Raw genomic sequence first — 864,725 nt, forward strand, 5'->3', positions numbered from 1 at the left:
CAAAGCGCGCGGTTACCGAATCCAACAAATTTCGCGAGAGCCCTTCCAACAGCACCCCAATCGCTACCTCACGATCACCTCGTTACTGGTAAGTTAATAGCTCCTTTACGCGTACCTGAATCGTCCTTCTAGAACCAAGTAGCCGTTCACGCGCGTTACAAAACACGTACATGAATGTACGTATTCTACGTTGATTTATATTCCTATTTACTCTAATATATGGCATGATTTTATTATTAATGATCCTTTTCAAATACCAGCTTTAATGTTTCAAAAAGGTCGAATCGAAATTGTAGTAGAAAGTAAATATTCGATTATTTTTATTTTTAGAGAAATATTTTTTCTATTTATTTTTGGAATAAATTGCGGCATTACAGGTAATTTTCTTATTTCGCACATGACTTATTTCGAGTTTATTATTACGGTATGAATTTGTCATTACGTTATTTCTATTATATATACAGTTGATTGTAGGAATAGACTTTCCAATTATGATCAGTTATCGATATTCCGCCACTCCAGATATATAAATTCAATTATGTCGACATACGTATTCAATATTAATCCTATAGAATATCTACGATTGCGAACAAAATATATCCCCGTTTTACAGTATTGTTTGAATTATTTTCTACAATAGGTTCCAGTTATCTCTTTTATTCGCACTAAATAAATTCCCAGAAAAAAATATGTTTATATATTAAACTAATAATAGTTAAACATATTAAACTAAAATTAACAAATACCATTTTTTTTAATAATACAGTATACAGTATTCTAGTAAACTAACGCAGTGTAAAATTGGAAGTTTCAACGCAAAGGAAAATGCGGTCAGTTTTTTGGCGCTATACGGAGGAAAAATCCAGACCTCTTAGCGATAAATTATTCATCGCAGAGTTTTAGTTAATAAAACAGCAACTTTTTATCTCAACTTTTTCCACCTTTGTCGAAAAGCCAGAGAGAGGGGGAGAGAAAGAGGGGGAGATAGACGAGAATAGCACATTATTCCACCTACGATGCTCGCGCTTTCAGTAAAGATTCAAGCGGTCCCGGAGCTAATGGACCGATATCGTGCACGCGTGTTATTTATTTATATTCACGCGCCGAATATCGAAATTCCTATCTATACGAGTATTTCGATGTCGAATACCGGCTGATGAAGTTATCGAAATAGCGTGGCGCGATACGCCGTAATGAGAACAATGCGGCGCTCCTCGAATATTTACCAACCCCACGGAATTCTGCAATAGCGGCACGGCCGGCCGTCACGCTGAAGCGACTACTACGCGAATTCCACGGATTAGCGCGCCGATTCCTCGATTAATTTAATTAAAAATGAATACCCGATGGAAATAATCCCCCTTCCCTTCCCGCGCCCGCGCCAGCACCACCGCCCCCCGTACGCTCCCGCCCGCGTTCGCGCCCGCGGCCGCGGCCGCGCACGCTCGGCGAAATCTCGTTCGCCCTCGTAAAAGTCGTAACTCGTACGTGCTCGCAATTATATCGGGATTAAACCAATTATTATCGCAAGAGCGACGTTACATACCCGTTATCGACTGGCGTTTTCGAATCGCGATATTCATGTTTGTTAATGTTAAAATAAGATCATAAAATTGCTGGAGCAATCTCGCGAGCGTGTAGTACACGATATCACGTCGCAACGCAGCTCATTAGTTTGTTAATATTTTCACTCAAAAAACCAGCAGAAATATTACTTTTATTACAAATCAGTTACGATTTTAAATTCGATAACATTAATAAAAACGATAGTAAGAATTGTTTTATTTAAACTGCAGTAGAATATTATTCCGTTAGTATTTATTATTTTACAGATCATGGAACTTTACTCAAGGCACGGCAAAGCCTCTGCAAGGGTGCTAATTCTTTAATTTTCTAATTGCACTAAATTCGCTCGTTTTACTCAAGTAAATTTTCGTTCCACTGTGTAATTAGCATAATCATAATGTAGAAGGAAACAGAAAATCTCGCTAAACTCGTTCTCAAGCTTGGCTTTAGCTTGATGCAAGCGATCATAAAACAAATGATTCACGGTTGTTAACTCTATAATACAGACGTCCTCGCTCGCAGAATAAAACGATCGATCTTGCCGTATCCCGTCGACGATTATCTTGTAAAGGCTGTAAAATCGACGGATTAAAGCGCCGCTAATGACTCCGTCATCGATCTCACGCGAGGTAGATCTGTCATTATTAGACGGAACGAGCTGTGTGTGCGTATGTGCGTGTACGTTGTGTATAAGTGTACCAGATCCGAGCTGCGTACGTCAAAATGACGGCGTAAAACCTAAAACCACGCGAACGCGAACGTTACGGTAACATGAAGATGCTTTCGTCGGAAAAGCCTTCGACAGAGCGGAAACGCCGATGGATTGACGTGTGACCTTTCGATATTTGAATAAATAAATGTTGGCGTATCTCTTCGCCACGTGACAATTTTTCGCGATGAGTCGCGCGAACTCGGTTTGATTACGCTTTGAATATTTGCGATAAAAACAGCCCAGGCGTGGGCGCCGCAACAAACGCAATAATTATCGGCGATCGAACGCTCGTTTTCTCGCGCAACACGCTTTCACCTGCGAATCTTCGAAAGAATCCGCGTCTCGCTTCTCGCTCCGTACACAATGAACCTTTTAATGAGTTCCCTTTGCAGCGCGGGCGGTTCTGATGCCACGGGGACGGTCGCGAAAGGAAAGAAACGAAAGACGGAGAAAGAAGAAAAGGAAAAAACTGGGCAAAGTACTTAACGTTTGATCGGTGGAGCGTGAAGATGGCTTCCGCGGATTTCGTGGAATCGCGCGCAGTCACCCGTGTATTATGTATCCGTCGTTATCTGGCCAGATAGCGGAGGAGAGCGCAACGCCGCGGGGAGGGGAAAAAAACCGCCGTAAGAGAGAAAGGGTCACGACACACGGGGGTTCATTTCGCCCCCGGCGCGGCAAGATCTCTCTTCTCTTCTTAAAGATCTTCTCTATGCATCCCCCAATGCCCCTCCCGTCCCCCCTTCGACCAAGCAAATCGGCGGAATAGCGCGGTCTTGTAAAAACATCAATAGAAAACGGAAAGCCCTGCGGAATTAAATCGAGAGAAGAACGTTCTCTCCACAGACTCTCGGAACACTACGTGTGTCTTTTGTTTCTTATTTGCCCCGATACCCGATATCCCGTCGTTCTATATATCGCGCTTGTATAACTCCTTCTCGAAACGCTTGTTCTCTTTAATCGTTCTCGACGGCCGGTGTTTAGCGCGAGAAACTACTTGGCAATCGGAAATTATATTTGTAGACGTTTAACCTCTATTGCCTATTATTACCTTGGGTTGTGCAATAATACTTCTTAATTAACGACTAAGTGCAAAAAATAAAGACTAAAATCTTATTTCTCACTTATCGTTACGAAAATTGATCTCATTTTACGTGCATCAGACGTGCTGCGTGTAGGTTTAATTATATATATTGACTAAAACTGTACCATTTAATATAATTTCAGAAAATAAGTTTAAATTCTTTTAATACATAAAAAATAATAATAATATGTCTTGCGTACAGCAATTCCGTTTAAAAATTACTTTAGTTGATATTTAGTTATACACCTGACCTTTCCAGCAATATATTATTTCTTTTTTCTTTCTAATAGGATTCCAAGTGCGCTTGATTTGAATATCAGAATTTATTCGAGCACACAAAACCCCGTATTTGACCTGACTCGGTTCGGCATTATATTCGGCGAATTCGCCCTGTGGTATAATTCTCCCAAACGCGGGCAACTGTTTCGCACTGCTTTGTGAATCGTAGAATTATTAAAATTGCGTAAAGCGAAAGCGAGAAAGAGACGGAAGGGGAAGAGGGAGAAAGAAAGCGTTTACCGCGGGAAGAAATATCATGAAGCGTCACGCTCGGTGGGAATAAAAGCGGGTCGCGTGTTACAATCGCGTCGCAGCTATTTTAACAACGTTACTTTTAAAGGCCGTTGCACGTAACAAAGTTTTAGTCATAATCGTAAGGCCGTAAGAAAATAGATCAATCACACTCGATTATTCTTCGAGCTCGAGGAGAATAATCGACTGCGCGTGGTCTATTTTTTTACGGTCTTACGATTATGACTAAAACTTTGTCACGTGCAATGGCCTTAACAGTCTAATAAGGTGACGGCTCGGCTGAGTTAGAGGGCCTGAGCACAAAGATTGTCGGAAACGGTTACGACGATCTTCGTGCTCTGGCCTTTATACACTGAGAATGCATCTCGCGCTCGGGATTGCTCGTCGCGATTAAACGCGCGCAGAGAAGGGAGAAACCGATAGCCTTCCGAAGGTGTTTTACGAAACGGCACCCAGGGTCTAGGGATGCAAATTACTCGGAGGAAAACTTCATTGGGAAGTTCGCGACGGTGCCACGCCTAAGGTACAATCGCGTTGTGTCCGCGAGTGAAACTTTAGCGCACTCACTCCCTCGGCGCGGTGCGGACCGCGGTCGATCGCGATATTGCCCGGCGCGCAACGCACGATGAATTATTGATACCGATCGCGTAATAAATTCGCGATCGATGCCCGCACTCGTATCGCGGATGATTATATGCGCTATTCGATGACAAATGCATGCGCGATTGGTATAAGCGCGCCCGCAATAATGCAGCGAAGCGGGGTTTTCGAGCGAAACGTCCGCGTCGGAAAACAACGGCCCCGGGCCTCGATGACACGTTCGTAATATCCCAATTACGAACGCACGCGCTTATTAATCATCGGTCATTATAGACGCCGCGATTGTGTTTCGCAATTATCGGAAATATGAATATATATATATATATCGTAACGCGGCGTTTCCGCGCAAGTTGGAAAAGGGAATTTCAACGAGGCAAATTATATCTGAACAACCGCGCGATCGCCAAAACGGTCCGAACAAAGGCAGGTCGAGCGGAGATTCTTGATCGCGGGGCCACCGATTGAATCCCATTCGGAATTCGAGCGACGAGCGACGTAATCGGCGCCGGATCTATCTCGAGTTCCCAGCCGGGGACGCGTACGTCGCGGACGGCCCAGCATTCGCCGCCGCGCGGCGCGCCGGCCGGCCCGGATTTCAAGCCCGATTCGAGATGCGGACGAGAGAGTGCAGGTGCGAACGAGAGACCAGGATTGCGGACCGCCCGGGCGGAAGACTGATTGGCCGACCCAGATGCATACCGTTATCATAAATCTGCCCGAAATCCCTCGGAACCGCGCGCGGATATGCATTGCCGCCCGCTTCCCCACGCCCGACCCGCCGCCTCCTGCGGGGTCGTCTGGAGTCCGTCAGTCCGTGCGTTCTTCATACTGTATTTTCGCGGCGGGCCGAAGAGAAATCGCGCGCGGTTCGCGAAATAAATTAACGCGCGGCCGTCGTTCTTGCGAGTTGCGAGTTGCGAGTTTGCCGGCACGCACAGCTCGCGTTTTAAACGCGAAATGTAATCAGCCTTTATACCGGAATAAATATAGGTCGACTTTTTCGCCTTACGCATTCCGACGAGTATGAATTAAAAAAAAGGGGGGGAACTTGATGTATCGTCGAGCGTGTAGCGCCGCGTAATGAATTCGGCTCTGAGCGCTTGAGGCCGGCGAGTTGGGGACCACCACGTCGTGTGTCGCTTAAAAAATTACCCCGCTAAAGATCGATAAGAACTTAAGGCTAGCGTGATGATAAAATAGATTGATTGTGATTATCGCATATCTAATAGCGCTAAAAAAAAATTGAAATTTAGTCAAAATACCAATAAAAGATAGGGAGACTGTATATGGCACGTTCGGGGAAGTCGGATATACAATAAATTTGCATGTATTCGGGCGTGATTAATCCTAGCTAGCCACATTTATTTCCGAGTCTTCAATTCGCCACACTCCGGCCCGTGAGTGACCGCTCGACTTTGTCGCACTGTCATTTTCATTCTAGTTAATATTTTTATAAGCTTGTGTAATTTAGCAATCGGAAATTCAAAGTCTAAATAAGATATTTGTGACAATAGCAGACCAAGAAAACGATTTAAGTTTAAACTGAACTTATTAAGGAAACTAGAAAATTATATTATGTGAAAATTAGAAAACCGGAAAAACATTCAGCAGTCCACTGGACCGGAATGTGGCGAGCGAATATAGGCGATTTCTAAAATTGTATTTCGTTCTCGATTACTTGGATATTAAATGAAATCACGTTCCCATGGCGCGACGGTTAATGAAACTTTGAAATGACTTGAACCAAACGTTTACCAGCGGCGTCTTGAACCACCCGACAGGTATCCGAGCACCTGACGTGTCTCCTGACACGTGACGGACGCCGCTTGTTGGGACGTCTTTTTAAATTCCGAATTTAACCACCGAGTTTAAAATTCTAGCGCAATTTGCCGACTAATCTGAGGCGATGCGCCCCGTAAGTTTGATCAAATCTCCATTTCGCGAGAAATATCAAATATCTTTGATGATAAACGAGCCATTTTTTTTTTTTTGGACGATTCCAGCGACAGAGTATAAGAGTTTCTATAAATTTTTATATCACAAAATGGATTTTTTTTCGCGATGTAGTACGACGTGTAAAAAAAAAAAAGATAATCGAATAAATACACACGGAATTGAGTCCGCGCTTATACCATTGATAAATGGAATAAAATCATTGGAATTCCGGATACATTCACCGACGCGCTTTTGTTCGCGAAATATTCGCACGATTTGCGAATTTAATTGTCACACATTTTTCACAGTGCAGAGCATGAGTAACGATTGTGGAATGAAAGAGCCATTCTCCCTTTCTGCCGCGCGTATTTCGGCGCATATTACCTGTGAAAAATTCATCATGCGCGATGAATGAGCGTATAATCGATCAGCAAACGTTCGTACATCAATGTTCGTTGATCAATGAGAATCAATAATCACCTGCCGCGTGATTGGCAACAATCGCGCATTCCCGATAATCAGCCGCGTTTTAGCACCGCATGAATACCACAAATACTCTTAAATTAACGCCTCCGAAATTAATGCCGGAACGTGATTTAATCATAACGTCAAAGTGAAATAAACCCGAATTAAAAAAAGAAAAAGTAAACCGGACTCATCGTTCTCACATAAGCAATGGAGCTTAGCTGAGAAACAGCTGTCACTGTGTTTAATTGATTCGCGCCGGGAATATAAGTAGTTCTGAAGCGTCTGTGTGTGTGTGTGTGTGTGTGTGTGTGTGTGCGTATGTAAATTGCTCTTGGAACTTTATTTTAAGACGCGTAATTCATTATAGAGAAAAAAAATCAAGGATAATTTCAAAAACACAGGCGAGGTATTTGTGGCGTATCTCTCCAGAAAAATGCATTTCCTCTTATGAAGATATCGAAATATTTTTATTTCGATTTAAAAACTCGAAACGTGTCAATAGCCGAAGACGGTGATGTTATTAAATAACGGAGCGCGAGTTGACTAACGAGTGATTCATCGTTTCTGTATAAATAGAGCGGGGTCATTCGTATCTTCTGGCAAATCTTTTTAGAATAATTTAGAATAATTTTGTTATATATCAAAGTATCATGAATGTATACGTCTGTTATACGATTGTTAATCATTCGTAATAAGCTTTTTAAATTTGTATAATTTATCAAAACGTGTTAAAAGTGCTCACGAATAGAATTCACATTTATGTGAATTTCATTCACGACGAGCCGACAAAGATGACGAGAAAGCAATATGTTAAATTGAAATTGCATATAGTAATAATTATGCATGTATTATACGTCTGATTTATCGTGTACGTGCGCAATTCGATACAGGCGAGAAGCAGAAACGAGGCATGAAATGAGCGAGACGTTTTTCAGCGTGATTTTTGTGTACCAAAGGTATTTTCTATTGCATCGTCTTTACTGTTCGTTATTATTAAGATTATTAAGATTATTAAGATTATTACCTTTACGGTGTAACGATACCAAATTAAGACCGGCGTACGATAAACGGGATACGACGTTGTCCGCATCGCAGCGCGTTTATCTGCACTCACTCATAGGATACTCATAGGATCTACTGACATTAAGGATAAGAACGATAATGTACGGTACATTACGGTGGATTTCGAATTAATTCTTAAAGAATTAAACGATAAACTCTTGCAACTTAATGAATTTCTCAGTATATGTCTGCAATCATGTATTATAGAAAAGAAAATGATTCGATTCAATAAAAACTTACGAAAATACTCGTGTGCGAATTATTTACCTCTGACGAAAACAATTTCTTGCTTGAAAAAAGGGATGATTAAACCATTTGACGTAGTTTGCACGATAAACCAAAATGGACATGAAAAATTCATAGAAAAGAACAAAAATATAAATGTTGTTTCACAACGCTACGATGAAAAGTATAATTGCACTTTATTATAAATCGTTTCAAGGTCCCCTTAATCATTGCTGCATTGTTTCATTTCCTAATTCTAAAATAAACGCATTTATGAATAATTATTTGTCAGACTAGCGTATCGTCATAAAAATTTGGAAAGTTCATACATGAAAATCTAATTGTTTATATTAACTTTAATCATCCTGAGCTTTTATATTAGCAATCCTTCCTTCACAAAGTTGCCTTAAACTTAAGCAATATAGTAATAACATGCTCGTATGTGGATATAATCTTATTTATACATATATGTATATATATATATATATATCTCTCTTCTATATATATATTTGTTAATATAAAGAACCTTACTTTATACGTATAACAGGCTCTTAATTCGAAGCTGCAAAGGGACTCGATATATAACACCTAATCCACTTTTATAATACAAATGTGCATTATTTTCCCATAACACACGTATTTCACCCAAACTCTTATAAAAACCACAGTTTCTTACTATCTATTAAGCAAAACCAATATAGTAGCGCTTACATAGCTTTTTACAGCTCAATGATAGTAAATATCAGTTTTCTCGAAGTCGCTTTGCAGCTATTAATACAATACTTTATTTTTAAAGCACGATAGATCTAGTAAATTTAGATAACAAAAAATATATAGTATTTTACATTACCATTACATTACATTATTAGTCTTAAATAAACTGTTATCTGCATACAGGATGTATGCACGTAGATTTGTCCATGGCAACGCTAAAGCTAGATCACTCTTCCCGAAGTACAGATAAACATTTCTTGAGCAATTCCGCGTGCGACTGTGAACATAATGTAAATACATTCTTGATATGCTGCAAAGTTTAAACAAACTTTAAAAAAAAAAACAGCATTATACTCACTTTAGCATGTTTTATTTCGAGCTCTGTTAGTTCAATGAGATTCTTCTTAAATGCAGCTACTCGCCTAGTTTTGAAATCCAACAATTCTAAAAACAAAGTCGTTACAAATATTGGTAAGAATGTCTTAAATACTCTAAAAATAATCAATACCATTCTGTAAATTATATGGCAAAAGTTATATATCCCGTATAATAGAAAAGGTTATTAATCTTCTTTTATTCTATTTCTTTATTACAAAATGATATTGAATACGATTTCTAAACAAATGACACACAGATATACCTATTTTTACTCACCTTCTTTTCCTTTATCAGACATCTGTTCAAATTTCTCACATGCTTCGGTCTGCGCTTGTTCCGCCTTGATTAATAAAAATATAAATTTAAAATATTACAATGTTGCACACACACACATTTGTATCTAAAACTTTCGATGCAATTATGCAACGTAATATTTACGTATTCATCAGCAAAACTTATATCATTTCTACCACAAAAGTCATTATCAGATCATAAATCATCTAAATTATCTAAATTATCAAGACAATATTCAATACTACATGCAACCGGCATTCATGCATAATACTTCTGATAACTTCCGTGCTGCGGCAACTAAGTTGTGCCAATCTCCTTGTTTAAAAAAAACGCAATATCTCCATATATATATATATTACATAGAAATTATGTAAACATCTCTATGTATATAAAAAAATAGAAATCTCACAATAAAACATTTTTTTATATAGAAATCATAAAATTATCTTTTTAATATTAAACAAATTTGTGTGTAAGATATCATAGAATTCATATTCTAAATGTAAAATTCTAAAATATTTTTCTTGACCTATGTATAATAGAAACTAAATGATTTTAATATAAATTCAGTTTCAAATGGGCAATCTATCCATTTAATGAAAAAGTTGGCAATAAGATCTAATACTTTTAAGCACTATAACGGAAAATATATGTAGGACACAAACGATATATGACACACCTCAGCAACCTCCAGTGCCTTGAAAAGCAAGAAAAATTAAAGTTCTGATTAGATGCTACTCTCGTGACCATAAACCATTTATAGTATATAATAACTGCAGTTTCAGTTTAGCCGCCATGAGATTAATTTTACATAAATATTCATTGTATCTATTTCCCACGTCCTACATTTCTGTATGCTATTTCATGATAAATTAGCTGAGGACATTATTATGTAACATGAATATAAATTTACGAATTGTAAAAAAATGCGCACTTACTGCATGAACATCTTTGTTTTTGGCACGAGCTTTTTCAAGAGCACGATTCGCAGACTCGTACTCGTGTAAAGCTTTCAATCTTCTGAAAAGGAGCCTCTTAGCCGCAGCTGTATCTCTCATATAATAACGAAGAGTATCTGATAATTTTAAATCTTCATCTGACGCTACCCGTCCTTCAACTTTCTATATAAAAAAAAGAAAGTATTTTTTTAATAGATTTAATTATTGAAAATAAAAATTCTAAAAAAGTATCCGATAAAGTCTTCTTACTCGTAACTTCTCGAAGGTTTCGGCGATTTTAGTTAAAAATCTTTCGAGTTTTCCATTATCCGTTGTAGCTAATTGTAAAAGATTAGTGGAAATCTTTATATATGAATCTGCTACGTCTTTATGTTTAGCTGTTTGACGATCGGCCAACCTCGTTGCTTCTTTTAAATTATGATGATAAGTTTGAAGGAATGTCATTTCTTGATCGAAGAAGTCGTTTACATCTTTTACCGTAGCCGATAAGTAATATTCATCGGTAGTTTTCGAGAACGATTTCACCAAACCACCAAACATTTCCATCTTATTCTTTCCTGCAAGAATAAACAATACGTATGTTCTGTATTTATTTTAATTTCTATATATCTTAATATTGCGCAGACTACAAAAGCATTACCTCGCACACAAAGATCTTGATCATATTCTAAAAATACCCTCAGATTATGATCATTCCGAAAAACTGGATGATGCGCCAGCCTAGTCAAGAACATTTCGTGCATAGCAACAGTTTTTTTAAATGTGGCTAAGTATTCTCTGCAAAGTTACAAAAAAAACGTAACAAAATTAGATTTTATTAGATCCTATGAGTTAAAATACATAATAAACAGTACTTATTCATTATACAGGTGCCAATTCCAACTTTCTTCTACTTGAAAATACAGCAATTATTCTTAACATAAAATGATTCCACATGGGTTTCCAACTTTCCAAGCGAACCGTACAATAATAGATTTGTTTTTGTACCTAAGCATTGGGCGATTTAGGAATCTCACTTTACATGGAAAATTGGCAACTCATGTGGAATCATTTTAATATAATGAATTGTACTTATACGAAATAAAACTGGAATCATGATCTCAACATATGTTTAGGTCAAGGCCGTTAGAACTGATTCCAATTGGAAGTGGTGTCTGTATAATTATAAGTACCTAATTTATACATATATACAAAAAACACTCACGCTTCTAATTCTTGCTTCATCTTATTAAATTCTTCGCGCGTCATGTTTCCCTCACCTTCGCCGAGTTTTTGTAACTTTTCGCGAGATGCGTCAAAGTCTGGCCTTGGTGGACATGGTGGAATCTATTATAACAGTATCGACATTTACATTCAAAATAAAACATGAGTTAATCGTTTGAGTGTCGAGAAGCACAATCGATCCTTTTCAATTTTGAAAAATACCACGAAACACAATGGCGATTTCTTTATTTCACGTTAGAAAATTGTCGACAAGTGCCTTCTTCTTGTTAATCAATATTATTACTTAATGTTTCAGGATAGCTTGATTTAACAATGGCTAATAGAATCTTGACAATTAGGACAGAAACAAAGTGCGTCAATAATAAATCTATCGCCAGCATACGCTTAGTACTCTATTCGCATAGATTTCTGCAATTATCTTGACGCTCAAAACAGAAAAATATCCACCAGAACAATGACGTCAGAATGTCATAAAGATTCCACACGTACGATGTAACCAGCGTACTCCTCATTTTCCTCGAATCGATCGTGGAGCCACACAAACTCTTCGTGCTGCCTGACAACCAGATTGTCCGGCTTTTGGAATTCAGGTAGCGTGGTTTTCGTATGTACAGTGAACTTGACCTTGTCCTTCTCGCTGAGAGCGTCCGAGATGTCCACCTGCAAGGACTTATCCGAGAGGTCTATGGTATCGGCGTGGATTGCCTGAAAGAGCAGTTCCGTTAGCAGATACGGCAACGCGCTTGTCATCGAGAATGCGACAACAAAGGGGAGGGGTGTACGGAACAATAGCGATAATGCGCGTGTTATCAAGTGGACGACAGAAGAAGAAAAAGAGAAGAGATTCCAAGGAATACGACGGAGAGATAGGGAAGCGCTATAAATACCTTCTTGGGAGGCACGCTATTTAATATGTCGGTGGTGTCACATATTCCGTCCTGCAACATTTTTCGCATATTAGAGAAGCGCGTTCGAAGAGGGAGTCCGGAACTTTCCGGGCGATTTGCGCCGATCGAACGCGTCAAACGAGCGGACCGCCAGATCGCGGCCGGATTGATGATAACAGGTTCCACCTACCATCATGGCGTCGACTGGCGTCGTCCCCTTGACACACAGTGGTTTAACAGCAACTCGATTAACAAGATCGTCTCGCTAAATAACGTATGTACAACTGTCGCGCGGCGAGCGAGCGAGCCGACTCGAACTGGCTCAAGCCCTCAAGCTCAAAATCCTAAAATACAATCTTCGACGCGCTAGCTCGGAAGAGAGCGGACGCGGTCTTCCGCGATATTGACACGAGACACGAGACCGCCGAAACGAGCGCCCCTAGTAGACATAAAAATGAGTTATCATCAATGTGGCGTGTCTTCCGCTAAATTTGAATGATATTTCGTCCGGTGCTGAATAAACTTTTATACATAAATACTATTTGGCACGGCATGGTTATTATATTTGTGAAACAAAATGTGTCTTTTATAACGATTGTGAAACTACAAAAATTATTATAAAGAAAAAGCCGCAAATATATGGCACCTCAAAGTATATATAATCTTAATTATTAAGATATGCTAATACGGCTCTGATTGGTTCATAACATGTTAAGATTGTACAAGACGGTCTTAAATATAAGATCTGACTATTATATGAATACCGGCCTGGTACTACGTTTACGCGAGCGTTATTATTACTTCTGTAGTAACTTACGATAATTTCTTCGCGTAAACGGGATTTTGTAGTAACTTGCGATAATTTACTCCGCGTAAACGAGTGATATATCGTAAGTTACTGCAGAAGTAACGCTCGCGTAAACGTAGTGCTACAGTTGTCTGCATTAATAAAAAAAAAAACTGCAGACATTGGCTGCGTTTTGCCGAACCTCTGCTTAGCTATAAGCGCAAAGTAGCAATTTAAGTGTAATTGGTTGGATCCGAAGGTAAGAACCAATCACATTCAATTGCTACTTTGCGCTTAGCTAAGCAGAGGTTCGGCAAAACGCAGCCATTACTTCATTAATTAACCCCCTTCCCATTAGGATAATCGGAATTTGGATGACGTAACCACGGCCTCTGCCACAGCCAGCGTGCGTGGCACTGCGCGTGGCCAACTATTGTTGACCACGTCGGTCGCATGGATTGGCTGTTAAAAAGAACCCGTAGGTTTTCTCAAAGTAACTCCCTAGTCCTCGTCCAATTAAAGCCTCACGAAATGACACTTCACGTGAATTGGTATTGTTGATATTATTTTTTTTTTTTTTTTTTTAATCCTTCCCCGAGTCAGATGGTACGGTAGAAGGGGATCTTTTCGGGGAGTTTGGGGTTCTCCCGCGGTTCAGTGCGAAGCACTGCGGAGCATTTCGTCAGACAATGAAATTGGAGTAGTTGGACGTCAATGGACGTTGGACGGTCGTCGTCGATCGAGGATCGAGAGCAGGTGTTGTGATTTTTAATTGCTTCCTAATTAAGTTTGGAATTGTTGATCTTCCTGGGCTTCCTGGAAACGATTCAGTGCCGCGCGACAACGTGGTCGGTAAGGATTCAGAATATTGAGATAAAATTTTGAAAAAGATCGTGAAAAGTTTTGACCGCCCGGCAGTCTGATTTAACTGTAATTTCACCGGCAGTCGACCCCCCAATTCTCGCCCACCGAGTACCCGATATATTTCTGCCCAACCGCGGAATTGATTGCGTCAGATATTTTAGTTGATTAAAACACGTTCGCGACACGTTGCCGCAACGGATAAATAAAGTGTTCGACGTACGCGCTTTTCGCTTAGATTTATTATTTTCGAATAGATCTATTGTATTTCAATTTTTTTTTTTCTATCATGATGTATTATCATTTTCGAGAAAAGCAAAACTGTTATAAATGTAGCAGGACGAAAATCCGTTAGGGACTTCTGGGATCCAGCCCAGCGCTGTCTATGCGAATAGACATGGGATCTGTTTTCTATCTGTAGAATAAACAAGGGGTCCGTTTTCCGTTGCCGAACTGGCTGCGCTAGTTCAGAGTTCATCTTTTTTACTCCACATTGGAAGGGAACAGATAAACTCTGAACTAATGCAGCCAGTTCAGCAATGGAAAACAGACCCATAAGTACTCGCTGTGGATTAATCAGACGATTCGTCGTTTGACAGTTGAAAAGCATATAGATCGTTTGTATGAAATATATTAAATATGTTGTTCTAGCTTTTTCAAATATTATTAGCTGCTCATTTGAATGCGTCTCTTTTCAGCCGTTCTACAGTCTAACATCAGCGATTGATTTGTACAAAACAATGGAGGTGAAATTTAATCCAGAAAATGAGACTGGGTTCACACCGAGAGCATATCAAATAGATCTGTATGAAAGGGCAACGAAAAATAACACGATACTATACTTGCCAACTGGCGCGGGCAAGACATACATAGCTGTTATGCTCTTGAAACATTTGAGCGGTGATGTACGCAGGTACGTAACTCTTCATGAAAATGTTTCTTTTTCTGATCTGATCTGACGGTTTTTTTTCCCCCTCTTTCTCTGATTGTCACAACAATCGAACAACACAGCGTACTTGTGTTGACAATGTGTATACACTGGTTTCAAAAGGTTGTTTTTTTTTTTACATTTAGACCTTATCGGGAAGGTGGGAAACGTAGTATATTCGTTGTAAACACAGTAGCACTGGTAGTGCAACAAGCGGATTATATAAGTAGGCACACAGGCCTAAAATGTAAAGGTTACAGCGGAGACATGAAGGTGAGTGCTGATAGGTTTAAGTCACTCGAGAGTCGGCTGATGGAGGACACTCACACGACCTAAGTGCACAGGTACGTGCTTTCTCTTATGTGAGTGTCTTCCACCAGCTGACTCTCAGTGCTGGTCTACAACCTTGCTTTAAAGGCTATTTAAGCTTTAAGCCGTAAGAAATTGATCAATCACAGTCGAATATTCTCCTCAAATTCCATTGTGATTGGTCAATTTCTTACGGCTTAGAGCTTAAATATAAATTTTTTAAAGCAAGGTCGTAGATCGGCACTCAAGTAGCTTAGGGCTTAAATCTACCAGCACTGAATTACAGGTGGACTTTTGGCAGGAGCAACAATGGTCGGCCGAAATAGAAGAACACGAGGTAATAATTTGCGGTATCAATTTACTCTGATTTTATTTTGAAATAATTGATGGGTAACGACTCTGTATGACCCAGGTTTTGGTAATGACGTCGCAAATCTTTCTGGATATCCTCGGGCACGGACGCATGAAGTTAGATAGAGTGAACTTAATCATATTTGACGAGTGCCACAGAGCTGTATCTAATCATCCAATGAGACTAATTATGCAACGATTTGAAGATTGCTCTAAGGAAAAGCATCCACGTATCTTAGCTATGTCGGCAACATTACTGAACGCCAATGTAAAAGCAGATAAAATTGAATCTACAATTAAGGTAAAGATTCCCAGTCCACGTCATCTTATCGCCCAATCTTTAATTATGATCTTTAGGCATTTTAAAAATTATTCACATCCTTTACAGGCTTTAGAAGTAACATTCCATGCAAAGATAGCAACTGTAGAGTCAACAGATTGTATCCAAGGATATTGTACAAACCCGAAAGAAGATATCGTCAAATACACAAAATGTATAATTCCACAGACAACTTTAATGAAAAAGATAACTTGTATTATAGAAACAACTTCGGAATTTCTAGACAATGTAAAGATTGATTTTGATCAAATATATAATGAATCCAGCGTGAAAATGCGGCCTAAATCTAAATCTTCCAAGTTAGAAGCTATTTTGAAAGACATAGAAACAACTACATCACTTACCGGTAATTGATTCACTTATATGCATGTACTAGGACGTACATGTAAATCTCAATCTTTCTGATCTTTATGTTTATTATTAAATTTTTAATAAACATTCAACATATATAAGATATTATCATTTTTGTTGTAGGCGTATATGGTGGAAATAAGTCCGCTTTGTTACATTTAATCCAGCTAGAGAGTTTAAGGAAATATTGCAACGACCAAGTATGAGTTAATTAAAATTATGATTAAAATATTTTTTTTAAGTGTTCCACAATCTTTACTTTTATTTTTAACGACTTATTGGTTCTATTTTAGACGACAGAGATTCTTCTGGATTATCTAATTACTCAAGTAATACTAATAAGGAAACTGTTTGATAACGAGATGAAAGATTTCACAGAATTAGAACGATTGTACAAGTTGGTATAAAAAAAATTAGTGAAGTTTATTGTGCAAACTATAATAATTTATATTGACTGATGTTACAATAATATAATTTCAGATTTTCATCCGACCAAGTCCTTAAATTACTTGAGATATTGTTGGAAAATGATAAATTGAACAAACAAAAGTTTTGCTGCATTATTTTTGTCAAGGAAAGATTTATGACACAAGTGATATATCATATATTAAAAGTAAATTTCTTTATGAGCTGTTTATCAATAATTGATTAGCAATAGTACAAATTAATAATTGCTTGTAAAAGCGCTGTTTTTTCACCTATAAATTAGTATTAGTATAATCATAAATATAAATTTAATTATTTAATAAACTCGGAAAAAAGTATACATTTAATTTTTAATATTAGAAATATATATTATTTTAGACACTATCTGCACACGATAAGCAATACAGTTTCCTTTTGCCCGATTACGTACTTGGATTTCAGAATAATCCTTACAAACATAGTAGAGAAGTTTCATGTATTGCGAAATGGAATAAGGAAGTGTTGCAAAGGTAATCTTTCATTTTTTGCATATTTGTTTTCTTACGGATGTAAGTCGATAAATTCACGAATTATGAACGATTTCCTAATATATCTACAAATTTCATATTACACACTCACTGAATATTTATGATTTTAACATTATAGTCAAATAATGCAAATTATACTTTATTTTACTAATTGTAAACATATCAGATGCATAAAAAGTATTTTCAGTATATTATGATATTCATTAATGAGCAAAGAAAGAAAAAAAAATATTTTTTAGTCTCTCTCTCTCTCTCTCTCAGCTTGGTATAATAATAATTAAATAAAGAAATGCATTGTGTTACAGATTTAAAAGAGGTACGACAAATTGCATTGTAGCGACCGATGTTGTTGATGAAGGTATCGATATACCAACTTGCACATTGATAATACGATATGATATGCCAATGGATTTTAGAGCATATGTTCAAAGTAAGGGTCGGGCACGCCACAATTCGAGTAATTATGTAATCTTAATGCCGAAAGAGGATTGCGGTTTTCTTCAGAGATATCATGAGTACAAAAAAACAGAGTTGCAATTGAAAGGGGTAAGCAATCTGATATGATAACAGATAAATCCACTACTAAGGCTCATACATTGATGATGAAAAAAGATCGTACGATCATAGGACCAAAAATCCTTTCTTTTCAAGTCATAACTATTATTAGCTGGTATTAGAATAATAAGCACGATGCATGCATGGATATGCAAAGAAATTAGGTGCATTAATCGTTATTTTGAAACGAGAAAAAGAACAATATTCTTGCAAATATCCCAAAACTTTAGCTTGCAAAACTCTTGCAAAAATGTTCATAACTAAGAAAAAATGCGTTTTTGCATCTATGATCACAAGATCATTTTCATCCTCAAGGTATTGTAATTGGAATATCCTGCCAAAGTTCGAAAATCTATTTCGCGCGGTGATAATTTAATATTTAATAAAGAAATATATATGGTGCAAATATATAATGCAATAGTATAATAAACAGTTTGTCTAAATAAAAAGACAAAGTACATTGAAATACAATGGCAAACATAATATGATTGTCTTTGTATTGTTAGATTTTGGTGGGACAAACCGAACAGCGTACGCTACCTACTCAAAACGATATTGTAAACGATCTGTATACTGATTTTGAGATCAAGCCGTATACAGTGAAACGTAATGGTGTTGTGGAAAGTTGCCTAACAGAAATGGGTGCGATTAGCTTGATAAATATGTATTGCACTGCTCTACTGAATTCTAAATTTATTTGTCTGGTTCCGATTTGGAAATTGTATGAAAAGGATGGTCCTCGGGCGAAATTGTTTCAAGTATTATACATATTCTTTACTATTTAATCCTCATAATTCATCAACAGTGTTTATCTATTGTATAAACTCGGCAGATTTCTCTCAAATTACCAAACATATCACCACTAAAAGTTGAAATTTACGGCGATTTTATGAAAAGTATAGATAGTGCTAAACGATCCGCTGCTATGAAAAGTTGCATAAGATTGCACGAACTAGGTGCATTAAACGACAAGCTATTACCTGCAACTGACGATGAAGTCACACAAAATTTGGATTACTTATTCCCAAATTGGATAGATGAAGACAATTATCAATCTGGCACATATAAAAGAAAGCGAGAACATGAATTAGAAGCAAGTATACTATATGTGTCAAATAAGATTTATATACATTTATATAGAGCTGTTACTTATAAAAATGCTTTTGCAGCATCCGCTTGCGTTTTATGGTGCGTATCCACAGCCTTTACAGCCATTGTATCTTCATATTCTTGATTGTACCTCTACGTATCCTGTGACGGGCTATGATAATAGACGTGTAGTTTTTTATAATTTGCTTAATGACAAGAATGGCTTTGGCATTCTTTCCACAAAGAGTTTGCCAAAGGTAGAAACATTTACTAACATTTTAGTTTTCGCAGAACTAGTTTAAATTGCTAATCACGTTAATCAAATTTTTCTCATGTTTGTCAGATACCCTTGTTTCCGATTTTCATGAAGGATGGTAAATTAAATGTCAATGTAAAATCCAATCCCACAACGTTAACGTTGAGCGAAAGTGATATCCAATTGCTTAAGAGATTTCATTTCTTATTGTTCAATGATATTATTCCTGTGATTAAAAGCTTTATGATTTTCGATAACGATGATCTTGAAAATTCCTTCTTAATTGTTCCATGTAAGTATGTGTGTGATTATGTTATAACTTACGTTTATATTGTAATATAATTTAGCGCTATTGTATTTTATATAAATTTATTGTCTACAGCTCCATGTTCAATCAATGTGTATATCAATACTAATAAGAAGCTATTAAATATTTTTTTTGCTTTTCTGCTGTTTCAGTGAATGATACGCAGGAGATAAATTGGAACGCTGTTGAAACGTATCAACATATAGAACGAATTATGCCGGATAAGCCTTTTCATTTTAGGACTAGCGATTACGAGTTAGCACTGGTTTCCCCAACGTATAGAGGATCAGCAGTCTATGTAGTTACGCGAGTGTGTGATGATCTCACACCTGAATCATGTTTCCCCAATGAGGATTTTGAGACATTCACGCATTATTATAAAGAAAAACATGGACTGACTATAGAAAATCTGAAGCAATCTATGTTGGAGGTGAAACCAATACCAATGAAAATTAACTACATAAAACCGAGGTGCGGTATACTACGGTCGCCAGAATCACGTTTGTGGTATCTATATAATTCAACTAATTTATGTAATTTGCAGAAAATTGCCCGAAGGTCCGGTGAAATATAAGAAAACGGACGACACACTAGAGGATCTTCAGGAACATCTAATTCCTGAACTGTGTTGGAGGATAAATTTCCCGGCTGTATATTGGTTAAAAGCGACCACGTTGCCTTCCATTCTTCACAGAATTTGTCAATTCTTAATCGCGGAAGACTTGAGAGTAACTATTGCAAGAGAGACTGAATTAGGTACGATGACATTAAAGAAATTACCTCCCTTAGAAATAGAGGAAGATGTCGATAAATTGAATGAAGAGGATTATAGTAATGGATTGGAATTGACGGATGATTCGATTGAGAAAACGCTATTGGATCAAACGTATTCAGATTTAAATGTGTTCGAATTAGGTACGTAGTATCTGACTGTTGTTTCCGCACACATACATATTATTTATATCTATATTTATTATGTAAATTTAAAAAAAAGGTTGATAGTGTTATCGTGATTCTTTCTATTTCTAATATTTGTATTTCTATGGGTCTTATTTTCATAAACTCGCAACGCCGGTTACAAAAACAGATTGTAACCCCTTCTTGAGGGACCAGGAACCTCGCGATTTATATCGCGATATAGACCAAATTCAAATGATCGATATTCAGTATTATAATCAGTTTATGTCTAACTCAAACTATAACGAAGATGACAGCGTCAAGGTAAGCAGGATATAGCGATATGAGTCATGATTATTATATATGTTTTTGAAATAATCATTTCATTTATGTGTAGAAAAATATGAATAAAAGTGTCGGTCACTACATAGGAAGGTCAATGATATCAGCACCATCGTTAAATGTTCTTGCGTCCTCTGATAAACAGTCTCCCTCGCAAGGTCCTAATTCAACAGAAATCATGCATGTAAGTGGAAGCTTATTTCTCATGTGTCGCATGTCACGAATAATAATTACATAAATAATAATTAAATTCATTTAATTTTAGGCGCTGACCACCAAACTGGGCCTAGATATGTTCAATCTAGAGCGGTTGGAAACTTTAGGTGATTCTTATCTAAAGTTCATTGTATCGCTGTTTTTATATCAAAAATTCCCAACGTTCAGCGAAGGTCAATTGACGGCGGTGAAGGGAAAGATTATTGGCAATCGGAATCTCTATTATTGCGGCAGTAAAAAGGGTATTCCCGGTCGTATAAAGAACGATGCGTTTGTGCCCACGAGCAATTTTATCCCGCCCGCGTTCACGGTGCTGCGGCCATTGCAAACGATATTACTGAATGAATCAGTGGCACCAAATGTATTGTACGAATTTCAAATACCGGAATTGGAGAGGTACACCGGATACATAAGCGAAAATACAAAATGTGTGATGCAGCAGACGGTGATAAACTGGGATAAGGGGGATAAGCAAACGGGTGTCGAACATTATCTCGGTGTACAAATCTTATCCGATAAAACCGTGGCGGATTCGGTAGAAGCGTTGATTGGCGTTTATCTCAGAGTAAGTATGCAGTTATAACATTACGGTCTTGACCTTAGATGAGATTGTATTAAACGATACTAGCATTTATTATGTTAAATGTTATATTACGACACTAACAAATATTCTTTTGCATTAGAGTAACGGTATAAAAGGCGCTGCAAAACTGCTCAAATGGTTCGGTATACTGCCTGATATTGACAATAGGATTGACAAATTACTGGATAATAATCCACCTGATCCCGTAATTGGTAATGGCGATCCGAACCGCCACATGCCGTGGGCTGATACTATAGAAACCAAGTTTGGCTATAAATTTAAGAATCGAGCATTTCTGTTACAGGTAATTTGTTAAAAATGATGGCCGTGCGAATATATATTGTGTGTGTGTGTGTGTGTACGTTTATTTAATTATCCATCTTATACTGTAGTTTATGCAGATTTTCCTGTATACAGATATATTTACAGTATAAAGGTCAATCCAGACAAACTTGCAAAGCGCATAGACATACATAAGCATAAGAGAATTGATTGGTTCATAGGCATGTGCATAAGGAAATAGACCAATCCGTTTCTTTATGCATATGGTTATGCACCTATGCAAGTTTGTCTGAATAGACCTTAATACAAAATCACAACTATCTAAATCATGTTTCAGGCATTCACGCATCCATCCTATACACCGAATACAATAACCGAGTGTTATCAAAGATTAGAATTTCTCGGAGATGCTATTCTTGGTAAATATAAAATATCGACGAGTATACACGCAGTAAAATTATAATACAGTATCATGTATGAATGATATAATAATCACGAATGATGCATATATATAAAGAATGAAAGATTATATTAATATCTTTTCTAATTTCTTTAAAATAAATCGCAACGATTAACAAACTGTATCTTCTTGATAATTTCAGATTTTTTGATAACGTGTCACATTTACGAATATTGTGGAAACTTAAGTCCTGGTGATCTTACCGATCTGAGATCTGCGCTCGTCAATAACATAACGTTCGCCTGCTTGGCAGTGCGGTATGGTTTGCATACCGCTTTATTGGCCTACGCTCCCAAGTTGCACGAAATGATTGATCGTTTTGTGAAGTTCCAAGAGGAACGAGACTATGCAATTAATGACGAGGTACGCGAACGATACAAATTTTATAGCAAGTGTAATAAGTGATATACATCTTCTTCTTTTTCTTTATAATACAGCTGTTATGCGTGCTGATCGAAGAAGACGAGTGTAATCTGACAGAATATATTGACGTTCCAAAGACTCTCGGCGATCTATTCGAATCTTTAATCGGTGCTATTTATCTTGACAGTGGCAAAAGTCTTACAAAAGTCTGGGAAATTATCCATTCTCTTATGCACAAAGAGATCGGTAATATATATATATATATATATCAAACTAAATAAATATAATCTTATATATATCTGCTTTATCTAATCTAATTAAATGAAGAACTTATAATTAGGTAAAGGACAAATTAAAAAAAAAATTAAAAGTTGTCAGTTTCCTTTAACTTTATATTACGTACTGGCGTTTTTTAATTAAAATTTTAATGTTTGTTTTGTAGACGAATTTAGCAAAAATATTCCTAAACAGCCAGTACGAGTAATACATGAAAATACAGATATACGTCCTAAGTTCCTGTAAGTATGATTACACACGTACATTCTCTCTTTCAGTTGTGTAGATACATAAAACGCACTTTTGATTGCAGAGAAGCGACATTGATTAAAGGCACTGGCATGGTTATGATACCTTTGAAGATCACTATCGGTGGTAAAGAGAAACTCTTCCATGGTTTCGGTGTTAATAAGAAACAGGCTAAATGCGCAGCCGCAAAACAAGCATTAAAAAGACTGCAACTCGAAAAATAAGTTCTTCTAGAGATTAATTGTTTTATATAACATTGTTTACGTGCATGTTTATGAATATGTAGAGATTAATGAACATCGGTTCATACATAAGACTTCGATGCTTGACTGCAAGTGTTCGGGTTATTATAATTGATACATCAGATTGATGCAAAAAGTCCATAGTTTTGGATAAAAACGTCAAAGCTAATTTGTAAAATGTATATATAATTTTTTTATGTCCAATTTTTGGACATAAAATGATTAGTTGTATTGATTCTTAACTTCTGTTAAATTTATAGATATTAATGTTTCTACAACTCGTTAAATTCCGTTTTTATACACATAGGGTGAGTTCCAAAATGTGCTGAGACACCTATATTGAAAATATATAGTATGAACTTATCTTTTTTTAATATGAAGGGCAAGGAAACAGGATGTTCGTGTTAAATTATCTTTTTCTTTTTGCGTCAATCCGATGATAGAGACGATATAAATCTATTTTATAGATAATATTTGTACATTTAATATATTAAATTTCCAATCAATATGTTTTTAGTTTCTCTAGTTTCTAGTTTCTACATTTTTAAATTAAATATGCGAAAGCACATTAGCTCCACTACACATGCAGTATTTCCAAAATAAACAACATAGTATTTCTTCCATAATAATAAGAGTTATATACCTGATATATAAAGTTTATATTTATATGATTTTTGTATACATGTTGATTACTTTTGTAGAGCAAACTAGCAATGTGATACAAGTCGGTTCTAATTGTGTGTCAATATAATAGTTTCATGTATGTCTTTCCCATACAAGTTATATATTTGTCGAACTGAAAGATTTGTATTTACAAATATTTCGATGTGTTACAATACGTTATGTAATTGCTACATTAATAAAAGGGGAAATGAAAAAATTAGTATATTATTAATTTTCAGTTTTCCTCTTTTTCAAGAAGGGTCGCTCAAAGACTTGCTTCATCCCCGCCGCTTGATTATTGTGGAATTTGAGATTTTGAGCGGTCTCCGATATCCAAGGTGAATCGAACTGCGTCGTGTCCTGATCCACCAAGTGAGTATATTTGGTTCTGCCGCTGCGTCCGAAATTCTTTACTTGCATGACTTTCGGTAGAATCGTCTTGTCGAAATGGTCCTCTAAAGTCGCGCCAGAGAAGTCACGCTTGAATATAGTATCGTCCTTGTCCAAGTAGAATGCACCACGATGATAGTATTTCTGCAGGAACTTGTACTTTCCTTTGGCCGCCTTATTGGTGATCGTCTTAGGGTTTAGTCGCGCCTCCTGCCTTCGTTCCTCTTCAGTCATATTGCGGATACGCTCGATCTCCAAACGTTCCTTCTCGAGCTGCTCCCTCTCCTCGCGATCTCGTTTAATTCTTTTAAGCTCGCGCAGCTTCCAAGCTTCGTATTCCACTTCGTCGTTCTCGTCGTCCGTGCAAACATCGTTCAACTTGCTCTCGTGCTCGGTATTACCTTTATTGCCCGTCTGTGTCTCTTTCCGTATCGTTTCTTCTACCATTCTCAGAGTTTGCCTCTTTCGTTCCTCGGCCGTTTTCTTGGCCTCGACTTCCGCTTGCTTCTGCCGCATTGCCTCTTTTTCCTTCTCCATCACCGTTATCCTATCCTTTTTGCGCACGTACACAGGTTTCAACCGCGGACCAGTCTCCTCCTCAGAATCTGTGTACTCCTCCTCTTCCGAACTCTCCTCCGAGGTCTCGCCCGACCTTTCCTCCTCCTCGCCCTGTATCAATTCCTCCTCCGTCTCCTTCCTGGACAGCACTCGCTGCTTCAGGGCCTCCCGTCGTTTCTCTATCTCGGAATCCGACAGTTCCTCATCCTCGGACGAGTCAGAACTCTCTAACTTGATCCTCTCTCGCGTTCTCTCTAGCTCGATCTCGATAAGCTCGGGCTCGTGAATGTGTCTGTGTCTCTCCGCGTGCACCTCGGCCGACGCCTCCTTCTGCTGCCGTGTCAACCTTCGCAGACGCGGATCATCCTCGTCCCTACTCCTCGTGTGTAAATGTGAGGCGACGTCCGCGACGGTCTCGTTGTCGTCGTAACCCTTGTGCACGCGCCTCTCAAGGAAGTCCTCATCTTCTGATTTCTCATCCGAACTTACCGCTGCGTAATCTGGCCGCTTACCGGAAACGTAACGATGTACCTTCACCTTCTTCATAGACAATTCTCCTACAAATGAAACAGTTATTTAGAAATTCTGATATGCGAAGGAAATTTAAATAACATTGCATATCATACATATAAAAATAAAAATGTATCAAATTTTCTTAAAATAAAATAGAAACAAAGACATTTCTTGTAAAAAAAAAAAGATGAGTATCTTCTGCATCTATTGCAGACAAATTGCCTTGTATTTTCAAATATTTCACTATAAATATCTTGTCTGTTACCACTGCTGTACTTAATTATGCAAACGTGTGTAATATATGAATCTCTTAACAAAAATTAAGATAACAAAGATAAGCATAAGTATTTATCAGACGGGGTAAACAAAGTTATCAATGGGTATGCATTCAGCAGCTCAGTGAGCGCTCAGTGATTATTTAATATGATTGTAGTTTATGCAGTTATACTTTAATCCAACGAAGAACTAAAGGCAAGGACTAATTATATTAAAGAATCACCGAGCTCTCACCAAGCTGCTTTATCCACTGAACGCATCCATTTATATTATTCCTTGTAAACGCCTCTTCAATGCTGAAGACCATTTATGATGAATCACGTGGTTGTCAACGCATCGTTTTTATTTCCGTACTCGTGAAACATTTATAAAATTCGCTTAAGTTTCTCAGGTAAAGGCAGAAAAACTTTAATACCCTTAAGGTGATCCTAAAGCTGTCTGTAATACCTAAACTCGTTTTTAACAATTATTGCTTCGTATAAAAATTCTACAACTTGATGTTACAAAATGAGGGTGCAGGTCCATTCAGTAGACACATCAAGGAATATCATACCGTTTGTAGAATTAGGCTGAGACTCCAAACAAAAAAGTTAAGCGAAAAGTACGCGTACGTGAACGTAATGTACGTACATACATTATCGTACTTTTCGCTTAACTTTTTTGTTTGGAGTCTCAGCCTAATTCTACAAACGCGCGGTATGATATTCCTCGATGTCTACTGAATGGACCTGCACCCTCATTTTGTAACATCAAGTTGTAGAATTTTTATACGAAACAAATATTGTTAAAAACGAGTGTAGGTATTACAGACAGCTTTAGGATCACCTTAAACGCGAATATGTTAACACTTTCACTGCCAAATGGAATAAAAACGAATTACGTCTTTAGGCCAAGACTGTTTTTTGACCAGTCGCTTTAGTAATATTTTATTGTCGGTTCTTACAGCTGTGTAGTTAGGTTCTGGTGTATCGTAAATAATGCGCGTGACAGTGAGAGAGTGTTAATTAATTAAAATCTTTACTTCACTTTTTGGCAAACGTAAACTAACCTTTATCGTTTTTCACGGGCACAGCACCCGCCGTGCTTTGTATTCCCATCGGTGCGGGTGCTAAGGAATTGTTCGTCACAAAATAGTCCATCATCATCTTGACGCCGTATCAAGATCACGCAGTGTGTGTGTGTGTGTTACAGCGAAATATTAAAAAAATAAATAAAATTTGATCTCACTCGCGATAATCTTGACAACACCGTTGGCAATAAAAAATAAAAACAAGAAGTGACGAGTGCTACGTGCTACTGCTGCGACGACTGACGAGTGCTCACGGAAATACACGAGAACACAAAACGAACACGAGCGCTTCGAATCCGCGACCTATAAAGACCGACATAACCTATAGTCGGAAAAGAAGGACGCGTTATTATCGACGATCGTCAAGATTGAGGATCCACGTTATCGACTTTGTTATCTTCGTCGACTTTCGATTAATCGTTTCCACGTTGAAAAATTCTCAAAACAAACACCTCGGATTTAAGGTAGGCGTCTCGCTACGTGCTAGTCATGTGACTGTTTGTAGGTTTTCACGTTCAGAAATATATTTCAGGCAATTTTTGCTAAGGAAAAAATAATTTTATGAATTATGGTGTAAAATTTCATACGTGCCAAAGTATGTTACTTTTTCCAAATTATGTGATTTTTCTCATTTGACTCCGTTTTGATCAGCTGATCATGCGAGTCGTCGAGAAAGGTTACAAGTGAGGTTACATCTCCTTTTCGATTGAATTTTGACAATTACTGAGAAAGGGTTTCAAAACGCATGACAGGGGTGTCAATTACTATCCACGTCGGCTAAGAAAGACGAGCCTCATAACCTGCAACTACAGTGATTAGCCAGCGGCTTGCCAAGTCTTCCCAACCTTACCTCGACCAAAAAATGTCTGCTCGATTACCGCATTTTCACTAAAATAAACTAAAAAATTAGCAGCGAAATCTCCGGTAAACTATATATTTTATGGTTGCATCGGATTCTTCGAAATCTAATGTACAAAAAGCAATGTTTTTTCTCACTTCATCTAATCGAAAAATGCGAAAAATATGTGATTGAAACCGTGATAGAGCCTTCTTTTTCTGGCCGTCTGTATGAAGTAATGCAAAATTTGTGATTTTCGAGATCGATTTTCTAGAGTAAATAGTCGGTAAGGAGCCACAGAAAAAATCGACTGCAAAGCTGATCATATAATTTGATATAAAATCCAAAATCGAAAACTTTATCTAATACATGCCCTGACGAGACGACTACCTTAAACGCTGTATATGTATAATATCGCGCAGCAATATTACGCGCTGTATGCTGCATTCTCGCATTATTTCCGCAACTTCTCTCCTCGCTCCACTTATAATGATAATTAAAAAAATTTTTCCAAGAATTGAGACCGCGAAGATTTTCCGAAGAAACGCGCCATGAAGCCATGAAGCACTCCTCGCATAATTATACCTTATACCTGTCCCGACCGTTTGCGCAAAGGTGAGTCGCCTCAATTATGACTTACGACAGCTACAATGAAGATGCGCGACGGTTTCGATGTTTACTCCACGTAATTAATTTTCAGAACGCAGCGCGCGGCGACAGCACATTATTGGCGCGAAACACCATCAGGATTGTTAAATTTCAAGCTTACATCTATACATATATGGATTTTATTCACATATTGTTTTACGTTATATTTGCGCGAATCTTTTTGATGTAGACGATAAGCGATGTAAATTATTATAAATTAACTGATTGATTAATTAAGTTGATGTTTTTGAACCGCGTATTTTTAATCTTAAAAAATAAAAACTAATTTTAAATTAGATGCAAAAGAGAAAGATAAGTTAGATAAAATGAGAAAGTCAAGAGGCCAAATTCGAGCAAATAAAGAGGTTGTTATGAGAGGAATGCCAAAAGTAAGGTCGAAACGTCTCCACTTGTTTCATTGATCTTTGGACAATAAATTATTTCTATAACTTATAACAACCTTTGTTCGCTTGAATTTTTCTTCTTGACTTCCTCGTTTATCAAAAGTAAGGATGTGTTGGGTCTCCAAAAAATTGCAGTTTTACGCGTGCTCCAGAAACGTGAATTACATACTGAGCCTGTTTTCTATTGCTGATAACTGGCTGGAACTATTATATATAGTTCAGAGTTTATCTTTTTCCTTCCAATGTGGAGTAGAAAAGAATGAACTCTGAACTAGTGCAGCCAGTTCAACAATTGAAAACAATCCCATTATTATATATTTCACACGTAAATGCCTAACTTTGCGAAACATTGCCGATCGTCGTCGTGAAGCGAGGCGATTTAAGCGAGACGACGACGAGGCGCCTGATGACAGCATGGGCCGCGTTTTCTCTCCCGATCCTCCCGATGACCGAGCTGCGTTCTTCTATCGCATTAACGAGGAGACGAAGAAGCTGCCCGAGGTAAATCGACGTCGTTCCCCGGGCGGATCCCAACTCGCCGCATCCATCTCGATTTGAAGTCTGTCGGTCGGCCAAGCCTCAAGCGATCGCGGTCATGCCTCTCATCGCGATCGCGCTCTTATTTTATATTGTTTTATAATATTACAATTGCGAGAAACGCTATCGAAACGGCTATCGTAAATGACGGACAAAAAATGTGCCTACCTCAGGCGTTAAATTGATAACGTTAGCTGACAACAAAGATGTCAACATATTACGTTAAACCTTATCTACATCTATCGTATACGCTTTAATCGTAAGCGATCGTGGTCGTATAAAGAAAGAAGCTGTCGTAAACATTGGTGCGTATATGCATAAAATCACAATGCGTTATAAGTTGTGTTGCACAAACAGTAAATGGCGAAACAGAATGTCAGAGGGGCCAAGCTGTTACGACAAGCATTACGATTAACACTGCGCGGATCTTTTAAGGCACACGGTCGATTTTTCATTTATGATTCCCATGGAAATGGCTTCAACGCTTTAATAAAAAAAATTGCAACAGTTCCGGCCTATGTAAGTATAGAAATCACTTTTTGAAACCTTAAAGACGATACATGAATTTTTATAGACTTTTTGTGATACAGAAACGGTTTCAAAAACGCTTTAGACTTAAAAGTCCCAAAGTGCACGGGTGAAACACGGTGTCCGCGCAGTGTTAACATTACGATAGACGTAGATGGGCCTTTACAACTTTACGAAGAAATGACTGTGCGTGGAGAGAAAATACGAAAAATGATCGCGATACGAAGTCTTGATAACAGAAGGAGAAAAAGCCAGAATGCAATTGTCTCGTTGCGTAAATACATGATATATATATATCCGTAATAATCGCGTCGCTAACAACCGTAGGAAACAAATTATTTATGTCGATGAAATTTTTTGTTATCATTTTACTGCTACAATCAATAATGACCTAAATACAGCTCCACATTATTACGATCGTTATCGACGTGGTCGTTAGTGGTATAAAATATTTATGCAATAACATTCCAAGTCGAAAAGAATGATCGATCCTTTTTCTTCTATCTCTCTCAATACTGTTAAATATTAAAGAATAAAATTTAAATCCAATATTTAAGTTAAAAAACATTTTGTTATTTTTAACTACCATATGTGTGTCGAAATTTATTATTTTAACACAAAACAATGTTAAAGAGTTATTTTAACTCCATTGGTTTAGCTAAATTAATATTGTTTTAGTTAGATTAACGACATATTGAATAGGAGCAGTGGCGACTTATGTAATACATGATTATAAAACTGACTCAAATTGAGTATAATTTGACACTACAAATTTAAAGATGCAACCTACTTGCAATTATTGACAACATGGGCCATACTTTTGTAACAGGTCGTATTTCGGATAACGATACATGATATATATTGTAATAGAAATACACAAAATCGATTCTGGCTGTACATATAATAAATTCACAAGTTACAGTCACGAGTACGTGGCGCGCACGATGGAGAAGGCCGTGACAAGTTCGTCGTCGCAGAGCAAGATCGGAGACGATAACCAGACAGAAAAAAGAGACTTAAACCCGACGTCGCGCTATAATGAAGTTCCCGATATGCAGCAGCAGACACAGTTTACGTGTTCTTTGTACATTTCGCGTGCTGGCGGCCTTGAAGATCAAGGCCACGGAATCCCAGGTGATGACGCATTGCAATATTTGCTACATTCTGAAGATGAGAAACGCGTTTTACGATCTAGTTTATAGCCCATCAAATTCCAATTCATTTCATTTAATTAATAATATGAGACAGTTCACGTAATGTCTAATCGTGGAAACTTATGTTGACTGAATAGCATAAAAAAACATTCAAAAATAAGCAAACGTCTTCATTGATCTCGCTTTAGTTTTGGATCGACATTTTATCATTCGTTCCTCGATTAGATTGCAAACTGCTGCGATCTCATCTCGAGGAAGCTATCGCCGCTTCCGAGCCGCTGTCGACCTGGCGTGTCTCTGAAACTCCGTGCGGTCTCATAGCCGCTTTCGTGCGAGAAAATGACGCCGAGAAACTCTTGCAGCGCGGCGACTTAGCTCGAGTGTTCGGAGGACCCGTGCAAGTATGACAATTTTACCTGTAGATTCCACCTGACATTGCGGAATACGCGAGAGATAAAGAAAAACTGAGCTATAACTTGCAAACTTCTCGTTTATTTTATACATTCCTTTGCGTTATATTGAAATATTTTTCTATAGATTGATTGCATATTATAGCGTCGTATTTTATTATTATTTTGAAGCTATATCGCCAATTGGTGATGTTCAATTCTCAACTAAGTAATCTGCTGAAATACCTATAAGTAAAATCTAAAAGCTAAAATATATCTCTCTCAGCTTATTATTTTGTTTCCATAAGGTAGCGCGATTCTCTGCAAGAGATTCTCGATATCGCCAAGCCGTGCTTCTGAGAGACGTACCGTGGGCTATACCACTGCAGGATATAAATTCGGCTCTAGCGAAGCAGGGAATCATTGCTGGAAATGTCGAACGTTCGCGACAATTTGTCCGAGTCGAGGTAAAGAGAATGCTTATTTTTACTCTTTGAATTAGCCTGATAACACCTCATCACCTCTATTATGCAAATATAAATATACTATAATGGAAAAGAAAGAAACATCTATTTTCTGTAGGACATTAAGACATAAAATTAACATATACATATCAATTGAAATACGCAAACTGTACAGAAATGCATAATGCGCTAAATCAGTAATAAACATGTAATTCTAAACAAGTTCTCTAAATGGAATTCTCTGGAGTAAGACATCCTCAACCGGTTTTGAAAGTAACTTTCGAAATGTCTCATTACCATTCGGTAGTAATTACTACAAAAACTAACAATAAGACGAATATGTTGAGATAAAGATCGAAACGAGCCTGCCGTACATAATCATTAACATAGTCGTTAACATAAGTGCATGAAGTGATAGATAAAATATATACAAGTATAACATGATGTAACATGTTATAAATATAATAAATGACTCTTTGATAAAATGTGGAGGATATTCATCAATCCTTTGTCGTCCAGGTTTTTGACGCGGGTCACTACGAAGCTTTGCTGCGTCAAGGTCTGGACTTCTTCGAGGTGGCTCGTTTCAATGCGATTCCAGAACGCTGGTGGCGTGGCGCATCCTCGTCCGGTGTACCCTCGCGATACACGCCGGGGAACGACGGAGGCAATGTCCCAGAAGCGTATCAAGATACTGTATCGCAAGCGGCGGACAGCGTGTTGCAGTGCTACCGATGTCAGGGTTTCTGGCACATGGCCGCTAATTGCCGGCACTTGCCGCGTTGCGTCCGCTGCGGCGAGCCACATAGCGTTGAGTTTTGTCCAAGGCCGCGCAACAACCCCATATGTTGCCATTGCTCCGGGCCCCACCACGCCGGTAGGTCCTTTCCTTTGTCGAGGACTGTCGCATTATGTATATATCTGTGATAAAAATTCATTTATTTATTCAATATATTTCCTGTACTTTTTTTTTTTTTAATACAATCATATATCTCTAGCAATTTATGAGCAATCGCGTTGTTCCTTGACTCTTATCGATAAATATATGTTAATCAAATAATTATAAAGTAAAGTGCTCAACAGCTGGAAAGCGAAAGACACTAACGGGTCAGAAAAGTCGATTTCTCGACATTTAAAAAATACGCGATAAATGTGAAAGTCTACCGTGATTCATTCCGGAAATCGAATTGCGACACAGAGAAGAAATTTACGATTCATGCAAATTACCTCGCATGCCACGATAACAAATATTCATTCCTATTCATTATTCATAATAAATATAAGTGTTGAGCAATTTCGAAAAATACGAAAAGAATGAGCTAATTTCTCATCGTAACATGTGGAACTCGATTAGAATTCACTTCAAGAATCGAGTCGAAGCCTCTACCTACTTGTATAACAAATTACTCGGTCTCGCAAACCGCGGCGCCTTATACTTAAGTCGTGATAACAAATGATTTTTATTTCCATCCCATCATCCATCACCAAAGCCCACATGTATTATTGAAATTACTGGTGCGTTACACTCTCGTACGCGGCACGACTATAATGCTTCTACATTTTTTATTGCAGGATATAGACAGTGCCCGGTCAGACTGCAGCTGTCTAACGCAACTCCCGCGAGCATCACGTTGAGCACGACTCGCACGGGGGGAGTTCAATATCCAGCGAGCGCTACGAAGTCGAGCTCCATGTGCCATTCGCTGAGACAAGGCCATTGTTAAACATCGTTGTTTACCAAGCAAAATTATAGAGAAGCATCGGCCTCATTAGGCATGGTTTTCAAAATGTCAATGGAAGCGCGTAACATCTCTCCACGTTGCATAATAATCAATTATCGCGAGCCGCGAGTGAAATTTTGCCATACTAAAAAAATGTGGAAACGTTGATAGTCGCATCGTCACCGCGTACAAAAAAAACCCTCTATTCCATCGAGGCGCTCTTTCGACCGCGAAAAAAAATCGCAAACAGCATATGTTTTATATTTTACATTGAACACAAGTTTTTTTTTTTAAGATTTTCACTTTTAGGATGCTTTTCGCCTTTTCAGACACTATTGTGTTTTTTGTACGTTTTTCTAGATTTTTACATGCAAAATACATGGTTTTTTATAAATGTCAAATGTCTCCCGACAAGTTCTGTCTGCGATCGCGAGGAAATCCCCAAGACGTCGCTTTTCTCTTTTTTTTCTTCTCAAGTTTGAAGGATTCTGCGAACCTGCAGTTACTACCCGCGGAATCGTATTCCGCCGTTTCGTCCCACTTTCTTCGCCCTAGTCGTACGAATGTAGGTCTCCCCACTAGCGTATATCGCTGCTACCACCAGGTAATACCTCACGAGATCGTGGCCATCGTGGGAGAGGGAAGTTATACGCGAGTGTCATACCATCGCTTACACGTTTAGTCTTTCGACCGGCTACGTAGTCCGGTCTGTCCATGTGCAACCGATGGACGAGTGTGTTACAATTATACATACACCGTTTGTGCGCGAGAAGTCCGACCAGTCGATCAAGTTAAGGGTGCTAACTTCATTTTTTAACAGACAATTTTTATATAGGATTGAAGTATCTCCGCTTAAATTTTTGCGCCGTTTCTCTTCCGTAAAAAATTCGTGTACATGTATCATGTGCCAAATAATGTATCGACTAACGCGACGGGGTAAGTTCGGTTTTCGAATAAGGAAACGATTCGTCATATGTCAGTGCTTTTTTTCTTATTTTAGAATCTTCAAACCATCGTTATACGTTCTGCAAATAATTGGATAATCGCTCCTTCGTTTAGCGTTTGCGCGAATATTTCAAGACTGTGCGTCGTAAAGGCGATTCTAAAACATACGATATGAAGAATTTAAGGAAGCATAAAAGCACGTAATGTGCGGCGATTTTAAACATGATGGATCGCGCGCGTACGTTTATGCGTGCTTGGCACACCGCTTTGATAATCGCGCGCATTACTTTTAAATAATTAGCAAATGAAGATATGTGGATCTACAGATAAATTTTTGTCTTAGTGTGCGTGAATCATTATCTAAACAGTAATATATCTTTTGTATATTTGTTAGTTTCAATATAGTTTAGAAGCAGAACTTTTCACGTTGTGTTTACTTACACGGAGTTATGCGGGCTCTGCGTTACACTTGACTAACAGCATAACAAAACGAAAAGAGAATCGATAGTTCGGAGGAGAAGATGTATTCGGTGTGCTTGACGGTTTTTCTCGTCGTGTCGATATGCAGCTTGACCGCTCAGCAGCCAACGTTCTTCAGAAGCACATTCAAGGGGTTGAGCGGTCTCGCGCCAAGTGCCGTCGCGCTCGCGAAGGACGAGATACGAGCGGTTTATTATCACGAACAGACGGTGGCAGTGGTCGATCTTGGTCCGAGAAATGAACTACATGACTGCAATATAATCGAAGTATAGTAAGTGGTCTTCAATAATAAGAAACGCTATATAATTAGACATTACTGGATCAAAACCGGTTCTCACCGCGGTCATGTGTTTAATCATTACTCCCTTTTTATGCATTCTGCGCAATCTTTGACACGCACCGTTGACTCTTTCAGCGAGCCGTCCGAGGCTACGGATGTTTTGCGAAACTTGTCTATGACTGCGCGTCCGCAAGTAGTGTCCTTCCAGGAGATAACGAGACTCATGCAACAGTGCGAATTGTTAGACGGACTACAGGTGGAGGCCACATCCACTTTGCCTACAAATGCATTGAGTAGAGGGACACGTATAGCCGCGAGTTCCATCACTCTGTTCTCCGGTATTCTGCCAGGTGAATTGTTTATACCATTTTCAAACGCGTCCCCGCAGTTTCACAGAACTGCAAAATTTGTTAACAAAGACTAAATATGTATTCCAGGCACAAAATGGTGCGGTACGGGCGACTTAGCCGAGAATTATCACGATTTGGGCGATCTACCTCACATTGACAGGTAGCTTTTGAAATATAGAACCGTAACTTATCAATTTTCGAAAATATCGGATAGATAAGAATTTGTATACAAATTTGTATACTTTTCAGGTGTTGTCGTAACCACGACCTCTGCCCAATAAAAGTACGAGCTCAGCAAACCCGATACAACCTCACTAACTACTCCCTGTACACTAAGTAAGATCTTATCAGAAATTGGTAAAGAAAAGTCAATCGATTCTTTTTGATAAAAAGTTTTAGTGCATTTTTTAAACTAATGTATCACATTATATGAATTACTAAATTTCTTTGTCATGTTTAACAAGTTTCAAAATTATCTCTGCTTGTTAATCATCTCAAAGTTGTCTCTATATTAAGAGAATCAGTTTCAAGTCTTATCAGTCTTAACTTTTTACAGATCACATTGTACTTGCGACCAAGTACTTTATCAATGTTTAAAAGCTGCCAACCATCCGACGGCGAATTTGATGGGGCAGATATATTTCAATATCGTCAAGGTGCCGTGTATAGAAGACATAGGAAGAAATCGATATTCTTCCTCAGATCCATTAAGAAAATTTGTACCTGTGAAAAGGGTATATTAACTAAAAGATATTAGCAGCATATGTAGACAAAATTTTATATTCAGAAACTTTATATATATATATATATATATATATATATATATATATATGCTCCGTTCAATAATGAATAAAATTAATACTTAGTATTATATATACAATCGAAGAACGAAGAACACTATAAATATATTTTTATATCTACATTACATATTGTAAGTTATTTTTATAAGCGTCATGTACCTCTCTTTAAAAATGTTGTTTAACACGTTTTAACATACATTTTAACATGCGTGTCAACATACATTCATATACAATTTTCAATTGAGGAAAAAGCCTGATTCAGTGCTGATAAAAAAGGTATAAGATCTTTTATATTTTGACTAATACTGGACAATCTATGATTATACAAATTTCCTGCAACAATTTATTATAATAATTAGATCATATGTTATTATTCTATCTCTTTTTTAAAAAAAATCGAAAAAATATCACATAGTTACCTATCAACCACAGAGTTTCTCTCCTGATGTGCATGTAAGGATGCGATAACAATTTATTCAATAAAAGATGAAGATCCTCATTTGAGTATTTAGGATTCCTCAAAAGAATGTCTATCTTATCTTCACAAGAATCATGCAGTGTGTTAGCCAGTATACGTATGGATGCCGTAATCTGAAATAGAAAAGATTAAAAATGTGTGTGTGATTAAAACTTTCATATTTTGTTATATAAAAGAGAGAGAAAAAAAACAAACCTCGCTAGCTTGAGCCATTCCATCCGAATTGGAAAACGTTGAGTAAAGATAATCGACGACTTCTGGCAGAATAGCGTGCAAATGTTCAACGCATATCAACGAAGAAGACAACAAAGCCAACAACCAAATATAGTTTGGATTTTCGTACAAGAGATTCCGTTTTATGATAACTTGAACGAGCTCCAACTTTTCACTTTCTCTGTAAATATCAGAAACATATTAAATTTTATCTTGCAAATTTCACTATCTTTGTACTGTAATGTGTGAAAGTGAAAAATGCTTACGATATTTTATGAAATCCCACATGTACGTAATGTAAGAGCGAATATATTACTGAAGAAAGAACCAAGTCGTTGCAATTGTGCAACAGTAAAATTATATATTTTAGACAATGTTGCGCATGCAAGATAAAGAAAGCCTTATCGCTTCCTGCAACCAAATTACCGATTGTCCAAATGCAAATATCCTAATAAAATATAAATCCATGTAGTGTACTTCAAGTTTCCAACAAAGTTCACATTGTATTGGCTTTTACTTAACCCTTTCAGGACGAGAGCTTTCTAATAGGAATAAACTATCAAAACTATAGGTCGCTCTTTACAATTATAACCACAGAATTCTAAAATTTTGATACCCAATATGGCGAACCAAATTTTTTAATATGTTTAAATAATGATGCAATTTTCGTGACTCACATATAGATTGAGTTCGCTAAATTCGAATAATCTTAAAATTGCAAAATTCGAAATAGCAGATCTGTTCAGAACGAAATGTTTAACTTGTTTCGATGTACTCGAGCTAATGAATAATGTCAAAATGGTTGCCTTATTCTGGCGATCGTGGTGCAGAGAATTGTGCTCTGCTCTAACGAGCCGAAAATTCGAGATTAGAATCGAACTTAACAAAAACCTATATAAAGTGAGTTTTATGTAAATTGCATTATTAAAAGATTTAAATCCGCTATATTGGTTCCGCTATTTTTAATTTTGGCATAAAGATCGGACTAATAGTTTTTGAAATAAAAGAAATAGTGGACCACCTGTTCTGAAAGAGTTAATATTAGAGAAAATTACCAGCAAGGCATAATTTAAACTTTCCAGCTTGACAACCAGATACGGAATAACTGCTTTTCCTAATGCCGTGCATGCTTTTGTATTTCCCAGGGCAATATTGCAACAGCAATTGGCTGCATATAATTGAAGAGTAGGATCATTGCCAGATAGATCACGCACCAAGCCTGACAAGCTTTGATCCACTTTTAAAAAAGCGTTTATGTTCTCCTCCGACTGAAATGAGTATAACAGATTATATCACTCATTTGCGCTCTACAACAACGATATAACTCAAAAGTTATCACTTTTTAATTATTTGCAAAAGAATGTTGAGAATTCAATGCATTGAATGAAAAGCTAATATACAGCTAGATACTTTTATTCTTCTAGAATCAGTTACTACACCAAAATTGCATTTAAAAATAATATTACAAAATTTTAACGATTCAAAACATTCAAATTAATCTTCTGGAAAACTTTATTTTTCTTAGTTATGTCGTTATATCAAACGAGCGATGTATTATTAATTCGCTATTACTTTGCGTCTTTGTGAATGTTATTATCATTCTTAAATACAATTTTGTGAAATGTTTGGTAAAGATTATTCTAGCTAGCAAAATGCATACCTGAATAAGAGCGTTGGGCAAATATCTGTAATCAACGAGGGATATTCTTTTCCTCTTGAGAAGCTTCACTTTCTCGTCGATGTACTCGGAGGAAAACGGTTCAACTCCTGGACATTCTCCCAAATTAGTACGACTTTTATTCCAGGCGGATACGCGATTCTCCTTCCTCTTCATCAAAGCAGCCTCCCTTAATTCCGTTCGTACGGTTTCGACTCTGTCGCTGTCGTTTAAACGAAATTCCGCACCTTCATCTCTCTCACCATCGGCAGTCTGCATCTCGAACTGAATTTTGTCAGCCCTATATCACAGGCGAACAATCGAATGTTTGTCGCAAACTTTGCTCTTCTTCTTCCAAGATCCAATGGATTTCTGACTCATTAAACTTCTTCTTCCCTTTTGTTGGCACCTGCCTCTTTTCAGAAGTCAATACGGCCAGGAGTGACGACCAATCTTGTTGAAGTTAGTTTGCTTAGGCGAATTCACAGTTTGTTGATTCTCGGCGTGCGCCATGTGTGCTCGGAACGAGGAAGGAGGAAGAAGAAACGGAAAGAGCTGGAGTGGGGGAAGCTCATTGAGCCAAAAAACCACGTGGTACTATAACTGACAAAAACTACTAGAGTCAAGAGGAGAACCTCAATAGGATCGGAGGCGCCCTCTCGTGATACAAGACAAATGCGGAGATGCATTTCAAAGGCATTCGTAAACTCTTTTCATTCTCTTAAATGAGGAAGATCAATTTCTTAATCTCTCCTCCCTTTAACGGAGATTCCATCACTTAACTTCTTTTTCCCTTACTTCTTCTGTTTAATCCTCCGGGTTCAATGTGACAAAAATCAACATTCTTTTCTATTTATTTTTTTCTTCTTAATCGATTCTCTTCTTAATCGAGGAATATATGGGACGAAGATCAAGATCGAACACACTTTTTTCGTGGTCACACGAAACCACGCGTTATCCGAGCCTTTGCTCCAAAGTCGGAACATCGTCCGAATTTTCGAGTATGCTGTCCTGAAACAGCAAAGTTTCGATTCTTGAATTCATTCATAGGAGAAACTTACGCACAAATTCGGGCGTGATTCTATAACTCCTTAACGACAGTTTCGGTATCGTTGCGCAGCTTTTTTATTATGTATAATATCTGCGCAACGATACCAAAACTGTCGTTATTAAGAAATTACAGAATCTCCCGCCTCCTGGACATGTATAATACATACCTTACGTTCCGTCCAGGTATTCTTACGTCCATGGATCTCATTGGTATTCAATCATTCTCAAAAAGTCTGCAACAGAAAAGATGGATTGGTCGCAATTCTTCCTCTCGCTCGTCCCGTTTTCTTCCAAAACAGAGTGAGTCAAGTTCACAATCACGTTCCAGTTTAGTATAGAGTTCACTGTGGTCCTCCAGAATGAGGTGGTTCACCCAAAAATCGGATGGCGAGAATACGCACGCAAAGAGAAGCACGTATGAGATCATCTCGCCCCGTTAGCCTTCAGGCGTGTCTTGCGTCTGCCCTTCTGCCCCACTAAATTCTTCCGTTAGGAGGCTCATATCCCTAAAACGTCGCGCTCTTCTCCGATTCGGGAGAACTTGGTCCGTTGCAAATTAGCTGCGTTATAAATATCTCTGTAACAATGTAAACTATATACTATCCGTTGTGAGAAAAAAGTCATTCCTTAACAACTCTTACTTACCTCTTTGTGAACTCCCCTCGCCAATTCTGGCGGAATATCTCCATCCTTGGCGCCGGATCTTTTTCTTCGTACATCTTACACATGCATGTCCTTAATCTTGCGCTCATGAATGATTATTTTATTCTTGACTCCTTTCCCATATCTTCCTGCTCGTCCAATACATTATTTCATCTCTTCATCCTGTAATGTTCCTTTAGTTTTACTTTTATCACTCCGGCTAAGCTTTATAATATTCTCGGGGTGAAGTCCCATGAAACAGCGTACCGGCGTATGGTGTAAAATGTGTGCTGGTGTAACAAAAGCGAGCGTAAAGAAAGTGATTAGCCAAGTTCTTTTACGCCATATGCTGCTCTATGGCCGGTATTCACAGTCAGATCTTATATATAAGATCGTCTTAAGTTTATCTTTAGATGCTATACGACTCGTTTCATTGGATACGGAACTCAAGATAATCTTATATAAAAATCTGTTTATGAATACTGGCCTATGAGACTTAACCCTCAAGCGCATTCGTCTTACCTATGCTGGTTCGTTTTACTGGTTACGCTCTAACGTTATCCCAAAATGTCACTCTGGATTTCGTAGTCTACATAGCATCACAACTTCTCCACGTGTCAGATCTCGCGCTAAGGGGTTTCGATTCTAGTTGTCTTACTTCGTTGATTGCCTTCGTGCGACGATAAAGCTTTCGTCAACCATAATCTTCTCACCAAATTTAGGTTCTGTAGTTTATATCTTCTTGCCTTGTCTCTTCTACAATATTTCCTTATGAACCGTTCCCAGCAAGTTCTTATACAATTCGCTTTCCAGTCTTTCCTATCGCCGTACTGTTCCATCTGATGTGCCTCAAAACTCCATACTTGGTCCATTATTATTTAATATTTTCATTGCTGACTTGTCTCCTATTCCTTTTTAACTCTATATGTATGCTGACGATGTTATTCTTCTTAAATACTTCCGTTCAATTGACATATTTTGTACGTCTACGGCCTTTTAAATAGTGATTTGATGTCGATAGCTGAATGGGCATCCTCCAACGCTTTCTTTTAAGCGATAATCTGTGCATGGGTCCTTATTATTATGTACTCAATTTTTTGTGTCCATGTACGTGTTTTGAATGTGTCAGTGGGTAAACATTTGCGCGTGTGCGCTTATGTTCGTCTGAGATACGTGTATTTATTATACACGTTTCTATTTATCTTTCACATCATATTGCTATTCTGGTTTTATAACAACAGTATGTTAATGCCTCACCATTTGCACGTATTTCTACTTTGTCCATTCAGTCTATTATTATTTGTTATTACAATAAATTATTACAATAAATTTCTATGTTACTTAGGTACTATTGTTGACGCTTTTTTTAGTAGTTACCCTAGACTTATTTTACTAAAAAAATAATATTACGAATCGATCAAACTTATACTTCGTACGAGAGAAAAGCTTAAACCTATATGTATAATATTCTCTATTTTTTACACACTTGTGACAAATATGTTTCCGATTCGACACGATGTCTCATGTAGACATTATATTTTTCTTTTTACATAGCTATATATAGAGGAGAGTGGAGCACATTCGGACACGTTTATGTCACGAACTTAAGAAAATCCTAAATGGAGTAAGCTACTGCTAAAGACAAGGGGTATGATAATTGATGCAAGGGGAAATAACAGGCGAACTCGACAAACTTCAGATAAACTCGGAAACGTTTGCAGTCTGCGTATCGTCGAGCGTATTTAGAGTTCAAACGTTTCCGAGTCGATCCAAAGTTTGTCGAGTTCATCTTATTTCCCCTTACAGCGTTATCACGTACATACATACCCCGCAGGCTTAGGGCTAAAACACATAACATGGCATAGCGATATACTACATTGTAGTTTTGTTGAAAAATATCACAGCTGCGTGAGTCCAACTTTGCGTTGTAATTTCTTGTAAATAAAGAAGTTTGTAACTTTATCGTATTTTCTATATACTACCTCACACAAAAATGTAAATGTAACAAACTGTATGTGCAGAGAAAGTTATCATACCACATTAAATGATAACATAATCTATATTCAAAGTTAAATGTCCAAAGTCCAAACATGCCCCACTTACCCCTACGACACTGCTTTGCCGTTGAAAAAGAAAAACAAGACAAGAAACAATTAATTTTTTTCTTAAATTATTACTATACATCGTTAGACGAAGAAGGGCCGACAACAATATCATCTGCGTCATCATCTGCAGCACATTGTTGAACATGACTACTTTTTCGCTTTTTTGGAACATTAGCATATAATTTGTCTGACGACATGAGAGATAAATGTTTTGAATTAATCTTCATATTTAGAACGGTTTCCCCCCTTGATTTTAACGCCGATTTCAATACACAAATAGCATTTACAGCGGCTGGCGATAATTTGTTTCGTTTTCTTGTTTTAATGTCCGTTAAGAAAAACATTATCCTTTCCGGATCGGCGTTTGAATTCGGAAGTGACCTAATAGAATTCAAAAGGCATTTTAAGTTCGGATATTTTATTTCATTAGTTGAATATCGCCTTTGCAAAATTTGTGTCCACATATCGTCAAACGTTAATTCTAAGAAATTTTTTTTCTCTGTTACCGTAAAATCTAAGTTTAACGTAAACCATTCTCTTTTTAAACATTTTTCGTCAAAACCGCCGATAGTTTTGGCTATGAGAAAAAGATCATTGTACGATGTTTCTCTGTCAGAATTCATTAAAGCTATATGCGGTAGAAAAATTTTTAATTTCGATAAAAATACATTGTTAACCGGTAAGTTTTTATAAACTTCCTCGGCCACGGTAACGTAAAATTGCAAGCAGTTCTGTCGAATAGTTGCAATCTCCTTCGCATGTCCATCCTTCATCAATTGACGAAGGTATTCTTCGCATTTTGTTCCTAAACAAATATCAGTTAGCAATTTGTGATTTTCAACTTTACTAAATGTTACACTTGGCAACTCTTTTAAAACTGTCGATGTTAAAAAATTTTCACAAATTTCAGTTAGAAAATCTATTGCTTTTGGCTGTAACAAATGAATTCTTGTATCTACAACTTGGAAAAATTCATTAAATACATGGAAAAAATGCAAAACGTGTTTTAAAAACAGCAAATATGCTTTTGTTGTTACATTTTGCATTAAAAGCATTAGATTTTCCCCAGCTTTCGTATTTTCATTTCTAACAACTTCACTTAAAAAATGCTTTATGGTGTCCCAAGATTCGAGAAGTTTTTTTATATACGTGTAGTGAGAAACCCATCCCGTGTGATATAACTTTAAACTTTTGTAGTTTGTTTCTTGAAAACACTCGGAAAACTCGCGGAAAATAGACGTTCGCTTAGGACTACTTTTAATATATTGTACAAAACCTTCCACAAACTTCTTGCAAGACTCAGGTAACTTAGCACATGCAGTGTGTGCAGCTAATGCCGCAGAATGACACGGACATGATAAGGTCAAAACGCTTTTGCACATCTCCTTCAATTTTTTCTTAAAGCATAAATGTTTACCGGTCATAACCGACGCATGGTTGCACGATAAAGCGATAATGTTTGTAAAAGGTATTTCGAGCTTGTGCATTTCATTTTTAAATGCATTAAACAATTTCTCTGCACTAGCATCTTCCGTATCCACATCAATTAATTTCACTAATTGTGAGTGAACTTCTAACGTCTCGGGATTAACGTACCGAACATGAAACGCCCATTTTTCGTTCGAAATATCTGATATTTCATCAATGAAAACAGAAAACTTTGTAGTTCTAAGGTTTCCTACTACACGAGTCGTTTCTACAGGACACAAAACATTGGAGATTATGTTTGTACATTTTGTTCGACCCATGCTCATGCTTCTCAATACGTTGGAGTTTTCTCCTATGCCTTGAAAAAAATTTAGTATCATTTTCGCAGTTTCGTGTGGAATATTTTTGTCAGCGATTAAAGCAGCGTATCGGATCTCCGCTGATTTTCTTTGCGCCTCGAATCGCAAAAGCGATTCATCAATTTGCATTTTTAATTCCGTAGTCGATTCAGTCATTTGTATGTTACATTTTTCAAATTTATCCTTATGTACTTTGGATTGTGCGTGGCGATAAATTTGTGACAAACCGCCAGAAATAATTTTATCACAAATAGCACAAAAAAATGAACTTGTGTCATCTCGCACTTCGCGTAGCCATGGCTGAAATTGCTCAATCTCTAGCCATCGTTGTTTAAATATTTTTTTATGCGGTGGTTTCCTTTTAGAAACATTATCATCATCACATAATGATGTATCTTTTTCAACATTTCTTATATGAGACGCAGATTTCGCATGTCTTATTATATGTGATAATGAGCAGCACGAAAAATTTTTGTTACATCTCGTACAGTGAAAGAGGCTTTCATCAAAGGACACTCTGCGGATCCAAGTCTTAAATCGATCATCGCTGAGCCAAGCATCCGAAAAGCTTCGCTTCGTTCTTTTCCTTACTTTATCACGCGTTTCCATTTTAAACTAAAAATGTATATAAACAAAGGATGTAAAACAACTGTGATAAACTAACTAGATTGACTGATGCCCGTTTCCTCCAACGTGGTTCAATTCAGAATTCCTGTGAACTGCATTCAATTTTGTGCGTCAATTTTAAAGCCCCATATATGTGACGGAGGGTTAATTCATTTTCTATTTCTTTTTTTGGAAATATGTCACAATTAAACTAATCTTTTTCTTACATACAATATATATATATATATATATATATATATATATATACAATCAATAACAATTTTCTAAAGTAATTTCAGACTTCTCATTTGTAAAATAAAGTTTAATTTGATACATTTTTACTTAAAAATTTATTTACTATTTACTATTGCTTTTTTATATTACTTGCAGTATTGTAATATATGTAATTGTCTGAAGTATTACAAAAATTAAATTAAATTAATCCTAACTATTCCTTAATTACTTATATTTTTTAAATTAATTATAATAAAAAATAATATAATTAGAATTCGAGTTACTGCATTCGCAATAAGAGATAAATTAACAAAATTGTTCAAATTATTAATTATTTTATTGTAATTAAAAAATAATCATAATTAATTTAATTTTTGTAATACTCTTGAGACAACTACATATATTATAATAGTGGTAAAGTAATAGATATAAAAAAGTAATAGTAATTATTAAGAGATAAATTAACCAAATTGTTCAAATTATTTTTTTTTACTTTTAAACACTTTATGCTCTTTCTCTCTTATAAGCGTGCATATATGGAGCTTTCTAGTAATTGAAAAATGTATAAATGTGTACTCTTTTCCTATTTTTTACACATAGTTTGTAAAACATTTATAAGTAATTTACAAATTTTTTTTCAAACTTAATAATTATAAAATGTTAAGAAGTTGTGTAATAACAATTCGTCTGTCGCCAAGTTATTTTACTGTAATCAATCAAAACTTGAACATAATTCGGTCGTCATACATAGTGTTTATTAATTTTTAAATATTGGAGACATTTTTATATTACTCCACATTCTGATATAATCAGTCGCCTTTGATCATATAAACTCTACGTATGTTACTCTTTCCAGTCTTTAAATAATCTATTTACAAAATCACGTATAAACCTCTTTGATTTAAAATGTTTTAATATTTATGGTCCATGAATGAAAAATAAATGCTTTTAGTAGTTAGTTTATATTTTACAAGCAAAATGTTAGCAAATGGCAATAAATTAGTAGCAAAATTGGTCATATAGTTTGGCTACAAAACCGATATTATTTGTGTCCTCATTAAGCATGTATTTGCAAGCACAAGTCCGCTGATATAACATCTGATGTAACTTTTCAGCTGAACTCTTTGCGCTAATTCTAATCCGTCTTTTTTCTGCAACGTCTAAGGCTGATATTCATATAAATGATAGTGCCAAACGTAGTCCCAAAACTTCGGATAGGTCCCTGAGACCCCAATGTTTTTCGAGAATTAATATATAAAATAATCAATAATCTCTACTCAAGTCTCTACTCAATTCCTTCATCGTTGCATAAAATATTATAATATGTCGTAATAATCCACACGTTAATACGCTATACAAATAACTTTGACAGCGGTGCTCAACGTCGCTTCACGGTCACTTTCCGGAACTCTGGGAGTATTAATAAAATCCTTAAAATAGATTAATTTTTAGTTAATTTTCTTTCAATATTTATACAAGCTATTCTTACATTTGACGATGTACTGCCACAATCCATATTTTCTTCTTCTCCTTTTTCCTATACGCGTCTAGAAAATCGATACAATTGTAGGACTACATAACACATCTGATTTGCTCAATTTTTCTTTAGTAAATTGTAAAGCCTTGTGTCCCCGATGCTAGAAATTACTCCGAGATCTTGGCTAGAAAAAGAATTAATCAATCGCATTGGTCAATTGCCGAATTATTTAAATATAAATGCTCAATTTTTTCTCCGTCCGAGATCTCGGAGAAATTTCTAGTATCGTGGACGCTTAAGGCTGGAACGCAATACAAAGGTAATACATGGGCAATAGGAACAGGGTATAGAAATCAGAAATCATGTATAAATGCAGAATAAATAGTGGCACAGGATATTGCCTGACACAGACACAGTTTCCGTCACGTTGAAAATTCTGTGCCTATTGCATGTTGCCAACCAATCATAGCATTCAAATTTTTTAGGTTGTAGTTAATAAATTTTTTATTATTCCCTGTTCCTATTACCCGTACCTTTGTATTCTGGCCCTTAAGAAACACTTCGAACACCATTTATTTTTAATGTTGTAGATACTCCCAGAGTTTCGAAGTGACCATTGCGCTGTCCGAGCTACTTGCATATAGATTTCGCCTAAACAAAAATAATCTTATTAAACAACATGAAAGAAGAGTTGACATTTTGGTCCAACAGGTATGTGTGTGTGTGTGTGTGTGTGTGTGTGTGTGTGTGTGTGTGTGTGTGTGTGTGTGTGTGTGTGTGTGTGTATGTATATATATATATATATATATATATATATATATCTTTTTATTGTAATTATCCTCATGCCATATACTTAGAAACTGATTAATGTATTTATTTTTATAAAAATAATGCTGGGTATTTATTTAGAATACAGGCCTGACAATGCAGCAATTTCTCTTATATTAACAATTATATATTTAATTTCATTATTAGCATAACCTCAGATACTATCATTTCGCATTGTCGTCTCTTTAAACGCCGTTCAAACTCATTAACCTACCCTACCCTACCAAAAATTGGCATTTCCGATAAACGCCGATAAAGTTCAATTAATTTAAACTTTCGTTAAAAAATTAGTGGAATACAAAATCGAAGTCATCAATCGAGTTCAAATTTTTAACCACGTTGGAGGAAACAGGCATAAATAGATTGAAAACAAATACCTGAATATATACATATAATGTAGTTACATAACCTGAATATAATATTCTGGTCTTCCATCAATTGATCTTCACAAAATTCTTCAATCGAAAAGCATGTTCAAGATCTTCTTCGTATCGGTTAGAGGTTAGACGTTTAAAATAGTAGGCCTGTTCGTAGTCGCAACCATCAGCCATCAGCAGCCACAGACTTGAGGGTTCAGAGGGTGCATCCCGATAGAGAAAGAAATAGCAGAACGGAGCACTAACAGAAAAGAGATACGGTGAGAGTTAGCTGAAGTTAGCCAATCAGAGAGCTTTCCAGCAAGAGACAAGTCGACGCAAAACGTCGTTTTATCTTTCTCTTTTGCCAATGAGTAAAGGCAATCGTGGACACACACGTGTCCACGATCCAAGTTTCAAGTAACTTTTCCCTCGGTGCGAGAACTTGGACCAAGTTTTAGCATCGTGGACACAGGCCTTAGGGTTGGTTTATAATAGCCGTGACGGTTGATTTAAGCCGTAATCTTTAAGAAATTGACCAATCACAGTCGATTATTCTTCTCACATTCGATGATTCTCGTGGAAACTGGAAAAGACCTGTGTCCAGTGTCCAAGTTGAGTGCGAGAGAGAAAGGTAGATTGATAACCTTTTGCTCGCAATGCGCAAGTGTAGGGCTGCGTTCGGAAACTTCACTCGGGTGCACCAGCGTCGTTCTGTCCTTGTTCAATTTTTAGTAAATAACAAAGATAGAACAATGCTGGAGCAAGTGGATAGTGGATAGCCGATAGCGTATCTCTTGCGCGGAACGGGTGAACGATGGTATAGGCCTTATTTATCTTCCGCAGTGTTCCGCAGAGCTGGCGAGTCTTCGTTGGTGTATTGTCGATGACGGCGACGATTGACAGCGGTGCCAGCGGTGCGGTGGTTTTCAGGTTCAGTCGCCGCCATCGTCGCGCCAATCACGGTGAGGACACTGAGAACATATTGTTTCGGTGTCTGCCGTGTCTGGTTGTCGCGGTGCGAGGTGCGACGTGTTGTGACAGACGTGATCGTCGCGGCTCCGTAGAACATCGTCGTCGTCGTCGTCGTTATCGCCGCCGCAACAGAGGGACACGGGCGCGCAACAATGGCGACAATGGGCAAGGGATTTCGCGTCTACGAGAAGCTAGACTCACCCAAGCCGCACTCGGTCATCCTCGAGCAGCGGGGTCGCAAGGAGACGCTGCTCTTCGAATCACAAGCAATCGCGGTCCTTTGTAAGTAACAACCTGCTATTTGGCGGAAACGACGCCGGCGAGGCGCCGTCCCTGTTCGCTCCACCTGCCTGCATCTTCCTACGCCTCCCACTGTGGCAGTCCTTCCACATTTGAAATCGGCTAGACTCGGTATCGTTTCGCTCGCGAAGAGAGAGTCGTAGGTAGGACGACGCAAGGGCAATCGAGCTAACGTTGTGACAGCCGCGCGCTGTCACGGCGATGCGAACCGGAGCTCGGGGAGCTCCGCCGTTCCACTCCATAACATTTTGATCCCGCATCACGATTGTGGATTTTGAACTGTGCGCTAGCGTCATTACTTTACATTTCAAAGACTTTTTTTTTTTATTTTTGTATAATTTGTTGAAGAGCCTGTTCTAATTTTTATTTCCAACCGCCTTTTACAAAGCGTATTAACAGTCGCATGCAACAACAGTATTTAATAAAAAGTATTGTCCATTTGACAACCGAGGACTCTCATGGATGTGTGTCGACTTGCAGCCGCTGAGGAATACGAATTCTTAAAGCCGAAGTATACCAAACTGCTGGATGCGTACGGATGCCTAGGTGTTCTGCAGCTGAATGCAGGCGAGAACACTCTGCTGTACCTTGTTCTGGTTACCGGATGCTTTTCCGTTGGAAAGATCGGCGAATCGGAGGTCTTCCGAATAACACAGTCGAGTTTTTTGCCTCTGTTCTACAGCCAAGGGACGGAAGATCGCGTGTCCGAGGTCAGGAAGGTCCTGAACTCCGGAACGTTTTATTTCTCTTGGTCCGCCGGACAGGAGTCGCTCGATATCACCCTAAGCGCTCAGAGAAGATGCAAATCGACGACTACGGATAATAGGTTTTTCTGGTCAGTACAATATGGTCTTAACAAGAGTTACCAAGATGTTTGTTTACATCGGGTTTTCATAATAGAAAGTTTTCAAAATTGAAATGCAAATTATGTATCACTGTTTGTGATACGGACAAAAATGATATCTAATCTCGTGATTTATTGCGATTAGGAATCGGATGTTACACATTCATCTATTAAGATATGGAGTGGACACGAGTCAATGGTTATTGAAAGCAATGTGCGGCAGCGTAGAGATTAGAACTGTCTATGTTGGACACAGACAAGCTCGAGCAGTGCTTATGTCGAGATTAAGTTGCGAACGTGCTGGCACTAGGTAACATCTTTTTTCTCTATTTCACGGAAAGATACATAATGATACATCTGATACATATTCATAGACATATTTCCGCGTTCGTGATATCAGAAATTATCAGTACTTGATAAAAAGTACATCTCGTGCAATAAACATATGACTAATCCATATTGCGTTGTGATATAAAACAAATCTGTCGGAACATATGGCCTGATTAAGATACAGTATATCATTATTAGACTTCTGTTTTTTGTCTAGATTCAATGTTAGAGGAACCAATGATGACGGACACGTGGCGAATTTCGTGGAAACAGAACAGGTGATCTACATAGACAACGAAGTGACGTCCTACGTTCAGACGAGGGGTTCGGTACCGCTGTTTTGGGAGCAACCCGGTATACAAGTTGGTTCCCACAAAGTGAAGATTTCACGCGGCTTCGAGACGTCTGCGCCCGCCTTTGACAGGCATTTGGATATGATCAAGAAGCGATACGGCCAACAAATAATCGTCAACCTTCTTGGCTCCAGTCTGATCGGCAGCAAAGAAGGGGAAGCGATGTTGAGTCAACTGTTTCAAACTCATCATAATATGTCGGAACACAAGGATGTGCCGCACATCCTGTTCGATTATCATCAAGAGTGTCGCGGTGGAAACATGAAAAATCTGTCGAAGCTGAAAGCAAAGGTCGAAAAGTACCTGGAGTCGTTCTCGCTATTCTACGCGGCCGGCAATACCGTGATTCTTGAGCAGACCGGCACCATCAGGACAAACTGTTTGGATTGTTTGGACCGAACCAACTGCGTACAAACGTTTTTCGCGCTCGAGATGCTGGGCAAACAAATGGGCCTGTTAAAGCTGATGGAGAAGCAGCAAATGGTCTCGAGATTTGAGGAAGTGTTTCGTCAGATGTGGATCAACAACGGCAACGAGGTCAGCAAGATATACGCGGGGACTGGCGCCATCCAGGGCAGTTCTAAGCTGATGGACGGCGCGAGATCGGCAGCTAGAACGATACAGAATAATTTACTGGACTCCAACAAGCAGGAGGCGATCGATATCCTATTGTTGGGCTCAACATTAAATACAGAATTAGCTGACAGAGCACGTTTATTGTTGCCAACCAACGTGTTACACGCTGCTCCGAATCTCTTGCGGGAGATGTGCAAGCGTTATAACGAATACGTGGATACGATGAATCTCAGGGTGAGCATCGGTACTTACAACGTTAATGGAGGCAAGCATTTTAGAAGCGTAGTTTATAAGGATGTATCCCTATCGGACTGGTTGTTCGATGGACCAAACAAATCTTCGTGTAAGTATCCTCCTGATTAGGTCATTATATAGTGTACAAAAGAAAAGAAAATTTTATAATTACCTTATATACATATGTATATCGTGACAGATATTTTCTTTTATAATACAATCTTTGTAATATCTCTTTTCAGCCTTGGTATCCCTACAGCAGCATGACAATGTTCCTGTAGATATATTCGCGATAGGATTCGAGGAGATCGTCGACTTAAACGCCAGTAATATCATGGCCGCCAGCTCGGACAACGCCAAGGCTTGGGCCGAAGAGCTGCAGAAGGTGTTGTGCAAGGATACGGAATACGTCCTCGTGACGTATCAGCAGCTGGTCGGTGTCTGTCTATATCTGTTTATACGACCCGTGCACGCGCCGTATCTGCGAGACGTGGCGGTGGACTGCGTGAAAACGGGATTGGGAGGCGCCACCGGGAACAAAGGCGCCGCGGCGATCAGATGCGTATTGTACTCCACGTCCTTCTGCTTCGTGTGCGCGCACTTCGCCGCCGGTCAGTCCCAGGTGAACGAACGTAACGCCGACTATGCCGAGATCACGAGGAAGATAACGTTTCCTATGGGTAGAACCCTGAACACTCATGATTACGTGTTTTGGTGCGGTGACTTCAACTACAGAGTCGATATGGATAAGGATGACATGAAGGAATTGATCAAGCAAAACGAATTTGACCAGATACTGCAATACGATCAATTGAGGGTACTGTGTCATATTATTGATTAGAAATTCTATATTTCCTATGTTTACTAAAGAATCATACAGAGGAAAAAGGAACAAATGTTCTTATCGTAATATTGAAAGGTTTAGTTGCTAACAATACTCCATGCGTCTTTTAATTTTAAGGTTCAACAAGAACAGGGCAACGTCTTTAAGAACTTCCAGGAAGGACCCATTACTTTTGCTCCTACATATAAATATGATCTGTTCTCGGAAGATTACGACACCAGCGAAAAGTGTCGTGCGCCCGCATGGACGGACAGAGTTCTGTGGAAGCGCAGAAAGCAAATACCTGATATTGGTTGGTTCTTTTTTATCACATGGATATTTATATGGAGTATATGTATAAATATAAATTGTATTTCTGTATCAATTTACAATGTATATTTTAGACTCACCTACAGACTGGAATCCTGGAAAGCTCGTTTATTACGGCCGGGCGGAATTGAAGCAGAGCGATCATCGACCGGTACTCGCGACGATTGACATAGACGTACACTGTGTCGATCCCGAGAAGCGCGAGCGCGTGTTCAAAGAAGTGATACAGGATCTGGGTCCACCTGACGGCACGATAATAGTCAAGGCGGTGGAGGACGTCGAAGATATGGACAGCGTGTTCGATAATAATCTCATGTTCGCGCTGATACAGGATCTATCCCACATCGGCGAAGCGATTTTGGTACGTTACGTCGGCGAGACTATCTGGGTGACATTCAGGGATGGGCAGTGCGCCCTGGCCGCGGCGAAGAAGGGCATGACGCAGGTGTGCGGCCAGACGTTGAAACTGTCGCTGAAATCGCCTGACTGGGTAGAGCTGATCGAGAAGGAGATCGAGATCTGCAGCAACACCACGGTGGCTCAGTTCACGGCGGATTCGCCATTGCGAAGTCCCATGCAACGATTGGAACAGTTGGAGATCGCCGAGCGGCCGTCGCCCAGCAGAGGCAGCCCGAACGGCGTGATTCCACCCCCGAGACCGGCGCCACCGGGCCGACCTTCTCAGCCACCAAAGAGTCCCGCTCACGAGCGAAAGCAGGTACCGCGAGCTGGTGTCTTCAGCGTGATCCCCAACCAGTTTTCGCGTCCGGTGACGCCGCCGGTTGCGGATGCAGTAGAAGAGGATGATCGGCGAGACGAGAGACTGTCGCCGGACTCGGCCATCTACGAGGAGATACCTGACGGATCGCCCAGCTATCCTGTACCAAATCGACCGCCGCCGCCGTTACCGCGTATGGACGGTGCTCAGGAACCATCGAGCAGACCACCGCCCAACTCGGTACCTCCTCCGTTGCCGCATAGACAAGCCCCGCCGCCTCCGCAGCACCCACCGCCGAGCCTACCCCCGACAAACGTTCCACCACCCGTTCCGGCGAGAACCACCGGCGGGCCACCCATTCCGGCCAGGAATCCTCACTAAAAAAGGGACGCAAAATAGATAGGACGCATAAATGGGACGTATATCCTGTTAGGCCAGACTTCCGGTACGTTTAGCATTAATCTTAGTACGTGTAATTATTTATGAGATTAAACGGACGAAGCGACAGTAGTCGACGAGTCTTCACTTCCAAACTGAGTTCCAGGTCTGCGTAGAATAGTTAGGATTCTCGATTTCCCGATCTGTGATTACTCTGAGAGTGATCGGTAGTCATCACGAGTCGGAGATAATCGCAAATTATTTTCGATCTCCGATCGCGCGAGCGTAATTAATTGTAGATTTATACTCGTAGATAGTTCTTGAGCTTATCGGACACCATATTTTGTGTTTCCATGTTGGTGATAATATAATCACGTTGATATCTGTTCTTGCGATGTCGCGCGGGAAATTGTTTTCGCCCCGAATGTTTAAAATGGCGCAAATGGCTATTGTTTCGAAAATCCAATTTATAAATTGTTGGTGTGTGACACAGATTTAAAATGTATATTCAGAACCCGTTGAAATCGTTGTAAAATTGGATATATCATGGACACGTGTTAATGTAATCATCAGAGTTTAAACGGCGAAATACTTGCGGTAATAATGTTATAGTTGTCACTGCTTATATTGTATATTAATAACTTAAGATGTAACTCTCAATGTTAGAATCACTTTTTGAGGTTTAGGAATCTTTCACGGTATCTTCGTAGAGCGTAAAACTACCAAAAATACAACTACGATAAGACTCCGAGAAGCGAACTTGATTTTACAACCAATCGTGTGTATAGCATGACGCGGCGGAAGGAAAAGGGTAGACTCAAACACAACAGTATTCTCACGGATGCAAGATAAGATATTTCTTATAATTGCCCTGAATTTCCCCCTCGCACGCGGTGCCGAAGGCGGCTAATTCAGTTATAATTTAAGGTTATCCTGTAATTATGTTACGTTTTACATCTCTCTATCTTTTTTATCTTATTTTAAAAGTTCCTATATTTACATTCCATCAAAATTTCTAGAACGTCCGTCCCAATGGGTTCAACGCCCACCTGTATTTCTTTTCTAAGTCTTCTTTATTTTTATTCTCCCGGGGTCACAGCACCACGTTTCCTATTGTTGTGCGTGATACGGATGGTCTGTGATTTCGATCGTCACGTTATTTACGGAATGAACAACGAATGTGAATTAAATGGAAAATAAAGTTGTCATTGGTACACAAGCGTCATAATTCACAAGAAAATATGTATGATATGGCAGAGTCAAAATGTTAATTTATAGGTGTTTTCCAGCAAGATATCACATTGCTCGCTACATTGTAAAAATTTAAATACAAGCATATAGAATGATCTCAATGTTACGAACATTTCAAGAAATTTTATGTTTAACATCATAGACGTATATAATAGACAGAGCATTTATATACGTCTATGATTTAACATGCGATAACTGTGCTCGGTTTCAATATAAATCTACAATTTGAAATTTTTCCTTAAATTTCCCCAAATTTTATTTTTCGTTTCTTACTAAAAAATAAAAATACTCAAGATAAAATTACATCTTCGCACTAACAAGTGTTTTATTATACTGCGGTTTTTATTAACACATAAATGACTAATAAGAGTAAAGATCTGTAAGCTGTGGTAATATTTTCAGAAACCAAGCCAACTGCCAACTTTCAACGAATACCGCACATGACGCAATGCGATGTGCTACCCTTGCTGGGAAATACCCATTATAAATTGTACATATTCCTGTTTGATTCGCCCTTAATTTTCATCACTTCCAGCTCACTACTTGTGTAAAGGTGGCTCTAATCGCGGGAAAGTGGACGTATACATACGTGTAAATTAATATAAAGATGGTGTAGTGTAAATGTAAGAAGAAATTGTTTCCGACGCTTATATTACATGTACAATACGGGTTTTGTCTCCTGCACCTCGGTAACGCGTACTTTTTCACGCTTGCGTGCGTAGTTGATGCGTTTGATCAATTAGATCGATCCTTACCTGTACAAGATGTAAAACATTGGACATGTATATATATGTATTGAGTGGTCTAATAAAGAGATCAGTCGGGGAACGGAGAAAGCGACGGCTCTTAAAAAAGAAGAGATTTCATTTATTGATCTAAACTGTATAAAAAGATTTGATTTCGACTTGCTTGTTCACTAATACAACGTCATTACGTCCGTTTGGCGAATCGAGGAATGAAAATGACACCCCTCGGTTTCATCACTTATTAATACGTATATGTATATATAAAAAAAGAGAAGCTTGTACACAAAATTTTCTTTCGAATTGCTCAATATATATTGTAAAAAAAAAGAAGCACAGAGAGCTATGTCTAATGTCCGTCAAGATGTTGAATTTCTATTTGTCGTTATAATGCAAGATATGAGCAGAGACGTGTTCTTCGCTTAATACGTAATCACTTTTAGCGTAATAAATTATATACAAGGATATCACTAAATTAATAGCTATCTAGTTCTTGGTTAGTATAGTTAAATACATTTAGCAAAAACAAAGCAACATTTCTGATCTTAATCGGGAGTAAGTGAACAATATGTTTTGTATATTTAACATTATCGCCTCGAATATTCTTTTTTCCTTTTTTCTTTACGCACTATCTGGAAGTATTGCTTTCATCTCATAGAAAAAAAATAGTAAAAAAAATTACCTATGTAACCTAAAGAGAGATGAACAAGGAATTGAATCTTTTTAAAAGTGATTACTTAAATCAATATATGTTAATTAATTTCCAAAAGTAATTACTATACATTCATAAACAATGCGCAAAAAAAAATTATTCTTGACGACAACGCAAAATGCCTCAGCTTGATATATAACTCCCGAATATTTTGAATACTTTGTTCGTAATTTGAGAATACTTCGTTGTCTAATCGCCGAACGTAAAATCAATAAGTTATATAACATTCGTACTAGAAATCCAGATAAATTTACGCAGAATTTTTTTTACACGGGACATTTGATTAAAGATTATAGGATCGAGTAAAGAGTTACAATATATCGTGATAAAATATTCCAAGAGCCTAATGTGTGTGTGTGTGTGTGTGCGCGTATGTGTGTGTATGTGAATAAAATCCTCGCATAATTAATATGTATTCGTGTTTACGGATACGTCTTTCTTACAACTTTCGATCAGTCTCTTCGTCATTCTCCCGAATTCATAAAGATCAACGAGTCGTCAACGTGTTAAGATATAGCCTTTCCTGTTCGATAATTTGCTGATCGAGTATTGGAATGTTTAACTCAGTAATCCGCAATTACTCAAGTTGTTCTTAATTATTACGTCAGTCACGGCGTCGAACACAAACTGTATATTGGACGTGTCTGTGGCGCACGTGAAGTGCGTGTAAATCTGCTTCTGATCCTTCCTCTTGTTCAGATTCTCGAATTTCATCTGGATGTAAGAGGCGCACTCCTCATAAGTGTTGGCACCCTTGTACTCCGGGAAGCAGATGGTGAGCGGGCTCCTGGTGATCTTCTCCTCGAACAGGTCTTTTTTATTCAAGAACAGTATGATCGACGTTTCGACGAACCACTTGCTGTTGCAAATCGAGTCGAACAGCTTCATCGACTCTATCATCCGATTCATCTCCTCGTCCTCCGCCAATACCAGGTCGTAGCCACTCAGAGCAACGCAGAAGATGATCGCTGTGACGCCCTCGAAACAGTGTATCCACTTCTTTCTCTCAGACCGTTGGCCTCCAACATCAAACATTCTGCACACAAGAAATAATATAATATACCTTATCTTGAACTTTTTAGTTATATAATAAAATATTTTTGTATACATATAAAACCATTGCATCCTAACGACATGTGCTTGATTTAAATAGACAATAATCTTACGTGTATATATTAAAATTAATCTTTTGTAAAATTTTTTGTATAAATTTAGCATATTTTAGCATATTTAGGAATACGTTGTTCAATGATATCAATTTGATCAAAATGGATTAAATATCTTTCACCAATGGTGTGTATGTAAGATACGTAGCGTACTTGAAGTGCAGGCCCTTGAAAGAAAAATGAGTCTCCACGATTCCGGTGGTTTTGACGCGCGTTCGCAGAACATCCTGCTGCGTCGGGATGTAATTGTGTTGCGTTATGCGGTCAAGTGCGTTAAGGTAGTATGCTGCCGAGTCGTTGAGCTGGTATTCCCTACTACGCGCGAAACAGAGCTGCAGTCCCGGGTCCTGCCACAATCGCTTCATTAATAGCACTAGTTCCCCGGTCAGCTCGCCCTCCTCCGCCGCCGATGCTAGGGTGAAAAATTGTCGTGCCATATCCTACAACGTAAAACAAGGCCGATTAATCAACGTGCCAGTGGAGCACGAGAAAGTTAGCCAAGTGCAGTTAATAATACATATATCAGATTGACGCAAGAGATTTGTCGTTTACCTCAAATTTGGTATAATAAGCTACTTTTTTTTGATAAGTTACTTTTTTTTAAATGAAATTAGAAAGCTATTTTCTAGACGAGAAAAGTGTCGAAGATAACGATGACTATACTTTGATAAAAAGAAGAAAAGATAACTCGAACTGTCGCATTTTTTCAATTTTTCTTGAGGACGACGAAATTTTCGAGCCAGCAGAAAGATGCAAAGGACTTACCGCTTTACTAGGTTCGGCAAAATCGATTCTAAGGTCTCCCATGGCTCTGATTATCGTCATTAGACTTTGTATCGTATTGCTGTATACCACTGGGGTGTATTGCTCGCATTCCTCTTTACTGTAGCCGGTCTCGTGAATAATTTTCATTTGCTTCACTATCGTGGACTTGCCGGATTCCCCAGCACCTTGAATTTTAGTCACGCATGTATATGTAATACGTATATATATATAATAATGAGAACTTAATAAATACATTAAACGATAATCATATGTATAATTATGCTAAATACGTTGTATTAAATTATATTATATCGAATAATATTAAATATAAGTGCAGTATCGCGAGCGTCATTCAGTCATTCGATGGAAAAATTTGCGAGTCTTCCTTGACACAATAATTAAAATCGCCGACGTGCCGTGCATCGTTAACGCCACAATTCATTTAACGAACGGCTCGCAGGCTATTTTCGAATCGATGCGAGTCTATGCAAAATACGCTCGCACTTGAGACTTCGCCAGACATACGTAACAAACGAATCCAATTAACTGATTAATCGGCGAAAGCGAAAGCGCCGATGAGTTTCGTCTGATTGACGATCGGTCCCGCCAATCGTCGCGGAGACCGTTGTCCCCCCTCCCAGGAAGAACAAATATTTTTTATTTCCTCAAGCGAGACGAAGATAATTCCGCGCGATCTAGGAGAGACGTAATCTCGTGATTCACACACGCGGCCGATGATTCAAGTTTCCCGTAACGCCGCGCGCGTTACTACGTCCGTGTTTGCGCGATTTCGGTCATAAATTTTGAAATTTTTCGCACGCGTCTAATTCCGAACAATACCAGATCTTGTTCAATAATTACATACATCTCTCTCTCTCTCTCTTATCTGTAACATATTAAATATGTAGAGGGAAACATTTACTAAAATTTAAATTCAAAGAAACGAGTTTGCAGAAATGAGTCACGGCTGATTCACTCTTTTAGCGTGCATTTTCGAATTCTAATTTTAACCTGAACGAGTCGAATTTCTTTAGATCCATTCAATCAGGTATAATTGCTCGATTTCTAATCTTTCAATATATGACGTGATCGCTTGATTTCTAATCCTTCAATGCGTCTAAAAGCAGGATATGCAAGTGCGTACAATCGACCGCGAATTCTATTGTCAAAAGGACGTTCCCATCCCGCGGGAAACACGTGTAATTTCTTATTTTAGGTTTTTCGGCGCGGATGGGACGAGCGAGCGAGCAGCAGGATTACCTAAAACGTATACAGGCGTATCGCAATTTCGTGTCCTACGCCTCTACCGTAGAAGGAACGTGAAACGTGAAACGTGACACGTACACGCCGCGGGAAGCGTTTACGCGCGAGAAAGAGGGACGCCTTGCGCGAGGTTCGCGCGATCGAGAGCGCTTTAACCGAGAGGCGCCTGGATTAGACGGCAACGTCAACCGTCGCGCTTCAGCTCTTTCTCTTTGCCCCTGGCCCCAAAAGCTGCGTTGGCCTCGCTCGATTCGTAGGACCTAGGACCGCCGTAGGACTTCGCAGGGAGACGGGGAAGGAAATTCGCTGAGGAAGTTCGGAGCTCGGCTTCCCATCTCCAAGCGGGATTCGCGCGTTGACCCTTGGGCGAGGTGAAGCATACTCCGAGGAAGCGTACTCTGGAAGGAGAAAGAGGAAAGTCTCACGAGGCACGAAAGGAACTGAAGGCGAGCGGAACTACGCGGCATCGAAATGTAATCTCACGCGGATACTCCTCTTGATTACGACCGGCTGATAATGGATTGATATGGGGATACGTCTGATGTCATATATCTCTTTTGAGATATAATATCTCGCGTTACGACTACTTTCTTGGGTACGCTAGGTGGAAAAGAATATATATCGGCGGTGAATCGGGATCAAACGCTAGATAGGATCTAATAATTGTCTTCCTAACAGCGTTTCTAACAGCGAGATTCACGCTGGTGATTCACGGGGAAAGGAAGAGAAGGCGCGGAAACTACGGCCATCCAGAAACAGGCGTGATTCCGCAAGAACGTCGGCTACGCGGCGCGGGCGCCTTCGGGAGCGTTCGGCGGGTGCGCGGTGTGTCCGATATACGCGATACGAGACGAGACGAGACAAGACGACGTACCGAGGAGAAAGAAAGAGAAAGGGAGGGAGGGAGGAAAGGAGAATGAAAGAGAAGGAGATCGGCGTGTGTGCCGTATAGGCGCGCCGTCGCGAGCAGGGGATGCAAATCTACCGAGTCGTCTCCCGAGAACCGGAACCTTCCGGAAACCGGGACCGGGGAACGACGATCGGATGGAAGCGCAGCGCGCCCGGAAGCACCTCGTCCCGATTGTTCCGTGTTCCGCGCGCGCGCGTTAGTCGCACGGGGATGGTTGGTTACGCGGAGGAATTATAATTCGGGAACATCGGGTTATCGTCAATGTAATACGCGAGGCGGCTATTTACCGAGCAGCAGGAGCTTGACCTCGCTGGCGGCGCGCTCGCCATCAGCGCGGAGGTCCTTGTCGATCTTCTTGGACCGCTCGGCGGCCTCCTTCTCGCCGGTGGTGCTCACGGCGCAGCCCATCCCCGCGCCCTCGCCGGTGAACGGTCTCCTCTCAGCCTCGCGTCGTCGTGACGGCGATGACGACGACGACGACGACGACGACGACGATTAACGATGCCGATCCCGCTTGACCGAGCCAATCCTGTCTCGAGCGCACCGATCCAGCAACACCATGCGCCCCACGTTGACACCGCGCACCACACCGCACTGTTCCAACGACCGCTACCAACACACCGCCGTCGCGACTCCTGACACTTGTTGCACGGACGACGTCGCGTGGGAACCGCCCGCACGCGGTCGCGCTCGCATACACGGACGCGAGCGCCCGAGCCCGAGCGATCTCGGATCACTCACTCGCGCGCGCGACGCACACACACAACACACATACGCGCGCGCTACTCACTTCAGTATCAGTAGGCTCTCTCTCACAGGCGCGCGACGCACGCACGCGCGCGCGCGCGCGCGTGCTCTCGGTCGCGCACGCACGCAGCTGCGCGACCGCGACGCGACCGCGTTCTCGCGGCGTCGGCGGCGACCGGCGTCGCGTTCCCAGCGCGCGGCGCGCCGGCGCTCGAACTGCTCCCTCCGACGCTTCCTCGTCGCGAACGGACCGGGACCGAGAACGAAAACGGGCCGATTCAACGACGACGGGTAGGTGGAACTGGTGGAAGAGGTTCGAGAAACAACCCGAACGTTCCGTTCTGCGCTTCGATAACGGAACACGGTAGCGCGCACTCGAACCTCGAACGCCGACACACTCGACACAGTGGCAGTATAGTGGCCACAGGGCACGGTAGTCCAAGTCGACGTTCGCGGTTCGACGCGAATGCGAGATGCGAGTCGCGACCGATACGTTCGAGACCGCGCCCGCGATTCGCCGTTCGTCGCCTCTCGTCACCCCGGCGCCGACCGGCCAATCGCGGCGCGCGATGCCGCTCGCCGCTGGGCCAGAGTGCGCCGCGGCTGCGAACTGCGCGACATCTTTTCTCTAACGCGCGCAAGCGCGGAAGTTCGAATTGCTTTTAAATTATGATTCGAAATTTGAAAATGACATTTTTTACGGCACTCGTCGCATAAGGTCCTTTCACGTTCGGATTTAACAAATGGCTGGTTAAATGCTAAAAGTGTGAAGCGTGAAAGTTTGAGAGAGCGGATCATTCATCTTGCTTGATCATTCTCAGGTAGCAGATGAGTGACGTCGAATAATGATGTTTCTAACGTCAATGATACGTCATTTAAAACGCCATCCTGCTACCTGGGATGTTTCGTTTCAATCGAAGACGAATTCAAATGCGAAGAATCCGATAGAACCCTCGCTGGAGTTTTGTTCCGTCTTATTTATTTATTTTTTAGATCACTTTTCACCCTTATGATTCGCGTCTCTTTCTTCTTATTAGTTTGGAATTAGAAACATGAAAATGTATATCTATTTTACTTTAAGCGCGAGAAGCGTAAAAGAAACGTGGAAGAAGCGAACCATAAAGGTTGTCCTACTTGCGTGTTAAATAAACTGCAAATAAATACAAATACAAATTTTCTCTTCCATCGGCGTTTTACAGTTATGAAAAGTGGCTGAGTTTGTATTTTATCTACTTCGATTCGACTCTAACGTTTCCGACTCCCGTGAGATACGATCGACGTTTAATCACTGAAATAATATCGCTTCGTCCATTTCCCTCGAGGCGATCGAATGCAACGCAGAATTAACGTAACGAAAATCATAAACGTATCGCGAGTAACGCAAAAGCGAGTGTTAAATAAAAGTAAAATTTGCCAAACTTATCCCTCGCATTCTTTTTATTCTCCCCTGGCAATGTCTTACAATATGTAACATATATCTAAAGACGCGCGCTGGATGACGAATTTTGCTATACTTTTGTTGTAATATTCTGCAACGGCACTGAATATGCCGAATCTAATGATTTGACGAGGAGGCGTAGTCGTAACGTAACATTGTACACTGACCGGCAGGAATGCCTGGACATTTTGATATGTATATGACATATATGTATATGTACATGTATATGTATATGTATTATGTCCAGGCATTCCTGCCGGTAGAGCGTACATAAAAACCTGTGTGTAAAAAGATTAATAACATAACGTTGAATATAAAAAAGCTACAATATTCTTCGCCTCAATCAAGTCAATTAAATAATGATATTTTTCATTGTTTGATATTTTTCGTTGTTTAAATTTAACTTAAATTTTATGCACGAGAGATATTTTTAAGAAATCTTTTATGCTTTTTTTAAAGCAGATCCTCACAATTTTTTAAAAGAACGCTCATTTATTTTGTATCATATCCGTTAATTCACCTAGGTCTCCGGTAAGACGGTACGTAGCACGTTATCTTCCGTCTCGCTCTCGCGATACGTGTCGTTTGGTTTAAAATGGGAATACATTCATATTTATATCCCCTGCTTCATAATATTGATTCTACATACATATCTATTTACATTTATCACATTCGCACACTCGCCTCTCGTACGCGCGAAGCATTAAGAAGGTCACCCGAATATCACGCGGACTGTTTCCGAAAATTCCTCAATGTTCGCGCGGCCCTCGTCGTGGACGGATTCGGTACGGCGCGCGGCATCCATAATCAAAATCACAAAACCATGAAACTCCTCTTTCTATTTGTGAGTACTGTTATTTTTTTTCCGATGTAAATAGATGCAGAAGAATTGCCGTTAAAACGCCTTTCCTTCGGTTTCGATATCTATTTGCAGCTGGCAATTTGTGCCTCTCTACAGTTATTACTTGTCGTGCACGCGACGGACTCGAACGAATATCTGGACGAGAAACTTCGACAGTCAAAGATAGAATTCATCAAGATTCACATCCAAGAGGCGTCGCCGGGTAAGTTTGAATAACGAGTTTATATTCCAACGACGAATATATCTTTTTTTTCTTCCATTTTCAAGAGGATGTCTCTACGAACCGCGATCGTGCTAAAAGTTCAACAGTTTCCATTTTTACCGATTAAATACATAACAACATATATTCCATATCAAAACTAAAAATAATCTTTTTAATCGAGAGATGATGATGAGATACTTAGCAAAGCGTTTTGTTCACAGTGCAAGAAAAATCGTACAGAGTACAATGGGACAGATCATGGCGGGTACCTATAACAGGCGATTATCAGCCGTTCACCATAAATATGCTCGACGAGGTGTTCATCGTCGACGGCAATCGTGTGATGGCACCCTCTCTCAACGCGACCCCCTGGAACGAGACCTACGACGCATTTCGCGAAGTTTATCGGATCAGAGAGGAGTCCGTCGTTAAGTTCGTCAGGGTACGAATCACTTCTCTAACGACATCAATATCAATCTCGATCTTCAAAAATATCTCTGCTGAAATAACACTTTATATAACTGTTTATATTATATTATAAAATACAATACAACATAAATATCTTTTATATTATAAATGCCTTATTTATATACATATAATGCTTTCATTATGTTTTTAAGATGTTTGACTTCATTTATAATCTCATTATACCACGATATAAATGAATTACACTTGACTGCAATCTTCGCAGAGCATCGTGTGGAAGAACACCAGTTACCTGTTAGTGTGTTACGAGCCCAGTCTGTGCGATCTTTACGCGACAAAACTGAGTCACCCATTACGATACCGCCACACCATAGGATACAGAGGCATCCCCGTAGATGCTAAATTTTTCACACACGACGACCGACTCCATCTTATCATCGCCAATAACGCCGAAAAATTTTCCATACCGTCCGTGTGAGTCTCGCAAGCTTATTTCTGAAAAAGAGAGACAGAGAGGCAGATTTATTTAAATAAGTCTATCGATTATTTCGAAATAGACGGTAGAAACAGATGCCCCGATAATGATGCCCCGAATTTTTATTTCTCTCGCGGCTCTGTCGAATTGCAGAATCTATCGATGGACCGGTACGTACATGGACGTCGTCACCCAGGTGATGACAATCGGCGCGATATCGGTCACTACGTTCGAGCACCGGCGATCGACGATCATCGTGTTCGCCCAAAGCAACGCCGAGAATCCGTGGATCGGTTCCGAGGTATATGAATTCAAAGACAGCAACATAGTGAGGCTACAGTTCTTGTCCACCGCACGTCCGACCTCGGTGCATCACTACGTTCACGGGGACTTCAACTTCATCCTGATGATAAATGACTTGGGACCGAGCAACGTGCTCTGCTGGGACGGTTCGTGCATTCCAATAGAATTGTTTTCCTCATTTCCTTTTTCTTTTAAATAAAACATTGTCTAGAATATTGTACTGCTTCTATCAGGGAGTGAATTGCTGGATTGGTTCAGTCTTCCCGACATCGCACCGCATAGCCTGATAAGTATTTTTCACATGGACGGCGATACTTTCGTAGTTGTGGCGCACGATGTGAGTGTAAAAAATCGCTCGGTATTAAAATAAACTAGAACCTGAAACGTGATAATGGCAATAATGCGACAAATGATTTACAGAATATCGTCAAATTGTACAAATTTCACAGTACGTCCGATTGGAAGAGCGAGAATGTTAAACGTTTTAAGGATAATCAGAAGATAGTCGATATGACGGTCTTGATGAACGAACGTACGATGAATGTAACGTTGGTCCTTGCAGAAAAGGATGTGTACTGGGTGGAACAGTGGGAGGCTGAGATGACTTCGATACCAATAAGTAAATAATTAATACTGATTACTTTTTCATTTGTAAAAGAGCAACCATTATAAAAAAAAGTGTACACATTATTCTTCCGTAACCATATTCTTTTCATACTTTTTTTACTATACTTTTTTACTTCGTTAGAAATAATGAATTTTCTATCGGAATACATAGAAAAGTATATAAATATTTACAGGACATCTTCAATCTTCAATCTTACTAATTCTTTTGTATTTGTCGAACCGTGTATACCATACACATATGTTAGACGGAACGTTTAAGTGTTTCTTTTTCATATTTTGTTACGAACACATCAAGCTTGACGATTCGAAAAGTTTAGAATAAAATTTCTATTTCAGATAACAACGTGGGGGATACCGATGCAACAAGAAGATGCTTTTCGGACCTGATCGAAACATTACAAGCGAGAATGCCGGCCATAAAAGAAGCTGAGGCTTCCTCGAAGTTTCTCTTACCATTTGCGAAGAACTTGACGATTTTAGAACCAGTGAGCTTCGACAGTTTGATCTTACAATCCGGCACGATAGACAGCATAGAGATTGCGACCGAAGAAGATATTCTGCCACCTCGTCAGATTGCGAGAGCTCTGGACGAGCTTGACCGCAATGTCCACGACGTCGTTCAGGCAAGACAGTCAAAGTCGGAGCAAGAGGCGAGGGCAATTGCGGATATGTTGGAAGGGTTCAAGAAAAAGATTGTAGCCAACGATGTACATCTGGAAGAGTTGGAGATCGACCAAATGTACGTAGATCGCGTGAACGACGTGGACATGAAATTGGAGAAGATGATCCTCCCGGAGGGCGAACAATACTTCACGCATCCATTACGCGCGAAAAGTCTCATCGTAAATCTCGAAGTTGAATCTCTCTGCGGAATAACGCCCGAGTGTAAGTCTGATAAGAATTTCAGGTGCAGTTTTTCTACGATGCGATATATCTTTTTGTACAAATGGTGCCTTTACAGATTGGACGTTGCAAAATGACGAGGGAATCGGATCTGCTATTGCAAACAGCTCCGTCGAGTATAAAGACGACACCGTTATATTGCATTCCAATTTGACAATACCGAAGTTGAAGATCAAAAGCCTGAACGGGACGGTCATCGATCAGCTGATCGACGATCTATTCGTCATCAATCGTACTCAGAAAATCAAAGGTTGAGTATGATAGTTTGTTCTTAACCGTCTTAACACTGTGTAAAAATCGACGGAGGTATTTGGGGACAGATTTTATAGCAGCTGACTGCAATTTCATGGTATCTTATCGCAGGTACAATCACGTATAAGAACTCGCTGGAAATTATGAATCTTACGACACAGATGGTGAACGGCGTTTCCGCTGATAAACTCATGACAACGACAACAAATCAGAGCTTCGACGATTTCTATATCAAAACGTTACACATTGAAAATTTGTATGCGGAAACAGTTAATGGAGTGCCAGTTGAGGAAGCTGCGCGAAAGTCTCGTGAGAACGTTATTAAAGGTAATTAAATCGATTTGTCAATTGTAACATTTTAGAGCAATTATGATTTTAATAATTAATAAGTTGATAAAATATAACTATTAATATAGTAATAAGTAATAATTAATATTAGTATAGTAATAATTAATAAGTTGATAAAATATAACTATTAATATAGTATAAGTATCATAGCAATAATAATATTATAAATATGCGTTAGAATGATATTATATCGTTAATCAATTAACTTTTTCTTATTTCGAAAATTTTTCTTTCACGATCAAGTACTGGTATCCATGCATAATGTTATACTCAATATTCAATTTCTTGTATCACTGAAGGCACATTAAAACTGCCGAACCTTTACGTCACCGAAAACTTCCACGTGAACGGCTCTATGATAAAAGTACCCGACAAGTGGCTTCAGATCTACCAAGATGTCACGATATTTGGTGATCTGCACGTTCGGAACATCAAGGTCGAGAACGCAGCGGCGCTCTTCGTGGATGACGTCCCGGTAAACGTGAGCGACATGTTCGATCGATATTGGACCAAATCCACCGATCAGACGATCACTGAAAAAATCACTCTGGAAGCTAGCATCACGATCGACGAACTCAATACGAAGTATCTCAACGGTTTCGCGGAGAGCGACTTTCTGTATACCACGATGGAGGAGATACCGAGCGATTTCACTAATCTGCGTTTCGAGAACTTAAACGTCGATCAGTTCCTCCACGAGGACCGTCTCAACGACAGTTTCTTCGAAGTTGAATCAAATTCACTAACGATCCGCGAAAAGTTGCACGTGGAGACTCTCCGAGCGAAAGATATCATTACTCTGACTTTCAACGGCGTCAGTGTGGACGACATCATGAACGAGACTCGTGCGAATTTCTCAGGAACCACGGACCTTCCCACTGTCCAAGCAGATCGCGTGTTCGTCGATAATCTCGATGTTCGTCTTCTCAATCGTCGCGAAGTCTTCTTCGAGGACGGACTTCACATCGACGACGATCATCAGCTGACAATTTTGAAGGTACCAGAATTCCACGTACGAAACTTGGAAGTAGAAAGATTGAACGGGATCGAGATGAATCTAACGCGATTGAAGGATCTGACGAGTAAATCCGATCAGAACGCAATCGTCATTGACGGTGACTTGACGGTGGAAAACCTGACGATCGACCAAGTGGACGGGCACTCGACCGAGAGCTTCTTGGAGGTACTGTCGCGGAGAGACATCGTGATAACGTCGGAAAGGAGCATCGAGTACTTGTCCGTTCAGAATATAACATTGGAGTCTCTTCACGGACAGAACTTCGACGATCTGATCGCCAGCGTTCTCTCGAAATCGAAGGAACAAACGATCACGGGACAATTCTCCGCTCACGTTATCACCTCCGACAACGTCACACTGGATTTCATCAACAAACAGGACGCTTCGCAGTTAATGTGGGTGGACGAGCCTCTAACGATCACGGGCAACGTAACGTTCTCTGATCTGTTCGTTGAGGGCGATGTGATTACTCCAAAGATGAACGGACGCAACGTACGCGAGGTAACAAAACAACAATTTTTATTTTAATATTTTAGTGACTCGTATACCTACATCAACCGCGTTGATCAATCATAGATTAGCAATTCGTGATTCTCTTCTGAGTTGCAGTCTTCAAATATATACCTAAAGCGAGTCAGAAACATTACTTAAATGCTTTTAAAGAATTTCTAAATTTATTTGTAAGTACTGCAAAAATTATTTAAAATTTACTAAAATGTCTTTACTTTTTTTAATTGAAAATTGTATTTAGAACTATATGTTTTTAGAAATACTAAAGAATTAATCGCTCTGCTTCGATACCTTTGATGCAACCACTGGCTTTTTCAATCTTATCGACCTTTTATTCCAGATTTTCCCTTAAAAAAAATAATTTCTTTGCTTTCTCGTTCTATGTTATAGTTATATGACAGCTTATTGTACATTCCCGCGAAAAATATCGATCTCTTGGAGGTGCACGAAAATATTTCCTGGGACACGCCCTCGATCAGTCCTGCCTCCGTCTCTTATCTGTTGAATAACGCCGTGACCAAAGATAGGGATCAAATTATCACAGGAAATGTGACTTTTGAGGAGGACGTTCGCGCGTGGGCGGTCAACGGTAATTACAAAGACTTCGAGCAAATTCGAGATGTAATAACGGACGCCGTAATCGACGATGGAGAACGCATCGAGATAAACGGAAAGACCGTCTTCGCGAAAGATTTCATCGTGGACAACCTGGTGGTGAACGGCGATCTGGGTATTGCCAAGATCAACAACGTGAATATTCTCGAGTTCAATGATTCCGTCGTTAGGCAGAATCGCGAGGACACGATGATCGTTGGTCCACTGACGTTCCTCACGGATATCACGGTCGAGAAGCTCTACGTGAACGACGCCGATGTTAACGCGTCCGTCAACGCCGCGGTCCGTCTCAACGAAGTTATGCCGGATAATATTTTCTTCGAGGAGCTCGATGTGCGGGGCGACGTGTATTTACAAAATTTGGACAGGATAGACTTCGACAAGTTTGTGAAGGATCGTGTCACCCTTAAAGGAGATCACGATATCTCGTGCGACGTGAAATTCAACGGTATCGTTACAGTAACAGGTAAATGATTGGCGATCAAAAATTATCCAAATTAAATTCGTTTAAAATTCGACAGTAATTAATTGTGTCCTTATTTGTAATTTTTAAAGAATAGGAATGTCAACAGAAACTTTTTCACAGAATTTATATTACTCTCGACGATCTTATGATAAAATTGCTTTCATCATTTTTTAAATAATAAAAGATGAGAGCCTCGATAAAGTTTTAACTGTAAAATTATTTAAACGCACGAAGGAAGAACTTAACATTTTCTTATCCGTCGCGTTTTAGGAAATGCGGATATAAAGAAAATAAATGGAATTCACCCATCCGATTTTGTCCTAAACGACGTTGACGAGATGCAAATCATAACTGGCATAAAAACTTTCGAGGAGGATTTGATAATTGATGGAGATGTTGTTGCGCCACGAATTAACAACGTCGATGTAATGAAAGAATATAACGACGGTGTACAAAATATCGATGAAGATATCAATATCTTTGGGGATCTCGTTAGTATATTAAAAGGATACATTAAAAGGATAAAATTCTATTAGATAGAAGAAAAATCTGCAAGGCTAGAAGATTTCAAAGGATTACAAGATTAAAATCAACTCGAGCCATTGCAATTTGAAAACTGACAAATACTTACAAACCATTCAAGCTAATTTCGATATTTAAGTGTTAAAGCGTTAATTTTTATATTCAAAAAAGTAATATACATATATATATATATATATATATATATATCGAAAAAAGTATTTCTTCCAAATTTTTATTGCATTTATATAACTTATGTATGATATTATTTCTTTAATTGTCTCTTTCACCAGATTTTCAAGGCGGACGTTCAGATCCAAAACATAAGTACTACCGGTTTGGTGAACGGCATGGACCTGAGTTCTGTCAGTGATCCCAAAGGAAAGATAAATGAAACTCTTGAGATTCTGGAAGAACGTTGGAAAATAATCGAGCGGAACATCGAATATAGCTCGCAAATGTCCGGGACTTTGCGCAACGTCTTTTTCTATTTAGAGGAGGAAAAGATTCTGAATATACCTGGGACCAATGTCAGTAAGATCAACGTAGTGCATTTCGATGAGAGCACGATCAGATTGAACATGTACAGCGAGCAGCCCGGGATATTTTGCGGGCTACCGGACAACTGCTGGTGCGCGTACCAGTCTGTGGTTGAACTCGATGAACTTAATGAAAACAAAACTATGCGAAAGTGGCAAGTGAATCCCGGGGAAATCGTGAAAAATTTTCACGATCCGGGCGAGATGTTCGGCGTGAACGTGATAACGAATGCCGTCTCAAGCAGCGAGGAATGTACCTCGAAGGAAACCAGGCCGGAGTACACTACATTTTCTTTGACGACGTCGAGTGATCTCGAAAAGAATCACGAAGATGTTTTTCATAAGATAGAAGGATACTTGAAAGACGTCAAGATTTTTAAGCACGATGGTAATGCGCGGCACGTTGGAGAATCTGTCATTAAAAGTTTAATTGAAAGTTAGCGAGAATCCGGTGACATTAACATAATTTTTAATTTGCAGGCGACGTGTACATAGTTCTGGCGATATATTATGATAAAACACGCGCGACCCATCGCGCAAATTCCTTGCTTTATCGAGTGCATAAAATGACAAACGCAACATTAATCCAGGAAATTCCTACGGATGGTGCTTGGTCCATCCAGATTTTTAAAATCGATCATCACGAGATATTTCTTCTCATCGGTTGTTTCGGCGAGTCTTCGGAATCTTCGCTGTACAGATTTGATCCTGCAACGCGAAAGGTACGATAATTAGATAGTCAAGAATATGATTGATACAGCCCTCTTTGTAAAATATAAAGAGTTAACTTATATATAAACGTATATATATATATATATATATATATATATATAGGTATAAATATATTATATAAATATATAATATGAAAATAATATATAGAATATAAAATTCGATAAAAAAATATAAAGTTTATACGCAAAAGTTAACTTCATCCTTTCTCGTAAAATAAAAATTGTTTTATTTCTTCGAACGCAGTTCGAACAATTGAGGACGTTCGCGAGCAGAAGCCGTTACGCGAAGAGTCTGTCGCAGGGAAAGGACCATTTCGTTCTGCTGGACAATCCTGATACGAACGCCGTAAACATTTACAAATACGACCCCGAGTCTCGAAACTTTCATAGTTATCAAAGCATTTTCCATATTCATCAGATTAACGGGATTGAGTGCTTCTACACCGATGGTACGATTATATAAGTCGAAAGGGATAAATTATTAGAAGACACGCATCACGTATATTTATATCACATTCCTGCAAAGATCGCAATTTGAAATCTACGATTATTATCGCAATTAAGGACTTTATTCGTGATTTATTTGTGACAAAACGCATAAACTTATTTTCTTCTACAGATTTTAGCAACAGCGATGTTTTTGTGATTGTTACGACGGAGAGTGGACGGTTTTATATTTACGAATATATGTTTGCCGAGGTAAATCTACTTTCTTTGCGTTTCTTTCTCCACTATATCTTTCTCCACGTTTCTTATTAATAAAAAGAATAAATTCTCTCTCACTCTCGCGAGAAAAAATTTCTTGAATGCAATGATATATGCGAAGTAATTCTAGGATTGACTACATATGTAATCGCAATTATATTTTCAGAAATTCCAGCTGAAAATGCAGCACGTCGTGAACGGCTTACGAACGATGATGCCATTCTACTATACGGGCCGTCATTATATCTTGGCTGGTACAGACGACAACAACATAATCTTCCGGATTGTAAAACAGGGCCCACATTAAGGCCGCAAATATTAAAGATCGGCGTAAAAATGAATTTTGTATATATTCGCGCGTATATTATGAATATTTATATGTTATAGTATTTATTATAACAAATCGATGTAAAAAGTCACGCCGTTTAATCGACTGAGCAAGACTATAACACGGCGATAGCGATTACTACTACTCATTCTTATTCTCTTGTATTGTTAATTATTTTTCAATTAATTAATTATTGCATTTACGTAATTAATCAATAACGTAATAATTAATTAATCCGTTTATTGAATTGTACCTGTTGTTTACTATACATGCCATACAAATGTTGTTGAAAGCATTATTTGCTAAAGTTTACATAAAATCTAATAATTATTGTAAAAAGATCATCCATGAGAATTATCGATACATATATATCTTCTGTTATAATCTTACTAAAATATATATATATATATATATATATATAATTACACTTTTAATATTTTATTTTAGACAATATTAAGTTATATTAATAATTTATTAATTAATCTCATAACCAATTCTAAAATATATATAAGGGCAGCAGATCATCGCGCGCGTTTGCGCACTAATCCGCGATTATAATTACGTTTCCATAATATGGGTAAAACGATGCAAATTGCGAAGCAACGCAAATACGTACATTTTCCGAAGACTCGTCGATGCTTCTTCCATACGCCTATGCTGAATTTCTCTTTACAAGGAATTCGACATAACGGTGCGGCGCGATCGACGTTAAGCGTCATTTTATCAGCCTTACATCGGCGCAAACAGCTTCCGGCCGAGGATAAAGCGCTCCATCGAAACATCGGAGTCTCCTGTTCACTGAACGCGCGGCTGTACACCCTAACATATTCCTGTCTCTTCGAGTGCGGAGTGCGGAACGCGCGCACGTGAGTTCGCACAGCGGAAACCCGTGAAGTTCGCCGCCGGTGCGCGGGACGCGCACAACACGAGCCGCACCGAAGTGAAGTACGCGTCGCGCGACTTGAGGTCAGGCGACTTCGACAGGCTCGACTCGAACGTGCGCGAGCGGAGGCTCGAGGCCCGAGGCTCCCCTCCGTCCGCCTGTGTGTCCCGTTCGGTGCTGCGTGCTCCGTTCCTGCTCCAGGCTCCAGGTCGGCCGTTCATCGAGACAAAGGTGCGACTCTCTCGCGTTCCCTCGGGACGCTATCGTCGTCCTCGTCGCCGCGTACGTTCGTTCGGGTCAGCTGTCACGAGCGTCGACGTCCACGAGGATGCTCGGCGGCTCGATGCGTTTTAGGGTGAACCGTGTGCGGGGTACTTACTCGGCAATCCGGAAGTATCGAGGATCGTGTCCTCGATGAGAGTCCCTTCGTCCTTCGGGACCCGCATCGAACCTCGACAGCTTGCCCGGCGAATCTTTTTGGTTATATTGTTTTTTTTTTTTCTTTATTTTTTGGTTATGTCGGCCAAGGATGAATTAGCGGCATTAGCGCAATCCGACAGTTGATCGCCTGCCACGTTCGCGGCGACCTCGGCCATCCTCGACTCCGATTATCTTTAATCGACGATTAGTTTAACTGGCAGAATTAACGTTCGCTTGAAAGAAATCGACAGAATTGTCGACTATGCAACTTGCCGTCTCTGATCTAATCCTTTTCCATATGTTAAATGACAACAAATTTGTCTGTTTAACGAATTCTGTGTTAGCGAGGTTATACAAGTGTTACCTGATAAGTTGATCGCTGATTAAGTTGATCAGAGTTTGGCCGAAGGGTCACCCTTAGGTTTTTCCAATCACTGGTGTTCGATTAAAAGAATGTATTTCGACGGATCTTTCTTATCTCAAGACTGTTTTTCTTTCAACTTTCTTTTTACCATTTCATATTGCTAATTGTATATATAACACGATAGAATATCACGTGTTAAATGGTTTTTTTTTTTTGGCAGGAAAATTCTTCCACTGAGCACCGATGGCTGTCAAGGGACTAGTCTCGTCGATCGTCAAGTTTCTGACAGACCAATTGCAAGACGGTGACATAACTGCTGACTCGCGAGAGAGCTTAGAGGTGGCAATTCAGTGTCTGGAGAGTGCTTACAATGTGCAAGCCTCCGACGCTCCGGAAAACGTAAATCTGTATCAAATTTACAAGAATGTAGTGGAGAACGCCGCGCCAGTTCTGGGTCCAGACGCCACGCCGGAGGCAAAGGCTGAAGCGGAAAGATTGAAAAATGAAGGCAACGCACTCATGAAACAAGAGAAGCATCACGAAGCCCTTGCCAATTATACAAAGTACTTGCGTAGTCTCACTCTATTAATTTTTCTACAAATATCGTTCTTCCTTTAACTCGAGCTTATTTGTTCGTTCGCAGGGCAATAACATTAGATTCTCGCAATGCAGTGTATTATTGTAATAGAGCCGCCGTTCACAGCAAACTTGGCAACCACACCTTAGCCATCAAAGACTGTAACACCGCACTCTCCATCGATCCCTCGTACAGCAAAGCGTACGGTCGACTAGGTTTAGCGTATTCTAGTTTGGAGAGGCATAAAGAAGCCAAGGAGAGTTATGAGAAGGCCTTAGCGATGGAGCCGGATAACGAAAGTTATCGAAACAATTTACAATTAGCAGAGGAGAAATTGGCCCAGTTAGGTGTCAATCAATCCCTGCCTAACTTGCCCGGCATGGACTTGAGCACCCTTCTAAGCAATCCCTCTCTAATGAATATGGCGCGTCAAATGTTATCCGACCCGGCTATGCAGAACATGATGTGTAACCTCATGTCCGGCAACGTGGAAGAAAGTGGTCGCATGGATTTACTGATCGAAGCGTAAGTTTGGCAGAACAGAATCGTCAATTTCACCGTTAGGTTTGATAGATCGTGTCACGTCATCATCCATGACGCGTGATCCGCGTGGAACAGTTTATACACGTGTGCGCAAATGTTTCAGGGGCCAACAGTTGGCGCAGCAAATGCAGAACACAAACCCCGAATTGATCGAGTCGCTGAGACGGCAAATGGGCGGCAATCCAAACGATCCACCGGAACCACCGCAACAAAATTAAAAACATGGCTGGTTGTGCGACAGATGGACATGAACTTCGTGGACGTCGTAGCTGACTTTCTTTCTTACTCGTAGTTACACAGACCAGTCGTATCATTTTCTAAAACGCTACAAGGCGAGACTTACAGGCTTCAATGATAATTCTATCGTCGTATCTAAAGCGACAATGCGCGTACCATAGAATTCATTTCATAGATTAGGACACTACGAACGTAATATCGGGCCTCTATCCTCTCCCCATCTTCTCTTTGGCCATTGTACAATTTTTGATAACATACGTGCAAAGATTGATACGACAAAATGCCGCGATGATTTGAGTGACTAACAATTGAGCGATACCTAATTCACCCCGGCATCATCCAGGGCATTATTTCTATCGTGCGCTTATCACAAATGACAAAATGCGGATTTGTATAACGCAATTGTTTATTATGTCTCGGATGAACAACTTGATTATTCTATCGACGCAAAATATACAAGGGATATATACCGAGCGAGTCGCAAACCGTTTGATATTTTATCCACGTGTTCCACGCATATTGTACGAAATAGAACATTTTTGTCAACGTTTTATAAACGTGTGATCATTATATGATCATTTAAAAACCTTCGACCAATCATAGACGGGAACTTTAGCACGTCAGGTTTACGGTCTCGCGTTTCTCGAACACGCGGGTTCCTTAGCACGTTGCACGTTGAAAACAAAAGCAACGTGCTAATATTAATAATGTGTAATAAAAATCGCATGATTTCATGAAGAGAGATTATTCGGATTTCTATTTTATTTATTTTTTCCATCACGATTGGAAAATTCTTCCAATCGCGCTCTGAAATATTAATAGATAAATTAAAAGAAAACCACAAAGAAGCAAAGAAGTACAAAAAAATCGAGGCAGCAAATAAAAAGCTTCCGACAAACACGCACTCGTCTTTGACTCGTAAGTTATCAAATTCGCGATTTGTCGAAGAATCCCCGATCGAAGTTACACATATATCTGCTGTTTCCTTTTTCTTTTTTTTTTTCTTTTTTTTCCAGGAGAACGATCTCGATGTAAACTGAACTAGATAGGCGAGGACGCACGCGCGTGAACTCGCGCGGCGCGCTTTCTACCCGCGAGAAGAAAGGAAGCTGCTCGCGAGCCGGAGAGCGCGGCTCTTATCGGCCGTATCTCGTAAGACGAGGACGAGAGCGTTCGCCGCGCGTTGATATAATCAATCGGATACGATTTCTCCGCCGCGCGGGCGAGACGCGCGCGCGCGCGCGCATACGTAGAATTCCATTGACGGCCGTCTTCCCCGCGTGTCCCACGGGACCGCGACCGGGCGTGACGAGCGCCAGCCAATATTCCACGTGCGTCACGCGATGACATCATTCTTATTTGGCTACGACGCGCACGCACATAGTACACATACGCGCGCGCTCGTATACTTATTATTTTTTCTTTTTACGAATACGCACGCGCGGACGGCGCGTATGTACGCCGGTTATATCGGTTGATTGGTAACACCTCGATTATTATCCGCGATTAGAAGTGATTAGAAGCGGATCGTTCGTGGGCGTCGAACGGCTTTCGAATCAGCTGACCGTCAAAGTCCATTCGCGAATAGAATATGCGAGATGTGGGGAGTAAAGTCGGCGAAGAGGCTCGGTTTATATCAAAGAATTCCGAGAGTGAAATTCGAGTTACTCGTAAAATTCGTTTGTCAATTTTGCGAACGTCACCGGGAAATCCCGTCGTCCCCGCGTCCTTGAACTCCTCCTGAAAAGAGAGGAGAGGGACAAAGAAGTATAAACGCTCGGGAGAGACTATTTCATTTCGCGGGCAATTGGGAGAGGGGGGGCGGGAATTCTTGACGCCGGCATTTATTTTATCCGGCCGATAAGCCGGTTAATGACACGCTGCGTGCACGCGCACGCACCGGCGTGAAATTAGTTCGTCGCGAAAGCGTAGACATGTGTGAATTTCCTACATATACGTACATACGTTATATGCTACATAAGGCCTGTTTGTTTTCGGCTGAGCTTCTTGCACGGCTTATATTTTCTCTTTTCTCTCCACCGTGAAAAGAAAAAAAGGAGAGATGAACTGCGCAAGAAGTTCAGCTAAAACGAACAGGTCTATATATTATAGTTACGATTGCCATGTAATTATTATAGATCGAATTTCTGATCTTTTTCCGTCTCGCGATAAACAAAAAATTTTAAACGCTTACTTTTTACAATAAAATCGCACCAGCGAAACTGTATATATCTTCTGCTTTACAACGTAGCGTAGAGCAACTCTCATTTTTTTATTCTTTATCCCAAAAATCTTTCGATTTTCCGTTGACTTTGCAATACCCTGAAATCAAACGAACGATCTTATAGAGAACACAAGGAGAAATGCGGATATAAAAAATATCGCGCCTCGAGCATGTTTTTGTTCCTCTGAAAAACTCGCCGAACTTATTCGCGCTGCGCGCGCGCGCGTATCGCAAAACGCAACGGCGGTAGAGAGACGGCCGCGTTATTTACATATTTTCCAACCCTTTCCTACATCCACCTACGAGGGTCGGGTGGCGGTGGCACGAATCGGAGAAGCGTGAAGTCAGCGAGAAGCGTGTGCGCGCAAAGTTCCTTCCACAGGTCCGTGACGCGCGGTGCGGTGGCGCGCGATTCGCCGGTTTCGGTTAGCAGGGCTGGGGCGAGGCGCGGCGGGCGCGGGCGCCGCGCGGCCCCGGGAACGGCGGGCGACGGCGTCTCGCCGCGCTTTTTACGATCGATGTGACTTGACTCTCGCGAGGAAAGACCGCGTGAACGAGATGATACGCGTCGTTAAAAGCCACGCTCTTCTCGCACGCACCTTCCACACCTTTTAGATCTTTTATTTTTTTTCTCTATTTCTTTTTGATATCTGATTCAGTTGTTTCAATTTTGAGTACAGAAGGACCAAGTAACAGAGTAATTGTTTTAATACCTGTTCACAAATGTAATTTATTTTCATTCGCAGATACGCTTACAAGAATCTTTTTTTTTTTTTTCGTAAGAACACAAAAGTTTAATCGATCGATTAATCGTTATTCCCGTCACGTCGGAATCACGTTAATAATAATGTATCTATCGCGAAGTCGATGCCCGTTCGGCCTGACAAATTTATGGACGTCGACCCGGTTTCGCGAAGCCGGCGGCGCGCGACACGTTCGTCGCGCCGACGCGACGCCGGCGCTCGACACGCCCCTGAAACAACGAGCCGAAGTTGCCCGTTGCCGCCGCCGCCGCTCGTCCGGCGTCGCCACCGCCACCCGCCACCACCGCGCGGCCATTCGCCGCACGCTCAACAGATCGAGGTGTGGCCATCGAGGGCAGCCATTTTCTTGACTTTCTGTCGCTTAAGATTTCAGGTAAATACGCAAATATCTCTTAAGTTAACTCCGGCGGCCGGAGTGGTGCGAGGGTGCGTGGTGCGCCGTGCGTGCGGGCTTCGCGAGGGTGTCCGAGCGTCGCGTTGGAGATCCCGCCGGGACGTCGGCCCGGGTACGGTGCTAAAAGAGGAAAGAGGGGAAAAAAAAAGAGGAGCCTCCTCCTCCGTGAATCGAGAGTGAGGAAGAGAGAGAGAGGGAAAGAGCGAGACGGGGGACAAGTAGCCGGAGAAAGAGGGAGGGAGAGAGAGAGAGAGAGAGAGAGAGAACGGGTTGCGCGAGGAGACCTCGAGGGAGTGCCATGCGTCGCGATTCTCGTCCGTTCGGTATCACCGCGCGGCGAGACGCGCTCTGAACACAGCGGCACAAGGCACAACTCGGCTCGACTCGGCGTTCACGTCGTACCGTACTCGCGTCGTCGTTCGTGCGCGCGATTCGCGCTTAAGTCTACGTCCACGTCGTCATCGTTATCTTCGTCGCCGCCGTCACCGCCGCCACCACCGTTGCCGCTGGCCGCTGCTGTCGCGGAACCGAGCGTCAATCCGTGCGACGGATCTCTTGGAATGCTCTCGGGCTCTACCTGACGCTACGTGGCCGTTTAGTCCAGTAAGTAAACGCCTCTTTCGCTCTCTCTCTCTCTCTCTCTTTTTCTCTTTCTTTCTTTCTCTCCCTCTTTCTACTGTCGCGACGACTGCTCCCCGCGTATCCCCCTGTTACGCCACACAACGCATTCTCGCGCGCCGTCGCTTCCGCAGCCCCTTTCTTCTTTCCCGTGTTCTTTCCCCTCGAGAAAAGAAAAAAAAGATCGCGCGAGTGCGGTTAAAAGAAACAGACACCTCGTGCTTTCTTCGCCTCGCCCCGGTCTTCCCCCTCTGCCCCCCGCCCCCCGCTTAATCGCAGCCGCGGCTGATCCACGATCGGCGACGTCGTCTCGCCTTCGTGCGTGACAGTCTTCGATCCGTCCCGGATGTCGCCCGGCGACGTTTCTGCCTCCCTCTTCCCCCGCCCCGCGTAAACAAATTCTAAAGTGATGTATGTGCGCGCTTTCGACGTGACGCGATCGCCCGGGAGCCTCGCGCCTCGCGCCTCGCGCCGCCGACCTCCGCGGGCAACGTTTCCTCGGTTTCCTCACGGGGTCCCGCTTCTCGCGCCCGCCGCGCGCTCCACTTTTCACCCGTGTGAAAAAAATCCCCGGAGAGGATTTTCGCATTCCGGTTCGATCGGCGAGATCGACCCTTCCGTGTGTCGTATCGGCGCGACCGCGGAGAAGAGGGAAAGAAAAAGAAAAAGAGAGAGAGAAAGAGGAAAAAGTTCCGCACGGCCGAGAGGAACGGGCTTCTGGATTCTCCGAGGTCTGTTGCTCTCGATCGCACTTTCTACACCCCGCCTCCTCCGTCCCGTGCGCGCTGTACGGACGCCTCGTACGCGTGAGAGAGAGAGAGAGAGAGAGAGAGAGAGAGAGAGAGAGAGAGAGAGAGTGCAGGAGAGTGCAGATCGAGCGAACGGGCGGACCTCCGAATCGTCCGCGACCGTCGGTGGCGTCTCGCGTCTCCCGAGAATCCGCGTCATCATTAGCGTTTCCTGAGCACTCGCGTCATTGATGGCGTCCTGAGTGTCCGCCACGAAATCTCGTCTTTCTCTCTCTCTCTCTCTCTCACTCTCGCAAGCGCGCGCGCGCGCACACACTTTTCTCTCTTTCGCACTCTCCGACCTTGGCCATTGCGCGCAGTTCGTCCTCGTCGCGGTAAGAAATATAGGTTAGTTTGATCGAGGGGCACACTCGTCAGGTCTCGTTCGCTTTAGACGTGCTTTCTATAAGCTTCGTCTCTCTCTTTCTCTCCTCTCGCTTCTCTCGAGATGTTTTTAACGCGTGAAAAGTGTGAAAAGAGCACGGCTGAGACTTAGGTTGGTTTCTTTTAACTCTACGCTTTTTTCTCTCTCTCTCTCTCTCTCTCTCTCTCTCTCTCTCTCTTTCTTCACATCTTCTTTTTCTTTAGTTTCTTCACAAAACCGAGAGTACGTCTTCCTTTTGTTTCAAGCACAGAGGGTGTAATGAGTGACAAGCGCGATTGAAAGGAACACACACACACCTCCCCCCTCTCCCCGAGGTAGCAATGTTCTCGTCCTCGTAGGAGAGGCGCTTGGCAACTGGATTTAGGGGTCATCGGAGGTGACTGCTGCATGTCTTCTGGCGCCGATCCGCGTGCTCGTCCTCGTGGATCTCTATGTTTCGGAGAAATACACGAAAGGGTTGGTCTTAGCGTACAATATTCTTTCCGACGCTCGTTTCGTGTCAGCGCGGCACGTATTGTTTTTCTCACGCACACATATACAGACACCATTCTTTTTCTCTCTTTATCTCTCTTTCTCTCTTTCTCTTTCTCTTTCCGATAAGTTGTGAGCGACGTGTGTAAATTGCGAGACAAAGGACTCGTTCCTGCGTGTCGGGAATATTCGCGATATCGACGTGGAGAGACGCGGCCGTCCGTCGCGCGAACGCTCGGCCGGCAGCTTCGTTTCGGGACTGAAAAGAGGGACCCGCGCGCGCGATATCTGATACCATTCTGTCAGCAGGAAGGAAATTCCGTGGCAACTCTCTTTTGTACCTCATAGGCAATATTCCATGCGCTTCCGCTTCTGTGTGACTTGGCTGAGTATCATTGTGGTCTATTGCGATGAGATAATACGAGGCGTCACCAGCGCGAAAGGGGTGAACTTTGTGAACTTTTGCATTGGAAGCTTTATTCCCTCCTTCCCCCCCCCTTTGTTGCCATTTAGTAAAGCCCCGACACATCACTATCGCTATCTCTGTCGCCTACTTGCATCATGTCTGGGGCTTAAACCTCTTGAGTCAATCGCTCTTTTTGACAGCTCTTTTTTCCGTGACGAGCAATCACATTTCAGATTCGTTGTTGAGCATTTGATGAGCGATGTGATCAAAGGGACTCCGTACAGCGCATTGTTACTTTTGTATAAGTATGAGCGTACAATGCACCACCGGATTCGATTTACGCTTTGTCGGATGGTTCTATTTTCTAAAGGATACATACAATGTTTGATATTGCATGCCTAACAACGAGTAATCTACCGATCTCTTGTCTCTCTTATTTTTTGTTTGTTTGCATGTAGTCTCTTGACGGATTATCACTTTGTTCCCGATGCATAAGGTACAGTCTTTGGTCGAGGAGAATTTGGTAAATGTGGCACTTGAGTGTGGCACCAATCGATATAAAGGGGTACAACTATCGATGTTACGTTTCGTGTGTCGTGCCGTCATTCTTTTGGATGTAGTAAAATATTGAAGACCCTACCTTATGCGCGTGTGTTAGAGAGAGCCACAACGCGCGCGCGCGCGCGCGCGAATGTAATACTCCATATATCTCGATTTAAATGTGTACTTGAGTCGTCGAATACGATGGCATAAGGAACTATTATACTTGGTCACTGACGGTCCTGCTGAAAAACCTCGTAGCACATGTATGTACATACATACCGTGTAGAGAATATGTATTTATATACATTATATTTTTTTCTTTTTAACATCAGAAGGGAAAGAGTTAAGAAACAGAATATATTGCAAGTTTCATGTATAGTCTATGTGTATTAGAGATGACCTCACGTATACTTGTGCAAGTATAAGTTGTTTTTAACAAAACAAAACGTACACACACACACACATATATATATATATATATATATATACATACATACATTCATACATACATACAGATTAGAATATATATACATTTATTGATATGTGTTGTGTGGTATATATGCATTCATCTCGCAGCTTCCTCTACCTACATCTAACATATAAAATGTCCACTTAAAACAGAGACGCTGAAAGAAAGACTAAAAACATGGGATGCAACGTGTGCCGATGCTTCGGTCCACGCAATACGAGGTACCCTGGATCAGGTACGACCCAGTCAATATCCTTTAAGACTTCAGTCCTCGTAGGTCCCGCTTTTTCATAGCGCGATTGAGTAGATCACAGGATTTAGAAAAACAAATCTTGTCACTTGCTTCACGGAGTAGTAGTATCGGAGCTATAATATTGTAAAATAGCGAAGCAGCCAAGGGGCATTGTATTTTTTATTTCTGCGAAGGGAACGCGTCGTCTACGAGATTGGCTCGAAGTAAAGAGGCTGCGATAAATTCGGGGGAAGAAAGAAAAAATTTTAAGCAAAAGAGAACAGAGCTATAGCCTACGAGGTTTGAGACACTATTTTATTACGCTCCGAGAAGGAGAGGTGTACACAACGCGAGTTACACGAGTCTCACGGAGGTTTACCTCAACTACTTCTTCTTCCTAACTCTATCCTGAAGAATGCTTCTTAGCCTCATCCGTCACTTCTTTCGTACTTGTACACACGCTTTCGATTAAAAACACACTTGCTCTGCTCCACTCCAATTGTAATGAATATACTGACGCTGCGCGAGGGAAGCAAGTTTAATATCGATGCCGACACTAACTCCAATTCTTTTCAGCTATCTCTCTTGCGCGTTACATATTCTATTTTCACAATGTGATCCATGTAGGCCGCAAATCTATCACACCGCATGCTTTTAGTTCAAACGACTTGACAGTGTTTTCCCGCACAATGTCGCAATTGGTTGATCGAAATTCTTTATCGATACCAATTTTGGTGTTCACTTCTTAGGTCGTAAGGTATTCCAAATTGTATATGCTGATACGTAAAGTACACGTCCTGAAAGATTAGAATTTGCAAACTCATCCGTTGCACCTATAAGCATAAGGCTACCTGTACAGATAATGTTAGCAAGAAAGATTATTCTGCCCGATTACTTCATACGTAGGACGGAGACGGTTTGAAAATCCATTTATATAGTATGTGTACTTTGTGCAAATGAGTCACGATTAGCGAGAAACGCGATAAAAGCATAGCTAGCGGACGTTATCGCATTGAACATTGTATCACGATATGATTGCGAAATTTAATTTGTAAAAGAAGCATTCTATATCTCTGTAAAGTAGGTAAGTTATTCTTGGTGAAGGTCCGCCCACTTTTTGGCAATTATGAAAACACAAAGCGCCGCCCGAGGTGTCACTTTCAGGCACAATTATTATCTCCCCCTTATTTTGTGCAGATAAAACATTGATAAATCGATGACATGAATTAATTTTTCGAGATAAAGTAAATCTATACGTTTCATCGAGATTTTTTCTTTTTCGAATGTAAATATGTACATCTCATACAATGCGATACAATAAAAGGGATTTGACGATTTTAGCACATTTATGATTTCATTATCGATTTGATTGCAATCGTGAAATTTATCACTAACTTGTAACAAATATACCACACATTACGCTTTTCGTATTAATTGATCAATATCCATCTACATTTTTAAAACGATGAATGTTCTAAATGAGCAGTGTCATACTGTATATTGTCACGTCGCGATTTGCTTGTTTGACCATCGTTATACACACCACGTATACTCTTTTGCATTTTAGGATTCATGGCAGCCATCAGGAAGAAGTTGGTTATTGTGGGCGACGGTGCTTGTGGTAAAACATGTCTACTCATAGTGTTCAGCAAAGACCAGTTTCCTGAGGTGTACGTACCGACGGTATTCGAGAACTATGTCGCCGATATCGAAGTCGATGGCAAACAGGTACGTTTTATCGTGGAAATTTTTCTTATTTTACCTCTGTCAACAAATCTCTCACTTCTACCAACAGGTGGAACTGGCTCTTTGGGACACAGCTGGACAAGAAGACTACGATAGGTTGCGTCCGTTGTCGTATCCGGACACGGACGTTATCCTAATGTGCTTCTCCATCGACAGTCCCGATTCCTTGGAGAACATTCCCGAGAAGTGGACACCGGAGGTGAAGCACTTCTGCCCGAACGTGCCCATTATCCTTGTGGGAAACAAAAAAGACTTGCGCAATGATCCTAACACTATCAAGGAGCTCAGCAAGATGAAGCAGGAGCCGGTCAAGCCCGAGGAGGGTAGAGCTATGGCCGAGAAAATCAACGCTTTCGCCTACCTTGAGTGTTCCGCCAAGAGCAAGGAAGGTGTGAGAGAAGTTTTCGAAACAGCAACCCGAGCTGCATTACAAGTATGTCTCAATTACTTTTTCTAATGATAATTTCTAAGAAATTTTGTCAGATCTTTAAGTTGCAAGTCAATATGGGGGGAAAAAAAACATTTTTCTTGAAATGAAACATATTTCTTTAAATATGAATAATAAATATATATTTAAAATAACACAATGATATATTACTTAATACTTATTGTTATAATTATATTTTTATAATTCATGCATATTAACGTGAATATTCTAAAATCTTAGGTAAAGAAGAAGAAGAGGGGAAGATGTAGGCTTCTTTAAGATGTTATGACAAGTGAGCCTGTAACACAGGCAAAATTATGGAATTGCGGAACTAGCTGCAAAGAAGCTAATCGTAATGCCGTAGGTTCCCAGCGGAAATCATGATATAACGTCTTATCTTTAATTATTTTACATAATAAAACAAGTCTACACAGCAGCAAAAAAAAATTAGTAAAAAAAAAACATTAGGTGCATCTACAGATACACATATAATAATATTAATACGTGGCGATCGCAGCGCAGAGAAATGTGCGCTGGTCGATTAAGATCCGAGTTAAAAACCAAAAATTTGTCGATTTTTATCACTGAGATATAAGTATACCGGAGCCGGCACTGGCTCGGCTGGCGCGAGCCGAGAGAGAGAGAGAGATAAATTTATGGGATTGCTGTCTTTTGTCGTACAGTCAAATTAATAAGTTTTGATCGTTTTATGGGGCGGTTCGCAGGGTTCGGATCACTTCGGATAAACATCGATAACTTTTGGTCCAACTTGTACTGCGAGTGATATGTGCATGCATCGAAACTATTAAAGAGAAAGTGAGAGACAGACAATATCTGTCTCAGGATCATTTTCTGTCTATGAGCGTAGCATAACAGTGCCCACTCCGGTGTATTTATCTCAGTGTTTTTTAATCGATCGCCACCTCTCGGAAGGTGATGGCAACCCACCGAGAGTATCTTGCCACGTGAACTCTCCTCTTTGGAGATCCCCCAGGTTGGGGGGGTGTTGGATGAAATATATCATCCAAATCATGTAAGTTGATCCAACAAATCAGCGCCTTCGTTATCTTTGAATAATACAAAAAACAAATATGTAGAATGTATATAATAATAACAATGAGAGACAGTAATTATTACTAATATTACACTGTCTTATTATTATTATTATTAATATTAACATTAACATTTTAATATTATAATTATTATATGCATTCTACATATTTGTCTTTTTTTATCGTAGTGTCTTTATTTTGGTAATAAACAAAATTAAAGAAAAATTGAGTTGAAGAGAATTATCAATAGGAAATATTGAATATGCAAAACAAGTGTAACAAGTGTGAAGTGCAGTTAAAGAGTAATATAAGAACTCAGAGGAACAGTTTGAGAGAACTTTGAATCTTGCATCTTACTTTTTTTTTTTTTTTTTTTTTTTTTTTTACTAAAAATCGTCGCACTTCCGCGACTTTCGAACGAAGAAAGGAAACTAATGGACATTTATTACATTATAAACGCGCATAGGTAGGGCCAGCAGATCACTTTGATCTTTAAGATACCAATTAGATTAAATGTGTGTATTATTATTATTATTATTTTATTACCTTATAATTATTGTATTACGATGACACTAACATAACGGAGATTGTAACAAGCGGCTACAATTATATTTATGTATTTCGGAGAACACGTCTTTTGTGTCTGACCAACCGTGACTGGACTTGCGGTTTGCGCTTTTTTATACACATACATACGCCATCGATATCTTTAGCGTATGATGTACTAAACTTGGAGATTATCGGCCGTGCATATCTCGCGCACGGCGACGCGTATATCTCGCTTTGATTTTACCGTGTGTGCCACAATTTTAGAGCCGAGCTGCTTCGCAAAATTCACACCAATGTCCGAATTATTTTGTTTCACCATAAGCTCTTCCCGTTTCGCTTGTGCTATTCTTTACGCCGTGCTAAAAAGAGAAAAGGATAATGTGCTACTCGTCTTCTTTTGTAGATCCGTCTAATCTGTAAGATTTTTGTAATGAAATGATGTCTCACAAAGGTGGTATTGAATTAACGGTCGCGTAACGCGATGCCTCCCTCGGTCGTTAATTCAACGGGCTCGACTGCGGAATTGTGTTCACTGAGTTCTCTCCTCGTTTCTCAAACTCTTAGCGAATAGTAGATCTTGTTATTACACGCAGTACGCTTTTATGGAACTTCTCAAAGCCTCAAGGAAAAAGAAGCTTAGCGACACAACTTAAGATACTTCTGCCACGAGCGAACGCGCGCACGACGGAGTCGTAGAAAGCAAAGAGAAAAGGAAGGAGAAAGACAGAGAGAGAGAGAGATAGTGATAGAAAGGGAGATGTATATTAAGCAATTAAGTGTGCTTGAGTTAATGAGTGCTTTGGGAAACACGTGTCGAATACACGCTCCGCTCTTCTGTGCAGATCGCGCGTCGCTGCGAAGCTCGAAAGTGTTCTTTTTATAATGAGTTTCGTGGATATATACCGTTATATATATATATATATATATATATATATATATATATATATATATATATACTTATATATAATATTGTATCAATTACGCACCTGAGATATTGTATATATACATAATATAAACTCTTTACCATTCTCGCGTATTACGATAAATGTACGCGCGTTGATCGAGATTAGAGTACCGTTTTTCCAGAGCACACACGCACACATACACACAAACAAACACACACGTTTACATAAAATACATTCATCGCATGGCATATAAATAGAGAGAGAGGAAGAGCAATAAGCAAAAATTAACGAGAAACAAGCTTGAATGTCTAGGAAGACTTGAGCTTTCTGATGTTATCGCGGAATCGGAATTGATCAATGCGCATTCGATATGAACGAGCCGTCCTTTTCGACGAGCTGACGTCGAATAAAGAGAAAAAAGAAAAGCTGCATCTCGTACGCCCGCACAAATACATACATACATATGCCACAGGCATACGGACGAAGTACTTTTTCCTAAAGGGCTCTGTAAACCTCGAATTATCGACAGTACGCGGTTTTATATAATCGCCGTAAGCTAATTATCTTTTTCGTAAGTAGACGAGATATTTTGAGACTCGTGTTTAACTGATTTGTACGCGAAAGAAAAAAAATAACCCGAGAAAAATCAAGAGAAGTATCGGCAGTTTTTCCTGATGTGTGTGTGTGCGTGAATAAATCAATTTTTACGATCAGGGAAAAAAAAGAGGGATCGTCAATCTTGATCTCCGAAATCTTTCTACCGGCTCACACAAATCCTTTTCTGCAAAACTACTAATTAGCTTTTGTATGTAAGACTGTATGATTAACCTACGAACGCTATGATAACAAATTGTAACTAACAATAAACATTTCTTATGACGATACAATCGGTCCTACTGCTGGATGACACCCGTTAACGAAAGCGAAAGTTTTACCTGCTTTGTATTCTTTTTTTTTCCTTTTTTTATTGTGACATGATATCAGTTTTGATCATTCGCGTACACATCGATAAACAATATTTATAATTATAAATTAACCCTAGGAGAAGGAATGGAAAAATCCCGACGATTTTCTATAAAACAATTTATTTTGGCTCCTTCGTATAAACAAAAATCGCTGCATTATCTCATAACTTAGCGTGGTCGAAACACGAAAAAATTGGAATGGAGTGTTGCTTTCTGTATATAACTTTGTAATTCGCCAAACATCTTGGAAAACATGTTGTTACGGGAGAAAAATTTCAAATCAGTTCTGCGCGCTTTATCACGTCATTATACAATCGTTACAAAGTGTACAATTAATACATGTAGACAATCCTATATGCTAGACACTCCCCCCCCACCCCATTCGAGCATATTTTATTTTTTCACTTATTGCGAAATGTCTCGCGAAAAACCCATGATATATCTGCACTCTAAGTGTTATTTTCTCTGTTTATACACAGTCGCGCGTTCTCGAGTGTACTTGCTTGCGTGTTACGTGAGAGAAACTCCCGGACTGTTTCGTCGATTAGACGCATTCGAAAATGCAAGAGAACGAACGTCGTTTACGTTAGTGACGTCTTACAGCTCGTCAGTTCTAGGCTTGAGCGCCTTGCCCTTGCGATCGTAGCCCTTGAGCTCGTCGGTGGAGTGCTTGGCGATGTATTTGATGAAGTCGTCCAGGTCGCGGCCGCCCTCGTACTTGACCGGGCTGTCCTTGGCGTCCTTGGGTACCCAGAAGAGGGTTGGGAAACCGCGTACTTCGTACGGTGCCGGCACGTCGTTTGCCGCGGCGTCAAACTTGACGATCTCTACGTCCTCGTCTGCCAGCTTATCGCCCAATTCGTCGTACACCGGTGCCAATTTCTTACAGTGGCCGCACCAGGGCGCGTAAAACTCGATCAGTGTGTCCTTACCGTTATCGGTTACCACCTCGTCGAAGTTCTTGGCCACCGCGACCTTCACATTACCCGTGTTGCTTTCCGGGATCGGCTCGGATTTGAGGTACGGCTCCAGAGCACCGGCCTGGAAATCCTTTAGGAACGTCTCGAACGTCTCCATGGAGAATTCGTCTTTTAGAACGAACTTCTGATTCTTGGCATCTCGCGCCAAAATGACCGGCTTGTCGCCCTTCGCGTAGTCGATTCCAAAGTCGTTCAGCTCATGCTGGAAGTCATCCTTAGAAGATATGGCGAAGGAGAGCTCGGGGAAGTCCTTGGCGACCTTGATGATCCTATTGCGCCAGTAGTTCGTACCCTTGGCATTCTTCACGTAGTCCACATTGTAGTAGGCAACCACCAGAGGATTCTTGAAGTCTTGCGCGTTATCGCGAGTGCGTACGCCGGCGATACCGTAACTGTAACGAAATTGGCGTTACAGGGTCGTTCCAAGATTATCCAAAAATTGATAAAAGGACAATACTTACTAGTTTTTGGTAACGAATTCATTCACGTCGCTGATGGAATCGCTGCCTTCGTACACTACGCTGTTATCTTCAAACTTGTTGTGGAGTATCTTTGGCCGATAAAGAACAATCGTGTTTCTGAAACAAGAAGTCCATTAGTTAACGTGTAATATTTCTCGAGCAGTTACTTCCTTCGTGCGATCGCACACAGAAAAACCATTTCTATGATTTTTGCGACACATACTTGTGAGACACTTTGTCCAAAACTTCCTTTACCGACGTATGACCGAATCTGACCTTCTCTCTGAGCTTCTTGGAAACGGTACGATATGCCGCGGACAATGGAGAATCGTCCTTTTCGAAATAACCTATCACACTGACTTCGTCAGTTTCAAGGAACGTCTTGTGGGCTTCTTCGCTGGTCAACTCCTTGGACGCCGGTCCCACTTGGGACTGAAAAGACACAACCATATGTAAGAAAATTGTACAAACGGATTTCACGAACGAGATAAAAGACAGGAGATGTTACCTTCATGTACTTGACGATGCCAGACGCTTCTCTAGGACCGTTGTAGTCGGATCTGAGCTCGTTACGCTCGAAGATCTTGAGCGTCGGGTAACCGTTGACCGAGAACTTGTTGCAGGTTTCCTTTCCGGCCTCCGTACAGTCGACCTTGGCGAGCGTGATAGGTGGCTCGCTGCCTATGAGCAGCTCAGCTGCTTTTGCATATTCTGGCTTCAGGCGTTTACAATGCCCGCACCTGGTGACGAGATAAATATTCCTCTATCAACCGACTCGAACGCAACGCCAACTAATGACGCACGCATAGCAAACTAACTTATAAATCCCACCTTTGAGCAAGTACGCAAATAACTCTGCTATATTTTACATAAGCTTTAAAAACTATAATCTAAAAAAAATTAGAACTCTTTTTGCTGTTTTTTTTTAATAATCTCTACATTCAAAACGTTGATTTTGATCAAGCAAATAAGACTTTTCAATTTTTATACACTTTTTCATAAAATAAGTGTAATCATTAGAAAGGGGAGAGAATGGAGATGAAAAAAATAGATAAAAATAAACTTGAAAAATGCGCATTCCATACAGTTAAAATGAATCAGCCGCTAAAAATCTCCTTATCGTGAGACACCACGTAAAGATAAATTGTTCGTCAGATTTTGAAATGGAGCCATTAGAAATCTGGATACGCGTCATCACAAAAGTCCGATTGAGTAATGCCGTATGCCGGTGTTCGACGCTTAAGTTAGACATGAAAAGAAGAGCATCTTTTAATCCTAGCAGATGGAAGATACGAGTCTTACCGTCAACGAAGACTCCACATTACAACGCGTATTAATCACACGTACTACAACACGGATTAGTAGTGCTACAGAGATAAAAAAAAAACTTCTCGAACGTCCGGTGGTGCGTAACGGAGTGCTCCGTTTCCCTTTAACCTGGCAACGAGATCTCCGCAATTTTTCTCACTGTCTATCCTTCCTCGCGGATAATCTCGTTTTGTTCCGAGGCGAGTTTCGAGCGGCTGTTTGCGAAATGCGAGAAGAAAAGCGTAACGCAGAAGCGATGCGGAGCCGGACGAGGACGGTAAACGCTCTTTCTCTCACCATGGTGCGTAAAACATGACGAGCGTGTTCTCGTGACGCTCGAGCTCGCTCTCGAAGGTCTCGTCGGTGAGCTCCAGGACATCCTTCTCGTCGGCGAGGGCGCCGAGCAGCAGCAGCGGCAGGACAATCAGGCACTTTCGCAACATCCTCACGGCAGTGGGCTGTGTATGATCACTGGCAGGTCGGAAGGAACGTCTGTCTATATGCGTCCGCGTCCGTCCGTCGTCGTAGACGTGGCTCTTCCACGAAGTGCCGTTGTGCCGTTGCCGGCGGGGTACGCGAATTACGCGATGCGGACCGCGAGGTGCTGTCGCGCGCCGATTGGCTGGCGCGCCGCCCGCCGGCCTGCGTGCGCGCGCATATACTCGGCGTCCGGAAAAAATCTGCCGCCTCCGAAAATTTCGTTTTTTTATCCCGCGAAAGTTTGATAAATCGAAAGATTGATGACCTTTATATCTGTGTTTTCGCAAATTGAAATCTGGTTTCGATCTCGAGTAGAGAGATCGAGGCGTAAATAAAAAAAAAAAAGAAATTTCGCTGCTCGACACTCGACACACACGCACGTGTTTTTGGTACACCTCGTATGCCTAATAGAAGTGTTATACATTACGAAAGACTTCAAGGCGCGATCGGAGATAACTTCACGGTACTCGCGAGAACAATGAAATTCCTCTAATATACTATAATACGTTTACGCGAGCGTTACCTTCTGTAGTAACTTACGATGATAATACACTCGTTTACGCGGAGTAAATTATCGTAAGTTATTCCGTTTACACGAAAGAATTATCGGAAGTAATTACTACAGAAGTAACGCTCGCGTAAACGTAGTATAATAGTCTTCTAATCAATTCACTGAATATTTCAAACTTTTTTCAAATATACCTCTTAATTTATATAATATATAATCATGGCATATCGTCAACTATATTACACGCCCAATTATCACGAAGTCTTATTATGATGTAACGACTTAACGCTTACAATGTTAGAATTCTTCTGGCGCTTAAAAAATTTTTTTTTTAATTTGCTAAGGTTTTTCCTACAGCTTTCGTCCTTCTCTGATAGCCGAGAAGTTTTTTGCGATAAATTATCAAATTATCACGACGACATTGTCAAAACCGCTGAAGAATAGATAGGGTGAATAAAAAGTAATAAATAATGTTTAGAATCCTCGACGTGCACACACTTATTAATTATTTAATGCCGTGACGGTGCGCTACAGAAAGAGAGAGAGAGAGAGAAAAAAAAAACTGGTCTCCTTTTTACTCTAGGAAACTTTTAATAATCAAAAGTCCCTCCGTTCATATACAAGTCTGATATAAGACTATTGATACAACGAAGACAGGTTCCGTCCATTTACACGTTGCGTGTTTCATATATATATATAATTTATATATATAATATATTTATTTTTATATTTTATATATATATATAATTATATTTATATATGTATACCGATTATTTACAAAAATCGTTACATGTATATAAATGACGACATTTATAAACGCGTAATTTTAGGAAAGGTGGAAACGCATTCGTAACGGGATAAAGAGCGAGGATTGATGGGCGGGCGGATGGGAATTGGGGCTGGGGGGGAGGGCTCTATCACGTTAAGTTTCCCGAATCCGAAGGGATCGGTTAAATTTCTCAGCGTCGTCGGCGAGACGTTTTTGGACACGCCAAGTTTCGGCTTTGATACTTTGCGAGCAGCACTGCGAGGGCACTTCCCTTCCTCCCCATCGCTGTACGCACACGTATTTCTTCGTGCGTCCGTTTACGTCGAGCCACGAGAAACCGGAGAGATCTGTCCTTTTTTCAACTGCGCGCACGCGGAAAGAAATAAAATAAATACATGTTACTTTATTAAAATATCAAAAAGACAAAAGGGTGGGAATGGAAGGAAAAAGCGAAGGCGGAAAGGGGGAGAGAAAAAGAAACACGGATAAAAAGGACAGGTCCCAAGAAGTGCCAGAATCCCCCCAGTGCGCGAAACTGCGGCTTTTGAGGGAATTTCAGCGAAGTAGAAATTAGCAGTCCTATCTTGGTCAATAATCTTTAGCCACCTTCGATACAAACGGCTATTAAATATCATTATACTATTATTATTTAATTATCAGCTATCCTCAATCCACATATTTATCAAAGATTCTTATAAAACCGTATAGATCCGATCGTTCGCTCCTACTGATTAGAAAAGGGATTGACTTATTTTTTTTTTTTTTTACTTATCAACTTTTCCTCTCATCGACGAGTCTCATTATCGGGCTCGCGGTTAACAGGCTATCGCTATTATATCGCGATCAAATTTCAAGCATTATTCTCAATTCACGCTTCAAGTAACTCACACACCACGCCAAGCTCGGCTTGCATTCCCATGAAGAAACGTAGGTCGCGCGGGGAGAGACGAGGCCGGAAAAATGGGGTTTTTCTCTATAAAACTCGATTAAAATATAATTCAAATATAAAACGATATATTATTTCGTGTAAAGGAAATACAAAAATATAAATGCTATAAATACGTTCAGCGTTTTATTTCGTCTTGCGGAACGGTCAAGGTATAAAATATATCGCTAGATCATATATAGGGTGCTGAAAGAAATCGGCAGGTGAATACTTCGATCCGCGAACGCGGATCTGCACGAGAAACATTGAGATCCCACGTCTTATTTTACAATATCAGTCAAACGAAAATTCGGTCGCTGTGCTGCAATGAATCGACGATCCCCCGGCACAATTGAGAGAGGCGTTTTCTCGCGCGTTTTCCTACATTTCTTCACGATTCACCGCCCGTAGAATTCAGGGGTGCGCTCGCATAGTATTCCGCGACTACGGGCAACAAACGAGACTTTCGAGGACGGGCGAAGCTTACGAAGAACGGTGACGAGCGACAAAGGAAGAAAAAGACACGGAAAAGAAAAGGAAGAGAAAAGAAGAAAAAGAGGGGGGTGGGGGAGAAAGCAGAGCGCGATGCAAAAACGCAAGGAAAAGCAGGGCATAAGCGGGCTTACGACACGCATCGATACCGATGCAACTGTACAACTATAATACATTCGTACATCAAGCCGATGCTATAAATAAAGGGGACAAACAAGGGGTCCATTTTCGCCTACGTCTTATCACAGGCTACGATAATTTAAGGATCTGTTTATGTTCGACGGGAGAGGCCGGTCGCGCATGGGCCGTCCTCGGACAGCGAGAAAGGGACAAGCGAAAATCTCAACGGACGTATCGTAGAAAAGTGATTTTTCTTTCTTCTCCCTCTTAGGCTTCGCGAGAGAGAAGACGCTCGATGGGTACGTGTCCAGGGATGATGGTAACGACGACGACAACACGACGATGACAATGATGACGTTGATGTTGATGGCAATAATGTTGATGTTGACGACGTTGATAGTGTTGCTGCTGCTGCTGCTGATGATGATGATGCTGTTGAAAACGATGTTGATGCCGATGACGGATGACGCTAATACTGTACGAAGGACGTGGAACTTGGTAATCTTGCGATCACTACATGTGGCCGTCGTCGAATATTTCTTCAGATATTTAATCGCTACATTTTCGTTTCTTTGCTATTGCTTAACCGTTGCATCGTAGATGCGTAGGGCGAGACTATAACCGGAAGATTCGATGCAGCAAAAGCCCAGCTCATTTTCAATTTATTAAAAACACCCAATGGCTTGATGATTAAGAGATCTAAAGGCGAGTGTATACTTGCCTTCAAAATGGGCAGAAATTTAATAGAATTGACTTTGTTTGAATTTTGACAAAAGTAAATAAATAAATAGAGAAATAAATCTAATCTAAATTCAATTCTCTCCCTTCCTCAATTTTGAGAGTCCTTTTAAGATGAGTTGAGCTACTGTTGCACTCTTCAATCGTCGCAGTATAATCATTTAGTATGCGCTAAATTTCTGAACAAATGATAGTTATGTAAGAAATAATGATCGCAAGCTGTTGAGAAGTATTACACGAAACACGCACGGTAGATTTGTTGACGATTGCGCTAACAGCAGATTGACGAAATATCCAATTAGAAGATTACTGTATTACAGTAAAAATTACAGTATTCTTCGTAGATTATTATCTCGATGTAAAGGATGTTCTAATAACATCGCGGATAAGCAGAGACAATCGACGCTGAGACAGATATATTTTTTAGGGGCAACTTTTAAAGGGTTAGACCAGTATAAAAAACAAAAAAGACCGATCCTTTTTTAATTTAAAGAAATAGTATGTACTTTTAAGATTATTTTGCCGCGAGACTTATGTCGAAATTTGAAGAATTAATAAGAAGTTATGATTACTTTTGTACAAGCGTATTGAAGCTCTCAGGCGCACTACGCGACATAGCCGATCCAGATTCTGTTTAGTATTCTTGGATAAATGTCTTAGTACATTTTCTTACGAAAGTATTTCTTAGGCAAGCTAAAAAAACATAAAAAAAATAATATTTTTAATATAATTTTACTAAATATATATATATATATAATTAAAAATCATAATTTATTGCCAATATAAAAATATGGAAATATATTTCTATTAAAAAATATTCTTTTTCATGTCCTTATAACTTGTCCCAAAGCTTTATGAGTGAATGTACAAAAACTGTTGTGCTACGGGACGTCAGAAAAATTTAAACATTTCAGTCTTCTATCGTTTCCCTTTAATTCAACACAGTTTTCTAGAAAAAAATGGTAAAAAATACTTCTACTTTTCAGGCGGTTACACTGATTTGACCCTTTAAACAACGAAAAAGCTGGTGCAAACAATCTTACTCACGGAAAAGCTTTCTAAGTGCTCTAAATCAATTGTCCATTCGACACACGTAAAATAGACAAAGATAACGGGAGTATTGAAATATCCACCCAAGCGAGCGTTTCCAACTGCTCCGACACGCGCCACTTCGCTCATCGTCGTCGACGTGAGTCGGTCACGTCGTTAACGGCGTCGCGCGACGTCTTTCGGCGTTCGAGATCCCATACGTAAAGCATCGACGTCTTTCCCTATCTATTTTAAGAACATTATACAATTACGTACGTACGAATGTATAAAATTTGTTTTTTTTTTCTTTTTTTTTACGACTAAATGGGAATGTACGATCCGTTCCTTCTTTCTTCCTCCCGTCGCGCGCGTCCTCGCGACGCGTCGATTGTAGAAATATCGTTACAACGATTTCCTTACAAATACAGAGCGATTGTGTTCGCGAGACGCGCGTTTTCCACGACGGTCCGTGTCGATAAAAAGAGATCTCTCCTTTTTTTTTTATTTCTCTTTTGCTCGTGAAACGATCACGAGATTTCGTTCACGATTTTTACTCCTTTTTACTCCCGGGATCACGGACTCGGTTCGATTAAAACGCGTCTCTCGCGAGATCATATATATATATATATATAAAGTAACATCGACGTTCCTTACGGGAATGTTTGCGATTAATCTTCGGGTTACAAAAGTGTTGCGTGTACGTGTATGCGCGTTGTGTATTGTTGTCGCTTTCTTTTTCTTTTTTTCTCTTATTCATAATGGCTCCAACATTCAGAGGCAATATTTAAGTATCTCTCGGTAATTACACCGCGATCGCGAGTGCTCGCGATCGGTGCTTAAACGACACACGCTTACTTTCGAATGTTGAGCCGCCGAAAGGCATACATCTTGTCATTATGATCGTTAAACATCGAGTTTAAGTTATGGCACACCTACGAAAATTCAACCCGCTAGATTCGCGGATTCGTGCGAATTCGAAAGCAGACAGCGAGAAAATAAATTGACGTGTCTGAACATACGTTTTCTTCCCGATTAAATGTGAAAAGTTAGACGGTACAATTCTCCTTCTCTTAACTCGTCGATCGATCCTGAATCTCTTATGCGCGACGGTAGCGTGTTAATAAATACTTTCTGTTTTTGCGAAGATACGAACGACAAAACGTCAGCTCATTGCGTAAAATGGACTTCTCGGAAAAAAAATAGAAAGTTTCTATGAATTTAGTGTCTCATGTCTTACGAGCTTCGTATGTATCTTAAATCGTTAGAATTCTATATACATATCCGCTTTAAGAAACTTTAATATCGTTCGTAGCTCTAAGTATTTCTTAAGTTACTTCGATTCCACTTTTATACGCGTTTGCAAATGTTACATATGCGAAATTTGTCAAAATGCTTTTTTATCTCTGTCTTCGTTTTCCTTCGCATACGAATATTATCGCTATTTGTCAAGACATTGTGCAATTACATGTAACGCTTTTCGTGTTTCTTTTTTTCGTTTTTACTTTATATTTTTTAGACGGAATGAATATACGGATTGTATCGTCGTTTGAATTCGCTCGGTCCTGACATGATAAAAACTATTTAAAAAATTCTTGCACGACTAATCTACATCAATAGAATGCAAAAGTAAATACACTCGAGAGGCGATTTGTGCATTGGCCAAAAAAGAAACGCGCTAAATATTCTGGCATTTTTGATATCGTTGCTATGTGATATATATATATATATATATATATATATATATATATTTATTTATTTATATAGATATTATTCGACAATAAATCTCGTTTTATATACGTTTTTTCGTATCTTTCGTAAATGTAGGCTGGACACGTCCTCCTTTAAATACTAATAACAGTCTCTTTAACGAGACTACATTAATATCATCACTTTGCGCTTAACACTTTCGTTCTTGGCAATATGGACAAGAAGACACGAGAAAAGAAAACGGAAAGACGGAGCGAAAAAAAGCGATTAAAAAAAACACGACATCGATCTCAATAACTATGTAAAGCTAATCGCTATTATCAAATATCGAATCATACATCCCTAGTACAATATCAATAAATACATCGCTCTGGATACATCCAACATGATACATGCATACTGTTATGACACATGGATTGACTCTTATTATTCTTGCGTTATCTGATCCGCGTAAGCGAATAACCATCATCTTAGGACCATCGATCGATCGATTTCGCAAGGGGAAATCTTGCTTGTCACACACCCCGGAAATGAACGAATGTGAATGACTAAACTTAAATAGAGACTTTGCGCCTACGTGGGACTTGTGTTAGTTGTATTACGAGTGCACTAAAGCGAAGTTTAGTATTAATACAAACTATATATTGAGACCAATCGTTTACGCCTGTATCGTAACTGTCGATAACGTATAAAAAAAATCATATCGGATTATTTCACGAGGCAGGCGCGCTATTGCGAGGTCTCGGCCGGACGCGCCGCTTCTACCGCCGTTGTCCACAAAAAATACTGCAGCCTCTTTGCACAGACGTTGAGAACTATGCACTGCACGGCTAGGTAATACGTTTAGTCACTACACCATCACAACGGCATCTTCGCCACAGAACAGGAAAGGATACTGATCGATCATCGTTTGAACTACGTCCTCCAGGTACGGCCTCATAGCTTCGAATCTGCCGAGGTCGTTAAACTCAATCGGTAGTAACGTAGGCCACCAGCAAATCGCTAAGTTCTTGCTATCCATACTGTTGAGTTTACAATTCTCTGCGACTCTGAAAACGTATAAATTTAAATTATAGTAATGGAATAAATGCAGATATAATTAGAATGTGTCTATGAAAGATTCGTCTTCGCAATTGCATTTTCATTGCTTTCACTTACTTTACGAAGTGCTGGAAGATAAATTTGAGAACGTCAAAGTTTACTGGATTTAACTTGTTGAGCATCAGACGCAGGGCTAACAGTCTCCCGCTTCGGTCTGCAATTTCAAGTTTTGGGATTTAATGTTAACTCGAAGAATAATCACACATGATCCATTATCTATATTCTATAAAACAAAAGTACTAACCTTCCATGTTCATGCAAGTAGCTGACATAGGTTTGCTAATACCTCGTGCACCTGATATATAGGCATAATATGTACATTCTTAAAAATATTTTGCTTTTTGTTAGTGTAAATGTAATGAAAATTTAATAATATAATAAATATTTAAGGACCTTACAAAAAAATTTAAATCAAAATTCTATAAAAATTGTTTCAATTTCTATCTCTGATTAAAATTCAATTTACCTGATATATCTTCCAATTCGCTCATGCGTTCCTTGTCGATGAGCGGTGGTAATCTCTTGGAAAAGAAGTCTTTGAGGGCTGTAGCAACAGCATTTACAGGAATATCCAAAGAATGTATGTCGACATTACCGTCTATACGTTAGAAAAAAGGAACAGATCCATGTTATTCATCATGCAAAGTTTATATGGAGCATTAATTTGGCGTTAAGGAAGGAAATAAGAAAGAAAATATAAGATCAGAAGATCAGAAAGCTTTTAACAAATATATACCTTCTTCGAACTTTTGGAAAAGCAATTCCACGTGTGCACGGTTACCGGGCACCCTATATATCCCTTCCGAATCTAATCCCTCGTCCTCGATAAATCGAACGCACTTTTCGAGGAACAAAGGTATCCGATTCGTTTCGCTCTGTGCAAAATCCTCGATCAAAGGTTGCTGCGACTGACTCGAGATCGGTGTTCCTCCCGGGCCTTTGGTCTGTTTTATCTTCTCCTGTTTCTTCTTTTCCCGCTCTTTCTCCTTCTCCGCGTGCTTCTTCAGCTTCTCCTCTTTTTGCCTTCTTTTCTCCAACTTTTCGTCCTCCTTTGCCTTTTGCTTGTCTTTCTTCCTGGTTAACTTGTCGCTGTCCTTCGACTTATTCAATATACCAAACTAAGAACAAGCAAAGCAAGTTAATAACATGCGCATTCCGCCGACGTCGATTTGCATTATATAAACTAAAAACTTACACTAGGAGAGTTAATTTCACGCGGCGAGGAAACATCTAGACTTGATTCGTCATCTGGAATGCCAAACGTATTTTCACCCCTTTGCTTGGCTAAAATAACAAGTTTCATGCAAAGTTAACGAAAGCATAGACACTGCAACTTAGTGGAAAACATTAGTATGTATTACATTTAAAAAGAAAAGAGAATCAAAGTTGCTATTAATTAAGAAGCCTCGACACAATAAGCCAAAACAATATTTTTTATACATGCGTATGCAGATTATTACATTATTACATTACTGAACTAAATTTTACGTTGCATTAAATAATTCATTCAAATCATATTAGAAAATTCTCTGCACTAATCATAATTATTAAATTATATCGGTATGACAAAACGTCTTACAATTTATAACAATAAATATTCCTAATAAATTAAAATCTACCGCGTTACTTACAGGAGGCGCTGAACATCTCCTGCGTCATATGTTTCATATTAAACGGGTGTTGTAAGTATTGCTGTTGCAGAGAATTTCCGGAAAATCTTTTTCGCAAACTAGTTGCGGCGTATTTATATTGTTTCGATCTGGACCTCGTGTGTTCCGGATCGCTCGATTCGGAAGTATCGGGCGTTTCGCTAGATACTGAAAAGACGGATATATTTATCTAAATTTTGCCATTCACAGGTGACACGTAGGAACTTGTAATGTATATACTTAAAAAAAAAAAAGATTAAAAAAGGACAAAAATTTTACCTCTCTCCGTGGGATCGACGCGCCAATTTTTCTCGTCTTTCATGTTGTAGTTCAGGCCGACTATACCGTCTCCGCTACCCATGCTGGCCAATGACGGAACTTTAGGCGTCGCGACTGGTATTGCCGTGCGTTTCTTGCGTATTCGTTTGTGCGACGAAAGCTTTTTATTCCCTTTGCTCAAAGCATCCGTTGCTCTTTGTCTCTCCAAGGAACTCCACTCCGAATCAGAATCGCTGTATGCTGTGTGTTTATAATAATATAACTATTGTAAATAATTATATATAACCTTGGCATTCCAAAAGATCTTTAACGTTAAGAAGAAAAAAGATCTTACATGGCTGTCCCTTTTCGCGTCGGTGGCGCAACTTGGATTTATTGTTGGCGATAGAATCTTGCACCAAGGCGTACATATAATCGCCGTCGTAGGCTGAGTACATGTTCGGAACGACGTCCTTCACCTGCGCGTACTCGGTGCCGAGGTCCACAAGTTCCGGAGTGGCAAGAGGAGCGTGACCCATTGTCAGTTTCGGGCCGTGTTCGTCCTTCTCGCCGATCGTCATCCTGGCTATCACATCCGTTACATTGGAAAAGTCCTTCAGATTAATTTTCCCGGGCTGTTTTAAAGTCTGACTGTTGCCTTTCGGTCGTGGCTTAGCCTGTGAGATATATCGTCGACCTGTCGTGAAAGCTCTGTGCGAGTAACTGTTAGTAACTCCGTCTTGATGCATGAATGTGTCCTTTACCCAACCTATGCAAAGAGAAGGTTTATAATTCAACAGTCTTGAAGAATCGTGAATTTAAACATTGTGCGATGAAATTGGTTTTGTTATTACTGACCAGATAACTTATTCGTGATATCTTCATTTTTCATTAGATCTCTCTCCCTCTCCTCTCGATAGAAATCGACCTGGCTGTAAATGTCACTGTCGTCGCTCGGTGTGGCTCTGTGATCGGCGAATTGTTCGGTTAATCCGGTATCACCCAGATCACCGTCGGGCGTCAACTGTTCGTACGACTCGGAGCCGCTCCTAAAAGTTACAGACATACTGCTTCACATTAGACTTTGGGTCACAAACAAATTCGGACATAACATAGATCTGTTCGTACGGTTGCTAGAGAGCCGCTTCTAGAATAGTTACCCGTCATCCGGCGTTTGAAGGTGATAGCTCTCGTGTCGTGGTGGCGGCATCGGATGTAAAGCCGAATACTCCAAGGTGCCTTCTCCGCTGTCATTCAAATTCCCCGGCTCCTCCATGTTAAACGCCTGCTCGATCTCCGGCTTCTTTTCCCACACCACTTTGAAGAAAGGCGTATAAAACGCGGCTACACATTAAATCATTTGTTAGAAAACTGAGAGTTTGCCAAGTATCGAAAATGAAAACTCGAGTTTCTCACTTTTTTGTTGACAGCTGGATGCGGATGTCATAAAATGCGCCTCCAATTTATCTGCAATCGCGTTTCCCTCTGTGATAAGTAGATGACTTAAGTCGTTACTGAAGAAAGCATTCGCACCGCCTGTATCGGTCACAGCCATTATTTGTATTGGCAGATTTGGTATGTTGGTGGAAAAGGCACTACGAGACAAGAAGAAACATACGTGATGAAAAAAATACTTGTAAAATAAAACATTAATTTTTCCTTAGATACGCAAACGGCGTGGTGTAAGTCATTGGCACATACTTTAGAGTCGCGAGAGAGGCTTTCCTCTTTGTGGAATAGACGAGTATAAAACCATGTACTAATTCATCTCTGAACGCATTGGCTCCGTGAAAACTCGAGATAATGACTTCGACTCGACGCTTACATTCTCCCAAAAACGTTTCCAAAACTATAGATCTATCTCCGCTGAGAAAGCAGCATTGATGATTCAGTAAAGGACCGAGAACGTTCTCGACCGAATAAGGATCGCCGCAGAACATACACATTATTATCCTGAAATCAAGCACTAAATAAAGTACATACGATTACAGATTAACTAATTAAACCGGGGCATTATGATTGACACTCTACCTAATATCAGGTTCTAAACATTCGATAACGCTTTGATATATGTTTAAAAAACCAGCTCTGTGGTTTATGGACTGTATAAGTTGTTGCAAAGCATCCTTTACCAATGAACTCGGGAATCTCTTATGTTTCTCCTGCTCCAGATCGTCTATGCAGACATCGATAAACGGACATTGCAAACTACAAAATTGATAAGATTTTGTCTCTCGGCAAGTTTCAATTCCTATGATTAATATGATTAATATAATTAATATACCTATCAGCAAGATTTTGTCCCTCTTCTCTGAGCTTCATAGCTTCCATTTCATCGATACTGGCTTCTGGTATAAACATTATTACAATGGGCAATCCTTGAAATGGTAGTCTGTCCTCTTGCTCTAGATTTGATAACAAGGTTTTCTCTAAAGAGGATCGAATGTATTCGAATGAATCTTCATTCGAATAGATACAAAAGGATCCTATAACAAGAGACATCTCCATTGTAGATAAAATTATAAAATCTTATAAAATATACATAAATCTATACACTCGAGAAAATATTTACCATGTGGCATGAAATCGGAGGTAGTGAAGGAATTATGCGGCAGTCCAACATCGCCGTCAATGATGCGATATCCGAGGGTGTAGAGTTGACAATCTATTTCCACTTCGTCGTCGTCCGTTTGTGCCCTTATTTCACGAGCAAATTCTTCGCTTAGCCCGTTACTTCCAAGTATAACTAAATTTAATTGATTGTTGTCCGATGTTAACTGCCACTGGCTACTGTGATTCCATGAGGAAGGTCTGTTAGAACGTTTCCAGATGTTTGTTATGAAATAAATCCACGCTATGTAATCCTGCTTGACGTAATATTGACGTCTTACCTGTGAGCTTTCGTTCCGAGTATTCTTTCTATAAGTGCATCCATGCAATTTGGATAAGCAGGACAATGCTCCCTTATGGGACAATGTACAAATCCCAAATGTTGAAACAACATTAACTTTCTGTCTTGATCTAATCTATCCAACGCTTTGTATCTAGAAGCATAAGAATTTGCAAAATTACATTATACAATATAATAATATTAAATAATAATACATAATAAATTCGGTATATTGCGTACCTAAAATCATCCAGTAATGCATCTGTAATATCTTTTATATCATCCTGTGTAATAGTTCCAGTTGGAGCTACACTCTTGAAGTGATAAAATAGATCAGCATGTTCCAACAATAATTCCTATAACATATTATAATATTATAATATTGATTGCACGTACTCTTTATATGATACAATAATGTAGCTATTACAAATACCTTACCTGAAAATTATGTTTTGCCTTTTCAATAATTTCCTTTTGATGCTGATCATAAATTTCTTGACAATCGTGATGAGAAAGCTCCTCAAAGCATTCCCTGCCCATAAATAAGACTCGAACTTCAGACAAATGTTTTCCAGGCGTAACATAGCCAGTTTCCTCCAACAACTGCTTAAATTGTTTCTTCCACCTAACAAAAATTAATTACAATTGACAAAGGTAAAAAATAACTTTTCAAAATAATAATAATAAAAATTCAAAAAATAAACATGTAAAAGGGCACAATATCAAATGAACTGTAACGTATCTAGCCATTGTTAATATTTGATTACAACAAAAGTCTACTTGTTATATTTACGATAGACATTGGTAATTCATTGCAATATTAATGCATCTTAAATGTTGTAATAAAATGTTTAATTCGAACTTAATGACCTTGAACCATCTTTGTAATTCATGCATTATAGGTAAATTTACTTATTAAGTGCTCAAATATAGATTGCTGGCGAAAAATATACCTCGAATCTAACATTCTATATAATATATATGCCCACGCTGTTACATAAATGTTAGCACAGTAAACATCATAGAATATTTCCAACTCAGATATATATGTTATATTATGAACAAAAAAGCCAATAAAAAAGGCAAAAATTACCTTTTCGGAAGTCTGCACAAAGAAACACCACCCAGAATAAAGCAAAGCATTAACAAATTGCATATGAATATTATTAGAATATTTCCAGACTATCAAATAAAATGGATATAAATTCACTACTATAATACTATCACCACTATCACCAGTTCTGTGAAGAACATACATAAACTCGTCTCTGCTATATTTATTTGTTAAAGCGGCTGGACTTGGTTCTACGGAATACTTACTCTAATCGCCGTTGCTCTTGCTGTAAAGCATTTATATGATTCTTAAATACGGTTTCTGCCTCGGGAGTCTCCAGCACGTCGTATGGAATTTTCGTGCCGTTGTTCTCCCCAAAATCACAATCGATCCAGGGTATGTCTTCGGGGCACTCGTAGAAATACTGATCGAAATCGGGATGCGCCTTTATGTATTGCTGCACCGCCGACCATTCTCTGCAAAACGGCAACTCAGCAATCAACTCGCAAGAGAATTTGCACGAAAAAAAAGAAACTGTTATTCGCGTGAAACTTACTCGTTAATTAAATTCGATATATCCGGACAGATCTCATGAAGTATATCCGGCAACATGTCCAGGTAGCCCTGTATTTTCTTCGCTATCTGTTCGTCTTTCAGTTTCTTAATATGCCTTCTGAACAGTCTTTGCGTCGCCTCGATACCGAATAACTCTACGAAGGTGGAGAATTCCTTGAGTTGCGCGAGTTTCTTCGAGGCCTGTGACCACAAGGCGCGATAATCGGTCACGTGTATCCGGATCAATCTCTGTAACGATTCCGTCGACGCGTCCAGAAGTTCCTTCCTGGCCCTGGCTGCTTCGGCGAACGGCACCACTTTGCCGCGCATTTTCGTCTTGTCGATTAACTGCGCCAGGATCATAAACGCCAGATCGACGTTAATGTTCTCGTGCGCCGAGGTCTCGATAATCAAAATCGATCCCTTGTACTCTTTGCGCATTATCAGCTTCTCGGCCTCCTTGACAAACTGCTCGTTCGCGTCGTCATTCTTGGTCGTTACCAGCACTATCGGCTTCTTCGCCTTCATCAAATTGTTCAGGATATTCGCCACAAGCTCAACTTGCTTCTCTATTGCCCTGTTCGGCACGAGGCTCACGTCAAACACGCATAAGAATCCGTCGATGTTCAATTTGCCGTCAGCTAGAACCTTCTGCTCGTATTCCTTCTCTATGCCCAGCTGATTTTTACAGATGTACATGAGCTTCTCCGCGCTCGTGATCTTCGTAGCGGCGCATCTTTTCGCATACGGTTCCATTTTGCCGCCTTTGAACGGCTGAAACGACGCGTCGTCTATGAACTCCGTGTGCTCTATAACTTGAAACTGAAACTCCGTCCCGTCCTCCGCCGTTTTCGATACTTCGCCCCAGTACAAGAAGTGGTCATTGTTCACCACACGTCCGCTGAAGTCAGACTGCAATAAAAAACGTTCGATGAGTATTCCAGTGCAACGTACGGTTAATCGATAACGAGACGAGACGCGTGGAAAATGCGAGTACCTGCGACAACACCGAAATATGCTCCACGTTGTAGTCATCGCTCATGGAACGCATGAAGCGATTGCACAGACACGACTTGCCGACGCCAACCTGCCCCTTGTCCTTTTCCGTGCCGGAGAGCCCGACCACCGCGACGTTGACGCTCTTCGCATTGTCACTTTTTCTCGCCATGTTTAGCGCGCGACGATACCCCGTTCGTAGTTTAAATGTCAAAATAAACTTTTTTTTTCTCTCTCCTTTTAAATGGCGTTGCTCAAGACATAGCGAAACGCCACCGAGAGTTTGCTACCAGTACAGATTTGTCTTTACACCTTTGGTCATATTCTACCCTTCTACAGCTCTGCGTAGAAAATTGGTTCAATCTTCCTTTGGTAACATCTCTGAACGATTTGAATCACAATTCGCTTGCTCGTTTCGATGCATCTCTATGTACAAACGCGACTGGGTTCTCCAGATCTTTCATCCGTACGATTATCTCTATTCTAGCCCTAAGCTATTACGAGAGATGCGATTAATAGCGTTACGTCGTTTAAATATAAATAACACAGAGTTTGAAAAACTCTTAAAACACTATCTATCGTTAAGCATAGCGTTTATAGTTTAGCACAGCTGTGAGCAATGGTTCTTTGGAATGGCACTGTGTATCTGCAAAAAAAAAATCAAAAAACACATTTATTTAGAGAGTTTTTTATATCAATTGCCTCTCACATAATCCGCAACAATTATTTTAGTATAAGATTTACACATAAATTTAGAGAGTTCTCTCATCAATTATCTTTCGTAATCCGTAACATATACTTTGGCGCACCGTCTTAGATTTGCGCACAAATTTAGAAAGTTCTCTTATACATTCTTTCATCTTCATTTATACATAATTTTAGAGATATTATTAATCGTCTTTTCTTTAATGCTTTAATCCATAGCAACTATTTCGATACCGTCTCAGATTAATGCACGAATTTAGAGAAATTTCTTGGCAATTGTTTCTCACAATCTGCAGCAACTACTTCGATGCACCGTCCTCAGATTTAAGCACAAATTCAGAGAATCCTCTTATCAATTAGCTTTCATAATTCATAGCAACTACTTTAATGTACCCCGTCTCAGATTTACGTGCCTCTTAAAACACAGCTATGAATCACACATTACGCCGACAGAGTTATTCACCAATAGCTCCGCTTCATGCTAATCGCGTCAATAGGTCATCTACAGAGGGCAGAATTATGAGAAAGCCAAATGTCCATCGAATAAGTTCAGTTCTCTCTCTCTCTCTCTCTTCTAATCGATAATAACAAATAAGCCGCGATCGACGGGAGCATTCCACGATTTTTCACTTTTACAACGAGTCCGTCACGGCCGGCGCGGGCGCCGCGAAATATCCACGATATCGCCGGCTCCCTTTTGGAGCGCGTAAAAATTTATCACGTCTCGCTCTTCCCCGTTCAGGAAGGGGCTCCGGTCTTTCCGCAGTTGCGGAATACATCCGCGGATTCCGCGTGCGTTAGCCGGCTCTTCTCGTCAGTCTCGTCTCCCGTCGGTCGGGGGCTACCTGTACTTTCCCACACTTGCCGCGGGTTTAGGCGAACGGAGCCGGACGCCGGACGTACACTCGACGGCTGGTAGGAGCGAGAGAAAATCAGCGCGGTGTAGGAGAGTGCAATTAGGCACGAACAGATCTAATAGATTCGCTCGTCTCAGCTGTACCATGTTACACTTTCTGCATTCCGACTACATAAACTAACAATCTTTTCCTCCGTGCTCGTCTTTCTCCTCTCGGAAAGAGGAAAAAGAGACGGAGAAAGACAGAGAGAGAGAGAGAGAGAGAGAGAGAGAGAGAGAGAGAGAGCAAAAAACTCCGATGGAAAGTGCAACTAAAAGGATATCCCCCGCGAAAGCGTGAGAAAGTCGACGACGCGACGCGGCGAAGTTCTTTCGATATCGCAAGGTCCTTTCCCTTTAATCGCGTTATACGCCGCTTTTTTGCGCCCCACGTGAAACAGGCGCGCGAGATCTCGACGACGGGGAGGGATGGGGGGGGAGGGGGGAGGAGAGGAGGAAGACGAGTGCGGAAAATGCGAGAGTCGCGAGACCGAGGCACCACGTCGCGGTGGGATATCCCGTTCGCGCATCTCCACGCACAGATGCGTATCCCGGCTTCGGGGTAGCCGGGGGAGACGGACCGAGTGCGTAGGAGGGTGCAAACGAGCGAACCCCCCGTCGTCGAAATCCTCCGAGCCGCTCATCCATTCTCCAATCGACGACGCGGATCTCGCTGCTCGCTGCTCCAGCGTGGCCCAGTGACGGATTTCAGATCGATACGCACTGTATACAACTGACGACGATGACGACGGCGGTCGCGACAGGGTCACGGCGACCGTCTCTCCTCCGGGGACCTCGTCCATGAAAGGGAGAGGAAAGCGACGGGAGAGGAGCAAGACGCTCGCCGCCACCACCGACGTCGTCGTCGTCGTCGTCGATGCCGCGTTTTGCAAAGTATTTTACACGGCGGGGAGGGGGGGGTTGGAAGACGACGGGCTACCTGAGTAACAAGGGGGAAGCGCACGGGGGCTGTCTCCTCGGAGGGGGCGCTGACTCGATCCGCCGTCACCGGAACCCGGCCGTGCGGGCGCGTGGTCGCCGATCGTTGTCGTCGTCGTCGTCGTCACCGGGATCCGGGGTCGCCCTCGTTCCTCGGCAACCGTGTATCCGTCGTCCGCTGGTTCTGCGGCTCCGAGGCTCCGATCCGCTTAGCTCGGCTCGGCTCGGCTCGGCACGGCACAGCGCGGCGCGGCGCGGCGCGGCACGACGCGACACAGCACGGCACGGGGTTTGACGTTGCGACGTGACGTTTACGCTACGTTGACGCGCGACACGCGAGCCGCGACGGCGAAACGGCGCTCGTCAGCTTAGCACTAGGCACGCGCGGCACCGCGACGCATCGACGCCGGCGACACGGCTGGCACGTCTCCCGTGAGAGCGGCGCGAGAATCCCCAGGTGTGTAAATAACTTCACGTCAAACACCGAGTGTCGCCCCGCGGAGGAGCCATCTTGCTGGGTGGGCACGCATCGGCGGACGGCGGACGGCGAGCGCCCCGATGTTTTCCGCCTAGGCAGTACGTGGCAAGCCCGGAGTGCCCGGACACATTTTGCGGGGGCACGGGGGGCACTCGACGCGAAAGGGTCAAAATTATTATTACCTGCTTGTGGGCGGAATATTAATAATTCGCAAAATAATTAATAATAATTTTGTATTTCGTATATCCTTTAAAATATAAATAATAATAATAATTTTGATTTTGCTCATCGTTATTATCGATTCGAAAAATATATCACCTGAGCTGAGGTAATATTTTTCGAAATAAATTCTTAAGAATTGCTTAGTATCAAGATTTAAATCGATTATCGATTTAAATGGGTTTATTGTTCGGACAAAAGAGTTGTTGTTTTTAAAGACCGACAAAAAAATTGGCGCGCAGCTTAATTGCTAACAATGAGTTTGGAAAAAGGTATACAAAATTCACATTTGTTATTAAACTACCAAGTCCGGACCATGAATGGTGTTTTTCCTCTCTAATTAATTATATATCATAACGGTCCTCTGTTTCATTTATTATTAATAACAATTTTATATTTCTTTCGTGATATAATAAATAATAACAAAAATATAATTCTGTATTTTCCTCCATTTTTTAGAATTACTTTTTATAACGTTTTTACTATGTTATATGACCCAAAATATAAATTTCAGAGAATTTCAAATATAAAACTAAAAATATATGTTGTTCCCTGCAAAACATAGTTTTATTGATTTGAACTAACAACGGAGTTAATATTTCGGCATTTTAATCGACTAAAATTTTGAAAATTTTTAACATTTGCAATTACGTTGGAAATGAATTCGAATTATTTAATTTTAACATACTATACATTATGTATATTTCATCAACATGGACATAATCATCGATTTGATTAATTCGGCAAAATTCACAGAAAATTTTCTAATTATACTGCAAATAATCATTCCTAATTTAATCTCCCTTCTCACAGACCAGACAGAGATTTTTAAGAATTAGAAAAAGATGAAAAGAGTAAATTAAACCGAGATTAAAATTAATCCGCATTGTACATTGGTAGAAATGGATTCCGCAACGATGCTTGAGGCGACCCTTGAACGTAGCTACGAGCCTGAGTCGCGCGCGGCCGCGCGGAGCGCCGCCTGGCGGCCGCTCCAGGCCGCACGGTCGCGCGGAGCGCGGACGACCACGACAGTGTCGACAGTACGACAGTCCGACAGTGCATTCGAAAAATGGCCGACAGCGGGGATGGTGCGAACAGCACGTCGTCCGGGAAAGATGCGAGGGGCACGCTCGCCGATGGCCCGGTCACCGATCCAGCGTCCAGCGTGAAGGTAAATCGAGCCGGGTTCGGTCTAACCTAAAATCTCGGGCCGCCCCGCGCGCCCCGGGCGACGTTCGCGCCAATCTGACAGCTGTATACGACACGACTGTCGTATTTGCCGCCGTTCTCACGACGGAGTCGATCGGCGAGCGAGGCCAGAACGCGACGGCACCGCCCGCACCGTGTGTCGCTCTGCCTGCGGAAATGAAAAGTTTCGACGTTCGTCACTTTCTCACCCTCTTATTTTACGTTGGTCTCGTCGTACCTTTTTCTTTCGTTCTCTCTCGGTGTTTATCTCCCCCCTCTTTTCCACCCTCTCTCTCTCTCTCTCTCTCTCTCTCTCTCTCCCTCTCTCTCTCTCTCTCTGTCCCTGTCTCTGTCAGTCTCTTTTATCTCTTCACCTACGTGTTTTCTTTTGTCTCGGCCGATCCTTTGAAGTCTTGTGACCACATGTGGCTCTTACGTAATTGGACACATGGCATTAATTGACGTGTCGTTCATTGATGAATGGGCGTTGGTTAAGACCCGACTATTTGTCCACCCGGAATTATACTCGGACTCCCCGTTTACGGCCGTGATTCAATTCCCTCCGGTTTTCCTTTTTTCTCTATGTTTCTTTTTATTTATATATATGTCAACTTATATCGGGTTGAATAACTAAGAGGCACTACTTATATTTTTACCAGGGACGGAGATAAACAAAGATCCAACAAAAGCTTGCTTGATCCGCGAGAAGGACATCGAGACTGTTCAGCATTGCTCAATCTTAATGCACAAGAATAACACTCTGCGTTCTTTCCCTTTCTACACATATCTTTAGTATCTTTAACAGTTGTTCCGTTAAAGGCGCATAGCAACAAGTTGTTATTACTTTCTTTTTCCACTAATTAAAGTAACGCGGTACACAAGGGAGAGAGCGACTTTTGGAGACGTGAATGCATGCGGTTACGCATTAGTGCCCAGTAACTTGGCGTTTACGATGCTTATATTATTTTACGCATATAGAGCATTATTCACACACACATACACACAGTAGTCCGTAGATTCGGTACCAATCACTCATGCCGTGCTCGAAGCCTAGAGACACCATTTAGGCGTGGCACAATTAGCACCGCGTGAATTGTATCGAGTACAAACAAAGTAATCGAGGAATTTTAAAAGAGAATAACATACGTGAGTCGTGAAACGGCTTTTAATTGTTCGAGCTGTCTGACAGTGTTCCAGCTGATTCGATATACAAAATTGTTAAAACGGAAAAGATCTTATGAAAGTGTTTTTAGCTGATTCTCTATATATTCGTGGAACACTTTATATTCATCCTGTAATGATCAATCGCTATGCTGATCTGTGATTGAAATCGTTTTACTCGATATAAAAAGAAATTTTATGCGAGATGAATGGAAATGAAATGCGAAAGAATTGAGTGTTGCCGTAAAATTTCTATACTTGCGCACAAGTGTGAAACCTTTGGGAGCTTTGTACCAAACTACGGACTGTATTGCGGACACTTTGATGCATTTGAATGATGAAATGGTGGTTGTTGTGATTTCAGAGCCTAGAGGCATCAAATAATGCCTTTCACGGCGCGAGAACAAAATTAGTAAGTAAGAGTAATATATGTGTATAAAAGACAAAGTAAACCTGTACTTCCCACCCACCCCGCCGCCTCCCTCTCAAAATGCCGTGGAATGATCCTCGCTGTTTTCTCACAGGGCTGCCTTAACTTTTTCTGCCATAATAAATGTCGTGTGTGCTGATCAGATTTACCATTCTCGCTTATCGATTAGATAACACAGACTAATGGGACGATTATGCGTAAATTATCAAATGTAATTGGAGGTCTTTGCATCTACTTTGTCGTGATTTTTTACGCATTGAGATAGAAAAAGAGAGCAGCCCGACTTGAGTTGAAATTTCATCGCGCTATGGCGTGAGGGCATAAATATTTTTTTTTTTCGAGACAGATAAATGTAATCGTCTGTATTGATCTGTGTACATTCGGCGCAACAAACTAGCTTCGTGCCGCACTCTTTCAGTTTCTTTCAGTAATTTTTCTCTCAGTGCATTTTCGCAGCCCCGTAGAAACACAAAGAGACTCGTCCGTGGCCCCGTCGAACTGATCTGTACCTTTCGATTTCTAGGACTCCAAGTCCGGAGCGCTGAAGAAGTCCAGCCGCTACCGGAGCCGCTCCTTGTCAGCCAGCAGCACCGACAGTTACAGTTCTGGTACGAACGAGCCTACGATTATCACGCACGTAACAAAGTACTGTACAGCGGTAGATCTCTGTGTGTTTAACTTGTTGAGAGAAGAAGCATATAGTTTATACTTCTGTATTAATATCATATTGCCATCCTCTAACACCATCATTTATACTTTTGTCGCAAGTTACTATAGTTAAAAACGTTTTAAAGCGTTACATGTGTATCGCTCGTATTTTTTCATTGTCATGATTGTTTAAAGTTAACGATTGTCCCAATTAACACCGACTTAACAATTGCATTAGCCACTTCGTTAGGATAACCTGCATCCGCACCCTCGATGTGGTACTAATAATCAACATTTTTCGGCACCTGGCGCTACCTTAGCCTCTTATACAGGAAGCTCGTCCGACGAGGATGACGTCTCGCCGCGCGAGAAAATCCAGAAGACGGAGAAGGGCTTCACGGACTTCTGCGTACGTAACATCAATCAGCAGGCCTTCGGTCGCAGGGAGATCGAGATCGCCGAGCAGGAGATGCCGGGAATCATGGCGTTGCGGAAACGCGCGGCGGACGACAAGGTATACCTTTCGCATCACTTTTCTCTCCGACAACGTCAGAGAGAAGTTGCAACGTTAACGCCCGGATACCTTTTTTTAAGAGGAATAAAAATTCAGTTTTTAGATAAATTCTCGTTCGATTGCGAGTGAAAGAGAAAAAAAAATCTGACTAATATCTTTGCATAGCCGTTGAAAAACGCCAAGATTGTGGGATGCACTCATATCAACGCGCAGACCGCCGTTCTGATTGAGACGCTGGTGGAACTGGGCGCGCAAGTGCGATGGGCGGCGTGCAACATTTATTCCACGCAGAACGAGGTAGCCGCGGCGTTGGCGTACGCCGGGTACCCGGTGTTCGCGTGGCGTGGCGAAACCGAGGAGGATTTCTGGTGGTGCATCGATAAATGCGTGGCGGCCGAGAATTGGCAGCCTAATATGATACTGGACGACGGCGGTGACGCCACCCACCTGATGCTCAAGAAATACAACGCCATGTTCAAAATGATTCAAGGTTCCGCTTCAGTAGTAATAAACAGAAATGGACATTCTCTCAGTAACAAATAATTCTTCTAACGTCTGATTTACGAACGAGTAAAATAGTAGAGACATGTCCTTCCAGGAATTGTCGAGGAGAGCGTGACAGGTGTACATAGATTATATCAGTTGTCGAAGGCGGGAAAATTGTCTGTCCCCGCGATGAACGTGAATGACAGTGTAACTAAAACGAAATTCGACAATCTCTATAGCTGCCGCGAGAGCATCATTGATAGGTGAGTTACGCAGAGAGGATCTTGAATTATTCCGAATGCGACGTTCGCGAGTTTTCGGCACTTATCGAATTTATCGTTTGCAGTTTGAAAAGGTCCACCGACATCATGTTCGGAGGCAAGCAGGTTGTAATATGCGGTTACGGAGAGGTCGGGAAGGGATGCTGTCAAGCTCTCAAGGGCCTAGGTTGCATCGTGTACATCACCGAGATCGATCCCATATGCGCGTTGCAGGCCAGGTAAGGCGTGTTCGCACGCGCGTTTTAATTTCCGCAGCCAGATCGCCCGCCGAGCCAGATAGAAATCCTATACATATTTGTTGTCGCATTACAGCATGGACGGCTTCAGAGTGATGAAGCTCAATGAAGTTATTCGAAATGTAGACATTGTTATTACAGCGACGGGCAATAAAAATGTGGTCACGCGCGAGCATATGGACAAGATGAAGAACGGATGCGTCGTGTGCAACATGGGCCACAGCAACACGGAGATAGACGTCGTATGTCCCACTTTATCTTCTTTACCGCCGCGCGGCGTCTAATTACGTGACGGGCAGTAATAGCGATCCGATTTTCGATCCGATTGATTTGACATATGACTCGCGCGGGGGAGAAGATCGAGGATTAAATCCTCTTAAATATTGTTCTTAACAGAACAGTTTACGTACGCCCGATTTGACTTGGGAGAAAGTGAGGTCGCAAGTGGACCACGTTATTTGGCCGGACGGTAAGCGCATCGTTTTGCTGGCGGAGGGTCGGTTGGTGAACCTGTCGTGCTCGAGTATTCCATCCTTCGTGGTGTCGATTACTGCCGCTACGCAAGCGTTAGCCCTCATCGAGCTGTTTAACGCGCCACCCGGACGATATAAGAGCGACGTTTACTTGCTGCCGAAGAAGATGGGTAGGTATATGGATACTAAAATTGATGCGGCAGTTTCTTCACGTCGTATCCGTTAAGTGAAAAACGAAGATTTTATTGTCTCGCGAGGATCTTTTATTTATTGACGTAATTATTTTAAAATAATTATGACTTTGGTTTCAGTATTATTCTCTTCTTTATTTAGAAAGGTTTTTTAGGGTATTTAAATCGATAATTTAGTGAAACGATCAATTTCTTTTACATCAGACTAATACTTGATTTTTTTTACTTTTTACCTCTAGTTTGTTTCTATTGACATGTCGGATATATCGTATTAAAATGATAAGGATCAAGTCGTAATGTCGATTTGCAGATGAATATGTCGCGTCGCTGCATTTACCCACTTTCGACGCGCATCTGACGGAACTGACGGATGAACAGGCAAAGTATATGGGCCTGAATAAGGCGGGTCCGTTCAAGCCTAATTACTATCGGTTAGTACCAAGCCTCGGATTCTGGCACGAGTGCGACTGATCGATCGTGTGTGTGTGTTTGTTTACCTTGTGTTACCCACCTACCTGTGGATCTGTTTCAGCTACTAAAAACCATTGGACGAGTAATGTGGCATTGACTAGCACGTGCGACACTCACTCAGCATTACACACCTTCACGAGTATTAAAAAAAAAAAAGAAAAACCAGCCACCCTTCCTTGACTTTGTGCCGAAGTTGGCTTTCTTTTTTCCCCCCACTGACGTCTCTTCCATAAAATCGATAAGAGATTTTTATTTATGGTTCAACCTTCGTAGAAAGATCCGCGCGACGTAATTCCGCTATGTTATCGCTAATCATCCGCAAGGAATGCGTTAATAATGTCATGGTGAACACGCTGATTTAGCAGTTAGTCAATAATCGTTATTAGAAACCACTACCAGGGCTACGCAAACTGCATTCGAGAAAACATAAGTTATTTTGCATAACATATCACAGATGTCTTTTTTTTCTTTGACACATGTGCCTCTGTCTGGTCCTGGAACTTACATAACCGAATTTACATCCAATTAACTCTTGTAACAGTTTCCTTCTCGAGAATGCGCGAGTGTAGAACCTGCATTTGTCAAGTTAAACACAGAGAAAGGGAGAGGGTAGAAAAGAGAAACTCTCTCTCTGAAAGGTTGCCAGACTGTGCACGCCAGTAAACCCGCACACGAAAAAAGCCGGTTGAATACTATTGTAGATATAAACGAGTCATGTATAGTGTTTGCAAACCGAAATGGTAATTGAAATTGTATCTGTCCATTGGTTACTACCTGCAGTAAGTTATAGCTTTATAGTTTGATAAATGATACAAACGTTTTAATATATAGTATTGAAAGGAACTTGTATACGTACGTTATTTGTATAATTGATTTGCGCACGATGTAAAAGAAAGCATTGAAAGAAAACAAGAACGTAACTGTTTGGTCAGCTCAGTGTTCAATTTCCTCCTGGATGAAAATGTTTCCACAGTTGTAATTTTGCACTCTTAAATTTTTCTTTTAACGTTCTGCGTGCGCATTACGCGTCAATATTCGCACACGTATACAGGTTTTTGACGATTTCTTAGCGCGTGCAGATGATGCGCGTTAGTCAACGATATTGTTGTGTCCTTATAGTAACGACAATTGTGCATCATCCGCGACTTATTTATACACCAGCCAGTTTTCCGCGAAACGCGGGAATTTGCCCGCGTTACGCAAACGACTATAATGCAAAACTCGTGTACATAATTATTTAAGGTGGGAGGACCGATACGTGAAATAAGGCAATACGCTTTTATTGTGGATTACAGCCTGTTAATCTCTGGTTATTATTGTTACCCTCGTGCGCGGCACGAGGAACGATTTGCGTATCCATATGTTTAGGAAAAAAAATAAACGCCTATATTTAGAGAATTGATTATGCAGATTGTTCTTTCTTGGAACCACCCTCACCTCTCGATACCGATTGCGTATCGCTAAACCGCTTCGCGTCGATCCGCCGTATTAAATTATCAACAATATTGTTAACCGAAGGCGCACACATATAGATGTACATTAAATTTTATATTCCTTGCGAAAGAGGATTCGTCTCGACTCGTCGCAGTCCTTCGAAAATCCTCGAAACGGATAAGAGCGAGACTCGACTTAGAGATAGACCGGTATCGATAGAAATGTGATCGAAATCGTTATGAAAATTCTTGCGAACGGATGTTTAACGCATACAGAGGTCACGCGTGATCTGAACGATAAGTGCATTCCGTAGCGAGACGCGGAAACAAATCGAGAAACGGAGTCGCGCGGTCCAAGCGAACGGCGTGAGCGACAGAATAAGTTTAGGACAGGGAAAATCAATAACGATAATAGTTCCTATAGTATCGAGGCCAGAGCCTTCGTTAAATAAATGTGTAGTATATAGGTATATAGCCAGAATGCAGAATGTTCGAGCGATGATTGAATGACGTACTCCGCTTTGGCGGAGAACCGATGCGGAACGGGAAACATTGTTTGGTCTCCATTGCTTTGAAAGGTCTCGTTAGCGTATATCTGTGGAACGTGAACCACCGCTATTCATTTCGAGGAAAGAGTGTAATATTATATATATGTATATAAAATGATATTTATATTGGTCATGATTGATATAGATATTAATTATATATGATTGTTATATATAATTATATCATAACAATTTATAATTATATATATTCATTATTAAAATATATATTATATAATTATATATATAGATATATATATTATGTATATATCATCTTGTATCGAATCGCGCCTTCAGGTATCTGTATTTATGTAAATTTTTCTTCGAGATAATTAGGCAAAAGTTCAAGCAAACATAAGGAGACGGAATAGTCTATCGATACAAAGATTGTCGAACTTGAGAAAATATATATCCAGACAAAAGGCAATACGAGCCAATAAACCCCGATCTTGCGTCCTCGTAAAACAAACGGAGACAATGCTTGACTAGCTCGCATAACTGGTCTCCCTAAGTCAAGGAGAGCAACGTCGGCCGCGTTCTGATTCCAACAAAATGATCACGCGTAATACGTGACGATGATATGTATCGGTCATTAGACTAATTAGATCAGGGCAATTGATACATCCTGCAGAGCAGTTTATACTGTTATTAGATCAATAAGCGCGGAATGAATGAATTTGCAAGTATAATCGAGGATTAGATCAAATATGCAGACGCGAGCTAATCTTAGCATATCCGCATCACTTATCGAACGGCAAGCCTGGAACCAAATGTGAATGCATTGTCATCCGCGCAATTGTATGCAAGTGAATATACGTAACGGCGCTCCTTCATAATTTCGCAAGGAAATATCAAGATCAAATATCGATATAGACACGCATAAGAGAGCGGAATGTGCATCGCGATGTCGAGTCCCGGCGTTCTGTAAAGTATCCCAACGTCCTGTGAGAACCACATGATAAATAAAGGATGCGACGAGTTAACCGTACGAATTTCCTCGAACTCTTTCCTCTTCAGAGAGACGCGTCGCTGCTTTTGATCCGTCTAAGGACGTCATCTTCTCGCGTGAGGAGATACGCAAATACGGGAGGAAATGCATACATCACGACGCAGCTCGATATAAATGTTATATATATTTCAGCTTAATGATTACAAACTAATGGCTTTTCTCTCCGACTTACATCGGCAACGTCGTTGTTAGTTACAGAAAAAAAAAAAGATTCTTCCTTCCACGCGTCCACGGCGCGATCCACGTGTGAGTATTGAGAAAAGTAAAAGGCAAAAACGGCTTTGGGAAGCTCTCTTCTCTCTCTGGATGACGAAATGGCAAGGCTCGACGGCATGGCATTTACGCAATGGCATTATAATAGTAATAATAGTACGGCGTATTTATACAAATGCGGCAGAGGCGAGAGATTTGCGCGCACATAAATAATAAAACCAGGAAAGAGAGAGAGAGAGAGAGAGAGAAAAAAGCATTAAAAATATATTTTACAATGTTCTGTACAAAATCTTCCTTCGGAGTAATAAAAATTCAATCGACGTACATAATCAACAGTGCTATTAATCGGTGAAATATAGTACGTGTATCGGTTGTGTAGGGCCTATGCGTTTTAAACGGTACAACGGATTGCACTTGCACAGTAATGCACGTGAAGATAACATTTAACAATGACGCTGGCAAATTACGCCAGCGACTCGATAAACTAACTCGATAACAAACCATGTCACTCTAAAACAGAATACTATGTAAAGAGAAATCCGTTAAAAAGTCGTGTATATATATCACGTCGCTGTGTAAGCAGTAATTCCTGCGTTTCGCAATTGACGGTGTGATTGCAGGTGTACGTACGTTATGTGTGTGTGTGCGGGCGGAATTAAATTTAAAAAAGAACCATGATCTTGTAATATATATACACAAATTAATCAAATTTCGTTAAGTCATTGCACTACAAGTAACTTCTCTCGTTACAAACCTAAAACTTCATCACCATTCATCTGCAGGCTCGCGTAAAACAAGAATAAATTCCGTGGATCGTCAATTTAAAAAAAAAAAAAGAAGAGAAAAGCAAACGGTCAACATTTACTGCCTCAACGAGCGCGCTTGTAACAATTTTGTCGTGTAATTATGTCATGATCGTTGTATAGACTAATTAATCTACATAGCTTTCCCTTCTCCTCTTCTTTTTTCTTCGTTTACCCGGTGAAATAGTAAATGTTAAACATCCTAAAGGCTACGCACTATTCAACTAAATTATACGGTCATTCGATTACATAAAAAAAAAGAAAAACAAAAAAATACCTAAACATAACTCATATATATGATCTCGATTTTGTCAACTTATTATTAGCAAGTTTAACGACACAGACACGACATAAATGTTCTAAATTATATATAAAACCGATGATAGTCTTTATGCGACGCTTAAATCCATTCGCTAAAATCTCGTTCTATATGTTACATTTGGTATTCCGCGACAGAATACGTTTCTCTCATTTATAAACTCGTAACAAAAATAGATAATAATAGATATATGTATATGTATAAGTGTATATATATCTATTTATATGCCTATACGTATTTGTGTAATACATCTATATGCGTTTATGTTTATGTACAATGATAGATATGTGAAACCTAACAAAGTAGATAGTAATGCTCGGCCGTGTTAAACTAATGTACAAAGCTTCTTGTCGCACAAAATATTTCATTATCTCGACGTGAGCAAGATTTAATCGACGTGCGTATTTTCGTGCTTAGGCATATTTCCTTCATTTATCACTATATAAAACGTACTGTCATTTCGTTAAAAAATCTTCTTAGGCGTTTCCTTGTCTGACAATCTTAAATGGTATACGGCATACTAAAGTACGCGAATTATGTACGTGTTTTCAGGATACATAAACGTATCGTACGTATATTAACACGCAGATATTTCGTGTAGGATAGGTTCATACGGATCTCGAGTACAAAATTAGATCGACTCGTTTTAATTGCACTTTCTGAAGTTTGCTTCTCTTTTTTCCTCACTCGAACAAAATTGATATATAAATTTCGCTACTAATTTACGGTAATAAATTTATGGTAATATCTGACAAAAGCACCATATGTAAATGTATAAATTTAGACATATACACGATTTTTACTTTCGTATAAAATATGATTATTGATGAAATTAAGGCGGTCAAAATTTTATAAAAACAATTTTTCAATTAAAGTTAAAAAATTTTTTTTTTATATAATCGCCTTTTTTATAGGATGACTTTTTAAAGGTTACTTTGAGGTCGATTTAATCTTTTTAAATCGAAACCCGTATATTTTTTGACAGAATCAGATCCTCCGCATTAAGTCCAATAATTTCGATCCAAGACATTTTTTTACATAATAAATACTTTAGAAGATACTTATGAAAGATCATTGTAAATCCTTAAAACTATGTTGATCGGAGTAACTCGCTCTTGGCGTTGTCTATAACCAACGACGTTGATTCCGTGTGTGTTGTGTGTATTATAGGCACAGATTAAGATCCTATTCTATTTTTAACTTTATAAACTTTTTAGCTTTAACCCCCCCCCTTTGTTTTTGTGTGTCTGCGTGTGCATGCATGCCACAGACATAGATTAGGACCCTGTGGTTCGTCATTTCCACAGTATTTTACGACTCCAAACCCTCTATCTGTATGTATATGTGTATTATATAATATGTGTATTATAAAATAAATATATGAAAATTTCTCAATTAACTTCTTATGTACACTTGGAATTTACAAGTGTCGCTAAGAGAACACATTCAGAAATATTTCTACAAGCATTAGCTAGTCTTATGCGTAGCGTTAACCATATATTTCGTCAATTTTAATCAATTTTAAACTTCACAAGATATATATATATACACAACCCTGGCATCACGACATCACGTCTATATCGTTAATCCTAAGTAACTCCAAGAGCGAGATTATTCTAATCAACATAATCCAAAGGATTTGTAATAATTTTCCACAAATATCCTTTAAAGTATTTATCAGATCCAAAAGTGTCTCGAGTCAAAATTACTGGACTTAAAACAGCATCCGTGTCTGTAAAAAAGTACAAAAGTTTTCATTTAAAGAGATCAAATTGATCTCGAAATAGCCCTCAAAAGGATACTTCATGAAAAAGCAACAGCACCAAATTTTTCTTTTTAAACTCCGCAGCTTTTTTATAGAAGATATCCTTTTGCAGAATTTATATATATGAATGTATGTATAAATATATAGTTATTTCATTTTGAACGGGAAAACTAGAAGTGCAGTTAAAACAAACAGATCTACGCGCCGTGCGTTTGCATAACATCGTGATGAAATGCCTCTTATGTTTACGCAAACTTAATTATAGAGACTAAATAGCACTTCTTTAATATCTGATAAAATTACGCCGTTATGCATTGTAATAACAATAAACGTACGAGTAGGTACATAAGCTCGTTTTCGATCTGAGAGCTTCGCGAATATTCAATCGCGCAAGCCGGTAAGTATCATTTCACAAGTACAAAGTTCATTCTCTTTCTTTCTTTCTAATATTTCGCCGTTGCGACCGGCAACGCACTTTTTCCCTTTCCTCTCGTTTGAACTTGCAAAATATAACCGCGTTCTAAAAAGATCCAGGCCTTTCTTTCCGTAGCAATATATTACAATTTTTCTTAAGTAGCTTATTTTTATCGATGTAACTTCAGTGATCGCTGAATTATTTATCCGTTAATTAAACTACAATTGCTTACTTAATTTTTATCCCTTATTAAAATTTGTAGTTCAAAACTACACAATTAGTCCTTTACAATCATACTTTGTATCAATAGGCCGTCTTCGATAAAGTTCCTTTTTCAAGTTGTTTGTTTTTCTAAGAACAAACATTTTTGCGCTCGGCAGAAATATTAATAAAAACGTTATCATAAAAAAATTCAATAAATCAAAAGAAGTGTCCTATCTACATCAATTAGAAGTTCAATCGGTTTTTTTTGTTTAGTAGTACAAGATCTATAAGGAAAAAAAACGAACGGTTTCCCGACACGTAAATTTTTTTTGCTTATCATTAAATTTTGTACACAATCGCTAATTTCGTATCCAATGAAACTCGCGACAAAGTATAAAAGAAAGGCCTGTAGGAAGAAGGCGGTGTGTCTGACTAGTTTAAAGTATGTGCATATTATGCATACATATATTCTTACTGCTGCGATAGCGTGAGAGTGCTCTGCGAGGCCAATTGTCGCTTGCGCATTACTCACACAACTAGCTATACATTCTGTGCGCGTGGTACTTCAATTGTCTTCTGACCTGCACGGCAATTAAAGCGCACGATCTGGGATAATTGTAGTGCACGGGCGCCTCCGCGCGTTTCCTTCTAGCCGAGCAATCTACTCCGTTAAAAAAAAAGGTGGTGTTAAAAGGCGAAAGAAGCGCTTTTTCTCCAATTACTTCTAAAATCGACGATATAAATGGGCGCGACACAACGTTACAATCTTATACGATGATATTAACAAGCCTGACGTTAATTGACACAGTATCAATTTCTCATCCTCAAGACTTCAAAACTGTTTGCTGTCTCGCAAACTGCTTGGCGACGCCCATGGTGCGCTCATCATGATGTTTTTTTTATCTCATCTTACTTTATTATCCCTGACCCTGTCCTCGTGTGCGATTACACCGTCTATTGTATTGTGGCGCTATTATAAAAGAGGCTCGTTACGTTGCTGCGTACAATTTTATTCATGATCGATTTGTGATAATAAAATATCGAAACTACGTGAACGAATGACAAATTGTATTGCACGATTTAACTTACGCGTATTCAGCTTTTGTGACTGAAAAATGATAGTTTCTATAAGCTCGCGGTACAATCACTATTAAAAAAATATAGAAAATCTATGCAAGTCTTGAGTCTTGTCGTTGTCTGTAATTGTCTTAACTGTTGCAGCAATTTCGAGCACGTCAGTTTCATCTTTCTTTGAGCAATCCTGTTGCGCTGCGGTGAACGGAAATGTTTTCGCTCGGAATTTTCGTTAGCATCAAGATAGCATCGATAGATCGTTCAAAAGAATATCTGTATCCACTTGTTGCTTTCAGCACGATGTAAACGCAATAGCGTTGGAGAATCGTCATTCCGAAACAACGTTAATCCTTAATTAATCGCTGTGCCACGTGAATTAAAGAGAAGATTATAAATTTGTGACATACTCTATTTCTTTGTCTTTCTTTTCCTATTACTTGGTGTTATACCAGAATAGCGTCATTTTAGTCTTCAATTAATTTCTAATTTAGCGATATGGAGTAAAAAATGTGAAGTCTCAGAGCCTACACAACTAATTATGTTGCATCAGCTGAACCAAATGATTAATTAGGGATTAAACAAGGATATTTCTGTGTCATCAATAAAGAAATCTAGAAAACTGTAGTCCTAAAAAAGTTTGCTTATCCTCGCAAAAATGGCAAAAAGATTTTCTCACGATTAAACGAGAATTTAGCGAAAAAATTGTGCTGTTAAAATACGCCTAACTAAAAACCAGCTATAGACGATCTATAATCTTGTCAGAACAGAAATCTGGATTTCTATGCATAATTTCTCTGTGCCGCATGTATCTATGCTTGTCCATATTTTTTTTTATTTTTTTTATCTTTTTCTTAATACGTGTACTGTGATTCTTCAATCTTTTTGTATTACGCGATACATAAAATTGTAACACTATCTTAAATTTTGACGGATCCAGGAGTATAGGGGAGGAAAATTGTATAACAAGGTGGTGTATAACATTTGAAAAATTTTATCTGTGTGTGTGTGTTAACTCTGTCTACGATACTCTGTATATATCGCAGGAAAAAATTGTAGATTATATATAATTTTACTCCACAATTCAGAAAAATTTTTTTAATTGCGCTCACGCTTAATCGCATTACGATAATTGAGAGACACTGTCTCTTAAAAATTCTAAGAAAAACAGCTATCTTTTTTACAAAAATTTCATATACCGCCCTTTCATATGTCATGCATATATTTACTCTTTCATAAGAGAAAGAGATATTTTCCCGGAATTTCGTAACAATTGTAACAAAAAGTATCGCGCGCGATTATAAATTATTAAAAAAAAATCATTAATTTGTGAAGTGAACGCGCAAATTAAAAGCGCGAATTTTCTAAAATATTAGATTTCTCTTGAGGGGAAGGGCTCTATTCCTTTCGTAGATTGCGCCTAATCCTGAATTATAGATCGTCTGAAGTGGACTTAATTTAATTATTTTTCGACAGCAATAGGCTGTCCGTCAATCTGGCCATATATACATATACATATATATGCCCGTATATATATATATACATATATATATATATTTTTTTTGTATAATCTATTTACTTATTTTAACTTATGGAGTAATATCGCGTCGACATCACGCATATAATATAAAAACAAATAACGCAGTACTGGTATATACTTTGGTGAACGAGAACACCAATCTGACGTTCTCGTTGTTCGAACGTATCGTGCCGCGTGCATATGCACATCGCGCCGGATATGCAAGCATAATCAAACAAGAAGACGCCAGCTGGAAACTAGAAAACGCTTCCTTAAGAAATTTCCTTAAAGACTCTACGAGTCGCGCTTCTTGCGCATTCCATTATCTTTTGTACGGATGTTTTGTGCATAAAACTTTTTGTTAGCAATAGCTATTTAAAGAAGCGTCTTCAAACGTGAGACTCCTCGAGGAGCTCTTTTACCAATAAATGAATTTCCAATAATTCATTTAATCCCCAAGCCAGTGACCTTCTTTTTAGCTTAGACCCAGTCTTATTTTCGAAGCAAGTATGAAACGTTCCAGGAGGGAAGTCTCTTTAAATCTCTTCGTATTTCAATAACTCGGACTTCATTCTGAGGTTGAAAAAGGTCGTTGCTCAGCTCAGTCGATTCGCGCGAGTGCCACAATCTTACATTAAAACATCATCAGTTTCTCACGTGCACCGCCATCTTATATACCGCAATCTTACAGTGTAGCACTTACTTCGTCCGTCTACGCAAGTGGCAATAATCACCGTCGCGAAAAAGAGGAGAAAAACGAGACGAGAGCGTATCTCTCTCCTCACCTCACTGAACTGTACTTGGCACAACCGTCACCTCTGCGTACTGCTCGTCCGATTGACTCATCGTCGTCTGCGGCAGTGACGATGGCATCTTCTCAAGTCGCACGTAAGACGGTCCTGCCGAGGGAGGTGATAAATCCGCGAGGGTGATATAACTAGAGTTCAACTGTTTCCCCTCTACCGTTGCATCCGTTGTCGACCAGGACGCAGCGAGATCCACCGCGTTGTCCTTATTGCCGCTCTCGTCGATGCCCTCCGTCACGTCCGCGAGCGTCTCCATTTTCTCTTGCTGCTCCTGCGGCTGTGTCTCGTGCGCGGAACTCGCAAGATTGTACGAGGTATCGCTCGTCGTGGAACTGTGCGGGTCGTAGAGCGTTCTCTGCGGCAAAGATTCTGGATCCGCCTTCATAGCCGGCATCGTCATTCCCTCGGGCATTATCGATGCTAAGATATACTTCGGACTCGCCGAAGTCAAGGTGGTATTGGTGGGGAAGGCCGGCGGGAATGACATGTATTCTTTCTTGCATAAATTCTGGTTATCTTTAATATTAAAGGTGCCGCACATCAGATTGCTGTTTCTGGCTTGTATATGCTTAGGTATACAGGAAGGCAATTCGGGTATCTCGTCTATCAGACCTGCTTGAACGTACGGCGTCGCCATTGTCATCTTGTCGGGATTAATGTGAGATGCCAGTATATCTATCTTCTTCAGATCGATGATCGGCCGCATCTTGTCTAGTTCATCGATGGTCAGCTTCTGTTTCTCCTTCTCGAAATCATCTTCAAATTTGATCGATATTAAAGCATCGCCGCTATCGTCGCCGCTGTCATTGTTGCTGTCGCTGCTGTTGTTGTCGCCGTGACTACCGTCATTGGTGTCATTACCGTCCTTGCTGCTGTCGCCGTCGCCACTGTTGCCGCCAGCGGTGTTCTTTCGCGGAATGAGGCTCGGGTTGCTCAATAGCGCCTCAGAAGAGGACGGCATGCTGATGTAGTTTGTGCTGGACCAGACGTGTTGCGATGGCGAGTAGCTCTTCAACATTGCACTGTTCGTCAAATTAGGCGTGGACCGCGCTAATGATACAGTCTCCTCGGAAGTCGCCTCACCGGAATTGCCAACTTTGACATACTCCCAGGGCGTGACCTCTGATAATAATGAAGCCGGTATTCGTGTGGTGCTTCTCTGTCGCAGATGGGTCATTTCGCGGACAGGCTGACTCTTCACTTTGTCAGATGGTGTATGCACCGCATCGACCTCGGTGCCGCTGTCACTGCAAACTTGAGATTCCGCCGTAAGCGAAGAGGTAACGGATTCTTGACCGCTCGAACAGCCACTCGAATCGGCGGACGGCTGCCGTATGTGTAGTTCATTGTTCTTCTCAAGCAGCTTCTGTACGAAATAAAATAGAAATTACATTATACTGTATTTTTATAATTTTGTCGCATTTGTTTCGATAAGTAATTGTAAAATATAAAAAAAAACTTGGGACAGAAAGAGAGAGAATCTCACCATATCTGGAGCAAGTCCGGGCGGTAGTTTCACTTCGACATCTCGCATAGCTCGACATTTTATCCACATTCTGTAAGAAAAATAGCACGAAACGTGTTAAAGCGTGTATAGAGCTGGAATGGTTGTAAGTAAATAAAAATTATTTTCTCATAACTTGCGGAAAGTTAGAAATTATTTAGATGTATCATGTTTGCATATAGAGAATTGTTGGAGAATAGAAGTTTTATTACCTCTTGAACATGTACACGAGGCACGCGATGCATGCTGTGACACTAAAGACGCCAACCATCCATATGATAACCAATGCGACGTTCGACAGTCCTGTTGTATGAAAAATATACATTCACTAATTAGAATAATTGCGTAATAATATCCGCGTTAAACGTGTATGTGTGATACTATCACATCTGTTTCATCAATATGAAGAAAATCCCAATGACAAAAAATGAATACTCTACTAAAGATTGTAGGAAACATGGTTCCAAAAACATGATTCCAAAAAACAACAAAGAGAATTGTTGAAGAATATAGTTGTTGAAATAACGAAGAAATGGATGAAGAAAGAGTCCCGACTTGGTCTTGCGAGTCATATAAACCGGTTACGCAATTATATCTAAAAAAAAAACTATAGTCAACATTATTATTTCTCATATAAAAAAGATATTAAATGGTCACGTCCTTTAAATAAACGTCGCCTTCATTTATACTCACAAATGTTAGCGTATGCCATGTATGTATGTATGTATGTATGTGAATCGTGATTGCGACAAATGTAGCCAATTTTATAAGAAAGCAAACGTGTCTATATAAAATAGTATTAATCTCTTTCGTGTTTGCTTTCTTTACTGTTAAACAATAAAAATACCGTTATTATAACAATTCCCCTCCCCAAAGTCGGACCAGAATCCTTTCAAAATCTGGCCGTTATGATTGGTGTTGACAGCTCTGACCCGGAACTTGTGCTTCTGCTCTCGGTGCTCGACGTTCTTGCAATCGGGAATGGGCAATTGCACTTCTGCAATATGAACAAAAAGTATGATTATCAAGCTTTCGTATTCTTCCCTCTATAGTTCCCCAATCTTTCACTATTTCTTTTTATTTTTCTTTTTTGCAACTATCACTTTATATTTATCATTTTACCATTCAAACGACGAAATAGGAATAAAATAGGGAAACAAAATAATTGAAGATCAAGAAAATTGAATTATATTTGAAAGAAATATTTTCCTCCTAGTTTAGTTTAACTCCGAAATTCCCTTAAATTTTCTTATAATCTCACCTGTTCGAGAGACGTTTTGAACTATGCCATTTCCGTACTCTATTTCGTAATACATGGCCTCTATCGGACCGGCCGGTTCTTGCGGTGGCTCCCACTGGACCATCACTTGGCTGGAGTTTACGAAGCGCACTAAAGGCATATTGATTTTGCCGGGTACACCAATTCTCGTAAACTCATTTACTGTCTCTGACTTTTCACTGCACTTTACAGTACAAGCGGAGATTCTAATAGAATACTTCGTATACGGTTTCAAACCCATCAGTCTGATATGAGTTATTTCCTCCACTTTCATGACTTGACCGTTGTACTCGATCTCATAGTATCTGAGCACGCCATTCATCGCCTCCGGATTTTTCCATGAGATATGCAGTGTCGTATTGGATTTGTCAGTGACTCTCACGTTTAACGGTGGAGTGCTGGGCGCCGCTTCGAGAGTGGTATTATATAAAGGATCACTACGCAAACCCTCGCCGCTCTTTGTCAGCACCGCGACATTCAGCATGTACGTGGTGTAGGGCTTCAGATTGTCAATAGTGCCATGTATCGTACGCGCATCTGCCTTGATGGTGCTGTTAAGCATGGAACCGTTACAGTTGACATTCAACGGTGACATTATGGGACAATAGTAGATGTTGAATCCCTCGATTATCCCGATACGATCCGAGCAATCAAGCTTCCAACCGACTTCGATGAAGTGCGATCCAATGCGATTAATCCATACAGATTTCATCTTGCCGAGCACTTTGTTGTGAATTACCGTGCATGACGACCATATCATACCGCTGCTACCTCTCTCAGTATTGACGGAGATTGCAAATTGATATACCTTGGACGGATCCGGCACAGTTATATTGTAGATCATAGTATTTTTAGGAACATGCACCCAGTCCAAGTAACCCTGAAAATATATTATGTTTAACGCTACGTGCACCTTCAATTTTCGAATAAAAAAAATAATTTTTCGAATAATCTATTCGAACAATGAAGAAAAGTATTGATACATACGGTACACTGATAAGGACGATCACGCTCGTTGTCGCACCAAAAGATCGTGTAATTCACGATATCACGATCTGCGAACGGCGGCTTCCAGGATAATTCATATAATCCATGTTCGAAAGCAATTTTTGTGAATGCTAGTTCATGCGGTACTGCGAACAAAATAACAACGTATTAATTGTTAGATGTACTTAAATCTTCATATTCTCTCTTAACATCTACCTTCTTAATATACTCACTTTCTTGCTGATTTGGTACGTATATTCTCGCACGGCTACTGTTAGCACCGACCTCGTTCGTTGAGACGATCTCGAATAGATAGCTGTTGAAACTGATTCCCTTCAACTTGGCGTATGTCCTGGTCGTTTCGCTTGGTGTGAGCGCAACGTTGTGGCCATTTTCCTCCACGTGAATGATTTGATACTTGAAATTATCGCCGTTCTCTTGATTCTGTGGTATCGCTTGCCAATACAAGTATACGTCTCTGCTTCCATTATATTCAGCTATTTCGAAACTACCGATGTCAGTTCGCGGTGCAGCGCCAGGCACTAAAATCAAATAAGAAAACATTTAATAGAAATAGATAAATATAATTAATCATAGTCTATTTGCGCGCGCGCGCGCAGTATGCAATTATATTAAATAAATAACAAAGACACAAAGATTCTCTTCCTCAATAATTTACTTACATTTTGGTGATGTTCTGAATGCAACAACACTGAAATCACTCCATCGATCTGTTCTTACGGCTGTCGAGCTTTTTAAATAAATGCGAACATCATACACAGTATTAGCGTACTCCAATCCGGTAAGATTAAAAAGCCATTGCTCCCTATTCTTAGGATGTGTAATATTGACGACCTATAGACAAGAGAAGAATAAGTTCGATCAAGTTTATCATTGTTTATCGCTGGATTAATATATTGTTCAATCCGGTAATTACGATATCGACAAATTATCTAACACAATAAAAAAATGTCGCTTTTATCAATATGATTGTACCTTCCAATTTCTTTCATGATCCCATTGATGTTGATACATAATTTTGTGATGTACACCAACTGGAAATGTCGCCATCGGAAAGGGGAGCTCCCAATATAAAAGTGCGCTCTCTGATGTTTTGTTTATTAAGGTGAGGTTGTACGGTTTGGCCGGAATAACTGAAAACAACGACACAATTATTTTCAAACATCAAGTGTATTCAAATATATGGGACATCAAATATTGTACGACATTTCTCATTATTTATTGCAAGATATTTTCATACAAGGAAGTATAAATAATGGCCTGTATAAAATTTACATACCGTTAGGATAATGTTGGACACGATATGTAAAGTTCTCGGTCCCAAAAGCATTAGACACTTTCAGTATGAAAATATAAAATGGATACGGCTGCCTGTATATTGGATCGGAATATATATCCCACATGCACGAATTCTCTGCTGTCGTCGCGAGCGGACAATAATACATCGCTCCTGTTCTTCCAGGTAATTGGAACATTAAATCGTATGTTGTATGGACGAAATTATGTTCCGGCTCCCATGTACAATTGAAGCTCTCCCAATTATAGGAGACACAGTCGAAGTGTTTAGGCTTACGTGGTGGAACTATCGTGAAACAAAACGAGTAAAATAAAACATTTCACATAAGAAAGAAATGTGTGTTCTTTTTAAATACATAATTTTTAAAAATAGCTTTTAATATTCATTAAATATGTTAATAACAGATACTTGAAATTGTATTTGTAAACATTGCGTATCACAAACTGCTTTGTATCGCAACCCTACAAGTTTACTCTTTCATCGTTATAAATTTTCAATTTCTATCACTTCTAAGATTGCAGATACTTTATGTTATATATATTATGTTTAAAAAAAATTATAAAATCTATTAAATAAATATAAATATGGTATAAATGTATAATTTGTTGTATAAAATTTAATTCAAATATTGCTTCTTCAAATTTCCACAGGATAAGAAGTGATTTGACTAACTCTAAGTATTATACATCGTCTGTTTTCTAGTTATCTTTATCGTCGATGATAGTAAAACGACTTCTAAGACGTGTGCGTGTCAAACGATTTACTTATAACTAATGAAAAGAGAATCAATGCACTGTGCTGTCTCCGCAAAACATCATCGGGTCGTGCTGATAAGAACAACTGCGTACATTTACTGAATATGTATAGATAGTCATATTTCAGATATGTATGATTGTAAATAGTGCAAGATATATGCTTTCTCAATACTCTTAAATTGATCAAATTCACCGAAAATATATTCTTTAGTAGAAACAGAATAGAGCATATACAAATCTCAAAACTAATGACACAATCAAAAAGCTAAAGAGATGAAAAAATAAGACAAAAATGTAGAATAACATTAATTTTACGAGGCTTTATATAAAAAAAAAACGTTATTCCATCTTATTTTGACTTATTTTTTCACGAGAAATCGTCTCTTTCTCGGTTGTTGCATCAGTTCGGAGATCTGCTAACATAACATACCCGCTAATACCCGTTAATATAATACACAAAAGATAATTCAAATGAGAATACTTACATCCAACTACAACCTTATTGAGACAAACTGCTATGTAGTCGCTGTTGTTTATTTTCAACTTGCAATTGTACATGTCATCGGAGGCTGGTGGCGATTTGATGAACAGCTCTATCGTTGTTTCATTAATTACTGTGACGAATTCCGATTCCAGTTCCTGATCATTACGAAAGAATCGAAGATCTTCCGCACTTTTACCACGATAGTCAATATCCACGATCGTCTGATTTAATAGACAGAACATTTTGAGTGGTTTACCATGTTCGATAACGATATCGCCTTGTGGCCAGGTCCCTACAAAGAACAAGATAAAGTTTATAGCGTTACTATTTCAAATAGAATAAAAGATATTTATATGTTAATTATGAAAATTCCAAAATTAACGAATATAGGCAAACTCATTAAGCGAATAGAATAAAAAAAATTAAATCAAAATTTATATATGTGGTACAAATTTCATAGTATTATAAAAACTAAAATAGTGATATCGCGAGAATACATTCTAACAGACAGTTGGCAATTTCGATGTGAACTGTACAGCTCGCGTATTAAATATAGATATATACATTTAGCTCGACTAGAATTCCAAAAGAAGAGATAAGACATATGCTTTATTTATAATTCTAGCGCAGCGGTACGCGTGCGAGAGAAACAGAAGACAACGGCTTTTATCTCGGCTACAATACGTATACACGTATACGTATACATTTGAATATATGCACCGTCTTCAAATGTGTATTATGTACACACATATATTATAATGTTAAAAAGTTAAACGTTTGTTAAGTGTAGAAACAATAATGAGAGTCAAGAGGCCAAATATAAGCAAATAAAGATGTTACAAGTTAAAATATTCTATATTTTATTGTCCAAAGATGGACCAAAAACATTGCGGACGTTCTGACTTTACTTATTGTTAGTGTCTTCCTTAGCACAATAAATTAGCAAAATAAAATAAAAGGTATCTGAATTTTGAAAAGTATAGGTACTTCATAATATGAGAAAGAACTAAAAGTGAACAGAGTTAATCACGAATCGCGAGTAAGTATAGGAGGCAATGGCAAAGTCAGATACATAGTCATCAGTCAATATTTTAAAACGTCGGTTCTAAATAAATTCAACAATTTGACTCGATGGTTATACATATAAAAACGGTGTTAAAAAACTCATTTTTAAATGTTAGTTCTAATAACTAATTCAGTAATTGCTAACGCGTAATATCCAGTACGTGAATAAAACGTATCATATATTTGTCCGTCGATTGTGTTCATACGCAAAGATATATTTGAACGAAACTTACATCCCGGTGTACTTAATCCAACTGAACAAGTGTGGGCGGTAGACTGCGTCACACAAAGTAAAAAGCAGATTAAGAGAGGAAAGCAGGTTCGCAATCTCCTCCAGGAAGAGTTCGTTATCCAATCGATGATCATTAATCCTAACGTTTGATTGAAACCGTATCTCATTATCGAGAATGCATCCGGCGCGTGAGAGTATCTCATCGCGTCGCTCCTTCGCGTAGAACCATGACGATTTCGGTGGTCTATTACACTTGTATCACGTCCATGATCACAAAGAGCGATGGGACGATCAAATGATTCTTTTTGCGACGAGCATAGGTCAGTTGAACGGGCATTGTGAGATAACGAAGTGTTTTGTTGCAAGCGAGCCGCACTATTGGGCTCGTTTTCCAGCGTCGTGACGGTATCCTTTTTGAACGGGACGGCATTGGCGGTGTTGGATACGTCGCAGCATGTTCGAAAATTGTCGCAAACGACGGGGGACGATTCCAATGTGCTGGACACATCCAGCGTGAATCGGCATTCGGCATGTCTCGATGTAGCGTCTGGTCTGTGCAATGGACACCGATCCATTTCTCCAGGCACTCTTATCGATCGCGTATCGATTGAAGGCATCTTGCACTTCCGTCACTGAAAGATAAATAGATTCAATGAAAGCACATCTTAAAATCGTACATAAAATATCGATGTGTTGCCACATGAAACTACTGTTAAAAATACATCAAAGATGTTAAAGGATTCTCTCGTCAAATCGAACACTGAATCTTCTAACAAGAATACAAAAAATTTTTTAATTACAAGTAAATTATAGAGATCGAATTACTAAAAGTTGAGATAAAAGTGTTGGAATATCGGCTCGTTACATTGACAAAAATTAACGAGAGAAGAGAAAGACAGTCGCTGCCTGTGAACCGTGTACGAGTTAGGACGCAACTGACTACAGTGGTCTAGGAAACATACGAGGAATGTAGGGGGGAGGTATACATGAGCGAATTCTTGACACGTGGAGACTGTGCTTCTAATAAAGTCGTTATTATATTTCGTCACGTATCACGGTCAATAATGCGAACATAGTCTCGCGACGATTAATATTTGCATACGAGAAACCATTCCAAGATATGTAAATACAGATTGAGTATCCCTAATCCGATGATCGGAAAAGCTCTAAAGACCGAAATCTTTTGGGAAATATTCCAAAAGTTCTGAAAACTTGGAGCTCCGGCGAGAAACAACTTTGACTTGTATGCATATTAATAAAGTGCCAATCTTTATCAGCATAAACCATTTATGTACATATCTATTTCCCATTGTTTGTTTTGTTCATTCCCTGCTCTTTATTGGAAGAGATTGTGATTATAAAAATTTCAAAAACGCCTTTGGATAATAGTGTAATAAGAAGAATATAAATCATTTAGCACAATGTCTCCTCTCCCAAAGACCCGGTTCCTGATTACTCAATGTTTTCCTCGATGTTTCCTCTTAAAATGATAACAATGACAGTGTATCCTCTATCTTGAGCATTATTTATTTTATTATAGTATTTGTTACATTTATCTTTTTTATTTGTCGTTTTTATAACTCTTTGAAAATATCCCTCTGTAAATCAATTGCTTATTCTTCTACGTTGATTTTCACTGATTTTCATCTTTATCGTTGGTATGGACTTTTTACCATTTTTATTATTACATTTTATAGTCATATATATAATTGTTTATATTTATAGAGTATAGAACTTTAGTATGTTACTTATTTTTAGCATAAGTTTTTGTAAACATCAGAAAAGAATACTGGAATACATAATAGAATTTATATAATAATAACTGTATAATTAATAAACTTTTATTTAACACTTCGCACAGTTGCAGACGCATTGCTTAATCCTTAATCTGATCCGCGCAAAGACTATTTCCAACCTCTTCTCTTAGATACATAAACATATTCAGAAATCATTTTACGTATAGTTTAAAATGTGCAAAAAACAAAAATGTTTCCTAAAAAGATTAAAAAATATAATATAATTGTATTTTAATCATTATTTAATATATCTTCATCTTTATATAATTGTTTGTCATGTATTAACATTTATTTTTTATTAAACAAAGGTATTTAATAAATAATAGTTTAACGATGATTTAATAATTGCTTTTAGAAATGTCTACATTTTTTAATTAATTTAAATTAAAATCTCAAAAAATGGAAATGGATTTAAAGCTTGATTAAATTTACATATATAATAATGGAGGATTCACACTGCGTCCGATGTTCGACGTACGACGATCCGACATCCAATAGGAAATTTTTGTCTCTAATAATAAATTCTGTTATTGGATGTCGGATCGTCGTACGTCGAACATCGGACCACATCGGACGCAGTGTGAATTCTCCATAAAGTTTTATTAAATTAAATTAAAATAAAAATAGAATTTATATATATAAAACCTTATTAAATTTGTAATACAGCTATGTTAAATAAATTTAATGTATTAAAATAAAAATGAAGTTTAAAGCCTTATTAAATTTATAATATAGCTTTGTTGAGTAAATTTTATTTATTGAAATAGAAATGTAATTTAAAGCCTTATTAAAGAACGGTATGCATTTTTTTTCGCTCAGTATTACTTGTTGAATTCGAGAAAAATAGTAAAAAAAATTGTCGTAATTGTAGAACAATTTATTTTAACAAACAATGTTACAGCTGCTCTATACACTTATCATTATCAAGTAATTATTAGTAGAAAAATGTGGTTTAAACCGACAAAGACGTCAGTTTGAAAAATTGAAAAAAGAAGACATTCTTATTTTTCTTTAATTTTCCAACGAAAAACTCCGAAACTTGAGTGGTCCGTACCAACTTTTATTGACAAAATCTTACGTGGAGATCATTTGTTTGACGGGGAGTACGCGTTCGAGATGATGAATAAAGAATCTCATCCGGATTATCGAGATTTACATATATTTCTCCGGAAACACCCTTATTCGTAAGAGCCAGAATGAGGTCTCGTAACATTGCTCGTAAACAATACATATAAGCCTAAAGTAATTTTACCATTGCAGGATCTAGGTCCTGATGAGAAAGAAAGAGGGCTTAGTTCCAAAACATAAAAATACATACAAAAGCATATAATTAGTTACGACAATATGACTTCAAAGTCAGATCCGTAATCTCTGTTACAGGTGTACCAACATTCATTTTTAGGCCTCATTTGTAGCCTATTATTCCGATCCATAGTATTTCATTTCATAGATACTCGATAATAATAGCCTTTGTCATAAAATCTTGTTTAATACAAGTAAAGCCACGATTTTAATAAAAATATATCAAGAGAAGTTAGCTGAGCTGGCTCGAGTGATAAAATCAATCGTTGCTTTCTTCGGTATAAAATGTGTTTAAAAACTTTTTCTGGATACTAGGATTTCTTTAGCCATTTTTCTCGGATTCGGCAAGTGATACTCAGTAAAAAAAAATGGATCCAAAAACGATCTCTGCGTGCTCTCTAAAATGCCTAAAATGCATACCCCCTTTGTATAATATAAAGCTAAAATTAAATTAATTAATTTAAAGCTTTATGAAAGATATATGTACATGCCATGCATATATATATATATATATATATATATATATATATATACGTTAAAAACGTTAAAAATTAAAATGCTGTAATAATTATTAAATCTATGGTTTAAAAAATAACTTACGAGAAGAAAAAATAAAAAAACTATATAATTTTGTAAAAAAAAAAGAAAAGGTTTAAAGTCATTAATCACAAAATAAATTATTCATAATGTGCATTGCATAACACACGCCGCGATAGGAAACATTTCCACAAATATGCAAATGACTCTTTACACAAATACATTATTACTGACGTGAATGTAACAGGAAAATTCATCGTTATTTCTTTCTATCTCTTTGAATCTTCTTTTTTCTCTATCTCTGAATAATAATTCCACAAAAAGAAAGAAAATGTTTCTGCTGGTACACGGTATATGTATTTATATGTATACTATAACATACATATACCTACTGTTATATGTATAATACTGTGTACCAGCAAAAACATTTTCTTTCTCTTTGTGGAATGATTATTCAGATATATATTCTCGGATATATTATATATATTATATCTACAGGCATTTTTTTTCTGCAGTAAGAAATATTGTGCAATATTGCGATAATCGACCAACTTTCATGCATTTAATTCGTATTTTAACAGAATAATTTAAACTTCAATTTTATTGAGAAAATTAAATCGATTCTGCGAAAATTAATCTTTCCATATACGTACGAAAGTTTAAAAATTAGTTTCAAGAACTAATTCGCTTTCATAAAATTTATAATCCACATTAATCTCTTAATGGAAAAAGGATTCGTTTGTAAAATATGTAATCCATATTAAATCTTTTAATGGAAAAGTTTCATTGGTAAGATTTACAATCCAGATTAATCTTTTAATGGAAAAATTGTTTGGTAGAGAGGATGAGCATGCGGAGTGAAAATTTATTCGAAAATTTACTTCTCGCTTATTTTACACCTTAAACTCTGCATTTCATCGCATTTTTATCCACACAACAATAACAGGTGCATCGTGTTGTGGAATACCGAGTAATATGTGTCGCGAAATAAAGAATCCGACCCGGAACTGATAACGATAGAAAAAAACCTTTGGATGAATCTCGTATTTCTGTTCTGCGCTGGAAGAGACCGTGACCGTACGTTTCTCACCTTCGCTTCGGCGCGATTTTTCTGCGCTCGCAACGGAATCCAAGTGCGGCGGAATCGCGTAGAAAGAGAGAGAGAGAGAGAGAGAGAGAGAGAGAGAGAGAGAGAGAGAGAGAGAGAGAGAGAGAAAGGCGATCGATATACCGTCGTCGCGAAAACAACATCGGGTCGTATTTGCGGAGTTCAGGAAGCTAGCTAGGCGAAATCGGGGAACGGTATCGTGTGCGCGCTTTATCTCGCCGATAAATCGATCGCTGCCACTTTACTCGACGCTCGCGTTCCGTTCTCGCGATTCGTGCCCTGCTCGCCAGCTGCTCGCAGCCGCGGGACAGATCGCGGAATAATAAAGAAAACTGATAAAGAGCCCGAGTCTTCGTTTTAATCGCGTCGCGCCGCGATTACGATTACGTCCGCTGCTCGTATATCGGGCATTGCATGCAGGCATTGTTCGCGTTGCAATACGAATATACGAATGCGAGAACTCCGCGGATCGTTCACGTTGCAGTTTTCGGATCGGGTATCCAGAAATATGCATCGCTTTTGCTGAAAATTGAGCCTCGACTACAATTAATTCTCGGTATTCTTGAAACTCGGAAAATTATTGGTATTTCTATATTCTCGACGAGGATTAGACCGATCGCTAATTGGAAAGATAATTATCGATATTTAAAAGGGATCTGATCAAATTTCGAAATATTTCAAAACATTTCAACACTTTTTGAAATTTTTTGAAAAGAGGCAACGTTAAACGGAGAATTGTCTCTCTTATTAATTATTTGTTTTCAGATATAAGAGATCGTTCTCTTTTGACCTACGCCAATCATTTCTAAAACGTCGCGATGCAACGTCGAAGCTGCGGTACTCCCCCGGGTATTCCTTATCGTCGTTATAATTATCATTTTCATAGACGCATCAGGGTTGCGTGTACATAACACGTGTGGTTACGGGAGCGTTGATAAGACAGTTATATATAAGGAAGGCTCTGTGCGTATACTCTCGGGATAATTAATTTTTATTTTTATCGTCAAACTTATTGACACTTTCGTGACCGATGACGTCGTATTACGTTTCTGTTTTCGAAGCCGGCGGGTCCGTTGACGTAATATCAACGTCTTTCGTAAACTTAAGAGCTGACGATAAGAGAGCGAGGATACCCCCGGTCGCGCGCGTAAGTACTACCGAGACAACACACGCAATTTTATCGAATTTATTTCAGCGAGGCGCCACGCCGCGGGTTACGCATTCACGCGCGCGACGCATCGCGTGTGTCGCGTGAAGAAAGATGAATTACGAAACGAAGATAAATTTCCATGCACCGGAAGTCGCGGTTCTTGGAAGACGCGCCGAGATACATACATTTCGCAAATAGCGCAAATCGGATTAAGAGGCGCGGAGAGCTCGCGTCGCGTCGCGTCGCGTCCGCTTCGGCGATCGCGTAGCGGACGCTTTCCGAGGAAAGCGGCGGCCCCCCCGCGCCGCCCGTCGCGCGCCGCGTATTTATATCTCCGCGCGAGCGCTCGTGGAATGACAGATTTCTCTAAAAAAAGAAAAAAAAAGGCCGCCCCCCTTCCCCCCCGATGAGACCGGTTCGCGGCTATGGCAGTGGCGCGAGGCGAGGTATCGGCGCGACCAGATCATCCGGGGAACGATGCATCCTCCTCGCAAACACATCGTTATCGCGGCATTGTTTGTTCGTGTCGATCGTTTTCCTTTCATCGATTACCATCGAACCAGATTACACGCGCGGCGATATCGGCTTCGCTCAGACGCGCGACAGATCGATCTCTTTCGGGTATCTAATATATCTATATAACTTTGCGGCGTCATCGGTGCTTAACATCGGTGCCTGTTGCGAATCTCCGAAAACGTATTACTTATATTGTCGATGGCATATCGGCGCTCGCAAATTCCGCTTTCAACGACTCTCGGGTACTTCGTTCCCTTTGGAATCTCGAGAATGTCGCGCCCCATCGATCATTGCGGATAAAAAAAAAAATCGATCACTGATACATGAAACCGTATCGTTGAGAGCCGTGCGATTCAAGCGAAACCCCTTGCATTTTTCGAAGCGGAATATTTAAATGTTCGAGTTAATTAATTGTTAAATTGCCAGCAATTAGAAAAAAAAAGATTATTCAGCGGTATCGCTTCTGGAGAATACCGGATAGATTCGTTAAAAATCATCAATGACTCGTTCAACGCGGTACTTGTTCTCGAATGATTTCAGAAGATCTTAAGAAGAATCACTGCTGCAAGTAAATAAGACTCAGTAATATCTCTTTTTTTTTTCTCCGATACGTCGAGATTACCGAGTAACGATGCTTCGACGACTCGCGCGAAATACCAGCAAGATAGGAGACTCGAGAGCGACTTCTGATAGAAAATTTGGCTACATACTTTATCACGATGTTACATAACATTACATGTGGTACGATATAGCATCACACGATATAACATATCATAATTATGCCGAAGCAAGCATGCTCATAATTAAACTCCGAGAACAAACCGGGAGGTACGTCTATATCTTCACCTGCACACAATGATGAATAAAAATATCGACAAGACGGTTTATATAAAATCAAATTGCATTTTCGAAGAAAATGGCAATTAAAATGTTAATTTTTGTAAGAACCTTTATTTTTTTTGTTTACATTTTTAGTTGCACCTTATGGAAATTAACAGAAATAAATGTAATCAGAAGAAAAAAAGATAAAAGCGGTCTCTGAAAAGTTTTCGTAAATTTTTTTTACTATTTATAAGTTGATTTATAAGTTATAAAAAATGGTTATAAACTAGCTACAAAATGAGATGTAAAAAAAGTAAAGAAACAGAACGACATTAAAAGATAATTGTATTAAATTTATGTATAAACAAAAAAAGGTCTTAAGAAATTAAAAGATGTTCTTATATCTCATTTGTCAAAAAATTTCAAGATAAAGAAAGTTTGAAAAAATGGAGTGAATGGTCGCTTAAGCCAATTAAATAAGTGTCAGAGAGGAAAGGAAAGTTGTAAGCACACAGTGTGAGAAATAATCCTAGAGCTAATGCGTCGTAGATTACTGTACAGATAAGCGAAGAGTACGGTCAAAGACGTTAGTTTGAAAACAATACGCAAGGTTCTTCATGGAGCTGAGTATATAATGCGAGAATAGACCAAAGGAAATCTTTCAAATGGCAGCATTTTTCTGCATTTTACATTTCTCTTTCGACTATGTTCATAAAAATAATTATTAATTTGAATATTCTATAATTAAATAGATTACAGCAAGAAATAAAAATGTTTACAAAGATAAATATTTTCTCATTTGCTAACAGAGCACGGTAATGTTCGCATATATATATATATATATATATATATATATATGTATATAATATTTATTCTTAATCACACACACACATTAAACAAGGATACACAATTCGGCCGTTAGAACTTGAAACTTGTAAAACGTGTAAATACCGATAATAAAGCGGGAGTCGGACGAAAAATAAACGCGAGATTGTTCGGTAAGGTCAATCAAGACATTGGTCTTTAAAGAAATAAAAATGCAACATAGATTAACAGTAACGGACATTTACATATATACATAGAAAGAATACGGTGCGGAGACAAGCAATACATGCAGTATTAAATTCGTAATGTCAAATTATACTCATTGTCAGTTTAAGTAATTTTTTTTTATCATTTCTATAGGTTGCCCGCTCCTACTCAATATCTCGTTGATTTAACTAAAACACAGTTTAACTACATTAATTAAATTAATTTAACTACACCAATAGAGTTAAAATAATACCGTTTTGCGTTAAAATAATTAATTCCGACACACATTAAAAATAATAAAATGTTATCTAACTCAAGATATTGGTTTATATAAATTTCCTTTAATATTTAATATTTAATTTTTAGCGTTCGATTTGCGTCATCGGACGCACGTCATCTCGGTCGTAAGATTCGAGGAGGAGAGGATGTCTTCGCGACGAAACACGTGAAACGGCAATTCGGTCGTAACAATCCTCCGATAGAGATAAGTATCCGTTCGAAAGGCGAGATTGCACGCGGGAGAGTTAAGACGCGTTCGAAGCGAGACGTAACTTTGCATTCTAATTAACGGACGCGCTATTGGATGTTTGATCAGCGCGGGGCACCCGACGGTTTTCCAGAAATATTCTGTACCCCTCGCGAATCGGTCGGCAAACCACAACAGAAAGGAATTTTCGCTAACTACTACTGACAAATCGACTGTTATTTCCTTTGTCTCTCGCGTTTACGAAATCGTGTTCTCATTCTCAATTCCGCGAGAGATAAAGGAACGTGAGAGCCGTTGCGGGCCCGAAGTATTCCGACGATAGAATTCAGAAAGCGAACTATGTTTTTGACGCATATAATTACGATTCCGGACACACTTTCTTCGAAAAGAGAGACCATTTTATGGGTAGCAACCACATATTGCCGCATGCCGATACTTTTGTTCGCCACTAAGATACCCCTACAGTATAATTCGATTAGTTACGTAAAGTTCTCTTACCGCAAATTCCAAATGTTGAAGTTACCGTTAATCTTCGATGTTCGACGTCTGCTCCGAAATGAGACCGAACGCGGGAAGGATTTCTATATGAAGCTAACGATCTGTAATCCGCGCGAAGACTGTAACCAGAACCAGTGGTTTTCATATACACATATAGGACCGGATCCTCGCGAATCCTCGACGATCGGTGGGGACGAAAGATAGCAAATGAAAAGCGAGAAAAGCGTCCCACGTTAGAAAAACGCCACGTTGGAAAATTACGAAGACGTGAAAGGACGGACGAAAGAATCCGTCTTTCCAGGGAGGACGGATTCTTTCGCCTGTCCCTCCAAATTTTTTTCGAACCTTCGTCTACCGGTATGCCTCGACACATTTTTTACGGGTATTGTGATGCTGATGTCAATGCAGACATAATAATACAGAAACCGGAGATAGGTATACGCGGTGAGACGCAGACTGGGACTGTCGATGGCAACGATGGCATCCACAAAATATTACGCCTTTTCGTTACGCCTTATTCGAATCCTCGTGCATTTATCCTCGCTAAAATTAGCTCCTCATCAGCGCTAAATAAATTGCAACGTATTGCAAGGTTGCCAATTAAATGGTCGAGTCCCGAATCGAGTGCTCCGAGAGAGTGTTTAGCAGAATATTAAATACGTAAGTGGAAGAGCTGACTTAAATTTCAGTTGCCCCCCCTTCCCTCTCCCATACGAATAAATATCTAATATATATATATAAATTGGAGAAATAAATATTATATAAGAGTTGAATGCTTTAAGAAACTATTAAAATATATTCTTCAAACGGCGTTACATCACAAAAAAATTAATCGTTAATTTCGCCGTCTAATCTACGAGATAGAAATCGTAGCAAAATATTAATATCCGTTTCTATCAATGCAGATTAACTTTGATCTTGGCTTAACTTACCTTTTATCTTTCTCTAATTTTAAGAACTATATAAAAAGATGAAAAAAGTACGTTAAACCGCGATTAAAATTAATCTACATTGGTAGAAATGGACATAAATCCTGCTTTGTTTCCGGTGTCGAAGTATTAATGTCGAGGCTCATTATTAGTATATCCAGACGTTGTTCATCAGATTTTCTAGATTTTTCAGCCAAAATTCGTAGTCTTTTCTAGAAAGTTAGATCTCAAAAAGTTTTCACACGGTGAACCACTGACAGGCAATTACTCGCACGTAACGGTAAGCTTCGCTTTTCGTTTGTAACACTGGTACCTTCCGAACAACCTTTTGAAACGCGCAGTTGGGTTCACGTTTGAATCGGCCGAGATTGCTCTTTCGTTGACGAAGGTAACAAAAAAAAACAGGGATGGATGTTCAACGCGCTCTATAGATTATAATTTGTGATGGCGACCCTTGAGAGAGTCATTACCACAATCAGGTAGAAGAAAGAAAAGACGAAGACTTCGGTAACTTTAACGAATAAAGACAAATAAATATCATCAATCTACACCGTGTATCTTTGTCGTGTAATTCTTTAACACAATATGTATGGACGTTTACTCTCGTACATTTTTCTTATTTTCAAGAAAAAACATACAGTTCGACTGTCAGAGTTCGAAACTTGCCATTCGTTGTCGGACAAAATAACGGTGAATAATTGAAATAAATAAATAATACTTATGTATTCAATATGCATCTCATATCTTTTTCCTTATTATATTTTATAACATTACGTAATAAACGTACCGACGTGTATTCATCAAAATAGAAAAATGTCGACGTCTTTTCTTTCCAAAGAAAGCCTTGTTCCTCTCGCAATTACGCTCTGTGTTATGAATTTCCCTAGCGAAACGGAACAAAGTGTAGGTACCTTGGTTTTAGAGCGGAGGAGAGAAAGGAGGAAAATACCGACGAAAACAAGCGCGCGGCTGAAAACGCACGAATTCCGAAAACCGCTGCTGTTTCTCAATTTATATTAGGAATAAATTTGCGGACGTTAAACCGCAAAACGAGACGAGAAAGGCTTGCCAGCTCCTGCCTGCCTGCCGACCGTATATACGTTTCCATCGTCGGTTTAGGTTCGCGAACCTGAGACAAACAGCAGTACGCCATCCCGCTCCTGTCTTCGGGCTCGGTGGGGGCTTTTTACGAGCGACAAACACGCGGCTCGAAAAGCACCTCGGATTTCGATTTACAAGCAGGCGAGCGAGCGAACGGAGGAATGAGAGGGGAAGAGAGAGAGAGAGAGAGCGCGCACCCCGCTCGACGAACGGCCGCGCGCACACGAACGCAACCGCGTGAGCGAACCCGTACACGCTTGAACCTCGGGAGAAGAAGGGAAGAGGTTCGGCCGCTGTCCCGCGACTTTTGCGCGGATATCCATTAGGAAAAGAGATCCGCGCGATCCGCGTCCCTCGGCGCGGAAAAACATCCGTCTAGCGCGCGATCCGACCTTCCTATACCCGCGGAAAAAAAATCTCGTCACCGGATCCGGTTTTTCATCACGAATCTTATACCGCGCGTTCGTTTCGCACTCGGGGAAACTGGCCGATCGATCTGGCGATCTTTTACGTCGCGCGACGACGCGAAGGAAGGAGCGAGGGTGCGTTAACGTGTATCGCAATGGGACTCGATTCAATGGACAGGCGAGACTGCGAGAGAGGCGGAGCATTGTAGAGCGGAGCATTTGCGCGGCAACGACTCGCGTATAAAACATAAAACGCGCCGTCGCCGTCGGAGTAAAACGGGAGACGTCGGCGACGATGCGCCCCCGCGCTATTCTCTCGGCTCTCGGTAATCGCGAGAAATCGCGGAAAACGAGAGAGACGAAATCCTACTCACCCTGGATGCAGCTTCGTCCGCGAGTTTCCTGCCGAGATCTCTCATCGCAACGGAGCCAACGTAGAACCGTACGCGGTTCGCGCACGCGAACCCGTCTCAGGTACCTATCGGGAATATCCTAGGCGACCGCGAGAAGGAGGGAGAGAGTTTAAAAGAGAAACAAGGAGCGCGGAGAAGCGAGAGAGAGTGGGGAGAAGGAAGACGGGAAGGAGGGAGGAGAGAGAGAGACGCCGAGTGTACCCGCAACGGGGCGAGCCCGGAGCGACGACGGTCGGAGCTGCCGTTCCCACTTCACGGTAATCCCGCACACCGCACACGCGCGCACTCTCCGATGGCGGCGCGACCCGGGTCGAGGAACGCGCACACCGACACGCGCGCGGCTAAAACTTCACTTCGCTCGGCGCTCGACGCTCAACTTAGCTCCGGCTTGGCGCGACTCGGGCGCGACGAGCTCCGATCCGGCCCGCGTCGCGCATGACGATATCCGGCGCGGCGGAGAATTTTGTTTACATTCGCGAATGCGTGGTCAAGGTGAGGGGAGTGGGGGGGGGGGGGCGTCCGTCCACTCGTTCCTCGTTCGTCCCTCTCGGGACCTCCGCGGCGCTCAACGTGAGAGATGCGCCGTATATAATTCTCTCGCGGATAAAAACACGCACCCGCGCGCGCGCGCGGGTGTCACGCACGCACGTATGCGGCGAGGAAGCGTGTCGCGCGTATATACGTATGTATGTCCGTATTGCGCGAGATCAATCGCCCAGTGCCGTCAACCTGACCCGCGGGGCGTCCGCGACGGCGCGACCGCACGATGCGAAGATGGCGTCGTATGCGGGACGGAGGATCGCGCCTTCCCCCCCCCGCCCTTCCCCTCCGCCGCGCGCCGGGGGCGGCGCGTCGGGACGGGATCACTTTGCGTTGCTTTGCGCCGCCGACCCTCGCGAGGCCACCGTGGATTCTCTTATTCCCTTCTCACCCGCGGCACCCGCGTCGCGCCTTCGCCTTCGTTTCCCGGCGCCGCGGCGTTTCCTCGTCGCCGTGAAACCACGTTCCAGGTCGCCGTGACGCACACGTCGCGCGAGTTTCGCGATACGCGTATACCCGTGTCCGTACTACCGCTGCCGCTCAGATCGACTAAGTACCGACGTCACGTCGACTCGACTCTCGAGCGAGACGTCAAGCGTGATGCGTTCTCGGAAGCTCGGAACCACTCGGAACTTGGAACCGCGGAGGTGGTTCGGGTGGTTCGGCTAGGTGGCGCCGCCGCGCCACCTTTCAAAACGCATATCGACCGAGGAATCGCCGCGACGCGCGATCTCCACTTTCAACGTTCGTTCAATCGCAAATGCTTCGCGTGCTTCGAATCGAAATTCGAAATTTCGGAGCGGGATGGACGCCCCGATATCTGCTCTCCCTCTCCCCTCTCTCTCTCTCTCTCTCTCTCTCTTTCTCTCTCGTTACCTTTATCTTCCGAAATTATTTCGTTGTGAGATGAGAAGCATCGCATATATACAAACGAATACGATAATCGAATGTATAAATCCGCTATTGTTTAGAGCTCTCCGAATTTCATGATGACTTCGACCAAACTTTGATTACGTCAAGCGACAATATTGCTAGAAGAATTTTATAATTATATAATTTGTTGTCCCTAATCTTTGTTCTATTATTAACAATAAAAATTAACGCAGATTGAGAATTCTTAATCCGAAATACTTGAAATCGGAATTAAACGATTTTAGATACTTTCGGATTTTTTAAGAATATATATCACAAAGTGAGATGGAAATAAAAATTAATTATGACGTTCTCCGCTTCTAAAGGAATAAATGCAACGAACAAAAGATAAAATTAAATAAGGCTCGAGATACATCAATCAGCATTTTTATTGTTGTTTTGAAAGAGAATGTTGGAAGAGGGACTTTGGGAATTTCTTTTCGGGAATTAGGGAGTCTTGCCACTGTTATCCATGAGGCGTGTATCAAGTTTCGACATTTGCAACAATAATATTCGCCGACTACGTTTGGTGTTTTATTGACGTAAACAACCGGTCGCAGCTGATTTTCGCCGAAGCTCCAAAAGTTTTCCAGAACTTTTCGAACATTTCTCAAAAAGTTTCGATTTTTCTGACTTCAGATTAGGGATGTAATTTAATTCCGTATAATATGTAATTTTGTATATTAATGAGGTAGCACCGGTGCTACCGCGGATAAGTGAATCATCGATCAAAGTTTAATCGAAGTCATATCTCTAATAAGCTGCAGGAATCTAGATGTATTTTTTTTTTTGTTATGAATTTATAATATAATTGTTACGCTTTCGGCTTTCCCCACGAGATTTCGTATCGCGTTCGTTCAATTTGACGTCGGGCGATCACACGTGGCGATCTCGTGATTAATTTTATTGGAATTAGCGCGAAGAGAAATCGCAACGCAGCTTCCGAGTTTACGCGGAACCGACGGCGATCGGCCGATGACGCGCGTGCCTAGGTTTCGAGAAAAGTGAGTGGCAATCGCGCGGCACGCTGGAAAGGCCGTAATTGGCCTCCCCGTGCGCCGATCGCGATTAATTGGAAAGATCGGACACGCGGATTTTCGCGGAAATCGCCGAGCCTGAATGAACGCGCCGATAAGGATCGAAGAACCTTACCCACCTTTTCACGTCCTCGGAAAGTACGCCGTCTTGGAATGCGGAAACATTCAGCGGGGCTGTAGGCTAACCAGTTTGACCGACAAGCGTAAACGGACGATCACTAATGATCGCTTCGCGAAAATGGAAAAGCTTGCTCGTTTCTGTATGCTCCGCGACAACACCGTGCAAATGTATTTTGAAATATTTATCATTGACAATAAGCGAGAGAGAGAGAGAAGAGGAGGAGGGATCGTACTAAATTAATTTCAAATTTACAATGTGAGACTTTCGGTATTTAGCCCTGTCGTTCTTATTGTAGTCATATATAATTATAGATCCAATTTATACATATCTATACATGTACGAATAAAAAATGAATACTTAAAAACTTCTCGGTAAATAAAATGATATCAAAATTACGAATACCTTTTTGCAGCTATTAAATGATTTGAGAATGTGTGTGTGTGTGTGTGTGTGTGTGTGAAAAGCTTAAACGCATTACACAATGTGAAGTAATCTCAGTTCTTCACCGATGGAACATAAATAAAAAGAAGATTCACACACAAACGAAGATAAAGATAAATAATTGAATTTCTCTCAAATTGAAGATCACTTTTTCTTAATACAATAAATAAAATACAAAATACTTGATTGTTTGTCAAAGAAATATGTTCTTTGTGTTTAAAAAAAAAACTAAATTTCTTCACAACTTTATGTGCACGTCGTTGATTAATTACCAGTACTTATAATTAGCTATTATTTTATATCTATATATCGATAAAAAAATAACTGATTAATGATAACTTAATCCTTGATTGTGATATTCGTAGAATTATTTATGTAATTAACAATGTCTCGCAAAAATATTCTGCAATTATATCAGTATTGTATTGCACACTGATGCTTTGTTCCAAACTTTTTTAACGACAAATATTTAATTCTTAATTTAAGTCCGAGGAAGAGAAAAAGAAATATAAGACGCGATCTCCGAAAGATTATAAATTATAAATCACATTCCTTCGCAGTTTTTTCAATGCAGTATTTATTATTTCAGTATATTTCAACAACAATATATATATCGGTAGTATATTATATTCTTAGCAACAATATCGGTTTTCTTTTACCTCGGATTATTCAACGACGATTATTTAAGCAGACATAACGGACATATACGGAATTCGGTTTATATCTGAATTACAATAAATATACGAAGCTCGTACAAAATAACCGTTTGATATTCAGTTAAATTGGTGTATCAATCGAATATGCATAAAATACTTTCCGTGCGTGCGATTAAAAATTTAATGATCGGTGCTGTCTTTACTACTCGAGATGCGTAACGCGCGGGCAACGATAAAACGTTCCGATATTTCTTTTTCCAACTAGACTCTGAGTCATTCGTCGCAATTGCCTACGAGACATGATCGCGTTAAAAAGAAATGCGATATAACTGGAGCTTTGGCAAGAGAAAAGGCAGAACGAGTAGTAAAGACCCGCGTGTATTCTCGACGTGTGAATCTCGATAAGACAACGATTGACGCGTTATTGCTTCTTACGATAGCCTTATAAATTATCAACGTTATCCTTTAGTCTTCGAAAAACAAGTATATACATTTACACTAAACTTACGCAATATCCTATACAATATACAATGTCTTTATATATAATTATAAAAAATAAACGCGATGATATTATAAAATGGATACTGTGTGATCCGATTAAATGCGTTTGCTGCTGCTTATCGCTTATACGAATTGTTCGTTAAACATACACGTGTAATAAGTGTAAAACATATATATATTTATATATTTTATATATACAACGCGTATATCATATATATTTTATATATATATATAAAATATATAACATGTATATATATATATATATATATATATATATATATATATATATATATACATATGTATATATGTATTACATTCTTTTTTCCTTACACATCAATCCTGAGATCTAAAAATACAATCTAGCTTATCTTTTCTTTTTTTTTTTCATTATTTGTCTCATTAATACATCGTGCCGAACAACATCTGCCATCTCTCACTATTTTACAAGTAAAAAAATATATACGTTACTCTTTCAAACATGTAACTTTCATAAACATCGAAGAAAGACAGGAAGAATGAAGAAAAACTTCTGTCAAATTCGTTCTCCGTCATAATTTTGTTATGCATGATTCATCGATAGAAACAACGTGGATTAATCACGGGCGCGAGAATAATTATCGCCCGAAAAAGAGATTGTTTAATTATTACAATAATAAATTCTATCATATCGATCTTCCACCACTCAATCTCAAAACAAAATGGCTGATAAGTGCATTCACTTCTTTGGTTGTACGAGTCCTTAATTTTATACATAATTACTCTGACATACATATACATTTCATATAACTGGTAATAAATACTTAGGAAAAAAAGGGGAGACGAGACATCGATGATGAATGAGTTTAAATTTTTATCATAATCCGAAAACGGTAGAGTCGCGCGTTACGAGAACAATTAAACAATTACTATCTCTCTCACGCGAGATCTCCTTATGTGCTTTCAAAAGGCGTAACACTTTATCGTCAAGGCCACAATTATGTCACTATCTAAAAAAAAGATTTACAAAGTGGTGTCTAAGTATATATATATGTATATGATAGGAGCCTAAATTTTAAAAGTCTACACTTTGAAACATTATTGAGAAGAGCAGACGAATAATAAATTTATATTATTATAAACGCCAGTCTACAGTATCACCTTACAGCGTATATGGGCATACAGCTGTTTGTCATTTCTACATGATATAAGATATCGAATTCGGAGATTCTTTATGTGTATCAATGCTGCTTGCGTCAGCAAATAGTGTCCGCAATTTTACACTTTTGACGCATTATTGCGCTATTTTCTATATATATGTACTTTCACACAGCGTAAGTCATTGGTGATTTACTATTCGCATTTGTATAAATTAAACAGTTTGCTTTTCTTAAAAAGAAAAAAAAAGAAGAAGAAACGAGAATTCTATACTTAAACGTATTTCATAAATGCCGTGAAAATCGCTCTTTCCGTAAAGGAATAAAATTCTCGATCTTACGAAATATTAGCTTATCTCGTATCGTCCGAGAAGCACGAAAACGCCGAAAGCGCTCGCTACAAATATCTGTTTTTGGATGAGCAGCAGTTCAATGAAATGGAAAATCGACCTTTTTGACGTTTTTTGCGGGGCACACCCCTCTCGGGTAATTTCGATAAATGCCTGCACGGGGTGCCCTCGTGGTTCGGTCGAATACTTATTTGGTCGATTGTGAGATTACTCTACAATGAATTTCAATGAAGGTTTACAATCACTTTCGAAGGCTGCGGTATTTACTTAATAATCTCATTAAAATACGGAACACGCGCAAAAAGGCACATATACTTTCAAAGCTATCACACGTGTTAGGATGAATTACGTTTACTCTGCGATTAGATCAATTAAGAGAAACTAGGTTAGCACCAGCCTAATTTTGTTAGGATGAGCAAGTACAACTGTCCTTATATTAAAACCTTCGCAAGCTGCGCAATGATAGCTGCAAGAAAAAAAGTCATCTGTGTGTTCCCTCTCGAATATCCGTTCTCTACTTAGAGAATATTTTTAATACGCCTACAAGCATATTTAATTACGATAGAAACTTTTTGTCATCACTGTTCATCGTTCATTATCGCAAATTGATCACAATTGGTGTTATCAAATTTATAGCTCAGCGCTACTTTTAAAGGCAAGTACAGATGTTTGTCATGACAAATTTGCAAGTGAACATAGTTTAAATCATTCATATTATATAAACGTTATCAAAACATCGTAAAAAAGAAATATCACGCGATGTAGTTGCAAAAATCAATTATACATATATAATTGTTATAAATAATGCATATTTTTTGTCCTTGTCATACTTTAAATTCACCTAAGACTTTGCAAAGATTGTGCGATACAACAATTTCTTTTTGATCACGTCTGTATTACCGTTCCTATTGTAATAGCGAATTACGCAATCGTCTATTTGAGATTCTTTTTTTCTTGTATTGTCTTTCATCTTCTTCATTTAGCATAATACCTAATGTTATATACCCTGAAAAGCTTTGTTTTCCAGATCGTCAAAGAGATTCTATACAGTGCTAATGTTAGCATTAGTATCGTCAAAAGTAGGAGAAAATGTCATGAAGTTAAGATTAATATGTTATTATCAAAAAGTTAATTGTCTATATGTTCATATCGTAGAGATGTGGAGGAGCACCTACCACTGAAGGCATCTGGCAGCCGCGTCGCACTAACAGACGAACAGATGGTCCACCGTTACGTATAATCTCAATCGCTTCTGTATGCGTCATATTTTTGGTGTTAATACCGTTTATTTCGATTATTTGATCACCAATCTAAAAATAACGTAATACTTGCATATAATTATGTATTCATAGTTTAAAACGCATTATATTTCCAGCAATATATATATTCGATTTAAATTTATTTAAATTAATTAAACATTATATATATATATATATATATATATATATATATATATATAAATTTAATAGGCCAATACAAGCCTAAGACATGGATTTTCATCTAGGTACTTGGAGCTTGGTATCAGCTTCGTACTGAATTCATAGTTTTTAACAAACGAGCCAATCAATATTATTCAAACGGAAATAAGTACGTCAAAATTTTACTCACTCTAAGCCGATTATCGATAGATGCCGGGCCGTTCTCCGCGATTTGCAAGACAAATAACGGCATGTTTTGAAATTCACGGCCACCACGTATGCTGAAGCCAAAACCTCGGGTACCCCGAGTTAACTCTACAGCATGGTACTGGCCCCCATCTCCATCTCCCGTAGGCTCGTCCTGAACAGAAAAATTCAACACTTTAATCGCTCCATGATCAATATGGACGTATAAAGAATAAAATAAAAAAAGACATTCTTCACAATATACCGCTAAGTTAAAAAATTTGTCGAGGCAAGCCTATACCTTTTGAGAAAGAGATGTATTGCTACAGCAATCGTCCAACGGATATCCAATCGTCAATGTGACAGAATAACCCGAATCTTTAATTAAATTGACGATATCCTTGTGGCAAACGTTCGTGATATCTATATGATTGACAGCGAGAATGTGGTCTCCGACGTTTAATCTTCCGCATCTTTCAGCGGGCGAGCCTTCGATTATTCTGCCGATCGTGGAGCCGGCTTTGTTGACAGACGAGATTATTACGAAACCGAATCCCTCGTTTTCCATTCGAGTGACAGTAACGTCATACGGATATTGAAGATTCATTTGTCGGCCGTAAGACGACTGAAGGTTCTCTTGAAGATGCTCCTGCGTGTTGATCCGACGTCGTATTCCCAGAGTTACTCGGCCGTTTTGCGCTGCCGCTATCATTAGTTGCACTACATGATGATGAGAAGAGTTCATGACGCTCTCTCCGTCGACAGACATGATCAGATCGCCGGTGCTGAGTCTATTGTCAAGATCGGCCGCTCCACCGGGAACAATATGACCGACCGAAACCTGCTAACCGTAATATTTTTAACATTTCCATTTTTATTAGCTGCGATGACTACACTTTTTGTAACATATGAAAGTATTAACATCGTTAATACAGATCATCAACACCAACCTGAGATCCTTCTTCCGTACCACCAACTATTCTAAATCCAAATCCAGTGTCTTGTCTGACTAAAGTCACTAAAGTTTCTATCCATTCTATGTCGGGCACCATTGGACACACCAATTCGTTCGTGTATTGAGGATATCTTAAATTAATACCACAAATAAAATGATTTCGTCGGTATTTCTTCAAATTTCTGTGTACATAAACATGTTTAATAATTTTTAAGCACACCTTTTATGTAATAGTTACAAGTATTAATTTGGGATCTTTGAAAGATGAAAACAATTACGATTTAAATAAATTCTCTAAAATCTTAACTTTTGATGGATCGACGATATACGTACCGAGATATGGAACTGGAATGTGGCTGTTCGTGCTCGAAACTGGTGGTCTCTTTCCGCTTATCCCAGATCTCGCCGGTGTCAACATTCTGCTCCTGCCCAATGGAATACATATTGTAGTCGTCATTGTACTGGGAATGCGATTGAACTGGATAGACATCCTTGTAGTAGTCGGAGTGCAAATATCCATTCTGCTTGAGCATATTATTATGATGAGAGATGTCGATGGAATACAAGTCGTTACTGATATTCAACTTGTCGTTTGCCACCCAGTCACGCTTAGGAACGTTCCTAATGGAATCGTCGTCGAGATTCATCACCGCAAAATTGTCCGACAGATCGGCCGTGATGTTAGCTTTATACGGATCCGAGTAGTACATCCCATGCGAATAGTCGGCGTACTTATAATGGTTATCCAGCGGATTCAATTCATTTTCGCCCTGCACCTCGCTCCAGTTCGATCTGCTCGCGCTAGTCGGCGATTTGGAACGATTTCTGGTGTCGATCAATGGTGTTTTCGGTCTGCTAGGTATTACCGTCTTCGACTGGGTGCTGTAGATATCCGCGGTGGGCGTTTTGCTTCTGAAAAAATCCTGCGCAGTCTTCTCCTTTTTCTCCTTCGACTTTGTCGTCGTTCGCTGAACGCGTATCAACGCTTCCTCGTTACGCGGGCAGTCCTTCAATACTTGCACTACCTCTGAGTGACACATGTTCCTGACGTTGATGTCGTTTATGTTGACCAGAATATCGCCCTCCATCAAGTTTTTACAACGCTGACGATCCAGAATCTTTTTGACCTTCTGGCCGTGTGCAGAGTCCGCTATCGTAAACCCAAACCCCATGGCTCCTTTTACGATGGCGATGCTGAGAAACTCTGGCTTGGAAGACACCGACGAGTCCTTACAATCGTTCAAATCGCTACTTTCCGACAGCAGAATATCCGTGCTGCTCGGTCTCTTTACCGTGTTGATTTTGTCCGAAATACAGAGATCGGGCATCGAATTGACAGACGTCGTGGCGAGATTCTCGCCATTCTGGAGACTGTGCACCGGCAAGAATGTGGAGTCCAAAAAATTGAAACGTCCGTTGTCTTGAAGAGACGAGTTTAAATCCATGTACATCGCAGGATCTTCTGTCGAAAAGATTCGCGGATAAGTCTACAATTCTAATCCTCCGATATGAAAATATCAATACGCGTTAACTATCCCCAACGCTTGCTTTACCTGGCGCGTTGACAGCGATCGTGGTCACAACTTCTGTATTAGGATCATTGGGATCGAAAGGCAACGTGTAACCTCGACACACTTCCAAGGTTACCGTATCGCCGCTACCAATTGACTTGAATACATTCACCATTTCATTATGCGTGAATCCAAGCACACAGGTGTCATTAACGTATACTAACACGTCCCCTGAAAAAAAGTTACAATTATGCGAACAGATGCGGAAGCGGAAGTGAGTCACGCGCCTGAGAATCAGCGGTATCTGGAAATTACCGGTTTGTAGCTTCCCATCCAGCCACGCTGGACCATTTGGCACGACGCTTTTGATTTGGAGGAATTCTTCCACGGCATCGTCCCCGCCGACAATGGTGAATCCCAGGCCACGCGAACTCTTTAATAAGGTAGTCCGTATCCTGTGACCCTTCAGCTTGTCGGGATTTCTAGTAAAGTTGGGACTCTTCCTCTCGAGCAAGTTCTGCTGCGCTCTTTTCGCTTGCAACACTGGATTTTCATATTGAGTTCTACGATTCACGTGATCGATGAAATACGTGCCGTAAAGGGTGTCGTCAATTTTCTCCCAACCGTAGGGCAATTCATCGTCGAGGCATTCCTCCAGCGATCTCTTTTGAAATTTCGACAGACGAGGGTCCAGCCAGTGAGATGTGCCGGTATTGTGGCTATAACATGATTTACTAATATCACTTTTTACGTGTCAAGAAATAAGATTAATTAAGAACTAGGATTATATTTGTACAAAAGTGCTATTTTATATATATATATCGAATGTTACTAGATTTCTCACATTCTCACGCATTGTATTCTCGTAAGTTATTTTCGTTGTCTACCTGTTAATATTCTCTTTAATTGCTAATTTGACATTATTACTACTTATTCTTTACATCTCTATGTTTATATATCAATATGTATAAACGTCTTTACACATTTTTAGCGTCAGTCACATATCCGTGCATATAAATCATCATTATTATTATTATTATTATCTTATTATTTTAATTTTTATCAAAGATCTCTAGGCTCTCGTAAGCAACGTTATTGCTGTCTCACCTTTTGAAGTGCATCTCTCCGCTATATACTTTTGCTTCCATGTATATATCATTTGCACTTCGATAAGGTTATTATTAATAAAATTGTTACAACAATATATATTGCGATCAATGCAAAATAGCCGGCTCTATCACTCACTGATTTCAAGAATTTAAAAAAATAGCCACAAATTTATTATTTTATCGCATGTGTCGCATACATACTCTATGAAATAAACTTCTCCCGTGTCCGTGTACGCCTTCTCCCAGTTAGGTGGTAACGGACCTAACTGATCCTCCGTGGCTGGAGTGCGGTTCCGAGCGGTTTGTTCCTGGTCCGAGGTTCCCGTACTCTGCTCCGATCCCGTATTGTACAGATACGTTGGCGGAATCCTTCTCCTTCGGATTCCATCGTTTCCGCCGATCGTCAATATCTCCTTGTCTAGACTCTCTCCTTCAAGCAGACGGGATACGCGCGTTAAGAAACTTTCGCTGTTACATTACGTCGGTATATCCGAGAGCAACAAACAATTACCGTCGTTGGGATTGTCGATGGACGCCGCGTCGTCCGTTTTCGCAGCCATCTTAAAAGCCTCGCGTTCGTCTCAAAATCCTGTCAAGAAGAACGCAACTGTCACGAAATGTTAAATGCCACAAATTATGTGTGTGGGTGTAATTTATAAATACTAACTTAATATAAACGTAGCTATGGATAATAGCTTGTAAATTATAGCTTAAACTATATAACTAAAAATAAAATATAAAACTATATAGACAACCATAAATTAAGTATAAAACTGCAAAACTTAAACTAAACAGAATTATAAATAAAGTTTGATACGTGTAACGGGAAGCTAAATTAATAATTCCCTCGTGGAATTTACCTCGGAAATTTAAGTACGTGAAAAAAAAAAGAGAAAAACTCGTGCCTTGATATATCAAACACGTTTTTCAACCTCGTAATTAAAGCAATTTGCCGGGATATCGAGATCGCTATTTCGAGGAAGGAGAGCGTCGATCGAATACACATACGCGCACACACATACACGCACATTTGCTACGTTCTATCGCATGCAAACGAAATATACGCACAGAATGAGCGTCCGGACCGTCGCGTACTTAATTAAGAAGACTCGTCCCTAGAGACGCGTCACGTATCACGTTGCACGCGCGTCACGGACGGTGGTCCTCTCTTCCACCTCGACGACGCCGCGCCGGGGTAGCTCGCCGGTTCCGATCTTCCGATAGCATTTCGAAAAAGAAAAAAAAAAAAAGAAACGGCGCGCACGAGCGCGTGGAGGAAAGCGGGGAAAGTAGAACGGTCTTAATCCAGTCTTTAAATCTCTATAAAACCGTTACGGTGTCCCCATAATCGTTTCTGCAATCGCACCTTCGATAAAGCGTGTCTCATTGAGCCGCACTGAAAACGAGATCGACGTTTAGCGTGTAGTCCCCCAGGTTCCGGAGCGGAAGGGAGGCGAGGAAAGAAAAAAGGAAGAAGAAGAAAAGGAGGCGGAAGGCGCGGCCGAGAGACGAAACGCATCTCCGATCCGCGCAAATTCGAGCGGACTCACGTGCTCGCGTATGGTCTCGGGGCCCCAACTTATTCACGCCGCGCTGCGCCGTGCGCCGCGCCGCACGCGTGTTTCCGACGGACAGGTGTCCGCGGGACGCAATTACATAAAGCGAGGCAAAGGAACGCCAGCGCGCGGGCGGGAGGGAGGGAGAGGGAGAGAGAAAAAGAAAAATACGCACGCGGGGAGTGAGCGGACGGGCGGGGGGACCGTACGAACGTGAATGCATTCTTACGAATGCATTCACCCGTGCGCGGCGCGGTGTGGCGAGGCGAGGCGAGGCGAGGAGCGCGAGCGCGAATGTGCCGCTCGCGTATGACGCGCCTGACGCGCGGCGGCCGGCGATCATTAGGTCCATTCGTTTAGAGAGGCGCTCTCCCGCACTTTCTACGCCTCGAAGTGAGACGAGGGAAAAGGAGGAGGGCAATGACGATCGGTAGTGTGGCGCACTCCGACTCTAGCTGCTCGTTTCGAAAGGGGGGGGGAGGAGAAAAGAGCGTACTTTTCGCGCGACACCACGCTCACCCGCTACGTAACGTAAATATTGGTGCGCCGCCCGGGGGGCGGGAGGAGGGGGTGGCGACTCCCTCGTCGTTTTCTCCTCTCGCTCTCTCGCCGTCTCTCCTTCTCTCATCCCGCACGGTACTCCCGCATCGACGTGGCCAGGCCGCCAGGCCAGGCCACATGCACCCGCGCGGTGCAACAATGGCACGCGATATCGCGGGGTTCTACCCAGTTCTACCTTCTACCCTACCTCCCGCGACCTGCGTTCGAGATCTGCTCGATGCTCGATCGCGCACGTTAGCTTAGCCACGAAGTGAAGCGTGCGTTCTCGAGGCGACGAGCCAAGCGGAAAAATATCGAGAGAGAGAGAGAAAGAGAGACGGCTCGTTATTTATCGCGGGAAGAGAAAGAGAGAAAAAGAAACCGAGAGGAAAAAGTATAAACATATATACACATATGTTTGCGGGCGTGTGTATGTCCGGCGAACGTTTTTCTTCCGTTTTTCTTCCAATAGCAGCGATAAAGGCGAGAGCGGCAACGGCGACACAACACACTCTCGGGGGATTACTCACGCTGCGTTTCCCGCACGATGACGCGTTCAGCAGCACGCGTAACCGTCATGGTTCCAGGCGGTGGCCGGTGGTGCGGCCCAAGTGATAATCCGTTATCGTCGGCACTGAATCACTCGCGGATCGCGGAAACGATCATATCGCACCGCGTCGCGTACGGACGATAACGCGCTCGCGCGTCGTGTGACTCGCGTGAGGCGAGACAGTGAGGTGAGGAGACGGAGAACGTTAACGTACACATACACACGCTCGCGCGCCAACGTCGACGACCCGGGACTACGTCACACGGCGCACCACCACTCGCCGTCTCGTATGTATGTACGTACATGTACGATGTACGTGCGTACGAGACATTTAACCGACCGCCGTACCACTGTTGCCGTTGCCACCACCGCCGCCGCTGGCCGCCGCACGCACATCTTGCGCCTGCGTCGTGCGCGCGCCGCGAGTCACGTGATCGCACGATTGCGGGAACTTTGAAACTCGGGTAGAACAGCGAGTCACGAGAAAGTCAAAATAATGTCGATATAACGACAAAAAGACGATTTTTAGGTCATTTAACCACAATTTTTCCATCCATTTTGACTTTCTGTTCTACCTGGGAAGAGGCTTCGTCTTCTTGGGGGTTCTTCCCTGGCAGGAAGGAGAGATCTGATTCTAAGAGGGGGAGTACAAACAATGTTGAGATGCTAAAGTTGTAAATGTTCGAAACAAAAGGGGAAATAAACTCGGTTATATTAGTTTCTGCGAAAACTTTTCAAAATTCCTGTAATCGAAACGGCACGTTTACGTGCGCAACGTCCGTGAATATGACTTGGTTCGAAAGAAGCAAGCATACGACATCCTCCGTTAATCCGGTAGACCTCTTTTGTAACTTATAATAACAAGTCGATATCGTTTTATCGTTGTCGTACAGCTTTCTTATCATATATTGTGCACAACGACAATATCATTAAGAATTAATGGTAACAGAATAGGATTGTCGGCAGCTGGGTGAATTATTACTTCAAAGTTGCAACTTGCACAGGCCATTAAACAAATACTAAATATTTTTTAATTATGTTATTCAAATTAAGTACCTTCGCTGGTACGGACAATTTAAAAAATTAAAAGAGTCAAATAATTACAACAAAATCATAGCTCTGGACTTCTAAACAATTATATCGCATTAAAAAGTATAATATCTACGCGAAAGTAACTCTAATCAATGTAAAAAGATAATTACTCGTGTTCGAAATAGCAGAAAAATTCGCGTTAATTTGCGCGAAGGAAAGCAAGAACTGATTTACAAGCAAGAATAGGCACGAACGTTTCTCTGTCGCGTGTTCGAATATATAAATATCCCCAGATTGAATAAAATACAAAATTCACGATTGAAAAATAATCCTCGCGAATAACCGTTCCAGCGTTAAAGCTCTACAAAATTGTAGTCGTCGAGGATCCTGTAGCGGTCCTGTCGGTAGTGCGCTAGGTCGTCCTGGAAGCGCGTACTGCTGTCGTTGTGGAGTTTCGTCAGCACGGGCGGCAGCGGCGTGACCCCCGCGACGTTCGCCAGGTCGTCGTAATAGCGACCTTGCTCGGGGCCCATCATGTGAAAGTGTCTCTTCTGCAGACCTCTCTCAGCGCGTTTCGCCACCTCCTCCGCCTCGGATCGCAGCATATCCGCTCGCGCGGGAAACTGCCTCTCGCCGTGCCAGTGTCGTAGGACGAATCGCACCTTGAAATTGCAAGTAATCGTATTGCCATTATCAGATGATGGCACGCCGCGCCGGCCGGCCGACCGGCCGGCCCGGTCGACGCCGCGGATGCGCGACGGTGACTTTCTAGCATTTTTTCCCCCGTCGCGCGCGACCGCGTTCCTTTCAGCCGCGCTCGGAGACAATCTCATCCGCTCCGGATGCCCCACGGGCTTGGAATGTCGCGTGTCTAAAGTGAATTGCGCGCGGCCTATGTACGTCTGACGTACTCTCCAAGTATCAATTTGAAACTTAGAGCGCGATGTATGGCCTAAAGTACGAGACACTGTTTAAAAGTGAATTTGTCAAAATGGAGAGACGTAGGTATCGTAATATTTTGAGTTCTAAATTTTAGGGAGATGATTAGCGAGAAAAAGATTTATACCTGCAAATCGAACATGCTAAAGGCGCAGACGTAGTACGGAAGACCAATTAGTGCCAGAGTAGGGTTCTCTATGGACACCAGATGCTTCCAAAGGGGCGTGACCATGTTGGAGTCCACTCGAACCCCACAGGATTCGGCGAGAAAGGGAAAGTTGTACTTGTAGCCTTTTAAGGAAAGAGATTCAAAGGATGTTATTTTAATTGTTAGACCGAGACAATGTCCCATAGCAATTGTACCGTATAAAGAAGGGAGAGAATCTACCTGTACAATAGAAGACGACATCGACCCGCTCCTTCGTTTCGTCCGCAAAAACCGCCTCGCGTTCCTTCAATTCCACTACGTCAGCTTTCTAAAACAAAAACCGTCATCCGCCGCTAAGAAGTACCTCCGCGTGTGATTTTACTCTATTTTCTTTCTGGGCTTACGCTTTTACCTGCGCGACATTCTCGGGGAACGCGGTGGCAATGGTCTCGGTCAGGTGATGACTCAGAATCACGCGATTCGCATTCTTGGATATTTCCAACGCCAAATCCATACCTATCGGAGAACAGAAACGCGCTGCGTTTTAATCGCGAATAACTTTGCCTGAGAACTTTTCATTCTGATTGTTCGCGCCTTCAAAACTATAGGTGTCCACAAACGTTTGTTTAGCAACGAAACGTTAATAGAATTAAAAGCCGTGAAAAGAAAACATTAATTAACGCGAAACGTTAATAACTGGCACAAATCGTTCGAATCGCGATAAGAAAATGTCTCGTTTAAGAAATAATTAAGCGAGCGATATAACGTCGTATGTACCGGAAGGACCAGCTCCCAAGACGACGACGTTCTTGCCATCGAAGACCTCGGGTACCCTGTAATCGTGGCTGTGTATCTGCTTGCCCGTGAAGATGTCCTGGCCGGGTATACTCGGGGTCCTGGGCTCGAAATAATGACCGTTGCACACCATGACCGCGTCGAACGGCTCGATCGCGACTACGTCCCCCTGCAAGTCCCTGACCTTGACCGACCACTTCCGGTCCCCCGCAACCGGCTTCACCAGCTCTACATTGTGCAGCAGCTGGAATGTTTACGCCATGACAAGCTTATACCATTAGAATCCAGTTATTATTATTTATCAGTTAATTATTTATCACAGTACTAATATTATAATAAAATTAATATGATAATATAATTATTATTATGTGTCTCATATTACAATTTAAATTAATAATATAATTAATATAGTATTATAATATTATAACTAACAATAAAATAGTACCTAATAGTGCTTGTGAATTCATGTTTAACAAATTGGATGAAATGTAGTGATATTTAATGCACAATTTTACGTACAATTCTATGCACTCACCCGAATGTAAGGACGTAACGCAAAGTGATCGCAGTACGCATTCAGGAAATCCAATATCTCCGTGCGCGACAGGTAGCTCTCGGGTCCCTCCGGTATCGGAAAATCCGGATAGCCCATTACCTCTTTCGGTAAATTAGTTCTAGAATAATTAGGCAGTACATTTTCGTCAACGGCATCGAATAATTTGCAATAATACACGGACAAAATTCATCGAGTATTCATTTCATACCGTTCTACGAAAATACTTATGGAAAATTTCAAGAGTAACGATGCGACATATAGGAGTAAAATTGATATATGAAATTAAAAATTAGACCGTTAACTTTTATTATTAAACGTATTCTCTGTGCAGGATTACCGAGAGAACGAAAATTGCCCGCAAGAGGAATACGCGGCCGTACCTGAGGCTTTTGTACATGCTAGTGTGAATCGGTAAACCGTATCTATCGGAACCAGTTTCCTCCCGGTAGACCCAGGTCCCGCCGATTTGATCTGTTTTTTCGTAGCACACCACCTGATCGCCGTAAGTACCGGAAACGCAGTGCCGGAGTGCAGCGAGTCCCGCAGCTCCGGCGCCGATCACGGCGATTTTCATGATTGCGCGCTTGTTAGCTTTTTAAGCATCGCAGAACACGTGGAATCCTCGTTGGCACTTTCAGCGAAAGTGCTAGATCGGCAACCTGTTTCAATAGTTAATGAAGCACGATCGTGGTACATTCATTTAATAAATAGATATCCTATGCACCTATCGCGCTCGCTTTCGTCATTCTTCTACCGATATGCAGAAGCAATTTTTCTCTGATAAGAGTTGGAGGAATAATTGAGCCTGTGTCAGAAGCGAAAATAATCAACTCTATAAAATAAAAAGCAGAGAAATTCGATCAAAATTATAAATCAACCATGCGCTCTGATATTAAAAGTAAAAAATTTACAAAAAGTGGAGTTGATCAGTTTGGTTTCTGATAAATTCAATTAATATTCATTTTTATTTTTACCGAAAGAAAGATAAATTAAACTCATAAGCTGAGACTGGATAAACTCCGCTGTGACACATGTATCGCTCTGGTCTCGAGAATAATAAATAGTGATAAAGAATAATGATAAAAGTTATCTATTTGCTTACATTTAAATAATAATGTGCGAGAAACTGTTATTTTATATTTATTTTAAGTCAATCATTCCAAATAAATAAAATAGGCAAATGATCCGAACTTGTTATTAGTTGTGTATAATTTGAAAAAAATTTATAAAAATGTTGAACGTTTGACCTGTTCATCCAACAAAATTGCTGTACCTACTACTCCTACGAAGTTTATTAGCGATGCAACAAATTCCAACTTGCGTTTATATTTTACAACTTTAATGACGATTTACCGTTGTAATTGCCGTTGCTCATGATTTGCTCACGATCTTATTATTATAGATCGAAACGTTTGACACATCTTTGTTTATCTTTATTTAAGTTAAAACACATAACTAAAGAGAGCACACTAATAACTAGCTCGATTCGTTAGCTCATTTGATTCCCTCGATTTTTAATCTATTGAATCTTCAATCATTTTTATCGTAATATTATTATTAATTGGTCGAAACGTTGGTACAACTGACGAGTCGTTCTATAAATAATTAAGATTACATTTATACAGGGTGTCTGGTAACCATGTCACCTCCCGTAAGCTAGTAAAACGGATTAAACTGAACAAAAGTCCCGTTTTGCGATTTTCTTAATAATTAATGAGAAATTAATAAAGATCCGCAAACGGACGTGCATCCGCGCGATCCGTGTGTGCAACTTTTCCTGTCGAAATCGGTCGCGACAGTACGGGTGAACCGGCTAGACTTGTGAAAGGTGCAACACAGGTCCAATCGAAAGTCGAACCCTCGTTCTTTTTTCCGTACACTTTTATCACATATTAAGAAAAATCACATTCATATATTCTTTTTCTCCATTTAAATTTAGATATCACGTTTGAAACTTTTCAGATCTAATCGGTCGAATTTCGAAGATATGCGAGTCAATCTTCTGAAAATACGACTAACTTACACGTTGAACGCGCCACATATGCATAAATAGAACGCGCTTAACGAGATTTGATAAGACAAGACAGATCTCTTGTGGCGTGCGTTAATCAAATTCAAGATAAAGTTTTGATAAAGTACAGTCTAGTTACTCACCAACGGAAAAACACAAAGCGCTCGCGCAAAAACGGGATTCAGTGGAGCGCGCGATACATGTGTCACAGCTGAAGCAAAGAGCAAAATGACCGAGTGGAGTATTAAGCGATCATTAAAGAAAGGGGGAAATACAAGGCTGATACCGATAAGTCATGTATCCCGCGTGTTTACCAAAATGAACGCTAAGATTAGACCTTCAACCTCTTTCGCACGTTTCATTGTCCTTGAATGCGACGATTAGCGCAACGTTCGACGTCAGTTAGTTTTAAGTTTTTTTTTTCCTCAAAACTTAATGTGTGCGATATCCATAAAAAGAAAATATCAAGAAGAGGAAACGGCAATCGATCGAAATTATGTGATGTGAAAGAGGTTTACCTTTATATACAGTAAAATATATGTATATATCGATTTTATTATTTAAAATAAAATGTATTATTACAGCTTATTTTAACTATATCTGTCTAATTAAACATAGAGTTAGATATGGTATAATAGTCTATTAGACAAATACGAATGGGGAAACGTTGCACTATGCAACTTCTGTTCTCGACTTTTGTAAGATTGTTTCACTTGACGTTGTTTCTTATATGTTACATGATCATGACGTTCCGTGAAAGACTTAAAAAAGTGGAAGATTGTCCTGTGATATTATCTATGAAAATCTACTCTCTCTCTCTCTCTCTCTCGTCAATGTTTCCTTTCCGATTCCCACTTATTTTTATACAACATGTACAATTGCATCGCCGCTTTTGCGTCTTCCACGGAACTGTGCTCGCCTACTTGTATCTCCCTACCTAACAATTCGTGCGCGAGCTTCTTCAGGCTGGGAGTGTTCCCCTTCGATATCTGACGGAAAGGTTTATATCTCGAAGTATCCCGCCAATATCTTCGCGGGTGCGACAGATACAGAACGTTGAGATCGTGCTTCAACGCGTGGCCCACTAAAATGCGACCCTTCAGGATATCCGCCACCTCCTTCTGCACGACGTTGAAGTTTTCCCCGTTCTGCAAGTGCTCCGGTCGGATGCCGCTGATCGCCGTTCTGTAATCCACGACCTTCTCCCTCGGCTTGACGTATTTGTCGTACAGGCAATCGCCGTGTTTATTTACAATTGATACTCGGGCTATCATACTCTCGGCGCCGTCGCCGATACCGACCATTTCGCAGTCCATGGCGACTTGCTTCGTCAGAGCGTTCTTGTTCTCTTTATTCTTGACGGCATTGTGCTTGCCGCTTTCCTCCCGTGGCTCCTACAATTGGCAGATATGTATCGAGAAATATAATCCACTATTAATAACATTTATATTCAAAACAGTAGTATACATCTATACATTTACCGTATGAAGTGGAGTGGTGTATACTTTTTTAAGCTTTGGATATCTGTTCTCTGAGACGCTTTTTTCTCCGGTGCTTTCTTCTGTCTTTGGGTTGGGAAACAAATTTTTGTAAGTCTCCCAATTGCATCCGGATGCCCTACGTTCGGTGCTTGGAGTGAGCTGCTTTGTCGTTTTGTTCCTCTTCTTCCTGTCCGAACCAGATGATCCATTGTCCATTCTTGGGATAAAAAAAAAAAAAAAAAAAGAAATATTTCTTTCTCATCATTTTCTTCTTTCTCTGATAAGTATTAAGCAATAGTTCATAGCTATCTATTTACAATCTAATCTATCACTTAAATATATCTGATATTTTCATACCTATATAGCTATACAGCTGTCATGTAAATTTTAATAGTTTATAAAGTGATGTATGCACAATTAACAATACATTTCGATTCTTGATTGTTAAAAATTTTTAACGTTTTTTATTACGGCGTGGATAATATTACAAAGTATGACAATTATTTTGTCGATTAAAATTGCACGTACACATTGATGAAACAGAAAATTATTTTATTATATTGTTAGCAGTATTTATTGATAATAACAATACGTTTACTAATTTATTTTAGAGAATCGTAACTTTATTCTCACTCCACCTTTCGAGATAAATATAGCATACATTCCAAATTCCAACGTATGTCGTGAACTCCGAAAACCATAGCAACCATAACCTAACTTTTAGCATTCTAGAAAATACTCGACTACGATTGGTTGATGCGAATATCAATGAATTACTCGTCGCAAATGTCGCAATCGGTATTACAGATTTTCTAACCTTGTACGATAATCTTTATATATTATATATCTTTATCACAATTTTTTTTAACAGTGACGATTTTATACAGTGAAACCTCTATTCAAATTATTGTTATTCCGTAGTCGGCGATGATATGAATCGATTCCTACCTGATTAGCATCCAAATAACGAAACACACGAAGAATATTAAAAATAACATTACACCCGGCAACGCCAAGCCTCGCGGCCGCGTAAGTTACGACGCGTAGCTTATTCGACTTCTGAAATTACTGAACGTTTATTGTCCGAAAGATGAGAAATCTCGTATAATCAGATTGTGAAAAATTTGTACATGACGAATACTTCACACGTGAATCGTACTAATCTATAATAACGTTAGAGTCGATAAAAGTTTTGCTGACTTTACTATCTGTTGATAATTCTCAGCTTTTGCTATTATTGATAAAAATTTAAATTTTCCAAAATTGAATTACATTTTCAATAGGAACCTATATAACTGGAGGGAGAGAGAGAGAGAGAGAGAAAGAGAATCTAAATTTCAATAATTTAAAAAATTTTAAATCTAAGGATCTATATATACTGCGAGTTTGAACTGCTCTGAACTTAAGCTCCTGTCTCTCTATATTTTCCAAGTCTATAATTCTTAGGTGCACATGCACATGCATAGATACATTTTCTGCATTCAGAGGGAATTTAAAATTCAAATAAAGAATTAATTACAAAAAGCAGCTTTAAGAAGAATATTTTGAATTACAAGTAGTCATATCCCTCTGTTCTTTGTAGCTGCGCACTTTCTACCTGAAACGAGATAGGGTATAAGTACAATTAGACATTGGAGAGAGAAAAAGAGAGAAAATTTTTAAAAGTATATAGGTATATGTACAAAGTTTAGCGAGTGAATCTAAAATGTTCTTTGCATCTAGCGTGAAAGATTATAAAAATTTGTTGTAATTAACTATAAAATAAATATGTCCCACGATAATATTAATTTTCTAAAATATTGATTTTTATAAATTATAAAATAACATCTTATTAATTTTATAATATTGATTTTCGATAACAAAGCCGTACAAATTAGTGTAAAAGTAAAAGATGTAGGTGTAGAAGAGTGAGGTGTAGCGTGTGTAGAATGAAGCCGCTACAACCGCTCGCGGCGAGCCCGTGAAATTAAATGTATACCGTATCAGCGTATGAATCGACGAGTCGGACTGTTTCGTGGAATTTCGATTTTTATCTTTTTTTTTCTAGGCAATTCGAGATAGCGATGGGCGATGAGTGTAACACGACGATCAAGGAAACGTTCCAGGAGCCACGAAAAAGATTCTGGCTGGTAAGTATGCCGAATTTATGTATGCTCGGTATTTTACGAGGCGATGTCTGGAGCGACCGGCTGACTTGTAACCGACATTCGAATATCAATGTCATCAATGTCAACGCGGACCGCGTGTTTCCTCCTTCAATTTTTCAGTCGTCGCGATTAGAACGACACCGGTGTCACGTACACGTTGCGGCACCGATATTTATTACCGTTACATGCATTGTTAGACGACGGCGAGACGAGACGGGATATTGCTCTTGTCGCTGACATTGACTCCCGACGTCTAAACGTCAAGATATTTTGCTACAGAGACCGAGGAAACGGCTGAAGAGCGACGCGATAAGCGTCAGCTCGATGGACATATCTATGGACTCCGACACAAGCAAGAAGAAGAAGCGTCGCAGAATCACGGAGGTCGCCAGTAGCATATTTTCCTCTTCTACTGCGGCGAACAAATCGGGGAACGCTCTGCACAGATCCTTCACGATTCAGCCGAACTCCTCGGATCTGTCTATCGTCGAGGACGAGGCGGGCACGAGGACGTTACGCAAAAAGTAAATCGCTTAAAGGCATGTCTCGACTTAAGAGGAAAATTCTCTTAGAATAAACCGTGTCCTAATTTCAGATTGAATAACGCTTCCGAGAGCTGTAACAGTTTGGCAATCAGGAGTTGGATATCAGACATCGCGCAGCTACACGGCAAGGAACGCTTGAACGGTGTATTAAGTCGAAGTGATATCAGGCGGCAAGAAGCTATTTACGAGTTGTACTGCGGCGAAAATGTGCTACTGAATGAGCTCTATATGCTGAGAGACTTCTATTACGAACCAATGTCAACCACCGAAATCTTTAACTCCGAAGAATCGTCCACACTCTTTGGCGATCTCATAAATCTCATCGAGATACACAGTCACTTGAGGGACGAATTGTTCAAGTTACGGGATAGATGTGGGTTCACAAAGGCCGTGGGACCAACGCTATTAAATTGGGTCAGTTAATTTTCTTTTTTTTTATTGATATATTTCATTGTCATTCATTGTGCGTCATCGATCAACGTTTGCTCCACATCCTGGATAGGTGCACAATTGCACAATCCCTAACTAAAAAGGCTCGGGATTTCTGTCAGGGTCTCCTACTCTTAGCTTACATAGATTAGCTTACATAGATTACCAATTTAAAAATCTGTATGCGAGATGAGGGAGCGAGTGAAAACAGTAAAAACAGTACAAGCTCGGTCAAAAGTTTTACACAGATAAGTAGAGTTTTCCGTACATTGTCGTATTGCAGTGTGACCATTATTTTTTACTAATACTGTCGCGATACAACTACCTTAATTTCATTGTTTTTACAGCTGTCTACGTTAAAGAAACCATATCTGGAGAGATGTAGAACATTGGTTTGGGCGAGGCATTTATTGGAGGAAAAAAGATTTACCAACAAGAGATTCCAGTCGTTTCTTAAAAAGCGGCTAGAATCGCCACATTCCATTGACCTGTGGACTTACCTAGACGTGCCACGCTCAAGAATCGTCAAGTATCCTCTATTAGTGAAAGAGATTTTAAAATACACGCCTGCTACCGATGCGGATCATTTACCGTTGAAAGAGGCGAGCAACGTGCTGTCCGATTTGCTGAAGGATATCGATCACATTATGGGCGACGCCGAGTGCAAGCTTGCTCAATCAAAAATAAACGCGAAAATCGAGCACGATCCTGAAAAATTCATCGCTAACGCCACAGAGTTGATTACGGAGGGTCAACTTAAGGATACACGTGGAATAGTAAGTTTCATATCACATTCTTATAGAAGATAACACGTCTAGATTTTATTTAAATAGATTCTTTAACCCGAATTAATATCTTTGCAGAAATATCATTGCTTTCTTTTCGACACTTGTTTCGCGATAACTCGTCCTACACGACGCATTAGTAAAAAGTACAATCTACTTTTTCCCGTCATACCCAAGGAACAGATGTATGTGCAAGTAGAAGATAAAAATACCGGAGAAATCTGCTTCAAGATTGGAGAATTTTCTTTCATAATGGAAGACGGGCACAAAAAAAGACACTGGGCTGATTCGTTCAACAAAATACACTCTAGATGCATTCCAGATAAAGTATTTAATACCGACGACAAGGAAAACTTGTTGGACAACACAAAGTTATCAGTGTCAAATAATTGCGTCACGAGGACATCGATATCCAGGAGAACTTCCACAAGCAGTATGAACGATAATCTATTTTCCTTTTCCATAAGGAAGAGTCTGCTTAAGCAAAAACGCAACAGTATTGGATTTATATAGTAGAAGCTTTTATTCACGAGCTTTTATCCCTTCAGTAAGAAGCATTCTTGTTGGTATCTTAGTACAAAAATCTCAAATTAATATAACGAAAATTATTCTTATCTATGTTTGCAATCTTTCTTCACGAGACTTGTTTTATAATGAAAAATTGTCAATAACTAAAAGTTTTCAGAATAATAATATATTACACATTCCAACATAACAGAGATATAAATTTAGAAAGATTCGATTTATTTATGTTTATATTTAAATGAAGCAGTTAACACATTACATTTACGAGGTCTGCAATGACCTCGTGCTAAAATTTATTGATTTATATATCATAAAAGTTGATCTTAGCTCTCCAAGAATTTCATCCGCATTGATATTCTCCGATAATTAATTTTATTAAGAGCAACTTACACGTGTGTGTATACATACATGCTGGAAAAAGCATGGCCTAAAAATAATGTAATATATATGTACAAATGTTATCATCTATCTCTCAAAATATTCACGGGAAGTCAGTCTTTTATATCAATAGTTATATGCGTTCATTTTGTATTAGTATATATTTAAATTGTAAATGGAATTTATATATATAGACATTTTTTGCAATAAACTAATAAAATATGAAGTGGCTTTAATTTATATCGATAGACGTCACACCTATTTAGGAAGATTTTGTTAACACAATTTATAAAATTTTTGAAAAATAAAGAAAAGGTAACGATTATTTAGTTGAAATTCAAACATTGTACTTGATAATGTAACAATGATGTCTGAAAGTTGGTCTATTAAATTCGGTATATTGTGAATAGGCGAGACGTAACCTTTTTTAAAAAAAAAAACAATCGAAATTTTTTCAATATAATGAGATTTACCTTTTAAATTCTTCGAAAATTCAATCATTATTCTCTATTCAATCCTTTATTAGACAAGGATAATCTTATGATTTAGTAGGCTTCATCGAGTTTCCGTCGGGATAACGTTTCTTGAAGGCTTTAATAAGTTGCGGATCAATCAGATGAACACCATCCACTTGGTTGCCCAGCGTAATCCAGTTGGGCTGTACATTATGCGGCCGACCGAACAATTCGATCTTTCTGGTGCCGGGGCTCATGCGCTCGATGATGCCATAGATCTCGTCAGGTTTGTGGCTAGTGGCACGAACCTCGGCGACGATCACGTCACTGTCCAATCCTCGATTGATGCGAGGATTGCCCTTCATGCCGACCAAACAATGTTCCTTGCCGTGGTTCAGCCAATGGCCCGTCCTACCGGTACGTATTATCCTTTGCAGCTGATTAGTTTTCACCCAAATGATCTCGTCGACCCTCTCGTAGCCCCATAGCTGCAGACATTCCCTCCCCAGCTCCATAGCTCTTCCGGTCACCCAGAGAAACAAGAGTCCTTCATCCTGGAGGGCAGGGATGCCCAATTGCCTCATTTCATCGTCCGACATGGTACCGTACGGTAATTCCATATGAATGTCCCACGGTGGGTCGGCCATGATCACGGCAAACTTGCCGAGAACAGTCATGTCGAGGTAACGCAAGTCGCACTGGATCCACTGCGGCGGATACAGAGTCAATTCGCTACCTACGTTGCTACCGCTGCTGCTGCCGTTTTTGCTATCTAAGTTCAACGTCTTGTTGGACGCGGTATTGCTCGGACTATCGGAATCGTTGATCTCTTTCGGTTGTGCTGTAGGACCGTCTACTTCATAGTGAACATATCTGTGAGAAAAAAAATAGATATCTTTAGTTCTAGGTCTTTTTTGGCTTAAAAATAGAAATAGCCAAGCTACGTGTGATTTATTTAGATCTATACCATCTACGGATCAATGTCGAGTTACAATTATCCGTACTGGGAAAATGCATTTGATCGTACATTGATAAACGGTAGTATTTTTCACTTACTTGCACGTGTCCATGTGGAAGCAGGTATTGAGAAAACTACAGTCCCCCAAAGATTCGTCCGTGTGACTTTGTATGATCTTCTTAAAATGCAGCTTTTTACATTTCTCCGCGAATCCCGGACCGCCGTTCAATTTCATACAGTCTACTTTCGTACCATGTGGACAGAACTCCATGACTTGAGCACCTCCCTGAGAACGAAATCGTTCCGCCAGCGACTTCTCCTTGGAAGTCTGTTTCGACAGTAAGTCTAGAATCTGTTCGCCAACCTTCTTGCTCTCCTTTTCTCTGATAGTCGGCATTGAAATCAGAGACATAATGTCCTCGGTATTCTTTTTGTCCACTTTTGCCTGTTTCTCTGGAGACACGTGATCATTTAATTCGGACATTTCTATGCTCTCCGCATTCTCCGTGTCATCAGACTGGGACTGACACGACGATTGAGACTCCGTCACCGACAACACTGTATATCCAAACACTCCATTCTCCGTGACTTCTTTGATTCTAGAGATGTACATAAAGTATTTTCTTACATTAAATATCGCATACCAACAGAATAGTATATAGAACGTAACGATTCTTTACTAACTTAATTATATCTTGCGCAGCCAGCTTTTCCAGAATCTTATGGATGTCCGAAGAGGATACGTCGGCATTGAGATTCTTACGCAGCTGGTCTATCAAGTCTGCAGATGTTATCGGTAGACTAGGCAGGGACTCGTGCAAGATGCAAAGTACATCTCTCTCATATTCACTATGATCCGAGCGTGAAGATGCATTGGAATCTGTAACAGGTTCGAGACAAATTCTTTCTCGTCGCACATTACAAACGTTAACGGTAATGTGATCACAATAGTATGCTCGTTACCAGGACACGCCGACTCCGCCGTCAGGGCGGATGAAACCGGCGTAGAAGTGAGCGTGTACAATTCATGCCTCTCGCGTTTCCTCTTCTGTAATTTCTCACGATAGCTGTTTCTCTTTATCTTGATCGCTTGTATTTCCTCAAAGGCATCCGACATGGCTCGGGTAGACTGTACGCAAAAACATACTTCCTTCCGATGTGTGAGAGAAAAAAGCGACTGCGGATCAGATGGGGCACAGCTTTTAGTTATTTTCTAACCTATTATCGGTTAATTCAATATCGTATTACTTATTTTATTGCAACTTTTATTAATTAACCTCTTAAACGTCACAAATATTTGTGTATGTAGGAATACTCGTATACGTGATACGTGCGTGACATTCTCAATAGACTCCAGTACGTCTAGTGTTGCAACTGCTCAGTCGGTAGCAACACATATCCCTACGATTCCTATACGGAGTGTCAAAGTACGGACTCGAGACGTCTGCCTAGCTAGCCCCTCTTCCCTTTCATTTAATCAAAATTTAGATTGAATTATATAATAATGCTGTTTACACGCTCTTCAAATAATCCATCTTCATGCGAAAAAATCTTGTGCTGTTTCGTTTAATCAACAAAAAATTATTTTTAATAATAAGGGGCTGAATAGGATGCTGTGAATTTGTAACGTACTGTAAAGTGTATTAGGTTTCAGAAAAAATTTCCGTAGCAATGATTCTATTTTAAAGCGCCGCGATCGAATTGACAACGTTAATTCTTTCGTTTTCTTGCTAATAAATCTGCAAGTAAGAGCACGAAATACGAAGCCATAGACTCGTTTATAGAAAATTTTGTAAGCAAAACAAATAATGTATTTGGAAAATAAGCAACAGAGAATGTTTTATAATTTTTAAGTATCTTGGCGACGCCGACGGCTCAATGTTTTTTTTTATGGTATGCGCGATTACCGCGCGAGAACGATCGCGAAGAAACTTTAAAAATAAAAAAACGATACGATTCAACGTAAATTTTCTGTAAAGTAGAGGTTATGAGGAATAAAGAAGCACATGTGCAAGTAAATTTTAAACATTTACGACGACGTACGTGCCTGTTCTTTAATAAAAAATGGAATTGTCACGATTCGCACTCTCGACGTTCATACGCATCGAACGTGATTGGCTCGTGAGTCGAGCCCCCGGATCTGGCCAATCACGTTCCGCCGCTCCGCGCCTCCGCGGCGCCGGCGCGGCGGCTCGACGTCCGCGCGGCGCGCAGTTGCGCACTGCGCAGTCCGTACTCCGTACTAGCAACGCGACCGGCGAACCGGCGACCTGCGGCGACCGTTGTAGTTGGAAATGGCGATCTTGAAAATTGGCGTGCTTTCGGCGTTGTTTCTGACAATGAGCGGACTCCGCCACTTGTGCTCCCGTCAACGCTCGGAGTTACTGTTATCCGCGTAAGTCACTCAACTATCGTTCTTTCGAGGAATTTCGCACGGGTGGGAAGTGTTCCATGCTCCGCGCCCGTCACCGTGCTTCGTGCTGTTTTCGAAACGCGCAGAACGCGCTCGTTTCGGCGATTGGCATTCCTGCTTCCTGGTTTCGCGGGCCGCGGGAATACGCGCTACCGGGCGCCGTGTGCCGCGTGCCGTGTGTATAAAACAATTTACGAGTGTATGAGGTGTTATTATCGGAATGAACGTGTCGCGCGACGCGCTCACTCGAGACGTCGGCGACGAGGCGGAGGTATGTACGAACGACTTGCTTTGCAGTTTCGCTGTGATATTCGCGAGTGAATCGAATCGTTTATAGAATCCCTCTTTTCTCTCGTTTATCCTTATTTAGTTGCTACATTATACCGTGTTTCGAAATATAAATTAGTAAAAAGAAATAATTTGAAAAATTTGATTCAAGTTGATTCTAACGTAGAGATCTTTTTCGGAGAAGTAATTTAAGAAAACATTAATCGGAATAACGATGAAGATGTTCGATGCGCGTGACAATTATTTAATCGATTTGTTTAATTTTATGTTACAGAAAATATCCACGCTGGAAGGACCATCAGCTTCGGATCGCATCGAGGGAACACGATGGACATCTCGAGCAGCCTGATGAGAGGAGGTGGAGGTGGAGGCCTAGGAGAGGCATCGGGCATCGGCGTACTAACACTTCTGGTAAGTGTTATTTTTTATCTTTTCTAAAGATATTATAGAATCTTTTTTTTCGTTTGTTTTTATTTAGTTGCTACATTAAACCGTGTTTCGAAATATAAATTAGTAAAAAGAAATAAATCGAAAAATTTGATTCAAGTTGATTTTAACGTAGAGACTTTTTTCGAAGAAGTAATTTAGGAAAACATTAATCGGAATAACGATGAAGATGTTCGATGCGCGTGACAATTATTTAATCGATTTGTTTATTTTTACGTTACAGAAAATATCCACGCAGGAAGGAGCATCAGCTTCGCATCGAGGGAACACGAGGGACACCCCGAGCAGCGTGAGAGGAAGTGAAGGCCTGGGAGAGGCATCAGGCGCCGGCGGAACAACATGCGGTAAATATAATTGATTTATACATATTGTGTCTTTCGCGGATAGTTTAACCAATCGGTTTTTCAATCGAATAGTAAAAAGTCAGCCAGAGAGTAGAAATTATAAAAAAGAGTTTAATTTTTAAAATTCTGTTTAAAATTCTTGTCTTCAATAAATAGAGTATTTTTTTAAGAAATTAAACGTTATATTTTTATTAAATTGATTTAACGAAATAAAATATAGAATTCCGTGTTTTACGTTCGGTAATTATTTTTCGAAGTACAGACTGTCTCTTTTCTTCCCTGCTCTAATCTGGAATTATATGTTTGATTGTTGCAGAATCATCGTAGCGACGTTGCAGATACAGCTCCGCTGCTGCGCATCGGTGTCGGTGAGTTTTAGCGTAGGGAAGCGTAGGGAAATAAGCGTAGGTTAAATGTTCTTCCATTAATTAATATTAATGTTACTTTGACGCTAAAAAATTTAGCAGATTGAACATGGATAGGTTACTGTTTATAGACAAATTTGAATTATACTAAAGAAATTAAAAGCTTAAGTTTGGTCGTTTTATATGACTTTTTTAAGAAAAAAGTAGTTACAAATGGATATATATTTTTTATTTAACCTTTAGTTTTTTTTTAAGAAACTTTTTCAGGCACTGGACATTCCAAAATCTTAATTAATTTTTTAATCTTTTAAGTTACTTAATATATCTTTAAGTTGTTCTCAATATAGTAAAATAATATATATACATATGCAATGTATGATATATTACGTAAGAAATTTTTATATAACTTATTCAGTTGCTAAAATTTTATGACAAAAAGATTTATATTTATTGAAACAAACAATTGCCATTGTGACGAACGTATAATTAAAAACGTGCGGGCGCACTTAATAAATTCGAGACGAATCGATTGGGTACCCTCTGATATCAGTAAGATTTTGACAGTTCTAATTATTTAAATGTTACACTCAATATTTAGATAATTCTACTTAATTACACTTGATTACAATATATTAAATATCACAAAAAGTTAAAAACACGAGTTTTATGTCTGTCATTAAATATTGAACTATGAAATTAATTGAAATCTCACTGTTATCGGTTCGATTCATCTCGAAGAGTCGGTACCCGAGAACTTTTGTACTCGCACGTAACTATCAATATAGACATATGTATTTTATTCCTAAATATAATTATTTGTAACAGCTCTTCGATAGGAATTGTCCTATCCATGTTTTTTGTAATAAAAAAATGTATAATTTCTTAATAACGGAAGAATATATATTTTCGCGCTCGAATTTTGATCTTGTAAGAAATTTTGATGAATATTGATCAAATTATCGTGAAAATATTCGGGAGTTGCATAATATTTGCATTATGCAAATGTTTGGCAAGAGGTGATAGTCGTTAACTCATTGCCGAAATGACCGCTATCGGGAGCAGTGTGCATGGAAGATCCGAGATTCGTTTCCTTTTGCAGCGGGGTCTTTGGTGTTCAAACGGGTTATTTAACTTTCCTTCGCGGATTACGATCCCGCGGAACACGACAGAAGCAGAGTATACAGCTCGCTCTCCACTGTATACGTAGATCGTTCTTCTCTGTATCGGATATTACCCGGCGTGCCACTCGGCGGAGAGATCTTGATCTGGTGAAATCATAGGGCCAGTTATCCTCCATTGAACCCGGCGATAACACGGTTTTTGCTCGTGATTTTTTCAAGTTTGTCTCGTCGTCGGAAGTGAAACGGAAATTAGAATTCAAATACGCGATCAATTATTTCGTTCTGTTTGCTCGATATTATATAGATAATTAAAATCGTATAGGCAATGATATCGCGAAACGTTTAACATTTGTCAAATAACATTTATTATCGCGAAAGAAATAATAATTATAGGGGACTCGCGCGCGCATTGCAACGGATATAAAAAATTACATATATCGGAAGTGGCTTGGGCTCGTTTCATTCGTTGTATATTTTTCAGAGCTTGACCATTGTCTTACATTGAAACTTTATCTATTTTTTTTGCATATTGCTCATTTCCTTTTTCGCAAAATATATAGTATGACAATAATTAATATTCTCCTTGATCGAGTAACATAAGTTATCAATTTATTAACGATCTTTTTGGTCATGATTGCTTACGTAAATTAAAAACAAAGTAAAATAAATTTTGGACTTATTATTCTGTAATTAAGAAATGTTACATAGCCACATGTTTTATATTGTGAGAGTTTCGTGTTTTTGTACGCATACCGAATGTTGTATATATGCAATTTTATGTTAAAAAAAAAATAAATATAGTTAATTTTATTGTATATTATATTGTCAATTTTATAATGTAATTTTTTTATAATGTTGTGTATGTTGTGAAATAAATTGTAAGAGAAATAAAATATTTGATAAAAATGTAAAAAAAAAAACATTGTAAAGAAAAGAGGACCGCCGATCGGAATCGGCGGGGGTGGTGGTGGGCCTCTATAGGTTGATCTGTTTCTATATCGGATGTAATCAGATAAAAACAAGTCACACATATATCAGAGAACATTTAAAGATTTTAAATTAAAAATTAAAAATTTTAATTTATATATAGATATGTATAAAGGAATTTTAAGGGGTTAATAGTGTATATATAACAGTGAAATAATATTAAATTAAAGCTAAATAGCGCGCGTCTGTGATTGTGATATCTATATATCCATGGTCAAAAATGCATGACGTTTTTTTATGACGATTGTAAGTAATAGTTGCAGCGATTTATAATCATTGCCATTAGGGTCGATTAAAAGAGTCTTTATTACTAATTAGATTAAAAATAATTAATTTTTTATTTCATTGTTTTTAACTAAATCAGAATTATATATTATATTTTATTTATGTAAACTCTGCAACATTTTATATATATATGCTATAAAACATTTTAATATATTAACATTTACATTAACATTAATAATACGAGTGAAAGAAAACTTATCACATAATCTCAAGTATTTCGTATTTCGCAAAGTTGTTTCATAAGTCTTCGAAATTTTGATGAAATGCAACTGTAAGATTCTTATATGTACTAAAGTTAGCTTGGTTCGATGCCGGAGTCGATGAAATCTGTTACACTAATTTGGGCGTTTTCGGGCAAAAGCCTGAAATTAAAAATATATTATATTATATTATATTTACTTATCTATACTTGTATACTAATGTAAAATAATATACAATCGATAAATAAATAGAAAGGGCAAAGAGCCGTAACAAGATCTTATTGTTAGTGTCGTAATTTTCAATTAAGTCAAATAATTGACAAACTTAAGAAACGTTTTGCCCTGACATTAGGCTATCTTCAGCAATGCAATAAATTAAACTAATTACATCGATAAATAAAACTTTAGTCGCAGAACAAGCATTATTTTTGGTCGGAAACGCATATGTTTTAAAAGTAATAAATCAAGAAGAAATGTATAACGAATGTCGAGACGTATAAAGCTGAAATAAAATTTTATTTTAGTTTATGCAAAAATTATACGATAATGCATGCTTGTTCTGCAACTTTAAGTTTTGTTTATTCGTGTAATTAATTTAATTTATTGCATCGAGGATTTGGTCTAATGTCAGGCCGAAACGTTTCTTAAATTTGTCAACTATTTATCTTAATTAAAGGTTAAGACACTTTAGATCTTATTGTGGCTCTGTGCTATCTTTATCTATTTATTAATTTTGAAAATTATTTTATAGATAGTATATATATGAAATAATTTAAATGATATATATCATTAAGTTACCTAACAAGTGCCACGAGAGATAACCAAAATGATGGGATAGATTTTCTTCTTATATTTTGTCGTTGCGCTTTAATTATTTGTGCAGCTGTATCTTTCGTTGAACTTAGTAGTAAGAATGCTTTTAACCTAGGAACAAGATTAAATAGAAATGTTGAGTATCAGTCTTAATAATCGAGTTTATCATCATATTTGCGTGTGTGATTGCATTTATCTGTTTGTATTATTATATTAATTTCACTATAAACCTACATTTTATTTATTTTTGGCTTTTTGCAAAGTCCCGTATCCTCCATGTAAGGATAGATGGTAGTGAAATTAATTTGGGATTTTTCCTTATTCGTTACTCGTAATTCATTATCAATGGCATCCATTAAACCTGAAAAGTAGAATCTACATAAAATTGAACCACTTGAATATTATAAAGTTAAATCAATTACTTCTAGTAAATTCTGGAGTATACATTATACACACACATATAAAGAATCGAGTATAAACAGGATCTTTAAGATGACACAAGACACAAGTTTACCTCGGACTGCATGCTTTGAAGCGGAATAAGGAATTAAGTTGGGAAATCCTGCGATGCCTGCTATTGATGAGAGTGCAACGACGTGACCATAATTTTTTTCTATCATAATTGGTAAAAATGCCTGCAACATCTGAAAAAAATCGCGTAATAGTTTGTGAGAGCGCGTAATATTATATGCGCGTAACAGCCCAAGGAGAACAAAAAGTCAAGGTGATGTCATTGTGAAAAAAAGTCAGAGTTTAATCACTGATCATTTTGCACATTTTATTTTAATAGCATTGATAGATAATAAGGTAAATTCTTTAAAAAATAATAAATTCTACAATTCGAAGAATTCCAATGGAAATCCGCACGAATATAGAAAACGGGCTAACTAAGAATCAGGCGCGGTAAATAATGCGCAAAAGTTTCATTTTTATTACTATTTTACATATATCTTCCAATCTTGACTGCGCGCCGACTAAATTTGTCGGACTTAAAACATATAGCTCCAGTTGGAGTAGTAAAATCCCCCCCTCCCCCCAACACCTAATTAAATCGATTCGATTTAATTTTTGATGCTATAAATGGACCGGAGCTGTGTTTCAAGTCTGACAAATTTATAGTCGGCGCGCAGTCAAGGTTGGAAGATATGCAAAATAGAAATAAAAATAAAACTTTTGCGCATTATTTACCGCGCCTGGTTCTTAGTTAGCCCGTTTTCTATATTCGTAATAATTTCTAATTATTAAAAAATTTTAATTATCAAATAATTATTCCACAGAAATATAAAACAATTAAAATAGCACTATTTATTTACAAGAGCAGAAAGGCAACTTAATATTTATATAACAGTCGATTTTAACTTACCCAAAAGTGGGCTAGCACATTAATGTTGAAGATTTGTTCGATTTCATCGGCTGTATAATCTAGAAAAGCACGACATGGCATTATACCAGCATTGTTAACTAAAATTGTGACATCGCCGACTTCTTTCTTCACTTTTTTAGCTAGTGCAAAAATCTCTTCTCTTTTAGTTACATCACATCTATAAAATGGTAAAATTTTAATTAAGGTCGATTATCGTACTATAAATATTATAATGACATTTCTTACTCTCTAAATTTCTTGGAGTGGAAACCCGGCTGAAAGAGTGAGATTTTACTCTTTTTGGAGTGAGATCTCACTCTTTCGGCCTAGTTTCCACGCCAAGAAATTTAAAGAATATATATACCCATATATTACTATAGTAATAAGAGAAAAAGAAAGAGAGACGTAGAACAATTTACGATGTGACCTTTGCGTTGCCAAGACAGAAGAATTTTAATAATAATTGGAATATTTGTGCAATAGAACGAATTTATCTACTTTTTGCTAAATAAAAGAAACTTTGACCGTTGTATGTCAAAGTAATAATTAAAATTCCTGTGGTCGATACAATTAAGAAACTAATATAAGAGTAACATACTGATAAGCGCATGCATTTTTTCCAATTTGGTTGGCCGTTTCCTCGTTTGTATGTTTATTCACATCTAAGCATACCACTTTCGCGCCCAAAGACGCATATTGAATCGCCAACTCCTTTCCTATACCGTGACCTGCACCTGTTATCTTGTAAATGTAAAGAAATATAATATAAAAACCGATAAAAACACATTGTTATTGTGAAAACTTATTCGGCCGTCGTAAAGTGTATTATTATATCATTATTTAATATATCATCAAAGATTAATCTTTAATATTACATTATATTTTAACATTGTCTTAACATTAAATAAACATTATATATTTATCTTAATTAACACATGTTTGTTACTAATTGAAATCAAAAGTTTTCCATTATTTCTCATTGTTTCACATATAAATATATACGTGTGTGTATATAATTACGATAAATATATAAATAGATAAACAATCTTTTTACTGAAATATATATATTTAATTTTTTTAATTTTTTTAAATTAAAAAAATTTAATACGTACCAAAACAATCTCACCAGCTACTTCCTTTTCATGTAATCCGAAGATTGAGTGGTATACGCTTTGGCATATGTAGTAAAAAATTTGCAACGTAAGCCATAACATGTATAGATAAAGGTGTACGATCGCGATTATACCCATCATAAACTGAAAAGTTATTAATTTTTTTATATGAATATCGCGCGAGAGAGTATTAACTACTTAACATATACTTACAGAAAATAAAAGGCCTTGTAAGCGCTACGGGGAAAAGCAATAAACTAATCATACACATACTTACAGATAATAAATAAATTAAAATTAAAGCGGTGAATTTTAAAAAGTGAAAGAAGACTCATTGAAAGGACAAAATATTTCACATTGTCTTGAAGAAAGCTGATATGTTTCGGAATATATTTGATTTGGAATATATAATTTTGTTATTTGTAAGTGAAAAAAGTAAAATTCTACGCGTTGTTAAGTGTATCAAGAATACGTGATATTGATGATAACAAATATTTTAAGAATTTGGTGTGTCAATACTTAACAGATGACCTCAGCGGTTCAGATGTGTTATTGATACATTGTGTGAGGTACATTGTGTCGATATGTACGTTAAATTCTTAAAATATAGTTTTAAACGTGTGTTAACGTAGTAACATTTATTTTACAAAACTGATTCTTATTTTTCGCAACATATTCTATATTCTATATTTTTCATACTTATATATCTTTTATATTCTAAAAATTTGTGTTAGTATTATTAAATTGATTATCAATTTAATTATGTAATTGTATTATTTTTTAGTTTTAGTTTAAGATTTTGTTTCAAGACAGATAGTAACGGCGCGTGGTTTGCTAAGGCGAAGAAAGGCACATAAATTATTCATGCGAATAATATTATAGGGTACAAAAAATCTAGCCCGACCGTATAAGGCATATTTCTATCTATTTGTGGTATTCACAGATCGGTCGAGTTCATCTATATTGTTTATTTTGCAACTTTTGGCTTTAAAATGCGGATAGAATACTTTTTCGTTTAACTGAAAAAATTTTTAGAGAATATTATATTAATAGTCGTTTATATTAGCATTCATACCTAGTATAAGTACAAATAGATTGACGTGACGCATAAGTAACATGATACATAACGTGAAATCGATTTTCTTTCTAACAGCTATTTGCAGGAACAGCAAAGAAAACTTAACGTAAAATTTAAGTGGAGTTTAGCAATATTTCTTTCTTATGTTAATTTTATAATATATTAATATTTAAAATATAAAATCCAGTTCTTTTGTATTTGCAAATCATAAAAAATATAATTTTTGTATTTTATAATTTTCGGTACGAGGTTTTCCAATATTTTTGTATTTTAAATATACAAACATATGAATATACAAACACTTTATATTTTAAATATGGACAAGTTGATAATTATAGGAAGTTGCTGAAAATAAATAGTTTTTGTTTTATAATAAATTGATGAAAGAATGTAATAAAGTAAGCAACATTATAAAAGAAAAACATAGTATTATTCCCCCTGGTAGAATAATATACAATAAAAAAATATACACGAACCTTGTAGAGAAATAAATAAACATAAGAAGAAATGTAAAGTAGGTTGGTCGCATGATTCAATGGCATATACGTTCAGATATTATCAGCACGAGCAATCATTTCCATGAGTGATATTTATCCGGAATTCTTCGAAGGCACAATATATAGTTATTGCTAAATGTAATGTTATAAAAAATGTAATAATTTTCAAAAGTACCTTGATAACTGAGCAAGTTCAGATAATCGTTATTTCGAAAACAAATTTATATTACTTAATTGCAAGCTATAAAATTAGCTAAACTGTTGGTTCTTTTTTATAATATTTATTTTTACAAGTTTGTGTATATTATTATATTTTATACTACTTTTTTTAGATATATTAACAGAAATAACAGATATAAGTAGACTTGACCGATATGTGAATAATACAAGTAGACAGAAATATATAATCCTTATACGGTTGGACTGGATCTCTTTTATACCTAATAATAATATTATTCACGTGAATTTATGTACATATTTCTTCGCCTTAGCAAGTCACGCACGGTTATACTATCGCCACTATTGGCCTTGAAACGCAATCTTAACCTAAAGCTAGAATAATACAATTATATATAATTAAATTAATAATCAATTTAGAGTAATACCCCGATATTACTACAAATCTAAAAAAGAAATAACAAATATCTTCTTCGATATATAGTGTTAATGCATTTTATTTTATCCATTCTCTCATTATAACACTCCAAGAAATAATAGCTGTTTGATTTCACTTTCCGACTTAACGACTTTCCAATGATTGTCTCACTTTTTAAATATATAAATGTATAAATATATTTCTGGAAATGTGAGTGTAAGACTGACCATTGTACGAAGAAAAATTGTCCGAGCTAATGTTTGAGACTTTTATAATCACTTTAACTGTGCTTTTCTACACTGTTGCGTATGAAACTGTATTATAAGTAGGACATGTTTCCTCGCACCAACGAAAGCGAGAACTGACGAACACGCTTACGAACACGTCGACTATATACCTGTCTGATTACAAACATTCACGCCGATCGATCGGCTGGTTAACGGCTGTCCTTTATAGTACGTTTATTACATTTCAAATATGTACATCTTATTTCTCTTCTTCAGTCGGTAGATCAGTATTTCTAAATAATTGATGTATTTCTAAATAAAAGTAAGAGTTACTTGTGCTAAAATGTATTCTGGCGGATATCTAGAATTAAATTTTGGGCCTTGTGAAATCTTAAATTTAATCTCAAAATTGTATTTATTAAGTCTCTATAACGTGCTTTTATAAATCAGAGAATTATTTGGGTCTTCTGTTCTTTCGAATTTGAATTTCTGATTGAAATCGAATGTTCAGAGCATAGCAACTTATGAAGTTTAAAGATATTGATTTTGATTTTCTATGTATTTTCTATTCCAATTACCTTGCAATGAATAGCAAAAATGCAAGACATATTACATATGCTGTAACATATTTTGTGACTGAAGATCTCAATTTTAAACAAATTTCACGAAAAATTTTATTCAAAATGTCGTAAGTGAAAGCTTAAATAAAAAAAATGAGAAATAGTGAAATGAATTAAAAGTATTTATTAAAATTCAAGGTTGATATAATAATAAATAATAATAAAGAAAAAGAAATGCGCATATATATTATATTTGATACAATAATACTTTTATAAGTACATAATAATAATTTTTTCGGGAACAAAGCTTTGTACAATAAATTTTTATTCAATATTTTTAAAATGAAAATTACAATAATTACAACATAACGTAGAATAAAAAGTAAACGCTTTCTTAATTTTTAATATATTCCTCAGCGATGTTGTTGCTAGGTTGCTTACCGAAACGATCCTAGGGAATACATTTCGACATCAACATATTCAAAGGAATTTAATCTTCATAAAGCAATCAAATTTAACAGCCTTTTTTTCGGCATATTTATTCAAGCATTCCAGGATCTACACAAGCGACGTATAAACCAACGTACAAATCATGGATGTATAAAGAGAATATATTTAAATTAAAATGTTATATTTTTTTAAATTAAAAAGCTTTTTATATTATTCTATGTTACGTATTGTAATTTTTATTTTATCAGTCCCAGAACTTTTTTATTAGTCCGACCTTGTATTCTTGCTATATAGGTAAGAAAAGATAAGACAGATAAAAATATTTGGTAATTTTAAAGTTTTTCACGTATTTTTCTACAGTTTATCTTTGACGATTTTTTAATAAACTAACATGTAAAGAAGCTTTTTTTAAATAATCTAAATTTAGTTCTTAAATTATTTCTAATTTATGTCTTAAATTATGAAATTGTGATGACAATATTAAATTATGTCATCAGAATTATTACATTTCAAACTTTCAAACATTATACTAAGTATATAAACTTATAAATTAATTACGATTATTATTTAGATAATTATTTTTATGCAGAAAATTACTGCAGCAAGAAAAGAAAAGAATGGACATACCTTCTAATATATAATAATAAACTATAATATATCATAAAATTTATAAATTTTACAGATATTTTTAATCTTCTGGATAAACTCCTGTATCGAAGAAGTCTAGTATGCATTTTAATGCTTCGTCTGGTAAATGTCTGAAATAAAAATTATAATTTTATTACAGACATATAGAAAGGAGAGAGAAATAGTGATCATAGTACAACAGTATTTATATTATTAACATATTCATAGTGAATTGTCTTTTGGCTCATTTTGTCGTATATTTGAAAATATATATCTTGAGTGTATTATAATTTACGTACCTTAATATCTTAGATAAGGATAGCCAATGTGAAGGTATGCTTTTGTTTTTGTAATTTCGTCTTTGCGCATCAATTATTGACGAAGCCACGTCTTGCGGTAAAAGTCCTCCCATTAATCGTGGGAATCTATATGGGTGAATAAAATTGAATCACTTGCCATTAATAAATGCCATAAATATCTTATCAATTAAATAATATTGTTGATGTATATAAAAAGATCTAATTAACAAAAGGTATGATACTATTGAAATAAAAATTTGATTCCGTCCAATATGACGGTGCATAAAATTATAACTGCGTGCGTGATGTTGCAAGACATTTATTACAATAGTGTATTGTTGTAAATTTACCTAATTTTAGGCTTTTTACTCAGTCCAGTAAGTACGAGAGCCGGATAAACAGTAGTGAATTTAACAGAGGATTTTCCGTTACTTAATTCATTTAATTCTTCAGACATAGCTTCCATTATTGCTGTAAATCAATATGTTAGAAAAGCGTATTTTATAATTACATTTACATTTTTGCAATATTAGCATGGGCATTATTAAAATTATGTGTAATATATACATGATATATGTATTATATATAATATAATTATGTACTGCGTTCCAAAATGCAATACCTAAACTGAGAGGGTTAACAGAGAGGGGCAAGGAAAGTAAATTTTATTCACAAATCTCTCTGTTAACCCTTTAAGTTTAAGTATTGAATTTTGGAATACTGTATATGTATTATGATATATATATATACATATAATGAATAAATGTGTGGACGCGCGCGCGCGCGTTTAAATTATAATATATATTTTTTTCTTTTATTCATATAATTTATGTTCGTTTATATAATATTATATTATTCGTATAATTAATAATATTATATAATCGCTGAATGTGAAATATATTACCTTTGACTGCGAATTTTGTAGGACAGTAAACCGTCCCATAAGGAGCGCCAATAAGTCCTGCTACTGATGAAAGTGCCACAATATGACCGTAATTCTTTTCGATCATATTTGGTAAGAATGCTTTCAATGTCTGGAAGTAATATCCCTTTGTAAACAGCGGTTTGCAAAAGCTTAATTATATTGGTCCAAATCATACAGTGTATTTCAATTATACGAGCAACAAGCTTATATACATATATTTGTTTTAAGAAATGATAGCAATTGCATTAATGGTTATTTTTTACGTCTCGTAGTTTTTGCGTATGTTTCAGAGAGAGGTACATTACTTGCCCAATAATGCGCTGTCACATTGACGTCTATAACTCGTCTGATTTCATCGTGACTGTGATTCAAGAATGATTTAACAAACGCTATACCAGCATTGTTGACCAGGATAGTAACATCACCTACTTCTTTTTTTACTTTCTCGGCTACCCGAAAGACCTCTTCCCTATCTGCTACGTCACATCTAAAACGCGATCAAATTTTAATCAGTATTGATAATTTAATAAGGCGCTTCCACATATTCGTACACGTGTAAATTCTATTTGAGTAATTTTTTCACTCTAGCCTTTTATTAAAAGAAATCCATCAACTTACCGATACGCATATACAGAGTTTTTTCCCATGTTTTTAATACCATTCATTGTCTCATTGTTGGTTTCTTCATTAATATCCCAACATACTACTGTTGCTCCTAACGATGCATACTTAATCGCTAATTCTTTTCCGATGCCATGACCTGCGCCTGTTACCTGCAATAATACATAATATAAAATATTACAAATTACAATTTACAAAATACATTTCATAAATTTTTGAAGTTTAAAATGACATTGATATTAGATATATTTTTTAAAATAAGTAATGCCTATGTTTATGCTAAAAAGAAATACCAAATGACCGTTTAATAGAATATGAAAATAAATGTCATTGTCAAATGAAGAATCACATTCAGAATCTAAAATGCAAATCTTTGCATTTTAGTTGCTTATCCAAGGAGAACACATAAAATCAAGATAATGTCAAAACATCTTTTAAAAGTCACAGTTTTACACACACACACACACACACACACACACACACACACACACACACACACACACACACACACACACACACACACACACACACACACACACACACACACACACACACACACACACACACACACACACACACACACATATATATATATATATATATATATATATATATAATATTTTTTTTTAATATAATTGTGCATATATTAAAATTTTTATACGTACCAAAACGATTTCACCAGCTACGCTCTTTTTCTTATTTGGCACGACCAATTTGTATACACCTTTGCAAATATAATATAGAACTTTCAAGATAAGCATAAATATCTCTGCTAAAAGGAGCAAGATATTATGTATTTTTATCATGGTTGCCTGAAAAATTAATAACTTATAAAATTATCGAATACTGGTTGATACAGGAACATCTGTAAATGATGTCTATCTTTTTTTGATCAAACGTTACATATATCGTATATATACGCTCTATATAGGGTGTTATTTGAAAAGTTTTTATCTCAATACCTTCACTTAAACTCTACAACTTTTATATTCAACATTTTTTTATACAACGCATACTGTAGAAGATATTGCCATGAGGTGGAAACTTTTTAAATAAACACTCTGTATGTATATATAATATATACACGGGACAATGTAATTTTTGTGTAATTATATGGTTATATAGGATGTATCTGAATGGTCTGTACAAACTTTGAGAATAAGTTCCAGAAACACATTTACAAGCAGAAAATGTCCCATGAACATGGGGTCGGAAACGCTTGCTTCTGGAGTTAAGTACGACGCGACGGTACGAAGTTTTCCTGCAATACTGGAAAAATTATCATACAGGACTTACAAACTGTGTTCACTTACCTTCAAGGAAGTTCGCGCTCGTCACCGCACTGACTGGCGAGGAATTCAGAAAAAATATGCTAAGCGTCGCGGGGAAATAAGTAAACACGTACGCAGGCTTCCTTGGAATTTATAACGGAGGCTATTTCGAGCATTTGCTGTAGCACGTGTCCTGTTATGTCCGTGGCAAAACCGAGGAAATAAATAAACACAGAGTTTGTAACTTCTGCACGATATAACGTCATAATTTCTCCAACTATTGCAGGAAATCTTCGAACCGTCGTAACTCCAAAAGCAAATGTTTTCGACCCCATGGGACATATTCTGCTTGTTTAGATCCCTGGAACTTATTCCCAAAGTTTGTACAGATACGCACCCATTCAGATACACCTTGTATACATTTTTAAATACTGTTTATATTAACATTGCACAAAAAATAATATTAGAAAACATAAATGTATTGTATAATGTAATATAAAATATTGTTACGTTCGTACTGAGACTTTAGAAGCAAGCCGGAGAAATTACGAAACGTGCCTTTAGCAACGAGTTGAAGTTGATAGACTGTCGTCTTGATGTATAAATGGAGTTTCTAAATCGAAGACACGTTTCCAATGGGCTGATTCATAATTTTTTGGAGAAAGTAGTTTTCTTCCGTTCTTCTTAGTTGTTGTCCTTCATTTTCGTGAGTTCGAGAGTGCGTGAACACGACGCGAGCATGAGTGGCAGTGTGCGGAGCGCGAGTTAGTACCAAGTGTAACAATATATTGTATTTTATATAATGTATTATTTATGTATAAAGCAAGAAAGACTGATTAAAATCTAGTGAAGATTATTAATTCTTAACTTTTATATGTTAAAACTTCTTCTAGAGAACACTACCTTTAGAAGTTTTTTCATGACTTTTTATGATTTTTACTTATAATTTTCACATATGTGTTAAAGTATACTATGAAAAATAAGCGACCTCCATAGAGCCTGAAAATAAACTTCTTATCCGGTAGGTTGATAAAAATGAAAAAATTGCATAAAAAATATTTACATGATAGTAAATAAAAAAAAAAATTATTTAATTTTAAATTAGAAATATGGAAATACCTTTTGTGCAACACACAGAGGCATATCGCACTCACGACACATAAACTTTGATCTTCGTACATTTTTTTGAACACACTACACATTGGCCATTCTTACTTGTTTTCCTTGTTTTCCCGAAATTACGGAACTCAGCGACCTAAAACACCCTTATATGAGATTTTAGCGCATAAATAGTTTAAAGTTTAAAAATAGGCTTTCCATCCTCCAAAGGTTAATCAAATTTAAGAGAAAGAGAGAGAGAAAACTCATTTGATATATTTAAATGTAAAAATATTTTCAAAGAAAAGTGTAAATTTACGAATAATTACGTAATTGTGAGAACAGTTTTCTTATGGTTTCTTTTCTAAAGAAGTACTATGTTTTTGTCTCTTTTGAAAAGATAGTTTTACATTTATAATTTTTATCTGTTATAAAAAACTAAATCTGTTATAGATCGTTAATATTTGTTACAAAGAGATAAAATTTGATTTACTTACTTGATAATTGCTATCCATAATTCCTGTTAACAGCGACACGTTCAACTTTTATTCTGCTCTAAAGTAGAGAATGTGATTAAATACAAGCATTATAAAGCTCTTCTTTACAAGAGATTTGTTTCGCTGAATATTAATTGTGTGCGTAAGAAAGTTGAATAACTGACCTTAACCTTTCGATTAGAGAATGAATAACAATTTTTTTAATACAATTTCTTTGAGTGTTTGTAACACGTTTGTCTTTCCAAAATATTAATTGATAAAGAATCTTTTCCTTATCCTGTTTATATTTGAACCAAAAATAAGTCTGACGTTTGGAGGAATCAGAAAAATATACTTATATCATTATTATGTAAACTTTTATTTTGTTACAATGCAATTGTAGGATGAATTAATCAACACATCTCATGAAAAAATGTATTTCATAATACCTGAATGTCAATTGTATGTTATAATTTATTTGATATAGCAATCATGAAGCCACCTTATATACTTCCGCATTCCAAAATATAATAGTCATATGTCCTGTACAACCTGTATTGCATAAAATCAATAATGTATAATTAAAATTTGCTTAAAATCTCGCTTACACTTGGCGCAAGACACTGCTGTGTCTTTTGATATTAACTATAATTTATATATAATGTAATTAATACAAAAGTTAATATTAATTATATTATTAATAAATAATAAATTACTATTCTTAAGTTGGTAAGGTATACAATTAAACGCTAACGTATTTCAAGATTTATTATTTACACATATGTGTGCCGATTTCCGCAAACAGAGACAGATCTTTTAGTAATGCCATACTGTTAATTTTATTTTTAAATAAGAGCTAGAGTTTAATGATAATTAAGATATTTTGATTTATCGTACTGGTAAAAAATATTGCATTACCTTCAAAAATATAGAAAACGCAAGTAAATCATTAAAAGTAAAGACTTTTTGACCTAACTGATTATCTTTATAATCGTCACGACAATACGGCCATAAATTTTAGTCTTTATAATAATATATAAGCATTCTATTTAAAAAATATATAAGCATCTTATTTTTAATCTCTGTAAAGAATTTATTGTAAAAAATACTATTTCGGTCAGGATTCGCGCGAACCTTGGCTTTCCTTACATTCATGTCGAAATAAAAGTATAACTTATTTCGGTTTAAGTTATTTGTTTTTTTATCCTTCAAGTATTCTTCAGAGCATAAAATAACAGAACTAAATAACATTACTAAAATAACATTTGATAATAATGTACATATTTTTTTTATTAAAGTAATGACGACTCTGTTTCCATAAGTGATGCAATACCAGTATTGTACAATGAAAAAAATGTTTTGCAATCATTTTTTTTATTATCCAATAATGACATGCATCGTTTTTTTTCTTATAAATTGCTTCTCTAGCAAATTTTTTGTTGTTGTGCAGATAATTGTATATAAATTAATGCATGTAATGCATGTAATGCGCATGCATTCTTATATGTATTAAGATAGTGCATATAAATTAGAACTCGAGATAATGGATACCTATCCTTCAAGCCATTTTTATTTTAGACGAAGCGACCTGCTTTAAGGCAAGGTTACGTAGTCATATACAGATTGTCTGATATATATAATAATAAGTGTGACACTCTTGCAGAAAGTGGGTAGAGAGGGTTAAATTGAATAGAAAAGTCCTGGGCCGTTTAGCAATTATAACAATAAATAATGATTTGTTAATTGATAAAGATGTGCGAATCAACGTGCCTACTGTTTATTTCTTAAATTTTTTATGTTGTTATGTATGTGACCATTTATTTTATATAGGTACCTATATATAAATTAATAAATTATATATAAATTATAAGTCTATTAACATAAAGTTTGTTCAATGATTAATTGAAGATTATATGTATATTTTCATATATATTTTATTATTACTAAAACAAAATGATAAGCGTTTTTCTTATCTTTTCATATTTTTCTTATAGCAATCACTCAAAGATAAAAAATGTGAACATTATTATAAAAATAAAAATAAATACGTTTATTTTTTCTGTTTATATTAATATCTATGTATATGTGTATGTGTGTGCGGCTGTAGCGACAAATAAACATTTATTTAATTACTTCGCAGCTTTAATCTTTTATTATTTATTTTTAATATAAAATTCTAATTCGTAAAATTTAATTGGGCAGAAATTTAATGAACAACATATACTGTATTCACAAACGCGTATGAATCCGAATCTCGATATAGTATCTATATTATAATCAATTCACTTCTTACATCGAAGTCGCAACTTTCGTTAGTTTCGTTGAATAAATTTTTTTATGTTATGCATATAATAATTCTCTATTCTCTTTTCACCTTTTTTTTATAACTGTGCGCGTTAGATTGAAGTGTACTGATTGAAGTGATACCAAATTGTCTCAAAGACTTATACTATTGATAAATTCCCAGGTAACAAGCTGATGTTATTTGTCGTCATTTTAATGTAAAAATGACGTTTATGATTTCAAAATGATGAAAATAAGCTTGCTAGTCTTGCTACCTGGGGCGGTTGCGTTATATGCGTATTGTATATGCTATTTATAACATATAATTTATAGGTAATTATTCATGTATAAGACAATAGTTACATTATTAAACGACCACTATACACAACTTATGCTTTATCTCGTAATAAACGCAAATATTTATAATATATTGAATAACAATATCAGATAATAGAACAATAGCGGGGTTTATCATTACAGCGCGGTAAATACATTACACCAATTTTTATACTTGTCAAAACATAACAAATGTTGTTGTTAGCGCGACTGATTTACATACTGTGCTGATGCTACTAGGAAACAATGTAGCGTTGACGATGATTTCTTTCAATATTATACAAAAGATTTATTTACTATTTATGTCATATGAGATATACTTATTGCTATCAGTATAAAACATTTACATTTGCGCGTTTACATGCATCAGTTCTTGACAATGATTAATTAGTTATCATTAATTAATAAAAAATTATTTTCATATTTAGAGTAACCGAGTAGAGCCTCCGAAGTTTCAGGGCGATAGATGTCTTATTTTCAAATTTGGCAATCCTGGTATTTACTTGTATGATGTCTTATAAATAATGCAATAACATACTGGACAGTCATATAAAAAAAAAGTTTATTCACATATTTGTTTAGAAATCAGAGATGTTTTTTTTGCAGTTGTTAGCTATCCGCTTCGACACCGCTGTCAAAAAAGTCTATCAAGCTGCGTGCTGCTTCATCGGGAAAAAGTCTGAAATTTAAAATGTTTATTTGCTATTACTTTTCTCTTATTTCTGTTTATCTAATTTTTCAGAAACTTGTCAGAGGTCAATGAAAACAGAAATTTTTTTTCACTATTACAAGAAAATAAATCGACGTATTAGTAGGTGTGTCCCGATTTTGCTGAATAACATATTTATTTACTATCGTTTATTATATTTTTTATTTACTGTGCTAAAAGTCATCCATGATAATTGTCGCGTATCTGTTTGAAATATTAGTTGTTTGTAGCTCTCTTGTCTCATTATAATATTATTAAGAAGGTTGGTTGCCGTCACGTTATGGGGCAAGCAGCGGGGCAGGAAAAAGCCTGTAGGTGTGTTTTTCGTCGCGTGAAATAAACGAGTTTAGCAAATGAATATGTGGAATGTATTTAATTAGCTGTTTGCTGTTTCTTAAAGTTTTAAATTGTACAAACATTATTTGTACAATTAAAACCCAGATACGTTATTATCCACGTTGAAATGTGGCAATATGCTGTTATATTTTTACAATATCTTATATAAGATAACTATGTAGACTGTAGATAAATCATTTCAATTTTTGTAAAAATTCTTCTTAAATATGTAAAGAATTATTTGCACCTATTTTCATTAAATTCTTATTATTTTTAATATGCTTTCGAGAGTTACGTTACAGGTGTTGTAACATTTTTGCTATGTCGAAGAGAGAGAGATAAGAGTATAAGAGTATAACTTCAATAATTAATTACTCGACAACCATGCAGACAATTGTCTTCAACTTTGGCACGGACGACAGATTCCTATAGACGAATATCTTCCATAAATATAAACTAATTCTTATCATATCGATTTGAGCAACCAACCTCCTTAAAATTAAAATGCCAAAATACTTTTTTCATATATTTTCTCCAAAATTCGTATTTTTATACATTTATACGTCTAGTTTGGATAATCTTGCGATTTTTATTTACCTTACTATCGTGCTTAGTGACAACCAGAGTGGAGGCACAGTTTTTTCACGGTAGTTGCGCCTCTGCGCGAGAATTATTTGTGAGGCTGCTTGCCCCGGTAAAACCAACGGCATGGCATTCGGGAACCTGTTGAAATTAAAATATTTATCAGATGGTGTTATTGCGAAAGTAAGAATGTAACATTTTGAGGTATTTTGCAATTTTATTCGAATCATCATAAAGTCATGTTTAATGTAAGGCTTAAAATGTAAAACGCCCAATAAAATTTCATTTTAAGACGTGTTTCTCTAGCAGCTCACCTCGCATCCAAAAATCTAGTCTGCATGTAAAAAAATCGTAACCAATTAACGACGTATAATTATTTAGGTATATCTACATACATCTCTGTTATTGTGCCTTATAAACACGTTCATCAACCGAGAATGGACAATGTGTCATTACAAATTGAACTAGTATTTTTACGTAATAATAGCACGTACTTTGCACCAATCAAATGACGCAGCGTTATACATTGCATAAATGTTGTTTATACCATTTTATCGTGTACTTACCTTACTTTCGGCTTCTTGCAAAGTCCAGTGTCCACCATATATGGATAAATGGTAGTGAATTTGATTAAGGATTTTCCTTTGCTGGATACTCGTAGTTCCTCGCTAATCGATTCCATAAGTCCTGCAATATTTGCGCCAATTAGTTGAGAATGAAACGCTTCTTTGCTCGCGCTTAAAAGAGCAACGTTGAAATTGAGTTAAATACAGACTGACTTACCTCTGACTGCGAATTTCGAAGCGCAGTAGGGAACTAAGTTTGGAATGCCTCCGATTCCAGCCAGTGACGAGAGCGCAACTACGTGGCCGTGATTTTTTTCGATCATGTTTGGTAGAAATGCTTGTAGTATCTGGAAAATAGTAGAAACAATAGAATCCAAATATAAAAGTGGATATAGTAATATAATCATAGTAGATAGCAATATATAATAATCTGCAATGTAATAAAAAAAAAAAAAAACGTTATCATATACGCATCCTGTATTCGAAATAATAACGATATTAGATCATTTTGGATTATGTTCAGATAACATTGGCCCTTTAACTTACCCAGAAATGAGCCAGCACGTTAATGTCGAAGATCCGTCTAATTTCGTCCGTCGTGTGATCGAGAAATTCGTGACAAGGCATTATACCAGCATTGTTAACTAAAATAGACACGTCACCGACTTCCTTCTTGACTCTTTCGGCTACGCTGAGGACGTTCTCTCTCTTCGACACGTCACATCTGTGAAACAAGATAAAATCATTTCTGAACTTTTCTCGGTTGCTTTTAGATCGGTGTTTGCACTACCGCATTTCTCTCAGTTTTATATTGCATTTTGTAAATGACTCAAACGTACTGATATGCATATGCCGCGGTTGCTCCAGTTTTCTTTATCTCGTTCACCGTCTCTTCGTTCGATTCCTGATTTACGTCCCAGCAGACCACCGTTGCGCCCAGCGATGCGTAACGAAGAGCCAACTCTTTTCCAATGCCATGACCAGTGCCTGTTATCTATAAAATGTAATAAATTATATAGTATAATAGAATTATCGTGTAGTTTTAGCATCTCTCTTTCGCAAATTACTTCATTGAGCTCTTTCCAGAGATGTGAAGTTAATGTGTGTGTTGAATAATTTACTTAAATAACTTAATATACAAGTAAATGTAAATTGTTTTTCATGCTTACGATTTTTTTTTTAAATTGCCTCTGCAAAGATTTAAGAACTATTTACAAATCAATTTTTTATGACAAGTTTAATAAAGATCGAAAATCATGTTATAATTATATCTTAATTATAATTATTCACATTATGAAAAAATTATCTTTTTCTTAAATTGTAGGTAGTAATTGTTCAATATTGAATATTCAATCGTTTGTATAGGTTCACTCAATGATCAATAGTACCGTTACTCTGCATGTGTAAAAGCACAACCTATCTTATTTACGTTACGATAATTTACAATTTTATCTTAATTGGTTTCTGAATTGAACAAAATAAATAAATAAAATTGTCAAATTGAAAATTGAATAAAATTATTGCAGTTTCTAGTAAATAGGAAAAATAATTGTCTAATATATCATAATCAAAATATGTTTATTTTTAACGTAAAATTTTATTTTTACTATTTATTTACTTCAATTTTAATAATAAATTTAATGTAGAAAATAAATCCTGCGCAATACGTAAAAATTACGTAAAAACGCAGCGTTACAGCGTCAACAAAGTACACGACAACATGCATCAATAGTTCAAATTAGATACATACCAAAACGATCTCACCGGCCACGCTTTTTTCTTCTGATGGAACGAAAAATCTATACACGCTCTCGCAAATGTAATATAGGATCTTCAAAATAAGTAGCAAAACGTCCGCAAGGACCAACGCGCCGTTGTACGCTTTTACCATGACTGCTTGATATTCTGGCCTATAAAATTAATAAAATCCTTGTTTGACTGCAGAAATATTTATTATCTGACAAATTTGTTTTTAGCAAAAAGAAATATTTTTCTAGTAAAGTAAAAATAAAAAGAATAGATCCAGTTTAAACTCGATACTATTCTTTTACGCATTTTTTTCAACGTTTGCTTAATACATCGTGTGGTTAATCATTATATAATAATTACTGCTAAAATTTCCCATGAAACTGCATCAGCTTTGAATACAATACAAGTAGCTAAAGCGCAATAGGATGTAATTACTTAATCCATATAATTATCTCAATGATTTTTTGTTAATAACTATAGTAATTTAGAATAATTTAATTTAGAGTAATCTAAAGAAAAAGAAAAAAGAAATATCAATAGCACAAATACATATATTAATCATGAAAAATATTTTGTTTTATTTTTATGCTTTGCTTATAAAATAGTAATATGGTGAAAATAGTAATATGGTGATATATATAACATTTTTCTTTCAGTTTTATTATAATATTATTAAGAACTTTTTTGTTTTCTGTCAAAACAGCGTGAAATAATTTCCTTAAACAATTTGTTCAATTTTCTTATACATTTATGATATTTTGATTAGCAATCAAACAGAACTCAGTTCGTCAAAATACTGTACATCTGGCATTGCGTTACATAATACTTGTTGATCTCCACGATATCAAGCTCTTACGTTAACTACAACAATGAGTCGCGTGAGTTATTCAAGCATTACATGAATAGGACTCTGGCGTATAATTGTTTTGAAATACTGTTTTTTTTTTACGCGTTAGTTCTTTCAAAACTCTACGACTCGAAAGGATGGCAATGTATGTTTTTGTGATTCACCCAAAACGCGTAAATAATGTGACACTGTCACTCCGAAATAATTTGAAAATTGCCTGTGTAAATAATGCATTAATTTTGGTACCAGCTAATTTCTTATAAAAAAAAACACGTTACTGAATAAGCAGATGATTTTTAAACATTTTTGCGAAAAAAACAGTGTCAAGATATTAAAACTAACTTATGCTCCTCATTGTGGAGATATTAAAATTAACTAGAAACAATTGCATTTTTATTAGAGTAATCGTAAAGCATTATTATATTAGATGCGAAGAGAGAAGGCGATTAATCCTTTCCTATACCGCATTCTTCATACCAAGTTGTGCATATTCAACCTTCTGTCTAACGTTGGAAGGAATTGAGTTACGGCAGCTACTGTGTGACAAATAGTACTGATTACGTGACACGTTGTACGCGATAGACGAGCGCACGATATGAATGAGATCATTCTTCTTTAGTTACATCGATAGTTGCAAGCATAAGTTAATTCCAATTAATTCTATAGGCTCGATCCTTCCTCTCAACTTTCTTCAATCATGAATATTTATCATTTTCCGAATTATATACGTAATATTTACAAAGTATGTAAAAAAGAAACAAAAGATAAGTTTATCTTTATATATAATTTTTATATATAATTAGATAAATAAATTTAATAAATATATATATATTTTTTTTATGTGGCTATTATTTAAGAAGATACACGCGTTTAGATTTTTCCGCGTTTAATTCCGGTAAATTTGTACAGTAAAATAACTGTTTGCGTTACAAATTTTTTGCAAATTATCTATGTTAATACCTTATCACATCCATTCTCGTTTCAAAGTTCGATGATATATATAAGTTGCTTGTTTATACATATATGATTATCAATGTATATGTATACTTCAATCAAGGTCAAATAATCAGATCTGTTATCAATCAAGATCACGTTTTTTCAGGTTGACTGCGGAAATGTGGAAAAAAGGATTAATCGCACGTTTTAAAATGCAAGGTCATACGACGGCGCAACACGTTTAAGAGATGTGAAAATGGCAATATTTTAAACCTGACAGAAATATATTTAACGAACGTGTTTTTCAATCATTCGGTATAAGATTAGATATAAATAAGACTATCCTCCTGTATACCAGGTTGAGCGTTTTTTATGCGTGATCATTTTCTTATCTTCTTGTGTATCTTCTTGATTTCCGTTATAAGAACTAAAAATATGTACTCGTGTAAAAATACAGATAAATGAGGAAGTTAATATATCAAAGGAATATTTATATAGGTTTTTAATTTTCCAAACACTTGAGCACACAGTGCTTTAACTTTTGCAGTAAATATAAATAATGCTTTCCTCACAAGAAAGCTATTTATATCATATCTTGTTTGTCGTGTAATGATAATAATTTATCAATAATTGCAAAGACAATTCGTCATTAAGTAGTGAACTGCAAAGAATGATACGCAAGTACGCATGCACTTACGAATAATAAATTTTATATGTCTGGCCTACGATATATTCCATTCTTCGTAATGCGAAAAGAAATTGTTTCTTTGGCTAATCCTCAGACGTTCCCTCCAGAAATAAATAACTGATGTGTTTATATACTTGTTGAACATATATCGAACAAATGTCGTTATCAGAGCAGCATGAATACTTCAATTTGATCAGAACTTAAATTGAAAGGTTTCTTTTTACCATTCTAATGCTTTTTAGTTCGTTGGTTTCGCGAATACCACCAGCTGTGTGTGTGTGTGTGTGTGTGTGTTTGCTTGTTTTATTTAAGAACGAGATTATTTGGCAATAAAAACACGTTTCTTTCTGCCTTTCTCTCCTTTTATTTCTTTTTCAGTCTCTCTCTCTCTCTCTCTCTCTCTCTCTCTCTCTCTCTCTCTCTTTTTTTGCTATCCTCCATCCATATCTGTCCATCTTCAAAAAGCAATCAAACTACTTTTTTTAGTAAATGTTTTTCTGTTTATTTATTTATTCTTAGATCATTCTAATACTAAATTTTCTAATACAATTAAAATTAAGTTCAAAATATCGAAACAGAAATTCTGTACGATCAAATATAAAAGAAAATTATTTTTTATAATAAAATTTATAATAAAAAATAATTCTCTTCTATGGAATCTGGAAATACACTAATAAGGTTTTACTAGTACCGAACAGGTCAAGTTGATTCCGTAATATAGTGTGTGTGTGTGTGTGTGTGTGTATGTGTGTAATTATATGTTACGAAATAAGACCCGTTTTACGTTAAAGTTAGATTCCAGCAAAATAGGGTAAAATAAATTTTATCGTTTCTCCGACAATACACGATAAACAAAAGCGTAAAATGTAACTATGTTATCATTTACTTTGTTTTTCATGTTTTCCCCATTTTTCATTTTTAAGTAATTTTAAAAAGATCAATGTGCAAAGTCGTAAATGGACCATCATAAAATGGGACCTACCTGTGTGTATAAAGTTTTTTTTTCTAATCCCATAATCAATTTTAATTACAATGCTAATTGATGTAGGTATGTCATATAACTATGACGACTCAATGTTTCCACTCAGTGTTTTCAATGTAAAATATATAAAAGAATTATTGAAATATATTTACAATTTCTTAAATATAATTTTTGATTTTTTAAATATACTTTTTGAAAAGTATAAAGCTGTTTTTTTGGCAATTATGAAAATTTTATTTTATTTTACGTCTTAGTATTTGTATAAACTGAAGCTATTCAGCATTGAGAATTAAAGAACTTTTACTGATCCAAGACTTCTTAAGTGAATAACAAGAGCATACTGGTTATTCTATTCTAAATAATATTTGCCTTAATAAAATTTGATTGGGTGTATGGTGTGTGTTATGTTTGATTATCAAGAGAAATATTAAAAGGTGAAAAAAATGTTATCTCATTTTAGATTACAACACTTTAAATTAGTACTCTTAACTCTTAATCTTTTTAAACATCAGTATACTTAATATTGAAAGCAATAAGATAAGATAGGTTCTCAATTATAAAAATATAGTTCAAAGAACGGAATTGTATATGTTTGTGATTTACATTACATTTTATAGTTATAAATTATGTATTTATAATTTTTATCCATCTACATTTGCAGATTTATTAAATAACCGGCCATTATAAAAGAAAATGATATGATAAGAATGCTAAAATGACAGCATAAACGTCAAAATCCGTTAAGATGAATTAGAAAATATAAAGTTAATTAATTAAATTTTTTAAATTAATAAAATAAATTAAATTAACTTAATTTTCTGTTTTCTATAATTTTACATTTTTAGGAATAGAAAAAGTAAAACAGATATTTAAAAACAGATAGATTTCGAAATTCTGTATATATTTGAACAAATTATTATGGTCATTGTAAAGGAGGAAATTCGTATCGTGCATGATGCCATTTAATTACTTACTCTTATCTGCCAAAATCTTTGCTAAATCCGCCACGGTGCACCGACGCGAATAAATTTCGAGGTTCGAAATTGCGAACCGTCGCCGTTCGCGTACGGACCGCGACTAAACCAGTCCGACTATAGAGCTTCTCTGGACTGCTACCAATGCGACTACCACAATAGCTGGCTGGCGCGAGCGCGTGTATCAAACCGGTACCATCAGGGTTTGACTATAAGACGACCGCAAGTATATTATCCGAGTGTGCGGTAGAAGCGGCTATTATAAAGCAAGTCGTCCCTGAGTGGGTGGCCGTTCGGTTTGCGTTCATATACTTCCGCTAGTGTATCGCCGTAGAGCTAGAGCAGGCTAGAGTCAAAGGAGAATTGTATTATAGCTGGTAGCACAGCACGTGTAACAGTGGAGAGAAACCAAAGTCGTGACAATTTCAGAGTACCCTTTCGTGTCTCGAATGTTGCCTGACTCGCCGACATAGTCACGCGCGATTTCCTCGGAAATTCACTAACAATGTAATCCATCTTGCACTCTACACAGGATTGCGCAAGAAGATAGGCAAAATTTTTCTCTCTCTTTCTCTCTCTATTTTTTTTAATTAAAAAATTCTTTAGCTATAATAATTAAAAAATAATTACGTATCTGACCCTTATTTTATTGTTATGACAGGTACGAATTTATTTTTAAAAAACAACTTTATCTCTATTGACGGTAGGACGCGAATAAAACCTCTTTCCTCAATTTATCTCGCAAATAAAGTCTAGTAATTTTTTTCCATTAAGTTAATTTATGCTTGTGCATTTTGAGAAATGTTTTCGATGGGTTTTTTAACTTTAAGCGTGCACTTTTGCCGAGATCGTCGATTGCATCCTTCCGTCGTACAAAAAACTAGATATCTGGACTCGCGCACGGTTCTTTGCGATTTAATTACGCACGAAGTTGTTGCGTAATGCGATCCGTAATCATATTATACATAAAACTTTGAATATATTTGCATTCAAGTAGTAAAATGATTATGAATGAACCATTATTGTTATTCTTACTATTAGGACAAGCCGGTCGTCGTCATTATTATTATTATTATTATTATCACTAACTGGTTACCCGGGCTTCGCCCCGGAGGACATGTGTAATAATACATGCACGCAAATAATCTCTCTCTCTCTCTCTCTCTCTCTCTCTCTCTCTCTCTCTCTCTCTCTCTCTCTCTCTCTCTCCCCCTCTCTCTCTCTCTTTCTCTCTACCGCTAAGTATCACGGGTCCTTGAAGGTATCTTTTATAACTTCTTGAAGGTCTACATCTCATATATGGCCAATCTGACCTAATTTCTGATAATACAATCTTTGATGATCTTGAAACGAATCCATTAATACGGAAAACTTGAAAACTATACAATTAGAATCGGTATATAAAATCTAAGTATTTAGTTCGAGTAGTATTAAATTTAACCAAGATATTTTATTTTAACTAAAATATTGATATTGTTTAAATTAATTATTGCTTAAACAGAACATTATTCGATTTATTAATAATTTTTTAGATAATAATGTGTTAATAAATTTTTTTAATAACAATATAATGACATAATATCTAAAATAATGTGTCAAAAATATGGGACGGTATACAAATATAAATGTTTAATCTATTAGAAAAAATATTTAGTTGCAAGATTTATTTTACAAAGCTATAATTATTACAGTAAAAAAAAATAACAATTGTTATGTGACTATTTTTTTTGACTGTATAGTTATTGCCTGAATTACGTTGAATATTTTATGTACTGAGTATCTGTATATTTATTATTTATTAACATTATTATTTATTACATGTCTATTATTCCATCAGTATAATTTATATTAACAAGTAAGAGCAGTCTGCAATACAATACAAAATATTTGCTTTCAGACATTTTCAGTAAATATAGCTGGAAATGTCAACGTACAAGTCGCGTTTTACATAAGACAGGCAAGGAAATATTTTTTTGAACACGAAGAACTTTTATGAAAGGATTATTTAATCTGCCTGATTCAATATAAATAAGCGACTTGTAATATTTTGACTCTTTACTATTAAAAAGAATCCTAATTTGAAAACTATAAATACAAATATGTACAAATAGATTACTATATGAATTAATTAAGTATTTTTATACACACTATTATACGTTTTTTGCATCGAAATTTTTGTATTGGCTCTTAATGCTTTTGTTAATTATTCTTTGATAATATGTAAAATGATTATAGTTTTGTCCTTTTAAGGTTATTTTTATCTAATTACATTTTTAAATTACATTTCTTACAATATGCGATAAGAATAGAGTATTCATTGATACGCAAAAAATGTTTCACAACGGTTTCACATCACCGGCTGTACTTTGTAACAAGATGCAATCAGTTTCTAAGATCATCACATGATTGTTATTGACGAAGACACAAAAAGCGTGATTCAGAAAATGTATAAAAATGCGTCTTTGTGATTGAAAAAGTAAGCTATTCTGCGTTTGCATTTGTGCTACGCTGTATATTGCTCTTACATATGTAGGAGCTTGTATAATTGCATAAAATCCACCGGTATTATACTTCTTTTAATCTCTTAATCTTCGATTAATGTAAAAATAACGACGTCAGCTTTGCATCGAGACACTTCTAATAAACCTTAGAGTCTTCGTAAATACAAATTCAAAAGAAACGGACGTCATCAAGTATTATTTTTATACTACGCAACTTGCTAGAATCTGAAAAAACTAATTTATAACTGATTGTGAAATATTCAGATCTAAAAGGTACAATTATAATTATAATAAGCCACACGCCTGACCATGCGCGCGTAACAAAAAATTATATCTTGCTGCGTCGAATATTCAACAAAAATCAGTGTCAAGAAGCAAAGCTTTTTGTTACTTTTTTAATTAATTTTTTTAATTAAGATTTAAAAATTTTTTTTATATTATTAATTCTTTAACCTTGCATTCCAATAGTTTGGACATGTGTTTCATAGTAGTAGATAAAGTGTGTTAATATTTACACTTGTATTTTTCAAGTGTGGATCAAAGGTCATGAGCATTACGATAAGCATTAATTTTTATTGTGCTATCAACAGTATATAAGATAAAAAAAACCTCAGAACCCTTTCTGATAATAATTTAACGATTTTTTGAAACTTTTTAGCCACTCTTTTGAACCATCTTAAAATTAAATATTTTTCAATAAAAGTAATTAATTTGAAGACATTCCTGACAAGTATTTTATTGTACACCGTTTATATTGAAAATTTTACAAACTTGATACAGAGAGAAGAATCTTCTTGTTGAAAAATACAAGTGTAAATATTAACACACTTTACCTACTACTATGAAGTACATGTCCAAATTATTGAAATGCAAGGTTAAAGAATTAATAATACAAAAAAAATTAAAGTCACCGATAAAAGTCGTCGATTTAATTTGTCGGGCAACCTTGAAATCGAGATTGCCCGTTTTATATTGGAGTTATAATTATATCTTGACGTCCCTGAGAAAAACAAGAACGTCAAAATATAAAAATATAAAAACAGATATAACAAAAGGGTTTAAAATTCTTCTTGGAAAGCTAATCTGATGCAGATAAGACTAAACAATAAATAAAACTTTTTATTCCGTAGCACGTTATCACGCAATAAAAATTGTAACTAAAATATTAGAAATATTGACACAGATAGGTTAGTAATTTAAAAATAAGTCGATAAAAAAATTGAATTTCAGTTTTTGTCAAATTTTAAGGTAATGATTTTGTATCGAGCCAAGAATATGTAATCTGATTCAGATTTCGATAAAGTATAATTTATATAATCAAATAAAGAAGAGAGAACATTATTCAATAAATTTTTAATTATGAATATTATTTTAATATTATTGCAGTTAAATTACTGAATAATAAGAATTAAATCTGTCAAATCTTCAAACGTTAAATTGTTTTATTACAATCAATGATTACTTATTGAGTATATTATATATATATATATATATATATATATATGCGTAAATAAATTTAAATTTACAATATTCTGTAATTAATTTAAGAAATTAACATATGAAATTAGCATTATACATTTTTGCATAGTTATGTCTCATTAAAATTAATAACTCCAATTATTAATACATTAATTTACGTATTTTGAAACCGATACTATTATACTTTTACTTACGAATATAATAATCTTTAGAATACGAATAAAAATTAAACTTGAGACTTGATTATAAACGTGATATTAATATTAACTTATTAACACATACTTTAAATTTGAAATATACATGTAATAAAAATGAATAATAACGACTAATAAATTACTTTTTAATAAAAAGTAATTTTATTAATTATACAATTATAAAGACAAGAAAAAATTAGTCTTATCAGTTTATATTGATACGAATCTTGATTAATTTATTTGATTCTATAACATGCATTTGTGAATATTGATATATTTTCATATTATTATTATTAAACTATTCCTTTTTGTCGTTATATACATATATGTTGTGTAACAAACGCCACCGTTTTAATGCTACTAAATTACTCACATGTCCTTTGACGTATTAAAGATATGTCGTTTATCGTAATTCTTATGTTTTCTTGAAGTTATGTAAAATAATAACGTTATACGCAAGAATAATTATACGCACGAAACGGTATTATATGACACGAATCGCAGAGTATCTTGTGGGAACTGACAATTTTAATCGGCAACAAGCAACAAGCCATAGGTCTTCATGATAAGCTGTACTTGTTTTCCGATAGCAGAATGATTTTGCATTTCTTGAGCAAATAACGCGTATTGTGTACGTACGCAGCATAAATGTATAATTACAATCTTAATTCTTATATCAGTTTTTGTGAAAATTATATAACAGACCGGTGTGCCTAGAGCGCTCTGAGCGTTTCAATATACTTTATTTCTTTTGAAACAGTTTACCAATCAATAAATTGTAATAAATAACGCACGCATGTATCGCGTATTATCGAGATCGCGCTTTCATACATCATAATCCGATTAAACATTTTGATACTATATTTACTCTTCGATATGGGAAAGAAAGGGTTATATCGCACAGCCGAGCTCGGGGCAGTGCTCCAATTTATTGATTCCCTTCGGCCGTAACATTTATCGATCGATATGCACACATTAGGTCTTTCATACGTGCAAACCTCCGAATAGAATGTCAGGTTACTTATTTCCTTCCATCGACATGCTTCTATCCGTTTACAGAACGAAAAATATCGCGATAGCAACGTGTTTTATTTACAAATTAATATTATATATTATATTTCTTATATATCTCTCTCTGATAAAAATTGCGAGAAATAAGAGAGTTTTGTAATTTTTGGAAAACCGTAACCCTTAACAAAATTTTAGAAAACATTGTACTTTTTATTTTCAAAGCAGAAAAAGCTGAAGAGAGATACTAATATAAATAATCATGGTTATCATAAGTATGTTTGTTTCTTCTTCTCCAGAAATGATCGCACTCTACCGCGAAACATTCTTATGAAATTAGAAATTACTACAATTAAACTTCTCTTTTTTGTCTTTTTAAAATATCTTTTTTTACATATGGTTATTGAGAATAATGTGTATATCTATATTATATAATAACAATCCAATGCGCCGTTTACTTGACGATATTGTACAAAGCTATTGTAATAATTTGTGAAAAATTTATAGAAATGAGAAGCAGATAGCCTTGACTATAAACTTCAGTCAATTTTAATTGACTTATATGTTTGTGCGTTATCCGTAACTTTTACAGTGACGCACAGAATTAAGAGTTCTCTTCGACATGTGCCGAATGGAACGTATATCCGCAAAGGTTCAAAGTGGCGTGGATACAGATAACATATATAGTCGACGCGCCATTCTTTGAGATACATTTGAGACACATTTTACTTGGTTACATCGAGCAGAGAAAAATTGAACATAAATTTATATCGGCGAATTAAAGAGGAACAAGTTTAAATTAATTGTTATGGATTCGAATTTGTAAGATCGCATTGCTGTTGTGACGTGCTCCGCGTTATATCGAGGGGCACTGATTTGACAGTGCGGTGCCCTTGCAACGTATATATGTTCGTTGACGCTTTCGATCAATTTACACTTTATATAAAAGTTGTAATAGAAAGAAGTCAGTTATAGACCAGTTGTTAACTCCGGTCTACGTAATGCGCATCAATCGAAACGGACGGAAGTCCATTGACCGTTCCTCGTCGTTTCTATGAATAGTGGAATCGATATAGGGTCATATAGGGTTCACGAACTCTCGCAAGCGGCGCGAAGGCAAGTTCTCGGGTGAGGACGACATGGGATTGATCGTGTTCGGAAGGTGAAGACTCACTGCAATGACGTTAGCCGCGGAAAAAGATCGAGAAGAGATTATATGTATAACGGATGATGGTTTCTGAAGATTCTGACGTAAACAGCCTCGATTCGCGGTATCTTCGATCGAGTTACGCATGAAAGACATCAAGGATATTAAAAAAATTCAAAGTCATAAAACTTTTTAAGAATAAGTTATCTTTACTGCTCGAAGAGAATTTAGGTACATTTTTATTCCTAAATTGATCAGATCTAAAAGAATAATTTTGTAGAGAGTGAACGAAAATGAAGAAGTTTAATTACAAGCTGCATTGAATGATCGCAAAAAGAGCGAACGTTACTATACGTACGACGAAACATGTTTTTATTTCTATAATTATATGACATAGTTTTATAATATTAGTTTTAGTAATAAAGATTGTAGCCGCTTCGAGAAATACTTAGCTTTCAGATTAAGTCGCACTAATTCAATTTAAAACAGCAAAAAAATGGATAATAATTATCAAGATTATATATCTTTATTATGTCAACATTATCTGCAGTTTTTTGCTTCATATTCGCTTTATAAAAATAATAAATTTAAAGAAAATTTCATTAAGTACTGTTACGCTAATACATTATCGTATTAAAATTACATTAATTATATTAACAATATAAATTTATTTAAATGAGTAAGTCAGATATTTTATTATGGAACATATCCATTACATATACATTTTTATTTCTCACATTTTTGTTAAGAATATTTTATAAAGTGATATATATATATATAATCTGTGAAATATATAAATAATTAAAAGAGAGAAAGGTATGGGAGGTCTGGCAAGAGTGGCCCATTAGCTCAGTTGGTTAGAGCGTCGTGCTAATAACGCGAAGGTCGCGGGTTCGATCCCCTCATGGGCCAATCTTTTTTTTTTTAACCGAAATCTTCGAGAAGGATGAATCTCACTATTTTCGCAAGTGAAATACAAGGTTATATTGAAAACACTGTCGCAAGGATATACGAATATCAAATAGGACCATTAGCTCAGTTGGTCAGAGAGAGCGTCGCACCGTAATTTTATTGCGAAGGTCGCGGGTTCAATCCCCACATGGTCCATGCTATTTCTTTTTGGCGAAATGTTTAAGAAGGATAAGTGTTATTATTTTTGCAAGTGAAATATAAAGTTATATCGAGAACACTGTCGCAAGGATATACATAATCGAATAGGACCATTAGCTCAGTTGGTCAGAGCGTCGCACCGTAATTGTATTGCGAAGGTCGCGGGTTCAATCCCCCCTCATGGTCCGTGCTGTTTCTTTTTTTAGCAAAATATTCGCATTTCGCATCAAAGAAGTATTGTCATTTTTGCAAGTAGTAGATTTTGCAAGTGGTCCGGAAAACATTGTCGCAAAGGTACGTCAACAGGAAGGCCCATTAGCTCAGTTGGTTAGAGCGTCGTGCTAATAACGCGAAGGTCGCGGGTTCGATCCCCTCATGGGCCAGATTCCTTTTTTTTTAATTTATAAAGTAATATTATTTTTGTTCCGTAGAATACAGAATGGTAATTAAAATATTTCACTTTACAACATTTTTGCTATTCTAAACGTAGCGATAGATTTGATATTATATGGATCAATATTAAAAAACAAAAACTGATGAAAGTGTTAAGTTGTCACTGCTTTCGACTGTTGTTTTTTAAATATCTACCTCTTTCAACAGAAAATATTTAATTTTTTGTACATGTTCCCTAATTCTCAAATTCGCCCTGCTACTTTTAGTTGATAAAATTCGAAATTGTTATTCTAATAAATTAAATATTGTTCCCCTTTGTGTGCATTTATCTATTCTCGATTAGTTAGAAAACAGGTAAAATCGGTATATTATCGACAATAGTTGATATATTATCTTCAATTGGACGCGAGAAGACCGATCAAGATATGAATTTCATTTTAAGATTCTATTTTGTAATCAGTATTGGACATCATTTAAAAATAATAAGTATATATATATATCATATATCATTATAATATTTGTAAATGCAATTTTAATAATTTATTTCTTTATATTGTGATTCCCCGTAGATCAAAATTAATTGCTACATTTTACGTAGCAATAATAAATGCATCGCGTGTCATCAAGATGAGTGCGTGGGTGTCGAAAACTTTGAATTTTGACCATTTTGATCAGTTGAAAGGCACCTGGTATCAGGTATATAGTCTTGCGCGCGAGCGTCGTCGGTAAGATAGATACATTCGATACGATGCATTCGCACCTTCCGCCCGCCACCGCTGGCCACCGCCACCTGCGGACGCGCATGCAGCCAGTGGCGCGGCCAGTGGTGGCATCGGTGGGGGCGGAAGGGTATGACGATATACCCGCCGGCCGCCGGGCAGCCACCTGTCGCGCGCACGCGCAGGTCTCGCGTCGCGTCGCGCATCGCGCAGGACACCTTGCCGCCCGCGCCCGCTCCGGAACGCAACGCACAACCGTCAGTTCGGTTGAGTTCGGTCAGTCGCCGTCAGTGTAAATCAAAATGGCGAGTGTGACGACGGTCCGCGGCGGATGGTAGCGCGTTTCCGCGGTTCTCGCGTCTCTCCGAACGGGACGCGCGCGATAATGTGATCCGTGTGACGCGCGTCGACAATCGCGACGACCGCGGAAGCGACGATCGGCGCGCCGGCAGGCCCGTCGCGCTTTTTTTCCCCCCTTTCGATTCTCAACCAGACGCCGAACGCGGTCTCGTCCAGAGCACCCCTTCCGTCTTCGGGGGACGATTAACGACGGGGTGACAGCGAGGCGCGAGATCTCCCGCAGCTATAATCGTAAGTGCCGTTTGCGGCGTCAAATATACGCCGTATACGCGCTTGTCGCGGCGCGCGGCGGGGGAGTTGCGTGTTGCGGCACGTTCGCCGAGGGGAGGTATCCACTATCCAGGTATCGCGCAAACGTTTTTCGCGTCAACAGCGTGCAGCGTGCGCGAACTCCGCGGAGCCAGCCGTCAGCCGTGCTCGCTGTGCAGGACGCTGTCAACGTGACACACCGACGTAAATACTGGCGCGCCTGTCGACTCCGCGCGCTTACGCCACCAGCTCACGCGCGGCCCGTGGCGAAAAGCGAGGTTTCCGCGCTGCGCTTCGCCCGCGGATATCTTACGTAAAGCGCGATTGTGTCGTGGTCGTCGTAGAACCGTGAAATCGCGCTTGTTTTCCCGTTGCGTTGGACTTTTCCTCCCGGAGTAAATTACTTGAGAGAAAAAAAAAAGAAGGAAAGAAAGCCGACTTTTTCCCCATTTCAGAGAGTTTCGCTGTTTTATAAAGCAATTTTCTAACGTAACGTGGGAAGTTTATCTTGAAGAGAGGATACGAGGCGATCTTTGAGTTTGACAAGCCTGAATTTTGTTTCCTCGATGACGCGCGCGACTGGAAATGCCGCGCAGAAATGTTGGTGGAAGATAATTGTTAGTTATACGGACGCAATTCAGTTTCTGTCGCAAAGCTCGTTATATATGTCGAACGCTCCAATCTATTACCTTGACTTATTCTCGCTCCAATTTGAAACTTTTTAACGTGAAACGGATATAAATATTGAAATTGCGCTTACGCTCTCGGCTCTCCCGCTCCCCATTGTGGACGGGAGATTTCTCTGGAAATCACATCGTCGCGTATCGATTTGCCGACGTGTACGACGATTGTTGAAAAGCGTGACACGCGTCGAACGCAGTTATCGAGAACTTCGGGAAACTTGCGTGGGACACGCTTCGAGTCCCGTCGAATAACCTATACTCGAGGATGAGTCGCGAAACAATGCCGCGTATACAACTCCGTACCGCGCATTCATCCCGGAAGTGCGCGTCGAGACGCATCATCCTCTTAATAATCGAGCGATTTAGATGGTTTGATATAGGCGAGAGAGTCCGCTTTTGTCCGGGATTAATTTACAGTCGATAATTAACATCGGCGCATGAGGGTTGGACGTGTAATAAGAATCTACATCTACGTGGTACATTTACAATGCAAACTATTAGCGTTTTTCACTGGCAGAACTGGTGCGCACTCAGTGCACATTAAAGCCGTTGTGTGTGTACACTGATTTAGTCTCTAATATTTAAAGTAAAATGCAAATATTTCGACTGATAAAATACTCAGTACATATTTCACCAAATAGTGCAATAAAGAATATTGAGGATTTCATGATTTAACCCGATTATATTAAACGTACACTTTACGTTGGTTTGCGTACGACGGCTTTAATGTGCACTGAGTGCGCACCGGCTCTGGCCAGTGAAAAACGCTATATGTATATGTTTAACGTGTCATCGATGTAAATGTATGTTTTATGGAGAGGCTCGTCGAAGATTTATATTTTATTATAATAATCGGAAATTTATGTATTTTGTTTGCAATTTTATTTTTAGCATCATTATTTAACTTAGATGCAATTTTTATTAGAACGTTAGAAAAAATTAACAATGGTGTCAAAGATTTTTAACCAAACGTGAGACTTTGCTTCGCCGGTAACTAACAATAATGTTTTTTTTTTTTTCCATTCGATCAAACTGGCTATCTTTATTTCATATTGCTGTCGTGATATTTTTACCATTGATCTTGGTCCTTTTCAAGTGTAAATCTAAGTCATGAAATCAGTAATAACAGTAAAATGAAAGACTTTGATTTTATATCTGCGAAAGAAGAAAATTATTAACATGCATATTGCGCGTTGCAACTGGTGAATTAAACAATATACTGCTTTTTGTCATTTAAAGTCATAGAGATCAACGTAATAATAATATTTTTATATTAATATCACGCATTTTTTTATATCACTGTACAGTTAAAAAATTAATCAAAACTGAAACGCGTCTAATCTAATCTCATCTAAAGCTGCTTTTTATCTTTGTAAGATTGTTTGTAAAAATACAGTTCAAAGAAATCAATCGATTAATCAATCACTCGATTTAGAATAATTTATTCGTGCAAACATAACGGTAAGCAATACGTAAACAATCCAGATAGTAGACGTAATCTTAAAATTTACCGTTCAACTCTGACCGGCATACGATTCGAAAATCTGATGGACAAATTCCTAAGTGCGTATGGTAGGATCGGATAATACCGTCATCAAGACTGAATGATACTGCATATGCCGTGAAAACGAGCGGTTCGCTCGAAAACGCGCGACTGCGATTCAACGTGTCCGTGAAATATTCGCCTCTCGCGAAGAGAAGGACGTCTCGTGATTTACGGACGCGAGTGAGACGAGTATGTTTGCGCCAGAGACATATTGCATGAGTATATAATGAAATTATCAGCGTGGAGAGCCGCTCGTTGAAAACTAGAAACTAACGTCATTCTTTTAGATGTTTTCTAGAATCCAAGGAGACCTCGCACAGATAAACGGAATCGAACTGTCGAACGTAGAATCGAATTTAAGATAAAAGTAGATATATTTCCTTAATATTCGATTCGATAATTCGATTCAAAAATCTCTGTGGCGATGGATGCTTATAGGTATTTATCGTCTTGGATTTTATGTAAACGATAGGCTAATTAGGAAATTGTGGGTTTTTTTAAGAAGATGAGGTTGGACTATCCTTTATTTTTATTACAGTTTCTTATTTTTGTATTTATTTGATATGTTTGTTTCTTTTTTTTTTGGGGGGGATTATACAAGCGAGATTAGGAATAATGTAAAATTTATTAACAGGTATATATTGTTGTGAGCTTTGAAATTTTTATAGGCGTTTATACATTTAAATTATTAAACGATCGTAATTAAAAAATTTGTGGAGACGTTCAAGAAGGTCGTGTTCTTGGAAACTAGGGCCGGTATTCATAGTCGGTTCTTATATTTAAGACCGTCTCAAGTACAATCTTAAGATGTCACTAACCAATCACAGAGCCGTATTAGCATCTTAAGATGTTACTTAAGACGGTCTTGAAATAAGATCCGACTATGAATACCGGCCTAGGATATATCTCACTTCGATTCTACCCCGTTTTTAATTGCATAATATTCATGAAACTCGAAAAATTTCAAATAGTTTTAAATATTTAGTCGTATAATAAAAATAATGTATAAAATATATCATAAATATAATAAAAAAGGATATCATAAATACATAGTACCTCATATAAATACAGAGTATATATATCATAAATACAATAAAAAGAAAGAGAACCTCGTATCTCATCGAGTATACAAAATACTATTACTTCGTGACGTTATTTTTTTTACAGTTATATCAACATCGAATACTATACGAAAGTATCAATCTCTCGTTTACATTTGACAATTTCCACTCATAGATGTGTGATCTAAAACTATTTGGCAATCGATTGGTCCTGTGGCGCAACGGATAACGCGTCTGACTACGGATCAGAAGATTCCAGGTTCGAATCCTGGCAGGATCGGGGTATATCTTTTTTTTTTCCCTGATGTTCAATCTCATATTTTTGTGACTCATTGCACCTTGACGAGCCGGAGTATATTGTTGACGAGGATTACGCAACGTATCGGTTATACGCGGTGTCCGAACGCTGCGTCGATATGTCGCATATGCAGGAAAACAGCAGGCCGATATCGTGTGCGCGTATCGATACCGCATACTTCACATAATTCATAATTGAGGTATTTTTTTGCAATTAAAGTCGATATTATAGAATTAAAATCGATCGCACGCATCGTCCGTCGAAATAATTGATGTTTATAATTGAGTCGGATACTATTGCAACTGGAAATTTCGGTCGAAGTAAAGTAATATAAACGACGCATACAGTTTTTTATTCCATCAATTAATTTATAGAAAGGACATTCCCATTTTATAATAATCGTCATATTTTTTTATCGTTAAACAAAATTTTTTTTTAAATATTGCGATAAAATTCGTGACTGCAAACTGTACACAGAGATAATTTTATAATTGAACCCCGATACAACATTTGCGATTGTATAATAGAGTGCGATAAAAGTTTAATGAAACTCGAAGATTGATCTGCGAACTTTTTGTCGACCCGCCAGTGCCTAAAAAAAAATATTACATTGCAATGTCGCGCTATACTGTCGGTTTTCCGATGGTTCTACATTTAGGGCGATCGGTACATCGAGACGCGCGGCTAAACTAAGTGTAACCAGGAACCGAATTTTTCGCAACGGATTCTCCGGAAAATGTCCAGAAATAGTTCGCGTTCCGGACGCGCCGACCTGATGCGCGCGGGTCCACACATTTTCTTCTTTTTTTTTCGCGCTTCAAGGCGCATCTCATGCACCGCGTCCACCGCGAGTGTATTTCGAGATAAATTCTTCTCCGTGACGCCTCGAGATTTCCGCCTTCAATACTTCGGATAAGAAGCCAGAGTTTGCTTTGTGGAATTTATACAACACTTGGCGCGCGCACACGCACACACACACACACGTTATCATTTTCACAGACGGAAAAGAATCCGAATCGAGTCTCCGAAGAATTTCTTTGACGTTATTGATTACCCATTTGAAGCTCGTAAACTTTAAAATTATTAGAATTGAGATTTTAGATAAAAATTATGTTTAGCAAAAAGTTATTTTTAAATCAATGTCGAAGACTGGAATATTTATTTCGCATATTGCTGGAACGTCACTCGTTCGTATTCGATTCGCAGTGTCTGTGCGTGACATAATTCTGTTTCTCCAACGTCGTCTGCGGTCTCCCTCGGACTTCCGCGCGCGAAGATCGCGAATTTCCGCACCGGAAACGTCTATTTCCTCCGCTCCTAGTCGTGCGAACGACTGGAACAAATCCGAGATCCATGATTTACTTTGTTAATACCTGCTCTTGTTCGCGAAGGATAAACTGCATTGTCCGGAACCAACTGATCAGGAAACTCCGTGTTGCATTCATGAATCAAGAAAACGTAGTTGCGCGAAAGGAGCCATCACTTTCCTAATATTCTTGTCGAATCACCTCAAGCTTGTGCGTGCGTGAATATGGCGTGAACTCCTTTCTGCAAAACGATAAACGAATTTCACGATATTGTCCCACCAGTTTAGTATATAACAGAAAACGTCTAAAAAGTCTGTCGTTTCTGTCACTTTGATTTTTTTATTATCGAGGGAGGAGTGAACAACCCGGATGGGATTACGACGCGAATGCAGCTCGAATAAATAAAACAAAATGTACATATTGGTAATATCATATTATGAAGAAAAATTTCGTGCAGGCGTATTGAAACTTTATCGGACTTTCATCAAGCGAACTTGATTTACCGGACTCTTTCAACTCTTTCGCAAACAGTTTTCATGCAGGATCCGGTGATGTTATCGTTTCCTCTCGAAGGCGGTTTCTTTTCCGCGTCGTGTTATCGGGCGCGGTTTGCAAGAAAGGAAACGATCCTTTCCTCCTTTCGGCTCCTTTCGTTTATCTCGGCTTCTCGGCTTTTCTTCGCGCGCGATGGAGATTGGCGCGTGTTACCAGCCCGTCGAGGAGGAACGAGCCAGCCATTCTCTTTCTCATAATAGCATACCCTTGCTCGCCTATCGTTTCGAAATAACAACGCGCGCGAGCGCGCGTGAGAAGGCTTTACTTAAGCAGCTATAAATTCGCTGTTGTATGCCGTACATTAGAGCGCGGGAGATGCATCGCTGATTTTCGTCGTCGATGAAAGCGTATATGTTACACGCGCACTTGTACTCTAGGTAGTCCTGCTGATTAAAAGATACCTATCACGGGCTTCGTGACCTAGAGAAGCGCAACTAGTAATCCTATTAAATGGGTAGCTCGTCGAGCATCACGACCCGCGACCCCAAGTCGGTGTAAGGTTGATTCATATATTTATCCGCACCGGCGTGCGAAATTCTCTACATAACTCTCGCTGTATCTTATCTTCCGTGACATTTTTATAAGAATCATTTATAACAGCACAAAATGAAAAATAATTAACGATTTCTCGTATATGCACGCAGAAAATAATCGCGACAATATACATAACGAGTGTATGTGTTGTGTAATTATATTGATTTAGTGATAACAATGGAATTTTGCGAATACAGAGCGGTAAAATAGTTCGGAATTTCCGCCGAATAGAATTCTATATCAACGCGTTCGTGATCATGCTCGACGAAATGAGTTCACGGCGATGACGCTATTCTGCAAGTGAAAAACCGCAATTTTTTTCTCTGAAACGCGTCCGTGTCGCGGAGTCGTGCTAATTGCGACAGTGGGACCTCGTATATAGTGCCATGTCACTTTAACGAATTTTCATATGTACCTGCACGTGCTTGGTGACCGTTGTGTGACCCCGCATGTGTGTGGCACTCTGCCGCTCGCAAGCACTTACGGCCCGCAATTCTCTGCTCTTTATGCTCTTTATGTGTTCGGATTTAGAATTTTTTTAAATGAATTTCATTTTTGCGACCAAAAACTAATTTAATATACGAGAAACGCCGTTCGTATGCACATTCAGACCCTCCGAAATACATAGATATATCTTATTCTGCTTCGTGGAGAAACAATTTCAGACGTAATACAAAATAAACGAATTGTGATCTAAAATTGTGAAATAAATGAAAATTACATTGTTAAATATTAAAGGATGTATTTTACATCAATATCTTGAGTTAATTAATGTTTCGTTATTTTTAACTATAATGTGTGTGTCGAAATTTATTATTTTAACATAAAACAATATTTTAACTTCCTCGGTTTAATTAAATTAACATTGCTTTAGTTAAATTAAGTAGTATTAAGTAGGAGCAGTGGCGACCTATATATGGTATAGAAATGACTCAAATATGAAGTATAATTTGAGAATTTACGAATTTAACAAAATGTAATAAGTGAATGCAACAATACAATATTATTTACAAGTTTTCGCGAATTAATAATTTGGATCACATTTGTTTTATATCAACACTTTTATTGCTTATTATTTTACTCATTTTAAATATTAAAGTTATTTGAGGCTACCGCGCACGAGCATATTACAGAAACCATTTTGAAAGCTCTTTCGTTGAAGCAATTAATTTATTGTGTTATGTGTTGCGTAATTACGTGATGGCAATTATTATCTATTGTTGAAAATTAACATGCAAACTTTTCGTCAATAGCCTACTTTGGAAAGTTCTCGTTAAATCAGTCACAGCATAATGACTGAATTGAAACAGAACAGGCAACAACTTCGAAGGTTCGGCGTGTCGCGGGCGTCGCTAATTTATGTTCGACCGCTACATACCATTTTACCAACAACATTCTTTTTTTACATTATAATTTTATAATTAGATTATATCGCACCCGCGAGTCGCGAGACGGATTTATAATAAACGCTGCTATATATGAAAGCGAATCTTTACTTTCGCCGGTTTTACAACAACGCATGCGTGACTGGTGTAGCTGCAGACGAGACTTTCGCTCTCATAAATAGTATATGCGTTACAACTTATTATCCCTCCCCGCCTGAGGGGGGGGGGGATAGAAATTCGTGAGTACACGCAGTACGGACGAACTACGTGCCCAGCTATATCTTTTTTTCCTTCCATATAGTTTATTCCTTCTCTATGATGGTTTCTTTCGCGTCTAACGCGAAGTATTTCTTTGGAATTGTGCGCCTGCCGTGTCGTCGAGTTAACAAACCGATGCGTCAGCTAATATCACTTAAACGTCGGTTAAGTAATGATAACCGGTAATAGCGATCTTTAATTGTACATACAAGGCATATCGCAGCTGCCGATAGGGTACGCTGCGCGCTGTATATATTGAATGTCCCATAAAACGTTCTTACGAGGACTTTATGTAGAATCAATTTAGCGTCAAACGCCTCGTACGTTATTCTTTGATCAATTAGGAGCTATTTTTTTCAACAAAGATGCCATTTACGGTGCGCCCACACAGTTATTTTTATAATAAAAAAAAAAAAAAAAAAAAAAAAATGTCTCGTAACATATTTAATATAGAAAATATTTGCAAAAAACACTTTCATATTTTTAATCGTTGTAATCTATTTAATTACCTCTTTTAATATATATCTTCGGCTTTCGATACGTTAATAACCGGTGCAATATTCAAACAATGCACGTTGCTTACATATAGACAGCGTTTATTATCGTACTATGCAATATTCAAACAATATATGTTATGTACAGACACAATTCCTTCATATGTTAAAAACCATATTCGCGAGTAAATTGACATCACGATTGCTTTTCATGCTTCCCAAGTGGCAAGAGATAGCTGGCGTATATCACTTTTATCGTATCTGTTAAATATACCCATCTGTTCGCGTTACGCAGACAAATCCCAATCGAAGTGCGCTGTGTTTTACGCAATAACATCGTTCAATTTGGTACAATGTATACGTTTAATGAGATTTGAGATAGAAACTATGGTCCCTCTGGTGATTTTTCGATTGGTCTATAATATACCTTCGAACTTTTAGTCGGAACTATAATTAGCAATCAAGATTATCCCCGATATTACTTCAGTTACAAAATTGTTTCCTATAAATGCAATTATGTTAATAGAGTCTGTAAATATATCAACAAGGAGATATATATCGGAGTGAGATAATTGATAGCATGTCAAAGGGAATGGCGTATCATAATACGTTATTATACTTTGCCAGCTTATTTCACATTTAATACCAATTAAGCTCTTCCCCCTCTCTCTTTTTTTCTTTCTCCTCTCTCTAGTGTAATTAAACTATATAATAATCTCTAAAATAGGACGAGCGTTACTGACGTTCTGAATCAATAGACCGAGAGAAGCAATCGATTAGATTAAATAGATAACAGCACGATAAATTATGATTACGAATCGTAATCATCACTGATAACTTAGTACGTAGTAGATGCAATTTGGTCATCGTGAGCGACACAAATTAAATGTTTTTGAGTTTACGAGAAAGGCTCGTACCGCGCACGGCCAATTTCTCTGCTTTTCTGAGTTCCACTTTCGCGCGGGGTCGATATATACGAGTGTAATTGCCATCCGGATGAACTCATCCGAACTTTCGATCGTCGATAAAAAGATTTCATCTTTACTTCCTTCCTTTCACGAGCGAGTTTAATCCGCAAAAGTATTTGTACGAGCGCGTCTGCAGTGTCGACAATGTGACAAATGGATGCTACCGTCTCAGTTCATCATTTTCGTATGAATCCTTCCGTGGATTTGTATTTCTACAAACTAAATTTACAACAACCAATATATAGATTTCTAAAGTGCGCTCGATTAAATGTAGACACTTGAAATACGACTATTTCAACAGGTATTTTTGAAAGTATAGTCACGAAATGATCTGCCACCCGGAAACAGGCGCCTAATTTTTTTTTGCGTATAAATATAGCAATTATATATATACCTGGAGTGATTTCTAAACTCTAATTAAAAGTTATTGTTATTAATTACATATCACATATTTTTAATTATTCTATAATTTACTATTATGTATATAGATTCATTCAATATTTTCTGAAAAAAGAGTAAAGAGAAACCAAAAAAATATTTAAAAATTTTCAGCTTCAAATACATTTCTAAAAGTCTCGCACGCGTTTCGCGACGTTTTATGGAAATAATGTGGATTGTTATCAAATTGCTGACCGGTGAAGGGGTTAAAATTATTTTTGTTTGTTGCTTGACGAGGAGAAAAACATGAGAATAAGTGACCTCCAATCGCTCCGGGAACGATGTCGCTCTTCATGGCGAACATGTTGCGATAGCGAATATGTACGTGGAAGACAATGGGCTCCAAGAATATGTTTTATGGCAGGTAAAATTGTTACGAAAAATAGGTCAGATAGTCTGAAAGAAACCTCTTGCGTCGAGGAAGATTTCCATCGTAATACCTCACGATCGTCACGCTGATATAATTCCCCGACGAGTAACGAGCAAGTTTCGCGATGTATAGCGGTATAATGGAATCGAGGGGCCAGTTTTCGCAGAATTTAGAACAAGATCGACGTACTAACGGAAGGAATAATTGGCGTATCATTTAATTACATTAATAATTTTTGTAATAATAAATTTAGAATGCGAATTCTGTTAATTCTTATCGGTTAATTCTTATCTTACCTGAACGGTATATTATTTAACTGCATTATTTATTCTAACGAAAATAAAAAGAGAGAAAAAAAAGAAAAATTTAGGCAAAAATAAAATTGTAAATTTAATAAAATTGAATAGTGTTGCATTTTTTAATTTTATTTGATAATTCTTCAAACGGAAGTTATCATTTGACAACCGCTCTATACGACAAAATATTACTATTGAATATTACCTTATTTTTTGACTTCACTATAATCCATTTACTTCACGTGTGAATATGTGATTGGAAAAGTTGTATATCGAGTAATAGTGTATTTACATTTAATAGGCCTGCTCAGCTTCGTTGAAACCATATTATGAAAGCGACGCTCAAAAGCGCAAGTATATATCGCAGGATTATTCAATTTGGGAAAAAAAAATATTCGCGCGTGTCATAATATAATTTACGTGTTAAATGAATCTGTGTTTCCAGATAATTCTTGGGCATCATGTAAATCCTATGAATAATGGATATGTTTTATCTCTGTCCAGATATATATATATTTCAAAATAATATTTATATATTTATCTATAATTCCATGTCAGTTTTTGACTATTTTAATCGTATTTGATCAATTTTAATCATTTTTGACAATTTTTAATCATATTTGGATAATCATCAGTTCTCTTAAAAATGTCATCGTGAAATGCAGTTTGCAGGAAATTTGCACAACGTGCCATCGATAAAATAGATGAAATCCTAATTGCATTCGATTTTCTTTCTCGCTTCGTTTAGTAAATATTTCCTCGTCGAAGAATTCAGAGACGATGAAATTGTCCTACAAAAATGAGTATATGCACCATTGTCTTTACTTTTTGCTAATGCAAATTTTACGCTTTTACGTAGACTTTAAATTGTCAATTCACCTACTTAGCGGGCGAGGTTCTCACGTGCGATATCACTTTTATGTAAGATTAATTGGACAGAAAAGCGATCTCATCGCATGTGCATCCCACAATGTGCATCGCGCGCATTTGGAAATATAGTGAAACTTCACCGGAGGAAAGATTGCTATCGGAGAGTGTGTGTGAAAGTTCATATTGTGGATATAACATCGGAGACGATCTGGCTGTTGCTGCTCTGTTGCCGCCTAAATTCACTTAGAAAGACTGACGTTTGTTTAACGCGTGATTTCATTCTTTCTGTTCGGCTACGTACCATTGCGCTGGTTATTTTCGGCTTGACTAAATTTTAATTTAAATTTTTTTACAAGCTCGTGTGAAAAAACACTAATCTAGATAAATTAAAGGGTTACATACGTTTGACAAGCCTTAAAACAAAGTCAAAATTAACGAATTTTTATTGTAGGTAAAATTATGTTTTATTAAAAAATGAAAATACATGTCTTTTTTAGAATAGTCTTTTGAGAACATCGCGGTATTTTATTGAGAAATAAGTTTGAGAATTATAGAAAAGATTAATTATTAGTGGTAAATATGTCACGGTGCCGATCCCAAATCCTTCATAATTTTATTGCCATAATAAATATTGTATTTTTCTGTAACTTTTTAATATTTCTTTTGTGCTTTACAAATTACATGTCGCGAGCGTTGTAAATATATGCCACGCGTTATACGTAACATAGTACGAATGTTCTTTATCGCTGGCACCGACAGAAAAAAGTCGCGATAAAACTTTTGCAGCGCAGTTACAGTGGACGTGACAAACGACGTCCGATAAATGTGAAAACGGAAATAAGATTGTTCGTACGTGACACCACCCTGGGGGTCTTCAAATAGTGGACTGAGTGGACAATAATATACGTATAGAATAAAGTTCGCGAAGGATATATCTCGGCGAGCTTACAAAAAATCAGCTTAAGTACACGAGCCGTTAGTCTGCCAGCATATTAGATCGAAAAATTGAAGTAACAAACGACCTGTTTAATCCAGGAGTTTTGTTAGCGCCAATAGAGCCGCGGAAATGGATCCTTTTGTAGATCGACGCATATCGCTCCATCAACAATGGCAGAAAAACAGAGAGAAAGATCCGAATAATCGGTTCACGGCCATTAGTTCCGTCGGCTGCGCTTAATGCGCTCGATAATTCGCATTCTTCATTCGGGCACTCGGCAGCACGATGAGGCTCGGCGGTAAATCGCGATTCGCTTTAGTGTCCTCGTTAGCCCCACTTCGTCTCCTCATCACGAGCGTTAATCTCATCGACGACTCGAATGCACCTCTCTCCTTCTCGATGCATTTCGAGCGAAACACGATGTTGAAAATTTCTATGAATATAGACAATCTACGATTGCAAGAAGCGTATCGTAATAATATCTTTGTTCACCGCAAACGGGAAGTTTCTTAGAAATGTCTTGCGTAAAAGAATCTCAGATTTATTGAATATTACACACTGCATTAAAAAATTTATAATATAGATCATAGCTTAACAACGTGGTGTAATAAGTTCAAGGCTATCCTGTTTAATTTCAATATAAAGTTTCTATACCTCTTTTTAACAATTTAAGAAAAGATTTTAAGATTAGTTTTTCATGGAGTATGGAGAATGGTTTAGTTTTTGGCTTTTTTTTCCTAAAAATGTTGACGTTAAACGTTACAACTCAAGTATTCTCGTATTAAATTCAAGATTAACCTTCGCTTTTGGGAAAAGTGAATCAAGTGCAAAGAAACGAGTTTCCACTCAGCGCTGGTTTTTATCGTTGATGGTTTTTGTCGCGGTCTTTCCGGAGATCGTGCTGTATGATTAAGAAGCGAATATATACATTTCTACTTCATGCTCCAATGATTGTATCATGTCGCGCACTTCTCTCTCACTTTTTACTAAACATTCTATATCCGATCTGCAATCGATTTAACGAACCCGAACGTCAAAACTTTCACGCGTGAAGTCTCTTGTTACATTTAAACAATGCGATTAATTATTATTAAGAATATAACGCGTTACATTCTTTTAGTCGTTTTATGGAGACGTCAGAGTCAAGATTTATGCAAATTGGCAGAAAGGCACGAAGGTCGCAATTTAGCACGTTGATTGCCATGGCTACGTGACTCGATGCTGTAATTCGACATCGTGGCGTGACATCATAGAATATGGATAATAAATTGCATATTGCAGCCTTTCAGTGGCGTGCGAGATAAAAATGAGCTAAAGATCTGCGGATGCATAGAAAACTATACGAGTAACGAGCATATGATAAAGTACGCAGATGGAAACGATGCGTGCAATAAAGAAATTAGAAATTTTACGAGAATGTTGTTAACTTACGTATTAAACCCGTTGTCTCTGGAAGTTCGAGGAACTTTATACGCGACGGTCATTGAACTCTCCATCAGCTGCACGTTACTGCGCGAACCGCGAAACGGCCAATTTTTTTTCACGAGCTTTCACGGAGAGTATGTAAAGCAGCACGCGCGATAGAAGCGAATTCATTAAATCAATTATCTCCTTGGTCTGGAAAACCGCAAGTGGAACGAAACGTAGCGTATACGGGGAAGTAAACGTCTCTCTAATTCGCTGTTTCGTTTTGTATTTAAAAAATTATTTTTCGATATGGAAATTCCCTTTGGTATTAAGCCTTTAATTCGCAAGGACGCTGGAACACCGAAATACACTTAGAGAATAGGGCTTCCATTAATTCTGAATTTTTGTTTTTAATGTTAAAGACGTTTGCATGCAATCGATCGCATCAGCAGTATAGTAATACAGCTATAGCAGCAGGATTATTAGCGCGTTTATAATTGGGCGCGTTGCGCATCCTTCTTCCGTTCTGAAAACGAAGTGGGGCGAGGCTGAGCACGCGGAAGCGACATTACGTAACGCGCGAAATGCAGCGCATTTTTTTTCTCTCTGCATGCGCTCCGCGCGCAATTTCATACCTTGCGGCGCGTTAACCGGGATCGTGTTCGCGAAGCGCACCACGTTCTAATTGTTTCGTACGGAACACATTATTTATCATCGACGCGTTAGAGCGCCGACCCAGTGGAGCACTTATTCGTTATCTCTTTTGATCTCGAAACGAAATGGAACGCGGCGTAACGCGCGGCTTTAATCGGGTTAAATCGGATCTGCATGAAAATTGTATGTAATCCGTATGAAATTCATAAACCAATATTTACCAGCAAAAACGCGGACGTACCTTATTTACAGAAACCAGCGGTTTGTAACAGCGTCGCACGCGATTACCGTCATCCGTAAGGATAAACCGCAGTTTCGCGGAAACAAGCGTGAGAGAAGTGTCGTCCGTGCGCTGAAAATGATTCTAACATGGATCGACATTCAAGTCACGGAACGTGGCGTTAAACAAATCGTATATCAAACATCGACAAAAATTAACAAGTATTTTTAAGCGGATGTATAGTATATACATATGTTTTAAGTATTTTCGTAATTAACAGTCTTTGTTACGAAGTAACAGTTCTTCTTTTTTTTACTCGTCTCTTGAGAATGCGTGTCTCAGGGAGCAGCCGAAAATTTCTAGCTGCGTCCCTGCGTGTCCTTCCGTATACGCGTTACGACGTGCGGGACCGCGTTTCCGGTCCGTGAATGAAGTCACGCGGAGGGGGTGCGGTGTTGTCAATGAGGTGGACCTTTTGTCGCCAGGGAAACAGGAGCGGTTCGGTGTGTTGCGCCCTTTGTTCCAGCCGTCTTTATTAAGTCCGGATTACCGGTGGGAAAATTGCGCGCGACGTCCTCCGCCTCGTGCCTTTTCCTTCCAGACTTCAATTCATTACCGAGCTGTATCCGTGCAAAGGTGCGACCGGTTACAATCGAGAGAGCATGACTAACTGTACACGGACGAGTATGTGTCTTACTCTCCATGCTCCTTACATCCGTAATTATTTTGTCCAAGGAAGCAGAGTTGTGTGTCCGGTCGCACAGTCTCTGAAAGTACAGGGGATAATGTTTAGATTTTTATCATTCATATGCGCGAGAATCAACCGCAACTCTATCTGCTTATATGGCATTTGCTATTATATTTGGCATATTTATGAAGAATTAATTTTACATTTTAATTTATATTTATGTTTATTAATTAATTAATTTAGAGAAAGAAAAAATGATAAATTTTTATATGTAAACGTATATATATTTATTTAGATTTATATTAACTTTTTGATATTTCGAAATTTCAAGACTTGCAAATTTCCAATTCTTTTGAAATCATAATTACGAATTTTTGCAACATTAAGAATTGGAGGATTATTGTGTTGGTATAGTAATAGATATATTAATAGCAATTAATATTAATAGCAAAGTATTATCTTCAATCAACTTTAAATGAAGTTTCGATCAATATTTCGATGGGATTTTTGCTCTGACTTGTAATCTACATATGGTTCGTGCGAATTCGTTCTTTTTTCCAGCGATAAAATTGAAAAATTGCGACGTTTGATTTTTAAGTACCGCCGCGATGTCCTATTCGTGTCACGTAGCAAGTTGCAACTGGTTACGGTCAACAGAGCATGACCGTCGCACTATATTCTGCTGTTTAACGATCGCATCTTTCCGCCACATTTTGTGCGCACGAGGCTTCGTAGATCGGCAAATAACACTACGGATGTTTTACCATATTATTAACTTAATTACTACATGTCATTAATATTCCAAGTAAATTAATAAAGTCGTTAATATTCTAAAATAAATTAGTAAACTATACGCTACGTCTTAACATATATATTATGCAGAATATTTCTCTTCATAAAAACAAATCTATTTAATATTCTATGGTGTATCTCTCTCTCTCTCTCTCTCTCTCTCTCTCTCTCTCTCTCTCTCTCTCTCTCTCTCTCTCTCTCTACAAAAATTTCTTAAGATCATAGAATTTTATAAAGCTACTTTGTAAAGTATAATGGATTAATTTTAACATTTATACTCTTAAAATATTTGCACCGTATATACTTGTGATCTGTACATTAAACGTGATATATTATACAGTATTTTTTTCACCAAGATTTCGATTTTGTATATGTGCATGTATAAATTGTTTCACGCTACATTTGCCGCGACTTACTTATCACTTCCCGTGCAGTCGCAAATGCGTTTAAATTTATCAAACAGACCAGATGCGCCGGAGGCTCATTTTTAACGCTGTGGATGCTGGCTGTAGGCACCACTTGAGATTGCGTACAAGCACCTGCGTTCAACCCGCCAGTCAGCCGGCGGCACCGGTCCATCGTAATTCCAATCTTGCATCTTGCGTTATTCGGCACGAAAATTACCAGTGCGTACTCGAAAATTCGACAAGTGGCGGCGTAGCCGCGAAGTTGATTCCAAGCGGGTATTCTGAACCGGTTTGGAATTATGAAAAAAGCTTTTTACTTTCTCCGAAATCTCGATGGACGGAAGACACCTGTCTGCGTTCGGAATTCATAAAATTGTAAAAAAAAAAATCTTGATTTGTATCTCCGATCCCAAAATGATTGTACGACAACAGGCGTGTGTTAAAGATACTTCAAAATTCCTTTTCGGAAAGAACAGTTTTGCTGAAGTACAAAAAAGTTAGATACAGATATACAGATTAATTCCGATTAATTAAGATACAAATCTTAAGATAATTATGTCGGACCATCAAAATAAATATATATCTAGAACGCTTAAGCGTGATGATAATGCTACAAGAAGTTTTGAAATTCTAGCAACCGTCTTGAGCGTCCAAATCTAATTGTTCAGATGGTTCAATATAGTTATTTTCAGATCTGTATCTAGCCTAACTTTTATATATTTCAGCAAAACCATTCTTTTCGTGTTTTACCCGATTATCTGACTATCCGTCGTATACCTAGAAGCTGGAACCGCCGGTATTGGTTTTAAAATTCCTCAATGACTCATGGATTTTATGATTGAGCAACACGATTGGTCGCAGATTACTCACCGGCTCTTAACATTACCTTCTCTCAGAACAACCGAGATTGCGAAGCGACCAACATCGGCCATTCGTTTATCCGGGCTTAGGAATTCGTTATAGATATATAGAAATGTAATGATATTTAATATATTGAATATACATGCTTGTATGATTTGTCACATATATGTTATATATTTGTATGTTTGTATGATATTCGGTACACATAGGCGTGTTGGTACATACAGATGCCTTCGTATTTGCAGATACATCCAGATGACGCGATGACGCTACATTGGTGGATGCACTGGTTCTGGGTTACTGCGCAATTTCTTGGTGAGTCATCATCAATTTGTTTTCTTTTTTGTTAAATAACACACCTTAACACAGTAAGATTTTTCCTTATCAGCGCTAATAGTCAACTTAACTATCTTTAACTGTCTTCCATTAACTCCGTTAAGATCAATAAAAAGACACGGGCGACTTTTGAATGTCTTAAGGTTTAATTAGGTCACTTTAGACAGTTGAATACGACTGTAATATGATGAAATTAAGAAGCAGATAAATCCAAGTTTTGTATTAGATAGCTTATTTATCATTGAAATAATCTAGAAATGTAATCCTAATTGTTAACATTTTAATTATAGTTTATATTTATATGTATTATATGTTTTATAATTAGTCGCAGTTTAAATAATTTTAATGTAATTTTTAATGCAAATTTAATTACTAAGCGACTTAATAATTATGAATTAAGAAGCGGTATAGAAAGATGATATTTAATTAAATTCTCAAAAAGAATCAACTAGCACAAAGCTTTTACATTTAATTTTTCGCGTAATGTGTTATTAATTCTCAGTTGAAACTCGCGAGAGAAGGAAGCATTTACCGATTTAATAATTCCTCTTCACTTAACGATCATATTCTGACTTTCTTCTTCAGTAATTCTTGGGAGTCCTTTACCGTCTACCACATCGGATCCCGTCAACCAGTCTCAACCGTCCTCAAGAGTGACGTCTTCGTCGATCGAGATCGAAGATATCTATCGTACGTCGAAGTCAACCAGGCCGAGTTTTCGCATCGCCAAGGCTATCGGTCTTTATCCACAGACGAATACGGCCGTGGTGCCTGACAGGCAACAATCCGTCACCACTGTCGCTTCGTTGCTGTTGGAACGTAGAGGTACCGTCTCTGGGACGAGCGTCCACGAAACGGTCGAGCTAAGTTTTCGCGGTAATATCTCCAACGTCGAGCCGCTCGGCACGACGGCATCGCAGCGCGCCGGGGAGAACGAAAGGATCAGGAACTCGACCACGAAGAAGGACAGCAAAATCACGTGGATCCTGACGACGAACAAGTCGTCGGGTAGACCGAAGTACGAGCAGGAGGAGAGAAACCAGTCTAGCGTCGCCAGCAGGAACGTCAGCTTCGAGGAAGTCGAGGATCTCACCGTGCTACCTCTTCAAGAAGAAATGTCGAAGGTTGATCTGACGCTGAACCGAACGAGGTCCTCCTTCGTGACGTCTTTGTCCGCGGCCGGGGCCGCTGGTAACGCCGCGATCAGGACGTTCAATCGATCCGAGGACGAGGTCGAGATCGACGAGGAAGTATCTCAGACGCAGCATTTCGCTACGGCGGCACCTATCCTCGAAGGTAAACCTTAAAGAGGACTGTGTTACAGCGAATAAAAATAAGCAGAATGATCTCGCAGACAATTAATGAGATAAGAAAGTAGCATTGTATTTTAATTAACGTCTGTTTTCACGATGCTGACATTGACCTCCTTTCTTATACATGCTTACTAATTATGCTCTAGTTTCTAATTAAATTTATTATTTTAGCAAACAATAGAAAAATGAGTAGACGCAAAAAGAACTAACTTGGCTACGATTTAACGATAATAAGAGAAAGAGACTTTAAACTGTTTATAATGATCGCGTGAAACAAATGTGCAGTTGGCGTGAGCGAGTCCACTCGTTTGAGCAGAGCAAGGAACACTTTCATTCCGCAGCACTTCCAGAGAGATCAAGTGCAAGGAGACAATCAGCTCCCCGATTATAACGACACTGGTAATAACCGCGAAAATACTGAGCATGGCTCGACGACATCCGCCGCGGGTATAGCTGCCATTACAGGCAGTTGTTTAGCGACTGTGGCCCTGCTCAGTACAATGGGTAGTCTCGGATTTATTATATACAGGTAATGCGTCGTGAGCTCGTAACGTGTACTTAATTATACCTGCGTTCGCTAATGCGTTTATTCATTAACTCCCTTTTTTTCAGGCGCAAGTACTTGAACCCTCCGCAAACATTGAACAGTGATAAATGCAGCAATCCCGATAGCTCCGGTTATATCGATGATTCCACTATTCGCGTTAGTATTATTACATACATAAATATTTAATGTATTCAACGAAATTTTTTAAATTAATAATTCAAATAACTACTTAAGAACAAAACTCTTTTATATACTTAAAGAGACGTTTAATTTAAAAAAAAAAAATTTTATTAGAGGCCAGTTAAAAGATTAAAAATTAATGAAATTTTGGTTTACTTGGTTAATTAAGAAATATTATAAAAGTATTCCTTGTTTATTTGCAGGATAACTCGGAGGAAATGTATAGTTTGGATAACGACTCGTTCCTAAATTCGTTAGAGGCAATGACAATACAGAATTACTGGACGGACAGTGTGAAGCATACGAAGCTATGACAAAAGAAGATAACCCAACCCGGAAAGAGAATCGAGACGTTCAGCATTTCCGACGGTGAAGCACACGAGCAAGTTTCTCTGCTTGAGCAATAGTACTTACACGTCCGAGACAGCCGCATTCTAGTTATCTAGTGCAGGAAGTTTCGTTGCCCGGCGTACATCCGGAGGCGATGAGAACATGCAGCGTTTGTACGAGACTTGTTAATCAAGTCTTGATGGGCTGGGATCGGACGTTAGCTACCTTGGACGTTATTACTCCGTACGACGTAAAGAATTATAGATCAAAATTGCGAGACGGCGCGTATCTGTAAACGTTATCTCGCGACGCGTTGATTTACGTCACTTCCATCGTTCCTATATTTTTCTACGACGCAAAGCGACTGGCGAAGTCGCGCTTAGGCGGGAAGTGGCAGGATTATCCTTGAATATTTCCATTAACAATATAGTGCAATAAAAATGAAAATCGATGTACTTTATTATTAAATTATTATAATAACATTATTCTAGAGAAGTAAGTGTACAAATAAGGCTATATTAGTCCATAGCTAGAGCATTCGCTGAACTAAAAGAACAATTAATTTAATACAGATATTGAAATAATATCTCTAGGAGTATTTATAGTACAATGCTTCCAATAATACGAATTGGAAACTCGTACGTACAATGTTGTACTTACTAATGGTTTTTAACCTTGGATTTGAATGCCGGTGTCTTCTACAGTTTCACTTTGAAATTACATTACAATTGTGGTGATTAGCTCGGCCATATTGACAGTCGCTTAACCAGATAGCTTAAATATTTTCGAGGATCGGATTTACGGAAGATCGGACCAAATCGTACGTAGATCTAGCTTTACGCCTTTATGACATATCCAGCAGAAATATTGATTCACGTTTTCCATTACGAGAAATCTAGCTTGTACCTATATGTACATACATACCATTACGTAACGTTTTATGTATAGATGTGGAAATCTGCCGTCGCGCCGAGTCAGGCGTGATTAATTTTAAGTAGCGTTAGCATTTACCCAGATATATTTCTATACATCCGAAACGGAGGGGAGAGAAGAAAAACAGAGAATCCATTGTGATAGATATCGTAGCGTTTAATATGTGTAAACTTATCTTTGGCTCGTTTATGGTAACGGTTGTGAATAAACACGTTCATGTATCATACACATTCCCGCCGGCGTCCCTTCCTTTATCCGTGATCTTTATCCTCAATTTGTGATCTAATTGTTTCGACTTGAATTAACAATTGGACAGATGCCCGGAAATTTTTACGAATTTAGATTTACAATAGTTATTTTACGATAGAGCGTGTGTGTAATATAAGCGTAATCCAAAAAATTGTTTTTCCAAAAAATTTATTTAAATAAAAGCATTAAACCTAATACTAAAGGCTGGATTTATAATTATCAGGGTGTCTGTGTGATTCAATCACTGTTCTTCGTAGAAACATCTTAGGTATAGGAAGCATCGTCGAGAAATAGGGATCCAAAATTGAAAAACGGTCTACATTATAAACAATTTATTTCGTTAGTACGTACATTTGCGCCAGCACAAAAAAAGAATCGTATTTTATAAATGAAAGTAATGCAGAGTTTCTTTTCCGAGACTAGACACATGCGTACTAGGATCCCACTACCAGTCCGTCCTTGTCCTCCTTCGTGATTGATTTTCATTTTCCGTTGTTTACCTCGACTAAACGACTCGTACTGTCCACGTCGCGAAGACAGGACAGTGGCATTGGAAACCCACAGTCAACATTTTCCTGACTATCGCGGTGGTCCTTCGATCTCCGGGAAACGTCTGACCGAATTTTTTTAACAGCAATACCATTCCGCGGCAATTGTCATCATACTCTATCGATTCGACAAAATCCGAATTGGTATATATCTTCTATCATTACACACTCGGCAAAATACCTGCTTCTTGACAATTGGTAAAACTAGAAAATTATTAATACTGTACAATGATAATAAAATTTTATCATAGATTCTGGTCAATTGGAGTTTTAGCTGCTCCAAGAATTCGGTCTACGTTTCTCGTTACTATACCAAGAGTGTTGTCGTCCCGAATTATATCGTTTTATCGTATTCACAGGGCAGTGTTAGAAGTATATGACAATGTGAGTTACGCTAGTACGTAAAAGGCAGGCACTAAGTGACTCCGCAAGCTTCGTTGCTTGTGAGCAAAGAAATCGAAACTTGACACGCACCGTCCGCGCTTTCTTTGTCCGAACGCTCGGCCGAAAACGTTACGGCACGGTGGTGCCGGCGGACTCAAAGACAAAGCGACGCAACGCAACGTTCTACTTAGCTCCTTTTCGCGAGCTCGTTCGTGCCCTAAATCTGGGGTAAGCTGTAAATGTTAACGAGACATTATGGATATTTGTGGCATTTAGGAGAGGGAAAGAAAAGGTATACCTTCGAGAATCGAGATTATTATACGAATCCGGACCATTATACTCATAAATCGCAATCGGCATCGCCTTTGTTATCACATTTGAGATTTATATTAGCACTCTACCGCTGTCGTCAACGTATCATGATTTCCGTTTGTCCACTTCGTAACGAAACGATTGCGATAATATGCAATTTGTTCGTGCTGTCGTATGTTCCAATACCTTAGAATTAAAAGAAGTAATAGTCGTTCAAAGACATAGAAACTGTTGAAGATGAGAAGTGAAGATGTTAAGTACGCGTCGAAAATAGACGATAGCAAACATAACTTCAACCGCGCACGACTCCTGCGCGGTTTCACAAATTTTCTCTCGCGTTTCACGCGTATTCGTTACAACTCTCGTTGTAATTTGCGAGCTCGTGACACCTAGGCGTTTTGATCTCGCGCAAAGTTTACAGAGGAAAGAGTTTACTCGTAAGTATACATCACCTTCGGAAAGTACAGAGATCATTTGTCGAGATGACACAAGGCTTCTTCTTGCCTTTTACCAGCGACTTTCGCGAAAGAGCCGCACGCATTTTCGCGACTGCGTTACACACTTTCATCATTGCCCGGTGCTCAAGCGGGGGGAACAACAAAACGCGTTCGTTTCATGAACGAGTAGATCCTATACTTTCTTTAAGGGTAACTACCCGCGATCTCTACAAAAATATTTCGTTCTCTTCACAGCAGCCTCAACGGCGCGTTACGTTACAGTTGTCGTTGGCATCGTCCTAAGATGAGTCGAGAATTATCTTCTACGAATTCCTTATCACTTTCTTTCTCGTCGAGCAAATAGGGTAAATCTCCTTTGCTCCTCGCGTCGCAAGTACATCGAATTTAGCTGAAAATTGAAATTCACTATGTACAATCCTGCTTCCCCGTATTACGTTTCGTCTCCTAAGACGGACGAGAATTACTACGTTAAAGAAAAAGATGGCTAACTATCCATCTAAGCGCGTGTACGCTTGTACACTGGATACAATAATTATTCTCTGTGCACCAGGCTCGTTAGTAGCGGTTTAAGTTTATATGTCGAGGTCTCTGAATGAGTTTGTTATACGAAGAAATAATTATCTAACAATCGTAATGGACGATTATTTGCATTGGTGGTTGTAGTTCACAATGGTTTTCAGAAAATGTCTAGACATACCGTTTATCAGACAACGCTCGTTGTCTTTAGATAATTTCATCTCCGATAGATTACCGAATTTTCGCCAATTAACGATTTCTCATATATCTGCTCATTATTATTTTTGAAACATTTGTGGTTTAAAGTAACGTCGAACATCCGTAAAACCCTAATAATTCTATACGTTTAGTTTGTATACTTCAACTTAGGGAGATATTTGCCCTCGAATTGCTCTCCTTGGATTGTAACAGTTTTTGGTTTTCTCAGACACCCGCGGTGGTGTTAGCAAACGCAATCATGAAAACCGCGCCTCTCTATTGATCTGTAACAGTATTGTTACAATTCACCGATGAGCGTCGCATCGTGAGGCTATAAGTGGAGATCAAAACCCGAGGAGTTATCGGATTTTTTCAATACCGCACGATTCACTCGTTCTTCTTCAGGAACGAATGGAAGATGTGGCCGACGACGTTGACGCGAATCGATTCAGTTTGCTGTCAATGATGATCTCGTCGCCGTTCCTAATGTTGTACCGATAGAGTTGCTTGTTTGGATACAGCATTTCCTCCGGTCCATACTGTGCCTTCATTTCCTAGAATTTTTAAATTTGTTCCACTTTTTTGCTGTGATATATTTCCATAACTTTGTTGTAGGATAAGGTAAATTCTTAATATTTCGCACAAAATTTCATGTACGTTAAGAATTCACGCTCGTACCTTGCGATATACCTCGAGAAATTGCAAACTTTAGATACATCCCAGGATAGGAAGGATTATTTGGAAGGGTAAAGCGATTCATATCGCAACTTCGGGTTTCTTAAAGGATCGATCAAGGTGCCAAATATTCTGCGAACAGCATTAAAATCGTTTAGTTAATACAGGACAGAACAACTCACCTGATCAACGTAGAAAAGCCTCATTCTATTGGCAGGAATTTTCACCATACTTTCCAACTTGGTTTTTAATTCAAAAACTGTCCTATATACATCTACCGACCGTACCTGAAAGCATTGTTTGTGACCAATCATCCCAATCAAATGTAAATAAAAAGTATTGCTCACGGCATGGAAATTCTTTTATTCATATCGCGAATACTTGCAAAAGTAAATACTTGAAAGACTCAATCATTTTTCGAGTCACGTATTTGGGAAAGATTATGGATCTAGTAAAAGTTTTCCGTTACGCAATACACCTGAAGTTGATGAAACCCGATACGAAATTAAATACCTCGACGAGATCTCCGTAAGTGAACGTGACCTTGACCCTTTTCTCCGGCGTCAAATCTACGTTCACCAAGGGGTCCAACTTTCCGTGAATAGCCACGAGCTCGGAATACCTGAAAATCGCAAAAGAGGGTCAAGTTGGGCACCTCCGAACGGTAAGGGAGCGCGAGCGTAGCCATGAAACCAGAATAGTCTCGGGCGAATTTGGAGGTGCCCGAAGGACAAAAACCGAGCTTGTTCACGGGGAAATTGAAATTTGCGTTAAAGACGCGTTAAAACAACTTACGGCGCGTTTGAAGAAGTATTCGAGACTCGTTCCGCGCGAGCCTTGATTATCAAAGGGGGGGGAGAAGGGAATTATCAAAACCGAACTTGGCGAGCGTTAAGAGACTTACCTTTCGGGTCGATCAGCTTCCGGTTTGTCCATGTAATAACGTATGAAGGCCCTTTCTGCGTCCTCGCGCTCCTGAGACGATATCACGCCGCCGCCGTTCAATGTCTCGACGTTTGGCAGTCGGGCTATTAATAGCTGCCGCCTCTCATGTTCCGTGTACTCCCGGGGGCTCTGGAAAATGTTAAGCGAATATAAAGCGGCGGATAAAAATTCGTGATATCTAGTATAGATTGCCACACAAATGTGATAGAGATCAATTAAATTTGGGCTATATAGTTGGATTACATTGTACCAAAGAAATGAATATAAATATTCAATTGATATTAAAACAAAAATTGCAGATATTTGCATTTTAAGGAATATCCAACATTTTTTTAGCCCGCTCTTATAGATGCGCTCCAAAATGGAACGGGTCTCTTATAGTAACAGCATAATATAATTTCCGCTTTCTTAAAATAAAATTTCTTTCAAATAACGAAACAGATTTTAACACAACGTTGTCAAGATATAAATAAAAAATATAAATCAATTCAAAAATACAACAAAGCTGTATTATGCAATTATAGATTGTAATTATAGACGTCAGTAGCTTATAGAATAGGAAACACATTCCGCGACAAAACTGATCTCTCATTGAATCGAAGGCTACTTCGCATGTTACGCACGTTTAATTAGCACAGTGACGCGTGTCAGTTTATTTAGTTCCGGTTCCCACACATGAAACAACAAGATTCCTTTTGAACACAAACAGCGAGTTTTGTTTATTTCACATTCGTCTATTAATATCAAATTCTCTTAACACGACCGTGTTTGGAAGTGCCAATATAGGGAGTGCTTGCAGAGAGTTTATTAATTCCAAGAACTTGTTTTCGAAGCGCACGTGGCATTAATCTATGAGCATATGCTTGTTTAAGCATGTGCCAAGATTCAATTGCTGCATGTCCACGCGAAAAGATCTCTTACACTGGGGGACACATCATTTCTCACGTAATACTAACGGCTGTGGCAGTTTTGAGATGCGAGGAATTAAACACGTGTCTCTAATCTATATATCGTCAAGCGTGCTCAGACTTCATACTTTGATGCACTTTGAGAATGAAATGAGCCATTGATTTCAGAATGGTACACTCGTATCGTATTTCGTATTTTGATCTTTCATGGGATAAATTTACTCTACGTCGCGGTAACGAATATTATTCCCACATATAGCAAATAACTAATTCCAATTATTGCTTGTGTCGTCATTGTCTTTGGTTGATTCCTATCTCCCCGAGATTCTCTTGTACTTTACATTTTAAAAAATGTGTCGCACAGGCGATGCAAAGATTTGAGTATCCACCTTTAAGTAATATTTTTATTTAATATATATCTATCCATTTATATATATATATATATATATATATATATATATATATATATATAATTAATATTATACAATACATTTTTTTTTAGAAGAAATAAGAAGTCTATTGTTCATATTAAGCATGAAATCGATTCCGGCTCGTTATCCTTCTTTAATCGAGTCACGTGCGAAATCAAGATGCGTCAATCAAAATATTTTCTGACGACGAACGTATAATGCGAGACAAGCTTCGATTTTCGATCGTCGAAGAGATTGAAAACCACTCACCTCGAAAAGCGGGCAGCCTTGGATCCTGAGCGACTTCAGCGCGGGAAACCTGGCGAGCCTTTCGACCTCGTCCCAAGCCGATAGCAGGGTACCGTTCACGTTTAAGAATCTGAGCATTCTGAAGGGATCGTGGGGCGACTTAATGGTTGTCCCATTGGATTCCGACTTCGACTCAGATCTTTCGTAGTTGACCTTGCTCTCAAATATCCTATTTCCTTTATCGTCCGTCGACGAGGTATGTTCATCCGCGTCTAAGTGATTCATGTTTTCGTTATCCTGCCCGTGACCTTCTTCTTTCGTTCGGCGGCCATCCTCGCTCGGCAAATTCCGATTTTCTTCCAAACCAAGCGATCTGATCGGGCATTCGGCGAGGACAAGGCTCTTCAAATTTGGAAATAGATACCTGGAGAAGCGTACAGGGTACAGCGCCCAATGACAAATCTTTCGGAATAACAACTTATCGAACAAATTTTATTTTACATTACTAAAGAAACTGATCGATTTTCTAATTATTAGCATTAAAACGATATCGCGTGAGACTCACCCTAGCTTCGAGATCTCGTTCCAAACTTCCACCGGATTGCCGGTGAAGTGCAATTTCTTCAGCGCCGGATTCGCGTTTTCCGGCTTTTGATAATCCAGGTCCACCGTTTTGTACTCGTTCAAGGACAAGTGAAGTTCCTCCAGATTGCGCAAGTGCCGTACCAGTCCCTGCACCGTCGACCAGGACACCCTCGTGCCATTGAGCACGAGATTCCTCAGAAAATCGTAGTTACCATGCTTGATCTCCAGCACCTCCGCGAGGCAGTTGAAACTCAAGTTCACGAACTTGATCTTGGGCATGTGCTGCAGGATGTCGAATACCTCCGTCCATTGCGACAGCTTATTCTGCGCCAGGTCAAGCTCCTCGACGTTCTTGCACTTGCTGCGAAGCTTCTCGGCGTCGTTGCCCGCCGACTCGATGTCGCAGTCCTGGAGCACCAATAGCGCCGGCACCGTGTGTCGTGGGGATTTCTTGGGGATGAAGATGCTCACCGACAGGGCGGCTTTGGGCGAGCCAGACTCCGCTTCATCGTCCGTCAACGAGCAGTCCGTCGTTGAGCTGCCGTACTTAAGCTCTAATGCTTCCAGCAACGACGGCATGTTTACTGCATTCTGGAACATTACGAGACGCTTATTTATCTTTGCAGTGATTTAAAGGCTGCTTGTCAGCATCATTATTATTAAATCGATTGTTATTTTTCGCATCCAATAAATTGCAGGAGCATTATTTTCGAATAATTTTTACGGAAGATCGGGACGGTCATTTAAAGAGTAGAAGATCGTACGGAGATTTCTGTCTGAAAATAAATTCAGTTTCTTAGGATGACCATGGAAATACAAATGCAAGTAAATGTCCACCCTGTCGGCGAAATAACACAAAGCACCGTCGCTAACCGCGGGAATAGAAAAGGAAGGAAAAGGGAGAGAGAGAGAGAAGGAAAAACCTCCGCGAGCCGGTCATCTTCGAGACATGTAGAATCTGGTCTCGCCATATCCGCTAAGGTCACGCTATTGTCTTTTTGCGCAGCGGCCAAGAACCAGTACCGGTTCTCTCTAGCAGCCGACAAAACGATTCTTCGCGATCGCGTCTCGGCTCGGCTCGCCCACGCGCGTGCCAAGCATTCAGAGACAACTTGAGACAATCCTGAACCTGTCCTGTCGACGAGCCCATGTTGACTGAGAAAAATTATACCCCTGACGAAAAGTTAACGATTACTATTGTTGCGCCTGCATGAAAGAAAAAGAGATATTTCGATATACGCTGGAAGTTGAGTTCGACTTGGATGTACAATCCCCGAGCGGATAGTTGAGTTTAGGATTTTAAATCTGTCCCGGGACCCTTTTAGTAATCGAGATGTAATATAAGAAACGAACCGAACGAAATAAACTAGAGAACTTTCTTTCCGAAGAGGTACTCTATAGCGTATAACAATTCTCCTGAAACTAATTCTATATCATTATCATTAAATAATCGTAGAGCTCTCTTGAGCGTCACTTCAAGTCTCGCAGTCCCATCCGCAGCGTTTAAATTAATCGCGTTATAGAAAAGGTTTTCGACGACTTTCCACCTATCGTTATAACATCGCGATTTCTCGAACGCGGTGATGACAGGTGTACGACAACGTGGTTCGGACGGGCTTTCCGATTTATTACGGTTATTAATGCGTAGTCGGATTGCCACGTCTTCACGATCGGCGATAAACGTCTTTCTACGCGCGCTATATACGGCGACTCGGTCGTTCGATGCGTCTTCACTGTGCAATGACGACCGCCATTCGACCATCTTCCACGTGTTGCAACGCCATTACATATCTGGACTCTAATGTACGCGATTAAAGGTATTCCCGTTATTACCAGGGGATCTCGAGGTGACTTTTGCATTTCTATTCGCGAAAGTATAACGAACGAGTGTCCGACACGACTCGGATATATATCTAGACCTGTTCTCGAGCTGTTCGTCGACACAGGAACGAGATGTTTTCCTTATTATATATCGCTGCATCGTTCTCTCTCTCTCTCTCTCTCTCTCTCTCTCTCTCTCTCTCTCTCTCTCTCTCTCTCTCTCTCTCTCGTATATACATGCGATATCTCTGTCACAAAATTCTGATAAAATATAATGACGACAGATTGACGTAATAGATCGACGCGACTCGTGAGATTACGAGCTCGCTCGCAATACGGAAGACTGTTACGTTAGTTTGGCGAGAGTCGCGCGTAACACGTAAGGAACCATTCTCGTTTTTTTTTTTGCTGGACACACGCCAAATTGCATTTACATAAGAAAGACATTACGGATACATCGCGTCCTACTAATTTGCTGTTTCATACAAGTCGTTGGGGCTAAATATAATTCATGCAAATCTACGACCTACATAAATAATTCATCGTCGTACAATGTATGATGAAACGTTTTGACTTCTATTATTCCGGAAGGTCTTATTCAGCTCGAGCTCGCGCGGCTTTAATCGTCGTCCGCGAGGAAAAGAAAGCATTTGTATGAAATAAAAGGCCAAATACGTTTAACGAGAAGAAAAGAAAGGAGAGTATGGCGAGACGAGAAACTTTTTCGAAACAATATAGATGTCATATATACGAATGAAACGAAAGCCGCGGTGCTCGTTCACCATCTCGCCGGAAATTCGGACACGGTTCTTTACGCGCGGCCCAACACGCGCGGCTGGAGCGGTACAAAACCAGGCGGGTGTGTTGTACGTCGAACGTCAGATCGCGAGGAGTTAATTCGGGACGCGCTAGTTTCGAGCCGCGCGGCGCGCGGCGATCCCCGTGAAGTCGAAGGCGCGAACGACGGGCGGCGCGGCGTCCGTTGATCGACGTCGAGCGGACACGGCTGCTGCCGGCTCGGATCGAATAAGATGTGACTGGCCTAGAAGCAGCAAATTGGTCTAACCGCGGTTACCCTCCGCGCTTCCCCTGAGCGTAACAGCGGCGATATCGGTTCAACGGCCATGCGAAATTAACTTTCTCCGCTCCGCGGCTTCGCGAGCGCGTCCAAGAAAGAGACCAGAACGAGAAGGAAAGAGAGAGAAAGAGTGGGTCTCTGTAGCAAGACCCCGCGTGCATCGCACCGCGTTAACGGGCGCATTGGAGTCGTGACGGAGGCGCGCGTTTGCTCTATCACAACGGGATACCGGGAGTCGCGAAAGTCCGCAACGGTCAGTGGACGCGTCTCTGAGGATTGCCTGTTTCTGTCGTGAAGCGAGTCCGCCGCCGAGAAACGCGTACAACACCGACGCGTTTGTTCGCGAATTACGATCTTACGCTTGCGCACGCGATGACAAACGTATATATACAATATATCTGCGCAATCGGAATCAATTTATTCCCTGTCGAGAACGTAAGTATATGATAATATCGCGAAGAAATCTCGCATGGAAATTAATTTCAATGCGCGGCACTTAATACAAGCGCTTTAACGTAAACGACGGAAGGACAAGAACTCGTGAGGATTTTTAATTGCAATTGCCACATGTGAGAATAATTTACACGCGATAAACGATTGCGTATTTCCTAGAGCGTTTATCGCTTAATCGTGGCGCTTTTAGATTCGCCCGTGAAATCACGCTGCTTACAAATCGCGCGCACATCCGCGACCGGCAACGAAATAGAAAAGCAAGAGTGAAACGCCGCGTGCGTGGCTCTAAACACAGCCTTTTACGATTTACGGAAGCCGCCGCGCCGCGAGTATGGGATACGGATTGTACATACGAGCCAAGATTCACTCTCTACAGTTTGTGTAATTTCACGCTGGACGCAGATGTGTTTCGATTCACGAGATAGGGGGCATTTCGTTATGACCGCCGAAAGCGGAGTCCGAGCTCCGAGCAATTGTGAGATTCAGACTGGAATTTATGTGGGACGCCGATTCGCAAACTATACAATTTCACACACGCACACACACACGTGTACACGAAACATAAATAAAAAGCATATCTAAATAGCTTATCGTTTTTATACAACTCTCGTGGACGAGAGCAATAAAATAAAAGACTTTAAATGTACGTTAATCATCAGGCATTAATAATTAAACACGTGGACTGACACTCTTGCAGAAATAATAGAATACTTAAATTAATTATATATATATTTCTATTTTTGAAAAAAATAGAAATACAAGATAAATATGACGGACTGCAATAAAAACGGCTTATCTTGTATTGAAAGATTCATACCTAATTCATATACACGGTAAAACCTTTAAAGATTAAAAACAACCGAGAGATTGAACGCAAGAGGCTTCGGTGGACATATATACTTTCGCATCTAGATAATTTTCCAGTTAATTTTATCCTGGCGGAAGAATTAAACGAGCCAGGCAAAATGAGAATTGCGCGAAGAGAAAACCGCGAGCAGGACATTGATAGGCACATAGTAGGTAGTTATAACGTATGCAACGTTTGCGAGCGGCAGACTGGCAATCAGCTGAGTCGCGAGGCTTGAACGGTATCAAGTGAACCTACTTACTACAGCTGTCCCGTTCTCTCTCTCTCTCTCTCTCTCTCTCTCTCTCTCTCTCTCTCTCTCTCTCTCTCTCTCTCTCTCTCTCGCGCGCGCGCGCGCGCGCGCGGTGGCCACGCGTAACGTAACGCTAAATATACGACCGGTGTGGTGACGGTTACGAAATATGTCAGCGAGAATCGTCGGCGCAGTGGGTCAGTCGGGTTGCGTTTGCATGCGGTGCGTGAGCGCCGGAAAAGACGCGCGGCTGACCTTCTCCGTGATATTCCCCTCGTAAACATCGAGAGAGATAAAGCGCTCCCTGGCCTTACGCCGCGAGGACAATTTCCGAAAAAGCCCAGTTGAGATAAGTCCTAAAAATCTCAAGTGAATTAATTTCCCCGAAACAAGAGCGAGCAAATTGCAAAGCCGCCTGGGCGTAGAACGATTAAGCTAGATTTATCTTTCGACCCTCTTTCGTTTCGCGCTAAGTACCACACTCCCAGAGATCTCAGGGTCGGCGTGAAAGCGCGAAATAAATTTAAATCCGCGATCGACGACACGATAAACTTTCAGAATTTAAAAACGGAACCGAGGTTGAAGAGGCTTCAATGAATATACATATATATATTTTCGCATTGAAATTTTGTTGTACCCAATCCGTTACGCGGAATTCATCTCTAGGGACCCGCTGTTGGTTCCAACTGCGTTGTATCTAAAGTGTCATTGTGCAAAATGCAAATAATGCAGTAAAATAACTCGATTAGTTGCTCGCGAGACATTCGTACGCGCAAAAAGGACCTGTTTGTAAAAAAAAAAAAAAAGAAAAAAAACAGAAAGAGAAAGAAAGAGAGAGACAGAGACAGAGAGCGATGATGTATGTACCATCGCTAACGTTGTGTCGCCTCCTCTCCTTCCCGCCCCTCTTCTCCTTTTGTCTCTTCCGAGGGGACGCTGCGACGCTGCGTCGCGGAAATGAAACAGCGGATTAGGTAAGCGAGGGAGCTTCGACGCGGCGCGTCGTGTCCTTTCACCGGTCGCGAAATGAGAGCTAAAAGCGCGAAACGCGTCGGAGCGAAACGCCACTTTTCCGCCTCGGCGTCTGAAAACATTGACGAAAGTCCGGCCGGCTCCTCTGCTGCGCAAGTTGCGAGCCGAGACTGCCGACTGCCGAGTGCCGAGAGCTCGCGGAATATTACTAGCTTCCTCAAGGTTGCTCGCGCGACCCGAGCCGAGACTCGAGAGCGCATTGTGTGAATGCATACGTACCAGTATACCTATATATATATCTCTCTCTCCTGCCTTTGCCCGCCTCTGTCCGCACCTTTGTTGCATCAGGCCTGATCGGGCCGTGCGGAACGCGAACTCTGAAGTCGCTGTCGCTCGCAATTCGATCAGCGAGAGAACGTTAGATATCTTTTGTGCGACACGTATAATTGTTGAAGTTACGTTAAATGCGCAGCTTAAAAACCGGCACGATACAGAGTTCCGGAGGACACCGATAAGTTTCACGTTTCTTATCATTCGTAGGCTGCGTTCCGATATTCACTGTCGTCGGTACTGAAAATCTATAGTTTACATAACGTACACTATAGATTTTCAGTACCGACGACAGTGAATATCGGAACGCAGCCATATTCTGTTGTTGCGTCGCGCCAAGATAACGGAATGTCTCTTCTATAATATTTGAATGAACACACAAACCTATCAATGCAAGTAAAAATAATAAATTTACTCGTGGATCTCTGGGGTAAAATTTTTCTGGAGTCTGCAACACACAACGCAGCTGCCATTATCAACAATAATCGATAAGTGGTATCTTCGATCGCGCTTGCCTCGCTTGCCATATAATCAACTTCGGAAGCATCCCGTACACAATTAGACGATGTGCTCTCAGCGCTCTTTCTCTCGGTTTCTTTCTCGACTCCTAAAAACACCTCGCATCGGCGCGCGGCAATTAAATCGATGTGTATGAGAAAGCGGCGCCGAGACGAGAAAGATATATATACAGAGCGTCGTGGAGAAGATCACAGAGAGAAAGAGCGCGATTTTTCAATGACAGATCCCCCGATAGATGCAAATTCCACTTCTTTTCGTGAAAAAGTCGAATTTAATCCTCGGCCCAGAGCCCGTTAATTTTTAAAACACGCGGGATCTACAAAGACCGTTCACGGTCCGACGTTTGCAGAACAATCGTGCCACATTGAAGTGCTGCGCAGTAGTTCTGGAACACCTGGTGTATACCGGATGGACCGTTCACTGGAACGCTATACGTCGCGGCGGACTTCTCTCTCCTTTTCGAGCTCGGCTAGAGAGCTGCGCGTTTTAACGGCAGCTTACTCCGCTGTGTCGCAGATCAAACGTTGGCCTTTATGCGGGCGTTACGCGCGACAGCCACGACGGCGATTGCGGTCAACCGTGTATTTATAAGTACGTCACATATGTGTCGCAATCGCCAACACGTTACAAATGAAATTTTATCAAACGAGCGCAAATCGAAGTTTTCCGCTATCTTTTCATCGAGATAACCAAATCGTCGCGTTTCACCACGAAACGCAAAAACAATCGGATGTTTTATCGGTGCCAGTGAAGTATTTGGCAACAATAATTGCGCCGTGATTGCGTATATTAATTCTCCGATAATTAGTCCTGCCCGATGACTCAGTGCTCTTATCGTTCTTGTTTTCACTTATCTACGTTGCCTGATGCCAGATTTCAATTTCGCTGCATTCGACGTATACCTGTGTGTATACGGCGTTAGAAACAAATGCGCTTTCGGCCTAAGGCGGAATCCACTTTCTTTACCTCGCGAGGAGCAACACGGGAAGTTTCGAATATTCATCCGGCAGAAAATCTTACGGAGTCACGCTATCGTAAGCGAAAAATCAGTATCAGCGGGCAAGATTTCTTCAGCGCTCGCTAACGAGAGTGTTCGTTCTGGTTGCACCTAATCCGCGATTTGCTCGACTATCTCTGGCTCGTTTACCGATGAAATAAAACTGACGATATTTTATTGAGAGGATTCAACATTCCACGTATTATTAACGATTACCGTAATGTGTTTTTCACGAGTACATTACTGATTTCGACTTTTTTCGTATTAAAGGAAAGGTTTCTTGTAAAAATGAGGATTGCAGAGCCAGACACGTCGAAAACGTTATCTGGAACCTCGTTGATGTCTATAGCAATGATCGATGACGCGATATCGCACGATGCAGCTACCTACATCTCGCTACTTTTACTATGGCAATCGAATATGATGGGTATTACACTATTATTCCAAACGACTTTATTATGCATTCGCGTCTCTCTCTCTCTCGTTTACATAATATCTCACCAACTGAAACTGCGTGCAAAAAGCTGTTTAATGCGCCGCGAGGATAGACTTCGTTGCACAAGGGCATTAAATCATCGCGAATGAAAGGACTGCTGTCAATGGAACGTGAAACTGATCAAATCTCAAACGCGTCTTAAAGCGCAACTCTACGCGTTTCGAAACGATGTGCCGTAAATGTCGGAATAATTTGCAAATTATCACAAATTATCACACTTCAGCGATATATTCCGCGGTATTCCGCATTAAAATGCGCTCTCCAAAAATTTGCAGATTTTACATTCTGCATAACTTTCACCTTTTTTGATTTTGTAATTTAATTTGAAATAACGAATTACCACATTGTACGACGCGCGACCGAGTATTCTCATTGCGCAACAGGAAGGGAGAAAATGTGGGAACGTCTGTTTTTCCTTATTCTTATCCGTGACTTATCTCGCTATTGCCGATATCGCAATAAATTCAATGCTAATTGCCCCTCTCGATTAAAATATACGCGGTGTCCGTCAATCTTTAAGACGCATCGGAACCGAGTTGCGCGAAATCTGTAATTAAGCGTGAATTATTCCTTTCCCATTTCGACCTTGTAAGCCAAGGTTGCGTAGGAGTATGCATTCTTTGTCTCCTCCTTCTTTATCTCGTGGAAGTGCAATCGTATAGAATTTGTTAAACGATTGAACGAGGCGGTCCTAAGCTGACACACGTTGGAATCCGATTACGCGCGTGACGATCGAGCGCAAAGAGACGTCTTTGCCAGTAAACGATTTCGCTGAAAGTTGCGTAAGCCGTTAGAATACAATGACACGAATATACGAATGAAGACCGACGCAAGCTCCAATGTTATCTATCTGGAACATTTCTCAAATTATAAACTATTAATGTTATAAACTGTTAATGTGACTATTAAAAGTTACGAGCTATTACATAAATTATATATATTTCAGCTGCACAGTCGTAGGCGTCTACTTTCTACTTCGTTTAAATATTATGCAACGTATACCGCGGAGTTTTGCTCACAGTGAATGATCCTAGTAAAATCGCTTTGGAGAAATATAATTTCCGGCGTTTATAATAATAAAAACGCCGAATTAATCGCGTAACACGAGATTTACGATAATTTTCGAAAATTTTACACGCGAACGGAGGAATCTCAGTCCTCTGGACAAAAGGGAGAAGAAAAAAAAGAGAAGGGTATTCGGTTTTAACGAATGAAAGTTAACGGAAAGGTGGTTTCTCCGTTGCAATCATAAACGAAAATAGTGCAATCGATTTACAGTCCAGCAATAGCCGAGCCCATTGCAAAACAGGACGATTGGGATATAAAACGTAGATATAAGAAGCAGAAATCGACCATGCACGACGTGTTTTTGTGTTCTCTCTTTTCTCTTACATATATATATATATATATATATATATATATATATATCTTAATAGTTTAATATATCACCGAGAGAATGACCGCGAACGAGCACGATTGTGTAAAGTCATAGGATAAAAAGCTATAATATTCACGTTTCGCGGTCAGGAAGGTCTTGCAATATATGTCATTTATATTGCGACAAATTTAAAAATTCGTTATAAGGTATACGAGGCAAAAACGCAGTTGTTTATTCTTTCGTAAAAATAATTTAGCTATCGCAAAAGATAATTACAGAAATTTTGCGCGACACTGAAATCTCATGGAGGAATGATCAAATTGCATTATACGGCACCATGTTGTTTCTTTTTTTCTAAACTGCATTCTCATTTAGGCATTTATACCTGCGTTTTACAATAAGAAAAAACCGAGTGTCATTGTTCCATTGTCACTGTTTCGCCGTCAGCCGTCGTGAAAAAAAAGGCGACGACAGACGTCAGACGTCGATACTAACTGAATCACCCTGTAGAACAACGTGAGTTGCACGTCGCTTCCCGGCGGCATCTTGTAGATCTAATTGTCGATACCGCTCGACGGATGTGTAATCAGCGAAGAGCCGATATATTATAGCTCTCTCCTACAGTAAACCGCGGCGGCTACGATTTACGTCGCCACCGTTCGACGATGACGCGCGACCGCGCGAGTACGAGGAACGAGCCCCACCGCCGGGAGGGGATTCCCACGCAGAAACCCGCGCGCGGATCTTATCCATTACCCATTACACATGCGTCGCACGGTATCGGCGATTGAAGCCATAATCCATATCGTCCGATATCTTTGGTTTGTCGAAAAAAAAAAAACCTGGGCGCGCGCATCGTGCCCGCGTTGTTCGGCCACGTTGGTGTCTAGATACGAACGCGACATCGGCCGCGTTGCGCGTTGCGCGTCGACCGTCGAGCGCACCGCTTCCGTATGGCGCAATTGGCGCAGGGCGCGAGCGCGGAAGTCTCTCGTCTCTCGTCTCTCCCGTCGCCCGACGGGGAGATACGTAAGAGTAATCCCTCGAGAAAGGGTTGTTGTAAAAATCCGACGCGTCTCGAAAATCGTGTCAAGGACCAGGCGGGCACGGGACGGGAGGGTGGGAAACCGAGCGTCCGCCTGGCCCTGGCGACGCCAACACGTCGCTTATTTATTTTTACTCACTGTTTGCGCGCCGCCCTTCGGACCTCGGGCCGCCGCTCCGCGTTCGCCGTGGTCGGTGCGCCGCGGTGGCCGCGGTGGCCGCGGTTGCCGTCGGAATATATATAGTCGCACACTCTCCGAGGACTTTATTTCCCTCGCACACGGCCCAATGCGGCGGAGCCAGGCGAGCTGAGACGATCTACCCGCGGGTCACGGCACGGCGGCGTCGCGCGGGCTCGAACGTGCGTCGTCCGTCGTCGTCGTTGTTGGCGTCGATGTCGATGCCGTCGATCGTCGATCTCTCGAGCGGAGAACGAGTGGCGTCGCGCGCGAACGCGCCGTTCGCCATCCAGCGTTGAACTGGCTCTGGCTCCTTTGTTTAGTAAACAGAAACAGCTGAGCGCGCGGGGCCGACGGTGGAGGTGGTGGTGGCGGCGGCGATGGAAGCGGCGGCCGCGGCGGGACCACGGTACTCCGGGTACTCGCCCCGCTCGCCCGTACCGCGTACCGTACGTTATCGACCGCATCACGCGTGCGCGATGCCCGCCGACCGCGGTCACGTGGTCCCGCCACTGGCTGGCGGTCGTCGCGGTACTTACTTCCGCGACCGACGATCCGCCGCGCTCGCGAACAATCGCCTTTTGGAACGGCAACGAAACGATCGGGGTTTTCTTGCGCATTTTCGCGACAAGTTCTCGATATTTTATAGACTTCGTAATGATGAATGCATTTTAATTTGCGCATGTTAATTTAACCGAACCAACGGAGTCAAAATAATACCGTTTTGTGTTAAAATAATAATAAATTTTTTTCGACACACATGGTAGTTGAAAATAAAAAAAGTTATTTAACTTGAGGTATCGCAATTCAATATTAAGTAATAATACTCTAGAGAGTCTAGAGAATACGGTATTTATGTTTCTGGAGACACAAATGGAGTAATGTGCGGGCGCTCGAATAGCTAACGCGCGTGCGACAATGAAAACAAAACACATGACCCTCTAAACCTAGCAAAACCTCAATTTCACGAATGTCAAAATAGACCTTGAACATACGTGGAACGCATATATACGCGCGTACGATAAAATTTACATTTTGCGAAAATGGCAAGGAAGAATATGTTGCGACACGTGCAGCAAATTTAAAATTCAGGGTGTGCAAAAGCAGAGGAAGGAAAAAGGCGTGCTGAAGGAAAATGTAGCCACACGAGAGGTTACGTAATATATGTTATGCCGCGGATGTCTGCGCGAGGCGCGCTCTTAATCTTGTACTTACGGAAGTGCGAAGATTAGAAAAACGCCGCGCGCGATCGCATCCTCGAGCACACGAACAGCTGTGCTTGCCGACTATGTAATTTAAACGTAAAAAAGAGACCTAGAGTATAAAAAGGCTGTACTTTTTACACAAAAAATTTAGACGTTGCGTTCCCGAGGCAATGTTCATGTGACCGCCGTCGCGGGGAAAGCGAACAATTAGCGTTGGCATGGAGATTTTCTATTAAATATTTCTGGTGTTTTATATCTGTAATCATTATACATATATGTACGAGTACCGATAACATAGAATATGCCATTTATATCTCTTTTATTACATTTTTTTTTTATCATAATTCGTAACAACCACATCTTTTCGTACCATCTACCGTCTTATTAAAGATTAGTGATTACCTGTTAGGGATATTGAATAACTTCAAAACTCTCTCTCTCCTTCTCTCTCTCTCTCTCTCTCTCGTTATCTATTTGCTCTCTAACATAAGGAAACTAATCAGACATAGGCAACATAATTGCAATGGAAGGCTGCAGCGCAATCGTAAGATCGTGAATGTTACTCGGAAAATATAATATTTCGCGACTTACTTTTCATTCCTTAAACAATACTATATTATTTATCGATACATAGAATTTATCGTCCGTACCATTTGCTAACAGTGCTACATTTTTTTTGTCTTTGTTTTCAAAAATGGTCTGTGTGCGCGCATTCTCTCTCTCTCTCTCTCTCTCTCTTCTTTTCTCTCTCACACTTGTAAATTGTTATACATGAAGAGTTTCTTGAGATATAATTCTATACCGTTTGTTTTGGTACTCTTTGTATACATCATATGACTATATTGGATTAATATTAGTTTACAATTAAAGTAATAGATACACGCATAAAGTAATTGGGTACATTATATCATTGCACATTCATATGTGTATATATATTTTTTAAATAAGTTATAGAGATTATAGAGATTCAGTACTTCTCCTTTTTTATTCGCAGGGAATTATTATTGTTACGCGCATTATATACATTATTCTATGGGTATATGGCAACCGTTCTTCCGTTTTTAAAGGGCCAATATACCGTCTCGAACCGTAAAACAGATCGAGAAACCGGAACGAAATGTCTTCGTCCACGCTCTCTACGTTATACAATAATCCACCTGTCGTTAATCTGCGTTAATTTAACGAATCATGAGCTCCATCGTGGCACGTGTGTACACGTACAACATAGTTACACGTATTACACCGACACTACTGTGAATATTATGTGGCTGCGTTATGAAACTAATTAGCTTTTCTTTGAGTGTCAAAATTATATTCGCAGCACACGGACGCACGTCACTCAAAACGCAAGATTTATGTGAACTGTAACGTGTTGCGTGTCTTAAACGCCTTGATACAAAGCTTCCCGAAATTGTTTAGTCCAAACTTTCCTTCAACGTTGGTACTTCCTCTTTAGAACTTCCTCTTTAAGACAACTATTGATATCGGAAAGCGTGCGTTCTTTCATGCCATTTTTATGTTGTCCGCTCGAATGTCAATCGCTAATTACGTAGTTAGCTCGAATCCAGATTATCAAAGTGAAAGTTCGACCGTTTAATTAATTTTACTCCATATGTTTTCTAATAGAAAGTCACATCTGTATAATCGTCTCCTCCCTTCCGTAATTTGGAGATTTTATGCTAGAGAAACGTATACACACTTAATTTGCTCTTCCGGATCTTATTTAAGTTATTTCTATATTCTTGTCTCGCGAGAAATATTGCACATTAATTAAATCAAAGGATTTTCGTAAGGAGAAGTTATGTTTCTGATAACATTTCTCTCTCTCTCTCTCTCTCGTTGTTGCGATCGCTCTAGAAAGGCTTCCGGGTTACGGCTATAGAAACGGTGGAGATTAACGTTACATTGTCAACTATACCGCGAACACTGTATTGTTATGCCATGAATCTCGCGTAAAAATAAATACCCGGAGAATTGTTAGCAGCAATTGATTGCAGATCAGATTCACGTCGTTACAAACTTATATGTTGTTACATAGATATTTTTTTACACCTGTAGTAGTAGTAAGAAAATTTATAACCAGTAAGCGATTAATTGCAATATTTTGAATTATGTTCACATTGTTAACTTCTCAATCGCATTGTTTAATTACTATCCCTGCGCGATATATATATATATATATATATATATATATATATATATATCTCTTCCCGTTATAAAAGCACACGAGGCGTGCCGGAAATTTTTCACAAGCTCCGGAAATTTTATTCTTAAATTAAATCGGAGAAACATTGGTTTATATACTTTTATATCGCGTTAACTTATATATACATATATGTTTTGCAGCCTTTAACGCAATGTTTCTCTTAATTAATCTCGAAGCTTCCGCGATAAAGGCAGGACTTTCCGAGGACAGCCACCATTTACGTACAAATCTAAAAGAAATATCCTGTGTATTATATTAAATTGGTCAAAATGCACGATGGTATGACCGGTGAGTGCGATTATATATACTTCTTGCGGCGATTTACGTATTTGCGTAGCCTCGAAGGGGAACACGCGTGCTATAATTCTATAAAAAGCTCTGGATTACGATATGTAACGTAAATTATTTATTCGATCATGTTTGGTATACATTACTATCTGCCACGACGAAATGAAGTAATACACATTCGTTTCAGCGCTTCGCTCTCGCATTGACTAATCCTAATGTCGATCAACTCTTAAATGATATCATCCGTCAGTATAACAGTCACAAGCAACGCGTAAATTACAACGTATACTTATCTTAATATTTCTGTTCTATTATATCTTAACAATAGGCTGAGAACCTATCAGCCTTGAGCACATTTAGAACCTTACAGAATTCTTGGCTTGTAACAACGTGCTTCTAAAAACAATTATTTAAAAGCGATTTGGCAAAACTATTTAGCATTTTAAACACCAGATAGACGCGAGAGTGATTTTGCGAGCGCTGTATAACGTGTGGTGTCCTCGCAATGGTAATACAAAAAGCTCTTTGTCTGATTGAAACGTCTTGCTTTTCATAATCCAGATAGACTACGATTATCATTATTACTTCACGTTGGCCGTACTTTCTTTCTTCAACACTAGTAATTTTAAATTTGCTCCACTTGGAACTAATACATACCGCGACTTGTATTTTCAGTGCTTCATTCGCTCTCGGTTTGTCGTAGCAAAATACAGTCGCGCGATAAAAAAGCGCGAACTGCAACAAAGCTTTCTCCGATGATCTCATTTAAGGGCGATCGCGTGCATACTGAGAAGAAGCAATCCTCAAGGAAACACACGTTTTACACTCTCATCTACGTCACACACCTCCTGTCACGATACTCTGCCTTTATTTTTTTTTTTCCTAAATATTACATGTCGGTCTCACAAAAAGAGTGACTAAACTTAATCTTTACAGACTTTTTTTCACCTGTACAGAACATTTCTCGATAGGGACAACGATTATATTATTACAGAGCTTAATTTTCTTTACAACTTGTTCGTTACTTTAGAACTCATATATATATTACCTACGATTCCTACTTAATTTATACGAAGATATAATAATGCTTCTTCCTCCAGGGATGGAGTAATAGATAAATAATTTTCTATTCTTCTCGATGGCCCGATCGGTATATGCATATGACACATTTATGTATATGGCGATGGAGATAATGATGATATAATCTGCCGCCTATTTCCAATTATTCAATGCATACATGCTAACATCGAAGCTATACTTTTTACAGAAATAGGGAGTACCATCACATTTCGCGAAACACGTGAGTTTTATATATATATCGTATCATTATAATGAGCTTTCGAGGCGTATAACGCATCGCGTATGATCGTATTAAAATATTGTAAATGAAATTAACAAGTTGCGTTATATAATGAGTCGTTTATAAAGTGTAGTATTTGCAGAGACGATTTTCATAACATTCTTTATAATTGCACGTCTGACTTTCTCACAATTTTTCTTCTTTTTGACGTAGAAAAGTTGTCGAGGAAGCAAACGCGAGCAAAATCGTAATAAACATGTGACAAGTATCGATTCTCTTTCGTTAAATGTTCAAAATCCAATTCGCATCGCGTATATAATCTCCTCTCTCCGCATTCTTTCCCAGAGTCATTGTAAACACGCCGGAACCACGCACATAACTTATACTTATCCCATCCTAAAATCTATACATGCAACGTTTAACTGTATTTATGCTTTTTTTTCTCTTTTGCTTAGATACACGAACGCCGTTCTGGATCATACGACGATAGGATTACGCATATTTTGAGATCACGCGAGCTGGAAACGTCACGTCTTGGCACAAGCTTCCGTGAAGAAGAACTTGCCCAAAATCCGTTTTAGATACACCAAACTCAAGCAAACCTCGACACCGTGGCTCGAAAAGCTTTGCGCCGTTTCAAAATGCGGGGAATTTCAAAATTCCCGAGTTGAATTTGTGAGTATCTTGCGCGCATTCTCTTGAAAATTTCAGCACCGCGACCAATCGTTGTACAAACATTTCTATTTACAAAGAAATGTGTCTGTTGTATGAAAAAAAAATTTTTCTTTATTACGTTAAAATTACGTAACTTGGCAAGTTACAAGCATAGTCAATGATATTTGACTTCATAAATGTAATACGTACAAAAAACATTTGGTAAAATATGTTGCTGCTGTTTTTTTACAGACTTATGTTTTCATTATTTTAGAAAACTATCTTTTCCACTTGTTCAAAATGATAACATTTCAATCAAATCAGTTTCCGCTAAACAGAAGGGCGATTCTATGATAGATTTTTAAAAGACTGACTTACGTCGCCGAAGATCAGAGTAGCAATTAATAATTGGGGCGCTTAATCTATCTTTGGTTGGTGTCCATTGTCATTATTGACGCTTAAAATCGATCCCTAATCTAGCTTATTAACTAACGTATGATCGACGACAAATTCGTCCGTGTCATACGATTGCCTTAACAGCTAGGGACTAGAAGAACTCTTTGACATTGGAACCTGACCTTTTTCGCAGGATTTGAAAATGCGTCAACGAAAAATTTAAAACACAACTGAAACTTACGTCTCTATAATCGTTTAAATACCTTAGAATTACTTTATACAAGATATATATGTATATATAAGTATATGATTACATACAACGGGCTATATATTACAATTAATAGAGATCTCTCTGCATACTCACGTATACGATAGAAACCTCGCATAATCATCCCATTAGTACAACCTTTATCCTAATCTTTGGTGATGCTGCTTTTCTGCCACAAGTCGGTAGCGTTACGTACCGACCGAAAAAGACAAAAATAAAATAATAATGACGAACGTAAACTTACATCTAGATTTCACAGCGGGCTATCGCTACAAGCACTTACAGATTATTCGCGATTACTATTACTGCTTACATGAGTATTGTTGAGGACTAGACTTTGCTGATCTGTTTCTTTTTCAATGGTAACAATGACTAGTTCGGCCAATTTTGAATCAATAAGCGATAATCGTACGAAATGTTGCGGTTCCGCACATGCAGGATGATAATCCGTCGTTTATTATAACTATCGACAACCTTCTGAAACATTCCGTTGCCGATTCTCGCGAATTTTTTCTCTGTACAGATTAGTGACACGTACATACAATACTAGTACTACGGCCTAGCACCACACGTCATAACTAGTACAGATACTAGTTATATGTTCACCGGTTAAACGACTAGTTAGGCCATTTATTTCTGCATACCGCGATCAACTTGCGTAACGCGGACTTTCCTACCCCCTATGTAACGTACAAATTATCACAACTATAATTATATTACAACGAAACGTTCGAGCGACATTGACTTAGGACAGATTGTTAGGATGACCCGTGTTAGGACGAGGAATCGGAATCGGGCGACCCATCAAACGTGTCTTGAACTCCCGTCTCGGCAATTTTCTTCGTCGCCGAAATGTATGCTCCCGACCCTGCGTCCCGCGTCTGCTCAATTGTCAACTGAACGTACTCTCGCATGTGACTCCATCGCATTTACCACATTCACACTGAACTAATATTACACACGCAACGAACATCGTCGTTTCTAGAATTGTCGATAATTCACTGCTATCCGCACACTATATCTCACAGACTCTAACCGCAGACTTTATACGACCTAACAAGCTAAACGAAACGGAGAAACGGTACTATCCTTCTATATGTCAAATTATTTTCCCTTTAATTATTTAGTTTTTTTTGCAAACAATATTGTGCACGAATACTAACGAGATGTTTTGTGAAGTGTTCACCTGCAAGATTATTATGCGGACGATCATTATAACGATTGGTTCGAGGATCGGAAAGAAAAGTAACGCTCAATCCCAAGTCACAAGTAGATGTGAGAATCCCGGTGATTAAAAAGGGAGAATAATATTCACGGTTCTCGTTTTGAAGATATCAGGCAAATTATCTTTTCAGTCTACTAATCGCTCAGCGTGCGTTTGGAGATCAATATACTGTCTTGTAAACCGAATATTTTAGTCTTAGTTAATCTGTAATTCTGTTTTATTTTTCCAATTGTAACAACGATTGGTTCAGCCAATTTTGAACCGACAAGCGACCGCACGAAGTGTTACGGTTTCGTATATGCAGGATGATCATCCGCCGTTTATTATAACTATCGGAAAACTTCGAAACATCCCGCAGACCCTCGCGAATTTTCTTTCTATATAGATCAGTGACACGTATATGATATGGTATTAGTAGCCTATAGCTATATTGTTCACTTCTTGGCGACTTGTTGCATACCGCGATCGACTTGCGTAACGCGGATTTTCCTACCCCTATGTAACGTACTAATTATTAAAACTAATTATATATTGTAACGAAACGATCGATCGACGTTGACTTAGCGACAGATTGCCCATGCTACTGCGAAGAGTCGGAATCCGAATCGGCTGGCGCATCGGACATCTTTTGAACTTTCGAACCGGCGCGTGATCTCGGGGATCTTCTTCGAAATCACCAAAACGTATGCTCCTGGCTTTCCGTTCTGCGAATGTTCAATTGAGGACAAGACGTACCTCTCGCAAGACTCTTACCGCATTTACCGCATTTACACCGAATTAATATTATACACACAACACCGCCGTTCTAGAATTATCTAGACCTAATTGTTAACCTAATTGTTGACCTCATTCTTGTCGGCACGCTGCGCTGTCTCACAGACTCTAACCGTAGACTCTAAGATAATGGTTTATAACTTAATTTATAACTAGTATCTACTAGCGACTAGATAACGGTACACAAAGATCATCTATAAGCTCAAACAATGAGATATGGTCGTGTCTATAAAATAATGATATCTAGGTCACATTGCTCTCTGATCGCGACGACGACGTATTTAACGATATATCTTCATTTTTGGGTGGTCTTCCATTTCAATAATTCATGAAAATTCGATGCTAGATTTAGGAACGGTTCTTGTAATTAAAAGTTTTTAAATATTTAAATGAGAACTTCAGTTCTACGTATAATATGCAAGTGAAAAAATTACCGTCTCTGTAAAAAAAAAAAAATTTAGGTACTAGATAATCCAAATGATCTCTCGAATATAGGCTAGGCAATTACGCTATCTTTAAAAAGTACACAGCACGCGAATGTTCTTTCATATCGACAATTTCAATTAAGATTGCCTGTCGATGAGGATATCGATAAATCTTGAAAACCCCATGAACTCATTTCACGAACGCAAAGCTTTCCGTCGCGAGTGCTCTATGACTTAACAAGTTAAATGAAACGAAAAAGCGGTATTGTCCTTCCATGTCAAATTATTTTTTCTTTAATTATTTAATTCGTTAACCACTATGTTGCGCGCGAATACGAACGAGATGTTTTGTTCGCCTGCCAGATTATTTTGCGAACATTGATCAGAGCGATTGATTCGAGGATCGGAAAGAAAAGTTACACTTAATCCTAAGTCTCAAGTAGATGCGAGAATCCCGGTGATTAAAAAGTGGGAGTAAGGGAATAAATGTACCAATGCCGGGACACTTAAGACTTATGTCTGGACACCTTTATCGTTTTAGTTTTTAAATAAGCATAAATAATTAAAATCAAAGATAAAAATATAATACGAGAAAAATATTTTTATCTTTGATTCTTTGATTTTAATTCGCGTTACAACTTATTTAAAATAATAAAAATGTCCAGAAATAGGCACGTGTCCAGACATAAATACATTTACCTTAATTTATATATTTACAAGTCTCGTTTTAAAAATGTCAGGCAAATTATCTTTTCAGTCTGTAATATGGCTCCGACTATGGCCTCACTAAGCATATGTTCGAGGATTAATATGCTGTCTCGTAAATCGAATATTTTAGTCTTTGCTGATCTGGTTCGGTTCTTTTTTTTCAACTGTAACAACGACTAGTTCGGCCAATTTCAACCAATAAGCGACCGCACGAATTGTTACGGTTTCGCACATGCAGAATGATTATCCGCCGTTTATTATAACTATCGGCAATCTTACGAAACATCCCGTTGCAGATTCTCGCGAATTTTCTCTTTATACAGACTAGTGAGACGTACATGATATAATACTAGTCTAGTATCATACATATAACCGGTATAGATACTAGTTATATGTTTATCCCTTAAATGACTGAGTTTAACGGTATGTGAAAATTTCTATACCGCGATCGCGACTTACGTAACGCGGATTTTCCTATCTTTTACGTAACGTACTAATTATTACAACAAAATGACGATCGACGTTGACTTAGCGACGGATTACCCATGTTACTCTGTGGAGTCGGAATCGGAATCAGCCGGCGCTTCGGGCGTTTCTTGAACTTCCGGCGTGGTCTCGGGAATCTTCTTCGCAATCGTCGCCGCAACGTATGCTCCCGGCCCTTCGCCCTGCGTATGCTCAATCCCCACTCTATAATGTTTTAATAATACAGTATCATCTGTGCGGTAACATCTGAGACCAGCAAAAAAGGATGCTAAATAACTAGATGAATCGTCTTCTTATAAGAGCATCAAGTGGTGCATAATAATCGAATAATGTATAGACATACTGAAAAAGTTCCGCATTTTTGCTTTATATGATTTCTCTAATATTGGAATAATCTTTCTAAACTCACCTGTATTCGTGACGCGACAAATTTCGGACGTACTTTTCTGGGGGCGCGTCACTGTCGCTGTTCTGGAGGCTGACGCTCCTCGCGGTCGTATGGGACACCTGGGTCGCCGGCATCGTGAACTCCACGTAACAGTATTCTGAGAGATTTTCGGGGATCTGATCGTATGAAGTGAGAGCCATACGGCAAACCAGCTGATGCGTCGTATATGCGCCTGGAAATAACCGCAAATAACTGAAATTGGACGAGAGCCAGCAGAATCGTTTGGGTGATGATTTGAACACGCGGTATATTTAAACCATTCCGCGTGATGGTTCTACCCTTATGCAGAACAAAAATATTCTTGCGTTTAGCAAATGTATCGTTGAAATTTCCCGAATCCTTTTTCTTCAGTTCACAAAACGGAATAAAATAAATGGAAGTTTCTTTAACATTAATTGTAAAATAAATATAAGAATTAATCAGTTTTAACTGAATAAATAGAAAAGTATAGGCAATACCTTGCCCCTCTTTCGGCAGCCTGGGCATCCTCCATACAATGGCGCGATGTTGATGCTCGTATTTCGCCTGACCGGAAGTTACCTCCATCAGCTGCGGTTCTAATGTGTCGACGGCGCCCAAGAATCTTTCGATACCCTTAATCTTTCCCGTTCTTCTGTGCGCCGATTTCACCGAGCCATACCTGAAGTGTTTCTCGACCCTGAAGAGATAGATCCAGCACTCAGGTATAGGAAAGCGAACCATCACGTCTTCGCATGGTATTTGGCCTAGTTTTCTAGATGCAAAACCAGGCACGAGAATATCTGCTCTCAACTCCACCTAATAATAAACGCATAAAAAATGATGTAGTCTCAACAAACACATCGTTATGAAAGTTTGCCACGTGTTGTAAGAATAAAATGAAAAATAAAAAGAAATTTTAACAAAAATTTTATATATAAAGCTAGAATTTTATATAAAGATAAATTTTATATATAATATTTTTATATTAAAAAACGGAAATTGACAATACTACCTAATATAACAGATAGAAGCAAGATACGATGATGGCTAAAATCAACAAGTCTCCGCTTTTATTTAAATACTGGAAAGTTTACTGAAAATATGAAAGAACAAACTTACTTTGTTCCCAGTAACGCACATAACAGCTTTTAGCTGAAGCGGTAGTTCCCTATTTTTTGGCGGTCTTACGCGAAACCGCATCAATTCAATGTAGCATGCATCAGGCGGCTTGAACCTTAGAAGATATATGTTAGTAGGATATTTTTTAGTTATAAAATTATTTTATAGTTTTGTAGTTAAAACATACACGTTTGTTAAAAACGAGCCAGATTGTATTAATTTCTTAAAATAAGGATAATTTTATTCGTCATGAAGAAATTTAATCCTATCACGATTGTCATGCTTATTCGTAATTGCGAACAAGAACTTGTTAGAGTTATTAGCACTCATTCGTGGAAAATCGCATTTATCGTTTTTATTGCCCTAAATACCTACTTTATTATCCGCGATTTTTCATACTCGTCCTGCTGAACGCAGGAATGAAACTCAACGTTCTCTAGGCGAATCCATTCCTCCGTTACGACGGGGATGATATCGTGCCTACCAACGACTTCTTTACCCTGTCGCCACATATCATTTATTCCTAATTCTATGTCGGGCATACCTAAACAATGAATTGAGTTTGTTTTATGCGTAATTGTAACGTAAATTATAAGAGAGAAAAAACGCGTGAAATATATTTAAATAGAAATGTTTTTTATTTAAATGTATTTTAGAATATAGCACAATATATTCGCAATTGCTTAGATATTTACCGGAAAGGAAACCCAGGAAGAAAAGACGAACACGTGCGATCTGCTTGTCTACGTGACCCTCCGCGTTCTGCTCGACATACACCTCATCCACGACTGTTACCTGGACCTCCTCCATTTTGTAATGTAAAGCCCGATCGCGATGAGCCGATAACCTAAAGAGAGCTTCTTCGATAGCGCAAGAAAATTGTTTCATGATCTCGTAACATTGGGAACCAAGTTTGAATAACTGAGAGATCTGTAAGCAACATGAAATATTTAACAGAATTTAATATGAATTGCGGCTTATTACATACTATATTAAGTTTGTATATTAAGCTTGTTATTATTATATAGTGTTACTATAGAAATTAATAAGCTTTTTACGATAATTACGCAATACATACAGATATATTAATCGCACCGATTGACGTTCATTTAAACGTGTGATTTGTATCGAGAAACTAAAATAATTTACCTGAGGTGCGTGTTCGACAGGAAGACCCAATTTCTTCAAATCACTTCCAAACTCTTTGACGCCTTGATAATCTCCTTGAATAGCGTACGCTGCGAACTGGCTGAGTTTGTTTGTGATTCTTTCAGCCTTCGTGACCTGACCAGGTCGCACGCCAGGTCTCTCTTTATAGAAGATGTATTGCAATTTTACAGTAAAGATCTTCCCGTACTGATCGAATTGTTGGGCGCCAATGTCTGACACCGAGTAACAAGCGAGCAGAGGTAATTCTTGAAATGGATCTCTGTCGTCTTTATTGTTGGACAAATGAAGGATTGGATTGTCACCCTGGTAAACCAGCTTGACGAAGATCTTCTTCCAGAAACGTTGCCCCGTGATCTTCTTCTTGTTTGGCTGTCGCAACTGCATCTCCCAACCGTCGCCGGTGTAAGTTATCCTCGGGAAATCCTCGAGCGGTTGGCTAACGTCTTCGTCGAACAAGGGAGTAGGCGGGGTTTCCTGAAAAAAGAGAAAAAATTATAACTAAAGATAGTTTCAGGCGGTTTCAGGTTCAGTAGGTTAAAAATAAAAAAAATAAAATAAGCTAATAAACCACAAACCTTGTGGTGTGTGATTATTCTCTGTATTATAACTTAAATAAATACGTTAATAAATATAAACATTAATATGTCAAACATGTGTACCTGTAATAAAGTCATCTTCAGTGCGTTGATACAAACAACGGAAATTTGAACACACAAATAAGTCGCTAATAGAGTCCGAAAAATACGAACGCAAGTTGTTACAACGCTTAAAATTTTTGTAAGTATAGTACTGCAATTTTCTTGGCTAAACCGTTTGGTGAGTCTTGGGATGTAGAGATTGTACCGCTAATTCTTAAAATTGCTACGTCAAGTTTTCTTCTAAACAAAGAACTGGAATAAACCGGAAAAAATTTAAGTAATGTTGAAATTCTAGGTATAAGAGTCGAAAATAAAAAACCTATACAATTTAGAATCATGAATTTATAATACATTATTGTTAAATTTAACAATGTTGCGTTGCGAATAAGAGGAGAAAATGACAACCGTACCTGAAAATCGGAGAGCGACTTTCCACAAGGAAACAGGAACAAAAAATTTGTGTGTGTATCATACGAAGGTTACTTTGTAAATAAGAACGTTGCATGGAGAATGATAACGAGAAAGAAAGAAGGAGTAGGGATGGGGTAGGATTGAGACGACGTTTTGATAGGATAGATGTAGAAAGAGGCGGGTATTAGGAGGGGGGGGTAATAATTTAAGGATATATAGAAATATATGTATCTGAAAGTAACTGCGCGCGCATCACTCTGCTTATTTAAACTATGACTTTATTTTTTTATATAAATAATTTCTGAAACGGTTTTTTTTAGCGAAGAACAGTTCATTACGAGGTTCATTATGTAGCATTTAAACACGATCTCGTCAAATTCGTGATTTGTCATAAGACTAAAAATGACGGAAGGAGATCCGCTTTTTTCTTTATGTCTGATATATGTGTGTTCATGGATTCTGATTTTTAATTATCTTTTTATTCGTCTTACGTATGAAATTTCAATATAACTTATTTCATAAATCACATCGCAATGTAACAATCTCAGATACCAGGATGTCATTATTTTTATTTATTTCATTGTCTTTTTTATAAAAAAGGTACTTAAGCCTGCTAATCATAGGAATTATGAAATTTGTAGGATAACAATTTTTTAATAAGATGTTAATTAATTCTTTTAAATTCTTTTGATGTAATGACTCTAGTTTTTGACTATAACAAAATTTTATAATCTTGAGGATTAGCGGCGTAATTGTAAACTCTATATCCCGAGACTTATCAAATGGTTCAGTCAAACAAATTGCAGTACTATACTTGTAAAAATTGTAGGAATTGCAATAAATTTCAAATTGCGTTCGTATTTTTTGGACTCTACTAACAAATTATTTATTCAAATTTCCGTTGTTCGTATCAGCGCACTAAAGATGACCTTATTTTATTACAGGTCGAAATATTTGCCACATCATTATTTATATTTATTTAAGTTATAATACAGAATATAAGAGAAAACAGAGTAAGAAACTAGCTTGGTTTATATTAACCGATTTTATTTCCTCTCTCTCGTAAAAAAAAAATATATATTTTACTCCATGTATATATAGAATTCTCAATCAATATGTTTGCTGCATCTTATAAATATTGCGTTAACTCTTTTATATTTATGCTCTTATAATTAAAGAACGAATAAACAAAAGCTGTGCGTGAAAATGTTCATAGAGAAGCACAATTTAAAGCAATGCGGCATTCGATGGTATAATTTAGTGCAAATACCTGAGAATCCGTTCTAGCCATTTCGGCTGTTTGTGCAGTTTCGGATACCACGGCGTCTTGCGCGATTCCGGATTTATCGAAGGGATTAAATCGCGGCGAGGAATCCGTATACGCGGCGGTCTGCGGACTTTTCGGCGGCGGCGCTAACGTAGGTACAGGTCCGCCTTCCGTTGTTGTCATCTGATCTCCTTCTTTCGGTCTAAGAGATAAATAGAGGACTGATTAAATATGCATTAATGTTAGAAATAGTATTGGATTCTTGAATCTAACTGTGCCGCCAAGTTAAGCCATAGCGTAAAAGTCCGTAATTCTTTGACATGCTACTGAATATAATTTTAACGACCAACATCAGAAATAAATAAATCTCAAATTTGTTTATCTATGATTTAGCAAAAGTCAGTAATTTTTTCCTTTGACTCACTTGATAAATACACTGAAATCGGGCCCTTCGTCCGACTCCGCGGACTCGGATCTTTTCACTTTCGTATCTGGCGGTGGAGCCGTCATACTCAAAAAAGAATCGAAACCGTCGGATTCTCCAAAACCGGTAATCGCCGATCCACCTACCGACGAGTCTCCCCAAACTGAAGGGAAAATGGTTATTGCAGTAAATAGTTAAGTACAAATATAAAGTTATAAGCTAGCGTTCGTCCACCTACCGTCGCTGGAGGTATCCATAGCGGTTGGTCCGCCGCCGAAGGGATCCAGGAAGGGATCTTTACCGTTGGTTTCCGGTTCGGCGGCCTTATCAAATTTCGACGCGAAAGCATCGAATGAGTCGCCAGTATCCTCGATCGCTTTCGTCGTAGCGGCAAAGTTATCTAACTCTTCTTCGGGCCGGTAAGCCTCGTTTCCGGGGAACTCCGTTCCAGGGGTTGGACTGGTGGAGATCAGACCGCTGCTGATCTCCTTGGTCGTTTCTCCGAAATCACCCAGTAAGTCAGAGGCAAAAGCAGGCTGCGTGATCTCCGACGGAGCAAATAAAGGCTGAGCTGCAGCTGCGAACGGTGCAGCCGCAGGCGTGGTTTCGGCTACGCCGAAGGGCGTTGCCGTAGTTATTGTGTCGGTCATAGAGAAAAAGTTTGCATCAGCAGCGATGGAAATCTGTTCTGTTCCTATAAGAAAAATATAAAGTTACAATATGCAAAATGTAAGATATTAAAACAATATAATATTATTCTAGATTATAATTTTTCTTGTTCATTGTTTTTCCATTCACAAGTAAGAGAAGAAATCTTTTAACCTTGGAAGAGTTCAGCGGTTGCTGTCGACACTGGTTGAACAGGAGCAGGTTCCGCAAGGTCCAAGACAGTGCCGGATTTTTCGACGTCCGTTTCTATGGCTGCGAACAGAGTCGCAGAGGTCATTGAAGGCCGCTTCTCGCTACTGATGATATCTTCCGGATATTCCATTTCAAAGGGAGCTTGCGCTTGCGGGACCACCGCCTCCTCGCTCATGCTCGCGAAAGGATTATCCTTGGTGGTGGTGGCGGTTATCGGGGCTCCGGTGACAAGACTGGTAGTACCCGTGGTGGTTATGGAAGTAGAGAAAATATAGGTTGAGGTGACATCAGTGTGCGCGTCAAAAAGATCCATAATATCTTGATTCTTCGGCGGCTCGATGACCTTATCGTCCGAGATCAGATCCGGCACGTTGCTGTCGACGTCCAGAAGATCGGCGAAGCTGTGCTCCGGGGTGGGTGACGGGGAGTGCATCAGCGTAGGGCTGGGCGTTCTGGTTGCTTGCAAACGATCCAGAAGGTGGTTCGAGGTAGCGTCCATTGCTCCCGTAACCGACAGTATTAGATCCTTCGTGTTCTTAGAAGCTGGTTGTACCGGTGGCGGTATCGGTGGTGGTTGCGGCCTCGGCGGGGGTGGCCTCGACGGCGGTGGCTTTCCGTTTCTCGACGGAGGTGTCGCCGCCGGAGATGGCTGCGGCGGACTGACGACTGTCGCCGGTTGTTTCTCGGCCGTCGTCGTCGTCATCGTACCGAACAGGTCCACGCTCGCGTTCTCGGACGTGACGAAGATATTAGATGACTGGCTAGTGAAGACGTCGGTTGCTGGCGTATTTGTGTCGGTGGTCGCTCCGAATCCGATGTCCGGAGCGGTACTTTCAATGCCAAAGGAGGCGAACGGATTGGTAGAGTCGACGGACACTGGTGGTTCGTACGTTTGCCCGCTGCTGAAATTTAAGAAAGGATTCTCGCCTGCGCCGGAACTTGCCGAATCGGTGAAATCTTGAAGGAAAGGATTGGAAGCCTGCGGGGGCAAGCCGCCCCCCGGCTCCGCCGCGTAATCATCCATTAAGAACGGATTTCCGCCCTTGGGATCCATGATTGAATTAGCTTAGAAACTCCGATCAAGAATTAACTGTAACAATTGTTGAGGCTTGAGCAAAATCTTTTGAACTGTACTTCCATCAGAATAGAATAGATTAATTTTAGACTGTTTATGTCTATTCTATGCGGTCTAGGCAAATATTTCTTGGTACAATTTCGATTCGCCATTCAGTGTAAACATTTTTCGAACTCTTCCATTTGATCGTAGTATGTAGAGATTATTGATGACGTATGTAACGAGTAGAGAGTAAGCATTTAAATAATCTCTCGTACAGTTTCAAAAGAGATAGTTAACGCGCACATCTATGTTGAACGGCTTACAACAATCACATAGTCAAAAGATTACTCTAAAAGTTCTGAAGAAACGGAGCTGTATAACGACTGACGGTATTACTTCATCAGTTCAGATTCGAGCAGTTTCAATTCGGTCCGTCCAGGCTCGATAGTAGCGAAGCTAGTGTCGAAGGGATCCACGTCGTCGTCCAAAGTAAAATCTTTATTCTGCAGCGGCGTCAACACTTTGTCGCCGGTATCCTGCCCGTCTAAAGACAGAAAGTCTTTAGACTCCTTTACCTCGTCCGCTCTAGGATCGAAGTCGTCGATTTCCGGAACTGTTGAGGCAACGACAGGTACCACGGTGGGTAGATTGATGGGTAGATTAGGACGCGGCGGTGGTTGCTGAGGAATTTGCTGCAACTCACTCTCCAGTATCTTCAGCTCTGCTTTTCCGGGCAGGATGTTCGTCGCGATAGAAGTGTCGAAAGGATCCAAATACAAGATCTCCTCCTCTTCCGCGATAGGTTTGCTCTCGATCCTAGGTGTCAGAGGTTTCGCGTCGACCTCGACTTCCGCATCCAACAAGCTCTCTTGCCTCTGAGGTTTTCGTTTCGCGATCACTTCCTCTTCGACCTTTTGTATCAGCGACGATTGTAGCTGCGCGAGCTTTAGATTGCTCGGCGCGACCGAGGTGGCCGTGAAATCGCTTTGTCTCCTAATTGGTTCTGCGGTAGACCTCGGATCGAAGTCGTGGTCGCTCAAACTGTGAGGCAGCTTTGACTCCTGCCTCAACAATTCCGATTCGATGAGTTTGAGCTCTGTTTTGCCCGGCGCGACGTTATTGACGAAACTAGTGTCGAAAGGATCGACATCTACTTCGTCGTCCTCTATCGGCAACGACTCTTCTATGGATTTCTGGGAATAATACGGTGTCAGCGGTTTAGAGGGTAGTGTCTTCTCCTCTTCGGAAGTCGCGAGAAGGTCAGGTCTCTTCGACGGCGTCGGCAGTTCAAACGCGACGGTCTTGGTCGGAGCGAGCTCGAGAACTTCCGGCCGAGAAGCTTTTCTCTCGAAATTCGTCGGTGTCGCTTCGATCTTCTCGTCTTCCTCGAAGTTAACGTCGAACACAGGCTTAACCGGCGCGGATGGCCTAAGTGGCGGTGGTTTTGCGGGCAATGGCTTTACTGACTCCTCATCTTTCCTCGGATCGAAATCGCTGTCGTCCTCGACGTAGCTGCTGGATTGCTCGCCGAGCAATTCTTTTTCTAAGACCTTGAGCTCTGTTTTGCCGGGTGGAAGCTCCTTTATCGCGGACGTATCGAAGGGATCGACGTAAGTGATTTCCTCAACAGGCGCGATCGGTTCGTCCGCCAACTGGCTAAGATCGGTGGTCGAGCCGCCTAGCAGATCCTTCTTGGATGACAGCGAAGTATCATGATTGTCTTTCTGCAAAGTATCACGATGGGCTTTCAGCCGACCAGTTTCGTAATCTCTGATTAAGCCAGCGGGATCGGTCAGTGATATGGATACTTCCGAGACGGGCAGCTCTTCGAGCTCCTTCTCGATAAACTTCAGCTCTGTTTTACCTGGTAGTATGTTATCCGCGAATGTAGTGTCAAACGGATCGGCCTCGTCGACGAAGGTCGCTGCCTCGAAGCTGGCCTCAATTATCTCCGTCTGAAAATCGGTCGTTTCAGGCTCTTTCGCGGCGAATGGATCATCGGCCTCCTCGAGACGAGTCGACTCATTTGGCGTGACGTTTAGATCAAATTCAGCGTCATCCAAGTCGGGGATCTCCTCCAAGACCGTCTTCTCCTTCAGAACTTCGAATTCGGAAATATCTAGCGGACCATTTGATGTCTTTTCAGTGGTCGTCGAGGTTGTACCCTCCTGAACGGGTGTTGGAGTGACCGGACTGACTGGCCTTGGAAACACAGGCGGTAATTTCGTCAAGTCAACCGGGATGTCGGGCAGATCGCTGTCGTCATCCAGCAAAGTCTTCTCTATTTCTGTCGGTTCCGCTGCAACGGCTTCCGCCGACGACTGTTCCGCCTCGTCAAAGTCGTCCAACAATAGATCCTGCTGGATTCTAGATCGCCTGCCTTTGGTGATCTTGCACGTGCTTACATAGTCGATCCTTCCCGATAACACCTCAACAGCATTGCCTAAGCTGACTAGCTTGTTGCCCTTTTTATCGACCGTACGGAGAACCTTGTCGGCGTTGGTGGTGTCGAAGGGATCGTCCCCGGCCTCCTCCTCGGTCGGGCTGTCCGGTATATAAGCTAACTGAACGTCGATATTCTGAAGAACGTCGACGTAAGTGGTGTCGAAGATATCCTCGTCGGCAGAGTCCTCTTGCTCATCCTCGTCCTCCGATACTTCTACGAAACCGTCCTCGTTGACAAACGGTTTGCCCTCCTTCCTTTCTTGACCGTCGATCTCCGGCGCGGCCTCGATTGGGTTACCCTCCTTGTCGAAGCCCACCCACCTCTTTGACGATGATTTGTCCTCCTGCTTCGCCGCCTCGTCCGGTTTTTTCTCTTCCAACGGTGCCTTTCGCTGGAAGAACGAGGTAGACTTTATCCGATCGAGGTCATCCTGAGTCTTCCTCAAGACCGAATCGACACCAGCAGTCAAAGCCTGGAACTTCTTCCACTCGTCAGATCCGGTACCTTTGGCCGCTTCGCCGGCCTCCTCGGCTTTCTGTTGGGCCTCCGCCCGCTCGCGCCGATAACGCTCGAGCTCCTCCGGATCGAACTCCTCTTCCTCCGCCCCCTTCTTGCCCTTCTTCGGCTTTTTCTTCTTCTTCAGGCCCTTGGCTAACTTGTGCATCCTCTAAGACCTACTGTGGTGCGTGAGAGGCTCCTGCAAATAGAAATATGGATTACTGCGCGAAAATTTCATTAAAAAAATTTATTCTATAATTTGTGAAGAATTTATTTCTCTAATAATAGATCTGATAAAAATTTGCAAGAATCACTCTCTTGGTTTTTTGGAACTAAATAATTAATTGTGTTTTTTACAATCAGACTGTACAATCTTACGAATAAATGTACAATGCAAAACTAAAATTCTATTCTATATTTTGGAATAAATAGATAATTAAGATTTCTTCTCGTTGTGCTATGTTCATATGTAACTAAGACGCTATAAAAGTGCTTTAAAAATCATATGGAGTCATTGGAAAGAAATCTACGTCTCGGAATAGAGAGTGGCAATGCGGGATCATTGCCAAAAGAGGCCGATCGATCGCAGTGCAGTAACCGAATGTGTTTTTCCCCTCATATACTTGAGCCGTTTGATAAGCGAAAATAGCGATCGGTCTAAATAAAACGGAATATACTTAAGAGTTTTTCGGAGATATGCTCCACGGACGACGTCTAACTTCCGTACAAATAACCTGCCAAACCCGTCAAAATCGTCGGAGAGGTACACACAGTTAAAGCTTTGTATAGAAACCCGATAGATTAAATTCGCCGAGAGAAATGTTCGCGTTACATTTTCAGAATTCCAACGAGATATTTCCGTCGTATTTCAGTGACATTCGATGACTCGTGATAGATTCGGTAACAATGCGATGTACATCCCAATGAGAGAACGGCTGGAATCCTACATTATTGAACTATAACGCGCTACGCAAATGTCGAAATAACAATTCACAAATGGTTTCTCTAACGCATCTCATGTTATTATCCTATGTTAAGCTGGATATCACGAATGCATTTTGATAGCGTGCAAATCATACACGCTAACTTTTATAATAAGCTTATGATCTTACAACACGTGCGTATTTGCATTTTAATTGAACACACACCGAACTTTGCGAGTGTCGATAGAATTTAATTAATATACCGGCCGGCGCCGGCGTGCGATGCAGCAGCGAATCATCAATAATACGATAAACGTAGTACAGTATTTTCTATTTTAAGCTATATTTTCGAGCGACGAGCCTCGCCTCGGGAGAAAAAGCGTGAACTAAAGTGCGTCCCTTGGATGGAAGAGGTATTACGCATATTAAAGGGGATGGAGGATAAAGCGGCACCTCCTCTCGGTCGTAAAACTCTCAAATGTGACACTTTTGTCTTTTGTACGTGACCCACGTGCCATGCATCGCTCTCCGCGACGGTGAGAGCACCTTGCTTTTACACGCACGAACCCCTCGACGTAGTTAGGTTTTCGTCACGGGTCGCCGAGCAACTCCGGCTAGCCCTGGTCCGCGCTGTGGTGATGCACACGTACGTGTTTATATCGTATGAAGAGTTCGCGTACATGTGTGTCACGAAATTATAATCGATACGCGAAAGAAGAAGCGAGAGACCCACTGATCTCGGCAAAGGAAAGTTTCTTCTGTACTGCCGGCATATATACTTTGTATTACGGAATATCGCAAGGGTATCGTGTATGCTGTTAATATTAACTATTAGTATAGCGTGTTAGATTGCGAAATATATAAATTAGATTGTAAATCTAAGCTTTAAAGCAAAAGCGGCGAGCAATTAATGTATTCAAACTGAACGTGAATCGTTTTTTTACGCCTCTGTTCTAGTATCCGCAGAAAATGGTCGAAGAAAATGGTTGTCAGGAAACCTTGAATTGCCGTCTGCACATAATAGATGTGCGATACTGTCGTATTATGCGCGAATATAATGGAATACGAGATAGGAGTAAGAGAAAATATAATAGTCAATATATATAATAGCACGAGATAATCTAATAAGAATAAAAATATATATATAAATATTTGATAATGGAAGGTCGTCGTGAAGAAATGTTTTAAACTTCGCGATAACGCTTAGGTCAAACCGATTCCTGTTAGACGTTCTAGATTAAAGCGATCGACTATGGCTTATGTCAGTGCCTCTTTCGCCTCTTCTGCACAGCCAAACGAAAATAAATTATGCATATCATAAATATTTGATACCCCTGGAAACACTCATCTCTTCGTTAATTAAAATCCAAATGGCCTATCCGCACTTATCTTCGTCTGCTGGACAGCATTTTTCTGATACCGGTCGATAAATCGATACGAGAATCGATATTATTGACGAGCGGATGCAAAACGCGACAAGATACTTCGGAAGTAAGAACAGTACAAGGTCTTCAATAATAGAGACACTATTGGGAAGTATACAGTATAATTGGGACGCAATTATTGTTCATTACTAAAAGAAGCTTAATTAATTAGTTGACATTTCTAATTCATATATTTACATATTACGTATCTGTTAATATGTCATTGTTTAAGTCAAATATTGACATAAATATGTTTATTTAATGCTTTTCTGTATTATCGCAAAATATACATATATAGGTATATGTATTATAATAATTAATGTGTTATACAATTTTAAAGTTTAATAACAAATAATAAATTATAAGTGCACGAACTGTGTGCTGAAAAATTATATCAGATTTTCCGAAGAACAATTCTTAAATTCTGTTGCAAAGAGTTATTTCATGAGGCAAGATCACGGATAAAGAAAACAAATAAAACGGCACGTCTACAGTTTTATAAATAGAAAACTTTCAACTATACGAAGTCTGCGAAAGTCGGCTTAAAAATTGGTCGCGATAATGTCGTATGCAAAAACTTGTTCTTTCATTCAAACCACGAACAACGTATTTTCCTAAACATTAGACACCGGTTTTATCGTTAATTTCACCATATTTTTAATAAGTTTCAAATACAGAGCAGCGACCGATATTTCAGGTTACCTGAGCGTGAAATAATAAAGTGCTCGATAAAATATTTAAATAAAAGTAGGACAGGAAAAAGTAATCTGGCGCGCAAAGGCATTATTGAACGATATTCGCGTTAAAAAGCTTTGTCTTACTTTATTATTTAATTAAAATCATACCGTCATACACACACACGAAAACATTCACATTCAATGTGAAATCAATTGCATCTGTCATATATAGTTATTGCAACTGATTGCGCCGATTGCCTAAAGGCAGCGTGTAGTAACTAAAATGATATCCCTCGGGAGCTTTACCAGCAGTTGTATGCACCTGTCACTTACACACGCTACTGATTCTACGGGAAATCTGTGTCACGAAGTTCCTGCGAATGAGAGAAACTTGAGCATATCGCGATTAAATCTCATTTCTCGATTGTGTACAATTTCGCCAGTTAAACAATATTCAAAAAACGGATAACGACGTGAACGCGTCTATTTTACATGCTTATAAAAATTCACCTTAATACATGTATTATACCACTTGTGCAAGAGAGTTATAAAACGAGCATGTACAGTTATCTGCGAATTTTTTTCGGACGATCTAAAGTAATTTTTTCTCTATGCAGAATAACGGAGCACTTACAATTTGCTGCGCGACAACCGCGAGAAACATTTTTACAAAAGAAATGTGACGAATTCGAAAAGATATGGAGATAATGCGCAACACACGCGGCGACGATAAAAATCAATACTCTATAAATGCCAGCGTTAGCGAGAAGCTGATGGCTAAACGCTGCCCTCGCGATGCAGTCGATCACTGGGGGACAAGGTGGGAAACGAAAACTGCCGAAGACGGCCTTTCCTGCACCGTGATCGATCACGGTCTCCTAAGTCTCGTAACTCGTTTGCAGTCCACCGCGTACTAGGTCTTGCCACCGTGAGTCGTCACCGCGACGACGCCGACGGCCACATTCATCAAGACGCACCAGGGGACAGCGAGAAACGCGCGAGTGCTCCGCCGCATCTAATTTTATCTGCGCCGAAGAAGTTCCGAAGGGAGCGGTGGGCGGCTGGGCCGATATAATTCGTACTTTGCATTAAAGGAGTCTACGAGTTAAATTCCATTTCCAGTAAATCACCGAGCGGCGTCCGCGACACACCGTGACATTTCAGTTCCTCGAGAGCTCTGAAGGCGGACATCTTCCCTCGTATAAAACTTTTCAATTGCTCGAATCGTTAATCTCGGAGTACGCTATGAGTGCGAATTTTTAACTCTAAAACACAAATTAAGTCCCCTTGCACAATGCCAGGCAACAGGCAATAGGAACAAGGACTGGAAATCAGAAATCATGCATAAATGCAGAATAAACAGTGACACAGGCAATAGACACGGAGTTTCCGTCACGTTGGAAATTCCGTGCCTATTGCCCGTTGCCTGGCATTGTGCAAGGGGCTTTAAGCACGCTCGAGAAACTGGAACCAGAAAGCAACATTTTTATTCCCACCCTTTCTCTAATAGTATTCCGATAAAATGGCCAGTCACTGGAATAGGAAGTATATCGTTTTAAGCGACTATCTCATAAATCAAACTGAACGTCCTTGAAGCTAGCGCTACCGATATTAGGAGTCGAAGAAAAGATTAAAGGAAATGTTGCAGGTATATGAAAGCAGTGCGATTTACGATCAACATCTCAATTGGTCTTTTCTTATCCTTTCTATTTTATATCTAGAGCATCCTACGTAAGACGCGGCCGCGGCGCGACCCATCGACTTGCGGCGACATTAATTAAACGCGCAACTAGTATAATCATCGGATACCACGACGGAATTCAGCGACTCGGGATTACGTTCAAGATTAAGTAAATTCCGTTTGAAATTGCAGATTGCAGCGTACGCGTCTCGTCCTAGTCGCGAACGCGTGGACAGAGCGCTACCTTCGTATTTGGAGCAAAGCGATTCGCGTAATAATAAGTAGCGATTACGTGTATATCGGACGCCAAAGTGACGACGTGAGATTGTGAGATCAATGAACAGAGCGGGGAATCTTGCAAATTCTACGGAAATAAAATAAATGCGGCGTTCAAGGGCGCTGCGCGATCAGGATTACAGAGAGAGAGAGAGAGATAGAGAGAGATGCCGGAACGGCGATCAATCCCAGCGAAAATGCGAGAGCGCCCGCCGTCCACCGGGGGTGGCACCCTTCGTCCGCCTTTCGGCGGCGGTGGCGACGGCGGCGACGGGGGAGGGAGGGAATCGTGTGCGATACTCACGATTTCAGCCTCATCAGCCACGTTGATACGGCGCACATTTTTTCCGCGTCATCCCGCTCGACTTGGGTCGCGGGTCGCGGCTCGAGGAGGTTCCGGTACTCGCAGCCGGCGTACTCGAGAAGAACGACGACGAGGACGACGGCGGCGACGGCGGCGGCGGCGGCAGCGACGTCGACGGCAGCGGCGGCGGCCGCGCCGGATGCCGAAGATCGAACAGACAGGAAGTTGGAGGCGACGAGTTACTCGAGTAAATTATTTTCCTTATTCTCGCTGGGAACGAGCTGCGACGACGGCGACGGCGACGGCGACGGCGGGCGTCGAGAGAGACGCGAAGGCCCTGCCGAAAGCGAAGGCGACTCACCTCGTACTCTCCTGCGGGCCGAGCTATTTTCAGCATCGATCCGTTTCCATCGGCGAAGAAACATGCGCGCGGCCGCGCCACCCACCACCCCCGGCGATGACAGCGACGGCGGCGACGGCGACGGACGGCCGTCCCCGAAGAACCGACGGCGTTTGCCAAAGCGACGGAACCGCGGCCGACACAACGTCCAAAGGGCGATGGGTGGCAACTGGAGGATCGCGATACCTAGAACCCGATATTATAGTACCAAGGGATATATATATATATATATATCGGGAAGCGAAGAACGGGAATCACATATGACTTATTCTCTTTAATTAAAGGATTATTTCGTAAAAATAGGACACCGATTTCACGCGAATTTAAGGTCCATATCGATTAGAGTATAATTAGCCCTCTGATATTCTAGTTCTTATATCATGGATTGTGCGAATCGGGGCGGTCTAATAATAAATGTGGTGCATATCGTTACAGGTGTCGGAAACGTTCCTATACGGCAAGAGAATATCGATAAACGGAAAATATCACTCCACGGTACCGTGACGTCGACGACATTATGCCAGCTGCAGAAACTACACTCTAAATTCAAGTGTTATATTTTAACTAAAGCTCTCTTTACACATTTCCTGTTTTAAATTACGTCACTTAACGCGATTGAACGTATTAACTTTTAATTTAATACGATTAAAAGAGCATGTAAAAAGAGCTTCAGTCAAATGTGTCGTCTTTAGACGTTTGTGCGTATAAAAATGACGACCTTAAATTTGCGGAGTATCCGCGCTCGTATGCGATCGCATCCCTTATTAGCAAAATTGCATGCGTTTCGGATTGCAAAATGCGTCCGCAGAACGCAACGATTTGCGTTTGTCTTATTTTAAAACATTGCGACAAGTTTCTCATCAAGCAACATTATGAACGATAATATCGCGACAATGATACATTACCCTTTTTTTTTTTTTTTTTTTTTTTTTTTTAATAAAATTCAATTATACTAATCGGAGAAGAATTTAAAGTAAATTAAACAAAAAGACGGGAATGTTAGGCTTGGTACGAAAGTATCACGATCGAGAGAATACTTCGTCATCGATGGTCAAATATCTTTTTTTTTTTACGAACAGAAGAGATTAACATGAATAGAGATGGTAATGTTTAACAATGGAAACAATATATTATCTTCTACAACCAAGACTCTCTCTCTCTCTCTCTCTCTTTCGGGACATATATTCGAGGTTTGGTAATCTTGTGTGGCTCTCGCAATACACGTAGTCATGTATATACGATGTATATATACATTTGTATATATTTCTTCCTCATACATATATTTCTCCTCTTTGAAATTGTACGTTTATTTTACACGTGGAATCAATATAATTAATAATAATATGAATAATAATAATAATAACAATAATTATAAGAATAATAATGTACATACTTTCACCGTTGTTGTTCACATAATCATGACGGTAATCAGAATCATGCGTGTAATGATCATAATTATGACGTGTAATTAGTAGCAGGTCTGCCAAGTGAGGAACTGCCGTCGAAAAATTTGATTCGCTTTGATTTGATACAAATATGCATCCGGGTTGATTTAAGACGCGACATAGCGGATTTATGTCGTCCATTTATTTATTACGCAGAAGGTCACACACGTTAACAACTGTCTGCCATGATGCCCATGATCACTCGACAAAACAGCACATGCAATAACGATGACAATAATAATTCGGGTAATAATAATTAGAAAAATAATAATGATGAATTCGAATAACTATCCTTCCCCTCTTCGATCTCCTCTTTCTCCTGCTTTCTCTCTCTCTCGTTTTCTCTCTCTATACACAAGTGCACAATTATTTACATAATCAATATAATGACAAAGTCTAAGGTGCCTCTTGAGCGCATTTTAAAACTTGGATTCGTCTGGAAATATAACATCCAGAATCATTTGGCACATCTCAGTTTTCTTGCGTCCTTTCGCATGCGGTCTGATACTTGGCGCGATATTGAACCGTCATGCATCGATTGGCTCTTAGAAGATCGATTTTAAATAGCTAAAAATTGAAATAACGATTTTTTATTTTTCACCGAAGACACATCTCTCTACGTCGCGCGTTCACTTTTACAACTTGTTTCACATTGAATTTAGTGTATCTATCTTTTTTTTCTCGCTGGATCGACTAACATTACGGCTGATCTAATCACGACACAGTAGCCCACAATCTCTATACGAACTGACGACACATCATTGCCGAGTTTACCGGAGCTCTTTAGGGTCATCGAAGAAAAGAAAAGAAAAGAAAAATACAGAAATGTTATCTTTCGATACACAATTATTGCTGACGCAAGAATACCTGTAAGACACACACCGCGCACTTGCATTTATCGAATAATTTTCAACCAAAAACCACAATGATTTATTTCTTTCGCTCTCGCGCTCGCTCTCTCTAATACACATTTTTTCCTTTCTATTTCGCATCGATCCCTATTTCGTAGCGATACAATGATACACAGATAAACACCGTTTATTCTATTCGATCGCGTCGCGTAATAATCGCTCCCTGTAAAAAAACACTCAGGAGAAACAATCGTTTTATGCGAAATTTCCAAAAGCTTCGAGCCTAAGTCTATTGCGTTTAACGAATCTACGAGTTCGAAACACGAGTTTCTGCTCTCTAAACAAACATTGTCTAGGGCGAACGGTAAAACGTTAGCGAGTTTTCGCCTTCTTCGAGATCGCAGACGTTTCCTCTTGCGTTCGAGGAAACGCTCTGTGTATCGTTATGTTTGTGGGATCGTCGTTTTTGAAATTCCTTTTTTGTTCCTTTATAACAGATTCCGCCTGGTTAGAATAGCGGAATTGCCAAAAATTTCTAACTCAAGTTTCACGTGAAAAAAAAAAACAATGCGACTCTCTATGATCGTACGCGAAAGTTCGATATATGTCGCGTGATGTATGATTGATTCGCGATAACGTAAAGTAAAATTAATTATAATGCGCAGATTTCGTAATGTAACATCTGCACGTGCTACGCTGAGTCTTTTAAAAAATTTGGATCGAAGCTCCGGTTTCCACTTATCAAAATTTATCAAAACGTATTGTGCACGGATCATAGAAAATTACATGGTATTTTCACGAGTCCCTCCCCCAAGTTAGAAATTTTTTACTTTTAGGAAACATCAGGTCAGGTACATTTCCTCACGTACAACGGGCTAATATGTAGAAAGAGCAAAACGCTCGGCAGATGTGCTTTGGCGCACCGAGATGATACTTTTTGTATATTCGCGCATCTATATAATAATGTTAATCGCATGTCAGTCATGAGAATATAACCGTAAATACCTCGAACTCGACGTACAAACGTATTTCAGTCGAGATTACTTGCCAAAGTAATCTCACTAAAGTAATGAGACACGAAAAGTAGGCTAAACTGCAGCAACTCTGTTGGAAATTTAAGCGTAACTTAAATTTAAATTTTTTTGGCCGATTATCGTCCGCTATTTGATTATATATTCACTCAAATTCGAAACATCGTTGATGCAACCGAGCCTCGTCCGTCTCATCACGGTGATATATCCCAGACAGCCAGGTCTGTCAAAAGCAGATCTTGTAAAGTATCTGCTACAAAGTTTGTCGGCAGAAAAACTACAGATTTGATGCCTGTTCTGATATATCACATAATGTTGACAGAGCGCCAACAGAAGTATAACAGAATCAGACAGCAGATTGGTGGCAGAAATCGAGCAGATCCTGCTAGAACTGTTGATCGGCTCTGCGCGATTTCTGCTGCCTATCTGCTCACATTGCCTGTCGGTAGGCTCTTCTCTTTTTTCCCTTCGAAGATTGCTTCCGTCGATTCTCCATCATTTTCATGGCACCAAAGTACAACACACGCGGAAGACTCTGTCAGGGTACTTGCGATACAATAACCGGGGAAGATTTAAGATTTGCGTAAGAAACATAAAACTATGTAACAGGCACCTGTAGAAGAACCAGTTTTCCGAATTTCTATCAGACTTACATTGAAGTCTTGCTTGGAAAATTGCGTGAAAGCACTTGTCTTGCAAACAGATACCGCAATACTGGCCTCCGATCGCCATCCTCACCACCGAGACACGTACAGAAACCCTCGTCTTAAGCGCGGCGATTAAGACCGCTTAAGTTACTGAACCCAAGACGCAGGCACCCACTGAGGTTCCCTCTCGAGTGAATTGATTTCCGTGAGAAGCTGGTTATACGCCCGATCCGTATCGTTGTTGAGGATAAGCATGTCGAACAGATGGCCATACTTATCCTCCATCTCACGGGCTTTCTCGATTATGTCCTTCAACTCCTCTTCCTTGAAGCTCTCGTTGTTCTTGATCCTCTTCTGCCTCAGCTTTTCGAGGCTCGGAGGCGCGATAAACACAACGTACGGCTTCAGATCCGAATTTCGCAGAATCTTCAGGCTCTGGGGATGCAGGTTTAAGACACAGATTTTCCCGGAATTAACCACTGTCCTGATGGCCTCCACGGACGTGCCGTAATACGCTTTTTCGTACTCGCCGTGCTCGACGAACTTCCGACAGAGAATATCAGACTCGAACTGAGCACGAGAAATAAAGTGGTAGTCTTGTCCATCGACCTCGGAGTCTTTTTTCGGACGACTTGTATCTGAAAAAAAGGATACATTCATTTAGAGCTTAAGCTGTTTCTCTTTATTAAAAAATGATGAAACAGTAAGTATACACAGTAGACCGATAAAGAACACTTACGAGGAATCGCTGCGGCAAAACGTTCGCTGTCCTGCATCAATCTCTGCCTGAGTTCGTGTCGTCCAATGTTAGGTGGTCCGATGAGTACAATTGGCCTCTTGTGATTTGCACGAGGATAGTATAAGGCGACTTCCTCGTACGTCAGCACTTCCTCGCTGTCGTAATCTGCAAGAAAACGTTACGTTTAAGAATAGGCTCTAGCAATTTGTAATTGACATTAATGCCCGTTTTCACCAACGTCGTTTAACTTTAACCTTAGTTTAACTCATTTCTATCAGAAAAAGACAAGGAGTGAGTTAAACTGAGGTTACAGTTAAACGACGTTGGTGAAAACGGGCATTAGTCAGTCAGTCTAGGCTTTACATACCGTCTATGGCAGTTGTCGCGTAAAGTGGATACCCATCGTCATTGAAGTTTGCGCCGAACTTGTTTCGTTTTTTCTTCTTTGGATTTTTTCTCGCACACAATAGTGTGCTAGACTTTTTCGAGCCTCGCACCGTCGACTTGTCGCCGGCTATCGTTTGTTTCATGGATTCTCGCCTGCAGATAAAACGGAAATGTATAATGCATTTTGATCGAAATGCGATGATCAGATACTGGCTATATTCCTCGATTATAGTGAACTCACTGATGTTGAAACGCTCTACTGGGTATCAGACCAGCTAGTGTCTGGTCCTCTTCGCCTTCTCGATATGCTTGCCACCAGTTAGGATCCTCTTGGGAAATTACGTGAAGTACATCGCCCTTTTGAAAACTCACGCCCAATTCTCTGCACGGTATGTACGGGTCTTCCTCAGGATCGTAATCGAAATGCGCTCGTATATGTATCTAGATGGAAACGGTAAAAGCTTTATGGTTACAAATGTTACGTTATATCTGCGTTATAGCCGCGCAATAAAGCCGGAACAGCTGTTTTCTATTAGTGTCGATCTATAGACAAATTCCGTAGCTTGCGAGTATATATGTGACATTCGCTTTTGTACGTTCGCGTGCGTTAGCTCAGCCAATACAGGTGCGCTGAACAAACTTTAATTAAGCGGACGACAGAATGACTTAAATGTAATGAATGATATTGATTTTCCCGAACTACAGACATTGAAATCATGAAAATGTCAGTTGTATCTTGGAAGTTGAAGGACAAATGTATTCTGTCTGACATTTGTCCTTCCACTTCCAACGGCATCGCCGTATAATATTAGTTGTTCTAGTTTCAAGATCCACGGATACGGCGGTCCACATTTCTAATACGAGGATGTGCTAAATATATCAGGGTATGTGCTGTATATGGCGATACCTGTGTCGTGTCTTCTCTCCTTAAATTATTTCTGTAGTTCGTCGGAGCCGGAAGTACCAAGAACGTGAGACTACCCTGCATGCCAGCGAGAATGTCGCAGACCTCATTGACGTTCTTGCCGCGCATTTCTACTCCGTTTACTTCGAGAACCTCGTCGCCCTCGTGCAGGAGTCCCGACTTATCCGCCGCACCACCGCGAACGACACGTCCTTAAAAGACATATTAATTTTAGCGTTATATTTCTTGAAATTGAACGATCAAGTCACACGTTAAATATGCAGTAAACCGTCTGGTATATTTTTAGCAGAGATAAAAGATACAATAATTGGATGTAACAATTGCACGTAAATGTATGATTACCTATGATCACCGCATCTCCTTCGTTTCTGACAGTAGCACCCAGAGGTTCGTTGGTTTTCTCAATTCGGATGATTTTAATGTTATCTTCCACTCGGGAATCTTTCCAACTGGACGTCGGGCTGGGCGGGCCGCTGGGTGGCGAGGACGACGGGCTCTGCTTTCTTTTTAAGCCTTCCACGTATGAGAGGATAGAGTCGTGCGCTAGAAGCAGAGCTTCCATGTCGTAACTTGTTAGATAACTCGTTAACTCCTCTATAGCTATTGTTTCTGCTCCGCCGACACCTGTTGCGGTCGACGACGATTGCCATTTTTCAAGGATATCCACGCACTGGAACATCACGCCAAGACATCAGAATTATGATATATGCAGATTGAGGCAAATAAATAATAACAATGTATTTAATACGTAAGCACTTCGCGAGATATGTTAAACAAGTGATTTAAAAAATGTGATATCATGGATATAGTTTTTGAGCCATACATTCTGTGCTTTTTGAAACTCATTCGAACGAGGTTATCTATAATTTAATTAAACGTTGCATAAAAATGACAAAAAATCAGCACCGATATCAAAATATTTGAGGGAAAAATTAATGAGCTCTTCCATTATTTTAATTAAATTAAATACACAAAATCACATACACCATCTAACTTCACGACTGGAAAGAATCTTTTAATTAAATAATAACAAAAAATTCATAGAGCGATAGTGCGAGCACACACGCATGAATATAATATTACAGACCCCCTCTTTTATTATATAAATTAATATCAATTTTACGTACGTCTCGCGCTAAACTCGAAGCGTCATCGGCATGATGTTTAAAAATCTTGTTCGACCTCAGGTGATTGTGTAAAGTGTGACGAGCCACCAGGGCGGACACAATAGAATTCCGCACCAAAAGTGTCCGGAGTGCCTCGAACTCGGCTTCAACAGCTGAACCCGAAATATCGGGAGCATTGAGCTGCAGACTCTCCAGCGCAGCAACAATCTCGCCGTACGCTGAAATATGAAAGGTATACTTGTTAGAAACTTCCTCGCGGAATCCCGTGCCGCGGCACCCGCTGTTTATTTACACTACGCAAGCAGGTTGTAAGGGAAGGGCGAGGAAACTATATTTAGTAGCATCCAATTTTCAGCAACTTTCAGAATTCTTTAAATACTCTCACGGTCGTAAGTTCGCGAAATTAGAAAAAGCCATTTAATGTAAACGAGACCCAATAGATGCTAAAATGCTCTTAAAACGAGAGAAAACGTAATACGAAATTGAAAAAGCTTAAATGTTAACGCAGACCTGCGAGAATGTGTTTGGAAAAGAGAAATTGCTTACTGGGAGGCCTGGGGGGCTTCTCCACTTCTTGGACTGCATTAGGAATGGCGTGCGTGACTCGACTGACGCCGGTGGTCACCTCGTCCTGTGCGTAAGCGAGATTTTCTTGACCACTGAGGCTCGTCGCGTGGCTCTCCAAAGCTTGGAGCTTTTTAGAGCCACGGAGAGAACGACTGAGCATTTCCTGCCTCTCCTCCTCATCCTTACGTTTTCGTAACTGCTCCTGTAAGTGCAACATAACTGGTAAGCTATCCATTTCTTTTTACGAGACATAAAAATGTTCATAGAAATTCAAATCTCACGGTATATAGAACAGAATTCTTCGCGTGTATTTTGAAGATCGTTCAAGATGCCGAAATTCTATTCGACGGTTTAAATATATGACACATTTCTTCACAAAATATATCACATATTTTTTCAAAAGATTAAATACATCTCTACTTAAATGTATCTTAGATGCAGTAGCAAACACAAATAAAAAGAGATACAAAAAGAGCTACGAAAAGAAAATTTTTATCGGATTAAATTTAGCGTGTTTTTTTTTTTTTTTTAATAATCTACGTAATATTATCTACAGTTTACAGTATATATTATAAGAAATAATATTCAACAAATTTCGAAGAGATAAATATTTCAGCGTAAAATTGGTTAACTTCGTCTCACTTAAAGAAATCTTACCTTATTGAGAGTCGTTGCAACAATTATGGTGATTATGCAAGAGACTGCGAAATAATTGCTGTACATGCAGTTGTATGTAACGAATATCGCTAATACATACGGTTCGCTGCGAAATTTATAGGCCACTCAATGCGGTTGCAACTCGCGCAAAATAAGGAGTTCTTGAATAATATCAAAGCTCAAGGATCAATTGAATCTCTTTGCGAACGTATACTTGATACAATTATTTCGAGGTAGTTTATATTCAAAGGGGAACAAGGAGTATTTAATGTCAACTAAATCCGCTAATACATATCGATATACGTATCATATATTCTATATTACGGAGCTACAAATAACGTTTGCTTATATAAGTCGTGTTTTTAATCTACAGAATTTTAAAGAAATTTATTTTATGATAAAAATAATTATTTTAAGCAAAATCTGTCTCGATGAGAAAACCTCGGATTACTCCACACAAATCTCACGACTCAATATATTTATAAAACCGAATAACAGAATCTCTATTGTTTTTTAAGAGAGAGAGAATTATGTAATCGTATTAAATGAATATATTAATTAAACAGACAAAATAAAATAAGATCTTACGGTCCAATTAATTTCAAGCAAGCTCTTTATCGACGATAAGAGATTTTCTAAATCACGAGAGAGTGGTTCCCATCCCAAGTCTTTAAGAATTTCGAGCTGAATATTCACGTGTAGTAGAAAATTATATATATTTTATTACAAATGTGTATTTTTGATATGTACAACGATATATGTGTATATTTAACCAAGTCTGATTTGTAATATATGTATTTTTATGTTCTTGATAAATCAGTGACATTTACTTGCGATCAAGTTGCACCAATTAGTCATACTATCAACCGTGTTATTCCGCGATTCGTGATCTACGCCCACCGGTATCGGCTGATAAAGCGGTCAGCCGGTTGCGTTTTACCGTCGTAAAATTGCGATGCGATAAAGAATGTTTATCCGCAATGCCGCGGCAGCCGGCGGCGAAAGATACGACTCGTAATTTTCATTTACAATAACGAGCACCACGTTTTGCCGCGCGATATGTTACGCACAAGGATAGAAATATCTTAGCGAAGCCCTGTTTACGGCGACAGAGTGGACGTAGGGTTTCCTGTGGAACCCGAGCTTGCACTCCCCGCGCGCAACGCTTAGACATCACCAACGGCTAACGTGGAACACGTTAGAAGTGTCGTGTGTATGTGTCGACGTTAAAGAATAAAACTGATCATGACAATAAAATGGATTCCGGGAAAAAACCAGTGTTTTCAGTCGCTTATATAAGCTTGGACGATCTCTGAGCGACGGCGGTATACCTACAATCTGTTCCAACACGTGGATTTCATCTTGATAAGAATTAAATTATGGAACTTCGTAGATAGAATAATAAATAAAATTGAATTGAGGAAGGAAACTGTAATGCCTTATATTATACATGGACTCGCAATTAATAAGGATTCTTATCAAATAGCAACATACGGTAATCGAAATATCAAAATGTAAATTGAAAAAAAAAAAAAAAAAAAGTAAAATATAGATCGGGCGTTCGATACATTGCGGCTAATAAGTTTCATAAAAACGGGAAAGTAAAAAAAAGATGTATGTGTTGAATTTGGGGCACCTGCTGCGGTATATATCTCGAGATATTAGACCAGCGAACCGAATTGAAAGTCTGAAATGGATTCCCCCGTCTGCTTGAGGCAGATCAAGAAACTGAGGTCAGGAAAAAGGGAGCCGTACAATAAAAAAAAAAGAAGAAGATGAAGAAGAAGACGAAACAGAAAGAGAGAGCTGAATGCAGCAGGCCTGCGAGTCACCCTACGTCTACACCCTATCGAAAACTTCGTAACGCTACACTTCAGCGTGTAATCTTAGACTATTGCGGGGGTTTTTTACATTCCAGACCACACTTGACTTAAGGCAGGTAAGAGCGTGGCGTGAGGATTCCATAAGATAAATACACTCACGCGGCCCCGGCGACGACGCCAGTCGCGCAAGGGGGTTCTGGCATTTCTCACACTTACAGATACCGAGATTGTATGAATTTCAAGCGCGCCGCACTCGATCCACGAGCATATCCAGATCTCATCCACGATTTTTCACGATGGGTTTTCTCCCGATTTTTAACAGCTCGACGACGACGAGGTTCCACAGGAGCGAGAAATTATTCGGGCGAGATGAGGTCGAATGGAGCTTCACACGTTACGTATACTTTAATCTCGAAAAGGCAATTTTTTTCCCGCCGTGAGTTGTGACTTTTATCAACATCAGGCAAATCGGCGTTTCAGTGCCACGTGTGTTTCATGAACGCGCATTGAGCATAAAGAGGATTAAAAATTTTCCTCGTTGATCGACGCTCGTTTAATAATTTTCAAACGATCGTTACCGCGCGTCCCGTTAATAATGTGCCTAATTAATTTCCGCTCGTGCAAGGTCACGTCGCGACTCATTTATCAATCGAACCTCGAGTGCCTCTGGATGCGGGGAATTCGGAAACTGTGCCAGCGTCGCGCGCGGCGAAGAGTGCTTCGACAATAACCATTGTCATCGACTCGCAATTTCCTGCGCAAGCGGTCACGTGAGTAGCAAGTTGTACGTCCTCTTAAATAACGATCTGTCATTTACCGCCTTCGCATCGTTACGTAACCCGATCTACCCGTAGTCGCGCGCGTTATTCTCACGGTTAAAAGCTTCCCGCAAAATGCTTCTGCTTTTCCCGAAACGTGCCCATTAACGACTTAATCCGATCGCAGGGCAAAATCGTAAATTCCGACAAAAGCAAGAAGCGCGCAGTTTTATCGTCGTGACGAAACGCCGCGCGCCGTTCCGACGGAAGCCTCGTGCGCCAGTTTACGAGCCAGACCGGCGATATTACGCGGTCAACCAACCCTTCTTCAATATGCAAACATCTTGCCTCGCGCAAAGCTCCCTTTTTACAAGAATGTTTATTACGTCGAGCTAAACCGACGCGTTTCGCGGCAATTATCACGGTTGGACGTAATATAATTTGCGTAACGGCGAAATCAAATTTGTTCTCCTGGCAGATGCGACATCGGTATTAATAATGACAGAAAAAAAAAGCGAAGCGCCTTGCAGCGCTTATAGTTTTGCTTGCAGTTTTTTGGCAACTTGCGTATTTGCGAATGCTCGATTACGTCGGGTTGGTTCTCCCAACGGACGTGACTTCGAGTTTAACAATGACATTTCGAACGTGTATTAGGTACACATTTAGCTTGTTTTTTCTTTTCCACATACGTTCGATACTTACATTCCTTCACGTCCTCCGAAATTCGACGCAGGATTGGTGACGATCCGCGCTTCTTGAATGCTTATCATGCGTGCTTACGTGACTCGACACAATGCGAGTGCGAGAGAGAGAAAGAGAGTGTGTGTGTGTGTGTGTGTGTGTGTGTGTGTGTGTGTGTGTGTGTGTGTGCGCGCGCGCGCGCGCGCGCGCGCGCGCGCCGATATATCCTCGTCTCTTACCTGATATTTCCTGATAGAATGAAGCTGCTGTTGCGTCGGCTCGGCGTTGGCGTTATCACTCGTCTCGACATTATTGTTCTGCGTGGCGAGGCGCAGATTATCTTTCGGCGGTCTGGCAGGTGCCCTCTTCTGATCGCGAGGCGGGATGGCAGGCTTGACTCCATTGAGACCGGCCTAAAAATCCATTCCGAAACAGCTCGTATTAATGGTCCCAAGTGCCTGACGCCGCGCAAAACTACTTTGCCAAATTTCCCAACTCTCTTTCGTTTCACACTTCTTTCGGTTTTTTTTATCGTTACTTTTCAGACAAACTATTCGTACACTTCGGTCGAAGATGTTCTTCGTAGAACCGCGATTTTGCACGCGGCATGCGGAAGGACGAGAGGGAAGATAAAGAGAAAAAGCTGACGCAATAGATAAGCAAAAGAAAGAAAAGAGAGGGAAAAGCGAGATGCATACAGTAAAAGAAAGCATGTCGAAAGCAAGATTACGAAACAGAAGTAAAATGCCGACTCTTGAATGATGATCTTCTGTGATTCATCGATAATCGTATCGAAAATGTATCGCAACGTGGTTGATAACGATAACTATTTTTAGAGGCGTTGAATTTATATCAACCTTTGTTTATTAAAAACGACAAGAGAATCCGTGTCATTTAGAATCTCTGACTATGATTATTTCCTTTATGTTAATTAAGGTATGTAATTTATGATTACGAACATGTTTCCCAATCATTAAGCGACGAGCGTTTTACTTCGTAAGTTTCGTTGCGCAGCTTGTGGCTACTTTATCATGCTGTTGACGATCTCATGTTAGATATTCCACATTCCTCTACGCATGCTCCTCATGTTGCGTCTTTAATCGAACGGCAGTCTTTGCACATTTTATCTTTACAGTAATAGTACAATGAGTCTTAATAAATATTACACAAATTTAAAGATATTCAGATACATAAATTTGTGTCTTAAAGAATATTACACAAATTTCATGTCTTTATCTAATCAGCTAATTTAATCAAATGGGGTGACGCGTGACTCCGTACAATAGCGATCGGTCGATTAATGGTCGGCAGGTCTCAGTTTAATCCCTCTGTCATCCTGTATAAGTAGATGAAAAAAGTATTTGCACATCCAGTTTTCTTACAATAACTTCATTTCAATGAATAATACATAATTACGAATTGTGTCCATAAGTAATTTATTACATACAGTATATGTACCTAATAAGTTATTTATGAACACAATTCGTAATTATGTATTATTCCTTGAAATAAAGTTATTGTAAAAAAACTGGGTGTGCAAATACTTTTTTAATCCACTGTACATGCCTCGGTTTATAAAAGAGTTTTTAATTAATAGTGCGCTTCCTAGATTAGCAGCGGGTCTGGAAGTATCGAAAAAATTGTAAGCGCGACTGTAACAGTTCCCACGGTCACAACCCTGCCGTGCAGAAGGCAAGGAGAAACTACTGCTCTATGGTCTTCGAGAGTGTCTCCTTCATATAGACAGATCACGACTCTTAGCATCGAGGAATACGACTAGAATGATGAATTTAATCAAGTAATTCAAGAGGCAATCAACCGCAAAGTTACTTTGCAGGGCGTGCAAATTTCCAAAGTGCAAGGACGCCGTTCGAATTATTCGACGGGCGAAAGTTTCTAAACTCAGGCGAAGTCCATTGTAGTTTACCTGCTGTTCGAGAGCGTCGACGTGCGACTTGAGCGAACAATTCTTCAAAGTGTGCATCGGTGATTTTGGTGCGCTCTGCTTCGTACGTTCGTCAGGAAGTCCGTCATGTAAGACTACCGGATGATCAACCTTATCTCCCCCATTGGTGAGTCGTGAGAACGTGATTTTCGGCATCGAGACAAAGTTAGGGAATGAAGAGGATCTCTTTTTAATTACCGAGTGGCAACCAAATGTTAAATTTGAAAGGTCAGACGCGCTTCTCCAACTAACGCGAAATTTCACGCCATTGTTGGATAGCATAGACGGAACGTCCAACAACTTGGAACATTCGTACTCGAAAGACAGCCTCGAATTCTTTTCATTCTGCGTCTTCGGGGAATCGTCAAGACAATGAGGGCTGTCACGTTCCTTTCCTTGTGGACGAAAATTATCAGAAAAACGCGTATTATTGGATAAACAACGCCCAACGCGCTTCCTTATGGAGGAAAACTCGCGCAAGGAATTCCGAGAATTCTGATTCGTCTCTTGGATAAAGGATAATTGATCGGGGATGTTCGCGGCATGGTCCGCGACTTTGAAAAACGCGATACCTTCCTTGGGCAACAAATTAATCTCATTCGAACAATCGGAGAAGATAACCTCCTCGGTTTCATTCCCGAAATCAAGAAGTTTTTCTTGACAAGAGCTCACGACTTTGTCCTGTAAACCAGAGAGCGACCGGCGATTCGAGCACATAGACTCGCCGGTCGCTTTTGGAAAAGAGGAAGAGGTCATGTTATTAGTTTTAGCTTCCCCGAGGAAAGAGTTCTGGCAATTTTTAGGAAATTCCTCTCCAAGAACGGAGGATAACGGACGTTCTCTGCTTTCCAAGAAACTTCGACGCGAGAAATCGTCCCGGTGAACGTCCTCGAAACAAGGGTTCTCAACTCCTCGATCCCGGAAGAGCTTCCCATCTCGTTCGTCGAACGAGTTCCGCGTTCGCGAGAACTCGTTGAAATTTTCCGTCTTTGTGACAAACGATCGCAAGACGGGATCACCAGAGTGAGAATATGTCGGTGCGTTAAGCGTGCGGTAAGCGTTAAGCGAAATGCCATGCTCGTGGTGCAGGATAGATTGTAAGCTGTCGCATATCAAGCTCTTGACTCTGGACCTTACCTTCTTCAAGCTGTGCTTACGGTCTACCGTGCGCGCGACCACGGTCTCTTTAGCGCTACCGTCGGCACTAGACAGCGTCGTGAAGCTATTATCGTTCGGGGAGAGGCGAGGGGAGGCTACGAGCGTGGTCGTCGTAGTCGTCATGGTCATCGTCGTCGTTGTCGTAGCGCACGAACTCTCCTCGTTAGCGACGCCCGGGCGATCGCGCTTCGGTTCGAGGGTGTTGTGCTTGCTGTTGCCGGGGGTCTTATTCGGCGGCGGGTATATCGGGTGGCACTTGGTGACCGGCACGAAATCCGGTGGGCAATCGACGGCCACCTCGCGGTAAGGCTTTCTGCCCACCACGAGGAAGCTGCGTTCCGCGTTATGCTCGAAATCGCCAGAGGCCTCGCTCCTCAGGGTGGAATAGCCGCTCGAGATCTGCTGATGCCGCTTCTTCTTTGGCCGCTGCCGGGACGAGGAGGACGAGGAGGAGAGGTTGCTCAACTCGATGCCGAGAAGGTCGTCGGTCGAGCCGGCCCGAATCAGTTCCTCGATATCGAGGCTGCGAGTTTTCGCCTTCAATTTGGCTCGCTCGTCATTTGTACGACGTTTCGTCGGGCTCTTGCCGGACTTGCTCGCCGTCTCGGTCTGGGAAAGTTCCGTCTGCTGGTCCTTGACGCGGACAGGCGATACGTTATCCTGATCCTGCGGAGTCTTTGGAATCGGAGATTGTTCGTCTATCAGTCTGGTCAAGTCCGACATTTCGTCGGATCGCAATAACCCCTGAAGATCCTGCAAGTCCGTCAGTCCGTAAGCCGGATTGTCAAAGGAAGTCGTGTCTCGGGTACGGCCGAAAAGCGGGGCTACCTTGATGTCGGGCATCACCGATCTACACGGAGAGCCGAGATCTATCCTTCGGACGTCGTAAGTCGGGGAGTCCTTGTGGTTTTTGCTATGCCTGAGCATCAGGCTGGTGTCAAGGGGAGCGGTGCTGTCCGATCTACCCGACGAGCTCCTCGGACTCGCTGAATCGTCGCTGCACGTTTTCAGCATGGTGGGATAATCCTCCTTGGCAAAGGGGTAGTCGTCCTCGATATCGACGCTGGACTCCTTCTGCCCGCCTGCGTCCTCGTCAACGTTCGCGTACACCTCGAAAGCTTTAAAGGTACTCTTCAAGTCCGGCGAGCCGGTCGCAATCGGGCTATCGCGATACTTGTCGAGCCCCAGGTTCTTCCTGGTGGCTTTCACTTTCTCCTCCTCGTCCTCGATATTTAGCTCGATCTTCAGCATGGATGGCTGAAAACCGTTGTGGACATTGATCGTCCTGGCCGTCGCGTCGGTGACGTCGTGCGCGCGATCGTTCAATTCGAGTCTAGCACGTCTAGCACGTCTAGCACGTCCGTAAGGGCAATCGTTCGATTCGAGTCTAGCACGTCTATCACGTCCGTCCGCGATGGAGCGCGTCTTAAGGGTCTCGTTTTTAAGGTTTAGGGAGAGGTCGAGGTCGCTAGCGCTACGGGGACGATGCTGTAGCTCGTTCCTATAATTGGAAGAGCAGTGTTTTACCTTGTTGGGATAGGCCTTTTGTAGAAGGGTGTCGGGCACATCAACAGGTAGCTCCCGATGATGGCCCAGGGCGCCAGGGGCCCACATCTCATCGGGCCCCAGTCCCTCCTGCGGCTTCTTCGCGTCGCGCGAGCTACTGTTGTTGTTCTCTTGCAACTGCAATTGCTGCTGCTGTTGCTGAGAGTGTATGTCCGTCACGCCACTACCGCTACGCCTTCGGGACCTAAAACAAGAGAGAATATCCTGCGTTAATGTCACTATTTACGGATTATTAACGCGTACCATTCTTCAATTCCCGAGTGCTTTTCAGATTTCTCAATAGTACACTGTAATTTATGTGAAATTATAGAATCTACATAAGAGTATATTTCAGACTAAATAATTAGAACGTCGTAATAAAAGACAACGTTTTAAGATTATATCAAGCAAGTATATAAATAGTTTATATCTTACAATAAATAAAATAATAAATGTATTTTTGAACATTTATAGATATTTTAATTATGTATTTTCATAAGTAACTGTGTCAGATATAATTAAAAGTGTAACATCTGATAAGAAGAAACTGAATGTTTGATCTTTGATCTTTAACGAGATAAACGTTCGATAGCATAATAAACAGACGAGTAACTGTAACTCTTTCTTTATAGGACGAAGAAAACTAAGTGAAGGATAACCAGTCAGTTGGTATATATTTCTTGCACGCAACCTGGGTGAGGTAAATTATCGGCTGTTACGAATACAAAATAGTATGTCGGGATACTATTGTGCATTTACGGTTAATTAAATGTCTTTAAGGCGTAAACTAACTTAATGTTGCCGTGACACACCTAACGACAACGTATCATTAAGAGAGGTCATGCTTACGATAAAAAAAAAGTACGTACATGAGAAACGATAAAGTAACCTCATTTTGATAACCATTGTTGGCTATTTTCTTTACTATAAATAATAATAAAATAATCCCAGGCAACACAATGTCCAAAATCGTCTTTAAGACGTCGTATGTCCCGTTTTTAGTAACAGTAAAATAATAAAATAATAAAGTATTGTAGTAATAATACTTTATTCCTCCTCGATGAAATAAATAGCAATCAAACCATGTGGTTGATGTGCAAAATCAGACAAAATTGCGAAAAATTATAAAAATATATTTTAAAAAATGTGCGATCTCTATTCCGAAAGGGAAAGTGTCATTTTTATCTTAACGACACATCCTTTTCCCGTCTCTCTTTTTCTTTCCTTATCTGGAATATTCCTTCCTTCCATATTTTTAGATTTCGTAGAACGTGACTGTGCTCACATGGAAATAAATTCAGCCGCTATATATCACATGACTCTCGATAGTGCATGTTACATGATGTCTCAAACGAATGTAGAATCTCCTGGTCGTTCGGTCGTGCGAAAAGTCTCTGGGACATGCACACGGCAACAGACCGGAAAGAAACTTTCGATACGATAAATCCAAAATATATATGTATTACGGCTTGTCAGTCGCCGTTTTATCATGTTCGAGAAAGAGTTCGCGCGAGTAGTTATTTTTCGTTATAAAGTTGTTCTGGACTAAAGTAGCTTAACAGAGTCGCATGAAAAATCTTCGATAAATCTCGCAATCGCGGAATACTAAATTGTAATTTCTCTCATATTAATCAACGGTAAAAAAAAGTTTTTATGGAAGTTGAAAAAATCTGCTACAATAAACGTAACTGAAATATATATATACGGAATTCAGAAGATCATCATATTTGAATGCAAACTCCAATTAATACTGTAGCTATATTGCAAGTTTGGATAATGAATATAATAAAACGTGTTTAAATTTTTCCAAACTATTCGCGCTACATTATCAGTTCATTAAATAACATTTCTTTGATTATAAAAAGCTCATCTAGGTATCGTAAAATTTAGATATCCGAGAAATCCCTGATATGCAATATACTTCTCGATTTATTGTAACTCGCGATTTTCATTTATGCGAACCATCTAAAATGTCAATGCACATATTTTCCAATAAATTTAATATATATATACGAGTACATAGATAAAAATATATCGACAATGGTAGAACAGCTATATCTCTCTGGTCATGTATGATTTTTAAAAAATAAAAAATAAAAATTTATGGGCCGTATATCCTGTATACGTTTGCTTTACAACAATATTTGATTTTGAATATTAAAGTGTTGCGTAAAGGGATGATGGCCCATCGGGAGCTCTCTACGTCAAATGCAAATTCATCGAAAAATCGACAATTTTTTCTAACTCGACGGCGCTGTTAAACGTCCAGCACAATAATTTCCACTTACGCGTGTGCGTTTCTGTTTTGCATTATAACGCAAGATATCGGAAATTAGATTTACGCGACAAAGACCGTCCGCCTATATAGGACCAATAGGCCTTTTCGCAGATCTGATTACATTGTAGGGCGTGGAGCCATTCAACACAAGAACGCCATTACACTCGTTTGGTCCTTACGCAAATACACGTGGAGGGTTCATAGAGCGAACGATAAAGAAGGAAACAATGGAAATCGTGAACAAAGGCGATAGGAAATACGGTACCACGATTCAATATACGCTTGAGTATAAACGAGACGCCCTGCGTTTTCGGTGGCATCTTGTGCAACGCGTTTAACGAGATCTTTAGAATTCTTGTTATCTAAATAGAAAACACAAACGTCGCGTTTATCTGCAATTAACAAACATCTCTGCCTATTTCCGTAGCTTCATGTCTTCCATTTGGTGCAGTATATTAAAAAAAAGCAACTATTGCGGGTAAAAAACTTTTGTAATTTCCAATTATATTTTTCATCAGATAATGATAAAAGACGAAACGCTTTTCCAGACTTTATGTCTGTATAAAAGTTATGTTCTGGCAGTGCGTATTTTTCTAGATATCCCTCTTCACAGCACGCTTCAAAGTTTATAGATGAAATTTTAATCTTAATCGTTAAATTTTAAAAAAGCTGTCTCTTCTTTCCCCCTCATCTTTTCCGCCCTTCCTCTTATAATACAATTACGGGAATTAAATAAGGAGAGCGAGGACCAGCGATTTTGCGCGATTTTGTCGAGGAAACACCGTTCATCCTCGGCATAAGAAACGCCGCAAATCCGTACTTTCCAATAGTTAGCCGATCTTTAATGTGTGCGAGCGTGATTCGCGCCGCGTGCATCTGTTCCACGTGGAGCCCGTAAATGGAAAACGTGAGCAGGTCAGCGTGATCACCGTCTGCGAAACTACATCTAAGCTGGTCGATCTGTTGGGACTTTCAAGAGGGATCGCCTTTCTTAAAGGGCAGACCCGGTACATGAGAATGCGTTTCCAAGAAAACGGACACGGGCGAGGTCAGGCCAGTCTCGAACGAGAAAACTTTCTGAAAGTTTGCGGGTGTCCCTTAATTCGAGCTGAGTGCATTCTTCCGCTCGGAGGCTCGGAGGATTGACAATCCGGTTGAGGGAATGGTACTTTTTCCTCTATTCACGACAAATAACAATCGGCACAAAGATCGTTGCGGCGCAGCAGTTTCGCGCGCACGGCGAGTGCGGCGAGTCCCGTGCTACGCGCAACGCTAATCGCGCGAAGGGATCAAAAGCGATGAAAATGTTGTATTGCATTTATTATACCAATTTGATATGATCGGCTATATAAGGTAAATTGATGATAACGATAATAATCTAATTTGCAGCAACGCGGGTGCTTTCATCCGTGAGTTAACTAAAAGCTAAATTGACTCATAAAAGCTATATTGCAGCATTACATCGATAATATCTATATGATGCAATTGAAAATAATAATATAGCCTTAATTAAATCTTTATAAAACGTGATGTACTTTTTCGCCGTTCATCCGAGAGCTTCCAAAATGAGACGTGTTGTGATTCTCGCCAAGAAGATGTAATTTAAAAAGTTTTTTTTCGTATTTTCTAAGTTTGCCGAATTAAATTTCGGATCTATTTAACTGTTTATATATTCTATAAGATGTCCTTTAATTCTACACGAAATACGGCAGTTCTTTCAATCGAGAGCATTTTCCTTCGTTCCTCATATTTTTTCATGTAAAATAATGCAGAAATTAAATCGGAAACTACGTCGCTTCCCACGAAACAAGTCTCGTCGCATTTGTGACGGTGCCGCTAATTTGCGGTAATCGCGGCCGAAAAATTCGCGGCGCGCAAGATATACGAGTGAAAGTATCGCGTGTCCTGACGAAACGGAGACTCGCGAGAGGAATGCAAGTCTAATGACGATCGGCCTATACAAATCGTGACTCCTGCGAAAGGTCACTCTCGCTTTTTCAACCAATTTCTCCATTCATGTTTGCACTTTTACCACGTCGTCGTTTTCTCACCGACGACGCAACGCGCGGCGCGGCGGCTGGCCCCAAGCGAAACCTAAGCTCACACACTTTTCAGCGTCGTCAGCAACGTCATTGCGCGGCGAGATCATTCAAGTTCGCGCACGAGTGCGCGAGACGATCGTTACAAAGTTACGTAACAACAGCATACGGGGGAGGACAATGTCATTGATTACGTTATCGTGATTCGCCGGGATTCGGATGGGGTAGCGTTTTGCTCACGCGCCCTTGGTATAACGAATGGCAATCGATATCAGGACTTCGTCACTGTTCCTGAATTGTCTCAAACGCGAAAAACGCGCGGACGACGAAGCCGGTAATTAAACGTCCGCGTCCGCGCGGCCTTTAAGGTCGCGAAAAGCCAGAAATATTGATTATTACGCCCCAATAGAGATCCAATTTATTTTTGTAACGACGCTTATCGATAATTACGGCCGCTCTCGTCGGACGACGTCGGCGTCTCGTCGCCGTTTACCGGCGCGGTGCGGAAATCAAGTTGCTGAATTACGGCGCGCGTAACTATCCGTGTTTAACGAAAAGAGATCGGGGCGTGCTCAAGGCCCGAACAATTATTCGCGTAATCGCGTGCGAAATCCGCGGTAGATTATGTAATGCGAGTTACGCCGGAATGAATACGTTGCGATGCCTTTGCGTGACTTAAATTCCTACCAAGTGTTTTGCATTTTCGCACAAAAGTTTTGCGCGAGATACGAGACGGCGGAAAAGTTTTGACGCGGGAAAAACACCGGCGCGGCGCGGCGCGCGTCTCTCGCCCCACGAAAATCTTATCGAGATAAGTCATAAATCCTGAAGGGAAAAGGAATGATTCGTTCACTCTAGCTACGTTTGCGTTCGCGGTAGTTGTGGAAAAAGTGTAAATGGAAATGGAGAGAAAATGTAAGTGGAAAAGCGGTGTAGATCTATTGTTATATGGATTGCCGTATGAAAAGAATAAAACTCATTTCACGGATGCACCATTCGATTACGGCTTGCAGTTAACAGCCAGATTAAAGCTAGTTAAAGCCTTAAGCTATCGCGCGCCAAGTAAATTAAACTGGTTTTTTATTCAGACTTATGTGCGCAGTTAATTCCAATATTCATACTTTTATTACACCATTGTGCCGAACGGTCCGTTTTTCATGGTCAGGGCTGCCTTAATCGAAATGCAAATTATTGCCTTCCACTTATACGCGTATTTTTTACGGATTGCACACATATATTTTATAACGATGAAAATGGAAAAGCCAGCTCCGCGCGTGAACGGCCAGTGAAGATATTCGCTGCGTTTACGTTCGGAGTCCGCACTATATTCATTTGTAACGTACAATTTCGTATATCCGTCCCTGGCTTAACGATATATCTGTGAAGGCGGGCGGGCAGGTAGGTAAGCAGGGCTGCAGTCAGGAACGGAAACACGTGATCTCCCCTTGCCTTGTTTCGAATTCCACGTGAGAATTCGCTTTTGATGTTCCCCGAGTCGAGCACAGATATTCCCTAGCGCGATTCTACAAAACTTGCCACGAAATATTCCATTTCACACACGTTTACGCATTATACGCACCTTCATCTCGAATTTTTTTGAGAGGCACCGCATTTTACGCGCGCTTTTACGCAGAAAAAAAAGTATTAAATCAAGACTTATTTACTCGTATATAAGCAAGAATCTACAACCTTGAAATGAGATATAAATTGCGTTAAATGAAGCAAACTTGTTTGAATGAAGGTATTTATCTAGTTTAATCAAGAAAAAAAAGTTGAAATTTTTATTAAATTATAGATTCGCTTATATACAAATATAAATCTTGATTTAACATTTTTTTTCTGTGCAGTGCTTTGCGTGTCTCTCGTACTTATATCTGTTCTCTTGAATAAAGGAATTGACATAAAGATAAGAAGAACCAGATTGAGTTGTACATATGACGCGATGAATCTTGAGCTTTAGAATCTGCACCATCATCCGTTTCTAAGAAAGATTTGAGATAATTAATCATCAGTCGCCGAGCGACTTACATTACACTGTGAATGCGAATGTATAGCTGTCACGAATACGGATCTTATAAACCACTGCGATTTAGAGAACGTTATATATTTTCAGATGTTAAGTAATCCCCCGAAAATAAAATGCGAAACCTTTGAAGTGCGCATTTATAAACGCGACTCCTGTATCTACGCACAAATTATTGTCACCCGATGGGCAATCATACGCTGGCATTTATGTCCCCCTAACTGTGCGGTAATAACGCATAATTATTATCGAGATCTTCCGACTGTACAAAGCAATAAGTGGCACTTGATAACAAGCAGTCTGCCATTAAATTATCAAGTAGCTATATCTCACGGGGGCTTAATTCGTTACATCTATACATCGCGTTAAAGCTCGCTCCCTGTGGAATACCTATCCACGTTAATCCGGCAATTCGCCTCGCTCTCTATTTCGTTCTCCCCTTCAACCAGACATCTTTAATTAAGAGCTGCAAATACAAATTTATATCTCGCTCCGCGCTACGCAGAGTAATTCTTGTCCCGATGAAAATGTTTAAAGTCGAAATTAAGAGTATACGCAAGTGTGACAGGAGCTTGCCATTAACGCGTACTTTTACGCATATCTCTTCGCAGACAATTAAATGTTATGCGCTGTAATTTCATACGAGGCGTATCCTGCAACCTGCAGCGCGTAAGAATAGCGATTGTGATATCACAAGCGGAAGGGATCTTCGCGCGAAATTGTAACGCAGCCGGAAAATGTGCTGCGTGTATCGCTTACGCGTGCTTCGCGCGATCGACAACAAAATGCTCGTACTATGTCGCAGTTATTGCTGCGAATAATATGACTTATTGTGCGTTAATTGTAACGCTAACTATATGGATATTTAGAATCGCAACATTCCATGCGTAACGTGTGTGCGAAAACTTGCTTTCAGTTGTGCACGAACTGGCTCGGAATAATGGGACGACAACTCGCAGAAAAGATTTATGGTGAATCTGACGATAGTTTGGCAGTACTCAAACCGGAAAGTATTGACGAGTTTTTGCCGGAATTTATTACCTGTCGATATTTCGTGCACGGTGCATCCGGAAGTGCGCCAAGCGTATCGAAATTGTGTCATCATGTATCTAAATTATACATCAAGTACCGAAACGTGCAAATGTGTGCAGCACATGGTGAGAGACTCTGCATGGTGTTAGTGTATCTGCAAGGTGCCTCTCGCACACAAGTGCACTATAGAAATTCAAGAGTACGGTTCGCGAACTGAAAAGACAGATTTTCTCTCATCAAAGTCGTTTTTTTTCAGCTCGTTTGCATTTAGGCACGTACGTCCTGTATTTTAAAGAAAAGACGGATATTTTCATAGGTTTCAATGGAAATATGGAAACTGTCGTTATTTGCAAATTAGCAATGTTTATTTTTACAATTTTACAATAAAGTCATTCTTTGCCATTCAAAAACTACTTTCAATTTTCAATTTCCATTTTTCCTTTCATGAATCTCCGCCAATGTATATCTATGTCAGGTGCATGCATACAACCGCTACAAAAGAAATTGCACAGACACAGTTGCAAACCATTCATATTCCCTATATTATAAAAACGTATAGAAATCGAAAAACGCGTTTTTGTTTTTTTGTTTTTTTTTTATTCTATGGTAAAAGTAACGAATTGTAGGATAAAAGGCCTCAGGCAGCAAAATTCCTTTTTCAATCGTCATTTCCCGTGCCACGAACGTGACTCCGTAACTGTTTTTTTATCAGTTTTTCGTGACACGTTGCAATAGAAAGCAAGAGAAGAAAGAAAAAGAGAGAAAGAGATATATGTATATATAAATGAGAAAAATTTTTCGCGATTTCTTTTGATTTGAACTAGGAATATGGCGAATTCTCGAATAAAAAGTCCCAGGTGTAAAATGCTCTTTTCCGTTCGTGTGCCGTATTTCGCCCGGCCTCAATCTCGCTCAAATCAACGCGCCGAGATCGCGGCGAGATTCTCGATCGCGCGCGGAACGCGCGGCGCGAATTATTGCGGGGACGGGCGTGCAAGGAGCGCGGCGCGCGTCATATCGCATCCGCGCTGGGAACCTACCAGTGTAGCGTTTTGAGGATTCTCATGGCGTGGACCTCTCAACGGCTCGTCCTTCGCTCAAGCCTCATGGACGCTCGCGCGACTCGCGACGAAGCTGCATACGGGCGAAGAATCTCAATGCGCGCACCTCCTGCGGCACCGAGACCTTCCCGATTTTCCCCCCCCGATTCTTCGATCGACACCGTCGACGATCTTTTCCTACGATCACCGTAACTCAACGCTGAACGCTCTTCATTCTCCCCAGATTCATTCGCTTTTACAATTGACCGTGCTCTTCGACTTATAGACTCTCTAGAAAAGATTTCTTTCTTAGTCCAATATACTTTCTGTGGATTTCCGCTGATATTCTCTAATACCAGTCTGCCTTCGGTATCTTTCTCATTCAGCTTCCTTCTGGCTTTATCTTTCAACTTTTCTTTTATTTAATCTCAGTTCGCCTGTGAAGTATCGCGTATGTTCTAGTCTTGATCCGACCTTCGCGAGACGCTTCTACATTCCGCACACGATCCCGCTTCCTCTTACCACACCCCGTCGCTTCATATCTCGCCAATCGCAATGTCATTAAATATTTATGCCTATCTCCTTGCGAAGAGCGCGTTCTCCGTGCCGTATATTTTTTTTCTACCTTTTTCCACTAACTTTCCTGCATCTTTTCCTGTTCTCGAACGCGCGCTTGAACATTCCGACAATATGCGGCGTCCTCGTGCTTGTTCCCACGCCGATTCTACGCCTACGCGAGTCAAGTATTCTTGTCCCTTACGATTTCCTCGACCTTTGAATTTTTGTAAAATTCTTATTACTCCGGATTCCTCGCTTTTCATTCATCGGAAACTTTCACGCTTCAATTATAAGTATGTACGAGATTTATAGGTCCCCACGTATATACCACGTCCCGAACACCGAGAAACTTTTCCCGGAGTTTTCCCCCCGCACGTCCCTCTTTCCCTCGCGAAAATCCTCTCCGTGGATCACTTTACACCTCACGCGACTCGACCTTATCTCGCCCCTCGCTGGCTTTACGCGTCAGCGTACATCCGTATGCCGCGCGCACGGTGGCACATTCCACCTGTACACGCGCACACTGAGAAACACAGAGAGGAAGAGAGAGAGAGAGGGAAAGAGAGAATACACGTACACAAGCCCCTACACACACCGACACACCACGGGTTATACGCTCGATGCCCGCGCGCGTATACGGTCACGCGACGGACGCTCGGCGTGCGGATGCACGGACGACGACGGAGCTGCGACCGGCAGCTCAGGCGAAGGAGGTGTATGCACCTTCCGAAGGCTGTGTGCGACGAGGGAGGAGTCGGCGACGGCGGCGGCGGCGGTGCGGCGGCGCGCACTATATCGCATGGAGAACGCTCGTACCGGTTTTGGCCCGCCGCGCCGGCGGACAGATATTCCCGACTCCGTTAACCGCCTTAATTGCGCCCGGTTCACGCCCCACGCTTCCAACCCCGACGCGACAATCGGCCCGATAGCGAGAGCAACTGGTTAGCGATAACGGGCGATCGTGGTCCCGCGGGTCCGCATCGGTCGGGTCACACGTCACACGCGACAAATCCGCTCGAATCCGCCGCTCCAGGGAGGGCGTCGTTAATCGCGCGTTTTCCTCGACTCTCGACGTCGCGCCCGTGAAACTGTACCGGTCGGTGCGACCGGTGCCCCTTCGCACGTCCTCGAGATTGGGCCGAAGGCCCGTGGATGTTCACAGTTCTTGGCGGGGGGAAGAAGGATGTGTCGTGAATGTGGCGGAATAAACGGAGTACGGAGAACGTACGAGGAGGACGAGCGTCCCTCCGGCTTCGGACTGACGTGAGTTTGTTGGCTTCGCTTTACCCCGAGAGAGCCAAGCTAGCCGGTGCCCCCTTCTCGTTTTCCCTCTCTGTCCATCTTTCTTTTCTCCCTCTCTCTCTTCTACCTGTTCAGCCCCCTCCCTTCCTCTCTCTCTCTCTCTCTCTCTCTCTCTCGTACATGTACATGCTGCTATCTCTCTTCTTCTTCAGTGTACCCCCTTCTTCTCCTCCAACCATCTCCCCAACGCTCACCTTCCAACTGCGGTTCCTGCCTTACCTCGCTCCCACTCCATCCATTCTTCTTCTCCCCCTCCTCCAACTGTTCACCGGTTCAACCACGAATATCTCCTTCTATCTCGTAGCATTCGAATCTCCCTTCTCGCTTCCTCCGACCTCCCTCCACATCTTCTATCTCTCTTTCGCAGCACGCTCTGTTCTTTTCCCAGCATTTTCGGCTGTTGTCGTTCTCTCGCTCCGTTCCTCTCGTTCATCGTTTCGTCCCTCCTTCTCCATCCGACTCGGCCTGCATTCCTGTCCCTGGATCTCTGCCCGTCTCAGTGAAGCGTCATTCTCGACTGTCTTTCGTCCGGACGAATTTGGACCTCTGCTCTCTCAGTCTCTTTATTTATCTCTTTCTCATTTCTTTCTTCCTCTGCCTCGTGCGTCGCGCGCTCGCTCAATCTGAGACCTCAAGACCACTCTCCAACTCTCCGCTGCCATAGCGATCACATGGTTCCAGCATTGAAGTCTCTCGCTCTTCCCTCCTCCCCCTACCGCCCCTCCCCCTCCGCCGCCACATCGCGCGAACTCACACGCGCGGAGTAAAAGTGTGCGTGAACGCACAAGCACGCACGCAATTCTCACGCACACGCCGCGCGGTGATGCATACACGGACCCGTTCACCGTGATCGTCTCGTTCGCATGGTATTTCGACTCTCAGCTGATCCCGGCGATCGTTTTCATCTTTCTCACGATTATCAATCCGACCTTGCTTCCTGAACGTTCCACGCCCGAGGCGTCTGCCGCGCGAGAAAAAAGCGCGATGGCGTCTCTGCGCGTAGCAGCGAGATCGGAATAATGGCGAGCTCGTTGGAGTTCCAGCGACGTCGATCCTTCGTGCAAGGCGCAAAGACGCCCTTTAAGTAGTTATCCGATTAAAAATCGTCCCATTACGGCGGTCGAGGAATTTTGCGTCCTCTCAAGATCTATCAAAGCTGTTGCGAATTACATTCGATTGTAATAATTGTAACAAATCAAATTTTATGCAGATATATTGGGCCCTCCAAATGAAATTCTATTATACATTCTGGTTTTTTTTTTTTGACACATATAGCAGATCGATATACGTTAAATATAAAATTTCAATAAGAACGGCATGGATACGCGTTAAGTGCCGCACTTGTGATCGAGGCCGCAAATGGATGAGGCACTCGACCATCGGATACAGGATGCTGAGTGGTATCGTGAGACACCTTGATATTGTGTGCAGATTTTTGTCTGTAATTTCATTGTCCACGGTGGAGGAGGGAGGAGGGCGGCTTTGTCCGATCGTGAATGTGTGTCGCGTCAAATGAAACAGAATGCGCGTATCCGCCCCCTCCTCCCCTCCCGATCATTGCGCAACTCTCATTACTCGAATTGTTCCGTAATGCCGAACGCGCATTTGGATTAACTTCGGCCGCGGAAATGTTTATCGATTGAGCCTAAGGCCCTCCATTATGCCGGTGTTCACCGGCATGTGCTTACTGATCCGAACCACGTCCGAATGTCGTTTGAAACGTAATTTGCGGGACAAAGCGCGCGAAGACGATCAATTATATTCGTGACACATGCTAGATTGAATTATATAATTCTTTAACCGAGGTACTCAGTAATTTCGGGGCGGGAGAACGGATTACATCGACGAGACCGTGTAAACAGCCTAATCATCCGTCCAGCCATATCTATCACACGCGGGTCAATAATTCGGCGATCATTTGATTAATTAATCGCCAACGTGGCGTTAATATAGAGATATCCCCATATATCTAGCACACTGCTTTCTATATATAAATTCTTCGAACAATTTGTGGAGTCAAGTTTCCACTCAACAAAAATGTCGAAGAAAATTGTAATATGTTACATTTTTAATTTCTGTATGAAATATATTAAATATATCATTGTATAACCTTTGAATTACGAATTTTCGTTAAAATTATATAAGTTTATTTAAAAAATTCAGTGAAGAATTACTGCACTTCTACTTACTTCAAAGTTGTCTCGAAAATACATTTTTAATCGTCTAAAGTTATTGATCGTCATATTTTTATTCAGAAAAACTGGATTCCAAATCAGTTGAAGCGTCCGTGGATAAAAAGGTGACTTGGCAGATCTAGGACGCGTACCAAAATATGCGGAAATGCTAAAGTTCTCAACCAGCTCGTTTTCTTAAAACGAGATACGTCTTGATTCGCGAAATAAATGTTACTCATTTATTCCAGGGGGGATTCAAGAATAGCTGTAATATCTCCCAGGAAGAAACAAGATGATGATGAGGTAGAAAGCATCTTTCCTCATATCGCTCGGACGTTCGTTTATCGAACGAGTATAACTGAGTAGGTCGTACTATTATATCCTTTCGCTCAGGTTGTTCTACCACTATCTGTGTCAGAATTAATGACAGAGTTCCTTTTCTTTCGCGTTTCAGTCACATTGTCGCACTCATTTTCCTTTTTCTACGCTCTTTCTTGGCCTCTTTCCAATCCTTTACGAAGCCAGAAAGCGTACCTTGCATGCCGGCGCAATGTGGTTTGCATAAGACAAAAGAGCATAACATACGGAGGGAAAAAGAGAGAGAGAGAGATGATTGAATTCGACGTGGTGTAGTCCAAGCTATTCTCTGGGCCCACCACATTCTGAATAGTCCCCATTGTGCTTTCTCCAGAAAACATCATGTGGCAAGGAACCTGCCAGTATAAGTTTAGTCAGTTCTTAATAACACATATCCGTTAAAATAAAAATACGCAACTTACATTCTCCGAGCAGTAAATTTCAGCAAACTATCTATCGTGCTATGGTATCTAAAATTAATAATTTTCCACTATGTACGATAAAAAGTTTCTGAAAATAATGTTACTTATGCAACGTAAAATAACTGATAATCACGTTTGTCCAATATTGGCCCAAACTCTCAATCTGATTCTAATTATTTTCGACGGCGCGTATTAGAAGTCAATTTACATTAAGATTGCAAACTTTTCGAATTAAATATGCTTAAACAAAATCTTTTAAACCCAAATATTTCCCCTCTGATCGAAATGATAGCTCGGTCAACGTGTGGTTTAGTCATATCGATCGACCTATAGACATTATTGTTAGACAATGTTGACCGTCGGAAGCATATTCGTCGTGCCCGTCCGGAAGATTAACTCGCCTATCGATATCTGTTTGCCTACCGATCTCCCAGGTTCGGTCGTCGAACCCGCGAGCGCGGCGTCGAGCGCGCGCGTCGATCGCAATACCGAATTGACTTTTACCTTGGCACGGGAGGGGTACTCGGGGTACGCTCTTCATGACGAGCGCGGCGGTGTGAACACTTTTACAAACCGCGTTTACGCGACTCGTCGTTTTACGATCGCGCGGCGTGTCGATTTTCGAAGCCGGGAGAAGCCTCGACAAAGCGCGCCCTTTGTCGGCGCGCTGCGAGCTGCGAGGCGAATTCTACACCGCGCGCTTCTGGCCGCTTCGAAAATTTCGGGGGACGCGCGTCGGAGTATCCACGTACCTACTCCAACGACAACATGTGTGCACGATCACCGAAAACTCGAGTTACGAGATCCGACCGACTTTATGGGCGTTCGAAGGACAATGGTCCTCCTCTCCCCCCCACCCCCTTGCCGCGGGTTCCACGAGTGAAACCAGATTCGCGTCGGGAATTCGTCTGAAAAGTCGTAGCGTGGCTGCGGAATCCTCTAATCCGTGCCTAATATCTTTTCGTCTCAAGTGGGCTCTGTCGCCGAGGCCCGAAGTTCTCAGTAATGGTAGGCGTAGCGGAGCCGGTGACGGTCGCTCGTATACATATTTACACTCGTAGGTGGTCTCGCACGGCGGCGGAGGAAGAAACGAAACGAGCGCCGAAAGTTCCGATACGGCCGTCTCGCTGAATTCGAACCGGGGATCATTAGCGTCCTCCACGAAGACTTAATAGACGATGCACGCTACTAGTTCACCTATTTATCCCTCGTATTAAGCGTTCGGAGTCAACGGCGATCAGCCCCATTACATATGTCAGACGTGCGAGATACGTACGCGTTACCGCTCAATATAATTTTGTCGCATATCAATTTAAAAACCGACCGAGATAATCGTCATATATGTATGTATTAGCCAATGTACTTTCATCTTCCGACGTACTTTAATCCTCAGTATGAGCTTTAATTCACGATATTGCAACGGAGTATCCTTTGATGGTTCTACGGTTGGCTGATCCAAGGAACCAGTATATCGACTCACGTACAGGGTGATCCAGGATCACTATTCGCTTTTCTTTCAACTTTCGTATAACATTTAGTTAATGTAGTTCCTTCTGCGAGATTCCCTTTAAAGTTTCACCTTTATGTCTCATTGCGTATGCTGCGTTATTAATGTTTTATTTAACTGTCGTGTGGCGTTTCAAAGGGACGTATGTAACCTTAGACCGCATCGCAGAAAGGGCCCTGTTTTCGGCGCAAACAGTTCCGTTTTTAATATCCGATCTCTCTGACCGTCCCGTGAAGATCCGTGACGCTGCTCAAAGAGCACGAATTTGGGAAGGAATTAGAAAGGACACTTTCAATTATACCGGCGATTCTCTTTGACGTTTGAAAGAGAGAGGCACAGGTAAAAAATCGTAAAACAATTCGCCCTTGTCTGGCGTTGAACCTAGGCACGCAACGTTAATATCCCAGGAAACGGAAACGGAAGCGGACGGAAAGAACGGCCCGCTTGTGCTTCGCGCGCCCAGCGTTTTAAATAATCTCACTTAATCTACGGAAGGGATATTAGCGGATATACAGTTATACCGCGGCAACGCCATGAAATTGCACCCGGCGCGCACGCGCGCGCGTTCACGGACGACACTTTAATTAAAGCGATTAAAGCGCGAAAATTTATTGCGCTCGCAAACATGCGCGGTCTGTCAAGGCGCTGCGCTACCCGACGATATCGTCGAGAGATACGAGCGCGGGTGTGTGATATTAATACACCTGGCTCGGATATGCATTGCCGATTTTTAAACCAGCTTGAACCAATAAAACGTTCGACGTTCGAGGCTCTAATGAAAATTCGCGCGCGTGACTATCGTTTCGCGAGAACTCGGATGAGTCACACTTCGTGGGAAAACCGCGCTTCCGCGAGCGCGAAAATCGAGGCGAAAACGGATACGCGCATACGCGCGTCTCGACGTATCGATCAAACGCGGGTAAAATTAGAAAATACGAAGAACGCAGAGAGCCCCCGCCTCCCCGGTAAAACGTTCCATTAATTCCGTTAATATTGCGACGTGAAATCGACACGTATCGACCGATAGGAAAACGGAACGTTGTTCTCGCCAAAGAGATGAATTTCTTTCCTTTGCTACCTGCGAGCGACGAGTTTTAATTGTTCGCGATCACGCGAATTCCTCTCGTGCGCCGTTTACCTGCAAAGAATGGAAACTCCGAGCCGCGGAGCGAGGCATGCCCAGCATGCCTTGCACGGGTCACACGCCCGGTTCAGGTCGATCCACATCGCCATGGCACCGCGCCCGCCGCCGGACGTAGCGGGCGGATCAGATCTATCGGCAGAAAGTTATCGATAACGCACCACGGGTCGAACGTATCACGCGGATAAAAGCGGCCGCCGTGCGTATGTAGCATACGCATTGCACGGATGGACAGGCGCAAAATTGTTGACACGACGACGACGGGCGCCGCGCGCGAGAACTGGTGCCTGGAATGTGGCTTATCAGCGTCGGCGCTTGATATCGAAAGCTTATCTCGAACGGGTCGCCTCGCCACGTTCGCGTACGTGTACGTAATGCGCCGTGCGTGTGTAAGGTGCGATTCGCGCGCGTATACGTCGCGACGTACGCGCGCGATAATGTCGCCCCGTCTCGTTCGACTCGCGTCGGTTCGAGGAGACGAATTTCAGAGCCAGCGCTCCGCCCTGATTGTTTCATATGCATAAATGCGCGACGTCGGGATTTATCGCCTCGTTTAATCCCGGGGGAGGGGGAATGGCGCTATTTAGAAGCATGGCACGGGCTTCTCCCGCCTTGTTTATTAAGTAAATACGAGAAATGATTTGATTTCCAGCCAGGCGAGGATCCTTCCTTCCTTCCACGCGATTATCCCCTCTCGCATTAATCGAAAGACACTATAGAAGAATTCAATATTAATTGAAGATCCGCGAAAGAAGAGAGCTCACACCGAGATTGGAAGAAAAAGTACTTGACTATTACGGTCGACTCGATCAGTGTACAATGCGGCACGATCTTTTAGCGGTAACTTAACAGCAGAAAAACTGCACATTCTTATATATAGATAATTGATGTCAAATACCGTAAAGTGGTTAAGAGCCAATAAACTAGTAAAAAATAAATATTGAAAAATTAATCTAATCAAGAGACACGGTAGTGTCTCGCGCCAAGTACACGCGGAGCGAGACCGACCGTGACTCTTTTACGCGACGCGACGGGTTGCGAGTACCCGAGATGTTGAGATCTCGATAACGAGTGAACGGATCAAGTTCTAAGTAGGCTTGATCGATAGCTTGGGGTCCAATTAGGGGGGGGTTTCTCTTATAATATTCCGCTACGTGCCCTACGAGCGGAGATATTGCGACGCAAAGTCCAAATATGAAATTTATTTTTAAGATACTCCTCCTCCTCCTCTTCCTCCTCCTCCTAACGCCGCGATCTATCAGAGAAACGTCACTTTCACTTTTTCGCCGCTGGCGGCGCTTTCGCGCAGTGCAGATAGTGCGTTCGTGGTTCAGTTAATAAACGTGTGTGTACTGCGCGCAGTGCAGATAGTGCGTTTAGCGCGCTATCAGTCAGTTCAATTAACTATCAAAATCGAGAGACACAGAGTGCGTTCCGTTTCATGCATGATGCGCATAATGCATAATTTATCCTTGTCGTTCACTATTGAGTTAACGGAAAAGAAGATTCTCTACGCTTGGCAGAAAATGCCGCTAGGGAATTTTTAAGTCGATTCTTATGAATTAAGCTTGAATTCGATGTCTAGGTATCCCAGGTTGCCGATGACGAGGTCCAGATAGTGCGCTTCATAGTTTTCGGTGTCCAGGTGTAATAACACGTTGAATTCGATGTCTACGTGTCCCAGGTTGCCGATGACGAGGTCCTCATAGTGCGCTCCGTAGTTTTCGGTGTCTACGTGTATTAATACTTTGAATTCGATGTCCACGTGTCCCAGGTTGCCGATGACGGGATCCAGATAGTGCGCTTCAGAGTTTTCGGTGTCCATGTGTAATCGTACGTTGAATTCGATGTCCAGGTGTCCCAGGTTGCCGATGACGAGGTCCACATAGTGCGCTCCGTAGTTTTCGGTGTCTACGTGTATTAATATCTTGAATTCGATGTCCACGTGTTCCAGGTTGCCGATGACGGGATCCAAATAGTGCGCTTCATAGTTTTTGGTGTCCAGGTGTAATCGTACGTTGAATTCGATGTCTAGGTGTCCCAGGTTGCCGATGACAAGGTCCACATAGTGCGCTCCGTAGTTTTCGGTGTCTACGTGTATTAATACCTTGAATTCGATGTCCACGTGTCCCAGGTTGCCGATGACGGGATCCAGATAGTGCGCTTCATAGTTTTCGGTGTCCAGGTGTAATCGTACGTTGAATTCGATGTCTAGGTGTCCCAGGTTGCCGATGATGATGTCTAGATAGTGAGTTCCGTAATTTTCGGTGTCTACGTGTATTTATACCTTGAATTCGATGTTTAGGTGTCCCAGGTTGCTGATGACGAGTTCCAGATATCGCGCTCCGTAGTTTTCGGTGTCTAGGTGTAATAATACCTCGAATTCGATGTTCACGTGTCCCAGGTTGCCGATGACGAGATCCAGATAGTGCGCTTCATAGTTTTCGGCGTCCAGGTGTAATCGTACGTTGAATTCGATGTATAGGTGTCCCAGGTTGCCGATGACAAGGTCCACATAGTGCGCTCCGTAGTTTTCGGTGTCTACGTGTATTAATACCTTGGATTCGATGTCCACGTATCCCAGGTTGCCGATGACGGGATCCAAATAGTGCGCTTCATAGTTTTCGGTGTCCAGGTGTAATCGTACGTTGAATTCGATGTCTAGGTGTCCCAGGTTGCCGATGATGATGTCTAGATAGTGAGTTCCGTAGTTTTCGGTGTCTACGTGTATTAATACCTTGAAATTATGTCTAAGTGTCCCAGGTTGCTGATGACAACGTCCATATAGCGCGCTCTGCAGTTTTTGGTGTCTAGGTGTAATAATACCTCGAATTCGATGTCTACGTGTTCCAGGTTGCCGATGACGAGGTCCACATAGTGCGCTTCATAGTTTTTGGTGTCTAGGTGTATTAATAACTTTAAATCTGAAGGGGTGCGTTCAGCCGATACTCCGCTAGCCTAGCAATTGTGAGCAGTCGCTCGTTTTCGCTCGTATCCTCTCCTTTTAATCCATTAGGTCAAAAGAGAGGAAACGAGCAAAAACGAGCGTCTGCTCACGATTGCTAGGCTAGCGGAGTATCGGCTGAACGCACCCAATGTAGGACACGTAGATATCGAATTCGAGGTATTAATACATGTAGACACCGAAAACTACGAAACGCACTATGCAGACCTCGTCATCGGCAACTTGGAACACGTGGCCATCGAATTCAAGGTATTAATACACCTGGACACCGAAAACTATAGAGCGCACTATGTGGACCTCGTCATCGGCAACCTGGGACACCTAGACATTAAATTCAAGCTTGATTCATAATAATCGACTTAAAATTTCCCTAGCGGCAGAATTAGAATTATGTCATGACATAATAAAAATCGCTAAAGTAAAATTATGTCTAGACATAATAAAAATTGGATGAATTAAAATTATGTCTGACGTAAAAATAATTATCAACAATATCGATACCTGAAGATATCCGGTACATATACAGTTGCAAACAACATTCAGTAAGACACGCAAATAAAAATAAATAAAGAATTTTACAGTTAACGACTTATTAACATTAATCATGCTTTATTGAGATTATGTTTTATGTTGAAATTGAAAAATATATACAAGGTGTACAACTAAAAGGGTTACAGATTATTATTAAAAAAAAACTAAGCAAAATATTAAATTGTTGTTTTCTTTAGAAATAATAGTCCGTAACAATTTTAGCTTCATACCTTGTATTATATACTGTTTATAAGATTATAAGATATATTGTTTATAAGATTAAGATGCGTAACACTACAAAAAAGCGTGATATCCGTACAATTACCTTTTTAAAAAAAAGGTAAATGAGAGCGCCAAGTACACGCATAGTAGTGTATATGTATTATGTTGTTACCCTGTTATGTTGTTACCTCGAAAAAAACAAAGTGGTAGTATTATACCTCCAAATAGCTTTACCCTATACATACTGTTTATAAAATGCGTAATATACTACAAAAAGGCGTGATATCCGCACAAAATTACCTTTTTTAAAAAAAGGTAAAAAAAGGCGCCAAGTACACGTATAGTAGTGTATATGTTGTTACCTAAAAAAAAAAGAAAGTGGTAGTATTATACCTCGAAAAAACCTAAGTAACAAGTGGTAGATCTTTATATCTCGAAATTTCTCGAAAAAATTTAAGCAGTAGTATCTTTATTTCCGAAAAAATTATAACCCAAGTGATACACGTCACAAAATTATGTTATTTTATCAAAAAGAAGAGTCGCGTTTTAAGTGATCTATTACAATTACAAAAAAGAAATGATATCTCTTTAAATTAGAGCGCCAATTACAGAGAGAACATGTATATTGCCTCAAAAAATAATTGTTGCACTACTTTGAAAAATCTTTACATTGTGTCAATTAGAAAAGAATGTATGATAACAATTTTATAAGATTAAAAAATTTTATTTAAATTTAACAAGGGAATACAAGGTATTTAAATACAAAGTTTACATGTGTATTTTTTAATGGTCACAAAGAATTACAGAGGTAACAGTACAAAATACAAATATTTTATTAAAATATTTAATCCAACGAGGGAATACAATTTGTATTTAAATATAAAGTTTATATATGTATTTTTCAATAGAATAAAAGATTTAATCACAAAGAATTACAAAGGTAACAGTACAAAATAAAAATATTTTATTAAAATACATAAATTTTTCTTGTAAAAAAACTTGGCGCTGTTAGACCTCGAAATTTTAAATAAATAAGGACAACAGTAAATAAAAATAATTCAGAGAAGAATGCGATGGGAGTAATATTAAATGATTATCAGCGTGGATGTGGGAGTGAATGATATGGGTGTGCGTGACGACGCGGACGGCGGATAATGCGGCTTATAATTAAGTATAGAATAAATTTATTTATTTATTTAAAATTTCGAGGTCTAACAGCGCCAAGTTTTTTTACAAGAAAAATTTATGTATTTTAATAAAATATTTTTATTTTGTACTGTTACCTTTGTAATTCTTTGTGATTAAATCTTTTATTCTATTGAAAAATACATATATAAACTTTATATTTAAATACAAATTGTATTCCCTCGTTGGATTAAATATTTTAATAAAATATTTGTATTTTGTACTGTTACCTCTGTAAATCTTTGTGACCATTAAAAAATACACATGTAAACTTTGTATTTAAATACCTTGTATTCCCTTGTTAAATTTAAATAAAATTTTTTAATCTTATAAAATTGTTATCATACATTCTTTTCTAATTGACACAATGTAAAGATTTTTCAAAGTAGTGCAACAATTATTTTTTGAGGCAATATACATGTTCTCTCTGTAATTGGCGCTCTAATTTAAAGAGATATCATTTCTTTTTTGTAATTGTAATAGATCACTTAAAACGCGACTCTTCTTTTTGATAAAATAACATAATTTTGTGACGTGTATCACTTGGGTTATAATTTTTCGGAAATATATATTAACTTCAATATACAAAAATAGAATGTTTCAACGTGTTCACCGTTTTCACCAGTAAAATAGAAAAATTCTAAATTTAAAGCCAAACCCGAACAACGAGCGATAAATTAAATTAAATTAGAAACTTAAAATTAGGAATGAAAGTAAGTCAATTAATAAAACATAATAAAAAGTAGCGATAGAGAGCAATAAAGTGAAAATCGTAAGCCAACAATATCCGTAAGAAGCCACATCACAATTTGAAAGCGTTTTGTAAGCATTGCAAAGTCAAATTTGTAGATTAAAGACGAAACAATGTTGTCACCGATGTCAAATATTTCAGATTGTCCCAACTCGCCGAATCAAACCCGTTGAATATTTTTCTTTTCCTACGCTATCGTGCTCAGCGCGGGTCTCGGGTCTCAGATCTCAGGTATCGTCGTATCATCTATTTATACCAGATGTGTGTGTCGACTCGGCGCGTAACACAGGAGCGAGCGTATGTGCGTTCGTACCCCGAGGTTCCGACCTGTGAACATACGCGTGCATACGGCACCCGCGGCGAAGGGGAGGGGGAGGCACCCCCGGGAGTTAACACGTGTGCTCGATTACACATCACGCGATAGACAACCCCTTCGATGAGTCACTTGCGGCAAATAAAGGAGACGGCTGACTGGAAAGTGCGAGAAAGGGAAAGACACAGGCCGTCGCTTTCTCTCGCGCGCACGCAACGCGCCTTTTCACGAACGACGAGGATATATTGTCGGCTTCACGTTCCTTGTTTCCGATACAATCTTCCTCAACGTGACGCATTCACCCAGTCTCGAAGTCTCGACGCCCAGTCGCCACGACGCGCGACGTCACGGGACATCGCGACGTCACGTCGGACACGTTCGGAAATCGAATCCGTGACGACAATGTACCTAGGTGCGGACGGTAGGCGCGTCGATGAGATCGGATGAGATTGCTCGACGGCTCCGTAGACGGTGACTGATAATCGACGAGATACCTACGTACGAAATTTTCGGGCGATCGAGTGACGAACGTGATATAACCGTGAGGGATCGAAACGCCGCGAATGCCGCGGCGAGAAACCCACCCCCTTCCCCACGGCCGCAACAGAATCGGCTAACTATATCCGACCCTTGACCTAAAAACTCATTGATCTGCTGGTAATTCCAGCGCGCGGAGTATTATTCCTCATCGCGTCCCACAAAGCGCGAGAGAGGCAATTACGCGCCAGGTGACGACGACGACGTGACGCGCAGTTATACGCGGCGTCCGAGAAATGACGGTGCGACTCAAAGCGGGGGCAATTCTCGGCGATAATTGAAGTCTTTTTGAGAGGACAAAGCGCTCCCGCGCGGGAGTCTCCGCTTTTTGATCAAGCGGATGAAAAATCGCCGTGTTGATTCTACCGCCGCGCCGCAATGAAATCTACTCTTTCAAAACAAGGAGTAAAACGCAAACGTTTTCGCGAAAGTGCTTTGTAACGTTGAGTCATCCCTCTAATCTCTCGGAAACGACACTTGTGTGACGTATTTCTATCTGTTCTGTATCCTCGTAAAAATCGCTGGAATTAAAATAACGATTCTTGTGCCAGAGTTCGTTCGTTCGTTCGTGTTTTCGAGCAACGGCGCGAATAAGTGGCCAAGGGAAACAAACAACTTATTGGTAAACAAAATGAGCGAAGCAGCGGTGCAGCAGCGCGAAGCGAAAAAAAAAACACGAAAAATTTACCCTTCCTAGGGACAACGTTCCCTTCCTTTCCTAGGGAAAGGAACGTGCCTGTCGCGCACGTCTCCGTTTGCGCGGATCAGCATATTTGTTTCGCAGAAAGAAATGGGCCGTGAGGAGTTTCTCGCGTCAGCGATGAGTCTTCCCGGTCCTCCGGTGCGTCAGGTGCGCGTTCACGATCCGCGTCCGCGCCGGGCGACGGGAAACGCAGGTGCGCGCACGTCGGTGGACCCACCCTAACGGCGCGTTGCGGAGGAAGTCGGGTCCCCCAAATACCGTCCGACCGTATACACTTTAACGATTACGACGATGCGCGTCGGACGATGCGCTACGCGCGATGCACGCAGCACGGAATTCTTGAAAGTTTAGACGAAGGGGGCCCCGTCGAGTCGAGTCGACAATGGCATCAGGTACGAGTAAATAGCGGCAGGTAATCCTGTGCCCGGGGCCCCCGGCTTTTCCCCTGACGCTTCCATTGTGAAGGTCGTCGCCACGAGAAACGCAGACGAAACTTAAATTCCACGGCGTGCCTCGGTCTTGGCCTTCGAGATGCAACGCGAGAAGCTGACGTTGGAAAGATCGCGAAAGATCGTGTCGCGTTGAAAATAAATAAATATTATTTTTCTCTTCGTAACACTTGTCACATTTGCCTTATTCTGATCGGAGAGCTTTCAGGTAGCTGCGATTCAGAGAGAAAATTTTACATTTACTTTTTAGGAATATAAACGTGCGTAGTTATTTTCTTCATATCTTATTCGCAACGCGGTGGAAAAACAGCTATAGAAAATGTCAAGCAAGCAAGACTGTTTTTGATCAAACTTGCAAAGTGATAATTTCTGAAGTAGAGTTTTCTCTACTTTTTTGTTTTACGAATCGCGAACAATCGTATTGCGATTGTTTATCGCAATACGATGAACTTGCGATACAATAAAGTTCGCAAAATTTGCAAATTTTATCTGTATCCAAAGTTCATATTGCGTACCGAATGCGCGAAGAGTTTTTACTGCGCCAAGACCAAATCTTATTACGATAATTACGTTCGTACTCGTCAACTTCGTTATTATAACTTGATACAGCACTCGTTATTTATAATTGCATTGTGTTCTTTGTGCAATGACGCATTAATCCTCTTAAACTATCATATTTATTGTAAATTATAATTCTCTTTGTGGAATGTCTAACGAGAGACTTTGTAAGATAAATCTTTATAAAACGCTAGGGGGATCCATTTAATCTGTTTAAAGAAGCGTACATGTAGCGCAAAATATCATTATACCGTACAGAAATCCGTATTAATTGTTAAATGCTTTCCGCCGAGTGTTTTCCCTCCGAGAACTCTCCGGCGGATAACTTTTTTTCATTAACGTGTCGGCGCATCGTTTGATTAACTCCGCTAACTATATTTCCGAGAATCGAGACGTATAACGTATAACGCGACTCGAAAGAGCCAAGGGATTTTATCGCGGATTTCATGCGGTTGCGACGAGCCGATTGCAATTTCCGTACATATAACAGAGAACAAGCTTGATATTTCACTATTTTCTGTGGACAGCGAGCGACGCGCGGGTGAATTAGCGAAGTAGCGAGAGCAATAGCCGGAACTAAGTGGAACACGGAATTCATTACGGGAATGTGTTTGAGCAATTACACATCGATGTACCGTACGCGAGCGCTGTTGATTGGATTTGAGTTTATGCCAAAGAACGGTATAGACACTATGATGAACTTTCAATTAGTGCCGTGGTCCCAACCTTGACAGTGAGGTCAGTGGCTCTCATGCCGATGAGAATGGACTGCACAAAGGCAGAAAAATGCTTAACCCCCCCCCTCCGTGTACGAGAGGACAATTAGAACGTCGTCAAAAGGCACCGCAGGTGCTCGAAATCGAAATCGATTCGATGGCTAATTGACGCGGATTTGTCTCTCACGCGTATGAATAATTTCTTATTTATTATTTATAAAACAAAGTTAATTATAAATCGCAAAGATAACCGTAAATATACATTCAAATTTAAGCCATTCCAGGTAGCAGGATGACAAAGAAGTCTTATTGACGTATTATCGACGTTGTTAGACGTCATTGAGACGTTATTAATATACGTTATTTGACGTCATTCTGCTATCTGGGATATTTTTTCAATCTGTGAAATAATTAGTAGCTATAAATCGTATAAAATCGTGTTCAATTTTTGACCAACCTCACATAAGTATTCTTCTCATTTCAATTGGATATCAAAACGAATCTTCTTCTCCTTCTCAACTTATTAATTTTGCAAGTGTCTCCAATTTTCATCGCGGCGGACTCGTCGCTTTATATCTCACGTCGTTTAAATAATAAAAGGGGAAAGGACTCGATATATATCTCGTAATAGATTTGTATCCTCGTGTGTTACGCGGAAAATCAATTATACGATTTGTCCCGAGGCGTATAAAAAAGCCGGCAACGTAAACAATGACGGGTCATCGTTCGATCCGCCATCACCCTATGGCGTTATTACTGCAATTGTATACGCGCGACGACTGTGTACGCGATGCCCGCGACTATCATCATCGCGCTCGCCGACAGCGGTAGAGGAAACGCGGTGCACCGGCGAAATGCTCCATTTCCCAGATACCTCGTTGTTGTGCCTCGTTATACGCGGGGAGATCTCGGTAAGCTATGCAGTATTTAAGTACCGTTTTCCACGCCGAGGTATCCGCGGCCTGCCGGTTCAATTAATCGGCTTGATTAACGACCGTTCCTGTCAACAGCCACGCAGGCCATTATTCGCGACTCGCGTGCAGCTTTTTACCCGCGTTTCCGCGTTTCGAGAGGATCCGCTTGAACTTTGGATACCGGCAGTATTTCTCTCGCGATCTGTCACGGCAAGCGGGTTTAAGTTGCAAAGCAGAGGTGCATCGCGAAGCGAAAAATTAGATTCGGACGTGGAAAGATGATACCCTGCCTACACGTCAAATGTACAGCATATATGCGCTGAAATAATAAGAGATGACTTTGACGAATGTTGCTCTACGCACGTTAATTTCGCGCAGTCGTGTTGTTGACAGATATGAGAAAAAAAAAAGAGGAAGAAAAATATATTTTTGCGGAGAACTCAACCCTCCTGAAAACAATTTTATTTTCCCGAGGGGAAAACCTACTGCGCGTAGTATCCATCCATTTAAAGTTTTCCCCCGTCGTATTTTCGGTTTATCTGATAAACAGCCCCTTAAACTTGAGCGTTCGAGCGAAACTACTTTGTCCCCCGTCCGTTACGTCGCGACGCACAACCGGAGAGTTGTGGAAACTCAACGTCTGCGAATGCACTACGCTCTCGATGAAGCGAGGTTCGATTGCCGATCGAACGTATCGAGCTGCGAGTGTCTGTGATTTGTCCCCGCCGCCGGTAATCCGCCATTGTCCGGCTGCTATTTCTGGAATCATCCGCTGCTTTCCACCATTTGCGGGAGGCGATAAAGCGTAAATAGGTCGCCGAGACGATAAGTTATACGAATATGATTGGATCCGATACGATCTTCACGATGTAGGTCACGCTTCTTCATAGGTCTATATTCCGAGCGGGATATTTCGGGTGCGATTATCCAGCGAGATAATTCGCCACTTAACCACGAGCGTTTAGAATCGTCACCTTGCCGCTGAAGCTGCACGGCGCCGGGGATTCGAAATAAAATTAATTTTCCGATACAATTTTTTTTCTCCCTCTCAAAGCGTGGTGGTTTTATGTTTGCTTCCCTATAGAAGCTGGAAGGCGTAACACCAGTTCTACGCGTACGTCGACGTCGGAACGTTCGTCTGTTCGCCACCCCCTTTTTTTCCCGATTTTAATTCCATCAGCGTGGAGGACCGTATGCGGGACATAAAATCAGTTCGTCTCGAGAATGAAATCACGTCGCCACGTATATGAGACAGCAAAATGATGGAATGACGTCGCGTGTAACGCTCTCCCGAGATTTTACGACGGAAAGGGTTGACAACGGTGACGACGGTGATCCACGTGCGTTCGCGTTTAAACTCGAGACGCGTCGATGGTGTTGCAACAGGCGACTGTACACGGAGCTGTTTACAAAACTGTTTACAGCTGTTTCACGCGCGAAAGGGTGTGCGTGATTTAGACAGGGCCGCGTGCTATTATCATATCAAATAAATTCACGCCTCGTTACCCCCTCGTGAATTACATCGTAAATAATGCTGATGAAGTTATTCGACAATTTGTCGCCATTATAAAAGTAAATAAATCGTCCCCGCTATTACAGCTTCTCCCATTACGTCGGCACAAAATGCACCGTGCGAGCTTCCCGTCGAGCGGTTCGGATTACGAAACGGAGCGGTGCGGTGTTTAAAGACAGAATATATATAACACAAACGAAACTGCGTTTCAAGTTTTTCTGTGTGATCTTATACAGAACACTTGAAGATAACTGCATCTCCGTTAACCGTTAAGTAATCTTTACACGTGATAAGATAACACTTTTGAACGCATCTTTCTCGAAACGATGTGTCTTCATTCGTGCGTTCCTCATGAAATTATTCTCTCGTTAATTCAGTTTCTTTTTCTTCGTATTAATTGTCTATGTAACCGCAGTGCAATCGCTATGCGCACCGTGCAAATAACGTAATATGACATAACGATACCCGAGTCGACGTAACGGCCGACGATATAGCAGCGTGCCTTTATTTTATCTGCATATTTCATCAATGGAGCGACGCGCGGCATCTCGAGCGCGCGAGTGCGAACGTTTAACGAACGCTCATCGAACGCGCTCTCGCCAGAAAAGCGGTTCGGACAATTAAGCCCGGCGCTTTCTTTCCACACTTTCCACCGGCTGGTTCCGGGACACTTTTTCTCTCGTCGCGGGATCCTCTCCCGTGGAAAGCTAACGAGGGACGATTTCCATGCAACAATATTATTCAATCGTCGGCGCGCGACGTTTTTACGAATTAAACGAGCCTTCGCGGCGGGTATGATCTTACGCCCGAGGGTACAGGCGCGAGCGCGAGAACTATCAAATGTCTCGTGTAAGTACATCTGTTACGTTCCCGCGGAAATCGTTCTCGCGCGGCGGGAGGATGTATAAAAGGCAAGAGAGGCAAGAATAATAAAAGGAACTTATCGGCGTTTTACTTTTCCTTCACGAGCAATTTAAACGTCCAATCTAATTTAATTTTGTGTATATATAGCTCATTATTTAACGACATTAAATTTCCGTTGAGATACGGCTTTTCGCGGCAGATCCGTACGCTGTAAATGCGGTTGAAAATGAATTAATCTCTTACCCTTGCCGTTCGTAATGCAGTAACTCCGCGCTTCGCGCATTTAAATTGTTGGTCGCTTCTGTAAATGTGGAGATAATAGTACTTCTTTTTTTTATTTCTGCGTTATCGTATCGGTAGTAGATCAGGGAGAAACGACAAACGCGTCACAGCATCGTAACGCGTTGTTTGTAATCAAAGAAAGATTGTAGATTGCAATATCATTGTCCTAACGTGCACACTGCACTTTATTACGCGCGTCTCGCCGGGTATAGCTCGCCTTTAAGTTTGCGACATTTAAAGAAACGCATATCTCCAAGTTATCCGCGTAACGTAGCCGACCTAAATCGCCATAAATTGTGCAGCCGATCTCTCTTCCAGAAGAGCGGCTTGTAGTCGGAGGAACTCGCACGGAGTTATTGCCTTCCTGGAGGCGCAAAAAGAGTCGCAGCAAAAATGCGTATATGTGCCTTCACATAAGTACGTCGCGATGTGTAAAAGACCGTAAATGATATATACAATTATTCAGAAAATTTTCACTCAGAAAATTCTTCTTCGAAAATAGTCCTTGAAAAGAAAAGAAGACGACATCTTTCAAATAAAAGTAACATCATGAGCGAATATTGTTTCCATAAAGAATCTAGAGAAAAAATCTAAAAAAAATTCTAAAAACATTGAAATTTAATATAATTATCTGCTAATTTTATCTCACTTTAGGTATTTTATTAAGGAGAATATCGCGATTGTGTGTGTGTGTGTTCGATATTTGATTAAATTAGTAATTAAATCTTAGTAACTAAATATAAGATTGAGATTCCGTTAAAGAAAATCCAATTAAATTCAAATCGATTGAAGCTCACTATTATTCGAAAAAATACGTCACTTCGTGACAACCAAAAGAGTCTATTGCTGTGTGTTTTGTTAAAATAAAAAAACTCTTGAAGAATCTTTACTTGTACAATATATTTTGGCAGGGATTTGAGATCCTCTGTACGAGATCGAGAGCTCAGTCTTCCCAAATCTGTCTTCGTGTGGCATCCGTCTGACTCCAGATTAGCCCACGAGAATTAGCATGAACTTGACGCGAGGCTTGGCGTAAAAGGCCATGAATGATGCGCATAATGCGTTAGACGCGAACAATGGGCAGCAGGCGTGTCGTCGGTACATATATACAACGTCGCCGATCCTTGTCATCCACATTGCACCACCTATATCCTCCTCCCTACTCTCCTCTCTCCCGGTCGATCCTCTCCTCTCTCGCTCTGTTCCACCATCCCGAGCGACAGCCTTCGTCCGTCCGCGCGCATCGCTATCCTCTTCCTCCTTCCGCGCGCATGTATGTACGTATTTCTCTTCCTTTTTTTTATTATTTTGAAAGCGGGATATACGTGGTCGGAACAGGAAACGCCATGGGAGAGTGAGCAATCGGTATTCCGTGGCTGTGTCACGCACAGCGGGTCGCGATATCGTAATAGAGAACGCGCCGCGCTGAAACGAGATGGACTGTAGCCGCGAAGTTGTGCACCGACAATAACAGGAACACGTTCAATCACGGGAATGCGCTTCGAATTTGCTCGCCTCTTTCTCCGGCCCTACGTCGCGCGTCGTCGTGCAAATCGCTCACGCGTCCCCGCACGTATACGCGCGCGAATTGTCATCTGCCTTTATTTGCGACCAGAAAAAATAATCGCGGACATACGCTGTTCGCCGAAATTTTCTGTGTCAGAGATCGGACTTGTATATATGTATAATGCTTCCGGCTGAACATTTTTTTTTTAATTAATGCGGCAAATGATAGATTTGAAGCTGACGGATTTTATTTTCAAAACTTCGCGCAATCGATATTTACAAATTAATCAGAAGTTACGGCACCGTAATTGAGTTACTGAAATACTATACAAAATTTTCGCCAAAATCGAACGAATTAAAATATCCGCAAGATATTCTTATTGTTAGAATATTTTCTATACCTATTTCCAAAAATGGAATATAAATGAAATTATAGGTTCTGCGCGATATTCTGATTTAACACAATACATCGACAAAGATGACTTTACGTCAGATCGCAATTCGTTCTTTTTAAGGCAATCGGTATTTGATTGTGAGCTGTTCAATGCAAATGTTGTTACGACGTGAAAAAATGTCACCGTTCCAACCGGACGCGCATAAACGTAAACGCAGTTGCCGGGCACGAACGATATCGATTACGAAGGAGCGAATCGATATCGGAGACTTGGACAACGGGCATAAAATTACGATTTACGAAGCGCGAGGCTGAGCGTACGGTACTTGTCGCTAAAAAAGTTATTTGATCGGCGAATTTGATGCGCCTCTCGAAAATCGACCCTTTAAAAATTGGAAACGTAATAGTTTCGATTAATTTGATCAGAGCTTACACTTTACGAAGATTCAATGAGCGCCGTAAGAGTTCTTGTTTCTGATGTTCTTCCATTTTTTTGTTATATCACTGAACAATCAAACAGGCGTTAAACAAACAATAATATCTTGCCGGAAGTGTCGCCAAACATTTTGAGGGATATCGATCGCGCGGTCAAAAAAGGCTTCGGCGGAAAAAGCGCGAGGATTGCACATTTGGATCGTTGCAATTGTATATACTAATGCAAAAACCGGCTTCCGCAAATGGAATTCTGTACGCGTGCCAAAAAATGCGTTAGCCGCAGTAAAGCATTTTATGACGCTTTTAGGACGTGTCACGCATGAGATGCAACCTGCTTCGAAGCGGAAAACTGGGACATTCGGGGCCCCGCGGGGGAGGGAAAGAGGGAGGGTTTCGCGAACGATCGCGATTTCAACGTTCCAAAGAAGAGCGATGGCAGATTCTTTTCAAAGAATCGCGGGCCAGCTTATACGGAGACTGGTGGACGTTTCGCGCGTTCATTTTCGGACCATTCACCGGGGACGGCCTTTCGTTAAAAGTATACCCCGTGTCAATAGGGCGCATTCATTCGCACCTGAGCGGCACGATGCACCTGGGCGCAAGCTCGTGAATAAATTGACGATGTTCCGCTCGTTTTGGACGTTTGGCTCCGTCGCCGTCGCCGCGACGCGTCTCGTTATGACGCCATTAAACTTTCCCCACACCGTTAATAATCTGCGGTGTTAATTAACGTCTACCTCCCACCCGCTGCGTCGTGCGCTATACACGACGCGGACTGCGTCACAAAGTATTAACCGCCTGGACAAGCTTCGTCGACGCGATTCAGTTTATTAAATTAGAGAATTAAAAGCGGACGATGCGGGTCGCCGCGAGAGAACGCGAAACAACGAGAACCGGTCGCGCGGCAATTTGCAAAAGATTGCATTTCGAGAGAGCCCGCATCCCAGTGAAGTCTAAACAAGAACAAGAAGAAGAAAAAGAAGAAGATGAATGCAAACGCGAACTCTTATCGCTTATCGCTGTTAGCAAAACGATTCCCTGAAATATCGAGCGCGAAATAATACACTCTTTTATACGGATGGAACGGAATTTCTTCGTTCGGTGCAAAATTGGAGAAGCTCATATACGGAGTATGAGCACCGAGAGTACCAGCTACTCGCGCCGAGCCGTCGCACTTGAAGAAATCCCTCTCCTCCCCACGCGAGTCCTTATGCCATGTAGTCCCTTTCGTGTCACGTTAGAATGCGCGGAGAGAAGAGAGAAAATGAGAGAGAAAGGGAAGAAGGAAAGAGAGGAAGAGAAGAGAGAAAGAGGGATCAGCAGGCGGTTCTGTCGAGGAGCTGCATACCGAGGAGCAGGAAAACGCATTGTTTAGGCTGCACTCACACCGGCTCAGGTGGGTGTGCCGCGAGCGTGAAATACCGGCGAAGTGACTCCGTCGAGTGAGCCCTGCACCGCACTTCGAAGCGGTGCTCGAGTCGCGCCGCAGATTCCAGCGGACCATCTCCATCCGCGAGAGGTAGAGACAGAGAAAGAGAGAGAGAGAGGGAGGGAGAATGAGAGGAGCATATTTGATCTACCGACCGATTGGAGATGCTATACTCTCTCTCCGCGGAATCGATTCCACTTTGATCGCGGACCTCGTCGCGCTCCTCCAGGGCGCATTGCCAGATTAGCCCACTCGTTACTCGATCGCAGATCGGATAATCGTTCGCATTTTTGCGTTGAATTAAACATCCTGATCCGCAATCGGAATTGAAAGTTGTTACGAGCGCGGGTCACGTTGTGTAAAATGAACTCGCTTCAAAGATCCTCTCCTAACGTAGAATGTAGGACGCACTAGTTTCATTCCGGAGTGAGTTTAAAATCGTCATTGAAATTGAAGTCGGAAATTTCGGAAAATTTTCTGTAGGTGTGATACGAGTTGCGTTTAAAAAAAAATTCAAGAGCGTGAGTAACGCGAGAGAGTTCGTATCGTATGTATTTCGTAATAATTTTACGTATAATAATGTCTAACAATGTCGTTATGCTAATGCGACAACTGACAAGTAGAACTCGGGCTGCATTAGATGCAGCGCCGAGAAATATTGCATTGCAAAATGAAAAAAAAAAATGAAAAAAAAAAAAGGAGATCCGACGCATGGAACTGTGTCATGGTACTTTATTCCTTTTTTCCTCGCGTTTCCCAACTCGTAACTCCTTCTATAACCGGTCTTAAAGGTCTTCAATTCATGGATATAACTGAAAAGTGAGTTTTAGTTTTCGTTGTCTTGCTCCATTTGCACATATACGTGTAAGGCTCGTTCTTTTTATTATTCTTAAACGAGGTTGCATCTTGCTTCCACAAATATTTGTTACGCTATCGTTCATAAAAACGTGTATACGTAAATGTATATCATGTATACGAATGTGAGAGAGTGTATCGAGCTTGGGTTCGCCAAGTCCAAATAAGTGTGCGGATCAGTCATCCCTCTGGGAGTTTTTTAAAAGACCGCGCTAAGTACGTTGATGGCGACATCCAGCGGGCATCGGCTGAATTTATGCTTCCCTATCGCGGTAAAGCAGAGAACGCGGGGATCCATGAGTGATCCAATATGATTGGACCACTCTCTTTATTAGACACTCGTCTCTCGAGGAGACGCGCCTTAGGGATAACGTTAAATTCATGAACCCCGATTAGAGAAATACGATTACTCGAGATAACTACTGAAAAGTACGACTCGTATACGCCCGCACTAAATCATACCTCGTTTCGATTTACCCGAGTCTCGTTGAGGTCGCTCAGTCGTCTTATTGAATCGATGATCAATTACTCGGTCGAATATAAGTAATAATTAACAAACGGTTGCGAGTCCCAAGAGCGACCGATAAAAACGTTTATATCGGGCTATAAAGACGAGCGGGATGACTATCGTTTAGTGGATTAAGCGCCGGGTAACGCCGCATACAAACGTTACTCGCGGAAGGACTCGACATAAAAAAAGCGGTGGTTACAACGGCGAAGAGCCGATCCGGTGACCCGCGGGAGACCGGAGGGCGTAAAAGTTCGCCCCTCCCCCACGCGCTTACAAGTCCAATGTACTTACCTGCAAATTGGTTCGTCTCGCTCGTCTAGCGGATTCAGGAAATTGCCGTCGTTCACCGCCGAAGACGTCGATCCCCGCGGCGACCTCGGGCCGCCCTCCGGTTCGCCAATCAGCACTTCCGTCCGACCATTTTGGAAAGGGCTGCTCGAGCGTCGTTCCCCGATTCTTCCGCTCTGCACCGGTAGCTGTCGGAACAAACATACGCGAGTTTACGTCTTCATGGATTGACACCCGAGTTTACCGTACTTTTTTTTTTTTACGGGCTCCTCGATCAGTTTGTGCGGCGGATTTCTCCTTAAAATTGTCCGGCCATTTCGTTAACTTTCGATATCTTTGCAACCGATGACAATTTTGCTGGCTTTTCCGAAATTAAATCGAAGCAAAACAATACGCGATTTAATCTGTGCGCTGTTAAACATTGAAGAATAAAATTTTAATTAATAAAGGTAAATAACATTTTGTTATTTTGACCATCATGTGTGGCGAAATGTATATGATTTTAACACGAAACAGCATTATTTTTTAAGTCTATTAATTTAGTTAAATTAATATTGTTTTGGTTTCTTTTTTTTAACAATGACATATTGAGTAGGAGCAGTGGCGATTTAAAAGAATATTGAAAATGACTCAAATTGAGTATAATTTGACACTACGAATTTAATAATACGTATATCCGGTTAATAGAACACGTAAATCTGACAGATTATTGATGTGTTGAAACATATCCAAATTGTTCAATAATAAATTTGGAGTAATTCTCATTTAAGCCTATAAACATGTGAGAAAATATTTGTAATAAAAAAAAAGAACCGTGATTGTTGCCCGGCGCGGTTAATTCAGAGAAAAATGTTCTACAGAACAATAAATATAACAACAGTAGCCCGCGAGCCTCGTGAAGACTCCCATTAACGTGCCTAATGTTGGCAATTAAGCGTGATAAACTACCGATGGCGATTTACACTATTCCGGAAACTGTTTAATAATTACTTAAGGAATCCAACGGATGTTGCTTATGCAAGCGACGAGCGATTAGTGCCGACATAACGTGTTGAAAAATATATGAAGGGGAAAAATCTACAATTATAATATAACTATATAGACATTAACATTATACATATGATCGTTATGTAACGTATGTGTATATTTCAAAATACAACGTAAACATTTAAATGTATTTAATAATTTACTGTTGTACGCAGGTGCTTCTTTATATTTAAATTAACATCTCTTTATTATTAGGCACAAAAGATTCGACCCGACCGTTGGCACATTTCCTATTGACATATCTTTAATTCATCTCTTTATATAAATAATCATTTTTGCCACTAATTAGAGTTATAATTTGTTTACATGTATATTGCAACCTTTTAAAAACAAATTCAAATGCAATTTTTTTCTTGTATTTCTACGCTTCTAAAGTGAATTGTATAAGATTACGTTACCAAGAGGTTCGCCTCTTCGCAGCTTTGTTGCTTTTCCAAAGCGTCCTTCCGCTCCTGCGAGGTGTCTTCCACTCGGATGTCCGCCTCTTTTCCTAATCCCTTTGGAATCGTACCGTTGCTAGGTTTGGTGGAGAAGGCATTCGTCCCCAATTCCCTGAAACAATTGAGACAGGGTCGGGTTTAATTGAGACGTGACGATAAAATTAATCAATCAGCCACCGATAAGTAATAAAGTGGAAAATGTGCTCTCCGACTTTCCCTATTGTACAAAAAAAATGAGCCGCGCGAACGCGCCGGTATTGTGAAAGGATATCAATCACGACACAATCGCAATTTGTCACATCCGGTCTGCAGCGATGCCTCCTATATAGGCACTGCATACATTTTCCCGGTTACAACACAGACGTTGGTTTATTATGCTTTGACAGGAACATCCCAGGGGATATTAATCCTTCGAAAACTAATTACAAGTATTGCGCCTGCGAAGCGACATCGCCCTGGCCCTATCGTATCTACGACGCAAATTATTTTTAATCGACTCCGAGGCACCTGGACCCCAAGAAATCTGTCATTAACCGTAAATTTAAGAACGAAAATTTTACAAGAAGTTGAATTTTATCCACGAAATCGCATCGTCTCGCATCGTCGCAAGGCACAACAAACTTGTCTCGATATAAAAGAAGGAAAGATGACTTACTTGTCCGCCAAAGTAACCGTAATTTGGCCATTCGATACGTCTTTCGAAGTCGAGTCCTCGCTCGTGGACGCTACCGCGTCGTTTATCTGGAACAACAACAGGAAGCAGTCCGAAATAATACGTGATTCTCGCTAGATTTTATTCCCGATGGAATTAATATAGGAATTAGAGCATCAACCGCTAATATCGCAGTAACGCCAGTTTATTATTCCAGTAATATTACACCACACGATACGATGCACGCAAATATTGCAGAAAGGCTACGCACCCGCGATAAACAATAAATTCTACCGTAATTACAATTTTTCTTTTATTTGGTTGCGATGATTGAAAATTTGATCGAATGGAGGGTTATCGCAATCACGCGATGGTACAGTACGGCGTAGTGTTCAATTTAGCTTTATGAAAAATGGCTGATCGCACAGTTTCACTTCATTTTTGTCGCACGTGCTTCCGCATTTCTGGGCAAAATACAATCCCCGTATTTATCTCTATTTATCTCTATCCCTATAACGCGCGACGTGTAAATCCGCAACTTGCCCGTGCCGCTACTCATTGATTTTAAAAAGAACTTAATTCTCTCTAATAAAACAATTCCTCGTAAATGTAAAATCTGATAAAAATAAATTCGTCGACATGCATTATACAACACATTACATAAGTAAAATTTAAAACTGATTATCAATGCCTAACGGCGTGTAGATAACGACCACGATAATATCATCGCGAAAAAAATGCTGACAACTCTTTTTTAAAATATATCCTTTCCTCAAATATATAGTGATAGCAATGTAAAATGTTTCATTTTGCTGACAATATTTTTGAAAATAAAATAATTTTTAAAAAATGTAATGTAAATAACTAAAGTTTACTCTTTTCTTCAGTCAATTAAAAATATTGTTACCGGTTACATACACAATATTATTATATAAACTGAAATTTTAGCTCTTTTATAACAGTAAAAAATCTCGAAGCTGGACCATAATTCTAAAGTGCCATGTTATCCACAGACGTAAATTACGCGTAAACGTCCGACATTGCAGTATTCCAACACCACTGTCTTGGAAAAATTCACTCCGCAAAATGGCCAGGCAATTTCCCAAATGGCACTACCATCGTGCACGAATTAACCGGAGGTCCCTCGGTCCTGCGCCTTCCATTTATCCTAATTACTGATGACATAAAAAAAAAGAAAGACAGAAAGAGGGGAGAGAGCAATAAGTGGCTAACCGTGCTAGGAGTGATACGAGCAATATCGAGAAAACTCGTTAACGGTCGTGGTGTTGCGACATCCTCGCGCGGTTTCCGTTCCGAGATGTGTTTCGCGCGATACGCGAGAACCCGATGCGTCGTGCCTGCTTACGCGAGATTTTAAAACCCGCATGCCGTATCGCGATCCCGCATACGACCTTAAAATATCTCGGTCGGCACGCGATTGATAACGAACAATGCGCGGAGAACTTTTCTCGGACGCGAACCGGTCGGCAAATGGTTTCGCTAATTCGATAAGTACTTTGCGACGAAGAAGGAAAGAAATATTTACAATTGCGATCGAAAGATATACATAACATCGCGATACAATATCACGAAAGTTATTTATTATTTCCGCGGAACGATTCCCATAAACGTTATAGTGGAAGTCGAACTTTCACCAATAATTTTCGATCGAAGCGAGCTTCAATGCGAAAATGAGTAAAACCAATTTTCGCGAACTCATATTCGACTGGAAATGTATTTGGATGTGAACTGTAACTCGAGGCAGAAATGGCATCGTTAATCGCTCTCGGAGAAGAAATCCGTTTCAGGCGCAAACGGCATGAGCCTTTCTCTTGTAACTAAGGAAAAAAAATCTATCAAACACGCGCATTGATGAAGCGGCGGAGAATTAATTCAAATCTCTTTGGCTGTTTAACTTCAACTATTTATAGACATGATCTTACGTTTACTCGCAATAATATTTATGAGAATGTCGAGATAGGAAAAAAAAACGTCTGATGTCGGACACGCAAACGTATATAAAAGAATTTTCACACGTCGATGTAATATCGAAGTCCGAGCTCGACGGGATTACATCGGTTTCTCTGCTGAAAAGTACGATACTCTCGAGTGAAGTGTCGGATGGCGCCAATATTTGTCGCTCTGAGTTGCTAACTCAGCGAGACCGTCGGGTATATCGATACTCTCGAGCGGCTTCGCTCTCGCGGACGAGCGCGTCGTCGCAGCGCAACGCGCTCTCGGGGCGGGGAATTCCGTCCTCTTTTTCCCCGACGCATATCACTCTCTTCGCGTTTCTCTCCGCGACAATGACGACGCGACGCCCCCGGCTGAAATCGCGGGGGCGTCGATGGCGATCGCTGAAACCCGTTATTGCGTAATCGAAGCGCGCCGAGGCCGAGGATTTTGGACGCTCGCGCGAAGGCGCGAGCGAGCGAGCGAGCGAGCGAGCGACTCGCGATGCAACGCGAGAATAAAACGCGCACTCCTGTTCTGCACACTCTCGTAAACAAGGCCGCGCATAATCGCCGTCCGCCTCTCACACTCCGCGCTCATTTACTTGGCATTCCACATTTCATAAGCAGCCTCCGTGACGACTCCGCGCGCGCTCGCTCGCTCGCGGCCGATCGATTCATTTGCACGCCACGCCGCGCGTCCTCCCATACGCGGAGCATCGCGAGCGGTAAGAATCGTCGGAAGACGGACGCGCGAGGAACGCGCGATGTCTTTTTAACACGCGTATATCTCCTATCGTTACTCGCGCGCCGATTGTCAGAATTGCATCGGTTCTGTCAACAGCGAATTATAAGGGCGCTAAATATTTTAAGCCCGAGAAATTTTTAAGCGCGTTAAACATTATTCTTTTCAATATTAATACGGGATTTCTAAAAATGAGAGAAAATCGAACGCGATCTAAAACCGCCGGGCCGGAACAAACTACTGCGAACATCTCGTTTATTTTTCTTCCACAGAGAGAGAGCGTATGTAACGATCGATTAAAAAAAACTCCGAGAACCACGAAAAATTGGACACGACGGTGGATTTAAAACCGGCTCTGGTGCAAAAAAAAGTGACGTGTAAAAAAAGGTGACTTCTCTCATTCGGCGCGGTGAGAGGTGTACGTTGGAGATGGTATCTCGGCGGGGCCATCGAATCCTTTTCGGACACGATATTAACAGGCAATTCCGGCTAATTACGCGTTACGTTCTTATACGTACCCGCTGATGTAAAATGGCCTCGATGTCGCGCGGCTGGATCTTCTTAAGTGCCGTATATTTCTGCAGCCTCTCCCTCGCGCTCCTGCGAACAGAGAAAAGAAGAGCCCGCCTTGAAAAGCTTGTCGCCGCTTATCCTTGGGAAGTCGAACGAGATATACCGGAGTGTGTGAGTCACGCGGGAGCCAATGCCTTATCGCGCGCACGAAAGTCTTGTGTTTCCGTTCGTCGCTTCTCCTACTTTCTCGCGGCAACGCGCGCGACACGACTGCGTTTTGCGAATTGCCATTGCTGAAATCTTTTGTGAAATCTAATTCGCGACGGCGACGATTATATCCGTTCTCATTAAATGTACACTTTAACGGCAAGTAATCAGGCAATCAGACGCGATTTAACGAACGTAATTTTCTCAGATGAGTCGTGCGATCGAACCGGTCCGGTCTTTCCGTAATCGAGATAAATATATACGAACAGATTTTCCATACGAGGAAAAAAGATAATAGAATAAGCGACGGATAGATTTGAATCGAGAAAATTAATGTCATATATTATTAACATCGTTGCTAATGTCAGTATCGTCGCGTCCGCGAGAAGTAACGCCGATCGGATCGATACCACGAAAAATAATAAAAGAGAAGAGAGATATCGGGGGAAGCGAACTCCCTGATTTTTACGGCCCCTCGTCACGAGCTGTCATTATCGGCTCGGTCGGGGGAACGCGCGCGCTGCTTTCGAGCGATTCCCGTGACATTTAGATGACGCATTCTCGCGTTCGATCAAAAACACGTTTCGCCCGCTGGGCACCGCCGCCTTTTATGTGACGTTTAATCGATACGCGATTCCGCCCCGACGGGAATGTATTTACTGGAAGCGGGACACTAGATCTCGTCTCGCGTGCGTGTGTAGTACATTGTGTCACGTATAGAGACAACGTATATACGCTATAACGTTGCACTCTCGAGGTGGTGGCACCCGCCGCGCCGTCTCCCTTACTTCACCGAGTGTTCGCGTTCAAAAGTTTATCTCACCTTTCGACGGCGATAATCCAGGCGTCTCGTATCCGCCCAGCGTTCGACCCGTCCAGCTCTTCTGTCGGGAATTCACGAAGAATTAATTAGGCAAATTTATCGCGCATTTAACACGCGTCAAAGGAGCCATTACCGGGCCGCGGCTATAGTCAAATATAGCGGCGGCCGTGTAACGGAGAGCGGAAATAGGTGAAGCGCAAAGCGCATTTCTCCCCGCGTCTCTCTTTCCCCGGTGAGCCTGACAAATTCCCTTCGTTTCTCATTTACTCCGCGCGAGAAGCCACCGTGTGTTTTCATTAATTTAATCTCTCTCTCTCTCTCTCTCTCTTCCTCTCGCCCGGGCGATGCTTTTTTTCCTTTGTTCTTCCTTTTAATTCTGCGGAAGAGGAGAGACCACGTTAGCAGCATTTTTATTCCCCGGCGTCCTCGGGTAACCTGACCGTCATTCCTTTCGAAACACAGCGATACGTCTCTTAAACCGGGTCTACATAATTCGCAGTTCGCAAAACGCAAGACACACGCACGGTCTACGTGTCAATCCAACCTCTCTGTGTATAGATGTTATATTGACACGTAGACTGTGCGTGTATCTTGACGTTTCGCGAACTTCGATTTATGTGGACCGGGCTTTAACGCGACACGCGGCCGGCGAGCGAATTCGCCGCATTTTGCGCGGCGAAAAACTTTGTGCGCGCACGCGCGCACAGAGTCCACGTTGTCCTCGTAACTTTTTGCCCGTCGGTTTATTTATATCGTCCCTTAGCGGGGAATAACTACGGACCTATCCGCGTATCAACCCACTTTTCTATAAAAAAAGAAAAATCTGATCGATCGCCGGCTACCGTTCTTAGTGCAGGCCGCATCTTCGTCGGCTTCCTCGTCGTCGATGAATTTTATAGCGGACAGATCAAAATGCCTCGCTACACCCTCAGGCGCCGCCACGTGATTCAAGGGCTCCGCGAATTTCGGCGGAGGATCGTCGACGATCGATTCGTCGACGACGATCGATCGGCTATCGTGACCCGAACGCGACGAGCAACCGCAAAAGAGTAGCTTGCGAAAAAATTTCGACATGTTCGAACAAAGAATTTTTGCAGCGAGCCGTTTCACGAGCAAAATATTTTGTGTTCCCACACTTTTAGCGAGCTACGCGCTCATCGTTTTAATTGGCATTGAACCGCATTGATTTAAATCTATTTTTAATTACGTTCTATTTATAAAAGCGTACATAGTCCTATCATAAATATACACATCCTACGAAAGAGTGAAAGATGGGAGGTAAAACAACTCCGAGAGGTGTTTATCTCTTAATGCACAAATGGTGTCCTCTCACGTGTCTAATATAATATTTCAAAAGCCGTAATTTACTCGCCATTATACGGCGAGCGCGAAATTTCGTTTTTGTAACTTTATCCGTAAAGTAGGTGGACCATTAAATTTTTGTTTCGCAATATTGTTCTACTTCTTCATTAATAACGAGCAACAAAGAAACGAGCCACAATACTGCATTTCCATTTAATGCAACGGCATTCCGAAAAGTCGTAATTAGCAATCTAGTCGATTCATCGTTTACACTGGCTGCAATTGATTGGCCAACTCGTTAACGATATTCGTAAACTGATATCGGGCACCGTTTGAAACACTGGTGAATGAAAAGCTCGCGCGGCGACTTCCGAAAGCCTCCCTGAAAGAGGACGGTATTCGCGCGTGCACACGTGTCACGAAACTAGAAAATAAACTCTCCGCCGCGGCCGGCGACTGAGAATGGATAGCACGGACGCACATTCACGAAGGAGTTTATATTTGGAACTACACGCTGGCACACGGACGATAAAAATTGACAGAGAGCGCCAGTTCAACGCACTTATATAGCACGGCAGGGGGATATAAAGACAGAATGTTTGAGGAATTTGCGAAAATCCCCGTCGCCCCGAAATTCCCGCGAAGATTGAAAGAACAAACGACGAGATCGATATAAGTGTGTGTCAGGGCGTTCTTAAATTCCTGAAATACGCGTAGACCTTCCCGGGGATCGTGCCAATCTTTTTGTTATCACTTGACGTGATCCCTCGACCTGCAGGTTTTCTCGCGCAATCCGCTTTAGTGCGAACCAAGTAACTGATTAAATGTATACGTCCGGCGCCGCGGTTTTCGTTTCTGAAGAGACCTCAAGACCCATTCTATTCCCGGCCGTTGCAAGTTTTCACGGGCGAGAATTCAACCTCCATTTCGCGATTTTTCGCGTTTAAAAAAAAATATAAAATATTGTTGATAAAACGGATAAATTCATTCCTCAAATATCATTAGAGTGCATTATCGTTTCTGCGTTACGAAAGATAATTATTATTTTCTCTTTCGATTGAGCCAATTAACACAATTGAGTTTCTCTCGTAAAATTCACTCGGCAAAATCGTTCGCATTTTCCAATCGCTTTGACAGCTTTTGATATTTACTTATGGTGCATACGTGTTGTACGCATACACGTGCACCTGGCAGTCCATGCGCTTTGCGTATTTCATTCATTGTCTTCCGAACGTGTATATTGCATATCACTTGAAGCGCTCTAGATCAAGTCTCGGTGAAGCTTTCCGTGTCACTACCTGCATACATTCATTGCCTTAAAGCCTTTTGTGCTTTACCGAACGACAGGAGAAGCGCGCCAGGCGAAGAAAACTCTCGCAACAGTTCCCCGCTCTCTGCTCCCTTTTCCAAACGTTCTGGCTTAGCTCCAAAACGTATTCAGATATGGCACGGCAATTCGGAGAAAGTGTGTTTTCGTCTGAAAGCGCACACACCTCGTTTTTCCTGTTTTATCGCAAAACGGTTCTGACATTCCGTGACAAGTATATGAATGTCACGAGCATATAAGCGCATGACGCACAAAAGCCAGCCTTTGACGAATTTATCCTGGGACGGGAATAAACCGCTGAGAAATATCAATAAAATCCAAATGTTGGCATTAAGTTATTATTTTGACTCTATAATCACTTATGTAAATGGATGATAGTAATTAATTTAGATATATGTACGCCGATCTTAATTTTTAAATAATTCCGTAAAAACAAAAAAAAAGAAGCAACTTGAGACAGCTTCTGTAATAATGTATATGCGTAGAACATAAATCACATAAAAGTATCACAAGTATCTATAATTTAATAATAATCTATATCATTATTATATATGATATATATTTATATTATAATGTACAGTTATATATATATATATCACGACGTGATCTAGAGCGTTTCGACCATTGATTTTGATCCTTTTCAAAAGTGTAAATCTATAAATCACAAATTTAATAATCAAAAGGCATGTAAATTGTAACTCACACCACCAAATAAAAAATCATTATTGTTTGTTATTGGCGATTCAGAGTTTCACATTTGATTTGACCGTAATTTAATATTGTACTACATAATTATAATAGAAATTACGGTATCACTATTAATTTATTAACACAAGTTAATCATGATATATGTGTGCGGGATGAATGTGCAAATACTTCGTTAGCGGTAATTCCCCGTTTAACGTGGCGTATATCGCCGCCTCATTCTCATTCCGTGTTTACAATGAATAAGACATTCGTATATGCGAATACGGCAAACGGAATTCAGGATCAAATCGCATTTAGCGTTAAATGCGGCGCACAATGGAGGCGCGAATGCGGACCGAAGGCAACGGGAGATATATAGGGACTAAGGCTAGATGAAGAGGCATTACGTTCGCAAATTTGGTGACGCGGTAAATTCGGGTCAAGCAATGCGTTGCCGTGATATCAACGTTGTGTCTGGAGTAGTCTCCTCGCGTAATCCTCGGAGAGATCTACTTTGTCGGAACGGCAACTAGATGCTCGAGCATATATGTCGCGTGTACGCGTGTACAGTACGCGGCAATCAACTATGTTACGCTAAGTAGGCTTTACCCGAGTACCTAAGCCAGACCGCTCCCGAAAGGCACCGCGAGTTCGATAGTTGGACAGCGGTTAACTTGCGAGTAATTAAAGCCCGGTCGATCCCGGTGCTAAATTAGCGCCCTGAAACGCAATATACGCAACAATTAAAAGAAGAGCGAGAGAGAGAGAGAGAAAAAAATCAATTCCATCTTTCTCCAATTACTACTATTTCGTATCTTGATCTCGCATTTCACACTTTGACGTTATCAAGATGAATAAAGAAAGCACACGGGTAAACGTAAAGTTCAATTTTTCTCGTTCTCACATGCGAGTGATTATTAGAAATCGTGCTTTATCGACTAGAAATAATTGTCTCTGAAGTATGATGGGAATAACAATTTTCTTCTAACAATTTTCATAAATTATGAAGAGATATCTGCGCGGAGACGATATATCTATTCTATACACAAATTTGTAGATATACGAGATACCATTTATGTACGAAGATAATACAAGAAGAAACAACTGTACCAATGCGCGGAATGATTTTGATCATATGAGTAGTACGGCTTGACGCAAGAGGAGGCGAAAACCAGTTTTCTAACTGTATAGGCTGTGCCACACAGTGATGCATGTAGTATACATATATGTACACAGAGTCAAGCTACGGCGAAGCATGCCTACCGAGGTTTGGACATTTGATCTATGAGACAATATTTTGACCCTGTACACAGTACGTCAGAATCTACTACCAAACTATTTGTAAATTTCTGATAAGCTGATTTAAGGTACTTTGCAGAAGACTCAATTATTAACGCAGGCTAAACGCAGCATCCGTAAGGATCTTATACACGGTATATAAAAGAATCTTTAAGATTTTCGTAAAATTTTATTCAGATTGTCTTACGAATATGTAGCACAATTCATTTTCTACATATAACGATCGAAAAATATTAATTTGGTCACGATGTAATTAAATTTTTTTTAATTCTCTTCAAATACGTGATTTTAATTAAAAGGGCAATAAATGTGTATGCCGCTTTTTTATGTATTCTAAAGTAACTGACAGACAACTTTAATTACGTCTGCGTTTAAAATACGCGAAGTCACTGTGCACACATATATTGCTTCTCTAATTACTGCAATCACTTTAAACAGATATTGTAGACAACAAATAAATCAAGCGGTGAGCACCTTTACTAATATTTCTAGGAAAATTCTGTACGTTGCAAATTTGCATCTATATATAGAAGAATTAGTCATCTCCTTTTTCCTCGTTCTTTTCTTCACAATCATTTCTATATACGGTCACGTTTTAATATAGTTTTGCCATTTTAACGTTTAACTTTTCGTAAATATAACGGGCGCAATAAAATTAAAATAAAAGACGATTAAACGAAATAGTATTTGTTTGGGTTCTCCACGGTGGATTACGCGAAACGGCTGGTAAATTGTCGGAACGAAAGGCATCACTTAAAGATTATTGAAGGTAATAGAGAAACAATCGCTAACGGACCGCTTACTTTTACGACTTTTACGAGCGCGATAACTGTTTTTCCAAGATGTATCGAATCCGAGATGATGATTTCAGCATGCGCTGATTCGACTGTCGGCTCTCTCCCTCCCTCCCTCTCTCTCTTCATCAAATTCTCAAGAAACTATACGCATTAGTTGCCGGATCAATATATCGAGTATGCGACCTAATCGCGTTGGTACGCCCTCGCCCTAATCCGTAGGTACATCTAAATAATTGCAATAGTATATACGATCCAGCCTGATGACCGTTGCGACACAATAATGACGGGTGGATTAAGTTTAAAGAAAAAGTAAAAGTTCATTTTAAAAAAGATGCGCGCATGAACAAAATAATACATCTCCTTTTCGAAATTGCTGTCGCTCCATATTTCAAAATGAGATTATATTATTTTCATATATCTAATATCTAGTAGGTACGTGTGTAATCATGGACAAACGCGAAAGGAAATAAGTAGGATAATTATTAACGTCTCTTATAGCGATCACATGACACTTATTTAACGCGTTACATCATTGCGTTGCGCGGAGGGCTGCGGAATGCCGGTGCACAAGACCCACTTAAGGAGTTACAGCAACGACGGAAATGGCAAAAGATCGCGCAGTCAGCGTTTTCACGAGTGTCCAAAACGAATTTCTCCGCTGCGTATATCGTAACATGTTCATTTCTAGCAGAATTCAACGATATTAATTAATGTTCCACCTCTTCTAAGTCTCAAATCCTCTTTTCGACAATCTATTCGATGTTCGGCTTACCTACATTCGTGTGTGATTATGTAGATTATTCGAAGGAAAACCTAGTGCAAATCTGTGCTCGAAAAAGACGCGAGATTCGTATATCCGAGCGCGGATTTCGGGATACAAATGCGATACCTATACCGATCAGCGGCGATCTGTTTGGTATTATTCGGTATTTCGGTTTTTTGGTATACAAAAAGAGAGTTCTGCAGCATTTAGCAGCCTTTTTTCTGTACTCTGCGCGTCCGAATCCATCAGAATTCAACAGGTTGGGACGAAAATGATTCAGCGCGTATCACGGAGGGAAGTGCGCGCGAGACGATTCAAGCGATCGTGCCTAATACGTCGGCGGTCGATCTGCTCCCGGGTAGCTCGTTCTCGATTTCTGCTGCGTATACCTATCGCGTTCTCGCACGCGAGCGCATCGGCGCGCGTATACAGGGTACTCCGGCGAGAAGCGTGAAAAGATCACACGAGACGGTATCCGGTATCCAAGTCCGGATTCCAATTTTCCTCGACGAAAATTTCACTTCGACCGTCGCACGTCTCGCACACGGCGTTCGTTTTCCAACGTCGAACGTTCTTCCGGTAATCGAGCCGCAAGGTGACTTCTTGTCGCCAAACGTTACTAGGTCCGTCTCTTTCCCCCCCCTCCCCCTACATTCTTGAAGCATCCAAACACGTCGAAACTACATCGCGATTCCGTTTTCGAAGATCGAAAGATTTGGTTCGGAAAATGCTACATGTATTTCGATCCTGCGCCAGAACGAATCTCTCTGAATTCGAGGAACACAAAAATCGCTTCTTCGCTCGCTGTTCGCCGGACACCCCGTATACGCCGCTCCGGTTTCCGCGAGGCACTCGTTCGACTGCATCCCGCGTGCCTCGCGCTCGTAAAAAAACCCGCGCCTATCCTCTATCGGTGTCTTACGTATACCGAGGCTTCACGCACATCTCCCGTTTCCTACTCTCCTCCGTCCGTACGGCGTTCGGCGCGTCGGCGGTCGGCGCTTCCTCGTTTCCGTGACGGCCGGCCGTGCCGTATACATTCAGTACATCGGCATACATCCAGGAGCGCGCGCGAATACGCCCATGCCGCACGACAATACGCGTTTGACACGCATCGTGGGCAGCGCGATCGTTAGCCCGCGTCGAAGAGGGGCGAGGGGCACAAAAAAAACACATTCCGCATTATTCGCGGTACGCATGTACGCACACGGAAGGCGGATGTGCGGCCGCGCGGATGTTGCTCGACGTGAAAATCACGCGGGGCCCGGCCGGTTCACCGGAGAGAGAAAGAGAGAGAGACTCCCTTTTTTTACATTTGTCTATCTCTCCCGAATCTAACTGTGCATACATGTTCTTGTAAGGGGGGGGGGGGACAAAAAGAGATCGAACATTTTATAACTTGATTTCGTGCAGATCGGGATGGTTCGACAGAATATTTTTCGCGGACGAATTTTAATGGATAAGTTCGCGTGTCATCACAAATGAAAAAAGAAAAGTAGGTACGTGACGCAACGGACAGCAGATTTAAGAGGATGAACGAAACTCAGGAGCGGCGGACCAACGTTGACGTTGACCGATGATGCAAGAACGTAAAACAAACTTTCGCGTCTCTAACGATTAGTTATTATTATGGACACACGTCGGTCGCTCTCCCGACACTTTTCGAACGAACTAAGATTTGATATGACGTACACTGCAAGTACATCATTGTCATGTAATATTATATTGTTTATAACAATTATATGTAACTATAACATGAATTGTAATAAATATAACATTCATATATCTTGCGGATATTTATTTAATTAGTAAATTATATGTGTTATATGCCATGGGGAATCTTATAAAGCTTTGCAAATAATTTCGCAAGATGCAATTTCTGACATTACATCCGTATAAAGAACCCGATTATATACCCGATTCTAATCAATATTCCTAACGTTTCGCAAAGCGCGAGGGATGAGTAGAAATGGAAATACGCGCGCGCAAGAGAGGATATCATTTAAACTTCACGCCTGCAAATTTATACAGTAAAACATTCATGCAGGATGCATCAACGCAGACCTTTTCATTGTGACAGAGAAGAAAAAAAGAAGGACAAACGAGCGATGTGTGCGAGAGAGTTAAATAATTACACGCTCATCTCGCGCAAGAGATCCCGCGAGGACTCGAGAGTGACGATGACGTGGGCGTGGAAAAAAGAATTTAATTGATCCGGGTAGATGAAAAATGAATTTCTATAAAGATCAAGTAAGATATTTCCACGGTGATATTGAAAATTCGTTAATACTCGGGAGATGACACGGCGGCAAGGGAATCGGCGCGACTGATCGACGAGACGAGTCGAAAAGGAAGGATTACGCGCGATTAATCGAGCGCGAAGGCTCGGTATAAAAATTATCGGCGACCGGCGTGACAAAGCGGCACGAGAGAGAGAGAGAGAGAGAGAGAGAGAGAGAGAGAGAGAGAGAGAGAGAGAGAGAGAGAGAGAGAGAGAGAGAGAGAGAGAGAGAGACTTAATAAAAGTCAGGCTATACACGAGCCCCCGCGGTATACACCAGGCTCGTAAACAGCGCGCGGATGACGCGAGCTGAAAACCGCGGAGCGCGCGCGACGAGGTGTGTATCGGAAATAAGTGGCGCGCGTGATATTGCGAAGTCGACATGTCACAAGAGACGGTGAAAGAGAGACGAATGGCGGAAAGAGGAAGGGAGAAAGGAAGGAGGACAGGCGGCGGAGACGGAGCGCGAAGCGCGTTGGCACGTTCTGGTACCGATGGCGGTACCCAGAAAACGCGGCCCCCCGCGGAGAAGTCTGCAGATATCTCGGCACCGCGCCGGAGGATCGCGCCAAGCGCGCCCGATGAGAAAGGAGCGAAAAGAGCGCGACGAGAAAGAAAGGAAGCAGCGTTACCTTTTCGAGCGGATCGACAGGTCGCCGAGATGATGACGATGATGAGAGAGCGAGAGAAAGAGAGAGAAAGAGACGTACGGGAAGAGAGGCGAGAGGCGGGAAGACGGATCTCCTCGCTGGCTGGCCTGGAGAAGCGCTCCTTCAAGTCGCTCGTGCAACCACTGCAACCACCACCCCACCGGACGGCGATCACCACAGAGCGCACCTTAATCCATCACGAATTTCACTCCTCCTTCACGCGCGCGTCGATCCGCGGGAGATGACCGTTCACCTCCGACCCCCGCGCTCGTGATCCGCGGATCGACCGCGGAATCGCGGCTGGCGAACCGCCGCTGCGCGCGCGGAACGCGAACGCGGAAACCGGACGCGTGAGCACGTTGCGCGTGTTCCCGGTTGGCTTCACCCGATATGTATACGGCACTCGCGCGAACTCGCGCCGCGATCCTCGGCCGGACAATCGGCGAGAAACGAGAAATCGCGAGAGCGCGCGTTCCCCAACGAGGAGAAACTCGCTACGTGTCGCGTCGTCGTCGTCGTCGTCGTCGTCGCGCCAGAGAACGGACTCGCGCGGGTCGCGGCACCAGGACGCGAAACGGAACAGCGCGCGCGGAACCGCTCGGCGCGCGTACGAACGGCTCCTCCGTACTGCCGCGCGGAGCGTGACAGCGGATACCACATTCGAAGGTTATACCTTCTGGTCCGCCATGTGCAGCCGCCAGCCTGCCCGCCTGCCTATACCTGCCTCTACCTGCCTACCTCCGGAGTTCTCCGCTCCTGCCTCTCTCTCTCTCTCCCTCCTGCCCCCCCCCGCCACCCCCCTCCTCCTACTGCGATACCGACGATACCGTTCGCGGCCACCTGGAGCGTTTACCTGGCGAACGCCCGGACTCGCGCGAGCCTTCCCGGAATCGGCCGACGGTTCCCCCTGAACGCCGTTCGAATTTCGCCGCGCCGACGAATGACCCGCCCGCTGATCCTTATTCGCGGTCGCGTCCTTTCTATTGTTCATCAGAACGTCCGATATGTTCGAACAAATGCCTATGATTGCCTAAGAAACACGGCCGAATTTGACTGGCGATGAATCCGAAGGTAGCACGACGTAAACGCGACTTGAAAATCAAACGGCCGCGTTACGCGCCGCGTAGCGAATTTTAGCGAACGTTAATGCTGTACGTTAATTCGTACAACAGAATGAAACGGCTCAATGGGGGGATGATTATTGGAACAATCAGAATGTGCAGGAGTGTATCATGGGTTTCGATAAATATCGAAGCAAAAATAACGATACAGAGGCGTGCATTTCGAGTGATTTAAACGAATTAAAGGACTTGTAATTTCGCGGCCACTTCACGGATGCAATATTGAAATCGATTGCGATAAACTTGTTATCAGCGCGCGCGAAATATAGCGGCGCCATTCATATGAACGAATCACTGTATTATCAGTGTCCGCGCGACAGCGACACGTTATCGTCTATGCTACACGCCGCCGCCGCCGCCGCCGCCGCCGCCGCCGCCGCCGGCCGACAACGGGAAAAAGAACGAAATAATTGTTTCGAAGCGCAATAGGGTGCGAAGGTGCGAATCTGTATTCATAATTCTCTCACGCGGGACTTTCCTGACACATACGTATGCGAATCCGTTACTTTTGAAAGGAATGCGGAATTCACGCTGCACAGAAGTTTTCGTAATATTCTCCGGACTGTCGCTCCGAGCGCCGTCGATCGGAAAATTGTGTCCGGCAGGAACGAATCGCGACTTCGTCCCAGCTTTTCCGCGACCAAATTCTTACTTTCCGTCCTTCCGCGTCAAAAAGTTTGTCGCGCGTGACGTCCCACGATGTGTTTAAAAACGTTACGCGTTTGTTCAACGAGGGCGAGAGCACGGCTAGCGGGGCAATGTGAAATCGACCGTGGCCAATGTATTTAAACTGTATATTCAAACTCGTACGAATGTCTGCCCGGTTACGATAAAGCAACAATATCGTCCGGTCGGCGATAAAATGTCTCATTTGCTTTAAAAACATCCGTTCAAAGAATAACACGTCGTCGCCGGCATTTGAAATAACGAGGACGCATAGATGAATTCAATGTGAAAAGTATAGCTCCGCTTCACAACCCTAGTTTATCTTTCTCTCATTTTCTTTTGCCTAATCTTCCACATTATTGCGCTCGTTGTTTTCTTTGCAATCCAAGATTTAATAAAAATTGCCATCTATCTTTGCTACTTCTTCGACGCTTCACTCATTTCCGTCTTATTTCTTTCGATATTTAATAGCTTGAAATATATAATATTGCTTGATTACTTTTAAAAATAGATATAAAAGATGTAAAAGCGAAAACTCGACTCACCCATCTTGTTTCCGCTTCTCCGAAGGCGCAGACATATTGTTCGAGATTGGATGCACTTAAATCAAAGGAAACGCAATTACCTGTATTATATATATATATATGCTATATATTACGCATTTTCCAATTTTCTCTTTTATAGGAATATATTATTCATTAATTATCTTCATTTTCGAAAGAGCGATGGTGGTTCATTAAGAAATATATAACGAACCGCTCCATTATATAAATAACATAACCAGAAATATATTATACGCTGATGTAATTACCTGATGTATGTATTGAATGACTTCGTTATGAGTTGCATTTTCCAAGGTGCGACCGTTCACTTCTAAAATTTCATCGCTCACTCTCAGAGTGTCCATATTATCCGCTGCCGATCCTGCAAACACACGCATAACGGTGAATATAATCTTACTACAATTTGCTTTCACAAATTCAATTGTTATATTATACGTTATTAAGGCTGCATTCCGATATTTACCGTCGACAACTGTCAGTACTGAAAATCTATATGGTATACGTGGCGCAAAATATAGAAAAATATAGATTTTCAGTACTGGCAGTGATTATCGGAATGCAGCCCAAGTATTACAATATTCAAATATTATAACAAGTAACGTTGGGAAAAAATTTTTTGACGAACAATTAACTCCGATACGTATTGCGAATGTTGATCGCATTTCGTGTCAAATGAATATTACAGCGCGCCTTCGAACGCGATATCGCGTTCAATAATCCGTATAACGAAACGAGACGTCGAAGCCTGCTTAGCCTGCAAAAATCCCTGTTTAATTGTCCATGGATGTAGCACATAATCCGCTTCGTAAACGGGAAACGTATCTGCTAATGAGCACGGCCATTTAGAGAGCGTCGCGCGCAAACGAATCCAAAGCAACCGACCGAAGTATTTTTTTCCTACATCGTACGGAATACAGGATGGCGCGAATAGATCTTTCCTCTCGATAAACTAAAGGAAAAGAACACTATAGGGATGTAACCGATTTATCAATGTCTTACAATTCAAATATTGGTAGTGGGATAATTAATACACCGTGGCTAATTTAACTTCGTAAAGTATGTAAAAGTCAATGTAACGCTCGTGTTACGCTAATGTAACGCTGGTACAAGTTGTATCGATGCATCGCCGATGTTATACCTATGTTTTATACAAAGCGTAATTCCTAAAAAAAAAAAATTTAGATTCGATCGTCCTCCGAGAAAAATATCCAACGGGAATCAAGGGAAGAAGAAGCGAGACACAAAATAGAGCGAGTGCCTCCTTCGGGGCGATAAAGCGCGCGTTACGATAAGTAAACGTAAAGGTCAGCCTATAAATAACACGTCGCGAAACACGTCGTCGATGTAAATCGTCGCGCATTACCGTAACGCGTCGAGCAAATCGGAAATCCGTCCGTCGCGTCGCATACATTTCCCGTTTCCGAAAGCGTGCGACGTGTGCGCGACGCGTAAACCTACGCGCGTGTGACGATCGCGCTAACGAGAAAATTATCACTTCTCATTTAGATTCGACTAGTAAGGCGCCGTCGCGCATACTCCCCCGAGCGATCCAGGATACGCGCATTTACATCTGAAGAGACGATCCCGAGCGATTCGTTCGACGAATATTCGACCGGGCCGAGGTTAAACGCCGCACGCAGACAATCTACCTGAAAACACCGTAAATCGTTATCCGTCGGCATAAAACTAAACGTTGAGCACGCGTGAACTCACAAAAGTATGCGAATGCCTTCGAAAATTTAATTCGCGGATTATACGTTCCACAAACAGACCGCGCATCGTTTACATTTCAAGTAACCCGATATACTCCGGGTGGTTCCACCATCGCGCGAACGTATGTACGTATGTATAACTAACGAACAATCGCGCCGTAGTAAAGCGGGGAGCACACGCTTCCGCACAACGCGCAATACGTAAGCATATAAGAAAACTGCGTGGTCTATTTCCTTGTGCACATGTGCGTATGGACCACGCAATTTTCTTATGCTTACGCATTACGCGTCGCGTGCAGAAGTGTGTGCTCCGGGCCCTAAAACGTGCTCTAACGTAAACGCGCTATACGTACCGTACAGCTTGATCTTCCCATCGTCGTTCGTCAGTATAATAATGTATCCTCCTAGATCGACCATTTTCGCTAGTAATTATCCGCCGTACGTGTAGGGGGGTAGTCCGCTATGTTGGATTACTTCGCGAGACACTCCGCGCGAGTGGCGACACGCGCGCGCGCGCGCGCGCGCGCAGGCGGGCGGGCGGGCGGGCTTTCGCGCAACGCGCACGGTAAATCACTAATTACTCGGCACCACGCCACCGGGTCCGCCCCGAAAAATCGGTCCGCCGTTATTAACGTCGTTAGCGCACGTCATTTTCCCGGTTTCCTCGCGCGTCCCGCGCTTCATTTTAGGTATCGACCTCGTGACCTACTTCGCGGCCGGCTGTACAACGTACAACGATTAATATTTTTCGCACGACACGGGGAACGCACCTCTTTACCTTTCCTCCACCTCTCTCCCTCGCTTCCGCGCGATTCGTTCTTCCTTTATTTTTCCGTTTCCGGGTGGCTTTTCTTCAACGCGCGCACCCCGACGTGCGTTCAACCGCGCCTTCCCGTCGCGCTCGCCGCATTTACGGATCGTATCGCGAGAGATCGCCGATCGGCCGTTCACTCGTCGGGAAATCCAAGACTTCCTATCTCCTCCTCGTTTATTTTTTCTCTCTCTCTCCGCTAAACGGACACCAAGGCATCTATGCTCCACACGAGGGGTGGTATAAAAAAATTGCTACTGCAACGAGAACTATACGATACACGCTCGATATAACTCGGAGCCACCTAAGAGATGGACTAAGGAACACATAATTATATCTTTACGTTCGACACTCCACCAGCGTGTCACGATTTTATTACGTATTATACTCCCTTTTACGTTTCTCGTCTCTCTCTCTATCCCTCTTTTCTTTTCCCCTTTTCGAAATCGCGCGCTCTAGCTCCGCCGTCCGATCGTCCTGGTCGTCCTCGCGGTCCGTCGCGACGAAGGCAGCGAGAGGAATCGAAGCGGCGCCTCCACGGGGCCCGTTATCGCGGGCCCCCCCCCTACATCCTTGCGGCGACGTGCCTCGCGAGCCACGGCGTGAGGAATAGCGATCGCCGGTTCACGCGCAATCCCACGGCGAGCCGGAGCGTCTCGTTATCGACCGCCGCTTCGACTAACGTCTCGCGTGCCGTTTCCGTGCACGCACCACCGGCCATCGTCCCGTCGTTTTCGTTCCGCATAACCACCGCATCGGCCCCGCGCGGCGGTGCACGGTGCACGATGCACGGCGCCGAAAAACGCGTATATTAGCTCTGACTTCCGACCAGCCGCTGTCGCCGTTGCCGCCGCCGCTGTTGCCGTTGCCGTTGCTGTCGCCGCTACTGCCGTTGCCGTTGCCGCTGTTGCTGCGGTTCCTCCGATCCCGCTGTGCGCGCTACCACCCTCCGTGCGGTCGCACGTCGGCGACGATCGTTACGGGGCATCTGGTCAACGGCGCGGGGATCGCGCACGACGTCCCGGACTTCGCGCCGGATTCCCCGGCGACGATCGAGATCATCGCGCGCGCGATTCTCGGCCCCCTTACGCAATTTTCGCTCTCCCCTCGCGTCACTCTCTCTCTCTCTCTCTCTCTCTCCCTCTCTCTCTCGCGGCGCGCGCGGTGTTTATCGATGTTCGCGCGCTTGCCCGAGTCTGAATCGAGGATATCGATCCGCGCGATCGCGAGATCTCAATTGGGGGGTCCTACCCTCACGGCTCGCTCTCCTCCGCGGCACGCGGAACAATCGATCCCTCGACGGGGATGTCGAGTCACGCTACTCTCGCGGGAACGACGACGGCACGTTCCTCGCGTCGCTGCCACACGCAGCACGGCGACGCAGGGCGGAGACGAGGATCGAGCCTGGGTGCACCGAGCCCCCGCGAGGATCCCGCGCGATCGACATCACCGTGGCCATCGACGAGTGGCTCCGCGACTCGCGACACTCCTCCGCCCGCTCCGACGTCCTTCTCGAGTCCTCTCAGCTGTCCGACTGCACCGAGCACTCTCGCGTCCCGTTCCTCTTCGCCGAGGATCAACGCCAAGATCCTCGTCGAGAGAAACTGTCATACGGATTTCTCCCGAACGGAGAGAGGGTCTTTGGCTCGGATCGGATCTTCCCGAACGATTTCCGCGCACGAAACGAGTACCGCACTTACGCACTCGCGCACTGTCTCTCAGTCTCTCACTCTCCTTCGCGTCACAGGTCCCCGGGTTGAGACGCGGCGCAACTGTGCCGTGCTCTCTATTTCTCACCCTCCTCCGTCAACGACGGCGCGCAAACCACCACCCTGATCGGCGCCGCGCGGTGTGTGTGCGCGCACCTCGGGAGCGGCGTAAAGTCTCGAATCCCCGGCCGAATCGCGAATCGCGAGTCCGATTAACTTGAGGGAATGCGTGCGGAGGCGGGCGGGAGGGGAGGGGGCGGCGGCGGCTCGCGGACGACGTCGAGGCCGATCCTCTGGGGGAACAGCGCGAAGATGCCCGCAGCCCGCAGCGCGCGAGATGGGTGTGAAGCGTGAACCCCGTGGGTACGTGCGCGTTGACCGACGGCGGCGGCAGCCCTGCCGACACCGCTCTCTCTCGCCGCTGGAGCAACCCTCCAACCTCCAACCTCCAACCCCTCCGCGGAGCGGCGTGAGCGGCGGCGGCGGCAACGGCGTCCGCGCCGGCGTCGTCCCGTTGGCGGCAATCCCCGGTCTTCGACTTTCGTTTCGAGGCCCTCTCCGCAATCCGCAACCTTCGCGCCGTATACCTGCGCGGCCCGCGCCCTGCGCCGTCGACCGTAGGGAATGATCGGGACGCGCGCGACGCGATGGCGACGGTTCGGCCGGTTCGGGGCGCGTCGAGATGAGCGCGGGATGCGCGCACGGAACGGCGTTTCTCGCGGCCGCGATCGACGATCCATTGGAAATTGGCTCTGGGAAATCGAGGAATCGTTTCTCGACATCTCGCGATGACTCTCCAGCTCTCTTTGCGCGCCCTATTTCTCTCTCTCTCTCTCTCTCTCTCTCTCTCTCTCTCACGATTATTAATACGATTTTCCTCGGCCCGCGGAGGCTCCCGAGGGTGCTATATTACGCCTAAAGCCGCCGCTGGCGTTATCTATCGTATGACGAAAATTGCGAGAGAACCGCGAACGTGCTCTTTATCGACTGCTTTCTTGACTACGGATCTCTCGATGACTTTTTTTTTAGATTTTTTTTAACGGAAATTAACTGAAAAGGCATTACGCCATATGCCGGATTTTAAGTTTCAGATGAAATATATAAACTATAGTTTCCGTTCTACGATTTGCTATTATTTTTATCGAGATGTTTATCAAACTGAAAATAAATTCAAGCTTGACGTTATAAATGTCGAAACGTATGTATCAGAGACAGCTCGACAACCAAGTACACAGCGTAAATCGTAATACAAAATAATCAACTCGGAATCGATTAATTATCTCATTATTTCCGATATGACGAGTTTCGCGTCACAGATTTAAAAATTCTGTTAATGAAAAAAAAAACATTCCTTATTTGAAATAATCGCAGTAGTCTGTTCATCCTCACTGAATCTATATTAGTTACTAGTATTTTCCGATGTCGAGATATTAATTCCAGTTACACCTGCATTTCTTTTCATATACAATATAAGCGTGATATTTCCATTTATTTATTTATCACGCGATAAACGCGCGGTTGGCGCGAAGGCGAGGGTAAGCGCAGAATTCTAACCGAGTCTTTATTGCGAGATATCCTAACTAGAATTTCAAATATCCCATATTAAATTCACGAATATAAGATCATCTTCCCCGAACACAATATTGGATCTCTGAGTCTCTGTGATATTTACACAAGGGGGTGGCTCTATGCTCGGAGGACCGCCTCGCTACGTCGCGAAAGTAGGTTGGAAAACTTATATTGCGCTTCTCTAACTTCCAACCGGCAAGAAAATTATATTTTTCTAGAAAGCTTTCGTTTCGATGATATCGCACAGATTCGCAGTTATGAGACCGATCGATCTTTGTGAGTCTTGAGAAAAAGATACGCGATGTACCTAACTTTAGTGATCTCTTAATTTACGGAACTATATTCTAGTTTATTCTTCGTATCGCGAAAATAAATAAATTCTACTTTTATCGTGGAAAGCGCAACTTTTGTTGCATTTACCAATGCGAATGACTCTCATATATTAAGTTCCTTAATGTTAACGCGATACCCGCCTAAATTGATATCGGTATTCGCGGAGTTGCGAAACAATCTTATTTATGCATCGCGCAATAATCCGGTGTGTTAAGTAATTTGAACTGCCTTCCCAAGTCCATGCGTATTCATCAAGAACATATGTCGCATTTATTGTTAGTGAAACGGATACACGTGTATTTTCAGAGATAATCACATCAAGGTAGCAACTTATTTTTTCAGATTTTTAATATGCGTAAAAAGTTTCTTTTTTATCTTAGAACGTTTAATAACGTCTCAAAAGCGTCTTACACTTAGGATACCTTAATAATTCGCGAGTACTCTTCGACGCTATAATCCTTGATCCTGCTCTTTTGGAAACCCGAACCTTCCATTTATTAACGACAAAGTTAGATATATTCCATAATTATTTCTATATCTATGTACAAATATGCACAAATAAAATTCAGGAATTTAAAAAAAATTTTAGTATAATTTTTCTAATTAACGCTTGTTTATTTCTGAGGAACCGCGAGATTTTCCTACGTTTCTGCGTGCGTTTGCACGTGCACGGGAAACGCGTGCAAGCCAAAGGCGTGACGCGTGACGGAGAGAACTGCAAGACCATAAGATCAATATAGGGGATGTTGGTTCGGTAACTGCCTTTTGGTCTCTCTCTCTCTTTCTCTCTCTCTCTCTTCAGCTTCCGTCTTATGTAATTGCATCATTGCGGTATCGCCGCACGGAATCAACGCCGCCCTATTGTCTGTGATCGAGAGTACAACATTTAACTCAATTAGTGCGGATTAATAGTAACCCGCAGGCAAAATCACGAGGCGAGCCTCGAGAGCCCGCGTTCTAGTCAAACAAATCTTACCGCTGCACCGTGAGGTGAAAACTATTTTAGAAATTGAACGATCAATCGCTTGTACCGCCGCGGCTCTGATTTAATTCCCAATTAGCTGATGATCCTACGCCAGTGTGCGCGTGCGGCGATTAAATTCTTGGAAACTGCTGTCCATAAATCCGACCTACGACGCAGTTTACGGCATGTTTTCTTATACGACACGTATATTTTCTCGAACATATTTCTGTGATAAACACAGCGAGCGTTTTTAAGAAGAAGAATCAAATCCTAGCAAGTTGAACACGATAAATTTCCGATTACGATTTGCGCGCATAGAGATTTTATTACAGACGTCATATATTTTTAAAATTTACTTTTTATAATATTCAAAATTATAGCTTGCGTTACCGACAGATGTGAGGTGTCGATAATCTTAACGAGAGGTCGCCAGAGATAAACGTGTTCGGTGAAGCTTAGTCAATATTGTTAATTACACTAATGTCCATTTCGGTCAATGTAGATCATTAACTTTAAGCTCGGTTTAACTTACTTTTTATCCTTTTCAAATTCTTAGAATCAGATTAGATTTTTCTAATTCTTAAGAGAATTAGAAAAAGATAAAAAGTAAGTTAAATAAACATAGACATAAATACGGACGATTCAAATACATATAAAAACAATAAAAAAATATACAAAATTGTACAAATTATTTAAACGTAACTATAATATTTAGTTATTCCATATGACGATAATGTTTTAAAGTATTATTTCCTCAATATAATAGATATATCAAATAGGACCATTAGCTCAGTTGGTCAGAGCGTCGCACTTTAATTGTATTGCGAAGGTCGCGGGTTCAATCCCCTCATGGTCCATATGCTAGTTCTTTTTGGCGAAATGTTTAAGAAGCAAGTGTTATTTTTTTTTTGCAAGTGAAATACACTTCACTTGCAAAAATATATGCATTATATAAAAATCTATATATATAATGCATATTTTATATCCTTCTTAAACATTTCGCCAAAAATAAATAGCATGGACCATGAGGGGATTGAACCCGCGACCTTCGCGATACGATTAAAGTGCGACGCTCTGACCAACTGAGCTAATGGTCCTATTCGATATCTATTATATTATACGAAAAAAAGGCAATATAATTTCAGAAATTTTGCAGTAAAGATTTTTAAAATTGCATTATAAAAATTTATGCTAAAACTTTATGACACTTCTTGAGGATAGATAAGTCGCCGAATATAATGTAGAAAAGAAAACTGATGATTGTTAATTTCTTCATGGATGAATTTTTTAAGTTAGAAAAAAATGATTTAATTCTTTCCTTTGTCATATTTTATTCAATTTAAATCCAGAAGAACTAAATAAGGAAGATTAGAATGAAAACAGTTGAAAATACTTTCAAAAAGTCAAAGAATTGTTCTCCACAATTGAACTTTTTGTTTCGGTTTCCTCTACTTTCTCATCTCCGATATTTTATTATATACCTGTCTATATTCCATTGCAAAAATATAATGGTTACAAAAAAAAGTTTAACGCGCAACTACAATAGAGCTAAATAGCGCTAAATTGAAATTAATTGCGCTAAAACATGAAGTTGAACGCAAAAGCATCGCGCGCCAGTATTATCTACGGCCAATCGTCGCGCGCATTTGACGCGAGCGTTCGCCATTGGTCAGTTTCGTTCCACAAGAATGACAGCAATCGCGGTTGCTAACGGAACGCGAGGTGGGAGGTGGGAGTCGATCAGTCAATTTCGAGCGTCATCGCGTCATCGTGTCGAAACGATAATTTGCTCGACGTCCGACAATGCCGAGCGTCTCACTGATAACGTAGGATTATTCATTCTTTTTTACGTATAAGCTTCAGTTGTATTCCCTTGGTTGTCGTTCTTTTCTGTGACACACGAGCGAGATAGGACACATTGAATCAGCAGGTATGATGTATATGTATATACATGTATACATTGTCAGTGACGTATGTAATTGATATGCAAACACAAATTAATTCCTTCCTTTGTTCCGTTATCTGCCCTGTCATATCAGACGATCAATTAATGCGTATCATCTGACGCTGTTTCTGGTCCGTATAGGCAAGATGCTCTCGCACATCGTGCTCGTGATCCTATCTCTCCTCTCTGCTGCGTTTGCTACTGTGATACATTATCAGCCGGAAGCTGTGCACGTTTCTTATGGCGGTGAGTTTTATGACATTGATATGTAAGTAACGTAATATCTTGGATCATATTTTTAAAAATATAAAAAATGTAACGGGAGGAAATTGTATTCTAAGACAAGTGTTTACAAACAACTCTTGTTTACGATTAAAAGAGATAATTAATGCGATATATATGTTTCGATTATAATTTTTAGATAACATTCACGACATTGTTGTCACTTGGAGCACAATAAATGATACCGAAGAATCAATAGTGGAATATGGCATAGGTGGGTTTGTTCTGCGAGCTGAAGGAAATTCTACCCTGTTCGTCGATGGCGGGAAACAAAAACGGAAACAGTATATCCACAGAGTATGGCTAAAAGATTTAACGCCCAACAGCAAATACAGTAAGATATATATATCTCGTGCATTTTTTCCGCTTGCTACTAATTATCCTCAACATATCGCACTGATAACGAACGTTTTGCTATTTGTCTTCAGTATATCATTGCGGTAGCCGTTATGGATGGTCAAATGTATTTTACATGAGAACTGCACCCGAGGACTCTACAGATTGGTCACCGCAAATAGTTATCTTCGGTGATATGGGTAACGAGAACGCGCAGAGTTTATCACGGCTGCAGGAAGAGACCGAGCGTGGTTTATATGACACTGCTATTCACGTCGGTGATTTCGCTTATGATATGAACACGAATAACGCACGCATAGGAGACGAGTTTATGCGGCAAATTGAATCCGTTGCTGCTTACATACCGTACATGACTGTACCCGGCAACCACGAAGAGAAATACAATTTTAGCAATTACAGGTATATTTAAGTACCGTTGCCCGATCACGCGTACAACTTGCCACCAATACTTCGTGCAATATGTGCGAAACGTTTTAATCCCATTTTTTAAATAATCTTCCAGAGCCCGATTTACTATGCCAGGTAATTCGGAAGGTTTGTGGTACAGCTTCAATATAGGTCCTGTACATTTTGTAGCTATAGAAACTGAAGCTTATTATTTTATGAATTATGGTATAAAACAAATGATTAAGCAATACGAATGGTTGGATAAAGATCTACGAGAAGCTAATAAACCTGAAGCAAGGTTATTATCAATTAGACCATAATACAACATAACGACGACATAAATGACAATTGAGAGGATACATCGTTATAGGGCTCAACGTCCATGGATAGTAACCTTTGGACATAGGCCAATGTATTGCAGCAATAAAAATGCAGATGATTGTACTAACCATCAGAGTCTAGTTAGAGTTGGATTACCATTTTTAAATTGGTTTGGACTGGAAGATCTGTTTTTCAAATATAAAGTGGATTTAGAAATTTGGGCGCACGAACATAGTTATGAGAGAATGTGGCCCATGTATAACTTTCAAGTAAATAATCCTTTATTGAGTTTATTTTAAGGAAAATATTCATTTGCTAATGATGGCAATTATCCTCATAGGTGTACAACGGCAGTTACGAGGAACCGTATACAAATTACAAAGCACCTGTACACATAGTTACTGGCTCAGCTGGTTGCAAAGAAGGTCGAGAGAAATTTATTTCAAAACCACCGGCATGGTCCGCATTTCATAGCTCGGATTATGGATACACGAGAATGAAAGCGTTCAACAAAACCCATTTGTATCTCGAACAGGTATGGCGTAAATATGATAAAAACAAACCCTGAAAACGTGATTTTTATAATTGAATCGTAAAATAACCACTTCCATTTAATAATAGGTATCCGATGATAAAGATGGTGCTGTTTTAGACAGAGTTTGGCTTGTGAAAGAGAAACCTTTGCCGCAGTACGTAGAAGTTTTTCCCACAAATTAATGTGACACAAATCTAATTTTAATTAACGCCATATTGCAAATCGAGATAATGAACAAAATGTAGATTAAAAACAGGAAGCGAATTATATCGTTGTAGTAAATAATAATTTTTTTTTTTACTTCGGCTGTGTATTATACGTATAATTATATAATTTGAATTTGGTACACATTTTACGTAGCTGAATATACTACGGTCGAAATGTATACGTGAACGTGAACAATAAAATGCGTGATATTTATGTATGAGCGAGTAAAAAATTAGTAAATGCAAAAAACGTATAATATAATCCTTTAATTGTTAAAATATAAATATATGCATATATATATAATTATTATAAGTATATATAATATAGTTTTAATTATATATATATATATATATATATATATATATATATATATACATATATATATACATGTATACATATAAATATATATGTATATATGTGCATATAATAGTATTAGTGTATAAGATTTCATATTTCTCCATCTAACTCGCATAATTAATCACTATTTAATGATACATAAAGATATATAACGAATAGCCTTGACTGTTTCTTTAGGAAAACACATTTTTCCCGATTAAAAATTTATTATAATTAGACATGTGTGAGTTTTTTCGAAGCTTCACATATCACGTATTTTACGACTATATTTCGGATAGAACTCGTTCGAGTTATGTTCAAAGTACTCCAATCGCTCCAATTGTGGCTAAAATAATTTCAACCTATGACTCGTTGAATTATCTGTAAGCCCTCATGTTTCCTAAATACTTATTTAGGAGTTTTAAATTACCGAGTTCTTGAAAAACGCGATTATCTAAATGACATAGCTTAAGTGTTTAGTCCCGATAAATAAAAATTGAATAATAACTGATTATATGATTATTCTACATTTTCACATTTGCATTCGAATGTAACTATATTAAGTATTCGCACTAGGGAGTAATCGTTTACTAGGCACTTTCATCACAATTATGCACAAATCATTTTATGCCGATACTGTTGAAGTCTAGCAACGATTTTATTTTTAGGATGACACGAATAATGAACAATTCATATATTTCATTATCTCCATTAAAAATCTATTTTTACACAATGATTATATTTATAAAAACAATCTTTCCAGATTATAAAAAATTCAGATTTGCAGGCAAATCTGGAAGATACACGAGGTATGATTTATATACGTATATATACATATATATATAATATACATGCATATATACATATAATATAATAATAATAATATATTATTATATTATCTATATACATAAATCATTACTTTCAAATATATAATATCTAAAATATTAATTTTTTAATCCAAAGATTTTCCAAAATTTTCGAATTTTTCAAGATTCAAAAGTTTTTCCAAATGTCTTAGCCAGTGAAAGTAAATAAGCTATAATGGAATCTTACATAAAGTTTTCATCTTTTAGATTTTAAGCTATATTGAATAATTATAGAATCTCGAGTGTCTATTTACTAAGTTTTAAGCTCATGATTCGATAAAATATCCAATTGCAGCAATCTAATAGAGAATTTAATTTCTAATCATTTTCTATACGCATAATGCATCTACCATTAAGTTAATATATTTTCATCGTTGGGAAGTAATGTAGGTAGAAAATACTTAAGCCAAGTTTCTCTTTTAAACAACTTCCTTTTCCAAGCAATTCCAAAAATAGTCAAACATTTGTTTCGAACAAGTACTTCGAATTCTACAGTCCAGAATTTTCGAATACTCGCACATCTCCAATTATTATAAGTCATAATAATGACAATTTACATAAGGCTAAAAAAGTGACCTCCAATTTATACAATAATTCAATTAAAGCTGATATTTTACTACACATTCTACTTTCACAATGGACAAACCATTTTCTTTTTCGTTGGCTCTTTGCCAGTTGCAATTTTTCTATTTTGGCATCTGCCGTAACAGTCATCTATTGAATTAAAAAAAGATCAGGAACTGCCCTTCCATAAATAAGGTAAGTGATAATGAAGATGGAAAGTGTCAAGTGCAGCTTTTGTGAAACGAAAGATTATACTTACGATTACCGCACGTTCCTTGATGACAAGAAAATTATTCAATATTCACAATACGTGTCTCAAGGAATTTTAGTTAATTCGATTCAATTAAGAACGTAATTTAATCCCTGTCATATTCCTTCGAGTCTATATGCAAATATTAATCGTACTATCTCAATCTAATCTTATAGTATACATTTTGCCATATACAATTTTATTGAATAATTATGTGTATAGGTGTAATATGCGCGCGCACACTTATACGCATAAATCTAATTCTTTTGCCATTGGAGATATGTGAGACAATCTCTTAAGATGCATAAAAAAAGCATCATAAAGAAAGATAATTTGATTGGCCCGCCTATTGGAAAAATTTCAAGCTTTGCAGACAATCGTCATATACATATCGTAATTAAATCATTTTGCTCGAGGTTTTTCATGCATTGAACCACATCTCTCATTACATTAATTAAGCAAGACACTTGACACTGTCAGTGATTAATAGAAACAATGGAAGAAGAATTTGTCGCCGAATTTGAATGGCTTTCCTGGTATGAAAATTGAGGAAAATGTTCTTGTTCTTCTGCTATTGATTTTAAACCCCCTCCACTACCCAAACAGCCCTGATCCGGGGGTGTAAGTTCAACACTTTCGCCGGTAAATTCACTATCAAAATATCGAGTGTCAATATCTGAAGTCACTTGCGGCTTAAAGGGTGGAGGAATCTTCTTCTGGACAAGGTCTGTCCAATTGATACACGAGAAAAATGCATGATTCATGATGTCCTTCGCGTCATTAGGTCCCCCACCTAATCTTCTACTCGGATCCTTAATTAATAAACCTATAAAAATAACGCACAAGAGAGTATAAGTTTTTTTTTTCTCGTTTAAGAAACTTTTGTAATCATTGAAGCTCGTAATACTTACCACCAAGCATATCTCTTGCTTCATTGCTAATCATCCTAGGAAATCTTACTTCTTCCAATAAAATAAGCGTAAACAGCTTTTCATGATCTTTGTTATAAAAAGGTAATCGACCACACATCATTTCATACATGACTACACCCACACCCCACCAATCTACAGCTCGTCCATAGTCGTTATCTTCAAGTACTTCCGGTGCCAAATACTCGGGCGTTCCGCAAAATGTCTTTGTTGTTCTCCCTACGTTATACAATTAATCTCATCAAAACTTATTAAACATTTCATTACTTTTAATCTACCTTTCGGTTTACGAACGATACGAACCGTATGTAATGTCTTCTTTGCACAGACCAAAGTCAGCAATTTTAATATGCCCGTCTTTGTCCAAGAGGAGATTTTCCAATTTGAGATCACGATATATAATGCCTTGCGAGTGCAAGTATCCTAAGGCCGATATAATCTCTGCGCCATAAAATCGAGTACGATCTTCGCCAAATACACGTGACCGACTCAAATGGAAAAATAATTCGCCACCATTTACATATTCCATAACAAAACACAGCCTGTCTGCCGTTTGAAAACTGTATTTCAAAGACTGAAAATTTATAAATATGTTTCACTATATTATAATTCAATAAAAACAGCCACCCTTTTAATCTCAAATTATGAAATTGCAAAAAAATATTTAATAACATACATATTAAGCGGTATTTTACGTACGATTAAAAAAGGATGATTAGTAGTACGTAATACTCTGTTTTCAGTAAGTGTATGTGCCACTTCATCTTTACGGATAATAACTTCCTTTCTTAAAATTTTGATAGCGTATAAATGTCCCGTCGCCTTTTCTCTACAAAGAATTACCTTTCCAAACGTTCCTTTCCCCAGAACTTTTAAAAATTCAAAATTTTCAAGCGTCTGAAACAAATACATGAAAAGAAATCACGAATAAAAGTAATTTTGAATAAATTAGTAAATTATTTAGGAAAAAGTCAATCTTCTTTAAAATTTCTATATTTTTTTATATTTATATATTCTATTCGTATATTTTTTTTTATTCATAGACGTGAATGATATCATACATAATTATGTATGCATTACAATAGTATGATTCATAATTCAAAAAGTAGTGTTTTTCAGAAAAGATAAGATAATATATCCAAATAATCAGAAATAAGGTTCAATAACTTACCACTTTCTTTTTGCCAGTACTTTTACTACTTGAAGTTCCTTGGACACTGAATTTCGCTGATAATTCATCGATACTACCACCGTCTATATCAGTAGACACAACACCTAAGGAACTACAGGAGTCAGATCTAGCACCCACTGACGATTCCATATCAACATCTTCCGAGGAAGAGGATTGCTGCATTTGTGGTTGTTCTTGCTGCTGTTCTTCATTCGCTAACCTATCTGCTACGTATCTGTAAGAAAATACGAGGTAGTAGATGATCGTGCGCGATAGAGCATCGAAGAATTCAATATTTTGGAGCTTAAAGGATTGCCGTTAAAGTCAAACCTGATCGCTGCTACCCAGTCTTCCCTCTCTTGCTCCGTTTCCACATGAAACGTCCTTTCGATTACAGTCGTCCACTGGAGGCCTCTGATAACAAACGTATAGGGTTTAGGTCTGTCCACCGACATTATTTGGCACCCACGCACTGTGAAGTTATTTAACGGCTGGGTAGATGTTTGGGCAGCCATCTGCGGGTCAGGCTTCACCTTGAACCCGACCAGCGTACCATCGTCCCTCAAGACAAAATACCTCGATCTCCAATTTTTTATGTGCTCCCCTACAAAGAAATAATTACGCATTTTAATTCTATATACGTAAATACCTGACTACGGAGAATTTAACTCTAAAAGTAAGTACCTAAATGCTTGAATGTTTCTCTTTAACAAATTATTGCTCAAATCTTACCTATATACATATACATATATACATATACATATATACATATATATATATATATGTATATAGGTAAGATTTGAGCAATAATTTGTTAAAGAGAAACATTCAATTAATATATTCAATACAATTCAAAAAGGAAAAGTATATGACATCAGATATGACTAATAGGAAAACCTAAGAGACGCTATGCTTCATCGTTCCCACGTTTCTACCACCGGGTGAGCTACAAAGTAGCACGATTGTTTTTGGAGCGATACGAAAACACGCAGACTTCTAACTTGTACGAAGACGTGAAAACGAGACTCCGTCATCGCGTGGACGTGAAGACGGGACTCGACCATGAACACAGATCTCCGTAGATGGTTCCTTACAGAAACCAGGATTTGTGCACGCAAACAATTTTGTGGGGAAGAGAAGCAAGACGCTCGGTGGGTTCCCGAGGCTCGGTATCATCTTCTCCTCCGCGTTGCACGTTCGACGGGCAGCGGCACGCATTCGTGACACCTAGCCCGCAGGGGTAACCCACGTAGAAGAGGAGCGTAGTCGGAGTCCCACGGGCTCCGGTAAACATTACGCAAAACGTAAATATGACGGAAGTACCGCGTTTTTGGAGCCATCCTTCCTTGACGATACGTTGACCGCCGCTGCCACTGCCACCGCTGACACCGTTACCGCTGCCGTTGCCACCGCTGCTGCCGTTACCGCTACCGCTGGCACCGCCACCGCCTCCGCCACCGCCGCCGCCGCCGCCGCCACCGCCGGACGCTGCGACGTTCATCGCTGCGCGTCCCCTATCAGTCGTTCGTCGATACGCGCTTGTCGATATCCCGGCGACGCTCCGAGTTCCGTCCTACGTCAGGAATCTCACAAAAATCGCGAACACGCAGTAGCGAGAGTGGTGCGCGTATGTAAACTTGAGTAATCATAGATACGCGTGCGGCAGGTGATGCATATGTATGTACACACTGACCGTCGACGTGATGTCGCGTGTCGTGTGTCGTGTGTCGTGATCGCGCTGAACTAAAGAATACTGAGATACGTCAGAAACGGCGCGATAGTCGCCCGGAGTTTAAAGCCACGTTTTCACAGGAAGCAACAGGGAAGGCAAGCCGGCGGATGGTGGTTCTCGAACGCAGCCCTGCTGAACGCGTCCATTTATTTCTTCGGCAGGTTCTCCGCCAGCCATGGTGTAAATAGACTACACCGTGCGTCTTGCCCATCTACAAGAATTCTGTCGATGTCGATGACAGACAGCAAAATAAGTCAAAATGGCGGTCACCATGGACTCTGCGAGAGAAAAAGCGCTTCAAGATTATCGAAAAAAGCTTTTGGAACATAAGGAAGTTGAGTCACGTCTCAAGGAAAGTAAGATATTTTCATCAATATTGTAAATTTTATACGGTAAAGTTTTATTTACGAAGTATTTATGTATCAGAAGCCCCCTAACCCACCCTAACCCCTCTTACATTTCCTCTTATTACTCTTATTAGGCTTTCTCGATATTTTACTCTTAAATACACTTTTTTTCCAACACAATATATTAATACACTTCTTTCGGGACATTTTATTTTATATCTTATAATTAATTTATAAAAAATCTAATGACCGTGAAATATATGTTCTTTCTAGTGAGAGAACACCTCAAGGATCTGACAAAGCAATATGACAAGTCTGAGAATGATTTAAAGGCATTGCAAAGTGTTGGACAGGTATCGTCATTTGTATTGTCAAAATGCAATAACTAATAACTCGTGATTATCTCTATATTCTATATTGCATAATCTTACAGATTGTTGGCGAAGTACTAAAACAACTTACCGAAGAAAAGTGTAAGCATTCAATTTATATACACCTAAAGTTCTGTATATTTAATCCTAAAGATTAAATTGCTGTATATCTAATCCTAAAGATAACTAAAAATTCAAAATTTTATCACAACGATATGCTATTCATGTTTCAATAAGAACAAAAAGATTATATCTAGCGCGATAGGCACGCGTATCTTGCAAATTTATAGCTAAAATTCAAATTGACGTATCCGAAACAAAATATAATATAGATTAAATTTGTTGTATAGTTATAGTGAAAGCAACGAACGGTCCACGTTACGTTGTTGGATGTCGGCGTCAATTGGATAAAAATAAATTAAAATCTGGAACTAGAGTTGCTTTAGATATGACAACTCTTACCATCATGCGCTATTTGCCACGTGAGGTAAAAGAGCTCGTTAATTAATCCTTCAAGAGATTAAGCTCTCAATTCGTAAAAAAAAATTTATTTTTGTCGTTGCTTCTAGGTTGATCCATTAGTTTATAACATGTCTCATGAAGATCCTGGCGATGTGACATATTCCGCGATCGGTGGTTTGAGCGAACAGATACGCGAACTGCGCGAAGTTATAGAATTGCCATTACTAAATCCTGAACTTTTCCAAAGAGTCGGGATCACTCCTCCCAAGGGATGCTTATTGTACGGTCCTCCCGGTACTGGAAAAACATTACTGGCGAGAGCCGTTGCCAGTCAGTTAGACGCAAATTTCTTGAAAGTTGTTTCGAGCGCGATTGTCGATAAATATATTGGAGAATCAGCTAGACTGATCAGAGAGATGTTCAATTACGCTCGTGACCATCAACCTTGTATTATATTTATGGATGAAATTGACGCTATTGGTGGGTGCATGATATTAATAAGTAAAAAGTATCCGAGTTAAAAGAGAATTATAAAGATATTAATACATTTGGCTTCATATATATATATATAGGTGGCCGCAGATTTTCGGAAGGGACAAGTGCTGATCGCGAAATCCAGAGAACCTTGATGGAACTGTTGAATCAGATGGATGGATTTGATTCTTTGGGTCAAGTTAAAATGATAATGGCTACAAATAGGCCTGATACCTTGGATCCCGCGTTATTGCGGCCGGGAAGGCTGGATAGAAAGATCGAAATACCGCTCCCCAACGAACAAGCTCGTTTAGAAATTTTGAAAATCCATGCCCTGCCGATTGCCAAACATGGTGAAATCGGTAAGAAATTTATTCGTCCCGTATATTTTTTATTTTAAATATTCTGTTTTACAATATCATGTGAATATTATTCATGCAAATAACAGATTACGAGGCAGTGGTTAAACTCTCGGATGGATTCAACGGCGCTGACTTAAGAAACGTGTGCACGGAGGCCGGCCTATTTGCAATACGATTAGAAAGAGAATACGTAATACAAGAAGATTTCATGAAAGCCGTCAGAAAGGTTTCCGACAACAAGAAACTCGAATCTAAACTAGATTATAAACCTGTGTAACTTTTGACGTAATATTACCAATGACTATATCGTTTTGTATTACAAAAATAATATTAGACGTCTATTACTTTTTGTATGCCACAAGTTCATTCAATATTACCTCGCTACAATTATTTGTATTCTCCATAGCGAAATTATATATTTCTGAAAGTTTATTCAGCATTAACGCACATTAGCAAATTTGTATAATACAATAACATTGGTATAATCTAAGACGATCGATGTAAAATAAATATAGACCTTTGTTTTTCTCTCCATTTCGCGTTCGGTTATTGCAAATTGTTTATTTGCGCGTACTCAACAAAATACTCAGGGTAATCATTGTATTTATAACATTTATAAGAATGGTATTACATCTACTCTGCGTTGCCCGCAAGACGGATCTTCTTCCTTTCTTGATATTCCTGCGCATTGTCGTACTTTCTTTTATATAAAACTGGAAACAAATTCCGTTTGACGATAGTTTCCTTTAAAATTTGCCAGGACATATCGAGACGCTTGACAGTGGAATTTAGAGCATCGTGAGTTACAAATTTATCATTTTCAAATTTGTACACTTGAAATCCTACGTCCGTTAATATCCACAAATCTTGTTTGCGTAAAAGACATTCCACAGGTTCAGCTCGTACAGTTATGGATTCCAAATAATTTGCCTTTAACCGCGTATCATTGTCACCGCTAATCCTATAAACTAACAGTACCTTGCTGTTATAAAAACTTATCACAATTAAGGATTCTATTCTACTAAGACGAGACGCTCCGAGATACTTGACGGGCAGTATATCTACAGATTCGTCGTAATTACAGTCACGGAGATCCCGGTTGAACTTTTCTACGTCGCACCTCGGCACCTTGTCGCAATAGTTTACAGACGTAAGTTCACTTCCGCGCTTATAGTCCCACAACTTAAAGACTCCGTCACCGCCGCACGATATCAGGATCCTCTTCTCGTGCGGCAACTCCGAGATATTCGTCACGAATTTTGTGTGTCCCAGGCAGTAAGACAGAACGTTGTAGCAGTTCGGAAACATGGAAACCCTTATCTTCTCGTCTCTGTCGGTCGTCAAGACGTATTTCGTGTCTCGCGTGACGAGCACGTCGAGGAGCATCGACAAGTGTCCCAAGATCAAGGTTCCAGTCTCGGTCGGAGGGCTGGCGAAGAACAGATAGGCGTCACCGGCCTTATCCGCCACGACGATATCGTTGCTCGGCGAGAATCTGACTCTGCTCGCGGCCCTGGCGAGCGTGCGATTCGACAGGAGCCTCAGGTCCTCGGTCCCGTACAGGCACAGCTGCTTGCGATTCGTGCACACAGCGAAATACTTTCCATCCTCGGAGAACGTCAGAGACGTTATCGCGTGATATGCCTCGATGTCCACGTTGTTGTGCACGTCTATCTTCCTCTCGGCCTCCAGATCCGGCAAGACTGTCACGTTTTCGGTACCGTTGTCAATATCGTGTATTATTACACGTTCGTTGTTGCACAGAGCCACGCGCGACTCGTATACGGAAAAGCTCATATTTTGGCATTTGCGACTCGTTCGTGGAAGAGATTTTAAATCTAACGTCACTCACATTGCTGTCGAGCGACGAACGAGCGTAATCTCTATTGACGTATGATATATACGTGAATGCAACATCAGCAACGTGTATAACGAGTGGCAACGATGCAACACGTGTATCGATATACCTAACCTCCGCGCGGATGACATAGCAAGGCAGGGTTGAAGCCGTTGAAGGCGCTGATGCTCCTAACCTAAAAGGAGCAAAACAAAAAAAATATATATAGCACGTAAATAAGTTATTTAATTGAGATAAATATTAGGACCAGCTGTTAGGACATATTCCGCTGTTTTTCAATATTCACGCGTCTCACTATTTCTTTTTATAATTCTAATATTCTAAAACTTCGGAGAAAAAAAGAAAAAAATCAAATCATCTGATTGGCCGGTCCAGTGGAAAAACTCCAGGCATCGGGGGCTACGAGTGGCCGTGGTCAAACCGGGACGCTCCCGGTCCCGGCAAACAAGCCTTTCCCTTTCCGCGCGTTCGGCGTTCCGTGTGCAGACGCCATAACGTTCACGCGATTCGTAACGGAGAACGGAGCGCTTTTCTCCGGTCTCTTTTATCAGCTGGTTTCGGCGCAGGCAGGTGCTGGTGAGTAACTTGTTCCGCTCCGCATTGCTGAGGCCTGGGCACGATTCAATTTTGCCGGCGCGTATCGTTATCGTCAATTCTTAACATCCAACCAACGCGTAGTAAGTACGAAAAGTGGCGACAAGGTTCGACGTTTCCACACGACAGCCTAATTTTTGTAGCGGTAGGTAGTAGGTAATAATATTGTGAGATAAAAATAACAAGGTCTCGCACTTGAAGCGCTATTCCGATAAAAACGTTCGAATGCATTTATTATTTTTCTTTCTTGAGTAGAGAACTCTATAGATATCCGTTATTGTGTGTCGGAAGGTTGACGAAACTTCTCGCACTTGCCGTGAGACTTACTATTTTCCTATAGACACGAACGACATTAGGGACGACTAAAACGTCAATGACAGACAGCATCGCGCCCTTCGTCGCGTAATCTCGCGTTACGCAATGAACCGAACGATGGTTCGAGAACGGCAAGGATTGATTTTGAGGTTAGAATAAAACTTCCGGTACACGGGGTGTCTCGCAGAGTCCGGGATCCAGACTCGACCTTCCGCGGATGAGTCTGATGAGAGGCGGGGGGGGGGAGGGGGTCACCGACGAGAGTGGCACATAATTTTCCATCGCCGATAGTACTGTTAAATGATTTAGAGGTTAAGGATCAATATTTGATCGAACTGTCAAGGTTCAAGTAAGTGCATTCCTCCGATACTTGAGTCTCCAACTTGGAACTTGGAACTCCCGTAATACGAGGGGGTCGCGAAGGTCCTTCCCCTTCCCCGGACATGTGCCCGAAGGCCGGCGCCAAGTTCCCGAAGTGCATCGTGCGATGGCAAGGCAGAAGGCAGAAGGCTTTCGGATTTAGGGTGTGCACGGCGGTATAAGCCTCGTTGCGTCGTTCGACCTTCGCGTCTCCTTCCGTACGTGGATCGCGCGTTGCGAATTTATAAGTACGTCTCGTTTACTCCGTATGCGTCCCGTGAACGCGACGCGCGGAAGACCGTATGTCGTCGGCTATGTGATAATTCATAAATTTTATTCTACGCGGAAACTGTTGCGTAACGGAGAGGTTAATTAGTCCTCGCGTGCGGGACGAAAGCTGGATGATTTTTGTGTGAATGTTGTCTATAATCAATGATATAAATGTTCATTACGTAATTCATTCAAATTTATTATATAATAATTCAATTATTATATCGCACTCCTAGAAAAATATTGTCACAACTAAAAAGATTTCGATTTTGAGTCAAACCCATAAAAAGTATGCCTAAAATATTATCTATCGTGCTATAAAAAAAAGAGCGTAAAATTGAATTAAATTTGTTTCTTTTCTCACACCTGAAAATTGTGAATTTTGAACTTGCGACAGTATTCTTCTACGGATGCTGTATAACAATGAAATTATAAATAGCCAATTATCTTCTGCTTCACCGATTTTACTCAAACTCTCCCGTAAGTAATGCGTTTAAAAATATTCACATCACTTTTGCGATTGCAGTATCATATACGTATAGCGATAGAACTCGCGTCCGATTTAGGTTTCGTGATATCGATGTACGCTCGACAGCTGCTCGCTGATAACGATGTTCGCGAGGGAGCTCATTATCTTCAAAATCATGCCGTTTCCCGCTCTTGGCTTGTATCAACGATAAGGCCGGCTTCGTCAAACGGCGCCGAGCAAGATCGCGTGACAGCACTTCTGGCAATAGTTCAATAACGCACCAGAATACACTTGTCGAATGTATCCGCTGCAAACGAGTCTTCGTTTCGCGTCTTCGCGTCACTCGCGATTCGCGATAACTCGATGACGCGCGACGTTAAAGAGCAAAGTTGACCGATTGATCCGCGTTAATTCTCTCGCAATATAAATCAATGTAAATTTTCTCACTGGTCACTTCCGATATCTAATGACGCAAGAAAGCATTTTTTTTCTGTGTCTGGGTAAATACCCTCCTCTTACAATTCAATTAACTTGGAATCGTTTCACCGTCTAGCAAACTGTTCTCCATACGTTAAACATTTTTCTTACATAGATTACAATCTCTAATTTCATATGCAGCAACTTCTTCGATATTTGACGTTAATCTTTCCCTTTTGCAATCCTATGTCGACCTGGACTCGTCAATTTTTTACGTCAAATTAATTATTAATTTGTATTTTTAGAATCTTCATAAATTCCTTCAGATTAATAAATTCTTTGATTTATATCAGACTTGCCATTTAAACGAAATGCGGGGACGAGGTACTTGAATCTCATTCATTTATGAGAAATAATTTAGATCGCAAAAGATCAAACCTTTGATAACTCAGTCGTCGAGAGAACTGCATAATCGCATTAAAAAGATAATCGAAATCATTCATCGGAATGTCAACGGAATGATTTCGATCGCACAGCTTTAATAGAGCTCTGTTTCTTTTTTTATATTTTAATTATTAATCACGACACACATGTTGATGTAAACATCCTGATGTCGCAACGTTTTACGCTCTGTAGGTAATTTACCTAATAACGCCACAGAGATATCTTCACCCGCAAGAGCATTTCGTTTAGCGTTCAGACGAGTTTTGCGACGCCGCGAAATCATTCGTCGCGATAAGAACGGATTTTACGCAACTGGGAATTTTTGTCCTCTATATAGATATCTCGCGGCCCCTGTTTCGCACACTTTTCACCCGTCTATCATAATTCGCGTCTCGTTCGACGTAGTTGCTGCCGCGCAGCTGAGCTAAGCCAAGCGCGTGATCTCTCGCGTGTCGTATCGAAAAAAAAGGTATATTCAAAAAGGTATTTCCTGAGATTTATCCATTGCTTCGGAAATGAGGTGACTCCAACTCGGAGATTTATTTAGGTTTAATAAAAATCAATTGCAAACTGTTCGTTGAGCGATTCGCCTGAAGGGAGAGGTGAAAATATATGAATTATTTATATATAATAATAATAATAAATAATATCTAATTTTATTCTTTCAGGATACACAAGGAAGCTGCAGTAACGAGATGCATTCGACCTGTGCCGCGCTATACGCTTTCCGATTGTCACTGAATCAGGTAAGGCGCGTTAAGTCTCTGGAGCTCGGTCCCACGGTAATCGACTTTAATTAATGCCCACTTCGCGTCCCTGCCTACACTTTATAAACGACGAAAACTTATTTTCCAGTTGAGTTCTTTCTCAAAAAGTCAACCTAGTTTATATATAAATTTTTGTACGGGCAACAAAGATATATTATGGCGATCTATAATATTATGATATCGAGAGAACGTATTGTTGACCAGATAGAAAATTATTTTTTTATATAAATACAAAAGAATTATTTCTTCTATATAAACATACAAACATTAATTTTATAAAAGACAAATGTCTTCACTTCGATGAAGCGCCTCCTCATAACGGTTTTTGCTTTCAGGCAGCCAGTCCAGCTTTATACAGGGCTAGGAGCTTCGATCGCGGCATGGCGACATCCGCAGTCTTCCTCGCAACCCTCGGACTGTCGATGAGCATGTTCTCGTTGAAACAGATGCAGTCGTCGCGCCAACGTCGTCTGCGAAGGCTCTGCTAGAAATCCCCCCCCCCATCGCGATCGTAATTCATCAACAACCAAAATCAACAGTCAACTTGAAGAAATGAGTCCATTAGTCGTGAAAACGTGCCTGCGCGACAGTTCATCCTAGTGTGGACGACGTTATTCTGAAGTCAACAATGCGGCGTATGTCGGGTTGAGCTATACCTCCACGTCTAGAATGAGAGTTTTGCGGTTTGTACCTATGTCGTATCAGGCAATTCGCAATTGCGTATAAATTTCGCGGCACGTTCCTCTATTGGAGCGCGAACTACTTGTACGTCTGAAGGATCATGTCCTCGATTCGTAGACGCGCTTGCAAGACCGCGCGCTTCAATCACGTGGAATTCAGCACTTGGTACAGACAGGGATTGCAAACGCGATGGGAACTATAGAATATAGACTGAAACGTGAACTCTATTTTGGAAGAAAACGGGATAAATGAGATGGAGAATTTCAACTTGTCCTTTTCCGTGCTGTACTTTTCGAGAACAATTGAATACCATTGACCAATCAAAAGTTCGCTAAACAGAGATGGAGACAGAAATGGAAACGGAGCGAACGGAGCGTTTTTTTCTTCTCGGTACCCGGGCGCTCGTGGGAGTTCACATTTCAGCACAGTATATAGTTCATTGGATTTTCGTCGAAGACAGCATCGGCTTCGAGCAAGACGTGTACGCTTCGTGAGTTCGCGAATACGTAATAGGTTCTTCTCCCCCTAGAAACGATAGCTCATCTCATCAAAAGGGAGAGATTCTAGTCGTGCGAGTAAACGAGAAACGGTGCGGCGAATGCGACGGCAATTCTTTTCCAGGAAAACTTTCGCTAGCGATTGATATATCAGAGGATGTTTGCGTTACTTTGCACCGCGACTTAGCTTAGTTTTATCGATTATTTAATAGTTCCTTCTGGCGTGTACAGCCGCGATTGCCGATGCATCGTAACTCGATTTCATGATATATCGCACGCCATTTTTTTAATACTAAATCGATTAAGGGGAAAAATTACACCGAGGAATGACATTAAAGGGTTAACTATATCGACCGCCGACAAACAACGGCTGATTCATAAAAACCATATTTAAACAATCAAGGATTAAGACTAAATTTTCTGTTATCACTGTGCTCAAAGAGATGGGTTTTATAAATTAGTTCTAATCGAAAGTTTTCCTCGAAAAGACAAGCAAACGCTGCGAACGAGGGCGAGCCAAAGAGTTTCGCTGAACGAAAACAAGCGAACTTAGTTGAGGTTTTTAACGTTAATAGATAGACTCGGATCGTAACTTGACGTTCATCAATCATATATCGTTGATAATGCTCATCCCGTCTTTGTCCCCGTAAAGTCGAATTATATGAATTAGTCGTTGAACCTGAAGCACAAGTGGCACATGTAGATTGTACGCATATGTACTGCAGTTGTTCATCGCAAATCTCTTCGCGACGCAATCGCCTGAAACCCTATTAAACCCTCCTCGGTGCTTTTGACAAATTAAAATATTCTAATGCAATTTTTCTCCCTTGCTGTTCGATACTATTTTTTCATTTTACGCGACAAACATGCCGTGCTGTAATTATCACAAAAATATACAATATATTCTGTCAACATTATACGAATCTGTGTATTAGGATGTATTAGTGCCATCTCAGAGCATTTGTAAGGTCATTGTTTTTAATAAAAATGTTGATTCAATTAACTAGGACTTAGTTTTATTAAATATTTCTCGTTAATGCAAGATTTGCGTTGAAATCCTACAGGAAGAGAAGGAAGCGATTACGAGAAGAAACGCAGGATATTTTATCAAAATGTTAAGAAATCGATAAAATATTGTTAAACAATATTATGTCTAGAGAAAACGTGTCAGGACATCTATCCTTCTCTTGGTCTTAACATGTACATTTATTTATAATTATTATACAGTCTCAGGCTCGATATTCCATGTCGTACAACGGTCTTGTCCATTCTCTCATTCTCTCTTCCTATCTCTCTCTCTCTCTCACACATTTTCGTCTCTCGTATTTTCATAAAAAGTCGAGTCCATGCCGCAGAAAAGAAAACTGCGAGCCAAGAATTTCATCCGTTATGCGTACGAGCCTTATTTACGAGTGATATAAAGATTTCCAATTTCCCTTTTGTCACGCAAAGTTATTCCTCATCTATTTCCACGGCACGGACGCGATTGCTCATACAAGAAATATAATATTTATATATAAGTAGTTCATATATATATATATATATATATATATATATATATATGCGTGTATAGTATGTATAGAGAATTGAAGATCGTCGGGCTGCTCGATTCGAATGGATTCGAAAGTTCGTATACGCGTCAAGTATACAACGCGACGACGACATGTTACAAACGATCCTGCGACGGATATGCGAGAAAAAAAGCTCCGGGGATTCGGGAATACCCATCCGAGATAATTTATTTAAAATTCGTAGGACCGAAATGTACATTTGATAATTTCTTTCTATCCCGCATCGTTCGACGTTCCACTTTTTTTTCTTCTTTTCATTTGAAAAGGAGGACTAGAATTCGAGATTACGAGGGAATGGGAGATTTGATTTCGCGATCGGAGAAGGAATTTGATTGTCCGTCAATTTCGCAAATGATAGGAATTGTTTAAAGAGGGGGAGAGCTCTACTTGAACGAGAAAGAGGGGAAAATAACGCTGGCAAGTGACGAGATCCTCGATAAACTCTCGGTAGACGAAACAAAGGCTGTATTAAAAAATTCCTCGCGATATGCTGCGCCTGTTGCGGACGACGTCGCGTCGTCCCCTATCGTCGGTATAACGAGAAAACGATTAAATTAATAAGCGCAATCACAAGTAGAACGTTGTTGCTCCTTCTCGAAGCTGGGCGCGGCTATCACAGTTATCCCCCTAATCGGTCCCCACACGAATGATCGATGCAACGTTCGCGCAACGATTTTCTTTCTCCTCCGCCGTGTCTGTACAATATTGCGCGAAAATAAATGATATGTCATAATGCAGGATGCGTTCGACTTTCCTTTTTTTTTTCTTTTACCGGGCCGTATTTCGGTCGCGGATACGCGACACGCGGGGAGAGCCGGGGGATTCCCCGGACGTGAGAGACGTCCGGGTAAACTCCACCGTCCGTCCTGTGCACCGCGAGATCACGATGCAACAATATATCGAATGATATGCGAGAGAGGGGGGCCGCTTTTCGATCAATATTTCATCGAATATCTCTTAACGATCGAACGGGGTCGCGCGCGGGAGGGGAATTAAGCGAGCTCGGTTCCCCTATATCTGTTAATTGTCATCCCAACTCGATACTCTAATGGCAGTCTGTGCGAGGAGGTGTCTCTGCGTGTCAAAAGCGTCGGGGTTTTGACAGAGCTCACGAACGCGCGTCGATTCCACGGTGTTTCTTCGCGCGTCACGAGGTCGTATACCCGTGGCAGTGCCCACGTTCAACGCGCGACGATCGCGCGAATCGAGGAAGGAGAGAATATGCGTGTACGTGTCGCGCGTATGTTTAGGAGAAGGAGGAGAAGGAGAGCAACGTTCGATACCGGCGATCGGGGCGATTGGGGGTGATTCGAGCTGCCCGACGACTGAGATACGCCGGGCTTTCACGTGGCTTTCGTCGGCTCTCCGCCCGAAAAGCACCGCTCATAATTATCCGTTTACCTTCCTCTCTCTCATGTTTCTCAAAGAGGTGAAGACGTAGAGGGGAAAAAGTAAGACGATTTTTGGACGTATGGACCACCGTGGACAAGCGCGGCCGATTCGTCCTAAAATCTCACCAACCGGTCTGATGGAATGTGCAAGGGAGGTTGTTGCTGCGAGCTTACAACGGCGGGTAAACGAATATTTATGAACGGCGGTACAAGTCGACCGCGCGCGACAGAGATGTGCACACATCGTAAGAAAATAAACCCTGAACTCTCCGTTTTAATAATCGCGCAATGCTGCGCCCCTCTACCCCCATCCCGTTCCCGCTTTTGTCTATACAGAAAAAAAGAAGTGTTAAATTAAAACTTATATAATATACTCGTATATACACGCAATCTACAATATATAATCTTCTTATAAGAATTTCAACTTTTCATTTCAACTTTTTTTTGGTTGAACTGTATATAAATAACTTCATTGAAGCGAGTTTCCTTCGTTCAACGTTATGTATATATATCTCATTTCAAGATTATAGCTTCTTGCGTATATACCAGCATACAAGTCTTGATTTGACACTTTTTTTCCGCGTCGACTCAACGAGACGCGACTTTCGCGGCGGAGACGTCGCTCCCGCGAGAGTCCGGCACGCTTATCTAAGAAATTGAGCTACGAAGTAGCGGTACAATCTGGATAATTGCTCTCCCATTCCTCTCTCTCTCTTTCTTTCACGCTCTCTTTCATTCACACTGTATGCTTCTCCCTTCGACTCTCTTCTATCTCACTACAAATCAGATCGCGTATGTATAAATTCAGCGTGACGGGACTGGACGGTGTTTCAATCGCACGCAGCCCGAGTATTCAACAAGACCTCATTCGTGTCTAAATTCGAAATAAAAGTACAACGTGCTCGCGTGACCGCGCGATGTTTAGAGTCGGCCTGTTGAAGTTTCGTTATTTGCATTCGAGTTGCACGTGGTACTTCCACCACGGTGCCCCGTCCAGCCCCGGGCGCCGATAGGTAACGCTATTTATTCTTTAACGCAATCTTCCACCTCGTCCCTTCCGCTCGTCGAGAATTCGTCCGGCCTGGTCCAGCGGTAAGGATCGTCGTTCGGAGCAAAAACTCGCAGACCAAGCCGCTAGTAACTCTTCGCTAACGCAGAAGCGCCTCGTCGCGTTTCGTCGACTTGAAAACAAAAAAATCGCTGTGATCGTTTCCTTTAAAATGCGTAAAATGACACATACGCAAGTCTCGGGCTAAAATTTAACACAAATCACAAGAAACGGATTTTAACGGGTCGACTGAGATCTCCGGTTAAATGGGAACGAGTCGCCGACTTGAATCTCTCGTATTGTCAACATTGCCCACAGACACAGCCCGACAAAACTTAAACAGGGACGAACGGATCTCATTTTCAAGACATCGACTTTTTTCTCCTTAAGAGACACTCGGTACGTCTTTTTTCCTACACAATGTTCACGCCACTCTTGATAATTAAGAAAACACAATTCTTACACTTCATTTCTATTCCTCATTTAGGCGGTGTACTTTTTTTCTTTTACTTGCCTCGTCAAACTGTCAACTGTGATGGTTTACACATTACATGACACGATCTTACGTTCGGCGATAATTCGCTTACGATTCTGCAGACAACAAAGAACTGAATTCGCAGGGAAGGCTTCAGTCTTCCTTTCAAGGTGAGAGCGCTCGCATTCGCATTCGGGAGTTACCCGAGAAAGGACGTAAACTGCCAATCGGAAATACAAGAAAATGTCAGAAGATTCAAAGCTCGAGGAGTAGCCAGAATTTTAGGGATTAAGGCGAATTGGTAATTCTATTTTTTCGCGATAACCGTACAGGCAGGAGAACCCTAATAATGTCCAAGGCAAATATTTAGATGGCAGATCCCAACGCGAGGATAAGTCTTCGTGATATTTCAAGTACGGAATCAATATTCATCGGAAACAATAGAGAGGATAAGAAGACACACCTGGGTACTCGTAATAATAATTTAGATGCATTTACTGTTACCTTTACCGTTAGACAAGGCAAAATTTATTTATTTGGTCCAAGAGATCTAAAAAGAGTAAAAAAAAAGAAAAATACAACATATATATGAATTAAATATATTAAATATGTATATATATTAAAAGATTTCTCCATGCATATAAATCTTGCATTTTTAAAAACGTCTACGTTTCTTTTGTTGTCAAAGAAAATATACATAACAACAGGGTGAATATACTCAATGTGCTAAACTCTCATAAGCAATCGCGTTAAATGTACATAGTCCGAGTGAGTCGTATAGCGCGTATTGTTAATTTACTAGAAAATACATATCAATGATATTCCTGATATATGTATATATATTGATTTTAGATATATATTATGTTGCGAACTGGAGTCTTACACAACGCAAACAATTTTGGATATTCCCGTCGATATATGCTATCGTAATCTTCCGTAACAAATATCGTAAAACATAACATATATACATGTATGTATATACGTGTGTGTGTGTGTGTGTATGTGTGTGGGCGTTTTTTGTGTGTATGTTGTGTTTTCCGTGTTTATGTGGATATAGAATATTCAAGTGTGAACTCCTCCCACTATAGCGAGCTAGTAAAGTCAACACACACACATACATATTATGTATAATGTATATTATATCTAGTAAAGATTTGGCGTATACTCTGTAGTACGACTGTTAATAGTTGTGTCTGCCTGAATAAGCAATAAAAATATACAAAAGACTGAGCTCTGTTAACGCGCGGTACATATATACATACATACATATATATATATATATATATATATATATATATATATATATATATCACTCTCTCTCTCTCTCTCTCTCTCTCTCTCTCTCTCTCTCTCTCTCTCTCTCTCTCATTTTCTGTTTGTTTCTTATTACGAATCGACTAAACTCGGATTATGATCACCCTGGATATATCTTGTACGCGGTGCACATGCGCGCGATACAAGTGCGTCGAGGCGAAGCTCCGCGTGTCTCGTTCGCGCCCTTGCGCATCACCGTGTCTCCTCTTTTCGATCACAACGAATCGTGGTAGGACATCAAGCTTTAATATATCTACTATAATATTTATATACTGCCACGCGAGCGAGTCGCCGTTTCAATTTTGCATCTTCACGCATTTCACACGTCGTGGTCGATCGCGGGACAATTCGAGAAAGCCACTATCGCGATTTCAGCGCGAAGGAAACTTGGTATCGTTATGCCTGAGCCTATCATTCTCTTCCAATTGCTGACTGCATCTTCGAGCGCAAAGATCGTACGTCACCTTTTTCTTGCATACGTCACTCGGCGGCGGCGTTCGTTCGAGGGAACTCTGAACAACGGATTTAACTTTCACATCGTACGCGACAAAGAAACAAATGGATGGATCGACCGATCGATGATGTCGATGACGACGATGAGCACACGAAGGATATTTTCACGTGTTCTTCTCTCACGAACGAACGGATGGAGGATGCAAAGACTTAGGACATCGAGGAACAGGGTAGACGGGGCGAGCCCATCTGTGTGAGTACCCTGTCGAGCCACTGCAGCGGCCCGTTTAAATGCAGCTCGATCCAGCAGGGAGTCGAGGTGACTGTCTGCCGGCGGTATTCCGCGCCCCAGCCCTTCACGAAGCTCATCCGGATTGTGCACATACGCGTCAACTGGTACACCGCTTCGAAGCCCTGCGACACCGACTGTGAGAGCAACGCCGCGAATTCCTGGTTGTTGAAGATCTTCAGATTGCATCCTGCATGCCAACAAAAATAAATTTCACACCGATTCCGAGAACAACGAACAAAACACAAGTCATCATATTATTTAAGTAATTATTGTTTTATACAGATAAAAGACGTTAATTATTCGTTGGAACAATAATTACTAAATAAATCAGATATAGATGGATATCATCAAAGACGGAAAACGCACATGGAAGATCTTGAAGACTTCCGATAAATTACTAATTCATATTTCAAATAAGATTAATTAATAAATACGGGGAAAGAACGGAAGAAAATGTAAGAACCCAAGCCAGCTGATAATTTTCAATCCCTGTGTTAATACGCTTACACAAATCCAAAACAAGGAGCATGGATAAATTCGTAATTAAAAAAACTTGAAGAAGAAATTATCTTCAAACTAATATATACATATTGAAGGAGGCAGTAATTTCTTCGTTTACCTGGCGGTATTTTGCAAACGGTGGCCGGGTGCCAGCCATAACGCTGATTGCAGTTCGGACTCTGCACGAAGATACTAGAGTCGCTCAAACACTCGGCGAACACCTCGCCACCGATGTAATACAGCCTGACACCCTTGCCGATGTGTCGTCTAGTCTGCTCGACCACCGTGTTGCGATTCACATTGGACAGCAAGCCGAGGCAGAAGCGCTCTGAATTGCTTGGATCGGTGAAGCCATCCACGGTTATACTCGGCTGTGACGCGTGAAACGTCTCGCCCACTCTCGTGTTTAACTCGTAATAACTAATTGAACACCTGGCAAGCAAAGCGAAGGTATTACGAGTGAGTAGCGCGTGTGGCGTGACGAAGAGGAATCATAAGAAAAGCAGAAGCTTCACATCGCGGATATTATGCAAATTAATTCGTCGGTTTTATTTCCGCTTTTTAATATTCTTACGTTAATTTTTTATATCAATCTCTTATCCAATTTATCTTACGTCAATATTAATCCTATCCAAAGGGGGATCTTCGTTTTGTAACTTCATCATTGTCTCGATTCGCTCGGAAGAGAATTAAAAGTTTTCGCGATCGAAATTGTCTCGCGGACAACGTGCAACGTATTCTCCTGCGTCTGTTTATGTATTTAAGAGGGTACACCACGCGCGTTATCCAATAATCAGTCGGGTTCTCACCAAAACGCGGGCTCGCAATACATAACCGGCTGCGCGTCTACAGGGCTAGGCGACAAGCGTGACAGGGACATGTTATCGTTGTGGTCCATATTGTCGCCGTCTTCGCTAATGTAGCCCGGCGGCGGCGTATCTGCCGGCGGATCCATGGATCCTGTGGCGGGATGAGGCGAGCCCTGCACGCTTCCCAAGCTCCCGACGCTCGCCGGACTCGTTGCCTGCATGCTCTGAACATAAATAAATCCATGGTGTCACATTTCCGAATCTGACGGTCCGTTTCCTTATTATACAGCATAGGATATTGTAAACTATTCATCTACAGAGTCTAATATAAAATCGATGTTATGGGATATATGGTTTGCGCATGGAGCCAAATAATATATTAATTATCCATATTTATAACATATTATTTATAACGTATTTATAGCGTAGACGAGTAATTAAAACAATAAGTGTGATAAAAATGAGTTTCTTCATGGGGCAATAAATTGGGCAAGCCAACTTGTTAACGCGATCCGTTCCAGTTACCGACCTGCATTCCTTGGTACGGATTATTTGGTTGCTGCTGCTGCTGCTGCTGCTGTTGCTGCTGTTGCTGTTGCGAGGACTGCGGTATCCCCTGCTGCTGATTGTGCTGGTGATTCAATGTCGCGTGGAAGCTCGTGTTCTCCGGCACGCTGACGCTGAGCTCCTCGAGGGAGGTGTTATAGAGAACGGTGTTCTCGTCGCTGGCTAGGTTGTGCCGCGGCACGAGAATGGCCGGCAAAACTGCAAAGTTTCGTGCGCCGCGATATAGTCACGCGATCTAGTCTCGCTTTGCTTACGGTCGTAACGGCCGATTAACAGCCCTCTCCCGAGAAAGAAGAACGGAAATAGAGAGAAAGAGAGAGAGAGAGAGAGAGAGAGAGAGAAGGAAGGGAGAGAAAGAAAAAAAGAGAACGTAATTCGAGCAAAACGGATGCCGTTGATCGTCCTTTCACCCTCACAGGGAGGGATTTGGTATAAATTTTATCTTTTCTTCAACTTTTGTATAAGTAAATTAGAGGTTTAATTTTGAGGCAGTTTTTTCTAATGGTAGTTGCGGTCTCTTTAAAAAAATGGATTTAAAAAAACCACTAAACATTTAATTCATACAACAATTATATCCTTGTCTAATTTTAGAATGCTCTAGGATAATAAGGTTTTTATGTTCTGTCTGCCCCTTCCCGTCCCCGCGTACCTGGCGTTTGTATTCGTTGATAATGATAAGGGTTCACGCAGACCTCGTCGCACTTCTGGGTGAAGGCGTACTCGCAGTGCTCGATCGCCCTCAGCTCGTGGTGCGACTGCAGGTCCGGCCAGCGCCAGAGTCGGCAGTAAATCACGTGCGGCAAACCGCCCTTGCCGCGAACACCCTGAACGCCGTTGTCGCCGACACCGCCCGGGCTAGGCCTGTGGAAGAGTAAACAAAAAACTCACGTTACTTCCAGAACTGCGAATTGCAGAACGAGATGGAATCCAGAGGTCGAGTCGCAACCTTTTTCGAACGTTTATCTATATCGGCTCATCCGAGATTAACGTATGGATTTTAAAATCCCCACCAATGACGAGAGAAAATCCACCAGTGGCATTTAATAAATTCGAAATTCACATTACGATTTATTAAATTTCTATCATATTGATATAATACATTTGTTAAATTGATGTATATATTTTTATTTTAATAATAAATTTGTAAAATTCAAAATTTACATTCCGATTTATATAAATTCGTATTTATTAATTTATTAGTTTGACATTTATTAATTTCTTTAATATCCATATAACACGCGCATATACGCGCGTGCAAATTGATTTATCGGAATTTTAGGAGTGCGCGAGTTAATGAAAGAGTTAAAAAATCTTTCCACGCGAAATTACGCATTCGTGAGATTCCGCTTCTCTGATCAAATCTGGCTACGGCTGGCTCTACCGGCTCTACGTCGCGTCATGCAGCACGCCGGAAGCGACGTGTCCGCGAGGAAAAAGAATCCGGCTGGAATTCGCTGCGCAAAGCCTTCCGGTGAAGAAATTTCGCTGGACTGGCGCGAGATCACGCGTTTCGTTCTTCCGTGCGGATCCAGGTGCGTAAAACAAGAGACGAAGGGGAATCGAGGTAAGAAAAACGCGGCTGATTGTAACAATGCCCGTTTAGCTTGTCGATATTTCCGGCGGACTTCGAGCCGATTCCGTTACAGTTGCGTCACATTTGATGTTATTCGTCACGTACGAATACATCAATACCTCAGAATTGCGCGATAACCAATTCTATAATTCAAACGGACGAGGAAGAAGACATTTCGCGCATTCGAACAGGAGAAAAACGCGCACAGAAGAAAAAGAAGTGTCGAATCAAGACTATATACGTATATATATGCAAAAATCTACTGTATAATCTTGAAATGAGATTATATTGCGTGAAACGAAGACAACTTGCTTGAACAAAGTCCTTTACATATAGTTGAACCAAGAAAAAAAAAGTTAAAAAAAAAGTTGAAATTCTTATAAAAAGATTATAAATTGTATACGAGCATATAAATTTTGATTCGACACTTCTTTTTTTTCTGTGCGTGTCCGACAAGACACGTGCGTGAGAGATTCGTCGGATTAATTAATTAAGGAGAACTCGGAGAGGAAACCGTCTTATACATTCACGAGAAAAATAAAATGCTATACGTGAACTCTCAACGAATTCTCATCTCGATGCTGATAATCGCAGATAACGCTACGAAGCGACGTCGAATATCCCAATCCCAGGAGAGTGTCGATAAAAAAAAGTGTATAACTGTAATATTTTTAAATAAGATTTTCGTCTCATTTTCTTTATCGCGCTACATTTTAATGTAGACAGGAAACTTCAAGCTCAACGGCTCAGGTTATGGATATGAATGAACCCACTGCGCAACATCAAGACGCACCATCTGATTTGTACACTGAACCAGATCAACAAACGATAAGAAAAAAAAGTACACGTGACAAACAATTATTCGTTTTATTTTTGAGTCGGACTGTTGCGCCATTAAATTTGAATCATATAAACATGAATAAAACGAATAATTATTTGTCAGATGCCCTTTTTTTTCTCTTAATCGTCGGACATAGGCCTCCCCCAAAGTCATGTGCTTGTGGTGCTATAATGCTACGTTTGCTCTCATTTCGATCGGGAAGTGAAGTCTGACGTTCGCGCGAGGATAAGTCGAGGATAACTCGAGGATAGCTCGAGGATAACTCCGAAGAGACGACTGGTCGAGATATAGGCATCGATAAACGATAACGCACGTATTATATTATGTGCGAGTGAAAAGAATTACGAGTGAGACGTTACGGGGGGGGGGGAGATCCTTGAGGCGATGTAAATGATAGTTATTGGCACAGGCTTGTCCGCGGGAGCGAAGACCGCGTTCGCGGAACGGGTAATCGCGGCGCGGGTATTTAATTGCAAAATTCTCGCGCGTGCAATTTCGCTCGTTCCGTCACGCTCGCGTAATCTCGCGTCGCGCGCGATTAAAGAGCCGGTACAACAGAGTAACGCAAAGCCCCCTCCCCTCCCCCTATGGAAAAGAGACTACCGATGCCTCGTAATTAAGCGCGAGCGATTTGCAAATGCAAAGCCTCGCCGGTGGCAGTCGGTACCCGCAATTATCGCTAGCGCGTGTCCCCCCGAGACGCAAAAATATATGACTTCCGACTGTGCCGAGGTCGCCCGCGCCTTCTCTAATTTAAATTATTAAGAATCAACGAAAAAAAAACTGCAGAGGAGGTATAAAAATATCGGGATTTCGTCATCGCGTAAATCTTTAGATCTTCGCTCGACTAAAGATGCACAGGTTAAAATCTTGGTGACCTGCGATACTCGCCATTCCGAGACAGATGATCTCTCTCTCTCTCTCGAAAAAAAAAAAGAGAGCCGGAGGTGTCTCAGAAACGGCAGTTAGACCTGAAAGTCAGACCGCGTCTAACCAATGTGTAATCACGTGGATAAACAAATCCTTTACTGCTCCGTAAGACGGAAAAGAGACCGAGATCTCCAGTAGTCAAAAATCGAGTTTATGAAAATTATGATGAGATTAGAGACGTGTAACGTTTCTGTTGACGCATAAATGCATGAGGTACGTCACGCAGCCTTGAATTCTTTTCTTTTTTTTTTTTTCGACGTATTCGCATCTGCATTCTCTTTGCGCGAGTGTGCGTGCTTGCATGCGTGTCACCGCCTCTCGATCTCCTTTTTTCATATTCGTTTCCCTATATCGCGTTCTTTACCTCTCCCCTTTTTCCCACCGGTCTCTTATCTCTCATCTCTCTCGGCGTTACGCTCTCAATTATCGTTTCTACGTGACACTGCACTCTGTTACATAATAATATGGAAAACGCTCGCTCACGCGACTCGTTCGATCGTCTCTCCTCGCCGGCACGTCGAGCATCCAGTATCCAGTCGCGAGCCGAGATCGCGAAACTTGATCGCGAGACATCTCGGCGACACGCGGTTCTGGAGGTTCCTCGCGCCGCGCCGGAAGGGACACGGAGAGAAACGCGGTCGCGCGAAGAACATTTCGCATCCACACCTGATGTCTCTTTCTCTCGGTCGTTACGTAAGAAACGTTACGACGACGCGCTTCGGATTCGTAGCCGCTCGCCGCGTTAGGTAATAAACCCCGCGACATGTCGAGGAGCTTAGGCACCCATTGCGTACCTAATGGCGTGTGGCAAGACAGTCGGAACGAAACGTTGCGACGCGCGAATCCCGACCAGAGTTTCTTCGCGACAGCATCCATCGACCGCGTTAATCTCTCGCGGTAACTTCCACGTAGTAGATAGAGTTACCGAGTTAAAGTCCTCGTTCTAATCCGATCGCCGTGATACACCGTTAGATTTGTAGTGTCAAATTATACTCAATTTGAGTCATTTTTATAATCATTATATAAGTCGTCACTGCTCCTATTCGATATGTCGTTAATTTAACTAAAATAATATTAATTTAAATAAATCAATGGAGTTTTAAAATAATACTGTTCCGCGTGTTAAAATTCATTCATCAATAAATTTCGATATAGCATAATTAAAAATAATAAAATGTTATTTAACTCAAGGTATTGGTTTAAATTTCATCTTTTAATATTTAACAGTGTATAGCGATTGAGTTTATTAGCAGAAGAATGTCACTGCAAAAGTTACGAATGAGCGTGAATTTAAAATTTTACCCGACGCAGCGGGGTGGAATTATCATAGCCCCTAATAAAATTACGTCTCGCCTCGCCTCGATCGTTACAGCGTAAGATAATAATCGGAGATAAAATCGACGGACAGAACGCTACCCAATGCGCGTGAAAGAGATCAGGAATCTTCCGCGCGCGCGATTCCGGCGCGTGAGAATCTCTCCGTCCCTTCTCGTTCTCTCGGTTCTCGCCGCGAGTTCCGGCCTCGGAGGATGTTTGCGATATTTCAGGAACGGCTGAATATGCGTCTGCAGCCGCGAACTCCGTACCATCGTGTCCTTGTCTCTCTTTCTCTCTTTCTTCCTATTAATGAACGGGCTCGCCTCCCGTGTCGATGCGGAGAATTAGACCGGAGCCTAATTAAACCTTACCCTGCGGCGACGGAATAATCGCCTCCATTAATAACTAATAATGATCGCGTCTCGTCTCAACCTGCGTCTCGATAGCGTAAAAAATCTCGGAGAACCTAATTCGAGAGCGTTTAACGTCATATTCGGCAGTGTCGAATTACTCAATTTGAGCCGTTTTCAACCATTCCTATAACAGGTCTATAGGTCGCCACTGGCTCCTACCTAATATACTGTTAACTTAACTAAAAACTAATGGAGTTTAAATAATACTGACGCGTGTTAAAATATTAAGTTTCGATACCACATGGTAATTAAAACTAACAAAATGTTACGTAAATTATTTAACTGAAGGTATTGATCCTATATTGGTTTAAATTTCATCCTTTAATATTCAAGTGTACACGTTTTGTCCGCTGGATCGAATATATAGCCGAATTAACACGTGGTCTTCATCTCATACTATTCGTCGCGTGGATATTAATGTAAGAATTACCGACTTGAATGATTCATGTCAATTAATCTACACGATGGATACTCGGAACAATCAAAAGAGAAGCGAACAGCTTTCGTTATAACTTTTGAAGAGGCAATGAGGCCACAATGAGGCAAATCTCTCTGTTCGCCTCGACAAACAATCTTCCGGGCTCGTGACTCTGCCCTATATACCTCCTCGACCCCACGAGAAATTAAAGCTGGAAGTATTGTCGAACGCTGTTTTAAACGTCACCTGTCGCGAGTCGCAGAGATTTTTTGTCGTGCCGCGTACCGCAACATCAATGACAATGAGTTTAATAGTCGTCAGAGATATGACAGAAAGTACGCGCGCACTCATGTTCAAAGAGAAAAAAAGAAAGAGAGAGAGAGAGAGAAGGGAAAGAATACCGTGCGGCACGTGAACCACAATGGCTGCACAAGGCCGGTTTATGGCCGCTCTACACACCACGGATAGTCGGAATCTCGCCGAGAGGAATAGACCATCCGCGTAAAGAGACAACCCATAACAACCGAATTATATCGTTATCGATATTCACGTTATCGCTCGTCAAAATGCAACGTTCCGTTATAATCGTTTAGCCTCGCGCTAGCTTTCATCGGTCCCCCATCGGGGATCATCGTCAATAGGGCGGGCTCGGATTAAGATAATTCAAGAATGCCGGTTTAGGCGTATTCCTTTAGCATAATCGCGACTGATCCGCGTCCGCCGCGCCGACCGGACCGTCGCGCGTCGCCCAAAGCGAGTTCGCGACTGTGTAAACAGCAGCGTTTTGCTCGAGTACTCGTTCGAAAACGCAGTTAAGCGGCCTAGCATAAAGCCCGACTACTTGACTACTAGCCCCGGTAGGTAAGCTACCGGTTTCCGTGTAAACCGGCCATTATCGCGGCAGCTGCGAACCGCGAGAGAGAAGAAGAGGAAGGACAAGAGTGTGTGGGATACCGCGCACTTTCGAGATACGCGATGCGCGAACGCGAGAGGGAAGGGGGTGAGCGAAGGGAGGCTTTTTTCCCTCCTGCGTGGCTTCTGCCGCGTGACTTGACCGTCATCGCGTATAATTTCCTCCTCGGATTTCATTTCCGCGAGATATCGTCCACGCTGCACAGATCGATACATCACGGAACGATCCAGCAGCAGATCCACGATAACGGAGCTCCGAGGAGAATCAAAATTTTCAAGATTTTCTTTTTACTATTTACGGAGATTTCTGACTCAACTTTGCCGCGAGGATTTTTTCTTCTTATCAAAAACGTATCGGTTTTTCGCTGCGGAATATCTTAAGTGAGCACACTTCTCCTTCACTGTTAAAATTATATAGTGTCCAATTATACACTCAATTTGAGTCATTCAATCATTCCTATAGGTCGCCACTGCTCCTACTCAATATATCGTTAATTTAACTAAATCAATGAAATTAAAATAATAAATTTCGTCACACATAACAGTAAAAAATAACAAAATATTATTTAACTCAAGATATCAGTTTAAATTTCATCGTTTAATGTTTAACAGTGTTAGTCGGTAAAAAAAAATTAGCTATTTTATTAGCTCCCTTTAAATCCTCCAAATGTACGCAATGTGAACATTTCAAGCTCAATGATCTCGTCGTCGTCGACTTCTACGGTATCGTGCCACAACTTCAAAGGGAACATTTGCTCAGACACCAGCTATCTCCAACCAATAAAACTGAACAACGGCAATTTAAATTCTTGGAACATGGATCTCCGAAAACGAGTTTGTGCAGCCATTTAACCTTATAATAACTCCCTCACGCATCTTTAAATTTCTTAATTAACCTCGTATATAAAACCGAGGCAAATATGTAGGATGAATGTCGAACCCGAAACCCGGCCGTCGACTCTCGTACGGAATGGCGTATATGATTCTATTTCAAGCTTCAATTTGTGCCTGTGGACTTGTGCCATTTATTTTTGCAATTTTAACAAAATATTCTTTCTAGCAAAGCAAATAAAAATTTTGCGCACACATGCAATCAATATTGAAAAATAAAAAAAAAGAGCAATACATATTACCGAGTAAAGAGCATAATTATTTTCATTTGCCTTTTTTTATTATCTAAAAGTAACAATCCTTTTAAGACTCCGTATCCACTAGCGTGTAATGTCCGCGGATGAGGGTTAAAATACGCAATAATTAGCAACAAAAAGCACCGGTGCGCACGTAAATTCTTAATCAAAGTGTAATTTACGAGAGAAAGGCTTGTTCGTCGGGTCGCGCGGATGTCGCGAGGACCGAGCGCAAGGGTATTACTATGCGAACGCACGGGAATCATGGCGATGAATTTTTCCATCGGGAACGAGAGATAGCCCGTTTGTACACACGCATGCAAATCGATTATGCGGCCGTGCGAACTGTAAATACCGATATTCTCCGTTAATCGGAACCGCGTGTGGGCTCGCGGAGGGGCAAAACTCCTTCCTCGAATCGTTCTCCAATCGAGAATCGCCTCGTCGCGTAAGTATACTGGCATCTCGTACAATGATATTCCCACTAATGTCCTTGCAACTCGCATATACGAGAGAACGAAATAACGCGTAGCTCTCTTCGCTCCGCTCGGCGCCTCAAGGAGATATAACTTATCGTGTCGGTTACACGTTACGTCGACTTGTCTTATCGACCCGGTCTTTTTTTTCCTCCAAGACCTCTTTCTCCGTCCGCTTCTTATCGGCCCGCTGCCACTGGCTACGCGATAATCCAAATCTCCCTTGAAACTCTGTTCGTTTCACGCGCGCGAATTAAGAATCGACCGCGGAAAAACGTTCGATGATTTAATCCCATTGTCAGAATCCATCGTCATCTCGCATCTGGTAACTGTATTATTATCTGAAGCCTGCATAATATCTTTCGGTCGAATATGTTTATTTATTTTAAGAAATTATGACATCAAATCGCGGTAATTTCTCGCTCGATTTGACACCAGCGTGAGACACAATATCAAAATTCACGATAAACGGGCAAAGGTAAAAAGTAACATCTTCACTGTAACTTGTATAAGGTTGTTATTCTCATATTCTTCTTTCAGCATCTTATTCCGCGTCTTTTGCTGATGTTGCAATTATAATCGTACTACGTGTACTAAAGGGACCTCTTTTAATCTTGTTTATACATAAATAAATAAATAAAAAAAAGCCCTTCAAGAGAGAGAGTTGATTAAAATTATTATATAAATATATTGCCATGCACAGAACTGCGCGCGAGCGCGTGGATATAGAAATGATATATAGTAGGTTCTGAGTAACTTCTAAAAATATACATAATGTTCCGTATAAATATTCGATATTGATCGTCGTTCTACAGATGATTGATTTTTTCGGAAATTTTTCGGCTTCAACTTGAACTTTCAGACAGTCCGCTGTTAAACGTGAATTATTCATGGAATCCTTTACGCAAGTCGAGAAAATGCCATCTTAAATTTTTAAAACGCAGTCCCGATAAAAATGTTCGAGAATAGCATACTATAATAAAGATTTGTTATTAAATATCTGTATCGAGCGTGTCGTCGAGTAAAATAGGCAAGGGTCGAAATAGATAAGATTGCTAATTTGACACTGTTAATTAGTTGAACGCTTCCTCTTAGATGCCTCAATCCTATAAGCTGAATAAAATTTCACAACTTTCGCGCTTTCAGATTATAAGCTCCGCACGTGTCTTTGTTAAAATATCTTGGGACGTATAATCGTATCGCAATCGTTTTGTTCATTCGGGAGAAAGTATCGCGTCTCTCGCGAGCGCGCGCTAATGAAATATCGGCAACGCGCGTCAATAATATCGATATCCGAGAGGGAACTAATGAAAAAGCCCTCTCCCTCCCTCTCTCTCTCTCTCTCTCTCTCTCTCTCTCTCTCTCTCTCTCTCTCTTCCTTTCTGTATTCTGGTATGTCTTCCATTTATTTTCCACCGTGGAACGAGACTATATTACAGCCAGCCTGTCGCGAGCGGGAAACGCGAGAGAAAAACGCTTTCCGTCGTTAATAAAACCACTCGTATTGCTCTTCAATTGCCAGGAGTAAGCTTTCAAACGTTACGCGAACTTCATACAGCTGTCCCAAAAATATCGGGGATGCGAAAAGGATACCGGAGCGGGGAATTGAAACGCGAAACACGTCATCCCGCCCGCCGATATACGTTGTTAACTCCAATTTATCGCCGCGACGTGTAATTAAACGAAATCCCGTCGACAATGCGAAATAAAATTCGGCGGGTATTTACGGCGCGTTCCGCGTTCCGCTATCGATTCGAAGGGACGCATCGCCACCGCCGCCGCACCGCACCGTTCGGGATGCAAGTCGCTTTTTGTTTCGCCTCCTTCTTTCCCGCGCTTCCTCATCGTCGACGCTTGCCATGCGCTTAATAAAACGGTTGTACACCGATGCAACCTTGAGTCTCAAGCGACTGATACCGTTCCACGGCACGCGAGTATAGAAGTAAGGAAACGTCGTTTATATTCAGATATAGAACATCCGTCCTTTTATCCGCTCGTATAACGGAATTGATCATTTCGTATTTAAAACGTGGAGGAAAATGACGATTCGCAAAAACTGATTGAGAAAATTTCGAAAATTATTTTGGGATATATGCGGTATTCTGTACTATAAAGATGAAGATGTATTCCCCTAATGGCACACAAGTTATATAAAAGTGCTTGTCATATACACCTCGCTTTTATTATCTCTCTTCTTTTCCATTCGCCGACTTAAAAATTTAATAGATCTTTTGAAAAAGTTCGATCTTTTAAAACAGATCGATTTCATAAATACAACAATATTTCCCTCTTCTTTCGCGAAATATCTCACCTTGGAATTCTATTTCTTTTATCCGCACGGGGTGATTCGATTCGTCGTATGCGATTCCTTTCACTGAAATCGAACGAGCATAAGGTCAGCCGCGATAATCAGTCGCGGTGCGAACGAAGTGCGAAGTAACTTTTACCGCGGATAATGTATTAACAAATCGCTAATGCTATTATATGTATACGCGTCTATACGTATGGCGCATTTCACCGTTATTGCGCGGCGCGACCGCGACGAGACGAACCGCGCGCGCAACGGGATACCGCGGGGGAACGTCGGCCCTTACGTAACTCTCCGTCTCCCTCGCGCATCGCACAAATCTACACCCTTTTCTTTTCTCTCACCGACCGGACGAGAGACGCCGTACCCGTCGAGATCGGTGCCATTAATTCTCGTCGCGAATTATTCGCGTCAATTGTCTTGCGTAAGCCAATTGACTCCGAGTCAGATCAACGGCTCTGAGTATAAGGCTGGGTGGATACAGATGCATTTCCGAGATGAAATCTTTCAATCTTTGCCTAAATTGAAATATGACGTGATCCCCTTAATTTTGTCGGCGAAAACAAAAGAAAGATGTATTATTTAGTTTTGCAGAATTGTCTTCTCACGTATTTAAAAGAAACTAACATTTATAAAAATTTACGGATGTACCTTCAATTAATATTTAAATATATATTCAGATGTCAATTAAATATATATTGTTAAATCAATATGAAAATAATTTACACATTTACACTGTGTCCAGATATAAAAATTATCTTTATACTGATTTAACAACGTATATCTATACTTATACAGAAATATTTAAGAAATTAATAGACCGCTAGATTGTTTAGGGAAGCGATAAACGCGACGAATATGCAAAGAGGTTCAACGGCGCATCCCCTTCTTTATTGTCCGGTAAATCGCTTCTGCGTCGCCGTGACGTAAAAGACGCGGAATTATATTTGCCGTTAGAAGCGAACACAAGAGTCGTAGATTTAAGAAGAGCTCCTCGAATGACAAACCGGATAAATCCGCCGTCGATCGAAGCTCGGCTCGCTCCGGAGACGCAAAGTGCTTCTCCGAGGAGAAGAGACGGTCCCAATCTATTTCTATAAGATTCCACCTCGCGATTTAAAAACGAGAACGGAGCAGTTAAACGAAGCTTCCCCGCCCCACGTCTCGTCGCCGATAAACTCCTCTTTTCGCATCGAATAAGAAGAAAAAGTTCAGCGATGACGCGCGCGTTGGAGGAATAAATCAAGGTGCTTTCTTCCCTCCCGATGCGATTGACCCGGTCGTTGAATCGCGCGCGACGCGATTCGATATTTTCCAGCGACTTGCAAAATATACGTTGTACTTATATGTCCACGTCGCGTCGTGCGGACACGAGTATTTTCCTTTGTTTTCTAAATCGCGAATTATTGAGACGAATTGAACGAGATCTCGATGTTTATAACAGTTGTGCGCATCGAAGAAGGGAGAACTGGATTTGACGCTTATAGAAGCAAAAAAAACAAGAATTATATAATGTAAAATTCAACGCGACCCACTTTTTCTCTCGCGGAGCATTTAAACGAGATGACGTTCGAGTTGATTACAGTCGATTATGTTGTTTGACAGAAAAAAAAGAATGCACCGCACGTAGCGCACTTCACATTTATCTTTGATTTACCGTGCCGGTATATAGATCGGCGGTATTTCTCGGCGCGCACACTGAGCACCGGACGTGGCCGCCGGATATTCTGGGTTTTATTTGGATAATGCGAAAATCGTGTTCAATGTCAGCCCGAGAGAATTAGACGGCTGTATTTAAATAGTATGTTGAAATAATACACGGTGAAAATATTCCCGGTATATATGGAACTTTATATTTAACGGTTCGCGAGAATAAACGGCAATGGTATTAGAAAGAGATGAGAGGAAATTAAGAGAAATAACGAAAACAGAATTCGCGGCAAATTGTGCTTTCCCGCGCGATTCTAGCCTGCATTTTCAATCTTTCCAGAATAGTTTGCCTACTTAACAATCGATAATTATATATAGCAAGGGATATATAATTATATATAACGAGAGATACATATATCTCTCTCTTTCTAGAGTGAACCTGAAAATAATTATTTTCCATATACATTATTTTTTAATCGTTTAAAAATGCGACATTTTCCTCGAAAGAATTAAGATCACTCTTTTATTCATTTTTTTTCTTAATTTCGACATTCCATTTTTCAAAGCTTTAATCACTATCTCCCCCTCCCCCTCGAAATGAGAGATGCACGCCGACGATGGGAAACGCCGCGGATTCGTTCCTGTGGTTCGCATTGTTCGCAACATGTTTCCTACGACGTTATTCCGGGGACTTAATTTACCTTCTAACGGGGATCGAATTAACGTCGTGTCTCGCGCGCGCATATCATCCAAGTCGAACCACGAGGACACACAATGCGGTAACGCCAGAGTTGCTGCTGTTGCCGCATCGACGCCGCATCGCGCATCGCCGGTTTCGTTTCGTACATGTAAGTAACGCGCGTGATTAGACAATAGACATCGCGCATATGTGCGCGATACACATAAAATTCGGGAAGTTGAACAAAGTTTAATTTCCTCGATAGCTGGGAACACTCGCTCCGCTGTTTGCTGATTTTGTAAGCGAGGCGCGCGTTATGCAATCACGTTACAGTTATTCGGGAAATTAATCCCGCGAATGTCCCGAAAGCTCCACGAGTTTTTCCAATATTAAATCGAGAATGAGTGAAAGCGCGCGAACACACGCAAAAGGTATAATATATTTCTATAGGCAATACGTTTTACAAAAAACAAACGATCGATATTCTAAGAGATCACATATTTGATTTGTAAATTCTAAGGGATCATATATAGTACTTGCAAATTTTCGATACTTGATCGATCGGAAGGGCTTTCATTTAAAAATCGTCTTGGAGCCATATTTCATGATAAAATTTAAATCAATATCTCGAATTAAATAACATTTTGTTATTCCTAACTATCCAAATTTATTATTTTAACACAAAACGAGACATATTGAGTTGGAGCAGTGACGACTTACAGAAATGATTAAAAATGACCCAAATTGAGTAGGTAGATATAAATTTGACACTATACGAGTAGCGTTTTCGACGCATAATATCGTTCTTCGCGGATATCGATTTAAGACAGCATGTAAACAAACCCGTTCGAACAAACTCGCGCCTCGCGCGTTCTTCCGCGAGAGCTGTGGGTCGTCGACGGATTACGGGAAACAGGAACTGATCGGGCGTAATCGCATCGATCGTTATCTCGGTTCGATACGAATCGGCACGCGCGCACGAGTCGGCAGGTGAAGCGCGCGTGTTGACAAACGCGAGCGAGAGACGCGGCGTGCAGCGCACGCGTTTCGAACCAGGAGGCACCGAGGAGGATATCTAGGCCGCCGCCGTTGCTGCTCCGCACCGTGCGGGTAGTCAAATATATCGAAATCCGTGGGACGTGCTGACGCACTTCGCGCATCATCTGCACGCGCGCGTCCCGCTCGCACGTGTCCCCGAGACGCGCGACGAGATTCATTAGAGGAGCGCAACGTGTCGCGTCGCAGGGGCACGCGACGTGGACGGGGCAACGTGTCTCTCTCGTTACCGCGGCCGTTGATCAAGCGTGTTGCGCACGACGTAAAAACATTCCACATATTCCCGTTCGATTCCGATACGTCAGTCGCGATCGAAGGTATTACTTAACGCTTTCACTGCCGGAAGCAGTTTATTTCTTACGAAGAAAAGCGGAGGGGACAGCGCTTTATTCGCGCGAACGTGACAAGGATCTCGGTAAACTCTATATCGAAGATATAAAGTTACGATTAGAATATTAATTAGCAGTCAAAGGGTCACACAGACGTCGATGGAAATATATTCATTTGGTACACTGTCAAATATAAGGATGTTCAAACCGACATTGTGTCAAACAACATTTTCCTTGAGTTAAATAACATTTTAGTTATTTTGAACTACCATACGTGCGTCGAAATTTATTATTTTAACACGATGAAACAGTATTATTTTAACTTTGTTTTAGTTAAATTAACGACATATATAGTAGGAGCGGTGGTGGTGACCTATAGGAATGGTTAAAAATGACTCAAATTGAGTTTAATTAAACTATGAATTTAACAGCGTAAACTCGGTAAAAGTTTTAAAAAGGCGATATAGAGATTAGTGACACGTGATAGAAGGGAAAAAATACCTCGGCTGTTGTGTGTGTTAGAGCTAAATAGACGACAAGAATGAAAATTGCTTAGCGGTTCGGACTGCGAGTTGCATCGGGATTCTGGATAAGAGCCTAACTGTGGTTAGTCGTTTCCAGTCGTTTCCCAATCCCAAGCCGCAGGCGATCTCCTCTCTCTCCCTCCGCCGAGAGACGCGAACTTAATAATAGATTCCCAACTTTATTGTTACCGGCATTTATCGTTAAACCCCGAGTCGCGGCGTTGTCGATCAACGCGATGCCAGCGGGAATACGAGCACCAGAGAGGTACGTATATATTTTTACATCGTGCAGAAGAAAAAAAACGCACAATGAGAGCGCGATCGATATAGACGCGCGTACGCACAAGCACAAGATTATATATTATAATAAGCTGCATAATAATCGCGCATAACGATACATCTCGAGCTGTGTATATCCACGTCACGGAACCCTCGACAAATTCGAATCTGGTGAATTTCAAAATTCAGATTGAAACGCGCGCGAACGCGTTTTACTTAAAAGAGAATTTCAACTCACGCGCTCTCTCTCTCTCTCGGGGGAGGCACTTCACCGCCGGGAAGGGAAGGGGGGCCGCGAACGAGCCGCTGCGAGAAAATCACCGGCACCACCACATCCGATTACCTCGGTCCATCCCTCAGCGTCGCCGATCGTCGCGAGCGCGCGGCATTCTTTCCGCGTCATCGAGGCCTCGAAATTTTTATCAGATTTCGCGGAATCCTTACGGGGTCTTTTTTTTCTTTTTCTTTTCTCCCTCTTTAACAACCCCGTTCACAAACGATACCTCCCTCGCGCGCGCGACTCCCTCGTCGTCGTCGTCGTCGATCACGGCGCGTCCGAAAACCGTTGGAACGAGCGCGCGATCCACTCGCGCGTCCCCGCCCGACTCCGATACGCCGAGAGGATCGCGCGCGCCTTTCCCGATGACAGGCTCTTTCCCTCTCTCCGCCGCCTGGGTATCCTTGGTCGAGGAGAGGCTCCTCGCCGACCGCGCCGGCAAGCCAGGACTACTATTAATAAAGTTGTCACGCGGTACGCACGCCGCCGTTGCGGCCGCTGCCGCTGGTCGCCGCCGCGACAATCGATTCCCTACGGCCCTACGGCTTCGACCGTATAGACACACGATGTGTGTAAGTACATAAACGACGCGAGAGCGGAGCGCCACGTGATACGTCACTCCGATGTCTACAGGGTCTTTCAAACGACGCGAATAATCGTCGAGATTAATCCTTAGATATAAGTACGCGGGGCCCCTTCCCCGCGTTAGCGAATATTCGCAGAAGAGTTTCCGGACAGCGGGAAAACTGACGTCGATAAAATTCTCACGCATCCGGGGATTTCTCCGGGGAAAATTGTTTAGAGAGAAGAAGCTCGGTCAGAGTCAGAGATCATAAAGGAAGTAAAGACGGCGGGGGGGGGGGCATCGACGATCCTTCTTTGCATCCGAGAATTAGAAATATCGCCCGGGAAGGAAATAGGTTGAGTTTATTTATACGCGCATTTCTCTTCAATTAAGGCCTTAAAAACATTGCAAGTGCATCCACGTTTGTCTTGCGCGTTTGCCATTATGGTATATTTCGGTCTGGGACGCGACGATAAGAACGCATCGACGATAAAGATGAGTCCTCATTACGACAAGACACACGTGACACGAAGGCATGACTTAGTCGTGCGTAATTAGGTAATTGATAGTTAATTAGCCGACGTTGACCAAATGTGTATCGCGTATCGCGGCAACTCGTGGCACGTGTGCGTAAATAATTAACGTAAATAATAACTCAAAGAGTTAAATATGCGGCATGCGCTTGACAGTTAATTACGTCAAGTTAAAACTCGAAGAGAACACACCCACGCACATAAGCGAAAGAGAGTTTTGATTAGATCGTAACCAGGAGGTACTCGCTGCGTGAGAAAGGCAAGCGTCTTCGATTCATCAAGAAAGTTACACCTAACAACCTATTTTTAGCCAATCTCCTTTTGCGATTTAGATTCGTATCGATATCCGTATATATGTAAATACGATGGGGAGATTAAATGTGTTTTACGACCGCCGATAACCGACGACAATCACGAGATATAGAACGTGTAATTATTCATGCCCCGCAATTACGCGAATTAACGTAAAATGAATCCTCCCTTATGACGCCCGTGATTATTTTATATAACTAATGACAATGTATCGTAATAATTAAACTGTGCGCGATACGACGCTAATTACGCGCTTTATTGCGTCATACGTGTCCGCTGCAGATGCGCATCGTGATATACATTTCAATATTCCGCGCAGGATAAAATGAGAAGCTGCATATCTTATGGGTAAACAGGTATCGTCGTCTCTCTCGATGTTTACTCGATTATCGTGATCGAAATAATCTTCTTCGCGCGCATATAAAATATGGAAGCGCTACATCGGTACATCGTATCAATTTATCGATTAGAAATTTGGACGGGAAATAACGACAAGGTTAATCGCGTCGGATTGCTGCAACGAGAGAAATGCGGCCCGCGAGATAAAGATTTCAGCGCGTTGCTTATCAGCGTGATTATCGCTCCTCGTCTTTTTTCCGCGTTGCTTCACGCGGATGTGGAAAAAATAACGAACCGCCACCGACCACCGCTAATCGAGATCGTTAATTGTCTCGACAACTGAGTTTGCGAAGATACCATTTTTTTTACACATTCTACGATCAACTGGGGGAACGTGGGTAATTTTACACCTGGATTACCATCTCGCCGGGTTTAAAATCTTCGTACATTCCGACTTCGTTTCCCCTATAGCAGTCTCGCGACCCTTTCAGCGTCTCATACTTGAAACGCGAGACGCTTAAGTCAGCTTACCAGAAAAAAAAGAAGTGCTAAATCAAGGCTTATATATACTCATACTTATATACACAAGAATCTATGAGAGCCTATAGCTTTCCAACGAGCGACACAAGTTGACACGAACGTCGTTCTATCTTTCTTTTTTGGCAATGAGTAACAAAGACAAAACGACACTTGTGTCGACTTCTGTCCGCTTGCTGGAAAGCTCCCTGTGTAATCTTGAAATGAGATACGTCGTGCGTTAAACGAAGACAACTCGCTCGAATGAAGTCGTTTATACGAGTTCAACAAAAAAAAAAGTTAAAATGAAAAGTTGAAATATAAGATTATAGATTGTCGCGTATATAAGTTTTGATTTGTCTGTGCGGTTGTTTTAATTTTTCTGCGAGTCTTCTCGCACCGATGATACCAGAGTGTCACTGATACCGATAGCTCTCATTGATCTTGCGAGGAATCGCGTACGCGTCCACGTGGGACGACACGTCGAAGATTACTCATATATCGACAAAACTGTCTTGTATTATTCGCGGAATACAAACACTCGTCCCGCAAAAAACGGAGCCATCAACGGTCATTAAGGTTGTCGAGTTGCCAAAGCGGAAAGCGACGTTCTTCGCGAATGATTCTTTTCCGTTTGTTTTGCCCGTATATCTCGTCAATGACTTTTTTTCCTCCCCGCGGAAAAGTCGCGAGACACACGCACGCGGGCACGCGCGCGGAACTGGAACGGCCGCCCCGCGTGAATCAATTGCCCGTTGTCCCGTGACGCGAAACGAACCGCCGCCGCCACGGAGAAGCTCGATCGTTTTATACGCCTAATACGCCTCTCGTGACGCTCTCGTCGTCACGAGTTCACGACGCGAAACATGTGAATCGTCCGCACGTATAGACGTATATGTGGGTGTTCCTCGCGACGCACTCCCGAGGAACTCCCGACTACTGTATCACGTTCCATTTTCAGAATTTCGACGCGATCGATGCGTCCACGCGTCGGCCGCCTCAGGAATATTAGGAATTATATTCAATTTCACCGAAAAGCCAAACGCGCGTTTTCTCTCACGATTCACTTGTTTGTCATAAAACACAACGGAAATTTGACATCGTTTGTCGAACAACGAGGCGCTCTCGACTTGAAACGAGGAGTGTCTTTTGTTTTGTATGACGCGGCAGTCAGTGTGCCAATGGGATCCTGATTCCTGATTTCGTAGAAACAAACTTTGCAAATGATTCTTCGGAAAAAAGGCTGATCTTTCCTCAGTGAGAATTCGATCGACCAACGGAGAGTACGGAGGAACATCGTTTTCTCGCTATTTCTAATTTTTGCGAACGCGGGAGACGCTTCGCGTCGAGGGGAGCTTATCGCGGACGATCGCCGATGCGTACGCTTACGCAACTTACATAAAAATAAAATAATAAAATAAGAAGGGAGATTTTCAGGCGCGTTATATCGCGTATACGCATATGCATGGATGTGTATATACACATCCGCGATAGTTTAATTAGAAAATGTCTTCGGGCGTCGCGTCTATTTTATGGCCGCAATTGATTCTATCGAGGCGAGATCAAAGCGAAGGCATATGACTCGAGTCTTTTATCGAGTTACATCAATATACGGTTCTTCTCCTCGCTCGAAACGAGATATATGTACATCGTTCTCGCGATCGATCGCTTTTGTCTTTCGGACGCCGCGCAGTTGGCTCGAATATACTTATAAAGATTGAGACCCAAACGCGATCGGGCGCATTATCGTCCGGACAGGTATACGATCGGGGAAATCCGAGAACCGTTTGTCATAGGTCAAGGATCATACGGGCGTGTTTCGCGTTTTCGAGCTTACCGGCGATGACGTTCGCACGCTTTCGCGCTTCTTCGCGCGCGCGATTATGCATTTTGCGAGCGATCGACGAGTTTACGTTTATATGGATTGTTTACGAATTGGTTTACTTTTTACGTTTACACGAACCTGTTTCATGTATAGACGATATAACCAATGTGAATTGCCGTAAGTTGGACGATCAAATGATTTCTTTAAACTGTATTTTTAAGCTAAATTAGTCCAGAGATGCATTTCACACGGTTATAATTTCTTTGCTAATTACAGCGACATGAAAGACATGCGATAATACGGGAACATTATTATTTACGTTGAGCCGTTAAATGACAAAAAGCAGTATTGCTTTTCACGATTGCGATATGCGCGCAACATCGATTTCTTTTTCACAGGTATAAAATTAAGATCTTCAAAACCACATCGTTAATTTTCCATAGCGTCCCAAAAGTTGTGCCCAAACTGAACAACAGTAATAACTAAAAATAAAATTGCAAACAAAACATAAAATTTCCGATATTTCAGACGAAATATGAATGCTGATTCATAGATAACTCATTGTTCGCAATGTTTGTACGCGTTAAATATATTTCACGCGTAAACGCCCAACCCCGATGACAGCGGATAGCTCGCGTTTGGAGTTCCATTGAATGCGTGCTAAAGCGATCGCACTTGCGTCACCGTCGCGACCCGGCGAGAGAGGAGTCCTCGCCTCGATTACAAATACGACGAGCGTGCGCGACGCGCGACGACGCGAACGATCGTCCGCAAAAACCCAAGCCTACCGATAATTAGCGAGACTGCGCTGCTCGCGCATAAATGAAGGACGCGCGGAGCGAGCCGCGTATCACATTTCAGTTATTTTACTGATTTTACAGCGAATACGAGAAATTGCATACAGAAAATTGTAAAACCGTCAGAAGTAAAAAAAGAAAATTGCCGAAATTGCAAAGTTAAGAAACCGGCGAAAAGTCAGGTCGATTCGGCTTGGCTCCGGCTAGTCCGGCTCGACCACGTGCCTCCCGCATGCACGCGCCCTCCCCGGGATCCTAGTGTTTACCTGTGCGTGCATGCGCGCGTATCGCGCCGATCGGCCGCCGTTCCACAAACGTGACCCGTGCGTTTCCTCGCGTTATCGTTATCGGCGCGCGCATACGAATAGGTGAGCTACGTACGCGGCGAGAGACGTCGTCGGCGAGATCTCAATAAGAACGGAGCCGCGTGTACGCGCGCGTCGCGGCGCGCGATAGGAAAAGAGGATACGTCATGTGTGCGCACACGCGCAAAGCCAGCCGTCCGTGTGTGCGTCAGCAGACGCGGCGCGCATATGAGGGAGCGCTCGCGCGCGATTTCTCCTCCTCTCTCCCACCGCTCCATCTTTCTCGTTCTCGTTCTTTCACCGTCCGCGTCGTACCGGCTCCGATGTCCTTTTCTCTCCTTCTCGTCTTCCGTCTCTTTCCGTGCATCCCGTCGAGCACATCTCGGATCGACCTCGCGCGCATAAATACGAGGAGAATCAAAACGGAATTTCGGCGAACACCGAATACGGAAAGCGCGTTTATACGAACGTACCTAGGTATAGCGATGCACTTGGTGTTGCAGCTCTGCGTCGTGATGGCCTTCTCGAGCTCCTCGAGGCCCGCGGACTTCTTGAGCTTCTTGACCAGGCTCTTAACGGCCTTCTCGCTCCATTTGTCCTCGCTCTCGGCCTTCTTCCAGCCCAGCAGCCGCTTGACGATAGGCGGGTTAAAGCTGGGCAGCATCGAAGTCATCGCGTTTGCCCTGAGACGAGCGCGCGCGACCCGCGTCGAGGGCCAGGGCCGGGGCCGGGGCCGCTCTGACGGCTCGCGGTCGTCGCGGCGCGCCTAGCGGAAAAGCGAATTTCGCACACGCGAAACGTTTGCCGCGCGCCCCGGTTTGCCCTCGGCCCGGCTCCGGCTGGGCGAGTGCGAGTGCTCCGGCGCGGCTCGCGGATCGGCGGCCGTGTGAGAACGCGCGCGCGCGCGCGCGTGCCGTATACCGATCGCGGAACTCGCTCGCGAGCCTCGTACGCGCAACGAGATCTCACTCACTCTTCGCTCTCGCACGCAGACGGCAAATATTTTGCCACGGCCGCCATAGCCATACCCCGACTCCGGAGCGCGCGGCTCGGCACGGCTCGGCCGAGATCGGCGATCTTCGCCGCCGACCGCGGACTGCGAAACGGATAGAGAGCCGCGTCTGTTTGCTACGTTTACGCGAGTGCGTTACTTCTGTTAGTAACTTTTAAATTGCGGTAATACCTCGATTTAATATCACGCCAACGGGACGTATCATGTACCTACGCAAAATCCGATCGTTCGAGATGACCTCAATGGATTTTTTCCCTCTCACTCCTCAAGTTTCACTCTCCTCGTCGAAAAAAGTACTTTGCGCCGCGTCCGGCGTCCGACGATTCGACCATCCAATAAAAATAGCTATTGTCTAGAGACAAAAATGTCGCTAGTTGAAAACTCTAGATAACAAACTCTACTATTGGACGTCGGTCGCCGGACGCGGTGCGAACGGTGTGTGAGGGTGCCATTACATGGAGCGCGGAAACGCGGAAACGCGGAAGCGCGGAACAGAATAGTAACTAGATTCCGCGTTTCCGCGAGTTGAGTCCCGCACGTTTGAACGGAAAAGCGGAATCCGCTATTATCGTGTATGTACATATGTATGGCTGCGTTTCGATATTCACTGCCAGTACTTAACGCAGCCTATGTATGTACTCTGGCTTGCATATAAGATATACTTCATAATAACCATTAACATGATGTTTGGATCTATAATATTATACTGCCACTTTTATTAAATAATAAAGTAATCGAAGAGTATATGTAAAAGCTTTTTTTTCAATGTGATTAAACAGCTCCGAAATTTAATGGAGTATACTGTATCCGCGTTGACAACGGATTTTGACGCGTTCGTTCCGCGAGTTTGTTTCTCCTTATATTACATGGAGCACAATTTGCGCGGAAAAGCGGAACAGTATAGTGATAAATAGACATTTGTATTCATTTCTTAAAATTGTGTTCACTTAATTCATTGCAATTTTTATTAATATGCTTATCTTTTCAGCTTATCTATTGAATACAAGCATTTTAATCAATAAATACCGTTAAAAATTAATATTTTATAATTCTCCGTTCCGCTTTTCCGCTCAAAATATGCTCCATGTAATATTAAGGCATTCAAAACAGACGGAACGGATCGACGGAAATCTAGTAAATTTTGTCTTCCGCGCTTCCGCGTTTCCGCGTTTCCGCGCTCCATGTAATGGCACCCTGAATCCTCCATTTATACGCTACTTGCTGCTTCACGCGTCCGACGGAAGTGCGCTAAGCGCGGCTACGGCAGAGACGCTCTCAAACTCTCAACTCTCAACGATCTCGGCTCGGCGTGTTCCAGGTTCCAGGAGTATCGCCGATCGTTCGCGGTGTCTCTTTCGCTTCGTCGAACGTATATTCATCCTAAATAAGGTCCAAAGTCTTACAAACGTTTTCGCTAAACGAGAGAATGTTATAATTTAGTGCTAACGTTAACAAAGTTGTGTTAATTGTTAACAATACAGACATAGAGCTTCAGGAAAATTATAGGAAAAAGGTAAAACTCGCCGTTGATGTATCCCTCGGTGCGTGAATTGTGAATTGTGCAACAACCAAAAAACTTTGATAGTTGCCAATATTTACTATTGGCTTCACGGTCGGTCTTGTTATGAGAACTTGGTCGAAAAAGGGTGACGTAGAAAAGAAAGAAGGCGATATTACGCAAACCTGAACTTCTGTTCCGTTATACGAGAAGAGGTGATACATCGCTTGTAAAAAGTAAACAATTTGGAACTATCGTTAAATATAAAGCAACGATGGTTTATAGCCATTGATCAGTGATCGGTCATCAATCGACGTGATATTTTTCTTGGGCCACATTTTTTACTACGTCTAAATAGATGCCATGGGTTTCGAAGGTAAGGATAATTTATTTATATTGTTACTTCGTCGCGCGAAATTCAAGTTCCGTTCGAGACATTTTATTTAGTGCCTGATATAACAAGTGTGACGTGCTTGTGCATCATTTTTTATCTAATTTTATATATTATCTTCATTATAGAGATTTTATAGAAACAATGTCATGTTATATGTAAACTATTATCTTTTTCTTTTCAAGACGAAAGAAGCGACTCGGAAGAGGAACGTGATAAATCCAGAAGCAATTCTCCAGATTCGCAAAAATCTGGTAGCGACGTAACGGGAAACGGATCAAAATCACGTTCGGCTAGTCCTAAATCTTTGCCCGCCAGGTACTTAGTACATCTGTTCGCTTGATTATCTCTGTATCGTTTAAATTATAATTCTTTTATTTTAACTGGAATTAAATATTTTAGGTCGAATCGATCGTCTCCGGTGCGAAATGGATCGCCGGCTTCAGTCCGTTCCAACGTGAGCTCTAGAAAGTCTTATTCTAGATCGCCATCCGGATCACCTTCGCCGAATGGATCTGTTTCACCGTTGAACGGCAAAAGAAGCGTATCTAGATCGCGTTCTAAATCCCGTTCTCCAGAACGTACAGGGACGAGCGCGAGAGATGGCTCGCAATCACCGGCACGTTCGCATCGCTCTATTAAATCAGGCTCGAGATCTCCAAGTTCCTCTCATTCCTCGTCCAGAAGTTCTCGTGCAGCATCGAGAAATAATTCACGTTCCGGATCGAGATCGAATTCCCCAAACCCAAGCGATACTCCATTTAAATGTGCTTCCCCAAAGTCAAACTTTCAACCGTCTTCTAGATCTCCCTCGCCCCGGGCAATTTCCAAATCGCGATCTCGCTCGAGATCTCTTTCTCGATCCCATTCTGGCTCTCCAAAAGCCTCGGTCCATTCACGCTCTCGATCGGGAACTCCCAAGTCTTTCCGTACATCTAGATCCAGATCTAGGTCAAGATCGGAATCAGTTAATCCGAAAGAAGTTAAAGCTAGCTCAAGATCGAGATCGAGATCAAGATCTCTGTCTAAAAAAGGTTCTCGTTCGCCATCGGCATCTCCAAATCGATCACCAATGATGGCAAGACAATCAAGATCACGTTCTGCGAATAGTTCTAGGAAAGGTTCTCCAGATTTAGAAAAAAGTCCGCGTTTTAGATCTCGTTCCAACTCGGCAGATAGAAAATCTAAGTCAAGGTCTAGATCAAGGTCTGGTTCTAGGAAACTGTCGATATCACCTTCGCGAGAAGGACGAGTTTTATCGCGTTCGAAGTCCAAGTCAAAATCTAGATCCTTATCGGGTTCGAGAAAAGGCTCGCGTTCAAGATCACGATCAAGATCACAAAAATCAGGATCTAGAGGAAAATCAAGGTCCATATCGGGTTCGCGTAAAGGTTCCGTATCTCCTGCGCACTCGAGAAAGAACTCCCGCTCAAGATCCAGATCCGGCTCGCGATCTAGTAAATCTAAATCGAGATCCCGTTCCGTTTCAAGAGCTTCACGATCGAGATCTCGTTCAGGATCCAGGAAATCAGTATCGAGATCGAGATCGCGATCTCGTTCAAGGTCAAAATCTGGTTCGAAATCACGTTCAGTCTCACGTTCGAGGTCAAGATCAGGATCGAGATCGAAATCGAGATCGAGGTCCGGGTCAAGATCGAAATCGAAATCGAAGTCACGTTCACGGTCAAGATCGAGATCGAGATCGCATTCTAGATCGAGATCAAGATCTGGATCAAGTGCCAGATCCAGGCATTCGTCGCGTTCGAAATCCCGATCTAGATCTAGATCCGTCTCCGGATCTAGAAGATCCAGAAGTCCTAGCAGAGATTCGGATGGAGTAGTTAGAAAACGAAATAGAGTATTATCGGATTCCGAAGAAGAAACTGATGAAGCTAAAGCAAAGAAGCGAATGAAAAATGACGTATCAGATTCCGAGCACGAAGATGAGAACGAAAAGAAGAAGGACGACGAGGGGCATGAAGAGAAAGAAGGTGAAGATGAAGGAAATGAACAATTAAATGTAACGGCTGTCAGTGAGCAACAGGATAATGAAGATTCTGACGATGGAATTATTACTAGTGGTGGAATGTAAGTATATATCTAACTCCAATAGATCTAAAAAGTAATAATATTATAGCAGCATTTTGAAGAATCAAAAAATGAAGATGCAATAAAATTTAATAACTTTATAACAATGATTAAATCCAATATTCTCAGGGATGACCTGTCCGATTTCGATCGCATGTTAGCGCGAAAAAAAGAGGAACAATCCCGTAGGCGTAAACGAAAAGACATTGGTATCATTAATGATAACGATGATATCATAGCACAATTGTTATCGGACATGAAAGCCGCAGCTGAGGAGGATAGAAGGTTGAATCAACAAAATAGACCTGCGACGAATAAGATTGCCATGTTATCCAAAATATTGTCGCAGCTTAAGAAACATGACTTACAATTAGCTTTCTTGGAACACAACGTGTTGTCAGTCCTTACCGATTGGTTAGCACCGATGCCTGATCGTTCGTTACCGTCTCTTAAAATCAGAGACAATCTTCTAAAATTGTTATGGGAGGTAAGATCATATGAGATAAATTCTTTCATTATTTCTTTGATAAAAAATGTCTGTTGCTTATTTATTTATTCATATCGTGTCATTTCATTTATAGTTTCCAAAAATTGATCAATCCTCGCTGAAGCAGTCCGGTATTGGGAAAGCTGTGATGTATCTTTATAAGCACCCAAAAGAAACTAAAGAGAACAAAGAGCGCGCTGGAAAGTTGATCAACGAGTGGGCCCGACCTATCTTTAATTTATCGGCGGATTTCAAGGCGCTTTCGAAAGAGGAGAGGATGCAAAGGGACCTGGAGCAGACGCCTCAGAAGAGAAGAAAAATCGAGGAAGGTGGATCCTCCCAAAAATCACAAGATATTAATAAGGCCTTGAAAGGAGATTCCAAGTACGGTCGTTGATAATAATCATTAATGTGATAATAATTATCATACTTTTATTGCATTGAACTTCTTCCATCTTGCAGACCATTGAGACCGGGCGATCCTGGATGGGTGGGAAGGGCCAGAGTTCCCAGGCCATCTAACAAAGATTATGTCATACGGCCCGACTGGAAATCAGACGTTGATATCAGTAGGGTAGGTATTTTTGCACATATTCCATTTTAAATTTTTAAGTTAGTAAATGAATAAGAGACTCTCACACAGAGACCATAAATGCTACAACTGATATATTATGTTAGATTATTTATATCTAAATTGTACTTTTAATTATAAATTATTTTACATTTAAATTTCCTAAAAGTTTATTTCCAAGTTTTTAAATTCACTTTTTCGAAATATTTGCCCGTGCTCTTGTTACATTCCAGTTTTCGATCGTTTTTATTACGATTTCTCATTTCACCCAGCTATTAATGTTCAATCTTAATGTTTCCCTTTTATTAACTATATAAAACGACAATTTTTTATAATTGTAATGATTTGTTATTCCACGCAGAGTACCAAGAAGCAAATGAGTCGATTCGAGAGGCACATGAAGAATTATATGGACAGCAAGCGTATGAAGTCGGCAAGAAGAGCGGTAGATATATCTATAGAGGGTCGCAAAATGTCTTTGTAATATCTACATGTTTCTTATGCTTTATGCGCAGTTAGACATCTGTGGCAATGTTTCCCGATGATTGTGTGTAACAAAAAAAAGTTATACGGCCTGATCGATTTAGTTCGCATGTAAATATCGGATTGCGAATTAGAGATAAAACATGCTCTTTGTTTCTTTCTGACGATTGGTATTACATATTTGCAGACGAAAGAGAATATGTAGTTTTTTTTATTTTACCAAGTCGATAGCAAAAGAAGTTATGCAATTTTGTTACATAATACGAGAAATAGTCGCAACGTAAAACACGTTTCAATCAGATAGTTTCAATTAATTTTGACAACCCAGAGTATTGCTGGTTTAAGCATCGAGAGTGTTAAGTAATGTATTATTTTAGTGTCTATAAATAGGATTAAATAAAAGTACATTCGTTAAATTTGCGTACATTTTGTTCTATACAAGCTGATATTAATGCCTCAAATATATGCAATTGTAAGAGATACGGCTGATCCATTGTTATATATATTGACAATCTCACAGATGATGAAAGCCGAAAAGAATTTATGCTCTGTATAAGATTAATAATAAAAGGATGTGCTTGCTAGCAAACATTTTATATTAAAAGAATGCTGATAACACGGCGAAGTCTGTGTATAATTAAAAAATAATATGTATAATTTTATATATATATTTCATGTATTTTTTTACATTTTTATATATTTTTTATATTATATATATATATATATATATATGTAATAAATTTTTCTTTATGCTTTTTTTTTTAAATAAAATATTGGTCGTTCAAAAAGACAAGTTAGATGGCCGCACCAAGACTTCCGTCGTGCAAGAGGGCGCCGGGCGGTAGTTTCTTTCCGGTTTATCGTTGAACGTGACACGCGATACGATGAAGGCGAAGGGAGAAGTAAGTAATTTTCATAAATTTTACGCAAACGATAAACGAAGTCGACGCCAAAAGCTATCTTTCCTTTTTCCAAGCGCGTCAATTATTCACGTAGGAATTACGCAAAAGCGATAAATAGAGCTCTGTATCGTGACGCCCGACGCGATATAACCTATAACTGTCCCATGGCCGACGCATGGTCGCACAGCCCATAGTAGATTTTATTGATGAATTCGAACGAAATGATCGTCACGCCTTTCCTTTCCTTTCCAGCTGAAGGAATTCGAGGTGATAGGGCGCAAGCTCCCTACCGAGAAGGAGAAAACCACGCCGTTGTACAAAATGAGGATATTCGCGCCGGACGCTATCGTGGCCAAGTCGAGATTTTGGTACTTCTTGCGCCAGTTGAAGAAGTTCAAGAAGTCTACCGGAGAAATTGTGTCTCTTAAGCAGGTACTCGTCTCATCGTCGTCACTGATGAAGCTACGTCTTATTAGATATGTTTTTTGCAACCACAGTATGGTTATACTTCTTGCATTTAAAATAAAATCACCGGATGGAAGAAGAATGAAAAGTATAAATAGTTTAGCTACAGAACAAATTGTCAGTTGTATCGTCAGGAAGGAACGCAACGCATTGCCGTTCTTATTCGTATGCCCGATAACCGAGATATAATCGATTCTTTTAGATTCCTGAGAAGAGCCCGATGAAAATCAAGAACTTTGGGATCTGGCTGAGGTACGACTCTCGATCCGGCACGCACAACATGTACAGGGAGTACAGGGACCTCTCCGTTAGCGGGGCGGTGACGCAGTGCTACAGGGACATGGGCGCTCGTCATCGCGCGCGCGCCCACTCCATACAGATAATCAAGGTGGAGGTTGTGAAGGCTGCGAACTGCCGCAGGCCCCAGGTGAAGCAGTTCCACGACTCGAAGATCAAGTTCCCGTTGCCGAAGCGAATCCAGCACAGGAATCGCATGCCGCTGTTCAGCGTCCGGAAGCCGCGCACCTATTTCCTCTAAGCGCGACACGGCGTTTTTGTACTGCGACGCCAATACTATTCTACAGGAAATAAAGGGACTTTCAACATAAATTGCTCACAATTGTGACGCGTTTTCTTCTCCTTCCTTACGTCTTACGTCCATTTCAAGTTTCAAGAACGGCGTGGAAAAAAACCTCAGGCTTTTGCTTCGACTGTTCGAAAATAGAGGAATTTAATTTAGGGGAGTTCGAGAATCGAGAGCTATACCAACTTGCGACCCTTGCGTCGGACACGTGATTGGTGGATTTTTTTTTCGTGTAATAAGGAGTCGACATATTTCTATCTCAAATGTAGATAATATATAGGTCACGTGGTTGTGTGTTGTCACGTGTAAAAAGCGCCGGGCGCCCAGAATTCCGCTTCGCGCTTCCGTTATGACTCAAAACCAGGCGTATTATCGATTTACGCCATGCCTGCTTCCGGTGTTGCACGAAGATCCTGAAATCCTGGATAGAGTTTCGGAGAAAACGCGCGACGAACGTAAGTAGCCAGCGGTCATTCGCTTCGTCCTTAGCATATCTCGATCCTCTCGTTCGACCCGAGTGACACACCGGGCGATCTTTCTCGTCGAGGGGGAATGTCGCTTTATTTCTTCGAGCGCGATGCCAGCTGTTCGCGATCATGTATCTTTCGCGTCATGCGGGTGATGAAAGTTCGCGGAAATCCAGACTGGAGGACGACGGCGAGATGCCTCGACGACCGAACGTCTTGGTCGTTTTAACCTCGAAATAACCGCCGGGCGCCGACGGCATCGTGTAACATATGCGTCACGGAAGTTTATAAACAGTGTCAAGTGCGTTGACAGTTGACAGATGATGGAACAGTTCAGTGCCACTCCTTCGAGTTCCCGCGTGATGTTCGACGAAGAGGGACAACAACGGTTTGGTGCTCGGTGACAAATACCTGCCGGTCAAGGTGCTGATAGAGATCTTCTGCCACCCCGACTGCGAAACCCTGTTGAGCTGCCAGCTGCCAGTTGGTACATGCAGACGAAGGAAGATGCTGATGAACCACGTCTGGCACAAGAAGACCGAATGGACGCTGGGCAAACCGTCCCCGCGGAACGATAACATGCCCTGAACGGTATACTACCTCGCATGCACGAGGGAGCCGTACGAGAGAAACCTGGTGAAGAATCATTCCGGCGCGCTGTATATGAAGCACTGGAATTTAATTCAGAACGGCGGTGATCAATGGAGGGTTGGAAGACCACCTGCCGGCATACCGGACCTGCCGCAAACTGAAACACTATTCAAGAACAGACAGGTCTGTCTTGCAACGTCTCATGACCATTGTACTCAAGTACAAACTTTAGTTCTGGGGGACGAAGGGATCCATTCACATATCCTGGACACTTATCAACCACCTATAGGAGGTATCGTCAAGCTTTATGCGATGGAAATTATATATATGGAATTATATACAATTGTGGATTATATATAATGTCATGTATGTTACAGGTAAGCGAATGGTACGGCTGCCGATGGGACTGTCCAGCAGAATATCAATTGAGAGTTAAATTATTTCATAATGACGATACAATGATAGATGAATTTCTATTTAGAGAAGTTCTAGAAGGAGAGAAACTGAATCGATGGCTGAAGGTGGGTATCCATAAAATTAGTTCACGGTTTTACTTAAATACGGGATACTATCTCAAATTTTTATATTTTCTTGTATGCTTCGTTGTGCACAGATTGCGCACGTATTTAAGAATTATGGACCTGGTCTTAGATGGATTATCTTCGAGCACGGTAGAAAGGATAGATTATATTTGGCAGGACATTATGGCAGTAAAATGGCCGGGGCATATGTTTGTGTGAGAAGTCCATGAGAAAAAATTTAAAAATAAAGAATTTCATGTGTAATAAAACAAAGAGCGTACAAAATGTGAAATGTATAAAGTTTTATAATTTTTTTTTTTTTTTATTAGTTTTTATTATTAAAAGTGTAATTTGTTAAAAATTATTGATATACAGTATTGCATACATAATAAAAGCTGATTTTTAATAAAATGAAAATTATGTAAAAAAAATGCGTGTAATTTTTTTATACGTAGAGTGTAATCGAAAGGCTATTTCGATAAGGTTTTGAGGCGCGGAGCTTGGTGGCACACAGATAACTTTCGGATGGGGGTTCGTGTAGAGGCGTCCAATTACCCGGAAACCTGTATTTTCCCATTCGAATTCTTTATTCCCACCGTGTTCTTTAACAACGATTAAACTTCCATTGATCGCTATTTTATCTATATCTTGATCATCTTAAATCTTACTGTATTACGTAGCAGTCTATGGATAACGTGTACACACTTGCTGAACTTAACAAGAATTTTGTTATTCTTCGGTGTATTTTTAATGGGAAGGTACTGATGATAAAAAAATTTCTTCTACCACGTCCAAATAAACGTAATGATACAAATAATTTTTATCGCCTGCCGTTAGCTTTTGCGGTGTCAAATATTCCGCTTGGCTCGATAAGTTATCTCGTATCTTGAATGTATTGTAATTATATGCGTTACTATCGCTCTATAAGAATTAATAAGAAAAAAAGCATCGGTAAATATATTAGTATTAAGTGTGTTGACAGATGATGGGACAGTTCAGTGCCACTCCTTCGAGTTCTCGCGTGATGTTCGACGAGGAGGACAACAACGGTTTGGTGCTCTGTGACAAGTACCTGCCGGTCGAAGTGCTGATAGAGATATTCTGCCACGTCGACTGCAAGACCCTGTTGAGGTGCCAGTTGGTATGCAAACGCTGGAAGATGCTGATGAACCACGTCTGGCACAAGAAGACCGAATGGACGCTGGGCAAACCGTTCCCGTGGAACGATAAGATGCCCTGGACAGTATATTATCTCGCATGCACGAAGAAGCCGTACGAGAGGAACCTGGTGAAGAATCATTCCGGCGCGCTGTATATGAAGTACTGGAATTTAACTCAGAACGGCGGTCATCAATGGAGGGTCGAAAAACCACCTGCCGGCATACCCGAACTGCCGCAAACCGAACCGCTGTTCAAAGACAGACAGACCTGTTTCGCAACGTCTTATGAGCATTGCACCAAAGTACAAGTTATAATTCTGACGGACGAGGGGATCCATCCACATATTCTGGACACTTATCAACCACCTATAGAGGTATTGCCGCCAAGCTTTATGCGATAGAAGTTATATATAGGAATTATATATAATTGTGGATTATATAATGTCATGTATGTTACAGGTAAGCGAATGGTACGGCTGCCGATGGGACTGTCCAGCAGAATATCAATTGAGAGTTAAATTACTTCGTCACGACAATACAAAGATAGATGAATTTCTATTTAGAGAAGTTCTAGAAGGAGAGAAACTGAATCGATGGCTGAAGGTGGGTATCGATAAAATTAGTTAACGGTTTTATATAAATGGAAACTTAAATACAGGATGCTATCTTCAATTTATATTTTCTTGTATGCTTTGTTGTGCACAGATTGCGCACGTATTTCAGAATTATGGACCTGGTCTTAGACGGATTACCTTCGAGCACCGTGGAAAGGATAGATCATTCTGGGCAGGACATTACGGCAGTAAAATGGCTGGGGCATGTGTTTGTGTGAGAAATCCGTGAGAAAAAATTTAAAAATAAAAAATTTCATGTAATAAAGTCAGTTGATTTCAACGAAACGAAGAGAATACAAAATGTTAAAAATTTAAGTTTTATATAAATAATATAATAAAAGTTTAATATTACTATTTAATAAAAACTAATTCTGTAAAATTAATTTTTTTATTATTAAAAGTGTAATTTGTTAAAAATTATTGATATACAGTATTGCATACATAATAAAAACTGATTTTTAATAAAATGAAAATTTATGTAAAATAAGATATGCGTGTATTTTCTTTATACGTACGCAGTGTAAGTACTACGAGTGTAATCGAAAAGCTATTTCGATTAGGTTTTGAGGCGCGGAGTCTTGGTGGCACACATATAACTCCTTCGGATGGGGGCTCGTGTAGAGGCGTCCGATTACCCAGAAAGCTGTATTTTCCCATTCGAATAATACACCGTGTTCTTTAACAGCGATTAAACTTCTATTGATCGCTGTTTTATCTATATCTTGATTTAACATCTTAAATCTTACTGTATTATGTAGCAGTCTATGGATAACGTGCACACACTTGTTAAAGTTAACAAGAATTCTGTTATCTTTCGGTGTATTTTGAATGGGTATTGATGATAAAAGAATTCCTTCTACCATGTCCAAATGAACGTAATGATACAAATAATTTTTATCGCCTGCCGTTAGCTTTTGCGGTATCAAATATTCCGCTTGGTTTAATAAGTTCTCCCGTATATTGGATATATCCATTGTGATTACGTTACTATCGCTCTATAAGAAAAATGTATCGGTAAATATATTAGTATTAGTTATTTGTAACATTCGCTATGAATTTTTTGTTGTAAATACTCTTGTTCGGATCACTGTGCGGTAGTTACCTTATATATGTCTATATCAGAATCGCTGTCGTCAGAATATCTCGATGTCGAATTAATCTTCTCTCTGGTTGCTCGTCTTCCAAGTATAGGCATCGCCTCGTCGCTCATTTCGCTAACACCACCTGTTCCTTGGCTGAGCGAATCTTCGGACGTTTGTAAAGAATATACTAAACATACATGATAAATGTAACTCGTAAAATAACAGTCGTATAAGAAATGAAATAACTATTGTATAATGCGTTATTATATTGCGTTATCTATTGAAAAAATGACAAAGAAATCTAAGATACGGTATGAGAAATATTTGAGAGACATGATTTCACTGCATTTCTGTCTATTGTAACTTACCGGAACCCGAGATCACGGGACTTTCTTCAGGACTACGTTTCTTCAAGATAGAAGGCAATTCTTGCGGCTTTTTATTAATGGTAGAATTGACATTTTGCTTAGACGGAACAGTTTGCGCGTCGGACAATTTTATCAAGCCAAATAGGTTTTCCGTTATGCTGGACGACGCTTTCGTCGTTGTATGTTCCTCATACGTTATCACTTCCGGTCTGGTATTCGATGTAATCCACTTTGAGGCCAAAACTGTGACTCCTATTTTTTGTACATGCTTCAGTGTTTCTTGAGCTTCTTCCACGTAAAATACATCCGGGCCTATCGCGTCATTGTACCTATATGAATGATAAAATTTAAATAGAAAATAACATTCGAATTGTGTATAAAAAATAATATACGCTCACTTTGCGGTGCATCCGCCGGATTCCAATAGCACCGCTAATAAGTCATGTCCATATCCGACAACCAATAAAAACCATTTTCCATTGGGTATTAATAACTGGCTGCCGTCGTTGCTGTCAACGTTTCCGCGATTGCAAGACGACGGATAAATCTGTTTCCACAGAACCAGGCATTTCACCTGTTCCTGGTTCACCAGATTTAACAGACCGTTGTGTCTTAGAAACGAATGTACGTCGATCAGGTCTTCGTGGGGCAAATGAGATCCCAGAAGGTGGCACTTGTGATAAATGCAGCTCCCTAATATAGTATATAGTCTTTGACAATCCATAGGATCTTCATTCTGTTAAACATGCGCGTCTATTAGATATAGATGCTTATTTATAGTTTAAGCACGTAAGCGCATTCTTGACAATTTAAAATACAGTTGAAATAAGTATCGATATACCCAGTCTCTGTAATCCATAGCTTCCATCTCGCTTAACGCAGCATCTATCTGAATTTGCGCGTCTCTCGGTAGCTGTACAAAACTTGCGACTGAAAAAGCGCTTCTAAATTTATAATTCTCCACACTTTCGGTGGAGTGTTTTCCACCATTTTCTGGCTTTGTCGAATTCTTTTTAACGTCAGCATCTTTGCAGAAATCTTTGACACTAGTTAATCTATGCACAATTAGCGTGAAAAAATGATCTAAAGAGGACTGGTTTTCCACGGAAGTAAAGCACTTTGTTAGCGACTGGTAGGTAAATTCTAACGTTCTGGCAATATCCTCTGTTATCTTGACAATCTCCTGAGAGGTACAGCTACAAAGAAGTAAATCGATAAAATTTGTATTAAAGTAGCTACCATGTTTCTTCCATACATTGTATTTTTACATAAAATTTACCATTTGCCAGGTAGAGCTATCAAAAGTAATTCATCGTCGCGAGATATGTATGCAATATGCATTTCTTCTTCGCCTACATGGACAGTTGTACTAGAAAATATATATTATATAACGTATATTTGATAGATATATAACATGATATTAAGATACATATGTAGTATACCTGAGTGGCTGTGAACCCACTATACTGGGTAATAAATGGTTAAGAGTTATAAAAGCTCCTCTCGCCGTGCACAGAGATGAATGCACGTTCTTAGATTCGGATCGCGGAAACGTGTACAACACGCCTTGCAACTCTTGTCCCATTTCCGAAAGATCCGCAGTTTTTAAATATATTACGCCCAACGGATAATCCAATAGAGATTCCATAAAAGAATTACTGTTCTCTTTATTGATAATATTTTGGACCAATATCGATTGCTAAAAAAAATACCATCTGTAAAATCCTATCTCACGTAATACCACTCTTACCGTCGTATTTGTGTGAAAACTAATTACTTTTGGTTCATTAATATTCGATAGCTTTGCAGTAACATCAACACCAGCTACTCTTTGCAATTCTAATGTTACCTGTAAGTAGAGAATTTTTTATCTTTTCTTAAAAAATTTAATATAGATTTAAATAGATATAAATATTATATTATAATTACACGCAGCGCAGGCTCTCATTGCAATGAATTTATATTAATCACTATCATCGTCATTGATTCATTCTGAGATTTATTAAAATCTTACATTTGACGGCGCAGCGATTTCAGATAGTATCCGATCTAAATTTTGGAAAGTAACATTGTTCGAATTGACGCTCCGTAACCAGTCCCCGATTTTTATATTTCTGTTCTTCATAGCTTCACCATCGGGTATAAATCCTGCCACCATAACTCTCACTTTGTCTGAGAACGCACCCGGAGTGATACCAAAGTACGCTTCGCACAAGGTTGCCCTTCGTCCCAGCTTGTGTCTTCTCTCGGGATCGACCCACAAAGTGACTTCTCGAATTTCTCCTGCCTGATTATTGCAGACGTACATCAAAGATACAAGAAGCAAATTTTATATACGTTTTATTTGTCAGATTAGATTGTTTGATTAGATTACAGCTAAATCTCACTCTTAGCTTGCGTGCTTTAAAATCGTTTAATTTCTCTTTAAACATTAATTTATCACTGTTGCACCGGATGCCTCAATCAATACCTGGAAATCTTGAAATTTGACCTCCTTGCCTCCATCTCCTTTCTCCTGAGTAGCTGTACTATTCGCTGCAGCGCTGTTGTTGATCCTTTTGTTTCTCGTGCTCCAACGCTTGCTCTCCTTGCGTCTGATAAGACGGAACAGTTTGCCGGCTCTCGTGCTACGGCGACGAGTTAATTCAGGTTGAGGACTCTCGCTCTTATCCTCCGAAGTTGTGGGATTCTCGAGCAGACTCTCCTCTGCGGATTCTATGTAGAATACCTCGCCGGTGGGTCCGATCTCCGACTCCCATTCAACCAAAGAGCTGCATTTACATTTAATCGTTTGAGAAACATGTATTTTCAAAGTGCCCGATTGAATTTACCTGTCGGTGTCCGAGTAATATGATCCTGTGCTGGAACCACTGTCACTTGCCCACCAATCGTGATCATCTTCGTTGCAGATATCCGCGGGGTACGGCTGTTTGCATTTGGATTTTAATAAATCACTCTTGTTCTCTGCCTCGTTCATATTCCGTTGAAAATTATTGCGTCAAAATTATCCTTACTTCACAATACCCAACTCTGCAACCATCTTCTATAAATAAAACCTAAACTTATACACATATACAATATTGTAATATTATATATAAAACAAGTACCATATTTTTTCGCACTAATATCATGAATTATAGCACGTCTATCAATTATTATTTCACTTATATTTATTCATTTTGTATATATTGACTACGAGCAAGTTTATTCGGCTAGACTCAAACAGGTGGTCTGCCCACTTACCACTACCCAAACGCACCTGTACGGTGCCCCTGATGAATACAAAGCTTGCTTGCTTGTTGGAAAAGAGAAAGAGTGGGGAGGCGACGAGCACACCTCTTTACTCTCATATGCGTGAAAGGTATAGCAAGGTTCTTATATGTACGCGAAACTGAAAGTGACGAAGAATCAGACACACGATTTAAATATATTTAGATTTTATGAATTTATAAAAAATGTCAAATGTAACAAAAAAAAAAGACTTTTCTTCACCGAAAATTAGCAACGAGATAGTTATTGCAAAATGACACGAGGAGACTCCTCAACTTACTATAAAAAAATTTATTTATTCATTGCTTACATTTATCATTACTCTAGAAACGATCGTACCGTATAGAACCTGAATTTTCATGTAATAAAAGAGACGTGGTGAGATACGCTGACGCAAGCTTGTTTTGTACTTCAAATTATTTAACAATAATATATTATTATATCTACTTTCTCCATCAGTCACGCATGCATTCCACATACAACCCGTATTTCTTGATGTAAAATGTTTTACGTTCTTTTTTTTGCTTCTGTATAAAATATACGTTTCATCAATTGATTCGATATGTCAATGTTTCTACGTTCGACAACGACCGACCTTGTCATATATTTATACTATTTCTATTCTTATGTTATATACCGATCGCGTATAATCGGTTAGAAAAATAAATACAAAAATAATTGTTGAGCAACATGCGCTACGTGTCTATTTTAACGAATCGATTGTTTAAGTCTAGACGCGACTGATTTTACGTCGTTACAGTCTTTCTTTTTCTGCGGGTCCATTTGGAAACACTTCCAGAGCCTTAACGTTTCATCGGCACCGGCGCTGAGCACCGTAGTTCCGTCCGGCGACATGGCTAAATGCAATACGCGACTGGTGTGTCCGGTAAGTTCCGCGATCTTCGTCATCATCGGGTATTTCCAGATTGTCAGCTGATTTTGCGCGTATCCGTGCCCAGAAACGATCTCTTTGTAGTTCGTAGACCACAATAAAGCGCAAACCTGAGACTTGGTGTCTATCGTATTCAAACAGCTACCTGTTATAAAGAAAAAAATCGAATAACATGTTACAATCTTTATTTCATTCTCACTACTAATTGTTATATTCATTTCTTATTGCTACGTTAAATTTAGTATGGTTTATTATAATTTACAAATCGCCTCTCCGGTAACTTGCCTACGTTGCAATTCCAAAACCTAATGGTACGATCAGCGGTACCGCCACCGCTCGCGAGTATATTATTTTGCCAAGGGCACCAAGCAAGTGCTTTTACGGCAGCTTGATGATGATTGAATGAATAAATAGGTTGTGTCTGAGAGTGTCTTTGTCCGGTGATCGACGACCAAATTTGTAGCATGTTATCGTTGCCGCCACTCGCCAGATACTGCCCATCGGGCGACCACTTCAAGCCGCACACTTCTTGAGCGTGTGCGTTTATAGTCGCGATCAAATGATCTCGTTCCCTGACGTCGTGATGCACTATTTTACCAGACCTTTGAAACAATTATAATAATTTAGCTTTAGTCCTAATCTTAAATCATTCTCACGCTTTTATTTTCGGTTTTAATGTCGGCTATAGTTCATTTCCATTTTAATGGTTGGAGTTTTCTAAAATCTTCAATATAAATGTACTTAATTTTGAATTATTATTAAATTCATTAATTTACTCAATAGCTCTACAAAATTATTTTTTATAAAGATTAATTAATTTCTTTTAGAAGTTATGAACAACCAAGAAAATTAGCTATCCCGCGTAGTACCTGCAACCGCTTGATAGTATATGAGAATTCCAGGAGAGAGAACCGACTCTGGCTACATGTCCGTTCATGACGCGCATTCTCTTCATCTGACTGCAATCCCACAATTCTGTATTGCCTCCTGTGGTACCCACTGCCAAATATGGACCTTCCTGAATCCACGCGACGGAACACACATAATCGTTCGCCTCCAATTCAAATAGTTGCTCTATAGTACCAGTTCCGGCGTTCCACAAGTAAACGTTAGCGCCTAACGCCACGGCCAGGATATTATTGTTCGACCAATCCACCAAGTTTAGATCTGTAAATATCATATATCATTATTCATACGTCCTTCCACGTCTTTCAGAGAGGAGAAACGCAAGAGAGCAGGTCGCTTACAGTAATCATCAATAATTTCAGGTGCGTCCAATATTCTGTCAGGGGCCTGCGGTATGTATCTCGTGGAAGCTCTGACGCTAGCCGGCGTCTTAGTTTGACTGTACAGGACCTTGAGAGGATTCTGATATCCCTCCGGCGGCGCTGGTGCTTTAACCTGGTAAGACAAAACCCTCGTATTGTTTATGTCGCCACCGTGAAGATTCTCTCCTATGAGACGCTGCATCTCCCGTTTCGTGGGGCTCGTTCTGTCGGCTCGGTCTCTATCTTGTTCGGCATTCTGTTGCTGAAGAATCTGAAGTAGAAAAAAGAGCGATGTATATAAACGTACTATGAAATTATAATATACTGAGATATCTTGAAATTTTTTTTACGAAAACGATACTCGCTTTGAAGTGACTTAATTCAAAATTAGTTGTGGCTCTCGACGGGATGAATCTGTCACCGCCGTTGGGCGTCTTGGCTGGGGTGGTGGCTCGACCTGTGAGAGGCAATTGAAATTTCGTTCTTTTTTTTTCAAGTCTTTATACGTTAGCAACGTATAAACATGAGGCATCTTACTTGGCGATTTTTTGGTGCATTTGGAGGGAGTTTTCTTAGTTTTGCAGTCGCTCCTCTTTGTTGGGGTCTTCCCCGATGTACTGCTGGTGAAAGAGCAGCCCGTAACTTTCTTTGACGAGTTCAGGCTGATATTCACACTGAAATGGTGAAAGGCAATTCTCGCGTTAGGCAAAGCAGATGTGTCTGCACGCGAATTCGATGATTTCGCTCGACGTTTAAAAATCATGTAAATTGACTTATCAATTGAATTAGATTACTCAGTTACCTCAAATTTGACGCCTCCATGCATTTCTTTTGCCATCGTGGGACCGCGCCTTTGATCGCGTCGTCCATGCGGGTCAGATTATCAAGCTCCTTCATGAATCTCAAGTGTGACATGACGGGTGAATAGCGCGTGTCCTCGGAGCGCACGACCGGCCGCTGGAAAAGCTCTGAAATACGGTCCGAGAATGAGAATCGACGGACGAATGTCGGGCGTCGAGCGCGTCGGCGAGAAACAACCGGCTAAAAGTGCAGAAACACCAATTCTATCGAGCCAGCTTCTGTCAGCTTCTGTCGACGCGACGCCTAGGATACGCGCGGGATACGCGTCGATCAGCGTGCCAATACTGCCAATGCCGCGTGAATCCCTCACGAGGCGAGTGCGTGGTTTAAATGGACGCGACGCGCGACGCTTGGCGAGACGCTACAAGGGGAGATTTAAAAAGAACGTTAACTTTTTTTAAACCGCCACCGGTCGTTCTTATTTTGCCCGCGCAGGTGTCGCCGCGCGCTTCCGGTTGAATTTGAAATTTAGGGCTGCGTTCAGAAACGTGACCCGAGTGCACACGAGTATACTCCTTTCTCTTTCTATTACTACGTTTACGCGAGCGTTACTTCTGCAGTAACTTACGATACTCGTTTACGCGGAGTAAATTATCGCAAGTTACTACAAAATCCCGTTTACGCGAAGGAATTATCGTAAGTTACTACAGAAGTAAAGCTCGCGTAAACGTAGTTATGTAAGCATCATTCTATCTTCGTTGCACATCGAATATCAAACGAAGATAGAGCGATGCTTAAGCTGGCCACACACACTTTCCGTAGAACGTAACAGTAGGATTTCGACCAATCGCGTTGCTCGATTCGAAATCCTACTGTTACTGTTACAAAAAAGTGTGTGTCCGGGGCCTTACAGCGCGTGAGCGCCCAAATGGAACGCACCCCTAATCTCAATCGATTCCGATTACCTACACCTACACAAACACGTCAGTGAGGTTAGTTCGAGTTCCTTGGAGTTGGCTTCGCTGTGGCTGTGGTGTTCGCGGAATTTCTCTCTTCTCGCAAAACAAGTAAAAGCAACTTCGGTGGACTGGAGCGGAAACGCGATAAGCGCAAATAAGTAAGCAATTACAAGCGGAATAACGCGATGACAGATTTATTTGACATCGCGAATCTGATCACGACCGTTGGCGTCGACGGCGTGAAGATCAAGCAGGAGCCCGGGATACCGGAGAAATCGTCCAACGAGATCCTCACGGAGCTCTTCAGCACCTTCGACGCGCCGGACGACGGCGTTGCGTCGCCGTTGATCAACGACCAGCAGGTGCCAAATGGCGACGTCGACGAGGCCGCCGCCGAGCCGGGTAAGGCTGAAACGAAGAAGAAAAAGGCCAAGAAGAAACACAAACACAAGGAGAAGAAGCACAAGAAGAAGTCGAAGCACGATTCCTCGGATAACAGCGATGCAGAGGGTAACGATTCGCATTAGATATCACCTTGACACCGTACGACGACATAATCACTTCTTTGCCTGCCCTGAACAGGTGTCAAGAAGAAGAAGAAGCACAAGAAGAAGTCCAAGCGGAGGCGTGATTCTGTTTCCAGCAAATCGTCCGACTTGGGACCTAAGGCCAAGATAGCAAAGACGGATGACGACAACGATTTAGGAAGCATCAAATGTGACGATGGGAAATCTCATATTGACGCGTTAGAAAAGACGGATACAAATGACGAGAGAAAATCAGACGATGTGAAGAAAGATTCGGATACAACGGACAAACTTTTGGATAATCTTGGCAGTCCTGAATTACCTCCTATGTCAAAGAAGGTAGATGACGAATCTGATGAGCCAGTAATACCTAAACTTCTTGGTGTGTACTCCTCGCTGTTAATAACGTTACGAATTATTTTCTAAAGTAATAAATGATATTAAGAAATAGATAATTGATAATTAAGAATATATATATATATATATATATATATATATATAAAAAGGACAAAATGTGTACAATATAAATGATATTTTTCTATAAATAGAAAAACCAAAGCAGCCTTCTCAAGGAAAAATATTGATAAAGGATCTCAAGAATAGTGCCGTTTATAGTGAAACGGTAAAAGCGATAGAAAACAAGCAAAAGGCAAAAGCCGCGAGAATGGAAGACGGCGAGCTGTCTGACAGCAGCAGCAACGGTAATAGGACGCCTACTTTGAGTCCTACCCCGCCTCGGAATCGGTCGTTATCGTTCAGCCCAAGTACAGATGGACTAAGAAGCAAGATGTTTAGTCCGACAAGAGGATCGGTTACTTCAAAAAATGATCTTAGATTAGTCTTGAAAGAGAAGGAGAGGAAAAGGTCAGAAATAGTGTAAGGAAAGGAAATATTTATATAGGTAGTGATTACACGAAGAATTTAAATTGCAGAAGCACAAGAGATAAGGACAGTCGTTCACAAGACAGAAGATCGAGATCGCGGACGCGATACAGCTCGCATAGCAGTAGGAGCGACAGGAGAGAAAAACAGAGAGGCAGAAGCAGAGAAAGACGCGAAAGGAATAGAAGCAGTGAAAGACAAGACTCGGGCAGAAGCAGGGAAAGACACAGATACAGAAGCCACAGTGAAAATAAAGACAAATATGCGCGAGGTCGAAGTGCGAGCAGAGAGAGAAAGTTAATATACTGCATTAAATTATTTAAGAATACAATGACGTTCGTCTCAATCTTGCGTACGTAATATATTTTCTTTTTCTTAGGGAGAGAATAGAGATTAACAAAAAGAGACTTTTAGAAATCGCAAGGAGAAATGTTATAAGCATGATAAAACAAGGAACTCTGTCGGTAGTCCAGCAAAATAAAGCTATAGCTGCTATACAATCTGGCGGAAAAACAGTGGACGAACTCACAGGTAACTTTTTTCGTTTGCATTAATTTTATCAGTGATTTTATATATATAATCTGTTATTTCTTTTAATGTTGTTACAATTATAACATTTATAATATTTTCTATTTTATTTTCTGTTAATCTGTTATTAATTAATTATATAATTAATTACTTATATATGTAATATTATGTTTTCACAGATTTTTGTAAATCATTATCCAAGTCTGAAGCGTTAGGTGAATTGTCTAGCATTTCTTCTGAAGATGAAGAAAGTGAATCTGAAAAGGGATTTCATCATCCTTTTCTCTTAAAAGAAAGACCTAGTTCCATTATAATGAATATTAAGGTTGGTACAGTGAGATTTGTAATCGATAATACAATGGATCATCGATTACAAATCTCATTTTACGAATATAAACATGAAAGTCTAAATCTAAAACAAACTTTATTTCCCTCCTTTAGGATGCGAAACAGCTGCCAACAAGAACGTTCCAAGAAAAAACAGCTGAAACGTCAAACCAGTTGCGATTGCAGTTTCCTGTCTCCAGTGGACAACATCATAGAAGAACCGGTAGGTATTTTTAAGATACAATTCGTGGCTTTGTTCCAATGCACTCACGCGATACAATATTTGCCCTCAGAAAACGAATGGGTACCTGTTACACCAAAGAAACCGGAACCAAAAAAGATATTCGTACCAGCTTCTACAAGTACACTATCGACTGTAATGCCACCGCCTCCTGTGCAACCTGCGCAACCTATGCCTGTGCAACCTACACAGCCTATGCAAACTGTTTTTCCAACAACGACAGAGGTAAATTAAATGGAAAGCGTATCATATATCATATCGTATCATATATATATTATAAATTAATTACACAGTCACCAATTAATAAAAAGATTATGTATCGACTATGATTACAGACTATGGATATTGGCTCCATAGTGTCTGAAAGGTTAGCAGCTATAAGAAAATTGAGGGAAAATCCAAATGACGTAAGCGCTTTGAATGCAATGCATCGGGCACAAAATGAGGTAAAGAGAGGCAATTATAGATTATCATAAAATAACACGAGTTCTATGTATATACATAAATTATCTATTTATGATATTATAGATGAAAACCTGGGCTGAAAGTAAGCAGATACCAGGTCAGTTTACTGGTAGTACAGGGGTTAAAGTACTTACACCTGCAGAATTGTCTTCAGGTTATCAAGCCTGGGCACGTAAGGTAAAGTTACTATTGTACATTTTATTCCATTCCGGTTCCACAAAATTCATCCTTACATCAACCAAACCAAAAAAAAACTCCCGCGATGCCCGATGCATTTTCAAATCAAACACAAATTATTGTTATACACTACAAAAAAGTTTCTTTCATTTGTATAACACATACGTGTTCAATAATGATCTGTAGTTTCAAAAATGCGGCATAATTAAAATTAAAATTTTCATTAAGACAACATTTTATGTATGTGGCATATAAATGCATCTTAACGTACATCCGTTATAATTCCCTTCTCTTCCTATCTCCTACTAAACAATAAAACAGGTTCAATATGTCTTATAATGATAATATTCCATGTTAATATCGAGCTTTTCGAAGATGTAACTTTGACCTGACATTGTTTAGTAAATACACCATTGATACACCGATATTGCCTGTAACAAGTTTTCAGGCACGGTCTCCACTAGAATCAATAGAAAGTTAACGTTGATGTTAGTAGAGACTGTGTTGTAGGCACAGACTATTTCTTATTTAGGAGTGGATTCTGTGCCTGCATGGACACAGGAGCATTATTATTTCAATGAAAATTAAATTTCAAAGATTTCCAAAAAAAAAATCAGAATCTTACTAATAAGTTTATTTTATTCTAGCAATAAATTTTATAACAAGAGCAATACGGAAAAGATTAGGACATTATACATATTAATCTAAAATATTTAATTGATCGCAAATTGTATTATGCAGATAATAAATTTTGACTGAGATAATGAGCTCTTGTGAGATTATTGCTAATTATCGTCAGCTTCCTACTATAGGATTTCACCAGAAGCCGGTATATTGTCTCTTAATCATAAAGCTGGGATATTTAGCATTAGTCTGCATCCACCTGAGGGTTTGTTACAGGCATATAGCTACGTCAGAGAAAAAACAACTTCGGCAGCCTGGTGCAGAGATTATTATTTGTTCGGTATGTATCTGTTTGGTAAGTATTCTTGAGTTGTGTAACAGATTATCGTTATATTTTCAAGACACAGAGAGGTTTTTTCTCAGACTATAACTGAAATAATAATATATCTCCCTGAAAGAATAATACATCTGTCTTACTATCTTAATGAGTTTATTTATTTGAATCGTGTCATCTAATATACGTACATATATCTTTTAGCAATGATATATTGACTCCAAAGAATATAGGACCTATATTGTAACTCAACAACTATATTTTGATACTATGTATTCGCGCGATGCAACTCTACACAAATTCATTATTTTTTCTAATTCGACAAATTATTTAGGATCAATTACTATCAGCCCAGCCTTTATCGGGTGGGATGGGTATGGCGTTACTGCAGAAGATGGGCTGGCGACCTGGTGAGGGTCTAGGCAAGAATAAAGAAGGGGCCTTGGAACCGTTACAACTGGAGGTTAAATTGGACAAGAAAGGATTAGTTTCCGAGCAGGATATCGTGCAAAAACCTGGCAAAGCTGCAAAGCCTGTGGTACCAACAATCAAAACATTGGAAGGTATGTCACAATTTAGATTATTTTGCATATATATATTTCTAAAAATAAATTTAAACTAAATTTCATTATCTATGCAATTATTTTGTTCCAGGCAAACATCCGGTGTCACTTTTAGGAGAATATTGCACAAAGAAGAAACTCGGAGCGCCAGTTTACGAGTTGTGTTTTGAATCTGGACCGGATCACAGGAAGAATTTTCTCTTCAAAGTGAGCATTATTATAAATAATTTAATATTTACATTTAGTAGATATATATTCTTTATACACGTGTGTAAATCTATTACAGGTGAAAGTAAACGGCATCGAATATAAGCCGAGCGTAGCGAGTTCGAACAAAAAACAAGCAAAGGCAGAAGCAGCGCAAATATGTCTACAAAGCTTAGGCTTGCTGCCTTTGTAGTCTCGTGTATCAATATAATCGCGCAAAAAGTTTGTAGATTGCTGTCACGTAATGCTTATCAGTTTTTCTCAGAAGAAATAAAATGATGCCATATGTACAAATAATTTCGCGTGTCATCCTGAAAGCGATGTTGCGAAAAATTAACGTGTGACTGATGTTGCCAAGGTCTTATAATAATAACATAAATAATTTATAATTATATTTTTATTTAAATAATTAATTAATCATTAAAGCGAATTTAGACTGTGCAATAGAACACATAGAGTAAGGTGTGCATACAACTGCAAATCAGTCATACAAATTTCATTCGAATTTATTGCAATAACGAAAAGATATGAATGTCCCTCTTAGAATTCATTCATCGGTTGCTTGAAAAATTAAATATCAAGATGTACGCTTGCAAGCTTTTTTAGAGGCCTATAAAATGAAGTGTCTTTATGTTCCACATATTTTTACACTTTTTATTTATTGTAAATACTGTATAAGATAGAAATTTGTATACACAGAAGCTAGCAATCTCAATTTAAATAAAGATTTAATTTACGAAATTCTTGTCACGTTGACACATTTTCAATTTATTCTCTCCTTGTCTTAAAATTGTCTTCTCTATACAAGAATTGTTAGAACTCCGCTTTATCTATCATCTTTCCAACGACATTTACCCCATTACTATTCCTAAAATTTTTTACTAACATTTTTCTCCAAAGTAATGCCTAAACTAATACCCATCAGTTTCGAGAAAACTGCTTGTAAAAAAAATTTAGGAATAGTAATAGTAAATAGTAATGTATGCATAAGTGACGTAATGTTTTAATGAAATAGACAACTGTCATTTTATATAAAATTTTATTTAGCACAGAGCAAGTGCTGTGAGTTAAAGATGTGTTCGCACGTAAGAATATGGTCTCTAAAAATACATGTTTAAGAGATATTTTTCAAAAAGATGTAATTAATAAATATAATATAATGTCAATACCTACTACAAAATCAAGGACCTGACGACCTGACTTCCATGCGGTTCAGATGATCGATAATTATGGTGTTCTGCTATTATCCTCGAGGCCCTCATTTTTCTCAGCGCTTAATATTGGCAGTCCTCGATACTACCTCGCCGCGGTAACCTCGTCGGTATTTATACATCGAGCGACGCCGACGCTCGGCAGGGTATGTGTTTTGAATAAACAGCGGTTTTTTTAAGGTTCAAGGAAATTATTTACTTTTGTTGTAATAATTCATTACGTCGTGTATGTATGTACATACGAAAGTATTGTGAGGAGGTGTAACGATGTCCATTCATATCCTTAAACTTTTTTTATTTATACTCGGACGACACGATTACGTTTTCTATTTCAAACATGCAGACATGTTTACATTATTGTTTTTTAATTCAAAATTAATTCATCTCTCATCCATGGATTCTCTCTTTCCTCGGTAAAATTTTGCAGATTTAACATATTATTCTTTTCTCGGTGGAAAAAAAAACAGGCCGAACAAAAAGCACAAGTAGTCTCGCAGCGTGCTATGCTGATCAGTTATTTCTATTCTTGCTGCTGCGATGGAAGATGCAGGCGCCACAGTTTTCTACGACGACGAGGACGATTGTCTGGACTACGATTGCTTGCACAACAGTGTCGAATACGATTACGATTATGCTGACTCGGAGAAGGAAACTCTACGTGAATTGTACCAGTATTGTCTCAGTCCTAGTCTCCATGATACAGGACATTACATATTGCCTTTGTTGGGCAGCACAATCTTATTTAGACTGTTTGTTCACACCGGTAAGATCCTTTTTATTTGTTATATTTATATTTAAGATGTTAATATGAATTGTATTTCTACTTTCTACCAGATTGTTCCTGTAGCAAATAATCTGTGTTGTTTTACGTTCCAGAATACATATCGCACAAAGTGTTTCATATACTGTCAGTCATTATAGGTTTGTATATTATCCAACATTACGTGCAGGAGTCCTTAATAGTATTGATAGTATTCGTTCTATTTTCCTACGGTGTTTTACACGTGCCAAAAAGATGGCACGGAGGCATAGGAATCTTTTTACCATCCCTTTTGATAATTGGATATTGGTATGTTTCATACATGATATTGCGGACCGATTTGTGTTTGTACTTTAGCAGATAAGGAATACTTGAATTTTTATTTTTCACAGTGAATTTTCGATGGAGCCAGTGATATGGCATAAGATACGCAGTGTGATTATGACCATGGTAATGAAAGCGATTAGCATTGCCATTGATACCAGCGATTCGAACAACTTGCCAGACGTTTACAGCTTCATGGGTTACATGTTCTGCGGTGTGACTTGTTTATTCGGACCGTGGGTGTCGTTTAAAGATTACCTGTCGTTACGTTGCTCCAACAACCATCAGGTATTTCGTAAATAAGCATATCTCATATTTATTACTATATAAAAATATCCCTACCCTAATAAGAAACGAGTCTTTTTAAAATATATTCTAAGTTTAAAGTAGCGATTTAATAATAAAATTCCGTTGCAGATAAAATGGTCGATAATATGCATTATGGGGTTTGCCTTCCTTTCCTTCGTTTTTCTGAGCATTTCAAATTGTTGGACGCAATGGATATTTGTTGATAACTCTTGGAAGTTAGTATGTAGAATTTAAAAGAGTTTCTCATGAATATATTCGATCATTTTTATTTTATATGAAAAAAAAAATGGTATTTTTTCACATTTCAGGTGGTTAATGGCGTACAGAGACGCATTGTCCTTCAGAACATCCCACTACTTCGTTTCGTACTTAGCTTCGGCACTGTTAGTCTTGGGAGGATTTCCTCTTTCGTCATCGACGATAGTTAAGCCCTTGTATATCGAGTTTCCACGCTCGCTTGTTCAGGTTGTCATTTATTGGAACATTCCGATGCATTACTGGTTGAAAACATGTAAGTACGAAAGTAATTCAATTAAGTATAAAATCTTAATTCAAAAGAGAATTTTTTATAATGACGAAAAATCCTGCGATGGAAGAACATTAGAGGATAGAAATGGAATTTAAACCAATTTCTATGTTTTATTTTTCGCAGATATCTTCCGTCCTAGTATCAAAAATTTGGGAAAGTTCGGCGCGGTGACCGTCACGTATCTGACAAGCTCTCTTTTGCACGGGTTGAACTTTCAATTGGCGGCGGTGTTACTTAGTCTAGGATTTTATACCTATGTGGAATTTCAGCTCAGGACGATACTCGCCGACACCTTCGACGCTTGCATCGCGTCCAAACAGTGTTCCAAACAAAAATGCGCGCACAAATACAACTCTTATAACTGCTGGTTGGTGTTTGTGACAAACTTGATGTTTTCGGGATTGGCGATGTTCCATTTAGCTTACTTAGGTCTCATGTTTGATATATCGGATCTACAAGAAACCGGATATAGTTATAGCCACACGATCAACAAGTGGGCTGAACTTGAATTTGCTAGTCACTGGGCAGCATTAGCTACGTTTTGCATCTACATTTTAATAAAGTAACGAATTATTTTTTTAAGTTTTAAAGTAATGTATTATTTTTTTAAGTTTTAAAGTACCGTATTATTTTTTTCAAGTTTTTTTTATTTTTCCGAAGACTATTCAATTACTTTTTTTTTTATAAATAAAGTGGTCTATAAATCAACAGCAGCTCTTTTCATAAACCGCATTCCCTGCACTATTAAAAAAAGGAGCGTGAATAATATTAATATATAATTTTGTGTTATCTCTGGTATTCAAAGAAGATAAATAAAATACATATTCTTTATTGAGTATATAACACAATATAAAGTTCACTGTGTGATCTATACATACTTTATAATTTTTTATATACGTAGCACATTTAGTAGTTCGTAATTATAAAAAAAGTTTACAAAGAGTAAGTATGCAATGTTAAATAATACTCTCTTTCGATATCTCGCATCCTAATCTAATGTTACAATAAGTGTCACTTTTGTAATGAATAGAGACGTCTTTGTATTTTTAAGTTATCTTTTTCCCTTATATACTAATCCATTGTGATTAGTAATGTTGCATTTGTAATGTTACTATGCAACACAGTGATCATTATAAATCGGCTACTGTATAATTCTATAATTTTTATGTACACTTTCAGATTTATTTTGATGACAATGATTGTATTCTTGAAGAAATAATGGTCTCGTTACAACGTAACATTACAATTGAACGTTACACAATGAAGAAATGCTATACATGATTCACAATTCTTAATAGACATCCAAATTTCGCAGATTTGCCATAATTTTATAAATATACACGGTGTGCATTTATTTGAAAATAAATAATTGCTCTCTACAAATTTTTTATAACCTAATGGCGAATAGACTATTCTTCTAAACATCACATTTTAATAACAATGTGTTCTTAAACACTATAATTAGCAAAAAGTTATGACTTCTATATTCATTGTATAAATGAATACACAGCTAATCTATATATAATCTACTGTATAAACTACATACATATGTGTAAAAGCATTTGTATGTGTGTGTTTTAATCAAGAGTCCTGCACTAAAAACTACTATTGACATGTCTATAGTATTTAATTCTACATATCAACTTCATAAAAAATAATAAATCTTATTGTAATTATCTTAGATATAGCGTGACACAATGTCTATAAACAACAATTATAGTTACTCTTACGACTGCCGTCTATATATTACCTATTGATATTCAAAATTGACAAATTTTTGTTGTTGCCTAGGACAGATTTCTGGCGATATAACTTAAAATTTTGTTATATCTTGAAACATATTTTTTCTCTTTTTAACTTTTAAACTGACACGAAAAGAATTTTATTTTTGATTACCTAAGGTAGTTAGAAATACAAAATTAGAAAGAAATATTACATAAAAAAATTAATACTTTAAATTAGTTTTGTTGCAAACAGAGAAAGCTAAAAAGCAAAGTTTAAGCTGTGGGATTTAAGAGATCTTCTCTATTGTTTATTAAGTTTTAATAAATTATTGCGAACATCTCTGTACACATTCAATGATATATGATCCATTAAAGCAATACATTTATATGCAGATATACAGTATATGAAAACAGAAGTATTTGTATTGTAACATGATTATAAGACAAGTTATAATTGTTAAATAAATTTTACTTTAATATATAACATAATCAAGTGGTCCGGTAGTGTCACGCGCCAAGTGTACGCGTCGCAAGACACAGACTGTATATCTATACGCGAACCGTCGAGTATAGAGATATAATATAAATCACATCAAGGTACGATATATAAAAGATATATAAAAATAAAATTCTAAATTTTGCAATCTAATTAATTGTCATAACAATTTGTATTAATCGGATGTAAAACTCTATACCAAACATCATTCTACCATAAACTTCCGTTGTTCAAGTTTCATTTTTTCATGTAATTCTTTATATCTTGTCGCGTACACCTTGATGTGATTTTCATTAAAATAAAATTATTCAGCAATTATAAATATAGTTTTATTATAAATCTTTTCACTGTATGTGTAAAAACTTTTGTTCTTTCTGCTATAAATGAAAATACTGCGCTGCAAAAGTGGAGCTTTCTCAAACGTTTACACGTTTTGTTACGTGATCGCAGAGTGCAATTCTCGAGACTGTTAAAGTAACTTAATATATACAGAAAAGCTTAGGTACTCGTAAGAGTAACAGCTTAATTTTAATCTTGTACTTAAAGGTATTCCAAATATTTCATAATCAACTTATACTGTTATATACAATTTACAGAGTGCTCTACATCAGGACATCCAATATCACGTCATCTTATCTTCAGGCCAATTTGAATCATATGATGAAACGTCATCGAGGATATTAATTATTTGATTTCTTTGATATAAAATGTTATAAAAATTTTCTTTTCTTTTCTTTTCAGTGCAAAAAAATTCTCAGTATATATAATAATTATAATTTGTATTATTATAGTTTCATCACATTTTTGATATGTTTTTCGCTGAAGCAATTGCGTGAAAATGTCCATTTAAATTACGTAATTAAATTGTATTCACGATATGTTTACAAAAAGACCTGAAGATAAATAATATATTTCTTACATATTAAAATTCTGTCTTTAATAAAATGTTGCTAAAATTATCGTTATCAATGTATACAAAAAAGAGAAAAACATAATACGAAGTCGCATAGCGTATTTGTAAAATCTACATTCAATTGGTTTCGACTAAAATTAAAAGATGTATATATAAATTACCAGGTTTTTCAACAGATCTATAATTTAATGAATATTCTTAGCGGGAAATATACTAAATAACATCGCGCTGGCAAAATAAGTTGCATCAATCGTATATAAACTGCACATATAATATATACATTGGTACTGCAACACTTTATCTAATGCGTTTGTCCAAATTCAAAGCAACAAAAGTAAAATTTCAACAAGTGCCATAATTACAGTGTTTCGAGCTCTTTAACATTTGCTTTAAACCGACCGAGTTACAGCACAATGCTTTTCTAACATACTACATTATCTATGTCACGATAATGCTAAACAAATTTCATTTCTTGTTAACTATCCAATTTCGGTCCGCAATAATTTTTTCATAACAATAAAAAAATCTGTATATATAATATAGATGTATATAAAAACTTATTTTAATACAACGAAAGGTGTAATAAATGTTAATTTTGAGGCCATAGGCGAGGAATTTATCATTACACTCCTTCCTTGATCGTGCAATAAAGTTGATCTTTTTAGATTTTTAACAGTAACAAGAACTGTACATTAATTATAGTTATAACGGAAGAGGGAAATAATACATCTTATTTCATTAAAATGATAAAAATAATCATTAAATGTTTCTATAGTTTTTAACATTTTCATAAAGTTAAATGAAACAAAGGAATATACTTTTAAATTGCGTTATCGTAAAATATATGCTCAACTAAGTTCTAAAAAGAACAAGTGAGCATTAAATTAACATTTTGGCAACAACGATTGAAAAAATTATTGAAAACAGAAATTATATGTATAGTCAAAATGATTTTTGAAAATAATATATCTACAAGTGTGCTTATTCTGACCAGCAGAAAGTTAGAGTGGAAAGATGATATTAACAGAGAGAAATCTGATTTCCCTTTATTTTCTTTTTTTTTTTTGCAGACATTCAACGCATCGCAATACTTTAATACATGGAAGAACGATTAAAAGCCGTGTAAGCTATATATTAAATATCACTGCAACATATATATATTCATATCCCATGATGCAGATATGACAAAACCATATTAATCGATAATGCAGTGTTGATGATTTTGTCGAGATATAGTTTGATCTTCGTTGATTTGATATAAAAGCCTGGGCAAAACTTGCTCGAGTTGAAGGATTGAAGATCAGAGTGAGGGTGCTTTTTACTGAATGATGGGGTTTAAGCGATGAGATCTTCGGCGCTGGTGAGATGCTCCAGTTACCTGACAGTCCTCCCCAACGCCACTGGGAATATCGGTTAGTCATCTGATAAATGCACTTTTATAACTTTTTGTTGTGCGCGCACTGCAAGTCACAGAAATAAATGGGGTCGGTTCGTTAGCCACCTCTGGTGCTACTTGTTTTATCGCATAAGCACTAAATGCAACATCATTACGAGGCCTGGACTATATATATATATATATATATATATATATATATATATATATATATATATATGTATGTAAGTAATATAAACTTCAACTTATGTGACACGTCTCTGAACTGATATTTGCCCAGGCCTATATAAGATTTGTAGTATGTAATACATGCTAACCAAAATAGAAACAAAACTTAAAAGAGTCATGCCACATGCGATATGGATCAATTAATCGAAATCAATGATACAGAACAATTCTACAATTGTAATACACAATTCGGTGTTTTAAATAACTTCCCTCTTTGAAAATTAATAAAAGAGTAAAACAGTTTAAAACTTATATACAAGAGATGAATACAGAATCTTTGTAAATTTATATAGAGAAATGTTATAAAGTATTTTGAAGATACTTGTAAATGTGACTGTTAACAGATGTAAATCTATAAAGCCTCATAAATTTTACCTCTAATACTTATGGCGATAAGTGATGAGAAATATAAAGGATGAAAATATAAGTGGACAAGTTGTGTATGGAAAATATTGCACGATGATAACGAAGCAAAGCTAAAAAATCAGAAGCAATCAGCGGGGCAGAGAAGAGAGAATATTGTAAAGTTTTTTTTTTTTACTTATACATCAAACAAGCAAGGACGAAAGAACTGCACAATCGTAAATTGAGGTCCAAATTCGAGAAACAGAGACAGTTATTGACTTACTGCCTGAGCGAATAGCGAGTAACTCGGTCTGCCGACCTGAGGATCATATTCATGCGTTGTTGCGGTTGCGGTACCGAATGATTGGCAGACGAGTTTGTAGCGTGGGCCTGTGGAGCCATGCAGGAGGTACGTTTCGCCCTTCTCACTGGTTTTGATACGGTTAAAGATGTAACGGGATTGGTGGTAGTTGTAATGTTGTTGATGTTATGGCTCTGTGTTGCCGGTTTAGACCTAATACGGCAGGAAGATGGATCACAGCTACTGTTGACCAACCAACTGTTTCTACAATATCCAGTTAAGATAAAGAGACCCTATTTCTTTTGGATACACATGCAATATAACAATATAACTTGTTTTATATTGATCTTATATATTAAAAGCATGTGTTAATAGGTGTATAAGCGCAGCTTAGAAGGAAATGAGAATATAATTGGATAGTATCATGGAAGAGAGAGGAAGAAGAAAGACAGGATATGGAAAAATACTTCGAAGAAAAATAATGAACAAAGTAACGTATAGGTAGATAAGTAGGTAAATAAATAATTGTTCAACCTTTTCACGACTGTCGTTGCGGTGGATCGTGATAATAGCCTTTTAGTGGGATCTCTTTCTTTATTTCCCACTAGAGTAGTAATAGCTCCTTTTTGACTTCTGGTTTGTAACAGTGATCCCAAATACGGACTATAACATGATACGCATATTAATCCCAATCTCAAAAAGGCAAGAAGCTACAATGAATGTACACTTACTGCGCAACGGTAGATGTCCCTGTGCTTGCATTAAGAGAAGTTTGAGTTGTTGATATCCCTCTTCTTCTGGCCTTGATTCTGCACAATTTATCACCCTGAGTCAGCGCGCTGTACCTCGTGGCGCTAGCCCCAGCCACTGGTCCAGGATCATCTAATTTTATTTCATCCACGCGATGCATTATCCCCGATACATTATCCTCCATCAAAGTCTTTACGTCCCCTTGGAACGAAGCTGCTCTAGGTCTACCAGCTATCGAATATATCCCGTATTCGTGTACCGGATTTCCATTTTCAGGTTGCAACGGTTCTTTCAGCAGCGATCGGAGATATGCCTCCTTTCTAAAAGACACAGAGATTGTCAGTATTTGTTGTTGTTTTATTATTATTATTATTATTATTATTATTATTATTATTATTATTATAAACAATGTAACATTTTCAAGCGATTAGATACATCGTCATTAGAACATAAAAAACCGATACACGTATATGTACCTACCTCTCCAGCCATTGTTGCTGATGCCCAATTACAGAACCTGGCCTACATATCCTTATCCAGGCGATCGTTTCGTGAGCCGTCAAATGGTAATGCTTCATAATGTAGCAACCTATGAGAGAACCCGTTCTCCCGAGGCCTGCTTTACAATGCACGGCGACCGCGCCACTCGCGTTTTCCGCTATTTTGAGAAACTGATGCATTATCGCATCCGTCGGCGTCGAGCCGTCCATAAAAAATAGATCTTTATGAATAAAACCGGCATCGGTGAAGCTCGACGCATCGTAGACCTTCTTATTAAGCCGTATAATTGTCGTTACGTTATTACGGCGGAAATACGTAAAATACCATTCTGGTCCGTGAAGTGGGTAACCTGTGAAAAAAGTACATAACACTTGATGCATTATCTAATATAATTATACAATGATAAAACGATTTAAGCGATAGAGATAAAAAATTAAATGCCCAGACAGATTTTTACTACGTATTGTTCCTTAAATAAGTGTCCTTTTACTCTTCTCTCATCTATTGCCACACGTTTATCTCCAAATTTCGCTCATACTCGCACGTATTTCTTTGCTTTTGCGCTTGTAAACACTCATTCCATGGATTTGCTTGCTCACCAGATTCTCTGTCACTATTGCATTCCTTTTCATACACACAACCCTTTACGCGTCACGAATACAATTAAGGTGGAAGATACGCACCATCTTCCATTTTAGATCTCGCGTGTGGACCACAGAAAGCAATAAACTTCCCAGGAACTATCCAATTTAAATCCCCATTCTCAACTCTTTCAAAGTGTTCGTACTCTTTAACACAGAAATCTTCGAAATTAAAAAAACCGAGTCGATGGCACTTGTATACAGCACTCAGACAGTCCCTCAACGATATTTGATAGCAGGGTGGTCCAACGGAGGCATCGCGAAACATGATGAACGAGGGACTATTTGGACTTTTGGTCAAACACTCGTAAGCTTCTTGCGCTGTACGCTTGCAATATAATATCTGAAAATGTAAAGTGGAATTTTATGAGTTAATAAATAACTTTCTTCATAAAATTTATACACGACTTATAAAATGACTGACAAAATTGTAAGAGAAAGAAAAAGCTCCATTACCGCGTAACTTCCCATGAGAAATGCAGCATTGACTCTTTTCTCCGCGTCCAGCGTCGTATAATGCACAAGTTTCTTTTTGCTGAGCGCGATGCCCTTTAACTTCTTGTTAACCTTTTGGCAGTATCTGTACAGCACGGCCAGATTTAAAGGGCCAAAGTCGGAGTAAAAATTCTCATATACCAGCTCGTCGTCAATACTAAAGTAGTGTGTGTTTGGAGTACTTTTTGGTTTCATTGCTGTTCTGAATGTCACAAAGTACAATCGATCTGGAAGAAGAAACAAATTTATTCCTCATTCTGTAGAAAATCTTTCTCTTTCGTACAAAACTAACTTTCCCCTTTTTTCGGCAAATTTTATACTGCATTAAAAAATGATTTTAAAGCTTTCAGATGTAGATGTTACAATTCTGATTACAAGACCACGTTGACACAAGACAGTAATGAATAATTGTTTTCAAGGGAAATATCCAAGGTACCTCAACATCTTGAAACTTGAGAAAGTATTAGAAATTCGCGCGTCATTTATTTCAATTGAAAGAGCGTTTTTTCCGTCGGACACCTCGCAGATGTCCCGATTGTAACGAGACGAAAATGTTACGAGACACCCCTCGCGAAACGTTACAACCGGGTTGGCGGAGAGAGGGCGGGGGGACGACGCGTTTCTCCACGGTCATCGAAAATAGATACCGCTCCAGAAACAAATTACCTTTTATGAATTCGGCCGCGCACACCAAAACCTCGTTCGCGTCCTCCATCGTGCTCCAGTTGCGGGTGTACGGCGCAGTAGCAGATGCCGATCAGGTGGATCTGTCATCAGCGCGACGTTAATGCAAATAGGAGCGTTCAATTAGCGGCGATATAGCGCGGGCGCGCAGTAAACACGCGGGGCGACGTCGGAGTGTGGGCGGGTAACTAGGCGAAGTCCGCCGTCCGCCCGCGGCGGATGCTAATCGGCGCGGCGGCCAGGGCCTGCCTACGCGCGCAAAAATCCGAGCCGAGCCGCGGGTTACGTCAGGCGTGCGTCGCCGCCGTCGCGGCCGTCGTCGTTTCTCGTCGTCATCGTCGTCGTCGTCCGGTTTGGCCGCTCGGCGCGGCGGCGGCGGAACTCCCGTCAGTCCCGACACTCCCGACTCCCGACTCCCGTCCCGTTCCGGCGTCCTGTGACTACCCACGGCCCACGGTATTACGTCAAAGCGCGGTTGCCTCCGTCACCGGAGAAACAGGGTGGGACGGTCCTCGACTCTCGTCTCGTGCACTCACGTATGTACGTCAATGTACGTACTTCGCACTTCGCCGCGAGACCGTTACGGAATTCAAACTCGAGGGGGAGCGGAACCGGATTCGGCGATGGCCGATGATTGGTATCGCTGGTATAACTAGTATCGCGATGAGTCTCGTCTGCTTTGGTCTGCTTCTCTTCGCTACTCCGCTTTCTCCGCCGACGCCGTCGCCGCAGCCGCCGGCGGCTCTGCGGCGAGGGGACGATTCGCCTTCGTATTTTATTTCAGATTTGTGTCAATTTCAAGATAGATAATGTAATCAATGTAAATTATTATAATTAATTGAATGATATTGATCGCATGATCACTTTAAACTGTATTTTTACATTTCTACAAATTAAAACAAAAAATAGTTTTAAACTAAATTTAGATTATATAAATTGCACTTTAATTTTGATATAACTGTACACACAGTAACATTTAGTGACACATAAAAAATGCATGTTATTGATATAGAAATTGTTATTTATGCTGATCTCTATACGAACAGTATATATTGTCTAGCTTATAGTTGCAACTTGCAACACACAAATATGCATAAGTAATGTTTATTTTCTTTGGCGGCCGAAGAACACCGAATAAAATGCAATTATGTCTTCAAATGAGATCCTTTCCATAATCTGAAATATAAGATTGGACTATGAATACAGATCTAAGTTGTAGGAGCGTGTAATTTACAATACAAAAAAATAGTATGGGGAGTGACATTATATTAATAAATAAAGGAACATATTCTTCCAGAACATTTTACACATATTTTCCTTATTGCTTAACTTATAAATGGTTTTTCCTTTTTAACCCAGTTCGGCAGTGTTGTTGCACACGGTAATGGAATTTTTTTTTACATTTCTTAAATACCTATAAGTTTCTAAACTTATATCGATCGTAACGAAATGGCTGACACAATATTTTCAAATGACACCATTTTACATGACTCTTTGTCCGCGACATTAACATATTGTAATCTGGTTAGATGTAAATATCTTACGTCGATGGCTATTGTTTCCGCTTCTTTATATTTATTTTTTGTCACGTGTTTAATTTTTGCTCGCAACTGTAAAACTTGTGTACTTAAACCTCGAATCCTTTTTTTAAGAATTCTATTTTTGTTTAAAAGCCTTCGGGTCCGTTCTCGTGACATTCTTAATTGCATTAAATTATCGTCAATCTCTTGCTTTCTGTAAAATACTTTTCACAACAATGTATACTAACAACTTTTAAATGTGATTGTGATTGGGAATCTATTGAATAATAATTTTAAAGAAACATTTAGCTACATACCCCTGTTGTTCTATCGCTTCACTTTGCTCTTCCATATTTTGTGTAGCTACTTTATCTATATTTTTTGTAACTTTTTTTTTCTTTCGTATCTTGTAAAGTATCTCTTTCCATATTCTTTACAGTTTCTTCTATATTTTGTTCAACATCTGTTTCCATTCTTGTTACAGTTTCTTCTTGCGATAAACGCTGTTTTTGTTGTGCATATTGTACAAGACCTGTGCATGTGCATGTAGGTACAATAGATGACTTTTCTCTGAAAGAATATTGTAAAGTATTAGTTTCATTTGTACATTTGTATATACATTTTACATGGTTCTTTGCAAAATAATAGAGAACTTTCGTTCAATTTGACCTAATTTACCTGTACACGAGTGACCTTGACACTTAAATCAAAGAAAAAGACGACTGTATTTTTGAAAATGCTACACCAGTTTTTCTCTCCAACGTGAAAAGAAAAAGATAAAAAATGAACCGGTCAAGAAAATCAGCTGAAAAGGCCTCGGGGTACGAACGGTCTTGTAAAGGAGACTTTCAAATGCCTATAATTCAGAAACTAATTTGACTATAATCATAAACAGTTAAAATTAAATTTGAAACTAATTTTATCAAAGATACAAGAACTACGACCAGGTCGCAAATTCAAATTAAATCTCGCGGGTTTCTTTATCGCACGGCGCACGCCTGACCGAACGCGTTCCAAAATTCATCGAAAAGAGGACTTTTTGGCCGCGAGCTCGTCGATGTGACGTCACAGGTGACGTCACAACTCAAAACGTCAGTCGGTAGTCGGTTCTGTGGTCAGTGTGGTCACTCTGGGCTGCGTTCCAAAATTCACTCTAGTTAACTAAAATGCTACAGTGTACGTGACGTAAACTATAGATTTTAGTTACCCAGAGTGAATTTTGGAACGCAACCCTGGGGTGCGTTCAGATTTCTCATTCTGAGGGTGAGGGTAGGGTGGACCGGGAGTGGGCGGAGCTACTGTCGGGTGGCCTCGGTAGGCTGGAGAATCTGAACGCACCTAGGGGCCGTATGAAGGCGCCACACAAACAAAACGTCTAACAACAAATACCTAACCTTAATGGATCGCCAAGGAATTGTAGCATTGGCTGTAACTATTAGCAATAATTTTTTACAAGAGATAATGGAAAGTGATAGTGACAGCAGTAATGATAGTGATGCCTCTGACGATGAGTTGGATATGCGAATACATTTGCAGTTGCGAGGACCCCAACGTAAACCTGCAAGAATTTTAGATTATATAGAACGTACAATCCCACAATTTCATCATGAACAGTTCAGACAGCATTTTCGCATGACACCTACAACGTACAATCGACTCGAACAGAGATTGGCACCAACTTTGCAAGGAAATATTGGTGTGAAACCTCCCATTCCAGTCAGGAAGCAATTGCTTGCAACCCTTTGGTTGCTGGCTACACCAGATTCCTACAGGTAAGTTTCTCTTAAAATATTTTTTTAAAGAGACAGTGAAAACTATGTAATTACAGGTTTTAAAGTGTATTATGTTGATATGTGATTTACGACCAAGAAAATTAGAACTATGTGAGTATGAAGTATGAACCTTGCCTGTAAATAAATATATTTGTTTCAGGTCTGTAGGGGAAAGATTTGATATGGGCAAAAGCTCACTAAGTGTCAGTTTTATGAGAGTTGTACAAGCCTTGAACGACATCGCTGGAGATGTCGTACAGTGGCCAAGAGAAGACAGATTAGCAACAGTGAAAGAGAAATTTCAAAGGTTGTCAGTGCTACCTGACATAATTGGAGCTGTGGATGGTACTCACATTTCCATAAAGCAGCCACATGTAAGTTTTTTAGTTTAAAATACAATGCAAATATTTATTTTGTTGAGTTTCTCCAATATTCTAATCATAATATGATTTTATGCGTAAAATTTGTTGAGCAGGTTTGAAATTAAAATAAACATTATCTCTGAATACCGGATATGCTTAAACTTGCCATGATTTTTTTTCAGAAAGACTCTCTGTCCTACAAGACGTACAAGAAAAACTATGCTGTTATACTTCAGGCTATATGCGACTCTGAGTTGGTGTTTCTGGATTGCTTTACCGGTTACCCAGGATCTGTCGGTGATATAAGGGTGTTCAGGAATTCTGATCTTTGGTCAGAAGTGCAGAGGGATAGACAGTTATATTTCCCTAACGAGGAATACATCATTGGTGACAAAGCTTACCCTGTCTTGCGTTGGTGTATTTCTGCTTTTCGTGATCGTGGTAATCTTACAGCGGTGAGTACGTACGAATGAGTCCCAGTTACGCACAGAACAAATCGGACACAGCAGGTTAAATTAATCGGACATAATAAGAAACGGACAAACAACGGTTGGAATCGGACACAGGGCCAATCGGACACAATTTCTATCGACGAGGTGAAACGAACTTCGCTTCGTGCGGAAAGTTGTAAACCTATATGTAACTGTACAGTTATAGACCTTGTCAATGATTTAGGGCCGGTTGTTCCAACCTATTGGTAAGCTACCTAGTAGTTAAATCATATATCTATCTTTGTCTAATGTAAAGAATAAACAAAGACATATATATGATTTAACTATTAGGTAGTTTACTAACAGGTTGGAACAATCGACCTTTAAAGCACCGGTCGATATGTGTAGATCTCGATTTGCGTAGAAAATTACAAACTTATGTGAAATTGTGTCCGATTAGCATTGTATCCGATTCTAACCGCTATGGGTTCTTATTGTGTCCGATTCATCAACCTGCTGTGTCCGAATTATTTTGTGCGCAACTGAGATTTCCCGGTACACCGTACGCACATACTTTGTTTGGATCTTCGGTGCTTGTATCTATACAATCATATTAGTTTTTCATTTTTTAGTCTTTCTCACATGGTAAACATTTTTAAATTTTTTTGCTGCATGTCCAAACCATGAAATTATCAGGACATTTTTCTTTGCAGGCTCAAAAAAGATTCAACGACATACTGTCTAAAGTTAGGCAAGTCATTGAACGGGCTTTTGCATTGTTGAAAGGAAGATTTCGGAGGCTGAAGTATCTAGACATGAATAGAACGGACATGATCCCTTTTGTGATAATTGCTTGCACAGTTCTTCACAACATCTGCCTCGAAAAACTTGATGAAAACATAGAAGAATACATCATAGAAGGCCAGGAAAATGAAGTCCATGCTGTTCAAGACCTAGTGGCAGATGAAGATGATGCTGGTGGTGTGGCAAAAAGGAATTATCTCGCAACGCTTGTTTAGTTTAGTATAGTCATGTAACACTTCTAATCATGTATTATTTTGTCAGTAAACAAGGTTTCTTGATGGAAACTAAAGTAATTGAATCAAAGCATAAATATTTGTTATAGAACTGTATTTATTCTCAATCATGTCATTTTACTTAGAAAATATATATCCTTAGAACTTATATATTTAAAATTATATATTACAAAAAATATATATATCCTTAACATAACTCAAAGTGTTTCTCAGTCTTTAATCATTAAATCATACTAAATACCTGAATTGACAACATATGCAAAGAATCTAATAACCCCAATAATACTTGAGGTAGCATCAATCACAAAAAAATGTAACTCCTATATCTTTTGTATGATAATTAATATCCTACATTCTTACTATTAAATCATGTCTAAATTCTTTTATACTTTTAACATAAAAATATAGGAGGTACATAAGAGCTGACAATATTTAAAAGAAATCTTAAAAATATTTGAGGTAAGACCATCCTTAAAAAATCAAACTCTTCTATAATTATATACAATTAATTTCACACAATTATGTGAGTTTGATTTTTTACAACTTAAGAGACAAGTACTTAAACTATTAAAGATTAATATAAAAAAAAAGAATACTACTAAATAATAATAAGAGTAATATTAAGAGTAAATGCAAATTAGGAACAAAACAAAAATTGCACAATAAACGGAAATCATCTCAGACTAGCTGGAGAACTGTATCAAATAACGAAATCATACATTAATTTAATCTTTGGTCATAGACCTTCTTGGTCTCTCTAGTAGCCAACGGAAGTGTCAAGTGCTTCAATAATATGGAACTCCACAATAAAAAATAAGAGAGGAATTAAAGAAAGTAATGCACATTGTCAAAACAGAGAAAAACTATACACCACTTACAACTCCTATAACTTCTCTAGGAGTCGGTTCATTGCACTTTGATAAACCTCAATGGCACGATCCTGTCGCTCCATACGCTCAGTGTGCCTCTTCTGTTGCGCCTCTTCTTTTTTCTTAGATTCCTCTGTTCTTATGGTAAGTAGCCTTTCAATGTTTCTTTCAGTAATACTTTTCTTTTTTTTAGATTTAGGAGTAGAAATACATCCATTTTCACTGTCGCCTTCACTGCTGCCTATGAGTACAGAAGATGCACTTGAACAGTTCTGAGTATCAAATTCATTACGCCTCTTTAGTGTTGAAGCTATGGACACAGGCTTCACAGCTGGCTTATCGCCAAGAACATCATCCATTTCGTTATAAAACTTGCATGTAGCAACTGGAAGACCACTGCCCTTCTCATTCTGATCCTTAGCTTTTACATAGTGTTTTCTGAGGTCCTTAAATTTGTCTTCACATTGCTGTCCGGTATAGTTCCAGAATAGGTTCTCTTTTTTTAACTTGCTAGCTATCATTTCCCAGACTTTTTTGTTAGTAATGGTAGTGCTCTTGAAATAGCTCTCATGTCCTTTCCATTCGTCAATGAGAGTTTTAACGGCATAATCATCCTTCCATGACGCTGCACCTGTGGCAAAAAAAAGAATTGGTAATGAATAAAGCAGACAAAGTGCATAAGAAGAAAAAAATTACAATATAAAAAAATGCGTATGTTTACCTTTCTTGCTAGAGATGTTAACTGTTGACTTTTTATTTTCTTCAGAATTTACAACAGGCTGTTCATCGAACAACAGTTCTGTTTCTGGCACTGAAGTCTCACCTGTTTACCAATAAATATATTATTTGAGAAATAATTAAGTTATTAAATCAGAAAATAATTAAAAACAACTGGTTGTATTTCTTATATCGATCCAGCTGGCCAAGTTTATTAATATTCAATTCACTATTTAATTAAAATTTATTATTTAATATATTAATTGAATATCAATAAACTTGGCCAGCTGGGTCGCATAAGAAATACAACTAATATATTATGTATCTTTAAAGATTCGTCGAATAAAATAGTCTCACATACAATATTTAGTAAAACAGAAGTTACTAAAACCAATAACTTGCCTGAGGAATTTATTTCAACACGCAGATTGAAAGATGCTAGATTTTCAGGTGTTAAATCAAGGTACACCGGACAATTATCTGTTGAAATAAAAGAAAAATAAATCATTTGAAGATTGACAAAGAATTGCATAAGTCCACCGTACAAGCTACGTTACGTTAAGTACGTAACGAATTTCTTTGTACGTTGACATAAACTTGGACTTATGTCGAATGTGGCCCAGATGAAGAAACCATTCACCATAACCTCCTGTTGTTCAGAACGTTAATAAAATCACATCAGTAAATAACTTACCATCATCGTTCCATACGACCAGTTTATTATTCTCAATAAGTGGAGAACCATTCTCCGTGACCAGGAGCTTACGATTCATATTGTAAAATTAAGCACCCTTCCCCTCACTTCAGAGTTCAGTTTGCTATTCGCGCACTTTTCTTTCGACGGCAAAATCTACCCGCCGGCACCCTGTGTCAGAGACAGAGTGCTTTCTCCCCTCACCCGGGTGTGTTGGCGAGGAATCTGAACGATACACTCGGACGCCACCTGGGTGAAATAGAAAGAATCTGAACGGCGCTTGGGTGGCTTGGGGCACCCGGGTGGAGAATCTGAACGCACCCCTGGTGGTCAGTCGTTTCGTGACTTTCATGTAAGACAGGTTAGTGTTTTGAATGCGCGCGGAAGCGTAGGTTATCTTTCGCCTGGTGTTAATAATTATTTTACTCGAAAGGGTTGTTTGGGATTGTTAACCCGGACACAGGTTAGTAGATTCACGATCTTTAATTAATCCCGTCAGACGCATTTAACAATATTTTGACGAGATTCCGTTCGAGAGTATGACACCCGCAAATGTTAAATCGTATTTACTTTTATTTCGATACACGGTATTCCCTTTATTCGTATATTGACGTTGATATTTATGTGATTATTCGCAGAAATTCCGGGCGAGATGGATGACGAAATGGACGTCGATGTTTCGAGAGCGGGCACAGCTTCGGACTCTTTCGTGTTCTCCAAGCCGAGTGCCGTGTCGGATCTTCCAAGGATTGTTAGTTTCGGCGTAGGATCAGATCACGTCTTCGACACTCATTTCAATAAGAAGAATGTATTTACTTTCGCCGCGCCCACGATAGTGTCCCGACACGATCAGAGTCGCGCCGGTCTGTGGGCCAGTAAACCCGACAAACGATATAAACCTAGAATCGCTAGGAATACGTACAAGCCCACAGTCAACGTGTTCGCTAATGCTCTCAAGGACACGGGGGCGTTCGAACAGCTGAAGAAGAATTCCAGGTCGCGCGTTACCAAAGTCAACGTGAACAACTCGATAACGTGCTCCGATGTGCCCAAAGCCCTTCTGACTAAAGCGGCAGCGAAGGAATACTTTACGAGATATGGAAATATCGCCAAGATAACTATTCGTCCGAAGAAGCACGTAATCACGGTGGTTTACACGACGAAGGTGGAGGCGAGCTCCGCTTATTACGGCAGTGGCGAGCACAAAGGTGAGAAGTTTCACATAGAATGGACAAAGCTGGAGTCAGCGGCAAAGACGACGACCAAGAAGAAGGATTTGCAGCGAAACATAGTGGCGAATCTACTTAAAGCGTCCGACGACGAGATTAAATCAGAATTAGAAGCCATGGCGACCGTGGAGTATAATTTGCATCCTGCCAAAGGGAGCGAGCTACCCGACGTGGGCGCGTTGCTTCCGTTAAAGACCACCAAACCGTCGGGAGGGAAAGCGGCACTGCCGCATGAGAAAGCCGCGGCGAAGTTGGAAAAAGCCGCTGCGAAAGTCGACAAGCACGATACCGAGAATCAGATATCTAAAGTCTTGCCCAACACAACCATGGAAGAGCTGCAGAACATGATACATCAAGCTGCTCTCACGGCCGAAGAAAAGTACAAGGTGTTGGAGGCTAGAGACCGTCTCATGAGACTGAAGCGAGTCAAGCCAGCCTCGCTCGCGATGGCCAAGATGACCAACGGCACTTGCCCCGATATGTGTCCGGAGAAGGAACGTCTGATGCGCGAGTCGCAGAGGCAGGTCGCGCCGTACGAGCAGCTGGAGGGGAACGAGTACGGGATAAATCACGCGACTGCCGTGAAGCAATATTCGAGATCCTCCGCGGATCAGGAGGAGCCGATGCCCCATGAACTGAGGCCGGTGAGATCCTTGAAGATGACCATGAGCTACCTGCTTCACGAGTTAGTGGATCTTTGCGAGCAGGAAGGAACGAACCTAGCCGAATGGTATCATTTCCTCTGGGACAGGACTAGAGGAATCAGAAAGGACATTACGCACCAGGAGCTATGTTGCGAGGAGAGCGTCGAGCTGATCGAGCAGTGCGCCAGATTTCACATAGTATGCTCGGAGAGGCTCTGCGCGGAGGACGCGTCCGTGTTCGACAAGAAGATCAACTCGGAGAACTTGACCAAGTGTCTGCAGACTTTGAAGTACATGTATCACGACTTGAGGGTGAAAGGTATCGCTTGCGAAAACGAGCCCGAATTCAGGGCGTACGTTGTCCTGCTGAATTTGAACAACGGTAACTTTCTGTACGACTTACAGCAGTTGCCGAAGACCGTGCAGAATTCGCCGGAGGTCCAGTTTGCGATCAAGGTATATTTCTCGTTGGAGTCGAATAACTATTACAAATTTTTCAAACTCGTTCGAGAGACGACTTACTTGAACGCCTGCATCCTCTTAAGGTACTTCAACCAAGTCAGACTGCGAGCTCTTTCGATAATGATAAAGGCATACTGTAGGAGTACCTCGACTACTTTCCCGTTGTACGAGTTTATAGACATCCTTGGTTTCGAGGACGAAAACGAAGCTGTATATTTCTGCGTGCAAGCGGGATTGAACCTGTCGAATGACGAAATGCATATTCTCTTGAATCGTCAGAGCTTCAGCATGCCATCTAGTATCCAGCAGGGTAGGGCTTGCAATTTAATAGAGTCCAAGAGAGTCGTCTTAAATTTTAGCATCGGACAATGCATCGCCGGTAAAAGAATGCCAGAGAAGACTTATAAGAATCACAAGCCGCACAACAGTTTCGACGCGCACGGCTATCTGATGTCGCAGTCCCTCAACGCCGCCGATCAAAATTCCGATGCCTCTTCCGCGGGACGTCACGATCCGTACGAATTCGTGGAGAAGGAGACGAGGAGGGTACCGAAGCTGACATCGATCCGGGATCAGAGAGCCGTCAGGGACCTTCGTTCTGCGCAGATTCGAAAGCAGCCGGCAAACGGCGAGGCGGACGCATTTAAACGGGCGTCGGTTCCCGACTCGATCACCTCGGGCATCTCTAAAACGGATACACTCGTCGAGCACAAACCGAAGGAATCGAAGGCTCAAGCTAGCGCATCGGCAAAAGTAACTTCCGAGAAACAGTCCGAGAACCGAGGTGCAACCAGCGCGCAACGCGGAGACGCTGCTGCGACTGATGAGAAACAACAATCAGTGATGTTTAGTAGCGGCAGTACTCTCGGTGATAATCAATTTGCCGGAAATCCTTCCGTGTTCTCCAAACCGGAAACGTCACGTAATGCAGAACCGGTTCCACCATTTGCGATGGCCATAAACAAGAGCATCTTCTCCGGCGCGGAGCTGGGAAATATGTTTACGAGGAACGTCGCGCCTTCTTCCTCCATGATATTCGTTAACAAACATTTTCTCGCCCAACAATCGTTCGCAGATAAGACGACGAAGGCGCGAGGTGTCTTCCATAAGAAGGAACAAAATACTCAGGCGGAAGCGATGTCGGAGGCCGAGAGAGCTAAGCTGGAGAAGCTGGAGCACGAGAGGAGAATGCAACAGGTCGAGGAGCAGTCGGAAGAGATTTACAACAACTTGCACGCGGAGGTCACGCACGAGCTCTGCTCGGCCATCGCGAGACAGGAGATCGACAGGCTGGAGATGTACGACACGCTGAGCGGGAGAATCCTCTCGGACATGATCGGCGAAGTGACTCGCGAGATGTGCGACGCAATGTTGACCGCGGAGATCGAGCGGGAACGGAAGTTACAGGCGATGTTGCTGCGAATTAAGAACCAAGTGATCGTTAAATACATAAACCTCTGGAGGCGGTACGTGTCGAGGAAGAAGCGGCAGAGAGCGGCGTTGGAAGACACGCCGGTTTGGCTGCAGAAGCATTCCGTGGAGGAAACCGCGCGGATGCTGTACACCGAGGGCCAGGAGGTCGTGATACGGAATATGCGCAAACGGCGAAGCGAACCGGAGGACGTCGCGCCCGCCACGGCGGAGACTCTCGCGCCGATCGAGGTCATCGCGTACGCCGGCATCAAGGAGAACGCACGATCGTTGGATACCGATCCCCTGCCCAACGTGTACTGGAAACTCGTCATCTCCTGGCCGGACTTGGCTAACAAGCCGGTTTTGTGGTATCACAAGAAGGTGATGAACGAATACTTGTATCCCAACGATTTTACGATGAATCCCATGGTGAAGCTCTACCGGCCAAATCCCTATGAGACTCTGCACGTTTGCGTAAGGCACTTTGAGGGTCTGATCAGCGAGCACCACTTGGTCGGCACTGACGCGCTTCTGTTCATCGCCGACGCCTCGGAGAACTACAAATCTGTCGCGAAACGTTTAACGAGGACAGTATTGTCGCGGCATAAACTGATGCCAATGACCCTGGCCTTTATCGTCCTGGGTAACGGGGACCTGGAGAATCAGAACGACAGTATCGTCTCGGACTTGGAATCCCTCCTGGAATCTGGCTACGTATCTGAATACACAATCATGTATGAGGAGAATCTGTCCGCAAAAATTATCTTAAATTTGACGCAAAGCGCAGTTTTATGGTTGACGATGAACAAATCACCACCGAATCCACTGGAAATGGATTACCTGTGTAATGTATACGACATTTGTTTGTCCGAAGAGTTGTGGTTGAGGTAAGATACTTCCCCTCTCTACTTGTATATTCTTACCTGATTATATATTCCAACGATTATATATATTCTACTGTTATAATTTACAGGATACTGGGTGATTCTATGTTCAATAAACAATTGTCAAATGCGTTAACGGACCCCAACTTTGTAATCGATTTGCACAATGAGGCTGTAAATCACTTGATGGACATAATCTTAGATCCAGAATCCATGTTATACACGAATTTCGCGCCTGAGTTAAAGAAATTCCTTAAGAGCACCGACATCGTGCCATGCAGTTACGAATATTTCACCGAGTCGTGGAAACGAGACGAATACAGGGCAGAATTACATACCGCGATGAATGGTTTTGTGCTACCACCATGGAAGTAAGTGATGGAAGTCGATGTAATTGTTAGTTATATCAATATATCTGTACGTAACAAAACACACAGCCGTAGCTGTACGTTTTTCAGCGCTTTGTTATTCACGTCGCTTATTTTCTCGTTTTTAGTGCACCATGGCCAATAACGGACATACAGGATCTACGACGGCACATTATGAGTTATTGCAGGGAGGTGCTGTCCGACTCGAACTGTAATATCGTATTTTGCGATATATTGAGCAACCTGTTCCTGACCTCGGGCAGTTTGCAAATAACCAGCTTTGTACACATACTGCTACACGTGGTCAAGGAGAAGGTGCGTCTTCTGGACGAGGATCAAATGGTCATTTATAACAGAAATCACATCAAGCATTTCCGGACTTTACCGTGGTGGTTCAAAGCCAACGTACTGACAGAATTTATGGTACACGAATTAAACTCGGATGATAACGTCACGTTAAACGAGCCGACGAGGAAACGAAGGAAGTTCGATAAATCGGAAAACGATTTGGATGATAGCGCGTTGGACGAGGAGTTCGGTTTACTAGCGGAGTTTTGCGAGAGCACTAAGGCTCGCGTCATGGAGGTGCACTCCGTGTCCATGGAAGTAGAGAACCGCTTGCAGGCGCAAAAATTGGAGAACGCGTTGTTGGAAGACAGACTGAGGAATGCTTTGCTCGACGAGATGGACTCGACAGTGGAAGGCGTATAAGTTTTTCCCCTTTAACCGTATGATGATTTTAATAGTATCTTTTGTATTATCTTATAGTATATTTTGTATTATTTTATATTTTCACGTTTATATACAATACGTTATATACAACATGCATTGTATTTATATATTGACATGCGACGATTTACTTTGAAACAATTGTTTTCCAGTCAAATATATCTCAGAGTGTATAACATTTGAAATATATTTGTAAATAATTGAAAGGAATAGTATTAAATCGCTCCTACGATCTTAAATGTTATTAAATTGTATGTTTTATAAGACCATAAAAATAGAGCTAGTCATTAATTTATTTTTCGTAACTTAATTGTCTCGTGTGTATATATATATATACAATATGTAATTCATAGAACTGTATGATTTGGAAAATATATATTTTTAACAAAACCATCGCTTTTTTCCACGATCTTAAAGGTATTGTCACTTGATATATATTGTACATTCACAATACAGTTAAAATTCTCACGGAGAAGACAAGAAAAAGAAACTTCTTCAGAAGAAAATAATGAATATTCTGGAAGAATCAGTGTCATAAAAATATATTAAAATTATTTATTGAATTAGAGTCACACAAATTTTTTCTGCTTCTCCTCTATTCGTATATCTTTCTTTGAATCGTATTGCACATTCCTTTTCCCACTCCTCTCGATATGATAATTTTATTATATACGTTGAAAATGTATGCGCCTTTAAAGAGAGATATTTAATATAGGATATTTTATAAAAGATGTTAATAAATTCATTATCGATGAACTGAGATCAAATGACGCTATAATACAAGGTTTCGTGACATTACGTACAGAATATAATACAAATTGACATAACATTTTGCTTTCTCGTAAAAAAATTTTCTATAATAATTTTATAAAATCTGAAAACCTGTTTTAAATTAATGTTACGATAACTCCTGTATTACTAAAAAAATTGTTCATTTTTGCGCTACTCAAAGAACACATTTACAGTTTCGGCCTCTTATATTTCATTGTTAATCGATTATCGGATAGATCCAGGTAAAAGCAAACTATGCATTTTCACTTGGTGAAAATACATGTATTTTAAAATACTACGTATTTCCGCTATGCTTTTGATTTATTCCTAATTCGAGTCTCTATTTAAAAAATAAATATTACAACCGTAGCTTCTTACAGCATTTAAACAGTGATATTACAATATCTGTTCTATTGACATCTGACACGTCTAAAGATTATGTACGTTATCGATGCATATCTGAATCATTAGTGGAGAAGGAAAGTTTAATTTGTCGAGTAAAAATAAAACGATTAAGTTGAACGTAACATGTGAAAATGTAACATACGACATTGTGATGCTCATGAGATATCACTCTGTTAAAACTATTATACGCGTAAGTTACAACATAAGGCAAATTCCTTTTAGTGACACAAGTGTCGTTCTGTCTTTGTTATTCATTGAATGCCAAGAAGGATAGGATGATGTTTGTGTCAACTTGTGTCACTAAAAAGGAATTGGCTCATAAATAGCACGCGAACATTTGCATAACGAAATTCATGCGCGTATACCTCATTCGTGTAACCGAATACGAAGACTATGGATATTCGCAAATATTTCGCAACGTGTTTCTTGAAATATATCTTAAAATAAATACACAAAAGTCTGTTTCAAGAAGTTTAATTTTGAGGAATTCATATATAAAAGATAGTTTTAAATAAATTATAAGATAAATTTGATTGACTTTGAAGTGAAAATGAGAAAGAACAAACGAAGGGCTATTATTATATACCTTCGTTTCTTCAAGTCTTAACATCCGCGAGAATGATATTTTATGTTATAAAAAGTAATGATACACACACAGTGCGCTGTATGAAATAATAATTCAAGATCAAGTCACGGGAACCTAATTTTGTGACAAACACTTCGAAAATGATATGAATAAAGTTTGTACTTGAGGCGAACGTGACACGAATATCTTTGACAAACGAGTTATAGCTTCTCTTTTACTTGTGCTAAATATAATTTGAGAGTGATGAATTTTGAGGGCACAAGGATTTTGATACAATTAACAAATTTGTCAGTTAACAACAAGCTGCTGATACGTGTATCGATAAAGTCTAACTTCATCAATCTTGGATTACCCTTGCAGATAATGGCTGCGTTCAGCGGAGAAAACTGCTTCGCAACTGCTGTGAAATTTGTGAATCTGATCGGTGTACGCTTGTAATTTTGGCTGAAGCTAAGAGTATACACCATGTATGAATTCACGAATCTTAACAAAGATGTCGCAAAACAGATTTCTCTGCTGAACGCAGCCAATGAAAACAATCATATCTCCATTATGTTACGTTACAATATGACGCAGTTATATTGAACGTAGTTAATAAATAAAAATAAATAAAAGAAATCATTTTCTTCGCCCGTCTAAAAAGGTGTACCTTTAATTGCAAATCGGGATAAGATCTCATTGAGAAAAGTATCACCGGGTTACCGAACAGGAAGAGTAATCCAGGACGATGCGAATAATTTACAGATAAGGAAGCGAACCGACGAGCCAACAAGCGCCAACATACAAAATACCTAGAAACATATTTAATCTGGCTGTCTGTTTAGGCACATTTTGAATTCTTTGCGGATTGCGGAATTCCTTCTCTATTTTGAAGGCGGTCGGTGCAGTGATGACCACTGGCAGTGAAAACCAGATGGAATATCTGACCGCCAATACTATAAAAATTATGTACGGTGTAAACAGTAAAAAAGCATATAAAACGTGAGACGCGGTACGACCTATCAAGATAGCTAGCGTTACGATCCCGGCCTTCTTGTCGCTCTCCATGTCCCTCGTGTTATTGCTGTGCAAAATAGCCTCGGTATTTAAGGCGAGCGGTATCGCGTAATAAATTGTTCCTAATTCAACGTAACCGGTTTGCGCCATAAACGCAAATAAAACTGAGATTGGACCGAATATGACTAAGATAAGTACATCGCCCAGAGCGATATATTTAAATCCTATACCTCCTGTGTAGAGAAAGGAGGAGGACAAACCTCCGAAGTACACAAGAGCCAGATGCTCCATCTTCGCGGGAGAGATGATCGCCAGGAGGACAAATCCCAAGCAGCCTAGCGCGTACAGGGATTCCCCTAATCTAACTAAACTGTCTTTGGACAGTAACTCATCTACCAGTATTCTGTCGTCGCTTTTCCTGCTATCGACGCCCTTCACGTAGTCAAAGTAGGTGTTCACTACATTACCAGCGCCGTGTACGCAAAGTACTATGCATACAGTTAGGAGCAGCGATATCGTACTAAAACTCCCGACGTCTGATCGATACGCGAGCATCGACCCGAGAAACGTTGGCATCAGCGACGCGCTCAGCGACCACGGTCGGACTGCCAGGATGTACGACGACCAATTCATTAAAGTAGAATCCGAGGCCGACGTTGACGCCGGTGCCGCCGGTGCCGCCGGTGCCGCCGAGGATGAAGGGGAGGACGAGTGATGTACATTATTCCCCATCGAGCTGTCTTCCGTCTGCTCAGTCAGATTTTGAACGCCGTTGGACATCATGTTTCGTATACGGTACTGAAAAAAGAAAATAGCGTCGGCTACTGCTTGGGGCTGGAGTCGACGGTTCGTCGAAAAACCGTCAAAAACCGAATCAAAATAACAAACTTCTCACAAGTCCAGACACGTCGAACAAGCGTCTTAACAATATATTATAACATTTTGACAATACATCCTTTGCAAGTGTAACTTTTAAGAATTCGCCCTCAGCGCGTTAATACGAAATAAAAAGAGAAAGGTGATTACCGCTCGATACTAATCGTTCGACATACTCAAGTATCCAGTGTCATCATACTTAACGGTACCCTAATGCCACAACGCGTACGCATCGGGCCGCTCGTACGTTTCCACGCGTAACTTCCTCAAGTCGGGCGATCAAGTGTCAAGAGAGAGAGAGAGAGAGAGAGAGAGAGAGAGAGAGAGAGAGAGAGAGAGAGAGAGAGAGAGAGAGAGAGAGAGAGAGAGAGAGAAAGAGAGGAACCGAAGGGTGTGTTGCGGAGATTTCGCGAGACGACAGACGGCGGTGTACCCTCTAAAAACGGAGGGTTGTCACCTTCGACGTGCGTTCCCGAGACGCGCGCCGAGAAGGGGTCCAAAAAAAAAACCCACCTGAGATTCCTTCGGAGACACAGACACGGGCGAAGTTAGGTTAGAACCAAGACGCTGTCCGTCGCAACTCGTATAACGTTTCGTTCTTCGCGCGCGTGTTGGAGCATCATATAATCGTTCGCCGCCACGTCGGTGCTCGCACGGACGGCATTGGGACGCGAGTGCGCGATGCTTCCCGGACCCCGGACCCGGACGATCCTCCTCTTTCCTCTCTCCTTTCGTAAATGCATATATACCTGTTGGGAACACGGCGAGTCTGTTCACTCCGTTCGTCTTTAGCTGCACCATTGTCGCGGTCTCTGCACTCGAGATGGAACAGCGTTTTTTTCACGGCGAGACGGAAGAAAGGCGAAGAAAAGGAATTGAAAGTCTGAAAAATGTGGAAATTCTCTACGGCCAATCAACGTGTTTGAAAAATTAGTACGATTCATACGACAAATGAAATGATAGTTTTTGGGGTTAGGAAAGCTGTCAGACCGACGGTGAGTATAGGAATAGAATACAATTTCAAGCTTAATTTACGTTTGTTAAAACATATATATGTATGACTTTGTGCTGGCTTTTAATTCAGGGGTACATTGTTCTTCATATATTTATATTTGTATATTGTTGTACGCAATGTACCCCTACCCCTACCAGCGAAAAATTAAAAAAAATTTGTAAACATATATGTGGCCGGGTGGGGGACAAAACTCCCCACTCCGCTCCGCTGAAGATATAACCTAACCTGACTCAATCTATCGTGATGGCACATAAAAAAACTTTAATCAATGTTGCTTATTAAAAAGATGACAATTTAGCGGGGTGGTGGGCGAAGCCCGCAAGTATATAAATTTTGTTAATGACTGCACATTTCAAATTTCGCGCACTTTTACGCCACTGCGCGTGCTTTCGTGTACGCTGCCGATACGGCAGATTTCCTAACCCCAAAACTGTTATTTTTTTTTTTTTTTTAGCAATTTATAACATTTGTCATTTGTCCTACTCGACAGCGACGATTTTAACTTTTACATTCGTGTTTCACGCACCAAAATGCGCAATACTGTAAAATTTCAGCCAAATCGATGAGAAAGCTTCTCACCTTCAGATTTATTCAATTCATCGTTTTATGAGTATGAGAGAAGATGGAGAAATTGCGTTCCTCGAACAGGATAGTCGACATATCCGAGCCGATATTGGCGGAGGACAGTACGTTTACCGCAATAGCGTTGTCGTTGAGCGCGGTGTTGGAACAATTGGGCGAGAGTGCCAAACACCACGATTACCTCGTTGCCCTGCTGCTCGTTCTGTTGGCGGAATGTGGATTTGGTGTTCTGTCTGCTTCCAAAACACCGAAATGGTACTGTATACAACTTGTGGAAAAAAAATATAACATAAATATTGTTTTTAATATTAATTTACTTATTAATTTGCACGTGTTATTTACACAGGGAGAGAAATACAAGATTAGTTTATATACCCGCGAATTGGAAATCGCAAGAAACAGGCGTGTACGAGATACGTTTCACGTTGCGTAACGTTGATTGCATTAGATCGAAATTAGTCGTGATACCTTTCGGCGATAAATTGATACTCAATATAGTGTCAAATGTAGAAAAAAGAAGGGTTTACAGCATGGTTATACAGACGTTGAAGCACGTGAATCCATATACGAATAATTTGTATCTTCGGTACATGAATCTCAAGGAGATATCACTCAGGTACGAATGACAAGTATACGATTTTATTTATTGTGCGAAGCATTCTTATTATTTTTGAATCTCTACTCCGAGTCGTGAAATGTCACAAGTTATTACCCAGTCATCTTGGGATTTTTTTTTTGCTATTACTATATATTTGCCCTGTTATTGCATTGTGTACAAATATACACACCTACATACTTTGCTTATTTACTTATTTCATTACATATAGGTAATAGGAACCTTACTATAGTGTCATCCGTGTATAAATTTCTTTTTTCTCTTTAAGCTTATATACATGTATATATATCTCTTTTAATAAGTTTATACTATAAATCTTCTCTTTGCGTACTCAATTGAGTATTAAGTAATGAGTTTCTTACGAGATTAATTTTTCAGGTTTAAGGACGCGTTAGCCATACCTTTACGCGGAGATATATTATTAGCATCAAATTCAATGGGTCCTGATTTGAGGAGCCTACCGTTAGAATTACATTTGGCAATTGCACGTAAACTGTCACTAATGGATCTTATATGCTTTTCAGAATGTTTTAAGGAACTTCCTGAATGTTATTCAAGGCTTACAAGGCTATTCTATTGCCATGAATGACTATGATTTAAGACTGTTAAAGATCTTTGTATAAAATATTTATATGTAAAACATAAAAAGAGAAGCTGTGAGTAAGTTTCTACCGTGATATCTTCGTGAAGCATATTATTTTGATTCTTAATTTGGAATGTATTTTATTTTTCTCTTATTTTTTTAATTATATAGCAATGTGTTTCAGCAATTATGGAAAAAATACTATAATTTAATATTACATTTTAAAAACGCAAGGAAAGGTAAAATAAAATAAAATTCTTTATTACTTTTAAAAATCGTTACATGAATTACCGCATTAACGTCCCCTAATTATTCTTTTATTGACGAGACGACGATCCTTTGAATTGTTCGAATAAATTTTGAGATTGCAAAGTCACGGCGAGAATTACTGTTTGAGGTTATGTAATTCGGACGACCGGTTCTTTGAGGTTAAGCAAGCGAGCCAAAGGCTGCGTTCGGGGAGCGCGCTATTAGCGCTATTGCCTATTGCATCATTCTATCTTTATCGCTCGTCAAGTGCGGAACAAAGATAGAATAAGCAAATATTCTTCCCGAACGCAGCCTAGCAAACACAAGTTGCCCTTTGAGGTTATGCGGTGCCAGAAAATGATCTTTCGATTTTTAAGTACCGATCGTAAATCACGATATTGAAGAGTTTATTAAATTTTCGATTCAAGATGAACGCTGTTACGACGGAGGAAGAGAAAAAGATTGTCCACTTTTTAAAATCCCAAGGCTGCTGTTTGAGATGTTGCTTTCGTTTCGTTGGATACCGTACGTCGGAATGTTATTGCAAACCTTTCGAATTTGCGGCACAGGTAAGATTGTTTTAAAAAAACGTCGCGTGTCAATCTCAATAAATATAATAATTCGTTCCAATTTATAATATCGGCATTGGCATAATATTTAAATAAATCTGATGCAAAAACTGTATTGCAATAAATTTTTATAATATTAATTTAGATAAAAGAAAAAAAAATAAAAGTAAAAGAGTAGCTTTATTGCCAAGACAAACTTGGTCTGACAAGTATTTAATCATATTTTAATATTTATTGCAGCCGAGTTACGCTGATATAAGAGATGATACTTCTGTGGAAGAAGCACCTTGCGTCGCATGCTTAGGAGTTCTTCAAGATAAGGCACGAGAAAACATTGTTTCAAAAGTAAAGTGTTGACAATACGTATATCTCTATATACGGTCTATTTAGTCGGATATTTCTGACGTTTTGATACCTTCAATTGTATGCAGATAGCGGAGAAAGTAAAGGAGAAAGATTATGATTGTACGACCTTCACTTGCGCATTGACCGTTCCCGTATCGGTGAAGCTCAGAGAACACGTACTGTACGCTTACATGTCCAAGGAGACAGATATTCACGAATCTGTCTTGAGCACTCTTCGAACAAGGTTACAGAGTGTCAAAGATATTTGGAAATCGTTTATGATTCCCCAACTCGAACAGGCTATGGGAAAACGTGCCGATCTGTCGACACCGTCGCCCTTTCTCATCGAGATTTTCCTGACCTACGCCGATGACGAAGTAATATTTGAAAAGTTGTAAGCATTTTTTCAAGAATTCGTATAATTTAAAACGAAACTGTGATACTAACAACTATGTTACGCCGACATAGGAGATATTTTGTAGATAAAAGAAAATTACTTTTTATAAACGCATTTCGAGATCTTTTTCCGTTTCCACTTGCAGAATGAAACCTAAGGGAGGCAGCGATAGCCAGAAAAAGAGAAAACGCAATGACAACAAATTTAGTAGGAAGAACGTTGATACTTTGCTGACTGAGATGACGGATAAGCAACTTGTGCGACACTTTACGATCTCGGAAATTGCACCAAAAACGTTCGTTTGTGTTGACGATATCTTATGTTCTCACAGCAGTGTCTTCGTAGGAGGTAACGTCTTGAATAATACCAAAATAACGCGCCACGAGATTTCTTATAAAATTTCAGAATTTCAGGACGTTACAATAAACTCTCCAGGAAGCTTAGTCAGACACCGTGGTTCATAAACGGCGAGAAGAAGGTGGAAACCTCGGTGCAAGATCTGCTCGGCAATCCCATCGCAGAAATTGTGAAGGCAGAATGTACGTTTTAACTGTGTTTGTTCATGTTATTATAGCATATATATATATATATATATATATATATATATTTTTTTTTACAACAAAGCTATAAAACGTTTATGTTCGCGTAGCGATAAAATTTTTATCGTCAGGAAGAGAAGACGTCGACGTCAGGAACATATACAATGGCCGACCATTCGCTGTTGAGTTACTGAATCCTCGCATGACGAACATCACTAGCGAGCTTTTGACACGTCTAACCGATAGCATAAATCAGTCGACTAAGCAGGTTCAAATAACATCGAGCTTAAAAGTTCTTTCAAGGTACGTTTTCAAAATTTAATTAAAGTAATGAGATTAGAATACAATGTAGTATAAAGTTAAGTAATCAATGATAAGCATAATCGTTGACGGATAAGTAATTCGAATTAAAAAAATTCAATTTAATAAGAAAATTATATTGAATATATACGCGCTCCTAGGTTCGACTTAAAGAAGCTTAAGGAAGGTGAGAACGTTAAAACAAAGTTTTATCGAGCGCTGTGCATCTGTCGAGGCGCGAATGGCGATTTACCGCAGTTGGAGCATCTGAATAAGCTGAAAAACGTTAGAATTATTCAGAGGACACCGGTGAGAGTGTTGCATAGGCGGCCATTGAGTCCGCGAACGCGTATCATTTGCGAAATGCGCGCGCGTTGGGCGAAACCACACGAGCTGAAGGAGTTGCATACCGCTGCCGAGAGTACCGATGCGTTTTTCGTTCTCGACGTCAAGACGCAAGCGGGTACATACGTGAAAGAATTCGTGCACGGAGATTTCGGTAGGACCAAGCCGAGCCTGGGCGATTTTCTTAACGCCGAAGTGGACATTGTCGCATTGGACGTCACGGGTATCAACTTAAAGTGGCCGTAACGCGAGTTTAGGTCGACGTTGCATCTAACTTATAAAAAAAGGCACTACAAAATAAAAGTATCGAACATGAAACATGCGTTGTCGAGTCGATAAAGAACAATATCATTCTTAAGTTTAAGCTTTTCGTTTAGGTGAATTTTTGTGTTCCACGATCCAGGGATGTCTCTTAACTGCAGCCAAGGAAATTCGCTCCGAACTTTGTTTCTTGATCAACTGCGAGAATAAATTTACGAATTAAAAATCTTTTATTACGCGTATTCTAATACAGAGATGTAAAGCACATAAGTACCTTGGATATAAGGTCTTTGGCTGGAGGTTTGATCTGTTCCGGCCACTGTATACTTATAGTCTTTATCTTCGCGTACGTTTCTTGCGTGGAACCGCTTAAAAAAGGTGGCTGCCCCGTGAGGAATTCGTAACAGAGAATTCCTAAGCACCAATGGTCAACGTAGAAATCATAAGCTTGGCCCATTATCATCTCCGGTGGCAAATAATCCAATGTTCCGCACAACGTGTCTCGTCTGAAAGAATAGATTTCAATCTAATCATTTCGATGCGAAATTAAATTGTTAAATAATCTCGTTGAAATTCATAATAATGTTGCATAAAATAACTAGCTGTTAAAAATGAAAAATGGTTTTGGGCTTACTTCGAGGACGGCGCATGTACGGACCACCCAAAGTCTGCGAGCTTTATATCTCCGTTATACGTAAGTAACAAATTCTCAGGTTTTATGTCTCTGTGAATCACATTGTTCCTGTGACAATACTCCAAAGCGTCGGCCACTTGGTAAGTATATTTGGCAGACCTGAAACGTTTGAATAGTTGTTAAACATATAACATTAAAACAACAGTGGGCGTAGGATTACAAATGTGTACAAGTGCTCGCTGAATCTCTCGTTTGGCTGACGTTTTAATTCCTTGTACAATTCACCTCTCGCAGCAAATTCCAATACCAGATAGATCCTCTTGTTATCATAGAAATACGTTAACAGCTGAAGAATATGCGGATGTCTAGAAATAATGTGTGAGTAAGAGGATATTTATGTGAGTAAAATATTGAATGTTTTTCGGGAACATGGAGTTTGCGTACCTCAAATGCGACTGTATTTCAATTTCTCGCATTACTTGCTTCTCCACGCGTCCCTTTACCAATTCAACTTTGTACAACGTCTTCAAGGCAACCATATACCGAGTAGTCTTCTCCCTGGCTAGATACACACGACCGAATTTTCCTCTTCCTAACGGTGAGCCGATTTCAAAATCTTCCAAGCTCCATTGATAACTATTTAATACATAGCACAAACTGTATAAACATTTGGAAGCACACTTCCCTGACGGAGTCAAGTTTTTAATGTCTCATTCTAGATAGTTCAATAAATAAATTTAAAATAACACAACTGATATTGACAGTATACACATTTAATATATAGATATTTAATACTTAAAAATCCTATCCTATGTTGACTATTTATTAATAACTTTATATAATCTCATATAATATTAAATGCAACTATGTTTGTGTACCTCCTGCTCCTGTTGTTAACATGCTCCAGCATCTTACTCGTCGTGCTTTTAATAGCTTCTTTATATTCAGCATGCATGGTCGACGGCAAGAATTTAAGTATATAGTCCATTAGGGGCAATATATCGTACGATATCTATGTTACTGAAAAAATATACAATACGTAAATAAACTGCCAATTTATTTCTATTAAATCAACATTAACAGATCCATTATTGCGATAGAAAAGATTATTGGAGTCTTTTCACAACGGATGTTTTCTCTTGCTGAATTGACTGCACTAGATCGGAGTTTATCTCTTTTACTCCACATTGGAAAGAAAAACGATAAACTCTGAACTATAGTGCAGCCAGTTCAACAATAGAAAACAGATCCAAGCATTTGTCAGCATTTACTATCGTCCAGAGTTGTCTAACAAGAGGGTTTTCAACAACATTATTATTCACTCACATTAAATTTAAACATGCAAATGTTGATGCACAGCCTTGAGATGCAATAAGCGCGTTGAAAAACACCGAAAAAAGCTCATTCAACTTGTCACGAGTGAATTCCAGTAACGCGTTTCGCAAAACAGCCGGTAACTGACGCGACACGCGACACGCGTTTCCCTCGCATTTGAATTCACAAGGTTTCGGCAGGGGAACTACGGTGACCCCTCGCGGAGCAGCCGCGAACTATGTATTTGTAATATCTAATTGTAATTTTTTTTATTCACGCCCCGAAATACGCACAGAAACGCAATCGCGATATGTAATGAATAATAACATCTGCGAATTTAGGAAGCAATTTTCGAAAAAATGAACTTAATTGAAAAAAGACTTTGCTAATTTAATAATAATTAGGCCCGGTTCACCAACGTGAAAAAGTTTATTTCAGCTTCCGGAACTGCGTCCCAAAACTCATCGAAAAGAGATATGAATATTACAATTTTCCCGCGCATAATTTTATTCCGCGGATGTACATACCATTAGAATACAGAGCTCTTTTGTTATGTATGGACTTTGTAAAATGATGATTATCGATAAGATAATCTAGTAAAATATTTCCTCGCTACTACTTTGCTAAAAGATTGTTATAAAAAAAGAACAAATATATCAATTTAAATTCTTCTAATAACAAAAATTCGCACAAAATAAATTGGATTACATTTATTTATTTGAAAATTATCGCTATTATGTGCCTAAAATGATACATGTAATCGTTTCAGCATATACTGAAATTAAAATCGACTGTTTTAATATCCTCAGAATATCGTAGAAATTTGATGTTTCCTTTGCAATAGCATACTTCTTCTCCTACATATGTGGCGGTAATTATTAGGCGTATTATTTTCTAACAAAGTTCTATGTAGATTTTTAAATGTATTGTTACGTTGGGCAAAATTTAATCGCTATGTATACTTCATTTCTTAGTAGAATGTACTAAATACTATCAACTGGTTATACATTCGAGTGTTACAAGTAAAATTCAACTTATCATTCGTATATATAACAAGTACAAATATAAACAAGAAGATATATACAAGCAAATAAATTAATCGTTTCGTATAAAAGAAGAAGAAAAACGCAGGATTTTATCTCGTCGCAATTACAACTGTAATTAGAAATTATACTCCGTTTGCGCGCGCTATATATCGCCTCATAGGAATTGGCAAAAACAAAAATTAACAATATAGTCCAACATACAGACGTATATAAAATACAAGTAATAACAAGAGAGATAAACATTTCATAACATACGGTGAAATATATAAAACATATATATATATATATATATACGCGACGTAATCCTGTCTAATATAAATTTCAATATAAATTATATAGAATATATTCCTATCTAATAATAAGTTTCTCAATCTGTTAACGCACGTAACAATCACTGTAAACTAAATATATCATCACGTTTGCGCAAAATAAATCATGGTATTTTAGTTCTCTGGTTTTACATCGACTTGTGTCATTCCAACAGACTATAAAACGTGCCTGCACGGTGCCTTCCTAAAGATACGTATGAAAGATACGACATTATTAACTGTACGGGGAATAAAATGAGATATCGATGCATACTCATCGATCTTTGTTACTTATAGACAAGGTAGATTATTGCGTTGATAGCGCGAGTAACATTGCGAAAAACATCGCCTTTTATCACGCAGGTTCTCATATCAGACGAGATTATCCGAATGTATCCGTCTGGCTTCCATCTCGTTTCTTCCGGAAAACAATGTGCACTATGGGTGTAGAATTTGAAATTTTTATTATACGTGTGTCCTCATTTTTTTCTCTTTTTTTTCCATATAAGTATACATATGCTTACGATAGGTGCATGTTCCGTTTAATCGCGTGCATGCAGATAGTCCTTTCTATTCCTAGTTAACAGCGGAATTGTATTACGTTACTGAAATATCGTATCAATATATATATGTATATTATTTATATTACGATGCTCTTATATAAAATGCGAAGATTCTTAATGCGACCGTTGTTAAATCAATTTCGAGCGTTCGCTAAATTATAGATCTACGCTTGGGTATGGTGTGTGTGTCCCCTCGCAGTTATGACAATATAATATATTCCAGACTTTTTGCAACATTAACATTAATGTTCTACATTTCTTGTAAGTATCGAAGGTGAAGTAAGGTGATAACGTTTGCGATAACGTTAAAATTATCGCTTGCGCCAATTATAAATTGATACGAGTCATAAGAACGAATGCGCGGTAGCAACAAATAACGTGAAAAAAACGTAAGAGAAGTCTGCATGCTCAAATTTCACAAACGCAATCGTTATGGTATTCCAATTGTAAATGCACTTCGCGATCGTGTTCCCTATCCGCTTGTCTCTCTTTTTTTTTGTTGTTTCCGTAGGAGTACGCTTATCCGTAGGCGATAAGTACTAATTAGATTAGATATAGCACTACATTATTGCAGAAAACATTGTGTAACGGGTATATCGACGTGTAATCTTTAGCTCGATATTAGAAAGGAATAAGTATCGTGTTACGCTGATAGTAATCGCTCGGCTTAAAGCTGTAACCTATACAAACAAGTAGCAACCGTATTTTCAAATCAAACGAACGCAAGAAACAGAAAGGACCAAGGGGAGAAAAGTGGAGAAGGAAGAAGAAAAAAAGAGATAATTATGAACTGTACCAATTAGACGTACACTACATTCGTCATACCTTAATAAATTTAGCAGTGCAAGAGTGACAAATGATGACGGTCATACTTGATCGTCATAATTCCTTCGCCGTAAAATATCGGGGAAAAAAAGGAAAGAACAGAAGAGTGAAATCGTATTAACAGTCGTATTTTAAAGAAACAAAGGAAAGTTATTCTTTCAATAAATATAAATTATATACATCGAAATAACGTACAATACTTGCTCCTTGCTTTATTAAACGGGAGAACATAATTAAGAAGCGTTTGTTGTTAAATTATCCTGAGGTAGAAAAGAACAAGAAATTTGTCGATTCAGTATTGTTTGTAGTCTATTATTTAGACTTTTAAAGCCCAAAGTCTATAATAATCTTGGTTAATTTGTAGTAAGAATATCGATTTTTTTTTGAAAAGAAGAGATTTACAAAGTACACAAAGTAAGAGAAATAAAGACCGTAGGCTCTATTACTTTACAACAACAACAAGAAACCAACGACGTTCTCGGTGTAATACTCGCCAATATCTGACGCAGTAAGGCTGTGTATTTAATTAATAAAAAATAATCATGAGGATTATACGACGTTCGAAATAATCGTCTCTCACATTCTTGCATACCGTGATTCTCCATGTGACTTCATGGATACGCTAACGATTTAAAAAGATGTAGTAAATAAGGTAAATAAGAAAAATTGCACGAGGAAGTAATGATAATACGGGCCAATTACATCTAAATATAAAAATGAAACTACTTTATAGTTTCTACTGAAAATAGAGCGTGACTCAATAACGAATACGCATGGTCTGGGAATATCGTTGCCAGAAAATAACGCAAGTAGGGCGCAACTGATCAGCGTAGATCCGGATTATCATTAATTTGCTTTTTTATACGTAACAATACTGTCGTGTACCACTGATCCAATCTTGAAATTGAATCGTATTCCTTCACCGCTTCTGTGTAACCTTCTAGATTCTGTTCCTCCAAATGCTCTATCAACGTCTACAGATGTAGAATATTCAACAAGTTATCAAATAGTATATATATATATATGTATGTAAAAAAAAAAAAAAGAGATGATCGGACAAAGTGTTAACTTAACGTGAACACGTACCTTTACCAGTTTGTATTCTCTAGAATCTTGAAAAGCGGGATACTGCTCCTGATAACGCTCGATCGCGTGCTGGGCGTTTAACGAGTCCACGCACAAGTGGCACAACGCAGCGCGGAAGAAGTAATCCTTGGCGCTGTATTTTAGTAAAGAACTTTCTAATGCCGTGGAAGCGACCTGCAATACGAAACGACAAGATTCAAACATCCGCATTCGAATTAATCAATGGAATTATCGATGTTTACAACGCGCTGTCGCGCACGTATACGAGAGATGCCTTCGATTTTTTACCTGCTCGTAGATCCGAATGGCTTTATCGTAATTCTCAAGTTGCGCGGCGTACTGCGCGACTTTCAGGAGACACTTGTTCGCGGAGGAGTTACTTTCCTCGCCGCGGAAATAGTCCGCGGCCTGCTCGTAGTGGTGCACCGCGCGCTCCAGGTCGACCGCCTCGCTTTCGTAGATCTCGGCTATACTTTGATGATGCTTGGCTGCCATCGTAAAACGACCCATGTCGGTATAAATCTCGATGGCTTTCAACAGGCAGCTGATCGCCTCTGTAAGAACGAAGAAGTAAGGATACGTTACATTAATTTCGGATACCTTAATCACCAGATTCTCCACGATTCGATCAAACTTATTCTCATAAGTTACCATTTGTATCGGACTTCTTGAAGCAATTGGCAGCGTCTACGTAATTACTAGCCGCGTCGTGACGACTACCCGCCTTCGCGTGCAACTCCCCCGCGTCATAAAACGCCTTCCCCGCCGAACTCCACTTCTTTGCCATCTTGAACATGTTCGCCGCCCGTTGGTAACATTCCACCGCTTCCTCGACCTTCGACGAGCTCCTGCAAAATTGAACATTGCCTCGCGTTACGATGCAAGGTAACGACGACACCGACGCGGTGGACTTTGGTATCCTTCGATGACACACAATGAGTGCTTTTTTCCATTTACTACTGACACAAGTCGACGCAAACGTCAGCTTATCTTTCTTGGCATTTAATGAGCGACAAAGACGAAACGAGACTTGCGTCGACTTGCGCGTCAGCAAATGGAAAGCACCCAATATCGGTCGAAACGAGACTCTACGACGAAGGGATCGAGAGGATCGCGATTTCCAGAGAAACAGCACGAACGGACGGACGGTTTTGCAGATCTTACGGACAGCAATACCGTTCACAGATGTCACGTATCGACACATGTCCGTGGCGTACGCACGTACGGGGGGCTGTAGCGCGACGTCGGAACACGACGTAAAAACGGAGTCGCAATAACGCGTCACCGAGAACGTCGCGCGGTTCGCGATACCCGCGATCGAAGATCGAACGACGCGGGATGATAGCGCAGGGGCGGGAGGGGGGAGGGAGAATAGCGAAGGTACACGCGCTCGCGGATCGGGCGAGTTCAAGTGGCAAATCGATCGTCTCACCCGAACAGGGTGCCGAAGAAGCCCTTCGACGACGACAGCTTCCTCTCGGCCTCCGCCACCAGGTGCAACGCCTTCTGCTCGCTGTCGGCCATCTCGGCGGACGTCGGTCCGATTGTTTTCTATCCTTTCCGCCCGTACGCGAAGCCCTCTCAGACCTGATTCATCGACCGCACAAACTGCAAGTCAATAGATTTTCACTTGATCTCGCCGACGCGTATACCCGTACCCCCTCGACCTCGCGACGTCACTAGGCCTAGGCTCCAGGACTGTCCCAAGAGTCGTCGCGGAGGCGGCACAAACGACGAGAGTCCGCGAGAGGGTGTCCGTCATTGCCGTCAGGGATGCCAATCCTTTCAATCCTGACTTTAAAGAGGGGGGCACACACACTTTTCCGACCAATCGCGTTGATCGATTCGGCACTTTTGGCAGTCGGCAACCGTAGAAGTAAGAATTGAGCAACGCGATTGGTCGAAACCTTACTACGTTCTACGAAAAGTGTGTGCGCCCCGGTGACATTTGAAAACCGGCAACATCGTCGACATCAACATCTCGATCCTCTCGTTCGACCCGAGTGACACACCGGACGATCTTTCCCGTCGAGGGAATGGAATTTCGCTTTATTCCTTCGAGCGCGATACATCACGTACGTACCTACAAGCGTGTATCTTTCGCGTCACGCGGGTGACAAAAGTTCGCGGAAATCCGGGCTTGACGACCGAACGTCTTTGTCGTCTTGACCTCGAAATAACCGGCCGGGCGCCGGCAGAATCGTGTAAAGCCCCTCGCACAATGCCAGGCAACGGGGAATAGAAATCAGAAATCACGTATATAAATGCAGAATTAAAGCCCCTTGCACGATAGGCGATAGCGATAGCGATACCTTTGTCGGCAACTTTGTCGCTGTCGTTATCGCTATCGCTATCGGCTATCGCCTATTGTGCAAGGGGCTTAACATATGCGTTGATGCGTCACGGAAGTTTATAACAGTGTCAAGTGCGTTGACAGACGATAGGACAGTTCGTTGCCACTCCTTCGAGTTCCCGCGTGATGTTCGACGAGGAGGACAACAACGGTTTGGTGCTCTGCGACAAGTACCTACCGGTCGAGATGCTGATAGAGATCTTCTACTACATCGCCGACTGCAAGGCCGACCTGTTGAGGTGCCTGTTGGTATGCAGACGATGGAAGATGCTGATGAACCACATCTGGCACAAGAAGACCGAGCGGACGCTGGGCAAACCGTTCCCGTGGAACGACGAGATGCCCTGGACAGTGTACTATCTCGCACGCACGAAGAAGCCGTACGACAGGAACCTGGTGAAGAATCATTCCGGCGCGATGTATAAGAAGCACTGGGATATTCCGGAGTGGTGGTTGCTTGACAGTGACAGTGAACGCAATTGGACGGTCGAAGAACCACCTGTCGGCATGCCGGAACTGCCGCAAACCGAACCGCTGTTCAAAGACAGACAGATCTGTTTCGCAATACCTTATGCGCAATGCTATAAAGTACAAACTATAGTTCTGACGGATGAAGGGATCCATCCATATATTCTGGACACTTATCAACCACCTATAGAAGTATTGCCATGCTTTATGCGATGAAAATTATATATAGGAATTAAATATAACCGTGGATTATATAGTGTCGTGTATGTTATAGGTAAGCGAATGGTACGGCTGCCGATGGGACTGTCCATCGAGCTATCATTTGAGAGTTAAATTATTTCATAATGACGATACAATGATAGATGAATTTCTATTTAGAGATTTCCTTCTAGGACGGAAACAGAATCGATGGCTGAAGGTGGGTATCCATAAAATTAGTTCACGGTTTTACTTAAATACGGGATACTATCCCCAATTTATATTTTCATGTATGCTTTGTTGTGCACAGATTGAGCACGTATTTAAGAATTACGGACCTGGTCTTAGACGGATTACCTTCGAGCACAGTAGTGGAATGGAATTCTATCGGCCGAGACACGATTTGAAGGGCATTAAAGTGGCTGGGGCATGTGTTTGTGTGAGAAATCCCCAAGAAAAAAATTAAAAATGAAAATTTTTACGTAATAAAGTCAGTTGATTACAACGAAACGAAGAGCATACAAAATGTTACATGTATAAAGTTTTATATAAATAATGTAATAAGAGTTTAATATCGTGTTATTTAATAAAAACTAATTCTGTAAAATTAATTTTTTATCATCAAAAGTGTAATTTGTTAAAAATTATTGATATACAGTATTGCATGCGTAATAAAAACTGATGTTTAATAAAATAGAAATTTATGTAAAACAAAATATGCGTATATTTCCTTTATACGTGGAGCGTAATCGAAAAGCTATTTCGATATCTTGATTTAACATCCTAAATCTTACTGTATTACGTAGCAGTCTATGGATAACGTGTACACACTTGTTGAAGTTAACAAGAATTTTGTCGTCCTTCAGTGTATTTTGAATGAGTATTGATGATAAAAGAATTTCTTCTACCACGTCCAAATAAACGTAATGATACAAATAATTTTTATCGCCTGCCGTTAGCTTTTGCGATATCGAATATTGGCCGCGTTCGGCGGACACAACTGTTGAGTTCGTCTTATCGACGCTCTTCGTTGCGTGGTTGATGGTTCTAAAAGTAAGAGCCACGCGCACGTTCGACTGCTATTCGGCAGCTTGGTCTGCTGAACGCGCCCGATGTTTAATCTGATTCTTAATTTAAAAAATTATATTAAATTGAATTGATATGAAAAATATAAAATAATATTATTTCATAAAACAACTTTTGTGTCCCAACAGACGCGTGTATGTTATTGAAAACACAATAAATATCTGTTACATGGTCCAGATTCGGCCCTAAGAAAATGTTTTAGATGAAAAAGATAAATATAAAAAGTAAGATGTATTCACATTGTATATTTATTTGTATTTCTTTAAAAAAAGGAATGTTTCCATTGGACGTAGACGTGCACTCCGAAGTTAGCGGAATTCGGTGCGCGGCGAGGTCCGACCGCAAAGTGCGATCGGCGATCGCAGTCACAGTCAGTTGGCAACAGTTGGCAATTGACTTGCGCTGCTTCAAGCTGAGCGTGCTCGCGCGCGAATTACTTCGGTCTTCCTTCTTCTATTCGGATCTACTTGACAAACTGACGACTGACAGTCCGGACATGTCGTTTCTATACAGGCAGGAGATAAAATCGCTGCGGGACGGCGCGCCGAACACTTTCGTAATCGGCGTGATTATAAACAGCACGAACGTGAGAACGTTCGACGCCACTCAAGCCAGGTGTACGCATCTCCGTTGTGTTCTTTTTCTCTTCTTTTCCTATTGCGTTCTCGCATTTAGAACGAAGATACGGATAAAGAGATTTGGAAACGTACCGACTCTGATTCGCGGAAAATGTCATCCTTTTTTTTTTCTTTTTACGGAAAAGCTCGCTGAATCACGCGTTTTTTTTCGCCATTTCGTCGTTCACGAACGCGCGTTCGATTTTCCATTAAACTCCGTCGCGTCGTTAAAATTCGAGAAACTAACGAATAACTCGAATAAATTGCTTTTATATTAAATTTTTGATCTTTTAACTTTCATACTAAATGAAAAAGAGAGAGAAGAAACTTTTGTTCCTCCCTTTTAATTATTTTGTCGATTGTTGCAGTTAGCAATGGCGAACGTAGCGTGTGGACGTTTACTTTGCGCGACTCCGAGGAGGATTTTATTAACGTCACCGTGTGGGGTGGTACGGAATTCGTGAAGAAATTATCGACCACGTTTAACATCGGATCCGTAGGTAAATATTTTACAAACAAATCGCCCATAAATTACAAAAAACAACATCATTTTGAAATTAATATTTTCTAATTAAATTAAGCGTCATATTGATCGGACCACTGTTAGGGAATCGATATTAATTTAATTATTTAGTAATTGTTATCTAAAAAATTATATCAAGATATGTATACGTGCAGTTTCCCTTTGTTTTAGATATTTAACATATATATATTCTCTATATATAATTTCTATTTAATTTTGGAATTATTTCACCATGTATAAATATAAACAGTCAAATATAAATATAATATCAATTTTCTTGAATAGAAAAAAGAAAATAAATTTATGTTTCAAGATTTATAGCGAAGTCTTGATAAAAGATTCGAGTGTCTGTTTCACAGTGGAGGTGATAAGTGCGAAGATCGTAAAACGCAATCCCAACGATAGGAACGAGCAATTCTTGCCGTCGACTTCCAGCCCTTTCGCCCTAATTGTGAACGAGGGTACAGCCCTTGTACAGAATCACGACGCGCCGACTCGCAAAGGATACGAGGATCTACTGACGCGGCCCGTGAAAAGCGTGACCTCCGCGAAAAGCCTGAAAACGATTTTGGACAACATAGAGGCACTGTGCGATCGTTTTGTCGACCTTCTGGTGGTCGTTACGTTTGTAAGTTGCGATAAGTAAAGTGTCGAGTCCAATCACACATCGCGTTTCTCGTGCGGGCTAATGGAAAAATAGATAATTTATTTAATCGTAAATTAGAAATCATAAATCTGCAACTATTTCTAAAGTTCCGATCTCTCTCAAGTGAGCTCGACACAAAAATCTTCAGCTGCTCCAAACAATTAAAACTGTCATCTTTACGCTCGTGATTTTAATAATCTGTATAATTATATCGATTAAACGTACCGCAGATCGCTGACGCGCGTCATATAATGACACGGGACGGACGAGCTCTAACGTGTCGCAGTTTCGAGATCGCGGATGGATCGACGGACAATACAGTGTCGTTGATGCTGTGGGATAAGGACTGGATCGAGAGATCGGCCCTTTGGGAACCGAAGAAGACAATGCTGTTCCTGATTGACGCTCGCATTGCATTTGACCAGTATAAAAAGAAAACGACGTTGAGTATCTGTATGTTGAAAATCTGCAGATTTCGACTTTTAATATAATATTGATTAATGAAATTTCTCTTGAAAAAAAAAATAATTTAGGGAGGGGCCATGAAAATCTCCGAATAAGATTAACATATTTCTTTAAATATTTGATAGAGCACTATATAAATTAATGTGTCTCGATGTTCATAAAAAATTCTTTTATTTCAAAATATAAAACAGTTCCCTTTTTAAGTTATTCAAGCAATAGACAAATGGTGATATATACGTTTTTCAAATTCAATATTCGGATATTTTCCATATTGGGGAAGCGCACTAAAAGTGAATAATGGAAAGACTTAATTGTTACTATACTTTCGCAATATTCGTCTCTATTGCACGCAGCAAGACGAACGTTGATCACGGAGTGTCTAAACGTACCGCAAGCCGTAGATATTATGACCGCAGTGCAACATTATGATCCTGATTCCGTATGTAGCGACCCGTTCGCCGTACCAAATCGTAAGAATAGCAAATAAATGTTTTATGCCGAAATTAACATAAAGATAATTTTATAGCGTATATTTTAATGTGTCACTTTTGCGACATTTATTGCTGTGTCTGTTAAATATCTTTCAATTATTTATTATCAACTATGATATTATCTACAATATTATCGCTTAAAGAATGTTTTGAATAATGAACATTATAATGGCAAAAGGAAAAAATAGGTACCTCTTTCTTTTTCTTTCTTTCTTTCTTTCTTTCTCTCTTTCCTATATTTTGTAGAGATAAAATTTTTAGCGCAATTATTCTTTGTGTGTGTGTATAATGCAAATTTTGCTATTATCGTTATTATTATATTAATTTGTGTGCTAACAGCTGACACCATCACGACCGTAATGACGGTACAGCAAATCACGGAGAAATTACAGAGGAAACCGACTACGGAGGGTGAGAGATTGCAATTCGCGACAATCGTAAGAGCGTCAGTAACCGAAATGAATTTGGATGGTCCACTCAAAGACGTGATATTTATAAAATGGTACCTTTTCTTTATTCACGTTATATTATTCAATTTTAAAGAATCACGCCGTGTCATTCTCACTTTTATTTTTAGCGCTCTGTGTAAGAAGACTGTCGCGGACGTGCAGGATTCTTGTATGAATTTAAATTGTCCATCGGGCAATGGGACGCGAACGCCATTAAATACTGTAAAGTTTAATGTCAAAATTAATTTGAAGGACGACACCGGATATCTCATCGGATGTCGTTTAACCGGCGACATCGCGGAGCGAGTTTTAGGCTGCACAGCTGACGAATTTCAGGTACTACTTTATTTAAATTTACTTAGAGGTTGAAGAACTATTTTCAATTGTACTAAAAAAATTTATATATGTATATATAAATCTCTAAAAAATTCTTTGTCGATAACGAAATAGCAAAATAATGAAAGTCAAGATTGAGACATGCAAAATACTTTTTCATATCTGTTAAATAATAATCTTAGTTTTAAAATTAATTTGACCAAGATGCGAAAAGTATAATTATTGCAGGCAATGACGGTAGAAAAGCGCGGCGAATTAAAGTGGCTGTATCTGTTAGAGAAATGCGATGTTCGCCTGCACATTCTTGGACCAACGTCTGTCTTCCGACGCGCCTTGTATAACGTCTTATCTATTCAACCTGACAAAGAAACGGAGCAAGCTATCAAACACATTGCAACTACGCCCGAGTATTAAAAAGTAATATCTCTGAGATTTGATACAAATAATATATTAAATATAAATAATATTTAAAATACGACAATGATATTTGTCCTAATAATAATTATTAGATATAATTAAGTCTTTTATTTTATATGTCAAAAAATATAAAAATATAATATATATTATCTATAAATACTTTTCTTTAACATACTTTTGTAACGTATATTTATTCATATATGTATATAAATTAAATATGCAGATATATTAATAAAAAATAAAATAGAAAAGTTATTTGCCGAAAATAAAAGATAACGGATTTTATTTAATTAAACAGAGTATATATGTGTAAAATTTTATTTGCGCCGATTAAAATGATCACATATTAAAGTTATTATATCGGATCTGTCTCTTCAGCTTATTATATATTTAAAACATTTATATCTTTTTTTTTTATTTTCCGTAATTGCTTTATTTTATTTTATATTTATTACTGAAGTGTGCACAGAAAGAGTGTACGAAGGTGTAGTTAAGTATCACCGCGCGATTTATTTCTTTTACGAGGACTGTACTTTCGCGGTCGGAGTTTGTCAATATGCATGATTACTGCAAAAATATTTTCATTCGCGAGATGAGAAATTGAAGGACTCGTTTCGAACTTTCTCTTTCAGACGGTTTTTCTTTCTCTCGCTCTTCTTCCTACGCGATAGAGGATATCGTTCTCGCGGTTATTCAAGGGTTTATTGTCGCAGCCTTTAGAGGCTGGAACTGATGTAACGCCTTTAGGAACGCGCGGTGAATCTAACCGCATCGGCTGGCACCTGTAAACATTTGAATTTGTGACATCGTTCGCTCGAGAGACGCAACGTATTTCGCCGTTACTTACTGTCGGCTGCCGGGTGATCTGGGGCTGGGGGATGAGCCTCGTCGTCGTAGGCACGGTATTTCTCGTTCGATCGCCGACGTGCGGTGGACAGAGAGGCGGAACCGGCGGAACCGAGGTTGGCGCTTAGCATCCTAACGTAAACATTGAGAGTTTCACGTACGAATTTTGTCAATTGTCACGAGACACATTTATCCGATGCCTTCTCATGACAAACGCACGTTACAAGTTCTGCAGAAGACTTACGATGAACTGCAGCGTTATTACACTCTGTTGCGGCTGATCAGGGCCGATCTCGAGAGAATAGCGAAGAACTTCTCCGCGATAAACGGTGGGTACCGGCAACCGGCAAGTGTGATGTTTGGATACACGCAATTGACTTAACCTGTGAATTGACAACCGACTGTTTTTTTTTTTTTTTTTTAGAAACGGGGATTTTGTTGTAACCGGCATCCTTATTCAGTGATCTCTATAAGCTCTAATAATACAGCGAATTCTTTAAAGAATTCTATAGATCCTTGGTACTGATTAAATGATAAAGCGATTCCGTAAAGCTCTGAAAACAAAACCTCTCAGATTAATAGAAACTATGTATTTAATGATTCCAGTTTTTGATCTTTAATGAATAGCTTTTTCTAAAAACTTGTTATTATAGAATTATAGATATTTTCGTTATAGATAGAATCTTGTTATATTAGTTGTTTTCCTAATGAATAAATTCATTGGCGTGATTTCATAGGCTTCTGATAATATTCTTCCGTTGGATAAGATAAACTTACTAATTACTTTAAAATCTCTGAACGAAACTTGGCGATAACTTGCGATCCTCAAAACATTTAAACTAAGTCAGTTATACTAGCAATTTGTAATATAATTTACAATAAATTTTATTCCGTAACTACAATTTTTGTACAGAATGGTTATACAGAAATTAGGTGTGCATTATGATCACATAAGTGAACGATTTACTTTTGTGTTTATATTACTAAAAATTTATCATGCGAATTGAAACATATGCTTGCTTGTTTCAGGAGCATAAGAGTTAATTCAAGGACAGATACGTAGATCACTTAGCAGCATATAAACAAGAAGAAAGTAAAAAAAAATTTTTTTAAATGGATTCTCGAAAGTCTTTGGTACATAAGAGGTTGGAAACTCTACAGAATTCGCCGACTTCTTCATCGCCGTTGCGAAGAAAGTCCATTCAAACCCCAGGTTTAAACGCCACGATGAGTACCCTTTCGGAAAACGACGATGAGGCGGAACGTATCGCTCGTCGACGTGAGATGCTTATTACGTCGACAACGCCGCCTAGCACGAGCAGCAAAAGATTCTCCTTAGGCCTGGGATTCTTAGCGGATATTCCGGCGCCCCAGATGGCCGAGAGCATAAATCAATGCATAAAACTGAGCGCCGAGAACAAGATCAATGTCAAGAATGCATTTAGCTTGGAGATGATCGACTTCATGACGTATATGATAAAGAAGCAAGATGCCAATATGTCGAATCTGCAAGTGGCCAGCACATCCTTGGACGTGAGCACCAAGATCTACGGATATCGTGTGGACAGCGTGCACATGGAGATACTCAAAATGGTCGGTGGACTGGTGATGGACAATGCGGAGAAAAGCACGGAGGAGCAGGAGGAAGCTATGCTGGACGATGCGGGGGCAAATGTCGAGGTGCAGAAGAAAAAGAAGAAGAAGAAGAAAGCGAGGCAAAAGATCTTCGGCACCGTGGAGGCTCTGAGAGGCAACGTCGAGATCGCGAAGCCTATATCGGCGATGATAGGCGAGACAGATCTGCAGACCAGCGACATGCTGTACCAGGCGTCGCTGCCGAACCACGCAAATTCCGGCTTCTATCTACATCCGTACAACGACGTGCTCGTCGACGTCATAGAGGATACGCCCGAGTCGCGAAGTAACGCGAATGCGAAGTACGCCATACCGACGATCGAGGACTTCTCGGATTTAGAGATCTGCGCGTCGTATTCGAACTTCGAGTTTCTCAATTGGTCCGTGGATAACGAGCCGGAAGAGATGTCCGAAGAAGAAGCCGAGCCTGATAAGAATGACAACGGATTCCAATTCGATTTGGACGCGAGCGTGGAACACGACGATGAGCCGGCGCCCGAGCCCATGAATTATTTCAACATCGAACACGACGACGATAACCACGAGAACAACGTTCAGGCATGTTATCGGAAGACAGCGGATCGTACAGACGTGAATGTCGTGGACGTACCCAACGTCCGGATGTCCGAGTACTCCTTCGTTCAACCTAACATGAAGTTGCACTGGGCCGGCCCGTCTCATTGGAAGTTTTGGAATTTCGGTAGATCTTTCACTGCCACCGAGGGTGGCTCCAAGGTGGTGGCGGCTTGCATGCAGGCTAAACTGCAAAAGAGAAAACAGTTCGAGATGCTGTACGACGAGGCACGCGATAACATAGACGCAAAGTTTGCCTCGAGCCAGTCCATTAGGTTACACGCCAAGACCGCAAAAGCAGAATGGAGCGCCGAGAGCTTGTCGCTACCGGAAGATGTGCATTACGACATCGCACAAACGAGCAAGCTCTACCTGTACCCGAAAGTATTTATAAAGCCGGCGAGCAGCGGAGATCAAGAGAACGGGGATGCGGCGACTGCTGCGGACGTGTTCGACGGCGAGAGATACGACTATAACAATCCAAACGACACGCAGGAGTACTGCCCCAATGTTGAACACGATGACGACTATGATGATGGCAATGACGATTGCAACTTCAGCGATACCGCCGCCGTGTTGGGTAGCCAGGGTCTCATCGGCGACAATCTGGTCGCCGCGCCAAAGCTGGTTAATAAGATATCTATCGCGTATTGCTTGAAGGCGAAGAAAATCGACATGCGACAATTGAAGAAATCCATATGGAGTTGCCTGAGATCAACGAGTGATAACGCAACGGCGGCGAATGCGCAGGAGACGGTGGACGAGGCCGATACGATGAAGGAGAGCAAGCAGTTCAGCGACGTATACAAGGCGCTGCCGAAATTGCTGACGAAAAGCAACGCCGAGGCATTGAGTGTGCCGATCTCCTTTATATCCATGCTACATCTGGCGAACGAGAAAGGATTGAAGGTTCGTTCGGTACCCGACATGTCTGACCTTATCATCGAGCCTGGGGAATCGTCGTTAACGTGAGAGGACTTCGTCTGTGTATGTACATATTCAAGCAGACATATGGCAACTCCGTTGTTCGGAGTGTAATATTTTTCTGTGGGAGATTGTACATTGAGCGTTTTATGTGTAATACAAATAGATATATTTTTTTTTAAAGTAGACGCGTAATAAAAATTGCGTTGCAAATTTATTTACTTTCGTTAGGATATATTTATACGACATATAATTCCATTAAGGAGTATTTGAATCGGAGATAGGAAGAATATTTACGTTGTAATTGTTGCAGGTGTCGACAAACGAAAGGACAACGAGTTAACGATCTTTTGCGAAAACTCGGTGTCAATAGATTACGATAAATGTACAAACGTGGCGTTTACCGTATATGCCGTATGCTTAACCGCTTGATATCTTATCTCACGAAGACGTTTCGCTGTCCGACTTTTCGCGTTGTCCTCATCGACGGTCGATTTGCTAGATTCAAATTACCTAGAGTTTTTTTTATAAAATAATTATAAATGAATAGGCTATCGGAAGTTGTTGCAAGAATGTTTACGATATTTTTTTTAAATAAGATGATAATATTTAGCGCGATATATCGTACGATGTAATACGTGTATTTACACGTGTATATTTTGTCATACAAAGAATAAAGTATCTTTTTCTATTAATTCGAAAAACGGGTTTGTCACCCTCATTATACTTGATCCAAGTTACAGAAGTATCAATTTGTTTAGTCTTTTTTATGTACAAAGCTTCACATGCGTTTCACACATATCGCAGATCACTTGTTTGTCCACGCATAAATCCATCGTGAGTCGCATGACCATGGCAATGTTCTCATTTTGATCCATTCTGCAAAATTGTGAAAAAAAATGTTATAAATCGTCCTCTTTTTTCCATATCCGAGAAACGTTAAAATTACTTGGTCATGACCGTGCTGTCGAGATTGTTCCTCGATTTGTCGCGGCGATACGGACGTTGTTCCGTCTTCGCGCGTCGCGGATCTTCGAAAGTTCCTCCGATCGACGAGCGGAAGGTCCAGAGAGTCGAGAAGAGCGCGAAAGGATCGACGAGACGGGAGAAGGATGAGAATGGGCAAAGGGGCGATAAGGCTAGCGACGTAAAAGTGTGCATCATCGGCGGGGGAGTGACGCCTCTCTACACCGCGATTCTCTTGAAGCAATATCGGATTATCAAGAGCATACGCCTGGTGGACACGAGGGACTCCACGTCGGAGGCTTTGACGGACGCGTCGCACCTGGAGACCAGTCCTCGTATAGATTACTTCCGGAAAAAGGATATAAAGCGGGCCCTGAGGGAAGTAAGAGCCGAAAGGAAATACCGATTGCACAGAAAATTTTCTTTATAGATCCGTTGAAATAAAGTAGCGTGAAAGGAAAGAAATATCGGGCCTAATTTAGCAATCCAGAAGAAATTTTATTTTAATTTTTTTTAATATAATCTATAGAAAATTTAAATTAATTATATATAACATTATATATATATATATCATATAAAATATAAAAACATTGCTATAAATATACTGGGAAAAAAAAATGTTTAGGCGAACATCGTCGCGCTCATGGACGAGACGGACATCGGCGCGGCGGGCAACGCGCCGGCGACCCGGGAGCAATTCAAATCGACGGCCGACTACGTGCGTCAGACGACAGATCGGATACTGCGCTTCTGCCCGGACGCCGTCGTGGCCGTGTTCGCGCGTCCCGTCACCGCCACGCTCGCCATGGTCTCGGAGATCTTCCGGTGCTCGGGCTGGTGGAATCCCGACCGGATCGTCGGCTCGACCGCGATGTATGGCGGACGGATCGAGGAGGTGACGGCGGCCATCCTCAACCTGGAGCGCGCGAGCCTCTCGGTGCCGCTGGCCGGCGGCGCCGACGCGCGAACCGTCGTGCCGTTATTGTCGCGCGCCGTTCCGTTCAACCAATTCACGAAAGTACGAAGGAGAATTGTGTAATCGTGGAATTTTAATTTCCAATCTCAGTCCGGTAGAGTTCTTCAAGGACAAATTCAAACGCTGTCCGGCGCCACTTTCAGGCTGATTGCGACGCGCTTTTCAAAAAGCGTTCAAATTTATTTAACATTGCGGAATTTATTAATGCAAAAATTAATTTTATTTAATAGTATGCACAAATTTGTACGTACAAATGTTATTACTGTAATAATGTTTAATTCTTTGAAAAAAAAGGACTAAAAAGTTTCTTCCTAAAGAAAGAAAAAACGAGCTTCTCTTAAAACACAGGATGGTAATCTTGTCTTAATTTCGCGTGAAATTTTTGTTTCTGTTTTATGTGACAAATAAGATAAAACCCGTTGCACCAATCTAAATAAAATAGTCATGTGTTTATCTGTAGGAAAAAAAAATTAAAATTCTACTATATATAATTCTTCCGAGTTCTTTTAAAAACTAAAATTATATAAATTACTTTTTAAGGAAATCGAGTCATCTTTTTATAGCACAGATATTAAACGCACAAAGGTCAAATTAACGCATTTCTACTACAAAGAAATATCTCTTTGCAGAAAAGATACGAAGGCGTTAATTGGACCTCTTTTCTCAATGTAATTAATTTATATAAAAATATATTTTCATTCATTAATTCGGTTAACGATGTTTATACAGCTGCTATTGTATAATATCACTTAGGTCACTTAGGTGATAATTAAGTTGTACAATTCGCGCATCTCTCTGTATAACAATTAATACCATTAATTATCAGGTGCAACGCAAGACTCTGCTGCAATCGTTTCGGGCCGGTGACGAGGAGGCAGGGACAGGGCTTCCCGGCGAGGGCCCATCGTTATCGTCTGGAACGGCCGCTGCGAAACTGCTGATCGACCTCGCCGCCGGCCTAACTGGACATGATCACGTCGTCACCTGCGCCTACGTGCGATCAGACGTCCTACCGCTCTGCCGATTTTTCACCAGCGAGTTGGAACTAGGCCCGGGAGGCGTCAAGCGAAACTTGGGCCTGCCAAAGATCTCGGCTGGGGAAGTACTCCTGATTGAGCAAGCGATACCCCTGATCAACGAGCACGTTGACATGGCGATAGCGGCGGTCCGGACGGAGAAGACGCGCGCGAGAACGCGGTGAACGACTCCCGATTATCTCCTTCTACTTCGAGAAATCTATTTCGGTACAATTAATGAGAACTGCGCGAATATCTTGGACCATGTTGAAATGTGTTTTGCAAATTTGTTGCGATGTATATTTAATTATACCTCCGCGATACGTTTCGTCCCGTGTAAAGTAAGACCTCGTTTTGTCAGGATGATCTATAAATAAATATCGCGCCAACGAGAAAATATCATAGAATTAAGATCATAGAAAAGCGAAGATGCGTTTGGGTTTTACGTCGCCAAGTAGGGAAAGAGTGGGCGATTAAAACTGATCTTTTTAACCCAGAAATAGGTACCTACCTGGGATGATTTTTACACCTCAATATCTAAGGAATAAAACGTCACAGTAATTTTATAATGTGCTTCTTTCGTTTTTTATATTTTAATAATATTTTCTCTTTATATCTTAATATTTTGTTTGTTACTTTTTTCAGAAAATGTCGGGTAAAACTATATGTTGTCTTCAAATACTAATAGATTATAAAACAATCAAAAATATGCAATATGTAATTATAATAACACTGACTTTTTTAATCAGTGTGGGGTGTAAAAAATCACCCTAGGTGACCAGTTATGCAATCAAAAAATCACTCCGTTTCCCGGTTAAGAATTACAGAACAGATTTTACCAGGTGTTTGCGATCATCTTCGCGAGTTCTGAAACTTAATTATCTCGCGGGGGAAAGTGACTTTGCGTGTATTCATTGTATTTGCGCACGTGCGACACAGCTCGCTCGCGCATGCAAGCGTGTTGTTTTGACACGGTGTTGATTAAACACTAGTCAATCGCGAATGTCGGATGATTTGGCCATGTATCAATACTAGTATCAAATGTATGTAGTTAGTAGTATCGTTTATCAGCCGGAAACGCCTGGCTGGATTCGTTGATGTCGCGGGGCTCGTTGCAGGTTGCCGTGCGCGCGCGCACTTGTCATCCACCCTTCCCCGCGGTGTCGAGTGCGTCGAGACAGCGCGGGGTATTAAGCTGGCGAGCGTGGATCGAGCGGAGTCAGTGAGTCACCCAGTCGTTCGCGAGGTACCGTTAAACTGGGAATGAGACGCGCATTGACGCGCATTTCTCTCGTCCCCTCACGCAGGCGGAACTGCGATATTTGCGCGCACGAGTCGCACAGGAATGTCCATTGTTCGAGCACGAGGCGTGCGATGATTCCTTGAGGCACCAGGGCCTGAGTTTTTTCCCCTTGTAACGCGATTCGTACGTCGAGCCGAGTATAGCTTGAACTATTCCGAAGGGACGCGATCATGTGGAAACCCTTCGAGGCTAACAGCTCGCCCGTGGACTGGTGCGAGCGCAACTACAACATCTCGCCCAGCATCGCCGAATTTATGAACACGGTTCGTATTGCGCGTTTGTCGTACATTTTTCTCTCTCTCTCTCTCTCCTTCGTGTTTCTCCGGTCAATTTGGAAATTGGTTCTACCTGGACCTGGATGAGAAGGCCCAGGTATCGGTGGTTCTGGAGTCATTGACAATTGCGATTCAGAATTGTAATGGAGAATTTACTCCGGAAACGTGAGAGGGACTTTTCCAGGAACTTGAGGAACGAGAGGACAACAAAAGCTATTCGTTTGATACTTTCTAAATTAATCGCAAAAATATTCACTGTTGAGAGTTGTACTAATCCAAGTGGTAATTGGTTTCCAGCTTTTTTTTCTGAACAGGTAGTTTTCTTGCACAAGGCAGATTCCACTTTTTATCAAAAAGTGTATAGGTCAAAGTTTCACAGAAATGCAAAATGTACCTGTGATAAATGGTTTTGAATTTTTTTTGCACAGATTTTTCGCTACAATAGATAGTTTCCTGCACAGGCAGGTTCAACATTTATATTTATGAAATGTCAGATAATTTATAGGTGAAAGGTTTTTTGTTTTTTGGCACGAGGCAGATTCCACATTTGTCAACAAAATAAATCAAAGTCACCACAGAAATGGAGAGTAACCTTGTGATAACCGGTTTTCAGTTTTTTTTGCATGAGGTAAACAATTATTTGTTTCGCTGTGACAGATAGTACAGATTCCACATTCATAAAATGTCAAATAGTTCATAGGTGAAAGTTCCATAGATCCCGAGATAATGCTTGTGATTGGATAAGAAAATTATGTTATTCTATACGAGCAAAATAAAGGATAAGTAGCTACGTTATGCGCGTACGGCTATTTCTCAATTTGAAATCTATTTTTCCTGAGCAAAGACACCTGGATATCAATGATTATTGAGCCACGTGAATTAAGATGCGATTATAATTATAATTAAACGAGGACTTTTTTTAGAGAGTGAAAGGTACAAGCGGATAACAAAATCTCAATGTCCGGTACTTTATAAACTGGTCACAAAAGTATTTCAGACAAGATTTCCAGTTTTTTGTTAAGACAAGTAGACTTTTTGCTCGAAGCAGATTCTAAATATGAACGTGAAGTTCATAGGTCAAAGTTCCGTAGAACCGAGACAAAGTTCGTGTGTTTTGTGATTGCGAATGAGAAAATAGTACTGCGCATAAACGAGACAAAGGATACGCACACTAAAAAGATAACGAGATAAAAATATGTTTATACACAAAGGCGAGAGAGAGAGAGGGAGGGTACCTATATAATTGAGATTTGTATCTTTCTTATCTCTGATAAGTCTCTGGTACGACGAGATTTTATCTTCTCTTATTCATCCAGGAATTAAACTACTAGTATATACGCAAATTGAAAACCATGTCATCTGGAACTAAATCTCGCATTTTAGAACAATGGAATGTGATTATTACATTTTCTACTAAATGTAGTTTTTTTACGTACAAACGTACAAGAATATTTTTTTGCACGGAATAATCATATCAATGTTAATTAAATCACGATTGATTGCATTGTATAAATAAACAAAGATGTAGAAAGATGAATATAGAAAAAAATGTAGGAAGATAAATACAACAGAGGTATAGAAAGAGAGCAGTATTTCATTGTTAACTTATCTACCGTTCTTATTTTTTAGTTGAGTAATGTGGTCTTCGTGTTGCTTCCACCCGTGCTCATGCACCTATTTAGAGATTATGCACGTTTTGTGAATCCAGGAATTCATGTATTCTGGTTCTTACTGATGGTAGTTGGGCTTACTAGCGCATACTTTCACGCTACTTTGTCCTTGATAGGTGAGAATTCCATATATATATATATATATATATATATATATATATATGCCATATATATGTATATATTTAAAAGTATTTGTCGAGATATATACATTTGCTTAATCGGTGAAATGGATATTTGTGTTGCGTAATAGCTAATGTTGTGCATATATGCGATAGGTCAACTATTAGATGAATTGTCTATTTTGTGGGTGTATATGGCAGGCTTCTGTATATTCTTTCCCAGAAGATATTTCCCCAATGTCGTACATAACGACAGAAAGCTCTTCTCTATATGCGCAACGTTGCCCACTCTAATCGCTACCGGCTTGATCCTGATACATCCGGCCGTAAATGCTTTCGCATTGATGAGCCTGGGCATACCGGCGTTCGGATTCTTGGTCATGGAATTGAAGAGGTAAATTTCTTCGCGTACAGGCATTCGATATAGAAATTATACAGAGAGAGAAACTCCGATAATGATTAATGTGACGGAGACGTAGGGATATTATACATCTCGATGTACCAGTCGTAACACGGAGTACACGTTGTAACGGTATCTTAAAAAATTTGAAGGACTACCTCGATAAGAGTATACAGACTAGGATTGCGATGCGGCGCTGTATGGATACTGGCGGTATTCTGTTGGCTGAACGATCGTCTGTTCTGCGATACCTGGCTGAATCTGAACTTCCCGTATCTCCACGCGCTGTGGCATCTGTTCATCTTTATCGCGAGTTATACCGCAGGAGTGCTTTTTGCGTATTTCGCCGTGCAGGATGAGAAGCCGCACCAATCGCCGGTGCTCAGGTATTGGCCCAGAGACGACTTCGAACTCGGCGTACCGTACGTGACTATTCGTAGTTACATTAATACGGGTTACAATATGAATATATAGCTCTCGTAAGAGCTCCGAGATCGTTAACATCGTAATGTATTATTTATTACGGTGAAGTATATCTAACATTTGAATTTTATGCAATATTCATGCGTTTAAATGCGCAGATGTGTGATGTGTGGTGTTCCGTGATTTATAAAGATATAAATTTTATCATATTTTACGTCGTATTTTGTTTTTAAGAATCGATTATAAAGTCATTAAAAAAAATTGAATTTTATATCGTGTAAGAAAATAAAAAAATATACAAGAAATTTCTACACAAGTGCATTGAATACTTAATTCAGTGATAATTTCACAAATCACTAAATGAGCGCGTATGTAATACTTGACTTGAGTCATTCTAAATTTACTGCTACTCTAAAGATGCTTTTTATTTATTTAACATACGAGATTATTGAAAATATCAGTGATTAAGTAAATTACATGTCCCATAGTAGCCTAATATTTCTACCTGACAATTAGCTTTTCCTCTAGTGATATTAGTTAGTAAAATGTTTCTCATCTAAAAGTCTGGAACAGATCTTTCAAAGAGAGTATACAACGGACATTTTCGCTTCATTGTTACAAATGATGTAATAAGTTCTGTACATAATTGAAAGCAGCGTACATAAAGAAACGATCGAAGTGATTCCCCATACGAGTAGGGATTACAAATCGCAGATATTTATGATCATATATACATTAGCGAATTAGAAATTATTTATGGAATAATTGTGATATGCACTCTTGTTAACTTTTTTACAAAGGGCTATTTTATAAATGTGCTTTAATACAAATCGTATCAATCGTTATTAAGAATATCATACGCATGCGTGTGTATTTTATATTTTAAGTACCGGATAAAGCATGAAGATATAGCATAAGTATACTTAATAATGTCCTATTAGTTAATTAGAATAGAATCTCAAGATTCTAACAACTGTCTTAGATGTGAGACTACATATATATGTGCAATAAGAAAAAAAAATGTTACGGGTGAAGCATTTATTTTTTGCCATATTGTAGACTGTAACTACAACTCTGGTTTAATAAAACTATGGCAAAACTGGAATGTGTTGAATTTTCTATATTACTTGTATAAGCGCGTAATTTACATATTATTTTCGATTATTTTAACGTAATTAATATACAATCGTATAATTTTGTATTATATAAATGTAATAAAAAATACCAAACAGATATCAAAGATAAATAAATCTGTACAATTAAATGGTCTGATTAAGGAGATATAGTTTAATCGTATTCCCCTCTAAAACACATGACATTCTTATCAGTTTCGTGGACCTTAACTTCATACAGCAATTCGGGGTTGGACATGTGCGTCTTCAGCTCCTCGAAAATATAAAAAGCGACGTTCTCGGTTGTTGAGACAGTGTCCCTGAAGTAATCTACTTGCTTGTCTATATTTTTATGATCCATCTGATCCATCAGCACCTTCTGCATACAGTCTTTCAGGTCCTCCAAGTTCATAACCATTCCTGTGGATGAATCGACGGGTCCACGGACGGTTACTTCCACTGTAAAAGTGAATTAATCCTAGCTTGATTTTGTCTAATCAACAAGAAATTTAATATTGAAAATTTAAAAGTTGAAAATAATTAAAAACAATGGCGTTCAATCTTTTAATAAGAACATCAATGTTTTCCTTACAATTTCTTTCAAAAATTTATGTGCTGAACAATTCTAAATTAGACAGCATTTTGAGTTTTCGCTAGGAAAAGAGAAGAATACATTCAACAAAAAACCACTCTATTTTTTTCAGACACTTTGTGCGTACTAGTATGTAAGATAATGATGCAAATTACCGGTATAATTGTGGCCATGGCCATGCTCGTTGTTGCATTTTCCGAACACGCGCTTATTCTCTTCGTCACTTAGGGACAGGCTAAAATTAAAATTCTTTAGATCGATGCTTTGAATCATCTTCCACGAATTCTTCGATCAATTCGGAGAATCAATTTTTTTTCCCTAAGAAACAACTTAATATATCTCTACATAACACGTATATATATTACATAAACATTTATTATATACTTTTATATTTTTTTCTATATAAAATCAATTTTTAACTCTTAATAATAGACGTGAAGGACAGAAATCAAAAAATATCTCTCATTCTTTAAAAAAATTAACTAGAATGTAAAGTTGAAGTTCGAGAATCGATTAACTCTTAATTAGAGAGTTTCTAAGCGACTAAAAGCAAAGAATTCTTTTCGAGAAGCAGCTTTGTTAAAGTCTTCAAGCGAACAGCTACTTGATTTTAAGATTTGTAATTAGAACATTGTAAGGTATCTGAGAAATCGAATGTTCGCAAATGACGTGCTCCGTCGAGCATTCTCTCTCCTCGAGGATGACTCTTTGTACTGATCGTGAGATCTATAAATGTCCGTTAAATCGAAGATCCGTTCTATTCACCGGCTTCGTACCTGTTCAGGCGATGGCAACAGGATATCTGCGCCTTCCGCGTCAAGTAAGCGATCGGCCTTCTGTTGCCAAATGGATCCATTCTCAACGGGAATGCGCGAACATGGAGCTCGGGGATATGTCGTAGGCGATGAAACAAAGACGTTCCCCTCCCGGATGCGCGGTGGATTAATCAAGGCTCGCCGCAACAGCTGGAAATCGACGAGGTTGGACATTAGAGTAGTCAGAAATCTCTGTGGATAATCGTCCATAATTATCCAATAAAAACCACAGTATAATAATAAATTAAAAATCTATTTCAGATAGCCAAACTCCTGTGAAAAATAGATTTTACGCAGCGTCTGCTGCAAATTTTGTCGGCAAGATGCCAGTGAAAACATAAAACCTGCTCAGCAGAATATGATAGCAGATTGACTGCGTAAACCAAGCAGAATTTATCACTTCATATTTAAATATCGTGTATATATATGTATTTTATATATATGTATATATAATATACAAAATAATTTTTTCAGTTGTTCACAAGAATTACACATATACATATACATATGGGTGTGTGTGTGTAATTATTGTAAACTAAAAATTAAAAAACCATTAATTAAAGAAAATTAAAATACACTATTTATATATCATATATAACTTGAAAAATTAAAAGAAAATTTTTTACAAAATCACAGAATGCTAGAAATGACTAATTATGCCGACATTAAGCGTCATATGTTAAATGTAAAACTCGTAATATTCATATTAAATCATTTTAACAAACAACCAAAGTTTTCGTAATACCGATATCATATCGACATTACTTACGATATCGAGAAGCGAAACCGCGATGAAAAAGTGTTATTTACGTCGCTTTTTCGTCTTGATTATTATCGGTCGAAAGGTATTTACAAATAGTTGTTTGAACGTGGACTCAACGTCCCATTTCGAAAGCAAATATCTTTCTTCCGCGAGCACGTGGAGTCGTCTTCTTCGTCTATTTTTGCCACAATCGCTGCGCAAATCGATCGTAAAGACACGCATATCTTTTTAATCAGTTGTTCTAGTAGATTTTCCTATTGGAAACATGGACAGTGATATTATAGAAAGATATTATACCAATCTAGATTATGTCAAACCAAGGAGTAACAAATCTGTGAGTATTTAGATCCACGCACGAAAACAGATTGTCAAATTGATTGCGAAATTTACCATTAAAAATAGAGAATCTAATCTAAGGTTTTGGCATTTAAAACGATCCGATCATATTCGTTGAAATGAGTAATGCTGTTCCTTTACATCCATTTTCAGGAAGCGTCAGTATCCGCTTTAACCAGAAATATGAAATTGGAGGGTGACAATTTTTTGGATAGGTAAAAATACCAAACGAACATTTAAGTCTAAATGCGAACGACGCGACGAAAGTCACAGCTAAAATCAGTCACAGCTAAATAAAATTTATCTTTGCTTCTGTTATTTTTCATATTTGCTTTTTTGAAATTCGTAGATGCGCAGACACGATTGACTGGATGAAGGAGAACCTCGCTCTTTTCCAATCTGTCTGTAATCACAGAGATGTACCTCGATATATTATACACTTTTTATATGCTTATCCGACAATGGTTAAGTCTCATGACTTCACTTCTGGTAATATTGCACCTGCAATTGTAAAGACATCTCATTATTACTCACTTCTTAACATTTATCTTGTTTATAACTAATAGATTTTTTTTTAGAGAAAAATAAGCAAGAAGTTTGGACGACAATGTTGACGCTTCTTAGTTATTGTGCAAAGCCGGAGATTCAACATTTTCTTGAAACTTGCCTCATGTAACTATATCTAATTCAAATTCGTATCCCGTTATTACTCATTAAATATATTAATCGGTCAATATATTATTTTTGTGTTGAAATTAATATTATTATACATGTCTGTGTTCGGACGAAGCTTTTCGAAAGTCTTTGTATATATTGTTCTTAAAAAAATTCGAAAAAGAATTAAATGAATTATCAGCAATTTCTTTTTTGCTCTATGCTTTTTACACGTCATTCGGAAAATTGAATTAATTTTTGAATTAAAAATGTATCCAACGCGCAAAGAGTTTCGAAATATATCGATATATTATTTTTCTATTTTAGCAAAAAATCATCGGCAGATAATAATCTATACGGAGAGTATAAAAACCTACTTTCACGTAAGAGAAGAAACATATTTACAATATAATTCAAAAATACATTTTTGTCTCTCTCTAATCAAGATTTTCAATATTTTAGATCTGATCATTGAAATAATACTCCTAGAAGATGCGGATTTATATGCAGTTATTTACAATTTAAAGATATCTGAAAACTATCAATATTTAAGTAAAATATGGGTACCGCAATCGATAAGAAGCAATTTTTTATTCCTTAGAAATAAATATTTCACGAGTCTCAGTAGTGCCATTCGTATATTTAAATCTAAGCAAGAGTTACTTACACCTCCTACATTTTATAAAGTAAACGTAACGTCCATTTGGTCCGAAGATATGACGGCTGCAAGAAATTTAGCAACATCCTTAGATGTACGTTTCATTTAAATTGTACAGCACAGTATCATCAAATTGTTTCGAACGCTATTAACGATATCTTCTTTTTTTTTTTTTTTTTTTTTTAATAGAGAAATATTGTACTCATCGATACGTTAGATTTCTATGAAAGTATGACGACGATGCCTCACGTAGAAATATTCAAAGTTTCGCTGCACAGACATCTCGAGTTAGATGAAAATCAACATATAATAAACACGATAAAGCCAATATATAAACCGGGCAAGGAATACCCTGATGTACCTAAAAACCGTCACAGTCTTCTGTTTTATGACGGTACATGGCAAACGCCTGTGGAAGGCACGTATTGGCCAAATAAGGACGTACTCACGGCGAAGGCAACAAGGTACAAATTCACACGACTCGTCTAATTTTGACCGTCGATAAATCTTGAACTTCCGAACGTTAACAACGAATTTCAATAACAATTATATATATATATATATATATATATATATATCCGTAATAGATTTCTTATTTATAATATTATTCTAGCGACGACATTGGCAGATGCGTTGTATCAGCTAGGAAAGGGTTCGAAACCTGGAGTAAGTGGTCCACTGAATCCAGAATGAAAGTGTTATCCAAGTTCTCGTCCGCATTGAAATACAATGGGTATGTAGGACAACGGATTGGCAGCAGATTTACTCAGATATTGCAACACAAATCCGGTGTCACCTGTGCGTCAAACTTGTGTTTCGCCAGCACAGCCTGCCGATATAATCTGATAATAGAGCATTGACAGAAATCAAACGGAGATTTTGTTACTTTATAAACATTTAAATAGTTACAAAACGGCAGATTCCGCTCAGTTTCTGCGATTATATTCCGTTGGCAAGTTCTGGTACATTATTCTGCTGGCATTCCGTTGACAAAAATTTGCAGCAAACACTTTCAAAATCTTTTCTCGACCAGATTTGGCTATCTAGGTACCATGAATGAAGTTGACGTATCTCTCGGTAATACTCGGTACAAATTTGATCTCTTCTCTCTTTTCAGTAAAGTCGAATTGTCAAAAATAGTACACAAATGGACAACGTTCCCACGTCTGTACAAAGATTCATTGATTCCTCAATATCCGCCGCTGTGGGTGACGATCATAAGAATCCGCAAGCCGAAGGGCGTTATCACGCTCATGGAGCAGAATGAAACGGATCTGTTTCGCAAATTGGCGCAGAGCTTGATCATCGGCAATTCCGTCATCGTGATATGTACCAAACAGTCGTGCGATCTGGCGCCGTATTGCGACATGTTTTCGACATCCGGGATACCTCCGGGCGTGATAAATCTGTTGTCGTTCGAAAACGTCAAGTCCCTGAGCGAGGATTACAACGCGTCCGAGCCGAGTGATGTATATCGCCAGTTTTCCGTGAGCAAGCAAATTGGAATCGTCACCTACTAGAAATTTCAACGATGACGTTCAATGATGAGGCTGCGAAAAGACAACCGACCAGACGCGCAAGGTGTGTAAATGGATTTTTAAATTGCGATTTTATACGAAAAGACGAACTCTGTCGTTCACCAGTCGATTTGCCAAAATAAAGGTTTATGATTAAGTAATCTTGTGGACATTTCTGCGATCAACTGTTGCGAAAGAATTAAGAAAATATGCGTCATTCGATCATTGGTTAGAGGCACGTCGTAATTATTGTATACGCCGTCGTTCGCGCTCTAATTTCACGTTTGATAGCTCACGCGCGTTACAGAAAAATGTTTCTCTTACCCTCACACGGATTTCCAATCCTTCGCGACATTCGGAAACACTTATAAAAACATCGAACCTGTCGAACTGTCAACCTCAGCTTGCCTGGAAGCGCCTTGAACCCTAACCTAATCTGTGCCATGGAAATTCGAAAACTTTAGGCCCTGCGCACAATTTGGAGCATATTAGAATAAATAATTAAATATATATTAGGATATATAAACATAGAAATAATTCTGTAATAAGTATGAAATATTAAGGTATATAAATTTAAAAATATTCCTATATATTTTTATGTCTCCGATCATCTCCGATGTAAATGGACCTAAAGCCGTTCGCGCACGATGCAATTTATAGCGCAACTCGCGCGCCATTGGCTCGGGATAATAAGCGACAGGCTCGTGTCGACCAATCGCGCGCGCGCGCGCGCGGTCAAGAGCTCCAAAACGACTGGCTCTACATTTCGAAGTTTCCGGAGTTCGCGCGTGACCTCTAAACGATTGGCGGATTCCGCTTGCCGCTCGCGCGTTTGTCCGTTCATGAGGGGAGGCCTTTTTCCATGTCTCCCCCAACGATGGAGGCTCTCGGTCTCGGTTTGAGTTTACTCGGAATACTCGGATCTCGGATCTGCTCGCCCGCCGTTCCTCGTGTGCGCCGAGTAAATTCCACGCCCGGGGACGTCAATTTCCCTTTTTCTTCCCTTCCCGTTTTCGCGCTGGATTCCGCTATCCTCGCACAAGTCCCCGGCTGATGATACGAAACGGTAAATACGGTCGAGAGCAACGTCTGTCGCTTTGGTGTCGCGCACCGGTAACGCCCTGTCTTTAAACCCGCAGGCCGCAGGTATTAGTCACTCGATGGAACTGGCGATATGACGGCTGTCTAAAAGAAGTGTGCCAAAGAGAGAGAGAGAGAAAGAGAGAGTGAAAAAGATAAAATATTCTTTTGAACGGGATAATACGTCAAGATGGACAGCAAGGGGAGGAAGATCATCGTCTGCGACAATGGCACCGGGGTAAGGCCGCTCGTTTCCCTCACGACAGGCATGCAGCCTCTGCGAGGGTCTCGCTGCATCGATTGCGAGAGAATGTAACCGAGCTAGAGCTATATCATTGTCGAGGCGGACGGTCCGCGCACTCCCGGCACTGATGCAGTTTTTGATTGCAGTTTGTCAAGTGCGGATACGCCGGCGCCAACTTCCCTGCCTTTATATTTCCGTCTATAGTCGGACGACCGATAATCAGAGCTGTCAACAAGATCGGCGAGATCGACGTGAAGGTACGTAGGTTCGTTGCCTCGAACTTGTGCGAGCTTAAGGACACAGGGCCAGTAATTACGATTTTGTTGTCGTACTTGAGTGTCTTATTGTTAAGTAGTCGATGTTTGATTTACGGAAATATCACCATTTGATACTTCATCGTTAAATGTTCAATTTGTCACAAAAGTTAACGGTATATATAAAACTAATGATACAACAGTTGTATTCATAAATGAAAGGCAAATCTCTATTTCTACTGTAATTGATTTATGGAACCGTACGAAAGATGAGAAATGTATATCTCGAAATTTAATGAAAAGAACCGTGAAGGATTTAATTTTTTATCGATTAAGTTGCATATAAAGTCTATGTGGTCTTCGGAGCTCGGAGCTTTAAATTGTTTGAGCGTGTTTAGCAGTACTCAGACGATTAATAAGAATAATTATATTTTCAGCAAGAATATTGCGTTCGTGTAAGTCCATTATATATTATTACGTCGTGTGCCCTCCCTGCCTCCCCTTAAGCGCTTAAGTCCGACTGAAAATAATCTACGTGCTTGTCCACTGATGTTGAATAAAACAGTTTGAGAGACTGGTGGCGTTTTAACCAACAAAAGAGAATATTTGTTTGAAATTTAAGATGAACATTTAATATTTAATCGTTTGACGAGTTTATTAACAATTTTTTGAAGCTGCAACGTTATCGTTGAGCGAGTGATTTTACATTACGTGTGAGAAAATTCATTCATTGTATTGAATGCCATGTTTTGCGAGAGATCTTAAAAATTCTCTAGTGGCATAAATGTTGTGTCTGCTTTGACGAAGCAAAAAGATATTGCCTTCGCTAATACATTTATCGTAACAATATCGTTTATTACAATTTTTATACTTGTACGGGTACTTACATACATATTATACTCTTCCTATGATTATCTAATGTATTTGTGTGCTTACATTTGCTCTCGTAGGATGTGCTTAACATGCCTGTAAGTTTATTGTATTTTTTTGATGCTATATACATCAGTGTTTTAACGAGGAAGAATGTTTTTTTCCGACCGTAGGCGTGGAAGTAGTACGATGTAGTTCGGCAAACTTTTTCCAAAGGACTTAGGTATACACACGTTTGGAAACTGATTTGATATAAAATACTTTCCTGACGTGAGTTCCTGTAACCAGAGTCTCGCAGAAGTAATATATTACGATTATACCGTGAACCATGACATTCTATGAAAACATTAGCTAGTTCTTGGTATACAAAAAGTAATCGGAAATGTTTATTTTTTTAAATATCTGTTATGAAATCTGATAGAGCAAAATTTTACATATCAGGAATTATTTTAATTTTCTTCCTATATGTAATAAAAGCAGATTTATCGCACACACTTTGGATATTTAGCTAGCCAGTGTAGTTTAAATACTTAGAATTTTTGTACCACAGATATATTTACTGACTGTGTACAAAATTGTAATGTTGTCTTCGTAAAATGAATATAATTATATCTAGGTGATGCGCGCAGAGTTTTGATAATCATATATTATTGTCACAGGACTTAATGGTTGGCGATGAAGCGAGTAAACTTCGTTCCATGTTAGAGATAAGTTATCCAATGCAAAATGGGATTGTCAGGTATGTACATATCTTGCATCGGCCACTTGTGCTTGACATAAATCACTGCAATACATTCAACGCTCGATAGAAACTGGGAAGACATGTGTCACGTGTGGGACTACACGTTCGGCAAGGAGAAGATGAATATTAATCCTAAGGAATGTAAAATTCTGTTAACCGAACCACCGATGAATCCCATCACGAATAGAGAAAAGATGATAGAGGTAATACGTTGCACAATCCGGTAAAAGTTAAGTTAAACTCATACGAATTGAAAACCTTAATGAGCACGATGTTATTTCAGGTGATGTTTGAGAAGTACGGTTTCGCTGGGACGTACATCGCGATTCAGGCAGTACTGACGTTATACGCTCAGGGCTTGATCAGCGGCGTCGTTGTGGATTCCGGCGACGGTGTCACGCACATTTGCCCCGTGTTCGAGGAGTACGCTCTGCCACATTTGACCAGACGGTTAGATATAGCCGGACGCGATATTACGATGTATCTAATTAAATTGCTGCTGCTGCGCGGCTACGCGTTCAATCACTCGGCCGATTTTGAGACGGTACGAATGTTGAAGGAGAAACTATGTTACATCGGTTACAACATAGAAACCGAAGAGAAGTTGGCTCTTGAAACCACTGTATTAGTAGAATCCTATACCGTAAGTAAAATATTATTATGCGTATACTGTAATTTTATTAATATTTAAGTAATTTTTACTAAGATATATACAAATCGTTGTGAATATTTTAGCTTCCTGACGGGCGTGTGATCAAAGTGGGCGGTGAGAGATTTGCGGCACCGGAAGCGCTCTTTCAGCCTCATTTGATTAATGTCGAGGCGCAGGGAATAGCCGAGCTGGTATTTAGCACAATTCAAGCGGCTGATATCGATATCAGAAGCGAGCTATACAAGCACATCGTTCTGAGCGGCGGTAGTACAATGTATCCGGGGCTTCCATCGAGGCTTGAACGAGAAATGAAGCAGCTTTATCTACAAAGAGTATTAAAGAATGATATCACTAAATTGAGTGTAAGTGTATCATAATTAATAGTACTAACATGTATGTATACTGCAGATGCCTGTACTACGTACTAAATTTTTTTTTTATAGAAATTTAAAATAAAAATCGAAGACTCACCTCGGCGTAAGGACATGGTTTTCATGGGTGGGGCTGTATTAGCGGAAATAACGAAAGACCGTGATTCCGTGTGGATAACGCGGGAGGAATACGAAGAGAAGGGTCTTAGTGTATTAAAGAAATTAGGCTCTTACGAATCATAAGGAAAGTCATAGTAATGTAGGCTACAAAATTTTTAATGAGCAATCGAGTGTTTTTATACCTAAAAAAAAAAAGAAAAACGTTCTTGAGAGTTAGACTTGCGCCGCAGTTTTATGATTTGTTATGTAATTGTAAAAAGGTACTTTAAGAGAAGTACTTTAAAAGACTTACTAGCTGTTTGATACTCTAGTAAACTACTGTACTCTTTGATTAAACGTGATATAATTTCAAATAAGTACGACAAAAGATGAAGGATTTCGAAGAAGGTACAGTCGAGTATCATGGTTCCAGTAAAATATTGAATATATGTGAACATTAAATATTAATTTAATAAAATCGTGATTTCGTCATATTTCGGATAGTTTTCGAGTGAAATACTTTCGTCAATCAGGTATGAAAACGATGTTGCATTTAATGTGTATTTATAGCTCTCAGGTAAATGTTCAACATATCGATTTAAGTTTTATTGTTACTTACGTGATACCTGATGAAAAAACTTCATTCCTATTTCCTTGTATTTGTCATACTATTCTCTAAAAAAGGTGTAAATACAATTGAAATTGTAAAAACGATTTCATTCGATGTGAAACACTATCTGCCTTTCCATTACGGTAATATGTAAAGAAAAAACCGCAAGCATGATCGGTGCGTGACTTTACATTTAAAGTCCCTATTTCATATGCATACGTGTTATGAAACATGAATTATACGTAATGTAAGTGAAAATAGCCATTAATCTGTTGTTGATTAAAAACTGTTTGAAATTAAATAGTTAGATTTGTATATATGGAATGTTGAGATATTTACAACTTTTTCTTATTATATGCAACAATATGAATAGAATCATAGAATGAAAACAAAATTTTAATTATACGTGTATCGCAAAATATTTTACAATACAACGATTCCAATTTGGTTCTCATATCATACTTGTTTATGTGCTCATTATTGTCACACTCACATGCAGGTCTGCGATCTTTTTAATTTCAGTCAATTTATTACCATTAATTATACTGTATATATAAGTATACATATATTATAGTTATTATTTCACAACGCAAAACACAAGAAGTTTTAAGATATGCATTTACTTTTGGATATTCTTTCGTAAAGTGTATTGTACAGATAAATGTAATTTTTTACAATAATTTTCTATTTTTACCAAGTCATATTATTACTTTCTATAAGAAATATTTGCTCCTCTTTAAAGAATCATAAAGATCATAAATCGGACATTTATTATGCGAGATTTAATATTTTAAAAAGTTATGAATTGAATTTTTTGTTAAAATTACCTCGTAAAGTACATAAATTAAAATATGATTTGAGGGAGAGAATTTTGTACATTGTATATATAATTTCTTATGTTTCGTTTATTGACAGAAATGAATTTGTTTCACCTATTTCATGCTCACCTTTCCGTGCTCTTTTTGTACGAGAATGTATGAAATGAAAGGTTTGACGAATGGGCACGATGTGGAAATGATTATTTTATAATAAATCTACAACAGTCTTTATTACGTTTTTCCATGTGACCTTTATATCGCATAGCAATGTACACGTTTTTATGTCCGAATAAAAATAACAGTACAATCTGGTATTATACAATTCAGCGTTTAATTAGATTGTAATGTGTAACAAGAGATAAATGTATCCAATTTTCGTTAAAGATTTGTACAATTGGATTTTGCGACAGCGTTCTGTATGACAAATATAACAGGCTGTTATTCGAAGAGAAAGAAAAAATAGTCTGTAAACGGTGCTGTAGCCACGCGTGCTTCATCGAAGTCGTTTTTTTTTTTCCAAGTGTATATAATTGCTATACACTCACTTATATCATAAATGGCTTTTAACATAACGGTTCGTCTCCCCCCCCTTCTGCATTCGCAAGCTTATAAGTCGATTATCTTAAGCAAATAAAAAAAGAAAAGGTAATATACAAAACGGTATCACTTACGTTGTAATGGCCGTTCTACAATTCCTACAGTATGTAACGATACAAACTTGTTTTTACAGTAATCACGTGAAGACACTTCGAGATAGTGAATAAGGAATTGGATGGAAAACATTTGAAGTTCTTTTCTTTTTCTTTCTTCTTATCAGTCACATTCAGAATGTGATCGGCTTGTTCTTGCATTGATCGATACAAAAGTTCGTGAAACGCTTAAGGAACTTTGGATACTCCCTCTTGTAAACGGCCCGTAAAACGGCTGCCGGGGCCCATCCACCCGGATTTACTGAAATTCAAATCAATTATATATACGCATAAAAAGAAACAAAAACAGAAGAATGAAACGGCGATTAAATTATTGACCATCAATATTACTCACCAACTGAACAGTACGTTATTTTACACGTAATGTTCTCCCTCTTTATTTCCTCTTCGTCTTTCGGGGGATCGATAAATGTTTGGCATACGAGACAAACCGTCAGATAAACTCTCACGCATTTACCTCCATTTGGCTGCAACGATTAATTTCACTTAGCAACTTGCTGTAACTTGTTCCAATAAACGAAGAAACTTCTGCATAAAACTTATAATACATACCGGATGATCGGGATGTTCAGTACTGTGATTGCAGACTATCCACAGATCGTGTGCGTCGCGATCCTGATCATCGGACACCCGGCGGATGTGCGACCAAAACAACGCGTCGCGCTGGCTCGCCGGCCAAATACGTTTGTGCGTTTGCAGAAATAACAGTGTGTCCTTGGAAATGTTCTCGACGATCGCCATGTCCTCCAAGGTGGCTTCCCAACCACTCCTGTATTCGGGACTGAAGAATATCTTGCAGACCTCATGACCGGTTACCCCTTTGACGACGTGACACGCTTTGAGAGGATCTACGACCAGTCCGTCGGCCTCCTCCTCCCGCCGGTACATTCGCATATCACCGTCTTCGGCAAATAATTGCCAGCCACCCGCTCCGCCTACGCCGAGCCGAGCGTAATGCAGCTGCTCCATCGTAATTTTCTCTATCTACAAATTGGCAATAAGAATTGGAAATAATCAAAAGATGTAAGCTGTTCAATTATACCACAAAGGTGATTAACAATAACTGTTATTTAGAAATTAATTAATCATCGATCAAAAATTCATGTTAACATTCTACACACTATTGTCGTACAGAAATTAAATTACAAATATATATTATCACAAGTTGCCACAAAAAAAGAACATTAAAAGAAAGCGATTTAATATACTTTTATTTAATTTTTTTTTTTTATAATAATTATTAATGAAAGTACATTCTCAATAACAATAAGAATAAAATCAGAGAAATGCAAAAGAGATGTAATTACCTCTGGCCATAGCCTGTGCGTAGACGCTGTTGTGGTGGGGGACGTCAAAATTGAAACAGATTTCTGTTTTAAACGATCCCTTAATTGATTCTCCTCCTCGATTTTGTCCAGACCCGTCTCGACGGCATCGTAAAATTCTTCATCGCAAAGAGCGCTGTGCGGACCTTCCTTAAAAAAAAAGTTTCAAAACGTTATTGAAAAAAAGTTACATAATTTTAATGCTTATTTATCTCTGTGGATCCTAATTTATAATTCACATGATATAATACATGATATAATACACGAACAAATAAAGTAATTCTATACACATTTAAATATCACTATTCTATATACAATTAAAAACTCACGTTATAAAACTTTATCTTTATTTTCATTTTTCTATTATTAAATTTTGTAATAATAAAATTGAAATAATACACAGATATTTAGATGGGGAGTAAATACATAAGTGTGTACTCCTTAGTAGTCTGGAGGATACTAAGCAGGCAAAAGATTTCCAAAGTAGCGACCTAATTCATAATTGCGAAATATAGTCAGAAATTCCTCTTACTTTCTAACACATAGGCGCTACTTATGTCATCTACAGAGAAATTCAATTACACGATGTCGTAAAGAATTTTCTATAAATGAGTAACTAGAAATATTATCTTCGTATAAAAGTACTTGTAATATAATAAAAGATTCAAGAATTTAGGAAAAAAGTAATAATTTACCTTTGTACACATATGTATATATCTATATACGGATAAAAATATAGAAAATAAATATTCCGATGAATTCTTATCATCTAAAATATCAACAAAAGATGTTAGTTTCTCAAAAATTAATAATTATACATAACAATTAACTTTAAAAACACCTTTAGCACGAGATATTTTTCCAATGACATTCCTATATGAAATACAATTGATCAATTTCATATAAGTTGTTCATATCTCTTTAGTATTTTGTAAAAGTTATCATAAAATGATAATCAATCATATGGAATGTTCGCTCATTAGAATCGCTAGGATCCTGATAAGATACATAAATAATCTGTTGGATCCCATCATTAGATGTCTCGTCAGTGGCTATTATTTTATAACCATATTGGGCAAAAGTATTTTTTTAATTCTTAAATTTTTTCTTGTTTTTAATTCTATTATGACGACTTATCGCGTATTTAAATAATTCTAAATGCTTGTATCCGCTTCTATAGCCATATATTATGGAGCCACGTGTTATGAGATCACGTGTTACCCCAAATTTTCTATTTTGCTAAATTCTTATTTTATTTTGGGATTTTATAATTCTGAATTCAAGTATTTAGAATTTTGTTTTAGGATTTTATAATTCTAAATACAAGTATTTAGAATTATAAAATCCCAAAATAAAATAAGAATTTCACAAAAAAATTTGGGGCAACACGTGGCTCCATAACATGTGGTTATAGAAGCGGATCAAATTATAATCAGCGGATCTCGAGTTCAATTCTGACTTTCACCCTATATACGTCACGATTTATTTTTTATTTTATTTTTTATTTATTTATTTCGCGTTTTTTTCGGCTTCAAACTAAATACTTCGACTTACAAGAAGTTGAGGAGGAAGAGGTTGATTAAAGAATGAGGTTGTGTACGAAATTGCAATTCATTTTCGAAAATAATATACATATTTAAAACAGAAATCACGAGACAATGAAAAAAATAAAGAGAACCAACCTCGTAATCAGGACCCCCGTGTATAACGACCCTAGGCCTCGGAGAGCCGTTGTGATGCATGGCAACTTGATCTTTCAGAACTTTATAAAGTTCTTGCAACTTCCGTTTCTTCTCAACTTCTTTCTCCCATCTACGGCGCCATGCATCCTCCCGCTGCACCATCAATTCGACACAGTGTTGCAAGGTTGCCAACACCCCTTCGCTAGTGGCTTTAAATGTTATAGCTTCCCCTTTGAAGTCCACCGATTGTTCAGCCGGATTGAACATTGTCTCAATTTTCTTTTCTGTGAAATTTATCGCAATAAAATTAATTAATTACATTAAAGCTTTTTCTACATATTTCGTGTAACAATAGGCCTGTTTATTTAGGCCTGTCCTTTTCAGCTGAACTTCTTGCACGGTTCATCTTTTTCTCTCCAACATGAAAAGAACAAGAGAAAAGATGAACCGTGCAGAAGTTCAGCTGAAAAGGACAGGCCTTTTGTTTGAACTGTACTTTTGTCGCACAGTTCATCTTTTCTCCTTTTCTCTACAACGCGAAAAGAAAAAGAGGAAAGATGAACCGTGCAAAAAATTCAGCTAAAACGAACAGGCCTATTAAAAATTACAGTTACATTTGAAAATTATAAATTACGGTTACATTAAAAAATTGTGATATAAATTTATGTCATGAATCTATTCCAAGTATTTGGAACAAGAGATAGAAATATGAAGGGTTGTTTACGAGGTAAAAGTTATTACCTTCTTTGGAAGTATTCTTGGCATTTTCCGCACAGTTATCAAAATACTTCTGCAGAGTATCGATCTGCTTGATCAGAATGTCCCTGAAGGTTTCAATTTCGGCCAACTTTTCCTTCAGTCCTCTAATGCCGCGCTTAGTAAGACTACCGGCGCTCGTTGTCGATTGCGTATTCGACACGAGCGAAATGGCACTACCGTGTCGTTTGAGACTATTCTCGCTCCCATAACCGGATTCCGACTGTTTTGTGGCAAATAAAGATTGCTGAGCATGGTGCGCAAATCTAACTCTCGGTGGTGTTAATTTCTAATTTTCATTTATAAATATTGACCAAATCTCATAAAAATATATGTAAATAATAACGGAAATTGCAGGATTTAAGATCAGCAAATTAAATCTTAGCGCATCTTGTGAAAATAATCATGTAATTTATATTAATTAAACAATAATCATGTAATTTACATTGATCACACAATTATATTAATGAAAGTAAACCAAAGTAAATTACACATCATTACCTTGTAAGACTTCAAGACGTCCACCCATCGCTGCTTCTCCTCCGGACTGTTTGCTCTTAAATACCAAACCAAGCAATCGTTCACGGACACGTCGAATCTACATTCGTCAAACTGGTGTGCCTGTTAAAACGGATAACGGATAACGCAACTGCTCATTGGCCTGACCTGCCGTATCACGTTTACATTGTCGTACGTATTTATATAAAACATATCTCGACCTCTCACCTTGATATTAGCTTTGTACAGACTAATCGAGCCACGACACCCGTACCCGCTGTCCTGCTCGGATTTGTAATAAGACAAAGTGCCATCTTTGAGTACAATAAATCTAGTTTGCCAGCCATGTATGTAATTTGTCCATTTGGATAGTGTACCCTGAAGTTCCGGAACTATGACCCCGTCGGAGTCGTCGTCGTCGCCGCCGCCGTCGATCTCGGCGTCAACGACGCACTCGGCGTCCTCGTTACCGAGGCCCCGTGGTGTCTCCACCACTTCATCGGCCATTCTTTAACGGGTTCTTCGATCGCGATATCTCACGGACTTAGCACTCGGCTGGGGGAGCGCTTCCTGACATCGCCTGGAAGGCGATTCCGAGGGGGGCTGCGCGAGCTCGGTGGGGGCCGATTCGGTTCGCGTGACAAACGATTCCGGTCCGGGGCGAGGACTCGCGAGACGGGGGTCAGCGGGTTGTCACGGCGTGATAGAACGTCTCAAAACATCGCCTCTGACAACTGTCGTACATAACCTGTACGCCAAATATCCCTTATCAGGAGACGTCAATCGAGGGGGGGAAGCGCTGGTAGCTGGTATACCGCACGTCTACACGCATACACGTACGCGTTAAAGGTGCCATTACATGGGAGCGTCCGAGCGTCGAGCGTCGAGCGTCAAACACGTGCGCATCACCTTTGCGCAGGATTCTAAACCGTACAGATTTCAGCGTCTTGACGCTATTCCTATTGCAATGGCGAGTGACGAGGTAAGTAGGTTATGTTCCTGTTTTGGCATATCTCTTGTTGAGATAAGTAATTAAAATATTGTATGTTAATAGGCATCAGATATAACGTGCGGCGTGTGCACGGCAACAATTGTAAGAAAAAATATTAAGAGTCACCAATGTGTGCAACAATGGCACGGTATTACCATCGAGTCTGAGTCCCAAATATTTTATCCTACAAATGGTATGGCCTATAATTCATTAAATTATACAATAATATACAACTATTGTATATATACATATATACATACATATATATATATATATATATATATGTATTGAAAGACATTGTAAGTATAAGCAGTATGTGTGCGATTTTGCAGAAAGAGATGAATGTTTGGCAAGAGTAATATGTGATGGCAAGGAACAAATCGTATTAATAAATAAAGAATCACTTGGTCAATCCTATTTGAAACAAATACAAATAGGCAATGAAGTGACAAAGTCTATTAATCTATCGGTGGATGATTGCTGTCCTTCAGGTGATGATTCAGTATTGTGCTCAACAGCAGTAAACAAAAATATAATAGACGAATTATTGATCGAAGAAGTCAGAAAGAGACCCCCTATATACGATTACACACTGCCTTTGTCTTTCCGTGGCAGACACAAAGTTGCAGAGTTGTGGGCAGAAATTTCTAATGCTCTTAAAGGTACCTGTATTACATAAGCCTGCGAATTACCAAATAAAAACAATGATATTACATTAAATGGTGTAAAAGTATGTATTAACAAATTTATTTAACCCATTGTAACAAATGTTTTAGGTCATTTAATGTGGCTAAGGTCGAACTTACAGACGGCCAGATTCTACCAGCGGATATAGCTATTGTTGGAATAGGATCCACTTTTTATACCGACTGGCTGAAAGAATCTTCTGTTCAAATGAGGGACGATGGTGCTATACCAGTAAATAAGGTATAACATTTGGACACGGTACTAATTATGTACAGTTCTAATTATGTATCATTCTTCATTTTAATAATTGGATGTTAATCGAATTCTAGCATTTAAGAACAAGTGTGGAAAATGTATATGCTGGAGGTGACATAGCTTATGCACCGATATATGGATCCGACGACACGTTAGCTGCGATAGGTCATTATTCTTTAGCTCATTATCACGGCAAAATTGCGGCTCTAAACATATGCGGTAAAGAAACTTCTTTGAAGACTGTGCCATTCTTCTGGACGAACTTACTGGGTAGAAATTACAGATATGCAGGTAAATTTGCACATAATATATTTATTGTACTTTTAAAATCGAGTTTAAAATACTCTGTTTGCACAACACAGTATTTCAAAAGTATAATAAATTACGCACTTCGTAAAGATTTAACAATCCAATTAAACAATCTTTATCGCTTCATTTTCAGGCCATGGAAACCCTACTAGCATAAAGATTCATGGCTCACTGGACAAACTGGAATTCTTCGCTTACTATCTTAAAGATGGCAAAGTAATAGGAATTAGTAGTGTTAATGCTGATCCAGTTGCAGCAGATTTTGCAAATATGCTGTACGAGAGAAAGATACTAACAGAAGAGGAGATTAATACAGATCCGTTTGGTTGGATGAAAAATAAGCCAAAGGATGTCTCAACCCGGTTTCAAGAAAGCATTCTTATTGACGTGCAAGCTTGAGTTATTTTATACAAACGAAATAACTTAACGATTTCGAACAATTATGTCACAGTATTAGTCTCAACTTTTACTTTGTACATTCTCAATGTACCTTATTAGACGTAACTTGTGTAATATATTTCATGATACTGTTCTTATGTTAAGAAATACTTCATGTAGTATATTCGGCATTGTGCACAAAAAGAAAAGAGAAAATTAAATGTCATTGTTGAATTTGTTGCTTATTTAATTTACGAAAACCTAAAGGGTACAAGGCACCAAAATTCCTCACCCGAGGAATGCAACCGAAAAAACCCCCCCTCACTCGCCATTGCAATAGGAATAGCGTCAAGACGCTGAAATCTGTACGGTTTAGAATCCTGCGCAAAGGTGATGCGCACGTGTTTGACGCTCGACGCTCGACGCTCGGACGCTCCCATGTAATGGCACCTTAAGTGAAGGGGCGGGTAGGAGGTAGGAGGGACATCAAATCGCTATAGTATAGTTAGTAGTATATAGTTTTAGTCGTGGTATGTATACGTGCCTTGCGCCGCGGAGAGTAATCTTCTTCCTATATCCTTATGGCTCTCAAGCTCTCAAGCAGTGCCGAATTGTGCCGAATGCTCTAAACACCACTGTGAACACGGCCACGCGGAGAGTAATGACTGCGCGTTCGGCAGAGAAAGCAGTTTAGTAAGCGTTTATAGTGATTCTTTCATTCTTTGTTGCGATTGGTTTCTATGTTATATTTAAATCCAACGAGGAGAACTAAAAGCAAGATATCCAATGAGCATTTCGAACGTCAAAACGTCATATCCGTCGCACTGTGGAACGCGACGGATATGACGGATAGCAACGAAAGTTGACCAAATTTGAAAATTTGTTGCACGCGACGATTCAGGGATGATACAGGCGAAATAACTGATGAATAAATGCAATTGGTAATAATAATATATCAGCGATATTATATATAACGAATTAAAAATGTCAAACAGTTCTACGGTTGAATTAATCGCCAATTTTAAGTTGACCGGCGTTTAGTCGCCTGTATGTACAATTTATAATCTCGAAAATTTTCTAATTCTGAGAATTATAAAAAGATAAAAAAATAAATAAGTAAAACCGAGATTAATATATATATTTGTAGAAATGAAGTAAAATTGAAAAATCATTTATGGCTAAGGACGCGCGATCAAAATCAATCTTTTAAAAACGAATGCGATAAAATTTTGAATTGAGAAAGCACAAAAGAAAAGCTGCGTGAATCTGAATTTATATATATAATTTTATATATGTATATATATAATATATATATATATATATATATATATATATATATATGATTATTATTATTATTAGTAATAATTTATACAAATACTTTAATATCCTTATGTGGTAGTGATTACTTCCCACATTGCACATTCGAGTTCTACATACAAGGAGGGACAAATCAAGAGACTCATCTCTCTCGCGCTCGACTCGTTATCCTATAGTTTTACGTTGATGGATTTTACTGCCGCTCTCTTATCGAGACGTTACAGTTATTAACGTCGTACCTCGATGGACGTTGAAATTCGGGCATTTGAACATCTATGTCCCTCCTTAACGCGTGTTGCGGCGCAAAGTAAAAGTCACGACAGTACAGCGAATCCTTAAATTTTTTTTTGTCTTTAAATAGCTTAGAAAATATTGTTAAGTTCGGTTACGGCTAAGTGTGTCGCGGATATCTTTGATCGTTGCATGTATTCTTTAAAATCTAGTTTAATAGAAAACGCGTCGCATCCCTCCTTCCATCCCACGACGTACACGTTTAATTCTGCTTAGTATATACACGGCGGGGTGGTACCGTCATCTCTTGGCACCGGAGTACTTAAAATTAGGCTACCGTTTCTTTCCTTTCTTTATTATTTTGTTTTGTTTTGTTTTTAGTCGGTCATTGGGCGTAAACGTTACTTTTTAAACATTGACAATACTTCGAATAAGGTTCGCAGAGAGGATCGCAAACAACATTGAAAACGTACACGGATCCTCCGATACGTATCTCGTACCTCTTATACGGTGCCTTCTATCGAACTGTGCGATTAACGTCAGTAGAAATGTACGTATACTTCGGTGAGAATACAGAATGAGAGAAAAGGAAAGGGACGTTTCCGCTGTATCGCGCTTTTGAAAAATACTCTTACGACTAGGAAAGGAATATACGCATTAGCATCGAATCTTTCGATAAATCAGTCGTCGATACGGTTAATACTTTCCTCATCGATTTCGTCTATTCTGTATAACGTTCTTGGAATTTTAAGTAGAGTCCAGTCTTCTCGTCACCGCGTAAGACAAGATATATCCTAAATGATTATTTCGGTGAAACGTGAAAAGATTCGCTTTCAGCTTGAAATCAATACTAATGTACATACATCAAGATTGTTACAATCTCCATGTCATATCAGATTCAAACAACGATTCAGAGGACATGGCGTTGCTAAATTATTTCCTGTACCGATAATACTTGGATAAAATTACCTAGTTTTTACAGTCGCGTCACACACATCGTCTCTTATTACAAAACAGAGATAATTCCCCTTCGAAACTGAAATAATTATAAAATATAAAACACTATAAATTGCAGATAAATGACATTTGAAAAATAAAAGATTTACTATTACGATCCGATCTTTTAGATTAGATTTCGTAGACTGCGACTGAGAACGAAGCTAGCACTCGCACAATTAATTACACCTCGAGGAAATCTTTCAATAAAGTAACGCGACGCTTTTCCGCAATGTCCATTTGATTCTCCAGATCTCCTCGATCCGTTGTTTCCGCTCGTTCGATCTTCCACGAGAGGTTCTCTATTTCCGCCTCTAATTGAGCTTGTTGATACTCGAACTGTCAGCAAGATGATTCCATTTGTCATCAGTTATATTACACGTATCGTCGAATATTATTATTATCGCGAGATCTTACCAGTTCTTTACGCGGGCCAGATTCCATGTAATAGGCATACGGATACGTGTATTGCAAGGTGTAACGGCAACGCGCCAAGAGCGACGCCGCCTCGAACAGATGTTGCCAATCTATCCACGTACCGCTCGCATTCATCACCTTATTGTTAATTCTCATCTTAATCCCCTCTAACGTTTGCTCCTCCAACTTCAACGACTTGCTATGATTCTCCCACTGGGGAAAAAAAAACATAAGGCGTTGCAAACGGAAAATATAAAAACTGGAACGGAATTACGGTCTAAGGGCTAAATTACCGCGAAGGACTTACTCGCTCGTAATAGCGAAGGTACTTCTTAGGACTTACTCGCTCGTAATAGTGAAGGTACTTCTTGAGAGCTTCTCTCGCTTGCGCGTGAACGCTCTCGTGCGCGATGTTCGGATTCTCCTTGTAACGCGAACACTCGTAGTACTCGCTGCCGTGTGCTTTCCAATCTCCAAGGCACATCCAACAGAAGTCGTGCTTACAATTGTAACACTGCATGTGGTTGCAGCCACCGTTCTTCTCTATGCAGATATGACATTTTGGACACTGCAAACAGATTTTACGACGCATCGAGTATCTCCATACAAATTTTACGACGCACCGAATATCTCCCGTCACGTTTCACGAGCTGCTCTACGCGAGCGGCAACGCGAGATACTCACATCTTTGGTATGAGCGCTAATGTAATTTGCCGTCTCGGAATCATCCGCGCATTTCGTCAACCATTTCCTAATCGTACCGCAATCGGTAGGTGCATGGTAATCCATACCGCATCGGAAGCTGGAATTGTAAAAAAGTGTTTTCGCTCGCTCTTGTCGACATAAAACGTTCGGCATACATCCGAGATTGCTTACCAGAATACAGTTTTACACGACGAACACATGACTCTCTTCGCTCGTTGTTCCTTCGAGCGCAAAACTATTTGGCAATTTGGACCGGGACAAAATCGTAGTTGCGGATGAGACTTGACGTAATCGCGGAAGGCAAACTGCTGATACCTGTCTCTCATGTTAGGCTTAGTAAGTAGGGAAAGGACAAAGTCCTCTGGAGCTAGGACGTCGCAATCTTGCGCCATGCAGCTTATACCTGGGCAAGCCAAAGGATTACGGCCGATGGATCTTTGAAAATCAGCGGGGTAAACCGTAAGTGGAATCCGAACGGAACGACATTACTTACCGGTAGATATACCTTGAGTTATTTGTACTTCAAAATGCATACACCAACAGTCTTTGCAAAACGAGTGTCCGCACGTGAGCGTAGAAAATCTGTCCGCGGGGTAAACCGTAACGCAGACCAAGCACACGCCGCCCCGATGGCTCTTCGTTCCTGGCGCTTGTTCCGAGGTAGGCTTAATCTTTGAACCGATCAACAAACCGGAGGCATTGGTACGGTACTTCGCGACGATATCCTGGGACGCCCAGTTGTGCGCGTGCAGCAACACCTTGGCCAGGGACGGCGTGACGCGGAGGCTCGTGCTCAACACCTCCACGCTCTCGTTCAGAAGCCGCTCCACCTCCTCGACTCGCAGGCAGTCGTACACCGCGTACTCCGGGTCCCTCCTGTTCTGCTCGGGGTCCACGTCGTTGTCCACGTCGCCGCCCCCCCACGGCTGGATGCTGTAATAGTCCTCGTAGCCCGTATCCCCGCAGTCGGAGTCCGAGCAATCCATCTCGCTGTCATTCTCGCTTGACATCTGCATAGAAAAACATTACGCGCGTCAGTCGTAGGTCGTAGGCTCGTTAGGTCGTCTCTCACGCTGGAAAACGGTAAACGTGACGCCGAGACGAGAGTCTCGGGAGGCACCGAGGGAAGCACCTTTCGGCATAACCTTTACGACCGTGAAAGTTCGAGTCGCGACGAGCTAAACGGGAGTCGGGAGTCGGGACTCGGGACACGAAGGGACCCGAATCGTCGGGCACAGTCGGGCACGGGAATCACGTTGGAAACTAAAGTTCGCGAGTGGGACCTGGAACCCCCTCGGCGGACAAGCACGCGTGAAGAGAACGCTCTCTCGTCGCCGAGCGTTTCGGGCGCGCGTCGAGGGGAGAATGCTTTCGCGGATTTACCATTTACCATTCGCGTATTTTTTTTCTCTCGCAATCTGCCTGTCCTTTCGAGCTTTCTCTCTCGCGCGCGCTGCTTCGACAAACGGCAATGCCGTCGCGCGTGCTGGATGCGCGACGCGAGGGTGCGTTGTGACGGTTTCGTGCGCTGGCGCGAGCGAACGCGACGGGGGGACCGTCGTTCTCTATTTTTTTCCCTTTTTTCCTTCGGGGAGAGAGAGGGAGGGAGGGAAAGAGAGAGAGAGACCCACCTTCTCGATCGGCTCAATCGGCTGCGCTTGCCCGGGTTATCAAGAAAGATGCATTTATGCGCCCGTTTCCGCGTGCGAGCTGACCCGTGCACGGATCGTCGAAAGGGGGGCTGCTGCGCGAGCGAATTATCCTCCACCGGCGGCCGCGTCAACTGTTGTAAGCGAGCGGACGCGGACGGAGCACGAGCACGCGAGAGCGCATCGCTTCTCCCTCTCTCCCCCTCTCTGTCTCTCGCCGATCACCCCATTCGCGCGCGCGCGCGCGCACGCGTACGTACGCGTGTGAGATCGTATATGAATGATGTATGCATATGTTACACAGATGCTCCCCAGTCCCCATTTAACCGCATAGCAGATAAGAACGTCAAAGTCACCTGACGCGCGGCGAAACAGCTGAGCGCGATCGTACGATTTGGGAATACGGAGAACCGGCTCCTCTCGCCGATTATTATATGTATTTTCGCGTTACCTCCTGCTTTTCCGTCCTGAAAGAAATAATGTTACATATATTGCGGGATTAGAGGAGGAAGGGAGGAAGAGAGAGAGAGAGAATCGTCACGGCTCTGCCTTGGGTTAATTCTTGGTTATAGCTGGCTTCTTCCTAGAAAAGCGCTTAGGCAAATGCGACTAATCTAATTGCGATGAACCGATTCAATTGACGTTTGCGTGATGTAATTATATGAAATAATATATAGAATATCTAATATTTGTTAGTCAATCGTTTCAAATCTTTGGTTGAACCGTACAAATTATTTTCGGGACAAACTATTGTCCCATTTTGGAAGAAGCTTTCAAGAAAACTTCTCTTGCACTTCTTGATTATTTTAACGCCCGTTGCCTCCTAATTGTGATCTAAATAAAACTTATCACACAATTTTCTACCGATGTAGATTAACTTTGATCTCGGTCCAACTTACTTTTTATCATCTTCTTCTAACTCTTAGAACTAGAGGAAGTAGGAAAAGATGAAAAATAAAGTTAAACCAAGATTAAAATTAACCTGCATTCGTAGAAATGTACGTAAGACGACTTGGTTCAAGCGCGACGCAATTAAAATCCTTCGATTTCTCGAATCGTTCGGCAAACGAGTTATCGACCGGGATCGACGTCTCGGTAACCCTCGATCTGCATTATCCTGCGTGTTCCTACGACGCACAGGTTTCCACTTTCCACGGTCACGTTCAGATGGCGACACCGCCGCGGTTCGCCGCCCCGCGTACCGTTCCTCTTTGTCCTCTGGTCCTCTCCTTCTTCCCCATTTCTTCCCGATCCGTTCTTTCCCCTCATTCCCTTTCCTCGCCGCGCGGGGGAACGGGGAACCATTGGCCACCTCGCTCGCCCACCTCGGCCACCTCCTCGCCCCACCCCGCCGCCCCCCTCTCGCCGTCTCTCTTCGCCCGCTTCGCCGCGCCGCACGACTTGAAAACTCTCGCGTCCGTCGTCCGTCGCGCGACGCGGTGCCGTGCGCCCCGCTTGAAATCCGCGGGACCGTGTCAGTCGGCGGTCCGTCAATCGCGGAGTCGCGAGTCTTTCACCGCCGCGCTGAACGTGTCGCGATCGGCGCGCGAGTGCGTGCCGCGGCCCACCGCCCACGTATACGTACGAGCTCCCCGGCGCCGCGCCCCGTCGAGACGCGCGATCCACGCGATCCACCGATTTAAAAAAGTACCCATCGGCAGCGATCGTGCCCCGGTTGCGTACGCGCGACGGTGAACCGCACCGCGATCCGCTCGACTCCGTGCCGAACGCCTCGCACGCGCGCGCCCCGAGTGAAACGTTAAGTGTTTTTCTCTCTCCTTCTCTCCCTCCGGTCGGCGCGTCGTCGCGAAGAAGACGAAAGGAAAATTTTCAACGGGACGCGAGCCTCGCGTCTCTCTCCCGGAGTCCCGAGTCCCGCGGGTTTTCGCTGGTACCGGAAGTGTCGAAGAGTGCCGGAAGCGATTCCACTGAGGCCGGAAACTGGCGAGGAACTCGGCAACGCGCGTAAATCGTAAACGGAGGTGCGTATATACTTGGCTCTCGGATATCCGAGATTTTTCATCTCCTCTCATCGTAGCTCCAACCGTGCCGTTATTTCACTTTCAATCGCTCAGTGTTTGATTCGCGATGCGTATACGAATGAGAGAAATTGAAATGCTCTCGCCTATAACGAGATAGACGGAAACAATTTTAAATTGCGACAAGTAGGCGAGAACGCGCGTATAAGTTACGTCGAATCGAAACAATTCTCTTTCTGAAACCCGAAAGTCTGTGCATTTTATAAATTGCAAATTTACAACGTGATGTTTTATTTGTAGGGAGAGCGAGATTCGAATTTCACACAAAGAGGATACGTCTATCGTCGAATCTGTTGCGCATATATGCATGTTGATCAGTTTCGATGGAGATGACGTCGGAAAAGAGTTACACAAAATTGGAATGGAAAATGTAACGAGAATTGTAATCATTTTCTTCATTTTTTTTTCATGCTCCTCTTATAATTATTCGATTTGTCGGAATTAATAATCGTAATTAAATACAATTATCTTGTATTACATATAAGTAATAATTTACCATTAATATTTTATTGCTTACCATACGAACGATGTAGTCTGAAATTTTCTCGCAAAGTTCGCCACGCCGTAAAATCATTCTCGCGATAATTTCGATCGTTGTTGTTAGCCGCCAACAACGCGCGTCTCGCGCCGTTCCCTCCTTTTCAACTCCGCGAGGCCGGAAGTACTCACGCGTTAAAAACATCCTTTTTTCAGCGAAAGTCACGTACGTTCCTACACCCGTGTGCAAATCACCCGCTAATTAGACGACGTCGTCGGAATGCGCCGTGCGCGAAGGCGGAGGACGTGGTGGACGAAAGGAAAAATCGCTTAACTGTATTTTTCATCTTCGCGGAGCATTCCGCTGGGACACCTATGAGATAAACAGTGACTCCGGGTGTCGCGAGATTTTCTATGCTAATTTACTGACCGTTAAGCCGGTTCTACGATACGTCGCAAACGACGGCAATCGCCGGTTGAAAAGTATTATTTCTGATTGCCGAGATATTGCTGGGTATAGAGTTACTGTCGCCAAAAAAGTTAAAAAGTTCGCCAACTCTCTTTTGACAACCGCAACATGGAAATAACACTTTTCAACCAGCGGTTGCCGTCGTTTGCGACGTATTGTAGAACGGCCCTTAGATCGGTAGTCAACGGACACTTAAAGAAAGAGAAGCCAAAAAGGAGTGAGAAGAAAGAGGAAGTGAGAGAAAGTGAGAGAGACCCCGTCAACCCGTCGTGCTGATATTTACGTGAATATTCTACCGAGTACCCCAACGGTGCGTCAAGAGTACGTTACACGACGCATTCTCTTTCTTCTTCTTTTTTTTTTTTCTTACGAGCCCGAAACGACGTCGTCGATCGTATCGCCGAACACGTCGAGCTTCTTCCTTCCTTTCTCTTATCGGAAAGACGCGGCGACGACGACCGACGCCGTCCCCGTTAGCCCGTCGAATCGGGTCAGAGGGTTCATCAGCTTCTATTATCTCTCCTATATCAAGCGCAATTGAGAGAGAAAGAAAGAAAGAAAGAGAGAGAGAGAGAGAAAGAGAGATCCTGCATTCGAAACCAGTTCCAGTCCACGCGACTACGCGAAGCGCGTCGTCCGCTCGTCGCTCTCCTCTCCGAGTTCAATGGCACTCGCCACACTTGGGCCACATTGTACTGGGCATTTTTCTCGAGCGACGGCGCGTATATATATACGCGAGGACAAAAGGTGTACTTGAATCCCCCGCTTGTGTCTCTCGTCGGCGACGCCACGTGTGTCTGTCGAACGGCGAATGTCGGTTCGCCTACGTTTTTTTCGAGGGACTCCTCCGCGTAATAAAAGTCGCCTCTTGTCGAGCGAGAATACTGCTCCACGCATATAAACGCGAGCTAGGTGTGTCGTTTTTTGTTTTACTTACCTTTATCTTTTCTCGAAGAGTTCTTCCCCGATAAGACGGCTTCGCGTTACTAAACGCGCGATCAGGAACGATCGAATGTCCGGTATTATCGTCGAGCCGCTGGCTTATATTCATTGCAGATCGCTCACCATTCAAGCGGTCACTAAAGTATAACGGTAAACGATGAACACCGTCAGTCTGATCACCGCTATTTATGACAGTTTAGTTTGATATTCTTCAACTGTCGCTGAATAGCGTTCGCGCGCGGAAAATCACGAAGTCTTCGACGCAATCCTTGCGACAGAGAGCTTATTTGGGAAATATTTCCTCCGTCTCCGTCCATGATTCTCCCATGAATCACCCATTGAATCCTTGCCCGTATATATATTAATATAAAACGTCTGACTGCGAGAGACAAGGAATACAAGGAGACGGAACAGTTTGAATAATCTGTTCGGTCAGAGTCCCGCACTTTATAAATTTTTAATTTATTCAAGCTATGCTTGCGGGGTGCGTTTGTACCGATTCCTAAAAGCGTGGTTCATTAATTCGAAGCGTACTGGCAGCGACGGTAAGAACGTCTCGTGTGTTTTCAGGATGAGCGCGAACCCAAACGCGCCGAGCGGATAAACGCGCGCGAGCGTCAGGCAAGACGATATACAAGGTCGACCGAGGAAGGAGGAGAGCGATGGTGGTGGAGTGGCTGTGCCCTGGACTCAGGCCGACCAGGAGCAACAGGCCTCGTCTTCTGCGCTGCAAGGTGATACTCCTGGACGAGCACGAATTGCTGCAGGACGTCCTGGTAAGTTCGGCCTCGGGACTCGACTATCTTCGAGCTTCGACTACCTTTCTCCCCGACGCAAAACGTTCGCCATCGGCCGTCCTCTCCTCGTTCTTACCCTCGTCACGGATTCTCTCGAGAGGCACGGACGGCTACCGCTCGCATTATCATCTCGCGACCGTAGGATATGTATGCGCCGTTTCGCGAATCGTCGTACAGGCGAAGGTATGCGGCGCGGTTAACCCTACCGGTACCGCCACCCCATCCCGGCGCAATTCGTGCGCGTAGCCAAGTTGTAATTTAGTGAATTAATAGCATTTTCTTTCCCAGTTCGTTTCTCTCTGGACGGTTGTTTCGGTGTGCCCGGGCTACCCGTGCCCGCCGGCTACGGTGGGTTATGGCCGACTGTTGGCGGCTCCGCACGAGAGGAGGCGCGTACATATCTCAGGGGGGTACCCGGAATTCCTTCGGTCTTCTCTGTTATTAGACGATATGCCAAAATTGGCGGTGGGCCACCGTGAGCCACGACGGTGGTAACGCCGTGCCCTCCTCCGCATCGCCGACGGCCGTGCCGCACACTAATTCTCGCGTCTTTTCAACCTACCCGTTTTCCCCTTCTTCCTTTTTTTTTCCTCTCGGAATCGCTCTCTCCTTCTCCCTCTTTTCCTCTTTCTCTCTCTCTCTTCTTCTTCTCTCTTCCTCTTATCGCCGCTTCCCTTTCACCGTCTAGCTCATTTTGTCGATTAACATTCCGGACTTGTATAAGCACGAATCCTTCGTTGTGTGTTAACGCGTATACGTGTGCAACGCCCGTAAGCCCGAACGCAAAACCGAATTCAGTCAGGCGCGTTGAAAATGAGAAGATTGTTCCCCGAGGAAGGATATCGAACGCCAAGTTGATCCACACCGATTACGGAGGATCGCGAAAAGTATCCCGGAATATTCACCAGTGAGTCTTTTGGCAAACACATTCGGTAAAGTGGCGGCGGTAACTCCGCATAATATTCGTTCAAGGAGAAAACTCAAAGACGGATAAAAGTCCACTATCGTTTCTGACTCCAAGAAATATCGAAGTGAACGGTATCGAAGGCAATGATCTAATCGCCAATATCCCGGCGTAATCGAACGACTCTTGGAAATTAAAGAAAAAAGGTCGTTGCAAAATGTCGAGGATGCAACCGGGGAGGTGCGAAAGGGGGGAAACGATCGTTGATAAGCGATGGGCAGTATTGCGCGCTATCGTTATACCGGTATCCAAATCCGTATCTTTCCGGTTTTACCAGTCCCCCAGTAATTGCGGCATAATAGCGCGAAAGAATGACCGTGCGTCAAGATAGCGCGACCGGATAAACGTGTAACTCTTTTTTTTCTTCCTTTTCTTCTCTTTCCAGCCGAATCAGATACCCCCGCGCAACGTTCTATCGTCGCGGTAGCAATTTCAATGGAATTAGCATAAGGCTCGCAACGCGAGAGTTCCGCGATACGGAGAACGGTTGCCCGAACCGACGACGAGAATCTTCAATGCGAGACGTATGTGCCGGACGTATCCCATCGGTATCCTCAAACTTATTCCTCGTCAACGCCTTCGCGCCAAAGACACGCAATCCTCTATCCGCGTCTCCAGCAGCGTAACGAGAGACTCGCGGGATATCAATCCCGCGATAATTGGAGCTATTCCCCTCCGAAGGGAGGGAAAGAGACTAAAAACCAGGGCGCGCGCTTGTTTGCGTTGGAATTTCTCGAACTCCTGTAACGTTACCGTCTCTCGCACCGCCGGGGATCACCTCCTCTCTTCGCTTCTTTCGACGTCCAATTACACAAATGGCGCTTAGTGCCCGCCGCGGGCGGTATAACGTCTCTCTTTTTCCTTTTCTCCTGTCACGATCGTTGCTACACTTTTCATTGACGTTACCGTACCTGGTCACGATATACCTGTGGAGGCAGAAATGAATCTCCTGGGTACACAAAGCGGCGACGTTGGCTGTTTGCCGTCGCAGATTTGTTCTCCTTCTCCTTCGTGTCGTACCGTTTGCCAAAAGGATATGTGGCTCCTATTTTTTCGCGACTACCTTTTCACCGCCGTCTCTTCCCCTCTCACGGAATCAACATTTTTCGCTTTTCTTTGTAGTCTGAATATAGTTTTGCATTGTCTTGCCGACAACGAGGGAATTGTTGATCGTCTGGGGCCCGGTATTCCGAACGATTTATCGCGAAACAATCTTTTTCTCGGAGCTGGTCTTCACCCAGGCGACCAGTCAATCCACATTACGCGGTGTTTCGATTCCCACAACGAGCTCTAGGCGGGAAAAGATTAGAATGCCTAAATAAATGTTTAAATTACACTGTGCGTGAAAAATGAAAGAACTCATTGGAATAACCGATGGAGAGAGAGAGAGAGAGAAAGAGAGAAAGAGATAAAGATGGGACGAGCAAAAAAAGGGGAAGAAGGATCGTTCGGAACACGCAAGTTGGAGATGATTACCCATCTCCTGAACCTATACTCGGTTCTTCTAAGCCTTAGGCGAAAGAAAAAGGGCGAGGTCTTTCGTCTTCTTCTCCTCCTTTTTCCGCTTCTCCCATCGTTCTCTCCTCGGCGGTCTCTCCGCTGTATTCTTAAACGTCTGCCACTTTCATTACGCCGCGTATTTCGCGTTTCCTTTCGTTTATCGACTCGTTCGGTCTAATCTCTGTCGGTCGCTTCCCTCGCTGCACTTCGCGCTTTTGCGAAAGAAAGAAAGAAAAAAAGATGCATTTACTCGTTACATTAATATATTCTCTTCCGCGACGTCGTATCGTCGAGGCGCGTAAATCACGGAACGAAATGACGCGGGAAGATAATGACGCGCGTTATAAAATCCAACGATGAAAAACACATCCACCCGGGAGATCCCGTTCGTTTCCCTCGGGGGGGGAAACAAACGAATGAACGTCACGGTTCGCAACACCAGTGGGAAACTCGTCCTCCTCCTGATTTCAATCTCACCAGGGTGATTTAACCGGCGTGCAACAAGAACACGTACTTCTCTCGTAATTGTGTAAAACTCAGGAACTAATACATTTTATTACATGTATATGTACACGCGTGTTTAACTTCGGCATTGATGTTGTAAGTACATATATAATGTATACGTTTTTACAGAGCTCGAACCTGGGGCAGGAATTGTTGGATAGAGTATTCAAGCATCTTAACTTGCTGGAAACTTCCTATTTCGGGTTACGCTATCTTGATCACGGGAATCAGACGGTAGGATATACAATCTGTTTGATCTACAACCTTGTAGCAAATTACTTTTTGATTCCAGTAACATAATTTAATTAAGAGATCCGAGATGGAGATCTTTTTGAATTTCGTGTTAATTTGAAATATGCGAATCTAGGTATTAATATCATTTTTTTTTTCCGCTGAAAATCGTAATCACGAGTACAGCACGTATACGTTATTTTAGCAATGGCTCGATCAAAGCAAGAAACTCGGCAAGCAACTGAAGATTCGTAAAGGAGATCCTGGATCGGACGTTCACACTCTCTATTTCGGTGTCAAATTCTACGCGGCGGATCCGTGCAAACTCATCGAGGAAATTACCAGGTATATGCTCTGAGCTTCGTTCAAGCAGACATACGCTTCTACTTGAATAATTCTTTTGAAAATCTGTTTCAAAGATATGCTACGCGACAACTTTCCTCGCATCACGTTTGTACAATTCACTCTTGCGAGATAGAACTAATCTTTTTTTAAAATAATGTTTTGACCGTTTATTCGCGACTGTGATATCGTTCTAGATATTCTCTCGTTTTTCTTTCTTTCAATAACAACGCGGTATATTTCGAGTCTTTGAATACAAGAAGAGAATATTGGAAAACGCGACGAGTCCGTTCCAGCGCGCACGATATGCGGATAATACGAACGATTTTTATTCGATGTCACGCTCCCGTGCGAACGATCCTTTCACGCTCGGCGTCTCGAAATTCCAGGAAATTCCAGGGACATCACGGTACATCGCGGACGCACGAGAATTCCACGTGCGTCGCATTTCTTGTGAAGCGCCCTTACGTACATACAACACATGCACGCGCGCGTGGCTCGCGTCAACGCGTTTCGCGGCCGGCGTTATCCGCGCTCGTGCGCGCTCGCGCTTCCACCGATCCATACTCAATTCTCGCATTCTGTGGTGTGCTGAACAAACGCGTATAAAAATTACACTTTCCGCCTCGATGCGTTCCGATACGCGCCTAGCCTCGTCTTGTATCTCAAGAAAGCGAATAAAGATGAAACGACGAGAGGAAAACTGGAGAATCAGTAGTATGATTTCTGACTTGTGTCCCACAGGTATCAATTCTTCCTGCAAATAAAGCAAGACATTCTGCAAGGAAGACTGCCCGTATCCTTCGATCTAGCTGCAGAATTGGGAGCTTACGTCGTTCAATGTAAGATATGTTTTCTCAAAGTACACATTAGGAGTACACGCTTCTTGTTATTTCTTATATGTACACTCGATTGTCATTCATCTTGTGAGGGGAAACGGATAAAGCATTAAAATTACGCGAAAGAGACAGCATTCACGGAAAAACGCAGAGAATATGAAAATTTACATATATATATAGCAAGACGCAGCTAAACACGAGCAAACAGAAACGCACGCCGGTGGTCCACTCCCGTTACAGTTATCTGTTGGGGAGATTCAAAGTCGTACAGATGGAAAAAGGGAAGGCAAACTAAAATACGCCCGTGTTTGCATCTCATCGCCGTCAAAAGAGACGAAATGAATATCCCTACTTTCTATTCAACGATAATAATACACGTATATATACAGCGGAAAAGAGCATAGCGCGTGCGAAAGAGAAAGACAGACGTAACGAAAAATAGAGTGGATTGAGAAGAGGCTTCTTCTTTCTTTGCTTTTTTCCTCGCAATGTTATCGCAGTCGTTATAGCTGATAGCACTGCGTTTTTTTGCCGGTGCTTTTACCATTACTTTGTGCAGCGATATTTCTATTGCGATGACCGATCTTTTAAGTTCGGTAGAAAATTATCGACGATCTTGTACGAACGTGGACGTAATTTGAATCGATGCGCATATTTCTTTCCATCGTACACGCGATATAAATTACTTTTTTCATTCATATCCGAGGATAATGTGCTGCTCTTTCAGCGGAACTTGGGGATTATGATCCTAGACGACACTCGCCCGGATACGTCACCGAATTTCGGTTTCTCGCCAACCAAACCACGGAGCTGGAGAATCGTATAGTAGAGATCCACAAAACTCTTATGTATGTCAACCATGACGTTTAGTATTCGAATAGCGTGCGTTAGAACTATCCGACGCATCTGCGATGTAGTGTTTCTACGTTGTAGACAATCGATCGGTTATCCATAAGCCCGTAACTTATAATCTCTGTATTTATAAAGTACTAATATATTTGAGTCTTTATAAAAAATATTAGAAAATCGAATCGTGTGAATAAAATTTCAAAAGTGCCATATATATTTTTTTTATTTTAGCGGAGTTAAGCAATAAATATTTCTGTTAAGATAATTGGGAAAAATTTAATTTATCTAATTGCAAGCATAAAAATATAAAACTGATTTACTTGTGATATTTTTCAGAGGACAATTGCCTTCGGCAGCAGAATTAAATTATCTGGACAAAGTGAAGTGGCTGGAAATGTACGGGGTAGATTTGCATCCCGTGTTGGTACGTAAGCGTTATTACTAACGTTGATACGACATTGCGATCATACGCGTTAATCTCTGATAAAATCATACAATTTTCGTTCGCAGGGCGAGGATAGCGTGGAATATTTTCTGGGCCTAACACCGAGCGGAATAATATTGCTACGCAACAAGACCAAAGTGGGAAATTACTATTGGCCTCGGATAAATAAAATATACTATAAGGTATAATATAACTATAAGACTATAAAGTGTAATTTCTGCAATGTTGTTAATTCGCTAGACCTGCTGTCTTTCTCTCTCGTAAGTAATCTCTCAAATAAATTCGAGAATTGGTTTTATAATAAAACAATGAAACGCTTATAAAAACATGATACAGTATTGCCGAATGTTGATTTTTCCTCTGTATTTCTTTCTGGTTTTACGATATGCCGAAACGAGTTGCATTAACTTTCAGGGGAGGTACTTCATGCTGAGGGTAAGCGAAAAGAATTCTGAGGAGAGAACGCACGGCTTCGAGACACCGTCGAAAGGAGCCTGCCGTCACCTCTGGAAATGTTGCTTGGAGCATCAAGCTTTTTTCCGATTAATGGCGACCGGCCCACCGCCACTCAGTCCATACTCTCGCTTTCATTCGTACAGTCCTCCGTCCACTTTGGAGAAGCACGCGGCCATTAGACGAAATCCACCGCCGTTTCAAAGGACTCCGAGTCGAAGAGCGCAGAGACGAGTCGTCGAAGGTCAAGAAATGGTCGGTTCGTTCGTCGAAACACCCGTTACCGTGATCTCGAGTCCGGGCAACAACCCATCCAGCGGCAACATACCGTGCAATACGCAAAGGCAGATGAACACCTCGAGTCCGAGAAGCACGAGAAGCGCGCCGTGGACACAGATTCAGCCCCGCGGCCTTTACACCTCGTCTAGTCCTCGCTCCGTTCGCTCCGCGGGAACGGCGCCGGCAGTTAGTTGACACGTCATACTCGCTCATGTTCCAACGGCTATGCTTAACCCGCCGCAGAGAGTTGATCACAACGTCTGCTCAAACGATGATGACGCACGCGGCACAGTGTACAAAAAAATTAACTCTGTTGACGGGTTAAGCATAGCCGCACTATTCATCATAAAGTTTCTGCATTTGCCTATTAAACGCTGTCTGTCGACATAGCTCTTAAGTAGACTTCAACGTCGGAGCAGCTCGGTGGAAAGTCAGAGTTCGGGGGATAGTCATAGTCGCAGTGGTCACCGTAGGCGAAGTCATAGTCATAGTCATCGTCGACACGGCAGACATTCCGACTGCGAGTCTGAACTTTCAAGAGGTTCAGATACGAGATCCGGTCACCGAAAACATCGCAGAAAACACAGGAACTCCCGCTCTTCTAGGTACGTTTACGTATTAGCCTTACGTAGCGTTACGTTCGTTCTCATCGCGATAACATCTCGTTCTCATGATTGTCTCGTAAGTAAAGTACCTTCCTGATAAATGCAAATCGCGAACCCTTATGAGCATTAGTGTGTAATTAAAACAGTTTGATGATAATAAGTCTTGTTCCCATCGATGACGGAGAGTTCATTGACCTTCGTTAACATCATTATTTTTGCATATATCTCTCCTTAATTAAAAGATCCTTTCTATAGGATTTTTTTCTTTTATTGAATAGATTAATAAGTGTTAATTTAATCCAATAATGTCATTTTTCATAGTAGACACGAGTTGGTAGATTCGGAACCGCAATGGAGAGAGGCTCAGAAACGGAAAGGAGAAGGCGTGCAAAAAGCTATCGTAAGTATCATTACTGGGTCACTACTGACACGCAAGACTGCTTTGTTTATAATATTTGACCAGCTAATATGCCGTAGGTGAGTCACACGGAGCCTAGAAGGAGACACAGAAGCAGACATCGAAGTCCTTCTCAGAAGCAGCCATTGCCGGATGAACTTCGAAAGTACATATATTATATATTTTAAATACTATGAATATATTACAGCGTTGCAATTTCACAAGATATTCGCGGCATGCTTCCACAGGCCACGGAGAACAATTTATATATTCTTCTCTCTGATGAATCGCAACTTGAATTTGCTAAACAAATTTTATTTTTGTTAATATATGCTTTCACGAATACAGACAGTTTGTTGATGTGTTTTGTGAATAATATAAAAAATATGAATGAGATATTAAATGTATATTAACGCGTTCTCTTTCAGACATTTGGAATTTGGCCTAATCGACACCAGTGGGATGAGCGAGCAACAACGTCGAGAGATATCCTACACGGTGGTACAGTCGCAATCCGTACAGCAATCTCCCTTACAGTCTAACAATTCTCGATTGGACGACACAGATTCATCGTCCCTGCCTAGGTACGATGATCTCAAGACGGCCTGCAATCTCCACAGCCATCCTCCGCAATTGGAGGATGAGACGGGATCCGTAGTCATTGTTTAGTTACCCCCTCACTCTCCACCACACCTCACTCCACCCCGATCTCCCTTGCATGTATTTTTTATTTATTTCGAGCATGTATGATCTACTTTAAGCATGCCCCCTATTATTTATTTGAAGCATGACGGATCTTTAATAAATAAGTGAGATTAACTGCTTGTCGCACCTGTTTATTTTTACGTCCTAGCTGTGGCACTTACTCGCTTCTGGCTGTGTTCCATGGAATTTCAAAGGCGATGCGTGCCGATCGCCTTCGTACTGGGGTCGTATTTTATTCGTGTTTTTTATTTCTCATGCATTATGTATATTATATACGGTATGCGCCATGTATTTGTGTAATAAATATTGGTATCTGGGAGGACAGACGATGATGTCAACGTTCAGAGGCTCGGGACACTTCATGTTCCGAGTCTTTCTTATGACATTCCTCGTATATCCCATTCGATTCCCTACACGTATCCGGCGCATCTTGTGCATTTTGTGTTCTGCAACTTGTTTTATATTTTCAAGAAAATTACGCTTTAAAATACGCCGCGATATATAGTTTACAAAGAAAAACGAATGCATTAACGGAGTCTGTGATTGATTTTATGTTATTGAATCTTAATAACGTATGCATCGTGAGAATATATATATAGCCAATGTGTGTATATTAACTGTATGTATACTAAAACAAAAACAAAACAAAAAAGAAAGAAAAAGACATCGATCTGAGTCGAGCACAGTGGACCCGCTGGTCGCTAAAACGACTGAGGTGCCAGAGACTCTGTCAAGGATTCCCTTTCAGAACTGTCGGATCCGTTGGCAAAAGAGAGAGAAGACTCATGCGGCATTATCGTGATGGAAGTTATAACTTGCCGTCGGCAACGTCCAATCGAGTCGAGGCAAAGTATCCCGAGGCTCGAAACGAATATAGCACGAGGAGGGATTTTTATTATACTCGTAACAACCGAGTGTCAATAGGGAATAATGCGGACAGTGGACTCGGGGAAAGCACGCCGCAGGACTTTTCAAGCTGCTGTTCAAGTTCTGCCGACAGCAATAAACCTATTCACGTAGTACGTATCCTAGCTCGCATTTTTTTTTTACTACAATGTCATTACCTTCGCTAATTATCTGTTTTAAAATAAGCAACGACCGGGCGATGCGCATTTTACCTAACAATTAACTGTTTAAGAATGATAAAAGTTATCACGAGTAAGCACGAATTTCATGTAGTATAATTCGTGCTTACTTCTCGCAAACAAAAATTCAATTTTCACAAAATATTTATATCACACATATGTTTTTTTACAAGAAAAAACACAAAGTACTTCTATATACAGATATGGCTGAAGTATTCCTACTCGTCCTCGCACAAGTTTTGACTTTCAATTACATCAATAAATTTCTAAGATATCGGCATTAGAAACGTGCATAATCCTTTCCAGCGACACAGTTCTCGTATATGCATGCTAGTAATTACACAGTAGCTTCGTTTTACGAAGCAATGACGTAACGTGGAATGATACTGTTCTTCTAAATAGTAGACTAGTAAAACGGTTTTGTTTGGTATAGACACAATTGCAATTAGGGGGAGAGGTACACTATGAATTGCCTTCGAATCAAGAAATCTACCCTCCTGTTGACACTACTCTGGACGCTGTTCTCCAACCCATTATATCGTAAGTGCTTGTTTTTGTCGCGCTTTGTGCTTTCTTTTCTCTAAAGTATTAAAATCAGATCTCGATTTGATTTGTATATACCTGGCTTTATTAATATCTAATACATTATGCGTCACATACTTAAGGACATATTTTGGATATTTATCAAAAAAGTTAATACATTATATAAACGTTGGAAAAGTTCTCTCTATATTATATCATTGGTGTCGCTCGATTTAACATACACGATGAATTTGGATTGTTTCAGAACTTTAACGAGAAGGCAACGGAGCCACCCGAAACAATTGTAAAACTTTAATACAAAATGAAACAGTTTTATATGCACTTGTTGTACACGTAAGATAACGTTCCATTACCTTAATTAAAATTGATATCTGTGGACCGCAGTCGTTGGATCGTGTGAGACGAGAAGAAAAATCTTGTTGAATAAAAACAGTACGTTTTTAGTCTTCACGAGGAACATATTTCTACATACACAAGTCTCATTTAACTGTCTTTCGACGCCATGTGTCTCATGAGATTGCCTATGAATTTTTCCATTTTCTTCAAGTCCTGAGCTATTTCCGTTTTATACTGGAGGCACTGCAAGCAATTTTAATTACTTTTTTTATTATTACGTTCTTAACGACGAAGAATTAACGACAGAAAGAAATATAAGCGGCTTATATTCCTCAATCGTCATAAGATACATTTCTAAGATCGCTTACCCGTCGATTGTCCGTTAACTTTAGACACAAAACCCCTTTACTGTGGCAGTACTTCATCGTGTACCGAGTCTGAAATAAAACGGAAAGAGAAGTCGACCGATTGAGTCCGTGAATAGTTATTTGTATTCGCATTATAGTAATACAATTTGCAGTTTAATCACCATATGGTATCAGATCACAATGTTTTTGCTTTTTTCTTTCTTATCGCATTGCTTTCACCACAATACCAGACAGCAAAAGAAAATCAAAAGTAATTGATAAAAACAAGCACAAACATGGTCTTGTACATTATGCAGGGAACAATACAAATTAAGATAAATATAATTAGTTAACGGAAGCTTGCGAAAGACAATATCTCGCGTATATCTTTATTACTCCTTCAGCTTTGCACAAATGTGAATAATAATTAATTACAAATTCAATAAGCGAGTATTTCCAGATTGCGAGATTCTTGTTACTGCCGGGTATCGAAAGTGTAAACGGCGCCAAAGAAAATACAATAATAATCCTTGTAAAAACGTACGTTTATCGGATCCTGCAGATATAACCTCTCGGCGCCCCTTTCGAATTCCTCCCACGAGCTCAGATACGTCATCGTTATCGTCGACGAGCGGTCGACGTGTCGGTTTAGCCTCGTGAGAAAAACAGTACACGCGAGGTAAACTAAATAAAATGGTTCTAACGAGCTCGAGCAATGCCCAAAACGTTTTTCTCGACGATAAACACTCGCGAAATCGTCACCGCTTGTCACGTGCACGTATATGACGTGTTGGGACCGGAACGCAGCCGCAGCGATGTCGCCGAGCGCCGTAGACAGCGCGGTATACAAATCGACCAATCGACTATATGCGTCCTGCCATTTAAAAATTCACGACTCCGATCAGCTAATTCGACGGCTACTCGTGATTTTTTGGTCAAAGTCATCCTAGAAGTTTTTTTGTGTTTAGAAGAATCCATTGTCGGTGGACTTGCGCGAGGGTTGAAGGTTGAAGCTGCGGCAGCTGCGCTCGTCGAAGGTACATACCTTCTGAGAAGTTCGCAAGTACCGTGCCAAATTCGTGCGAAAACATGTGGAAAGCCTCGGAAAATTGTCGACGTTCATCGGGACAGCGCGTTTCGATAAGGCGAACAACGAAAGTGGACGTGCGCGCCTTTCGACGATTCTCGAGTAATCGTCAAAACGATCGTATGAGAAATATTTCGAGGAGAGGTGGTGAGAGTTGAAATTCGAATCCCAGAATATCGAAAAAAAAAAATCAGTTATTTGGAGATTTATATATTTCGAATATAAGGTCTCGAGCTCATATTACGAAAATTAATATTCTTATATAGGCTGCGTTCCTTCAGCGCTGAAAGCATCGCTCCATTTGATAGGTATTCGTTTGATATTTCGATGAGCAACAAAGAGAATGATATGCTTACAGCGCTGAAAGCGTCAAAAGGAACGCAGTCCTAATCATACTTATCAGATAGATTTTAAATCATATATATATATATATATATATATATATATATATATATATATGTTTATGTACGTATTATATGTATGGAAATAACAAAATTGTGCGTTTGTAAAATTATGTATATATAAAATAAAATAATATGTCCGTGAATATAAATTCACATCCAAAATTAAAGAAAATTAAAGAATTTTGATTTTCATAACTTTAGCTATTAATATATACCTATATATGTATATATACATATATATTTATTTATTTACAATAGAAACGTATGCCTGAAGTACAAAGTATATTCCATTCATTTTTTATTTCGCCAGAAAAACACGCGAAACCAGAATCAAGTGCAAAAGGAAAGAAAAAACATAAAGGAAAGTAATAAACGGAATGGCATGCAACGGCGGGGATGGAGGAGGAGAGACGATCAACAACCGGATACAACCCCCACGGGACGAAAGGAGCAGGCGATCTCGGTGGCGGTGACGGACGGTGTCGTGCCGTTGATCGCCGATGGAGTCTTTCAGTTTCTTTTGGACCGCCGCGAGCGCGGGCAGCGGACGCGATCGACGTGATGCGCGTGTGAAAGTTCGCCCGTTTGTGCACATCCTCCGCGCGCACGGCACGGATACGGAGATGAGAAGCAGAAGGATGTGAGAAAGAAAGAGAGAGAGGGGAAAGAGAAAGACGGAAAGGTATACGCGTAATTACGCGATATGCGCGGCGGAACACGTAAAAAAAAAACCGATGAACGAGATCGTTTACCGAATACGGATCCTATCCTTCCCGCGCGTTTAGAACAGCGATTACCGTGCACGCGCTTCTCGCGAACTGCGCGCGAGAAAGAAACGAAAGAAACGCTCGGTAGGCAGCGAGGGAAAACGCATCTTCCGCCTAATAATTATATTACTTTGTTGTTCGCGACACTACCGCGAGAAATCTCAACACCATTGTTATTTCTGTGAGCGTTACTTATAATATCAACAATCAAGTCATCGTCACTTTCTTTCTTCATGTATTATAGATACCATATGAAGCACTTCGGAACCTGTGGTATGTCGGTGTGTGTCGCAATTGGAATCGGCGTGTCGCTCCTTCGTTCTCCAAGTAACAGTCCGGGATCTGTCGCGTATCGAACACCGCTCGAAAACGAAAGTATCGGCTCGAGTTGTTGGCACTTCGCTTCACGGCGGATTATACGGATATTTGAATCGACGCGGAAGAGAGAAGGACGAGACGAGATTAGGCGAGATAAAACCGCTTGGAAACTTTTTCTAATCGCTCGGTGATCCTGATCGCGTAAACCTATATAGTAGCTATCACACGGGTCACGGGTCCATAAGATCGCAGATCGCCAGCGGATCACCCGAGACGTTTCGGGAGATCCCACACGTTTACGGAACGCGATGCCATAAACGGTGGCGATTCCGTCAAGGATCCGTATATGTCCGTAAACGATCATCGGAGATGTCATTCGCGCGCGCGAGAAACTTTCGACGACCGCGAAAGCGGTCGCGAGGATCTTTCGGGGCTCTCCCCCGGTCGAGAGAGACCGTTGGCGAAGCGAGGCGGCACGGTCGGCGTGGCCGGTGATGATCTTTTTTTCCGACGACGGCCCTGAATGAGTGCGAGTGAAAGTCCGTGAGTCAAATATTTTTTTCGCGGTTTCGTTCCGCGGGCCGCGTAACGCTCGCCGTTCGGCGGTCCAACACGTTGCGCGTGTCTCCGCCGTGTGATATCTTCCCTCGCGTGCGTATATATGTAACAACCGCCAGACGTAGAAAGGCAGTCGAAACTCTCCGAGGAGAAAATATGCTAAGATCTCGCCCGTCAACGGCCGACGTCGAAGATCGTTATCGTCGCCGCGAATGCAGGCGGCACCGTGACTCAAGTTTAGAAAAGGCCTGGCTACGCTTTTATCATTCCAGACCAGACGTGCGAAAACGTATACTTAATTCTCATAACCGGCTTGGATATGCTACAACCCACGTACGACGACGTGCGTTTGCGTAAATAACTAATAAATGCCGTGTTTGCGTCTGTTTTTCGTTTCGGTTCGTCTTTTTGACACTTATATAAAAATTAATAATTAATTAACTATAGACCCTCTCGATATTAAAATGAGCAACAAGGAAAAGTAGGTTTTGAGAGTCAAACGTGGCTAGAGTTAACGCTCTATGTAAATTTAATCAAATATGTAATACAAAACTTCTCTTTGCCGGTTTTATATAGTCCCAATTTTCATTTCTAGTCCGAATATTTTGCGGATTATGAATATTGGCAGAATTTTATGGTATTTTCTCTTGAAGTTAACTATCTTTGTATATTCAATTTTTAATATTCACTTTTTATACTCGTCGGAAAGCTTGAGATTATTTATCTATCATCGCGTCGCTGAAGATTGCTCAAAGTAGAAACGTATACGATTTATAACTTGTATTAAATTATTAATTAAATGTTACATAGCTCATTAACTCGCGCGTTTAACTCTCAAAGCTTTTCCTTGTTGCTCGTTGACTTATATAAAAGATTATATATGATCTGTTACGCGATTTGACACGTGTACATAAAAAATCGCGCATTTTTAATTTAGAAACAAGAAAGCCGGCGTTGAATTATGGATTAATTGTCAGTCTGAGTCGACGAACTTGAGAAGAATTTGTGAAAGTAACCGCGTTCGTGCAGAGATAACGTGCGAATCGCTGTTCGCTGAGAATAATCATTGATCGCTTTATGGGAGGACCGTTCCTCTTTCGCGCGTAACTTTTATTAATGTTGTGCGATATTTCAGGGTGCACGGTGTTAATACGTAAACATTGGCGAACGTGTCGCGCTGATGTGAAAGTGACTGGCTGCTGACCGTCCGGGTGCCGATGATGGAATGTACGACAATCGGGTGCTGCGGCATGTACATTGATCCACGTATCCTAGGTAATTACAACAACACGTAGCTTTTGCTGTAAGGACGTTGATCTGCGAACGACCGATCGATTTTATTACCGATGGAGGGACTCGAGGATCACGACTGGGACCGAGAAATGAGGGAAAAAAAACGGAGTGGCGGGCGGGTAATTGGATATGTCGTGTATATCGTGGCGAACGACACGCGCAACGGAATTTAACGCAACGAATACAAAGGGCACTTTCCAATACTCATGTTGACCTAATTCGAAAGCGGGCTATTCTCGCACATCCGCTTTCTCTTCTCCTCGTACGTCATGTTGACGAAATTTGACACATGCCGCGCCGGAGAGGAGAGGAGAGGAGAGGAGCCGCTCGCCTCGTGCCGAGGGTACCGATAACGCCGCGCGCGCGAAGGAGAGCCGGAGGGAAGGAGAAACGGATAACATTCGCAATCGGGAATAGCGTAAGCTTGATGAAAAAGGACAACGATGACCTCCATTAACGCTCGCTCGTTCGACACGTCCCGAATAACGTAATAGGCGCTTTACGTCGGTCGATTTCTTACGTGAACACAACGAATGTGAAAGCGACCTTGAAACGTGGTCAACGTGGATCATCCGCCGTCGCAAGCGCGCGTCCGATAAGATCGTCTGGTTAAATATACACGCGTGTATATAAATACATAAAGCAAGCCGGAGCGCGATTCGTTTTCGATAAAGAGGCAGCGAAAAGACCGATCGCTATTATGTTCCCGCAGGAAGCCACGAGGTCCGTCAACGACGAAAGCGCAGCTGATCGAGCATGCAGCGATGGTTACTGGCCTTGAACACGAGCCTGCATCCGATCCGTGCGGTAGCGTCCGAATGCCACCGAGTGCCGTCGGGGGATGCGTCCGAGTGCCGGCCTAGCGAGGCAAGTGGCGGTCCCGCGCGATCCCGGAACCATCAGGAGTCGGATCGATCCCGAAGGTGCGGAGGCCGACAGGCGCGTTTACACCGCCGCGTCTCTCTCACCTACGATCGAGCCTACATACGAGATCGAGTGGTAGGATTCGAATCGTTATACACTACTTACGTCTTTTTAGAATTCCCAAAAGAAATATGAAAAGAGATCAGAAACAAGTGGATGATTCTTACACCTATTCGCTAATATACTTGAAATCGTAAGAAGTTTGTCGCTCTTCTACTAGTCTCTTTCAAGAAGAGATTGAAGAAATTATTTCTCAGAGATACATTGATAGCCGAATGATGATTTTCTCGATTCTCATAAAACAATCTGGAAATTGCATTTTAATCGCAACTTTATGCGAGAAATATATGCGACATATACATTTTTTGTTCCAATTTAATAAAATTATTCGACAATATATTCATTGTTTTCTATTAAACGAGTATTGTACAATATACTATTATTCTGTTACAAAGAAATATATTGAAGGATGAAATTTAACTCAGTACCTTGAGTTAAGTAACATTTTGTTATTTTTAACTACCATATGAAATTTATTATTGATTTAATGTTAAATTAACGACATATATTGAATAAAAGCGGTGACGACCTATAGAAATGGTTAAAAATGACTCAAATTGAGTATAACAATTGACACTATGAATTTAACAATGTACTCGAATAATTTTTCAGGATAAGGTCGGACTTGGCGGACATTGAAATTTCGAAATTCGTGAGCGGCATCGTAGGCGGCAAGTCAACGGCGTCACGCAATAATCCACGAAGATGTTACAGAACGTCGACCAGCTCCGGTTACTCGAGCCACTCGCCGCCGTTGTCGGCCGGCTCGTATTCCTATTACGCGTCAGCGTCGACGAGAGATCCGTCGTACGGCGGCCTGGCGGTGATTCACGAGAGCGAGGCGATTCCGCGGCCCATTTGGCCCTCCGTCATCTATCGTCACGCCGAAGATCGCGGTGGCGATTACGAAGGTAACGATGAAAAGCGTTCAGAACGAAATAAAGCGATGACACCCATCCATCTTCACTTTTCGAAAATCTCGCTTATCGAAGCGTCTTTGTTCTATCGTAACAGGTATTTATACGTGTCGGGTATGCGGTTGCACGTATAACTATTCGCCACCGCCGCCCGCGCCGCCGCCGACTTCATCATCGTCAAGAGCGCGCGAGGTGCTGCTCGAATTATCCCAAACCCTCAATTCTGTGATAGACGGTAACGTCACGGCGGCACCGGAGGAGATCTTGCGCGATATCTCGCGGATCGTCTCTCTGGAGATCGGCACGAGGCACGACAACGTGTACGAGTACGTTCGCCCACCCTGGGCGTTCAACGATAAGAATTCATCGATATGGCCGAGCTGTTTAAAGAACGTGCCATCGAGAGTGAATCCAATCAACTCGAAACTCTACGTCAGCCCTCGTTGCCTCTACGGGTACAACTCGGCGCGGTCCGCGCCGTCGCTCAAGAACGACAGGACGACGAGACGCCAAAGCGACAGCGAGACGAGAAGGAGCTCCGGCCTCGCGAGAAAGAAGCCTTGCGAAACCGAGTCGAGGTATTCGACGGTGAGTATGTTCCGCCTAGCTCAATTAGCGTGACTATTTGAAAAGAGAGGACTTTTCGGATTTACGTTGTCCAATTAATTGCGTCCCAATTGACTCGTTTCGTACAAGCGTGTATATAGTTGCGCTACATGGAGGAACGTTGTTTCAGCAGCTGGAATGCAGCGACGTCGGGTCGTCCGCCGAAGAAACGATCGCTTCGTCGACCGCGAACGGTTGGAATCGTCGCTTGGCCGTTCGTGGCTTGGGAGAGGATTTTGACTTCACGCTCGACGTGACGCAGGCCGAGCGTCTAGGCCGGATGATCGCGAGAGCGAAACGGAAGCGGCAGTGGTGCAGAGCCATGACCACTCTCTTCGGTCTGGTTTTCTTCGTGTTGAGCGTCGTCGTCGTCTCGTTATCCGTAACGAGGGGTCGCAAGGTGTTTGGAAGCATGTAAGAGTCAAAAGGAAAGAACTTACCCGCGCGATCTAATGTTCATCCGAGAGTATATACTTACTCATGAAGGAACTGATTCGTCGGGTCGATGAATCTCGGTTCAACTTACTTTATCCTTTTTCTAATTTTTAGAGAGAACTAGAAAAAGATAAAAAGTAAGTTAAAAAAATCGAGATTAAAGTGAAATAGACATGAAACACATTAAATATTTCAGCAGCTCTTACCACAAATATTTTGCGATACAGATACTCTCGTTTCGTAATATATCTCTCTTTCAGTACCTTATAACATATATAAATATATATATATATATATATATATATATATATATGTATATTTTACACATATTTAAGTGTGGAATCCAAGGATAAGATCCTACAATCACGATATATGGCTGTGACCATGTTCTTTTTTGCATGCGTATTACTCCGCATCACGATTGTGTTAAATATGGATAAATTAGACTTCTCTTGCAGAGGCAGGCGCTAATAACGTTACCAGTCGATTGACGTCGCGCGGCAAAACAAAAACGGGTACCTACCTACATAGAACCGGGGTGACTTCGGCTAAACTCCGATTAACTTAATTCGGCGATCAGTTTAACTGACAGAATTGTTCAAAGCAAAATTGCATAATTCACTGTCCCTGTGATCTAATCGTTTTTTGTTTCTATACGTTAAGCAACAAATGAATAATAATTATGTCCGCGTTAAAATATTACTGTTAAATTCGCAGTGTTATGTTATACTCAATTTGAGTCATTTTAAACTTTTAAAACATGACCATGCTACTGCTGCTCTTACTCAATATGTCGTCAATTTAACTAAACCAATGGGGTTAAAAAATAATACCGTTTTGTGTTAGAATAATAAATTTCAACACACATATGCAGTAGTTAAAAATTAACAAAATATTATTTAACTCCATGGTATTAAATTTTATCCTTTAATATTTAACAGTGTACTTGATAAAGTTAATCGGTGACTAATTTAACCGAATTATTGTGAAATTTCTGATTAAATTTCATCACCTTTGATTAAATCTCCTTTTCTATATCTTCTGTCAATGTTTTGTTTTTTATTTTTTTTCCAGTTTTAAGAAATGGAAAAAATAAAAAGTAAGTCAAACCGAGATTAAAGTCAATCTACATTGATAGAAACGGACATTAAACGACAAAATATCATTATATCCATGTTGACAAAATGCAAGCGTTGCCCGACAAGTTAATCGCCGTTTAAATTAGCCGGAGTTTGATCGGAGTCGCCCCAAGAAGACCAGCTAGTAACCTGCGCGCGCCAATTTGACACTAGTCCGACCCTAGTCGCGCACGGCGCGGCGCGGCGCTAGCGAACGACAGGCGAATAACGGATGTGTCGTCACGCGAGTGACAGGTCAAGCGAAGAATTGTTAAAGGGGCGAGTCGACGTTCGGAGTTTCGGAGGGGTTATATCTAGCGGAGTGATCTCTAAATTGTTGCGCGATCACCTCGGCTCTCACAGCTGAAAGCCATATTCTCTGCATTCCTCGGGAACATTCCAGGCATCCTAATTCACGATCTCGTCCAGGTTATGCTCGTATCGATCTCTCTCACGTTCGCCCGATCGTTGTCCCGTGGAGGCTCGATATAACGTCGCTTCTCTGCCTCTTCCTCGAAGTAAGAATCACCTTTCTTTCCGCCAGTCCGGAAGTGAGCGTGTACGGCAAACGCAATGACGATAAAGAAAAACGACGTGATTTATCACGAAGCTGCAGATGCTGTACCGGTCGCTCCGAGACGGACATCCGTCATTTCTGTGTCTCTCTCTATGAACAAAAACAAAAATTGCTTCCCTGTATAATTTTAGATCGTAAAAATAAGTTAGATACACAGAATGGTGTGCGTGCCATGCTTTGCGGTTCCTATAATCCTAATAATATGGAGGTTCCTTATACAACCGTTACTGATCAAGTGGTGGCAGTTGAGGAATAAGGGACAGGAGGCCAAGGAGGATCGACCGTGTCCAGATTTGATAAAGGAATGCAAGAACGGGACGTGTACCTTGTCGTGGAAAGATAAGGGTGACGCGGTAAAGAAAAGCGAATGAGGAACAGTCGGGTCGCTTTTCGCCCAAGACGTGCGGTTTGCTCAATCGACATGGCTTACTTCGACATTTATACATTTTGTTGAATAATCAAAAGTTTATTATTTGAATATATTCTATTGATACGGTTAGACGAGTCGCTAGGACGGTGATCAATCTGTATACGTTTCGACTAAAAAGTAAGGTAATCTTTCATTTCGATTAATTAAACTGTGTAACTGTTACGCATATATGGCATATTTGATGTGTCGACATATTAGAACATATTAAATCCTATAAAGACTTAGTTATGTGGTTTGTAAGGGGTCTTTCTGTTATACGTATGCACATATGACAGATTCGCTAAATGGAACACAATTATCTCATGTATAATAGAATAAATATATAATGTACATAAATTCTTTTATGCATTTTTTACTTCAATACCGCTTCAGTGATCTAATATGTAATTTGGAGCGACAGAAATTCTGGGAAATATGCGTGTCAAAATATCAAAACGACATATTAGTATCGAAGATTTATAAACAAGTTATTTCATATATCGTGTTATCGAAGTTCTATGACACTAAACTTGCGACCTATTATTTGGACGTTTCGTATATTCATCTACAATGTGATACTTCATTTAAATTTGCATTTTAATTGCTATTGTTCATGTTGTGTTGTCCATATGAATGACAACCATAGGAAAAGAACAGTTCTAGATTCTAATTGCATTACAGAGTATCCTAATTTATGAAACGTAAAACAAATTGTAAATTTAATGTTATATCGCAAGGTGATCGTTCAGATATCTATATAAATACAGTCGAGGTTTATTATCTCTTCAATAATTCTTAATAATCATGAACATTTATTCTGAACAATTCTTACAAACGCTATCTTATCGGAGATTGACTTGAAAATTTACTCTAAAAATTATATATGATAAAAAATCTTTAGACTTGTCAAATATTTTTTTGTTGAGACGATAAGAAGAGAGATACATATATATACACAGGATGTTTCCTAAGTGATGTCGAAAACTTCAAGAAGTGATTTTCTCAAATGATTTTAAAGAAAAAAGTTACCAAGTATGAATATAGATTCGGAAATGCTTCCCTGCAGAGTTATGGGCCTTCAAAGTTTTATTTTTCTTTAACTTTAAACTCATGTTCATAGTAACTTCTTTTCTTTAAAATCGGCCAAGGAATCACTCTTGGAATTTTCGACATCACTTAGGAAACACCCTGTATATCGTTAATTTTATATATAACGTTTTTCTTGTCTAATTCGCTTCTCTAAAAAAGTATTTCTTGTCTTTATGTAAATATAATAATTAAAATATAAGTTAAAAAATTTGTCTTATTCTATTGAGGTAGTAGTTGTAAAGAACGTATTTTGAAAAAGATCCCTATAAGAAATGCCTAGGTTGTTAATATTTACTTGACTTTTATAAGTTCAATGTCATATATAAGTGTAGCATGAGGAGGAACAGTGGGTCCAGAGCCTCTAGATCCATAGCTGTAAAAGAAAAATGTATTAATTCACATATTTTTTTCAAAATAGTGTGACAAACAACACATTTGACTGAAAAGATTGAAAAAAAAATTGTGAAGATGACCCTCATTAAAATGTGGAAACGTGAAACGAATTGGAATGCATGAGCGGCATAAGCGAAATGCTATACATACCCCATTTTCGGTGGTATTATGAGACGACGTTTTTCGCCAACTTTCATTCCAACCGCTCCTTTATCCACACCGCGGAGCACAACCCCTGCACCGAGTTTGAATTCCAAGCCATGTCCTTTTAAGCATCGATCGATCTGTGGCATTTTTGACCCAATCCGTACATAAGCCGAATAATAAATTGTGACATGTTTGCCCACTTCCGCGATTTTCCCAGTGCCGGGTTTTAGCTGTATCACTTGTAGACCACCGGGTAAAAACCATGTTGTGTCATTTTTTTCCTGCTCTTCTTTCCTTTTCTTTTTCTGTTTCCCGTTGGCTTCTTCTCCGGTCACTTTCTTCTCTTGCTGTTTTCCATTTTTTTCTTGCCCTTCAGAGTCTTCCTCTTCACTTTTTTGGGTCTCGATTTCATCCTCATCACTGTCGGAGCTTGTTGATTCATAATAATCATCGTCGTCGTCGTCGTCGTCGTCATCAGAATTTTCTGTATCATCACAATTATCATTATCGCTGCGATTCTCATTGGAATTAGCTGACGACTTCATGCGCTTTGCTGCCTCGTCTTCCGGAGAATTTGCTTTCCTTTTCGAGTTTTCTTTCTTTTCACTTTCTTGGTAGTTTATCGCGTTTAAGGGGATCCTGGAGTGACGGCACCGTACAGGTTGTACTATCCAGCCTCCGTATACGTCATCTTGGTACGTTATTGACTCATTGTTTTCTATATAATCGCTTATTTCTTCCGAAGTAGTTAGACCTTCCATTATATGCACAGGAATAATGCTTTTAGGGTCGGGATCATCTACCACCTTTTTGTAATATCCACTCAAGTGTACATAACCACCGCCGTTGCACAAAAATGTTATAAAAGTTCCTCTTTCAATATGTAAGTTGAGCGGTACTTGCATCACGTTTGCCTTGTCTAAAGTGCAAATCAAATATCTCGTAGCGTCTCCACCAACAATCATCATTACTTGTATTGGGTGATCTGTGAAAAGAAAGAGGCAATAAGGATTTTCAAGCACACATTGGCTGCGATCGGCAGTGAAAACTGCTTTATGCAATTGTTATGCAATTGTTGTAAAATTTGTGAATATGATTGTTGTGTGCTTTTAATTTTGACCGGCGAAGCTAAAGATATATAACACTAATCAAATTCATGAATTTTAACAGCAGTTGCAAAGCAGCGGTCTCTGCTGAATGCGTTAGAACATACTACGGCGTACCAATAGTATACATTTGCATTGTTCTAGATAAATAATGGAAACTCGTAGAAGAGTATCTGTTGAGCTAATTAAGTCATTTACGATGTCGTCGCGATTACAACAATCGTTACGTATATCTGTCCGAGCACTCATTGAGAGCACGTTAGGCACCAAATATTCGGACGATACTTAAGATGTGCGGCGTAAAAGATGATGCCAAATTAGGAAAAAAAACAACATGCAAGTTTTGTCCACGTGACAAAAATAAAAGGACTTATAATTTGCGAACCCGCGGTACAAAATTCCTCGATGAGTCTCATCAATCTTTGTGCGCTCAATGTATTGAACGTCATAGATGACGTAATCTATGTGAATAATTGATTTTTTTTATTTCATTGTTTTTGTAAATAAACATGCATTATCATTGGTTTGTATTTTTTAACAAAAATTCAAACTTTTATCTACAAAATCGCCTGAAACTAGAAATGTGAAAATTCGTCATTTTTGGAACTTTGCAATTTTGATAACATTCCAATATTAAAAATTTTTTTTGTACTTTGAAATGTACTCTTTCAAAATCTGACGTTTACTTTGCATTTTTGAGTAATCACAATCTTACAAGACGTATTTATTGGTACTTGTTATCATTTTAGACTAATTCTGAATTAATATACGTATTTTTCAATTTATTTACGATCGGAAGAAAAAAAAAGATTAAAATACGGTGATAGTTATGATGAAAAAATATCCGAGGTAAAACCCTAGTGTGGTTTTTACGGACGCGAAGTAAGAGTAAAAAAACAAGTGTACAACTGGGGTTAATCTTATCGTCGTGTCTCCAATTGATTTCAAGACCGTGAAAAGTTCCAGTTATTTAATACAAAACTTCTATACCCTATATTATCTTTTACTAATCTTTTTTTCCTCCTCTTAAGCAGGGAACCCTTCTTTTGCTCACTATTCCCCTTAAAGGAAATCTCATCTTATGTCTATTTTTACCCATGTAGATTAACTTTAATCTCGGTTTAACTTACATTTTATCTTTTTTTTTTAGTTCTAAGAATTAGAAATAGATAAAATGTAAGTTAAACCGAGAATAAAAAGAATCTATACATTGACAGAAATAGACATCCAACGAGAATTATGCGTGACGAAGTTCGGAATCAAACTCACGCGATTCTTCGATTACCGATCATTCGCACTCACACTGAGCCACGTGTCATCTCAACGATGTTACGGCTTCTGCATACAGAACGCGGAAAGAGCGCAGCAAGGTGTTTCCGCGTCCTGTGTGTAGGAGTTGTTAGGACACATGCCACGTACGTGTATGCACGCGCAGTTATCAGCAGTTATTCCCCAACGCGTGTAAAAACGTGTGGAAACAAAAACGGTGGGTTTCAGGTATGCCGTTGAGATTTTACGAAAGCGCGTCGTAAGTTATATCTTACCGATGATAATCTTCGAGACGTCCAGACTCGCCATGGTCAAATGGAACGACTGTTTTACGAGCTGCGTGTACTTTTTGTGCGGCTGCAGTAGCAATGCTGTAACACAAGTAACGCGAAATTAAGCGTAACATCACCGAGTGATCTTTCGTGCCGGTTTTCGTGTCGACACGTGCATCTGGATTCCTCAATTTCGAAGCGGACGAACGGCAATAGGTGACCGCTGGCCGGACGAGACATTTTGCCACGATATACATATATTTTATTGATATTTACAGAACAAACTCCTATGTGCCTTACCCCAAATGCTGATATATGCATCGCCATCAGTAGCATTGCTAATAAACTTGCTAATAGACTTGCTAATAGACTTGCTCGTAGAATTACTCTCTCTCGTAGAATTGCTCGTAGTATTCTCCATATTAAAACGGAAGACCGATCGAGCCAGAGAGAACGAGATTCGTCCGTACACGACAACTCCTAGGACACAAATGTGGTGAATCAGAGGTAAATAGAATTTAGTTTGCTTGCGATCACGTGCAGTGGAAGGGGGGTTTCCATCGAACAAGAAAGATCTTTTACGCGTGAGTGGTGTGGTCAACTTGTGAACAACAGGCGATTTTTGGCGATTGTTTTGTATACGTATACCGAGGTTGCTATTGGTAGGGGCGGAGCTTATTCTGTCAACATGTACCGCAAAATGTATGCATATACTTTTCATCACCTTTCTTCTTCTTCTTCTTCTTCTTCTTCTTCCCCCCTCTCTCTTTCTCTCTGTTTCAGCTTGAGATTGGATGTGGCGATCATGATCATGGCGCAGAAAGATGTGCGCTGCTCTAACGAGCCGAAGATCCGAGTTCAAATCCGACCAAAAATCGTCGGTTTTATTTGATCGCCACCTCTCGGAAGGGTAATGGCAACCCATTCTGAGAGTGTAATATCCTTTAGGTTTGGGGCACTAGGGCAAAATTATTGTTACGAAACAAAAGGGAGGCCTCGGATTTGATGAAGGCGGCGGAACTTCAAAAAGCCATGGCTCAATCTTCAGCTGTAGAACCATTGAAGAAAAAGAGAAATTTGATAAATTTATCGAAAAAAAAAAGAACTCGTCTGCATACTTTTTACGGAGGTATTTCTCAATCTCGTCTTTCTTTCTGCGAATCCCAAAGAAATTGACATCGTGGGAAACGAGGTGGACGAGTTAGGACCGACTGCGCGTGAGATTGAAGGACGACGTATAGGAGTACCTCTAATAACGTTGTCCTTCAAACTCACGCGCAGTCGGTCCTAACTCGTCCATCTCGTTTTTTTTCCCACGATGCCAATTTCTTGGGCACCTTCCTCCCATTCATCGTCATCCTCAACGTGCACTTTTATCGGTACCGTCCAAGTTCACCCTGCACGCGGGTGATAACGGGGCGCGCGCGGAAAGAATGCAGTTTTGCGGCGATACGCGATGTCCGTACAATAGTAAATCGTGAATTTAATACCGCGCGCGTGCCGCGAGCCGTGAGCCAGGTAGCCAAGTGGAAATTTCGTTTCAAGCAATTCCGCCACCTTTCGCAGGTGGAACTAATCGCCGAGCCAGCTAATCGGATCTCGATATCTCGATCGAAGAGAGTCGCCCTCTGTCCGTGACGTACCCACCCCACAGCTGACTCTTCTGACGGCAGATTCCTCCGTTCGACGTCCAATAAGAAGATTAATTTCCTAGAAATAAAATGGCGTCTTCGGGAATCCCTAGGATCCGCGCTCTCCCATTGGACGTCGCGTATCCACGCACTTGTCGATGCCCGTCGGGGAAGGGTTGAAAAGGCGAGCGAGAGAGAGGAAGAGAGCGAGACAAAGCGACGGAGAGAGAGGAGAGAGCGCGAGAGCGAGGAGAGAGGCGACGGCGACAGGCGCTGCAACCGCAGGCGCAGCGGCGCGTCGCGATCGCACTGATCGCAGTTCGCAGTCAGTTTCGGAGGCGCGGCGCGATAGGCGACAGGTGGGTTCGCACGGTCCCTGGATTCCCTGGCACCTGGGGATCGCTCGACCGCTCGACGGCCTACCCGAGGTAGGCTCCTTCGTCCCCGTCGCAGACGCGCGCCCGCGCGCGCGCGCGCGGACGCGTACACATTTACATATATACACCTGCCCGCACACCTGCACGCAGGCACCCATAGGCCATAGGCACGCACGGCACGGGATGGCGTCCACGAAGAGGAAGCAGGACGAGAGGAACCTGAAGACGCTGCGCGAACTGGTCTCGCAGCCGGGCAACAAGGAATGCTTCGACTGCAACCAGCGCGGCCCGACTTACGTCAACATGACGATCGGCTCGTTCGTCTGCACCTCTTGCTCTGGTATGCTGTAAGTAGCTCCGGCTCTCTCCGACTTCTCTGCGTGGCCCTCATCGCCTCCTCCTTCCCTCCCCGCGGATGTTTCCTGGATCGCGCGCGTGTTCGCTGCGCGGTACCGTTCTCGCGTTCCCCCACGACGGCGGCGGCGGCGTGACATTGGGCAAATGTCACCCGTGGTCTCGGACGACGACGGGGGGAGACGGCGGCGAGGTGCGAGGATCCTGACCGAGATACGATCTCTGATCTCTCCTCCCGGGACCACGGTGAGGAGGCCACGACGGTACCAGTATCCTGCGATTCGGGACACGACCGAAGAAGCCGCGATGGTATCGATGTAGCGCTCATCGGCTCGACGTTCCAAATTCTGGTCGACGGCTATAAATAGAGGGAAGGAAAACCCGTCGCGCGCGCGGCCGCCGCCGAGCCACGGAGATGCCCCTCCGCGTGGGACGCGCGGCCTCCGCGCGAAAATCGCTTCGGGCAACGTAAACGTACACGTGTACGGGCCTTTGCGTTCACGATCGTTGCGTCGCGACGCGACGAAAAGGAGGAAGAAGAAGAAGAAGAAGAAGAGAGACGAGAGAGGAGAGACCGTGCGCTCTCGCGCGGCTCTGAGTCATCGCGTTAAAACGTCGGCGCGGCTTCCACAGCCAGGAAGTTAGCGCTATCAGCGACGTCGACGTTTTCTTTGTGCGCAGTTCTGGTTATCTATCGGTGGTCGAAATGTTACCGCCGAGGAGAGAAAAAGACCGCGTCTCCTCTCGTCTCCGTCCGTTTCTCTCTTTCTTCTTCCCTCTTCTCTGCTTCTTGTTTCCATTCCCGAGGAACTGGCGATCGCTCGCGCGCGCGGTCAAGTCTCGCAGTCTCGCATTGCGCCGATTGCGCGAGGCGAGGCGGCCGCCGCGTTGCACCGCACACGCGCGCACGTGCGGATTTTTAAATCTCGTTACACGGCTATATTTGCGTCCTACGACGTATTAGAGGCACGCGAGGCCTTCGTTGTTATTCCGTCACGGAAACTTAACGATTGGCCGGGTCGGGTGGTCCGGGGGTATCGCGGGACGAAAGTGTCCCGGGGCGAACCGCGGCTCGAAAAATATTGTCCGTATGACGTAATTACAATTGCCAAGCGCTCATTGATTTTCCGCGAACTCCCCTCTCTCCTTCTCGCTCTCTCGTTTCGTATTGTCTAACAAATAATTTCGAATTAATCGGCGTAGAAAGCCTTGGTTTCCAAAATTACGGTCCCCCTCGTAACCGCCGATCGGCTGTAAATGAAAATATTTTCTCGGAAAGGATAGTACCGGTAGTACCAATAATTTTTTCAAGCCACGGGGAACCATAAGTATTTACGCGAATCGCGTTGCGTTAACGATCGCGAGGTTTGTCCATCCGCTCGTCAATCCGATCTTCATATTGATAAAATCGAGTCAGAATCCTAATCTACAAGCTCTCGCGTTGCACTGCGCTTCCAGACGAGGCCTGACACCACCGCACCGGGTAAAGTCCATTTCCATGGCGACGTTCACCCAGGACGAGATAGACTTCGTAAAGGAGCACGGCAACGAGTACTGCAGGAGAATATGGCTCGGTCTGATGAACTCCAACTCCCCGCAGAACTTGGACACCAAGGACGAGCAGAAGATGAAGAACCTGATGAGCGCCAAGTACGAGATTAAGAGATACTACCTGGACCCGTCGATCGCGAATCAAAACATAGTGGCGCAGCCGAGGTCGCAGTCCGCGAGCAGCGTCCCGAGGGTACCGAACTCGGGAACGTCCGCGACGCTGCCCGCGCCGGTCAGTCAGAAGTCGGCGAGCACAGACGCGACGAACAACTCGAACAATTTCTCGACGGACTTCGTCGCCGACTTCAGCAAAGTTCCCGATCCCTTCTGTCCGGCGACGACGGCGCCGGTCGGCCAGTTCGGTCAGCAGCCATTCGCGCCGCAGCCGTTCTTCGCTAACTTCGACAATAATCCGGTCTTCAATAATTCGAAGAGTGAGTACAGCGGGTATCGCGGTACCTTGTCTTCTCCCTTTTTTACGTCAGAAATCCACATCGTAACGCGACGCCTGTTTTATAACGAATAATTTTATTATTGAGGTATGGAAACGTCCGCAATGTTTGATCAGGTCGGTGGGAACGGCACGATGAACATGAATGGGATACACGCGCCACCTTCGGAAGATCGTTACGCGGCACTTAAAGACTTAGATTCGCTGATGAAGCAAACGCAGTTGAAGGAGGAGACAACCTTATCCGCATCTACGTGGAACGCGAATAATTCGAATGGTGAATATCATTTGCGGGGATTACCCGATAACAAAGTGCCGATTAATTACACACCGATTGATATAAAAAAGGAAGCATCGGATTAAACAAAGTTCTCATTTGCAGCACCGAACGCTACGTGGAGCATAGGAGTAAATAATCAAACACGCGTCATCTCGAATCCCTTCACGGGTGGTGACTTGTGGCGGCCGTCTGCAAACGTAGTCAACAATAATACTCAATCCGTCGATAGCTCTCTGTGCAATCCCGCGAATCCGTTTAAACCGACTCAATTCCCTGTAAATAATGGTAAGATATGACGTTAACTCACGCATTCTCCAAAACTAAAATTAAAAAAAAAGTTACTACGACTGTTGTACAACAATTATTTCGTAATTTATTTTTTATCAATGTTTATATGTACTTATTTCGATCACTTTCAGCTTAGAAGAATTCGAAAGAATTCAGGAATCAGGAGCGTTAAAAAAGAAATATCGTGTTATATTAATCGTCGGTAATTTTAGTTTGTAACAACGTTAATGCTTGGGATAAACTTTCAGATTCGCAATGGATAGGCATCGGCACACCTAGTAACGGAGATGTACTCCAATTAAGTCAACTCGTGACGCCGCTAGCGAACAAAGTATGGCAACCGACGGTACCGGCGTACCACGCAAATCCATTCGTGGTAAGCCGTAATTTTGTCTGAATTCTCGTAATAAACTTGAAAGGCTCTTCCTCTCGATATGTTTACTCAATCATCGTTAATCATCGTTACAGGTGGGCACGGGCGTGAGCAACGTGACAAGGAATTCGAACAACCCCTTCTTATGATTATGTACGCGTAAGCTTTGAATGGAGATACGAACAAATAATTCGAACTAAAATATATTTAGATTAGGTAAATTGTTATATCGTGACCTTATTGGCAATTAGTGCCATTAACTTTTATTCCCAGGAGCACCAATCTCATATCTATATAAATGGGGAAAAAAAATACTTTTATTTATGAATATAATATACGTTAATAAAGATTAATATTTGTTACTAATCGTGATTGTTACTTGGCGATACTTCCAATTTCTTGGCGACAAATTCTTAAATAAGACAAATCTTTCCTTTTTCATTGTTTCTTTTGACGATATACGTGTACCTAAAAAAAAATAAATTATGCAACGCGGCAATGACCAATGTTGGAAAAATAAGGAGTAAAACTCTTACCGTAGCACAAGAGTTTTAAACGCACACATATTTGTATTATAGCTGTTACCGAATTGAAAATGGACAGAGAAGAAATAAGTCGAAATACATTTTTTTTTCTTATGCACACTTAAATAGTTTATTTACTTAAAAACTTCTAATATAAATACAAAATCACAAATGAACACTTAATAGTCTTCGTTATAATTCAATACCAATAGCTCTAGAGTAGAGATCCACTTAATCGTTCATAATTGCATGATAATTAATTATTACTTGATCATTACACTTGCAGTCTATATTATATGCAGTTGTAATATATTATTAATAACAGTCGGTTCGCGTTTTACAATTACATATGAATATAAAGATAAGCCTTGTGTTGTCAATTAGCTCGTGTAGCTGTCGTATCAATGTTTCTTTGTTCGTTTGTCGAGTAGTCTGGAAGCTCCGAGGAGTGTAATACGTGTTACCGATTCACTTAGAGTAATAAATTATACCTCGCTGTGTAAACGGTGAAAAACAATGGAGAAACACTAATATACGAGTAGACCAATTATATTAATTGTTATTGTATAAACGTACGAGAGATGTGTGATATTGATATTACTAGGCAGGCGTCGCGTATCTTGGCGATACATCTGAAAGCGCATGGACCGTCTCCTTCTTCGTGGCACGAATTCATCTAGCAACCGTTACTACTGGCATTGCCTTTTGGTAGTGGGCGCACCAAGTACAGCTTTTCTCCCTGCTTATTGGTGTAGATTGGGGCCCTCTGGTAATGATCTACAAGCTGATCTAGCGTGTGGAACTTCCTCTGACCGATGCAGTATAGCGCTCCTTCCACGTGTACCCTAAAGTGCTTGTTGCGTCCCGGCGCTTTCAAGGATACCGAATAGTCGCCCATCTAAAAATTGACGATAATCAGAGCGATGAGCAATGACCGTGTTATCGTCATATTTGGTCAATACAATTAATTAAATACAGCGAGTTCTCGATTAATTGTAAGTTTTTAGAGTTTCAATGAAATCTTGAAGATATTAATTTTATTGAAATACAGGCAAAAATTATATACGTGGATAAATAAGATAATCGCAAAGATCTTCGAAAGTTTGAGTTTCGACTGGGAGATAATCGATCGTATCTCGCGAAAAATTTGCTAAGTTCTGATTTAATCGCGACGGTAGCCGCTATACTCACGTTGGTTTCACTATCCCTGATTAGGAAATCTCCGTCGTGGCCGTGTTGATTGAGCAGCGTGTCGCATTGCGAGCGCGTAATACTACCGTAGTACCAAGGCTTGCCGACGAGATGCGGCCGATCGCCGGGATCCGGCCTTCGTTCGAGGGAATCCCCCTGGCTGATCTCGCTACTCGTCATACCGCGCTCGCGGTACGGTTGCGTCAAGTACTCGCTGAGCTCTTGGAGATAATTGCGCGGTACCAGGCCAACCTGTCCCTGGCTGTTTCTCGCCTTGTACCATTCCGGGTCCGCCGGTGGACGATCGAGGATCTCGAGGCGGTCGCCTTTCTCGAACGACAGCTCCTGATCGTTATTGGACGAGAACGAGTAGAGAGCCACCACGATGTCGAGCACGTTCTCGGCCATCGCGTACGTGTGAAGCGTGTCGTCGGCGTCGCCTTCCTCCTGGGTGTAGTTCGACGGGAACCAGCCGGCCTGGGTGCCGCTCTGGCCCCGCCACCAGCCGTCGTTGCTCTTCTCGAGTATCAGGATCCTGGTGCCCTTCACGAGGGACAGCTCGTCCGCCTGCTGCGCCTGGTAATTGTACTTGACGACCGCGGTGCCGATCGCCTCGCTCGGATCGGCCGGCAGACGTCGCGCCATGACGGGGGACTCGACCGCCCGGGACGGCGAGTTACCGGATGGCAGCGTCTTGGAGCCGGAGCCCTTCTTGACCTTTTTCTTAATACTATCGAACAGCGAGGGCTTCTCCTTCTTAACATAGTTGCTCGGCACATAACCAGCCTGTCCTCTCGCGCTCTGCACTCGCCACCAGTGCTTCGAATCGTCCAGCAACAGATAGCGATCGTTCTTACGTAAGTCTAGCTCCTGAGCACCCTGTGCCCCATAATCATATTTGGCGACAACGTAACATACGTCGTCTTGACTCGTCTTGCCTGAAACGTATCACGGCCATCGTCATTGCACATACCGACGTAAAGATGCGTGAGAAATGATTGCGTTAGACTAGATTCCACTTTTAATCAACGTTTGTTTAATCATTGTTTAGTACACGTGATATTTACTACAAACGCTTCGCTATAAATTATCAACCATCAGATTCAACTCGGATTTTTGTTGAATTTATAAATACATAAAAAAGATTTACGCGTCACAAATCAACAAAATAACATTGTAACAAGATCATCAGGTTCTCGCACTATTTCTGTCAATGGGATACGCGAGACAGAACCAAACTTACCGCTCTTAATCATCACACAAATTACTTCTATATATCTGCTCACAGAAACAATAAATGTATACTTTAATAGAAATTTACGCAGCAAATGTCACAGTCGGTACAAGGATCAATTATTCACGCAGCAATCCAATTTGATCGAAAGACGACAGAAAAATAAAAATCCTTAATATTCTCAGAGAAACCAAGGTATACGGTAAAATTTATCAAGATACACAAGGACGAATCAGGGTCGAACCAATTACTTTGCGTAGACCTGATGACAAACTTCGTCGCGAGTCAAAAGAAAGATTTACATACAAAGCAAAAAGCGTACGAAAATAAAACGTACCATGCTTCATGGCTGCCATGTGCGTGAAAATAAATACATATATATATATATGTGTACGACGATATATATGTATTTAGATTTTTGTATGTACACAGCTGAGTGTGGCGTGTGAGTAGCTGCTACTCACGTACTACTTCAACAAATCTTAAGTCTGCTTGTACAGAGTCGACGGCGTGAGTGCGGCAGGCATTCATTATTTAGTTTTTTTTTTTGTTTCAGTGCTGATGCACCTGCTGATTTCTTTGGTCAGAATCCATCGTTCTCAAGGGTAGCGCAAGCAAGTGCATTACCAACACTTTGGGGGAAAACAAAAATAAACGATCATTAGCGCAAGATTCATCAGAGACGGACTTCATTTTTATCGTAATATACTTAAAGAGCTATGGCACACGTCACAGAGTGCGTTACGCACATTCCGTAGTGGCGATCCCGCAACTTCTCTACGGAGTTGCGAAGCTGCCGAGGAAAGCATTTGACTAATCGGTCATTTTACAGCTGTGCAATATATACTCGTTACAGTAATTCGTGCCGATAAACACAATTTTGAATTTTAACTTTAGAGTTTTACGTGGAGACTCTTCAGACAAATTTTCTCTTACGAGAAATGAGAATGACGGCACAATACCGACCGACACGTTAATGACTCACTCTATGGCATGCCCGTTTACGTTTTTAGAAACTTTTATTCCTCTACAAACGTGCAATATATTCTATCGAAATAGCAACCACTGTATCGCGATAAATTACGCCGCGACAAAATCGTTTACGAACTCTTTTTACGTCCATTTCCATCAATGCAAGATCAATTTAAATCTCGGTCCAACTTGTGTTTTATCTTCCTCCACGAATCTATAATTCATGGAACTGAAACGATTCGTGGAAAAGACAAAAAGTAAAAGTTAAACCAAGATCAAAGTCAATCTACGTTGATATAGATCACAACTTTATAGAAATGAATATTGGCAAGCGACTCGAGGCGATGATTGATAACGTTATAAAACCAGTTGGAAACTGCTGTAAGCGGCGTGTAAATCAACGGCCATCGCGTACCGCCTATTGCGTTACTTAAACTTGAGTGACAGTTATGCTAATATAACAATAATACTTCTATAGACAGCGCATAATCTATCAGAGTGCCGTAATACAAACACATACGCATGCGGTAGACAAGTGTGCTACTCTACTCGAGCTAATAAATACGATCACCAATAGGTATAATGTAACTAACATATTTATCCCGACATATCCGATAAGAAAGACGTGAACGCGCTCTTCGTTATTAAAACAGAAGCTCGAAAGAAATGAATTTTTCGCTAAACAAAATCCACCGGTACGCGATAACGCCGATACGTCTCTCCCATCTCGTTTCTTATCCCCCGGCGTTTTGACGTCCATTTCTACCGATATAGATTAACTTTAATCTCAGTTATCTTCGTCCAGTTCCGAGAATTTTTCCAATTCACAACGTTTTCTTAACAAAAAGGCACCGACAGAAGTGGACGTGAGAGAGGAAGGATCGATCGAACGTCATTCTCGAGCGACGATCGCCGTCGCGGCGTCGCAACAGCGATGCAGCTGTGCTCTCTCCGTCAGGATTGTGCCTCGCGACTCGGACTTACGGAATACGGAGCATCCGAAGCTGGAGGCACTTGAAAAAACCGTCGAGTTCTCTCCTTCCTGTCGCGCCTAGGCGGCGAACTAATCTAGCGAGAAGCGGTCAAAAGAGCACGAGGAATAAAAGCCGGTGTCGCATCTGCGCGGCGCACCGCGGTCACTCGAGATTCACAACCACGCTCGCCGCCGGAGTCAAAGGCGGTTTTCCGACTCGCCGCGCCGGCGATCTATCGCGTTATCGAGGGGAAAATCGACTCGACCCGAGCGACCGTGGGGGGCTCCCTCGTCCGCTTCTCTTCCCACCGTCTCACCGTTTCTCGCGAGGAAGGGAAACAGCCGAGGCGACGCGACACAACTATCGTGCGAGGAGCGCAAGAAGAAGAAGCGAGAAACGGACGGGCGCGGACGCCGCGCCGTCGGACTTACCGATTTTTAAACTTGACATATTCCTGCATAAAGAGCTTTTGGAATCTTACGTTGTTAACACGGCTCGTTTTCCCCCACCCCGAGCCGCAGCCATGAAACGACTGAGCGGAGCGTACCTATGTGCCGGGGGGGGCTCGTGCGTGTCTGTCACCCTATCGCTCTTTCTTTCTCTCGCCTTTATCGCCCTGTATCTCTCTCTCTCTCTCTCGCTGTTTCCCGTGCGAGCGAAGAGGAGCGGGGAGTCAGGGAAGGAGCGCGCGGCGAGCGCCGCGTTCCATCCACTTTCGATCGTCGTCGTCGCCCGTCGTCGTCACCGGGCCCGAGGGGCCACGCGCGAACACGGAGCCGCCCTTCCTCCACGCCGCCACTTTCCGTATCGCGCGAGTCGACGGCCGACGGTTCGAAGCGATGCCTCACGCTCACGCCGATTCGCCACACGTTCGCGGCCGCGCTCGTACGCGACGGCGACCCCTCCCGCACGAAAAACAGACCCACCCTGGCTGGCGAGCGAGGATGGCCGCGAGACGCGAGACCGCCAGGACCGCCTACGGAACGTTTGCCGCGCCACCTAGCGACGAACGAACCACGAACCCTCCGATACGCGCATTCGCATTCGCGCGACGTTTATGGTCGAGGTATCGCGATTCGAGAATTTCGATTACCGTTTGTTTTGCATGGTTGTCAGCGCTGATCGGCACTGCCGCCACCTGCCACGCCGGATAATAAATTTGAATTTGGGAGAGTGTAACGTACCGCTCGATGTTTTTCACCTGTTGCTCTCGGTTTTTCGTGTGACAGCGCGCGTCCGCGTTATCTCCCAGGATGGTAAATGTGACTGGCATTTTGACGAGGGATAGGAAAGGTGAGGAACCGCCCGCATTGTTTTATCGTATCTGATTAATAGCGGATACGCGTCTACCCTAGCGAACGTATCGTGGACCTCTGTCGTCTTGTCGACGCACGTCGAACTCTCGCGAATGTTCGTAACTAAATTATTAGATAATTTGTTGATTTACGCACGTATATAATTGATTATAATTTTGCACGTGCGCATCTCGTATATACGATTAAGTTTGAAAGTATTGGAACGGATGGCGCATCCGACAAAATATTTTTACGATTAGGTTTGTTTGTTTGTTTTTAAACGTTGCACCGGACACTGCGCTAGAACTTTCCTTCTCGCTTTCAAATTTCAAACGCGTACCTATTTTACTTCAAGCGCAGAAAATAAGTATACTAGTTTAGCTAGAAAGAAAAACAGACCTATTGACATTGCGATGAAAAAAGTTCGAGTACTAATTATATGAGATACGTTCTTCTTCTGGAATATTTAGAAGTGTATATAAATACGTTTTAGAAGACACGAGGACATCTGCGGAGGATATGGATGAGGAACGTAGGAGAGAATTGTCGTATCGTTATCTCTGCCACTTGGAGGAAGCTAAGAAGTAAATATAATGCGCGTACATAAATTATTACATTTTTAATTATCTCTTATTGATCGATTATATTTGTCTGTTATTTATCTTTGTCGGAATCCAAGAATTTATATTTGTTAAGATAAAAAATATATTAGCGTCGCTTTTCTTCTATAGATGGATGGAAGCCTGCTTGAGAGAGCCGTTACCTCCGTCGATCGAGCTGGAGGAGAATCTTCGCAATGGAGTATATCTAGCGAAACTCGGCCACTTCATGGCACCTAATGTTTTACCGTTGAATAAAATCTACGACGGCGAACAGCGCAGATATAAAGCTGCTGGATTGCAATTTCGTCATACGGACAATATAAATTATTTTTTAAAGTGCTTGGAGTCCGAGCGTCTACCGTTGGTACGTGCAAAGTAATTTTGAAATCTAATGAAAGAATATATCGTTGGTACAATATTGATGGTTAAAATGAGATAATGCCAAAATTTGTTTTTTACAGACATTCCTGCCAGAAACGACAGACATATACGACAAGAAGAATATGCCGCGACTGATATATTGCATCCATGCTCTTAGCAAGCATTTATTTAAATATGGAAAAGCGCCACCGATGCCAGATTTGTATGGAAAAGTAAATTTCTCTGGTATGTACTTTTCTACAATGCCGTCTAGAAAATGCAGAGATATTAAATATGAAATGATTGAAATGCATTTTGGATATCTATTTCTTTTACGTTTTGGGAGATATATTCTTATATATTTATATCACATTCTTTCAGAGGAAGAAATCGATACCGTTGCTGAAGAACTGAAAAAACAAGGTATTCAAATGCCTGCCTTTCAAAAAATAGGAGGTCTATTGATTAACGGCATTACTACGGATACAGCCACTCTTCGCGACGCTGTCGTCACGATTAATCAAGCCGTGATAGATAATGTATGTCTGTTTCATTTCGTCTAGAAAGCAACTTGGCGTGGTAATACCTACTGAATTGTGTATTTTCAGGATAACGATAAAATTTTACAAAAGCTTCAAAGTAAAGAGATGCAGTTAAGTAATGTTGAACCTGCTTACGTAGAAAAGTATAGTAAGGCATTGGCGGAAGCTAAAGCTGCGAAAACAGAAGCGGCACTTAACAAGGTATTGTTAATTTGATTGTATTGTATAATTTTGCACGCTCACATTTAAATACTGTCATTGATCTTTCAATTTATACAATTTTTCAATTTATGCCGTTTAGTCCCTTAACGACAGCTACGTAGCAGATGAATACGATGAATTATTAACTCAAGCGGAAATACAAGGGCACGTCAATTATGTAAATGGTAAATAAATCAAATAAATATGTCAAATTTTTTGACGATTATAAAATTATGTTCTGTTTAACTTATAAAAAAGATATGCAAACTTATTGTGACGAAATATATATTTCAGCTTCTTGCGCACTGGAAGTCATTGCTTCGTCTTTATCTCATGACAATGCTGAAATAATAGCTGCTTTGGAAGTGCCAGTATTATCTTTCAAGGTATAGCAGAAAGCATTCTTTTGTTGCATAAAATGTAATAACTGTTAAAAATTTTGATCGTAACGTCACATGTATATTGTTTTACAGAATATATTTTCTGAAAATGTTGAAGATTATAAAGAACAACTAATGCTGATGTTGGATAAATTCGAGTGGAGTGGCATATATCCATCTGAAAGCATTCAGTACTGGACCGATGCATTTCAGAATGCGATTGACAAAGGAAACGAGAACGCGCAACAACGTCGCAAACGTTAATATTATTTAATTAAATGTACTGTATAATTTTCAGACGGATATAAGCTGCTATTCTCATTTGTTACAGGAGAGGAGGCTGTCAAACGTCTAAATATAGCTCTAGAATCTGCGGACGAAGAAAAATTTTATGAGATCTTGCAAACCCCGTGTCTAGAAATCTCTCGCTACATCGATGAATTTGCACTTCCGTTGTATTATCGGGAGATGAAAGAAGATCGTATAGACTCTGAGGTAAGATTATCTACGCTATACTGTGTTTTATTACATTTCTTGAAAATTAAAAGCTAATAACTCTTTTGAGAAAGTAGATTTTATTTACATTTATATTTATCAATTTTAACGTTTATTTTTTTTCTTTTTGATAGACCAATATCACTTATGACGACATAATCGTCTGTATATCTGTCTTATCCGCTATTGCGGCTATTACCAAAGCGGTGGACACAGGAAATCCAGATTTCGTGTATGAAAAGCTATTGAATCCTGACGCACATTTAACTGTAGGTATATCAACAATCTACAATTATTTTTTCACTGTTATAGAAATAAATTGTTTTAACATATTGCTGTAAACGTTACAGGAACTAGATGAATTTAATAAAGTGAAGTATGCTCAAGAACTAACGACAGCTCGGCAAGTAAAGCTAAGAACGTCTGAAGAATGTTCTATATTAACTTACAGCGATATTCAAAGGTGCATCGATTCGGTAAACGAACAGTGTGATGAAGGTTTTGAAGGTATAATGAAAATGCTGCATAAATTGAATAATTATATTTAAATATTGCAACTATTAAATTAATTATAATGATAATTACTTTCGTGTTAATAGTTATACAGATTTTGCAACAAATTAATCGAGGCGTGGCGACGAACGACCATGAGGGTATGATGAAAGCCTTAAAAATGATTAGCGAGAAGTTCGATATACCTACGTATCCGTACGACGCACCGTTTTATTTGAAACTATTCAAGAAACGTTTACTTGAGAAAGAATCTGACGGATCCGAACTATGGCTGGATGATGTCAAAACTGTAGCGAAGACGGTGACATCAGAGATCGAGGAAATGGAAGAAAGTATGTCACATGGTTTTGAATGTGTTTTCTGTCGTTTTTGAACATACTAAGGCTGCGGTTCACTTGACGCTACAAATGCTTCGAAGCATTTCTCTTCTCTTTTCTTTCAATGAAGAAAGAAGGAGAAGAAGGACGCTCCAAAAAATTTGTAGCGTCAAGTGGACCGCGGCCTAAATTAGACCCATTGATCTTAACAAATACTCAAATTATTCTTATTTATTTACATTGCGTTACAGTGGTAGTATTTTTGTGCGACATCAATACGTATGTGGAAAACGATAGTCTGATAGAAACTCTCAACTGCCTGGAAACGTTTGGTATACCTGAAAAATTTGAAGGATTTAGTGAAGAATGTCAAGAGCGATGTTTTCTGGAATTACGGCAGTTACTGAAGCGGAAGGTAGAGCACTTTTTTTTAAATACATAATATATGCTTTGTTATAAACGTTATTTAAAGTTTCGTTTGTACTGTAGCGTGAAATATACAATTGCCCATATGTTTGCTATACTACCAATGAAGGAAATAAAATTTATATCGATTTGAAAGGCGAAAAATATGCATGGGAGCGTCCGATAGGTTTTACGAAGACTCATCATCTCACCATAAATGATATAAATGTATGTATGGGTTCTCTCAAAGTATCGTGCCTAATTAAAAGTACACATTAATAATAATTTATTTTTACGTTTATAGGAAACAATTAAATCTATTATAGCAGAGAAACGTGAAGAAGATTATATGATGTACGATGAAGAATTATTTGCTAAATTTCAAGCTCGTATTAGAGGATACTTGTTGCGGAAACAGATCGCTGACAGATACGCTTATTTCGACGATAATTTGAGAAAAATTATCATGATACAAGCGTGGTGGAGGGGCATTAGGCAACGAAAACAGTATCGTAAACTATTGCAAAAAAGGAGACAAATTATGTTGCGACATCAGAGTAAATGCAAATCCTTAAATGCAAAAAAAAACAAGGATGATAAGTCATGTCACAGTAAATTATCAAACGCGAGAACAAACGACAAGAATGATAGATTAAGTCGATATAAAAGACACGTAAGCTTGAACCTTCGAATATTTCAATTGCATTTTTTATAAGTAATTTCTTCCATAAAATTTCATTTTTTTCTTATTACATAGGAGGATAAGATAATTAAGATACAAGCTCTGTGGCGTGGCCGAGCATCGAGAAAAGCCTTTCGCTCTTTATTGCGCTCGGAAAAACCGTCGTTCCCCGTGGTCAGATATTTTTCAACGGTATTAGGTTTTAGCGCGGAGGATTACGACAAGGATCTAGAATTACAAGTATGATAACCTTCGTATTAGTTGCATATATCTCTGTTTCTGCGTATCGAAGTTCTGCTCTTATGGCCGTTTGTTTTAGAAATTGAAGCACGAGGTCGTACAATGTATAAGGCACAATCAGAATCTATCGGAGCAACTGAACAGCATGTTCGTAAAAATAGGATTACTGATCCAGAACAGAATAGCGTTACAGGTATATTTTCTAAAATTAATCGAATATTTACAAAGTCAGAATTTTGCTAAGAAATATTTCGCGTTTCTATTTAGGATGTGGTGGCGCACGGCAAAAGTTTGGATACTCTCGCGAAGGAGAAGAACGCGGGCAAGGATCAAAATGTCTTGAGTGACATTAGTACGATGGCACATAAAGGTCTCAAATCGTTGACGAGGGAAGGTCGTAAGATGCTGGAGGGCTATCAGCACCTGTTCTACGCGTTGCAGACGAATCCACAATATTTGTCCAAGCTGTTATATTTGCCTCCTAGCAACAAGTCAAACAAGTTGTTCCTGAAGAACATCATCTTGACGTTGTTCAATTTCGGATCGAACACCCGGGAAGACTATTTACTGCTGAAACTCTTCGGTTGCGCATTGAGAGAGGAGATCAAGTGCAATTGCCATCAGCCCTCCGACGTGTTGACCGGCAAGCCTTTGGTACGCGAGATGGTGGTGAATTACGCGAAACAATTCAACGGTCAAGCGTCGTTGAAGCAGATTGTAGGTTCGTTAATCGAGAAGGTCCTGGAAGAAAAGGATCTCTGCATAGAGACGAATCCGGTAGACATATACAAGCTTTGGCGGAATCAGCTGGAAATGGAATGCGGCCAGTCTTTGGACATGCCTCATACGGTATCTCAGGAACAAGCGTTGAAACACATCCCGGTGCAGGAATCGCTCACGAGAGCGATAAATCAATTGAAGAGAATATCCCTCGAGTTTCTCAATAGAATAACGCAGTCTCGTGATCTGATCCCTTACGGGATGCTCTACGTTTCGAAGGTCCTGTACAACACGTTGATGGACAAGTTTCCGCATGCTCCCGAGAAAGATATCCTTAAGGCGGTCGGCAATTTGATTTACTATCACTTCATCAACGCCGCGATCGTGGCACCGGACACCTTCGACATCGTCACACTGCCGGTCGACAGAACTTTGTCCTCCTGCCAGAGGAAAAATCTGGCCAGTATAGCCAAGGTGCTGCAATTCTCCACCTCGAAGAAAGGTTTCGGCGAGGAGGCACCGCACTTGGAATGTTTGAATCCGTTCATAATTGCCTGCCACGAGAAGTTCAAGGACTTCTTCCGATACTGTTGCCAAGTGGAAGACCTCGAGGAACACTTCGATATTCACGAATACACGGAGGCGACGCTTATACAGAATCCGGAGATCTGTATATCTCTGCAAGAAATATGCGACGTGCACGCTTTGATGTTGAATCATGAAGACCAGATAGCACCGGATCCGTCTGATCCTCTGCATGACTTGCTGGATGATTTGGGCCCGGCACCAACCGTGGCGTCGTTGCTCGGGATTTCCAAAGCGACGTACGATGCAAATTTGGCGCGATACAGTAAGCAGGAGGTGTGCCTGGTGCTGACCAACAAGTTCCAGGTGCCGCGAAACGACGACACGAATCTGAGTAATCTCTTCGTGAAGGCGAAGGAATTACTCGTGTCGGTTATCCCGTTCTTAAAGAAGCCGACTCTCGTGGAGTCCTTGGAGGCCACATCTTCTCCGATGAGCGTGAAACTGTTCGATTATTCGTCCGTGTCGCCAACGGTACGCGAGAGTTCGTCCATAAACGACTGCAAGATGCAATTGCGCGCGTACCTTAACAAGCTCGAGCTCGAGGGATGGGTCAGTCGCGCGGACGGTTATCAAACGATCGTGACGGCGATAGCAAGGGACATTTGCAACAAGAGCAAGTATCGCGTCGCGAGGGACAAGGAGTTGCAGGGGCTGCGGGCGACCAAGGTGCGATTGGACGAGAAGACGCGGTACTACGAGGAGCAGGTCGGATTCTACAACGAGTACATAAAGGGCTGCCTCCAGAATCTGCACAGTGGAAAGAGCTCGCTTCGCGCGTATCAGGCGACGCAGAAGGACACGTACACGCAGTGCAAACTGCGATCCAAGATGACGGTGAAGTATTCCGCGTGGAAGCTGCAGGAGAAGGGCGTGCTGATGGAGGTCGATCAGGCGTTGAGCCCGACGGAGATGAAGAACGTCATCTTCGAGATAAGCCCGACGGAGCACAGCGGCGTATTTTCTGTACGCTGCAAATTCATGGGCGTCGAGCTGGAGAAGCTCGACATCAGCATACAGGAGCTGCTCGAGCTGCAGTACGAGGGCAGACCCTGCATGGACATGTTCGGTAGGGCGAAGATCAATGTGAATCTGCTCCTGTACCTGCTGAATCGGAAGTTTTACGGCAAAAAGAGTTGAAGGAACCATTGTCTCGAAGTTCTTCCAACGGAATTCGGAACGGCGGAATCGATTCACGCGTGTTACATGTGCAATTCATTGCTAGCACAACGTGTTCAGAGCGCAAACTTGATATTTTATCACCGCGACGAGTATCGACGATTTATTACGAGTTTTTTTTTTCGTATTTTCGAGGTCGTTTTCGAGAATATTGATACATTTTGATATGCAAAATTGTGCGTAACATGAAGTAGGGAGAAATTCGTGAAGATTTCACTTTTCCGTCGGGGATTAAGCGAACCAGTCGTCTTATCCTCGATGACGCAAGTCCAGTTATTTACACGTGCGTCGTATACAAAAGGTCTGTTTTTTTTCTGACTGCAAGGTATTTTCTTTCAATTTTACTCCGTCCTCCTTTCTCCTCCTTCTTTCTCTTCTCCACTTCACTTTCTCCTCTTTTTACTCTTTCTCTTGTTTATATACTTTCTCGCGTAATTATGTATATTTACTTCACTTTTTGGGCAAAGAAAAAGTAGCCGGCAACAGGCAAAAAAAACCAAAATTTAAGTTTTTCCTCCACTTCAATGCGTCTTAAATCACAATTAAGAGTATTCTGCGATCTATTTTTAGGTACGTTTTAATTATCAAAAGTTATTCGTTAACTTGAGGTATAGCAGATCAATAATGTTTGATTATATGTATATCTTTTCAACAATCCGGAAGATACGATACATCACATCGACTTGTCACTAGTTTTACTGACGTAACCTTTTTTAAAAATAAGTTATTTTTAATAATTAAGTTATTCACAAGCATTACTAACACGACGAACTGTCGCCTCCCAGTAATACGTTTAACAATCCCATTTATTTTACAGCAATCTATCTAGTCTACGATACAGCATGCGTTTTGTAAATAATCGTGTTCGCGAATATTTGAAGTACTCAATGCAACAATTATCATTTGACATCACAATTAATATATAGATACGACGAGTCTGCGAATTTATTCGGTTCATGATCTATATATGCGGACTTCGAAGTGTGGATGTAAATTAGTACTAAGTTAATAATAGAATGGAATAAGGAAGCTTCGATTGACACATTGTAATATACAGTTTCGTCACTTTCGTACAAATCGTCAATTTTACTAAATTTTAATAAAATTTCTATCTGTAACTTTAAACGTGTTTCGTTTTAAATTGTTTATTGCGTGTTCTTATACAAATCTTTATTAAATTATTAACTATAAAAGAAATAAAAGATTAGCAATAAAAAAGCCATATAATATTTGAAGATCTCGATAATTGTATCAATTGGTTTGCTGGGAGGAGAATTGTTGATAGCTTAATTTAAATATCCGAGATCAAATCCATTACTTATTTTATTTTGTCATATCCTATTTGCAATGACACTACACTAAACATTCTGGATTGAAGATATATTTATATTAAAAATTAACACGCACATTTTTTTACACATTTATATTTTGGACATGTTATAAATTAATATGTTATATATTTTTTCACGAGAAACTTTTTAATATAATGCAGCTTTCAATTACCGGCTATTTTTTTATTTATTTTACGGACGCGTACGCCTCTATAAATATAGCCCACGTGTATTTTGAAGTGCAGAAGGTGCAAGAAATCAGCTGGAAGTGCTGGAACGAACAGATCGGCACATATCTGATGAGCTGAAAGCTTTTCCCGTGTGAATAACTTGGGCCTTTTCCGTTTATATTATATTTAATATCATAACTCGTCAGAGAGTCGGACCTTTTAGTTCAATGTCGTTTTCGCTGCATGACATAAAGTTTTACATGGATGACTCGAAATGTCGGTGAGTAACCTCGCTATCACGGAATGCCTTTACTTTTGCATGCTTTTGCATCTTGATTTCGCAACCTAATGCAATCTTGATTGTGTAACGTTTGAACGTTTCAAACAAACATCAGCGACATGACGCTCTTCGACGGTCTGCTAAAACCATCAAAAATTTTGATTTTTTTTATCTGATCTATCCAGGTATTACGTTGACCCCTCTGATAAATTTGTTTACAGCCTAGTAACTCAGATAAATATCTACACACAGTATCCTCTGAATGTTTATCATCTCAAGGAATAAACAAACGATTATACATTGCTCATTTTCAGGGTATAATCCTTTAAAAGCGTATAAATACGTATTATTGGCACAAAACGCACATGGGAATTTGATGTTTTATTTGTTAACAAATGGCTAGTACAGCAACCGCAAATATGGAAAGTAATTCTAACAAGAATGGAGACAACACGGAGACGGAGAGGCAGCTCAAAGAGAGAGCCGAACGAAATCGCCAGAAAGCACTCTTGTTAAGAAAATCTAAGGTTGTAGCTCATCCATATGCGAGGTGTGTATCAAGCGTATACATGAGAGATTTGTTAATGTATTTGCCTGTAATGCAAACATGTTTTAAAGCTAAATTCTTTGATCTTAGGGTCTTGAATTTAAAATAAACCTTTTTTTCTTTAAGAATTTGATTAGATTCTTACGTGTTCTTATTAATAACATGGTTGTAGAGAAAATGATGACTCTGTAAAAGGAAGAATGATAAAAGTACAAGGGCAGCGTGTTATCGACAGTGGTGGTGGCTTTCTGATAGAAGAAAACGATGAATTAGAACAGCAAATGGTAGCGGACACGTATATACATAATTATATACATGACATTGTTACGTTATACAATAATAAACATTTATATTTATTTAGCTTAAAATTAGAACCGAGCCAGAGCCAGTTATTGGTAAATTTAACGAATGTGAGGAGTGCCAGCAGAAATTTGGAGATTCATATCTTTTGCAAACGTTCGATTTAACTGTCTGTGATAAATGCAGGTATGAGAGCGGCATTTGAAGCAAACGGCTTCATTTATATGATATCTGGTTTCCTCTCCCTCGTGTCTCTTGATAATGAGAAATCGTGAATATTATACCGTTATATATGTCGTTTTAGGGATAAAGAGGGAAAGCACTCCTTAATCACCAAAACTGAAGCTAAACAAGAATACCTGTTGAAAGATTGCGATCTCGATCGACGGGAACCTGTGCTAAAGTATATCGTGCGAAAGAATCCTCACAACGCGAATTGGGGCGAGATGAAGTTGTACCTGCATCTGCAGATAGAACAGAGGGCTTTGGAAGTTTGGGGTTCGGAAGAGGATTTGTTGAAGGAGAAGGAGGCGCGCGATGTAAAGCGGGCGGGAGCTAAGATCAAAAAATTCAATAAGAAGGTATGAGAAGGTATACTTATACCTTAACTTGTATAAGTGATTTAAATATGACGTCGTATATCGTTGCTAAAACAAGTTTTACGTTTTGCGGATGAGTGAAGATGAAACAGCTGCGAATGCAAGTGAGAAGTTCGTTGTACGATAAGACAACAAAAGCGTCGCACGTTCACGAGTTTGGAGAAGACACGTACAATGAAGAGGATGATACATATACGCACACTTGCACGACGTGCGATTATGAGGAAACGTACGAAAAAATGTGAATCCCCGAATATTATCATTCGCGATAGCATGAGTCAATTTGATATCACTTAATACGAGAGAGAGAGAATATGATTTTTCCTTGAATGTGATCTTGTAGATGAGTCTCGAAAAAGAAATTTGTTTTTTCTCTCGAAAATTTGAATGCACGGAATATTTTGTTGATCAATGCAGTTTCAATTTATACATCTTTTTTATATATATATATATTTCACGAAATAATTTAAATAAAAGATATGATAAATTATGTATTTTGTTATTAATTTTATAAGTTTTTCCCGCCATGTGAATATGTTGTTAAAAAATTATAGTTATTTCATTTACGTTATAAAAAAATTACCTATAATTATATACAATTACGAAATATGTAAATTATTTTATATTTATTTCGCTATTTTTTGTACATTGGAGTAATATAATTTTGTATATTTTTTTCTTATTTAAAAAGAACAATGTTTTAATATTCAGAAGATATGCTGCTTAAACAATATTTGTAGATATCACGTAGACAATTAGATTAAAATAAATTTGTTTTTCTTTTGCGAAAACTTAATCTGTCTATATTTAATCCGATGTTTATTATTACAATAAATAAATGTATAATTGTATGTACGCTTGTTGGAACCGAGACGAAAATCTAAACAGATGACATAAGACGCGATTGCGTTGAAAATATCTGCATAATCTAATTATTGTCCGTTGGTGTTTAACCCTTATTAAGACATTGGTCAGTTAAAATCGTATTATCGCTATTGTATTGCAATTTTTCGAATCTTATCAGAGAGATCTGGCGATTATATAATTACAATTTATGCATTATAACATGAATTACAATGCAATAATTATATATTACAGTCATATATGCATTGCAACATATAAATAATACAGATAAAAGTCTCATTTTTATTTCGCTGTAATTCGCACATGCTCGTTTTTCGACTCCAGCGTTTGATTCGTGAAATTAAAAAAAAAAACTAATTAAAATTCTGATTAATACAATGGACATTTCGAAACAATCAAAAAGTTCATTATTTACATTAAAGCACTATAGGAAGAGACAGTTGATCATTTCCATCACTTCTTTTTCCATATACATATATACATAGACATAATATACACATTATAGTCCGACCTACATCTCATCGCATATTGCAGAAACATATACTTGACTAACTGTTTCTTTGGAACACTAATGAGGCAGGTGCGAAACGATACGTAAATAACAGGCCGCTTCATACAGAAATTATGAAAATACATGTTTGCCACGAACTAAAGATTTTTGCGCAAAGTCTACACAAAAATTTTAGAACGGTTAAACGTTTGGCACAGTTAGCCTGTTGCTGTCGCTACTACTACTGCTGTGAGTAGTATGCACCGGGTTACTAACTTCGACAGACGATCTGCAAACAGAAAGAGAAACGTGCAAATCAGTTACTTGCTAGAAAATATTTAAGTCTCCTGGATGGTCACCGCGGCCATATTGGATTCTTACTATCGAGGCGAGGAAAACATTCAATTTTGTTGTGCATGCCATTTTCAAATAAAAAGACATTTCAATGAAACATCACTGTAGATCGTTTCAGAACACTTCCGAAATTGACCGAAAACTACCCTTTTCCCTCGACAATAAACAAACAACTATAAAACGAAGCCTAAACATATGGGAAAAACAGCGTTTAACGACTATCGAAAGGAGGTGAAAACGTTCCTTCCGCATGCAAATCTTACTTTTCGGTCAATTTTACGACTTTCACGAATACGTTAAACGTTAGAGCACAAGCACAGCGCGAATCATAAAGAAATAGCATGCACAATAAAATAGGTTGTCAACGTGTCACAAAAGAAATCTAGGGGCCTTAAAAAATTAACAGTAATTAATAGTTGTATTCATATGGTTTGAGTTTTATCGTCAAAGTTTTAAAGTCGCATTGCGTGATTTACAAAGTTTTGTAACGCTATATAAATTCAAGATGATTTGGAAATAAACTTCTTCAGTTATTTTTTAATAATTAGTATCTACATGTTAAGAGAAATTGTTCTAAAAATTTTAATAATGATTTTAATAATGATACCACATCCAATTTCTCATTTAGTTTCTCCAAACATATAAGTATAAATTCAATGAAACGCTCAAGTCACGTACCTGTTATGCGTCAAATGACTCTTGACTAAGTCCCCGGAGGTCAACGCGGCCATCAAAGATAGCTCTCCGGCGAGTACGGTGGCGCAAACGATTTGGGCGAGTTTTTTGGCGTTCTGACCGGGTTCCGTGGGATGCGCACCCTTGATCCCCAGCATCGCCAAGCACGCACCTTGCGCCGGCAAACCAGTACCACCGCCCACTGTGCCGACTTCTAGGCTGGGCATCGTGCAGGTAATGTGCAGATCCTTGTCGTCCACACCACACGGTTCCATCACCGTTATACAGTTACTGCTGCTAACGTTCTGTGCTGGATCTTGTCCAGTTGCGATAAAAATTGCGGTCACAATATTTGCGGCGTGCGCATTGAAGCCGCCCATGCTGCCTGCCAAGGCTGAACCAATCAAGTTCTTCTTGATATTGAGCCTGACGAGTTTGCGCACCGAGGTCTTCAGCACGCGCGACACGACGTCCGCAGGTATGAATGCCTCGCTCACCACGGTTTTACCCCTACCCTCAATCCAGTTGACAGCTGCGGGCTTTTTATCGGTGCAGAAATTCCCACTGAGGGAGAGTATCTCCATGTCCGGAAAGTAGGTCTGTAACGTCTGCAGAGACCTCTCCGTCCCCTTGGACGATATATTCATCCCCATAGCGTCACCGGTCGTGGCGACAAAGCGTAGATGCAGGTCCCGGCCGGCTACTTTCGGGTCGATCTTCGTCAGTCGACCAAATCTGCTGGTTTCGTCAAAGCTGTCCTTTAATTTCTGAAAGTTTTCCGGATGTTTTATCCACGATATCGCTTCGTCCACACGCTCAATGTTCGGGAATTGCACTAGAGGTGCTCGAGTCATCCCATCCGTAATTACGCAAGTTTTCACGCCGCACTTCAAAAGCGCGCGGCTGCCGCGATTTGTAGACGCCACCAAGCAGCCCTCCGTCGTCGCCATCGGCACGTGGTACAGCTGGCCGTCGATCAGCAACGGCCCAACGATACCAACTGGGACCGGCACGTAGCCGATGACGTTCTCGCAGCAAGCGCCAAGTACCTTGTTGTAGTCGTAGTTCCTGTATGGCAAGTCGGTCATTTCCTCGGTGAATTTTCCGGCATCACCCACGACGAGACGCCTGATGTCGACGCCGCGCTCAGAGTCGGCCACCGCTTTTTCCAACTGGTACGCAGCTATGTCCTTGTGTTTCACCAGTTGTATCACCTCCTCGTTCGTCAAGGCACTGGCTCCAAGCTTATATACACATACAATAATATATATAATTATATTGTACATATACTAAAATACATTATGTATTATTATCTTATTATCTATTATTATCTATTATTATTATATCATTATATATTATTTTCTTACCTCTGACTTATATATCTCGAGACAGTCTTCCACGCTCCGGAGAGCTTCGGACTTTTCCGGTAAGTCAATTTCGGAATTGCTCGCACCATGGTATATCGCGTCGATCTGTACCTCCTTGTCAACGCACTGTACATCGTTCTCATTACCACAGCCACCACCCACGCCGGACAGAGGAAAGACCGGCTCTTGGGTCGTCGGTAATGTTCCGCCAAAATGTTCTCGTAACCACATATTCATCTTGATATCCATATCGTCCAGATTAGTTGAGTCGTCCTTCACTTTCTCTTCCATTGTCGTCTCCTCCGCCTCGTCCTCCTCTTCCTCCTCCTCTTTGCATCTCAGCCGTCTGTCGACCACATCGCTTCTATCCTCGAAGAAGATGAACTTTATCACCAGCGCTAACACCAGTATCAATATCACAATGTTGTCCGCGCTGGCTGATAGCCAAGTCATCAGGTGTTCCTTCAATTCGAACGTGGTCTCGACGTGATCGGAACCGTTTACCGCGTCCGAGCTCGTGGATGTCACTGCCCTTCTCGTCGTGTACTCGGCTTCTTCGCTCTTAAAGGGCCAGCGGCTGCAATATGGAACCGTCAATTAACACACATAAATCTAAATTATAAATAAATTAAAACAATCTAGATAATTATATATAAAACAGAATAGATATTTTATTACTATAAAATAAAACTTTTCCAATGCAATAGGAAAATTATAGATGTAAATGCACAATCCTAACGAGATGACAATTGAGATCGCAAATCGTATAATTGTGTGTAAATATTTAAGATTAAAAAATTATTGGAATGTTTACGTAAAAACTGTCTCATATGTATACACCACGATATAACGATAGTTATGTTAATGGACAAATGAGAGAAAGTCGTTTTGTGAACGAAACACGAAGCCCACGGAGCGAACGCAACAACAGTCTTTCGCAAACTAAAACGTATTATAATTCAGAATGATAACCGGTAGCACAAAGGAGAGAGAATATTCGAAGTATTCTGTACCACCACCATCACCTTATAATGTCACTTATTTTTGAACTCTCATTTTACTTTGTATAGACGACAGTCGTTTTGTACACGCGTTATTATTAACGTTCTCATGCAATATTAAAATACGCTTTGCCATTCACACGGATCTCGTACGAAAACGTAGCTCTCTCGATACTTTAAATATTGAAAAATATTTACGTATTGTATAACTACGATTGCATGAAGATGAAATTGTATAACGACATACGTCATGTTGAATTAATACATTAGTTATTTCAACAGTATCAATAAAAAATACTGTAATTGTTAAAATATGACTTTTCAGATTTATGTGTTTTTTTGTCGAAAGTAAAACCGTGAAAATCCAAGGTTACATCCAAACTAATATATGAGATTTACTTTTTTAATTTTTATCATGGCAGTTCGATTAAAAAAAACCGTCACAATTTTTTTCTAAAAATATATTTAGAATTCTATGAAATAAAGTCCATTCGATTTCGCCTCTTATCTTTGTAAATATCCCCTCGAGAATATCCGAGACGAGAATGATGAAATTATATATATGAATGACTTTTTCTCCCATTGCGAGATTATTTCGTTCGTACTGCGATAGCCGACAACTCTTTGAAAACGTCCAAACTTCTCGCTCGATAAGATCTTGCTTCCTGTGGAAAGCTTCATTGCATATGGATACTTCATTGAATAGAAGTCTATATCCAAATGCTAATGTTTACAGATGAACCTGACCTGACGTCAAAATTAGGCGTCACAAACTGTTTGACAAAGACGGCGCAAACATAAAAAAGTAATGGGGGTCAGATACAATAGCTCTTCGGCCACGGTTTCCTGCTCCGTCGCGTGTGTACGATATACATTGTCGTATATACACAGCCGCTTTATATTCTAAAGTTTGCATCAAGGAAAAGAAGAAGGAAAAGATCGCTTCTTTTTGTCATATCACCGCAAGAAACAATAAAAATGTATACCTGTTGGCATGTACTACAAATAGGCCGGCGATCATGATCATTTTGACTCGCTCCACCACAGGATTCGGTTTTTGATCCTCCTCGTTTAATGGCTGCATTATAAATATCTTGTCTGCGCTCAGTTGGCCCATATTATTACTCCCGCGAGAAAGCTGTAATTTAATGTGTATATAATTTTTATCGCATACGATATTGGTCAATTAAATTCTTCGTCTTTTTGGCGATTTTCTAAATTTGGAATCTCGGGGCCTTGAAACATTTCTAAAATCTTGCCAAATTCGACGCTTACATTATTCTCAAGTAAAAAAAGAACTTATATGGTATTTGTATAATGATGTATACGTTAAATATACTTGATAGCATCGGATTTCTCTAACAATAATGGACCTAATCTTTTAAATATGTGCTTTTCAACTTTGCTACGTTACGCTTTCTGCGTTTAAAACGGAATACTCGATTTGGAGGAAAATTGTAAAAGTACGGAGAAAGGAATCGTTTCAATGAGAACATCAAATTGAGCTATACCTCGAGTATGAGCGACAAGCAGGCCGGATAGAACGTCATGAAGACGATGTAGTTGACGATCACCCCGAGGCATGCAAAGGTGCAGAGGATCTCCAGTCTCCTGATGCCCGATAAGCATCCTATGCCGATCAAGAGGGTCTCCACGAGGGTATCCAGAGTGATGGCCGGTCCCAGCAGAGACATGCCGCGCGCGATGTTTGCTTTGACTTCGTCTTGATCCCGCGAACTTAGAGCGTACTGCGCCAATGTCGCGGCCTTTGATAGGTCGATGAGAAGCAAAAAGAAAAATAAAGCGTCTAGAAGAGTCCTAGAAGAGTAATAACGTTTCATTGTAATATCGCGCAAATAGAGAAGTCATCATTAGTCGCCTCGTATATAAAGCGACGGTAACCGCAACTGCTTACTTCAAGTCTGCGACATCGCTGCGGCCGAAATTCACCACGCTGGACGTGAATACCACGCTAGAGAACACGGTAAATAGGCCGGCGATACCTGAAACGCAATACGAAAAATCTGTTGAGTATGTGATAATCGAAATTAAGCGTGTTAAATTGCGATGAAACCGACATGATTTCGATGCGAAGGACGCGTAAGGAAAAGACAGGTCGCTCTCGTCGTGTTTCGTTCGTTCGCGAGTGAACGGAACTCAGTATTTTTTATATCTTTAACGATCTCTCGTCGGTTATTACTCTGTCAATGTCATCGGCGGAACGCAGTTCTGCATTTACGCGGCGCGTGTTCTCGTTGCAAATTAAATTATCTGCACGCATAACGTTACGCGAGCGTTAAATGGCGTAAAAAGAATTTCCAGTAACCGAATTCAGTAATCGAGCATAACGCACCGGACGAAACGCTGTCACTTTCTATGAGACTTTCACTGTTCGCTGTCGTGGGCTTTCACGCGCCGCTCGGGAGAATCCGGTTTTATCAATGGTCCTGACACACATAATTATTACGCATTTTGTTCCGAATGGTTCCGTCGTCGACGCACCGGTGTATATCGATTTGTATAGTAATCATGGAAAAAAGAGAAAAATTCTACTTCCGAAGAAGCGTAAAATCGAAAGGAACACTGTTAGCCGGTTCGTGCCATGCCGTCTGACTCTCTCGCCGCGTGCTTATTTCAGATTCAATTCGTATTTTCGAGAACAGTTTTGGTAGAAATCCCGTATTTATGATAATTCAACGTCTCTAGTCTGGTATCATATTTCAAAGTTAAAGTCAAGGTCTAAAGTTGTTAAATAACACTGTTCAACAAAAGAAAAATGCGCAAAAATGACAATAATAGTTTCCTATAGTACGGAAAAGAATTATTCTCTCTCTCTCGTTCTTGTGCTCGAAAAAAAATGAATTTTTGTTGAACAGTGTAATCTACGAACAGCTTGTACGAATTAAAATTTTCAATTTAATTCTCATACATATGTTTGTCAAGCAACGTAATAATAAACTGTATGAATGTATGAACAACAACTTTTTGCAATAAAACTTGAATGTTACTGGATAATTACAATTAATAATGAGAAATTTATTGGGCAAATACGTAATCGTCTAAAAACTTATGCAAAACTCAATACATTTTACATGCAGTTTCAATATAAATCATTATTCTATATGATGAATTATGTAGGTAATACATAAACAATGAAAGTTGTTTTAGGCGTTATTAATTTTCTTACCTAAAATGTATTTGGATCCCATTTTTTGCAAATTGCGGAACTGATGATAAGTGAATAGCACCGCCAGGCAACGTATTATCGTCATCACTATAATGTCAGCCGCTTTTAGATCCTATCGAACAATATGGATACGTTAGAAATTTTTTCTATCATCAGAGTAGACAAAAAAGTATTAATTAAAAGAAACAGTAGCGCACATAAAAATTTTGTTCGATCCAACAGTCAAAATTATTTCATAAGATATAGAAATAATATACAAGAGTCGGTAGTAATTTTTCTTGTCATTATGTCATAAAAATTTCTAACAACGCAAATGGATTTCAATATGCAACTCACTTCTTCTACAATAAGAAATTGGAATATTCAATATAATCACTGTCCTTTGACTGCTATATACATATTTGACATATACGCGCCAGTTTGAACTGCTCGTGTGACACACTTATGTAATTGATCGCAACGCCTTTTAACATAATGCCACTTAGAGACTACAAGTAACAACTCAGTGAAATGCAAAAACTTTCTATGGCGCTAGATTCGAAAGAAAAAAAAATTAGGAGGCATTACCTTCGTACCGACTACCGACCCTCGTAAATAAGTATCTTTCAATAATTCGATCTAATACAACATATTCATATACCTATACAAAACATCGTAAAAATCAGGACTTTACGTGACAGAAGTTGACGTCCTTAAGAAAATGATCGAAGCGTGGAATTTCACACGACGATCTCTGCTCACCATAGTATTGCATTTGTTGTGACGGCAGTACGTGGCACCGGGCAAGTCCTCCCCGCGTGCCCATTCCTGTCCACTTCTGGTCTCGATGTTAAGCATACACGCCGTCAAAGTAAGGATCGTCACGATCACCTCCAAGGGATGACCGGCGCAGAACTGGCCGTGTTTTTCGAATACGTGAGCCAACATCTTTGATGGCTCTCGTGAAAAAAAGTTCTTCCGAAATCTGCAACATATTGATCGCGTGTTTCAAATTTTAATAACTTATCGAGGGAAAAGGAGAAAAGACGGGCAATTTAAAGATTCATCGCGCGCTTCTTTGGTCAATCCTGAGTAGCGATCGCGAAACTTTTATCGTATATAGGGCAGAAACATGAAAAGTGAAAAGTTTCATGTAACTATATCATTCTATTGGTGTTGAATAGAAGAGGGAGATATATAGTCATATATGAAATTTTTCACTTTTCACGTTCCGTTCTAGGAGAAAAGTTACGCGATCGTTGCCCTGGAGTCAATTTTTTCGTTAGCGAAAATATTAAAGGAAATCGTCTTTTATCGCACAATTTCTCGCACTCAATATATCAGCTTGTGACGGTCTTTTTTTACACGGAACTCATTCAAACACATTTATTTCTTAAATTCGCTTGGTTTACTTTCCATTTATTCGTGAGAATTGACTGGTTTCTTTCGAGAGTGAAATAATATATGCGTGATCGCGCGCGTCTATGCCGACATGTAATTTGCATGCGGCGCAGACGACGCCCAGGTTTGGGGAAAGTGACCGTTGCATCACTTTTTCGAGTGTCAACAAATGTATAATAGCTTTTAGCCAATTAACTTATATAATTGTTATGTAATTGCCGAATTCTTCAGCAATTCTACCTGTTGTCCTATCTTATACAATCCGAAGTTATTTTTTATGTCGTAGCACGTCAATTTTACGCGCGTTCTATTATAAAACGAAATATAATTTTCTATCTCTCTACGTGTGTGCTTGTGTGAAATAAAGTTATTAAATACTTCTCAGAAATATTTTATAACTTATTTCCATATTATTTCGTATTTCTTTCATACAAGCATACACGTAGAAAATTAGAAAAACGTTATTATATCATTATGTCGTTCTATGGAACGCGCGTACAATCGACGTACAACGATATGAAAAATAACTGCGAATTGTATAAGATCGGATACTAGATAGATTTGTTGAAAAATTCGGCAATTATATAAGTTAATTACATTAAAATACATTAAAATAATGTTGGGAAATCATTAAAGTCGAAAGTGCTGAACAATGTAGAGTTACGATACTTTTTCTTGATGTCATTAAATGGGGTACTCGGAATAGCTCAGTAATAAGTACGGTAATATAATGTTTTTTCACTTAATTTTATAAAGAGATTATGCGTGTATGTAAAATTATGTATATACATGTATAAACTAGTGGATTTCCAAGCTACACAAATAAGATGTGCGGTATAAATTTACATATCGTATCTATTCTCATTGTCTCTTTGTCTTTTACTCCCACTGCCTGTCGTCTACCGTTTGCACATAAACTCTAATATGTCGATTTACATGTGTTTTGTTTATTTTCTTTGTCACTCTCATCTTCATAGCATCTGCATATCGACTGCCCGAAAGAAATTTACGAGATTACGCAAGAATAGAAAAAATGAAATCTGAGTCTCATGAATATATTACGACGTCGTTAAGATAATTCGAGTTTGCGAAAAATCCGTCCTAATGCGTTCTACTAGACTGGCCAGTTAAACGAAATCTTTACAAGAGTTGGATGACAACACGGAGGGATCGACCGATAATACTGTTACAACGAGTTGCGAAATCGTATTCTAGAACATCTTAAGCAGCCCGGTTCGGTTTCTATGTTGATCGTTGCCTCCCGAGGACAAAAAAAAAATCGCTGAGAAAAAAGTCAAGCGAACTTGGTTCCACATAAATGTGTCATTCCCACATTCGAAACATCGAATCAGTAAGTCCTCGAGGGGTGAATCGGATGGAAGGAACGCGCATGCTCCGCAGGGTGACCCTTTAATCGCGGGCACTGTACAAGTTCTAGGGCGTCCTGTGTGACCAACGCACCTGTCCGGATAGCCGAGATCTTTTTATGCATACAGTAATGATACAGGTTGTCGACTACGGAGAAAGAGCACTAATTCACCGGCGTGACTCGAAATGTCTGTCAAGGTTGGTGACTTTCCAAGTGTCGAGAAGTGATCGCGCGAGTATTTCTACACACCTAACTGATCATTATCCTCTTCTCAGTTTTAACAACTATCGCGGAATTTACTTTTCTCGCTGCCATGGCTACGATCTGTGCTCTTTATACGAAAAAGTATATTGTCGCCTGCAAAAATTGTCACGTTTACATGAATTAATTAAAATAAATTAAATTGATTCTTCGATATAAAACGAATAAATTAATTACATTTGCATAACAATATGCAACTGTTTCACCACGACTCTTTTTCTCGGGAATAAAATTTATTAGGCCTTTCAAAAGTGACAAATTTCTTTAACCCGTTGCCAAAAGTGCGTATGACGGCTATATATAGCCGGCTACTTTTGTTTTTGCGGCTATAGCCGTCATCGACAATCAACGGATTAACAGCAATTTGTTATCGTTTATCCTATATAGTTTTAATATGTATATGTATATCGAGCGTAATATATATGGAGAGAGGTAAAAGCCATAGATAGTGATGTAAGTCAAATTTTTTTAAGTATTGACTCGTGTGCATAGATGCAATTTATATATTGTATATATTGCATCTATGCGCACACGAGTCAATATCTTAAAAAATTTGACTCAAATCACTGTGACTTTTATCCCTCCATATATATATATATATATATATATATATATATATATATATTTTACGCTTGATAAACTTATTGCGCATAATTATAAATAGAATAGTAGAAGATAATAGTGAAAATTATAATGATACTGTAAAATCAGATCTACACGGAGAAAATTTTATATTAAATTTTACTATGCTGCCGCACCAACTGCGGACCATCAAGACGCCCAAGTTTAAATGCTATAGTCTTATAGTAAAATTACTATGTCCATAGCATTTAATGCTACGATCATAGCATTATTATAGCGTTGAATGCTATGATCGTAGTATTAAATGCTATGGACATAGTAATTTTACTATAAGACTATAGCATTTAAACTTGGGCGTCTTGATGGTCCGCAGTTGGTGCGGCAGCATAGTAAAATTTAATATAAAATTTTCTCCGTGTATAAAAAGCATATGCGATAGGACATCAAGATGGAAATATCGCAAAATATTTATAATTTTTCAAATTCTTTAATATTGTCACGTATTCTCTGTAGAGAACTTATATTTTTCATTTTAGATATATTTATATATGTCAGCGATGTAATTATTTGCCTCCAAAATGGCAATGTTACCGATAAATAGAAATGAAAAACGCTTAAAGATAAATTGGTTGACCGTGGAAAGGATTAGTTACACATGTTAATTGATACACATCTCTTAAACAGGTAATGCAGGTTCGATTGGCAGTCGCTGCATGAAACATGCATCGCTAATTATGCAGGGAACCATGTATATGATTACCTCCGAAATTTCTTTCGCTTTAGAGCCGGTTGTTCCAACCTGTTGGTAAACTAACTAACTATAATAGTTAAATCATATGTCTACCTTTATCTAATTTAAAGAAAAAACAAAGCACATATATGCTTTAACTATTAGTTAGTTCACCAACACGTTGGAAGAACCGGCCCTTAAACTTGAAACTAGATAAATATGATATGTGAGAGCCGCGAAATTATCAGTTGTATAATATTTTTTTAAAAATCGACTTGTTGCATAAACTTCGCAACCGTGTGAAATATATTTAAAAAAAAAATAAAACATCTCAATATGAGCAATAACTTTATAAGTGTTTCTCGTAAAAGATTTTAAATATTTCTTTATATTTTGTATATAAAAAAAAAACAAAAAATAATTCCCATCACATTTTATCATAATTATCACAATATATAAGTTGTAATTCTGCAAATAAAAATATAGCTATACATATCTGCATTGTCATTTATATTACAAAATATAATATTCATTGAATTAAATTACGTTAAAATGCGATAAAAATTATATATCGGATAAAAATAAAACAAAAGTAATAAACGATCGCATCGCAAGTAAAAAGCGAGTTAGGTTGACACAAATTCCTCTTTCAGTTTCAATTGCTCGAGGACTATCGGCTTCTCGAGAACACAAAAAGGGACATTCCTTTTACTCAATCCTCGATATCTGTAATCGAGAGAGAAAGTGCGTGCGTATATTCCTCGGACGTTCTGCATATTCTACTTTTTTCTTCTCTCTCTCTCCCCCCCTCCCCCTCTGTTTGTCTGTCTGTCTGTCTCTTTCTTTCGTACTTCCCTTTTCGTCAGTCAGTGTATTTAGAGGCGAAATTTCCCGTACTTTACTATATATACGCTGAAAAATCGCTACTTTCTTTACTTCTTCACGTTCCAGGAACGTTCACTTCTCTCCTGGCGCATTAATGCAACGCCGTTCATCGCGTTGCTCACTTTTTCCGCGATACGTTTCTCTCCCGCGACCGGGTGACCCTGAAGTAAATGAAATTTACTTTCTTCGACGAAGCGCAACGAAGAGTGCGCGCTCCGGCGCGCCTCCTCTATTATCCCTCTCCCTTTCTTTTTTTTCTTCGTGTCGGAGCGACTAATGAGTAGCCGGGGCATACCTACTCTGACGCTAAGATTGACCTGCGAAGATTGATGAACGTCCCAAGAAGCTCAGAAGGTCCCGTGTCAAGTGTCTATTTAGGATACGCGGGAGTCCGTCTCTGACGAATAAAGGTCCTCGCACAATGCCAGGCAACAGGCAATAGGAACAGGGAATAACACAGGCAATATAGATCTTCAACCTATCGGAAGCCATATTTCTGCGTGTGTCGATCCATTCTGTTTCTATTCCCTGTTCCTATATTGCCTGTGCTTTTGTATCGTGTTCTGACCTTAAACCCCCAACGAGCTCCTCCAATTGCAAGGTTCTGGCGCGGAGCCCGAGTCCGAACTTGCGCTCCGAGCGATACGTATCTTTATTACAGATATTTACTTTGCGCATGTACACGGTTCCGTAATTAATTAGACCCTGCAGTTTCACAAATGTCGGTTAGTTTTTAACCTTAGATTAACTTACTCTTTGTCTCTTTCTAAACGTCCCCCTTATTAGAAAGAAACGAAGAGTGAGTTGATCTAAGGTTAAAAGCTAACCGACGTAAGGCTAAAAGTTAATCGATGTTTGTGGAACTGGGCTTTAGATAGCTAACAAGCAGCTGAAAAATCAGTCACGCAATTTGCCTTTCATTAGCGATAAATTGATAATAAACGTAGAATATGCCAAGCGAATGCGGTTTGTATTGTTCGAGTAAAATTTTATCTTAACATATTTAATTTTTATTAAAAAAAGACATTAAATATTAAATAAAAACATCTGTGTGAGAACAATCAGACACTGAATTTTCATTGTGAGGGCGGATTGATTTACCAATAAAAAAAAAAACAGTAATAGAAAATGAATTAAGTTCCGACGTTAATAATAAATAAAGGCATACAGACTTGGTTGAATTTTCTCTGTTAACAAATATGTCTCTCGAGCTGTCACAAAGTATCTTTTATTCCCAGAAATAAATCATTAATTTACCGATATAAAAGTTAATTTATATATTCAGACGTGAGAAAACAACCAGGTTTTCACATCCAGCGATGAATGAAGGTAACTTGAATTCGTAGTTCAAATCTAAATTATATTCGATTTGACAATGGGTCATTTTTAACAATTTCTATATAGATCACCACTGATCCTACTCATATACTGTTCGGAGTACCGATGTATAGATATATTTGAATTACAGATATCCGATCGAAAGACATCAAGTAAAAAAATTAACAGTCGAAAAATAATACGGAAGCCGCACGAACACATACCTTATTTGCAAATAAAACAATCCGTGGATTTTCAATCCGATATCCGCCGCTGTTGCGCACGGTTCGACGCCTGGCGACGGCCAAAATATTATTTTCTCGAAACGTGCGTTATCGATCGCCCGATTTTCCGAAATCTTTGCCTATGACCCCACGAAGTCGACGAGATAAACGCGTGTGCGCGAGCACGTCGACTTCTCGACGGTGAAAATATTTCGACGTCACGTTCGCATTGGACCCGCAACTGTTCCCACGAATTCGTCGAACGACTCAACTATATATAGGAAGAAGCGGAAGAACCGCAAACGGAGCACCCGGTCACCCGGCGATAGACACGTGGAGAGACCAAGAGTCGGTTTCGATATGCGGCCTGACGCCGTAGACGCGAGAGATATAAAGCCTCCTTCCAAATTATAAGGCGCCCACCGACTAACTGACTTGACGTCGGGACCGTCGGGTCGGTCGCCGTCGACCGTGAACGACGCTCACAATTGCCGCCGCGTTGCATTCTCGGCCGTCTCTGCGCGCGCGCTCGATTGCACTCGCGCGGGGGATTGCGCGCAGGCGCAGACGCGTCCAGTCGCGTGCACGCACCGACCCGAATGGCGCAATTTTCGTGCGATTTGTGAAATTTCTCGATCTGCTGGAAAAAAATGTTTTCAGATGAATCGACGTATCCATGGTTTCTTCAATCCGACACGTCCGGACACGCGTTTTGGAATTCGTCGCTTCGATAACAAGATCTAAATAAACAACGTCGATATGCGATACATCGAAAGTCGCGCGCCGGAACTTTAAATATTCAAATTCGTTACGCGAACGATGTAAATATGAAACAAGTGAAAGATAAGAAGACATTAAAGGTGCCAATTCATGCGATGCTGAATATTCAGCGTCGTCGCTGAATCGTCGTTAATCGTCCCGGTATACAATCAAACGTAGACTTCGAAATACGTAAAATATTAATTACTTTCAAGTAATATCTTCAAGTAATAATATTTTATGGATACGTATATAAGGGCTGGTTGTTCCAGCCTGTTGGTAAACTACCTAATAGTTTAAATCATATGTATGTCTTTGTTTATCTTTACATTGGACAAAGATAAACATGTGATTTAACTATCAGGTAGCTTACCTGTTACCAATAGGTTGGAACAACCGGCCCTAAATAAAAGATATTATTTCTGAAGTTTTTTGCTTGCTGAAAATGAGCGTCGAGCGTCAACGTGAAGAGGCACCTTTATAACTTCACCAATCGATAGCATAATCGAAGCATTAATAAAATATTTTTTATTAAATATTAAATATTGAAGTGTCTTAACACGGTTTCTTTTTTCTTATAAGTAAAATTCTTATAATACTTATGACGTATGAATCGCGCAATATAAAAATTTAATTTTAATTTATAATGGCTATGTATCCATACGCATCATACATACAAGATTTATATTATTCATTTTACGAGTGCGTTTTTAGATAAATTCGGCGATCGTCTCAGAATAAAAAAATTTAGAGATTTTTTCCGTGGAAAACATTGTAACTTTTTTTCCAACGTCATTATTCATGTAGCTATTGTACGTACAATCTATATATGTGACGTTTTCCGCAGATTTATATAAATAATTTATGATCCTTCGTTTAAACATTCGAAATACTATACGTGCTGTACCAACAAAAAGTACTATAGTTGCAAATAGCTGTTATTACGAATTTAGTGGGGCCTTTTACCATAATACAATGGAGACAAAATAATAATAGTAAAAATACGTAATAGCATAAGAAATGGAGGATCCTCTATCGGACGTTTGTTATTAACGTACCTATAAAAGATGCTAGAAAATATATAATATAATAATGCCGATGAATTTATATAATCGAAATGTCAACAAATTGCGCGCTATTTTGGTTAAGAAAGTTGGTTGCCGTCACGTTGCAGCGGAGCAGGGAAAAGCCTATATAGGTGTGTTTTCGTCACGTAAAATCAACGAGTTTTAGTAAAATGAATACGAGGATCAGTACGAAAGTAATGTATCCTAATATTTTTTTTTTCAAATCTGGCGTCATAGAAAATTTTGCGTTTCAATGAGTTGTTATTTGAAGTCTCTAGTTGAGCTGTGTTGAGTGGTATTGTGGTCCTTTACGTGAGTTTGTCACACGAGCAGTTCGAACTGGAGTACCTAATATGTTTCAAATGTGCGTTACGGACAAGGACGGTTGAATTTCTTACCGTGGAAGAAGTGAGTTCTAATGGCTGCGTTCACCGAAAAAAGCGGATCAATGATTTTTTTTATTATAATTGGTTTCTACCCTTGGATCCAGGGAAGAACTAAAGGCAAGATCCAATATTTTTAAAAATTACTGATCACTTGCCGAGTTGCTTTTTCTGTTGAACGCAGCATTGAAATTTATTCGCGTCTCAGAAATGTTTATGTTAATATAATTTTTGAAATACAAATAGATTTCAATAGGACTCACTTCTTCCACGGTAAGAAATTCAACCACCACCCTTGTCCGTTACGCACATTTGAAACACACGTCACTTCGAACTGCTCGTGTGACACACTCATGTAAATGATCACAATACCACTCGACATAACTCAACTAGAGACTTCAAATAACAACTCATTGAAAATTTTCTATGGCGTGAGATCGGTGAGATTCGAAAGAAAAAAATTAGCGGGCATTATACTTTCGTACCGACCCACGTATGTGGAATGCATTTAATTAGCTGATTTTAAATTGTTGTTTGTATAATTAAAACTCAAATATGTTATTATTCACGTTGAAATGTGGCAATTTTGTTGTATTTTTATAATTTCTTTATAACTGTGTAGACAAATCATTTCAGTCTTCGTAAAAGTTTCAGTCCTTCCTCAAATATGTAAAGAATTAAAATTCCTGTAAAATTCGTAATTTATTGCATATCCCCCGTAATATATCCCCGTAGGGTTCGCAATCTACTACCAATACTATCCTTCTCCTCTCACTTTAACCATTTGTACCAACGGCTTAACGTCTCTTCCCGAAAGACGGAGCCCAGTTTTCTCCGCACAAGAGCCTATCTTGCACGAAGGGGCGCAGCTATTGGAAAAACATTCCATGCTTACATGGATTCCATGCGCTTCCATGCTCTAGTGGACTCGAACTTGGTTTCTCAGATTACGAGTCTGGCGCTCTACCACTAGACCACACTGCCGCCTTATGTAAAAAATTATTTACACCTATTTTCATTAAATTTTTGTTATTTTTAATATGCTTTCAAGAGTTATATTACAGGTGTCGTAACATTTTTGCTATGTCGCCCGTGTACCAATAAGAGAGAGATAAGAGTATAACTTCAATAATTAATTACTCGACAACCATACGGACAATTGTCTTTAACTTTGGCATGGACGAGATTCCTATAGATGAATATCCTCCATAAATCCTTATCATATTGATTTGAGCAACCAACCTTCTTAAATACCAGGAACTATAATGCAATAACGTTAACGAATTCAGATAATCGAAACGTTATCAAGAAAATATACATAAATTTAAAAGAAAAGAAAATATATGGAAATAACGGTGTTTAACAAAAAAAAATTATTTAAAGAACCCCTTCAATCCCATGAAATGCACTATTGAAAATCTCTAATGTAGACCGCAAAAATCATGCAAACTTGTGTAATCTGACAAATGTCAAAAGTTAGTAAATGCACGAATAATTTTATTCTCGTTGCACGAAAATTCAATAACGCGATACTGATTTGAAAAAGAAATGACACAATATATATGCTATATATCAAGCTACATATTTATCTATATATATTTCGTTACTGCGCATTCTCTATAATTTCTTATCTATAACGGCGCTCGTAAGTAAAATTAAATACTAAATATTAAATATTAAAGTCGTCAATGTGACTTATTCCCTGTAAACGAAATTCTTGTGAATATTTATGACGTATAAATCGTGTAAATTTAGAATTTAGAATTTAATTTCAATTTATAATAATCGCTATAATTCACACGCAAGTTACAACTGAAAGCATACAGAATTCAGTGAGCAGTAAAAAAGTATTTGGCATCAATTCAACTGTAGGAATTAAAGTGGAGATCCGTGATCACAGTATCCACAAAATCGTGCACGATTGCGACTCGAAATACACAAACTTTATTCGATGCTAATATCCAGCTTTAATCGTAAAAGTTTACTACGAATGACTAACCAACAATTATTTCCGACGAAACGTTCTGCAAAGAATAAAAAAATATATATATATAGATATACGTACGCACGATCTGTTGTAAGCCATCCGATCGTTACGGTTGACAATTTCAGCAATTCGCAGGCGCATTAGAAAAGTAGAAATGCAGTCGAGCAATAATGCATGCGTGCAAAACTTTTCAGCTCGTACGACGATTCAAAAGAAGACGATGTCGTGCGACAAGTCAAACTTGATCCCGATTTAAAAAAAAGCGAATTATTATTCAAATAATTAAAATAAGAATAATTTTTCAAACCAACTGTTCAAAGAGAGATTGACTGGAATGCGTTAAACAAATTTGATTCCAATTAAAAAAAAAAAGAATTATTAAGAACCATCATTTAATGCCCAATTAATTTTGTTTAATCAATTGTAAGTACTAACCGAAAATCTGGACACGGATCATCGTTATTTAAATCGTTCGGAAATTACGTGCTGTACTTCGTAGTATAGTAGGACACATGCTGCTGAGACGGTACAACACTTTCCTGAAGCTATTTTAACATCCCTTATAGGATTAGATTAGAAGTGAGTTTCATATGCTGTGCATCGTGCGTATGTGCACGTCGACAGTGGAAATGCTTTCGTGCGCGCGATTCCGGCCGACGAAGTAGTATATTCATCATCTCGCTGCTTTCCAAACTGTATCTTCGCCGACGATCGACTTCGCAAACCTCTGCAAAACTCACTCGCGCTTCGAGAGGTTCAACTTTGTTTGGGGGTAGATAAATGAATATAGGCAATTCCTGGATATGTATCATCACATTATCGCGTGCGTCATCCCGATTCGCGTTAATCGATTATTTATGACAGAGAAACACAATTGGGGGAGAGCTTCTTACGCGCATATATATTTACGACGATAAATTTCTTTTCTACTACGTAGATTTGTAATTCTTGGTACACACACGCGGTATTTCTCGTACTTAAAACGATGGTACAAAGTCGATTGTCTGATATATGTGTGTTCCATCTATTATATATACAAAATAATTCAGAAAGACGATCCATCTCGATTCGACGGAAGAACTACGGTATAAATCAATGATGAATTATACCTAACGCTATTAATTTATAAAATGATAAAGTAATACATGTTAAAATTCAAATTTATATCGCAATACTTTCAAAATAAATGGTATATATTATAATCAGGAAGTAATATTTTACTTCAAGAATTTGATTGCGCAAGTAGAGATGAACTTTACATTTCTTTTCAAAATTCAGGATAAAGAGAATCCATTTGAGTCAGTTAAAAAAAATCAGCTAAAAAAATTTGTCGAGACATCTAAAAATCCAAACCAAGTGGCTCCAAGAGCTTTGGAAAGGAGGGGCGGGGGAGGGAAACTGAGACAAGTAAAAACATCGAATCGGTCTTAACAATAAATTAATGTGGAATATAATTATATAGAACATCACGATTCAAAAAGTCCCTCCCTACCCTATTCAGGATAGTTTTCCTAGGACAATTATTGTTGTTCTTTTCTTTACAAATCAACGACTCTTCGGAGCTGACAAAAGTCAGACGACAACCATGCACAGCGGGCACGTGTGTACGTGGGCCAACGCACGTATTACCAAAACTTATGGAAAAAAAAAAAAAAACAAAGGTCGTTCGTGCCTCGTGTCACGTTTCACGGTGCGTAAAGCCCCTTGCACAATGCCAGGCAACAGGCAACAGGAACAAGGAATAAAAATCAGAAATCACGTATAAATGCAGAATAACCAGTGACACAGACACAATAGACACAGAGTTTCCGTCCCGTTGGAAATTCTATGCCTATTGCCTGTTGCCAACCAATCATAGCATTCGAATTTTTTAGGTTGTAATTAACGATTTTTTGGTTATTTCCTGTTCCTCGTGCCTGTAGCCTGGCATTGTGCAAGGGGCTTAAAGCGCGCAGTAAGATGGAAAGCGAGAGAGAAACCCCGCCGGTCGCGTCGAGCAAACAGCGCAGTTTCGGGTAAAATCGACGGTCGCTGCGCGAACAGCGCGAAGGCTTCGACAAGCGAAGTGGAAAATCGCGAGCGAATCCGGCGGGCGCGCGCGATCGCACCTTCTCTCGTCTTCGGTATCGCGCGCCCCGATATCCCGTCCAATTTTATTCAAGATATAAAACGGCCCTGCTGTTCTCGGCGACTTTAGTTCTCGGCGTTACACGAGAAAGGCCCAGCGCGCGCGAGGCTTTGCGACGCCTCGTAGAAATCGGCTACCTCGCTTTCTAACGGGTCGTTTATCCGCGATACCGTCGCGTCGGATCGTTTCATGCGTCGCGAACGGATCCCGCGCGTTCTCCGCTTCTTTCCCGCCGCAAAATCAAATTAATGATTCATTACAACGAAGTTGATCTCGCGAGCTGAGAGTTCCTCGCGTAGCGAGGAAAGGGTTATCTATGTACCCGATCGGGGGGATTTCTACGTGGAAGTTGCGAGCGGCGAGGGATCTAGAGACGTCGACGAAAGAATTGCGTGTTTGCCGGTTTGATTTGACGCTAAAATTAAACCGCGACCGGGGGAATGATGAAAATAATAAGGAAAATACGGTGCGTGCTCCGTTTCGTGTCTCGATCGTTTCTCGATCGCGAAGAGCGCTCCTCTCTCTCTCTCTCTCTCATAAATCGCACGCGTTTCAAACAGTTTACAGAAACGGCACGCGGCACGTACGTTTTCACGGTCAGCAGAGGGCCGAAATTAACGGAGTATGTTTTCGCCGAAAACTCCCGGCTTCGCCGAATGCGTAACAGGCGTACCTATATACGCGGGCCGCAGGAAGTCGCCAAAGCGAGCAAACGTATAATTCGACGAGGTCGCGATGTGTTCTCGCAACATCGTGAGACACCGGCGATCATCTTTCATTCCGATCATCTGTCCGGCTTCTCGGATGTATAATTTGCGCTATACGTGACCGCAATATTGATGACGACAATCTCGGCTGCACGCTGCACAAATCGCGATTATTTTCAGGGAGGAAGGCGAAACCTTCCACCGAGATCCCGCGGCTTTCAAATGCTAAACGTTAAAACGCCACGTGAATGTGATTACGTCAAGCGGTTTCGCTGTTCCTAAAATACGCCGTAAAATCAAACATTATCATCGGTATATCGCTCTGCATATGATCCTGCCTTTTCGGTGCATTCGCGTTCTCTAAATCTGAATCAGCGAAAAGTTACCGAAATGGCATATTTTACCCTAGTCATTGAATGAATCAGTGACTATTCACTGATATCAGTATAGTCTAAAGTATGCCACTTCAGTGACTTTTCACCGATTCAGATTTAGAGAGCAAAGTCATTGTTGATCGCCAAAAGCTTACGCACTTGGCTTACGCACTTGAAGCTACGGAGCGCTAGATGAACTCGAAGATTTTTTTTTTTTTTTTTTTATTTCATCCGTTGTCTACAGGCGTGGGGGAGGAGACGAAAGAAGAATTCGTTTCGACCTCGCGGTATCTGCCGTGGACATTAAAAGCCGGATTGGCTTATCGTTACTGACGAACTACCGATCGACCAAAAAGGAAAAGAAAGGAAAGCGAAAGAGAATGCGTCAACGCGTAATTACGTGTGTCGGTGCACAGAAAGGAAAAAAAAGCGTCGAATATACGCGCAACAATCCATAATCTTCTTCTAAGAATTTCTTATAAGAGCTTCTTATCTCGACCTCTCTCGCTCGACCTTTTTTGCCTAATTTAACGGTAAAATATGACAAAAAAATGATCCCCGTGAGTCTTCACTTGACACTTCTTTTTTTTTTCTGTGTATGCGCAACGTGTATATACGTCAGCGCCGCAGACATATTCGTCGGGGCACGACAATGTCTGATGCGACAGTAAATGTTGGAATAGCTTTGTCGCAATTTAAAGTCAGTCCCACGTACACGGAGGAGCGGGCGCGTGTATGACGTTAACGCACCCGCGTTCCTGCGTGCGCGCGCGGCGCGGTTTCTCTCGCCGTAAGTATAGAACGCACGCGGCATACTCATGGCGCGTGCTGACGGAGAAAAAAAAACATCCGGGATTCCCCCGAGTCGAGAGTGCACGGGCCAAATCTACGAGAACCAACGTCCGAAAAGTCTCGATATTAACATCAGCGCGCGATTCATATTATATCTGCTCTGTGGCCGTTACAAATATATTGACGCAAGTATACGACGCACAGGAACTTATCGCAACTAGGAAACGATTAACTAACCAAATATTAACTCGAACACTCTCGTTGGCTATAGGCTATAGGTATATCGCAACTAGGAAGCGTTTAGCGTAAAATTAGCTGAAGTAATCTTCAGCTTAAGGTCGTAATCATTATTTGACTATCCTCGTAAAAATTATAATTGTTACTATATTCGTTAATTCAACGCATTAATACACTTTTAAAGCGCAATTCTTCGTATATTCGTCGTTACATATTTTGTTTAACTTTGCTGTTCTTTTTCCACCGGTCTTCTGCGCGCGATTAATCATTTAATTCAAAAAATGGACCTGAGAGGAATCTCCGGAATTCTTTTATCCATGTACTCGCGCGTTCCGCGGGATCCGCGTATTAGGCGTTATCAGTTATCACCTCCGTGAGAACATGGGAATCTTTCAATTTGCGGTCGATTTTGCCAGTTTTGCTTTTTAATTTGCGCGCGTGACGAAAGTTTGCTCGCCTAAATCTATCGCTTCCTGTCACACTTTCTAAAGAAGTCCGTATGTCCGTATGTATACGTGACCATCCAAATTATGCGCGACGAAGTTATGCGTGTACACCCTACGTGGCACAATCGAGTCGGCGAACCGCGTAACAATAGACGATACCGGATACGTTCAACGAAAATCTCTATTTCTAATGTCGGTGCGCCTATTAGTAAGCGAGCCGACTCGCGGAATCGGTCGTCGCAGCGGCATTTAACTCTTAAATACGCAATTTTTCGTAGCGTTCTGAGCATTTTCTGGAAGGACCTTTCCATCCAAAAGGGAAAGAAGAACCAGAAGGGCTGTTTACAGATCTGCAAAGCGCGTTTTATTTCGAACTTCACGAAGGAAAGTACGCGGAGCATCGAAAAGTCGCTTTGCGTACATGTAAAGCCTTTTTTTTTCTTTTTTAAGTTCGGGATAAGCCTCGACTTATTGTCGCGTCTCCAACTGGGAATTCCAGTTCTTTAAGTATACTATCAACAGCTATATGAAAAGCTGCGCATTTAAGGGTTAAAGTGCGTCATGTGATCGCGCGACGCGTGACTCCGATTCAATTTGAGTCGCAACAATAGGCCTGTTTCACATTGAAGAGAAAAAGAGAAAAGATGAACCGTGCAAGAAGTTCAGTTGGAAAACAGTAGACCCGGACTTACAGCAAAGTTATATAAATTGTTGCTGCAAACTGTTTGAGAGAGAAAGAGAGAGAGAGAGGGGGGGGCATATAATATACTGACGCAACCATTGTTCAAATAAACATTGATAAGAACAACGGATAAGAATTGCTTGCAAAAACGAGAATATACTATAATATATACACGCGCGTGTGCAAGTATACTTAAAAAAGCTCCAAAATCAAAAAGGACACGTTTTCTTCCGTTTTATAATTTTAATCTCGACTCACTTCACTTATTCTATTTTATATCATTACAGTTGAGGATGAAGACTAACAATAATATATCATATTTTCATTGTTTTCTTTAAATCAACTTGATTTTCTTTTAAACCAACATCTTATTATTATGCTCGAAGGCCGTTTGGCCTTCTCACTAAGCTTTGCCCATTTTTCGTTGACTTCTTTGTTATTAATTTAAAGGACATGTTTACGAACGTACGTACGTACTTAAGAAAGTTTCGGAAACGAGGGAAACTCGTTCCCCGCAATATATACGTAAATACATGGTAATTTCGAGTAAAGTAACATTAACCTGACAAGTCAAACTTTAAATTGCATTCCTTTTATTTTTTTATTTTTTTGTTTTTTTAGTTTCCAAAGTTTCCCCCCCCCCCCAAAAAAAAAATTTTACGCCAACGGCGCCAGTGAGATATCTAATCCGTTACGAAACGCGAAAATCCATCGTTCGATCCCGTTGCCACGCACAAACGAGCTCAAATTTTTTTACGAAAGGGGGGTGGAAGGGTGATATGCGAGCGTTATCACCCGAATACCCGAGATTGTCAGTATCAGAATTCGTAAAATTTGCTCGTCGATCGATCGCTCGTCGCACCGCACGCCCCGCCAGTCACATAACCTATACGGGCGAAAACGGCAAACTGAACTCACGTTGCGATCCCCGCCGGGGATGTGTCGCTGGTACGGCGACACCGCCGAAAAGGTATCCGTCCGCGGCGCGTCAGCCCCCGACTGTCCTCTCCGATGCGTACACGCCGCCCTTTCGGTCAGCCCTTCATGCTCCCGTCACCCACGATCGCACTACTGCAACCGCACCGAAACCGTGCGCCGTGGGTGCCGCGTAATCCCACATAATCCACTAATCCAGTCGTGGACGACGTGGACGTGGTTACTCGTGGTGCGACGAACTTCTTTTTATTACGACATCTACCCGACATTTCGGGAACAGGTTGCGTCACGTATTGATCGCGCGTCCTTGCCGGACACTCGTTGTCAGATCGGTACATCATCGGCCCTTCCGACTGACTTCCGACCGGCGAACACGTGGCGAATCGTCCCGCGAGCAGACACGACTGACGTTGACTCGACTGATCATGGTTGTCACGATATAGTGGTAACCGGCGCCTTATTAATGATCGTTGGTGACTGGAGAAATTTTTCGAGATTTTGTAAAAAATTTTGAATGGCATACTTAAGAAAAATGCGTCATTCGGCGGGTTATCCACGAAAAAACACAGTCTCATTTAATTATATATTACATTATACTAATAACAATTTATTATTAATGTAGGCATACGATAATAAAAATTCTAGGGTTGAACGCGTAAAATATAATTTACATCTAGGTGCATATATAATGTTTAACGTGTCATCCATGTAAATAATCAGTAATCTATGAGGAGGATCATCGAAGATTTATATTTTATCATAAAAATCAGTTTATGTATTTCGTTCACAATTTCATTTCCAATGCTATTATTTGACTTGGGTACAATTTTTAGGATGTTAGAAAAATTAACTGTGGTTTTAAAGATTTTGATCTTATACTTGTATGGAAAAAGAAGATAAACATGGATATTGCGCGTGTTGCAACTGTGAGCTAAACAATATGCCGCTTTTTGTCATTTAAAAGCTCATAGAGGAATAACGTAAATAATATTTCTATATTAATATCACGCATCTTTTTTGTCACTGCGCAGTTAATAAATAAAAACATTTTTAATTGAAATGCATCTAATATAACTAACAAGTCTAAAACTATTTTATATCTTTGCGAGACTGCAGTTTGCAAAAATACAAGTTCAAGGAAATTAAATCAATCGATCGATCGTTCAATTTATAATTTACGTTACTTATATTGTCTGCGTGAAAAAAAGATTCGTTTAAACATAACATAAGCAATACGTAAACAATCCACGTAGATATATTTCTGAAATTTACGGTACAACTCTGGAAAATTCGATCGTGGCGTACATACACCGGTAAGACATACAAAACTCGTCGAGAAAACAGTGTACGTTAATAACCATGCGATTCTGGTTATACATTCGCAGATGCGCTACCAGTCGAGAATAAAAGTATCGTTCGACTCCGCATGAATGTTTGCAATATCATTCGCGAGATTTGGTCTCTGAAAAAATCGCGTGCCTTTTGCCCAATCTAAAAGTGAGATGACATTATCGATGCGCGTTTGATGGTATCTGATTCGAATGAATATTTGAACTTGATATTCGAAATGTTCTAACCGACGTCAAAATGACAAAAACGTTTTGCAATTAAAAGGAGTCGTCACAGTTGTCGGTAATGTCATTTGAAACGCAATACGAACTCGAGCCACTATTGAAATGTATATTTATCGCATGAGTTGATAAAAACATAATTTTAGCCGTAACACTAGAGGCGCGCGCTGCCTTAGAATAATAAATAACGATACCTGTAACGCGCGACGGAACAAAAGTAGAAATGTTTATGTCATGTTTATTATATCGATAATATTATATACGCGGCGTCGCAATCTACGCGTGCAAAACTCGCGGATGAGCGAGCTGTTATCGCGGAAAAACCGAGCGTCCCTCCGCCCCGGTCCCTTCTAATTGTGCGTGGTGGCCGATCGTTGCGTCTCGCCCGAGTGTCGGGCGTGATTCATCATCGACTCGACGCGGTTCGCCGTCTCCCGCACCACGTCGGATATCTCGTCCGGCAGGTGGTCCAGCGTCGGGATGTGCGCCGACAGCCTCTTGTAGACCGAGTCCCGGCTGCCGTCCTTCTTGTGCCGCCTCTGCTCCTCGTACTTGAGCTGCTGCTTGAAAAATATCGCGTTCTTGACGAACTCCAGGGTATTCTCGAAGCTCTTCCCGGCGCCGTGCATGGTACGGATCGCGCTGACCGCGTACTCCACGTCGTAGCACCTGCCCAGCAGCTGTTGCTGCAGCGCCAGCACCTCCACGCGCTTCTCCACCATCGGCGGCAGCGCCTTCCTCACGTGTTCCTGCAGCCTGTAAAACGCGAGCGACGGCTCGTTCGCGACGATGTGCATGTTCTCCGATATCCGCTCCGTCGCTGCAACAACGAGATTTGTCGTCGCGTGGATCAATATTCATATTTTTTTCGTCACGCATCAACGTTAACCCTCGTCACGCGCATCGCGATCTCTATTTATATTCGTTAAAAAGTGGATCGCGACGTGAAAAGAGCGGATTTATCGAGTTTACTCGACTCGTGACGTCAAAAGCGAATTTTAGCGGAAAAAGGGGGAAGAGGCGGAAAGGAATTAGGAAAGTGTGTTGCCAAGACAAACGGCTAACCTTTCTTAACTTTCGTTTCCAGCTCCTGATCGGGTTGATACACTTTGGCGGCCATCGCTTATCCAGATTTATCGCATCGGGCGATCAAAAGTCCGCGGTTATAAATATCACGCGGAGCGTCAGTTCGACGTCGCGAGAGATGTAAATAGTAGTGATAGTAGCTCTCTGACAATACCGCGCCTTGACCCTGCTTGACCCGCGTCGCTCGAAACATATCAGGGTCGTCGCGTCACAGGTCGCGGTGGTACGCCTCTAAAAATAAACATCCGTTCCTTTCGGGGTGCGCCTGCTCCGCGTTTTTTTTTTTTTATTTTTTTTTTTATTTTTATCTTTCCCTCTTGCCAAGGTTCTTCTAAATTCGAACTTAAAATCGAAGTGAGACGGAATTGAGCGACTGTCACAATCAGCTGATCGTCAACGTGTAGCCGGTAGCGACTTCATTCGGCACTTTATACTTCCGCACTTGCACCTTTTACACTTACGCAGCGATAAATTTTACAAATTATTATATCGTTTGTGAATCGAGAAGCAGGGGACGCAACAAATTATCGGCATTCTTTTTTGTTGCGACAATAAAATTCCGTTTTATCTCTCGCAGTCGATGCTGAAAACTCCTTGCAATCCGGATTTATTAAAGTTATAAAGCTAGATAGCATATATTTTTTTTGTTCAATTTTTCGGCATTCGACGCTGGCAACTTGCCGTATGTGTGATAATAAAATATTCCAGCGTTGTTGAATACACGTTTTGTGAAAAAATTTATAAATAAAATAGCCAACGACCAACGACGCGCCCCCCACCGCCACGCCGCCATCTTCGCGCGCTTGCAGCGCGTACCGGAAATAACGATGTGTACGCGGACCTATCATCCCGTGTCGGAAACGTGGCAGCGGACGAGGCGCCGTTGGCAGTTGGCACTGCTGCTCTCTCGCGAGCTCGCGAGTCGCGAGTGTCTCCCGGTCCCGGTGGCTCTCGCACGCCGTCGTATGTCGTATGGTGCGTCCGCGTCCGGCACTGAGAGCACCTGACGCGAGAGACGTTTCGCGCGTTTGGAGACATCGGAACGACAGTAATCACCGGCCGTCGAACGTCCGCACGGAGAAAAATGTGAGTTTTACTTTCACGTTTTTTTTTCTTCATTTCAACGAGACCCGACGATTTTTCCCCGCGGAACTGACTGACCGCGATTTGTGCTTGCTGGCACGATCGCACGGGTTCTCGAACTTCCGCTCCGGAAAACGAGACGTCAACAGCTGTTCCAGCCCGCGAGACGATCGTGTTTCGTGTTTCGTAATTTCTTAAATGCGTTCTGGAAATTTCGTACAATTCACTTCGCGTTACTTTTACACGTATCTGTCGGAATTGCGCTTAACGGCAGAATCGTCGAGACGCGTAAATAAATTTACAATAAGGTTGACGTAAAGTATTGCGATGTGCGAACTACGCGACTGACGTCGGTGAATTCATACGCGTAAACGGTGTTTCGCAGCGAAAATTGATGACGAAGTAACTGATGAAGTCTTTTATCTTGCAGTATGAAGTGGCACGTCTTGCTCGCGGCGTTCGCCGCGCTGTGCGTAGCTGTGTACGCAGAGGAGGAGGAAGAGGCCGCTAGATTATTAGTGTCCAAACGGATACTCAACAAATACCTGGTAGAAAATATGGACATAGTTATTAAGGTAACGAGAAAGAAATATTTTCTACGAAATATTATTTTTTACTTGGCGCAGTCTGCATTTATTAAAAAATATTACTAATGCAACGAAAACAAAATTTGCAGTACACTATTTACAACACCGGCAACGTGGCAGCATTGGAGGTCGAGATCACGGACAATTCGTTTCATCCGGATCACTTCACTCACGTGAGCGGCGAGTTAAACGCTAGGATCGATCGCGTGCCACCGTACGCCAACGTGAGCCACACCGTGGTTGTGAGGCCGCGCAAGTTTGGATATTTCAACTTCACTTCGGCCGAGGTTCTCTATCGCCGCAAGGAAGATGCTCCCCGGCTACAGGTGGCTGTGAGCAGCGAGCCTGGCGAGGGGCTCATCGTGGCATACAGGGACTACGACAAACAGTTTTCGTCTCACGTGGTAAGCGTGAACATATGTACTTGCGTAACGATCGTATATTAAGATATTGTAAAAGAGTTACGAGACATCGCCGAGACAGGTAGCCTTATAATTATACAAACTTTGGAAAGAAATCGCTTATGTGGATTATAATGTGAAACTAAATACTATGCTGACTGCATAGTATTTTACAGTACAGTCTTGTATATTACAGTACGTACGTGTTATAACTGTACTACTTGTTTTTATTTTCTTAATTTATAACACGATATTTTTAATCTTATTTTTTCCTTTCCGAGTAAGATTATAATTATTTTATATCGTTTCCTTTATAACAAAATTACAACAATTATTGCCTAAAATCTCAGTTTAAAATTAGATAAATCCATGTGTATATACTATAGAGTTAAATTTTATCGTCTTATAATCCTGTTTTACGTTTCATAGGTCGATTGGGCCGCGTTCGCCGTGATGACTCTACCTTCCCTGCTCATTCCATTCGCCTTGTGGTACTCGAGTAAAAGTAAATACGAGAAATTGTTGAAGAACACAAAAAAACACTGATGGTATGTTAGAGTCGTTTCCAGGAATTTCTAGGTCACTTTATAAATTTTCCTATATCATTGTAAGAAACACGACTGTTCTACTGCTTACATCTACTTTTGTAATAAACGTGACACTATTTATGAACATCATGTTGCACTTTATTTATTTAAGAATTCAACTTCTTGCTATCTGAATTTCCATCGTCCAAAGAATGGAAATGGTTTGTTTATACCCAATTATATTGGGACTTTTTGTTTTACGGTGAAATATCTTCTCAAAAATCATTATATCATGTTCGGACTTTATACCGGATCTTTATTTGATAAGCGAGTAACTCTAGATATTCTATAAGCACTCCTATACTTAACTTAGAATACAACTTGAAAAATTGCTACGCTATACGTATGTCCTACAAACGTGTATATATCACAGCTTCACAAAATATAAAAAAATAAGGTTTTCTTTCTGTGATAATATACGATAATATATCGTGTATATCGAACAATAAGTTGGCTGCCGTTTTATTTATATAAACAAAAATATGTAGTTTTATGACTAGGAACTATATCGTTAGTAAAATGAAGATGATACACGAAGAATCGTGCATCGTGGCAATGTTAACGGACTGTTATAATCATTCTTTACACGCACACGCACACACAATTGTCACAAAGTCATATAAATATGTACAATAATGTCGTATATGTGTGTCACGTCAAGCGAAAAACAAACATTTCACAAAAACTGAGCTTTTTTTCCAAGAAATGGATCTGTTTCCATACATAAAAAAAAAACGGATGATAATTTTGACCCCTTTAAGGCACAATTCTGCAATGATCATTATACTAATTTACAATGAATCACTTTTAATGAAGCATCAGTCGTTGTCCGCATTAGTCGCTTTAACGTCGACAAAACTAAATTTTTCTCATGAAACCGAGCATCTTAAATTTAAATAAATGTTTCTTATTGTTGATAGCGAAACGAACGTTATTTTCTAACGAATTTTTGTCAACAATTCGGAGTTGCTCTGTATTCGATTTTAACTCTCCTAACGTATCTTTTTCTAACATATATCTCTCCTCCTGATATACGGTGTGCCGAAACTACGCGGGTCACCGTAAACAGACGATTCGAACGCCGAGAACGGCCTTAACGGCGGAGTTCGGGGGCTGGGAGTCGTGGGAGTAGTCGGAGTAGTTGTACACGGAGTACAGATCGTTTTCCTTATCATCGGCGGAGATTTGTCAGCTATAAAAAAAACCATCATTAATATCACAAATGCTATATATATTGAGAAAAACGTCGTACGACAAACATAGTAAAATTAACATTAATGAATAAAATATCGAAACGAAAAAAAAAAAGTAATGGTACGTACCAAAAATACCTCTATTTCTGACTGTTAAATCGACAGCTGCCACTTTGTGTTTCCAGACTGAAAAATCCACAACTTTCGTTAGTAATACTGAAAATAACGTAAGCTTATTTTATAAAGAAAATTTGACTCTCGTCTTACCATAAAAGATGGTGATCACAATAACGGCGAATGTTCCCAGCGTGTATCTGTGGAAATACATGTAATTCACCCATTGTACTCCGGACATAGGGATGAATTGACTGTATCTTGCCACGCGTATGTGAAGCTGGAAAGAAACGCGTGATATATCATAAAATGACTATCGCTATAACGTCCGGCAAGTAAATGCGTTTAAAACCCCCCATACAGTTTACTTACAGATATGTTTTGCTTGGTCAAATCGTTAGAAATGAACATTTTTTGTCCCTGAATTTCGTCCTGATTATGCATTAGACGCAATCTGTACTGTATTGTAGATTTGGAGATGTATTGCCAAGTGACGGCCACACCATCCGGTACAGCGATCTGATAGAAGAAATGTAAATAGTATTATATTTCATAAAATTTAAAAAAAGATATACAAAAAGAAAATTAACGTTTAGCAAATATCATAAATTTTTAACTATTAGCATCACACAATTCTAATAAAAAATAAATAATTCAATAAAGTTAAAAGACCTAATAAATAATTTTAATTGCGTTATTTCTTATGCGTAAGTCTAAAATTTTTAGATTTTAAAGAAAAAAAATTATTATTTTTTTTAGATTCTTAAACAAACGACTTAAACTTAATTAAACAACGACTCACATTGAGATACTGTAACACCGACGACAATCCATACACCTCAAACGATGTCGACAGCACACCACCAACACTTTGAGTGGTGACAAACGTGATCTCCTTGGCGTCGACGTACACAGGTGGCAAATAAGCGAGTTCCAGAGCTGCTGACTCGATGTCACGGCTCTGGACGCTAATTTGAATACGGCTTTCCAACACACTGGCGGCTATAGTCGGAGAACTCATTGGTATGATGTCGCAATAATAAAAGCCTGTGATAAACAAAAGAAAAAATCGTTGCAACAAACGTATCTTCATCTTTCATCGTGCGCGATAATAAGACTGCACCAACCTGTCACGATATCGAATCGCGGCTTCACGACGAACAAGTCCTTCACGCCGATCGACGAACTCGACGAGACGAACTGGATGTTACACGCGTAGGGAAACGTGTTCAATGCAAATGACGATAACGTCCGACAACCGCCTAAACCTCTAGCCAACACGTTATTCTCCTTGATCTCCTCGTCCTTACTCTTCAGCACGAGCGGAACGCTGAAGATTTCCGTGCCGGTGATGTTTCTTCCTCTCAATGGAACGATGGATACCTGTGCGAAAAAAAAATCACTTTATTACGACGTATACCGCGCCGAATTATGATATGTTATATTTCTTTGTTAAGTGATTAATTACCCGTGCGACTGGTAAAACGTTGACTTCTATCTCACTCTGCACGTGTGTCGCGAGGCTGTGTTTTATAACGGCGTGGCCGACGTTTCGGGCGCGACCTATACCCGTGAGGGGATCCACCGACAATATCTCGGGCGCGGAGGACTGCCAGTATCCCGGATCACCGTCGGACGAGAGAAGCGGCATGGAGAAGCATATTATATCGCCAATCGTCAGGGTGGTCTTCGTGGGAAATATGATATCGCCGATCATCATGTGAACGTAATCGAACATTCCATTGGGATGTTTCTCGTTGAAGGTCTTGATGACCAGCTCGCCGTTTTCCATGAACCTGGCAGTAATGACGTTACCCGCGCCCGCGGTGAACGACGCCAGATCGGCGCGATTCAGCATGGCCTTAACGTTCGTCTCGGCAGCGTGGAACTTGTTTCCTACATTGTCGTAATATTCAACGATGTAATCCAGCTCCATTCCCTTCGGTAACATGTTCAGCTCCTCGCCGTTCCGTATGCGCAGTTTGGATTTCAAGGAGAGCATCATGTAATGAACAGGCTTGACCTCGACGACCACCGTCAACGATTGCCTCAAGTTGTACGCTTCCGTATTCGTAACGGAGATAATCGTCTGACCGTAATTCTCACCGGATCGCACGATTCCGTTCTTCTCCACGGTCACGGCCTTCGCGGCGGGCGTCAAGGCGCGCGGGTCCTCGAATTCGTCGCCGTGCGTGCCCGATAAGATCCTGTAGGTCGTCGTGCCGTGCCGGTCGCGATTGGTTTGCAGCCGTAGAACGGAATTCGGTGACATCAGTAGCGTCGATATCGAGTTTCCCGACGATGGCGGCTCGGTAAGGCGCAGCTCCTCGAATATCTCGATCTTCACGAACGTGGTATATATGATGTCGTTCTTGCTGTAACTGGACAGCATGTTGCAGGGCACGGTGGCGTTCAAGTAGATCGTCGCCACACCTGGGCTCACAGCTCTGGCCCTCAGCGACACCTGATTCTGATATCTGACGTTGATGCCGGTGTCCTCGTACATGTTGTGTAAAGTCAACAGACCGGGATCGCTCGACGACCACGCGAAACTCAGCTGCAACTGCATGGAGCCGATGATGAGGGGCGTCAGATAATCGGGTATACCGAATGCCCAGAGGGGAAACGTCGCGCCTGCTCTCACCCTGTTCACCGGGGTCGAGATCTTCACTCCCTCGAGATGCAGCACGTATATATCGGCGCGATCCTCCGAGTAGACCACCTTGTTGCCTTTGGCGTCGAGACCAACGGCGCGCACATGAATCCCGGTCCAGCCCGCCGACTTCCCCTCGAGAATCCCGTTGCGATCGACGCGCAGGATATCGCCGCTCTCCGTCGTGAATTCGATCTCGGCGTTAGGCGGACCGCCGACGGTCTGCATCTGATAAATGGTGCCGATCAGTATCGTCAGATTCCTCGGCTGCACCCGCAGCGGGACGAACACCTGCACGGTGACCGGCTCGCTGCGTATCTCACGGTCACCCGTCTTCACAAACGTCAGCTGACTTTCGCCCTCAGACAAGCCGTGAATTTTGTACAGGATTCGCTCGTAGGGCGCGACGTCTTGTTCGGTTGCGGGCAACTGTTTGATCTCGATATGCTCGTTGTCGATCTCAGCGTGGAATTCTAGCGCGCCAAGAGACGGCAGTTTCACAACATGATCGTTCGTGTCGTAGAGTCTCAACGCGGCTGTCACGCATTTCCCCTTTTCAATCTTATCTACGGTGTCCACCTCGATCGCCGCGAGTTGTTGAACCTCCACGTGCACCTCCGCCAACTTCGAGGGTAGGCAGAGATCTATCAGTGCTATATGAAGCTCACCCGGCTTCTTCGGCGTCACGCTGATCGTCCTCGTCGTGTCCATGTATCGAATATCCGCTATATCTTTCGAACTGAGAACGAACTCGTAGTAACCGGAGCCTTGGCTGACCTGCAAGTACGACTTCATGCTCGAATCGTTCAGAATTATCAATTTACTGGGGCTGATGACGGTGTCGTTCACCAGAGTTGCCTCTATGGAGGCTTCTATCAGCGGCGTCTCCACTCCACCTCTTTCATTCTCGACGGGAAATGGTGGCCACTCCGGCGTGAGTTTCAGTCTATTTAGAACAAGCTTCTGGTAGCCGGTCACAGTCGCGAATATCGCGAGAACGCCGTGATGCTTCTTGAAGATGATATTTTGATAGTGACTCTTCGGCAGAATCACGTCCATGTCCGTCCAAGTCTCCTCCATCGTGCTGGACTGGATTTCTACGGTGCCGCTGCCAGACGGCTTCAGATTCCACTCGACGTTCAAGCTCGTGATATTGTCGAACCGCCTACCGTCCTCGTCCTTGACGATTACAGCGATCTTCAGACGCTTATCGCTGTGCGCGATTATCTTATCCGTGTTCTGACCGATCGGACAATTTTTGTCGCGTGCCCCTTTGAATTCCGGCTGCAGGTAAACGTACCTGGGCTTGCCGCAGACGATCTCGATCGTTTCCGACGCGTGGGTGTGCCGACAGTTCGAAAACAGGGGGACGTTCGACACCGTGTACGTCAGCGCGGTTTTACCCAACGCCTTGCAGATCACCTTGAAAACGGTTCTGTCGAAGGGTCCGCTCAACGTGTCCTCGTATTCAGCCACCTCGGCGATCTCCTCGTTCGACAGTTGTATCTCCCGTGAGTAATCTTGGGACTTGTTCGTCCATGGCAGCGGTCCGCCCCTGAACACCACGTACCTCGAGGATCCCACAGCAAGTAACGTTTCCTTGCTCCCGGGGTGTATCGCCGTGAGTGGTTCGTATGCCGACACGGTGACGTTATCCGTCAAATAATGATCGATCACGTCGTTGTTGTTCGCGTTGTAGGCAACGGTTACGTCGGACGTCCCGACGTAGCGATAATTTGTCACGGTTATTACGGCGCACGCAACGCCGATCGGTTGAACGTTCTTATCGTAACTCCGCACGAAGTTCACGTCCGGGATATGCACCTCGAAATCGAGATCCTTGCAATCGCTGAAAGGTATTTCTTTGGCGTCGGATCCGTTGAGCAGTATCCCAAATAACGCGACGTGCAAATGAATGGGTTCTCCTATGGCCGCCTCCATGTTATAGTCGACAATTTTCAGCTTTACAGGCGACAATACGTGTATCTTCGCCGTGTCTCTGTTATATTGATTTCTCGCCATTGCGACGACTACCTCCGCCGTACCTGCCGACAGAATTCTGATACCGCCGTTCTGCGAGACGGCCAGTATCGACGGTTGTCTGCTGGACCAAACGTACGACCCATCTCCTCCGCTCGCCTTCAACATTATGTCGAATCTGGAATACAGTGATAGAGAGCGATAAAAGAGAAATCTACATTAATTCTTTCGACGTATCAACAATTCCTCTATGCTCACCTGGATTTGTTCGCGACGTCCCATGGAACAGCCAAGACGCGTGGTTGAACCTTCACCGGGGTGTGTGTCGTGAGTTCGACCCTAGTGGAGAGCCGAGGCTCGAAGGTAATCCTTTTGCCACGTTCATCGATTATACCGCGTAGCGTTGCCTCCACGATCGTTGTCCCACAAGTCATCGGTATCACGACGGCATAAGTGCCGTTTTGCGTAATCGACTTGGGCTCCAGATATTGCTCGTCCATCTTCGTGGACACTTCCACGCCTTCTCCAATGTGGAATTTGTGATCTTTGCTGTCGTAGAGTTCAACGACGATCTCGTGAGCGTGACCCAACACCAATCCCCAGTTTCTGTTCGGCAAAACGGAAAGGGAGATGTACGCGACTTCGTGTACGTTAACTATGGCGGAAGGTAGAACAACCGGATACTCCTCGCGGACATTCTTGTCGTGTAGAAACACCTTCGTACGTCCCAATGTACGCCCGTACGCGAAATCGTGGTCGTTATCGATCTCCAGGATGTCGGGATTCTCGGCCTCCAAGTAATACTGACTCAAAGGCAGGCTGATCTCCTCCAGGCGACCCTGACGAGTGTGCATTATCTTGTATCTAAAGCTGTCCTGTGCCATTATCGTTATCTCTGGTGGAATGATGATCAAATTGGCGATGACGACCAGCTCCAGCTCTATAGATGGGACATACTTGTACTCCGAATGTGGCAGTCTAACGGATACCTTAGCCGTGCCGGTCCTGACACCTTGTATGAGAATAACGTGACCCCTTTTGCCGACGCTGTCCAACGTGGCTATACTAACGGGTCTTTCGTACTGCGACTCCTCGTAGGTCATGAAACGTAACACGTTACTCGCGAATTTGCCGTCGGACGACACGTGTTTGTCGGCGTCGCCGATAGTCCACGCGAATTCAATGCCCGCCAGAGTCGTAAACTCGTTTCCGTGTTCATCGTACGCCCGTACCTCGAACGCTTCAGGTATATCCTCGATATACAATTCTCTCGTGGTGGTAATGAGATTCAGTGAGAAAATTGCGTCCACTATAACGTCGCATCGCAGAAAGTGGCCGGTATTGATATCTTCCGCCAAAACGATCACGGTATTTCTCGTCAGTTCTCTCGTTATGGTTTGAATCAATATCGCTGGCGAACATGTCCTGTCGAAGTTCTCATTTATGGGGATCAGCTGGATGATGTCTAACCGTGAGGTCGACCTGTGGAGAACGGAGATCATAGGAAAAAAACAAGAAAAAAAAACACAGAAAAATCAAATATTTCAAAAAAATTTCCCTACAACGCGAAATTTACTGTACGTAGACATAATTAAAGCTGTAATTTAAGAGTACCTGAACACTCAATTCCGCAAATATATCCGCCCGTTCTGTCTTAAAACAAAAGATCGCGCTGCACAATCTTCAATTCGCGGGTAATTACTACGTCATCGTTGCCGCAAGTGCCGCAAAGGAAAGGACGCGGGCCGCGGATGACCGCGATGAGGTTATGGTGCGACCGGCAACGTGCCGCGCGACGGAAAATTCACGCTTCACGGGGAGACGAGAGCGATTCCGCGTGATCAGCGATGCGGCGTGACTCGCGCCAACTCGCGCGACCACGCCGTGCGAAAAACGGAACAGAAAAAGAGGTATATATATATATATATAGTCACCATTTGTAGCAACTGCCGTCCGTCACCTCCAGCGTGAAATTCACCGCGAAGTTGTTGAACACGGGCAACAGGATGCGGGGCACGTTCAGTCGGTGCGTCGCGGAGGCCGTCGCGACGAGGACGACGAGCAGCACGGCTCTTCGAAGTGTCGTCGTCGACCCGAACATGTCGCAACTCGCACGTGTGCGTGGTATTCGCGGCATTCGCGCGATTTTCAATCCTCCTGATCCCCCCCGCCCCCGCCGCGAACTGTTTCAAACGGTGAAAAACCGCGTCCGCACTGTCCGCAGGCGCGTGCGCGTGGCGCGTCGATACTACGCGCACGCGCGTGTCGCGCCCAGGGATGTTCGAGAGTACCGAGAGTACGATTCTGAATCGATCTTTTCTTCTCGAGAAATCGATTCTCTTGAAATAGATTTTGTGAAAAAAAATAGATAAAACTAATGAAATTCGCGTGTTTAGTTCGATAATTTATCGGAATTATTGATATAAAACATATAAAATTCAAATACAGCTCTACTGGACAGAAATTCACGAAGGAAAGCCCGGGCAACGTAAAATTAAACTCACTCTTCATCTCTTTCTAGGGGAATAGTTAGAAAGAGATGCAGAGTGAGTTTTAAATCGAAGGATCACACGAATCGGAGACTGTGTCCAGCATATATATATGTATATATGCGATAAGCAGCCTGCGTCGCCATGATGTGCTTCTCCTGACGTCCCGATGTGACAGTCGTGATTTGATGTGTTTCGTCGCGATGCTTCCACCTTCCGATAACGTTCGTCGACGGCGGTTATGAGAGTCGCGGAGCGTGCGAGCGAGCGAGGGGATCCGCGATGTGGGATCGTGCGATCGGTCGGATCAGTGTCGCGTGATGAGCGCGATAGCCTATTGCCTACGGCAGCGTTGTTAGTGTATATACTTGTACATAGATCTCTCATTTCCTCGAAATGCGTACCTGATTAATTAGCACGCTTTAATCGCGCCACGTTGAAACGCCGCGACACGCACGATGTCCGCTCTGCGAAAGAAGGCGGGCCGGAGAAGAGAGACGAGGACTGACAATCTTGTAGGAGGTTAAGTGCTCTTGTATACACCACTTATACGTAAATTTACTCGTCCCCGCACCCTGCACCGCGTACGAAATTTTACCTCAAATTGCAGAAGGCTAAACGTTCTTTGGTATGGCTATGAAAAATGAAATAAACACAAAGATATAACGTTTATTTAATCTTTGAGTGTAACTCGAGAAAGCGTATAAACTATATTTAGATGTTAATTCCTTTTTATAAACTTAGAACAGCGAGAAGCTGAACAAATGTTTTGTCGATTAAAAGACTTTATATATATATATTTTTTTTAAATTTACTTTTTACATTTGTTTTCCCGTAAATAATTGTTGTTTTGATATTTTACAGCAGATGTGACCATTGACGACTTTGCTAATACATTACGAATACATGCAAGGTCCAAGAAATCAGTTACAAATGTCTCTAATGAAGGTTAGAAGATAACTTATTTACCTCACACTTTTTACTAAACTATTTTGTTGGATAAGTATTATAGCTTGTTGTTTCAATTCTATTATTGAAACTTTATTTAGTGAAACAAGAAGCGACGAAAGAAGAAGAGAAACCAGCATGGGATGAAACAGATGAAGAGACCTTATTAAGAGATAACACAAGAGGAAGAAGGAATAGAAGAAAATCGAAATGTCAAAAGGATAATGATGAAGATGAAGGTAAATAAAATGCGTTTTAATTAAACGTGAACATTTTTTTCCAACGATTGCATCATAAATGTACAAAGTATCATATATGATAAAATGTAACAAAAATACTACGTTTGTTTAATAGGAATCGACTATCCATTGGACATATGGTTTATTATCTCGGAATATATACAGCCTGAAGCAGTTGGAAAGTTTGCAAGTATTTGCAGAAGTTCTTACTATGTAACCACCACTGGTAAATTTTGGTTTCATTTATACAGATTGTAAGTACTTTACTGTACAGTCTGATAATGTTATATGAACTAAAATGTGTGAATTTCTTTTTAAATATTATTTTCAAATTATTGTCTTTTTATTCTGTTTATGTCTTTAATACTACTTTTTAAGTAGATTAATGGTTCTAAAATGTAACATTTTATATTTATTTCTTAATATGGTAAAAATGATACACAATTGTACGTTGCAGCTGTATGACCGTACAATAATTTAAAATCAGATTGTAATTCTAGATATTACAAATTTGTACCAAACTTGCCGGAGCGTTTGCAGCCACAATGCATGAGATTACATGGACTAAGAGCTTGTGTTATCAGGGCATTGCATTACAGTTATTTTAGAACGCCGGAAGGGGAAGGAGACGATATGTCTTACTTACGACAGGACGAGCCGCATTCTCTCGTGAAAAGAAAATGCACTCTCATGTGGACTAAAGTAAATTGCGAATAACTCTTTATCCACATTTAAACTCTTAAGCTCAAGTAAACGTATAGCTGTTCTTTTGTATATAAATCTTAAATTATTTAATTATGTAAAATGGTATCTAGCACGTGTGTAATTATATTGGACTTGTCATCCTTTACTTCACGCCGCATCATAATACTTAATGTTGTGTGTTTTAGGAGGTGAAAGTATGGTATTTCTATTTTAAGTTGAAGGAAGTTTCCAAAACGCGCAACAGCTCGTTAAAACGATGTAAGCAACATGATGGTAGAAAAACCGAATTTCTCGATACATTGGAAGATGTAGCTGTTAATCCCGAGAAAGGTTGCAAAGTGCTTAGGGTGTGTAACAAACTCGCTCGTAGATTTTTGATGAAATTAATTTTTGTTTGTAGTAATATATTTTAATATGTTTAATGACTTATGTGTAGGTGACTTGTTTAAAGTATAGTATGTTACCACCTGTGATCGGATTAGTCCTGCAAACGGTATCTGAGAATCTAATGCCCGGCTTCAGAGAACGCAGACTTCAACTTGGATTCGGAACGTCGGATGCTCCCGGTACATTTACAAATCAAGTAGTACTCCGCAACGTTATCAATTACCGTATCTTGAATTGGTGGGATCCCGCCTATCCTCATCAGGACGTGAGCTACACGATCGAATTGCCCCAAAGTGATTCGTGGGACTAGAATTTATTACAGATTGTTCTTATATTTTGTGTATTACATTGGGAAAATAGACAAGCCTTTAAATTTTGTAAAGACAAATATATCAACGCGCAACAAATGCAAAGTTGTTTGAATTAATACCTTTCTCTTTTTCATCGGATATTCATGAACGATTCAGGAATAATTTCTTAATTAAATCCTAATAACATAATTTGAGGAAATATAAAAAATGCAAATGACAAATTTGGTGTAAAGACGCTTTATGTACATCATTTTATCATTTTTATCGGAGGAATATGTACAACAAAATAAAATTCTTACACATACGATTATAAATCATAAACATTCAACTTGATTGTGACAGCTCGAATATGAGATGTTATTCTATTTTCGAAGCTTTTAATTGTTACAGTGACGGACGATTTACAATGATGTAATCGATAAGACGGCGTCTTATCGGGTTATTCCTGAATTGGCACATTTTGCGACACAATTAAAGATTATTGTTAAATTTCATTTTTTAACAGCCGCTTTTACAGCATCTACCAATTCCTGCAGGTGGTGTATGTTGGTAGTCGAGATATTAAGATCTTTGACCTATATAAATAGATGAATAAATTAGATATAAAAATTTATTTTAAATGTGCATATTTCCTTACCATATTTGTGTAACCGTCCACGTCCACTTTAAGCTGAATACGTATCTTTTCGTCGTCGCTAATTCCCTGTGGTTCCGAAGGAAGAATTCCAGTGGATTTATCACGAATCTTTTTCAACCTCCTTAAACTCTCCTCCGTCTTTTGCACAGACGTTAACACATCCGTGACGAATAATAAATAACTAAAACAAAATTAAATATTTCTACTGTATGGCTAATAAATTTTACATTGTTTTGATACATTTTCAGATTTTTTTATAACAATATTGTTGGGGAAATAAATTTATCGTTTACCTTTCGGTTAACGAAGATAAAGTTAACTCCAACCAAAGAAGAATATTTTCGGGAATGATCTTGTTGTAATCTGTATAAAAATTGGTAAGAGGGACCATCGCGCTCTTTAAGTAAGGACAAGGTTTAGTTGGCACGTCTCGCTTTGTTCTCCTAAATAATCGAGGAATGTCGCTGACTTGTTTCAAGTGCGTTACACATTGCTCTGAAAGCTCATTTACAATTTCTTTCGTAACTAAAGGTAAAAGATTAGCTAGACTCTTCGACGTTTCACCTAAAGAATCTAAAATACGAATCAAGGTGAGATAAATTTAATGTTATATAATGTATTATTTTTAGAAAATTCATGCTTATATATATTACCTTCTAATAATTTCGACACTGTAACATTCTCGTCTTTAATTTTTGATTGTACCATTTGTAGGAAAGATGGAAGGGCATTTATCAATTTTTCTATGTCACTATACAAATATACTAGAAAGTTTAATCTTGTGGAACGTTCTGAGTCACTTGAATTATTAGTTTCATTTATCACTGGCCATACCTGTAAGCACAAAATTGGTCACTCTCTGTACATGAAAATATCGAGAACTAAATTTGTATATAAATATCGCATTGTAATAAGCTAAATGTGAAAACATACTTGTTTCATTGCACTCTGACACCAAGTTTGATACCTCGAGCTTATTTGAAGACTGAGTTTCCAGAATCTGATAACAATAACGATGCATTAGTTTTATTAAGACGTTAGAGTTGCAATAGAAGTTATTATCACAGGCAGAATTGCAGAACAGTTGCTCACCTGTGGAACAGTTGATACAAATAGATGTCGTCAGCCCAAATCCTTAGCAGATTATCCCAAACCACATCGGTTGCATAAAGGGAGAAATCTTTTTGCGTCAGCGAAATCAGACTACCTTTGACCGAGTCCGGCGATACTGGCTCAGCTAACGTTGCCTCCACGCTGCCGGCTATCTCTTGAAATCGTATTTGAAAGTACACCGGGAGATTCCATTTCTTGAGAAAACTCTTGTATTGTGGATGATTCTTCAATGCCGCCAAAATTTCAGGCGTAACACACTCCATCTCCAATTTCGTTAAAAACTCTAACGTGGCTGTATACCTCTAAAATTTAACGTTAACTTGAGAGAAATATACATTTCTATACCTTAACACAAATTTCAAATATTTTTCATACTTTGTGAAATAATACTGGATCTCCCGGAGCAAAAATGGACTTTATATATTGCTCGATCTTTTCTTCGATCTCAACCCAAAAGCTGTTCACCAGAAAATTAAATCCTTTCACGGACATTCTACAACGCCGATATAATGATCAGTGTATTTACAAATAAATAATTTATATATGCTCGATCAAATGTAACTCATAATGTACCTCTCGGGATGTAACGTGATATCTAATAACTGTTTTAATTCCACATCTAGAATGTTCAGTAATCTGTGATAAATGCTTTGCAGACCAAGCGGGTCAGTTTGAAGGTTCTCCTCGTTAATCACATTGTATATTAATGGCCTTACAAGCTCGTGTCTGACTAGTTCTTCGGCGTTGGTCATTTTGTCGAGCGTGAGATAAATTCTGAGGCAACGGATCGCCAAGTTTGAATTCTTCTCGTGTATACACGCTAAGAATAACTCGTTCAAACACGTTAGATACAAGCTTTCCAATTCGATGGTTTCCTATTATAAAATAATCGTTTTGATTTATTCGACTATTGACGCATCATCATTTTGTTTCTGAAAATACGTACCTTCTCTTGATCGGCTGAGATATCTGATTTACACCTGGACATATGGAATTTCAATTGATTCAATTCAATCGCAGCCTGTTCCAGAACGTCGATCTTCGTGGGGTTTTCCATAAACGTTTTCATGCATAATATGGAGGAGAGTTTTCTCAGCGACTTGTACACGTGTTGCAAGCTGTGCAAACTTTGCTTACGTTCCCTTATCTTCAAATTGTCATTGAAATTAGCCGAAATAGCTGTAATCTCATCGTCTAGAGCTTGTCGCACTTGCTGCCGAAACAAAATTCTGTCATTGCATCCAAATAAATACTACAGATATGTAAAATAAGATTTCCGATGTCCGATCTCTGATCTGATTTGTAAAATATATCTCGTTGAACCTTTAAACAATCTCAGATATCGGTTCCAAGTGTGTACTTTTCTATTTTTTACCATAACTTCCTCCTTCAACTGTCCAAGCGGCGCTTGCAGGTCATTGATGGCCTTGTCCAGTCCGATCAAGTTGCCGGACAGATTCACGAAATCCGTGTAATCCCGGTTAATCAGGTCGATCATAGCCGATCTCAGTAGCTTCAAGTACATGCCAAGATCATCCCGCATCGTCTCCAGTTTGCCATTCTTCCTGTGATCTTGCAGGAAAGTGTCGACATCGAAATTCTCCTACGACGGCGAGCGCAGGGACGGGAAAGAAAATTAAATTTACATCTCGCAAACACCGTAAACATTGCGTAAATAAAAAGAAAAAAAAACTTGTCGAACCTGCACGAAATCGAGCTCGGAGAAGCACAGGTCCTTCGGGGCTTTCGGTAAGGTGATATTGCCGTTAGACATAATTGAATATTTACACCGTTTCTCTCGCTCGGGGATCTAATTGATGATCGTCGTCGCAATCCCAATTGCGCCCGATATTAAAAATCTCGCCGCCGCTAATCCTCGTATCGTGACATTTGCGACGTGACAGTTTTGACGTCCTCCCGCATCCACAGCTGCATGCATAAAGCTCACATCGCACCGTGCGTTAAAAATCGATATCGCATCTCGATCGTGCGACAGCCAATCACGTTCCGACACCTCCGAGGAAGCGGAGAGGCGATTGGCTGTCGCGCGGAGTCACGCTTGTTCTTCGACGTCGCTACGTGTGATGGTGATGGTTTCTCATTCATACGTCCCTCCCCCCAGTCTAGTCTACTACGAGGAACATCCTGTATTTTCGGATAAACAAATATATTCTAACCTATTTGTGTGGTTCCGAGAGCGCGTTTATCGATCGAAGACATTAAATTGTGTATAGCATTGTTGCCGAAAATTTGTAGCGGTGAGAGATGAGCGTGAACGAGGATTGGGACGTGGAGCAGCACAAGGTGGAATACGAATCCGACGAGCACTGGGAGCTGCGACGTAAATTTCTGCTCGCCCACAAGGACAAGTTCTCGGAGGACGTGCTCGTTTGTTTAGCCCAAGTGTTCGTCAATGTCGAACTGTTAGGATGCAGGTAGCGATATCTGATTACGCATGTTTTGCTCTCGCCTTGCATCGGTGATCACAAACACGACGATGCGGACGTTACATTTCCCAGTTTGTAAGTTTTTACAAATTCGTTGTAGGTATCCGCAAGAAACGATGGACCTAGTGAAGGAATTGTCGCAGGACGTAGCGGCCGAATATAGAGAAAAGCAAAAGAAAAAGTTGCAAAGAACGTTTGTGGAAGCGTCACAGGCAGCTAGTTCTAAGGTGAAAGGTATAAAGAAAAATTGTGAGTTGACTTGTATTTTTTTTTTGTTTTTTTTTTCGTATTTTTATTGTACACGGTGTCCGTTATGACTCGTGATCTATGTGACGATTATATTGAGATATTTTTGTATCAGGATGCGCCGCCAAAACATCTACCGTCACAGAAAGATCTGTATCGAACACGCCTAATCATACACCAAACACAGCCAATCATATGGATCAATCTTGTAAAAAGAAACGTTCCAAGAAAAATAAAAAGCTCGATAATTTCGTTAAGAAGCTCGTTAAGAAGACATTGTCTCCTAATGTCATAAAAGAATCTGTATCCAACGAAATCAGTCATGACTATCAGCCGTGCAAAAATCCTGATATCGAGGAAAGACCGTCTAAAAGATTAAAGACAGAGGAAGACGTATCATTGAAAGATCAAGATTTATGTAGAGATTTATGTAGAGATATCGTTCTGTTAGAAAGACCAGGTGATAATGTGCATACTATATTAGACGTTTCAGCCGCTGTATCTGGTGTGGCCTTAAAGTACAACTACTCTAAGAGAGGAGAAGAAGGCTGGTGAGCATATCTTTGTACTATATTTTAAAGACAATTGCTCTATGTGTGTGTGTGTGTGTGTGTGTGTGTACGTGTACATGTTATATAAATTTAACGTTCAAAAATTATCAAGGGATATTCCTCATTATGTCTCTTTTCAGGGAATGCTCTCTTAATATTGCTAAATCACAGCAGTTGGGTTGCAGCATCAACTCTAATAAGAAAGTAGCCAAAAAAGAAGCAGCCACCATTGCATTAGAAAAATTACAAAAGCACTGCTATACGGTTAAGGTAACGAAAAAATAAACATGTATCTTTATCTGAATAGAGCCGTCTTAAAAAGATCTCTTAGTACATCATTGGTACCTATTTCATGTTATTCTATAATAAATTATAGCGAAATACAGATGTTTTTCATCCCCTTGTATACAGTTTTCGTTATCTTTCCTTTTAAGTATTTTTATATATTTTAAAATTCAGGTTAAGCAAGACTCAGATTCAAAGTCGCGTCTAATTGTAACAGCAGAGGAAATAAAACCACAGGATTCTACCCCCGACGACGATTGGAAAGTATCTAATTGCGTTGGAAAGAAGCTGATGAAAATAATGGGCTGGGCCGGCGGTGGTCTTGGAAAATCGGAGCAGGGTATTATGGAACCTATGTCTGCGACGTTAGTAACCGACAACGTCCCTTAGTCTCTAGAAGATTCTCATTTTCCCCCCTTATTCGTTTCCATTTTTATTCTATTTTTAGGGTCAAGTCACAAATAAATCGAGAGGGTCTTGGCTTGAAAACAAATTCTCACAAGGCACACGAAATAAAAGCCAAATGTCGAAAACTGTTTAAAGATCTTTTACAAAAAGATGATTGTCTGAATAGCGATATTATGTTTCTGGATTTTCCCAAGGAAGACAGAATGCTGATTCACCAGTATGTACCGTTTTATAAGTTACACGACGTTTGCAAGAAATGCCGCTTAAGTCTGGTAATAATGCCCCGATCTGTTTCAGGGTTGCACGAACAATGGGTCTCAAGTCGTGCAGCTACGATAAAGAAAAACGAAACCTGAGAGTCTCGCGTAAAGTCGATATATGGAATTTGGTCAGGGAACTGAATAGTCTTGGCGGGGTCACCGAGAAATACGAACTGGTAAAACCGACCGACGAAAAGGTCGTTTCGTTGCCAACTTCTATGGACATACTTATGAATAAACGATAAATAACGATAAATCAACGATACGTGGTCGAACGATACCTTCTGTGACATTGATGTAGCACATAGATGTATGGAAAAAAAATAGATAATCTCTTTTTCAGAAGTCTCCGTAATATTTTATTGTTTAAACGATCCAAAAAAACAAGCTATTTGAAGTGATATCGTTGACGTCCCAATCGATACTCTTCTAGCACGCAAATTCGAAGTAGCGAGATTCGTTCGATTCACACAGTATTTCCGCCGAATGGAAAAGCCATACGCGTTATATAGAATCGGAATACCGCGCCACGTCGCCAGTAAAATTGAATCGCAAACGAATGCAAGAGGTGAGATACGGTAAAAAGCAATCTTCTGAAATTTGCGATTGTATACAGGCGTGACCTGCGAATTTAGATAAATGCAAATGTATACACTCGCACACACGGTGAAATTGGTGTGGCACGGTGCGATAATTGGAGGCACTAGCAATTAAAACTTAAGAGAAGAAACGTTCGCTTTATTTAACAATTATATAACTGTTCGCACGACAAAATTATTATCCCAAGAGCGCTTGGCGTTCAATCAAATAGAGAAGAAGTACAAAACCTTAAGAAGCGGATGGTTACTTTATACAGTGTACAGAGTATGTCGCAGATTGCCGTGGTAAACATGACGTATAATAAGAAACGCTTTGGCAGTAGAACAATCAGAAGTCGAAAGGTAACATATACAGATAATACGACATGGTGCGTGAACTTTAGTACATTATCACATCGTTGAAATCTCTGAATAATTAAAATATGGTCAATAGGTTCTCTGTTTTTTTTCTTTTTATACATATAGGTCGCGTATATATGCATATATATATATATATATATATATGCGTGCCATCGGTTTGAAATGACAAGGTTGAAGATTACATGCGTCTCCTATATAATCACTTCGATTTATTGATTAACTTAACGTCTACTTAGCTACGTACGCATATTACAACGGCGGTGGAACGCAGCAATGTAAATGGGCAACGAGAGCAACGAAACAACGCGTGCGACGTGTGTGTGAACGTATATAAAAAAAAAGCATCTTCTCGTTAGTTAATTAATTAATTGACCGTGCTGTCTCGCGCGCATAATAGCCGGAGTGAAATATTTTCACAAGAGCCGTCGCGACCGTTAGCCACCGCGCGTGGTTGAATTTACGGGAAAGAATGCTTCGTAAACTCTGTGCTTGACGTTATTATTTGTATTTTTCCCCTCGGAACCTTTCAATACATTTCGCGGCGGTACAAAAGGTCTGTCGGAAATTGGATTCGAATGTAACGCGGAACGAATTTAGCGAGCTGCTAAATTTGTTGGTGCGGGTAAAAAGACGCGCGTGCGGGAACATTGCCGCTTTATCATTTAACGTAGACTGTTGTTATTGCTATCTCGTTTCACCACGTTACGCAATTTTGAAAGCGATTAATTCCCGTATACAGGAAATACAACGTACCGTAGCCTTCCTTTTTGCGATACGTCACTTTCAGCCCGTCCATTTACATTCAGCGCTTCGTTATCATTGGGATAATAATGCCAAAGGGCACGGTAGAACCCCGATCAACCGCATTATTCATTGCCGAAACGCTGTGGACGGATCGACAATTTTCCCGAAACCAACTGTGTCGCTGTGTCTGAAATTTTAAATCGGGATCAGTCAATCAAGATCGACAGGTCTACAAAAAGTCCAATAGGAATAAGAATAAATGCATTTTTGAACTTAATTTAACGTTTACAATAAGACAGTCTGTGAGAGAATACCAAATTGACAAACCATTGCAGCTTCGTCCATTTTTCGAAATATCTGCAACACGTGTAAAATATAATAATAAAACTCGGGGGGAGGGAGGGAGGAGGAGTAGAAGGGAGGAAGAGAGGAAAATATAATCTCTCATCATTCCAAGACGATGGGTAACGCGCCTCCGATACGTGGCATATATATGTATATCAGATATTGGTGAAACTCCGGTCTACCGCTCTCGGGGAAGATAGATTTGACCTTTATGACTTACGACTCGAAATATTGGGGCCAAAGGGTCAAGGCACGCGGCGGAGATGCGGAGATGGGGGCGGGGCAGAGAGAGAGAAAGGGGTGTCGCGGCGCGCCATGACCCCTCGGTCTGATGCCCCGTTCGGTTGTTCGCTAAAACACACAAGTTCCCTCGAATTTTGCCCTCGGTCCAGGCCCTACTTTGGACCGTAATTGACATCTGGAGGGAATATTAAACTTTTTTTTTTTTCATCTTTATATACCAAAATATTATCTACCATCTGATAAAAGAGTGATTTCTCTGTTGATATGTATCCGCTATGTATATATATATATATATATATATATATATATATATATATATATGTATAATATTTATATACTTCTAAACTCGCTTACGTTACATTAATTAGAAGATATGTCTCAATGTATCGTTTGTATCGATTAAAAGATACGCTTAGTGTATAATAAGTATGATATGTTACGTCGTTACTCATCCCGCGAGGGGGGATGTATTCTCTCGAGGTAAAAAAAAGAGGGGGTCTCGTCAGACTCGCGCCCGCCCGCGATTTCTCGATTGTCGCGAATTGCACAATTTATACATATTATATATATGTGCATGTGTATATATGTGTGTATATATAGAAATTAATAACGCGTTAATTTTTCTCTCTTCGAAGTAAAAGGAAAGCGCGGCGGGAAACGCTACCTCGAGAGAATCCGGTGAACCGTTCCTTTCTTCATCATATATATATATTTCTCTCTCTCTATATATATATATATATGTATATATAATATAATATATATCTATGTAATTTTTTAAATATAATTTACTGATATGTATGTGTACTGATATGTATCGTGTTGCCGTAATGAAAATATCATACGCTAGCATTATATATATATATATCTTATATCTTGCTCTCTTTCTCCTAATAAGTAAAATGCGCGTCATACCCTGAAAGAACGCGACGCGATGCTCCATTTCTTCCTCTTCCTTTTCTCCCTATTACTCTTTTGTACCCATTTCAACATCGCGCATTGTGTGTTACGATTGCGTGACGTTCACGGCTGCACTGAGAGAAATCGAAAGCACCTGATCCTCTTAACTTGAAGAAGGATCGGTATTCTCACCGCATCGTTTTGCAAAGTTAATTAAACAAAGCTGCTTTATCTTGTCTTACGTCCGCCTCCATCAGGATACCACCTTAATCAAGACAAGAATTACAATTTGGTTCAATTATAGATGCGGTGAAAATACCGAATAAACCGAGAACTTCCTCGGCACGGGATTTGCTACTTTCATCTTCTTTCCTATTTATTTATTTTTTTTTGTTCACCGCGGTCTCGCGAAATTTAACGCGAACAGGAGCGACTGCGGTGACGAAGCTAAAATTAAGAAAAAAATACGCACGCGCGAAAAAAAACGTTCGTTTAAATCAATATATTGTTTCAGCAGTAATCGCCTGTCCAAATAAAAGCTGTCGCGAATAAAAAATCGCCTGTCCGAATAAAATCTCTCACTGATCCACAATATTATTCTGTAATCGCCACGGAAATTGCACAGCGCCGTCGGAAAGTACGATTTAAAAGGATACCCCAGGGGAGTAATCGAGAACCATCGTTATCCCTTTACACGATCCTTTTACAAATACGCAGAAGTAATTAAGGATACCTAGAATCCCTCGTCCCTAAACCCTAGCACCAATCGAAGCACATCTATATAGATTCAATATAGTTGTGCATCCGCAATTAACATAAAGTTGTTCCTGAGGAAGCCAATTTTTTTTATGGCATTGTATTAACATTATCGGCTTCTTCCGCACGACCTTTCCGAAGTATCGCGATTCTGATTAAAAATCATCCTGCCGTTCTCGAACGTAATTACTTCCTGAGAATTTTATCTCGCGAAGTCTTTCATGTTTGAAGCTTGAAGGTAGCAATCTCGCCGAGAGAATCCCTTTGACTAAGTTTAAGAATTTTAATTTATCACGTAGACATTTTACCTGAATTACAATCTCATAAAAACATTTCAAGCGTTAATCATAAAATAAGTCTTCGCGAAAATAACTCGCGTACTTTAAGTAAAAGTTTCAACGCTAAGTTTCAAAGTTTTAATGCACAACCGTCGGACTGTTACGCCACTGCCGATCGCGAAGGATTGTCATCGATGTCTCATCACTTGTGCAAGATGGTACCGTGTACGTGCTCGCGTATTAAAGACACGGCTCGAATAAAACCGGGACACGCGAAGCAGCGTGCACGCGCACACGAGAGTGAGAGTACTCTGTAGCAAAGCAGTTACAAGATACATGAGGAAGCTCAATATTTTAGAGATAGATCGGATAAAAGCTCATTACTTGTTCACGCGAGAAAGGCTTGCGCCTCGCCGCGCAGCTAAGGGAAACGAGAGGGACGTAAGAGATTCTGTCAAAGCGTAGCAAAACATTTACATTCAAATCCGATTATGTTATCCAGGATCACTAAAGCTTAGAGGAAGTAAAGTAGGCTAATTGTAAGTAACACGTTATTCATCGTAAGACGTTTCAGTTTGAGAATTGTTAAAGAGATAATATTAAAATGCAGATCGTACAGAGAACCTAATACGTTTTTCAGTCCCTCGATTATGCTTTTCCTAATGATATAGATGCGAATTCAAATCGCGACGTAATTAAAAACTGGTCCGAGAGTATGCGTGGCACATTAATTATCAGTCCTGATTATTGCGTTTTTCTCTAAGTGGATCAGCGATGCGCTTGACGCGCGTGATGAAATAATCCAAACGTGATAGAGCTTATACGAGATATATGAAACGGAAACCTGCCTGAGATTACTCGTCATGCAGAAAATTCGGACATTCGCTTCCTAACGCCAGATCTCGAACGGCATTCGAGAAGGATAGGAAGGAAGAGAAAAGTGACAGGCTACATCCTGCGTGTAAGAACTCGCGACGAAGGAAAGATAAAAGTGTCCGCGGAGAGGATAATTTAGGCTTCGTCAGGGACTGCTGGTGCGACGACGGTGACGCGACACCGGCGGCGATGCGGCGACGACGACGACGGCGGCTCCTCGTCGATGACGACGGCGGCGGTTCGGCGGCGGACGTGACCGTTCAATCGAGGAAGCCCGTCTTAACGAGTTTCTCGAGGAAGAACTTGACGTCGCCCAGCTCGGAGTCCTTGATACCGATGGACTTCAGCATACCCAGGTCGCCGTTCTCCACCGCCATGAAGACCGAGCGCAGGTGTTCGAGGTCTGAGCGCATCAGGTGTAGCGCCGCGCCGAAGTCCTCGATCGTCTGCGACTCTGATAGCCGAAACAGATCGTTTCAGGGGCCAGATCGCGGGCCTATCCTTCGAGGATAGGACGGCGACGCGCTGACTATGCGAGATTAACGTTCGTCGGACCGATATCTCTTACGCGAAGTCCGATTAAGATACTCGCGATTTCGTCCTATATAATGCAATATTGCTGCTTTTAATAAATTTTCGATACGTGGAAATAAAGATTTACCGCGTTACAGTGATATCGGGGAACGAGGGGGATAGCTCGATGATATCCTGTTTGGTGTGGGTGGTCGCGTTTGGCACCGCGAGATTCCTGTCGTAATCTATAAACCCGGGGAACTTACCGGACAGCGCGATGGCCACCTTTTCCACACCACCGAGAGGCTTCAGCGTATCGCGTGCTTTGGTTCCGAACAGTTTCTCCAGGTAATTGGGACCGTGGCTGGCCAGCAGAGACTGCAGAAAACTCGCGGTTTCCTCCACGGGCGGTCGTTTGGCTGTAACAACGTGAAAGCATAGGTATTCCGTAACTGCTGTAAAATAAATACAGAGATCCCCGGTACGCGGGGGATCAATACAGGGACGCCGTATCCCATAAGCATACATCATTTAAATTTTAATTGGAATAATTTTCTTCCTGTGTTGCCTCAAAAAATCAATGAAGCAAAAGAAAATCACGAGGGAAAGCAAAATCTTGGTTAACCAATATTTACGAGTACGACTCGTAGAAATAAGGTGAAAGCGGGGTAAAAGGTAACATCTTGCGTAAACGCATCGAACGCGTGCACCGGCACAGCTCTCCCTTATCGTATTACAGCTGCTCGGTGCGGGTGCACGGAACGTCATCGAGTGCATCCACACCGAGCGGTATATCGGGATACATATCCGCTCTCTCATATAGTATGCATAAAATGAAATCCGCGCCAGTACGTGTATAATAATATCTAACAGCCAGGTCACGCGGTAATCCGTAATCCCAACAGACGGATAAAAATCACATTAAGTGTAAAATATATTAAAAATCAGGCCGTATGTTTCACGTGCTGCAAACGTGATTTATTTATCAAATCAGAATGAGATGTGTAATTAATAATGCTAAATGAATACTGTTAAATTCGTAGTATTAAATTATACTCAATTTGCGTCATTTTTAATCACTCCTATAAGTTGCCACTGCTCCTACTCAATATATTGTTAATTTAACTAAACCAAAAAGTGAAAATAACACTATTTTGTGTTAAAATAATAAATTTCGACACACACATGACAGTTAAAAATAACAAAATGTTATTTAACTCGAGGTATAGGTTTAAATGAAATCCTTTAATATGTTTAACAGTGAACTGCCTTACCGATTACATCTAATTAATTAGTGAATTAAGAATTAATAAGCTCACCTGCGGTGCACAATCGTGAGTCCTCATCGTATCCGTCCTGACAATCGGGTGCTCCATCGCAGAGGTACTGTATCGAGATGCAAATACCGTCGCCCGGGCACTTAAACGGTTCGTACGGATGACAAGCCTCTGAAACGCACACACAAACTCTGAAGAGAGCGAATCAAGTAATCTGAGCGCATATGCTTTTCCAAATAATTATAGAAACGTGCGCGCGCGCGCGCGCGCGCGTGCGTGTGTCATGCGGCTCAATCTCATTCCGCGGAAATGGATGTTCAGGAAAGTCGATTACGTTCGCCGGTGGGACGGTCGCCGGATGATTAAATTACGACGATAACGTATTAAAAGCGATGGATCCGAAACGGGAATTAATACGCGCGGCGCTGGTAATGCGGCAGCACCCACTTCTTCGTGCGCGGGGTGGGCTTTTGGGATAATTGAGCGAACACGCGATCGCCACATTGCTCACGCTACGAACAGCCGGCGCGCGTATATAGTTGACGGTCCTGAAAAATCAATTAGCAAACCGCTCAATCTGATAGAACTGCGGGAAGAATTGTTAACACGTATAACATCGATTATTTGCTTTTCTCTTTCATAAAGCTCGTAAAATCAACTCCGCCAAACTTCCTTCGTCAAAATTTGCTCTGCAATTAAAGGTCTTTCCCCCCACAAGATTTTCTACGGAAACAAACGTTCTGGATAAATATTATCAGATTTAATAAAAGTCGCTCGAAAGAGTAGAAACTTTTATGTATACCGACCCTGCTAAAAAGAAGAGCGAAATTTTAGGTGTCAAGCCTTCCTAAAAGGGAGAAGAAATTTTCTCAGAACCCTTAAGACACCTGTCGGAAGTCCTGTTTCCCAGGAAGATCAACGATCGACATCCTATTTGTTTTACGGAGGAGGACCCCGCTGCGAAAAAACTTCAACTTCTGTCTTTAACTCGTTGGAAATAATGTTTTGTACAATACCTCACGTGCGAGACCTTTAACTCGTCCACTCCACTTAAACGAGAAAAAAAAATATCAGCGACTTAAACGCGCCCACGCGTTTGTTCGGACGCGCGTTTTATCCCGGACGAGAATTTTCGCCCGACGCGGGGGAAACGATTTCCGTTTCGCACGCGCGAAAAACGATGGGAAATATCCGTATTGTGCGTGCAGCGGCGATCGATTGTGTAACATTGTGCCACACTCCTTACACAATCGCCCACGTTCGTAATTTACACCACAAACGCGGAGTGTCGCGTCCACAAAGTGCCCCGTGACAGTCAATTTTGACCGCGTTAAAGAATTCGATGTCTATACACGCCGCGTGTTTATCGAAAAACCGTATCGAACCCGCGGCTACCCACTCGGCGCGGCGGTGTGGCCCCGATCGCGCCATCAGCGTTATTACGCGTAGAATTACGTCGCAGTTCTCCTTCTCTCGCGTGTTTAGACAGGACGCTTATACGTAGGTTTCAGGCAAACATTTTACTAATCAACCGCGGTGTCGTATCCGGAATTCGTCATCTGTCCCATATCAACAGAGGGAGAGAGAGGATTGCGTTTGAACTTAAAACAACGTTCGCGAGGCGATTATTAAAAATTGCTGCACGAGCGTTGCAATTTTTCCTTGTTTGCGTTTAGACAAGTCGCGTACATGTCCGTAGGCGTATCTCGTCAACAATGTTATTGCGGACATTTTACCGATCGACAACGATGCGATGATTCCCCGGGGAGTAGCCGTCATCCCCCGCGGGACCGCGAACCCCGATCTCGATGCATTCTGAATGAAATGATCGTCGAGGGGACATTAGAAAAAAAAAATAAGATTGCCGCAAATACCCCTCCGCGGATAAGTGCGACATATGCGATCAATTTTAAATAAGAACATTTCGATCGGCAACCCGCGCTTCGAACTTTTATTCCCCGTACGCACGTTACGGAATTTTCGCACGTATAAACTTGTTGAAACTTCGTTGGCGCCTCTCCATATTATACAAGATACAAGTTATAAACAGTTTAAAAGCGAGCTCGAGTCCACTTAACGAGACTTGCGAAACTCACCCCTTCCATCGGCGAAAGGTGAAAAATGAATAGAAGCTTATCTAGTAACATATATCTCATCTCTAAAAATTTATTTTCGCCTCATCGTCGAATTTACGAGGGCACGACTTCCATCGACTTCATCTTTTACTTGATCCTTGCTCGTCTCTTATTTAGGTTGGAATGAATTCGTCCGCGTAAACAAGTCGTCTATGGACATTTTACTGGTTTCTCAAAATAAAATAAAATGGTTAAAGTTCCGCAGAACAAGGTATATAACTCTAAAGTTTGACAATTACGAGGAACGGGGGCTCAGGAATATAATATGTTAATATCAAAGCACGGTGCGATGAAAGAATAGTTATAAATTTTAACGTAGTCGGCGCAACTTTGTGACATTACCATTTTTTTTTTAGGGAAAAATAAATAGCTTTATGAATAATTACAAGAAACGAGGGCTTGGGTAAGACGGGGGATGCAACGACCGCATGAAGCCCGCTTTGCGGCGGATCGGCCCTGAATAGCCGCGCGAGCTGAGTAAAAACGCACGCTTCTAAATGTCATTGGCGTGCGATATACGACTCGGTACGCGTTATTATAAGTATGCGCGTTATTGACCGAGCGAACGCGCACGTAGCTAACCGTCGCGTTGGGGAACACGATCCCCATATGGCCGCGAGTTTCAACGGAACATATCTCCATCGTAATCCCCCGCGTCCGTTAATTTCAATGAATGTTAAGCGGGAGAAACATGGTAACATAAAGAACGACAATGTCTCCCGAAAGCCTTCTCTCTATTTCGTGCCCCTTACGAGCATCCCGCGTGGGCTCGTACGTATAATGTTTACTCGCTGTAAGCTATATAGAATTTACATATGTTACGTATATCTCATATGATACACAGCTTCTTAACCATTTCACGATGTCACTCGAATCGTGCCACATCATATCTTTTCGTTAATTTCGGACGTTGAACAAACTTTAATTGTTTACAAAATTATCGAGTACAAAAAGGTGTTGGTTAAAGATAAAAACGTAAATTTATTCAGAATTATAAATGATAAAACACATTGTACGTTTCGACTTGCTGTGTAAGTCTTCTTCGGCAATCGAAATATAATATGGAGAATTAAAATATAAAGGCTACATAAAATAGAATAAATGAAAAGAAAGAAGATTAATAATTATAATAGAAGCTAAGTAATACGCGGAAATTAAAACATATATAATAAAGAAATAGAACAGTACAAAGATAAACGAGGATGCATCACAAGCTTTTTTATGACGCATCCTCGTCTTACTTTTGTATTTTTGTTTGGCTTACTGTTTTATTTCTTATTATATGTTTTAATTTCCGTATTATCTAGCTTCTATTATCAATCTGCTTTCTTTTTATTTATGTAGCCTTTATTTTAATTCTTATATTACGTCTCAACTGCGCTGAAAAAGACCTACAGTAAGTCGAAACATACAATGTGTCTTATCACTTATAATATTGTGAATACGTTTTTATCTTTAACCAACATCTTTCTGTGCTCGTTATTGGTCGTTGACCTTTTTTCATAAGTTTTGCTTGGATCAAAAGCGTTTGACTTCTTTTTATTTTAGAATTATCATTCGCGGTTTGATCACATAATAATTTGAGTAGATAATTAAGTATGTAAGAAATATACCGATCAATGTGACGAATGATTTCGTTCAACAACATTCTCGTCGAGTCGACACCAAAGAAATCAAGGAATTACTAAACGACGATGGAAGTGGAACACTTTATATGCGTTCCGACAAATGCGAGAGAATTATGCAAACTCATTCCAAAGTTTCATGCTGAGCTAATTTATCTAATTGATATATCTACGGGGTAACTTTCTCCAATTAGAATTTCACAACCCTATACACAAACTATAAATCAGTTTCCTGAACTTTTTAGTTTCTACAATTGCATTAGTTAACTCTATGTGCGCGGGCAGACTAATTGTAAGTTTTCTCTCAAACTTTTATATGCCTTCAATATATTACGCTCTCTAGAAACAGCTGACGACAATATTGCATGAGATGTATAAATACACGTATAAATTTATCATAAACAATTAAAGTTGTCGTCATTAAACTATGACAGCTTTATAACAAAGTTATATAATTTTGTCAGACGCCAACACGTGTATTTGTTGAAAACATGTAAAAGCACATAAGCTGTATTAATGAATTATAAACATGCATTGATAAAATCATCCTTTTAATTTTATATTACTACAATTGCAAGATGTTCAAGCAAAAAAAAATAAAGACAGCTCTGAGCGATTAAGATTTGATAAATGTGTTGGTAATTTGATTACCTCTTTTGAATAACTGTATATACTGGCGTATTGTAGTAAGGAAATGTGAAAATTCCGTAAAACAAACAAAATCGATTATATGCAGGATGCAAAAAAGAAACTAATTTTACGATCGAACTTTTATGAAAATATAAACTTGGAACAAATATAACGTATATTTTTTTAAAATACGCTAAAAACGCATTTTATCTTCACTTGAACATTCTGCAATTCATAAAATCATTCAAAATAAAAGTTTCATTAAAATTCTAATGTTCGTACAACACGCGTTTGTAGTTTAATTGTAGTATGTGCAATTCTTTGTGTTTTCCCGAAAATAATTATGTGCCTCATAGAACGACCGTATTCTCCGCGCGCGATTTCTTCCGCACGATCGTCTTACACGGTTTCGCGCCCGAGACTCGCGGTCTCGTCGGCAGCGCGGAATCGTGCTTTCTCGAGCTTTCGCCGTCCCCCGTAATTCTCCGTCGTGCCCGAGGGTGTCTCGTCGTCGACTTACCCGAGCGTTTCGCGTTGAAGTGACCGTAGAAGCGGCTGAGGTCGATCGCCATGACGGCGCGCGGAAAAGCGGCGCAGGCCGTCAGGGCGATGCCAAGTGCAACCGCACCGTTGCAGAATCTCCGTACCATCCTCGCTTCGAGCGGACGCGAGTTGCAGGCAGGCGCTCCTTCTTCTTCTTCCCCTTCTTCTTCTTCCTCTTCTTCTTTTTCTTCTTCTTCTTTCCGCTTCTGCGACGAGTCGAGGGATTCTTCTCCTTCTTTCACCTCTCGCTGGGGGGTGGACTTCTTCTCTTCACCCCGAAGAATCCCTGGTTCCTCCTCGCGAACGCGAATCCGGTGGACGATGGACGTATCCGTCACCCTCGCGAGAATCACCTGGTCGCTCGCTCGCTCGCTCGCTCGCTCGCTTGCCCGTTGGTATCTGGTGCGCCACCAAGGTTCGAGTAACTCCTCGGGGTGGCTCGTGCAAAGTTCCTCGCCCCGAGAGCGCTCCGCTTCGGGCTGCGCGATGTGTCTGTATGCGTGGGCGCGAATGTTAACGGCGCGGCGAGGTCGCTCTCACACCACCCACCTCGCTCGCCCTTTCTCGGAATCTTTCCGCTTTCTCGCTCCCTCTGGGCCGCTCCGCTCTCGCCACCTCCTTCTCGCACTTTACGCCCGTGAAAAGATACGCTACCTACCTATCCCCGTTGGGCGCGCGGTGACGGTGCACAGCGGTGCACAGCTACACTGCGAAACACACACCTGCGCCACGCGATCTCACCTGCGGCCGGCTCGCGTTGATAACTGGGGTGGGGGGAGGGGGAGGGCGGAAAGGACGCGTGGGAGGCTGGCCGACCAATCGGCCGCCGGGTTACGCCGGATACGGCCAATCGGGTAACGCGAGATCGCAGGTCTACCCTGGAACACCCACGCTTGCCGTTGCGCCCAGTCGCATCGATTTCAACCCCTCGTCGCGTACTCCCAGGGGCGTAAACGAGGGGTGGCTAACGCGAGCGGCCCGCACAGGTAAGATACGTCGAAATCGTATTTTTTTCTTTTTCACCGTATACCTATACCTTCTCTGCCATTGCAATAAATTTCCACGTAATTGGCGTACCGATATCTGTCCTCTTTCTCTCCCTCCTCGCATCAAGCGTGTCCTCTGTCCTCTCTTATTACGCTTCCTCCTTCCCGGCTCGCCGTTACGCCCCTGCCTCCGTCAAATAGGTAACTTTCGCTTGTCGTTGCGATAAGGTACTTTTAAGCGCCCGCAATAATACGTCGGCGCTCAGTAATTTTATGGCGAATCGTCGTTATCCATGTCGAGAATCGCCGTAATTGCTCGATCCTTCCGAGCAACGCGCGAGTAACGACTGCTCAAATGGCGCGCGGTATTTTACCTCGATTGGATTTCGTCCAGACGAAACACGGAGCTTAAATAATCGTTGCGTAACGTCGAGTACCGTTTACCGCGACGGAACATCGCCGGCGATATCGATTACCTTGAATCGCGAAGAACGAACTCCCAGAATTTGCGCAAACTACATCGCCGCGATGTTCCGAATGAGGATACGTCAGATAGCATAATGCCACAATGCACATTGTTATACAGAACTGTTAACGATAATTTCGCGGTAGACTCGATTTTGCAATACGCATAGAGTGGCGCGCGATAAAATAAACCGGTTTTCGCATCGATGCCGAATTGCTCGAATAAGATTTTAGAAGGAATAAATGTGCGTGTGTGTATGTGTGTGTGCGTTCAAACGACAAAAATAAATTTCTAAACTTCTGATATAATGCCTGTTTTTTAAATCGTTGTTGTTAAGAAATAAATTCCTTTTCCCTGTATAATTGTTAAAATTAATTATAAGGAAGAGAAATTTATACTTTTTAATTTAGCTTTTAATTTAACTTGGCGTCGAGTTTTATAGAACTTGTGAAGAAGCCTCTATTAGATCCCTCGAGAAGATGAAACGCGGTTATTCGCCGGTTATCCAAGCTATTACGCGGATTAAAGCGTCCCACGCGTGCTTTCATTTTATTTCTTCTTCTTACTATTATACACTTTTCTTTTCTCCACGATACGAGAATATCACAAATTATTGACATTTTTTGATCTATTATTATTGGCACAGTTTTTCTTGATATATTATCATAAAATAGATTTATTAAAATAGATATTATATTCCAAAATGATGTATCTCTATAGTCAAAAACGTTAAAGACATTTTGATCGAGAAAATTGTAGCAATTCTGTCCTTTTATTCTTATAAATTCTACAAATTTTGTTCGCACGTACTTGTCGTTTTGACCAAAGTGTACGTCCTGATCTGTCTCTCTTTTAACATTTTCTCTCTCTTTTTCTGCTGCGCTCTCTCTCTCTCTCTCTCTCTCTCTCTCTCTCTCTCTCTCTCTCTCTCTCTCTAATCGTTATTGTATTTATTTATATATTCACACATTATATATCCCAGGTAACAGAATGACGTCTAAATTAAAATTAAAGCATCTTAGTGACGTATTGAGACGTCATCGCAGACGTTAGTTAATACGTCATGTGACATCACTCTGCTACCTGGGATACTTGTATCATTCAATAATAAACCATGAATAAAAGATAATTCGCGAAGGACACCCTATATCGGTTGCAATTATAATTAACTGCGCGATCTCGCCATTTTATTTTTACCATCCGCTTCTTTAAAAATCTTCATTGCGTAATACGAATATATTATCTATATATGCTCTATACCATATGTGTCTACGAGAACTTACGTTTGAAATGCGACCAAGGGTCATCAGATTCTTTCTCCTTTTTCTATTTTTATTACAAATATTATAATCTAGGAACAAAATACTTGGCTCAGAATTTGTATCGAGGCTTTTCGAGCCGAATCTTCGCACATACCTGAATGTAGCGGCGTTTGCAAGATTCATTATCGGAAGACGGAAACTTGAAGTTTTTGCCGCGAGTATCGACGTGTATACTTGACCAACTTCAATAGGAATCGACGCGTCGGGCAACATATATCTCGACGGTATTATCGCCCGTTTCATATCATACGTTGACAAGAGCGGACGATCGATTCTCCTTTCGTCCCGAAGAATTCGAATTAGAGTCCGCGATTCGAGAGGGGCCATCGATGTACCGTCGAGATTTATTATTATGCCGCTCCTGCTCCTTCTTAGAAATGTCACGGTAACGCAGGGCGTAGGTACGGCGCATCAGCCGATCAGCGGATCAGCGATCAGCCGATTGCGGTCGTATAAACAGACGAGAATGCGTCTGGCTTGACGATCGCGATGCAGTCCGACATCATGGAGGATTTGAAGATAAAATTTTTCGACCTCATTAACAAGCAGGTAAGCCCGTCGTTCACGAATACGCGATTATCGTAACACGCGAGTGCATGAGCTCCGTTCGCTGCGCTGCCCAGGAGTGAGGTTATGCGACGACTCGGAAATGATGTGTACCTACATTCCAACGTTTGACGTTTCGCTGTCAAACTAACGTTGCGTTTACTTGGCGTTTTCCTTATCCTCGTAATTGGTTTCAACGAGAACCATTATTGATGAAATAGCAGTTTGAGGAATTTAGCATTTCGATATCGTTTATATTACGCCTCGTAACGGTTATATTTATGTCATGGTGTGTATATATATAAAATTTAGATACAGAATATAATTCAATATTTATATTTAAGAGCCGTATTGAATTACATATATAAATTATAATCGCTCTGTATATAATCACCCTATATGTATTTGAAAAAGTTTATTCAGTCTCGACAAATCTGTACTGACATTAGCCACGCCTGATTGTTAGCTAAAATTAAAGGAAACAACATTTGATTTGAATATTAGCTATGCTATTGTTAAAAAAGATAAAATCCGTAATCGTTTATCATTTTTTTTAGAATGCGACTAAAGTGCCGCTTATGGGTTTGAATCCCGATCTACTTAATCCACCTGAATTACAAAAATGTGAAGACCTCTGCTCCGAGGCTGATCAATCGACGAAGAGCGAGCCTATACCCGATCAAGATGTGTTGGACTCTGTCGAAGACGTTTACTTCAATACCGATGGTAGCTTTGATTCGTCGCGCTACGAACTGAAGAAACTGCCAATGATACTGCACTCTAAGGAAATCGAGAAATGTTATAAGAAACTCAAGCAACAACATCAAGTTGTCTCCAATAAAGTGTTGCAGCTTATCTTGCAGAAACAGAGTGCCTGTAACGCAGAATTTGACAGGATTTACCTGCTGCAGGAACAACTGCAGGACGTCTTAAAAATATGTAAGATGGGAAGGGCAGATCTGAAATTAGCTGAGAAGCAATTTACTAAAGCGAGCTTAGGCATATTAGCTAATTACCAGAGACGACAAGTGACCCAAGAACTGTTAAATAGTTTAAATACTATAAAGACCCTGGTAGGTTAATTTATATGTTACACATTTGTCGTTAAAAACAAATATATACGCCTTGTAAGAGGCTAAGTTCTAACTTTGTATCACATTATATAGCAATGTACGGGGAATCGTTTGAAAGAGCTTCTGGACGAAGGGAATTATCCTGGAGCTATATCGCTTCTTTTGGAGTGCCAGAGCGCCGCTCAGACTTACAAGCATTTCCATTGTATCGCTGAGCTGAATGCAAACTTACAAAATATTTTGGATCAAGCGGAAAGGACCTTGGACAATACGCTCTCTAAAATGTGTACTGAATTCGACGTCGCGGTGTATTCTTCTATTCAGGAAGCTTATACGTTATTGGGGAAGACTCAATCTGCCATGGATCAATTGCACTTGCATTTCACTGCTGCCATTCATAACACGGCGTTCGCCGTTATCTATCGCTATGCGGGAGGTGACGTGAAAAGACAATATAAACAATTGTGTCAGGCTGTGCCTCGTGAGAAACGTATAGCTTGCCTCACGGAACTGTGCAAATCATTGTGGACAATACTGAATTCGTATCATTTAATTGTAAATTGGCACAACGCGCAAGAGGATAAAGTCGAGTGTAAATCTGATGTTAAGGATTTAGAGGCGACTAGAAGCAAGCACTATGTCAAACGCAAATTAGGGAATGGTATGGTCCGAGTATGGCACGATGTGGAGATGAAGATATCGGTATATTTAACGAACACAGATCTGACAAATACCAAGTTTGAACAGTTTGTTCAGGTATTGGGTATAGTTAACAGGTAAGCAAATTGATAATGTATAATGATAATAATTGTCAGTTGGTACTAAATCAGAATCATCCGTCAAACTGTTTGTGAATTATAGGTTGATGGAAATTGGGGAAGATCTTTGTGGTTTCAAATCGGAGAACTTGCAAGAGTCCATAAAAAAGCAGTCCCTATCTTACTTTTCTCATTATCACGCCTGTCGTTTGGATGAATTGAAAATGTTTTTGGAAAACGACGGCTGGGAGTTGTGTCCTGTAAAGTCCGATTTCATGGCTACTCAATTATTGGAATTTCGAAGTCTTAAACCTTCGCTCAATAACTGTAAAGCGTGGAATAGCTTAGATAGCTCGACCTTAAGCGACAGCGATAATTCTACGGGAGTCGCAGGAGACCTGCAAAGATATCTGGAGGGCGGTTTGTCACCGTTCACAATAGGATTGGATGATACTATGGATGAAGATATTTTAATAAATGATGTAGGAAAATCATTGAACTAATACATTTTAACGCCGCCAAAATGATTAATCTATGTTACTGATCTTTCACGTTTTCTTGTCTAGATTGATCAACCTGCATATTTTTCGGACGAGTCCGATGAGGATATTCCCGATGAATTGAAGCATGAATATGTCGACGAGCCAGATCATACGAAAGTTAACAAAAAGAAGTGCAAACTCAAACAGTCTGGACCTATGGTCACAAACACGACGTTAAGCATACTGAGAGTGTGCGGCAAGTATCTACAGATGTCGAAGCTTTTACGATCAATCGCGGTTACTGTCATACAGAGCATGATACAATTTTTCGAGCTGTGCTTCTACACAGTACACTTATTCTTTACGTCGGATCTCGTAAGTTCGCGTTACGATTCTTAATTTTTAACTGTGCTCGCGTGACTGGAACGTGATTTGGAATACGGTTCTCTATTTTTTTCAGCAAATCAATAGCGACTCGTTATACAGTCCGAAATTAAAATTATCCTTAACGCGAATCAGAGAAACTCTGATTATCTCTGAGAATGATACAATGGAAGAAAATGGCAATGCGAATTACGACAAAGTAAGACAACCACAGCTTTCATCCATTGTGAATTTGTCACAGCCCGAGAAACTTCACGGATTAACGGAACGTATTGTAGCTGTCGAGTCTCTGATATTTTTAGGACAGCAGTACGAAGGCCTAAGGTCTTATTTAGAGCATCTCATTGCCAGCAGTCCTCAGAGAGGATTTTTACATCAGTTTTATATGCAAACGATAGCGTCTGCCGCAGACTTAAGAAAGCCAGTCTATATGGCGGTAACGTCGCGAGCGTTTGACGTTGTAAATATTTTGAATTTGATGAACAAAGTCAATTGGGAGGTGACGGACGTCATGTCTCAACACAGTAATTATATCGATGCGCTAATCCAGGTATGTGTTGCGATAAATAGTTTACTATTAAATATTGTCAATTATGATATTGAAAATATTGTTTGACATTCTTTTATAGAAAGTGTGCATTTTGAACGAGAGACTTAATACTATTGGAACGTATATACCTTTGAATGCGAATATATGTAATGCAGTATGGGAAAACGTGGCTCACTTAATCACGCACACCTTAGTGGAAGGGTACGACGAACTTATTATCTACATATTTTAAGAGTACTTAATATTCTAAAGGAATTAAATTCAACTGACGAAAATGTAATTTTGTCGCTTTAGGTTTTCCAATGCTAAAAAGTGTTCAAATGGCGGTAGAGCTCTAATGCAACTCGATTTCACGCAGCTAAAGTCAAAGTTTGAGAAAGTGACGTCGTTGAGACCTATGCCGCATAGGGAGTATGTTGAATTGTACATCAAAGCGTACTATCTTCCTGAAAATAGCTTCGAAGAATGGATTAAGGAGCACAAGGTATTTACATATATAAATATTACGTATGTAGGATATTGGCAATTTTTTATTCTCTGCCTACAATAATAGCATATAAAATTCATGATTACGTCTTGCAGGAATATTCAGTTAAACATTTAATCGGTCTGATTTCGGCGACGTGTCAAAACAATAAGAAAACGCGGCAACGATTGATAGCGCTTGTGGAGGAGCAGCGGCCCAGCAGATAGCATCCAACCATTTATTATAAATCCGTGCAAGATTATATCGAAATAGGAAGTATTTGAGATGTCTATCAAATTGGGAATACAATAATCGTGTTGTTGATTGTACAGTAGAACAATTTTTTAAGTACGTTACAAAATTGATCAGATATATTCGTGTTTAAGCTATATTAATCGAATTGAAATCTCCGAGAGAATCACGATCGCGAACCAAATAAGTTGCAATTTAATATATTTATTAAGTATTCTCGTATTTTCTGTGTGTATATGAATCTCATATAGCCCTAAGAACGCTTTTACAATGTACTAACTGTAGCTCTAATGTATATATCACAAATATTTTAACATGTACATGGTATTTTAGAGTCTATACAGTTAGACCACAAGCGAATTGGTACGATGAAAAAAACTTTAGCTTATTTTTAATATACAAAAGATATCTCTCGAACGCGAAAGTGCACGGTTATACGAATCTCATTTGTGAATCTGCGAATTTGCAATTGAACTGCAGTATTAACATGCGATTACCGTGGTAACTAAGAACTCAAAATGTTGCCACATTGATTTTACACAATGAAAAGATATATGTATATATATGATCTATATGCATTGCAGTGTTAATTTGAGGTTTTTTTTTATATGACGATATTGTCATAAAAAAAATTGATATTTTAATATTTACCTGCTTTAAAAATTCTATTTTATATAGTTTTATTTTTGTAAAAAAGTAGAACACGCATTAACCATATGACGTGTTTTTTCTTTTTCTTTGAGATTATATATGTGATTAAACTTCGATTTACAAGAATGACAAGTATTTCCGAAACTAAAGTGAAAAACGTGAAAGATAATGTGATGGTTAATATCCCGTTTTATTCAAACTGATCATATTGGCTGTCGAAATAGTAAAACCATGACTGTTCGCTGAATTTTAACAATGTTATTTATTTTACTTTATTATTGATTCAGTCTTATGTAAATTGGGAATAATATATATCAAAATACTAATAAAAGAATTAAACTGTAAAGTATCTCCAGCGTTATCTTCTATACCCAGAAATTATTATTACAAGTTGCTGCGCGTTCATTGCATGGTACATATGTGTATATACCGCAGAATGCAGAATTTGAAGAAATTTTTATTATACAAAAATGATAGTAATATACAAGTACATACATACTTTCTAGCTTCGTCGATTTCCGATTTCGTAAAAATTGCTATTATATATTTATATATTGCATTTATTTTATATATTTATATTCCATATACACACCACACACATAAACCAAAAAGCTCCTGTTGCACCAGTATATATAAATGCTGCTAATGCTTGAAATTATTTTAATGCCCGAGATTCTTTGTGAACAATCCGCTCTTCCTATCCTGAAGAATACGGATTACTCGTTGATCTAATGAAGATTCCTAAAGTATTAGTTAAAATTTATTTTGAATAATTACATGTAAATAGCTTTATAATATAACATTCGAGGGCCATATAATTAAGAATGTAACATACTATAGACTATTCAAACAATAGGAATAAATAGCAAATATGTAAATTAACAGAACAGTATTGATTTTCTCCTTTATTGCGCTAACAATAAGTCTTCCTTTCTTCTAAGGCAGATATTTCGTTCATGGATGTATTTTATTCACGATCGTGGTGCATTAGGAATTCTCTGGCTGATAGTGTCGATCAATGTGTAAGCTGACAGCGTCGATTCACGTGTAATATTATTCCTTATTACTCCGCTTTAATGAGCCTTAAATTTTTTTTGTATGGCCCCTGATACGATGTCGCACTTATCAAATGTCGTTTATTTTCTAAATGGCAAATCACACCTGAATATTCTTCTAACCGAAAGAATAGGTATATATATATGTGTATGTATAAATAAAAGGGATGACACGTTATTGTATGCCTTTTCTTGAGTATCTTGAGTAAAAATCTCCAGCGCATCAATCTCTCAATAGCAATAACTTTTAGGGTTTCTATGTAACATTGATAATATCAAATTATCTAAAAATTGTATCAAATGACACAACTGTACTCTAAATATTTACGAATGTTTTATTCTGCAAGACAAGAGCAACGCAATATCGTAACAAAACTATTTGTTCAAATAATTTCTTCACCGAACTGAGTTTGGAAACTATGTATTTTAGAATCCAAGATTTGTAATCTTTCTCATTGGCCTTTTCATTATTTTATCTCTGAAACTTATCTTTAACTCTACAACACACTAATTTATTAAATTGCTATTGGACATAATTGGCCGTGTAGTAACAAAATTACAGTAATTACTGCTACAAACTAATCATAGGTTTTTCTTTAATGCTGTAAAATTCTCGCTACGTTCAGGCTTTGGATATTAGTGAAGCAAAATAGTTGATAATTTAAAATTATCTCTGACTTATTATACTTCAATGCTAAAAAGTGAAATAGTTTATTTATTTAATAAACAGATATATGTAAAAATATTTAAATTTATTTTCCTTCTGGAACTTATATTGTCTTTTTAGAGCGGCTTTTTTCCTTGCCAATATAACCCTTTTTTTATCAAAATTGCCGTGAAATAATATTTTCTATTAGTCCTCGAGAAACTTTTCGCGTATATGTAATTCGTTATTGTATTTTTTCTTTATATTATTTGTATTGGTATTTGTATTTTTTTCTTTATAGCATATTAGTATGGATATGTGGAACATATAAGACGCTCGACATAAACTGGAATATATCAAACATATTTATATACATAAAACTTCGTCAATTAACATCATAACATCACATTTAATGAGAAAATGGCTTCTGCTAAAGCTGCTGATAAAACGTAACACAATTACATAATATTTTTTAATATCATTAAAGAGAGAGAAAGAGAGAGAGTACACGATAATGATACCGATGCTTGAAACGGTGTTAAAAAATGTAAAGATTACGTTCATGAAGTTGTACAAATACGTGACCATAGAGTGCTAGGTAATATATCTAACGTTCTCTGGAAAACAGTTTAGCATTTCCAAAGCCTGATTATGATTTTTATACAGACGATGCGTTCAACATTCACACCATCTCTTAAGTGAGTTAAATGAGTACTTAATATTAATGGTACGGATGTTGGGAAAGTTGTACAAACTTACGTCTGGAAAGATCTCTTGTTATAATCCAATTGTGAAGATCATTCATATAACTAAAAATGTTTCTCTAATAGTCTAATTCGCTAATGTACCATGGAATGTAAACAAGGTGTCAATGCATCCATGAATTACAAAGATGTATCATCGCTATTATTTACTCGTAACTCAATTTGATTCGATAATCATACACAAACATTTTGAACACTTGTAAACTTCTACGAATCAATTATGAATCTCGAAGTATATTCTCTTACTAGTCTTACTCTATGGATTATGCTATGAGAAATGAAACGGAAACATTTATCTCATCCGTTTAAAATGTTGCTCTTAACGATCCGATCGTTGCGACCTAATACACTAATATGCTTTATTATCCAATACTCACTTAAATAGTAAAAAATATTGGCAGATTCAATGCTGTTACGTTCTTTGTGTAACATTGTTTCCTTTCCTCGCTTTTCTCTTTGTTTTTTTTTTGTTTTTGAGCTCACAATATCAGTAAACCGATAACTCCTTATTGCATTGCTTCCTATATACTCTGTGACTTGTGCGTAATCATAATAAGTCTGATGATTAGATATTATCGCATTTCGACCACCCGTGATCAAGATACACGGAAAAAGATGCTAATTAAGGGAGCTAATTAAAATACGCGCGTTGGAAGACATTATCCAAAAAAGAAAAAAAAATAAATTAAAAGCAATTTTTCGGCACAGAACTCTAAATAGCAAAAATGTTTACTAACGAAATAATCTCGCTGTACTATATAAAGCCTCAATGTAGGTATGGTAAATTTATTTACGTATTATACTCACGGGCTATATGTATATATGAATATTATATAGTACACATTAGAGATAGCCTTTTGACAACAAGATATCGCAAAGTTAAAAATCTAGCCGCGTTTCGTTAAAAACCTGAGGTACTTTTCGCTCGAGAAACGCAACTCCGCTCAAACGACAGTTACATAGATATTAGATACAATCCTGCAAAAGTAAGTTATACAGTATACCAATCCTTGTGAATCTGTAAACCTCGTGTAATATCATAACTATAGATTCTCGTAAATTTTTTCTTTTTCTTTTTAAAGTTGTACAACTTGTGTGTCTCATGAAACATTAAACCCGCTAGGGTAACTCTATTCAATAATTATTTCCATGAAATGGGATAAATAGCTAGCATAACAAAGGTCACGTCCCTTGGTACCTCGTTTACAATAAATTACTATTCATCTAGTATCAGTATTATTGGAACACACCATTAATAGTTATCTTTATATCGTTTGTTTTTTCCCCTTTTGCACCTGCGATAACTTTACTCGTAAAAAAGATGTCGTCAAATGTATCATTGTCAGTTGTTCGTTTTAACGGGAGCCTCCACATGATAAATTAAAAATAAAAAATACAAAGCAAACGTGTATTCTCCGTATATATAGCTAATTTGTGAAAAATAAATATTTGCTCATAATTTATGATTACTGGTCAACCACGTAAGGCCCTCGTAAAGCCCGTCTCCCGTTGTGGCACAAGATGGCTGAACGTACCAATTTCTATCTCGTATCCTAGTTAATCCCAGTTTCTCCTGTATTTCGTGCGGTTTCATAGCTAAAGGAAAACAAAAAAGTATTGACGAAAATGAGTATATCGTGCTAAGCCACGTAAAGATATCCGTAGCACATATATACGATGCGCCACAATACTTACTAAAACTACTAAAAAATATTAATTTACAACCAACGCAAAACCATAAATATCAACTTACCATCCGGAAGATCTTGTTTATTCGCGAATATTAAAATGATCGCATCCCGCATTTCCCTGTCATTTATGATTCGATGAAGTTCTTGGCGGGCTTCGTCGATCCTATCCCGATCCGCGCAGTCTACTACAAAAATAAGTCCTTGCGTTCCTGTATAGTAATGACGCCATAACGGACGTATTTTATCTTGACCACCTACATCCTGCACAAACAGAAACATTTCACACGATTAATATAACCCAAACGAGGTTAAGGTAATTCTTTAGGCGATCTTTACAGATTCTCGCGAAAGTGCTCGATACTCACCCACACGTTAAATTTAACATTCTTATAGGTAACTGTTTCTACATTGAATCCTACAGTTGGTATAGTTGTCACAGACTGTCCTAGTTTAAGTTTATACAATATTGCTGATATAATTTCATTAAGGAAACGAATACACAAAACAGTCAAATTGAAATAAATCTTGCATACGTTACGCAATGTATATCGTATGAAAAAATCAATTGAAACAGAACGAGTACAGATAATAAATTATACGTTTATGGAATTGAGATTGACAACGTGGCAAAGGATACTAGTTTTACCCGCCGCATCCAATCCCAACATTAGGATGCGCATTTCCTTGTTGCCAAAGATCTTCGACAACAATTTTCCCATTTTGCAGGCTGTGTTCTAGGCACCTGGCACCTGTAACAAAATGCACGGGTATAAACGATCTGTTAGAACCCGTGAATCTATCAAACTTATTCAACAACGTCACTGTGTCATTCTGTCTCACCGCGGACCTCCATGACGGTAGAGTATAAGAAATATATTTGAAAAAACGCGTTCAACAAAAGTCCGTCTCGGTATCAAGTATCGTGTCTCACGGACGCGCAAAACGGTAACCGACCGGTCTGTCGCGGCGAACACAGAAACGAGAAAAAAAAAAAAGAATAAATACGAGGCTCGTCGCAATCGCGTCAGGCTCGGGCGGAAATCGACGTGGAGGCCGCGAGGACTTTAAAAGCCCACAGCCCACGTTTAAATCCCACGCCTCGTCCGCGCTGTCACGTCCGATCGATCGACAGGTTACCTCGGCGTCTAACCTCCGCTACGAATTTCTCATCGCGGTTGAGCGGGCGCTGGGGACAACCTGCGGGCGGGACGCGGACACCTCGGTAACGCGGATAAACAGAGACGAGGCAGCCAGCGGCCAACACTTCCCCCTAACCTATCAGCGCGAGAACATCGTCGGCCGCCACCGTCGCCGCCGAACGGGGTGTAAACTTTCGGTGCAGCGCGCAACGTTCGCTGCACTTTCCGCCACCAAAATAGCGATTGTTGTATTTGCGCCCTTCGCATCCGCCGCTTTCTCCTACCGATTTATAGGATCGGGAACAGTAGAAACACAAATGCTTGATTTCGATAAACTCGCGCGGTTCTTTAGATAAAAAAAGTCCTATATATATTTTTTTTTTATATAAAAATCTTTCGACGACTCGTAGAATAATCGACCTCGTTCTTGTATACTTATTTTATTTAGTCCATATTTGAATTATTGAAAACCAGATCACGTCGCTTTATTTTCTACTTTTATAATCGCGCTTGGCATTTAAAATGAGACAGGCGTATGATCAGGCTGCGAGAGAGGGAGAAGAGGAGAGGGGAAAAAATGCAAGAATAAAGCGCGAACCAAAACGAGAGGAAACATATTTAAGATTTTATTTTGAACGCGGGAAGAGTGCGGTTGAAACATACCTATATAACGGAACGCGGATATACGTTCGACCCGCAAACCAAATAAGACGGTATGAGTCGAGGTGCAGAAAGTGCAGAACGAAAACGGACGAATCGCAACGTATTGCCGCGCCGCGCGAAACGGAAAGGCGTGTTCGTGTGTGGGCGACGAGAGACGGGGACGAACTTTTTATCGCGGGCCGCGCTAATTCGCCCGACACGTTTTCGGGACCGCGACGTCAGGTTCCGAAAGGGACAGATAGTCATAAAGAATGAAAAGAAAAAGAGAAAGAAAGAGGACTTGCTGCCGCGATGACCGTCCACGAGCTATCGATCGTTCGCGACGAAGGTGTCTCGTCTCTCGCGACGTTTCTTTTCCGACAATCGTACGCGAAGCGCGTACTTTCGTTCGAGCGGCGGCATGCGGTCACGAGGAGCGGTCAGAGGGGAAGGGGCAGAGAGGAGGGAGGGCGAACGACTCACCGAGAAACATCTGCAGAGAAGAGCGAGGATCTGACCGTTGACAGTATTGCACGGACACATCACAATCACGCTGCGCATTGCCGTGTTCTCCGCCGATCGGTTCTCTCCACGATTATATCGTTTCGTGCGCTCGTGAAAGCGTTATTTCACCGTCGCCGTGCATGGACGGCGGCGCATTGCCATTGCCGTGCCGTCGTCGTCACGTTCGGTCGTTCGGTCACGTTCCTCCCGTAAATCACGAGGCGCGCATACATCGCGGCGACAACAGCCGACAGCCGACAGCGCCGAGCGCAGCGCGCTCAGCGCTCGCGGCCGCCGCGCGCGACCGTTCGACGTTCGAGCGACACGTCGCGCCATCGCGCGTTGTCGCGCGAAACCAGAGAGAAGCCTGAGAGAGGCCATCCCGGTCCCGGAGGAAAAAGGCCGGGAGCCTGGATGGCTCGAGGCATCTCTCTCAGGCTTCTCTCTGGCGAAACTAATAGCCGCCGGTGAGATCCCGGTAGATATTGCAGATTGGTTCGCCTCCGCGCGCGGCACTTTCCGCACCAAGAGGGTAACAAGTTATATATACGGGACGTTCATGTTTCTAAATTCTAGCACGAGCGAGGAAATGCGATTAGGAAGGAAGATACATATTGACATTTATTTCTCATTATTCGTCATTGCTCGCGTGGTTTTCGAGGGTGATTGAGGATCTTGAACGCGTAAAATACACTATACTGTACGTGCGTCTATATTTGACGGTATGAACGGTATTCAAAGGGAAAAGGAAAATAAGACCGGACACGAAATATATAGAAAGCGCGACTAAAGCGAACGTCTGTCAACTTTTGTAAACTTTTTGCTCTATCTAGTCTATCTGAAAACAGAGAATAGATAATTCACTTGAAAGTAATATATAAAGTATCATTTATATATGTAGATAGCATATCCGGTGCCGTCGGAAATGCAAAGAGAGGAAGGGAGTGTATTGAGAATGTCTAATACATATTCAGGATTAAAAAGAAAGAAGTTAAGTAACGAGCGCGCGAAGTTTAGAAAGCGCGCGCACGCCTATATGTCTATTACATTTTTTCTTCGAGAATCTTAAGAAAGCAATGTGCGCTACATTGTCTCCTATATACGACTTGAAAACATATTTATGAGCTATTTCGATTCTCGCAAGTCTTAACGCGGAAAACCAGAAGCAAAGCGAAATTTCCTCGATGAAATTCACCGCGAAAAATGATTTTATACTTAACGATGTGAGAATTTTTTTTTATCTGATTATTTTGACAGACAATCAAAAGTAGTTAATTGTGAGAAAATTAAGCTTTCTCTCGGGGCTAACGGCGCATTTTTTTCGCGGACGCGTAAATTCTGCCGATTACATCGATTCTGTCATGTTCGTCGAGAAGATTTCAGGTACTTGGGAGGTACGAGTTCGTAATTCCTCGGCGAGCCACAAATGGATTTCATCGTCTACGAACGCCGTAAGTATACATGCAACATAATGTAAACCCGTAAACAATGACGCGAATTATTTTTCGCGAAGTCGTCAAACGACGGCGTTCAAAAGTTCGACTGACGCTCGCGGAGAATTTCTCCGCGGCGTGATACGGCGCGGCGTGGGCGCCGACACCTCGTTTTATCTGACGCGAAACGAGACGGCGGCTGGCGGCGGGGTGCGAGGCGAGGTAAAGGCGAGCGGAGAGCTGCGGCGACGACGGAACGAACGATGGTCAAGGGAGGAGGGACAAGAAGGGGGAGGACGAGATGGGGATGCTTCTCGCTCCTTGTTACTCCAGATTGGACGTGGTCCGATCTTTCGCGCGCCGCAGACTGCTCGCGCTATACATTATTCCCCGGAGACCGGAGCTGTGCGCTGCGTGCTATGCTATGTACCACCTCCGTGCGCGCGCGAAGTAGTCATGCGACGGCGCCAACATTCCCGTCGTTTAACGACGTGCGTGCGCGGTCGTAAAACGTTCGGATCGGCGGCGGCGGCGGCGGCGCTTAACGTGTCTTTACGAACACGTGGGTTTGTCCGCGCTACGTAAGAACGTGGGCGCTGCGCTGACTTAAATTAGACGTACGTCCGTGCGTGGCCACCTGAAGAGAGAAAACGCGCTACTTGCCGGCTATTTAATTGAATAGCGTGTGTGCGCGCGCGCGCGAACGCGCGTTACGGGCCGCACGCGGTTGGTAAATGCATTCAGGAATGTCGCATAATCAGCCATTAATTCACGCCGGATGGTCGTTGATGCAAATACGATAAGCCGCGGCCTCCTCTCGCGCGGCCGAGAAAAAGCCGGCACCTTTTCCCCGGTCTCGGTAAACACCACGCGCCGCGCCGCCGCGCCGTTTGATATTTAAATTTCACAGCGCGTTTTCCGATTAGAATTTATGATAATAGTATGGTAATCGTGGCGCCGCGACGGTCGCAATATCCGCGGCCGCGACATCGCGAATGGGGGATACAGTCTCACAGGCCAATCATATATATGAATACGACGGACTCGCTTGAATGAGAAATGTGGAAAAAAAAACGCGAGATACACGGTCGGAGAGGAAAGAGGAGAGACGCGGAGATATAGCCTGTTTGCCTGTCGATCGCGACGCGATTGCGAATTGCGACGGAAGAAATATGACCGTTTGATCCTAGAGATCAGGGTGTTTCCCGGTACGTCGAGGATACACCAGGTCGCGGAGTTACGTTCGTCGGTATGTACCCGAGAGACGCCGCTATGCTTCCTCTACGTAATTTACACGCGTGAGATACACACTCGGCTTAACTCCGCCGGAAAGAAAACGACAAAGGGAGAAAGAGAGAGAAGTCGTTGGAGCCATAATAACGACCGAATGCGTGGGACGCGAATAATACTTCCTCGTGCGCACACCTACGCGGCAATCCGCATGCCACGCGTATATAAACTCCTACGACAAATATAAGCACGTGCGCAGAAAAACGTGAACGGGAAGGGAAACCGCGTCATTTCGCGCGCTCGTCCAGATTCGCGAAGAAATCGAATAAGACGGAAAGGGGAGAACGATATGGTCTCTTTCGTTTTTCTTTTTCTTCCAAGATAAAGCGTCGCGCCGTGTCGACGGCTCGCCTCACAGCCTCACACGCCTCTATATACGCGCCGGGCGGCGACGGGAGAAAGACCCGAGAGGACGGAAAGGAGATGGGAAGATGAGATCGAGTCGGTTGGTCGTTCAACCAAGCCAGTTACTACACGCCGCGGTGTCGCGCGATCCGGTCAGTTTGGTAAGGAACGCCGAGCCCCCCGAGAAGTCGGCTCGTGGGAGAAGATGAACGCGACGAGCGAAAGAGGCCGCGAGGCACGGCAAAAGGAGACGAGAGAAAAAGAGAGAGAGAGAGAGAGAGAGAGAGAGAGAGAGAGAGAGAGAGAGAGAGAGAGAGAGAGAGAGAGAGAGAGAGAGAGAGAGAGAGAGATAAATAGATAAAGCGTTCATTAATATTCTAGGGCAAAAGCCCTTTGAGAAAACAGGGGGATATTAAGCGTGGAATACGCAGTATTTTGAGAGATGAGTCGACGGTATAAAAGCGGCAAGAGTGAAAAAATAATGACGTGAGTTATAAACCGAGGAAGGTAAAGATAACATGCGTGAGAGAGAGGGAGGGAAAGAGAAAGATAGAGAAAAGGGTAGAGGAAAGCGGTGGGGACAGGGGGGAATAAGAGAGCGAGTACCGACGAATACGTAGGACGGATAATGCCTCCTCGGCGCGTGTAATGTACACGGCCGGCGGCGGCCGTCGGCGCCGGCGCCTGCACACGGTCTCGTCGACGAGAGACTGTGTATTTATAGTGTAATATTATTATAGTCTGTTTACGCGACATGACACATATTCCTCACCGATAGCCGCCTAGTCGTGAGAAATGTATAGCGCCCGTTCGCTCTCACACACACACACACACACACACAAAGGACGACGCCAAATCTCCCCGATCTCTTTGAACGACTGTTCGTTACCGAAAACATGTTAATTAATAAAAAAAAAAAATAATAATGCGAAACCCTAGCATCGCACGAGGATTCCGCGAAAGAATTCGATGAAAAAGTAAACGTATATCCGTTGAAAGATTAAAGTTTTCCTAGGGATTCTGGTTTAAATTTTTCGTCGCGAGATAGTTTAAAAATGAGACCTTTCAATCTTTGCATCTTTCCGTTGATTGACAAAATCACGTCTCGCTTATTTTCAACTTTTGTAAATTGTAGTTTAGACGATTGAAGGTGAATTGTTGCGAGATATTTGAGTTAATTTTCGTCACAAGCGAAATTTTTGAATTCCGGATAATCTCACAAGAATTGTCCATGACGTAGTATATAGCGAAGAGACGAATGTGTGTGTGTGTGTGTGGAGCTGTTCGATCAAAAGCGAAAGAATGCGCCGAGCTATTATTCGAGCCGCATTCCGAGACTTTTGGTTCCGAACATTTATGAATGACACGTGAGATGGGGGAAGAAAGGAGACGTTTTGAGACGATGAACAATCAGACTTCGGCACGTTGGTTTCCGTTCGCCGAGAAAATTCACGATTTGTCACACAAAAGAGAAAAGTACATTCAGATCCGTTTTAAAATCCGTTATTAGGTAGAATGTATCTCTATATCTGTATAACTTATGTGACCGTCCCCGCAAGGATCCCGAGCAGATGTCCCGAGAAAGGCGCCACAAAGTCACCAGGTTGTCGCGCAGGGGGTAAGATCCCCTCGACCGCATTTCTAAAGGGGAGTTCCAAATGGAGTTACAAATCGTATTATGGATTTGCGGGTCTCGGCTCGGCGCGACGGTCAAGATTCGTCCTCGGTCATAGAGCCTTTCTAACGGAAAAAAACCTTCCGGCATCGTGGAACGCGTGACTTTGTATCCGGCGCCAGGATTACGCCGGAGGACCCGAGGGTTGAGGGCACATGGGTGTGAAACGCCGGCGCAACAGCGCGATAACTTCATTCGGCTCGGGGTTGCCGACGACGATCCCTTCCTTTGGTTTTCTCGTAGGTCGTAGATAGACATATTGTCTCGGAGATGAATGGTACCGCGGCGCGGCAGCTTGGCGCCGGAAAGAAGGACGCTCGTTCGTTCCGCAGGAACGCCGCGCCGCGCCGCGTCGCGCCGCGCCACGCCGGAGCGTCGGGCGTCCGGGGGACCGGTCGTGATTTCCAAGTACAAGGCTGTTTCCGCTGATCGCTTCAAACAAGATACTGGCACGCACTGGGCTTCACCTAAATATAGGCACGCAATACGTCTCTCCTTCGATTATTTATAACGCGAACGTTGTACGCGCGCGGATCTCGATCGGTGGCGGAAATCTTTTTAGGAAGGCGAACGGCGAACGATATTCCGCTTTTTCTCATCCGATTGGAACAAGCGCCGAGATTGACGCGAGGCGAAAAGACCACGCGGAATCGCGCGACGAGAGACCGCCTCTTTCTCCTTCTCTCTCTCTCTCTTTCTTGCTCTCTTGGAGCGTATAGGATGTGCTCCGATATATCGCTGTCTGAGGTCGAGGTGACCTTAGGTTTAATTTAAGGCGACGATACGATACGCGACGAGCGTCCGCTCGCGTTCAAAAAAACACGCGCTTCGTTATAGCGGCGTTAGTGGGTATTATCTCGCTGACCGATCGTTTACGGCGCTCCGTCTATTGCCCCATTAATCTTCGAACGTAAACGACAACGACCGTGTTGGCGACGTTCTTGAGTAAACGAGGTAAACGTAGTCGCGAGAGGACGAGGATACCGCGCTTTCACTTTCGTCATAATTAATTAACAGCGCAAAAGATACGCGTTATCGCTCGCTTGTTATAAACGTACTTATCCGCATGGCAGTTTAGATTTCGCGAAAGCGACACGCGCGTAACCCCGAAGAAGTCTCGAACTTGGCGCAATTGTGCGTTCAAGCAAACATTTCGTCACGTAATTCATGAAATTGCTGACCGAACTAATATATTTTTTTTTTCGACGCACCCCCGGTTTTCTCGCAGAGCACACGATAGAGGTAAAGTAAGTATCAGATGCGTAGCCCCCAGGAAATTTTACGTCGCGGCAAGATCGTTCTCTGCGCGTTATTGTTTATAAAAAATTATATAGCTCGACGCTGTGTATCGCCGTATCGTCTTTTCGTGTAAATAATACGCGCAGATCACGATGTTTATATAAAGTCGAGTTTAAAGTTAACGATGCCAACGAACGTTGATTGCGTCCGTTTCTCGCATATACGTGTGCACTTGTACACACGCGTATATACACATATACGACTTACAATTTTATCGCCTGCGAATGCTCTCGCGTCTGTATACACATTCGCGCATACGTATACGCGCATGCGAGCAATAAGCATAACGAGCATACGCACATAAATGTCAATATAATACACAAACGTGTATGAATAATAACTATATAAATATAATGATAAATATATAAACACAAGTTTATATACGTCGCATAAATAATTATATAAGTATACGGTTGTATTCAATAAATAAGTGAAATACAACCGATATATCAAATTAATCAACGTAAAGAAATGATTCTCTTGAAAGTAATAACGGATAACAGATACAGCTCGAAACCAATACGTATATCTCATACATACGTAATGTAATTTTACAATCGAATTAAGGAAAACGATCGTCGCTGGGGCGAATAACCGTATACGTAAAATTCACGCGAATAATATTATTATAGGCAACCAAGATTCAGTCCTAATCGTTTAACGGCGCGTTTTCCTTAATTCGATTACACAATTACATTACGCACGTATGACATACGTATTAGTTTCGAGCTGTATCTGTTATCCGTTATTACTTTCAAGAGAATCATTTCGAGAGCGCTTTCTCTCTCGTCGGCGTCGCATCTCGCGTACATTCCTCAGAATTATTGAATCCTAGAGTCAAGTGAGGTCGGCTGACATCGCTGACGAATAGTTTAACCGCAATCAGCGTGACGGTCAAGACGCGCGAATAATGCAGGGAACGAACGCCGAATAATTCGCTTGTCCCATTATTCGGCGCATTAGCGAGCGTTCCGGTTTACGGTTTCGATTTCTAAGGAACCGAATACCTCGGTCAGTTGTCCGGCGGTTAGCCTGTGCGACTAAATGCGCCAATGACAATACTAAACCATCCGCATTCCGAGTATTCCGACCGTGACTATGAGTTGTTACGGTCGAAACGAGTATTGTCCGAAAATCTTTGTCGTAAAAGTAGTTTGGCTTCATTCGTGTGTCGGGGTTTCTTTTTGTACAGCATACAGCATGCCCCGAGGGTGAGTATTATTGTTAAATACAACGGAATACATAAGAGTCGACGACGGCGTCGGCGACGGCGACGGCGACGGCGACGGCGCGCCGTCTTCGTCGTTGGCGGGCCGAACTCGATGAAGCGTTATACATCCGTTGCCTTGAATAAAACCACTTTTACTTTTTTCTCTTCATTTCTTTCCCTTCCCCCGCGCCCACCACCACCATCGTCTCCGCCGGACATCGCCTCGCGACTCGCGGCGCGGCGGACCGCATCGCCGGGAATCTATTAGATTTGTCATTCTCGATTATGAATAGTCGACGCGCGGGCCAGGCCACATCCTTTCAAGCCGATCCCTCTCACAAGCCTCTCCTTTCTCCCTTTCTTCCTTCTCTTTCCCGCCTGGCGTTCCTCGCGCGTTCCGATCTCCGCGCGCGCTCTTTTTCACGCACACGGGGCCGCGGCGCGGCAGAGCGCCGTACCTGTGTGCGCCGCCGTGTCGTGTGAAAACGCGCAAGATGCACCGTCAGAGTTCCATCGTAAAATCCTACAATAGAGACTGATGATCCTGCGAGACGGTCGCGATTTCTTCTTATTTCCGCCCCGTACCGGGGCTCCGTACAATGACGACTTAAATCGCCGGCGAAATTGGGAGTTGGGAGTCGCGCCTCCTCGATCCATCGCGCGTCGTCTTATTTTCTTCCTTCCTTCCCCTCCTCACCTTCCTTTTTTCCCCCCTTTTATTTCGCGATCGGAGATATGCCGAACGAAGGCGGAGAGGGTGGAGTTTTGTACGTCGGGTGGGATAAATGGACGGGCCTAACGGCGTGGGAGTGCCAACACCTCGGTCTCGTCATCCGATGCGCACCGGCGATAAAAGCGGCGCCGCGCCAACGTCGCGCGCGGGGTGGCAGGCGCGAAGATACCTTTTTTTTCCCTCTTCCCTCTTCTTTCCATCGGCCGAGACGCGTCGCACCGACGCCGGACGGGCACCGTTCGTAGAACTCTTCCGAGCGGATCTTTTCTTCAAAATAGGTTTAACGCGCGACATTCTATCCAATTAGTCGGCAAGAATAATAATTCGAGGGCGCGACGAATGGAAACGCGAAGACCATCCATAAGGTGGGAGCTAGGGAGGAAGGGGTGGGGCGTGGGGAGACGTCGGATCGAGCGCGCGGACCCTTCGCACAACCGTCAACAAAATCCGCCGTAAAATTTGTTTCGAGGCGGAAGATATTTTTCTTGGAAAACGAATACCGCGAACGAAACGTCGTCCACGACGAATGTGCATCCGGCTTAACGCCTTTGCCGCGGGACGAAGAATGCCGGCAGGTATCTCACGTGGAATCTGCGAAAAAGCGCCGTCTCCCCTCTCGCCTTCAAACGCGAGAGGAGGCGGCGGCGTTTGCCTCTCGGCCCCTCTCGGTCATTTTTCTTTTCTCGCACCTCGAGGTCCCGCGTACTCACGCTTGACGCGTTCGCCCTTCCCTCCTTTCGCACCTAATCCGCATTTTTCGAAATCGGCGAGCGGCGATCGTCGTATACCTACGCGGACGATCTTCCGTCCGTTATACTCAACGGGTCCGTCGCGACGCACTTTCGTCGCGAAAAGAGCGACGAATAAACAGGCGCGCGCGCGCGTGATCTTATTACGGATTTGCATCGCGAGGCGCGGTGAGCTTATTCAACGCCTACGTCATCTCGACGCGCCACGAATCGACGAATTTGATTAAGATTATCGCGCGTCGGCGTCCCGTTCATCTCCATTCGCAACACTCGAACCATTGATGCGTCGTTACCGATATTTATCGCCGCGTTCTTTCCGTTCTTCGAACGACCCGCTCTCGCCTCGCGTCCAGTCGCGCGTTTATACTCGGAATCTCTCGCGACTTTGTGATTCCGAAACGGAAATATCGCGAGCGAAGCGAGCGTTCCTCAAGCTTCTTTTTCCGAGACTTTTATAACGAAGGATCCTTTTCACCGTCCAAGTCTGACGAGAATGTCGTCGCGTGATCAAAATGATATTTTCCATTCCTCGTTTGTTTGGTCCCGACGTGCCAAGAATAGGGCGCGCGGTGTCCCACCGCGATATATAATTAAAGCGTTAAACATTCTCTCGGGGTATATATGTATACATAACGCTTTGCAAAGCGTCTTCCGTCGGGCGGATTTAACACGCTATTGCTGTACATATGAATTTAATTCCCTGGCGCTGCATAAAATTTTACGAGACCGCGGGTGTGCGTTTGCGCCGTTGGCGAAATTTAGATGCTCGCGCGGCCAAGATATTTCTCGTTGCGTAGCGCTCCGAAATAAGAGCGGAGGAAGAAACGAAGAGGATGGCTAACGTAACGACAATACGACGCTGATATATATCGGTGCCGTTATTATTACTTCCGCGCGAGCAGGAAATATTCTCCTTCTCGAAACTCCACGAGAGAGTAATCGTATACGAGGATGAGGAGTCTTTCGACAAGTTACAGATTCGCGGTCGCTCTCTCCTTCGTCTCGATGTCCGTTCTTGCCGAACGCGCGGATGACGAGACAGATAGCGGTGTCCGTCGCACGCACGCACGCACGCACGCATCTCCGCTTCATCGCCGCTCGGCTCGGAGATGCTGGCCCGGCCTGACTCGGCTCGGCTCGGCTCGAGCACGCACATACCTACGTAGTGGGGCCGATCGGCGCACCCACACGCGCGGCATTACCTCGCGCACCTCTCGGGCTGCCGGACGGCGATTCGTTATACCCGCTACACCCACCGGACGACACGAGTTCTCTCGATTAACCCTTGCTCGCGCGCGAGGCGCAGCCGGGGGCCCCAGGCCCAGTCAGCGGTCGGCGCCGCGCCGCACTCGGCGCGCTCTCGGCCGTCCCCCATAAAAGCGACGGAGCCGAGCGGCCTGCGGGCAGTCGTCGTTGCAGACCTACCGGAAGCGGTTATCTGGGAAAGCGCCGATCTCTCTCTCTCTCAGCTCACTTTTTATATCGCATGTCGTTTTCGGGTACGTTGACGAGATAACGGCGACGGTTATCGCGGCGATAATCTTTTTTTTTCCTCGCGAGAAGACGCGGTCACCTCGCTGAGATAGAGAGAAAGAGGGAGAGAGAAAGAGAGCGCGCGGTATAGCACGTGGCTGCGGACTATTATAAGAGAGGAGCGGGCGCGCGACGCCAGACAGAGCGACGCTAACGTTGGCAGAGGCGTCGGTGGCAGAGAGGGTCGCCCGTCGTCGTCCGCGCCGCGGGGGAGCGGGCAACCGTACGAAAGTGGTAAAGCGTTTTGTATCAGGCGTGACGCGCGCGCGCGCACTTGGTGGCTCTCGGCGACCGAAAACTCGGTCGTGGCTCGGCTCGCGACGCGCGAATCCCGCCGATCCCGCTTCCCGGTTCCTCGCGCGATCTCGCGATCTCGCGATCTCGCACGCGGAGGAGGACACGGCACCGGGGAGCACGGGCGCGCTCGCGCGGGAGGGCCACCCACCTCCTCCTCCTCCCACCAGGGAGGACTGGAGGAGTTGACCGGACGGCTCGCGGTCAGTCGGTCAGTCAGTCGGACGTTTGCTATCCGATACGCTTGGCGCGCGCGGCGCAACTCGTGGTCGGGAAATCAAATCGGTGCCGGCCGCACCGTGCGTCAGTCGTCAGTCGCAGACGCGATCAGACGCGAACCGGCGTAACACCGCGAGGTAGAAGAAGCGGCGAAAGAGAGCCACACGCGGGTGTCAAGAGAGGGCGGAGCGCGGGGGCGCGAAACGAGACGAAGAGGAGGAAGAGAGAGAAGAGCCGACGACACGACGACGAAGCAGCCGCCGCTCCGCTCACCCGTGTCTCTCCGTCTCTCTCTCTCTCGGGAGTCTCGGGGCACTCTCGTAGCGCGCGGCCGTGTACCTACCACCTTATAAAACGCGCGCCGCGCGCCGCAGTATCGCGCGCTCTCGTGGCCGGCCGGCGGCGGCGGTGCGGAGGGGCGCGCGAGGCGCGAGAGGAGCGCGAATCGAGAGATCGCTCGGAGTAGCGGCTCGGAGTTGCGTCGCGAGAGACCGAGAGGCTTTCTCGCCAGTTGTTCGCTTCGCTTCGCTTCGTTCCCTCCGCGCGCGAGAGAGAGCTCGTGCGTTTCCTATATGTGTGGTTGCGCGGTAACGCGGAACGTCCGCGCGTGAGGATCGCGTCTCGGACCTTCGGTATACCTATACGTACCACCTCGAACGCCGACACGCCGAACGGGAATAATAGAGGCGGCCGCGCGGCGCGTCGCGCGCTCGTCCGAGATACACAGCCTCTCCCTCCCTGTTTTTCTCGGCGGAAGCGCGAAGGGGTGCGGATTACGTGGCGCAGAAAAGTTTTGTGCAGTGAACGGTCGTTAATAGACCAGTGCCGCGGGGCTTCGACGACGAGGAAGGAGACCGAGAGAGGAGCGGGAGGGAAAGAGGAGGAAGACGCGCTATATATGCGTAAGGCACCGGTGCGAGTGCCAGGACCGTGCGCGAGAGAGTTAGCCGGCTGATAAACCGGCGGAAGGAGAAGAGGAAGAGAGAGAGAGAGAGAGAGAGGATTAGGGTGGCCGCCGCGAGAGACCGAGAGTCGCCGAGATGCATCTCCACGGTGGTCTGACGCTGCCGATCCTATTCGTCGTCGCTTCCTGCCCTTTGACGCTGCGCGCGCGAAAAGTCGCACCCTTGATCGAGGACGACTGGGCGAGGAGACCGCATCGGCCCGCCGGTAAGTATAACGATCCATAAATCTTGTTTACCTGTCGTGTCCAAACGACAACGCCAACGGTCCCTATCGACCGGCGCGATCTTCCGAACCCGAAGGGAGGGCACCACCGAGACGAACGTCAAACGGAAGCCCTCCCCTTCCTTCTTCCGGTCTCTCTCTCTCTCTCTCTCTCTCTCTCGCCGAGAGGTTTCTCTCGATCTCCGTTCCCCGTACGTACACGCCTGGTCGGTCGATTTTCGCCCGGTTGTCGCCTGGGAGCGGTCTCTTGTCCTTTAAAGGTTAGAGAGGCGTCTCGTACGTGTGGCGAACGCGCGGCTGTACGTTACGTGCCGCTCTCGGACTCTCCGCGTCTCCGCGACTCCGTTCCGAGAGCGCGACCGCGAGCGCGACGGTCTTACATAACGAGAAACGCGCGCGGGAAGAAAAAGAAAAATAAAGAAACGCGGAGGGAAAAAAAGGAACGAGAGACGGGGGGAAGCGGTGGCATCGGCGCGCCGCGCCGTGCCGGCGACCGAGTGCGCGTCCGTGACGTGCCCTCCCCCCCCCCGCTCCCCCCGTCGACCGATCATAATGCTTTCCTCGCGACTCGCAGGCCACCGCGCGAGATTACGCTTTCACCGTGCGAAACGTGTTCCTCTCCGTACCCGCGCCGCGGGATCGCTAAAAAACGTGACCTTCGTCCGCGCCTCCGTGCGTGCCGCGTGTCGGCGCCGTCGTGTTTTTGGCGAATTTGACGAGATTGACGTAAGATAACGATCGTTTCGACGGCGAAGGCTCTCGCCGCGTCGCGTCGCGCCGGTTCGTCTTTTATTTTTAAAAATTGGCAAATTGCCGCACGCGCGTCGTTATCGATATTGAATCTCCCGCTCTTGTTATCTTCGTGAGTTTTCGAAATGCAAAATGTGTCACACCTATTTGTTTGATATTTTACCGAGCTTGGAAAAGTAAACGGTAAAAGAACAGTTTTCTACCTGACAACGTAACGTTCAAATATCTTTGGGAATTGTTGCAGCGAGAGAGAGAGAGAGGGAGAGGGCACAAGCGGAGAGAAGAGGACGCGAGTAGCTCGTTTCTCTTCTTTATAAGGATCTAGCGATGTCCACCGGCTTGCTCGTGTGCCCTCTTTTTCCCTCCGCCCATTCCATTCTTCTTACACGCGGGTTTCGTTTACCCGTTCTAGTTTATTTCTGTCTTATTTAACTGTCCCGTGTCTCTCCTTTATCGGACGCCCCGTCGGTCGTCGATACCGTAAACGCCCGTCGCGTCTACCAGCGTGTTTACGCGGCGCGCGAGGAGGACGGAAGACCGAAGGTTCGCGTTACGTCGAGCCCGAACGAAACGTCGCCGTACGAGATTGCGACGATACGCGAGGCGTCGCTTTTCCGGCGACGACGTTTTGGAAACGGTAACGACCGAAATGTCGTCTGACGGCATATGCAATGCCGCGCGCGCGCGTTTGCCGAATAATCAAACGAGTTTCGCGAAAGTTTCGGTTTAAGGAAACTACCCGTTGATCCACGAATAATTTTGCGACGGTAAAAAATTTTTTTCTTCGTTTCGCATCGCCCGCTGGAGGGACTTCCGGGCGATTTAATTACCGCTGTGCCTAACGTTATGATATTAGGAGATATTAGGAGACGAGGGAGATTTTATAGCTGCTGTTCGACGGAAAATTGGATGTCCGGGTGATAACGGGGCCGGCCAATCGTGCGTTCGCAAACTCGCCTCGATCGATTTCTGCAATGCTGGCTGTCAGCTTAAGTCTGCTCGAGCTGTCGACCCTGATATTTTTCGTGAACCGTACTAACCATTTTCGGATCGTTCTTAATCGTATCCGCGTGTTGAAGGTAAATTCATTAGCCAGGCTATACTCCGATTTAATACGGAGTGTCCTAAGGAATCGGAGACCGTTCCGCAACAACGAGAAAATTCTTCAAGTTTTTCTTTTCCGCGAACGTCCATGACGTCCCCTAAACGTTCTTGAAAACTGTTTTTATAAAATGGCGAAAGAAATTCTTGTAACGTATGGCGTGGCACCTGCGTGAATCGAGAAATAGCTGTATATATGCGCTTTATATACGTGTCGTTTTTGTCGAAACCCGGAGAGAGGCCTATTTTTCTTTTTTCCTTCTCAGATTTCCACCCTCTTCCTATATATACGGATCTCCTTTCCTCCGCTTCGAAACTTCTCACGGAACACCTGTTAGGCGTTACCACCGATGCTAATCTCAATTAGTATTTATCGCCGAGGTGGCGACAGGGAACGATCGCGCGTTTCTACAATAATATCGTCGAACTCGACGTTTGTCGTCTGTCTTTTACCGTCGCGTCTCTGAGGCGCGACGCGTTTCCGTGAAATTGTCTCCTTGCCTCTCGATAATGTAACTTCGGTTTAACAACGCACACGATAATCGTATACGCGCGACACCACCGACACGAGAGAGGGAAACGGACGAGACGAGCCGGACAGATTTCGTCCGATGAAATCTTTAATCGCCGGGGCATCGATTTCCGGCGTTTATAATTCATCTCGAGTTCGAGTTTCGAGTTCCCGGAAAGAGAGAATGTTTTTGCATTATTTTACTTCCTCGACCGGAGAATCCTCGCGCTACACCGCGCCGCGTAAATCAGTTGACAGCACTTTTCAAACGTCATCGCTTTGAGAACCGGTCTGTCCGTGTGTATAAACATTAATTTTAATGCGAGAGGTTTCGGGCCGAAATCTGTCGAGGGAGAGCGAGAGAGAGAGAGAGAGAGAGAGAGAGAGAGAGAGAGAGAGAGACGAGCGTTTGGCTGAGGAGTCACTATGCGTCTCATTGTTGCTCCCCACATTCTCGGATTCGACCAATTTCTATCCAATTTCGTACGATGGCAGATTACCTCGGAAACGCGTGTTTAAAAACTACTGAAAGTTTTACATAAATGGGCTTTATTCACGTGGCGGCGGCGCGATCGAAACCCTTTCCTCGCCGGTCGCCCTCGCGGAGAGGAGCGCGTCGCTCGATCCTCCGTACAAGATTCGCGGCTAATTGGCTGCAGCCACGAAGACAACGCCGCCGTTGTGCGTCAAAGAAGTTTAGTAAGCCAATGCGCCATTTTTTCTTTTAAGTAGGTAAACGACGGCGTTGCACATCGCGCTCCGTAACGCGCGCGACGCGACTCCGGGATGTCATAATTCCCGCGTGTACAGATTGCTTCATTTAACTTCCGGATGCGTTCGATTATCGCGTTGCGTTGTCTATAATAGAAACGAGAGGGAAGGAGCTGACACACACACACACATAGAGAGAAAAAGGAAAGAAGAGAGTGAGAACTATTCAATTGGGATTAAAGATATTTTATTTTTTTCCTTCTTCCCCCCTCTCTCTCTCTTTCTTTTCACGTTAATACCGATTATTATCTTTGATGTTATTCTTGAATTAATCGTATGTTATATTAATTAGTTACATTAAATTGAAGTTAAAGTAACGGAGGAAAATTGCGTATACAATGGTACGAGCCTTGAAGGAAATGATTTCCAGAAGGAAATTATTTTCGATTAGACATTCACGTGTTAATTAGAAGCTGACAATGTATAATCGCTAATGTGAATCAAGTCGAAGATGTTAAACGAGAGAAGAGGCGAACCACAGTGCGCGGTGCTCTGGTCCTTCGGTCTAGCTTCGATCGGTCAGATCGGCCGTATAGTCACGCGATTTGTCGCCGCACTCGTGCTCGTGTGCGATGTGCACAGGGATTTCTCTAAAATCGTGGCAGAGTCCGTTCGTGTCTCTCCCGCTTCTTTGAGAAAGGCTGCACCGCACCGAAGAGACGATCGTATATATTTAGACGAGCTGCAGACACAAAACGACTTACCACCACCTCCGCGACGCGGAGCGGACGGCTTCTTCGCTTCTCGTCTTCTTCGTTCTCCCCGAGCTCGTTCCTTTTACTCTCTCTCTCTCTCTCTCTCTCTCTCTCTCTCTCTCTCTCTCTCTCTCCCCCCTCTCTCCTCCCTCTCTCATTGTCGCGCGGACGCACTTGTACGAGATCTTGTACGGCTAAGTCTCTACAAAGTAAATACCGAGTATATACCGGTTCGAAAATATATCGCGTTTCTTTCGCAGCGGGGCGATTTAGGGCGATCGCCGATCAAGATATCGCCTTCTACGTTCGATCGATACACTCGATTCGCGCGTGAGCCCGTTAGAGCCGAGACCGGACAAGGCACGGCAGGATGCACAAAATACTATCGCCATTATCCTCAGACGACGTGGGTGCGGTTCGCGTTTTATACGTTTCCTTGTAGCGGACAGCCTTGCCTTACCGCGTAACCTTGCTCAACAATCGGAGGTGGACGATAGTTGGAAAGTAATTCAAAGCTTTCGTGAATTCGTCACGAGCGAGGCAGCTAAAATGAAACGCGCGCTCTGTGCGCTACGTGACGCGCTCCGTGTCCTTTCCCTTGCTACGGGGGGGGGGAAGGTAAGCCGGGGGAAAATTAATCGGTTAGCCGAGGGGACAAAGATATCTCTAGCGACTATATAGACGCGACGCATTAACGAGAGCGGACCCCGAAGAACTTCAAAGTAGAACTCGCCTTCGTCTACGAGCGCAAGTATGACATAGCGCTCCGGCATCTTTTTGTCTCCGTATGCTCGCTAGGTCGACACACGCGTAAGAGAGGATATAAGGAGCGATCGTGAGGGCGCGGGCGGGAGGGAAACGGAGGAAACAAGAAAAAGGGAGGAGAGACCTTTCGCTCGGTGGACTTGATGAATCTAAAATTACGAAGGCGTTTATTTGTCGGTTTGCTCTTTTACGCCGCGTGCACCGCACCCAAGGTCACCGTCAGACGCAACGAAACAAGATTCCTCGTTACGTACGTGCGGCATACGGTCGACGTACGTGTACGAATATGAGTTTATAACGCGTATGCGCCGTCCCGCGTGCGCGCGTACGGCACCGCATTAAGGCGCTTTTTTTTCATCTCTTTACCCCGCGTCTTCTTTCACCGCGAACTACCACCGGCGTCGCGGGTATACGCCAACCTTTCGTAAAAAGGTGTATATTATTTTTCGATCCCTTTTAGACACGGTCGTGCGCATGTACGAATGTGAAATTTATTTCAACAGCTCTACCTTAATACGCATATAAAATTAATAATGGGATAAAAACATCTCATCCGCGTCGCGTACGTCTCGTAGGCGGATTTAGCGAATGAACGAAAAGCATGGTCGGTTATACTTGATGTTGCGCGGGGGAGTTGTCAACTCGGCCCGAGAGTCAAGGTTTCACTTTCTTCCGCATCGCACCGAGATCCGACCCACCCACGTCTGGTTTTGGCGAATGGCGAATCCGCGCGGATATTTCTCATCTGAGTCTGGTTCGATATTATAATCGCGAAAATGCAATTATAATAATTGGCAACGTATCTCTCTCAAAATTCAACCGGACATAGCCTATACGGTGTGCGCGCGTGCACCGTTAAATATTGGAGGAAAATTCGAGTAACAATACCTTTTGAGTTAAATAATATTTTGTCATTTAGAACTACCATGTGTGTCGAAATTTATTATTTCAACGTAAAACAGTATTATTTGAACTCCATTGGTTTAGTTAAATTAACACATTGAGTAGGGCCAGTAGCGACCTGTATATAAGAATGGTTAAAAAGGATTCAAATTGAGTATAATTTTATATGAATTTAACAGCATGTGTATGTGCGTAGCATAATCGTATCGAATTCCGAGATCGTATTTACGGAATCTAATTGGGTCAAATTTGTCAACGAATTTTTACTCCTTTTCACGAGTTCCCAATTTTGTCGCTGCGACGCACGAAAAGTATATAACCGCTGGTCGGTACCGTTAACGTCGCCTTACATTCCCACTTGCGCCGTTACTTACAGCTACTTACTTAAAATTACTAACTAAGTCGAAGATTGGCGAGCGTCGGCGTCCGCCCGTCGATATCGGCTCGTATCGTTCGTATCGCGCGTATCGCGTTCATATCGCGTCCGTATCGTCTCGCTCGTGTGAATCCGAGAGTTAATTTTATTAATGGAGACATGCGCGCGCGCGCGCTGTCGTTAAGCGGTCTGCTCGTTTTTTTCCACTTTTTTTTTTTTTAACATCTTCTCTTTCGTGCGCGGGACGCGTGCGACTCGTCCTGACTTTTCGAGCCGTCGGCGTCGTCTCGATTTGTCCCTCGCGCTTCTACTCGCGCGAGATAAGATGCGTCATATCGCGACATCGCGCCGCGTTGCTCAACGTTTCGCCGCGCCGCGCGCCGGCCCGCTGAAATAATATTGCGCGTTACGTTTCTCTTTCTCGCGGATGAGTTTAGTCTGGACGACTGTTCGAGAACGTTACTCCGGCGCCGCTCTATATATATAGTAAACCTCGTCTCCGGACCGATCGTTTAAATCATATATCGGAACATTTTCGCGTCACCGATCCTCGTCACCGGAGATTTCGTCGCGCGGGAATGGAAAAATTTCGTCTCCTTCATTACTTTTTTTCATCGATAACGCGTAACGCGTCCCCCACTTTCGCAAGGATCACGATATACGTGTGACGGATCTCGAACGATTAATTAAGTCGCGAGTCATTGGGGCGCGGAGTGATTTCGCGGAACGGCACGAACAAACCGGCATAATCACCGCGAAATCTTCTAATTTACGTCATTACCGCGGCAGTGCCGCGCAATTACTGTTGACGACGCGTCGTCAAAATCTGTCGGGTGCCCCGGCGAGCGAACGGCAGTTCGCGATTGGTCGCTCGTTATCTATCATCTGCCGCGGGAGTGTTGGAATCATCATCGCGTAAATAGGCTTCCTCGGAAATTTACTTTAAGCAGACGAGAAGCTCGCCGAGGTTCTCGAACTTGGTTAAATAGAGGGTCGGGCTCGCCGCGTCGCGTCGCGCCGGCAAGTGCACGCGCGGACGACGACAAACATCATAGCTTCTCGGTCGAGGTGCCAAATGCATCGTCGTCGGTGCGCGCGCGCGCGCGTCGATTACGACGCCGATTATTATCTCAAACTATTATTATCCTATATGTATTAATAACGGAAAAAAATGCGTACCGGTTTCGAGATACATATAGATTCTAGCTGAAACAACGAACGATCCCGGCAGTTTGTGCTAAATACTTTAACGTCCATTAGCTTAATATTTAAGTTTCATGCGCACATCGAAGATTTTTCTACTAAAAAGTCCGCGCGATATCCGTCTCTCTTTCTCTCCGCACTGACGCACCGCACAAAGAGCAGCGATTTGGATTGGCATCCTTGAGCGGAACCGGCAAAGACCTTTTCCTTATTCTCAGTGGCGATCGATCGTCGCTCCGATAAACCGAACTGACTCGCTCGGAACGAAGCCGTCGATGTATTATTTATCGTTCGTACTTACTTGCGGCGCATTCTCGCATCGTCAAGCCGGGAGCAGGAGGAAAAGCATAGGTATACGTCATCGGCCGCGACGCGATCATCCATTTCTCATTATTTCACAGCTGTGGCGACGATCCGTAATGGGCACGGCGTATTTCCCACTGCATACGTGTATTTGCGTGTAACTGCGCGAATTATTACGCCTGCAATGGGAAAGACCGATATCTCTCCGTGAGACGGTATATACTCGGAACGTTTATATATGTGCACTAATTATTTTCTTTGGGAATTTTTCGCCTTTGACGGATATATTTCCGTCAATTATCACGCGTCGACGATCGATCCCGTCTCGCTCGCCGCGGTCGCTGAATCAGCAGCCGGTTTTCTTGGCTCGCGAGTAAATCGACACGTGCCAGCCGTGAAATTTGGAGTAATACGAATGAGCCACTTGCCGACGTAACAGCAGTTTATTCGTCACACGGTTCTGATTTAAGCCAAGCTTGAGGCTCTGGCATAATCCCAATGCAGTTAACTCAATTACTCTTTCTCGCGCGCGCGCGCGAGAGAACGAGAAAGAGAAAGAGCGCGGGAGAGGAATAGAAAGAGGAGCGAAAGTTTCATTCTGCCGAGAAGAGTTTGAAGTTAACCGCGTCTTCTTGTTCTTTCGTTCGTTACGAAGAATTATCGTTACTCGTTTCAATTCTCGAAAACGCGCTTCTTATCCCAGATTTTTCTATATCTACGATACGATTACGTCGGATTACGTCGCTTTCTTGACCGACTTGAAAAAAAGAAGGAAAAAAGGAACACTGTTTAACCGATTGACTAAACGTCACGCGCGGGAGGAAAAACGACGTTTGCCTCCAATGTATGTAGGTCTTACCTGATATTTCGTCTGACGGGGTCGGCGTATTTACATATCGCGCGCGTACTCCACGCGCGTACGCGTACTCCGCGTCGCGCCGGCAGATATGCCGCCGCCGCCGCCGTCGTTTATCAGCACGGCCGTCGCACGACCGACGGAGGGATTGGCCGAAAGGCTTGGCGAACATGAATGCATCGCATTACGCGTGCACTGACTTTAAGCCGCGGGCGCAAGGTCGGCATTTCTGAGCCGCGCGTGACATCACGTAGGTATATACGGGCGACATGTACCTGTACCTGTACCTATACACGCGGAGATGAACGCGCCTGTCGAACGGTTTATACACACGGAATGTTTTACATACGCGCAAATATGTGTATCGAATAGCGTCACCGGCAGAATTGAATTAGAGAGAGAGAGAGAGAGAGAGATGGAGAAATAATAGAGAGGAGTATTTCCATTTTCCTGTTACATAAATTGTATGAAATGACATACCCGCGTTTCTCTCCGTATCTTTATGAGATACGTAAGCGAGAGGAGGAGGAGGAGGGACAACGCGTGAGTGAGATCGCGGTGGAAAGAACGCATCGAGAAACAGGCTGCTCCAGAACCGATTCGCGAGACGACACGCGCGAAGATATTTAGAAGCAAATAGCGACCTCTTTCCGAACGTCCGCCCGGCCGATCGGGCGAGATGCGCGACGTGGTGAGATGAAATACAATAACGCAAAAAAATCGGGTCGAAGCAAGGGTAGAGGGTGGGGGGAGGGAAATAAAATGTACGGCTTGTGAGTGATGTGTCCGCGCGCTCGTGTCGCCCACGTAAATCTGCGCGCCGACAGGTATCGGGTGCGCGGCGGTTCACGCATACATAAACAATCGGGACGACACGGGGCACCGCGCGTCGCCTACGCGTCCCGTGCCCGTCCGCTTTTAGCGGAGACGAGACGTTATAGAGCGTCGTCGTGAGTCGGCGCGGCGCGGCGCGGCGCGGCGACGCGAAGGCGGTGGTCGCTCGAGAAAGTGGCGCTCGTCCGGAGCCGGTACCTTACGGAGGTAAGGGCCTCCGCGTCTCTCGGTCTAGACGAAGACGCTTCACGGTCACACACGCGGCCGTTACGTAAGGCGCGACATCCGTGACGCAAATGATGCACGTGACGTACGATGCGCGCTCGACACCTCCGGGAATCGGTCGTAATTATATCGAGCGCTATACAGGTATCCTCTCGCGCGCGCCGATTACCCCGTCCCGACGAAAGTCTCCCTTCGCGGAATTAAATTTATCGCTGATTGTATTACCGCGACGCGCCAAGTGCCATTTTGATGAAAATCATCTAAATGATCCGACCTGCTTTCCTGGCGGAGAACCGATATAAACGGTTAACGGATTACTCGATTCGACCAAGCCGCGCGTTTGTTTTTGTCGCGCTTTCGGCATCTCTCCTTCCTCGGTTACGACGCGACGGATAACCGTCTTATATGCACGCTTCGCGTCACGATGTCACGATGCAAACGAGCGAGCGAGCGAACGATCTCGCGCGCGCGATGCTAAAGGTGATGTGAAACTCGAGACGAAGCGGGTAGATGCCGAAAAGCGAGAACGAGAGGTGGAGAGAGCGGGAGGCGAGGGTACGAGCGGATAGACGTCACGTTCGTAAATCTATCCGAGAAGGATACAGAAGTGCGAGTGGTCGGCGGGGGAGGAGGGTGTGGAAAAGCGAAAACGAAAGGTGTAGCACGTGTTTGCCATTCGCTTAACCGCCTCCTTAGCGGATTACGAGTCCAGCGCGCATTCCGTTGCGCGCGCACGCGCGCGCGCTCCTTTCCATACGCTCGCATTATTTATATTAGCGAGCGAAGACGTACTCATGGCACCGCATAGCGCGAACTACATTTTATTTTCTCTCTCCGGATTTCGGCTCGCGAGGTCGGGCGTCGATTTTAAGCGCGGCGCCCGGTGATTTTCAGGAGTGTCGCGAGAAACGATCGTCGGTTAATACATATCGTCGACGGATCGTTATCATTATCGGCGAATATATCGGCCGAGAACACCGGATGCGAGGATTACGAGTGCAAGTATAATTGCTACGTCTTCTCGAGTGTTCCCGATATAGGCACTCTCCGTCCAAATGATATTGCCGCTTTATTAAGTTTCACGCTCCTCCACGATTAGAATTCACGTCTCTTCGATACGCGTGTGGACGATACGATAGCGTGCGTATACGCATGGACCAAAGGGGAGAAATTTATTTCGCCCGTTGGCAAGAGGCGTACGCGCGGATGAGTTGCGAGTACGTCGCGGCGGCGGCGGCGTCGTTAATAATTCTCCAACCCAAACAACACCGCGATTATTCGTATACAAAGTCGCGATAATAACGATCGCCGAAAGGGCCGTACTCGTGTCGGGACACTCTGTCGGGGGGGAGAAACACGATTTATATATTATAACACGCGTGCACGCGGAGAAGCGTGTCACGTCGCGCGAGAAAGCCACCCCGGGTGAAAAACGAGAGAAACGGGAGGGAAAAGCCGATGGAACCGCCGCTATCGAGAAGAGAGATAGAGAAAGAGAGAAAAGAGAGGAGAGACCTAATACGCTTCACCTTACCGCGCTATGCCGCGTGACTCGCATATTTTCGATGCGGTAGCTTGTGTCGTGGCTCTCTCGGACTCCTAGTTACTTAGGGCCGCGACTTTCCGCTTAGAACGACTTAGCGCGCGCAGTGCAATGACCTCGTGCAAAACGGGCCTCTCTCCATTTCCCTTTCTCTAACTCGAACATGACCGAGTTCTCTCTTTCTCTCCCTCTCTTTCTTCTTCTCTTTGCAATAGATAGTTTTTGAGTATCTTAGAGCGATGAGATCACGAAAATTCCGCTAATGTATTTTTTTTTTCCACAACGTTATCTCTCCTTTTCTCTCTCTTGTGCCCTATGTGCATATATAGGCGTATACGGATATCTATACATAGTAAATATTTATCTTTTTGTTTGATATTTGCATGAATAAAAAAGATCGTTTCATCTTTTTAAAAGACCGCGTAGAACCTGTATAAGAGTCAAATTGATTTTTCCTCTCGTTTTACATTAAAAACAAGATACGTATGCCTCGTGTAAAAGTGCTTTTATAATAATGAATTTTGATATCAATCTCGCCAATCTCGGATTGGACGTAGAACTGTGGATTATAAGAGAAAAAAAGGTAATATTACGATTGCTTCGCAGAAATAGGGACACCGCGCGAGACGCATGCGCGCGTAATACAAACGCGAATGATTCCCATCGCGTTATTTTCGGACGGAAATGAAAAGACGAGCGGCGGAAGATATAATTACATCGCTAATAAGCTTGCGATCTCTCCGTTTCCTTTTCCTCCTGACGAATGAAGACACGAGTCTAAAGAAATATCGGCTGCAAGAGACGGCCGATATCGTTATCGATTTAATGAAGCGTATTATTACATGTTTTGCTACTGGCTATCAGCCGGCTTGTTGTAGGAGATAACGGTCTCGTCTTTATCTCTTCTCTCTTCGGGATTTACGTCTCGCGCTCCAAAGCCAATCCGACGATCGGGATTCGGTGCGGCAAGTCGGAGAGAGACTCGTCCACTTTGTCACCGACCGCGGCATCGACCAGCCGGTTGCACGTTGCACGGCGCGTCCGTAACGCGCAAACATAAATGATGCGTCGCTCGCCGCATTTCACGCGACACGGCGGTTTGCGAAGTGGCTTGAATGAACGCGCGACGCATATATTGTCGATGAACGCGCGCGAATGAATATGCGCGTGAATCAATGTACATACCGAGCGCGTTGCGTTACACTCGCGTCAAATTGCGCCTCATTCGTCGACTATGGCAACGGAAGTGCGTCAGCGTGGGGCGAGCCGCGTTTTCGCGCCTAAATTATATCCTCTTTTCCCTCTCCGACCGCCGATATCTTGTTTAATGTCCGCGATAGGCAAGCTCGCTAGTAGCGTAAGCGCCAGTAATCGATAAGACGACATTTATATGCTTATGCGATTTATCTCGCTAATGTTATTAGACGATAACGCGACAACCGATGACGATCAGTAATGACGATGTTTTTCTCCTCTTTTCAGAATGCATGTTCGGCAAGCAGATTCGCGAACTGGGCTCGACATGGTTCGCGGACTTGGGCCCGCCCTTCGGAGTCATGTACTGCATCAAATGCGAGTGCATACCGGTACGTGTTGCAGCATTTTTATCTTTAATAAAAAAAAAAGAAGAAAAAAAAAAGGAAATAACACACTACGGTCCGCATTGAAATGTGTAGCGTGTCGCGCATGTAGCGTTCGGCGCACACGTATAGTGTTTAGTAAACAATCAGTACCACGCCAGCATTTATTAACATACATGAATAAAGAGCGACGCGTGATTCGTACCCTCTCTATCCTTCGCCTTCGAATTTATTGTCAAGAAACAACGCTATAATCACATCTCAAGTACTTATTACTTTGCGTTCGCGACGCCCGTTATTTTTTTTTTCGTCTCCTCCTTTTAAGTCAGATCACATCGATGTTTACCGAGAGACGTGGTATGTCATAAAAAGTCTCGTAAAACAGAGAGAGGATAAATTTCTATCTGGCTAAATCTCAACGCGGCGCGCGCAGCGGCTCGTGTATATCGCGCGTATACATTCTTGTAATTACGGTTACCCCGGTTCGTTGCGCGCGGCGTATAATTTAGCATCTCGGGGCCTATAAATGCCACGATATTGACACAAAGGTGACGTATATATCAAACGTAGAGAGACGTCGGATCCGAAACGTCGCTCCGCGAGCGGGATGGGAGGGGGGCGCGAAAAAATTGTCAACGGCAGTCGACTCGCGAGCGCGCGCGTGCGTCACGAAATACGCACGGATACATATTTATTCGAGATCGCGCAATAATCGTCATTTATATTCCGATTGTACGCGTTCCTCTCCCTCACCTCACCTCCCCGTGACAGCGCATCGAGTGCTCGATGCGCAATACCGAATTCTTCCATTTCGCGTTTAAGTACATGCGGTAAACGATAACCGCGATTGTTCATCCGGCGGTGTAATCGTAATTAACATTCGGGTCGGGCGCGCGCGGCCGCTACGTCGCTTGTAAATACAAGGAAACATTTGTTTTAACGCGCATTACGAACGCGTGCTACGCGCGACCGTAATAGTGCTTCTTCTTGCGACCGTGCGCAATTAGCTTTCTTCCCTCACGCGTAGACGTTTCATTGGCGTTCGCCTATTTTTTTTTATCTCGCGCCTTATCGCCGTTTAAGGACGTTCTCTCGTCCTTATACTATAGAGAAAATCGATTTTCTTAGGATTTTCTTGAAACTGTGAATATACGTTAATTTAGGTGTGCTTTATGCGTGGTATAACGTTCAGTACCTCTTCCGGTATAAAAAATCAAGATACTGAGTCTCAAAAATTCAACTTTTACCAATGAAAAGGTTTTTCAGGCCAAACGGTAAGAAATACGAGGTTGGCCAAGAGAACCAAAGTTGCTCCTCTCGTCGAATTCTAAATTTTTTTTTTAAACTTTGAGGCTCAGTATCTTTATTTTTTATACCGGAAGAGGTACTCTGAAATTTATACCACGCATAAACCACATCTAAATTAACGTATATTCACAGTTTGAACAAAATCCTAAGAAAATCGATTTTCTCTAGTATAAGGACGAGAGAACGTCCTTAATGCACGCGTAAATGCCGCGTGATGTTCTCTCGTAAAGTAGGTATCTTATGTGTGTTCTCGAATACCTTTTCTACATCTATTTTTTTTCAATAGTAATAGGGTATTAGCGCACAGCGCGCCTACCACGTTCTTTAAATATTTCATTTACTAATTATTATTTTGATTATCATATTAGTTTCGTTTTTCTCTTGTAGGTATCATTCTAATCACATATCACTTATTCCTTTTTCATTACGCGCGATCTATTTTGGTTACATATGAAAATTATCAAAGCTTTGATTGATGTAAATATTTATTTCTGATAATATATATCAATTAATTTTCTCCGACTTAAACTTTTGATAAATATTAAATTGTCAATTTTTATTATTATTTAAATACTATCCAAGTACTATATTAATATTATCTAAATTTTTAACACCACGTGATATTCTGTACAAACATATTTTCATACTTTTGTATTCCTTCTATTGATTAAAAATGATATTTTTCAACATTTTTGAAAATTTCCGACCATGTTAAATGCGTTACGCTCCTACGTTGAATGAAATTGAAAAGTATTGGGGACCAACTCCCGAGAACGTTTCAATCGTTGTTGATCGCGAGTCCGGTCGTTATGAGAATTTCGAGCGCGCCGAATCGTTAAATCTTAATGTGGAAATGTTGCGGAATTTATGCGTGCATTAAACGACGATAAAGCGAGCGATAAGTAATCGGTGTAATGCTAATGAGACGCTATCTGATGAGTTTACCGAGAAGAGACAATTAATTATACGGTCGCGCACACAAGGAGAGGTGTACGGTACCGCCTTACGTACGGCGCCATTATAAAGTCGCTATAGTACGATCGCATCATTAGAGACCCCGCGAGAAGTTCTAATCCTTCTCGTAATGCGGCAATAACAGGAATGATCATGAGAAGATAATATTTTTGCCCGAAGAGGTGATTCGAGGAACTCGCTAAAGTCGATTCCGTCCGAGTTTCAAGTCGAGTTTTGCGGGCACCTCGGATAGCGGCGCGCGCGCGCGCGCGCGAGACGCTCTCACGGGTTAAAAAATCCTTCTTTCCTCGAAGATATATTACGATCGACCGAAAAGATGGATGGAACGGAGACGGAAGAGAGGCGGGAGACGCTGCGGCGCGGCGGCGCGCTGTTATGTTCGGCTCGTGGACGAGGAGCCGCCGCGCGAGAGAGCGCGGCCTCTATTTTTAGACTTCGGAGGAATGACAGTCCCTCTTCAGTGTACATGAGGAGCTATTGATAGGTCGTGGTCTTGGTTGGTGGAAGAAGCAGACGCGTCGCGTGAATCACACGTCGCCGCGAGAGAGAAGCCATGTCTCCTCACCTAAAGTCGATGTCGCGGACGTTGGACGCTCATCCCCGCACGGGGATGCCCGAGAAGTACGGGTCGACGCGATCTTGAGGAGTAGCCTGTTAATCGTCGGCTTTGAGAGCTTGATAAATCGTCGTGCTCGATAACGGGGAGGTTTTATTCGCGTGCCGCGACGTTCCAAATTCGCTGGCAGCAGTCGCGGCTGTTCCTGACAACTCCAAGTCGCGATCGCGAGATATAATCCAGCTCGCTCCTTTCCTCCCGTCGAGTCAATCGCGTCGAAAGTGCGTCGTTTCACGCTTCAAGAATGCCACGCGCGCCGCTCTATAAAACCACCGACTTAATTCTTCTCCGTAACTGGAACGACGCGACTCGCGGCCGCACTTTTAGCAACTGCGTCGCACTGCTACCGCGTGTCACTTTAGTCTCGCAAACGTCCTTTCCATCGTCGCGCCGAGGCGCGATCGAAAGTAACGCGAACAAAGCAGAGATTAGGACGAAATAAAAGGGGGAGATTCCCGAAAATATAGCGCGCGGACGCCTCGTGCGTGTCGCGTACGCAATAAGAAGAATCATAATAATAGTTTGATTTTATTTTTACCAGCGGTTGTCTCGCTTCTGCTTTCAGGTCCAAAAGAAACGGCGGATCATCGCGAGAGTTCAATGCCGCAACATCAAGAACGAATGCCCGAAACTCACGTGTGACGAACCAGTTTTACTCCCGGGTCGATGCTGCAAATCCTGTCCCGGTGACTTCAGTAAGTTACGCAATACACACATCCGTATATTATATTTTTCACCTCGCCGCGATTATTCCCGCGGTTAATCTCTTTTTTTTTTCCCGGTCGCCAAGAGTGCGGAAACGGTGAGATAAGCTGAGATAAGATTTTTACGCGATCCACCATGTAGGTACATCTATATTGTCCCTCCTCCTCCCTACGATACGTTATCGGGAAAGGAGTCGCCGTATGGCTCTCGAGTATCTCGGCTATGCGATTTCCTCCATCCGCATTCTACTGCGACTAGGGCGATACGCGGATCGGCCACCGCGAAGAGAAATAGAATGCGTTGCCCAGCCGTCCGCCCGCCGGAGGAGCGGTGCGCACTCTTGAAGAATTTGGCCCGTGCCGCCCGATGCAGTGAAAGTAGTATATGTTATCCCGCGCGCTGATAAGGCTGCCGGATAAGGCTCGCGTGCGCCAGCTCCAGCGCGACGGTAATGAGCGCGAATTGGCACGAAACCGCTCCGCTTCGAATATAGCGATTACTATCGGCCTTTACGGTATATTGCCTCGCGTTTTATCGCGCGTAGTTTGTTTACTCGAGAAAATCGCAAATTGACCCGTTAAATTCCTTCGCGCGCATTAGAATGACCTTCGTAATCGCCGTCCGCTATCGGCTGCCGCGTTTGCTCGCGGTATACCTTCGGAGATATCTATAATCCGGGGACCAGGTATCCTCTCCCCTTTTCGCTATCCATAAATATATGGGTGAGCAAAGAAGAAATCGGAGCGAAACGGTTTACCTAGCGGTGAAGAGGATACAAAAAAGGGACGGATGTGAGAGAGAGGAAAAAAGAGGAGGGATTAGCGCGGGGAAGATTGGCCGATCGTGGTCTCTCTCTCTCTCTCTCGAGAGAGGGAACTCGAGTTTGCAATCGGTGGAAGAGGTGCGGAGCGAGAGGGGACTGGGGACGGACGCCACGGTTTAGCGCCATGGCGCCGGCTATATTACCGCATGGCGTCACTTCGATTAAGCCGTGCAATCTAAATGTAAATATTAGCATACGTAATGATCGGGCACATAACGCGCGCGATGGGGAATAAGAATAGATGGTCGGATGGGACGGGCGGAGGATAGATGGAGATGGAAGAGAGATCGGCGGTAGTGGAAGCGAGAGAATCCGATTCGGGGGAGAGATACGAGCGCTTTTTTTTTTCATTCTATTTAATTTTTATTTTATCTCGCGCCGTTTGTACAAGTTTGTTTTCGATCGTTCCTTTCCGTCTGATTCCGTCCATAAACAGAGACGGGGTCGTCGTTTCGTTAAATTTTTACGGCCGCTTATCGCGCGGCTATTGGCGATGCAACGGGAGAGGCGCGCATATTATCAATTAGGTTAATATGACACTTTTGATAAAGAGAGCTCGTTGTCGCCACAATTCCGCCGTCCGTCCGTGCCACGAGGGGATCGGCGGCGGCGGCGGCGGCGGCGACGACGGCGACGAGGACAGAGCGAGTCATTTTTTGATGATCGCGCCACTCCCGCGCCGGTCATTTATCCTCATAGAACGTTCGCGCATCAATATCACGCGCAGCAAGTTTATTTTCTGCACGCCTCGTCTAACGGTCATAATAATCACATTGGCGATCGTCGTAGTTGTCGCCGGCCGTCTGATAGAGGCTCGTTGCCCCCTGCTGATGAAAGGTGAAACTGGCCGCAATTAGCGATGCCTGCCTTTTACGTTCCACGAGGAAACATAACTGCGACCCTTGAGCCCGTCGATTGGATCGTCGCATCGATTCTCATTCGGTCCTCGTCGATCCTCGTCCCGGTCCCGGCCCCGGCCCCGGCCCCGGCCCCGGCCGTGACGGGCGATCACGAAAGCCGGCCTCGAGACTCTTTCTCGACAATACGCGAAGCAAATTATATATCGTAGGCGTCTGGAGTCGGGACGAAAAAGAGAGAAAGCGAGAGAGCGAGAGAGAGAGAGAGAGAAAAAAAAAATTCTAAGTAGATCGAAAGAATACAGTTTTACGAGCGAGACTCTATCTGCGACCTCCGCTCTGCCGTTCGTCCGAAGTTCGCGACATTTATATATCTCTCCTCGACGATTCTTAATCCTGAGTAACGATCGTCCTTCGATCCGAAACGATGTCGTGCCTAAGGTGACGGACTTTTGGTAGTACAACCGCCGCCAGTGACTATAAGCCGCCGACATATCTGTTAGATGACGCGTTATATATCCTTTCTAGTTGCGAAACGCAATATCGTGGACTTGCGAACGTCCACGTCATTATTGTCACAAAGGTCGCGTAACGATTTGGAGCCGCGCTTGAAGGGGGATTTGTCGCGAAGGCCGACGAGAGACAAGCGACAAGTCCTCGTGGAAAGGAGGGAGAGGGGGAGGATTGCGATGCAGGAGGGACATGGCCAATCTATCTGCGAAACGGAAAGGGGATGAAAAAAAAAAAAAAACGCGGTAGGTGGGTCTAATTAATACTCGTAATTAACATTATCGCTCATATCCGTCTCTCGGCGATATTAATGGCGCGACAGACCGCCGCGCCGGTGCCATCGGTCGCCATAGATCCGATTAGGTAGGCGGAAACGGTTTAGTTAGTAACTGGTCTCTCGGCCGTCGGCGCGAGGCGTGCTGTACGTTTTGCGCGCGGCAATTAACGTCTCCGTGGCGCTGAACCGGCGCGGCATGCGCCATAAAAGTAGCATTCAAAGTAGCGGCGGTTGGCGCCAGCCGACTCTTTTCCTACCGCGCGCGGGCATACTTTATGGTCAATGCACATGCCACCACCGGCCGCTGAATCGGCTCAATGGGGATCGACGATCGACGATCGACCGGTTATTTTTATTTTTACGCCCGTCTCGAAGGAGAGACGCTCGGGGAACGGAGGATATAGGGGGGGGGGGGCAAGAAAGAGAGATAGAGACAGCGAGGGTACATGCGTCCGTCCGATGCGAAGTGCAGAGGACTCGCCATTCTCCTGCGTGAGAAGTTTTATCCTCCCGAGAGCCCTGGCGCGTAGAATATATACCGAATTATACATTTGCCTTTATATCGCACGTGAGTTACGTGGCGTTAATTCTGACGTATTGGTATAATTTACGTGCCCTCTCAAGAATACGCTTTCGTCATCGTTCTAATATATCCTGCGAATTATTCTCAACGTAAAATCCATTCAGTTTTGAAAAGGAATGAAGGTATAGATCGCGAAAATTGGTTTCCCGAGAAAAATTCAATATACCTATTAAGAAGTTTCATAATTAATTTTTCGAGAACGCAAGTTATTGCGCGTTGAACGACCAAACGCGTTTACGATGAAATAAATCTTTTGTTGCAGACGCAGACATAGCGCAGGATCTGCCGGCGCAGCTGACTTCGGAGGAAGAGGAGCGGAGCCTGAAACGTAAGATTTTTTAAATATTTCTTAAAATTTACATACGCATACGTTTGATCTTGAAATCGTTTATATTTGCGCAAAAACAATATTGAAGACTCAAAGACCCGGGCTCTAATGAGATTACGTTAGTTATGTCCACTCGATCATGGACGTTTGCGGAATGTCGCCTTTCTTTTTGGATTAAGCGATCCTCACTGGTTACAGATTTCGGCACTCTGTTGACGGGCAGAACGTCGCAGTCTCTGCGTCGCGACGAACCGAGTCCGACGTCGGTTTATAACAGCGCGTACAACTACTTGGCGACTGGTCGCTTCACGTTCCATCGCAAGAACATCTACTACTCGTTCTATCTGTCCGCGTCGACGCCCCGGCCGCGCAGCATACAGTTCGTCGACGGGTCCGGCAGTATCCTCGAGGAGCAGGTGATCGATCCGATCGGTGGCGCTTATCAGAACGCCACCGGAAAGCTCTGCGGCGTGTGGAGACGCGTGCCGCGCGACTATCGCAAGCTGCTGCGCGAGGAACGGCTGCACGTGTCCTTCCTCTGGGAGCCCTCGTCGAGCCTGACCGGTCAGCTGTCGCGTTATCGCGCGCTTTCGACCGAGCAGTTCTCCTCGCTCTTGGAACCGGCGATGGGCGTCGACCGGTCGTTGATGGCCGGCGCGGGCGCGACGGCGATCGTGTCCGCCTCGTCCGCTTCGGCGCCGTCGATCCACGTGTCTCTCGTCTTCAACGGCCTCTTCCTGCCGAACGACGTGGCTGATATTCCGCTGATCGTTCAGCTGGAACATCACGAGAAGGATTACGTGGTCCTCCGCGAGGAGATAATAGTGAGAAAACCGTCGAATGAGCTGAATTACGGTGAAGTTCGCAGCGCGATCTCCGGGACTGACCTTCGTCTCCTGGCTCGAGGCAAGTTGTCGATCAGCATAATGTCCCGCAATGATTCGCAGGCTCTTCGACTGATAGGCACGGTTGGCCCGCGCGCGACCTGCGACATGTATCAGACGTTGCTGCTATCGGAGACGCCGTCCATGGCGTCCGGATTGGCCTGGGCCTTCCTGGACCGTATTGGCGCGCTACGTTACGGAGTACAATTGATGGGACTCGAAGAGGAGAGCCCCCTGGTGACCCTGGTGGACGAGGGAGGAAAACGGAGGATGGAACTCGAGGATCTGACACCTTCGTTGGTAGGTGGTCTCGCGAACGGTTCTCTAGATCGGCCCGGACCGAGATTACTGCAGCCGCTCTTCAACGAGGAACTCTCCGTAGTCGCTGCGAGTCATGTTGGTTCCATGTTACGCGGCAGACTTTTGGAACGACCCGTGGCGGACGCCAGAGACACGGCTGCGCCAGTGCTGCTGCGGAGATTGACCAAGGAGCCAACGCATCCCGGACCGGTCGGCCTGATATGGACCGCGGTGGACCTAGACTGTTCTTTGCACTATGAGCTGGAGCTCGCCGGTTTCCCGCCCTCCTCCCAGGAACCACGGACGTTCCGTTTGTACTTGGAGACGATGCCGATGTTGGCGCAGGGAGCTCCCGTCGCCAGGAGACTTCTCGAAGAATTCACAGGATACTCCTTGGAGGGTTCGGTCACCGGGCTGTCGCCGATGGAGCTCTACAGGATCGAGTCGGGCATCGGTTTTCTCGAGGTGACGGACAAGCAAGTCACCCACATCCTGAAGGCTTCCTTCAAAGCCAGGGCACCGTTCAGCTGTCTGCCGCACTATGCCGACAACGATGTTGCCTCCGTGGTGGCGTACAATCTGCAGCCATCCAGATCGGATATCGAGACCGGCGCGTGCTTCCACGAGACCAGATTCTACGAGGAGGGCACGCAATGGACTTCGAGCTCGGACCCCTGCTCGATGTGTCATTGCTATCGCGGCTTGGCACAATGCGACACGGTACCCTGTCCGACAATCTCTTGCGAGTTGGGAAAGCAACTCAAGCAACCGCCGGCCGGTCATTGCTGTGCGATATGCGCAGGTAAAGGAATTTATTAATTTTTTTATTTATTAAAATTGAAAATAAATTCGAAATTTTTGTACAAAACAAAAATATCTACGCAAGTAAAGAATAGAATGGAATAAAATGTATTGTATAGTAAAATTTTTATTACGAAAGAGCACGAGTTAAATAACGCCTAAAACGTTTGAATAAAAAAATTATATTAGAAAGTTATTTAGTAAATTTATGTCTAAACGATATCCTCGACGTTTAATGTTTTGTTAATAATACTTAGACTCGATTGCCGAAACTAACTCTACGATCAAGGACAATGCCACGAGAGGTTGTACCTTGGCCGGACAATATCACCTCGCGGGATCATCCTGGCATCCGTATCTACCACCAGTAGGATTCGACACTTGTGCAGTTTGTACTTGCGACGTAAGTCTCTACTCTCCTTTTCGTTCTATTAGAACCGTATTATAGGTGGGTAGAACAATGGATAGCGGACAAATATTCGTGAAATTTTGAAATACTTATATTTTTTCTGTATCGCATAAATTCTTTGAAGTGCAAGAAGTCACATATTTTTTCAATACGTTATAATTACGCTCCGGTTTAAATCGCGTATCAAAGTAATCACCAGTATTCCGCGAAAATTATACCTCGGGGCGATTTTGCAGCGCGGAAAAACCTGAAACGTGCCACACCACGTCCGAAGAATGCGGTTGCGGTCTGGCAGTTAGTAATGAGCTTAATTGAATGATTCAGCGACAAGATTTTCTAAACGATTGCAGTTTATTTAATACTCGGCAATCGCTTCCTAGCCAATTGACACCGTGCAGAAAGTCACTTATTAAAATACCTCGCGTTATATATTCGGCGAACGATAAAGACGCGTGCGTCTTTTAAAAATTACTAGACAACGAGTATTCTTCATTCGACGAGTACATTCGACACGCCTTTCAACCGTCGGGATAGAAATTTGTAAATTACCACAAAAGCTCCAGTTATCAATTGTGATACGCGGCACGACGAAGTGAGAAAAACGCGTGAAACGCGCGCGTTACGCGCCGCCGGGCGCGGCCATCGAGTACAAGAGGTCACCTCCGTAATTTACATCGGAAATCCATTTGTCTCGCAGGCTGTCACGCTGGAGGTGAAATGCCCGCGGGTGCAGTGTCCGCCGCTCGAGTGCGACGAGAAGATCGCCTTCAGGCCGGACAAGAAGGCCTGCTGCAAGCAGTGCCCGGCGACGACGCCTCGTAGCGACGTGGCCACCACCGAGGCAGGCGACGCCGTACGCCTACCGAGGGACCAGGCCTTACCTTCGACGCGGCGCACCGCGGAGGAGATACTCTTTTCCGGTGGCTGCAAGTACCCCGTCGGCGGGCCTTACGAGAACGGCATGGAATGGCATCCCCGGCTGCACTCGCACGGCGAGATGAAGTGCGTCAAGTGCCGTTGCAAGGTGAGAAATCCCGGAATCGGTCGAAGAGCGGATAAACACGCGACCACCAGCTGCCGCGATTCTCGAACTTTGATCGCGCGGATCGGTCCAGAACGAGAGGCTGGATTTGCGAATAAAACGCTATTCTTACGGTCTCTCTTTATCGAGCGTACCTAATCGTCTTAATCGAACCGACGAGACCGACGAGACGCGGGACGAGTCTCGCGGTCGCGTCTTGTTACCAGGCAGAGAGAGAGAGAGAGAGAGAGAGAGAGAGAGAGAGAGAGAGAGAGAGAGAGAGAGAGAGAGAGAGAGAGAGAGAGAGAGAGAGAGAAGTCTTAGAACTCGCTTTACTTTTGTTCGTTACACTCAATCAGTTAGACGGTCATCGTGCCGGTCGTCTCGTTGCGATATCCAGACACGGGCACGGCGAGAGAGATCTTTAAGGAGAAAACCTTTAACCGGGCTCTCGCTCGTCTGGCCCCGACCATTATAGGGTCCATCCATTACGATGAAAATGGAACGACATGGCCTCGGGCTGGCTCGCGTCGCGTCGCGTCGCGACGTCACGAGACGGAGCGAAAAATAATCGTCTCGAACGTGAGAAACGGATTTTGTATTCCTACAGAGCTCGTTGCACCGGTTCTTCTCGCGCGTTTCGCTTTTATTACTCGCGTTCAATTTTTTTCGTTGATAGATAAATATCGCGTCTCGCTACATACATATATTTCTTCCTTTTAACTATGCTATATACATCCTTCGAGAAGAGAGAACACGAAAAGAGTATGAAATATGTAAAAGAAAATTATTAATAATATATTAATTTTATATAATTAATATTTTATAATTTTTTTTTTTTTTTCAATTTATAGATAGGTTTCGATAATTATTACAATAATATATATTGTAATAATAATTTAAAATTATCTATAAATTGAAAAGAAAATTATAAAATATTTGATAAATGTAATCCATGCACCGATGAGGGCCGTTTTCGCGCGTTCTTATTTTTTTATATTTGTCCGAGCATTATTAATGTGAAAATAATGTGCGTTAATAATATAAAGAATATATACGCATGTATATGTATAATCCTGCGTTATATCATAAGAGGAATTAAAAAGGAACGACTCGAGGGGCGGGTCGCACGATCCGCTAGCGCGCCGCGGGTGGCATTTCTCGCGCGGATCTTCGCGCGACGAACGCGTAAATGGTTTTGATCGTAACGGGGCCGCTCCCTCTGCTTCTTTCAGAACGGCGAGGTCAGGTGCGACAGGAAACGCTGTCCACGGTCGCTCTGTAACACGATCGCGCATCAGTTGAAGCGCGGCGAATACGTGGCGGACGCCGACGATTGCTGCACGGCGCAGTGCGAGCACCGCGCGAGGCGTCATCACCGCAACAATCATCATCCGGCGCGGCGGCACTCCGTGACGCCGCGCGAGCTGAGCTGAGCCCGGTTAGTCTTCCGGAGAAGAGGTCTTGCCCCGGTCCACGAGGAAGCTCCGCCGCGTGCGCCGTAATCACCGTTGGGGATGACGACGACGGGATCAGTCGCGGCCGCCGCGACCGTGGATTCCACGATCGCAATTGTCCGACCGCGCGATCGTGGCACTCTTCGTGCATCGTACCGAACCGAGGGGCCCCTCGACGACACGGAAACCAAGTCAAACCGAACGGTTCTGTACAACGCGCGCATTAAAATCGCAGGAGGCTGGAAACTACAAGGCGTTCATCCGAGGCGAGCCGAATTAAAGGAAGGGAGAGGAGGAGCGGAAGGAGGAATTGCAAAAAACGAGGGAGATTCGCGAACGAGATTCAATCGCGCGTTTCGACTGAGCGAGAACGACGGCGCGCGCGCGCCAACTCTGTCATTTTAATTTTCAGCAGTGGTACTCGAGACGACGAGGGTAATTAATCAAACGGAATGACGGATGCGCGCTCGTTGCTCAAAGTTCGTCATCGTCGTCGGCCGCGCCGGCGGCGGCGAAGAAGCCGGCGAACGCGCGCGCGCGTGCAGGAAGTCGCGAGAAGGCAGCCTCGTGTAATAAGAGGAAGGACGTGGACGCGGTACGGACAACGCGATCGGATATTGCTATTCTTGTCCGCGACGGGACCGCTCGGTCGTTCGCTCCGCAGCGCTCCAGCGCCCGCAGCCAGACGCTTATTAATCAATTGATCCCCATCAACGTTTTAAAAAAGAAAACGAGGAAGAAGAGGAAGAGAGAGGGAAGAGGAACGTAAACCGAGCGCCCTTCTCTTCGCCAAGAGCGACAACCACGGCGGACGTTACGGCCGAATGCGTGTACGGCGGGGTGAGGGGTGGGGGCGAGGGGGAGGAGGGTGAAAACTCGGAAAGGGACGAGTTTTCAGTCGCGGCGGTATCACAGTGCCCCTGTTGTACCCACTAGCCTCTTCGAGTTACCCAGCAACCAAAGAAGACTGAAAAACCTCCGACGGCGGCATCAGTTATTACGCGATTGCTAATACTTTACTAATAAACTCCAACTTATTGCTATTTTATTACTATTATTACCGTCATTTCTATTATTAATAGTATTACTACTGCTATCCGCTTAATAATTGTCGTCTTGTAATTGGTATCGCTGCGCGGCCGCGTCACTTTTATTGCTCCTTATCTCGCGATTGTTGTGTGGTAAGCCTAAATTATCGCTCTTAACGTAAAGGTATATTTATGTTGTACATTGCATTACCCGTATGAAACCGTTCGGCGAGGAAAACGCAGCGAGAGCCGCGCGTCGTTGCTACACGACGAACAGGCGCGGTAATATTTGTTAACGCGATAAACGTTTGTTACTATAAGTACGTAATATTTAAGTCTATGTAAGCGTAATATTTATTATTAGAAGTAATCCTCTAAATCGGATCGTACCGGATCCGTGGATGAGCGGATCAATTTGCACTGACCGTCTCTCTCGCTGACTAAGCCTGCGCGATGATCGAGACGCAGAATGTGTAACATACGTAATATACGTCGATCAGCGCAGATCTAGAAAATTCTTCCAACCACAACTTCCCCGGCCAATCCGGAATTTTTCGCTACAATCGGATCGGAAGCTTCGTGTTGTCTCCCGTAATAATCTTCCTCTATTTTTCCGACCGTTAGCTTTAACGAGGCCGGTACGAAAGATTTGCCATATACCTACTTATTTAATCATATTCCCTTGCGTGTGTAACGCTATTTCGTATAAGTTTTGGGAAGCACGCGCGAAAGCGAAACTGAACAGTAAGATACTCCCGACGAAGCGCGACAATAGGGCGACTTCGACTCCAAAGTTTGGAGTCCAAACTCCGAGCAACTTAATCGGTTCAACAGGCGGAATTGGCAGCAAAATTTCTAGTCGTATATAACCCGTTGTCCCCAAGCTCTACTCTTTCCTTCCACACTGTTAAATATTAAAGGATACAATTTGAACTAATACCTTGAGTTGAACAACATTTTGTTATTATTTTAACACAAAACAGTATTATTTTAACTCCATTGGTTCAGTTAATTAGTGATATTGAGTAGGAGCAGTGGCGACTTATAAAAATGGTTAAAAATTACTCATCAAATTGAATATAGTTTGACATTACGAATTGAATAATGTAGATGTCAAGAAATTACGTTAACAAAATAGTAGCATTATTCGAGTGGTTGTGTTCACCGATAAAGTTAATTGGATTTCGGTCGAAGTCACCCTTGCGTGACTTATCAACGTGGTACCGAATATCAACTCACCGGAGCGATGTAAATCCTAAATCTAGCGGCGTTTAGCCAACGAAGGAGACCCGTGGTGCCGATACCGCGATTCGAGAGAACTCGAGGCATGTCTAAGCAAGCAACAGGGGATATCCGTCGCGTTCGACTTAGGCTCAATTGTTACGCGGCCGCGACGGCTTACGCAGGCTCCGCTCGCTATTTCGATGTCATGACGAAATGTTATTCGACGCTCGTGCGCATCTCGCGCGCGCGCGGAGGCGTTGATTCACCGTTTACCGTAGGTGCCTTATACTCGACTCGTTACGAATACACAAATACGTAGTCAGCTGACGTCGGCGTCGCCTATAACCGCGTGCACGAACGTTTTGTAAATAAGCGCGTACAGCTCGAGCGGTTGGAATTGATCTTATTCCGGCGACGCGCGCGTCAGCATTATACACCGGTAATTATTATTGATTATTTATACGTTACGACGTAATTTTCAGCGCTACCCTGTGAATCTTCCCTCCCCCCTCTCTCCGCCTGTTCTGTACGTTTATCATGGACTATTGCTATCGTCACGATTATTCAAGCTATCGGTCTTGATATTAAACGAGTTAACATTAATTATTGGGTAAGCGGCATGCTCTTTATACCGACATGCTTCACGTATACACGCCTGTTTTAATTTAAACGCGGCTAATCGGCGCGGTCTCTGTAACGCTTACGTCTACGCTGGGTGACAGAAATATGTAAGAAGCTCGGTCTTTATTTTTTATTAAACTTGGTTGACGAGACTCAGCTGTCGAAAGGGGCGAGGGGGGGGGGAAGGTAGAAGTAGCGCATACGTGGCGTTACTTCGCTCGTGGGAGGGTTGCCGTTGCTTCTCTGCGTGAAGCTTTCGGAGAAGGAAAAGGAGGCGAGGAGCGGACGTTCTCGGATCGCACCGGGATTTGTTTTGCGCGAAACTGTGCCAATTGTTGCGCTGAAATACAGAGCGCGGTTAATTCAAGATGTGACGTCACGGTGCGGCGATGCGATATGCGTAACGCGGAAATTATCGCTCTACGGAGAAGAACGAATTTGTATATTTTGCTCCCGCGGCCACAGACGCGTTCGAGTACAACGTCCGTGTACGCTCCCTGAGATATAAACGATTCACTTTTCTCGTGCCACCCATTGCGGGCGGCGACCGGAACTGCTATTTTTTTTTATATATATACAACGCGATAATTTTAATTAAATAAATCTTTTGTATTTCTGCGACTAGGTAGGCTGCTGAGAGACGCATGACGCACACTTCGATATAGTTTTGTAGAGAATGGAGATCGATGCTATTCTGTACTGTGCCAAAACGATTGATTAATTAAATACCAATTATTATTATTATCACACACACTGTTGCTGTTGCTATTAAATAAGTAAGACAGCCTTACAATCCCCAAAACTATATACGCGGTACGACTTTACTCACATTCAGTTTTAACATAGACTATAGTCATCAATGACAAGTTTGCGTTAGTGATCTTATACTTTTGCTTTTAGTGCATGTTGTAATCCATCCTGGAGGGCGGAAAGTACACGATCGACAGTAGAAGTCCGCGCATTGACTCCCATCAAGCCGATACGTAAAATTTTACCAACCGTTGGTCCTAGACACCTGCTGATCTCAATTTTGTATCTGGAAAGAAAAAAGGAAAAGGTTGCATCCCGAGAATTCGCGACGATACAAAAAATAAAAGACGATAGAGAAATAATCTCACTTTTCCATAGCTCGCGCGATCAAGATATCACTGTCGATGCCGGTTGGCAGTTTTATCGGGATAACGGTTGACAATTGGTACCGCGGATCCTCGACGTAGCATTGCAGCCCGAGATCTCGGAGGCCCACCCTAAATCTGGCGGCTGCCGCCGCGTGCCTCGCCCAGGAAGCGGGAAGCCCTTCCTCCGCGAGTTGCATCAAAGCCGTCCTCAGGCCGTACACCAGCGTAGCGCTTATCGTGTGACGATAGACCCGCCGCGGCGCACCGAAGCAATTCCAATAGTCGCCGAGGATCCTCACGTCCCAGTAGTAAGCGGGTCGGGTCGTTCTGCGAGATATCTTGCGCCTGCAACCGGCGCGCGGGATCACAATAAGAGGATGCTGTAATATATATATATTTCCGGACAGATTGGAAAGAAATGTCGAGACGCCATGGCATCCCCCTCCGACGAATATGTATATACATGTGATTCACCGATCGTAGGAACCGAATAGGTGACCACGAAAGGATGACTCACGAATTTCGATTGATATTCAACGCATTCTCAATCCCGCGGGTATCTCACGCGACGGTTAGCCGTCGTTACCGCAGGGAAACCCGTTCTCCGTGCGGTGGTGGTCGGTCTCGATCGATGGCATACGTACTCCGCGCGCGGGCCAAAGGAGACGGGCGTTATTCCTGCAGGCGCGCCGAGGACCTTCTGGCTGCCGGCGTAGGCCGCGTCCACTTGCCAGGCGTCCATGAAGAACGGATCTCCGCCTAAGGACACCACCGCGTCGACGATCAACAGGGCTCCGTATCTGCCGGTCAACGAACATCGAAGAGAGTAATTTCGGTTCGCTCCTGATCTCGTCATCGTGAGTATATACAACGACGAAGATTTTTTATTCTCGCTCTAACTGGCCATCTTTATTAATTATAATCGTCAGGACGTTTCGACCATTATTGGTTCTCTCTCTTGGGTTTTGGTTCCTCTGAATCGATATAATTTTTTATGCCGATATATAGGGTGTCCTAAAATGACCGAATTGCCTTTTACCGACAGATTCTGTGGAATATTCCAAAACGAAAGTTCTTGTGCGAAAATTCGCTCGGTTTTAAGCACGATGCATCACACAGCAAGTATATATACATATAGATATACATAAGCATCCTTTTTTTGACCGGGGATATTTTTCGCAACATTCTTTTACGGTAATTTAAAAAGAAATGCTTATATATATTGCATTTCAAAAGTTACATCGATCGAGGAGGACCGAGCCCAATGGTCGAAAACGTCGTGACGATATTACAATCGATAAAGACGGCCAGTCAGGTCGAATAAAATATCTTTATCGTTAACTATTTACTAGCGAATTAAAATAAGTTTCCGATTCGGTACATTCTACTTACTCGCGAACCAACTCGCCGACGCCCTCCAGAGGTTGTTTCATGCCCGTCGACGATTCCGCGTGCGTCACAAACACGACCGCCGGCCGGTGTTTTTCGAGAGCCTCGTCCAGGGCAACCAGATCGAACGGTACCCCACACGCCGTTTCCAGAAATTTTATCTGAAATGCACGTTTTTCCGAGAAAAAAAAAAGAGGAATTGTAGAAAATCTTGTTGCTCTCTCTCTTTTTTCTTTTACTCTGTCTCCCGTGTCTCAACGCGTACTTATATATTTATTTCGTACATTTGCGCCAATGCGATCGGCCATGTCGGCCGCGCGTTCCCCCCAAATGCCGCATTTGGCGATCAGCGCGGTCTCGCCCGGCTCGAGTAAATTATCCAGGCAGGCTTCCATGCCGCCGTGACCGGACGTACTCAGGGCCAGAGTGAGCCTGTTCCCGGTCTGAAAGGCGTACCGCAACCCCGCCTTGATGTCGTCCATTAGCTGCGAAAGAAAACTCCAAAATCTCACACTCGTGGTATACACTGAACGATGAAACGCGGTAGTTTCAAGGTCGCGAGATCTCGCGTAGCCCCGGAAATACCTGGCATATCTCCGGGTGAAGGTGACCGAGCGCTTGCTGCCCGAGAGAACGGAGAACGCGATCCGAGCAGTTGCTGGGACCGGGACCCGTTAAAGTCTTCACGGGCAGGGACACCGGTCGCGGTATCTCTCCCGGTGGCTCCGGGCAAACGGCGCATCGTCGCCAGGTAGGTGAATCTTCCATAATTCCGGGTTTTTCTCACGAGGCTCTCGCGGTTCTGACCGAAATCGCGAGTGGTAGAGGAAGTATAAAGAGATCTCGCGCTCGGGCGCCTCGGAGCAAAGATGAACTGGATGGATGTGATGAAAAACACTGTGTCACGCCAAGATGTTACAGTTGTAGATAAGAGAGTCGCCAAGAGATAAGAGAGTCGTCGTCGTCGTCGTTCGATTTCTCTCTCCTCGTGCGTGCGCTTTATCGTTTGGAACCGCGCGTAAGAAACGTGGATTCGAAACGTGCAGGTTTCTCTCATTGCGCCGTCGAGGACAAAATCAGGTAAAAATTATCGTTGATCGGGTAAAGCGTCGAGTATCCGCGTTTCGAGATAACGCCAGATACGCGACTTAAATTCCGCGTGTTTGGATGACACTGAGGAATCAGGCCACTCGATTGTGCATCGAGATTCGCCTATCAGTAATTAATTCGTTATTCGCGCGTCACTCGACACGAAAACCCGAAATTCTCCATCGTGAGATAACATATTAGTTTCATAAATTTTCCTTCTACTTATCTTTGTTTTTATCTCTGTCTGCCTCTCACTCTGCGTTTGTTCGTGAAGCAAGTTCAACGATAATCCAAGGGTTCCATAACAATGAAGATAATTGCAACGAACAGCAAATTAAATTTATCAAAATAAAATATTGTTAAAATAAAAGTGAATTGAATTTAAAAAGTTATAAATAGATAGAATTAATCTCAATTTAAATATTAATTTCGTTATAACATTATAATTTGATGAACGATTATCAAGTTTTTCAAAATAGTTTAAACGTCTAGCTGACTTTTCATCCTGTAAACATAAATATATATATACTACGATGCTGCGTCGCGAATGATAAACGTTAATGATGTGTGTGTGTGCGTGTGTGTGACAGTGTTAATATTTATTATCGTCCATAAAGTGAGATAGGTCAGGAACCTGGAACGAGAGGGCATTTGCAACGGGGAATCTTTTATTTTAACAAAATTATACAGATAAATGTCGAACTTGACAATATCGAGATATTTCACGCTAGACAGAGCAACAGTCAAATGTTCTCCGAACGTCGGAGGTCGGAGGATAAACGAGTAAACGAACCGCGCCGGGTATACATTCGGATACATCGTTCGCGCGGCAAGTGGATTACCGTGGCGCCATCTACGGAACGACGCGCGACGCGGGCGTGCGCGCGCGCGCACTCGGGAATTCGGCGAATTCGGCACGCGGCACGCGGCTCGTTCGTGGCCCGTCGTGCGACGTGCGAATCCCGCGCGGTACGTTCCCCGATTCAGTTCTGTCCAGTCTCGGATCTCGATCGGATCGCAGGTGAGACCCACGTATGTATATATGTACGATTCGCGAGAGACGTCGGTCGCGTCGTGCGGCGCGCGAACGTGTTCCGCGCGACGTGAAACGCGGCACGTTTATCGATCGAGCGTCTCTTCGATCGTTTTGTCAGCGGGTCGAAAATCACGGCATTTTTTTTCCTCGGACGGGATCGCGCGGCGTTTTTATCGACCGAGCGATCGATCGGGCGGCGGAGGGGGAAGGGGAAATCTGGGGCTGGGGATTCATCGGCGTCCGGCGTGCTGCGCGCTTCCTGTTATTCGGAATTTTCGATAGATCAGCGACGCGCACGTGCGCCCGTCGCGCGGAACGAGAGTGAACGTATACATACGCCCACGTATCGCGTGGATCGCGTCGATCACGGAAACTCGGGCTGCGTCGTCGCTCGTCGCCCGTCGCCCTTCTCTTCTCCCCTCTTCCTCTTTGCCTTCTTCGCCGCCACCCGCCGCCGCCTTCTCCTCCTTCATTCTCCTTCTCCTCTCTTCGCTACGGCTTTTCTCGGTCGACCGGTCGACTGCCTTCTCAAGGGGGCGTGCTTGCTCGCGTACAACAATGAGCGAACGCGAAACTATCTGAGCACGAGGCGCAAACGAATATCCGTGTTCTTCGTGTGGTTCGTGTGTGGCCCCGGCCGGCCGTAAGCTCGGCGCTCGGCGCTCCGTGCTCCGTGCGTGGCACTCGATCGCGAACAATCGTGGCGCGTGAACGAGTTGCGGTTTGCGGAGGATCGTAGGGGGCCTTCTCCTCTCTCTCTCTCTCTCTCTGCGTATCTGCCATCGACGGATCCGAAGGGATAAAAAGGGCCCCTCCGCCGAGGAGCGTTCGGACTCGGACGCGCGAGATCGTGTCCCGTTCGCCGCTACGAGGTATATCCCCCCGCTTTATAATTATACCGGATCCAAGTACGTAGGATTTTTGGCCGAGTCTCGCGTTGGTCTCTCGCGCGACGATCGATCGAAGGCGCGGATCGACGAGCCCCTTCGTCTAAAATCTCGTCGCCCGAGGTGGTTGACTTCTCGCTTCGCTGGTGTTTCCGAGTGCGATAAACGTGCGCGCGATAGACTAATCTTTCGTCTCTCCTTCTCTCTCTCTCTCTCTCTCTCTCTCTCTCTTTCTTTCTCGTTTTCTCTTTCTGTGCGTCTGTGAAGAGTGTGAAAGATCTATTACCCGTCAAACGTGAAACGGATTAACGCACGGTATTGGACCCTCGAGAGAGGATAAGTAAGGATAAGGATTTAGACAAACAACCTTCACCAGTCAACGACCGTACCGTTTTTTTTTTGTTGGAAGAGCGCGAACGACGTTGAAGAGCTGCTAAAAGACGAACCTTTTCATTGTCGCGAGATGGATGAGTTCACGCGCTTCTAAATACAACTGTATTGTTCACCAGTTTCTTAAATAATTTGTTTTTCACCGATTTCAGCGATCGCTCGGATAGCAAAAGAAACACCCGGAGAGTTGAGGTCTTTGGTTTTCGCACGTGCCACCACTGCTACCGAATCTGCCCGCGCCGGAATTTCTCCGTTGTGAGCGATCGAAGCGTTGACGCGTTACATTGCCAGTGTACGGCGAGAATTTTAAATGACTAACTTTATATCGTTATCTGTAATACGTATTGTACATGATGTGTTATACATATGAGCAATTTTGTGCGCGAAGGTGAATGTGTTTCTGTGTTTGTGGAATTTCGAGTCTCGCGTCAACGCGTCGTTTCATCCACATTTCGCACGCGAGATACTGCCGACTTCCGAATTCTAAATTTTAAGAGGGAAAAAAAACTTAAAACAAGTTTACGATCGTAGGTCAATCGACGTTTATCGGTCCTGTGTGCTCGGGTGCGTGGCTCTTTGCACTCGCGATATTTTTATCGCGATATTATGAAACGTCCAGAGTGCGCGCGCGTTACGCGGGGTAGTAAATATTTTCACACCTCTGTGTGATTACTCGAAGGCACGCGAGAAAGAGAAAGAGAGAGAGAGAGAGAGAGAGAGAGAATTGTGCCTCGTGTCGCCGCGCCGTCCTCTCGGCGATATTCCACGTAATTTTGTTTACGGGCGAATTTATGCGCGCCTAAAATTTTTAATTTACGACGAGCGCGAGGCTCAGCGTTGTCGTTCGATCGATTATCTCCCCCCGCGTGTGATTAACGGACCTCTCGATAACGCGTACTTAAATATTTAGGACGGAATGCGCCCGCACCTGCATCCCGGTCGAGAAAGATCACCCAGGCGTGTCTTATCCGCCACTCGCGCGGACTCCGCTTCCTTCAGACTTGGCATTATTTTTCGGTCGTCGCGCGCGATAAAACGTGCCACGACGGCGGCTTCCCGGCCGCGTTCGCTTTCTCGCCGGACGAATTGTCGCAACCGCCTCGCGACCCTCGCGTTTCGGTAAGTGCGTCGAACAACGCCGCGTAATCCTCCCGACGAGGACCGTGAACAACCGACTCTATTGTCTTCCCGGGCACGTCGCGCGAACCACGCACGCCGCACGGGCGCGACTCACTCACGCGGTGTAAGATACATTTGTTTTCCTTGCTTCCAGAGAAACCCCGATGGAACGCGTAGCGCGGAGGGAACCGGGGTGGTTCAGTTAAGGCTCCCCGAACGATGTGCCATGGCCTCGTCCTTAGGGGGCCCAGGAATGACGTCGGGCGTCCCGCCGCCGCGAATAGTCAACCTGGAATTTCCCCCACCTCCACCTTATCCGCCGCCCCACAGTCAGGTAAATCTCGCCGAGTGCGAGTCGGTTAATTTCGCTAACGACGCACGTGCGCGCGACAACGAATGACGTGAGCGACTCTCGTGAAGAGATTTATCCTTATTTATTCACGCGCATCTCTTTTAAGCATCGTTAACTTGACGCTGCTTATACCGTTCAAAGGTTTACTTTTAATCACAGCGGCGATGGCTTTATGTTTTTCGCAGATATCGCGCACCGCGTTAATGGAACCGGTATCGTCACCCGTCGCGAGCTCGCGACAGCATCTTTTGGATTATTCGTATGCGTACTACCAGTCTGATTCTGGTCATTTCCATGCGACATATCCGACGGAGGTGCTGTCGCAGCAGCAGCAGCAGCAGCAGCAACAGCAGCAGCAACAACAAGAACAACAGCGACAGCAGCAGCAGATAAGGTCGGATGCTTTAAAGAGACACACTTACACAACTTGCTACGGCACGGAGGAAAACATTTACGAAGAGATATCGGAAATCAGGTAAATATCCGTTAAGAGATCATCTGCACGAACGGGTAAATTAGCTCTGAGAAATGTTGAAACTCGAGACAAATACGCGTTTACGCGTCTTACGAATGGTCGCGAAATAAATCTTCTCGCGGGCGTAAGCGAGTAATACGCGACGCAAGTGAACAACAATTGCCAACTCCCCACGGTTCAATGTATCTTGGAGCGGATGCCAGAGATAGCGATTGAGTTAGGTACAATAAGAAAACAAGTTGTGTGGATTATTCATCCAGCGTCCTCGACTGGCGCATAAGTCATTGAGACGAGATAAACCGCGCGCGCGTTCAAATTGAGAACGCTCGTTAAGTGCACAGCTATATTATTCCATACGTCGTCGAGAGGCCACGGATAGTCCATCGCTTATTCTTGCGAACGGTTAAATCAGTGCGTGAATTCAATTTAATCGTGTATTCATTTAGCGCAGAGTATTCATACATTATAGTTTGTAATTTAGAACGAATTACCACGACATATAACGACTAACGACGCTGACATAAATACAGTAACATAAATAATCGCGTGAAAATTAAATTGATCTCTCTCCGAACTATACCGGATAAATATTTTCAGCAAGCAATGCCATCGCGCGTTACACGGATCGCGACGGTCGCTCGTGGCAGAGGAGGTGCGTCGCGTACAATCGCGACATCGTCGCGTGCTCGGGGAACTCAATTTAAGCGTGGAGGCGATGCTGATGCCGGCCGCGGTCGACAATAACGAGGAGGAAATGGCGCAAGAAGCTCGTGGAACCTCTACCGAAGAGCTGTTGCCTTCGGTTGGCCCCGCTGACGATCTCCTCTCCCGCGTTGGGTGTGACATGGACAGCGGCTTCAGTGGGAGCTCTACCGCGAGTTACAGGTTCGTTGGAGAACCGCTATCGCGTTTGTTTGCCTTCATTCGTGCTGTGCGGGTGCTCAGTTTTGCTAGCAAATCTGGTCTTACCGGTCTTATTTAAATTTAATTCACAGATCGGGCTTGGGTTCTTTAAGAAGAGGAATGGGACGAACGAGCGGCTCGGAACCGATCGGCGTTCTGCGTAAGACGAAAGCCGCCATGATTTGGAAGAAAGGCTGGAAAGGTTGGAAAAAACTCCACTCCTTCGGGAGCAGCAGCAGCAACAGCAAGATCGTTGGTGAGTTCGATCAATCAGTAGCATTGATTTCGTTCGCGAGAGATGAGGAGGCATATGGTAGCCGACGTATCCGATACCCGTACCGATAACCCATCTCGCTGCCGTCCTTATCGCATTCTCGTCGTTTCGCGAATATGATAATCGTAGGCTCGGTAGTCGGTTGCGGACTGCGCGCGACTATGAATTACTCGCGCATGAGCAATCCGTTACAAATTCTCGATGCGTAGTTCGTTGCGCGGCAAGAATACAAACGGCGTTTTTCCTGAGGCGCGTTTCTTAGAAGCGAGAAAGGAAAGGGCGCGCAACGATTTCTCTCTTATTTTACGTATAGAGTCATATAGGCACGCGCGCGCCGAACGAAAAATTGTTACAAAAACGCGAGAAGCGGAGGGGAAAGGGAGAAGGGAGGGGTATTTTTATATATCGTAACCATTACGCAAGATTTCAAGAATCGTGATTGCTCGTGACAAAACGGAGAGCGCACCTACGATTTACAAAAAAAAAGTAAACGATTACGGAATGCTCTCGGGGGAGAGCGGATATTCGAGCATTGTCCCTGCGCCCATTTTAAGGTGTTTTGTCGCGCATAACTGCGCGAGTACGCATAGCCTTTCTTTTTACGAGAACGCCTGCTCGCGGAGTACGAACACACACGAGTATTATACGTTCATACTCTGGTCCGTGCGCTCGCGTGCATTTGGCGAATGGAGTTAATTATCGGTACTTGGAAGGGGTCAGCCATGGGGTCACTCGGTGGAGAAGCAGATGCGAGATCACGTGAAACCTCCGCCCCCTCCCACCCTATTTTTCTCTCTCTCCCCCTCTCTCTATCTATCCTTGCTTCCCCTTTTTCTTCTGGCTTACGTCGCGTAACCCTCTTTCGGCTCTACGCGCTCACTTGGACTCATTATACTTCTCTCGTCGGTTGTTTCGCCATTTCGTGAAAAAGTTGGCGATTTCTATCCCTACTTTCGATAAATCGAGGCGATCTTTGTAACGTACCGTAATATATTTTCCGTGAACCAGCTTCACATAATAATATACAAAATTTATATCTATGCATGTGCAAAGTGTATGTTAATTAACCGAATTATTTTCCGTACAATATAAAGGAATCTGGAAACGGTAGTTTTGTTTATATGCTCAAAAAATTATTGCTCGTCTTTTTTTTTATGTTTATCCCAATCACTTTACGTATTGATCGTGCTTTTTTTATTGATATAATGTGATGCGAAAAGAGAGGAGTGAATACTAGCAGTGGATTCAACAGTTCATCTAGGAGCGTTTTGAAAATTGACAGCTGAAAACGAATATTTCTGAAACGCTAGTTTCTCGAGTTTACAATCTCATTGTGGCAACGTAAATAAAAATGATCCGCGTGGAATTACAATCGCGCAGCTAGTGGCGCCGTCTAGCGGCAATGCTGCGACGAAAGAGATGATGTCGAACGTGTTCGGCGTGATACCGTACCGGTCGAGTCGCATTCGTATCTCTCACGTATAATACACTTATCGTATATGTGTACATGCATACATATATGTGTATATATTTATATTCGTAATGCGAGGCCTCGACGAGGCCCAGTAGCGAGAAACTCGCTTCGATTCACGCAATATAATTCCATTCCGTGCCCGCCCTCACGGTAATAGAGCGAGAATTACTTTTATTACCCGAGTCCAATTACCCTCGTTAACGCGTCACGCCGATTTATAACAATCGCGGTACACCTTGCCGCGGCATACGCTTCGGCAAAGTCTCGCAATGCGTGCCACACACCGCCTGGTGTTCTGGCGGTACTGGCGGTGGTCCCCCCTCCCTATCACCCCCCCGCCTGAAGCGAGATTACCACGCGTCTTTCTCTATCGCTCTTACTATCTCTACTCCGCGGCACAGCTGTTGTCACAGAAATATATATATATATACATATTTCCTTCTCTCTTCTTTTCCCTATCCCTTCTCGCGCGTTCTGCACCGCGCCTCTTCCTCTCTTTTATATTCATTCACCGTCTCTCGGACTCGTCCGTCCACCTCTGTTTTCTCTTCCTCTCTCGGCCTCCGTACCACCAGCTGCGCTGCGAGGCGAGCGCGAGCGGTCGAGGCTGTTCGTTCGTGCGTTTCACTCTCGATCGCTCGTACTTTCTCTCTCGTTTGTCGCGGCTGCACACCCTCCTTCGTCGTGTCAGCCGCGCGCGGCCGTTCGCTCGCTCGCGTTCCTTCCTCCCTCTCTCCTCTCCCCCCCCCCGCCCAGTCAGAGTACGCTTCGGTCTCCGTTTCCTCCGCATGCCCTTCGCCTCTTTCTCGAACCTCCGGCTCCGCCGTCAGTGTTGTACAGCGGGCTACGCGCAGCGAGCGAGCGCGCGCGGAGGGCCGGGGCCCTCCAGAAACACGCGGCGCGGCGCGCGGCCATGTTGACTCGCGTCGCTCGCTCTCGCTCGGTTCGCCACGGCATCGGCATCGCTTCGCTTGTGCCGCTTCTTCGTCGAGCGCGGCGCGACCTGACGCGAAGCGTCCCGGTTTCTCCTCCTCTACCTCCTTATCGCTGAACGCCGCGGCGTTGTTAATCGCGCTGGCCGCGGCCGGCCCCGCGTGCGCACGTGCCCGATGTGATTTTTCGCCTCGTATAAAATCGCATAATAATCGCGCATCCGGGGCGTGCGCGTGCGCGCGGGCGAGCGCGCGCTTGTGTGCAATGTGTGTGTGTGTGCGTGGGGTGTGCGCGCGCGCGCGCGCGCGCTATGAATCCGCGTGTGGTGGTATATAGCGCGATTGCGTTCCGCGAATACGCTCGGCGCGATGGTGGAGTGAGCCGAGCGAGCAGGGAGGAAGAAAGAGAAAGAGGGGGTGTGTGTGTTACCGCGAGTAAATCGTCGCAAGGAACATTCGCCTTCGCGAGATGGAGGAACCACACAACGGGGTTGTCCTCATCAAATGTAAGTAGGCGGATTTTCCGAGAGCACAACGCGATGCGCACAGACCTCCCCGAGGGTCCCCCGGTCCTCCTCTCTCTCTTTCTCTCTCTCTCTCTCTCTCTCTCCTCTCGGCGATGTACGCCTTCGCCCTACGTTCGGTTCGTCCCTTCGCGTCTCTGGACGTCTCGCTTGTTCGATCCTCGCGATCGAACGGAACGGAATCCGGAGCGGAAACGGATGTGATATCATTTCGAACGTATATGATCGCTTTATCGCGATGCAGAGTCGTTGCTTCTCGCGAGGTAGAATCTCTCGCGCCGGAAAGCGTCGTTGGTTGCGTCGACGCTTTGACGAAATTGCGTTATGTCAGCGGTACCGGTACCAGTTTCCGGCTGACGCGACGTATGTACATACATACACGGGGCATCGATGGTTACCCCGGGAGTCTACGATTTGATGTTGCGCGACGCGCAGACGATAGGAAAGATTGTTTGCATTCGTACCCTTTCCCCCTCACTTCTCTCGTTTTCCCTAAAATCTTCCGCAGGATTAGGATCGTCGAGAGACAATGCTTGAAAGCAGCCTGCAGATCTCGATATCGATTAATCGGATTAGACGTAGATTAATTCTCGGGACTAGATGTGAAAAGATCACTGTTAAATATTGAAGGATAAAATTGAAATCAGTACCTTTTGAGTTAGATAACATCTTGTTATTTTTACTTTTAACTACCGTGTATATGTCGAAATTTATTATTTTATCACAAAACAGTATTATTTCAATTTATCTTTTAATTATTATTTATTACTTCTCGTTGGTTTAAATGTTAAATTAGCATTATTTTAGTTAAATTAATGGCTTGAATAGGAGCAGTGACGATTTATAGGAATGGTTAAAAAGTGACTCAAATCGAGTATAATTTGACGCTGCGAATTTAACAGGCGATAATTTCAAATTGCCAACATTCTTGGAGATATTTCTTTTTTTAGACGCTTATATACTTTGCAGTTTAGCAAGCGGTCTTAAATTTTGATTTTATAATCGCGTCTTAATTGTTTCGCGACATTTGATACTTTTCTGGAAAAAAAGAACCTGTCGGAAAATACCTACGCATTTCTGGCAGAGTTTTTACATATAAAAATATCCGATTGGACGTAAAGAATCCAAGCTGTAGTCCGTGTATAGGTACATGGAAGTATCACGCGTTGTCCCAGAGTTGTCTGCCCAACAAGTTTCGCGTGGCTTACCCTACATGCCGCGGTGAAATTTCCATCATAAGTATATAATGATAAAATATTATTTAATATAATATGATCATTAATAATGTGATTAATTGCGTTAAATTCCAACTTGTGCAAACTAAGTTATAATTCACTAACGTTATGCGTTGAGGATGACGAAGAAAAGAGTCGAAACGTACGCTAATATTGTTTGATTGCTTTAAATTATAATAAATAGCGCACTAATTACCGTGCCTGGCTCTTATTGCCAAATTGGTTTATATATTTTTATTTTATTCAAGAGAGCCCAATATATTTTTATTTATTGTTGTTTAGCATGACTTAAATAAGGATCCATCCTCATGGGTAGCGTGTTAAATTGCATTACTGTTTATTTTATATCATTATCTCGCTATGTCAAAATTTTATATCAAAATTTTAAATCAGATTAATTTTTTATAAGCGTTTAAAAAGAATTTCGATAGCGCCGGTCGCCAGGGCGCCGCTGAAAAATCCGACGCCGGTCACGGATGATCACGGATGGCGGTCAACGTATTGACGCCACCCTGGCATTTACGTCCACGAGTGTGATCTCGATGATCGAGTTTGCGTCAAGCATATCGGCCTTGCGTAGCCGCGTCCGCGCGCACGGTTAATTATAGTTTCGACAGTTATCGCCAGTGGGAACGGCCATTGGAACGCCCGCATCGACGAAGATTGGGACGATTGCGTCGGCGCGGCGTACCGACGCCAACCCGCCATAGTTCACCGGTCCATTTCACCGCGCGTTTGCGTTTCGTCAATCGTCATCTCTCCCGCGCTCGGTTTTCGTCGATCGCCTGGATCGGAGATCAGAGATCGGTAATTGTTCGTCGGAGCGATCGACAATCGAGCCGTTACGACGCCGTTTCCCGGGGGGTCACTCGGTAAGCGCGTATAAGGTCATATCAGGTCGGCCCCTCGCGTTAGTTCGGAACGCGCAATCGGTTAATCATTAACCGACGCTCTGACCCGTGATACGGTATGGAAAATCGCTGCGTCGCTCGCGCACGTTGAACATTGCTGAGACTAACGCGAATATGAGAACCGTGACGAAATATAGTGGAAAAAAAAAAAACAGAATAGCTGTCATTAATCCGCGCTTTCGAAAAGTTTTCGTGTTATCGTTGCCTAAATCGTATCTTAGACGATCTATAATTCGTATATGAGAATTTAGGGTAAAATTTTAGTAATTGACATATGTGTACTGCGGAGAAAACATTTATGGAATCATAAATAGATACGCGTCTATGAAATATACATCAAAATACACGAAAGTATAAAATTATAAAACGAAAGACATACCGTTCTGGAGCCCGACGTAAAGATAGATCGTCCAAACTGAGCTTTACATTGCAGAATATATTATTTAATCTACTGTAGCTAAATATTTCATTAAAATTATTATTTAATTGTACTATAGCTAAATACTTCTAATTTCTATTATATTTAATACATGTATATGTCTAAAACTCTATCTTCGTGCGATATATATTTGATATTGTAAAAAGAGATGAGTATAAGGATCGTTACACGTCTTATGCAATCGATAAAGAAAGCAATTCGCAGCTTAATCCGCATATGTAAAGTAGAATGTCTGTCTATATGTTTTTCTATTAACTTTAAACTCTTTAACCGATCTGGACCAAATTTTACATAGTTACTCTCTAGACCCCTGCGAAAAACATAGGCTATCATGAAACCCCTGTGGACACTCCACTTCCCGATTTCATCTCCTCGACACTTGGTGATAATATCGGGCAACACCGCGGGTAATTCAAGCTAGTGACGAATGAAGATGGATCTTTGCACGAGGAGAAGATGAATTCGTGTCCTAATTATAGAATTAGATTGTATAGAATTATATCTCTGCCGTCGTGTGCCTTCGAACAAGCGCACGTCCACGTTACGCAATACCAAATATCTAGTGCATCGAGGGAACCTTGCTGGCCGTGCGTAGGCGCACCTTTTTATCGCAAAAGCGCCTATTGAAATGTCACGCGGACTCGCGGATTTTTCACACATTGCATCGCTGAAAGCGCGCGCGCGCGCCGCGCCGTTGCTCCATATTCATAGCCGCCACGAATGAACTGGATGAGATAGTGAAAGGAAATTGGGCGAGTACCCAGATAAATAAACGCGCTGAAATGCTTTTAGATTTATGGCCCGATCGACGCGCGGAGCGTCGTTCGACATGAAAACGTCAACGCGTGACCTTCTCCTCCATTTTTCCCACATCCTCCTGACGCGCGTCGCTTCGAGCTTTCGCAACGCCAGACACGCTCGCGCGCGAAGGAGAAGAGAGAGAAAAAGGAAAGAGACGAAAAGGACGTTTTACCGAGTAAGACGGCGACTCTCCTCGCTCGCCGTTGTCAGGAACGAGATTACGGCGTTAGCTTAAGAAGAGAGCCGGCTGATCTCTCTCGCCCGTCGCGCCCGTCTGTGAACGAACGCGACCGCGTCGTCGCCAAGGCTCGATTGCCTTAAATATGTAGAGTTAAACAATTGTCTCTCGTTATGACATTTAGGTTTAATGCTCCCGCGGAAAGTGGAACGTTCCACGCCTCCCCGCTTCCCTCCGATTTGTCTTCGGATAACGGACAATGGACCGCAATATATCGGTTGAATCTTATCGACCTTTCGATAAGACGATTTTCTATATGAAACGCCCCGCGCGGTAAATTAATTGAGTTTCTGGGAGATGCGATCAGCGGAAGCCAGAAACCGCGAAAAAGTATACCCATTATGGACAAACACGGTCGTTCAAGCGGGTTCAAGCTAGCCGGCTACGGTTCTCGGCGCGGAAACGAGCCGAGCAGGAGGGAGCGATTCGTCATACGTCTCTCTTTTCTCTCTCTTTCTTCCTCTCTCTCTCTCTCCTTCTCTCTTCCCTGTGTATACGCGGGGGCACGCGCGAGCAGGTTGATAGAGAGACAGAGGCGCGATAGAGGCTCGCTCGTCTATCCCGAGGAGGAGTAGTGTCGGCCGCGTGTGCACGTCGCTCGGTTCGCGAAGGAGGATGCGCGGCGCGCGCGGCATCCCGTGAATCACACGCACGCACGACGCGTACGCGTTTTCGCTCTCCTTACCTGCCTGCAGGCGTCCGCCCGCTCTCTCTCTCTCTCTCTCTCTCTCTCTCTCTCTTTCTCTTTCTCTCTCTCTCTCCCTCCTCCCGAGCTCTCTTCTTACCTGCCTTGCCACCTTGAGCCTCGTCGGCCGCGCTAGAGCGTGCGTGCGTTGCGCGGCGAGCACGTTTACACGCGCGAACACGCAACGTTCCTCCCCGGTACGTGGGTAGCGCAAGAACACGAAATCGGGGGCCCCCGCGACGGATGATGGGGCCCGCGATCTCGTCCCGCGTTTTCTTTCCACGTGAAAGTATTGGGCAATCGGCGCGTGGTAGGCGTTTGCGTTTCATTTTTGTGCGGCTGTCGGTGACACACGCCGCGTATAGTCGCGGCGCCGGTTACGCGCGTACCCCTGTAATCGTTCTGCGTTATAAAACTCGTTTTTTTTTCTCTTTTTTCGTGGAATTGGTCTCGGTGGAACGAGACGAGCGAGAAATCGGCGATACTGATCACCGCTTGTTGGAGCAGCGATTTATTTACCGTCGTCCCGGTGCCCTCGGTTCGGGAATTTCTAAAGAACCTCGCGACGTCGTAAACTGACATTGATTACGTGGTTTATGATTTCACGCTTTTTTTTCTTCCCCCCCCCCTTACTGAACGCACTCTACGTTTGTATAAAAGTATTTCTTGCGTGTTATCCGCGAGACGTGATCGCTTTGTTTCCGCGAGAGGATTCGCCAGAAGAGGGGCCCAGTCTCGGTCCCTCGGTGTCCGACGATTGCGTCGTAGATCGTTGCGTCGGTAAAACGCGCATCTCGCCGTCCGCGTACGCGAGAAACGTGGGAACGGGACGTCGGCCACGTCGCATTTAACCCGATTATCGTCGCGACGTTAACGGCGTTGGTAACGCGAGCGCGCGACAACAGCGGAAGGTCCAATAAAACGCGGGGCGACGCGCAGCGAGGTGACGTTTCCGCGTCGAGGGGGGCCCCCCCCGACTGCGTTTCTCTCGCGTTTGCGTTTGCGTTTGCGTTTGCGTTTGCGTTTGCGTTCGCGTTCGCACTTGGTGGAATGTTTCTTTTTCCTCTTAACGGCCGTGGCCGGTCGTGCGTCGCGATCGTATCTCGCGAGAGGATGGAACACGGAAAGAATCGCCTTATTCTCTCGATGGTGACGCATAGCGGATATCTATAGTTTGATCGCGATGACGCGCCAGGATTTTATTACTTAGTTTCGTCGTAAACAGAGCGCGCGCTACGAATAAATCTCGCAAAATCATTTTTCCCTCTCGTGGCCCTCTTTTCTTTCGAATCGGGAGATGGACGCGCGCGAAGTTGTCCTTTCCTATCGTGAACCGCATCGTGAGTTTGTTGTTCGTTTTCAGATGAGCCTCGTTCAAGGTGCAGATCGTGGGATGACGTAGGACCGGGCAAGATGGAAACGGTTAGCGGGAATTCGCACGCGCATCATTCCTCGTTAGAGACCAGCAGGTCCAACGCGTCGACGCAGTCCGCGAGAAGCGAGGACTCTTGGTGCTCGGCGTCGGACCACGATCTCTCCTCCGATGACGAAAGCGAGAAGAGCAATATCAGTATTAAGTAAGTTCAATCTCCGTTACATAACGCTGACGAAGCTAAAGTCCATAATGAAAACTCGCCCGTTCGCTCCTTGCAGAAGCAACTGTCAATTGAGAAACACGTTGCATAAGGCGCGCACGCTTTGCGACAAGTGGCGGTTTCAGAATATGCCGGTAAACAACGTAGACCTCCTGGAGTCCCCGGGAAACCACGGCCGCCTCTCGAGGTGGTTCAGCATCCGCCGAGGTTCGTCGCATCATTATGACGTCGACTCCTCGGACACGGTGTCTCTGACCAGCCCGGTCAAAACGTCACAAATGCCACAGCTCTGTGAAGTGAGCATCTCTCCTTTACAGCTTTTTGTTCTCGACTGATCGCTCGTTTGTTTATTTGATCATTTTGCTTGAAAGGATATTAATCGAACAAATCGTATTTTAGGTCGACGAGGAGAATAGTGCTATGGTACAATTTCAATGCATGCAACAGCGAAGACAGGCTCCGCCTACGCTTCCACCGCCACCTCCAAATCTGTCCCCTCAGCAACTGAAACGCAGACATATCGTGGCTGCGATAGTACACTCCGAAAATAGTTATGTATCTACCTTGCAGAGACTGGTAAATGTACGTGTCGAGTAAACGATCTGACATCGCGTCAATGATGAAGAACGACGGGCGTTTTCTCATATCGGTTATTGCTTTCATCTTTAGGACTACAAGAAACCATTGGAGGAATCTTCGCCACCTATATTGAGTCAATCTAAAATTGCAACGTTGTTTCATAGGCTGCCTGAAATTTTACAATGCCACACGTTATTTAGAATTGCTCTGGCAGAATGTGTACGATCCTGGGACAAGGATGAAAAGCTGGGAGACGTATTCGTCGCGAGTTTTAGCAAGGCCATTGTTCTTGACATTTACAGCGGTTTTATAAATAACTTTTCTGTGGCGATGGATTTAGCTAAACAAGAATCGAAGAGAAAAACCGCGCTCGCCGATTTTTTTAAGGTATAATACTACCTCGCGAAATGATTCGTAAAAGTATCTCAATGTGCTTGAGCTTTAATTTTGTAATCGTTTTTATAGGTGAAGCAAATAAGTGCTCACGATAGATTATCTTTCTTTGGATTGATGGTCAAACCCGTGCAGAGGTTTCCACAATTTATCCTATTTTTACAAGTGAGTATATTAATGGCGTATGGCACATAAGAAACAACTTTCAGTTGCATTAAAATAATACATATTTTGTATTTAGGATTTATTGAAACATACACCGCAAGGACACCATGACAGAATGTCACTGCAGTTAGCGTTAACGCAGCTCGAGAGTTTGGCAGAAATGCTGAACGAAAGGAAACGTGAAGCGGAACAATTCCAAGCGTTTAAAGAAATGTTGCGGCACGTTTCTGGAAAGTTGTCGCACCGTCCGCTTTCTTCAGCGTCACGTTACCTTATTAGAGAAGATAATGTCACGCAATTGGTAAGATTCATTCAACGAGTACAAATATGCGCTCAAAGTACAACGTGATATATGTACAGGCAAACAATTATTTACAGGAGTTCAATCAAAACGGCATGATAACGAAATCCAAGAGAAGAAGGCTGTTGCTGCTGAACGATCTAGTAGTGTGCGTATCTGTTACCCCGAGATCTACGGAAGACTTTTCAGGAAACGAACGCCTAACGTTAAAATGGACATATCCAGTGTCAGATATTGAGGTATGTAGAATAAAAATATTATAGCACAATTTTTATAATGTTGACAATTGAATATTGAAGTCAATTATTTGTAATAGTAAATTGATCAAACATTTCGTAAACGACGCATATAAAATTACTAATATCACTAACGAATCTATTTCAGATTCAAGACACTAGTACTTCTCCGACTTTAAGTCGATTGCTCACCGCTGGATTGAATAAGGGCGGTAGTTTAAAATCTGACAAAAGCGGAGAGTGCGGACAAGCAGCTGATGCAGACAGTCTCTGTGTAGAGATGAACGATCTTATGCATGATTACGAAGTGATGTCCAGAATAAGTGATTTGGTGGCCCAATTAAAGGGCAGATACGAGGTAGGGACAAATCCTCTATTATCCCTTTGTATGGTCGAAACAAAGAGTTGTAATCGACTTGCGCGAACTAATGGATATGTTTCTCTTATTTGAATCAAAAGGGGATGACGCTTCAGACCACCAAGCAAATTCTGCAATCGATACAAATGTCGATACAGCAGAAAGATGAGGACATGGTATGGGCCGATAGTTGTTGCCTCCAACTAATCACGAAACAAGGTCAAATGTATACGTTTCAAACGGAAAATCCATTAGTGAAAAAGGATTGGATAACAGAGATGAGATTGGCGCAATTAGCTTTGGATCCTAATAACTCTCCATCGTGGGAAGTACCTGAACAAGAGCAAAGACCGTCGACAAAAATGCCACTTTTCGTTAGTTCACAAGCCGTATATCATTCGCAACATCAGACCGAAGTAAGTCGAGATAAGAAATAGATGTGTATATTGCTGTCTCTTTCTCTTATTGCTTATACATAACGTATTTACATGTTGCAATATATTTTGCTTGCAGGTGCGTTGCGGTTGTTATTATTCCATTGAAAACTCACGTCCCACGAGACGACGTGGTAGAAGTCAAAATTATTTGTGGATATGTACAGGAGATGGTATATCTAGCCACGTAACAATTTTCGGTCAATCGACAACAGCTTCGGCAACTTGTTTGAAACGTATAACCACTTTCGATCTGGTCGAGACTAGAGTGAGTGCTATCGAGTTTGTAAAAGGAGTGTCCAGCGAGTTTACCACGCTCGCCAGCGATCTCGTGTGGATGGGCACGGATTCTCGGAGGATTATAATTTACGCCGCGACGGAACCCGAGAAAGAAGAAGAGATTGGCAGTTACCCCGTTTCGGGACCCGTAATAGAAATCAAGTATCATTGCGATAATGTTTTCGTAGCTTTAGGCACGGGCTTGTTACTTTTGTTCAAACGACAAATCGACGGCGCATGGAATCTCAAGGAACCCTTCAGCATATCACTTGGTAACGATCCTGTCTCGTGTCTAATGTCGATCAATACGTCGGTTTATGCCGCGTGTGGCAAGAAGGTGTGGGTACTTAACGCTACTTCGGGCGACGTCATCAAGAGCTTCAGCGCGCAACACGAACACGTCGGGAACGTGAAGCTCATGGCCCATTCCGGAGTCGGTCTTTGGGTCGCCCTGAAAAACTCGAGCACAGTTTGCCTTTATCACACGGAAACATTTAAACACCTGCAAGATATCAATATAGCGTCTAATGTGTTGAGAGTGACGAAGATGAGTAATCCCGCCAACTCGAGCGGCGGCACTCTCGCTGTTAATAATCAAACCGCGGTCACGGTCACGGCGCTTTTAGCATGCAAGGGTCTTTTATGGGTCGGCACTAATGTGGGCATTAGTCTGACTATTCCACTACCGCGATTGGAAGGTGTGCCTATTATCAGCGGTCGTGTCAATATCTCGTATCACGCTCACTTCGGTCCGATCACCTTTTTACTGGCCATACAAAACACGAAGAACACAGTGTACTCCGCGAAGGAACGCGTCAACGTTGATGACGAAAGTGTACAATTGAGAGCGAAAGACACCGAGCCGAGATCGCGTGATAGGACCAGTTTAGATTCCTCTGTGAGTAGCAACATCGTGAAACTGAAACAACAGCTAACCGGAAGCCCGGTGATGCTGAGAAGAAAGCGCAGCAAGGAGTACGACTGCAGAGGCTCGAAGACACTTCCGAGAGGATTAGGTGCTGGCTGTGGATTTCTGTCGAGCTCGTTCTCCAGCTCGCAAAGTTCCGGTGAAAACTGTGACGTTTATGGGCTTTATGGTGAATTGATGTATGTGAAGGATTATGAAAATGAAAACAATTCGGGGATAGATCCTATTTACGAGTCGTTGAGAAGAAGCGATCCAGAGTTGGCGGCCATACCAAATAAAGTGAGTACCTTGGATCGTAGATTAAAAATGAAAATCACTAGACCTAGATCGCTGGATCTTTCCAACTGGTCGGTCGACTCTCACGCTAGCTCCTTGTACACGTCTTCGGGATCGGAGGAGAACCTGTCTCTAAAAACTGGAAAGTTATCGCGTAATAGTAGCATAGCTAGTCGTAACGGTCCTTACGAACTCTCCACACCTAACAATAGCGTAGTAGAATCGGGATTGGAAACAACGCCCGCGACCAATCTCAAGGCGAACGGCAAGAAAAATGGCAAGGCGGTTCAGCAAGTAGAGCAACCCAAGAGAACGGTGCTAACGCTGATGGGTGGACGCGGTTACATCAATTGGAGGCAACTCCATGCGCAGTCCGGTGTTGACAAGAGTTCGAAATCGACCTACGCGTTCAAAGATCCTAACAGCAACGACGCACATATCGTCTTATGGGAGATGAAATTATGATATACGATCGCGTTTTTAGTCCTGTCGTTTATACATCGGTGCGAGAAGCGAAATTTTGACGCTGATATGTGTGTAGTATAGTAGACAATAGGACCAAAAGAGTACTGATGACACTTTAGATAAGATTGTTGATAATTGTAAAGAACTATCGGACACATGGTATAATCTCGATTGCGTAGGATTATGTAGCAGCGAGTATCCGTGTCTTTTCGGCTAGAATGTGACGTTACATTAGTATTGATTGTTGGTTTAAAACAATTTAAACGAGAATCGAGCTACTAGAATCAATAAAGATGACTCGAGAGTATTAGAATATTGAATGTCCCTCGATTATTAAGATACTTAAGGGGGTATTTTGGTTTAAAATGTAAAAAGGGTATTTTTTAAGGAATTTTTTGTAGGGAAACGAAAAAAGCGAATTAACGTTAAACTTTGCATGTTCTTTTAGCCTTATTTTAGAATATATTTTTATTTTCTAAGTAACAAAGACGTTCTTTTTTATGGTCACTTGGAGCTCGCAAAAAAAAAAACGCATATGGACGGTGTAAATGATTCTAGGTATCTAAAACGCAAAATATTTCTTATTCAGGAGAAATGTGACTATCGTTCGAACTAGAACTAAATATTTCCATTTCCGGTCCAGACCAATATGTCCATTCTGGACAAAAGAATCTTTTTATTAAAAATAGTTCACACACAGACGTTAGCTACATTTCTCTTGAATAAGTAAATTTTTACGTTTCAGATACCAAGAACAGCTACAACCATTTACATCATTTATATGCGTTTTTTATTTGCGAGCTCTTAGTGACCAGGATAAAACAAAAAAGAAGAGCATTTTTGTTACTTCAAAAATAAAAAGATATTTTTTAAATAAAGGTAAAAAAACATGCAAAGTTAACGTTATTCGCTTTTCTCGCTTCCTTACAATAGATTCTTGAAAAATATCTTTCTCTCTTTACGACCTTTCAAACTAGAATACTCCCTTGATAGAGGGACTGCACGCGGGTTTCTTTTTAATGAACAACTTTTCTAGGGAAGAATAACGCTTTATTAACTAAACAGACTGAGATATTTATCGATCGTTGCAACGCATGACAAGATTAATATAAATCAAATACCGAATACTCTTGTGCGTCAAAAGCGTGCTTCCATTGCGTATCGAAATAATTAATAATGTCTCGATACAACGTGTTGCTTCTAGATTTGAAATTTTTCGAAATTTATATCTCTGCTTAAGGTATTATCTGAATCTCGTTAGTGTATAATGAAACATGTGATAAGACTAAAAAATCTTGAGAAGGTGCACAAAAACGGAACTTAAACGGAGCTTAAACGGTTCCACATTGTACAACGTTTTTTTTTTCTTTTTTACATTTAATACTCGTGACACATGAGAATAATTGCTACAAAAGTGTTCCGCTCATGTTATATTATACGTAAACGTTCGCACTCAATTGAAACTAACACGTCGTTGTTCGCGCGCGTACGCGTTATAATTAAAATTTAGATGATTAGCCGGGGTCTCTGGACTACGCGTTCGTATGCGAAATATTCACCGCGTGCCCTGCAGAAATGCTGTATTTACATGAAATATTTTACGGCGTTGTTATGAATGATTATCACGTTGTTTTTCATACTCTGATACGTGTTATCTACGCAACATTAATTTAAGCGAAAATCGGTCGAACGTTATCCGGAAGTTATTCGGATTTTATACATTTATATGTCGATACGCGCGGTATTATTTGTTTTTAAAATATATACATATGCATTGACTTTTGTTTTAAGCGGTAATCTCTGTTCTTACATCGAACGACATTTAAACAATTATATCAAAGCTCATCGTTTGAAAATCTGTAATTACCAATATGATACACGCCGAATTGCGCGGGCGCAACTATTGACATATTTTGGTAGAAAGTGATGCTGTTTTGATATTCGACGTATGTTTATAAAGTTTCATAGTGGCCGTAATATAAGACAATATGATGCATCTATACTGTAAAAATTCAATATTTTGCGAAATTATAAACTTTCATTCAGCTAAAGAGGTTAAGGAAATTGAGACATTTATTCACAAAGTTCTAAAATTTGAAGAGCTACTTAAAATCTTATTGTTTACAAATTTTGGTGAATAATCCACCAATATTTAACGAACAGAATTTAAAAGTTTTTGTCATTTAACCATTTATTGATTTTTATGATAATTATTAAAATTAAAATGTTTATTGAATCCAGATTGTCGTTTATATAGAGATATACTCTTTATATATATAATAATAACGTAATAATGTGTATTTCGGAAAATAATTTTGGTTATCTCGAATGTTTATTAAAATTTTTCAATTGCGATGATTATGTCCGTTTGGGATATGTGAAAACTTGTTTGCCAGCCAATATGAACGTGATTAAATAAACGGAGGACACCCCCTATTTACAGATTATAAAACATTAATTACCAACGGCTATTGCCTCTTGTGAAGGGATTATTAAAAAATTTATAGCTTCAGTTGTTCAATAAAAAAAAATATATATACAATTTTTCATAAAGTGTTAATGCTGTCCAGTTTTTGATAGGATCGAGTTTTCAATGAAGAAATGCTGATCTGTGTATATATCTCTCGTATAAAATATAGTAATAGTGTATGTGTTATGAAACCGTTGAATAGATTTATATTTTGTACACTAAATTTTGTTTGAATACATAGCCTTATTTTGTATTTATACCTTTAGTACGCGCGTTAGTTACACAACGAAACTTTACTATGTATTTATTACTTATATAATATGAGATGTCACCGTGTTATATATAAATAGAAAATCTTGTTACTTTGCTGCGCCGAAAGAGTGCAGCGCTATAGTATACTTTCCGTTCATTGTAACATTATATGGCTACATTAAAATTATTTTAAATGAAACAAGAATCTCATTCTTTATATATATGTATGTATGTATATATATGGACACAGTTGTCTACTTGAAAAATTACCAGGATTGTTCGCAAGGTGATTGAAGTGGGATGCAGTCAGGTGATAGAAATAACTATCGTGGGTTGATATAAAATGCACAATGGAGTGTATTATAATTTCTAACGTTATTTGTACAATGTTTAATACAATGCCCTTAATATCAACTGTCCTTCAGCACCTCCTTCAAAATAGATCCCGTATTTCTGGCTGGAATAAAGTCTGGGAATGTTGGAAGAGCAACGTTGGACAACAATAGTGTAGATTGCGACGATGACGATGACGACTGCTGTTTGTTGTGTTCTGGTCGCGATGACGGCTGCGATTATAGCGTGTAATGAAAGTAATGTTTTTTAATGGAGGATTATCTCGCCGAGCTATTGTTGTCACTTACTGAATTCATGATCGGCAAAGCTGGTAACTGAGGCTTCGGCTTGGATTCGCTTTCTAGAAATCTCACGAAGGCCGTTGATAAGGATGCTTCCTGATCCTGCGAGATATAGATCATTTAGGTATCGGCGATGCGACTGCCAGTTGGTCAAGTTATTGAATTTTACAATGCAAACAGGTATTGATACTGATCGGTATAATAAAATTAATAAGTCCGTACTTTTAAAGACACGCCACTATTTTTGCTGGTTTGACTGCCGTGCGCCGTCACGCTGTTCAAGCCAGTCTTATCCTTCTCCGACTCGGTGAAGTCCAAGACGTTGGCGAAGACCCTGAGGATCGAAGACTTGTCCGACGTGGCCGAAGACAAGTAACCCAAGAGAAGATTTTTCACGAGAATTCTGCAAGATTGTTCAGAAGATAATTTTCGTTCGTTTCGTTAAGAAAGGAATATGTTTACTCACTTGTCGACTTTTCCCTCGTCGTGTTCCGCCACCTCTTTCATCTTGTGCTCAGCGAAATTCAAGGATGCTGTCAATCGTGCCACTAAAAACGAATATTACATATGTCACATCTATTACCGTTAATACGATTAATAAATGAAATAATTGTAATCGAGCACTTTTTGTAAAGGATTGCAAATTTCTTCTTAAAATTTATTTTTGGAGAGAAAAGTGAGAAGGTAGAGAGGGTTTAGCAAATGCATTCATCCGCAGGGAACCGACGTATCTTTTGCGGAGCGTGGTTGATACTTATTTAAGGAATCGATTGCGGAATGTCTCTGATTTTTTTTTATGTACACCATGCGCGGCATCCATCGTTGTAAAGTCGGCTCGAATTGGTAGCTCGAAAAGACACGAGCGTAAGTATAACACAAGTACTGGTTGCCTCGATATCACACCAGTACCTGATGCAATACTCTCGCCTGCGCCTTAAGTTGCTCATGCTGCATTCCTCGTTTATCATGCCGTTCTACGAAACTAAGGTTGCGCGCATGCCACTAGAATTAAAGAAGCGTTTTAGTAAAACGATCCGTACTCCGGAGTCACGTACCGGAGCACGTTCGAACGGAATTTCCGAGAGAGATAGAGAGAGAGGGAAAGAGAGCAACTTACATACGTAACGCTTTATTTTTTGCCACTCCTCGAAATTTATTACTTGAAGGAAAAAAAAAACAGAATTACATGTAAATTTCTTTTACTAAAGGCCAAAGAAAAGCGACCGATTTTTTTCTGACTGTCAAAAATGATCTTTGACTTTGATCTAAGAAGCTCATAATTTTGACGAATCTTGGTAACGGGTGGGAAACCCCACGAGGTAATATGAGCTTTTCGTATTTACACGCTCACAGTTACCGCATGAGATTACCCACGGCCATCGCTACCAAATTATTACTACGTGTTCGTTTATGCATTTATATTCGACATTTCTGCATTTTTACTTCTATTTAATATTCTTCATTTATATATATCTAATATTCGTACTTGTACACATTGCAGCATATGGAATATTTCAAATTCATCACTACGATGCAATCTTGCGTGAAATTAAACAAAGGTGAAATTAAACGTGAGGTTTTATCATTCAATTATGTCTCGAATTGCCTAAGCTCTTCGATTTCTCCACACAAACGATTATATATAGAAATTAATTAAAACTCCAACGTATTTTGTTTAGAAAAAATAAAATAATACTGGGAGAAGGATTGTAAACAAAAGCAGTGGCAATTGTTTCGTAACAATCCTACCTGTCATTATAATTAGTATATAATTATGATCGCACGATTCGATGTTTAAATATCGTTAATACAGCTGGCTTACACGTAGAGCAGGTCCGACAAATTACAAAATATTTTGTATCCTCTTTTGTACATCGTCCTATTTTTTGCATGCGTTTCGGGCAGATAAAATACATTATCAAATTACATTATTGCGTGATTATTACATTATTAGACAATGTAAAATGAACAAGGCAATACCTACTACATGCGCAAAGGTAATAATAAGGTACAAATTTGATGTAACACACAGAAATAGATTGCTACTGGGGAATCGCTATGGTATACAGTCATTCAATCGTACTGTTAATTAGTCATCGTACTCATAATTAGTTGCGAGATAACAATAACACGAAATAAATGACTCGATCGAAAACAGGCGTTGAGGATACTGAACTGAGCTTATTCGTCATGTAAAAAAAAAGAAATTGTAACGTTAATACCTGTCCTTTTTCTGCTTAAGTTTCTGAACGTATTTTTGTTAGAGTCACCAACGAGGAATGGGGGGGGGGGGAGACAAGAACTCGCATGTGGTAAAGTGCAAAAAAAACGTAGTACCAGCACCAGCGGTAATTGCATGAACCAACCAATACGTGATATGTGAGTATGCAAAGGCGATGATCCAGTTCGTAGCCAGATACCAGCAAGAATCCTGGGCTACTGTCACAAATCCCAGAATTACCAGCTGATATTTGACTACATCACCGGATTGTGTACGTGTTTGCTTTCGCAGATTAGTCACAGGACGCGAACACATCGATAATTCTACAACTGTAGTTCATTTGCGCTCTCGACAAAATGCAACGCTTTTATCGTATCTTCTCCTCCGTTCGTGTGTGTTACATGTTACGTAATAATACACGAATGACGTCCCTTCCGGTGCTACCTAAACCTAAATCGTATCCAAACGATTCCTCGTATGCGAGGCGTGTGCTTTATGTTATTTACAAAGAAGCCATGTATAAGATTGACGTATATTCCGTTCAGAGATCTGCAGAGCAAGAATTTAGTAATGCTTTCGCGACACGTGTCCGAATATTTTGCCGATTTATCATCGCAGCAGCCGCTAGGAAACTTTAATATCGTTATCATTAGAGAGAGAGAGAGAGAGAAGGAACATGGAAATTTTTTACATATCATTTTGACAGATTAATTTATATGTGCTGCGATCTATAGTGTTCGTAGCATTTGGCAAAAAATTTTGGCTGTACTCTCTCACAAAACAACTTACTATACTTTATATATTTAAATAGCGTGATCAATTTTTCACTGTTATCAAGATGTGTTGCACTCTTCGCTGACAGTACGAAGTTGTCGCGACGCAGCAGGATGATACTATCGAATCGCCCTGACATGATTTTAATCTCATGCTTTCTTTCTTTCTTTCTTTTTATTACACATTACGTCTATGCATATATTATATAGAATTTATATTTGATGCGTTATTAAATTTGTGCCGTAGCGCGCAACTCGACGCGCTTTGTCAGTCAATCACAATGGGTTAAAATAAAAGCAGAAATATGTGTAAGAAAAATACGTGACCAGTCTTCTATATCATGATAAAAAGAAAACTCATTCTCTCAACTTGCTTCTCACGATGCATAAAAGAATTTAATTGAAAAACACTAATCATGCCATAAACAGGGAACAAGATGCAGGCAACGCCAGAAATACGTTAATTTTTGGTCAATATAATTACCTTCCTCGTTGAGTCGCTCGATTTGTTCGTCCTTCTTCTCGAGTTGTTCGCTCAGTCTAGAGGCAGCTTTCAAGCATTCTCTAGCTTCATATAATTGTTGCTGTAAGCACACGTATGTGCGATATATAGTTTTGCAAGAAAATAAATTCAGTCGGGCTGTTATGTGAATGCATGGGAAAGATATAAAGGCAAACCTGAAGATTCGACATGTCATCTAATAATTTATCTTGTTTCTCATATGACTCGGTGAGTCGAGATCGAAGTCTCTCCGTAGCCGCCACGACATCGCGTTCTTTATCTGTAAATACGACATATCATCAACACGTCATAGTATTTGAAAACTATGTTACAGATATATATAATTATTATATAATACCATAGTATCATGCTGATATGATATATTGTAACAATGATGTGTTATAAAATACTATTACTCACCTAGTTGAAATTGTTCCAAAACTATTTGCAAGTTATTCAATGAGGCAGACTGCAGCTGAATGTTGTCCTCCGCGGCGGATAATTTCGCCTGTATCTGATCCCTCTGTTGAGTAATCAGAGCTATTTGTTGCTGCAACGTTTCCACTTGCTGATTAGCCCTGATATTTGCCGATGTGAAGGCGGTCGAACTACTTTTCACTTTTTCTTCGGCCTGTAATAATCTCGCTTCTAACTCTTGACGATTATTCTCGGCGATCAAGGCTTCCTCCGTATAACTCGATTCCATTTCGACCAAGTGCGTTCTCAGTCTCTCTAGTTCTTTAGCGGAGTTGGCTTCCTTGTTTTGAATTTCAGTAAGCTGGTTCTGCAGGAGTCTAGTGTTGGACTGTTCTTGCACCAGAGCAGCTTCTAAGGCGTCGCACTTCTTATTCAGAGCGACGATTTCGGCATTTTGTCTGGAATGATCGACTCCATCGTGGCCTCTTTGTTGATTTTCTACATTCGCCTTGTTGCGCATCTCGTTCGCTGCTCGCTCGGAAATTAATTCCTGAATACGAATCTCTTGTTCGTTTACGCGTTGAATCAACTTTTGAATCTCGTTTTGATATTGTAAGCTCTCATTGTGTTTAACAGAAACGAGTTGTTCGACCTCATTTTTCTGATTTTTTATCGCGGCAAGGTCGTACAAAGACTGCGCGATAATATTCTTCGCGTGAGTTATCTCAGCTTGTAAAATGTTTATCTCTTGGTCTTTTTCTTGAATAATATGAGAAAGATCTTCAATAGTCTTTTTAGCCATCTCTGCCGACTCTTTATTATTCTCGAAAGCGGTTTGTAACTTGCTGCGCAAATCGTTAATTTCATCCATTAAGTTTTTGTTCTGTGCTTTTACGGCATCTTTTTCTCGCCTTTCTTCATCGACAACTGATTTAAACATTTGTCGTTCGTCAGACATATCCGTATTTTTTGTCATTAAATCGCGCTTTTCTGCTTCTGTACCTGTGTTTTCTCCGACTAAATTATCTTCAGCAGTTAAAAGTTCTTCCTCTTTGTTTGCCGACGATATCTCCGTCGTATTTTTTTCAAATTTCTGTGTTTCCTTACGAAGCATTTCAACTTCTCGCTCCAAAAACTCGCATCTTCGTGCCAAGCTCAATTCGTCTGTGAACGTCTCTTTAAGACTTGATTCATTTCCATGTCGTTCTATTTCTATCGCTTGACTTTGAATATCTTTCTTACGTAATTCAAATTCCTCATTTTGCATCTTTAACGCATAATATTTATTTTCCAGTTTTGTGTTACGTTCCTGCGTCTTGCATAATTTTTCCTTCAGCACAGGTAATTCTTCCTTATAAATCGACACCTCCTGTTTCAAATCTTCATGCTCTTGCTGAAGCAACGACATTTCTGTGTTCACCAACTCTATCTTATCCAAAGATTCATCGTGCGTAGCAGTTAATTGCTCTGACAGAGATATATTTTCTTTAATTAATTTGTCATTATCTTGACTCAATTTTGTTATTTCAGATTGTCTCATGTCAACTTGAATATGCATCGCGTCCAATTCTTCTTCCTTGTGTGAAATATCATTTTCCAAATCTAATTTTTCACGATTGGCTTTGTCGAGCCGTTCTCGCAAGTTTTCCAACAGATAAACATTTTCTTCTTGTAGGTCACGTGCTTGCAAAGCCCTATCATATAATTGCATCTCAAAGTGTTCATTCTTCTGTAACAAATCTTTATTTTCTTCTGCCAATTTATTTACAGTATCCCGCAGAGATGCAAGATCAGTTTCTAACAATTTCGTTTTGGATACCGATAGCTTTAATTCTCCTTTCATCTTTTCATGAGCGAGTTTCAATTGCTCGATCGATACCATATCTTCGTTTGAGCTTTTACTCTTTTCTAAAACTATTGGAAGCTCTTTGTTTTCCTCTACATATGTATACAGTCTGCTATTTTTATCTATTTGTGAATTATCGTTGTTTGTTAAAGGCACTTCGTTACTTCGTATAGCGAGCAAAGTTGAATTTGTTTCTCGTATCGTCTTGTTCTCAGCCGAAAGGCGTTTTACTTTTTCCCGTAGAGATTCAACATCCATTTCTAGAGAAGCTACTCGTTCTTCGCTTGTCTCAGGAATAGATGGCAAATTCAAATCTAAGCCCTGACACGATTTAATTCTCATATTTTTCTCTAATAATAACGAATCAATGTGAGATTGCAGTTCCTCGCATTCCATTTGCAGACCATCTTTCATCTCTTCGGTTTCCTTCAAATCTCTAGTAAGCTCCGTTACCTTCCTTTCCAAAACGTCTAGTTTCCATTTAGCATCGACGTACTGTTTCGCGACAGTTTCAAAGATCGATTCTCTCGGTTCAACGCTACTTATGGTACAGTTCTTTAAAATAGCTTTAACTTTCTCGGTAATATCGTCTAGACCGCTCGTTTCTGATACCACGTCAACTTCCTGCGAAGAAACTGTTATTTGAACGTGTTTGTCCGATTTATCCGCATTATCCGTCTGAACAGACTGATGAATTATTTCTGTACGGGTATTTTCATCGTGTTTCAACATATCATTTCGCAATTCGATTATTTTTTTCTGGGCCTCATTGTAATCTATGGAAAGTTGTTCGTACGTATTTTGTAGAGAGCGATGCTTCTTACTACTTTCTTCTTTGAGCGACAATAGTTTTTCTGCGCAAAAATCGGAATTTATGTCACTACAGTTCTTGGCAACGATAAGATTATTAAACGAGAACTATTGACAAACTATAGAAAAGAGTCTACTGTTTACTTACCAATCGACTGCGTATGTTCCTCGTCCAATTTTTCCATAGCATCCAGAAGATCTTTATTTTCACTTTGGAGTTCCTCTATTCTCTTCTGCAACATCTCTTCTTTGTCGATCAAAAGTTCTTCAGCCGTATCGTGCGGCTTGCCCTGTTGCGAACTTGTAAGTTTGAGAGCTAAAGGATTATATTCGAAATCATCAGCCTTCTCGAGTTCCTCGTTAGATTTCTCCTTAATTTTTTCACGCGTCTCGTTTTCGCTTTGTAAAGCTTTCAGTGCCCCGCTGACCAAATCGAACTTCTCACGTGAATTCAATTTCGATATTACCGAACGAAAATCATTGATAAGACTGGCTTCGTCCAATTGGATATGTTTAGCGTTTCGTTCTGCTTCCCGAGTCTACGAAAAAATGCAAAAGGTCGATACTAGATATCGTTAAAAAGTAATTTCAGTATGTGCTTCAATAAAATTTTAATTGTCCATTCGATTTTGTTAAAATCATCTTTAATAAATCAGAGAGATCGCTTTGCTATTAAAAGATAGCAAAAAAAATCGTAATGTGATTAATAAAGAAACTTCAAAAAGATTAAGTATATAGGGAACAAGTTCTCTTACTCGTAACAATATAACGAGTATTAATTTCTAAGAAATTGTTCCCACCGGATTAAAGTAGCACGAACTCCAACGTGAAAAATCTAACTCCTGAGAAAAAACGTCTCTTTTTTTCCCTTTCTTTAATTATATAACTTTATATTTTATGTACGGCTTTCTATTTTTTACACGAGAAAGCCTTCGCCTTCTCTTCGATTTTACCGTGACTCGAGGTCATCCTTATTTAAAATTTAGAATCGTAAGAGGAAGATGATGTCAAAAATGTATAATTGATATATCGCTCCGTACCTTTTCTTCCATTTGTATTATACGGTTCAGCATGTCTTGTTTCGCCCGTACGACCTCAGCCTTCTGATGTCCGTCGGATATATCATCCTTGAAGGACGCGTTGTTCACCTGCATATTATTTCCACCAACTTATAACGTCGCATTATCGGGGTCAGGGGAGGAGGCGGGGGGACTCCGCTGTTAACAATTATTACCTTCTGAACGTGCTTTAGCTCGCATTCTAATTCGCGTACTTTCACGGTGGCTTGTGCCAACTGCTCCTGCAACTGGCGTACATGACTCTGATTCCTGGCGTTGCGATTGTCGACGCACGTCGGGTCCCAGAAGATCCCTTCGGTCTCATCGGAATGACCCGCGTCCCTCTGCAACAAAAGACAGGATTACGAAGATGACGCGCGTCGAGCTGTCTTTTTCAAAACGAAATTCCAGAGGTCGAGACCGCGAGTTTTGCCTTCTGATTTGGAAGTCAATTTGTATCTAATCTACATCTCCAAGCTGAACGTAGATCTATCGGCAGAATCTACGTCTACAGCCGGATGCGGACGTGTCTTTGTGGGAGAGGAGGAAGAAACTTCGATAATAGAACAGGAAATCGAGACAATTAGTGATTCTTACGTGGCAGAGGTCTCTCGCTTATGTTTTTAAAATGTGTGGCTCTTTGAAAACGGAAACACCCATTCGGATCGGCGTGTCCCATTTCATCGACGCAGATGCGTAGCCGATACGGAAATCTTTTCGAGGTGAACGATACGCGTTGTCGAAATGCTAATGGCATACGCACGGGCGTTATGCATTAGGCCCTGCGACACGGGGAATAGCATTGTGCTGCGGACGATCGACGCGATAAAACGTCGATTCTCATCTGGCGCACCTCATCCAACTCGGATCGAGAAAGAAATGAGGAAAAAAGAAACGAAGAGATGAACGACGTGCGCGTTCGACGAGAGGAAAGCGCGGATGAGAGATGGCGAGCGAAAGATACGGCTTTGCGCGGGATTTATACCGCGTCCGATAGCGCGTGATTAGCGATATCAGACACGAGCGATAATATATGGTGTCGCTGCTTCTTCTATACGGTCTCTCGGCACTCCGATCCGTCAGCGATACGTGTTCCCCGCCTTCCAGCTTCTCCAATTGAACGTGCTCGGAGGAAAAATTACGCCGTTGAATACTTGAAATATTAAAGGATAAAATTTGAACCAATACCTTGAGTCAAATAACATTTTGTTATTTTCAACTGTACCATATATGTGTCGAGATTAATTATTTTTGTTGTTTTTAACTATCATATATGTCGAAATTTATTATTTTAACACAAAATAATAGATATTATTTTAACTCCATTGTTTTATTTAAATTAACGACATATCGAATAGGAGCAGACCTAATACAGGAATAGTTGAAAATGACTCAAATTGAGAATGATTTACCACTAGGAATTTAACAGTGAAGGCACCCCAAAACTGTACCTTATCGTGGGATTATTATTTAACATCTGTTTAACCCTTCCGTTGTGTGGGAGCTATTTCTTTTTTCCTTCGGTATCTTTCATACAAATCGATTCGTGCGTTGCATCGAAGACACGACGGTTGCGTTTCGTGGTCCAAAGCGGCGGCGGGAGGGGGGGGGGGACTGAAGTGGGACGATCCTAATGAATATGAAAGGAGGTTTCGTTGGGTCAGGTCAAGGAATAATGCGTCGTTTGACTTGCATACAGTGCTCGCGACAAGAGTCTCCGCCGTTTCTCCGCGGCGGCCTTTTTCTTTTTATTCGTTTTAACACCATTTCGGTATGTTAAGAGCGAACGGGACACGTCTAACGTCGCGCCGCGACGACGATGTGTACGTCGCTCGCAAACGACATTTACGTAAAATCCAGACGATCCGCAAAAGTGGAATATACAATTACGCCAATTTATTTGCATCGACTCGCATCGATGCGCGACGATCGCGCCCGCAAAAACCGTCTCGGACGACGCGGACGGACAAGTAATTATTATTACGACTTCCAGCTCGCTATCGAGCTATTATATGAAACCGACGTAAAAATCGTCCGTACGTTTTGTGTGCAAATGAAAAGCAAAGCCATAAAGCTGAATAATTCAATAGACGGAATTTGTTATTTCAGACCGGAGTGCAGCGGCGTTCGTCGCGGAATAAAGGGGGAAAGGAGGAGGGAGTGAGGGATTTTTGTTCAAATCAACGTGTGCGCCTAGAGAGATTTTACGCGCACCGAAATATATTTTTTTAGCCACCACCTTTTCGAACGTTTCTCTTTTTCTTTCAACGTTGTACGCGTACCCCGATATCTACACGGCAACATCGTCGCAATGCCGTTCCGCGCGCGCGGTCGGCGCATCGCGTATAGATAACGCAATCCTGATACTAAGCGTGGGAAAGGAAGTTACTATCAATCGCAATGTAAACGCGCGCGAGTTATCGCAATCTCGCGAATGAAAAACTAACGAGGTGAACCTGATGCATTCGGTCGTCGTGCGTTGCGGTTTTAATGGCAAAATACGAGGGAGAAAAAGAAAGAGGAAAGGGGGAGTAGAGGAGGAAACGAAAGAAACGGTAGAACGAGTCGATTGGGAGGAACGAATTTCTAACAGAGCTCGCGCTCCAACGCCGATTCGGCGTGCAGATGTTTGCTCTACATGTCCATACGGGCCGGCAATGAAATCACTATTACATCGCTATATAACGCCACGTGCTCTCTTCCCAACTGGGACGCGCTCGCTCGAATCGTACACGCTTCGAGATCTTTTTGCGCGACAAGTTGGTCGGAGGCACACGCGCGTCTCTCTCTAGCTTCTTTCGATTCGATTCTCTCTCTTTCTCTCGTAGGTTTTTCAAGCGGATCTTCGCCACGGCGGAGAACGCGTCGAGTATCGCTCGATCTTATCGCCTAATATACGATTAAAAAAAATTAGATATATATATATATGTATAATCGGGATTTAACAGGCCGCTAACGCATCGCCACGTACATGCTCGCGAGCGAAGACATTTTTCTTCCTCGAAGTCGTTTTTCATCCTCGGAGAGGTAGCAAGGACGCGAGATCGCGACACTCGTGTGTACGAGGCATCTCTCGGGCGACTCGCGCCACTTTGCGCGCATTTTTCATTCCTTTTTTGCTGATAATAAGGGATATATCGCTTTACAGGTATTTCTCTCTTTTTCTTTCTTTTTCTCTCTCTCGCGTGCGACGTTATGAAACACACTCCGCTCGCGTGGAGGGGTTTCAGGTTAACGCAGTCTGCTCTAATAGCGTGGCAGGCATATTGTACCTGCGTCAGTAGGAACATAATAATGTCCACGATGCCAGTGACGTAACCGAGTGGCCGCGACGTTGCGCATATGCACGCACGCACGCACGCACGCGCGCACGCAATGTTCACCGTGGTTCAGGGGGGGGGGGGGGTTCGACAAATAATACTGAATAAATAACAGCATCTCGGTTGCGTTCTCCAGGTTCGTCTGCATCTCGCGCTCGCGTGCGCGCGCGAATGAAGTGGACTTCGGGGGGTCGGGTGGGACGCGCGGTAAATAAAAACTCCGCACTCTCCGCCGACGTTCTCCAGTTACGCGATTACGTCGCGTCTAAATGACATTCCGGAATATTTCGATCGGGACGGGAGAGAAAAATAGGAGCGGAATTCGGGAATCGCGCTGATTTTCGTGACAGTCCGGCGCGGCGCGCGCGCGCGCGCCCCGGAGGAAAGCAATTTCCGTTCGACGGAATGAGAACCGCGGGTTACTATTTCCGGTTTCGACTCGCATGACCCTCGCATATTGTCGAATATCCTGTGTCAAGTAATGCCTCGATCATGGATATTCCATTCGGTCGATTCTCTCTCTCTCTCTCTCTCTCTCTCTCTCTCTCTCTCTCTCTCTCTCTCTCTCTCTCTCTCTCTCTCTCTCTCTCTCTCTCTCTCTCTCTCTCTCGCGCGCGCGCGCGCGACGCGATAGCTCACCGCGGCGCGATAATAGAATTTGCTCGTTGATGGGGAGATCAGCGAAATCGACCGACGACGTGTCGCGTCGTGTCCTTCTTCGACGAAGGCCTCTCTCGGTCGATTAATTAACGGCGCGGAGATACGGGGGAACGCTAATGAAAACGCGCGCGCGTCTTCCAGCGCCGGCGAGGATGCGCGCGAAGAAGAGGAGCATTATCAACGAGCGTAGCGAATAACACACCGTCGCCGCGGTGTTAGATACTGAGAAGTTAGGGCTCAGCGCGTTCCTCGAGGCGAGAAATCGTCATCGGAGACGACGCGACGGGAAGAGTCAGCGAGTATATACGGCGGAAAAAAAATTATATACGGCGGTAACCGTGTCGCGCGAAGATTCATGCCTCTATGCCTCGCACCAGACGTTCTTGATCTTTGATCGCGGTGCGAGAGAAAAGAGATCTTTCTTTACGAACGCCAGCCGCGCACAGACGTCTCGATACCGACGCCTCAATATCGCTCTCATTGATTCGCCGATATTATAATTGGCGAGATCTTCGATATCTTTTTCTTCGAGAAAGTGATCTTTCTCTCGTATCGTCGGGATCGCCGAAGTCGCTTGCGCGCGATGTCGAACGTCGCGCGTTTAATCCATCTCTATCCGTTCAATTTGTATATACGTATATATATCTATATCCGATCATCCTCCGGTTTAACGCTTATGTTTATTAATGCCGACGACAATACTTGAAAGTCTTCGAAACGATGAATGCACAAACGTGGCGTTCTTATATCGCCATTGTGCGAGCGAAGGCGAATGAATAGCTCGTAATACTTTTTACCATCTGCACAGAATCCTTTTACCCCTTTTCAAGACTGTATTTGCATGTGCGCGCGCGCGCGTGTGCCTCACTTAGGTCAATAGACTTAATTTTCTGATGCCGAATCCAAAATACGTAATCGAACATGTATATCTTACACACTGTTAAATGCGTAATGTCACATTATATTGAATTTGAGCCATTTTTAACCATTCTTGTAGGTCGCCACTCGCCACTGCTCTTAGCCAATATATCGTTAATTAACTAAACTAATGGAGTTAAAATAATACAGTTTTGCGTTAAGATAATAAATTTCGACATATATATGATAGTTAAAAATAACAAAATGTTATTTAATTCAAGGTATTGGTTTAACTAAACCAATGGAGTTAATAAAATACCTACTGTTTTATGTTAAAATAATAAATTTCGACACACTTAGTAGTTAAAAATAGCAAAATATTACTTAACTCAAGGTTTGATTTAAATTTTGTCCTTTAATATTTAACAGCGTACACCGAACATATACATACCGCCCGTTGCGTGTAAGGATATCCGAATGATTCCATGGGTTTCAACGAACCCCCTAATTGTTACCCTATAAGTCACGTCCATTTAGTGTCCTATTACAACAAGTTAAACAAAGAAAATATCGCACATTCGCGAGCGTAGCGTACGCGATACATATATGAATAAGCCTTCCTCTTGCGATTCAGAAACGGTGACTTCGCGCGGAAAACCGCGAAACGAACCGATAGGTCGCTCTATAGCGAATATATTTCAATACCTTTTCATATATTTTCCATTTCGTGAGATTGACACGAGTCAATCAAATCAAAGCGCGCGTACGCGTGCGCGCGATGCGCGTGCACGTAAGTTGGAATTTTTTATTTCGATTGACGTACGATAAGCGCGCGGCCAACGCGGCTTTTATAGTTTGCAAGTACTTAATATACTGATTTTTGCAACCGGCAACGATATACCGTCGCGTCCAACGTCGTGCGGGCGCACGGGTATATAATCGCGCGTCGCGTTGGTTAAGTAATCATATAGGTAAGCTTGTCCTTCGTGCATTATCTACCGATAACTCGCGAGCCGTAGCTTAACGCGAAAAAGGCGCAAATTCGACGTGGCCACGTAACACGCCGCGGCTGAATAAAAATAAATAAGGCACCGCTCGCTCTTCCAACGCTCAACATTGGCCTTCTTGCATTTTGTAAACGCTCGCGAAAATATTCGCCGCCAAATTATATAGCCTCCGCTTTCCCGAGCTTCCCGTTTCTACTTTCCATATTGTTTGGAGAATTTTGTACAATTACAATACTGTTACATAAATATAATTGTAAGAAAAATAATTTTTTATAATACAATACCTAATATTGTATAGTTATTTAAAAAATGATGTTTTATAAAACAATACTATTGTATTGTTATTTAAAAAATAATGTTTTATAATACAACAATATTGAACCTAAAATAAAGAAGATTGGGATAGTTTTACGGAGGGAAAATATATCAAATTCTATGTTTCTAAAAATATAATTTTTTCTAATACAATACTATTGTATAATTATTTAATAATACAATAATTAGTGTATATAATTAGTATTATATTATAATACAATAATATTAGACCTGTTAAAATAAAAAAGAATTAAAATAGTTTTATGGAGAAAGTGCGTCAAATTCTGCATATTTCTAAAAATGCTTCATAGAATTACCATTAAATCGAGGAGGAAATCTGAAAGTTGACGATATCTTTGTTATTCCGCTATTGCACATATATCTATATCGCAGCTGTAAAACGTGTAACGCAAATAGAGCAAATTATAATGTCGAATGGAGAGAAGAGGAGAAACGGGAGGAATAAAACAAACGTTATTACTTTTACATTGAAAAGAATGCCCGTGCTAAGCGTTTCTATAATCTTCGCAGCACCGGAATGCCGCTCGACAAACTTTAGGCTTGGAAAAAAGGAGGAGGAAGGGGAGATACGAGCCCGCGTATGAAACTACAAAATGGAGTTACCTTTGACGATCGATATAAATCGACGGCGTTTAATCTTCCCGCGCGGAAGAGGAAACAATTGTTGAATTATATGAATTAACTATAAACTCCTCGCACGCGCGCCCGTAGAGAGGGAAAACTCCCGGGGAAACTCGACGCGAAACTTACGAAATAGCGGTCGGCGGATGATGCGCGCGTGCGCGCGCTAAGTTGCCTGGTCATCGCTTTGCGCGCGAAATAATGGCGCGATATAGAAAATTCTATATACATTATTTCTAAGCTGTATATACACACATTATTTCTTCGTACCGCGGCCGCGAGCTGCGTGTGTCGCGCGACGTCGTGAAAATTTTGCGCTTTTAACGTTACTTCCTCACGACGGGGAACCGAACGTGGCCGGTCGACGCTCCTCGGCGTGTCCCCGAGGCGAAGGTGGGCAAAGCAAGCGGAAAAGAAGAAAATGAAGAAAACGAGCCTTCCGCGCTGAAAGGCGCGACCTTGCGTCGCGTTGACCCTTCGATCGCGGACACGGCAAAATCGACGAATTTCGCGTACCGATCGCGCGAAATGACGCATCCGGAACTTCCGCGGCGGAAATGATTTCAAAATTGTGCGGCTTACGTTACGCAGGTTGAATAATCGTCGTCGTCGTCGTCGTCGTCGTCGTCATGGTCGTCGTCATCATCGTTGACTTCGTCGCCCAACTCGTGCCGGCTGCGGTTCCGCGCGTCGCTCTCCAAGGAACTCGCGGTATACCGATGCATTGTTCGCGATCGTTCCGGCTGATCTTTTTCCGGAAGGAAAAGGAAACTTCGGGCTGTCCATCGCGGGTTGGCGCACGTACGGATTGCGAGGTGCACGACGCGTGCTCGTTGCCGAATGACTGTACGTCTCGAGAGTTCCATCTTTCACCAGCTAGCGTAGCGGCGACTCTAGCTAGCAGAGCTGGAGATGGTGGTGGTGGTAGAGCTGGAGGAGAAGGAGGATGGCGGGGAAAGGGGGGCTAAGTGGAGGTTACGCGGGGCGATGCACACGTAAGACCGTGCGTGCCGTGAGGGAGCGCGTAGCGTGTGCATATACGTGTCGCAGCACCTCATCAGGATTTCCTGCCCTCCGCACCTTCCTGAACGTCACGGAAATGTTCCCGAAAAACGTTTCCCTCGTCCAGGTCGGGTCGCGTTTTCCACACATCGTGAAATTTCGTGAAATTTATTTGACAAACCGTGTGAGCCACGTATCTTCCACGTGGAAACGCGTGAACGCTTTTACTTCTCCTCCAATCCTAGTCAAGCCCACCCCGTAAAGAGAAGAGAAATGGAACTGTTTAATCTCAGAGATGGAATGACAAAGGGTATAGCAAAAGCTAGATGTTTATGCAAAATATGTAACGATAAACGGATAAATCTATTTGTTAATAGAATGACGATTAATTTTTTATATTTGAAAACCCTTTCGGCAATAAACAGTTCTGAAGTCGAAGTCATAAAGAATCGCTGTTACACAACAGTCGCGGGCAAAATTATTTAAAAGTCGGGCGTAAAATAACTAGACCGTTTGCCATTAGAACGCAATCGTGTGTACGAACGCACAACGCGTCGCTGTTATTAACGCAGGCGTCGACAGGACATTTTTTATCGGCCCCTATGGTAGCGCGTTTGCTGCGGGCACAGCTGAAGGAAATGGGAGAACATTTTGACGAGAGCGCGCGGTAATCGCCGTAGAAAGATCGGCACAGAGAGAGACTCGTCTTTTCCGCCTGCACGCCCAGAGGGAAAACAATTAGGAATACAAATTTTAAACAGAAAGGAGGAAAGTGATATACGTTGTCAACGAGACACAACGAATCATGGAAGGACAACGACAAAAAAAGAATGACTATATATATATAAGCATCACAGATACTCGTATTTTATACTATTTGATGTGTTACTTGTGGCATCTCCTTTGGTCTCTCGCGGCGCAGTTACGCAAAATTATTTTTGACAAAAGACATAAAGAGAGGAGAACCGAAGTCGAAGAAATAACAAGTGGAACTACAGGTCGCAATACATAATATACATCTTCGTGGAATATATACAGCGCGATGCTAATGGCGTTCTACCGATATTATTCTTTCCTGCGCGATTCTACCCTTGCGGAAAAATACTACAGAAAGACTACTGTAGTTGTGAAGAAAGTACACAAAACTACAGTAAATATTACAGTAATTGCTACAGTTTTGTGTGCTTTTTTTCGCCAACTATACATTAGCTTTTTCCATAAGGGTGGTACAACCTTGCACAATTTTGTATCCCTCCAATAATTGTGAAGACAACGTCGCATTGCTTACGAAACCGTGAAATTAACGAGATCGATTACGGGGAGTGGAGCAAGTGATGCGTTCCATGGAAAAAAGAAAAACAACGCAAACTTATTAAAAAAAAAAAACAAACAAGTGTGCGAATGACGAGACATATTGGGTCTATTTCTTTTAGCTGCACCGATGGCTGAACTGGGCTGAACTGGTGCAAGTGAAACATAATGTTTCATTCTAACTTATTGCATCAGTTCAGCCCAGTTCAGACAATGCAGCTAAAAAAAAAAAAAAAAAAACAGACCCGTTGAAATAAGTTGAAAACAAGCGAACGGCGCCAGGTCGCAAAGTAGAATTAATGATTGGCAGAATAGTAATAACGACGTATCGCTAACCTTGGCAAATTTTCCAAAAGACCTTTCGTATCTGCTTTCAACTTTATCGCACAAATGGCACTTCGGCTAACTTCCGCGCAGGAGCCCGCGTAGGCCTGTATTTATAGGCACCCGATTGAGAGAGTAGCCATAGCCACTATCGCTGAAAAACCGAGCAACCCCCGATCGCGTATTGCTTATCGCACTTCGGAGCGTTATCGAGACGACGCCGACGGTGAAACAGCGGGGGTGGTACGTGAACTTGCTAATCGAAATCGATCGAGCCTCTCTCTTTCTCTGTTATTATATCACAGAATATGAAGTTTTTTATTGTTATTATGCCACGAAGAAATCCCGGTATTCCGCACTGTTAAATATTAAGGGATAAAATTTAATACACACCGATATCTTGAGTTAAATAATGTTTTGTTATTTTTAACCACCATGTGTGTCAAAATTTATTATTTCAACCCCAAACAGTGTTATTTCAACTCCACTGGTTTAGTTAAATTAATATTGCGTGGTTTGCTACAGGACGATGAATTGTACATAAATTCACGCGAATAATATTATTAGACGACCAAGATCCAGTCCTAACCGTAATGGCTTTTTCTCTAATTTGATTAAATTAACATTGTTTTAATTAAATTAACGACACATTGAGCACGAGTAGCGGCGACCTGTATAGAAATGGTTAAAAATGACTCAAATTGAGTATAATTTAGTACTGCAGATTTAAAAGTGTAATTTCTCGCGCATGCGTTACGACTGGCGAGAACGGCGAGACTGACGAATTCGAGAACATATATATATTATTATATATTTTGTTTCTTTTTCTATTTTTGGGGGAATCTTTTTGGAATTTGGTGCGCAGCTGTCTCATTACTCATGCGTAAACGCGCGGGGATGCTTCGGGCACTCGTCATCATCGATCGAAATTCGCATTTGGAACGAAAAACGTGAAATTTCTCTATCATTTAAACTACAAGTAATGTATCAGGCATTGATTTCTGAACTGATGCGCGCTCGTTTCGATAAAGACTCCAAGGACTACTGATGCACTATATACTCACGTAACTACGCGCGGGCGATGAATCATCGCGTCATCCTTCTGCCTTCCATTTTCCGCCTTTACAATATAAAGGAATTGGAAAACCGACGTGCTCTTGTCTCTCCGTTACTTCTGCCACGTTATCGATTATCAGGAATGAAGAATGACGTGGCGTTTAATATACAAAGTTTAATGTATATATACAACGTTCTCTCGTCGTCTTTTCAATTTACGGCAATTCGCATTTATACATCTCTTCGATTTTGCACGCAGGCCACACGTCTCTTGACGCGTCGCAACGATTTTGAAAGTAATATCAAACATCCGATAATTGTTTCAATGTAAATATGACAAAAATACGCGCGCACACGCGCGTCGTTGGCGCGGAAAAAAGAAGGGAAGGAAAAGATTGGGTAAAAGACGGTTGTTGATTCGCCCGAAAGAAGAAGTAAAAAGAAATTCTCTTCCCGGAGAAATTCGTGACACATTCCACGGCAAGTGAGACCGATCCTTTGTTGATCCAAGATACGTAATAAAGTGTAAGAACGCAGCCGACGACGCGTTACCTTCTTATCTTCCGTTCCTAACGCACGTTCTACAAATCTACACGATGAAAGGTTGAGCCGTGAAACAGAAATCTGAAACGCGTTTTTCGGGCCGACGATACCGAGCATCGCTCGGGCCTTTTCGTAAGTACTCTTAATTATATTGTACGATGTTCTATACGCCAACGAAACGAAAGAGTTTCTTATCTAGGTGGTGATAAGGAAAAAAAATGGTCTTCCCGCTATTAACAATTACTATCGGCTATATCCGCTAAGGCTAAATAATGCCAAACGGCTAGTTGCCGTTATCGCGGGTGCATTTGCTTCTCGCACACATGTACAAATACGCGAGCGAGCGCGCGCGCGCGCGCACGCGTATTATCGTACTTGCAACCTAATGAGCGGCAGCAGCGGGTAACTTAAAGACAATGAATCGCTCTATTATTACAATGATGTAACAACAATGAATTATCGCGGTGATGTGGAGGCCCCGGGAGTCTCGGCTCTGTTAACGAGGAAAGGGGCCCCGAGAGGCGGTGCATGGAGACGCGCGGCGACGCTCCGCGCGGTTTATAGGTCACGTAATCGCGAGCGGTTCTTATACATTTGAAGAGGTGATAACCAGCGCGTCGAACGTTCGCGAAAAATCGCGCTTACACTTGCGCGTCCGTTCGAAACGGAAAAAAAAAAAAATTAAGGACGACATACGGAGAAGGAAGAAACGGGACGCGCCCGTCGTTCTTTGTCCGTTTCTATCTCCTATTTTTCGTTTGCCCACCGACATGCAACGTCATACCTTTTAACCAACTACGAGAAATAATTGTGTCGACCGTTTCCACATTGCCTCGAAATACCGCAAAAAGTCGAATGCAAATAGCATAGACGTTTTTCTTTTTCTTTTTTTTTTTTTTAATCTTTCCTTGACCGTTAGCAGCTCTCGCGGCAATGCCAAGTTATTTAATATATGGAACCATCGAGAGACTTACCGATTCCTTGGACTTTGCGTTTATCTCGATGACGGTTCGCTGCAGCTCGCAATTCTGCCGGCGCAGGAGAGAAATCTGGTATACGACAGAGAGACGATTCTTATGTAAGTTACACATATAAATTAAAATCACGTGTAAAAAAAAAAATTGCGCCAAGGTTATAACTATTGCATATTCATATAACACGACAATTCCTCTTCGTTCTTTTCTCATGCGCGTGACGCACGTGATGCACGTATCACCTCGTAACGGTATAAAAAGAAACGATAACGGGCATTAATATTTATTATTATTAGATCTTATTATCGACATATTATTGAGATAATTTTTCAAATTTTAACGCTATTAATAGAACGAGCGATAACGGGGATATCGAAAAGCGATCGAGGGCAAGTCGATTGAAACGGCTGCTCGGAAATAAATAATCCCCCATAAATTCGGAGCAACAAATGTTATTGCCGATTATCGCGATTGTCGCCAAGCAAAGAGAGAGAGAGAGAGAGAGAGAGAGACCGCTTTTGGCGTTCGGATCTGCGCTCGCGGAGGGATTTGTCTGGTGAAATATTCGGTATATAAGAATCCCGCCGCGAGCTGATCCGGGATCCGGGCGCTCAAGACGATCGGGCGTTGTCCCCCCGGCTTAAATATTAGGAAGCACAGTCAGAAGGAAGTCCGGTGGTGCCTCGTGGATATACACAGGACGTACGATGCGCGTTTACATTTGCCGCTCTTATCTCACGTTTGCACTGCGATAACGGTCCCCCACCCTCTCACGATCCTCGATGCGTTATCTCGCATGACCCCTGGGTACCCCGCCAAAACCCCTCGTCCCCGGACGCGGGGGTTTCCCCACCGAGCCCCCGTCGGCCATTCGCCGCGAGGTAAAAAAAAGCGGTCGTATAGATATAGGTATATGAAGTGCCTCGCACGATCGTGACGCTCTTTCACCAATCTGATGGGAAATATCTTCGAACACGAGTTCGCATATAATCAGAGATATTTTTCTTTCCACTCTCAGCTCAGGTACCTACATATTTTTCCCGCCGGCTCCGCCGTCTTCGACCGATCTGAAAGACCCCGTGATCGTAACATCATTGTAACGGATAAGGCGGAACGCGCGGTGTGTTTGCTCTACACTCGTTCGCGATTATTGGGGAACGCGACATCTGTTAAAATAATTTCTAATCACAACGCAGCCCTTTCCCCCTTATCTGGACTAAGCGGACATCTGTGCGTATATCGAGCGTGACTTTTTTGGTATTTTTTTTTCTCACGACGACGTGGGAAATACACCCACGAAGGTTATCAGCGAGAATCGTTTATAAGAAAAAGTCGTAAACGCGCGTGTCGAGTTATAAATAATTAATCACCCGACTACACGTCTTCGGATATATCTCTTTTCACGACTGTGAAAAACTGTGATTATATATATATATAATATAAATATAATATGCGCAAGCTATACGTAATATAAACTAATTTGTAACGTAATGCAAACACACTCACTTCCGCATCTTTCGTGGTGAGCATATCTTGCAGTTGGCTGCATCTTTCGTCCGCCTCCTTCAATGCCTTTGATCGTTCGTCTGTGGAAAATGGGAATTAGACAATGGTCAAAATTAATTGACCGCGATCGCGCTCGCCCGCGTACTAGTCAGTGTTATGAAACTTGTATTATTAATTTATGTACATGAATTTATATACATGAGAAAATAACTAGAAAAAAATTATTATGGTAATTTTTTAAAAAAATCATCCCTAAGATCACGAACACAAAATTGAAACGAAACACGTAAAATCAATTTAGCAGAAAAAATAAAACAATAAATTTTTATAAATAATGAAAATCAGTATTAATTTTCTGGTTTTCAAATCTATTCGTTATATTTAGTAATATTTTAATATAAAATATAAATTTGATCTTTTTTGTAATTTACAAAAATAAATTACAAATAAGATAAAAAAAATTTTTTATTAATCAATAAGTATATACTGTTTTGATTACAGCCGCTAAGAAGATTTTATAAGGACCGATCGAGAACAGTTTAATTCGCGCGAACCACACACGTACGTGATTAAACGAACTCGGTCGGTAACGGTTTCTCGGTAAGGTAGAACCGTCATTTGACAGCCGTAACCTAACCCTTTACTGGAAAAATTACGCATTACGAATACATCGAGATCACAGAGTCGCGTTACGATTTCGGGACGTCGGTACGCACCTATTTCGTCAACGATACCGTCGGACAGGACCTCCTTCGTGAAATTCGTGATCTGTCCCTTTAAACTGGAGAGGCTGGACAAACTATCGCCGAACCACGCCATTTTACGCGTTGACACGGCGAACGTTGCTCGTGTTATTCGTTAAGTAACCTGACATTTATCACTGTGGACGATCGTAGCGCGTCTGACGCATCGCGGTGACGAAAAACTCCGACTCGTTATGCCTGTACGAATTACAAAACATGCCAACACGTATGCCACTCGACTCGACAGCAGACAGATTGAAACACTTCCTTCTGGATGAGTTTTGTGACGCGCCGGACCGGATCGTAAAGCGCGAACCACTTGTTCACACCGTTCAGTTCACACGGATCAGCGCAGTGAGCAATTATGCCAACTGTCGAGGTCGCCCAAGGAAATTTAAAGGTATGACGTTTAATTTCATTCAATTTCAAAAAATAAAAAATAAAAAAATAACAACATATTTTTAATTTAAATAATAATATTAACATAAAGATATTTCAACAAAAGGGCTGGTCGTTCCAACCTGTTGGTAAACTAACCGTTAAATCATATGTGTCTTTGTTTTTCCTTGTTTTCAAATTAAACAAGGATAGACATATGATTTAACTATTAGTAAAGTTTATACCAATAGGTTGGAACACCCGGCTCTGTCAGGTGCAGCGTGAACCTACGTTACATCGATGCGCAATCCGTTTGAATGAGCTTTTATGTGTTATCATAAACATAACCTCTTTTTTTTTTTTTTACAGAATATGCATGAAGCACGTATAGCGAGCAGTAGCGGAAGATGTTTCGAATGTATAAAATAAATAAATGTAGTCAAATTAAATGACGAAGAGCATTTATAACGCCAAAAGTAAGTAATAATAAACTATCTCATATATAATATATGTTGAATAACTTCGATTTAAAAATAATGAGGTGACTTTAAGGTTTTGAGATTACATTTAATGAATAACGTAATGACCTTATGGTATATTCTATAAAATCGTATTTAAATATAAAATTGAATTATTGATATCCCTCTAACAAATTATAAATATCAATGTTGAAGATTATCTTTTATACAATTATTAAAGAAATTAGAAATTAATGAAATTATTATTGAACATTATTATTCTTTTTATTTTATATTATAAATTTTGACGATTGTTTGAAATTTTCATAACTGAAAATTGACGTTTCATCTACATAATATCGTAAATAAAGAATATTTTAAAAAATAAAATTGCTATATCTGTAAAAATATATAAGATAATTATCGATAATATATGCCCAAGATTTTATATATATATTTCCGCGTTTTATTTTATATTTCAATTATTTCAATGAAGACTCTAATAAAGTGCTGAATATTGTATATAGAAGCTGTTTTGTCACGCTGTCATATTCCATTCCCAATATTATATAATAGCTCGATTATAATTGCGAGGTTATTACTTTGAAATTGTATCATTCATAAGCAAAAACATAATTTGTGACGTGCGAATGACTGCAATTTCGGAAATGTTACCCCGAATTATCGATTTTTGCCGCAAGTGCGGCGTGCAGCGCATCCGCGCGTTGCTAATTTATTTTTACTGAAAATATACTCGTCGCGCATGGAAACCAATGTTATTTCTGTCGTTACGTCTCCCTCCGCCCTCGTTGTAACGACTCGAAAATTGAAGAGTCGCTCGATGAAACGCATGCAAACTGCGTCTGAGAAACGCAAGGAGGACCTCGATCCCGAAGCACAATTTTGTTTCCGTTACCGATCTCGAGATGTCTGCGCAAAGATAAGAAAGGTCCAGGCAAACGTAACAATATAAACAAAAATTCAAGTCATACATAAATAAAAACATTACGTGGATAGAGAAGATACGGCATAAGTTCCGGTAATCAAGATATCATCACCAAATGATTACATATGTAAAAGATACGAATGCGACGCAAAATTTGTATATAAAAATAAACGATGTTTGTACATTGCGCGTCCTCTGTTTTTCTCAATTGGCACACGAGTTATTATATTCCCGCGAACGGATGTATCGCTGAAGTACGCGCAGAAAATATCCTGGGCAATCAATATCGGTATGCAAAGTACACGGAAGAGAGCTCGAAAAATCGAGCGAAAAATAATCTGGAAAACGGATATATACGCGCGTATTATATACTCGGCTGGCCATGCGTGGTGCAAATTTTATCGCGTGACCTTCGCGCCGTTCCTTCCACTCTGGACAGAGCGATAGAGCGAAATTGCAGCGTCGCGTCGTCGCTATACGTATATCTCGTAAACATTAGCTTCGCTTACATTTATTGATTCATTTAAAAAAATACTTGCTCCTCCAAACGAGCCACGAATCTAAAAGAATAACGCGCGGGACGCAAAATGCTATAAATAGAAGCGTCGATAAGAGTCTAACTTTAGATCCGCGTAAACTTTAGATTGCGTTACCCCTATCCTGTTATCTGTACTTAAAAAAAAAATAGATAAACATCGTCTTACTTGCACCGCGTAAGTCTGATCCGCGCGATATTTGCCGAGCGATACGGCGGTCCCTCAATGAGCTCTGTTACACGGCCATCATTAATTGGGTTTAGTAACTATCGTGTACTATAATATATATCCAATCAAAAATTTCTCTTCTTTCGATCGTAATATCATTTAAATAGAAGCTTCCTTTGATACTTAAACTACAATTTCTAGTACATATATATTTACATCAAGAGAGACTGATTCAAATGTTTAAAATATAAAATAGGATTACATTATTTAAGTCATTAACATCATTATGATAAGAAAAAATTTGGATGGGACAGTATACAGTAGTTGTAAAACCGGACCGTCGTGTAAACGTAGTCAATGTAACTTTGACGCCGGAGATCCTTTTTATTTTCGGCAGTCTTACATTTACGTCAATTACGCTGACACATTTCGACGCGACGAAATTGCACAGCGCGATTTTAAGTAGCGTCGAGGTCAACAGCACGAGAAAGTCATTATTTTTCACTCGATGTATACTTAAAATTCTTCTTTAAAAACATCCCCGAACGAATTTTTTCCATAAAGCTCCTTGGAACGGGCGCGACGGCGAGGAAAAGCCTGGGATTTCAACGGTAGTGATAAAATATTTAAAAATATCTCCGAAGAAAATCGCGCGCACGTGGTCCCCTCCCCCCCGCGAAAACTTCTGTCGGCGCCCATGGGGTAGAATCGGGGACGGTGTGGAGCGCCCCCTCTCCCGAGGACGCGGCGACGAAGAAATCCTACCAGGGGCGAAGCGAGGAGATTCGCGGTAGTAGGGGGCGGTAGGGGGCGGCGCGGCGCGGTGGTTCCGACCCGACGATAGGGGTGGCGCGCGGGCGCGAGCGCCATCTGGTCGTTCAGTGCTCGGCCACCCTCCTCGGTACTCGGTACACCCCGCGTGCCGTGTGTGTGCGTGACTCCGCGCTCGCGGCTTCCGGATTATCGCGGCTAGTTTCGCGGGCCCCCCGAGGATCGCGGACGTCGGTAGTGCACCGTGCCTTAAAATACAGTGACCGGTGTATGCCTTGAACGCGACGCGACAAAAAGGTAATTATCACCGGTGGTGGTGGTGGTGGCGGGCGACCGCGCGACGCGCGAGAGCGGCTGTCTCTCTCGCTCTCCCTCCCTTTCGGAGAGACGGTTGAGAGAGGTCGGTGAGATGTACGAAGCAACTGGAAGAACGGAGGCGACGGCGAAGGCGACGACGACGGAGGTGGCGGTGTAAAGATGAGAAAGTGGAGCGCGCGAGTAAGGTAACGACGACGCGCGACGGCGGCGGATCGCTCGCGTCGCGGAGGATCCTCGCTCTCCTCGCGAAGCGACGTCGAGGAGAATAGGCGCACGCGAGTCGACAAATCGATCCGCCCGCCTGGCCGCCCCGATACCACGGCGCGATATTCCTCGCGCGAGCCGCGACCCATGCGCGCGGGTATACGGGTAGAGAGAAAAACGATCGCGCGCGAGGGAGCAACGTCGTCGCGGAGCGCGGAGTCTTCGCGCTCGCGCGGGCGATGTTTCCGAGTCGCCCTCCCCCTTCAGGCGCCTCCCCCTCGCCCGCGAGGCCGATATCGGCGACGTAGCGTCGAGACCGACGGGGCCGAAGGCGAGCACGTCCACGCGCCAGGGGCGGAGAGAGACTCTTCAGGCCCTTCAGGGTTCGCTTACCGAGACTCGCGAGAGAGAGAGAGAGACAGAGAAGGAGGTAAACGGCGCGCGCGAGAATATCGGCCGCTCTCCGTGCACCCGCGGTGATGGAAACGTGGGCCGCCTAACTCCTCGTCGACGCTCGGCCGCGTCCGTCGGGTCTGCCTCCCGATTGATCGTCGGTGCGGCGCGGCGCGGCGCGACGCGACGCGCGTCATCGCCGTCCGTTCGTTGTTCGAATTCCCGCTCGTGCTCGGCGGGTAGTAGGCGCGTGTCCGGACGACGTGGAAAACGATCTCCCCGATCTCGACTTCCCGAGGCGAGGCTGGTGTACGCGCGGGGACGGGATACGGGATGATCGGGCGGACGAACGCGCGCTGGTGACGGTTGTTCTCGCAGCCGGTGCGTGCGCCGCGTCGCCGGAACCCGCGCGTCGGCGGAGAACGGAAGTTTGAATCTTTGTGGGGTTCCCCCGCGATCGCCGCTCGAGTCTTCTCCGACGAGTTCCCCTTTCCCCCGTCCGGAACGCGTGAGGGAGATCTTTCGAGAGAGCCTGATTTAGTTTCTCTCGAGATTAATTATCGGCGCGTTTAATTATCGCGACTGTTCTCCCGGTGCCTCCTCCCGTCTCCGCGAGAGACGTCGTGACCTCGTATGTGTTTTTCCCGAAGTAGTTTCCCGTCGGACTCGGTCGACGTGACTCCGGCTCTTGTGAGTCTCGCCGCCTTCTCCGTTCCACAATTAAGCTCGAAACGTGACTCCGCTTCGACGCACGTCCGTTATACGATGTCGAATTTATGCGGAGCTAGCAGCGAGCCGAGTCAGGTGGCGAGTTATTTGCTTCAGCTTTCGACGAGAGAGACGAGAGTGGAGGTAAGCGAACGCGCGATTTCCTGCTGCTCTGTTGCGTCTGCCCTTTGGCCTCGCGTGTAAATCATCCCGGATATGGGAACGAGAGCCGGAATCGTGTCAGGAAAAACGCTGCTTATCTTCCTTGAGCTGCTTATTTACTTTGAGAAAATGTAAGGATAATTCGCTGTTTGACTCTCTCCAGCTTCGCGCATTCCCGGTTCAGCGACAAACTTTTTTTTTACGCCAAGTTAACGGGCAGGCAAGTTTGAAAAATAACGAGCGAGATACTTTAACCTTATTCAGAGGGAATAATTAATTCAGAGAGGATTTTCCTCTGAAACTCAGAGTTAGTTTTCAGGAGAGTTAATTTTTAAGGGAGTTAATTCAGGGGAGAGTTAATTTAGGGGCCGAGTGAGAGGCTCGTTTCTATCTGATTCTCTCTCTTCCCTGGTTTTTTTCCCCGCTTTCCGATCTTTCCTCTAGCTCACCTTGCTCGACCCGCCTTCCCCCGTGTTTCGTGCAAGCTCGACGTTACGCACAAACGTGGATATACGCGACGTTAGCGGAGAAACGAATCGCCGGCAATATTTCAGTCAATTTATCTAATCTCTCGGTATTCTTTCGCAAGCGCGAGATAGGCGAATCGCTCTGCCTTCTTACCACTGGCTTTCTGGCGCGGCGGCGTGAGTGCCGTTCCTCGGCGATGACTCGCAACGTCGTCCCTCGGACGTTCGGTGCAAATGCAAATGCACACGCACCCGCATACGTACGCACGCAACGCACACACACACACACACACACACCGCGAGCCGATCGATTTTCCGTTCTCGATTCCGCGGCGCCCGCGGTGCGTGCAATGATCGGCGGCGAGTCGAGCGTTACACCCGCGCGCGCATATACCTATACACACGTATATCACACACGGGGGATTCACGCGGGTTTTCTGTGCCGTTTCTCACGTAGGTCGTCAAGTCTCGGGTTGACGAAGCGTTCCGCGATAGCGATGCGATCGTTCCTATAGCTATAGACACGAGCGACGAGACGGATGGAATCGCCGCGACTCCGCGTCGGAGAACCGGGAGAGTTTGAGGATTTATAAGTACGTAGCAGTTTTTCACTCTGTCCCGCTTCGCGTCCCTCTTGCCGGCTGTCTCTCTATCCCGAGGCGATAAAAATATCACCGGCGAGCGATCTCTGGTCCGGGAAACGACGGGACGTTCGGACGGACGGAAGGACGGTTTTTAATTAACGGGCGGAGGTGGACGCAGACTTTACGCAAGATAACGAAGAGCACTTACGGCTTGATATCTTTTCCACCGATCTGAATCTCAGGACGATTCGATCTTTCGATTAGTATTGCAACGGAAAAACTTGATTTTTATAATAATAGTAACGTGGACCTTAATTCTGCTTTATTGGATAATTAATTTCACCTTGTGCTCTCTCGTATATTACACGCGTATGCCAAAACGAAAAGGTCTGTCTGGGTTCGATGGCAACCGTACATAAAGAAAAACGTAAAATAACGGAGTCGAAAATATTTAGCATTCGTTCCTTGCCTGCCATGTATGTCTGTGTGTCACGTGCGTGGTTAATTGAACTCGAGCTCGTAAAAACTGTTGACGTAGCGGTCCGGATTGCTTCAATCGAGAATGCTGTAACTCTCTCTCTCTCTCTCTCTCCCTTTTTCATCTCTCTTTCACCCCTTCTCTTCCTTTCTCTCTCTTTCAGACGCACGCTGATTTTTCCCCAAGTATTCACGACACACCACGTATAGTGCATCCGCGCGTAGTTCGTTGATCGTCCAATCTTAATACAGGCAAGACGTCCTCTCCCCCCCCCGGGATGTACAATCAAGTTTGATTAATCCTCTGTGGCGCACAATCTTGTTTAACATAAACAAGGCGGACCAGTAGATGAGGGTCTGAAATTTAATAGTGAGCAAAACATTCTGTATCAGAGCTTTTTCCCTTCACGTATAAACACTGTAAACACGGAGTTCTCTTCGACATGGTTTTTTTCCGTGCCTTGCGAGACTTTCAGATTAGATGTTGCTCGTTACAGGTTCGCATTCCCAAAATTAATTAGCGAGTAAACTTGGCGCTCGACTTGGCGGTTTTTAAATTATCTGGCTCTGTAACATTTAATTTCGTCAGCTTTCGCGTAGATAGGCTCTCGCCTTTGATTTAATTGCTTAACTACTATGTATTGTTGTACCTTTGGTTATCAGGCTACTTTCACACATTCGGATTTCACTTTATATAAAATTAAATTATATAAATTAATTAAATCTGTCTTATATATATTAGAGAGAGAGAGAGAGAGAGAGAGAGAGAGAGAGAGAGAGAGAACAGTTTTCAGAGAATAAAATTCAATCAGAGAACAGGATCTGCCAGTGAGATTAACGAGAATCATTGTCAGAGGTCAAAATCCTACCGTGTGTGATTCTGTTAACAATATAGTGACGGAAAAGTCCGAACTTTTTTTTTTCGAGGCTTCGATTCGATTAAAAACTCCATAATACGTGGAGATTGGAGAATATAATTTCACAATCGATGTAACGAAATTTAATGACTAAATCGGCGTAACGTTAACAATATAGAACGCGAGCGAGATGTCGATTCGATAAAAGAATTTTCGGAAACCTGCTTTTTTCGAATCCGATGAAAAAGAGCTAGGGCACACAGGCTAGGATAGGAAAAAAAACCCCGGACACGATGTTTTACAACCGATCGCCCAGCGATGTGAAATATTCGACGTTCGCGATCCGCCGCCGGAGTGACTTCCCGTCGATTCCGTTTGGCGTACCTGTTTTTTGCGGCGTGCTGCCGACAGGTGCACTCGTGGAATATCGGGCGTCCTATGGTGAATTTTCGCGAGCAAGTGCACGTCGCAATCGTAACGGTGTGGTGCCGTTCATCTCTCCCAGACGAGTCGTACGTCTCTAATCTCGTCGATCTTAACGCCCGCGCGAAAAAGGGCTCGATCTTAACGACGCTTCTCGAGCGAGTTCTTTTATCGTCGCGTGGCAATCCGTATTTTAGAATCGAGTGAAACAAATGGTCCGCGCCCATGTTCTCTCCTTCGGATTCCGAAACGCCCATGAATTCTCCTCGTTCTTCCCATTACTTCTTTGCCCATCAAGTAAAACCTGCCGGACATAAAATAGCGGTATAGATTCGTAATGGAAATGTGACGCAGTCTACTCTTTGCGTGATAGTCGTTTATAACAGTTCTCCGAAAGTTAGTTGTTGTCTAATGCATTTACTCGAATGCCAGTATAGGGACGATCTTACCATCACATATGGAATGTTTCTATCGATATTGAAAAATGTATGTTATTATGCTATATTATATCATTGTGCTGTATTAAAATGCAGAAATTTCGTATAATTTCCTATTTGGGAAACTATTAAATATTAAAATTTTCAGCTTTAACACTTTCTCATTTCGAAAGTGTTACAGCCTCATCATGAAGGCTATTTTTGTTCTCCGATAGAAAGAGAGAGAGAGAGAGAGAGAGAGAGAGAGAGAGAGAAAAGAAAAAAATCCTTGCATAGATAAATATAAATCATGCAGATATAAGCTGGTAAAAGATACAATTTCGTCTGATATATCATGTATTTGAAACATGTATGTGAATGTATATTTCTCTAAAAAAGGAGGGAGAGGAGAAGGGACGAACTGTAAAAATTTCGCATTCTTCTAGTTTGACCCCGACCTGGTTCGAAATAGCGAGCAAGTATGGCAGGGGACTCTCTACATCTAGTTTGCATCGGTTTTGCATTTCTTCGCGGGGAGGGTGGGGAATATCGTTAGAAGCGTGTCGCGCTAAAAAACCAGAGAGAAAGGGAGAGATCGGGCTTCACTTTGTACGTTACCGCTAAAAATACGCGATGGCGGTAGGACAGGGCCGTTGGGGATGATGCTGCAGAGCGGCGCGTGCATCGCGCCACTAAAGCGGATGCTGCATGTGCATCGGGCATTGTCGATAACGCCGCCAAGATGCGACGGACTAACAATACCGTTTACGACGTGCACGCGCGCGTAGAAACGGCCGTGAGGACGTTTAATCCGCGAGCTTTCGCTGGTCATCAAGCCCAGCAATATGAAGAGAACATAAAATAAAAAAAATTAATGTGGAGAACGGAAAAAAAGATCAATAAATATAGTATTATTTCGAGTCAGGCTTTTTTCCTCAAAAACTCATACATTTTAAATGACAAAAATCTGCAAACGTTAGAGGGCAGAATTAAAAGAATTGATTTTTTCAGATGCGGGACAGGTTTATATGTTTTCTCGTAATATATTCGAGAGATCGATACTTTCTTTATCATATATATATGTATTTTCCGTGTCATTTAGGACGTTGCACGTTCTCAATTCTTGAACAGTGTGTTATTCGTGTGATTTATTTAAATTACGGAACCTTTATGACGTATATTATATTCTTCTACCTTGCTCAGCGCCCGAATCCGGTGCCGTTCCGAGAGCTTAAACGCGGAAATCACAATACCGCGGAAAAATACTCTCGACGGTATTAATCGCGTCGTTAATACCTTACTCTTTGTTTCAACGAGTTTATTCGTATGCCTCCCCGTCCTTCTCGGACATAAATAATCACCGTCGGCACGTTTTTTTTTTCGCTATACGTACAGATTATACCAAGGATTATACGAGACGCGGGCAGAGCCGTAGAGAGTTATACCGCACGAAGCAAATGTATAATTTCAGTAATTTTGAATTCTCAATTGAGAATTCTCTCATCGAGAATTGAACGTACCTGTAATAAATACCGCGTAATTTATTGCTTACGGAAACAACGAACAAGGTCCAAGTATTTTAGCCGCATCATTCGGGTTTTCCCGAACTTTGTTATCCAAATATGTATGAATTCGTACGACCAAGTGATTGAAACCCTTCGACGGTTTATTTCGATGCTCGAGGTATTTCCGCTCGCCGGAGCGTAAGTGCGGAATGAGAATATAGGGCTAGGGAGGGATGGACGTCTCGTCGTCTTCTCCCCGCGATTCGTAGATGTGAATCATCAGCCTGGTATCGACGTTCGGATACGGCCGGAGACATATTGACACGCGAATCTTATATAATATATATATATATATATATAATCGTGACGAGACGTCAGAGGGGATGGCGTAATTTTGAAAACCATCAGCTAACGGACGTTAATGACGTACCGTAACGAGTACACGGGGAGGGCAACAACAGAATTTTGTTGCGTCTGACAATTGGGCGCGATTGAGCTGCGCCAATGCAGAATTTGCAAATGCGACATTTGTGTAATTGAACAGAATTGATTGCGGTGGAGTGACTCGATGCGCCGTCTTTCCCGCATTCCGGTTTAGCGCAAGGTCTCTATCAAAATCGATTGTCAATTCTATCGTGAAATATCAGCGTACAAATTCTGTTAAGTAATGAGCCACGCGAAACTCGGCACGCAATAATAACAGACTTATTGAATATAATCGTCGACCAATAAAATATAAAATAAATGTAGAAATTGATTATCGAGATATCGATACCAGTTTATCGTATTCGCAGGATAATAAACGGATCATTCCAAACGGCAAGAAATCCAATCTTATTTCCGGATGGGGATAAGGGGTCCAGTTTCAAATCGTTAAGCATATTCCCGTAACGAGGGAGTAACGAAGGAAAGGAAGGAGTAATAAGAGCCGCAACGAGAGAGAGAGAGAGAGAGAGAGAGAGCCGACACACATCGCCGTATGCGCGACAATTAGGTGGCGCGAGAAGTTTGATAACGTGCCGGCTCGACCTGAAATCCAGCGCGACATTCGGCCGCTAAAAATAGGAAGCGTTTACCCGTCCATTGAGATTCCGAATCGATCGATCGCGCATTCTGGCGTGTAACATCGACGAGCAGTAACCGACATCTACATCGTTTGAATTTCGTTTTTCCAAAGGAACCGACCGCCGTTGTATCGATCTGTTGACCGTCAACGATGGCGGCGAACCGAATGACAATAAGCGGGTAACGTAAGGAGAGGTATAATGTTGAAACTCCCACACTGCTCTACGTTGTCACAAGATTACGAGTGGGTGAGGTATATCAGGTTGTCTTTTAAATCCGAGGAGCTCGTTCCGCGGTTTCCGCTCGACGTTGTTTCAAATGGCGAGATCGATAGACGAGGTTTTCTAAAACGGGATATATCCACCTCCGGAAAAAAAGATAATGTTAATACCTTTTCGGAATGATGATCTCGCAGTCCTCGACGGAGCCAACTCGATGATATTGACTCGACATAATTTTACAAAGGAAAAAACCCTATGTTTTTTACATTTTACATTTTTATAAAATTATATTTGTAGAATTAATCCGTTCAACTCGTGGTCGATGCGCGGCGTGATTCAACGTACCATGTATCGATTTGTCTCATTGTCAGTAACACATTTATTAATTTATCTTGTTTATTATTATTATGCTTTTTTATTGTATCTCGAATAATTTCATATTTTATTATATTTATCGATTATTTTCTTATTTTCCCCGTTCAGCGATCTTATTTATTTTCTTATTTTCCGCTCAGCGATCTTATTTAGAAAGATGTTATTTTCTCAAATATTTTTTTGCTTCAATAACACAGTAATCTTCCATCTATATATAACTTTCCCGGAAAGAATTTTTTTTTATATACCTATACCTGGTACACGATGACCTATACCTATAATGGTATATGTATTTATATTCAATATACATGTACAACGTTTCTCAATGTACATGTAATTTCTAAGGTAAAATCGAGACCTATGGTGCTCCATTATACTTTGTATTAAAAAGTCGCTTTATTAATGCCTGGAGCAACAAGAATATGTGTTCTTAAGCTTATAATTTTAAACACTTATAAAATAATCTCTGTGAAAAATAAAAATGAATTCCTGGAGTTTTCTTATTTCCTAAGGATTTTTATGTATCTTCTGAAAAAAAAAGATGACAAAATAGAGTAGATCAAAAAGAGTACGTCTTATCGTCACTTTGAATATTCTGTACGATTTAATAAAAATAAGATCAATATAGAATATAAAACACTGACCCGTCAAATTTTCTTTATAGTCACACTTGTTATATATATAAAATTATACAAATAAAAGAAAATTGAGAATTATGGCATCAATAGAATGGCATTCTCTCGCATTCAACGCGGAAAATGAAAAAGTGAGTAGGTCGACATTACCAAAATTCTTCTCTCATTTTTCTCTTTCTTCCATCTCTCTCTTTCTCTCTTTTTCTCCTTTTATTATTATTTATCCCTTTAATTTGCCCGACCGTTGGCGATATCTCACGGCGAGACGTGCCGCGTATGAAGCGTAACCCATAATTCGTCGCGATCCGACAATATACGTCAGGCTGGAGCACGATCTTTTAAATTAAAGCCATTAGATCCGTAGGATTATTACCGGAGGCCTGATACTCCATGAGGCTCCATAAAATCCCATGAGTTGACTCAATGACGCCGTTGGCACAAGGAAGAGGCCCCGTCGCTTGACGACGTCAATATACACTTAATCGAGTTACGTATTTCAATATAAGTCTTAATTAGATTCTTATTTTAACCGAAATTTTATTTAACGCGTAATGGCCGAAATGTTCAATACGTTAGTATCAAATTAGGCTCGCTCGCAGGTTTATTAACTTCACGAGTTAATCAAGAAAGGATTAAAACTGAAATTGAAATTAGAGGAGCTTTCTCTCCGGATCAACTTTGCGTTGTCACGTAATCTGTGACTGAAGGGATATCCGATGATTTCATAATAATCCATCTTTTATTCATATGCGTTAAATATATTCGTTTAGAGGTGTCGCTGCGAGAATTCGTCGCAGCGAGAAAGGGGAGAGAGTTCGGCGTTCGGCGAGAGGTACAAACGTCATTAATTATTAAATTAATTCCCACGTGTCAACGATCCATATACCACGTCACTGAATTAACGCGAATAAAATCACCGACGAAATCTACGTTGATTATCGAGTTGACTAATTATCATCTTTTTTTTCTTTTTCTCGCGAAGTTTTCCTTTGATAAATCAAAGTTCTTCTCCTGGCGGGATAACGAGCATGAAATTATGAGCTATTCGCTTCGCGCGATCGTGCGGAATTGATCCGATTCTCCCTTTCTCTCTCTCCCTCCTCCCCCAACTTCCTTTGCACCCTCTTGAGGACGTCCTGTTTTTATAATTGAATCGGATTATGGAAACGCGTCGGGCGTTTCAAACGTCGCCGTGGCGAATGTCAATAATCTTAAGTGGCCATAAGAAGCGGGATTATTTGAAATTTATTGGATCTGTGAAAATCCCGGCGAGGTACCGGCCGCGGCTTTTTACGGAATCGCGAGATACGGAGAATCGCGATCGAGATCGTGTGATAAAGGGTAGAGCCACGGTGCATCCGTACATCTTGCCCGGCGCGCTGTCTACTAATAAATTTGCTTGTCGACGTTGTACACGCGTATTCGGCTTTTGTAAAAAGAGAACAATATATCTGGATCCCTATCGCGGAGAATAAAAAGGAATTTACACACGGGAAGTAACACGGTATTTTAGTTTTCATAAAAAGAGCTTCTCTAACGGGAAATTTTAGTTTTCCTCAAAAGAGGGGGATGACGTTCAGTCCCGCTATCCTCAATTCGTTACTCGACTTTTTTTTTAAAGAAGCAGAATGTACGATATCGGTAAAGGAAAAAATAGATATAACAATGAGCACGTTAGAAAAATGAATTGATTGTCAGATAGGATTAATACAGTCTAATTTAGGTCAGAAAGTATATAATCAAGTTTGACCGTTGTTCGATGTATGTGCAACTATTGTTCGTAATAAATACAATGAATTAATGTGGATCTCATTGTCGTAACATGTAAAAAAAAATTCAGAGAAGTCCGGGTCGGAAAATTAATATTTAAATGTGGATTTTTAAGACCGAATCGCCGGCGTGTCTCATTCTAAAAATTGGAATAAATATTGTGACAGATTATGACGATATGCTTAACTTTTACCGAAGCGAATCGATCTCCGAGTTTGGCCAAGAATCTGCGAATGGTGCGCGTGTCACGACAGACAATACGGACGGACTTAGCGATCGACTTAACGATGCCAGGCTTCATAAAAACTTATTGTACACACGTACGAATCATAATTCGCAATATATACGACATACGACAAAGTCGAAAACAAGGCTAATGTGATTGCCCAATAATTGCAGCGCGCCTCGCAGACAGCGCGCCGCGGTGGGAGTCCTTCGCGACCGAAACGATGCCACATAAATTGAAGCATGTTGTATATTGGCTCAAGACCAAACGCTTAAGAGTTTACATCATCCGAGCGGTCCATGTATACGGATATACATATATCGAATGTATCGATACATCTAGGTAGTACCAGTATTTCAGTAGCGACGTCTTAGAAGTGGCAGTACTTTACATCTTGGAAGTGGCCGATGCTTTTAATAAGCATCAATTATTTAAAATTTCTCGCGCGAGAAACTGTGACGGGATAACAACGCGGCTATACCAATTCGCCGATCGTAAAGTCAATTTTACAAAATTATCCGCTTAACGAGATTACGAAAGTTGTGATATCGGATCGTGTGACTAGAGAATTAATATTTTAGCGATGGCGTAAGTTTTTAATATACCCAGGCTATTTAGCTCGCTACAAGTTTCAAATTGAATCGAAGTATGAAATTGCCGTTTATCGATTAGATTAAAAACGCGGGATGTCAATTTATATTCTTCGTTATCTGGTCTGATATTAAAACCCCTCGCGGCTCTGTGAAACGAGACGCAGTGCGGCCACCGGGTCGCCACCGTCTAAGAGGGTTGGCGTTTCTCCCTATGGTCGACGGTGGTCATATACAGAGGGTCGGGAACGAACTTCGTCCGCAGCGCGAAGTACTCGAGGGATATACGTGCGGAAAACGCAGACGAATTCGCGGCACGAGTCCGCGCGATAATCGATCGCCAGGACGGCACGGCACTTCGGTGTCGGACGCCTCTCGCTCGACACCGCGCCATTGTCGTGCGTTCCCGAAAAAAAGAAAGAACCGCCCAGAGAATCATTCCGAAAAAACGAAAACTCGTTCGCCGTTTTTTTCACCGGAGGAAGCAGGAAGAAAATGCAATGCGACGACGCTCGGCGCGGCGTGTTGAGCGTCGCGGCGCGGCGCGACGGGATTCAAAATGTGCCGATTGTATCTGTTGGTGCCAGTGACCCCCTATTGATTCCACGCTCAGCGAAGCACAGACCAGACCCTCTCGTTTCCCACCCTCTCGCCACTCTCTCTCGTTCTCGGTTTCCCCTTTCTCTCCCTCTCTCCCTCTCTCTCTCTCTTTCGCACTTGCTTTCTCCTTCTCTACCTTTCTCCCCCCCTTCTCTCTCTCTCTCTCTCTCTCTCTCTCTCTCTCTCTCTCTCTCTCTCTCTCTCTCTCTCGCTGCCGATTCTCTTTCGCCTCTTCGCCACCTTCTCGTTTCCTCGTGTTCGACCACCCTCTGCCCTCTTGCTCTCTTACACGGTTACGCGCGATATACCTCCCGCTCGCGGCAGTGTCCCAACACCGGTTTCACCCTGTAGTAGCTACCAGCCGACTAACCGACCGACCAGCCTGGGCGAAAATAATTTTAACTCTGTCACGAAGAGACCGCGTATAATCGACGTCCTACCTGCGGCCGCTCGGTGCGGCTGGTATCCCGCACATTGGCTAAGTCGGCCGCTTCTTTCCCCCTTGACACAATGAAGGCGGGATTATTAACGGGGCTAAGCGTTCCGCGTTTGCTTCGTTGTCCTCCTGAAAGCTCCTGGTGAGTCAAAAGACAGGCTTGAAAAAAGTGTCGGAGACTTCGGAGTTCTGAAAGACCTATGAAAAATTCCTGTAGAAAAATACGCATTTTCTTCCGAGACTTATTTCAATCAGACTTTTTGCGCGTTTATTGTTCCACGGAAGCCATTAATTTTGTTGCAATATTTTGCTGTACCTTTGAAGTAAACAATTGGCTCAAAGCCTATTCTTTGACCGAATGCCTTCTCTCGTGATTTCTCCGTGTTTGATGTTAGATCTCTTGGCGATCAAATAGCCGGTTTAACACTCTGTTAAAGCCCGCTTGACGTTAATGAGAATTAAGGTCTGTCATGTACCCGTGCTTTTGAATGAACTCTTGCAAAAATGTACGTCTAGTTGATATCAGGTTCTGCTACATTAAACTTCTCGGCTCGTGTAAGAACCATACGATCCGAGCGCAGCTAAAAAAAGGTTCGATCAATCATAATTTCAACAGTCCTAGATTTTTTTTTTAAATTAGCATCGTTAGTTTTATATATGTGACTCGCGATATGTTACACTTTATATCAGTCACACTCCGTGGAGAGACGCTTATTTTTGCTGTCCCGAGCAAACCCCTTTAAGTTCTTTAAGAGCTTACGAGAAATTTGTTTGTGTCCAATAGGAGGCGCCTGTGATAGAGTTCGAAAACAGGAGCAAGTCGATAGTGGCCGCCGGTAGTTTCACTGGAAATCGCACGACGAAGAGTTACTGGGACAGCCAGGTCTATACATATACCATTGTTCTCCTCCCCCTCTTCCCGGTCGCTTCGGAACCTGCGTTAAACTGTAGATCGTAGAAGAATGGCATAGTAGACTACGTTGAAAATGGAGGAATGAAACCGTTTATAGAGCGTATTCCCATATTTTCAAGGAACCCGTATACGCCTCGCCACACCGTTTTCGATCTTTATTACGGCGGCCATCGGTTCATAAATTTGTGAGAGTACTCGAGTGCGCACAGTCGTACTTTATTAGATTATTACCTTTTATGATTCTATGAAGATCGCTAAATTTGAAATGCATATAAGCGACATGAAAAGTGATGTAAAACCTCTAAAACTTTTTATGTAAGTCCAACAGAGTTTCGCGGACTCGTAATTAAATGCGATTAAAAGGGAGGCGATGATCAATGATCACACATCTGTGTTTTCGTGCCGGCTACGCGGCGAGAATTACGGACGTTTCTCTTCGGGCAAAATGAGTTTCGTCGGCGCAATATTCCTCCATTCCATGGGGTAGATGATCACATGTCTTGTCATATACGATGGAAGATTCATGGAGGTCCCATTGTTACATAGGCGAGGCTGGGTAGCGCCGTTCATCCCGTTTCCGCGCCAAGTAGGCGAGAGCCGTACTTTTATCACTGTCGGAACGGAACGGAATGCCCGTTCTAAGTTTCTACGTGCATAAGGTCTAGACTCGGTGGCACGAATTATACGCTATTTGGGCCAACGTACGCCGGCTCGCGTGCTTCCGTAATTCCGGCTGTTTCACATCGGCGTCCGGCGGAGAGAGAGTGAGAGGAACCCGATTCTTTTCACCCGAATCACGAAAAACGAGGCGGAACACGAGACACGGATTTCGCGTGGCAAATTCTAACTTTTGTAGTCCCACGTACGTACTTTTGCAGCGCGTTACATCTCGCATTACGCGAAGTTTATGCGACCGTTTATATACGGAATAAATCATGCCTCCTTCAACAGCCATGCGCGTACCCGCACTTGTATTATTACGCAAACTTTTTCTTCGCCTACCCCGCTTTCAATGGGAAAATTCTCAAACTGGGGAAGAGGGAGGTATATAGAGAGAACTGGGTGCGTGTATATAACGGAACGCGGATTCACGGTTCTTTCGTTTAGAAAATGCCACGTGAAACGACCGACGGGAATACGTTACCTGTCGGATGCCAAGCCGCGGCGGACGCGAAAGGATAAATCGAGTTCAGCTATGCGAAACTAATAATGCCGCGTGCCTGTCCGGCGCTTCCCTCGAAACGAGCGCGCCGTTCCTCGCTTCTCGCGCCAGCTACGTGCTTCCGCAAGTGAAGCCGACATATAACGCGCAGGGGGGTGTGTAATATAAATTAACGAACGTATACGATGTCGCTCGCTCTCCTTCACGCTCGCTCCGTATAATTCAGCGCTGACTCACGCACCGCGACGCACCAATTGAACGCGTACGATGACTCATGCGCGCGTACGGTATCTCCTCCCTTCCGTATGACGAATCGGGGTGTCCTCGCGAAAAAAGAAGAGAAATTGGAACCGTCTGTGTCTCGCGGTACACGCTTCTCGAGGACTGTCGTTACAGATATACGACAAGTATAAACCATCGTGCTCGGAAAGCCAAATATTTATTTACAAGCGAGCAACGACACGTCGAGAGTTACTCCGGGGCACTCTCTCTTCCCATTTGCCGTCTGTCCCTCAAACTGAATTCGTAGTTACCTCACACGCGGACCTGAAAATGCGCAACGTCTCTTTTATCATATATTTTTTTGGAGAGAGAGCAGGTTGAACACCAACGGCACACCGCGCCAACATCGGTGGATAATTCCGCGTGTGGGGCGTGTCGACCGCGGAATTTTCATAAGTCCCGTGCGGGAAAACTGCTGTTAATTAAAAGGGTAAAGTTTATCGCGCGGGTAAGGCGCGTTGAGAACTCGACGGGACTTCGCTTCGCATCGGAGTTACTGCATAACAATAAATTCGGCGCGGAAAGTTCGCGACGGGGTTGGTCGGCTGCGCATAACGGGCGCTGCTATATGCTCGAGGTAATAACTTGAGTTTCGGAATAACTGTTTGCTCGCAAATTTCTCCGCGAGGAGAGGAAACTTCCGGCACTCGTCTGCGCGAAGTATGTGTACGCACGAGCCCATTGCGTGAGACGAAAGAAACTCGCGAGTGGGTAATTATTGTCGCGTAATTGGGGATGATTCACCCTCTCGAAATTTCGTGCGAAAATTTAAAACTCGCGAGTGACTTTATAATAAATTTAAAAAAAAAGACGAAAGCCTTTTACTATGAGAACTTAAATGAACTTTTTGTATCAAATATACAGCTTGTGTTGGAAATGTATACCTTTTTAAAAGTCTAACGATGTAAGTTGAGCAATCGTCACAGAACACAATGTCTGCAATTGTTGCTCGCAATAATCTCTTTTGGATAATCTGTCTCCGATAACTTTGGGCGCGCGAGAAACCAACCAACGGCCGCTTATTTGGACGTATCACGCCGGTCTCTGTGTCTCACCCCGCGGCCCGTGTACATTACTGACCGACCCAACCCTAGCGGGCGCGGTGCTTCAATCCCCTTCGAACACCGCGGCTCTGTATGAAGTATCGCTCTCGCGGTGTCGCGCACACGAGTGGCGGTGCAAGTGCAATCTCGTTATAGAGCAAAGAAAAGAACGAGATTTTTCATTCACATATACAGAAAGAGCGGTACGAAACTGCAGCGGTACACACATTTCGACGGATGACCTCTTTAGATACCTCGAAATTGATCTTTCTCTACGGGGGATTTAAAACTAGCGGTGCGAATCAGCAAGTTAAATACGTTAAATGTCTCGATTGTATTCGAGATCTTTTTAAAAGAAATATCATCTTGATCTCCGAGACGGAAAATGCGCGTACATCATCGGACACTTTACATGACACACGTGCAGGCAGATATAGAGACGTTCGCGCGAGACGTTGAGGAACACGAGGAGAGATCGCTCGGGGAGATCCCGCTATCTCTCTCTCTCTCTCTCTCTCTCTCTTGCCTCGCCTCGTCCGATATAACTTAAAATGAACGCGCGAATGTACGTCGCATCTCATCCACGCCGCGTTTAACACCGCGAATTCTTTCTCTATGTGCAATGTGCCCGCAGAATGGACATCCTGCTGCGAGACATGAACGCGCCGTGGCGATGACAAGCCTGATCTTGGAGAACGCCGACTTGAATCGACTCTTTCCGAAATGCCGGCCTAGGGGCGGCCCACCTCCGGCCCCGGGGGCCTCCACGCAGAGCAGCCAGCAGCCGCATGACAGCCCCTGCCAGACGGAGGCCGCCGCTATCACCACCGCCGCCACCGCCGCGACCGCCGCAACAGTCGCTGCCACCATCGCCTCTACGAACACGTCGACGAGCGCCTCCGCGATATCGGACGACATGATCGACCTCGAGCGCGATACCTCCGACAGGCAAGTTAAACCGATTTACCGAAGGGGGAAAGAGGAGATGAGGAGAACCCGAAGGGTCGGGAGTCGGGATCGGGTTAATCGGGGTAGCTCCGGAAGTACCGCGAGAAAAAGCCGATGGATAACGGTGATTCGAGTCTAATATTCCAGTAGACGATCTAATATACGTGTCTGAAATTGACGTCGGTATTTTAAAGACTCGTTTCACGAAGCAGAAGGGAACAGAAAATTTATATATACGAAGCACTAAGTGCGCGCGAAACAATGTTACGTAGTAATTGTAGTTTTTAAACAGTATACTTTTCATATCTCTTTTTAACGTTCTCATAACGAGCAGGATATTAGTGATATGCGAACAATTTTATTCCCGCGTACATTTTTATTATGCAATTATTTCCATCTAACGTCTCACGCGAAATTATAGGACGGTTAATTACGTAATTGAGGAGCCAGATGGGGCACAGGCGTGCGGAAATAAAGATGAAAAACTGGCGTCGGGAGAGGAAAGTAAAAAAGTAATTAGATTTATACGACGAATATACGTCGCACACTTGCGAGACTATATAGATCTTTTCCGCCAACTATTTAGATAATTCCAAATTTTTGGAGAAACGAGACGAAGTCGCGTTACACCCTCGTCCCATCGGACTCCTCAGTTAACGATAAACAATAACGCGCTGTCGATTCCCACCATAAAACGATGGTTCGGGAACTCGCTTCTTTTTTTCTTTCTTTTTAATTGTACTCCCTCTAATCGATTTGCCGATTGTTAAGAGTGCCAAGTTACGTTCGTAGGTATAGGAAACGAGCGAATGGCAGAAAAAAATCAGGTTCGCTGTCCCGTAGGACGGCGAGCGTGGTGCCCGGTTTCACGGTCGAGGGCCAACTGCCGCACGCCACGAAGCCGCTTTCGTCGAGTTCCTCCTCGGCGTCCGGACGCAGCGAGGATGCGCCGCAATACGGTAGCTTGCCGGGTAGCGATCATCAGGGACAATCGCAGCAGGACGACAGCGGACCCGAGGGAAGCCCCGTGTACATTTTGACCTCGACCAAGGGAGGCCCCAGCTACAAGCTTCGGGATTCAAGGTAATCGAGAGAATCGTTTAACGTTTCGTGGAAATGTAATTAACTCTAGAAATATCGGTTCTATTTATTACCAACGGAAAGATTAATACTTTGCGAATATACGAATTTCGCCGCTATTTTAATCGGCGCACTTTGGGGTGTTGACGAAAATGTCATTGTAAAATATCTTTTACAAAATCGTTTTTCCAAAATTTAAGAAAATATGAGACTTTGAGTCCAACTTTCAGTACGAATATATAAAGCATCTTCTACATCTTTATAGCTGATGCATGTGAATATAAAAGTTGACTAACCAAATATCGGAGAATTGAATTAATATAATTATTCCAAAATAAAATTTGCGATTTATATACTGCACTATTCACCATTAATAAATCCATATTTATCATTAATAAACCATGTCAATCAGTTCGGCCTGGTATTTTTAAAAAATTAGACGACGAAAATAAAGCGCGAATAGAGTAATAGCGCAAATCAAAAGTATTATACGGTAAATAAAGAGGTCGCAGTTTTCAATATTTATAAAAACGAAATGAATTAAAATAGAAATTATGAAGTTAATTGAGGGGCGTTGTTCGAATTACCGAGTTAAACTGTTAAATCGCGCGGCGGAGGAATCGATAACGGGCATCGGCGGAGGCCGACGTGTGCGAACACTTGTGTACACGCAAAAGTGTGTTACGTGTCGTATCGCGACGTTAAATTCGAGCGTTCGCTCGCGATGAAACGTGTGTCCGTCGTCACGATGAAAGTCCATTTGACGTACGGTCTTTGTGTATCTACGGTGGACACGAGCGCCCGGTTTCGATATCCGATACAGTTTCTACAGAGGTTTCCACAGTGCGCCCGGACACAGAGCGGCGATTCCCGCCGCGCCGTGTCCATGTATATTCAACGGGGCGTTAATTTTAAGCTTAATACCGACGATATACTCGGACGGAAATGTCACTCAAATATCAGCCTGCTCTCTCTCTTCCTCGCGACTGGCCGTTAATGTGTCGCGCGGGCTGTTCCGATGTACCTATATAGCAAACAAGTCAATATGTCCGCGACAGTGTAATCCGTCCGGCAAATATTTTTTTTCTCTCTCTCTTCCCCTGGCGTGGTTTCTCGCGACGAAACATCTTCGCCGTCGGCAATAACATCGCGCGCGGCTTGCTCTCTACGACTTGCAGCGAAGTCGCGCCAGTTTTTCATTAAAGGGTTGAAATTCAACTTCGACTCGTTCACGTCCGGTGTCCTAGCGCGTTTAAAACGTTGCATTTCTGGCGAATGTTGAGTTTTGAAGGGAATTGCTTAAATTCTAATTAGTCTAATTAACAAATATTATACGATAAGTACCTACTATTATTAAGTGTTAGGAGTTATATTATTTGCAATACGTATCCTTTTTTTTTAAATCATAAAGAATTTATTAACATCAAAATTACAGCGATTGAGAAGGACCAAAACCTAATAGTCGAAACGTTGTGACGGTTATAATTGACCAAAATCAATGGTCGAACTATCGCGACAATTACAATTAATAAAGATGATTATAAGTCGAATAAAAAAAAATTTTTATTGTTAATCATTTACTAGCGAAGTAAAAGTTTCTGATTTTGATTTGTTTGCGTAGCGTGATCCAAAATTTCTCGGATTAACTGGATTTGCATGGCGCTCAATGTTACCTTCGCGCGTGGCGATTATTCAAACGCTCGAATATTATAAGTAATTAATTTTTCGGATTATTCGGGCCGACATTACGTGCGCCGCCCTGTTTAAGATGTATGAGCGAAATATTTAAGTTTCTTGTAGTTTCATGGTAAAGGAATAGCAGCAGTTTTACTAGTTAATACTTGCGGAAGTGCAATACGATATTTTGCGATACAAAATTAGGCCGGAAACTTTTGTGGCCGCTTTTGGCCCTTATTACGCGGTTCTCATCAATATGCGTTTCGTTATATATTTTATTCATTTTGCCTTTTATACGTTAAATCTTCATTTTTCGGCCTTAAAAAGTCTACATTGGAATTTAGAGATACTTTGTTTTTTCGCCATTGGCGATCTGCAGTTATTTTAGACTTTCTATGGTTTAATACCATTTTTTCGTATTCGGCGACCCCAAAAAGCCTGTCGTACACAATTTCAGCAGAAGTTGAAAATATTTTATATATATCTATTTTTTTTGTACTCGCCACTATGAATTTTTATGTTTGGATTTTGTTTTTCGTATATCCTCCAAAAACCTCCGAAAATAATCAAACTGGATCGAAAAAGGTCGGACGTGAAAGGATTAAAACCGCTCAATATTCACGACACGTATTCGCGGCTATATAAAACCTACGTATCTTATCGAATTTTGTTCCCCGAGGGCGCACGTATAGTAGTTAGATGAAAATACCTTAATATTTTCGTGAACGAAGCATCGTCGCGCAAGGAATCCCTGGCGCGGTATCGGGCTTGTCATTACTAATCGATTGGCACTCGAAGCCGCCCGCTTATTATCGACAATGATAATCCGTACGTAGATAGGCGCACGAGAGTACCTATACCTTTTATTCTCCCGATATTTTCGTAATTCGATCCGTATTTGCTCGGGCGCAGTCGGAGACGCGTTACGCGGATAACCCGATATAATTTGAAAATTATCCCGTGAAGTTGTCGATTATCGGGCGAAACTTGACGCGCCCCCGGCACAAGTTTCTATTTCCCCGATACGAATCAGGAGTTTAACTGCCCAATAAGCAAACTGCCCGCGGTATATGACAACAGATTGGCAGCAGATTTGCTCAGATATCGCAACAGCTTCCAGTGTATCGTCTGTATTAAACTCGTATTTCTCGCCGACTGAGCCTGCCAATATAATCTGACGGTATATAGATTAATTGTCGGCGGAATCCGAACGGAATCTGTCACTTCGTCAACACCTTAAGATGGAATACATCGTTTAACCCGTTGTGGTCACACCTCCTAAAAATAACGTAGTGGTCGCACACGTCCAAAAAAACTTCCTGCGTTTTACTCTCAAAATAGTATACTTTTTAAGAGGGGGGGGGAAAGCCTGGGGTCCTATGAACCCCCGGTGACCACAACGGGTTAAATGCTCACGAAACGACAGATTCTCAATTTCTACAGTCAATCTGCTATCAGCTATTACATATTGTTAGCAAATATTGTCAGATTTCTGCTGACGTTTCGTCGACAAAATTTCGTGAGCGGGGACCATTTGAAAATCTGTTCTCGACAGATTCGACTATCCGAGTGAAGTTGCCGATATGCGATTTTTAAAATCCGAGCTCTGCACCCGGCACCCGGCTCCCATTTCGCTGACGTGCAAACTTCGGCTCGTCTTTATTCAAAATGTTTCGAAATTCTCACTGTTGTGTACATATTTTTAACAAATAAATAGTAAAACGTGGGCTTTGAGAGTATACAACGCAGTTAACGGTGCGTAAATTAACGTTATGACAATCTTTAATTACTAATAAAATACAATACGTGATTATAAATCGGACAGCGATGCGATGCAATATAACAATTAAAAATAATTCAAATAATCAGCAGTAGATGATATATACAGCAACAGTACTTCCAGATTGGATGGTCCAAAAATAGTATAATTTTCCCAAACAAAAATATATATATTATTGGCCAAAATATTTCACTGGGATTTTAATATATATATTATTAGCCAGAAGCCAGAATTCCACTTGGATTTCCATAAAATCCAAGTAAAAAGCTGGCTAATAATATAATACTCTTGTTTTTTTTTTTTTTAATACATGAGAGAAGAGGGGGAGGGGGAGTCTGTTCGTGGCTCGGGGCCGCGGTCGCGGTCGGTCACGATTCGTCGTTGACGTTGCCCGACGTCGGCTCCGTACCGTAAGTAAATCGTGGAGGAGACAAGAGGCCGGAGTCGCGTCGGGTTCGGAGTCGCTCGAAGAGGCGACGGGAGCGCTCGGATGGGCGCCACGGGAGTTAAACGGGCTTAAACTTAAAAGTCGCGCCCGTTTTCTCCTACGTATACGCTGTCGCTATACACGCGCATACGTCCCCACATTCCCCACACGCCTCGTGAAACGTCTCGCCGTGATCCCCCGCGCCCAGCGGACTCGATGAACATTTTTTCAATAAAGCATTCCAGGTGCAACGGCGGGCGGTATTACTCCGAAGACTGATAAATTGTGCGCGAGGCCGGGCTCGGTCGAACGTCGGCCTCGTTATTCAGATGCAATCGCGGCGCGTGCCACGACTGCCACGGGGCACCCCACGCGCCAGCTTTGGGGTTAACTCCGCCTGTCACGTACGAGAGTTGAGTTACGTCTTGGTGGCTCGTGGCTCGTTTACCTGTCCCACGTGCGCGACTCGACGACTCGCGACGGAACGAATGTCGCTCATCAGGACGATACGACGTGGCGCAAACATCGTCCTGCGTCGGTTCTGTCGGTTCTGACATCGAGATTTGTAGAACGCTCCCCCGTATATCCGAGCCCGAAGTAGATTTATAGATAGAAATGAGCTCGCGTGGAATTATTTCTACAGAGCGCGTCCATAAGTCATCTGTTTTGAAAACTGCTTTGAACGTTGAAACACATTGGAAGGATTCGATGGTAAGAGTTCCGGGAGCGAAAACGAGTCCTTGCGGAGTATTAATCCCATGCGTGAGCGTCAGTAACTTTGACAGGCATTAAGCTTGAGTGACGAGATGAAAAAGAATCAATGTATAATTTAAGGCTGTTTTGTAGTTGTCAAAAATCATCACGAGTATATGTAACAGCTCTCGTATATTGTTCCACAGAATTATAGAAATCGCCGGTGGCCGAGAGGTATTCTCGCAGAGCCGAGGGAAGGTGCCAGCTAGAAAGTCGCGATTTCTGGCTGCGTCCAATTCCATGAATAACGAGGATATTCAGACTGATAATAAGCTGTCTGTTAAGAAGAATAACAAGTCCCCTAGCTCGCAGACCATATGGGAGTTACGAAACCGGTAAAATGAAATATGTATTTGATCAGCTGAAATGACTTGTGCTCTGTCCATAAAGTTCCTACTGAATTACCGTTGATTTTTCAGATGCGGTGAAACCAGAAAGCAACGCGCAAATCGAGAAGTGACGGAGACCGTGTTCGCCTCCGAGGTGCACTCGGTGCGACGTAACGCCACGAAATCTATTCTCGATTACGACTCGCCCAAAAGCAACCGCAGCGGTCGCATAATTAATTACGATTCAATCTTGAATAGCAATAATGTAGAGTATACCGTACCGAAAAGTATTACCGATCTCGACTATGGATTACCGAAGAGCTGCGTAGACTATCAGTCGAATCGCAACACCCCCGCGAGAAGCATGGCTATTGTCAGCGACGGCGAGGTTGTGGTATTCGACGATATCGATGACAATTGGCAGGGGCTGCGACTGGACTTGGCGTCGAGCAATACGAATCAAGTTACGACGACGAGTCTAGACTTGGAGATAGACGATTCGCAGAGAGGTCGCGTCGCTCCCGAACCGCCGAGTTCCAGCGTTGGAAGTACTCCTAGTCCTACGACGGCATATCGTCGCAATACTTCGGAATTTTTCAAAGTAATATTCAGGAGAGGAGGCAGAACACTTATTGCATAATTTGCGGAGAACTTTACACAAGTGTATGTAATTTTTGTAGGTTGTTACGCCAGCGAGCGACTGCGAGGTAGATTCTCCCTCCCCAGAACGTAATCATAAAGTTGCGAGAGTAATTGGTGAATTACCAATCGCTCAATATTCTGGCAGCCCGAGACGTTATGGAGTTCGCGAAAATACACAGCTCCCTAGCTTATTATCATCGCCCTCAATGTACATGACACCGAGACCTGGTTTCCCGCAAAGAGTATTGCCAACGACACCAAATCACAATGAGGTAAGAAAATATCATTTATGAAATTATATTGAGTGGCTTAACAGTGTACCTAATACTTATCTAATACTTGTATCTTTTATTCCAAGAAGGAAGATACTTCTGCAGAAATCGTAGTAGACAAGACTGTGATAGAAAATATTAGCACAGAAGATCAGCCTATAAATCCTTCATCTCCATCGCCAAAGGCCGAGGAGGAAGAGGAAAACTCTTTAAAACCGTTGACTTTGCCTGCTGATAATATAAGCAGTCTTGTCTCGCCGGGAGGCAGCACCTTCGACTACCTGTACGAATTTTCAGAAACACGGAAAGTGCTAGAAGAATTCTTCAAATGCCCGGCGCCGACGAAAGAAAAGGAAAACAATATAGAGTCCTTTCCTTTCCAGGTAAGTCTGCTGAAGCAGCAAAAATTCACAGATATTTACGAGATGTTTCTCTGTCACGGAGATATCTGGAATAAATAACACGAGAGTTTATAATTAGAGAAATACATTTATAATGATTGGCGTTTTTAAGAAAAGTCTGTGAAAATCTAAGGATATTTAGAGGACACATGCATGCATAATATATACGTAATGAAGAACAAATTAAGAGCTTGTATATTGTAAATGACTAACACACTATTTTCTGTTGCAAGGATCTTGATTATGAATTACGAAGGCAAGGTGGAAGTGCGTATGTTGGTCAGCGATTAGCTAGTGGCCCACCCGCAACGGAGGAGGTTATGGTACATGAATCTCCTAAGAAGCAACGGGCCGAATTTCCACAAAATGTAAGTATATGACGGTATATGAAGCAAGAAACATTACCTTGACAATTATTTTTTTTTCCTTATTTGAAGAGCATTAGTTTCGTTCCCTTTGTGTCGGTAAAGTTTAACATGAGATTAATAATGTTTATTTATGTATGTAAACTTGGATGCAATAAAAAACAGTACTTACAACGTAAACGTTACGTTTTTAACAATTCTGAAGTATTAATTACCAATATTTGGAAATTATATTTCTCCCAGTAGTCACGTGGGTTCTAAATATATATATCGATATTTATAGATACAGTTTTTAAGCTACACTGTGTGGTCGCTTAAAAGGCTTTCCATGCTTGCATCACTAATTGCGGTATTGCGAAACAAATATTTACACTTGGCTTTTTCTGCTTTTTTTTAGACAGGTGAACACGAAAACAATTTCCTGGATCTCTCAGTAGGTACTGGCAGCAGTGAAGATCTTGGTGAGACTGAAGTCGGCTTACAAGTGGGACACTCACGTAATTTTACATTGAGCCCCGAGACGACCGACTGCGACAGCAATTGCGGCGACTTGGACAGCGAGGTATCCCTCATGATGATGGATAATGAATTGATGCCGGCAAGTGGCCTTCTCGGATCGGTCGGCGATTTGGGGAATAATTCGGATTCTCTGAGAATATACACTAGCATGCCGGTGTTAGAGGACGGCCTGTCTAGTGGACACGCGAGCGATACTGACAACAATAATCCTACTGTGATGCTCATGAAACGGCAAATAAACGAGATAGAGAAGGAGATCATACAGAGAACTCGTAACGACATGTTAGGCACGAATGAGAATGACTCCGGGAAGGACGTTAGTCTAAATGTAACAAAGGATATTTCACACTCGTTGAAGACTACGTCCCCTGATCTGTTTATCGCAAAGAAGGAAAATTCGTACGACACGAATGAGCTGCAGCTCGATGGATTGGATCCACTGGGCACACCGCCACCACCGGCACCTCAAGGACGGCAAAGTGTATCCTTAGAAGTAAACTGTGGCGAGGTGGAAGCGGCCATCAAAGATATCAGAATGGCCCTGCAAAGGACTAAAACTCTACCTGTGAAATCGCCATCGGAAGAACCACCGGAGCCGAGCGTTAGTCCGATATGGATACCAAGGTATTTTATGTTTTGTTTCATGCGGATAAGGGTATTCCAATTGTTGAAATTTGTCCAATATGTTGCCTCGGTACTGTTTTGCTTACCACTGTGAACGTTCCCCTTTTACGACATTGAATATACGTTTGGGATACCCTTTTGGGATACCTCTGTGTTGCGTGTAAACGCATCTAACTAAGATGCAGTATAATGGATGGCAGGCGGAGAGTCTGTATGGAAAGCAATAGCGAAGAATCTGATGCGCGTCGTATAGGTGACGATGCCGATGTGGAAATTGAGGAATGTCCAGACGAGGAGGAGGCGGATACCGATCTTGAAACGGATCGGTTGCTCGGACAACAGAGAACGGATGATCAAGGATTTTACGACGATAAGGTGGGCACACTTAACATGTTCTATATTATTCTTATTCAGCACTTGTTATAACGATGTATCCTATTTCCTCAATAAGGATGTTTAGGCTAAACTAAATAAGTTACAGCACTTGTGACAATACATCATATACATCCACTTTCTTTAACACAATTTCCTACTAGGTAATATTGAGACGGTGCTAATGCGTTTAAATTCAGGGGGAAAAAAGGATACGAATAATCTACATTTTCCTGTATTCTGTGCGATTCGATGGTATCGGTGTTCTACTAATATCGTCTTGGTGTTATGCAGGGGTGGAGGAAGCCTAAGACTAGGACTATGTTACCACCAATGAATGCGAAAGTCGTTACTCCAAAGCAAACCCCTCCCAAAACTTTGAGTGTCGCTCCGATAGAAACGCTAGCGCCTTCTGAGCCCATACCCTCGACGTCTGCCTCGATCTCCCCTCCTCCTGTAGTGTCTGTTATACAATCGTCGTCTTCTAACGAGTGCGAAGTAGCCACTCCCGCGCAACCTACATCGAGTCCGCAGAAGACCCCAGTCAAAAACTCCCCCTCATCCCCTCAGAGTCTCAAGGAATCCAACAACAAGGTGAAAAAGGTGCCCTTTCAAATGCTACCACGGAATCTGTTTTACTATTAGTGACTATAGATATCTATTTTCTAGTGTGCTTGCGGTAAAATAGCACATGTTGGTGCATGACAGTACTATCCTTCTGTTGCTAAACGAGATATGTACTAATCAGCTTAAATATAATTTACATTATCATCTATTAATCTCCCAATGCGTTTTCTAATGATAGGCTATAGATATTTGATAATTATCAGAACGTTATTTATAATTCCCATACAAGTTTTACGATGATAGTCTTCATAATCACTAAAACAATAATAATAATTCATAATAATGATAATAAAATAAAATATTTTTTTATTATATAGTTGAAAAATGTTTAAGCTGATTTTTTTTTAAGAGAAAAGGTACTTTTTTTATCTTATTGCTTTAGTTTTCCTTTATGGCTTCCGCTTATTATGCTTATTTTAATGTATAACAAAAACATCGTTAACGTTATATTTATAAAAATATCGCATACTAGATTATTTCGTATCCACAAATAGTGCAATGATAAGGAAATGCTTTATATTATAGGTTGATTTTTAATTATATGTGCTTTAAAGGAAAAACCTAAAGACTGAAACAAGAAAAAAATGTGATATGAACATAAGTTGTTTATTTATGTATTATATAACATTTTTTCTTTTTTAGGCTCTAAATTCATACTCCAAAAAATTAATATATAATTAAGAATAACTCATAATTTTTTTCTATGCTTTATGAAACAAAGCAAGTGTTATAATATATTGCTTCGCAAAAGAAAAGGATTATAAAATTGCGATAGCATTTAGCGCCTATTCTATTATTACTACTATACTATAATTGTTACCACTATTGTTTCTAGACGTAAATATAGGGACATGTTAATGTTTATTAGCTTTCTTATATGGCAGTTTCTGCATGGTTAGCACATCCTACAGCTTTAAATGATTACGTATATGATATTTACGTGATTTAATTGCGAGCGTATTTATCAAAGCTTTATCTACCTATGGTATCAAAGTGCATTATATGTCTTATTTTTCAGGATAAGGAGGGAAAGAAAAAGAGCAGAAACAAAGAAGGTATTGTCGCATTTTTAATCATACATTGTTATTCTTGTATTCCTTAACGATTTTCTAAATATCAAAGTATTATTAATGTTATGATGCTAATATAATATTTCTTTTTCTATTGCTTGCTCGGATGTATATAATAAATTCGTCATCCGCTTCTAATCATTATTTTATGGTAGGTACTCTCTTCATATGTGCAAATTTATATTTTTTAACAATTAGAGTACAGTACAAACTTGCGAATCCAGCACTTCGATAATTCAATGACACTATCCAATAATCCGGCACTATCGCGAGCTTCCACAATTCCTTGGACAAGAGGCAAGGGGGCGGGTTTAACGCTTACGTATGTTGGTTTATCTACTCATTAGTGACTGACGACTGACTGTGTCGCCTACGTATCGTTGTTTAAGCTTTCGCGAAAATAAATTGCTACTATTCTAATTTTGTTTGGTTTGTTGTAATCCGCGGGGCGGTCTCGCGCCGCGCGTGTACTTGGTGCGAGACACTACCGTGTTTCTTGATTTTAGAACAGTTTTAAAATACTCAATTATTTTACCTCTTCTATTCCTTACATTCCAGTGGTCCGGTAAATCCATTAATCCGACACAATTTGGTTTTTAATAGAGCCGGATTAGCGAGATTGTACTGTATATGCTATTACACTATTACTGTATTATTAATGATAGCTGTAACTCAAAATTAATATTATTTACTGCACAATATTACTTAATGCTTTTATAGTATTTCTTGATAATCTAATGTTTCCATCTTGTGCATGTGTAACTCTACTTTTAACACGTGCGATATGTTTTATCAAGGTGTATCTCTAAATTTATTATATGTACGTATATGTCATCTGCAGATCACGCTCAGAGATTTCAGATATTTACATTCCTCTATTTGTACTCCTCGATAAGGTCACCAATTATATTGATAAGCAGTGTATTGAGGAATCTCATAAGTGTCATAATCTTTTAATGTGATGTGACTGACTGTTTCAATTGTGTACAATCTTTTCTCGTGCTTATATACGTATTGTAAATTAAATAAAATTACACACGGTGTAATTTCTATGTGAATAGTAAAACAGACAAAAAAAAACAGTTGATATAATCGCGAGAACAACAGGATTACAAAAAGTCAAAGATTTTATAACTTTATTAAAAATTATATCGTTATGTGATATGAAGACTGCAATGTTAACTGAAGCTACACACGACATGGAACAAAAGTATCCATTACTGGATACAATCATGTCATCTGTTAGACTGCCTCAATGTTCTTCTGAGCACTTAGCCGCCCTCGGCACACTGCACTATAAAACAAATGGGATAAAAAATCCTAAATGGTACGTGTCTGTGTCCTTTTCAGACTTGTTGGATGATCCATCAGTGTTGATCGAGGGTGTCTTGTTCCGCGCGAGATACTTGGGATCCACGCAATTGGTATGCGAAGGTCAACCGACGAAGTCGACTCGCATGTGTCAAGCAGAGGAAGCCGTTTCCAGAATAAAGGTATGTACATGGCAACGCACACTTCTTTTTATTTTTATCTCAGAACTGAGACATACTATTCCTCTTGAACTGGTATTTTATACGTCAATTGCGAAAGATATGTATATACTATTATATACAGATATGTGTATATAAAAAAAACACAATATACATGATATATATATAGGTCCGAAAGTATGTTCCGGGACTTTTATTTTTGATATCGGTATATTCCGGGACATTTGGCAGTTTCCAGGACTGTCCTGAAAAAAATTGATGTCCTACGGCAATTTTCGGGACAGTTTTTTGAATCTGATTACATATATATGCGTTATATTCCAGGACTGTACATTTCAAAAAACGTAAACAGTCCCGGAACATACCTCTGGACCTACATATATATATCATGTATATATACATATATACATATCTCATGTACAAATAGAACTTGTATATGAGGACACTTTTTTTCTAAAGATTTTTGCGAAGCATCGAAAATAGATTATGGAGTACAGTATGAATTATTAAGTGCAATGTAAATCATTCAACAGCCACGTATATTTTCTTAGAATGTTTGTTCTTAAAAGCAGTAACTACTAATTAAGTGAGCATATCGCGATATTTGATAGATGCATCCACATGATATGTTGTGTTCTGTTTAGGTCAGTAGCACTAAGTTTGGAAGACACATTATATAGATCAAATACAAATACGTTTACACATTGGCTAAATGTCTCAATTGTTGACTTTCTACTGTTGAAACGAAAATAAAAAAAAAAACATTAGAAAATCTGTTAGAGAGTAAAATCGTTTCAAGAACCATTAGAATTAATCTACGAATAACAATAACGAAATTATATAGCAGCATGCTTTGATTGCTTTATACTATTTTAATTTGCTACTTAATTTGTAGTGAATAACAGTGCAATATTTTCATCTGCAATAATGTATTTCAATGTTAAGGTTTTTAACTTTTTGAGGACTTTTAAAACTTGCCAGTTTCTTTCGATGTAATCACGAAATAAGTACTGCAAGATATTGCAAATAACATATCTATAACAATCACAAGAGATTTGCGCATTTCGAAGCGCTTCTTTACCAAGTATAAAATATTTCAGTGTTATATTATTTTGAGACTTTACCTCATTAATTTACCTCAAATAGTTAAAATGCTGGAATCTTAAGTGATTAGTTAAACCTGAGAGTTTTCTGCAGGAAAGAGTACTGTCCAAATCGTGTTTTAAGACTCGTTTGTACTTCAGTTCTATATATGATAAATATATGTATTGCAAAAAGGACCATAGACCATAGTTGACCAAAATACTCTCCTTAGAAAATAGTACATATCGTGTTTATAGTGTACCCATTATATTTCCGCGCGCGCGCGCGCGTTTACATAGTCTATATTTTTACCGATAAAGTACAATGTACTTTCTTCTTTTATTAGTTTTTATAGTTTATGATATTGATCAATCTTACGAGGAAACTGTCAATATTAAGCAGACAAAACAGTAAATTCTTTCCTCCTACTCTTAGGTTCTGCTCATGGGCAATTAAACGTCAGCATTTAGATAAGATAGACCTCCTCTCGATCTGTAATAACTAATCAATAGTTATCTTTTTACGCAGTTTTTTTGCCATCGTCTGAGACGACTCGAAAGAGAGAGGAATCTCTAAATGCTGATTTCTGTATACCTATCTGATAATTAATCTAAATATAACTGTGAACTGGCCGTTGTGCAAAGAGGCCTGAATGTTTCAGTGTAGCGCCCCCCTTCCTCACATCACCAACACCACCACCACCACCACCTGACCACCGAACACTGTCATCTTCTCAGTGTAACTTTTGATGTGATTTCTGTATGTCTGTCAGTCTTTCTTTCTCTCTTTCTTTTTTTCTTTGCGAATATTTGGGTTGTATATCTGCTGTCCGCTTGCTATGTCCGCTTTCCCGTAGATTCTTGATCAACTTTACGCACAAAAGATCCGTGTCACTCACGGGAGCTATTGCCCTACTCACAATCAGTAACTACGTTTTCAACTATGCAAAAAATCCAACAAAATTACTGTACAACTGGTCGATAGAGAGGAAGAAAACTGGAAACGCGCGAGAAACCAACCTAGATGCAATATAACACACGGCTCTGTTTTAGGCAAATTTCTGGGAAGTTGCAAGAAATTTCATAGAATATTCATCATAACTTCAAGCTTCAAAGAGATGTGATATCTGATTACAGCGAATCGATAGTCCGGTGATACTACGATATTCTGATATGACAGTATCCTACAAGATTGAGCGTAATTAGTCACTTATATACATTCGTTCGTTCAATCTGATTTTTTAAGAATATAAATCGCTAAATTTTTTTTCTGATGCCTTATTGTTGCATGAAGTGAGATTTTATATAGTTGAGTTGAGTAGATCAGGATTGCGGTTTTTTTATCGCTGCAAGAATATCTTGGTTGCAAAATTAATTGCAGGAATTAAAATAGAAATTATGTTTTCACGATTGAATATCCATTGTAAAAATAATTTTTAATTTAAAAAATTGATAATATTAAAAGCAGGAGTTGTAATATTAATCAGTTCTTTCAATAGTGTATGCATGCTAATTGCAAGACTGCTAAAGCTACGCTCTGATGTAGGCAGTGTAAATAATGAAAGAATATTGAGACTAAGACTTTGAAGAGTTTATCTTAATAGTCTGCTAAAATTTCTAGGTGATTAATATCTCGTTATAAATTGATGTAGCTTTTTAATAAGCCACAAATTCGTGCTTACTTCATGCTTTCGAATAGCGCCAACAAAAGAACTTTACTCACGCTTGCCAGTAGATTTGTTTATATTTGCTTACGAAAAGACACTTTGGAGTCAAAATTAATTATTGTTACGGAGACTAATAATTCTATGTGTGGTCAATTGCTTGTATTTGTATTGCTCGTTTTTGCGGTGACAAAATTAGACAAAATTGGCTGATCGAAGAAACAAGAAACACGATTGCTCATCGCGAGCCTTACCGTGCTTCGAGTTCTGAGTTGCTGGCTAAACACCTAGAGACTTACAGCCAAACATGCAGCGTCGCTATCAATACGTTCTTAAATTACAACAATTACAGCGGATCCGCGTTTGCTCGTCCGTATACCGACATTACCATTCTGTAACATAACATAACGCTTGCACGTTGCACAGCTTCCAGACACCGTGAGCTTGTCCGAAGGCAAAATTGCATAATGAAGGTCGCATCGTGTGCAGAAGTTTATGCTACCGGACTAATGCATTTATATATGTGTGAATGATTTGATCCGGCATACGATATAGAGGTGACACACAAGCATGACACACTGTGCATAAGAGAAAAGTAAAGCCGTATTTTTGGTATAGCGACTCAAGAACTCATGAACATTGGCTCTTTTGCCTCTCGTTCTGTCGGTGGTGCGTGGCAATGTGACTAGCAGAGCCTTTGTTTGTTTGTTTGTTTGGCGCGTACATAACGGAAGGATGATGGGCCAGTGCCGATGCAGGCAACACTCTTAAACTATGGGGGGCAGCATGGGTATGGTCGCTGCAGCATTGCCTCGCAAGGAAGCCTAGAGGAGGACGAGTGCGACTCGAGCGAAGAACTTATAGGAAGCGCTTCTGGTGGGGGCCAGTCCGAGTCACAAGCGCTTGGTGCCCAGCCGAAACTGGCCCCGATCAGTGGCTGCTTGGGGCCCACAACCGTTTTCAGACTACAGTTTCTTGGGTCGGTGGAGGTGGAAGAGGAAGGGGGCCGTAAACGGCGTAAGCGCCTTAAGAACCACATGGTGGAGGAGGCTGTGACAAAAATAAAGGTCCGCCCTCATTGCCCTTCATCCCAGACAACCACCCCTTTCGCTGTTAAATCCGAGTGACTGCCCTTTGGCTCTTACAAGAGCAGTCGTTCGACCGTTTCATCCCTCTATTGATTTATATAACACCGACGAGGGTCAAACCTTCTTACGGCCATTTCATCATTACGGCTTGACAATTTTATTTTATTCGGCCCACAAAACCCGCAGCAATTTCCCATAATATGCACTTTTCAGTTACGATACTCATATTACCTGCGTACACATGCACATTCTTCATAAATCATAGCGACGAGTCTCTTGCAAGTTAAATGTTGCGTCAAAGTTAGGCGACTTTTGTCTCTCAAACTCTCAGGTTTGTGATAGCGCCGTTAATGATTATGCTCAACTTTATACAGTTTTTACACTATATATCGTGCACTATCTTATTTTACTAGCAATTAAGCGTTATATGTGTTTAAAATATTAATATTATACGTATGTATCATATACACATATATGTTTAATTAATTACTTGTTTATCTCTACTTTGTTACACATGCTGCTTCCTTATGATAGGCGCTGGTACGTATATTCTATGTGAAGTGTATAGGACATAGAAATCCGTGGTATTGCAACATTTTTCTAAAAAAAGATATGTGTTGTGCTTATTCAGGCACCGGACGGTGACACTCAGCCAAGCACGGAGGTAGACCTCTTCATCTCGACAGAGAAGATCATGGTTCTCAATACTGATCTGAAGGAGATCATGATGGATCACGCGTTACGCACGATTTCGTACATAGCGGATATCGGTGATCTGGTAGTGCTAATGGCACGGCGTCGTTTTGTGCCGCATGAAATGGAAGAAGTACCGAAGATTAACCGAACTCCGAAGATGATATGCCACGTTTTCGAAAGCGAGGAGGCTCAATTTATAGCACAAAGTATCGGACAAGCATTCCAAGTAGCTTACATGGAGTTCCTAAAGGCAAATGGGATAGAGGATCATAGCTTCGTTAAGGAGATGGATTACCAGGAGGTGCTCAATTCGCAGGAGATATTCGGCGACGAGCTGCAGATGTTCGCGAAGAAAGAGATGCAGAAAGAGGTAATCTACGGAATGCTAATCTGCGTCACCTTTTCCATTTGCTGACTCGAGAGTGACTACGATTCTCACTCTAACGGCTCGTGGAAGTTCTTGTCGGTTTACCCAACTCATCGGAATTATTAATACATGTCGGTTTCTCGTAAATTCCCAATATTGAGTTAACTTTACCCTAGTTTCCAAAAGAACTATGTATCGCGAATTGAAACGCGGATGTCAATTATCGCGATCGAATTTCGTAATTGCATTGGAGTAAAAATCTCTCTGTTTGCAGGTAGTGGTACCGAAAGCGAAGGGTGAGATCCTCGGTGTTGTGATTGTTGAGTCCGGATGGGGCTCGATGCTGCCAACCGTAGTCATAGCGAATCTCGCGCCGGCCGGCGCCGCCGCACGTTGCGGTCAGCTTAACATTGGCGATCAGATAATAGCAATTAACGGTGTATCGTTAGTCGGCTTGCCTTTGTCCACATGTCAGACTTACATAAAGAACTCGAAGAATCAAACGGTCGTCAAGCTAACTGTCGTGCCGTGTGCACCTGTGGTCGAAGTGAAAATCAAGAGACCCGACACGAAATATCAGTTAGGATTTAGTGTACAGAACGGAGTGATATGTAGTCTATTGAGGGGTGGTATCGCCGAGCGGGGCGGAGTACGAGTAGGCCATAGGATAATTGAAATCAATAATCAGAGTGTTGTTGCTGTACCGCACGAAAAGATTGTTAATCTTCTTGCTACGTCAGTGGGAGAGGTACGTAAGCGCGTGGAACTAAAGTGTTTTTAGTGTGTGTTTATTATTTGATAGAATAAAATATCAGGAAGCAGTTATGAATGAGAGTCAAAGAAACATTCTCTTCTTTTCTAGATTTTGATGAAAACGATGCCCACGTCTATGTTTAGGCTGTTGACCGGCCAGGAGTCTCCGGTGTACATATAAAAAGCGTTCAGTTGCCTGGCTGATGCGTAGTGAACAGACAATACATCCACCATCCACCACCATATTATCCGCTACCTTTACTGTACAGGTTATTCAATGCAAATCGCTTTGTGTTTTCGATTCTTATGGGACGATTCGATACATTCACCAGCTCCTGCTTAGTAAACGAGACCTACATAGGTACGTCGCAAAAACGTTACTAAATATCTACTCAAGCATAATTTATATGATTATCGATTATTGTAAGAGATATTCGTCTAGTTCTAAATCAATGAGATTCTCTATAACATAAATATGTTCCTTGAAATCTTGCGAGATGTTGTTTCGATGCCGGTCAATGCATTATGTAAATGCATTGCGGTGTTTAATTTATTGTCTGAGCGGTGTAGAACTTGCGGCGAAATTGCCGCGATTACTCAGGCGTTCGATTTATTACGAGTCTAGCAAAACGATAGGGGGAAAACAAATATTGATTTTCAGTGCACAACAAGTGGATGTTACAGAGAATCGCATTATTCGCGCCAAGGAAGATGATATAGGTGATGCAGTTGCACATGATTATAAATAGCACAAAGCTCTTTACCAACAGCCGGAGCAGGGCTGGAATTGTATATTACGTAGTTTAATGACGTAGTAATATTTATAAAAAAAGATCTCCCTCTATCTCTCGCGGAGACACTTTAAGAGCTAAAGTGTTTATTTAATCTTTTTTATCCTTAAGGCCGGCGAATACTTGCGGCGCGATGCCCGAGTATATTAATTTGTACTAAAATTACTATCTTACCGTAGTAAACTTCGGACGCGTAAATCTCGTGATAAATAATGCCATAGTAATTATATAGAAGAGCACAGTAACGTATTCTATATATATGAGAGGAATTTTTTTAAGAGAGTAGATCAATCTGTTTTTTGCAATACGTTAAGCTGACTTCCGGCAAGAGATAAATAAACTGTGTATCTCTCTCGTTGAATACACGGAAATGGTCAGTGGACAAAAATGTTGATTCAACATCATGTATGCCTACATATCGCTTTATCAATGCTATTCTGTCGTATACTCACCTGTATCAAAGATGAAGTCGCAACGTTCACCGCGCGATATTATTTTTCGGAGCGACGTTTGAAAGTCCTTCATATTATGCCTCATAAATGACTGTCACTCGCGAGAAAATAGGTAAATAAAAAAATTTTAAAGTTTATTTACTCCGAATATTGCTATATCCGTAAGTGCACAATTTCCTAATAAAATATTTAAAGTTAGTGTACATTTTTAGGAAAAATATGCACGCCTGTGTGTGTATGTGTGTGTGTGTTTGTGTGTAAGAGAGAGACTTGTTTTTTGTTTCTCGCGAATGGTAGTCAACTGTAAACTTGCAAAAGTCATCTTGTTCCCAGTATGTTACGTTAATCGCGCGCTCGCTTTTTCGATCACATATTGATAAATGTTGAGAAATGGCTGTGTATTTAAGAGTCTAGATTTTATAGACGTAAGACCGTACTCGACTTAGGCACTTTAGAATAGAGGCCTTTAAATTTTTCAACACTTTACGTCCTCTAGCTCTCTCTTTCTCTCTTGATATTTCGTGAATTCCCCGCTCGTTTTAATAGAGATTCAACATCTTCATCGAATTGTTAACTCTGATTGAATCTTTAACTTAAAATTCATGGTAGTAGAGCTGTTCAAAGTATATTACGCTGAAAATGTTTTAAGTACTTATCGATTAGAAGCCTTCATGTCTCTCGAAATTTTCCGCCATTCCGAAGCATCTCGCATTTCAATTTGGAAAATAATATTTTTGAGTAATCTCGTCTCGTTTCGCAGATTTCCCACGAAAGATTGATGAAGTACGCTTTAGAAATCTTTCTACCGCTCGATTCCTATCGATCTAATTTTGTAGAATAAAGATTCTTTTAATTCACTCGTTTTTCGCGTTCGGAAAAGTTCAGTTCGTAAAAATAGTCGTAGTAGTTAATCGTAAAATGGCTTATAATTATAGACTGCACCTTATCCGTATCAGCTTGCAGTAAGTCTTCACTCACCATGTATAATACTTACATGTAAAATATGTAAATTGTATTCGACTCAATGTGGCTTCACTGCATATAGGCATACAAAATGAAAATCTAGCTTTTCCCGACTTGTAACTCTTCGTCAATGGAAAGTTTCTTCTGAAATATAACAGACTGACTCACTTCTATGTGTGACCTAATAAGATAAAAAAATTACTCATTCTAGAGAAACATAAACTCTACAGTCGTATTACTAGAAAAACAAAAGAAGTCCTCTTCTATATAAATACTATATGCCATAATAATCTAAGTTTTATCTATTTTTGCTGAAAATTTCTCACCTTCGAGCTATTCTGCTTCAAATATCAAGAAGTGTGCGATGACAAACTTTGAGATTCCTGATGTCTGATAAAATTTCAATGCCAAAGTACATTAAGTAGGCGTAACGACGAGACAGCGGAGTATACGCATAATTTTCGACGAACTGAAAAAAGAATTATTCAGATTTTGTCTGAGAATGTGCGAATCGTTTAAGGAACGATGTATCCTAATTTGCAAAAAACTGAACTTGCGTTGTATTTATCTTCTGACATAATTCAGATAGACAGGGCATTTAAAGAACAAGCGTTCATAGGATTAAGTAGGACGTTAACTAAATATCGTGTAAAAGATATCTAATAAACATCTTTTGAAGAAAATTATCTTTTCGAGGATAGAAGCAATTAGATTGCTCTCGACATTGTACAAACTGAGAATTGTTTCTATCTACAAAAAGACGAGATTTTCGAGGCATGTTAATTAAACATCTTTCGCCTAATGAATATGCTCTTCGGATCTTGAACTCTTTTTTTTTAAACAGCCCTTGTAAGTCACAAAATTTGTGTTCACATAGTGTCATAATACATATTGTAAAAACAATCATACGTAAACCTGTTTAAAAGTGACGAGGAATGCTAATTTTGTAACAAATAAACTAGAATTTAATTTTGGAAGATCGAACATGTGTTCTGGGCTTTGCTCTCTTTGCTTTGTCGACATAACAGACATGGATTCTCCGTATCTAATTGTAAGTCGATTCTTCGATTACACCGATATCTTCAAAGATCTCTCTGATTTGCCATAGACACGATATTTCCTACGGGACAATTCTCTGTGAGGCACGTGGATGAAGGGCATGTAAATAAAAAAATTTTTGTTGTCTACGATATTTAGTGATGTAAAAGCGAAAGTGTGACGCGGTGCACGACGCCGCAAATCGATACGGACGGAAAGCCTCGTGAGGATAGTTACGTGAGAAATGTCACGAAATATATGTATAAATATATGGTAATTCCATTACTTCATCGAGGAGGGTGTAGCGAAGCATATTACGATATTGCATATCATGGGGAACCGATATATCATTGTGGAGACCTTCATTCATTACGGGCAGATATCTAAATGAGTATGCAGAAAGTATTATCTTTTGCCGGAATCATCAGAGTCTAGAATAAATCGCGACTATATACGTTAGAGCAATGGATTTTGGCATAGAAATTTTAACCATATATTCGACGAGCAACACAAAGCGGTATGAATATAATATATGGGATCAAACAAGATGTGTTATATATTGGGTGGCTGAAACTTATCTAGTCATTACGCTAAGAATAAGATAAATATATAAATATAAATAAAAATAAAGAAAAGTATATATATATATATATATACACATAATAAGTTAATACTCAGCCATCGCAAGCCACCCTGACTGAATGTGTCTAGCCACATTTTAATAATGACATCTGCAACTTGTACTGTCAATCTGGCCTTGCGTGGTCATTACTTGTATGTTCGTTAGAGATGAAATGTAATATTATTAAATCGTCATTACACACAGTCTTCGTTCGTTGACTCAAATTTTATGAGAAAAAAAAACAATCGACTTCTTTTGTCTTAATAACTGGAAGGTATATATATAAGTTATTAAAGTATGGCTTCTCTCTCTTGAAGTATTTACGAGCGTAAATTAGTAAATATATAGACTCATTTGACTTTATCTGTTGATATTCTATTGATATTCTTCACCTAAATTCTTTTTCTATACATTTTTTTTCTAGATTTTCTACGATTGTTGGTAAATTATATTATATATGAACGAATGCGAAGGGAGGAGATCTAGTAAACTTGTTCCGTTTATAAATTTAAATAAGCGTACAGTTCGTCGAAATGAGAAAGTTTCGTCGTGTAATTATTTCCAAGCGCTGTAAGACATTTTGTGTCACGCTTGTCCTCTTTAACGAGGACATTGGCAGGTAATGTCTGATTTATGGAATATTTCGTCGATGACAATGCATGTCTTGCATCATCGAGCCTTACAAAGTGAAGAATGATCGTGCAAAGTCAGTATGAATGGTAGAAAACATTCCAAAATTGCAGTCAGAATCGTTATGAGGCAATTGAGAAAGAACCCAGCCATTCATGATAAATAAAAAAAATTATTATATCTTACACACACACACACATATATATAGAGCTTGCGCTGTAGCTTCACCAGTCATGCTACAAGATATCTCATGACTGTCCTTATCAATGTTTGTGAGTGTATAATAAGTTATAAACTATAAGTGAGCTATTGAATGTGTATATGGTATAAGCTAGTCCATACTAACATACAATAAAATGTAATTTTGAATTCAAATTCATACGTAGTTATGTCTGTCACTTTGAAGCACGGTAGGTATATGATGCAACGATGAAAACGATATATAGCTTTTCTTTTATTTTTCTTTTCTCTCGTAAAGGCTTTATTTCTTCAAAATATTCCACGTGACATGTGAAGCAATGAGGTATATACATTATGAAGCTTGTTCATAAAAGCGAGCTAAAATTATCTAAACTATCAATATCGTGGAAAGTAGAAGCACCGACGAGCCACTCCTCTTTCTTTCTAAAATGTCCTAACGAGCTTCTTTACATCCATTTTAGCACCGAGTTAATGTTGATAAGGACATTTTAATACACTTTGTTATAACAGAAATACAAAATGACATATCATTTAAGCCTATATATATATATATATATATATATATATGTGTGTGTGTGTATATATATATATATATATATATATGCTTATAAAAAAGAAATCTTTTATTCGTTCTCCATCCGTTAGTATTTTATTGTTATATTATTAGCTTCCATATTCTATTACTAATTTAGCAACATAGAAGTTCAAAATAAAATTTTATTTTGTAAATTTTAACATGTGTGTTTTTCACACATTTTGGTAAAGCAATGATTAAACGAACGTAAAAAAAGAGGGAACTAACATATTTCATACATGATTCATTACCGATTATACTTAATGAAATGTACATATAGCGGCATTTAACTTTTTGGATCTAAATTATTTATGTACGTTAATTATTCCATAGTAGCTCTTGGAAAATCTTTCGTATCGCACTGGCACAACGTGATAATGCATACAATAGAATAATTATTCTAAATTTCCCAAACTCTTAATAATAATTTCTTTATTATTGCAGATTATCTACAATTGTTTTAACCTATTCCCGTGTCCTTAGATTACAAAACCTCTCTGTTGTAATTATTTAAAAAAAAGAATCATTAATGCAATGTCCCCATTTTGTGGATACCTATATACTAACTGGTTGAACTTTTTCTCACATTTGATGCAATAAAACGTACATTAGGTATAAATCATTGACATTTTTTTATTAAGCCGATTATATCAATATTAAGATTAATTTATTGAGCCAATGCATTGTGTGATAATCGTGTTAAATATGTCTATCAATATATATACTATATTCCTTTGCCACCGTTTTGTTACAAAGATATCGTTTCTACTATTTTTTTATTTATTTACTTACATAATGTGCAACGTATGTAAATTTAACTATTTTTTGCGTATGTTCAATTCTCGTTACGATCGTTAATTTTACTTATTAAATGGAAAATATTTACGTATATATATATATATATATACGTAATGTACATATATGTATATGTATATATATATATATGCATATGTGTGTAACTATGTATTTTACATTGTCTCCTTCAAGTAAGCAGTCATGATAAAACAATATTCTTTTTATGTATTTTAATCGAGTCGATTTTCTCTATGTTAAAATTTATTGTATCTTAACGAACAGAATTTGTTCATTGTGAGACACAATAAAAAATGTTTCTATTCTCCTTACTTATATTTACACATTATAAGCAATTAATTGGCAATCATTATTAACATAATGGAAGATTTCTATTCACTTATAGCTCAACTTTTCTTAGCACAAATCAAATGTATTCAAACACGTTTCTCCTTATTATACATTGAAAATTAAAGAGCTTTCGCGATAATCTACACCTCGCAACGAAATAAATCGTAGATGTCGAAAGACGCTTAAGTTTACATAGATTGAAAATGCTTTCGTATCTCTTTTAATATAACATCTATAAGACACGTGAGATAAATAATAGCTGTTACAGATCGGCCTTATCGTTCTCTAGTCTACGTATGCAAGGATACTTAAATCTATGGTGTATTGGACAGAGACAACCAGTTAGCATACATAATAAATTTGTTTCAAAGAAAAGAATGTCACATGTCAAAACGTAGATCTCTCAATCTCATCTTTAAATAATACATTAGGAAGAAAAAGAAAAGTACAAGTTGCAAATTGCTCTAGCAGCAATATATTGAAAGAGTTGTATGTCGCGTACTTTTCCTTAATATAATTTCAAACTTATGTAACATATCTCACCGCGTCTTCTCACAAAGAGAGGCTTCCTCTTGCGCAACGTTAATGTAGGAAGAAGATATTTACGAAGTTTCTCAATGAGCGATTGAATAAATTCAACAGTGCTTTTGCATTTCCCCCACGATATAGAAAATATCCATTCTGTTTTACTCTTACAAAACTTTTATTATTTTTATAGCAAAATTGTGGACACAGGTGTCGGATACGCAGTTGGTGCGGGTAAGGTGATCAAAAGTCTGGGAAAGGTAGGAGTAACGTCGCTTTGCTTCGTCGTGGACGATCTGACAAGGCTGAGATCAGTTGTCCATAGCGTATCTTCGAGTCCACTCTTTGGCATTACGTATCGCTTCGCTTTCATTGACTTTCCAAAGTTCAGCTACATCATTCGCCAAAGGATCGTCGGGATTTGGCGCGCTCAGAAGCGCTTGTATGGATAGCAGAACTGTTCTGATTTGAAGCGCTGGACTCCACTTGTCCTTGAGGATATCCAGGCAAATCCTGCCCAATCTACAGATAAATCGAGATAAATCATGTTAAAGCGTCACAGCGTACCGAGACGGTAGATTACCCGTCTTTGTCATTTTTATTTAAATTGATCAATTTCTTTAAACATAGATATACATGAGCGACTTTAATTGCAATCTATCGTTAAATTTATGTCAAAATAATAATTTGCGTGACTTCTTTTCCCGACTTATACGAAACGCAATAAATGCTTGATAAAAACGAGACTCGCACGGTTTTGATAATCAAGATAGATATATCACATGTTGTCATCTTTACCTGTCTATATTTGGATGATATATTTTTGTGATAAACCTAACTTTCGGTGCGGACATTGGGTAATCTTCCGGTAGGAACAATTCAAGCTTAAACAATCCACCTTCGAATGGCGAATCTTCAGGTCCCGTTACTATTACGTGAAAATATCTAGCATTTGTGTCGTCTGGCACGGCGCTGATACCAGGAACTGGTTCTTGCATTAATCTTTGAGTTTCTTTAATAATCCTCCGTGGTAACGCCGCCATTGCTTATGCAAAGATCTGCGAGGAAAAGAAATTTGCAAGGTTACTAAGGATTATTCTTGCATACAATATACCAAACCGTTTGGCCATTTCGGCAAAACAGTCTCGAATTGAAATCCGAAAGTTCATGTAAAATTAACTGCAAAACGACGATCTCTATCATCATTTTTCACTCTCAAAGCTTCACTCAACAAGATTCCTCAATTTAACAATTTTTTTAAGTACATATTTTTTTACAAAACTCACGTAAACGAAATGAAACAGCTACCCTGTGTTTTCTTTTCCACTTGTCTTTCCTTTACATATACATGATAATTTGCGACGCGAATTTAAATCCGACGACTAACGTAGCAATGAATTGTAACTTCTAACTTCGTTTCACGCTGGGAACCTTAATGAAATGTTCGTACACGAATTGTCATCGATAAACGTAATTTTTTCTTTCGTTACAAAATCTTCTCATATTAAATCACAAAGAACAGACGCGATGACGCGAAAATCATCTCGAGCCACCTCGCCAGCATCTCTCGCATACCAACGGGAGTACTTTACTCTCTCTCTCTCTCTTTCTTTCCTTCTCTCTCCCACCCTTTCTACACAAAACACAATGCTGACCGCCGAGCGGTCATCTCGCACCGCGATTTACAAACCGGATATCCTGGCATGTGTCGAGGAGGCGGGGGATCGATAATCTCTTTCGCGGCCAACTCGTCAATGGGCAACGGACGAACGACGATCGGCTACGAGTTGACAGCGTTGACAGCTTTGCCACACCGAGCGGAGCACGTACGCGCGCACTCACTCGCCTCCACGCGCGCGTACGTGCTCCGCTACGTGCGCGCGCGTGCATGTGTGTGTGTGTGTATGTGTGCGTGCGCGCAGAGGTCCACGATATGCGCTGCCAAGTATCGGGGACGACGTGACCGCGTGAACGCGTGAATCCTCTCGAGACGTCGCGGATGATAAACGGGCGCGCGATAAATCCAGGGGGCAAAATCCGGAGTTTGTGGGCGACAGAAAGAAAGAAAGAGCGTACAGATCGTGCGCATCCCGGAGAGTATGATAAACAAAGGGTGCGAGTGACGCAGCGACGATCCGGTTGCTTCGGCTCGTTATCGGCGCCCCGACACGGCACACGGTCGCGCACCGTCCGCACGCGGATACGTACGATATTCCCTACGTGAAAAGCTCGCAGTCGCGTCTCACGCGAGCCTCCTCGGTCCTCCGGCAATTTCTCTTTTTTTCTTCTCTCCCCGCGACCACCTCTCTCTCTCTCTCTCTCTCTCTCTCTCGGCGACTCCGGTGTTCCTCCAGAAACCTCGTCGTTAACGCGCTCGCTCGCGCTCGTTCTCCTGGCTAGTCGTCGCCGTCGCCGTCGCCACCGCCACCGCCGCCGTCGGCCTCACGTCGGCCCCGCAGCCGACTGTCCGGGGAAGAGGGGGAGGAGAGTGGGACCCAACCGGCCGGTGATCCACGGGTCCACGGGGGCTACTCGATCGCGGCCCGTTAATTCAATTTCCACTCGTGCCGTGGACGGTTGTACCGCACACGGTCGACGGTTGGTCGCGGCTGGTCCTCGTTGGTTCGGTTCAGTCAATGGTCCCCTTCACAGCCGCCTCTTGCGATTCATTTTATCACGCTGCTTGATGGCGCTGCTCGCTCTCCAGTCTCCAGTCTCCACTCTCTTCCGTTCCTCCGGTTCTCTCGGTTCGTCCGCGTTTCTCCGGTCTGTCCGTAATCCGTATCTCTCACTCGCGGGTATACCTCTGTTCACTCTCTCTCTCTCTCGCGCGCGCGCGCGCGCGCGAGTTCAACCCGTTCGTTCGACACGCGATAACACCCCGCTCGCCCGTACCCTTTATTCGTCCGTTGTCCGTTGTCTCGGAGAGCGTCACCGAACGACCGAACCACGAAGTCGTGAAGTCACGAGAGAGGCTAGACTGGTTAGAGGACGGGACCGACCATGCGGCAGAAGCTGCACAGAAGAAATAATGGAATGGACGCGTTCACATTCACAGCAGGGCTGCGTTCATCCACGCTCTTCGGAAAAATTCACACCTCGGCAGAATAGCAGAAAGCAGGAAAGCAGATGCCAATCGGAACGTCCCGTTTGACCACAGCCACTCACAGCCCCCGATGCCTGGTGTTTTTTCCTGAACCAGCCAATCAGTTATCTCGCCGCAACGTGGTGAACAGGACCAATGATAGTACATTGTCGCTACTTGTCGCGTCGTCACCATACTCACCATCGGCAGCCGGCAGCATCGCTATTGTGCGCTGTGCGTTGATTGCATTATTGCATAGGTTATTTCGTCCGCTGGTCGCGTGGTTTAAAAAAAAAAGGGAAAAACGAGGTAAATATTCTTATAACAACTTTCGATCATACGCGCTTTACATTTTAAAATCACATTATTTTTTCTCACATAAATTATCTTATTTATTTCATCATCTAATTTTTTCTGTTTACAGCGACATAACCTTTTTCGTAACACGTGTAGCATTTGATTGAACGCGAGGACTGGTTGAAAGATTCAAGTGATATTTAATTTCGTGAAAAGGATCAACAAAATTATACAAGATTTGGATTTAGATTCGGATATAGTTCTAGAGTATCTGCGCTGCATAACCCAAAGGCAGGATTGAAGGTGCCTTTGCTCCTAAACGCGACCTAAACAAAACGAAGCAATCTAGCAAAAGAAACGTGTGTAAGATTAAATAAGGTGACCTAAAGAACAACAACAAGTAAAAGGTAGAAGAAGATTTGTGTTAAATAACTGAAGCTCCCAGTTGGAGACACGGCGATAGGACTGCCTATCCCAAAATTAAAAGATTGAAATAAAACCGATTCACCTCCCGTTGACTTGAAGTCGATAAAAAAGAAAATCATGAGAAATCTAACGGTTCACCAAGTATGTCGTAGAAATATCGATTTTATGAGCGACGTAAAAGATCTTCAAGAATCTTTGCATTGCGCTATCAATTCAAGTAACAACGATCTGTACCTGTTATTGCACAATCACCTCTACGTAATACCATTTGAAGGAGATATTATCGATCTAGATATTGGTCCTTCTCTCAAAATTGTTTCAATGGAGTATTGCACCACCCTGCAGGAATTGTACTGTGCTTATGAGTTTGGTGACGTTGTTAAAATTGACATAAAAGATCCAACTCGTATTGATCAGAATACAGTAGGGATTTTTGGTAACGGCCTACAGCGTATGAAATTCAGTCCGGATCATGAACTCGTTGTTGTTGTAACAGGCGAAGGGGATGTAATCACTATGGTATTAGACTTCCAAGTAATATCAGAGGTAATACTTATTTGGTTTCAAATCAAAATTTTTTTTTATTATTCAATTTTATTCTTGTCGTGCATTTTTAATAAGCAAGACTGGAGACTCTCCAGGGAGAGACTGGTCCATTCGCCGCCATTTGCAATTTTATTTTATATATTAAACTAGATATATATTTTTTTACAGGTAAATTTATATTCAGAAAAGTTTGGGCAGTATGAATTTTTTAATGTTGGTTGGGGCAAAAAAGAAACTCAGTTTCATGGTTCAATGGGTAAAGCAGCGGCTCGAGCTGAACCGCTCGAACTAATCCCGAATGAGCACGATGATGGTGGTACTCGAATTTGTTGGCGCGAAGACGGCGCGTTTTTCACCGTTAGTTTTCTGCATAAGAAAACGAAAATTCGAGGATTTAAAGTATTCAACAGAGAGGGTATTTTATGCTATACCAATGAACCGGTCAACGGATTGGAGGAATGTCTAGCTTGGAGTCCATTGGGAAATCTGCTTGCCGTAACTCAGACGGCATACGATAAATATGTTATTGCATTTTTTGAGAAAAACGGCCTTAAGTACTCGGAATTTTTGCTGCCTTTTAAATTTGGAGAAGTAAAGGTATGTTAAATATTGAAATGGATGATCTTTGAAGATTGCCTTGTAAAATTACAGATTTTATTAAATAGATGTCTTACAGGTAAAAGATCTGCTTTGGTCACCAGATATTTTGGCTGTTGTTTGTCACGAGTCAAAAACAAACACTAAGCTGATACAACTGTGGACTGAAAATAATTGTCATTGGTATCTTAAACAAACTCTTGTCTTTAATGAAGCGAATCCGTTGCTATATGTAACGTGGAGTAATGTAACTAATAAAAAGGAATTGATTTATCTAACCAAAAAAGAAATTACTTTCTGCTCGTTTAATTGGTGCCTGGATCACAGCAGAGGCAAAACAGTGGATGATATAGCTGTATCTGGTGTTATTGATGGAAGTAAAATATTAGTCACTGCTTTCAAAGATGGAGTTGTCCCACCGCCAATGGCGCATCAATCTTTAGAAACTCATGAGTCACAAAATGCAATTATTTTTGGTCCAAATATTAATAAGTCAGCCTTGATAAACAGCAACAACTTCTTTACTATTTCGTGCAATAATAAATTGACGGTTTTTAAGCAGAAAAAGGTAATTTATCTTAACAAAATAATGATGCAGAAATATGATATGATGATACATAATCTATTTCTTGTTGCTTTATGTAATTTAATATTGTAGAACGCTTCCACGCTGACGTATGTAACTGCAAACGTATGTAGTATTTCTTGTGACGTACTATACGTTATCGAAGATAAAGCATTAAAAATTGATGACCGCGATTGCTTTATGCAACATTTCTTATGGTTTACAGAGGACATCACGTTGTTCTCTATAGTTACGAAAAACCACAATCTCTTGTGTGTTTTATCTCTAAATGGCATGCATTCTAATGATTGTCTGAAAATACGGTATGTGGTATCCCAGAATCATTAGATGTGTAAAATAATATCTATCTAAATTTGAATTTTTTTACAGGGAAATTCATGTTATGGATTATCCAATAGAACATATAGTTTCTTCTCCCGATGCAAATACGGCTTACATAAAAGTAAGAGATCGAATATTTAAATACACAAGAAACGGAAAACTTGAACAGACAGATATAACGTTAAGCGAACAGTGCGAGCAAATAGAAGTTATACAAATTGATTCGAAAGATATTATACTTGCTCTGTCTATGGAAAATAGTTTCTTGGTCGACGGAAAAGAAATTGCTAAGAATATTACAAGTTTTTACATACATTCTGATTTTTTGCTTCTTACGACACTGCAATGCACATTGATTTGTGTCTTGTTGAACGAAGTTAATATAAGGCAGCTAAGTGAACGTGATTTAACTATCCAGCCCTGGGATTTAAATATGAACGAGATTTTATTTGCTGGTAAATACATACTTTTTATAATCTCTTTTATTTTGCATATAGGATATTTTTTTGACTTTAAATATATCGTTACAGGTATCTACGTCAGACGACTCGAAAAAGGTTCTCGTATAATAACGGCGATACCGTACGACTCGAAAGTAATTTTACAGCTGCCTAGAGGAAATTTAGAATGTATACAGCCAAGGGCATTATCGGTGCATATACTAAAATGTTATCTGAATAACTGTGATTATTTGACGGCACTTGCCATAATGACTAAACAACGTATAAACTTGAATTTATTATACGACCACGATCCACAATTATTTATGGATAACGTGAAAAAGTTCGTAGAAGATCTTGTACAGCATAAGAAGTTAAATTGGTTGAATCTGTTTTTGTCAGAATTACAAAACGTCGATGTCACCCATACGATGTACACGTTTTGTTATGCGGATCGCCCTGTCAAATCTGACGCTAGAAGTAACGAAACTACAATTAATAAGGTAGACGAGATCTGTAAATTATTAAGAGATGCCATGGAGAAACATCGAGATGCGGATAATTTAATACAACCGATATTGATAAGCTTGGTGAAAAATCAACAAAGACAAGGATTGGAAAATGCACTTAGTAAAATAAAGCAAGTGAAAATGTTGGAGGATTCACAGAGATCAGAGTTACGTGATTCTACTGTGTCCGCTCATGGAGCATTAAAGTGTTTACTTCATTTCGTCACTATCGATACGTTATATGATGTTGCATTAGGCATGTATGATTTAGAACTCGCAAAGTTTATAGCGTCTGAATCATCGAAAGAAGATCCCAAAGAATATATTCCATTCTTGAACAATTTGAAAAAATTAGACCCAAATTACATGAAGTATTCTATTAATGTGCATCTTAAACGTTACGAATTAGCGTTAGAGAATTTGTCTAAAGATCCAACCAAGTTTGAGGAATGCTTAAATTTGATACGTAATCATAAATTATACAAGGCGGCAATAAAATTGTTTGAGAAGAATACTACAGAGTATAAAAAGGTGGCTGAAGTTTATGGAGAATTTTTGTCAAGTGAAGGTAAATATGTGGAAGCTGGTATGATGTTTTATAGAAGTGGCGATCTTGACAAAGCTGTAGAAACATTTAATATGTCAAGCGATAATTGGGAGGATGTAATCGCAATATCAAGAGAGATGAAGCTAAGGTAAAGATATACAATTTTTTTTCGTACATGCACGAAAAAATATTATCGTATCATCATTAGAATTAATTACATATGCTGTTCTATACACATAAGAATTGATTTTTTCAGCCCAGCAAATTCACACAAACTTTATAACGCACTGGTTGAACGTTTGAAAGCAGAACGGAAATATAAACATGCAGCTATAATATTGAAAGAATATCTAAATGATGCTGAAGAAGCAGTTGCGCTATTATGTGAGGGAAGATCTTGGAAATATGCAATACGAATAATATCTGATGTTCGACGTTTAGATCTGAATGGTTAGAAAATGGTTAATAATCAAGTGAATCAATATCTAGTATAATTATTATAGTATATGTATTTTATACGTATATAGAATTTATATATAATATATCAAATTTTCTGTTATATTTTTATAGAAACACATATTAAACCTGGAGTGAAGGAACACGCAGAACATGTAATTTCACAATTGAGTAAAATGAAGGAAGATTTTCTTAAGTACAAGTCGCGTCTTGCTATAGTGAGAACAGAAATTAAAGCAAAACAAACACAAATACAATTGTCCCATGAAAAAACCTATGGCGATGAACCGGAATCTAATAAAGAAATTCCAGATTGCATTAGTGACACAATCAGTATCGCGGAATCTGTTTCAAGTCGAATATCGCGAATGTCTGCGTCTTCGAGGTGCTTACATATATATTTTTAAAATTTGTCCGATAGCATTATATATAAGGTTTGTTGTTTATGGCTGTACTTACGTATACTTGTACTGAAAATGGAATAGATATATGTTTGAAGTTTGGCGAAAGTGAGAAAGAAAGTATTAGTGCAATCTAATGCAGCGATAAAGAACAGGCCTATAAATTGTACACTTTGTATATATTCATGTATAATCTTATATCTATATATAAAGTAAAAATATGAAAATGTCTTTTTAGCAAGAGCTATCGGTCAAGTAAGAACCGTAGAAAACAAGAGAGAAAACTTTTCAGTTTAAAGGAAGGCAGCCGATTTGAAGATTTAAGCTTAATACATGCCCTTTACCAAATTGTTAGCAACGCGTACAAGGATAGAGGTTGGTCCATAGAAGCAATATAAATTCACAACAGATGTATAACATGTATAACATTATCTCGAAGACGTCATGGAATATATGCTATAACTTTTTCATTATAATATATATTAAATATTTTATTAATTAATATATATTTTAAAGGTAATATAAAAAATAATTTTTACTTACAGACGATTGGTATCAGCTGGTACAGGTACTAATACGATTCGAATTTGATGAAAGCGCAGAAAAGATCATAGTTGAAACAAGGGAGTTCTTTCAATTGGTGGAAAGTAGTAAATCTGAAATTTGGGACAGATCAGCTCCTACAAGTTCAGCTGACATAGTAAGTAATCAGTATCAACAATATTTCAGCAATTTCTGAATTGCGCTTTACATTTCTTAATTTATTTACAGGAAAAAAGTGAAAATTATACACAAGCACAATTTCAAGAAATGATAGCTCCTATTAAATTAATAGGTAAGTGCTCACCAAATGCGGTAGAGTGATATTTTTTCATTTATCGGCTTTTAATTATTTTTTGCTTTTTAATTTTTCAGAACGCTACATAATGTATCCACCTGAGGTTGATGCAACATCACGCGTGCTGAGTATTTTTTAACTTTTTTTTACATGTGAATTAAGTATTTGAAAAATAAGTGAAAAATCGATTTTTTTAAACATTGCATATTTTTAAAATATCAGTCATGAATATAAGGAAGTTTTGTTACATAATGAATATAAGATATTAATGTAAAAATAATTAAATATAAAGGCTTCTTTTTAGCTCAACTTCTTACACAATTTAGCTTTCCTGTTTTTTTTTTTCGTTTTTTTTTCCATATTGGGGAGAAAAACAGAAGGTAAACTGTACAAAAAGTTCATCTAAAAAGAACAAGCCGTAAGATATTGATGTAAAAATTACAGCAATAAAGATAAGTTATAGTAATTTAGTTATTTATTTACAAAGATATATGTGTATATATAGAGTTAGTAATTTAATCTATATCATTGTGATATTATAATTAAATTTGCAACTAATTAGGCCTAAATATAATAGCCACTTGTATTTGATCTTACAATAGAGTCATACATATATTAACATCTAAATTTGGAAATGTTAGAATTTGGATCGCTTAACAATATAAAATTTTATTTTGTTTCAGGCATGCGCAAATACTTATATACTAATTATCTTATATACATATTATAGGATATAGTAATATAAAATGTAAAATCAAAGAACATTTCTTTATCACCATATTGATAAAAATTTCCTAAGCGATATATGATATTTCCAAAAATTATTACTTCTCACTTTTATACACACAACTTTTATCCAATTTATATTTCAAAATAGCGATCAAAAGACTTAACGATAGACTTCCATACTAATTAAGATAGACTACATCTGAGAAAATATAAGATATATAAAAGCATAAGAAAAAAAATGAAATATGTATTCGAATACTCACATATTTTCATATGGTGGCATCAAAAGTATTTGTGTAGGACTTATATCAAAATTAAAATATTATTATAATCAACTAGGAATAAAAACTAAAAGCTTTATTTAATATTTCATTATAAAAGATGCAGTTTACGTTTTCAGCTATATACCTCACTACGGCAGTCCAAAATAAAGTCCATCAGTATTACCCGACTAAATTTTCATCCTTACAATAACAAACGTTTTGTATATAAAGCTCTAAATATATGTCCTTTGTTTTTTTTTGTTTTTTTTTTTTACGTGACTAAATGAGAATAGACTTTTCAATAAGAAATTTGTGCATTAAATGTCTAGCGCGCACAACATTAATTAGTTTGCGATAAAGCTTTACTTTATCCTTCGTTTATCTTTATTTCTTGTAAGACGCAATGTGTCACGAATCATAATGTTCACGATCATATTCATCGATGTGACATTTAATACAATCAGACAAACACCTTATTGAAAATATCTCCAAATTGTGAGGAGTTCAAAAATAAATTCTATTCTGTTCCATTACAAATTTAAGACTCATTGCTTCTTGCTGCAATGGAAAGCATAATTGGCGATTTAAGCTCTGGTCGAATACTAATTTTCATGTGTTTCACATGGACGTACTTCTTTCTCACAGCTTGATATTTACTGTCCTCTGCGTTAACTATTATGGCAGCTATATCTTGTACTGCAGGTAATACATCGTCCTTGGAGTAAGTGCTGTAGTGTGTTAAAGTATCTGTCCAGATAACCTTGCCTTCGTCTTCTTCATCGTTACCGATAACTCTGCAATCATTTATCCATTAATCGAAAATATTACGGAAGGAAGGTATAACGTAAGGTGATTCTCAATAACTTACAAAAATGCTAGATATATTGCTGCTGCAGCGATAAGACTAGGTGGATAATGACACATTTCATAGTGAACCAAGCTTTGCTCGAGGAAATACTTGGCCATCGTGTGATGTATAGGGAGCGCCTTGAAATAAATTATTTCGACATTACTTGACAAGTTACAGCGCCAGTTATAAATAACGTAAATAAAGCGACAAAATAAAAATTGAAATTCCGAGCGTTACGAATACGCACTTTTCCAGCTTTGCTGTATCTTCGAAGAAAATGCAGCGGTAACGGTCGCCCGAACGAATAGTCCAAGATTTTCACGATGAGCATTTCCATGTTCAATATATCTGCCTTTGAGTACGCCTTGTCCGTGATATATACAAAATCACTTATATCCGGCGAATACATTTCTTCATATTTGCTAGCGATAAACATAGCTGTTACACCTACCAGCTGCAATTTCTTCCTATCTATGCTTCGGTAGAGCTGCAACAACAAAATATATACGCATATAAACAAAAATATATGCAAATCATTTATAGCGTAAAAATTAAAAGACGTTCGCCTCCGACGCGGCACGTTACATCAATTGCGTCTTACTTGTAAGAAGCGATCGATAACTGCGATGGTAAGGTACAACGTCTCTTGCATCAAGCGAAACTGTTGATGTACCTCTACCAACCAATCTACCAGCACACATCTCATTTTAGAGGTGACTTCCTGGCCCGCTAGAAATCCCTTCTTAATGGGAAACTTCTTCTCTAACGTCCTTAAATAGTCATGTATGTCGTTGGTGTAGAGAGAAACTAGAATGGGATTATTCTCGTCCTGTTCGTCAATGTCTTCAAACTTTAGAAGATCCGTTGAAAATGAGTCTCTCTCCTCTCTCTTCTGACTAACAGCGGCAGACGTAGGGTGTACATCGACCGCGTTGGGCGCATTATTTACACTGGTAGATGACGTTTTCACAACCGGTTTTACAATTTGCACTAGCGGCTTCTCGGGTACATTTGCTACTGGCTTTGCCGCTTGTTGCTTCGGTCCTACCACCACTTTCTTCTTTTGCAATAGACTAATCCTATCGATGGGCTCAACGCCCCTCAACGTGTTAACTCTGTTACTTATTTCACATAGCACCGCCCTTTTCCCTTTCGATGGCACGACAACCATCGACGGCTTCGTATTTCTAATATTCTCCTTTGCATTTGCATGGTTCACCTGAAACACACATATGCACGTATGAAAGAAATTTTGAAGATAAAATTAAAAAAGAAATATGATATTCGACGTTCTCGTAATGTAGAAAAAAGATATATACTTTTCTAGCGTTAAAATATTTTTGTTCGACAAACGGACAAAATATCAATAAAAATGGAGCAGCATGTATGTGTGTCGATACGTACGGAGGAAGTCATCGTTACAGAAGAATGTGGCACAAACTCAGGCTACTTTTAACTCTTTCCGTTTATATAATGTTTATTATAAATAAACTGAAGATACTAATGATACGACGCTCTCGGTGTTTAAACATAACGTTCCTCGTTCTCGTCGACGTCGCATAAATATCGCTCTCGACGAGGGAGAAAACCTCCTACGAATCATCCCTCCAGATTCATTCCCATAAAAATGAATCGCTCGCGAAGATTGTCGCGCTCCACGAGGCTCGAAAGGGTGACCGGATAAACGCGGATAGACAGACGCTATATTGCGAAAACGTGGCCGGAAAGGCATTTAAGCGCCTTTAAGCACAGAGGCATTTAAAGATGTCAGGCATCGGGACCACTGCTGGGCCGTTGGCCGACCCACCGCCAATTTACCGCGGATTTACCGCTCGCGGAATCGAGTTGTCGTGCTCACCGTGACCGCGTTCCGATTTCTCGTCGCCATTGTCAGTCGCAATCGCGCAGAGGGGCCCCTTGTTTCCGTTGCAGGCACGAATCTTCGTCTCTTCCCTCGAGAAGTGAGCCGCTTGGATCGAGCCCCGGGTTCAACACTCGTAACGACTTCTCTCGTCTCGTCGATTTGAATTTGTTTGACTCCTCCTGACGGATCGCCGGCCCGCGCCTGCGCGTGCGCGGCCGCAGATTGGTTGTCAGACCAGACGGCGCCGCCTCCATTGGCCGAGGACGGCGCGCCTGGCAGTGGCTGGCAGTGGCCTGGCAGCGAACTTTCGTTCCGTTCGAGATCGGGAGACACGCCTCGGAACCCTCGGGGCTACGATTTGAGGAAGAAAAAGGGACGTTTTTTGAAACAAAAACGACCAAAAGGTCCAGAGAGACAAACGAGGAAGGGCGCGCGGTGCGCACTCGAGCTGGCCGCTCTGCCAATGGATTAAACGCGCGAAAAAGTAGCGAAGGGAAACGTGATTTTTGTGATCTTACCTCGCTTTTATCCTTGTTTCTCGCATCGATGCCATATATCTTCAGATATCTCCAAATGTTTCTAAATATTTCCAAATTCTGTTCTCGTGCCAAAATTCTGTCGCTAACTGATAGGACCAACCGTCACGTTTGCTAATTCGCAATTGATATGATTGTTTTGGAAATTAACTCCTGCGAGAATACCACGTAGACGCTGAAAAAAAGCTTGCCGTTAGTGTAATTTTATTTATACGTAAATAAAATTATCATTTTCGTGCTTTTTGTTTTAATTGTGATATATTAACGACTTGTCCCCAATCGCAAATTGGCACGTGTTACGTCTGTTCGGAATGGATTATCGCAGAATTACTTACTCCATTTCCCCTAGACAACACAATAGAAATTTGGGAAATATAACTAAACAAGAGCGGTTTGAAGCGTTCTCTTCTTCTCACGACAGAAATTTCGGAAATAAATAAGACGCTTTGAAGCGTTCTCTTCTTTTACTTCTTTCTTTACTAATAGGAGAAAGGGAGCATTTGGAAACATTTGTAAGTGGACCTTCCGAAAATTCCTATAACACATGCCCCCAATGACAGTCCGAGCGTCCGCTGACAGGGCTGACCGTCGGCGGCGAACAGCTGATCGTAAATCACGATTCGAGATGACAGCTGTCTACTCGCGAAACTTTTAAACTTTGCCTTCAGCAGGTGGATCGCTTATCAAGTCTTATCACCTATCTTTTGCCAAGTTGTACTGAATATTTGGAATAAATCTATGGAATTAACTGAAGAATATCGAGCGCATTAGTGACTATTTGACTTCTCTCGACAGCCGAGCCGATGACGTTTTCAGATACGCTCCTTTGACAAACGTCAAAGAGAAAGTTGAGGACCACCCGCAAAATGTCTATCAATATAGACATAAAATTGAAACGTGCAAGCAAGATATATCACGAAGGGGTCAGTTTTATTCCGGTCTATTGCGTTATCGCGTTAATTGTGGATGCTCGGGATTAAAATTGAGGTTATGTCGCAGGAGGTGGTTGCCGGTCTGATATTGTTGAAAACCAACTCGGACGTGAAGCACGATGGCATATTTCTCACCATGGAAGGCTCGGTGAATTTGCAGCTTAGCTCCAAGAATGTCGGTATCTTCGAGGCGTTTTATAACTCCGTTAAGGTAGGCATTTTGTCGTGTGCATATTGATGCGAGGAGATCGTTGAATTACTTGTTTTTTTTCCCCATCAGTTTAATTTTTACGTTTTTTGTTTTGTTAATACGAATACAGCAGACACTTTTTATTACGTAAATTGTAATCGTTTTCAGCCAATACAGTTAGTACAATATACCCTGGATGTTGCTCCATCGGGAAAGATTCCAAGTGGCAAGACGGAAATACCATTTGAATTGCCATTAAAGCCAAGGGGAAACAAATCCCTTTACGAAACGTATCACGGCGTCTTTGTGAATATACAGTACCTGATACGCTGTGACGTAAAAAGGAGCTTCCTCGCTAAGGATGTGAGCAAATCGTTGGAGTTTATAGTCGAGGACAGGGCAAGCGCCAAGGTGGAGAAGGATCATAGTAAGATCGTGTTCTTCAAAATAATGCCGGAGTCTCTGCAAAATACTCGGGACCGATCCAACGTACCGAGGTTTTGCATCTCGGGAAGATTAGATTCCTTATACTGCAAACTCTCCGAACCTCTGACGGGAGAAGTACGTGGCTTCTTTTTCTTCACTTATCGGTATAACGATACGGGATAACGCTTTCCTCTATCTATTATGCGTAGGTAGTGATCGAACAGTGCGACGCCATTATAAAGTCTATAGAGTTACAATTGGTGAGAGTAGAAACTTGCGGATGTGCGGAGGGATATTCTAGAGACGGTAAGAATGTCATTACGCGGCCAGGTTCATGTAAAAATGGATGCATTGCGGTAACGAGAGAGATGAAAATTGACAAAGATGTAATTTTACAGCGACGGAGATACAAAATATACAAATCGGGGAAGGTAATGCTTGCACAAATCTCGCTATTCCAATTTATATGATATTTCCGAGATTATTTACGTGTCCTACGTTGAGCACGAGCAACTTCAAAGTTGGTAAGAACACTATTACGTTATTGCATTAAAACAAAAATGCGAATTACGGTTACAATGTAATTCCGTTTTGTTTTTTTTTTCTAGAATTCGAGGTAAACCTTATCGTTGTGTTTGAAGACGATTATTTAGTCACCGAGAACTTTCCTATCATATTATCGCGATATTGAAAGTTGTAGAAATAAAAATATTTTGTAAAATAGTATGTCCATTTGCCATATAAAATATATATTTAATGTATTTCAAAAATGTGTGTGTATATAAAAGATGTTTTTTACACATACGCACCAGTGGACGAGTTCGTTATAACCGAAGGCTTGACATAAAAAGGCTGTAAATGCCAAAAATACAAATCACAGAAAAGCTGTTTAAACCAATTTTTTTTCTTGTATACATTTTTTAAAGCACTTGTAGTTTTTTTACGCTATTTATGTTGGCACACGGAGCCTATTTTTTATGAAAATGTGGCATTTGGGGCAACCTTCTTCTTTTTACGTCAAAAGATTTCAACTTATATAAATATATAAAATTTCCATAAATTTTCATTCTTACTCTTCTCCTATTCAAATCCTGCTTTCTGTATAAATAGTCTATAATATTTTTCTACTTGTTTGTTCTGCGTTAGTCCGACCGAGGCTAACAGTACGACGTAGCCGAGCACGAACGTCAGTAATTTGTGTTGCTTGAACCACGCCAGTAATCCCGTATTATCGGTAGTACTGAAGACGTAAGATGTTTATAGCAATAATTGCGCGATAAAGCTCAGTTGACATTACGTTACACACAACTTACCTAGTTGAATGGAGATCTTGACTATAAACGAGCAAATAGCGTATTCTTACTAAATCGCTGTTTGTCACTACGAAGTACTTCTCCGGTATTCTTCCACCAAGTGAATCACTCAATGTATTTTGTGCGTTATCTCCTGCAACACAACACTATTCTAGAAACTTACTCTTTAAACCTTGATACGCTGTAAATTGTTGTCACTCGCGTAGATACGGTATACGCTTACTTGAATCTCCTCTCTTTATGTCAGGATGATTAATAAGCTCGCAGAGAGCTATACAACTTATCTCGCTTCCAAGAAGACTAGCGCCCCAACCGTAACCCACAGGACTGTACGGTAAGCTCACTCCTAATTCGCTCGAAAAGTATATCCCTTTGCCAAACTCTGACCTCTGAAACAGCAAATTACTTAAAAATGCGCGCTAATTTTTCGTAACTTTAGCGACACAGAAAAAGTATGAGAGAGATGACAGAAATAATTTCAATTTATTTTAACGTCGATTTGCCGTACTTTGCACATGTTTTGTTGCAAACCGTAATGCACGATGGAATGGAAGTTTTCCAAACGGCTGCCATGATACGCATAAAACGTCGAATGATCTTTAGCGCTTGATTTCCATTTCTCTTCTGCCGCGGATTGTTTCGCGCTTGCCACTTGAAATATAAGATTTGGAGCTGCGACCGGCACCGCCAATGGCACTTTCCTCAGTATGGAATTGTACTGTAACGTAGAAACTTATCTAAGATCTTTTGCGCCATGCCGTAGCGCGTTCTTACGATTTTTGAAACCTCGGAAATTGTGATACGCGTACTTACACTTTCTTTCGGCACGCTCTTGATATACGGATCTCTTAATCGTAGTAATACCCAATACAATAACTCTATTGTTTCGCCGTAATTCTCGTAGGCACCAGCCTCACCAAGCTCTTTGCACATCACGGGCAAAGGAGGGACTGACTCTACGGCTCTTCTCTGTGGAGAAAATTATACATAAGATAAATATCTCGTACACTTAGTGTTCTATCGAATATCAGAGATATTTACCAAAGCTTCAATGTCCTTGCATTCGTTTTTAATGTACATAGGTGGAAACGGTCTTAAGCAACTGTCATAACGGTAAGTGTTGGACGCCGCCACGAAAAGGGACCACTTCAAGTCGGCAGCTCTTGGATCTTTCTCCAGTAAATGTTTCAGCGACGATATCTTTCTTTCCGCATCTTCTTCGGTCACACCGTGATCTATTTGAGACGTATATAATATATCTAAGCCAGTCTTGGTTACAATCTTATTCTTCCCTGGAACCTCGTGTTGTCCAATCTGCCTTGCTCCGGCACCTTTAGATGCCTCGTGATTTTGATTAAAGTACGCCATTGTTTTGTTTATTAACTCTTATACCTACAAATATAAAATACATTGCGTTATTTTGTAATTAATTCATAGGAATAATACATATCGTTTCGCGTTATTACAACACATTATCGATAAATATAAAAAATGCCTGAAATAGAGTGCAAGAACCGATAATGGTAAAGTTTTTCACGTTGCTACATACGTATGTAAAACTACAACTTTACAAGTCATTAGCACGTGATATCAAGTACAACTTAAATACAAATTATACCATTTTCAAAAAGTAATACGTAACGACACAATACATAAACATTATCGTTTCGCTATCGATTGCAGAATTACCTAAGCACAAAAGGTAGAAAAAAAAGAGCTCGCCTCGAAACAAAGTATAAGAATCCAAGATAAACGTACAGACTAAAAGCTATATTTACCATGCATTAACGACGAAGTCGTGCAACGACGCACATAATTTTTATATTTTTATCTTTTCTATCGTCCTTAAATTGTCCTCGCTAACATAGTTGGGCATAAACGATAACAGCGAGATTATTGTGGAGTTCGCAACGTTGTAGAAATAACAAGTATTTTATCTGACTGAAAACAACACTGTTCTACAGGGACATTTAATTCACCGCCTGTGTAAATATCTAGTAATATATATTGTGCTTAAAGGCGCACATAGATGACGCGATATATCAGATTTATAATTCACGAGAAGAGAGCTACAAATAAAAGTTTACTTTCAATAAAAAATATATATCTATGTATAATTCACGAGATAAAATGTTTATATACATCGCTAATCCGTCGATAACTTATTAATTGTTATATAATTACGAAAGTAGCTAATAATAAAAACTTTACAATAACGTTTAAACGGAGAAAGTTTAAAAGGAAAAAAAGAAATAAAGTACAATATTTTATACAGTAACGTTACAATTTTGGTAACGCAAAATTTTACCGTAAAAATATTTTCTAAAACATTGTCGCAAACAGTTCGCAACTTGAAAAATTCAAATTTGTAGACTATCGTCGAAATTAATATCTATTTATTATAACGATTAGGAATCAATCTCTGATTATTTTTTATTTGGATCACCACACTCTTCTTTACAGATACCTACTACTTCTACTTTTTACAATTAAAAATTCCTCTCTCTTTCTCCCTAGCTCTCGAAAAAAATACGAACGGTTACAACCGTGCGACGTTATAACTGATTTGTCATAAAAGATTATCCGTCTCTTTATATATACTCACAATGTCTAGCATTCATCTTCCTTGATCCTTGATTCGCAAACCTTATCGCGCGCTAGAAACGATCAGCATTTAACGAGCTTGGAGTTTCTCTGTTCAGTGTGGATTTGCTATTTATCGTTTCACAAGAAATTTTACCTCACAAGGGAAATCGCGCGAACATGTTCCTAATGTTTTTCGCGACCTGTCAGACCTGTGCCACATACATTCGCCTTCCGTTTGTTTTTCGCCGTCTTCATTTATTCTCCGCGGCGCATTTTTTGGACGTTTATTATCAAGGCACGCATGGGAAATGTGCGGCTACTGGTATGCGCATAAGTTCACGCATTAGGGGCGTTAGAAGAAGGGGCGTTGTGAGTTTTAATACTTTTAATGACCCCGCGTGTACAAAACTGTGTGGAAGGCTGACTTGTACATATGTACAATTTAAATTTGAATCTTCGGAAGAGAGAGAGAGACGGAATTCAACGGCGGATTTCGCGACGACGACAACGCTTAAGGTCTCTACCTTAGGCGAGATTTCGATCGCGCGTTATTGCAGGCAGGCTCGGGATTATGCATATATAAAATGTCGCGGTTTCGCGTGCGGGTACGGCGTTTATTGCCGGTTAGCACGAAAGACACGAGCGGCAGTTTAGCGCCCGTCTTACATCACGTCGCGCGTCGAGGCGTGCGAATGACGTCGCTCGCGAATGTCGACGAAATTGGCACGCCTCCTCGATATCGTTTTACGAGGTTTTTCGGTCCTAAAACGCTCCTGAAGAAATCTCGTCGCGAGAAAAATGCCGATCGAACGAACAAGCGTATAAAAATGTATTTGCGAAGCAAGAAGAAAAAAAGAATCATTCTTTCAGGCCGATCAAACGTCACGTATATATGTTGCGCGCGCGGGAGTCGCGGGACCATTAGTTACGTCAAGACATGAATTTATATGCTCCGATAAGCGCCTAAATTCACGTTGTTGAGGCACCAATGACTGCGGCAATGACCCCCTGTGCATGTATAAAATTGCAAATAGTTTCTAAATAGAGACGAATATGACTTTCAGATTGCGATATCAATGGATCGGAATGATCGTATCTGACATTGCTGTATGGGGAGATCTCTTTATCCTTGCTCCACTAACGTAAATACTCGTGCACAAAGTTCTGGCGATACCAGGCGAATGTTCTTCGTCGCGCAGACGAGAGAACGTCGAATATGGATATGGTAATAGATCGCTAGATTTCATTATGCCCGTTCTAGACTGGAGGACGGGTAAAAATCTATAGTTTACGTATAGTTTGCGTCACGTACACTATAGCACACTGTAGAAAGGAGGGATGAGCCGAGAGTAGGATCATCCTCCAGTCTAGAACGGGCATAAGTTCTGGAACGACGAACGATAAATTATAGTCGTGAATTTAGCCGTAGAAACCGTTTATCCGTATATTTCTAAAAAAATACAGGCACCATTTTTCCTCAAGGGTATAACGACTTCATAAATATCGCCGCGTATCAATGACGCAGGATCGTGATACGTTAATGGCGCGCTCTGTCCTCCATTACGAACGGAAGGGTTATACGCGCGCCGCGGGGGATACTTAGAAATAATCACAGTCGCAGGGATATCGACTTCATATATGTATCTTTCTATTCGAACGCGAAAGCGATCAATCCGCCGATACGACGCACGTCAAGTACGGTAGCGGTGCGTTCTAACTTTAAGCGACACTTTTTAATTTTAGCATAATTCTACATTACGCACACTCGTGTATACCTATCTTTTCTCTTTTTAATTTTCTAGGAAAACAACATATAAATTACTTCTAAAATTGTCGTTTCCTAAAATAATTCTAACACGTCGATCAAATCTTATGTAGTTCCCGTTTACTTAAAAAAAAGTACGGCAAATACTCTCTTAAAATCTCCCGATAACCGTTCAGTCGAATACTAACGAGCAGTATCCAAAAGTGATTATCTGCATCTTTATCAAACTTCTCAACAAACCCGGAATCAATTATTAATATTAGATTCCTTATTAAAACGCATGGCATTTAGTCAAAGGAAAGATTAGATTAGAGACGAATTAATAATAATAATCTTTTATATTTATATTCGACCAAAATGGCTAGCTATAATTTATTTAACGTACGCGTCACGACGTTTCGATCATTAAATTGTAAGTCACGAAAGCGGTAAAAAGTATTTCAGAAACATATATTGTGCCAAGCAAGTCACAAATCTAAAAGGTGTTTCGCATGTCGGAAACTCGAACAATATACACTTTACTTTGACGTACAATTACGATTTGCTTGGCACAATGCCATGACGACTTAGGATGAATGTTTCTGAAATACTTTTTACTGCTTTCATGACTTACAATTAAACATTCATTTTATCATTTTATTGTCAGGCGAATTAGAAATTCCGCTGAAAGCAATTCATCAATCTTAAATCGGAGCTCGGCCGAAGTCGGGCGAGATCGCGGACGACGCGGAACTCGCCGAATCGATCTTGTCGCGCGCAATGGAAACCCGACCCGACCCGCGCGCGGCGCGACGCCGACGCCGCGCCGCGCGCCGGCCGGGGCCGGGATTTTCGCGGCGGCGCGATTGGCCGGCCTGCGGCTCAATGTCACGCGGCTTCAAGGTAAACTATCGATGACGTCAGTGTACGTCACTTAACAAGTGGGAGTGGATGGATAGATGTCGGCAGCCGCCGCGGTGGTACCTCGCGAATCGCGCTCGGTGTTTGTCGAAGCTCGTTCGCCGCCGCTCCGACGCGATAATGTCGCGCGTTTCTCTAACGATATGTAGTGCTGCGCGACGGTAGCAGCAGTGGCGTCGACCGACTCGTCGCACGTGTCTCGCCGTGCGTGGAAAATCACCGAATTACGTTCGCGCATGCCCGACCGCCGATGACGTCACGAAAATTGTGCTTTTGATCCAAGCCAAGCACTCTACTCGGCGTGCGTGTGTGTGTTTGTGTTTGTGCGGTCTTTTTTCTTCCTCACCCTCCGCCCTCTTTCTCTATCTACAACTTCGTCCCTCCCTCCCACCAGCTCTCTCTCTCTCTCTCTCTCTCTCTCTCTCTCTCTCTCTCTCTCTCTCTCTCTCTCTCTCTCTCTCTGTCTCTCTCCCTCCCTCTCTCTCTTTCCTTCTCTCTTTCCTCTTTTCCCTCTCTTTCTTTTTTTTTCACTGGACGCACAATAATGTTGCTGTGCAAAATCAAATAATCACCGGGGGGCACGCGCGCACGACGGGGGAAACCGTGTGGGAGCGGTTGGACCGCCGACGGAAAATCGTGAGTAGCAAATCGTCTTCTCCCTCGCCTGTTTACTTTTTCAAAAGTTATCCGTCACAGAGTAGCCCGTGTCGGACATGGCCTTCGCTTAGCGCGCACACCCGCGAGCGCGAACGCGAGCGGTGTATCGCATGTATGTACAACACACGTACGCACATGTACGCGCGCCCACCCACACACACACACACGTTCCCGCGTGCAGCGCGAGCGCTAAGCAGCCGCACGCACACGCACGCACTGACGTGCGTCTCGGTCTCGGGTTTCGATGGACCGCGAAACGGAGAGCGCGAGAGCAAGAGAAGAAGAGAGAGAAAGAGAAGAGAAAGCGAAAAAGAATCTTCAACCCTCCCGAAGGTCGCGCGACAAGATACGCGCGCCGGGATGCATCGCGAGATTTATTGATCCTCCTCGCGGGTGACTCTGGCGGATGACGGACGGGCGCGCGCGACGATCTCGCGATTGCCGGACGGCCGTCGCGAGTCGCGAGAAACCGGTAGATCAGCGTTTCTGCGGGGGCGGAGGGGGAAGCGGGACGGCAAAGGAGGATCGGTAATCCCCTCGATGGATCGCCCTCGAGGGCTGACGTTGGGATACCGCGCACGGGACCGGGAAAGAGGCCGGGGGACGGGAGGGGGGGAGGACACGCAACGGTGACAGCGTCGGCAGGCAATCCGGATGCCTCGCGGATGTCGGGGGAATTCGGGGATTCGAAAAACCAGCTGATGCTCTCTTCTCTCCAATATGGGACTCCGATTCTGATATTACGGGAGAGGGAGGGAGATATCTCTCGATCGCGGTGCCATGCCGGGTCGAAAACGCGCCCGTCGGGAGATCCGGCGCGGCGTCGAGATCCGCGAGATTTTTGGCGGAGGAGGAGGAACCACGTCTCGGAGATCCACGCCGGCACCGGTTGCTTCGGCCGGGACGTTGGCGATTACCGTTTATTACCTCGCGCGAGATGATTTATCGTCGATTATCGTCGTCGGCCGATCCTTGCGCGTGCTACCTGCTGGCTCTTTTTTCTTTCCGCGCGAGAGATGATTCGACATATAAAGATGATTAATAACGCGGGTAAGTACGTTGCGTCCGTGCGTGCCGATTCTTTGCGATTTCCCGCAAACGCTTGTCCGTTTTGGTTTTTTTTTTCAAGACACGTCGACGGGTGTCTGTCGCATTTTTTTTTCCTAACGCGACGGGACAGTAACGATAACAGTCGCGGACACGAGTGGCCAGCCACCGTCGATCAATTTTGCGCGTGTTTCTTTCCTCGGTTTTGTTGCGCAGCGAGAGCTCCCTGCGGATGATGCATCGCTGTACGACGACGAATTCCATTTCGCGAATCCTTCGCGTCGTCGCGAAATAATCAAGTCGTACGTCGACTCTCGCGGTGGATCGTGAAAGAACGCGTTAAAATGTTTGCTACACGCGTATCAGACGCGGTTGCAAAGACGCATTTATAGTGGCACGCGCGGGGTGAGATGTACTTTTTTTTTCTCCCCGACAACGAAGTTGCATCGTAAGTTCGCTTGTGGCTTGAGCCGATAAATCGCACGGGCGACGTCGCCGCCGCGATATCGAACCTCTATCGCGGGTATCGCGCGTCGGGTTGTTGTTAAATAGTTAAATATTATTATAAAACACAACGTGCGTTGCGTCCGCGCAACGCTCCGTTTCGTACCGCCATCTGCAGCGGGCTCGATCCCACGCGTCCTCGCAAAATCGCGATCGGTAATGCAGAGATCTGTGCGCGAATGCAACGTTGTGGCTGCAGCTTCGTTTCCGCGGCCCCCAATATCGTCGATCTCGTCAATGGAGCTTGCATTTTGTACAAGAGGTACAAAATGCGTGATCTCTCTCAGACGGGATTCAGTTCTTACGAAGATATTTAGAATCGCGAAACTCCAGACGCGTTAAGTTTGGAAATTGCAATAATTTAGAGATAATTAAATATGTTTATAAATCTACTCCGTACGACGCCGTCTGTACGTACTTGCAACTTATCGTTACGATCATTGTTTCGGTATATAAGAAGAAAAATATGCAACTCGATGCATTTGAAATGAGAGGAACATATCTCGTTATTTTATTATCGCTCATTTGTTTTGCATGCGCATGTTTATCTATGTGTGAGTGCGTACGCCGTTGCAAGTTTTTTTTTTTTGAAAGAAAAAACAGGCAATGAAGCATATTTTATAGCGTTTAAAGTTTTAATCTTTTAACCGTGCATCTTTGGGATTAATAAATAAAATATATGAAACTGGGTCGAAAAAACCTATCTTTAAAAATTGATTGTTCATATATCCATTAATTATTTGCCGTTGTATGGTTTAATATCGTACGAAGTAATTTTCAAAAAGGTCAGGCTGAATTTGTTAAAAGCAACGCGGGACGACGTAATAATTTTCCGATAGTGGAGTTAATTATCAATTTTATGATATTTTATGCAATTAATTGAAGTAATCCGCGGTATGACTGGAAACATCCTGTCCCAAATTCTCAACGGTTTTAATTGTCTCATTTTTATTGCCAGAAATATTACGGTATCGCGTACTTTCGGTATACGTTCGCGTGGGAAAACGCAGTCGAGAGATGACGCGATATGAGGAATGGGTAACGATAGGCGCCAAAGGTATAATCTTAAAGAGACGCAAAAATATTCTTTTTTCAAAGAACTCGGAACCGCGTAATTATATGGACGAACGCCTAATCTTTTTTGAAATCTCTGAGCCGCGCTCCTTGCGTAATCGTAACGGAATATGCGTAGTTATAGAGTTTGTTTTTTTTCCGCGAATGTCCTTCAGGCTACCGTCGTGATTTAATATTATATTTAGGACACCTCGTGCAGTCGTATGTATCAATCAAATTTATACACGGAGCCTCGTCCTCGATTTCGTCGCGAAATTATAGATCGTCCTATCGGGACGCTTCGGATCCGTGTTGTTGTTCCGCGAGGAGTCTTCGGGCGAGAAGAGCGCTTTTCACCCGCGCTCGTATTTTTCCTCCCCTTGGTTGACTCTTTTTCTTCGCCGGAAAACAGGCGGACGCGAAGAGGCAAGCGGCGCGCGAGACGACACGCGTGAACGGCTTTTCACGCGCGTTTCGGTAACCTTATCGCGGATGCCGGTTTATCGCGATATATCTCGGCGATCTCGGCTAACCGAGGTGTGGCGAGGAGGGGGGAAGGAGGGTAAACCTAGACCTACGCAACGTGTATAATATGTGCCGCGCGACGATACGCGGCCCCTCGTATGACCTCACGCGGCACAAAGCGCGTCACAATGTATACGTCCCCGGAGGCTATGCAAATCCGCCAACATATGGATGACCTAAACGTTGACTCGCTCCATTCTATTCGAGAGTGTCGGCGATACCGACTAGCTGACGAATTGTTCGGTGGCCCCGCAGTCTTTAAGATACATGCACATTGTGCACGCGCTGAAGTACCGATTGTCGGGAAGTTCAAGGTCTAGTTCTCTAGGCCGATATGGTAAAATCATTTACGTATAGGGGACGTAGGGCCGGTCAGTGGACCGATAGCATCCCTCTTGCGCCGAGGTTATCGTCGACCCCGTGCGAATGAAGACGATATATCAACTCTGCGGTCTAGTGCAGGTAAAAAGTGCTCGTAAAATTCATCTCGTATTTTGTCCGCTTTGTACCCGCGCGTGGAACGTTTCTCTCGGAAATAAATAGCAGGGATATTGATATAATTAAGAGGATAATTAAAAGGATGTATAAGGATACGTGAAATTGTACAATATATTGTTAATTTCTATGACGCACGTATGGGTTCGTAATATTTTCTGTAGATTATTATTCATAAAGCTCCATTTTGTCAATATAATTCACTTTTTATAATTCAATTTGCATTTTATTTGCGTTACATTTATCTGCCGTTCGGCAGATAGACGTAACGGCAGATTTTTAGATACGATCCGAATCGAACTTGACGATGATCGAGTACAAAACTATTTAATTGAAAAATCAATGATCGACAATCAAATCCTAACTTTATCTCGGATATTTATATGCAAAAAAATGTTGTGTAAAAAAAGTTAATTTTGATTCCATTTATTACCTTGAAAAGTGCTTCAAAGCGTTAGCTCTTATCTCGATTTCATTCAATCGGGTTTTTCGAATTAAAAGTATAAAACCGAGGGGCAAAAGCCGATTGATTAGAGTGAAATTATTTTTCAAGATTAACTCGCAACTTTATAAGAGATTCCGCGTAATCCTCAATTGCGGAAAATCCAAACTGGAATTAATCGTTTACTATAATCGTATAATGTAGGTGCATCGTAATATATCGAGCCCGTGAGAGCAATGTCACTTGAGGAGAATTAATACCCAAGAGGGCAATCGTTACCATCGGACAAGTACTCGGCACTTGTAAGTATTCGGCGATAAAAGCGTGTGGCAGCTAGAACGCAAAGTCCGTGTTTGATTACGCACAGCTCTTAAGCGATTTGGCGATAGAATATATATACATAGCCGCGAGGAATTAATGGACGATATTTATGAAATGTCACGTTTACATATACGCGTACGGTAAAGTATTCGTGTTAATAGTCAATTACATTATAATTTTTATACGCGATTGATTGCTGCCCGTTGAATTCTGGCTGTATCCGAATACGTAAATATCAGTTTTGCATAAATGTAACGCAATTAAAATATAATGATATAATGACCGAAGGTCACTTGATTATTAGCAACGCAAATTGTGTATAAAAAATGTGCGAATGTATTAATATTTCGTAAAAATATGTCAGCAGATGCGAAAGCATTTTTTTTTAATGAAATATACATTTTTAGAAAGCGTCATATAAATTGTGACGTAACTTGAAAAATATGTCAATATAAATACCTGAATACTAAAGAATGAAAAATACTATATTTTCATGCTATATTTTCGATGAGAAATATTAAATCTATTTTATTATTATAAGGGAATGTGTGTGTGCCTGACATTTATATTTTTGCCTAGTGATTTCGATTTTCGTGTGGCAATTTTTGATGATTATGGTATCGATCTATCGACGACAATTTACGATCGCGTTATAAAATATCTATCGTGAGATTCAAAATTGTACGTTTGTAAATTCTCTATTGGCGTTTGATATTTTATCCGGCAACTGGTAGTCCCGTTATCGATAAATAATGTTTGAAGAGCGCGCATCTAATTTTCAATTACGTAAGGCAACGGTTCTACCGCGCCGTATAATCTTATCAACTGGTGTTCTAGACTTGCACAAATTCATATATACCTATCATCGACGTTAATACGCTCCTCGGCATAGCCTGCTTCTTTTCTCATTCTAATAAGCAAGGCAGGCGCGCATAAGAAGTATCTGTATTACATTATCCTAACATCTTTTTAGTCGTAGATCCTCGCCGATATGTCGTATAGAATGACATCAGCGGCGCGACTAACGAATTCAGTATCGAACCTGATTTTCGCATATACGTTACGTATTACATATGAGGTTCTTGCTAATGCATATGCTATACTTGACAGAAATATACATATACATATTAATATAATATAATTTTATATATATAAAATAAACTAATATATTTTATATTGAAAAAAATTTAGCTAAAGGATTTGCTACTATACGGACAACCAACATTTTTTGCTGCGAAAGCTAATTAATTTTGCAATAATAACAAGACCTTTTGCTGCAATAGCAAAGTTCAGCAAAACTGTTTGCTATTGCAACAAAATGTTTTGCAATTGCAAAATTAATTAGTTCTCGCAGCAAAAAATGTTGGTTGTCCCATATTTAACAAATATAGATTTGCTGTTGCAGCAAAACCTTTCTTTCCGTGATTCTATATATATAGATATGAAATAATGTATGATTAGATACGATAAAAAGAGAAATATATCTATTCTATTGACTTCTTTTTGTACTTCGGGGTATCGCGGGGCGGGACTGCTATATTAGCTCGTTACATATTTAATATAGGCAAGGGAGAGAAACCAAGTGTCGCGTGTTTTGTCACCGGCTCGAGATATCGATCAGCTGACGCACTCTGTTTACCCGTTTACCGAGTAACGCGCAAAACACAATATCAATTAGTACACACAGAAGATTCCGCCTACCACCGGGGATCTTACCTACCTTACCCGGCACGTAAACTCTCGCGTTACGTCGACTACTTCACAGCGGCGGGTTACGCAAGGTTCGCGATGAGATTATAGTCGAATGACTATTACCCGCAAAACGGATGCGACGTCGGCCGCAACGGATTGTAACGCGGAAGACACAACTTCGCGGACGTGTCGGCGCGGCGATGCATCATTCTTTTATACTCGGCTTTACGTCAAACGCGTTCCACTTGGAGATGCAAAAATCTTCAAAGATTTAAAAGGCGCGGTGCTCCCGATCGATCTCGAAAGTATTACAATGGATTTCGGTTCCGAGACAAGGTAATCGGGATTAGAAAGGATCGTTCGTCTCCGACTTTCAGACGATTGTTCAAGGTGTACCTCTCTCGAGTCACTTTTAATCGCATTTGGACGCCTATTCACATCGAACGGTGATCGATGCCCGTTTTCTAATATTCTCGTCGTCGCGCGCGCGCGCGCGCGCGGCCAAACTTACGACGGAATTATCCGCGGACATTTTTGGAAATCGCACCGCATACGTATGTATATTTCACGGGGACCTGATTTCTAGACGCGCAGATATCTCTCTCGTCGCGCCCGAAAAAGCTCGTGGGTTCATAAAAATTCCACGAAAGAAGAAACTCTGCTGCTGTGCACGTAGCGCGGTCGCCGATCGATTTGCGCCGCGCGCCATCGACGACGACGAAGACGACGACGACGACAACGACGGCGACAACAACGAAGAATGGTTCCATCGATCATTTTCCCGCGGGTATCGGATCCAATTTTACTGACGTCAGATGTTTTGGGGGAACGTTATTACGTGAGCGAGCGTGCCGCGAACGCGTCATGTGTTACATGTGTATGGATCTGAAGGGAAATAATTTCTTATCGCGCCAAATAAGCCGTCAATTTATGTGTGAGACCTGCGGCGTTGTTTTGGTTACTTTGATTGAATGATCTTCCGCGTTAAGATCCGATGCAGCAAGAACGAACGATCGAGCTACCGTTTCTGCGAGACTGTATTTGCTTAAAAATTAAACTTAAAAATTCTGACAAGTACATAGATTATACAGATGTCAGTAACACGGAGATTCTTTTCATTATCTTTTATTAAACGTATTACAAAAAGAAATCAGCATGAAGCATGTATTACCAGCGTTAATTACAGAATAAAAGGTAATTTTTATTATTCGCTGCTTTATCACTGCTAACGTATTTCTGGACAGTGCATCAATTTTCAAAATCTGTATGTGTCGCTTTATCACGAAATTATGCTGGCGTGAATCAGGTGGTAAATTAATAATGAAGATTATATACCGAAGTTACATGCTGCATTGTTAACGCGAAAAGGTTGTGTCGTTATACGCGTTGGTTGTATATATGTATATAGATTAAATATTACGTGGTGATTAACGATTAACGCGAGTATCGTAGAGTATCTGAAATTACTTTATTTCATTTTCGATTTGATCCTTTTTGAACACCGTAAAGTAAAACAGTCGCCAAACAAAGCGACGATACTTTCCTGGATTTTTTACAAAAAATGACGCTATTGTAAGAATTTCAATAAACGTCATTTGTAATAGCATAATAGCTATATTATTATTTTTCGAGCGATATAAAGCGTCCCATCTATTATAATAATACTGAATAATTAAAACACCCTGGATGTGATTTAGACAAGACGAAGCGTTGACTTATTTGATCCGGTTACTCTAGAATTCTGACGCGCACTTAAATAATTCAGTATGCTCGTATTTTTAGAAGCGAGATAGAAGTCCGCGAGATGGAATATATGAGATAAGTATATTAGGGGGAAATTTGATAGAAATTATATATACACTACGTTTGGCCATTTGCGCCATATTTTGTGGAAATAAAAGAGACATACTTTTCTTCTTGCTTTATTTCAACTCCGCGGCGTGCATTAAAAGATCTCTCGAATACTGTCCATAAAAGAGTCCGTACAGCGGAAAAAGCTTATTTTAAACGTCATACAAAAATATATCCAACATTTTCTTGATAAAATTAGAAATTTTAAGAACCGTCTGTTATCTATAATTTGCAGAGTTTGACAGATCTTAATCTTTATTGGTATTGAAACGTGTGTAGTTGAAAATTGTGTAATCGACATCGGAAATTATATGGAACAAGTGGAATCAATATACGAATAATTATTTAATTGGTAAATTTTTAGTAGTGGTCATTTTTTAAATCAATATTTGTTCGTTAGTTTTCAGAAAAAATAACTTGGGATAATTTATGATTCATATAAGCCAAAAAAGAATTATCGTCGGTATTATTAATAATGTAATCAATAATATTGTTTATTATTAATGAGACGTTTTATCCGAATATAAATAAAATTATTTTTGAATTTCGTATTGATCTGCGCGAAGCGTGAAATATTTAATACACATTATGAAAATTCTATTAATTAAAAGAAATATAATAATTCTTGCTCAATGATAAATAATTAATCAAGTATGTATCATAAAATCACGTAATTATGAAAGAAGCTTCTTCGTGCAAAATGTATCTCGTAAAAATTATCCGTAATCTTTCATGTGTAATTCCACGTGTATTAGTAGACATTATTATTCTAGAGATAAAAATAGCTATAAACTTTTTCAATAATTTATATAATGAAGACTACGCGTTTCCCTTTATCAAAGAAAATAAATGAAATTCCATTTCAAAGGACTAATTAAGGGCTAAAGATTGCGGAATCAAGAAACGTAACTATTGCGTAAGATTACCGTCCCATGTCGCCAAGGGTTACCGAGGCACGCTGATAGCAGTCTGACGCGATTAACTATATGCTCGTTATACTATTTCTATTATGCTTATACTCTCTTTCGGCGGACGCCCTTCGGCGATGATCGTCGCGCGCGCCTTCGGCGACCTTGAGGGCGCGCGTCGGGTCAGGACTGACGTAAATCTTCGGCGTGTGCTGGCGCAAACCCCCGGGTGCATTTTTCCGCCCACCCCCGTGAACGGTGTGCACGTGTCATCGCGTCGCAAGAGGAGTCAATTGCGATGTTCGCGCGTATCGCTCGCTGTAAAGGGAAGAGAGACGGAGAGAGAAAAGAGAGAGAGAAAGAGGGAGGCAGGGAGCGAGACAGAGCGTCAAATGACGCAAGTCCCTCGGCTCTCGTGCGCAATTGCGGGCAAGACGCCCGTACGTTCGTTCGTACGTTCGTTCTTTCCTTCGTTCGTTCGTTTGTTCGTTCGTTCCTTCGTTTGTTTGTTCCTCCGTTCGTTCTTTCGCTTATTCGTATACGTTCGTTTGCTTTTTTGTATGTTCATTCATTCGTACGAACGTTCGTACGTACATACGTACGTACTTACGTACATACGTTCGTTCGTCCGTCCGTCCAACCGTTCACCCGTCCGTCCGTCCGTCCATCCGACCGACCGGTCCCTTTTTTTCGCTCCTTCACGCGTGTGAAACGCGCACAGAGTGAGCGACGCTATAAGGGCGCCGCTCACCCGGCAGGAGTTACCACCGTTGCACCTTGCCGATGTTCATCGCCGTGCTTGCATCGGTCACCGATGCAAAGGGAACATTATCGAATGACGTAAGTCGATGCGGTGCGCTCGAGCAAGAGGAAGGTGCATCCTCTCTCCGCCTCTCTTTCACTCTGTCTCTCTTTCTCTTTGCCGGCTTTACCCTTTGTCACGTGTGACTCGCACGTGTACGGCGATCCCTGCGCATCGCCGGCGGACGCCTCCCTGCCCGATATTGCGACTTTCAAATATAAGTACATACTTACATGCATCGCGCGCGGTCCCGATCACGGTCGCGCGACGCGGAACGCGTGAAAATAGCAAAACGACGCGTCTGCCCGCTCCGTGACATCGCACGGGTCTTTTTTACCCATAAACTCGAAGGGAGGGAAGAAAATGGACATTTGAAACTTTACTTACGGATGTTGTAATTAATATATAATTGTATACATAATTAGATATATTATATAAATATGTAATGAAGATGAGAGACTCGTCCAACTTGTCATCCTAATTTTAGTGGCAGTGATTCGACGCCCAATATCGGGCTTACGATTTCTCATGATATATATTATATATATATATATATATATATATATATATATATATATATGAGGCATAGTCTATAAGTATAATTTTAAATAATATAAATCGTATATAAAGAAGATAATGTAATTTAGCCAATTTTTCGATAAAGCGAGAATAGGAAATTAAGTATTCTAGATATTTCTATTTCTGTTTCTTCGAACCTTTAGTAAGTATTTTTTTGTCATTAGGATGAAAATGTATAACAGTAATAATAATGTATATTAAAAATTAGGACAATTAGTAGCTCTAAAATGAATTATGTTCTCGTACTTTTTAGCTAAAAATTAAACGAATCCGAGTCTGAACTGAGATATGTTCACAAAATGGATTACTATCATATTTTCTTCTGACTTTAATGTTTCTTAAAATATATTGCTAGAATGGAAATGAGAGGTTCGCATAACATAACACTATAACGCTACTGAATTGTCTATATACTTCGGGGAAAAGAATTCTGGAGTGTCTTTTCAAAATATTTCCGATCTTACTATACATAAATGTTAATCATCATTGTTATTTATTATTCAAGTGAAATTTTATCTGGGCATAAGGTTCTATTTTATAAGAGTGAGGAAGAGAGAGAGTGAGAGAGAGAGAGAGAGAGAGAGAGAGAGAGAGAGAGAGAAAGATAGAAAGTTGCGATCGATATAAGTTGGCTTGCAAGTTTATGGATCGTAAAATTCAAACTATCGATGTATACATGTCGGCACGGTATTCGCCGATCGCATTACGAACATGCGAGCTGTCTGCATCCGATTGAAAAAGTGTCCATTTACACGAATGGTCGTGCGACCGCAAGAAATCAGAAAAAAGAGACGAGGATCTGTGCCGCTGTCGCGGTCCAACCGCGACGTGCTCCACAAAAATGGTAGGGCAGTCACGGGGGTTAATCGATGTCAGCTGCACTAGCGAAGAAAATACCGCTTCTGATCGACTCGTTTTGATCCTCTGGTCTTGCTAATCTATCCGTTACATTTTGGAATTTATTAAACAAATATTTCTCTTCGCAACTAATCGCCTCGTATTAAACTTATTGAACCGCTCATTTAAAATCGAACGGAGGATGCTGTCACACTATCTATTTATGCTTCCCCCCTAAGTTTAATTTACGAAGACCTTTAAAGTTTAATTGCTTGTAACTCAACTACCATCAATGTCTCTTCGAGCGAGCGACATTCCCGTTGATCTGACTTGCAGGGTTTGTGATTTCCGATAATTGGCATGCAGCGGTTGCGGGACACCTCGCATATTAGCAAGCGTATGCTTCTTCTCTTAAATACGCATTTATGTATATTTTTCAAATAAAAGTAATATCAGATCTCTCACCTCGTCTCCGACGAACTGAATTTACTACGACGAACAGTCTTCACGAATCTTTCACGAATTTTCAGACGCGGTACGTTCTTTTCCGTCAAGAGCGAATTTGTTTGATACGTTCAATGCGTATCTAATTGGATAAGAATCCGAGATAAATTTCGAACGGTGAATCTTTTCGTCTCCTCTTTTCCCTCGTGCGATTCGCACGTGTCGAAGTATCTTGCGATACTGGCGCATAACGTCCTTCTCGTCGCGGTTCGCGTCGGTCACCCCAAACGCGGGGGGAAGCACGTCGAATGATGAAAACACCATTCGCGTCTGAGGTGGAAAAGGGGAATTACAACTTGGAACTTACGAGATCCAGGTTAGAGAGAGAGAGAAGGAGGAGGAGGTGGAGGGAAGGGGCGAGGGAAGGCAGGGAGAGACACAAGAGGTATTCGTAAGTGGGAAAAGCGAAGAGCGCTCTCGCACGTGGCCGATAGGACCACGTGGGCTTTTCGCCTGCGTCACCGACCTACCGGCCGACCGACCGAACAAACGAACGAACCCCCGTTGCCTGTATTGATTGAGGGTGGCCATGGTCGTTTCCATGGCGACGTTTCTTTTACCTGTATGCCGCGCGCCGTGCCGCGCGCATGCATGATACACCTTTCCGGCCGTATAATGCTGCCGCCACCGCCGTCGCGTAGGTGCACGAGGTGTACCTGCGGCAGGAGGCGCGGGTGGTATCCTCTACCCTCCCTCCCCGACCTGACCCTCGACCCCTTCTCCTTCTTGTCTTTCTCCGCTACTATATGCTACCGTGCGGAGGAAACGGAACGCGCTCGATATCGAGATAAGAGATACGAATCCTCGCGCACATACACACACACACACATATATATATATATATACACACGGATCTAACGTTCCCGATTTCTTTGGTATTGAATAATAGAAACTATTTTTTTCTTTTTTTCTTTGTGACAGTTTTGATGCGCCAAGTGGAAAAAGATGTTATGCCTTATACCCTTTTCAAAACTTCGCGTTTTTGATGACGTATCGAGGCGTCAAGTGCACACACAGGTACAGTTCGCCGTGCAATTCACCGAAATAGAATTTCTCCCTTGATTCTTCCTTGCAATAGGAATAAATTGACGGAATAACAACACGCGCGAGCCACATATAGCGAAAAACATTATTGCGAGTTAAGTTATTACAGTAATCGAGCCCGCTTCTTTAACGGGCTATAATCTAACCCGCTCGAGATGATCAATTTAAATTTGATTTTCTTATATTAAGGCTAATTTTTTCGAGCTTTTAAAGAACTTGGCTATGTTATTATCGTATCGCAATCTTTGATTATTCATTATTTGTAAGTCGGTAACGGGTAAGCTTCAAACTAATCCTTGATTAAATATACTCATTATTATGTTATCTCTACAATCTGGAGTGCGCAAAATGCAGTCAGACGATTTTATTTGGTAATCTCTGGGAGCATTGATTCTCTAGAAAATTTATTTTGTTTATACTGCGCGCGCATGTCTCCTACACAAGATATTTTTTATTTTATATATATATATAATTATATACATATTTATATATATACGTAGAGAATTGTCTCTCTGCTGTTCTTCTCAGATAACGTTGATACGCGTCGTATGTTTACTTATGTGTGTGTGTGTGTGTTGTGTGTTCGTACATATATACACATTATAATCTGCAAGTAAAGGCCACAATCGCGAGTAATTGCCTGAAATGTAAAAGCACAGTAATCAGAATGATAAGGCAATGACATTCGTACTGTTTTTCTCGAGATAACGTTGTACGCGTAACGAGCGAGAGTAATTCGACGATTTTACGTGAAATTTACAATGTCGCGATGTACAGATCGGATTTAAAGAAATCACGCGTAGCCGTAGATGGCGCAGCTTTTCGCGAATTTCTTTTTAAATCGCCAGACGATAATCCGGGATATTATCCGAGTGTTGGGTTATCTTTGTTCGCCCTGTGTATCTCTTTTTCGTCCTCATCGTAGAGAGAAGCTCGCCAGACGTGATTATGTTACGTCAATACCTCAAAATATTTCGCAAATTCAATTGTGTTTTTAAGAAGAGCCGTTTCGATTAAGAATTATATTGTGCCCTTTCCGGTATTCCTCGAGTTTTCATCTCACCAATTTCGCCAGATGAGATTAGTTTGCTTTCGCACGAGGTAACTTTGTATCATAAATTGGTATATTAATGGCTTCCGTATTACCTAGAGTCTAAGGAAATAATCTCTAAACGAGGTTTTCCGCACGGATATTAAAATTGAAGTTTGTGAATAACTTTCCTGGACATTCTCTGTTGCTATACTGAGAGGTATTCTTGTTTCCGTGTGAATTTTGATACTTTACCATGTTTACAGTCAATATTTCATCGCTATTAAATCGTAAAATATCACCGACGATGGGGAAGAGTGAAAGAAACTTTGCACCGAACAAAGATATATCTTGCCGAGACTTTGAGAAAATTGATGGATTATGCAGGAAAATAATCGCTTCCGAATCGAAATGTTCCGCTTCTTTTTTCTCGCTCTTATATCTCGAAACTTATTGTGCCCGCGACTCTGCGCACTCGCGATCTACCTACGCGAGATGCGAAAACGATGGGGAAAACGACGTGGAACACGTGACTCGACCTCTCACGAATCGATACGTGAGAAAAGCCGTGTCGGTCAGCTGACAATGCGCCGGGCGATATCCGGCAGTGAGCGAGGAATAAAAGGAGCGTGGGAGTTGTAAAGAGGATGGGAGGGATCGTAGAGGAGGGATGGTATGAGAAATGGAGAGATCTGCTATATTACGTGTTGCCGGTCGCGGCAAGCTCCAGCAGACTGTTTGCAAGTTGAATTTTATTTATTTATATATAGTTTACAGTCGGAGCTTTACTGGCGTGTCCTTAATTTCTTATCGATTAAAAATTCAGTCGAGTTACGAAATTGAATAATCGCATGAAAATAATAATTTTGGAGCAGAGAAAAGCGCCTTTGTCATCGTTTTTAATATCTTTTAAGAAGAAAAACAACGGAATTATGAAATACCTTTCTAATAATAATGTTGTCTACTCGAGTGATATAATAACTTATAACTTATAACATAATTTTTTAAAAAAGCACAAATATTCTTTTTACATAACTAGACACTACAGACGCGCGCTTCGCGCGCGCTATTTAGCTTTAACATTATGCTATTACTATTACACTATTAACCCTTGATACACACAACTGTCAAAATATAAATGACAGCTGCAAATGAAGTAAGCGCAGCAAGAGAACCAATTGGCATCGCGGAAAAGCGACAACAATACCTACGCCATGCCCTTTTTAGAAGAGGATAAATCACCTGCGCACAACATTTGAAAAAGTATATCCGTTTCATTCCCCGGAACTCGGAAGTTGTATAAGACTTCGATTTGATTTATTTCCTCAAAAGAAGCCTGCTTCTTCATAGAACGCAGCCATTGTTAAAGTCTTTTGTAAAAAGGCGATATCGAGAAAAATGTTTGCGAGAATATCTCGAATTTCATTTTATTACGCAGGATGGATACAATAATGACAAATAAATTAAACATCGTTATCTCTCCATTCGATCGCCGATTAAGTACCGCAAGCAACAGCGTGTTCTCCGAATCCTCGGAGAGAAAGGAGGGAGATGTAGAGGATACGAGGGGGATAGAGGGAGAAAAAGAGATTAGGCAGAAGAAAAGGGGAGACGCGAGGTGGATGAGATTTCATAGAGGCCGTCGCGACGGTTTGTGCTCTTCTCAAGAAGGTGTCGGGGGCGGCGCGGAGAGGGAACGCACGGGAGACGCGAGCAGCAACGTTGGAGGGGTCGAGGGGAACGTGTCGGAGGGGGACGAGGAGGGCGCGAGCGACGCGGGGAGGGCAGTTGCGACGCCGGGCGTCCGGTGATCGCGCCTTAAAAGGTCCGACGCCGCACGCGCCCAGCAGCTGCCAGCTCTCCTTCTTCCTCTCTTCTTCTCCCTCTTCTTCCTTCCTTCTCTCTCAATCTTTCTCTCTCTCTCTCTCTCTCTCTCTCTCTCTCTCTCTCTCTCTCTCTTCCTCTTTCCGCGCTAGCGACGCAAATGCGCCTTTCAAGTTTCTCCTTGCCTCTTTCTCCACACGTCACACTTCTTTCTTTTCTTATTCCCCTACGGTCCCCCTCGCTTTCGTTCTTATCTTGACGAATTACACCGGACTGCAAGTTTTCTCGACTTTCACCGGTTTCCTCGCTTAATCTTGCCCTTTCCGGCCATCTCTTCCTCCCACGATCCTCCCTCCTCTCTCCCCTCCCATCGTCGCGGTCGCCGCCGATCAGCCTCCTCGTATCGTCACGCTCGGCCCTCGCGTTCCGAACCGCGGCGGCCGAGTATCGCGTTTCAAGTTAACGCGGCAACGTGCACTGTGTGGGAGAGCGAGCGAGAGGGAGAGAGAAAGTGATGGAGAAGGAGCGAGAACGCGAAAGAAAAGGGAAAGGGAGGTGAACGCGCGTGTGCGTGATTCACGCATGACGTCTGCGACGCCGCGACTGCACTGTTAGCTGCGACGGTAGTAGCGTCGATATCGTTAACTCGCGCTGAAGATTGGTCTCCAGACGACGAGATGATGATGATGATGACCCAGGTGCTGTTCCCCTTATCGCGCGGTATCTTCAAAATGTCAGGATGGGGCCGCACGTGCCCACGCTTTTGCCTCCTTCTTCATTTTCAACCGGTTTTTAAAGAGGCGATAAATGTTGATTTTTGCATAACGGTTTAATATTCGATAAAAGCCGATTGCTCAAAACGTTTTTAGACATTCGTGTTTAGAATTGCATATAATTATAGCTAATAATAAGCTATATTATATTACAACAATGGAAATATTAATCGATTCTACTGGCCATTATAATCGCCAAGACAACACGATCACAATTTGGTTCGATTATTGTCAAGACGCTTTTTTAACAAATATAAATTGATGTAATCTTTGATACAATTATATTATATTGCATATAATGTAAGTAATATAATATACGTATCAAAGATTACATCAATTTATATTTGTTAAAAAAGCGAAAGTACCGAGTTAAATTAAAGAGTTAAAGTACTGAACATTTTCTTATATTATATTTATCATTATCTTATATTATATCATATTTATTATAATAGCTTATATACATATGTAGATTGTTATTTTGTTTATTTTTGATCTTTAATGATATATATAAATGCCACTTATACGACAGCCAATAAGAAGAGATCTGTATTTCATTTTTCCCGTTGCAAATGCTTACTTTAGACGGATTTAGGTCACATAGTCGGCAAGAAAGTCTAATGCAATCAAACATTAAATCTTTGATTAATAGGAAATGTTTGGTACTATTTATGAAATCAGCTTTTATTAAATCTGGTTTCCTATTTCCTGTTTATCAAAATTGATCGTATTTCCGGCGTTTTGAAAAATGATTTTATTGCAGAAAATCGATACTTTATTACGGGAAACCGATCTTGAGGCGCTTCTCCTCACTTATTCACCATCGCAACGTAATTATTTTTACGTAATTTGTAAGGAACGTTGGAAATGACGCTCGCCTAATTTCCCGGTTAAAAAGCCTTTAGAACGGAGCTAATGAAGCTGCGAATTAATGCCGCGCAAGTAGGGCGGAGGCAAAGGGCAAAGCTCTTTCTTTCGGCGCCTTTTCAGCGCCAGTCGCAAATGCGAAACGGAAGTGGCAAGCCGGAGAGAGACGTGCACCGCACCGCTATATCCACGTACACGCGCGTGCTCCGTTATCGGAATGCCATGCCAATGCGCTCGTGTAGCCCTCGAAAACCCTTTAGGTAGACCCCTCCCTCTTCTCTCTCTCTCTCTCTTTCTCTCTTTCGTTCGCTTTGTACCACCCGGCGGAAGGGTGCGGCGCGGTGCAGCGCCTCGGCACTTGCGTTCAAGATGATCTCCGCTCGAGAAGCAACGCTGCTGCAGTGGGCCACATTGTAATACTACATCGTTAACCCTTGAACGAGAATTTGCACAATATTATAAAAGGCATTTAGCGCACTAAAGGGGAGTTCAGATCCGAAAGAGGAACCAGATTCGATCGAACATGTGAAATTTAAGAAGATTATTTTTAAAAAGTAGAATCGCGCTTACTTTATCTCTCCTCTTTAGAAATTTTATATACTATTTTTTTTATCTCTCCATTTTTTTTATTTATTTTTTTTTTTTAAGAAAAGGGCAAATACAGACGATTGTGCACACAATTTCATTTTTTTCTTTTTTTAGAGATGTTATTTTGTATTCTCCTCAATTATGTTTTCCAAGAATATTTTCTTTTACATTACCCCGTCTTATAATAGTCTATTTCATTCATTTCAAAATGAAGTACTAAATAAAGAAGCATAGTCTTTCATTTCGATTTCTTACTACGTTTCAGCTTGAATATTACAACGAGCGTCAAATGGTTGATGCTTGCATTTTCTCTTCATCCTTTCCATTATTTGCTCCCGACGGAAAGATGAATTTCCGATTTCGTGTTCGATCGGCGAAGCGGCAAAGCGTGTAACGACGCAACGTCTTCCACGTGCTCCGGATGTGAAACACGTGTGGGGATTCGAATAGCCACCGATCATTTACGAAATCTACGTGTAAATTAGAGAATAATATTTTACGTGCTTATATGCACACGGGGACAAACGGAATGTCGTCGTTGCAATGACTCATTGACTTGGACAGGAGCATGCCTGTCGTTCGGCTGGAAAAAAAAAAAGATCGTCTTTACTCGCGTGTTTACGCAATGTATATGCTAATTTCGAATAGTGTCACATAAATTTAATATATTCATGAATCTACTGTTTCAAGGAAATTGGACTTTATTTCTCTCTCGTCGTAAATTTCACTGGTCGCCATTCGTTTTGTACCGCGATTAACGATTCAGATATTCCGTTAAAAAGTTTCTTAAAATCAAGCGGAGAATAAAACTTTGCCACTTATATTTGTGCGCTTCCGATGGTCTTCCATGAGGCCGTGTAACGTCTGAACGAGAAAAAATATAATTACAAATGCATTAAAAGAAGAAAGGGACAAAACGTCGCAGAGCGACGAAAGCTCATCTATCGTGCGAGAGGAATCCCTCGGTTTACACATGGTTCTTCTTGCCCGATCGATGCGCGCGGGCAACATGAAAATCTGGCACCAAACGTCGTATCACCCCACACGTGGCCGCGTTGCTATCCGAGTGCTGGACACGTGTTCTTCGCTCTCCTACAGAGAGATTTTTCTCCGGGATAAGATTCGGCGCTTGGGGTTGGTCGCGCGATGTACCAGTCCTTTTTTCAAAAGGGTCTTATCGTTCGGCCAAGAGAACGTTATCCCGATAATGCGACGCACAATTCTCATTGTGCGCATCTTGGTCCTCGTGAAAAAATGTTGCTTAAAGAAAAAGGAGTAATGAGGCGAGAGATAAGTAAAAATTGTGATACGTTAATATACATGAGATTATATAGCATAGATTCATGCTATACTCGTGAGTATATAATTTTTGATGTTTTTGTCCCAGAAATTAATCCCCCAGTCTTTATTACTCTTTTAAACTTTATTGTTGTCCAATACGCTATAGATATAAATTCACGAATTGAGTTATTTTGACTCTGATTTTACAATATCGATTTTAGTGATCAGTTCAGATTTTTTTTTCTTTTACCTTCTATTTTCATACCGTAGATTTTTGAAAAACTCTTCAATGAGAGAACCTTAGATTGTTTTCGCGATGTTCAATAATTTTTTGCACTCTCAGAACACCAAAATTAATTACCTCGAATCGCGACGGAGGTTTACAGGTTCCTTGTCAATTAGAAGCGCATTACAACGCCGTCGCACCAAAAGAGAATAATCCCCATAGGATACGACCCGCTTTCCAGACAATCTGCTTGATAATCGGCGCGTATATAGTATATCGTGGATCGCGAGCATATCGTGGCTTCCAATATGGCTTCGTAAACCGAGTTAAATGCAGATGTTGTGTTCGCTTATATACAAATACATTGGAGATTATTATTCTACTCTCGTGCTCTCGGCAAACGAGATGGCGGATTTGACGCGTAATGAGAAGATAGCGCGCTGACGATGTGCGGGAACAGGGATAAAGAGGGGGGAGGGGAGCAGGACACGCGAATAAGGGCATGCAATTTGAGATATTGCGTCGTAACTTAATGATGTTATATGCGGCAAATAGGAAATAATAGTTATTCCGGGGTTTTTAAAGCCTCGATCCCGTCTTGTCAGGCGCAAGGTAGAGATCTGAGGTATTACAACTAGCGAAACTTCATTACGTGCTTTTAATTCTTGGCTTTACTGCAAAAGCAAGCAGTAATGAACTGCATTCTTTCACTGTTTTTTTTTTTTTAATATCTGTGCTACCTACGTTTTAACGACATAAATTGCAACTTGAGAGCCGAGTGCTGAAAACTGAGAACCGAGAGAGTCGACATAATTTGCGTAGAAACTAACCTACATTAAAATTTTTCTTCTAAAGTTTAATAACCCGTTAAAATTAAATTACAACAAATCTCAATTTAGATCAATGCCACCGCTGTAATTAAATTGCAACAACGAATTCCTAATATAAATTAAACCATAGGGGTTTCGCGTTCGATATTAAAATAATATCAATTGATTCATCAGAACTTTAGTTTGAAGGAATGCAATTTAGAATAAAGACATATATTTTAGAGGTTTTTCCACTAAGTTGTTCAAGTATCGCGATACCTCGAAGCACACTGTAAGCATCTCTAGGGCTCTATCGGCGGGGATTTGGCGGTCGTTTCGAGATGCCAGGCGGGAATTTCCGACAGGAAGGGGGGGGGGCACGTAGAGCGGTTGGGAGAGGAAGGCGCGAGGGGGTGAGAGGCGGTACGCCAGGGGAGGGCGCGCGTCACTTACTTGAAGCACGTGCTCTGGTTTCTGGCGGCTGCTCCTGCTCAGCCTCAGCGACTCGGCGGCCCTGGTGCTCGCGCGCTGCCTGCCGCTGCTGCCTGGCGGTTTAATTTTAGCCGCGAAGCTTTAACTTCGCCGTGTCATAGGACAAAGAATATGGCGCGTTGCACTCGCGCCAATATCCATCCCTCCCGCTGCCCCCTTCGCCCTCCGCGCTCTTCGGCCTCCTTTATTCTCCGCGCGCGCCGCGATGCGTCGCCGTCGCGTCTTTCGCTTCTCGCCGGCACGCACTTCGCGTCCCTGCGTTCTCCAAGAGATATACGGCGAACTTGGTTTACCTTCGTCTAGAGACCGGTCTTCGCGAAGATACCGGAGACATTTTAGCCTCTCGAACGAGTCGCGGATATTGCTGAAGAAGTACGTGTATCAGTTTCCTTATTTGCCAGCGCGCGATCGCTTTGTTAGCTGAAAGTCGAGGAGCGGCGATGTAATTTCGCCGATCGTTTCATTTTGAGACGACTTATTGTCTATATTATAGCAGAATTATATTGCGATAACCTTTATAATTTTCAGCGGACTGAGAGAAATTTTTTGCTGTATTAGCAAATCATTTGTCAGTATAGTGATAGTAAACACTTGGTTTGCTGCGAGAGCTAATTAATTTAGCAATAGTAATAGCAAATCTTTTGTTGGCAATAGCAAAAAGTTTGCTACTCGCAGCAAATCAAATGTTTGTTGTCACTAATTTCTCTCAGTCGCGAGAAATTTTATATATATATATATATATATATATATATATATATATATATATATAATAATCGCATCGTCAGACGGAGAATTCATTTAGACGATACCGGCAGCAAAAGCAAGATTTCTCTAACGCGTATATAACTACGCTTATCAGATCTAATTAATTTACGTTATCACGTTTTCTTAAACTCTGAATAATCTCGCGCTACTTCTTGACGGAGAAAGGGTAACCGCGCGCGCGCGCGTGCAAGAATATCACGTAAGCCTGGCTTACAGCTAGGCGTGAAATCGCGAAGTTATTGGACGTTCTACATATTTCCCAGCGAGAAATCTCACAATCGATATTCGCGGAACGTTCGAGAGCAAAAGATCGCGGGAAAGCGAAAGATCGCGGCGCGCGGCGATGCAGCGAACGAAAGAACGTCGATGTCCGACGGCGATTAATTCGTCGCATTCTGAGAATAAGTTGGCGAGATCCGCGGAAAATTTTTCGTGGGCGAACGGCGCGGCGGCGGCGCGGCGCCTCCTTCTTTTCATACCTATAACCGCGAACCCGGTCGGAAGGCTCGCGCGCGAACAGGGTAGGTATATATCGAGTTTACAGTGCGAAAGGCGATGACGTAGGTGATGCGTTCATCGATTAGACACGTGCAGCCGCTATAGGCGTACACGGTACACCGTGTATGCGCGATTATACAAAGCTACGTACTCGGCGGAGCGAGATGTAACGCTCGCGGCTTGAACGTGGAAACTCCAGCGGAAAACTCTCGCTACGCGCTCCTTACTCGTGAAAGCGCGTTTATATATATGTATAAGCGCGTTGAATTAAAGCAGTCCAGGGTATATAATTAAAAGAGTCGCGCACACGCACGGACGGACAGAGCCGACCGGCGACGCTGTCGCGAAGCGGTGCGATTTGTTCGAAAATCGAAGTCGCTTGAAAGTCGGTTTCGATATATCCTTGCGTTGCATACGTGTGCAATCGAGATGCTGGATGACTCGCAAGTATATCGAATAGCGTGCTGTCGCGAAATTTTCAATTCTCCGCAGCAGCACAAAAACGATACTCGTATAATGATTATTTTGGAATATGAAGACCTATAAACGATATCAGAGCAATTTCATAAAGGCCTGGAATTACTTAGATTAAAGATATCGCTGCTTTTTTTGATCTTAGAGATGCAGGGAAAACTTTTCGCAACATTATTTTGTAAACTAACGTAGATATCTCTTCTCCGTAATGTTCAGTTTTTGCGAGAGTTCGACCTTGCGGCACGCGTGCAATGTCGGCGACAGAGTTTTGCGTTCGGGTTGGCGCGGCGAACGAGGCGGCTGACCGAAGCGGCGGAATATAATTTAGCGGAGGAAGAAGTCACGTCGCCCTCTCCCTGCCGCGCCGTGCCGCGTCACGGGCCGCACGTGTGCGCGCGCGCTCGGTTGGGGATGCTGGCCCTCCTGGACCGTACGGTGAACGCAGAGACGAAGAGAACGAGAGACAGAGAGAAAGAGAGAGCGTGCGTACGCGGGTGTACCGCGACAAGAGAAGTCAGAGAGAAAGAGAGAGAGAGAGAGACGGAGAAAGCGCGTGACGAGGAGAGGAAGGGGTGGATGGGGGAGGAAGGGCGGCTCGCAGCAGCCGGCCGCGCCGTCAGCTGCCGACAGATTTATCGAGTGGCACGTGCCGATCCGGAGCAATGTCGTTTTGTACTTTTCTGCTCTCGGCTGAGAGTAGCGCCTCGCCGAGAGGGCAAAAAGTCCCGCAGGATCGCCGCGCCGCGCCGGCCGGTCGACCGAGGCCCTCCTTCTCCACCCGCTCGTAAACCGCGATCGGTTAGCTCGCCATTGCGCGTTGGTCGGTCGGTGCGATCCCGGTGTTCTTCCGCTTTCAACATTCCTCGATGATTCTCGCGGGGTTCCTGGAGCTCGGTAGAGAGAGAGAGAGAGAGAATTATGAAGCTGCCATTAGCGCTACGTGGACGTGACGCATTTCGTGCGTGCGGTTATTTTTGGTAGCGGCGTACGCTCGCCGACGGTTCTAATTAACGTTAGGGCCTGTGGCAATGCGCTATGGATATCTAGTTGAAATGTCAAGGTAATAAAGATTCGGGATTAAGTTTGATTGACATTGTTACAAAGAAGCGTCTCGTCCCCCGCGGAGAATTTTCAGAACTTTACGATTGCATCTGGGATCGAATTTCAATGTCTTATCGACGCGCATAAATGATTTTGACATTTCTAACGAAGAAAATCTGATAATCAGGGTAAATTATATACCGAGTTGACATATAAGACATATCTACAAATTGAAAATAATATTTGTTTATCAGTTTACCAGAACCGTCATAATTTTGATTTTAAACTATTTTTCACTGACTCGCAGTAAATTCGATAGCAGATAGGAGACTATAAATATGGAACAATATTTTGTTCTCCGATTGTTTCTATTTTGTTTCTGAAAACTAAAATTCTCTCATACAAAAACCGCGCTTCGTTGGAAATTTTATTTCGGAGCAAGCGCACGGCACGTCGGGATCGATATTTTCATGATCTCGTTGCGAATTCGTCAGAACGAAGGAACGTGTAATTGTAACGTGTAAAATGTAATATGTTCGAAGGTTTCAACTGAAAATCGCGCTAAGCTAACCGAGTTTAACCGCGCACGAAGTTTTCACCGCGGTAGAGACATCAGATATATACGAGTATAGTATTATCGATTCCTGATAATTGGCGGCACGAACTTTCGAAGTCGCGCGTCCTCGCACGCGAATTAATATTTTCATGGACCAATGACGTCGGTGATAACCGCTGGCCCGGGAGCGGCGAGTGCCGCGCGGGATGGGGCGGAGCGGGGGGTTGGAGCACGGGAGAGGAGAAGGGACGTATGGGAAAGATTTTCGCCGATGGAAGAGAGCGCGGAGCGTATTAAGAGTGACTTAAATTAATAACGCTCGCTATTTCGGAGTCGCTTCCAGGCACCGCTAACCCGATTAGTAGCCGAATGCAGCATCAGCAGTGGCAGCGGCAGCGGGAGAGAGAGCGAGGTGAGATAACGCGGGCATAAGTAATTCATCGGCCGATCTCGCGGCGTGACTGGCTGGCTATGGTAGTGGCGCAGTAATTATGGAAACTTCGATGTTACGTCAGGCTTTATAATTGGACGGGTATCTTGCCTTTCTCTCTCTCTCTCTTTCTTTTCGCGTTTACGAGGGATGTTGCGAAGGGATACGAGAGACGGCGGATTTGGTGTCACGAATCACATTATGTCACGTCAGTCACGGTTCGGTACAGGTTCGTTTCTCTCTCTCTCTCTCTCTCTCTCTCTCTCTCTTTCTCTGGAGTCGCGCGATTTGATTTATACAACCAGGCTTCGCTAAATAAAATAGCTTAACCTGCCGCTTAACGCTGGTTAACCGTCACTTAATGACGCTAACCATCATTTTCGATTCCCAGTGCTGTCGAGCGAAGACATATTACGCTTCCCTGGAAGCCTCACTCTCCCGCGCCGTAATTATTTCAGTTATTCCCCTCGAAGATGCGCAAACTGAATTTGCGACGCGTGGTCCATGCTCAATCGTTTGTACACGATGGTCGATATAATTTCATATTTATACGAAGCAGCCCGGATCTGTAACGGATGTTTATTCTCTCAGCTGTCGATGAAATTGTAATAAAAACAGCGTTACAGTTTCAGAATATTATAATAGCATCCGCCACAATTTCAAAGCATTACGAATTCATTATTGTCAATTATTCGCCATTAGGCTGGTAGCTGGTAGCTTATCATTATTATTTGGAGGAATTTGAAAGTTAAAGATTCTCTTAAATTATCAGGTCAGTTATAGACAAGAATAGCTGGTGTTTTAGCAGAAACTTAATTCGAAGGTGACTTGACAAGATATTCAACGTTGAGGATTAAAAGACTGTGACGAATGTTGATCTCTTATAAAATTTACGTTGAGGAAAAATAGATTTCAGAACTCTCGGAAAATTCGTAGCTGACATGACAACCACAGTAACGGTTGGAACGGTTTAAATGTCACAGCGAGATTGTATCACAGATATAGGTAATGCTTTGCGAACTTTCGTCTCTGTTTAATCTATGTGTCCGTAATTTTTTATGAGGAGTTAATGATTCACGATGATGATTAAATGTAAATTTTATTGAACGGCACCGACTATGTTTCCGATTATAATACAACAGAACAATTGTGCGTGTATGCGTGTATTCCGGTGTAGAATGCATCGAACTAGATTTATATGATCTTAGCGGGATTGTCTTTATCTATCGTTGCGTTATATCTCTAAAAACGCACTAATCGCCGCACGACATGACGTCATTTTCGCGTCATACCGTTAAAGTGCCGGCTATTATACGTTTTCTCGCAGTTTTCCCTTTCTGAAACGATTTCCGATGGAAACGTGTCTTCCGATGATTTTTTCTCGGACATATAAGAACCGTCAATGTTAACTTTTCTATGATTCTAATATTCTGTAAGACAAAAAATCTTGCACCTTTTCCACCTTTTGCGTTAGAACTGCTTCGCTTTTATACAAATCTAGAATTTTAATCGGGATTATGCTGGACAAAGATCATATCTGCCTGATACGCGTTGAAGAAAATTCGCTGAAAACGTCGGAATTTCACGCGGCATCTGATCAAACAATCCGGACTCCCCATCGATTCGCTCGAGGCCGCGAACGATCGCGGGAGTTCTGGATCTCTCGACTTCGTGGATCCTTGGATCGCACAATACTCTGCACGCTTGCGTATATATTGCGAAAACACAGCACAAACGTCGCTCTTTTCAGAAAAATGTCATGCCTTGTTCCTGACTCCCGTCATTGAAAGAAAAGAATTATCATATATTAAGTTTAAACGCAGGAAAATCTCTCGTAGCATGAATAACATACAAGCAGGTAAGAGAATAATTAACAAAATTAGGACTTGAAGACGGTGATCTGCGAAGCCTCATGAGGTGATATAACAAACAGTTTGATTATTAATAATCGTGTTATTAATTCAGGTTATAATTTCGCGTTCAAGTTTATTACAAAATAATATCGGTACAATATCGATGAGTTAAAATCTCGATGTTGTTATAGATACACGAAAGCTTACTGTGATGCTGAATGCTTATTTGTGACAGTAAAAACAAGCCATTGAAATAAGAATTATTTTGTGTAGCAGTAGATCTACAGGTAGATCTTATAAATTATGTGTATAAATTTTTCAGTTGTTTACAATTATCTCACCCGTTTTCACTGTCGCAAATTCAACCCGTCCGCAAAATTTACTAATGTAATGCTTTACGCCACATAAGTGGATGTTACAAGTCGCGTGCTCAATTACTTCACTCTTGTTCAATGTAGAACAACGCTTTATATTTTTCCTGTATCTGTAACATCGAAAGGTGGACTCACCGAGATTATACTGATTTCATTCAATCCTCGGTCTCTTTGAGCTATGACGAGGAACCGCCATAATGGCGTGGCTCGAGATGCCTCCTCGTGCCTCCTCATGGTCGTTGTCGCGGCGCGTCTTCATGGTCGCCGCCATCGTCGCGGTCATCGTCGTCGTCGTCTTCTTCTTCTTCTTCTTCGTCTTCGTCGTCGTCGTCATGTTCGTGATCGTCTTGTTCGTCGGTTAGGTTAGCCGTCGTCTTCGTCGCCGTTGCTCTCGTCGAGGTTTCGCGCCGTTGGTTGGGTGTCGTGTCGGAAGAGAGGTGGGCCGTTCTTGCGCGCACACACCCGATCACTCATGCACACGCACATACATACACACCCACAATCTCTCCATCTCTTCTTCTCGCCGCGTCCCTCCACCCCACGGGGGAAAAGGGGCGCTACTATATCGGTGGTATTTTGGTTTTGGCTCGGCTCGGCCCGCGGCAGTTCTGGGAGTGGAGTTCTAAAAACAGCAGAGGTAAGTCCTGCCTGCTGCTGCTGAGCAGCTGCCCGCTTGCTTCTTCATCGTCATCATCATCATCATCGCCGTCGGCGCGTCGCGGCATCGCGATCTCGCGGTTCTCCGTTCGCGTTCTCCGCTCTCGCGGTACCGTCGTCGTCGTCGTCGTCGTCGTTGTTCCTCGCGTACCGGGTCGCCGACGTTGTCCACCTCATCATCAGCAGTACCCCGTGGTTCTCATAGTTTCCAGACGCGAGCTTTCGGATACCATCAGCCGTGCGCGAATTCGCCATCTTCGCGGCGGTTGCTCTCCCGAAGGACGTCTCCCTCTTTCGCTCTTCTTTATTTTTCTCTCTTTCCGTTTTCTTTGTTCCGAGAAGAAACCGCGACACCGAGATCGAAAACCGAGCCCGCGGCACTTTTGCGACTACCCGCGGCGATCGCCTCGCCGCGTCTCTTATAATACACACCCGCTCTCTCGCTTCCGATGGCGGTTTACTAATTCAGCTTACTACCCAGAACCCACCCGGTCAACCTTCTTTTAGGCACCACCCTGCCTGCGGCACGGGCGCACCTCTTCTTGCCCTGCGCGCATCCCGGTATTCACGGATTTATTTCTTCGCGCGCGGGAATTATTTTTGGTCTTTTCCCGCGGTTTGTTAATATACACCCGCCGGTTCGTTCGCTTCTCGATCCACCTCTCATCCGTACGTTCTCTCTCTCTCTCTCTCTCTCTCTTTCTCTCTCTCTCTCTCTCTCTCTCTCTCTCTCTCTCTCTCTCTCTCTCTCTCTCTCTTTCTCTCTTTCTCGTCCTCGTACATCCGTACCTATTACTCTCCCGAGAAGATTACTCTCTTTCCCTCGCGACGGTCCTCGCCGCTAAAACCGTAACGACACGTCGCGTCTCGCGATCGGTACACGGTTACTCACGCTTTTAGTCGCTTTGCCGCGAGCACTGTGCGCGCTTTCATCCGTCCGATAGGATTTAGCAGGATCCGGCAGCTCTAACGGATCCGTCGTAGTCGAATTCAGCGGTCTAGGATCGACGTCGATTCGACTTGGCTTTTTCATCTTCTTCATCTTCACCTTCGTCTTCTTCGTCTTCCCTTCATTCGTCACGACGAATCACGTTCGCAGCGGGTGTTGTTAGTCGTAACGGCTATAGGTTACTCGGACGTAACGGCTACTCGGTTTGTGGATGTCACGAAGTCACGAATCACGAAGTTCCGATGCAAGTTCTCGGAATCCGTGAAGTGGAACCTGCTCGTTAACGTGAGGTCTCACGTATAGAGAGGGCTTTGCCGTCGTGGACAGATGTATGTGGGCTGCCTCGGCTGCCAGATCCAATCGCGATCTTTCACCTTTTACCGTAACGTGCTACGATAGTTAGCGGAGATCGAACTGGTCCCTCTATCCTCAAGGTGAAAATACATCGCGCTTAGAGTCGGGAGCTTTTTCATGCGTGTCACTTTTAATGGCATCTCAGCTTCTATTTTCTCGACGTGTCTTCAAGTCTAATGTCACAGACGAGCAACTGTGGCAACATTATTGAAAATTTAATATAACCTACATTCGTAAAAATTTAAATTCTTCCAGCTAATTTCCTCTAAATCATTTCCCACAAATTGAGCGGAATAAAGTCGTTTAAAACAATCTCTGCCTTGTCGGGTTCGGAGATATTCGATCACGGAAAAGAGTAAAAGCTGCAAAATTCCGCGGTTTTTACTCTTGCGAATTCCAATCGAATTTGCAAATTCATGAATCCTCTACATTCACTGCGAATATATGCACGTAGCTCATCGTTTAATTTAATTTACTTCCAAGTAATTTCAACCGAAACAAAGCGCTGTTCGTAATAGGAATTCCTCGTATCACTAGCGTATGATCCTTAATTCAATTTCCAATTTCCATGGAAAATCGTGTGCGAGTTTAATCTAACATTTTCTGCTTTTACACACGTTCATACGTCGTAATTTTTTTTTTATAGGATTATCGCGTGCGAATCAAGGAAGAGAAAAATCACAAAAATTAGACGTGACAAATAAATGTCGGGGAAAGTTAGGGATTCTGTAAAAAGTTTCTTATACTTTTTGTACAGAACTATATAGAGAATTGCTTATTTTTGCTGAAATTAGAAGATAAATTCTCTAATTAGCGATATTTGCTGATATTTTAATATTGTATGCGCGCGCAATTAACAGTCTTATGTTTAGGTGGAAATGTAAATTTAATCTTCAAATTTCATTTATGGAACGTTTAAGCAAGGAAAATAATTTACATGATTTAATACATCTACATAATTCATCAAATTATTTTACCTGACGCGAATCGTATTTATTTTTTATTAGAAAAGTTAAGGATCTGCTCACATTTTTATTATTTTCGACAGCAGCTTGTTGATTTTTTGCAATTGGCCGCAATTATTAGCAATTAGTGCTGATGTGATTACTGCAAAAATAAGATGAAAATTTTCCCGACTTCTTGATTATCCTCGTTAATTGTTCTTTCCTTTTCTCGACCGTTACAAATTGAAATTACTAATTGTATCTTTGCGAGAGTGTTTACGAATTAATGATCGCTGTCGCATTCGCCATTTTCGTGACGACCTCGCTTTGTATCATCATGGATCAGCCGTGGATAGCATCGATGTAAATTCTTACGATACTCGTCGTTACCTTGACTAGATTCTAGCTTGGATTCTCTCTCTCTCTCTCTCTCTCTCTCTCTCTCTCTCTCTCTCTCTCTCTCTCTCTCTCTCTCTCTCTCTCTCTCGCTATCTAATAATGCAGAAAAAACGCGGTTAGTGGGCGTACAATTTATTTCTGGTTTGCTGTTTTTTTTTTTTAATTTTATAGCGTGCCATTACGCGCCGTGTATAGGCGCAATACCAAAGTATACTCTTCGCGCGTATTATTTCCGCTTCGATGCCCTCATCGTGTCTGTTACGTTCAGCGTAACGATCCACGTTTTGTCAACTATATATATATAATTGTTTATTATTATCCCTGGCATAAAACGAAATCTGGAGAGTCTCACGAGAGCCTCACAATACACTTCGCATACATAACAGTTTTCCGTTTTGTTGTACGATGTTGCTTTACCGGATCGATCTCTTCGATTCTTTTTTACATAGTAGCAATCATTTCTTGAATTATAGGAGGATTTTTATAACTTTGCGAAATCTCGCAAAATACAATATGCGGTACTTGATACTCGATGTAATATGTGAAATCTCGCGTTCCTCTTATCTCCTTCGTTGTACTTGTAATCCATATGTTATCGACTCGCACGACTCGACTTTGCACAACAATGCGACGTATAAACGACTTACGCTAGTGTTCAGCTTTTTTGTATACCCGTTCGCCCGACTTATGTTAGACGATAACGACGGCCAGATGGTTCACGCCGAGGGCGACTTGTGCTCCTCGAACAAAACGTGATTTTCGTCTTTCATCCGTCGTGGACGCACAGCGAGGAGCATTAACACGAAATAACGCGATCTAACTCATCTCCCTTTGCGTAATCTTGCTGGTATAATGCTGCATGTTCGTGTGACCAAGCTTTCCGTCCGTGAACTTTCATACTTAGCGAAGTAATGTCGAATTCATCACGTCGTACGAAGTAGCTTCGCGTTTATATGCGGAGAGCGTGCCGATGGAAAATCGAGCGGATGAACATCGCTAATTAGTTGCTTTTCGGAGAACCGCAGCTTTCACTTAAAGTTGCCGTAATGCTTTCGAGTCGCGAGCGGCAGTACATTGTACGTAGAAGCAGCGAAAGCTCAAGTTTCCATAAATGGATTCATATATAGAACTCAAACGGCGCGGCGTATCGTTGCAATATGTCGATTCGATCCTTATATAACGTTACTATGTTCCTCGAACTCGATCATTTCGAGAGAGTTATTGAAATAAGAAGCACAAAAGAGAGAGGGAGAGACGTCCATTACGTTTCCCAATTACGAACGTTACGGCGAAAATGGACGGGGCACATTTAATCTTCTTTTGACGTGGATAATTCGAATATCGTTATCGCGTGGAAAATTGAAGATATATATATTATTCCCTTTTAATGCGGTCCATGACGTTTTACGACTTACGACCGATCTCGCGTTGACGGTTGATTTTTCGCAATATATTATCCGAAACGCGGAAGCGCATCCGCGACACGTCAACTATATTTCCGTGGCATTTTACATAACCCGGCGACTAAAATGCTAACGAACACAACGAGCCGCGGGTCAGGTCGACCCGGTCGGTCGGTCGGTCGGTCGGTCGGTCGGTCGGCGAAGTTCCGAACTGATATCACGCTTAATTGAATCTGACGCGTTTCATTGACATCGCGCGCGGCGGGCCGAGCAGCGCGCGGTTTAAATGCGCGCGGGTTGCGAGCGGAGCTTTCGAGCGTCGCGCAAAATGAAGAGTGATGACTCGAAAATTTGCGCGACTATTTACGGCTCGCACGAACTCGTAGACAGGTAGAGGCGCGCGATCGATAGCGCGCTCGGATTTCATGACAAACGTTTGATTTTTTCTTTTTTTTTTCGTTTTAGTGTGCAACGTTTCTTGTTTTTTCCCTTCCTTCTTTCCTTCTTTCCTCTTTTCTCCCGGTTGGCAGAGTACTCCTCGTTTATGGTGACTGATAGCTGTATCGTCGTAAATCATATTCAGCGGTCCTCGGCTTTCGCGATCGCGCACGGGGGCCGGTCTTCAGCCCGCCGCGAAAAGCCCCGCCCGGTCTCGCTCCTTTTCTCTTGACGTCGTGCCAAGTGCGCGTCGCGTCGCGTCGCGCCGCGACGCGGCCGAATGGCCGACGGACGCGATGCTTTTGCACCGCGAGACCCTGACGAGAGCTTTCGGTCCGAAACACGATTCGAAAGCCGCTTGCGAAACGGATAGCTCTGAAGGATTGAGGGCGGAGATGGAACTTAGGTCCACATCTCACAGATAGATCTAAATTAGGATCTGAAAGATATTCGCGCGCGCGAGTGGGATCTCCGACATTTTCTTCCTAAAAGATTTATCGGTCCTTCACGGCGATATTTCAATCGATTTTTGCGTTTCAATTGAAATTTCTGCATTCTACGTTTGAAGTGAGATTCGCTTTGAAGTTTTCTACGTAAATCCGTAATGTGTAATCGGCATATGATTTGATTATCGCGAAATCACAAATAAACTCGTTCGTGACGGAAAAATTATGAAATTAGCATCCATTACTGATGCGTGGACTAAACTACCTCGTTGAGTTATATAAAAGCAATTTTTTATCGTCGTAGATTTTTCTTCTTATTTACGCATACGAAACGTATAGGCAATCCGATGGAATGGACTTCCATTTAATTAATACCCTCGTTTGCGAGAATTATTAATAGTGCGCGGTTGAAACATTTTAATAACTATGCAATGTAATGTTATTGCTTCGATGGTGCGTTGGAGTTTTCATAATCTGTTCATTGAAATATCATCAAATAAACATGTAGGCAGCATAATGACCAATGCACTCGCTCATTAAATCGCGTTATCCTTTTAATACTCACGGTATAACTCACGCGTATATATATTTCTGCATTAGGTTTGCATCTATTTCTTTTCTTTTTATATAAAACTTTGTATTCGATTACTTAAATGATTATGACGCGTTTTTGTTGCGATTGAACTCGAAGTGGAAATATCACGTGGATAACGTTAAATTAAATCGCGTTTTTTTAGTATCCTTGCGGTATCGCTCACACACGTACGTGTCATATTTTCCTGCATTAGATTTATATCTATTTCTTTTCCACATAATTTCGATTATTTTAAATTTAAGTAATTACGACGCGTTTTTGTTATGTTACGACTAAACGCGAAAGAGAGATTCCACGTGGATCAAGGCGCGTTAAATTAAATCGCGCTATCACTCACACGTCATATATTTCTACATTAAGGTCTTACACCTGAGTAAAGTGACCATATTTTGGGAATTTTTTTCTCGGGAAATAATTGCTTTATTCAAAAATTTTTTTTCTGTTAAAAAGAGCATGTATTCTAGTACGTTTGTGAATTTTTTAATTAAAATTTATTAACAATAAATATTGTTTATTGGCATCAGCGTAAGCCCCGTTTTTTTGCGGTGTTCACCATTTTGGGTTGTCACATCATCTGGAACAAAAATAGGCATTAAATTCCTAATTAGTGATATACAAGACAGTTAGCTACGAGCCGAAAAAAATAAAAAAATAAAAAATTGAAAAATTTGTTTGAAGTTTGAAGTCGATTTTTGACCTATTTTTTCAAGTTACCAATGCATTTTTTAAACATTTGTAACAAAAAATTTATGAAAGTCTGATTGTAGCTAATTAGACAAAGGATCCAAGAATTTCGTTTCCAAATTTCAAAAAGATCTATCGATTCGTTCTCGAGATATCGTGAACATCGTTTTTTGAAACCATGTTTCGAGAAAAACGCGTTTAAAGTTTGAGAAGAGATTTGGATCATTAATTGTTTATAATGTTATAACTTGAAAACGGCTCGTCTTACGAAAAAAATCCAAAAGACAAAAAAGTTTCATTTTGACTCGAAAAATTATTAGTAATAATTTAAAAAAAAATTTTTTATTAATTAACAATGAGATTGTTTAAAAAATATATTTTTTTTAAATTTTACCTTTAGTCGGTGATTCCGGGCTATATAAAAGTCCTTCGATGAGGACTTGAGGAAAGGCTTCTCGAAGGACACGAAGTCCTGAGAGAAGAGAGCTATCTCGCGATACCGGCGAAAAAGGCGCGATACCGTGTTACGCTCCTTTCTACAATTCTTCGAATTCCTTAATAATATTTTAACACAATATTTTTGAAACTATATTTTCAAGAAATGCAAAAAAAAATCGATTTTTTCAAAATTTTACTCAGGTGTAAAAGCCCTTAAGTTTGCATCTATTTCTTTTTCCCCATATAACTGCGTGTTTGATTACTTAATGAGCGTGACGCGTTTTCGTTACGATTGAATGCGAAGCAAATACCATGTGGATTAAAGCACGTTAAATTAAATTATTTTATATCCTTTTAGTACTCGCACGCTTTTAGTACTCGCCAGCCTTTTATTACTCACGCCTCATGTATTTCTACGTTAAGTTTGCATTTATTTCTTTTTTTTTATATAAACGTGTTTGATTACTTAAGTGAACATGACGCGTTTTTGTTGCACGTTTTTGTTGTTTTGATTGAACGCAAAGTAGAAATGTCACATGGATTAAAACGTTGCTCGTTCGAAGGTCGAGCGAAGAAAGAAAGAGGAGACTGCAGACAAAACCCTAAGAGATTATGTTAATTATTTGTATAATTGCATTTTGAATTAAATTTCTTTACTGATTTATGTAAAACGCGAGGTTTTATCCCGCAATCGTTTTTATCTTTGTGTCGCTAAAATATATCTATCAATTTCTATTCAGTTTAACGTTAACAGTTGACGCAGCAACGGCAGCTCGTATACGCTCCATGTATAATGTCACATCATTTATAGTCGTTACCTCGTTCTGTCTCGCGATTTTTCTCGTTCCCGAGCTGGCTCGCGATATGACTTCATACCTGTCATACCTTTCACATCGAAATATCATTTGAGTTACTCAAATAAAGCCGAGAATGAGTATATTATCCGTCAAAATGTACATACGAAAAGAGCGTAATAAACTATATCGGTTTTGACATTTATATAAAACTTTGAATTTAAATGGCTTTAAATTAAAAAAAAAAAAAAGTTGCGAAGAATTCATCATTTATTTAAAATATTTTTTCCTTCAGATACTCCTCTCATGATTGAAATTTTCTGTTAGATTCTCCGATACGATTCTTGTACGACACAATAAAATTTACGAATATTTATATGATATGTATATTTAGTAGCGTCTGTCGTCTCTATTTTTGTCGCGGCACGATGGGATGGAAGCTAATCGAGAAAATCGATCACTCTTTGATTCGCACCAGTATCCACTGGGTGCTATCGCGTAAAACGCAATGAAGGGTTAAACGTAGGCAGACATACTGGCTTTAACGTGACACGTTCTCGCGTTACCGCGGCAATATGTGAACATCCCGCCTACGTATACGTATATATCGTTTCGTTAAAACTCCCTTCGTTATCCCTCGACAAACTCCTCTCAGCCTTCTGCCGTTGCTCCTCTCGCTAGGAGCAAGATGTCCCTTCGAGATGTCGGGACGAACGGCAGGCAGGGTGAGCGGATATCCGGTATGGCAACAGACGCCTGTCTTGAGTCGGAGTGTCGCGCGGAGAGTGAAAGAGAAGGAGAGAGTGAGAGAGAGAAAGAGAGATACGAGAGATCGTTCGTTAGTGTTGCTCGCTCGAACGGGTAATACGAGGTATGGTCGCCACCTGGTATTTTCGTTCGGGCACGAACGAGCCTTCGAAATCTACTTCTTCCACGGGAAGTCCAAGTTTCTTTGCTCCTCCGGAAAGGGAGCTTTGGGACAAACACCGCGCCTAGATCCAACCGCGGCGGGCGCAAGCCTTTTCCGGCGAAGTCTTCGAGCATAATTTGACTCCGTGCGACTTTGTCAAACGGAATCTTCGCACTTTCGCTCACGATACGTGTATTTGACATTAAATCCCTGAAAAATATATTAACTAAAACTGATCGCGTTCGTTTAGGTGCCCTCGATCGCAACGTCGACTTTAAATTGGGCAAAATGTTTTACCGCGCATGGATCTTCAGCGTATTACGTGCACGCTAATATCTTTTTTTGTAAAAAATAAAGGCATCCCGAATGCGTGTACCGAGTGTTTTCGGCAAATATTATCGGTCGCAGATTTGATAGAATCTAATACGATACAATGTGATATATAACGTCATGATATATCACCCGGCACATCCACTCTCTTTTTCTTTTTCTTTCTTTCTTTCTCCCGGATTTAAATAATTATTTTAGCCTCGTACATTTCGCTCAGCTTGTAATCTTTTTTTCTCAAAATATCTTCTTGATAAATATTTCCTGGTTGACGATGACCCCATTTGTGCTGTTTAAAAATTACACTTTATTGAATTATCCGCGAGATCTATTTTCCATCAAAGCTATACACCTGAGACAGTTTGGAAATATATATTAGGAACCCGCGATATATTCGAATATGTAATTTAGTGTTTGAAGTCGGGATAGAAATAAGTCGGTGTTTGATGTCGAGCTGTATATATATTTCCGTGGTTTTAATTTTCGCGTGTTATACATATAGAAAAATGTGTCCCACACGCCAATCGTGGCTTCCACTGCTACAATTAACCGCGCACCCACACACACACACACAATGATCATTTCCATTATAATTATAATATGGAAATCTGCATTCTCTCCCGAATTATATCGATTTCAATCCGTTAGTTCTCTCCTATACATGAAAATACTGCGATAACGATCCGCGACTCGCTTTTCTTCTTAAAGCATTATACATACATAATTGGTTATCGGAGAATTAACTTTAGGATTAATTTTAATCTTAGATCTAGGGCATATACAATTAGTATTGGAGCGTCTAGCATTGTGATATTGAGCCCTTTTTTTATATTCTCTTTAATTTAATTTACTTCTTTCTAAGTACTTCACGCTATCTCTCGCTAATCGCAAATCTTTTACTTTTTTGAAGATAACTTTCGTAGAAACGTTAATTGACAAGAAATTTATCTGACAAATAACGTGAAATTTCTCACCTGGATAGATAGAAGGATCCTTCCGATGACAAGCGATTTACTCTATTTTATAAGCGTGATCTATATTATTCCGCGGCTTTTCGAGGATATATATGATTAATTAATAATGAAAATGCGATTGAAGGTTTTCATTTAAAATGATATATTTGCAAAGTGAATAGACACCTGAAAATTTATTTTAGTTTTATACTAATCAATATTTCACGAAATTTATATATATAATTAATCGCAAGTAAAAAATTTTAGTAGGTTAATAAAGCTTTGATCTGAAAATTCAAAAATCTAAAAATACAAGTTTTATATCTACGAAAGAATTAATTTTTATAGGATAATTATTGAACGGGTACAATTTAGATTTCGAGGTTTTGAGATTAATCATAATTGTTCATTCTTTTAAATTATATCAAGTTGTGGCAAGTTATTGGCAAGAGAATCTACTATATCAAGACAAAATAAATTATTACATCTCGGCGGTAACAAACGCACTTGAGACGTATTTAAATATAAGGAATCTGTCAGGTATCTGTCTGGCTGAATATCTACGTGGCGAATTATATCTCGCCGAATTATGCGCGCTACTAATTAATAACGTCACCCGCGGACTACCGGCAGGTACATGTCGATCGATCCCGAAAGTGGCGATCGTCGAAATATAAAGGATAATTGTTTTGCAGCTTTGAATTTTAAAAACCTCCGTTGTCCAACGTCTATTCTCGTTTCGCGAACCGTCTCGCTCCCCATCATTTTCGATGCGCTGCTATTTTCGATTCGGCGCTCGATCGACCAGGTCACACGGTTAAGCGCGGTTCATCCGATAATGAAGATGGACTTTCCTAGATTTTCCTGAAGAATTTAATATCATTGCTACCGTTGGTTGCCGCTGCCGTGCGAGTTTGACGACGAGAGGAAGAGAGGGATGGAGGACAGAGAGACGAAGAGAACGGGGATATATATGTATACATATACGTATGTATATGTACGTACGTACATATATGTGTGTGCGAGAGAAAGAGAGAGAGAGGGGGGGACTTGTGGTACAGAGTGACGAAGAAGGGAATAGCTAGAGAGGGATGCGCGACTATAACATATCGCCCCGATATTGTTATCGATCCCGCCGGTCGGAAGGTATTTGTTACGTTCATTGTTTTTCCTTCGCACCGTCGAGCAAAAGGAGATCACGAGGGCCCGGCGTCCCTTTTACAGTGCTAAAAGGTATCCGCGCCCATCATCTCTACCTGTTTTCTACGTTTTCTCTTTTCTCATCCCTCGTCCCCTTTTTCTTTCCTCTTTTCCCTTTTTCTGAGTGTTCTCTTTCTCTGTGTCCCCCGGGAATTTCCTTCTCGCCTACATTCCCCGTCTTTTTTACACGACGATTTCAACACCGAAAAAAGACACGTTACATTCGAAACAGGAGAGAGAGAGAGAGAGAGAGAGAGAGAGAGAGAGAGAGAGAGAGAGAGAGAGAGAGAGAGAGAGAGAGAGAGAGAGCTAAACGAGAGGCGTTTGTTAGCAACAAGTATTTTGTGGCTTTGACGTTAGACTGGTAAAAATTGACAAAAATTAGAAAATATAAATAACAAATAAATATCTCTTATGATAAATTTAATACCTTGGCAAGTTTCCATGCTAAGTAGTTAATATTATAGTGGTAATAATATTATGAACAGAAGAGCGTTTTTTCTCCTTTTTTTGTCGCACAAATAAGACGCCGGTCGCAAATAGAAATGGGCTATATTTAATGCATCAAATGCATGGTAAATTCAGTTCGCGGATAAATCTTTTTGTGCAAGGTTCGCGATTTATTTTCGTAATTTATACTTTTACCCGCGCGACTCTCGATGCGCATCGAGGGCGGTCACAGCGGTATTAAATCGGTCTCGATTGCAGGGAATGATTTTAAACACGATTTGTTTTACATTTTACAAATTTTTAAATGACGTTCAAAAATGAAGTAGACGCAGGTAACGACGCTCTATTTCTATCTTTCACGACATTTTCCATCGTGACCTCGGCGCAATGGATATATCAAGATAAGTAATATTATACTAAAATAATGTAACGTTGACTTCGTAAGATCTCCGAGAGAAAGAGAGTTCGTCAATCGCGATCCATGTCGGTCGACGGGGTTGGCGGAGCAAAAGGCGACGTTATTTTTCACGAATGGCTCCTCTCGAATGCACCTCATAACCGAGTTACTCGTCTATTATCCGTGCTTCGTCATTAATTTGTCATTTCCAGCTGAATGGATAGGTATATTTTCTTCCACGAAAGTGTCACCGTGAGTAACGTGCAGCAGTCGATCCGTCCGGCGCGGCGGCGCGTCGCATCGGTTCGCTTCATCTCGCACGACGGCCATGCATAGCTTATGCCGCTTAATTAAATATCCCGTTCGCCCGAGCACCACTTGTCTGACATTCTTTTTCGATATTTTACACGGCGTACCCGTACGATCTGTATATATTCTCGACGATGTTCGGTGCGACGCTGTAAATTTTTGCGCTATCAAAACCCTTATATGACGTGAAAAATAAATGTTAAAATTCCAGATATAAGAATTTTCACACGTTAGAAGTGTATATTAGTGAATTGTAAAGAGAATCAGATGTTTTGACAGCTGCATATAATTATTCGAATGTAATTATCACGCATATATAATTATCCAAAAACACGGATTACTTGCAATTTTCAGCTATCATGATATTTCTGTATTAACATTTGGGAGAAAAAGAAAGATATAAACGGAATTAATGTAGTCGGAGAAACGAATTATTTCCGAGCAATTTCCTCGCCGTATTTTAGTCTTAATAAAATAATTTTAGGATAATTGATATTGTCTGAATTAAAACACGATAATATTATATATATAGATGGGAGTATTACTTTAAGGTAGGCGTCTTGCTACGTGCTAGTCATGTGACTGTTTGTAGGTTTTCACGTTCAGAAATATATTTCAGGCAATTTTTGCTAAGGGAAAAATAATTTTATGAATTATGGTGTAAAATTTCATACGTGCCAAAGTATGTTACTTTTTCCAAATTATGTGATTTTTCTCATTTGACTCCGTTTTGATCAGCTGATCATGCGAGTCGTCGAGAAAGGTTACAAGTGAGGTTACATCTCCCTTTCGATTGAATTTTGACAATTACTGAGAAAGGGTTTCAAAACGCATGACAGGGGTGTCAATTACTATCCAATTCGGCTAAGAAAGACGAGCCTCATAACCTGCAACTACAGTGATTAGCCAGCGGCTTGCCAAGTCTTCCCAACCTTACCTCGACCAAAAAATGTCTGCTCGATTACCGCATTTTCACTAAAATAAACTAAAAAATTAGCAGCGAAATCTCCGGTAAACTATATATTTTATGGTTGCATCGGATTCTTCGAAATCTAATGTACAAAAAGCAATGTTTTTTCTCACTTCATCTAATCAAAAAATGCAAAAAATATGTGATTGAAACCGTGATAGAGCCTTCTTTTTCTGGCCGTCTGTATGAAGTAATGCAAAATTTGTGATTTTCGAGATCGATTTTCTAGAGTAAATATTCGGTAAGGAGCCACAGAAAAAATCGACTGCAAAGCTGATCATATAATTTGATATAAAATCCAAAATCGAAAACTTTATCTAATACATGCCCTGACGAGACGACTACCTTAAAATAGTCGATTTAAGCAATCCAATCTGACGTTAAATTTCGGTAGGGATTTTAGAGATATCTAATCGGTGATTGCGTGCGCGATTCTGATAAAAAATCTTACAAGCCATCAGGTACCCCACCGAGTAAGTCTGCCCCTGTCGGCTCAACCCGTCGACCTCGTTGCCCACTACGCCAAACATCGTTGCGTATCCGAATGCAACTCCCGAGTGCGAACGATCATCGTCGACCGCGGACCCGTTTTAGGCTGATTAATTACTTATCCGTCTTCCGTTTCTCGTGTCTTCTCGCGCTCGCTCGGCGCGAGATCGATAGGCCAGGACATATTGAGCACTCGTCTGTGCTCTCTCTCTCTCTCTCTCTCTCTCTCTCTCTCTCTCTCTCTCTCTCTCTCTCTCTCTCTCTCTCTCTTTCTCAGACTCTCTCAGACTCTCTCTCTTTCTCGACGGGTTAGGTTGTCCAACCTCTGTAGGGGTGCAGCTACATTGCAGCTCATGCATAATACATTACGATCCGACCTGGAGTAGATTTATATTTACCCCCGTACCGGCGATAATTCGTTAAATATCGACAGGCACCGCGCGGCTCCCGCGCGAGCTTTTTACGTCGACGATTATCCGACACGAATATTCCCTCCGTCTCGTAGATCCTCCGTCTTATTGTACGATTCAGGTCAGTGCAACAGTTGTGCACGAGTTGTCAGGGGCTTAAACCAGGCATCCCGAACGGATGCCAGTCCGCGATCGACTCGAATAATTCTCGCGGCACGGCGCCGTGTGTCATGATCTCTGAAAATCTTATAAATAATCGTTTCTATACGACTGGTGTCATTTGTTAAATGACAAGCGTTACTTGTATACGTTACTAGTTTGCGTTTGTCGACAAAAAATTACTTGTGCTATTTTATTGATATTCTTTTCACGAGGCCGGATTTATATATAGTTACGGAGAGGCCCGCGTGTTCTGTTATATCAATAAGTCTAACATTCTACTATTCTGATATTCCATTAGTCTGTATTCTACAATTTTCGTACTTTACTACATTGATTTTGCCCTGGTTTTATTCTATATTAAAAAAAAAAAAAAAAAAAAAAAAAAAAAAAAGGCGGTTTGCCGACTCGCAATTCCGGTTGTCCGCGAGCGCAATTCCGAAATTTTTAATGACGTGTCGTAAAATCCGGCTGAAATGTGCGCGCGGCTATTTTCGCGGCGATTTGATATATTTGTCATCAGGACAGATTTCAAATGTCGTGACTATCGGCCGTCTACGCTTCTCGACGGATGGACCGCGAGTGTCGGCGATTCCGACTGACGTGTTAACCGCGACACTCGATATTGCCTTAGCAAATCGACGTCAATTTCGGATGTGATTTCCGGTGAAAATCGGAACATCGAATTTTGAATGTCGATCGCGCGGTTTCGAAAACTGTCAACGTACTATTCCAAATCGTCTGTTCTTTTCTCCTCTCATCAGAGGACCGACAAATGATCCTTTTCCGCCATGCAGATATTTTTATCTTTTAGGGTTTCTCGCAAGCTGTGGTACTGAATATCACCGTTGACGTTCGCTCGTCTTTCACTCTTTCAGACTAGTTTTATGAATTGTTTAGTCTCTATATTCATTATGTCTCTCTATAGCTCTTTTAAACGTTTATTATCTCATTGCCTTCTTTCTCGTTAGATCTCATCTTTACTCTTAACTTCTAAGGTTGTTAACGTTGTTATTCTCATATCCTTCTTTCAGCATCTTATTCTGCGTCTTTTGCTGATGTAATTATAATTATACTATGTATAATTATAATTGCTAAAAGGTACCCCTCTTTTAATTCTATTTATACATAAATAAATAAGCATACTACGGATTTATTATTGATTGTAATTATGACATTTTCTACAGGAGATATTTTGATGAGATTAACATATCGCAGCCTTTCGATATTAGATTCTTGCCAATTTAACTAATCCACGAACTGGAATTTCATTTAAATAAATGACTTACTTTTCGTTCATCTATATTTCGACGAATATCTCAGATGCTATACGCGTGAACGTATCGCGAGGTTGAATACAAATGTCGAAACATTCGGATTATGCGATCAGTCCTGTACCCCTATTCTGTAGTTCTTAATGACAGTGTCGTTATAAGACAGCTTTTTTTTATCACATATATTGTACCTGCGCAACGACAATACAATGATACAACGATAGGGTCATTAAGAGATCAGTCTGGTCCCGTCCAGCTTCCCGTTTCGATCGGATACCGTCACGAAACCAAAAAAAAGGGGAACGAGGCACCTGTCTCGCACAATGTTACGCGGAAATTGAGCGGAAGCGCGGATATAACGCCTTAAATAGAATCGTGCACTTGCATACCGCGGTGCATGACTCGGGCAGTCGCCGCGCGTTCGCGTACGGCCAAGTCTATAACACAATTGTTATTTTCGTCGACTCCGAGGCGCGCATATACGCACACTTTGTAATGCGCCGAGCTCCGTATAAAACGCAGGTCGATTCTTGAACCGTACACCGCCGCGATATTTCTGGCGGGCGAAATATTAATAAAGTGTAAGGATGCTACCGGTTTGCGTAAACACGCCGGTCGAATCGCGCGCATCGACTGACGCCAAATGCGACGTTTAAGCGCCGTGTTTCCCCGCTATTTTTTTTCCTACATATTCATTTCTCTTTACCTCGCGTATACGAGACACGGCACGGACGGGACGCACGCGGCGCGGCGTCTCCTCTTCCTATCGGCGTGCACGACCGCGACGTAACGGCTCGTAATCGCCACTCGTTGTTAACTCCGTTTCGTAATTGCCTTCTTTTTTCGCTGAGTGTTTTTCTCGCGGTATCGGGGCTCTCCCGCACTTTGCCTCGCGCGTCGATCGAGGACAACGCTTACGCCGTGAGATGAGAGGACTTAAATCATCCTTCAACACGTGCGTCGCGAGATTGCATTCGAAACGATAACCAGGAATCGTGCGTGCGCGCGCGGATCGTTTATTGCGTATCGATTTTCTCTGGGCAATCCTCGCGCGATCGTAGATCTGAGAGATCGTTACGCTGAGGCAATTTCTCCAAAACTATAACTGCATTCGTGCCTTTCATCGTCTCCCAAACTTTATTATGAATCTCTAATATCTCTATGGTTATTATACGGTTAAGCAGGAAGTTGACCCTTAAAAATGCGCAGCTTTGGATACGTGCAAAGCGACTTTTCGATGCTCCGTGTACTCTCCCTTATAAAGTTTCAACTGCAAACGCGCGGCTCTATCCTTCTCTGGCCTTTCTTTTCCATCCAGAAGGAAAAATATTCAGAATGTTATGAAAAATTGCACATTTAAGGCAATATATATTTGATGGTATCTACCCAACTAATATAATTTTTACATAAATTTATCGCATCTTACATCAGCGAGTCTTTGCACTAATAAATGTCTGAGGAGACAAATGTTTCTCTTTCTTTTATCATTCGTTTCTTAATTCTTTATATCACGTTAGCACCGCGATAGAAAAATTTACGCACGATTTATGAAGAATTAGACCGAATACATTGATATTAAACTTTAATATGCATTTCTTTCCTCGTAACATATTTTTTCTACTAATGCGCGTTATATAGATAGAACCATATAAGCTTAATCGCACCGTCGAGAAAGGACGATTGACGAAACTACGGTCAGGCCATCATCAACGTAGTTAATTAAAAAGGGCGATAAAAGAAGGAAAACGAAAGCGCGCGCGCGGCTTTCGGTTGTGCCGCCGTGGTTGAAAATTCGCAGCGGTCTCGCGCGGTGCTCCGTTCCTCCGCTGCTCCGAGCGAAACACGCGCGTCGCGCACGCGTCTCGCTGTCGCTGCACCGCCGCCAGCCGCGAGAACACGCGCGACGGCGCGGCGCGCCACGCGAGTGCGAGGGGGACGCGGCTACGTCGCTACGTCGTCGCGCCGAGAGCCAGCGACGAGCCGGCAATGAGCGGCGCGAGATGGCGCGCGCGGCGTACGGCGCGCGATTGGTCGGCGGTCGGCTGACGTCCGCGGCGTTATCGACCAATGAGCGGGCGCGCCGCGGCCGACGTATCTCTGCTCGCCGTGGCGAACTTCAGAGACGAGGTGGACCGACTGGTACACGATTACCAGCCGCGGCGACTCGTTTTTCCCTCTCCTGCTCCCACAGTTCTTCTCTCTTTCTCTTTCTCGTTCCCTCCGCGCTCTCTCTGTCTCTCTCTCTCTCTCTTCCTCCCGTGCGCGCGCGCGCGCTCCACCTCCGTCCGTCTCGCTCGCACGCACGCACGCACGCACACTCTCTTCTCGCTCGGTTCTCTCTCTCTCAGCGCGACTTCCTCAAATCTTTATTTCAGGCTCGACCGCGAACTCGGGGCGAACTGGTCGAAGCGCGCGCGACCGCCCCGGTTTTTTAACCGTCCTCACGGCAAGCTCACCGCAAGCGGCTACCGTCGCCGCCGCCGTCGCCGCCGCCGTCGTCGTCGCCGTCGTCGTGCATCGTCGTACATACGCGCGACTGTGTGCGCCAGGGCAGCACCCGTCGGAGTCGCGGAGAGACGACGCGTGTCTAAATTTGAATACGCTCTGGCAGCGTAGAGAGAAACGAAGCAGTGCCGTCCGCGCGTGTTACGCCGTCGGAGTCCTCGCCCGCCGTCTTTGCGGCTCGCCGTTCGCCGTCGGCCATCGTCGTCGTCGTGGACTGTCACGCGTTTCGGAGCAAAAAACAAGTATATTTTAGGAAAGAGCGCGCTCGTATCACGCCGTGCATCTAGTCAACGCATCTAGTCCCCCGCGATCCACGTCGCGGATAAAAAGCTAACCTATCTTAACCGCGCGCGCGACACGAATCGGAGCCGAGCGTGACACCGACGCACGCGTGCACACGCACGACGACCTAAGAATAATTCACGCGCCGCGACACGCAATCAACCGAGACACGGTCCCTATAAATATAATCGTGCGCCCTTTTTGCGAGTGATTCACGGCGAAGGTGAAGGAAGCGAGAAAGAGAGAGAACGCGCGAAGAAGAGAAAGAGGCGAAAGCGGAGGAGGGACTCGACTCGGATGAAATTGGCGAACGTACGCGGTAGATTTTTCTTCGACACGGATCGCGACGGCGAGAGCGAGAGCTGAATCGTCGCCGACGGACCGCGTGAGCGAGGAAGAGAGTAGTCTTGTTCAAGAGTGTGCCAAAGAGGGAAAGTAAAAGAAAAGGGAGATCGCCGATAGAAAGACACGACGCGACGGGAAGAAAGAGAAGGAAGAGTCTCGCGAGTGTGCCTGTCGGTTCGGCGTGCGGTATCGACGACGCGAATTAGTGTGCGAGAGAATCAGCATCCGGCGAGGAGGACGAGAGGAATAAGGAGGAAGGAGGAGGTGGAGGAGGTGGAGGAGCAGCGACAACAGCAGCGGCAGCGGGAAGTTTTGTTTTGATCGGCGAACGATCGCGCCGTCTCGCGATCTCTCGCCTCTCTTTCCCGTCGCTCCGTCGACGCGAGGCGGCCGCGGGGGTGCTGTATCACGGTGTGGGGAGATATCGATCGCGCGCGCGGGACCATTGACGTCGTTCTGGAGAACGGCCGAACGTCGTGAGCGAGAAAGAGAGAGAAGGAAGAGGGACACGACGACGACGACGACGAACGACGGTACCGTCGTTGTTCGGCGATCCGACGGCACCCGCGCGTCGTTTGCTCGCTTAGTTAGTCGGCGGTGCGCGTTCTCGCCGTCGTCAACATCGTCGTCGTCGTCGTCGTCGTCGTCGTCGTCGTCGTCGTCGTCGTCGACGGACACACGCACGCGGCGCGCGTCCTCGAGCGAGATCGCGATCGCGGCTCGGCGCGGTGCGGTGCGGCGCGCCGCGTCGCGGCGCCGATCCCGAGGATCGCCCGCTCCGCTCGTTTACTCTCTCGGCCTCGCTCTCGTTGACGCTCTCGCGGGGGAGAGATCGATCGATACGCCGAGGCACAGCGGGAACTCGGCCGACCGACCTGACTCCCGTCGTCGACATGCCCCGCTGATGATCCAGTAGGCTACGAGATCCGGTGAGTTTACCAAACGCGCGTAGCGCGGCGACGGAGAAAGAAACCGGGTGAGAGAGAGAGAGAGAGAGAGAGAGAGAGAGAGAGAGAGAGAGAGAAAGAGAGAAAGAGAGACAGGAGGAGGAGGAGGAGGAGGAGGACTTTCGGTCACGGTGAATCTCCGTCGAGAGACCTTTCTCCCCCACTATCGATGTTCGTTAGGTATGCGTGTGCGTCTTCTTGGACCTCGTCCAGGTCGGTACGTCTCGAGCGCGTTCGCCGTCTCTTTCGAGACTCTCTCTCCACGACACTGCCGATCCTCGCGGAGGGAGGTCTGCAGACCGGCCAAGATCTGCTTCGCGAGGCTCTCTCTCTCTGGTCCGGGATGATGATCTTCGCGTTCTCCCACACGTCACGATCTCTGATCCCGCCGCACGCGAACGCGCGCGCGATTCAATCTCCGCCTTCTTATTCGAAACGCGACATTATAATTCAGGACACAATTTCATTATCGCCAAATCGGACTTCTTCTCGCGGAATTGCCACAAAAATCGCCTCGTTCAATACCATTTTGTCGTGGTGGGAACGGTAATCTGACGACACTGAATGGCAATCGCGAATAATGCGGTAAAGGCGATCGCGTATCTTGATCCTTGATTCGATCACCGTGTTGCTTTAGTGTTCCGCTCCTAATTCGATATCTGCGATGCTGTCTTATTCAAGGTGTCGTAATTTCACAATCACTCCGAATTAGATCTGTCACGGTCTGACGTTCTCCGGTCAGAATTATCGGCCCAACAAGGGTGTATAAATCTCCTGGGATATATTCGATATTAATTTATTGATAATCTAGAATATATTGGCTTGGAACGATCACCCCACTGCAACAGAATTGAATACTTTTGTAAAGATGGGACAATCGTTTTCTGATGGGACAAATGCACGTTTTTGATATACGGTTTGATCATTCTTCAAGCTGGAATTAATGCTGCGCTGATAAGACAATCGGAGGAACGCGGTATTACATTGTTTACGTTGACATGTAGTAGTAACACCTTTATCTAATTTATAGCCGGGGCTAAACGACGAGATTACATAATTTAAATATTACATAATTCATACAGCTATGTAATATGGAAGCCGACGATAGGCGAAAGACAAAATAAAAGTAAATGGAAGACGAGAGATTTTCTGAGAATTTGATTCTTGTTCCATATAGATACCATTTAGAAAGTCTGCATTTTATCGAAAGATAAAGAAAAACACTTTTCGCGTTTGAAATCAGCATTGCGTTCTTCGGTTGTATATATAATTTTTTCGAAATCTTCAATCGTAATAGTTGTTATCGCTTTCACACACACTATAACAACGATTGCGTTAACGTTCGCTGAAATCTCTTAGTCCCCTATCAAATTTCCGCTAATAAAGGTTGATGATTTGATTATGGCCATGTTATATTAACGATATGTTTGCCATCGTACCGTCGTACGTTTAAAACACGTCTATAAATTTTTATAGATATTTTTGAAACCTTTGTAAAAATTCACGGTAAACCGCAACGTATATCTGAATGTTATCTATAAACAAACGCACATGTGGAAGTAAAAGGAAAACGTACATTACGTATATTAAACCGGAGTAATCAGTGACGTAACGTATATACGAAGGTTGTTTAGGATTGCGAACCATCGATTAGGGGTTACTAATTTCTTTTTTTTTTTTCTGTTGCAATATCGACTTTGTTAGGTTGACCGAGAAAATAATGCGGGGACCCAGCTCTCGGTTCTCTCGCTCCGATTAAAGACGCCCTCCCTTCGCAGAACACGAGAGAGAAAAGAGCGCGCTTGGTATCCACCGTGTAATCCGAGGATCACGCCTCTGTGATAAATTACATCTCCTGCCCACGACGAGATACTTGGAACAATCAGATCCTTAAAACGATATTCGATCACGCACCTATAGAACGCGCGCGCATCGTGACAATTTTATTCAGGACGGAGAAGAACGCGGAGTGGAAGAATTCAATATATTTCAGGGTAGACTAACTTTTCTGTTTCGTCTCGAAAGATCGTCCTAGTATCGTCGTTAAAACAATCGATCAAAGTTCAATATCTGTAGTATACAGATAAATATCGTAATTTCGAAACGTTAACACTCCCGTTTTGATTCGAGTTACGGTTGTAACTTGTAATATTTCTTTATCTTTTAATTTATCGCGCTATATGGCGTACAGCGCGACATTCATTCCCGAATACTGTGTACCTTTTGCGTGAAAATATTTTCGACCGCGTCCGCGCCGTTGCCGGGAACGTTTAACTTTTATTATACGCGCCGGCGTTATTTTACTCGGAATACCATAAATCATCGATGGTCGTTTTGATCGGCTCGCTATCTAGCGCGCGAGCCATCGGTGCGGAATCTGCGCAAGTTTGCACGCATAAACGATCCGACAAAGTGACGTCCTAACGAGCCGGCATAGTTGTTAGTCGAGCGAAGATTCCATCGAGTAACACGTATACACACGCACACGGACGTAGGTCTGAAATTATCAGCTTACAAGGATAAGATATAAAGAATAAGGCATAGATAGATAGATAAAGTTTATTACGTATCCTTCGACAGCTTCGGGAGGCGGAAAGAGGGGTGCGGTAAACAGTTATTTTTCTACTTCAATTTTATAATATATCACTATAGAATGTGTTGCAACAACTTTTTAACAACGGATTAGATGATCTCTTATTAATCAATTTAATGGTTATATATTCAAACGTCACTACGAATATTTTATTTTTTTTTCAAGGTAACGTCGAAGTAATGAGAATCGGTGTAATATATTCTTCAAGTAATTTCCGCTGATATATATACGTAATCCCGTTCGCGCGCTGCGATTCTTATATTATAGATTATACACGCTCGCGCTACCTCGCTCTTCGTATCTCGCTCTCGCGTTTCATTGTGCCTCGACGACCCCGGCGCATCTCGCGCGATAATCCTTTGAATTCGATATTGACTCCGGCTGCGGTCGCGGGACACAATCGCTCGCCGCGATAAGGCACGAGTTTTATCAGCTGGACCGCCGCGCCGCGCCACACCGCGCGCGCTTTCAGCGTGCGACGTATACATCTCGTCGTATAGACAGCAACGTCCCTCTTCCGATCGCCGAAGCGGCGATCTCTCTCGCTATCGCGCCGATTATTAATCGGCGCCGATGTAACGAGATGCAAATGAGCCTCACGTGTCGGCGTCGCGTCGGCCGCGACCGACTCTCGCCGATGGAAACGGACGCGCGATGATTAAGTACACGGGCACGTTCGCTCGAACGGAACCCGCTCCGTGTCGGCCTTCTGATAAGAATTTCATAATTTTCAGTTTCTTTTTTGCCCCTTCCCCCCCCTCCCTTTCGTCTCCGGGGTGAAGGTCGCGAGCGTTGCGTAACATTTTACGGAGACATTTAAAGCAATATATTGCATTAGGTAACGCGAGAGTGGAATCCTACGCGTATATACGTCACGTGTGTTTATTGTGGCAAATTTGCATTTGCCAATTTTTCTTCAATTACCCGATCGCCGAAGTTTTCCTCGCGACTTAGCGTATCGTCGCACCAGCTATATGACGTAATATTTCCATACGCCGTTTCAATACGCCGTTATTGGCGATACTATATAATGCCTATACCGATAATATAATGGACCTACATTACATCCGGATTGTTCCAAACCGTTAACCGAAGAATTAGTCCGTGATAGGGTGTTTGAACAGCTGTTTAGCATTCTACACTTCTAATTTTCCCCACGACTGATCGATCTCTCGCGCAAATTTTTCCCGACGATTCAGCTGTCGCGCGCGCAGCGAAATTTATCCAGCGGTTTATTTCTAATATTACCTTATTGTTCACATCGTCGTAATATTATTACGCTCACTCGGTTTTTTTTTATATTTCACTGTGTATTTCACTGTGTCTCTCGGCACCGAGATGTATAGGCCGGTGCAGGTTGGCTGGTCGCTGACCCTCACTCCGGGTGGCCGGTGTAACGCTCTTGTATAATAAACCGAATTCGATCGCGAGAGACACGTCGAGCGAGGTCTTTGCTAGATCTATCCGCCGTATAACCGCCGGTAAAGATAGCGTAGGGGGATATATAGTAGCGAGCTCGTGTGGACGCGCGAGCGCTATGCCGCTTTTCATTCATTACTCGCGCCGCGCACGAGTAATAATTTATCTCCACCCTCCCTCCCTCACCCCTCTCTCACGATGCTGGAAAAGCAGGCTGTGTGTGCCTACTGCGCGGGGAGCACACACGTGCGCCGATCGATCACACGCGGAACGGCCGATTCCGCTCCGAGGTGGCAAGACGGTGGATAGCGCGCGACGCGCCGAGAAATCATTGTCCCCGCGAGAACTCGGGAACTCGGGGGAATATGTTTACGCTCCCATTTCCTCGCTGAACATCCGCCGTGACTCTCGGTGGTTCTTTAACCCGGGACCGGGAGTGAATTTTACACCCCGGATATCGAAAAAATGAAGATTACAGTAATTTTAATGTGCTTTTTTCGTTTTTAATATTTTTGGTTTTTTCTCACTTTTTTAAAAAAAAGTTGAGTAACGCTATGTACATATTGTCCTTAAATACTAATAAATTATAGAACAATCGAACATATGCAATATGTAATTAATAACAATGACTTTTAATTGGTGTAAAAATCACCCTAGACCATCACCCTATAGGTATGTAAAAAAAATTAGGCGTCCGTTCCCGGGTTAACTCAGTATCAGTCCGTGAGAACCATTGCTTACATTCTAAAAGTTTAATTATTGCTATTTATAAAAAATAGGAAAAAGTGTGAGATTTCATCAGACTTTTTTTCGTGCAAAATGTTGAACTTCCTTGAAAGTTCCTTGAAATCTCTTTTTTTTTCTTGGAAACCGATATTTTCCATCGGTTAATCGATAATAAATCTTATATCGAGACTTAATAGTTGACGTAAATCATGGGTGACATATAACAACACTCTATTTAGTTTATTAATTATGAAGATCACGAAGTTTTTCTATAGATATAATTTCTCAATTAAGGAGGCACGCTATATCTCGTGTATATTTTGTATGTAAGACGCGCACTGGAAACATAATTTAATCCCAGGGATAAGATAATTTATGTGCGGACGTTGAGGGATTTTAATATAGCTTGCAATTAGCACTTACAATTATGAATGTATTTACGTATATTTACGTTTCTTCATGCCAAGAATGCAAATCAATAAAATCAAGAGTCAAATGAGGAATGTAGAAAAGTAAATCTCATTTCCCGCACTTGGAGATTTGTAGAGAGAGAATTGTCCCTTTCCATTTTCTTTCCCTTCAATAAAATCGAAGTGTAAATATTAAATGTTGGTTTTAGCATGCGCGAGTTTTATTTATATCGCTTATAGGCGAGAATCAACAAACGTTTCGCCCACTCGATCGTTCGTGCGCGCGCTTTCGAAACGTAAACAACAGAGATTCGCGACCAATACCTACCTAATTCTTTCCCCGCTATATCTGGCAGCCGGCGTACACGTAAAAACCCTGGCTTTAACTCGCCGTTCTAATTCTAACACCCCCACGGACTATATTTACTGAAGCTTTTCCCATTCATCGCGAACACGCGATTTGTCGTTATTACGCGAATTAACGCGGCGCGGTGCGGCGCGGCGCGGCGCGTCGCTGCACCGGTTTTACTCCGTTATTTTCGTCGCGCTTCAATTTACACCGCGTCTCATATCACGATCGCGTTTCATAATCGCGCACGCACGAGACGCGATCTAATCGCGCGGATTACAATCGCGACGCGTCACTCTCATCTCCGATTTACGTCCGAAAGGGACCGCGATGGACCACAGACGGCGCGACACGTCCTTTATTCATCGATGATCTTTATCTACTTTGTATAATGTAAGTTGTAAACTGATAAAAATTAGAAAAGAAAATCTGAGTCTCTGAACGTAGCGAAAAATAAACTAAGAAAAAAAAAAAGATAGTCTGCGATCTTGAACAAATAAATTACTCAAACTTAAACTCAAAATTAAATGCGAGTATATCATCTTGCGATATAATTGGAGATACACTCACGGTATTCACATCTAAAACTGAAGACAAAAATGCGGAAAATATACATCAATTACACGATAATTGTACGCTTTATTTTAAGCGAGTTTTTAACATTCTCCGATTATATCGCGTAAATGAGAGATTAATTAGCCGGATTTGCATTAACTTTACATATTAACTTTATAAGAAGGACGCTTGCGCGACATAATCACGCGACGAGTAGCTATATATATACATCGAGCACCGCGGTATCGCGGTACATCGACGAATATACGACGAGAACACGAGAAACAAGTACAAACGATGACTCCGAAGCGCTTCGTCATTCGTACTTAGCACAGTTGCATTCTATCTTCTCTCTTACATAACGTATCCGTGATGTATCGCGTCGGTGTATTGCCACGATCAAATATACGCGAAGAGAGACACGAATATATCGCGTTGCCGTTTCCGAGCTCTCGACTCCGCGATCCCGTCTCCGATAACGTATGTAAATTTTATTAATATTTGAACAGCTTTCGGGCCACCGGCGCCTGTAATTGAACCGTTACGAGTTACCGCCGAAATTGCGGCCTCTATATACACGTGCGAGAGCGAGGATCGATCGGTGATTTCTCCTCGCGAGTAATCGTCGAGTCGCTTTTGTCCGCGTCATCTTACGCCCGTTATCCGCCTATCACGCGTTTTGCTTGCCCGTTTTCTTGGAGCGTTTTTTTTTTTTCGTTGGCGTTTGGCTTATTAATCTTCTTCGCATTATCTTGTGTCGGAAAAAAATTATACTTAAGTATAATTTATATTCATGAATATTTTATTTGTTCTTAATCCTAATCGATATTTCTTTTTCTTTGCCTCACTATTTTACCTGATAAGCATTTAACGAGTTAAACGGATACATATGCGTATTCATATGTTTTCACGCATGCTCAATACACTAGTATATAATATACTATTTTCGCTCGCACACGTATTTATGAATCGGTGAGACGTTAATCGCATCTTCGTGCTGATCGATGAAGTCCGATCGATCGGCAGCTGCTCGGCGCCGATCGAGAAACGTCGTGGCGATCTTGTGGAAAATGAAAATTCCAGAACGGACGGTAGATTGTAACTTGTAACAGCTATTCCAACTGCCATTGGCTTCCGTTCGCACGCCTCGATTAATCGCGCTTCTCTATCATCAAGACATTACTGGCTCTCCGGGTCTATGTCTATGTATGTGCGCGTATGTGGCTCACCACATCCACTCTCTTTCTCTCTCTCTCTCTCTCTCTCTCTCTCTCTCTCTCTCTCTCTCTCTCTCCTTTCCCTCTCTCTCTCTCTCTCTCTCTCTCTCTCTCTCTCTCGCACAAGCTTTACTCGCAGTAGGACAGCGCGCGCAAGGAGGGATAGGGGCCAGAGGGAGAACACCTGTGCAAGGTTGAAGAATACACCACGACCACTCCTTGTTTGTCGCAACCTGTTAACGCGCCGCCTGCTCGCGTATGCCGGCAACAACCCTTCTTCGTCGTTCAACCGACGGGAAAACTTTAGGGCGTGTAATTCCCGACAACCGGTCGGCTGACCGACCGGTCTGCACTGTGATCATCCCGGATTATCGTTCTTCGTTGTTTCTCAAATCCGCTATTGAAGCCGGCCGAGACCGCGCCGCCGAGAAATCGATCCTCTGACGCAGATTGCTCGGCGAACGAAGGGTGGCGGTGGCGGTGGCGGTGGCGGTGGCGGCGGTGGTGGTGACGGTGACGGAGGTTGTAGTGGGGTAGTACACCCCGTATAATCGGATCCCTTCCACGAGAGCTTTTCCCTTCGTCACAACGTATCGCGCCGACCGAACGTTGCATCGCATGCCGCAAGGCATGTACAAGGCACTCGAACGCGTGTACGTGTTTAGCACGTATGCGAATAAGAAACTGACTTATTCATTAGCTTCTCACGCGGGATGCGAGCAACGGCTTTTCTTTATAGTTGTTTACAATGTAATCCGTACCTTGTTCGAAAAAAAATCTGTTATATAAGCAAAGTTTTTTTTCAACAAGAGACTTAGGCTACGGTCAACGTGACGCTACAAATGCTTCGAACTTCGAAGCATTTTTTCTCTTTTTTTTTTCAATGAAGAAAGAAGGAGAAGAAGAACGCTCCAAAGCATTTGTAGCGTCACGTTGTCCGTAGCCTTAAACGTCTGTGGAAAGTGGGGGCAGATAAAATCATTGTTTTTTTACTACACTCTTATGTAGGGTATTTCGTGTATGAAACACATAAAAATTTCATGCGCGTGAATGGGGCAGATGCCATAAATTTTATTAACGTTTGTTCTCGTCGTGTTTAACTATTTGCCTGCAGAAATTATCAGCGAACGTGAACGACGTCAGTAATATACGGTTTGCAATTCTGCTCGGGAACTTATTTAATTTGGACCAAATTATTTGCGGGGCACAACGCCGCGCGCGCAATCATATAGTTATAAATAATTATCGTCTTTTCAAACGTAAAAAATCGAACCGGAATATTATTGCGACTTTGTTGCTCCTTACTTGATCACTATTATTCTTATCTTCTTCGGGAAAATATTGCTGGATGTTAAGGATGTCAGAGAGACATCTGCGGAGCCTAGGAAAAAAGTGTGAGCGAAATAAAACACGAAGTGTCCGCAAATAAGCGCGTCGTTATCAATAGCTATATTATGTACTCGTGTCGTTATTTCCCTGACCGATCGTTTGCACGGTAATATTACACAGCCAAATTACAGACACGTGTTATATCGTAGAGCGCGCCCGTATATCTTTTCAATCTTGCCCGACTATCTACCATTTTCGCGAACTCAAAAATCCTTTCGCTGAACGTGACCTTCGTCACTCACACGTATCAATAGCGATAAAATTCTTGAGTCACAACATTGCCAATTGGCTGCTTTATCGAACAGCGCGTTGCACAATGAGATAACAATACGAATCTCTACGTTTATATCGCAGAATTGTTCTTCTCTCTTTAACTCCAAGTATTCGCACTGATGCGTACTTTAAATATCGCCAGTTTCACAAAAGTCTGTTTTGTTAGAAACAGACGATGCACAGATAAACGTACGCGTCCGTGTATTCAAGTGTATATAGATATAAAAATAATTTACAAATTTGTTTGTGTATCAGTGTTGGTTCGTTTCTTTCTTAACAAGTGGAAATTAATGCCCGAATATATAATTATAATTGGGCAAATATCACAAACTGCTATGAGTTGATTTTTCGTTTATTTTAATAATTTAGATACTCAACATATCTATTAGAATTTCTAATCGTTTATTAACATTTTTAATTTCTAATTGAAAGTAAAATGCAACTATGCGACGTACGAATTTACATTTATTCTTTCAGCAAACTTTTCGGACTCGGACTCATGTCGTTATACGTAATATTGTACACATATCGATGTTTGTTACGAATTTCGTCTCAATTTGTGCAAACGTGTGGCAAACGTGTACGGCACCGTATTTTTTTAATAGACGGGCGGACAAGGGGTGGCCTTTTTAACTATTGAGGACGAAAAGAAGAGTTTTCGACGCGTGGAAGGAACGTCATACCTGCCGCATCGATCGTGTATTACGCAATTTAGGGCACAGTAGGTACCACGTATTACACATTCAGGACACGGTAATGGCATTGAAGTAATAATCGCCACCCTCGCGTCAGCCTCGGGAGACACGCATCGCTCGACTGTCGATCGTTTCTCACGAATTGTAGCGTGTCGATAAGTGACATAGGTCACCGAAAAAAAAAAAAATATTTTCGCGTTTATCAAACCCTTAAGATTTTACAACGGATACAATCGGATAATATGTTACAAGAGCGAGTTATTCCGTTGAACAGAGCCAAATCAAATTCGAGATGCAAGGTTTCGCCGATTCAGTTTCTTTGAGTTCTAGCAAAACTCCAAACGGGACTGAATAAATCCCATCCCCCATTTCCCATGTTCCCGCGGAACTTTTTATTCAAACCGAGCGTTCGTGGTTGCCAAGGATTATTGAATGCAAATCGCCCGCGGTATAGGGCGGCGGCCCCACGAACTTTTCTCTCAGACCGGGGGGGGGGGAGGATTGTATTTCTCCGTTATATTTTCACCGCATTAGCGATGGATCGAAGCAATTAACGCTATCTATCACGATACGGCATATGGTTGCGAGAGATAAAGGAATCGCTTTCCATTTCCCAGCTGACGTCATTGCCAATCGCGGTACGCTATGCGCGTACGAATACAAAGGTCCTTTTAATTGCTTCTTCAATTACCTAGGCACCGATGCTTCCGAACATCATATAGGGAAAAAAGCAAGATTCTGCTTTCCGCTCCATATCGTACGATTCGCAATTATCTATTCCATCCTCTTTAACGATCGCGTTACGTGGAACGTATTGATATTCACGCACCGTTATATAGCCGATTATCTTTAATAAGCGGTCAATCCGATTTTTTCTTTAACAGATCGACGTGTCTCCAATTTTTCTCACCGTTTGTCAACTGTACATAAATCGAAGATTCTGGTCGCACAAGGTCGCGTTTATCCTTAATCTTAATCATTTGCAAGGAAAATGGGGAGACTCTCGACTTCTTTTTATCTCACAAAGTCCATCCTCGATATTAGAATGTTTCACAACGCGTTGAATAAACCTCGTTAACTCCGCTGTTCCGTTTGGATTTATTTTGACCTATTTTTATTTTTAAAACGCGATAACAGTCCGTATTGATTGTCGCGCTTATAAATTCTATATTTCATTAAAACCGCGTAATACTGGCGCGCGTCCATTTCTAAACCGCATTCGCGCACTAAATGCACTCGAAGGAACAAAGCGAGCGCCGTAGGGTCCAGTTTCCTCCTTTTTTTTTTACCGGAAAGACGCCAAGCAGCTGGACGTGCGTTCCTCGCGTTGTCCCAGCGCGAAGATGAAACGCGCGAAAAATCACTGAAGGTGAACGAACGTCGGGGAATCACCCGCGATGATGCCAATCACCGATAATGAAATTGTCGACGTGAATCGTAGCGTTTGCCCACGTTTTGGATCACGCGTTCGCGCGCGGTTGGAAAGCCATTTGAATTATTAACGCACGATGAATCATCGTCCTCTCGGCGATTAGCGCGGTTGAGTTTTCGTTGCTGCCGCTACGTCTCTCCGCCGGAATGTTTCTCTCGCGCCGCCGCGATCCTTTCAGCATCTCGATGCCGCTCTCGAATTCCTCGCTGCTCCAAGCTCCGTCTTTCGACAGTTCGTAATAGTGATCGCGAAAAAGGAAATCTTCAATGATATGTTTCTTCTACAATTTTTTTACTACAAAAAATTGCAATTACTTTCAAAAATGTCAATATTTTCTTATTTCTTAACAAAGATGTCGAAACTCTGATAGTCCTCGAGCTATAAGTCGGCGAAAACGGCAGGCTTTCAATAATTTAATCTTCAGAATGAGCGAACAAATAACGTTATTATTTATCTCATTGTCAAATGGATTTTGAAGTGAATTCCAAAATTTGGCAAGTTGTGACAAACATTTTTTGGTGCGTTCGCTGAAGAGAACCTGGCGTCAGATTTTACAAACAAATATACGTGCCTTAACATTTTCTTTTTGAACACGCTGTATATCTTCTGTTGTTTAGTTACTGGAAAAAGTTCAGTTATCTTGTTATCTCGGAATAATATTTTTTATATGGGTATCTCTCTGCAAAACGAGTTATCTCGGGTTAGTAAGGTAAACGATTAACGGGACTTTTAAATTTTACAAGTCGTTTGTGTAAAATTTTACGGATTTCGTTGAAAAGTTCTGATAAATCCCCCTTTCGTCCTTTATTTTCTTTTTATTCTTTTGTGCGTAGTTGCGTTTTATAGGAGTCTCGAGTTAATTGGAAGACACGCGCTACGCAAGAAAAGCTTGATGTTGCGCGAAGTTAAAGATTTGTTATCGCGATGCAAAATCCGTTGACCCAGAGCTTATTTTTCGCCCGTAAAAACACACCCATCGGCTTAAATTAGTCCCCCTCTCTCTTGACACCGACGAACTTATTTGTGGGCCCGAAACAGTTTAATTCGGTCGCGTTTGTGGCTAATTCTACGCCGTACCGTAATAGTTCCGTATTTATAGTGTATTGCGGCTAATATCGCGGGGCGATTAATTTGTTACCGTCCGTCTCTCGTTATATCGTCTGTCGTTGCGCGTTTTTAGAATTGTTTTGCAATAATAATGACAAATCTTCTTTTGGATAACGCATTAAGAATGGATACGATTGACAGCTCGGCATTTTGTAAAGCGGAGAATGAGCAACATTTATAAGAGCGTAAAATTGATGACTCGGATGAGTAGGTATATCTGATATTTAACTATTAAAAAAATAATGCGCGGACACAGCGCATTATGAAACAGTTTATATTGACGCAATAAATAAACAGCATAAGCTAGAGTCGATCAAAGATATTACGTTAATAACAGCGAATGAAGTTGAATGCAAAAAGCTGAGAGGAGTAAGACTGAACTACTCGAAAAAAGAAACTATATATTTCAAAACAATTTGCAAATTTTTCGAATTTAAGTAATTCTGTATAAGATAATTAAAAAAAAAAAAAACCACTGGATGCCAAACATTTGATTTTTTTAAATCGCAATAATCACTTTTGATCGCTTTGGTTACCTTATTTATACGATTGTCGTTTCGCTAACGATAAGTCATCAGTAACGCTACCTGGAATTGTGATTTGTCCGCGACAGATTTTTTCGAGAACTGACAATGAGATAAATATTCCTTTTTCCCCTTTTTTTTAAGAATACCTGCTGCAGAATAGACGTGCGTTTTATCTTATGGTTAAAAAATTCCGTTATATTAGCTCGTCGCTTTGCGGTAGCTCAATTATCAATTGCAATTGAAAAACACCTTCTCTGCCCATATAACAACGTCGCGCACGACATCGTTCCCTTTTATTCCGTTTGAAAGCCACAATCTCGTTGGTGGTAAACGATTCGACACTTTGTTTGCCGGTCCGTGGGCTCTCTGCAGCCAGCACGCACGCCAGCCGGCGCTTTGCGAACTTGTTCGTACGCACGGCAATCGTAATCGATACATGAAAGTGACACGCGCGCGAGTTTCCATTGAATATTAGGTTTTAAAGCGCGGTCCAGTTCTGTCGCTCTCCGCGCGAACTGTCGCGCTTGTTTATCGCTGCTAGCCTTTTCCCGTGTAGCATCCCGAGGAGCAAACCCGAGCGACGGGATTCGTTTCGATTCAAAGCGAAACGTCCCTCTCCGCTGCTCGGTAACTTTTTCTATTTTTTTCTTGTTTAAAATTCTCGCAAAAAATATTTTTCCCGAATTAAAAATACTCGGCGACTTGTATTCTACAAGATACAAGTATAAATATTTACGTACTGATTTTCTAATCTCTTTAATATTCGCTTTAGCAGCGGGAAAAGGACAACTTCGATGTTTTTACATATAAATACTCTCACGAGTTTTTTACACTGTTTAGTAATGTATCGTAAAATATAATTTTAATTTCCAACGGAGTAAAAATATTTTCTTTTTGTGTGTTGCAGTGTTCTTAATATTCCATCCATTGATTTCGAAGACTTGCCTCTTATTCAAGACGTGGTGCAACAATGGGTCGAAAGAAGATTCAGATTTCACGTATCACGGACGAACGGAATCGTCAGGTAATTACAAGTACCTATTCCGGTCAAACAAGGCAGACGACGTTCCTTTATGTAGCGATTTGGCGCCGCTAATTGCAATTGGTACATATTTTCGGGAGTTGTAACAACCAGGAAAATTAAAGCGTACGCACGGCAGCAGAGATCCGTTTCCGTCTTACATTCTTGCAAAAAAATAACGAAAGGATTTACAAGTCGATATTTTAAATAGACGTTTTAATTCTATTTTTTGCCTCTTTATGTAAAATATAGAATGATGCATAATTAATGTAATCGTTTCTCGGGTAAACACGGCTCTAGAGATACATTTTTTTCTTTAAAATAAATCTACGCTCGCGAGATGAGGAGCAAGGAGAAAGAAACGCGTAAGAACGCGTATAAAAAGATTGGACCTGCTAATTATTATTGATGCGATCTTACGTAACGTTATTGATCGGGTAATTAACAATTCGACGAATTAATATTTGCGTCGGCTGTGCCTGCAACTTTTTAGCAGTCTTAATGGCTCGAGAAACCCCGCTGACGTTCACCTTCGATGCAAACCCCCCCCCCCTCTGCTTTTATATGCGACAGGTGACCTTTAACAAGCGGAAATTCGGCGTGATGAAGAAGGCGTACGAACTGTCGGTACTGTGCGACTGCGAGATCGCGCTGATTATCTTCAGTTCGAGCAACAAGCTGTACCAGTATGCGAGCACCGACATGGACAAGGTTCTCCTCAAGTACACCGAGTACAACGAACCCCACGAGTCCCTCACCAACAAGAATATTATCGAGGTGAGTCCCATTTATCCGCCACCGATTCTCAGGATGAACGAGGACGCGCCAAGGATCGAAGTATTGACGTCGTCGCTGATTTTTCGTTAAACTCTCTCTTTTTCTCTCCCGATGGAAGAAAGGAATATATATAATTATATATATATATATATATATATATATATTACACACGTTTCTGAATATGTATATATGCAATATATGCCAAGGTCAAGACAGCGGTGTGTCGAATATACAGGGTGTATCGAAGAAGCTCACTAGGAATCGCAAATGACAAAAACCGGAACGGAAAGGATCCTCGACTGTTTTAACGTTAGAACACGGATAGATTTTCTTTCGCACCGCGATTAGGTGTTAAAGGGTTCTCTTTCAGGGGTACGAGCGGGTACGAGGGAATAGCAGGGCCAGTTTTCAGATGTGATCCGGGCGATCCTTGGTTTAATAGAATTTCAATCTGTCGCTTAATTAATCGGTCAGATGTCACGACATTTATAATCGTCGATTTTGAAAGAACTTTATAAAAAAGAAATAATATTCTCAAAAACAACGCGTATATCTACATCCCGACACGTTTACTCACACATACAAATGCGTGTCGCTGTTTTACGATGAACGGAAAGTTTTAGAACAATGACTTGCGTTCTTTGCACAGATTTCCTTTTTATTTGTAAAGAATATAAAATCGACGGTTTTATGTCGATACCCATCTATCGCGGGACACGGTTTCATTTCACGATGGGAGCGACGCCGACGCGGCGATCCCTTTTTCCTTTCCTACGCGAGCGTAATTGCGAGAGTAAACCGGGTAGGATAAGAGAAGCGCCGCGCGTCTTGGTGTTAAATTAACGTGCATGTGAAGGTTGAGTGCCCTCGGGCGGTGTGGTCACGTGAACCTGTCTGCTGACACTTGCAGGCGCTCAACAAGAAGGAGCATAAGGGTGCCATGTCTCCAGAGAGCCCGGAACCGGACGCGATCGAATACAATCTTACCCCGCGCACCGAGGCCAAATACACGAAGATCGACGAGGAATTTCAGATGATGATGCAGAGGCATCAGCACAATGGCAGCAGGGTAATTATTCAAATCAAGTTAAATGTCAATTGCATCGGGTCGAGCTTATGTTTACGCAAAAAAAGTTACAGTTTCTTTTTTATTACGCTTATTATTTAGATTTATGCAAAGCGCTTGCTGCCAATTAACTTGCTTGTCTGAAATCTTTATAATTTTTACGGAATACGAATATAGGATTTTATAAGTTATATGATTTCCAAGACGTCGAATTTCTCAAAGTATCTTATCAAAAGTAGTTTCGAACTCAGTACTGTCTGTCACTTAATTTTATTTATATGGAGACTAGACAAACAATTTAACATCTTAAATTTATTTCTGTTAAAATAATATTTAAATATATTTTATTCAAAATGTTATTGTACGAGCTATTTTATCATATATAACGCACAGATCAATTTTTTTAAATGTGGTTTGCAATTATTTTTGTGTTTATTTTTCTATAGAAAACGTACGCGATTTTTTCCTGATTTTGCGACAATGTTTTTGCAACAAATGCAATTGTTAAATATTTTATTATTTTAAAATACATACGAGATATGTGTATAGATTATAAAATTACACATATTACAACGATAATATTTTATATATTATTATTTTTTATTATATATTTATCATTATGTGTGCAATATTTAAAATTAATATATTACACGCGATTCATAATTTATTGGCAAGAATTGATTATATTTTAATAATTGATTTAAAATGAGGATAATTAAATAGAATTAATTTTTGTTTGAATAAAAAACAGTAAAGAATCTGAATTTCTATAAGAAATTTATTTTATGTATTTATTTTATTAAAATTGTTTATCCAGTTGTTTTTATAATACTATTTTCGCTGTGTATGTATGAAAAGAATCAGATATGAGTGTGTCATTATACAACACGCGTCATTATATTACACAAAGTTAAGACAGAACAATAGCAAATTGCAAATTTGCTATGAACTGCTCGGCGCAACGCTTATATATATATATATATATATATATATATATATATATATATATACACTACAGATATTATTAATTTGCATTGTGTCTGTTATGATTGCAGACAATGGGACAATCGAATTATACGCTACCGGTATCTGTACCAGTGAACAGTTACGGCGAATCTCTTCTTGGATCTAGTCCACAGATGGCACATACCAGCATTTCTCCACGTCCATCATCGTCTGAGACGGATTCAGGTAGCTTTAATTAGTAACAGAAGACTGAAACAGCAAATTCCCGATATTTTCAAGAAATTTGCGTCTAACTTGTTAAATTATTCGTTCTAGTGTATCCCCCGGGAGGAATGTTGGAAATGAGCAATGGCTACCCACCATCAGCGTCACCATTGGGTGGTTCACCTAGTCCAGGACCTTCGCCTGCACTCGGTGTTGGTGGAGGTAGTGCAAATAAAGGCAGCAATCCGTCTAGGCATTCGCCGCAACCTCCGCCTCCGCCACCGCCTCATCCTCACAGGGCTAACCTTCGAGTGGTTATACCAACACCACTCGCGCAATCTCTCTCTGAAGACACTAATTATGATGTAATTGTCTCATCATTGTTAACTTTAAATGGGTGTTATGAACAAAAAATTTGTCCTTTGTTTTATAATGACTCTTCTGAATTTCTCACATTCGTGAATTAAAGCTTGTATAATTTACAATAATTTTAAAACATAAGGTGTAAAGCTAAAAATTGGATTCCGAATTAAGAAAATAAGCTCTTTCTTTCTACTAAAAATATTTTGACCATCAGAGAAAAAATTCTTTATCAATTGCTAAATCTTATATTGTGTATTTGATAAAAGCATTAGGAAATTTACAATATGTTGTGCATTTATGCTTTCAGAATGCCCATACGCAGTCTGCATTGAATACACCTGTAGTAGCGTTACAAACACCAACAGTACCAGCCGGATACTCTAGTTTTGGACCAACAGATTACTCCTCGGATCTCGGGGGCCTTGCATGGCCCACTCATCAGAGGTACGTTGTTGATGACTTATATTCGGCAGCCACCATGTCCAGCATCAGGTAAATCATATTTCATAATTATTGTTGTGAAAGAAAGCTATATGTCCAGTTGGTATGACATATTTTTAGTTATTTTATTCACATTAGATAACAGATGATACATTTTCGGTTCTAATCGGATTAAAAAATTGAGTACACGTAAATAGAATATTACACACATTTTAATAAAAATTCGAATTCAACGTACATAAGTTTCAATTAGTTTCTACCTTCTCGTTATTCTCATTCTCGTAGTTATTTTTTCCTGTTTTTTTTCTCTTCACTTGTCTCTTTTTAAATTAATTCTCCATATGGATATTACTTAATGGAATAATTCGCACGAAACCTGTCGCTGGGTAGCTGTAACGTAATATATCGACCACTGGAGCGTTATAGTTTTTTTTCTGTTGCAATAGTGTTTCGCATGTCATTAAATTATGGAATGTTGGAGTGTTCTTCATTTTCATCTACAGATTGTTTGCGTAGTTGAGTCACACACTCTTATGGGGCGATACATTTATTAAAAGTACATTCTCATGATTCGTATCATGATTTTATTAACTTTCATTCATGCATGATTGCACGTTCTCATATATGTATAGGGTTGGGATGAAAAATTATATAGCTTCTCGCTACGCTAGACTCGATAAAAACATATTCACACAAGAACATATTTTCTTTTTGAGTTTTCTAACTGTTTACATAAAATTTTTTCCCTCGTAGTATCACGAAACTTTTTCGATATTGCAGTGGTCTTCCTCACCTAGCTGTATCGAGCAGTACACCGCCACCATCTACGTCGCCTTTACCTGTAAAGATAAAAAGTGAACCGATAAGTCCACCCAGAGACCCGCACGGCGGTAACAGTGGGTCCAATGGTGGACCCAGCAACGCCAGCAATCTACACCACACAAACTTGAATGTCGGTCCATCGTCCAGTACCGGTGCCCCACCGCCACATCACGTGTCTCATCCGGGGCCTCAGACACTAAACTTAGTATCGAGCAGACCGAGTAGTAATCCACCTCCGTCCCATTCGGGTAGTATAACACCGACAAATCTACCGTCGCCTGGAAGTGGTGCGGTCGGTGATATCAGAACGAACCATTCTAGCGGTGGCGGGAACGGAGGAAACAGTTCAGACTATGAGAACGGGCCGCTCATGAAACGCTCGAGAATCACGGAAGGTTGGGCGACTTAATGTCGATTAAATTGTTGCACTCATCAGTTGTTTGATACCTCCTCGACGTACAACGGCATATAGTGCTTGTGAGTTCCAGTATAATTAAACAAACTCCTTTTAAACGTCTTTGAGACGCGTACTTCGTACTATCGCGATAACGATGGCTACGGGAATGGGTACGCTTCCGCCGTAGCTAGCGGAGTGGAAAAATCTGTTTATATTTTGAAGCTGAATACAGAATATACATTTATTTGAAGAAAAAAAAAAAGAAAATACGGTGCCATAATGTTGAAACTTTATATATATATATATTATATATATGATAGATATACATATATATATTTTCATGTATATAATATGAAGTGTTGTTTGTATATATGTCATAAAATTCGTAATAACTTTCGCGATATGGCATTGTGTCATCGATGCTTATCGTACGAAAATTTATGCGAAGGGAAACAGTATGTTAGGGAATACCCAAATACGCAGTACCCAAATTGTGAAATTTCTGAAAGTGTAATACTGAATCTAAATGAGCTTGTGAGGAAATCTACACATAGTGTAAGATTTATAAAGACCAGAACTTACCATCGCAATTCGTTGTTGTTTTGTATGGTATAGTAGTCAGAATTACGCCATAACCCGTTAATACAATCTTGCGCTGCAAAAATATGCTTTGTTCGGAAACATTGCCATTGCGCTTCGCAGACATCGTATTCCATGCAACAGCCATTCATTTATGGGCAACTTGATTGTTCGCGGAAAACTATTAATTGCGGTTTTCTTGTCACAGAATTTATATCGAGAGGAAATTTTATATTTTACTTTGTACATTAAGATTTTTTATATTCTTGAATTAACCAACTAATTTTACTGTTAACGTGAGTTTATTAACGGTCTATGGTTCCCGAACATGCGGAAATCGGCTGCTGTACTCAAACTTTTCATGATATTCTATAGAACAAGATTCGAAATTAATATATTGAGTTATGAGGTAATACAATAGATAGGCATATTATATAGTGTTGATTAATAAAAAAAAAGATATACACACAGCGCGCGTATAGATATATACATACATATATATATATACACGTTATATACATTTTCCACAAGTATTTTGCACATTTGTATAAAGATTATGGAGGAAAAAAACTTGAAAACTTTGCAACCCTTGAAGCCTAAAAATATGTAACGAGAGTTTATATACTACAGGTATATGCCGTATAGTAAAAATGTGATTAAATAAAACTTACGATAAGAAGGATTGAGTGATATTAATGTTAATAACTTTAATCGTAAATTTTTAAAGAAACCAAAATTATATTTCTAAATACACTTCATTATATTTGCCAACCATGATCAATTTTATGTATCTTAATCTGTAGTTCTTTTTAATACAAAAACTTCCAGAAGGATTGATAATGATATAATTCTACATATAGAAAACGAAAATGGTTTGTTCTCTTAAGGTGAGAATATCTAAGAAATCTTTTGTCGCAGAGATCCATTCTGTGATATATAAGAAATTATATATAGAAGAGACGTTTATCCTTTTCGATATCAGAAACGCGCGACCTTCTCGGCCAACAATCACGTAAAAGTAAATCTAAACGATATTTGGCAAAACAGGGTTGCAATTGTATAACGATGTAGAATTTACCTTCTTCCTGAAATCAGTAAGATGAAAATGTGTCAAGATGGTTTCAATGTATGTTTTACAATCTCAGGATGTATCCTGGTGAGAATCGTTCTCGAGAACTGTATTTGATAAATTATTGTAATTAACATACTAATGGAATACGCAGGTATATGAATGAATAGTGCCTGGCACCATTTGTGGCCCTCCTGTTAGGATGCTTTCCCAAATCGTATATGCAGTACAATTTGTTAATAAAGTCTTGAAAATAATAAGCTACTTAAGCGAATATATATATGTATATTCGAGAAACGATATATGATGTTGTAAGCTTTATAATGTGACTTTTTGACAAATAGCGTGGGAAGGCAACCTTTATTGTAATCGAAGGTTGTACGATGAGGTATGACCCTCGATATTCATTTTCTTTATTAACGCATATTAGAAATGTTTCATATGACTGTACGAACAATCGGTATGTGGAATATGAAAGCGTAATGCGTATAGTCATTAATCTTAATCACGAATTTTTAAGATGATCACAAAGTGCAATCTCTTAGCCAACACACTTTTTTATCAAACAAAAAAATATAAAGAAATTGTTATTTTTCATAACGAAGAAGTAAACTTTAATGTATTAAAGATATATATGTCTCCACTAGTTATTAAACTTTTTCCTATTGACACGAAATTTATTATATTTAATTGATATTTAATTGTAATATATATATTCTATTCATATATTACGAAGGATGATTGTATATGCCTGGCTCGCAGGTATAAATGTTTCCAAATGGATTTATATTTTGAAATTTTGTTTTACGTTTAAATGCATTTGATCGGTACATTAAAAAGGAACATGAATAAAATCGAAGGCAACGTTGTTTTACCGACAATATGATATTCTCTATTGTGACTTTTTCGTGACTTTGGACGTAAAGTAAAAAACGTTAAATCGTTAATTCTATCTCGGCGTTGTTACATTGGATATAATATCGGAAGTTAAAATTCCTTACATATATTTATCTTACACACAGGATATAATTTAAATTTAATCTTAACGAGTATTAATGAACCCAAAACTTGTTAATTCTTTCTCTGAAATGCCCTATTGTGATATCGAAACTAACATGATTCTTCTGCATAATAAGTCCATCTAAAATCATTTTGAGTGTTCCGACATCGACACTTCTATAACAGTCACAGTGTGATGTGAAAAGCATGAGCAGTACTTTATATGCAAGGTTTATATGTACTATCTGATCTATTTTACCATAACATACAGTACGATAATGCATAACAAAATCCATAAGAGTAGGCAATTTGTTAAATGTACGTTAAGTACATGTACGTACACTTCAATGTATATTTTTAATATGAAGTACGATGTAAGTTATATCTGTGAGCAAAAATAAGTTGATGTAATTAAAGATGTATTCGTCTTGATCGGCACAACTTATGACGAAGATTACATTGTTGTCAACGTCGCAGAATAGAATCAAGTTCGTACCTTGCAATTTTCACGTGTTTAACTGCAAATATTGAGAAACATTTTAATTTTGAAATATTATTTGAAATAATAATACGGAGAAGAGACATTATCAATTTTGGAAGACTTTCATATCCCGGTGACTGAAGCTGTATTCTTCTGCGTAAGTTTCTTTTCTTAAAATTACTGCTAAATTGTGTGATATATATTACGTTTAAAATATATATTGCGTTTAAAAAAATATTCATTGTGTATTCTAAATACTCTTTGGTTACTTGCCGTGAATTACGATCATACAGTTGTGCCTCAAGATTTCAACAGATATTCAATACGTAAAAGTAATGATAATTATTGTAGTTAAAAACTCAGAGACTATTGAAATTGTTGGAAACGCTGTGAACGAAATGGACCATCGTTAGAAGAGCCATACGCGTAAGATAAAATGAAGTCTACGGATGGTTAGACATTTTATATTGCATAAACTAAGATTGTTTGGAAAAGAGGCCATTATAGGCTTTAGGCAATGTTCGCAAATAATCGAATTGCAATGCACGGCACAAGTACCAGATCACTGTAACAATGTAGCAAAATAAAATACAATGTATATGTACTAGCCACAACTGTTGTCACCACAAATATAAATAAATAAATGTATATATATATATATATATATATATATATATATATATATATACACACACACAATTAAGTTTAAATACAGATTTAAGTACTGGACATATCTGTAAAGCCAAGTAGCATCACATTTTTAAACGTCATAAGAATATCGTCATTTTACTGTTACTATCTGTATCTGTGCATTTTGAAACTGAAAACGGTATGACCTGTTTGATACGTACACAATCACACCAAAAGTTATAAGATCCTTCATATATTTTTTAACATATAGTTATCATATTATTGAGTTTTCCGCTTAGTTTTGAAATGCACTCTGTGAACAGATGAAGTGTATGACGGGGGGGGGGCATACTTTAAACATTATTATGTAGTTATACACGTATTTGTATAATACAGTTTAAAGGGGAGGTTGTTTAACAATTCCTCAAATTGCGTATCATACTGTTACAGTTAATTTCGAGATACAGTTACATTGTACAATGTATAAATTTTAAATAGAACAGTATGTATACACAGACACACGCACACACACCCACACAGACATACACACTTAAGATTTGCATCATGCATACACAGCCGGATGTATGCATATGTGGATATATATGTATAAAAGTTATTATAATAATGTGTAATAGTAATAACATACAATATTATAGTCGTGCGTTACGTTAGCTGATAATTGCGAGAATAAAGGAAAGTAATTCATATAGTGCCATCATAACTGACTAATTAAGGGAATACCGATTTTACGTTTTAAGTAGTAATATCATAGGAGAATATATTTGAGGAAGGAAAAAGAAATACTTACAATGTTGAAGACAAAGACTCGGTTTATGTTTGTAATAATAATTATAATGTTTGCCAAGTTTGTTACGTAAGTACGAAGCCATTGAGAAATTTTATGTGCTAAAATCTTAAAGACATAACTTTATTCTCTTATGCACATTCAATGCCACACGCAATAGTACTTGAGTACACGAACCCGTTGAACTCGGTTTGTGCGCTCATGGAGATGGCGTAAATACGCTACGGACACGGAATTACAAAGCCCCTTTGTTTGTACGTTATACCTTTGGTGCTCGACATTACCCAGTTATTGTTATACGTTATTATTACTGATCTGTATATGACCATGCTACCATATTGCCTATTATTGGTCAGTATAATCATTGTCAGAGTTAGTGATAAATAATGATTATTTGATAACGCTCTGTGTACATCACACACATACATACAACATTGTAAACACATACACATTGTGGTTATATTTCAGTGTATCAGCATAATGATATGATTATTACGATGTTGCCCATAGAATACATTTTACTTGGTTTTTACATTTGGCAGTATTTTATTTTGGCATTATTCCATCCACCTGTAGCTTTTCTCAACGCTCAACTCTCATTGTTGACTTGTACGTGTAGTGCGTTCTCTCATTTTTGTATATTAACATTATTTGTACTTGAGAATCGGAAATCTGAAATTATTTTGCGAATTCATCATGTTGCTCGCATGCTTTCGCTGTGTATTACTTCGCGACGATTTGCGATCTTTTCTAATTTGATATGTAAAACATTACTTACCGGCTCGATAAGTTTGTTATCATAGAAAACGTGTTTTGTTGCTTGTTAATAATGCCCATCTTTAAACTGTATTTTTATTAGGTAACTGTAATGTTAACACGTGAGAATCCAATCTACGTTATATCAATCTCATTGCGTTTTCTAAAATCTCACGACACACGTCGAGTTGCTTACTGAAACCAACTTCATTATGCATAAAAACTATAGCAGGCAACTCTACTTCTATAAATAGTAATCGAAATATTTAACACATTTATGCAGGAAAAATATGTAAGAAATAATTATATAAAGTCAATAGCCAATATTACATGACGGTTAATAGTATATATGCCATATCCAGCATCTTGATGCACTGGCGTTCAAATTTATTGAAAAAAATGTAACTTTTAATACATATATCTTGCCATTGAAAAACAAATTTCTATTTACTCATTATTTTTTCTTGAACTTTTAGTATCATTGTTTCATCGAGACAATTGTGTACATTATACGCGTATATTATAATATCTTTATTCGTTTACGCGCAATTCTCTCTCGAGGATGTAATATATTTTTAATATACATTTTTCTTGTGTAAATCCTTGTGAGATGCGATATTTTTGTAACGCTGACGTCTCTACGACAATTCAGTTAACTGTGGACCTGTGTCTCTCGGAAAGCGCGATGATAAGAAAGAATTTTGAAATGCTTAATGCGTAACGAATCTTCTTCTCTCATATAGATAATTATATCTTAAGGAGTAATCACACAACACTTTGCGCGATTGCAAAAGAACCAAATTTCTTGCGAGCGGCTCGATGTCGTATGTATGTGATTACGCGTTACGCTAAAATACACTTTGAAACACGAAGGGATACGAGCTACACACAGTTTCAGGATGTTGTTCCTAGAATTCTGTGAAGATATATGTGTTCACAGTGATGGAAAGAATAAGATATATATTAGCGTTCTCTTTTTTTCCGAATTCACAGTCTATAAATAGCTGCCCATCGCATCAACGCCCTTTCCTTTTTACCTTAAGTATGTAATCTATATATGGATTATATATCTTGTACTTAAATCTGGACCGCGCGATGTGATGATATTTTATATACCTGTTACAAATCGGAGACCAGATGTCGTCGCTCCAATAACGAGCGGGCAAATTAAGACATACAGAATTTTCTCTTCCGTTTTCTTTTTCTACCGCTTAACGGAAATGTCTATGTTAAATACTTCCGCATTGTACATAATGTGTCCTTCAGTCTTTGACTAATTCTCTCTTCTTTGGACGGTCAGACGGACAGTTAGCTCTATGTGTTCTAAACTTTAGGGATCTCGACCACGCGTCTATGCACACGCATATACAAAAGTACATATATATATATATATATATATATATATATATATATATACATATACATACAAATACACACGCACATACACACACCACATACATATATACACTTTAAGATAAAAGTCGGTATGTTATTCAGTGTAGCACAATTGGTTTGCACTGAATATCAATCTTCATTGTGACGTCCACTAATGTAATTTGCAACGATTGTAAACGCGTAAGATAGACATTGGAGAACAATTGACCCTCTCAAAGGGAAGGTCTGAAACAAAACCTGCAAATCGACATATCTCGTTATCTTAATAATGTACGAGTATTTAAATACGTATAGGCGTATTTGACTGTATTTGAGAGGAGCGTATTTTCTTTTCATTTGTAAGAGGGAGATATAATTCATAGTTTTTCGTGGTTTGCAAATAATTCGGCATAATCTTTGCGAGTTCTATTTAAATAGTTATCTCGGACACACACAACACACACGTGGAAAAAGTCTTTGCGACGTTCTTCAGAAAACATTGTTAAATATCTATAGCTGCGTTGTCTGCATCGTTCTGTTTATATTACAGCTATTATAATTTACAGATAAAGCACGTCAATATTAATACAGATTGTCGATGGACATTTAAATGATATATATGTCTGTTCCTCGATTTTTGCGCAACAGTTCTATTTTTACGAAAATTTCTTTAATATTACAAACTGGTAATTTTGGGGGGACTGCTCATTATCTTCTCTAAACTTTATATTTATCCACGAATCAAGGCAGATGTAGATATAATTTAAATATACGAGCCACGAAGCCCGGAATGGTCAGTCAATTCTTTCTTTCATTTATTTATCTCTTCTTTCTTTAGAGTAAAGAATGCTCTATCTTACGTGCGTACGACCGTGTGTCTATCCTCTGTAGAAATGCCTTATTATCACGTGCCTCAATTAATATTTAAACTGTTCACCTGCTTATATACCTATTACTCGTTAGTCTACGTAACGAATATATATGTGTAATATCGAGTTATTCTTTGTACTGCTCTTGTAAATATATTCTGAAGAATTAATGTCACCCTGTCGTCTATACTGTGTACACTGTCTCGTATATTATACGTTTCTACCGTTCTTCCACTTTTACCGAAACGCACAAATATATATATCTCCCTTGTTTGTACGTTTATAGAAATATTTAATTTCCAATCGGGAAGTATTCGCAAGGTAATTTTCCTTTTTTTTCTTTCTTTTTACTCATGTAACTCTCTTAATTTTTATCACGTGCAGGATACGATTTGAAGAAAACGTAAACGCATTGATCGAAATTTGAAGTATGTTAAATTGACTTGCAAGTTTTCGAGCTCGATCTTAATTCTGAAATCTAACATCTCCCGGGATAATTATATACATATAAGATATGTCCATATATGTGCTTTCTTTCTCTTAGATAATATCTGTTTGTATATACAAAAAAATTAATAAGAAGATTTAAAAAGTAATTGGAGATAATTTTTTGTCAAAAAATTGAGAATTAGAGAAAGAAAGAAAAAATTGCCCATATATAAATTATATATATAAAATATTATATAATCTAATCGCACTTTTACTTTTTGTAAAAAAAATGCAAAATTATTCTTCTAATCATTTTTCAATTTTTTTATTATTCTTTATTTATACTACAATATTTATTATTCTTATTATTTTTCTTATATAACAGAGATAATATAAGAGAAAGGAAACATATATGGACATATTTTTTACATGTAATTACACATAAACAATTCTTTAGACTAATTTTGAAAAAATTCGGAGATTTTACGCCAATTCCGATTCTTTTCAATTCGCTGTCAGGGACGTCGTACTTTTTTTAATTTTTTCGCAAACTATCCGTACGTCTTCGTATCGCATGTATATCGTAATACGCAATCCAGTCTTTTCCATTTCATTTCCGCTTTTTCATGTTGCGTTTCCCCTCCCCCCCCCCCGCTAAATTACTTTCACACTTTTCGTACGTCCGTCCTTAATTAAAGACTGATCGGCACGTAGCGACATACGAGTTTATTTACGCTTTTATAATCACATTTTTTTCCATTCCAGCACGAGTCGTCATCGGCACGAACCTCATTGAAACTTATTACGCAGAAACCGGAAGATAAGTTCTTATTCTCACTTTCTCAGTTCTCGGGAAAGGGGCTAAAGATGAGCGCAAATTCGCGTGCACAAGCTTGCAGCTGTTATAGATACTGAACATAATTTGGATAAGGAGATGAGCAAAAATCCCTGCGGAACTTTTAAATTCAAAAAAATTCACTTTGCCGCGAAGTTTTGTCCTCGTTTGAAATTCCGAACTCTCGATCGATGTATCGATCGTCACCTATATAACGAGTTTCATACGTTTTCCTTCTACGTGTGAGAGATGGCTGCACCGTCGCCACAACACATTTTGAACATAACCTGACATTTGTGCGTTGCTAAATACTGTACTTGTGGACGCACATATTTTAGACTTTATAATCGTATAGGTAGATTTACGTATGGTATATCGTGATTTTGTAACTACGTAAGCCGTAAGTCGACGAAAATAAATCTGATTGTGAAAATGCCGCCGAAATCTGCAATGGTAATTCCTCTTTCCTTTATTTCGGAAAAAAAAAACCAATTACTTATGTTTATTTATTAGGACTCAGGACAGTTAAACATAACTGTCGCATTTATTTCAGAATTCTAAACGGAACAGCGGGAATAAAAAGAGCGTGTCAGACATACCTCCTAGGGCGGTAGATACCGGCAACGCGAGCGGTTTGGATCCGGAAGCGCAGGATCGTTTTGAATTGGAACTATGTTGGTGTATACAGCAGTTAGAGGCGAGCCTGGTGACCGGCAAGTTGCAGGAGAAGCAGGCGCTTGAACTCGGCAAGCAATTACATTCGTTGAAAAGCAACACTGCGCCGTTAATAAAAAAGAGGCAGATAATGAGGAATACGTTGGGGGACTACAGAGAGAAAATGGCCGAGGACGAGCGAAAGTTGAGCAGAACCGTATCGGCTGTCAAGTTTACTAATGCTGCCTCGGCAAGCAAAAAGTCAATATTTGTCAAGAAAGCTAGTGGAAGTGGTACACAAGATTCTGATAGACAGATGGACGATCATAGAACGCAAAATATATTACAAAGTACAAAGCAAGCTGTTAGCGACAGTAATAGAACTGACACTTCATTTCGATTTGACTTTCAAGCGTGTCAATAAAAAATTAACTTTTACAATTGTATAATGTACCAACTTATTTGCGTAACATTATCCTGATTTAGTTTAGTTATATGTAGATATATTTTGTTTTTAGTTGAAGGATTATTTGTAAAGTATGGAGTATGATTTGTTATAGCGAAATTATGATTTACATATGGATTTCTCATTTTAATTTATGCGTATTCGTGAAGTTTAGTTAATATATTATGAAACATCAAGATAACAAATTTCACGTGTGTAGAACGAAATGATTATTAAAAATTTATTTTAGATAGATTATTCTTTGGTAGTAGTCATTTTTTTGTTATAATAATTAAAAATTTTAAGAAGTGTGAATAAATGAACGTAGAGGTGAAATAGTTCCGTAAAATATGATTTTTAATTTCAAGTATCCGTTGCGGTCCTGTGGCGCAACGGATAACGCGTCTGACTACGGATCAGAAGATTCCAGGTTCGAATCCTGGCAGGATCGATATTTTTTTTTATTACAATTTTTCATACAATTTAAGTTTTACTTCTGTATGCAAAAGATGTCTAACGTAAATGTTTGTAGATTAATAATAAGTGTCTCGAATACATTTCTTCAAATAATATTCACAGTCAGAATATTGTGTTTAAGTATAGATACTCCGAAGTACAGTCTCGAGATGTGATCTGTAATTTTATTAGCCCTTTTTAGGTGCAATCTTAAGATCGCGGATCGTCTAAAATCAGACTTAAGATGATTTTAAATATAGGCGCGGTTTAGAAAGAGAAAGAAAACTTATTTAAAAATCGAAACTTAAATGCGAGAGTCAGAGAGAGAGAGAGAGAGACCTGTCAAAGCTTGCTTTCTCTTTCTAAAATATGGTATAATCGTATAGAGATAAAAGAACAAAATACTATAAATATAGGAATATTCCTACATTTATATATCCTAATATTTAATATTTATGTGCTCTATATTGTGCGCGGGGCCTCATTCTCACAATACCGTGCATTCCAAAACTCGTCGAAAGAAAACCTTTTTCCCTGTTCAGCGGAAAAGAAGCGCTCAGAGAGATTCTTTAATACGATTGGTTCTTGTCTCTGATTCTTCCTCAGATCTAAGTGTAGAAACCAATCACAATAAAGAATCATCGAGCGCTCACCGAGTTGCTTTTTCCGCTGAAACCCCATTTCCTTGTGATTCGATCTTCGATCGCGCCTCGCTGTGACTGCTGACTGCTCTGTGAGTTGTGACCGGCAGCGGCGGCAGCTTGATCGCGTGGATCGTGGATCGCGTGGGACAGCGTGAGACTTCTCCAACATGGGCGACAACGTGGTAGCCGACGTGCAAAGTCTGACCTTGGAGGATAAGGCACGAATCCCCCACTTTACATAAAACTCGAGCTTCTCTCGTATTTTGAGTATCGTTAAACTATGCTGACGAATTTACGTTTTTACGTTTGTAGGACCGTTTACGGCGGTACTAAGTGGACACATGTTCGGGTTGGTTAAGACGTTTTTTTCCCTGCCTCCTCGACTCCCTCTCTCACAATCGTTAGCTATCAAACGCGTCGTTATTCCACCGTCTAACAATACAGTCGCGTTAAAACATACCTTTTGTTTGCAACATGTAACCAACCATCAGAATCTGTAATCTGACGTAACCTGCGAGCATTGTTTCACGCAAAGTATCGCTTGACGTACGCTCTCACCTGACACGCGACGATCCCTTGCGTCATTCAATTCGTCACTCGGACTCGGCTTTTATTTCGAACACTATCTTTTCCAGGCGAAGTCAATGAAGGCACTGAAGAAGAAGTATGCCGCAGTGGAGAAATCTGTATCGGAGCTTAAACCTTGGCCCTTTTACATTCAGGTAATCTACTCGGTTATCACTTATCACGTCAAAATTTAAACGACATTAAGTTTTCTGTAAATATGATTTTAAATTTTGAGCTGTAATATCTTTCTACGCATATTGATGCGTTAGAAAATAAAATTAAGCAGGAATTTATTCAAAATTAAATTCTTTTCTGTAATAATTATTATGTATTGTTTATATATTATTATAATAATATTCTACAGTATCTTAGTTTTTACACTTTATTATATGTATAACGTTTTTATTTTTATACTTTTTGTCTTTTGTAGGAACGTATCGTATTATGGGATAAATTGAAAACGGAATACGAGACTGCAATAGCGGCAAAAACTCCTGCAGATATTACCGTGACTCTGCCGGATGGTAAGAAGATACCCGCGCAGTCCTGGCGCACAACTCCTTACGACGTTGCGAGAAGCATTAGCCAAGGATTGGCAGATAATACCGTAATCGCAAAAGTCAATAATGAATTGTGGGATCTGGACAGACCTCTGGAATACGATTGCAAGCTGCAACTTCTGAAATTTGACGACCCGGAAGGTCAGCAAGTGTTTTGGCATTCCAGCGCTCATGTCCTCGGGGAAGCTATGGAAAGAGTTTACGGCGGCTGTCTCTGTTACGGTCCTCCCATCGAGAACGGCTTTTACTACGACATGTACCTGGGCGAAAAGGGCATTTCCAACACGGACTTCCCATATTTGGAGGGTCTGTACAAGAATATAGTTAAAGAGAAACAGCCGTTCGAACGGCTGGAGATGACGAAGGAGGATCTCCTGGAAATGTTCAAGTACAACGAATTCAAGGTGCGGATTATAAACGAGAGAATACGGACGCCCACCACCACGGCTTACAGATGCGGTCCGCTGATCGACTTGTGCAGGGGACCGCACGTTAGGCACACGGGAAAGATCAAGGCCATGAAGATCACGAAAAACTCGTCCACGTACTGGGAGGGGAACGCTAACGCGGAATCGCTGCAGAGAGTTTACGGAATAAGCTTTCCGGATTCCAAGCAATTGAAGGAGTGGGAAAAGTTTCAGGAGGAGGCAGCCAAACGGGATCACAGGAAGATCGGAAAGGAGCAGGAGCTGTATTTCTTCCACGAACTTTCGCCCGGTTCTTGCTTCTTCCAACCGCGTGGCGCGTACATATACAATACCCTGGTCGAATTCATTCGCTCCGAGTACAGGAAGAGAGGATTTCAGGAAGTGGTCACCCCGAACATTTACAACAGCAAACTATGGCAGACCTCGGGACACTGGCAGCATTACGCGGAAAATATGTTCTCTTTCGACGTGGAGAAGGAAACTTTTGCGCTCAAGCCTATGAATTGTCCAGGTCACTGCATGATTTTCGACGTTCGCAACAGATCGTGGCGCGAGCTACCGCTCAGATTGGCGGATTTCGGCGTGCTGCACCGCAACGAGCTGTCGGGCGCGTTAACGGGCCTTACCAGAGTGAGACGATTCCAGCAGGACGACGCGCACATATTCTGTTCTATAGAGCATATTAAAGACGAGATAAGCGGCGCTCTCGACTTTCTGTGGCACGTCTATTCCGTTCTTGGTTTTACGTTTAATTTATGCCTGTCCACGCGACCGGAGAAGTTCTTGGGCGACATAGCAATGTGGAATGAGGCGGAGAAAGCATTGGAGGATAGCTTGAACGCATTCGGCCAACCGTGGGTCCTTAATCCTCAGGATGGTGCATTTTATGGACCTAAAATCGACATAACCATCATGGACGCGCTTAAAAGGCCTCATCAGACCGCTACGATACAATTAGATTTTCAGTTGCCAATCAGGTTCAATCTATCATACGTTAAGTAAGTATCCATTATAAAAAGCTTCATTAAATTTCGATAAAAAAAAGTTGGAGTACGGATTATTCATTTTTATTATGTATTTTGCAGCGAAGCTGGGGAAAAAACTCGACCGGTTATCATACACAGAGCTATTCTTGGCTCCGTAGAACGTATGATTGCAATTCTAACTGAATCGTATGGCGGTAAATGGCCGTACTGGCTGTCTCCGCGGCAAGCGATGGTTGTGCCGGTAGCATCGCAATTCGACGACTATGCTTACGAAGTGAAACAGAAACTTTGGGACGCTGGCGTTATGATCGAAATCGATACCGATCCGAGTGACACCCTGAACAAGAAGATTCGTAATGCTCAGCTTGCACAGTTTAACTTTATACTCGGTACGTATTAAGCTCTTGACGAATAAAATTATGAAATATCTTATTTTGAATTGTATCGCTGCCTCCGTTTATTTTACCATAACAGCTAATAACGTGAATCTTGTTACAGTTGTGGGAGAGAAGGAACGTAATGCCGGGACAGTAAATATAAGAACGAGGGACAACGTGGTTCACGGTGAAATGGCAGTGGACGAGTTAATCACGAAGTTGAAAGTCCTGAAAGAGACGAGAGATCAAAGCGGCGAATTAAAATCTTAATTCAGCAATCTTTATTAAAACAAATTTATTTATTTCTAGATATTGCACGACATCTTGCTAAATTAATAATAAACTTAACGATAACATGGATCCATTTTTTAATCCATGTTTTGTCCAAATTTTTTCTGTATTTAAGAAAATATACATTTTAATTTTTTGTACCTCGATTATTCTGTTTCCATAAATATGAAAATTAAGTTAGTGATATTAATTTATGTGTATTTTACACAATGTGCGGCATTTATTATGTGATCAGATATTTGGTCCTTTGTACACATTTTGTTTCACTACATTATATACAATATATTATTAATTACCATTTCTACAAAATTCATTTTATCATTATATAATGGTAATCATGGTTTAAAACATTAATATTACTAATTAATAAATAAAACTTATTAATACTAACTGATCATAGTTTAAAAATTCTTATTGACATAGTCTATTTTTATCTCTCTGATCAATAATATTTATATAATGTAAGATATATATTGCCGTATCTTTTTTTTTTTTTTTCACATATTCGAGAGTAAGAGAGTCCCTGAT

At 41.1% G+C, this 864,725-nt stretch overlaps 91 protein-coding genes, 3 long non-coding RNA genes, 6 other non-coding genes and 1 pseudogene across 263 annotated transcripts; 54 read left to right on the forward strand and 47 right to left on the reverse strand.

Annotated features, from left to right (window-relative positions):
- Window positions 1-8,361: 8,361 nt before the first annotated feature.
- Window positions 8,362-13,032, reverse strand: Snx6 (sorting nexin 6). 3 transcript variants are annotated; one of them, XM_077400982.1, is made up of 11 exons: window positions 12,830-13,032; window positions 12,640-12,690; window positions 12,242-12,457; window positions 11,733-11,854; window positions 11,169-11,305; window positions 10,778-11,085; window positions 10,508-10,690; window positions 10,249-10,266; window positions 9,552-9,615; window positions 9,256-9,341; window positions 8,362-9,174 (listed from the first exon to the last, which is right to left on the reverse strand). In XM_077400982.1, exons 1-11 carry the CDS (start codon window positions 12,833-12,835, stop codon window positions 9,124-9,126), a joined length of 1,242 nt encoding a protein of 413 aa, XP_077257108.1. In that variant the 5' UTR covers window positions 12,836-13,032; the 3' UTR covers window positions 8,362-9,123. The 3 variants fall into 3 exon arrangements, with proteins under 3 accessions (XP_077257108.1, XP_077257117.1, XP_077257098.1); XM_077400991.1 differs by lacking the exon at window positions 10,249-10,266 and having other exon boundaries at window positions 12,830-13,030; XM_077400972.1 differs by lacking the exon at window positions 12,830-13,032 and having other exon boundaries at window positions 12,640-12,800.
- Window positions 13,033-14,116: 1,084 nt separating this feature from the next.
- Dcr-2 (Endoribonuclease Dcr-2) lies at window positions 14,117-23,755 on the forward strand. 2 transcript variants are annotated; one of them, XM_077399637.1, is made up of 26 exons: window positions 14,117-14,278; window positions 14,986-15,200; window positions 15,362-15,488; window positions 15,811-15,861; window positions 15,937-16,176; window positions 16,264-16,561; window positions 16,690-16,766; window positions 16,860-16,963; window positions 17,047-17,179; window positions 17,371-17,501; window positions 17,825-18,065; window positions 18,581-18,832; window positions 18,907-19,167; window positions 19,244-19,420; window positions 19,507-19,711; window positions 19,879-20,197; window positions 20,271-20,641; window positions 20,814-20,947; window positions 21,021-21,149; window positions 21,231-21,746; window positions 21,865-22,068; window positions 22,384-22,465; window positions 22,649-22,869; window positions 22,944-23,115; window positions 23,312-23,387; window positions 23,459-23,755. In XM_077399637.1, exons 2-26 carry the CDS (start codon window positions 15,028-15,030, stop codon window positions 23,616-23,618), a joined length of 4,854 nt encoding a protein of 1,617 aa, XP_077255763.1. In that variant the 5' UTR covers window positions 14,117-14,278; window positions 14,986-15,027; the 3' UTR covers window positions 23,619-23,755. The 2 variants fall into 2 exon arrangements, with proteins under 2 accessions (XP_077255763.1, XP_077255757.1); XM_077399631.1 differs by having other exon boundaries at window positions 14,126-14,182.
- A 99-nt stretch (window positions 23,756-23,854) lies between these two features.
- Mfap1 (Microfibril-associated protein 1) lies at window positions 23,855-27,337 on the reverse strand. Its single transcript, XM_077400845.1, has 2 exons — window positions 27,085-27,337; window positions 23,855-25,804 (listed from the first exon to the last, which is right to left on the reverse strand). Exons 1-2 carry the CDS (start codon window positions 27,179-27,181, stop codon window positions 24,528-24,530), a joined length of 1,374 nt encoding a protein of 457 aa, XP_077256971.1. The 5' UTR covers window positions 27,182-27,337; the 3' UTR covers window positions 23,855-24,527.
- Window positions 27,338-28,951: 1,614 nt separating this feature from the next.
- Window positions 28,952-33,793, forward strand: LOC143894695 (uncharacterized). Its single transcript, XM_077401231.1, has 6 exons — window positions 28,952-29,496; window positions 30,977-31,194; window positions 31,440-31,615; window positions 31,912-32,070; window positions 32,587-32,944; window positions 33,640-33,793. The coding sequence occupies exons 1-6, from the start codon at window positions 29,402-29,404 to the stop codon at window positions 33,789-33,791; spliced, it is 1,158 nt and encodes a 385-aa protein (XP_077257357.1). The 5' UTR covers window positions 28,952-29,401; the 3' UTR covers window positions 33,792-33,793.
- Window positions 30,876-48,268, reverse strand: LOC143894700 (uncharacterized). Of its 3 annotated transcripts, XM_077401255.1 has the most exons (14): window positions 48,098-48,268; window positions 41,206-45,190; window positions 40,687-40,866; window positions 40,209-40,618; window positions 38,995-40,002; window positions 38,390-38,602; window positions 37,601-37,782; window positions 37,317-37,515; window positions 37,063-37,234; window positions 36,803-36,976; window positions 36,391-36,566; window positions 35,552-35,891; window positions 35,175-35,463; window positions 30,876-32,988 (listed from the first exon to the last, which is right to left on the reverse strand). In XM_077401255.1, exons 5-10 carry the CDS (start codon window positions 39,268-39,270, stop codon window positions 36,867-36,869), a joined length of 1,152 nt encoding a protein of 383 aa, XP_077257381.1. In that variant the 5' UTR covers window positions 39,271-40,002; window positions 40,209-40,618; window positions 40,687-40,866; window positions 41,206-45,190; window positions 48,098-48,268; the 3' UTR covers window positions 30,876-32,988; window positions 35,175-35,463; window positions 35,552-35,891; window positions 36,391-36,566; window positions 36,803-36,866. The 3 variants fall into 3 exon arrangements, with proteins under 3 accessions (XP_077257381.1, XP_077257390.1, XP_077257371.1); XM_077401264.1 differs by having other exon boundaries at window positions 35,614-36,566; XM_077401245.1 differs by having other exon boundaries at window positions 35,552-36,566.
- Window positions 35,255-37,142, forward strand: LOC143895048 (uncharacterized). The gene is made up of 5 exons (XM_077401832.1): window positions 35,255-35,484; window positions 35,629-35,843; window positions 35,931-36,003; window positions 36,093-36,179; window positions 36,400-37,142. Exons 1-5 carry the CDS (start codon window positions 35,255-35,257, stop codon window positions 36,584-36,586), a joined length of 792 nt encoding a protein of 263 aa, XP_077257958.1. The 3' UTR covers window positions 36,587-37,142.
- A 572-nt stretch (window positions 48,269-48,840) lies between the features above and the next one.
- On the forward strand, window positions 48,841-55,243 carry Synj (synaptojanin). Its single transcript, XM_077400021.1, has 7 exons — window positions 48,841-49,333; window positions 49,832-50,186; window positions 50,341-50,505; window positions 50,743-51,797; window positions 51,931-52,505; window positions 52,650-52,824; window positions 52,916-55,243. Exons 1-7 carry the CDS (start codon window positions 49,204-49,206, stop codon window positions 53,938-53,940), a joined length of 3,480 nt encoding a protein of 1,159 aa, XP_077256147.1. The 5' UTR covers window positions 48,841-49,203; the 3' UTR covers window positions 53,941-55,243.
- Window positions 55,244-56,034: 791 nt separating this feature from the next.
- On the reverse strand, window positions 56,035-61,922 carry Galphai (G protein alpha i subunit). The gene is made up of 4 exons (XM_077401424.1): window positions 61,035-61,922; window positions 58,575-58,759; window positions 57,963-58,249; window positions 56,035-57,679 (listed from the first exon to the last, which is right to left on the reverse strand). Exons 1-4 carry the CDS (start codon window positions 61,153-61,155, stop codon window positions 57,202-57,204), a joined length of 1,071 nt encoding a protein of 356 aa, XP_077257550.1. The 5' UTR covers window positions 61,156-61,922; the 3' UTR covers window positions 56,035-57,201.
- Window positions 61,923-62,149: 227 nt separating this feature from the next.
- On the forward strand, window positions 62,150-73,125 carry LOC143893778 (uncharacterized). The gene is made up of 18 exons (XM_077399500.1): window positions 62,150-63,776; window positions 63,867-63,996; window positions 64,218-64,438; window positions 64,688-64,896; window positions 65,051-65,346; window positions 65,434-65,537; window positions 65,621-65,819; window positions 66,164-66,712; window positions 66,789-66,980; window positions 67,094-67,309; window positions 67,630-68,849; window positions 69,249-69,939; window positions 70,210-70,430; window positions 70,752-71,385; window positions 71,478-71,719; window positions 71,973-72,177; window positions 72,348-72,427; window positions 72,600-73,125. Exons 1-18 carry the CDS (start codon window positions 63,528-63,530, stop codon window positions 72,738-72,740), a joined length of 5,799 nt encoding a protein of 1,932 aa, XP_077255626.1. The 5' UTR covers window positions 62,150-63,527; the 3' UTR covers window positions 72,741-73,125.
- LOC143895243 (uncharacterized) lies at window positions 64,361-73,512 on the reverse strand. Its single transcript, XR_013256256.1, has 5 exons — window positions 73,378-73,512; window positions 71,599-71,705; window positions 65,076-65,578; window positions 64,715-64,917; window positions 64,361-64,496 (listed from the first exon to the last, which is right to left on the reverse strand). It is a non-coding gene; the product is annotated as an uncharacterized LOC143895243 (long non-coding RNA).
- Window positions 73,513-73,722: 210 nt separating this feature from the next.
- Window positions 73,723-76,529, forward strand: LOC143894978 (small glutamine-rich tetratricopeptide repeat-containing protein alpha). The gene is made up of 4 exons (XM_077401703.1): window positions 73,723-73,875; window positions 74,649-74,991; window positions 75,072-75,530; window positions 75,652-76,529. Exons 2-4 carry the CDS (start codon window positions 74,672-74,674, stop codon window positions 75,764-75,766), a joined length of 894 nt encoding a protein of 297 aa, XP_077257829.1. The 5' UTR covers window positions 73,723-73,875; window positions 74,649-74,671; the 3' UTR covers window positions 75,767-76,529.
- A 2,478-nt stretch (window positions 76,530-79,007) lies between these two features.
- Window positions 79,008-86,687, forward strand: Rho1 (ras-like GTP-binding protein Rho1). 9 transcript variants are annotated; one of them, XM_077401914.1, is made up of 6 exons: window positions 79,025-79,146; window positions 81,209-81,414; window positions 83,000-83,082; window positions 84,647-84,807; window positions 84,875-85,258; window positions 85,493-86,687. In XM_077401914.1, exons 3-6 carry the CDS (start codon window positions 83,025-83,027, stop codon window positions 85,529-85,531), a joined length of 642 nt encoding a protein of 213 aa, XP_077258040.1. In that variant the 5' UTR covers window positions 79,025-79,146; window positions 81,209-81,414; window positions 83,000-83,024; the 3' UTR covers window positions 85,532-86,687. The 9 variants fall into 9 exon arrangements, with proteins under 9 accessions (XP_077258078.1, XP_077258056.1, XP_077258040.1 ...); XM_077401907.1 differs by having other exon boundaries at window positions 79,037-79,146; window positions 81,204-81,414; XM_077401889.1 differs by lacking the exon at window positions 79,025-79,146 and adding an exon at window positions 79,153-79,770 and having other exon boundaries at window positions 81,204-81,414.
- A 1,575-nt stretch (window positions 86,688-88,262) lies between these two features.
- On the reverse strand, window positions 88,263-91,974 carry Erp60 (disulfide-isomerase A3). Its single transcript, XM_077400880.1, has 5 exons — window positions 91,770-91,974; window positions 90,673-90,904; window positions 90,388-90,596; window positions 90,165-90,281; window positions 88,263-90,095 (listed from the first exon to the last, which is right to left on the reverse strand). The coding sequence occupies exons 1-5, from the start codon at window positions 91,913-91,915 to the stop codon at window positions 89,321-89,323; spliced, it is 1,479 nt and encodes a 492-aa protein (XP_077257006.1). The 5' UTR covers window positions 91,916-91,974; the 3' UTR covers window positions 88,263-89,320.
- Window positions 91,975-93,598: 1,624 nt separating this feature from the next.
- Window positions 93,599-109,836, reverse strand: Rhogapp190 (Rho GTPase-activating protein 190). Of its 7 annotated transcripts, none has more exons than XM_077399539.1 (24): window positions 109,284-109,836; window positions 106,745-107,389; window positions 105,749-106,659; window positions 105,459-105,668; window positions 105,232-105,243; window positions 104,577-104,763; window positions 104,379-104,494; window positions 104,140-104,292; window positions 103,821-104,038; window positions 103,533-103,734; window positions 103,280-103,456; window positions 102,950-103,201; window positions 102,665-102,843; window positions 102,409-102,592; window positions 102,107-102,315; window positions 101,604-102,017; window positions 101,270-101,509; window positions 100,973-101,158; window positions 100,537-100,625; window positions 100,078-100,459; window positions 99,808-99,939; window positions 99,586-99,636; window positions 99,399-99,495; window positions 93,599-99,289 (listed from the first exon to the last, which is right to left on the reverse strand). In XM_077399539.1, exons 2-24 carry the CDS (start codon window positions 106,913-106,915, stop codon window positions 99,091-99,093), a joined length of 4,971 nt encoding a protein of 1,656 aa, XP_077255665.1. In that variant the 5' UTR covers window positions 106,916-107,389; window positions 109,284-109,836; the 3' UTR covers window positions 93,599-99,090. The 7 variants fall into 7 exon arrangements, with proteins under 7 accessions (XP_077255665.1, XP_077255655.1, XP_077255674.1 ...); XM_077399529.1 differs by having other exon boundaries at window positions 102,107-102,297; window positions 103,821-104,059; XM_077399548.1 differs by having other exon boundaries at window positions 100,537-100,589; window positions 103,821-104,059.
- A 1,029-nt stretch (window positions 109,837-110,865) lies between these two features.
- On the forward strand, window positions 110,866-117,463 carry LOC143894342 (adenosylhomocysteinase-like 1). Of its 5 annotated transcripts, none has more exons than XM_077400520.1 (11): window positions 110,866-111,153; window positions 112,696-112,743; window positions 113,285-113,369; window positions 113,730-113,923; window positions 114,089-114,413; window positions 114,522-114,672; window positions 114,756-114,908; window positions 115,003-115,168; window positions 115,323-115,569; window positions 115,901-116,021; window positions 116,123-117,463. In XM_077400520.1, the coding sequence occupies exons 1-11, from the start codon at window positions 111,052-111,054 to the stop codon at window positions 116,127-116,129; spliced, it is 1,599 nt and encodes a 532-aa protein (XP_077256646.1). In that variant the 5' UTR covers window positions 110,866-111,051; the 3' UTR covers window positions 116,130-117,463. The 5 variants fall into 5 exon arrangements, with proteins under 5 accessions (XP_077256646.1, XP_077256652.1, XP_077256662.1 ...); XM_077400526.1 differs by having other exon boundaries at window positions 110,880-111,153; window positions 113,742-113,923; XM_077400548.1 differs by lacking the exon at window positions 110,866-111,153 and adding an exon at window positions 111,177-111,362.
- Window positions 117,464-119,150: 1,687 nt separating this feature from the next.
- Window positions 119,151-147,208, reverse strand: Dome (cytokine receptor domeless). Of its 4 annotated transcripts, none has more exons than XM_077399946.1 (13): window positions 146,814-147,208; window positions 133,786-134,416; window positions 132,489-132,779; window positions 131,231-131,533; window positions 130,927-131,084; window positions 130,614-130,785; window positions 130,164-130,472; window positions 129,931-130,076; window positions 128,926-129,823; window positions 128,512-128,661; window positions 127,877-127,967; window positions 127,647-127,716; window positions 119,151-127,526 (listed from the first exon to the last, which is right to left on the reverse strand). In XM_077399946.1, the coding sequence occupies exons 2-13, from the start codon at window positions 134,399-134,401 to the stop codon at window positions 126,141-126,143; spliced, it is 4,590 nt and encodes a 1,529-aa protein (XP_077256072.1). In that variant the 5' UTR covers window positions 134,402-134,416; window positions 146,814-147,208; the 3' UTR covers window positions 119,151-126,140. The 4 variants fall into 4 exon arrangements, with proteins under 4 accessions (XP_077256072.1, XP_077256057.1, XP_077256066.1 ...); XM_077399931.1 differs by having other exon boundaries at window positions 145,844-147,207; XM_077399940.1 differs by lacking the exon at window positions 146,814-147,208 and adding an exon at window positions 143,033-143,675.
- Window positions 147,209-149,490: 2,282 nt separating this feature from the next.
- Window positions 149,491-159,651, reverse strand: LOC143894038 (membrane-associated guanylate kinase, WW and PDZ domain-containing protein 1). Of its 8 annotated transcripts, none has more exons than XM_077400100.1 (11): window positions 159,379-159,651; window positions 157,264-157,341; window positions 156,954-157,182; window positions 155,959-156,377; window positions 155,686-155,874; window positions 154,466-155,591; window positions 154,128-154,263; window positions 153,479-154,021; window positions 153,182-153,352; window positions 152,749-152,883; window positions 149,491-151,785 (listed from the first exon to the last, which is right to left on the reverse strand). In XM_077400100.1, the coding sequence occupies exons 2-11, from the start codon at window positions 157,310-157,312 to the stop codon at window positions 151,621-151,623; spliced, it is 3,162 nt and encodes a 1,053-aa protein (XP_077256226.1). In that variant the 5' UTR covers window positions 157,313-157,341; window positions 159,379-159,651; the 3' UTR covers window positions 149,491-151,620. The 8 variants fall into 8 exon arrangements, with proteins under 8 accessions (XP_077256226.1, XP_077256185.1, XP_077256219.1 ...); XM_077400059.1 differs by having other exon boundaries at window positions 154,466-155,594; window positions 159,379-159,647; XM_077400093.1 differs by having other exon boundaries at window positions 153,479-154,018; window positions 154,466-155,594; window positions 159,379-159,643.
- A 1,090-nt stretch (window positions 159,652-160,741) lies between these two features.
- Window positions 160,742-165,956, reverse strand: LOC143894568 (senecionine N-oxygenase). Of its 2 annotated transcripts, none has more exons than XM_077400960.1 (8): window positions 165,817-165,956; window positions 163,249-163,527; window positions 162,848-162,986; window positions 162,295-162,556; window positions 161,930-162,033; window positions 161,758-161,845; window positions 161,497-161,660; window positions 160,742-161,092 (listed from the first exon to the last, which is right to left on the reverse strand). In XM_077400960.1, the coding sequence occupies exons 2-8, from the start codon at window positions 163,440-163,442 to the stop codon at window positions 160,784-160,786; spliced, it is 1,260 nt and encodes a 419-aa protein (XP_077257086.1). In that variant the 5' UTR covers window positions 163,443-163,527; window positions 165,817-165,956; the 3' UTR covers window positions 160,742-160,783. The 2 variants fall into 2 exon arrangements, with proteins under 2 accessions (XP_077257086.1, XP_077257078.1); XM_077400952.1 differs by lacking the exon at window positions 165,817-165,956 and adding an exon at window positions 165,023-165,300.
- LOC143895001 (RNA exonuclease 4) lies at window positions 165,417-167,518 on the reverse strand. 5 transcript variants are annotated; one of them, XM_077401761.1, is made up of 3 exons: window positions 167,309-167,518; window positions 166,361-166,577; window positions 165,417-166,273 (listed from the first exon to the last, which is right to left on the reverse strand). In XM_077401761.1, the coding sequence occupies exons 1-3, from the start codon at window positions 167,356-167,358 to the stop codon at window positions 165,710-165,712; spliced, it is 831 nt and encodes a 276-aa protein (XP_077257887.1). In that variant the 5' UTR covers window positions 167,359-167,518; the 3' UTR covers window positions 165,417-165,709. The 5 variants fall into 5 exon arrangements, with proteins under 5 accessions (XP_077257887.1, XP_077257902.1, XP_077257911.1 ...); XM_077401776.1 differs by lacking the exon at window positions 167,309-167,518 and adding an exon at window positions 166,718-167,251 and having other exon boundaries at window positions 166,361-166,637; XM_077401785.1 differs by lacking the exon at window positions 167,309-167,518 and adding an exon at window positions 167,022-167,249.
- Window positions 167,519-168,263: 745 nt separating this feature from the next.
- Window positions 168,264-171,255, forward strand: LOC143894319 (rho guanine nucleotide exchange factor 3). Of its 2 annotated transcripts, XM_077400494.1 has the most exons (6): window positions 168,264-168,332; window positions 168,408-168,489; window positions 168,787-169,031; window positions 169,103-169,466; window positions 169,829-170,257; window positions 170,345-171,255. In XM_077400494.1, coding segments are annotated over exons 1-6 (1,557 nt in total). In that variant the 5' UTR covers window positions 168,264-168,330; the 3' UTR covers window positions 170,780-171,255. The 2 variants fall into 2 exon arrangements, with proteins under 2 accessions (XP_077256620.1, XP_077256613.1); XM_077400487.1 differs by having other exon boundaries at window positions 168,281-168,489.
- Mettl3 (methyltransferase like 3) lies at window positions 170,928-173,959 on the reverse strand. Its single transcript, XM_077400480.1, has 5 exons — window positions 173,860-173,959; window positions 173,546-173,759; window positions 173,267-173,462; window positions 172,681-173,181; window positions 170,928-172,497 (listed from the first exon to the last, which is right to left on the reverse strand). Exons 2-5 carry the CDS (start codon window positions 173,697-173,699, stop codon window positions 171,708-171,710), a joined length of 1,641 nt encoding a protein of 546 aa, XP_077256606.1. The 5' UTR covers window positions 173,700-173,759; window positions 173,860-173,959; the 3' UTR covers window positions 170,928-171,707.
- Window positions 173,960-176,054: 2,095 nt separating this feature from the next.
- Window positions 176,055-232,304, forward strand: LOC143894538 (uncharacterized). 3 transcript variants are annotated; one of them, XM_077400894.1, is made up of 7 exons: window positions 176,055-176,074; window positions 176,391-176,442; window positions 228,467-228,536; window positions 229,143-229,853; window positions 230,156-230,399; window positions 230,483-230,573; window positions 230,801-232,304. In XM_077400894.1, the coding sequence occupies exons 1-7, from the start codon at window positions 176,070-176,072 to the stop codon at window positions 230,909-230,911; spliced, it is 1,284 nt and encodes a 427-aa protein (XP_077257020.1). In that variant the 5' UTR covers window positions 176,055-176,069; the 3' UTR covers window positions 230,912-232,304. The 3 variants fall into 3 exon arrangements, with proteins under 3 accessions (XP_077257020.1, XP_077257033.1, XP_077257024.1); XM_077400907.1 differs by lacking the exons at window positions 176,055-176,074; window positions 176,391-176,442 and adding an exon at window positions 210,815-211,174; XM_077400898.1 differs by lacking the exons at window positions 176,055-176,074; window positions 176,391-176,442 and adding an exon at window positions 212,298-212,351.
- LOC143895271 (short-chain dehydrogenase/reductase family 16C member 6-like) lies at window positions 178,913-184,868 on the reverse strand. Of its 2 annotated transcripts, XM_077402308.1 has the most exons (9): window positions 184,718-184,868; window positions 182,534-182,557; window positions 182,321-182,464; window positions 181,807-181,949; window positions 181,209-181,386; window positions 180,360-180,489; window positions 180,080-180,206; window positions 179,831-179,956; window positions 178,913-179,194 (listed from the first exon to the last, which is right to left on the reverse strand). In XM_077402308.1, the coding sequence occupies exons 1-9, from the start codon at window positions 184,718-184,720 to the stop codon at window positions 179,128-179,130; spliced, it is 942 nt and encodes a 313-aa protein (XP_077258434.1). In that variant the 5' UTR covers window positions 184,721-184,868; the 3' UTR covers window positions 178,913-179,127. The 2 variants fall into 2 exon arrangements, with proteins under 2 accessions (XP_077258434.1, XP_077258442.1); XM_077402316.1 differs by lacking the exon at window positions 182,534-182,557 and having other exon boundaries at window positions 184,718-184,863.
- Window positions 185,503-190,003, reverse strand: LOC143894868 (short-chain dehydrogenase/reductase family 16C member 6-like). 3 transcript variants are annotated; one of them, XM_077401542.1, is made up of 8 exons: window positions 189,989-190,003; window positions 188,865-189,011; window positions 188,197-188,351; window positions 187,888-188,065; window positions 187,558-187,687; window positions 187,004-187,124; window positions 186,654-186,779; window positions 185,503-186,485 (listed from the first exon to the last, which is right to left on the reverse strand). In XM_077401542.1, the coding sequence occupies exons 2-8, from the start codon at window positions 189,003-189,005 to the stop codon at window positions 186,416-186,418; spliced, it is 921 nt and encodes a 306-aa protein (XP_077257668.1). In that variant the 5' UTR covers window positions 189,006-189,011; window positions 189,989-190,003; the 3' UTR covers window positions 185,503-186,415. The 3 variants fall into 3 exon arrangements, with proteins under 3 accessions (XP_077257668.1, XP_077257664.1, XP_077257655.1); XM_077401538.1 differs by lacking the exon at window positions 189,989-190,003 and adding an exon at window positions 189,381-189,460; XM_077401529.1 differs by lacking the exon at window positions 189,989-190,003 and adding an exon at window positions 189,351-189,460.
- LOC143894904 (short-chain dehydrogenase/reductase family 16C member 6-like) lies at window positions 194,212-211,971 on the reverse strand. 3 transcript variants are annotated; one of them, XM_077401591.1, is made up of 9 exons: window positions 206,580-206,720; window positions 202,033-202,378; window positions 197,607-197,766; window positions 196,696-196,850; window positions 196,403-196,580; window positions 196,074-196,203; window positions 195,857-195,977; window positions 195,306-195,431; window positions 194,212-194,342 (listed from the first exon to the last, which is right to left on the reverse strand). In XM_077401591.1, exons 3-9 carry the CDS (start codon window positions 197,745-197,747, stop codon window positions 194,273-194,275), a joined length of 921 nt encoding a protein of 306 aa, XP_077257717.1. In that variant the 5' UTR covers window positions 197,748-197,766; window positions 202,033-202,378; window positions 206,580-206,720; the 3' UTR covers window positions 194,212-194,272. The 3 variants fall into 3 exon arrangements, with proteins under 3 accessions (XP_077257717.1, XP_077257723.1, XP_077257708.1); XM_077401597.1 differs by lacking the exons at window positions 202,033-202,378; window positions 206,580-206,720 and adding an exon at window positions 211,953-211,971; XM_077401582.1 differs by lacking the exon at window positions 202,033-202,378 and having other exon boundaries at window positions 206,580-206,739.
- Trnai-aau (transfer RNA isoleucine (anticodon AAU)) lies at window positions 209,200-209,273 on the forward strand. The gene has a single exon. It is a non-coding gene; the product is annotated as a tRNA-Ile (tRNA).
- Trnay-gua (transfer RNA tyrosine (anticodon GUA)) lies at window positions 209,386-209,468 on the forward strand. The gene is given in 2 exon segments: window positions 209,386-209,427; window positions 209,433-209,468. It is a non-coding gene; the product is annotated as a tRNA-Tyr (tRNA).
- Trnay-gua (transfer RNA tyrosine (anticodon GUA)) lies at window positions 209,579-209,659 on the forward strand. The gene is given in 2 exon segments: window positions 209,579-209,616; window positions 209,622-209,659. It is a non-coding gene; the product is annotated as a tRNA-Tyr (tRNA).
- Window positions 209,781-209,854, forward strand: Trnai-aau (transfer RNA isoleucine (anticodon AAU)). Its single transcript has one exon. It is a non-coding gene; the product is annotated as a tRNA-Ile (tRNA).
- On the forward strand, window positions 214,690-214,762 carry Trnar-acg (transfer RNA arginine (anticodon ACG)). The gene has a single exon. It is a non-coding gene; the product is annotated as a tRNA-Arg (tRNA).
- A 122-nt stretch (window positions 232,305-232,426) lies between the features above and the next one.
- On the reverse strand, window positions 232,427-249,001 carry Mlt (tubulin folding cofactor E like protein mlt). 2 transcript variants are annotated; one of them, XM_077400585.1, is made up of 8 exons: window positions 248,626-249,001; window positions 238,278-238,888; window positions 237,734-238,136; window positions 236,105-236,274; window positions 235,714-235,822; window positions 235,383-235,487; window positions 234,905-235,079; window positions 232,427-234,199 (listed from the first exon to the last, which is right to left on the reverse strand). In XM_077400585.1, the coding sequence occupies exons 2-7, from the start codon at window positions 238,874-238,876 to the stop codon at window positions 234,927-234,929; spliced, it is 1,539 nt and encodes a 512-aa protein (XP_077256711.1). In that variant the 5' UTR covers window positions 238,877-238,888; window positions 248,626-249,001; the 3' UTR covers window positions 232,427-234,199; window positions 234,905-234,926. The 2 variants fall into 2 exon arrangements, with proteins under 2 accessions (XP_077256711.1, XP_077256708.1); XM_077400582.1 differs by having other exon boundaries at window positions 232,427-235,079; window positions 248,626-248,999.
- Window positions 249,002-252,458: 3,457 nt separating this feature from the next.
- LOC143896085 (uncharacterized) lies at window positions 252,459-275,353 on the reverse strand. Its single transcript, XM_077403640.1, has 13 exons — window positions 274,185-275,353; window positions 266,350-269,098; window positions 264,860-265,963; window positions 264,276-264,731; window positions 264,038-264,200; window positions 263,617-263,815; window positions 261,277-261,771; window positions 260,823-261,057; window positions 260,503-260,671; window positions 260,128-260,242; window positions 259,506-259,824; window positions 259,009-259,219; window positions 252,459-258,803 (listed from the first exon to the last, which is right to left on the reverse strand). The coding sequence occupies exons 2-13, from the start codon at window positions 269,063-269,065 to the stop codon at window positions 258,662-258,664; spliced, it is 6,324 nt and encodes a 2,107-aa protein (XP_077259766.1). The 5' UTR covers window positions 269,066-269,098; window positions 274,185-275,353; the 3' UTR covers window positions 252,459-258,661.
- Window positions 275,354-275,491: 138 nt separating this feature from the next.
- On the reverse strand, window positions 275,492-347,148 carry LOC143893872 (uncharacterized). Its single transcript, XM_077399686.1, has 18 exons — window positions 344,565-347,148; window positions 342,748-342,860; window positions 342,482-342,536; window positions 331,044-331,104; window positions 330,019-330,100; window positions 326,807-326,892; window positions 326,110-326,263; window positions 324,668-324,852; window positions 289,305-291,075; window positions 286,462-286,635; window positions 282,283-282,505; window positions 281,737-281,954; window positions 280,952-281,279; window positions 280,592-280,800; window positions 279,926-280,125; window positions 279,665-279,837; window positions 279,298-279,462; window positions 275,492-279,196 (listed from the first exon to the last, which is right to left on the reverse strand). The coding sequence occupies exons 1-18, from the start codon at window positions 344,626-344,628 to the stop codon at window positions 278,706-278,708; spliced, it is 4,752 nt and encodes a 1,583-aa protein (XP_077255812.1). The 5' UTR covers window positions 344,629-347,148; the 3' UTR covers window positions 275,492-278,705.
- Window positions 347,149-351,343: 4,195 nt separating this feature from the next.
- On the forward strand, window positions 351,344-353,848 carry LOC143894523 (acid phosphatase type 7). 2 transcript variants are annotated; one of them, XM_077400866.1, is made up of 8 exons: window positions 351,344-351,527; window positions 351,637-351,788; window positions 351,964-352,158; window positions 352,253-352,580; window positions 352,684-352,866; window positions 352,939-353,158; window positions 353,230-353,424; window positions 353,511-353,848. In XM_077400866.1, exons 2-8 carry the CDS (start codon window positions 351,689-351,691, stop codon window positions 353,604-353,606), a joined length of 1,317 nt encoding a protein of 438 aa, XP_077256992.1. In that variant the 5' UTR covers window positions 351,344-351,527; window positions 351,637-351,688; the 3' UTR covers window positions 353,607-353,848. The 2 variants fall into 2 exon arrangements, with proteins under 2 accessions (XP_077256992.1, XP_077256983.1); XM_077400857.1 differs by having other exon boundaries at window positions 351,684-351,788.
- A 447-nt stretch (window positions 353,849-354,295) lies between these two features.
- Window positions 354,296-359,456, reverse strand: Akt (AKT serine/threonine protein kinase). The gene is made up of 7 exons (XM_077400467.1): window positions 359,071-359,456; window positions 358,078-358,351; window positions 357,748-357,982; window positions 357,276-357,473; window positions 356,880-357,150; window positions 356,559-356,795; window positions 354,296-356,473 (listed from the first exon to the last, which is right to left on the reverse strand). Exons 1-7 carry the CDS (start codon window positions 359,246-359,248, stop codon window positions 356,124-356,126), a joined length of 1,743 nt encoding a protein of 580 aa, XP_077256593.1. The 5' UTR covers window positions 359,249-359,456; the 3' UTR covers window positions 354,296-356,123.
- Window positions 359,457-359,471: 15 nt separating this feature from the next.
- Window positions 359,472-362,029, forward strand: Rpt4 (Regulatory particle triple-A ATPase 4). Its single transcript, XM_077401175.1, has 7 exons — window positions 359,472-359,835; window positions 360,100-360,179; window positions 360,260-360,299; window positions 360,548-360,684; window positions 360,767-361,139; window positions 361,232-361,495; window positions 361,582-362,029. The coding sequence occupies exons 1-7, from the start codon at window positions 359,739-359,741 to the stop codon at window positions 361,770-361,772; spliced, it is 1,182 nt and encodes a 393-aa protein (XP_077257301.1). The 5' UTR covers window positions 359,472-359,738; the 3' UTR covers window positions 361,773-362,029.
- On the reverse strand, window positions 361,907-365,371 carry Wuho (tRNA (guanine-N(7)-)-methyltransferase non-catalytic subunit wuho). Of its 3 annotated transcripts, none has more exons than XM_077401202.1 (2): window positions 365,259-365,371; window positions 361,907-363,528 (listed from the first exon to the last, which is right to left on the reverse strand). In XM_077401202.1, exon 2 carries the CDS (start codon window positions 363,290-363,292, stop codon window positions 362,129-362,131), a length of 1,164 nt encoding a protein of 387 aa, XP_077257328.1. In that variant the 5' UTR covers window positions 363,293-363,528; window positions 365,259-365,371; the 3' UTR covers window positions 361,907-362,128. The 3 variants fall into 3 exon arrangements, with proteins under 3 accessions (XP_077257328.1, XP_077257345.1, XP_077257337.1); XM_077401219.1 differs by lacking the exon at window positions 365,259-365,371 and adding an exon at window positions 364,275-364,289; XM_077401211.1 differs by lacking the exon at window positions 365,259-365,371 and adding an exon at window positions 363,601-363,911.
- Window positions 364,691-369,173, forward strand: LOC143895208 (uncharacterized). The gene is made up of 3 exons (XM_077402183.1): window positions 364,691-364,798; window positions 366,891-366,968; window positions 367,325-369,173. The coding sequence occupies exons 1-3, from the start codon at window positions 364,706-364,708 to the stop codon at window positions 367,475-367,477; spliced, it is 324 nt and encodes a 107-aa protein (XP_077258309.1). The 5' UTR covers window positions 364,691-364,705; the 3' UTR covers window positions 367,478-369,173.
- Window positions 369,174-372,223: 3,050 nt separating this feature from the next.
- On the reverse strand, window positions 372,224-397,937 carry Smox (Smad on X). The gene is made up of 6 exons (XM_077400709.1): window positions 397,363-397,937; window positions 377,238-377,449; window positions 376,551-376,786; window positions 376,022-376,245; window positions 375,331-375,644; window positions 372,224-374,898 (listed from the first exon to the last, which is right to left on the reverse strand). The coding sequence occupies exons 1-6, from the start codon at window positions 397,560-397,562 to the stop codon at window positions 374,630-374,632; spliced, it is 1,455 nt and encodes a 484-aa protein (XP_077256835.1). The 5' UTR covers window positions 397,563-397,937; the 3' UTR covers window positions 372,224-374,629.
- Window positions 397,938-399,203: 1,266 nt separating this feature from the next.
- On the forward strand, window positions 399,204-403,835 carry LOC143894137 (uncharacterized). Its single transcript, XM_077400239.1, has 7 exons — window positions 399,204-399,775; window positions 399,976-400,108; window positions 400,193-401,878; window positions 402,008-402,365; window positions 402,460-402,749; window positions 402,828-402,939; window positions 403,298-403,835. The coding sequence occupies exons 1-7, from the start codon at window positions 399,763-399,765 to the stop codon at window positions 403,418-403,420; spliced, it is 2,715 nt and encodes a 904-aa protein (XP_077256365.1). The 5' UTR covers window positions 399,204-399,762; the 3' UTR covers window positions 403,421-403,835.
- A 343-nt stretch (window positions 403,836-404,178) lies between these two features.
- On the forward strand, window positions 404,179-405,395 carry Rpl18a (ribosomal protein L18A). Its single transcript, XM_077402004.1, has 3 exons — window positions 404,179-404,321; window positions 404,574-404,753; window positions 404,989-405,395. The coding sequence occupies exons 1-3, from the start codon at window positions 404,304-404,306 to the stop codon at window positions 405,322-405,324; spliced, it is 534 nt and encodes a 177-aa protein (XP_077258130.1). The 5' UTR covers window positions 404,179-404,303; the 3' UTR covers window positions 405,325-405,395.
- Window positions 405,396-405,663: 268 nt separating this feature from the next.
- On the forward strand, window positions 405,664-409,105 carry LOC143894947 (F-box only protein 6-like). 6 transcript variants are annotated; one of them, XM_077401651.1, is made up of 5 exons: window positions 406,581-406,719; window positions 406,805-406,948; window positions 407,931-408,482; window positions 408,568-408,711; window positions 408,814-409,105. In XM_077401651.1, the coding sequence occupies exons 2-5, from the start codon at window positions 406,886-406,888 to the stop codon at window positions 408,949-408,951; spliced, it is 897 nt and encodes a 298-aa protein (XP_077257777.1). In that variant the 5' UTR covers window positions 406,581-406,719; window positions 406,805-406,885; the 3' UTR covers window positions 408,952-409,105. The 6 variants fall into 6 exon arrangements, with proteins under 6 accessions (XP_077257786.1, XP_077257817.1, XP_077257802.1 ...); XM_077401660.1 differs by lacking the exons at window positions 406,581-406,719; window positions 406,805-406,948 and adding an exon at window positions 405,664-405,824 and having other exon boundaries at window positions 407,920-408,482; XM_077401691.1 differs by lacking the exons at window positions 406,581-406,719; window positions 406,805-406,948 and adding an exon at window positions 405,667-405,824.
- LOC143896093 (F-box only protein 6-like) lies at window positions 406,157-406,863 on the forward strand (annotated as a pseudogene). The gene is made up of 2 exons (XR_013256560.1): window positions 406,157-406,719; window positions 406,805-406,863. The product of XR_013256560.1 is annotated as an F-box only protein 6-like (transcript).
- An 89-nt stretch (window positions 409,106-409,194) lies between the features above and the next one.
- On the reverse strand, window positions 409,195-413,576 carry In (inturned planar cell polarity protein). Of its 6 annotated transcripts, XM_077400204.1 has the most exons (13): window positions 413,280-413,576; window positions 413,004-413,215; window positions 412,643-412,943; window positions 412,187-412,459; window positions 411,950-412,021; window positions 411,615-411,871; window positions 411,452-411,541; window positions 411,014-411,368; window positions 410,571-410,908; window positions 410,173-410,501; window positions 409,825-409,991; window positions 409,469-409,717; window positions 409,195-409,398 (listed from the first exon to the last, which is right to left on the reverse strand). In XM_077400204.1, the coding sequence occupies exons 2-13, from the start codon at window positions 413,147-413,149 to the stop codon at window positions 409,354-409,356; spliced, it is 2,622 nt and encodes an 873-aa protein (XP_077256330.1). In that variant the 5' UTR covers window positions 413,150-413,215; window positions 413,280-413,576; the 3' UTR covers window positions 409,195-409,353. The 6 variants fall into 6 exon arrangements, with proteins under 6 accessions (XP_077256330.1, XP_077256313.1, XP_077256324.1 ...); XM_077400187.1 differs by having other exon boundaries at window positions 409,195-409,717; window positions 413,416-413,576; XM_077400198.1 differs by having other exon boundaries at window positions 409,195-409,717; window positions 413,004-413,202.
- Window positions 413,577-413,718: 142 nt separating this feature from the next.
- Window positions 413,719-416,953, reverse strand: Fzy (cell division cycle 20 protein fzy). 2 transcript variants are annotated; one of them, XM_077400559.1, is made up of 8 exons: window positions 416,662-416,953; window positions 416,405-416,570; window positions 416,140-416,276; window positions 415,968-416,059; window positions 415,582-415,873; window positions 415,204-415,501; window positions 414,620-414,936; window positions 413,719-414,479 (listed from the first exon to the last, which is right to left on the reverse strand). In XM_077400559.1, the coding sequence occupies exons 2-8, from the start codon at window positions 416,515-416,517 to the stop codon at window positions 414,151-414,153; spliced, it is 1,578 nt and encodes a 525-aa protein (XP_077256685.1). In that variant the 5' UTR covers window positions 416,518-416,570; window positions 416,662-416,953; the 3' UTR covers window positions 413,719-414,150. The 2 variants fall into 2 exon arrangements, with proteins under 2 accessions (XP_077256685.1, XP_077256680.1); XM_077400554.1 differs by having other exon boundaries at window positions 416,405-416,951.
- A 379-nt stretch (window positions 416,954-417,332) lies between these two features.
- LOC143894144 (uncharacterized) lies at window positions 417,333-422,984 on the forward strand. Its single transcript, XM_077400249.1, has 13 exons — window positions 417,333-417,872; window positions 417,945-418,271; window positions 418,438-418,753; window positions 418,822-419,067; window positions 419,151-419,302; window positions 419,479-419,624; window positions 419,741-419,849; window positions 419,920-420,092; window positions 420,203-420,313; window positions 420,396-420,509; window positions 421,802-422,030; window positions 422,122-422,237; window positions 422,317-422,984. Exons 1-13 carry the CDS (start codon window positions 417,548-417,550, stop codon window positions 422,428-422,430), a joined length of 2,478 nt encoding a protein of 825 aa, XP_077256375.1. The 5' UTR covers window positions 417,333-417,547; the 3' UTR covers window positions 422,431-422,984.
- A 523-nt stretch (window positions 422,985-423,507) lies between these two features.
- On the forward strand, window positions 423,508-426,077 carry Por (Protein-serine O-palmitoleoyltransferase por). Of its 2 annotated transcripts, none has more exons than XM_077400824.1 (7): window positions 423,508-423,594; window positions 423,916-424,211; window positions 424,325-424,517; window positions 424,601-424,820; window positions 424,950-425,056; window positions 425,150-425,352; window positions 425,494-426,077. In XM_077400824.1, exons 2-7 carry the CDS (start codon window positions 423,986-423,988, stop codon window positions 425,934-425,936), a joined length of 1,392 nt encoding a protein of 463 aa, XP_077256950.1. In that variant the 5' UTR covers window positions 423,508-423,594; window positions 423,916-423,985; the 3' UTR covers window positions 425,937-426,077. The 2 variants fall into 2 exon arrangements, with proteins under 2 accessions (XP_077256950.1, XP_077256957.1); XM_077400831.1 differs by lacking the exon at window positions 423,508-423,594 and adding an exon at window positions 423,650-423,674.
- A 106-nt stretch (window positions 426,078-426,183) lies between these two features.
- Cdc14 (cell division cycle protein 14) lies at window positions 426,184-434,379 on the reverse strand. 4 transcript variants are annotated; one of them, XM_077400401.1, is made up of 8 exons: window positions 433,824-434,379; window positions 433,119-433,384; window positions 432,705-433,005; window positions 432,001-432,370; window positions 431,502-431,840; window positions 431,305-431,433; window positions 430,753-430,983; window positions 426,184-429,903 (listed from the first exon to the last, which is right to left on the reverse strand). In XM_077400401.1, the coding sequence occupies exons 1-8, from the start codon at window positions 433,870-433,872 to the stop codon at window positions 429,822-429,824; spliced, it is 1,767 nt and encodes a 588-aa protein (XP_077256527.1). In that variant the 5' UTR covers window positions 433,873-434,379; the 3' UTR covers window positions 426,184-429,821. The 4 variants fall into 4 exon arrangements, with proteins under 4 accessions (XP_077256527.1, XP_077256517.1, XP_077256523.1 ...); XM_077400391.1 differs by having other exon boundaries at window positions 430,753-431,034; XM_077400397.1 differs by having other exon boundaries at window positions 426,184-429,963; window positions 430,753-431,034.
- Window positions 434,242-447,369, forward strand: Xmas (RRM_XMAS2 and SAC3_GANP domain-containing protein xmas). 3 transcript variants are annotated; one of them, XM_077399672.1, is made up of 5 exons: window positions 436,540-436,591; window positions 441,565-441,604; window positions 441,882-445,878; window positions 445,965-446,246; window positions 446,372-447,369. In XM_077399672.1, exons 3-5 carry the CDS (start codon window positions 441,896-441,898, stop codon window positions 446,952-446,954), a joined length of 4,848 nt encoding a protein of 1,615 aa, XP_077255798.1. In that variant the 5' UTR covers window positions 436,540-436,591; window positions 441,565-441,604; window positions 441,882-441,895; the 3' UTR covers window positions 446,955-447,369. The 3 variants fall into 3 exon arrangements, with proteins under 3 accessions (XP_077255788.1, XP_077255798.1, XP_077255777.1); XM_077399662.1 differs by lacking the exons at window positions 436,540-436,591; window positions 441,565-441,604 and adding an exon at window positions 434,242-434,377; XM_077399651.1 differs by lacking the exon at window positions 436,540-436,591 and having other exon boundaries at window positions 441,579-441,706.
- Window positions 434,384-441,688, reverse strand: LOC143895259 (uncharacterized). Its single transcript, XR_013256261.1, has 4 exons — window positions 441,565-441,688; window positions 435,679-436,488; window positions 435,386-435,575; window positions 434,384-435,017 (listed from the first exon to the last, which is right to left on the reverse strand). It is a non-coding gene; the product is annotated as an uncharacterized LOC143895259 (long non-coding RNA).
- Window positions 436,614-439,111, forward strand: LOC143894675 (uncharacterized). The gene is made up of 4 exons (XM_077401189.1): window positions 436,614-437,133; window positions 437,294-437,507; window positions 437,678-437,950; window positions 438,640-439,111. The coding sequence occupies exons 1-4, from the start codon at window positions 436,760-436,762 to the stop codon at window positions 438,943-438,945; spliced, it is 1,167 nt and encodes a 388-aa protein (XP_077257315.1). The 5' UTR covers window positions 436,614-436,759; the 3' UTR covers window positions 438,946-439,111.
- On the reverse strand, window positions 439,585-441,487 carry LOC143894995 (uncharacterized). Its single transcript, XM_077401741.1, has 4 exons — window positions 441,244-441,487; window positions 440,952-441,029; window positions 440,554-440,655; window positions 439,585-440,463 (listed from the first exon to the last, which is right to left on the reverse strand). The coding sequence occupies exons 1-4, from the start codon at window positions 441,320-441,322 to the stop codon at window positions 439,847-439,849; spliced, it is 876 nt and encodes a 291-aa protein (XP_077257867.1). The 5' UTR covers window positions 441,323-441,487; the 3' UTR covers window positions 439,585-439,846.
- A 1,237-nt stretch (window positions 447,370-448,606) lies between the features above and the next one.
- On the reverse strand, window positions 448,607-451,496 carry Heix (UbiA prenyltransferase domain-containing heix). 2 transcript variants are annotated; one of them, XM_077401460.1, is made up of 2 exons: window positions 451,356-451,496; window positions 448,607-450,528 (listed from the first exon to the last, which is right to left on the reverse strand). In XM_077401460.1, the coding sequence occupies exon 2, from the start codon at window positions 450,511-450,513 to the stop codon at window positions 449,473-449,475; it is 1,041 nt and encodes a 346-aa protein (XP_077257586.1). In that variant the 5' UTR covers window positions 450,514-450,528; window positions 451,356-451,496; the 3' UTR covers window positions 448,607-449,472. The 2 variants fall into 2 exon arrangements, with proteins under 2 accessions (XP_077257586.1, XP_077257579.1); XM_077401453.1 differs by lacking the exon at window positions 451,356-451,496 and adding an exon at window positions 451,120-451,256.
- LOC143895055 (uncharacterized) lies at window positions 451,400-453,408 on the forward strand. 3 transcript variants are annotated; one of them, XM_077401862.1, is made up of 4 exons: window positions 451,400-451,539; window positions 452,176-452,458; window positions 452,550-452,819; window positions 453,198-453,408. In XM_077401862.1, the coding sequence occupies exons 2-4, from the start codon at window positions 452,244-452,246 to the stop codon at window positions 453,406-453,408; spliced, it is 696 nt and encodes a 231-aa protein (XP_077257988.1). In that variant the 5' UTR covers window positions 451,400-451,539; window positions 452,176-452,243. The 3 variants fall into 3 exon arrangements, with proteins under 3 accessions (XP_077257988.1, XP_077257971.1, XP_077257980.1); XM_077401845.1 differs by having other exon boundaries at window positions 451,460-451,601; XM_077401854.1 differs by lacking the exon at window positions 451,400-451,539 and adding an exon at window positions 451,813-451,943.
- On the forward strand, window positions 453,409-456,464 carry Pus10 (Pseudouridine synthase 10). Of its 3 annotated transcripts, XM_077400614.1 has the most exons (9): window positions 453,409-453,479; window positions 453,587-453,641; window positions 454,080-454,220; window positions 454,461-454,565; window positions 454,652-454,959; window positions 455,108-455,310; window positions 455,376-455,501; window positions 455,612-455,804; window positions 455,963-456,464. In XM_077400614.1, the coding sequence occupies exons 3-9, from the start codon at window positions 454,080-454,082 to the stop codon at window positions 456,390-456,392; spliced, it is 1,506 nt and encodes a 501-aa protein (XP_077256740.1). In that variant the 5' UTR covers window positions 453,409-453,479; window positions 453,587-453,641; the 3' UTR covers window positions 456,393-456,464. The 3 variants fall into 3 exon arrangements, with proteins under 3 accessions (XP_077256740.1, XP_077256750.1, XP_077256760.1); XM_077400624.1 differs by lacking the exons at window positions 453,409-453,479; window positions 453,587-453,641 and adding an exon at window positions 453,846-453,990; XM_077400634.1 differs by lacking the exons at window positions 453,409-453,479; window positions 453,587-453,641 and having other exon boundaries at window positions 453,854-454,220; window positions 454,461-454,541.
- Window positions 456,250-458,910, reverse strand: Aurb (aurora kinase B). Its single transcript, XM_077401603.1, has 7 exons — window positions 458,368-458,910; window positions 457,920-458,061; window positions 457,486-457,677; window positions 457,272-457,406; window positions 457,042-457,200; window positions 456,682-456,913; window positions 456,250-456,605 (listed from the first exon to the last, which is right to left on the reverse strand). The coding sequence occupies exons 2-7, from the start codon at window positions 458,027-458,029 to the stop codon at window positions 456,507-456,509; spliced, it is 927 nt and encodes a 308-aa protein (XP_077257729.1). The 5' UTR covers window positions 458,030-458,061; window positions 458,368-458,910; the 3' UTR covers window positions 456,250-456,506.
- A 140-nt stretch (window positions 458,911-459,050) lies between these two features.
- Window positions 459,051-463,923, reverse strand: Alphasnap (Alpha-soluble NSF attachment protein). Its single transcript, XM_077401727.1, has 5 exons — window positions 463,616-463,923; window positions 462,835-463,031; window positions 462,472-462,737; window positions 462,184-462,357; window positions 459,051-462,071 (listed from the first exon to the last, which is right to left on the reverse strand). Exons 1-5 carry the CDS (start codon window positions 463,705-463,707, stop codon window positions 461,922-461,924), a joined length of 879 nt encoding a protein of 292 aa, XP_077257853.1. The 5' UTR covers window positions 463,708-463,923; the 3' UTR covers window positions 459,051-461,921.
- A 181-nt stretch (window positions 463,924-464,104) lies between these two features.
- On the forward strand, window positions 464,105-465,809 carry LOC143894924 (F-box only protein 44-like). Of its 4 annotated transcripts, none has more exons than XM_077401604.1 (4): window positions 464,105-464,258; window positions 464,621-465,196; window positions 465,279-465,422; window positions 465,513-465,809. In XM_077401604.1, exons 1-4 carry the CDS (start codon window positions 464,220-464,222, stop codon window positions 465,666-465,668), a joined length of 915 nt encoding a protein of 304 aa, XP_077257730.1. In that variant the 5' UTR covers window positions 464,105-464,219; the 3' UTR covers window positions 465,669-465,809. The 4 variants fall into 4 exon arrangements, with proteins under 4 accessions (XP_077257730.1, XP_077257736.1, XP_077257739.1 ...); XM_077401610.1 differs by having other exon boundaries at window positions 464,118-464,258; window positions 464,593-465,196; XM_077401613.1 differs by having other exon boundaries at window positions 464,118-464,258; window positions 464,603-465,196.
- A 135-nt stretch (window positions 465,810-465,944) lies between these two features.
- On the forward strand, window positions 465,945-470,376 carry Hdm (meiosis specific with OB domains hold'em). The gene is made up of 8 exons (XM_077400474.1): window positions 465,945-466,905; window positions 467,274-467,405; window positions 467,788-468,056; window positions 468,305-468,527; window positions 468,893-469,009; window positions 469,370-469,532; window positions 469,608-469,815; window positions 470,044-470,376. Exons 1-8 carry the CDS (start codon window positions 466,491-466,493, stop codon window positions 470,227-470,229), a joined length of 1,713 nt encoding a protein of 570 aa, XP_077256600.1. The 5' UTR covers window positions 465,945-466,490; the 3' UTR covers window positions 470,230-470,376.
- Window positions 470,377-471,001: 625 nt separating this feature from the next.
- On the forward strand, window positions 471,002-474,905 carry LOC143894191 (condensin complex subunit 2-like). The gene is made up of 3 exons (XM_077400332.1): window positions 471,002-471,407; window positions 472,108-474,273; window positions 474,524-474,905. Exon 2 carries the CDS (start codon window positions 472,192-472,194, stop codon window positions 474,256-474,258), a length of 2,067 nt encoding a protein of 688 aa, XP_077256458.1. The 5' UTR covers window positions 471,002-471,407; window positions 472,108-472,191; the 3' UTR covers window positions 474,259-474,273; window positions 474,524-474,905.
- A 119-nt stretch (window positions 474,906-475,024) lies between these two features.
- On the forward strand, window positions 475,025-478,229 carry LOC143895242 (malate dehydrogenase-like). Its single transcript, XM_077402239.1, has 3 exons — window positions 475,025-475,558; window positions 475,802-476,194; window positions 476,979-478,229. The coding sequence occupies exons 1-3, from the start codon at window positions 475,166-475,168 to the stop codon at window positions 477,351-477,353; spliced, it is 1,161 nt and encodes a 386-aa protein (XP_077258365.1). The 5' UTR covers window positions 475,025-475,165; the 3' UTR covers window positions 477,354-478,229.
- Window positions 478,230-478,391: 162 nt separating this feature from the next.
- On the forward strand, window positions 478,392-482,463 carry Bwa (alkaline ceramidase). Its single transcript, XM_077401820.1, has 4 exons — window positions 478,392-478,734; window positions 480,376-480,532; window positions 480,692-480,929; window positions 481,088-482,463. Exons 1-4 carry the CDS (start codon window positions 478,642-478,644, stop codon window positions 481,407-481,409), a joined length of 810 nt encoding a protein of 269 aa, XP_077257946.1. The 5' UTR covers window positions 478,392-478,641; the 3' UTR covers window positions 481,410-482,463.
- Window positions 482,464-482,622: 159 nt separating this feature from the next.
- Window positions 482,623-488,399, reverse strand: Purple (6-pyruvoyl tetrahydrobiopterin synthase purple). 6 transcript variants are annotated; one of them, XM_077402172.1, is made up of 4 exons: window positions 488,188-488,399; window positions 483,839-484,027; window positions 483,218-483,297; window positions 482,623-482,929 (listed from the first exon to the last, which is right to left on the reverse strand). In XM_077402172.1, exons 2-4 carry the CDS (start codon window positions 483,916-483,918, stop codon window positions 482,646-482,648), a joined length of 444 nt encoding a protein of 147 aa, XP_077258298.1. In that variant the 5' UTR covers window positions 483,919-484,027; window positions 488,188-488,399; the 3' UTR covers window positions 482,623-482,645. The 6 variants fall into 6 exon arrangements, with proteins under 6 accessions (XP_077258298.1, XP_077258265.1, XP_077258290.1 ...); XM_077402139.1 differs by having other exon boundaries at window positions 488,130-488,397; XM_077402164.1 differs by lacking the exon at window positions 488,188-488,399 and adding an exon at window positions 487,622-487,763.
- On the forward strand, window positions 484,839-488,136 carry LOC143894400 (uncharacterized). The gene is made up of 9 exons (XM_077400600.1): window positions 484,839-484,974; window positions 485,130-485,191; window positions 485,326-485,465; window positions 485,555-485,648; window positions 485,958-486,013; window positions 486,093-486,382; window positions 486,478-486,752; window positions 486,902-487,021; window positions 487,406-488,136. The coding sequence occupies exons 1-9, from the start codon at window positions 484,906-484,908 to the stop codon at window positions 487,806-487,808; spliced, it is 1,509 nt and encodes a 502-aa protein (XP_077256726.1). The 5' UTR covers window positions 484,839-484,905; the 3' UTR covers window positions 487,809-488,136.
- A 267-nt stretch (window positions 488,400-488,666) lies between the features above and the next one.
- On the forward strand, window positions 488,667-494,083 carry Arp2 (Actin-related protein 2). Of its 5 annotated transcripts, none has more exons than XM_077401121.1 (10): window positions 488,667-488,871; window positions 488,952-489,123; window positions 489,276-489,386; window positions 489,821-489,838; window positions 490,334-490,351; window positions 490,913-490,992; window positions 491,063-491,198; window positions 491,279-491,638; window positions 491,731-492,009; window positions 492,091-494,083. In XM_077401121.1, exons 2-10 carry the CDS (start codon window positions 489,076-489,078, stop codon window positions 492,259-492,261), a joined length of 1,221 nt encoding a protein of 406 aa, XP_077257247.1. In that variant the 5' UTR covers window positions 488,667-488,871; window positions 488,952-489,075; the 3' UTR covers window positions 492,262-494,083. The 5 variants fall into 5 exon arrangements, with proteins under 5 accessions (XP_077257247.1, XP_077257239.1, XP_077257264.1 ...); XM_077401113.1 differs by having other exon boundaries at window positions 488,668-488,871; window positions 488,945-489,123; XM_077401138.1 differs by lacking the exon at window positions 490,334-490,351 and having other exon boundaries at window positions 488,668-488,871; window positions 488,945-489,123.
- On the reverse strand, window positions 493,757-502,120 carry Cert (ceramide transfer protein). Of its 3 annotated transcripts, none has more exons than XM_077400442.1 (9): window positions 501,681-502,120; window positions 498,745-499,264; window positions 498,520-498,639; window positions 498,004-498,241; window positions 497,263-497,546; window positions 495,563-495,730; window positions 494,808-495,239; window positions 494,590-494,722; window positions 493,757-494,496 (listed from the first exon to the last, which is right to left on the reverse strand). In XM_077400442.1, the coding sequence occupies exons 2-9, from the start codon at window positions 499,021-499,023 to the stop codon at window positions 494,369-494,371; spliced, it is 1,782 nt and encodes a 593-aa protein (XP_077256568.1). In that variant the 5' UTR covers window positions 499,024-499,264; window positions 501,681-502,120; the 3' UTR covers window positions 493,757-494,368. The 3 variants fall into 3 exon arrangements, with proteins under 3 accessions (XP_077256568.1, XP_077256561.1, XP_077256573.1); XM_077400435.1 differs by having other exon boundaries at window positions 498,745-499,338; XM_077400447.1 differs by having other exon boundaries at window positions 501,677-502,120.
- LOC143895162 (apoptosis-inducing factor 3-like) lies at window positions 499,360-501,370 on the forward strand. 3 transcript variants are annotated; one of them, XM_077402079.1, is made up of 6 exons: window positions 499,360-499,498; window positions 499,571-499,700; window positions 499,821-500,169; window positions 500,284-500,434; window positions 500,524-500,740; window positions 500,892-501,370. In XM_077402079.1, exons 4-6 carry the CDS (start codon window positions 500,402-500,404, stop codon window positions 501,155-501,157), a joined length of 516 nt encoding a protein of 171 aa, XP_077258205.1. In that variant the 5' UTR covers window positions 499,360-499,498; window positions 499,571-499,700; window positions 499,821-500,169; window positions 500,284-500,401; the 3' UTR covers window positions 501,158-501,370. The 3 variants fall into 3 exon arrangements, with proteins under 3 accessions (XP_077258205.1, XP_077258186.1, XP_077258195.1); XM_077402060.1 differs by having other exon boundaries at window positions 499,840-500,169; XM_077402069.1 differs by lacking the exon at window positions 499,360-499,498 and having other exon boundaries at window positions 499,510-499,700; window positions 499,840-500,169.
- Window positions 502,121-502,624: 504 nt separating the features above from the next.
- Ari-2 (E3 ubiquitin-protein ligase ari-2) lies at window positions 502,625-506,618 on the reverse strand. Of its 5 annotated transcripts, none has more exons than XM_077400670.1 (7): window positions 506,434-506,618; window positions 505,296-505,812; window positions 504,974-505,205; window positions 504,782-504,899; window positions 504,405-504,665; window positions 504,098-504,310; window positions 502,625-504,019 (listed from the first exon to the last, which is right to left on the reverse strand). In XM_077400670.1, exons 2-7 carry the CDS (start codon window positions 505,810-505,812, stop codon window positions 503,864-503,866), a joined length of 1,497 nt encoding a protein of 498 aa, XP_077256796.1. In that variant the 5' UTR covers window positions 506,434-506,618; the 3' UTR covers window positions 502,625-503,863. The 5 variants fall into 5 exon arrangements, with proteins under 5 accessions (XP_077256796.1, XP_077256822.1, XP_077256786.1 ...); XM_077400696.1 differs by lacking the exon at window positions 506,434-506,618 and adding an exon at window positions 506,193-506,344 and having other exon boundaries at window positions 504,441-504,665; XM_077400660.1 differs by lacking the exon at window positions 506,434-506,618 and adding an exon at window positions 506,186-506,320.
- A 1,231-nt stretch (window positions 506,619-507,849) lies between these two features.
- Window positions 507,850-522,330, forward strand: LOC143894150 (band 4.1-like protein 4). Of its 7 annotated transcripts, none has more exons than XM_077400271.1 (17): window positions 507,851-508,433; window positions 508,731-508,872; window positions 510,949-511,154; window positions 514,273-514,377; window positions 514,580-514,719; window positions 515,461-515,558; window positions 516,283-516,403; window positions 516,741-516,828; window positions 516,915-517,031; window positions 517,264-517,767; window positions 517,972-518,186; window positions 518,508-518,586; window positions 518,664-518,749; window positions 519,012-519,167; window positions 520,037-520,307; window positions 520,807-520,913; window positions 521,161-522,330. In XM_077400271.1, the coding sequence occupies exons 3-17, from the start codon at window positions 511,041-511,043 to the stop codon at window positions 521,201-521,203; spliced, it is 2,244 nt and encodes a 747-aa protein (XP_077256397.1). In that variant the 5' UTR covers window positions 507,851-508,433; window positions 508,731-508,872; window positions 510,949-511,040; the 3' UTR covers window positions 521,204-522,330. The 7 variants fall into 7 exon arrangements, with proteins under 7 accessions (XP_077256436.1, XP_077256397.1, XP_077256409.1 ...); XM_077400283.1 differs by having other exon boundaries at window positions 508,731-508,860; XM_077400292.1 differs by lacking the exon at window positions 508,731-508,872 and adding an exon at window positions 509,184-509,746.
- Window positions 520,934-522,279, reverse strand: Srp9 (signal recognition particle 9). Its single transcript, XM_077402190.1, has 3 exons — window positions 522,144-522,279; window positions 521,621-521,689; window positions 520,934-521,495 (listed from the first exon to the last, which is right to left on the reverse strand). Exons 1-3 carry the CDS (start codon window positions 522,213-522,215, stop codon window positions 521,400-521,402), a joined length of 237 nt encoding a protein of 78 aa, XP_077258316.1. The 5' UTR covers window positions 522,216-522,279; the 3' UTR covers window positions 520,934-521,399.
- A 155-nt stretch (window positions 522,331-522,485) lies between the features above and the next one.
- On the forward strand, window positions 522,486-531,432 carry LOC143894598 (uncharacterized). 5 transcript variants are annotated; one of them, XM_077401004.1, is made up of 7 exons: window positions 522,486-526,008; window positions 526,739-527,025; window positions 527,623-527,921; window positions 528,025-528,515; window positions 528,664-528,947; window positions 529,427-530,604; window positions 530,909-531,432. In XM_077401004.1, the coding sequence occupies exons 2-6, from the start codon at window positions 526,868-526,870 to the stop codon at window positions 529,437-529,439; spliced, it is 1,245 nt and encodes a 414-aa protein (XP_077257130.1). In that variant the 5' UTR covers window positions 522,486-526,008; window positions 526,739-526,867; the 3' UTR covers window positions 529,440-530,604; window positions 530,909-531,432. The 5 variants fall into 5 exon arrangements, with proteins under 5 accessions (XP_077257130.1, XP_077257143.1, XP_077257151.1 ...); XM_077401017.1 differs by having other exon boundaries at window positions 528,667-528,947; XM_077401012.1 differs by lacking the exon at window positions 522,486-526,008 and adding an exon at window positions 526,316-526,444.
- Window positions 531,063-536,923, reverse strand: Fkbp39 (FK506-binding protein 39kD). 6 transcript variants are annotated; one of them, XM_077400797.1, is made up of 6 exons: window positions 536,718-536,919; window positions 536,073-536,396; window positions 535,649-535,828; window positions 535,352-535,447; window positions 532,705-533,686; window positions 531,063-532,534 (listed from the first exon to the last, which is right to left on the reverse strand). In XM_077400797.1, the coding sequence occupies exons 3-6, from the start codon at window positions 535,767-535,769 to the stop codon at window positions 532,453-532,455; spliced, it is 1,281 nt and encodes a 426-aa protein (XP_077256923.1). In that variant the 5' UTR covers window positions 535,770-535,828; window positions 536,073-536,396; window positions 536,718-536,919; the 3' UTR covers window positions 531,063-532,452. The 6 variants fall into 6 exon arrangements, with proteins under 6 accessions (XP_077256923.1, XP_077256914.1, XP_077256909.1 ...); XM_077400788.1 differs by having other exon boundaries at window positions 536,596-536,919; XM_077400783.1 differs by having other exon boundaries at window positions 536,073-536,502; window positions 536,596-536,919.
- A 317-nt stretch (window positions 536,924-537,240) lies between these two features.
- Drongo (Arf GTPase activating protein drongo) lies at window positions 537,241-541,019 on the forward strand. 3 transcript variants are annotated; one of them, XM_077400566.1, is made up of 7 exons: window positions 537,241-537,407; window positions 537,507-537,703; window positions 539,169-539,695; window positions 539,801-539,989; window positions 540,095-540,277; window positions 540,529-540,656; window positions 540,749-541,019. In XM_077400566.1, exons 2-7 carry the CDS (start codon window positions 537,540-537,542, stop codon window positions 540,800-540,802), a joined length of 1,245 nt encoding a protein of 414 aa, XP_077256692.1. In that variant the 5' UTR covers window positions 537,241-537,407; window positions 537,507-537,539; the 3' UTR covers window positions 540,803-541,019. The 3 variants fall into 3 exon arrangements, with proteins under 3 accessions (XP_077256692.1, XP_077256700.1, XP_077256703.1); XM_077400574.1 differs by having other exon boundaries at window positions 537,241-537,696; XM_077400577.1 differs by lacking the exons at window positions 537,241-537,407; window positions 537,507-537,703 and adding an exon at window positions 537,769-537,956.
- A 259-nt stretch (window positions 541,020-541,278) lies between these two features.
- Window positions 541,279-546,535, reverse strand: Dock (SH2/SH3 adaptor protein dock). 5 transcript variants are annotated; one of them, XM_077401062.1, is made up of 5 exons: window positions 545,980-546,535; window positions 544,067-544,234; window positions 543,940-543,951; window positions 542,369-543,306; window positions 541,279-542,075 (listed from the first exon to the last, which is right to left on the reverse strand). In XM_077401062.1, exons 2-5 carry the CDS (start codon window positions 544,131-544,133, stop codon window positions 541,854-541,856), a joined length of 1,239 nt encoding a protein of 412 aa, XP_077257188.1. In that variant the 5' UTR covers window positions 544,134-544,234; window positions 545,980-546,535; the 3' UTR covers window positions 541,279-541,853. The 5 variants fall into 5 exon arrangements, with proteins under 5 accessions (XP_077257188.1, XP_077257195.1, XP_077257205.1 ...); XM_077401069.1 differs by lacking the exon at window positions 545,980-546,535 and adding an exon at window positions 545,559-545,968; XM_077401079.1 differs by lacking the exon at window positions 543,940-543,951.
- Window positions 546,536-546,638: 103 nt separating this feature from the next.
- On the forward strand, window positions 546,639-554,566 carry LOC143893829 (ras GTPase-activating-like protein IQGAP1). Of its 2 annotated transcripts, none has more exons than XM_077399568.1 (19): window positions 546,639-546,841; window positions 547,337-547,427; window positions 547,575-547,809; window positions 547,907-548,051; window positions 548,187-548,344; window positions 548,414-548,548; window positions 548,649-548,733; window positions 548,843-548,934; window positions 549,022-549,187; window positions 549,260-549,423; window positions 549,558-549,692; window positions 549,774-549,930; window positions 550,023-550,268; window positions 550,505-550,668; window positions 550,743-550,886; window positions 550,963-551,331; window positions 551,416-551,580; window positions 551,660-551,773; window positions 551,848-554,566. In XM_077399568.1, the coding sequence occupies exons 1-19, from the start codon at window positions 546,802-546,804 to the stop codon at window positions 554,023-554,025; spliced, it is 4,983 nt and encodes a 1,660-aa protein (XP_077255694.1). In that variant the 5' UTR covers window positions 546,639-546,801; the 3' UTR covers window positions 554,026-554,566. The 2 variants fall into 2 exon arrangements, with proteins under 2 accessions (XP_077255694.1, XP_077255702.1); XM_077399576.1 differs by having other exon boundaries at window positions 547,340-547,427.
- A 1,078-nt stretch (window positions 554,567-555,644) lies between these two features.
- On the forward strand, window positions 555,645-557,781 carry Xpac (DNA repair protein complementing XP-A cells homolog Xpac). 2 transcript variants are annotated; one of them, XM_077401797.1, is made up of 6 exons: window positions 555,645-555,845; window positions 556,160-556,395; window positions 556,565-556,676; window positions 556,754-556,878; window positions 556,997-557,273; window positions 557,375-557,781. In XM_077401797.1, the coding sequence occupies exons 2-6, from the start codon at window positions 556,241-556,243 to the stop codon at window positions 557,534-557,536; spliced, it is 831 nt and encodes a 276-aa protein (XP_077257923.1). In that variant the 5' UTR covers window positions 555,645-555,845; window positions 556,160-556,240; the 3' UTR covers window positions 557,537-557,781. The 2 variants fall into 2 exon arrangements, with proteins under 2 accessions (XP_077257923.1, XP_077257933.1); XM_077401807.1 differs by lacking the exon at window positions 555,645-555,845 and adding an exon at window positions 555,899-556,030.
- Window positions 557,782-557,898: 117 nt separating this feature from the next.
- On the reverse strand, window positions 557,899-583,100 carry Hmgcr (HMG coenzyme A reductase). 2 transcript variants are annotated; one of them, XM_077400218.1, is made up of 9 exons: window positions 582,458-583,100; window positions 565,971-566,193; window positions 565,230-565,341; window positions 563,958-564,045; window positions 563,554-563,860; window positions 563,029-563,180; window positions 561,042-561,618; window positions 559,678-560,918; window positions 557,899-558,934 (listed from the first exon to the last, which is right to left on the reverse strand). In XM_077400218.1, the coding sequence occupies exons 2-9, from the start codon at window positions 566,154-566,156 to the stop codon at window positions 558,847-558,849; spliced, it is 2,751 nt and encodes a 916-aa protein (XP_077256344.1). In that variant the 5' UTR covers window positions 566,157-566,193; window positions 582,458-583,100; the 3' UTR covers window positions 557,899-558,846. The 2 variants fall into 2 exon arrangements, with proteins under 2 accessions (XP_077256344.1, XP_077256352.1); XM_077400226.1 differs by lacking the exon at window positions 582,458-583,100 and adding an exon at window positions 571,978-572,400.
- Window positions 583,101-583,712: 612 nt separating this feature from the next.
- Window positions 583,713-585,470, reverse strand: LOC143895154 (BLOC-1-related complex subunit 8 homolog). Its single transcript, XM_077402047.1, has 2 exons — window positions 585,112-585,470; window positions 583,713-584,866 (listed from the first exon to the last, which is right to left on the reverse strand). The coding sequence occupies exons 1-2, from the start codon at window positions 585,164-585,166 to the stop codon at window positions 584,397-584,399; spliced, it is 525 nt and encodes a 174-aa protein (XP_077258173.1). The 5' UTR covers window positions 585,167-585,470; the 3' UTR covers window positions 583,713-584,396.
- Window positions 585,471-585,981: 511 nt separating this feature from the next.
- On the forward strand, window positions 585,982-587,875 carry Ssrbeta (signal sequence receptor beta). Its single transcript, XM_077401979.1, has 4 exons — window positions 585,982-586,218; window positions 586,646-586,790; window positions 586,892-587,206; window positions 587,633-587,875. The coding sequence occupies exons 2-4, from the start codon at window positions 586,647-586,649 to the stop codon at window positions 587,747-587,749; spliced, it is 576 nt and encodes a 191-aa protein (XP_077258105.1). The 5' UTR covers window positions 585,982-586,218; window position 586,646; the 3' UTR covers window positions 587,750-587,875.
- A 2-nt stretch (window positions 587,876-587,877) lies between these two features.
- Window positions 587,878-595,913, reverse strand: Gp210 (nucleoporin 210). Its single transcript, XM_077399508.1, has 9 exons — window positions 595,665-595,913; window positions 593,989-595,212; window positions 590,566-593,908; window positions 590,225-590,480; window positions 589,900-590,144; window positions 589,470-589,616; window positions 589,251-589,377; window positions 589,113-589,169; window positions 587,878-588,982 (listed from the first exon to the last, which is right to left on the reverse strand). The coding sequence occupies exons 1-9, from the start codon at window positions 595,865-595,867 to the stop codon at window positions 588,798-588,800; spliced, it is 5,787 nt and encodes a 1,928-aa protein (XP_077255634.1). The 5' UTR covers window positions 595,868-595,913; the 3' UTR covers window positions 587,878-588,797.
- A 428-nt stretch (window positions 595,914-596,341) lies between these two features.
- Fsd (transmembrane protein fates-shifted) lies at window positions 596,342-598,905 on the forward strand. Of its 3 annotated transcripts, none has more exons than XM_077401445.1 (7): window positions 596,342-596,741; window positions 597,084-597,167; window positions 597,269-597,406; window positions 597,522-597,632; window positions 597,894-598,108; window positions 598,297-598,458; window positions 598,548-598,905. In XM_077401445.1, exons 1-7 carry the CDS (start codon window positions 596,678-596,680, stop codon window positions 598,806-598,808), a joined length of 1,035 nt encoding a protein of 344 aa, XP_077257571.1. In that variant the 5' UTR covers window positions 596,342-596,677; the 3' UTR covers window positions 598,809-598,905. The 3 variants fall into 3 exon arrangements, with proteins under 3 accessions (XP_077257571.1, XP_077257555.1, XP_077257564.1); XM_077401429.1 differs by having other exon boundaries at window positions 596,343-596,741; window positions 597,522-597,660; window positions 597,907-598,108; XM_077401438.1 differs by having other exon boundaries at window positions 596,343-596,741; window positions 597,087-597,167; window positions 597,522-597,660; window positions 597,907-598,108.
- A 237-nt stretch (window positions 598,906-599,142) lies between these two features.
- On the reverse strand, window positions 599,143-602,493 carry Cog2 (conserved oligomeric Golgi complex subunit 2). The gene is made up of 11 exons (XM_077400325.1): window positions 602,262-602,493; window positions 601,935-602,162; window positions 601,506-601,772; window positions 601,133-601,434; window positions 600,935-601,052; window positions 600,539-600,861; window positions 600,380-600,446; window positions 600,100-600,280; window positions 599,740-600,019; window positions 599,447-599,627; window positions 599,143-599,384 (listed from the first exon to the last, which is right to left on the reverse strand). The coding sequence occupies exons 1-11, from the start codon at window positions 602,331-602,333 to the stop codon at window positions 599,301-599,303; spliced, it is 2,103 nt and encodes a 700-aa protein (XP_077256451.1). The 5' UTR covers window positions 602,334-602,493; the 3' UTR covers window positions 599,143-599,300.
- A 180-nt stretch (window positions 602,494-602,673) lies between these two features.
- LOC143894451 (NF-kappa-B-repressing factor) lies at window positions 602,674-605,104 on the forward strand. Its single transcript, XM_077400723.1, has 7 exons — window positions 602,674-602,994; window positions 603,107-603,240; window positions 603,368-603,803; window positions 603,944-604,073; window positions 604,263-604,453; window positions 604,537-604,713; window positions 604,794-605,104. The coding sequence occupies exons 1-7, from the start codon at window positions 602,825-602,827 to the stop codon at window positions 604,999-605,001; spliced, it is 1,446 nt and encodes a 481-aa protein (XP_077256849.1). The 5' UTR covers window positions 602,674-602,824; the 3' UTR covers window positions 605,002-605,104.
- A 369-nt stretch (window positions 605,105-605,473) lies between these two features.
- On the reverse strand, window positions 605,474-617,298 carry LOC143895118 (IDLSRF-like peptide). Its single transcript, XM_077401963.1, has 4 exons — window positions 616,555-617,298; window positions 611,687-611,815; window positions 610,634-610,786; window positions 605,474-610,308 (listed from the first exon to the last, which is right to left on the reverse strand). The coding sequence occupies exons 1-4, from the start codon at window positions 616,682-616,684 to the stop codon at window positions 610,115-610,117; spliced, it is 606 nt and encodes a 201-aa protein (XP_077258089.1). The 5' UTR covers window positions 616,685-617,298; the 3' UTR covers window positions 605,474-610,114.
- Window positions 617,299-619,518: 2,220 nt separating this feature from the next.
- Vps50 (vacuolar protein sorting 50) lies at window positions 619,519-624,823 on the forward strand. The gene is made up of 9 exons (XM_077400156.1): window positions 619,519-619,900; window positions 620,455-620,970; window positions 621,064-621,746; window positions 621,832-622,210; window positions 622,295-622,585; window positions 622,671-623,144; window positions 623,224-623,345; window positions 623,439-623,628; window positions 623,727-624,823. The coding sequence occupies exons 1-9, from the start codon at window positions 619,841-619,843 to the stop codon at window positions 623,835-623,837; spliced, it is 2,826 nt and encodes a 941-aa protein (XP_077256282.1). The 5' UTR covers window positions 619,519-619,840; the 3' UTR covers window positions 623,838-624,823.
- A 129-nt stretch (window positions 624,824-624,952) lies between these two features.
- On the reverse strand, window positions 624,953-631,125 carry Arf51f (ADP-ribosylation factor 6). 3 transcript variants are annotated; one of them, XM_077402023.1, is made up of 5 exons: window positions 630,934-631,125; window positions 629,307-629,418; window positions 629,035-629,138; window positions 628,732-628,930; window positions 624,953-628,574 (listed from the first exon to the last, which is right to left on the reverse strand). In XM_077402023.1, exons 2-5 carry the CDS (start codon window positions 629,386-629,388, stop codon window positions 628,432-628,434), a joined length of 528 nt encoding a protein of 175 aa, XP_077258149.1. In that variant the 5' UTR covers window positions 629,389-629,418; window positions 630,934-631,125; the 3' UTR covers window positions 624,953-628,431. The 3 variants fall into 3 exon arrangements, with proteins under 3 accessions (XP_077258149.1, XP_077258140.1, XP_077258157.1); XM_077402014.1 differs by lacking the exon at window positions 630,934-631,125 and adding an exon at window positions 629,807-629,993; XM_077402031.1 differs by lacking the exon at window positions 630,934-631,125 and adding an exon at window positions 629,510-629,530.
- A 194-nt stretch (window positions 631,126-631,319) lies between these two features.
- Sog (chordin short gastrulation) lies at window positions 631,320-670,810 on the forward strand. 2 transcript variants are annotated; one of them, XM_077400143.1, is made up of 8 exons: window positions 631,320-632,405; window positions 655,241-655,344; window positions 658,803-658,932; window positions 662,255-662,320; window positions 662,519-664,306; window positions 664,563-664,708; window positions 665,412-665,738; window positions 666,971-670,810. In XM_077400143.1, the coding sequence occupies exons 1-8, from the start codon at window positions 632,381-632,383 to the stop codon at window positions 667,169-667,171; spliced, it is 2,787 nt and encodes a 928-aa protein (XP_077256269.1). In that variant the 5' UTR covers window positions 631,320-632,380; the 3' UTR covers window positions 667,172-670,810. The 2 variants fall into 2 exon arrangements, with proteins under 2 accessions (XP_077256269.1, XP_077256260.1); XM_077400134.1 differs by lacking the exon at window positions 631,320-632,405 and adding an exon at window positions 641,146-642,904.
- Window positions 670,625-673,537, reverse strand: Agxt (Alanine-glyoxylate aminotransferase). Its single transcript, XM_077401160.1, has 6 exons — window positions 673,158-673,537; window positions 672,857-673,057; window positions 672,576-672,733; window positions 671,828-671,983; window positions 671,184-671,528; window positions 670,625-671,101 (listed from the first exon to the last, which is right to left on the reverse strand). Exons 1-6 carry the CDS (start codon window positions 673,338-673,340, stop codon window positions 670,948-670,950), a joined length of 1,197 nt encoding a protein of 398 aa, XP_077257286.1. The 5' UTR covers window positions 673,341-673,537; the 3' UTR covers window positions 670,625-670,947.
- Window positions 673,538-674,572: 1,035 nt separating this feature from the next.
- LOC143893945 (rho guanine nucleotide exchange factor 10) lies at window positions 674,573-694,857 on the forward strand. Of its 9 annotated transcripts, none has more exons than XM_077399849.1 (15): window positions 674,573-674,682; window positions 677,248-677,427; window positions 677,631-677,920; window positions 678,518-678,805; window positions 678,916-679,079; window positions 687,700-687,913; window positions 687,990-688,227; window positions 688,331-688,513; window positions 688,601-688,897; window positions 688,976-689,068; window positions 689,145-689,369; window positions 689,447-689,608; window positions 689,754-689,963; window positions 690,065-690,379; window positions 690,477-694,857. In XM_077399849.1, the coding sequence occupies exons 2-15, from the start codon at window positions 677,320-677,322 to the stop codon at window positions 692,343-692,345; spliced, it is 4,656 nt and encodes a 1,551-aa protein (XP_077255975.1). In that variant the 5' UTR covers window positions 674,573-674,682; window positions 677,248-677,319; the 3' UTR covers window positions 692,346-694,857. The 9 variants fall into 9 exon arrangements, with proteins under 9 accessions (XP_077255975.1, XP_077255992.1, XP_077255982.1 ...); XM_077399866.1 differs by having other exon boundaries at window positions 674,676-674,693; XM_077399856.1 differs by lacking the exon at window positions 674,573-674,682 and adding an exon at window positions 674,963-675,569.
- Window positions 694,858-695,400: 543 nt separating this feature from the next.
- On the reverse strand, window positions 695,401-717,699 carry LOC143894003 (uncharacterized). 2 transcript variants are annotated; one of them, XM_077399965.1, is made up of 13 exons: window positions 717,564-717,699; window positions 716,848-716,927; window positions 715,342-715,416; window positions 703,506-703,673; window positions 703,312-703,419; window positions 702,420-702,810; window positions 699,619-702,315; window positions 699,375-699,478; window positions 699,181-699,280; window positions 696,169-696,250; window positions 695,925-696,105; window positions 695,709-695,804; window positions 695,401-695,633 (listed from the first exon to the last, which is right to left on the reverse strand). In XM_077399965.1, exons 1-13 carry the CDS (start codon window positions 717,664-717,666, stop codon window positions 695,478-695,480), a joined length of 4,341 nt encoding a protein of 1,446 aa, XP_077256091.1. In that variant the 5' UTR covers window positions 717,667-717,699; the 3' UTR covers window positions 695,401-695,477. The 2 variants fall into 2 exon arrangements, with proteins under 2 accessions (XP_077256091.1, XP_077256101.1); XM_077399975.1 differs by lacking the exons at window positions 715,342-715,416; window positions 716,848-716,927; window positions 717,564-717,699 and adding an exon at window positions 710,714-710,995.
- Window positions 717,700-717,844: 145 nt separating this feature from the next.
- On the forward strand, window positions 717,845-760,576 carry LOC143893877 (uncharacterized). Of its 17 annotated transcripts, none has more exons than XM_077399790.1 (17): window positions 717,845-717,990; window positions 718,338-718,444; window positions 737,314-737,627; window positions 738,420-738,710; window positions 743,491-743,679; window positions 743,764-744,274; window positions 744,354-744,587; window positions 744,674-744,970; window positions 745,222-745,356; window positions 745,751-746,496; window positions 746,682-746,871; window positions 747,163-747,471; window positions 748,514-748,550; window positions 749,916-750,058; window positions 754,521-754,955; window positions 755,227-755,700; window positions 755,815-760,576. In XM_077399790.1, exons 3-17 carry the CDS (start codon window positions 737,353-737,355, stop codon window positions 755,884-755,886), a joined length of 4,338 nt encoding a protein of 1,445 aa, XP_077255916.1. In that variant the 5' UTR covers window positions 717,845-717,990; window positions 718,338-718,444; window positions 737,314-737,352; the 3' UTR covers window positions 755,887-760,576. The 17 variants fall into 17 exon arrangements, with proteins under 17 accessions (XP_077255916.1, XP_077255933.1, XP_077255910.1 ...); XM_077399807.1 differs by lacking the exons at window positions 717,845-717,990; window positions 718,338-718,444 and adding exons at window positions 720,956-721,144; window positions 734,064-734,162; XM_077399707.1 differs by lacking the exons at window positions 717,845-717,990; window positions 718,338-718,444 and adding exons at window positions 721,999-722,614; window positions 734,064-734,162 and having other exon boundaries at window positions 744,677-744,970.
- Window positions 760,577-761,391: 815 nt separating this feature from the next.
- On the reverse strand, window positions 761,392-765,672 carry LOC143895168 (ubiquitin-conjugating enzyme E2 N). Of its 4 annotated transcripts, none has more exons than XM_077402127.1 (3): window positions 765,540-765,672; window positions 763,443-763,702; window positions 761,392-763,166 (listed from the first exon to the last, which is right to left on the reverse strand). In XM_077402127.1, exons 2-3 carry the CDS (start codon window positions 763,685-763,687, stop codon window positions 762,956-762,958), a joined length of 456 nt encoding a protein of 151 aa, XP_077258253.1. In that variant the 5' UTR covers window positions 763,688-763,702; window positions 765,540-765,672; the 3' UTR covers window positions 761,392-762,955. The 4 variants fall into 4 exon arrangements, with proteins under 4 accessions (XP_077258253.1, XP_077258221.1, XP_077258233.1 ...); XM_077402095.1 differs by lacking the exon at window positions 765,540-765,672 and adding an exon at window positions 764,853-765,454; XM_077402107.1 differs by lacking the exon at window positions 765,540-765,672 and adding an exon at window positions 764,335-764,838.
- Window positions 765,673-765,702: 30 nt separating this feature from the next.
- Elp1 (elongator complex protein 1) lies at window positions 765,703-772,159 on the forward strand. Of its 2 annotated transcripts, XM_077399990.1 has the most exons (13): window positions 765,837-766,038; window positions 766,154-766,998; window positions 767,167-767,595; window positions 767,675-768,163; window positions 768,254-768,483; window positions 768,551-768,957; window positions 769,033-770,146; window positions 770,255-770,448; window positions 770,569-770,839; window positions 771,094-771,230; window positions 771,401-771,555; window positions 771,627-771,690; window positions 771,771-772,159. In XM_077399990.1, exons 2-13 carry the CDS (start codon window positions 766,570-766,572, stop codon window positions 771,830-771,832), a joined length of 3,981 nt encoding a protein of 1,326 aa, XP_077256116.1. In that variant the 5' UTR covers window positions 765,837-766,038; window positions 766,154-766,569; the 3' UTR covers window positions 771,833-772,159. The 2 variants fall into 2 exon arrangements, with proteins under 2 accessions (XP_077256122.1, XP_077256116.1); XM_077399996.1 differs by lacking the exons at window positions 771,094-771,230; window positions 771,401-771,555; window positions 771,627-771,690; window positions 771,771-772,159 and having other exon boundaries at window positions 765,703-766,038; window positions 770,255-770,459; window positions 770,569-770,707.
- Window positions 772,160-772,932: 773 nt separating this feature from the next.
- Window positions 772,933-775,526, reverse strand: LOC143894554 (G2/mitotic-specific cyclin-B). Of its 3 annotated transcripts, none has more exons than XM_077400939.1 (5): window positions 775,394-775,526; window positions 774,209-774,754; window positions 773,783-774,022; window positions 773,554-773,672; window positions 772,933-773,479 (listed from the first exon to the last, which is right to left on the reverse strand). In XM_077400939.1, the coding sequence occupies exons 1-5, from the start codon at window positions 775,421-775,423 to the stop codon at window positions 773,224-773,226; spliced, it is 1,191 nt and encodes a 396-aa protein (XP_077257065.1). In that variant the 5' UTR covers window positions 775,424-775,526; the 3' UTR covers window positions 772,933-773,223. The 3 variants fall into 3 exon arrangements, with proteins under 3 accessions (XP_077257065.1, XP_077257046.1, XP_077257056.1); XM_077400920.1 differs by having other exon boundaries at window positions 774,137-774,754; XM_077400930.1 differs by lacking the exon at window positions 775,394-775,526 and adding an exon at window positions 774,940-775,341 and having other exon boundaries at window positions 774,137-774,754.
- Window positions 775,527-775,605: 79 nt separating this feature from the next.
- LOC143894713 (protein mono-ADP-ribosyltransferase PARP16-like) lies at window positions 775,606-812,455 on the reverse strand. Of its 5 annotated transcripts, XR_013256146.1 has the most exons (8): window positions 780,575-780,737; window positions 779,838-780,188; window positions 779,610-779,765; window positions 779,305-779,514; window positions 779,020-779,185; window positions 778,797-778,929; window positions 775,918-776,110; window positions 775,606-775,750 (listed from the first exon to the last, which is right to left on the reverse strand). XR_013256146.1 is itself a non-coding variant. In XM_077401288.1 (7 exons), the coding sequence occupies exons 2-7, from the start codon at window positions 780,162-780,164 to the stop codon at window positions 778,564-778,566; spliced, it is 1,152 nt and encodes a 383-aa protein (XP_077257414.1). In that variant the 5' UTR covers window positions 780,165-780,188; window positions 811,322-812,455; the 3' UTR covers window positions 778,212-778,563. The 5 variants fall into 5 exon arrangements, 4 of the variants coding, with proteins under 4 accessions (XP_077257414.1, XP_077257432.1, XP_077257422.1 ...); XM_077401288.1 differs by lacking the exons at window positions 775,606-775,750; window positions 775,918-776,110; window positions 780,575-780,737 and adding exons at window positions 778,212-778,723; window positions 811,322-812,455; XM_077401306.1 differs by lacking the exons at window positions 775,606-775,750; window positions 775,918-776,110; window positions 780,575-780,737 and adding exons at window positions 778,212-778,723; window positions 796,226-796,416.
- LOC143894939 (vacuolar protein sorting-associated protein 26C) lies at window positions 776,528-778,231 on the forward strand. 2 transcript variants are annotated; one of them, XR_013256210.1, is made up of 6 exons: window positions 776,528-776,858; window positions 776,935-777,078; window positions 777,226-777,618; window positions 777,693-777,789; window positions 777,868-778,007; window positions 778,092-778,231. XR_013256210.1 is itself a non-coding variant. In XM_077401635.1 (6 exons), exons 1-6 carry the CDS (start codon window positions 776,802-776,804, stop codon window positions 778,172-778,174), a joined length of 900 nt encoding a protein of 299 aa, XP_077257761.1. In that variant the 5' UTR covers window positions 776,533-776,801; the 3' UTR covers window positions 778,175-778,231. The 2 variants fall into 2 exon arrangements, 1 of the variants encoding a protein (XP_077257761.1); XM_077401635.1 differs by having other exon boundaries at window positions 776,533-776,858; window positions 777,882-778,007.
- On the forward strand, window positions 784,052-855,058 carry Mef2 (myocyte enhancer factor 2). Of its 4 annotated transcripts, none has more exons than XM_077400746.1 (8): window positions 784,052-784,683; window positions 844,814-844,930; window positions 845,501-845,704; window positions 846,615-846,773; window positions 847,826-847,961; window positions 848,052-848,305; window positions 848,611-848,795; window positions 849,525-855,058. In XM_077400746.1, exons 2-8 carry the CDS (start codon window positions 844,877-844,879, stop codon window positions 849,973-849,975), a joined length of 1,443 nt encoding a protein of 480 aa, XP_077256872.1. In that variant the 5' UTR covers window positions 784,052-784,683; window positions 844,814-844,876; the 3' UTR covers window positions 849,976-855,058. The 4 variants fall into 4 exon arrangements, with proteins under 4 accessions (XP_077256872.1, XP_077256891.1, XP_077256882.1 ...); XM_077400765.1 differs by lacking the exon at window positions 784,052-784,683 and adding an exon at window positions 829,497-831,196 and having other exon boundaries at window positions 848,611-848,747; XM_077400756.1 differs by lacking the exon at window positions 784,052-784,683 and adding an exon at window positions 829,498-831,196 and having other exon boundaries at window positions 846,627-846,773.
- On the reverse strand, window positions 817,817-822,194 carry LOC143895267 (uncharacterized). Its single transcript, XR_013256265.1, has 2 exons — window positions 818,450-822,194; window positions 817,817-817,945 (listed from the first exon to the last, which is right to left on the reverse strand). It is a non-coding gene; the product is annotated as an uncharacterized LOC143895267 (long non-coding RNA).
- Window positions 855,059-857,853: 2,795 nt separating the features above from the next.
- LOC143895127 (UPF0488 protein CG14286) lies at window positions 857,854-860,143 on the forward strand. Its single transcript, XM_077401992.1, has 2 exons — window positions 857,854-859,242; window positions 859,343-860,143. The coding sequence occupies exons 1-2, from the start codon at window positions 859,222-859,224 to the stop codon at window positions 859,865-859,867; spliced, it is 546 nt and encodes a 181-aa protein (XP_077258118.1). The 5' UTR covers window positions 857,854-859,221; the 3' UTR covers window positions 859,868-860,143.
- A 123-nt stretch (window positions 860,144-860,266) lies between these two features.
- Trnar-acg (transfer RNA arginine (anticodon ACG)) lies at window positions 860,267-860,339 on the forward strand. Its single transcript has one exon. It is a non-coding gene; the product is annotated as a tRNA-Arg (tRNA).
- Window positions 860,340-861,047: 708 nt separating this feature from the next.
- On the forward strand, window positions 861,048-864,337 carry Thrrs (threonine--tRNA ligase). Of its 3 annotated transcripts, XM_077426724.1 has the most exons (6): window positions 861,083-861,206; window positions 861,301-861,337; window positions 861,624-861,710; window positions 861,986-863,541; window positions 863,629-863,918; window positions 864,028-864,337. In XM_077426724.1, exons 3-6 carry the CDS (start codon window positions 861,633-861,635, stop codon window positions 864,174-864,176), a joined length of 2,073 nt encoding a protein of 690 aa, XP_077282850.1. In that variant the 5' UTR covers window positions 861,083-861,206; window positions 861,301-861,337; window positions 861,624-861,632; the 3' UTR covers window positions 864,177-864,337. The 3 variants fall into 3 exon arrangements, with proteins under 3 accessions (XP_077282842.1, XP_077282850.1, XP_077282839.1); XM_077426716.1 differs by lacking the exon at window positions 861,301-861,337 and having other exon boundaries at window positions 861,048-861,206; XM_077426713.1 differs by lacking the exon at window positions 861,083-861,206 and having other exon boundaries at window positions 861,254-861,337.
- Window positions 864,338-864,725: the final 388 nt, after the last annotated feature.

The sequence above is a fragment of the Temnothorax americanus genome, unplaced genomic scaffold (assembly GCF_048541705.1).
Source record: "Temnothorax americanus isolate GAGA-0224 unplaced genomic scaffold, ASM4854170v1 Scaffold1, whole genome shotgun sequence".
NCBI classification, from domain to species: domain Eukaryota; kingdom Metazoa; phylum Arthropoda; class Insecta; order Hymenoptera; family Formicidae; genus Temnothorax; species Temnothorax americanus.

Excerpts from the sequence above, each read along its gene's own strand:
- Snx6 (XM_077400972.1), bottom strand. The coding sequence starts at position 12,708 with ATGCGAAAAATGTTGCAGGACGGAATATGTGACACCACCGACATATTA. Across the intron at positions 12,458-12,639 it reads ATAGCGTGCCTCCCAAGAAG|GCAATCCACGCCGATACCAT; the intron begins GTATTTATAGCG and ends CTGCTCTTTCAG. Across the intron at positions 9,342-9,551 it reads GTCTGATAAAGGAAAAGAAG|AATTGTTGGATTTCAAAACT; the intron begins GTGAGTAAAAAT and ends CTTTGTTTTTAG.
- Dcr-2 (XM_077399631.1), top strand. The coding sequence starts at position 14,141 with ATGGACGTTGGACGGTCGTCGTCGATCGAGGATCGAGAGCAG. Across the intron at positions 15,862-15,936 it reads CCGAAATAGAAGAACACGAG|GTTTTGGTAATGACGTCGCA; the intron begins GTAATAATTTGC and ends TGTATGACCCAG. Across the intron at positions 22,870-22,943 it reads ACTATGCAATTAATGACGAG|CTGTTATGCGTGCTGATCGA; the intron begins GTACGCGAACGA and ends TTTATAATACAG.
- Mfap1 (XM_077400845.1), bottom strand. The coding sequence starts at position 27,181 with ATGATGATGGACTATTTTGTGACGAACAATTCCTTAGCACCCGCACCG. Across the intron at positions 25,805-27,084 it reads GCCCGTGAAAAACGATAAAG|GAGAATTGTCTATGAAGAAG; the intron begins GTTAGTTTACGT and ends TTTCATTTGTAG.
- LOC143894695 (XM_077401231.1), top strand. The coding sequence starts at position 29,402 with ATGACAGCATGGGCCGCGTTTTCTCTCCCGATCCTCCCGATGACCGAG. Across the intron at positions 29,497-30,976 it reads AGACGAAGAAGCTGCCCGAG|TTACAGTCACGAGTACGTGG; the intron begins GTAAATCGACGT and ends TAAATTCACAAG. Across the intron at positions 32,071-32,586 it reads GACAATTTGTCCGAGTCGAG|GTTTTTGACGCGGGTCACTA; the intron begins GTAAAGAGAATG and ends TTTGTCGTCCAG.
- LOC143895048 (XM_077401832.1), top strand. The coding sequence starts at position 35,255 with ATGTATTCGGTGTGCTTGACGGTTTTTCTCGTCGTGTCGATATGCAGC. Across the intron at positions 35,485-35,628 it reads TGCAATATAATCGAAGTATA|CGAGCCGTCCGAGGCTACGG; the intron begins GTAAGTGGTCTT and ends TGACTCTTTCAG. Across the intron at positions 36,004-36,092 it reads GATCTACCTCACATTGACAG|GTGTTGTCGTAACCACGACC; the intron begins GTAGCTTTTGAA and ends TATACTTTTCAG.
- LOC143894700 (XM_077401255.1), bottom strand. The coding sequence starts at position 39,270 with ATGCAGACTGCCGATGGTGAGAGAGATGAAGGTGCGGAATTTCGTTTA. Across the intron at positions 38,603-38,994 it reads TGCCCAACGCTCTTATTCAG|TCGGAGGAGAACATAAACGC; the intron begins GTATGCATTTTG and ends TACTCATTTCAG. Across the intron at positions 37,516-37,600 it reads GTGGGATTTCATAAAATATC|AGAAAGTGAAAAGTTGGAGC; the intron begins GTAAGCATTTTT and ends TGATATTTACAG.
- Synj (XM_077400021.1), top strand. The coding sequence starts at position 49,204 with ATGGCGACAATGGGCAAGGGATTTCGCGTCTACGAGAAGCTAGACTCA. Across the intron at positions 51,798-51,930 it reads TGGACCAAACAAATCTTCGT|CCTTGGTATCCCTACAGCAG; the intron begins GTAAGTATCCTC and ends ATCTCTTTTCAG. Across the intron at positions 52,506-52,649 it reads TGCAATACGATCAATTGAGG|GTTCAACAAGAACAGGGCAA; the intron begins GTACTGTGTCAT and ends TTTAATTTTAAG.
- Galphai (XM_077401424.1), bottom strand. The coding sequence starts at position 61,155 with ATGGGCTGCGCCGTGAGCACCACCGGCGAGAAGGAGGCCGCCGAGCGG. Across the intron at positions 58,250-58,574 it reads TTGCCGAACCTAGTAAAGCG|GATATGGCACGACAATTTTT; the intron begins GTAAGTCCTTTG and ends TTTACGTTGTAG. Across the intron at positions 57,680-57,962 it reads TTCAAGGGCCTGCACTTCAA|AATGTTTGATGTTGGAGGCC; the intron begins GTACGCTACGTA and ends TCTTGTGTGCAG.
- LOC143893778 (XM_077399500.1), top strand. The coding sequence starts at position 63,528 with ATGGGAATACATTCATATTTATATCCCCTGCTTCATAATATTGATTCT. Across the intron at positions 65,538-65,620 it reads TCGTAGTTGTGGCGCACGAT|AATATCGTCAAATTGTACAA; the intron begins GTGAGTGTAAAA and ends AATGATTTACAG. Across the intron at positions 72,178-72,347 it reads TGAGTGCTTCTACACCGATG|ATTTTAGCAACAGCGATGTT; the intron begins GTACGATTATAT and ends TTTCTTCTACAG.
- LOC143894978 (XM_077401703.1), top strand. The coding sequence starts at position 74,672 with ATGGCTGTCAAGGGACTAGTCTCGTCGATCGTCAAGTTTCTGACAGAC. Across the intron at positions 74,992-75,071 it reads GCCCTTGCCAATTATACAAA|GGCAATAACATTAGATTCTC; the intron begins GTACTTGCGTAG and ends GTTCGTTCGCAG. Across the intron at positions 75,531-75,651 it reads ATGGATTTACTGATCGAAGC|GGGCCAACAGTTGGCGCAGC; the intron begins GTAAGTTTGGCA and ends CAAATGTTTCAG.
- Rho1 (XM_077401930.1), top strand. The coding sequence starts at position 83,025 with ATGGGATGCAACGTGTGCCGATGCTTCGGTCCACGCAATACGAGGTAC. Across the intron at positions 84,808-84,874 it reads TCGAAGTCGATGGCAAACAG|GTGGAACTGGCTCTTTGGGA; the intron begins GTACGTTTTATC and ends TTCTACCAACAG. Across the intron at positions 85,259-85,492 it reads CAACCCGAGCTGCATTACAA|GTAAAGAAGAAGAAGAGGGG; the intron begins GTATGTCTCAAT and ends CTAAAATCTTAG.
- Erp60 (XM_077400880.1), bottom strand. The coding sequence starts at position 91,915 with ATGTTGCGAAAGTGCCTGATTGTCCTGCCGCTGCTGCTGCTCGGCGCC. Across the intron at positions 90,597-90,672 it reads GCATCGTCAAGTACATGAAG|TCCCAAGTGGGACCGGCGTC; the intron begins GTAACATCTCCT and ends GTGTCTTTTCAG. Across the intron at positions 90,096-90,164 it reads GAATTCGTTACCAAAAACTA|TTACGGTATCGCCGGCGTAC; the intron begins GTAAGTATTGTC and ends ATTTCGTTACAG.
- Rhogapp190 (XM_077399513.1), bottom strand. The coding sequence starts at position 106,915 with ATGGCGAGAAAAAGTGACAATGCGAAGAGCGTCAACGTCGCGGTGGTC. Across the intron at positions 103,457-103,532 it reads GGACAAAATCTTGCTGATAG|TTTGCAATGTCCGTTTATCG; the intron begins GTATATTAATTA and ends TCAATTTTGTAG. Across the intron at positions 100,460-100,536 it reads GTGAAATTAACTCTCCTAGT|TTTGGTATATTGAATAAGTC; the intron begins GTAAGTTTTTAG and ends GCTTGTTCTTAG.
- LOC143894342 (XM_077400520.1), top strand. The coding sequence starts at position 111,052 with ATGGCCGACAGCGGGGATGGTGCGAACAGCACGTCGTCCGGGAAAGAT. Across the intron at positions 113,370-113,729 it reads CACCGACAGTTACAGTTCTG|CCTCTTATACAGGAAGCTCG; the intron begins GTACGAACGAGC and ends GCGCTACCTTAG. Across the intron at positions 114,673-114,755 it reads CGCGAGAGCATCATTGATAG|TTTGAAAAGGTCCACCGACA; the intron begins GTGAGTTACGCA and ends TATCGTTTGCAG.
- Dome (XM_077399946.1), bottom strand. The coding sequence starts at position 134,401 with ATGCCTTCAATCGATACGCGATCGATAAGAGTGCCTGGAGAAATGGAT. Across the intron at positions 132,780-133,785 it reads TGGATTAAGTACACCGGGAT|GGACCTGGCCACAAGGCGAT; the intron begins GTAAGTTTCGTT and ends TGTTCTTTGTAG. Across the intron at positions 127,527-127,646 it reads CCGGACTTGCTCCAGATATG|AAGCTGCTTGAGAAGAACAA; the intron begins GTGAGATTCTCT and ends TATTTCGTACAG.
- LOC143894038 (XM_077400059.1), bottom strand. The coding sequence starts at position 157,312 with ATGGCTGCGAAAACGGACGACGCGGCGTCCATCGACAATCCCAACGAC. Across the intron at positions 154,264-154,465 it reads CATTCCAGTTCCATATCTCG|ATATCCTCAATACACGAACG; the intron begins GTACGTATATCG and ends TATTAATTTAAG. Across the intron at positions 153,353-153,478 it reads ATACATCTCTTTCTCAAAAG|GACGAGCCTACGGGAGATGG; the intron begins GTATAGGCTTGC and ends TTTTCTGTTCAG.
- LOC143894568 (XM_077400960.1), bottom strand. The coding sequence starts at position 163,442 with ATGAAAATCGCCGTGATCGGCGCCGGAGCTGCGGGACTCGCTGCACTC. Across the intron at positions 162,557-162,847 it reads CGTTACGTCCTTACATTCGG|CTGCTGCACAATGTAGAGCT; the intron begins GTGAGTGCATAG and ends TAAACATTCCAG. Across the intron at positions 161,846-161,929 it reads TCCCCGAGAATGTCGCGCAG|AAAGCTGACGTAGTGGAATT; the intron begins GTAAAAGCGTAA and ends TTTTTGTTTTAG.
- LOC143895001 (XM_077401754.1), bottom strand. The coding sequence starts at position 167,087 with ATGCTAAAAGTTAGGTTATGGTTGCTATGGTTTTCGGAGTTCACGACA. Across the intron at positions 166,578-166,998 it reads TGCTATATTTATCTCGAAAG|AATGGACAATGGATCATCTG; the intron begins GTGGAGTGAGAA and ends TTTTATCCCAAG. Across the intron at positions 166,274-166,360 it reads ACACCACTCCACTTCATACG|GAGCCACGGGAGGAAAGCGG; the intron begins GTAAATGTATAG and ends TGCCAATTGTAG.
- LOC143894319 (XM_077400487.1), top strand. The coding sequence starts at position 168,331 with ATGTATACCGTATCAGCGTATGAATCGACGAGTCGGACTGTTTCGTGG. Across the intron at positions 169,032-169,102 it reads ACGAGGACGTTACGCAAAAA|ATTGAATAACGCTTCCGAGA; the intron begins GTAAATCGCTTA and ends TCCTAATTTCAG. Across the intron at positions 169,467-169,828 it reads GACCAACGCTATTAAATTGG|CTGTCTACGTTAAAGAAACC; the intron begins GTCAGTTAATTT and ends TTGTTTTTACAG.
- Mettl3 (XM_077400480.1), bottom strand. The coding sequence starts at position 173,699 with ATGTCGGATGCCTTTGAGGAAATACAAGCGATCAAGATAAAGAGAAAC. Across the intron at positions 173,463-173,545 it reads GGCGGAGTCGGCGTGTCCTG|ATTCCAATGCATCTTCACGC; the intron begins GTAACGAGCATA and ends AACCTGTTACAG. Across the intron at positions 173,182-173,266 it reads GCTGCGCAAGATATAATTAA|AATCAAAGAAGTCACGGAGA; the intron begins GTTAGTAAAGAA and ends GTACATCTCTAG.
- LOC143894538 (XM_077400894.1), top strand. Across the intron at positions 229,854-230,155 it reads GGCGGCACCTATCCTCGAAG|TTGGCGTGAGCGAGTCCACT; the intron begins GTAAACCTTAAA and ends ACAAATGTGCAG. Across the intron at positions 230,400-230,482 it reads CTCGGATTTATTATATACAG|GCGCAAGTACTTGAACCCTC; the intron begins GTAATGCGTCGT and ends CCTTTTTTTCAG.
- LOC143895271 (XM_077402308.1), bottom strand. Across the intron at positions 182,465-182,533 it reads TACAAGGCCTTTTATTTTCT|TTTATGATGGGTATAATCGC; the intron begins GTAAGTATATGT and ends ATAACTTTTCAG. Across the intron at positions 179,195-179,830 it reads TCTCTCGTGGCACTTGTTAG|GCTTTTGCCCGAAAACGCCC; the intron begins GTAACTTAATGA and ends TTTTAATTTCAG.
- LOC143894868 (XM_077401529.1), bottom strand. The coding sequence starts at position 189,404 with ATGTTCATGGGACATTTTCTGCTTGTAAATGTGTTTCTGGAACTTATT. Across the intron at positions 188,066-188,196 it reads AACTCTGTATATGCGTATCG|ATGTGACGTAGCAGATAGGG; the intron begins GTAAGTTGATGG and ends ATCGCGTTTTAG. Across the intron at positions 186,780-187,003 it reads AGTAAAAAGCCTAAAATTAG|ATTCCCACGATTAATGGGAG; the intron begins GTAAATTTACAA and ends TCACCCATATAG.
- LOC143894904 (XM_077401582.1), bottom strand. Across the intron at positions 196,581-196,695 it reads ACCGCGGCATATGCATATCA|ATGTGACGTGTCGAAGAGAG; the intron begins GTACGTTTGAGT and ends CTTGTTTCACAG. Across the intron at positions 196,204-196,402 it reads ACGTGCTGGCTCATTTCTGG|ATACTACAAGCATTTCTACC; the intron begins GTAAGTTAAAGG and ends ACTATTTTCCAG.
- Mlt (XM_077400585.1), bottom strand. The coding sequence starts at position 238,876 with ATGCCGTCGTTGCTGGAAGCATTAGAGCTTAAGTACGGCAGCTCAACG. Across the intron at positions 238,137-238,277 it reads AACGAGATCTCGAAGCTAGG|GTATCTATTTCCAAATTTGA; the intron begins GTGAGTCTCACG and ends ACGCTTCTCCAG. Across the intron at positions 236,275-237,733 it reads AAGGCTGCCCGCTTTTCGAG|AGCCCCCGGGAGTACACGGA; the intron begins GTGAGTGGTTTT and ends AACATTTTCCAG.
- LOC143896085 (XM_077403640.1), bottom strand. The coding sequence starts at position 269,065 with ATGCACAAGTTAGCCAAGGGCCTGAAGAAGAAGAAAAAGCCGAAGAAG. Across the intron at positions 260,243-260,502 it reads GAAAAATCGCGGATAATAAA|GTTCAAGCCGCCTGATGCAT; the intron begins GTAGGTATTTAG and ends ATATCTTCTAAG. Across the intron at positions 259,825-260,127 it reads TGTGCGTTACTGGGAACAAA|GTGGAGTTGAGAGCAGATAT; the intron begins GTAAGTTTGTTC and ends GTTTATTATTAG.
- LOC143893872 (XM_077399686.1), bottom strand. The coding sequence starts at position 344,628 with ATGGTCGATCTAGGAGGATACATTATTATACTGACGAACGACGATGGG. Across the intron at positions 342,537-342,747 it reads TCATTCAATACATACATCAG|TGCATCCAATCTCGAACAAT; the intron begins GTAATTACATCA and ends CTTTGATTTAAG. Across the intron at positions 279,197-279,297 it reads TTTTGCCGCAGCGATTCCTC|ATACAAGTCGTCCGAAAAAA; the intron begins GTAAGTGTTCTT and ends CCTTTTTTTCAG.
- LOC143894523 (XM_077400866.1), top strand. The coding sequence starts at position 351,689 with ATGCTCTCGCACATCGTGCTCGTGATCCTATCTCTCCTCTCTGCTGCG. Across the intron at positions 351,789-351,963 it reads TGTGCACGTTTCTTATGGCG|ATAACATTCACGACATTGTT; the intron begins GTGAGTTTTATG and ends TATAATTTTTAG. Across the intron at positions 353,425-353,510 it reads CCCATTTGTATCTCGAACAG|GTATCCGATGATAAAGATGG; the intron begins GTATGGCGTAAA and ends ATTTAATAATAG.
- Akt (XM_077400467.1), bottom strand. The coding sequence starts at position 359,248 with ATGAACGTCGCAGCGTCCGGCGGTGGCGGCGGCGGCGGCGGCGGTGGC. Across the intron at positions 357,474-357,747 it reads GTACTGGCAAAAAGAAAGTG|ACGCTTGAAAATTTTGAATT; the intron begins GTAAGTTATTGA and ends TATTTGTTTCAG. Across the intron at positions 356,474-356,558 it reads AGCAAGAGATATGCTTGGTG|GTTTATTAATTAAGGATCCG; the intron begins GTAAGTATTACG and ends TTATTTTTATAG.
- Rpt4 (XM_077401175.1), top strand. The coding sequence starts at position 359,739 with ATGGCGGTCACCATGGACTCTGCGAGAGAAAAAGCGCTTCAAGATTAT. Across the intron at positions 360,180-360,259 it reads CATTGCAAAGTGTTGGACAG|ATTGTTGGCGAAGTACTAAA; the intron begins GTATCGTCATTT and ends ATAATCTTACAG. Across the intron at positions 360,300-360,547 it reads ACAACTTACCGAAGAAAAGT|TTATAGTGAAAGCAACGAAC; the intron begins GTAAGCATTCAA and ends TTTGTTGTATAG.
- Wuho (XM_077401202.1), bottom strand. The coding sequence starts at position 363,292 with ATGAGCTTTTCCGTATACGAGTCGCGCGTGGCTCTGTGCAACAACGAA.
- LOC143895208 (XM_077402183.1), top strand. The coding sequence starts at position 364,706 with ATGTGCCCGAAGGCCGGCGCCAAGTTCCCGAAGTGCATCGTGCGATGG. Across the intron at positions 364,799-366,890 it reads GATTTAGGGTGTGCACGGCG|GATACACAAGGAAGCTGCAG; the intron begins GTATAAGCCTCG and ends TTATTCTTTCAG. Across the intron at positions 366,969-367,324 it reads TCCGATTGTCACTGAATCAG|GCAGCCAGTCCAGCTTTATA; the intron begins GTAAGGCGCGTT and ends TTTTGCTTTCAG.
- Smox (XM_077400709.1), bottom strand. The coding sequence starts at position 397,562 with ATGACTTCGATGCTGCCCAGCTTTAACCCGCCTATCGTCAAGCGGCTG. Across the intron at positions 376,787-377,237 it reads TCAACGAATACAAACGCCAG|TTTTGCCGGCCATTCTCGTG; the intron begins GTACGCGGGGAC and ends GAAACTTTGCAG. Across the intron at positions 376,246-376,550 it reads ATCCGTACCAAGGAATGCAG|AGCATGCAGGCAACGAGTCC; the intron begins GTCGGTAACTGG and ends ATTTATGTTCAG.
- LOC143894137 (XM_077400239.1), top strand. Across the intron at positions 402,750-402,827 it reads GCCTTGAAAGGAGATTCCAA|ACCATTGAGACCGGGCGATC; the intron begins GTACGGTCGTTG and ends TCCATCTTGCAG. Across the intron at positions 402,940-403,297 it reads CAGACGTTGATATCAGTAGG|AGTACCAAGAAGCAAATGAG; the intron begins GTAGGTATTTTT and ends TATTCCACGCAG.
- Rpl18a (XM_077402004.1), top strand. Across the intron at positions 404,754-404,988 it reads AAATTGTGTCTCTTAAGCAG|ATTCCTGAGAAGAGCCCGAT; the intron begins GTACTCGTCTCA and ends CGATTCTTTTAG.
- LOC143894947 (XM_077401651.1), top strand. The coding sequence starts at position 406,886 with ATGATAGATGAATTTCTATTTAGAGAAGTTCTAGAAGGAGAGAAACTG. Across the intron at positions 406,949-407,930 it reads AACTGAATCGATGGCTGAAG|ATGATGGGACAGTTCAGTGC; the intron begins GTGGGTATCCAT and ends GTGTGTTGACAG. Across the intron at positions 408,483-408,567 it reads CTTATCAACCACCTATAGAG|GTAAGCGAATGGTACGGCTG; the intron begins GTATTGCCGCCA and ends TGTATGTTACAG.
- In (XM_077400187.1), bottom strand. The coding sequence starts at position 413,149 with ATGAACGAGGCAGAGAACAAGAGTGATTTATTAAAATCCAAATGCAAA. Across the intron at positions 412,022-412,186 it reads AAATCGCTGCGCCGTCAAAT|GTAACATTAGAATTGCAAAG; the intron begins GTAAGATTTTAA and ends CTCTACTTACAG. Across the intron at positions 409,718-409,824 it reads CTGATATAGACATATATAAG|AGCGATAGTAACGTAATCAC; the intron begins GTAACTACCGCA and ends TTTTTCTTATAG.
- Fzy (XM_077400559.1), bottom strand. The coding sequence starts at position 416,517 with ATGTCACACTTGAGATTCATGAAGGAGCTTGATAATCTGACCCGCATG. Across the intron at positions 416,060-416,139 it reads ATGCACCAAAAAATCGCCAA|GTCGAGCCACCACCCCAGCC; the intron begins GTAAGATGCCTC and ends TGCCTCTCACAG. Across the intron at positions 414,480-414,619 it reads GTTTTGGAATTGCAACGTAG|GTAGCTGTTTGAATACGATA; the intron begins GCAAGTTACCGG and ends TCTTTATAACAG.
- LOC143894144 (XM_077400249.1), top strand. The coding sequence starts at position 417,548 with ATGACAGATTTATTTGACATCGCGAATCTGATCACGACCGTTGGCGTC. Across the intron at positions 420,093-420,202 it reads TTTTTCCAACAACGACAGAG|ACTATGGATATTGGCTCCAT; the intron begins GTAAATTAAATG and ends CTATGATTACAG. Across the intron at positions 420,510-421,801 it reads ATCAAGCCTGGGCACGTAAG|GATCAATTACTATCAGCCCA; the intron begins GTAAAGTTACTA and ends CAAATTATTTAG.
- Por (XM_077400824.1), top strand. The coding sequence starts at position 423,986 with ATGGAAGATGCAGGCGCCACAGTTTTCTACGACGACGAGGACGATTGT. Across the intron at positions 424,518-424,600 it reads CTTTTGATAATTGGATATTG|TGAATTTTCGATGGAGCCAG; the intron begins GTATGTTTCATA and ends TATTTTTCACAG. Across the intron at positions 424,821-424,949 it reads GTTGCTCCAACAACCATCAG|ATAAAATGGTCGATAATATG; the intron begins GTATTTCGTAAA and ends ATTCCGTTGCAG.
- Cdc14 (XM_077400391.1), bottom strand. The coding sequence starts at position 433,872 with ATGGAGGACGCGAACGAGGTTTTGGTGTGCGCGGCCGAATTCATAAAA. Across the intron at positions 431,434-431,501 it reads GGGACATCTACCGTTGCGCA|TCCGTATTTGGGATCACTGT; the intron begins GTAAGTGTACAT and ends ATCATGTTATAG. Across the intron at positions 431,035-431,304 it reads GCAACGACAGTCGTGAAAAG|AAACAGTTGGTTGGTCAACA; the intron begins GTTGAACAATTA and ends TGGATATTGTAG.
- LOC143894675 (XM_077401189.1), top strand. The coding sequence starts at position 436,760 with ATGGATCGCCAAGGAATTGTAGCATTGGCTGTAACTATTAGCAATAAT. Across the intron at positions 437,134-437,293 it reads GCTACACCAGATTCCTACAG|GTCTGTAGGGGAAAGATTTG; the intron begins GTAAGTTTCTCT and ends TATTTGTTTCAG. Across the intron at positions 437,951-438,639 it reads ATCGTGGTAATCTTACAGCG|GCTCAAAAAAGATTCAACGA; the intron begins GTGAGTACGTAC and ends TTTTCTTTGCAG.
- LOC143894995 (XM_077401741.1), bottom strand. The coding sequence starts at position 441,322 with ATGAATCGTAAGCTCCTGGTCACGGAGAATGGTTCTCCACTTATTGAG. Across the intron at positions 441,030-441,243 it reads GGTCGTATGGAACGATGATG|ATAATTGTCCGGTGTACCTT; the intron begins GTAAGTTATTTA and ends TTATTTCAACAG. Across the intron at positions 440,656-440,951 it reads TGTTGAAATAAATTCCTCAG|GTGAGACTTCAGTGCCAGAA; the intron begins GCAAGTTATTGG and ends ATTGGTAAACAG.
- Xmas (XM_077399662.1), top strand. The coding sequence starts at position 441,896 with ATGGATGACGAAATGGACGTCGATGTTTCGAGAGCGGGCACAGCTTCG. Across the intron at positions 445,879-445,964 it reads TCCGAAGAGTTGTGGTTGAG|GATACTGGGTGATTCTATGT; the intron begins GTAAGATACTTC and ends TATAATTTACAG. Across the intron at positions 446,247-446,371 it reads TTTGTGCTACCACCATGGAA|TGCACCATGGCCAATAACGG; the intron begins GTAAGTGATGGA and ends TCTCGTTTTTAG.
- Heix (XM_077401460.1), bottom strand. The coding sequence starts at position 450,513 with ATGATGTCCAACGGCGTTCAAAATCTGACTGAGCAGACGGAAGACAGC.
- LOC143895055 (XM_077401862.1), top strand. The coding sequence starts at position 452,244 with ATGGAGAAATTGCGTTCCTCGAACAGGATAGTCGACATATCCGAGCCG. Across the intron at positions 452,459-452,549 it reads GCTTCCAAAACACCGAAATG|GGAGAGAAATACAAGATTAG; the intron begins GTACTGTATACA and ends TTATTTACACAG. Across the intron at positions 452,820-453,197 it reads CTCAAGGAGATATCACTCAG|GTTTAAGGACGCGTTAGCCA; the intron begins GTACGAATGACA and ends TTAATTTTTCAG.
- Pus10 (XM_077400614.1), top strand. The coding sequence starts at position 454,080 with ATGAACGCTGTTACGACGGAGGAAGAGAAAAAGATTGTCCACTTTTTA. Across the intron at positions 454,221-454,460 it reads CTTTCGAATTTGCGGCACAG|CCGAGTTACGCTGATATAAG; the intron begins GTAAGATTGTTT and ends TATTTATTGCAG. Across the intron at positions 455,311-455,375 it reads CAGCAGTGTCTTCGTAGGAG|GACGTTACAATAAACTCTCC; the intron begins GTAACGTCTTGA and ends TCAGAATTTCAG.
- Aurb (XM_077401603.1), bottom strand. The coding sequence starts at position 458,029 with ATGGACTATATACTTAAATTCTTGCCGTCGACCATGCATGCTGAATAT. Across the intron at positions 457,407-457,485 it reads GAAATACAGTCGCATTTGAG|ACATCCGCATATTCTTCAGC; the intron begins GTACGCAAACTC and ends CATTATTTCTAG. Across the intron at positions 457,201-457,271 it reads GAGAGATTCAGCGAGCACTT|GTCTGCCAAATATACTTACC; the intron begins GTACACATTTGT and ends CAAACGTTTCAG.
- Alphasnap (XM_077401727.1), bottom strand. The coding sequence starts at position 463,707 with ATGGCCGACAGCGAGCAGAAGGCGTTGCACCTGGTGGCGGAGGCCGAG. Across the intron at positions 462,358-462,471 it reads CCATTCGGATCTACGAGCAG|GTCGCTTCCACGGCATTAGA; the intron begins GTAAAAAATCGA and ends TTCGTATTGCAG. Across the intron at positions 462,072-462,183 it reads GAGAATACAAACTGGTAAAG|ACGTTGATAGAGCATTTGGA; the intron begins GTACGTGTTCAC and ends CTACATCTGTAG.
- LOC143894924 (XM_077401604.1), top strand. The coding sequence starts at position 464,220 with ATGGAATTTCGCTTTATTCCTTCGAGCGCGATACATCAC. Across the intron at positions 464,259-464,620 it reads CTTCGAGCGCGATACATCAC|ACGATAGGACAGTTCGTTGC; the intron begins GTACGTACCTAC and ends GTGCGTTGACAG. Across the intron at positions 465,197-465,278 it reads CTTATCAACCACCTATAGAA|GTAAGCGAATGGTACGGCTG; the intron begins GTATTGCCATGC and ends TGTATGTTATAG.
- Hdm (XM_077400474.1), top strand. The coding sequence starts at position 466,491 with ATGAAAAAGATAAATATAAAAAGTAAGATGTATTCACATTGTATATTT. Across the intron at positions 466,906-467,273 it reads CGACGCCACTCAAGCCAGGT|TTAGCAATGGCGAACGTAGC; the intron begins GTACGCATCTCC and ends CGATTGTTGCAG. Across the intron at positions 468,057-468,304 it reads TTCTGGTGGTCGTTACGTTT|ATCGCTGACGCGCGTCATAT; the intron begins GTAAGTTGCGAT and ends AACGTACCGCAG.
- LOC143894191 (XM_077400332.1), top strand. The coding sequence starts at position 472,192 with ATGGATTCTCGAAAGTCTTTGGTACATAAGAGGTTGGAAACTCTACAG.
- LOC143895242 (XM_077402239.1), top strand. The coding sequence starts at position 475,166 with ATGACCGTGCTGTCGAGATTGTTCCTCGATTTGTCGCGGCGATACGGA. Across the intron at positions 475,559-475,801 it reads TAAAGCGGGCCCTGAGGGAA|GCGAACATCGTCGCGCTCAT; the intron begins GTAAGAGCCGAA and ends AAAAATGTTTAG. Across the intron at positions 476,195-476,978 it reads CGTTCAACCAATTCACGAAA|GTGCAACGCAAGACTCTGCT; the intron begins GTACGAAGGAGA and ends ATTAATTATCAG.
- Bwa (XM_077401820.1), top strand. The coding sequence starts at position 478,642 with ATGTGGAAACCCTTCGAGGCTAACAGCTCGCCCGTGGACTGGTGCGAG. Across the intron at positions 480,533-480,691 it reads CGCTACTTTGTCCTTGATAG|GTCAACTATTAGATGAATTG; the intron begins GTGAGAATTCCA and ends TATATGCGATAG. Across the intron at positions 480,930-481,087 it reads TTGGTCATGGAATTGAAGAG|GACTACCTCGATAAGAGTAT; the intron begins GTAAATTTCTTC and ends AAAAATTTGAAG.
- Purple (XM_077402172.1), bottom strand. The coding sequence starts at position 483,918 with ATGGATCCATTTGGCAACAGAAGGCCGATCGCTTACTTGACGCGGAAG. Across the intron at positions 483,298-483,838 it reads TGTTGCCATCGCCTGAACAG|CCTGTCCCTAAGTGACGAAG; the intron begins GTACGAAGCCGG and ends TTTTAATTTTAG. Across the intron at positions 482,930-483,217 it reads CCATGGCCACAATTATACCG|TGGAAGTAACCGTCCGTGGA; the intron begins GTAATTTGCATC and ends TCACTTTTACAG.
- LOC143894400 (XM_077400600.1), top strand. The coding sequence starts at position 484,906 with ATGGACAGTGATATTATAGAAAGATATTATACCAATCTAGATTATGTC. Across the intron at positions 485,192-485,325 it reads GGTGACAATTTTTTGGATAG|ATGCGCAGACACGATTGACT; the intron begins GTAAAAATACCA and ends TGAAATTCGTAG. Across the intron at positions 487,022-487,405 it reads TCCGCATTGAAATACAATGG|TAAAGTCGAATTGTCAAAAA; the intron begins GTATGTAGGACA and ends CTCTCTTTTCAG.
- Arp2 (XM_077401121.1), top strand. The coding sequence starts at position 489,076 with ATGGACAGCAAGGGGAGGAAGATCATCGTCTGCGACAATGGCACCGGG. Across the intron at positions 491,199-491,278 it reads ATAGAGAAAAGATGATAGAG|GTGATGTTTGAGAAGTACGG; the intron begins GTAATACGTTGC and ends ATGTTATTTCAG. Across the intron at positions 491,639-491,730 it reads TATTAGTAGAATCCTATACC|CTTCCTGACGGGCGTGTGAT; the intron begins GTAAGTAAAATA and ends TGAATATTTTAG.
- Cert (XM_077400442.1), bottom strand. The coding sequence starts at position 499,023 with ATGGCCGATGAAGTGGTGGAGACACCACGGGGCCTCGGTAACGAGGAC. Across the intron at positions 497,547-498,003 it reads CAAGAATACTTCCAAAGAAG|AAAAGAAAATTGAGACAATG; the intron begins GTAATAACTTTT and ends TAAATTTCACAG. Across the intron at positions 495,731-497,262 it reads ACGGGGGTCCTGATTACGAG|GAAGGTCCGCACAGCGCTCT; the intron begins GTTGGTTCTCTT and ends TTTTTTTTTAAG.
- LOC143895162 (XM_077402079.1), top strand. The coding sequence starts at position 500,402 with ATGAGGGACGATGGTGCTATACCAGTAAATAAG. Across the intron at positions 500,435-500,523 it reads GTGCTATACCAGTAAATAAG|CATTTAAGAACAAGTGTGGA; the intron begins GTATAACATTTG and ends ATCGAATTCTAG. Across the intron at positions 500,741-500,891 it reads TAGAAATTACAGATATGCAG|GCCATGGAAACCCTACTAGC; the intron begins GTAAATTTGCAC and ends CTTCATTTTCAG.
- Ari-2 (XM_077400660.1), bottom strand. Across the intron at positions 505,206-505,295 it reads AACTCAAGGTATATCTACCG|GTATAAGCTGCATGGCGCAA; the intron begins GTAAGTAATGTC and ends TGGCTTGCCCAG. Across the intron at positions 504,020-504,097 it reads CTGGCCCGCGTAAAGAACTG|TTCGAGTATCAACAAGCTCA; the intron begins GTAAGATCTCGC and ends TCTTGCTGACAG.
- LOC143894150 (XM_077400271.1), top strand. The coding sequence starts at position 511,041 with ATGGTGGTGGAGTGGCTGTGCCCTGGACTCAGGCCGACCAGGAGCAAC. Across the intron at positions 518,587-518,663 it reads AAGGCGTGCAAAAAGCTATC|GTGAGTCACACGGAGCCTAG; the intron begins GTAAGTATCATT and ends AATATGCCGTAG. Across the intron at positions 519,168-520,036 it reads GATTCATCGTCCCTGCCTAG|AACTGTCGGATCCGTTGGCA; the intron begins GTACGATGATCT and ends ATTCCCTTTCAG.
- Srp9 (XM_077402190.1), bottom strand. The coding sequence starts at position 522,215 with ATGACGTATCTGAGCTCGTGGGAGGAATTCGAAAGGGGCGCCGAGAGG. Across the intron at positions 521,690-522,143 it reads ATCTGCAGGATCCGATAAAC|ACTCGGTACACGATGAAGTA; the intron begins GTACGTTTTTAC and ends GTTTTATTTCAG. Across the intron at positions 521,496-521,620 it reads AGTTAACGGACAATCGACGG|TGCCTCCAGTATAAAACGGA; the intron begins GTAAGCGATCTT and ends AATTGCTTGCAG.
- LOC143894598 (XM_077401004.1), top strand. The coding sequence starts at position 526,868 with ATGCGTCCGAGTGCCGGCCTAGCGAGGCAAGTGGCGGTCCCGCGCGAT. Across the intron at positions 527,026-527,622 it reads CCTACATACGAGATCGAGTG|GATAAGGTCGGACTTGGCGG; the intron begins GTAGGATTCGAA and ends ATAATTTTTCAG. Across the intron at positions 528,516-528,663 it reads CCGAGTCGAGGTATTCGACG|CAGCTGGAATGCAGCGACGT; the intron begins GTGAGTATGTTC and ends ACGTTGTTTCAG.
- Fkbp39 (XM_077400777.1), bottom strand. The coding sequence starts at position 536,696 with ATGGGAGGAAGGTGCCCAAGAAATTGGCATCGTGGGAAAAAAAACGAG. Across the intron at positions 535,829-536,623 it reads CGAGTTAGGACCGACTGCGC|GAGTTGTCGTGTACGGACGA; the intron begins GTGAGTTTGAAG and ends TTTGTGTCCTAG. Across the intron at positions 533,687-535,351 it reads CGTCTCGAAGATTATCATCG|ATCACCCAATACAAGTAATG; the intron begins GTAAGATATAAC and ends TTCTTTTCACAG.
- Drongo (XM_077400566.1), top strand. The coding sequence starts at position 537,540 with ATGGCGTCCACGAAGAGGAAGCAGGACGAGAGGAACCTGAAGACGCTG. Across the intron at positions 540,278-540,528 it reads TCAATTCCCTGTAAATAATG|ATTCGCAATGGATAGGCATC; the intron begins GTAAGATATGAC and ends ATAAACTTTCAG. Across the intron at positions 540,657-540,748 it reads ACCACGCAAATCCATTCGTG|GTGGGCACGGGCGTGAGCAA; the intron begins GTAAGCCGTAAT and ends TCATCGTTACAG.
- Dock (XM_077401062.1), bottom strand. The coding sequence starts at position 544,133 with ATGAATGCCTGCCGCACTCACGCCGTCGACTCTGTACAAGCAGACTTA. Across the intron at positions 542,076-542,368 it reads TCAGGGATAGTGAAACCAAC|ATGGGCGACTATTCGGTATC; the intron begins GTGAGTATAGCG and ends GTCAATTTTTAG.
- LOC143893829 (XM_077399568.1), top strand. The coding sequence starts at position 546,802 with ATGGTAAATGTGACTGGCATTTTGACGAGGGATAGGAAAG. Across the intron at positions 548,549-548,648 it reads CAGAAGCGGCACTTAACAAG|TCCCTTAACGACAGCTACGT; the intron begins GTATTGTTAATT and ends TATGCCGTTTAG. Across the intron at positions 548,734-548,842 it reads GCACGTCAATTATGTAAATG|CTTCTTGCGCACTGGAAGTC; the intron begins GTAAATAAATCA and ends TATATATTTCAG.
- Xpac (XM_077401797.1), top strand. The coding sequence starts at position 556,241 with ATGGCTAGTACAGCAACCGCAAATATGGAAAGTAATTCTAACAAGAAT. Across the intron at positions 556,677-556,753 it reads ATGAATTAGAACAGCAAATG|CTTAAAATTAGAACCGAGCC; the intron begins GTAGCGGACACG and ends ATATTTATTTAG. Across the intron at positions 556,879-556,996 it reads ACTGTCTGTGATAAATGCAG|GGATAAAGAGGGAAAGCACT; the intron begins GTATGAGAGCGG and ends ATGTCGTTTTAG.
- Hmgcr (XM_077400218.1), bottom strand. The coding sequence starts at position 566,156 with ATGTTGGCTCACGTATTCGAAAAACACGGCCAGTTCTGCGCCGGTCAT. Across the intron at positions 560,919-561,041 it reads TCGAGATATATAAGTCAGAG|CTTGGAGCCAGTGCCTTGAC; the intron begins GTAAGAAAATAA and ends TGTGTATATAAG. Across the intron at positions 558,935-559,677 it reads AGTCATTTGACGCATAACAG|ATCGTCTGTCGAAGTTAGTA; the intron begins GTACGTGACTTG and ends TTCTGTTTGCAG.
- LOC143895154 (XM_077402047.1), bottom strand. The coding sequence starts at position 585,166 with ATGGCCGCCAAAGTGTATCAACCCGATCAGGAGCTGGAAACGAAAGTT. Across the intron at positions 584,867-585,111 it reads GGAAACGAAAGTTAAGAAAG|CGACGGAGCGGATATCGGAG; the intron begins GTTAGCCGTTTG and ends TCGTTGTTGCAG.
- Ssrbeta (XM_077401979.1), top strand. The coding sequence starts at position 586,647 with ATGAAGTGGCACGTCTTGCTCGCGGCGTTCGCCGCGCTGTGCGTAGCT. Across the intron at positions 586,791-586,891 it reads ATATGGACATAGTTATTAAG|TACACTATTTACAACACCGG; the intron begins GTAACGAGAAAG and ends CAAAATTTGCAG. Across the intron at positions 587,207-587,632 it reads AACAGTTTTCGTCTCACGTG|GTCGATTGGGCCGCGTTCGC; the intron begins GTAAGCGTGAAC and ends TACGTTTCATAG.
- Gp210 (XM_077399508.1), bottom strand. The coding sequence starts at position 595,867 with ATGCCGCGAATACCACGCACACGTGCGAGTTGCGACATGTTCGGGTCG. Across the intron at positions 589,378-589,469 it reads TGACCAAGCAAAACATATCT|CTTCACATACGCGTGGCAAG; the intron begins GTAAGTAAACTG and ends GTTTCTTTCCAG. Across the intron at positions 588,983-589,112 it reads CAGAAATAGAGGTATTTTTG|CTGACAAATCTCCGCCGATG; the intron begins GTACGTACCATT and ends TTTTTTTTATAG.
- Fsd (XM_077401429.1), top strand. The coding sequence starts at position 596,678 with ATGTCCGCTCTGCGAAAGAAGGCGGGCCGGAGAAGAGAGACGAGGACT. Across the intron at positions 597,168-597,268 it reads TACAAATGTCTCTAATGAAG|TGAAACAAGAAGCGACGAAA; the intron begins GTTAGAAGATAA and ends AACTTTATTTAG. Across the intron at positions 598,109-598,296 it reads GCACTCTCATGTGGACTAAA|GAGGTGAAAGTATGGTATTT; the intron begins GTAAATTGCGAA and ends TGTGTGTTTTAG.
- Cog2 (XM_077400325.1), bottom strand. The coding sequence starts at position 602,333 with ATGTCTAACGGCAATATCACCTTACCGAAAGCCCCGAAGGACCTGTGC. Across the intron at positions 601,053-601,132 it reads ATCACGTTACATCCCGAGAG|AATGTCCGTGAAAGGATTTA; the intron begins GTACATTATGAG and ends TCGGCGTTGTAG. Across the intron at positions 599,628-599,739 it reads TTATCTTCGTTAACCGAAAG|TTATTTATTATTCGTCACGG; the intron begins GTAAACGATAAA and ends ATTTTGTTTTAG.
- LOC143894451 (XM_077400723.1), top strand. The coding sequence starts at position 602,825 with ATGAGCGTGAACGAGGATTGGGACGTGGAGCAGCACAAGGTGGAATAC. Across the intron at positions 603,241-603,367 it reads AGCTAGTTCTAAGGTGAAAG|GATGCGCCGCCAAAACATCT; the intron begins GTATAAAGAAAA and ends TTTTTGTATCAG. Across the intron at positions 603,804-603,943 it reads AAGAGAGGAGAAGAAGGCTG|GGAATGCTCTCTTAATATTG; the intron begins GTGAGCATATCT and ends GTCTCTTTTCAG.
- LOC143895118 (XM_077401963.1), bottom strand. The coding sequence starts at position 616,684 with ATGGTACGGAGATTCTGCAACGGTGCGGTTGCACTTGGCATCGCCCTG. Across the intron at positions 610,787-611,686 it reads CTCACGATTGTGCACCGCAG|CCAAACGACCGCCCGTGGAG; the intron begins GTGAGCTTATTA and ends ACGTTGTTACAG. Across the intron at positions 610,309-610,633 it reads GGTGGCCATCGCGCTGTCCG|AGTCGCAGACGATCGAGGAC; the intron begins GTAAGTTCCCCG and ends TTCGGCTATCAG.
- Vps50 (XM_077400156.1), top strand. The coding sequence starts at position 619,841 with ATGCAGTCCGACATCATGGAGGATTTGAAGATAAAATTTTTCGACCTC. Across the intron at positions 622,586-622,670 it reads TATTCTTTACGTCGGATCTC|CAAATCAATAGCGACTCGTT; the intron begins GTAAGTTCGCGT and ends TATTTTTTTCAG. Across the intron at positions 623,145-623,223 it reads ATATCGATGCGCTAATCCAG|AAAGTGTGCATTTTGAACGA; the intron begins GTATGTGTTGCG and ends ATTCTTTTATAG.
- Arf51f (XM_077402023.1), bottom strand. The coding sequence starts at position 629,388 with ATGGGAAAATTGTTGTCGAAGATCTTTGGCAACAAGGAAATGCGCATC. Across the intron at positions 629,139-629,306 it reads GGATGCGGCGGGTAAAACTA|CAATATTGTATAAACTTAAA; the intron begins GTATCCTTTGCC and ends AAATTATATCAG. Across the intron at positions 628,575-628,731 it reads TAAACAAGATCTTCCGGATG|CTATGAAACCGCACGAAATA; the intron begins GTAAGTTGATAT and ends GTTTTCCTTTAG.
- Sog (XM_077400134.1), top strand. The coding sequence starts at position 642,775 with ATGCATCTCCACGGTGGTCTGACGCTGCCGATCCTATTCGTCGTCGCT. Across the intron at positions 658,933-662,254 it reads ATCCTGTCCCGGTGACTTCA|ACGCAGACATAGCGCAGGAT; the intron begins GTAAGTTACGCA and ends CTTTTGTTGCAG. Across the intron at positions 665,739-666,970 it reads GCGTCAAGTGCCGTTGCAAG|AACGGCGAGGTCAGGTGCGA; the intron begins GTGAGAAATCCC and ends TGCTTCTTTCAG.
- Agxt (XM_077401160.1), bottom strand. The coding sequence starts at position 673,340 with ATGGAAGATTCACCTACCTGGCGACGATGCGCCGTTTGCCCGGAGCCA. Across the intron at positions 672,734-672,856 it reads CCGATCGCATTGGCGCAAAT|ATAAAATTTCTGGAAACGGC; the intron begins GTACGAAATAAA and ends CGTGCATTTCAG. Across the intron at positions 671,102-671,183 it reads ATCGCGCGAGCTATGGAAAA|ATACAAAATTGAGATCAGCA; the intron begins GTGAGATTATTT and ends TTTTCTTTCCAG.
- LOC143893945 (XM_077399849.1), top strand. The coding sequence starts at position 677,320 with ATGGCCTCGTCCTTAGGGGGCCCAGGAATGACGTCGGGCGTCCCGCCG. Across the intron at positions 677,921-678,517 it reads GAAGAGATATCGGAAATCAG|CAAGCAATGCCATCGCGCGT; the intron begins GTAAATATCCGT and ends AAATATTTTCAG. Across the intron at positions 678,806-678,915 it reads AGCTCTACCGCGAGTTACAG|ATCGGGCTTGGGTTCTTTAA; the intron begins GTTCGTTGGAGA and ends TTTAATTCACAG.
- LOC143894003 (XM_077399965.1), bottom strand. The coding sequence starts at position 717,666 with ATGGCGTGGTTCGGCGATAGTTTGTCCAGCCTCTCCAGTTTAAAGGGA. Across the intron at positions 699,479-699,618 it reads TTTGGAACAATTTCAACTAG|ATAAAGAACGCGATGTCGTG; the intron begins GTGAGTAATAGT and ends TCGTATTTACAG. Across the intron at positions 695,634-695,708 it reads CTTTGCCGATCATGAATTCA|CCGTCATCGCGACCAGAACA; the intron begins GTAAGTGACAAC and ends CTATAATCGCAG.
- LOC143893877 (XM_077399702.1), top strand. The coding sequence starts at position 722,396 with ATGTGTTTTTCCCGAAGTAGTTTCCCGTCGGACTCGGTCGACGTGACT. Across the intron at positions 744,588-744,673 it reads CGACACCAAATCACAATGAG|AAGGAAGATACTTCTGCAGA; the intron begins GTAAGAAAATAT and ends TTTTATTCCAAG. Across the intron at positions 746,497-746,681 it reads AGTCCGATATGGATACCAAG|TATAATGGATGGCAGGCGGA; the intron begins GTATTTTATGTT and ends ACTAAGATGCAG.
- LOC143895168 (XM_077402127.1), bottom strand. The coding sequence starts at position 763,687 with ATGGCGGCGTTACCACGGAGGATTATTAAAGAAACTCAAAGATTAATG. Across the intron at positions 763,167-763,442 it reads TATCATCCAAATATAGACAG|ATTGGGCAGGATTTGCCTGG; the intron begins GTAAAGATGACA and ends ATTTATCTGTAG.
- Elp1 (XM_077399990.1), top strand. The coding sequence starts at position 766,570 with ATGAGAAATCTAACGGTTCACCAAGTATGTCGTAGAAATATCGATTTT. Across the intron at positions 768,484-768,550 it reads AATGATTGTCTGAAAATACG|GGAAATTCATGTTATGGATT; the intron begins GTATGTGGTATC and ends ATTTTTTTACAG. Across the intron at positions 770,449-770,568 it reads TCGACGTTTAGATCTGAATG|AAACACATATTAAACCTGGA; the intron begins GTTAGAAAATGG and ends ATATTTTTATAG.
- LOC143894554 (XM_077400920.1), bottom strand. The coding sequence starts at position 775,423 with ATGGCGACGAGAAATCGGAACGCGGTCACG. Across the intron at positions 773,673-773,782 it reads GATACAGCAAAGCTGGAAAA|GCGCTCCCTATACATCACAC; the intron begins GTGCGTATTCGT and ends ATTTATTTCAAG. Across the intron at positions 773,480-773,553 it reads GCAATATATCTAGCATTTTT|AGTTATCGGTAACGATGAAG; the intron begins GTAAGTTATTGA and ends AAATGATTGCAG.
- LOC143894939 (XM_077401635.1), top strand. The coding sequence starts at position 776,802 with ATGTCTATCAATATAGACATAAAATTGAAACGTGCAAGCAAGATATAT. Across the intron at positions 776,859-776,934 it reads GCAAGATATATCACGAAGGG|GAGGTGGTTGCCGGTCTGAT; the intron begins GTCAGTTTTATT and ends GTTATGTCGCAG. Across the intron at positions 778,008-778,091 it reads CACGAGCAACTTCAAAGTTG|AATTCGAGGTAAACCTTATC; the intron begins GTAAGAACACTA and ends TTTTTTTTCTAG.
- LOC143894713 (XM_077401288.1), bottom strand. The coding sequence starts at position 780,164 with ATGGCGTACTTTAATCAAAATCACGAGGCATCTAAAGGTGCCGGAGCA. Across the intron at positions 779,186-779,304 it reads TGCAACAAAACATGTGCAAA|AGGTCAGAGTTTGGCAAAGG; the intron begins GTACGGCAAATC and ends TTGCTGTTTCAG. Across the intron at positions 778,930-779,019 it reads CATAAAGAGAGGAGATTCAA|GAGATAACGCACAAAATACA; the intron begins GTAAGCGTATAC and ends GTTGTGTTGCAG.
- Mef2 (XM_077400746.1), top strand. The coding sequence starts at position 844,877 with ATGGGTCGAAAGAAGATTCAGATTTCACGTATCACGGACGAACGGAAT. Across the intron at positions 847,962-848,051 it reads ATCGTCTGAGACGGATTCAG|TGTATCCCCCGGGAGGAATG; the intron begins GTAGCTTTAATT and ends TATTCGTTCTAG. Across the intron at positions 848,796-849,524 it reads GCCACCATGTCCAGCATCAG|TGGTCTTCCTCACCTAGCTG; the intron begins GTAAATCATATT and ends TCGATATTGCAG.
- LOC143895127 (XM_077401992.1), top strand. The coding sequence starts at position 859,222 with ATGCCGCCGAAATCTGCAATG. Across the intron at positions 859,243-859,342 it reads TGCCGCCGAAATCTGCAATG|AATTCTAAACGGAACAGCGG; the intron begins GTAATTCCTCTT and ends CATTTATTTCAG.
- Thrrs (XM_077426713.1), top strand. The coding sequence starts at position 861,269 with ATGCTGACGAATTTACGTTTTTACGTTTGTAGGACCGTTTACGGCGGT. Across the intron at positions 861,338-861,623 it reads CTAAGTGGACACATGTTCGG|GCGAAGTCAATGAAGGCACT; the intron begins GTTGGTTAAGAC and ends TATCTTTTCCAG. Across the intron at positions 861,711-861,985 it reads CTTGGCCCTTTTACATTCAG|GAACGTATCGTATTATGGGA; the intron begins GTAATCTACTCG and ends TGTCTTTTGTAG.